This window comes from Dama dama, chromosome 23 (genome assembly GCF_033118175.1).
Source record: "Dama dama isolate Ldn47 chromosome 23, ASM3311817v1, whole genome shotgun sequence".
Classification (NCBI taxonomy): domain Eukaryota; kingdom Metazoa; phylum Chordata; class Mammalia; order Artiodactyla; family Cervidae; genus Dama; species Dama dama.
In genome coordinates this window covers 6,426,954-7,580,386 of record NC_083703.1, presented here as the reverse complement: position 1 = coordinate 7,580,386, position 1,153,433 = coordinate 6,426,954, and the positions used below count along the sequence as shown (strand labels likewise).

Sequence of the window (1,153,433 nt, the reverse complement as noted above, 5' to 3'; positions counted from 1 at the left end):
ATGCAGAAGTATTTTCTCTGCAATGAAATGAAACAGGCAGGGCCTTACATGAGCCACATGTGGCTCCTCTAAGTCAGTGGTTCTCACTCCATGCTGCTGAGTTAGAACCATTTGGGAAGTTTTTAAGAAACCCAATGCCTAGGCTGCACCAAGACCACTTTCAATCAGGAATGGAGAAGGCAGGATCAAGCATCAGCATTTGATAAAGTTCCCTGGGTTATTTCACTGGGCAGTCAAGCTGGAGAACCATGCTGTAGACAATAAAGAGTCCAGCTTGTGGCTCAGCTGGTAAAGAATCCGCCTGCAATGCGGGAGACCTGGGTTCGATTTCCGGGTTGGGAAGAGCCCCTGGAGAAGCAAAAGGCTACCCACTCCATTATCCTGGCCTGGAGAATTCCATGGACTGTCTAGTCCATGGGGTCTCAAAGAGTCATACACAACTGAGCAACTTTCACTTTTCACTTTATCCAAACAAGTGTGTTCCTTCTCTTAGTACTGAGACCTCATATCTCAGCATAACTCTTTGATCACAAGAGCTCAGTGAGGTCTGCAGGACCACAGCATGGTGGAGGAGAAGAGGTCTGGTTTTGTGGCCTGAAAGTTCTGGATTCATGTCCCAGCTCTGTCACCAACTTCTTAGCTTCATGGATTTGCTTTTTGTTTGTTTTGTGGTTTATATTTATGTATTTGGCTGAGCCGAGTCTTCATTGCTGTGTGCAGGCTTTCTCTAGTTGCAGTCCATGGGCTCCTCATTGCGGCGGCTTCTCTCGTCATGGAGCATGGGCTCTAGGGTGCCTGGGCTTTGGTAATTATGGTGCACGGGCTTAGTTGCTCCACAGCATATGGGACCTTCCTGGGCTAGGGACTGAACTCATCCCCTGCACTGGCAGACAGATTCTTAACCACTGGATCACAAGTGGTTCATGGATTTGGATCCATTTCTAAGCCTCATCTTCCTTGTTCACTCCATGGAAATAATAATAATATCAAGTTGGCAAGAGTTGTGTAAAATTAGAGGGATGAAATGAAAAGTGCTTCTGCACAGTACCTAAAACATGATAAGGGTTTGAGAACTGGTAGCTGTTGTGGTTATTATTTGTTAAAACCTACAATTTTAGAAATAATCAAGTGTGTGCTATTAACAGGGGCAAAATAATACTACAGTCACATACACAGGAGAGGCCATTTTAAGTGAATATATGTTCACACTACTGATTTCTTTAATGTTAACATGTGTCTCTAAATTCATAAGTGTTCATAATCATGGATATTAACTTTCTAAATGGAGGAAGTATTTCCCATGCAGGATGTGATGCAGAAAGCAGATTGAAATTCAATAGATGCATTCAGTGTCTCTGTTGAAGACCTCTATGTGACATGGAGACATTATTGTACCCATCTTGGCAGGAAGCCAGTGGAATAGATAAGAATAGGTGCTATCATCCAAGGACAGATCAACTAAGTGGCCTGAGAACTCCCAGAGTCACAAAATCATAAAATGTTTAACTTGAAAGAGATCATCTAGCTTAATGATTGTAAAATATATATATTCTCTTGGCAGTAAAACACTTTTCTCAATAGAAATCTTAACTGTTAATGCCCGGTATTTACATGTGAAATTCTTGTAGGTGAAGTGAGGCTTCATCATATTCCCTGAAGGGTTGTTTAGAGTTCCAGAGATTCAAAAGAAGACACTTTGAAAATCAATGATTGGGACTTCCCTGGTGGTCCAGTGGTTAAGAATCTCCTTTCCAAGGCAGGGGACTTGGGTTCAATTCCTGGTCTGGGAACTACATACCACCAGACAACTAAGCCTGCATGCTGAAACTACTCGGCCCACAGACTCTAGAGACCAACCCCAAATAGAGAGAAGTCTGTGCCTCAGTGAATGGTCTTACATGATGAAACTCAGACCCAATGCAGGTAAATAAATAAATAAAATCAATGGTTGAGTTAAAACCACTTGGAGTAGATTGTTACTTTGATTATATTCAGTGACACTCACGTCCTGCTATTCCCACTATTGTGTATTTTCATCAGCATGGACTGCCTCGGCCATGTGACTCGCCATCACCAATGGGACATTAATAAACACAGTACAAGTAGATATGGTCTTGTTTCTGGATATCACTCTTTTAACCAGTTCCCACACTGTAATAAAGCCTGGGCTAGGCTGCTGGATGATGAGACCAGGTGAAAAAGAACATTGAGAAGAGTGACACGGAAGGATCAGATTTCTGAGTGAAGTCCTTCTGCATCGCCAGACCCAGTTTAGCCTCCAAACCACTGTACTCTTATGGAGATTTCAAGGGAGGCCAGGAGGAGCACATCCCAGCAACGCCCAGCCCAGATTCCAGAATTATAAGGAAATAAAACTAAAATGGACCGCAATGGGTGAATTTAACTCAGATGACTATTATACATATTACTGTGGGCAAGAATCCCTTAGAAGAAATGGAGTAGCCATCATAGTCAACAAAAGATTATAGTACTTGAATTGTAGTACTTGAATGCAGTCTCAAAAATGATAGAATGATCTCTGTTCATTTCCAAAGCAAACCATTCAATATGACAGTAATCCAAGTCTATACCCTGACCAGCAATGCTGAAGAAGCTGAAGTTGAATGGTTCTATGAAGACCTACAAGATCTTCTAGAACCAACATGCAAAAAAGATATCCTTTTCATTATAGGGGACTGGAATACAAAAGTAGGAAGTTAAGAAATACCTGGAGTAACAGGGAAACTTGGGTTTGGAGTACAGAATGAAGCAAGGCAAAAGCTAATAGAGTTTTGCCAGGAGAACACACTGGTCATAGACAACACCCTCTTCCAACAACACAAGAGAAGACTCTACACGTGGACATCACCAGATAGTCAATACCAAATTCAGATTGGCTATATTATTTGCAGCCAAAGATAAAGAAGTTCTATACAGTCAGCAAAAACAAGACCAGGAGCTGACTGTGGCTCAGATCATGAACTCCTTATTACCAAGTTCAGACCTAAATTGAAGAAAGTAGGGAAAACCACTAGACCATTCAGGTATGACCTAAATCAAATCTCTTATGATTATACAGTGGAAGTGACAAATAGATTCAAGGAGTTAGATCTGATAGACAGAGTGCCTGAATAACTATGGATGGACGTTCATGACATTGTGCAGGAGACAGGGATCAAGACCATCCCCAAGAAAAAGAAATGCAAAAAGGCAAATTAGTTGCCTGAGAATGCCTTACAAATAGCTGTGAAAAGAAGAGAAGCAAAGGGCAAAAGGAGAAAAGGAAAGATATACTCATTTGAATGCAGAGTTCCAAAGAATAGCAAGAAGAGATAAGAAAGCCTGCCTCAGTGATCAATGCAAAAAAGTAGAAGAAAGCAATAGAATGGGAAAGACTAGAGATCTCTTCAAGAAAATTAGAGATACCAAGGGAATATTTCATGCAAAGATGGGCACAATAAAAGACAGAAATGGTATGGACCTAACAGAAGTGGAAGACATTAGGAAGAGGTGGCAAGAATACACAGAAGAACTATAGAAAAAAGTTCTTCATGACCCAGATAATCACAATGGTATTATTACTCCCCTAGAGCCAGACATCCTGGAATGTGAAGTCAGGTGGGCCTTCGGAAGCATCACTACTAACAAAGCTAGTAGAGGTGATGGAATTCCATTTGAACTATTTCAAATTCTAAAAGATGAGACTGTGAAAGTGTTGCACTCAATATGCCAGCAAATTTGGAAAACTCAGCAGTGGCCACAGGACTGGAAAAGGTCAGTTTTCATTCCAATCCTAAAGAAAGGCAATGCCAAAGAATGCTTAAAGAATGCACAATTGCACTCATCTCACACACTAGTAAAATAATGCTGAAAGTTCTCCAAGCCAGGCTTGAACAGTATGTGAACTGTGAACTTCCAGATGTTCAAGCTGGATTTAAAAAAGGCAGAGGAAACAGAGACCAAACTGCCAACATCTGTTGGATAATCAAAAAAGCAAAAGAGTTCCAGAAAAACATCTACGTCCACTTTACTGACTATGCCAAAGCCTTTGACTGTGTGGATCACAACAAAGTGTGGAAAATTCTTAAAGTGATCGGAATACCAGACTACCTGACCTGCCTCTTGAGAAATCTGTATGCAGGTGAGGAAGCAACAGTTAGAACTGGACATGGAACAACAGATTGGTTCCAGATTGGGAAAGGAGTACGTCAAGGCTGTATAATGTCATCCTGTTTATTGAACTTCTATGCAGAGTACATCATGAGAAACACTGGGCTGGATGAAGCATAAGCTGAAATCAAGATTGCCAGGAGAAATATCAATAATCTCAGCTATGCAGATGACATCACCCTTATGGCAGAAAGTGAAGAATTACTAAAGAGCCTCTTGATGAAAGTGAAAGAGGAGAGTGAAATGGTTGGCTTAAAACTCAACCTTCAGAAGACTAAGATCATGGCATCTGGTCCCATCACTTCATGGCAAATAGTTTGGGAAACAGTGAAAACAGTGACAGACTTTATTTTTTTGGGCTCCAAAGTCACTGCATATGGTGACTGCAGCCATAAAATTAAAAGATGCTTGCTCCTTGAAAGAAAAGTTATGACCAACTTAGACAACATATTAGAAAGCAGAGATGTTACTTTGCCAACAAAGATCTGACTAGTCAAGGCTATGGTTTTTCCAGTAGTCATGTATGGATGTGAGACTTGGACTATACAAAAAGCTGAGTGCCAAATAATTGATGCTTTTGAACTGTGGGTTGGAGAATCCTCTTGACAGTCTCTTGGACTACAAGGAGATCAAACCAGCCAATCCTAAAGGAAATCAGTCCTGAATATTCACTGGGAGGACTGATGCTGAAGCTGAAACTCCAATACTTTGGCCACATGATGTGAAGAACTGACTTATTGAAAAAGACCCTGATGTTGGGAAAGATTGAAGGCAGGAGGAGAAGGGGACAACAGAGGATGAGATGGTTGGATGGCATCACCGACTCAATGGACACGAGTTTGAGTAAACTGCGAGAGTTGGTGATGGACATGGAAGCCTGGTGTGCTGCAGTCCATGGGGTCGCAAAGACTTGAACATGACTGAGCAACTGAACTGAACTGAACTGAAGACAGTCATTGCTTTAAGCCACCAAGTTTTGTGATGAATGGATATACAACAGATAACTGAAAATTCATTTTCTAACCCATCTTATATCTCTAGCATATCATTGTAGCTTGCATTTTAAAAATTCATTAATAATAAGCTTTGAACTAACCTGATTAATCAATAAGTAGATGAACTAAAAATATAACCAAAGTCTTCTTGTTCTGAATTCAGCTTCTGTGCTATAATTCATATGATTCCATATTAATGGGGGAAAAATCCTTTAAATTCTAGATATTCCATCTAGATTTCTTAACATTAGTTATATTTTAAGATAGAACTATTTTGTTCCTTAAATCCTTAAGTCTTAGCTAAGAAAACAATTAAGAACAAGAGGCTTTTAAGCAATGAAATAAGATGTTACAATATTCAAGGACTTTTGTTAGAAAACAGAATCTCTCTCAAAACCTGCATGCCCTTATTCTAGACAAAATTCTACTTTAACACCATTTTATGGATTCTGCATATGTGGGAACCACACACATATCTTTGAGTCTATATGTGTGTATACAATGGATACTGGATAGATTAAGTATAATAAAGGACACACATATTTATATATAAATTTACTAGGCGAATTTATATTTCATCAGATTATATTGCATATGTCAAGAACCAGATCAAGTCACGCTTGAACGCCATGCAAGGATTCTGTTGGAATTCTACCATGTCAGTGAGCACTCAACCTGGGACATTTCTCAGGGAAGCATTTTGACATGGGCTCTGACCTGTATGCTTTGCTCACACAATGAATGACTCTAGTCTCACTGTTTCACCACTCCACCATCCGTGCCAAACCTGGTAGTTAAGTATCATTCTTTCAATCCTACAGACTATAGATCAGGCTCTTATAAGTGCACAGAAAGAAGTTGGAAGGCTACTGGTAGATTTGTATCCTTTCTTCGTCATCAAAAGAACATAGCAAGGAAATTTATTTCCTCTCAGAATTTGAGAGGATCGTGGAGGCTGTGAATTATACCCCAAAATATTGGGTAAAAAATTCACTTTGCTTTATTTCTCAGAATCAAATACTAAGCTCAATTCTCCTGCTTGGTTGATGAAAAATTCCATACTATTGTTAAAGTGTAGCTTTCAAAAGATAATAATGCACAGGCAAATATAAAATGAACACATGTCAGAGATTTGTTCAACTCATTAATTACTGAGAGAAACAATGAGGTGTTAAAAACAACCCAAAGAATATTTGAGAAGATAAGTATTTATAGGTAAGTTAATAAAGGCAGATGAGGATAGGATTTCAATGATACATATAACACTGCTTAATGTCGAAGAAAGTGACAATTGCTCAGTTGTGTCTGACTCTTTGCAACCCCATAGATTATATGGAATTCTCCAAGCCAGAATACTGGAGTGGATAACCTTTCTCTTCTCCAGGGTATCTTCGCAACCGAGGGATTGAACCCAGGTCTCCCGCATTGCAGACAAGTTCTTTACCAGCTGAGCCACAGGGATTCTTTACCAGTTGAGCCGTAAAGGAAACTACCGAACAAATGCACTCATCTCGCATGATAGCAAAGAATTGCTCAAAATTCTCCAAATCAGGCTTCAACAGTACATGAACAGTGAAATTCCAGATGTTCAAGCTGGATTTAGAAAAGGTAGAGGAACCAGAGATCAAATTGCCAACATTCATTGGATCATAGAAAAAGCAAGAGAGTTCCAGAAAAGCATCTACTTCTGCTTTATTGATTATGCCAAAGCCTTTAGTTGTGTGGATCACAACAAACTATGAAAAGTTCTTCAAGAGATGGGAATCCCAGAGCACCTTACTTGCCTCCTGAGAAATCTGTATGCAGGTCGAGAAGCAGCAGTTAGACCTGGACATGGAACAACAGACTGGTTCCAAATTGGGAACAGAGTACATCAAGGTTGCATATTGTCACCCTATTTATTTAACTTATATGCAGAGTACATCATGCAAAATGCCAGGCTGGATGAAGCACAAGCTGGAATCAGGATTGCCAGGAGAAATATCAATAACCTCAGATAAGCAGATGACACCACCCTTATGGCAGAAAGTGAAGAAGAACTAAAGAGCTACTTGATGAGGGTGAAAAAGGACAGTGAAAAAGCTGGCTTAAAACTCAACATTCAAAAAACTAAGAACATGGCATCTGGTCCCATCACTTCATGGCAAATAGATGGAAAACAATGGAAACAGTGACAGACTTTATTTTCTTGGGCTCCAAAGTCACTGCAGATGGTGAATATAGCCATGAAACTAAAAGCACTTGCTCCTTTGAAGAAAAGTTATGACCAACCTAGACAGCATATTAAAAAGCAGAGACATTACTTTACCAGCAAATGTCTGTCTACTCAAAACTATGTTTTTCTCCAGTAGTCATGGATTTCAGGGAGTGCTGGATATATAAAAAAAAAAGCTGGGCATCAAAGAATTGATGCTTTTGAACTGTGGTGTTGGAAGAGACTCTTGAGAGTTCCCTGGACTGCAAGGAGATCCAACCAGTCCATCCTAAAGGAAATCATTCCTGAATATTCACTGAAAGGACTGATGCTGAAGCTGCAACTCCAATACTTTGGCCACGTGATGTGAAGAACTGACTCATTGGAGAAGACCCTGATACTGGGAAATATTGAAGCCAGGAGGAGAAGGTGATGACAGACGATGAGGTGGTTAGATGACATCACTGACTCGATGGACATGAGTTTGAGCAATCTCCAGGAGTTGGTGATGGACAGGGAATCCTGGCGTGCTGCAGTCCATGGGGTCACAGAGTCGAACACGATTTAGTGACTGAACTGATTTGAATGTCTAAGAGGGTGATAAACCATAACTTTTGAGGTGACCTGTTAAAGTTATCAGAAAGAATTTCCATCTCAACTGAATACAGTTCTGCAAGATAACATGTAGCTTAAGTCTGGGACCTCTAATCAATAGCAAGATGTTGCAGTTTCATCACTAAGTTGTGTCCGACTCTTTGCAACCTTATGGCCTGTTGCCCCTGAAACTCCTCTATCCAACCATGAGTTAAAAACAAGCAGTTGCACAATCCCTGGGTGGGCATGCATCTCCATATAGCACTGAAGAATCAAGCCACCCCCTACCTGTTGCTTTTGTCCAAATTTTGAGTAATTTTTGTTAATACTCATAATTACTGCATCTCTCTCTGCTTGTCAGTGGGTTCATGAAAGAATAATGGGCCTTTTAGAAGTTAAAAAACAGGAAAAGAGCCAGACTTTTGCCCACTATGCCATCATCTTGATGACACATTCAAGCCTCTACCACAATCCCCTCAGTTTGGGGGGACAGACCCAGAAACAACCCCCAATAACCATCACCTTCTGATATCCTGGCCTCTGTATAACTCCCTATCTTTGTTTGTGGATGGGATCGGTCCCTTACCTCTAGCTAATGGAATATTGCAAAGGTGAAGTGGTCTTACAGATGTAATTTAAATCCTAAACCAATCGATTCTGTAAGAGGAGATTTTTCCAGAGTGGACCTAAATTAATCAGGTAGGTTTAGATTAATCAAAGCCGTTAAAAGGGAGGCTGAGCCAGCCCTGAGCCAAGAACATATTCTGCTGGCCTTGAAGAAGTAAGCTGTTAAGTTCAGAAAGCCAAATGGCAAAGAGCAGTAGGTGATACCTAGGATGAAAGTGGACCCAAGTGAGGTAGCAAGGCTACCTCAGTCCTACAACCACAAGCGTACTAAAAAGCAGAGATCCATATAGTCAAAGTAATAGTTTTTACAGTAGTCATATATGGATGTGAAAGTTGGACCATGAAGAAGGCTGAACACTAAAGGACTGATGCTTTTAAACTGTGGTGTTAAGGAAGACTTTTGAGAGTCCCTTGGACTTCAAAGAGATCAAACCAATCAATCCTAAAGGAAATCAGTCCTGAATATTCACTAGAAGGGCTGATGCTGAAGCTGAAACTTTGGCCACCTGATTCGAGGAGCTGACTCAATGGAAAAAAACCTTGAGGTTAGGTAAGACTGAGGGCAGGGGGAGAAAAGGGATACAGAGGATGAGATGGTTGGAAAGCATCACTGACTCAATGGACATGAGTTTGAGCACTTTAGGAGTGAACAACAAGGAAAACCTGGCATGCTGCACTCCATGAGGTCCCAAAGAGTCAGATATGACTTAGCAACTGATCAACAACAACAGAAAACCCACAAGAAACAGAATTCTGCCAACAACCATGCATGTTTGGAAGAAGACCCCAAGCTCCAATATTGAACAAGCCAAAATGACACCTTGATTACAGCACTGTGAGACGCTAAGCAGAAGGTCCAGCTAAGCTCTAACTGGATTCCTGAGCCAAACAAACTGTGTGTGTTGCTTTAAGCCACTAAGCTTGTGACAATTTGTTATGCATCTAGGTAACTAATACACTCAGGGCACACCACACAGAGCTTAACTCCCCTGATGTGCTCTCTGAATCCCCTTCCAATGCCCTCAAGGCCTCAGTGCCTGCTTTCAGTCAGCTTTAGACCCAGTGGCAATTCCTCTGTCTAGGGCATGGAGTAAAGCCAGCCTAGTCACAGTAACCTGTCAAGATTCCATTCTTTATCTTAGACCTTGAGATGTACTCTCACCTTGTCTCTCTTTCAAAATTATCTCTTGTTTTTAAGTTAGCCTCCTAAAAGCTTATAGATCTGAATTATTACTCTGTATGGGTTCCTCTTTGGAATCCCCAAGTGAATGATTCTGCTTGAGCCTGAAATTCCAATCTCTATACTTACTGATTTTTCTAAGAGAGAAAGAGAGAGGAAAAAATATTACAAGGAAAGCTTCAGCCTTTAGAAAATCCAGTGTGGACCTCTTTTAATTGGAATGAAAGTGGGGAAAGGAGACTCTAACACCATTTCAGTGCTATGTGTCGGGGGTGGGGTTGTTGTTAGTAACTTGTCTTTTTAAGCAGACTTACTGTAATGTACACTGTATGACCGGGCTGCAATAAAGTCTTTTAGGGGCATAATTACGAAATGAATGGGGGTTCTTAGTACTTTCTTGATAATCCACTTTGCTTTTCTTAAGATCCTAAAAGAGAAAATGAACCAGAGGCAAACACATGTGTTCAGTAGTAATGAGTCAGAGGACATGGGCACAGGAGAGAATAGGCCCATTTCAGCTCAGGAGAAACTCCTGAGAGGACTTTGCAGAGGTGAGTTTGGGGATCAGTCCATTGGTGAGGCTCTGGAGGTTTCTGGTTACTATATTTGCACCTGCATTTCTCAAACTTGCCTGCACAGTCAACACACCTGAGGAGCATAGTGTTCTGACTTCTAAGCCCTAGGGCTTTCTTGGACTCCATTATCCTTCTCTGCCTACACAGGGTACACTGTGTCAAAGAAGTAATGCTCATATATCCCTGGGAGAAGCCCTCAACAAAAGTAACTGGTAGGAATTTGTGTATAAACTCCCTGGCTCTCCCGCCTATCCAGCAGGATAATTTTCAGATGCGTTCTATACCATTCTAAGAGTTCCCTAGTGGGACTGAGCTCCAGTTGTCCGTAATGGTAACTCATTTGTTTCATATCCTTTATCCCTTGCTTTCCTTTCCCCGTCTTCCTTCCCTAAACCACTACCTGTGTTACCTCACATAAACTGCCAAATAAATGACTTACTCTTATAACCTCGTCTCAGGATCTGTTTCTAGAAGGGTCCAAATCAAAGCAGTCTCTGTCTAAAGTAAGGTTAGTGATGGAGGAGATTGTGCCAGGGGGCAGAGTGGGAAACCGAGGGATGCCAAGAAAGGCACAGGGCAGATTTGTCACTGGCCAAAGGGACTGGTGCATATTCAAACAATATAACCTTTGGGACTGTCAAGTAGCTTTCCATGTACCATTTTGGAACCCCTCTGTCATGGACTGGGCTCTCAGGCCACTAAACTACTTCCTAAAAACACACGAATCAATCAAAACCTGTTCTTTTTTCCCATATTCACATACATAATTGATCTTACCCTGGGTTCATCAGATGGCAGAGGGTGAGATGAAGGCTTATATTATTTTATTCGGGTATATAATGCCAGGGAAGAGGAACGAGAAACAGGAAGAGTCTAGAAGGGAAGGAGGGAGCCTGAGGAGGCTGCATTATTGCAAGTGGTTGCCCCTAGGGAACCTGGCTGCTCAATCATGGACCACTGAGCCTTTGAGGATCCATACACGCTACATCCCAAGACTGAAGGATTCTGGGTGTAGTGAGGGAGGAGAAATCAAGTAACCACTGGTTCCCAGTGTAACAAGGAAGAGCAAAAACTGACTCCTTATTGGACTTGTTTCTTTAACTTTTGCTTTTCATTGCCGTTATTATAATCATACATAATAACCCGCCTCAGGGAACACTGACCCTCTGCCTGAATGTTAAAGTGCCTTTGTTCAGCTCACAGGGAGACAATCTGATCATGCCCACCTATGAACAGCTGTAGAAAAGAAAAAATTAAGGCATCCGCTTCCTGATGCTGGCCAAGCCAGACAGAATAATGATCTTTTTATTTTACTTCCTCATCTGTTCTCTCTCTCTCTGTTCTATAAAAGAAATTGGCATCCAGAATTCAAGGTTTTTTGGAGACACTAGTCTGCTGACCTTCCAAATAAAGTTATTATTGCTTGCCTTCGCACCTCATCTCCTGATTTATTGGCCTTCATGCAGCAAGCAGAGTGAGCTTGGGCTCAGTAACACCAACACCAGTGACCCAAGACCAGTTTCCAGGGGATGGTTGGTGGAAAGGAGTTCAGAATCCATGCTTCCCATGGTTGATCCTCCTCCCAACCCCCACAATGGAGACACAGAAGAGGAATGTGTGGCCTTCACTCTCTTCTTTTTTTGAGAGGTTGGGTGTCCCATCTTTCCAGAGACTGACTGTGAGATATTTCCTATGTAGCCCAATTCTCTGTAAAAATTTAGTAGCGCTCTTATCTTAGAAACAAAGAAAAGGAATAGGAAAGTCAGCAGTTTTCCTGACTTTTCAAAATAACAGAGCTGAGCTGAGACTCTCTGGCCCTATTCTCCCAAGACACTGGAGCCTCCATGAAACTCTATAACAGGATCTAGGGTGATCAATGAGCTCTGATCTGCCCCAAACAGGGTGTAAGGAGAAGCACAATCTTCCTTCCAGAAAGAAATTCTATACAGACTAAGAATACAAGGCAGTTCAATTACATTATAATTGACTCTAATTGGCCCTCCCACGGGCTGTTAAATTCTTTATCTGCAGCCTGGTAGCACATTAGAAAGCTGTAACACCTCTATCCTCCCCTGAAGAACACAATAGAAAATGTTTTAAAAAAAAAAATCCAGCAAGCCACTGAGCTTGGAAAAAGAGAGCTCTGGCGAGGTCAATAAATTGGAGGCATTTTTAGGAAGAGTGTGAGGATGTTGCCAAAACCAGTACTCGGGAAACCAAGCACCACACTGGGAGAGTTGGAGAGCTCGGCTTTATTACACGGGCGGGCCCAGAGGAGTTAACACTCCAGGCTCTGAGCCCGAACAAAGGGGTTACAGAGTTTTCATAGACAGACTGTAGTGGGCAACACTACCCGCTAATAGGCTGGTTTAAACTAAGGGGTTTCGAGTGCATGGGAACCATGGTCAAGATGGGGAGGGGGAACATCTGACCTTTACATGGACAGGCATGATTAAGAAGGTTTGCAGAGGCTGGGCGATTGCAAAGAGCAGGACAAGCGTGAGTGAGATAATCTCCAGTTCCTAGTATTGTAAGTCCCCACTTTCTGAAACTACGTGACCTACGTGACCCAGACTTTGCAAGGAGCAAGCTGAGTTACAGAGGCAGAAGGAGCAGGAGGCTATGTAAAATTTTAACTTTTCCTCTTCATTCCCCCCTCTTGATGCTCCTATCACTCGTGGTAGAAAGCATCATCTCATGTTTTGGTAGCACATTCAGAGCGGCCCCATCGTTTAGGGGCTATATTGCGCTATTACCATTCATTTGTTATGGATTCAATCTGAGAGGTTATGAACTGGGTAACTGCACTGAGAATACAAGAGCCCCGCAAAGAGCGTGAAGAGAGGCCCCGCTAAAGGGAGAAGCCACGACGCCCAGCTCCAGATATGGCTCCAGTTACCCCAGGAATTTGCTAGTTCCTCTCTCCTTCTTAAGACTTGTTCCCTTAGCTGTTGGGCCATGTCCTTGGCTATTCCTGATTGGCTTACATAAAAGCAGCATTCTTCGTTTAGGAAGAGGCAGAGCCCTCCCCTTTCAGCTGTCGTAGGTCTAGCCCTCTCCTAGTCTGTAAAACCACCTCAGCCAGGGAGTCTAGTTGGCCCTGTAATGGAGAACTCAGTAATAACACTGATTAGGGAAAGAGGCCAGCGTTGACAATGAAAATCCATTGGTATTCTGATATCCAGATCCTTAAGCTTCCACCGTGTGTTGACCAGCCAGCTGCCGGAGTGTGGCTGGAGCCAGGCTGAAGAATCCTCAAGCTTCTGCCGTGCATTGAATAGTCAGCTTTTGGAGTGACTGGAGCAGGACTCAGCGTCCTTCGTGGGTGAGGACTGTTGTCTTTGTAACAGGACCTTGAGGAGGTTTTGGGGTCCTCAACTGCTTTCCAGGTGTCCTCATCACAGGAAGTCCCTGCCTTCTTGACTCTGGTGTGGTGGATCCAAGGGATGACGCCTGTAACTTTAACAGCAGTAGGGGTTGCCAGGATGACCGTGTGAGGGCCTGTCCAAACTGGCTGAAGTGGCTCCTTTTTCCAGTCTATAACACATATCTCATCTCCTGGGTGATAGGGATGATCCAATTGCCCAAAGGAATGGGTGTCCTTTCCAAGGTTCCTCAGGCAATATGGCGGAAGACTTTCCCAGGGCCTGGAGGTGTTGGGACAGCTCCAGGTCAGCTAGTTGTTGGTGGTCTCCCTTGAGCTTTTTTGTCACTGAGGGTGGTCTCCCATATAAGATCTCAAAGGGAGAATAGCCTGAGGACCCTGGGATGCATTTACAGAGGGAGATGAGAGTCCACAGTATGATAAGGCAGCTTGTTCCAGCACTGTCTCGGTGTTGCCCGGGGGTTATTCTTGTTGTACTACTACTTGGAGAAACGAACTTAACAAGAAAGTTAAAGATATATGGCCTAAAGGTTAATAGATGTAGGAAAGCTACTGAGGGGCTAGCCAGGAGAACCAGGTCCAGACATTGACTCGTGACATTAGTGTTTCTCTAGGTGTGAGTGGATGCAAGAATTTGGACTCATAAAAATCTTTACCTGAAAACATCTGACTATCTGAAGGACTGTTTGTTTTTTGTTTTTTGTTTTTTTTCCCCAGAGCACACAGTGCCTTATTTTTTGTCTCCACCCTGAACTCCTTTCAAGGAAGTGTTGAAGGTCAGAATCTTGTAGTGGTCATGATTTAATCTTTGTAGAGACAGCTGGCAAGGGCCAACTTTCAGTCAGCAGAGCCCCTTCATAGCCACATATCTGACCAAATTCTGGGGTCATTTCAAGGTCTCTGTATCCCATGGTGCTGGGAAGGCTCATTCCCAGGTCTAACAAAGATTCCATTGACAGGCCACTCATTGTGTTGTCACTAGACCAGACCTTGTAAGTAGCAAAAGTCTCCGGACTATATCTGTCTTACTAGCCTCTTGGTCCAGGAAAATATTTCCTCTTGTTGCTTCTTCCCATATCTAGAGTTACACTATTACAATAATTGATCTCATATCAACATTTTGTCACAAGCTCAGTCACACATTTGGTAACATAAGAAAGAATCTTCTGAAACAAGCTACATAGAAAATAATATAGTTAGCAGTTATTAGCAAGGTCACAAGCAAAAATTTAAGTCAAGAACTTTCACTGGGTATAGCTTGGTATACCCCAGGTCATCTGTCTCAGTTAAATAATTATAGCCAAGTGTTCATCTCCTGGTTGTATATCATGGAGCATCTGACCTTTACCCAAAGACTGGTTACTGAGATAAGCTTTAGAAACAATCTTAGAGTGTACTTTTATTTACTTATTTATTTTTTTTAGTGGAGTGCAGTTTATTACACCGGCAGGCCCAAGGCAGAGTCTCCTCTTAGCCAAGGACCCCGACCAGCATTTGTGAAAATCTTTTATACCCCATGTGTACGTGTCCAAACCCACTACCCCAATTCCCTTGAGACTTACATAAACAAAGGAAGGGTAAATACAATTACAATAACCCCATCATTCACGTGTTATGTGTTCAGTCAATAACCAATAAGCCCGCAGTTACATTCCAAATAGTTAATAACCGATAAGCCTGTGCTTACATTCTGATAGATAGATAGAGGCAGGGGTGATTAGTGTCTGTTTTCTTTTCTTCAAGATTCCCCTGCCCAGAGGGGGGGTCTTATCCTTCCATTGTCATTCCCACAGGCGCTAAGCACAGAGTTCAGAGTCCACTGGAGAGGTGGCCTCGAACGATCAGCACAGACAGGCCTGAGATGGAGTCCAGGCCCTATGAATTCCTTCTTCATTCCCCCCTCTTGATGCTCTTAGTTTCCAAAAGGAGCATCATTTATTGAGATATATTGTACCTTAGCCCTCCTGCCACCCACATGAGAGAATGCTATCAACCTCTGGGTTACAAAATTCACAAGGCATTGTAGGAAACAGGGCCCACAAAGCAGTATGATCAAGATTACTATAACAACAGTTCATTAGACATGGCTTTCACTTGATTTTGCATATCCTCCAAGGCAGCAGATACATCTTCAGACAGATCAGAGATGTACACACCATTCGCCAAAGTCCCTCCTTGGGCTGCTGTGAGTATGTCTAATGCCATCCTATTTTGAATTACTGCCTTCCTCATCTGAATCTGTTCTTCGTTCAAAGCTTGAATGGCTTTAGTACTGTCTAAGAGGGCCTGTTTAATGAAATTAGTTAAGGCCTCTACCTTAACCATGATATCCGTTGTCCCTACAGAGGGTATAAACAAGGCAGCAAGATAGTCATACCATTGGAACACAGATCGTGTCCATCTTGCATGCAGATAAGGCAGGTTTACTGGAGGCTGATGTAGGCTAGGCTTAATTCTGCCATGGGCGAAAGCAAATCCTAATGTGCAACACCGCACCCAGCCAACTGGTAACCATGGCCTTAAGTTAAGCCCACAGAGCCGCTGGGTCCCATTGGGGGCTACCCAGCGGATTCCAGGATTATATTTCCAGTCAGAACCAGGCCACTGAGCAGACTGATTGGGGTGATAGGTAACTTCCAAGATTTGTTTACTTTGTTCAGGGGACAAATAACAATTCTTTTGGGTCTAGGAGATCGTCTCCAAATCCAACTTTCTGTTCTTTTTGTTCCCAGCAAATAGTAGCAGGGGCAATCACCTGTCCTTTCTCAGGAGTCATCCAGAAATATTCATCCCAGACCTGATAGTATTGCTCAAGGCACCGGGAGGCCTGTCCCCCTTTTGTAAGGGAGCCCTTTTCCTCTTTAATTCTCATGTATGAGGTATAAGCCTTTGTTATCTCCGTAAGGCTGGTGTTCATGTTAAATGTAACCCTATGTCCCTGGCCCATTGATGGCTTCTTCTAACACCAGAGGGCAAAGAAAGGTTATGGTTGGTGAGAGAGAGGAAAGTTCCTTTCTGTTGTTAAAGTCCCCATAACGGAGTGACGATACCCACCAGGGGAGTCTGTCTATGACTGACAGGGGCATAGCCCCACATACCCAAGTTCAGAATTGCATCGGTGAGGCTGAGCAGCAGGAGTCATTTACCCAGCTCCATCCTGTAGAGGGCTCGTCTGGGACCTAGTTTTCTTCTGCCTCCTCAGAATGATCTTGGTTTCCCGTGGGTCGGTGGGGTCCTTCTGGGTGGTCCACTCAGTGTCCTCCGGGTCAGCGTGGTATGCCTTCTTTGCTCTGGCGTGATGGGTCAAGGGACAATACCTGCAACTTTAACTGAGCACTCAGTTAAAGTTGCAGGTATTGTCCCTAGAGTGTACTTTTAATAACTTGATTAAAATGTTTAGCAATATAACATAACAAGGAACTATCTCAGAAGTGAGTCTTAGTAAGCACAGACCTTAACTAACAAAACCAGCACTTAATATTCAGTGAAATATATATATATATATATATATATATATATATATATATATATATATATATATATATATATTTTTGAGAACTCATTGTGAGGGAATTAACACTGTAGACAGGGAAGGCTTTAACCCATCAAATAAAAATGAAGTCTGTCAGGGAGTTGGGGAAAGCCAAGCGGCTGTTTTGGATTTCCCATAGCCCTGGATCTTTGATTCTCAGCTGTTATTTATCCATTTTTAATTTCCTGAATTAGGAGCAGACTATTGCCATGTTTTAAGGACATCAGGATAGTAAAAGTCTTACTGTGAGGGGTTATTTTTTGTAGAAACAGAATGAGCTTTGTCTACATGTACCATAATCTTAAATAATGTTTATTTACTTTATCCAAGTAACAAAAGAATTTTAAAAACAAATATAAATCATTTAAAGGCAAAGAAATTTAATCTGTTATCCAAAGCTGCATTTTAAGAAAACTTTGTTCTCTAAACAGAGAGAAGACCAAATTCCAGTCTGGTACCAGCTTACTGTTAATAAGAAAATTTGTTTACATGCTTAATCTTAGAAAGTCTTTTCCATAAACCTTGAAGAACTAGCAATATTTTTCTAAAGGCATGAGAGTAAAACCATAGAAGTCATGTTTAAAATCTGATTCTCTTGCAGTTGATAAAGAAACCTGGCCATAACACTTTAATATGACAACTAGAATTATAATTGACCATATTTTATCAGGGCATATCAGATCTATATGAATTTTACCCAATTTTAGAATATCTATATTAGTAAAATCAACCATACAGTATAACCTGAAAAGATTTATCACCCCTTCAACAGTACTTCCCATGTAACTTAATATGTCCAGTGAACCCAGGTAGTTAATAGCTCTTTGGGATGTCTCAGGGACCCTCTGAGCATCTCAAAGTTAGCTAGAAGTCAAGTTATTTAGGAAGTTTTGTCAATAAATATTAAAAGGGTTTATAACACTCAGTCATGTAGGATCATATAAGTCACTGTGAAATAATAGTTATTTACTTAGCCAAAGTTAATGAAAGATATCAAAGGTAAATATAGAACAGATCAATTAAGAGGTAAAGAAACTTAAATATATTATTAAAAGCAGTTCAACATCTGAAGAAAGTATGTCTCTTAACAGTGTGAAAGGCAGAATATAAGTTTTTGCACCAGCTTACTTTAAACTCACTTGGGTAAGCTTAATTAAATTCATTTTAAACTTATTCAGGCTTCAGTTCAGTTCAGTCGCTCAGTTGTGTCCAACTTTTTGCGACCCCATAAATCGCAGCACACTAGGCCTCCCTGTCCATCACCAACTCCCGGAGTCCACCCAAACCCATGTCCATTGAGTCAGTGATGCCATCCAGCCATCTCATCCTCTGTCAAACCCTTCTCCTCCTGCCCCCAATCCCTCCCAGCACCAGGGTCTTTTCCAATGAGTCAACTCTTCGCATCAGGTGGCCAAAGTCTTGGAGTTTCAGCTTCAGCATCAGTCCTTCCAAGGAACACCCAGGACTGATCTCCTTTAGGATGGACTGGTTGGATCTCCTTGCAGTCCAAGGGACTCTCAAGAGTCTTCTCCAACAACACAGTTCAAAAGCATCAATTCTTCAGCACTCAGCTTTCTTTATAGTCCAACTGTCACATCCATACATGACCACTGGAAAAACCATAGCCTTGACTAGACGAACCTTTGTTGGCAAAGTAATGTCTCTGCTTTTTAATATGCTATCTAGGTTGGTCTTAACTTTCCTTTCAAGGAGTAAGCATCTTTTAATTTCACGGCTGCAGTCACCATATGCTTAACCATGTACAAAACTTTTTTCAAGGTCTACTTTCCACAAACCTTTTATTCACTCTCTGTAACAGCCACCTGTAAGTCAGACCTACTTTCTTTTTCCTTCATAAAATGTAATTTCATTCTTTATATCTTCTTTATTGAAAACATATATCCTACTTTCCTTAAGCAACTAAGAACTAGCCTTTATATTAGCATTTTATAGATTGGTGAACATAAATATCAGTGATAATTTAAAAAAACTTTTGTTTAATGTTAGTGACTCTTAGACATGTCTATATTAAATTAGCATACAAACATTAATACTAGATATTTAATATTTCTCAATTCACATGAATCTGAAATTCATTTAGGTTAATTTTTCTTGTATTTAGAATTGTTTGATTTGTAGTGCTTACTTTTTTAGGCCAATTAAATTAGAACTCATTTGTAACTTTAAAAATATTATCAGAAAAAAAAACAAAACAAAACAAAAGACATACATAAATACAGACAGACAGAGATCTTATAGTTTTCTGTTTGAGATTTAGAATATCTCTTTGCACCCCCCCCCCCCCTTTTTTTTTCTTCTTTGCTTGAATTTCTAATTTGCCCAAGGCTGAGGTCTTGGGCAAAGTTGGCTGTGTATTTCAAGGACATGGAAAGGGTTAACTTCAAGCTTTTCCCTAGGCAGGCCTTTTAACAAGCTAGTTGTTTTTAATTGCAATGCAATAAAGAATTGGTTTTACAGTTTCCAAAAAAAATTTCTCTCACCTTGTTCAATCAGCAATCACATACTCATAATCATTTAGAGGCTATCACAATGCCTCCCTTCTCCTGAGTCCCCAGGTTTCCGTAACTGTTGCTCCCTTCCTGGGAGCTCCAAGGAGGTGATCATTCTCCTCTTCTATCTGTTGGGGTAGGGCCAGACTGGGAACTGGACCTGGGACCTTACCTTCTCCTGTGGCCTTTCCTGGTGAGTTGGCCTGTCCCTCCAATGAGTCGGGTAGGGGCTTGGCCGTCTGGAGAGTCAGAACACCAGTCAGAAAGAGAACCCAAAATACCATCAGGTGGCGCACCTCCTCATTCCTCTCGGGGTTCCTTCACTCCAGCCTGGCCAAGCCACTAGTCTGGCGGCTCAAGGGGCCAGCGTGGTTGAAATCTCACTGGGGCCTCCAGAAATGTTGCAGAAACCAGCACTTGGGAAGCCAAGCACCACACTCAGAGAGTTGGAGAGCTCAGGTTTATTACACGGGCGGGCCCAGAGGGGTTAACATTTCAAGCTCTGAGCCCTAAACAAAGGGGTTACAGAGCTTTTATAGACAGACTGTAGTAGGCAACACTACCTGCTAATAGGCTGGTTTAAACTAAGGGGTTTCACATGCATGGGAACAGTAGCAAAGATGGGCAGAGGATGCCTGACCTGGACAGGCATGATTAAGCATGTTGACAGGGGCTGGGCAATTGCAAAGAGCAGGACAAGGGTGAGTGGGATAATCTCCAGTTCCTAATATTGTAAGTCCCCACTTTCCAAGACTATGTGACCTATGTGATCCAGACTTGGCAAGAAGCAAGCTGAGTTACAGAGGCAGAAGAAACAGGAGGCTATGTAAAATTTTAACTTTTCTCTTCAAGGAGATCTCAGGGAGAATGTGATACTTCTGACTTGCAACTGTAGACAGAGAAGAAAAAAGTTCCTGGTGGGTTATCATTAATACACTAAGATAGTTTCTTAAATGGATATATCTTCCAAGAAGCATTTCTGCTTTCCTTCATTTGTTCAGTTTGTATAGATTCCATCATGTCAGGGCTGGAGATAAGAGTGAAGATCATTCTGAACGGGGCCCTGTGGGGCTCCTGGGCACAAGGTCTTTCTGTGTTCTCCATGTCTTCAATTACAGGAAACAACCTTCATTCAGTTCCAATAGGCAGATTCAAAATGGTGGTTAATTGGGAAAGGGAAGGGATGCGAGAACACGGAGAAACAGTCAAGAGCAGCCCTGGGGCAAGGTCTTATTTCCCCATCAATGGATACAAACAACGTCTTAGAGCTATTTTTCAGGTACTGAAACCCCCTCCAGATGGGAACAGTTAATGGTTAATGATGGAATGCTCCCCACAAGCATGATAGATTGTCTTATCCTACCATACTCCCCTTCATCCCACCCCCTCACTCCAGGTTCTATGGAGCTGTGTTCACTGATCTCTACACTGGCAAACCTCGGAGATATTTCTAGACCACCTAAATACAGCAGATATCGCAATAAACAGTCACATGCTTTATATGCACTGGCTTCCCATATGGCATATAAAATCTATGTTCACACTATACTGTAGTCTATTAAGTGTGCAATAGCACATGTCTCAAAAAAAAAAAAAAAAAAATGTGTGGCGTAGCCCTTAATTTAAAAAATGCTCTTGGAAAAATGGTGCAGATAGACTTGCCACAAACTTTCAATTTGTAAAAAATGTTCTATCTGTGAAGCCCAATAAAGAAAAGTGCAGTAAGACTAAGTGTGCTTGTAAAAGAAAAGACCTTTTTGCTTAACCCTTGAGCTGCTCGCAGATCTATGGACAGAGCATTCTTCCTATTACAATGGTCCTTCTCCCTCTGGCAATAATCCTTTAGAAAAAAGTCTCCTCTTACTAAGTCCTGATTTGTTTTTTATTTAACATAACCAAGCATGTGTACCAGCTATTTATAAAATTGAGAGTAGTTTCTTTCTTTCTTTATTTTTGAGGTGTGTGTGTTTGTGTGTGTGTGTGTGTGTGTGTGTGTGTGTGTGTGTATTCAGTCACTTAGGTGTGTCCAACTCTTTGTGACCCCATGGACTAGAGCCTGCCAGGCTCCCCTGTCCATGGTATTTCCCAGGCAAGAATACTGGAGTGGGTTGCCATTTCCTCTTCCAGGGATTTTCCCAACCCAGGTCAAACCCACATCTCCTAAGTCTACTGCATTGGCAGATGGATTCTTTACCACTGTGCCACCTTTGAAGCCCCAACATAGTCTTAGGATTCCCCTCTTTCTCTGACAATTACAGGAGACTTAACTTCCTCTCCCCTGCTATATGACAACACGGAGAACACTGTTATTTCTTAGTAATTTTTGCCAGTTTTTCATAAGGAATATGATACCAATTCTAATGTCCATGTGTGTGTGTTGGGGGAAGCTGGAGCAAGGGTGGTTCTCTAAACCACCAGGAAATTCTCAGACACTAGCTGGGTATCCTACAGTTCAACTTAATTCTGACAGTATCTACCTGCAGATGGCATCAGATTCCATAGGCTAAGGACTCAGTCCAAACCTGTCCCCAACCCCCTGCAACTTCAGACTCCAATCACAAATCAGGTTGTTACCTGTGGTGTTCAGCAACCAACTGAAAATCAGAGGGTCCCACCACCCGTTCCTTAAATGCAATTACTTTGCTGGAAAGACTCACAGAACTCAGGAAACCTGTTTGCTCAGTAGGTTTATATTAAAAGGTATGTTCAACAGCCAGTTGAAGAAATACACAAAGTGAAGTCCCAAAGGAGCCTCTGATCTGGAATTTAGGACCCATTATAGTAGCACTTGGAGGTGTTCTGGCCTCCAGCCTGAAAGCTCTCCAAACCTCTCGTTTTGGGGGTTTTTAATGGGGCCTTTATTACAAAAGCATGATTGATGAACTAATTGGTCATTGGCTACTGATTCAACTTCCAGCCTCTCCATCTTCTCTGGAGGTCTGGCAATGAAATGGAAAGTTCCAACCTTATCGTCACCTGGTTGACTCTACTGGCAACCAGTACCCACCCTTAAATTTGGCTCAAAAGTCACCTTCACTAATATAACAAAAAACATCTTATCACTCTCATCACTCAGGAAGTTGTAAGGGTTTTAATAGCTTTTATATATATATATATATATATATATATATATATATATATATATATATATATATACACATATATATATACATATATATATATACATAAATGGAGAAGGCAATGGCAACCCACTCCAGTACTCTTGCCTGGAAAATCCCATGGATGGAGGAGCCTGGTAGGCTGCAGTCCATGGGGTCGCTAAGAGTCAGACACGACTGAGCGACTTCACTTTCACTTTTCACTTTCCTGCATTGGAGAAGGAAAAGGCAACCCACTCCAATGTTCTTGCCTGGAGAATCCCAGGGACGGGGGAACCTGTTGGGCTGCCATCTATGGGGTCGCACAGAGTTAGACACGACTGAAGCAACATAGAAGAGTATACATAAATACATTATATATACACAAATATAAATATATGTATTGAAAGGTCGGGGCATGCCCCGGGAAAGTGCCGCAAGGCAAATTCCGGAGGCTGGCTAAACTTCCGGGGACCGACCCACTGCAGCCTGGTCCAATCATGTACCAACACAGAGCCCTTAGACATTGACCACCGCTGTAGCCCGTGCTTTCTTCCCTATATGAAAAGACCTGGCTTGGACACCGGCCCTGACTATAAAACCCCTCCCCACCCCTCATACCTCGCAGACTCCCTTTGTCTCCTCACTCACCCGCCCCCGGGAGTTCTGCCCGAGAGCGACGCTTAATAAAGGCCTTTACCACCGGTCCTTAGAGGCGGCTTTTCCCTCCCGTGGCGTTTTTCTAACATCTGGTGCCCCAACGTGAGGCCCGAGATGAGGCCCCCGGCACTCGCCGTTGAGGCCCCCTCCAGCTCCACCGCCGCGGTAGCCCCGGATCCAGGCGGCTGACCAACCCCCCGGATGGCAGGATATGGGGTAAGTCCCTTCGGCTTTGGGGCCTGCCCTCCCTGGCGATCACCTCCTAGGGCCCCGTAACCAGTGCGCACTTACTGGGCCCTCCCGGTCACCAGCTGGTGGGGAGACGTCCCCAGCGGCTGAGTAGACCACTGGCTTCGGCCTCCGGCTTCGGCCTTTCCGGGTCCCTGCGGTCGTGAGGAAGACGTTCCCGGCAACTACACGGACCTCTGGCTCCCCTTGACTCGTCCGAAGACGTTCAGACAGCGGGGGTTGCCTCCACGCCCCGTAGTCGCCATGGGATCGACAGCCTCCAAACCCGATCCCCAATACTCCACCCCCTTAGAGTGCCTGCTGGCTAACCTGCAGACTCTAAGGCTAAAGAGAGATATCCGCCCCCAGCAGCTCACTTTTCTGTGTTCACAGGCCTGGCCTCAGTATTCCCTAGATAATGGCTCACAATGGCCAGCCACAGGGACACTAGACTTTGACGTCCTCCATGATTTGGATAATTACTGCCGGAGAACGGGAAAATGGTCTGAGGTCCCCTATGTTCAGGCCTTTTGGGCGTTGCGCTCTCGCCCCTCCCCCTCCTCTCCGGCCCCTCCTAACCTCTCCCCCTCTAACCCTACTCCGGCCTCTTTTGTTCCTGTTCCCGCCCCTGAGGCTTCACCGCCAGCCCCAGATCCTCCGGCCCTTAACCCTATCTTGTATCCTCCTCTTCCCCGCGTCACTCCCTTCTCGTCTCCGGTTAGCTCCCACACTCGCTCCCACAGCAACCCTCCAGGAGCCTCCCCTCCCCCTCCCCCAGCCCCCCTATTCCCTTTGCGACAAGTGGCCGGAGCCGAGGGCCTGGCCCAGGTCCACGTCCCCTTCTCTCTCCAGGACTTAGCACAGATTGAGGCCAAGCTGGGATCCTTTTCCTCCAACCCCACTCAGTACATTAAGCAGTTTACTGGTCTGACCCGCGCCTATGCCTTAACATGGCAGGACATATATGTCATCCTGGGATCTACCACCACCCCCGAAGAGAGGCAGGCCATTTGGATGGCAGCCAGGGCTAAGGCCGACCAGTGGCACTGTGCCAACCCCTCCCCCAAGTGCCCCCCGGGAGCTCAGACAGTTCCTGACACTGACCCTGATTGGAACTACCAGGAAGCGGGTGGTGGCCAGCTGCGGGTGGCTACGGCCCTGGACTTCGACTGGCATCTCCACATCCCCTATTGGCCCCAACCGTCAGGCCTGGAACAAAGGCGCAGACAGCTCCAAGAAAGCCCCCTCTGGACCAGACTCAATGGGTCCAAAAAATAGCGCAGGCTGCAACCGGACGGGCCATGCTCCTAACAGCTTACACTCGACTCAGTCAAGAAGACATAGACCCATTTCACAATCCTGCATAAGCTGACCTTTCGTCCCGGCTGGCCCCTACCCCTCGCCGCCCCGGTTCAGCAGGAAATAGCCAGAGAGAACCGGCGCCCCTTGTCCTATAACAAAAAGGCCAGGATGAAAGGTCGGGGCATGCCCCGGGAAAGTGCCACAAGGCAAATTCCGGAGGCTGGCTAAACTTCCGGGGACCGACCCACTGCAGCCTGGTCCAATCATGTACCAACACAGAGCCCTTAGACACTGACCGCCGCTGTAGCCCGTGCTTTCTTCCCTATATGAAAAGACCTGGCTTGGACACCGGCCCTGACTATAAAACCCCTCCCCACCCCTCATACCTCGCAGACTCCCTTTGTCTCCTCGCTCACCCGCCCCCGGGAGTTCTGCCCGAGAGCGACGCTTAATAAAGGCCTTTACCACCGGTCCTTAGAGGCGGCTTTTTCCTCCCGCGGCGTTTTTCTAACATGTGTGTGTATATATATATATATATATATATATATATATATATAAATTCAACTCAGATTCTCAATATATAAATATATATATAATTTTATCTTTTTTATTTATTGGCCATGCCACATGTGGGATCTTAGTCTCCTAACCAAGCACCCAACCTGCCTGCCTGCATTGGAAGCACAGAATCTTAACCACTGGACCACCACGCACGTCCCAGATATATTTCTTACTACAAATCATAATATCACATCCTATCTAATGCTTATTTTTCCTGGAAAAGCATTGGACAAAATCAACAATATCAATATTAATTTGTCAGTGTTTGTTTCTAAGATATAGAGAGTAAGTAGATGACGAACATTAGGAAAGTCTTTGCACTTTGCTCCTTTCTACTACCACCATTCAACAAACAGAAAAGTGAGAGATGATGGGTTGGCCCAAGGATAAGTCACTGGCCAACCAGCCTGAGCCCAGCACAGAAAGGAGGGAGCCACGCTTCCCAACAGTGCTCTGTGACTGTATTGACATTTTTAGAGGAAATAAAATGTAGTGCTGTGCCCCAGAAATCGTGTGTCATATGGTTGTGCATATTTATATAGAGACTGTTTTATTTTAAGTCGGTGGAAGATGGGCTTTTCTCTGTTTCTATGGTAAATGACTTATGCAGTCTGCATTTGTGTGCTTAAAGTATTAACACCGAATTGACCAATTTGCCCAGGTAGGAAATGCACCCCATTGCTCAATTTTAAAATACATGTATCCTTGTAAAACAGAACCATGCTAATGAAAAAAATGAAATATATATATTTTTAGTTTGCCATCCTTGAAACGAAGAAGGACCCTGTGGGTCCCTCCCAGGTACAAATCCTTCATTTCCTGTTTGCAGGAAATATGCTTCATTCAGCCTCCGTGACCTTCCAAACGCTGAATCTGTTCCAAAGGGCAGATTCAAAGAGTTGCTAATCAGAGAAGGGAGGCTTTACGGAAACAAAGGGAGGAGCAGTCAAGAAATAATAGTGCAGCCCTCAGGCAGGGGCCTGGTTCCTCCTCAAGGAATATGCAGAGCAAAATGTTAATATCTTTGAGTTCTTCTGCAGGAACTAAGGCCCAAGATTTCTGGAGCCACCAACCATTTACCGTCAGCCCCCTACATCCAAAGGAATCCCATTTCAAGAGTGCATCCCTGAGTCCAATTTGCTCTTTAAGTCTAACAAAGTTAGCATAGGTACTCAACTCACACAATCAGCCACAGAGCACTGTACTGTGATAGGTTTGTAATACTTTTCACACAAGAATATATAACAAACAAAAAATTTAAAAAAATGTTTTTAATCTTACAGAACAGTTCCTTGAAAAGCTGTCATACAGGGGCTGATACCAACTGAACAGGCAAGAAGAGCTGCTGACTGGAGGAGGGAGAGAAGGCGGGAGATGGTAAAGCTAAAGATCGTCAGCAGTAGGAGGCCGAGGGAGAGCTGCAGCCTCACTCAAGTCTGAGGCTGATGTTGTTATAGCCATGCTTACCGGGAAACAAACTCACTCAGAAGAACAATGCAGATAGTGGAGTGCAGTTTATTACACTGGCGAGCCCAAGGCAGAGTCTCCTCTTAGCCAAGGACCCCGACCAGCATTTGTGAAAATCTTTTATACCCCATGTGTACGTGTCCAAACCCACCACCCCAATTCCCTTGAGACTTACATAAACAAAGGAAGGGTAAAGATAACTACATTAACCCCATCATTCACATGTTATGTGTTCAAACAGTTAATAATCAATAAGCCCGCAGTTACATTCCAAACGGTTAATAATCAATAAGCCCTTGGTCACGTTCCAACCAGTTAATAATCGATAAACCTGTGATTACATCCCGATAGATATGGAAAAAAATTTATGACCTGTCCGGAGGCAGGGGTGATTATGGTATGTTTCCTCTTAGGCAATGAGTAACCTGGATGTGATCTTCAAGATTCCCCTGCTCAGAGGGGGTCTTATCCTTCCATTGTCATTCCCATAGGTGCTAAGCACCGAGTTCAGAGTCCACTGGAGAGGCAGCCGAGCATGATCAGCACAGATAGGCCTGAGATGGAGTCCTAGCCCTATGAATTCCTTCTTCAATGGCAACCAGCATGGGTTCTGGTTCCTTTCTGGATTCAATTCTGCCCACCCTCTTGAGAAAACGATCCAGTGATGTCTGGGTATGAGCTCTGTTTTTTTTTTTTTTTCTCCTTGTCATAGATGCCATGGTAGCACTGGATTGCCTTCTGAATGGCTGCTCCAAACTTCATGTACCATTCTCTGTTTGGGTCTTATGCTTCAAAAATGAACAGTGCCTCCTCGAATAAAGAAAATCCCCTTGCCTCTTCCTGTGCTGTGAATCTCTTCAGTTCTTCAGTTACTTCTTCTTCCTCTTGTCTCTCTTTGTCTTTTCTCTGGATTTCTAGTTCCACCAGGTCTTGACTAGTAAGCATCTCATGTTGCTCACCAAGATCATCATTATCACTCGGCACTTCTTAGAAGTACCAGCTACATCAATACAGCTTTTGGACACCCTGGGCTTGAAATGAAACAGTTCTACTGTTCTCTACATAGTAAAGTACACGAAAGCAAAACCACTTATAGAGAAGGCATGCACATGACAATGTACTCCAGACACGTGAACTAATTCATGTGATTGGACATCTGAATGCACATTCATATCTTTGAAACGTCAAAACTTGCAACTTGAAGGTTCCTATGTAGGGAACTTACAGCAGAAGACAGCCTGCACACAGTGGAAGATAGCAAAGACTCTGACCCTACCTCCAAACGATGCGCTCTTTAAGATTTTTCATGGTCGAGCAGAATCTTCAGAGTTGGTTTTGAACATGAGTCTGTCTTCTCCCCAGGTTTCAGGCCCCTCTGTCCCTACTGGCATTCATCTCTTGAGTACTGGTATTCAAGCAGTGAGCAGTCAAAGCTGAGTTTGGTAGCATCTTCAGACATGAAGTTAAAGTCCCTGATTCTCCGTGTCTCCAGAGACAGCATTGTGGAGTGGTGGTCTGCTCCCACTCAGCTTAGGGGGATGGGGCAGAGGACTCTCCCTTACCACCAGGCTTAGCTTACTGTGTGCTGTGGGACCCATGAGTCACATGTGGTTCCTGGGCACCTGAAATTGGTAAATCCAAATGGAGATGTGTTGTGTCAGATGCATACTAGATTTGGAAGAATGTAAAATGTCTTTATGTTAATTACAAGTGGAATGATAATAATACTTTGACATATGGTGTGTATGTGCTTAATCACAGAGTCATGTCCAACTTTTTGCAACCCTTTGGACTGTAACCTTCCAGGCTCCTCCATCCATGGGATTTTTAAGGCAAGAATACTGGAGTGGTTTGCCATTTCTTCCTCCAGGGGATCTTTCTAACCTAGGGATCGAAACTGTGTGTCCTGCATTGCAGGAGGATTCTTTACCCACTGAGACATCAGGGAAAACTTTGATTTATGCAGTGAAATAAAATGTTGTTAAGCAAATGTTTCCACTGCATGTGAGTTTGCTAGAGTTGTCGTTTACAAAGGACCACAGACTGAACAGTTTTGACAACAGAGGTAGATTACCTTACAATTCTAGAGGCTGGAAGTCCAAGATCAAGGTGTCAGCAGGATTGGTTCCTTTGGAGGCTGTGAAGGAAAAGCCTTTCTGCTTGACTTGCAGACAACTGTCTTCTCCCTAAGTTTCCTCACATCCTCTTCCTACTACACATGTCTATCTGTTGGCGACATGGCCTTTTTCATGATACGGCTGACAGTAATGCTGCATTGTGCTCAGTCACTCAGCCATGTGTAGGGTCCACCTCAATGACCTCATTTTAACCTGATCACCTCTGTAAAGGCCTCATCTCCAAATAATGTCACATTCTGAGGTACTAGGTGTTAAGTACCTCCAACATATTTTTTTTCAGACTGGACACTATTCAACCTTCAATACACTGTTAATTGTTTCTTGGTTTAAAAGTGGCTGCTAGAAATGTAAACTCATATATGTTCACATTAGTCTTCTGTTGAGTCACACTGGTCTAGAATTAACTTCTGTCCCATAGTCAGGTGGTGGGGGGGTGCAGTGCAGGGATACTCTGGAGGAAGGAGACCTATATTTTCCTAGGAATCCAATAATCTGAAAATTTGCCAGCCTAATGAATGGCATGGTCCTGGTTCCCATCATTCTTGGAGAAGCCTGAAACTAAATCAAGCTGAGAAGACCACCACACTGAGGGTAAATGGAATTTCCTTTATTACTTTTATTTGGTGGGAGTTGACTGCAAAGAGAGAGTTGGCTGCAGAAAGGAGCTTGTCAACTTAAAATGTAGTCACAACCTAGAAGTTGAGAGTTATGTTTTATTTGGTGGGAATTTTTAGGACTTCAGGTCCAAGTGACAGCATCTCAAATACACTGAGAGAACTGTTCTGAGGAGGCAGAGGGGAGTCAAGTTATACAGACGCTTGCAAAAGGGGGCAAGTAGTCTGAACATCAAAAGATGATTGTTAGTTAAGGAAAACAAGATATCTCAAGGTAAGGAATTCAGTGATATTCTGTGTATGGGAAGATGCAAGAGTCTGGGCTCACTGAAATCATTGCTTTCATGTGTATCTGAGATTTGACTTTTCACATCCTCAGTTCCTGGTCCACCAAGGGGAGCAGCAGCAGCTCAATGGATGCCAGAGAGCAAGCACTGTTCTTCCTGGGCTCAGAAATTCACACCTGGAGGGCTGGTATCCCTAATGGCTGTGGCATCCTTGTTTATCAATACAGCAGGAGACACACCATTTCACAAGCCCATGTTATTCATTTACTCATTCATCCATTCATTCAGTCAGTCATTCACTCTTTATATTCTATCTCATTGTTTTGGAAACCTACTGAAGCAGAGAGCATGGTGATGCTGTAAACCAAAAAACTGGGCTCATCTCCTTGCGGGTGTCAAGATAAAAGACACAACCAAGTCAAAGATCAGGGGAAGGAAGGATTTATTTCTTGCAGCAAGTAAGGAGAACACTGGGGAACTTTCACAAAGCAGTGTCTCCCTGAATAGCAAAATTGGGGTACATGGGGTACATTTTAAGCTAAAGGTACATGCATATACATAAAGAAGTTTGGGTGGTCTAAGCTTTAATTGATTGAAGTCAGGGGAGTCAGAAAAGGTCAACATCAGCATCCCTGAGGTTCCAGCTGATCTGGTGGTTGACTGCTTCACGCTAATCCTTACCATGGAAAGGGAACTGGGAGTCTTTACAACTGGTAATTACTTTTGCTATTGTTACTTCACTTGCCTGATAACATTGTTCCCTTAAGATCATTAATTATTGGGATCTGTTCAAGAGCAAACATGTGCCCAGCCTTAGATCACAAAATGGCTTAAGCCAAAACTGGCTTCTCTTATGTCAAGAAAGCCATGCCTAGTTCTCTTTTGTGGTGGTGATTTACTCGCTAAGTCATCTCCAACTCTTGCACTGCCAGGATCCTCTGAACATGGGGTTCTCCAGGCAAGAATGCTGGAGTAGGTTGCCATTTCCTTCTCCAGGGGATCTTCACAACCCAGGGATAGAACCTGGGTCTCCTGCATTGCACACAGACTCTTTACCAAATGAACTACAAGGGAACACCTCTCTTTTGTGGGGTAACACTAAATTATCAGTTTGCAGTGGGAGCTGAGAAAGATAGGCTTTAATAGGTCAGACAACATTCTAAACAATGCAGAGAAATACAGAAAAGAGATCAGAGAAGGTAGAGGAAAGATGTAGAAGAGCCAAGAGATCAGACTGTCAGTTCAGTCACTCAGTCCTGTCTGACCCTTTCTGTCTCCATGGACTGCAGCACCCCAGGCTTCCCTGTCCATCACAACTCTCAGAGTCTACTCAAACTCATGTCCATTGATTCCGCGATGCCATCCAACCATCTCATACTCTGTCATCCCCTTCTCCTCTGCCCTTCAATCTTTCCCAGAATTTGGGTCTTTTCCAGTGAATCAATTCTTCGTATCAGTGGCCAAAGTATTGGCATTTCAGCTTCAGCATCAGTCATTCCCATGAATATTCATGACTGATTTCCTTTAGGATTGGGTGGTTGGATACCCTTGCAGTCCAAGGGACTCTCAAGAGTCTTCTCCAAAACCAAAACTTTTCAAGAGCATATTCTTCTGCACTCAGCTTCCTTTATAGTCCAGCCCTCACATCCATAGATGACTACTGAAAAAACCATAGCTTTGACTAGATGGAACTTTGTTGGCAAAGTAATGTTTCTGCTTTTTTAAAAGGCTGTGTAGGTTGGTCATATCTTTTCCTCCAGGAGCAAGCATCTTTTAATTTCATGGATGCAGTCACCATCTGCAATGATTTTGGAGCCTAAAAAAATTAAGTCTGTCACGGTATCCACTGTTTCCCAATCTATTTGCTGTGAAGTGATGGGACCAGAAGCCATGATCCTAGTTTTCTGAATGTTGAGTTTTAAGCCAACTTTTTTACTCTCCACTTTCACTTTCATCAAGATGCTCTTCTTCCTTCACTTTCTACCCTAAGGGTGGTGTCATCTGCATATCTGAGGTTATTGCTATTTCTCCAGGCAATCTTGATTCCAGTAGTGTTTCATCAAGCCCAGCATTTCTCATGATGTACTCTGTATATAAGTTAAATAAGCAGGGTGACAATATACAACCTTGACGTATTCCTTTCCCTATTTAGAACCAGTCTGTTGTTCCATGTCCAGTTCTAACTGTAGCTTCTTGACCTGCATACAGATTTCTCAGGAGGCAGGTCAGGTGGTCTGGCATTCCCATTTCTTTAAGAATTTTCCACAGTTTGTTGTGATCTGCACAGTCAAAGGTTTTGGTGTAATCAATAAAGCAGAAGTATATGTTGTTCTGGAACTATCTTGCTTTTTTGATAAGCCAATGGATGTTTCTAATTTGATCTCTGGTTCCTCTGGCTTTTTGAAATCCAGCTTGAACACATGGAAGTTCACAGATCACATGCTGTTGAAGCCTGGCTTGAAGAATTTTGAGCATTACTTTCCTAGTGTGTGAGATGAGTGCAATTGTGCAGTAGTCTGAACATTCTTAGGCATTGCCTTTCTTTGGCATTAGAATGAAAACAGATATTTTCCAGTCATGTGGCCACTGCTGAGCTTTCCAAATTTGCTGGCATATTGAGTGCAGCACTTTCACAGCATCATCTTTTAGTATTTGAAATAGGTCAACTGGAATTCCATCACCTCCACTAGCTTTGTTCATAGTGATGCTTCCTAATGCCTACTTGACTTTGCATTCCGGGATGTCTGGCTCTAGGTGAGTGATCACACCATTTTGGTTATCTGGGTCATGAAAATCTTTTTTGTACAATTCTTCTGTGTATTCTTATCACTCTTTCTTAATATCTTCTGCTTCTCTTAGGTTCATACCATTTCTGTCCTTCATTGTGCCAATCTTTGCATGAAGTATTCCCTTCGTATCACTAATTTTCTTGAAGGGATCTCTGTCTTTCCCATTCTATTGTTTTCCTCCATTTCTTTGCCTTGATCACTGAGGAACTCTTTTTTATCCCTCCTTGCTATTCTTTGGAACTCTGTGTTCACATGGGTGTATCTTTCCTTTTCTCCTTTGCCTTTCACTTCTCTTCTATTCTCAGCTATTTGTGAGGCTTCCTTAGGCAGTTGTTTGCCTTTTTGCATTTCTTTTTCTTGGGGATGGTCTTGATCACTGCATCCTGTACAATGTCATGAACAATGTCCATGCAATGTATATAGTTCTTCAGGCTCTCTGTCTATCAGATCTAATCCCTTGAATTGATTTGTCACTTCCATTGTATAATCATAAGGGATTTGATTTAGGTCATACCTCAATGGTCTAGGGGTTTTCCCTATTTTTTCAACTTAAGGCTGAAATTTGCAATAAAGAGTTTATGATCTGAGCCCATACAGTCAGCTCCTGGTCTTGTTTCTGCTGACTGTATAGAGCTTCTCCATCTTTGGCTGCAACATGATTTTGGTATTGGCCATCTGGTGATGTCCATGTGTAGTCTTCTCTTGTGTTGTTGGAAGAGGGTAGTTGCTATGACCAGTGCGTTCTCTTGGCAAAACTCTGTAGCTTTTGCCCTATTTTATTCTGTACTCCAAGGCCAAATCTGCCTATTACTCCAGGTATCTCTTGATTTTCTACTTTTCATTCCAGTCCCTTATAATGAAAAGTATATCTTATTCAGTGCTAGTTCTAAAAGGTCTTGTAGGTCTTCATAGAACTATTCAACTTCAGCTTCTTCAGCACTACTGGTTGGGGCATAGGGTTGGATTACTGTGATATTGAATGGTTTGCCTTGGAAACAAACAGAGCTCATTCTGTCAGTTTTGAGATTGCACCCAAGTACTGCGTTTCAGACTCTTTTTTGACTATGAAGCCTATTCCATTTCTTCTTAGGGATTCTTGTGCACAGTAGTAGATATAATGGTCATCTGTGTTAAATTCACCCATTCCAGTCCATTTTAGCCCATTGATTCCTCAATGCTCAGTATTACCCTCTCCTGTTTGACCTCTTCTAATTTACCTTGATTCATGGACCTAACATTCTATTTTCATATACAATATTTTTCTTTACACCATAGGACTTTGCTTCTATCAAAAGTCACATCCACAGCTGGGTGTTGTTTTTGCTTTGGCTCCATTTCTGCATTCTTTCTGGTGTTATTTCTCCACTCTTCTTCAGTAGCACCTTCTGACCTGAGGATTTCATTTTCTAGTGTCATATCTTTTTCCTTTTCATGGTGTTCATGGGGTTTTCAAGGCAAGAATACTGAAGTGGTTTGCCATTGCCTTCTCCAGTGGATTATGTTTTGTCATAACTATCCACCATGACCAGTCTGTCTTGGGTGGCCCTACTAGTTTCATTGAGTTAGACAAGGCTGTGGTCCATGTGATCAGTTTGATTAGTTTTCTGTGATTGTGGTTTTCATTTTTCCTGGCCTCTGACGGAGAAGGATAAGAGGCTTATGGAAGCTTCCTGATGGGAGAGACTGACTGAAGGGGAAACTGGGTCTTGTTCTGATGGGTGGGGCCATGCTCAGTAAATTTGTAATCCAATTTTCTCTTAATGGGGAGGCTGTGTTCCCTCCCTGTTGCTTGATCTGAGACCAAACTATGGTGGAGGCAATGAAGATAATAATGACCTCCTTGAAAAGGTCCCATGCACTACCACACTGGGTTCCCTGACCCTGCAGTAGACCACCACCAACCCATGACCAACATTCAGGTTCTAACCACGAGCTCCCTCCTCCTTCTTATGCAAGTAGCACAGGAAGGTTTTTTGTTTTTCTGTTCTTTTAAGGAAAGTTTTCCCAGAAGCTAGATGTGAATTCTTCTCACTGCACACTGTTCCTACCACACTTCTTGGCACATCATGAGCATTCAAGGCCTGTGGGAATTATTGCTTTGCTACTGACTGCAAATGCTCAGCCTCTGAGCAAATGTGCCAAATCACACCAGTTAGAGACAGCGTTTTGGGTGAAATGGAAAAGAACAGCTTTATTGTTTTGCTTGGCTAATGTGGATACAGTGGGCTCTTGCCCCACAAAATTGTTATGTGTCCCAATTCAGAAGGATTTGACTAGGAATTTTATAGCAATGGTTCAAGGGTGGGGTTGTTGATAAGATTAGGGTGTGTGCAGGGCCTCCTCACTTCTAATCTGGTCTCAGGTATTCTTCTTGATGAGCTTCTTGGATTCTTTAATGTAGCTTCATGTGGTCTTTCACTGGTATGAAGAATGCTGACATCTTACAGAACTTGAAGACATTGTAATATGTAACCCTTGAGCAGGGACCAAGGATCTGCCCTAAGGCAGATCTGCCCTATTGCTTCCTGATTGCCCCTCCATTGTCTCTACATCACTTCTAAGTTCAGTCTCTCAGTTGTGTTCAACTCCTTGTGACCCCATGGACTGCAGCACCCCAGGATTCCCTGTCCAACACCAACTCCCAGAGCCTACTCAAACTTGTGTCCATCTAGTCAGTGATGCCATCCAACGATCTCATTCTCTGTCATCCCCTTCTCCTCCTGCTTTCAATCTTCCCAGCATCAGGGTCTTCTCCAGTGAGTCAGTTCTTTGCATCATGTGGCCAAAGTATTGGAGTTTCAGTTTCAGCATCAGTTCTTCCAGTGAATATTCAGGTCTAGTTTGCTTTAGGATTGACTGGTTTGATCTCCTTGCTGAAGAGACACTCAAGAGTTTTCTCCAATACCACAGTTCAAAAGCATCACTTCTTTAATACTTAGCTTTCTTTATGGTCCTCATATCCATACACGAGTACTAGAAAAACCATAGCTTTGACTAGACACACATTTGTTGGTAAAGTAATGTCTCTGCTTTTTAATATGCCATCTAGGTTGGCCATAGTTTTTCTTCCAAGGAGCAAGTGCCTTTTAATTTCATGGCTGCAGTCACCATCTGCAGTGATTATGGAACCCAAGAAAATAAAGTCTGTCACTGTTTCCATTGTTTTCCAATCTATTTGCCGTGAAGTGATGGGACCAGTGATCAGTTGTCTGCGGAGGCCTTACAAATAGCTGTGAAAAGGAGAGAAGCAAAAAGCAAAGGAGAAAAAGAAAGATATACACATTTGAATGCAGAGTTCCAAAGAATAGCAAGAAGAGGTAAGAAAGTCTTCCTCAGTGATCAGTGCAAACAAATAGAGTAAAACAATAGAATGGGAAAGACTAGAGATCTCTTCAAGAAAATTAGAGATACCAAGGGAACATTGCATGCAAAGATGGGCTCAATAAAGGACAGAAATGGTATAAACCTAAAAGAAGCAGAAGATATTAAGAAGAGGTGGCAAGAATACACAGAAGAACTGTACAAAAAAAGATCTTCATGACCCAGATAATCACAATGGTAAATCACTCATCTAGAGCCAGACATCCTGGAATGTGAAGTCAAGTGGGCCTTTGGAAGCATCACTATGAACAAAACTAGTGGAGGTGATGGAATTCCAGTTGAGCTGTTTCAAATCCTAAAAACGGTGCTGAGAAAGTGCTCCAGTCAATGTGCCAGCAAATTTGAAAAGCTCAGCAGTGGCCACAGGACTGGAAAAGGTCAGTTTTCATTCCAATCCCAAAGAAAAGCAATGCCAAAGAATGCTCAAACTACCACACAATTGCACTCATCTCACACACTAGAAAAGTAATGCTCAAAATTCTGTAAGCCAGGTTTAGCAATACGTGAACCGTGAAATTCCATGTGTTCAACCTGGATTTTGAAAAGGCAGAGGAACCAGAGGTCAAATTGCCAACATCTGCTGGATGAGCAAAAAAGCGAGAGTTACAGAATAACATCTACTTCTGCTTTATTGACTATGCCAAAGCCTTTAACTGTGTGGATCACAAGAAACTGGAAAATTCTGAAAGAGATGGGAATACCAGACCGCCTGACCTGCCTCTTGAGAAATCTGTATGCAGGTCAAGAAACAACAGTTAGAACTGGACATGGAAAAACAGACTGGTTCCAAATTGGGAAAGGAGTACATCAAGGTTGTATATTGTCACCTTGCTTATTTAACTTATATGCAGAGTGCATAATGAGAAACACTGGGCTAGATGAAGCACAAGCTGGAATTAAGATTGCTGGGAGAAATAGCAATAACCTCAGATATGCAGACAATACTACCCTTATGGCAGCAAGCGAAGAACTAAAGAGCTTCTTGATGAAAGTGAAAGAGGAGAGTGAAAAAGTTGGCTTAAAACCCAACATTCAGAAGACTAAGACCATGGCATTTGGTCCCATCACTTCATGGCAAATATATGGGGAAAGAGTGGAAACAGTGTCAGACTTTATTTTTCTGGGTTCCAAAATCACTGCAGATGGTGACTGCATTCACAAGATTAAAAGATGCTTGCTCCTTGGAGGAAAAGCTATGACCCAACCTAGACAACATATTAAAAAAACAGAGACATTACTTTGCTGACAAAAGTCTGTCTAGTCAATGCTGTTTTTTCCAGTAGTCATATATGGATGTGAGAATTGGACTATAAAGAAAGCTGAGTGCTGAAGAATTGCTGCTTTTGAACTGTGGTGTTGGAGAAGACTCTTGAGAGTCCCTTGGACTGCAAGGAGGTCAAACCAGTCCATCTTAAAGGAAATCAGCCCTGATTATTCATTGGAATAAATAATGCTGAAGCTGAAACTCAAATACTTTATCTACCTGATGTGAAGAACTGACTCTTTGGAAAAGACCCTGATGCTGGGAAAGGTTGAAGGTGAAGGAAAAGGGGATGGCAGAGGATGAGATGGTTTGATGGCATCACTGACTCGATGGACATGAGTTTGAGTAAGCTCCAGGAGTTGGTGATGGACAGGGAGGCTTGGTGTGCTGTAGTCCATAGGGTCACAAAGAGCAGGACACAACTGAGTGACTGAACTGAACTGAACTGATGGGACCAGATGCTATGATCATAATTTTTTGAATGTTGAGTTTTAAGCTGGCTTTTTCACTCTCCTCTTTCTCTTTCATCAAGGGGCTTTTTAGTTCTTCTTTGCTTTCTGCCACAAGGGTGTTGTCTTCTGCATATCTGATCGTATTGATATTTCTTCAAGCAACCTGGTCCCAGCTTGTACTTCATCCAGCTTAGCATTTTGCATGATACACTCTGCATATAAGTCAAATAAGCAAGGTGGCAATATACAGCCTTGACGTACTCCTTTCCAAATCTGGAACCAGTCTATTGTTCCATGTTTGGTTCTAACTGTTGTTTCTTAACCTACAAACAGATTTTTCCGGAGGTACGTTAGGTATTCCCATCTCTTTAAGAATTATCCAGTTTGTTGTGAAACATCCCTTCTAACAACTTTTGAATCTGCCTTTTGGAACTTAGGGAAGGTCATGGAGGCTGGACAAGAAACAAGAGACAGAAAGGCTTCCTTGCCTGGAATGCGATAGGGGCCTGCTTGGTTTCAGCACCAAAATAATAATAATAATAATAAAATTAAATGTTAGGAAGGAATTGTTACCATTTTCCTGTTCCTTTCTTACTAACTTATGGAGCAAAATTATTCTTTGGCATAGAAGATGAGCTAGTGATGGGGCCCAGGCTGTGTTACCCCAAACTATGGCACCTTAGCACATGGCATATTTGTAGCTGAAGGTGTTTTTAAGAAAACAACAGAAGCGGGAATTTCTGACCTTTCCTCTCCCCTTCACTTCTAAAATAGGTCATAAAACCTTCCTATAAAGGTGCCCTTGCTATACCGGGGAGGCAAGAAGCATCTTTGTCTCTGACGACAAAGAGATACTGTGAAGACTGAATACACACAGTCCTTGCCAAGTCTCCCCACTTTACTTTGCTTACCTCACACTCTTTGACCCATTATATTTCTCCTGACTGTCCACACTGCATCAGACTTAGCATTAAAATATACAGGTTCAACTGTTTCCCTTAGTCTTCATCTCCTTATGAAGCCTCTCAGGTCACAGAAAACTTATATTACGTGAACTCATATGCTTTCTCCTGCTAATCTGTTCTTGTCAGTTAAATTTACAGACCCAGCCAGAGACCCTAAGAGAGTCAAAGGAAACATTTTCTTTCCTGATGATAGTTTTTCAAAAAATAGAGAAATCTGATTTTCTTTTGGGCCCAGTTGGGACTAAGTCCCCTCCTATGTAAAAATCACGTGCATATCCTGTCCCTTGACATGCATGATGAAGTCTTTTTAACAAGGTTCTTTAGATTTGCTTGCATCTATCAGAAGAACCCCTTAGAGGCTGAGTTGCTCAGAACTAAAATTAACTGCAGCCTCTCACTTCCCAGATTCATCATAACCCAGAGCAGCACAGGGAGATGTCAGTAGGCATCCTAATCTCCCTCAATTGACCTCTTTACCATCTCCTTATCACTACAGCAAAGAACACTTCCTTCCCAGGGAGGAGATTTAAAACCATTCCAAGTGGGCAGAATTGCCCAGAGGAGATAAGAGGGCACTGCATTAACCTTCTCACCCAATATGCTCCTGGTTCCAAGAGGAGAAAGAAACCAGACTGAAGTTAATTGGGGTTATTACTGACATACTTCAGGCAGGTGACAGATTTTAGTCTGACTCTTTCTCCCAGGTCTGGACATCCCCAGAAAAGCTTTCTCTGGGATGCAGGAGCAGGTGAGTGATGTAGCCTATTTATGACTAGCTCAAAGGGTTCCCTGGTGGCTCAGAGGTTAAAGGGCCTGCCTGCAATGCAGGAGACCTGGGTTTGATCCCTGGGTCAGGAAGATTCCCTGGAGAAGGAAATGGCAATCCACTCCAGTATTCTTGCCTGGAGAATCCCATGGACGGAGGAGCCAGGTGGGCTGCAGTCCATGGGGTCCCAAAGAGTCAGACACAACTGAGCAACTTAACTTTCACTTTCACTTTCAGATGGTAAAACGTCTGCCTACAATGCGGGAGACCTGGGTTCAATCCCTGGGTTGGGAAGATCTCCTGGAGAAGGGAATGGCAACCCACTAGAGTATTCTTGCCCCCCGCCCCAAAAAGGGGCTCAAAGAAATATGGGCTTCCCTGGTGGCTCAGATGGTAAAGCGTCTGCCTGGAATGCAGAAGACCTGGGTTCAATCCCTGGGTTGGGAAGATCCCCTGAAGAAGGAAATGGCAACCCACTCCAGACTCTGGCCTGGAAAATTCCATGGACTGAGGAGCTTGGTAGGCTGCAGTCCATGGGGTCGCAAAGAGTTGGACACGACTGAGCAACTTTATTATTTATTTATAAGATTTAAGAGACAAATGCATCTTGCAATATCTGCCAACTACACAGCTTTCTCGAATGCTGTCTCAAAAGCACTTAAAAGGCAAGTAGGATGGGAGGTCTGAAGTATACTGTGGATGAAGGACTTGGCAAAGATAATTGGTCAATATGCCATACTGGTACCCAGTAAAGTTGAACTGGCCATAAATCAGCTGGGCAATCATAAATTTAGCTTTTGTTAAGTGTGTTAACAATGTTGCAGGGAAAGGTCAATTCTGACTCCATGACGATGTATTTCTTTGACTTTAACCTTTGCTTGTCATTCTTTTGTTATTATAATCATATAAAATGATTTGCCTCAGGGAAACCTGCCCCTCTGCTTGAAGAGATTAACACATCCCCTTCTTGAGATTGGCCATTCCAGCAGATGTCTGCAAGATAATGATCTTTATTTCCTCAACTCCTCTCCATCTCTGTCCTAGAAAAGAACCTGGCATCCAGACCCTGAAGAGATGGTTATTTTGAGACATTAGTCTGCCATCTTCTCGCTCAGCCAGCTTGCCAAATAAAATCTCATTCCTTGCCTCAACACCACCTCTCTCAGTTAATTGGCCTGTCATGCGGCAAGCAGACAGAGCTTGGACTTGGTAGCAATAGGAGAGAAGGACATGTTATTTCCCAAACCAGACATGAGAAAATACAATGTGTGCCATATGCCTTTCCCTACATTATCATAATCTGACCAGCATATTAGAAAGCCATGAACTTATCCACTTTATACTAGTGCTTATCATCTGTTATTGCAGTTCACTGAGATCCATCTCTCTGAGCTATCCCTGTTCCAAGATTCCAATTTTCAATGAGGATTGCATTTCTTCAGTTTAATTTCCTGTGAATTCCTGTTTAAAATCAGTGTGGTTGCTTGATATTTAATTTAATTAACTGAAATGCAGTTTAACTGATAAATGCTGTCTTTGCATCCATAGTCTGTTCTGGAACTTTTGAGCCCCTCACATTCTGAGCCCAGCCATGTGACTTAGGCCAATATGAAGTTAGCAAAGGGGGAAAAGCAAAGGCGGGGAAAACGCTTGCATATTTCTGCTTCCTCTATTGCTTTTCTTGAATCCACTGGGATCAGAGTCACACATGAGCTAGCTTAGTGGAGCAATAGGAGAGATGCCTCAATAGAGGCCAGTTCAAACTGATCAGTTCCAGTCTCAGAAAATGAGCTGGCCCAGACCAGACCAGAAAGTCTCCCAGTCAACCCACAGTTCTGTGAGGAATTATTTAAAATAATAATAATGTTTTAAGACACTGATTTTGGAATGATTGTTATGTAACATTATTGTGACAATAGCTAAGAAAAAGGAAAGGTGATGTGAATAATTTAATTTATGGCTGTTGAATAAGAACTAATAATAAGTCTTGCCAAATGAGTGAGAATACATCTTATCATTGATGAAATAATTTGCTATTTGGCCATCTTATGTCTTATGACAAAATCTGACTGTCCCTAAAAATTGACTTGGGGGCCGGGGATATTGTAGAAGCTGCCCTGCTCCTCCCCTGAGCTTGGGGGTTGTCCAACAGTGAGCCTGTCTGCTGGGGGTGGAACAGCATAATTTCTCCCCACCTGAAGAAAGCAGTGTGCTCTCTCCTGGATTTCTGGCAGTCCTACTTCAAGCTAATCCCACATGGGCTCCAAGACATCAAGTGTGTATGCTTGATATGATAGTAATTGTTTTCCTTTTAGCTATAATAAATTTGCCTTTCTCTTTCTTGGAGAGAAAGTGTATTTGTGAAACTTTTACGCTGAATGAATGTTGAGAATCATCTAGTCAAACAATTTTCTTAATTGCATAAGGACCTTTCTTTCTCAAGAGGAAATATCTGGACACTGCTAACTAATTTTTTTTTAAGTTAAAACCCAGAATTTCCTATTGGACACAGGTCAAAGGGAGCACAGTGAAGAGAACCCCTCTTCTCTGTACCTTCTCTTTCCCTCCCCCACAGAGCTGCCAGAGCCCCCGGATCAGTGCTTCTCAAACTTTACCAACTGTAGCAATCACATAAAATCTTGTTAAAATCCAGAGTCAGAATCCTTGGATGGGGACCTGAGATTCTGTATTTCTCACAAGCTCCAGGGTGATATAACACAACTGGTGCAGGAGCATACTTTGAGTGAGAAGGCTCCAGAACATTTCAGAACAACCCAAACAACACTGACTTTTCCCAGTCTCTCCTTTTTATAAACAAGGGGTCTGACTCCTGAAAGGTGACATTCAAGTTCAGGCAGGGACTCCCCACACACATCAGTGTCCTCTCTTCTCATCACTTTCTCTGACCCAAATCCTTGGAGATTCCTATCCAATAATAAAAATACTACTTACTAAAAATGCTGACCTAGGTTTATACATAATTTTTCTTTCTGCTAAGATATTTTCACTCACCAAAAGGATCTATGGTTTTAAAATCAACTAGTTCCAAGAAGTTTTGCAGGATAAAAATACATGCAAAGACATCAAGAGTTTTAAATAGCATCTCTTAAAATAACCTATATGCCAATAAAACACATATAAATACACAGAAGGCAAAACAAACAAAATGATCACATGACCGCACAATGAAGGGTGCCAAGTAACCTAACTCCAGAATTTAGAAGGAATGTCCTCTCTCTGTAATGTCAGTGAGAGGGAGTTGTTTGTGTTTTGCTTCCTGATACAGAGCAGTTTTATTTGCTAGGAAGAAAGAAGAGAAAAATGTTTCTCACTGGTTTCTGATCCTGATTACTAGAATCTTGGCATCTAACCCCCCAGCAAAGCCACATTTAAGTGACAGACCACATGGGGGGAGACACGTCCAGGTCAGCAACTTCACAGAGGATGAAATCCACACATCTAGACTGGTAGCTGCACACAGCATTAGGTTTCAGCCTGGACCTGAGAAAGACCTTCCCCATCACCTTCCCCATCGCTCAACAGCACGCCGAGCTTAGGCCAATCTATAGGCTCTGTGCCCTACCCCAGTTCCAGAGAAAAACACCCCTCAAAGATAAACCCAAAACTCCTTCATGTGAGCTCCTTAAAAATCCTGCAGACCGAAAGAAAGAGGATTTGGGGCTTCTCTGTTGGCTCAGCAGTAAAGAATCTGCCTGCCAATGCAGGAGACACTGGTTCATTCCCTTGTTCGAAAAGACCCAACATGCCATGGAGCAACTAAGCCTGTGCCCCACAAATACTGAGCCTGTGCTCGAGAGCCCCAGAATCCCAACTACAGTGGCCAGAGCACCCTAGGGCCCGCGCTCAGCAGCAAGCCCAGCCATCACGATGAGAAGCCCCTGCCCACTGCAACTAGAGGAAAGCGCATGCAGTGACAAACGAAGGCCCGGCACAGCCAAAAATAAAAATAAATGAAATTATTTTAAAAACAGAGGAAGAGGATTTTATCCTAAATATTCAGATGATGAGTACCTGGAAGGAGCAGAATCTTTCACCTCCTGTATACACTTTGCCTATCAGACTCTCAGCCCACTCCTCCATCACTAGTTTATTCTTGCTCCTCATTCAGGTTTTAGTTTCAATGCTACCTTTCCAAGGAGTCTGTTTCTTACTCTAGATTGCATACTCTCAAGGGACCCTATGATTTTGTCAGGATATAATTATTTGTGTGATTATTTTGTTTAACGTCTGATGAAGATGCTACTGAGCATGATAGCTGTTTGGGAAATAATTGTTGAATGAATGACTGAATACCTGTTGAAACAAAACTTGTATTTTTTCTGTTTATTTATTTATTTTTGACTGTAAAACGCAGCTTTCAGGATCTTAGTTCCTTAACCAAGGATGAAACCTGGGCCCTGGCAGTGAAAGTGCCAAGTCCTAACCACTGACCACCAGGAAATTCCCAAAAGCCATGTCTTAATCAGTATAAAATGGAAAGAGAAAATCAAAACAACAGCAGCAAACAAGATGAAATATAGAACCTCAGACTAGAGTACCAAATATGAGTGAGGACATAGAAAAGGCTTTTAAGGACACTGGTTTTAGAAAATCCAATTCAAATCCTTACTCAATGGAAGAGAACAGATCCAACATCATTGAGAATTTAATCCATGATGAAGCAGAGACTGCAAAGGATAGAATTGAGATTTTTTTTTTTCCTCAGAATTTAAAGAAAAAAGATAAAGAAATGAAAACAATGTGGTAGAAAATCTTATGTAAGGACTTAAAAAATATAAATCTAGTTTCAGAGTTATAAACATATCTGATGGGATGAAACAAAAGAAAATCAGAAATAAATGCTGTAAAGACTAAGTTTAAATGAGAAGAGGTCAATAAATCACTGAAGGATAATGGTTTAAAACTTCAATTCTAAGAAAACAATAAAAAAAAAGAAAAGAAAAGAAAAGAAAACCCACAAATAGACACCTGCTAGTTGCATTTTTGAATGAATAGAACATAAAAATTAAAAACAAAAAATCCAACAAAACAATCTGAGACACAGAAATTACCTCAAATGAAAGGAAAATGAGTGCCAGTAAATAATGATGGAGAGTCTAGAAAGACAAGGTTGGTAAACCAGTAATTGCATACACAGATTAAGTCACTACTTGTAGGAAGGAACAAAAATAAGATAGTAAGCCTGCAAGACTTCAGAAATTATATCAATCCTGTATCCTTTCTGAATAATATTAATAATAAACTACCAAAAGCTTACATTACTGCTGAATGAAAGATGATTCAAATTAAAGTGTCATGTTTTATTGTTCAAATATACACTTGCTATGTAAATTCAGCAGTCATAAAATGTTATGCATAAAGTAACAGTTCACTCAATGTATAAATTAAAAACTCTAAGATGAAATGGGCAGAATTACAACTAATGGAGAAGACTTTAAACAAGGTGCTTTAGATTTTGTTAAATGAAGAACACAGAAGCAGATGAAGAGGTAAATAACTGCATGAAGAATTTAAATAATATAAAATAAATGTGCAAGGAAGGGCTGAAAGATATAATCTGTAAACAACCAAAAAAATGCACCTCTTTCCCAACTTGCCTTGAAACAGTTAGAAAAATTGATCATGTATTAAACAACATCAACAACACTTTGCAACTTGTAATTAACAAAAATTATGTTTGTCACATTTTCTAGCACAGATGTTTTACAACTAGAAATTGCCAGTAAAATTTTAAACAGGATAAAAATAAATCAGCCTTTTGAAAAGTGGGAATTTTGTCATAACTTTGGTTGAGCCTTATATAGGAGTGTGAGTTTTCACCTTAAATTGTGTGGCCTGAAGCTTAAGATATTTGAGTACAAATAGAGAATAGATAGTGAAGGGAAAGTTGCTCAGTCGTGTCTGACTCTTTGTGACCCCATGGACTGCACAGTCCCTGGAATTCTCCAGGCAAGAATACTAGCCTTTCCCTTCTCCAGGGGATCTTCCCAACCCAGGAATCGAACCCAGGATTCCCGCATTGCAGGTGGATTTTTTTACCCGCTGAGCCACAAGGGAAGCCCAGAGAATAGATACATGTATGCATAATACTCCCTGGGGTCGCGCGCTGGCTGCGATGGACCGCGCAGAAGCGCGGCTGTGAGGAGCTACGCCTCGCCTAAGGTCAGGGGTAGTGACAAAGGGCGCCAGGCTGAGACAGCGCAGGAGCTGCGGCCGAGAGGAGCTTCCCCACATCCGAGGTAAGGGGCGGCGGCCGAGAAGAGCTACCACACGCCCAAGGTCAGGGGCGGCAGCAGAGAGGAACTACCCCACCCCGGAGGTCAGCGGCCCCAACCGAGAGGAGCTATCCCACCGCCAGGAGCGGCTGCTAAGCGGGCGCAGGAGGGCAGAGAAGAGCTACTCCACGTTCAAGATCAGGAGGGGCGGCCATGAGAAGACACCCATCCTCCAAGGTAAGAAGCAAGGGCTGCGTGCTTCAAGGTAAGGAGCACGGCTGGAGCAGCTGTGAAGAGATACCCCACGTCCAAGGTAAGAGAAACCCAAGTAAGACGGTAGGTGTTGCGAGAGGGCATCAGAGGGCAGACACACTAAAACCGTAAACACAGAAAACTAGCCAATCTGATCACAGGATCAAAGTCGTGTCTAACTCAGTGAAACTCAGCCATGCTGTGTGGGGCCACCCAAGACAGCCGGGTCATGGGGGAGAGGTTTGACAGAATGTGGTCCACTGGAGAAGGGAATGGCAAACCACTTCAGTATTCTTGCCTTGAGAACCTCATGAACAGTATGAGAAGGCAAAATGATAGGATACTGAAAGAGGAACTCCCCAGGTCGGTAGGTGCCCAATATGCTGCTGGAGATCAGTGGAGAAATAACTCCAGAAACAATGAAGGGATGGAGCCAAAGCAAAAACAATACCAGATGTGGATGTGACTGGTGATAGAAGCAAGGTCTGATACTGTCAAGGGCAATATTGCATATGAACCGGGAAAGTTAGGTCCATGAATCAAGGCAAATTGGAAGTGGGCAAACAGGAGATGGCAAGACTGAATGTCGGCATTCTAGGAATCATCGAACTAAAATGGACTGGAATGGGTGAATTTAACTCAGATGACCATTATATCTACTACTGTGGGCAGGAATCCCTTAGAAGAAATGGAGTAGCCATCATAGTCAACAAAAGAGTCCAAAATGCAGTACTTGGATGCAGTCTCAAAAATGACAGAATGATCTCTGTTTGTTTCCAAGGCAAACCATTCAATATCACAGTAACCCAAGCCTAAGCCCCAACCAGTCACGCTGAAGAAGCTGACGTTGAACGGTTCTATGAAGACCTACAAGGCATTTTAGAATTAACACCCAAAAAAGATGTCCTTTTCATTATAGGGGACTGGAATGCAAAAGTAGGAAGTCAAGAAACACCTGGAGTAACAGGCAAATTTGGCCTTGGAGTAAGGAATGAAGCAGGGCAAAGGCTAATAGAGTTTTGCCAAGAGAATGCACTGGTCATAGCAAACACCCTCTTCCAACAATACTAGAGAAGACTCTACACGTGGACATCACCAGATGGTCAACACTGAAATCAGATTGATTATATTCTTTGCAGCCAAAGATGGAGAAGCCCTAAACAGTCAGCAAAAACAAGACTGGGAGCTGACTGTAGCTCAGATCATGAACTCCTTATTGCCAAATTCAGACTTAAACTGAAGAAAGTAGGGAAAACCACTAGACCATTCAGGTATGACCTAAATTAAATTTCTTATGATTACACAGTGGAAGTGATAAATATTTTAGGGGATTAGATCTGATAGACAGAGTGGGATTTTCCAGACAAGAATTCTGAAGTGGATTGCCATTCCTTCTCCTGGGGATCTTCATGACCTGGATAAAGAACCTATGGGCAGAGATTTGTGACATTGTACAGGAGGCAGTGATCAAGATCATTCCCCAGGAAAAAGAAATGCAAAAGGGCAAAATGGTTGTCTGAGGAGGCCTTACAAATAGCTGAGAAAAGAAGAGAAGGCAAAGGAGAAAAGGAAATATACCCATCTGAATGCAGAGTTCCAAAGAATATCAAGGAGAGGTAAGAAAGCCTTCCTTAGTGATCAGTGCAAAGAAATAGCAGAAAACAATATAACGGGAAAGACTAGACATCTCCTCTAGAGAATTAGACCTACCAAGGGAACATTGCAGGCAAAGACAGGCACAATAAAGGACAGAAATTGTATGGAACTAAAAGAAGCAGAAGATATTAAGAAGAGGTGGCAAGAATACACAGAAAAACTATACATAAAAGATCTTCATGACCCAGGTAACCACGATGGTGTGATCACTCACCTAGAGCCAGACATCCTGGAATGCAAAGCCAAGTGGGTCTTAGGAAGCATCACTATGAACAAAGCTAGTGGAGGTGATGAAATTCCAGTTGAGCTATTTCAAATCCTAAAAGATGATGCTGTTAAACTGCTGCACTCAATATGCCAGCAAATTTGGAAAAGTCAGCAGTGACCAGAGGACTAGCAAAGGTCTGATTTCATTCCAATCCCAAAGAAAGGAAATGCTGAAAAATGTTCAGATTACCACAAAATGCACTCATCTCATATGCTAGCAAAGTAATGCTTAAAATTCTCCAAGCCAGGCTTCAACAATACATGAACTGTGAACTTCCGGATGTTCAAGCTGGATTTAGAAAAAGCAGAGGAACCAGAGATCAAATTGCAAACATCTGTTCGATCATCAAAAAAGCAAAACAGTTTCAGAAAAACATCTACTTCTGCTTTATTGACTATGCCAAAGCCTTTGACTGTATGGATCACAACAAACTGGAATACTCTTTTTAAAGAGATGGGAATACCAGACCACCTTACCTGCCTCCTGAGAAATCTGTATGCAGGTCAAGAAGCAACAGTTAGAACCAGATGCGGAACAACAGACTGGTTCCAAATCAGGAAAGGAGCACATCAAGGCTGTATATTTTCACCCTACTTATTTAATGTTTATTCAGAGTACATCATGAGAAATGCTGAACTGGATGAAGAACAAGCTGGAATCAAGATTGTCGGGAGAAATATCAATAACCTCAGATATGCAGATAACACAACCCTTACGGCAGAAAGCAAAGAACTAAAAAGCCTCTTGACGAAAGTAAAAGAGGAGAGTGAAAAAGTTGACTTAAAACTCAACATTCAGAAAACTAAGATCACAGCATCCGGTCCCATCACTTCATGGCAAATAGATGGGGAAACAGTGGAAACAGTGATGGACTTCAGAGAAATTACTTTGCCAACAAAGTTCTGTCTAGTCAAATCTATGGTTTTTCCAGTAATCAGGTATGGATGTGAGAGTTGGACCATAAAGAAAGCTGAGCACCAAAGAATTGATGCTTTTGAACTGCGGTGTTAGAGAAAACTTTTGGGAGTCCCTTGGACTGCAAGGAGGTCAAATAAGTCAACCCTAAGGGAAATCAGTCCTGAATATTCATTGGTAGGACTAATGCTGAAGCTGAAACTCCAATACTTTGGACATCTGATGGAAGAATTGGCTCATTGGAAAAGACCCTGATGCTGGGAAAGTTGAAGGTGGGAGGAGAAGGGGATGCCAGAGGATGAGATGGTTGGATGACATCTCTGACTAATTGGACATGAATTTGAGCAAACTCCAGGAGCTGGTGGTGGACAGAGAGGCCTGGTATGCTGCAGTCAATGGGGTTGCAAGGAGTTGGACACAACTGAGGGAGAGAACTAAACTGACAACTTGCTGCCTTTGTGTTACTTGGGTATTTTATGGAAATTACTATTAAATCACCAGAAAGTAGACACATAGCTTTTATTGAGCCCAGAGCAGAGTTGTGTGGAGTCTGAAGTCTGCCTGCCAATCAATGTCTGTAGGTGAAGTAGAGCTAACTAGTTCTGAGACTTGGCTTCATTGCAACCTTTTAGTGGGTTCTCCACTATGTTGGCTGCTGAAAGTCCCCCTAACGAATAAACTGGCTGAGTTTGACCTCATCAGTTTATGCCAGCCTTGTTTCAAATATGGCAAATTAATGGTATATGTTGACTTATTATAGGAACTTCTAAGTATAATAACACAATTTTTCACCTCACTGATTTAGAGTAAAATATTAGCAACAGTAATCAGTATACTGCTAGATATTAATACATAAAATGTGGCTATTAGAGTTAAGAAACTCATTTTCCAATTTTATCTCATAAGTTAAATAGAAACTAAATAGCCACATATGGCTTGAGGCCACCATATTGGACCTCATAGATATAGGACATTTATATTAACACTGAAAATTCTATGGGGGTGACACCAGAGTCAAGAAGGTGACAGCATGACTCTCCTGACATATTGGTTTTCTTGATTCCGTTCATCCTCTTGTTCAGTTGCTCAGTTGTGTCTGACTCTTTTCCAGGCCTCCCTGTCCATCACCAACTCCTGGAGTTTACTCCAACTCATGTCCATCGAGTCGGTGATGCCATCCAACCACCTCGTCCTCTGTCATTCCCTTCTCCGGCCTTCAGTCTTCCCCAGCATCAGAGTCTTTTCTAATAAGAGTCAGCTCTTTGCATCAGGTGGCCAAAGTATTGGAGCTTCAGCTTCAGCATCAGTCCTTCCAATGAATATTCAGGTTTGATTTCCTTTATAAGGGACTGGTTCAGTTGGCCCATGAAAGGATATGTGACACAAGTAGAAACTTTCTACTCTTGGTTTTCTGCAAACATCATGAGGACATGTCCACGCTGACCTACTGAAAAGATCTGAGAAACATATGGAAAAGACCTATGTTGTCCCAAGTGAATTCAACCTAGATCAGTGAGTCTTTAGCTGACCCTCCAGCTGACCACAAGCAGATGAATAAGTGGGCCCAGTCAAGATCGGCAGAACCATCCAGTTGATTTACAGATTCATAAGAGACAATGAAAAGTTATGATTTTAAACCACTAAGTCTTGGAGTGGCTTGTTATAACTGTCCTGAAGAATCAGTTACAATCAATCTCAACTCTTGACCTAGCTGTTAAATTCAGTTACATAAGAGGAAATAAAAGTCTGGGGAAGTCTGGGCAGATGAAGGATGGTATTGTGGACTGCAAGTTTATTTTCTCCCCTATTTCACCTGCTGAAGTCCAAATATTAAGTTTGAAATTATTTGGAATTGGGGCATTTAGCAGATAATTAGATTATGAGGCTAGAGCCCCAAGAATGGTACAGTTCAGTTCAGCCACTCAGTCGTGTCTGACTCTTTGTGACCCCATGGACTGCAGCACGCCAGGCCTCCCTGTTCATCAACAGCCCCTGGAGTTTGCTCAAACTCATGTTCAACAAGTCAGAGATGTCACTCAACCATCTCATCCTCTGTTGTCCCCTTCTCCTCCTGCCCTCAACCTTTCCCAGCATCAGGGTCTTTTCCAATGAGTCAGTTCTTCGAATCAGGTGGCCAAAGCTTTGGAGTTCCAGCTTCAGCATCAGTCCTTCCAATGAATATTCAGTATTGATTTCCTTTAGGATTGACTGGTTTGACCTCTTTGCAATCCAAGGGACTCACAAGAGACTTCTCCAACACCACAGTTCAAAATCATCAGTTCTTTGGTGCTAAACTTTATAGTCCAACTCTCACATCCGTACATGACAATTGGAAAACCATAGCTTTGACTAGATGAAACTTTGTTGGCAAAGTGATGTCTCTGCTTTTTAATATGCTGTTTAGGTTGGTCATAACTTTTCTTTCAAGAAGCAAATGTCTCTTAATTTCATGACTGCAGTCACCATCTACAGTGATTTTTGGAGCCTCCCAAAATAAAGTCTATAACTGTTTCCACTGTTTCCCCATCTATTTGCCATGAAGTGATGGGATCAGATGCCATGATCTTAGTTTTTTGAATGTTGAGATTTAACTCAACCTTTTCACTCTCCTCTTTCACTTTCTTCAAGAGTCTCTATAGTTCTTCTTCACTTTCTGCCATAAGGGTGGTGTCATCAGCATGTATGAGGTTATTGATATTTCTCCCAGCAATCTTGATTCCACTTTGTGCTTCATCCATCCAGGCATTTTGCATGATATACTCTGCATATAAATTAAATAAACAGGGTGACAATATACAGCCTTTAGGTACACTTTTCCCTATTTGGAACCAGTCTTGTTCCATGTTCAGTTCTAACTGCTGCTTCTTGATTTGCATATAGATTTCTCAGGAGGCAGGTAAGGTGGTCTGGTATTCCCATCTCTTGAAGAGTTTTCCACAGTTTGTTGTGATCCACACAGTCAAAGGCTTTGGCATAGTCAATAAAACAAAAGTAGATGTTTTTCTGGAACTCTCTTATTTTTTCTATGATCCAATGGATGTTTGCAATTTGATCTCTGGTTCCTCTGCCTTTTCTAAATTCAGCTTAAATATCTGGAAGTTCACAGTTCATGTACTGTTAAAGTCTGGCTTGGAAAATTTTCAGCATTACCTTGCTAGTGTGTGAGATGAGTGCAATATTGCTGTAGTTTGAACATTTTTCAGCATTGTTTTTCTTTGGGATTGAAATGAAAACTGACCTTTTCCAATCATGTGACCACTGCTGAATTTTCCAAATTACTGGCATATTGAGTGCAGCACTTTCACAGCATCATCATTTAGGATTTGAAACATGTCAAATGGAATTCCATCACTTCCACTAGCTTTGTTCACAATGATGCTTCCTAAGGCTCACTTAAGTTCACGTTCCAGGATGTCTGGCTCTAGGCGAGTGATCACACCATCATGGTTATCTGGGTCATGAAGATCTTTTCTGTATAGTTATTCTGTGTACACTTGCCACCGCTTCTTAATATTTTCTGCTTCCTTCAGGTCCGTACCATTTCTGTCCTTTATTGTGTCAATCTTTGCTTGAAATGTGCCCTTGGTATCTCTAATTTTTTTTGAGGAGATCTCTAGTCTTTCCCATCCTGTTGTTTTCCTCTATTTCTTTGCATTGATCACTAAGGAAGGCTTTCTTACCTCTTCTTGCTATTCTTTGGAACTCTGCATTCAGATGGGTATATCTTTCCTCTTCTCCTTTGCCTTTAGCTTCAGCTATTTATAAGGCCTCCTCAGACAACCATTTTGCCTATTTACAGTTCTTTTTCTTAGGCATGGTCTTGATCACTGCCTCCTGTACAATATCATGAATATGTCCATAGTTCTTCAGACACTCTGTTTATCACAGAGTGATGAATCCCTTGAATCGATTTGTCACTTCCACTGTATAATTGTAAAATATTTGATTTAGGTCATACCTGAATGGTCTAGTGGTTTTCCCTACTTTCTTCAATTTAAATCTGAATTTTGCAATAAGGAGTTAATGATCTGAGCCACAGTCATTTCCGGGTCTTGTTTTTGCTGACTGTATAGAGCTTCTCCATCTTTGGCTGCATAGATATAATTATTCTGATTTTGGTTTTGACCATCTGGTGATGTCCATATTTAGAGTTCTCTCTTGTGTTGACGGAAGACAGTGTTTGCAATGACCAATGCATTCTCTTGACAAAACTTGGTTAGCCTTTGCCCTGCTTCATTTTGTTTTCAAAGTCCAAACTTGCCTGTTTCTACTGGGGTCAGTTGACTTTCTACTTTTTTTATTCCAATCCCCTGTGATGAAAAAGATATCTTTTTTGGGTGTTGCTTCTAGAAGGTCTTGTAAGTCTTCAGCTTATTTAGCATTACTGGTTGGGACTTGACTTGGATTACTGTGATATTTAATGGTTTGCCTTGGAAATGAACAGAAATCATTCTGTCATGTTGAGATTGCCTTCAAGTACTGCATTTCAGACTCTTTTGTTGACTGTGGTGGCTACTCCTTTTCTTCTAAAGCATTCTTGCCCATAGTAGTAGATATAATGGTCATCTGAATTAAATTTGCCCATTCCAGTCCATTTTAGTTCACTGATTCCTAAAATGTTGATGTTTATTCTTGTCATCTCCTGTTTGACCACTTCCAATTTCCCTTGATTCATGGACCTAACATTCCAGATTCGTAAGCAATATTGGTCTTTACAGCATCGGACTTTACTTCCATCACCAGGCACATCCATAACTCGGCATTGTTTTCACTTTGGCACTGTCTCTTCACTCTTTCTGGAGCTATTTCTGCACTCTTCTCCAGTAGCACATTAGGCACCTTCCGACCTGGGGAGTTCATTTCAGTGTCATATCTTTTTCCTTTTCATACTGTTCATGGGGTTTTCAAGGCAAGAATACTGAAGTAGTTTGTCATTCCCTTCTCAGTGGACCACATTTTGTCAGAAGGGTGGCCCTACATGACATGGTTCATAGTTTCATTGAGTTAGACAAGGCTGCAGTCCATGTGATCATTTGATTAGTTTTCTGGGATTGTGGTTTTCATTCTTTCTGGCCTCTGATGGATAAGATTAAGAGGCTTATGAAGACACATATTAATCAAATTAACAAAGATCAAACACAAAGAACAAATATTAAAAGCAGCAAGGGAGAAACAACAAATAACACACAAAGGGATTCCCATAAGGATAACAGCTGATCTATCAATAGAAACCCTCCAGGCCAGAAGGGAATGGCAGGACGTACTGAAAGTAATGAAAGAGAATAACCTACAACCTAGATTACTGTATCCAGCAAGGATCTCATTCAGATACGAAGGAGAATTCAAAAGCTTTACAGATAAGCAAAAGCTGAGAGAATTCAGCACCACCAAACCAGCTCTTCAACAAATGCTAAAGGATCTTCTCTAGACAGGAAATGCAGAAAGGTTGTATAAACGTGAACCCAAAACAACAAAGTAAATGGCAACGGGACCACACCTATCAATAATTACCCTAAATGTAAATGGGTTGAACGCCCCAACCAAAAGACAAAGATTGGCTGAATGGATACAAAAACAAGACCCCTATATATGCTGTCTACAAGAGACCCACCTCAAAACAAGAGACACATACAGACTAAAAGTGAAGGGCTGGAAAAAAATATTTCATGTAAACGGAGACCAAAAGAAAGCAGGAGTCGCAATACTCATATCAGATAAAATAGACTTTCAAATAAAGGAAGTGAAAAGAGACAAAGAAGGACATTACATAATGATCAAAGGATCAATCAAAAAAGAAGATATAACAATTATAAATATATATGCACCCAACATAGGAGCACCGCAATATGTACGGCAAACGCTAACGAGTATGAAAGAGGAAATTAATAGTAACACAATAATAGTGGGGGACTATAATACCCCACTCACAACTATGGATAGATCAACTAAACAGAAAATTAACAAGGAAACACAAACCTTAAATGACACAATGGACCAGCTAGACCTAATTGATATCTATAGGACATTTCACCCCAAAACAATCAACTTCACCTTTTTCTCAAGTGCACACGGAACATTCTCCAGAATAGATCACATCCTGGGCCATAAATCTGGTCTTGGAAAATTCAAAAAAATTGAAATCATTCCAGTCATCTTTTCTGACCACAGTGCAGTAAGATTAGATCTCAATTACAGGGAAAAAATTGTTAAAACTTCAAACACATGGAGGCTAAATAACACGCTTCTGTATAACCAACAAATCATAGAAGAAATCAAAAAAGAAATCAAAATATGTATAGAAATGAATGAAAATGAAAACACAACAACCCAAAACCTATGGGACACTGTAAAAGCAGTGCTAAGGGGAAGGTTCATAGCATTACAGGCTTACATCAAGAAACAGGAAAAAAACCAATTAAATAACCTAACTCTACACCTAAAGCAATTAGAGAAGGAAGAAATGAAGAACCCCAGAGTTAGCAGAAGGAAAGAAATCTTAAAAATCAGGGCAGAAATAAATGCAAAAGAAACTAAAGAGACCATAGCAAAAATCAACAAAGCTAAAAGCTGGTTTTTTGAAAAAATAAACAAAATTGACAAACCATTAGCAAGACTCATTAAGAAACAAAGAGAGAAAAACCAAATTAACAAAATTAGAAATGAAAATGGAGAGATCACAACAGACAACACTGAAATACAAAGGATCATAAGAGACTACTACCAGCAGCTCTATGCCAATAAAATGGACAACTTGGATGAAATAGACAAATTCTTAGAAAAGTATAACTTTCCAAAACTGAACCAGGAAGAAATAGAAGATCTTAACAGACCCATCACAAGCAAGGAAATCGAAACTGTCATCAAAAATCTTCCAGCAAACAAAAGCCCAGGACCAGATGGCTTCACAGCTGAATTCTACCAAAAATTTAGAGAAGAGCTAACACCTATCTTACTCAAACTCTTCCAGAAAATTGCAGAAGAAGGTAAGCTTCCAAACTCATTCTATGAGGCCACCATCACCCTAATTCCAAAACCAGACAAAGATGCCACAAAAGAAGAAAACTACAGGCCAATATCACTGATGAACATAGATGCAAAAATCCTTAACAAAATTCTAGCAAACAGAATCCAACAACATATTAAAAAAATCATACACCATGACCAAGTGGGCTTTATCCCAGGAATGCAAGGATTCTTTAATATCCGCAAATCAATCAATGTAATACACCACATTAACAAATTGAAAGATAAAAACCATATGATTATCTCAATAGATGCAGAGAAAGCCTTTGACAAAATTCAACACTCATTTATGATTAAAACTCTCCAAAAAGCAGGAATAGAAGGAACATACCTCGACATAATAAAAGCTATATATGACAAACCCACAGCAAGCATCACCCTCAATGGTGAAAAATTGAAGGCATTTCCCCTGAAATCAGGAACAAGACAAGGGTGCCCACTCTCACCACTACTATTCAACATAGTGTTGGAAGTTCTGGCCACAGCAATCAGAGCAGAAAAAGAAGTAAAAGGAATCCAGATAGGAAAAGAAGAAGTAAAACTCTCACTGTTTGCAGATGACATGATCCTCTATATAGAAAACCGTAAAGACTCTACCAGAAAATTACTAGAGCTAATCAATGAATATAGTAAAGTTGCAGGATATAAAATTAACACACAGAAATCCCTTGCATTCCTATATACTAACAATGACAGAGAAATTAAGGAAACAATACCATTCACCATTGCAACAAAAAGAATAAAATACTTAGGAGTATATCTACCTAAAGAAACAAAGGACCTATACATAGAAAACTATAAAACACTGATGAAAGAAATCAAAGAGGACACAAACAGATGGAGAAACATACCGTGTTCATGGATTGGAAGAATTAATATTGTCAAAATGGCTATTCTACCCAAAGCAGTCTATAGATTCAATGCAATCCCTATCAAGCTACCAACGGTATTTTTCACAGAACTAGACCAAAGAATTTCACAATTTGTATGGAAATACAAAAAACCTCGAATAGCCAAAGTAATCTTGAGAAAGAAGAATGGAGCTGGAGGAATCAACCTGCCTGACTTCAGACTCTACTACAAAGCCACAGTCATCAAGACAGTATGGTACTGGCACAAAGACAGAAATATAGATCAATGGAACAGAATAGAAAGCCCAGAGATAAATCCACGAACCTATGGACACCTTATCTTTGACAAAGGAGGCAAGGATATACAATGGAAAAAAGACAACCTCTTTAACAAGTGGTGCTGGGAAAACTGGTCAACCACTTGTAAAAGAATGAAACTAGAACACTTTCTAACACCATACACCAAAATAAACTCAAAATGGATTAAAGATCTAAATGTAAGACCAGAAACTATAAAACTCCTAGAGGAGAACATAGGCAAAACACTCTCCGACATAAATCAAATCAAGATCCTCTATGACCCACCTCCCAGAATATTGGAAATAAAAGCAAAACTAAACAAATGGGACCTAATGAAACTTAAAAGCTTTTGCACTACAAAGGAAACTATAAGTAAGGTGAAAAGACAGCCCTCAGATTGGGAGAAAATAATAGCAAATGAAGAAACAGACAAAGGATTAATCTCAAAAATATACAAGCAACTCCTGCAGCTCAATTCCAGAAAAATAAATGACCCAATCAAAAAATGGGCCAAAGAACTAAACAGACATTTCTCCAAAGAAGACATACAGATGGCTAACAAACACATGAAAAGATGCTCAACATCACTCATTATTAGAGAAATGCAAATCAAAACCACAATGAGGTACCATTACACGCCAGTCAGGATGGCTGCTATCCAAAAGTCTACAAGCAATAAATGCTGGAGAGGGTGTGGAGAAAAGGGAACCCTCTTACACTGTTGGTGGGAATGCAAACTAGTACAGCCGCTATGGAAAACAGTGTGGAGATTTCTTAAAAAACTGGACATAGAACTGCCATATGACCCAGCAATCCCACTTCTGGGCATACACACTGAGGAAACCAGATCTGAAAGAGACACGTGCACCCCAATGTTCATCGCAGCACTGTTTATAATAGCCAGGACATGGAAGCAACCTAGATGCCCATCAGCAGATGAATGGATAAGGAAGCTGTGGTACATATACACCATGGAATATTACTCAGCCATTAAAAAGAATTCATTTGAACCAGTCCTAATGAGATGGATGAAGCTGGAGCCCCTTATACAGAGTGAAGTAAGCCAGAAAGATAAAGAACATTACAGCATACTGACACATGTATATGGAATTTAGAAAGGTGATAACGATAACCCTATATGCAGAACAGAAAAAGAGACACAGAAATACAGAACAGATTTTTGAACTTTGTGGGAGAATGTGAGGGTGGGATATTTCAAAAGAACAGCATGTATACTATCTATGGTGAAACAGATCACCAACCCAGGTGGGATACACGAGACAAGTGCTCCGGCCTGGTGCACTGGGAAGACCCAGAGGAATCGGGTGGAGAGGGAGGTGGGAGGGGGGATCGGGATTGGGAATACATGTAAATCCATGGCTGATTCATATCAATGTATGACAAAACCCACTGGAAAAAAAAAAAAAAGAAAAAAAAAAAAAAAAAGACCCTTATGGAAGCCTTCAGATAGGAGGGATTGACTGTGGGGGAAACTGCTCTTGTTCTGATGGCGGGGCCATGCTCAGTAAATCTTAAATCCAATTTTCTGTTGATTGGTGGGGCTGTGTTTCCTCCCTCTTGTTTGACCTGATACCAGACTCAGTTCAGTTCAGTTCAGTCGCTCAGTCCTGTCCGAGTCTTTGCGACCCTATGAATTGCAGCATGCCAGGCCTCCCTGTCCATCACCAACTCCTGGAGTTTACTCAAACTCATGTCCATCAAGTCGGTGATGCCATCCAGCCATCTCATCCTCTGTCAGCCCCTTCTCCTCCTGCCTCCAATCCCTCCCAGCATCAGGGTCTTTTCCAATGAGTCAGCTCTTTGCATCAGGTGGCCAAAGTATCGGAGTTTCAGCTTCAGCATCAGTCCTTCCCAGGAACACCCAGGACTGATCTCCTTTAGGATGGACTGGTTGGATCTCCTTGCAGTCCAAGGGACTCTCAAGAGTCTTCTCCAACACCACAGTTCAAAAGCATCAATTCTTCGGTGCTCAGCTTTCTTCACAGTCCAATTCTCACATCTATACATGACCACTGGAAAAACCATAGCCTTGACCAGATGGACCATTGTTGGCAAAGTAATGTCTCTGCTTTTTATATGTTGTCTAGGTTGGTCGTAACTTTCCTTCCAAGGAGTAAGCGTCTTTTAATTTCATGGCTGCAATCACCATCTGCAGTGATTTTGGAGCCCCAAAATGTAAAGTCTGACACTGTTTCCACTGTTTCCCCATCTATTTCCCATGAAGTGATGGGACCAGATGCCATGATCTTAGTTTCCTGAATGTTGAGCTTTAAGCCAACTTTTTCACTCTCCTCTTTCACTTTCATCAAGAAGCTCTTTAGTTCCTATTTGCTTTCTGCCATAAATGTGGTATCATCTGCATATCTGAGGTTATTGATATTTCTCCCGGCAATCTTGATTCCAGCTTGTACTTCTTCCAGTCCAGCGTTTCTCATGATGTACTCTGCATATAAGTTAAATAAGCAGGGTGACAATATACAGCCTTGACGTACTCCTTTTCCTATTTGGAACCAGTATGTTGTTCCATGTCCAGTTCTAACTGTTGCTTCCTGACCTGTGTATAGGTTTCTCAAGAGGTGGGTCAGGTGGTCTGGTATTCACATCTCTTTCAGAATTTTCCACAGTTTCTTGAGATCCACACAGTCAAAGGCTTTGGCATCGTCAATAAAGCAGAAATAGATGTTTTTCTGGAACTCTCTTGTTTTTTTGATGATCCAGCGGATGTTGGCATTTTGATCTCTGGTTCCTCTGCCTTTTCTAAAACCAGCTTGAACATCTGGAGGTTCACAGTTCATGTATTGCTGATGCCTGGCTTGGAGAATTTTGAACATTACTTTACTAGCGTGTGAGATGAGTGCAATCGTTCGGTAGTTTGAGCATTCTTTGGGATTCCCTTTCTTTGGGATTAGAATGAAAACTGACATTTTCCAGTCCTGTGGCCACTGTTGAGTTTTCCAAATTTGCTGGCATACTGAGTGCAGCACTTTCACAGCATCATCTTTCAGGATTTGAAATAGCTCAACTGGAATTCCATCACCTCCAATAGCTTTGTTCATAGTGATGCTTTTTAAAGTCCACCTAACTTCACATTCCAGTATGTCTGGCTCTAGGTGAGTGATCACACCTTCGTGATAATCTGGATCGTGAAGATCTTTTTTTGTACAGTTCTTCTGTGTATTCTTGCCACCTCTTCTTAATATCTTCTGCTTCTGTTAGGTCCATACCATTTCTGTCCTTTATCAAGCCCATGTTTGCATAAAATGTTCCCTTGTTATCTCTAATTTTCTTGAAGAGATCTCTAGTCTTCCCCATTCTGTTGTTTTCCTCTATTTCTTTACATTTATCACTGAGGAAAGCTTTCTTATCTCTCCTTGCTATTCTTTGGAACTCTGCATTCAGATGGGTATATTTCCTTTTCTCCTTTGCTTTTTGCTTCTCTTCTTTTCACAGCTATTTTTAAGGCCTCCTCAGACAACCATTTTGCCTTTTTGCATTTCTTTTCCATGAGGATGGTCTTGATCCTTGTCTCCTGTACAATGTCATGAACCTCTGTCCATAGTTCATCAGGTACTATGTCTATCAGATATAGTCCCTTAAATCTATTTCTCACTTCCACTGTATAGTCATAAGGGGTTTGATTTAGGTCATACCTGAATGGTCTAGTGGTTTTCCCAGCCTTCTTCAATTTAAGTCTGAATTTGGCAATAAGGAGTTCAGGTCAGATCACAGACTGTGATCTGTGCCACAGTCAGCTCCCGGTCTTGTTTTTGCTGACTGTATAGAGCTTCTCCATTTTCGGCTGCAAAGAATATAATCAATCTGATTTTGGTGTTGACCATCTGGTGATGTCCATGTGTAGAGTCTTCTCTTGTGTTGTTGGAAGAGGGTGTTTGCTATGACCAGTGCATTCTCTTGGCAAAACTCTATTAGCCTTTGCCCTGCTTCATTCTGTACCCCAAGGCCAAATTTGCCTATTTCTCCAGGTGTTTCTTGACTTCCTACTTTTGCATTCCAGTCCCCTATAATGAAAGGACGTCTCTAATGGAGGTAATGAAGATACCAGTGACTTTCTTCAAAAGGTCCCATGCATTGCCATACTCAGTGCCTCCGACCTGGCAGCTGGCCACTGCCGATCTGCACCTCTGCCAGACTCTTGGACACAAGTTTGTGTCAGTTTCTTGTGAGGTCACTACTCCTTTTTCCTGAGTCCCAATGCGTAGAATGTTTTGTTTGTGCCCTCCAAGAATCTGTTTCCCAGTCCTGTGTAAGTTCTGTAATTAAAACCCACTGGCCTCCAAAGTCAAATTTCCTGGGAGTTCTCAGTTCATCGGTAGATCCCCAGGTTGGGAAATCTGTGGTGCGTCCTAGAATTTACTTAATAGTGCAAGAATTTATTTGGTATGATTATTCTTCAGTTTGTGGGTCGTCTGCTCTGTGGCTCTGTGGTGTGGTTAATGGTGACCTTTTTTAAGAGGACTTATGTCATATGTTGTGTGACCCAGGTCTTTTGCACCCAAAGCCCCTACCCCTGCAACAATTTTGCAACAGTCCACTGCTGACCCATACTTCCACAAGAGATACTCAAACACTCAAAGACAGGTCTGACTCAGTCTCTGTGGGGTCTCTGGATCCTGGTGCACGCAAGATTTTGTTTGATCCCTCCGAGTGTCTCTGGTGGGTATGGAGTTTGATTCTAAATGCAGTCTTTTCCCTCCTACTGTCTTGCTGGGGCTTCTCCTTTGCTCTTGGACATGGGGTATCTTTTTTGGTGGGGTCCAACATTCTCCTGTTGATGGTTGTTCAGCAAGTTGTAATTTTGGAGTTCTTGCAGGAGAAGATGAGTGCACGTCCTTCTTCTCTGCCATCCTGCCAGAAGTGTGAAAGGATGGCACTAGTGTCCTTATATTAATACCTTAAGAGACCTGAGATAGTCAGTCAATCAATCTGGTTTGTCTCCCCTCACTCCTCCATCAGTGTCCCTCCACCTCCTACCATGTGAAGAATCCAGAAAGAGGACCTTCTCCAAAAGTCCAACCATGCTGGCACCTTGACTTCATACTTTTTGCTTCTGGAAATAGGAGAACTGAATGTTGTTCAAGCTACTCAATCTCTGGTAGTCTGTTATGGCAACCAGAACTGGCCAGGACCAACGGTGTGACCCTGTTCCTCAGGTAGTTATTTTGGCCCTCTCCCTCCTCCTCATGCAGGAGAATGCCTGCAAAGGGGTTTCTTGTTCCTGTCTCCTCAATTATTTACTCCTCCCACAGAAGCATGAGTTAATCATCAGATGGACCACAGTATGAAACTCTTATTGGATTGGGTACTGTAGGCAAGGGGATCCTGTTTATAAAAGGCAGAGTCTGAGGCCCCACCTCTTTCACTTACTGTTCCACATGTGGAAGTTACTGCTTACTCTCAGCATGGTCTAAGCACACAAGGGAAGATTATAGACCTGCTTTCAGGCCCCCATGTGATCAACTGGAAAAGAGCTGTCAGAGTCACTTCATTGTAGCAACATGATTTAGATTCTGAATAGGACATGGGTGACAAAACACTTTGGCTCCAGAACTAAGATCAGCTCAGCTGTAATTTGAATATTGGATTTAAGCTGTCTGACACTAGAGTGCCATAAATTAACAACATTGTTCTTTGCTTCTCTTTTGTCTACTGAGCCTTGTGTACATTTTTTGCATGGTCAAGTCCTACCAGGAAAAGAAGAATAAGACAAAGCCAACCCCTTAAAGCTTGTTTAAAAACAATCTAAATTGATTTAACTCAATCATGGCTGCCTTCCCTTATTCAATATGTCCCACTCCTTAAATAAATGTCCAACAGGAAAAATTTCATACATTTTGATTAAATTGGCTTAGAGAATTGTCAGAGACATGTTGGGAAAAGATAAGAACAAATTTTCTATTCTTGGACAGTACACACTTAGAAAATCAGTAGTTCAGGTTGAGAAAGTGATTAATGTGAAAAAAAATCACTTTAAAATATTGGTATCATGACAGCAAGATGAACAAAGGCACAGAGGTGGAGAAAATATCACCTTAAATGACAAACTTGATATAGAATTTGTACCTTTAAATAAACTCAGGCTGCCTACACTCAAAAGAAAAGGCAAGAGGAAATCAGTTGAAATCCTATACGAAATGTTGGTGATCCAAAGGGTGCAATATATCAGACATTAATGGAGGAAATCAAAGAGTTGGGGTTTTGTTCCTTATTCAAATGTGAGAATGTAAATTTGGAGCAAAGGTTTTGAGAGAAAACATTCTGCTTTATAGCTCAAAAGTTATCAGAAAATGTTACTCTTATTGGCCAATCAGACCTGGGGTAGGAGGGGCATGGAGAGATTGAACAAATGCAGAAATAGAATGCCTATCAGCAGATTTCAACTCAGTTTCAGAGCAATTGCTTCTTCAAATTTCCCTCAAATAAATGAGGGCCAGTCTAAGAAAAATGTGACTCAGAGTGCATCTCCATTCTTGCCCCCAAATCCCAAAGCTTGCTTTCCAATCATCTTCACTCTGTCTCAATCCACTTATATCACCATTCTAGTCAGTCTCGGACTACTCTATGTTTTGATGCTTAACACTCAGCATAATCTTAAAGGGAAGCTTCTAAGATGCCAGCGCCTCTCCCTGCCTTGAGCGGTCCTCACGTGTAATACCCATGACCTGCGTCAAGTAAACAGATGCTCCCACAACTGGACGCAGCCAGGTACCCCCCACAGCACAGTAGGTGTTAGTCACTTACTGCTCTGTCACAAACCACTCATTAAGTTAGTGGCTTAAAACCATGGTCATCGTCTATTATCTGTTATATTCCTGTGGGTCAGGAGTTTGGGGTTGACTCAGTCAGATGGTTCTGGCCTAGGGCCTGTCATAAAGCTGCAGTCAGATGGTGGTGGAGACTAGAGTCACCTTTAAGCCTTCTTCATGCACTTGTCTGGTGACAGGACTGCAGAGACTTAAATAACTGGTGACTTGAGTATCTAGGGTTCCTCAGGCTATAGTCCCTACCTCCATGTGACCTTTCCATGTGATTTCCTCAGAATGATGGCCTTGAGGTAGCTGAATTTTTCACACATCAACTCGTAGTCCCAAGGTGCATATCTCAAGAAAGAACCAGGCAGTCACAGTGTGATCATCTCTAATTTAGCTTTAGAAGTCATGTAGAGTTATTTCCACTCTACTCTATTGGTTGAGGCAGGTGAAGACTTGTCTAGGTTCAGGGAGGCACAGCAGCATCACAGTATAAGAAGAGCTTGTACATGTGTTGGTGTAGCTGTTTCTGGAATATGCAACCTCTCTTGGTAACCCACAGAGCTCTTCAATTTGTCCTGTCTGATTAAACATTAACTGAACATAAATGAAGTCAAACGAAAGAGTTTATCAAAGTGAGTAGAGAATGTTAATGCAAGATGCATCAAAATCAATATTCAAAATTATCTCTTGACAGCCTTGGACTGTTGCATTGAAAATAACAAGATGAAGTTTATAAAGAGCCATGTGTGAAGTTTAAAAATAATTTCATGAATACACAATAGGGACCTCCTGGGTTGGCAGGAGTTCTGAAGAAAAAGAGCTGGAAATTTTTGTGGATAGTAAGCATGATATGTATAAGAATGGGATGTGATTGCTTAAACAAATGAGAAGCTGAGCTACACTTGAGTTGTATTTATGATATATAGCATTCATATTATGAAAAGTAAAAGCCCAACATCCCTTGCATTCATTTAACAATTGATTAATTCCATCAGTGTATACTGAATGCCTATTATGTGCAAGGCACTGTCTTAGGTGCTGGCAATACAGGAATGAACAAGCACTTACAAAAACCTCCCCTCTTAAAACCTGAATTCGAATGGAAAGGACATATAATAAGCCTGATGAAAATGCTAGAGAAAAAATTAAGAGTGTGGAAAGAAGGAAGGAATGGAAAAAGGGAAGAAGGAAGGAAGGGAGGAATAAAGGCAAGAAAGGAGGCAGGGAAGAAAGAAAAGAAGGAAGAGGTGAAGAAAGAAGGGGAACAAATGTTGGGAGTGAGAGGGTTACAATTGGATAGTGAAGATAAATCAGGTAGGGAAGTCTTCACTGAGGAGGGCTATTTGAGGAAACATATGAAGGACAAGAGTAAGCCGTGCACACCTCAGGAAGGAAAATTCCAGAAAGAAGTAACATCTGGGGTAGAGGCCCTGAATCAGTGATGTCTGGTGGTGAGAACCCTAGGGTAGCTGGAATTAAGTGAGAACATGGGAGAGTGAAAGTGAAAGTCGCTCCGTCTTTCTGACCCCATGGACTATACAGCTATACAGCCCATGGAATCCTCCAGGCCAGAATACTGGAGTGGTTAGCCTTTCCCTTCTCCAGAGGATCTTCCCAACTCAGGGATTGAACCAGGTCTCCCACATTGCAGGCAGATTCTTCACCAGCTGAGCTACCAGGGAAGCCCTGATTAAAGAGTAATGAGATGCAATCAGAGATGTGATGAAGAGCTTCTTCCAGGCCCTCATGGTTGTGGTGGCTTAAACTATGGTAACAGTGAAGGGTCTGAGAGGTTGTCAAACTGAGGACATATTTTGAAGGAAGTGTAATAATATTTTTTTGTTTTTGTTTTTTTTTTTAATCACATACAGTTTATGAAACAGAGGATTCAATAATAATACTAACAGTATGGGCTTGAGCATTTGTTGAGGTGAAGAAGATTGCAAATGAGCAAGTTTGGAGTCAATTAATGGGAACCCAGCTTTGGATGTGCTTATTTTAAATATCTGTGAGACAACACATTGGATATAGCAGTGGGCAAGAGGGGTTGGTTAAAAGAGTCTATAGTTGAGGAGAGAGGTCCAGGCTGATAAAATAAATTTGGTAGGTATCAATAAATATTTATTATTTATTTATTTACTTATTTTTAAGATATTTAAAACCATATCTCTGGTTGAAACAACCAATGCAGAGACTAGAAAAAGTTCCAAGAACTAAGTTCCTATATCCCCCAACTTTTAGAAACAGGGAAGATGAAGATAACTGGAAAAATAGTGGAAACCAAAGGAGGAGAAAATCAGGCAAATATGATCCTTGGAAAGCCAAATGGAAAAGGCATTTCCAGTAAGAGAGGAGTTTATCATCTGCTCAGATAAAAAAATAAAAGGAGTTAGACTGAACATATGATGACATTTGTAAATGTAGAAATCATCTGAGGCCTTGATGGAAACAGGTTTAATGGTATAATGAAGGCAGAACTTGATGGAGTGAGTTCAAGAGAGAATGGAAGACTGAGCAACTAACACCTTTTTGAGGATTTACTGTAAAGAGGATAGAAGTGAGTAATGGCTGGATAGACAGAACTATTGTTAGGAATGAAAAAAGCAACCATGTGCTTCCAAGTGTGAAAATTTCAGTAAAGCAAAAATATTATGAAAGGGAAAGAAAAAGAATTTTTGGATTGATGACCTTGACAACTTGAGGAATGGATGGGAGCTAGTGAGCAAACGGAGTTATTCTTTTAGCTTGGAGCATAGGGCTTCAGACATCCAAATAGGAGAAAAGTTAAATAAAAAGGCAGGATGCAGTTAGGTGCATATTAGTGTTGATGGGAGAGCACAGGAGTGCTTTTCTGAATGTTTCCATTTTCTTCATGACATGGAAAGTATGGCGATCATCTGAGAGTAACAATGAGGAGATTGGTGTAGAAGCTTAGAGATGAGAGGGTACAGAATGCTTTTCTAGAACGTTGAGAGCATAAATGAATGGGATAAATATAAGCAACACATCGTGGTAAGATGCACTTGACGCTGATGACCATGAATGAATGTGAGACCTATCCGTATGGCTGTATATTTTTCTCCAGCCACATTCAGCTATAGGTGAGAAGGTACAGGGGAGGATGCTCTAGACATATAAATGGAATCATGTAGCATGAACTCTTTTTTTGTCTGGCTTCTTTCCACAAAATACTCCACAAAATATCTATGAGATTCATCTATGTTGGTGCATGTATCACTTTTGTGGCCTTTCTTTAATTCTGGTCTTTCAGTTCTTAGCAAGAGCTCAAGTTCATTGTCAATGTGTAAATTAAACAATTATACAGATACAAGGACTGAAGGACAAGTTAAAGGTGAGAAATTCCAAAGAGGTTGAAACTCAACTAGGGTAAACCTTGCCATGAGAAAAGAAGGAATCCTTCAAGGTAAACCCCAGCAGAATCTCCAGGGGTAAATCAGAGCAGTGCTTCACACCAGTACCACCAACCCCACCAAGAAATCTAAATGTTTTCAAAACAATCTTCATGAATTGTGCATATGCTAATGTTTGAGAACCATTGCTGTGAACTTTAAAAAGACTGCAGATAAGGTGCTTTTATTAATGGAGTTGCCCACAGGCTGCTTAACAAAAGCTCAGGTTTTGAAATTTGGCTTACAGGGATTACCACCTGGAAGGTCTGAGTTTGAAGTAACAGTGAGTTTAAGTCAGCGCTTTTTCCCCCTCTTTTTTTTTTTCTTTTCTTTTCTTTTCTTTTTTATTAGTTGGAGGCTAATTACTTCACAACATTTCAGTGGGTTTTGTCATACATTGATATGAATCAGCCATGGATTTACACGTATTCCCCATCCCGATCCCCACTCCCACCTCCCTCTCCACCCGATTTCTCTGGGTCTTCCCAGTGCACCAGGCCAGAGCACTTGTCTCATGCATCCCACCTGGGCTGCTGATCTGTTTCACCATAGATAGTATACATGCTGTTCTTTTGAAATATCCCACCCTTACATTCTCCCACAGAGTTCAAAAGTCTGTTCTGTATTTCTGTGTCTCTTTTTCTGTTTTGCATATAGGGTTATCGTTATCACCTTTCTAAATTCCATATACATGTGTCAGTATGCTGTAATGTTCTTTATCTTTCTGGCTTACTTCACTCTGTATAAGGGGCTCCAGCTTCATCCATCTCATTAGGACTGGTTCAAATGAATTCTTTTTAATGGCTGAGTAATATTCCATGGTGTATATGTACCACAGCTTCCTTATCCATTCATCTGCTGATGGGCATCTAGGTTGCTTCCATGTCCTGGCTATTATAAACAGTGCTGCGATGAACATTGGGGTGCATGTGTCTCTTTCAGATCTGGTTTCCTCAGTGTGTATGCCCAGAAGTGGGATTGCTGGGTCATATGGCAGTTCTATTTCCAGTTTTTTAAGAAATCTCCACACTGTTTTCCATAGCGGCTGTACTAGTTTGCATTCCCACCAACAGTGTAAGAGGGTTCCCTTTTCTCCACACCCTCTCCAGCATTTATTGCTTGTAGACTTTTGGATAGCAGCCATCCTGACTGGCGTGTAATGGTACCTCATTGTGGTTTTGATTTGCATTTCTCTGATAATGAGTGATGTTGAGCATCTTTTCATGTGTTTGTTAGCCATCTGTATGTCTTCTTTGGAGAAATGTCTGTTTAGTTCTTTGGCCCATTTTTTGATTGGGTCATTTATTTTTCTGGAATTGAGCTGCAGGAGTTGCTTGTATATTTTTGAGATTAATCCTTTGTCTGTTTCTTCATTTGCTATTATTTTCTCCCAATCTGAGGGCTGTCTTTTCACCTTACTTATAGTTTCCTTTGTAGTGCAAAAGCTTAATTGAAAGCTGTCTGCCCTAGGGTAAAAACTCTTTTGCATATGACTTACGAGAGCATTTTTAACCTGAAGGAATAGAGAAAAAGATGGGCCAAACAAGAACAGTACTGATTTCTTTTCAAGCATAAGGTCAAAGCTGATTATCAAAGCCACTCTCAGGGGTTCCAGGGAGGATAGCCTTCAACAAAGCCACTGGAGCCCTCTGTTAGCCTCTGTGGTCTGCTATGCTTCCACCACAAAGGCCGACAGATACACCCATGGCAGAACCACTAGGCTCTCCTGAGCCCTCCAACAACAAAAGAACAGGAGTCTCAAATACAGTTTCAAAATTCTTTGTGAAACACTATGGCTGCCCTTCCCTGGGTTAGTCTGTATTTATTATCTAACACAGTTTTCATGTGCTAAGTTCCAAGCAAATAAAACAGTCAATCAATGTGTTATACTAATCATAGTATTGCATGGGTTTCTGGTTGCTGCCCCTTAACTTTATTGCACTGTGGTCTTCTGAGGTAGGGTTGAACACAGGAAAACAAGTATTACAGAACTCACAGCATCATAGACCCTCCAAAAATGTCCCATTGGGCAAACATTTTATTAGAACGTTCAGTGACACTGACAACTGGCACTGGTGACTATGGCTCACAAACCTCTTGATATAATGGATTTTATTTGATTTCCCAGCAGAATCTTGTGAGATAGAAAATGCTTTACTCATCTTGAGGCAGGAATAGATGGGCTCCAAGTTAGACATTTACAACTGGCCTCCTGTTTGCGCTTCATGGCGCACAAAGGCTTCAGGCTGGATACTTAACAACAGTTAGCATTGCTCAAGACAAGAGATAGATGGGCTCTAGTTAAAGCATTTACAATCAGCCTTCTGTTTGGCCTCTGAAATGGAAGTAACAACAGAGACAGGGTAAATAGCCAGTCTTTGTCTCTTGTAAACACCTTAAGGTAATACTGAAGGCAATGGTCAAGGTAACATTCAAAGCAAGGACAAACAGAGGCAAAACCCTGTTTGGGTAAAGGATTAAGGCATCTGCACTCCCCCCATTTTGGGGACAAAGGAGATGCTACACATGTGCAGAAATGCTCTTTGGGGGTCAAAAGTCAGGGGATAACACCAGACCATAATGAGTCTTGCTCCTCACAGAAGTCTTCACTTCAAGATCCATCTTCACTGAGGAGGCACGTGCACTCAGAGGAGGGTCCCAGGGTAGGTCAAATGTGGAAAAAGAAACAGGGATAGTTGCCTACCTGTAAACAAAGGTCCGGGAAAACTGACCTACGTAAGTGACTTAACTGCCTCTTTACTGTACTCCTCCTCACTAGGAGGATGCTCACACCCTTTCTCTCTGGGTGTGCATCTCTTCCTTGCTTCTATCTTAACTAAACAAACCATTTCTCTGTGTCTTCTCCCACTTGCTGTTATCCTATGTCTCTAATAATAAACTTTGTACCTGCATTTACAGTTTCTGCCTCCATGATAAGTGTGTTTTTCACTGGGGGCAAAGGTCCAGGGAAAAAATAGTTTCTAGCCTCTAATCTTGCCTGGTTTGGTGGCTAGGATTCCTGGTTTTCATCCAGGCTACCCAGGTTCAATTCCTGGGCAGGGAATTAAGATCTTGTTTCATGCCATGGCTCACTGCTGCCTCAACAAGATCAATTTCACTGATGAATAAACCAAATTTAAGCAGTCACTTTGCCTGAAGCTTTTCAGTAAGTAGGCACAGGGTTCATTATGCAAATTAATGGTTTCTGGCACCAAATAGCATGTGGCTTTATTCTTTATTTTTCTCTGATAAAATGCTTCTGTTAAGAATAAATCAGGAAAAAGTCATATTCCTAAAAGCAGAGAGTACAGAAGTGGTTCCCAAGGTAAGAGGGTTGGAAGATTTGGAAGAGGCTGATAAAATGGTACAAACTTTTAGCTATAAGATGAAAATAGGGTTCAAGGACTTAATGTAAAACATGGTGACTATAGTTGATAAAACTGAATAGCAAAATTGAAATTTTCTAAGAGTAGAACTTAAATATTCTCACCAAAAATAAATGAATGAATGAATGAATAAATAAGGAAGTAAATAAGGAGATGGATGTGTTGATTAACCAGATTGGCTGGGGTGGGGGGGGGGGGGCGGGATTCTTTCACAGTGCATACATATACCAAAGCTCCACAATGTATACTTTATATATCTTACAATTTTGTAAGTAAATTTACCTCAATAAAGCTGAAAAAAAATTAAGGTAAAGGAGGAAAGGGAAATATCAAGTTCTCAAAAGAATACATTTCAAAGAATCAGAGGACATTTTGCTTTGTTCTCATGTTAATATCGAAATTGTATTTGCAGTGTCCACAGTCCACAGACACGGTCAGTGCCAACACGTGTGCCCTGGAATGGACATCAGGAGTCCAGGTATCTGATCGTGCTCTACCAAAACCCTGTGTGTGGTTTAAAATCACTCTTACCTCTCCCAGCCACTAGTAGACATCATGAAATAAGCCTCTTGTCCCTATACCATCTTTAAGGACCTCCTTCAGCTTTAACTGTGATAAATGGAATATCGCCTGTCATAGCAGTAAGCAGAGGATGTCACAGTCATCAGCAGTTGCAGCCACCACTGATGGTAAACTGGTGAGCCCTGAGGGAACTCAGGAAAGAAAAGAAAACTTGCCACTTAGCAGCCATCAGACTGCAGCCACTAGCTACTGTGAGCCCTGAGGAAACTCAGGACGTGAAAATACAAGATACTGGTCCCAGGTGGCTGAGATGCATTATCAAAGGAATGTTTTCAGTGAGCCTAGACACTTCCATCTCCCCATCCATAGAAAAGTGCTAAATTTTTTAACCTGACATATCTGGTTTTCCTTTAATTAACAATAATCTTTTGACATTCAGACTACCTGCCCTTTGTTGCAAAACACCTGGCTTCCCCCTCACCTCCACAGAGCAGTTCTCTCAGGGGTACTTGAGATGCTGCCTCCCAGGCTTGAAGTCCTAAAAATTCCTGAAGAATAAAATATAACTCTCAATTGTTAGGTTCTGAATAATTTTTTGGTTGACAGCTGGATTTCTTTAGGGTGGAAAGAACAATTATAAGCAGAAATATGAGTGTGCTATAGACAACACTTCCAGTGCCTTGTACCTATCATTTCAGCCTACCTGGTTTTTGTACAACTAGGGGTAAGATACAGGGAGTGGACAACAGCATCTCAGAGATAAAAGGTGGCCAGACCACAGGACCCCAAAGCCCAGGGTGTTAATGTTCCTGGGGGCAGCTTTCAACCATAGGTTGGAAGGAACCATTGGTTAATTATTCCCAAGTCTCCATCATCCTGTGGAACCAATCAGGGGTACTCTCCACACAATTCACCAGAATCTCATCAGGACTGGACCCATCTCCCAGTATAGTACAGTTCATTAACAGACCTTTGTTGGCTTTCTCACTCCCGATAAACTACTTGCACTGGTATCCTTGTCTCAGGCTCTGCTTTTTAAAGAACCCAAAGTAAGGCTTAGGCTTTAGAGAGGAGTTACTATCTGAATACAGAATTGGGTGGTACACAACAGATTAGCAATTAATGTATATGCAATTAAACCCTTTCAGTTGTTTCCTTACAATTTACTGTGATACGTTCTAAGTAGCTCTTTATATGTACTTTCAAAGTTTATATAGAGAGATGAGGTTCTGATATAATTATTGTGTGATATGGCCATTTCTATATAGGGGAATCCTCATGAAGCCTCTTTTTTTTTTTTTTTTTTTTAATAGAGACTATTGCATACATCCCCTTTGCATTTACTACAATTATAATTCATTGATTAACATCCCAAATCATATCCTTGCTTAACTAATTGATTTGAGGGTGAGGCATTAAGGTGAAAATCTCCACCAAATTTCTCATTAGGTGATTTGACCACAATAGTTTCCTACCTTATTAGTCAGGACAATTTTGGTTGTCAATTTTAGAAGCCCTCCTTAGAAATTCAAAGGTGATCAACTATCCTGATTTTGGGGGAATTATCCTGATTTTAGCCCTGAAAATCTTACTTCCTTGGAAACACCTAAGTCACAGAACAGTTGGTTACAGTACCAAGTTCCCCCATCTTTCTCCTTACCATTTAACCACCATTCTGTTTAGCCCTTCTTGGTTGCTTTTGTTGTTCAGTCAACTTTTTGTGATCCCATGACTGTAGCACACTAGGCTTCCCTGTCCTTCACCATCTACCAGAGTTTGCTCAAATTCACGTCCATTGAGTCAGCAATGCCATTCTTGGTAGTACACTCCATCCTCTTAGGGGATTCAGTGTTGCCCATATCTACAGGAACCACTTGATGGGAATCCAGGGGAAGAAGAATTATCCAGATGAGGGGGATGATACTGAGTTTTCCAAAAGAACTGGTATAGATCAGGGTGGGGGGAGAGGGAGGAGACTTGAATGGAGACAAATATATGTAAAATATGATGTACTCTCTACTCTTTCACTCCAGAGGCCTCATCATCAATATAGGCAGACCTCAGAGATACTGTGGGTTCAGTTCCAGACCACTGCAATAAAGTGAATCTCACAATAAAACAAGTCACACACATGTTTTTGATTCTCCACACATGTGAAAGTTATGTCGACACTCTACTGTAGTCTACTACTAAGTGCACAATAGCATGATACCTAAGAAAGCTACATACATGCCTTAATTTAAAAAAAAAAAATTGTCAAAAAATGCTAACCATCGTCTAATCTTTCGGTGAATCACTGTAGTATAACAAAGTTCACTGATCATGGATCATTGCAGCAGATATAATACTAATAAAAAAAGTTTGAAATATTGCAAGAATTACCAAAACATGACACAAAATGAGCAAACTCTGTTGGGGAAATGGCACTAGTAAAGTTATTTGACTTGTTGCCACGAAACCAATTTGTAAAAACTGCAGTATCTGTGAAACATAATAAAGTGCAATAAAGCAGGGTAAGCCGGTGTTATTTATATTACTTTTGCTCCTCTTTTTTCCCTCTATCTCCTACATGAGTCTTCCTCATTTATATTCTGGTCCCAACCTCTCATTTTCTTAGCACCCCTAGGGATTCACACTTCCCTCCATCTTCACACTTCCCTCCACCATCTGCACCACCAGGTCCAAGTAAAAATATGCTGCAAAAAATATGTTACTCTGAGAAAGAAATGTATAGATGCATTACAAACTAAACATAAAAATATGTTATAAAAATTTTAAATGTATACCTTCTTCCTTTTGGCTCATTGCTTTGGTTAAAGCTATTTTCTCTAGAAATTTTAGATGCCCTTCTCTTAATTCATATAAAGCTTTTTGCTTACAAAAATTGTGGCCAGAAAGCAGGCATTTTGAATAGTCACTAGAGCCCTGTTTAGTGTCTAAAGTAGTAACACACCACAGGCTTAAAATCCCACCAGATATACTGTTAAAGATGCTGACTAGCCAACTATTGAACTTGAGATTTAATTTCCATGTTTAAGGTGGAAATGGCAAAGCACAGAAACTCGGAAAGACCATTTTGACCAAAAAGGTCTTAACAGTCTCTTCATCTTGAGCAAACCCTGCAAGGGCTTCTTCCAGACTCTAATTCAGAAGACTTTCCTTTTTTGGAGCACCAACTTTAGGAACTTGTAATTGCTTTCTCTGCTTTTTGATATGTAAATCTTTTCTTAAATAGCCCCTTACCAGTTTTCCAACCCAGAAACGTCTTTCTCAGGAATCTGGGAACCACTTCTTTTTCCTTTTTTTTAATTTTTTTTGCATTGAAGCATAATTTACAATGTTAGTTGTACAGCACAGTGAATCAGTTATATAGATAGATACAGATGTATAGAGATATACATATTCTTTACCATTATAGTTTATTACAAGGAAATATGGTTTCCTGTCCTATACAATAGAATCTTATTGTTTATCTACTTTATATACAGAAGTTTGTGTATGTTAATCCCAAACTCCAATTTATCCCTCTCCCATTTCACTCAGACACGAGACACGACTGAAGTGACTTAGCAGCAGCAGCAGCAGCAGCAGCATTTCACCTTTGGTAACTGTAAGTTCATTTTCTATCTCCATGAGTCTTTTTCTGTTTTGTAAATAAGTTCACTTGTATCATGTTTTGTTAGGTTCCACAAGCAAGCAATATCATGTGGTATTTGTCTTCTTCTTTCTGGCTTACTTCATTTAATATGATAATCTCTAGGTTCATCCATGTTGCCACAAATAGCATCATTTCATTCTTTTTTATGGCTGAGTGGCATTATTGGTTGTATACACACCGCATCTTTATCCGTTCACCTATCGATGTCCATTTAGGTTGCTTCCATGTCTTAGCTATTATAAATAGTGCTGCTACAAACACTGGGGTGCGTGTGTCTTTTCAAATTATAGTGTTCTCCAGATAGATGACCAGGAGTGGGATTGCTAGATCCTATGATAACTCTCTTTTTAGTTTTTCAGGAGGCTCCATAGTGGCTGCACTGATTTACATTCCTAGCAGAGGAGCAGGAGGAGGGGGTCGTCTCCTTTAATCACCTAGAAGACAGCGTCCCTGTCTCCCAGTCTCTGTGGGAAGAGATCCCTGCCTTCCAAGTTGTAAAGTGACCTCTATCGTGAAGACATAACAAAGATTACTTTTATTTCAGATAAAGCCCAGTTAGTAACCATGGTGAGCTACGATCTTCTCCTCACCTCAGCTCTTAGAAACCTTACTCTCTTCTGTATCATAAGAGCTGAATTCAGAGCCAGCTCTGGTGTTTCTCCTACTGCAATTGCCTTGAATAAAGTCTTTCTTACCTATTTAACTTTCTCCAGGGACACATTTGCTCTGACAGTCTACAGAGATGCCGTCAGTTAATAAATAAACTGTAATTGCTATCAAGAACAGTATCAGGCAAAATGGTGTATTAAGAAAAGTCTTTGTCCAGGACACCTCATCCTCCCACTCCTATCTGCTCACGTTCACATATAGAAACATACTCACTGCACCACATTGCTAAAATTGACCTAAAAACAGAGACTAACATTTATATGGAGAAAGCTTAACATATACCAAGCCCTGCTCTAAACATCTTCCATAAATTAACTTACTGAATCCTCAAACAAGCCTGTGATGTAAGCAAAAATTTTATCTCAATTTTTTTACTTGAGGAAGCTGAGGTTCTGAAAGGTTAAATGTCTTTTAATCAAAATCACGCAGTCAGGAAATTTCAGAGATGGGAATGGAATCTAGGCAGTTACAGATGTGGAGTCCTGTATTCACACCTTCGAGTGAATACACCAATTATAGATATCGCTGGCCTGAAGAGTCCCAATTCCTCACACGTCCTCCTAGCCATAGCCTTTGGTAATGCCCTCCCATGCTGACTCTGCACTTGACCATGTGGCTTGCATTGTTCCATGATTACAACCAGCGTCTTTATGAAGTACCTGTGCGTTTTGGTGTTCTCTCCTATGTCCCTTAGGGCTTCCCAGGTGGCTTAGTGGTAAAGAATCCACCTGCCAATGCAGGAGAAACAGGAGGCAGGGGTTCCATCCCTGGGTTGCAAAGATCACCTGGAGGAGGAAATGGCAACCCACTCCACTATTCTTGCCTTGAAAACTCCATGGATAGAGGAGCCTTGTGGGCTACAGTCCATGGGGTTGAAAAGAGTTGGACACGACTGAGCACTCACAGACACACATACACACAAACATTACTGTCGCTTGCTACCAATATGTGAATAATCCCAGGCTACCATGCAGGAAAATTTTGGAAACAAAGACCAGCAACAAGTTCCCCTAGCTGAGGTCATCCAACTAACCTATCAGCTGAATGCAGATGCATGAGAGAATCTAATCAAGATCAGCTAAGCCTGAACCATAGCAGCAAAACTCTCCTGTAAAAATTAATAAGCAGTTGTTACATTTCAGGTTTGTTTGCTACACAATAACAGCTAATTAACTGTTTGTGTAAAATTACAAGTCTTCAAAACTTTGGTGTCAACGTCTTGCCACAGTCTTAACTTTTATCTCAAGAGTATTCCATATCATGTTAGGTCATTCTAAGGAATGAGTCCTATGCAGCACCAGCACTCTACTATCTTATCAAAATCTTGATGAACCCTTCAAGGTTTTGGAGCCCTGGCATCTCTTATATGAAGATTCTCAAGATCAATATCACCAGAATTGTTGTATTACTGTTCCTAATTCCTTTGGCATCTATGTTCTTAATCTGTCTTCATTTATTCAAGTTTTTCCCCTCCTGCTATGTTGCAAAAGAGTACTTTAGAGCAGGGCCCTATCTCTTCCATCTTTGGATTACCTAGGATCAGCCCGGTGCCTTGCATTGGCTCAGAACTGCTTGATGTAGCGGAACCTAATGCAGCATTGTAGAGCAACCATGTTGCTATTGTTGTTCAGGTGCTCAGTCTTGACCAAATCTTTGCAACCTCATGGACTGCAGCATGCCAGGCTTCTCTGTCCTTCACTATCTCCCAGAGTTTGCTCAAACTCATGTCCATTGAGTTGGTGATGTAATCTAATCATCTCATCCTCTGCTGCCCTCTTCTCCTTTTACCTTCAAACTTTCCCAGCATCAGGGTCTTTTCCAAAGCAACTATACTCTGATAAAAGTTAAAAAAAAAAAAAAAAAGAACATTGCAGAGTATTTTAAATACATGTGGACCTTTAATGAATTTTAATAGTATAAAAAATCTGCTTGATACAGTTTGGTCAATGATTTTATGTATTGGTTGGGATGGACTCAATGCTAAAGCAAACAATCCCGAAATTTCATCCAGGGACTAAAATGTTTATTCCTTGCTCATGTTACAGTCCAATGGGGGTGACTGGTGGTTGAGCTGGGAAGGAGGAATTATCCCATACAGTCACCCAGTGATCCAGGATCCTTCCATTTTGTTCACTGATCTTTCTCTATTTCCTTTGAGTCCTCATTACTTGACCAGCCGATACAGGAAGAGAACACTGATGGCCACCTGAGTGTTTGTCTATGAGGCAGCCTGGAAGTGATGCTTCTAGGCACATCACATCACATCCCAGGACTGAGCCACATGCTACGTCCAGCCACAAGGGAGGTTAGAAAATCTAAAATCTCAGTGATCGAGAATCCTTTGTCTTATTGTTCCAAATTAGTGTTTGAATATTGTGTATCACTTCATGGGAAATAGATGGGGAAACAGTGGAAACAGAGTCAGACTTTATTTTTGGGGCTCCAAAATCACTGCAGATGGTGATTGCAGCCATGAAATTAAACAACGCTTACTCCTTGGAAGGAAAGTTATGACCAACCTACAGAGCATATTTAAAAGCAAAGACATTACTTCGCCAACAAAGGTCCATCTAGTCAAGGCTATGGTTTTACCAGTGGTCATGTATGGATGTGAGAGTTGGATGGTGAGAAGAAAGCTGAGCACAGAAGAATTGGTGCTTTTGAACTGTGGTGTTGGAGAAGGCTCTTGAGAGTCCCTTGGACTGCAAGGAGATCTAACCAGTCCATCCTAAAGGAGATCAGTCCTGGGTGTTCATTGGAAGGACTGATGCTGAAGCTGAAACTCCAGTACCTTGGCCACCTCATGTGAAGAGTTGACTCATTGGAAAAGACCCTGATGCTGGGAGGGATTGGGGGCAGGAGGAGAAGGGGACGACAGAGGATGAGATGGCTGGATGGCATCACCGACTCGATGGACATGAGTTTAAGTAAACTCTGGAAGTTGGTGATGGACTGGGAGGCCTGGTGTGCTGAGATTCATGGGGTCACAAAGAGTCGGACATGACTGAGCAACTGAACTGAACTGAACTGATCATGCCTCTCCAAAACTGCAGATGTGGACTAGAAAGTGAACTCAAGTTAGAGTCAGGAGAAAAATAGTCTGTTTGGGCTTTGCCCCTAATTTTGTGGGCATGGTGATTTCCTTGGTTATGATTTCTTCATCTTCAAATTGTCATTGGGTTGAATGGTGTTTGAGCATCTTATGAATTTCTGTTCTGATCTATAATTCTATGGGCCTCTCATCTCTGCCTTGGTTGCTCTCACAACTTTTGCTCTCAGACAATTTTTGGTCTGCAGATTTTACTGTTTTTCAATTCAAGAATTTCAGGGTCTCTGAGTCAGTGTCACTCTAATGTCATTTGAGTGACAATTTTAATTCTAACAAATGTCATTCTGATGACAATTAGGGAATTGCCACCTATAACAAACACTGTTTTTCCCTGCTCATGTTCTCTACCCCCATCCTACAGCTTCTGCTTGCCTTGCAGACTGGATTTCAGACGTCAACCATTGGGCTATTGGAATTGCTTCACCAATCTTCACACAGAATTAGAAGGCTCTGTTAGATCATATCCCTGGCATAGCCAATGACCTACGCGGGGAGTAGGAATCTTAGATTGTTTGCCTGTGTGCATAACTTCTTTTGAGATGTAATTTCCATTCCAGAGCTCTCCAATGGGATTAAGCTGAGACTGGGATTTTGCCTGAAAGTGAGTTTGTTTGTTTAACCAAAAGAAAAAAATCCACACTTTCATTTATTTACTTTTCAGTTAGTTTAAATCCTTGAACGGTACCACATTGCACAGATACTATGCCCAGTGGCCCTAATAGGACAGTTGCTTTGGAATTTGGTCCACGCTGTGCCACTCTTTCCATGAGCCTGAGTTATCTTTCCCCAGATTACTCTGGCTTTTTAAGATTTTCCACCAGTAGTTACTGCATTCTTCCTTGCTTTGTGCACACAAGCACATTTCTTGCTTAGATAGAGGTCAGTTTCATCTCAAGCACACACACCTTCAGTTTTCAGAAGAGCTGAGTGCTCCCTCTGGTTCCATAGACCCTGCTCGTAGCCAGCAAAAATCGCCTTGGACCACAACCTTCTATATGTCCTTTTAGAAACCCTGTTCCCAGCAGGCCTCCACAGGGTCCAAGATGGCTGAAAGACTAAAATGATCTATTGATTGACCTCTTTCCCTTCTCTGTCTTCCTTCATCCACTTAAGTTCTCCTGAGGGTGTTTCCTTAATAAAACACTTGCATCTGGATCCCTGTCTCAGGATCTGCTTTTGTAGAATTTGTCCTAAGGTGTCATCTTCTGTAATAATTTTGATGTTCTATCAAGCTTCTCAACATGTCAGGCTCACTAGCATCATGCTGACTTTCCCATCCTTATTTCTCACCTCTCTTTCAAGCTTCCCCAGTGTTTCATCCTGAGCTAACTGTTATTTGTTCAAGTTTCTGTTCTTCCATCTATTCATATGTTCTTCTCATTGCCCCATCCACCCACCCTTTAAGACTCATCTAAAATATGACCAGTGCTGGAGAACTTCCACAAGTTCTCTTCCTTCCTTCCTTCCAACTCCAGGAAGAGTTTCTTGCTTCCTTCATAAAAATAAAAACAGCTCAAACATAATTCTTTAAAATATACAATAAAGTGATTAGAAGCCTGACCTCAGCAGAGGAAATGATGGGCAAATTTAAATAACTTTCCAAGGCTCCAGCTTATTTACCGATGAGGAAGATATGATCCTATTTTCTTTACAAGTGAATATAAGGTGCTTGGCAGAGTATGTGAAACATAGTATGTGCTAAATTTATCATCGATGAGAGAACTGTATTTGTTTCTCTGAAACCTAATTGGATTTCATAGTTGTAAATACTAAATCTTGTTTATCTCTGTATAACAAATGGACAGTGTCTGGCATGGTAGATACCCAATAAATAGTTGATGAATAAATAAATGATATGCAGGCATTGAATACTGAGGCCAGTTCCTCTTATTTTTCTGTTTTAGAATATAGCTCTTCTACACACATACAACCAAGAAACAAACTCTGGAAATCTGCTTCAAAATTCAAACAGGAGAATGTAAAAGTAAACATTCTGGTATTTGTGATATTTTCATTCTCTTTATCTTTTATTCTCTATCTTACTTTCACTCTCAAACTGTGAAAGTTTTCCCTTTTTTATTTGAAAAAAAGTGATCCATTTTTGGATGGATTTTTGGATCATATATGATCCAACATATATGAATACAAGGTCTTTTTCAAGCTCACTAATATTTATTAGTACATGTGTGTTCTCTTTCATTCGCTCTCTTCCTCTCTCTCTTCTTCCTTCCCTCCTTCTTCTCATTCCTCCCTCTGTGTTTCAGAAATCTAGAGATGAGATGTGACTTAATATTCTACTTTCTCCCTTTTTATTTTTGATGACTTTTGAAAACTTGTGACCCTGAAAACCTTAACTGCTCAAAATGAGATTCTTCATTTTCAAAAGATGCTAGAAAAAGCATTATTTTAATACATGGACTTCATAAAAATGGCTCGTCCCTGGGACTTTGTCTGTAGAGATTTCAGAAGAGAGTTTTACATTTAGTGAGTTATTCTAATGTTCTTGGAAGTGAAGTGAAAGTCGTTCAGTTGTGTCCGACTCTTTGCTGCCCCATGGACTATACAGTCCATGGAATTATCCAGGCCAGAATAGTGGAGTGGGTAGCCTTTCCCTTCTCCAGGAGATCTTCCCAACCCAGGGATCACATATAGGTCTCTCGCCTTGTAGGTGGATTCTTTACCAGCTGAGCCACAAGGGAACCCTAAGAATACTGGAGTGGGTAGCCCATCCCTTCTCTAGTGGACCTTCCCAACCCAGGAATTGAACCAGGGTCTCCTGCATTGCAGGCAGATTCTTTATCAACTGAGCTATCTGGGAAGCTTGGAAGCTTTCTTTAAAATGTTTTTAGATTCTCAAAGAGTTTGGGGAAAGTTTCTAGTACTGAAAATTACTAGAAGATGACTGCAGTATATAAGGAGATTAACTCATGAAATCATAGCCCTGTTTGTCCCTATTTAATGTGTAGAATTATTCAGTAATATCTGTAATGATGTAGGTGATGATGGCAGATATATGTTACATTTTCCTATAGCAGTCACTGTAGCTGAAGATGATTTTTCTCTTCCTAATCCCTGTGGTGTTTCATGTTTGTCATTTGCACCCTGATGTAATTCTATTTGTATCTTTGTTCCTTCATAAGATCATAAGGTTTCACCAAAGTCTAATACTGAATCATGGGTACAGTAGGAGTTTTAAAATATTGGCTGAATGATTGAAAATGACTGGGAGGCACCTTGTAAATTTATTGATAAATCAGTGAAATACTCTGGACAGCACAGCTTTCATCATTATAAGATAACATATAGATTCATGTGACTCACACAAGCGTATTGATCATATTAATGACCAAGAGCATTGAGCTTCCCTTCTCTAAATATACTCAATTTTTGTCTTCCAAAGAATTTAAAACCTGTAACCAATTTTCTTCACATACTCACATCTCCATGAAATCAGGCAATGGAAAGAAGAGAGAACACAAGACACATCTAAACGCAGCTCGTGTCTACAGCTCTCGCCCGACTGAGGGAACAAAACCAGCTTTGACTGTAATACTCTACACAAGTGAATGAAACTTCACCCTTCAGTCAGGTCCTTAGGGGAATATACTCATTTCCTTTCTTCTCATTTCCTAATTAGAATCTCTTGTCCAGTCACTCTGCCACCAGAATTCCGTGTCTGACTCAGTATGAGGTGTCTAGTTACGCTTTTTGCATCTACATATTAATTTCCTCTGGGCATCTGGCTGATATTACAGAGAACATTCCCTGCTAGTCCATTCCCCTGTAGAGCCTGAAATCAATTTTATGACAATCCCAAACCACTCTACCTTCTATGGTTCCTCGATTCTATTCACCGGGGTAGCAGTAAAATTAATCTTAAGGTAAAGATACTTTACTAGATTGAAGATTCTTCCTTTTGGTGGTTTGAATATGTCAGTGAAATTTAGAGTAATTTAAGATTCTGTAGGATTCAGTAAACATCTTACTTTCACACAGTGAATAGTTTCCTCCCTGTATAAAGATTAGTTTTATAAACTTTTCAGTAGAAGATACCTAAGTTTTACCAATTCATTTTAAAAATCGGGAACTAGAATGGCCAAGATGGTATAGTAGGAAGACTCTGGGCTCACTTTCTCGAGTGGGCATTTCAAAAGAAAAACTACAGAGCAACTATTGATGAGAAAACTAGCAGAAAACGTCTACAACTGAAGACATGAAGAACCACAATGAGACGGGTAGGAAGTACAGAGATGGGATATAATCAAGACCCACACCCCCCAAAGAGTGGCCACAAACAAAAGGATAATTACAAGCCAGAGGTTCTGACTTGGAATGGGTTTAAGTCATACATTAGGCTCCCCAGCCTGGGGTTTCTGCACTGAGAAGATGAGCCCCCAGAATGTTTGGCTCTGAAGGTCAGTGAGGTTTTCTTTTGGGAGAGCCAGAGGACCAGAGGAAATAGACTCCACTCTTAAAGAGTGTACACAAAGTCTCACCTCCCCTGGACCTAGGGCAGAAGCAGTCATCTGAAAGGAGCCTGGTCAGACCCACCTGCTGACGTTTCCCTAGCCCTCCTTGGAGGTCACACAGCTCTGGAGGGAAGGTCCTGACTGCAGGCAGGTTCCCACTCAAGACTCGACATCTACGTCTCTGTATGGTGTGTTTCTTTGTTTGTCTTTGTTTTTGTTTTTTCTGGTGTAGAAGCCATTTCAGCTAATGGATCAAACTTCAATTAACCAAGAATAGGAAGAGGCAGGCAAACTTTCCTTTTTCTTCCCCTCTTGGGGGAACAATTATAAAGTATATTTTATAAAGTATCCCAGAGCATCTCAACAGGGTTTAATCCCAGTTGCACAAGAAAGCAGCTCAACAATCAGTGTTCCCATTACTGACTTTCTTCTTTCCTTGTCTCACTTCTCTACTTTATTGAGAATCTGAGATCACACACCAAATAAGGTGCCTCCACTTACAGTGCTTGTCTTAGTGTTTGTTTTAGGTCACTCTTCAAATCAAGGCACTTTTTAAGGGGATACTGTCTTAATATAATAGAATATATATTTAATGATCATTCTTTTTTTATTACTTTTTACTAAACTGTATTTTGAAGCATAAAGCTACCAATCAAACTTTCTTCACTGTACAGTCTAAAAATATTCAATAGACCATGCCCCTCAAAGAACCATTTTATAAACACTTAATTTTAAATGATCATTTTTTAAAGATGGAAACACTGGTTAAACATAGATCCATCCCCCTTCTAGAAGCATGAGGGGATTTTTCTCATGTTTCTGAGAATCTGAGATGACAGGAATCTGGTAGGGCTCCTGGAGATAAAACTCATAAGTGTTCTATACTTCCCCACTCACCATGACTGGGTCCCCCTGGAGTTTTTAACTCTTAGGCCTGTCCCCACTAAACCAACTCATCAATTAAAATTGTGGGTTTTCTGTCCCAGTTCTGGTTCTTACAAAGACTTTTGCTTATAATTTTTGTTATAATTAATTATAACTTAATTATCTGGTAAGTTGTGATTCACTGTATCTGCCTGTCCATCTCCAATTTTGGGGGCAGTGTTTTATCCTCATGATCTCAATTTTCTGACAGAGCTAAGAAGAATTGTTGATTTTCAGTTTGTTCAGCTTTTTACTTATTGTTATAATGGAGTGATCACTTCCAAGCTCCATGCATGCTGGGCCAGAAACCAAAAGTGCACTTATTTTTTTTTTTCCTTAATGAGTTGTGTTTCTTTTAGGAGTTTGATGAGCTGCTCCTTTCTCTCCCCTGCCTCTTTATTTCTCTTTTTCCACTCTAAATTTTCTTAGCCAAAGCCGTCTTTACTGTTCTGATTAAAAGTGGCTTCTTTCACTGTTTTCTTCCTGTGATTATGGTTATTAACCTTCTCTACCCCAAGTCCATTGGGCCTAAAACTCATTATTACATCTCAAATGTTCTCTTTACCCTACTTATAAAGAAAGCTGTCACAGTGACTCAGTCATTAGGAATTCTTTCTTTATACAGTGGCACACCACATAATCATTTCAAACACTTACAGGGCATATGTGGCAATTATAGGATGCAAAAAGCAGTGAGTGAATTGTGATGGCCATTTAAGGCTTTTTTGAGGACTTTTCTCTGTTCATCAGAAGAAGAAATAAAACCCAAGTAGAGGTGCCATGTTATCTGCAATTTGTAGCTTTGTACTGGATAGCATGAACAAGGGACTTCCCAGGTGGCACTAGTGGTGAAGAGTCTGCCTGAAAATTCAGGAGACAAAAGAGATGCAGGTTCAATCCCTGGGTCAGGAAAATCCCACATAGGAAATGCAACCCATTCCAGTACTCTTGCCTGGAAGATTTCATGGACAGAGGAGCCTGATGGGCAACAGTCCATGGGGTTGTAAAGAGCTGGACATGACTAAGCAACTGAACTCACACACACACTGGATACCATAAGTACTTTGGATTCCTAAGGAACAATCGGACTGATTAGGGAATTTCAATTTCCCATACTTTGGCTTTCATATCAATATATGAATAGATAAAATATATTTTCATCTTGCCCCATCCTAGACATTTTTAACAGACTCGTCAGCTTTGAGCAATCAGATTACAGTAAATTCAGGGTTATCCCACTAGGCCAGGGAATAATCTTGTGTAGTTAATCATGTTACCTTATTAATTGAGACACACAGATTTTCAAATAATTAAGAAATATGTCTCACACAGGTTCTGTGTTAAATGCAATCTAATTTTCTTTGATGATTCAGAGGGCATTTTTACCCTTATGTCACTTAATCATCATTATTAGGAAAATCATTGGCCAGTTAGTTAAGCAGGATTTCCAGTCAATAATATGCAGATTAAACAGTTGTTAGAACCTAATACACCAAGCTCCATTCTTTCAGAAGTTTTTCATATTCTCTATTATTTGAATCAAAGATCACATTTCTAAAGTTATATGTCTTCCTCCCATGATCTCCCCAGATGACACAGATTTCTTCAAAGTTGTCTTTTCTTCTGTAAACCAAGGGCCAGGAATAATGTCTAACACATATTAACAGCTCAAAAAGTATGTGTTGAATGGCAGAATGAATGATTATGTTCATAAAATATGTTTTGAGGCATCCTCCGTACTCAAGGGAGAACCATTAACTCGACCTGAGGCTTTCAGTTTTGCATGCTGCCATTCCTGCTGAACCATCCAGAGGATTCTTAGAAAATAACCGTTGCTCATTTTCTTCAGACTGTTTAAGGAACAAACCTCAGAAATGGTATAGAATTACTACGTTGTCTCTCTATAAAGGCCCCTCATGTCAAGTTATGAATATCATCTCAATATCAAATATTATCTCATGTAAGTAGTCCTTTCTGCTGACCAATGCCACTAACGGTAGCCCTTGCAGAAACAATGCTGATCACGTGATATCTCCCACCTGTCCTCAGGAGGCTCTTCCACTCAATAGTCAGAGCCACCTCAGAGAAGCCTGAATTCCATTTCTTAAACATTTATTTACCCAACTGTACTGGGTTTTAGTTGTGGCAAGCAGTGTCTTTAGTTGCAGCATGTGGGGTCAAACTCTGGCTACCTGTACTGATAGCACTGAAGTCTTATCCACTGGACCACCAGCAAAGTCCCCGGAATCCATTTAACAGGGAAAAGTCTGTTTGTTCTTTCACTCTTCCAGCAGAAGAGGGTTTAGATTCCAAGCCCCAAGCAGGTAAGAACAATGGCTTATATTCTTCCTAAGGTGGATTTCTGAGAGTAGATTTGAGACAGATGAAGGTCAGCAGATTCACAAAGAGCTCTGAAGCCAGAGACTAGATCTTAGGCCTGGGGGCCTAAAAGTCAGGAGAGGATGAGAGAAAGCAAAACAAATGCAACCTTATCTACCCATCTGGGGGTAATTTGAATATACAATAGCTTTTACACAGAGTTGAAAGTTTGTTCTTTAAACCTTTGGTTACCACCTGCTTCCAAACTGTCTTACAAAATGGAAGATGCTTTTTCCAAAGGAAAAGATGCTTTTGTTTTCAAATTTTACACTCTCACTTGGAAAAAGTAGAACGACTAAGAAAAATTTCTATTAAATTCATGAATGTACTGCATAACTCATACTTTGCATCTCTTAACTTTTTTGTCTGAGATTCCTTTTCATTCTTATCTATTGATCACAGTCTGCACATATTAAGCAAGACAAAGTGTACCTCTGGTATTTCCATAAGTGCCTCTATTTTCCATTCTTTCTCAAACTTTGCACCCTAACTTTCATCATGTTTGTTTTAAACATGATGATTACATCCAATCTAGTTTCAAAAAGCTGTGACCATTTCAGCCTGTGAGTCTCAAATAGTAACAACTCACTAAGTCACACGTAACATTTTCCTCTTGCACTGAATATTCATTCCCTATGTCCATGCTTTCTTAGAATTTTACCTTAAAAACATAACAAATAGTCGATTTTATGCATCAATTTTGATTTTTTTTAAAGTACTGTCCATTGCTCCACTCTTGCAGCAAAATAAAGTTTAAATGCAAGGCCCAGGTAAGGGAGAGCAATGCCTGAAGTTTCAAATAAGTAAAATCAGAAGTGAAAGAGAGAACATTACAACCTATGCTACAGAAATAAAAAGAACTATAAGAAAACACTCCGAACTCTTAAAACTCAACATGCAAGAGGCTTCACAAATAAGTGAAGCACATAGGATCTCCTTTATGGCAGAAAGCAAAGAGGAACTGAAGAACCATTTGATGAAGTTGAAAGAGGAGGGTGAAAAATTTGGCTTAAAACTAAATATTAAAAAAATATTAAAAAAAAAACTAAGATCATGGCATCTGGCCCCAGTGCTTCACAGGAAATAGAAGGGGAAAGGTGGAAATAGCGACGGATTTCTTCTTCCTGGGCTCTAAAATCACTGCGGATGGTGACTGCAGTTGTGAAATCAGAAAATCTCTTCTTGGCAGGAAGGCTATGACAAACCTAGACAGTATGTTGAAAAGCAGAGACTACTCTGCCAACAAAGATTCGTATCGTCCAGGCTATGGTCTTGCCAGTGGTCAGGTACAGTTGCGAGACCTGGACTATAACGAAGACAGAATGCAGAAGAACTGATACCTTCTAACTGTGGTGCTAGAGAAGACTCCTGAGAGTCCCTTGGACAGCAAGGAGATCAAACTAGTCAATCTTAAAGGAAATTAACCCTGAATACTCCTTGGAAGGACTTAAGCTGAAGCTGAAGCTGAAGCTCCAGTATCTTGGTCACTTGAGGTGAATAGTCAACTCGTTAGAAAAGACCCTGATGCTGAGAAAGATTAAGGGCAGAGGAGAAGAGGGCACCGGGGGTGAGATGGATGGATGGCATCATCGATGCAATGGACATGAACTTAGGAGACGGGGAGGGACAGGTAGGCCTGCTGTGCTGCAGTCCATGTGGTTGCAAAACAAAAACAACCTCAACATAATAAAGAGACATTTATGAAAAGTCCACAGATAACATCACACTTAATATGAAAGACTGAAAGCCTTTCCTCTAAGATCAGGAACAAGGCAAGAAAGGCCACTTCTGTCACTTCCATTCAACATGTTATTAGAAGTTCTAGCCAGAGAAATTACACAAGAAAAAGAAATAAAATTAACCAATCAAAAAGAAAGAGGTAAAATTACTCTGTTCATATACAACATGACAAGAAGAAAATTCTCCATATTCAATATAACAAAGAAGAAAAGACAGAGAACTTTTCAAACTAATCATCAAATTCAGCAAAGATGCAGGAAAGCAGGTTGAAAAATCATTACAAAAAATTAGTGTGTCCTATACATAAACAATCTGAAAAGGAAATTAAGTCAACAACTCCATTTACAATAGATTCAGATACTATTATAAAAGACACGGGAATAAAACTGGCCAAGGAAAACTATCCTTAAAACTACAAAACATGGCTTAAAGTAATTCCAGAAGGCACAGATATGGAAATAAATCTTGTGTTCATGGATTAAGATTCCACATCATTAACATGTGTGTGCTACCCAGTGGGACCTACAAACTGAGAGCAATCCCTGTTAAAAGCCCAAGAGCAACTTTTGCACAAATTGAAAACTTTATCTTAAAATTTATATGGAATCTCAGGGGACACCAAATAATTAAAACAAGTTTGGAAAAGAAAAACAAAATCAAGGAACTCACTTTTCCTGATTTCACAACATTGAAAAGTTTCAGTAATCAAAATTGTGCTGTTAGTTTCTCAGTCAAGTCTAACTCTCTGCAACCCCATGGACTGCAGCACACCAGTCTTCCCAGTCCTTCACCATCTCCTAGAGCTTGCTCAAACACATGTCCATTGAGGTAGTGATGCCTTCCAACCATCTCGTCCTCTCCCCTTCCCTTCTCCTCCTGCCCTCAATCTTTCCTAGCATCAGGGTGTTTTCCAGTGAGTCAGTTCTTTGCATCAGGTGGCCAAAGTATGGGAGTTTCAGGTTCAGCATCAGTCATTCCAAAGAATATTCAGGATGGATTTCCATTAGGATTGACTGGTTTGATCTCCCTGAAGTCCAAGGGACTCTCAAAGGTCTTCTCCAACACCACAATTCAAAAGCATCAATTCTTCGATACTAAACCTGCTTAATGGTACAACCCTCAAGTCCATACATGACTGCTGGAAAAACCATTATTTGACTATATGGATCATTGTTGGTGAAGTAATGCCTCTGCTTTAATACACTGTCTATGATTGTCATAGTTTTTCTTCCAAGGAGTAAACGTCTTTCAATTTCATGGTTGCAGGCATCATCTGCAGTGATTTTGGAGCACCCCAAAATAAAGTTTGTCACTATTTCCAAAGCTTCACCAGCTATTTGCCACGAAGTGATGGGACAAGATGCCATGATCTTAGTTTTCTGAATGTTGAGCTTTAAGCCAGCTTTTTCACTCTCCTCTTTCACTTTCATCAAGAGGCTCTTTAGTTCTTCTTCACTTTCTGCCATTAGGATGGTGTCATCTGCATATCTGAGGTTATTGATATTTCTCCTGGCAATCTTAATTCATTCAGCCTGGCATTTCTCATGATGTACTCTGCATGTAATTTGAATAAACAGGGTGACAATATATAGCCTTGACTCCTTTCCTGATTTGGAACCAGTCTGTTCTTCCATGTCCAGTTCTAACTGTTGCTTCTTGACTTGCATATAGATATCTCAGGAGGCAGGTAAGGTGGCCTGGTATTCCCATCTCTTTTAGAATTTAACACAGCTTGTTGTGACCCACACAGTCAAAGGTTTTGGCGTAGTCAATAAAGCAGAAGTAGATGTTTTTCTCCAATTCAGTTGCTTTTCTGATGATCCAGTGGATGTTGGTAATTTGATCTCTGGTTCCTCTGCCTGTTCTAAATCCTGCCTGAACATCTGGAATTTCACAGTTCATGTACTGTTGAAGCCTGGCTTGGAGAATTTTCAGCATTACTTTGCTAGCATGTGAAATGAGTGCAATTGTGAAGTAGTATGAACATTCTTTGGCATTGCCTTTCTTTGGGATTGGAACTAATACTGACTTTTCCTGTCCTGTGGCCACTGCTGAGTTTTCCAAATTTGCTGGCACATTGAGTGCAGCACTTTCACAGCGTCATCTTTTAGGATTTGAAATAGTTTAGCTGGAATTTCATCACCTCCACCAGCATTGTTCATAGTGATGGTATCTCTAATTTTCTTGAAGAGAACTCTAGTCTTTTCCATTCTATTATTTTCTCCTATTTCTTTGCATTGATCACTTAGGAAGGCTTTCTTATCTCTCCTTGCTATTCTTTGGAACTCTGCATTCACATGGATATATCTTTCCTTTTCTCCTTTGCCTTTTGCTTGTCTTCTTTTCTCAGCTATTTATAAGTGGTGTTAGCATAAAGATAGAAAAATTGACCAATGAGAGCATGAAGAAAAAACACCCTCATATATATAATCAAATGGAGAAAGAGTAGTCTCTCAAATAGTGTTGGGAAAACAGGATGTCCACATGCAAAAAAAATTAAGTTGAAATTTTATCTTTCAATGTGTACAGGAATTACCTCCAAGTGAATTAAAAACCCAAATATAGGACACAAAGCTATTAAACTCCTAGGGGGGGAAAAAACTTGGAAAAGCTTCATGACACTCGAGTTAGTGAAGATTTCTTACATCTGACACCACCAAAATAACAGGCTTACAAAAGAAAAGCAAGAAAGATGGGATTATATTAAACGAAAACTTTTATGCATCAAAATACACAATCAATAGAGGAAAAAGTAAACCTACAGAATGGGAGAAAATATTCTTAATTACATATCTGATAAGGGGTTAACATAGAGAATATATAAAGAACTCTTACAATTCGACAAGGAAAAAGATTAAATAACCTGATTACAAAATGGGCAAATAACTTAAATAGACATTTTTCCAAATATGGTATGTAAGTGGTCATAGTCAACAAGCATATGAAAAGATGCTCAACATTATTAATCGTCCGGGAAATGTAAACCAAACTATAATGTGACACCACCTCATAGCTATTCAGATTACTATTACTGAAAAGAAAAGCCGATAATAACAGTTGTTGGCAAGAATATGAGAAAGCAGAATCCTTGTGACCGTTTGTAGAATTGTAAAATGGTGCAATCTCTTTGGAAAACAGTACAGATATTCCTCAGAAAATCAAAAATAGAAGTACTGTGTAATCTAGCAATCTTACTTTAGGCTATAGATCCAAAAGATTTTTAAATAAGTTTTCAAAGAGATACTTGCCCACTCATGTCCATAGCAGCATGATTTACAATAGCCAGGAGGAAGAAGCAACACAAATGTCCATCAATGGATGAATAGAAAAAGTACATTTGGCATACAATGAATGAAAAAGTATATTTTGTATGCAATGAACTTTTATTCAGTCTTATGAAAAGAAGGAAACCAGGTTACATACTCAATATGAATGAACTGAGAACATTTTACTAAGTGAAACAAGTTAGCCACAAAAGTACAAATACTACATGATTCCACTAGTATGAGATATCTAAAGCATTCAAATGCATAGAAACAAGGAAGCAGATTTTTTTTTTATTACCAAAAATGACAAAAGTGGAATTGTTGTTCACTGGGTATAGAGTTCCACATTTGCAAGATAAAAAACTTCTGTAGAGCTGTTTCACAGCACTGTTTATAAAATTAATGCCAAAGAACTCACTGGCAAGCCATTCAATATCACAGTAATCCAAGTCTATGCCCCAACCAGTAATGCTGAAGAAGCTGAAGTTGAATGGTTTTATGAAGACCTACAAGAACTTCTAGAACAAAACCCAACAAAGATGTCCTTTCCATCATAGGGGACTGGGATGAAAAAGTAGGAAATCAAGAGATACCTGAAGTAACAGGCAAATTTGGGCTTGGAGTGGAGTACAAAATGAGGCAGGGCAAAGGCTAACAGAGTTTTGCCAGGAGAATGCACTGGTCATAGCAAACAACTTCTTCCAATAACACAAGAGAAGACTCTACACATGGACATCACCAGATGGTCAATACCAAAATCAGATTGATTATGTTCCTTGCAGCCAAAGATTGAGAAGCTCTATACAGTCAGCAAAAGCAAGACCAGGAACTGACTGTGGCTCAGATCATGAACTCCTTATTGCAAATTTCAGATTTAAATTGAAGAAAGCAGGGAAAACCAATAGACCATTCAGGTATGACCTAGATCAAATCCCTTACAATTATACAGCGGAAGTGACAAATCAATTCAAAGGATTAGATCTGATGGACAGAGTGCCTGAAGAACTATGAACAGAGGTTCGTGATATTGTACAGGAGGCAGTGATCAAGACCATTCCCAAGAAAAAGAAATTCAAAAAGGCAAAATGGTTGCCTGAGAAGGCCTTACAAATAGCTGAGAGAAGAAGAGAAGCTAAAGGCAAAGGAGAAAAGGAAAGATAAACCCAAAGATAAACTCCCATGAATGCAGAGTTCCAGAGAAAAGCAAGGAGAGATAAGAAAGCCTTCTCAGTGATCAATGCAAAGAAATAGAGGAAAACAATAGAAGGGAAAGACTAGAGATCTCTTCAAGAAAATTAGTGATACCAAGAGAACATTTCACGCAAAGATGGGCTTAATAAAGGACAGAAACAGTATGGACCTACAGAAGCAGAAGATATTAAGAAGAGGTGGCAAGAATACACAGAAGAACTATATAAAAAAGATCTTCATGACCCAGATAATAATGATGGTGTGATCACTTACCTAGAGCCAGGCATCCTGGAATGCGAAGTTAAGTGGACCTTAGGAAGCATCACTAGTGGAGGTGACGGAATTCCAGTTGAGTTATTTCAAATCCTAAAAGATGATGCTGTGAAAGTGTTGCACTCAATATGCCAGCAAATTTGGAAAAGTCAGCAGTGGCCACAGGACTGGAAAAGGTCAGTTTTCATTCCAATCCTAAAGAAAAGCAATGCCAAAGAATGATCAAACTATTGCACAATTGCACTCATCTCACACACTAGCAAAGTAATGCTGAAAATTCTCCAAGCCAGGCTTCAACAGTACATGAACTGTGAACTTCCAGATGTTCAAGCTGGATTTAGAACAGGCAGAGGAGGAACCAGAGATCAAATTACCAACATCTGCTGGATTATCAGAAAAGCAAGAGAATTGGAGAAAAACATCTACTTCTGCTTTATTGACTATGCCAAAGCCTTTGACTGTGTGGATCACATTAAGCTGTGGACAGTTTTCAAGAGATGGGAATACCAGACAACCTGACCTGCCTCTTGAGATATCTGTATCCTGGTCAAGAAGCAACAGTTAGAAGCAGACATGGAAAAACGGACTGGTTCCAAATGGAAAAGGAGTATGTCAAGGGTGTATATTGTCACCCTGCTTATTCAACTTATATGCAGAGTACATCATGCAAAATGCCTGGCTGGATGGAGCACAAGCTGGAATCAAGATTGCTGGGAGAAATATCAATAACCTCAGATATGCAGATGATACCACATTTATGGCAGAAAGCAAATAGGAACTAAAGAGCTTCTTGATGAAAGTGAAAGAGGAGAGTGAAAAAGTTGGCTTAAAACTCAACATTCAAATAATTAAGATCATGGCATCTGGTCCCATCACTTCATGGTAAATAGATGGGGAAACAAGGGAAATAGTGAGAGGCTTTATTTTCTGGGGCTCCAAAACCACTGCCAATGGTGACTGCAGCCATGAAAGTTAGATGCTTGCTCCTTGGAAGAAAATCTATGGCCAACCTAGATAGCATATTAAAAAGCAGAGACATTAGTTTGTTGACAAAGGTCCATTTGCCAAAGCTGTGGTTTTACTTGTAGTCATGTTTGGATGTGAGAGTTGGATTATAAAGAAAGCTTAGTGCCAAAGAACTGATGCTTTGAATTGTGGTGTTGGATAAGTCTCTTGAGAGTCTCTTGGACTGCAAGGAGATCAAACCAGTCAATCCTAGAGGAAATCAGTCCTGAATATTTATTGGAAGGACAGAGGCCAAAGCTGAAACTGCAATACTTTGGCCACCTGATGTGAAGCACTGACTCATTGGAAAAGACCGTGATGCTGGGAAAGATTGAAGGCAGAAGGAGAAGAGGACAACAGAAGATGAGATGGTTGGATAGCATTACTGACTCGATGGACATGAGTCAGAGCAAGCCCCAGGAGTTGGTGATGGACAGGGAAGCCTGTTGTGCTGCAGTCCATGGGGTTGCAAAGAATCAGACATGACTGAGCGACTGAAATAAACTGATCTGAACGCTAGATTTAAAAATGACTAAGATGATAAATTTTACATTGTATGTTTTTACCACAATAAAAATATTGCACTAAATATTATTTGTCTTTATTATTGAGCTTTTACTGGCATCCACTTAAATTTTGCACTTTAGATGAGGGCCTTATCCTAGTCCCAATTCTTTACTCCCCTACTAACCAAACATTATAACAGAAGTGGTGGGAAGGAAATTGAAATAAAAATATTCTGGTGGTGCATGTATGCATGTCTAGTCATGTGTGACTCTTTGCAGCCCCATGGGCTGTAACCTGCCAGGCTGCTCTGTCCATGAGATTCTCCAGGCAAGCATACTTCTGGAGTGGATTGCCATTTCCTTCTCCAGGGGATCTTCCCAACCCAGGATCCAACCAGTGTCTCCTGTAACTCCTGCCTTAGGAGGCAAATTCTTTTACCACTGAGCTACCTGGATAGCTCATATCCTAGGGGTAAAACAAGCTAAATTTCTCCAAATTCCTTTCATTTCTCTATATATCAAGAAACACGCATATCTGGTCCTTAATAAGAAAGATACCAGGACAGATACAAACTCCACTGAATACTTCAAAGATCCTGATATCATGTCCTGATCCCAAAACCATTCAAACAGTAGAGGAATCCTATTATTCATTCAGCACCACACACAGTCTCCCCAAATGGCCAGAGACCTCAGATGGTCTGAAAAAACGTCCAAACTGATTTGTGAAATGACTAGTAATGCAATTCATAGAAATTGTAGCTTACAGCCCAGATATTATAGATATTCAAACACACAATTCTGAAACAGCTAATTTCTCTATAAGAAGCATACTCTCTACAAAAACAAAATAATCAGAATGCAAAAGAATGGGGAAGATAATTAGTATTTAATAAGACTTGTTCCACTTCAGTGAAAAGAAGTAAAGTTAATAAACCTAAAAGTAGGTTAATCTTCTATTTTATCCCATAAGCCTGCCATTTTTAATGTCTTTACTGTATTCCAAAATGCACTCAGAAATGTCCATCAACAAGATATTTTGGAATATTTGTTCAAACACATTCAAGAGGTATTTGAACATTCTCTCTTATGAACACCTAGGATACAGCTGTGGGGGAAAAAGCAACAAAAATACTCCAATTTCTTGAATAAGAAAACACACTAAAAATCTTACTTTCTCTCCTGATTTTCACACATTGAAGAGAGATTTGGGAAACTTGAAAAGGGAATGAAATCCCGTGTTTCTAAATCAAATGTCCCCAAATTGTTTACTGCAGACCTCAATTTTACTGTGGTCAGCCCCCGCCAAGCTTCATTCTTTGTGGCCTTCAGCCATCTTTACTATGTCAAACTGTCTAGCAGCAGTAACCTAGAAGTAGTTTTTGTTTGTTTGTTTGGGCTTTTTGTTGCTATTGTTTGATTTTGGGGGTTAGATGGACAGGGAGGCCTGGCGTGCTGTGATTCACGGGGTCGCAAAGAGTCGGACACGACTGAGCGACTGAACTGAACTGAAAGGCTTTTAAAATTTTTATTTTATGTTGGTGTATAGTTGATTGACAATGTTATGTTAGTTCCAAGTGCAATTGGAACTAGTGACTCAGGTACACATAAACATGTATGCATTCTTTTTCAAATTCTTTCCCATTTAGGTTATTACATAGCATTGAGCAGGGTTCTCTGTGTTATAAGTAGGTCCTTGTTGGATATCTATTTTAAATATATCAGTGTGAGCATGTCAATCCCAAACTCCCTAATTATCCCTCCCCCCACTTCCTCCCAGTAACTGAAGTTTGTTCTCTAAGTCTGTGAGGCTGCTTCTGTTTTGTAAATAAGTTCATTTGTATCATTTTTAAACCATTTTTCAAAAGTGATATTAGTCATTTTCTGATTTAATTCATTTAGTACGATAATCTCCAGGCCTACCCATGTTGCTACAAATGACATTATTTTAGTCTTTTTAATGGCTGAGTAATATTCCATTGTATATATGTACCATATCTTCTTTATCCATTCATTTGTTTTTTTAATCCATTCATTCATTGATAGACATTTAGGTTGCTTACATGTCTTGGCTATTGCAATGAGCACTGGGGTGCATGCATCCTTTTGAAAAATGTTTTTCTCTGGATATATGCCCGGTAGTGAGATGGCTGGATCATATGGTAGTTCTATTTGTAGTTTCTTCAAGAATCTTCATACGACTCTTCATAGTGGCTGTACCAGTTTACATCCCCACCAAAAGTGCAGGAGGATTCTCTTTTCTCTGTGTCCTCTCCAGCAGGTATTGTTTCTGGACATTTTGATGATGGTCATTCTGACTGGCGTGAGGTGGTATCTCATTCTAATTTTGATCTGTATTCACCTAGGAGTGCTAGAGTTTAGTTGCTCAGTCAATTCTGACTCTGCAACCCCACGGCCTGTAGCCTGCCAGGCTCCTCTATTCATGGGGTTTTCCAGGCAATAATACTGGAGTGGGTTGGCATTTCCTTCTCCAGGGGATCTTTCTGACCCAGGAATTGAACCTGAGTCTCTTGCATTGTAGACAGATTCTTTATCAGCTGAGCCACCAAGGAAGACTCTACCTAGAGTAACTTTGCAAATGATTTGTTGACATAGCGCTGCCAAGAGAAACGAGTAAGGGAGAGCAGGAAGTGGGATGGAGCAGGGGAAAGGAGCTGATAAGAATGTGGTCTCAGCTGAAGTGTAGACACAGCATGAGCCTATGGGGAGCTCTGGAGTGTGAATTTTGCCTCTCATAGCAGTGTGGTCTGACTCGAAGCCAAGGGGTAGGCTTGAACATTCCAACATCATTCAGCCATCAGCCATGGTTCCCACTGACTTACGGTGGGTGGGTTCTGGACACTAGGGGAGAAGCATTAGGTATCTTCACAGTTGAGGCTCTCGTCAGCTAAGGACCACTGGAGGGTGGATGCCCAAGTCCAGGAAAGGAAATCTAGGCCTGACAGTAACAGCAACTACTCTGGCATAAAAAGTCCAAGTTTTTCAGGGAAGCAGCACAAAGTGACAGAGTTTGGAAAGCTAAAGGATGAAAATATTCCTTCTCCTACAGGAATGTTCTGAAGTGTTTCTCAGTGATGCCCAAGGCCTTCTCCAGCCAACCATGTTATCTTTGATATGTGGCCTGTCCCCATCCATTCTCATATCCCAAGAAATCTGGAGCACAATTATTCAGTGGGTAGTAGAGAAAGCTCTCCAGGAATTGTGTTAGGCCCAACTTTAGAGATCTGATCCAACAGATTTCAGACATTTGCATCCAAGAACTTTCACCTGAAATCCTGTGGAAATTCAATGTAAAGATCCCATGAAAGGGGACTCTCCTTGGTTGGAGGGTGGAGGATGGAAATCAAACCCTCACAGATTACGGTGGATCCCATTTTTCCCTGGTGGCTCAGTGGTGAAGAATTCAGCTGCCAGTGCAGGAGACACAGGTTTGATCCCTGGGTCAGGAAGATCCTCTGGAGAAGGAAATGGCAACCCACTCCAGTATTCTTGCTTGGGAAATCTCATGGACAGAGGAACCTGGCAGGCTATAGTCCATGGGGCCGCAAAGAGTTAGACACAATTGAGCAATTAAACAGTAACATCACTGGACTACAAGGAATGCACTTCTCTTCAACTATTAGCATGTGCCTTTGTCTCCAACTATTAGTTTCTATGTCAGATTCCAAAGAAGCAAGTCTCATGGTGGGGTTCTTGCAAGTGATATATTAAGAAACCTGTAAGGGGAGGGGGAGAAGAATAAGCTGAGGAAAGAACTAGAAAACAAACAAGAACAAGGAATGATCTAGCCAACTTAGCTACTGTGTAGCAGCATTCCTGAGAGGTCCAGACACTCACCCACAGCCTTGCAGCTCCCCAGTCATGGACCAGGTCTTGAAGGTGGGTGCGTGTTGTGTGTGTGCTAAGTCGTTTCAGTCGTGTCTGACTCTTCGCAACCTATGGACTGTAGCCTGCCCTGCTCCTCAGTCCACAGGATTCTCCAGGCAGGAATACTGGAGTGGGTGGCCATGCCCTCCTCGAGATCTTCCTGACCCAGGGATCGAAGCCATGTCTCTTAGGTCTCCTGCACTGGCAGGCGGGTTCTTTACCACTAGCACCACCTTGAAGGTGAACAAGCTCATACCTATTCCAGAGCTATTCTCCTGGAGTCTGATTTGGAATAGGCTCCCTAGAAGCTGATCCTGAAAAGAAGAGTATTTTGCAAGTGTATTATTGAGAGGATGATCTCAGGAAAAAGAAAAAAAAAAAACTTCTAAGAAAGTGAGGGAAATGGAGCAGAGGGAGAAGCTGAGCAAGGATATGGTCTCCTCTGGTGTCTGGCTTAAAGTTGAGTCCTTGGGGACGCTTGAAGGGAAACAGAGTTATGCTAAATTGAGTGTAGGGGCCAGGATTTTGTCCCGCAGTATCAACCCGCCGTGGGCTTGGGGCTGTAAGGACGTCACAGCTTCCCCAGCACTTGCCGAGAGCGCTGCCTGCGGACCAAGGGCAGAGCTCTGAGTAGGAAGCAGCTGTGAGTCATTAGCTTTCCACTTTCGCAGCAGCTGGCGCAGGGGCTGAACAACGGGGCACCGGCAGGCCCTGGTAACTTCTCCGCAAATCTGCACGGGCCGCCTTGAGGTTTCAGTGACTGAATGTGACTATCAGCGTGGTAAGAGCCTAAACCCCGAGGAGCCGCTGGAAAAGGCGCAATCACATTTCCCGCCCACAGCTTCCATTTGGTCTTCTGGGTTTTTGGTTTTGTTTTTTTTGTTTTTATCCCCCAGAGTGTTAAGTTTTATCAAACATTTTGTTTTTTAAATATGCTTCTACTTAAGTCGTTCCTAAAGGAGCCAACTTTGGAATCCAAAAGGAAGTTGCCAAAAATATAGATAAACCTCTATGTTCATAGAGGAGATTGGAGGCTTCTGATCGGCTGCTCATTTTCAAGCTCAGTGGTGGGTCTGAGGGGGGGAGAGCCCCCCACCCAGCACAGCTCTGCCCTCAACACCCCAGTCCTTCCTCCTCCAGTTTGGAGTCTTCATTCCCTGGATGTGTTACTTGGAGTATCATTCCCTGGGTGTGTTACTATGGCTACCCTCTTCTGAATAGTCCGTGTGGGTTTTAAATAGCTTTCCAATCAGCTGTGGGTTTTTTGCATTTTGTTGTGTTTTTCAGCCCCCACCAGTGTTTTTTTCTTGGCTCTTATTACTATGAAATCTAATTGCTAGATTTTTTCTCCCATGAGGTTTTGAAGGATCTTGTTTTGGTTTTAAGAGGAGAGGAAGCAGAGAAGGTATTTGTAGAAGGCAGTTTAGTAGAAAGATGTCAATCAGAGACCGGAGCTGGCGACATCCTCCTTAAAGATCTACATTTTCAGACTATAGTCTGGGGATGCCCTGCATTCCTCAGAGGTGGCTTTGGGCTAATTTTTCGGACCACCAAAACTAAGAGAACGCTGGGCTCAAGCACACACTCACCATCACAGAAGTCACAGTTGCTCCAAATTTTCCAGTTTTACATGCTGTTTCATATTCCATAAAGGGATTTGAGCAGCTAGACAAAAAAACGTAATCTCGAAACTCAGGATTGGGCCTGGAACACGCGTTGCAAGGCACAATCAACATTCGCTGAGCTGCCATTTCCACACGTATCACTGACGTTTTCCTCTGGTTGCAAGAGTCCCCTCTGCTACACAGGCTCATGGCAGTGGAGGTGTAAATGCCCCAGCTCCCTCACCTCACAGGTGGGCATCATATACGGTCCTCCTGCCTCTCTGGCCCCAGCAGGATTAAGCCCCAGGTGCCTGCAGCTGATACAGCTGGGTACTGCACCTCCTGTTAGCACTTTCTCTCCCCTACCTCACATCCTTCCAGTGTTTCCTGGGCTCCCCTCCACGGTTAACCATCTGCACGCCAATCCTTATCTCTGCATCAGCTTCTGGGCCAACCCAAACCAAGGCATTGCCCAATGACATTGAACGCACTGATCAGAATTAAGTATTCAAAGGAAAAAATGTTATATTTTTTTCTAAATTTTACGTTCTTTTCATCTCTTTAAAGATAAAATTAAACTGAATGCCTTTTCATGATTGAATGATGAAGGAATGACTTCCAACTAAGGCCATAGGGAATTCCAGGCAATGTATTAAAAGCAACAGTCCTGTGCTAGAAACTCCTCCAGGTAACAAGCAAGTAAATTGTTGTTCAAAGAATTTGGGCAAGGAACTCAAGGGACATCAGCAAAGCTTGGACTCAAAACCTATGTTGTTCCGCCTATGTTGTTCCCCCAATTCAGTATAGCCATTGATTTCTTTTTATTAACCTATGATCTTCAGTTGATTCTCTTCTCATAGAGAAGAGGAAGTGAAAGTGAAGTGAAAGTGAAAGCTGCTCAGTCGTGTCCAACTCTTTGAGACCCTGTGGACTGTAGTCTGCCAGGCTCCTCTGTCCATGGGATTCTCCAGGCAACCATGCTGGAGAGGGTAGCCTTTCCCTTCTCCAGGATATCTACCCAACCCAGGGGTCGAACCCAGGTCTCCTGCATTGCAGGCAGATTCTTTACGAGCTGAGCTACCAGCAAAGCCCCACTTACAGAGTAGGGGTCCTCAATAAAATATACAGTCTCTATATATGTTCAAGTTAGTTACAAGAAAATTAACCCTGTTTTAAATTACATCAAACACATATGACTTAATGTACAGTTTACATATTATGACTTTGTATTTCTTACCAAATATATTACTATGACATTTTATCAATATTATATAGTTTAGCTCTTTAGTTCTATAAACTGAAAGATCATACTAATTCTCTAACTTTATGAATAAAGAGATAAAGGTGAACTAGACTGGAAAAGGTCAGTTTTCATTCCAATCCCTAAGAAAGGCAATCCCAAAGAATGCTCAAACTATCACACAATTGCACTCATCTCACACGCTAGTAAAGTAATGTTCAAAATTCTCCAAGCCAGGCTTCAACAATACATGAGCCATGAACTTCCAGATGTTTAAGCTGGTTTTAGAAAAGGCAGAGGAACTAGAGATCAAATTGCCAACATACGCAGTATCATCAAAAAAGCAAGAGAGTTCCAGAAAAACATCTATTTCTGCTTTATTGACTATGCCAAAGCCTTTGACTGTGTGGATCACAATAAACTGTGGAAAATTCTTAAAGACATAGGAATACCAGATCACCTGACCTGCCTCTTGAGAAACCTGTATGCAGGTCAGGAAGCAACAGTTAAAACTGGACAAGGAATAACAGACTGGTTCCAAACAGGAAAAGCAATACTTCAAGGCTGTATATTGTCACCATGCTTATTTAACTTCTATGCAGAGTACATCATGAGAAACGCTGGACTGGAGGAAGCACATGCTGGAATCAAGATTGTCAGGAGAAATATCAATAACCTCAGATATTCAGATGACAGCACCCTTATGGCAGAAAGTGAAGAAGGACTAAAGAGCCTCTTGATGAAAGTGAAAGAGGAGAGTGAAAAAGTTGGGTTAAAGCTCAATATTCAGAAAACAAAGATTATAGCATCGGGTCCCATCACTTCGTGGCAGATGGAGAAACAGTGGAAACAGTGGCTGACTTTATTTTGGGGGGTTCCAAAATCACTGCAGATGGTGACTACAGCCATGAAATAAAAAGACACTTACTCCTTGGAAGAAAAGCTATGACCAACCTAGACAGCATATTAAAAAGCAGAGACATTACTTTGCCAACAAAGGTCCATCTAGTCAAGGCTATGTTTTTTCCAGTAGTCATGTATGGATTTGAGAGTTGGACTATAAAGAAAACTGAGCACTTAAGAATTGATGCTTTTGAACTGTAGTATTAGAGAAGACTCTTGAGAGTCCCTTGGACTGCAAGGAGATCCAACCAGTCCATCCTAAAGGAAATCAGTCCTGAATGTTCATTGGAAGGACTGATGTTGAAGCTGCAACTCCAATACTTTGGCCACCTGATGCAAAGAACTGACTCATTGGAAAAGACCCTGATGCTGGGAAAGATTGAAGGCAGGAGGAGAAGGTGACAACAGAGGATGAGATGGTTGGATGGCATCACTGACTCAATGGACATGAGTTTGAGTAAACTCTTGGAGTTGGTGATTGACAGGGAGGCCTGGCATGCTGCAGTCCATGGGGTCATAAAGAGTCAGACACGACTGAGCAACTGAACTGAACTGAGAAAGGTTAAAAATTTTTTTCAAAAAGTTTTGTTTTCATATTAAATTTCCTTTTGTTCTCAAAATTTCCTTTTTGTTCTCATAAAAAAAATTCCCCTTCTTTTTAACAATGGATCCCCCTTGTCTCAGTATCACATTTCTGTGCTTAAATCACATGTAGAATGATAAGGTCTCTCTACCTTCTGTGATACAGGTTCTCCCCAGAAGGATCTCTTCCTGGCACCAACTACCAATCTTTGAAATGTATGAGGAGAGGCCGGGGGCTTATGAGGAGAAATAGCAAGGCCAAGCCAGGACCCTACAAATGCTGACCACTTGAAAGAGAACAGCAATGTTCCAATTACTGCCTCTGCCCATTTTCATAAAGAAGTGACCCTCAGAGAATTTATAAGACTGTTTTCATTGATAGTCCCAATTAATGGTTTTCCTGTATCCATGTTCATTCCTCTGTAACTATGCCCACCCACTGTGACTCTGCTCTACCATGAGATTCACACTGGCCAATAAAATTTATCAGAAGTGATGCTGCGCAGTAGCAAACTTAGGCCATGGGAGCTGGTGTATACTTGCTACTGACCCACTTCTGGCAGGAGAACATGCTCTTTCCATGAGAGACCACATGCAAGAGAACCAAGGTGCCCAAACCAACACCCATCCACCTCTGGAGCCAGAGCTGACGAGCTGAGCAGAAAACAAACCCAGAATCATAAAGGAGCCTGCCTAGACCTAAAGAGTCTCTCAGCCAATCCCAGTCCAAACTTCCATTCTACACGATCAGGAACTAAATGAATACTTGTCTTAATGCACTAAGTTTTGGGATCATTTGTTATGCAGCAATAGCTAGCTGGTACTACTTTCTTATTCTGAAAGAAACTTGGGAAAACATATTTAATGTCCAATGGGTTTATGATGCCTATGGGACCAAGTTATAGCACCTTAGTTTTACACAAGAGGAATTTCCCTCTCATCTTCTAATTATCTTTTAGAGTCTCACACTCACCTGTGTATATAAGTGATAATAAACCTGTCCTTGTGAACTTTTCTGTTTCTCTGATAAAGTTCCCCTTCCTTGTCCCATTGGATAATAAGAACAGTACAACAGCAACATCTATTTAAAGTATGTTATAAACTAGGAATTGTTTTAAAAATTCTACAATTACTGTTTAATTTTCACCTTACTTGTAAGAGGAAATCCTATCATTATTCCAAGTTTAAGAATAAGGAAACTGAAGCAGAAAGAATTTAAGTTCTGATAGTTTGCCCATGGTCATGCAGCAGTGAAGCAGGGATTCAGTCCTAGAATATCTGCCTCCAAAGGCCCAGGGCTTGCTTATATCTTACCCTCCCCTACTCCATGCCTGGGACACTTGGCCTCTCTAGCTCTCCTAACAGAGTCTACCTTACATGGAACTGACTGTGTTCTAGGCAGCATTCAGAGACGTTTACACACTGGAGTATTAATCCTCTCAATAGCCCCTATCTATTTGATTGTTCATCATTATCTCCATTTTACAGAAGAAACTAAGTCACACACAGGTCAGGTCACTCACTCGGTGACACAGCACGTCAGGGACAGAACTGTGATTCAAGCAGAAGTCATCTGGCTCCAGAATTAAACTCTATAGCATCATATAATATTGCTCTCATGTCTCCTGCTCACATCAGTGACAGCCTTCTGGTATCCCCAGGGAGAGCTAGTCCTTCCTTCCATCAACATCCCATGCCTTCTTATGCAGACCACTGTTCAAACTTATATATATGCCAAAACAAAACTTTCCGACTGCCCATCTCCCCGTGAAAGAATTTGCTCTACAAAATTAGGAGTTGTAAACATTATAAGTTTCCCTTTGGAAAGAGAATCCTCCCATCAGTCTTGTCTGATGGGGAGCCATTGATCACACATTAACATATTTTAAAGCTAAGGGCTGCAGTGGACACTGGGCAGTTGCTCGGGGCCCTTCCTGGGTTGACACACCCATGCCCCGATTTCGGGAGTGCTGGCCGGACTTGGTTCACAGCTGTTCTTCTCTCTACAGGCTTTCCCACACTCAGTAAGAGCCTGCCACCCTAGACGTGCCTGGGAGGGTCCTCCAGCCAGAGACTAATAGAGAGGCTCGAGAAACCGACAAGATTTACACTGTAGAGCTCTCTGCGGAATCAAGCTTAAGTTAGCATCCGGCTGAGTCTGCATATTTTGGCTCTTTCCTCTTCCCTATTTTGCTTCCCTCAGTGCTTTATATGTTTCTCTTGAGAGTCCTCATCCAGTTTAGGGCAAGAGAATCCCCAACCTTGGCTTTGCTTTTAGGAAATCCAACCTAAGACCAGAGCCTTACAATGTAAGAAGCAATTTCATTGTGGATAAAAGTTATGTTTATTCAGGGAAAGTGATATGTATTTATTTTTTATTTTTTCATGGCAAGGTGGTTGTTACTGACACCTAAGGCTAAAAAAAATATTTCCAAGAAAAATTAAGTCTGTATCTGCTTTAATGCAAGTTAGGGTAATAACAGCTGCTGTAACAAACATATCTCAAAAAGCATTGAGTCAGATGAAGTGGAATCTTTCCGGTGGACTTTCAGGTTATCGGACCACTTGACTACACACAGTCTTAAAGACTTGGGTTCCTTCTCACACTTTCCCACCGTGCCCTACTTAGGGTGGCGTTCTTTCCTGAATCCTGAAGGCCGTGGTATAGGAGGCAACTTGCATCAAAGAACAAGGAGTATGAAGGAAGCGTATGAGCCCGTTGAAAGGCTCTGTTCAGAAGTGATGTCGCTTCTGTCTGCACTCCACTGGTGAGAAGCAAATCACCTCACCCAGCTCTACGGGAGGGTAGGCACACGGTGTAGATGGTCAGCCAGGTACCATTATATTCTTACATTTAAAAAAAAAGATGATAATAGATTTTGGTGAAGAGTCAGTAATACCCACCATAGTCCATACTAATAGTTTTGCATTGGGTCGCTATCTTTTCCAATATTCATTATAAAGAAAATGAGGACATAGGACATGACAACTTCTTAAGTTAACTGCAAAGCCTGTCTTTTTGTAACTTCGAAGTTTGTAAAGCCTGTTTTAGAACATTTTTTGTCATTATAAATGGGCCCATTATAGAAAACAGTGTTAACTCATAAATTGTGCCTGATGTTACTCAAACTATAAATGAAGTTTAAAGTTCATACTATTATGATATAGTATATTGTATAGTATATATATATAGTATATGATATATATATGTATGTGTGTATATATATATATATATATATATATATATACACACTAGTTTCTTTCATTCCATCTTCTGTATCAGAGCTGATCGATAGAATTTTCTGTAATGATAGAAATGTCCTCTGTGCTAGCCAATACAGTAGTCACTAGACACATGCGACTTACTGAATATCTATAATAAAACTAAGATGACTGACAAAGTGAGCTTTAAATATTATTTAATTTTAATTCATTTAAACTTGAAGAACTATACATGGCAAATGGCTACCATATTGGACAGAGCAGCTCTATATAATACATCAAAATTCCGATGAGAGAGAAAGCAGCTCAGTTTGCTCATCTTGAAGCCCCTGCTTTTACCAAATGTGTATTGATGGTTCCTCTAACAGCTTCTGATCCAAACAAAAGGTGAAGCTCTGTTTCTGCAAAGTCCATTACCCTTGCTGCTATCTTTTCAGCACCAGGCAGGGCTGCTGGCACAATGCAGGCTTTTAATAAACATTTACTGAGTAAATAAATGAATTAATGGTATGGGCTCTTCCCAGCTGGACTAGACCTTCCATATATACTATGCTTTGACCTAGCCCCTAGTTCAGAGCCTTTTGCAATGCAAGTAACCAAGAGTGAAACAATAATTCATAGAAATTATGCACCAGGGTGATTTAGTTTCTTAGATGGGCACAATGATTGGACCAACTATATCATGGCTATAGAGTCCTCTGGCTAGATATTAGCAATGGTACAAAGAACTTATACTCTAAGTAAATTCTTCATGTCCCAGATATGTTTCGTCTCTCCCATACATGAAACACATCATTCAGTTGACAGCTGTAAGCAGCCTTACTGGGACAGCAATACAGTCAAGTACCACAAGTCATAAGCGCATCTGCCATCTGGATTCAAGATGAACATAATTTCTCCATGTCTGGGTTAATCAGAATTTAAGCTCAGTCAATTGATGGACCAGACATGAAGAGCCATCATTTCATAAACGTGGGCCAAGCTAGTTGCAGAGCTATTAGCACATGTATATTTTACATTTGGCTCACTTCTGTCTGTAGAGCCTCCTGAGCTCTGCATGATTTTTACATGCTTGCTGAATATCATGAAATAAGTCATCTTTGCAAAGATGGTCTGATTTAGAAAGAAATTCCTAGTTATGGAAATGGAGCTAGAGGCAGGTTTTTTCCTTCCCCAAACTGATAGGGCTTTACACAAAAGTATACACTCACAGACATGGTTAAAAACAAGCTTCCTAGTCACATCCCATTTCCCCTATATCCAGCATTGAAGAAAGGGAGAGCCCTTAACCAAAGCATGAAATAAAAGGATATAGATTTTCATCACAAAGGACAAAGCATAAAATGGAGAAAAAGATGAGAAGGACCAAGGAAAGAGGTGAGAAGGATTTGAATTGATGTTTCTCCAAAGAAGATATAAGTAGTCAATAAAAATGTTCAGCATCATTAGCCTTTAAGAAACTGTAAATTAAAACCCCAGTGAGATTCCACTTTGTATCAATTGGAATGACTTTAAGAAAAGAAACCTGACAATACCAAGCTCTGGGAAGAAGGCAGAGGCAACTAGATCTCTTATTCATTTGCTGGTGGGAGCATGAAGTGGAACAGACACTTTGGAAAGGGTTTGGTCAAACATATACTTGCTAGATGAACCAGAAATCCCACTCCTAGTTATACACCCAAGAGTAATGGAAACAAGTCCACAAAAATATCTGTGCAAGGATATTTAAAAGAGTTTTATTCATGATATAAACCTGAAATTAACTCAGTCCCTTTGGGAACATATACAAAAGTGTGATAATACCACTCAGAAAAAAATGAAATACTGATACATGTATCAACATAGACAAATTTCAAAAACACCAAGCTAAGCAAAGAAATCCAGACTCTGAAGGCTTCCCAGGTGGCTCAGTGGCAAAGAGTCCACCTGCAATGCAGTAGATGCAGGTTCAATTCCTAGCTTGGGAAATCACCTGAAGAAGGAAACGGCAACCCATTCAGCATTCTTGCCTGGGAAATCCCATGGAAAGAGGAGGCTGGTGGGCCATAGTCCATGGGGTTGCAAAAGAGTTGGACACGATTTAGTGACTAAACAACAACAAAGGCTACACACTAATAACAAAAAAGATGCATATGATCCAGCAATGCCACTACTGGGTATAGACTCTGAGAAAATCATAATTCAAAAAGACATGTGTACCCCAATGTTCATTGCATCACTATTTATGATAGCCAAACATACCCTGTTTCTATCTAGGAAGCAACCTAAATGTCTATCGATGAATGAATGGATAAAGAAGATGTGGTGCATACATATAATGGGATATTAGCCATAAAAAGGAACAAAACTGGGTCATTTGTAGAGATGTAGATGGATCTATGCAAAAATTTATACAAAAAATATCTTCATGACCCAGATAACCGTGATGGTGTGATCACTCACCTAGAACCAGACATCCTGGAATGTGAAGTCAAATGGGCCTCAGGAAGCATTACTACAAACAAAGCTAGTAGAGGCGGTGGAATTACAGTTGAGCTATTTCAAATCCTAAAAGATGATGCTACTAAAGTGCTGCACACAATATGTCAGCAAATTTGGAAAGCTCAGCAGTGTCAACAGGACTGGAAAAGGTCAATTTTTATTCCATTCCCAAAGAAAGGCAATGCCAAAGAATGTTCAAACTACCTCACAATTGCACTCATCTCACATGCTGCAAAGTGATGCTCAAAATTCTCCAAGCCAGGCTTCAACAGTAAGTAAACTGTGAAAATCCAGATATTCAAGCTAGCTTTAGAAAAGGCAGAGGAATAGGAGATCAAATTGCCAGCATACACTGGATCGTTGTAAAAGCAAGAGAGTTCCAGAAAAATGTCTACTTTCGCGTTTTTGACTATGCCAAAGGCTTTGACTGTGTGGATCACAATAAACTGTAGAAAATTCTTAAAGAGATGGGAATACCAGACCACCTGACCTGCCTCCTGAGAAATCTGTATGCCGGTCAAGAAGCAACCATCAGAACTGGACATGGAACAACAGACTGGTTCCAAATAGGAAAAGGAGTATGTCAAGGCTGTATATTGTCACCCTGCTTATTTAACTTATATGCAGAGTTTATCATGAAAAAAACTGGGCTGGAAGAAGCACAAGCTAGAATCAAGATTGCCAGGAGAAATATCAATAATGTCATATATGCAGAGCAATATCAATAATCTCAGATAGGCAGATATGCAAAATATCAATAATCTCATATATGCAATAACCTCAGATACACCATCCTTATGGCTGAAAGCAAAGAACTAAAGCACCTCTTGAAAAAAGCGAAAGAGGAGAGTGAAAATATTGGCTTAAAACTTAACACTCAGAAAACTAAGATCATGGCATCTGGTACCATTGGTTCATAGCAAATAAATGGGGAGACAATGGAAACAGTGACAGAATTCATTTTGGGGGGGCTCCAAAATCACTACAGATGGTGACTTCAGCCATGAAATTAAATGACGCTTGCTCCTTGGAAGAAAAAGTTATGACCAACCTACACAACATATTAAAAAGCAGAGACATTACTTTACCAACAAAGGTCTGTCTAGTCAAAGCTATGGTTTTTTCAGTAGTCATGTATGGATGTGCGAGTTGGACTATAAAGAAAGCTGAGTGATGAAGAATTGACGCTTTTGAATTGTGGTGTTGGAGAAGACTCTTGAGAGTTCCTTAGACTGCAAGGAGATCCAACCAGTCCATCCTAAAGGAGATCAGTCCTGAATATTCATTGGAAGGACTGATGCTGAAGCTGAAAGTTCAACACTTTGGCCACCTGATGCAAAGAACTGACTCATTTGAAAAGACCCTGATGCTGGGAAAGATTGAAGGTGGGAGGAGAAGGGATGAGATGGTTGGATGGCCACTGACTCAATGGACTTGAGTTTGAGTAAGCTCCTGGAGTTGGTGATGGACAGGGAGGCCTGGTGTGCTGCAGCCCTTGGGGTCATAAAGAGTTGGGCACGACTGAGATGGATCTAGTGTCTGTCATACAGAGTGAAGTAAGTCAGAAAAACAAATATTGTATATTAATATATACATGTGGAATATATGGAATCTAAAACATAGCACAGAAGACCCTACATTTGCAGGGCAGGAATAGAGACACACGGAGAGAACACACGTGAGGACGCAGCATGGGACAGATGGGGAGATGAGGACTGATAAGACCACTATCGTGTGAAATGGAAGGGGAGTGGGAGGTGATGTGTAACACAGGGAGCTCAGCTCAGCACTCTGTGATCAGCTGGAAGGGTGGGGTGGGGGGGCCAGGGGAGGGCCAGGGCCGACACAGGGCTGGTTCACTCTGCTTGTCGGCAGACACTAACACAGCATCATGAAGCAGGTATAACTTAATAAAAGAAAAAGCAGCAGCAGCAGCAGACTCAAGACAGGGAGAACAATCTGGTGGTTACCAGTGGGGAGAGTTACCGGGAGGCGGCATTTAGGTAGGGCACCAAGAGATTCACACTATCAGGTACAGAGCAGGCTACACGGGTATGTTGTACAACGCACGGAATACAGCCAGTGCTGCTGCTAAGTCGCTTCAGTCATGTCCGACCCTGTCCGACCCCATGGGTGGCAGCCCACCAGGCTCCTCTGTCCCTGCGATTCTCCAGGCGAGAATACCGGAGTGGGTTGCCATTTCCTCCTCCCAATATAGCCAACATGTTAACATAATTATAAGCAGTGTATATCCTTTAAAATTGTGAATCACTATATTGTACACCTGTATTTTATACACAAACTCTGCTGCTGCTGCTGCTAAGTCGCTTCAGTCATGTCTGATCCTGTGCGACCCCATAGACAGAAGCCCACCAGGCTCCTCCATCCCTGGGATTCTCCAGGCAAGAACACTGGAGTGGGTTGCCATTTCCTTCTCCAATATAAAAGACCACACACTGTATGATTCTACTTATATGACATTCTGGAAAATCAGTACCAATTGTTCTTATATCAGTTCATTAACTATTCATATTTTCAGCTTTTTTTCTCTTCTGGCACATAGGGGAGAAAATGGGGGTAGGGGAGAGGAGTGCTCTCAGAGGGGCTCTTCTTTAAATCTCATCTCAGCAAAAATAAGCCGGAATAAATGGCATGCTGGCGGTCTGGCGGCACAGAGAAGAGACAGGCAGACAAAATAAAATAACATGATTTCATTTGTTGAGACGTATGAGGCCGTGTATTTGTAATGGTTACAGCTGCACAGACAGCCATCCCGGGGTGCATAGATACACTCTCTGCTGGGTGCCCCCGGTTCCCTGTCTGAGGACGCGGACCTGGGGGACTTGCAGGCACACAAAAAGCCTGAAGGAACACCGGCCCTCAGGACAGACTCAGCCAGCACCAAAGCACGTTGCTTGGTAGATGATCAAAGTCGAGCCTGATCTCCACTCAGAACTATAACTGTAGATGCAATTAATATATAGCAAAACTTGGATTGTTTACAGCTTATATGCCTGTCAGAAATTGTCAATATTTCTCAGTGTTTCCAGTTACTGGGTGGGGGTGGGGGGGATAAAGCTAGGAAGATGGTTGGTGTTTTCCAGCATACACTATTTTCTTCTAATCTCATCAGCCTATAATAGAGATTTATGGACTCCGTTTAGTATAATAATAAACAAATTATCTTTAAATCAAGGATCAGCCGTTCGTCTTTAGCAGAGAACGTCTGCTGTGAACCTTAGAGGAAGCAGCCCTGATGGAGAGTTGCACACACACTCCCTGCTCCTCCTGAGTCTGCTGGGGGCTGCCAGGTCCCTCCTGCAGTTTGGATGCCAATCAACGCCCTGTGCAGAATTGGGGTGTGAGGGGGGAAGAGGGTCTCAGCAGGCAGTTTACTGGCATTGAAGCTAAGAATCCACCACATTCATACGCTTGAATCAGTTACCATCTTTCACTTTAGAATATATTAACAACCTGTGATAAGAAAAGAAAAGCAAGTTGGGGGTAAGAGCTATTTAATTATAAGCTAACTGTTCAATAAGCATGTCAGATCACCTCAAACCTCTAATAAGCAATCTTTTGCAATCTGCTGGCCTCATATCTAACATCCTTCCATCAGAAAGATCTGAGAAGTCTACAACACAGATCTTTTTGCTCTCCTCATTATTAAGGAGGAGATCAAAACCGAATAAAGATTGGTTTTGAAAAAAATATATATTGTTGACGTAAGATTTGTATTATTTCTTTTTGTACCTGGGTCATTTAGTCGTTTCCATGATATATTTATTCATACCCAAAATATAAAGTTACTGTGACTTGTGATCAGATGAATGTCTAGTCCATTCATCCATTTAACTCATATTGGCTGGCACCTCCCATGCTGATGGGAGATACAACAGTCAACAAGATGGGAAAATTCTAGGGCCCTCGTGGAACTTAATTTTCTATGGGCCAATAGGAAAATGAGAGCAAATAGAGGAGATAATTACAGAGGGTGATGACTAAATGAAAGGAATAGGTGACTGAAGGGACTTTCCTGGCAGTCCAGTGGTTAAGACTTGCCTTCCAGAGCAGGGGGTTCCAATTCCATCCCTGGTTGGGGAGCTAAGATCCCACACTGCAGCGTGTGGTAAAAACAAAGCAAAACATAAAATAGAAGCAACATTGTAACAAATTCAATAAAGACTTGAAAAAAAATAAGTAACGAGGTAGAAAAAAATCATTGCACAAAATCTAAGAAGAATTGGGGTGGGGAGGCCTTTCCATCTCTCAGTGGCTGACGTCTGATGCTCCAGCATGATGTGATTTTATAGCTGAAAGGGAGTTGGTTGCAGACTACTGATTCTACATAAAATGACACTTTTAAATACAAAAAAAGCAGATTCTAAGAGAAAAGTCAAACTAGACCACAGAAAAAAGGTTTGGATGAACCCTGATGCCTAGAGCCCACTGCAAATATTGAATAGAATTAGGGGTCATCAGGATCCTAGCTGTGGACCTTTGAGACACCTCACTCACCCCCACCCCCAGCCCCACACTCCCAACTTCTTTCAATTTTCTCTGCCAGATCTGAGATAACTGGTGTTAGAGCCGAGCTCACTATGGACCTGGAGGAGTCTTTGGGACACAGGCCGTTAGCCTTGTATAACCACCTCCATTCTGGAATGCTCCAGGTGGTCCCTGGAGGCCCAAAGAAATGGCATCTCGCATGACTGCACTTGCTGAGACTGGCATAGTACCATCCGAGACACAAAGCCTGCGAGTGGACGATCTCACACTCAGTTCCTGCAACAGGGCCCGGTAGGTGGTGTTCTTTCCACCTTAGAAAAGAGGGGTCAGGCCTTAGGAGACCATGGCACCTGTCCTAGTCCATGTAGCTTGTTCTGTTAACAAATGACAGACCTTTGGCTCAGGTCCACACAGAGTGACTGACTGCACTGGTTTGCTCAGGACTGAGGGTTTCAAAGGTAAAACCAGGACACAGCCAACCAAACCACCCGCTTAAACTTAACACCAGATCCTGGCTTCCCAGGCGGCCCAGAGGTAAAGAATCCTCCACCTGCCAATACAGCAGATGCAGGTTTAATCCCTGGGTCGGGGAGAGCCTTGGAGAAGGAAACGGCAACCCGCTCCAGTACTCTTGCCTGGGAAATCCCATGGACAGAGGAGCCTGGCGGGCTGCAGTCCCCGGGGCCCCAAAAGAGTCAGACATGACTTAGCAACAGAACAGCAACACCAGGTCCACATTTTTGTAATGGCAAGTATGCTCAGCGTCAAACGAAAGCCAGAGCAGGACTTTGAGGATTTGTTCTTTCTCGGGGCCCTAAGGCAAGTCATTCTCATTAACCTGTGCCCTGAAGATGTAATGAATCACTCTTGTCACCCCACCAGCCTCCAGGAACTGTGGATATCATATTATAGTAACTCACAGCTGGGTGGCCTGGCTTTGAAATATAAACCTAGGAGAGGACAATACACCCCTTAGACTATCAGAGCATTTCCAAGCACTTGGGTACCACCCACTCCACAGCAACATCTAGCTTCTTCTTACCTAATGGGAGCATTGGTTGGAGAAGAGGAAGGGAATTATTTCAGAAGTTTTGCATACAACTTATCAGCGTGTTTGGCAATGCCACTCTCATGCTGGGTTAATCACTGCCGTGGGTGTCTTGAGAATGACAGTGAGCAATTTTATGAAAACTTTATAGTCAGTAACATCACTCCCATGGCATGGCAGGAAGGGGAGGAAGGGAAAGTCAAAGCAACCCTCACTGTCACTTGAGCTTGAAGGGAATGACAAATATCAAACCGAAAGACAGAAAGAAATTTTCTTTTGCAACAACTTACTGGAAGTAGGAAAAGAAGTTTGCAAAGAAGTTAGAAGAACAACCAGAAGAGGTATTCCAGACAAAAAAAATCATGGAAGTTTTAAGTTGAGAATAACTTTTAAAATATTCAAGAAAAAAGTCTGGTTCTTTTAATAAGAGGAACATGTACTGAGTGCTTACAACTTGTCAGATACTTCCTCAGCATTTTACTCTGTTGAATTACTTACAATAACTGTATTAAATCATCACAATACCCATATGTTTTAGGTATTTTATTCCCCAGACAGCTGAGGAAACACTACATAGAATGATTAGAAAACCAGAGCTATCAGGATGTGAATCCACAGCATCACACAACACTGCTTTTCCTTGGTGCCAAGGAAAGCATTTCTGTCCACCAAGACTGGTACCAAGGTCTCCAGATGTTCAGAAGTATAAATAAACTCTGAGCAGAATGATACAGTGTTGCTAAGAGAAGATGTGAAGTACAGCTCTTTGACAGGAGGGTAAAGGGTGGTTTAGCTTCCTTGAAGTTTCAGTTCAGTTCAGTTCAGTTGCTCAGTCGTGTCCAACTCTTTGTGACCCCATGAATCGGAGCATGCCAGGTCTCCCTGTCCATCAACAACTCCCGGAGTTTACTCAAACTCATGTCCATCGAGTCGGTGATGCCATCCAGCCATCTCATCCTCTGTCGTCCCCTTCTCCTCCTGCCCCCAATCCCTCCCAGCATCAGGGTCTTTTCCAATGAGTCAACTCTTCACATGAGGTGGCCAAAGTATTGGAGTTTCAGCTTCAGCATCAGTCCTTCCAATGAACACCCTCGAAGTTTAGTTGTGGTGAAATTCAGTCAAGGAGGGGCCCTTTTAAATGCTACTGCTTGTATGGCATTAACATTTTCTGCCTGAGGAGTTTAGAATAGTTTTGCTCAGTCCTGAGAATACATATACATGATTCCAGGATAAATGGAGTCAGACACACATTCTCTCTACTTTTATAAGCACATCCAAATGTGTAAACCAGTTAAAGGAGAAGATGGAAAATGACAATAATGACCCAAGCACAAGTTATAAGCAGATGACACCAAGAGGGAGAGGAGCTGCTCCTGACTGCAGTGACAGAGGATTGGATGAGGGGCTTTATTCTTAGACTGCAGGATTCTTCCTCTGCACTCAGAACAAATTCAAAACAGGCCCTGAGAAAGCACAGGAAGACAGATTCTCCCCCTTCCAGAATGACAACCTGGATGAAGGAGCTGCACCCCTCAGAAAGACGGGCAGCCAAGTCCCAGAAGCTCAGAAATCATGTCCTGAGCCGTCCTGGGGTCTTCCACCTCTGGCCCCTAGTGTTTCTCTTTTTTCTTTTTCTTTCTTTTTTTTTTGCATGCTTCTGAGACTACAGTTCCCAGCATACACTGAACAGAAGGCTGAGTGGGAGATTCAGAGATGAGTGTGTCCTGAACTGTTTATTTATAGGAGGATAAGCTTTGGAAGACAGGATGGCAAGGTGAGGCCCTTCAGGATAAGCCTGGGCATGGGGATAGGAGAAAGTAAGTTGGGAGATAGAGAAGTGTCTGAGTCAATCTCTGACTGTATTTTACGGAAGGGGAGGGTAGGCCATGAAGAAGGTAATCACTCTTCTAATTAGTAAACACTTGAGCTCTTCATTAAAGGACAATTAATCTGAAAACAGTATTTTTTTTAACTTTAACATAAAAGATAAAATGTTTCAGAAAGGTATATATCTAAATAAAATCTACAATCCACAATAAAATTTAGAATATATATGTGTGCATATACACTGTTGTTGTTCAGCCACTAAGTCGTGTCTGACTCTTTGCGGCCCCATGGACTGTAGCCCACCAGGCTCCTCTGTCCGTAGGAGTTCCTAGGCAAGAATACTGGAGAAAGTTGCCACTTCCTTTTCCAAGGGATCTTCTCTCTCTACCCAGATATCAAACCTGTGTCTCCTGCACCGGCAGGTGGATTCTTCACTGCTGAATCACCAGGGAAGCCATATATGTACATATATATGGAAGCCCAATATATAAGCCATATATATATATATATATATATATATATATAATATTCATTTCTTCTCAAGAAGAAAGCTAGTATCAATAAATCAGAACTAAGAAAATAAGTACAAAAAAGGAACTCAAAAGAAATCTAAGAAAGACTGATTGAAATAAAATTTAAAACTAAAAGTTAAAAAAATATTGTTTTCAGATTAATTGTCCTTAAATGAAGAGCTCAAGTGTTTACTAATTAGAAGAGTGTTTACCTTCTTCATGGCCTATCCTCCCCTTCCGTAAAATACAGTCAGAGATTGACATTATGGTCGCTATGAAAATTCAAAGGATCAAGTTAAACAGCCTGTCTCAGAATGAAGAGGAAAAGCAAATAAAGATAGAAATAGGAAATAAAAAATGAATACATGTAGAGAAAACAAATTCAAGTAAATAAGTATATAGCTCTTCCTAGGATAGAAAACAGAGCATCAGACCAAATGAAATAATCTCAGCTAAAAAGGGAGAGTTTTTTTTTTTCTGCCCCTGACATAAAGCAAGCCTGAGAACTTCAAACATGTAGAAAGAGCTCTTTGAATTCTAGGGGAATTCAAAAGAAACTATATCTAGACCAACCCCAGAGGCTTATTTTCTAGAATAAAGTGGTGGGGAAAATCTGGAACACTCAGGCAGGGCAAAATCAACAAATAAAATCAAGCAGGTAGGTATTACTCATCTCGACAATGTTGCCTACATCAGATTAGTAAAACAGCATCTGTATGTTTCCAAAGGCAAAGCTTGTAGGCTTTGTATTCCATACTCCACCAAATTGTATCACCAAAGCAGGATCAGGGAGACCTTCTCAGTTCTGTATAACAAAGAGAACATAATAGGTATGAACCCTTCCTCAAAAATATTACTAAGAAAACTCATGAATCAAACTCCAGGATACAAGTTGTAATAAATGTTGAAATAATTTAAATATATTACTTCAATGAAATTGTAAATAATGTTTCAAAACTGAATATAGAAGCTAAACAATTTCTGAAGATGAAGGCTTTTTTGGTCAAAAGTGAAGTGAAGTGAAATTCGCTCAGTCGTGTCCGACTCTCTGTATAGTCCATGGAATTCTCCAGGCCAGAATACTTGAGTGTGTAGCCTTTCCTTTCTCCAGGGGATCTTCCCAACCCAGGGACTGAACCAAGGTCTCCCACATTGCAGGTGGATTCTTTACCAGCTGAGCCACAAGGGAAGCCCAAGAATACTGGAATGGGTAGCCTATCCCTTCTCCAGTGGATCTTCCCAACCCTGGAATCAAACTGGGTTCTCAGGCAGATTCTTTACCAACTGAAATTGGTAATTATTTAGTAATAGTCTCCAACATTTTTTTAAAAGATAGGTGGAGGAGAGAAAGTTAAAAGATGTGTCATATTATCCTTTTTTTCCACATATAGAGAAAACACTCAGCCTTCAGAAGAGATTTTATAAGGTTAAAGTTATCCACATGTGTAATTTAAAACAAATGTCTATTTTTAAAATAAGCACTAAATGAAAGTATAAATAAAATATAGCCAAAAGACAATCACAAGAAAAAAGACAAGTTCAACAATAGCTACAAAATTTGAGCCAAGTATTTGTTTTCCTTAGCAATATAAAGACGTTAATTTTCCCTTCTGAAAAGGGACCATTTTTAGAGTTAGTGAAAAATTTGACCATACCCAATATCATACCCAAGACCACAAAATCTATTTAAATAAAACACAATAGGAAATTGAAATCAGATTCAAAAAGAAAAGTATAAATTACGTTGTTTTACCATTATTCAGTAAAACTAGAAATTGTTAAAGAAAGTAGAAAGAAAAGCTCAATTGTTTGACATCTAATAACCCTCTATATACTTCTAAATGATGATTGGTTCAAGGAGATGGCATTTAGATTATAGAAAACATGGGAGTATTTCAGATGCAAATATATGGAATCTGCAACTTGTACTCAGTTGTACTGTCAACCCTTTCCTGGTTGTGATGTTAAAGAAGAAAGTAAAATAAGGGAGATACTTAATAAAAACGAAAGCATGATGAAAAGCAGAAGGAAAGAAATAACAGAACAAAAAAGAGCATTTAACAGATTTGAAACGAAAAAGGAGAATTAATAGATACATTCAAGAGCTAGATTGTGTGTGTGTGTGAATGTTGGTTCAAAACTGCCCATGGAACATGGAGGGCAAGCAGAGACTCAAGGAAGAGGTCGCGGACCACAGACAGGCAGGGGGCAGGGCTAATACGGAGCGGAGCTCACACACCCGGCGAGGTTTGTCTTGGGCATCCATCGCAAGATGAGTGACTCTTGGCACCTGTTTCCAGAATCTTAGTAGTTTATACAGAGGCCTTAATGGGGTTAAGCCATGTATTCAGTCCGGATGGTCCCCAAACACATGCTCTGTCAAGGATGGCTCCTCGACCAGGGCTCCCATGGTGGGAACAGTGGGCAGGATGTACATTTCAAGGACAGGCGAGGGGCGAGGTGCCTCTGATTAACGGTCTTGGGCGGGAGAAGGTGATGACTCCTCAATAATGGAAAATACAAAGCTTATAAATTTGAGATACAAAATGGTCCCTAAATTCACACATTTCTAGTTGCGAATCTTGGGTCTCTCACTTACATAGCTGTGTGACTGACAAGTTGCTTAACTGCCCTGATCCTCAGATTCTTCATCTCAAAAATGGCAATAATGATAGTATTTCTTTCACAGGAAGATATATAGTGTGACATTCAATTAGCATTTTGAGCCTGGCGTAGTGTAAGTACTCAATATATTCAGTAGTTATTCTATCTAATATAATACTTAAAAATATGAGAAATATACAAGTAAATACAATTTGACATAAAAAGGGCATTGCGACAATAGCATGACACCAAAATCCAGTATTGTATAATGAGTGTGATAATAAAAAGAAACTTCTTCAAGTATCTTAAAATTTTCTGGAAAGAAATGTAAATTGCCAGGATTGACTAGAAACTTGGTCATATATTTCTAAATTAAGGAAACATAATTTTTCATGTAATCTGTATTGGAAAAAGGCCATACATTTCTTTCCTTTTTAATGAACACGCCTAAGTAGCCTTTATATCAATACCTTATATAGACAACACTTTGAGCCAACATATTTCAAAAGGATATGTCCTATTTGCCTTAGAGCTATGGAATACTAATAAGTTTAAGCTTCAAGAGCTTTGGAGAATCCTACCTTAAGTACTCCCATCCCTATGCACATACACACCCCAATCATGGGTAGGAAATTCTGTCCTCCCACAGCACCCCGACATCCCTTATTATAACATTTATCAAAATGTATCATACTTGCCTATGCACTTGTCTATATCCTCTACTGAATTGTTTCCACATTACTTAGTGCAAGCACCGCACCTGTCTTTTCTGTCATTATAGTCCCAACTGTGTTACTCTGTTAATACTTGTTTGAACAAAACTATCACAGACAAAAAATATCTTCCAACAGTTCTGGAAAACACTGAGTTACAAAAAACAGTCAGAATTGTTTTCTACAAAACTGTTCATTTTGGATCTCTAGCAGACTATATATACATACATATATATATATATATATATGTATATATACATATATATATATAATTCATTAGAATTACTTGACCACAGAAATATTCTTTTCAAAAAAGATCCACTCAGTACTTGTTGCCACATAACACCAAATGAGCAAATACTCATCAACAAATTTCACTGATGAATATTGCAAAAATTCTGAATAAAATATTAGCTGATTAAGTTTAATATTATATTTTAAAAATCTCTCTCCACAATAAACTAGAGTTTATTTCAAGAATATGAGGACTATTGTTGTTGTGCTCAATCATGTCTGAGTCTTTGTGACCCCACAGACTGTAGCCCACCAGGCTCCTCCGTCCATGGAATTTTCCAGACAAGAATACAGGAGTAGGCAGCCATTTCCTCCTCCAGGGTAGGATCTTCCTCACCCAGGGATCGAACCCATGTCTCTTGCATCTACTACATAGGCAAGCAGATTCTTCACCACTGCACCACCTGGGAAGCCCTAAGAATATGAGGATGACTTGTTAATAAGAAATTTATTCATGAAATATAGCAATAGGTCAGAGAAGTTAAAAAATGTGTATTATCAACTTAACATATTAGCTGAAAAGTTGGCTCAAAATTCAACATTCACAAAACTAAGACCATGGCATCAGGTCCCATCACTTCATGGCAGCTAAATGTGGAAACAATGGAAACAGTGACAGACTTTATTTTCAGAGGCTCCAAAATCACTGCAGATGGTGACTGCAGCCATGAAATTAAAAGATGTTTGCTCCTTGGAAGAAAAGCTATGACCAACCAAAGCAGCATATTAAAAAGCAGAGACATTACTTTGCCCACAAAAGTCCATCTATTCAAAGCTATGGTTTTTCCAGTAATTATGTATGGATGTGAGAGTTGAACCATAAAGAAAGCTGAGTGCTGAAGAACAGATGCTTTTGAAGTGTGGTGTTGGAGAAGACTCTGGAGAATCCCTTGGATGCAAGGAGATCCAACCAGTTCATCCTAAAGGAAATCAGTCTTGAATATTCATTGGAAGGACTGATGCTGAAGCTGAAACTCCAATACTTGGCCACTTGATGCAAAGAGCTGACTCATTTGAAAAGACCCTGATGTTGGGAAAGTTTGAAGGCAGGAGGAGAAGGGGACGGCAGAGGATGGGATGATTGGGTGGCATCGCCGACTTGATGGTCATGAGTTTGAGCAGACTCCAGGAGTTGGTGATGGACAGGAAGGCCTGGTGTGCTGCAGTCCATGGGGTCACAGAGTCAGACATGACTGAGCGACTGGACTGAACTGACCTGAACTGAACACGTAAGCCCTCCTTTAGGCTGGAAGCTTTTATGAATTATTGGTAAAAAACATTTTTCTTGATATAGGAAAATACCTATCTTCTAACCAATAATCATAGATAACCCAAGCCTTCCCCTCTCTTGTCCATCTTGGTCTCCTAAATTTCCTCTTTCTCAAATTAAAGCAAATTCCCTAACTCAGACCATGTGACAAGCAGGAGTTCATCCTGAAGTTTCATGCAGGGTGGGTAGTAAACATAAAGGGCTTTACTTTATATGTGAAAATTATGTTTAAAAGTCATAAACAAAATTAAAAACCAAATAATCTAGGAAATGTTTACAAACATATAAAAAAAGAGAGAGCATCCTTAATATACTAAAAGTACTTATACATCAATAAGAAAAACAAACTATAGGAAAGTGAGCAAAAGATATGAACAAAAATATAAAGATAAAATAATTTGTCTCTTTATATTCTATTTATATTTATTTATTACGTTTATAATATATATTCTATGTATCTGCTTACTTTTTATTCTACTCTGGCTTATATTTTTAATATAGTCACAAGGATACTTAAGAACCCTACCAACTCTTATTTATCATCCCAATCCCAGTCTTTTCTCACCTAAATAAATGCTATATACTCCATGAAATTAACTGTCAAAATGCAAAACACAAAGTTCTTTTTTATTTATTTATTTTTTTGGCCTTGCCACATGGCTTGTGGGATCCTAGTTTTTCCAGCAGGGATCAAACCTGGGCCCTTGGCAGCGAAAGCACACTTTTTTAATCATGGGGCCTCCAGAAAATTCCCTAAAAGTAAAATTCTGATTACTTTCTTTTTTTCTTTTTTTTTTTTTTATTAGTTGCAGGCTAATTACTTCACAACATTTCAGTGGGTTTTGTCATACTCTGATTACTTTCTTAAATATCAGTGACTAAGGACTCTCAAATATATTATCCAAATTGACAATAAATATAATTTTATCCAAGGCAGTTTTTACATTGAAGGAAAACATCTTGTAAGCATGTGGACTCATAAGAATATCTGAACTCCTATGGAATCAACCAAGTATTTCATCCAAAGTGCCAAGCTGGATGAACCACAAGCTGGAATCAAGATTGCCTGGAGAAATATGAACAACCTTACATATACAGATGATACCACTCTAATGGCAGAAAGTGAAAAGGAACTAAAGAGCCTTTTGATGAGGGTGAAAGAGGACAGTGAAAAAGCTGACTTAAAATTCAACATTCAAAAAACTATGATCCTGGCAACTGGTCGCATCACTTCATAGAAAATAGAAGGGGAAAAGTTGGAAACAGCAACAGATTTTATTTTCTTGGGCTTCAAAATCACTGTGAATGATGACTATTGTCATGAAATTTAAAGACACTTGAGCCTTGGAAGGAAAGTTGTGACAAACCTGGATAGTGTATCAAAAAGCAGAGACATTACTTTGCTGACAAAGGTCCATATAGTCAATGCTATGGTTTTTCCAATAATCGTGTATGGATGTGAGAGTTGGACTGTAAAGAAGGCTGAGCACTAAAGAACTGATGTTTTCGAACTGCGGTGTTGGAGAAGACTCTTGAGAGTCCCTTGGACTGCAAAGAGATCAAACCCATTAACCCTAAAGGAAATCAATCCTGAATATTCATTGGAAGGACTGATGCTGAAGCTGAAGCTCTAATACTTTGGCCACCTGACATGAAGAGCCAATTTATTGGGAAAGACCCTGATGCTGGGAAAGATTGAGGACAAAAGGAGAAGGGGGTGGTAGAGGATGAAATGGTTAGATAGTGTCACCAACTCAACAACATGAAGTTGAGTGTACTTCAGGAGCCAGTGGAGGACAGGGGAGACTGTGTGCTATAGTCCATGGAGTGGCAAAGAGTCGGACACAAATTAACAATAGCAATAGAGCCAGCCTGCCTGAGCCAGCAGTTCATTCCCTCATCACATTTGTGTTAAGCCTCCAGTGATACAGTACAGCTGCAGGACACAGGTGCCCAAAGGTGAATAAGACCAAGTTCTCACCCCTAAAGGTCTCACAGGCCAGAGAAACCAAGCAAGAAAACAGGGTCAATGTACACTGAGCTAAAGGTTACTCAGAATTACTTGGGCCCATTCACAGAATGCTCAAGGAACAAAAAGAGACATACTTGATTCCGTCTAAGTCTTCTTGGAGGACGGTACACCCAAGCTACAACTTACAGGCTGAGTAAGGGTCCCTCAGAAAGGGGGAAAAGGGACAGAGCATGCCTGGTAGAACTGATGATATAAATAAAGGTGGGAAGACAAGAAGTAGGGTTTTATATGTGAGGCATATTTCTAGATCAGGAGTGGTAAAAGATGAGACATTAAATGATAGGTAAGACAGGCCATGGGAGTCCTTTGGTGAGTTTCCTAGAATTTGACATGTAATAAACTATAAGCTCATTGAGAGTAGGAAGTGCTGCGTCTTCCTTATAGTCTTAACACATCACCCTCTCTGAATTGTCAGCTGGAAAATTGCATGCTCATCGCTTAGAATCCAGTGATCGGCCTCTTCTATGTCCTTGCATTTCCAAATCAGCCAGAAGAAGGTAAATGCCAAGCCTGTCACAGAACCCTTGTCTCCAGCCGCAAATTTATGTTTCTAGGACAATGCTTCTCGACAGCTCAGAATGCACAAACTTCATTTCTCTGGGGCTCTTTCTCACTCCTCTAGTCACTTACATAAAACTTCATGGATGTGTTTTGCTAGGATATGAAGCAGATATAACCCGAGGGAGAATGTGTTTGAACTCCAGGTTCAATTCAGCTCCAGACCAAGGCTCCAGCATGTGCATTATTTATCAATAGCATTTAAGTGCTTGCAGTGAGCCAGCCGTGATTTGGCTCTATAAATAAACTATGTCACACCTCATCCTGTCGTCTGAGTCCTCACACCCTTAAGAGGAAAATGGGGAGCGTATATACAGTTTGCATCCAGATAATTATGACTAAGTGATGCTTAGCTAATCAGCCAACTGTGACAATAAGCCATTTAAACCTGTGGGGTAAGGACTGCTGTGGGTACCTTAAGCCCTTTTTGCATGCTTTTTTTTTTCTTTTCTTCTTTTCTTTTTTAAAGCTTTTGCTTCTACCTGTTCTGCTTCCACCCAGCTGAGAAAAGGCAGGTCTCTGAGTAAGGAAGTCTTTGATGATTGAGCAGAAGGCCTCTTGCTGTGCTAACATCTGACGGAGGATCACTGAATCTCAAGAATGAAAAGGAGCTCAGTGGTGCTGCTGGTCCCCATTTATGTCCCTTACAAAACAGGTTTATTTTTAGTGGTAAGAGAGAACCAGGAAAGAAAACACACAGGCCCTCAGACCAACATCTGGAGATCCTCAGTAATACTTGTTGAGATGGAAGCAAGAGATGGAGTAAAGGGTCTGCATTACATTCAGTGGCCAAGTGCAGCAGGGCCACCTGAACATCACAGAGAAGCCCAGGGTCAGGTGTAATTCTGACAAAGAAAGGAGGGAAAGGGATTCCGTGCATGGCAGGGATGTAAGAATTTGGCAGAGACGGTACCAATGGAGAAGGAATAGAAGAGGACAGATGTTGAAAAGGAAATCCCTATTAAATGAGGAGGAAAGACCAAGGATAGAGTTTGGAGATGAACTAGTGCCTGAGAATCCTCCTCACTCAGAGAATGATGCTGGCAGGAGGTATGAGTGTGGAGTTGTGGGAGCCCCCGAAATAAATAGCCATTTGAGATAAACAGCCAAGATGAGGCCACAGAGAAAGTATAAACATTACTGGGTAAGGGGAAGGACGGTGTGAGGATGGGTACAAAAATGAATGCCAGATGCAAAATCAAAGGCTTTGAAGACGCAGGGAAGATCCCAAGGTAACAAATTTGCATTGAGTTGCTTTTGATAGACTGAAAACACGAAAGGACAATGATCAGACCACAGCGAAAAATAGAACTCTGACCCACAACCCACAGCAAACAGCCCAGAAAGCCAAACCACAACCACTATAGCTGTCAGCCCCAAACATCCAGGATCTCATTGGTTACCAGCAGCTTCCCTGATCTTTGCCCCTAATCTTTGCCACTTCCAAGGTGGGAGCAAGTGGAGAGAGCCAAGTATGTCCCCGCATCCTATCCTATAAGATGATGTTCAGCGGCTCAGCTCTGGCTTCCCCACGCTGACAGCCTCCATCAGGTCAGCTGATGCTTTCCTGGGCTTCCTTTTCCCACTGTCAAGCTTCCCTCTCTTCTGCCTGCCTTGGAGTCTCTGCCAAACACAAGTGACAGAGCCTGACGCCATTGTTCTAATGAGCTCTGGACTGACAGCCTTTGCTTATCCTCATTTGGAGGCTCTTCGTTTCCATCCCTGTATGTACCCAGCACTGTTCTGTGTTCTAGGAATCATGGTGAACACGGCAAGAAGAGAGCTCTGCCTTTATGAGACTCACATTCTTTTGGGACAGACAGACAGGAAGCAAAGAGAGAAATTAAGTTAGCATTGTGGTGGTAAATCATTTCAAAGGAAACAAGACAGGATGATGTAATGTGGGTGGAGAATGTTATCCTGAAGAGTGAAGAAAGCCCTCCTTGAGGAGGTGACATTTCAACCGAAAACTAAGGGGTGAAGAAGATCCAGTCTTCTGAATTTCTGGGGAAAGAGACTCCAGACAGTGAGAACAGCAAACACAAACTTCACTGGGTCAGACCACCCTTGGTTTTATTTGGAAGACATGGAGTAGCAGAGCTGTGAGGAGTGAAAGGGAGGTGGGGTCTGAACACATGAGGTTGAGGCTGGAGGGACAGCCTCGGGTGGTTTCAGGCAGGAACACATAATATCCTAAGACAAGTGTAAATATACAAGCAGAGACAGTTTTCAATGTTCCTTTCCAGTCAATTACCACTATCAAATCAGGGCAGTTCATCCTAAAGATTTCAAGTGTTCACAGTGATAACTGAAGTGCTGCTGGGACAATAGTGCTTCAGAGTAATTAAGCACCTCTGCCCTTCCGTCACGAAGATGCAACAAGCATCCAGCTTTTCTCTGCAATCCCATGCACAGCTGACAATGGACAATCCATCAATATCTTCTTCCTGTCACACTAGGACTGTTTGATGAGAATGCTGAGAGCTTTAATAAACCGCTTAGATAACTTCTTTATGAGACAGGGAATTAGTAGAGGTGAGCATGAAGTAGTTTAGGGTCTGTCAACAAAGAGGGCATCATTGTTTTTATGACTTCTCCCATGGTCCCTGGGTGGAAAACTCTCATTAGCTGGAATATTGATAACACAGGTGGCTGCATCGATCTGCTCTGTAAATAGCAGCTGTCTCTTTGCTCAGACCTGCTGTCATCACGCCTGCTCCATTACGGCAAACGGGACCCTCGGAAGGCAAGCTCACTCATTTCTCCCAATTGCTAGAGTCGCAGGCCTCACACTAATTCTCAAGTCCCCAAAGAAAAACAGAAGTGTCATACAGGGATGATGCTTGTAATTTCTGCCGCCATTTAATTTATAATAGAGAGCAGTTCAGGTGCTGGTGCCATCTTGCTCCTTGTTTTTTACAACGTGCTCCAGACAAAGAGCTGTGTGTATCGATGCAGCAAAAAATGGGTCATCTGATCAGCCTCACCATGCTGGTGACCATGCTGTCAGCAAGGATGTCCTCATTAGCACCAGTCATCACTGGAGAAGACCTCTGAGAGATTTCCCAATGTGTCCCGGTGTAAACCTCCAACAAGCAAGTAAAAAGAGATGAGAAGGGAAATGCAGCTAGCTGGTGGGCTGGAAGGCAGCTAGCATTTCATCAGATGTTTGCTGTTTGTCCCGGGCACACAGCTAGACTACTTCCCCAGGCCTCCTGGCCCACAGGCGCAGCCATATGCTGGAGTCTTAGCCGACTAAAAGAGTGGACGTGACGCTTATCACGCCCAGCCCCACCAACCCCACCACCACCTCCATCCTCTCTTTCTCTTCTCTTGACTTGATGCCAATGAAAACACATTCTTAGAATCTACACTGAAAGTAGAAGAATCTCAAGGTGGGAAGGGTCTAGGTCCCTGAAGAGCATCTGAGGGAGACCCACCTACCAATGAGGAGTATCTATTGTAGACTTAGAACAATAGAAAATACACTTGTATTCCTTTAAATTGCTAAGATATTGGAATGTATCTGTTTCAGCTACTAGCCTTAGCCAACCTAACAGAGTGGATCTCTGAATACTAGAACCAGATTCTCAGAGAATTCACATCAAAGTATGTTTGTGATATATTCATCACCTTAGAGTTTCTACCAAGACCTACCAAGTGAGAAAAAAGTAACATTTTTAATAGCTTTATTGAGGTTTAACTTACATATCCTACTCATTGTAAGTATATAGTTTGATGGGTTTTAGTACATATATACAATTATGTAAGAACACTTCTCTCAACCCCCAAATTCCCTCATTCCTATATGCAATCAATCCATGCTCTCAGTCCTAAGTGAAGTCACTTAGTCGTGTCCAACTCTTTGCGACCCCATGGACTGTAGCCTACCAGGCTCCTCCGTCCATGGGGTTTTCCAGGCAAAGAGTACTGGAGTGGGCTGCCATTTCCTTCTCAGCCCTAGGCAAACACAAATATTCATGCAGTATTTCTGGCGTTTATCATTTGGCGTAATGATTTTGAAGTTCACCTGTGTTGTTACAGGTGACATTACTTTGTTCCTTGTTGACAACTGCATAGTACCCAGTGGTGTGGCCCAGTGGTGTGCATAAACTAGCTGGTGTTTTTCCATTCCCCACTTTATGGGCATTTGAATTGTTTTCAGTTTGGTATCATTATTTCTGATGCTGCTATATAGAAGTCCTTGCTTGTACATGTCTTCCTTTCTCTTAGGTAGATGCTAGGAGCTTAATTGCTGGGTTGTATTAACTACCATTTTATACTTTATGGAAGCCCTCTCTGACTCCCTTTGAGTCTGTTCCTTGGCATTCCTCACTTTGTTTATAATTGAAATGCTATATTTTTCACATTGAATTTGTTGAATTTTTGTTTCTAGTCACATCTCTCTCTGCTAACTAGACTATGAGCTACTTAGAGGTCAAAACCATGTTTTTTATGATATGCTAATGCCTAGAATAGTGAGGAGTACCCAGGACATGTTTATTGAAATACTAAGTAGCCAGAGAGCTTGAAGTGAATGAGTTACTGTAGAGTCAGAGGGGCTGGATTACGTAATGTTGGCAGCCATGTTTCTAAGAATTCCAAGAATTCTGTCTCTGCTTGCCCTCAGTTAGGGCTAGCCAAAGAAGAACTTGCCTGAGACCTGGAAGGAGGAAATGAAACAGAAGTCCTTACTTGCCAAATGCCAGGCTGGCGGGACACAGCCATGGCAGAGACAGATGGTCTGGCTGCTCTGGCTTGGCGCTTCAGACACTGGCCCAGCTCTCCTCCTCACTGCAGCCCAGGGCCCCACCAGCTGCTTGGATGTGGAGGTGAGGTCTACACAGGAGCAACCGCTGCCATAGCCTTCTACAGGCCCCTTCTTTCAGGGTCTATGCCCTGAATGTTGGCTACAGAATGTCCCTTCTGGCTCTAATGGCATCCACACCAGAACTGCAGTCAGACGCGCTAACAGCTGATGCTCAGATTCTCGGGTTCCTCCTCCGGATTGCACTGACCCAGCCTTGCCGCATTTTTTGGCACCAGGTCTATTTCCCATAATAAAGCCCTCATTTCATATTACTCATAGTAGCTCTGTTTTCCTGGTGAAACCCTGCCTGCTAGGGTCCTCCAGGCATGGACCATATATAAACCATTCTTCCGAGAACCCAGTGGTGTGGCCTGGAGCCTCTGAGAAGATGCCTGGTCTGCTCTAAGCAGGCAAGCCCTCCCTGTCCTATGTGACATTTATTTAAAAAGGTCTCTCTATGCACAAAGCATTACCCATGAGATCTGGGAAGAGTTTTGTTTCCAGCATTAAAATGTCACTGAAGATTTTTAAGTGATATTTTCTTTTTCTTTGGTTGGAATTTAAATTTATCCTGATAACATTCTAATGGCTGGTAGAACTCCCAGGTAACTGACATCCCTTAAATTTCTGTTACAGGTGTTAATTGCTATCATGACTCTTGGGGAAGATAAAGAGAATTTAAAAGTAAACATAGGGGAAGAGACAGATCTAGAGTAAATTGAGAGACAAAGAGAAATCTAGGAAGCAATTAGGGGCAATGCCATCTTATTTTCTTCTTTTTTGCTTTCTTTCCATCATTGCACATCAATTGTTTATTTTAAAGAAAAATTACTTTACTGGGTACAATTAACATTTTCTATCCTTTACCCTTTTCAAGGAGCAGAGCTAGGGCTTTCAATACTCCTACCTGGTAGTGGATTATCTTCTGATATCTTGTCATTGGTAATTGGAAGGTATTGCAGATCAGAGGCTGAAGGAATGTCACCACTAATGGTCTTTATGGCCAGTTATTACAGAGGGATGTTCCCCTGCCAAGGAGACACTTGTCTGGCCATGATCTGTGACAGAAGCAACGCTCTAGGAGTCATGAGATAATTGATGATGCTGTCCCTACTTAGGGGTGCTAATGAGTCCAATTTCTGAGAGCTTAACTATGAATTGGATGCAGTTTTTTGTTGAATTTTGTTTTAACTGAGAGAGACAGACTTTCTTCAACCTGTAGAGGCTCCCTTGGGCTCTTTCTTGCAATGTACCTTTCCAGGGTCAGTATGGGACCCGTTTTCCTGGAAACAGGATGAACGGGAATCTACTGTTTTTTAGAAGCTCGGCCAAAGATGCCGTACTCGTAGCCAAGATGGTCACAGCAGAGGAAATGGCTATGAAAGACATGTTCCTTGTCAACAAGCCACCTAATGGGAGCCTCTGGCCCACTTCCTGTCTCTAAGGCGCATGTTCACAGTGGTTTTGGGTGCCTCTGGCTTCTCCTCCACCCCAGTAGACTGACAGGAGCACCAGCCTCAGGAACTGAACCCCACTGTCAGAGCGATTGCACATAACAACCTGTTCTTCCACTCACCACCATGTAGTTAGTTCTGGATGAATCCGGGACCCACTACCCAAATCACCTCTCTCTTCCACCTCAGCATATTCACTAAGCCAGTTAGGTATGCTGCATCGGGACTGGAGCAATTTTGGGCTACCTGAGACATGCAGGGAGCTATTAATACTGGTAACATTTCCCCATTTTTACTCACTGTGAGTATAGGCTTCTACCATCAAAGATGACACTCAAGAAGTTTTCCCACTTGGATGTCAACATGGTATTTTCCTAAATCAATTGGCTCTCTTTTTATCTCACGAGAAAAAAAATTTTTTCTAGACCACACTTCCCACTATTTCCTTGAAAATCTAATACATTTCTGGCTCGCAATATCTCTGAGATTTTCCACAAGTCGCCAACTAGATTCCACTTCAATAACTTCCTCAATAGCTATAGGTTTACGTATCATCCAGCTTATGGAATATTTTGGCCTCTGGTAAGTCTTTATCTCATCACTGTGACTTTAAAGATTGGTATTTCATCATATGAATGTTGATGAATTAATTTATGCATTCACTCATCCCCTGTGTGGTTTCATAAAAACAACTTAAAGTAATGAAAAAAAGAGTATATGTGATTCCCAAATTACTGAACAGTACGCCCAAATGTTTCCAGTTCTGCAAAAATACTTAAACTGTGTGATAGACTCAATCCTGAGTTTCCCAGTGGCCAAGTCAAGAAGGAAACACACTCACTGATAGGTAGCATGAGAACATCTGTGAACTCTGGTCCTAGATTTTTCGGAGATATGCACAGGTGTACCTGTCACTAACGTGTTACACCCATCATGAGACCTTGACAAATACTGGCATGGCAGCTCTGTTCCATTTCACTAAATCCCCAGATTCCATCATACACATGCCTTTCTCACTGCCAACCAGCAGGGCTGTGTCAACATCTGCATTTCAGACCAAAAGTTCTGCTGCTGGATTTTAGAACAACAGTCTGGACCCTGATCAGTTCCTGATGAACCCCAGAAGACTACATTTTCTCTGTCTATTTTAATTTATATCACACAATATGCTATTAATCTTCATTGATCCTCACATTCTGCTTGTCCCTTCTGTTTTCTAGGAAGCAGAATTCATTTTTCTATGCCGGCAAACTGCTCAGCCTTCAGGTGGTTTAGGAGTTCTGTGTGGGCATCACGGTCACATTACTGAAAGTTCCGGATGAATGGTTGCACATAGGAATGCATTAAAACACTGGACAGAGTCCTCATTAAAATGAGAAAAATTGTTGCAATGGTGTCAGAGACATTATTCCTTTTATTTTCTTCTGTTTTATTAAAATCAAATTAGTAGCCAATATGACATGTATAATCAACTAATAAGTTTGAGCATATATTAATAAAGTTTAGATCTGAAATCAAACTAAACTTCAATTAAGTCAATCTTGCAAGTGTAATAATTTATACGGTTATTTCTTTGTGGAGTGGTAATGAGGTATACATGACAGACAGTACACAAGTGATTATAACTTGCATTATAACATAATCACAATAAGCATTTTTTTTTAATAAACTAGAATGAAACAAAATGAAACTGGAGAAGTTCTGTAGCTCTTCCTTTAAATGTCCTTGAGCCTGAAGTAAAGGAGTCCCAAGCTTAATATTCTCATAAAGGGCCTTGATAAGTAAGTATAGTAGAAGATAAAGCTCACAAATTTTTCTTCTTTCCTAAGGAATATTTTCTACACAAGTTAATAAAAATTGTCCAAATTATAAAATTTCCACCTGGAAAGATATAAACAAATATTTTTTAACCCTGGAACTAAGATATAAATTGCTTACAAATCCTGTTCTGTACCCAGGCTATTTACACATGAACATATAAAATTTTAAGCTGGTAACATAATAGATAATATGCATGCTAGATGATGTACTAGATAATGGAGAACAGATGTAAAATTTGTCAGTCAGTCAGTCACTTCAGTCACTCAGTCATGTCCGACTCTTTGTGACCCCACGGACTGCAGCACGCCAGGCCTCCCTGTCCATCACCAACTCCTAGAGCTTACCCAGACTCATATCCATTGAGTCAGTGATGCCATCCAACCATCTCATCCTCTGTCATCCCCTCTCTTCCTGCCCTCAATCTTTCCCAGCATCAGGGTCTTTTCAAATAAATCAGTGCTTCACATCAGGTGGCCAAAGTATTGGAGTTTCAGCTTCAACATCAGTCCTTCCAATGAATATTCAGGACCGATTTCCTTTAGGATGAACTGGTTGGATCTCCTTGCAGTCCAAGGAACTCTCAAGAGTCTTCTTCAACACCACAGTTCAAAAGCATCAATTCTTTGGTGCCCAGCTTTCTTTATAGTCCAACTCTCACATCCATACATGACTACTGGAAAAATCAAAGCTTTGACTAGACGGACTTTTGTTGCCAAAGTAATGTCCCTGCTTTTTAATATGCTGTCTAGGTTGGTCATAACTTTCTTTCCAAGGAGTAAGCGTCTTTTAACTTCATGGCTGCAGTCACTATCTGTAGTGATTTTGGAGCCCAGAAAAATAAAGTCAGCCACTGTTTCCTCTGTTTCCCTATCTATTTTCCATGAAGTGATGGGACCAGATGCCATGATCTTAGTTTTCTGAATATTTATTTAAGCCAACTTTTTCACTCTTCTCTTTCACTTTCATCAAGAGGCTCTTTAGTTCTTCTTTGTTTTCTGCCGTAAGGGTGGTGTCATCTGCATATCTGAGGTTATTGATATTTCTCCTGGCAATCTTGATTCCAGCTTGTGCTTCTTCCAGCCCAGCATTTCTCATGATGTACTCTGCATATACGTTAAATAAGCAGGGTGACAATATACAGCCTTGACATACTCCTTTCCCTATTTGGAACCAGTTATAATGCTATTTGCTATTTGGAGCCAGTTATAATGCTAGTGCTGTTCATTAATGTATTACTTGTAGTACCTATAGTTCTCTAAAGCAGAGGTAGGAATACTGTCCCCTGCATGCTTTCAGTTAGTTGAGATTCTCCAGACGTGAGCAAAAATGCTATGCATTGTTTGAAGAAGAAGCTTTATGAGTCCAGACATGGTTTTTTATGCTCCTTCCGTTCTGCCATGACAACCAGGAATTCACCAGCTATTCTGTCAGCCTGAGTCTCTAGGTAAGCATGACATGGAGAAGAGTCTCCAGCCAACACATGACGTACATTTAGTGTACAGTTTGGGGCTACATCGTGTCATTATGGGGCTGTGTGTTATAGCAGCAAACTTAACTGACCCTGACTAACTGGGTTATTCTAGCAGCTAGATGAAGATAGGCTATTTGTTTATGCAACAAAAATAAGTAATTCAACCTCTCAAGTGCTTAAATCAAGTAAGATTTACTTGTCACTCATGCTATGTGCCCCCCATGGATTGTCCAAGGAATCTGCTCCACATAGTCAGTCAGAGACTCAGATGATAACTCTACACTATGATGCAGAAGGGGTGTGGGACATGGCAAGTTGTTCACTGCCTCTTAAAACATCTGCCTGGAAGACATACAATCCCTTTTACTCACAAATGCAAGTCCCCTGACCACACCCACCTTCAGATACATGGGGAAATTCAATCCATTTATATGTCCCAAAGGAAATTTTTTTTAATTGTCTGTAATATTCCTTAAAGATCACAAAGCAAATATGATGCCCATTTTCAAGATGAGATGGCTAGTTGAGATAGGCTTAAACTGGCTTAAACTCAGAGTTAGGAAATGAAAGGGAAAAAAAAAAAAAATGTCTGAACACTAGCAGCCGGAATTCCAGGTCCAAGACCCTTAAAAGCTATAAAATCACAGCCATACTCTGCTGCTAATAATAATAGTATACATTTGGAGGCGGGACAGAATAGTGTTGCAGAGTATTGGCAGCAGGGAGCATTATTGTTAACCAACAGCAATAATAATTAAAACAGCAGCCAATTAGTTGAAGAATGTACATTTATTATTATTTGGAAACTCTCAGCTGTGCATCTAGAAAATGAAATTATATCAAGTGAGTTGAAAATAGGTTCCAGTGTAGGCCCTTCATTAATTACTCCTTACAATTTTGTGGGAAGCAGGGGAAGCCACATGATTCCCCTCTGCCCTCATGTCTGGCACTAAAAAAGGAAACGAGGCCCACGGATGGGGACGTTCACAGAGCAGGACTATCACGCGTCAGGTCAGCTCTTAGATGTGAAGCTTGCAGACCTCCTTATTTGAAGGCTCTTCTGCATCTTTACAGAGCATTGTCGCCTCATATTAATTAATTTTAAGTGGGCTGTTGGCTGAGAACATCAAAGCCGGGAACTCCAGACTTCCATCACCCTTCTGGTCAAGATTCAGAAGACAGCCTTCAATACTTTTGTCCTGTTTAATCTTTGAAAATGTCTGTGCTTCTGCATTGGATTAATCCCTCTTTATCTGATGCTGGCTTATTGGAAATAAATTTTAATAAGAATCATAAGAATCATGCCTGCCAAATTAATTTTACCCTCAACTCCCAAAGAGTCAACAATATGAAAAGGATTTGCTAAGGAAAGGTTGTTTGGGAAACAAGGAAGAAACAACTTGCTGCGAAATTTGGTGAATAAGAGGTCTCCCAAGACAGAAAACAGGGACCTGCGGAGGGGGAGGCGATCAGCTGGGATCCCACGGCATCAGCGGCTAAGTCAGCAAATACCTCATCGCAGGTCAATGGCAAGAAACTGATGCAGAATCAAGCTTATGCATGAGATAAAAAGTGCAGAGTCTGAGAAGACTCCAGCACCCCAAGGCCACAGGTCTCCACTGAGGATTCTTTGATTGGTTACATCTTTACTGTCCTGCTGGTCGTACCATCATCCATGGAATCACCACTTACCTTCATGCATTTGTGTTAAAGAAGCAATATTAAGCAAAATACAAATTAACTATGACATGTAGATACACCATACAGATACACATATATGCACATATACTGCATTTGAAGTATTAGCAGATTATAAAGTAACATTAAAAAATATTATCATTTACCAACTGACATACATTAGATTAATATCAAAGATACATGATGGTTAGTTTTGCTAATGACTATATCTGTTTATTTGCCATTAAGAAGCGCGCCGGCTGCTGCAAAGGACCATGCAGAAGCGCGCCCAAGGAGCTACACCACCTCCAAGGAGTCGTGGCTGCCCGGGTGCGGGAGGGCCGAGAGGAGCTACTCAACGCCCAAGGTCAGGAGAGGCGGCCGTGAGGAGATGCCCCTCGTCCAAGGTAAGAGAAACCCAGGTAAGACGGTAGGTGTTGCAAGAGGGCATCAGAGGGCAGACACACGGAAAACATCATCACAGAAAACTAGCCAATCTGATCACAGGACCACAGCTTGTCTAACTAAGCCATGCCGTGTGGGGCCACCCAAGACGGCCGGGTCATGGTGGGGAGGTTGACAGAATGTGGTCCACTGGAGAAGGGAATGGCAAACCACTTCAGTATTCTTGCCTTGAGAACCCCATCAACAGTATGAAAAGGCAAAATGATAGGATACTGAAAGAGGAACTCCCCAGGTCAGTAGGTGCCCAACATGCTGCTGGAGATCAGTGGAGAAATAACTCCAGAAAGAACGAAGGGATGAGCCAAAGCAAAACCAATACCCAGTTGTGGATGTGACTGGTAATAGGAGCAAGGTCTGATGCTGTTAAGAGCAATATTGCAGAGGAACCCGAAATGTTCGGTCCATGAATCAAGGCAAACAAGAAGCGGTCTAACAGGAGATGGCAAGAGGGAATGTCAACAATCTAGGAATCAGCTAACTAAAATGGACTGGAATGGGTGAATTTAACTCAGATGACCATTATATCTACTATTGTGGGCAGGAATCCCTTAGAAGAAATGGAGTAGCCATCATGGTCAACAAAAGATCCAAAATGCAGTACTTGGATGCAATCTCAAAAATGACAGAATGATTTCTGTTCGTTTCCAAGGCAAACCATTCAATATCATGGTAATCCAAGCCTATGCCCCAACCAGTAATGCTAAAGAAGCTGAAGTTGAACAGTTCTATGAAGGCCTACAAGACCTTTTAGAACTAACACCCAAAAATGATGTCATTTTCTTTATAAGGGACTGGAATGCAAAAGTAGGAAATCAAGAAACACCTGGAGTAACAGGCAAATTTAGCCTTGGGGTATGGAATGAAGCAGGGAAAAGGTTAATAGAGTTTTGCCAAGAGAACGCACTGGCCAAAGCAAACACCCTCTTCCAACAACACAAGAGAAGACTCTACACATGGACATCACCAGATGGTGAACACCAATATAATTATATTCTTTGCCGCCAAAGATGGAGAAGCTCTACACAGTCAGCAAAAACAAGACCAGGAGCTGACTGTGGCACAGATCATGAACTCCTTATTGCCAAATGCAGACGTATATTGAAGAAAGTAGGGAAAACCACTAAACCATTCAGGTTTGATCTAAATCAAATTCCTTATGATTATACAGTGGAAGTGAGAAATAGACTTAAGGGACTAGATCTGATAGAGTGTCTGTTGAACTATGGATGGAGGTTCATGACATTGTACAGGAGACAGGGATTAAGACAATTCCCATGGAAAAGAAATGCAAAAAAGCGAAATGGCTGTCTGAGGAGGCCTTACAAATAGTTGTGAAAAGAAGAGAAGCTAAGCAAAAAGGAAAGGAGAAAAGGAAAGATATTTACATTTGAATGCAGAGTTCCAAAGAATAGCAAGGAGAGATAAGAAAGCCTTCCTCAGTGACCAATGCAAAGAAATGGAGGAAAACAACAGAATGGGAAAGACTAGAGATCTCTTCAAGAAAATGAGAGATACCAAGGGAACATTTCATGCAAAGATGGGCTCAATAAAGGACAGAAATGTTATAAACCTAACAGAAGCAGAAGATATTAAGAAGAGGTGGCAAGAATACACAGAAGAACTGTACAAAAAGATCTTCATGATCCAGATAATCACGATAGTGTGATCACTCACCTAGAGCCAGGCATCCTGAAATGTGAAGTCAAGTGGGCCTTAGGAAGCATCACTATGAACAAAGCTAGTGGAGGTGAGGGAAGTCCAGTTGAGCTATTTCAAGTTCTAAAAGATTATGCTGTGAAAGTGCTGCACTCAATATGCCAGCAAATTTGGAAAACTCAGCAGTGGCCACAGGACTGGAAAAGGTCAGTTTTCATTCCAATCCCAAAGAATGCTCAAACTACCGCACAATTGACTCATCTCAAACACTAGTATAGTAATGCTCAAAATTCTTCAAGCCAGGCCTCAGCAATACGTGAACTGTGAACTTCCAGATGTTCAAGCTGGTTTTAGAAAAGGCAGAGGAACCAGAGATCAAATTGCCAACATCCGCTGGATCATCGAAAAAGCAAGAGAGTTCCAGAAAAACATCTATTTCTGCTTTATTGACTATGCCAAAGCCTTTGACTGTGTGGGTAACAATAAACTGTGGAAAATTCTGAAAGACATGGGAATACCAGGTCACCTGACCCACCTCTTGAGAAACCTATATGCAGGTCAGGATGCAACAGTTAGAACTGGACATGGTATAACAGACTGGTTCCAAACAGGGAAAGGAGTACGTCAGGCTGTTTATTGTCACCCTGCTTATTTAACGTATATGCAGAGTACATCATGAGAAATGCTGGGCTGGAAGAAGCACAAGCTGGAATCAAGATTGCCTGGAGAAATACTATTAACCTCAGATATGCAGATGATACCACCCTTATGGCAGAAAGTGAAGAGGAACTAAAGAGCCTCTTGATGAAAGTGAAGGAGGAGAGGGAAAAAGTTGACTTAAAGCTCAATACTCAGAAAACTAAGATGGGGAAACAGTGGAAACAGTTTCAGACTTTATTTTGGGGGGCTCCAAAATCACTGCAGACAGTGATTGCAGCCATGAAATTAAAAGACAGTTACTCCATAGAAGGAAAGTTATGACCAACCTAGGTAGCATACTAAAAAGCAGACACATTACTTTGTCAACAAAGGTCCATCTAGTCAAGGCTATGGTTTTTCCAGTGGTCATGTATGGATGTGAGAGTTGGACTGTGAAGAAAGCTGAGCACCGAAAAATTGATGCTTTTGAACTGTGGTGTTGGAGAAGATTCTTAAGAGTCCCTTGGGCTGCAAGGAGATCCACCCAGTCCATTCTAAAGGAGATCAGTCCTGGGTGTTCATTGGAAGGACTGTTGCTGAAGCTGAATCTCCAGTACTTTGACCACCTCATGCGAAGAGTTAACTCATTGGAAAAGACCCTGATGCTGGCAGGGATTGGGGGCAGGAGGAGAAGGGAATGACAGAGAATGAGATGACTGGATGGCATCACCGACTCAATGGACATGAGTTTGAGTGAACTCCTGGAGTTGGTGATGGACAGGGAGGCCTGGCGTGCTGCGATTCATGGGGTCACAAAGAGTCATACACGAATGAGCAACTGAACTCAATGACTATATCTAAAACTGTACTCTAAAATACAATTTCACATCAAAGAATTCAATATAGAAACCACCAAATATGAATCCATGTCATCTGTATTGTGTTTCTTGCATTTTGAATAACAAGTTTAATGGTTTATGTTTACAATTTTTGTGTTATGCCTCGAAATCAGTAAATATGAGAGGAGGTTTCTGACATATTTAGGCAAATTTCTTTCTAAAATATACTGTGGAAGTAGAGTCAGTCTTTATTTCTAGAAATAATATGTCATATATCATCTTGAATATAATAAGCATTGCTATATTTTTCCTTTTTAGCATTTGTTCCTGAAGGTCCATGGAAAGTTCCCCTGCTATATTAGAAAGAGATAACATGAGTCATTGACACAGATCTGGCAAAGACAATCTTAACAGGATTTTAGGTGTCTCTCAACCTTTTCCTAATCAGTATTTCTTTCTCCTTCCCTCTAAACACCATTCTCACTGGACAAGAATTAAACCATATATGACTAAAAGTGAAAACATGTAAACCTGACAATGGCCCAAACCACCATGATGACTGGAGGGTTCCTGTAAGTAAGAAACAGGGGGCTCAGGACCCTGCAAATTCCTCTGATCCTTACTAACAGCAGCACAGGCTCACTTGATATGCATTCGAATCTCTCAGCTAAATTTAAACAACAACTAAATAATTAACACCGTATCAATAATTTGGGTGAAAAATTTGATTAAGAAGGTCATCAGCTCCTTCGAGCCCCCAGAATACCAAAGAGGTGGGCAATATTGATCAGCCCTATGACAGAAACAGCCTAGTTGCCTAACTACTGTGTTTTCTTATCTCTCTCTTCCTAATATATACAGATCAAGAAGCAAAGTTAGAACCAGACCTAGAAGAGACTGGTTCCAAATTGGGAAATGTGTACATCAAGGCTTTATACTGTCACCCTGCTTATTTAACTTCTATACAGAGTACATCATCCGAAATGCCAGGTAGGATGAAGCACAAGCTGGAATCAAGATTGCATGGAGAGATGTCAATAACCTCAGATATGCAGGTGATACCACCCTTATGGCAGAAAGTGAAGAGGATATAAGAGCCTCTTGATGAAAGTGAAAGAGGGGAGTGAAAAAGTTGGCTTAAAACTCAGCATTCAAAAAAATCAAAGATCATAGCATCCGGTCCCATGGCATCATAAAAATATATGGGGAAACAAAGGAAACAGGGACAACTTTATTTTCTTGGGTCCCAAAATCGCTGCAGATGGTGACTGCAGCGATGGAATGAAAAGATGCTTGCTCCTTGTAAGAAAAGCTATGACAAACTTCAATTCAGTTCAGTCATTCAGTCATGTCTGACTCTGTGACCAATGGACTGAAACACACCAGGCTCCCCTGTCTATCACCAACTCCCAGAGCTTGCTCAAACTCATGTCCATCGAGTCGGTGATGCCATCCAACAATCTCATCCTCTATCATCCCCTTCTCCTCCTGCCTTCAATCTTTCCCAGCATCAGGGTCTTTTCAAATGAGTCAGTACTTTGCATCAGGTGGCCAAAGAATTGGAGTTTCAGCTTCAGCATCAGTCCCTCCAATAAATATTCAGGACTGATGTCCTTTAGGATTGACTGGTTTGATCTCCTTGAAGACCAAGGGACTCTCAAGAGTCTTCTCCAACACTACAGTTCAAATGCATCAATTTTTCAGTACTCATCTTTCTTTATGGTCCAACTATCACATCCATTACATGACTACTGAAAAAAACCAAAGCTGGGACTAGATGGACATTTGTCAGCAAGGGAATGTCTCTGCTTTTTAATATGCTGTCTAAGTTGGGCAAAAATTTTCTTCTAAGAAGCAAGCCTCTTTTCATTTCATGGCTGCAGTCTCCATCTGCAGTGATTTTGGAGCCTAAGAAAATAAAGTCTATCAGTGTTTCCATCATTTCCCCAACTATTTGCCATGAAGTGATGAGACTGGATGTCATGATCTTCATTTTTTAAACGTTGAGTTTTAAGCCAGCTTTTTCACTCTCTTCTTTCACTTTCATCAAGAAGCTCTTATATCCTCTTCACTTTCTGCCATAAGGGTGGTGTCATCTGCATATCTGAGGTTATTGATATTTCTCCTAGCAATCTTGATTCCAGCTTGTGCTTCATCCAGCCCAGCGTTTCTCATGATGTACTCTGCATATAAGTTAAATAAGCAGGGTGACAATATACAGCCTTAATGTACTCCTTTCCTCATTTGGAACCAGTCTGTTGTTCCATGTCCAGTTCTAACTGTTGCTTCTTGACCTACATACAGATTTCTCAGGAGGTAGATAAGGTGGTCTGGTATTCCCATTGCTTTAAGAATGTTCTATACTTTGTGGGGATGCACACAGTCAAAGGCTTTGGCATAGTCAATAAAGCAGAAGTAGCAGATCTGTTTTTCTGGAATTCTCTTGCTTTCTCTCTGATCCAATAGATATTGGCAATTTGATCTCTGATTCCTCTTCCTTTTTTGAATCCAGGTTGAACATCTGGAAGTTCTCGGTTCATGTACTGTTGAAGACTTGCTTGGAGAATTTTGGGCATTACTTTGCTAGCATGTGAGATGAGTGCAATTGTGTGGTAGTTTGAACATTCTTTGGTCTTGTCTTTCTTTGGGATTTCAATGAAAACTGACCATTTCCAGTACTGTAGCCACTGCTGAGTTTTCCAAATTTGCTGGCATATTGAGTGCAGCATTATAACAGCATTATCTTTTAGGATTTGAAATAGTTCAGCTGGAATCCAATCACTTCCACTAGCTTTGCTCATAGTGATGCTTCCAAAGGCCCACTTGCCTTCACATTCCAGGATGTCTGGCTCTAGGTGAATGATCACACCATTGTGATTATCTGGGTTGTGAAGTTCTTTTTGTATAGTGTTTCTGTTTATTCTTGCTGCCTCTTCTTAACATCTTCTACCTCTGCTAGGTCCATACCATTTTTGTCTTTAGTGTGCCCATCTTTACATGAAATGTTCCCTTGGTATCTCTAACTTTCTTGAAGAGATCTCTAGTCTTTCCCATTCTATTGTTTTCCGCTATTTCTTTGCATTGATCACTGAGGAAGGCTTTCTTATCTCTCCTTGCTATTCTTTGGAACTCTGCATTCAGATGGATATATGTTCCCTTTTCTCCTTTGCTTTTTACTTCTCTTCTTTTCTCAGCTATTTGTAAGGCCTCCTCAGGCAACCATGTTGTCTTTTTGAATTTCTTTTTCTTGGGAATATTCTTGATCACCGCCTCCTATACATTGTCACGAACCTCCATCCATAGTTCTTCAGGCAGTCTATCAGAGCTAATCCCTTGAATCAATTTGTCACTCCCACTGTATAATTGTAAGGGATTTGATTTAGGTCATACCTGAATGGTCTAGTGGTGTTCCCTACTTTCTTTGGTTTAAGTCTAAATTTTGCAGAAAGGAGTTTATGATCTGAGCCACAGTCAACTCCTGGCCTTGTTTTTGCTGACTGTATAGAGCTTATCCATCTTGGGCTGCAAAGTATATAATCAGTCTGATTTTGGTATTGACCATTTGGTGATGTCCATCTGTAGAGTCATATCTTGTGCTGTTGAAAGAGGGTGTTTGCTATGACCAGTGCATTCTCTTGGCCAAACTCTGTTAGCCTTTGACCTGCTTCATTTTGTACTCCAAAATCAAACTTACCTTTTGTATTCCTGTCCCCTATGATGAAAAGAATATAATATGTGTGTGTGTGTGTATATATATACACACATACATACATACATATATATATATGTAACCCTAACCCTAACCCTAACCCCAACCCTAACCCTAACCCTATTGAATGGTTTGCCTTGGAAATGAACAGAGATCATTCTGTCATTTTTGAGACTGTACTCAAGTATCGTCTTGGACTCTTGTTGACTATGAGGGCTACTCCATTTCTTCTAAGGGGTTCTTGCCCACAGTAGTAGATATAATGGTCATCTGAAATAAATTCACCAATTTTGGTCCATTTTAGTTCACTGATTCCTAAAATGTTGATGATCATTCTTGCCATCTCCTGTTTGACCACTTCCCCAATTTGCCTTAATTCATGGGCCGAACATTCCTAATTTTGTTCTTTAAAGCATCAGACTTTACTTCCATCACCAGTTACATTCACAACTGGGCACTGTTTTTGCTTTGGCTCTGTCTCTTCATTCTTTCCAGAACTATTTCTCCACTCTTTTCCAGTAAGGTATATGGCACCTACCAGCCTGGGGACTTCATCTTTCAGTATCATATCATTTTGCCTTTTCATACTGTTCCTGGGGTTCTCAAGGCAAGAATACTGAAGTAGTTTCCCATTCCCTTCTCCAGGGACCACATTTTGTCAGAACTCTCCACCATGACCCATCCATCTTCAGTGGCCCTACACAGCATGGCTCATAGTTTCATTTAGCAAGACAAGGCTATGATCCATGTGATCAATTTGAATAGTTTTCTGTGATTGTACTTTTGATTCTTTCTGGCCTCTGATGGAGTTATTTCTCCACTGATCTCCAGTAGCTTATTGGAGATCAGTGGAGAAATAACTCCAGAAAGAATGAAGGGAAGTAGCCAAAGCAAAAACAATACATAGTTGTGGATGTGACTGGTGATAGAAGCAAGGTCTGATGCTGTTAAGAGCAATATTGCATGGGAACCTGGAATGTTAGGTCCATGAATCAGGGCAAATTGGAAGTGGTCAAACAGGAGATGCCAAGAGTGAATGTTGACATTCTAGGAATCAGTGAACTAACATGGACTGGAATGGGTGAATTTAACTCAGATGACCATTATATCTACTGCTGTGGGCAGGAATCCCTTAGAAGAAATGGAGTAGCCATCACGGTCAACAAAAGAGTGCAAAATCCAGTACTTGGATGCGATCTCAAAAATGACAGAATGAGTCTATTTGTTTCCAAGGAAAACCATTCAATATCATGGTAATACAAGCTATGCCCCAACCAGTAATGCTGAACAAGCTGAAGTTGAATGGTTCTATGAAGACCTACAAGACCTTTTAGAACTAACACCCAAAAATGATGTCATTTTCATTATAGGGGACTGGAATGCACAAGTAGCAAGTAAAGAAACACCTGGAGTAACAGACAAATTTGGCCTTGGAGTACAGAATGAAGCAGGGCAAAGGCTAATAGAGTTTTGCCATGAGAACACACTGGTCATAGCAAACACCCTCTTCCAACAACACAAGAGAAGACTCTACACATGGACATCACCAGATGGTGAACACCAAAATCAGATTGATTATATTCTTTCCAGCCAAAGATGGAGAAGCTCTACACAGTCAGCAAAAACAAGACTGGAAGCTGACTGTGGCACAGATCATGAACTCCTTATTGCCAAATTCAGAATTAAATTGAAGAAAGTAGGGAAAATCACTAGACCATTCAGTTATGACCTAAATCAAATCCCTATGATTATACAGTGGAAGTGAGAAATAGATTTAAGGGACTAGATCTGATAGACAGAGTGCCTGATGAACTACGGACGGAGGTTCGTGACATTGTACAGGAGACAGGGATCAAGACAATTCCCATGGAAAAGAAATGCAAAAAGCAAAATGGTTGTCTGAGGAGGCCTTACAAGTAGCTGAGAAAAGAAGAGAAGCAAAAAGCAAGGAGAAAAGGAAAGATATTCCCATTTGAATGCAGAGTTCCAAAGAATAGCAAGGAGAGATAAGAAAGCCTTCCTCAGTGATCAATGCAAAGAAATAGAGGAAAACAACAGAATGGGGAAGACTAGAGATCTCTTCAAGAAAATTAGAGATACCAAGGGAACATTTCATGCAAAGATGGGTTCAATAAAGGACAGAAATGGTATGGACCTAACAGAAGCAGAAGATATTAGGAAGAGGTGGCAAGAATATACAGAAGAACTGCACAAAAAGATCTTCATGACCCAGATAATCATGATGGTGTAATCACTCACCTAGAGCCAGACATCCTGGAATGTGAAGTCAGGTGGGCCTTAGAAAGCATCACTACGAATAAAGCTAGTTGAGGTGATGGGATTGCAGTTGAGCTATTTCAAATCCTAAAAGATGATGCTGTGAAAGTGCTGCACTTAATATACAAGCAAATTTGGGAAACTCAGCAGTGGACACAGGACTGGAAAAGGTCAGTTTTCATTCCAATCACTAAGAAAGGCAATCCCAAAGAATGTTCAAACTGCCACACAATTGCACTCATCTCACACACTGGTAAACTAATGCTCAAAATTCTCCAAGCCAGGCTTCAGCAATATGTGAACTGTGAACTTCCACACGTTCAAGCTGGTTTTAGAAAAGGCAGAGGAATCAGAGATCAAATTGTCAATATCTGCTGGATCATCAAAAAAGCAAGAGAGTTCCAGAAAAACATCTATTTCTGCTTTATTGACTATGCCAAAGCCTTCGACTGTGTGCATCACAATAAGCTGTGGAAAATTCTGAAAGAGATAGGAATACCAGACCACCTGACCCACCTCTTGAGAAACCCATTTGCAGATCAGGAAGCAACAGTTAGAAGTGGATGTGGAAGAACAGACTGGTTCCAAACAGGAAAAGGAGTACATCAAGGCTGTATATTGTCACCCTGCTTATTTAACGTATATGCAGAGTACATCATGAGAAATGCTGGGCTGGAAGAAGCACAAGCTGGATTCAAGATTGCCTGGAGAAATACCAATAACCTCAGATATACAGATGACACAACCCTTATGGCAGAAAGTGAAGAGAAACTAAAAGCCTCATGATGAAAGTGAAAGAGGAGAGTGAAAAAGTTGGCTTAAAGCTCAACAATCAGAAAACTAAAATCATGGCATTTTAAACATTTTAAACATTTCTCACTTCCACTGTATAATTATAAGGGATTCAATTTAGGTCATAACTGAATGGTCTAGAGGTTTTCCCTACTCTTTTCAATTTAAGTCTGAATTTGGCAATAAGGAGTTCATGATCTGAGCCACAGTCAGCTCCAGGTCTTCTTTTTGCTGACTGTATAGAGCTCCATCTTTGGCCACAAAGAATATAATCAATCTGATTTCGGTGTCAACCATATGGTGTTGTCCATGTATAGAGTCTTCTCTTGTGTTGTTGGAAGAGGGTGTTTGCTATGACCAGTGTGTTCTCTTGGCAAAACTTCATTAGCTTTTTCCCTGCTTCATTCTGTACTCCAAGGCCAGTACGATGCTATAAAGAGCAATATCGCATAATTTTTAGGTCGATGAATCAAGGTATCTTGGACATGGTCAAGCAGGAGACGACAATACTGAACATCGACATTTTAGGAATCAGTGAATTAAAATGGACAAGAACATACAAATTTAATTCAGATGACCATTATATCTACTACTGTGAGTGAGAATCCCTTAGAAGAAATAGAGTAGCCCTCATAGACAAAAGAATCCAAAATACAGTACTTTGTTGCAATCTCAAAAATGATAGAATGATTTCTGTTCATTTCCAAGTCCAACAATTCAATATCATAGTAATGCAAGTCTATGCCCCAACCACTGATGCTGAAGTTGAGTGGTTCTATGAAGACCTACAAGACCTTCTAGAACTAACATCAAAAAAAAAAAAAAAAACATGTCCTTTTCCTCATAAGCAATTGGAAAGCAAAAGTAGGAAGTCAAGATATACCCAGAGTAACAGGCAAGTTTGGCCTTGGAGTAAAAAACAAAGCAGGCCAAGGTCTAACCATTTTGTCAAGACAACCTGCTTTTTGCAACAAAAACCGTTTAATAACAGTGCAAGAGACGATTCTACACATAGACACTACCAGATGGTCAGTACCAAAATCAGATTGGTTATGTTCTTTGCAGCCAAAGAAGGAGAGGCTCTATATAATCAGTAAAATTAAGACTTGGAGCTGACTGTTGCTCAGATCTTGAGTTCCTTATTGCAAAATTTAGGGTTAATTTGAAGAAAGTAGGAAAAACCACTAGGCTATTCAGGTATGAACCAAATCACATCCTTGTGATTATACAACAGAGGTGACAAATAAATTCAAGGGATTAGATCTGGTTTACAGAGAGCATGAACAACTGTGGACACAGAGGTTCATAACACTATACAGGAGGCAGTGACCAAAACCATTCTAAAGAAAAAGAAAAGCAGGAAAACAAAGTGGTAGCCTGCAGAGGCTTTACATATAGCTGAGAAAGGAAGAGAAGTGAAAGGCAAAGGACAAAGGGAAAGATATACCCAACTAAATGCAGAGTTTCAGAGACTAGCAAGGAGAGATGAGAAGTCCTTCTTAAACAAACAGTGTAAAGAAACAAAGGAAAGCAAGAGAATGGTAAAGACTAGAGATCTCTTCAAGAAAATTGGAGATATCAAGGGAATATGTTGTGCAAGGAGGAACATCATAAAGGACAGAAATGATAAGGACCTAACAGAAGCTGAAGAGATTAAGAAGCAGTGGCAAGGATATCCAGAAGAACTATATAAGAAAAGTCTTAATGACTGGGATAATCACAATGATGTGGTCACACCTGTAGAGCCAGACATCCTGGAGTTGAAATCAAGTGGACCTTAGGAAACATCACTATGAACAAAGCTGGTGGAGGTGATAGAATTCCAGCTGAGTTATTTCAAATCTCAAAGAAAGATACTGTTAAAGTGCTACTCTAAATATGTCAGCAAATTTGGAAAACCCAGCAGTGTTCACAGGACTGGAAAAGGTCAGTTTTCATTACAATCCCAAAGAGGGGCAATGCCAAAGAATGGTCAAACTGCCATAAAATCATGTTCATTTTGCATGCTAGCAAGGTTATGCTCAAAATCCTTCAAGTTAGGCTTCATCGTGAACTGAGAACTTCCAGATGTACAAATTGGGTTTTGAAGAGGCAGAGGAACCAGAGATCAAATTGCCAACATTCACTGCATTGTAAAGAAGGTAAGGGGGTTTCAGAAAAATATATACTTCTGTTTCATTGACTATGCTAAAGCTTTTGATTTTGTGGATCACTATAAACTGTGGAAAATTCTTAGGTTTGGGAATACCAGACCACCTTACCTGTCTCTGAGAAACTTATATGCATGTCAAGAATGAAGAGTTAGAACCAGGCATGGAACAACTGACTGGCTTCAAATTGGGAAAGGAGTACCTCAAGGCTACATATTGTTATCATGATTATTTAACTCGTATACAGAGTACATCATGCAAAATGCTGAACTGAATGAATCACAAGCTGGAATCAAGATTTCCAGGAGAAATATCAACAACCTTAAATATGTAAATGATATTATGTTAATGGTAGAATGTGAAGAGGAACTAAAGAGCCACTTGATGAGGGTGAAAGAGGAGAGTGAAAAGTTGTCTGAATCTCAGTATTAAAAAAATTAAGATCATGGCATCTGGCCCCATTTCTTGATGGCAAATAGAAGGTGAAAAATTTGAAGCAGTGATAGATTTTATTTTGTTGGGCTCCAAAATCACTGTAGGCAGTGATTGCAGCCATGAAATTAAAAGACACTTGCTCCTTGAAAAAAAATCTATGACAAAACCAGATAGCATACTAAGAAGCAGAGACATCACTTTGTCAACAAAGGGCCAACAAGTCAAAGCTCTGATTTTTCCAGTAGTCATATGTGGATGTGAGAGTTGGACCATACAGAAGGCTGAGTACTGAAGAACTGATGTTTTCAAATTGTGGTTCTGGAGAGGACTCTTGAGAGTATCTTAGACTGCAAGGAGATCAAACCAGTCAATCTTAAAGGAAATCAGTCGTGAATATTCATTGGAAGGACTGATGCTAAAGCTGAATCTCCAATACTTTGGCCATCTGATGCAAAAAGCCAACTCAATGGAAAAGACTCTGATGCAGAGAAACTATTGATTAAGTCAGTAGGAGAAGGAGGTGACACATTTCTAACAATAAGAGATGGTTAGGTAGTATTACCAACTCAACGGACATGAATTTGAGCAAACTCCAGAAGACAGCGGGGGACAGAGAAGCCTGACATGCTACAGTCCACAGTGTTGCAAAAAGTCCAACATGACTAAGTGACTGAAAAATGAGCCTACTCTAGAGGACAGCCCAGCATGGGACAGACACCATTTCAAAAGCTGTATACCTAGAACAATATTTGGTGCCATTGAGAAAAAGTTTAAAAAATGTACACAGAACAGAAACTAAAATGAGAAATCCTGCAGACAGATTTCCCTAGGAATATAGAGAAAATACATAATATTGGAGAACTGACAGCATTTATGTGTTGGGGCCTTTGGAAATTCATTAATCCATTCAATAAATATTAATCAAATTCCTTGATAACTGGTTCATAATGATTCTTTTCTAAATTTAAGGAATGCTCCCTTACTTCTCAGGATACTGAAGGGCTGTCAGATACAGAAACTTTGAAGGAGATAGAAATATCATCTTTCCTTTTCCATCCCCTTCTCTCCTTCCCTCTTTTATCCACACTTTCTCTTCTCTAACTTTCCCTTTCCTTCCATTCCTTTCCCTTTCTTTCAGGAAAATAAGTTAGGGAGAAGACTTTCATTAAAATTCCTTTTCCTTCTTTAGGTCTGTGGTTCTCAAACAATGGAACAAGTGATACCAATGTTATACAAGGAAGCTTTAGATGCAAAACAGACAGGGCATTATTAATAGTGTCGAGATACATGGCAAGAAGGTTTTTTATTTCCCATTTTCTTTCTTTATCTCTTTGCCTTCAACTTTTAAACATTTTAATAAATAGTAATGAAAGGGTTGTAAAAATAATAATACAAAAATAGTCCCTTACCTTCACAAGTCTCCTCAGAGACAACCACTATCTCTTCATTTTGTTGTTGTTGTTGTTTTGTTTGTTTCATTGCAAGTCTTGTCTAATTCTTGCAATCCCATGAGCTGTAGCCCAGCAAACTCCTCTGTCCATGGGATTTCCCAGGCAAGGCTACTGGAATGAGTTGCCATTTCCTCCTCCAAGGGATCTTCTCGACTCAGGGATCAAACTCATATCTCCTCACTGGCAGGCAGATTCTTTACCACTAAGCCACCAGGGAAGTCTTTCTTTCTTTTAACTATTTTTAATAGTACTGAACTTCATGTTATAATAAAAAATATTTTAACACAGTATACTCTTTTGGTTCAAGTTATAGTTTATCTTTGTGCACTTTATAATTGATAAAATTGTTACATGAACTTTCAAAAAAATATGTCTACAGAGTCTCTAATACTCTGCTTGGCTTAATCTTCCTCCTCTTGAATATGGGCTGGAATTTGTAACTCACTTCTGACAAATGGAATAAACCAGAAGTGACAGGGTTTAGCTTTGGAGATCAGGCCATAGAAAGGTCCTGTGGGCTCCATCATGATCTTTCTCTCTCTTGTCTGGCTCTGTCTGTCTGTCTCTCAGATCACTGGCACTAAGAGAAACTGGCCGCCATGGTGTCCTATATGGTAAGAAACCAAGGTTTGCTGACAGCCGCCATGTGACTGAGCTTGAAGTGGTTCCTTCAGCCCAGCCAGATCTGCAGATGACTGTAAACCCAGCCAGCATCTGGACTATAACCTCATGAGAAACTAGGAGCCAGAGCCATCTGTCTAAGCTGCTCACAAATTCTTGATCCATGGGATGTGTGAGGAGGTTAAATATTGGGTTGGCCAGAAAGTTTGTTCAAGATTTTGCATAAGATGTTATGGAAAAACCCAAATGAACTTTTTGGCCAACCCAATATGTATTGTTTTAAGATGCAAAATTTGGGGGTAATTTGTTATTCTAGCAATAGATAATAAAGTACTTTAAAACCATTTTCCCCATACTCCTAATACAGTTACCTGACATTTACAGTTAATCAATGACATCTCTTTATTTCATTATTCCTATTAGATATAATTCACTAAGCCAATTATTGTATTATAAATAAATATCCTTCCTTTTATAACTTTTGTTTTTCCTGGAATAAATAATTGCCATTATTCTACCAGACATAGTTACCTATGTATTTATCCTCATTACTTTTCCAAATATTTCATCAGATCTACCACATACCTTCCAGAAGTTTCGTTTGCTCCAAGTGGCATATCACAATAGATCATCTAACAATCACATATTTTTGCCTCCACACAGTCTTTTCTCCCAAAGTCATTGTCTTCTTGCTCCAAAACAGATAGCCTTTCTCTAGGCTTGTCATCCTGGGTTGTGTCTTTCCTCCATTCCAAGCTTTTGTTCACTGCTCTTGTGCATCACGGTACCTTCTTCTTGGATCTTATCTCCCTTGTCTGGGTGTCATTACTTCTTTTACAAGAGAACATTATGTAATAACCTCCAAAGTACAGTTGCATGGGTGAAAATTATGTGGATTTAGATGTACAAAAATATTGAATTTACCTAAGATTCTAAATTAGAGTCACTTGGACTGCAAGGAGATCCAACCAGTCCATCCTAAAGGACTGAATATTCAGTCCTGAATATTCACTGGAAGAACTGATGCTGAAGCTGAAACTCCAATACTTTGGCCACCTGATGTGGAGAAATGACTCATTGGAAAAGACTCTGATGCTGGGAAAGGTTGAAGGCGGGAGGAGAAGGAGACAATAGAGGTTGAGATGTTTGGATGGCATCACCAACTCAATGGACATGAGTTTGAGCAAACTCTGGGAGTTGGTGATGGACAGGGAGGCCTGGTGTGCTGTAGTTCATGGGTCACAAAGAGTTGGACACAACTGAGCGACTGAACTGAACTGAACTGAATTGATAAATTAGGAGAAGACATTTCATGTGAAGATTTCTTTTAATTATTGAAATTTGTTTCTTCCAGATTTCTCTTATTTTTTTTACAGTTTAGTTTTCCTCAGTCAGAAATCATATCCAATATACAAATATGTGAATGGACAATATACATTTAATGTATTGTAAAAAGATTTTAATTTCAGAAGAAATGTGGATATGAGCCTATTTCAATCTTAAAGCTTCTATTCTCACTTCTAAATGCCCACAATCCTTCTTTATGTATTTCTTTCAGTATTCATTCACCTGCCAGTCTCCATTAAAATGCGAACTCATTACTAATCTTCAGTTGATGCTATTTCATGAAGTCTAATTTACAAGTGAAAATTAATGGTTTAGCAATTGTTATGACTACCTTTATTCCTGCTCAAGATGTCTGCACTGGAAGTTCTTTGCTGGGGAAGAAGGAACCCAGTTCCAGATCATGTGACTTAAACCAAGCTAACCCAACTTTGTGCACCTCAGTGTCTTTATGTCAACAACGACATGTTTCTTGGATGATCTGGAAAATGAGGGACTTCTCAAGTCTAATGTCCAAATGGGAATGGTAGACATTAAGTCCCAACTTTCCCTTCTCTGATCTTAGAGGTTATCTTTATTCAGAAAATATTGGGGATGAGAATTCAGGTTTTCTAGCTTGCATTGCTGCCCTGGAGGCTCATAATTCTCATGCTCCATGTAAATCACTTATTTTCTTCATTTATGAGACATTTTAGCTTCCTTCCTTATATATTAAGGGCAGTAACTACTTGCCACTGTGGTGTGAAACATGAGTTACTATGGAAATAAAGCAAAAAATATAAGCTATCATGTCAGTGTAAATAGCTAAGTAAGTCAGTCATCATTGCTATGAGCTATTTCTGTTCTACATGCTGTAAGAGGAGAATTCAGAACCACCCAAGTTAAGTTGGTGGTCCCAACACCAAGTCCCTGTGGGAACGAGAATGCTGGTCCCACCCCACTGTCTCTCCATCCTCTGCCACACACACTGCATTTCTCTCACTGACTTCCCACCGGCCTATACCTCAAGCCCCTAACCTCCCAGACAAAAGCATGGTTTTCAGTGACTAATGGGGCCTAAATCTCCTGGCTCATCTTTAACTAACTTCATCTGTCTGCCTTCATCTCCTGTGACTTACTATCCCTGTCATTCCCAGTCACATCAGAATCCTTTGCACTGGCTTTTCCATCTTCCTGGAAGGCACTTTCCCAAGGCACCTCCTTCAGGTCTTCAGAGAGAACTCACCTTCACTATGGGACTGCCCCTGGCCAGCTGCACAAGGCTTTAGTCCTCTGTCCTGAGTCTGGACATGCCCCTTCCTACATTCTTTTCCTTCTTTAGCATGCTTTAGCATACTACATGTTTTATCTTATATGGTGTGTATATTATTCTCACCAAAATATAAGCTTCAGAAGTGAGGGTTTCTATATGTTTTATTAACATTTGTATACTCTAGGGATTCTGATAAATGTTTTCTGTAATTGTCCAAATAGTAAATATTTTAGACTTGGTGGGCCATATGGTCTGTTACAACTAATCAATTCTGCCTTTGTGGTGCAAAAATAGTCATACAATATATAAATGAATAAATGATATGGCTGGATTCCAACAAATATTATGAACACCAAAATTTAAATTTCATCTAATTTTCAAGTATCATGTATATTATTCTTCTTTTGATTTCTTTATCAACCACTTAAAAGTATTAAAACATTCTTAGCTAGTAAGCCATCCAGAAGCTGACAGCAAGCCAGATTTGGCCCATGGTTCAGAGTATGCAGACCACTGTTTTCAAAGAATTCTCAATCCTGTTCAGTATAGTTCAGTCACTCTGTCATGTCCAACTCTTTGAGATCTCATGAACTGGAGCATGCCAGGCTTCCCTGTCCATCACCAACTCCCAGAGCTTACTCAAACTCATGTTTATTGAGTTGGTGATGCCATCCAACCATCTCATCCTCTGTCATCCCCTTCTCCTCCTGCCTTCAATCTTTCCTATCATCAGGGATATGCAGACAACAGCACCCTTATGGCAGAAAGTGAAGAAGAACTAAAGATCCTCCTGATGAAAGTAAAATAGGAGATGAAAAATTTGGCTTAAAGCTCAACATTCAGAAAACTAAGATCATGGCATCCAGTCCCATCACTTCATGACAAATAGATGGGGAAACTGGCTGACTTTATTTTTCTGGGCTCCAAAATCACTGCAGATGGTGACTGCAGCCATGAAATTAAAAGACGCTTGCTCCTTGGAAGAAAAGCTATGACCAACCTAGATAGCATATTAAAAAGCAGAGACATTACTTTACCTAAAAAGGTCCATCTAGTCAAAACTGTAGTTTTTCCAGTAGCTGTGTATGGCTGTGAGAGTTGGACTATAAACGAAGCTGAGCGCCAAAGAATTGATACTTTTGAACTATGGTGTTGGAGAAGATTCTTGAAAGTCCCTTGGACTACAAGGAGATCCAACCTGTCAATCCTGAAGGAAATCAGCCCTGAATATTCATTGGAAAGACTGATGCTGAAGCTGAAACTCCAGTACTTTGGCTACGTGATGCAAAGAACTGACTAATTTGAAAAGACCCTGATGCTGGAAAAGATTGAAGACAGGATGAGAAGGGGATGATAGAGGATGAGATGGTTGGATGGCATCACTGATGCAATGAAGGTGAGTTTGAGTAGGCTCTGGGAGTTGGTGATAGACAGGGAGGCCTGGCGTGCTGCAGTCCATGGGGTTGCAAAGAGTCAGACACGACCGAGCAACTGAACTCACTGACTGAGTCTATCATTATTAATCTGACAGATGAAACTATATCAATGTTTGATGAAAATATATCAGTGAGTCTATCAATAAAAGAAATTGAACAATAGAGATTATAGGCATTTGCTGATTTTACATGCTACACCAGGAAATCAAAACTTTGCAAGTATTCAAAGAATGTCTATGAAGTTTTGTCATTTTTTTTTTCAAACAGGTACACATTTGTTGTCATTCTTCACACTGAAGTAGTGTCCATGTCCACTCAGTTTGAATCTGGGTGGCCTTGTGACTGCTCTAACTACTAAATAGAAGTGATGTTGGGTGACTTCTGAGACTAGCCCAGTAAGGCCATGCAGTTTCCCCCATCACCTCGGTGTTCACTCTTTAAATGCTTCCATTTGGAAAGCACATCTCAGAATCCAGCCACCATGCTGTGAAGAAGCACAAGCCATTTGGAGAAGTGATGTGTGAGTGCTCAAGTTGACAATCCCACCGGAGCTGAGTCTTCAGCTTATCCCAACCTGAGTTCCAGCAGCCCCCAGGGGTGACAACCCTTCACACTGCCCCAGACACAGTTTCCCTCGCTAAGGCCCCAGACATCAGGAAGCACAGACAAGTCATTCTCACTGTGCTCTGACTGAATGCCTGGCCACAGAAATCCACACACAGAATAAAACGGTAGCTGTTGACTGACTCCTTACTGTGGGTGGTTTTTTATTTAGCTATAGTTCCTAGAAAAAATTAATCTTGATATCAGGCCAAAAAGAAAATTACAATATAATTCAATAAAATCAAAGAAAAAAATTTAGATAACTCATGAAAATGACTAGAAGTTAGAGCACAGATAAAATACAAAATCTAAATTTACTTTAGCAATAGTGCCTTGAAAAGTAATTCAGTGAAGAACATGAGACTAGGTTCAATAGTTTCCTTAAATATAAATAAATTGAAGTTTTAGAGAGTACCAATGAGCACAATAATGGAATACAGAGAGGAAAAAGAAATTCTGAAAGAGCCTCTGGCTTAGAACCACACATTTTGTTTGATTATTTCCATGACCAACCATTGTGAAATTCTGCAACTTTTACCAGTATTTCCATTATTTCTTCCTTTAAAGTGCCACAGACAGACTGAATTCATCTTTCTCAGCTTCTTGGCTTCATTAATTGAATAACTTCTCTATGATTTCAAGCCTCTTATTCTTCAAAACAGCTCTCCCTTTGCTTCCAGAGGCTTTTATTTTAAGCATAAGTATATAGGCTGCATCATATCAGTTCCCTCTTCCAAAAATTTTAACTAGATCCTTTGTGTATAAATAAGTATAAAAACCTTTAACATGGTAATCAAGGTCTTCAAAGGCTACCCTCAAAACACTTATCCAATCTCATTCCCTGTTAAGACACCCACCTTCTATTCACATAGTATATTTGCTGTTGATAATGTGGGTATTTGAGTTGAGCTGAGTTGAGTACATCATTCATTCACACTACCTTAGCCAAAGGTGTTCATAATAGAGAGGAAGAGAGTAAAGAATCTGGAAATTTATAGTTCTAGAAAGGATTGTTTTGTAGGCAATTCACAGAATGCAAATCAAATGATCTTATTTTTTACAAAATGGACTTGATTGGCCATGTGTATGAAAAGTTGAGACACATCTGGCTTTAGGTAGGGTGTTGTCTAGGGATTCATGCAATGTCCCCAGTCTCTCTCCACCTTTCCAACTCTTGGTGCAGCCTTCCTCTATGTGGGCTGCACACTCAGCCCACACTGTAACCTCTCTGCAAGCACTGATTCCTAGAAGTTCTGGGATCACATCTCAACATCTTCACTTGGCAACACCAGTAGTAAGCCTCTTTCTCCCCTACTGGTTGCAACAGAAGGCCTGGAGATGATTTCTATTGGCCTAGGTTGAGTTGCAGTTACATCCCTACAACTAGGGAGGAGGAATTCACTGCTTCATCAGACTGAGAAAAATGGATCTAGTGGTCGAGTCAACACAACTGGAACATGTAGACTAGATGGGGACAAGCATAGTTACCCCAATACAGTGTCATATCAGGAAGAGAGATGAATGCAAGACCCACGTGGATAGCATCAGCTATTGTACACTTATCAAAACTTGTTGAATAACATACTTTTGAGTGTAGAAAAGAAACTATTTTAAAAAGCATCCTCAGGAGCTATCTTTGAACACTTACTCATGAAACATAAGAGGGAATTACTTGGTCTTTGCAGCTGTGGAGGGTTAATGGGCTCAGGGCTAGCGAGTGGCAGTGATGAGAGAGAACTTTGTTTTTGTTTTTTCCAAAAAATAGGACAAGCTGACCATCAATAGAGTGTGTGAATGGAGCAGAATCCAGGAGAATTAGCAGAGTTAGCAGAAACACTTAGCTTTATCAAAGGCTCTAGGGTCTTGAGTAGGGTTTCAGCCGGCACTTGCATAGCTAGCTTGATATGTCTAGAATGCAGTGGACACATTCAGTTGTCCCAGGAAATTTACCTTTATCTATTCACACATCAATTTCCAGGGTTTTGAGTTAACCAGAAGTATATCCATGTCAATCCTTGTCTAGGCCAGTCACCAGTATAGCAATCAATAACACAGGCCTACAGTGCAATTGTTAAACACAGGATTCAGCACACGACTTAGACTTCAGTCCTCACTATACATTTAACTTTGCACAAATAATCTACTGAATAATTCCGAGACTCCTTTTCTTCACCTGTAATGAGAAATAATAATATATCCATACCCTTGACAATGCTTAACGCCCAAGCAAGGATGCTTAATCTAATGCAGGATTAAAGTGGCCAGTAGTATTATTATGCATTCTGGGTTTTTCTGATAATTTGGATAAGAGACTGGTTTATTCTTACTTGACTTTGAAAACTTTACAATGTAGGAAGGGAAAAAAATCAGCAAACAGATTAGGTGTTAACCTAAATACATAATAATATCAATTTGATCTCAATCTGATAACTTATTATAGTTTTAAATCAATCTTATTTTAGTCTAGAAATAGTCATTTGATTTCAATTCTCTCTCTCACCACCCACTCCCTACCCCCTCCCCATAAACTATTTTTATTAAGTATTATCAATTTGTCTGATGAGTTTCTCATGCAAAACAATAGTTTCTCTCATTTCTTGTCATAGTGTCTGCTCAAGAAATGACTCTGTGCAGAGTTTAGAGCAAAAAAAAGAAAGTTACTAGAATAATAAAGCAACACAGTTGATTAAAATATCACACCTTGCCTGTTTCTTTGGCAAGCTCAGTGAAGAAGCAAAGATGAAATATTAGCATGTGTTTTTCACATGAATGTGGCTGGGGAAAAAAGAAGTTAAAAAACATTTTAATTTTTTTTTTCACTTACATTTGATATTTTTTAAATCTTCAAAATGTATCTTGATGTTTCTCCTAAATAATAGCTTGAACAACCCAGTATAGACTACTTCAGAAATAGGGTTCAGAAAAGTATAACATTATCTTGACAAAGGAAGGAAAACCAAATACTTCTCCTAGTGTTCAGGAAGTCTGTCCTGAGTTGAAAGATTTGAGTTGTACATATCTATCTTTTGAAGAAATATAGACTCAAAATTAGAGATTCCTCCAATGTTTCTTAATTATCAAAACCTCTCAAATTCATTTTTATTTGGTGAAGAACTTTATGGTTTGGGTAGTTTATCCACATGAGGTCAAGTCATATATTTTTTAAAAACATAACAGTTTCATTGAAATATCATTCATATACCATACAATTCACAAAATTAAACATTTCAGTGGATTTAAGTATATTCACAGAGTTGTGCAACCATCACCACAATCTACTGTTGGAATATCTTCATCATCCCCAAAAGAAACCTCATTCCCGCCTCCCACCAGCCCCTGGAAATCCACTAATCTGTTTTCTCTCTCTGTGGATTTGCCTCTTCTGGACATTGCATAATAATGAAATTATATAAAACACGGTCTTCTGTGGCTGGCTTGTTTCATTTAATATGTCTTCAAGGTTCATTCCTATTATGTGAAGACACACAGATGGCCAACAGGCAAATGAAAAAAATGCTCAACATCACTAATCATCAGAGAAATGCAAATCAAAACCACAATGGGATTTCACCTCACACCTGTCAAAATGGCTACTGTCAAAAAGTCTATATATAATAAATGTTGACAAAGATGTGCAAGAAAGGGAATCCTATTACACCGTTAGATTATAAATTGGTTCAGCCACTATGAAAAATAGTACAGAGGTTTCTCAAAAAATTAGAACCAAACTACCACGTGATCCAACAATTCTACCACTGGGTATATATCCAAAGAAAACAAAAGCACTAATGCAAAAAGAAACACATGCTCCAATGTTCGTGAGCATGTGCTAAGTCACTTCAGTCATGTCCAATTCTTTGTGACCCTACAGATTATAACCCCCCAGACTCCTCTGTCCACGGGATTCTCCAGGCAAACATACTGGAGTGGGTTGCCATGCCCTCCTCTAGAGGATCTTCCCCATCCAGGGATCAAACCCCTGCATTTCTTACACCTCCTGCATTGACAAGCAGGTTCTTTACCACTATACACACACACACACACACACACACACACACACACACACACACATACACGTAATGAAATATTTCTCAACCATAAAAAAGAATGAATTTCTGCCATTTGCAACAATGTGTATGGACTTGGAGGGTATTTTGCTCAGTGAATTGTCAGACAGAGAAAGAAAAATACTGGATAGAGTCAGTTACATGTGGAATCTAAAAAATGAAACAAATAAATGAATATAACAAAACAGAAACAGACTCACAGGTATAAAAACAAAGTCACAGTTTCCAGAAAGGAGACTGAAGAGGGGCAGAGCAAGATGAGAATAGGGGATTATGAGTTACAAACTACTAAGTGTAAAATAAATAAGCTACTAGGATATATCATAGAGCACAGGGAATATAGTAAATATTTTCTAACAACTTTAAATGGAATAGAATCTATACAAATATTGACACCTGAAACTAATATAACACTGTAAATCAACTATACTTCAAAAGAAATGAAAACAAAAAAGTTTTAAATTTTAATGAAATGTCATTCATCTTTCTTTTCTTTTGACACTTGTACTTTTGGTATCATATCTGAGAAGACCTTGCCTAATCCAAAGTCTCAGAGATTTTACTACTATATTTTCTTCCTAGAGTTTAATAGTTTTAGCTCTTACATTTAGGCCTGTAATCCATTTTTAATTAAATTTTTGTGTATGATGTAAAAAGCGGCTCCAAGCTCATTCTATTGCATGTGATATCCAGTTGTCTAGGCTCCATTTATATGAACAGACTATTATTTCCCCAATGAATGGTCTTGGCACCATCCTGCAATGTTTCATCCTTGAACTAGTTGTGTCAAATCTAAATAACCTAATCTAGTTGTTTTGAACTGTGGTAAATCTCAATTGTTAAACTTTTCCTTTTGAGTTTTTTTTCTAATTTGATAGACTTTTTAAAAACAAAGATAATTCCTCAATCCTGAACTTCAACTGGACTTCTGAATTATTTCCTAAAGAAAACTAATTTTCACTGTCTCTGAAAGTATTTGGAAATGTCCATTCAGTTTCTTGAATAATGCTGAGCAAATCTTTGTCTCTATTAGTTGGAGAGCTGAAAATCCTAACTAATGCTCCCTCATGAATTTTATAGTTGACAAAATCTGACAAAACCTTCCCAGTTCGGTCTTTAATCTCAGTTTAATAGCCCAGTTCTTTTGGTTCTGGTGGTATCTCAAGGCAGGTTTGATGTACAGAGCATTGCAAAGCATAACCTAGGTAAATATGTGTGAATATAAATAGATGCAAGTATTTTAGCAAGAATGTTTTTAGTACAAGACATGGAACAATGAAGAGAGTCACCAGAAATTCTGTGAATTGAAAAGCTCATCATGTATTGAAAGACATATTTATTAAACATGCACTATTAATTAAATAGTTTCTGTTCATGTCTCAATGATTTTATCCACTTTGATCTTGTTAGTATTCACAGGCTTCCTATGAGATGTTAGGCAAAATGCTCCTATTGATAGAAAGTGTTATTCTTTGGCCTTTAATAGATAACTAAGGTCCAAAACATAAAACAATGACCACTCATTCAGCTCACAGCTCACAGTGCATCTGACCTTGGATTGTTTAACTGGTCTTGGCTAGGGTCACTCAGGAATCTATGGCCAGTAAGCAGGTCAGCTGGTGGCTAGATCTTCCTGTAGAACCTCACTCGTATCCTAGATGTTGAGCATCTCTTGGGGACCATCATTCAGCAGTCTACTCAGATTTCTTCAGGGAGAAATCTCAGATTCTGGGCTTGCTTGGTGGTTCAGTGGTAAAGAAGCCACCTGCCAATGCAGGAGACACAGGTTCAATTTCTGATTCAGGAAGATTCCACATGTCTCAGAGTAACTAGACCCTGCACCGCCACTACTGGGCCTGTGCTCTGGAGCCAGGGAACCACGACTGCTGAGCCTCCGTGGCCGAGAGCCCGTGCTCAGCGAGAGAGATCACCCCAGTGAGAAGCCCATGCACCGCAGCTAGAAAGTAGCTCCCAACTGCTGCAACTAGAGAAAAGCCCTGCAACAACAAAGACCCAGCACAGCCCAAAATAAAGAAAATTAAATATATATATATACATCTATATATGTATATAAAAGAAATCTCAGATTCCAAGAGCAGCAAGTGTAAGCCCCAATTTACAAGTAATTTTCAAGGCTCTTGAATCATATTTTCTACTATTCCACTAGCTCCAGCAAGTCACAGGGCCTGCTAAATTCCAGGGGATGAGAAAAATCAACCTCTAAGAGAAAAGAGCTGCAAAGCATGAGGCTAATTTGGCAATCTACACAGAAAGCAAAATAAGGTTATTTCATAGGGGCACCAAAATAAGGCCTTTAGCATGGGACTTCTAATGGTGAGTTTTGTGTATGGGCTACTACTCAAGCCTTTCTGCTGCTTGGTAATTTAACAATGATTTTTGTCTTAATCGAGAATTTGTTAATAATTTTAGTTACTATTTTTATAGATGCAATGCAAAGAAAGAAAGAAAGCATGCAGAAAGAAAGCATAAGGAATAAAAGAGGCAGAAAATGAAAAGGAAGATACTCCCTAACATCCTTCTCATTTCCTCACTCTTCAGAAGCAACAATTTTTGTTTATTCTACCTTTAGGCCTTTCTATGTAATACTAAGTAAAATGATTGTGCCTTGGTGTCTGGATTTATCAACACTAAACAGTGTCTGTTCTATCTTTATAGTGACACAAGAAATATTTATTTTCTCTGTATCTCCTCCATCTACATTCTCTTTCTCCTTCCATGCTTGCTAATTACATTTTTAAAAACATTTAAATCACATGCTAAGCTCTCTATTTTAGACACATCAGCTTTAAGCTGTAGCTCTTAGTTTCTCACCATAGAAGATGAGGTATTAATGTTCTTTGCATTTGGTTCTCCCAGCTCCCACCATCACTACCACTTGTCAGAATCCGCCAAGCATTGCCTCACATTGACAATACAATAAAGTAATTATACTCTGATCTCTATTCATAATAAGGTTTTGCATCCAGAGTTTGGTTCTGAAAATCATGACCCAGTGTTAAAAAATATGATGATTATGCACAAATCAGTGATGTGATTGAATTCACAAAGAAGTAATCCTATGCCCCTTAACCTGAATCACTTGAAGGGAAATGTTTCAATCAAAGTCTGAAGTATCCTATTACACTCCATCATCTGTTCAATATAAAGACACATCATTTTGCTTCGAATTTGTAACAAAATTTTCTTCTACAACTTTACAAGTCTCTTGGAATTTTGCTGCATTTCTTTTTTCTTGTCAGAAAGAATTTTTGTTTTATCACATTACTTAAAACATCCACTTGCCTTATTGTGCTACTTATAGGATGATATAAAATGCTTCTAGGTCAAAAGCACAGCTGTCTTCTTATTATTTCTTTTTATTGTTCTCCTGAGGTAGCTCTATTGTTTCCTAAGGCCTTTGAATTTCTCCTGGATTCTTTTAAGAGTGGTATATAAGAGGTGAATTTAATGAATCCTTACATGAATGAATATATCTTTTATTTCCTAGAATTCTGTTCCTCTGTTTTTTTCCCTCAAAATTTTGAAGACATAATTACATCATCTTTCAAGATACAAGGCTGCTGATGTGAGAATTTTAATGCCAATCCAATTCTTTAGTATGTAATTCAGTTCTTGTTTATTTAAAAAATTTTAATTAGGTATAATATGCATATAGAAAAGAAGACAAATTACAGCTTGATGAATTATCTCAAAAATGATCCCAAAAGTAAAATTACAACACTAGTCAAAAAATAAAACACTAGCTCTGCCTCAGAAGCCCCTGTGTGCCCCTGTCTCAATTACCACCCTCTCCCTCTCATAAAGCATCATTATCCTGATTTCCATGGTCTTGCCTGCTTTAGAAACTTACATCCATAGAAACAATATCCTACATATTCTTTCATGGCTGACTCCCATCCCTCAAAATTAGGTTTGTGAGATTTATCCATGCTGCTGCTTATAAAAGTGGCTTATTTATTTCAATTTCTGAATAGTATTTAATTTCATTGTTGTTCAGTTGCTCAGTCATGTCTGACCCTTTGAGACCCCATGCACTGCAGCACGCCAGGCCTCCCTGTCCTTCACCATCTCCCAGAGCTTGCTCAAACTCATGTCCATCGAGTTGGTGATGCCATCCAACCACCTCATCCTCTGTCATCCCTTCTCCTGCCATCAGTCTTTCCCAGCATCGGGGTCTTTTCCAATGACTCGTCTTTTTGCATCAGGTGGCCACAGTATTGGAGCTTCAGCATCAGTCCTTCCAATGAACCTTCAGGACTGATCTCCTTTAGGATGGACTGGTTGGATCTCCTCGCAGTCCAAGGGACTCTCAAGAGTCTTCTCCAACACCACAGTTCAAAAGCATCAATCAGCCATATGTGTACATATGTCCCCTCCCTCTTGAATCTTCCTCCTTGGATTTTTAAATGTTGAGTTTTAAGCCAGCTTTTTTACTCTCCTCCTCCACTTTCATCAAGAGGTTCTTTAGTTCTTCTTCACTTTCTGCCTTAAGAATGGTGTCATCTGCATATCTGAGGTTATTGATATTTCTCCCAGGAATCTTGATTCCAGCTTGTGCTTCATCCAGCCCAGCCTTTCTCATGATGTACTCTGCGTATAAGTTAAATAAGCAGGGTGACAGTATACAGCTTTCATGCACTCCTTTCCCAATTTTGAACCAGTCCATTGTTCCATGTCTAGTTCTAACTATTGCTTCTTGCCTGCATACAGGTTTCTCAGGAGGCAGGTAAGGGGGTCTGGTACTCCCATCTCTTGAAGAATTTTCCACAGTTTGCTGTGATCCACACTGTCAAAGGCTATCATGTAGTCAATGAAGCAGAATTAAATATTTTGCTGGAATTCTCTTCCTTTTATGATCGTCCAACAGATGTTGACAATTTGATCTCTGGTTTTTCTGCCTTTTTTAAATTCAGCTTGTACATCTGGAATTTCTCAGTTCATATACTGTTGAAGCTTAACTTGAAGGATTTTGAGTATTACCTTGCTAGCATGTAAAATGAGTGCAATTGTGTGGTAGTTTGAACATTCTTTGGTGTTGCCTTTTTTGGGGATTGGAATGAAAACACATTTTCCAGTTTCATGACCACTGTTGAGTTTTCCAAATTTGCTGGCATATTGAGTGCAGCACTTTCACAGCATCATCTTTTAGGATTTGAAGTAGTTAAGCTGGAATTTCATCACCTCCACTAGCTTTGCTTGTAGTGATACTTCTTAAGGCCCACTTGACTTCACTCTCCAGGATGTCTGGCTCTAGGTGACTGATCACACCATCATGGTTATCTGGGTCATTAAGATCTTTTTTGTATAGTTCTGTGTATTCTTGCCACTTCTTCTTAATTTAATTTTATGAATATTCAAAAATTTATCCTTACTAATATTTAAACACATTTGGGCTTTTTCCCAGTCTTTGGCTATCATAAATAAAGTATTAACAACATTTTTTGGTACACATATATTCACATCTCTAGTGTTTTCTATTTTATTGCATCTAGGGCATAGAATGTGGTTATATTGTTTTAGAAGATATTATCAACCATTTTCAAAGTGCTTGCACCAATATTGCTCCTACCAGCAACACAGGAAAATTCTAGTTACTCTAAACCTTCAACTCTTGGTATTGCAGTCTATTTAACTGTGGTTATTCTGACTATTGGGTAGTGGTATTTTGTTTTTCAAATTTTAATTGAGCATCTTTTTAATATCTGGATTGGCTGTTCATTATATGGCTGATCAAGTCTTTTGGTCATTTTCCCTGTTGGGTTGATACCCTTTTATTTTGTAGGAGTTCTTGGCATATCTGGATAAGACACCCCACTTGGTCAAATGTGTAGCAATTATCTTCCCCCATTCTTTGGCTTGCCTTTTACATTTTTTTAATGATGCTTGGAAAAATTGAGGGCAAGAGGAGAAGGGGACAGCAGAGGATGAGATGGTTGGATGGCATCACTGATTCAATGGACATGAGTTTGAGCAAACTCCAGGAGATGGTGAAGGACAGGGAAGCCTAGTATGCTGCAGTCCATGGGGCTGGAAAGAGTCAGACACGATTTAGCACTTGAACAACAAAATGATACATTTTAATGAATGTTAATGCTTTTCATGTGCTCTTTAAGTTCCTTACACTTACGTCAAGAAGATATTTTGTTTGTGGTCTTGAAGTTTTGCTCTTTAGCCATGAACATTCTGATCCATAGTCACCTGGAACTGATTTTTATGAAAGCAGGAGTCAAGATTCAAATTTTCCATACTGATATCCAATTAACCCTGTGCCATTTATTCAAAGGAAAGATGTCCTTTGCCTCTGGGTTAAAAGCGTCCTTTGTCCTAGTACATGGGTCTGTTTCTGGACTCTGTTTTCTTCCACATCAATGAGCCCTGGCACCATGCTACCCATTCTTAATTTATGGTAGCTTTAAACTGATATGGCAAGTATATTTAGTAGTGTAGGTCTTCCAACTCAGTATTTTTACACATTGTTTTTGCTATTCTTGACCCCCTTCACATTTCCATATATATTTTAGGATCAATTTGCCAATTCCTACAAAATAACCTTCTATGGTTTTGATTGACATTTTATTGAAAATATGTATTTGAGAAGAATTGATCCCTTAACAATATTAATTCTTCCTGTTCATGAACATAGTATCATTATACATTCTTGTTGTTGTTCAGTCACTAAGTCCTGTCTGACTGTGATCCCATGGATTGTAACACACCAGGCCCCTCTGTCCTTCACTTTCTCCCAGAGTTTGCTCAAATTTGTGCGCATGGAGTGGGTGATATTATCTAATCATCTCATCCTCTGTTGGCCTTTCTCCTCCTGCTATCAATCTTTCCCGGCATCAGGGTCTTCTCTAATGAGTTGGCTCTTCACATCAGGTGGACAAAGTATTGGAGCCTCAGCTTCAGCATCAGTCCTTCAAATGAGTATTCAGGGTTGATTTCCTTTAGGATTGACTGGTTTGATCTCCTTGCTGTCCAAGGGACTCTTAAGAGTCTTCTCCATCACAATTCAAAAGCATTAATTCTTTGGCCCTCAGCCTTCTTTATGGGCCAACTCTCACATCCATACATGACTACTGGAAAGTATGCTTTGACTATATGAACCTTTGTTGGAAAAGTAACATCTCTGCTTTTTAATATGCAGTCTAGGTTTTCCAAAGCTTTCCTTCCAAGAAGCAAGGGTCTTCTAGCAATAATGTCATAATTTTCTATTCAGAGGTCCTATACATTTTTAATTAGACTTTATCTATGCATTTGACATTTTTGATGCTATAATAAATAGTATTATGCATTTTAGTTTTATGTTATGAATATTTGCTAGTGCTTTACATGACACAATGATTTTAATGGTCACCTTAAACCCACTAATCAAATCAAATGCTATTGCTGAAGATTCTTTCACATTTTCTATGCAAACAAAATAATCAGGTCATGTTATCCCCAACTAATGACAATTTTATTTCTTACTTTCTCAATTTTAATAATAGCTTTATGTTTTTGCCTTATTGCAGGAGATAGAACCTCTTTTTTAAAAAAATGAGAAAAATATATGGTGATATCATTCTTGTCTCAATTCTGACCTTTTTTTTCTCCTAGACACTCAGATTTAGATTAAGAGATCTTCTTCTCATTCTTAGTTTACTAAGGATTTTTTAAATCATAAATAATAAAATGAATGAATTTCACAAGCTGCTTTTTCTGCTTCTATAGAAATGATTAGTTTTTCTGTTAGACTCTGTTAATGAGTTAAATACTTTGATTTTTTAATGTTTAACCCACTTTGCACTCCCCAAACAAACTTAACTTAATCATGATTCATTTTATGTATTGGTATATATTGTTTGCTGAGTTTTAAAGAACCCTTCACCTATTTTCACATAAGATATTGACTTGCTATTTTTAGTTTCTTAGAATATAATTGCCAGGTTTTGCTCTCAAAGTTACACTGGCTTAATAAATGAGTTGCAAAATTTTTCTTTTATTACTTTTGGGAGAGTCTATAAAATACGTATTATTTCTTTCTGATATATTGGGAGACATATTCTGAAGAGGATATATTGTCCTGATGGATGTTTTTCCCTTTTTCTTTAACTATTTTCCTAACCGATTTGATTTATTCAATTCTGAATTCAATTTATGCTGTTTCTCTCTCTTGTATGTGTGCAACAGCACCTCAATTACCTCTGAGGACCTTAAGAGTTTGCATCTCTTTCCCTACATTTTATAATGTATTCCCTTGAGTCCAGTTTTGCTTATCTTCTTCTTTCTCTTTTGCATTGTCAGTTTTCTTCAAATACTTAGAAATATTTGGTCATCCAGTGATTTCTTGTTTGTCTTTTAAGTTTCATGATTTATTTATTTATTTTTAATCGTTGCTGTTTATGGTAACATATTACTCAATAAAAATTGAAATGCAAAAAAAAAAAAAAAAACAAAATTATTTGTGCTGAGTCTTTGTCGCTGCGTGGGGGCTTTCTCTAGTTGCGGAGAGCTGGAGCGACCCTTCAGCTCGTGTTTGCCGAGGGGCCTGCGGGCGGCTTCTCCTGTCGCGGGGCACAGGCTCTAGAGAGGCAGGCTCGGCAGATGCAGCTCACGGGTGTAGCTGTCCCGCTGCATGTGTCTTCCCCGATCAGGCAGATTCTCAACTGCCTGAACCACAGGGAAGTCCTATCCAGTGACTTAGTGTTGATGGACGAGGTTAATAGCATCACAGCTGTGCTCGGCCCTCACCTACATCACAGGAGAAGCTCCGCGGTAAATCTGCGTGTGTGATGAGAGGGCGTCATCTGGCAGCCTCTCCTTCACTCCCTGCTAAGGGAGCAATCGGGAGGCCATGCCTTTCTCCCAAATGGCATGGGAAAACAGGCCCTGATTTAGAGCGCTAACCCCTGTTCTGGGAGCTTAAGCTCTGCTCCACAGATGCTTAAATTTCTGTCTCTTTAGAGAGCATTTCTCCGGATTATACTGGGAAGGGGTTCTGCAGCTGCCCTCCAGGGATAATGAAGGAGTTATAAGGCCTTTAGTGAAGGAGTCAGCTCCCACTAATTCCTGTCCCTGCTCTCAGCTCTGTCCTCCGTATCATCTGATTTTACCGGTCACTGAATGAAGGACCCATACTCAAGTAATAACTTCCGTGTGCATTCAAATCACCTGTTGGCATGATTATAACTACCTTCTGCCTTCGGAAATTTGGCAGTGCCTTCATTCTGCTGATGCTCCCTTCCCTATCATTTCAATGTCTTACTTTTTGTTTTGCTTTGTTTTTAAAATTTATTTTATGCTTATTTTTAGGAAGAGACAAGATTAAACGGCTTAGTGAGGCAGGATTCTTGAATATAAATATTAATACTTTTAAAATTTAAATATCAATTATTACTTACTAATATTATATCAGGCTTCATGAAACTAGGGAATTTTAAGGTGCTAGTAGAATATTTTTAAGATTACTCTTATAACACTTGAGAGATACAAACACACATGAATATGGAGAAAGAAAGTGAAAACAAGAAAGAGAGAAAAGGTATAAAATTTAGACCAATATGCAGGCAGCTGCTTAGGTGTTCTTTTTAAATTTTATTTTAATGAAAAAGAATTACAAAAGCGCTGGAAGAAGCTTTCAAATTTGCATATACTATAAATCTCTGAATAAATTAGAAATTAGCAAACACTCTCAAATTCCTGGTATGCTTAAAATACTATTTTATCTTCATTTTACTCATACATATCAAGTAGATTATGCATACTTTGTGTGAGATATATGACCTAAGAATGTCCTAATTTATCAATAGAACTACTCATTCTACTAACATGATAACTTTGTGCTCATACTGTTTTTAGGGCATGAATATTATTGGACTTGAAAATAAAAATATACATCCTCAACTTCCCTTTCTTGGCCTCCTCCCCCAGTGCACACCGCATTTCCCTACAGCTAGCTAACCTACGGGGAATTGGAAAAGTTAAAAATAAAATAAGGAGGCAACACTGGCCCAGGGTTGATGAGTCAGTGATTCAGTTGTCAGTCTCCACCTGTTTGGAAACCACTCTGATAAATTATAAGGCATAAAGTATGCCCATGTTATGCCTCTTCTTAATCTTCAAAATTTATTTCCTCAACCTGAAAAAAATGCATGAGTTCCAAGGTGTGATGGTTACTCTCCATTTTGCCCATGCAGTTCCGTCTCCCGTTCTCTGCCCTGCTTGGTACCCCCAGGAGGTCCTTCCCTCTGGACAGCCACTCCCACCCACTCGGCAGCTGGCTTTCCCTTGAGCTGGGCCACTAGGAAGTTCTGGCAGGAGATGAGGGGACAGCAGATGACAAAGGCCCGAGGACTTCTGCCTCCCCCTTTCCTGCCTGTATACCTGGTCTCCTCCATCCCCAGCCTCTCTCCAGCTCCCCATGGACTCCAGGCCACCTAAGCCCCACAGGTGGTAATGACCTCCCACTGATGGTGCTCTCATTTGCATCTCTATCCCTCTATTGTTCCCTGAGTCCCATTTACATCTCTGCAATTAATCTTCCCACCAATGGCCCTTTGGTTGAACTATTCGGGTGAGTTGTTACAGGGTGGGACCTTGACAGATACAATAGATTTCAGAAAGGGTGTAGTTTAAATCCTATAGGCAGTGTTTTTTTCAGATGATATTTCTACTGTGAGTCCTTCTATCCCACAGTTAGATAGTCTATTGATGTCCCTTAATTAGTGAGATTTTCTGATGACTCAGTTCAGTTCAGTTGCTCAGTCCTGTCCCACTCCTTGCAACCCCATGGACTGCAGCACTCCAGACTTCCCTGTCCATCACCAACTTCCAGACGTTGCTCAAACTCATGTCCATCGAGTCAGTGATGCCAACTCTTTCTGATGACTAGAAGATATATTTATTTTAAAATTACTGTGGCTAAAGGTCACTTTTACACTGCTCTTAAAATATGATAGATTTAGTCAAGTAGTTCTCACTTTCAGCTGGGTAGTTGTTTAATACCAGTGATGGTAAGCAAAATCCTAAGATGATCCTAAGATTTTCTGGACCCTCAATCCTAGTTTACATACTCTGCATAATCTCTAGGACTGTGAGTCTGATGGCTTTCATTTTTATGATTACTTTTTATAACCACAGTTGACTTTAAAGAAGGGAGATAATGCTACAGTGCCAGGCATGTGGCAGTATAAAGGTATCAAATCAGTATGCTATACACCTTGAATTTCCACAATGTTATATGTACCATATTTCAATTTAAAAAATGAAAAGAAAAAAAACACATAAAAAGGAAGAAAGCAAGATTATCCGGATAGACCTCTGCTAATCACTCAAGCCCTTTAAAAACAAAGAATCAAGATCTGAAGAGCAAACTCCAACCCCAGCCAACAAATTGACTTCAGCTTGATGAGATCCTGAGCTGAGAATCCAGCGATCATACACCCAAACTTCAAACCTACAGAAACTGTGATATAATGAATTGGCTATTTTAAGCTGCTCAGTTAATCTGGTAATTAAGCATGTAATGTGTTAATTGTCACAGAAAACTAATACACCAATGCCCCAACCTCCAAGAATCTGGGGTTTTTGGTTAGTCTGGCTTCAGGGGTTGGGATCTAGCAACCTCCCATCTTAGGTGATGCTAATATTCACTCAGGAATAAGAATCACTGCCTTTTCTCCCTTAATTGAATTGGGACCAGCTGAAAAACAGTCCTGGAATAGTTTTCTTCTTTCCTGTTTATCCATTCAACACATAGTTATTGAATGTTTACTGGGTACCAGGTGCTTGGCCTTGAGGATTTATTTAATGTAAACAAAATCAGATATAGTCACTTCCCTTATGGAGCTCACAGTCAAAAGCGGGAGATAACACATCTTTTAAACACCATATGTTTTCCTGCTCATAAGGCAGGGTTCATTTTCACAGAAATTATCTGGCAGGAAATAAGCACTTGCTTAGGTCTTGGATCCTTGGGCTGCCTCTCATATTTCAAGGTGCCTTCTCAGTGGCCTTAGTTTGAACCACAAAGTCCTGTTTGGGAAAGAGAAACTTGCCAGAAATGACCTGGAATGGCACTAGGTTGGTATGCTTACAGAGGGCATTTGATTAATTCAGAAAAATAAAGGAGAAGAATTTAACTCAGACCCAGTCATCAGTCTTGTTCATCATGAAGACACCAGGAGTAAGAGGAAGAAGAAGGCATTCCCTGGTGGTCTGATGGTTAGGACTCAAGAGTTTCTATTGCTGAGGGTGTGGATTCAATCCCTGGTTGGGGAACTAAGATCCTGCAAGCCATGTGGCACGGCCAAAAAAATAAAAAATAAGTAAAAAGATGGAGAGGAAATACATTAAACAAATAAATATTACACGATAATGTATGCAGTTGGCCAAAAAGTTTGTTAGGGCTTTTCAGTAAGCTGGTATGGAAAACATTGAAGGAAATTTTGGCCAACCCAATAACCTAACTACCATGATAAGAGTTTCCAGGGGGGAGGTGGAGGCCCCAAGAAGGATATGACTTAGGGCTGGGGCAGGGAAATGCCAGGAGGTGTGTCTCTGGAGGATCATTAAGCAAGGGAGGCAAAGAGGAGCAGGTGTTACACAGGCTGGGAGGCAGGCTGAGAAACAGAAAGCTGGGAAAGGGGATCTCAGGCTGGGGTGCTCTTTGGAATCCCCTGGGGAACATCAAAAGTCACTGATGCCTGGACCCCGCCCTGAGATGTGGCCTGGGCACCTCCAGGTCATCCCAATGTACATCCAAGCAGACAAACAGAGCACGCACAAAGCCCCTGTGGTAGCAGCTGCCATGACAGATTCCAGAAGCTGAAAGAAGGCTCACCTGAAGGAAGTCACAGCCCCCAGAGACTCCCAACAACGGCAGACGCTTTGTGACGCAAACGCGCCCTCTCCCGGTTACTACCGCCCGAAGAACTTCCAAACGTTTTACCTTGTGCTGCAAAGTACTCTAGGGATTCAACAGATGACGGAAGAGAGTTCACCAAAACTCAGAGGATCATCCCAGGTTAAAACAAAGGAGCTGATGATTCATTTTACACCCCCCCTACTCCCACTGTTCCCTGAGCCTTGGCCCAGGCGGAATTATGTTTCTAAATTCCAACAAAATGATGGCAGACGAGCAAGAGTGCTTTCCTAATACAGAGGAGGGAGGCAACGTTTAACAGCACTGGCATTTTCTTCCTGGCTTGCCCAACTGTGCAGGCAACTTTATATCCCAGACAGCGTATGAAGAGTTCATCATTACTGACAGGAGAGCAAGCTGTCCCCTGACTGGCATTTTGGTTTCAGCTGCATAATTTGCATAGAGCATAGGAAATGAAGTTGATTGATTTGGGATAATGCTCCAAAATCTCTTTTGGCATCAAAAGAGCTGATTGCTCTCAAATTGCCAAATCAAATAGGTTTACATAATTTACCTCAGCTAATCTCCTCTCTTGCTCAGCTTTGGCCAAGTTAGCCTGACTGTTATTTCTCTAAAACCCAGCATGTTCCTGCCTCAGGGCCTTTGCACTCTCTGCTCCCTCTGTAAATCAATATTATACCATTTTTTATTTTTTCTGTCTCTCTCCCCAGCTCCAACCCATCTTGTAAGTCTCAGGAGATAAGTAGCTTTATTGGCTTGTTACTAATTTATCCTTAAGACCTAGAGTGGTGGCTGGGACATATTAATATAGGGATATCAATAGTAACATTAGAGAACAAAGAAAGTGTTTTAACAAAATGCACCCCCTTCTGAAGAGACTGAGACTGCAAGATACAGATGGACACAAAAATGAAAACTATAACATGTTTCACAGCTGTTTTCTGGACTTGGTGATTACATTTTACAGAATTTCAAAGTTCATTGAAAACTGCTCTTCAATAAATGTGACTACTAACATAAAACTTAAATTAGTTCTCTATGGCATTCTATTATATTCCACAGGCATTTTGTTTCATAAAGGTAAATAAAAATATGACTTGAAGCCGACCAGTTCATCCTTCTGTTAGAAATCTCTGTGGAATAGACAGTGATGTGTTTGTTATATATCAAAAGAGAGCTTTATAATTTTTTAAATCAAAAAGCAATATACAAGGTAGAAAGATGCTCAAAATGTGGAAAATAAAAAGTGTGAATAAATATATTTTTCAGTTCTCAACTTTGTTTGGTATTGTACTAAGATGACTAGTATAAAATAAACATATTTCGGGGAAATAAGAGTTGAAATTCCTGCTTTATCTTTTCCATTTCCCATCACAGTCTCATGGAAAATTCATGTAAACATTTTTCAGTGAGATTAGAGTGCTTGCTTAGATGCAATTAAGTATTTAAAAAGAAGTTGTGGCCATGTTTTTCAAAGTTGGCTGTGCACTAGAATGAACTGGAGGGCTGGTTAAAAGAGAGGTTTCTGGGCTCCACCAAGATACCAAGCTTCCCAGGTATCTTGACTCAGAAGGTCTGGGGCAGGGCCTGAGACTTTTCATTTCTCTCAAGCTCCAAGATGATGCCTAAATTCCTGGTTCATGGACCATTCTCGGAGTACATCTGGACAAGTTGGTTCTGAGGGTTCCATTTTTCTCCTCCCAACCCATTTCAGGACCACTCCATGACATGACTGAGTTACGGATATGCACATAGTTGCATGTGAAACGTTTTTATTGCCATCGTTGTCTGGGTGACAATACCTCTACTGATATTTTCTTACACTCCATTTATCTGTAAGTGGACCCGCTCTTGGTTTTGACTGATAGAAGCTGGTCTGCTTTGACAATTTGCTTGAATACTGAGCAGATGGCTCCTTGATCCACTTCAGTTGTGACCCTTGTTTACATCACCAGCCCTGCTCTCATGCCATCCCAAGGAAATGTCAGTTTATTTGCACTGGTCCATTTAGTGACTAGTAAATAGACTTTTTCCTTAGATGGGTAATAAGAGTTCTAATGTTGTCCTAGATAAACTCTGGATGTTTCGTGTGTACAGAGTATTTCCCTTAGGATTTTTTAATATTATGAATTATTTCAAAATTAAGACGAGTAAACCAGGCCTATAGTTCTACTACCAATTTCTTAAAGACATAATTCAGGAACAAAGGAATCCAGCCCTTTCCTCCCTTCCTTTCTGCTTCTCTTCCTCTCTCCCACTTTCCCAGAGAGAACCACATAAGTTGGTATTTTACTGCATGTGTTTCCATAAACAAAGAATCACTTTCATGCTGTATTTCTGTTATTTTAGTTTTCCTAAATAAAATTATTCTCCCCATATCCTTCTTTTATTTGCCTTCTTTTACTTAATATTTGGTTTTGAAGATTCATGCCTTGTGCAAGCTATAGATCTAATGTACTCATTATCACTCCATCATGGTATCTGTTGTATGACTATCAAATTTTTAACTCTTGGTGAATATGTAGGTCCTTTCTAATTTCTTTTTATAATTACAAGTGATATCACAAACAGTCCACCTGCATATGTCACCTTGAATACATAGATCAGAGATTTCATGAATGGAATTGTTGGGTCTTAGGATATGTGAGTCTTCCATGCAACATAATGAGTCAGACAGATTAGAAAAATGACCCTATTTAATGGAATCCCCCCCATCTACACACTTTTTCCTAGAATAGTGTAACCCTGAGCTTGGCCATGTAATTTACTTTGGCCAATTGGATAATAGTGAATGCGACACAAACATAGGCTTGAAAAGTGACTGTGCATTTCTACTTGTATCCTTGCATGATTAAACTTGCTCATTCTGTCTTCTCTGAGACGTCTAGGAGAATGTGCCTAGCCTGCTAGAGATTTAGAACAGTCATATATGAGACAGATGGAGGAGAGAGCCCAAGCATATCAACAGCCATCCTAGACCAGGCTTCAGCCAGCCCAAAACCTACTATGTGACTTGGTGAGACTTTTCTAGCTGACCTACTACTGACCACAGACGTCTGTGAGAGCCCATCAAAACAGTAAATGGTTCTTGTTTCAAAATACTCAAGTCTTGGGGTATTTGTTACACATTATTATTTGTTTCACAGTATTTGTTATAGTCATTTGTTACACAGCATTATTGTAGTGAGAGATAACTGATACACTTGACATTGCTAAATGTTTCCCCTTGATATCACTAAATATTTCTCCAAAGTAGTTAAACCAATTTGTACACACATCAACAAAGGTTTCCCACATCCCCCCAAACACTTGATATTATCAGACTTACTGTCTTCACCAATAAGATGGTTGTGAAACTATACCTTACTATATAATACCATGTATGTGTGTTAGTCACTCAGTCTTGTTTGACTCTTTGCAACCCCATGGACTGCAGCCCTCCTGGGTCCTCTGTCATACCATATAATAAACTATAGTTTTAATTTTATCCCCATAATTACTAGTGAACATCAGCATATTTTCACATCCTTTTTGGTCATACATCCCCTTATATTTTGTACTTTTCTTTACCTAAGCCTAAATTGACAAGTTAAAATTGCTCTAAGATCTTTAAAGATTAGATTTCCTGATAAAAGAATGGAACTATGATCAATGGGAATCACTCTCCCAAAGATCTGATGGATCATATTAATTACTCTGACTAGTAGTAATAGGAATTGTGTGTGTGTATGTATAAGACAGATGCCATTATGATATCTAAGAACTGAGTAATATTGCTAGATTTGCCATAAACATGCCAGCAATAATATTCCCAGTTTATACTGAAGGCAGACAATTGCAGGCTGATTCTATTTATTCTAACATTCTTATTGGTAATCACAAGAATTAAGGTAATATGCCCAGCTAGTGTACAAGAGTCAAATCTTCTGCCTCGAGGACAAGAGGCCTTTTCACTGTGAAGAGACACCTTCATCTGCTCTTTAATTGGCTAATCATAATAATGCTATATAAAGAATCATCTATATACACACTGATCACTTAAACATCATCGTTTTCTGTTTTGCACTTGGTGTATTAAAGGAAATATTTTAAAATTATATGTACATCATTGCTTTGGGGGTATAAATATTTTTAATCATATTTTCCAGATATCCCAGGGACACTTTTCTTCATGAACATTACCCTGAAATTTCTTCAGAGACTCTGAAAGTATTTAGACATTTTGTTCCCTCACTGGAACCATAAAGCACTGTTCCTTCATTTCCTTTCTATGACACATATCTTGTACAGTGCCTGACATTTATTGGATGGTAAAAAAAAAAAAAAAAAATGGCAATAAAAGTCCTAATAGCATTAGAAGTAATAGTACGAGAAGGTGGATGAAGGAAAACATAATATCACTTGTAATCTCATTTTACAACCTTTCTTTCTCCTGAAACAATAGCTGTCATTTCTATTTTCTGTCACCTATACCTTCTAAGGAAAGGCCTTGGTGTGCCTTCATTTTTCTGTTAGAACAACACACATGTATTTTAGGATATCCCTTTGTTCTGAAAGCTTCACACTTCCTACCCTACTGCTGGCTAAGAACTCAGGAAGTTTGTTGTGCCGTGAAATGGAGAGGTTGTGCATTTCAATGAGGCAAACATTGCTCAGTGGGAGCCAAAAATAACAAGGAAATGCCAGGAGGAAGAGCATGACACAGATCATGGTAAATAGCTCAAGACAAATAGCAAACTCTTCAATTTGTGGTAGGTAGTTTTCTAAGAGCTGTGCATGAAATAGCTCATTTAATCTTCACCAAAATAAATAATGAAAATAAGAACCACTATTATCTCCATTTTACAGACAGGAAAATGAAAACAGTATTAAGAGACTGGCCAAGTTCACAAAGGGCAGGACCCGCGTGGGCCTAGTCACAGCTTCTCCCTTCACAGCACTTCCTAATCCTTTAGTCCATGGAGTTGACCAGATGTCCCTAAGACCCCAAGGACTCCTGCCCAGGAGGTTGTCCTGGGGGTTTCAAGATGGTGCTGTGATGAATAAATCATTTTGCTGGCAGTCAGAACAGCAAAATTTCTTTTGTGAGACTGCATGAATTTGGGCCACTAAAACAGTGCTGAATTGCTAAATTTGGGTGACTCTCACATCAGATGTAATGCAAGATCAGGGCTCCTGGCTGCCAACAATCGATGGCCACCCTTTGGCTTGGTCAGTGCTCATCTATTTGCATTCTTCTCAGGGGGACTCTGTCGCTGAAGCATCTGAAGGCAATGGGGGTGGCACAGCCATCCTCCACCTGGTGAGCCCTCTGCAGCTGGTCCCCAGAGTGGACACTTGCTCCTCCCTCAGACTCAGCCTCTGTCGAGTAAAAGGTTGGCTGCACCTATCTTCTCCACAGGGTTTGCTGACCATCAGGTCTCCACTGTAATGCACCTTCAATCCATGTGGTGGAGTGATGCTTTCTGAAGAAGCCTTAAGTCATGCCTTCATCCCTTTCCAAGGGATGGATGTTTTTTGCTCTGGGGACCACACTATGTGCTCCACCTCTGGGCCCCTCACGCAGCCTTCCTGCTGGTATTGTTGAATGGAAAGCAGGAGATCCCATTCTAGAAATACAGTGACCATAGCCTCAAGAGTTTAAGAGAAGAAATGGTTGGAAGATATGCTGTTCTATTTTTAATCTATAATATACCCAATTATAAATTCAACAGTATCAGAAAACAATTATCATGCATATGTCCCTGCAAATTCTAAGCAGGACTTACAGTTGAGGTTGTCCTTGAGGAAGCATGGCAATGACCTTTGAAAGACTCCAGTACTTATGGTCGCAAGACGGATGATGGACCATGATGATGGACAGATGGTAAATCACCATCAGTGAATACATGGTATTAGGGATCTGCAGAGTTAAAAAGTGTCTATATTGTTTCCGAATGCTATTATCCAAACTGATTATGAAAAATCTGGTTCTTCACGGTGCTCTGAGTAATAACAGAGTTTTCACTTTTTTTTCTTCTTTTGTAGTGAGAAATACAAAATTATCCCAGAATAGTGTATCTAACAATAAGAACATGAAGAGATAATCCCTGGACCTGAACAGAAGGAGATGATGCCTAAACTATGCAGAATCTTCCCAAGCATTGATTGGACAACAACCAAACACATAAGCACCTCTTCTCTACCTAGTACTATAAATCTTCATCAATATATCACTATGTATGTCAGATGGGCATATTCGTTTTGTAAAATCTTTTAAAATCAAATGGTCTATATAGATAGGGATCCTGTAAAAATTAGCAGGAGTCCCACATACCCTCAACACGTCTCTTAACCATTATTTTAGTGGCCAAAGAAAAGCACATGGTTTAGTCATGGGACTCCCACAGTGGAGAGCGTACCGCAGTCAACGGCAGAAGGAATGGACACATGCAGGGATGCAGAACAGGGATGCTACTGCAGTCTCGTACATCCTATACATCCCCAGTCTATTTGCTTTCTTCCTGATTACCCAGCATCTTCAAACCTTTGCTTCTCCGAGTTGCTTCCCTTGTCTTTCTGTCCTTCCTCACTGTGTAGTGGGTGTAGGGTGGTTGTCACAGTACCAAACCTCTGGGGCACTTGTTTCAGAAGTCCCCCCTCCCTTCACTCTCCTCCCCTTCTCACTTACCCCTGACTCTCCTCTCATACCTGTTTCTAATTTCAATAAATATTTATTAGGTGCCTACATGTGCCAACACTGCAGTGATGAGACCAGACACAGCTGCAACTCTTGCCTAGCACAGAAGAAAGACATTTAAAAGGTAATTATAATTCTCCCAGGGATTACATTAGCCCTCTATTACTAGCCCCTACCAGAAGTCATAGCTCGAGTTTGGTGCTTTACAGGAAGTGCCTTGAAACTTAAGCGAAAGCATAACCCATATGTTTACACTGCCAGTTTCAAGGTTTAGATTGATTCCTGTCCTTATTCTGTACCAAGAGCCACATTTCCTCATTCTCATTCTCTCCATAGTAAAGAACCCATGCACGTTAAAAAAAAAAAAAAAAGAATAAATTTAATTATGAATCTGAACATACTGTCACATTCATTTCAATCTTATGGAAAAGCTGGTTAAACCTCCCAAAGGATCCCTGTCTGTGTCACAACATCATCTTCCTTGTGACAGATTTCACATTTCTTTTATATCACAGGGTAATGACTAAATTGCTGCTCAGGGAAATGGTATTTGGCTAAAGGGAAAAATATTGGTGCAGGGGGAGAGATTTGTGCTGCCTGGATGCCTAGGCCAATTTCTGATCTGAAGAAAAGAATACAAATTATGTAATGAATCAATATATCCCCCACACCACAGTAGGAAAAATGGGTGGGTGGGCTATTCCCAAATGAGATATACTGTAGAGTAGAATATGGTACCCACTCATGGCCATTTTCTATTATATGCATGCCATGCAATTTTTTTTTAAAGAAAGAGGAAAAGAGAAAAGTGCCTTTTATGCCAAACATATATCAGATAATGACATATAATGAAATGCACATATCTTCTGTGAGAAAAAGAGAAGCTATTATACTCCTTTGAGTGGCATAATGTATCAAAGAACTAAAAGGCTCCCTTCAACACCATAATTTTCTTCAAAAACTTTCTGGAAGCATTTCACCACTGTAACATATGCCCATTAAGACTAATATTATCTATAATAATTTGGAAGACTATAGATTGAACATTAATACAATCCTTCATATCTAGTCCCTTGAATACTGATAAGAGAAAACAACGAATTCTGCAAGCCAGAACACCCACTGCCAGAACCTCATAATAGCTCCACATTTCTCTACAGACACTTCACAACTGGTGCTTCTTTTCATCCATCCATTCCTATTCAGCAAATATATATGAAACACCTACTCTGTGCCAAGCCTTCTTCTAGGATTGAAGAGAAAATGGTAACAAGAAGGATGAAATCTCAGGCTTTTGTGGAGCTTCTATGGGCAGAGAGATAAAATTTGGAAATAAATAAATTTATGGAGCAAGAAGTACACCAAAGAAAATAAAGCAGGGGGGAGAGGTGGGGAGTGATGCTGAAGATGGGACCTACATTAGACAGGTGGTCATGGAAGAGAGCCGAGACACAGAGGATGCAGGAGGCAGCCAAGTGGAGACATGGAGGAGTGTCTGATGGAAGACATGGAAGACCAGGTTGCTAGGAAAGTTTGAGACCCTGCCCCACTCCCATGCCCTTATTTTGCAAAGTCATGAGAGAACCTGTCCCGCTTCCATGCCTTTTATTTTTATCTGCTGCACACACCAGTCTCTGGCACCCTTCCCTTCTAACACCCTGGACCTGCAGCTTCTTCAGAGGTCTTTTCTTGGGCTGCTGGAACCCCTTTAGGCACAAAAAATTGGAATTCTATGTCTCCTGAGACAAACTGAAGACAGTGACTGATTAAGAGATGTGAAAGCCCAGCTCTGTGATCCTGAGCAGGGAGGTCTCTGCAGTGTAATTTCTGCACTTCTGAGGTCCCTGCAGGACCAGGGCAGGCAAACCTGTGCCTGGGGTCATACCTTTTTTGGCTCCTTTCGCTTCCCTGGACTCACTTCTTTTCACTCCCTGGTTTCTCCTGGGAGCACATGTTCAATGGCCCACCTTCATTTAAAACCTTACTGTCTAGTCTATTTCTGGGGAAGCAGCCCTAAGTCATCCTCCAAGCTATGATGAACTCCTGAACATACGTCATGGTACATGTATCTCTGAGAGCTAGTTGTGGGGAAAAACACTGAAGATGATGATGATGGTCATAATGATGAGGAGGAGGAAGAGGAGGATGCTTCTGGTCCCAGCTTTTCCGCCATGTAATTTTGTGACCCTAAGCAAAGTCACAGCTCTGGGCTTCAGTTCCTTATCTATAAAATGGAGAGACTGAATGCATGGTGACCTCCAGGGAACTTTTCCTAGTACAAAATAATATGTTACATACATGTGTTGGTAGGAATGATGTACTGATACACAATCGCATACATTGCACACATCTGGAGAGCTAATGGCATTATACCAAATGGGACGTGGAGGGATTAGTGAGTGACTGGTCCAGTAAGCAGTGTCTGCTCACTCCTGTGAGCAGTGATGAAGAACAGCTGGTTAAACCCAAGGGGGTGATCAAGGCAGGTTTATTGGGAGTCAGGAGGGTTTTGGTGCAATCATGGCAGCTCTACCTTAGACTTGAGTAATACTGGAAGACAGGCAACCCAATCAAGGAAGGGAAAGATGAAGGATCCAAAGCAGAACACACTTAAACATCCTCTGGATGGGAGAAGCAGAGGCGAGAGGAGCCATAAATAAAACAACCAAATGATAACCCCTACTGAGTCACTGGACGGGGATGTGCCCAGTAAGTCCTGCTACACCTGGCTAGAAAGTATCTTTCACAGCTAACAAAATGGGAAAGACTGAGAACAAGCAGAAACCATCTCAACCTGACACTAAGCAAAGGAAATAACTCTTCACATAACAAGTTATCCAAAATTTCTTATTGATCATTACCATAACAACCATTTTGTTGTTGTTCAGTCGCCCAGTCGTGTCCGACTGTTTGAGACCCCATGGACAGCAGCATGCCAGGCCTCCCTGTCCCTCACCGTCTCCCTGGAGTTTGCCAAGTTCATGTCCATTGCATTAGTGATGCTGTCTAGCCATCTCATCCTCTGATGCCCTCTTCTCCTTCTGCCTCAATCTTTCCCAGCATCAGGGACTTTTCCAATCAGTCATCTGTTCACATCAGATGACCAAAATACTGGAGCTTCAGCATCAGTCCTTCCAGTGAATATTCAGGGTTGATCTCCCTTAAGATTGACTGATTTGATCTTCGTGCTGTCCAAGGGACTTTCAGGAGTCTTCTCCAGCACCACAGTTCAAAGGCATAAATTCTTTGGCGTTCCATCTCCTTTACGGTCCAGCTCTCATGGGACTGTATGTGACCACTGGGAAGACCATACCCTTGACTATACGGACCTTTGTCATCTGCTTTTCAGCACACTGTCTAGGTTCGTCATTGCTTTCCTGCCAAGAAGCAATCATCTTCTGATTTCACGGCTGCAGTCACAGTCCGTAGTGATTTTGGAGCCCAAGAAGAGGAAATCTGTCAGTACTTTCACCTTTTCCCCTTCTATTTGCCATGAAGTGATGGGGCCGGTTGCCATGATCTTAGTCTTTTTTAATATTTAGTCTTAAGCTGGCTCTTTCACTCTCCTCATCAAGAAGCTGTTTAGTTCCTCTTTGCTTTCTTCCATTAGAGTGGTGTCATCTGCATATCTGAGGTTGTTGATATTTTCCTGCCTATCTTGATTCCAGTTTATAACTCATCCAGCCCAGCATTTCTCATGATGTGCTCAGTGTATAAGTTAAATAAACGGGGTGACAGCAGACAGCCCTGTCGTATTCCTTTCTTGATTTTGAACCAATCAATTGTTCCATACAGGGTTCTAACTGTTGCTTCTTGACCCACATACAGATTTCTCAAGAGACAGGTAAAATGATCTGGTATTCCCATCTCTCTAAGAGCTTTCCACAGTTGGTCATAATCTACACAGTCAAAGGCTTTAGCATAGTCAATGAAACAGAGATAGATGTTTTACTGAAATTCCCTTGCTTTCTCAACAATCCAGCGAATGTTGGCAATTTGATCTCTAGTTCCTTTTTCTTTTCTAAACTCAGCTTGGACATCTGGAAGTTCTTGTTTCACATAATGCTGAAGCCTAGCATGCAACATTTTAAGCATGACCTTACTAGCATGGGAAATGAGTTTAACTGTCCGATGGTTAGCACATTTTTTGGTACTACCCTTCTTGGGAACTGGGATGAAGATTGACATTTTCCAGTCCTATGGCCACTGCTGGGCCTTCCAGATTTTCTGACATAATGAATGCAAAACCTTGATGGCATCATCCTTTAAGGATTTGAATAGTTCTGCTGGAATTTCATCATATCCACGAGCTTTATTAACAGCAATGCTTCTTAAGGCCCACTTGACTTTGCACTCCAGAATGTCTGGCTCTGGGTGACTAACCACACCATCATAGTAATCTGGTTCATTAAGATCTTCTTTATACAGTTCTTCTGTGTATTCTTTCCATCTCTTCTTGATCTCTTCAGCGTCTATTCTGTCTCTATGATTTTTATCTTTTATTGTGCCCATCTTTGGTCAGAATGCTCCCTTGATGTTTCCAACTTTCCTGACGAGATCTCTAGTCTTTTCCCTTTTGTTGTTTTCTTCTATTATTAAGCACTGATCATTGAAGAAGGCCTTCTTGTCTCTTCTAACTGTTCTTTGGAACTTATGCACGGCATGGCTCATAGCTTCATTGAGTTATGCAAACCCTTTCTCCATGACAAGACAGTGATCCTTGAGTGGGTAACAACTATTACAGTTAGAAAAAATATATCTAAAACTAGCTGTGTGGTATCAGTGACATTACTGAGTCTTAGCTTTCCAGCTCTGTAAAATGGGGAAACTATCTGCGTTTCAAAGGGACAGAGTCGGGTTACAGAGCTGAATAGTTGGCAGGGGTTGGTAAGGGTGTGAGGAAAGGGGAAGCAAAGCATGTAATGAATGGGTCAGAATTAGCCCTATTTAAGCCCTAGCTCCCTTTGCTAGCTATGTGACCTCAGGCTAGTCACCCAACCTTGAGTCTAGTTTCCTCTACTTGAATATGAGACATCAATTGTGCATACTTCACAAAATGATTACATGTGAGGCATTTCTGCCCAACTCATAATGTATGTGTTCAGTACAGACCATTCCCTCTGGCCACGTCTGTCAACCAAACTTTTTCTGGAATACATAAAAGATGTCAACAGGTACCTCTTCTGGCACAGACAGCTCCTTCCCATGGCGATATCTCCTCCCTTCCCACCTCATGACTGGTTCTGTCCTCACTATGAACTTGGTGACTGTTGCCTCTGTGATAAACTACCAACTGAGGACTTGGTTTTCCGGTTTATTTTTTGCCTTGTTCCTTGGAGCACAGACTCCGTTACTCACTCCCTGTTCAACACACAGTGGCTGTGGATGCGAGACCCACCCCCGCCCCACCACCACACACTGTGCCGGGCTGCAGCCTTAGGACCCCAGAGCCAGACCACTCTGAAGAGGAGACAGCAGGTCCCCAGCCTTGCCCTGACTTCAGTGTAAGTGAAAAGCATGACATACTTTACTCTCCTGTGCTTCCTGCAGGCTTTTTCATATAATTTGATCTTGTAAGGGGGAAAAAAATCACATCTTTACATCCTCAGGCATTTTATGTCCTTATCTAAAATTAGCACAGTTTCTGCTTTGCTATTTTAGGAAATGCAGGACAACCATCACTCTTCAGACCTATTGGCTTAACCAATGCAACAGAAATGGAGTGTGTGTGTGTGTTCAGTTCCTGAGTCACATCCAACTCTTTGCAACCCCATGGACTGCACCACGCCAGGCTCCTCTGTCCTCATTGTCTCCTAGAGTTTGCTCAAATTAATGTCCATCAAATTCATGATGCTATCTAACCTTCTCATCCTCTGCCATCCCCTTCTCCTTTTGCCTTCAGTCTTCCCCAGCATCAGGGTCTTTTCCAATGAGGTTCAGCCAAAACCTGAAGCTGCCAGACTGCTCATTCTCCTCTATTTACCAACAGTTAGCAAGCGTGTGATTATTGGGTGCAGAGGTCAGCAGAAAGGACTCATGAGATAAGGAAATGAAGCTGTGACTAAGAGAGGGAAGATGATGCCTGAGGCCAGAGTCCCCAGAGCAGTGTGAGATGGGGATTCTTGGTAAGAGAGAGAGTGCTCAGGAGGACCTGGTCAGGAAGGAAGAGATGCAGGAGAGAGCAGGGGAGGAAGGCAAGAAAAGAAGTGTTTTACGTGAAGCCTACTCTCAGCCTGACCCCATGGGGAATTGCGACATGTGTGGCACCCAGATCAGTCTGTCACTGGCTGAAAGCTGCCCCCAGAGACAAATCTACCCATGAAATGGGGTCACAAACATGGACAACAGACTGGGGCTTGCCAACAGAGAGAGGCTTAAGTGAGGGACATAGTGGGAGGGAGGTTAGCAGATGCAAGCTTTATATACAGGATGGATAGACAACAAGGCTCCACTGTATAGCCGGAGAATTAGATTTAATATCCTATGATAAACCATCAAGGAAAAACTACAAAACAGAATATAAATAACATAAATGTAAACCATACTGGAAAAGAAGAGATAAATAACTGAATCATTTTGCTGCACAGCAGAAATTAACACATTGCAAATCAACTATACCACAATGAAAGTATTAAAATTGAAAATTAAAACCAGAGAAGAGCATAACCTTCAGACATTTCTAACTGGTGCAGCGCCTGGAAACCGAAGGCAAGTCTCTCAGAAGAAGGGGGTGTCTGGGAGCCAATTACAGCCAACACCCCCTGCAGCCAGGAGAAGCAGCCTCACACAGGTCAAGGATGGCAAAAATAACAGAAACATCAGCACAGTTTTTAAAAAGCCAAAGAATCTTTAAGTTCAAGGGTGAGATCTTATACATGTATTAAAATCTCCAACACCAATATCGGCCCTTATGTGAGACAGATACTCAGATACAGGTACTCAGGGATTAAACCAAATATCGGTTTAATATTGGGGATGGAGTGAACTGGGAGAAGATCTATTTCTTAATCTCAGAGTGGGGACATCACAGTTAATAGGACATTTGGTGTTGTTCAGTCAGTCATGTCTGACTCTTTGTGATCCCATAGAGCTTTTTATTTCAAGAAAAATGAAAAATTACACCTAATCAAATATTAGGATTCTGTCTCATCTTACTTTTTCTGATCTCTGGCAGTAGACAAATTGTGTGGAAAGGAAGAAAATTATTGGAGTTGGTGTTAAAAAGAGGGGATTTCTCGTTTCAGCTTGGTCACCTACTGAGTTGTGTCTCTGTAGATGAGTCTCAGATGAACAGAATCGCAATATATTTCCAAAACAGAAATTGTATTAACTGATGCCTTACCTCTGGTGTGCTTGTGAGGTTCAAATGAGCAATAATGCACCGGAAGACACAGCTGACAAGCCCCGCGTGCAGGGGCCTGGGGGAGGAGTCGACTGTGCTCCGCCATTATCAGAACGCCATTTTGGAGCGGGGTGGTCTGGCCACAGCGGCCGGCACCACTCACTTCAGACCATGGGGCTCCCTATCTCTGTCTCTCATCTCCCTTCCCCTCCTGCTGTCAACTCTGTGCTCATGATCTGGACTGCCTTTCCCAATGACAGCACACAGCCTTGACGTTTACCACAGGAGACAGAGGGATCTCCTTCCCCTGGCTCCTTGTTGCTGCTGCTCAGTTGTCTGTGACTCTTTGTGACCCCATGGACTGTACCACGCCAGGCTTTCCTGTCCTTCACTATCTCCCAGACTTCGCTTAAACTCATGCCCATTGAGTCAGTGATGCCATCCAACCCTCTCATTCTCTGGCACCCTCTTCTCCTTTTGCCTTCAATCTTTCCCAGCATCAGGGTCTCTTCTCTTCACATCAGGTGGCCAAAGTATTGGAGCTTCAGCTTCAGCATCAGTCCTTCCATAAATATTCAGAGTTGATTTCCTTTAGGATTGACTCTTTGATCTCCTTGCAGTCCAAGGGACTCTCAAGAGTCTTCTCCAGCACCACAATTCAAAGGCATCAATTCTTTGGCGCTAAGCCTCCTTTGTGCTCCAACTCTTACATCCATACATGATTACTGGAAAAACCACAGCTTTGACTAGATGGACATTTATCAGAAAAGTAGTGTCTCTTCTTTTTATTGTGCTGTCTCTTGGTTCTTGCTGCCTAGCACTGTTTTGATTGCAAACACCCTAAACCCTGTGAAAGAGACAGCAGTGGGAGCCAGTGTTTGGCAGCTATTCTGCAATGTTCACTTGAAATTGAGAAAGAAATAGTTTCCCAAAGGGAGGTATGGTCCCAAAAGAAAACAGAACTTCAGGGAGACCAAAGAGGAATATCCACTGAGATGCCAGGTGTGGTATCAGAACATAAGCACTCAAGTGTCTTTTTTAATGGATTGTGTCCTTGCAAACATCAACAAATCTATCAGAACATCTTCTTCAAGGACCAAATGGCAAAAACTGCGATATATTTCACCAGGATGGTTGAGGATTAAAAGAGACAGTTTATGGGTAAAGACGTTTTGTAAGATGTAATGTGCCTTCAAAAATTATAATAAAGTATTATTATGAATTATTGTGCATTAAATACAGAGCACTTCCAAGGCACACTTGTATATATGCCTTTTAGATCAGTTTTGAAAATAATTTTTTTTAAAGAAAATGTTTAGTGTCTGTCATCTCAAAGTTTGCAGCTGATGCCAACACTCCGTAAGAAGATAAAGACAGATACTCCTAGGAAACAGCCTTGACTAAAGGTGGCGCACCTTTAATCCCTCGTCTCTGTAGGGATTGACACTGGGAACCATTCAGAGAAGTGTCAGTTCTACAGTTTTCTCCTTTCATTCTGAGAAATCGAAAGTGAGCCCAGCATAAAGCATTTGCAGCTGTGTTGGGAAAATGAGCTAGTCACGCCTCGGCAATTTATGACCAATTTTCCATTAATAAGAGAGAATAGAGTGTGGTTCAATCACTTTACAATCCAAACACTTGTTCTTAAGAATGGGAGAGAGAGAGTACAATAGTTTTGTTCTGTCGCTGAAAGACATTAATTCAATATTGTGTATCTTTGAAGAAAAACATTTAGACGGCATTAAGTGGTGGGAAGGTAAGTTTTGCCGGAAAATACTTATCAGTACATGCATTAGAAAGACCGCCCAGAGTCCACAGGTGAGAGAGGGGCAGGAGGCCAGGACCGGAGTAGAGGTAAGAGGGAAAATGGGGAGGAAAAGAGAGTTGGAAGTGGGCCTGGGAGTTTCAGGACAGAAGCCCAAGACCAGGTCTCGGCTAAGTGGTAAATTCCTGTAGTCAGGAGCCCAGAAGAACCACAGGTAAACTGAGGTCAGAGGAGGCACACCTAAGAATCAGGTTGGAAAACTGAAACTAGGACACATGATGCTAAAAGCTCAGGATGGCCAGTTTGTAAAGGTCAAGACAAATGAAGAAGTGAAGAGATAAGACCAGGGGTCAGGGGACTGAGATAGATCCCACCCAACTGTGTTCCAGCCAGAAACTTGGAACAGATCCCCCAAGACACATCCTCATCAGGCTAACAAGGAGGTCAAAGCTGGCTGGAAGGAAGCACCATGTGTGTAGAAAACAAGGGCAGAAATTGCTTCACAGTCTGAGGAGGGAGAGACCAAGTCAGATTTCCCAGCTGCATGGATGCTTTTCGCGTGGCTTCCATTGAATCCACTCACCTGATCGTGCCTGATGCTCCCCATGCAGCATCCTGAGTGGTGCTTGTCGTGGGTTTGATTCCCTCCAAAGAGGACCGAGAGTCAAGAATGTGGGTCCCAGTTGTTTATTCGGGAGGTGAAGTGAGGGAGACCCATGAGGGATGAGGAAGGAAAGCCGGAAGGGGAAGGAGTTAATTAAGAGGCTTTTAGTGAGCAGGTGAGCTCCATGGGCCCCTAGTGGGGAAAATCTCAGGGAAAGGTGGCGTGCTTCTCCGTCAACTCCCAGCCTCATGAATTTCTTCCCTCATGAGCAGCACTCTGGCACTTCCGCTTCCAGACTCTCCTTAGCTAAAGAGACACCGCACAAGAGGGAGGAAGATGCCAAAACTGGAGATGACATCCGAGTGGACCAAGGAGTCCAGGGCAGGGCAGTGTCCAGCACCCACCACACAGCCCTAAGCATCTGTAAGCCCTCATTCAAAGGCTTCTCTCTAGTAAATTCCAGCTTGATAACTTAGCACTGCTTACCAAGGATCATGTGGGTTTATTCCCAAAGATGTTAGAGTTATCATTGTTATTGTTATTACGTAAGCAAATGAAGCTTATGTAAATTAAATGTATACAACCCATGAAATATGAGTACAGAAGGAGAGAGATGAGTCAGTGAAAGATAAATCAAATTCTTCAGAACTGCCTGATGAACTCGAGCCTGTAAAAGTTCATGCAAACCGTTGGATTAGTGTGGCTGAGAGAACTGTGAAGGACTTGGGGGAAAATCATAACAACTGAGAAAGATTATTCAATCAGATTTCTTTGTAAGTCACTTTATTTCTTGCTCCAATGTAAAGAAACTGGAGTTGCAAACCTTAGGGGATGCATTAAGGGTGTAATTTATTAAGAGAGACCTCATATAGTGCCAATTAAGAGAAAAGATCTTAGCTTTACATCAAAGATTGGCAAATGAATGTCAATTTATATGTTTTACGTTAAAATAAAAATGCTTAAGGCACGTATGAATCATTTTTTTATGACCTCTTGCTTTCTGTGATTTTGTTTTCAGTGAATCAAGCAACTACTAGCCTAGCCTAGCACGTGTTGCAGACACGCAACAATCCCAGGAATCCAATCAAATCCAATCCCAGGAAAATGCTCTGAGACTAAGCCTCCATTTCTTCCACAAAGGCAGCTTCTGGGCATGTTTAAAGGGTCCCCCACCCCACCAAAGTGCAATGTACCAGGAACAAGTGCTTCCTTGGCAGCGCAGAAATTGGGATTAAGTGTCCAAAAGGCTAAGATTTCACTCTGGGACCTGTTTCGTGTGTGTTCAGTCCCTCTGCTATGTCTGACTGCTTGTGACTCAATGGACTGCAGACCACCAAGTTCCTCTACCCATGGAATTTTCCAGGGGAGAACACTGGAGTGGGTTGCCATTTCCTACTCCAGAGGATCTTCTCGACGCAGGGATCGAACCTGTATTTCTTGCATATCCTGCATTGTCAGGAGAGTTTTTTTTTACCACTGTGCCACCTGAGATCTGCTTAGTCCGATCACAAAGAGTAAAGAAGAGAAAGACTAATGAAGTCAAGTGAAAGCTAAAGAAGAAGAATCTTTGAGCTTAGCTACTGTGCCTCAGTCAGCCTTGTAGTTACAAGGGGCACAGCAGCATCATGTCAAGGATTAAAGGGGAGCACCAGACAAACAAATCTTTAATTTTCAGAATAAGAAAGGCATCACATTCTTAAAAAACGTAAGATGCAGATGTGTAAACTCCAGACACAGCCTGGAATTCTGTCTTCTGATTATTTAACAATAAAATCAGTTTGGTTTCTATCACCTCGAGCCAAGAAAGTCTTGACTGATGTTGACCTGAAACAAATAGGCAGCCAGATAGTTCCCTGGTAGAGACGGGTCTAGTGGGGTTCAGCAGAGAATTGCAATTTAGGGTCTGCAATGATGGCCAGTCACCTTACAAGTCCCTCCATAGCAAGAAAAGAGCACTCTTTCACAGAGGGAAAAAGGAAGGTGAGGACACAGAACACAAAGGCTCCACGGTGTCTCACTGGCTGAGTTCTTGCCAGGAGAGGAGTCTTTCTTCTTCTGGTTGGGCTCTGCTTTTGTCACAGGTCGAAAGAGCTCCCCCTTCTGGTCTCCTGACTCTATGTAATTGAGGTCTCTGTTAATTGTTTTACACTCAGTTCAGTTCAGTTCAGTTGCTCAGTCGTGTCCAACTCTTGGTGACCCCATAGACTGCAGCATGCCAGGCTTCCCTGTCCATCACCAACTCCAAGAGTTGACTCAAACTCATGTCCATTGAGTTGGTGATGCCATCCAACCATCTCATCCTCTATCATCCCCTTTTCATCCTACCTTCAATCTTTCCCAGCATCAGGGTCTTTTCCAATGAGTCAGTTCTTTGCATCAGGGGGCCAAAGTATTGGAGTTTCAGCTTCAGCATCAGTCCTTCCGATGACTATTCGGGACTGATTTCATTTAGGATGGACTGGTTGGATCTCCTTGCAGTCCAAGGGACTCCCAAGAGTCTTCTCCAACACCACAGTTCAAAAGCATCAGTTCTTCAGTGCTCAGCTTTCTTTATAGTCCAACTCTCACTTCCATACATGACTACTGGAAAAACCATAGCCTTGACTAGATGGACCTTTGTTGGCAAAGTAATGTCTCTGCTTTTTAATATGCTATCTAGGTTGGTCATAGTTTTTCTTCCAAGGAGCAAGCGTCTTTTAATTTCATGGCTGCAGTCACCATCTGCAGTGATTTTGGAGCCCAAAAAACTAAAGTCTGACACTGTTTCCTTTGTTTCCCTATTTATTTGCCATGAAGTGATGGGACCAGATGCCATGATCTTAGTTTTCTGAATGTCAAGTTTTAAGCCAACTTTTTCACTCTCCTCTTTCACTTTTATCAAGAGGCTTTTTTGTTCCTCTTCGCTCTCTGCCATAAGGGTGGTGTCATCAGCGTATCAGGTTATTGATACTTCTCCCGGCAATCTTGTTTCCAGCTTGTGCTTCCTCTAGCCCAGCATTTCTCATGATGCACTCTGCTTAGAAGTTAAATAAGCAGGTGACAATATACAGTCTTGACACTAAGAAGTTCCTAACAACAGCATCCCCTGTGTAATTTATTCCTTCTCTGCATTCACTCTGTCATTCCTTGAGATATTGTTGGGTGTCTACATGGGAGATACCATTCTCAGAACCATAAAAGAACACAATTTTTAAAGGTTTTTAATTTTTCTCCAATTCCAGTGTCTGTTGATATTATCATCCAGGAGACAGTCTCTCTCAGTGGCCATGGTGGAGAATCCCAGAACTTGCATGTCCCTCCCTTCACCTAACTTGACAGCCTGATCTAGCCTACTCTTAGGAGTCTGAGAAGGAATTACATGTGCATGCTCCAAAGATGCATTATCAATATTTGTTTATGATGATGGAAAGATCATTGCCATGGTTATATATACTACCTGAGAACATTCTTTGGGAACACTAGGGATTTTCAGGGGAAAGATATTTTGCCAAAACAATTCCTATTAGTGAGGTTGAGTATCATCTTACTAGAAATGGTTTCCCAATAAGATACCAAAAATCCTGCTGGAAACAAGATACCCTTGCTGGTGCGAAAATTTGGGCAAAAGGTAGAAAAAGGGTTTATTACTTTTCACCAGGGAATTTGTTGGTAACAGAACCAAAACAACTTTCCATTAACATCAGAATTTGATACAAATTCCCAGAGAGTGTACTGGGAAGGCCAGCACCCTCTCTTAGGAATTAAAATGTCCACCTGGTCCTAATCCGCCCCTGCATTTTTAGCAGACACAAGGAAAAGGGCCCCCTTTTTTTCCTCCCATCCTGTTTCCAAGAGCAGCCTGTAGAGTCTTTATCTGGGGCTATTTTTTTGGTTCTATCTAAAATACAGTATGAAAAAACCCCTTTCTATAGAACTCCCTTTCAAGTCTATTCAGAGTTTAGGTTAGTTGGAAACAGCTTTTAAAAATGTGCTACATCATAACAAAATTACAAAATATTTCCTTGCTATTAAAAATGAATATTGTCTGAGTCCTTTACTTGCCATCTGAATGGAAACAAGTTGGAATAAATCATTGCTCAATGTCCACCCCAGTGACATTAATGTCTGGAAATAAAAACTAGGTGAAAATAACTGAAGGTATTCAGCCTGACCTAGTAATAAGGTAGTAGAAAACTGTTCACTTTACTCAATCTATGCAATAGTGGACAACAACACAGTTTAAATTAGGTAAAATCCAGGGTTGCCATTAGTCAGACCCATTCAACTATAACCTGCTTGTCTAGTAAGTAGAAAATTGTAACCTGCCTTTGTTCTTGCAAAACTGCTATCCCCGGTCGTGTAGCTTAGACAATAAATCACAAGACCCCTTCACTGTCCCTATAAATGGTACCTCTGATAGATGAACAGTACGATGTTTGCCCAATTTGTTTTTAAGGAACTTGGACTCAGCTAGTCATCTAGTTCAGATTGGTCACTGACCCTTCAGCTGAGCATGTCTGATTGTCTGATGGGCGACCTTCTGACATCAGTGGGCTCAAAACTCCACCCTTGGAGTTTTACACCATTGTTTTGAACAGACATCCTACAAAAAAGCAGGAAGTTCAGCTGCCCCCATGCAGAGCACCCATCACCTCACCTTTCCCTGCCTCCAAACACCTTCCCTGCATCTCTGGCCATCCTCTACTCTTCGCCCATAAGCATCCCAACCCCTCATCCCAACCCTTCGGGGAGGGGGATTTGAGACCCGACCTCCCATCTCTTCACTTGACTGCCTTGAATAAGCCTTTTCTCTGCTGCCAACCTCAGCGTCTCAGCATTTGGCTTGCTGTGTGCCGGGCAAAACAAACTTGGTTGAGTGGCTTCCCAGGTGGCTCAGAGGTAAAGAATTTGCCGGCTAATGTAGGAGACGTGGGAGACGTGGGTTTGATCCCTGGGTTGGAAAGCTCCCCTGCAGGAGGAAATAGCAACCCATTCCAGTCTCCTTGCCTGGGAAAATCGCACGGACAGGGGAACCTGGCAGGCTTCGGTTCATAGAGTTGCAAAGAGTCAGACATGACTGATGAACACACACACACAAATAGAGGGTATTGAGAATTGCGTGTGTGTGTGTGTGTGTGTGTGTGTGTGTGTGTGTCTCAGCATGTCTTACATACTAAACGAACCAGGAGTTTTCTGATGAGGACAGGAGGAAATAATTGATTTATAACACAAGCAACAAGAATTGATCATACCAGGTGTATTTACCAACGAAAGGATGTGAAGGAAGATTAGGTCAAGGGTTTTACTCCAGTAAACTAGGAAGATCAGGCTGAGATGAGAATGCAGGGCCATTAAAGTCGGTAGACCTCCTGAGGGAGCTGGAAATGAAAAGCAAGCCCGCAGCACAGACCCTGATGTGTGACACTGACTTCCCCCTGCAAGGTGCTGAAGAGAGCAACGTTTCAGCCCAGAGGCAGGCGGGCAGTCTCCCTCACTCAGGCCATTGGCTGTTCCTTGCTGTTCTTGAGGCTGTTGATTACCTAATGAGCCCTTCCCTATGCATCACGGCTCTCCGACCAGGAGAGGGGTACTCACTTGCTCTAGTAGCTATTTGAAGCTGACAAGTCCTCTATAGCCTCAAATTTAAAAACCTTTCAGAGTCAGAGATATAACCGAAGTACAAATACTGCAGTGCTGGCCATATGTGAAGCATCCTAGGAGGCAATAGAAGGGGATAAAATATAGGCTGCATATGCCTAATCCCAAGGAATTTATGGCCTATTATAGTCAAGCTAAGGAGAAAAAAAAAGAAAACTTCCGTGGCTAGGTGATAGTTGAAACTCTCAACATATGGCGGTCTCTCACTTTATTGTCCTTCCTTTCTCCCATTCAAGTATTCATCCAAAGATACTGGGTTGACTGTAACACCTAGAGATATTCATTTATGGTTTTCTCCACTTTAGATTCCCCCGTTCCCTTCTCTCATTCAGGCTCTTCCAGAGTAAGCTGGAGGAGAGAAGCCCAGTGCCAAGGGCATGTTCTCACATTCATGGACTCCATCCTGCCAGGGACATTTTCCTGGTGGAGAGGCATTTATCAGCTCTGTGTGTGTGTGTGTGTGTGTGTGTGTGTGTGTGTTGATGATGGGGGGCTGTCTTACATGAGAAATCCACATATGTTGTCTGAATGACATCCTGGCTTTTGTCCCCACAGACCTAAATCCCATGACAGGAATGGGATTAAAAAAAAAAAAAAAAAAAAGAGGTGCAGAGAGAGGCGAGCATGTACCGGGGGCTTGGGGGGCTGAACCCTTCATAGATTTGGGGAAAGGTCTATGAGACCATCAGGGAAATAAAGGGTATTCTAGCCAGATGCTTCTCCAAAGGCATCAAAGCAAGAGCTTCAAAAAAGTTGGGTTTTGGGAGAAACTGGGAGAAGACTTGGGGCACTAGCCTAAAACTGGCTCCACGTTCTGGCCCTGAGGGGCAAACAGCCTCAGCTCGATGGGCACACATCCTTGCATGGCTTTCTCATCGTCTCGTTTCCCCGCGCCCCAGCCCCCACTCTTGGGGCGCCGCATCGCACGGTGACCCGGCTAAACTCACACTCTTTCCTCGAGCTCTGTTTAGGGAGGGGACTGGGCGGACCCTGACCAGGACAGCAGCACGTGTGAGCAGACGTGAGACGCTTCAGATCCGTGTTGAAGACTTTTGTTCCCGTGCAGACTCCATCCTCTGCTTCCGCTCCAGTGAGGGTCTGGAGAACGCCCTCCCGCACGGCGAGCTCGGCCCCCTCCTATCATTTACCTTCTGCAAGTGCTTTAAATCCTGGGAATGATGACTTGTTCACTCCTTGAAGCGTGGGTCTCCTTGGCTTTTGAGGGGTTGTGTATACCATGTTCTTCCCTGCCTTTCTGAAACTGCCGGCTCTGACTCGTTTCCTGCTCCCATTAGCCTTGAGAATATTCTTGAACTTAACATTTCTCTGACCATCTCCATCCACATAAGTGTCTTGAAACCCACCACTGCGTCTTTCTGAGTGGTTTTCAAATTTGAATTTCCCGGGGAACCCTGAGATTTCCTCTGAATTCCAACCCCATGTTCACACCCATCTGATGAAAATTGCATCCTGAATGTTATATATAAGGTCAGTATATCAATAATTGGACCAAAAAATCATTCCAAACTGGAAATGCAATGATTAATAACATTATTATATATGGATGGATATATAAAAAAAAAAGATGGATGGATATAAGAAAAAAAAAAAAAGACATGATATAAAAAAAAAAAAAAAAAAGGCACGACACATCCAAAAGTTTAATCTTAAGGAAATACAAGATAAAAGACAGGGAGATAGAAAGAATCATAAGCAGAATGTTCCAGCCTGGTGAACCAGAGAATGGTGATGTTTTTGCAAAGGGTTAGGGAAGCTGAGAAAAAAAAAAAAAATCAGTTTTAGGATGAAAGGAAAAGTGAAGAATTCTGTTTGGATTGTGTTATTTTTCTGTGCTGAATACTTTTTCTGCTCAGTTTTAAATGAATCCACAGACCTGGGGTCCTTTCCTATTTTTCTCACTAATTTTGGCCACAAAGTGGCCTTTGATCAGGACTTTCTTCAGTCTCATGGGGACTTCTTGAGGAAAATGTCAACAACTTCCAACAAAGTATTTCTTTTAATTCTCTCTTGAAGCCAAATTTGTTACTTTTATGAAGAAAATAGGAAAAAAAAATATGTATTTATTATAAAGTGTAAATAGAATCAAAAATAACAATAATAAATACTATATAAAGTGTAAAAATAACCACTCAAACTCCCATCTGGAATCTTAAGGCAATCAAATTGGACAAATGCACTCCTCACTTCTCGAAAATGACTTAAAAGTTTTTACTCCTTGAGATGCACTGGAAAACATCATTCTTTAAAGCTTTCAACCAGACAATGTAAGTCCTGAGACTGGAGCAGGTGTAAAAATTCGCAGAAGACACGAATGGCGTAGAATTTGGTGGATTTTATTTTATATTTAAATCCTTCAACCTCCTACTCTGCTTCAAGGCCTGACAGCAGCCACCTTCCTAAGTGCCTGTTGTACCTGTCAGCCACCTTTGCGCCATTAGAAACCTGCTAATTGCTGTCTTGGTAACAAAGGAAAACAACACCATTGTGCTACTAATGGGAAAAAAAAAAAAAACCTGTGTGAACTGCGTCCCCTCCAACACGCAATGATTTTCATTGACTTCATCTTTCTTCCAAGAGGAAAGAGAGACACACCATCATGGTGAGATCTGCTCTCATTAATGGAATGTGTGCTAAGCCTCTTCAGCCGTGTCCAACTCTGTGCGAACCTATAGACTGTAGCCCACCATGCTCCTCTATCCATGGGATTCTCCAGGCAAGAATACTGGGTTGCCATGCCTTCCTCTAGGGGATCTTCCCAACCAGGGATCGAACCCATGTCTCTCATATCTCCTGCATTGGCAGGCAGGTTCTTTACCACTAGTGCCACCTGGGAAGCCCCATTAATGGAGACACATCACTACTTAAGATGTAGGTTGAAGGCTGGTAAATATCCATCTTGCAGCTCACCAGCCTGCAACATACACAGAAACTGGCGTGTAAGCTTCTCTACTCCTCTTCCTTCTCAGCTTTCTCCCCCTGGGACCCAATAAAGGACTTGGGAGCAGGTAAAAAGCTGCACATTATTTCTATACCTTTATCCCAGCTGCACTTTGGAAAACAGATTTGCAGGCTCTGAACCAACAGGCAATAAGTCACTCAGCCCATTTTCTTAGGATTACATTGCAACATTACTGTTCACTTCCCAGTAATTCTATAACCACGGATGGTAACAAAATACACAGAGAATTTTCTTCTCTGTGCTTCAGAAAGCTGCCTCCTCATGAATATCTCTTCCTCAGCCATTTTCTAATTCAACTTTTTCAATCAGAGCTAAGAATTTCTGTGACAGGGAATTTGGTACATTTCCATATGGCCAGGATCAGCCGTATCTACAAAGATTCTAGGCAGCTTTGACTAATTGCTTCTTAGGATACATCTGTGATAATTAGAAGGATTCTTAGGTCCAAAAGTGGTCATATTAATGAGAGCCCCTGATTATAAAAGAAAGCTGAGGGACCAAATACTGAATGGGGAGTGTTAGGCATCTGTCTGTTTTGCGCTGTTGGAAGAGTTAGGTGATAAAAATTTCATCCGCTCACCCAATGTTTATGGTGCACCAAATTTGTATGGAGCCCCTGCTATGCTACATGGGGATACAGCTGTGAACATGATCCCTAATGTTACTGCTTTCCTGGAAATCATATACTGGGCAGGAAGTGAGATTTAAAATTATGCAGTTTAACAAATGCATTCACAGAGAAAGCCCACAGGTAATGGTGCTATGAGGAAGATCAAAGTGGTATCATGATAGACAGTGATTTGAGGAGTGGACAAGGCTACTTAAGAGAAGACAGCCTGCAAGACTTCTCTGAGGAAATGACATTCAAGCTGATGTGGTAGTCTTGAAATGCAGCCTCCAAATTCTTGCATATTCTTCCCATCAAAAGGGGGAGTCTATGTCCCCGCCCATTGTCCCTTGAATCCAGGCTCTCTGCTGACAAACAGCACAAAGAAGAAGTGACCCCATGCCGCTTCCAGGGCTGAGGTCTGAAGGAAACTGCCAGCTTCTACTTCCTGTCTCGGTGGGGGATGCTTGCTCTCGTAACAAGCCCATGCAGCACACCGTGAGCCTTCTGCCTTAGAGAGACAGATCTACATTTCGGCCTTCTCCCACAGGCCACTTCCAAAAGTAGAGAGCACTTCTGTTGTTGATCTAAAGCCCCTTCCTAACTCAGACTCCCACTTGGCAGGAGTCTGTAGAAATGTAGCTACTGAGATATCATTCTGACCTCCAGGCCATTTGCTATGTATGTGGTATCTATAGGTCAAAATATTTATGGTCCATATAAATGCATTATTCCTTGCATAGAAAAGAACGCCATAAACCTGCCACCACTGGGTGTAAACATTGAGTGGCAGGCAAGTTACAAGTCAGCATAAGAAACACCTCGGCGTCTGACAGCATGTGAGCGGCCCTCAGATGGCACCTTGATGGCGTCTGTGTCTTTTCCTGCAATTCATCCATGCTCCTCCCTGGGGTAAGGCAAGAAGAAGTCAAACCCAGCTGCCTCTCCTTTTTGAAATATCAGAAGTTCAGTGCTCCATCAGGATTTTAAATGGTGACTCCAGATTCCTTTTCAGCTACTGTAGGATGAGCTGATAAAGTCATGTTACTTCATAAGCAATGAAGGGCTTAGGGTTGATTTTCCTCCTGGCTACAGCTAATTTTGGTGAAATGACATCATGAAACTATTGATCGACAATAGCAATATTAATTCATCAGACATTACTTATTAGTAATGGGCTATGTAACAAAGTCATAAATTTAAGGAAAGGCACTGTCATTAATCACTCACTATTTACAACGGGGGCCCACCGAACTTCATCTGAACAATCTCTTCTCACAATCTGTTTATTACAAACTCAGCTGTGGCTGCCTTTTCAATCCTGTGACAAATCCTCTTTCCTTCTTTCCTTCCTAATTGCTAATCCTCCTTTACAATTCTAAGGAAAGTAACTCTTCTCTCTATTGGTTGCTATGGCTTCCCAGCCTAAAGCAAATTCTCTCTTCTTTTTTGGTGAGAGTAACCTGATTTTTTTTTTTTTTTTCAGGCAGCAAAGTGCCTGGCTGCCAGAGGACAAATCATAATTGGCCTAAGCCAATCAAAGAAACCATTCTGTTTCACCTGCCATTTGTCTAGAAATAGGCATAGTTGGCCCTCCATATCTGTTGGTTCCACATTCATGGATTCAAGCAACCTCAAATGAAAATTATCAGGAAAAAAGAATATTCCAGAAAGTTCCCAAAAGGAAACCTTGAATGTGCCACCTGCCGTAAACTATTTAAATAGCATTTACATTTTATTAGGTATTATAAGTAATCTAGAGATGATTGGAAGTATATGGGAGGATAAGCCTACACAATATGCAAATACTACCCCATTTTTTACATAAGGGACTTGAGCATCTGGAGACTTTGGTATCTGAGGGAGGTCCTGGAAACAATATCTTGCATATACTGAGGGATGACTGGATAACTTGTCCCATTATCTGAAAGTAGAATTTCCAATGAAACCTTTCACAAGTCAAAATGGCATGAAGTGAAGAAGCAATTACCTTAGAACATATCTTGCTGGTGGATGCAAAAAATAAATCAAGGTAAAGCACAGGTGCTCACAGCCTCAGTTCAAAGCTATGGCAGCTTTATGCTGAGATGCTGAGTGTAGTTCCGGGGGAAGGACCTTGGTGGTGCCTGCCGGGTAGCTCAGCTGGTAAAGAATCTGCCTTCAATGCAAGAGACCCTGGTTCAATTCCTAAGTTGGGAATTCTGCTGGAGAAGGGACAGTTTACCCACTGCAGTATTCATGGGTTTACCTGGTGGCTCAGATGGTGAAGAATCTGCCTATAATGCCAAAGACCTGGGTTTGATCCCTGGGTTGGGAAGATCCCCTGAAGGAAGGCATAGCCACCCACTCCAGTATTCTTGCCTGGAGAATCCCCATAGACAGAGCCCATAGGGTCACAAAGAGTCAGACAAGACTGAGCGACTAAGCACACTCGCTGCCCAGAACGCCTCTATACCAGCCCACTGCAAAGCAAATTGCCTGAAAGCAAATAATGGCTGTTTGGAAAGACATTTTAGGGCTCTGGGTACCTGAGGAATAATCTAGAAAAAAGCCTTGGTCTCAGGAACACTGCAGGAATGAGGCCCTCCTAAGCTCATGGCTTAGAGTGGGAGCCCCTCCTGGCTGGATCTGAGGTGGTACTTAGGAGCAGCCTATTAAGGGATGATGCTCACCCAAATATGACAGGGAGATGGTCTGGAATGCTAAGGCCCAATCAAGATACTAGTCCCCAAGCACCAAAAATAATTCTTTCATTTTTCCCTTTATTTTATTTGTAAGATCAGAACTTCAGTGATTTTCAGCAAATGAAAAGTAGTTGTTCTTAGATGGAAATACACAGAGATGGATTTATCATGAAGCCAATGGAACTGAAGCTCCAAGCCCCTCACTTGCACAGGTTCAGAGAAAGAAGCTTTGGCAATACATTCACAGAATGGCAATGCTCCATCTCATGAGTAAGAGGCAGACATCACTGCAGACTGAAGCTAACAGAATAAAGTTTTTTTTTTTTTTTTGTAATATGGGTAGAGGTAAGATATTATAAAAAATTTTGACTTTAAAAGGGCCCACAGAAACTAAAATGGTGTAGCAATTGCAGAAAACATTTTGGCACTTCCTTAAGTTAAACAGAATTACCATGTAATCCAGCAATTCCCAAGAGAATGGAAAACTGGGACTCTAATAGGTACTTATATACCAGTGTCCACAGCAGGCTATCCACAATAGTCAAAAGGTAGAAGCAACCCAAGTGTCCATCAATAAATGAATGGATAAACAAAATGAGGTCTATACATACAGTGGAATGGTATCCAGTCTTTATAATGAATGACATCCAGATACAAGCTTCCACATGGATGAACCTTGAAAACATTATGCTAAGTCAAATAATACAGACAAAAAAGGGAAAATATTGCATGACTGTACTCATATGAGTTACCTAAGATAAGCAAATTCAGAGATAGAAAGTAGACTAAAGTTGGCCAAGGCAAAAACAAACAAACAAACAAAAAAAAAAAAGTGGCCAAGGGCTGGGGAAGGGAGGCTGAGAAATTACAGAGCTTCTACTTGAGGTGATGAAAAAGTTCTGGAAATAGATGGTGTATTAGTCAGAGTTCTCCAGAGAAAGAGAACAGATATAGAGAGATATATAAGAGGAGATTTATTATAGGAATTGGCTCACACCGTTCTGAAGGCCAAGTCCTACAAGCTGCCAACTGCAAGCTGCTGGTACAATTCAGCTCAAGTCTCAAGGCCTGAGATGCAGGAGTCCCTGGACCTCAGCCTTTCAGTTCTGGGTGCTGCCATGGTCCGACTTGGAGAAGGGTGGTCCAGCAGTGAGGGCATTACCCGGGGGCTTGTGAGCAGCGTAGAAGCCCGGGCCCCAGTCAGACTCATAGACTCAGAATCTGCGGAATTGAAGCCTGCCCTCTGGGTTTGAACAGCCCTCCCAGCCCCCAAGCACATGAGACTACCGGTCCAGAACCTGAGCTTCACCTGTGTATATTAAAGAAAGCTTCATTTCCCCTTTGTCTGCCATGAAAGACTGAGGGAAGGGAAGACATTTTTTGATCAATCAGTTCACCATCACTGAATACAAAGGCCAGGAACACTTCAGGGACCCTGGGGATTCTCTGCATTCATATCAGATGAGTGAGCTTCTGCATGCAATGGGGTAGTGGATAGGAGGACAGGGTCTTCCAAACCCTCGTAGTGAAGGAGGAAACAGACAGAACAGGCTCCATCTTGAAAGCAGGACTCCATCTTGGGCTGGACTGTGGACTCTGAGCTCTATGCCCAGTATCTATGGGAACGACATATCAGCTGGAAAACCAGGCCCCTGGAAGGAAGAGCCCCAGGACTGGTACCTAGACTCTCTGTCACCTAAAAGAATACCTAATTATCTGCGTAACTGAATAGAATCATAAATTCTATTATGCTTATTGGGGTGTGACCACAGACCTATTGATAATTGTCCACTGTTAACTACCTAGGCTTAAGGCATATGAATCACGGGTTAACTTTGATTGTATCTTTCTTTTCCTTTGTTCAGACTAGTTTCAGGGAATTTGGGAGGTGGGTTTGGGCACGTACACTTAGGGTATACAAGGTTTTCACAAAAACTGGTCAGAGTCCTTGGCTAAGAGGAGACTCTGCCTTGGGCCCACTGGTGTAATAAACTGCATTCCTCTATCTGCATTGTCCTTCTGAGTGAGTTTGTTTCCCGGAATGTGTGGGTACAACAGTAGCCTGGAAACTGTGCTCCTTGGTCCCACAAAATGAGGTAAAGAAAGGGACTAGTGACCTGGGAACCAGGAGCCCTCACTCAGCACAGCAGGGAAAGAATTGTCCTGGGGATACACAGGACATGTAGGAAGGGTCCTCTATTTTCTTTTTTAGTGATTTTTCTATGATTGCAAAAGCAATACTTTATTGTCATAGAATATTTAGGAAATACAGAAAGACATGAAGAAAATAATCAAAATTCCCATTATTCAGATCAAGTCACTTTATCCACTTGATATTTTGGTGTATCTTCTATATCCTATCTAGCTATATACACATGCTCACTAATATATATGTGAGAAACGTTTTTAAAATGTAAATATACATTTATATACATATTCATATATGTTATATATAAAAATGTAAATATGCCTATGCATTTATGGCATATGTTATATATGAACATATACAGATACTATATATGATACTCATATATATAATAAGTACATATATTAAAAACCAAATCCCTTATAATTATACAGTGGAGATGATGAATAGATTCAAGGGATTAGATCTGGTAGATAGAGTGCCTGAAATTTGGATGGAGTGACATTGTTCAGGAGGCAGTGACCAAAATCACCTCCAAGAAAAACAAATGCAAGAAATCAAAGTGGTTGTCAAGAGGCCTTAAAAATAGCTGAGAAGAGAAAAGAAGGTAAAGGTGAAGAGAAAGGGAAGATATACCCACCTGAATGCAGAGTTCCAGAGAACAGCAGAGAGATAAGAAAGCATTCTTCAATCAACAATGCAAAATATAGAGGAAATCAAAAGAATGGGAAAGACTACAGATCTCTTCAAGAAAATTGGAGATATCAAGGAAACATTTCATGCAAGAATGGGCACAATAAAAGACAGAAATGGTAAGGACCTAACAGAAGCAGAAGATATTAAGAAGAGGTGGCAAAAATACACAGAACTATCCAAAAAAGATCTTAATCACCCAGATAACCACAATGGTGTGGTCACTCACCTAGAGCCAGACATTCTGGAGTACAAAGTCAAGTGGGCCTTTGGAAGCATCTCTATGAACAAAGATGAGGTGATGGAATTCTAGCTGAGCTGTTTCAAGTCCTAAAGATGATGCTGTGAATTATGCCAGCAAAGTTTAAAAACTCAGCAGTGGCCAAAGGACTGGAAAAGGTCAGTTTTCATTCCAATCACAAAGAAGTGCATTGCCAAAGTATGTTCAAACTACCTTACAATTGCGCTCATTCTGCATGCTAGTAAAGTTATATTCAAAATCCTTCAAGCTAGGAGTCAGCACTACATGAATCAAGAACTTCTAGTTGTACAAGCTGGGTTTCAAACACGCAGAGGAACCAGAGATGAAATTGCCAACATTCATTGCATCATGGAGAAAGCAAGTGAATTCCAGAAAAACATCTACTTCTGCTTCATTGACTATGTTTTGACTGTGTGGATCACAACAAACTGTGGAAAATTCTTAAAGATATGGGAATATCAGACCACCTTACCTGTTTCATAAGAAACCTGAATAAGAGTCAAGAAGCAACAGTTAGAACCAGACAAGGAACCAGACTGGTTCCAAATTGGGAAAGGAGTCCATCAAGGCTGTATATTGTCACCTTGCTTACTTAACTTACATGCAGAGTACATCATGCAAAATGCCAGGCTGGGTGAATCCCAAGTTGGAATCAAGATTGCCAGGAGAAATATCAATAACCTCAGATATGCAGATAATACTACTCTAATGGTAGAAAGTAAAGAGGAACTAAGGAGCCTTTTGATGGGGATGAAAGAGGAGAGTGAAAAAGGGGGCTTAAAACTCAACACTCAGAAAACTAAGATTATGGCATCTGGTCCCATCACTCCATTGCAAATCAAAGAGGATAAAAGTGGAAGCAGTGACAAATTTTCTTTTCTTGGACTCCAAATCACTGCAGACAGTGACTACAGCCATGAAAATAAAAGACACTTGCCCCATGGAAGAAAAGCTACGACAAACCTAGACAGCATATTAAAAAGCAGAGATATCACTTTGCCAACAAAGGTTTGTATTGTCAAAGCTATGGTTTTTCCAGTAGTCATGTATGGATGTGAGAGCTGGACTATAAAGAAAGCTGAGTGCTGAAGAACTGAAACTTTGGAATTGTGGTGCTAGAGAACACTCTGCAAGGAGATCCAACCAGTCAATCCTAAAGGAAATCAAACTGAATATTCATTGGAAAGACTGATGCTGAAGCTGAAGCTCCAGTACTTTGACCACATAATATAAAAGTCGACTCACTGGAAAAGACCCTGATGCTGGGAAAGACTGAAGGCAAAAGGAGAAGAGGATGCCAGAGGACGAGATGATTGGATGGCATCAACAAATCAAAGAACATGAATTTGTGCAAACTCCAGGAGATAGTGAAGGATAGGGAAACCTGACATGCTCTAGTCCATGGGGTCGCAAAGAGTTGAACATGACTTAGTGACTGAACAATAACAAAAATATTTTAAAACTTTTAAAATATCAATATATAATTATGTATATACTTATATATGTAATTGGCATGAGTATAAATACATATATAAATATATAGAATGTATAAGAACATAACAGAAATAGACAATATAAAGTTTTTCTAAATAAAAACATACACACACAATTTTGTACCCTACAATTTTATACTTAGCTTTTTATTGCATTTTGCTCATTTATGCAGGACAGTTACACAGTGCAAATTTTTAATTCCCCAGGTGTCCCTCACTGACCTCGCCTCCCTTCCATTCCACCCTCCCACCCCCCGCCCGCCAATAGCCACCATCCAACTAGAGGCTCTAAAACTGTGCCGATTACATGAAGACTATGTGGCAAGTGAGGAGGTAAACATCGCCTCTCCTTCCCGTGAGAACCAGTGAACCAGGCAGTTACAGGGGGAACCGGCCCCCTTCACAAGGCGCTGGGCCACTCCCTCCATGTGGATGCCCGAGGATGCGCCCCTGTAAGTTCAGCCGCCCTAACTCTGCAGGACCACAGAGAGCCTACAAATCCACAGCGAACGGAAATTATGTTTTGAGTTCTGTGTGTTAGCAGGTGGGATTTCAGATCATCTTTGTGCTAACGAGGGTTGATCCACTGCAGAGTCCTAAACATGCCCACAATCATGTCATAAGGCCACGCCCAGGCAGACCCACAGGACAGTCAGACTACAGGCAAACCTAACCCCTCCCTTACCCTTTATCTTTATCAAGAGTCTATCCAGGCAGAGTCTAAAAAAATTTAAACAAAATGATGCAGGCTCTCATTTAAATAGTTTCAAAGGATATGATTTCACAGAGCTCATTTCCATGCTTATTCTATTGATTCAATTTAAAACAAACTGCAACATGGAGCTCATAATAAGCCCAAACAGTTGAGGGATTATTTTCATTTTTGGAATAATAAGTCTTCCTTTTTTCCCCCTCTACTGCTGCAATTAGGAGAGAAAAGAAAATTGGATTTTAATTAATCAGCAAGCACTCCTCTCTTGCAATCACTGGGAATTTCGAGGCAGTAGAAACTACAGTGTAGGGAGGATACATGGCTCCAAAAATAGCTGGAAAAAAAACATATGACTACTTGGCCTGGTGAGGTTTTTTTTTTTTTTTTCCCCAAAATTCAAAGGCAATTTAATGAAACATTGGAAAACTCATGCAAGGGCCAGCCAGGGTTTCTCTGAGCAGGAATGTTTTGCTATGGATGGACGCTAGCTGCAGCACCCATGTCCCCTCCTAAGGCCTCGGAGGGACAGTGAGCTGCTCTCCCCATTAGAAGAGCTCAAACCAGCAGACTTACTACCCACAGACACCTGCTTCTGCCACCAGGAGCCAGCTTGATATGTGATGCACCTCTCTTCTCTCCTTTCCCAGCTGCCTGACCATCTCTTTTGTCTCAGGTACTGGCATTATAAGCCTTATTAATTATAGATCAATCTCTAATTTGAAGGTATGAGCCAAGAATGTAGGGGGTCTCATTAACATAAGATTCAAAGCTGACTCAGAGCCTAATTGTACAGTGACAAAAAAAAAAAAAAAAAAATCAGGCTGGATTTAGGTTTGAATAAAGCTGTTTCTCAGCAATGAACACATTTGTAAAGGTATTTTAAGATACACATGCCATTTTGGCAGTCTTTCTGTTACTCTGGTTTAATTTTTTCCTCGCTGATGGTTACATGTTCATAAATGTGCTTATAGAGAAACATGTGTCAAGACCCAGTAGGCAGGAGCAGTTTATGGGCTGTTCAAAGGAATGTCTACAGGAAAGTGTTAACTAAACTTGGAGGACTGCTGTGAGCCCGAAAGAGAGAGTCAAGTTCAAACACACTTATGAAGTACTAAATGAGCTTCACTTATTAATGATTACTGATATAAGCCAAACAGAGATTATTCAATAAATATCTTTTTTCTCTGATCTATAACTTATGAAGGGGATAATGTCCCATCAAATCTCTGCTAGCAGCTGCTAAATGTTGGTCCGAAGATGTCTGCAGACCCAGAGAACCAGATTTAATTACTTCTTCAAGTTCCTTATTTTCAAATATAATTATATTCTGAGGTTCTGAGATTAGAACTTCAACATATGAATTAGCAAAGTCAATTTATCCCATAACAGTAGATTTGGGGTAAAGTTTGAAGTTCTGCATTTCTAACAAGCTCCCAGGGGAGGGCAACACTATTGATCTACAGGCCATCCGTTGGATAAACCTGGTCTAGGAGACTGCAGTTGCCACCCCTGTAACTGCTTTTCCAAATCATTGTTACTAAAGGAAAAGGGTCATATTCCTCAGGTGTGTTGAAGCTGAATAATTTCTACTGTTCTAGAGAAGATATTCTCCAACTTTAATGTGCATCAGAGTCACCTGGGTGATTTATCAAAAAATATAAGTTCCTAATCCCACCACCAAAGATTCCAATTAAGTAAGTCTGTCTTGGACTTGCCTGGAGGTGCAAGCGGTAAGAATCTGCCTGTCAATACAGGGGACACAGGTTCAATCTCTGGGCCAGGAAGATTTCACGCACTGTGACGCAACTCAGCGCATGAGCCACAGCTGCTGAATGCATGCTTTACAGCTGATGGGCCACGACTACCGAGCCTGCACACTGCACCTACTGACGCCCACGAGCCGAGAGCCTGTGTTCCTCAACGAGAGAAGACCCTTCTCTCCGGAACCAGAGAAAGCCCGAGCAAAGCAACAAAGACCCAGCACAGGCAAAAAATTATCTCATTCCTGTTTTAAAAATAAGTCTGTATTTTACCAAGTGTTGAAGGTCACTCAAATACATTCTGTTCTCCAGACCACACTTTGAGAAGTGTTGGAACATCGACATTTTAGGAATCAGCTAACGAAAATGGACTGGAATGGGTGAATTTAACTCAGATGACCATTACAGCTACTACTGTGGGCAAGAATCCCTTAGAAGAAATGGAGTGGCCATTATAGTCAATAAACAGTCCCAAATGCAGTACTTGGATGCAACCTCAAAAACGACAGAAAGATCTCTGTTCATTAGCAAGGCAAATCATTCAATATCACAGTAATGCAAGTCTATGCCCCGACCAGTAATACTGAAGAAGCTGAAGTTGAATGGTTCTATGAAGACTTACAACACCTTTTAGAACTAACACCCAAAAAAGATGTCCTTTTCATTATAGGGGACTGGAATGCAAAAGTAGGAAGTCAAGAAACACCTGGAGTGACAGGCAATTTTGGCCTTGGAGTACAGAATGAAGCAGGACAAAGGATACTAGAGGTTTGACAAGAGAATGCACTGGTCATAGCAATAACCCTCTTCCAACAACACAAGAGCTGACTCTACACATGGACATCACCAAATGGCCATAACTGAAATCAGATTGATTGTATTCTCTGCAGCCAAAGATGGAGAGGCTCTATACAGTCAGCAAAAACAAGACTGAGATCTGACTGTGGCTCAAATCATGAACTCCTTAATGCCAAATTCAGACTTAAATTGAAGAATGTAGGGAAAACCACTAGACCATTCAGGTATGACTCAAATCAAATCCCTAATGATTATACAATGGAAGAAACAGATTTAAGGGACTAGACCTGATAGACAGAGTGCCTCATGAACTATGGATGAAGGTTCATGACATTGTACAGGAGACAGGGATCAAGACCATCCCTAAGAAAAAGAAAAGCAAAAAGGCAAAATGGTTGTCCAAGGAGGCCTTAGAAATAACTGTGAAAAGAAGAGAGCAAAAAGCAAAGGAGAAAAGGAAAGACATACCCATTTGAATGCAGAGTCCAAAGAATAGCAAGGAGAGATAATAAAGCCTTCCTCAATGATCAGTGCAAAGAAATAGAGGAAAACAGTAGAATGGGAAAGACTAGAGACCTCTTCAAGAAAATTAGAGATGCCACGGGAACATTTCATGCAAAGATGGGCTCAATAAAGGACAGAAATGGAATGGACCTAACAGAAGTAGAAGATATTAAGAAGACATGGCAAGAATACACAGAAAAACTGTACCAAAAAGATCTTCACAACCCAGATAATCATGATTGTGTGATCATTCACCTAGAGCCAGACATTCTGGAATGTGAAGTCAAGGGGGCCTTAGGAAGCATCACTTCAAACAAAGCTAGTGGAGGTGATGGAATTCCAGTTGAGCTATTTCAAATCATAAAAGATGATGCTGTGAAAGTGCTGTACTCAATATGCCAGCAAATTTGGAAAACTCAGCAGTGACCATAGGACTGGAAAAGATCCATTTTCATTCCAATCCCTAAGAAATGCAATGCCAAAGAATGTTCAAACTACCACACAATTGCTCTCATCTCACACGATAGTAAAGGAATGGTCAAAATTCTCCAAACTAGGATTCAATAACATGTGAACCATGAAATTTCAGATGTTCAAGCTGGCTTTCGAAAAGGCAGCGGAACTAGAGATAAAATTGCCAACATCTGCTGGATCATCAAAAAAGCAAGAGAGTTCCAGAAAAACATCTATTTCTGGTTTATTGACTATGCCAAAGCCTTTGACTGTGTGGATCACAATAAACTCTGGAAAATTCTTCAAGAGAGGGGAATACCAGACCACCTGACCTGCCTCTTGAGAAATCTGTATGCGGTTCAGGAAGCAATAGTTAGAACTGGACATGGAACAACAGACTGGTTCCAAATAGGAAAAGGAGTACGTCAAGGCGGTATACTGTCACCCTGTTTATTTAACTTATATTCGGAGTACATCATGAGAAACACTGGGCTGGATGAAGCACAAGCTGGAATCAAGATTTCTGGGAGAAACATCAATAACCTCAGATATGCAGATGACACCACCTTTATGGAAGAAAATGAAGAAGAACTAAAGAGCCTCTTGATGAAAGTGAAAGAGGAGAGTGAAAAAGTTGGCTTAAAGCTCAGCATTCAGAAAACAAAGATCATGACATCTGGTCCCATCACATCATGACAAATAGATGGAGAAGAGTGGAAACAGTGGCAGACTTTATTTTGGGGGGCTACAAAATCACTGCAGATGTTGACTGTTCAGTTCAGTTGCTCAGTCATGTCTGACTCTTTGTGATCCCATGAAACGCAGCACACCAGGCATCCCTGTCCATCACCAACTACTGGAGTTTACCCAAACCCATGTCCATTGAGTCGGGGATGCCAGCCAACCATCTCATCCTCTGTTGTCCCCTTCTCCTCCTGCCCCCAATCTTTCCCAGCATCAGGGTCTTTTCAAATGAGTCAGCTCTTTGCATGAGGTGGCCAAAGTATTGGAGTTTCAGCTTCAACATCAGTCCTTTCAATGGACAATCAGGGCTGATCTGCTTTAGGATGGACTGGTTGGATCTCCTTGCAGTCCAAGGGACTCTCAAGAGTCTTCTCCAACACCACAGTTCAAAAGCATCAATTCTTTGGCGCGCAGCTTTCTTTATAGTCCAACTCTCACATCCATACATGACTACTGGAAAAAACATAGCCTTGATGAGATGGACCTTTGTAGACAAGGAAATGTCTCTGCTTTTTTAATATGTTGTCTAGGTTGGTCATAACTTTCCTTCCAAGGAGTAAGCATCTTTTAATTTCATGGCTGCAATCATCATCTGCAGTGATTTTGGAGCCCCAAAAAACAGTCTGCCACTGTTTCCACTTTTCTCCATCTATTTGCCATGAAGTGATGGGGCCGGATGCCATGATCTTAGTTTTCTGAATGTTGAGCTTTAAGCCAACTTTTTCACTCTCCTCTTTCACTTTCATCAAGAGGCTCTTTAGTTCTTCCTCACTTTCTGCCTTAAGCGTGGTGTCATCTGCATATCTGAGGTTATTGATATTTCTCCTGGAAATCTTGACTCCAGCTTGTTCTTCCTCCAGCCCAGCATTTCTCATGATGTACTCTGAATATAAGTTAAATAAGCAAGGTGACAATATACCGCCTTGACGTACTCCTTTTCCTACCTGGAACCAGTCTGTTGTTCCATGTCTAGTTCTAACTGTTGCTTTCTGACCTGCATACAGGTTTCTCAAGAGGCAGGTCAGGTGCTCTGTTATTCCCATCTCCTTCAGAATTTTCCAGAGTTTATTGTGAGCCACACAGTCAAAGGCTTTGGCATAGCCAATAAAGCAGATATAGATGTTTTTCTGAAACTCTCTTGGTTTCTCGATGATCCAGCAGATGTTGGCAATTTGATCTCTGGTTCCTCTGACTTTTCTAAAACCAGCTTGAATATCTGCAAGTTCATGGTTCACGTATTGCTAAAGCCTGGCTTGGAGAATTTTGAGCATTACTTTAGTAGTATGTGAGATGAGTGCAACTGTGAGGTAGTTTGAGCATTCTTTGGCATTGCCTTTCTTTGGGATTGGAATGAAAATTGACCTTTTCCAGTCCTGTGGCCACTGCTGAGTTTTCCAAATTTGCTGACATATTGAGTGCAGCTCTTTCACAGCATCATCTTTTATGATTTGAAACAGCTCAACTGGAATTTCATCACCTCCACTAGCTTTTTCATAGTGATGACCATAGCCATGAAATTAAAAGACACTTGTTCCTTGGAAGAAAAGTTATGAACAACCTAGAAAGCATATTAAAAAAAGCAGAGACATTAGTTTGCCAACAAATGACCATCTAGTTAAGGCTATGGTTTCTCCAGTAGTCATGTATGGATGTGAAAGTTGGACTATAAGGAAAGCTGAGTGCCGAAGAATTGATGCTTTTGAAGTGTGGTATTGGAGAAGACTCTTGAGACTCCCTTGGACTGCAAGGAGTTCCAACCAGTCCATCCTAAAGGAAATCAGTCCTGAATATTCGTTGGAATGACCAATGTTTAAGCTGGAACTCCAATACTTTGGCCACTTCATGCGAAGAGCTGACTCATTGGAAATGACCCTGATGCTGGGAAAGATTGAAGGCAGGAGGAGAAGGGGGCGACAGAGGATGAGATGGTTGGCTGGCATCACCAACTCAATGGAGATGAGTTTGAGTAAACTCCGGGAGTTGGTGATGGACAGGGAGGCCTGGCGTGCTGCAGTCTGTGGGGTCGCAAAGAGTCAGACACGACTGAGCGACTGAACTGAACTGATCTGCCAAATTCAACCAGCTTACTTGGTGAGTTCTTCATGCTAGGGGCTGTGTCTACATTATGTCTCAAAATTTAATATGCATGTGCTTCACCTAGAGAACCTGCAAAAAAGTAATTTCAGATTCTGTAGGTCTGGGATGGAGTCAGAGATGCCGTGTTTCTGACCAGCTCCCAGGTAATGCCAATGCTGCTGGTCTGTGAAGCACACTTTGAGTGACAGTAACAAGATTTGACATCTCACATGATGTCTGGACAAGGACTGATCCCCCTGTCTCACTGAAGGAGCTCTGTATAATTCATGCACTGACCATTTATCTTTCATACATCTTTGCACCTTAATGTAGCACATAATATAGTAAACCTTCCATTATCTGATCTTCTCCAAATTGATTCCTCCTGGAGTTCATATAATTCTTAATTCAATTGTCCTGAGGACTCTCCTTGAGTAATAGGAATTAGAATGTTGGGTTGCAGGATCAGAATTCTAAGTAACTTTGACAAATTGGAGAAATGTTACATTATAAATGAACAGGATAAAGTCCAACAGGGAGAGCTGCTAGACAGTGCCCTTAGGCATGAAAAATAAAGGATACACCATGAGGAGACCTGTACAGTACATGTGAAGTGAAAATCCAGAATCTCATCATTCAAGGTGAAAAATTACACTAAAAAGAATCATCCAGGCAAGGAACTGCAGAAGAACAAGACTGTGAATGCCTCTCTCAACATACAGAGCCCCAGGTGAAGAAGAAATGTATTACTAGGCATTAAAATTACTCAGCATGTGACTAAGTTTTAAATATTAGACTTGTGATAATTATGGTTGCATGGCTCCTAAACTGATTTTGACATTGTTTTCTACCCTGGTTATACCTACTGTATACTTAATTCCTCTAATAGTTATGAAAGTCAATAAATCAGTCCTGGCACATTGGAACCACCTGGGTCACATTTAAAACTATCCATATCCAAGACCGCTTGTATTAATTTCCTCAGGCTGCTGTTACAAAGTACCGGAAACTGATTGGCTGAGAATAACAGAAATTTATTGTCTTATGGCCCCAGAGACTGGAAGTCTGAAAGTTAGGCGCTCCCTTTGAAACCTGTAGGAGAAGGACCCTTTCTTGCTCTTGCAGCTTCTGGCAGTCCCAGACATTCCTTGTGGCCACCATAGCTACAATCTAATTGAGTCAGATATGATTTAGCAACTCAACAACAACAAATCTTACCGTAGTGATCTCTTTACATCTCTTCACATAATCCCTCCTGCATGTCTTCCTTGTATTCAAATTTCCCCTTTTTACAAAGACACTAGTCATTTTAGATTAGGGTCCACCCTGAAGATCTTCTAATTAACTTGATTACCTCTTTGGATGCCATTTCCAAATTAGGTCATATTAAGAGGTACTGAGGATTAGCACTTCAACATACCTTTTTGGGGAGACACAACTGAAGGCATGGGCCATCCCAGGCCAATTACATCAAAGTCTCTAGAGTGAGGCCCAGCACCAGTGTGTTGTAAGTGCCCCCAGGTGAATCTACAGCTGGCATTGGGAATGACCGCTCTGAGGGAAGGTTTGCAAGGGCCTCCATTGTCCTGGGACCTGCTAATACTGATGGTGATGAACATTCAGGGAGACTTTGTTGCCTAAAGCACCAAAGCTGAAGGAATAGGAGATAAAGCTGTGGTGGTTCTCAATCTTGAACATACATGATATAACCTAGGAGCTTTAAAAACACTGATTCCTGAGTACTTTCAGACTTTCCGATGTAAACTCTGTGAATGAGACTTGGGCATAGAGGATTATAAAAGCTCCCACAGGTCATTATCTTACTGTGCAATCAAGATGAAGACTGCTGTCTACAAAGAAAGATCTGTTATGAAGTGGCCAAGCTGGTCCTCAAGACTGGAAGTACTGGGACAAGGGCCCCAGGCTCCTGATCACACACTTTGCTGCTTCCTCTCACCTTCTTATCTTTTATTTATTTACTTATTTTGAGAATAGAAGTAATTTTATTTATATTTTTAAAAATTTTATTTCTTCTAACACAAAACATTTTGTATTGAGGTATAGCCAATTAACAATGTTGTGAGTCCCTTCACTATTCAACCAAAACTTCTTACCTTTTAAAACAGATTATTTTCCAACATCAAGCTGAAGGATCTTTCCATTCCTCATATAAATGCAAGCAAGTCTTTCTCATTGTCGACTTCAAGAATATTCACAACCTAAAAGTTGAGAGTTATGCTTTATTTGGTGGGAGATTTTAGAACTTCAAGCCTGTGAGGTAGCATCTCACAAAATCCTGAGAAAATTGTTCCAAGGAGACAGGGGGCAGCGACAGATTATACAGACATTTACAGCAAATGGCAGGTAGTCCCAAACCTCAAAAGATTAAAGGAAAATCAGATGTCAAGTTGAGGTATTTAGAGCTTTTCTATATATGGGAAGATGCAAGAGTCTGGGCTCATGGAAATCATTCCTTTGATATACATCTCAGCTAAAGTCATGCACACTTATCTCACCTGAACTTTACTATATAATCTTTGAGACCTTTGCCCCTTCCCTCCCTCTCCTGTGCTCCTCTTTTGCCTTCCACGGAGTCATTCTTTTCAATTTCCTATGAGGGCTCCTCCTGTTCACCCACCAGTTAATTAAATTTTTGTGTCCATTTTAGACCTAGTTTTGTCTCATTTTGGGTTAGGCTGAAGTATACAAAATGATGCTCTTCGCAACCACAAGTAGATAAATATAGGTCAATCATACAGTTTAAGCTAATGCCCTATCCCAGTGACATGTTAACCATACCACCCGGCTTTAGCTTTTTCCTGTGCATATGCTTGCTACTCAGACCAGTTGCCAAAATATTGCAATATTTCCTGCCAATTGGTTCATTGCCCACTGCCCTCCATCACAAGTGCCCTCCCACTAACCAGACTGCCTTGCCTCCTTTCCTGAGACTCCTGATACTTTCCAATGATCCAATAACTGAAAGGAAAATGCTTGGCCTAACAGGGGACCCTGAGATTTTGCTTCAAGGCTATGGCAACAATCCGTCCTGATAGGATGGTGTCCATGTTGTACTGATTGTGGAATATTTTCATGTACCCCTATGTATTCATGATTTCCAAATATATCCATCCATTGGTAAGAAATTATCTTGTCTTAGTCTCAGACCCATATTGCCACCTGACTCTCCCAACTGTGATATCAAATGGACACATCAGAGCCAACACGACCAAGACGGAATGTCAAATCTCCCATTCGAGACAGACTTTAATTTTGGTGACCCCAATAAATTAAAAATCTCCAGCACCCATGCCCTAGTGTAGAACCCTCTCACACTGACCCTGGGTTTGGCCATGGACTTGCCTTGGTCAGTGGGATGCTATTAAACAGGGTGGAAGCAGAGGCTTAAGAAGTGCTTGTCCTCTTAGAAGACTCCAGGGGGCACCTGCCAAGCTCTAAAGAAGCTCAGACTAGACTTTTGGGTAATGAGGGCAGGTAGCGGGAGAGGCCACGGGGGCACTGAGGCCCCCAATGTTACTGAGAATTACCCCTGCATCCTGTCCAAATGTGTCGCCTACAGAATCCTGAGATGGAAAATGGCTGCTGCATTCTTAGGGTTCTCCGGACAAACAGAACCACCAACAGGATGTGCATGTGTGTATAAAGTAATTTTTTCCTTACTTATTTGCTAGTTTACTGTAAAAAATTAGCTCATGCAATGATGGAAACTGAAAAGCCCCAAGATTTACAAGGTGAGTCAGCCAGTGGCAGACACAGGAAAGGTGGTGGGTAGTTCCAATCTGAGTCCAATGACCGGAAAACCAGGAGTTCTACAGGGTAGTTCTAGTCCAAGGGCCAGGAAACTCAAGACTCAGAAAGATCAATGTTTCCATGTCAGTCTGAAGGTAAGAAAATGCCCAAGTCCCAGTTTCAAGGTGGTTAGACAGAAGGAATTCCCTCTAACTCAGGGAAAGGCAGACTTTTTGTTCTACCCAGGCTTTCAACTGATAGGAAGAAGTCAACACACATGAGGGAGGAAGTTTACTTTACTCAGGCTACCAATAAAATGTTAGTTTATCCAAAAACACCCTCACAGAAACACTCAGAAAAGCATTTGACTGAATACCTAGGCACACCCTGACTCAGTTCAGTTCAGTTCACTCAGTCATGTTCAGCTCATTGTGAACCCATGGACCGCAGCACGCCAGGCCTCCCTGTCCATCACCAACTCCCAGAGTTTACTCAAACTCATGTCCATTGAGTTGGTGATGCCATCCAACCATCTCATCCTCTGTCATCCACTTCTCCTGCCTTCAATCTTTCCCAGCATCTGGGTCTTTTCCAATGAGTCAGCTTCACACATCAGGTGGCCAAAGGATTGGAGTTTCAGCTTCAACATCAGTCATTCCAATGAATGTTCAGGACTGATCTCCTTTAGGATGGACTGTTTGGATCTCCTTGCAGTCCAAGGGACTCTCAAGAGTCTTCTCCAACACCACACTTCAAAAGCATCAATTCTTCAGCATTCAGCTTTCCTTATAGTCCAACTCTCACATCCATACATGACTACTGGAGAAACCATAGCCTTAACTAGAAGGACATTTGTTGGCAAAGTAATGTCTCTGCTTTTTAATATGATGTCTAGGTTGGTCATTACTTTCCTTCCAAGGAGTAAGTGTCTTTTAACTTCATGGCTGCAATCACCATCTGCAGTGATTTTGGAGCCCCCAAAGATAAAGTATGTCACTGTTTCCATTGTTTCCCCATCTATTTGCCCTGAAATGATATGACTGGATGCCATGATCTCAGTTTTCTGAATGTTAAGTTTTAAGCCAACTTATTCACTCACCTCTTTCACTTTCATCAAGAGATTCTTTAGTTCTTCTTCACTTTCTACCATAAGGGTGTTGTCATCTGCATAGCTGAGGTTATTGATATTTCTCCCAGCAATCTTGATTCCAGCTTGTGTTTCATCCAGCCCAGAATTTCTCATGATGTACTCTGCATATAAGTTAAATAAGCTGGGTGACATATACAAACTTGATATACTCCTTTCCCAATTTGGAACCAGTCTGTTGTTCCATGGCCAGTTCTAACTGTTGCTTCCTGACTTGCCTACATATTTCTCAAGAGGCAGGTTAGGTGGTCTAGTATTCCCATCTCTTTAAGAATTTTCTACAGTTTGTTGTGGTCCACATACTCAAAGGCTTTGGCATAGTCAATAAAGCAGAACTAGACATTTATCTGGAAGTCTCTTGATTTTTCAATGATCCAACAAATGTTGACAATTTGATCTCTGGTTCTTCTGCCTTTTCTAAATCCAGGTTGCACATCTGGAAGTTCATGGTTCACATACTGTTGAAGTCTGGCTTGGAGAATTTTGAGCATTACATTATTAGCTTGTGAGATGAGTGCAATTGTGTGGTAGTTTGAGCATTCTTTGGCATTGCCTTTCTTTGGGATTAGAATGAAAACTAACCTTTTCCAATCCTGTGGCCACTGCTGAGTTTTCCAAATTTGCTGGCATATTGAGTGTAGCACTTTCACAGCATCACCTCTTAGGATTTGAAATAGCTCAACTGGAATTGTATCACCTCCACTAGCTTTGCTCCTAGTGAGGCTTCCTAAGGCCCATTTGACTTAGCATTCAAGGGTGTCTGGCTCTAGGTGAGTGATCACATCATCGTGATTATCTGAGTCATGAAGATCTTTTTGTATAGTTCTTCTGTGTATTCTTGCCACCTCTTCTTAATATCTTCTGCTTCTGTTAGGTCCATACCGTTTCTGTCCTTTATTGTACCCATCTTTGCACAAAATGTTTATTTGGTTTCTCTCATTCTCTTGAAGAGATCTCTAGACTTTCCCATTCTATTGTTTCCCTCTATTTCTTTGCATTGATCACTGAGGAAGGCTTTCTCATCTCTCCTTGCTATTCTTTGGAACTTTGCATTCAAATGAGTATATCTTTTCTTTTCTCCTTTGCCTTTCACTTCTCTTCTATTCACAGCTATTTGTAAGGCCTAGTCAGACAACCACTTTGCCTTTTTGCATTTCTTTTCCTTGGGGATGGTCTTGATCCCTGCCTCTTGTACAATGTCACAAACCTCCATTCATAGTTCTTCAGGCACTCTCTCTGTCAGATCTAATCCCTTTAATCTGTTTGTCACTTCCACTGTATAATTGTAAGGTTATACCTAAATGGTCTAATGGTTTTTACTACTTTCTTCAATTTAAGTCTGAATTTGGCAATAAGGAGTTCATGGTCTGTGCCACAATCTGCTCCCGGTCTTGTTTTTGCTGACTGTGTAGAATTTCTCCATCGTTGGCTGCAAAGAATAAAATCAATCTGATTTCAGTATTGACCATTTGGTGATGTCCATGTGTAGAGTCAGCTCTTGTGTTGTTGGAAGAGGATCTTTGCTATGAGCAGTGCATTCTCTTGGCAAAACTCTAGTAGCCTTTGCCTTGCTTCATTCTGTACTCCAAGGCCAAATTTGCTTGTTACTCCAGGTGTTTCTTGACTCCCCACTTTTGCATTCTAGTCTCCTATAATGAAAAGGACAGCTTTTTGGGGTCTTAGTGCTAGAAGGTCTTGTAGGTCTTCATAGAACCATTCAGCTTCAGCTTCTTCAGCATTACTGGTCAGGACATAGACTTGGATTACCGTGATACTGAATGGTTTGCCTTGGTAACAAATATACTCACTCAAGTTGGTGCATAAAATTAACTATCACAACTTCTAATCTTTGAGTGGTTTGTTGGGCCTCAATAGATGACAGAAAAGCTGGTCCTCCTTCCCTGATATGATACAGGACTTATCTATATAATATAGACTCAAATAAACTCCTTATACTGTATGACCCACTTTAAGAAATGACATTACCATTAAGGGAAAGAATCCAAAAGCTAGGCTTATTTTAGAATAATATTTTCCCTCATTTACACTTGATTATTAATATGTGATCATTCTACCTCATCAATTTCACAAGGCTCTTTAAACTCACCGCCACAGCCCTTGGTAGCACAAAAGTGGCACATACATGGGACTATTCTGTCTCTGCTCCCTTCAAGGGCAAATCCATCAAGGCTTGGTGTTCAGCTCACCCAGGAAAGTGGCCACATAATTCCCTTCAACATTCCACTGCAGGCATGTAAATCGGTCACATGGTGTGTAGCTTGTTTGCTATCCCTGTTCTAGACCCTCCTGATTTATCACCTGTATTAAAGCAAAAGCCATTTTGCAGGTTACACTAACCTCTCCTCCCACTACCCAAATCAATTTATCTTCTGCCTTTTAGAAAGATTACCAAGTTCATCTTCCTAACATGCATTTGAAGTTGTCTGGGTTGCCAACCGTGCTCACCCCAGAGCTCCCAGGTTTTTGGGTGTGTTAGATTGTTTGCAAAGATGACTCCAGTTCTCTGCACTTTCCAAATCCATGTCCCTTGTGACGTGATGTTTCAGCTCCTCCCATCAAGAAATAAAGTCTGTTTCTCCATCTGTGAATCTTAGGGGCCTGGTGACTTCCTCAGAACAGGAGAGGTGATGTGGTGAAGATTCTCAACCTTGTCCTCATGAGGTTTTGTGCATGTGCCCTCCCTTGGATCCCTGCCACTGGCCTGGGAATGAACCTGGGCTAGCCTGCTGTGGAGGAAATAACATGGAATGGAGCCACATCCTCCAGCTAAGCAACCCCAGACATGTCAAAAAGCACAGCCAAGTCAGCTAAGCCACCTGACTACTCACAGCTGAGCAGAAGTAGAGCGTTACAGCAGTAGTCTCCAATCATTTTGGTACCAGGGACCAGGTTTAATGGAAGAAAAGCTTTCCACGGACCAGGGGTAGGGGGATTGTTACAGGATGATTCAAACACATCACATTTACTGTGCACTTTATTTCTAATTATTACATCAGCTCTACCTTAGATCATCAGCCATTGGATCCTGGAGGTTGGGGAGCCCTGTTATAGAGCGAGCCACAGCCACTCAGGTGACCCAAAGACTGGTGAGATTTTGTGGGTTGTTCTTATACAGCATCTCATGGCCATAGATCATTGATTCAAGATGTATATGAAAGGCCTGTGAAGCAAGTCCATCACAGCCCTATTTGCATGATAAAACAGAAACTATGGTAAGAGAACTCATCCAACTTCATCAAGGAACCAAATATAAGGCCAGGAAACCTGTTGGTGGCTATCGAAGGAGAAGCTTTATTAACAAGCCTATGAGAACACAAGGGAGCACCCGCCAAGCCAATGATGCTGGTGCTAGCGCTTGCATCATGAGTTGGAGACAAAGCCTGCATCAGCACCGCAGTGTCTGCAGAATCTTCAAAGGCCATGTGGCAGCGTCAGAGGCCTCGGCAGCTGATATCCCTGCAGGGAACTGAAGCAGGCAAAACGGCAGACACCCCGTGGTAGCTCAGAGGACTGTGACTGTGAGAACATTGCAGACAAGGCTGGGAGACTGTCAGCAAAGAAAGAAGGCACCTGGAAAGGTCCTGCCAAAGAAAGAATGCTTTGAGATGATGTTTTTGACTCTATCTTACTCCACCACCTGGTGTGGACTTGAAAATAATGATTTATAAAAGTCAGAAATTGTTCAATAATTCTCCTTTGCTCTCTCAAAAAAAAGAAAAAAAAAACTGGTTAACACTGAAGGACAAGTTCATTCATCTCTCGCCTCATATGGATGCAAGACAATGCACTCACACACAAAATGCCCACCTGCATCCTCTCTACCTCCCCCTTACTCTCCCACACCTCTTAGAGCACGTGGTTTTTCATTCCCTGCTATGGCAACTGGAGAAGTAAATTTCTTTCTGAAAGATCATCTCATAAGCCTCACAGTTCCCCTCCCTCTGGGATACAGGATTTTATGCAAAGAGTAGAATCTAAAGCTTCTACTACAGCTTCAAGCTACAGTATAAGCAGGGGTATGGTGTTCCCTTCCCTTTAGCAGCAGCAAAAATTAAACTTTTTGCTGCAAAAAGAAAAAATGGCCATAAGTTCATTGGACTTCTCAGGAGGCGCTAGTGGTAAAGAACCCACCTGCCAATGCAGGAGACATAAGAGTCTGAGGTTCAATCCTTGGGTCAGGAAGATCCCCTGGAAGAGGGCATGGCAACCCACTCCAGTATTCCTGCCTGGAGAATCCCATGGACAGAGGAGCCTGGAAGCCTGTGGTTCACAAGGTCACAAAGAGTTGGACATGACTGAAGTGACTTAGCGCGCATGCACACACACACACACACACACACACACACACACACAGAGGCACAAATTCACTGCAGATCCTACCACTAAAAGAGAAGTCTATTTCTTCCCTCCTTGAAGCTGGGCTTGGTCATGTGACTTGTTTTGGCCAACAGGACATAAGCAAATGCCATGCAAAAAAAATAGCAGGTTGAAGGAGCCCAAGCCAGCCTGCCAGAGAAGCCATGTTGGGGAAAACCAAAGCACCCAACCTTCAGTCCACCACCTCCAGATGCGTGAGTGAGGTCATCCTTACCCACCCAGTTGTCAGGGTCAGTTGCCACATGAGCAAAGCTTAGGCAAGAAAGGCTGAAGAATGGCCCAGTCTAGCCCAGTTCAAACTGCCAACCCATAAAATTGTGAGCAAATAAATGACTGTTGGCATAAGCCACTAAGTTTTGGAACAGCTTATTTATGCAACAAACGCTAATGGACACACCACTAAAAATAAGGTATCTGATGTCAGAGGTGAATGGTGAAGTGGGGAGCCATTACATCTCCTCATATAAGATGAGCTTCCCAAACCACAGAAAATCATAAAGGGGATAGGGTGGGAGGATTTATTTCTGTCTCTGTCATCAGAATCTTATTTTTTAAAAGCCTACAGGGAAAGGAAGATAAAACAAACAACAACAAAAAATACAAAGTGAAATCAAAATAATAGCTCCTCTCAAATCTTAGAAAATGAAACAGGTGTATTTTTCTGCAGAGTAGTTCTGCTTATGTAAATGATGTGGCTAGCCATGGTTTTTTTCCTCCTCTTTGGTTTAAAAAAAAAAAAATCAGAATCAAGTTTAAGTCCTACTTCTAAGAAATGACTAGGACTTCCCAGAATTCAATGTACTGGTCATTTACTTATTTGGGTGTGGGGCTTATTTTCCACACATGGTACAAACTTTTATTCCTATTCCACCTCATTTTCACCTTTTTCCAAAAAATATTTGCCTTTAAAACATTCCAAATGCCTTTTGAATGAAGACTTGACATATGTAACATTTACTTATTGAATTATTTCCTTTTTGAATCAGAAGCACACCTTAAATTGAGGTGACCACAACATCCATTCTTTGCTTTCTCCTTCTACTTTTTCCCACGAGGTGATGGAACAAGTCATGGGAACGGAGGAGGAAGTGGGAAATAGAGGTGGTAAAACATTTTGCAATTTTCCAAGTGCTAGATGTAATCTAAGAGATGTGCATTTTCCATTGAAATAGTTTTCTCCATAACAGTGCACACTCTTATTAGAACCGTATTTTTGCTGACAGAGCCCAGAGTTGCTTCACTCAGCATCCTGCATGTAAGAGAATGCATGCACTCACGCGCGTGCACACACACACACACACACACACACACACACACACCACATTCATCACTATGCTTTGATTTGTCCAGTCTCTTATTTATTTATTTTTTCGAGATCGATGGCCTTCCTTGTGGCTATCAACATTTCCAAATGATTCTGGGACTGACTGCACTTGTGCAAAGTTATTTGAATTTTGCTCTGTATCTTTAATCAGGCACATTGCTTTGAATACATTCATTTGAGTATTGGAGTCAAACGGCTATTGTTTTTTTTTTTTTTTTCTGTAATGTGAGTAAAGAAATTAATAGGATTTAGGGATTAACTTGAATGTCTTCTTTTATGTGACCTAGATAATACAGTGTCTTATTATGACTGCCTTGCTGACAATAAAGTGTACAGTGTTTTCCAATGAGTTAAAACAATAGCTATATAAATAAAAAACATATTACTCATGTCTGTTGTGTATCTAGTCGTCCATTATTAATATTCATCATCTTTGCTTTCTTCCAGGGAGCTTAAAGTCCCATGTATTTTACAATCAAAACTGTCAAGAATTATAACACTACTCTGTGATCTCTATAAAATGAGATATAAATGCCAATCAAAGGGGCCATTGGTTGCTTCATTTATATTCAAAGTGCTTCTGCCCATAAATTACATTAATAGTTTGTATTCTCCTTACCTTGTCTCAGACGGAGCTCAAGGCATGTTTGACCCTTTCATTCTTATAACCTTTGCCTGGGGAGAAAGCCACCCTGGCAGGCCCTGGGCTCCCCTTTGCCTCATAAACACCCAATAAGGAAGACAGGGCCCTCTCTGCCTCTTTCCTGTACATTCCCAGATTCCAGATCCTGATTCAAGAGGGAGCGATAGGGACCCTGTGTGACTCTGGGGACACATCTAGGTCACCACCACAATCCTCTCCACCAAATCAGAGCTCTTTGGAGCCATATTTATTGCTTCCCTTTTCTTTGGCAGAGAAGAAAAATTGATAAACACAACGTCCATTGAAATGTCATCATCAACCCATCTCTGAGCGGACTCCTTTTGAACTCCTGGAATAATATACCAGATGACGGAGTCCAGGGTACTCCAGCCTAATACCAACTTGTATTCTTTAGTGAATACTATTTGAGTGAAATTATTTGAATCAGTTCTAATGAGGTGGATGAAACTGGAGCCTATTATACATAGTGAAGTAAGCCAGAAAGAAAAACATCAATATAGTATTCAGTTCAGTTCAGTTCAGTCGCTCAGTTGTGTCTGACTCTCTGCAACCCCATGAACCACAGCACGCCAGGCCTCCCTGTCCATCACCAACTCCCGGAGTCCACCCAAACCCATGTCCATCGAGTTAGTGATGCCATCCAACCATCTCAACCTCTGTAGTTCCCTTCTCCTCCTGCCCTCAATCTTTCCCAGCATCAGGGTCTTTTCAAATGAGTCAGCTCTTCACATCAGGTGGCCAAAGTATTGGAGTTTCAGCTTCAACATCAGTCCTTCCAATGAACATCCAGGACTGATCTCCTTTAGGATGGACTGTTTGGATCTCCTTGCAGTCCAAGGGACTCTCAAGAGTCTTCTCCAACACCACACTTCAAAAGCATCAATTCTTTGGCACTAAGCTTTCTTCCCAGTCCAGCTCTCACATCCATACATGACCACTGGAAAAACCATAGCCTTGACTAGACGGACCTTTGTTGGCAAAGTAATGTCTCTGCTTTTTAATATGCTGTCTAGGTTGGTCATAACTTTCCTTCCAAGGAGTAAGCGCCTTTTAACTTCATGGCTGTAATCACCATCTGCAGTGATTTTGGAGCCCAGAAAAATAAAGTCAGCCATTGTTTCCACTGTCTCCCCATCTATTTCCCATGAAGTGATGGGACCAGATGCCATGATCTTAGTTTTCTGAATGTTGAGCTTTAAGCCAACTTTTTCACTGTCCTCTTTCACCTTCATCAAGAGGCTCTTTAGTTCTTCTTCACTTTCTGCCATAAGGGTGGTGTCATCTGCATATCTGAGGTTATTAATATTTCTCCCAGCAATCTTGATTCCAGCTTGTGCTTACTAATGCATATATATGGAATTTAGAAAGATAGTAACGATAACACGATATGCAAGACAGCAAAAGAGACACAGAAGTATAGAACAGTCTTTTGGACTCTATGGGAGAAGGCAAGGGTGGGATGGTTTGAGAGAATGGCATTGAAACATGTATACTATCATATGTGAAACAGATCGCCAGTCCAAGTTTGATGCATGAGACAAGTGCTCGGGGCTGGTGCACTGGGACGACCCTGAGGGATGGGATGGGGAGGAAGGTGGGAGGAGGGTTCAGGATGGGGAAAACATGTACACCCGTGGCGAATTCATGTCAATGTATGGCAAAACCAATATAATATTGTAAAGTAATTAGCCCCCAATTAAAATAAATAAATTTATATATAAAAAAGAATATATTCAACTTAGAGCATCCTTTACTAATTCATTTTGAAAAGTCACTACTCTTAAGTACCTCCAGAGAATGCACTAACAAGCACAAGGCAGTGAAACAAGAGAGGTCATTCCTCAAAGACAGCAAAAGTGCCCAATCGACTGCCTGATCATACATGAAGTGTCTTCTTGCTTTTTTCCCATTTCCTAAGACATCTATTATCTGAATTGTGAACACTGAACCACGTTGGGGGGAAAGCCACCTTCCACCCGACCCTGTAGGTCAATCCCTACAGATGACAAACGACAGAGGGAAGATCAGGCCAACGCTCAGAGGCTCACTGTCAGAGCCCTATCGATTCTCCTGGGCATACTCCTCCATTTCTCCTCCTTCTCTTCTGATAACTTCCTGGCTCTAACTGGAGGCAGGAGCAGCACTGTTAGTACAGAATTTAATATCAATACTGGCTGGCACTGTTCCTTTGTAGATGAGGAGTGGGGAGTAAATGACTATGTATGAAGGCTGCTGGTTTATTGTTGATTTTTTCAAATTGAGAAATACCATATTTATTTAATTTGTTCACTAATTAAATTATCATAAAGTGTCTATATTCCTGGCACTGCACTCGAGACCAAAGAAAATGAGAAGAAATAATCACTACTGCCTTGTCTTACATTTTATCAGGGTAGTTGCTCACTAATTTACTCAAACAAATATTTACTGAGTCCACACTATGTGCCAGGCGCTCTTCCAGTTTGGGAAAAAGAGCAATGAATAAAACAGACAGAAACCCTTCCCTTAATGGAAGTTTAAAATGTAAGGAGAGGAACAGTACCAAACAGAATACATAAGTAAAACATGCATACAGTACGTAAATGGTGTTGTGTTCTGTTGAGAAAAAGAAAGCAGGGGATGGATTAGGACATGGGTTTTCATTGGCACAGGGCTCTCAGGGAAGACCATGCATTGGAGAAAATATTCGCGTCAAGCACCCAAGTTGTTGATGAAGTGAGGCATTGCTCATCCAGGGGAAGAGCATTATATTAATAAACAGAAAGCAAACGCCAAGCGCTGAGACTGAACACGTCTGGCGTGGTGCAGGAACAGCCCAGACTTGGTGGTCCTCAGTAAGGAGGGGACACCACCAAGCCTCTCAGGATGCAGGGCTGGCCATTTGTCCGGAGGGGCCATGATTAGGGATGTATATGACCCCACAGTCATCCGGGATGAACCACTCCGCCACCATGTTTTCAAATTCTTTCACGTTAAACTCAATAAACCCCCACTTCTTCGAAATGTGGCTCTTCTGGTGGCCAGGGAACTTGAACTTGACCCTGCAGAGGGACTCAAGCACATGCTCCTTGTTCTGCAGCTTGGTGCGGATGGATATTACTAACCAACCACTGTGGGCCCTGGGGCTTTCCAAAGGCACTGCACAAACCCGTCTCCAGGCTAGAATGGAGACAGCATGCCAGTCGCAGGCCAGTCATGAATGTCCACTGGAAAGAACCGTCTCCAAGGTTCCTCAGGGCAGCCTGCCCAGGCAACAGGCTACATGCATCACCGAGGAGGCTGCTGTTTGCAGCCATTGCACACAGGGTCCCCATAGCCCAGGTTTGATATTCGAAAGATGGCCACCGTGATAGTCCCCTCCCACAGGACCTTCCAGAGCCTGCCATTTCTGTCCTCTGTTAAGAGTCTGTGTCTCCTCCCTTTGAACCTGAATGAGCTTTTGTGATTGCCCTGACTTGTAGCTTACGGCTTGTCTGATAGAAGTGATGCTAGGTAACTTCCAGGCTTGGGCATAAAAGGCAGAACAGCTTCTGCTGGGCTCTCTTTCTTGGATGCTGGAAACAATTCCAGCCACCATGCTGTGAGGAAGCCCGGCCACCGGAAGCCCTGCCACCGGAAGCCCTGCCGCCGGAAGCTGAGCGTCCAGCAGACAGCACGGCCGGATGAGAAGCGGAAGCAGCTGCTCCAGACCCACGGCTGAGCCCCTCTCCTGACGCTGTGAACAGCAGCGCTGAACCTTCTCCAAGGACCCCAGAGCGAACTGCAGGGCTGTGAGCAAAATGAATGATTGCTGTCACTTTCAACCATTCTGTTTTGGGGTAGTCAGGGGGCTGGGTGATCAAAACAAGTGAAGTAGGCAGTGGATTAGTATGCAGTTAGGGGAGGGAATGGGCTTTATACACACCAGGGCAAATACTTTGCCTTTCACTCTAATGGGAACGCCACCAGGCTGACACACAGATGCTGGTCACTGTCTCTGTCCTCGATGTCATCAAGAAGACAACATCCAGTGGGTACACTGCTCCTTGCCTCAGATGGAGAGTCTTTCCAAGAAAAGGAGCCTTCCTTTTGCAGGCAATATTTTGCACTCACAGTGACAAACTCACTCAGAGATGGATCTGACCTTCTCGTTTCCTGTCACAAAATTGCAATAGTTGCCTCTATGGTAAGCACCAACCCTCCGTGTCACTGGGAGACTTCAACCTCAAAACCCATTTATGTTTTAGCCAACTTAGACCCATAGATGTCCAAATGGGCTGAGACAAAGGGTGCTTCCCACTGTGGCTTTGGAGGTTGTTCTCCCTCTGGCTCAATAAGCCTCTCCGTAGGCTGACTTTGGGGGACTGCAGCATGGCCCACGTGGCATGGAGACATTTGCTTCATCATGTGGGAGGGCAGGTAAGTGCAGTCCCAGCAACAGAGTATTTTCCAATGCTGAAAGGCTCATAAAGATGAACACTGAAAGAAACCATCCTTCTTTTAAAAAACTGAAGTATAATTGATTTACAATATTGTGTTAGTTTCATAAAAGAATCCATCCTTGCTGACATCTTTGACAGGTTAATGCACCCATGTGAGGTGCAGTATGTGCTGTCTTTGGGGCTGACTTTATAAGTTTCCTCAGTTTGGTAAGTTTATAAAATTGACCAGCCTCCCCAGAATGGGGCAGGTGAGACCCCGGGATGATGGCAGCCACAGTGAGTCTGGAGGCAGAGTGCCTACTGTTCCTGAGTCACACAGGGGCTAGGATCCTGGCTGGCCCAGCCTGGGACAATGCTGAGGATTCTTTATTGAGGTTCAGAATGAGCCAACATAAACTCTCTTCTACTGAGTTGTAGAGTTTGAGGCAACTGCTAAGAGTGTTCAATTTCCACAAATTACGTTCTGTTCCTGGGCAGATTCAAAGGGAACATTCGGGTAGGTGGATGAGCAACAAGATTCAACAAAAACACCCTTAAGATTACGCTAGTCAGGAAGAAATAACTTCTGTTCTTGTCATTTTATTTTGTGTTAACCAGTTCATCCAGTGGTAGTTTGTGAGATGCTGAATAGTAATTTGGATAAATGTCTTAGAGAGTTGCCTTGAGCACCTTAATATTCTCAACCACACTGACATGAAGGAAGGTTGTGCTGCCTCTGAAAGGCATGCCAGACAATTAGAAGAATGATGACACACATTTCAGCTTGGGGTTTGTTCCCATAAATTTGAGGTCATATCATTTCATCAGAGGGATGTTAAAGCCTTTCTTAAGACAATCAGTCAAAGAAAGTGAGAACTAGAGGGTCCCTTCCAGATGTCCTCCTCATTTCACAGGTGAGAATCCTGAGTCCCAGAACAGATATATGCCTTAGTTAAGGTCCTTAGCTGTTTGGAGGTCAGTACTCATACAGTTTAAGTCCTAGGGTTTGGGCCCTTTAACATTACTGCAGTTGCTGATAGCAGAAGCCAGTTACCCCAACATCATGCAGCATCAGCACCTGGTATACAAAAGGCAACACATAATGGTGCCCTCCCCACTTAAGGCTGTGAGATCTTTGATGGCAGAGTTAGGTCTTGTTTATGCTCAACTCCCCAGTGCCTTCCCACGATAGGGCATCATTTGTAATAGATAAGTGGACAGACATTGGATTCCTGACACACTCAAAATGTTAATTTTTTTGTTGTTTCTTATTGCTGGAATACCAATTTATTAGTATTTATTGACTGCCCATTCTTCCTCATTCATTCAGTAGATGTGGTTGAGCATCTTCTATGTGCTCAGTGAGGTGGATACAGGAATGAGCAAAGCAGATGGAACCCCTGGTCTTGTGGAGTTGACACTCCTATGACTGTGTCCAGCGATAGCTGAGCAGTCAAAATGGTCAGCCTGCCTTGACACACCAGATTCACAGCCAATCAGCCGGGCCAGCTTAGATACTTTAAAAAGCCAGACAGCTGTTCAAGACAGAATGGTGTCAGTGGGTTCAGATAATAAGTTTTATGGCTGTTCAAAGGATGGAAGTATTGGTGTAGCTGAAACAGTTTTAGGAGACCCCCCAAGGACAGTTTAGAGTAGTTTCTTGAGAATATCATAGGATTCAAAAGATCAGGGAGAAGAGGAAGTGGATGGCATGCCAGGGAGGTGAAAGAAGAGAGAAGAACAACATGAGTGTGATTAATGGGCCAAGGATGATTCTAGTCCAGCCAGATTCTAGATCAGAGAAAGTGAAACTAAGTGAAAAATGTCAGGCCAGATGGTGAAGGCACCAGTCTTAGAAAAACCCAAAGAGAAAACAATTTCTTTAATATGCACTTTGAAAACTGGCTGGGGAGTGAATGACAGGTCTTCTGCAGGTGTATAATCTACTTCACTGTGTTTCTATCCTGATTGAAGATATACAGGAAATTACTCTTCCATTATCTTTCCATCCTCTTCAGAGCAACAACTCTTCAGGTAAGGACACCCACAAAGCTACAGTAATTAGAATGGATTGTCAAAACATAAGAGATCAAATGTCTGCTTTCTTAGAACATACCCCAGATGTTCATACTTCATAATTAATACTCCACAGCTAATACTTTAGTAAATAGATTTCAAGTGTGTGCTTTCACTTGTCCATCTATTTGTGGATCTACTGTCTGCAATTCAAGTCCAGAGCACAAATATAATAGAAGTGAATTAGACATTTAAAAGTAGAGATAGGTACATATTTTATGTAAATATATGTATGCCATGGCTATAGGCCAAACTTCAAATACTATAATGAAGAGGTGTAGAATGAGGTGGGGGGGGGTGCGGGGGGGTGGGGGGCAATGGACAGGTCTGTGATGAAATATCAAACTCTTAAATTAACCACTTTGACAAATCAGTTGTCCTCCCATAAAGTTATGGGTTTGATCTAATTAATACATCCAGTGCACCCTTGGCCTCAATTATTGGCTTCCTTACAAGGAAGCATACATGGCCCTCGAACTTTTGGGTCTCCTCCTGCTCTGACTCCAGGCCAGCTCTGTGACTTGTGTTGGCCAACAGAATGTGTTAGCATGAAGCGCTACTAGTTCTGAGCCTGGAATTTGAGAGATTTGTGTTTCTGCTCTGTTTCTTGGATCTCTGCCAAGCCACGATCTGAACACACCAGAGGGGGAGAGACCCCGTGGAGCAGAGCTCAACCATCCAGCCTTGGCTCCCTTAGATCCATCAGCAGCCTGCGGACCCTCAGCCATGTGAGAATCTGGCCAAGATGATCAGAACCACCTCAAGACACAGCTGGCCCCCAGATGCATGAGTAAGCCCAGCCTATATCAGAAATACCATCCAGCTGATTGTCAGACTCAGAAGGTCTAGTAACAAAGGTCTTGTTTTAGTCCACTGAGCTTTAAGTGGACTGTTGAGTAGTAATAACTCTCTGATGAAGACTAGTTCCTGGCTGTACATTAGAGCCTCCCGAGAGTTTTAAAATATACCAATCACTTCTCTTTATGCTGAGATTCTGTTTAATCCACCTAGATATCCTTTTATTTTGTTCTATTTAAGTTTCTCGGGTTTCTAACATGCAGCCAGAGTCAAAACGACCTGGCTAGAAATTTGCTTCCTCTGACTTCTCCAAATATTAAAAATCTAGATGGGTGGGTCTTTCTTGTCTTGGGTCTGGTTGATACTAGAGTGTCTTGCACGTGGTATCACTGAGAACAAGGCAAACATGTCTTCCTACATGCAGAGTGGCCCTCTACATGTCCATCACTCTGTACAGGCAAGAAGACAGTGATTTTTGTCCAGTATCCAGTACTATCACTTATGGGATGGTTGAGAGAATTTATCCCCCAGAGGCAGCCCCTACCTTCCCTCTGGAAACTGCTTTAAACAGATATAAACATTTTTGCCACTGTACCTAATATTTAGATAAAACTGTGAATCTGGCAAAATGAGGTGCAAAGGGAAGGTAACAGCTGTAGATCAGTAGGGAGTATGGGAGGGACTGTTAGACAGTTTTTATGTTCTAATTAAGGATGCCTCAGAGAGTTGCTTTGTGACATTATGTGACCAACCGGGAGGAGGGAGCTTGATAGAGAGCATTTAATTTGAGTAAGATGGCACAATCAACTCAGTGGACATGAGTTTCTCAGAGCAAACTCTGGGAGATAGTGAAGGACAGGGGACCCTGGCGTGCTGCAGTCTATGGGGTTGCAGAGTCGGACAACACTGAGTGACTTAACAACAACAAGATCCACGTGGCAGATCCCTTGGTGCCTCTGTTTCCTGGGCAGGCGTGCCCCTCCCCACCTATGGCACTGTTGGCTGCCGGTGACTCACACCTGCCCCCTTTGGCAGAGAATGGCCTGCACCAGCCAGAAGCCGCCTGCCCAAAAATACCTGAGAGGTTGTACCTGCTCCCTTATGACCCTGGGGCAACCCACTGCTGGCTAATGACACAGGATCCAGAAGATTCTTCAGGCAGAACAGCCCTTGTGGGCCGTTCACTTTCTGGAACTCCCCTTGGGTCAGCTGAGGCTCGGTCTTCACGGAAAGCCTGTATCAATGACTTCTCTTGCCCTATCCTTCCTTTCTCCCGTTGTTCTTTCTCCCTCAACAAGTCACCTGTCACTTAATCCTTGTCTCAGCTCAGCTTCTAGGGATCCCAGCCGAAGAACATCTTGTTGTTGAGTGGCTCAGTCATGTCAGACTCTTTGTGACTCTATGGACTGCACTACGCCAGGCTTCCTGGTCCGTCACTGTCTCCCTGAGTTTGCTCAAACTCATGTCCATTAAGTCAGTGTTGTCATCCAACCATCTCATCCTCTGTCATCCCCTTCTCCTGTCTTCAATCTTTCCCAGCATCAGGGTCTTTGCCAGTGAGTCAATTCTTCGCATCAAAGAGTTGAAAAAGACCACCATCAAAGGTGGTCAAAATATTGGAGCTCAGCTTCAGCATCAGTCCTTCCAATGAATATTCAGTTTGATTTCCTTTAGGACTGACTGGTTTGATCTCCTTGCAGTCCAAGGGACTCTCAAGAGTCTTCTCCAATGCCACAGTTCAAAAGTACATCTGCTTCCCTGAAAAGTCTCTAGCTGCCCATCAGAAGGGCTATCAATATCCATCTAGCCCTCTTCCCTCCCACTGGCTCCAAGTATCTACAGTCTAAACATCAGCTTCTGAAGTCACGTATCTCACTGTAAACACTAGCTTCTCAAGTCACAGGGATGGTGCTGCACGGCCATTTTCTTCAGCACCCTAAAAGGTCTCTTTTTCTACTAACAGTTCTCTGACTTCATACATCCCAGGGAACCTCCATCTCGGGCAGGACTCTGGTGAAACATCTCTGCCTTTTTTTTTTACATCTCTGCCTTATTGTTCCACATTTTTCTAGAAAGCACTCAAGGTTAAAATGGAGTTCTATTTCCTCCAGGAAAACTTCTCCCCAACTCCAGCCCACATGCATCTCTTTTTCATCTTTTTATCCACTTAAAGTCTGTGCAGGCCATTTCACTCCTGAAAGAACTCCTTATGTGCTGGCTTTAAGCACAAAATGTGCCTTCCTCATTTGTTATTTATTCATTTATTTATTTGTCATAAAATAACAAATTCCTCATTTATTCATTTGTCTTGTCTTTCCAGCAAAACGGAAGGTCCTCACGTACAGGTAATGTATCTTCCTTATAATTTCATATACCATAGTACCTTGTTTTGCAGATATATATTAACTGATTAGCTAAAAAGGAAAAATCTACAATTACACTTCTGTTCCATAGTGCAAGGTGTGCATCTAACCTTACTATCAGAGCATAGAAAAGCTTAACTACATAGTTGGGAGCTGCCATTTCAGAATGCCATGTCTTTAACAATTATATTCTATACAGTAAGAGTCCAATAGTCGGAAATGCCAAAATGCCAATTTCCTAGTTAATTGTGAGGATAGATACTTTTTTTTTCTCCCTTGTGAAAGTTGCCGCTGTTTCACATAATGACTTTAACTGTAATGGAAATGAGGCTGGACAAATCAATTTTTAGCCCTTAGCAAGTTAAGTTTGTCAATACAGAATGTAAACAGCAATAAAGATTGGTAGTTAACACTATCATTTTAATCTAATTTATAATAACTCTTTCTCTTTCCCAATTAAATTCAAAATCTTTTTTAATTAAGACGATTTATACCACTAGAGTAAAGGCCATTTTTAGACCATTTTAGAAGGTTTAGACTCTAAACCTTCATTATGCAAAATGATTTAAAATTTCAATTTAAATTTTGCAAGTAATAAAATACACAAATGGAGCCCACATATCAAATGGGAGCTTTAAATTCTTGCCCAAATTTTCATGCTATAGATTTTAAATCATGGCAATATATTACAGTGAGCATCTTAACCTTAAACATAAGTGCATTTATTAGAAATGAAGACATGTTACAAGAGTGAAAGAGTAAAAATGTAACTGAGTTGTACTCATCTGAAGGTCAGTCTTCCACCTGAAATCTCAGCTATTTGGAAACCAGAAGGTACAGTGAGCAGCCCAAAGTCAGTTTACAAAAAGAGAGAAGTTGAGAGAGAGAGGAAAGGAGGAAAGCAGGGGAAGGAAGGATGGAGGCAGGGAAGAAGGGAGGGATGAAAGACAAAATGAAGTAAAGACAGAGAGGCAGGAAAGAGGGGAAAATAAGTAAAGATGGAGTCACTCTGGGTTGTTGAAACAACTATGATAAAGTACAAATACTGAAAGTCATGGTTTAACAGCTGGGTCCTCAGTTCACCCTGAGCCTATTGGCATATATTGCATAGGCTTGTTCCATCCTTGGTTATCTAATTTTCCATCCTCTGCAGATTAAAATCAGCACTTTGTTAAGGGAAGAGAGCTGCAGGAGGCTAGCTACCTATAAAGTCATAACCAGAAACCAGAGAAAAGAGAAAAACACAGCAGGATACAGAAAGTGGTATTTGTTATGGCAGTTGTGAATCATCAAGAAAAAACAAGTTTAGTTCTGAATTTTTGTGTTGAAAGGCACAGAAATGAATAATATGTTTTTTGCAAGACTTTCAACAAACGTTTTAAAAATCTGTCATGCCCTATAAGGAAAGGCTGTGAAAATCTGAAATATTCATGAAAGTTTAGAGCTACCTTGAATCTATGGGTCAGTTTCCAGTTCAGGTACTCTGACCTAAGTTTCTCATAAACTGAAAAAGTGTCCCCCAAATAGACTCCCTACTAGAGGTAAGGAAGTTTACTTGGGGACTTCTGTGGCAGTCCAGTGGTGAAGGCTTTGCCTTCCAATGCAGGTCGTGTGAGTTTCATCCCTGGTGAGGGAGCCAGGACCCCACATGCCTCAGGACCAAAAAACCAAAACATGAAACAGAAGCAATACTGTACCAAATTCAGTAAAGACTAAAAATAGTCCACATCAGAAAATCCTTTTTAAAAAAGTTTTCTTTTTGTTTGGAAGATAGGGTGACCATAATTATTAACAATCACACATTACTCAAGGTGGAAGGGGCAGCAAAAGGTACAATATGAGGAAAACTCAGGTCACCAAGAGAAGGAAATGGCACCCCACTCCAGTACTCTTGCCTGGAAAATTTCATGGATGGAGGAGCCTGGTAGGCTACAGTCCACAGGGTCACAAAGAGTCAGACATGACTGAGTGACTTCACTTTCACTTTTCACTTTTTCAAGGTCACCAAGAAAGATATGGTTGCATCTTCGGTCAGTCAGTGTGAGTGACGTGAGGAGCTCAGAAGCAGGTGGGTTGAGCTGAGAAAAATAGAAGAAGAAATAGATTCTTACCCCAACTTACTCCAAGAACTATCTATCTAAATTAAATTAGTTTGTCTTAGGTCTCCCTAATCTAAATGATCATAGTCTCTGAAATAATAGAACTCTGCTCTCCATCCATCCATGACCTGCCAACTGTAGCCATGCCACAGGTGGAAAAGAAGGAAACAGTGGCTACAACCTGAGCAGAAAGCACTTTTAAAGACACAGAGGCAGTGGAGTGCTCAGTAAGGGTGTAGCTAAATAGGGGAGTGCAAGCAGGGCAGGTGAGAGCTACAGGTGTGTGTGCCATGGTGTGGCCACGAGGGTCACTAAGCAGATAGGTTCCACTGGATTTGGTACCCGATGGAACAGAAGCCAAAGGATGAGAGATGAGAGCAAGTGGCCACTGAGCCTCCAGCTTGGCTTCCTGGGATAAAAGCACTGTTAGTAGACACAGGAAGGGAAGAAGATGGGGTGGCAATGCTGAGAGCAGTCTACACAGGAGACTCGGGTAGGTATATTCAGGAGAACCCTCCAGAAGGGAGTTTGAGAAATCAGTGTCAAGCTCTCGGGAAAGGCCTCGAACTGGGTATCATTGCCTAGATGTGATCAACTGAGTCCCAGTGTAGTGTGACTTCAAGAACGGTCAACAGACCAGAAGCAGCATCTGGAAGAATAGAAGAAGTGTACTTTTTCTCTTTTTTATTGAAATATAGTTGATTTACAGTGTGGTGTTAGTTTTAGGTATATAGCAAAGTGATTCAGTTATATGTCCATGTATAAATATACATACATACACACACACACACACACACACACACACACATAGGTCTCCTTTTTCAGACTACTTCCCATTATAAGTTACAAGATACTGAGTATAGTTCCGTGTGCTTTACAGTAGGTCCTTGTTGTTTACTTATTTTATCTTACATATACTAGTGTATATATGTTAGCCCCAAACTTGTAATTTATCTCTCGCCCCTCTCCAGAAATGCACTTTCTTAAGCTGTACTCAGGTCCACTGAGTCAGAATCTCTGAGACGTATTTTAGCAAACTTTGCAGATGATTTTGCATGCACTGAAATTTGAAAAGTGCTGGATGAGATCATGGAAGGAGAAAGTATGTGCCTGAAAGCAAAGAAGGTTTGCACACTGGACAGTTCCTTTAAGGGGCTGAAAAGCAGGAAAAAACAAACAGAAGACCACTCCTCCCCCAAGAAAAACACCATAGAAAGAGTTTCAAAGGAACATGAGAAAAATTATGACGCATTTCAATGTGAATATCAAGAAAAGATAAAATGATATGTGCACTTATTTTTGGCCCTCTGATAAACTGTTAAACTCTGAGTGATGGGACCAGTTAGGGGTATGATCATATCTAGAGTCAGTAGCTCCTAGAATAATCTCTTTATTGTTGACAAATCAAGCCTGTCCTATACTAAATAGGGCTGTGGTCACTTTTGGATAAAATACACTCACTGATGGTATTTATAGCCCTACGAATGGTGATATTCTAGTGGGGTAGGAGATCTTTCAGCTGCATTTGGCTTTTCTGCCAAGAACATGTGTCTTTAATCCCATGCTCAAATAGACAAATCATTCATCTAAGAAGCTGTAGCACAGTAAACACAGGAAATTTGCAGTGGGTCCCCAGAGGAAGAAACAAAAGAGCTCACTGATCTTGCTCACCTGCAATTTATCAATTTTATGATTTCTCACACAAATATTAAATTAGAGCATTTTAATAACTTTCCTTGAGCAAATGAATTTCTCTCCAATGTTGACTCGTAACAGGCACAGAACAAGTACTCTGTGGTCCCTGATGCCGAAAGAAAATTACTTCCAGCAATTATAGCTCAGTTAATGATAGCACTTAGCGGACACGCCATCATCCGAGCAATGACAAAGCCATCCAGAAAGTACTTGTTTCACAGAGCTCTGGGCTAGACTCAGCTCCTAACTCTGGAGTGAAGGTGTCTGGCTTTTGTACAAGTCTGTGGCTGGCATCCTTGAGGCCAACAATTGGCTTCCCTAAACTGATGTGGTTACAGGACATGTCAGTAGGGTGGGTGGCCAAGCCCAGTTTATTTTTACTTCACTAAGGCATTTTTCATTGCCATTCAATGGCTGAAGAGGTCTTTGTTCACTGAATGAATCCTTTCTAGCAGCACCTGTGCTCACTGGCCTCATGTCATAATTAGACATACTGTGGTTGGTAAAAGCCTCATTTAAGTAGATAGCATGCTCATGCTAATAATATACACAAAAAAAGAGAGATACTGATAGACAAATTCAAATTCAACACTCACTGTGTGACCTTGGCTAAGTCACTTATCTAGAGAAGCCTCAGTTTCTTGATCTGAAAAATGGGAATAAAAATTCCATCTCCAAACAAGAGTGTTTTATGGATTAAATGAGATGTATATATAATATTTAGTATTCAATAAAGGATAGACTGATATTTCTAGTACAGAGTCCATATGTTACTATGCAAATGGCATAATTGGAACTATAGCTCTGGATCCAAATTCTGTCTCTTCCACTTATGGGTCAGGATTTCTTGGTTAAGTTTCTTGACTCTCTGGTTTCCCTCCTATTCACTGGCAAAATGAAGGGGATGAGTTGTAATATTTTAAAATTCCTTTTATCTCACAAATTTCATACACCCAGGCCCTGGTGGCTCAGATTGTAAAGAATCTGCCTACAAAGCAAGAGACTGGGGTTCAACCCCTGGGTCAGGAAGATCCCCTGGAGAAGGAAATGGCAGCCCACTCCAGTACTCTTGCCTGGAGAATCCCATGGATGGAGGAGCCTGGCAGGCTACAGTAGTCCATGGGGTTGCAGAGTCGGACACAACTGAGTGACTTCACTTTCACTTTTAGGCACTTTTACCAATTGCCCTGAAACATTCCTACATTCAAAATTAATAATAAAATGGGCTCTAGTGTACAAAGCACATAAAAGAGAGTTTATAGATATGCCTCCATTTTTCCAAATTTCCAAAGTAAGCTATTTGAGTGAAATAATACATTCAAACAGAAAAATGGCAAATTAAAAATTTCACAGAATGTAACCAACCAAATCAAGGACTAGAACTTGACCTGCACCCCACAGCCTCAGACCAGTATAATCTGTGAAAGAATATCTATGAACTACATACAAGGAACAGTATGTAGCCTAACAGAGGTTAGGCTTCTAATGAAAACAATAACAATGCCAACCACCATCAAAATTCAGTTTAAAAAAGAGTCAGGTGGATATATAAAGCATTTGGGATGAGAATAATTAAAAGATGAATCAAGATAAGTAATCTCAACATGAAAATCTAACACTAACTTCTAGAATCTTAATTATGTCCATATGAACTTGGTCAGTAAAAAAAAATCCAAATGGAATATACTATTCAGAAGAAGCCAGATTTCTTTAGATGATCATTCCCAGCCCTGGTTTCTGAGGTCTCTCCCATGAGCCTTCTGGGGCTCTAGCCAACTGCTTGAATTTTTACAGTTTGCTTCTCAGATTTGCAGTGCTTTTCCCTGGCTGTTGGTGGAGAGAGTTTCAATACAGGCAGACCTGTGTACATTTGGAAATGGCAGTCAGCATGCTGAAATGTAGCTTCCCTCTGGCTGCACCATTAAACATGCCTATCTGCTGAGTTCCAGAGAATAATTCTCAATGCATGCACACTTTTCCTACTATCATATACTAACTTTAAACATCAATAGGCTCCATTAAAGCCACAATAATATTCTCCCAAGCTTGACATCTAAAGCCATGTGTAAGAGAAATTATTTTCTAGGAAGTGCAAACTCCCTTGCTTTTTACTTTTGCTTTAGCTTAAATTTTTTTTTTTTAAAGAGAGAGAAACTTGCAGATGCTATTGACAATTTGGAAATGATTATGGGTTCTCTGAGAATTGCTATTTCTTTGAATTTTGGACAGAAAAGATGAAATACTTTTGATTTTATTTATTGTGCTCAATCACATTGGTCCTGCTGCCAGAGCTATAATAACTCAAGGAACTCAGAACAGAGGGAGAGGAAGGAAGAGGAGAAAGGGGAGAAAGGGGAGGAAGAATTCAAATAGGGATGTTTGCAGGGGCCAGTTCAGGCCTTCATGGGCCCAGGGAGTGCTCTGGCGCCATCATTTGAATTATTATCCAATATATTTTCATTCCCAGTGACTCTCATGCCCCCTCCTGCCAACTTCTCTCCCACTGATGCGCTGAGGCTTTCATTGCTTGGGGTGGAGCAGAGTCCAGGGAAGAATAAAGAACTCAGTCCTCAGGTTCGGATGCCAAAGCTGGCTCAGAAAGCCCATTTCAGAGAGAAAAAAAGATTAGTTATTAAAACCAAAGCTTTCATTTGCAAACCCAGAGAAGTTATGTGTGTGTGTGTATGTGTGTGTGTGTGTGTGTGTGTGTGTGTACATGAAAGCTTGGCAGGCTCAAGGAGAAAAAGGAGTATTTTTACTTTTATTTGTTTTGTTAACCAAAAGCTAGAGAATTGGGAGGATTCAGAATTGGGTGTGACTTGGAGCATTTCCTGGACCACAAGGACTGAAAGGAGCCTTCCTGGGCTGGGGGAGCGGGGACTCAGTGGCAGCCTGTCAGCAGAGAAGAGGTGCCCCCATCTCCATCTGCCTGGGATGAGGCTTTCCTTGGGGCCCCACAATTTGCAGGGCAGCCTCAGGGATGACAGGCAAGCCCTGTTCAGGCAGAAAGATCAAGAGTTCCCAGCTCAACCTACGGTCCACTCCCCCTATACATGGCACAATTCTGAGAGGTGGACTAGGATCCCAGCCCCCAACAAAGCGAACAAGGCAGTCGCCCCCCTGGAGAAGTGCCCAGGATGGACAGGAGCAGTGGCCCCAGAGCCGGGCTGTGGGGCGGAGGTGGCGACAGACGGCGGGCACTCGAAGAGAAGCACGGACTACATCCCTTCTCATTCCGGATGCGCAGCAGTCTCAAAACGAAGCAAGGAAGGAGCCCTGTAGAGCAGACAACAGCCTTGCTGAGAAAGGCGTGCTCCTCAAGAGTCGGAATCACCTTCATATTTGCCTCACCGACGTTACATGTGAAACCTGAGGGCCAGAGTCATCTTAGACGTGGGTCGGGGCGCGCTGGTGAGCGAGCTGACTTCAATTACTGATAAAAGGTTGTGCTTCCGCGTTTCTGCCCCATGTGTCCACTTCACAGCGACTTCAGGAGCCTGTTCCGTTCCAGGGGAGACTTGCTGCTTCATATCTCTGCCTTCCTGGCATAGGCTCCCCTGTGAGGTAAGAAGGTTCCATGTTGGTAACTAAGCAGTGAGCGGGCAGGAGCCAGTTCCGACATCAACAGGAGAGCATCCTTACAGCCTGGAAACCAGCAGGCCTGTCACCCACCCTCTCCTGCTGACAGCTGAAGATGTTCAGGAAGGTCCGCTCTTGACGCACCTGGACTCCAGTATCCTGTAGTGTCTCCACTGCACCTCTGCAGACTGAATGGGGAAGAAATGATGTCTCCCTCCCCCTGGTTGGTCCACCCTTACACATTTTCTCAGCAAAGCTTGAGCCCAGGGAAATGATGTAGGAGAAGTTTTGCTCTGAAGCCATCTCTAGAGTCTGTGGAGAAGCTCCCAGTCAAATGTTCTTTGGCTAGCTTTTCAAAGAGTCCTTCCCAAACCATAGCCAAGACCAGCAGCATCACTTAGAAGCTGGTTAGGATGCAAATTTTTGAGGCCCCACCCAAAACCGACTGACAGAAAACTCTGGGGTAGGAATCTGTTTGAACAAATGCCCACTCCCATCACCAGCCTATGCAAATTCACTCTGAAATGCACTGTCTTCAGAGACTTAAGTGGTCCCTCTGTGTTGAACTACACTAAAGAGTGAAGGCACTTCCTGATAGAAACCTGAAGGTCCTCTGGAGCACCAGCCTCCAACAGTATCTCAGGAAACCATCATCAGTCCTCAAGCAGGAATATCAGTTCATTAACAGAAATTGAACTTCTGAAAATGAAAGAGGAGAGTGAAAAGTGGGCTTAAAACTCAATATTCAGAAAACGAAGATCATGGCATCTGGTCGCATCATTTCATGGCAAATAATGGGGAGACAAGGGAAACAGTGACAGACTTTATTTTGGGGGTCTCCAAAATCACTGCAGATGGTGACTGCAGCCATGAAACTAAAAGACGCATACTCCTTGGAAGGAAAGTTATGACCAACCTAGACAGCATATTAAAAAGCAGAGACATTATTTTGCCAACAAAGGTCCATCTAGCCAAAGCTTCAGTTTTACCAGTAGTCATGTATGGATGTGAGAATTGGATCATAAAGAAAGCTGAGCACCGAAGAATTGATGTTTTTGAACTGTGGTGTTGGAGAAGACTCTTGAGAGTCCCTTGGACTGCAAGGAGATCCAACCAGTCCATCGTAAAGGAAATCAGTCCTAATATTCATTGGCAGGACTGATGCTGAAACTGAAACTCCAATACTTTTGCCACCTGATGTGAAGAATTGACTCATTCAAAAAGACCCTGATGCTGGGAAATATTGAAGGCGGGAGAAGAAGGGGATGACAGAGGATGAGATGGTTGGATGGCATCACCAACTCGATGGACATGAATTTGAGTAAGCTCCGGGAGTTGGTGATGGACAGGGAGACCTGGCATGCTGCAGTTCATGGGGTCGCAAAGAGTTGGACATGACTGAGTAACTGAACTGAACTGAACCACGCTTTTAATTCTAAATTCTCTGTGTGTGGCCCCAAACCTCACTGCTATGGCTTAATAATAAGAGGACATAGAGGAGGCAAAATTTGTGAGCCATTTCAATGCAACCCACTGCCTAAACTTTCAGTCTAGATAAGAGGTCACCTGCCAGAGCTCAGGAACATTGTCCAGCTGCCCCTGCTTTAATGCAAAAATATTCCTGTCCACAAGGTAATCTTATCTTGAAGTTCCTCTTGTTTCTTGGGCCAGCTGTGGCCCAGACTAAATATTAGAATAACCTGAGAATCTATTGCAAAAGAACTAGTATGCCACAGAGATCCTTATTTAACTCATCTGGGGTGAGTCCTGGGCTCAGTATTTTTCTAAATTTGCCCAGTGATTCTAATATGTAGCTTGAGCTGCACCTAGGGTCTTGGCTAAACCAACAGACCCAGAAATGTCAAGTCTCCCTGGTTGAAACTTTGTAGATTGTTTAAAGGTATAAAGGAGGAGGAAAGGCAGATGGATGTGTCAGGCACATTACAAATATTAGCTCATTGGACTTTACAAATAACACTGAGAAGGTGTTGTCAGTAGACTCTTAACCAATGATGGAAACTAAGCAAGTGTGGAGCCAGGATTTAAAGGTCTTAGTTGAAAACCTGTATCTTATTTGCTAAATGCGGAAACTAAGTGATACAAAATGACTATATATATATATATATATATGTACAGTGGAATATCGTGAGCTAAACCAAGATGTTTAGCTTGAGACATCACAGTACACAGATTCCATATTGGTTCATACTGTAATCAATACACAAAATACCAGACTAAAGGGGATTCCTTGGGCTCTTCTTACCAGCTTTGCAAGATGTACATTTTTCTCCCCAACCCATCTTCTCTGGGGGGTGCCTACCCAGTGCTGTGTGTGTCGACCTGCAGTACCACTGTAGAGCAATCTCGTGAAATGAAAACTGAGGGGTAGGGTAGAGCACTTCTCTATGCAGCTGGGTGATATGACACCCATGTCAACTTCTTCAACCCTGGGTGTCTCCCCGGGACAATGAGAAGGCAGTACTGTTCTCAAAAAGAACATACACTCTCCGTCAGCCTGCCTGGTGTCCCAAGCCAGGGACTTTGGAGAGACACTTAACTTCCCCATGCCTCAGATAAAGTGAAAGTGAAAGTGCTAGTTGTTCAATTGTGTCCGACTCTTTGTGGCCCCATGGACTGTAGTTCACCAGGTTCCTCTGTCCATAGAATTCTCCAGGCAAGGATACTGGGGTAAGTGGTCATTTCTTTCTCCTGGGGTCTTCCCAAGTCAGGGATTGAACCTGGGTCTCCCTCATTGCAGCCAGATTCTTTACCGTCTAAGCCACCAGGGAAGTCTCACGGCTGAGATAACCAATCTGTAAAGTGGGGAAAGCACCTTGAGATGCCACCTCCTTGCTTGGCTGTTATCAAGACTGTAATGATGTACACGAAGCATAGAACACAATGCCGATGGTATAACTTACTATTGTTTCATGACTTAAAACAGTCTTCTGCCCTCTTCCTCCTTTACTAACATTGAAACCTACATCCATCACCATACACGCTTCCTGATAACCCCTCTTCCACGCAAAGATCCAGGAGCCATGCTCACCACTAGTATAACATGGAACATGTTACTGAAACAGCCCAGTAAACTGAAGCGAGCAAAGTTGTCACAGAGCTGCCTTAGTCACTTTGAATACGAGCTCCCTGAGGACAGGGACTATCTTGACACCCATTAAATTCTCAGCATCTCGCCCAATGTCTGCTCAAAAAAGCTTCTCAATGAATATTTGTACAATCAATGAACAAAGCATAAATATCCAGGCATGGCCACTCTAGAAATGGTTGGTGTTTTCCTCAAACCCCCACAATCTCACTGTTGGGTCTCTGGCTGGAATAGAGGTATCACTGCTCTTCATTTTCTCTGCAGCTCCTTATCCATCCTGGACTCATCAATTTGGACCCCTGTATGGATATTTCCTACTCATAACTAAGATAAGGCAAACTCTCAGCCCCTATAACCCACCAAGTTCAGTTCAGTCTCTCAGTCATGTCTAACTCTTTGCCACCCCATGGACTGCAGCATGCCAGGCTTCCCTGTCCATCACCAACTCCCAGAGCTTGCTCAAACTCAGGGCCATTGAGTCAGTGATGGCATCCAGCCATCTCATCCTCTGTCATCTCCTTCTCCCCCTGCCTTCAATCTTTACCAACATCAGGGTCTTTTCCAATGAGTCGGTTCTTCACATCAGGTGGTCAAAGTATTGGAGCTTCAACTTCAATATCAGTCCTTCCAATCAATATTCAGGACTGATTTTCTTTAGGACTGACTGGTTTGATCTCCTTGCAGTCCAAGGGACTCTCAAGAGTCTTCTGCAACACCACAGTTCAAAAGCATTAATTCTTCAGCTCTCAGCTTTCTTTATGGTCCAACTCTCACATTCATACATGACTACTAGAAAAACTATAGCTTTTGACTAGATGGACCTTTGTCAGTAAAGTAACGTCTCTGTTTTTTTTAATATGCAGTCTAGGTTTGTCATAGATTTTCTTCCAAGGAAAAAGTGTCTTTTAATTTCATGGCTACAGTCACAAGCTGCAGTGTTATGGAGCCCAAGAAAATAAAGTCTCTCACAGTTCCTATTTCCCCCCCATCAATTTGCCATGAAATCATGGGACTGGATGCCATGATCTTCATTTTTTGAATGTTGAGTTTTACGCCAACTCTTTCACTCTCCTCTTTCACTTTCATCAAGAGGCTCTTTAGTTCCTTCTCACTTTCTGCCATTAGGGTGGTGTCTATCTAGAGTGCATATCTGAGGTTATTGATATTTCTCCTGGCAATCTTGATTCAAGCTTGTGCTTCATACAGTCTGGCATTTCACATGATGTACTCTGCACATAAGTTAAATAAGCAGGGTGACAATATACAGCCTTGACGTACTCCTTTCCCAATTTGGAACCAGTCTGTTGTTCCATGTCCAGTTCTAACTGTTGCTTCTTGATCTGCATACAGATTTTTCAGGCAGCAGGTAACATGGTCTGGTATTCTCATCTCTTTCAGAATTTTTCACAGTTTGTTGTGATCCACACAGTCAAAGTCTTTAGTGTAGTCAATGAAGCAGTAGTAGATGTTTTTCTGGAACTCTCTTGCTTTTTTGATGATCCAACAGATGTTGGCAATTTGATCTCTGACTCCTCTGCCTTTTCTAAATCCAGCTTGAACATATGGAAGTTCACAGTTCACATATTGTTGAAGCCTAGCCTGGAGAACTTTGAGCATTACTTTACTAGCATATGAGATGAGTGCAATTGTGCAATAGCTTGAGCATTCTTTAGCATTGCTTTTCTTTGGGATTGGAATGAAAACTGACCTTTTCCAGTCCTGTGCCCACTGCCGAGTTTTCCAAATTTGCTGGCATATTGAACACGGCGCTTTTAGAGCATCATCTTTCAGGATGTGAAATAGTTCAGCTGAAATTCTACCACCTCCACTAGCTTTGTTTGTAGTGATGCTTCCTAAGGCCCACTTGACTTTGCATTCCAGGATGTCTGGCTCTAGGTGAGTAATCACATCATTGTGGTTATCTAGGTCATGAAGATCATTTTTGTATAGTTCTTCTGTGTATTCTTGCCACCTCTTAATATCTTTTGCTTCTTTTAGGTCCATTCCTTTTCTGTCCTTTATTGTGCCCATCTTTGCATGAAATGTTCCCTTGGTATCTCTAATTTTCTTGAAGAGATCTGTCAGGAGGCATTTAACAGGAGGCTTCCCATGTGCTGTTATGGATCTGTCAGGAAACCTTTGGCCCTTATTAATTCCTGAATAGTCAGGAATTAAGAGGAAAGGCACGCCTTTGCCGGGACTGAGGAATCCAGGCATTTCCTGTGTTAGTTTCTCATTATGGTGATAAGTACCCTCTTCTCTCTTTAATAGGGATCACCTTGTGTTTTGTAAATCTGGAATTTTAATCTTTATCTTTGCTGAGAGTATACTATAGTATATATGCCCACGCCATGTTGATTAAAACACCTTTGCTCCATCAGAGCTTTGGTCCCTGTGTCTTTCTTTCTTTCTCTTCCTCTCTTTCTCTTTCTCTCTCTATTTCTGACTGACTCCCTGGAACGCGGAAGCCGGCTGTGTAGCCCAGGGAATATTAGCCTCTTTCCTTCTTTCACTTTTTCATAGTCGACTCCAGACCACCAGGTTCCGGTCCATTAAAGGACCAACAGAGATCTCTAGTCTTTCCCATTCTATTGTTTTCCTCTATTTCTTTGCATTGATCACTGAGGAAGACTTTCTTATCTCTCCTTGCTATTCTTTGAAACTCTGCATTCAGATGGATTTATCTTCCTTTTCTGCTTTGCCTTTCACTTCTCTTCTTTTCTCAGCTATTTGTAAGACCTCTTCAGACAACCATTTTGCCTTTTTGCATTTCTTTCTCTTGAGGATGGTTTTGATCACAGCCTCCTGTAAGATGTTACAAACCTTTGTCCATAGTTCCTTATGCACTCTGTCAGATGTAATCCCTTGAATCTATCTATTACTTCCACTTTATAATCATAAGGGATTTGATTTAGGTCATACCTGAATGTTCTAGTGGTTTTTCCCTACTTTCTTCAATTTAAGTCTGAATTTGGTAATAAAGAGTTCATGATCTGAGCCACAGTCAGCTCCTGGTCTTGTTTTTGCTGACTGTATTGAGCTTCTCCATCTTAAGCTGCAAAGAATATAACCCCCCAAACTCCCCTGCAAAGACCTTTGGCAAGGTAATTCCCACATAATGCAGTGGAAGAACATCTGGGAGAGGGATTAGAAATAGTGAAGACTTTTTCACCTCAATAAAAAGAGCTGCAAGGAAGAAACACTATTTTTCTTCACTATTTTTTTTCTGTTGGATATGGTCATGGCTACATGTGATGCCTGCAACAGTAGCAGCCATCTTGCAGCCATGAAGAGAGAGAGCTAATGAACCAGTCTAATATGGTGAAAGTGGGAAGCAGAAAGAAAGATCCTTGATGAAACCACTGAGCCACTGTTCCAACCCTTGAACCCCCTTTTGTTATGCTTTTTGCTATGTGGAATAATAAACATTGTTCAAGTTACTTTTAGGTGGGTGTTAAATGTTACTTGTAGCTGAACTGTCCTATTTGACACACCAGGAAATAAGACGTGAGAAGCTAATTACCGAAAAGAACACATTGCAATTAGCAAAAGAAAGGAACTAACAGTAGATGCAAGTAACATTATTAACCCATCATGAGCAACACACTCTATTAATAGCATTATATGAAATATACCACTTAATCCTCACCAAAACTTTATGAGAATATTATGGATAGCCTATTTCATAAAAGAAAACTTAAAAGAGGTTAAGTAATTTAAGGTCAAGTGGAAAGTGACAATTTTGGAATTTCAACCCAATTGTCATGACTCCAGTGACAGGAAGGGTCTGCCATGCCATATGCATGAAGAATTAGTTACAATTAGCTCATCCTTTTGTATGACTGTGTTCCTCAGGTCTTTCCCTGTGAAATTATTTTGATAGGGAAAATGTGAGGCATCAGGCTAGGCTATGTTGCTGTCAGCAGGATATGGAGAGTGTGGAGTGAAGGGGTGAGAGTAGGCCACAGAAAGCTCCCTGGGACGACCTCACATTGCACACAGAGCAGCCCCAGAGGAACACTGCTCTCTGGCTGAAAAAACACACGTATGTACAGACACATTCCAGTATTTTGCAGGGGCTTCCCAGGTGGCAGGCAGCCTCTATTAAATATAAAGCATTTAATATATTTATGGCATTATTAAGGAAAATGTTCACAAATGAATTGGCTCTGTTTTCAGCTGGATAACAGTATATCTATTTACTTTTGTTAGACTTCGGAAATTTCAATACACTGTAATTGTATTTCTAATGATAGAAGATTCATCTCAGCTCATAGTGTATACATCTCATTATTCACCACGCACTTATATTCTAGTAAATGAACTTGTTCATTATATACTGTAATCTTTTTGTTGCATGATGTTTCTATTTTTGAAAGCCATGTAATCACTTCATTGTGGTGTTGGCAATTGTCATTATATAATATATATAATTTCAAAAGGATGCAATTTAAGGATTTTGATCTTGCAGCATAAATATATGCATGACACATAGTACAAATCAACTTACTCCAGATGGTTGCTTAAAACAGATAAATCAAATTTCCCAGTAGTCACAAACTAAATTTTCAACCAAATATAGTTTTTCTGCTGATTAAAATGGTTAAACATTCCAGTCACTCCAAACATAATAAATATGACAATGTTAGGTAGGTTGTGATACAGCAAAATTAGATTTTCTGGCTATTTTAAGAGTTCTTTGGGGACTACTCAAAATGAGGATCCACTCACCTGAAAAAGTCCAGGTTTTCAGTTCTGCCATATTTCAAAAGACGTACGAGGTCAGCATGCTTGGGTTTCAGGGGAAAAGAAGTGAATGTAGCACATTTAATCCACCAGGACGAATTTGGCAATACCTTGTCCTTCCATAGCACCTTCAAGCTGTATTTACAAGCTTTTCAAACTAAGGCAAAAACAGAACACTACAGAAAATGTTAACTAGAAAAAACATATTGGTGCAGTAAAACAAATAACCCTCAAAGGCAGAGAACAGCGTGTGGATGGTCTCCCCCACAGAGCAGGTAGCCCAGCCTTGCGTTGTTACAATATGGCCCCTGGGCGTTAACAAACCGCTTAGCTCTCTGTGCTGTTGCTAGCAACCTTCCTGCTTTCAGCAGCTAGTAAAATTAAACCTCTTCCAAATAAGTCTCATGTGCACAGACTGTACAGTACATGTAAATTAAAGTAATACATTACCCCAAACTTCAGCTTCTTTAGACAGCTGCCCGCTAGCCCCACCTTTACAAATATTCTTCCCTGGCTCTGTAGGCGAACCCCTAGTTGGGGTTCACAGAAACCCACCTTTTCATCCCATCACCCATTACACAACTGACTTATCTGGCCATGCAGTTTGTGCACAGTCCTGAGTTCCCTCCATGCCCATGTTCATTGACAAGGTTCAAGGCTCAATAAACTTGATATATAAAATCTTTCTGATCAATGAGAAAGAATGACAAAAATACCAATGGATTAAAAAAAAATTAATGTTCATAAATAGACCAGAAAGGGAGAGAAAGAAGTGGGTACCCAATAAACATAAGAAAAAAAAAATATTTCAGCAGTGATTAAATAAATGCAAATAAAAATAAATAGTTGTGATTTTTAAGAGGTATGAGATGGACCGAGGTTTGTTTTTTTTGTTTTCTTTTTTTTTTTTTATTTTAATACTGTTCCACTTTGGAAACGATGCAGAGAAATGGATGAACGTCTTCAACTATGGCTGCTTATGCTAGTGTGAATTGGTATCACAATAGAAAATGAGGCACTCACCAACTAAGCCAAGAGCTCCCCTTCTACAACTAACCCTCTGCAACTAACACATGATGGAATTACACGCCATAAACACCCACCCTCAGTCACAGGGCCCCATTAGTGCAAAAGCCCTGGCTAAATTTTGATCATTAATCAATTAGTCCAAACCAGAAACACTGGGGACATTAAAAATTCTCAGTTTACCAGTAACTTTAGTCAATGCCAAATTACACCATCTGGTACTTAATATATTCATTAATCCTCATACAGGATTCTAGTACAAGGAGCATATTCAATCAATTTCTCACATCATACCTAATAGGTATTGTAATAGCATGAATATTCTGCATAGGAGGGGTTTATTCTGCCACTGATGCCTGACAAATGTTTGCCCATGACTTTCATTCATGCCTAACAAGGTCACTTTTCATCTCCAACACACGAGGAAAGAAGACTAGAATCCTCTGACTTTCTGTGCAGATACCTAAAGCAAATTCACAGTGTACCCATCACTAAGGTAGGATATAAATACTCATTAGGTAATCCCCACTAACAAGCCCAGAAGTAAATATGATCAGTGTATCACATCCAAAACACCTGCAGAGGTCCACCAACCTCGGCCCAGGTCCACTAAGGAAACACCATCATTTGCAATATATTATTCCCTTTCACTGGCGTCTCTGTCTAGGTGGGTCCTTTAAATTGAATAGAAGCAGGATGTGTGAGTTGCTTGGTTACAGGAAATCAGACTGCACAGAGCCCCACCTGACGTCTGGCTGGGACTCATCACCACCTTTTAGGAAACTTGTCATTTTTCAAGAAAAGGGAGCTGCGATTGCTGGGCAGCCATGACTGTTATCTGCACTGCAGGTCGCTGGCTGAACTGAGTTTCTGCTAATTAAATTCACTGTGGGAGATGCCTAACATGTGTCTCCACGGGAAATGGATCTGAAAATCTGGATGATGCCCCTAATTGCTTCGGGTAACAAGGTTATGAGACGTGGGTGTCATAGCGAGAGAAAGCAGAGTGTGGAGAAGTGGGGCTCCTCTCACGGACCATATGGGCTTCTTCAACCTACAGCTGGAAAAGCTAAAATCCAGCTCAGCTGTGATCGGGCCCTTCCTGAACAGGGCCTGTCACTTTGCACTTTTCAATTATTTACCTGGAAATGCAGCAAGCAGACAATTGTGAAGCAGCTCTGTGAGAAAGGAGCAGATGCTGTTTGCCAGCCGTGTGCTGGAATCAGCTCTGGCCTGGTCAACGGCAGGGCTACTGAAAGTGGTGTCCTGATCAGTAGCATCAACGTCACCTGGGAGCTCATTAGAACGCAAACTCTCAGCCCTGCTGAATCAGAACACTTGAGGGTGAAGCACCGGAATCTAAGCCTTAGCAGCTTCCCCAAACTACCATTCGTGAAGCCCTGGTCTCAGACCCACTAGACTGAATCAGTTGAGGAACATGGCTATCCTCCAGCCTCTGTCCCATGCTGTGCTTGTCCTTGGGGAGCTCACTCAGCCTCTGTGACCCCAGTTTCTTCGCTGTTCTGATTGTCAATGGCAGTGTGACTCACCACTCCAAAACCTAGAGGCTCAAAGCAACAATGATTCTGTGAGTTGGCTGGAAAGTGAAAGTGTCAGTCGTTCATTTGTGTCCAACTCTTTGTGACCCCATTGACAATAGTCCGCCAGTCTCCTCTGTCCATGGAATTCTCCAGGCAAGAACACTGGAGTGGATAGTCCTTCCCTTCTCCAGGGAATCTTCCCAACCCAGGGATCTAACCCATATCTCCTGCATTTCAGGTGGATTCTTTACCATCTGGGCCACCAGGCAAGCCCATGAGTTGGCCAGACTCCCTGCCAAATTTTCACCTGGGGTCTCTTGTGTGGTTGGAGGCTTCCCCCAGAGTGTGTGTTCTAAGAAAACCAAAGCAGAAGCTGCCAGGTTAATTTGCTGCTGGCTCAGTGTGACATCTGCCACATTCTCTGAGCTAAAACCAGGTCAGTGGGCCAGCCCAGACTCAAGGAGAGAGAGGATCTTACGTACGAGTGGGGTTAGGATTCTATAAGATCTGAAAGCGGGGCATCTTTAAAGAAGACTTGCCACTCACTTGTTAAATGAAGGAGGTGGCCCACATCCCGAAAGATCTTTGTGGTTTTTACAGTCCACAATGCTCTATACCCATATTTCTTAGCTTTCATTACATCTATCTCAAGGAGGCCCATTTCTCCAAAATATCACTGCCACTCATTTAGCAATGAGCACATGCAGTCTTGCAGTATGATTTACCTTATAGATGTAGTTACTCTGACCTCCCAACTCGATTATAAGATCCTCAAGGCCTTTATACCTCCTCAAAACTCCATTACCCCGTGTCATGACCTATCCATCATATTAGCTTTCAATGAAGATGTGATAATGATGATGATGGCGGTGGTGGTGACGCTGATAGAATCACTGCTGCTAAATGATCCTGTCCACTTGAATGAGTACAAAGCAACTATTTCCACAGTTGAAAAATAATGCCATGTGCCTTTTGTAATTTTTTACAGGTCTTTTTAAGGTAGACGTAGAGCTGTGAATATTATTTCCATTAAGCTATAGCTTATTTTAAATGCATAGTTTCTCTTTTTCCAATTTTCCAGGGCAGAAAGAACAATGTTCCGTGGTTATGAAAACACATCATTTCCCTCTTAGCCATAAAGGAAGGCCACATTTCTTAGCCCCCTAGAACTTCAGAAGGGTCATGAAACTGAGTTATGGTTTATAATCCTAATCAGCCACACCCCAGAAAAGGAGACAGAAAGAGTTTCCTATGGGGACTATCCTGCTCTCTGGTCTCTGCCTGCTGCTAGCAATCTTGAAGCTATAACGTGGTACAGTCACAAGATAGAAACAATTTGGCCCCTAATTCACTGCCTGGAACAAAGCCACTCAGCCAAGAATATCCTCATTTCATTAAGCATGAACAACACTTAAACTTTTATTGGGTCAAGACATTGGATTTGAGAGGTATTTGTTACAGCTATGCTGACAAATACATCTAGTTCATTCCCAGAATAAACCCTGTGAGATTTTGTCCTATATCAATACTTGTAATTGATGTTGACCATTTCTATCAACAAATACATTTCTACAACACCATTTTTAATGGAAACCTATTCACACACTTATTTAGATAGTTGACATTTTGTCCTATCAAATTCACAATGTTGTACATTTAGAAAAATTTTACTACAAAAATAAAGCTTTATTTTTTACTACAAAAATAAACTCTTCAATCTATGTATGCAATGTATTCTCCACCATCTCCCCAACAAGATCTCACAAGCAAGCTGTGTGTATTTGACTCTCTGCATTTGTTACTCTTGCTCAGTCCATCCTTCACCTCATGTGATCATTTATTCAAAAACTCTTTATGGGCAACTGCTACATGCCAGACATTACGTATCTCCCAAGGATGCCAAGATAAACAGAACATGCTCGGGGGAGACAATCACAGGGACACAGTGAGCTCTAGAAGAGGGGGTGGACAACATTCACCAAGAATATAGAAGCTGGTTCTCTAATTACAGAGAAAGGACAGAGGCATCTTTACAAAGGTGGTGACTATACGGTGAAAGCAGAGAAAAAGAGGGCAAGCTGGGCAGTCAGGCAAGAAAAGGAAGTTTATTAGAGGGAAAAGAGAGGGTGACTGGCCCTTAAGGAGAACCAGCATCCTCCCTTTCTGACGGAGTCCTTCTTATTCCCCACCAATGAAAAACTCTCTGAAAGGATGGTCACTTAGCTGGAGATCTGGAATCTGGTGGTCTTGCAGCTTTGAGAAGGTAAGCGCCAGTGAGATAACAACTGTGGGCAACCCACTCCAGTATTGTTTCCTGAAAAATCCCCATGGGCAGAGGAGCCTAACAGGCTACAGTACCTGGGATCACAAAGAGTCGGACATGACTGAGTACATGATAAAAAGAGATTCAGAAAAACAAATCTTTCTGACATTAAAGGCAAATGTTATAAGGTAACCCATCTAGAACTCTTGCAAAAATCTGCACAGATACTTGACTAAAGGCAGGGGTATAACATTCTAAGATATTGAGTGAGTAGAAGAGATTTTTGATTATTTTAAGTTTAGAGAGGGGGGAGTCTGGGTTGAACTCAGGGTTTATTGTCATGATGCGTCACATTAGCCAAAATTAGGATTAAAACCTGGAAAAAAGGAAAAAGGTGGGAGTGAGGAAGGTGATGACTTTAAGTTCAGTATGTTAAGTATGAGCATCCTCTAGGACTTAAAAGGTGAAAATTGTTGCCAGTTGTAAATGTGGGCTAGAATTCAAAAGTCACATCTTGGTATGTGAAATGCATTCAGGAATCATAAGCATACAGATGATAATCGAAAATTCTGAGCGTTGGTTGAACCAAGAGCTACCAAGCATGATGAGAAGTCATCCAAGTACAGAATTCTCAGGAAAAGGAGCATTAATGGGTCAGTGGGGACTTCCCTGTGGTCCAGTGGTCCAGCCAATGCAGGGGACGTGGGCTTGGTCCCAGGTCTAGGAAGTCCTACAAGCCATGGAGCAACTAAGCCAGAGCGCCTCAGCCACTGAAGCCCGTGTGCCCGAGAGCCCATGCTCCAGGACAAGAGAAGCCACAGCAATGAGAAGCAGGTGAAATGCAACAGAGAGTAACTGCTGCTCTCCACAACTAGAGAAAAGCCTACATGTGGCAACAAAGATCAGCACAACCAAGGATAAATAAATAAAACACATTTGTTTACAGTATCTACGGAGAGAGACGACATTCAACAGAGACTACGGATGTGGAGTTGAGGAAGGAAAATATACTCACACCAGGGCCCTTTCTGGCACTCCAAATCCTCACCACCCTTCAAGATCTGACTGAAAGGCTGAATCCTCCTCGGTGTGAAGCCTTCAGAGACCCTCCTCACTTACAGGGAGGTCTCCTGTCAAACCTAGCCTGGCACTGTTGTCTCCCCTCGCCAGCTCTTGCAGGAGAGAGACATGTCTCATGTATGAGTGAAGAGAAGTGAAGTGAAGTCGCTCCATCGTGTCTAACTCTTTGCGACCCCATGGACTGTAGCCCACCAGGATCCTCCGTCCATGGACTTTCCCAGGCAACAACACTGGAGTGGGCTGCCATTTCCTTCTCCAGGAGATCTTCCCAACCCAGGGATCGAACCCGGGTCTCCGCATTGCAGGTAGACGCTTTACCGTCTGAGCCACCAGGGAAGTTGTCTCATTCAGTAGTAATCAACAAAGAATTCAAAATGGCTTAAAGAAAGCGAAGAATTGGCTAAGCGTGGATTCTGCCCTGAGACGCGGCAATCCAAGGGTTCAAAGTGCGCCTCTCTCCATCTCCTGACTCCGACTTTCCCTGAGGGAGCTCCATTCTCAGTCCACGGAAGGACACGCGCAGTTCCGGGCTTGCCGTTTCTTTCCTCAGCAGCCCGGGTGGGAAAGAGGGTGTTATTCACGGTCATTCTCAGCTCTGATTGGGTCTCATCAGACCACGTGACAATCTTCCACCAATCACAGGGGCTGGGGGAGGCTAGGTTCCAATTGGCCAGGCTGGCTCACTTGATGAGAAAGGGAGAGCAGAATCACTTTCACCAGGGGAGGACACTGCCAAGAACCAAGTTACACGAAACACGAACAAAGAAGGATTACCAGAAAAAATGGAAAAGGATGCTCGGTAAGCAAATGAGAATTGTGTGTAGAGAGGATGCTGCATGCAATGCCAGTCAACAAATGAGTCTTGACTGATTGGTCACAAGCCAAAATTGTCCACCTGCTCTCATCATTGAAAGACAGGAAGTTGCATGATTATCAAGAGAAGTGATTTTTTTTTTTTTTTTTTAATGTGTTCTTTTGTGTTAAGGAAGAATCAGGAAGAAAAAGCAGCAGTTGTAACTACTGGCATCCTGACCAATGGAGTTAAAAATCACAGTAGGCAAGAAAGAGGCAGAAACTGAACTGCTAGAAGGGAGGAAGACGTGTCTCTTTAGAAGGCTGTGGGCATCTGAGGCCAGTGCTGAAACTTGGTTTGAAAGCTGCCCAAGGCTGAGACTTTTAGGTAGTGAGATTAACAAGCTTGGCTGTAGAAATCAAACCTACATTATTAGAAAAGTTTGACATTTGCTAAATTACCTATGAAAACTTATCCGGGTTGTTAAGAAGAACCCAAAAAAGTGTATTCATTTCCAAGCTAAATGTCAAGCTCCCTTAAAGATCTAACGCCTACAGATGAGGGAAGGGGCAGGGGAGGAAATGCCATCAAGTTAAAGGCAATAAACTTTCCAGACGTCTTCATCTCCATAACTGCTCAGAGATGTCTCCTGGCATTTCTTACTGGGTAATTCTGTCTTTGTATTATGTCTGTCTATGGGAAACTCATTTTTTAAAGGTATGCTCACAGAGCAGCATTTAAAAGTTAAATTCAAACCCTGGAAGACAGACGTTACAAAAGTGACTCAGAGTTATTTTATTTACAGACGTAGCCCAGAGGTAGGTTAGCAGGGAAGGCCACCAAAGCAATGATTCCAAAATACTAAAACAGCAGCTCTAGAACTGTGAGACTTGGGCAAATAGTCCAAACAACTTTTTACAAAACTAGAATGAAGAAGCCCTCACCCCTATATGCTTCAATGAATCAATTATTCATTACCAAACTGCACCATTTATTAGGACGAATATGGGAAAAGCAAACATACTTGAAATACATCACTGAATTACATCAGGCAATATTTCCAAGTCTTATGATAATCTGTAAGAAAATTTTGCCTGCTAAAAGTACGTCAAATAAAAGTATATCAGTTTTACATAAGAATGATTATTCATGGACATTTATAAATGACAGCTATACTGTTTATCTACAGCCACAAAATGCATACATGTGTAATGATGTACATGCACATACACATACAGGAGTCTATTTTATGCAAATGTATGAAAAGATGCCTCAAAATACAACCAATTTTGGCACCAACCTTAGACTTACATGAGAGCCTCCACTTATTCCCTAATGTATGAGCTAAGGTAGTGAGAACCTTGGGTTGACTAGGGAGGGAGTGGAGATCCTGATCGCTCAGAAAAGGGAAGAGGAGACCGGGTGCCTCCAAGAAGTGACTCAGTGCCTCCAGATAACACTTTCTCAACTACATTATGTGTTAGATACTTAATGGTTCTTGGGCACTGTTCAAAATTTTGTCTTTGAAATATTCATAACTTAGATTCTGGATAGGATAGAACCAATTGTACACACATCTATACCCACAAACATACCTACATCTCCTTTACAATTATACTCCTCCTTCTTGGAAACTATATTGTCCAAGAAGAGAATATGACTGCCTTCTATGGGGAGAGGTGTGGCACAGAGATATTTGCAGAGAGACCCCGGGAAAAGGGTAGCATAGGAACCCCCGAGGGAAGGCCTCACCCACCAAGGGGGAATCCAGAGTGATTGTGGGAGGAATTCACATGATTCCATTGCCTCTACTTAGATTCACCTGACCATCCAAGTTGTCTTTATTAAGATGGTGATTCTTAACAGCAGAGTGGGAGTGCCTTCCACCCCCTCCCAACCAAAGGACGTTGGTTAAAGGGGAGAGAAAGAATGACACTAGGGTTCGGGGCAAGGTCTCCTGTCCACATGGTGATGTGGTTCTGGAGGCTTCCAGTGGGAACATGGGTACTTCCTGCCCCCATGATCCATCTGCCCACACTCTCCGTCATATCCTTGCTACCTTCCTAGCAGATGAAGGGTCTAGGAGTCTGAATACCATTGGGTAAATGATCATCCCAGCCTCTAAAAACAATGGTCTCTGATAAACAACCAAGGCTCTATGAGAATCTTGATTGAGCCAGTGCAGTTAACAAAATGCCAGAGAAGCTTGGAGAAGAGCTCACCTTCTTCCCTTTCCTAATCATTGTCTCTCTGGCTTTTACCTCCTAAGCTGTCTCCACTGGGGGGATTCCAAAAGTAGCTGGATGGTCATTGAATGTGATGACTTTTTCTCTAGGGGCATTGTGTGGAGGGCTAGAAAGACTGGGGAAAGAAATCGACTTTACTTTTTTACTTTTATGATTGATGAAACACTGACCCACTCCCTTCAGTCAGAGCACCGTGAGTCAGAGAAATACAGTCACAATAAAGTGGCTGTGTCATTTCGAAAGTAGACCACGCTCCAGTTCACGAATGATGGCCAATTAAAATAAGTTATTCCTGTCTGGTGGGGCTGTGTGAGATGAACTATCACCCGCAATGAATTAAAGCCCAGGTTTGGAAGACTTCCTATTGACTAACCTGCAGTATAATTTATAATTATTTCTGTTTACACACGAGGTGGGGCAGAGATGCCAAGAGGAAAACTGGCCTGGAGCTCACCTGAATGTGAGTAAGAGCAAAGAAAAGAGCACTGCTCATTAATGGTTTGATCCATAAATATTTTTTAGTCACCATTCTGTCAGGCATCTACATGGATACAGACATAGAAGGGAATCTCAGGGGAGAGCTCACAACCAAAACACCCCACACGATGGCTTGCTTGGAAGTCCTGTCACCTGCACCCAGCAGGTGGGGAATTGGGATCCTGGGAACTGGGCTCCATCATGATGCATTTTCTGTGTTTTTGAACTTAAATAATTGTATTATTTCATAATGACAGGACTCTCTTTTTTAAAGAGTACCTCTTCTCTATTTTGAAGATGATGGTCTTCTTTTTTAATCTTAACTTTTCTAAACCTTCTAAGATCTAACAGAAAATAGACTTAAAGAGTTTTCACTATCGATAAGAACCACCTCATCCTCAATCATGCCAACTATTGTAAATAATTGGGGAAAAGAAATTCCAACAGGCCTATCGTTGATTCTTTCTATTACCTTTGTTTCTCTTGCTCTCTTTCTGTGTCTATATATCTCGGTATCTCTGTATCACACTGTCTGTCCATATCTCTGTGTATCTCTAAGTGTAAGTGTTTCTCTGATGCTTCCTTTTATGTACTCAACCTCAAATTCTCTTTTAAAGGCACACACACACACACACACACACACACACACACACACACACACACGCATGCACACATAGCCCCTAAGATTTGGAGGCACAAACTTCCACACCAGTGTTCCTTTTCTGTCTGCACCCTTAAACATGGCCCTGAAATGGGAGTTTTCCCAGAGTCAGTTGAATCAAGGAAAGTGGCTTCTATACCTTTCAGATCTATTTAGCTAAGATCTTTCATGACTACCTCCAAACCAGTCCCAGATCACAGCCCTGTGTCTGCCCATCAGGAAAGTAAAGCCCATGGGCCTGAAGATGGACCTTTCAATATCAAACCATCCTAGCAACAAATTCTTTATTGTTATTATTGTAAGAACACTTAACAAGAGATCTGTCCTCTTAACAAAATTTGATGTGCACAATAGAGTATTGTGAACTGTGGACACAGAGAACTTATTCATCTTTTGTCATTGAAACTTTACATCCCTTGAACAGCAACTTCTCATTCCCCATGCCAGCCCCTAGCAACCACTGTGTGACTCTCTGTTTCCATGCACTTGACTATTTTAGATTCCTACTATAAGTGAGATCATACAGTGTTTGTTTTTATGTGTTTGGCTTATCTCATTTAGCATAACGTTCTCCAGATTCATCCACATTTTTGCACATAGCAGGGTTTCCCTTTTCAAGGCTGAATAATATTTCATTGTAGGTATATGCCACATTTTCTTGACCCATTCATCTGTTGATGGTCATCTAGGTTGTTTCCACATCTTGGCTGTTAGAAATTAAGTTTCAGTGAACATGGGGGTGCAGATATCTCGTTGAGATCCTGATTTCAATTCTTCTGGATAAATACCCAGAATCTCAACCCATTAGGTTAGAACTCATGCCTGCTTCCAAAAACCTCCTTGCTTATGCGTGGAACCAGAAGTGATACAATGTCCCTGCTCTACTAGTAGCATCACTGTCTTATTCCCTGACCACACCCCCCACATCCTAATTTATTGTGCAGTTCCTACAGAACCTCATCCATTTATTCATTCATCCTATCAGTAAATATATATTGAGCATCAACTATAGGCTGGACTGTGGGCTAAGCTTGGAGGTGGTGTCAGGGAGTAAAACAGTAAAAGCATCCATTCTCCTTGAAGTTATCATCTAACTCAGGAATTCAGGTTCTACCTCCAGCCCAGACCACAGTCCCCGGGGATCCCTCCCTCCTCCCAGCCTCTCTGGTCCTACCTGGCTTTGACTCAGTTCACTGCTTCTTCTGATAGGAACCTTGATGACCCCTGTGACCATCCTATCCTCCAAGTCTGTCCAGTTCTCAGACCCATGCCCGCCTCACCTGGACCAGCTCTCCTTCAAAAAGACACTGACACATAACAGAGGCGGAGGGTTACATTTTCCCAGCATAGAGGTCGCTGCTTTCTCTTAGAAAACACAATTTTGCTTCCTGAATCTGATTATAAACGAGGAAATCCCATCATCATGGATGCACCGCGGCGGCTCCCTCTACAGAGTGGAGAGCCCTGTAGCAGATTTTCTTCACATGTCATAACAGGGACAAAAGGGCTCCAAGCTCAGCAGTGAAAAGAGATGCTGCCCTTAATCCCCAAAGTCTCATGAAAACCTGGGTGACAGTCTCAGAGTCCCAGCTCCCTGCTAGGCCTCCTGAATAACATTTCTTCTCATTCTGCCAAGATGGCAGCACTTATCTTACTGAAGTCCAGATGATGTGCCTGTGTGTGTTTAACCATTTGAAAACTGAAATCTTTACTTGTCCGATGTCATTTTATGTCCCTAATATAGGTCATTAGGAGCCTTGGGATTCACACCATTTCTCTCACCCTCTGCTGTGACACCTTGCCCATGAGCCTTTCTATAGCTGCCTTATAGAGCAATAGCAAAGGATTTCCAGCTCCCCTGGGAAGCTTATGATGAAATCATATTCATAAATCTGTTCACTCTTTCCACCACTTTGCTTTTATCAGAATTTTTGCAAGTGTGCTCTCTTCATCTTACAGTTAATAAATTAAATGAAGAAGAAACAAAGGAAAAATGCTGGATCTCAGAGCACATCTCAGAGGCTTATGGGTGTGATAGTTGTAGAAGGGAACTTGAGCCAGCCACCGCCAGAGTCTGGGGTCTGGCTGCAGCATCTCTGGGGGTGGACGAGGTGTCAGAAGGGGCTCTACCCACCCCAGAGGTCTTTAATCCCTGGGCAATGGCTTCCAGCAAAACAAGGGAACATTAAGTGTCAGTTACTAAGTCTGTGGTTAATGTTTCATACAGTCCAACTCAAGGCAAATAAATATTTCAGCAAAAAGAACAGCCCTGTGATATATGTGAGTGTCACTGATTTAAGAAAGCTACTAAATTCACTGCAGTTACAGAGAAGTGGGAGGAAAGGACAAAGGGAAGAGGCTGATTCATTCCCTCCTCAGCTCTTCCAAAAGCTCTGCTCTCCTCTCTTTTTTTGCCTCTTGTGCTTCTCCACACCTCCCCGCTAATGTTTTCCTTGATTTCATTATCATTACTCTTATTTTCCTTACAGTCTCCTGAAACAGAAATAAGAGTAATGTGAGTATGAATCTGTGCACCCCTCTTTCCAGGGGAAAACCTGAGCACTGAACAATAAACATTCATTTCTCCCCCCCTCTTTCAGATGCCCTTTCACCACCACCAGCCCCCCAACTCCCACCACTGGCGGGTTTCAAATGCTTCTGGGAATGCAGAAAGCCTCAGCTTATTTAAGCAGAGACAGTCAGGGCACTGTGACTAGAAATTGGTAGTAAATTCCACAATTAGGGAGCAGAGCTGCTAAAAGCTCTGCTTTCAGGGACCCAAAAGGACCCAAGATGATACTGTAAACAAATGAAATCACCTGCTGCTTCCACTGTCTCCAGGTGACTGGAGACATATGGTGACAAAAGATTGAGCAAATATATTCAGTCTAGTTCCTGGTTTAAAAAAAAAAAAAAAAAACAGTTAACTAAACTTAGAATCCAGTATCAAATTTTTTTTAAACTGCAATTCCCATCAGTGGAGGAAGGGGAGTCTTTCTCTTTTTTTCCTTTTTAGCCTTGCCACATGGCATGCAGGATTTTAGTTCTTGGACCAGGGTTTGAACCCATGCTCCCTGCAGTGAAAGAGCAGAGCCTTAACCACTGGACCACCAGGTAAGTCTCAGGGAGTCTTGACATCTAATACTCTCTCAGAACATGGAAACCTGTTCTTGGGTCACCTGCCCTGATCCAGCACTCCTTAAAGCAGAAAGTCATAGCCCTCTCACCTCCAAGTAACTAAAGCACGGATTAATCTCTCAAAATCTCCCCCAAGAGGCAACCTTCTTAACTGGCAGTATTTCATAAATGATCAAAAGTTTGAGTAAGAGGGCCAAGAGAAACACATTCATTCAAGGACCAGATGACAATGGGACACCAAAGGTGCTCTACTTGAAGATGCTCTCCAGACACTTTAATCATGTTGAATTGCCAACAAGGACTCAGGCCAAGAAACAAAATTCCCACATCATCAAATTAGGTGATCTTTATGTAGGAAATTCACAGGCTAAAAGGGAGCCTAGATTGAAATTCAACCATTTAATTAAGGAATTACATCACCTTTGCCTGGATAGCAGCAGCAAACTCCAGTATTACCCTTACCCAGCACAACTGCCCAAGGAAATCTGCCAAAACGCAGTATCACGTGGATTTGTCAAGGTCACACAATGACTTAGTCGGAAATACAGCTGCACAGACTAATTGGACCAGCACAAGGCTATAAGTTGGTCAATTCATAGTAATGGATGAAAATTTAACAGTAATTTAGCCTCTAGGCACTGAAGGATACCTCCCTCCATCAGCCTATAGAACACAAATTCCTAAGGTCACAGAGGCTGGCTCCCTTTCTGTTACAATCTACTCTGCCCCATAGGATGTCTTTCCAGGGCCCAGCATGAAAGATGGTTTCTCCAGAAGACTCCTACTCTCACCCTATCAAGAATCTTATGTACTTAACTTCTGATAAATTGCCGCAGAGAAAACAGGGAGGGCACCACAGCAGATTAAATAATGAACAATGTCTAGTTTTAAAATCCTGTCACCCTTGTCTCTAAAGCAATCCTGACTCCCTCCTTAGTTGCTCTTCCAAAAGATTCTTTGACTTCTCATTCCCCTTTGCTATTTACAAGGTCTTTGACCAGCATCCCTTCACACACATCTTTTGTGGGCAATCATAGCAGTCATCACTTTTTCTGGCTCAAACAGGACCCGGTCCCAAGAGTGCCTCTTCCAGGGAAAAGGCTGAATATGCAATCAAGACATCAAAATAAGGATTCATTGATGTCCTGGGCTCCTCTCTTGCCCAAGGGTGTAATCCTATTGGGATGAGGTCACAGGCTGAATATACTCCTTAAAATGGCCTCTGGATGACATCCTCACATGCCAAAAAAGCAAAATGTACCTCGGGTTACTGAACAACATGTTGGTTTGAGACAGAAATGGCTGGGATACTATATATAGGTAAAATTCACTGTAAATTTTAGGAGTGCTTTTTGGAAATTATTACATTTCATCATGAAACCTTAAGGAAAAAGTCCTAAATCATAAAAATGATGTGAATTTACACATAGACCTTTTCTATGATCCAGCAATTTCACTCTGAGGTTTTATTCAATAGGAATGAAAACATATGTCCACAAAAGTCTTGTACAGGAATATTTATAGCAGCCTTATTCATACTAGCCAGAAATTGGAAATAATCCAAATATCCATCAACAAGAGATTTGAGAAAGACCTTATTGTATATTCATACAATAGAACTCTATTCAGCAATAAAAAGAAGCAAACTTGATTTATACAACTATGAAGATGAATTTCAAAAACCAAACATAAGATGAAAGAAACTAGATACCAAGAAGTGCATCCTATACGATTCTAGTTACATGAAATTCAAGAACAAGCAAAACTGTTCTGTACTGATAGGAAGCTTCAAGTGTGATTGAAGGTGGGGGAGCTGATTTCAAACAGTTACAAGGAAGTTTCTGGGGTGATGAAAATGTTCAGTGTCTTGACTGGGGTGTATGTTACATGAGTATATGCACTCACTGATCCATGTGCTTAATAGCTATACATTTCACCTTATGGAAAGTATGCCTCAATTATCAAAAAGATTTAATTAAAATATAATACTAGCATATCTGGAAAACATAACACAAATGGAATATATATTCAATATAAATGTCTACCTTGTTAAACACTAAATTCATCACTAACTCAGTGACCTTGATTGCCCCTGTCACCTCTAATTAAACTCACATCCCAACATCTTGGCAGTAGATACTATAATCAGGAGCCAGGCCAACTTAGGTGATACCTCAGGCCCCTCCCAGCTATGCACACAGGCAGAAAACACAACCAATCAAATCAACTGCTGGGAAGAGGAAGGGTGGGGCTTTGTTTCTGGACCTACCAAATATCTCCATAGCATGGAGTGCATTTGATACATTCCCCAAATTCACCATCTAAAATCTGAAAGCAAGAAAGAGCTGGAGTTGGCAGCATTTAAAAATCATTAAATACTATCAGCATAGTTTTCTGCTTGAGATGAGCATGAAACCTTGATTGAAATTTCTTCAATAAATCAAATGGAGCAAGGTGATTCTGTAACTACCCATAAATAACATTTCCGCCCTTACATCTTAGACAGAAAACTAGGATTTAAGACCTGCTGGCAATAAGACAAGCCTCAGATGGCATTGTGACACGCATGTGCCAGCCGTAATAGTAAAAAAGCAAGTCTAGATTTGAAGAAAATCATCAAATTTTAAAGAGAGAGAGAGAGAAAAGTATGCCATTGTAAGGGAATATTCTGACACAAAGCAGAACTAGATTGATTTTACTGCCTCCATTGGGTCTAGCCCCTAGAAAGGTAAGAAGCACAGAGAAAGGAAGAGAGAAAAGTCTAGAGAAGCACATACCCAAGAGAGTTTTTCTGACCCCCGGCCAGATTTTGTGAGCAGGATAACTATGGTGGTTTTCAGTCCCAATGCAAATGCACTGAACATTTTAATGTATATGTCTCTGTCAGCTCTAATTGCTCATCAGTTTAAAAAAATGAATGTTTCTGGGAGCCTCATTGCCTGTTAATGAGATTGTAGGGGCTTAAATGTCACAATTGGAGTGAACTGCATGGATCTTTAGCTTCTAGGTCAGGACCCAGCCACTCCCAATACAGGTAATAGCAAAAAAAGATTTAGAATCTTAATTTAAAAATATAGTTTTCCTTTATATCAGAGCAAAAAACTCAAATGCCCATTAGTGAATGAATTTACTGTTTGTACTTTTCCTAAGAATATAGACTAAATTATCTTTATAAGGCCAAGTTAGAAGCCCTAACCTATTTATGAAATAAAGTTGTTGAAAATTAAGATGTGAACTCTCTTTCAAGGTCATTGTAGCAGAAGGGTTAGTGCTCAAGTAAAGGTGGCCGGCAGCACACAGCTGCCAGCTCCCTGTCTGAAGGCTTGCTCTCTGCTCCCCCTACAGGGCTGGTCACATGAGCTGGGGAGTCAACCCCCTGAAGCTGGCCTCAGCCAATGAGCGGATGAGAGGTGAGAGATGGTGGGTAACTACCCTTGCCTCTGGCCATGTAGTCAGGACAACTCTTGGAGTGGGTTCTACACTGCCCCTATTGGCCCCAAGTGGTATTGAGCTACTATTGCCCTGTCCTAATCTCTCATTAACACGTGTCATTAACACACACCATGTTTCTTTCCATTCCCTATCTCAACTTCACTACCCTGTGAGTTCAGTTCAGTTCAGTTCAGTTCAGTTCAATCGCTCACTTGTGTCCGACTCCTTTCAATCCCATGAACTGCAGCACACCAGGCCTCCCTGTCCATCACCAACTCCTGAAGTCCACCCAAACCCATGTCCATTGTGTCGGTGATGCCATCCAACCACCTCATCCTCTGTCATTCCCTTCTTCTCCTGCCCTCAATCTTTCCCAGCATCAGGGTCTCTTCAGATGAGTCAGCTCTTCACATCAGGTGGCCAAAGTATTGGAGTTTCAGCTTCAACATCAGTCCTTTCAATGAACACCCAGGACTGATCTCCTTTAGGATGGACTGGTTGGATCTCCTTGCAGTCCAAGGGACTCTCAAGAGTCTTCTTAACACCACAGTTCAAAAGCATCAATTCTTCGGCGCTCAGCTTTCTTCACCATCCAACTCTCACATCCATACGTGACCACTGGAAAAACCATAGCCTTGACTAGACTGACCTTTGTTGACAAAGTAACGTCTCTGCTTTTTAGTATGCTATCTAGGTTGGTCATAACTTTCCTTTCAAGGCGTAAGCATCTTTTAATTTCATGGTGGCAATCACCCTATGCAGTGAATTTGGAGCCCAGAAAAATAAAGTCAGCCACTGTTTCCACTGTTTCCCCATCTATTTGCCATGAAGTGATAGGACCAGATGCCACGATCTTAGTTTCCTGAATGTTGAGCTTTAAGCCAACTTTTTCACTCTCTTCTTTCACTTTCATCAAGAGGCTCTTTAGTTCTTCTTCACTTTCTGCCATAAGAGTAGTGTCATCTGCATATCTGAGGTTATTGATATTTCTCTTGACAATCTTGATTCCAGCTTGTGCTTCCTCCAGCCCAGCATTTCACATGATGTACTCTGCATATAAGTTAAATAAAGCAGGGTGACAATATAAGCGTTGATGTACTTCTTTACCTATTTGGAACCAGTCTGTTGTTCCATGTCCAGTTCTAACTATTGCTTCCTGACCTGCATACAGGTTTCTCAAGAGGCAGGTCAGGTGGTCTGGTATTCCCATTTCTTTCAAAATTTTCCACAGTTTATTGTGATCCACACAGTCAAAGGCTTTGGCATAATCAGTAAAGTAGAAATAGATGTTTTTCTGGAACTCTCTGGCTTTTTCAATGATCCAGCGGATGTTGGCAATTTCATCTCTAGTTCCTCTGCCTTTTCTAAAACCAGCTTGAACATCTGGAAGTTCACGTATTGCTGAGGCCTGGCTTGGAGAATTTTGAGTACCTTCTGCACAACCCACATGACTTGCACCCCAACCCTAGCCTCAGGTGTCCACAGAAAGGGAAAGACATCTACTGGCAATCTGGTTAGAGTGGGAGATGGTCTGGTTGTCTGATATTAAGTTCAGAAAGATTACAGAGACTATTTTCCCTCTACTATGTGTACAAAGAAAAATGTCCCCACAGTGGTAACCCTACTTAGGAACAGGTGTATGGCATGCCAGTATGAACTCAGTTATTTGTCCCATCTCTCTTGGGATATACTCTCCCATTCCTGTCCCTGTTAGCCTGCCTATCAGGTCTCTGTGCCCGTTTAATCATCCATCAGTGTAGTCAGTGGATTCCTACCTAAGGTCTTTTATTGGCATTTGGGAGTATTTGCAACTCTTTGTGGTCCATGGAATTCAGACTGAAAAGAATCACAGTAGGGTGTTGGAGGTGGATAATGCAGTTCTCGTCACCTTCAGAGAAGAAAAGAGTAACCATTCAAGACCCCAAGAGGTAGGGACAATAGACCATTTGGGGGAACCCTTCCTCACAGTCTTTGGGCAGGGCTGGGTGTGGGCAGAGGACACTGGGCTGGGAGTTTAGAGATGTTTGTGTTATCCCACCTGACCTATGTGACACTGGAAGGTCAATTGGATCATTCCTTGGCATTGGTTCCTTCTTCTCTGAGATGAGAGTAAGTAAACTAAAGAATTCCTCAACTCTTTAATTCCATTCTCTAATTTTCAGTCGTGTCCAACTCTTTGCAACTCCATGACTGTAGCCTACCAGGAATCCCCTGGAGAAGGGAATGGCAACCCATTACAGTATTCTGGGTTGCTATTCCCTTCTCCAGGGGATTTTCCAGACCCAGGGATCGAACTGGGGTCTCCTGCATTGCAGGCAGATTCTTTATTATCTGAGCCACCAGGGAAGCCCCTATTCTCTCAGAGTGATGGTAATTTATTATTCAAGTGTGTGTGTGATTAGTCACTCAGTCATGTCCAACTCTTTGCAACCCCATGGACTGTACCCTGCCAGGCTTCTCTGTTCATGGGATTCTCCAAGCAAGAATACTGGAGTGGGTAGCCATTCTCTTCTCCAGGGCCTCTTCCTGACTCAGGGATCAAATCCAGGTCTCCTGTGGATTCTTTACCATCTGAGCCAAAAGTGATGGCACTTGTTAAAAAAAAAAAAAGGAGGTTGTGGTTTAGTCGCTATGCCGTGTCTAGCTCTTGCAACCCCATGGACCATTGCCTGCCAGGCTACTCTAGCCATGGGATTTCCCAGGCAAACATACCGGAGTGGATTATTTCCTTCTCCAGGGGATACTGCTGACCCAGGGATTGAACCAGGGTCTCCTTTATTGCAGGCAGATTCTTTACCCAGTGAACCACCAGGGACGTGGGAAGTGATAATCTCGTAGATTTGAATGTGTCCTAACTGATGATGCATACTGATTTGCAAAAATGTGATTTTTGTAATTCAAAGGCCTCTTAACCTAACTAAACACTTAAAAAATTCCCACAATAGTTTTACTGATGTAACTCAAAAAAAATACCTCTTTAAGCAAGATAAATCCAGAACATAGGAACATAAATGTAAAGAAAAAAAAAAAAAGTTCAAGACTTTAGAAAAGATTGGAGGTTAAATGATAAAGTTAGTTTTTTATTTTGAAAGAAAGCATTTTCTCATCATCGTGTCAGTTGAGAATAGATGTAACTAATGATTTTTGTTTGGGGTAGATCCTTATTCTTTGCTCCCCACCCCAACTCCCCTCCCCCATTCTCTAATGTGGATACAAACATTCTCAGATCTCTTAATTGTTAAGTAAATTGATTTTCAAGTCAGCTATAAAAAATACACCATAGCCTTTACCACTACGCCATTCACATATTTGATATACTTGGGACTTATTTTTATATGGTAATGAAATAGGGATCTCATTTTATTTTTATCTATAGCTATCCAATCATCAAATAAAGTATCTTTTGCAGTGACTTGAAACATCCTACCCTTTGCCCTATGTATCACTCCCCTTTGTACATGGTTCTACTTCTTGACCATTCTGTCCATTGGTATGTTGGTGTCTTCTCACAGCGTAGGTTTTGATTTGAATGGATATGGTAGCTTGGAAAATGGCTTTCCAAAAGATAGCCATAACTTAATCCCTGAAACTTGTAAATGTTACCTGTTTTGGGGAAAGGGGTCTTTGCTAGTGTGATTCAGGTAAGAATTCTGAGAGGAGGAAATCACCTTGGATTGTCAGGATGAACCCTACGTGCCATCACTGGTGTCCTTAGAAGGCAAAAGAGGAGGCCACGTGACCGCGGAGACGGAGACGTGGAGGCGCTGTCAGGAGTGGGCGAGCGGCCGCCACCAGACGCGGAGATCGGCTCCCCCTGGGGCTGCGCGGGGCAGGGTCCTGGGCCACCGGGACTTCAGACTCGGAGCTGTGACCGGATACACGTCTGTCGTTTGAGGCCACCAAGTGCGGAGTAATGTGTTATGGCACCAGTAAGACACTAACAGAGTAACTTTGTATATTTACATGGTAAGTTGGCTCCCTAATTATTACTCTTTTTCAAAAATTTCCTGGCTTTTTCTAAATCATTTAGTTTTCCAATGGAATTTTAATTAGTCTGACCAGATTCAACTCAGATTGAAATTTCATTAAATTTATACATTAAATGAGAATGAATCAGTATTTTTATGAAGTGCATCCTCCTACCCAGGAGTACGATCATTTTCTCAATTATTTTGAAAGATTTCATAGTTTTCTTCATTTCTAATGTATATTTTCTCATTTATTCCTGAACATGTTTTTTCATTATTACACATAATAATTTCTAAGTTGATATTTCAATATGGAGAAAGGCTATATATTGATTTTGTGCACTTATCCAATCCCTCTCCCACCCAAATTTCATGTTCTCTTAAAGAATTTAATAGTTGTTTTAGTGGAGTCTCTTTGAATTTTGTAAGGACACAATAATTGATTATTTTATTTACCAGTTTTATTGCATCAATTAGCACTTGCTAAACAGTGTTCAGTTATAATAGTAATAGAAGTTATCCATAACTTTTCTGTATTTTAATGGGATTCATTTCAGGGTTTTACTATCTTTTCTCACTTATTTTGGCTAGACTGTGCAGCTTTTGGGTTATTAATTCCTGGAACAGGAATTGAACCTTGGTCCCCTGCAGTGAAAATGCTGAGTCCTAACCACAGGACTGCCAGGAAATTTTCAACTGTTCATTTTCATGTTTTTTATTAAGTATATCTTTATCCTGCTTCCTTCTATTTAAATTTTACCTAGAATTTTTAAGGAGAATGAATGCTGAATTTATAAAGTACTTCAGTTTCTTATGGTATAATCATATGGCTTTTCCTCTCTTTAATTTATTGAGGTAAGGAAGTAGGTTGATATATTTCAAAATATGAAATTTCCTTGAATTCTTTGAATAAGATTTCTTTGAATGCCACATTTGAATGTGGCATTGTTATTCTATTTGACTGAAATTTTTGGCTGACACTTTAGAAAATTGACTCAGAGCTTTATTTTTTATATAAGCCTTATTAGATGTTGTATTGAGTTTATGTAATTTTAATAAAACAAATATACATCTATCTGTCATTTAAATGCCATCTCCAATCACTTTAATTGCTGAGAAATTCCTATATTTTTAAAAGTTAGATTAAATTGACTATCAAACTATCTGAGCTTAGTGATTTTTTAAAATGGTAGATATGTAATTATTTTAACATCAACTTACTGGTTATTGCCTAACCAGATATTTTAATTCTTGTTGAGCCCATTTTACTTGATTATACTTATCAAAGTAATAAAATTTTTATACTATATCTATATATATGATTTTCAAATAAAAATTTAAGTCTCTCATGGTTCTGCAGTTTTTCTTCTTCATGCAACACACTGAACATTTCTTCCTTTTTTTCACCAGTCATGCTTGTCACTCAATCTCATTCATTTCTTCAGTGAAATTGCTTTTGTTTGATGTTTCCTTCCTATTGTGCTTTTTCTATTCTTTTTTTTTTTGAGAATTTACAATTGCATCTTTCCTTTTTTTGATTTACCATGTTTGTCCTAATATCTTCATTTGAAAAATTAAGTTCATGTTTTATAGTCTTTTATACATAGCAAAACAATAAAGACATATGTTTGCATAATATATTCTTAGCTACATCCCATAATTTTTGTACAAAGTGTTCTTTTTATTTCACTCTCTCCCTAGTACTTTAAGTCCTGTGTGAATTCAGCTGAATCTTCTCATAGATGTGATAATTATTAGAAGAATGCTTTGAGCTTTCCTGTAGTTAATGTCCTTTCTGGCCTTCTTACTGCTGATTTCTAGCTTAACTGAGTCGAATCAGAGAATGTGGTCTATAAAAATCTCTCCTTGTATTATTTTAATACAATTTTCAATGTGGCTAAGTACATGATCAATACTATTAGTTGCTCCATCAAAACAGGGAAGAATGTATACTTTCTAGTTTACAAAGAGAAAGGCCTTATCCATTTGGTAACATGTTTCTAGTAAGTTGAGTTTAATGATCCTGTTCTTCAGTAAATTGTTTATTTGTTATTTATTTGATATTTGGAATTCAGAAAGCTACTTATCAATTATCAACAGCTATATTAGTACTTTTCCAAAGTTTCCTTAAACTTATAGTGTGCTTTTTGTTTTCATTTATTTTTTTATTTGTATATATGGCAGATGAGATATTTAATTCATACAATTTTGTGACTATTATATCTTCTTTGTTGAATAAAACTTTAACCATTATTTATTCTTCCTTTACCTGTTTGATATTTTGCTCTTGTATATCATTTTGTCTGGGGTTAATAGTCTCAATTTTGCTTCATTTTGATTTGATTCCGTGGTATATGTTTGATAAACTCTTTATGATGCATATTTTACCATCACTTCAATCTGATCATCTACTCTGAAAGAAGAATTCAGCTGATTTATGTTTATTTTAATAACTGATGTATGGTTTGTGTCCAGACTACTTTATGTTTGCTCTCTGTTATGCTGTTTTCCTTTTTCCTTGTGATTATAAATATGGAAAAGCAAGAGCCATTACTGGTCTTGCACTTCTGTACTTTGCACATTCCCTATCTTGAGATCCATGTTGTGAATCAATTCTAATTTGTTAAACTGTGTCCTTGAATACTTTCCTCAAGGTTCAGAAAGTTTTATTCTCTAGATATACTCTCTGAGTCTTTGGAACTCTGAAAATTGATGCTATTTCCAGTCCTGGAATATGATATTATGGCTGGGTATAGGGTTAGAGAACCCTCCAAATTGCTTATTAATGAGACTTGCAGTGCTGACCTATCCAAGTAGCATCCCAGCCCACTGGTGCTTCTTTTCTAGGCTTACAAGGGTCACAAGTTCAAAGAATCCCTCTAAGAGGCACAGTCCCAGATAAGTAGGTGCATCCTTCTCCAAGGCCCTCATGGATGAGCCTACCTGGGTTGCAGCAAAACCTATAGACTTCAGTCTAGGCCTCCGGAAGAAGCCAGCCAGTTCTGTGTGGGTCCCTTAGCTTCTGCTGCCACTGGCTCCCCTGTAAAGCTCAGAAACAATGTGTCCTCAGGGATTTTCCTCTGACTCTCAGCCTATTTTGTTTTTACAAAAAGGAAGCAGAAGGGGTGGAAGTACAGAGAGGCAGTCTGGCACGTGGCCCCAGGATACCATATTGCCTATGTGTTGGGTTGGCCAGAAAATTTGTTTGGATTTTGCTGTAAGATGTTACAGAAAAACCCAAACAAACTTTTTGGCCAGTCCAATACTTCATATTTCTATGACTTGTACACATTTTCTCATTTTATCTTCCCAACAGCCTGCAATATAGAGAGGGGGTGGACTGCGATCCCGATTTACAGAGGAGAGCACAGAGGCTCAGGAAGTGGTCTGCTTCTCCAAGGTCACATGGCTAGTGAGTTACTAGGACAAAACAGAACAAGGGTTCAAGCGTTCTGACATCTACTCCAGTAATTTTCTTACCCTAAGAGTTTTTCAAAAATGCAGCTTGCTTTTGCTTGGTTCCAAAATACATTAAACAGGATATACCACCTGACATGAGGGTGGTGGGGATCTCTCTCCTGTTACCTTAGCAGCAAAAAAGCTAAAAGAATTCTCAGGTATTCAACAGTTGTTCCTCTTTTTAGTCCACTTTTTATGTTTTTAGTCCTCTTTTTACATTTTTTCTTCATATTCTATGTTCCTACTCAGACAGGTGTTCAGTTATGGGTGCAAACCAGGGAAGGGTTTGAGAGTCCACAGGATTCTCTTTGAATCATGGCTGATCTCTAGATCAAGAGGGTTATGGACAATGATCTCCTGGCACCAGTGGTAAAGAACCTGCCTACCAATGCAGGAGACGCAAGAGATGCAGGTTCTATCCCTGGGCCAGGAAGATTCCCTGGGGAAGGAATTGGCTACCCACTCCAGTATTCTTGCCTGGAAAATTCCACGGACAGAGGAGCTTGGCGGGCTATAGTCCATGGGGTTGCAAAGAGTTGGACACGACTGAGCATGCACCTTTTTGTCACTCACAGTTATCATTCACAAGATTTGTCTCAAAACTTACTCTTTCTTAAGAATCACAAGGAAGGGGAACATCGCAGCACATGAGAGAGAGCTGGCCTTACTTCACAATCTAAGCTTTCAGCACAAACATTGTAAGGATGTTGAGGAATAGGTACACACTCACTAAATTCTCCTTATGCCAGAGGACATCTAATATTTTATAAAATCCAAATTCTTGATACTTATGTAGAAAAGTTGAAGAAAGGTGGGTCTGAATCAGTGCAAGTGTGCTAAGTCGCTTGAGTCGTGTCCAACTCTTGCGACCCTATGGACTGTAGCCCACCAGCCTCCTCTGTCCATGGGCTTCTCCAGGAAAGCATACTGGGGTGGGTTGCCATGCCCTCCTCCAGGGGATCTTTCCTATTCAAGGATCGAACCTGCCTCTCCTTCAGCTCCTGCCCTGCTGTCAGATTCCTTACCACTGAGCCACCAGGGAAGATCTCAAATCAGTGGGTTACAGCTTCTCAAACTTGCCTGTGTATCAGGATTCCCTGGGGGCTTGCTGACACACAGATTTCTGGACCCCATTCCCAGAGATTAAACCCCTCTGGAGCTGCTTGAGGTTCTGCACTTTGGGTGAAAATCCCAAGTGGTGTTCATGCTGCCACTAGACTGACCATCCTGTGAGGACCACCGGCCAGCCTGGAGTGGGGTGTGAATGACTGAAGTTCATCTTCCAAGGCCATTCTTTCATAGCCCTGTTCTGTCCCATCTCCAAGCTCTGAAATATTTCTAGTGTTTTCTAGCCCTTAACAATTCCTGGCTGAAGTCAGAGTTGCTAAATGTAACTCCATTTTTTCAGAGCGATTTCTTTTAATAGGGTATAGGAATTCCAAAAACCTCATAAACTAACACAAGAGACTCTAGAGAAACGTTGGCATACATGGTCGTTTGCAAATGTTGGTCACTCATGCTTAGGGCAACCCAAATTGCTTGGTGAAGATAGCTACACAGCTCTAACTGAGTCCTGTTTGTTTCAGGAGGCCTCAGCATACTTGGGGACAGCAAGCGGGGTGTGTGTGTGCGTGTGTGTGTGCGTGTGTGTGTGTGTGTGTGTGTGTGTGTGTGTGTGTGTGTGTGCTCAGCCACTCAGTTGTGTCTGACTCTTTGCAACCCCATGGACTGCCAGACTCCTCTGTCCATGGAATTGTCCAGGCAAGAATACTGGAGTGGGTTGCCATTTCCTTCTCCAGGGAGTCTTTCCATCCCAGGGATTGCATCCATGTCTCTTGTGCCTTCTGCATTGGCAGGTGGATTCTTTACCACTGAGCCGCCTAGGAAGCCCAGAAAGGCAGATGGAGGGGGATAATTTTTTTTTCTTAAAGCTGGATCTTCTTGGAAGCACACTTTCAGGTGTTGTCAGTGATAGAATTGATCATGCATGTTTCATAAAAATAGAAGAGAAACTATTTCGGTGTGGGGATGGGGATAAGGGTTGGAGAGGAAAATAGGAAAGTACAAATATTAGAAAGAACACTCAATGCATTGCCCACAAAATGCCGCAAAAAAAATCCAAACACTCTACGAAGCATCTGTGAAAACCTCAGCAGGATATCTCTTTTTTTTTCCATAGAGTGAAGGGACTGAAAAAGTTGAGATATGTGGCATCATTGAGAGGATGGGAGTAACAAAAATAACCAAAATCACAACAACCCTGAGGGAGTCAAACATTGGCTTGATCTTTTAGCAGGCAGATATCAAGTCTTAAAATGCAAAGCTCTGTAAAAGCCAGCTGCATCATTTACATTGAATGACCCAGAGAAAAGCTACAGAGCCAAGATCCCTTGGGATACACCTGGGTTTGATTTCAACAGTCAAGAACTCCCAAAAGAGGTCAAGGGTCAGAGGTCATTTAGGAGATATGCGGCCCCATTTATTCATAATCAGAACTCTTTTTTGTTTATGTTTACTTGTATCATTTCTTTTTAGATTTCAGCCATTATTTAAAAATCTAATTCTAGAAACTAAATCATACTAATAGAAACAAAAGTAATATACTCAAAACTCATCTACTTCTTTAAGGACATTTTCAAATCTCTACCTTCTTGAGGTTATTGGCAGCAATGGGATCTGTGTGGTAGATCTTAGCTCTCGGCTCCTTGACCTCAGGCTGGTAGCTTGAAATCAGTCATGGTGGGAGTATTTATACCAGGATATTCAGCAAATGCTACAAATCAAGGCCTTTCCCCCCAGAGAGCCAGTTGTTAAACACTGGCCAGCACAGCGTTGGGATAAAGTTTTTCTTCCAGATAATTGCAAGCAGCGTAATTTTAACCACAGGCCCAAAGCAAACACAGGCCTGGACACAGCAGGGAAAAACCTTGCAGAGCAGACAGATCAGCCAAGACAACTTGAGGATGACGACAAGGCCAGCAGGGCTGGACGTCACTCGGAGCAACCTCCTCACCCACGCTGGCCAGACGGCCCGCAGGCCCTGTGGCTGATCCCTTTGAAGGGGAGGGATTCGGTCCTCAGAGCTTGCTCAGCCTCCCAAAGACACACAACCCAGAGCAGCCTGCAGCAGCCCCTCAGCACTGGTCACTAGGGGAGAAAGAAGTCCAGATGATCATTAAGGGAAATAAACCAGCATTAAATTTTTGTTAGATTTCTGAAAAACCCTGTCTCCTCACAACCTCACCACCGCAGTCAGCATCTGGAGAAACTGGACTCCTGAGGTGGGCTGGGAGGCAACTGAGAGGGCTCGTCTCTCCTAGCATCTGTCAGGAGTTTCTCAGCCCCTGGAGGCATCTGGTCTCACCCATGAGTCCGTCTTGACCAACACAGGCAGAAAATCACATCTTTCAGCTGGTCTAATCACACGCTCTCTCCGGGACTTGCTCAGATGCATCTCCACCTGGTCCCTGCCGTGTTTACTCTGACTTGACATCAAGTGCTCCTAATTCCCTTGGCTTTCACTCTGTGTCTGCATCTCTGTTGGGTCTGGAGCATTGAGCAGTGGCCTGCCATGTGTGGCCCTGATGATGTATCATTCTCAGCTTCCAGCTGGTCCTCCATCCAACTGTACAGACATAACACCCGGAGATTTGTAGCAGCACGGCCCGCTCACTAGATGCAAACCTCTTGGATTCTGAGGCCACCCAGCCTGTATTTGGTATCCCCATTTGGACAAGATAAATTGGACCTTGGGTCACCCTTCCAGAAGAAGAGAGGCAGCTCCTTGCAGGGCTTTTCTTGGCCAGGGTGATAGAGCTGGCTCCAGAGAGACTGTCTGCATATTTATCCTGGAGAGAACCTCCATGTTAGACTTAAATTTCTGAGACTAAGTGAAGTTTATTTCTAAGCGTAAAAACCAGACTCCCAGAACAAAGAAGGCTATATTCATTTTAATTCAGTTATGAGAGTTGGCAATTTTGGTTGGTTTGGAACTTATTTTTTTGAAGACTTGGTCTCTTTGTGTCTTTGTTTATTTCTCTGCAGTTACCTATATTAAGGTGTAAATTACATACAATAAAATTTACCTTTTTGGCATACAGTTCTATGAGTATTAACAAATACATACAATCCTGTAACTACCACCACAATCAAGATATAGAGCAGCTTCATCTCAACAAACATGTCCCCACGTCCCTTGTAATCAAGCCCTACACTACTCACAGGAAACCATCAATCCAGTTTCTATCCCTATGGTTCTGCCTTTTCCAGAATATCATATAAATGGAAACATATAGTACCTTTCCTTCTTAGTCTGACATCTTTCGCTTGGAATAATGCATGTAAGAGTGAAATTTTCCATTTCACTTTTTCATAGTCTAGCTAACAACTCCAAGGCACTGTGTCAAGGCTGTTCTAAGGTATGTTCCGGAAACGATGGGGACAAGCACAAACATTGCCAACAGGTCACAGGAGTCTTCTCAGAGGAAGAAAACTGCAACTCGGGTCAACAAAGAAATCAAACACAGGCTCCTGAGGTAAAGAATGAAAATTCAGGCAAAGGAATCAATTCCCAAGGCCAAGGAGACATTAAAGCAGAGCTTCCAGACTTCCCTGGTGGTCCAGTGGCTAAGACTTTGCTTTCCAATGCAGGGAGTGCAGGTTCAATTCCTGCTCAGGGAGCTGAGATCCCACATGCCTTGTGGCCAAAAAACCAAAAAACATAAAACAGAAGCAATATGGTAACAAATTCAATAAAGACTTTTAAAATGATCCACATCAAAAAAAAAAAAAAAAAATCTCTGATAAGCAAAAATACAAAGAGCTTCCTCCCTAAAAAGAGAAGCTATTGAACAGCAAAGGGTCCCATACTAGACCAGGGAAAACATAAGTCTGCAACTCTAAGACAGAAGTGAAAAGGATGCACGCCTCTAACCGGGCAGGACTCCAACTTGGTTCCCACAAACATCCCTCCATTGCTAGGACAGTGACAAAGGAGCAGAAACTTTGAGAATTGGAAATCCATCAGCTGAAGAAACAAATTCTACAGCAAACCTCACCTTGAGTTGAGAGTTTGAAGAAGTAAGACAGGGGACCAGAGAAGAGCTCTGAGTTCCAGTTCTGAAATTTTCCCTGACACGTAAATGTGAGAAAATCAAGTATCTTGTAAGGGGACTGTATATCCATTAGCTTTCCCATAGCAATGTTAACAGGACAAAATTGAAAAAAATAATCTGCAGAGTTTTGGCCAAGTGTCTCTGCGTAGCACATCAGCTCCGTGGCCAACCAATGGCTTTATCCTGGGCGAGTCTCTTGACTTTTCTGGCCCTTTCCTCGTTTCTGTTACCAAAAAAGAGAGGAAAGGAATGAAGCTGGATCAAACCATTTCATAAATTCTTCCCAGCTCTTCTATTTTCTAATTGTGTAAATGACGTCAAAAACATCGGGCTTAAGGAAACTTGCCGCCCTCTCAGAAACGGGCCTGGAATAAAGGCGCCATTCATGGTCCCAGAGGTCAGGGAACACAACGAGGCTTTTTGTGCAGTGGTGGGTGGAAGGGTAGAGAGACAGTCTGGGAGCACTGGTGTTCTCTCTGTCCACTGATCAAGGAGTCACTAAAACTATGGTAGCAATAGTGAAAGTAGAAAAGAAAAGAGAAAATAGAGCACCCGCGGAGTCCAGTAATCTCCTTGTAACTCTACGAGGTACAACAGAAAGAGCTCCGGAGGCCACTGTCCTGACCGAACTGTCTTTAGTAGAGGGCAGACTCCAGGCCGCATTCTCAGCAGCTCAGACATTATTGTAGCCAGCTGCCATGGTCTTGGACTACTGGAAACACTATCATAAACGAGGCTGGAACCACGGGTCTTGGGCTCCAGAAGAAACAGGACTGCTCCCAAAGGGAAGATCATTTCCCAATTCCCTCCTTTTATCACTGCCTCTCTGCAAGCCTTCCCCCTCCAGCCCCTGCCCTGTGTCTGTCCCCACCCTATAGTTACAGCACAATCCCAGGAGGACCCCCTCCCTCCCTGAGGGTGGAACAGGGCCTCTTTCCAGCTCCCTTTGTGTAGAGGCGGTGCCCTGATGCATCAGGAAGTCCAGGCTGTGGTCCTACCATGAGCCCTGGATTCCTAGAATGCCAGGGCCACAGGGACCCAGAACAAACTACGCCCACTGGTGTTCAACCTGTTTTTAAAGTAGAGCAAAGCCTCTTGTCATGTAAACCTTGCAAGGAAAACCAAAGTGAAAAATTGACAAAAGCAGCAGAAATGGGGCCTTGTGAGGGTGGGGGGATTCCTAATATGCTCAGTCCCTTACCTGCAACACACATACATGTGTGCTTGACTGCACACACACACGCACACACACACACCCACAGAGACTCAAGCACTGCTAGGGAAACAATTTTTTAAAAAGTCTTCTCCCAATCTGGAAATCCTCCCCACAAAGTCAGTTATTACTGTAAAAACGCCGCGACAAGACAAAGGGGCGCCGGAGTATCAAAGGCTTTTATTGGACAATCGCTCCCAGGCAGAATGGGAGTCTGTAATCTGTGAGGAGGCGTGGCAACACCTATATACTCCGGCGGATACGGAAGTGGCGGGACCAAGGTGCTGATTGGCCCTCTAGGTCCCGCGTCGGTTTTTTGATTGGCCGGAGTCTTGGCGCCTTCGCGTCCATCAGTCTGCCTGGCAACGGGCTGTTGATTGGTGGATGTCTGTCCCTGTCAGTCTGCCTGGCAGCGGGCTTATCTGAGACCTTTCGGCGGGGGGCGGTTTTTCTGTCAGCATTTTCTGGCTGCGCCTTTCCGCCTGCGATCAGCGTGACCTTTCAATTACCAGGTAAGCATTAAACCAGAGCGTGAAGCACATCACAGGCCACCTGCTGAGCAGGAAGCAGTCATGCTGGCCGTTCGCTCAGCCCAGAGACGCAACCGACGAAAAGTGTTTTCAAGATAAACAGTAACGAGCCCTCCGGGTGGAGGACTTGATGGGACCACTGCTCACACACAGTTCACCCTAGCTTTACCTGGGGATCGGGATGACTGTCCGTGTGTTGCTGTGAATGTGTGTGCTCAGTCATGTCCAATTCTTTGCAACCCCTTGGACTGTAGCCCGCCAGGCTCCTCTGTCCGTGGGATTTCCCCAGGCAAGAATACTGGAGTGGGTTGCTGTTTCCTTCTCTAGGAGATCTTCCCGACCCAGGGATTGAACCTGGGTCTCTTGCGTCTCGTGCTTTGGCAGGTGGATTCTTTACCACTGAACCACCAGGGACGCGCCTGTGTGCTGCTAATTATCCAGATAACAGGACTCTGTCTTGCACCTTGAAGGCACGTAGGCTCCTGTGCTTCCCCCGAGACCAGGAGGTAGGGTGCTGTCTCCCTTGAGCTTTAGCATCAAAGATTTTGCTCTTGGGCCCTCAAAGAAGCCTTTTCTGGTCCTAAAGCTAGCAAAGACTTACTTCATTCCTAAAGTAAACGTTCTGTCATTTTCTAAGGTAACGTTCTGACAAGGAGAGAAAAGTCCCCCCGGCCGCCTTATTTTCACCAGGGGGAGTTAAGCCTCTTCTGTTTAACTCATGTCTGTCCTTAACGATGGACACACAGACACACATCCGCACACACAGCACTTATTTGAATCATCAGCGATCCTGAACTAACTGCCTGATTCCTGCTGTGCGGAGACAACCGAGGTTCACTCTGGGTGAGGACTTTCTCGGCAGTGCGGGGGCCAAGTTACAAGGCAAGCTGGTTTGTTTGCTGCCTCCCCGCCTCTGCTAATGAGAGGCGACCCTGGCTGCACTCGAGAACAACGCAATGATGGGACCCCATCCTGGATCAATCAAATCCTGATCCCAGAAGATGAGGCTGTGCTCTTCCTTCTGTCCTTACCTGGCCACTCTTTCTTATTATTATTCAACTAAAGACGAAGCTTCCCTAGGCCAAAGGAAGCCTCCGCCTTCATCTCCAAGACAAAGTCAGCGGCAGTTGGCATCAAGAGATGAGGTTTTCTTGTTGAGGGTGAAGAGGTAATACTGTCTGTCTTAGTAGTTCTCAATCTTTAGAGTGTGTTGGAATCACCTGGAGGACTTGTTAAAAACATATTGCTGGACTCACTCGGAGTTTCTGAGTTAGCAGGCCAGAGAGTCTGCATTTCTAGCAAGTTTCAAGGTGCTGCTGCTGCTGCGGGGTTAAATCCGAAATTTTCAGAACCACTTGGCTATCTCACTCCTTTCTCTTTCTCTGTCCTCCTTATGAGACAAGCAAGAAAAGAAGGTACCAGGATGCCTGCCCTTTGTTCTCTCTGCACCTCCATTACCACCCACGCTTGCCCATAGTTTGAGGTAACTTTTGAAAGATGCTTCCCAAGGCTATTCTTCAGGTAGTTTTCAAAAGAAGATACAATCTACATAAACAGACTTGGTGGCTTTGAGAGAGGTTCCCTGCCTGCTCACCACTCCATCTGAGAAAGCTCTTTGTAGACTGGACCTGGAGAGAGGGTTGTCGGCAGGAGTTGGCTGCAGACAACATTCTTGTTTTCATTTTGCTCTTGTTTTCCGCTCCACCCCCAGATGTTTCTCACTGCCCTGAGCTGACTCTTTTTCTCGCCCCCAGGAAACTGGGGTCTATCACCAAATAGTGGAGAACAAGAGAACTTTAGAAATGTAAAATTATGGCCCAATCTCCAGTGTTGCAGTGCCATAGAAGACAGTAAATAAATAAGAACCAGTCTGAAAATACCAAGGAATTTGAATTGACTGGAAGAATCAGAGCTGTGCTTTAGCTAAAACTGGAGGAAGCTGGGAAAAACAATATACACCAAGTCAAGGAAAAGTTCACTTTACAAAACAAACAAAAGAACGGCAAAGGCAAACAGGGGAGGGGGGAGTAGAGAGACGCAAGAAAACTGAAAAATGGAGAATAAAGATGTGAATACATCTGGTTCTGATTCAAACCAAATGTAGGTAAGATGTCTCAGATCATTTCAAGTCCAATGTCTTTGCCAAAGTTTCTGCCCAACTCAATACTAACATTCTCATGATGGCCTCTGGCCCTCAGCTCCTACTTCTCTTGAATGAGTTTCAAGTTCGTGATAATGTTGCTGGCTTGAGCAAATAAAAATACAGGGCACTCAGATAAATTTAAATTTCAGATATTTCAAATATTCCACAGTGTACACTTATACTAAAAAGGTTTTCATTCTTTATCTGAAATTGAAAATCTAACCAGACACCCTGAGTCTGTAACCTACATCATCAACATCAGTCTTAATGCATAGTTTCTATATAAACTCAGGCACTGGGCGCTGCTCTTATTCCTTATTTGCCAAAACCCAAGCCAACCACCTGTAGCCTTTACTACAGTTCCCAGATGATAGAAGGGTTAATATCACAGCAGCACATATAACTTAACACTCAACGTGGGGTCTAGCATCTGCCCAAAGGTCCTCTGCCATTACTACAATTTGGATTTCACTTGCCTCCACTTTCTTTGTCTGCCATCACTTCTTTTTCTTACTCTTCTTACATTCGAACTCCAATTCACTTCAAATGCCAAATATTTCTAAGCCTTGTATTGTTTTATTCTTCCTGGCCTTTATCTGGGTCTCATTTTGCAACTCCAAGTTGTATCTCAAAGTATCACCTAGAAGTTTTAAAAACATACAGAAGATGGGGGTCAATCCCACTCTAAAGCCAATTTTTTGTTAGAATATTAGGTATTTTAAACCCCCAGTGAATTCCTGGCTTCCCAGGGGCACTCCCTGGGTAGTAAAGAATCCACCTGCCGATACAGGAGACACAAGAGACTTGGGTTTGATCCCTGGACTGGGAAGATCCCATGGAGGAGAAAATGACAACCCACTCCAGTGTTCTTGCCTGGAAAATTCCATGGACAGAAGAGCCTGGCTACAGTCCAAGTTGCAAAAGAGTCAGCCACGACTTAGCAACTGAACAACAACAATGAATTCTAATGTTCAACCCAGGCTGAGAAATATTCACTTAGTTCAGTGTTTCTCTAACATTAATTTACCCAAGAATTAGCAAAGATCTCACCAAGTTGCAGGTTCCAGTTGAGTAGATGGGCATCCAGCTAGAAGCGGTGCATTTCCAACAACCCCCTGGGTAATGCTGAAGCTGCCGGTCAGAGGACATTTTCAGTCACAAAATCTCAGAGGGAATCGAGTGACAGGTGTTCAGAGCCTCCTTTGAAGGGAGGGTTCATCACTGACAGATGGAGCAGATTCTAGACATGGTGCTTAGAATGCCAGCTCCCAGGGTGGGCAGTTGGACATATGTGGCATCATGAAGGGAGAACAGTATTTCTTGATCCCATTAGCTTCCTCAGCGTCTGAGACTTGAACTGAGATGTTTAGATCCAAGTACTTCCTTAAAAGATAAGACCCAACATTTACGTCTCTTCACTTGTTTCAAAGTACTTACCAGAACGACAGCTTGGTGGCCTCACCCTCTTTGGAAAACATACAAGAGAGTTACGAGTCCCCGTTAGACATAGAACTGAAGGTCGGGTCTGGCTGCTTGCCGCTCAAAAACCAGAAAAGAGTCAGGTTGGTGGAAAGGAAAGTTTGTTTAATTTTGGATGCTAGCATCTGGGGGAGAGCGGGGGGACTCCTGTCCAAAGGCTGACTCCTCTCCCCTGACAATCAGTGGGCAAGTTTTATAGGCAGAGGGAAGGGGCTACATGTAGAAACAGCACAGGCAGCTCTGATAGTCAGCTTGAAATTGGTCACTGGTGGTCTGAACAGCGGCATCTTGATTGTTTTAGGTACAGTTAATCTTCAGTTCCAGGGTCATTTTGTTCACATTTCCTTGAGGCCAGTTCTCGGAATTATGGCAGATTTATGTCACGGCTACAGTCTGGACATCATGTAGTTAACCTCTCCACCTGGGTGGGGGTTTCAGTATCTACAAGACAGCTCATAGGACATGGCTTAGAATGTTATCCCTAGCCCTTGAGGAGGAACTAATGATCCCTGACTTTGCCTACTGACCAAACTATTGTTGTTTTGTCCTATTTGAGTGCTTTTCTTTGTTTCTGCATTTTCTCACTTCCCTGACTAAACTTATTCTTTGGCTAAAGTTTGTTCACAGACAAAAGGCAGGCAGAGGACATGGGGTGGGGTGGGCTGGGGGAAGGACCATAATGTCTTACTCCATTTCAGATGGACGTAAAAAATGAGGCCCAATGATAATAGATCCAGGATCATTATGATGTTATAGTAAAGATAAAAATAAAGATGTTTCTATTAAAGCCAGATGTAGCCCCTAATTAATATTGTGATTGATGATCAACCAGTGCTCCTCAAATACTCCTGTGCACACAAACCCCTGAAGTCTTGAGCAAATGCAAACTGATTCAGCAGGTCCAGTGGAGCCAAGGGTGGGTGGAGATCAGCTTCTAGGTGATGTGATGCCCATGGACCTCACTTTGCATGTCAAGGAACTCATCATCAGGCCAGTGGACTCTGCCCTGACATCAAGTGGACTCAGCTTTCTCAGCTATGGCCTTCTTCTCATTATTCTCCTGTGAGATTAAGTATTTTGCCAACCTAGTGACTGAAAGCTGGACTGAGAGTTCTGTTCTCTGGCACTGTTTATCTCCATTAAAAAGTCAGACACAATGCTTTGGAAAAAATGTGTTTGTTTCCTCAATGTACCCTAAGTTATCTTCTACAAAATAAAGTGATATGTAGTCTCAACATTTCAGCCTTCAGAGTGTTATCTCAGTGCTTCCTATGGGACATGATCTGCATCACTTGTGTGCAAAGGAAAAGATTTACAAACTCAGTATTGATTCACATCTTTTATTATACTATCACCACTTGAACACAGGTCTCTGAAAAACTCACAAATTCTACTTTGCAAGCGTAACCAATCTATGTTTCTTCTTAAAATTCACTCTCACCTTTAAAATAAATGCATTCTCTTGTCTTGTGCCAGGAAGAAAGAAATGGCCAACTTTCTAAAAATGAATTCCAAGTTAAGAATTCAGGCAGCTCTTGATGTCAAAATCAAGATGTCAAAAAGGAAGGTTGTGTTTATTTGGCAAAAGATCTCAGTTGACAGTGTCCTTAAAAATCAGATTCTTACAGTTCCCAAAAGAACTGATAGAAAAGTTTCTCAAAGTTCTCTAAAGCTCTCTTCACTCTTGTTTTGGGAGGGAGAGAGAAAAAAATGAAACATCATCTCTTCCACACACACCATGTACTCAAACACCCACACTCACTGTTGTCTTTGACTAGGGGAAGGTACCACATTTTTCAGCAACTGACAGAGAATAATGGTTCGTCTATTCCCCTCATACAAACCATTGCCTTCCTGTTTGTGAAAGATTTATGGCATTAATAGCCCCAATTTTGCACTCCTCCCTGTGACTTTGGTAGTGACCTCACACACTGACTCTGGACTTGGCCAATGGGAGGGCAGCAAACTGAACGCAAGCAGACACTTGTGAAAGCACAGTATCTGCCTGCCCTCTTCTCTCAGTACACGCCTCCGCTGTTCTGCGGGAGTGTTATGAGACACATACAGGGGAGTAGAGTGATATTGAGGCAGACCTACCCCAGCCCTCCCCCAGCTAAGCCTGAGAGACAGCCCGGGGAGATCAGCCAAACCCAACCCGCATCAGCAGAACAGCCTGGCTAACTCCTAGACTCAGAAGGAACACATGAGTTTTTTCAAACCACTGTGTCTTGTGGGGCTAGTTCCACAGAAACATATACTGAAAACACATTTGACATCATCCTCTGAGAGTGGGAGAGACACAGTCTTTTCCGAGTCTGACAACTTTCGACTCCTTCCACGAAGGGGTCATAAACCTAAATACCTATAGATGACAAGCAGGAAATTTTAAGATGTGAAACTCTTCAATCAAAAGACAGCACAGTAGTCGTCACAGATAAATGAAAACATACAATATATCAGAAAAACACTCACACATAGTGCTGCTTATGTCTTTAAAAAACTACCTAAGCTAATTAAAAACATACCAGTTAGCTGAGTATGTGCCCATGGGCCCTCACAGCTGAAGTCTAATTTCTAGAAAACAGGCATGTTTCATCTCAGAAACAGGGATGTAAATGCCTTGGCCAGATTCCTACAAGTGGTTGAAGATCAATCCAGGACTTGAACCAGCCCTCTTTCCGCCACCCTGCAAGGTGGTAATTTTATTTGCATTTTATTGCTAAAGTCAGTAACTTGTCCAAGATCACATTCCCAATTAGTGGACAATCTAGGATTCAAATCCAGACCTGTCTAGCGAGCATACTTACTATTCTGTCCCTCTGTACATTAACCATGAATGTTTCAAATGTCCCATACCAGAGGTCAGCGAACCATGGCCTAATCTAGCCACCTGCTTTTATAAATAAAGTTTTACTGGAATATAGTCAATTATTTGTCTATGGCTGCTTTCCCATGGGGCTTTCCAGGTGGCTCAGTGGTAAAGAATCCACCTGCCAATGCAGGAGGTATGAAAGAAAACCGTTCGATCCCTGGGTGGCAGGATCCCTGGAGGAGGGAATGGCAGCCCACTCCAGTACTCTTGCCTGGAGAATCCCATGGACAGAGGAGCCTGGTGGGCTATACAGTCCATGGGGTCACAAGGAGTTGGACACCACTGAGCAACTGAGCACACAGCCCTGCTTTCCCACTACCATGCAGAGCTGGTCATCGTGACAGAGACCAACAAAGTGAAAGTGCTGCCTCGCTGGCCCTTCATGAAGAAGCCTGTCAATCCCCGGCCTGGAGGCCTCATGTCCTCTCTTCCAAACCACAAGGTCTCCCGGATAGCGGGGGTCTCCCCGATAGTGGGGGTCTCTGGCTTGCCCACTGATGGGACCTCTAATCCAGGCTCACTATGATTTCAGGGACATGACGGGCTCAAGGACCAAAGTGGGCAAAGCTGGAAAGAGAAGACAGTGAAAAAGCATTTTGACCTAACATTCATCCTAAAGTTCCATAATCTCAAAGTTCGCAGCAGGAAGCAAGCCATTCCCTAACAACCAAATAAGCAGCAGCTATAGATAGCATCAACATAAACATACCTGCCTACTCCTTGGCACTTGAAGCTTTTTGTTTTGTGTTTCATTCAAATGTGGGAAGAAACCATCAGCAGGACTCCTCAAAGTTTCCCGTGTCTTAATCAAATAAATGATGAGGAAAATCTGTCAGTCTTACCAAATAGCCAAGCCTGTGTTTTGTTTTGTTTTGTTTTGTTACCAAAAAAGGAGACAAAATTGTGATTTCAGCCTATGTTGGAGAGAAGGGAAGGAAAGACTTTTAAATAAAATGGTCAAGTGCTTTCACTTTTAAATAAAATGGTGAAGAGTTTTCACTCCATTCTATGTAAGGTATAGAGCCAAGTCTAACTGGGTACTCACTCTGGACAGAAACAGATTCTAGCTGATAATTCTATTTCCATTTTTTAAATTGAGTATAGCTGATTTACCATGTTTCAGGTGTACAACAAGGTGATTCAGTTATATATATTATATATACAAATATATATATATATATATATATATATATATATGAAAGTGAAAGTTGTTCAGTCATGTCCAGCTCTTTGCAACCCCATGGACTGTAGCATACCAGGCTCTTCTGACCATGGAATTCTCTAGGCAAGAATACTGAAGTCGGTTGCCATGCCCTTCTCTAGAGATCTTCCCAGTCCAGAGAATGAACCCATGTTTCCCACACTGCAGGCAGACTATTGTGTGATCTACTCTGGAATCAACCACAAACATGTTGCTGATGTTCCAGTTGTGTCTGACTCTTTGCAATCCCATAGACTGCAGCATACCAGGCTTCCCTGTCCTTTACTATCTCTTAGAGTTTGCTCAAACTCATGTCCATTGAGTCAATGGACAATCATCTCATCCTCTGTCATCCCCTTCTCCTCCTGCCCTCAATCTTTCCCAGCATCAGGGTCTTTTCCAATGACTTGGCTGTTCGAATCAGGTGGCCAAAGTATTGGAGCTTCAGCATTAGTCCTTCCAGTGAATATTCAAGGTTGATTTCCTTTAAAATTAACTGATTTGGTCTCCTATATATATATATATATATTCTTTTCAGATTATTTTGCATTCTAAGTTTTTACAACATATTTACTATAGCTTCCTGTGCCACATGGTAGGTCCTTGTTGACTATCTATTGTATATAGTAGTGTGTATCTGTTAATCCCAAGCTCCTAATTTATCCCTCCCCTCCCTTCCTCTTTGGTAACCAGAAGTTTGTTTTCAGTGTGTGTGAGTCTTTCCGTTTATCATATTAGCGGAACTGGAAGACTGTGTACCAGGCCTCAAACTCATCTCCACCCAAACTGGCAAAATTCCTAAAAGGGCGTAGATTCTATTTGCTCCTTTAAGAGCATGTCCCAACCAGGGTGAAACACAAATTTGTTCTGGAAGGGAGAGGTGGTCTGTGTTCTGAGTAAATCTCCTATTTTCAATTCCCAACTCTCTTGCCCTCTAGGCACCAGATGGCCCATGGCTTTGTCAACCAGAGTCTAACATTTCACTGCCTTGAGGACTACCTGCGTGAAAACTTTAAAGTACATCTCCTTGAAAGTGAAAGTGTTAGTTGCTCAGTTGTGTCTAATTCTTTGCGACCCCATGGACTGTAGCCCACCAGGATCCCCTGTCCAAGGAATTCTCTGGAGTGGGTAGCCATTTCTTTCTCCATGGGGTCTACCTGACCCAGGGCTGGAACCTGGGTCTCCTGCGTTGCAGGCAGTAATGTTTGAGCCACCAAGGAAGCCCACATCTCCCTGGGCCCCGCCTGAAACTTGTGAAATCAGAACTTGTAACGAGTGAGTTGTGAGGCATGGTGTTTTTCAAATGTCTTGCAGGTCATCAGAGGCTGTAGCCTGGTTTTAGACTCAGTCCTCTCAAAATGGTTCCTCCAGCTCACAAATGACTTTAATGAAAACACACCTACTCTTTCCTCCTTAAAAATAAACAAGAGGTTGCCGTGAGAGGCAGGTTCTCCCCCAAGTAAATAAATAGAAAAGCTTTGAGGTTCCACTTAATGCAAATACTCTATGGTCCTTATTCATTATTGTTAACTGCTAGACTTTAGAAAATCATGTAGCACTCTCTGAGGCTTTCTCCCTCAGCTGTTAATTGGCAAGGTTAGCTTAGGTGGCTCAAAATGTTTCTAACTATGTCTCTCTCATACACCCAGTCATGGAATAAACTCTGGACTATTTGTTTTTATTTATAGCCCAAGTCTTACCCACAGACCTGCCACTTTTGAGAGACTCTCCTTGAAGATGGCTGAATCACCTCTTCCACTCTCATACCCATAGCTCAGCTGGGACCTAATGCAGGAAGGCAAAAAGTAAAACAGCAAAGGACGGAGACAAGGTCGGAGGTAGAAGAATTTTCACTCTAATTCAAATAAATTCCTCAAGGTCCTCTGTCCCCTGGGGTCAGTAACTCAATGGTACATATTTACATGTGTATGGCATGCAAAAGATAGTCAGAGAAGACTGGTAGGTAACACATGTTTGACTACAACTAATGAGAAATTACATTCAAATATGTCACAGAATAACTAAAACCCCAGAAAGGTCTCTGTTTAGGCTGATGAGCAAAGAAAGCTGCATCAGGATAGAGTTCAGCTGGTCTCCACTGATCAGAGTGTGAGAGCCAGACAGACCACAATGAGGAAGAAGTCTTCCCCAAATAAGGGAGGAATCAAAAGGCTCCTTGTGATTGGTGGCAGAAGGGGATTGAAAAGTCACTATGGAATGGGTCATTACCACTAGAGTATGGTATGGAATATGCCATCTGCATTTGTAGTTTACTCTTGGAATGTGGGTCTCAAATGGATCCAGTAAGATTTGTTGAAGAGTCAAGCAGGCATTGAGTTATGCAGGGGTTAAGTCTTTCTGCACATGGTTCAAGCAGAAATTTCCTTTATCTACTACAAAACTGACAATAAAGAAGACCATACTCTGTTGATTGCTTTATGACTTGCCTTTGCACCTCACAATAACATTTTCTTTTATCAAAATATATTAATATTTAACATGCTTTTAATGATGACAATATATGCCATTATAGGAGTGTGCTATCATTTCCACATACCCTATTGTTGATACCTAGGTTGCTACCATTTCTCTGACATTAAAGACAGAGCTTCACTGCAAAGCATCAAATAATGCACAGTCTCTCATCTATTCTCTTAAAAGCATTTCTGGAAATGCAACTAGTAAACCAAGAATGATAAGCATCCTCAAAACTGTATTTACTGCCAATATTGCCCTCTAGAAAAGGATGACCATTTGATACTATCACCCCCAAAGGCATGTGCAACGTCATTCGTGTGTGAGGTCACCGGCAAGGATAAGCAGAGAATTGTGGGGCCCTGATTCTTCTCTAATGGGGAATAGATCACTGGGAAGCCTGATTTTGTTTTAGGTACAGTTGGGTGCTCTCATAGTCAAGGATTCCCCAGAAGCAGACCCTGAGACAAGGATTCAATTAAAAGTGCTTATTTGGGAATTGATCCCAGGAAATACTATTTGTAGGAAGTGAAAGTGAAGTTGCTCAGTCGTGTCTGACTCTTTGCAACCCCATGGACTGTAGCCTACCAGGCTCCTCCGTCCATGGAATTTCCCAGGCAAGAGTACTGGAGTGGGGTGCCATTTGTAGGGGAGGAAGGAAAATGCAAGATAGGATATGAAAGGCAGTGAATAAGAATATTGTATCAAGCAAGTGGGGCTTCCCTGGTAGTTCAGCTGGTAAAGAATCCCCCTGCAATGCAGGAGACCCCAGCTCAATTCCCGGGTCAGGAAGATCTCCTGGAGAAGGGATAGGCTACCCAGTCCAGTATTCTTGGGTGTCCCTGGTAGCTCAAAGGGTAAAGAATCCACCCGCAATGAGGGAGACCTGGGTTTGATCCCTGAGTTGGAAAGATCCTCTGAAGGAGGGCATGGCAACCCACTCTAGTATTCTTGCCTGGAAAATCGTCATGGACAGAGGAGCCTGGTGGGCTAGAGTCCATGGGTTTGCAAAGAGTCAGGCATGACTGAGTGACTAAACACAGCACAGGACAGCATCAAGCAAGTGACCACTGTGAGCAACTGAGACTGATCTTGCTGGATAAGTTGGGAAAGAATGTAGAGTGAGTCATCTTCCTGAAGAGAGAAGAATGGCCTCCCACCACAATTGCTTGAGGCTGCTCTGGGAGGCATTGATTCTCCAGCACTTCCTGTCTACTGGAAGCATAGCCAGACAAAGCCAGCAAATTCTGCCACGATATGAGCTGTAGGGCTGCATGGGAGATGCAAGCATGCAAATGGATAAATAATATACTGCTCTGCAGTTTGTAGCCTGTCGGCCCTGTTACCTTCCAGCCCCCACATAGCAATGGCAAAGTCTTACAAAGCTACCCTGAATGTCCAGCCTATGGTGCAGCCTCATGAATGAGAATGCATGGTCTCTATTGAAGTACAATGTACACGAAGTAAAATGCACCCATTTGGAATTTCACCTTCTAGCTGCAATGGAGTGACAAGGACTGGAATGCCCCTCCCATCAACTTTAAATAACTAAAAATCTAGACAAAATACATGAAGCTATAGTTTTCAGAGATTCAACAACAAACAGAGCAGGGCAGCGGTCCCAAAGAGAAGGAAAACAAACACGGTGAACCTATGATTGCCCCAGCTTACCATCTAGAGAGAGTTTTCAGGCTTCCCTTTTCATCACTGTGCAGTATTCAGTTGCATGAAGATGCCATTATTCATTTGTCTATTCAACAGTTGATGAACATAAGTTGTGTCCAGTTTCAAGCAAATACGAATAAAGCTGTTCTGAACATTCGTATATAGCTTTTTGTTAAAGAACTTCACTTTTTTTGAGCAAATACCTATGAATGGAATGGTTGGGTCATATGATAAATGTACATTTAACAATATAAGAAACTGTCAAACTGTTTTCTAAAGTAGCTGCTTCATTTTACCTTCCCACCAGCAGGCATGAGAGTTCCTGTTGCTTCACATCATTGCCAACACTTAATACTGTCAAGTCTTTCTTTTCTTTCTGATTTTAGACATTCTAATTAGTATGCTGTTGTTGTTCAGTTGCTAAGTCACATCTGACTCTATGCAATCCCATGGACTACAACACACCAGACTTCATTGTCCCTCACTGTCTCCCCGAGTTTGCTCAAACTCATGTCCACTGGGTCCATAATGCCATCCAATCATCTCATCCTTTGTCACACCCTTCTCCTTTTGCCTTCAGTCTTTCCTAGCATTAAGTTCTTTTCCAATGAGTCGGCTCTTAGCATCAGGTGGTCAACATATTAGAGCTTCAACTTTAGCATCAGTCCTTCCAATGAATATTCAGGGCTGATTTCCTTTAGGGTTGACTGATTTATAATAGTATTTCATTATGGATTTAATTTGTATTTTATTATGATTAATATTGTTTAACATCTTTTCATGTGATTACATGTGATTATATATGACTACATATATATTCTTTGGTAAAGTGTCTATTCAAGTCTTTTACTCATTTAAAAGTTAGATTTTTTAAAAATTATTGAGCTGTAAGAGTTCTTTATATATTCTAGATTCAAGTCCCTTGTTACCTATGGTCAGCACATTTTTCTCCAGCTTGTGGCTTGCCTTTTAGTTTCCCTTATGGTATCTTTCAAAGAACTGGCGTCTTGTGCTTTTTTTTTTTTTTTTTAATGCTGACAATCTCATTTTACTCTCAAAACAGTTACTTAGATGAGTCTGGTATTGTTTTAACATTTTAGTGATAAGGAATCTTATAGGTTTACTGTTGTGTTTGAAGTCAGACAGCTTTCCAGAGCAATGTCAGTATAAGACCTTCAGTCCTCAGATTCTAAGTCTATACAGAATTTGATGTGTTGACTCAGAAGCAGCTCAAGGTTTACCTTCTTGTTTGCATCTAAAAGAGACCTACTCTATAGGATGACCTAGTCCCTGGCAGATGGAGAATTTCAAGTCTCTTGTGTGAATCTGTATTCCAGCTGCAGCTGTGCGTTCCCACCCGTGAACGGAAACATGGAGAAATAGCAGGAGCTACCAGCAATTTTAAATTCCTTCAAGCTGAAAGCTATTTATTAAACCTGACAGATGATGGCAGAGCAAGATCCTGCTCCCTCTCATCCCCTCTGACCTCCCATCAACTTCCGTTCCTGTCTTGGACTTTTAAAAAAGTGCTTTTTAATGATATCCATAATTCATGAAAAGAAATGATAAAATCAAAACATATTACCACTGGCTTATAAACACCTGTGCTATTAATTATTAACAGCCCAAGAAGAAAGTCAGGATGGATCCCAAAGGTGAGAGAGAAAAAGGCAAGAGTGGGGGGAAAAAAGTTGATTGAAAAAAAAACTAAAGTTGATTGGAAACCTTTGAGTACAAAGGTTTCCAATTTGGACCATGCACATTAATTGGGGATTTAATCCTTTTCTCAAGGAGCAAGCAGAAGTTTAGCGAACACAGGGCCTTAGCAATCACCTAATGAAAAGCTGTCATGTCACATATGGGAAAAACCTGAAGCCCAAAGCAATGCCTCCCTTGTGTTTCAAGAGAGTAGTGAATGGAGCTAGCATTGAGACATGTTTCTTTTAACTGCCAGTCCTGTTCTTTATTCTATTCTGCCTCTTTCATTGCCACACTTGACATCAAGGGAGGATAAGTGTTTTCCAAAATAAAGGGACTCATTTTCTGCAAAGCCTAAAAATCAGTTCCCACTTTCACTGTTTCAAACTCATGGCAACTTTTCCAATTCAAATAGAACCGCTCTCTCCTCCCCTGGAGACAGGGAGCAAGAACCAGCCTGCCTGGGCAGAACCAATCTAATGGTGATTTGCCTAAAGAGCATAATATCCTCAATCCCTCCTAGCACCTGGAATTCTCTTATGGGAATATATTCTTCAGGATGAAGTGATGTCAGTTTCCCTATAAATGGGAATTGATGATGTCAGTTCCCCCATAAAAGCTACTCCTCCCCCAAGTAGTGAAGACTTCTGCCATGTCCTGCCCACTGTCTGCCACACATAGTAAGGTGTGGCTCCAGGACCCTTCCTGTAAGATCCCATTGTCCAATAAACCATGGGTGTCTCTGCCCCTGTCTCCAGGCTCTTTCTCTGGTCTTGAGTCTGGGCAACTACAAGGCTTGCAGGGTGCAATCCAACTAAGGGATGACCATGAGATGCTAGAATTCTGCTTAGAGATGTTTCAACTGAATAAGGAATTCAGAACATTGACTACCCAGACTGGATACACCTCTTCCCTTTTTCTTCTTTGCCCAAAGGCAAATTAACTCTAGGACTTTCCCACAGGACCTCAGCTCTAAGAGGCAGAAGACTGCAGTGTCAGCACTTTCTGGCAGCCTTTCAACCAAGCTTTCACTTTTAGCCACGCTATGATACCCTCTTCTATTTTTTTTTTTTTAAAGTCAAAATGTATGAGATTTTTTCTCTTCACTGTCTCTACTTTGATTTTGAAAGGTACACAAATATGTAACAGCACCTTTTTCTTATTCCTAACATGCATAGTTTATATTTTAAGAGAAAACAATCAAACTAAACAAAAATGACAAAGACACACAGGTATGTCCATTTGGGACTAGACACACCGCCTCCCTGAAAACTCCCACTCACCCCAGTTTCTATGGAAGGTCAGGCATCAATGAGAAAGGTGCTTAACACTCAGCTTGTGGGGTGGGGGTGGGGGAGCAAGGGCCAGGTTATGTGCTAATGTGCAGGGGCTTGGTTCTTAGTAATCTCTCCAGTAAGTCCAAGATGGATTGTGTCTTCTGCTTTTGGATTCACACTGGGAAGCCAATTAAATTAAAGGACTATTCATTTCACTATATTTGTCTCCAGGCTGCTCAAACAGAAATGCGAACGGCTTCTATTGAGTGAGTTTTCTGCCTCAAACAGAATGAGATTGTAACACCAAACACCATGTACTTCAGAGTCCCATGTGCATTAAGGGGGAGAAACACAGATTCCCAACCCTGGATGCAGCCTGAAAGCTCCTGTGAATGCAGATAGATATTATCCCAAATGAAGGCGTGGTTAGCATCTATGACCACTTATGGGTCCTTAGAACAGTTGTCAGAAATGGGTCTGTTTACTGACATGGACATAACTGGGAGAAAGGAAGAAGAAATTCTTTTTTTCCAATTTCACTCAGGAGAGTGGAGAAATGACAGATTGTAAATACATTGCTCTGAATGATAATAAATAATGAACATAAAATAAATAACAAGTGCATAAACATTGCTTCTTTGATGTTCCTTCCTTACACAGCAGCAGGTAGCCTTGCATCAAAGAGAGTTGCCAGCAAGCCCATGGCTCCCAGCTCCCAGTTTCAAATACCACAAAATGGAAACAGTAAACTGTCTCAAAATTTCAAACCAAAGGTCCAGAAATGAGTCGTGCTGGCATGATTGGCCTGACTTACAACACGCAGCTGACAATGACCAGGTAAGAGGCTGAAGAGCAGCTGACTCAATGTGTCAGGGCCCACGGTGAAGCCGTGAGGGAAGACGGACTGAATTGGGTCATTAAGGGCTCTTGAGAAAGGATGGGTGGGGAGTGGCGACTGAAGAGCTGACCACACCTGTTCACTCCATGTGTATATGGCTAGGAAGGACCTTTAAAAAATAGGTTAACTGGTGGCTTGTCCACAAAAAGAACTTGAAGCAACTAGAATTTGCAATTTTTTTCCTTAAAAAACATGTAGCATGTGGGATGTGAGATTGCCCTCCAATAGTCCTTGCTCAAAAGTAATTTCCATATTGAACAGATGACCTTCCTTAGGAAAAAAGGAAGACTTTCCAACTAGCCTATAGTCCATAAAATAACAGTCTGCAACCTGCAATTTGTAGATCATTTCAGGGCCTGGCCAGCCCAAATTGAAACTTGCCCATCACCAATGGCAGATGAAATGTGAGGTTCCTGTAATAGCAGGGCTACCAGGGTCTCTGCGATGGAGCAGACGTGGGTTCTGATGGCTGTTGTGGCCTTCATTATTTACCGAGACCTATCTGGCAGGATGTAATAAGCAGAACAAAATTTGAGACAACAAAAATGTCTCAGTGTTTATGAAAGCCCAAACTATTTCCCAGGAAAAGAAGTCATTTAGAGCAAATTGAAAGCACTTGACTTCATCTTCACTTTTATGAAGAAAAAAAAAAAAAAAATCCCCAACTGAGGACAATTCAACTCCGTCTTTGAAATTCACATCCATCTAAAAATGATTGGAAGGAAGGAAGGAAGAAGGGAAAAGCAAAGAAAAAAGGGAGGGAGAAAGGGATCAAAGGCTGGTACAGAGCCCAGAATGTGAACATTTGACCATCTTGGTAACATGTCTCTCAAGTCTTGAAACCCACTCTTTTTTTTCTCATATAATAAAACAAATGTAAGCTTGAGGCCTAATCTTCTATCAGGTAAATTCTTCTCTGAAAAGTCTGTTGTTTTTTGGCAAGTGCCCCAAATAGTAAATTGGATAAAAATGAACGAGCAGTGTTTGATTCTCTTATATTCCTACTACCCACAAACAAAAGCAAAGATAACGAAAAATGCAAGCCAACATGTATCAGAATGTTCACAGCAGGTCTATTCATAATTACCAAAAACTGGAAACAACCCAAATGTTCATCAGGAATAGAATGGATAAATAAATCATGGCATTCATATACAACGCAATACTAACAATGAGAATAAATGAACTACAACTATAGGCAACAATAGGAGAAAATCTCACAAGGATGATGTTTAACAAAAGAAACCAGATGGAGTGGAATATTTATCATAATACTTCAATTATATTAAAGTTCAAAAGCAGACAACCAATTTATGGTGATGAAAGCCAGGTTAGTGGTTACTACTGGGGAAAGGGAACATGTGGGCACCTCTGGAATGCTTGTCATGTTCTATTTCTTAATTTGAATGATAGATACACTTTGTGAAAATTCATCAGGCTACACAAGTATCACTGCATGTGTATTTTACTTCAGTAAATACTTTCCTTAAAAGTGTGTATGACATGAGTAAACTTTGGGGGATGACAGAAATGTGCTGTGTTTCAACTTCAGTGGTGATTACAAGATCACAGTAACCAATCTATACAGTTAAAATTGCTTAATTTATTACCTATAAACTCTAGCTAGTAAAACTTATTTTTTAAAAGATTTTATGAAAATGAGTTCTATTCTCTACACACCAAAGCAGTTTGAGAAAAATTCAGAACAGAAGCAAGTACTTGCTTTTATTCCTGAGCTTTATTTTGTAAGAGAAACAAATCAAAGGCTCGAATGCTTAAATGTGTATAAATTATCAGAATTTGTTGTTGTTTAATCACTCGGTCATGTCTGATTCTTTGTGATCTGTCACTCGCCAGGTTCCTTGTCCATGGAATTCTCCAGGCAAGAATACTGGAGCGCGTTGCCATATCCTCCTCCAGGGAATCTTCCTGACCCAGGGATAAAACTGGCATCTCCTGCATTGGCAGGTGGATTCTTTATCATTGAGCCACCAAGGAAGCATAAATTATTAGAAGTCCTCAAAGGCAGAGATCCTGTTTATACATGAATCCTATTTATACATTCAGTATTAGCCAACTGGAAAACTGAGGCTAGGGATTCTCCTTTCAATTCTAATTCATAATCCTCTAAATTTCTCCCGGTGTCACCAATGCGCCTGTTCAGTTCAATTCAGTCACTCAGTCATGTCCAACTCTTTGCAACCCCATGGACTGCAGCACACCAGGCCTCCCTGTCCATCACCAACTCCTGGAGTTTACCCAAACTCATGTCCATCGAGTCAGTGATACCATCCAACCATCTCATCCTCTGTTGTCCCCTTCTCCTCCTGCTCTCAGTCTTTCCCAGCATCTTGGTCTATTCAAATGAGTCAGTTGTTCACATCAGGTGGCCAAAGTATTGGAGTTTCAGCTTTAGCATCAGTCCTTCCAATGAACACCCAGGACTGATCTCCTTCAGGATGGACTGGTTTGATCTTCTTGCAGTCCAAGGGACTCTCAAGAATCTTTTCTAACACCACAATTCAAAAGCATCAATTCTTCAGTGCTCAGCTTTCTTTATAGTCCAAATCTCACATCCATACATGACTACTGGAAAACCATAGCTTTGACTAGATGGACTTTTGTTGGCAAAGTAATGTCTCTGTTTTTTAATATGCTGTCTAGGTTGGTCATAAGTTTTCTTCCAAGGAGCAAGCATCTTTTAATTTCCTGGCTGCAGTCTCCATCTGCAGTGATTTTGGAGCCCAAAAATAAAGTCTCTCACTGTTTCCACTGTTTCCCATCTATTTGCCATGAAGAGATGGGACCATCCATGATCTTAGTTTTCTGAATGTTGAGTTTTAAGCCAACTTTTTCACTCTCCTGTTTCAATTTCATCAAGAGACTCTTTAGTCCTTTTTTGCTTTATGCCATAAGGGTGGTGTTATCTGCATATCTGGGGTTATTCATATCCAACCTGGAAATCTTGATTCCAGCTTGTGCTTCCTCCAGCCCAGCATTTCTCATGATGTAGTCTGCATATAAGTTAAATATGCAGGGTGACAATATACAGCCTTGACATACTCCTTTTTCCTATTTGGAACCACTCTGTTGTCCCATGTCCAGTTCTAACTGTTGCTTCCTGACCTGCATACAGGTTTCTCAAGAGGCAGGTCAGGTGGTCTGGTATTCCCATCTCTTGAAGAATTTTCCACAGTTTGCTGTGATTCATACAGTCAAAGGCATTGGCATAGTCAATAAAGCAGAAGTAGATGTTTTTCTGGAACTTCTTGCTTTTTCAATGATCCAATAGATGTTGGCAATTTGATCTCTGGTTCCTCTGCCTTTTCTAAATCCAGCTTGAACATATGGAAGGTCTCAATTCACATACTGTTGAAGCTTACCCCAGAGAATTTTGAGCATTACTTTACTAACGTGTGAGATGAGTGCAATTGTGTGGTAGTTTGAGCATTCTTTGGCATTGCCTTTCTTTGGGATTGGAATGAAAACTGACCTTTTCATTCCTGTGGCCACTGCTGGGTTTTCCAAATTTTCTGGCATATTGAACATAGCACTTTGATAGCATTATCTTTTAGGATTTGAAATAGCTCAACTGAAATTCTATCACATCCACTAGCTTTGTTCAAAGTGATGCTTCCTAAGGCCCACTTGGCTTTGCATTCCAGGATGTCTGGCTCTAGGTAAGTGATCATATCATCATGGTTATCTGGGTCCTGAAGATCTTTTTTGTATAGTTCTTCTGTATATTCTTGCCACCTCTTCTTAATATCTTCTGCTTCTGTTAGGTCCACACCATTTCTGTCCTTTACTGTGCTCATCTTTGCATGAAATGTTCCCTTGGTATCTCTAATTTTCTTGAGATCTCTAGTCTTTCGCATTCTATTGTTTTCCTCTATTTCTTTGCACTGATCACTGAGGAAGGCTTTCTTATCTCTTCTTGCTATTCTTTGGAACTCTGCATTCAGATGGGTATATCTTTCCTTTTCTCCTTTGCTTTTTGCTTCTCTTCTTTTCTTAGCTATTTGTAAGGCCTCCTCAGACAGCCATTTTGCCTTTTTGCATTTCTTTTTCTTGGGGACGGTCTTAATCCCTGCCTCCTGTACGATGTCATGAATGTCCATCCATAGTTCTTCAGGCACTCTGTCTGTCAGATTTAATCCCTTGAATCTATTTGTCACTTCCACTGTAAGGGACTTGATTTAGGTCATACCTGAATGGTCTATTGGTTTTCCCTGCTTTCTTCAAGTTAATTCTGAATTTAGCAAGAATTCATGATCTGAGCCACAGTCTGCTCCCAGTCTTGTTTTAGCTGACTGTATAGAGCTTCTCCATCTTTGGCTGCAAAGATTAAAATCAATCTGATTTTGGCATTGACCATCTGGTGATGTCCATGTGTAGAGTCTTCTCTTGTGTTGTTGGAAGAGGGTGTTTGCTATGACCAATGTGTTCTCTTGGCAAACCTCTATTAACCTTTGCCCTGCTTCATTCCGTACTCCAAGACCAAAACTGCCTGTTACTCCAGGTGTTTCTTGACTTCCTACTTTTGCATTCCAGTTTCCTATGATGAAAAGGACATCTTTTTGGGGTGTTAGTTCTAGAAGGTCTTGTAGGTCTTCATAGAACTGTTCAGCTTCAGCTTCTTCAGCATTACTGGTTGGGGCATAGACTTGGATTGCTGTGATATTGAATGGTTTGCCTTGGAAATGAACAGAGATCATTCTGTCATTTTGAGATTGTATACCAGCACACCGTGGTGACCATGCCACAATGATGCTGCCAAACAACCAAGCACAGAGCCTTCTGTATTGCTCACCCCTGTGGCTCAGCTCTGCTGATTGCCCAGGGCTTGCTCCTCTGTCTGGGTCAGGCTAGCCACTACTTGATACAAGTTGGCCTCAACTGGAATGACCAGGACAACATGACCTGGTTGTGGTCCTCTCAGGTGGCCCCAGGGATGCTCACCTCCTGAGGTCCATGCCCTCATGCAGTCACCTCCCACAGAACAAAGAGCTTCCTGTATAGAAGAGAACCTTTCAAAGCTAACATGGGCATTTCAAGGCTTAGTCACAAAAGACTATGTCACTTCTGCCTTGCTCATTTGGATCACACAGTAAGTGAAAGCCGGACAGCATGGCCTGGAGATGGATAAACAACCCAGTGGAGAGAACCAGATGGTAAGGAACCAAGGCCTGAACATTCAACACCAACTTGCCGGACAGATGCAAGAGCTGTCTAGCCCCAGCCAAGACTTCAGATGGCTATAACCCCTGAGCCAGAACCAATCAGCTAAACCACGCCTGAATTCCTAATATCTTCCAGAAACTCCAAAAGATAATAAATGCTTATCATTTTATGCTGCTAATTTTTGGGATAATTTGCTATGCAGTCATAGATCACTAGCATACTGAGTCTACACCACTTAATCTTCATTATTCAATAGGCTACCCTGGGTACATTGTCATGAGAGCAGAGATGCAGCACAGTCAGTGAAGGAAGGCCTGCCAGCACTTTTCAGATCTCTACTTGAATCCTGTCTCCAAAGATCCTTTTGGCCAAATTAAGTCAAAAGGCTCAGGTCATCTACTGTAATAAGGCATCTAAAGTTACATGGCAAACAGCATGGTTGGAGGTTTTAAAATGTGTTCACAAAGTCCTTGACAGCACCTCATTTATTTATTTTTTATTAATTTTTTTTTTCCTGCACCTCATGGTATGCAGGATCTTAGTTCCCCAGAAAGAGATCAAATCAGCACTGTCTGCAGTGGGAGTGTGGAGTCTTAACCACAGGATCACTAGGGAAGTTCCAACACTGCCCATTTAAAAGCAGGAACTATGTCCCCTCCTCCTGAATGGGGGTTGGTCTTACTAACTCTGTTAATTTGAAGTGTCTCACTTCTAATAAACAGAATATTGTGGAAGGGATGGTACCTGAGCTAGGCCATAAAAAGGATAGCTTCCGCCTGGCTTCCCCTCCTTCACATTCACAGGTTTCTTGCTCTGACAAACCAGCCATTTGTCACAGGGACAGTGAGCAGACCTGTAGGGAGTCTGCGTGGAGAGGTACGTGCATGCGTGCTAAGTTGCTTCAGTTGTTCAACACTTTGCAACCCTATGGACTGTAGCCTGCTGGGCTCCTCTGTCCATGGGGATTCTGCTGCTGCTGCCGCTAAGTCATTTCAGTCGTGTCCGACTCTGTGCGACCCCATAGATGGCAGCCTGCCAGGCTCCCGCGTCCCCAAGATTCTCCAGGCAAGAACACTGGAGTGGGTTGCCATTTCCTTCTCCATGCCTGAAAGTGAAAAGTGAAATTCTCCAGGCAAGAATATTGGAGTGGGTTGCCATGCCTTCCTCTAGGGGATCTTTCCGACCCAGGGATCGAACCCATGCCTCTTACGTCTCCTTCATTGGCAGGGGGTTCTTTACCACTGGCACCGCCTGGGAAGCCCACATGGAGGGGAACTGAGGCCAAATACCAACAACTAGCACCGACCTGTCGCCACGTTGGACGTGAATCCTCTAGCCCCAGCTCACATCTTAAGAGCAAATGAGATCCTAATCTAAGCTACTGCTGAATCTTCCTGACCCACAGAAACATGAGAGACAGAGGTGTGCTTGTTTGTTTTTGAGAGTTACGTTTTACTCGGTGGGAATTTTTAGAACTTTAAGCCTGGCAGACAGCATCCTGGTAACCAGATGCCAGAATCCCTACCATTAATATCCTAGAAAGCTGGAGGTCATCACAGCTCTCTTCACCTGAAATGGAATCGGTGCCCACTTCATCTTGCTGTTCTCTTCCAGTCAGAAGTCTTGTGCAGGGAAACATTATTGGTGGAGTTTATTTGCAAAGAAAGATGGGGAAATGAACTGTGAGCTCCCTTCTTGGGAAGGTGTTATTCATAAGATTGAAAATACCCCAGGAATAGGCAGGGTGTTGAAATGGTGCTGAGTAGGAAAATTGGCAAGTTCTCACTTTTTGTCTCAAGAAAAAGTCACTATTACATTACTAAAACATAGATAACTAGAGAAACTATTCACCCTTCTTTCTATTTCCTAAAATCCAAATTGGTAAATTAGTTTCATCTCCAGAGCCATTTCTAATCATTTGGTAGTGCCTGATTGAGTTGCTAAGACGAACCCCGGGATCAGGTGAAAAGAGATCTGGGATCGAGTTGTGATGATGCCTTGGGTGCTGTGTATTTCTGTTAAATATGAGGTACCTGCAAAAATAAATGTCCTCAGCCTCTGTACTTTTTCTCCATGCCTGTAAGGAGGGGTGAGACACCCTGTGACCCTTCATAACTGTTTAGATTAAAACTGTCCCCCCTTTTAGTCACCTTTCTGACGTGGCATGCGGGCCAATGCACGTCCCCTTTATATCAGTCCAGTACTTGGCAGAACCAAACATACAGAACAGCTCTTCTGCTGAGTACAGCCTCCTGCTCTTCTCCCTTCCCTCTCCCCACTCTCGTGTAATTTCCCAAAGGACCCCTCAAGAAGCCCCAACCAACACTTTACCTCCCAGGACTTGCTCATTCATCTTCACATTCTCTCTCCTTTCCCTGAAATTCAGCCAACGGTATAAATAAACTGTGGACAAACAGTTCCTACACTGTAGGCTTCCCATTTTCCTGTTTGGATGGTGTGGTCTTTCTTCATGTGAGTCAGCTTGGCTTGATTTCAGTCACCACTCAGTTCAACTTTGGGACTGGCCAGAAGTCTACATTAAAGAGGCTTCCCTATCTCAAGACTAAACATCACACCTCTTGTGCAATAGTTTCAATGGAGCAGATTCTCGCCTTTCTGCCATTCTCCTCAATCATGTTACAAAGCAGGGCATTTGCCCGGGCCCTAGAGCAGTGCTTCTCAGGCTTCAATGTGCAAACCGATCACCTGGACATCAGCTTAAAGTAGATTCTGTTTCAAAGAGTAGGGCCAAGACTCTCAACCCCCATCAAGGTGACGGCAATGATGAGGATGCTCTGGTCCACAGACCACACTTCCTCTAGCAATGTTCTGGAAGACCCAGTCTCACGCTCAATGGGAGGAACTTACTGCTTTTCCGAGAACTTTCTGCTGAGTTTCCTCTTACCTCTCTCCTCTGGATCACATTCCTTCACCATTCCTCACCTAAACATGCGTGTCCATTCTTCCTCCACCCCTGATCATAATTACTTTGTTTACTCAGTGAATCAAGAATCACTGAACACCTACCATAAGTTAGACATCACGCTGGCACTAGGGCAAACAAAATTACCCCTGTTCATGTGGCACTTAACAGTTCAGAGAAAAACATTAACAAATAATGATCCAGGAATTCGTTGTAAGAATGCTGGGAATGAAAACTGTAGGATGCCATGGGAGCAAATGATGGAGAAAAGTCTAACCAGGCTCCTCGGCCCCTGGAGTCTTCACTTTGCACGAGATCCTCTGGTCTTGTCTGCAGCGAAGAGCATCCGAAGGCTCCACCATGACCTTTCACCTTCCCCCTTGGGCACGGCTACACTCACTTTGGCAGGAGGACATACATGGCATGGAGGTTCTGGTTGGCAGGAGAGTCCGAGGCTTCCGTAGCTCCAGATTAATCTCGGGCTGCCTCATGCCATTCTTGCCCCTTGTCTCCCCTTCATAACAGCACTGACCATCTGCACAGGCAAGCTGTTCACTCCCAAATTCTAGTCGGCCCTTCCCCTTCTCACCAAAACACAGGAAATGGAATGCCCTCATTTCTTCCCTCTCATGACCTCTTCTGCTGATCTACTACCTATGACTTGGCTATTGTCAGCAAATCATGCTCATTAACACCAGGTCTTTAATAGTCTTTCATCAAAAATGACAAGCTCCAGGTCTACCTGTCGTAGCGGAGATGCTGGCTTCCTCGGACTCAGAAAGCTTCAACTGCAGTAGTTGCCCTTTCCAGTCTCACAGAGGATCAGCTGGGCAAGAAGAAGAAAAGGCTTGGAGATTACAGAGCTGCTGTAACTTGTGTAGGATAAGGTCTTCCATGGTGTATTCCCTACAGTTCATTTCTGTCTGGTATCATATTCAAGGAAATAGTAATCCATTAGCTAAAGCGTATCTACAGAGAAAGTTGAATCTTTTCTGAAATCTCTTGAAAAAGGATTTGTCCATTTTAACTTTAGACAATTTAAGGTCTCGATCCTGATATCTGTGCTTTTTTTTTTTTTAATACATTCACATCTGTAGTAGCCTCTCCAATGTCTTCTCTCTACTTCCTCTCTTAGAACTCTCCCGCCTCTCCATCAGAACAGACCCATTGCACTTCCAGGTCCTTCATCACTAACCTTCTCCCTCCCTGGATTTCTTCTGCCAAAGTCTTAAGATGATCACTTTCTCCTCTCTCCAGCGCTGCTCATCTCAGCAGGGCCTACCACTCTGCCCCAAGGCCTGAGTAGGTCCAGGAGCCGGAGGAAGACCTCGAATTCTTCCCCTAAGAATCCTCGCATCTGGGAGGAAGTGAGGGCAGGCATGCAGGCTCCCGCCTCATCTGTGCTTGGTTTGTTCCTCACTGCCGCATCACTAACCTAGGAACTAATTCCTCTTATTTCAAGGAAAAGGGGCAGGATGGTTATCAAAATTCTAGTGTTTGCTGATTAACAAAATGGTGAAGGGCTACCATGAAATCATTAGCTGTGTCTTCAGCTGACTAGCATCTGCATTCAATTAAAAACACGTCTGTAGGGACTTCCCTGGGGGTCCAGTGGTTAAGAATCCCCTGTGCATTGCAGGGGATGGGGTCCCACTCCTGGCTGGGGAACTCAGATCCCACATGCGGCATAGCAGCTAAGCCTGGACGCCACACTTAGAGAGCCCACGTGCCTCAACCAGAGAGTCTGTGCGCTCTCTAATGAAAAGTCCTGCACGGCGCAATGAGGATTCCATGTGCTGCAATTAAGACCTGATCCAGCCAAATAAATAAATAAAATAAAAACTCTTTAAAATTTTCTTAAAAGCATATATGTGTAGGCTACTCAAATATCTTTATGTGTGTGCACCCTCGCACACACACACAGATAGACTCAGATTTCCTGTATTAAATGCCAATCCTGCCAAGACGATGACTCTTCCCATGACCCCTGCACCACAGTCCCCTGTCCACAGCTCACAGGCTGGAACCCAGATATTCCTGTCACTTAATTAACTTAGTGAATATTTATCTCATACTACCAACATTTTAAAACTTCACCTTAACACATTACTTTTCATGAAATCTCCAAAGTGTTCAAAGTTATGAGCAGATTAAGACTCATCTTGGTCCTAAGCATGTCATAATTTTAGGATTATTGAAGGGATAGAATTAATCAAGTTTCTTTGACATGTATCCACCTATTTTGCGCCACAGAAAGCCCCACAAATCCTCGCACTGGGAGTCAACGCTGAGCCATCCCTTGTGAATGCTAATTGTACGTAACACTAATGGAGCATGTGGATGGCGCTGGCTTCCTAACGTGCAGCTCTGGGTCATAATCGCTGTTTACCAGCTGGGACATTGATGGAGCATTTTACAGCACAGCCTTCGCTACCCTCATGAAATATTATAATCACATAAAATGTTATGCTGTAGGATTGTAAGGAATATGGAGGCTTCTCTTGGCATCTGTGCCTTAATCACCTCTTTTCATGGCTTTGCTGCCCACTTAGGAGTCCTTGGAAAGCTTCTTGCAGCATGAACAGGGGTGTGGAGTTGAAACGACAACGCCTGGCAGACAGCCTCATTTCCAATTCCAGTTCAACAGCTCATGCAAGGTGGTGCCAGGAAGCTCTCCCGACTGACCCATGCTCTTATTTAATTGGCATTTCCTCAGACTCCAGCACAATCATTTCCATCACTCAGGTATGAGACACTCAGGAAGCCCTGTTACAGATACTTAAACCAACTTACCTACATGCCTCTCAAAACTTGATCCGTAGCTACCACTCACCCTGCTCTGAGTCCTATCAAGTAGAACCTTGGCACCAGAAAAACAGCCCCAAGTTCTCACCTTAAACATTAGGGGTGTGGATATGTCTGGGCCAAATATTGGAATCAGTGACATAATTTTTGTCCTTATCCAGTTCCGCAGTGATTCTGGGCAACAAAATTTCCCTGCTGGCTTCCTGTTCTCAAACGAACTGTGATTCCAATGCAGACACAGTGTAGACTTTCCCTCACTGCCTGAAATCAACCACTAGCTGTTTTCACCCAACTTTCTGGGGAGTGGAAGAGCAACTTGTAGCATGAGCACTAAAGGGCCTCTTGGTAAACTAGAGAGTCCACTTGGAGCATTAGCTTCCGCAAAACCTGTAAAATAGGCTCATTCAAAGATGATGTGCTAGTGTCCCTGGGTTCAGAGACTAGCTCTGCCCCACCCCCACCCCTGCCCTGGGAGGCTGGCTTCTGATGCCTTGGGGGGTGCTCTCCTTGGATCAGGCAGTGAGGGGGCTGCGCGGCCAGCCTGGAGGAGGAGCCACCCCCACATTGGTGGTGTGTGTGCTATCATCCCCAGAACCAGCATCCTTCTGATTCCAAGGCAACCGTCCCTTCTTTATGTGGGTGATCCTGATTTTAGCCAAGTCATAAACAGACAGAAGTCAGACAACGGGGCTGGAAGGGGAGAAAGCGCCACTCCTGCCCTTGTCCGTCAGACCTAGATCCACAGGGGTTCTTTCGGGGGCTCCTACACTCCAGTGCTAGATGGCTGGCCCTGCGCCCTTGGGTTCCAGGTTCTGTTGCACGTCCCTTTCATCTGGGAGCCTTTTACAGTCACATCCAAATGGCTGGGCAGAGGGAGCCGGGCATCAGCAGTGTTTAAAGACCCCTAAAGTGTTCCCATATGCACCAGTTTGGGAACCACTAGCAAAGTGGCTGCAAGCACAGACGGCAGCCACAAGTCTGGGTTTGACTCCTCACTCCACACCAGCTGTGTGCCCTCGGACAAACTACTGAACTTGCTGCGCCTCCATTTTCTCATTTATAAGATGTAGTATTTTAAGAATAGTGCCAGTGTTTACCTCCAGGTGTTTCCAAGAGGATTAAATGGTGTATTAGTTGTAAAGTGCTTAGTTCAGCTCCCAATACCTGCTAAGAGCTGTAAAAATTTGTTAAAAAGAAAAACACGTGCAAGCTTATTTCTGCCCCAGGGCCTTCGCTCCTGCTTTGGCTGAACCAAACCCTCCCTGACTGTCATGGCAATAGGCAGCCCACCTACACTAGTTACACTCTTGGTGCCCTTTTTTATTCTCATGGTTTTAGGTGTATATTTAATGAATATGTTTAAGTTGGGCTTCCCAGCTGGCACTAGTGGGGAAGAACCTGTCTGCTAATGCAGGAGACATAAGAGATGCGGGTTTGATCCCTGGGTCGGGAAGATCCCTTGGAGGAGGTCATGGCAGCCCACCCCAGTATTTGTGCCTAGAGAATCCCATGGACAGAGGAGCCTGATGGGCTACAGTCCATAGAATCACAGAGTTGGACATGACTGAGGCGGCTTAGCACACACTAGAATGTGAACCTAGCAAGAGGAGGATCTGCCCTCTCTCTAGAACAGCATCTGCATAAATCAGAGGCTGAAGGAACATGAACACTGGGGTGAACCTGATTCCTTGGGAATGGGAAGGGCAGGTGCTGAGGTCCAGGCTTTGGGACAGCCACCCCTCCACAGGCCACCAATAGTTCATGATTCAGACACAACCTTGGGGTTTATTGTGGGTGAGATATTCACACATGTTAGCATCTCCAATTAAACCTTGTGCAAGAGGAAACTTGCTCATAAACAAGAGAAGTGGCCTCTCCCTGAAAGTCTAGACCTGAGAAGACTGCAGCAGATAAATCCCTCATATGAATTCTCTCATTTCATTTCAGTGAATACTTCATATCCCTTTTATTAAGTTTACAGCTTATCTATTTTCATTTTTATACATTGCTATCCCCACCCAAATCAGGGTCCCCAGCTCTCATTCACTATGTGGGTCTGAGAAAATAATCGGCAACAGTTTTAACAGGATGAAATACATATGGACCATATCAAAGATAGTGAAGATTTATATCTGAGATGGATAGCATAGTGCAATTGTTGGTACCAGAGCTGTCTCTGAGAACCTCACAAGGATTTGACATTTCCATTTGTGTTAATCATTCTGTGGCTATGCTCCATTTCATGTTGTTCTGTTGTTCAGTTGCTCACTTGTATCCAACTCTGCGACCGCATGGACTGCAGCATGCCAGGCTCCTCTCTCCTTTACTATCTTCTGACTTGCTTGCTTGCTCAGCCACTCTCTCATGTATGACTCTTTTGCAACCCCATGGACTGTAGACCGCCAGGATGCTCTGTCCATGGAATTTTCCTGGCAAGAACACTGGAGTGGCTTGCCATTTCCTACTCCAGGGGATCTTTCTGACCCAGGGATTGAAACCCTGTCTCTTGCACCTCCGGCATTGGCAGGCAGGTTCTTCACCACTGTGCCACTTGGGAAGCCTTCACTATCTCCCAGAGTTTGCTCAAATTCATATCCATTGAGTCGGTGACACTATCTAACAATCTCATCTTCTGCTGCCCCCTTCTCCTTTTGCCCTCAATCTTTCCCAGCAATCAGGGTCTTTTCCAATGAGTGGGCTCTTCACATCAGGTGGCCAAAGAACTGGAGTGTCAGTTTTAACGTCAGTCCATTTCATAGAAGATGATATATTCTTTACCAGGAACCTCAAATAGATCTGAGGGTGATTTGAATTAGAAAGTCACCTCCCTTGACAGGCATACATGTAAATGCGCTGTGAATTCCTCCCATTTTAGCTCATTTTAGATTGGAGCCACCATGTGGCCCACTATGAAGTTGAGAACCTAAGTCAGCTGAAAGTCCATGGACATGACAAAGATCTCCTGAGTGTGTAGTCTATGAGATTTCATGAAAACTACTGAAATGCTGATGTTTCGGGAATGGGTTTGTAAAATTTGAAGTTATAAACTCAATTCATCTCAATGAGAGGCCACATGGCCCCGAGTCTAATCTATTCTCAGTGGTTTGCATCATGCTTGGCTGAATGAATCAGAAGAAACTTCACAGAGGGGCTCCAGACCCAAGTGCAGAATCTTCTAGCCCTTCCTTCTTCCACCTCCTCCACATGTGGGGCCCAGATTTCTGTGAAGTGGCGTTTTGCTGTGGGAGATTGCCTAGGAGACATCAGCCAGACAGCATCGCCCTTATCTTCCTTAAGTGTGCTCTGGAGGCCCAGGGTTCTGCTCCCACGGGCCCACCGGGAGAAGTTGCTGTTGATCTGAAAGTTGACTCACAGTCAGGGACTTGGCCTTGCTCTTCCAGCTGCTTTCTGCTCTGTGTACATCTTAAGAACTTTGAATGCAGCGCTAGATTGGGTGTGCTTTGCTCACCAGGCTAAACTCTCTCATCTGGCCCTACCCCCGTCCCTCACCTGGCTGCTCCCGGCCACATTCAGTCTCGGGCTTTTAGATCAGCGCTTGTCAAACTTTAATCCACACACACATCACCTGGGGATGTCTTAAAATGCAGATTCTAATTCTGAGGTTCTGAGGCAATGCCAGAGATTACTTTTACAACAGTAAAAGTTGTGGGGCTGGAAGTGTGGACAGGGGTGAGATGCTGCTGACCAAGGACCCCAGGGTGAACAGCAAATACATAAGCCATCAAAGTCTAACCACTGAAAGTGACCTTTGACCATGAAGATTCACAGGAGAAGGGAGGCTTGGTGCTTTTCCACCCTTGGGAGAATCTGCCATTTATAAGACGAAGAATGTTTTGCCAAAGAAAGGATGATGTTTCTGTGAAATTCTAGTCTAGGGGTGGTCTGAGTTGGGGGCAGGGGACATCCTTCTCAAATCATCTGAAACCCTGATGATCTATGTGGCGAGGCCACACTTGCGCCCTGAGCGGTGCCTGTGCACGATGCTGGTGCCAGATGCTCTAGGGGGGCGGCTGAAGCGAACACAAAGGGCAGGGGAGAGCCCTGGGGGACAGGACGCAAGCTCTCTCCTCCTCCACCCGATAAACTCTGGATCTGAGCTGCTGCTTTTGCCTGCATCAGAACCATGGGGCAGGAAGCCAGGCACGGAAACCTCTTCAGAAGGCTCAGCTGGCCCATAAATTCTGCTTTAAGACCTATTCCCTGCAGAGACATCACCAGCAAAAAGGCAGTAGGTGGCAGGAAGTGGTTAAATCCAACTCATTGCTTTATCATCAAGAGCAGCTGATGGAGGAAGCCTGCATGAAGCTCCCCAACTGCTCTTTCTCCCTTGTTCTTCTCAGGATTATTTTATTTATAGCTGGGAACAAATAATTACCTACAGCTGCGCTTCTCAATTGCAGGGCACTTAAGGCAGCTTTTCCACCCACCAGGTTGTTCCTCCTAGAGCCTTCTCCTGGGAGGAATTGCCTGACCCCCTTCTCCACCACCCTGTGACCTGGCAGTCTTTCTCTAGTCTTAGGAGGACTCAGGTTATCAACCAAGAACCTTCCACATGGGCCCTCTCTATGACTTGTCTGTAATGCTTAGATTAATTCCTTCAGCCCAATGCATTATGAGAGGAATAGATTTGAAGACATACATAAGTAGCTCCCCACAGGGTCCTCCTTGGAATTATGGGAGACCCTGCATGGTGATTAGTTTAGCAGGGCTTAGGAGCTAGAGCGCCAAACACACTCAGATTGGAATTCTAGTCAGCCAGTTCCTTTAATTCTGAATTTTCTCCTCTGCATAGTGTGAACTATGATACAGTGCCAACCCCACTGGTGCAAGGATAAAATGAAGGCATGGAAAGTATTTACTTTCATGTTTGCACATAGGGTGTAGTCAACAAGTGGTAGCAATTACCACATGAGTGGTGGTGAGGAAGGGACCCACCAGAGACAGCAGAACCACAGAAAAAAGCTGGAAGAGGCCCTGGAGGTCATCTCAAAGTCTCACCTCCTGAAAATCACCAGGAGAGCAGACTGCTGGGCTCCAGCTCGAGATGACTGGGCTCAGTAGGCCAAGGGTCGTTGTTGCTGCTGTTCGGTCGCCAAGTCGTGTCCAGCTCTCTGCGACCCCGTGGACTGTGGCACGCCAGGCTTCCCTGACCCTCACCATCTCCCAGAGTTTGTTCACTGAATCAGTGATGCCATCCTACCATCTCATCCTCTGGCGTCCCCTTCTCCTCCTGCTCTCAATGTTTCCCAGCATCAGGGTCTTTTCCAGTGAGTCAGCTCTTCGCATCAGGTGGCCAAAGTATTGGAGCTTCAGCTTCAGCCTCTGGTCAAGAGTAGAGCCCATGAATTTGCATGTCTAATAAGATCCCAGATGATGCTTTCAGTACCAAGAACCTGAACTAACCCCTTTGTGGATATGAGAATCCCTAGTCCCATCCCACCTATTCCTGTAAGATCTCTTATAAACTCTATTTTGCAAGTCCTTTGATGGTGGAGAAAAGGAAATGTGTCCTTGTTGGTGATCCATAATGAATCATGGCCTTTGCATGTATTCCCTTACTCTCACAATAACTTATGGAGCTATGTATAGTTGTTTCCTGTTCTGTTATTTTATTTGTCTTTTCAAGATGAAACTGAGGCTAAAGATAACTCTGGTTGCCTTAGACACTTTCACACAGTAAGAAATTGAAGAACCAGGATTTGAACCCAGTCTCTGAGACCTGAGTTCCTCTGGCAGTGATATTCACTTGTACCTGGGAATAACACTTGATTGTCAGGCAATTCCTAAAAGTTAGAATATGTTTTTATTTTCATACAGAGCAGCAAGCTTCCACTGTCAATTCGCAGGTCCTGATTCTACTAGATCTTCAGTAGAATTAAAAAAGACTTAATATCATTTGGGTAAAGAGATAAGAGTCATTCACATTGTTGCAAATCTGATTATGGTTAAATGTATAACTTGAAACCTTTTAATAGTATCCTCTAGTTTAAATCTTGACTCTCCCACTTTGTAGCTATGTAACTTTAGGCAGGTTTCTAATTTCTCTGTGCCTCCACTTTATTAAGCCTGTAACATGGGAATAGTACCAGTACCTTCATTAGAATGTTGAGAGGAGAAAACAGCTTTATGTATATATATATATAACAACACAGAAATTCTAGCTGCTGTTATTTTAATCCATAAAGTCTTTACAAAGTCTTCATGAAGTCCTTTGTAGCTGAGGTCTTAAAAATTGGAGAGGTCAGATTTTTACCCCCTCCTATGTATGGCTACAGTGTATTTAGTTGTGTCTTCTTTAAAGTTCTTGCTTATGATTAGAGGTGACAGACAAAAAGAATATCAGGAGCAACCATATTTCATCAGCAAGAGGTATGAGTTGCTATGTAGCTACTTTGTTTCCCTGCAGAGGTGAATCTGCTTCTTGTATTAATACTTTAAATTAGAAAGATGGCGTCTTCAAGGTGCTCAAGGAGACCCCCCCATGTGTGTCCCAGCCGAAGCTTCCTACAACTCCAGGAGAGTCAATAGAGGGGAAGATAGAGATACCTAATCATCAGAGGCTGGAGAACTTTGCAAAAATCATTTGTTAAGTTAAAGAAGTAATATAAATTATGAGGTAAAAAATTAGTAGTATTTATACTGGTATCTGGTCCCATCACTTCATGGGAAAGAGATGGGGAAACAGTGGAAGCAGTGTCAGACTTTATTTTGGGGGCTCCAAAATCACTGCAGATGGTGATTGCAGCCATGAAATTAAAAGAGGCTTACTCCTTGGAAGGAAAGTTATGACCAACCTAGATAGCATAGTAAAAAGCAGAGACATTACTTTGCCAACAAAGGCTATGCTAGTCAAGGCTATGGTTTTTCCAGTGTTCATGTATGTATGTGAGAGTTGGACTGTGAAGAAAGCTGAGTGCCAAAAAATTGATGCTTTTGAACTGTGGCATTGGAGAAGACTCTTGAGACTCCCTTGGACTGCAAGGAGATCCAACCAGTCCATCCTCAAGGAGATCAGTCCTGGGTGTTCATTGGAAGGACTGATGTTGAAGCTGAAACTCCAATACTTTGGCCACCTCATGGGAAGAGCTGACTCATTGGAAAAGACCCTGATGCTGGGAGGGATTGGGGGCAGGAGGAGAAGGGGATGACAGAGGATGAGATGGCTGGATGGAATCATCAACTCAATGGACATGAGTTTGAGTAATCTCTGGGAGTTGGGGATGAATAGGGAGGCCTGACATGCTGTGATTCATGGGGTCGCAAAGAGTCGGACACAACTGAGCGACTGAAATGAACTGAACTGAAATGATACCTCATTAAGATTGCCTGGGGGGAAAAAAAAGAGGCCTGAATTCTCCTAGATTTCCTGTATCATTGACCTTGGCGATGTGACTTTTCAATCCCTCCCATTGAACGGTGGAGTCTATTTCCTCAACACGAACTCTGGGCTTGGCCAAAAGGATGCAGCAGAAATGATGCTATGCCAGTACCAGGCCTGGGCCCAAGAGCCCTTGCTCTCTAGTTGGACCTTTGCCATCACCTCATGAATGAGCACAGGCTGGCCTGTTGGAGGACGAGACACGTGCCTCCCTTCCCGAGACGATGGAGTGAGGCCATCCACAACCAGCCAGCCCCATCCCTCTTATCAGATGATTACAGACCCATGAGAAATCCAGTCAGGATTAGGCAAGTCTGGTCTAAAACAGCAGAACCACCCACCTGCTCCAGAGATTCATGAGAAATGATAGGTTTCTTGTTTGGTCCCTTCAAGTTTTGAAGGATTTTTTTTTTTTTTTCCCAGAGCAATAACTAACTGATATACCCCCTGCAGTGTTGGTAGGGATAAAATAGCAACAATAACCATATTAAAAGCAAAGATAGTACTACTTGCACAATTTGAACTGTAGAAAACTGTCAGTTTTCTGCCATATTTGATTTGCAAAAATCACAATTTCATGTGGACCAGCCTAATATTATTAAAAACTTCACATGTGCCAAGTACTAAGAGAGACCATTTTACCTGGATTATATAATTTAATCTTTACGATCATTCTAGTAAGGTAGGTACTACTGTTTCCATTGTATAAATGAGGAAATAAAGGCTCAATAAATATCAGTTAATGGAATGAATAAGAGAAAGAGTAACATTTCTCAGGGTCACAAGATCAGCACTCAGTGGGATCTGAGCTTTGTTGTTGTTGTTCAGTCGCTAAGTCGTGTCCGAGTCTTTGCGACCCCGTGGACTGCAGCACGCCAGGCTTCCCTGTCCTTCATCATCTCCTGGAGCTCGCTCAAACTCAGGTCCATTGAGTCGGTGATGCCATCCAAACATCTCATCCTCTGTTGTCCCCTTCTCCTCCCGCCTTCAATCTTTCCCAGCATCAAGGTCTTTTCCAATGAGTTGACTCTTCGCATCAAGTGGCCAAAGTATTGGAGCTTCAGCTTCAGCAACCATCCTTCCAGTGAATATTCTGGGTTGATTTCCTTCAGGATGGACTGCTTTGAACTCCTTGCAGTTGACTGATTTGATCTCTGTGCAAGGAGATCTGAGCTTAGATTGGCTTGCTTTCTCTAATGTGCTTTCTATAACAGAAAGCAGATGGTGATGACATTTATCAACACTTCACTTGGCGTCAGGCTGTTCTAAGACCTTTATATGCCTTATCTTGTTTAACCATCACATACAAACCTGTGAGGTTGGTGTGATTTATGCATAGGGAAGCCAAATCACTCCAACGCTCAGTAATGTAAACAAGGTGATGCAGAAAGAAAACTTCCAGGCCAGAATTTGAACCCAGGCAATGCTCTGGAAACTATTGTCAACTATACATGGCATCTTTCAGGGTATTGAGAAAGAAGAAAATTGAGTTTTTCAAAAGCAGTGTCCTTATAAACATTTTGCATCTCTGAACTTGTCTCTATTACACCAGCTTCAGTGTAGTGAGAAACTATGGTTTTATAAAGGCTCTTCATTCCCAAGAGGGCATATGTAGTCTTTTCACACCTATCTCCACATTATTACATGCCAATTTTGGGGAAACCAGGTTAACCTCCTCATGAAGACATGACAGATGTCTGTCCTGCAAGGTCCTTGGAGAAGCCTCAGAGTTCTCTGTGGAAGTTGACCACCACAGCCTGGAGATCAGTATTCTCCATCAGTATAACATCTCTGAACTAAGGCATTATCGCTAGAAAGCCTTTGTAAAAATGCAAATGTGTTACCTGCGAAGGTTAACATGAATTCATTTGCATTATGCAAACTTAAATTAAGAGACACAAACTTAGGGACCAACAGAGACCAGACACATAAAGGACATGATGGAAGAAGGCCCAGTGTAGTACAAGAAGGGGTGGCGGGGACTGTGGCAAATTGAGCCATGTATGTCCACCCTAAATGATGCTGGTACTAACATTGAACCAACTGCCACCATTGCAGTAGCTGATGTTTTATTTTACAAAAGAAGATGAAACATCTAGATACCTGTGGGTAATTTCTCCTTAAAATACTGCAAGGAAGAAAACGGATCTGTGGGCCTGAATTGGTCTGCAGGAGGCAGATTTGACATCCTATGCTGAGATTGATCTTAAACCATTTCCTTAAAGCGAACTATCCCAGGTATGGCCCCTGTACCAGCGACATCAACATCACCTAGGAGCTGCTTAAAATGGCAAGATTTTAAGCCCCATCCCAGATGTCCTGGACCCCAGTCTCTGAAAGGATGACCCAGGTTTCTGGGTTTGACAAGTCTTTCAGGTGATTCTTTTATACACCAAAATTCCAGTGACCCAGATGCAATAAGTACCAGATGTGCAGGGTATGGGCAAGGAGTCAAGGGCAAGATCCAGGGATAATCAAGTGGAAGGACTCCAGTCCTCAAGGTCAAGGAGCAGAAAAGGGAGGACAAGCAGGCATCCCAGGAGCTCAGTAGACTGGTCTGTCGTCTGAGAGGTCATGCATGGCCTGAAGCGGCTGCTCCTCCAAAGCCGAGGCACTGACTCTGAGCCTGATAGCCTCCCCGCCCAACTCCCAGGCAAGTGACACTGTGTTCCCCTGTTTGCAGAGCACTGTCAGGACGAAATCTGTTCTGAAGCATGTCTCCAAAGTTGTCGCCGTGCTCAACTAATTAGTCAAACGTTTCCATCTGCCTCGCGGCTCACCACACTTTTCATGTTAATTTTTTATGCAAATATGATTCTGGGGAAGAATGATGTCAAGCAGAATGGTAGGTACCTCACTGCAGCCAGAACAGGATACATGCAATCTGCAAAATCTCCAGAAAGGTCATGTTGAACTAAGCATTTTTATTTGGGCTCCCCTGAGGCTTAAAAATAACTTTAATTAAAGTCATGAAAATGTCTGAGATACATACATATATATAATATATATAAAGGAGATATTGATATAACCTCCCCACTATAATCTTAACTGTATAAGAATCTGGCAAAAAAAATCAATCATTCAAAGCATAGTTCAATTAATTTCTCATTCCTTCTTCTTTGATTCACCCTCATTTTTTGCTTAGCCATGTAATTTTATGCTTTCTGTCTTTATATTATTTGCTTCCTTCTTTTTAAAAAAGCTAAATTACCTTTCAGTAACAAATTCCATTGTATCCATGACCTCGAGGATGATAAAGTAGTAGATTAAACCCCAGGAGTAGCTTGAAATGCCAGGGATGACTTGAAAGAAAGGGTTCAATTGTCTAGTATTAATTCAGTAATAACTGGAGAAACATGACTCTTATTGCCTCCTTCCGGGCAGAACTATCTGGGATCTGATAAAGTTCAACGCCACTGCAGGGGAAAGGAAAGCAAATCTTGGATAGGGGCCAATTCTGACTCCAGTACTGACCCCATATTCAAATTCTAGCTACAGATAGGTCTTTGCTGGGATGAAAATGAGACTCAGGGTTCTGATCATTTCCTTTCCTCTGTATCAGGGAGCTAATGCTGCATACAAAGCATGCCAACACTTAATGCCTCAAAACAACAGTCATTTATTAAAGATCTGGGGGTCTACCCCATGGCTCTGCTGATCTGGGCTGGGCTCCACCACGTGTTAGCACTATGCGGTCACCTTGTGGGTTGCCTATGAACTCACTGGTCTAGTGAGTTCTATGTGTTCTAGTGAGGCCTATGGCCTCACTTTCTGTTCACTCAGCTGCCTACAGAGCTGACCTTGTTTCTGGGGAGACTCACAAAGATGGTATGGCACAAACTGTTGGCACCCTGCCCCATACCCTAGGATCCCCTCAGTTGGTGGGTTCCCCGTGCCCACCCCCCACCCCCAGGTGAGTTGCGCTTTGTGCTTTGTTGCTGAGGAGTGGCCCCAGGGAATCTTCTCACGAGTGCCCTTGGGCTTCTGGAGCTGGCATTTGCGAGAGTTACATCCTCCTCTTTTTTTTTTCTTCCTGAATACTCTGTGCAGCTTGCATGATCTTAGTTCCCCAAACAGGGATAGAACTCAGGGCCAGCAATGAAAGCACAGAGTCCTAGTCATCAGACTGGACCAGGAATTCCCGAGTTACACCCTCCTGACCGCTTCTACCCAAAGCATGAAAACTGAGCGGCCTTACTCAGTAGAGATAACTCCGGGGCATCATTAATGCTTCAGGACAGCCCTCAGGGTCAGGCTGAAGCTGGCAGTTCGCCAGAAATTGAACCTTTGTCAGGCCCCTTCCTGTTCCCCTGACTCCCTCCTGGGAGCACTCCCTCAAGAGACCGTTGGCTCAGGTACCCTCCTCTCAGGGGCTGCTCCAGGGACACCGTCTAACCCCAGCTGCCCACCCAGAGCACAGAGCAGCCCTGCTCATCTGTTGGCTGGAGATGGCTTCTTCATGAAAGTTCACACAAAGATAATTTCCTAGCCGATGAGAATTTAGAATAAAACCACCTCATAAAACCTGTTTCTGTCACTGAAAAGACAAATTCACTGAGCCGAAGCAAATTCGCGGAAGGCGCGCAGACCTTGAGGACAGAACACACTCAGGACTCTAGTCTCCTTCTGGTGCTAACCTGGGAACTCCCACTGATTCCCAGCAGAGAGAGGGGCAGAGGTCTGTCTGCGTCCCGGGAACGGGCCTCAGAGCCGGTTCCACCCATGGGGTCCTCCCTCCTCGTCCCTTCCCTCCTCAGAGCCTGCTCCGCCCCTGGGGTCCTCCCTCCACCTCCTCACCCTCCTCAGAGCCGGCTCCGCCCCTGGGGTCCTCCCTCCCCGCCCCCCCTTACCTCTCCCCCCTCTCCCCGGCTCGCATCCCCATCCCTGCCTCCTCCCTCCCCATCCCCTCCCTCCTCAGTTCTGTCCTCTCCTCCCCACCACCCCCTCCTTCTCCCCCTCTATCCCTTGGGTTGCCTCCCATCCTTCCTCCTCCCACCCTTCCCGTCTCCCTTCCTCTCACTGTTCTCTCCCCTTCCTCCTGCTCTTCCTTTTACCACTACCTCCTCCCCGCCCCCACTCCCCAGCTCAGCTCTTCATCGTCATCTCCATCATCATCATCGTCAACTTCTGGAAGGTACTTTCCCCCGGAAGACTTTCCCTTCTATCAGTTTCTGTTTATGGTCACCAGTAAGGACTTGTGAACCAGCAATCTGGCTCAACACACAAATTTGGCCTGACAGTTGTGAGGTAGCTGCTCCGAGGCGTTTCCATCAGCAGGAATGTCATCTCGGAGATTCACGGCCACAAAACTGAAAACGCAGAAGCAGCAGCCCTTTTCCACCAGAGGAATTTTATTGGTGTTGCAGTTTGCAGATCCGCAAGGCTTGATTTATCTAACAGGAGATCAATGTGAAAATACTGTCAAGCTTCTGGAACTAGGAAGATATTTAGATCACTCCCCTCATGTACATCATATTTATGAAAGGAAAAGATAGTGGGTGGATTGTAAATTAGAAAAACTTGGAAGGAAAAATTCTTTTCTTTCCAAACTCAGTCTTTTATGAACTTCTTTTTAAAAGGTTAAGCTCTATGGTAAATACCTTACGTTGGTCACATGTGCCTTAATTTCTGGTTTTCCAACTGTCCTTTGCAAAAGGGACATCTTTCAGGAATTCTGTCTGGGCCCCTCCAGATCATCCATGGCCATGTTTCTACCCCCTCCCCCGCACCCCACGCAAGGGCAACCAGCGAGCTCATCCTTTACACCGAGAACTGGAGAAGTCGGAGAAATCATTGCGTCTCTCCATCTTTCTGACAAAGTAAAGGATATACAGAAAATCCAAGAAATGAACCAATGGCCAGTCCTGGTCTGAGGGTCAAGGGTCCCATGTCCCAGACCAGATCTACTAAGAGTTTCTTTTGTGACTTCAGGCCCAATATGTGCTTCTCTGTATCCATGCTGTTTATTGGTTTGGTTTTTAGTATTTAATTAATTTATTTATTTGGAGGTTCTGGGTCTTAGTTGCAGCACATGGGATCCTTAGTTGCAGCATGCAAACTGTTAGTTATGGGATATGGGATCTAGTTCCCTGACTAGGGATCAAACTCAGACACCCCGATTGGGAGTGCTGAGTTCAGAACCTTAACCTCTGGACCACCAGGGAAGTCCATGCTCTTTGCATGTGGCTCTCCTGCATCTTCCGTCAAGAAGAGGAGCCGGGCTTCCCTGGTGGTCTGGTGGTTAAGAATCCATCTTGCCATGCAGGGGACGGCAGTTCAATCCCTGGGCCGGGATGGTCCCACATGCAGCAGAGCCACCAACACCATGAAAAAAAAAGAAAATGTTAGTCGCTGAGTCATGTCTGACACTTTGCAACCACATGGTCTGTCCATGGGATGCTCCAGGCAAGAATCCTGGGGTGGGCTGCCATTCCCTTCTCCAGGGCATCTTCCAGACCCAGGGATCAAACCTGGGTCTTCTGCACTGCAGGCAGATTTTCACTGTCTGACTCATGAGGGAAGCCTAACTAAGCCCATCTGCCACAATTAATGAGCCGGAGTTCTAGAGCCCATGAGCAGCAATTCCTGAAGTGCACGCTCTCTGGAGCCCATGATCTGCAACATGAGAATCCACCACAATGAGAAGCCTGAGCACTGCAGTGAAGAGAAGCCCCCTCACCGCACCTGGGGAAGGCCTGCGTGCAGGAACGAAGGCCTGCAGCAGCAAAAAAAGTAAACAAGTAAGTCTTTAAGAAAAAGCCTTTTAAAAATTTAAAAAAAAGAAGAGGAGTCTATTTCCTGCCCCTTAGTCTGGTGGGCCCTGTGATTTGCTTTGGCCAATAGAATGCAGCAGGATGGCAGTGCCAGGTCTGAGACTAAGCCTCAGGGCCCTGGAACACAGTGGCTCCCTTCTTAGAACCCTGCCCTGCCATCATGTGCAAAAGCTCAGGCTAGCCTTTGAGGGGAAGAGAGACCACGTGGAGGAGCGCAGATCCACCATTCCAGCCCCGCCCTTCCTAGACCAGCCAGTTCTCAGTTGAGTGGGTGCTGCCACAAATGCCCATGTTCAGTCCAAGGAGACACTGAAAACTGCCCAGTTACACCCATGCCAAATGTGTGACCCACAGTATCATACACTAAATATGTGACTGTTATTCCAAGTCACTGCCTTAGGGTGGTTTGTTCTGTGGCAAGGTTTAACTGACATCCTTGGTTTCTTTATCGGCACAAAAAGGGGTAGGACATAAATATCTCAATTTTTAGGTGTTTTCTGAAAGACCCAGAGCTGAGCTGTACAGAATGGTAGCCTCTAGACACATGCAACAATGTAAATTTAAACTTGATTAATTGACATTAAATCAAAGTGAAAAACTGACTGCCTTAGTCACGCTGGCCACAGTTCAAGTGTTTAATAGTCCACGTGGCCAGTGGTCACTGAATGGAGAGCACAGGTACAGAACATGCCTGTGATCACAGGGCGCTGCCCTGGAGGTGCTGGCGGGAACAGCCAAGAGAGTGAGGCTCCGGGTGGACCCTACAAGGCTGGCCGGACGTCCTGACCCCACCATCTACACAGATGCTCCCAGCACACAGCTCCCCGGCGAGCGGTTGCACATCCCCTTGAAACGCTCACATCTATATTTTGAGTTTTCTGCTTCACCTAGAGTCTCTAAAACATCAAGGAGTCTTTGGACAGACTGCAAACAAATTCAGAATTTTAGTAAGACCGTGGGGGAGAGAGGCTCTCCAGATAGGAAAGTCTTCAGACAAGACTGCAAGCTTTCCCTCCTTCAGGGGATTGTCCTAGTTTTTATTTTAAGCGGTTTTATTTTTTTTTCTTTTCCATGTTGATTAGGTTGATAACTGACTTTATCTGCATTCAACCCTTAAAGAGGATTGATGATTGATTAGTGTGTGGGTGTAAGTGTGTACATTGGAGGCTTCCTCCCAATTCTCTTTCCACTTTTTTCCCCTCTCTAATGCCCAGAGCTTCCTCTGACTTCAAAGAACTAGAAAAGACTCAGAGGAAAAGGGGTATCTGACCTAATTAAGCATATAGATTGAGATTTTTCTCTCTTGGTTGATAAAAAATTCCCTTTTCTTCACAAGTCTCTTTCCTATGTCCTGGATAAAGGAGACTCAGAGAATCACCTTTCTGCTGCCCCTCGAAGAGGCATTGTCCCTGCAAGGAGCCCAAGGCAGGGGGCGCAGCTGAGGCCCCGAGAGTGGAGACAAGACGGGGCCATCAGCAGGATGGTGGGGATGGTGCTGCTGGCTTAGAATCCCAGTGCAGCCACCTCCCACCTCTGCTGCATCCTTGGCCTCATTACTTATCCTCCTGTGCCCGGGGACCACATTCATTCAGGGAGGGGGGCAGCTGTTCTCACATGTAAGGGTCCGATGGATGAATACAGGAGAAGCCCTGAGAACAGCGCCTGGTTCAGGGCAAGAGCTGCACGTCAGTGAGCCATCCAGGCCCTCCGGGAGCCAGGCCCCGGCTCGGGGCACCCATGCCCTAGCTCTCTGCGCTCCACTGCTCACAGCTGGTACCCAAATCCTTTCTCAGAGGCCTGCCCGTAGGCTCCCAGAGCCACGGTACCCGCTCAGGCAGGCAGCCTGGTGCCAGGTGTCATCCCAAGCAGACAGCCCTGGCGGGCAGCAGTCACCAAGCCCAGCTCCCTTGACAGTGAGTGCTGCCCTCAGGATCGGGCTGAGGCTGGGGCTCTGCCTAATTGCTGCCTTGCTCCTTCCCCTTTTCTGTCCTGCTTTCTCTGCGCCCAGGACCCCCGCACCCCCACCCCCCTGAGAGCACTTCCGCAGTAACCCACACACACAGGAATCCTTAGCTCAGGCTCTGCTTCCAAGGAACCAGACCTAGGATGGTAGCAATTACAGGAATAATAATGATGATGATGAAGATCACTACTTTTATTACTTGCAGCCCACTGGACTGCAGCCTGCCAGGCTTCTCCGTCATGGAATTCTCCAGGCAAGAATACTGGAGTGGGTAGCCATTCTCTTCTCCAGGGGATCTTCCTGACCCAGGGAGATTCAGGTCAGGAAGAAATCTGCATTAGCAGGCAGATTCTTTACCGTCTGAGCTACCAGGGAAGCTCCTTTATTTTTGCAGTTATGCCATAAAGTAATTTAAATTCCTAAGTAAGGTGGTGATCATAATGTCTCCAGCACTTTTCAAAGCACTTTCCTTTTCCTCTCTGTCAGTCCATTGTTAAGATCAGATGTTCTGGAAACAAGGATTAAATGAAAACCCCAGTCCACTCCCTCTTCTCTTCCTTCCCCTGGCAATGATACAGACACGTTAGTCGATACGACTAAGCTTGATCCTCTCCCTGCCCTTCTCCAAACAGCCATCCCCTTGGTCCCAGACTGCATATAGTAGAGCATGGTCCATTCTTAGAACAAAACGTGGGGAAAGACCCCCACAGACCCCAGGTAGCAATGCTTCTGAATCTTAAGTTTCCTTCAGAATTCTTGGAGGGCAGTTAAAACACAGACTCCTGGGACTTCCCTGGTGGTCCAGTGGTGAAGACTCTGCACTTCCAATGCAAAGGGCTGGGGTTTGATCCCTAGTCGGGGATCTAAGATCTGACAGGCCACACCACCAAAAATTAAAAACCAAACAAAACACACAGACTCCTGAAGGCTCCTGATTCAGTCGGTCTGGGAGGACTCAGAAATTGGCACCTAACAAACACATAGACAATGCTGCTATGCAGATCCAGCCAGAGGAACGTGGGAAAAAGTGCCATGGCTCCATGGGGAGGGGCGCCACAGGAGGAGGGCCAGAGAGGGGCTGTCTCTGAGCGGCAGGGTCCGGAGCAGGGCCTGATTACCTGGCTCTTGGGTGGTGTGTTCTCAGCCATGCAAGAAAGTCCAGAGTCACTCCAGGACTTGGAAAAGGCAGAGTCTGCCACATGGCAAGAACGCGTGACACTGGTTGGCGGTTGCTACTGCAACACATTATCACCAACTTAGCAGCAAAGCAACACACAAGTTTATATTAGAGCGCTGGAGACCCCAAGTCTGAAAGGGGTCCGACTGGGATAGCGTCAAAAGCAACGTTTCTCATGGAGGCTCGAGGAGAGAATCCACTCCTTGCCTTTTCCAGACTCTAGAGGCTGCCCCCTTTCTTTGGTTCCCGGGCACATCCATCAGACCTTTCTTCTGTGATCACTCCTCCTTGTCTGACTCTGGCCCGCCTGTCTCTCTCCAGTCTCCCTCCTGCCTCTAAGCCTGGGCTGTCATTTCCTCCCTGCCACCGCGTGAGCCAGCTTGGGCTGGGCTGCTGGAGGATGGGACCCCGAGTGGAATGGAGATGAGATGTCTGAGCTGAAGTCACCCAAGACCATCAGCCCCCTGGTGACCTTCCAGATGCCTACAAATGCTTCCATGAGCCTAGCCAGACTTAGGAGGAACCACACATGGTTACTCAATCCATTACATTTTGGTGTGGTTTCTTAAGCTCAGACCCCCTCCCTGGGAGGAGGGCTGGTGGGCAGTGTGGGTGCTTAAAGCAGGTCTAGATTGCAGATGTCTCTTACATGGTCACCACTCAATTTGGGAAGAATCGGGGGACTTCCCTGGTGGTCCAGTGGCTAAGACTCTGAGCTCCCAGCACAGGGGACCTGGGTTTGACCCCTAGTCAGGGAACTAGATTCCACATGCGGCCACTAAGACTTGCTGCAGTCAAATAAACATTTAAGGAAGAAAAGAATTTGGGGAAAATGGCTTTAAATTTCAGACTCCTAGCTCATTGTGAAATAGAAGGAGAGCTCAGGGAAGGGAGCATGAGGAGGCCTTCTAGGATGCGGAGGACATCTGGTTATTGCTCTGGGAGGCGGCGGAACGGAGCGTGTTTAGTTTGTCAAAATCCATCAAGCTATACACTTAAGATTTTGCTCTTTTCTGTAGATATCTCATACTTTAATTAAAAGTCAAAATAAAGTAAACTTTGTTAAAATAGGACCTTTCTTCAGTCTGGACCTATGACACAAATGGGGGCCTGATGAATTTAACTCCCTGTTCCAGGAGCCCAAGACAGAAAGGAGGTTTCAGCCCCGGCCAGTCAGTTCTCCCTTCACCCCCTCATCTTACCCTTGACTCATGATGCCAGGGGCCTGTTTCCTACAGGCTTCTGAGTTTGCCAGTTATTGAAGGATGTCTCTTATTAAAGCAGGTTATAGAAGGAACTTATACTCAAAACACTGTCGTGGGTTGACGCATCTCTGAGGGACTTCTCTGGTGGGCCAGTGATGAAGAACCCACCTTCCAAAGCAAGGCGTTTGGGTTTGGGAAATAAGATCCCAGGCACCACAGAGCAACTAAGCCTGCGTGCTGCAACCACTGAGCCTACGGATTCTATAGCTGCAGCCAGAGAAGTCCCCGTGACCTGCAGCTAGAGAAAACCCCTACACCCAACAACTACCCAGCACGGGCAAAAAAAGAAAAAGCATGCTCCAGAACTAACTTCTATTCAAAACACTTCCGTGTGTCCATCTCTCTCTGTTTCTCCTTCTTTGTTTAAATGATTTTGGCAGTAACAGTTGGATCTCTCTTCCCTCATGGGCAGTTGGAAGGAAGCTGGCTAAGGAGAGATCATGTCCTCCAGCCCTGCTTGCATCCAGGGATGGCCATACGATGTGAGTGAGAGTGGTGAGTATCTTTTTCCCTTCCAATTCTGAGGTTAAGAAGCAGTTGGAGCTGATCTACAAAGGCATCAAGACCCAAGACACATCGGCCACACAAAGCCCAGGTCCAGGAATGAGCATGGGAAAGGAAACCATCTGCTGATTGGAACACCCCAGCTGGGATCTCAGGTGAGTAAGAAATACCGTTGCATTATGATACCCAGTGGACTATATTTGTTTCTGCTGCTGGAGTTACCCTGATTAATATGCTATTTCATCCCATGGTTATTCATGTGTTCACTCATTCAATAAATATTCATAAAATCTCACATGCAGGGTTCTGTGCCAGCTTTCTGCCTGCAAGGATCTTATACACTGGGTTAAATATAAGGACAGGCTACTAACGTTTGTTTGCCTTCCTGTGTGGCATGCATGATACGTGACTTTCCAGAAATTAGAACATGTGGTCATCATACTAACTCTACAAGATAAGTGTCATAGTCCCTAATTTATTAGCGAGGGACTCAAGGCTTAATGGAGTCCGGGAAGCAGAACTTTCTGACTAACACCTGTGTTTCCCTCAATACATTATACTGCTTCCTGAATGGAAAGTAAGATACACACATAAAAACTGCCAGGGGAGGGACTTCCCTGGTGGACCACTGGTTAAGAATTTGCCTGCCAATGCAGGGGACATGGGCTCAGTCCCTCCTTCGGGAAGATCCCACATGCTGCAGAGCAACTAAACCCATGTGCCTGGACTCCTGAAGCTCGCGTGCTCCAGAGCCAGTGTTCCGACACAAGAGGAGCCACTGCAGTGAGAAGCCTGAGCATCACAACGAAGACCCAGTGCAGCCAAAAATAAAGAAATAAAAAGAACTGTCAGGCGGGTTACTGAGGGTTAAATGGCACAAAAGAGCACTGTGGAACTGCTGGGGATGTTCAGAGATCACCGACTATTTCAATGCTCACGCTTTCCCTGGGCGCCACCACCCACTGATTCAGCTGCTTCTGTCTGTGCACTGGCAGAGTTCCATCCTGGACTTTTCTGATGGTGATGTTTCAGGGGCCAGAAAGGTCCTGTAGCCACCAAATTGTGCCTAAGTGGCCCCCCCCCCAAAAAAAATCCCATTTAAGGACTCCATCAAACGGTAACTGCTGCATCCTTGTTTTACTGAGTGACTGCTCTTGGCATAGCTTTTCTTAAACCACCTTTTCCCCTCCATGGAATTGTCTTGGTAAAGCCTGGCTGGATGAGACTACATTTGAAACATGTGAAACTACAGAATGAACTTATACATTATTCTCATTCATTCATTCAACAAATAATAACTTAATACCTCCTCTGCTCCTGGTGATGTGCTCGATTTTTCTCCCTATCTTAATTAATTTCATGCACATTCTACTCAGGAATATTCTCAGCATCCTAACTTGGCTATAAAATTGGAGGCTTTGTGTTGCCTTAGATGTAAATACCAGCGGGAAAAAACCACATGCAGTTAACAGCATATAGAGGCTTCAGATCTGGCACCTTTCCGTGGGATTGGATTGGAGTCTTACAGAAATGAACAACCCACAGACATCAAGTTAAAAGAGATACAAATTGCTTCCCCAGGGCCTCTTCTCGGGGGAGTTGCCCAAGACAAAATGCTGAGGTTGCATGAATCCTCTCCAAGTAGAAACCTGAGACAGATGCCATTACTTTTTCATGTCATTTAAATGGGCTTCCTTTGAAAAAAAAATAGCGATGTGTTTGTGCTGGGGCCCTTGGTATTGTATTTGTTTTTACATTTCTATTGGCGCATAGTTGCTTGGCAAGGCTGTGTTACTTTCTGCTGTGCAGCGATGCATATACATGTATCCTCTCTCGTTTGGATCTCCTTCCCATGGAGGTCATCCCAGAGCACTGGATAAAGTTCCCTGGGCCACACAGTGGGTTCTCGGTCGTTATCTATCTCATACACAGATTCACAGTATATATATGCCAATCCCAACCTTCCAGTTCACCTCGCTGTCCCTTCCCTCCTCCATGACCATATGTTCTCTAAGTCTGTGTCTCTATTTCTGCTTTGCAAATAGGTTCATCAGTACTATTTTCTACATTCCACGTATATACATGAACATATGGTACTTGTTCTTCTCTTTCTGACTTACTTCACTCTGTATGACATGGCTTCGGTAATGACTTTTTATGATAGCAGAGCAAGACCAGTTGAGAATTAGATGTTCCTTAGACATTTAGCAAGAGTTTCTTTTCACAAAGGCACTTCAGCCTCTCTTCTGATACGAGCCTTTGCCATTTGCCCAGCTCGGAACACTGTCTGTTTCCTCCACTCAAGAGTCAACACATCCTTATGGCACCTGTCATGGCTGGCTCTGAGCAGGGTCTGGGGGTAAGGTGATGTGTGAGTGGCAGTCACTGACCCTTGCCTTTCAAAGGGCTTTGCCTTTGAGGCTGTGTTCTACTCGAGAGGCCTCTCCACCCTTCAGTTCGTCCATGCCCCTCCTTGAGGACTGTCCCGGGCAGGGGCAGCCTGGGTCTTATCCACCTCTGTGTCTCTAGTGGGAATTACAATGCCTGGCTTTTGGGGTGAGGGAAGCTGCTGAGCTCATATCTGCTGCTGCTGCTAAGTCACTTCAGTCGTGTCAGACTCTGTGCAACCCCATAGACGGCAGCCCACCAGGCTTCTCTGTCCCTGGGATTCTCCAGGCAAGAGCACTGGAGTGGGTTGCCATTTCCTTCTCCAATGCATGAAAAGTGAAAAGTGAAAGTGAAGTGACTCAGTCGAGTCCGACTCTTTGCGACCCCATGGACTGCAGCCTACCAGGCTCCTCCGTCCATGGGATTGTCCAGGCAAGAGTACTGGAGTGGGGTGCCATTGCCTTCTCCATATCATTGAATAAATAACTGAATGTTCTACAGGATGGTTTGCTCAGATATTATAAAAGGAACCGTCTATTTTCTATTTCACACAAATAGCCTCAGTTTTGTCACTCAGGGCTTAGAGATCAGGAATAAAAAGACTGAAATACTCTTCTAGAAGCTCTTATTTCTATTCTGCAAGGAAAAAGATGTTCATTTGTTTGTTCTTTCAACAAATATTTATTGACTGCCTCCCAGGGGCCATTACTGTCCCAGGTCTAAGACAGACACACCCCTGCACTAGCGGAGCTAACCTACACGTGAAGAGGAGTGACAGGCAGCAGTAAACACATCAATAAATAAACAATGTGGTTTCTGACAGTGGTAAACAGTGCCGTGAAAAGTAAAAAGCAGAGTGTCCTAGTTACTATGATGTCATACTATTCTCCTCCAAATTATGCCATACCAAAGCGCTCCAAAAGCTAAGGGCATTAAACAGACCAGCTAAGTATGTTCAGGGGTTGGGTAATTTAGAAATCTGCCAGGGCACAGTAGCCATACGTCGCTTCTGTCATGACACCTAGGGCTTCATCTGAGGAGAGTCTAAGACTTCTGCAGGCTGCGGGCACCTAGCGTGCGTGCCTGGTGGCCGATGCTGACTGTCACCTGGGACCTGGGCTGTGAGCACCGCCTGGAGCACCTGCTCCGGGGTTTGGGCTTCCTGCCGGCATGGTGGCCTCAAGGCAGCTGACCTTCCTCCACGCAGGCTCCCAGCTCCAAAAGCAAGCATCTCAGCAGGCAAGGCAGAAACTCCATGGCCTTTACTTAATGACTTGACTTCAGAAAGTATGTGAGCTATGCCAGCATTTCTGCTGCATCCTGTTGGTTTTAACATCTTCAAGGTTGGCCCAGATTCAAGGAGGAAGAACTTGGGTCCCATCTCAGGATAAGAGGAATGTTGAAGAGTTTGTAGACATGATTTAGAATTGCCACACAGGGAATGTGATGGTGACCAGGAAGTCAGAAAAGGCCGCATTCAAAAGTCCCTCAGATCCAAGTGACCAGAAAGCCATCTATACAGCAATGTGGGGAAATGCTTTATAGCCACAGAACATACTGCCTACAGGAAGCAAGCCCCATGTTCAGTCCTTTGAGTAGGGAGCCTACTCACTGAATCCAACCACGACTGGGTGGTTAAGGTTTTCCAAGCTTGAGGCTTAGTATACAGAAAGTCACCTTCCCCAAAATGTAAGCCATATTCTCCAAAATAAGCTTTATTTAAAAAACAAAATCCACCTCCATCTGACATTTTTATTTTTTAAAGTTTTATTTTTGGGGGAGGTGGGGGTGTGCCATGTGGGATCTTAGTTCCCTGACTAGGGATCGAACCTGAGCCCCTTGCAGTGAAAGCAAAGTCTTCACCACTGGACTGCCAGGGAGGTCCCCTCCCTCTACCATTTCTAAAATCTCACTTCTCAGTTGCTTCAGAACTTGGGTGGGGAGGAGGGGTAAGCTTTATGGGTGCCCCTCTGAAAATGTGTAACACGTGGAGGACCGCTCCAGGAACTTGGAGGAACATCAAGCGATGTCACTGGCGGGTCACAGTGGCCGAGTTCAGGATGCAGGCGGGTGGACACAGAAACTCCAGATGCCTGTGTGGGTCCTGGGGCTTGGCTGTCTTACTGTCTCATTCTGCAACTGGGTCCCCTGAGCTATGACACAGGTAGGTGGCTCTAAGCCTCTGGGGCCAGCCCCACAAGGCTTCACTTTGATATAGGCTTTCTCCATCCATGAGTAGACTTATTTGTGGAGGCAAGACTGTGAGCGAAAGTGAAGGTCTCAGTGAAGGTGCTAACCTTGGTCAAGAGGCACAGCCTGACCGTGTCTACGCCAGATAGACAGCAAGTGTCAGCCAAGGGCCAGGGCCTGAGAAGCAAATACTGTCACGGCCTCAGCAAGGAGCAGCCTCATTCAAGGCAAGGTCTCCATGGGTGGTCTCAGGTGAATGCTGAAGATTACATGCAGTTTGTTCTTGGAAAACATCCCTACATCCAAGGGACACTTGGGGAGGATACTTACGCCTAAAGTCCAGTAACAACCCATGGACACTGTAGCAATTTTCTACTGCTTTATAACCAACTTATGGATTCAAACAGCTATATTTGCCTTTTCTTGGGTTTCTGGGTGGTTCTGTTGACTTGGGCTGGGTTCAGTCCATCTCAGCAAGGCTTGAGGGTGAGTCCACTCTCTGCTAACTGGTGAGCTGGGGGCTGGCGGTTCCCATGTGGCCTCAGCTGGGATGACTTGCCTCCACTCCACGTGTATCTTAGATGCCTCTCCAGGGGAGTTGGGCACATTCTCTCAAAGAGGAGTGAAAATGTCCCCGTACTGTGCCAGTCCCTGCTGTGTCCCCCAGTGAAGGCAGACCACATGGCTGAGTGCACAACCAGGGTGGGCACTCAGAGGGACCCCGTCATCACCGGGGACCCGCCCTCTACGGCACCAGGACCAGTTAGCTGCAGGGCTTGGTTGTGTTAGGAGGTGGGAGAGGGGGTGACGATGGAGGAGAGATGGAGAATAGTCACTAGTGGCCTCCACCACACCCACCAACAGACTCTCTTTCAATAAACGTTGATCCTGTATTCAAAGAACAGCACAGTGAAGGAAAGACATGGTGAGCTGGCCCTCATGCCCATGTGGCATGGTCCAGAGCTGGTTCTCCTCTCTGCCCCAGGCCCAGCCCCTCGTGAAATCCCGTAACTCAGAGCACAGCTCTCCACACCGACCTGGAACCTGGTCAGTTCCTACCAGCTGACTTAGTGTCTTCAAGTTCATCTTCAAGAGCGGAGGTGGAAGGCACGCACTGGAACTGAGTCACTCACAGCCTTTACCATCACGGTTATTCTCTGGGAAGACAAGGTAAATGGAAGAGTGGAAGGGATGAGGAGAGAGTGGGGCAGAGAGATCCATTAGCAGTGGCAGGAGTTCGTGGAGCTTATTTGTTGACGGTGGGAAAGGGCTTGATGAATATTTAAGCAAACAGCTCAGTGGGATGAAGAAACGCCTCTCCCAGGAAGGAGAGGAAACACATGTATCTGACTGGTAACTGATTTCTTTCAGTCCGTGAAAGAAAAGAGCTGGTTGGTGGGTTTGAGATGGATGCCTCCACTCCCCTTTTCCAGCCCTCTCTGGTCACGTCTCCTGGGAGAGGCTTGTGGACAACAAACTTCAGAGCTTGGGTCCTTTGGCTTCGGACAACAAAGGGGTAATGATGTCTCAGACCCATTTTTTCCCTTAATAGGGAAAAGTTTATGCTGGGAGACTGAACAGCCAGGGCAAGTAGACACACAGTTTCTGACATGGACAAGGCTGCGCCAACCCTGTTAACAAAGGACACAGGGACCTGTGTGTAGGGATGTCATACATGGGTGGGCATAGTGTACCCGAGGGAGCCGTTCACATCACAGACTGTGCAAACACTGCTCTCCGACGTTGTGCAGTGTACAAACCACACAGCTGTACATGACCGCCCTGCTGAGGTGGACCTTTGTAAATTATTAAGCTAATGTGAAAATTCTGTAAGTTCCTTTAGTGTTAGTGCTTTGAAACACTAACAGCTTTCTCTCGATGAGGCCTTAATTCAAACTTGATGCAACATTTGGAATAGTTTTTCTACCAAGCCATTTTTCTTCCTGAGAATTTGGGCAGATCTGAGATTATATACGATCTCCCAGGCTCTTTTTAGAGTGTTCCCATCCCATGCCTGCCTTCCCATCACAGTGGAGTGAAAACGACGCCCTGCATCTTCCAGGCTGTGCGCTGCTGCTGCTGTGAATGCTGTCTCGTAAACTGCTTGCAGCTAGAGTTCAAGTCAGTCAAAAGTATGTCTTCCTAGTCTCCACTTGAATTGTGGAAGTCTGCGAGCGAGTGAAGGAAATGGCCAATTCTGATTTGATCAACAGGGCAACTGTCCTAGGAAGTCCTTATGTGACTTGCCTAAGGCTTCACAGTCCTTCAGCAGCACGACTGGGTTTAGAAGCTTTGTGCCTGGGAATCCCGTCAGATCTCTTGGAGTTTGAAACTATTTATACATCATTTAGGCAATGATGACTTACATATACCCATTTGTTGTTTAAAGGAATGAAAAATAGAGTAGACACTTGAGACTTGGGAAAAATACGTCCCAAGGTCGTTTGTGAATCTAGAAGTGTTAAAATACTATTAAAGCTATAATTCTGAAACTAGGTGGGGGAATTTGAGGTCAGTGCCCCCCAGACAGTTTTGTTAGAATTACAAAGAAATTGTGTATAGTTTAAGAAAAGAATATTTAACATACCAGTGGTATTTTTAATATAAGCCATAGAACACGAAGATCAACAAAATCTCTCGATGGGTGGGAAGAGAGAGAAAATAAGCTGAATGCCTCTCAAAAGACATAATTTAAAAGAAAAAAAAAAACAGCTTGAGTAACTGTCTACTGAAACATGTAATTTTTTTCCATAAGAGACAGTAAATTATAACTGAAAATTTTAAGTGACCCGTTCAGACTCTTGAATATTCCATAAATATAGGATTAAAGTCACAGATGTGAGCTTCTGTTGAGTAAGATATTTTACTCTTTAATTTATAGGAAACTTTGACTGTCCAACTAAGAACAGTCTCCCACATATCTCTGCATTCTTTTGATTTTTATAGATGTACTAGCAGCTGAATTTCTGGGGGTAAGGGCAGTTTTAAGGGAGAAAAAAAAGCTACTGTTTGGTTGCATTGCAGTATTATTTAGGTACCTTTTTGTTTCAAAGAGAAAACTCCAATCACACAGGCTGGCACGGTATCAGAATTTACTTAATTTGGCTTAAGTATCTGTAAAGTGCAGGAGGAGAGTTGGCTTGATTCAGATGTCCACACCATCATGAGGGCTGTGGCACTTTGCTTCTGCAATTCTGGTGGTTCTGTCCTTGTTTTGAGGCTGGCTTCAAGCAGCTCTTCCATCTACTTCCTTGTTGATAAAGAGAAGTGAGACAGACAGAGTGACAGCCAATCTTGATCTTGACATTTCACTCTGGCTCCAGTAGACTGATTATAAAAAGGATCCCAATTCCCCACTTCTCCCTGAAACCACGCCCCTTGCAATGAAGTGGAGTCTGTATCTCTAGTTCTTGAATTTGGGCCAGCTTCCTGACTTGCTTTAGACAACAGACTATGGAATAAGTGACGAGGGGTTAGTTCTGAGCATGAGCCTCATGAGAAACATTTTCACTCTCACTTGGAACTCTGTCTCCATCATAAGAACAAATCATGGGCTATGAAATACCACATGGAATAGAGATAAGCCATCTTCATTGAGACCAACCTCAACCAAACTACAACCACCCACCCACATAACATGTGCGAGTCTGGCCAGGAGCAGCAGGGCCGCTCCCTGATCTGCAGCAGACTACAGACATATAGGTAAGCCCATCTGAGGGCAGAAGAACCACATGGCTGATTTGCAGAATCATAACAAAAGCTCATCACTTAAGTCTTGGGGTGGCTTGTTACATAGCAATAGCTAAATGACATGCCGATCTTCTTTTTAAATCACTTGGTCAACCCACAACCAATCGCCATGACTGACTCTAATCCAAGCAAGGCCACCTTGAGCTGTGATGCAAAAAAAGTTCGTTTGGGTTTTTCCGTAAGATAATACAAAAGCCCGAGCGAACTTCTGGGCCAACCCAACAGAAGTGGAAACCAGAAAGAACATCACAGGTTATGGGAAAGGGGATAGGAGGCAGCTGGACAGTGGGGATGGCTGTGCTGAGCTCTGCTTAGCCACTCAGTCATGTCCGACCCTGTGGACTGCAGCCCGCCAGGCTCCTCTGTCCATAGAGATTCTCCAGGCAAGAATGCTGGAGTGGGTGCCATGCCCTCCTCCAGGGGATCTTCCCAACCCAGGTCTCCCACATTGCAGGTGGATTCTGTACCAGCTGAGCTACCAGGGAAGCCTGGGAATGGCTAGGTGGTGGCAACACCCTGGTTACCACTATGACTTCAAAAGAGCCCCCAGGTGGGTGAGGATGGGACAGGAGGATGAGGAGTGCCCCTCCCCCTGGAGAGGTGGGGGTGAGTGGCTCTTACCCAAAAGCCAGCCTCACAGTACATTCAGATATTTCATCTGGCTCCACAAAGTTACAAGTTACTAACAGCCCTGAAATTTCCAGTTGCTTGAAAACTCCTGAAACGAATATGCCAAATCCACCAATGTCAACGTTTTAAGTGCAAATGGTTTCTCACACTCCATATTACAAATATATATATATATTAAGAGGCCAAATTCCACGTCTTTTAAGTTCAGAAAGCCTTCAAAGAAGAGAGCTGACTGTACTAAGTAGGGCACATTTCCCCACGAGTATCTGATGCAGACTTTCAATGCCCATAAGTCACACATCATTTTCTTCAGGAGCTTTCTGCAGCTGAAGCTTCCTCCTGCAATACAGATCAGTGCCACGAAACTGCCTTGTAACAACTGTTTTTGGAGTTAAATTAAAACACCATCAGATTTTGTTTAAATATGCCTTTCAAATTTTCTGTTCTAGGTGTTTTTTCTTTATGCAAGTGGAAAAAGATAAAAATTATGCTTAACATTTTTAAAAAGGGAAAAGAAAGCATATGCAATATAAGCATGCTAACCGGACAGGTATAAATGTTACAAAAGAATCACCCAGGACAAAATCAGCAATGGCAGTTGAACTTCAAAGGGCCAAGAGCTACCATTAAGGAAGGAGGATGGTATTTCTTTCCAGTTGGGGGAAGAGATAATCATGGGGTTTCTGTGAGTCCACATCCCATGCACTGTGTTTTCTCTTTTGAATCTCCCTTCTGCTTCTGGAAGAAAAAGACCTATTGCATGCATGTACTAGGAGAAGTGAGCTGCAGTCCTAAGAAAACGATTTAAAGGCATTTTAAAAATTGTATTTGTAAGCAGTCAGGCTTTTATTACTAGACAGCATATCAAGCTTAGGGGAAGCCTCTGGCAACTGATGAAAGAAGGAATTTTGGTGTGAAAACTGGCCAAATGGACTGGAGTGGATTTAATGTTAAAAACCCTGTGGACATTTAAGGACTCACTCATTAAAACTTATGGAAAATTGGATTAGATTAAACAGCTGTGGAAAACAGGGACATGTGAATAAGAGGCCTTTCATCTTTAAAATGTTCCTATAACTTGACATATGTAAAGCGACCTCAGTAGATTATTGTGGTGCATTAACCATACTGATAGCCTCGATTCATCACAACTGCCTGTATCCATGTCCTTCAGTATTAGCCTCCCTAAACCCTATGCTTGGACATGTGATGCTCTTTGGCTGACAAAACCAGTCAACCTGACACATACAGATGCTTCAAAAGCGCTCCTGTGTTTTCTCTTTCTCTCTTCGATTCCTATCACTCTTTATTTACAAGCCCAGCTTTGCCTGCTGGAGTCAGTCCATGAAGCCCACAAAGTCACCTCAGTTCAGTGGGGTTTGAACCCGTGAAAACACTGAATCCAGAAAATTTGGGAGAAGATACAGTCATAAAATCTTTAAAGAATCTTTTGTCTGACCTCGCCTCTGCTGCAAAAACCTGTGTTAGTTACCACTTAAGACATAACAAGTTACCCTAAAATGTAGGTAATTAAAAAACAATAAACATTTATTATCCCATGGAATTGCCGTGGATCAGAAATCTGGGTCCAGCTTAATGGGATGGGTCTGGCTTGGGGTTTCTAACGGAGTTGAAGCTAAGGTGGGTGCAGGCAGCTGAGGACTTGACTGGAGCTGGAGAACCTGCTTTCGAGATAACTAACTTGTAAGACTGTTGTAGGACACCTCAGTCCTGCACCACATGGATCTCTCCCCAGCACAGCTTGAGGCTCACAACATCGGCCACTGGCCTCCCCAGAGCTAATGGTCTAAAACAGCAGCTCAGAATTGATGGTGTCTTCCATGGCCTGGTTGTTAGAATCACACACCATTGTTTGTGCGATATTCTGTTGGTTTCACAAATTAGTTCCATTCCATGTGTGTGGAACCTCACAGTGATCTGAATATGAGGACGTCTCAGAGGCTGACTTCCACATACGATTTTATAGATTTGATCTACAAGTCAGTGCTCAAAGAACTATATATGTCCTTCCAGATTAGTCTCTTGAATTACCCAATGTTTTCTCACCTTACCAGCTTGCGGGATCCACGGAATGCTACTTCAGTGGTTTACCCTGAAATCTGTCACTGGCTACCAGACGGCGAGATCTCAGTCTGTCCCTTTCTTTGTGTCTCTCCGGCAGCCACCAGCGTTGGCAGATGATAGTCGCATTTGTCTCATGTTTAATTCTTTCTAAGCCCTGCTTCTGTCAGCTGCAGTTGCTTCTCTTACACCACTGGTCCACATGGCCGTTTGTGCATGGAGCTGTCCCGGGCGCCCGTTCTCTCTGATGCTACTGCTATTGCTGCCGCTGCTACCTGGACCTCCGTTCCCAGGTGCCTCCAGATGCTCTGATGCTGAAGAGGCTTCCAGTGGGTCATGTTCTCAGAGCCACCAGCCACGCTCTGAGCTCTGGTGTTCACCTCTCTGGCTGAATGGAAGGAACCTTCTTTTCCATCATGTGTGCATGTGTACGTATGTGCTCGCGTGTAGAAGTGCATGGGGGCTTCCCTGGCGGTCTAACGGTAAAGAATCCTCCTGCCAATGCGGGAGGTTCGATCCTAGGATTGGGGAGACCCCATATGCTGTGGAGCAAATAAGCCCACATGCCATGACTACTGAGCGTGCACTCTGCAACAAGAAAAGACAGCACCGTGAGAAGCCCGCATACTGCAACTTGAAAGCAACCCTCACTCGCGCAACCAGAGAAAGCCCAGGTGAGCACCGAAGACCCAGCACAACCACAGATAAATAAATAATTTAACAAAAGAGGTGTGCGAAATGCATTTCCCTGTTTTAATCAGTCTACATTTCCCTCCTTACTATGATGCAGAGGAAGGTGGAAGAGGACATTTTGAGATGTCGGCTTAAAGATTCAAATGAAGTTGTAAGAAGGTAGCCATACATATGACCTGGAACTCAGGGCTCAGCTGGAGATACAAATTTAGAACTCGGTATATATCCTGCCCCCAAACAGTGGAGCTAGCTCTTGGGCTTTGCCATGCGCCTGCCATTTACACATTTTATCCTGTTCATAGGCTCTGTGGGCCAGTACTGGAGGAGGCACAGTGAGCACAGGTCCTCTCTGTCCCCTGATGTCGGGGACCTCAGCTGGAAGTGATGAAATGGCTGGGGCTAGAACAGCAGGGCTGCAGGACCCACTTCCAAGCTGGCTTCCCTCTCCCATCTCATGCCTGGGCGGAAGGGCCGACTCAGTTGGGAATGTCGACCAGAACACCAACATGTAGACTCTCCAACATGGTGGTCTCAGGATATTTCCAATGAACCATGCAAGGCTCTAGGAGTAAGCATTTCTGCTGAATGAGGTCATGTCCTTTGTTGACATAGCCTTTGAAGTCACACAGCATCACTTCCGCTGGACTCTAAGGACCACTGGAGTCCAAGCAAGTAGCCGTTGACCCTATCTCACGCTGAACAGAATAACAAAGAATTTAGGGTCGTGCTTAAAGCTGCCACATCTTACTCATCATCTATCTCTGGGTGGAAAGAAAGATCTGTGATTCAGGGATTTTTTTCTCTTTTTTTAAACTACTGTATCCCCAGTACCTAGAAATAGGGATATTTGTTGAATGAATGAATAGGGCTATAAAACCATGGAAACAGATGAGATCACTTAGGAAGAAAGTACTAGAGGGTTACAGAGCTCAACACTGAGCCCCCGGGGACATACCAACATCTGGAGTCCGACAGAGGAGAAGGAAGAGACAGAGCTCTTTCCAGTGGATCCCCTTAACCCTTGAAAATCAGTCAAGGGGACATGTCTTCCTAGAACATTTGCTTCAGTCTCTGGATCACATAGTATCTGGTTTTCTGGAATTCTCCATCCTCGCGGCCTCCAGCTCACTTCTTCATAAGGACAGGACAGGTGAGGACTTGTGCACCTCTAGGCCCCAGGGTTGGCCACGGGCTAACTCTTTGGTGTTGGACTGGGATGGACAGAGTTGAATGGATGGGCTGAGAAGACCATGCCTGAGCAAGGAGGCCCCTGTTTTGTGCTGCGAGATAAAGACAGACTTCTTGGAGAAAGGATGTGGGCTATGGGCAGGAGCCCAGGAGTCAGGGACCACCTCTCCTCAACCACCACGGTCCCTGGGGCAGGCCTTTCAGGGACCAAGGATTCAAAATTTGAGCCTGGCCTTACAGGCCGCTACAAACTCATACTTGTCACGGTAGAATACTAGAACATATTTTATTTAGTGGTTTGTTTGTAGCTGGACATACAGCTTTTAATATTTAAACACATAATATTCAGGTAGCCACTTGTACAACTGTCCTGGGCTATATAACTCTTCAGGTTGGGTTTGGTTCAATGGAGGATCTAGGGTAGAACGGTTGGTGGTACTACTTCCAGAAGCCAGAATATCTCAGACTCAACTCCAGTTCAGACAAACCCTCACAGCACTTGCAATTAAAATTTGCTAAAATTAGATTAGGTTGCCACCCAGGGAACTGTAAGAATGCCCTAATGAAATCATGATCTAAACGTCCAGGCTTCTTCCAGATACGATTAACAAAGATCAAGAATGTAGAGTGCTTTTCCCATTTAATTAAGGATTTTATGAAGTAGGAGTCTTCATTTAAGCAACTAAGCATACATGTCAATCCCTGCATTTAAGTGGATGTACATTTTGTTTTAAAATCCCAAAATCCAGCATTTATGAAAACCTTAGGCTGTATTATATGATACAGAGGTGGGCTGATCAGGGACCCCTTTGCCCACAGGTGTCTGAAAAAGCCAGGTTTAGTTTCAAACATGCTTTCAGCTGTAACTGACTGAATGGGTCCTGTCAGCCTAGCTAATTAAATTTAGGGGGGAAATGGTCTCTGCCTAGGAACTACTGTGCCATGCATGATCTCTTTGATCCAATTCTTACCACAATTTAAAGTAATTTTTTACTATGGAAAATTTCAAGTGTTCACAAACACAGATTGCACAGCAAAATTCACGTATGTCTCTCTCACCCAGTTCAACAACTATCAACATTCTTTTCAATTTTTAGTTCGGCAGTAATTCTACACTTCTACAATTCTCAAACTGAATCCTCTTCTTGATTGAAGGCAATAAGTTTTTTCTCATTTTGGAATTGCTTTTACATTCAATTCAGTTCAGTCACTCAGTCCTGTCTTGACTCTTTGCGATCCCATGGACTGCAGCATGCCAAGCCTCCCTATCTATCACCAACTCCTGGAGCTTACTTAAACTCAAGTCCATTGAGTCAGTGATGCCATCCAATCATCTCATCCTCTGTCGTCCCCTTCTCCTCCCACCTTCAATCTTTCTCAGCATCAGGGTCTTTTTAAATGAGTCACTTCTTCGCATCAGGTGGCCAAAGTATTGGCATTTCAGCTTCAGCATCAGTCCTTCAAATGAATATTCAGGACTGATTTCCTTTAGGATGGACTGGTGGGATCTCCTTGCTGCCCAAGGAATTCTCAAGAGTCATCTCCAACACCACAGTTCAAAAGCATCAATTCTTCAGTGCTCAGCTTTCTTTATAGTCCAACTCTCATATCCATACATGACTATCGGAAAACCACAGCTTTGACTAGTAGATCTTTGTTGACCAAGTAATGTCTCTGCTTTTTAATATGCTTGGTCCTAACTTTTAATAGGTTGGTCCTAACTTTTCTTCCAAGGAGCAAGCGTCTTTTAATTTCATGGCTGCAGTCACCATCTGCAGTGATTTTGGAGCCCCCCAAAATAAAGTCTGTCACTGTTTCCACTGTTTCCCCATTTATTTGCCATGAAGTGATGGGACCAGATGCCATGATCTTCATTTTCTGAATGTTGAGCTTTAAGCCAACGTTTTCATTCTCCTCTTTTACTTTCACCAAGAGGCTCTTAAGTTCTTCTTCACTTTCTGCCATAAGGGTGGTGCCATCTGCATATCTGCTGCTGCTGCTAAGTCACTTCAGTCGTGTCCGACTCTATGCGACCCCATAGACAGCAGCCCACCAGGCTCCCCCGTCCCTGGGATTCTCCAGGCAAGAATACTGGAGTGGGTTGCCATTTCCTTCTCCAATGCGTGAGAGTGAAAAGTGAAAGTGAAGCCCCTCAGTCTTGTCTGACTCTTCGCGACCCCATGGACTGCAGCCTACCAGGCTCCTCCGTCCATGGGATTTTCCAGGCAAGAGTACTGGAGTGGGGTGCCATTGCCTTCTCTGCTGCATATCTGAGGTTATTGATATTTCTCTCAGTAATCTTGATTCCAGCTTGTGCTCCATCCAGCCCAACGTTTCTCATGATGTACTCTGCATATAAGTTAAATAAGCAGGGTGACAATATACAGCCTAAACGTACTCCTTTTCCTATTTGGAACCAGTCTGTCGTTCCATGTCCAGTTCTAACTGTTGCTTCCTGAGCTGCATACAGATTTCTCAAGAGGCAGGTCAGATGGTCTGGTATTCCCATCTCTTTCAGAATTTTCCACAGTTTGTTGTGATCCACACAGTCAAAGGCTTTGGGTTAGTCAATAAAGCAGATGTTTTTACTTTACTTTACTTCTTTATTTTTCTTTATCTTATCACCTGTGTGATTCACCCTTCTTTGTAGCCCCAGAATGATGGGGCCTGGGACCAGGGCAGAAATAAATGCCTTCATTCCAGTTAGGGGTTTTCATAGAATTCTTGTTTGGCTACTATTTTCTTCTGATTATTGTGCAAATGTTCCCATTGTTAACCAGAAAGGAAAATGCTTCCAGCAAGAAATTGGAAAGATGACATCAATTTAACACTGCCTTTGGGGGTTAGTGCAAAATGACAGGACAGCAGGAAGCAGAAGAAAGAGCTCCCCCCACAAGAGAAGCTAAAAGTGATTCTGAGAGTGGCTCCCAATCAGGCGTGGCATTGACAAGGCCCTGATAATGACCTGTGAAAGACTGCTTTCTGGTTGCACTTGGTAATTTGTTTCTCCAACCAGGGTGTCTTAGCAGGAGTTTAAGAAGAGACACAGCTCCTTGTAAATGGCAGGCACAGGGCAAAGCCTGAGAACTAGCTCCTTTTATCTTTTCAGGCTGCAAGAAGCCCCGTGTCCTGCCTCTGCTTGTCCACTGGCTGGTCCGAGATCCGGGGTCTGGCCGCAGTCGCCTAGGGTCCCACTTGCCCTCGCCATGGGATGGGGGCCTCTGCCCCTCCCTCTCCCCACCTGTTGTGAAGTGCTCTTGTGCCGTGAGGGGCTAGGGCGCTTCTTACCCCACCACCTTTCCTGATGAAGTGGGCACGCGGTGGGGCGGCAATGGGATGGACTGCCTACGCTCAAGGGTGAGAGCTGGAAGCTGGGGAGCAAGGGGGTGCTGCCATTGAGGAAAGACACAGAAAGGGGAGGAACACGCGCAAGCCAGGAGGGGCCCAGACTTCCCAGGTGAGGCTGACTTCAGGAAACTCGACACCGTCAGAGGCTCCGGGTATGTGTGAGGCTCCCCTGAGCAGACTGGGTTCTTTCTTTCTTCTAAATTTATTCTTATTGGAGTGTAGCCGCTTGACAGTGTTGTCTCAGTGTCCCCTGAACAGCAAAGTGAATCCGCTCTGCGTCTCCGTATGTCTCCTCTCTTCTGGAAGGTCGTTTAGGTCACTGCAGAGCACCCAGGGGAGTCCCCTGTTCTTTACCGTAGGTTCTCATTACTCTCTACTTTATGCATGCTTTGTACAGACTTGGTTCTGTCTGGTGAAGGACACGTCTTTGCAGCGCCTCCAGGCCCGAGGGCAATGCTTAACATAGATGAGTCAAGGGGGGCCCAGTTTCTGCCTCCCCCTCATCCTCAAATGGCCGCTGGGTCTGCCCTGCGCTCTGGGCTCTATTTGGAGGCCCCGAAGCTGAAGAGCCTCGGAGAAAAAGCCCTGAGGAGGCCATTCATGGAACCCTCACGGAAGGCTTGGCAAGCCTCAAAGGCTCCTTGGAGAGCATGGGAGGCGGCCGGGGAGGGTCCCAGCCCTTCTTGGCTTCTCATGATTCCGTATCACTCCCTCCACCCGAGGAAGCCCACTTCTTCCTTCCTCCGCCTTCCAAAGACTTCGCCTCTAGAGGAAACTCTACATCGGGGTCTCCCTCTCCCATCCCTTTGCTGACTAATCTTGCTGCACCCTCCTGTTTCTAGTCACGTTCCTGCTCGTTTCTGAAGCCGTCAGGAGTTGGAGGCCAAGCTGACGTGTAGATGGAAGATCTGGTTTTCTCCATCTGATAACTGTCTGCCTGGAACGGAGGGAGTTTCTCTGCCGGTACAGCGAAGAGCTCTGTCCATTTCCTTCCTGACTTCGGAACTCGGTCTGAATAAACACTGAAGAATGACAATAAAACCCACCACAGACACCCGAAATCCACCCCAAGAGTTCCCTTGCACGTTCGGTCCGTCTGGACTTGGGAATCTTACAGAAATGGCTGCCGTGCACTCTCTGCTGTCTCGGAGCCGTCTGTAGAGGGAAGCAGGTTCCTCCTGAGTGTGAAGAGGGGTAGGAAAGGGAGACGGGAACCTTCCACGTTGTGTCGCTGGGCAGACATTCGGCCCAGGAGATGCTCATGTTCAGCCCAGGTTTCTGACTGGGTGGATGGCAGCCAATCTCGGGGAAGCCCCCGGGCCTGAGGCACCCATTCACATTGGATGCTCCCTCCAAACCAAAGTGGACCTACAGTCATGGGGCGTTTCCTAAGGGGAAGACTGATTTTTCTAGGGCGTGAGTTGCTTCTTTCTGGATTTTTGATAAATCGGTGTGGCAAATAAATCTGACATTCGAGGAAGGCATGCAGCTCTCCCCCAGATGTATAGCAACTCTTTTAGCAACCGAGGCTCTGGCTGGTCACTAACAGTAACCAAGCATAATTCCTCAGTGGGGAACACAGGATCGAGGATACTCCACCAGTGAAAACTTTCTGTACTGTGGGAGAGGGACAGAGAGAAAGCAGGGAGGCTGGTGAGGGAGGGCTTCCTCAGAGAGGAGAGGAGTGGAAGCAGAATCAAGGGCATTGCCTTATTTCCCAGAAGACCAGAGAGGCAAGAGCAGACTGACAAATACACGTGTGAGGTGCCAAGCAGTGCTACAAATGCCACAGAGGACACTTGTTCGTTGATAGGGTCACAAAAGACAGAGCAGGTTAAGCAGGTTCTCGCCAAACAGACCTTAGGAAAGCAGGTGATACAGCCAGCCCATCAGCGCTGGGCTCTTCCTAAGCTTTTCTACCTGCTGAGCTGCTCCTGGGTAGTCCCAGGTCAGGAATTCTCTAGGAGATGTGGAAGTGAGCAGCTCCCAGGAGAGAAGTTACATGGCGTTTCCTGCTCACCTGGGACCCCATCCTTCCTCTGCTCCTGCCACCCCTCTATCTATATCCCCCAGGACTGGCTGAGTTGTGCTATCCCAGTCCAACTCCCCCCTTCCTTCCTGACCCTCTGAGGGCCAACACTGCCCGTCTTTGTTCCTGGATGAAGCTCATGGACCAACATAGGTTTCCTGGGGTGTTGCTGTCAATGATGATGAAGACATTCAAAAGGGGACTTCCTTGGCGGTCCAGTGATTAACTTCACCTTCCACTGCAGGGGGTGCAAGATTGATGGCTGGTTGGGAAGCTAAGATCCCACATTCCTCCTGGCCAAAAAACCAAAACATAAAACAGAAGTAATATTGTAACAAATTCAATAAAGACCTTAAACATGGTCCACATCCATATTTTTTTAAAAACCTTGGGGAAAAAAAAAAAGGCACAGAAGGGAAAGGCTCCTTCTTACCCACCTCCACAGCCCTTTCTTATTTCCCCAGGGCCTGGCTTCTGAGGATGACTGCAGAGCAATGCCAAGGGCAGGTATACAAGAGCGGAAGGGATGCTGGAAGTGAGAAGACAAATCCGACACTGAGGGGTCTACCAGCTCCAGGTGAAGGCTCCAGGGTGAGGAGCTGGAGCTAGCGGGCAAGAAGTGGTCTGCGGAGAAGACACAGCTGTGCCTGGGGGACTGGGCACCTCTCGTTAGAACAAGCATCTAGTTACCTGTGGAGGAGACCTGCTCAGGGAATGTTTCGGCAGTTTAAGGACGCGAAAGGGATTCCTTCTCCTCTCCGCTACGAAATAATCATGTTCACTAGTGCCTTTTGCTCAGGTGGATGCTCTGTGGACAACTTCAGCAGGAACTGAGTCTGGGGGCCAAGTTAGAAGGAGCACCGTGTGTACATGTGGGCGCCTCCCACATTCCAGGGAAATGTGCTCACTGCCTGATGGCATAAATGGTCCAATTAAATGAAATTGGGTCATTCGTAGAGACACGGATGGACACAGAGTGTCCTGTCCTACAGAGTGAAGTAAGTCAGAAAAACAAACATCCTACACTAATGCATATAGGTGAGATCTAGAAAAATGCTATAGAAGACCTTATTGGCAAAGCAGAAATGCAGACACAGATAACAAATGTATGGGCCCTGAGGGGGACAGGGGTGGGCGGGAGGACTGGGGTTGGCACACACATACACTATGGATGCTATGCCGTCCACGCCCAGTTGTGTCTGGCTCTTTGCAGCCCCATGGACTGTAGCCCGCCAGGCTCCCCGGTCCATGGGATTTCCCAGGTGAGAAGACTGGAGTGGGTTGCCATTTCCTCCTCCAGGGAATCTTCCCGACCCAGGGATCAAACTCACATCTCCCGCACTGTCAGGCGGATTCTTTACCACCGTACCACCTGAGAATCCAAAGCAACTACACTCCAGTAAAACTTAATTTAAAAAATTTACTAAAACTTTTTTAAAAAGGAAATATGAACATAAATAAATGGTCCAATCAGCCACCCCTTATTTACTCACAGCCTTCGTCACGTGCCTTTTGCTGCACTTCTCAGTAAAGAGGTGGAATCTGATGGGGGGCCTTCTGACCTATTCTGGCTGATGGAACACAAGTGATGATGCACAAATGCTGAACCCAAGCCTCGAGAGGCCCCCCATTTCCTCCTGATGCAGGTGACCTTCCTGTGCCTCGGTCACCACCACGGGACCACACTGGGCTAGCGTGCTGGAGGACGGACCGAGCAAAGCCACCCAGCCGAGGCGGCTGGCCCCCACACGTGAGGCCGCCAGTGTGCAGAGCGGCCCAGACTGCCCGCAGCAGCTCCAGAACTTGGGAGCACAGACGGATTTCTGCGGGCCGCTGAGGGTGTGTGTGTTTGTTATGTGGGCAGACGAATGTATTGTACGTGCGCCATTCTGGGGGTCGGGTCAGAGGTATGAAGAACAGAGCGTGACAGCTACAGAACCAGCTGGAGAGGAGCTTCCATTGGCACCAGGGGGCAGGGAGATCGACTTGGGCCTGGAGGAGAGGCGGTCAGTCAGCCCGAGTGGCAAGCACACTCCTGGAGGAGGCGGCATGTTCCAGAGACAGGGCTGAGAACTGGAGTGCCAAACGTGGGCAGGCGCTGAGAACAGTTAATGGTGATCTGAACTTAAACAAATGGCGTGGTCCGTGGGCCAGACACTGATGCAAGGGCTGGGTCTCTAAAGTTTGGGGTGCAGGTTAGAGGGCTGGAGGGGTACGGGGACACTGACAAGAGTGAGCCCAACAGGCAGAGGTCAGGGTCCAGAGGTCAGGGAATCAGAGACTGGGCCTTCTGAAAGCCCGAGTTTATTTCATCCACTAACGCCGACAGCGGTTTGGTTTTGTTTGGGGTGAGCTGCACCGTCCACGGTTTCAGAACATAAGCATCAGACTGATTTCAGGGCATGTGTGATGCTGGAGTCCCCAGCAGGGAAGAGAGTGCAGAAGCTAGATGTGCACGTGTGTAAAAGTTTTAGCACAACTTGTCTACACCAGGGGTTCTCAACCTTTCATGGGCATGAGAGTCACTCATTCATGCTTGGCAAAGAAGTGACTGGCCCCTAAAAGAGAATCTCTGGGGGTGAGGCTCTTGAAGTAATATTTTGTAAAACAGAGAATACAGAATAAAGGGATCAGAAGCGAACTTCCAGGAAACCAGGGCCCAGCGCTGATCCTGCAGGTGGGTGCATCGCGGGGAGGTGGGGGCAGGAGGAGTGCCACTCTCGGGAGGACACGACTCAGCTGCCAGGGCTCCTGACACACCTGTGTTTACCTGAATAAAAACAATCAGCCCTTGAAGCAGTCCCTGTAATAGTCACATCACTCATAATAAAGGTCAAACCTGCTCTCAACACACAGCAAATCATGTCAAAGCTAAAACCGATTTTAATCCCCAAGTATTTGGAGGAGTTATATCCAAAATTGTCTAAGACTCTTAGCCAAGAAAAGAGCTTACTTTGACTCCAGCAGAACTAGGAAAGGGGATATTCTTTTACCTGCAAAACAGACTCCTCCTGAAAAATGTCTTCAAAAGGTCTTTCAAAAACTCACCAAGTGCTCTCACATTCAGCTTTTCCAGGGTACTTTTCTGAAGAATCCTAGATAATTTTCTAGCACAGAAGCCATTTGATACACTAGAATCCATCTATCTCATTTGCCTCTCATTACCATCACAGAATTTAAATAATTATTAAAAATTCAGTTAAAATATGAGAATTTCATAACAACATAGCTCCTTGTAACTTTATACACTCCCTATTTGCTGGATATTTTAAAGGATAGCAACAAAATGACTTAATTTTCGGCATTGACAACTTCTTAGAAGTGTGTGCAAACATGTTTTTGTACAAGCGTATAGAAGAGGAAAATGCATGGGTTTCATTTGTGGCCTTTTATATTTTGTTTCACATAACACTATAATGATGCTTCCTGTTTGCCAGGTACTGTCACAAGCTCTTTAGAAATATTAATTTATTTAATCATCAACATAACTTTGTGAAGAAGCAGTTATTACTGCCTTATTAAGAGAACTGAGGCTCAGAGAGGTTAAGTAACTTGCCTGAAGCCACATGCAATTAGAGCTTCAAATCCATGTAGTCTTCCTGCAGCCTGAGCTATGAACCAGCACCGTAAGTGGACTCTCTTGTTTTTCTTCTTCCTAAAAAGTCCTGAGTGTTCACTGGAAGGACTGATGCTGAAGCTGAAACTCCAATACTTTGGCCACCTGATGTGAAGAGCTGACTCATTGGAAAAGACCCTGATGCTGGGAGGGATTGAGGGCAGGAGGAGAAGGGGATGACAGAGGATGAGATGGTTGGATGGCATCACTGACTCAATGGAAATGGGTTTGAGTACATTCCAGGAGTTGGTGATGGACAGGGAGGCCTGGCGTGCTGCAGTCCATGGGGTTGCAAAGAATTGGAAACGACTGGGCAACTGAACTGAGCTGAAAAGAATCTTATAATCAAGGATGGGTACCTATAAACCATCTACAGAGGATGGTAGAATAAAAGCTGTTTTCTTTCCCTTTCCTTAAAGGTAAATATGAGGCTTCACTCCAGTTTCACAAGCCCGCTTCTGACTGGGTGTTACAGCCACTGGACCCTGGCTGTCTCTCCTGTTTTTCTGGAATCCTCATCCTCCTCTCCGTTCCCCAGCCCTCTCTGATCTTTGCGTGCATTACTCATACCCTCTCCTTCTGCCTTTAGTCTGATGCAGGCTGGCCTTCCTTAAGTTCAGAAAAATGTTTTTAAAACATGAAACTGCTGCCTTATCTATCTCAAATATGTTCCATGTCACTGCTTTATTCTGCAGATAAAAGCCCATAATTCAGCCGAACGTGTAAGTGCTCCCCGCCCCTGCCCAGGTCATTATCCTGCACCACCGCTGCCACACAGGAGGCAGTCTTGTTCTCCCCCAGGTACCCTTTACGTGAGCTGTATTGTTTCCAATACTATCCCTCTGCTCTCTCTTCTGGAATTCCCCCTTCATCCCTATTTGTGTGTGTGTGTGTGTGTGTGAACGCTAAGTCACGTCAATTGTGTCCCACTCTGTGAGCCTGTGGACAGTAGCCCACCAGACTCTTCTGTCCATGGAATTCTCCAGGCAAGAATACTGGGTTGCCATTTCCACCTCCAGGGAACCTTCCCAACCCAGGATCAAATCCGCGTCTCTTATGTCTCCTTGCATTAACAGGGTTCTTTACCACCAGCGCCACATGGAAAGCCCCAATCCTTATTCCTTCCCTTTTAATTTGTGTCGTGAGTCTACACTAAATAATTCTAACACATCCTTCAAAGTCCAGCTCAGCATCGCTTTTTCTTCCACTGGTGGCTGATCTAGATGCTCCTTCTCATTGGTAACCAAGGCATTTTTCTACTGCCTTTTAGAACTACTGGTGTATTCCTATACAGACTCCTCCCCGATCATCGGACGAGGCTGTCAGTCAGCATCGTGTGCATGCTCCTAGGAGAGGCCATTTCTGAGGCCCCACCCAAGAGCCAGCAAATCAGCACCTCTGCGGGCGGAGGCCAGCAGTGCACAAGGCCCGGCGCCAACAGCAGGGCAGCTCTGCGCTGGGCCAGCGCCTCTACTGCCTGGATGAAGCCAAGGATCCACGAATGAGCAATGAATGAATGAATGCCGAGTTAATCCCCCGAATGATTCACTAAACCTATCTTTTCTGAGAAGCTACAATACTAAAATTCTTATAGTCCACTAATGCCTCCAAATAGTCACAGAATTGAAATTTTTCTTGAGTTTTGGATTGGATAAGGCTCAGGTGTTCTGAGCGTTTGTTTCAGCATTATTGGACAAGGTGCAGAAAAAATTTTAAGTTTGGAGCTGGTTAAGGCAAGCACAAAAGTGAAAATTCTCTAAGATGTAAAGAATCTCAGAAGTGTATTTTTTTGTATTCTACTATATAGCAGAAGGTAGTACCCTCCATTTCAAGCTTTGAAAGATTATTTGAAGCTCCCTTAAATAGTTATTATCTTCCTTTTGATTATTTTTTGAACATAATAGTTGAGGACGGAAAATGAAAATTTTACAGCCACAGTGAAGACTGCCACATATCAAAATACTATTCTGTACTTTTCTAGTTTCTTGCAAAACAGTCTTTATGCTGTATACTGCTCATGAAGATTTACTGAAGTGCTTCTTGTTAAAAGGAACAATCAATGAGGTAACACCTCATATCAGTCAGAATGGCCAACATGCTGGAGAGGGTGTGAAGACAAGGGAACCCTGCTACACTGCTGAGGGGAATGTAAATTGGTAGAGCCACTGTGGAAAACAGTATGGAATTTTCCATAAAAAACTAGAGTTGCAATATGATTTAGCAAGCTCATCCTTGAGCAAGTATCTGGACAAAACTCTAATTCTAAAACATACAAAAAGATAATTCAAAATGATACTTTATTCATAGCAGCAGTATTTACAATAGCAAAGACAAGGAAGCAACCTACATGTCCATCAACAGATGAGTGGATATAGAAGATGTGGTGTATACACAATGAAATACTACTCAGCCATAAAAAAGAATGAAATAATGCCATTCGAAACAACACAGATGGACCTAGAGATTATCATACTAAATCAAGTCTGAAAGAGAATACCATGTGATAAAGCTTTTATGTGGAATCTAAATTTTAACATAAATGATGGTTTGGTAGTTTAGTCGTTAAGTCGTGTCTGACTCTTGCAAACCCATGGACTGTAGTCTGCCAGGCTCCTCTGTCCATGGGATTCTCCAGGCAAGAAAGCTGGACTGGATTGCCATTTCCTTCTCCAGGGGATCTTCCTGACCCAGGAATCGAACCCAGGTCTCCTGCATTGCAGGCAGATTCTTTACCGACTGAGCTATGAGGGAAGCCCTGAACTTATCTCTAAAACAGAAACAGACTAGATAGAGCGCAGACTTGTGGGTGCCAAGGGGAAGGTGGGTGGGGGGTAAGATGGATCAGGAGCTTGAGATTAGCAGATGCAAACTGCTATATAGAACAGATGAATAACAAGGTCCTGCTGTATAGGACAGGGAATTGTATTCCCCAACAATCTGTAAAAGACCATAATGAAAAAAGAATGTATATGTATGTGTTCAGTTCAGTCGCTCAGTCGTGTCTGACTCTTTATGACCCCATGGACTGGAGCATGTCAAGCCTCCCTGTCCATCACCAACTCCCAGAGTTTACTCAAACTCATGTCCATTGAGTCAGCAACGCCATCCAACCATCTCATCCTCTGTCGTCCCCTTCTCCTCCCGCCTTCAATCTTTCCTAGCATCAGGGTCTTTTCAAATGAGTCAGTTCTTCACATCAGGTGGCCAAAGTATTGGAGTTTCAGCTTCACCATCAGTCCTTCCAATGAATGTTGAGGATTGATTTCCTTTAGGATGGACTGGTTGGATCTCCTTTCTGTCCAAGGGACTCTCAAGAGTCTTGTCCAACACCATAGTTCGAAAGCATCAATTCTTTGGTGCTCAGCTTTTTTTATGGTCCAACTCTCACATGCATACATGACTACTGGAAAAACCACAGCTTTGACTAGCGGACCTTTGTTGGCAAAGTAATGTCTCTGCTTTTTAATATGCTGCCTAGGTTGGTGGTTAACTTTTCTTCCAAGGAGCAAGCATCTTTTAATTTCATGGCTGCAGTCACCATCTGCAGTGATTTTGGAGCTTCCAAAAATAAAGTCTCTCACTGTTTCCATTGTTTCCCCATCTATTTGCCATGAAGTGATGGGACCAGATGCCATGATCTTAGTTTTCTGAATGTTGAGTTTTTAGCCAACTTTTCACTCTCCTCTTTCAGTTTCATCAAGGGTGGTGTCATCCGCATATCTGAGGTTATTGGTATTTCTCCTGGCAATCTTGATTCCAGCTTGTGCTTCATCCAGTCCAGCGTTTCTCATGATGTACTCTGCATATAAGTTAAATAAACAGGGTGACAATATACATCCTTGAAGTACCCCTTTCCCGATTTGGAACCAGTCTGTTGTTCCATGTCCAGTTCTAACTGTTGTTTCCTGACCTGCATACAGATTTCTCAGGAGGCAGGTCAGGTGGTCTGGTATTCCCATCTCTTTAAGAACTTTCCACTTTGCTGTGATCCACACAGTCAAAGGCTTTGGCATAGTCAATAAAGCAGTAGTAGATGTTCTTCTTGAACTCTCTTGCTTTTTTGATGATCCAATGGATGTTGGCAATTTGATCTCTGGTTCATCTGCCTTTTCTAAATCCAGCTTGAACATCTGGAAACTCATGGTTCATGTGCTGTTGAAGCCTGGCTTGGAGAATTTTGAGCAATACTTTGCTAGCATGAGATGAGTGCAATCATGCAGTAGTCTGAGCATTCTCTGGAATTTGTGTATTTACATATATATGTGTGTGTGTGTGTGTGTGTGTGTGACTTTAGCTGTATAGCAGAAACTAACAACACTGCAGATCAACTATACTTCAATGAACTAAGTCAAAAAATACAAAATTAAGTTAACAAGCCCACTAGTGTGACTTACTTAAAAAAATTTCCAGGTATAGTTTCATTCTTCTAAAATAAACTGATGTAAAAGAGGTGGTCTATTAAATATAAACTGTTCATCAAAGTCATAAAAATGAAACATACCCCTTTACTTTGAAATAATTTCTGTACTGCTGCTGCATGAAGTGAAAAAATCATCCCTGCCATCTAAAGCAGCCCCTCATCTTACCACTCAGCTTGGTTACTACTGGAGGTAGTGGGAACAAACCAGAGATTCTGGGGTAGCAGTTTAACAGGAAACATTAACTATGTCCAATACACAAAGTATGGATTTGACAAAGTAAATGGTGGGTTTTTTTGTTTAACTGTATCTCTTGATATTTGGTTTTTCAGATGGCCAAGTATAAAACATTAGCATCTGCTGGTACAACTGTTGTCCAATGGACAGCACTCAAAAAGGCTGAGAAGGAACAATAGAGGGGGTGCCCACTTTAGGCAAACGTACCCAGACTCTTCAGTGGGTAACCTACAGATGTCAGAGTCACATACTGCTTGGTGTGTGTATGACCAAGTCAACCACTGTCTTCCTCGCAAATTATTTTCTTTACACCTACCAAACTGTATCTTGGTTGGAACACTTCTCACCAGCCCTTAGGGTAGTTATAGAAATAAACAAAGAGGTTCTATTGTTGAAATCTCCCCCCCAGTTTTAGTTTTGTTAGATGAGCTTTTCTTAAAAAAATGGAGGATAACATGAAGTTCTGAGCAAAGAAAGTAGCTGACCAATAAATGTAAACGGCTCAGAAAATATGCTGAAATATATTGATTAGAAATCAAAAAGCACAGTCATCTTCTACTGCAGCACCTCAAAGGCACACACAGCCCTCTCTAATACAAGATACTGCAGGTTCTCAGAGTTACTTCCTTGTTTTGGCCTCTGAGTTTCATGCTACTTACTTCCCCAGGAATAATTTTTCTCCTTCCTGTTTTGTTTTTTTTCTCCTCCCTGTTTTGTTTTTTTTCTCCTCAACGTTAAGTCCATGGCTTTTGTAGGGAAGTCAGAGTCACTGGGAAGAAAGTACAATTTCAGTGAAGTGTTGATCCTGAGTGCCAACAGTAAAGGAGCATCCCTTCCAGTTGTCTTGGGATATTGATACAAACACATGTGGATTAAGCTTAAAGAGCACCAGCGAGGAGATAATGGCTAAGACTTTGCTGGATTAAAGATCTTTGCAATTAAGGCTGTAATTAAGCTGATGAGAATGGATATTTCCAGTTCTTTTATTCTATGGAATAATTCCAAAATTCCTTTGAGCAGGTTTGTTACAGAAACTGAACTAAGGGTAGAAGAAGTAGTTAAGCAAATACACAGGGCTCCACAATAAACTCTAGTATAAAAGTAACAGAAAGTTATAGTGAAAAAAAAAATGTGTGTATATAATTATGTGTGTATATAAATGTACTTGATATCGGGAAATATAATGGAAAACCAGTTGAGGACATAAAATTATATTCATCACTGTCACATCACATTGATCTTTACTCCTCAATGTAAGCTGTTATAACAGCAGGAGTAAGCAGCACTGGCCACGCTTACGCTAGATGTGATCTGCTGTCGGCAGCAGTGAGCTCAGGCAGCTCTACAGGTCTGTGAGCAACTAACACCAGAATGCCAGCCGACTGCAAAACTCCGCAACTGGAACATGAGCGCATCCGCTCACTCTCGCATCGACTTAACACTAGGGTTTCAACAATGCAACTGATTAACATGTTCATTATTCTATTATTCTTTACCAGATTTTTACTTCTTTAGGGATCAGTGATACGTGAGTAACTTGGCAAACAAATGCTCCTGCAAAAACCATCTCTGTAAAAGGTTTAAGTGGCACCAAAATGGCAGAATGGGTTTTTTACTACTTTAAGGGACCTACAAAAATGTTAAGGAAGACAAATATATGAACCGGTTTTATTTTATTTGCATTTAACATGATTATACACATTCATGTGTCTAACAAGATCTGCACTGTTACATTAAAAATACAGTACAATAACATTCAACATGAGGTACTTCATATTTATATATTTTTCCTTCATAAATAATGCTGTAAGCTCCTGAATTCAAGCACTCTGATGCACAACTGGCTAGTGTCTTGAATTAGCAAGCTTATTTAGACACCTTAAAAAAAAAAAAAAAGACATTTCAGTGCAATAATTATGTAGAAATTAGACCATTTACTTAAATACTATATTAAGATATGCTTAAAGAATGTTACATTAGAACTGCTAGCCTAGTTCCCCTTATCCCCAGGATATAAACGACAACAAAGACTGCCAGATACATGGGGAGAAGCATCTACAGGGCAGTGTTTCATAAAATCGTGTTTATGCACTACAGTTGCCTGCCTTGTCAGAACAATGGTTTCTAGTTTTAAAAGCTACAAAATTTGAGATTACCAAAGAAAATAAAGCAAGCACATTAGCCTTAATTCCATGTCACTGAAAACGCAGAAGGGGGAATAGAATTTAAAAGATAACATTTTCTTAAATACAATCTTCAAATTTATACCACAGCTCTTGGCAACAGCCAATCAGATGACGGTGTTTTTTTTTTTTTTTCTTTTTCAAGTGAGAGCAATTATCATAAAATCAAGTTCTTCCATACTCAGTATACAGGCTCTTGTGGGGCTCTCACCCAGCGGTTCCCCAGCCTCTGGAGGGCAGCTACTGAGAGGAGCACTGGCCGTGGGTGTTACTGAGTGAACAAGGCTGTCACACTCCCCGGCAACAACAATCTAGTACGATGAAATTAGTGCCGAAAAGTTTCTTCTCCTCTGGCTTATACGTAAGTGCCTTCCAATCAGGCAAGTCTATAGTCTACCGAACGCAAGGTAGCTATGAGTTACCGAAATGTTTAACCAGAATTTATAAGCAAAACCCTTTGGAGAAGTATTTTTTTAATTGAAAACGTACCTCCGTTTCATAGACGGTTTGCCACAACTACTATCTGTCATCTTGCTAGTAAGAAATAACTGTTAGACAATTTTGGAAGGTAGTCCCGGGAGCACTCATCTGTTAATCACTGGTAACAGCTTCTGACCCTCCATGCTAACAGACACAAGTAAGGGCAAAGACGATTAAAACACTTCCGTAATCCAGTGTTTTTCTCCATCGGGGAAGCCGGCCGAAGCAGCAGCCCACGTCTACAGGGGGAGAAGCGGCCCGGAAGCACAGGCAGTCCTCTGCGGGCCGGGCGGGCCCGGCAGGGGGACCCTTCTGTCCCGGCCCCGCGGGCCGGGCGGCAGGAGACAGTTCCTGCGCCGGCGCGCAGCGCACGCGCACGGGCACCCACGCGCACACCCACCCCGGGACTAGCCCCCGCTCCAGAGCCAGCTTCGGGCTCACAGAACAGGAGAAGGAGGCGGCCAGGGGCCACACTCTGGGTGGCGGGGCAGCCATCTCAGGACCACACTGGGCAGAGACGCTGCCCAGAAACACGTGGATACTTCAACTGGGAGCGACCGCCGTGGGCACCACTAGGGTCACGGGCACTAAGCCAGCGCAAGCCTTTGCTGAAGGAGAATGTTTTGATGAGCTTTTCCCTCCTTTGTTTACACTATCCATGGAAAAAAAAAAAAAGAGAACTGGATGTGATGCTGAGGCAGTGAACATTAAGTTATCATCGAGTTTATCACTCCAGACCATTTTTTTTAAAACCCTGCAGGCATACATTGGCTCGTTCAGATGGTCACAGGCCATATTCTAGCAGTCCAGGAACGGGACAGAATCATAATTAACGAAGAAGAGAGAGTGTGGTCAAAGTAGATTAGGTAAAATATATTTCAGATTAAAAAAAAAATCAATGCATAAAGTATCTTATTACATTAACATGTGGCACTACAAAACTAACTGTTATTCCATTCATCTGAAGAAATCGTTTGGTCCTCTTTTCATGGGAATGGGGGAACAGGAGTTCTATACAGTACAACTTTTGAAAACCAGCAAGTGGCAGGGATCAGAAGCTAAGCAGGGAGAAAAGAGCTTGACTTTTTCAAACTCTGGATTACAATGTGCCATCAATTAAACTATTTGTCATGTGGGACCATTTCAGGCTTCCTTTTAAGACTATTTTAGTTTCAATTAACAGACCTGCAATTTTTCTCTAGCTGACAATAAAGTTTTGTAATTTAGTTACTTTTAAAAGAAGCCTCTGTACTGGAACTGCCTGTCTTCTAAACTAAAAGAACATAAATTTGCTTGTAGCAAAAGTCGTGATCTAAAACTTCCAATTTCTTACTTATTTTACCTTCCATTGACAGCTGCAGTTTAAAAATTTAACAAACTTATGAATTTAGGATTTAAGAAAAAGCAATGTCCAAAAGCAAATGCCCAAAATATTTAAAAGGAAATAAGAAGGTAAAGATGACTACTGTCTACTTTCTAAATTATTACTTATTATCAAGCAAAATGTCTTTCAAAATTGTACACTGAGGTTTATCTGTTTGGGGAGAGGGAGGATTTCCGTTTAAAAATAATTGCTACTGTTATTTTAGAGTATTTCTTTCTCTTTGTCAAAATAAAGCCCAAAAGGAAATCTGAGGTGATCCAAAAATGTTCTTAAACTGGGAGGTCAGTGGGGCAGTTGGAGAAGAATGCACAATCTCCCCGGGTGGATAGATGCAACTCTAAGAACCACAAGCCTTGCTAAGAATTTGGCTTTCCGGCATACAGTTAAAAGCTGAGTGCTGCATTTTTGCCTGTACATAACGAAAAAAGTTGAGAGAAATCAGAACCGCACAGCTCCGACCCTTGCAAACAGCCCGCCGACGGCTGGCTGCGGCCGAGCCGAGCGGGAAGCGGGAGCCGGCGCGCTCAGGCGTAGAAGATGAGCTCGGGGATCTGGCCGCCCTGCACGCCCGTGCCGTTGGTGCTGTCGGACGAGCACTGGAACTGCACGGTGACCTTGCCACACTGCACCTCCGTCATGCCTTCCTGCCCGAAGTAGCTGAGCTCGTTGCCGTCCAGGATGACGCTGGCCGTGTAGAAGGTGTCCGGCTCGATCTGCACCGGGTACTCGAACCACACGGGGAACGTGCTGCTCGAGCCGTCCGAGAAGTACTTGCTGAGGTTCTGCCCCAGGACCACGCCCTGCCGCTTGAGCTCGATCTTGGCGCTGTACTCGGCCGAGCCGCAGCTGGAGCCGTACAGCCCGAAGCCCGCGATGAAGACCCTCTTGTCCACGGCGAACTGGATGCTGTCGCAGCGGCCCCGGTAGCGCCACTGGTTGCTCCGGTAGGCGCAGGACTGGAAGCGGTGGCAGCGCTGCGGCACCAGCCCCTTGCGGGCCTTGCTCACGAACTGCAGCTCGGGCTTCTTGGCCGCCGTGTACCAGAGGAAGATGTCGTTGGTCTCGTTCAGAGTCAAGACGCCGGACTGCGCAGCACCGTTGGCGAAATCGTCCAGGGCCATGGTCGGGATGCGGATCAAGTAGAGCGCCTTGCCCAGCACCTTGCGCTTGTTCTCAATGCTCAAAGCCAGATCCTGTCGCTGGCATTCCACCTCAGCCCAGTTGAGAGCGGCCTCGAAGACCACAATTTCTTTGGCATTCAGAGTTTCCCTGCGGAGGATGCTTTCCAGGGTCTGGAAGTCGATGTCGCAGAACCCCTCGGACTTGAGCGCCAGCTCGGCCTGGGCGTCGATCACCTCCCAGCAGCGCTGCGTGAGGTCCGGCTCCTCGAACAAGCAGCTCTGGGACAGGAGCACACAGGCGTTCTTGGCGCTCAGGCTGGTCTCCAGGAAATTGACGCAGGCCCTGGCGAGGTGAGGGACGATGTACTTTTTGGCAGCATAAAGAGTGGCCAAGACCGTGTCAGCAGCCAAGTCAATTTCATCACAATAGATGTATCTGCAAGAAAGAGTCCGGCGTGTAAATGGAATTTTCACCAAATGAGCGTGTCCAGCAAGAAAAGATGCAACTACTTTCAAGTTAGTTCCAAGAAAATCATCTTATGTGGCAGTTATTACAAAAATGATTAGACATTATAGCAACATCTGAAATACATTCATAAATCATCAGCACTTCAATTTAGTAGAAAAGTGTGTATAATTAAAGACATTAACTTCATGTAACCACTGTAGCCTCTATCTCAAAGCTATGTTCCCTGTCCTCTCAAAGGGGGTAAAAAAATCGAGGATTTGAGAAGGGTTTGAGAAAGGGCTGAGATCAAAGACAGTTAATATTAGGGGGAAAATAGCAAAATTATATTATATATATGTGTATATATATATATACACATATATATACTGCATTATATTTAATTAGAAATAATCCCCATGTTTTAGGAGAAATATATGTATATAGTTTTACTTAAAAATTTTTCTGTGCATTCAGATGGAAACAAATATCTTTAATGCTGTAATATTAGCAATGATTGCATCTTGATGCTTTTAACTAAGAATGACTTGGATTTTCCTGAAGCACAAAATAAAATCTGATCTTAAAAAGATATTTTTCAAGTAGTCCCGATGGATTTTTAAGTATGGGCTTCGATGCTTGATGCTATCTCACAGTTAACTTTGCATAGAATCCAATGCAGGCTTTGTATCTGCCTTTTTTTTTTTTTTTAAACTCTAAATTCTTTCTTCTCCTCCACACATTCCTTCCACCTTCAGAATTAAAGAATACATTATTTCCAGATATATTTAATTAAAAGACAAAGTAAGAAAGCCTAAATATGCACTATTTGTGTGCCTCTGTGAAGTGTCTGCATTCCAGGAGACACTTCTTACTGTTTTGGGGGACAATGGCAATCTCCCAGGATGGTATGTCAAGGTAGAAATCATCTGCTTCTTTCATATTCTATCGTTGACCAAGAGCTAAGTCAGTGAAAACTGCACACAGGTGAAAATTACATACTAATAAACATAATTTTTAAAAAGTTTCTAGCTAAGGTGTTTAGCAACTTGGCTATGAAGTTTTCCTTAGTGAAACAAGAAATTAGAGGGCTTCTGTGAGAAAATACAAAAAAATATAAGGATGGCAATGAGAACAATGATCGCAATGACAAATGGAAGCTGCACTTTTGCTCCAAGGAAGCCCTTACTCTTCTCTGAGGGACTAAGACAGCTACTGGCAAGATGGCAAGACTGCTGGCCAAGATGCCCGCAGCAGCGATGCCCTGACGGGAGCACGGGCACCGCAGGAGGACTCTGCAGCACGGTCAGCACCCTGCGGCTCTCACCCTGGACGGGCAAGCGAGCAGCCTTCTCCTCCTTCCTGACGACACCCTTCTCAGCAGCACTGCTGCTCCACCCACAACGCAGGGGTGAAGCAAGCCGGGCCTCTGCTCGCCCAGGTGATCACGCCGTGCTGGTCCAGCACGGCACGGCAGTAAACGGCACCTGCTATGTTTCTGATCCTCACCGCTTTACGTGGACTGCACGTATAATTTTAAAAGCTGTGTCAAGATATATTCTAGGCAACACATTTATAAGAAAAGATGCTTGTCAAATGATGAATCAAACGGCTTTGGTGAAAGGGAACTGTGTGACTAGTACTCGGGCTTTCTAATTATGCACATATTTCTGCAGCAACAGAACACTCTACTTGACTACAGTGACGCCAAAACACCAAACTAGTGTCAGCATTCTCCTCTGCAACAGAAACAATGTCAAATATACAAAGCTAACTTCCCCGGGGGGGAAAACAGCACACAAAAATTCCTACAGGTAAGACAGGTTTCTATAAGTAGATCTCTAAGAGATTACAAAAGTCATAAAGTCTCTGTTGGTTGAAAGAGGTGGATTAGTTTATGTTTTGGTACTTTACATGCTCATTTGCCTCTGATTTCCCAACATCTCCCACTGTGAAAGTTCTAAAGAGTAACAGACGGATTTCAAAACTAGATTATAAATAAAGAATTACAACACTTTAAAGTTTAGGAATTAACTATAATACTTATTTTTCAGTAGGCAGAAAACAATATATATTAACATTTTAATTGTTTGTGGGATTACTGTCCAACTTGACCCAACGAATATTTTTTTTTTTCAACAAACATTGTAATGCACTCCAATGACTCAACATCCCCACAGCAGCACATAACCTTGAACTCTGATATACTTTGGTCTGCTAGAATAAGGCTCAACAAAAATCACCTAAACATCACTTAGAATAATCACTGGACTCTAATCACACACTGAAGACTGTAACATTGTCCAGCATCAAGCCACGTCAGAGAAAAAGATTCTATTTACCTGGTTAACATGTACTGGATTCTGAAAAAGACTCATGAGATAGAAAACTATTTTTTAAATAAATGTGTATCTTATAAGTGTATTTCTGAATGACCAATTAAAGTTTTTCTGAACAAATCCATATAAAACTATAGAAAATTAATCAAATCTTTCAAAAATTTCTCCTTTACTACAAAATGCAAATGCTTCTTACCCTTGAGAAATGGTATGTGACTTTATGTGAGACATGTGTATGTATGTATGCATCATGATCAGATAATTAATTTTATATTTGCTGACAGGAAACAATAACTCCTAGAAAACTTAAAAACCTCCTAACTGGTAGAATTTAAATAATGCATACAATTTCTGGAATTGTGACACCAAAATATAATTAATGTGTTTCTAAAGACTTCACACACACAGAGAACACATTCTGTTAGATAATCCCTAACCAGAAAGTTATCTTTAATTATAAGTCATTAAAGATGAAATCACTGTATGCCACTTGCCCCTAAATCCCACGCCAAGGTGTGATTAGAAACGCCTGCTTCATCCCACATGCTCTCCACGGCAGGATGCACAGGAGTGTTCTTTGAAAACATTTATTAGGTAAAGCAGCGCCCCTTTCTTCATCAGCCTCTTTTGTGTTACCTGGAAGTTACACTTAACTGTGAAGCCAGCAGAGCACAAACACAGCACAAACTCTTCCCAAACACACGTGTGAGGCTTACTTCAGCATGGTGAGGAAAGCCGCAGGGTCGACATCTGGTATACGGATCTCATCTTTGTCCTCGGCAAGTTCTCCGTAAAACATTGCATGGAACACAGAGCTCCCAACAGCTAAGACGTACTGTGGAAAACGGGAAATCTTATTTCATGCACCAAATTGAAAACATTTTCAGCAAATCATTCCAGAAAAACAACTCTAAAGTGATCAGTGGACACAGAGCACCTAACACCTGCTCTACTGACAAAGCCAAGGTCCACAGGATCTGGCTACGAAAGCAAAAGACAGAAGTTCATGCAAACCAGTCTCTGTGCTGCTAATTATCAAGGCTTTCAGAGATTAATACACAGGGTCCCTCAGTATAAAATAAACAAAAGCATATCTAACTGATTTCTAGGAGAAGGGTCAACGTGTGACTTTCCAAACCTATCACAACAACTTCCCATGACTGGGGAATGAAGAGGGCATGTTTTTGTGGGGGATATAAAGCAGGGTAGAAGGAAACAAAGAAAAAAAAAATTAAGCGTGGCCAAGGCCCCCTGGAGAGGCTGTGCCTGCTCTGTGATGGGGAACCGAGCACTGCCTGCAAGCTGCCCAGCCCCGCTCGGGACGCAGGGAGCGGGCCCCTCGGTGGCGAGCTCAGGGCGAAGCCGGCAATGCAGCTGCTGCTTACTTTGTGTCCTGGCAACCGCTGAGTCCCGCCTGGTGGCCCAACCACAAAGTGGACGTCTGCCATCAGATCATTGTTGAACATCACCGCATTTCTATAAACAGAGGCGATTCATTAATTCACAGCATTGTAACACCCCCTCCCCAACATAAAAAACCCAGGCAAGAGTCACAAGATAAACAACCCTTGAGTAACTTCGGGATAAAACTACAAATAAAGGTTCCAACTATACAACTGCATTTGTAATCACTGCAAACATATGAAAGTAACTAAAGTTAAAAAGAAAAAAAGTTATCCAAACTTTTTTTTTAGACTTAAGGACAAATAAGAGGTTTCTATCTCCTATAACCCAAAGACACAACCCTGTCACTTAAATGTTACAGCTTACAAAAACATTTTTATCTAAGAGGAAAACAGCTGTACTGCTCTGGAAAAGATACAAGGCAGTTTTCCATTACCAATAAAGCTGCTGGGAAAGAGGAAACACAGATTTATGTTAAAATACATTACAGGTTGTGCAAAAGCAGAGACTTCAACACAGGAAAACTTTTCCAGTAAATATGCTGGCCCGGCACTTACCTCTCCCTAATGGTGGGATAGAGCCCCTGCCAATTCGGGGCGGGAATAAGGTTGTTGTTGCTGAGATTCTGCTGGTGATACTGCTGGACAGTGGTGCTGCTGGAGCTGGCTGGTTTTTTGCGGGGGAATATATCAGCAGCCATCTTCTTCTTCTTTTTAGTCTTCAAGGTAATTATTTCATAACAAACTGGAGGCAACTTGCTGCTGCTGCTGCTGCTGCTGCTGCTGGGATTTGTTTTCTTCGAGCTTTTCTTGGACCTGTTCTTTACCGTCTCTGGAAGCATCAAGAAGAAGGTGAGACATTTCATGTTCCTTTCCTTGTCATCTACCATGAGTACAGTGGGTCTCTCTTTATAGCCAGATATCCCAAGTCGGTGCGAGCATCGGGGAAAAGAGGCTAGCACGAGCTGAGATGAGAACTGAAACCAACAAGCTGATATTTTGCTTCTTTTCTCAGGCAGGCAAGGTGACCTTTTTACTATGTTGAATGAGACACTGGTTTTAAGTTTTATCCAGTACTGGGTCTGTTAAGTACATCCCCATCATGATTCCTGTTTCTCTTATTTGCTCATAAAAATAACCCAGTTTCCTAGATCGCCTGAAAACGCTACACTGAGAGGAGACGACAGGCAGAGAGAGCCGTGGTGCTTGTTTTCTGAATTAGGTTATCAAGATGTGCTGGAGCTGCGTGAGTCTGTTCAGCCGGCTGAAGTTGTGTGGTGAATGGACCGGAGGAGAGTAGGTATTACAGCCCTGCAGATGGAGTCAGACAGCCAGTGCTCAGAGCCAATAGCTGAAGTCACCAACCATGATTGGACCAAGCCAAACAGTGACACCTATTGTAGCGTGCATCGTTCTGACGTTAAAGGAACAGCAGTTGCATTCTCTTGGCTACTATATGACTGCACATTTAAATAAGATAAACACCTATGAAACATATTTGAAAACAGGAAGAGTTTATGTCCACAGAGTTCTCTTCAGCAGACGTGCATTTTTATTTCCCCAGTTAAACAAGCAGGATCAATTAACAAAGCTTAGGGACTGATATCTACTCTATGTTTCTAGTAAAATCTTTCTCCTGGCAGCATTTGGTTTCTAGTGCTTCAAACAAAGCCCTCCATTTTACCAGCTAAAAGGGATTATACATAGAGAAGTCATATTAAACATATTTATTAGAGCTTAATGTAATAAAAGAATGAAATTTTTCTTTTTCCATTTTTAGTCTCTTCGAATGCAAGTTAGAGTCTAGTGCAAAACAGGAGATGAGGTCATGTGTTCATTTTACCTCCCAGTGTTTTCTAGCTCCTATAATGAACTTTGACAGGAGTCCCAGATCACAAAATACTGTTAATTAGACTAAAATGATACTAGCAGGTTTAGCTGCACTCAAACATAAGACACATTCTGAATGTAAAAACAAGATTCAAATGAGACCAATCTGGTAATCAGCATTTAAAGGTTGCAACTCACTAAAAATATGTGAAATGGGGCCCTGTTCAAAATCCAAAATAAATGTTATGGTTACATTTAGCTTCGTCACAATTTTAAAGAATATAATCCACAAATTCTAACACACAGTCATTAACAAGACTATGCAAAATGATGTATGTTCTGATGCTATGTAGTTAAGATGCAAACAGGTTCCCTCTGCTTTGAATCAGAATAATACCGACTACTGGGTGGTTTTCACAGACGTGAATCCTCCAACAGTTTCTAGCTTTGCTGAGTAAGGACAGGCTCCACACACGCACAGGTACCTCCAGGGGGGCTGACGAGACAAGCCCGGCACTCTGGCTGCTCCCAAGGGCGGCCCCGTCTGCCGCCCCTGCAGGACCACAGCCCAGGACTGCAGCACTGCCATCCGAACAGTCGGTGCCTGACAGCGAGGGCCCAAGGAGCGGGCCCTTCGGTCGCCGTTATGACCAACCGTCTACTGAAGAGCGCACGCTGGAAACCAGACTTTAAGTCCCTGGGACCCTGGGTCACTAAGTGCATTGAGGCATGCCCTCCTTGCTGTCATCATGTTACTCTCAGACCTGCTTACAGAGCCACTGCAGGACCGACTGTGAGCACAGAGACCCACGGTCCTTAGCACAGGTTCTCCATCCCTGCTTCTGCAGACCCTGAGGCGCCGCTTCTGCACGTTCACACACGTGAATGTGCGCGCACACACACTTCACCACAGAGCGTGTGTGTGAGAGAGGAAGAGAGAGGGAGGGAGCCACACACACGGAGAAAGGCACAGAGAAGAAACGAGTGAGTTCCCATCAGAGCTGACTCCTCAGAATATAATGAGAGCCAAAGGGTCTCGCTCAGGCTCAGGCGCTACTGCGCTTCCTGACCACCGCCCTCCCAGGAAAGGCTACAAGCCAGGGAGCGCCTTTTGACTGGGATTAATTCCCTGCGTACTTCTAACAAATCTAGTAGCTGGCTTTTTAGGTCAGAAGTAATCAGTCAGAATGGAAGGGAAATGAAGGTTTTTGAGACAGACTTACCAGCAGCTGGAAGGACAAAATAAAAAAGGTATAATAGGCAGACAGAAGCATGTAGTTTCGTGGTTTTTATTCATTTTTTGCATATAGTTCAACAGCCTTCACCTATGCCTACAAAAAACACTGCTCTTATGTGGCTAGAATAAAGGGGAAAACACACGTAATAATTTAAGAAAGAAAATTATATAATATTTTAGAAAATGCTCTTTATTTAGAAAATTAAGTTTTGCAGAGAAGCCTGGAAATGTGTGTTAAATTGGAATCATCTAGAACAGTGCTGCAAAGAGGGGCCTTGCCCTTCCTCTCGGATGTGGGGACTGAGGAGATGGCTGTTTTAAAGACACGTCTTTCACTACAAAAACTAATCCAGTTTTTAAAAAACAAGAAAGACATTTTAATTTTTGTAGCCAATTTGGAAAGGCATGAAAATGCTAGTAAAACCACGACAGAAGCTTTCTGAGAGCTCCCTCTTCTTACCGCGATAATGAGGCAGTTAATATATGGCACTTGAGCCTGCACGTGTGGTCCAGGGACCAGCAGCACCTCCTGGGGGGCTGCCAGAAACCTCCATCTCAGCCAGCGTCTGCATCAGAGCCTGCGTCTTCAACAAAACCCTCCAAGTCATCTGTATGACATTCGAGTCTGAGAAAACCTCACACAGATGATTAAGGGAATGTTGTAAGGTCTTCTCAATGATTGGTATCAACATCTGGGGCCACATATCACCTTCAATTTTCAAATGAATGGACAAATAATTCGAAATAACTTCATTTTGAACCTTCATGTCTTGTTCTGAAATTCTGATTAGCCCCTCAGAGTCTGATTCTATGATTCAGATGTGCAGACTGAGAAGGCCAATGGAGAGGCCCCCAAATACTTTTCAATACTCAGGAAAAGAAGCTCAAGCCCAAATTATTTTAAAGGGGTGATGAAAGAGACAATTAGTGGGAAAAATTCAGGCTTAAAAAAAATGCCAAGTGCGGAACAGATGAACAACTTAATTTTAAAAAACAATCTACCTCACAGCTGTATTTCAAACACTTAGCGCTATGCTGAGGCAGAATCAGCAGTCAGATAGCCGGCTCAGTCCTGGTGAGACGCTGCAAACCAGGGCTCCGGGTGCCGCGTGCGCATGCGTGCGGGCCGGGCAGGCGGGGACAGTGTCCCAACAAACCATCCAGCCTTTAAGGCGCCTGCACGGTGCGGACGTTCATCCAGAATTGAGGAGTGTTTCTCAGACTTCATCCTCAACCCACAGTGAGAAATCTACTTTTGTCTTCAGACCTAGTGCCGACACACATAAACACACGGATCTATACGCAAATGAAAACACAGGTTACAAAACAAAACTTACGCTTAGCATGTTATGAAACACTCTGACATCTTGTTTTATTCTTTTCTTTTAAATATTGGTTTTGATACAGTCCCTTGGCTTAAAGACCACAGTTGAAGAAACACTGGTCTAGATTATTTCTAAGGACTTCTAACGCTTGACATCCAGGGTTTTTTCCTACTGGGAATTTGTATTAAGAGCCACCAGATACAGAAAAAGACAAGGCTTCATCAACCTAATGGAGCCCATGAAACCCCTCAAACTGCACGCAAGATTGGGAGTTTGCATTTTTTTTTTTTTTTTTTTAAACAGAAGCCATACCTGTCTTTTAGAATAATTCATGATGCAGAACAACATAAAATGTTATGGAAATCTCAGGTTAATTTGAACAGTCAAAATATTCATATCACTTTTATTTCTATAGTTTATTTATTAAACACAAATAATGACTTCTTTACTCCCCTTGAAATTAAACTCAAATAGTTAAAACCCCTCTATTGAATCTGTAATCCAAAAACACCACCCACTGGGTCGAAGAATAAAGACTACCAGCCTGGTATCTACCATCACATTTCGCCTCTAAGATTTCTTTCTGTCTAGCATATCATTTGTTCCTACATGTTCTGAATTTTCAAAGCTGTTACGAGACATGGTTAATTTGCCCTAATAAAGTAAATAAATAGGTCAAGTCAAGAAGCCCATCAATTTTTTATGAAAGTATTCTCAAAATACAACATGCTGATCATGCAGTGTAATAGGTGTCGAGCATGCAATGGTGAGTAAGATTAGAAGCCAAGCTTAAAAGATTAGCTGACAGCAGTGGATTTCATATAATTTTATAACTGCCGGAAAGTTCAATCACTTTTATCTCTTTCCATCCAATTCCCAATAATAATAAAACTATGAACAGGATTTAAACTCACTTAGTTCATCTTCCTTACAACTGGAAGGTTTGCCAGACACCCTACCTTCATATCCCTTGGACTGCAAGGAGCCCCTTGGGCTGCAAGGAGACCAAACCAGTCCATCCTAAAGGAAATCAGTTCTGAATATTCACTGGAAGGACTGATGCTGAAGCTGAAACTTTAAAACTCTGGTTACCTAACATGAAGAACTGACTCATCTTGGAAAAGACCCTGATGCTGGGAAAGACTGAAGGCGGGAGGAGAAGGGGACAACAGAGGATGAGATGGTTGGATGACTCAATGGACATGAGTTTGAGCAAGCTCCAGGAATTGGTGATGGACAGGGAAGCCTGGCGCACTCCAGTCCATGGGGTCACGAAGAGTCGGACACGACTGAGCGACTGAACTGAACTCAACTACCTTTATATAGGAGAATCTAGTTTACTCAGTCTGGGGACTTGAGTAAGGTTTGGAACTAAAATGATGAGAGCAATCATTTAATTACAACTCTGTCCCAAAGATAAGGTAACCAGGGGGTCCAGAAGATTAAGGGATTTGAGAAAACTCCACAGTGAGGTTGTGGGCAATGTCTGGACTAGGGTGCAGATTCCCTGACTGCTTTTTCAACTGTGTCTGTTCTACTCACTCTAATTTTCACCCACAGTAATCACCCCACATCCTTATGTAATGCTTTATCTTTGTATTTCCAATCTACTTTAAAGGAAAACTACAGGTCCAAATTTACAGCTATGAAAATCATGAGCATACACTTACTCTCTGCCCTGCAGGAAGAAACTGCTAGACAAATGTGAAGCCCCTTTCTGGGAAGAAATGGAGAGGACCTGTAACAGGAAGGAACGCAGGAGCAGCAGTCATGGGGAAGCAGTAACAGAACAGGCTCTCCAGCAAAATGAAAATTATAAAACCAGCCATTCATGGTTAGCACCAACAAATCCTATGTCAACAACTGACAACACTGGCAACTCTTGTTTAACTTGCTCTAACCCCGCACTCCTGCCTGGACTTGTATTTGGTTTACTGCAAGACATCTAAACAGCTACCGCAGGGAAGGTAACTGAAGTTTAAAGAAGGTAGGCTGGACATTTCCAGAACCTAGCAGAGAAGAGTAATGTAATCTGATACATTACGATGGAACAGTGTTTTGGTTTTGCTTATTTTTCTCTTCAATACTGAGCAAAAGTTATGCCTGTGATTTTGGAGGGATTTGACAAAATGTTGACAGTTCCTAAAGATAGAAGCAGTTACTGGAAAACAGGACTATATGTATGCTAAATTTAGAAATAAATATTGAGTCAAGCATTGGCAACACAGTATAGTGAAAAAAGTAAGAGCCAATAACACGTGACCTTTGGGTTAGTTACTCAGAATCTGTGAGCCTCATTCTGGAGTCTGTCAAATGGGGTGATTCCACTCAGCTCAGTCCTTTCAGGATAATCCTGAAAGCTTACAGGTCTGTGAAAGCACTTTGATAAAAGCTGAACACACTCTGCAAAGGTAAATTTCCACTATTAGCAACTATGGTACCCAAAGCAGGGAACATCTGTGATACAATCTTCCCAAACACAAACACCCGAAGACTGATCCGGCTCCCTGCCCTCCTCATCCTCCTGCTTCACAGCACGGACATTTCGCCCATCCGCAGGCTTGTTCGGCCCGCCGAGCTGCTCGCCTCTCCTCCCGACGCTGCAGGTGAGGCTCAATCAAGGTGTCTGTGGTGCATTGTGACCAGGTCCCGCCCAACGCTCGGCCGTGCCCCTGGAAGACACGCTCCAGGCCGAGTGACCCTGGACTTCAAGACCACCTCCTGGTAGATGCCGAGCTGTGCCCTCCGCCTGAGAGCCCAAAGCGGCAGGCCGTCCAGAGCCACTCAGCAGTGTCCACACCAGCAACTCAGTCTGGCCTCTCCACAATGACCCGGCGTGAGTTCTAGCACCAGGTATGATGAAAGCCAAGACAAACCCTTGGGCAAGGCATGCCTCCCTGTGGCTGGAGGGAGAAAGCTCATGGGCTGTTTCACTGCATTTCCTTTTCTTTCCTCCACACCAAGTTCCAGTCAACCTTAAACTGTACATTATACTTGGGTAAATGTCCAAAAGTAGAATGTGACAATTCTGTAAAGGCAAGAACAATGATTCTTTTAAAATTTCATGTAACAGTTAACATGATATTTGATGATTATAGCTGTGTCTGGGTGTACTTTGTTTGGACTATTAACTCATCTAAATGCAAAATCATTCTCTATCATATGTTAAATGAGGTGATCCTGAAAAACACCATATAAAATATATCATACAAGATACTCTCATGATAGATATTTAAAAGAATACTACTATGATCTATTTTGTAAAGTTTAAGATACTTTAGTAAACCAGGTAATCAATTGCTAATTTATATGTACTCTAGGTGATCTCATATTAAGTTTCCTCATGTGAAAAATTACTGACTACATAATCTCTCTTATCTAGATTTCTAGAATTAAAGAATCTGTATCATGTTTGGCAGAAATAATGATTTATTTAATATAGTCTTCTTTTATATTTTAGTATTATGATTATGATCGAAACCCATCTAAAACTCTATGTATGTATATATAGACATGATCTACTGATTGTAAGATTCTTTTTTCTCTCACCTCCCCCCCCCAACATTTTAACATCTCTGAAATTGGACTGGATCTTATAATCGATGGCATTCTGTAACTTTAAGCTCCTCCACCTTCTTGTTGGTTCATAAAAGCATACCTTGCAACTGATGGCTCCTAACAGTCAGTGAGATAAAGTAAAAGATACACAATTCAAAAGAAAAAAAAGGGCTTTCTTCTTTAGGTTGGCTAATTATTCTGTTAACCAGGTAAGATGACGGCTCAGAATTCTGGCTGAACTACATCAGAATAATCGAGCTTTCATCAGGTAGTCATTTGATAAAGCATTAATATATAATCGAAATTCTCAACTGACACTGCTACTGTTGACAACCGATGACATGGCAAAGCTTATTTTGGATAAACTGAAGACAGTTTACCCAAAGCGAAGTACAGCCAGGCCTCAGGAGGTCTCTTCTGAGGGGCCCAAGGAGGAGGCTGCTCTGACCCAAAAGAGGGCATTAATTCCATTGGAGACGCCAGAAGGGATGGCCCTGCCCACCATGGCTGCAGCTTTCTCCAGGTTTGCTGTTGGCTTTAGTTGACAGAGGAGGAAAATAATGTTTTAGTCAAAGAAAAAAAATTTTCCTAAGTATTTTTTTTACTTTGGCTAGTATTTATTTTTTTTTTCTGATATTTGGAAGATAACTAAAAATATCTCCATAATCAGCTCATTAAAATTCAAAGGCCTCTTCACTATGCACTTAACTAAAGCATGTGTAGCTTTATCAGACGAAGTCACCCTTTCCCGAAGAGCACAGGGGCCAGGAAGAAGCAATCCCAGCAGGGGCTTCACACCACAGGGGTTCTGTGTCAGCTCTGGCCATTAACAGGAGGAGGGCGTGCACACTCAGTCGACCCATGGACTGTGGCCCGCCAGGCTTCTCTGGCCATGGGATCTCCCAGGCGAGGATGCTGGCACTGAGTTGACAGTTCCTTCTCCAGAGGGTCTTCCCGAGCCAGGGATCAAGCCTGACTTTCTTACCTCTCCTGCGCTGGCAGGTGGGTTCTTTATTACAAGCGCCACCTGGGAAGGCCTATTAACAGGGCAGGTGTCGCAAACCAACTTCCCCAACCTCCACAAGGTAGTGAAAATGCTCTACGAGATAAAATAAGTCTCCCAAATACAAGTCACATCACCATGTGTGTTTGCCCTAAGTCACTCAATGGCACTTAGAAATAAATAAGCACTGCTCCGGTGGCTCAGACGGTCAAGTGTCTGCCTACAATGCGGGAGACCTGGGTGCAATCCCTGCTTCGGAAAGATCTGGAGAAGGCAATGGCAACCCACTCCAGTATTCTTGCCTGGAAAATCCCATGGATGGAAGAACCTGGGAGGTTGCATTGCAGTCCATGGGGTTGCAAAGAGTCGGACACGACTGAGCAACTTCACTTCACTTCTCCTCTCCCCCAGAGCTGGTGGCTCAGTGGTAAAGAATCCCCCTGCCAATGCAGGAGACGCAGGCGGGTTCAATCTTTGGGTCAGGAAGATCCCCTGGAGAAGGAATGAGCAACTCGGACTGGTATTCTTGCTTGGGAAATCCCGTGGCCAGAGGAGCCTGCAGAGCTACAGTCCAGGGGGTTGCAAAAGAGTTGGACATGACTTAGCGATGAAACAGCGGGAATAACAACCCAGCTCTGCGCCCTCAGCGCCCTGCACTGCCGCAGCCCTTGGAGGGGTGTGTACCACCTTAAGTGTTTTTATCACTGTAAAAGCAGGAGGGTACGCTTGGTAAAGGCAAGGCCAGATTAAAAGAAAAAAAATTCATTTCCTATTTGGGCAAAGCCACTGCAACAGTCCATCCTAAAGGAGATCAGTCCTGGGTGTTCATTGGAAGGACTGATGCTGAAGCTGAAGCTCCAGTACTTTGGCCACCTCATGCGAAGAGTTGACTCTTTGGAAAAGACCCTGATGCTGGGAGGGATTGGGGGCAGAAGGAGAAGGGACGACAGAGGATGAGATGGCTGGATGGCATCACCGCCTCGATGGACATGCGTTTGAGTAGACTGCGCGAGTTGGTGATGGACAGGGAGGCCTGGCGTGCTGCGATTCATGGGGTCGCAAAGAGTCGGACACGACTGAGCGACTGAACGGAACTGAACTGAACTGACATGGAAAAGACTAGTTACCAGTTTTGTGTTTTGACCGTCAGAACACATGTCCACAAGGGCCTCAGTTAATGACTATTTAATGAAATGCCTTCCTTCTTTTTTATAATGTATGTGACTAGAATGAAATACAGCTATTTTAGGCAAACAATACAAGATCTAAAAATAAGAGATGTGCTACAGGAAGACACACACACATCAGAAATCACCAGGCGTCTTCAGGCCCAACTTTTAACCTATCTTTTCTGGAGTGGAGACCACCAAATGAAAATGAAAAACGCACGTACATTTCTACACTGAGTCACAAAAATATCTTCTAACAAATAATCCAAGTAGAATTAGAAGCCTGTGACAGAGGGTTATTATAGAAACCAGTTTCTGGCAAAAACTCAAGGTAAAATCTGTTTCTGCTTTAAGTCCAAATAAAAAAAATATGTTTTATGCTACTTTTAATTAGCTTTAAAGTCTACAATTCACCTCCCCCACCCCCCCCCCCCGGTGTTTTGAAGGACACGATATAAAGGCACACTGACTGTAAATGTTGGCACAACCTTAACTACATCAACGTCAAGTCACATTCAGAGACGGCCACCGTTCGCTGCAGGAATGCTCACTGGCACCACTGACGAGCCCCTTGTTGCTTCCCTCTCATGCTGTTCTCATCAGAATTAAAGTTGGGGGTTTCTATACATAGTTCCATTGCATGTGTCAGAACTAAGAAAACAAGGTGTTTCAAACAAAAATTCCATTCTAATACTATATTCAGCAAGTTTTTTTTTTTTAATTAAAAGCTACTCCGTGAGTAGGTCAATACTCAAACTGCCCATAGATATAGAATAAAATCACTGCTTGTAAAACAACGCTCAACTAAGCCTCACTTAGAAAGTCAAGACTATTCATGAAAATGTGTACTCAAATTCGGGTCTCCCCAATCTCTGCATGACATAAAAATAGGCAGAGTATTTACATAGGCACCTCAACTACTATGAGCAAATTAAAAGCATTCAAGTCAAAGCACATCTTCAAAAAGTAGTAACTTAACTGTTAGGACCTCAAATTTTTCATTTGGGATATTTTTCTTTAGTTAACACTCAGAGAGGCAACCATTTCATCACAGTCAAGAACTGCAAGGACTCATACAAGAGCCACTGTTATGATGATGACTGGAACCAAACCAGGTCAGAGCTGACAGTCTCTGAAAAGGGTGGTCAAAACTTACAAGAGCCACGTCTCCGCATAAGCGCTCCACTAGCCAGCGGCAGGGACGCCGTGATCCACTGGGCCTTCAGTACCGGAGACCTGGCCGAGGTCAGTGTTTGTTTTAAAGCAACACTGCTCCAGAGAATTTAAAATATGGCATAAAAAGGAAATGAAAAGTGATATTTAAGTGGCATGTGGCCAAGTCTTAACCAACTGCTCTGTGCTGCTCTTCTGAAAGAGGCTATCATGCGAAGAAGGGTGGTCCTGTCTTTGCAACAGCATGCCAGGAGTGCGCACCAAGCACCTGTCCAGGAAAAAAATAAAAGACATCCCACCTCCCCTTTCTCGGCGAGGGGGGAGCCACACAGTTCGAAGTGCTTTCTGGATCTCCACGACCTGCCTCCAAGCCCGGGGACCTGTCCTCTACACTGAGTACTTTCACGAACAAGACTGTTCTCCGACTGCAGTGAGCCCGCTGCTTCCCGCCATCCTCACTGTGAGAAGCCGCCCATCCTTCACACTGCAGTCCTGAGACACCTCGACAGCGAGGGTCTGCGGGCCTCCCCAGGCTCCCCGTCTCACACTTCACCTGCCTCGGGTGGTCTGACTAGGTGAGTTCTCCGAGGGCCTCCCAGCGAGACCCAACAGCACCATTCCCACCGCTGGCTTCCCTCCGACTGCTCCACTGCAGCAAAGAGCAAGTGCAGCACTTCTGAATCCACCTGGACCCTAGACCGCCTCGTGGAGTGCAACTGGTCCTGGGCTGAAGCAGAGGGCGGCGGGCCTCGAGCTTTCTGAGACGCAGGTTCACACAAGAGACGGGGAAAGAACCGAGACATCTGGGCAAGTGGCCTGAGGCTCCCTGAACATGTCTGAGCACAAACACAGCTTTATGACCCTGCATCCGCCGAGCATCTAGTCCAACTGAAAACATTAAAGCCCGACTTAAAGCAAGTCCCCACACGCGCTCACACCAAGGCTTCGCTTCATTAGCATCTAAAACTTACTGTAAGCCAGATCTTCACACACTCAGAAGTGCGGGCTAATGAGGAGCAAGCCTCTGTTATGGGGACAAAGCTGCCTTTATCAACGGGTCTCAGCTCATGGTCTAGCGTATTTATTCATAGAACCAGAAGAGAATTTTAGTGATTTAATGAACTAGGAAGGATAATAAATTCTCAGCGACTCACATGAAAGGAGGAAAGCAGTCATATGAATAATCTTAAAAAATGGGTAATTAAAAAGACGTTTATATGTGGCTTTGAAACGTGTTTCGTTTGTACTTGACGCTGAATGGGTGAATTTCCACTACATTAGACACACCCAACCTTCAAACAAAGTAATAAAACAGGCTTGTGTGTTTAGGGCTGAGTATATGAATAGTCTGGAAACTCACCCCCAACCAGCAAACAAGCCACACAGCTAGGGACGAGCAACATCACATTTCAGATTACTGCACAGCAACAAGCAGAAAAACTCACTTCTTAACATGTGTGTGTCTCCATGAAAACACTCTACTGTAAAGAACTGGAGTGTTAAGTAATCATGTGTTTGATTTTTTTCCCCCCAAAATAAAGAATTCTCAACTTCAGTTTACACACTACCGGACATCACTGGAGTGAGCATAAACTGAAGTGATCCCGTCAACAGTGGAGGAGCTCAACAGCCTAGCCACGGCTGCAGTCTTTTGCTGGTGTGTTTATTCCAGTCTTACCACCAGCAGCGATTTTTAAAATCATTAGTAGGGTTAAACTGCTAAGAAGTAATGGCTTGAATTGTGTACTGGCAAAAAACATAGCTTGAATTTCTAAATAACAAGTTCAACTGGCAGGAAGAACACACTTTTTTGGAAGGTGGGATGAAGTAAACACATTGTTTTGCATCTGTTGGTTAAAGTGTGTGTGTTTTAACATATTAAGTATTTTAAGCAGGTCTGAACTGCACTGGTTCAGAAGGTAATTGACATACTGAAGCCCTCTGCAACTGCCTGGTGATACTGGCGGTGGTGACGCCTCACCAAAAGCCCTGCCTTCTGCCCCAAACGAAAAAGGGAGCTTCAAACATATAAGGACTGGTCCACCACCGGGCTCCGGGGACCCTCTTTCCCTTTCACAGCTGAAATTGCTGGTTCCTAAACCTGGATGGTCACTCTACTGGACCCTCAGCAGCCAAACTGAACATCACCGAAAGGCATGTCATGTGGTCTTGACTTCCCCATGCTTCCCCAGCTCATACCTGGGGGACTTAGGAACCGTGATAAAACAGCTTGTGTAAAGGCAGATTAGCTACTGTGTGTCCTTTTGCCATAATCAATGGACTATCTCACGGGGACTCTCCGGGAGATGCGGCAGTAAAAACTTTTGATTTTATTAAATCTCAACCCTTGAGTATACACTTTCTTAACATTTTATGTGATGAAATGGAAAGTATGCTTAAAGCATTTCTGGTGAAAATGAAACAGAATGGTTGGCATGGGGAAAAAAAACAAACTTGTGTGAGAGCTGAACCAGCCACTTATTTCATGGAACACCAATGCACTTGAGAAAATATGCAAAATATGCTTATTCACACTTAGGTATTTAGAAGACATTTTTTAAAATGAATGCAATGAGCCGACTATTTATTGCAAACGAAAAAATTCAAACCTTCGAGCAAAAGTTAGAATTTTGGAATTCTTGATTATGCTACTATGAGCTTGATAGCTTCCCAAGACTGTCAAAGACTTCTCAAAGACCATTTCTGATTAAAGGTTGGTGACATTAGTTTTTTAACATTGTATAAAGAAACATGTCAACATTTTAAAGATTTGCATAACTCAGTGAACCAATATTTTCTAATAGTATTGCAATTACATTAAAGAATCACGCATGTTGGTAAAAGGTTCATTCAAAGTACACAACAGACCAATGGACTTTAGTATAAGAGGAATACAGCAAGTTCACTGATGGTTTCATCAGTTGATTCCACACAGCAATCAACCTTTAAGAAATTATCATTCAAGTTTCAAGGAGGCATCAGAGAATATCCACAATTATCTCAAAAGACTATTAAAATGCTCCAGCTGCTATCTGTGTGAGGCCATATTTTCTTCATAAGCTTCAATCAAAACATTTATTTTTAAACAAACAAATATTTAAAATTCTTCTTTGTTTTCAATTCTATTTCAGTAAATATTACATAAACAAAAGCTCTCTGGGTTTCTTGAAATATTCCAAAGTATAAGAATCCTGAGGTCAAAAAGTATAAGAACCACTGATGCCCACTTGACGTAAGGAGTTTGGATTTTAGTCTAAGTGTAATTGCGGTAAGCTATTAGCAGTTTTAGTGAATATTCCTAAAGAAAAAAAAAAAAACCTTAAGTGATTAGGCCCAGGGTTTTAAACATATCTGCTTTTTGTTTCTACTCTTCCAGAAAATAGTAATTAATTCCCAGAGCATAATTCTCAACTATTAGGTAGACAGAATGGAAGACACGAGAAAATGACAATCTCTGTCACAAAAAATTAACAGCAGTCAAGGAGCTAACATTCCATTGGTTTTATTACATTGCTTGGCACCTTAACTTTGTCCCGTCCTCAGAAAATTCAAATGCAAGCTGCAAGATATATCAATAGACATCTTCTTCGAAGATCTTAAGAAAAAAATTTAAATGAGCTTTGAGTAGACTATTGTCTCTAGTAGCGTCACATAAACCAGCAAGAAAGAAGCCAGTTTTTCTCTGATAGTTTGCTCTCCGCTACGTGAAGATGAGAAGTAGTAACTTCTGCAAGGTAAGCATGGTTGCCAACATTTAGGAGAATTTTGTTCACATTTGCCTTCATTTAGAGATACATTAGACAGAAACTGCCTCCTCTTCCAATATACCATTTTAATTGTGGTTTATGTAGTATCAAAATATTCCTCTATATTAAATAACTGAAAACAGTGTGATGGAAATAAAGTTTAGGTTAGGACTCTGCAGAAGTCCAAACAAAGGGAATACTTCATCTACCAGCTGTAACTTTTCCTTTAAAAACTGCCTTTTCTTAAAGAGCTGGTGTTCACTTTCTCAAAAGATTTTAGAGGTTGTGTGTGTCAGTAGGTCTGTGATTCTCCTACCTACCTTACATTCAGTAACTAATTATTATTAAAGAAAGTCTATAAAATCAAAATACAGGTTGATCTGATCTCAAGAATCTGATTTTCCCACAGCCCAACCCAAACACCACCAGGGTTGGACATCCCTAGCTGACACCCTCCTGGTCGAGTACACGGAGATCTGGGGAGGATTCTGAGAATGCGCTGGGAGCTGTGTGCTGTCCCAGAGCCCAGGCCCGACTGGCACTTTGAGGCATCCTTCCTGGCACGGACAGGGGAAAGCAGCCAGTAACGTAGCCCAGAGTCCTCACGTACACACGGGCTGACCCCATCGTCCCAAAGAAAGACGTGTTCAGTAGTGTTACCTTAACTAGGAAATCTCCTCGTTCCCATAAAGGCATTCTCCAGCATTTACTAGTGTATGGACATCCTCCGGCGGAGGGGTGGGGACTAGGTCGCCAGAGACGCTGCGCAGGGAGAGGGAGGAACTGCCCTTCCTGCGCCTGCAGCCAGCCCAGCTTCCAGCTCCTCAGCTCATCTCCTGAGGCTGCAGGAGGGGTGAGGAAGAGGCCAGGGAGGGGACGGGGCACTTGGCGTGCACACAGTGGGCGTGTTACACGGGGGTGGGAAGGCGGAGGGCTGTGCCAGGGAGGAAGCAACGGCCAGAACGGTTGTTGGGTGTCCGAACCTGCAGGGGCAGCAGCTTCTCACGTTTTTAATGTAGACGTTAGCATTATTTTAAGAAGAGAGGCCTGCTGTAAACCTAGTCAAGAATTTTATTATTTTCTCAACTTTCTAGGAATACAGGTCATTTCCCAGCAACACATCTAGATGGGAGTTTGACTACTACACTTGACTTTCCACTACACATCCCATGAACACAGGTATGAAAATAGGTAGTGGTCTAGATGTAAGCCCTTGTCTTTCCAGAGACCCATAATGGCTGATGGCCAAAACCAGCCCCTTGCTACAGAGTAGGTGTGTTTGCTGGTGCTGGACAGGCAAAATCACCACTTCTAAAAAACTGGTGGATACAAGAAAAGGTGGCAATTAAAAAGAAAATTTTCACAAAGAAAACCAACATTGTACTTACCCAGGTCCCCAGCTCAGGTGTCTAACTATAAAAAGCAAGGTGTGCTTTCCAAGTGGGCTATCCATTAACAGCCTAAACTAAACTAATTCAACAGCAGAAAGGCAGACCAGGGCTTTCCATTCAACCTTGGCCAAATAGCACTGACTGTTTAAGAGTTCAAAATAAAGTAAACTGTAACAGTGATAACTCTTAAAGAATGAATCTCTGTACTAACGAAACACAAATACAAGGATTGGAGCTTTGAAGATAAGGCAGATTCATCAAGTGATGCATTCAGAACAGTGGTGCTTATGACATTTTATTTCTAATATATATGGTAATCATGGTTAAAATGTTTACACGGGGACCTACCCTGCTCACATCACTATTACTGAAAAATTAAGATTAAAAAAAAAATAAAGAACTAGATATGTTTTGTAGGAAAACATTTATAAATTGAAGAAAATGTTCATGTTTTTGTTTAGCTCACTGGTACTGGGTTTATGCATTTCTAGAGATAACACACATCATGGTTTTGGTTTATTGTCTATTCTTTGGCTGCTGACATGATCCCGAAAATCATCTTTTTCTGGCACATGACACCACTTAATTGCACAGCAATTCCAACAATATAAAACACACAAATATTTCATGCCCTATAGAAAGAGAGGGAGTCTGACGTTTCTGAGATGTACTCAGATTTGAAGCACAGCAAAGGAAACTCTAGAGACTAAGAGACTGTACGTAGAACATTAAATGACTGCTCTGATGACTGCTGCTTGGCGGGGAAACTGAGGGCAAAGGCCTGACTGCCTTTGATTTTGTGGATTTAATACCACAATACACGCTTCTCTGTGGCTCTGAAGGACTGCAAAATCATCTTATAAAAGAACTTATTTCAGCTAGAACATTGGAGGAAAAAGCACTTAAAGAAGGGGAGAGAGATGGGCTTAGAGATGGGGGGATGTCTGAACAGCCAGAAAACACAGCAAAGAGCAAAGGAGAGGCCTCGTCCCATTCTGAGATGGGTAGCAAATAAACAACCGGAGATCGCCGATACTCACCAGGGATCGCAGGCCCCTTTATTCCGAAACGTTCCTCACCCCACTGGTTAAAGACTGAAAGCCAAAGACAGCAGATTCTAGAATCCAGTTCGCATCATTCAGATGTGAATTAATGCAGTTGGCTAAGGCTTTCTGACAGCTAAGTGGCCTGTCCCTACACTCTGGCAGGGTTCAGCACTTCACAGACAGTACCCTCTTTAATTCTCATAACCACTCTGTATTATTATATCCATTATGAATTATACATGTTCTGCAACTTCTGTCTTGCTGGGGGGATGCTAAATCACCAGTGTTGGATCCACAGATGCTGTACAACTACCCTGCTTTATGAGAAAGTCATTGGAAAAAAATGGAGTAGACTATATTAATTTATTCAAAAAAATGTCACTGACCACATTCCGTGTATCAGACACTTGAGGCACATAAATGAACAGACATTAAGATACTTGGCTACATGGAACCGACTGTCTAGCAGGGACAGGTAGATTCACCAAAAATAATAAATAAGTCATACAGTAATTTAGATGCTACAAAAAATGGAAACATAATGCATTCCACGAAGGACACAAGGCATAGTCCGCAGCTGTGAACAGCGGGGACATCACTGCTGAGACTGTAGTTCAGTGAAGACCTGAAGGTGCGGAGGGACACAGGCAGAGTGAACACCCTGCACAAAGATCTCCGGGGGGATGCGCCTGGAGGGTTCCTGGGTCAGTCAGGAGGGAAGGCTGGCTGGACAGACAGCATTCCATTCCAGGGAAAGGACTGGAGGGGAGGTCAGAGCTGGGGGAAAACAGAATGCACTGGGCTTTGCGAAGCATCATGAGACTCTGACTTTTACTCTGAGGGACATGGAAAGCAGGTAAAGAATTTGAAGCATATCTAACCTATGTTTTAAAAAGATCACTCCAGCTGTTAACGCTGATAACATCCTAAAGGGAAGTCGGGAAGGTGAAAGGAGAGGCCACTGAAACCACCCAGGCAGGAGGTGCTGGAGACCTGGAGGAAGGCGCTTGCAGCAGAGGTGGGAAAACGGGCTGAGCTCCCGGGTGTATTCTGAGGACAGGATTGTGGATACATCTGCAAGATGGAGCAGCAGGATCTGTTAACAGCCTGGATGCAGAGTGGGAGAGAAAGAGAAGAGTCAGGATGATTCCAAGGTTTCTGACTTAAATAACCTGAAAAATGGAACTAGCCCAACACAGACACGGGGGCAGGCTACAGGGAGGACGGGTGTGCAGAGGAAGATCAGAAACTCTGCTTTAGTCTTTAAAAGTGAAGTATCTTTTACACATTCAAGTCAAGAAAGGAGACGGGTAATACACGTCAGGAGTTTAAGAGCGCCACCCCAGCTGGAAGTGTACACTAGGAGTCTGAAGAAGCTGCATGGTATTTTATTAAAATCTCACAACTGTTTGTGACAAGAGTCCTACAAAAACTGAGCCCTAAGCATTCCAAATTAACAGGCTGTGTGTGTGTGGGGGGGGGAGCACACATTAAAATAAAAAAATGACTGAAAAGTCAGTGATACGTAAGGAAAAGCAGGAGACTGTGGTGTCCTCAAAATCAAATGAAGAATGTCAAATTAAAAAGGGAATGACCAATTACAGCAAATGCTGCCAAGAGACAAAGATGAGCGATGACTATTGCAATTTGCAATATTTTCTTTCGAAAAATCCCTGGTGACTGTATCCCACTCAGCCCCCACCCCAGAGACATGAATATTGTATTAAATACATTATCTTTTTTAAAGACTTCTAAAATAATTTATTATTTTATAATAATTACATAATGTATAATTATATACTGATCATTAAATGTATAACTTATTTGTTTTGACTTTGGTCTCTGCTGCTGCGCAGGCTTTCTCCAGCTGCAGCGAGTGAAGGGTACCCTCTAGCTGCCACGCATGGGCTTTTCTGATTGGGGAGCACAGGTTTAGGGCGCGCGGGCTTCAGGAGTTGTGGCACAAAGGCTTAGTTGCTCAGCAGCACGTGGAAATCCTCCTGGACCAGGGATCAAACCCGCCCGTCTCTTGCATTGGCAGGCAGATTCTTTACCACTGAGACACCTGGGAAGCCCCGAATATGACGTTACCTTTTAGTTTCATCACGAACGGAGTTTCTTTTTCTAAAGAGCTATTCAAAAGGGAAGGATTTACTTCAGTTTAATATTTGGGACTCAAGTCAGTAGATTTGTTAAGAAATACTAGTGATAAACTGTAGCAGCTAACAGTAATATTTCATTCCTTAGTTCAGTTCAGTTGCTCAGTAGTGTCCGACTCTCTGCGACCCCATGGACTGCAGCACACCAGGCCTCCCTGTCCATCACCAACTCCGGGAGTTTACCCAAACTCATGCCCACTGAGGTCAGTGATGCCATCCAACCATCTCATCCTCGTCCCCTTCTCCTCCTGCCTTCAATCTTTCCCAGCATCAGAGTCTTTTCAAATGAGTCCTATCTCTTAAAAAAAAAAAAAAAACAAAAACCTCTAGGTAAGTTGGAAATAAAAGGATAGATTTTCTCTGTCCTGATGAGAAATTATGATAAACAAAAGCCAATATTGTACTACTCTTTTTCCTATTAAAGAACAAAAGTTTGCACATTATTGCCATTACTATTTGATAATGTTCCAGAAGTATTTTATAATATTACAGAAGACTAACACTAGTGCAGTCTGCCATAAAACCAAAGTAAAAGGTATAATTATTAGAAAGAAGTAGATACAAGTGTCACTGTATACAACTGATGATGTAACTAGGAAACCCAAGAAAATAAACTGGAAAGCTCTTAGAATAAGAGCCAGGTATAATACAAAGAACAAAAATCAACAACCATCTTACCCAACAATAGCCAACTTGATGAACCCTTCACAACAGCAACAAAGCATAAATACCTAAGAGAACCCGGACAAGAAGCGGTAGGACTTAATAAAGATTAAGCAAGCAAACAAAACACCTCCACTGACAGCCAGAAGGTCTGTGTAAATTCACAATCCTTCAGGAAAACAGGCTACTCTATGTATACATGACGGTCCTTGTCAAAGAACCAAAAGAACTGGATACTTCTCAGTTCCAAGGATTCATCTGCGGAGTCTTCCAGGTTAAGACGGCATGTTTAACAAAACATCAAGCAGACATCCTCTTTCTACATTCCACATAGAGTCAGTAAAGAGATCTTTCCAGAAGACACACATCAAGCATATAAAGACCTGCAGTGAAAATGACAACGGAATCATGAAAGCGGAAAGCAGACAGGCAGGCAGAACTCAGCAGACATGAGTGAGATGCCCCCCACCCACGAGGAGGGCTGAGAAGCACTCCAGTTTGCGCCAAGACTGGAGCAGAAAGGGTCAAGGTGGGGTAAACTAAGCCCAACTCCCTGGATGCCCTTTCCACGTTCTCACTGTGGAGTTCTGGCCCACAGTCCCAGAGCCGAGCCAGACTGGACCTGATTAAGTCTTCAGACTTCGAGAGCACCAGAACCTTCCCCAAAGTGAAGAGGATGCTCAGACTCTAGTCAGAGGCCTCAGGAACACTGGCAGCTGGACCCTCTCTCCAGCATAGGGTGCCACCAGAGGACCAGCCTCTGACTAGACCAAGAGGAAAAGACTGTACTGTGGCCCCAGTGAAAACTCAAAAAAAAAAAAAAAAAAACCATCAAGAGCCTAAAGGCTACCACTGAGGAGCCTAAGGGGATGGAGAGGCAGCCACTTATCTTAAGTAAGTATTTTAGTACTCTTAGATTTAATTATGTGCATGCATTAGTATAAAGATAATAAGATCATCTTTATCTGAAAGGACAGATGGCTCTAAGTAGGATTTTTAAAAGAACAGTGTGACTTGCTCTAGCAGATATTTCCATATATTCTAAATGTACAATTAAAAAGATTTAGCATTGATTAAGATTAGAGATCAATCACTGATGAGTAAGACCTAAAACAGAATCAGACCCAAAAGTTAGTCAAGATCTTAAAATGTAATAAAGAGAAGACCACAACCCAGTGAAGAAAGGGTGGACTGTCTAACAGACCTGCTGGTAGACAGGGCTGACTCATGAGGAGGGCGTGTTGTAAGACAATCCACAGCCGTGTGCTAACAGAAAATTAAATGTACACATCTGTACTGTGCTAAGTCACTTAGCCGTATCCGACTCTGTGACCCCATGGACTGTAGCCTGCCAGATTCCTTTGTCCATGGGGATTCTCCATGTAAGAATACTGGAGTGGGTTGCCATACCCTCCTCAAAGGTATCTTCCCAACCCAGGGAAGATCTCCCTCACCGCAGGCGGATTCTTTACCAACTGAGACACCAGGGAAGCCATTGTACAAATCTAATATACATTACACAGACATTTTTAATTCATTTTTTAAAATCATCAATTAAGAATAAAATGGGCAAAGTACCTGAACAGACAACTCTCAAAAGGCAAATGAACGAATAAAAAGCAAATTACTAATTTCACTAGTTATCAAAAAAATATGAATTAAAATAAGGCCAGATTTTTCCTGCAAATCAGGAAAGATTAAACACTGGAGTGCTGACACTACAGGACGACCATCCAGCATGTAAGGGAATCGATGTGTCCTGCTATAAGCAATTTGGCAACAGGCCTCAAGAGTTATAAAAGAGTTCACCTCTGCCCCAGGAGTTCTGCTATAAATCTGGCCTGAGACGTCAGAGACATCGAGGCTTTCAGACAAGCGCCTTTACCCTAGCTCGACCTGTGTGTCTATTACTTTCTGAGCCTACCTCCTCTGCCAGACTCTGCTGAAGACCTTGCACTATTTGGTTCATTCCATTACTCCAAAACTCTGTTGCAGGCACAATTATTACCCCCATTCTATGCATAAAAGAAGCACAATCAAATAATTAGGTAATTAAGGCCACTTAATCAGAAAAGGCCAAGATTTGCAACTAGAGTTTAATATCATATTCCCAAACACTAAAAATGGAATATGTCAAACAAGAGAAAACTAGTTAAACAAACTTTGACATATCCAACATTTAAAATTTTACTTTTGAGGATGGTTTAAGGGTACAAGAAACGTCTGTGATATATTAGCAAAGGGGCAATATTTAAACTATAAATGAAATTAAAGTACCAGTTTTGCTTAAAAGTGTCTCTATGCAGGCAAATAAAATGGGACCAATGGAAGCATATCATGCCATGTACAGCTGTTTATTTCTGGAAGATATCGCTGTGATTTTTATTTCCTTAAGGTTAGGTGAGAAGTTACCGCCTCAGCTGCACAGCATTACTGCTGAACTACAAGGTCCAGCAAATCAAAGGGTTTTCCACTAATTTTCTTTGCTCAGAGTAAAATGGGGGAAAATCAGCATTTCAGAATTTGCTTGATAGTCCAAAAGTTAACTAGCACATTACACCAGAGTAGAGAAAACTTCTTCAATCCCTAATACATGCTGGAGATCTCTCTACTACCATACGCATTTTGGGTTGACTGATCAAATTCTGATCATCTACACAGCAAAGTTTGAAAGATTTCAAAACACAAGAAAGCCTGAAGACACGTCTGAACTATTTTACATGAAGAGTTTTAACAGTTACTTGGCAAAATAAACGGGGATGAGTTGGCAAGGGAATAACTGTTTTGTGCATAAAAGAACAAACATTAAAAAAAAAAAAAACACCTGTCTTTGTTTGGATGTGTGTGTGTTGGGGAAGGGAAGGAGTGGGTGAATCTGTAGAACTGTGCCTTTTCTTCCTTATTTTAAAGTATAACATTACAAGTGGTCTAACTTTTTGCAAAGAATCATGGCAAAGAACTTTCTAGGAAAGAAACAATTTACAAGCTGACAATGGTATCTGGTCACAAATTAGCAAAGGTTTTGGCAAGGACGTAGGGTTGTATTTCACTTTTAAAACTTCTTAAGTATGTCTTCAGACTTTAGAAAAACAATGCTTACCCTTCGAAGATTTGTGTGCCCCAAAGGAAAATCAAGGCTTTTTTTTTTAAGGTGCTTTTCATCTCTTTTAGAACTTTGTTACACAAGTTCTTAGTGCAGAGATTGGTAAAGAGAATCTCTTCAGGGGAGAACAGCAGAGCTGCTCGTATAGTCACTCCATACAACAGCATTGATAAATAATTCTGTAATCACTTAGAGAGAAAAACTGGGACTGTGTGAACGCACCCCCTACCTGAGCCGGGGCCAAGAAAAGGGAGATTCAAACTCTTTAGAAGAGGAAGAGTCCTATTCAGAAAACCAAAGGTAGACCCGCCCACTTCCCCTGGAAGACCCGTTGCTATGGTAACCCGCATCAACGCCCCCCCCCCAATAGTCAGAACTTGGTGGGGGAGGGGATCCTCCCAGGGGTTGAGGGTTGGATGGTTAAAAAGGGGGGAGCTGGGGAAGGGTGGGGAGGGAGGCTGAGAGCGAGTCAGAAGCCACGGCAGGGGTCAGAGAGGGTGGCCTTACTACTAAGAAATTCAACGCAGCAGTCAGAACAACGTCTGGACGCTTGAGTCGTGTTCAGCTAAAGTTGAGACGCTTCCCTCCGTCCCCACGGGGCGGTGGGGGGGAATAAGCTCCTCTTTGTGAGTTCCTGCCTGTGGAGAACGAAGCTAGCGTTTCATCTCAGCAGTAACAAACTGCTACTTCGCAAAACTCAAAACTTGACTTTCTTTTATTAAACCGGTGCTTCCCAAACTCTGCTGCACTGCTGCAATCACTGAGGGAACTTTACATAGTGCGTTTTAATTGGTCTGCAGTTTTGAGCCTAGAGTTTTTAAAACTCCCCGGTGACGCTTTCTTGCAGCCTGTTTTGGGAACTACAGTACTCCAAGATGTGACCGAGAGTATTTAAATCAAAGGATAAAAGACAGAGAGAAGGGGGGGAAAGAAAGCACAATCATCGCTCTTTGTCTTTTCACGGCTAATAATAGAAATTAGCTGGCTTTCTCCAAGCGCACACAGGACAATAGGTTCCTTGATAAACAGGAGTCCCCGGCATGCCCTAACAATACTTTCTTTGAGATAAAAAGACCAGGCAATATACGTCTATTCTTCCCAAGAGAGCAAATACCCTTCTTACCAAAACACCAAACCTGCACATCTATCTCAAGAGCGAATGGGCCGTGAACACCGTTCAGAACTTGGAGGACGAGCCGCAGGGCCACAAGGAAGCTGCACTCGCAGAAGCCCAGCACCGTTCGCCGGGCCCCGCAGCCCCCGGAGTGGCCGAGGGCGGGTGTCGGCCCCCGGGACGCCCAGCGCCCCGGGACTGTCACTCCGGGGAAGTTTGCTCGCGCTCAGCCCTCGATTCCCAGGCGGGGGGCGCGGCCGCCACCTGCCCGACGGCCCGGCGGCCCCTCCCTGGCCGCGGCCGCCTCCCGGGGTCGCGCTCGCGGCGGCCGCCCCAGGGGCCGGCAGGGCCCCGGGGGCTCGCCTCGGCCCTCCCGGGGTTCCGGGCTGCAGCGGGCCCTGCCCCGGGCCGGACGCCGGCACCAGCGCGGGGCCGGCGCCGACCCGGAGAACCCGTCCGGAAGCCGTCTCCACGGCCCGCGCCCCCAGAGCCAGCGCCCCCAAGAGCCCGCGCCCCCACGCCGCCCGCCGCGCCCGCAGCCCGGCCCCGGCCCGCCGCGCTCGGCCCTGCGGCCCGCGATCGGGCGCGCGCCCCAGCTCGGCTGCCCGGCGTTGCGCACGCGCGGAGGCGCCCGCCCACCCACCCGTCCCGGCGCCCTCACTCACCGCGCGCCGGTCCCGTCTCCGCAGGCGGAGCCGCCGTGCGCACCGCGCTCCGCTCGCCGCCCGGGCCGGGGGCCGCCGCTCAGGCCCCGACCAGGGCTCTCGGGGATGCGGCGCCCGGCGGGCTCGGCGGGGACCCGCACGCAGGGCACGCTCCGCGGGGCCGCGCGCGCGCCCGAGTGCGGGGGGCGGGGCCGAGGAGTGCGCGCGCCCGAGCCGGGGGCGGGGCCGAGCGGTCTGCGCGCCCGGAGGCGCCCCTGGACACCGGGCATGCGCACTGCCCTGCCTGCCCTTGCCCTGGCGGCGGCCGCCGCTGACCCTGCACCTGTGAAACCTAGGCCGGTGGACGAGCGCCTAAAGGCACCGTTCATGGAGAGGCAAGCTCTCCCTTATCCCACAGACTGCAGTCTTCTACTCGGTGTCATTTGTCAGTTAAGGCGTTAAATATTTATTGAGCACCTACTTTGGTAGAGCCTTCGTGCAGAACGCGGGGCATCCTCAGGTCATGGGGAACCTATTGCATTTGGCTTTGGGATTCCTTTTCGGGGCACTGGTTCCAGCCCTCTCTTTGACCAGGTGAGAAAAGTGCATAAATAGAGATTACCCAGTATCTGAACCTGTAAACCTTGACCACACTGTTAAGCAATTTGGGGAATGAGAGTTGCCGCTGGCTGGGGTCTTGAGAAAGCTTGGAGAAGCCTGGAGGGGTAAGAGATGGCGTCAGAAGATAAGGTCTCCTGGGTCAATGCAAAGGCAGAAATCACACACATAAACACACACACACACAAAATCAAGTAATACATGAACTCATGAACTTTTCTTGGGGCCAAAATTGAACCCTCATGTCTTGTTCATAGTGAAGGGCAAAAACGGTGGCTAGAAAGGTAATTGATGCTCCTTTGGAAAAGACTGTTGATGCTTCACTTCAAATTTTCAGAGTTTTTCAGTGGACAATTGATAACTACTAGAGATGTGGGGGCGAAGCGTCCGGTGGTGTGGTGGTCTGATTAATGCCGAATTTTGGAACATAAAGTGAAGACCAGACATGAAATGCTATAGAAGTAGTAGGGTCCTGAATTCAAGTGTTGGCCTCAGGGAATGCATGGAAAAGTTTTCAGAGATTGTGAAAGACAGAATTCCCTAATTTTTGTCACTGCTTGTTTGAGAAATAGCTATTTCTCATGACGGATACCTACTTCATTAGACTTGATCATCATCCTTGGTAGATATTTATTAGTGGATAAATTAGACCTCTAAAATATACAGCTACAAGCCCTAAATATTGGGTTGGCCAAAAAGTTCATTTGGGTTTTTGGTTAAGAAGTGACGGAAAATCCCAACAAAATTTCTGGCCAACTCAGTACTTCTTTTAAAATGAATTTGGTCCTGGGAGAATATACTTCTTTATTGAAAAACAACAACAACATTAATTTGGGAGACAGTACACAAAATGAAATATAAATGGATTTTGGAAAACAAAAAGATCCTCCAGAGCAAACTGTTGGATGTTGTGCAAATTGTTAAGTGCTTACTTACTATATTCGTTTGTAATGTCAGGGAGGAAGAAATTTCACTCTACCCTTTTTCTGGCTGGTATAAGAATTAGGTTGAGACAGAATAACAGGAGAAAATGAGAACAGAAGTTTAATAATGTGTCCATGGGAGAGAGCCAGAAAAACTGAGTAGCTCACCAAAATGGCTGAAACCCCACCTTAAATATCTTCAGTTTAAAGACAAAAGGTGTTACCAATTGTGGCTGGGACCTCAGAGGGGAAGAAGACAATTCTCATAAAGGTGGAAAAGCAAATGTTTGGTAAACAAATGTTTTCTAGGCCCCACAGAGACAAGAAGACGCTGAGTGGACTCTGATCTGTAAGCTCTGTTCCCCTGCCACCCTTAGCCCATATTTATTTTTTTTGGCTGGTGTCTCTGGTGATAGCTCTATACCTGGAATATGCCTCTTATCTAAAGTAATTAAAAAAATTTTTTTTGACTGCACTGCACATCATCTGGGATCTTAGTTCCCCAACCAGGTATCTAACCCAAACCCCTTGCATTGGAAGTGTGGAGTCCTAACCCCTGGATCACCAGGGAAGTGCCTAACTAAAAGTTGTTGCGGTTATGGGTTATGGGGAAGGTCAAAGTTTCTTCCTGAGTCTTTTGGGTTTGATTGTTTTCAGTTTGAAAAAAATCTGCATACCAAAGAGACATTTGGGATGGCAAGTTTCCTTCTGGCAGTAGCATGGAATCATTATATTTACCTTTTATGATGGTTAATTTTATGTGTCTATTTGGCTAGGCCACCGTACTCAGATATATGATCAAGCATAGTCTGCATGTTTATATGAAATTGTTTTTTTCAGGTGAGAGTGACATTTAAGTCAGTGGACTTTGAGTGAAGCCGATTGCATTCCTTAATGTGGGTGGGCCTTATACAACAGAAAAAGACTGAAGTCCCTTGAAAAAAGAAATAAGAATTGTGGACTTGAACTGCAACTCTTCCCTGGGCCTCCAGCATGCCTGCTCACCCTGAAGATTTTGAACTTGTCGGCCTCCACAATCACGTGAGTCAATTCCTTATAAATAATAAATCTCTCACTTTTTCTCTCTCTAGTTCTGCTTCTCTGAAGAACCCTGATTAATATACCTTGTGTGGTTATGAATGTAACATAAATTAATTATCATCTGAATCTAAAAAATGAGTATTATAATCTTTAATTTATAAGGTTATAAAAAGTTAAATAAAAATGAGTAAAGCACCCAGCAGATGTTAGGGTCTGAATAAATGGCAACTACTATTACTTTAGGGCTTCCCTGGTGGTTTAGAGGGTAAAGCGTCTGCTTGCAATGCGGTAGACCCGGGTTCAATCCCTGAGTCGGGAAGAGCCCCTGGAGAAGGAAATGGCAACCCACTCTAGTACTCTTGCCTGAAAAATCCTATGGACTGAGGAGCCTGGGAGGCTGCAGTCCATGGGGTCGCAAAGAGTCGGACACGACTGAGCGACTTCACTTCACTATTACTTTTGAATGAATACCAAAGGTAAAAACCAGAAGAGGAGAAAAAGTGGCTATTGACCCTGCGAGATTTTTCTAAGTTCCCTGGGTAATACTATTAAATTTAAAAAATTGATTTAAGAGATAACAAGATTTTGATCTCCCTTGCTGTGATAGACCAAAAAAGGTGATACACCGAAAAGGTGATAACATATGAAGATTTTAATTATTTGCAAGTAAATGCCTAATGAGTCATTAGCTAAAGATCGCTGTACCAGACATGCAAAGCAAATACGTGAGTTCACATCTGAGCATTTTATTTCAGTTCAAGTGCCAGTTCAGTTAACTCTGCTGGCTACTAGTAAGGAGAAACCTTAAAAGTGTTTACACTGGAAATAATTCCCAATCTCAGAGTAGGTGCGTGATATAGCACTCAATCAGTGTGTTTATTGATCCCTTTTGGGACAAGCCTATAGCTATTAGGAGCATGCAAAAATGGATAAGATATTCCATTTAATCTACAGATATTGCCATTTATTACATACTAGGCAACATTCCTGACCTCAGGGAACTGATCAAATAGCCTGTGAGTAACCATAGCTGTAATTTAAGGCAGAATGTGGCAAGAGCCTCAGGAGGAACAAAAATGATTGAGCTATTTGTACTTCATTCAGGAAGCTGATGCTGGGGGCTCCTTCTTCATCCTGCCTCCATTGTGGGCCCCAGTTTTGCACAATTTGGTCTGATGCAAACCAATGGAACAGAGGAGTATCTTTTAAAAACGTTCTGAGCAAAGTGATGAATATTAAATAGAATAACCTTCTCATTCCCCTGACTCATTCACTTTGGAGCTTACAGGGTATAATAAGAAAGGGTGCGGCAGGCCTTTTCAAGCCATTCAGAGGTGAAAGCTCCTCTTTTCCTCATTGTCTTTCTTTTCATGTCAAGGCTGTTGTTTTGTTTAAAGGGGAATTTACTTTAGAGTTAAAAACAGAAAACAAAAACAAACCTAAGGTAAATTGCCCTGACCTCATGAAGATTTATGAGGAAAATACATAAAAAACGAACATGACAATAGCAAATGGGTGGGGCTGGTGTTCCTAAAAGGACAGGGAATAATTGAGTTGTAAACCATGAATCAGATGGCCAGAGATGACCATCATGTTTACCTGTAGCTGCTGCCATGATGTGACCTCCTTTTTCCTTTTGGCTGAGAATAAAAGATTCCACCATGGATGAGAAGAAGCCAAGTGTAGGGCTGACAAAAGCAAGTGATTTGGGGGAAAATACACAGCAATTTTAGTCATTTTTAAATAATCAGGATGTTAAATTTTATCATAAGAATTTGTGAATATATTCATTTCAGGAGCTTTGCCACAGTGAATGGGAAATAAATTAATCTGGGATTAAAGGAAACTCTATACTAGAAAAAGGAAGAGTTTTAATAAAATCACAAGGAATGGCCTCCAGCCATGGATGTTAATTATCATCTGATGAATAATAATGATAATAATAGGAGATGTGAAATAAGTTAAAAAAAGACATGCTGAGTCAAATTTTTTAATTTTTTAAAAAAATTACTAACCCTGGAATAGTGCATTGCAAATTTAACCGATGTGCTGGCTTTAAATGGTGTGAAATTAGCTGAAAACACAATTAGCTCTACACTACAGTTTCATACACAGCATCTTCTTTCTGTGATTCTTAAAAATTATTATTTTAAAAATATTCAAAAGTATTCAACTTGATTAATCTCCTGAGTGTTGCCTACTCAATAAAGAGAATTGCAAGGTACTTATTTCTTGTTGTTGATGTTGTTTAGTCACTAAATCATGTCCAATTCTTTTGCAACCCCATGGACTGTAGCCTACCTGGCTTCTCTGTCCATGGGATTTCCCAGGCAAGAGTACTAAAGTGGATTGCCATTTCCTTCTGCAGGGGATCTTGGCAACCCAAGGATCGAACCCAAGTCTCCTGCATTGGTAGGCAACTTCTTTACCACTGAGCCACCAGTGAACTTATTTCTTACTGTAACAATATTTGATTATCAAAAATCAAAATTTATTAGAATGCCCAGCAGGCACATTTGCTGTTATTTTTTCAGATCCTACCTTCTTCTTCCCTTTTAATATTTTATCCCACTGACAAAGGTCATTGGTTGACATATAGCTTCTCAGTAAGATGACTTTGCACATTTTAATTATACTTGTAATTTTAAATCCTAAGTAAACTTTCCATCAGGGCTCCTGTGATGTCTCAGTGGTAAAGAATCTGCCTGCCAGTGCAAGAGATGCAGGTTCAGTACTTGGGTCGGGAAGATCCTTTGGAGGAGGAAATGGCAACTCACTCGGTATTCTTGCCTGGGAAGTCCCTCGGACCGAGGAGCCTGGTGGGCTACGGCCAATGGGGTAACAAAGAGTTGGACATGACTTAGCAACTAAACAACAAATTATTTTGCAGAAGCAATGATAAAAACAGTGTGGCAAACCCAGTACTGGGTTACAGAGGGTTATTTCTTTAAAAATGAACTGCCTACAGAATATATATCTAGTTTGCCAGAATGTAAATGCATACTTCATTAAGCAACCGTTTGTAAAGTTACATGACTATTAAAATTATTTATATTCTAGTTTAGTGGGAGAGTCAAGGTGAGTGCCATCTAATGGAAAGATGTGTTAGCCACAAATTCGAGCTACATATGAAATTTAAAATTTTCCAGTAGCATTTTAAAGAGTAAGACTAGGTGAATTAACTTTAATAATGTCTTTTATTTAATCCATATATTCAAAATATTATCATTTAATCATGTAATAAATGTAAAAATTTATTAATGGCCTATTTTACATTTGCTTTCATACTGCATCTTCAAAATCTGGTTCATATTTTCCTCTTATAGCTCGCTCATCCTAATTCAGACAACAGCTTCAAATAGTTCTTGATAGTAGCTGCATGTGACTAGCTGCTATAGAACAGCAAAGATTTAGGACTTGGTCATTGGGTCTCAAACTTGGCTGCACAGTGGAATCACCTGAGAAAAGATGAAAAAATGTTGATACCTGTGTCATGGTCCCATGATTCTGGTGTATTTGCTCTGGGGTGTCAGCTGGGCATTGGGAATTCAAAAACAAATTCAGATGATTCTAATATGCAACAAAGTTTGACAGTCACTAGTTTTATTTGAGGCATTATCAAAACTGTAATGTTATGAAAGCAGTGTCAATTGTCCTTGAAACCAATAGAATTTAAAAATCATGCTGAAACGTACTAGTGATGTGGCATATATGGCACATGTGTATCATTCATATTTTTTTAAATTTTATTTATTTTGGCTGCACTGGGTCTTTGTTGCTTCTTGCAGGCTTCCTCTGCTTGCGGACAGCAGGGTCTGCTCTCTGGTTGCGCTTCTCATTGTATGGGCTTCTCATTGTGATGGTTTTTCTTGTTGCGGAGCATGGGCTCTAGGGCACGTGGGCTTCAGTAGTTGCAATGCCTGGGCTTAGCTGCTCTGTGGCATGTGGGATCTTCCCCGATGAGAGATCAAACTCATGTCCCCTGCATCAGCAGGTGGATTCTTATCCACTGTACCAGCAGGGAAGTCCACTAGTATTTCTTAATAAAATTAGCAATTGCTAATAATATGTCAAGTTTTGGTTATCTGCCCATGAATTCAGCTGTAATGTGGACAATTCCAGTTAAGATTTAACTTCATTTCTCAATGAGAACTGTTAAGTAGTGGCATTTCTGTATTTTTTCCCTGGAATTAATTTCTAACTTTATGTTTGTTTAGCAAATCTCCTAACAGAGAAATCTCCTCTGACAATGGAATCACAAAATTTTTCTATGATATCTGCATTTCTTTAATATGTTTAACTCTTGTGTCCAACCTCCTACTGAAAATATAAGAGCTAACCCACATTCATGACAAATATTTCCCCTCGTGGTTTCTATTCCATGATTGTTGATTATCTGTACCTAATATATCAGGTATATTCTAATACTGCTCAGTAACAAACCACTTTAAGAGTTAGTGAATTTACAACAACAACCTTTATTATCAAGACTTCCATCAAGCCTCTGAGTCTGCTCTGCAATTCTGCTCTGGGCCAGGCTTGCCTAATCTTGCCTGAACAATCTCAGGCATCCTCATTTAGCTAGTGGGGTGTCTAGAGGCTGGTTGATCTGGACTGGACAACTGGAATAACCCAGCACTGCTCCTCGTGGTCTCTGATCTTCCAGCAGGCTAGCCCAGTGTGTTCTCAGAGCAGTGGTGGCCTTCCAAAAACTGGAAGTAGGCAGGCTCATTTTAAAGCGTCTGATGGCATGAAGTTGACACTGTTTTATTGGCCAAAGCAAGCCATTGGCAAGCCCAGAGGGGATACAGGCAGATTCATTCAGCCTGCCCTGCCTTGGTCCTATTTGATTAGTCTTATCACACTTGATTCTGTGTGTTTCCAGTTGTTCTTACTCTGCAGGGTTTGTTGTTGTTTGTTTTTTATAAATCTGTTCTGGGTATTGCAAGGTTGAAAATCTCTTCCTATTGTAGATAGGATCTCTCTTTCTCTGAGTGTTGCTAGTATCCTTCTGTCTTATAGAACTTTTCTTTGGGGTTTAGTCATTTTAATACTTTTAAAACCTCTTTTTAAAATTGATTCTATAGATAAATAGCAAAAACAAATACAATCTTTGATCAGTCCAACAATCAGTAAATGGATATAATGTGTTCAAAAAACTGCATTGTATTGAGTTTCAAAAAGGTTTCAAATGCTCTATATTTCATCAAAATTCTTAACCTGATTTTAAAGTCATTAAGTAAACCAGTGCTTATATGCATACAGTGTTGATAAATACTCCCTACTTGTCTGTTATCCATTTAACATTTGTAGTTCACATGTGTGTTTTCCAATGTATTTATTTGTAATTAATGGCTCAATTCATCATATAAAATCATTTCTGATTGAATTTTCAGGAAAATAAACTAAAGATTAATATAGAGAGATTTTCTTAAACCCAGACTTTAAAGTAAAAGGCATTGGATTTTATCACTTGGTTATATGACTGAGCTGTACATTTCCTTCTCTGGGTTTACTTACTTGGTATCTGTGGAGGTTCAGAGTCCTATAGAAACCTTTATCCTTTTTCTCTTTAAACAGGCATTGTAAATTGTTTGTTACTAGACTATAACCTTATAAGAGTAAATTACAGTTCATGGAGCTGTGAATTACCATGCAACATTCTATGCCTACATGAGTGATGAGAAAAAATAGACGAAGAAAACACCACCTACTTGTATTGCTGTTTGCCATTCTCAAAAGGGTTATTACTGTGCAGCTCCCCATAAAGCTGGAAAAGGTATTATTGCTGATCAAATAACTTGGAATAGAAGAAGCCCTGAGGTGTCTAATTCTTCCAAGGTTAGCTTTGTAAGTTAGGAATATTCTGGAATGTGATAGCAAGAAGTCGTATCCCACCAGACAGTCTTGCATTGATTTTCCTCAGAACCAAGCCCTCCAAACAGAATTCAAGTGCACGTAGTGTCTTTGGAGGTGGTCCAAGGAAACACTGATGGTGAAGTGAAACACTGAACGGGAACAGCCAAGATACCATCTGGAGCTCAGTGCTATGGGCGGGGGGAGGGGGAGCTGGGATCACTATGCACCGATTCTCCTCTAGTCCATAAAGACTGAGGTTCTGCTCCCAGTTCAGTTCAGGTCAGTCACTCAGTCATGTCTGACTCTTTGCAATCCGATGAATTGCAAACCATCAGACTTCCCTGTCTATCACCAGCTCCCAGAGCTTGCTCAAACTCTAGTCCATCGAGTTGGTGATGCCAACCATCTCATCCTCTGTCATCCTCTTCTCCTGCCTTCAATTTTTCCCAGCATCAGGGTCGTTTCCAATGTATCGGCTCTTTGCATCAGGTGGCCGAAGGATTGGAGCTTCAGCATTAGCATCAATCCTTCCAATGAATATTCAGGACTGATTTCCTTTAAGATTGACTGGTTGATCTCCTTGCAGTCCAAGGGACTCTCAAGAGTCTTCTCCAACACCATAGTTCAAAAGCATCAATTCTTCAGCGTTTATAATTCAACTCTGACATCCATATATGACTACTATTGACTAGACAGACCTTTGTTGGCAAAGTACTATCTCTGCTTTTTAATATGCCGTCTAGGTTTGTCACAGCTTTTCTTCCAAGGAGCAAGCATCTTTTAGTTTCATGGCTGCAGTCACCATCTGCAGTGATTTTGGATCCCAAGAAAATAAAGTCTATCACTGTTTCCATTATTTCCCCATCTATTTGCCATGAAGTGATGGGACTGGATGCCATAATCTTCATTTTTTGACTGTGAAGTTTTATGCTAGCTTTTTCCCTCTTCTCTTTCACTTTCATCAAGAGTTTCTTCATTTCCTCTTTGCTTTTTGCCATAAAAGTGGTGTCATCTGCTTGTCTGAGGTTATTGATATTTCTCCCAGCAATCTTGATTCCAGCTTGTGCTTCATCCAGCCCAACGTTTCTCATGATGTACTCTGTGTATAAGTTAAATAAGCAGGGTGACAATATACAGCCTTGATGTACTCCTTTTCCTATTTAGAACCAGTCTGTTGTTCCATGTCCAGTTCTAACTGTTGCTTCCTGATCTGCATACAGGTTTCTCAAGAGGCAGGTCAGGTGACCACTGCTGAGTTTTCCAAATTTGCTGGCATACTGAATGAAGCATTTTCACAGCGTCGCCTTTTAGGACTTGAAATAGCTCAACTGGAATTCCACCACCTCTGCTAGCTTTATTTGTCATGATGCTTCTTAAGACCCACTTGACTTCATATTCCAGGATGTCTGGCTCTAGGTGAGTGATCACACCATCATGGTTATCTGGGTCATTATCTTTTTTTTTTTTTTTAATAGTTCTTCTGTGTATTCTTGCCACCTCTTAATATCATCTGCTTGTTAGGTCCATAATGTTTCTGTCCTTTGTTGGGCCCATCTTCACATGAAATGTTCCCTTGGTATCTCTAATTTTCCTGAAGAGATCTCTAGTCTTTCCCATTCTGTTGTTTTCCTCTATTTCTTTGCACTGATCACTGAGGAAGGCTTTCTTATCTCTCCTTGCTATTCTTTGGAACTCTTCATTCAGATGCGTATATCTTTCCTTTTCTCCTTTGCCTTTAGCATCTCGTCTTTTCTCAGCTATTTGTAAGGCCTCCTTAGACAGCCATTTTGCCTTTTTGCATTTCTTTTTCTTGAGGATGGTCTTGATCATCACCTCCTGTACAATGTCATGAACCTCTGTCCATAGTTCTTCAGGCACTCTGTCTATCAGGTCTAATCCCTTGAATCTATTTGTCACTGTATAATCGTAAGGGATTTAATTTAGGTCGTACCTGAATGGTCTAGTGGTTTTCCCTACTTTCTTCAATTTCAGTCTGAATTTCGCAATGAGGACCTCATGATCTGAGCTCCCAGGAAAACTGATTTCCCTGAACTTCCATTCAACTCTTGCTCGTGAGTTAAAGGTGGTTCAGTGACCAGAAAAAAAGGCAAAGAATCTCAATTGCTGGCAACTGGAGGCCAGGCATCTTGCACCAGTAAGTGTGAGCGGACGTGAGCAGGGCAGCTCCACATGCGTCAACCTCTCAGTAGAGGTATGCCCTAAAGATGTGCATAGCAGATAGTCACCCACTATTCCCTGGTTGCTCAGATGGTAAAGAATCTGCCTGCAATGTGGGAGACCTGGGTTTGATCCCTGGGTGGGACAATCTCCTGGAGAAGGGAATGGCTACCCACTCCAGTATTCTTACCTGGAGAATTCTATAGACAGAGGAGCCTGGTGGGCTACAGTCCATGGGGTCACAAAGAGTCTAATGTGATTGAGTGACTGACACTCCCTGCCCAGGACAACATGGGTTTGCCAACCACCTGGTTACTTGCGCACCTGAGCAGGGTGCCTTACATTCAGATTGCTTCCAGAAAGTTTGGGAAAATTGGAGATGATCTGAAGAAAGGGCAGTAGGCAATTTCCGTCCAGGGCAGTTGTTCTCACCTGGAGGAAATTTTAACCCTCTCTTCCTTCCTGGAGATGTTTGGCACTGGCTGGAGACCTTTTTGCTTGTCTCATCATGGGGGGAGGATGCTTAGAAGTCAAGGCTGCTGCTGAACATCCTACAATGCACTGGATAGAACCTCCCATGCCACAAAGAATTAGCCATCCTAAAAGTTCAGTTGTGATAGCCTTCAGGGACTCTGATCTAGAGAAACAACATTAGTGGGAAAGGAAGAAGCTACAGGTTGTTCATTCCAATTTCGTCTCCTAATCTTTACTCCCAATTTTTGCTCTAACAAAGTTTCTGTTGATTTCTAAAGGTGTTTCTAAGCATGTTGGGAGGCTCGTTATGTTTGTGAAACTCGAGTAAATTGAATAAAGGAATAGCATTCTGACCTTTTAAAATGTTTTCCGATGCTGGGCACTGAATTGAAATGTTAAATCCGAAGAACCAACTAATGCGGATTAGTAGTGATATGGCAAAAAGGGCAGTTTTCTTTTGACAAACCAAGTCACGAAGGACAGAAAGAGACTGACACTCAGTGATTAATTTCTGGAACTATGGCTGAACGAATCAAATTATGGATAATTTGATGCCATTAAATTTGAGTTCCTGCATTATATGTGGACCTTTTGCTTTTCAGGCATTCTCAGTGTGTGAAATTGAATGTGCCATTTACAAGCTATCATGTAATTTTCTGTTTTCTGAAACAAAAGCAACAATCTGGATACATTAAAGACCATTATATAATTGACAAACCTGCTTTTTAAAACTTGATCTAAAACAAAATTACTGTCATATGCCAAAGGGAGTTATCCTTAACAGTGAAAAATCATTTAAAAATTAAAATTAAAACCCTCTTTGCTTTATTCCAACAAGAATGTCTTCCTTGTGTATGCATTTTCACAGTTTACAGAGCTTCTTTTTTTCATACCTGTTAGCTCACTTGATTTTCAAATTAACCCTGTGAATAGACAGAGTAAATATCATTTTTCCCATTTTTAAGATTAGGAAGCTAAAATTCAAAGAACATAATTCACTGAAATAAAAACTTGGTTGTCGGGAGTTCACTGGCAGTCCAGTGGTTAGGACCCTGTAATTTCAGTGCCGAGGGTGCAGGTTCAATCCCTCTCTGGGAAGTAAGATCCCATATCCTGCAAGTTGAGCAGCCACCAAAAAAAAAAAAAAAAATATTGGTTGTCTTACAAATAGCGAACACTAAGGGCTTCCCTGCTGGCTCAGATGGTAAAAACTCCCCCTGCAGTGCAGGAGACGTGGGTTTGATCCCTGGGTTGAGAAGATTCCCTGGTGCTGGATCCCACTCCAGTATTCTTGCCTGGAGAATTCTGCGGATAGAGGAACCTACAGTCCATGGTGTCACAAGGAGTCAGACAGGACTGAGCAACTAACACTTTCTCTTTCATTGAAACCATACAGTGTTGCTGTTTGTAAGACAAGCAGATTTTTGTCACATCATATCACATTTCTTTGACAGTGTTTAATATCAAATTTTAAAAATGTTATCAAAGTATAACATACACGTGGAAAAGTATGCAGATCATAAGTGTGTGAATCAATTAATTTTCACAACCTAGAAGCATCCATGTAACTAGCACTCAGACCAAGAAGCAGAGCATGACCATCATCTCGAAAGCCCACCTCATACCCATTTTGAACACCACTGCACAATTCCCCAGGATAACACCTTACTTGTTTCTGACAGCATTGGTTCATTTTGCCTGTTTTTAGATTTTCTATAAATGTAATCATACATTCTATCTCTTTGCTGTCTTTCTTTGCTCAGTATTAAGTTTGTGAACTCCATTCAGATTATGGGTATGGTTGTAGGTCATTCTGAATATTCATCCCATGTGTGACTATTTCAAATTTTCATCATCCAGTGTGACCATTGATGGGCATGGTGGCTGTTTTCCAGCCACAGTGGTGTACATGTACATGTCTTTGGTGAACACAGGGACATATTTCCATTGGACTTAAACCTAGAAGGGCAACCCACTCCAGTATTCTTGCTTGGAGAATCCCTTGGAGAGAGGATCCTGGCCTGCTACAGTCCATGGGTTTGCAAAGACTCGAAAACAACTGAGCAACTAACATGTATATACCTAGAAAGAAGATTGCAGAGTCAAAGGATTTGTGTATAAGACAGCTTAGTACACATCACTCAACAAATTTGTTGTACAAATTTACAATTCCAACAGCCATCGTGTGAGAGTTGTTTCTTATCCTTTCAATGCTTCATCTTATCTGTCATTTTTCATCTTATTCCTTCTGTTAGGTGTGGTATCACATCATAATGATACTAGATTTTGTTTTAATCTAATTTTTAAAAAAACAGAATGTCTTTTATTTGAATACTCTGTTGGTACAGAGCGTGTGGAGGATTTTTTTTTTTTAAGAAAAAAATACCACTGGCAGCAATACAATTAAAATGGGAAAAAACATAATTTCAAATATAATACAAATGACAGATACATTAGCATTCTCTGAAGCCCACTTAGGGCGGGCCATCATCTGATGAGTTTTAGTTTAATTTAAACACACTCAAAACATGAATATTTGGAACTGTCAAAAAAAATATACCACAATTATGAAAGATGACCCAGCAAATCAAAGAGTGTATCATGATTAATTAAATATCTTTATTGGAACCAGCGTGTGAAAATTAGAAAACAGTGAAACCATTTGCTTAATAAAACACCTCAAACAGTGTTTCTTTTATGAAGTGAAAGTGAAAGTGAGTCGCTCAGTCATGTCTGACTGTTTGCCACCTCATGGACCATACATTCCGTGGAATTCTCCAGGCCAGAATACTGGAGTGGGTAGCCTTTCCCCTCTCCAGGGGATCTTCCCAACCCAGGTCTCCTGCATTGCAGGTGGATTCTTTACCTGCTGAGCCACAAGGGAAACCCAAGAATTCTGGAGTGGGTAGCCTATGCCTTCTTCAGCGGATCTTCCCGACCTGGAATCGAACTGGGGTCTCCTGCGTTGCAGGTGGATTCTTTACCAACTGAGCTATCAGTTGGTACCATAAAGTATGACTATGTTGGACATTCCATGTTGAAATTTATCTTTACAATACAAAGAATAGGCTCTGCCTATTACAGCAGGATGATACAAATTTAGTTCTCAGTTCCTCCAGATTCCCAGAGTGAGACAAGAGCCGCAGTGAGACAAGAGCCGCAGTGAAACAAGTCTCAGGATGATCTGAGACTTCAACCAGCAAACAGCACAGCTGGCGTGATTTTCTCAGATCTCCTTAAACGTCACCCCCATTGCGGTGGCCAGGAACAAAGCTGTCAAAGTGATAGTTTACCGTCTTGCTTTTCCCTGAAGACACAGTAAGCTCCACTGTTTTGTTCGGTTGCTCTGTCATGTCCCACTCACTCTTTGTGACCCCATGGGCTGCAGCCTGCCAGGCTTCCCTGTCCTTCACTACCTCCTGGAGCTTGCTCAAACTCAGGTGCATTGAGTCAGTGATGCCCTCCAACCATTCATCCTCTGTAGGCCCTGTCCCCTCCTACATTCAGTCTTTCCCAACATCAGGGTCTTCTCCAGTGAGTCGGCTCTTCATATCAGGTGGCCAGAGTATTGGAGTTTCAGCTTTAGCATCAGTCCTTCCAATGAGTATCCATAGTTATTTTCCTTTAGGATTGGCTGGCTTGATCTCCTTACTGTCCAAAGCACTCTCAAGGGTCTTCTCCAGCATGACAGTTGGAAAGCATCAGTTCTTCAGCACTCAGCTTCCATTATGGTCCAACTCTCACATCCATACATGACTACTGCAAAAGCCATAGCTTTGACTAGATGAACTTTGTCAGTAGAATAATGTCTCTGCTTTTTACTACGGTGTCTATGTGTGTCATAGCTTTTCTCCCAAAGAGTAAACATCTTTTAATTTCATGGTTGCAGTCACCATCTGCAGTGACTTGGGAGCCCCCCAAAATAAAGTCTGACACTGTTTCCACTGTCTCCCCATCTATTTGCCATGAAGTGATGGGACCAGATGCCATGATCTTAGTTTTCTGAATGTTGAGTTTTAAGCCAACTTTTTCTCTCTCCTCTTTTACTTTCATCAAGAGGCTCTTTCATTCCTCTTCACTCTCTGCCATAAGGGTGGTGTCATCTGCATATCTGAGGTTATTGATATTTCTCCCAGCAGTCTTGATTCCAGCTTGAGTTTTATCCAGCCCAGCATTTCCCATGATGTACTCTACATATCAGTTAAATAAGCAGGTGACAATATACAGCCTTGCCCTTGCTGTACTCCTTTCCCAATTTGGAACTGATCTGTTGTTGTTCCATCTCCAGTTCTAACTGTTGCTTCCAGACCTGCGTACTGGTTTCTTAGCAGGCAGGGAAGGTGGTCTGGTATTCCTATCTCTGGAAGAATTTTCCACAGTGACATTGTGATCTACATAGTCAAAGGCTTTAGGGTAGTTAATAAAGCAGAAGTAGATATTTTTCAGGAATTCTCTTGCTTTTTTAATGATGCAATGAATGTTGGCAATTTGACCTCTGATTCCTCTTCCTTTTCTAAATCCAGCTGAACATCTGGAAGTTCTCAACTCATGGACTGTTGAAGCCAAGCTTGAGCATTACCTTGCTAGCAAGTGAAATGAATGCAATTGTGCCACAGTTTGAACAGTTTGGCATTGCCCTTCTTTGGGATTGGAATGAAAACTGACGTTTTCCAGTTCTGTGGCCACTGCTGAGTTTTCCAAATTTGCTGGCATATTGAGTGCAGCACTTTCACACCATCATCTTTTATGATTTGAAATAGCTTAGCTGGAATTCCATCATCTCCACTAGCTTTGTTCATAGAGGTGCTTCCTAAGGCCCACTTGACTTCACATTCCAGGATGTCTGGCTCCAAGTGAGTGATCACACCATTATGATTATCTGGGGTCATTAAGATCTTGTTTGTATAGTTCTTCTGTGTATTCTTGCCACCTCTTCTTAATATCTTCTGCTTCTGTTAGGTCCCTACCATTTCTGTCCTTTATTGAGCCTATCTTTTTATGAAATGTTCCCTTGATAACTCTAATTTTCTTGAAAAGATCTCTAGTGCTTCCCATTCTATTACTTTCCTCTATTTCTTTGCCTTGTTCACTTAAGAAGGCTTTCTTATCTCTCCTTGCTATTCTTTGGAACTCTGCATTCAGATGCTTATATCTTTCCTTTTCTCCTTTGCCTTTCACTTTTCTTCTTTTTCTCATCTGTTTGTAAGGCCTCCTCAAACAACCATTTTGCCTTTTTGCATTTCTTTTTCTTAAGTACGTTCTTCATCTCTGCCTCCTGTACTATGTTATGAACCTCTGTCCATAGTTTTTCAGGCACTCTGTCTATCAGATCTAATCCCTTGAATCTATTTGTCACTTCCACCGTATAATCGTAAGGGATTTGATTCAGGTCATACCTGAATGGCCTAGTGATTTTCCTTACTTTCTTCAATTTAAGTCTGAATTTGGCAATAAGGAAATCATGATCTGAGCCACAGTCAGCTCTTGGTCTTGTTTTTGCTGACTGTACAGAGCTTCTCCATCTTTGGTTGCAAAGAATATAATCAATCTGATTTCGGTGTTGACCATCTGGTGATGTCCATGTGTCCATGTCTCTCGTGTTGTTGGAAAAGCGTGTTTGCTGGAACCAGTGTGTTCTCTTGGCAAAACTCTGTTCCCCTTTGCCCTGCTTCATTTTGTACTCTAAGGCCAAAAGTCCCTGTTCCTCCACGTATGTCTTGACTTCCTACTTTTGCATTCCAGTCTCCTGTGATGAAAAGGACATCTTCTTTTGGTGTTAGTTCTAGAAGTTCTTGTAGGTCTTCATAGAACTGCCCGACCTGGGGACCTGGCAAAAAGACTGAGAATCCACAGGTAATCTGACTGTGAAGGCCCATGGGATTTGATTACAGGACTTCCACAGAATGAGGGGAACAGAGACTCCACTCTTAGAGGGCACAGTAAAATACTGTGAGTGCCACGACCCTGGGGAAAGGCGCAGTGACGCCCAGCAGCCTGAAGCAGACCTCCCTGCTGGTGTCGGCGGGCCTCCTGTGTAGGTGTGGGTCTGTCCTGGCTCCCTGCCGGGACAGAGGCCTGGCAGCAGCAGAGCTGGGAGGGGCTCCTGGGTGTCCGTCCTCTTGGAGGTTGCCACTAACCCTACATAGAGCCCGTAGACCTCAGCGCCGTGTTGCCTCAGGCCGAACAACTAACAGAGAGTGCAACCCCACGCCCAGAGGGTTATTGGATTAAAACTTTACTGACGGTGGCCTTGCCCACCAGAGCAAGACTCAGTTTTCCCCACTACCAACCCCTCCCGTTAAGAAGCTTATACAAGCCTCTTAGCCTCCTCTACCAGAGAGCAGACAGAAAAAGCAAGAAGAACCACAATCCCACAGCAGCTAGAACCAAAACTGCATCACAGGAAGTTAACCAGGACGCCAAAGCAGAGGGTTTTGTCCACATGAAGGGCCAAGATAAAATCCCAGAAAAACAATAAAGTGGAGATAGGCAACCTTCCAGAAAAAGAGTTCAGAACAATGATAGTAAAGATGATCCAGGATCTTGGGAAGAGAATGGAGGGAAAAATAGAGGAGATGGAAGAAATGTTTCCCAAAGACCCAGAAGAATTAAAGAACAAACAATCAGAGATGAACAATACACTAGAAGGAATCAATAGCAGAATAACTGAGGCCGAAGAACGGATAAGTGACCTGGAGGCGAGGATGGTAGATATCACTGCCACATAACAGAATATAGAAAAAAAGAATGAAAAAATAAAAATAAAAGAAGGTGGCCTAAGAGACTTCTGGGGCAACATTAAACACACCAACATTCGCATTATAGGGTTCCCAGAAGGAGAAGAGAGAGAGAAAGGACCCAGGAACATATCTGAAGAGATAATAGCTGAAAAGCTCCCTAACATGGGAATGAAATAGTCAAGTCCAGGAAGTGCAGAGTTCCAAGCAGTATAACCCCAAAGTGAAACACACCAAGACATATAGTAATCAAAAATTGTGAAAATTAAAGACAAAATGTTAAAAACAACGAGGGAAGAATGACAAAGAGTGTACAAGGAAACTCTCATCAGACTATCAGCTGATTCCTCAATAGAAACTCTACAAGCCAGAAGGGAATAGCATAACATATTCTAAGTGATGAAAGGAAGAAGCTACAAGCAAAAATACTCTACCTGTCATGGCTCTCCTTCAGATTTGATGGAGAAGTCAAAAGCTCTCCTGACATAGACTGGCTGGGTGGATAAGAAAATGTGCATGTATGCACTTCCACTTAGCAGATCACTCTACTTAACTCCCCAAATTGTGTGTATTTATTTCATATTTTTAGATTAATCATGTTTCCAGTATGGAGCGCAATTGTAATTATCTTCTGTTTTTTATCTATTGATTGTGAAAACTGATAAACATCTTTTACTATTGTGATTATGTAACTATCATTTGGTTAATACCATTGTATCATGATTGGTCAACAGAAAATAATAGAGTTCTATGTCACTAAAACTAGCATTTAATAGAAAAACTTGTAATCACTTTTTAAAATCTAGATGAATGCCAGATTTATCTTGGAATTTTTTGAAAAATGCAAATGCCCAGGAATTGCTATTCTTCTACAAGGTCCAGTTGGGTTTCTAGTGAGCAGCCATGTTTAAAAACAACTGGACTATATGATGATCTTTTGTTTTTATCTAGTTTGTTTCACTTTATCCTTTATCTGTTTCATACTCAGTGTTTCACTTTATCCTTTATCTATTTCATACTCAGTGTTCCCGTTTCATTTAGGTTTATGTTTTCCAGTTTGTCCATCTTTTTTTGTTGTTGTAATTTCTTAAGCCTTTATCAAGCATAGTAGGAAAGCTTTTGTATACACATATATGGGGCTTCCCTGGTGACTTAGCGGTAAAGAATCCACCTGCCAATATAGGAGACGGGAGTTCAATCCCTGGGTTGGGAAGATCCCCTGGAGAAGGAAATGGCATCCCACTCCTGTAGTCCTTCCTGGGAAATCCCATAGACAGAGGATCCTGGCGGGCTACAGTCCTTGGGATCACAAAGAGTTGGACACGACCTACCAACTAAACAACAATATACATATGTATGTATAATATATATATATTTTAGATTTTATGAATTTTTGCTAGTTAAAAACTTGAAACCTTTTGATTCTACTTGATTGCTTAGTATGAATAGAATACTTGATTTCTAATTTATATTCACTCAAAACTAGGATACAGTTTCATGTATTTTGGTGTCTAATATTACTGCTAAAAGTCTACAAAGTTCATTATCTTAGTGATTAAAAAAATTTTGACTAAAACATCTAATCTAGTTCTGAAAATAATAGAAATACTGTGTTGTAAGAAAAAAGCAAACAGGAAGTTAACAAGTGATATAGTACTATTAACTAAAATATAGATTTTGTTCCAATTCACAAAATTTTATTCTAGTGACCACTATTTGTTTTCCATACCTCATTCAAGTCTCCATATAGTATTTAATTGCATTGAAAGGGATAGGCTACCCACTCCAGTATTCTTTGGCTTCCCTGGTGGCTCAGTCAGTAAAGAATCCACCTGCAATGAGAGAGACCGGGGTTCGATCCCTGGGTTGGGAAGATCCCCTGGAGGAGGGCATGGCAACACATTTCAGTATTCTTGTCTGGAGAATGCCCATTGACAGAAGAGCCTGAAGGGCTACCGTCCATGGGGTCACAAAGAGTCGGACCTGACTGAGTGACTAAGGACAGCACAGCTTTAGCTGCGTGCAACAAACCCTGGTAAATTCTCTTTACATTTTTATTCTATTGCAAATATTTTCTAATGTTCCGTGTTATGGCTTCTTAAATATATCCAACATTTAAAAATGAACATTTAATTTCTAAATACATGGGATTTTGTTTGAAGTACCTTTAATATTAATTTCTCTTAGTTCAGTTCAGTCGCTCAGTCATGTCCAGCTGTTTGCAACCTCATGAACTACAGCAAGCCAGGCTTCCTTGTCCATCACCAACACTCAGAGCTTCCTCAGACTCAGGCGCATCAAGTCAGTGATGCCATCCAACCATCTCATCCTCTGTCGTCCCCTTCTCCTCCTCCTCTAAATCTTTCCCAGTCTCAGGGCCTTTCCTAATGAGTCAGTTCTTTGCATCAGGTGGCCATGGTATTGGAGCTTCAGCTTCAGCATCAGTACTTCCAATGAATATTCAAGACTAATTCCCTTTAGGATTGACTGGTTTGATTTCCCTTCTGTCCAAGGGACTCTCAAGAGTCTTCTCCAACACCACAGTTCAAAAGCATTAATTCTTCAGCACTCAGATTTCTTTATGTTCCAACTCTCACATTCATACATGACTACTGGAAAAACCATAGCTTTCTGTATATGGACCTTTGTCAGTAAAATAATCTCTCTGCTTTTTTAGGTCTCCTATATCCTTCTGCTTTTCTGTATATTCATTCTATTAATTTTTGAGAATTTGGTATTGAAACTCCAACTGTAAACCTTAATTTAAAAAAAGATTGTATTATATAGTGGAACTATATGTGTAACCTTAGAAAAGAGTAGAAGAGACTAACCCTTCTCAGAGGACACTGAAATAGATAGAAATGCCTCCACACAGATAGATAGAAAATATTGCAGATGACTTCAGACAGATTTTGCACTTTTCTCAGGGAGCGTGAACTAGGATTGGCGGGGATAATACAGGGAAGGACTGGGTTTCTCAGCTACAGTGCACATCACACTGGCACCCGGTGTGATTCGCGCTTCCACCTGGACCATGGAAAATTCATGGAAGTCTGTGTATTCCCTGCATGGTGTGTTAACTCAGCATTTAGGCATTAGGTCCTGGTTTTGGGCAGCTAGTCATAAAGAACTTAATGGAACAATATTAAAGAAAAAAATCATTTCCTTGAAGTAAAATGTCTAAAAGAGTGATACATTTATCTGCTATCCCTTTCAAGTATAATTGATACGCTCTTCAGAGTCCATAATAAGTTTTCATTTCCTTCCCCTTGTAATGCAGATTTGTAAGGAAATTCAAGATTGATTTACTCTCTTGAGCAAAAGTTAGGCAGGGAATATAAATGAAAAGATAAGGTGAGCTAGAAACTATGGACCTTGCCCTTTATAAAGGAAGCAGCCGTTTCCAGCCCCTATCTATAGTTGCTATGTGGTAATGAGAGGCCTCATGTAATCAGACCTTCTGAGGACTCAATAAAAAGTGGAAATTTGAACACTTCTAGTATTAAAATTTTGTCAATTATTTAAAAAAAACTACTATTCTGCTAGCCAAACCTCATAAATTATAAGGACATGGTTTCACAACAGAATAAACTATGAAGTTATTGCTTAATTTTGAAACTATGATATTGAGGTTTATAATTAACCTTTTGATATTGAAGTAAATTTGATTTATTGCTTAGTTTTAACTTACATCTACTTTTTTTCTCAGCCCTTTGCATTCTCAGTGTTATGTTTACAGTCTTGATAGAAAACCAATCCCTTAACCAATATCTGTTAATCTCTGCTCTCTTTTCTGGGGGTTCCAATGTTAGAAGGATCTTCAGTGTACATAATTGTCCATATGGACTGCTATGACCATCTAAACATCTGTAGTCAATAGGAGACTGAAAAGAACAATAAATAGAATTTAAAACTTGCATTCTGTGCCTGTGCAACCTCTGTTTTCTTGTTCATGAAGACAGAAGTATCATTGGTTGCTATATAACAGTTAAAGTCTTTGGAGGACTACAGAAAGGCCTCTTTGAGTGTTTGTTGTTTGGTGGCTAAGTCGTGTCTGACTCTTTACAACCCCATGGACTGCGGCACGCCAGGCTCCTCTGTCCTCCAACTATCTCCCAGAGTTTCCTCAGATTCATGTCCATTGAGTCAGTGATGCTCTCTAACCATCTCATCCTCTGCCGCCCCCTTCTCCACTTGCCTTCAATTTTTCTCAGCATCAGAGGCTTTTCCAGTGAGTTGGCTCTTCACATCAGGTGGCCAAAGTATTGGAGCTTCAGCTTTAGCAACAGCAGTCTCTAAATTATCTGACCTAAACATTTACACTTCCTAATATAAAATAGAAATTTTTCAAGGTCTCTTATTTTGCTCAAATACAAATATAATTCAGTCCCACAATTTGAAAAAAATGAAAAGTAGTATTTTACCGCTTGGGATAGCAAATATTAGAAAAATTACTAATAATAACTTTTGATCTGGCTTCCTTTTGATCTGAGTATTGGGTTCTCTTTCACTTCAGGAAGAAGTGTAAATTAGCATAACTTTCAGAAACTCAGTTCAGTGTTGTGCTATCTAATGAAAAAATATTCACACTTACCCTTTGATTTAGCAATTCTACTTTTAGGAAGCACATTATAGCACTGTTCATAATCATAAAACAAAAGCAGTAATTCAAATGTTGTCTTAATAAGAAAAACATTGTATAAATGTTGACACAGTCAGTGGTATATTTTGTACTCACTGTTGATTTAAATTTGTTGACATGGAAATAGAATATGTGAAGCAAAAAAGTAGGATTCACAACATTTGTATTATGACACCATTTTTATTACAGTGGTGTGTGCTGACCTGACATAGAGAAGACAATGAGAGAGAACAGGCAGCCTTTGCTTTGCCCGGTAGTGTGGCCCAGAGAATGGACTGTGAAAACTGTTCCTTGCCACTTGTTTTCACTGTATAAAGGAATGAAAAAAAATATAAAATTTATATCTGTTTGGGTGTGTGTGAGTCACTCAGTCATGTCTGACTCCTTGTGATCCCATGGACTGTAGCCTGCCAGGCTCCTTTGTCCATGGATCCTCCGGGCATGAATACTGGAGTGGGTTGCCATTTCTTCTGCCAGTTCCCTACCGAGGGATTGAACCCAGGTCCCCTGCATTGTGGGCAGATTCTTTACCATCTGAGCCACCTTAGAAGCATTAAGGATTGAAGTGTTTCATTTCTTTAAAAAGTTATCAATTGTGGTTTGACTAGCGCTTGTCTTCTTTTCCGTCATGTAACTTACGATGTGGAACAGCCGTCTTTGCTGTGTTGTGAATTGTCATTCTCCTTTGAAAGTCTGGGTCATCTTCCGACGTTTTATTCTTTGCGCCGTTAATCATGACATATGTCTGAGAGCTTCCTTACTGGCATCACTTTGGGACAGCTTCTTCCTAGAGCTCCATTTCTCATTTGTGTCTGTAAATGTCCCTTCATTTAGTTCCTCTTGAGTGGTAGCAGTGTCAACATTCCAACGGGCAGCTATTTCTTCCATGTGTGTGCGCTCAGTTGCTCAGTCATATCCAACTCTTCTGCAATCCCATGGACTGTAGCCCACCAGGCTCCCCTGTCCATGGAATTTTCCAGGGAAGAACACTGGAGCAGGTTGCCGTTTCCTTCTCCAGGGGATCTCCCTGACCCAGCGGTTGAACTCACGTCTGTTGTGTCTCCTGCTTTGGCAGGCGGATTCTTTGCTACTGCACCCCCTGGGAATCTCATTTCTTCCATCATCCACTTACATTCTATTCTTACTTCACTTCTAACATTATTCCTGGTGGTCCAGTGGGTAAGACTCCGAGCTCCTAATGCAGACGGCACAAGTGCAATCCCTACAGGGGCACAGGTCAGGGAACTAAGATCCCAGGGGGGAAAAAAATATTATTATTATTTTTGCTTAACTTTCACTTTGTTGGCCCATTTCCTCTTTCTATTATTCATTTTTGAAAAAAATGTAACAATTTTATCCCTGGAAGACAAAGAGGCAAGACAACTACAGACTTTGCTGTCTGTGTGAATGGAATAGCAAATGCACAGTGATCCATCCCTGACAGACTTTGGAGGAAATAATATCATTGGTTACTGATCATGATGCATGTGTTATTTGTGAAGTGGTTGGTGGGCCCAAGAGCTAGAAGCAAAGTTTGCACTTTCTGCAATTACTCAAGGTCAGTAGAACAAGAAAACTGAGATTAGATCCATGGTATTGGGGACTGAATTACAGCTAAGCCGCGGTAGCTGCAAGTTTTGCATGTCAACATCACGCAGATCAGGGACTGCATGGAGAGCCTGGAAGAGCTTGCCGTAAGATGTTAAGTGGGAGTGGCTCTCTCTGGGTGTTGTATTTGTAGGTGGTTTTATTTTCTATTCAAAAAATACGTCCTTGTGTGTATCCTAAATTTTTGTACAATTAATGTTATTCATATAATATAAAATATATGCTGTTAAAAAATGTAGTGCTTACTTTTTCTCTTATAGAAGCTGATAGATGGAGATTGACCATAGCATATGGTGGCAAATAGAAACTGTTCTTTAAAAATTCTAGGAAGCACAGTGGAGGGAGAGAGATGAAAGCTGGAGGGGAGATATTGGTTGAAGGAGAGTTATGGTTTCAGTGGGACAGACTCTTGAGCCTGTCTAAAAGCTATTGGGAAGAGTGTGGTTTAGAGTACGAATAGAGGAAAAGGGAAATTGATAACGTGAGACCCCTGAGAAGGGATGGGCAGGAGTTCAGGCATGGGCGGAAAGGCTTGATCTTGGTTGGGAAGAGGGACCCATGTTTCACTGATTCAGAAGAGGGTGGAGAAAGGATAATTTAGAATGGGTGGAGACGTGCATAGCCATATCTACTCACTCCTCAAATGGGTTAGAGCAATGGCTTTGAGCCAAGCACTGTCTTAGGTGCTTGAGATACATGCATGAAAAGCACAGACAAAGATCTTATAGAGTTAGAGTCAATTCTGACCATTTCTCTTTATTTATTTATTTATTTTGGTTTTTTTATGTGTTAATGTGGCTGCAGTTTTTTTCTTAGAAGTTAGTCAAGCTCTTTCTGGAAGGAGGCTGGCATACAGTTGAGGACGCCCAAAGGGAGAGTGTGAAATCCTTGTCACGAAAGACAGAGAAACGTACACCGTTTAGGGGAACATTGAGGAGGTCCTTTTGAAGTCGACACCAGCGCCTTTATGGGGAGGCCATTGTGGAAACTGTTAAGCACCTCTGTCTCCCCAGCTGTACTTGGCTCAGGCAGAAATCTACAGAAGCAAAAAGGAAGGCTAAGCTCAAAGAAGACTCAAATTTCATTTTATCCCTGTGCATTTGTTCCCGATTTTATCTCTACTTGTTTATGCTTTCAGAGAAGGCAATGGCACCCCACTCCAGTACTCTTGCCTGGAAAATCCCGTGGACGGAGGAGCCTGGTGGGCTGCAGTCCATGGGGTCGCGAAGAGTCAGACATGACTGAGGGACTTCACTTTCACTTTTCACTTTCATGCATTGGAGAAGGAAATGGCAACCCACTCCAGTGTTCTTGCCTGGAGAATCCCAGGGACGGGGGAGCCTGGTGGGCTGCCGTCTATGGGGTCGCACAGAGTCGGACACGACTGAAGCGACTTAGCAGCAGCAGCAGTTTATGCTTTATCTCATTTTTCTTGAGTGCACATGACAAAAGTTTATCTATTTTATTGATATGTTCAAATAATGTTCTTCTTTTTTCTTTTCATCTCCAATATATTGTTTTCTATTTGGTTAATTTAACTCTCATTTATGTTTGTTCATTTCAGTGATTTTTTTTTTCTCAGTTACCTTTTCATGAATACATATTTTATTTATTTTTATTTTTCCTGCTTAATAATAAAAAGCATTTATTACTGTACATTTTTCTAAAGATAACTTCCGATACATGCAGTTGATTTTAATATATACTATTCTTCAGTTTGTAAAATGTTTATAATTTAATTGTAATCTTCCATTTTCTCCTTTTTTCCCAATAGTTATTGAAACAGAATTTTTAGATTTTCAATGGATTAGAATCAATTTTGATTCCAATGGCTTAGAGTCAATTATTAGATATTTGCTTTTATTACATTAGAGTGAAAGAATGTGGGTGATATAATTTATCCTATTACCAAATTAATTAAGATAATGTGTATGTTCTGGTTTTGTGCTGTGTGCTCAGTTGTGTTAGACCCTGTGGACTGTTAATCGCCAGGCTCCTCTGTCCATGGGATTTTCCAGGCAAGAATACTGGAGTAGGTTACCATTTCCTTCTCCAGGGGATCTTCCCAACAAAGGGATCGAATCCGCATCTCTTGTGTCTCTTGTGTCTGAATTGACATGTGGATTCTTTACTGCTGAGCCACCAGGGAATTATTTATATCCTTCAGTTCAGTTCAGTTCAGTCGCTTAGTCGTGTCTGACTCTTTGCGATCCCATGGACTGTAGCACACCAGGCGTCCCTATCCATCACCAACTCCCAGAGCTTGCTGAAACTAATGGCCATCGAATCAGTGATGCCATCCAACCATCTCACCCTCTGTCATCCCCTTCTCTCCTGCCTTCTGTCATGCCCACTGTCAGAGTCTTTTCTAATGAGTCAGTTCTTCGCGTCAGGTGGCCAAAGTGTTGGAGTTTCAGCTTCAGCAACAGTCTGTCCGATGAATATTCAAGACTGATTTGCTTTAGGATTGACTGGTTTGATCTCCTTTCTGTCCAAGGGACTCTCAAGAGTCTTCTCCAACACCACAGTTCAAAAGCATCAATTCTTTGGTGCTCAGCTTTTCTTTATAGTCCAACTCTCACATGCATACATACTACTGGAAAGACCATGGCTTTGACTAGACAGACCTTTGTTGGCAAAGTAATGTCTCTGCTTTTTGATATACTGTCCAGGTTGGTCATAGCTTTTCTTCCAAGGAGCAAGCATCTTTTAATTTCATGGCTGCAGTCACCATCTGCAGTGATTTTGGAGCCCCCAAAAAGAAAGGCTGTCACTATTTCCACTGTTTCCCCATCTATTTGCCATGAAGTGGTGGGACCAGATGCCATGATCTTAGTTTTCTGAATGTTGAGTTTTAAGCCAACTTTTTCACTCTCTTCTTTCACTTTGAACAAGAAGCTCTTCAGTTCTTCTTCGCCTTGCCACAAAGGTGGTATTGTCTGCATATCTGAAGTTATTGATATTTCTCCCAGCAATCTTGATTCCAGCTTGTGTTTCATCCAGCCCAGCATTTCATATGATGTACTCTACATATAAATTAAATAAGCTGCGTGACAATATACAACCTTGACATACTCCTTTCCTGATTTGGAATCAGTCTGTTGTTCCATGTCCAGTTCTAACTGTTGCTTCTTGACCTTCATACAGATTTCTCAGGAGGCAAGTAAGGTGATCTGATAAATTCCATCTCTTTCAGAATTTTCCACAATTTGTTGTGATCCACACAGTCAAAGGCTTTGGCATAGTCAATAAAGCAGAAGTAGATGTTTTTCTGGTACTCCCTTGCTTTTTCGATGATCCAATGAATGTTGGCAGTTTGATCTCTGGTTCCTCTGCCTTTTCTAAAACCAGCTTGAACATCTGGAAGTTCATGGTTCACATACTGTTGAAGCCCAGCTTGGAGAATTTTAAGCATTACTTTACTAGCATGTGAGATGAGTGCAACTGTGTGGCAGTTTGAGCATTCTTTGGCATTGCCTTTCTTTGGGATTGGAATGAAAACTGAGCTTTTCCAGTCCTGTGGTCACTGCTGAGTGTTCCAAATTTGCTGGCATATTGAGTGTAGCACTTTCACAGCATCATCTTTTAGGTTTTGAAATAGCTCAAATGGAATTCCATGACCTCCGCTAGCTTTGTTCATAATGATGCTTCCCCCTACTTGACTTCACATTCCAGGCGTCTGGCTTAAGGTGAGTGATCACACCATCATGGTTATCTGGATCATGAAGATCTTTTTTTCAATAGTTCTGTATATTCTTGCCACCTCTCATTGATATCTTCTGCTTCTGTTAGTTCCATACCATTTCTGTCCTTTATTGAGCCCATCTTGGCATGAAATGTTCCCTTGGTATCTCTAATTTTCTTGACGAGATCTCTAATCTTTCCCATTCTATTGTTTTCCTCTATTTCTTTGCACTGATCACTGAGAAAGGCTTTCTTATCTCTCCTTGCTATTCTTTGGAACTCTACATTCAAATCGGTATATCTTTCTTTTACTCCTTTGCTTTTCACTTCTCTTCTCTTCACAGCTATTTGTAAGGCCTCCTCAGACAACGATTTTGCTCCTTTGCATTTCTTTTTCTAGGGGATGGTCTTGATCCCTGTCTCCTGTACAATGTCATGAACCTCTGTCCATAGTTCATCAGGCACTCTGTCTATCAGATCTAGTTCCTTAAATCTATTTCTCACTTCCACTGTATAGTCATAAGGGATTTGATTTAGGTAATATCAGAATGGTCTAGTGGTTTTCCCTACTTTCTTCAATTTAAGTCTGAATTTGGCAATAAGGAGTTCATGACCTGAGCCACAGTCTGCTCCCGGTGTTGTTTTTTTGCTGACTGTATAGAGCTTCTCCATATTTTGCTGCAAAGAATATAATCACTCTGATTTCAGTGTTGACCATCTGGTGATGTCCATGTGCAGAGTCTTCTCTTGTGTTGTTGGAAGAGGGTGTTTGCTACGACCAGTGCATTATCTTGGCATAACTCTATTAGCCTTTGCCTTGCTTCATTCTGTATTCCAAGGCCAAATTTGCCTATTACTCCAGGTGTTTCTTGACTCCCCACTTTTGCAGTCCACTCCCTTATAATGAAAAGGACATCTTTTTTGGATTTTAGTTCTAAAAGGTCTTGTAGGTCTTCATAGAACCATTCAACATCAGCTTCTTCAGCGTTACTGGTTGGGGCATAGACTTGAATTACCATGATGTTGAATGGTTTGCCTTGGAAACGAACAGAGATCATTCTGTCGTTTTCGAGATTACATCCAAGTACTCCTTTTCGGACTCTTCTGTTGACTATGGTGGCTACTTCATTTCTTCCAAGGGATTCTTGCCCACAGTAGTAGATATAATGGTCATCTGAGTTAAATTCACCCATTCCAGTCCATTTTAGCTCACTGAGTCCTAAAATGTCAACGTTCACTCTTGCCATCCCCTGTATGACCACTTCCAATTTGCTTTGATTCATGGACCTAACATTCCAGGTTCCTATGTAGTATTGCTCTTTACAGCTTTGGGCCTTGCTGCCATCACCAGTCACATCCACAACTGGGTGTTGCTTTTGCTTTGGCTCCATCTCTTCATTCTTTCTGAAGTTATTTCTCCAGTGATCTCCAGTAGCATTTTGGGCACCTACTGACCTGGGGAGTTCATCTTTCAATGTCCTATCTTTTTGCCTTTTCATACTGTTCATGGAGTTCTCAAGGCAAGAATACTGAAGTGGTTTGCCATTCCCATCTCCATTCCCTTCTCAGTTTGACAGGAATAAGTGTCAAATTTTATTCCTTCCTTTCTGCTTTTCTACAGTTCCCAGTTTTCTACAGCAGACATCCATTTCTAGAGTAAACTTGAGAGGTAATACATAGCTTAGTATTTGACAGTGTGGACCTCTTCAGAATGCCTGAGTTCACACTTGGTTGCACTGGTTACTACATTGTGATATTAGGCAGCTAAGTAATCCATGCCTGCCTTAATTTATATTTCTGTAAAATGGAAATATAAGAAGTACCCTGTCTCATTGGATTTTTTGCGGTTCAGATGAATTAAACTTAGTGAAAAGTTCATGGAAAATACTCAGTGTTAATCATCATCATAATCATTTTGGTTATTTTAGGTGATTATAGAACAGGGTGCTACTCATTTAATCCTCTTTTCATACTCATTCTGCCTCCTGGAACATTAACATTTCTGTTCTTTTTTATAATGCAAGCAGAGTTTGTTTTGATGAATGGTCCAGCCTTCCGGGATCACCTCCCAAATAAATACTTGTCTTTAAATGCTTGTCTCAGGGTCTGCTTCTGGGAGATCTCAGACTGAGACATAGATTTAAGCTGAGAATGCTAAATTGAAGGAAACATGGATAAATCTAAAATTCATTACAGACTACCCCGGAAATAGGAGAGAACTTGGTGGAATGAAACAAACGTTACTTAACTATGAAAAGCAGGGCTTGAAGGCGAGAATGGACTTGTCCAGGAAGTTCCTCTGTGCAGGGAGAGTTGGTGGTGGTGTTGATTTTGATGTGACTAGTGGTTCTGGGATGTAAACTAGCCATCAGAGATGAAAACGAATAGAAATACCACCAAGACATTTCTTGGAGTACATGTGGTACTGTTGTCCAGTTTAAAAAGAAATCAGGGGATATGAATAGGAAATTCATACAAGCAGAATGAGATGAGTTCATCTGTAGAAGTCATGAGAAACACTTAAATTTATCATAGATTTTAAATGCCTCTGCAAACAAATGTCTGATTATTTTTTTGGCAGTATTGCAATTTACAGAACCAGACTGACCCTCTGAGTGAAAACAATTTAAAATGCTAACTAAAATATAAATAACCTATTTTTAAATGCAAGCATGAGTGGGTGAGAAAGTGTGGATTTCTCAGAGGCCAGACACTGATTGGGAATAACAATCCAGACAGGTTATAGGAATTGGACTGCAAACCTGAAAAACTTCAAGCTGTGAATTGAGCTTCAAGTTCTACTTTTAGGGTAAGATTAGCTGCTTTAATAAATCCTGTAATATTAGTGGATTAACATAACCCATATTGATTTCTTGCTTATGCACATCTGGTTCCCAGAGAACAGGACCTGGAGTTGGGAAGCTCTCTAACAGAGGCCCCTCTTTTCATCATGGGGTTCATAAGGCCCCCTGAGCACCTGCATCTATCTGTGGGGGGACAAGCAGAGGGTGCTCTGTAGGGGCATTCACAGGTGATGTGGCAGAATATGAAAAATGGCCCCAAGGAATCATGCCTCTGTGTGCCCCTGCTCATTGTGACTTTGAGGCTTCTCCCATAAAAGGTGGGAATCTTGAATTTGAGCTAAGCATGAGATGTGTGTTGGCCAACAGAAATGTAGGGGACGCAACTTCCTGGGGATTCGGAGCTCAAGCCTCAGAAGGCAGTTGGCAGCATCCACATATTCCCTCTTGGAGCCCAATCACCATGTAGATAGGATGTCCAGGTCCCACTGGAGAGAAAGGCCACACAGAGGCCATGAAGGATGGGCCTTCGATTGGAGAGACAGGCTACCAAGGGGAGAGTCATGGTGCCCCAGCTCGCCGTGAGTAATGGGCCCCTGATACGGAAGAGAGATGACCTTGGACTTCCCAGCCCATATTAACTTACAGACTAACGTAGTTGCATAACTGAGCCCAGGTAAGATAGCAGAATACTGCCTCGTCAACTGACAGGCTCATAAGAAATAATAGAATAGTTGCTGTCTTAAGGCACGAGGTTGTGGGAGTTGTTTGTCACACGTCAATAGGTAGCTGAAACAGGTGTTCATTCAGTGGCAAGGTTTTATGGGACATGTTTAGAAACTGGTACATCTAAACAGGTTTAGAAATATGGTGAAATACTCTACACATATTTCACTGACAAGAATTCAGGCTCAAGACCATCCTTAACTACAAGGATGACTGGGAAACAGTCTCATTATATACCTAGGATAAGGTAGAACATGTTTTGGTGGACAACTAGCTTGTTACTAAAACAACAATGAGCCCTGTTCCATAGATTCCAAGCACTTAGCATAGGTAGAAACAGACAATGCCTAAAGAAATGTACCTATACTTCAGACTTCAAAGAGTCAGAATACAGTTTGAAATAAGCCTAAAGATGAAGGAGACATAACTCTGGCTATTATAACTATTTAAAAAGAACACAAAATGATATAATGCCCCCCCCCCCCCAAAAAATGAACATAAACTGATTTCCCAAAATATGATGTATCAACAATGACTCAAGAGTAACAGGAAGTTTCAGTGGCCCTATAACCATTAAAGATAAGGAATAAACACTTAAAAGCTTCTCCACAAGGAAAATTCAAGGTCCTGACAGATTTCTAGGCAAGCTGTAACAAACATTCAAAGAAAGAGTAATTTAAATATTACTCATGCTTTTCTAAAGAACAGCAAGAGAAAAGAATGTCCCCTAACATTTTATGAGGTGAGTATAATCATGTCACAAAAACCAAACAAGAAGCTCAGGGATGGAAATTTACAGGATATTCTCACTCATGAACATATGTCTAAAAATCTGAAAGAAAATTTTAGCAAACTGAATTGAGCAGAGTATAGAAAAGCTAACACATCACAATCAAGTTAGATTCATTCTAGGAATAGGATGTTGGTTCAAACATATATACAGTTAAATTATATTTATATAGCAAATTATATATACAATTATATATATATATATTAATAAAATTCACTATATTTACACATCAAAAATCTCTGGTTTCCAGTCAGGCACATAAGGAGATTGGAAGTTGTTACTCTGCTCTAACAAAAACTAAAATATTGAACAAACTGAAAATCAACAACTCTTCTTAGATCCATCAGAGAATTGGCCCACCCAGCAGGGAAAACTGCTGACCTAAATATTGGTGACACAGTCAGGAAGGTAAAGAGAATCACCACTTATAGGAGCAGAAACCTCTGTAAGAATCAGTTTAGGGGGAGGAAAATCTCAACTGCAATTGAATTTTTGAAGGCTCAGTGTGAATAAGTCTGAGGGTGAATAACTCCATGGGGATTCAGTCTTGGCAGGGTGAGGGACACCACACTAGTGTGAGTTTTACTTCCTGGAGCTCCACCATGTTTTCACAGAGAAGACAGGAAAGAAATCCCTTCCTGCTTCCAGTGGGGGCAGGGGGAAAGCAGCCATGTTGAAATACACCAGATCATTCTGTTCTTAACAAGGCCTGCCCTCAGAACAGGCTGTTTAACCTGAGCCTAAACTATTGGGGTTCTATCAGAGTCTAGCTGACCTGGAGGAAGTAAAAAACACCCTTTCATCCCTTTTAGTCATTCTGCCCCATCTAAGTTGGGGGAGAACCCAGAGGCCCCTGTAAAGTCCACATTCCAGAGGCACAGGCTCATTAAAAGACTAAGACCTATCACAGAACCACAGGACATTTTCTCTCCCCAACCACTCACCACCACCTTACAAAAGCCTGTTTACTGCATTTCCTTTTATCTAGTATATCATGATATGATGCCCACTTTCAACAAAAATGATAAAGCATACTAAAAGGAAAAAAAAAAAGCAACAACAACAAAACTAAACAGAACAGAACAGAACAAGTATCAGAACCAGAGTCAGATGTGGGAGGGATGTTGTAACAACCAGATTAGCAATTTAAAATCACCGTGATTAACATACGAACAGTTTTAATGGGAAAACTAGACAGCATGCAAGAAAATGCAGAAAAATGGATATTCTAAGAAAGAATCAAAAAGAAATGCTAGAAACTAAAACACTGTAAGATAAATGAATAATGCCTTTGACAGGCTAGTTAGTAGAAGGGATATGGCTGAGGAAAGAATCTCTTAAGTTTGAGGACTGGGGAAAAAAAGGAACAGACTATTCAACAACTATGGGGCAATTACAGAAAGTATAACATACCTATGATGGAGCATCAGACAGAGAAGAGAGAAGAGAACAAGATAAATATTTGAACCACTAATGGTTTAAAATTTCCCCAAATGTCAGATACCAGACCACAGATTCAGAAGCTCAGAGAAGAACAAACTGGAAAAGTGTGAACAAAACAAAACAAAAAAACTACAGCTGAACCTATCTTTTCAAAGTGAAACAAAAAAAATCAAAGTTAAAGACAAAAAAATTGAATGAAGTCACACAGGAAAACACTTATCTATGGAGGAACAAAGATAAGAATTACATCTGATTTCTCAGAAACCATTCAAGCAAGAAGAGTACAGTGAAATATTTTAAGTGTTGAGAGGAAAACGCCACCAAACTAGAATTCTGTATTCTGCAAAATTGAAGAAAGCTGTGTGCTGAAGAATTGATGCTTTTGAACTGTGGTGTTGGAGAAGACTCTTGAGAGTCCCTTGGATTACAACGAGATCCAACCAGTCCATCCTAAAGGAGATCAGTCCTGGGTGTTCATTGGAAGGACTGATGCTGAAGCTGAAGCTCCAATACTCTGGCCACATCATGTGAAGAGTTGACTCATTGGAAAAGACCCTGATGCTGGGAGGGATTGGGGGCAGGAGGAGAAGGGGACGACAGAGGATGAGATGGCTGGATGGCATCACCGATTCGATGGACATGAGTTTGAGTAAACTCCGGGAGTTGGTGATGGACAGGGAGGCCTGGTGTGCTGCGATTCATGGGGTTGCAAAGAGTTGGACACGACTGAATGACTGAACTGAACTGAACTGAAAGTGAAGGAGAAATTAAAAATTTCTCAAAAATTGAGGAAATTTGTTGCCTATAGGACTACCTTGCTAGAAATGTTAAAAGAAGTTCATTAGAGAGAAGGAAAATGATATAGGTCAGAAACTCAGATCTTCATAAAGAAAGGAAGAACATTAGGGAAGGAATAAGTAAAGGTTAAAGAAATAACGGGTTAAAATAGAAAATATACTAAAATCTCAATAGAGTTATGAAGGAAGTTTCATGAAATTAAGCTTACATTTATTACATGGAAATGGCAACCCACTCCAGTATTCTTGCCTGGAAAATCCCATGGACAGAGGAGCCTGATGGACTATACTCCACAGGGTAGCAAAGAGTTGGACATGACTGAGCGACTTCACTTTCTTTCAAGAAAGACTTTTGAACAAATTAAGAATAGAAAGAAATTGTGTTGGTTTGATAACTATAAGAGGAAAGAAGGAAGGACTATGACAAGCATCTAATTTTATGTGAAAATTCTAATGAGTTTAAGAACGAAGAAAAGACAGGAAAAAAGCTTGCTGTCACTGCTTCTATTGGATATTATCAAGTGAAATAGGTCAAGAATTATATAACATAAGGATTGGAAGGAAAAATATAAAGCTGTCATAATTCAAAGCTAATATGATTGTCTAGTAAAAAAAAAAAATCCCTCCAAAAAGTACAGGCATATTATTATAATAGACAAGAGAATTTAGCAAGTTTGCTGGAACAACATCAATATAGAAAATTTAATTTTATTTCTGTAAACCATCAATAGTAGATAGAGAAATCATGATTAGCCAAAAACCGATTTGAAATGAAATTGAGTACTAGCTTATGACTTTCCACAAAACCAGGAGTTGAAATATTGATTGATGTCATTTTGATTCTATATATCTGTTTTGGTTAGAATTGACATCTTAACAATATAGAGTCCTCTGATTCTTAAAAATGGTGTACATCTTTTTTCATTTAAGCCTTCTCTTTTTCCCTCAGCAGGGTTTTGGAGATTTCATTGCACAGGACTGTTATTTATTAATATTATTTTGTTCAAGTTGTCATTAGGTATTTCAGGTTTTTGTGCTATTGTAAGTAGTATATTTTTTTTCCATTTCATTGCCACATGCTTCATCACCTATTAAAAATAATAAAAACTAATAATAAATAAATAAAACCATAAAAATAAATAAAATAAAACTAAATTAAAACTAATTAGAAATAAATTAAAAAACTCCTAGAAGTAGATTTTACCCAGTGGTAAAGAATCTGCCTGCAGTTCAGGAGACACAGGTTCAATCCCTGGGTTGGGAAGATCCACTGGAAGAGGAAATGGCAACCCACTCCAATATTCTTGCCTGGGAAATCCCATGGACAGAGGAGCCTGACGGGCTAAGTCCATGGGGCTGGCCAGAGTGGGACACGATTCCGCACGCACACACATCAGCTGAGAGAGATCAATATTTTAACAACTGTGTATCCTCATGGGAAAAGAAATAAAATTGGATCCTTTAAACACACAGTTTCCATTGGATAAAAAATTTTAGTTTGAAAGACAAAACTACAAGACTCTCAGGAGATAATCCAATCATATTTATGATATTCAGATAAAGAAGGATTTCTTAAATAAAGAAATTTCAGTTGATGAAGGACATGGTTAATGAATTTCGATTTATTAAAAGTAGAGTTTTCTGTTTTTCAGTGCACAGAGAAGCAGCACTCTACAGGAGCTGGGACCACACACTTGAGACACCAGTGCCCTGGGTTTAAGTCCTGGCTCAGCCACTTCCTACCTCACACTCCGGCAGGTGGTTGACACTCCCTGCCTGTCTTCTCAGGAGTAAGGTAAGGCCGATAACAGTTGCTACATCGGAGAGTTGATTTGAGGATTGAGTTATAATTGGATAGTGAATATATCATTATGTAAATGTATGCAAGGTAAAATTTTAAAGAAGACATCAGTGAGAATGAAAAGTCGAATTAAAAACTGGGAGAAGACATTTACAGCACTTGACAACTGACCCAAGGTGTTAGAATGTTTATCTATCTCCATTCATCCATTCCTGTTCATACTGTTCATGGGGTTCTCAAGGCAAGAATACTGAAGTGGTTTGCCATTCCCGTCTCCAGTGGATCACGCTTTGTCAGACCTCTCCACCATGACCCGTCCGTCTCGGGTGGCCCTACACGGCATGGTTCATAGTGTCATTGAGTTAGACAAGGCTGTGGTCCATGTGATCAGATTGGTTAGTTTTCTGTGATTGTGGTTTTCAGTCTTTCTGCCCTTTGGGAGAGACTGACTGAAGGGGAAACTGGGTCTTGTTCTGATGGGCAGGGCCATGCTCAGTAAATCTTTAATCCAATTTTCTGTTGATGGGTGGGCCTGTGTTCCCTCCCTGCTATTTACCTGGGGCCAAACTATGGTGGAGATAATGAAGATAATGGTGACCTCCCTCAAAATGTCCCATGGACACACTGCTGCACTCAGTACTCCCGACCCTGCAGCAGGCCACCACCGACCCACACCTCTGCCAGAGACTCCTGGACACCGACAGGCAAGTCCAGGGCAGTCTCCTGTGGGGTCACTGTTCCTTTCTCCTGGGTCCTGGTGCACGGGGTTCTGTTGTGCCCTCCAAGGGTCTATTTCCCAGACTGTATAAGTTCTGGAAGCTCTATGGTGGGGTTAATGGTGACCTCCTGTATTTTTTTGGGCTCCAAAATCACTGCAGATGGTGACTGCAGCCATGAAATTAAAAGACGCTTGCTCCTAGCTATGACCAACCTAGACAGCATATTAAAAAGCAGAGACATTACTTTGCCGACAAAGGTCCATCTAGTCAAGGCTATGGTTTTACCAGTGGTCATGCATGGATGTGAGAGTTGGACTATAATGAAAGCTGAGCACCAAAGAATTAATGCTTTTGAACTGTGGTGTTGGAGAAGACTCTTGAGAGTCCCTTGGACTACAAAGAGATCCAACCAGTCCATCCTAAAGGAGATCAGTCCTGGGTGCTCATTGGAAGGATTGATGTTAAAGCTGAAACTCCAGTACTTTGGCCAGTTGATGTGAAGAGCTGACTCATTTTAAAAGACCCTGATGCTGGGAAAGATTGAGGGCAGGAGAAGGGGACGACAGAGGATGAGATGGTTGGATGGCATCACCGACTCATCGGACATGAGTTTGAGTAAACTCCCAGAGTTGCTAATGGACAGGAAGGCCTGGTGTGCCGAAGTCCATGGGGTCACAAAGAGTCGGACATGGCTGAGCAACTGAACTGAACAGAACTGAACTCAGTCAACCTGGAGCTTGTGAAGTTTATAACATAGGAATTTTCAATCTGTTTTAAAAATGAAAGAGCTAATACATTAGGAAAGCTAGTCAAGGGACTGCAGCTAAAGAAAGAAAGAGGGAAGAGAAGGAAGAGGAAGAAAGTAGGAGGCAGAACCAGGACACACACCAGAGTTTTCTCCATCCAAAGTATTTCCTTTTTCTAATACTCAGTTGGCTTGGGGACTTATTTCAGGAAAGCATCATGAGATGTAAGGACAATACCGTTAGAGTGTGTGGGTGCATGTTTAGTTGTAAGACTTAATAAATCTTTGAATCTGCACACGGGGTTGTGGTATTTTGGTTTCAGGTTTCCCCTCTAAGGGCTCACATCACAGAAACTAGCATTTGCTTATAACTTTATGCCTTTGGGCTGGGCACAGAAGTGACTGTAAATTCTCTCATAGCCCCTTTTAAGAGCCTCTTGCTCTTTGAGGCTTATTCCATATTTAAAATGGACTCGAAATAGTACTGGGTCATTTTCCTACTAATACAGGGGTATGATCTAAATGATCAAGATAAAATGAATATACATTATGCAATTTTAAAAGAAAGTAATTTGCTTTTTTTTTTTTTTTTTCATTTTAAGCACTGAAGTAGAGAGATGGATAGAAGAAAGAAGTCATTTAAGGAAATTAAACTAGGGATCAAGGAAGGGCAGGCTAACAACCAGCTTAATTATAATAATTTATAAAGGCTCATTATAGGAGGGTTTTCAAATATCATTCATTGGATCACAACAGATCTGACCTGGTATATCTTAAGTCGCTTCATTAGTAATCAGTCTGAAATCTTGAGGACTGCCAGACAAGCATCTGGAATCTGTTATTAGTGGGGAAAAATATAAATTATTTTGAGCCATGGAGTAGGTGGTTATCACTTAATGCACCATTATTAGATATTTTAGAGAGACTTGGACAAATGGCACAATTAGGAGGAGCCAAACCTTCTAATTTAAGAAAACCTTGAGATGGCATTTTCATTTTGTGCACAGGCTAATAATTAGAGCCTGCTTTACATTCTTATTTTGTCTTTGTGTTGTGACTTCCAACTTTGGCTGGTGGTTACTGTCTCTGGCCTAGATTAACTTTTTCTTTCTGTGAATAAACATGAATTATCCATAAAGAACCTCATACTTAAAATGGCTTACAGTTTGTTAATTGCTCGATTCCTTCTGCTTTTTGAGCTTTTTCACAGAGTGGCTTCTGTTTGTCTGGGCTTTCAGTGTGGTAATACCTCACCATTTAAAAACTAGGGATTTAGCACAATTAAGTCACTGCAGATGGTTACTGTAGAGCCCCTTAAAGCCTGGTTCCCAAGCTGGCAGTGTCAATATCACTTGGATGCTTGTTAGAAATGCGGCTTCTCAGGTCTCACCCAGCCGTACTGATTCAGAGTCTCTGGCGGGCAGGACCCAAAGAATCTGTGTTTTAAATAAGATTTCCAGGCGCTTTTTATGTACAACAAAAACTTGAGGTATAAGCAGTTTATTGCTGGGATCAGTAAGCTTTTTCTCTAATGGGCCGGCCAGATCATAAGTATTTTAGGCTTTGTCAGGCTGTGTGTGGGGATGTAACGACTCATCTCTGTCAGTATATAAAGCAGAAGTAAGCATACACAAGGGTATGGCTGTGTTCAAATAGCATTTTATTCATAAAACACAAATTGGGCCCGATTTGGCGCAGAAGCTAGTTTGTCAGCTCCTGGGGTTAACGCATGAGTGCTATTAGTGTGTCTGGATGTTGGGAAACAGAAAGAAGGAAAACAAAGTTTGTAAATGCCTGCGGTGTACAGGGTTGGCCAAAAAGTTCGTTCACTTTCCCTGTGCGCTGGCTCTAGCAGCTCTTAGTTGTCTCTAACTTCATTTCAAACTATTTGATTAAGTTGTATTGTGAAAGCTATCCTATCCGTGTGCACTTAAAAAAAAAAAAGCTTACCGAAATGGGTGAATTTTTGTGTAGCCATTTTGATATTAAAGATGGAAGAAAACAGACTTTATTTTTGGCTTATTATGCTTAATTATTTTAAGAACCATTAAAAAAGCAGCTGAAATGCAGTAAAAAGTTTTTGCAGTGTATTGAGAAGGTACTGCGACTGATCCTGTAAAAGTGGTTTGTAAAGTTTCATGCTGGAAATTTGTCACTGGACAATGCTCCGTGGTCAGATAAACAAGTTGAAGTTGATAGTGATGAAATGAAGACAATGATTGGGAACAGTTAACATTATACCACATGAGAGATAGCTGGCACACCCAAAATATCCAAACCAAGTGCTGAAAAGCATTTGCACCAGCTTGGTTATGTTCATCACTTTGATGTTTAGGTTCCACGTCAGTAGAAAAAACCTTGACTCTATTTCCACATGCGATTCTCTACTTATATGTAACAAAAACGTTCTTTTTTTTAAGACAAGTTGTGATAGATGACAATAAGTGGACACTGTACAATAATGTGGAATGGAGGAGATCACAGGGCAAGTGAGATCAACCACACTGCCAAGCACATCAAAAGCCTGTCTTCATCCAAAGAAGGTGATGTTGTGTCTGTAGTGGGATTGGAAGGGAGTCCTCTGTCATGAGCTTCTTGCAGAAAACCAAGTAATTAATTCCAACAAGTGCTGCTCCCAGTTAGACCGACTGAAAGCAGCACTCGATGAAAAGTGTCCAGAATTAGTCAACTGAACACACATAATCTTCCCTCGGGATAACGCAAGATTGCATGTTTCTTTGATAACCAAGCAAAAACCATTGGAAAGAAACTGCTAGGAGGTTCTGATTCATTCGCCATATCCACCAGACATCACCCCTTTGGATTTCCATTTATTTTGGTCTTTATAAAATTCTCTTAATGGAAAAACATTTAATTCCCTGGCAGACTGCAAAAGGCTCCTGGGACAGTTCTTTGCTGAAAAAGATAAAAAGTTCTGGGAAGATGTAAATTCAGGTTGTCTGAAAAATAGCAGAAGGTAGTAGAACAAAATGGTGAATATGTTGTTCAATGAAGTTTTTGATGAAAGTGAAGAATGTACCTTTTATTTTTACTTAAAACTGAAGGAACATTTTGGTCAACACAATACAAGGCATCTCTTATTTACCCCCAAAACATAGGCCTGCCGTATCTAGCCATGAGGATGATGTGCTGAAGAACAGCAGTTGGTGACATTTGGATTTGCGCAGTATACAACCTGGACAGCTTTGTGTGGGGGTGCTAGGTTGGCATCATCTTCAGCTTACAGATAAAGTAACTTGCCCAGAGATATACTGCCAGCTGGTGTCAGAACCAGGATTAATCATGGGTCTGTCTGACTGTGGAAACTGCTCTGCCCATTGATTCTGCTGAAAAATAGGTAACATAGCTGACTCAAGCTGTAGGCTGTATATATTCCCCTTTCAAAAAGCATGAAGGCAAAACTGGCCATGGACATTAGAAGGATGAGAAAGAAAGAGATTGTGTGTATCGATGAGAGACTCAGGAAAATACTGTTGATAATAAGTTAAAAACAGCAGCACCTGAACGGTTACTTTAGGACAGCATAGATATTAATGTTATGGCAGGTTGGTGATAAGTTTCCCATTAGTTAGCTACAGACACTTAACAAACCACCCCAAAACTGAAAATAAGAGTTTATGGTTGTACCTGTTGTCTTGGCTCAGCTCCCTCGTCTGTCTGTGGTTCACTGTGCGTTGGGCAGCTACCCTGCTGGCCTTTGCTGCCCTATCCTTCATGTGTGAGAGCTGGCAGAGTGTAGACTAGTCTAGAATGATTTTAGCAAGGACCACTGGACTCTCCTCCACGTGGTTAGCCTCTCCCTTTGGTTAACACAGGCTTTTGCTCAAGGTAAGGTCTCAAGAAAGAGAGTGAGAGAGACTTCCGTAGTGGTCCAGGGGTTAAGACTCCATGCTTCCACTGCAGGCATTTGATCCCTGGTTGGGGAACTAAGATCCCATATGCCTAACAACTAAGGTGGGGTCATTTCCCCACTTCTTGAGTTTTGTCTGCGCTTGTGATTTGCTTTGGCTGATAGATTGCAGCAGAAGTGATGGTGAACTATTGTAAGCATAGTCTTCCATGGTCTTGGGCCCTGCCCCTTGTCCGTGTCCAGCCTAACCTTCTGGAGGAGAGGTTTCATATTGCACAGACACAAGCTCTCCTAGGCTAGCAACCCCTTGCCTACCCGTAGCTGACCAGAGATGTGTAGGTAAGCCTAGTGAGTCCAAAAGAACCACTCCCCTGAGCCCAGCTGAAACCCTAAACCCACAGAGAGCTGAGCTAACCGCAAAGTGGTTTTTTTATGGCACAAGAACTAACAGTAGATGTCATACAAGTAAAATTACCACCATTCTGTATCCTTTTCCATGGATGAGGGTGGGTGGTATTTACCCTTTCACTCTAATTTGAACTTCATCTAAATACCAGTGTGGATCTCCTGGCTTGTCTGTGGTTACTGTCAATTCAACCAGCATCTTTGGAGGTGTGCTGAGAAGTCTTCAGTACATAATTATTACCTGCAGGAAATTCATCGTCCTGTGGGGAAGCCAGCTCTGTAAGTAGATCCATGACAATGCCATATGATACATGTTGACGTAGAGCTGTGGAAGCACAAGGCTGTCAAAGAAGAGAGTGTGATTTACTCTGCTTGAAGAGTGGTTTTCCAGAACTATTTCCCATGCAGAGGGAGTGAAATTCCAGCATCACTGACATGTGCAAAGGAGACTAGATTCCAAAGAACACAATAGATTGAGAGACTCATAAGGCTGGAATCTAGGACACTTAGGAGCCTCTTTAAGCTCCTAGGTTCTGGGGTCCTCCCTTTCCCTCTGTTGAGCCCAGCCTTTCAGGGAGTAACTGTAGTAATTGTATCTTTTACATATTCATGATCTTAACCCCAGAACTGACAATGGTGTTGAAATCACTAATATCTGATTTTATCTCCATGCCTCCTTGTACTCTGAGTAAAAAGTTCCCTTCATTAAATCCTCTCTGACAATACTTAGTGTACATTCTTGTTTCCTAACCAGAGCATGACTGATCCAGTTCTTCAGGGAAGTGATTCTGAGGTTGACAGGATAATACAGAGGATAATTTTGAAGAGGATTGAGTGGGGAGAATGGGAGACAGGGGAAAAAACAATTGGAGATCAAGACAGGACTTCAGTTTCTTCCAGGCTCAAGTTGTGAGGAACCTTAACTAAGGCAGGGGCCATGGCAGAGAGAACGTTTGCTCAGCCCAAGACAAAAGAGCCATCCTCGATTCTCCTTTCTCTCTCCACACCCTCAGCCCCCACCCCAACACCCGCACAGACAGCAGTTCCATTAGCGAGTACACTCGGTTCCCCACGCAGGAATGTTCTGAGCCTGGCAATGCTTCGCTACATCTGTTGCAGAAATTCTGGTCGCAGCTGATGCTTTTCCTGCCTCGATGATGAAGCTAGCCTCCGAGTTTTTCTCTTTCCCACTCTGATTGCCCAGATAAGGCAAATCCACAGAAGCAGAGCGTAGACTAGTGTTAGCCAGAGAGCAGCCAGCGTCCTCAAACAGCCATAACCCAGACCGTATGGTTCCCGGCTTGAAGCCCTGTTCTAGCCGATTCCCCTGCTGAGACGCCGAGTTGAAGGCCCTCCGAGAGCTCGTCCCGCCTTTCTGTCTGGTGCCATCGGCCCCTGTCGCCCCTTGGGCGTGGTCCCCTGTCCTGCGCCCGCCTGCTTGCCTGAGCCCTGAGCCCGCAGCGGCGCCCGCACCCAGGAGGCTGTCCTGCCTCCTGCCGGCCACCCGCAGCTGCCCTTTCTCATCCTTCGGCTCTCAGGTCAGAGGTCATCTCTTCAGAGACACCTTTCTTCTCTTTCCTGTCCGATCCAGAGCTTACCTTGGCTCATCATGTTCATCACATCCTTGTTTCCTTTGCTTCACACATTTATCTGAGTGCATTTCACCTCCTTTAATTCCTCCCTCCTTCCCTTCCCCCTTCCCTTTCTTCCTTTTTTTTTTTTTTCCTAGTTTATTTTCTGGCTTCTCTCATTACAGTGTAATTATACATAAACACAGGGCAGGGACCTAGTACACATTGATTAAGGAATTTTAGAGTGTTAAATGAGGAGTTTAAAGAAAACATTTCATAGGTGAGTTCTACAGGCTGTGGTGATTGTTTAAGCATGGGAGAAAGGGGACGGAAGGAATGGAGAAAAGCACCTAGATTTCTTGTTATATCAGGCTTCTGAGTGATGCCAGCACTGTCAATCAGATCAGGACTATCCTTGGAAGAGTACATTTTGGAGAGGAAATGATGAGATTGATTTGGGGCTGTGAGAGTCTTGCCTGCTATAGAATACTTGCAGAGAGGTCTTCGTTGTTGTTGTTAGTTGCCAAGTCATGTCTGACTCTTCTCAACCCCGAGGACTGCAGCATGCCAGGCTTCCCTGTCCCGCCCCATCTCCTGAAGTTTGCCCAAGGAGGAGAGGTCTGCTGCACAGTAAAAATTTGGGTCTGGAACTTGGGGGTGAGGGGCGGGTGCTGGAGGCAGAACATTCATCATCATGACTATAGATAAACATTTATGCAAATATTTATAATTTGGCAACCCAAGTTATAGCATCACTACGAACAAAGCTAGTGTAGGTGATGGAATTCCAGGTGAGCTATTTCAAATCCTAAAAGATGATGCTGTGAAAGTGCTGCACTCAATATGCCAGCAAACTTGGAAAACTCAGCAGTGGCCACAGGACTGGAAAAGGTCAATTTTCATTCCAATCCCAAAGAAAGGCAATGCCAAAGAATGCTCAAACTACCACACAGTTGCACTCATCTCACACGCTAGTAAAGTAATGCTCAAAATTCTCCAAGCCAGGCTTTAGCAAGACGTGAACCGTGAACTTCCAGATGTTCAAGCTGGTTTTAGAAAAGGCAGAGGAACCAGAGATCAAATTGCCAACATCCGCTGGATCATTGAAAAAGTAAGAGAGTTCCAGAAAAACATCTATTTCTGCTTTATTAACTATGCCAAAGCCTTTGACTGTGTGGATCACAATAAACTGTGGAAATTTTGAAAGAGATGGGAATACCAGACCACCTGACCTGCCTCTTGAGAAGTCTGTACGCAGGTCAGGAGGCAACAGTTAGAACTGGACATGGAACAACATACTGGTTCCAAATAGGAAAAAGAGTACGTCAAGACTGTATATTGTCAACCTGCTTATTTAACTTAGACGCAGAGTACATCATGAGAAACGCTGGGCTGGAAGAAGCACAAGCTGGAATCAAGATTGCTGGGAGAAATATCAATAATCTCAGATATGCAAATGGTACAACCCTTATGGCAGAAATTGAAGAGGAACTAAAAAGCCTCTTGATGAAAGTGAAAGAGGAGAGTGAAAAAGTTGGCTTAAAGCTCAACATTCAGAAAACTAAGATTATGGCATCTGATCCCATCACTTCATGGGAAAGAGATGGGGAAACATTGGAAACAGTGACAGACTTTGTTTTGGGGGGCTCCAAAATCACTGTAGATGGTGATTGCAGCCATGAAATTAAAAGACACTTACTCCTTGGAAGGAAAGTTATGACCAACCTAGATAGCATATTAAAAAGCAGAGACATTACTTTGCCAACAAAGGTCCATCTAGTCAAGGCTATGGTTTTTCCAGGAGTCATGTATGGATGTGAGAGTTGGACTGTGAAGAAAGCTGAGCACTGAAGAATTGATGCTTTTGAACTGTGGTGTTGGAGAAGACTCTTGAGAGTCCCTTGGACTGCAAGGAGATCCAACCAGTCCATCCTAAAGGAGATCAGTCCTGGGTGTTCACTGAAAGGACTGATGCTGAAGCTGAAAGTCCAATACTTTGGCCACCTGATACGAAGAGTTGACTTATTGGAAAAGACCCTGATGCTGGGAGGGATCAGGGGCAGGAGGAGAAGGGGACGACAGAGGATGAGATGGCTGGATGGCATCACCGACTCAAGGACATGAGTTTGGGTAAACTCCGGGAGTTGGTGATGGACAGGGAGGCCTGGCATGCTGCCATTCAGGGGGTCACAGAGTCGGACACGACTAAGCGACTGAACTGAACTGAACTGAAGTTATAGCATGTATCCCTATTAGCATTTAAAAGAAAAATATGTTCACAGATTTGAAGAATATTATATACATTTATAAGTACAAAATTTAATATTTAAATATATTGATAGGTATGAAGATAAACTCATATGCAAATGTCTGCTTAAATGTAAATTTTAAAAAGCTTCATTTACATTTTAGAATGTTAGCAAGTAGATGTAGGGCATGGATGGAATGAAAGGTGGGATTTCATAAATTTTAGAGACTCTAGAATCATTTATAAGCATTTTAGAAGCATATTGATTTGAGGCCTCACCAGAATGTATTTATGCTAGACTTCCCTGCTGTTGTAATAAGCAAACAGTTTGCATTTTTGTTTCTTTGTTTCTTTGATTTTTAAGTCCATTTCTTGGTCCTGCTGAAGATCTGTCAGCTTAAGCTGGGGGAATTACAGTGGGACTGTTTATTTCAGTCATCCCACTCTTTTCTGCTGGTTTTCCTGCTTAGCAAACATCACCAGATTATGTGTAAACTGATGAAAAATCCAAAGTGAAATGGGTATAATTATTCTATTTGAACAGTCTTATTGGGGACACCAAAGGGTTTCCTCTATATTATGACCTTTAATGTGAAAGAAAGTGACCTTCTTTATTTCACTGCTTGGAGAGAATATAGAACTTGTAAAATCACCACATTTATCATTAGGCAAAATACTCTCACAAGTCGTTACTGTATTTTGATATTTACAATGTAACCTTAATTTCTTCCTGATAAACTTGTTACAAGGAAGTACCACCTGGCAGGTGTAAGCAAATAAGGTGAGAGCCCTTTAGCTTTCACCTTTAAGTGCATTCTGTGTCAATAGGATGCTTTCTGACTATCTGCAAGTGAGTCATTTTTTTCAAATATTGATACATGGACTATTTTCTCTGAAATTATTTTATATAACTAATTTGTTTAGAAAAATATAATCTTTTTTAAAAGTTTTAATTGGAGGATAATTGATGTACAGTACTGTGTGTTGGTTTTTGCCATACAGAAACATGAATCAGCCACAGATATGCACATATTCCCTCCCTTCTGAGCCTCCCTCCCACCTCCCACCACAGGCTGCCCCTCTACACCGTCACCAAGCCCTGGGTCTGAGTTCTGTGCATCACACAACAAACCCTACTGGCTGTCTGTTTTATGTATGGTGATGTGTATGTTTCAGTGTACTCAGAGCATCCCATCTGCTACATTTAACTCAGCAATTGTTTGTTGCCTGTATATGAAACAGTGCATTAGTGTGGGAAGAGGGGGAAAGGGAGTGAGCAGATTCCAACCTCCCAGACTCAGAAGTATCTCAGCCACCACAGTGGAAGGTGTGCTATGAACATGTTACATCACACTTACGTTATCTCCATAAAGGTTGGGCTCATCTAGTAACCCCACAGGTGTTATTCTGCAGGAAAAGAAGAGGGAAGGCATAGCATTTCTGTTAAAGACACAGACTCCAGAGCCAGACTTCCTATGCTTGAAATTTGGTGTATTCATCAAAGGAAGTAGTACTAGCTGCTGTAACAAAGATCCCCGAAATCCCAGTGGCATAAACCCAGGAGGTGACCCAACTCACAGGCCACTGCCCCGGCAAGAGGGCCTCCTGGCCCCTCATCCTGTAAGCAGTGACTCGGAGGCCCAGGCTCTTTGTGGTGTGGCTCTGCCATTGTGGGGTCATTTGCTTCTAGCCAGAGAGAAAGAGAATGCATAGAAAACCGTGCCATGTATTTGAGGGGCCAAGCTAGAAAAGTGACCATCAGCCCTCCTTCCCACACTCCAGTGGCCAGAATCGGTCACGCGGCCCCACCTTGAGGCAGGGGCAGTTGGAAGCGAAGGCTTCCTATGGAGCTGGAAGGGAAGTTAGTTGGGCGCCCACAGAGCATCAGCTCTGCCATGCCTGGTTCTACCATTTGTCAGCGTATGAGTCTCCTTATGTCTCTGTTTCCTCATTAGTGAAAAGGAGATAGTAAGAGTCCTGACCTCAAAGTGTTGTCACAAAGATACAGTGGGTCCAAATATGTAAAGCGCTTAGAAGAGTGCCTGTAAGCACAACTGGAGTGTTAGAATTCCTGCTTTATATTGTGAGGAAAAATTACCGTAAGGGAGATAGGAAGGAAAATAGGATTTCAGAGTGGGAAGAGACCATTTTTATGGGGGCGGGGAGTGTGACTAGCAGAATCGCCCTCACAAAGATGCTCACACTGTCAACTGTGAAACCTCTGAGTGTGTTAGGTTACCTGGTGAAAGGGACTCTGCAGGTGTGATTAAGGTTATGGACTGTGAGATGGGGAGGAGGAGATTGTCCTGGATTGTCTGGGTAGCTCAGTCTAACCGCATGATCTATTAGGAGCAGAGAACTTTCTTGATTGAAGGCAGAAGGGATATGACCAAAAGAGAAGTCAAAGAGAACCTAAGCTTGACAGGGACTGGCTTTCTCAACAGAGGGGCCACGGACTTCACTACTACAACCCGAAGGAATAGAATTCTGGTAACAACCCAAAGGAGTTGTAAAATAGATTTCACCCCCACCCCACCCCGCAAAAAAAACAAACCTCCAGATAAGAGCCCAACTGGTCAACACATCAACCTCCTCCTTGGCAATCTTTAGTAAAGGGCCGAGGCGAGCCTGCCTTGGTTTCCTACCTACTGCAAGATAATCAGTGTGTGTTTAGCCATTAAATCTGTGGTGTAACTTCTTATGACAGCAATAGGAAACTAATAAAAACAAGGGAGGGTATTCATAACAGAAAATGCACTTGAGATGGACTTGAATGACTTGTTACTTAGATAAAATGAGAGGCCATCTTAGGGCGACAGAACAGCTCTGAGCAAAGGAGGGGGCTGAGAAAGTGTGGTAGGGGAATGTCCGAGTCGAGTTTCATACAATGGCAGGAGTTAATCTGCGAGGTTCATGACTGATGGATTGGAGTCGTGGTGCGGAGGCTCTAAACCTCAGGCTGAGTTTGTCCTTGATCCCACAGCAGATGAGCAATGATTGCTGCGTTTTGATCAGAGGACTGCGGTGCTCAGGGGCACACTCAGGATGACGTGGAACAGTCGTGAGTGGGACGAGTCAGGAGCTGAGATGGTGATCCAGGTGCTTCCATGGTGGGTCATGAACTAAGGTGGTAGCTTCCAGGAGTGGAAAGGCAGACACTGCAGTAGGACTGTTCTGGGTCAGGCTCTCTAGGCGAGGGTCCATGGAAAGGAACTTCCCATGGAGTTGCTCTCAGCAGAAACCAGTGAGTGGGGGGGAAGCATGTCAGAGAAAGAGAAGAGACAGGCCAGGGAGCTTTCAGTGAAGCCCCGGCCCCAGGCTCACCCCACGGGGTGCTCTGGAGCACCAGTACCACCCTGGAGTTTGTTTCATTTGGCAGTAAGGAGCTGGGCTTTCCTCCTTCTGCCCTGGTCACCCCTTGGCGGTGGGCCAGCCTAAGGTGATGTAAACCCCCAGGCACTAGTAGTAAAGAGTTCCTGTCGTCTCAGGGCGCTTTCTGAAGCAGACCTCAGGAACGAACCACTGGAAGCAAAGTGGCACAGCCTGGCAGATGGACACGCGGAGCTGGTGGAAGGGGCTCCACGTGTCTAGGGGCTCACTGACAGCCCAGCTACGGGGAGAGTTAAGCCTCAGGATAGTCACTGATGGGATGACGGTGGGCCAGATGGAAGGGAATCGAGGGCAGCACAGACCCCACGGCCCTTTGCCCTGGGAGAAGGAAGGTGCCTGTGCTGGGGACAGGAACATCAGCAGGGAAAATCAGGCCAAACGAAGGAGGACAGGGGAGATGGTGGCATCTATTCGGGACACTGTACAAAACTCTCTTTTCCGTAAACACGTTATCCAGAACACCAGAGTGGAAGTTGCTCAGTCATGTCCAACTCTTTGAGACCCCATGGACTATACGGTCCATGATATTCTCCAGGCCAGAATACTGGAGTAGGTAGCCGTTCCTTTCTCCAGGGGATCTTCCCAACCCAGGGATCAAACCTAGGTCTCCCGCATTGCAGGTGGATTCTTTACCAGCTGAGCCACCAGGGAAGCCCAAGAATACTGGAGTGGGCAGCCTGTCCCTTCTCCAGCGGATCTTACCAACCCAGGAATCGAACCAGGGTCTCCTGCATTGCAGGCAGATTCTTTACCAACTGAGCTATCAGGGAAGTCCAGAATACCGGAGGCTCAGCTCAGTTTCCAAGTGATGCAAAGGCCCTACAACTTTCTGAGTTGTATGAATTCCAAGCTTCTGTGATGGTAGGGTTCCATTTCCCACCTCAGTGCCTTGATTTCTATTTTCCAAAAAATATCTACCTAACTTTCACACAGGAGGGTGAATAGGATGAAGTGTGATTGAATGCTCTTGCTTCCTCTGAGGAAACATATCAATGGATGGCAATGTTTCATTGTTACCAACAATGGAATTGAACTAGATATTGATCACATTAGTATATTGCTCAAGTTAAACAGGAATGAACAAGAAACCGTTACTCTTTCTCTCTGTCTTCCAGGGTTCAGTTCAGTTCAGTTCAGTCTCTCAGTCATGTCCTACTCTTTGCGACCCCATGAATCACAGCGTGCCAGGCCTCCCTGTCCATCACCAACTCCCGGAGTTTACCCGAACTCATGTCCATTGAGTCAGTGATGCCATTCAGCCATCTCATCCTCTGTCGTCCCCTTCTCCTCCTGCCCCCAATCTTTCCCAACATCAGGGTCTTTTCCAATGAGTCAACTCTTCGCATGAGGTGGACAAAGTATTGGAGTTTCAGCTTCAGCATCAGTCCTGCCAATGAACACCCAGGACTGATCTCCTTTAGGATGGACTGGTTAGATCTCCTTGTAGTCCAAGGGACTCTCAAGAGTCTTCTCCAACACCACAGTTCAAAAGCATCAATTCTTTGGCGCTCAGCTTTCTTCACTGTCCAACTCTCAGTTTGACTTCCAGGGTTAGTCTAAATGAAAGAAAAAAAAAAGTGCTATTGGTAATAGTATATACAAAAGCACACTGTGGCAAGCAAACTAAATTGTGATCCATGAGAGAAAGGACCACACGCTGGAAGAAAACAGCAAGCCTTTCCTAATTTAGCAAAATTACTGAATCTTTCCTCCAGGGAGTAGAATGAGGACAATACCGCTTCAGTTCAATTTAGCAGATGATTTTTGGGTAATCTTTATATTTAAGAAGCTATTCTAGTTCTTGTGAGAGATGGAGAACACCTGAATCTCAGCTTCTTGGATGTCCTGTTGGTCTAATATGTGAGAGGTATCAATACATTCTTCAAAAGCAATCTGGAGAGTCCCTACACACTTTGTCTCTGGAATGACAGTGTAAATTTAACCTTCACAGTGCCATTGAGCTACATGATCCTGTGCAAGTCATTTCACTGCTTTATTCAAGATTCATCGGTTGACACCTGCCCTGTGCCACGGGTTGAAGACAATATAACCTTTAAGCCACCCTGGGACTCAAGGAGGTGACTGCATCTTCCTCAGCGTGGGCTCTTAGAGGTTAAAATGACCTCCCTTTGAAGAGCGGTTCCTGAATGAGCAGCATCCACAAAATCTGGGCACTTGCTCAAAATGCAGATTCTTTCTTTTTCTTAAAGCCTCATCATTTATTCTCTAAATTATCAAAGATTGAAAATCATCTTAGGGTAAATTACCCCTTTTATCAGCAAAAACATCTGTGTCTTGGAGCAAATGTGAGAATATTTTATTATCATCTTTAAAACCTCAGTCTTGTTATTATTTTTAAAGCCATTTACATTACTGTCTAGTCCATAAGATAACATTAGGAGAAAATATTTTTGTGAGGAGTGGCAACATCTGGGGATAATTCAGAAAATATTGTGCTCTTTTCTCCCCTTAGATCACCAGTTTATTAAAGAAAAGCTTAAAACTCCTGAGCAGTGAGAGAAATGCATAGAGCAAGCTGAGGGGAGAGGGTGTGGGGCTTCATGAGTCTCCAGGTGTGCCAAAATGCAGATGCTGAGTCTGTCCCACACCTGCTGAATCCCAGGCTGTAGGATGGGGCTCTCAAATCTGTACAAGCCCCGCATGCCTTTCCCAGGCAGGCCCCAGTTTGTGAAGCACTGGACTCAGTGATGACTAAGGCTGCTCATGTGGAGCCAGGCTGCCTCTCCACCTGCACGTCAGACCACCTTGGAGCAGCACGCCCTGAACCTCGGGGTCTCTATTTCCTCATCTGTTCAGGAGCAAATCGCGACCCAGGGAGTGTGTAAGCACTTACAAGAGGGTTTGGTGCCTTGTCTCAAGAAACGTGACCTGTGGTCATTGTGGAAAGACTTAGCTTAGCCAATACTGGCAAATACAAAAAACCTCGAATAGCCAAAGTAATCTTGAGAAAGAAGAATGGAGCTGGAGGAATCAACCTGCCTGACTTCAGACTCTACTACAAAGCCACAGTCATCAAGACAGTATGGTACTGGCACAAAGACAGAAATATAGATCAATGGAACAGAATAGAAAGCCCAGAGATAAATCCACGAACCTATGGACACCTTATCTTTGACAAAGGAGGCAAGGATATACAATGGAAAAAAGACAACCTCTTTAACAAGTGGTGCTGGGAAAACTGGTCAACCACTTGTAGAAGAATGAAACTAGAACACTTTCTAACACCATACACAAAAATAAACTCAAAATGGATTAAAGATCTAAATGTAAGACCAGAAACTATAAAACTCCTAGAGGAGAACATAGGCAAAACACTCTCCGACATAAATCAAAGCAAGATCCTCTATGACCCACCTCCCAGAATACTGGAAATAAAAGCAAAACTAAACAAATGGGACCTAATGAAACTTAAAAGCTTTTGCACTACAAAGGAAACTATAAGTAAGGTGAAAAGACAGCCCTCAGATTGGGAGAAAATAATAGCAAATGAAGAAACAGACAAAGGATTAATCTCAAAAATATACAAGCAACTCCTGCAGCTCAATTCCAGAAAAATAAATGACCCAATCAAAAAATGGGCCAAAGAACTAAACAGACATTTCTCCAATACTGGCTATGTTTTTAATGGGCGGGGATGCTCAGTGGATTAAGACCTTTGGGTTCAAGTGAAGACTCTTTTAGTTAAAGTTAGCTCTAAGGCCTCAGGCAAGCACTTAACTTCAGCATCCCTGAAGAGGGAATGATACTAGCCAGCCTCTCCTGGAATTTTCCTAAGGATGTACAGGGATTTTTAGCATGATTCCTGAAACCATGATTCCTAATAATATTCAGTTCAGTTCAGTTCAGTTGCTCAGTCATGTCTGACTCTTCATGATCCCGTGGACTGCAGCACGCCAGGCCTCCCTGTCCAGCACCAACTCCCACAGTTTACTCAAAGTCATGTCCACTGAGTCAGTGATGTCATCCAACCATCTCATCCTCTGTCATCCCTTTCTCCTCCTGCCCTCAATCTTTCCTATCATCAGGGTCTTTCCAAATGAGTCAGTTCTTCACATCAGGTGGCCAAAGTATTGGATGTTCATCTTCAACATCAATCCTTCCAATGAATATTCAGGACTGATTTCCTTTAGGATTGACTTGTTTGATCTCCTTGAGGTCCAAGGGACTCTCAAGAGTCTTCTCCAGCACAGTTCAAAAGCATCAATTCTTCGGTGCTCAGCTTTCTTTATAGTCCAATTCTCACATCCATACATGACCACTGGAAAAACCATAGCCTTAACTAGATGGACCTTTGTTGGCAAAGTAATGTCTCTGCCTTTTAATATGCTGTCTAGGTTGGTCATAACTTTTTCCCCAAGAAGCAAGTATCTTCATTTCATGGCTGCAGTCACCATCTGCAGTGATTTTGGAGCCCCAAAACTGAAGTCTATCACTGTTTCCACTGTTTCCCCATCTATTTGCCATGAAGTAATGGGACCAGATGCCATGATCTTCATTTTCTGAATGTTGAGTTTTAAGCCTGCTTTTTCACTCTCCTCTTTCACTTTCATTAAGAGGCTCTTTAGTTCTTTTTTGCTTTCTGCCATAAGGGTGGTGTCATCTGTATATGAGAGGTTATTGATATTTCTCCCGGCAGTCTTGATTCCAGCTTATGCTTCATCCAGTCCAGCATTTCTCATGATGCACTCTGCATATAAGCTAAATAAACAGGGTGACATATATAGCCTTGATGTACTCCTTTCCTGATTTAGAACCAGTCTGTTGTTCCATGTCCAGTTCTGTTGCTTCTTGACCTGCATACAGATTTCTCAAGAGGCAGGTAAGGTGGTCTAGTATTCCCATCTCTTTCAGAATTTTCCAGTTTGTTGTGATCCATACAGTCAAAAGCATTGGTATAGTCAATAAAGCAGAAGTAGATGTTTTTCTGGAACTCTCATGCTTTATCAATGATCCAGCAGTTGTTGGCAATTTGATCTCTGGCTCCCCTGCCTTTTCTAAATTCAGCTTGATTATCTGAAAGTTCATGGTTCACATGCTGTTGAGGCCTAGCTTGGAGAATTTTAAGCATTACTTTACTAGCATGTGAGATGAGTACAATTGTGTGGTAGTTTGAGCATTCTAAGGCATTGCCTTTCTTTGGGATTGTAATGAAAACTGACCTTTTCCAGTCCTGTGGCCACTGCTGAGTTTTCCAAATTTGCTGTCATATTGAGTATAGCACTTTCATAGCATCATCTTTTAGGATTTGAAAGCTCAACTGGAATTCCATCACCTCCACTAGCTCTGTTTGTAGTAATGCTTCCTAAGGCCCACTTGACTTCGCATTCCAGGATGGCATTACATTAATACTGTTTACATTTCTCACTAAACGTAGCCTATGTTGTAGAGCTGTATGCAGACCCAGGGCTATGCTTATCTTTGGCTGTGCCTCTCAAGGGCCATGGCTCATCTTTGGGGAGACAGTCAGAAGGTTGGGGAAAGATCCAGTTCATCTGGCTTGAGTCCTCATACTTGGATCTGAGAATTTTCTGGTCAGTCCATTTTTCTCTAGTTGAGGGTTTGATGACTACAAAGTTAATAGGGAAAAAAATCATAAATTCTCTGTGAGGTATTTATGAGCAGGATGATACAAATATCATACTATAGAGCTGTAAGCTGCCTCCTATGCATTGGGGAAACCATGCTTTTTCTCTTCTCTGTCCATCTCTTCTTCCCTCCCTTCCTTCCTTTTAAAAAAATAAGTATGTATGTATATACATACACAGATATATATATAATGAGGGTCCACTATGTACCAGGCATTGTGCCAGACATGTGGTTCATTGGCAAACAAAATGAGACACAGTCTCTAAACAAAACCTGCATATCCTTGTGATGTTATAGAAACATTGACCTCCATATATTCACATGAAAATATTTCTTAAATATTTACTATGTTCCAGGCACTATTCTTGTCATGTGCAAGATTCACAGAAATGAATATAAAATTTTTAATGAAATAAATACAAAAAAGAGAGGTCAGTAATACTAGGAGACTTTATAATAGGGATAGTTGGGAAGATCATAAGATATAACCAAGAGAAAACAGGATTGACAGTGTTGGTCATTTAATGGACCGGAACCTGGTGGTCCGGAGTCGAGGATAAGAAAGTGAGAGAGAGAAAGAGGCTGATAGCGCTTCTTGGTCCTTTAATGGACCGGAACCTGGTGGTCCGGAGAGAAAGAGAGAGAAAGAGGCTGCTATCCCCTGGTTTACGCAGAAAGCCAATAGAGCCCTGTTCTTAGGGCTGGCGCTGCTGCACGTAGGCACCGGGTGCCCTCTCGAGTGGGTGAAGGCACAGGGCGCCTTCTCGAGAGGGTCTTAGAAGCCCGGGCAAGAAAGTGAGCTCAGCGGGCCTCCACGCCCCAAGGAATTAGCCAGAAATAGAGAGAGAGAGAAAGAGAGAAAGAATAGAAAGAAAGAAAGAAAGACACGGGGACCAAAGCTCTGATGGAGCAAAGGTGTTTTAATCAACATGGCGTGGCATATATACTGTAGTTATTCTCAGCAAAGATAAAGATTAAAATTCCAGACTTATAAAACATAGGATGATCTCTATCAAAAAGAGAGTTGCAAACAATCACCTTTTACCGTATGGCTCATAAAAAAGGAAGAGGGTACTTATCACCATAATGAGAAATGCCTGGATTCCTCAGCCCCGGGGAAAGGCGTGCCTCTCCTCTTAATTCCTGAATATTCAGGAATTAATAAGGGCCAGAGAGTTCCTGACAGATCCAAAACAGCACGCGGGAAGCCTTATGTTAAATGCTTCCTGGCAGACAGTAATTTGGTTTGTATTCTTTCTTGTCTTTTTCCCCCTTATGTCTAGTGAGAGGTAATATGAGCAGAGAGGAATGTGTAAAGCATAAGAGGACAACTCGCAGAACTTTCACACGTGAAACCATGCATGTCATCAGTGCCCAGATCAAGAATCAGAACTTTGCCAGCCCCAGAAGCCCTCCTCCTGCCCACCTCCAAGTCACCACCCTCTAACACCAACAAATATCCCAACCTCTAAACCACTGAACTTTAGTTTTGCTTACGTTTAAACTTCATGAAAATGGACTCATACAGTATAAATTTCTTTGCACCTGAGGTTTTTTCCTCCTCAACATTGCATCTGTGAAGTAGATTTATGATGCTTTGTGTATAGTCATAGATTGTTCATGTTCACCGCTAGGTAATATTCTATGAGTATACCACAATTATTTTTTCCATTAGGCTTCTGTTGGGAGTTTGGACAGTTTTGAATTGGGGGACTATTATGAATAATGCTGCTATAAATATTCTGTTGTATATCTTTTGGTACGAAGATATATGCTTTCTGTTGCATATATACCCAGAAATAAGGTTGCTGAATCATAGAAGGTACAAATGTTGCACTTCCACAGATATGTTGGTTTTTCTAAGTGATTGGACCAGTTTTCACTCCCATCGGCAGTGATGGGAGCTCCAGTCAGCAGTGGTTTCTAACCAGGTATATCCCTATGTTTGACCTTATCCTTCTCCCAAGCATAGTGGCTCCCCAGTAACCTTGCATCTAATATCCCTCCTAAGAATAGAAAGTTGTGGTCAGGGAACTCAGAAGATGATAGACCCTTTTCTCTAGCTAGTGGGAACAGTGTTTGATCAAATCCAACCTTCCAAAAAGCAATTATCATACTCTACATTAATCGATATAGTGGGTTGACAACTCCTTTTAAAACTTCCTTTGTCTACTACTCTTCGCTGACTGAATGCCTAAGCGTGTTCTGGATGGTATAAATAAAGAATCTTATATAGTGTTCTGATGGCACATGTATTTCCCTAGGAAAGATGAATGGTCTGTTTCAAATTTTGCTCAGTAGCAATTTTCCAGCTACTTGGAAACTAGAATAAAAGTCATGCTTTGCTGGTTGTTTGACACTACACCTTAAATGCTCTTGTGAATCAAAGTGAAAGTAAGTGAATTCTAAAGGTAATGTGCAGATGGCCCCCAAAGTATGACCTTGGCCTTGGTCTTGCAAACTCTTATCACTAAAGAAAGTGCAGAAATTTCCCATTTGCTAAAACCCAGTCTTGTGGTCCAGGGATCCTGGAAAAGAGATGAATCCTAAGGTCTAAAGTCAGGAAAAGTTTAGGATGAATAGCAAGAGGGCTTCCCAGGTGGCGCTAGGTGGGTTTCCCCAGGCAAACCTGCCTGCCAATGCAGTAGACGTAAGAGATGTGGGTTTGATCTCTGGATTGCCAAGATCCCCTGGAGGAGGGCATGGCTATGCACTACAGTGTTCTTGCCTGGAGAATCCCATGGTAGGAGGAGCCTGGCAGGTTATGGTCCATAGGGTCGCAAAGAGTCAGCCGTGACTGAAGCAACTTAGCACGCACGCACGCATGGGAAAATGTGAGAAGCAGCTAGATAGCAATATCATGAGGAATTTATGCAAACCCGGTTTCTATGAAATAGAAATCAAATAGGAAGAAAAAATAAATCTGAAGTAGAGGAAGCTTGGTTAGGAAGATTGATTGATGTATCAGTCAGCATGGGCTAGGCTATTCTGGGTAACAGTCCCATATCTCAGTGACTTACAATTAAAAAAGGTTAGTTTCTTGTTGAGACTTCATGCTATTTGCATGCTGTCTATAGCTCTGTTCTGCATTTTCTGCACCTTGAGGTGCAGGCTGACTAATCTGTGTACCAGTTATCTCTGGACACTTTAATGTGGCAATTTCAGATCACTACACATCTTTAGCAGTATTCAGGAATAAGCATCTATATTTTTTGCTGAGTTACCTGCCTGCTGATCTGGGTGAGGCTCAGTTGATGTCAGCTCGGCTCCCTCACATGTATGGTGCTTGACTTGAAATGGACTGGTCCAAGATCATCTCAGATGAGCCATCTCACCTGCGGTCCCCTCATTCTTCATCCTCATTCCTCAATAGGCTAAGCCAGGCTTGTTCACGTGACAGTATCTGGGTTCCTGCCAATTAGGTTATAAAATAGCACATCGTGGCTTCTACCACATTCTATTGGCCAAACCAAGTCATGGGCCAGCCCAGATTCCAGGAAAGAGGATCTCCGCCCTTGATGGAAGTTGCTACAAAATCACGCATTATGTAGGGAGTGGTGAAGAGTTGCAATCATTTTTCCCATCAGTGTTCTAAAATCTAGAGCATTGCTGGTCAAAAAAGTAGTGCAGATAGGAAATATTTTCTTAGAAGTGACACACATCACTTCTCCCATGTTTCTTTGTTAGAGTAAGTCATGTGGCTACTGTGTTTTCCTGATGCCAATGCAATAGGGAAATCGAGTACTCTATCACAGAAGGGCAGTGAATAGTTGTAAAAATGATAGTCTTCCAAAGAAAGAAAGAGGGAAAAATACAGGTTTCTTCAAGTGTTTCGGTGCCTCACAGACTTTGTCCTGGCATGAGAATGTTTCCCAGACATTAGATATGACATGAAAATGTTAATAATACCCTTTTATGTTTCCAAAGGACTGTCCCTTGAAAGTTCCTGGAGCAACTAGGGACTCCCACTGTCATAATCTCTAGTTCAATCAATACAGCCTATTATCAACTGACCCTTGGAAGCAGCAGGCCTACGCTTTGTGCCTCATATGGCAAATTGTACAACAAACCCAAAAAGAACCCTGAAAGCAGGTATGTTTTCAGAAACTGATTTTCCTATCCAGTCAAAGTGCAGCAGGTAGTAATCCAAGTTCACAAACAGGTGTGTAAGAAAGTCAGCTCTTTTTATTTCCTTTAACTCTAGTTAATTTCTATTATGAGCCTCTCTGCCACAATGAAGTACAAATTTGATTTTAATTAATTCAGGATTTCCCTGTGCTTTCTTGGGACTGGATGTCAGCCCCAGGGCTCTCACTGTGCCATGGTTGTTTGAGTGGTGCGGCGTCAGGGATACGGAGTCCTCTGTCGTGTCTGCATCCGTGGAGCCATCCTTCATCCTGCTTCTCATCTTTGGTTCTATAGACTACTGCTGCCCAGTCCTAAGATCCGTCCGTAAAGATCGCAGAGGGGACTCTCTCTCCCCCACCTCAGGCTGCTGGGCCACAGCAGTGGGCAGCCTGGGGGGTCAGTGTGCATCCCTTCACTATTGTCATGCCATCCTCGGTCTTCAGGAGGCATTCTGCAGAGACCCAACCATGACAGTGTTGAAGGCAGGGCTGTTGTGACATCAGTCAGGGTCAGTTGTCCCAGACAATCTGCTTCCCTTTCCATCTCAGGCTCTTACTGAACACCTCGGATTTTACCAAAGGTGATCTAACTCCTTTGCTTCTCTCCTCCAAATCTGTCTTGTTGTTATTGTTTATCAATCTACTCCCAAGAAATTGAGCGTAAAATCTCATGGTTTTTCTCTCTCAGGCAATCATCTGCGTGCTCCTCCCTACTCTCAAGTCCCTTACTTGGTTTGAGGGGTGGGTAAGCTGGTAAACTTTGCTTTTGCACATCTTGTTGTTTTTGCTGTTTAATTGCTAAATTGTGTCTGACTCTTTGCGACCCATGGGCTATAGCCCATAGGCTTCTCTGTCCATGGAATTTCCCAGGCAAGAATACTGACGTGGGTTGTCATTTTCTTCTCCAGGGAACATTCTCGACCCAGGGATCAAACCCAAATATCCAGAATTGATAGGCAGATTCTTTACCACTGAGCCACCAGGGAAACCCATTTTGCACATCTTACCTTGTCCCAGATCTATTTTATCATCTGTGTGTGTGCTCATCCTTTTTTTCCCCCAACAGGACCTAAGCTTTTAAAACTCAGAAGCCCAGAAAGCAATTGTTGTTTGTCCCCTTTTATCCTTCTTCAAGACAATGAACATAAAGATGATGCTGCTGGAATAGGGGTGAGGGGAGGAGATGGAGTTAACAGTAATTAGCAGGAGTGAAAATGACAGAAGCAAAAATGATTGGTTGTTGGTGCACTGGTAAATGCTAAATAACCATTCACACACATACACACTCACACACACACACACACACACACACACACACACACACACACACACACACAGGCAGAGCTTGGATTTGTAGTGTTTTGGTGGCCATGGCACAAATACCCCTACCATGACTGATTTCAAGTTACCACTGTAGCGTTACTGAATATAGAAGTGGGAACAGATGGGCATTGCTGTACCATTATGTAGCATTTTTGCCTTAAAAATCAAAAAGACAGTGTCAAGATCAGAGCAAATGCGGTAAACTATTTAGAAAGTGATGAATCGTGAGTGCTTATTTTCTTTGTTTTTTTAAAAATATAATTTATTTAATTGTAAGTTTATATAATTTAATTTTTAATAGCAGTTTTATTTAACCAGCAAACAAAATTCCTGAAAATTTCACAATAGGCTCCCATCACACCACAGTTGTTAATATTTGAATACCACTATTAATATCTTATCGCCACATTCCAAACACAGAGAAAAGTAGCCGTTTATTGTTCAGAGTGTCGATTGGGTTAGTCGTCATTGTGAAGTGTTTTGGGTGTGTCCGAGCCCCACCTCACACTGTTTCAGACCCACTTGCAATGTGACACCAAACTCATCCTTGTTTTGTCTTTTGATTTATGCTCAGCACCCCCTTTTTTTTGTACTAATGTGGAAGGCCTGATGTGGGGGCAGTCCACACCCACTGGAGCAACCCTTGACTCATGGAGAAAGAACGTGATAGATCATTACCCCTCCCAATCCGTCCTCATTTGCAGCAAGCCCCAATTCCCCATGGCTACAGTAACTCCATAATGGACAGTGGGACTGAGTATTCCCCATCCTCCCTATATTCTCTGTTTCCATCACTCCTGGCCCCTGAGCAAACCTGCTAACAAACTACCTATTCATAACCCCATGTCGAGCTTTGTTTTCAAGAGGACTCTCAACTCAGTCACTCACTTAACGTCACACTGTTATTTTATCAATTGAAGAGCTTATGCCACTTGAGGGTATCTAAAGGAATTTAAACTGTGCACATGTACTTTTTAAATGGAAAAACTGATATTTGGACCAGCAACTTAGATTTTGTAGAAACAAAACAGACCAAAAAGCAGTGGTTTAGGCACTCTCTGGTACAGAGACAAGTCAAATTTATGTCTCTATAGGCCTTGGGACTTCAGGCAACCTAGGGATAGGCCTTAGCTTTCTGGAAAAGAGCCTTATGAGACCATCTGTAATCATCTTGCTTTACAGATATGTGTCAGAAGTGACAGATTGTAGTTTTCAAGATGACTGTGATAAGATCTCTCATCCCACGTGTTGTTCTTACAGTGGGAGTTTGAAACACTTGCCATCAAAAAGTGGGGTCTGTGTTTCCTCCCCTTAATCTGGACAGGTTTGAGATTATATCAGATGGAATTAATGTGGATTTCCAAGGCTGTTTAATAAGTGGTCATGTAGCCTCCACTTGGTTCCCTTAGGACAGCTTCTTAGAATTCTGAGTCACAGGTAGGAAGTCCAGCTCCCTTGAGGCCACCATGATGGGAGGAGGCCCAATCTAGCCCATGCGGAAAGGTCACAGAAAAGTCACTGAAACAGCTTGGAGAGAAAGAGGCCCATCTAATCGCCAGCTGCTTCAGAGGCCCCAAGTCAGAAACACCCAGATAAGTCCTTTCTGGGGCCTTCCCAGGTGGCTCAGTGGTGAAGAATCCTCCAAGCAGGGCACGCAGGTTCGATCCCTGGGTCAGGAAGATCCCCTGGAGAAGAAAAGGGAAATCCTCCCAAGTATTTTTGCCTAGGAAATCCCATGGTCAGAGGAGCCTGGCAGGCTGAAGTCCATGGGGTTGCAAAGAGGTGGACACAACTGAGTAACTAAACCACCACCACTGCTGCTGAGTCCTCGTGAATCCCTGTCCACAGAAAACATGAGAGATAATAAATTGTTGTTGTTGTTTTATAATCACTAAATTCTCAGTGTCATGAACAATAGTAACTAGGACAAAAGAGTTGCCCAGTTCGTGTACTCACCTTCACTTTGGTGGATGGCCAGGCTTATCTCCTACTGTGAGAACAGGGACAGGCTTGCTGCTCAGCTGGGGAGCAGTTAATCACTATAAATATATATGTTTTTAAGTGTGGAGATAATAATCGTGGCTCTTGATGACTGAAACAACGAGGTATAATGCTGAAGGCCTCTTGAGTTACATGTTTTTAAGGAGAGGTATTCTTTTTTTTTTTTTAACTTAATGATTTTTATATAATTACAAATGGACAGAAAGTTACAATAGTACAAATAAGTTCCATATACCCTTTATCCAAATTTACCAATTATTTTGCCACATTTGCTTTATCATTCCCTCTCTCTCTTTCTCTTCCACTGCACATACACAAATACTCACACATACTTTTTTTCCCCCTGAACTACTAAGAATAAGTTACAGAAGCTGTACCCATTCACTTCTAAATTGTAAACGTGGATCTTCTAAAAACAAGGGTATTTACTTCAATAAACAAAGCACATTGTCAAATTCAGGAAATTTAATATTGGTAGAATACTAATATCTAACCAATAGGTATTATCTGAAGTTTTGAAGTCAAATCAATAATGTCCATTTTACTTTTTTCACCTCTGGCCCAGGATTCAATTCTCATTCACACATTGCATTTAATTTCTGTGTTTCCTCATTATCAAGAAAGAAGTTACTCTGTCTTTCAGCTTTCTAGAGAATATGCCACTTTCTTTGTCTTCACTGTTAAAGAGCTTTGCTGTTAATTATTAAGGCTCATCTGGCCTTCTGCTTTTGTGAGGCTGTTTTGGAGACTGCTGTCTGAAACAGTCTCCATCTCTGGTTTTACAAAGTGAGAATAAAAGAGCCTTTGCACAGCCCGGGAAGGTCTAGTCGTGTCTGCTGCGCTGTTAGCAGCTGCCCAGGTCAACCCAGAGTGCCCATGGAACTGAAAGCCGTCTGCAACCCGACATCAATGCGTGAAGCAGGGCGCCCAAAGCTGGTGCTCTGGGAAAACCCAGAGGGATGGGGCGGGGGAGCGGGGGGTTCAGGATGTTGGGAACATGTACACCCATGGCTGATTCATGTCTATGTATTGCAAAAACCACCAAAATTTTGTAAAGTAATTAGCCTCCAATTAAGATAAATTAATTTTTTAAAAAAGAAGCTAAAGAATAACTCAGAAGCTTAAGGATTTGTATTTCCTATCAATAATTAAGTGATTTATAATTACTACTGCTCCTTGAAATTGGAAATACTTGTTGTGTGGCTCTGAGAGAGCTGTGTGATGTACTTGGGATTGAAAACACGGAAGGTCCATCATTCTCTCTCCATCCATCTGACTGTTCGAGGTCCCAGCCTGTTTTCTTTCTGACTTGTGAATTGTAAGTGGTGTATGTCTCTTGTTTCTTTTTTTTTTTTTTTTTAACTCCATTGAGGAATAATTGATAAATATAATTGTATATGTTTAAAGTATACAGCATGATGGTTTGACATAACATTGTGTGATGATTACCAAGATCAAGATGATTCATGCATCCATTACTTAATAAGTTTTCAATTTTGAGGTGAGAAGCTTAAGATTTACTCTCAGCAGCTTTCAAGTGTTCAGTAACATATTAACGAGAGTCACCATGCTGTCCATTAGAACTTCAGAGCTTCTTTTTCGTATAACTTAAAATTTGTATCCTTTGACCTAAATCACCCGTTTCTCCTCTCCCCTGCCCCAGCGACCATCATTCTACTCCATATTTCTCTAAAGCTACTTTTTTCATTGTTTTAAGATTCTATATGTAAATGAAACAATACGGTATTTGTCTTTCTCTGTCTCGCTTATTTCACTTAGCATTATTTTTAGTTTCACCCTCCCAGTTCATCCACACTGCTGCAAATGGCAGATTTTCTTCTTCTTTTTAAATAATATAATATATATTACATTTTTTTTTAATTCACTCACTCATCAAAGTACATTTAGGTCATTCTATGGCTTGCCTGTTTGTAAGGCCTCCTCAGACAACCATTTTGCCTTTTTGCATTTCTTATTCTTGGGGATGGTCTTGATTAAGGCCTCCTATGCAATGTCATGAACCTCCGTCCATAGTTCTTTAGTCACTCTGTCTATCAGATCTAATCGCTTTATTCTATTTGTCACTTTCACTGTATAATTGTTAGGGATTTGGTGTAGGTCATACTTGAATGACCTAGTGGTTTTCCCTATTTTCTTCAATTTTAAGTCTGAATTTGGCAATAAGGAGTTCTTGATCTGAGCCACAGTCAGCTCCCGGTCTTGGTTTTGCAAAAAGGCAAAATGGCTGTCTAAGGAAGCCTTACAAACAGCTATGAAAAGAAGAGAAGAGAAAGGAAAAGGAAAAAAGGAAAGATATACCCATTTGAATGCAGAGTTCCAAAGAATAGCAAGAAGAGATAAGAAAGCCTTCCTCAGTGATCAATGCAAAGAAATAGAGGAAAACAACATAATGGGAAAGACTAGAGATTACTTCAAGAAAATTAGAGATACCAAGAGAACATTTCATGCAAAGATGGGCTCAATAAAGGGTAGAAATGGTATGGACCTAACAGAAGCAGAAGATATTAAGAAGAAGAGGCAAGAATACACAGAAGAACTATACAAAAAAGATCTTCATGACCCAGATAATGACGATGGTGTGATCACTCACCTAAAGCCAGACATACTGGAATGCTAAGTCAAGTGGGCCTTAGGAAGCATCACTATGAACAAAGCTAGTGAAGGTGATGGAATTCCAGTTGAGCTATTTCAAATCCTAAAAGATGATGGTGTGAAAGTGCTGCACTCAATATGCCAGCAAATTTGGAAAACTCAGTAGTGGCCACAGGACTGGAAGAGGTCAGTTTTCATTCCAATCCTAAAGAAAGATAAGGCCAAAGAATGCTCAAACTGCACATAATTGAACTCATCTCACACACTAGCAAAGTAATGCTCAAAATACTCCATGCAGGCTTCAACAGTATGTGAACTGTGAACTTCCAGATGTTCAAACTGGATTTAGAAAAGGCAGAAGAACCAGAGATCAAATTGCCAACATCCGTTGGATCATAAAAAAAGCAAGAGAGTTCCAGAAAAACATCTATTTCTGCTTCATTGACTATGCCAAAGCCTTTGACTGTGTGGATCACAACAAAGTGGAAAATTCTGAAAGAGATGGGAATACCAGACCACCTGACCTGCCTCCTGAGAAATCTGTATGCAGTTCAGGAAACAACACTTAGAACTGGACATGGGACAACAGACTGGTTCCAAATAGGAAAAGGAGTAAGTACATCAAGGCTGTATATTGTCACCCTGCTTATTTAGCTTATGTGCAGAGTACATCATGAGAAATGCCAGGCTGGATAAAGCACAAGCTGGAATCAAGATTGCCGGGAGAAATATCAATAACCTCAGGTATGCAGTTGACACCACCCTTATGGCAGAAAGTGAAGGTAAACTAAAGAGCCTCTTGATGAAAGTGAAAGAGGAGAGTGAAAAAGTTGGCTCAACATTCAGAAAACTAAGATGATGACATCTGGTCCCATCACTTCATGGCAAATAGATGGGGAAACAGTGGAAACAGTGACAGACTTCATTTTGGGGGGCTCCAAAATCACTGCAGATGGTGATTGCAGCTATGGAATTAAAAGATGCTTGCTCCTTGGAAGAAAAGTTATGACCAAACTAGACAGCATGTTAAAAAACAGAGACATTACTTTGCCAACAAAGGTCCGTCTAGTCAAAGGTATGGTTTTTTCAATAGTCATGCATGGATATGAGAGTTGGACTATAAAGGAAGCTGAGTGCCGAAGAATTGATGCTTTTGAACTGTGGTGTTGGAGAAGACTCTTGAGAGTCCCTTGGACTGCAAGGAGATCCAGCCAGTCCATCCTAAAGGAGATAAGTCCTGGGTGTTCATTGGAAGGAGTGATGCTGAACCTGAAACTCCAACACTTTTGCCACCTGATGTGAAGAACTGACTCTTTTTAAAAGACCCTGATGCTGGGAAGGATTGAAGGTGGGAGGAGAAGGGGGACAACATAGGATGAGATGGTCAGATGGCATCACCGACTCGATGGACATGAGTTTGAGAAAACTGTGGCAGTTGGTAATGGACAGGGAGGCCTGGTGTGCTCCAGTCCGAGGGGTTGCAAAGAGTTGGACATGACTGAGTGAGTAAACTGAACTCATGGCTTGCCTATTTTGAATAATGCTTCAATGCACATGAGGTGCAGGTATTTCTTTGAGATTCTGATTTCAGTTCCTTCATGTGTATGCTCAGAAGTTGGATTGCCGCGTCATGTGGACATGAGGCAGGAGATAGATGAGTTCCAGGTTAGACATTTACAACTGCCTCCTGTTTGAGCTTCATGGGCACAAAGACATGGGCATCAGGCTGGACACTGTTAGCATGTTCTGAGACAAGAGATAGATGGGCTCCAGTTAAGGCATTTACGGTCAGTCTCCTGTTTGCCCTCTGAAATGGAGGGGCAAACAGAGTAAATAGCCTGGTTTTTTCTCTTGTAAACACCTTAAGGTGATAGTCATGGCAGTAATCAAGGTAATAATCATGGCAAGGACAAAGAGGGGCAAAACCCTGATTGAATAAAGGATTAAGGGATCTACGCCTTCCCCTTTTGGGGTTTAGTGAGACACTACAAATGCTAGAAAGGATCCTTGGGGGTCAAAAGTCAGGGGATAATGCGAGGTCATACTGAGTATTGTTCCTCCCAGAAGCCTTCATTTCAAGATCCTTCTTGGCTGAGGGGTGCATGCACACCCAGGGGAGGGTCCCAGGATAGGCTAGGTGTGGAAAAAGAAACCAGATAATTGGCCTGAAGGAAGCCAGAGGCTCAGAAGAACGAGCTACATCAATGAAATGACCACCTCTTTACTGCCCTCCTCCTTGATGAAGCAATCCAAGCTCGGGTTGTAAAAGTATTTCCAGACACAGAGCATTTCAGAAGGGTGAGTTTATTAAGAACAAAGAGCAGAGATATTGTGGGCACTGTGAGTGCAGTGGGCTGACCTCCTGACAGACCAGGAGAGGCGACGGTTTCCGTGGGTTAGTAGCCAGTTTTCATAGTCTCAAGACAAAATTCCTGCTGGAAGGCTGGCCTTAGGTGATGGGTTACAGCGCTGTAGGATGAACACCGGGGTGGGCATTTTTGCCCAGTTTGAGTCCGGAAGCCTGCTGGTGATGATCTGGGGGGCTTTGGGCAACGGTTACCAGGGGCCCAGTCAGTTCCCGAGGTGGCCCTGATTCTGGGCTCTGCTTCTGTGGCCTTGGTGCAAGGCTTTACACCTGTGGCTATGGGGCAAAACTCAACACTCCTCACTCGGGACACGCACACCCTCCCTCTCTGTCTGCCTTGCTTCTGCCTTAACTCAACAAACCATTTCCTCTGTGCTCTCCCACTTGTTACGTTGTGTCTCTAATAGTACACTTTGTACCTGCATTTACAGTTTCTGCCTCCATGATAAATGTATTTTTCACTGGGGCCAAAGATCCATGGGAAAGTAGCCTCCAGCCTCTAGCCCTTGCTGGTCTGGTGTCAAGGATGCCTGGTTTTCATCCAGGCTACTCAGGTTCAGTTCCTGGGCAGGGAATTAAGATCTTGCTTCAGGCCACCACTCAGGGCTGCCTCGTTGAGAACAGAAGTTCTATTTTTAATCACTTGTTTCTTCTTAACCTGGTAGCTCCCCACATTTCTAATGTGTCTATGTCTATAGTAACACATCAGAGTCATATATTGGGATGGATTCTAGACAAAATGGGAAAAGTTTGATCATGTTTGCAGAAGTTGAGTACCTGAGTACCACAAAGATTACTTGTGAAATGAATAAACAGTAGCACTTCCATGTTAGACTTCAAACTTATGCTTTTGTGATTAGTAAAACACAGATTATTTTGTTAATGAATTGCATAATATATTTTGTCATTGTCTATTTTTTCAATCAATAAATGTTAAAGTGTGACAGTATCATGTACAAAGCAATCCACTGATTTTTCTTTAAAAGTAGCTAGTGATAGTGTTAAAAAAAAAAGGCTGAGGCATAGAATCTTGACTTCAGCTCAGTTTCAGGTATTGTGTGCTGTCCTAACATAACCTTCAGAAGAAAGATTGCAAATTCAGTGCCACACAGTCCTAAGAATGTTTGTAGGATCTTGTCAGAAATAAGATAAGCCTGTACATACCGTTTAAAAGTAGAAGAGCTGTTTTAAACTCAGTTCGGTGTCACAGAGCTCAAGACTTCGATATCCTACATGTCACTAAATGGAACATTCCAATAACCTAGAGCAAAATGCAGGGGAGAGGGAAAGGAATGTTGAAAGTTACGGAAACATTAATGATGCTTTCGAGAAACCTCTAAATGCAGTAGTTTTGTGGAAAGCTCAGTAGCCTTTCAGGGCAGTGTGGAAAGGTTTTGACTTTCTGCTTTGTGTACAAGAAGAGCCACCACTGGATCCAGCTGTTTTTATTGTGGTTCTTTTGTTCTCATCGCTCTGCATAAGAAAGAGAAAATGTTCTTAAGTAGTATAAATAGACTCTAAGATCTAGTGGATTAAAATAAAGCTGTTGAAACCATAAGATTTGAGATGGAGCCTTGAAGCCTTACTCTGACGTTATCTTAAAAAATACAATAGTTTTTCCCTGAGGAAATATTTCATACACATAAATTATTTCTCTTTGTGTCACTATCACACACACATATACACTTTTTGGTGATGGTTAGGTTAACAAAAAAAAATTTTTTTTTTCCTTCAAATGCTTATATAAATGCAAACCTTTGGAAAGGTAGTTTGAATTTATATTTTAAACAGATACTTAATGGAACTAACGTATCTGCCAAACATGTTGTGACATGCACTAATTGAATCCAGAATGAAACTCAAACATATTTAACTGGGCTGAAAACATTGGAACGAAGTATATGTTCTCCAAACCTACTGAACAGAAAGGAAATCGAACTATCAGTATCTTTTTTGATCCAGAACAGTGATTCATTTGGAATTTCCAGCTTCAATCGAAAATTTATCCTAAAAGTGTTCTGGATTTTATGTGACTGTTTGGCCAGGTCACTTCCTCCTTACAGGGAGCCCTGGTCTTCCTTGGAGCTCTGCTGTAGACAAACAGCTGTGAGGACCCTGGAGAAGATATGGGATATTTTTTTCACAAAGACATGATTAAGCAGAATTGGCCATAAATAATAATAATCCCCACTGCTTTCTCAATTATTCCTAGGTTTTATCTGTTGGAGAAACTTTTGAACAAATATCCATCCCATGTATGTGTATATATATATATATATAAAATATATATATATATGTATATAAAATCCCATCATTTTAATTGGAATTTAGAAGATGGTTAATATCCACAATAATACATCCAGGTAAAATCGATGGTCTTAAAAGGCCAACTTGTTTTTGCCACTGCTCCAATTAACGTGTAGCAGTAAAGAGTGAAAGTGACATTGATTTTCCTTTTGCTTTTTTTGAAAATAGATTTTTTCCTTGATAAGCAATGAACAAAAATGCATCCTACAGCATGTTTTTCTTTGTTCTATAAGGTTGCTCCTAATGTCCTCTCGGTTAGCTATTGGATAATGAGCAGAGTTTAGTACCAATTAATTCACTGCAATGGTATTTCCTTTTGCTTGCTCTCATTCAACTCATTTCCAAATACCAAGGTGGAAAATAAGGAAAAAAGCAAAGACAGGCATTTAGGCTTGTGAACTGCATTGAATAGGTTGCTCAAAGGCAAATTAACCACAGCAATTTTTCCACATAGCAGAAGTGTTGGGGGCAGGGGGCGTGGTGGGAATGCCCAAAATTATATTCAAGACAATAAATGAAATACACGAAGCTACTAAAGATTTGAAAAGAGGCTGTAACCTACAGAAGGGAAGAACAAATTATTTTATGTGAATATATCACACCAAGCTGAAAGTTTAGTCAGAATAAAAGTCTGACTTTGGAGTACTCCCTAGCAGCACTGTCATTCACAACTGTGTCTGTTTATAATGTGAGTGCTGAGGGCTGGGGGTGGGGAGGGGGGCAGGGAGAGGAAATGAATCATCAAAGATGTTTTGATTTCATGACTAAGGTTCAACTGGAAGCTTATCTCCCTGATTTACCCTACTATACCATATGGGTGTACACCTCAAGTTACAATTTCCTGTTATTCTTTATTCCCGTAAAACAAATGCAACCCCAAGGTGAAAAAGAGCTATAATGGGTTTAAAATGTCTCTCTCACTACAGGCTACGACAGAAAAATCCATCCAGACCTCCATCCTGTTTCAATAATATTTGCATGCATCAAGGGAACATACGGTTCTTTGTAAAACCTCCAATATACTTGGAAATGTTTTATGGCCATATAGTCACTCCTCTCTTAATTTAATGTTAGCTCCAAGGGAAAAGATCTCTTATGCAGAATGGCAACAGCCTTCAAGATAATAAGGATGCCTGGACCTAGTGAAGGCTGACGGGGACAGCTAACCAAGGGTGTTTACAACCCTGGATCACTGGATCAGAAAAGGGACCACGCCTTTAACCTACATTTTCCTTTGAGAGATACACAAAACATTCCCTCCTGTCAAGCTGGGAAGCTTCTTTTAGTTCTCATTTCTTAAGGAGGAATTATGCCTGCATCTAGAATATATGCATTATCAAGATGAGCTTGAAATTGAATCTTGTTCAGGAAGTCAAAACAACTTTGGTGATTTACTTCATAACACTGAGCTAAAAAAGTGAAGGCACAAATAACCACACTTCACACATAATTACCTCGAAATGCAGCATTGCGCCGTTTTGAGAATCATTTCTAGAACCCAGCTTCACAAAATTCCCTCCTCCACCATCCCACAGTGGCCTGACTCCCCTTCCACCTTCCCTATTGCCCTCCTACCCATGTGGAGTGCACATCTGATGTGCACTGGGGAGTGCAGGTGATTTTCACATCACTAAGTGCAATTGAACGCTCAGTCCTGGAAGCAGGCATCTTGCTTCTTTTATAAGATGCAGGTTTGGGATGAGGAGGATGACTAACTGTGTTATGCAAAAATATAAGCAGTATATTTAAAAGAAATGGGATCCTCACAAAATATAAATTGAACCATTTATATAAAGTACAAAAATAGTCATATCTTGTCTGTGCTGTTATTAATAAAAGTAAGGACAGTGGTAACCCTGGTGGGGATTGTTTCAGGAGGGAACAGATAACCGTCAACTTTTGGTCAAGGTGCAAAAACATGGAGCAAGCTCTGAACTCCACATGTGAATTTTTGGAAGCTTCCTTTCCATTGAGTCGGAGTTGGTATACAACCATCTCATCCTCTGTCGTCCCCTTCTCCTCCCGTCTTCAATCTTTCTGAGTATCAGGGTCTTTTCCAATGAGTCAGTTTTTCTCATCAGGTGGCCAAAGTATTGGAGCTTCAGCTTCAGCATCAGTCCTTCCAATGAATATTCAAGATTGATTGCCTTTAGGTTTGACTGGTTTGATTTCCTTGCAGTCCAAGGGACTCTCAAGAATCTTTTCCATCACTACAGTTTGAAACCATTGATTCTTTTGCACTCAGCCTTCCTTATGGTCCAAATCTCACATCCATACATGACTACTGGAAAAAACCATAGCCTTGACTAGACAGACCTCTGTCAGCAAAGTAATGTCTCTGCTTTTTATTATGCTGTCTAGGTTGATCATAGCTTTTCTTCCAAGGAGCAGGCATCTTTTAATTTCATGGCTGCAGTCACCATCTGCAGTGATTTTGGAGCCCAAGAAAGTAAAATTTGACAGGGTTTCCATTGTTTCCCCATCTATTTGCCATGAAGTGATGGGACCAGACACCATGATCTTCATTTTTTGAATGTTGAGGTTTTGGCCTGTTTTTTCACTCTCTTTAATTTTATCAAGAAGTTCTTCAGTTCTTCTTCACTTTCTGCCATAAGGGTGGTATCATCTGCATATCTGAGAATATTGATATTTGCCCTGGAAGTCTTGATTCCAGCTTGTGCTTCATCCAGCCTGGCATTTCACATGATGTATCTTTCTATAAATTAAATAAGCAAGGTGACAGTATACAGCCTTGGCACACTCATTTCCCAATTTGGAACCAGTCTGTTGTTCCATGTCTGGTTGTAACTGTTGCTTCTTGACCTGCGTACTGATTTCTCAGGAGGGAGCTAAGTTGGTCTGGTATTCCCATCTCTTTAAGAATTTTCCATTTTGTTGTGAAGTCAGAGTATAGTGTGGTCAATGAGGCAGAAGTAGATGTATTTCTGAAATTCTCTTGCTTTGTCTGTGATCCAGTGGATGTTGGCAATTGGACCTCTGGTTCCTCTGCCTTTTCTAAATCCAGCTTGAACAGTTCTTGGTTCAGCCTCACTTGGAGAATTTTGAGCATTACTTTACTAGCGTGTGAGATGAGTGCAATTGTGCAGTGGTTTGAACATTCTTTGGCATTGCCTTTCTTTGGGATTGGAATGAAAACAGATCTTCTCCAATCCTTTGGCCACTGCTGAGTTTTCCAAATTTGCTGCCATATTGAGTGCAGCACTTTCACAGCATCATCTTTTAGGATTTGAGATGGCTCAAATGGAATTCATTCACCTCCACTAGCTTTGTTCATAGTGATGCTTCCTAAGGCCCGATTGACTTCACATTCTAGGATGTCTGGCTCTAGGTGAGTGATCACACCATTGTTATTATCTGGGTCGTGAAGATCTCTTTTGTATAGTTCTTCATTTCTATCATTCTTGCCACCTCTTCTTAATATCTTTTGCTTCTGTTAGGTCCATACCATTTCTGTCCTTTATTGAGCCCATCTCTGTGTGAAACATTCCCTTGGTATCTCTAATTTTCTTGAAGAGATCTCTAGTCTTCCCTATTCTGTTGTTTTCCTCTATTTCTTTGCACTGACACTGAGGAAGGCTTTCTTATCTCTCCTTGCTATTCTTTGGAACTCTGCATTCAAATGGGTATATCTTTCCTTTTCTCCTTTGGTTTTCACTTCTCTTCTTTTCACAGCTATTTTTAAGGCCTCCTCAGACAGCCATGTTACTTTTTTGCATTTCTTTTTTTGGGGATGGTCTTGATCCCTGTCTCCTGTACAATGTCACGAACCTATGTCCATAATTCAGGCACTCTGTCTGTCATGCAACCTAGCAGTTGAATTCCTGTGCATTTATTCCAAAGAAATTAAGACTCTTGTCTGAACAAAAACCTACACGTGATAGTTCATCACAGCTTTATTTAATATAAAATCAGAAACAACCAACATATCTCTCAATGAGTTGTTACTCAGTCGCTCAGTCGTGTACAACTCTTTGTGATTCCATGAACTACAGCACGCCAGGCTTCCCTGTACTTCAACATCTACTGGAGTTTGCTCAAACTCATGTCCATTGAGTCAGTGATACCATCCAATCATTTCATCCTCTGTAGCCCACTTCTCCTCATGTCTTCAATCTTTCCCAGCATAAGGGCCTTTTCCAATGAGTTGGCTCCTCGAATCTAGTAGCCTCTTCCAATGAATTAGCTCCTTGAATCCAGTAGCCAAAGCTGATGCTGGAGCTTCAGCATCAGTCCTTTCAATGAACTGTTGTTCCTGCTCAGTTGCTCAGTTATATCTGACTATTTGCGACCCCAAGGACTGCAGCATGCCAGGCTTCCCTATCCTTCACCATCTCCTGGAGCTTACACAAACTCATGTTCATTGAATCGGTGATGCCATCCAACCATCTGGTCCTCTGTCATCCCCTTCTCCTGCCTTCAGTCTTCCCCAGCATCAGGGTCTTTTCTAATGAGTCAGCTCATTGCATCAGGTGGCCAAAGTATTGGAGCTTCAACTTCAGCATCAGTCCTTTCAATAAATATTCAGGTTTGATCTACTTGCTGTCCAAGGGATTCTTAAGAGTCTTCTCCAACAGCACACTTTGAAAGCACTCAGCCTTCTTTGTGGTCCAGCTCTCACATGTGTACATGACTCCTGGAAAAACCATAACTTTGACTAGATGGAACCTTGTCAGCAAATTGGTGTCTCTGCCTTTTAATACACTGTCTAAGACTGTCATTATTACAAAATTCAGACTTAAAGTAAAGAAAGTAGGGAAAATCACTAACCATTCAGGTATAACCTAAATCAAATCCCTTATGATTATACAGTGGAAGTGACAAATAGATTCAAGGGATTAGATCTGATAGACACAGTGCCTGAAGAAGTATGGATGGAGATTCATGACATTGTACAGGAGACAGGGATCAAGACCATCCCTCCCAAAAATAAATGCAAAAAGACAAAATGGTTGTCTGAGGAGGCCTTACAAATAACTGAGAAAAGAAGAGAAGCTAAAGGCAAAGAAGAAAAGAAAAGATATACCCATCTGAATGCAGAGTTCCAAAGAACTAGGAGAAATAAGAAAGCCTTCCTCCGTGATCAATGAAAAAAAAGAGGAAAACAATAGAATGGGAAAGACTAGAGATCTCTTCAAGAAAATTAGAGATACCAAGGAAACATTTCATGAAAATATGGGCACTATAAAAGACAGAAACAGTATGGACCTAACAGAAGGAGAAGATATTAAGAAGAGAGAGAGGTGGCAAGAATACACAGATGAACCATACAAAAAAGATCTTCATGACCCAGATAACCATGACGGTGTGATCACTCACCTAGAGCCAGACATCCTGGAGTGAGAAGTCAAGCGGGCCTTAGGAAGCATCACTACAAACAAAGCTAGTACAGGTGATGGAATTCCAGTTGAGTGGCTTCAAGTCCTAAGAGAAGATGGTGTGAAAGTGGTGCACTCAATATGCCAGCAAATTTGGATAACTTAGCAGTGGCCAAGGACTGGAGAAGGTCCGTTTTCATTCCAATCCAAAGAAAGGCAATGCCAAAGGGTGTTCAAACTACTGCACAATTGCACTTATCTCGCACGCTAGCAAAGTAATGCTCAAAATTCTCCAAGCTAGGCTTTAACAGTGCGTGAACCATGAACTTCCAGATGTTTGAGCTAGATTTAGAAAAGGCAGAGGAAACAGAGATCAAACATCTGTTGGATCATCGAAAAAGCAAGAGAGTTCCAGAAAAACACTTATTTCTCCTTTATTGACTATGCCAACACCTTTGACTGTGTGGATCACAACAAACTGCAGAAAATTCTGAAAGAGATGGGAATCCCAGACCACCTGACCTGACTCTTGAGAAATCTGTATGCAGGTCAGGAAGCAACAGTTAGAACTGGACATGGAACAACAGACTGGTTCCAAATGGGAAAAGGAGTACATCAAGGGTATATATTGTCACCCTGTTTATTTAACTTATATGCAGAGTACATCATGGGAAATACTGGGCTGAATTAATTCCAAGCTGGAATCATTCTTGCTGGGAGAAATATCAATAACCTCAGGTATGCAGATGACACCACCCTTATGGCAGAAAGTGAAGAAGAACTAAAGAGCCTCTTGATGAAAGTGAAAGAGGAGAGTGAAAAAGTTGGCTTAAAGCTCAACATTCAGAAAACTAAGATTATGGTATCCGGTCCCATCACTTCATGGGAAATAGATGGGGAAACTGTGGAAACAGTGTCAGATTTTATTTTCTTGGGCTCTAAAGTCACTGCAGATGGTGACCACAGCCAGGAAATTAAAAGATGCTTACTCCTTGGAAGGAAAGTTATGACCAACTTAGCATATTAAAAAGCAGAAATATTACTTTGCTGACAAAGGTCCATCTTTTCAAGCCTATGGTTTTTCCAGTGGTCATGTATGGATATGAGTGAAGTGAAGTGAAGTCACTTGGTCATGTCCGACTCTTTGCGACCCCATGGGCTGTAGCCTACCAGGATCCTAGCCCATGGGATTTTCCAGGCAAGAATACTGGAGTGGGTTGCCATTTCCTTCTCCAGGGATGGATGTGAGAGTTGGACTATAAAGAAAACTGAGCACCAAAGAATTGTTGCCTTTGAACTGTGGTGTTGGAGAAGTCCACCAGGACTTCTGGACTGCAAGGAGATCCAACCAGTCCATCCTAAAGGACATCAGTCCTGGGTGTTCATTGGAAGGACTGATGCTGAAGCTGAAACTCCAACACTTTGGCCACCTGATGAGAACAACTGACTCATTTGAAAAGACCCTGATGTTGGGAAAGATTGAAGGCAGGAGGAGAAGGGGACATCAGAGGATGAGATCGTTGGATGGCATCACCGACTCAATGAACGTGAGTTTGGGTAAACTTTGGGAGTTGGTGATGAACAGGGAGGCCTGGCGTGCTGCAGCCCATGGGGTCGCCAAGAGTCAGACACGACTGAGTGACTGAACTGAACTGATGATAGATATATATTTCTTTTGCAAAGGAATTGCCACACTTTTCTAGAGTGGCTGTATAGTTTTATATTCCCACCAGCGACGTGTGGGAGATCCGGTGTCTGCGCATCCTGACTAGCATTTATATTATTATCTTTAATTTTAGCTTTTCTAATAGGTGCGTTGTGATGTGCCCTCGTGCTCATCATTTTAATTTCTCCACTGGCTAGTGATGTGGAACAGCTTGTCCTGTGCGTATTTGCCTTCCCTGTGTCCTCTTCAATGAAATGTCTTGTCATATTTTTCACCTTTCGTTTGTTTTCTTTACTTTCACTTTTGCCTAGATAATTGCCTCAATATTTTTAGCTTCTTCTTCAAAGAGCTTAAGATAGTTTTCCCACTCCAGTATCTACAGGCTTTGGTTTCTGCTGGTGATGCCTGATTCTTCCCATGTGTCTCTGCTTTCCTACCTCCTTTATGTTACTTATCCTCTTCATTCTGTCTGGGAAGTCACTTTCTAGACTTTGCCTCCTTTGTTACTGATGGAATTTCAAAGCCCTCGTGGACTCAGATCAAATGGCAGCTCTTTCAGGAACCGTTGAATTTTCCTACCAAATGAACATAAGAATGCATCCCTTAAATTTGCACAAGACTTTTAAAAATATTTTCAAGTGGCACCCTGGCAAATACTGTTGGCACCATAGCCATACAGCACTTGGCATTTTTTTCCACTCTGACTTCTGTGGCAGCAGCGACTGCTCCCTGCCTTTCTCTGCCCAGGGGCTTTCTCTGGCTTCCAGAAGCTACTGTGCCTGAGCAGACTTTCTGAGAGTCATCTGCAATCAATGGAGAATAAACACCCCAGCTTCTTCACCTCTGACTTGAGATTACCCAGAGTCCCCAAGTAGGATTAAGTCCCCATTGCCCACGGTGGTAACTGGCTTGAAAACACATCTCTTATTGACTGCCTTTCCTATCTCTTTCCTAATGATATTTTCTGAGCTCCCTTTCTGCATAAGCTCAAATAATTGTCTCCAGGTCCACTTTGGGGGAGCCCCTAAGTAGGCAGCATGTGTTACTTTCTGCTGCCTCACTCTTGATCTTTCCTACTAAACTGACAACTTTTTACAGGAAGGAAACTAGAAAGAGAGAAAATAAGAGGATAACATGGTAGAGAGAACAGCAAGTTAAAAGGCCATGATGCCAACATATTCTCAGTGGGTTCAAGGAAGAATAAGCCATAAGTCGGGCTGCAGTGAAGGGAGCTGGAGTTGGAGATGAGCTCGGGTAGCAAAGGTCCGACTTCCCCTTTCTTCAGAGAAGGAATGAGAGAAAAGATGAGGACAAGCGGCTGAGGAGAGTTTTATGGACGAATGGCTTTGAAAGTGTAATGTTTCTCATTAATATCATCAGTGTCTGCATCTTTAATATATCATCAGTGCACACAGGCTGTTTCTCCTGGTATTTTAAAGTTATTAAAGCACATACTCAAACTAATTAGAAAACTTAAGATATTCTTGTTAAATGGAAAGTTGGATATGCGAACAAGGTTCCAGGTTTTCTATTTATTCATTAAACAGATGTGAAGACATCACACATTGTTGGGTTAGGTATGATGGTGCGGTTAAAATGACAGTCTGTGAACTGGGCAGGCACACTAGCCGTTTTCAAACTGGGAGGTACTGGCCATTGAATTTTGGATAGGCTATTTATACTACATTCTCAGGTTATTAATCTCAAAAATGAAACCACCTGAATCTTGACATACATGCTTCCCAAACCAGGGGATAACAGCATTAACACCAACCAGCTGTATCTGTGACTGGAAGCCATGAACCTTTTCCACAGAGCTGAAAAATAGATTTCATTCTTGGCCCGAGACAGTACCATTTATCTAAGAATTGATCCAAGTCTGTAAGAATCAGTGACTTTGAGGAAGAGAACGTTCCCTGGAGACGAAGCTGGGAGGTATCCAAATCCATTTCATTTATGTCTGAAGGTAGAGTTTCAGGTTTTAAGTTTTACAATGAACATGAAAAGATGCCTGACATCGCTAATCACTGGGGACATGCAAATCAAACAACAGTGAGCCGCCACCCCACACCTGTGAGAATGGCTGTTATCAAAAGGAAAACAAACGCTTGTGAGGAGGTGGAGAGCAGGGAACCATGGTGCATAGTTGGTGGAAATGTAAATTTGTGCAGCCGCTATGGAAAACAGTATGGAAGTCTTTCAGACAATTGAAAATAGAACTACCATATGATCAAGCTATTCCTCTTCTGGATGTATGTATTTAAAGAAATGGTGCCAGGCCTCAAAGAGACATCTGCCCTCCCGTCTGCACTGCAGAGTGACTTACATTAATCAAGACTTGTAAACAGCTGAACTGTCCATTGATAGATGAACGGATCTGTCTTTTTACTTATCTGGACCCATGTATATAATGGAATATTCCTTAGCCCCAAAAGAAGGAAATCCTGCCATGGTAATAAGATGGGGGAACCCTGAGGATATTATACTGTGTGAAATAAGTCATAGAAAGACAAATATTTTATGATGTCACTTACATGGGGAATCTTGAAACACTGAACTCATAGAAACAGAGAATAGAATGGTGGTTGCCAGAGACTACAGGCTGGGGGAATGGGGGGATGTTGGTCAGAGAGTAAACACTTTTAGTTATAAGTTCTAAGGATCTAAAGCACAGTGGCTTCAGATGACTGTGTAGTATCATAAAGTATATGGTGATTATAGTTAACAGTTATTGTTTAGTCACTAATATGGTTCCAGCATTTTTGCAGCCCCATGGACTATAACCAGCCAGGCTCCCCTGTCCATGGTATTTCCCAGGCAAGGTCTGGGTCGGCATTTCCTTCTCTTCAGTGCAGTTTGTTCACTCAGCCGTGTCTGAGTATTTGTGACTCCATGGACTGCACCACGCCAAGTTTCCCTGTTCTTCACCAGCACCCAGAGCTTGTTCAAACTCACGTCCATCAAGTCAGTGATGCCATCTAACCATCTCATTCTCTGTCATTCCCTTCTCCTCCTTCATTCAGTCTTTCCCAGTATCAGGGGCTTTTCCAATGAGTCATATCTTAGCATCAGGTGGCCAAAGTATTGGAGCTCCACCGTTAGCATCAGTCCTTCCAAAGAATATTCAGGACCAATTTCCTTTACGATTGACTGGTTTGATCTCCTTGCAGTCTAAGGGACTCCCAAGAGTCTTCTCCAACAAAAGGTTTGAAAGCATCAATTCTTCAGCACTCAGCCTTCTTTATGGTCCAACTCTCACATCTGTTCATGACTACTGGAAAAACCATAGCTTTGACTAGACAGACCTTTGTCAGCAAAGTAATGTCTTCGTTTTTTAATATGCTGTCTAGGATTGTCATAGCTATTCTTCCAAGGAGCAAGCACCTTTTAATTTCATGGCTGCAGTCGTCATGTGCAGTGATTTTTGGCGCCCAAGAAAATAAAGTCTGTCACTGTTTCAATTGTTTCCCCATTTATTTGCCATGAAGTGATGGGACCAGATGCCATGATCTTAAGTTTTCTGAATGTTGAGCTTTAAGCCCACTTTTTCACTCTCCTATTTCATCAAGAGGCTCTTTAGTTCCTCTTCATTTTCTGCCATAAGGGTTGTGTCATTTGCATATCTGAGGTTATTGATATTTCTCCCGGCAATCTTGATTCCAGCTTGTGCTTCATCCAGTCTGTCATTTTGCGTGATGTACTCTGCACTTAAGTTAAATAAGCAGGGTGACACTATACAGCCTTGACATACTTATTTCCCAATTTGAAACCAGTCTGTTGTTCCACATCTGGTTCTAACTGCTGCTTCTTGACCTACATACTGATTTCTCAGGAGGGAGGTAAGGTGGTCTGGTATTCCCATCTCTTTAATAATTTTCCATAGTGGTTTGTGATCCACACAGTCAAAGGCTTTAACATAGTCAATGAAGCAAAAGTAGATGTTTCTCTGGAATTATCTTGCTTTTTCTATGATTCAGCAGATGTTGGCAACTTGATCTCTGGTTCCTCTGCCTTTTATAAATCCAGTTTGAACATCTACAAGTTCTCTGTTCATGGACTATTGAAGGCTAGCTTCGGGAATTTTGAGCATTCCTTTCCTAGCGTGTGAGATGAGTGCAGTTGTGCAGTAATTTGAACATTCTTTGGCAGTGACTTTCTTTGGGATTGGAAAGAAAACTAACCTTTTCCAGTCCTTGGTCAATGCTGAGTTTTCCAAATTTCCTGGCATATTGGGTGCAGCGCTTTCACAACATCATCTTAGAGTTTGAAATAGCTCAGATGGAATTCTATCACCTCCACTAGCTTTGTGTGATGCTTCCTAAGGCCCTCTTGACTTCGCATTCCAGGGAGTCTGGCTCTAGGTGAGTGATCACACCATCATGGTTATCTGGGTCATGAAGATCTATTTTGTATAGTTCTTCTTTGTATTCTTACCACCTGTTCTTAATGTCTTCTGCTTCTGTTGGGCCCATCCCATTTCTTTATTGTCCCCATCGTTAAATATCGTCCTTTATTGTGCCCATCGTTAAATATCGTCCTTTATTGTCCCCATCGTTAAATATCGTCCTTTATTGTGCCTATCGTTAAATATCATCCTTTATTGTGCCCATCTTTTCATGAAATGTGCCTTTGGTGTTTTCATAAAAGTGCCTCCAGAAAAAAAGCAATTTTATAATGTATTAGCCTGAAAATGGAATGTTAAAATGGAAATGTCTCCTAGCTTACCTAAGATGGTCACAGTGATACAGTGAACCTCGCATGAGGCTCTCATTTGGTGTATTTAATTTTACTATTATTTTTAATGCATTTCCTTAGCAAGTCAGAAATGGACATTCTAAGCACTGAAGGTATAATTGTATAAAAATGCACTGGCTTTGTTTCCGTTTCACAGTGGTAGAAATTATAGCTATACAGACCTTCTTACTCTGTATATTATGGGGAAAGTGACATTCACACGAAACAATGGGTGATAACAGAGGTGTTGTTAAGCAGTACTGTGACAGAAAGTCCCCTGAGTAATTACCAGGTGTAAAAAGGGAACAGGTCAGTGCCATAATCCTTTCCTGTTATTAATTGTAAGAAGGACGGTTTTCATCTTATTTTGACAGTCCTTGCCTAAACTATTAACAGTTTGCCAACTCTGCATTGCTAGGTTACGTCACCCATTGCAGCTCTGACGCCCGGGCATCCTCTCCCTGGTCTTTCCAGCCTTGCTTCTTGGGTTGCCCCCTGAGACCCATGGGGCTCCATTCAGCACTGTTCTTAAAAGACACAGTTGTGTTCTGTTTTGTTTTTCCCTAAAAGCTACTAAATACAGTTTGAATGCCAGTGCTTTCAATTAAACCTCCTAGGTTTTGTACTGGTGTTAAATAGGCCATCACCAGGGTTGGTTGCTTCCAGTAAATGTAGAACTAAGGGAGACTGTGGAGCGTAGAGACAGATGATCTTTTTAAACATTATAATGGAAATAAAAGGTTGAGAAAACTGCTCTTTTTCTGGCTTGAGTTAGAATAGAAACATTGTAAATGATACTCTTGAACAACTGAGCCACCTTAAATATATCCACTGACAGAGGAAAAAGAAAGAAAAGGATATTTATTTCACTGTGTTGGTTATTGGCAAAGCGTATGTTAAAACCGAGAAGTCGAGCGATCCGATGTTCAGGGCTGATTTCCTACAGAGCGAGACTGCATAGAGAAGAGAGAGTTGAATGACGGGCCTTCCTGCCTGGTCCTTCTTGACACCCTTCTGTGGGCTGTGGAGGACTGGGTCAGCCTCCCCTGACTGTCACGCACACTGGCCCGCCAGGAGGACAGTCAGCAAGCCTGTGTCTCTTGGCCTCCTCCTGCCCTGCACACCGGCCGCTCCTCGCTGTGAGCACTCTGGCTGTCTTCCCGAGCACCCTCTCTGTCAGTGGAAACCAGGCTCGGCCGTTCCCGGAGCGGTCAGAGGTAGGCTGAAGTCCCTGTCCACGTGGGCAGGCCTCAGTCTGCCCCCTTCCTCTGAGGCCACTCTTAGAGGGGTGCAACCTACCCTCATCCCAGACGTCCCCGGTTGGATGGAGCTCTGATTGCTAACAGTGGCCATCTGCCTGTAGTGTAGCCACCATTGGCTTCCTTCTTTGCCTTCTCTTCTTTCCTGAAATCGCCCCAACCTCCACTCCCAAGCTACCAGTACTCACATCTTTGTGTTATGAAGACATTTGTGTTTTAGACATAAAGAAGCCCTTTGGCCTTTCTAATCGCCCTTGTCTTCTAATCACAAAGTGATATTTGTAGCCAGTCCAGATTTTTCCAGAAACCTGTTAATAGTGCTTAACATTTTAATATTGCTTTTTTTTTTTTTTTTTAAATACCAGGTCAGATTGGTTACGTTGGCATGATTATATCTTCCAACCCTATTTGGTCTTCTCAAGCTCTCCCTTCTAGAGGATTACTTAAAGCGCTTGCTTCTTGATCCAGAGGTTAAGTAAAGTAACCTGGATCATACAGATTGGATTCAAGTTCAAGATGTCCTGAGGAAAACTTCCTTCCCAACTCCCAGGACACAGCATCTCCCAGTAGTTCAGAGTGCCAAGTAGCACAGTGGTAACTTCTTAGGTTAGAGGGTGCCAGGTTCTTCTTTTCCCTTAAACAGCACAAGAAACCAGAGTCAGGGTCCAGGCTGTTCCCTGAGACCATTGTGCCTGAGCTCTTATAGGCCAGATAGGTTGTTCCACTGCTTGTGTGTGGTTAATGACCTTTCTGCAGGCCTTCCTCAAAGGAGAGGAACAGTGCTTAAAATTACACCTTAGTAACTTAAAGGAGGCATCTCCATGTGGTTTCCTAACTCTTAAGAGATGACAATGTCACATCTTCTGGAAATTCAGTAAGTTATCTATGGTCTAAAATATCCAGGATTTTGACCTGTATGAACTATGGTTAAATAAATATGTGAACAGTTTTTTTTTTTGGTCAATTGGTCTGTGAACAATAGTAGTAATAGTGATTTCCTTTTTTGCTTCAGGGAAATAATTATTGAGATCTACTGTGTACATGTTTAAAAATTTTTTTAAATATTTATTTATGTATTTGGCTACACCAGTTCTTATTGCAGGATGCAGAATCTGTTTTAGCTGCAGTGTGTGGGATCCAGTTCCCTGACCAGGGATGGAACCCAGGACCCCTGCATTGGGAGCACAGAGTCTTAGCCACTGGACCACCAGGGAAGTCCCGCATACTGTGTACACGTTTTAAAAGCTGGTCCCTTATACATGATGTTGTTGTTCAGCCCTTCAGTCGTGTCTGGCTCTTTGTGACCCCATGGACTGCAGCAGACCAGGCTTCCCTCTCCTTCATTATCTCCTGGAGTTTGCTCAGACTCATGTCCATTGAGTTGATGATGCCATCCAACCATCTCATCCTCTGTTGCCCACTTCTTCTCATGCTCTACCTTTACCAGCATTGGGGCCTTTTCCAATGAGTCAGCCACCAGTACTTCGGGTTTCCAAAGTATTGGAGCTTCAGCATCAGTCCTGCCACTGAATATTTAGGGTTGATTTCCTCTAGGATTGACTAGTTTGATCTCCTTGCTCTTCAAGGGACTTTCAAGAGTCTTCTCCATCACCACAGTTCAAAAGCGTCAGTTCTTTGGTGCTCAGTCTTCTTTATGGTCCAACTCTCACATCCGTACATGACTACTGGAAAAACCACAGCTTTGACTAGATAGACCTTTGTCGGCAAAGCGATGTCTCTGCTTTTTAATAGACTATCTAGATTGGTCATAGCTTTTCTTTCAAGGAGCAAGTGTCTTTTCATTTCATGGCAGCAGCCATTGTCCATAGTGATTCTGGAGCCCACGAAAGTAAATTCTGTCACTGTTTCCATTGTTTCCCCATCTATTTGCCATGAAGTGATGGGACCAGATGCCATGACCTTCGTTTTTTGAATGTTGAGTTTTAAGCCAATTTATTCACTCTCCTCTTTCACCTTCATCAAGAGGCTCTTTTATTTGAGGTTATGCATGATGGTTTCTCACCAAAGCTCAGGGCCGGCAGTGGTTATGCATCCTAGCACATTCTGTTCCCTTCTGCTCTAAGTTTCCTTGCACTGTGGACTTTGAAGAAGTGAGTGTATCATACCCAAATAAGAGAAGCTCGCAGGATGAAGGGGAGGATTAGTAAGAAGGCTAAGCTCTTAAATAAATGGAATTCATATTTATTTCTCATCTTAATCCAAGCAAGTTTACCCAAGAAGCACTCCAAAATGGTTTTTTTTTTTTTTTTGTGATTATCTATCATATAGAAAAATAAGTAAGATGATTGATCTGTTCTTTGTAGAAATGCTTTAACAATAGGATGGTAGTGGTTTAGTTGCTAAGTTGTGTCCAACTCTTTCAACCCCATGGACTATAGCCTGCCTTGCTCCTCTGTCCATGGGATTCTCCAGGCAAGAATACTGGAGTGGGTTGCCATTTCCTTCTCCAGGGGATCTTCCCAACCCAGGAATCAAACCCGGGTCTCCTACATTGCAGGCAGATTCTATACCGACTGAGCTATGAGGGAAGCTCAGAGACAATGAGATGAGGTCCACATAATCTAAATATTAGTTTACCATCTAAATGTCTAAATCTAAATATCCATCTACCAATCTATCAGTGTCCACCAAGGCCATGGAGGTATAATTGTTAAGGATTAAAGATAGGTACCCACTTGGACTTCCTTGGTGGTCCAGTGGTTAAGAATCTGCCTTCCAATACAGGGACACGGGTTCACATCTCTGATCTGGGAAGATTCCACATGCCTCTTGGCATCTAAGCCTGCATACCCCAACTAAAGAGAAGCCTGATCCCACATTCTGCAATGAGGAGTCCACATGCCACAACTAAGAGACCCAATGCAACCAGAAACAAATGAATAAATAAATAAATATTTTTTTTAAAAAAAAGACCCCTACAGAAGTCATTTCTCTAATTTGTTCCTTCAAGAATGTTTTATATGTTATTAAAAAAGTACAAAAGTAGATAATTGCCAATTTCAAAACAGCATATTTCCCAAGAGAGGGAAGGCCTGAAAGTAGATAGACATGTGATATTACCAGAGCAGAAACGTAGAAACAGAACCATCATATAGGATGTGTCCTATAGAACTATATAGGTAGCAGGAATATAGAATCACTTCAAGAAGTAATAGATGTACCTCTAAAGCATTTGGTTCAAAGTGCACAGCCAGTATCATTAGAGGACCTGAAGCCCTCCAGAAATCTACTGAATCACAATATAAAAATTTTAAGAAGACACTCTGTACAGCCTAAAGTTTGAGAAGCATTGCTTTAGAGCCTAGACTTACACTGTTCAATATGGTACCCACTAGTCACATGTGGTTATTGAGCACTTGAAATGTGACTCGCCTAAATAGAAATACCCTGTAAGTGAAAAATATGCACCCAATTTCCAAGATGTGTAGTACAAGAAAAATAATGTAATAAATATATTTCAATAACTTTTATATTGATTACATATTGACATGATAATATTCTAAATATATCAGGTCAAATGAAATATATTTTATACAAATTATTTTACCTGTTTATTATTATCTGTTTAATGTGGTTACTCAAGGATTTGTAATTACATATGTTGGCTGGCCAAGATGTATAAACTTACTATAGCCTGTCTTTCCTACTGATTACAATTAAAAACTCTGGATAGGATATGAAAAGAAAATTACTTGAGATCTTTGCAAAAGAACAATATCAAATGGAGTAGGGACTGGAGTCAAATCTAATTCCAAAGAAAGGCAATGCCAAAGAATGTTCAGACTACCACACAATTGCACTCATTTCACATGCTAGCAAAGTAATGCTCAAAATTCTCCAAGCGAGGCTTCAACAGTACATGAACTGAAAACTTCCAGATGTTCAAGCTGGATTTAGAAAAGGCAGAGGAACCAGAGATCAAATTACCAACTTCCTCTGGATCATAGAAAAAGCAAGATAATTCCCTAAACATCTAATTCTGCCTCATTGACTACACTAAAGCCTTTGCCTGTGTAGATCATGAAAGTCTTGGAAAATTCTTACAGAGATGGGAATACCAGATCACCTGACCTCCCTCCTGAGAAACCTGTATGCAGGTCAAGAAGCAACAGTTAGAACCAGACAAGGAACAACAGACTGGTTCCAAATTGGGAAAGGAGTATGTCAAGGCTATATATTGTCACCCTACTTATTTAACTTCTATGCAGAGTACATCATGTGAAATGTCAGGCTCGTTGAAGCACAAGCTGGAATCAAGATTGCAGGTGGAAATATCAGTAAGCTCAGATATGCAGATAACATCACCCTAATGGCAGAAAGTGAAGAGGAACTAAAGAGCTTCCTGATGAAATGGAAAGAGGAGAGTGAAAAAGTTGGCTTAAAACTCAACATTCAAAAAACTAAGATCGTGGCATCCAGTCCCATCACTTTATGACAAATAGATGGAGAAACAATGGAAACAGTGAGAGACTTTATTTTCTTGAGCTCCAAAATCACTGCAGATGGTGACTGTACCTGTGAAATTAAAAGATGCTTACTTCTTGGAAGAAAAGCTATGACCAACATAGACAGCATATTAAAAAGGAGAGACATTACTTTGCCAACAAATGTCCATCTAGTCAAAGCTATGGTTTTTCTGGTAGTCATGTATGGATGTGAGAGTTGGACTATGAAGAAAGCTGAGCACCGAAGAATTGATGCTTTTGAATTGTGGGTGTTGGAGAAGACTCTTGAGAGTCCCTTGGACTGCAAGGAGATCAAACGAGTCAATCCTAAAGGAAATCAGTCCTGGGTGTTCATTGGAAGGACTGATGCTGAAGCTTCAATACTTTGGCCACCTGATGAAAGAGCTGACTAATTAGAAAAGACCTTGATGCTGGGAAAGATTGAAGGCAGGAGGAGAAGGGGATGACAGAGGATGAGATGGTTGGATGGAATCACTGACTTGGTGGACATGAGTTTGAGCAAGCTCCAGGAGATGATGAAGGACAAGGAAGCCTGCGAGCTGCAGTCCATGGGATCACAAAGAGGCACACATGACTGAGCAACTGAACACAACAATGAGTAATGATCCGTATGGGCGTTAGAGCTGAGATTTGAGATGTGGGAGGTGAGTTCATGTTTTCTCTTTTCTCCTTTGCTGCCCAGCTTTGCCGCAATGGACAGAGCCGTGAATCCCGGAATTGCACAGCACACACTGAGAGCAAAAACTTAGAGGAAATTCTCTTTTTGACTACAGAACTAGAGGAAAGGGACACCTGAGGAAAGGGATGTGGTGGGGAGAAATCCTTGTATCTTCTTTTTTTCTTGCTTTTCTGTCCATTCTAGTCACTAAGCTGTGAATATGTGGTGGTGGTACAGGGACCTCAACCTTGAGAGAAGCATTGTCTCTGAGCTGGAAGAACCAGAAAAGGACCAAAAAACCTAAAAACCCTGTTGTCTAAAAGGTGTGTACAATCCATGCTACATTTCTCTGTTTACTTTTGCCAGTTAACCTCCGAGCAGCCCCACTTACACTGCTCTGCGCAGCATCGTGGGAGGAGACTGGGGACTCTATCTTGCCGACTAGAGGAACCAGAATGAGGAGGGTCTGGGAATTAGAGCGTATAGGAGACTCAGAGGAGAGCTGGAGAATTGGGTTTCCAAATACTGTATATGAGATGATACAACTTCTAGAATCTCCCCCTGAGCTCGTGTGTTGGGATAGTTCCACCAAAGCATAGCAAAGGCTGTGAGGATGAACTGCAATGATCAAGAAAGAAAGTGAAGTTGCTCAGTTGTGTCCGACTCTTTGTGACCCCATGGACTGTAGCCCGCCAGGCTCCTCCATCCATGGAGTTTTCCAGGCAGGCGTACTGGAGCGGGTTGCCATTTCCTTCTTCAGGGGATCTTCCCGACCCAAAGATTGAACCCAGGTCTCCTGCATTGTGGGCAGATGCTTTATCATCTGAGCCATCAGGGAATCTGTGCCCCAAATCTCAGGCTATCCTCCAATTAGGACATGCAGCCAAGCACCCCAAAGTCACATAGTACATTCTGAAAAGAGAATTGACTTTGAGACCATCACCACTGAAGGTGAAACTTCTTGGCAGTCTCAGGCTTATCATGTTGATTACCAGTTTAAAAAGGAAATCAGCATTCCTCAGAGGATTTTAGAAGGACCTAGAGAAGGAAATGGCAGCCCACTCCAGTATTCTTGCCTGGAGAATCCCAGGGACGGCGGAGCCTGGTGGGCTGCCGTCTAAGGGGTCGCACAGAGTCGGACACGACTGAAGTGACTTAGCAACAGCAGCAGAAACTTGCAAGAGAAAAATCTGCTGGATGCAATCCAGAATTATGTGGCATGCTAAGAATCACAAAAATCTGACAAATACTCAAGGGAAATGACCATAAACAAATGCAAAACACAAGATGACCTAAGTCTTGGAATTGTCAGGCAGACTTAAAAGCAGCCATTATAACCATACACAGTGAGGTAAAGTTAACACTCTTTAAGTTCTCAGTAGAGAAATAGAAATAATTTTTATGAGTACCAAGTGGAAATTTGAAAACTTAAAAATGCCATATCTGAAATAAAGAACACTGAACAGGCTTCCACAGGATGGAAGTAAGAGAGCAAAGAGTCCAATGGAAATAAAACAATCTGAAGAACATAAAAAAGATAAAAAGAAAATGAACAGAGCCTTAGTGTCTCATGAGACAATATGAACAGGTCATGTCATTGAGTCCCAGAGAAAAGGAAAAAGAGTTTGATGCAGGAAAAAAAAATTTTTTTTAGGAATAATGAGTGAAAACTTCCCACATTTGTCCAAAGTCATAAATTTATAAATTTAAGAGGCTCAATGAATTAAAAAAAAAAAAAACTCAAAGAAAGCCATCTCATATATATAATAATAAAACTACTGAAAATCAAAGTAAAGAAGAAAAAAACAACTTGAAAGTAGCCAGAGAAAAGCAATACGTATTATAGATAACAACGATTCAAATGACTGCAGATTTCTTATCAAAAACCATGGATGCCAGGAAACTGGAATAACATTTTGCTTGAAAGAATAAAAATAAAAAACAGTCCACCTAGAACCTTCATCCAGAGAAAACATCCTTCAGGAATGAAGGCAAAAGAGACACATTTTCAGGTGAAGGAAGACTAAGATGGTTTGTCAATAGTACACTTAACAATAAAAGGAATGCTAACAGGAGTTCTTCAGGCTGAAGTGAAATAATACCAGAAGGGAACTGGAAACATCAGGAATAAAGGAAGAGGAAAAATAATTGGAAATACTTGAGAAAATATAAAAGGCTTTTTTCCCTCTCAAAACTCTTAAAAAAATATGACTATCAAAGAGATATAGTAAACAAAAGGTCAATAGATTAATTTGTATGAGTATTAAAACTGTGCAAATAATCCAGAAGCAGCAAGAAAAAGGGAATTAAAAATAAAAAAGGGAGGGAGCAAAGAGAAAACAGAAGGTTAAATGGTAAACCTAATCCATTAAATCTTTATCAGATCAGATAAAAAATTAATACCCAGTTAGATGCATTAATAAAATGATACAGCTAGGCTAAAAGAATAGGAAAAGATATACCATGCAAACCCATTTAAAAGAGGACTGGAAGAGTTATGGAAGATTACCATAAATAAGCAGATGTCTTCATCAAGAAGACATAAGAAGAATCCTAAATGTGATCCTCACCTAGCAAAAAAGTGCCAAAATACACGAAGCAAAAAATGATAAAACTGAAAAAAAAAGTAACAAATTCACAACAGTTCTTGCCAACTATAACACTTAATTCTCAGGATTTGATAGAACATTTAGACAAAAACTCAGCAAAGATAAATTGAAAAATTCTATCCATCAACATCATCTTTCATCGACACATAAGAACCCTCCAGCTTACCACATAAGAGTACACATTCTTTCCATGTGCTTTTGAAACACCCACCAAGGTAAATTCTGGGCCATAAAACAAACTTTAACAGTTTTTTAAAAAATGAAATAATGTATAATAGTATTATCTCACTATTCAGAATTAAATTAAAAAGCAATATAAAAAAGCTATCAGGGAACTCTGAAACATTTTAAACTTAAAGCATTTATTTCTCCATCTATTTGTGGCATCTTTGATTTCATTCATCAGTGTTTTATAGTTTTCTATATATAGGTCTTTTGTTTCTTTTTTTTTGTCTTTTTTTTTTTTTTTCATTTATTTTTATTAGTTGGAGGCTAATTACTTTACAATATTGTAGTGGTTTTTGTCATACATTGACTTCAGTTAGCCATGGATTTACATGTATTCCCCATCTCAATCCTCCCTCCCACCTCCCTCTCTACCCGATTCCTCTGGGTCTTCCCAGTGCACCAGGCCTGAGCACTAGTCTCATGCATCCAACCTGGGCTGGTGATCTGTTTCATCCTAGATAATATACATGGTTCGATGCTGTTCTCTCGAAACATCCCACCCTCGCCTTCTCCCACAGAGTCCAAAATTCTGTTCTGTACATCTGTGTCTTTTTTTCTGTTTTGTGTATAGGGTTATCATTACCATCTTTCTAAATTCCATATATATGTGTTAGTATACTGTAATGGTCTTTATCTTTCTGGCTTACTTCACTCTGTATAATGGGCTCCAGTTTCATCCATCTCATTAGACCTGATTCAAATGAATTCTTTTTAATGACTGAGTAATATTCCATGGTGTATATGTACCACAGCTTCCTTATCCATTCATCTGCTGATGGGCATCTAGGTTGCTTCCATGTCCTGGCTATTATAAACAGTGCTGTGATGAACATTGGGGTGCACGTGTCTCTTTCAGATCTGGTTTCCTCGGTGTGTATGCCCAGAAGTGGGATTGCTGGGTCATATGGCAGTTCTGTTTCCAGTTTTTTAAGAAATCTCCACACTGTTTTCCATAGTGGCTGTACTAGTTTGCATTCCCACCAACAGTGTAAGAGGGTTCCCTTTTCTCCACACCCTCTCCAGCATTTATTGCTTGTAGACTGTTGGATATCAGCCATCCTGACTGGCGTGTAATGGTACCTCATTGTGGTTTTGATTTGCATTTCTCTGATAATGAGTGATATTGAGCATCTTTTCATGTGTTTGTTAGCCATCTGTATGTCTTCTTTGGAGAAATGTCTGTTTAGTTCTTTGGCCCATTTTTTGATTGGGTCATTTATTTTTCTGGAGTTGAGCTGCAGGAGTTGCTTGTATATTTTTGAGATTAATCCTTTGTTGCTTCATTTGCTATTATTTTCTCCCAATCTGAGGGCTGTCTTTTCACCTTACTTATAGTTTCCTTTGTTGTGCAAAAGCTTTGAAGTTTCATTAGGTCCTATTTGTTTATTTTTGCTTTTGTTTCTAATATTCTGCGATGTGGGTCATAGAGGATCCTGCTGTGATTTATGTTGGAGAGTGTTTTGCCTATGTTTTCCTCTAGGAGTTTTATAGTTTCTGGTCTTACATTTAGATCTTTTATCCATTTTGAGTTTATTTTTGTGTATGGTGTTAGAAAGTGTTCTAGTTTCATTCTGTTACAAGTGGTTGACCAGTTTTCCCAGCACCACTTGTTAAAGAGGTTGTCTTTTTTCCATTGTATATCCTTGCCTCCTTTGTTGAAGATAAGGTGTCTATAGGTTCGTGGATTCATCTCTGGGCTTTCTATTCTGTTCCATTGATCTATATTTCTGTCTTTGTGCCAGTACCGTACTGTCTTGATGACTGCTGCTTTGTAGTAGAGTCTGAAGTCAGGCAGGTTGATTTCTCCAGTTCCATTCTTCTTTCTCAAGATTACTTTGGCTATTCAAGTTTTTTTGTATTTCCATACAAGTTGTGAAATTATTTGTTCTAGTTCTGTGAAAAATACTGTTGGTAGCTTGATAGGGATTGCACTGAATGTATAGATTGCTTTGGGTAGTATAGCCATTTTGACAATATTGATTCTTCCAATCCATGAACACGGTATATTTCTCCATCTATTTGTGTCCTCTTTGATTTCTTTCATCAGTGTTTTATAGTTTTCTATGTATAGGTCTTTTGTTTCTTTAGGAAGGTATACTCCTAAGTATTTTATTCTTTTTGTTGCAATGGTAAATGATATTGTTCCCTTAATTTCTCTTTCTGTTTTCTCATTGTTAGTGTATAGGAATGCAAGGGATTTCTGTGTGTTAATTTTATATCCCGCAACTTTACTATATTCATTGATTAGCTCTAGTAATTTTCTGGTAGAGTCTTTAGGATTTTCTATGTAGAGGATCAGGTCATCTGCAAACAGCGAGAGTTTCACTTCTTCTTTTCCTATCTGGATTCCTTTTACTTCTTTTTCTGCTCTGATTGCTGTGGCCAAAACTTCCAAAACTATGTTGAATAGTAGTAGTGAGAGTGGGCACCCTTGTCTTGTTCCTGATTTCAGGGGAAATGCTTTCAATTTTTCACCATTGAGGGTGATGCTTGCTGTGGGTTTGACATATATAGCTTTTATTATGTTGAGGTATGTTCCTTCTATTCCTGCTTTCTGAAGAATTTTAATCATAAATGGATGTTGAATTTTGTCAAAGTCTTTCTCTGCATCTATTGAGATAATCATATGGTTTTATCTTTCAATTTGTTAATGTGGTGTATTACATTGATTGATTTGAGGATATTAAAGAATCCTTGCATTCCTGGGATAAAGCCCACTTGGTCATGTGTATGTATGGTGGTGTATGGTCATGTGGTGTATGATTTTTTTAATATGTTGTTGGATTATGTCTGCTAGAATTTTGTTAAGGATTTTTGTGTCTATGTTCATCAGTGATATTGGCCTGTAGTTTTCTTTTTTTCTGGCATCTTTGTCTGGTTTTGGAATTAGGGTGATGGTGGCCTCATAGAATGAGTTTGGAAGTTTACCTTCTTCTGCAATTTTCTGGAAGAGTTTGAGTAAGATAGGTGTTAGCTCTTCTCTAAATTTTTGGTAGAATTCAGCTGTGAAGCCATCTGGTCCTGGGCTTTTGTTTGCTGGAAGATTTTTGATTACAGTTTCGATTTCCTTGCTTGTGATATGTCTGTTAAGATCTTCTATTTCTTCCTGATTTAGTTTTGGAAAGTTATACTTTTCTAAGAACTTGTCCATTTCTTCCAAGTTGTCCATTTTATTGGCGTAGAGCTGCTGGTAGTAATCTCTTATGATACTTTGTATTTCAGTGTTGTCTGTTGTGATCTCTCCATTTTCCTTTCTAATTTTGTTAATTTGGTTCTTCTCCTTTTGTTTCTTAATGAGTCTTGCTAATGGTTTGTCAATTTTGTTTATTTTTTCAAAAACCCAGCTTTTAGCTTTGTTGATTTTTGCTATGGTCCCTTTAGTTTCTTTTGCATTTATTTCTGCCCTAATTTTTAAGATTTCTTTCTTTCTACTAACCCTGGGATTCTTCATTTCTTCCTTCTCTAGGTGCTTTAGATGTAGACTTAGGTTATTTATTTGACTTTTTTCTTGTTTCTTGAGGTAGGCCTGTAATGCTATGAACCTTCCTCTTAGCACTGCTTTTGTTGTGTTTCCATTTTCATTCATTTCGATGCAATTTTGATTTCTTTTTTGATTTCTTCTATGATTTGTTGGTTATTCAGAAGCGTGTTATTTAGCCTCCATATGTTTGAATTTTTAATAGTTTTTTTCCTGTAATTGAGATCTAATCTTACTGCACTGTGGTCAGAAAAGATGACTGGAATGATTTCATTTTTTTTGAATTTACCAAGACTAGATTTATGGCCCAGGATGTGATCTATTCTGGAGAAGGTTCCGTGTGCACTTGAGAAAAAGGTGAAGTTGATTGTTTTGGGGTGAAACGTCCTAGAGATGTCAATTAGGTCTAGCTGGTCCATTGTGTCATTTAAAGTTTGTGTTTCCTTGTTGATTTTCTGTTTAGTTGATCTATCCATAGTTGTGAGTGGGGTATTAAAGTCTCCCACTATTATTGTGTTACTATTAATTTTCTCTTTCATACTCGTTAGCGTTTGCCTTACATATTGCGGTGCTCCTATGTTGGGTGCATATATATTTATAATTGTTATATCTTCTTCTTGGATTGATCCTTTGATCATTATGTAGTGTCCTTCTTTGTCTCTTTTCACAGCCTTTATTTGAAAGTCTATTTTATCTGATATGAGTATTGCGACTCCTGCTTTCTTTTGGTCTCCATTTGCATGAAATATTTTTTTCCAGCACTTCACTTTTAGTCTGTATGTGTCCCTTGTTTTGAGGTGGGTCTCTTGTAGACAGCCTATATAGGGGTCTTGTTTTTGTATCCATTCAGCCAGTCTTTGTCTTTTGGTTGGGGCATTCAACCCGTTTACATTTAAGGTAATTATTGATAGGTATGGTCACGTTGCCATTTACTTTGTTGTTTTGGGTTCATGTTTATACAACCTTTCTGTGTTTCCTGTCTAGAGAAGATCCTTTAGCATTTGTTGAAGAGCTGGTTTGGTGGTGCTGAATTCTCTCAGCTTTTGCTTGTCTGTAAAGCTTTTGAATTCTCCTTCATATCTGAATGAGATCCTTGCTGGGTACAGTAATCTAGGTTGTAGGTTATTCTCTTTCATTACTTTAAGTATGTCCTGCCATTCCCTTCTGGCCTGGAGGGTTTCTATTGATAGATCAGCTGTTATCCTTATGGGAATCCCTTTGTGTGTTATTTGTTGTTTCTCCCTTGCTGCTTTTAATATTTGTTCTTTGTGTTTGACCTTTGTTAATTTGATTAATATGTGCCTTGGGGTGTTTTGCCTTGAGTTTATCCTTTTTGGGACTCTCTGGGTTTCTTGGACTTGGGTGGCTATTTCCTTCCCCATTTTAGGGACGTTTTCAGCTATTATCTCCTCGAGTATTTTCCCATGGTCTTTCTTTTTGTCTTCTTCTTCTGGGACTCCTATGATTCGAATGTTGGGGCGTTTCACATCGTCCCAGAGGTCCCTGAGGTTGTCCTCATTTCTTTTGATTCTTTTTTCTTTTTTCCTCTCTGCTTCATTTACTTCCACCATTTTATCTTCTACCTCATTTATCCTATCTTCTGTTTCCGTTTTTCTACTCTTGGTTCCCTCCAAAGTGTTTTTGATCTCATTTATTGCATTATTCATTTTTAATTGACTCTTTTTTATTTCTTCTAGGTCCTTATTAAACATTTCTTTCATCTTCTCAATCTTTGTCTCCAGGCTATTCATCTGCAACGCCATTTTGTTTTCCAGATTTTGGATCATTTTTATTATCATTATTCTAAATTCTTTTTCAGGTAGATTCCCTATCTCCTCCTCTTTTGTTTGACTTGGTGGGCATTTTTCATGTTCATTTACCTGTTGGGTATTTCTCTGCCTTTTCATCTTCTTTAGATTGCTGTGTCTGGAGTGGGCTTTCTGTATTCTGGTGGTCTGTGGTTCCTTTTTATTGTGGAGGTTTTACCCAATGGGTGGGGTTGGACGATTGATTTGTCAAGGTTTCCTGGTTAGGGAAGCTTGAGTCAGTGTTCTGGTGTGTGAAACTGGATTTCTTCACTCTGGAGTGCAATGGAGTATCCAGCATGAGTTTTGAGATGGGTCTATGTGTTAGCTGTGACTTTGGGCAGCCTGTATGTTGACACTCAGGTCTATGTTCCTGCATTGCTAAAGAATTTGCGTGGTATGTCTTGTTCTGGAGCTTATTGGCTCTTGGGTGGTGTTTGGTTTCAGTGTAGGTATGGAGGCTTTTGGATGGTCTCTTATTACTTAATGTTCCATTTAGTCAGGATTTTTTTGGTGTTCTCAGGGTTTGGGCTTAAGTCTCCTGCCTCTGGATTTCAGTTTTATTCTTCCAGTAGTCTCAAGGCTTCTCCAACTATACAGCACTGATAATAAAACTTCTAGGTTAATGGTGAAAAGATTCTCCACCATGAGAGACAACCAGAGAAGTTCACAGAGTTACATGAAGAAGAGGAGAGGGAGGAGGGAGATAGAGATGAGCAGGAGGAGAAAAAGGGGGACTCAAGAAGAGAGAGACAGTTCTACACAGTTGTCTGTTCCCAGAGTGTTCTCTGTAGCCCAGACACCCGCAGAGATTCACAGAATTGGATTGGGAAGAGAAGGGGAAAGGAGGAAATAGAGGTGTTCTGAGGTAGAAAACAGAGAGTCAAAAGTGGGAGAGAGTAATCAACACACTCCTGAATAAAAATGGGAACTGAATATTGGATTCTTAAATGCCCAAAATTTATATCACATACTGAAACACAAAGATTAAAAATCTAGCATAGAGATTAGACTCTTTAAAATACAATATTTAAAAACACAAACAAAAACACAAAATAAATTTAGAAATATATATGAAGTTTGGTTTAAAAATAGGGCTTCTCTTTTTTTTTGCAAGTTTATAGTGAAATGAAAATGAAAATTAAGGAATAATAGAGGAGTAATAGAGGATTTTAAAAGGAAATAAGAGAGAAAAACAAGAAGAAGAAAGAAAAACAAAAGAAAATTTTTTTCCCTAATTAAAAAAAAAATCATAAAAATATATGAAAATGAAAGTTAAGGAGTAAGGGGGCATAATAGGGAATTTTAAAAGAAAATAAAAGAAAAAAAGAAAAGAAAAGAAAAAATTTTTTTAATTAAAAAAAAAAAAGTAAAAATATATCTAGGAATTTCTCTGGAGCTGTTGTGGTCAGTGTGGGTTCGGTTCAGTTTCAGAGAGCTCCTCGTTCCAGCTTACACTTCTCGATATCTACAGGCCCCTTCCGGTGTAGTTGGTGTTACCTACAGGGATTTTAATCTGTTGCACCGGTCCCTTCTGAAGCGGTTCCCTTTGTTTATTTGGCTTCTGTTTGCCGTCTCTTCAGTGTCTAATTTCCGCCCTGACACAGGTGAGCAGAGGTGATCTCTTATTTAGGTTTGCTAGTTCAGTCCTGCTCTGGGGAGGGCGGGGCGCTGCAGACAGATTTTGCTGTGTGTGGGTAGGACTCAGAGTGTTCCGGCCACACTGGGTTTGTCCCCGCTCACAGGTGTCTGTGCTTTCCCCATCTACACTGCTCAGGCTCCTGGCTGCTCTGTATGGAGCGTGCCCTGAACTGCGTGCAGTTCCAGTCTTTGGGCACCCCACAAAGAGCGGACTCGGCTGCGCCTGCGTTTTGTGCCTTCCCTGGTCTGAGCAGCTCAGGCAGGCAGGAGCTTGACGGGCGCGCTCTCCCCGGGTGCAGGGCGCCCTCTCCCCTTCACGGCCCCAGCCTCAGTTTCTGCTCCCACCGTTTGCGTGTGTGCACCCTGTGTTTAGCCGCGACCCTCTTGGAGGATGTCGACCATCCAGAATCTCAGGAAGTCTTTAGTAGAAACTGGAGGCCTGTTTGCAGTGTGGGAGGGGGTGCCGTCTCTGGGGCCGAGTTTGCCCCTTTCCCCTGCCCCCTGCCTCCTACCTCCAGCGGGGCTGGGCCGGTCAGCTGCAGGCTAGCTCTTCTCTGGAGTTTCTCAGTCTCTTTGTTTTGCAAATGTCTGGCAGTGTGTTTGGGCCGTTAATTTTCTCTCTCTCTCTTGCTTTGCTATCGCACAGTTTAAAAAAACTCCCTCCGATTGCTCTCAGGGCCTTCAGGCCGGTCCTTACCCTAAGCAATGCCGCCCGCTCCTCTCTGTTCCGCCCCCACTTGCTGGTGGCGGATGCAGGCATCTGGGGTACTTTTCTGGTGGGAGTTGCTTTTAGGCATGTAATCTGTGGGTTTTATTTAATTTTTCCTCCCAGTTAAGTTGCCCTCCAAGATTCGAAAACTTCCCCCAGGCCCGCCAGTGCGAGGGTTTCCTGGTGTTTGGAAACGTCCTCTATTAAGTCTCCCTTCCCGGGACGGGTCTCCGTCCCTAGCTCTTTTCTCTCTCTTTTTATCTTTTATGTTTTGTCCTACCTGCTTTCGAAGACAATGGGCTGCTTTTCTGGGCGCCTGATGTCCTCTGCTAGCGATCAGGAGTTGTTTTGTGAAATTTGCTCAGCGTTCAATTGTTCTTTCAATGAATTTGTAGGGGAGAAAGTGGTCTTCCCATCCTACTCTTCCACCATCTTGGCTCCTCCCTGGTCTTTTGTTTCTTTAGGTAGATTTATTCCTAAGTATTTTATTCTTTTTTGCTGCAATGGTGAATGAAAATGAGTATGATACCCAACGCAATCTATAGATTCAATGCAATCCCTATCAAGCTCCCAATGGTATTTTTCAGAGAACTAGAACAAATAATTTCACAATTTCTATGGAAATACAAAAAACCTTGAATAGCCAAAGCAATCTTGAGAAAGAAGAATGGAACTGGAGGAATCAACCTGCCTGACTTCAGACTCTACTACAAAGCAGCAGTCATCAAGACAGTACGGTACTGGCACAAAGACAGAAATATAGATCAATGGAACAAAATAGAAAGCCCAGAGATAAATCCATGGACCTATGGACACCTTATCTTTGACAAAGGTAGCAAGAATATACAATGGAAAAAAGACAATCTGTTTAACAAGTGGTGCTGGGAAAACTGGTCAACCACTTGTAACAGAATGAAACTAGAACACTTTCTAACACCATACACAAAAATAAACTCAAAATGGATAAAAGATCTAAATGTAAGACCAGAAACTATAAAACTCCTAGAGGAAAACATAGGCAAAACACTCTCTGACATAAACCACAGCAGGATTCTCTATGACCCACCTCCCAGAATATTGGAAATAAAAGCAAAAATAAACAAATGGAACCTAAGTAAACTTAAAAGCTTTTGCACAATGAAGGAAACTATAAGCAAGGTGAAAAGACAGCATTCAGAATGGGAGAAAATAATAGCAAACAAAGCAACTGACAAAGAATTAATCTCAAAAATATACAAGCAACTCTTGCAGAAAAATAAGTGACCCAGTCAAAAATGGGCCAAAGAACTAAACTGACATTTCTCCAAAGAAGACATACAGATGGCTAACAAACACACAAAAAAGATGCTCAACATCAGTGATTATCAGAGAAATGCAAATCAAAACCACAATGAGGTACCGTCTCACGCCAGTCAGAATGGCTGCTATCCAGAAGTCTACAAGCAATAAATGCTGGAGAGGGTGTGGAGAAAAGGGAACCCTCTTGCACTGTTGGGGGGAATGCAAACTAGTACAGCCGCTATGGAGAACAGTGTGGAAATTCCTTAAAAAACTGGAAATAGAACTGCCATATGACCCAGCAATCCCACTCCTGGGCATACACACCGAGGAAACCAGAATTGAAAGAGACACGTGTACCCCAGTGTTCATTGCAGCACTGTTTATAACAGCCAGGACATGGAAGCAACCTAGATGCCCATCAGCAGATGAATGGATAAGGAAGCTGTGGTACATATACACAATGGAATATTACTCAGCCATTAAAAAGAATTCATTTGAATCAGTTCTAATGAGATGGATGAAACTGGAGCCCATTATACAGATTGAAGTAAGCCAGAAAGATAAATACCAATACAGTATACTAACGCATATATTTGGAATTTAAAAAGATGGTAACAATAACCCTATATGCAGGACAGAAAAAGAGACACAGATGTATAGAACAGTCTTTTGGACTCTGTGGGAGAGGGTGAGGGTGGGATGATTTGAGACAAAAGCATTGAAACATGTATATTATCAAGTGTGAAACAGATCACCAGTCCAGGTTGGATGCATGAGACAGGGTGCTCAGGGCTGGTGCACTGGGAAGACCCAGAGGGATGGGATGGGGAGGGAGGTGGGAGGGAGGGTCAGGATGGGGGACACATGTACCCCCATGGCTGATTCATGTCAATGTATGACAAAAACCACTACAATATTGTAAAGTAATTAGCCTCCAATTAAAATAAATAAAAATAAGTTTTAAAAAATTTAAAAAATAAAGCATTTATTTAAAAACCCATGGGTTATGGCAGAAAAATGGGAAAAGGATACAAAGATCTAATGGGATAAATAGCAAAACAACTTACAAAGTGATAAACTTAATAATTACCAATAATTATACTAAATGTAGGTGGTATAATCCCCCTACCCCACTTCCATTAAAAGGCACATATTTTCAGATTGATGAAAAAAATAATGACCCAATTATATGCTGCCTACGTGAAACCCATTTTAAATACAAAGACTCAAAGTAGAATAAAGTCAAACTTGGTAAATGATGTATTATGATAATAGTAAGCAAAAAAAGATCAAGTGGGTATATTCATACCAGACAGTGTATTTATAGACAAAGACTTTAGAGCCAATATCATCAGAGAGAGAGAAGGCTATTCCATAGTGATAAAGGGGTAACTTCCTCAAGAGGACATAATAATCATAAAAGATTTACTCATCTAATAATACAACTTCAACATACATAAAGGAAAAAATAATGGTAGAAATGAAAGAACAAATTGGCATATTCACAATTATAGTTAGAAAGTTCACTGCCTCTATCTCAATAATTGATAGGTGAGGTAGGCCGAAAATCAGTAAGTATAAAGAAACATTCTTTGTAATATATAAAACATTATTTTCATGTGAACATGGAACATTTCCAAGACAGACTATATTCTGGGTTGTAATAAAAGCATTTATAAATTTAAAAGGATTAAAGTCATACTAAGAATGTTTGGGCTTCCCTGGCTCAGATGATAAAGAATCCGCCTGCAATACAGGAGACCTGGGGTCCATCCTTGGGTCGAGAAGACCCCCTGAAGGAGGGGATGGCGACCCACTCCAGTATTTTTGCCTGGAGAATTCCACAGACAGAGGAGCCTGGCAGGATTGAGTCCTTGGGGTCGCACAGAGTCAGACACAACTGAGTGACTAACACACACACACATGATAATGTTTATCACAATGGAATTAAAATAGAAATCAATAGCAGAAAGATCTCTGGAAAATTCTGGCATGTTTGTAAACCAAATAACACACATCTAAATGAAGAAGGCCAAACACTGAAGAATGGATGCTTTTGAACTGTGGTATAGGAGGAGACTCATGAGAGCCCCTTGAATAGCAAGGAGATTAAGCCAGACAATCCTAAAGGCAATCAACCTTGACTATTCATTGGAAAGACTGATACTGAAGCTGAAGCTCCAATACTTTGGCCACATGAAGTATTGGTAACCAACTTATTGGAAAAGACCCTGATGCTGAGAAAGATTGAAGGCAAAAGGAGAAGGAGGTGGCAGAGGATGAGGTGGTTAGTTAGCATCACTGACTCAATGACATGAATCTGAGCAAACTCCAGGAGATGGTAAAGGACAGGCCTGGCGTGCTGCAGTCCATGTGGTCATGAAGAGATGGACACCACTTAGTGACTGAACAGCAACAAGGGAAAATTATGAACGAGTTTTTAAAATAACTTTAAATTAATTTTTGGCAATGCTGGGTCTTCGTGGCTGCATGGGCTTTTCTCTAGTTGCAGCAAGTGGGAGTTAATCTTTAGTTGAGGTATGTGGGCTTCTCGTTTCGGTGGCTTCTCTTGTTGCAGTGGGTTCTAGGGCCAGAGGGCTCAGTAGTTGTGACTCCCAGCCTCTAGAGCTCAGCCTCAGTAGTTCTTCACACGGGCTTAGTTGCTCCTCGGCATGTGGGACCTTCCCAGATCATGAATCAAATCCATGTCTGCTGCACTGGGAGGTGGATTCTTTACCCCTGAGCCACCAGGGAAGCCCTATGAAAACTTTTATGCCAGTAAATTTGACAACCTAGATGAAATAGGCAAGTTCCTTGAAAGCCCCAAATTACCAAGACTGAACCAAGGAGAAATAGATAACCTGAACAGCCCTAAATTATATCCTGAACTGAATTTTATATCCAGCCTGAATTGATTTATATCCCATAATTAGGATATATAGTTACTTTATCATGATAATTTAAAGGATTGAATTAGTGGTAAAAAAAACAAACAAAGAAACAAAAAAAAAACCTTCCTCTAAAGGTAAATCCAGACCCAGATGGCTTCACTAGTGAATTCTGTGAAATACTTAAGAAAAAAATAATACCAATTTTAGGCAAAGTCTTCCAAAAAATTGAAGAGGAGGCAATACTTTTGGACCCTTTCTCTGAAGCAACCAAAACCCTGATATCAAAATGAGACAAAGATATTATATGAAAAAGAAAGGACAGACCAATATCTCTACCTCGGGAACATAAGTACAAAAATTCCAAACAAAATTTTAACAATTGTAATCCAACAAATAAAAAACGAGATAATCCCTCAAGACCATGCAAAGTGATTTCACAAATACATTTGTATTTCAAGAAAACAAGATTTATTTAACATTCAAGAGATAGTTTAATTCACCATATTAAAAAGCAAATAAAAATCTTTGTGATTTTTGGTTAAGCAAAGAGCTCTCAGATACATCAACAAAGACCAAGTGTTAGTCGCCCAGTCATGTCTGACCTTTGCAACCCTATGGACTGTAGCCCACCAGGCTCTTCTGTCCACGGGATTCTCTGGGCAAGAACACTGGAGTGGGTTGCCATTTCCTTCTCCAGGGGATCTTCCCAACCCAGGGATTGAACCTGGGTCTCCTGCACTACAGGCAGATTCCTTATGGTCTGAGCCACCAGGGAAGTCTGCATCAACAGAAGCACAATCTATAAAAGAAAAATTGACAAATACTTTTTCTATATTAAAACTTTTGGTCTTCAAAAAACTTGGAGAGTGAAGAATGACAGACTAGGAGAAACTGTTTGCAAAGTGAGTATCTCACAAAGAACATTTATCCACAGTATATGAAGAACACTCAAAACTCATTAAGAAAACAAATAGCCCAATAATAAAACTTGCAAAATATTTGAACACACTTCACTAAAGAAGATACGCGAATGGTAAATACACACATGAAAAGATGCCTAACATCATTAACAATTAAAATATGCAAATTAAAGCCTCAGTAGGGTAGCTACTCAGGTGGGTTCTTTACCAGTTGAGCTGCCAGGGAAGCCCTAGTAGGATAGCACTATATACCTGTCAGAATGGCTGCAATAAATAAAAGCCACAGTGCTAACTGCTGGTGAAGATGCTCCACTAATGGAGGAGATACACTCCTTGTGAGAATGCAAAATGGTACAGCTCCTGTGGGAAACAGCCTGGCGGTTTCTTATAAAGTTAACCATGTATTTGCTCTCTTTCCCACCTGTCTCATAACTGGGTGGTTATTCAAGAGAAATGAAAATTTATGATTTATGTCTATATATAAATGCATATAAGATGTTTATAAGTAGAATCTTCAAAATTGGACATGACTAAATGTCCTTCTGTGGGTGAAAGGATAAAAGGTACATACATTCCTAAAAGAAAGAAGACTCTTAAGGAAACAGGAGCAGACTATTGATATGTGCCACAAGAAGGAAAAACAACTACTTTATTTGATAGTTTAAAGCAACCAGTCTCAAAAGGCTACTACTATCTGACTTCATGTGTATGACATCTGGATAAGACAAACAAAAGGATGGGCAACCCATCGGTGTTTGCCAGGATTAGATTGGGGGGAATATTTGAATACAAGGGAGGAGAAAGCTAGTCATTTTGGAGGCTGGAACTGTCCAGAATCTTGACCATGGTTGTGGATACATGATGATGCATTCATGAAGGCAGAATGGTGGGCACCAAAGACGCTCACCTTCTAATCCCCAGAGCCAGTACATTTGTTATGTTACATGACCAAGGGGAGTTAATGTTGTGGGCAGAATTAACGTTTCTAATCAGTTGATCTTAAAATAAGAAAATTATACTGGATTATCCAAATGGGCTCAGTGTAATTACAAGTGTTCTTAAAAGTGGGAGAGGGAGGTGAAGAAGGGTCACTCTGATGTGACTGAAGGAGGGATCAGCTTGCCTCTGCTGACTTTGGAGATGGAGCAAGGTAACCACAAGCCAAGGGATGTGGGGCACCTCTAGCTGCGAAGAACAAGGGAAAGGATGGCAACCAGAACCTTCAGAAAGGAGTGCAGTCCTGTCCACACCTTACTTTTAGCTGAGTGAGGATCGTGTCAGGCTTCTGTCGTACAGAACTCTAAAATCATACGTTTGTGTTGCTTGCTGCACCAGTACTTTGTTATGATGGCAAAGGAAAACTAACTCAGTAGTCATGTGCCCAAACTTACAGCACTGTGTTTCAAAAGCAGACTTGACTTTGTGTTAATTAAAAATAAACTGAAAACCCTTTGGTGATTCACAGTGTATTTCTGTTGGACAACACTGGTGTGGACCGTCTCAAAAGCAGTGTGTGTGCGTGTGCTCAGTCGTGTCTGACTCTTTGCGACCCCAAGGACTGAATCCTCCATGCTCTTCTGTCTGTGGGATTCTCCAGGCAAGAGTACTGGAATGGATTCCCATTTCCTTCTGCAGGGGATCTTCCCAACACAGGGATCAAACCCGCGTCTCTCGAGTCTCCTGCATGGGGAGGCAGATTCTTTACCACTAGAGTACCTGGGAAGCCCAAGGAATGCCTTTTTATTCTGAGTGTCCAGCACAGTGGCTGATGTGAAACATTGTAAGTACCAAACATATGTTAGACTCGTATATGAATTGGAAATGTTGACGGGCCTTGTGCCCTGCTTCTCTTCTGAGGCTTATCCTCCAGACCCCAGAAACTCAAGGACTCCCTCCCACCCCAATATTCCCTGTGATATGTCCTCCTCTTCCTGGCCTATTTCTAGAGCCAAGGAAGATGCATATAGTTTAAGCCTTTGGTTTAAAACGAATGTGAAAATAAAATAAAATAAAATGAATGTGAGCACAGAGACTCTCTTATGAACCAAAGTTGAGTATATATATCTATGTACCTGAGCTAGAGAATATTTGAAATCGTCACAGAAAGCAGAAGGTTTTGGTTATCTTCAAGGAGTATGTGAGCATTTTGGATGAAAAGTTTCTGCAGATTCAAAATGTGATTACTCTGCATTGTTTTCTGAACTCTGGCACGTCAGTATTACTGTGGGTGTTATTTTTGATCAGCATTTTTTACAGTGTCATATTGTTTAGAAGAGGTTTAGGAATTTCATACCTTTCTGTTTTCAAAAAAGGAGGCAAAGACTGCTCTTACTTAGAAAATAACATTTTGTGTAAGACACTTTCATCCTTAATGTCTGGAATACGAAAAAATTTAGAAGAAATGAAGGTTGTTAATTTCCATGGTCAGACTTAGCTCACATAGTTCAAGAAGATTCTTCACTTTTTGAGAGAATTAAAAAACTAACTAGTATCCCTTAGAGAGAGGCTGTAGACATCTTGAAATTACAAGTAAAATGTATGTGCTTATTTTTCCTGGATACAAGAAACATGCCTTTCATCAGCATCACAAAGAGAGTAGCTACTGCCTTAGCAGATGCATGAAAGTCCACTTTTGGAGATGAGTTATTTCATATGTGTTGCTCACATATCAGTTTTCCAAAATGTATTTTGTAGAGCAATGGTCCCAAAAGCATCATTAAGAGGAATAGGATTCCATGATGAAATCATGGGAAACATATTCCACTATATGTACTTTTGGAGATTCTTTATATACATCACATTATTTGTTACATCCTAGGTCTTGAGAAAATTTACTCCATAGTTAAATTCCAACTCTCACTAGAGAATAGCATTGTTGCTGCATTGCGTAGACACATTGTGAATCTAAAGCCATATATTTCACATAAATCTTTGTTGAGTCCCATGTGTTTTTATTAAAACTGTGTATGTATTTTTATAATTTACAGTTTAAAGTTCTTAAAGAAGCTTGTTTATCTTAAAGAAAGCTGTTTATATGAATGAAGAAAAATATTTTAGCTTGTGAATGATTTTGGCTAAATACCAGTCTTAATTATCTACTGAAGGGAGATACTTTCATATTTAAGAAGGAACTATGATATTATTCTAATTGGATTCAACAGTAAAAAAAAAAAAAAAAAAACAAACAAGCAAAGCATACCCACTCAATTATTGTGTCTTCCTTTTACATTTCCAAGGAAATTTATAGAGAACATACTGGAAAATTCATGTCTGGGGTATTGCAGGTATTCAATACATGGATCTACTCAATCTTCACTACAGAGTACAGTGAATCTGAATCTTCACCTGAATCACCCCTCCTGGGATCAGAGGGGTTAGTAATTTTTAGCCAGCTTTATTGAGATATAATTTACATTCCAGAAAATTCCCCCATTTATAACATGCATGCAATTCAGTATTTTCTAGTGTATTCACAGAGTTGCATAACTGTCACCTTTAGGACGCTTTCATCACTGCAAAAGGAAATTCTATGTCCTTTAGAGGTAAATCCCATCCCCATCTCCCCTCCAGCCCTAAGCAGCTAGTCATCTGCTTTACGTCTCTATGGATTTTCCTCCTCTGGACACGTCATAGAAACAGAATCACACAGTATGTGGTTTTCTATAACGGCCTCCTCAGCACCGTGTTTCCAAGGTTCATCCATGTTGTGGCGTGTGTGAGTACTTTATTTCTCTTTATGACAGAATAATATTCTACTGTGGAGATGTGCCACATTTTATTATCTATTCATCAGTTAACGGGCATTTGGGCGGCTTCACTTTTTGATTTTTTTTTTTTTTTGTGAGCACTAGTATATACAGTTTTATGTAGACATGTTCTCAATGCAGTTGTGTATGTACCTCAGAGTGGAATTGTTGTATCATTTTGTAACTCTGTTTGACTTCCGAGGGATTGCCAGACAATTTTTCTCACCCTGAATACTCTCAGCTAAGCTAAATCAGCTTCTGAGCCTCTCTAACGAATTTTTAATTTCAGTTATTTACCTTTTCTACTCAACTTTCTTTTTGATTTGTTTTTATAATTCTCTTTATTGATTGATATACTGTATTTGAAAACACACCATTGTCACACTTTCCTTGAATTCTTTAGACATGATTTCCTTTAGTTTTTTGAACATAGTTAGAATAGTTGACAAAAAGTCCTTATCTACCTGGCCAATATCTGGGCCATTTTATAGACATTTCCTACTGGCTGTTTTTTCTTTTGTAGCGGCAATATCTTCCTGTTTCTCTGTGCGCCTCATAACTTGTGGTTGAAATCTGGACGTTGTAGATAACAGAACGACTCTGGTGTGTAGCATCCCCCACTTGCCCTTACAGTCCTGTATGTTACCACTGCTGTTTTCTGTTGTTGTTTTTTCTTGTTACTGCTTTTTGTTCAGCAGCTTCCCTGGACTTAATCTGTCGATTCTGTATTCTCCACAGCGTGTTATCTGAGTTCTCTGCTAACTTTTTTTTTTTCTTAATTCTTGTTTTTCAGACTGGTACCTAAGGCTCACCTGGTGTCAGTACACTTTAACGGTTGCCTGGGTCACTGGTAGTTCAGAGTTCCTTAATTGCCTTGAGACGCTTTGTCTTCTGCCCACGTTTCTGCACGAAGTTCTGTTTGAAGCACAACTTCAAATCTCAGGCAGTACAGGAGTTTGCCTTAGATTCCTGCTTGCTTAGCACCTCAGAGTCGGTCAGAAATGAATGACTAGGCTTTTCCCTTTCTTGGGTCATTCCTGGGCTGGGTAATATCCCTGATTGTGGGCACAGCTCTGCACCTATGTGCAGTCTTCTAGATCCTTGGGAGTATGTCAGAGCTTTTCAAAGTTCTCTGCGGTCAGCTAGTTCTCCTTCTTCATTTCGTCCTTCTCCATTTTTGTCCAGGTTCTTGTTGGTCTCAAGTGAAGTTACAGCCTCTGGCAGCTGTGAGGTTAAGTGTTAATAGTAGATTACTATTCTTTTCACCAGTGCCCTGGGAATAGGACTTTTTTCACCTGATCTGAGCTTCAAGTTGAATAAAATAGAAACAACAATGGGGGCATGGGGATTTTCCCAAGAGCTGCTAATTTTATCAAGATTGACTGTCCTGCAGAGATGGAGCTTTTACTGGAGTCCCAAAGAGGTCAGTGACCTGCTGAAGCTGCAGGCATTCCTTGGCCACACCACCCTTCACCTGGGGAGGGAAGGGGGTGGGGATACCCCCATGAAAATGACACAGACATCACTGTTTTTTTAAATGAGATTCAGTAGTTTTTCTTGAATGGATATTTTCTGAAGAGCTGTTTTGTTCTGTGCCTCTGGTTAAGTTGCAGAATTCGGAAATGGTTGAATACAGATTTCCGTGTATTTTCATTGTTGGTGGGGGTGTGGATTAGAGAGGTGTATGCTTTACTATTTCAGCTGGATATTCTTTATCAGACTCAGTATTGAGTAAACAGGCATGCTGTGCACCCCTGTGCTCAGTCAGTAAATGACTTAATGCATGTAAAGTACTCAGAAGAGCTTTGGGGCAGACGTTGTAAGTACCATGAGCATGTGGGCATGTGAGTGTTGGCTGTGACAACTGTTGTCCTTCCCCTGCCCTCCCCCCCACCCCCAAGAGCAGTGTCTCTCTTCTGCTTCAGTGTTTGGAGCATAGTGAAGAGTGGACTATTTGAAGCCGCAACTGTGTGAAGCCATTGATAAGGGAGGAACATATCTAAGATGTATTTTCATTGATTTAACATTGTAACTAATAACCAGTGCAAAGAGCTTCAAACCCCAAGCTAGCCTTGCAGACAGATAGCTTCTACTCAAGCTTGGGAATAAAACTGGGGTCAGAGTGAGCTGTGACTGGAAAGAAATTCAACGTGGATTGGTAATGGGATGATTCAAGCACATTACATTTATTGTGCACTTTATTTCTACTGTTATTACATCAGTTACACCTCAGATCATCGGGCAGTGGATCCCAGAGTTCGGGGACCCATGCTATATAGAACATTTGAACTGGGTAACATGATCCCCGTGAGGGAAAACACCTGTGTCAAGGTGAATAAAAATGTGCTTTTGAAGTAATATATCGAAATACAGAAACAGAATGCCTTGATTTTTAAAAGAATAAAAAGTTACATGAAATTACAAAAGCTTTAGATAATCCATGACATATTGACCTCAAATCTATGGGCAGTAGAATCAGTAGTCTTAAACATGCAACAAGACAAGGCTGGGTATTTGTATTTATGAGTGAAAAAAAGGAAAGTCCTGCTTTCTGATGACCCTGGAATTTAGACAGGAAGTGACCAGTCTAAGAAAATGATGCCAGGAGCCAGATTTGCATAGTTTTAATTTTAATTTGCATTTCATTTTAATTTTGTTTGGAGAGAAGCAAAATCTGTGTGGTTTTTGTTGTTGTTGTTGTTTTAAGGACACCTGGACAAAAGGGGACAGGCCAAGGCACTCTCTCGACCCCGGGCACCCTGTGTAGGCGCCTCTTCCCTCTGCTCCAGGGACGGCTGCGTGACTCCAGGTTGGATGCCTTGGAAGCTCAGGGAGGCAGCTGCCTCTCAGGTGGAGGCTGTCAACCAGGGCAGTGAGCAGGGAAGACGGCAAGCTGTGGCGTGTGAATTCAAGTGAGACGCACTCCCGGGGAAGTCCTGGGAAGAACCATCTGAGGCTCAGGGGAGGGACCTTGACCTGCCATCATGCTCCAATCAGGGAAATCTGAGGGACTGCTCTGACTATGACTGCTTTAGTATTTACACAGGCTTCCCTGGTGGCTCAGATGGTAAAGAATCTGCTTGCAATGCGAGAGACCTGATTTCAATCCGAGTTGGGAAGATCCCCTGGAGGAGGCCATGGCAACCCACTCCAGTATTCTTGCCTGGAGAATCCCCTGGACAGAGGAGCCTGGTGGGCTACAGTTCATGGGGTCACAAAGAGTCGGACATGATTGAGACTAAGCTCAGCACAGCACGGTATCTACACACCCGTGAGGGCTGAAGACACCCCTCCTATATGCCCAGCAAAGTAGGATGGTATATTTCCAAACCTGTGTTGTTTACAGCAATTTTGTTTTCAGGGAGTGGGATGGGGCTTCATGCTGCATAGCGTGCGGGATCTTAGTTCCCCAACCAGGGACTGAACCTGTGCCTCTTGCAGTGGAAGTGGGGAGTCTTAACCATTGGGCCACCAGGGAAGTCCCTACCCTGATTCTTTAAGGCTGCTTTTATTTACAGTTAGTAAATGAGGACAGGAAGGCACAATAAGGTAAGCAGCTTTCCCAAGGGTGCACATCGAGCACTTGGCAGAACCAGCTCAAATCTTCTTCATCCCGAACGTTATTATCATTTCAGGACACCGTCTCTCATACACCTGTAGAAGTACACGTCTTACCTGCACCTTCAAAATGCCTGAATACCAATATAGAGTCAACAAAGAAGGCCCATAACCATCAACAACAGCAAACAGCAAAGGGATAAGGCAAAGAAGTTAAAAAGGAACTTAGTGTGTTAGTGTGTTTTTGGGTCCTACAGAATCACAATGAGAAAACTGGGAGGATGGAAATTTTTCTGCAGGAAAAGTGCTCCGAAGAATGCAAAAGAAACCTGGCTCACAGCCTATTACTGTGATAAGTTAGTGACCAGTAGCCAAAGTAACAGTTGTTTTCTATTCATTTAACCAAGTTGTGAAAAGAAAGTTACTTTCAAAAGCTGAGATACTGATAGTTGCATATGTGAGCTTCCATTTTAAAGCAAAAAGCATTACTGAAGCTGGCATCTCTCCAGGGGAAGAGTAGTCAATATTAGAACAATTTGAGCAAATTTTAAGAATTGAATGATGAAGAAGAAAACCAATTATGCCTAAATATAAATTAACCAATTCTCAAGGGATCCAACAGTACTAAATTACTCAACAAATTAGCCAGCAGGATATTACTATCCCAATAGAAATCATGCTGGTACATGCGAGAGGCTACCCTTTTGGATAAATAATTTTTATTAAAAGTTTTCTTTCTCAAGGATCTGGGCCCGAGGATCTTGGCCAGTTTATGTATTTGATTTTTCGGATTTTAGAGCCATCGATGCTGAGGCTGCGAGTGAGTCCCACTTTTGTGGACTGAATTGTACTCCCCTGCCTCCAGTCCGAGTGTTGGGGCCCCGACCCCCATCATGACTCTGGTTGGAGACAGGGTCTTGCTTAAATGACATTTAAAAGAGGCCATAAGAGTGGAGCCCTAACCCAGTAGAACTGGTGCCCTTATAAGACAGGGATTGGCACCACAGTCCACACTCAAGGCCAACGTGATGACACAGTGAGAAGCCAGCCGTCTTCAAGGCAGAAAGGGTCCCCGCAAGACACCTGTGCTGCTGGCACCTTGATCTGGGACTTCCAGCCTCCAGAACCGTGATAAAGTACGTGTCTGTTGTGTAAGCCACACGGGCTGAGTATTTCCTTACGGCAGTCTGACCAGACTGATGGTGCACAGCAACAATCCTCAAATTTGAGTGTGGCTATTTCATGTGTCAACATCACTTAGCATTCTTCTGTCAGTCCATAGAGAAGGTTTCAAGATAAGTGAGTGATTTTTACTACCTTTGTGTGAATTTTAAAATAAGTGAGATGAATTAAGCCTGGCAGATCTCCTTTGTCTCTCAGTTTATTTCCACTGCATATCATTTACATGTATCTCTGTAAAGTTTGTATCTTCCTGACTTCTCTTTCAACTGTAAATAATTTTGTTACCTTTGGAGTTGTCATTTAAATACCACGTAAAAAGTATTTTTACGAGGACTTTGCAATATCACAGGAAAAGCATTGGTCTTTTAATTCCGTAATGCATGACATTCATCTAGGAAGAAGAGGTGATCTAAGGAAAATGCAGGTGAGGCATGTGTAATTTTTAGAGCTCATGAAAGGTATGGATGAAATAAAATTGTCTCCAGGTATTTATCTTATGGGCCATTCATTCTTTCAACATAGTTTCGAGCACTAATGTTGAACTAACTTGACAGAGATACAGTAAGCTTTATGCAGCACTCATTTAATCAGCTCTAAGTCAACTGTTCTATGACCCTTCACTTTTTCTAACTAGTTTCCAAAAATAGCCCTGTTCTTCTGTGGACTCTTCAAGGAAAGATACACTTTTTACGTTATTTCAGTATCTTGAGAGACTTGTATTTATTACAAAATATTGAATTGTATTGAGGGCTACCTGAACTAATTAATATCTTCTGTCCTTTAAAAACTGGATTCAATAATAAAGCTACAAGGGATTTATAATAAGCTACTTTATCCTAAGTGTGTTTTAAAGTCACTTTTTTTTTTTTTCATTCTCTGAGACCCAAAGAATACATATATTTCCCTGGGAAACAGGGCAACTCTACAAATTCATGACAACTCCTTCAAACAAAAGAAGAAGAGAAAAGTGGATCCATTTAGCCAGACAATAAAAATTAAGTTACTTCTATTTTGACTAAAGAAAACATCTTCTTTTATGGAAGAATTTCAAAACTTCAAATTACAATTTAAAATGATAGCTGAAGGGCATAATCTACAGGAAGGCAATTTTTGTAAGATATATTAAACTTGAACTTTTCTATTATATTTGATGAGATGTAAAATCATACCATTTTAAAACTTAAAATAAGGAAGGGGCCTTGGAGAGCTCCCATTGAAAAGCATATCACAAAGAAGAGCTCTTCTATGTGTAAAAATGCAAATTTGCCTTTGAAAGATGGAGCAGCATTTCCCCAGAGGTCTGTCTGCAGAGTGATTTTCAAATAAAGACAATGATAGTTAAAAAAAAAAGAAAGAAAGAAAGAAAGAAAACTTGTTCTCTTAATATCTGGTTAAAGAAAACGCACACACTACAAACCAAAAAACAAACATCCATCATCGATGGTGCCTCTGCTAAAGATGCTATATGTTGCCATGGCACCAGAACAGTTGCTAGCTGGCTTGTCCACCTGGGAGAAGCCTCGCATTGCATTCTCCATACCCACACGGTATTGGGAGTTTCAGCAGTTTGTTATACTTTGCTTTTTTCCCTAATTTTCTATCCTGACACTAAATAAATAATTCCTGGGCATTGAGCTATATCAGAAAAGGCAAGAGGTTTGGAATCAAACATAGCCAGGTTTGGAATCAGCTTTGCCATTTACTAAGTAAGTGGTCTTGGTCAGCCACTTCAGCACTCTCCTTTTTAGCTGAATAGTGGGAATGTTGATGCCTGCTCATGGCATCGTTGTACAAGTTAGAGACAGTGCATCTGATCTGGATACTGAGTCTAGAACCCAGTGGGCACATTTACCATTAATCACTTTGTATGTGGAACTGACCAGTTGTCATCCAGCTGTAGTTTCTCAGTTTCAGTCCAGATTGAGTTGTGACAATTTACTGGTGTGAATCCAAGCTAGTTTGGATAAGGTCAAGTGAAAAATAGCACTAAACATGTCTCCTTTATGCTGGTTCAGAATCTGTGAAAGCTGTGATATCACATGATATCACAAGCCATGATGTCCATTACTAAAACAGTGGCAAACACACACACAAACACACTGCTTCTTTGAGCAACTTGTCCACCTTTATGAGCTCTCCCCTAAATGCACAAGAGTCATGATGCATATCATGAGCATTTAGGTACACAAATGTTTACTGAAAACTACTGTGTCAGGCGCTTTACAAGATATCTAGGTAGCAGCTATGAACAGGATGGTCACAGTCATAGACTTCATGGTATTAGAGAGAAAACAGAAATTTAAAAATACTTATAAGCCCCCTTTCAACAGATTTTTTACTCCACTTACATCCCATGAAAATTTAACAGTCAATTTCCTCAGAACCCAGTTCTCAATTATGAGACACTGGCTATTTCCTGCTAAGGCAATAAGGCACCGGACCATATATTTGTATTAGTCTGTAGTGCTCTGTTGCCAAAAAATAGTTCAATATCTGTAGTAAAGACTTCTGAGCAAAGAAGAAAAAAGTAAAGGGGAATAGAAATTGGTGTCTCCTGACCTGGTTGACCCAGGTTAAGTGTATGTAGTAAATAATCTGCCATAAAATGTGTTCTCATTCTTCCTATTGATTAATTTGCCTTTAATAATAGAGAATGAATGAGCCTAGTCATAGCCATTATGTATCTTACACACTTGGTCACCCAGGCTGGGTCTATTAGCAGGAATGCTCTGGTCCATCTGTCCAATGAAAGTCCGGACTTTGAAAATTCAGGTTCAAAAGGAAATCAGATGTGGTGTATCAGAGGTGGTGGATGGGAGAGAAGGATTCAGAGACAGGTGATCAAAAGACACAAACTTCTAGTTGTAAGATAAGGAAGTATTAGGATGTAAGGTACAGCAAGATGGCTGTAATTAATGCTACTGTATTTTACAAAGGAAAGTTGATAAGAAAGTAGATTGTAAGAGTTCACGTCACAAGAATATTTTTTCCTTTCTTTTTACTATGCCTCTGTGACATGATGGATGCTGACTAAACTTTTGCTAATCATTTCACAATATATGTAAATCAAATCAGCATACTGTGCACCTTAAGCTTATACAGGCTGTATGTCAATTATTTCTCCATGAAATTGGAAAAAGTCAGGTGTGAGTTGGTGTTGTTGGCTTGGAAAACTCTTGGCAGTATTAACAAAGCTAATTAGGTATGTATTCTCTGATTTGGTCATTCTATTCCTAGACATGAATTCAACAGAAGTACACACTATTTTGTTTCTTTTTTCTTATTTTTCGGTTTCCCACCTTTGATACTAGTTAAATTACTTCCTGCCATCCCAGATGTGCATGGATTTTATGTCTCCTTGAGGCTAGTAGTTGAAATTTTCTGCTGACCACATTGAAGTACATACATTTTAACTTTAGCTTGGAAAAATAAATCAGATATGTGAAAAAGTAGAATGAATGGCATAATTAATCCTGTATGCCTAATTATTCTGAAACAATTAAAAAAAATTTTTGGTTACCTTTGATTTATGATTCCAATCTTTCTTTTCTTTACTTTTTCATAATGTAATTTACTTTTTCAATGTGGATGGCTTTATTTTCTACCTAATTAAATAGTCTAATAATTTGACCAAGAAAGATGACCAGTATCAAATACATTTATGCTGTGTTAACATAGTGAATTCAACAGAAATGCATCCTATGTTTACCAGATAATATGTATGGGAATTCTTATGGCACGACTATTTTAGTAGCCCCCAGACTAAAAGCAATCCGGCTGCTCATCCGTAAGTGGCAGAGTGGCCGGTCGCTGGTGGCATAGTTCACGCGATGGTTGTAACTCAGCAGTCACAGGGAGCAATCTGCAGCTGCACGCGACATCCTGCCTGAAGCTCATGAACGTAATTCTGAGTGAAAGAAGCCAGAGAGACAAGTGTCCCGTGTAATGCCTCTCTTTCTTCCTAAGCAGGCTGGACTAACATAGGGTGTTGGAGACCAGGATACTAGCGACCCTTGGAGGATAGTGACTGGGGGACCCAGGGAGTTTCCGGACCGCTGGTGATGTTCTGCTTGATCTGGGTGCTGGTTTTATCAGTGTGCTCACTGAGTAAACAGTAATTTGTGATTAATTATGAATTAATTAATGTCTGTGCACTTTTCAGTGTATATGGTACACATCTACAAAAACTCCCCCTGCCCTAAAGGTAGGCCTCTCTCATAACAAGTGGAAGTGGGGAAAGCTGGTCAGAAAATCTATGAGAAGATCAGCAAGTTCATTATGATCCTTGTGCCTGAAAAGGTCCCCGAGGCAAAGATGAATCTGACCTCTCTGCTTCAACATCAGCGCCTTCTTTTTTGCCCTGTGGTTTTCAGCTTTTCTTTTTGGAGATAATTGAGTCCAGTGGCTTACGCAGTGATTGAACCAGCACTTGTTCGAACGCAGTCCTTTTATTATCCGCTTGTAATTGTTGGCGTGCCCCACCTCAGTGAAATGGACAATACTGAATTTTGGCTAAAAGCCTCCCAGGTTATGAGTAAACAGGCTGCTCAGACCGGACACTGCAATGTCACACCTCAGCGGATGGCCGGGCAGGAATAGAAGGCTCAATCCGAATGAATGACTTTGTTCTTCTCCAGAGACGACCATTGTTCTCGCTAGGCATCGATTTATTCAGTAATCAGTCACAGAGCATCTATGCTACTCCAGGCCTTGTATTTAAATACTGGGAGCAGGGGAAAAGCTGCATGTAGTCCCTGTCCTCATGGAACTGATGATCTAGCCAGGGGATAATTCATTTAACAAATAGCTTCAATGATGGGCTCTATCACAGGAGTGAATTATACAGAGGGCCTTTAGACAGAAAATAAATGGCTTATCCTTTCTAGGGATCAAAAGGGACCTTGTTGAGAGGGTAACTGTTGCACTTGGTTGTAGAGAATAAGGTGGAGCTTAGGAGGAGGGCAAAGGGGGAAGGGGAACCCACTGTGAGGGAACAGTCTCTGAGGTCGGCACTGTTAATGTGCTCTTGCATGATGTCCTTGGAGGGAGCAGGGGGACGGGGCAGCTGAGGACAGCAAGGTGCTGCCAGAGGGTCTCAGTGCCACCCAAGATGCTGCTGCGGTCCCACCCAGAACCCTTAGCCGGGCTAGTGTCTGCTTCCTCCCACAGCTGTGAGTGTGGGCTCACTTCTGCCCCTTCTCCAGAGAATTTCCCTCCATCAGTAGGAGCCACCTCATCCGGAATGCCTTTAGGTTACAGATCTCGCCAGGGCAGCCTGCCGCTTGTAGCAGTTCGAGGCTGTGAGAGACCGCTGCTCACCCCATAAACAGGCAGCTCTGCGGGGCTGTGCATGCCCCTGTGGGCTGCGGAGAACCAGGCTCAGCCCAGGCACACCCCTGCGCCCCCTGCGCCCCTCCAGTCTAGGTTCCCCGCCCCCTGTCCTGGGAAGGCACCTCACCAGTGATCAGTTCAGTTCAGTCGTGTCCCACTCTTTGCGACCCTATAAACCACAGCATGCCAGGCCTCCCTGTCCATCACCAACTCACGTTGTTTACTCAAACTCATGTCCATCGACTCGGTGATGCTATCCAGCCATCTCATCCTCTCTCATCCCCTTCTCCTCCTGCCCCCAATCTTTCCCAGCATCAGGGTCTTTTCCAGTGAGTCAACTCTTCTAATGAGGTGGCCAAAGTATTGGGGTTTCAGCTTCAGCATCAGTCCTTCCAATGAACACCCAGGACTGATCTCCTTCAGGATGGACTGGTTGGATCTCCTTGCCATCCAAGGGACTCTCAAGAGTCTTCTCCAACACCACAGTTCAAAAGCATCAATTCTTCTGTGCTCAGCTTTCTTTATAGTCCAACTCTCACATCCATGCATGACCACTGGAAAAACCATAGCCTTGACTAGACGGACTTTTGCTGGCAAAGTAATGTCTCTGCTTTTTAATATGCTATCTAGGTTGGTCATAACTTTTCTTCCAAGGAGTAAGCATCCTTTAATTTCATGGCTGCAGTCACCACCTGCAGTGATTTTGGAGACCCCCAAAATAAAGTCTGACACTGTATCCACTGTTTCCCCATCTCTTTCCCATGAAGTGATGGGACCGGATGCCGTGATCTTAGTTTTCTGAATGTTGAGCTTTAAGCCAACTTTTTCACTCTCCTCTTTCACTTTCATCAAGAGGCTTTTTAGTTCCTCTTCACTTTCTGCCATAAGGGTAGTGTCATCTGCATTATCTGAGGTTATTGATGTTTCTCCCGGCAATCTTGATTCCAGCTTGTGTTTCTTCCAGCCCAGCATTTCTCATGATGTACTCTGCATATAAGTTAAATAAGCAGGGTGACAATATACAGCCTTGACGTACTCCTTTTCCTATTTGGAAAAGTCTGTTGTTCCATGTCCAGTTCTAACTATTGCTTCCTGACCTACATACAGGTTTCTCAAGAGGCAGGTAAGGTGGTCTGGTATTCCCATCTCTTTCAGAATTTTCCACAGTTTATTGTGATCCACATAGTCCATAAAGCAGAAACAGATGTTTTTCTGGAACTCTCACAAGCATTCCTGACTCAGCTTGTAGGGAGCCTGACCTAAGCCTTGGATTTCAAATCTGTAACTATTATTAATAGGGAGCCAGTGAATATTTTCAGTCGGTGGAGTGACCCAGTCAGAACTGGATTTTGTAAAGTTAGCAGTGGGCTTCCCAGGGGACGACAGAGAACAAGATGGTTGGGTGGCATCACCAACTCAACAGACATGAGTTTGAGTAAGCTCCGAGAGATGGTGAAGGACGGGGAAGCCTGGCATGCTGCAGTCCGTGGGGTCGCAACGCGTCAGACGCGACTGAGCAACTGAACAATACAGTACAATCCAGGTGGCACCAGTGATAAAGAACCCACCTGCCAATGCAGGAGGTGTAAGAGATGCAGGTTCAATCCCTGGGTTGGGAAGATCCCCTGGAGGAGAGCGTGGAAACCCACTCCAGTGTTCTTGCCTGGAGAATCCCATGGACAGAGGAGCCTGGTAGGCTAGATTCCATGGGGTCACAAAGAGAAGGACAGGACAGAAGTGCCTTAGCAAGCATGCTAACAAAGCTAGAATGTCTCATGAACTGTGAATGTGACTTTGAGAATAATTTCCTTTGTTTATTTTTAATGTATACTGCTTTTAAGCACTGTTCTAATATAACTTCTTGTTTCCAAGTGTTTGTATGATCCTATTTCTGTGAGAAGAATGTGATTATGTGACTTCATCTGGGAAAATGGAAAGGGAGTTTTCTCTATGTTTATTAGCTTATTATAATTGAGTTCCAGAATTTTCCCCTTCATTTAATTGTTTTCTGATAATGGTTTTATCATGTTTCTTGTAGCAGTAATTACTTCTCATTTCCTTGTACTTTGTTTGAACAACATTCTGATTCTATAGTTCATTATTTCACAATGTTATTAGAATTAGAACTTTAATAATTGATCACTGGTGAGAGAGACAACCAGCTCTCATTGGTGACCTGCTCGGGATCACTTGAACAATGTAATAAAGTGGCTTTCTCTTTCTCCCTTCCTTCCTCCCTCCTTCCTTCCATCCTTCCTTTCTGTCTCTTTCTTTCTCTCTTGGCTGGATAATTCAACATGTTAAATTATATATATATAACATATATATATATATATATATATATATATATATAACAGTTAGGCTTCTATCACGGAGTAATTGCCTTTTAAATTCTGTTTTATAAAAACTCATTCTTGCTAATTAGTTGACCTTTATGAATAAAATATGCACGTTTCAGTCAACAGGTGCTGGGGTGATGATGGGTGCTTTGTTGTAGAGTGTTATTCTGTTCACTGGAAATATAATTGTCTTTCCAAAACTGTAATATTTAAGTCTTGATTCTTGCCATGTGAAGAAGAGAAATTTATGTATCTATACAAGTTCTTCTCAGTCAGAGGAAAAGTAATAAAACTTTGTTTAAGATATTACATATATTAGAAACCCATTGAAAAGTTCAGATGAAGAATTAATCTTATTAAAAATAAAGATGTTATGCTCTCCTTTTATCTTTACCTGTGGAAACTCTATTTAATCTTCAAAGCTAACTCAGCATATCACTTCCTCTGTGAGCAGGGAACTGAGGGCCTATGTTTCTGATCAGAAGCCAGCTCTTCCTCTTCCTTTGTAATATTTAGTTCTGGCCCCCTTCAACGGCCATTGAGTGCCCTCTTGGACTGTAAATGTATAAATTTCAATTAGCTATCACTGCATAACCAACTCCCCCCAAACTCAGTAGCTTAAAATAACAAAAAATGTGTTATCAATCACAAGACTCTGAGTCAGCAGGGCTCTCCTGGCCTCGTCCGGGATCACAGACTGTCTGTGGTCAGCATTACATTGGGAGGTGGCTCTGCCCTTCACTGCTGGCTCTTTACAGGCTTGGGCTCAGCAGGCTGCTGTTGGTCCACAGCAGCCTCGGCGGAGACAAGCAGGCTGGAACTGACACGGGCCCTCCTGCCGCATGCTATTAAAGTAACTGTTGGGGGCGCTTCCCTGGGATCTCAAGTGGTGAAGAATCCGCCTGCAGTGTAGGAGATGTGGGTTTGATCCCTAGATCAGGGAGATCCCCTGGAGAAGGGCTACCCACTCCAGTATTCTTGCCTGGAGAATCCCATGGACAGAGGAGCCTGGCGGGCTAGAGTCCATGGGCTCCCAAAGAGTTGGACATGACTCAGCGACCAACACTTTAAAGGCAGCCTAAGTGCAAGGAGTGAGAAATTGGCCCTGCATCTTAAAGGAAGGAGATCCAACCAGTCCATCCTAGAGGAGATCAGGCCTGGGTGTTCATTGGAAGGACTGATGCTGAAGCTGAAACTCCAATACTTTGGCCAAGTTACAAAGAATGTGATTCAGAGGAGGGTGAAGCATCAGAGGCCCTTTGCAGTGCATGTATCACACGTACACGTTTGTTTACATGTCATCTCTCAATCAGTCTGCAATCTTCTTGAAGATGAGGTAATATTTTGTCATCTTGTTTTCCACCATTAATGGTGTTGTTTAGAATGAACAAGTGTTGATTTTAAGATCACAGCTCCTATCCAGTGTTGTCCTAGTGGATTTCTGAAGTTCTGAATTTGGTGCCCTAAGTCAAAGAGCTGGTCAAGGGATCAGGGTGAAGCTAAGTCTGGGATAATGAGAGTCTCTCAGAAATTTGATCTGCAAGTCCCATGTAAGGAAAAGATGTGGTTTCCTCTTTTTTTTTTTTTTTTTAACTTTGTATTTCATATTGGAGTATAGCCAGTTATCTTCCTTGGTGGTGCTAGTGGTAAAGAACCCACCTGCCAATGCAGGAGATGCAAGAGATGTGGGTTCGATCCCTGGGTGAGGAAGATCCACTGAAGCGGGGCATGGAAGCCTACTCCAGTATTCTTGCCTGGAGAATCCTGTGGACAGAGGAGTCTTGTGGGCTGTAGTCGATAGGGGCACAAAGAGTCAGACATGACTGAAACGACTGAGCGCGCATGCAGCCCATTATGGTCCATGGGGTCACAAAAGAGTCAGTGGTGATTTAGCTGCTAAACAATAATAGCAACATAACCAATAGTTGGTGATAGTCTCAGGTGAACTGCAAAGGGACTCAGCCATAAAAATCCATGTATCTGTATATCCTTGCCTTCTTGAAGTCTGGTTCCTTAAATCTTCCTCTGGTTTTAAAGCCCCACAGTAAACATCCTTTATCTTTCTTCTTAAGGAAAAATATCTAGCTGTCATAGGAACCTTCAGTTCAGTTCAGTTCAGTCACTCAGTTGTGTCCGACTCTCTGCAACCCCATGAACCACAGCACGCCAGGCCTCCCTGTCCATCACCAACTTCCGGAGTCCACCCAAACCCATGTCCATCGAGTTAGTGATGCCATCCAACCATCTCAACCTCTGTCGTCCCCTTCTCCTCCTGCCCTCAATCTTTCCCAGCATCAGGGTCTTTTCAAATGAGTCAGCTCTTCACATCAGGTGGCCAAAGTATTGGAGTTTCAGCTTCAGCATCAGTCCTTCCAATGAACACCCAGGACTTATCTCCTTTAGGATGGACTGGTTGGATCTCCTTGCAGTCCAAGGGACTCTCAAGAGTCTTCTCCAACACCACAGTTCAAAAGCAGCAATTCTTCTGTGCTCAGCTTTCTTTATAGTCCAACTCTCACATCCATACATGACCACTGGAAAAACCATAGCCTTGACTAGACGGACCTTTGTTGGCAAAGTAATGTCTCTGCTTTTTAATATGCTTTTTAATATTTTAATATGCTGTCTAGGTTGGTCATAACTTTCCTTCCAAGGAGTAAGCATCCTTTAATTTCATGGCTGCAATCACCACCTGCAGTGATTTTGGAGCCCGCAAAAATAAAGTCTGACACTGTTTGCACTGTTTCCCCATCTCTTTCCCATGAAGTGATGGGACCAGATGCCATGATCTTAGTTTTCTGAATGTTGAGCTTTAAGTCAATTTTTTCACTCTCCTCTTTCACTTTCTTCAAGAGGCTTTTTAGTTCCTCTTCACTTTCTGCCATAAGGGTGGTGTCATCTGCATATCTGAAATTATTGATATTTCTCCAGGCAGTCTTGATTCCAGCTAGTGCTTCTTCCAGCCCAGTGTTTCTCATGATATACTCTGCATAGAAGTTAAATAAGCAGGATGACAATATACAGCCATGATGTACTCCTTTTCCTATTTGGAAACAGTCTGTTGTTCCATGTCCAGTTCTGTTGCTTCCTGACCTGCATACAGGTTTCTCAAGACACAGGTCAGGTGGTCTGGTATTCCCATCTCTTTCAGAATTTTCCACAGTTTATTGTGATCCACACAGTCAAAGGCTTTGGCATAGTCAGTAAAGCAGAAATAGATGTTTTTTTGGAACTGTCTTCCTTTTTCGATGATCCGGTGGATGTTGGCAATTTGATCTCTGGTTCCTCTGCCTTTTCTAAAACCAGCTTGTACATCTGAAAGTTCACAGTTCACATATTGCTGAAGACTGGATTGGAGAATTTTGAGCATTACTTTACTAGTGTGTGAGATGAGTACAATTGTGCAGTAGTTTGAGCATTCTTTGGGATTGCCTTTCTTTGGGATTGTAATGAAAACTGACCTTTTCCAGTCCTGTGGCCACTGCTGAGTTTTCCATATTTGCTGTCATATTGAGTGCAGCCCTTTCACAGCATCATCTCTCAGGATTTGAAGTAGCTCAACTGGAATTCTATCACATCCACTAGCTTTATTCACAGTGATGCTTCCTAAGGTCCACTTGACTTCACATTCCAGGATGTCTGGCTCTAGGTGAGTGATCACACCATTGTGATTATCTGGGTCATGAACATCTTTTTTGTACAGTTCTTCTGTGTATTCTTGCCACCTCTTCTTAATATCTTCTGCTTCTGTTAGGTCCCTACCATTTCTGTCCTTTATTGAGCCCATCTTTGCATGAAATATTCCCTTGGTATCTCTAATTTTCTTGAAGAGATCTCTAGTCTTTCCCATTCTGTTGTTTTCCTCTGTTTCTTTGCATTGATCACTGAGGAAGGCTTTTTATCTCTCCTTGCTATTGTTTGAAACTCTGCATTCAAATGGGAATATCTTTCCTTTTCTCCTTTGCTTTCGGCTTCTCTTCTTTTCACAGCTATTTGTAAGGCCTCCTCAGACAATCATTTTGCCTTTTTGCATTTCTTTTCCATGGGGATGGTCTTGAACCCTGTCTCCTGTACAATGTCACGAACCTCCGTCCATAGTTCATCAGGCACTCTGTCTATCAGATCTAGTCCCTTAAATCTATCTCTCACTTCCACTGTACGGATTTCCGTACACTTCCACATAACGGATTTGATTTAGGTCATACCTGAATGGTCTACTGGCTTTCCCTACTTTCTTCAATTTAAGTCTGAATTTGGCAATAAGGAGTTCATGATCTGAGCTCCTGGTCTTGTTTTTGCTGACTGTATAGAGCTTCTCCATCTTTGGCTGCAAAGAATATAATCAATCTGATTTCGGTGTAGACCATCTGTTGATGTCCATGTGTAAAGTCTTCTCTTGTGTTGTTGGAAGAGGGTGTTTGCTATTAGCAGTGTGTTCTCTTGGCAAAACTCTATCAGCCTTTTCCCTGCTTCATTCCGTACTCCAAGGCCAAATTGGCCTGTTACTCCAGATGTTTCTTGACTTCCTACTTTTGCATTCCAGTCCCCTGTAATGAAAAGGATATCTTTTTTGGGTGTTAGTTCTAAAAGGTTTTGTAGGTCTTCATAGAACCCTTCAACTTCAGCTTCTTCAGCATTACTGGTTGGGGCATAGGCTTGGATTACCGTGATATTGAATGGTTTTCCTTGGAAACGAACAGAGATCATTCTGTCATTTTTGAGATTGCATCCAAGTACTGCTTACACACTGCTAACTCTCAAAAGTTCGTTGAGCAACTGAATGAAAGCAAGAATCCTACAATCAGCGACTCTCTTTATCATATAAGAGTATTTAGCATAAGCTTTCCTAGGACATCGATGCCTTTGGTTTTGCCTGCGCTACAACCCTTTCTGTAAGCACTGTCCCCGCCCTGCCCCAGTCTACATGCTTAATGTGGAGCTGACAAGTTACTGCAAAGGCACCTTAATTTGGGGCCAGAGGATATTTGGTTAGGATAGTCATTGAGTTCCCAGGGTTTGTGAATGGGAAACCAATAGTCAGACAATCTGAAAACATAATATGTTAAACTGACATGCTGTGGAGCATCTTTCCACGTATACAGAGATCTTTGCTCTGAGCGTCTGGACCTCTCCGCACTTCCATGTCCACATCTCTGAAATAGATCCCAGCATCTACCTTGGAAGGCTGTTTAAACTGTGACATGTGATCCTGAGTGTGAAGAACCTTGTACAATTCTTCGTGTAGAGGAGGTGGACAGTTTAGTTTTCTCTCATCCTCCTATGTGGGTCTCCTTTCAGAAAATATCTGCTTATTGGGTTGCTGAATTATTTTGACGACAGATCCCATACAAAACTCGTATTATGTGCTAAGTACTTTGTTAGGAGTTTTATTTAGCTCAGTGAACCAGCTGTATGTACACGCATTGCCCCTCTTTTCCGGATTTCCTCCCCGTGCAGGTAACCCCGGAGCACTGAGCCGAGGCCCCGTGCTTCTGGTAGGTCCTCACTAACTGTTCACCGTCAGCACAGCGTCAGCACTGCATGCCTGTCAGTCCAGTCTCCCAGGTCACCCCGCTCTCCTTTACCCCACTGGGGCCCACCTTTGTTCTCCACGCCCGTATCTCTGTTTCTGCTCTACACGTACGTTCATCTGTACCATTTTTCTAGAGCTCACATATGCGCATTGGTTTATAGTATTTGTTTTTCTTTCTCTGACCTACTTCACTCTGTATGACAGTCTCCAGGCCCATCCACACCTCTGCCAATGAAACTGATACGACATTGTAAAGCCACTGTACCCCAATTGTAAAGCCACTGTACCCCCATAGAAGTTTTTAAGAAGAGTTTTAGTTAGTGGGAACAGTACTGAATTCTTGAATACCACCAGTTGAAGTAATTTGCATCTCTTGACTGACTGAGTTCTCAGAGCATCTCCTGGATGAAGACTTCTACCGTTTGACAGGTGAGGAAACCATCCCAGGACGCTGTCTCCTGTTCGGTTCTTCTGTCTCCATCAGTCTGCAGTCCTTTGCCAGTACCTTCTCAGTCTTGTGCCCTTTGGCTCAGACCAGAAGTGCTGATATTTCTGCGTCCTCCAACGATCGACGGATGAAGCTGCTCACAACTGGAGGTGACTGGACTTTGGTGCTCTGCTTGTCTCACGCCGAACCTAACACCCCCTTGTGGCTTAGAGTATAAATATTTCAGGTGTCTAGTCACAAAAGTTTGGGGGTTAGAATGATTTTTTCACAATAAAGTTTGTGGGGAAAAGGCAGTTCTTTGAGAAACGTTCTCAGGTAACCAGAACATACAGCCTTCCAAACTGCCCATAGAAAATGGACAGAGGCAAAGTGCAAAGCTGATCTCCAGTGTCACGGTGTTTTGTAAATCAAGGCTGATTCTACTTGTTAAATGACTTCTTGCTGTCATGTTCCACTGCATCATTTTCTAAAGTAAAGAGCAAATGCAGGTTTCTAGATTAGCAGTAAACATAAAATTATTTTAGAATTCATCCCCCCATTTCCTCACCTACTTTTTCTTTGTCAAGAGTCAGGAGTCTCCTAAGAAGATAAAATGTTCTGATATGCAGATTTGGGAACTAAAGTGTTCTGCCCAGCCTTGGTGGTGAGAGTGCTTTTCCAGCATTTTTTATTTGCAGTGCCTGTGAGTAAGAAATATGCTCACAGCCTCATTACTGAAGAGAAGGCTGTGTTTTAAAATATGTGAATAATAGCTCTAAAAGGGAATTCTAATGGGAAGGAACAGCAGAATGAGAACTCTCAGAGAGATTAGAAACTGGGTGAGGATAACCCAGCTCATAAATGGAAGAGGTAGGATTCAAATCTGAGCTTTGCTAACTTTACCCAGCTATTTCTTAATGCCGTTTTTATGCGGAGTTAGTAGCTGAGATACTTAAAATGATCTTCTGTGCTTCTCTGTCTCTGGGACATCTCAAACTCAACATATCTAGCACTGAACATCTCATTTTCCCCCAAAGCTGCTCTTTTTTTGCAACTTGCCCCAGCTCAGTGCACGGCAACTCCGTTCTTCAGGTTGTCTGGTCAAAACTCTTGGAGGCATCCTTGATTGCTGTTTTCCTCTCATCCTTCCTTCTAATCAATCAGAGAATCAATCCTGTTTTATTCACATTCAAAATATAGTAAAAATCCCACCCATTTCTCTCATCCTTCACCATTACCACCATTATCTGAACTGCTGTTACCTCTTGTTTAAGTTGGTGCAAAGGCCTGTTAAGTGGCCTCGCCCTAGTCTTGCCTCCAAACAGCTAATTCAGCCTCTCCAAGAGCTTGCCTTTCCTTCACAGTAAAAGCAGATCTATGAGATCTGGTGTCCTTTGCTCTGCCCCCCCCCCCCGCCCCCCACCTCTGATACCTCTTTATTCCTCTTTCCCCTTTGCAGTCCTCCCCTGGCACATTGGCTGCCTCGTTGCTCCTCAAACACACTAGCCAAGTTCCTGCCATAGATCTTTGCACTGGCTGTTCCTTCTGCTTGGGACACTATTTTCCAAGATGTTTACCTGGCTCCCTCTCTTACCTTCTTAGAGTTTTTGCTGAAATCTCATCTTTTATTTAAAAACTGCACCCCAACCCTAATAACAATTGATTTCCCTTATCTTATTTTAAAAATGTGTCACACTTACCTTCTTCCAATATACAGTGCCATTGATTATCAATTTATTTGTTTTCTTCTCCCTCCCCCCGTCCCCGTTAGTATGTAGTCACCTGAGGGGAGAGGTCATTGTTTTGGTCCCTGATATGGCCCGTGTGCCTAGGACAGACTGGCGCATAGTAGCATTCAATAAATGCATGATAAGGGAACAAATGAGTGAATAAGTATATAAGACTTAACTGTTTCAGTTTGAGCATCTGCTTTTAATTAAAATGGGAGCTGTTCACAAGGATATTTTGGAGTTGAATGACTAATGGAGTAACACATACATTTTTTCTGAGTTTGATCAAATTCATTGGAGTGGGGCTTCCCTGGTGGTTCAGTGGCAAAGAATCTGCCTGCCAATTCAGGAGACATGCGTTTGATCCCTGGTCCGGGAAGATCCACGTGTGGCAGAGGAACTAAGCCCGTGCACCACAACTACCGAACCTGTGCTCTAGAGCCCAGAAGCTGCGTCTGCTGAGCCCCCCCAGTACCGAAGGCCACGCCTAGAACCCATGCGCTTCAATGAGGAGCCTGCACTCCACAGCGGGAGTAGCCCTCACTCCCTGCCACGAGAGAAAAAGCCCACAAAGCAACAAAAACCCGGTATCGCCCAAGAAGGAAAGGAAAAACTATTACCATGGAGACTGCACAAATGCAAACATACACATACACACACGTGACTTTGGTTCCTGTTATCAAGTGGTTTTCTTTGTCCTTTTACACAAGAGTTTCTCTTCAAGGCACACACCTCATCACTGAGACACTGAAGAACTGCGTCCCTTGCCAATCAAGGACTTTGGCAAATTCTCTCATTTCAGTAGCAACTAAACAAGAGTTGAGTAAAATGTCAAATATTTATGAAATTTCAAACGGAACGATTCAGATGGTCTATTTGAAAATGAGTTAACTATTCGGTTATTTCTTTTTCTTTTTTCTATGTTAGCATTTTCCACCCTGTCAAAGGACACATTAGCCATCCTACACCAAATGGGGACACTTCATGGGTTCATAGAGTGCTACAAAATCCATATTCCCACAGATTAAAATGTTCTTAGTCTGCTTACACTCTGCTTGCTAATAAGTTTAGTCCCAAGTTGCAAAGGAAGGAATTGTAACATTTTCAAATCTCATAAGAGAATATGTAAGTACATGTATTCACAAAAAAGAGCTGGAGAGAACCATCTGTAAATACTACTCTGTTCTCTCCAAGGGGCAGGCCTCTGGGGAATTGATGTCCATTTCCTGTACACACCTCTTCTGAGGTGTTCTAACATGTATTTGAAATATATTTCAAAATATTTCTGGAATATTTTGTGTCTGGTTGAACAAAAGTTCCAAGCCCTTTCCTCAAATTGTAAAATTAGGATCTGCATCCATACTCTAATATTCTTTCATCTTAAAGAAGGAAGTTACTACCTACCCAAATATTTTTAAAATATTCCTTTCTTGATAATCATTCTCCTTCAGTTATATTTTTTTCAACCACTTTTATAGCTGTGAAGTTTGGTCTTTTATACATTTCCAGAAAGCCATGTTTTATAAGAGACACGATTGTTGTTATATTCAGTCCTTATTATATTATATTATGTATATTATTATATATATTATATTGTTCTTATGTTATGTTCTTATATTCAGTCCTGAATATTCATTGAAAGGACTGATGCTGAAGCTGAAGCTCCTATACTTTGGCCACCTGATGAGAACAACTGACTCATTGGAAAAGACCCTGATGTTGGAAAAGATTGAAGGCAGGAGGAGAAGGGGATGACAGAGGATGAGGTGGCTAGGTGGCATCACTGACTCAATGGACATGAGTTTGAGCAAGCTCCAGGAGCTGGTGATGGACAGGGAAGCCTGACCTGCTGCAGTCCATGGGGTCGGAAAGAGTCAGACACGACTGAGCGACTGAACTGAACTGATTGTTCTTTTGGGTGGTACAAGCTCTGATCTGATCTGATTGTTTGAGGGTTATAAAGTCTTGGTATCCTCTACACTCTGTGACAAATTCTGAGTAGCCTATTGGTGAAGAACAGTGATGACTGTCTCCATGAAGATGAAATCCCCATCTACTGCAAGTACAGTATTGAATCTGGAGTTTAACATGTTCTTGGCTCCTCAGGCAATCAGTATTTGCCCACAAACAGCTTGTGGAAAATAAGTGATCATTGACAGTTAGAGGTCATGTCCCATAAATATTAAAAATCCTGGGCCTCAGGCATGTGTCAAAGTAGAGCCTGGAACTTCCCAGTTTTTGGTGACATCTTTCAAACTGCCAACGGCAGGTCTTTCGAACTAATCAAAATTTAAGCCAAATAAAGTACTTTCCTTTTTGACATCACTTCTTTTTGTGAAGGCAGCATTTTGCAAATTCAGAGAGCCTTCCATATATATCCCATAGATCCCACAGACACACAGTGTCAGTGACCTTAAAAATCCTGCCAACCTTGCCATTTACTTGAGCAGAGAGGATCCCTCCATCTGCCAACCCCAATACTCAGAAAACAACCAATGGCTTCAGTAAGAAATGTTCATCACAGAAGGGAAAGAGAAGATTCACTGTCACCGGTAATAATCCAAGTTTTAAGAAGAAAGATGTAGACGTATTCTGAAATGGCTGTGACTGTCCTTGCAAATCAAAACCGGTCCGGATTTTTGTGTTTTGCTGAAAGCAGAACACAAAACTGTGAGAACCCATTATGTTGAGCTACATTTAGAAGCAATCAGCTTAAAAAGAGAAGTGTATTCCTTCTGTGTGACCTGGAATTCTTCCCATCTGAAAACAGGTGCAGAGATAGCGCTGTCTACGTGCGATGCATAAACATAATATATTTCTTGAGGGCATTTTTTTCCCTCTCAGATACTTATTTTTATTCAAGATTGTTCCATTGTCAATTAAATGCTAGCTTCACTTCCATTCTTTGCTGCAAGGAAGTGCTTATTCATTAATTGGAAAGAAAAAGAAAGAATTCACAGCTGTCCAAGGGGTTAACTAAACACTTTCTGTTTTCAACATCATCTGCCAAAAGTAATGTTTGACATTATGAGAGGAAAAAGATAAATACATTTGGACATTTGAGAAAAATCAATTCATTTTAGCATTACATTATTTTTGTGAGGGAAAAAAGTGAATGAACTCTTTGTATTATGTGTGCAAATTACAACCACACGTGTTAAAATATAGAAGGCTTGTTTATCTCAGTTCCTGAGCTCTGCCTTACCCAAAATTTCATTTCTCTTAGGAAATGTGTGAAGACCCTTGGGTTTCTAGAAGACTCTTCAGCTGAATGTGTCACTACCCTTAATAGGCTTCTGATGTTTGTCTAAAGGTTATGAGTACTTCCCTAAATTACTATTTGTGCTTTAGTAAGACCATAGTTTATTCATTAAAAAGATATGCCTTCAGATTTTTGATCAACAACTTCCTTCCTTTTTTGTGACTTAACTAAGGAGCAAAGAACAGTTTTGAAATTTATTAAAACATAGATTTAAGGATATATTAGAGCCATGGCTACTTAATATTGATTACATTCATTTATTAAGTATGTTGATTGCACTAATTAATTATACTGATTGTGTACAGGACTCTACCACAGAATAAAAGTAAGAACTTGTCAAAGTCATTCATTTATAATTAACTGGTCAGCAGGCTATTCAATGCCAGGAAATTATTTCACTTCAAAAACCCCTGTTAATTCTGTCTTCTTTCCCAACTGTTTCGATGGCAGAGAATTATTCCTTACAGTTCAACTTGATTTTCCTCTTCTTTGTCCTCAGGACATGGGATTGATCTGTCACATCTGCCGGATAGCACTAATAAAATTGTTCCTAAAGCAGAAAGTGATTTGTTTTTGTGGATTTTTTTTTTTCTTTCACTTTTTGGCTATCCCACATGGCTTGCTGGGATCTTAGTTTCCCAACACGAGACCAGGGGTCAAACCCATGCCCCGTGCAGTGGGAACATGAAGTCTCAACCACTGGACCACGGGAGAGGCCCCAGAAATTGATTGGTTTTTTTAATATCCCTTCTTCCATGGAGTGCTGCAGTCCATGGGTTGAAAAACACTGGACATGACTTAGTGACTGAACAACAACAAAAACAAAATGGTTCTTGAAAATCTTCCCTTTTTATAGAATGCTGTATCCCAACTTTGCCATATTTACAAATTCTTCTTGTCCTCCAGTTTTAGCGCAAAGCCACTTCCTCCCAGCAGCTGCTCTCGGCCATCCATTCCTGACCCCACGCCGAAGTGACCTCACTCACCTTCACTGTTATAATACAGAACTTTAAAAGTGTTTTTTGCATACCTCTAATTTTCTCCCATAATTTTGGGTTCTATTTCATTATGCCGTGTTTTCAATATGTTGCACACTTTTGGAAGGCAGAACGCAGGATTCATTCTTTTTGTACTTGCCATTCCATTCAGCAAAGTTCATTGTGTAAAGGAAGTCCTCCAGTCACGTGGTGGTGAAGAATGAATATATTTATACCACTCATGGCATTTTTATTTTATGAATGCCAACACCTTAGGGGGAAGGGCAAGTTAGATGTCAAGCTTTTCAATGAAAATGATAATATTTAACAAAGCCTCTATATTCTGTATTTTTCAGGTTAAGAGAGACACAAAAGTTATGGTGACATACAGTAAAGAAGTTCAGGTTACACAGAGGGAAAAAAAGAAAACTCCTCAGTGCTGTAAATACCAGTCATGTTGTTTTTTGAAATTTCCTACATCCATCAGTTCCGTCAGTGAGTTCAGTCACTCAGTCGTGTCTGACTCTTTGCGACCCCTTTGACTGCAGCACGCCAGGCTTCCCTGTCCATCACCAACTCCTGAAGCTTGCTCAAACTCATGTCCATTGAGTCAGTGATGCCATCCAGCCATCTCATCCTCTGTTGTCCCCTTCTCCTCCTGCCTTCAATCTTTCCCAGCATCAGGGTCTTTTCCAATGAGTCAGTTGTTTTCATCAGGTGGCCAAAGTATTGGAGTTTCAGCTTCAGCATCAGTCCTTCTAATGAATATTCAGGACTGATTTCCTTTTGAATTGACTGGTTTGACCTCCTTGCAGTCCAAGGAACTCTTGAGAGTCTTCTCCAACACCACAGCTCAAAAGCATCAATTCTTTGGCACTCAGCTTTCTTTATGGTTTTACTTTCACATCCATATATGACTACATCCTACATCCATACAAGACTACATCCTACGTTCGTAATAACAGGAAAAGGACTAGAACTCAGAGTCCTTTAGAGATAGAAACACTTCCCAGTAAATATGAAAATGTGCTCTTGACTTCTTTGGAATCATATCTAATAAATAATGAATGCCCTTGAAAGAATATGCTGCAGTTTGTTTTAAGCACAGCTAAAATATAAATAAAAACAAATGCATTGTATTCTCTCTGTACCTCTGTGTGTGTGTGTGTGTGTGTGTGTGTGGTTGTGTATTTTCCCTTCTGTCTTTGTATTAAGAGAAAGGGAGATATGGAATGTTGGGAATTATTTATGAAATTAGCACACATGTCTTCCATTAACATAGAAGATATCTGACCCACAGTTGCCCCAGTCTGTTCACTGCTGTGGCTATACTATGCATAAAAGTACCTATGCTTCCAAAGCCTTTTGGACTTACCACAAAACTCTGGGTAAGCAAAGCTGTATGGTTTTCAAAACTCTCATCCTTAGGAGATTTACAGACACAAAGAGATTGTCATTAAATTTAGTCAGTGACCCTGAGCTTGGAATCGTCTCAAACTTAAACTCTCAGCCAGAAGTGGGCAAAAGTCTCAGGAGCAATTAGGAGCAAATAACAAAATTAGGTTCCGTAACACAGGGTAAGAGGTGAGTGGAAGAGAACTGAAGTGCTGATTCAGTAATGTTAGGTAATTTAGATCCCACGAAAGAATTATTTCTTCTTTGCTGGCAGTCCTGCAATTACTCAGCAGGGCCAGCTGCTGGCAATATTAACACAATCAGCCTTCTGGAACTTGGGGGAGTGTAAAAATCACCGCAGGATCTTGTTAGAATGCAGATTCTGAGGCTGAAGTGGCACTTCTGGGCTGCACTCTGAGGTTCCACATTTCTCTTTTTTCTCTTTTGCTTTTCAAATTTCTCTTTCTTTTTAGTTAATTAACAATTAATTAATTAAAATGCAACACAAATATATTTTAACACACAACCAAATTAAATTGAGGGCAATAAAATATGGTATTTCATTTGCATCACATGACAAATGGTTAACATCCTTAATCATAAATGCATTCTTAGAAACCAGTAACAAAAACACTGATATACCAAGGCAAATAAAAAGAAAAAAAGACAGAAGAAAATGAAATGGCATAAGTGACTAGCAAGGATTAAGCATATATGAAGATGACTGAGCTGAACAATAGCAGAAGGAAAAGAACTTATTTATAATATCATAATACCAAAGATCAAATATCTAACATATGTACAGTTTTAGGACACAGACTCACATAAATACTGGGGAACAAGATTGATGAGGTCCTATTTAAAAAGTAGGGGAAATCTGGTTTGGATTCAAACTATAGATTTTGAATATCTTGAATATCTTTAGTCCTACAAGTTCCAATTTATTGGAGTTATTTTGATAAATTATTTGTATAAATTTACAGTTTATATATTGCTAATGTTCACTGCTTATCTCTCCTTTTTTAAATTGAAGAATAGTTGAGTTACAATATTATATTAATTTCAGGTGTACAATGTAGTAATTTCATATTTTTATAGACTATACTGCATACTGCATACACAGTAATTATAAAATACTGACTATTTTCCTTGTGTTGTACATTATATCCTTGTAACGTAGTTATTTTATACCTGGTAGTTTGTATCTCTTGAACCCCTTCACCTGTCTGTCATTTCATCCTACCTCTGTCCCATCTTGTAACCACTAGTTTGTCTGGCTCCCAATAATGCTGATGTTACTGGTCCTTAAAACACTCTAATCAGAATAACAAAAGTCTACTTTTTTACTGTCTATACAGCATTTGATGGCTACATGTGGATACCGAACACTGAAATGAGATGTCCTATTTCATTCCACTCTTCTCCAGTAGCATATTGGGCACCTACTGACCTGGGGAGTTCATCTTTCACTATCATATCTTTTTACCTTTTCACACTGTTCATGGGGTTCTCAAGGCAAAAAGACTGAACTGGTTTGCCATTCCCTTCTCCAGTGCACCACATTTTCTCAGAATTCTCCATCAACTTGGGTGACCCTACACATGTGTCTTGGGTGGCAAGAATCCCTTAAAAGAAATACAGCAGCCCTCACAGTCAACAAAAGAGTCCTAAATGCAGTACTTGGGTGCAATCTCAAAAATGACAGGATGATCTCTGTTCATTTCAAAGGCAAACCATTCAATATCACAGTAATCCAAGTCTATGCCACAACCACTAATGTTGAAGAAGCTGAAGTTGAAGGGCTCTATGATGACCTACAAGACCCTCTAGAACTAATACCAAAAAAAAAAAAAAAGATGAACTTGTCATTGTGGGGTACTGGAATGCAAAAGTAGGAAGTCATGAGATACCTGGAGTAACAGCCAAGTTTGGCCTTGGAGTACAGAATGAAGCAGGGCAAAGGCTAATAGAGTTTTGCCAAGCAAAAGCACTGGTCATAGCAACACCCTTTTCCAACAACACAAGAGAAGACTCTACACATGGATATCATCAGATGGTCAACACCAAAATCAGATTGATTATATTCCTTGCAGCCAAAGATTGAGAAACTGTTTACAATCAGCAAAAACAAGACCAGGAGCTGACTGTGGCTCAGATCATGAACTCCTATTGTCAAACTCAGACTTAAATTGAAGAAAATAGGGAAAACCACTAGACCATTCAGGGATGACCTAAATCAAATCTCTCACGATTATACAGTGGAAGTGACAAATAGATTCAAGGGATTAGATCTGATAGTGCCTGAAGAACTGTGGACAGAGGTTCATGACATGGTACAGGAGGTGGTGATCAAGACCATCGCTAAGAAAAAGAAATGCAAAAAGGCAAAATGGCTGTCTAAGGAGGCCTCACAAATAGCTGAGAAAAGAAAAGAAGTGAAAGGCAAAGGAGAAAAGGAAACATATACCCATCTGAATGCAGAGTTCCAAAGAATAGCAAGGAGAGATAAGAATGCCTTCTTCAGTGATCAATGTGAAGAAATAGAGGAAAGCAATAGAATGGGAAAGACTAGAGATTTCTTTAAGAAAATTAGAGATACCAAAGAAACATTTCATGCAAAGATGGGCGCAATAAAGGACAGAAACGATATGGACCTAACAGAAACAGAAGATTAAGAAGAGGTGGCAAGAATACCCAGAAGAACTATACAAAAAAGATCTTCAGGACCCAGATAATCATGATGGTATGATCACTCACCTAGAGCCAGACATCCTGGAATGGGAAGCCAAGTGGGCCTTGGGAAATATCACTATGAACAAAGCTAGTGGAGGTGATGGAATTCCAGTTGAGCGGTTTCAAATCCTAAAAGATGATGCTGTAAAGGGTTGGACTCACTATGCCAGCAAATTTGGAAAACTCAGCAGTGGCCACAGGACTATAAAAGGTCAGTTTTCATTCAATCCCAAAGAAAGGCAATGCCAAAGAATGTTCAAACTACTACACAATCACACTTATCTCATGCTGGCAAAGAGATGCTCAAAATTCTCCAAGCGAAGCTCTAATAGTATGTGAACTGAGAATTTCCAGATGTTCAAGCTGGATTTAGAAAAGGCAAAGGAACCAGATATCAAATTGCCAACATCTGCTGGATCATAGGAAAAGCAAGTGAGTTCCAGAAAAACATCTACTTCTGCTTTATTAGCTATGCCAAAGCCTTTGACTGTGTGGATCACAACAAACTGTGGAAAATTCTTAAAGAAATAGAAGTATGATGCCATCTTATCTGCCTCCTGAGAAATATATCTGTATGCCAGTCAAGAAGAAACAGAACCAGACATGGAAAAATGGACTGATTCCAAACCATGAAAGGAGTACATCAAGGCTGTATATTGTCACCCTGCTTATTTAATTTATATGCAGAATACATCATGAGAAACACTGGGCTGGATGAAGCACAAGCTAGAATCAAGATTGCTCGGAGAAATATCAATAACCTCAGATATGCAGATGGCACCACCCTTATGGCAGAAAGCAAAGAGGAACTGAAGAGCCTCTTGATGAAAGTGAAAGAGGAGAGGGAAAAAGTTGACTTAAAACTCAACATTCAGAAAACAAAGATCGGGGCATCCGGTCATATCACTTCATGGCAAATAGATGGGAAAACAATGCAAACAGTGACAGACTTTAATTTCTTGGGCTCCAAAATCACTGCAAATGGTGACTGCAGCCATGAAACTAAAAGACACTTTCTCCTTGGAAGAAAAGCTCTCACTAACCTAGACAGCATATTTAAAAAAGCAGAGACATTACTTTGCCAACAAAGATCTGTATAGTCAAAGCTATAGTTTTTCCAATAGTCATGTACGGATGTGAGATTTGGACCATAAAGAAAGCTGAGCACCAAAGAATTGATGCTTTTGAACTGTGATGTTGGAGAAGACTCTTGAGAGTCCCTTGGACTGTAAGGAGATCAAACCAGTAAATTCTAAAGGAAATCAGTCCTGAATATTCATTAGAAGGACTGATGCTGAAGCTGAAGCTCCAATACTTTGGCCATCTGATGAGAAGAGCTGACTCACTGGAAAAAATTCTGATGCTGGGAGATTGAAGGCAGGAGGAGAAGGGATGACAGAGGATGAGATGGTTGTATGGCATCACTGACTCAATGGACATGAGTTTGAGCAAGCTCTGGGAGTTGGTGATGAACAGGAAAGCCTGGCGTGCTTTAGTCCTTTGGGTGGCAAAGAGTTGGACACGACTGAGCAACTGAACTGAACTGAACTGATATGTGTAAAATACACTTTAGGTATCTTACAAATGAAATTTAAATACCCCAAATTTCCCTATATAAAGTGTACAATTCAGTGATTTTAGGTATACACACACAGTTTTACAACCATCACCACCACCTAATTCCAGAACGTTTTCATCATCACAGAAAGAAACTCTGTATACTTTAGCTGTCATCCCCATTTCCACTTTCTTGCTGCCCCTGGCAACCTACTTTGCAGGTTTTCCTTTTAAAGTAAAAAAATCATATACTTCCTTTCTTTATTGTTGTTGTTCAGTCTCTCAGTTGTGTCCAGCTATTTGCAGCCCCATGGACTGCAGCACTCCAGACTGTTTGTCCTTCACCATCTCTCGGGGTTTGCTCAAACTCATGTCCATTGAATTGGTGATGCCATCCAAAGTCCTCATCTTCTGCAGTCCCCTTCTCCTCCTGCCTTCAATCCTTCCCAGCATCACAGTCTTTTCCAATGAGTCAGTTCTCAGGTGGCCAAAGTATTGGGATTTCAGCTTCTGCATCAGTCCTTCTAATGAATATTCAGGATTGATCTCCTTTGTGATGACCTGTTTGATCTCCTTGCAGTCCAAGGGACTCTCAAAAGTCTTCTCCAACATCACAGCTCTAAAGCAGCAGTTTTTTGGTGTTCAGCCTTCTTTATGGTCCAACTCTCACAGCCATATGTGACTACTAGAAAAACCATAGCTTTGACTAGATGGACCTTTGTAGGCAAAATAATGTCTCCGGCTTTTTAACATGCTATCTAGGTTTTTCATAGTTTTTCTTCCAAGGAACAGTTCAGTCACTGAGTCATGTCCCACTCTTTGCGACCCCATGAATTGCAGCACGTCAGGCCTCCCTGTCCATCACAAACTCCCGGAGTTTACTCAGACTCATGCCCATCGAGTTGGTGATGCCATCCAGCCATCTCATCCTCTGTCGTCCCCTTCTCCTCCTGCCCCCAATCCCTCCCAGGGTCAGGCTCTTTTCCAATGAGTCATCTCTTCGCATGAGGTGGCCAAAGTATTGGAGTTTCAGCTTCAGCATCAGTCCTTCCAATGAACACCCAGGACTGATCTCCTTTAGGATGGACTGGTTGGATCTCCTTGCAGTCCAAGGGACTCTCAAGAGTCTTCTCCAACACCATAGTTCAAAAGCATCAATTAACAAGCATCTTTAATTTCATGGCTGCAGTCACCATCTGCAGTGATTTTAGAGGTCCCCAAAATAAAGTCTGTCACTGTTTCCATTGTTTCCCCATCTACTTGCCATGAAGTGATGTGACTGGATGCCATGATCTTTGTTTTTTTGAATGTTGATTTTTAAGCCAGCTTTTTCACTCTCTTCATTTACCTTCATCAAGAGGCTCTTTATGGAGAAGGGAATGGCACTCCAGTCTCCTTGCCTGGAAAATCCCATGGAAGAGAAACCTGGTTACCTGCAGTCCATGGGGTCACAAAGTGTCTGGCATGACTGAGCAACTAACACTTGGACTTAGCATTTTGTATGTATTAGGATCATGTCATCTGCAAACAGTGACAGCATTGCTTCATTCTTTGAAATTTGAATATCTTGTATTTTACTCATCTGATTGCTGTTACTAGAACTTACAGTGCTATATTGAATAGAAGTGGTGAGAGTGGCACCACTGTTCAGCATGGTTTTGGGAGTCTTGGCCACAGCAATCAGAGAAGAAAAAGAAATGAAAGGAATCTAGATTGGAAGAGAAAAAAAAAAAAAAAAAAAAAAAGCTCTCAATCTTTGCAGATAACATGATCCTCTACATAGCAAACCCTAAATATGCCACCAGAAAATTACTGGAGCTAATCAATGGATATGGTAAAGTTGCAAGATATAAAAGTAATATGCAGAGATCCCTTGCATTCCTATACACTAACAATGAGAAATCAGAAAGAGAAATTAAGGAAACAATCCCATTCTCCACTACAATTTAAAAAATAAAATACTTAGGAATAAATTTACCTAAGGAAACAAAAGACTTGTATACAGAAAAGTATAAAACACTGATGAAAGAAATCAAAGATGACAGAAGTAGATGGAGAAACATACCATGTTCTTGGGTTGGAAGAATCAATATAGTGAAAATGAGTATACTACCCAAAGCAATCTATAAATTCAATGCAATCCCTACCAAACTACTAATGTTATTTTTCACAGAAGTACAATAAATAATTTCACAATTTGTATGGAAACAGAAAAGACCCTGAAGAGCCAAAGCAATCTTGAGAAAGAAGAGTGGAACTGGAGGAATCATCCTGTCTGACTTCAGACTATACTGCAAAGCCACAGTCATCAAGACAGTGTGGTACTGGCACAAAGACAGAAATATAGAGCAGTGGAACAAAATAGAAAGTCCAGAGGTAAATCCATGCACCTATGGACACCTTATCTTTGACAAAGGAGGCAAAAATATACAATGGAGAAAAGATAGTCTCTTCAAGTGGTGCTGGGAAAACTGGTCAATTACACATAAAGGAATGAAACTAGCACATTTTCTAACACCATACACAAAAATAAACTCAAAATTGATTAAAGACCTAAATGGAAGACCAGAAACTATAAAATTCCTAGAGAAAAACATAGGCTGAACACTCTTCAAAATAAATCACAGCAAGGTCCTCTATGCCTAAACTCATAGAGTAATGGAAATAAAAACAAAAATAAATTAATGGGACCTAATTAAGTTTTAAAGCTTTTGCACAACAAAGGAAACTATAAACAAGGCAAAGTGACAGATCTCAAATTGGGAGAAAAGAATAGCAAAGGAAACAACTGACAGTTAATCTCCAAAATATACAAACAGCTTATGCAGCTGAATACCAGAAAAATGAACAACCTGATTAAAAAGTGGGCCAAAGACCTAAACAGACATTTCTCCAAAGAAGGCATACAGATGGCTAATAGACATGAAAATATGCTCAACATCACTCATTAAGTGAAAAAGTGAAGTCGCTCAGTCATGTCCAACTCTTAGCGACCCCATGGACCACAGCTTACCAGGCTCCTCCATCCATGGGATTTTCCAGGCAAGAGTACTGGAGTGGGGTGCCATTGCCTTCTCTGAACACCACTAATTAGAGAAATGCAAATCAAAGCTACAATAAGGTATCATCTCACACAGGTCAGAATGACCATCATCAAAAAGTCTATAAACAATAAATACTAGAGAGGGTGTGGAGGAAAGGGAACCCTCTTACACTGTTGGTGGGAGACCAAACCACAACAGCCACTATGAGAACAGTGTGGAGATTCCTTGAAAAACTGAGAGTAGAATTGCCATATGACCCAGCAATCCCACTGCTGGACATACACCCTTAGGAAGCCAGAATTGAAAGAGACACATGTACCCCAGTGTTCACTGCAGCACTGTTTACAATAGCTAGGATATGAAAGCAACTTAAATGTCCATTGACAGATTTGAAAAGTTGTGGTACACATATACAATGGAATATTATTCAGCTATAAAAAGGAACACATTTAAGTCTATTCTAATGAGGTGGATGAACCTGGAGCCTATTATACAGAGTGAAGTAAGTCAGAAAGAGGAAGACAAATATAAATATTAACACATGTATATGGAATTTAGAAAGATGGTAAAGACATCCTACATGCAGGGCAGCAAAGGAGACAGATGTAAATAATAGACTTTTGGACTCAGTGGGAGAAGGTGGGAGTGGGATGATTTGAGAGAATAGCATTGAAATTGTACATACCATATGGAAAATAGATGACCAGTGCAAGTTTGATGCATGAAGCAGGGCACCCAAAGCCAGTGCTCTGGGACAACCCAAAGGGATAGGTTGGGGAGGGAGAGGAAGGGGGTTCAGGGTGGTGGGGGAGCACATGTTTACCTGTGGCCAATTCATCTTGTTGTAGAGCAAAAGCCATCACAATATTGTAAAGTAATTATCCTCCAATTAAAATAAATTTGAAGAAAAGAAAAAAAAAAGAGGCTCTTGAGCTCCTTTTTACTTTCTGCCATAGGCATGATGTTATCTGCATATCTGAGGTTATTGATATTTCTCCCTGCAATCTTGATTCCAGCTTGTGCTTCATCTAGCCCAGCATTTTGCATGATATACTCTGCCTGTAATTTAAATAAGCAGGGTGACAGTATATGACCTTGTCATACTCCTTTCCCAATTTGGAACCAGTCCATGGTTCCATGTCCAGTTCTAAACTTGCATACAGTTTTTGCAGGAGGCAGGTAAGGTGGTCTGCTTTTCCCAACTTTGTAAGAATTTTCCAGTTTGTTGTGCTCTCCACAGTCAAAGGCTTTAGCATAGTCATTGAAGCAGAAGTGTATGTTTTTCTGGAATTCTCATGCTTTTTCTATGATCCAATGGATGTTGGTAATGTGATCTCTGGTTCCTCTGCCTTTTCTAAATCCAGCTCAAACATCTGGAAGTTCTTAGTTCACATACTGTTGAAGCCTAGCTTGGAGAATTTTGAGCATTTCTTTGCTAGCATGTGAGATGAGTGCAATCGTGTGGTAGTTTAAGCATTGTTTGGCATTGTCTTTCTTTGGGATTGGAATGAAAACTGACCTTTTCCAGTCCTGCTGAGTTTTCCAAATTTGCTGGCATATTAAGTGCAACACTTTAACAGCATCTTCTTTTAGGATTTAGAATAGTTCAGCTAAAATTCCATCACCTCCACTAGCGTTGTTCATAGCAATGCTTCCTAAGGCCCACTTTGCACTCCAAGATGTCTGGCTACACCATCGTGGTTATCTGGGGCATTTATATCTTTTTTGCATAGTTCTTCTGTGTATTCTTGCCACCTCTTCTCAATATCTTCTTTTTCTGTTAGATCCATACTGTTTCTGTCTTTTATTGTGCCCATTTTTGCATAAAATGTTCCCTTGGTATCTCTAATTTTCTTGAAGAATTTGCCTGTTCTGGGTATTTCTTATAAATTGGACCATACAATATGTGACATTTTGAATCTGGCCCCTTTCTTTTAGCTTACTATTTTCAAGATTCATCCTTGTTGCAGCAAGTATCCACACTTCATTTTTTTAAATGCCTAAATGATATTTTATAGTAAGGATATACCACATTTCATTCATCCCTGCATATTTTGATGGACATTTGAATTATGTGTGCTTTTTTGCAATTATGAATAATGCTGCCATGAACATTCTTATACAAGTACTTTCAGGAATATGTTTTTCAGTTCTTTTAAGTATTTACCTAGGAATGGAATTGTTGCATCATATAACATCTGTTTCAATTTTTGAAGAATTCGATTTTTTCCAAAGTAGTTGAACCCTTTTCACTTTACTTCCAGCAATTGATGAGCTTTATAAGTTCTCTATATCCTTGCTTACACTTGAACCAGTATTAGGACTTTATTATCAACTAAAATCTATACTTTACTCATATTTCTTTGAGTTTTGCCTAATGTCTTTTTGTTGTTTTTGTTCCATGATCCTACTCAGGATACCACATTATCTTTGGTTGCCATATCTCTTCAGGCTCCTCTTGATTGTGACAGTTTCTCAAAGCTTCTTTGTTTTTGAGGATCTTGGCAGTTTGGTCAGTGATATTGTAAAATGCCCTTCTACTGGGGTTCATCTAATAATATTCTAGTAATTAGGCTGGATTTATGGGTTTTGGGGAGAAAGATTGCAGAGGAAGATCATCACATCTTTTTAAGGGTGCATACTATCAAAATTATTTATTCCTGTTGATGTTCACTTTGGTCAATTGGCTGAAGCAGTTTTTCACAGTAAGGTTATTCCTTCAATAACATTATGTTGGTAAGGATTTGTGGATACTTGTTCATACTTTGGGTTATAATCCAACACCATTTTATTTTGTACTATTCAAATTATTCCAGATTTGGCCATTGAGAACACTTGCAGTTTGCCATACTCCAATCACTGTGAGGTTTGTTTTTGTTTTGCATGCGGGTATGCCAAGTCTCTTTGATCGTGACTGACTCTTGTGACCCTGTGGACTGTAGCCTGCCAGGCTCCTCTGTCCATGGGGTTCTCCAGTCAAGAATACCCGAGTGGGTTACCATGCCCTCCTTCAGGGGATCTTATTACCCGGGGATTGAACCCGGGTCTCTTAGATCTCCTGCATTGCCAGGTGGGTTTTTTACCACTAGCACCACCTGGAAAGCCCCATTGTTGTTTCAGCACTTTATCTTTTGTTGCTACAAGATGTCTAGGCTCATCTTGCGTATTTCCTTTGTTAGTTATGGAATCAGCCACTTCTCTTAGGAGCCTTGAATCCTTTCATTGGATAATGCTATTCCAAAACAAGATTTGGGTATTAGATTGTTTATTTGAGATCTTTCTTGTTTCTTAGTGTTGGCTTTTTTTTTTTTTTTGCTGTGAACTTCCCTCTTGAAACTGCATTTTCTGCAACCCATAGTTTGGTGTATCCATTTTTGTTTGTCTCTAGATATTTTTTATTTCTCTTTTGATTTATGCCATTGGTTGTTCAATAACATATTGTTTACTCTTCACCTATTTGTGAGTTTTTTAGTTTTATTCTTGCAATTTATTCCTAGCCTCCTACTATTGTGATCATGAAAGATACTTGATAAGACTTCAGTCTTCTTAAGTTTGTTGAGAATTGTTTCATGATACAGCATATGATCTATCCTTGAGATTGTTCTATGTGAGCTTGAAGAGAATGTGTATTCTATTGCTTCTGGATGGAATAGTCTATAAATATCTGTTAAGTCTATCTGGTCTAACATGAAGTTTAAGTTTAATGATTCTATATTGATTTTCTGTCTGGATGATCTATCCATTTGATGAAAGTGGGAGATTGAAGTCCTTGACTATTATGGTGTTATTGTCTATGTTTTCCTTTAGGTCTGTTAATATTTGCTTTATATATTTAGATGCTCCTATGTTGGGTGCATGAATATTTACAAAATTATATTCTTTTGTTATATTAACACCTTTAAGACTATTTATTTTATTTCAAGTGTGGTGGGAAGCTGATAGTAGATTGTATTTTCCAAAACTGGGAACAACCATATCACCTGTGCTTTTCCAGAAGGTGAACCTCTCATGCCCCCATTAAGAGGTGAAGTCAAATTTCCCATTGCTTGATTCTGGACTGGCTTTGACTACTTCAGTGAATAGAGGATGGAGAGAGTGGCGCAGTATGATTATGCAGGTTGACGCAGGTTGAGTAATAAGGGCCAATATACATTCTGCCTTGCTTGTGGGAGTGCTTATGCAAGCATCATGGAGGCCACTGGCCTACAGAAGCCACGCTATGTGGAGAGACCATGAGCAAGTGCTTTGGTCAGCAATCCTAGTCTTCATGACATGTGTTCAAGTGAGTGAATGAGTCTTCTGATCATTCCAGCCACCAGACACTGAATCACTCCAGCCTTTGAGTTTTCCAGTGGAGGCTCAAAACGTCATGAAACAGAAAGTTTACCCTTCTGTGTCTTCTCTGAGTTTGTGACACAGAGAATTTGAACATACTAAAATGATAGCTTTAAGCCACTAGGTTTGGGGATAACTTGTTATGTAGCAAAGCAGCTAGAACAGGGCTGTCAGGGGTCTTTTGACTTGGAAAGTGATATGATTGTATTTGTATTTTAAGAGGACCACTCTGACTGTGGAGATCAGACTATAGCAAAGCAAAAGTGGAAATGGGGAGACAAGGTAGGAAGCTATTGTTTTTGCACAGGATAGAGATGATGGTAGCTTGTGTAGTGTGATATTGGTACAAGAGGGAAGACACGAAGATGAAGCAACAAGACTTGCAGGTGAATCAGTAGGGGGCACAAGAGCAAGAGAGGATGTAGGATGGCAAGGGGTTCTGGACTGAGCACCTGGGTGGTAGTAGAGGTGAAGAGAATGGAGGGAGGAACAGATTTAGAACATGTTACATTTATGGTACCTTTGAGACATTCCAGTGAAGATGGCAGTTTTAAGAGATACTTATGTGTGCCTGCAGTTTAGGGTGAAAATGGAACTGAAAAAAATAAAATTGAAATATTAAAACATGAATGATATGTAAAACCATATACTTGGATGGTGTAATTTAAGGAATAACTTCTAGTTAGAAAAAAATGTCCTTAGACTGAGCCCTCAGATACTCCAATATGGAGAGGAGGAGGAGACATCATGGAAATAACAAAATAGGAAGAAAACCTGACAATTGCAGGATCCCAGAAATCATGTGAAGAAAATGACTTACTGAGCAGTGAGTCATGGAGTGATTCAAGTACCACTCACTGATACAGCAAGTTCAGAAAGGAGAATTGAACATTGTATTCAACAACCTGGAATTCATGGGTGATGTTGACAGGAGTCATTTAGTGAGTTGGCAGAGATCAGTGTCTGAATAAGAGAGGAAATAAAAGGGTAGGTCACCTTTTGAGGTGGTTTACTGTAAAAGGGCAAAGAGAAATGGTAGTGTAGTTGAACAAAGGTATGGAGTAAAAGAAGACTTCATTGACAGTGAGAGATGCTGTGGCATGTTATAGAATATTTGTATGCTGCTTAGAATGATTTGCTAGAAAGGGAGAAGATGGATGATGCAGAAAGAGACATGTGGAATGCAGAAAAGGAAACATCTTCCAGTAGGTGAGGCAGAGTACATAGGTTCTGAGTAGAAAAGTTGATAAATTGGATGTTGTAGAAGATGGGAGTCTTATTTGATTGTTTTTATTTTCTCAGTGAAATAAGAAGTCATCACTGATAGGGAGGATGGTCTATTTGCTGTAGATGGGAAAACTGAGGAGACATTAAATAGTTATCTCAATAAAAAGGGAAAATTGACCAGGGGATTTTAGACTGGGAATCACTTAGGTAGCACTTGAAGTCAGTAGTCAAGAATATGAGGTGAGGTCATTCATTAGGGTGTGGCGTTTTTCTCAAACTGTGTTCAGCTATTTGAGAGTGGATTCCACGTGTTTAAAGAGGAATTGGAGTTTTGTTTGGTAATTTCAATAGCGAGAGAGAGATAATGGAGCTTAGGTGGAGTGGATTGAAATATTGTTTATAATTTTCACTTCCCCCAGTAAATAAGGTTATACATCTACATCCCTTGCCACACGACTTACAGTGTCTGCCATTAACCATTATCTCAATGACCTTGGACCCAGCCATGTGACTTGCTTTGGCCAATAGAGTACAGCAGTTGTCATGCAAGCAGTGACTTGAAACATGCCTGTATGATTTGGCTGATTCTGTTGAGCTCTTGCTATCATGAGAAAAACCTACTCCGGGCAACTGTGTGTCCTGGAATGAGGTCATGTGGGCCAGATCTGAACCAAGTTTTCAGCTTGATACTGAGCTGACTCAGCTGCCCTGCAGATGCATGATTCAGAAGTAAATCTCTCTTCTTATCAGCCACAGAAATTTTGGACCATTTGTAGCATTATTTCAGCAGAATTGTGATTAATACATGAGAGTATGATCCTGCATATGATAATATGAGGTTTCATTCTAATGATGAATCAAATCTACACTAGAAAAGGAGGAAAATGAAGCTATAAAGAAGGAAACAGACAGTGACAAGGTAGCTGAATCAGTAAGTCAGAAGTCACATTACAGGGGGAGTCAGTCTATTAGAAGGCATGAGCTAGAACGATGAAGGAATGGTGAGAGAATGGGAGGCCTGAACTTGAAATTTGGAAGGACAAAGTTACTGGTGATGTCAAGAAAGTGACTAGGTCCAGAGATGGCTGCGGTAATATGTGGCTCAAGAAGGAGAAAAGGCAAAGGGATGTTTATAGTAAAAGATGAGAAGGACAAAGATCTGGGGATTAAGGTGATGGAAAAATCATCTACATGGCCATCGCAATGACCAAGAATGAAGACTGGGATCCTTTTGGAACTGAAGAAGCAAGGAGATTGTTAAAATCTTTCATAGTGAGAAAATTTCTGATAAATCTATTGATGGCAGAACCAAGGAGGAAGAGTAGCTGATGTATCCCAATGGCAAAAAATTCAAGGAAGATGGAGTTGTTTAGGGAGATGAGAAGAACACTTATTTTGAAGCAGTGATAAGGACTGAAGATTCTTCCAGATTCAGTAGTCAAGGGAGAAAGAACAAAACAATTATGGCAAGTCCTCTGGGTAGCTGCAGGGAGACAATTCTTGGGGGCAGCCTGGTTCCACATAGGGACACATGGAAGGGAGTTCATTTCAGAAAGGAAATGAGGATATTGGGGGATTTGCTGAATGTACACTGTGTGTACAGATGTGATAGTTGGACCATAAAGAAGGCTGAGTGCCAAAGAATTAATGCTTTCCAATCATGGTGCTGGAAAAGGCTCTTGAGAGTCCCTTGGACTGCAAGGAGATCAAACCAATCAATCCTAAAGGAAATCAACCCTGAATATTCACTGGAAGGACTGATCCTGAAACTGAAGCTCCAATACTTTGGCCACTTGATGTGAAGAGCCGACTCATTGGAAAAGACCCTGAAGTTGGGAACTATTGAAGGCAGAAGGAGAAGGGGGCGACAGAGGATGAGATGGTTAGATAGCATCACTGACTCAATGGACATGAATTTGAGCAAACTCTGGGAGATAGTGAATGGCGGAGGAGCCTGGCGTGCCACAGTCCATGCGGTCAGAAAGAATGAGACACGGCTTAGTGACTGAACAAAAGCAACAAGAACAGCACTGTGTGGGTTAAAGGAGATGGACAGGAAGGCATTAGACTGGGTTAGATAAGAGGATAAACAGAGCTCATTAAGGTTAACCTTTGTGACTGAAGGGAAGAGGAGACGGTGTGATGGAATTGTTTCTGATGTCTTTAGGGGCCTGGGCCATCAGGTGGTTTATACTGGGGAGAGAAGACTGTCTTGCCGGGCTTGAGGAGGACCTGTGGGGTCTCCTCAATCCTGTGGGATGTAGTGTTGAGACGACACTATGTAGAGAGAGAGGTGGACTTACCACCACCTCTTAGCTTTCTTGCCACATGTCTGAAATTGTTCAAATTATGTCTGCAACCATCCTTAGTCTAATTCTGTGTTCACTTGTCTATTCTACCTCCTGATTTCACCTTGACTCTCACTTTCGCTAACTTGCAGAATTTACTTTTTTTTCTATCCTCTGGTCAAAGAAAATGCCCTCAAGACAGAATCTGAAGATCAAGTATTACTGTTGTTGTTATTCTATTCTTAACAGAATTGATCAGTTAATAATGAGAGTGAAAGTCGCTCAGTCATGTCTGACTCTTTGCGACCCCGTGGACTATACAGTCCATGGAATTCTCCAGGCCAGGATACTGGAGTGGGTAGAGTGGTTCCCTTCTCTAGGTGATCTTCCCAACCCAGAGATCGAACCGCATCACAGGCGGATTCTTTACTAGCTGAGCCACCAGGGAAGCCCAAGTTAATAATTACTTATTAACACATCTTGGACAGTTACTGTGCATCAGGCATTGTGCTTCTTGTTTTACTTGAACTGCCTCATTTAAGCCTCACAACAACCCTGAGGTGAGAAGCACGTATTACTTCGTTTTACGGCTGAGGAAATGGAGGTTTGAGGGACTCCGTCATTTCTCCAGGGCCACTCATAGGGCATGGGTTGAAGGAGCATTCATGTTTGGGTTCTGGCTCTCAGTCCTGAGTGGTTCATTTTTCCAGCCTGTGGCTGGATGCTCAGCAGAAGTCCATGGGTGATTCTGAGCAAGTTGGGGTAGCGGTAGCCCTGGGGGCTGGCCCCTCCTCTGCGCAGTCTAGCTCACCATCCGCCATCCTCACATATTCGTCTGCTCTGGGTCAGCTTGTGGTGACTTCAATGGCATAGGTGTCATTCTTCTTCTTTGGACCAAGTTGTCTATTTCCTCTCCATCACAGCTTCTGGCAGAAGGCTCTGTACATAACAGAAGCCTAAAACAATAGGTTGTTTGCATGACTTAAGTTACCCAGACATCTCCTTAAGTCCTCAAATCAAGGCTATATTCAAACTCAATGGGGAGTTGAAACAAAATTAAGATTTGGATTCCTACACAGTGAAGACTGTTGTTTAGTCACTCAGTCGTGTCTGACTCTTTTGCGACCCCATGGACTGTAGCCTGCCAGGCTCCTCTGTCCCTGGGATTCTCCAGGCAAGAGTACTGGAGTGGGTTGCCCTTTCCTTCTCTAGGGTATCTTCCTGACCCAGGGATCAAACCCACGTCACCTGCATTGGCAGGCAGATTCATTACCACTGACCCACCCAGGAAGCCCAAAGACAGTTGTTAGCACTTCCCTAAGAATGAGACTTAGTATAAAAATGCAGAGAGGACCAGCCCAGATGGTGGAACAGAACAACTCTGAGGTAAAATTAAAATGTCCCAGTGTTCAAGTCACACTCTGGACTGATCAAATTAGGATTACTGAGACAGCAGCCAGACTTCAGAATTTCTAAATTCAATCTCACTGGGCCACCAAAATTGAGAACCACTAGTTTAGGTGCTAGTATTTGCTGGTTCTACTTAAGGTATCATTGCATTTCTGTGATGTGGGATCTAGGGTGCTGGAAGTAGCAAGTGCTATTGGAACACTGATGTTGGAAGACCTGGAATGCCAGTGATGGCCTTTTCCTCTTTCCACACTGTTTGCTGGAGCAAAACTGTCATATAAATGGCTATTTATTCCATTTGATCTTGCCACTCTCTTTTCCCTTGTTTTTACCTCCTACCTCCAGTTCCTGCATCTAGCTTTCACTTGATTTGTATCCAGTTCTGCCTCTGCTGAAATGAGCTTATTTGGCTGCTTAGTAGATAAGGCAATCACTCCTGAGAATTGCATTTGAAAGCAGAATGAAATGTTCATGGTTTGCACTATCCCAAGATGCATTCGTCTTGATGGAGGTGACTGGGTCACTTGGGCTGAACTGGAGAAGCTTTCTTGGCTTTGTGTTCTGAGCCCTTCTAAGCCGCCTGGCAGTTACTGACTCTCTTCAGGCTGTGCTGGCTGATGGGAGCTGACACCAAGCCTCAAGCAGAAAGGGAACCACAGCCAACCTTCGCCATTAGTATTCTCAAGTGTTAGTCCCAGGGAAGCTTGAAGGGAGAACCTATATTTAAGACCTGTGAGAAGGGACTCTTAAACCTGGGTGGTAGAAAAGCACTCAACTAAATGTCAGGGAACCTATTTCTTTGCTGTGCTTTGCTTAACCCTTTATGGGCCTCCAGTAGATGGACTGCAAAAACTTGTTGAAGCAATTCACCCCTCTCCAGATACACATCACTTGCAAGACTAAGTAGCTCTTCTCACCCAGAAATAAAGTTGACTTCCTGACCCCTTGAATGGAGGTGGGATGTGTGACCTGCTATGACCAATGGAATCCAGAGGCTGTGACATTGTGTCAGTTCTGAACTGCCTCTCAGGGAGCCTTACCCTCTTCTGTTCTTGTATCTTAGAACCATGAGATGCCTGCTGGAACAAGAAACCACAGGGTGGAAAGCCTAACTGTCCCAACTCAGGACCTTCTTGAGCCTATCTCACCCAAACATGTGAGAGGGCCCAGCTATGTGAGAGCTGAGCACCTCTGTGAACAAATATGAATGTGTGGATCTGGCAAAGACCAGAAAAGCTGCCCAGTTATGGCCCACAGACTCATAAAGCAATCGTTCTTGTTATTTCAAACCATGGAGTTAGGGATTGTTTGTTATTAATACATAGCAATAGCTATTTGATAATTACCTCAACGATTTTACTTTTGAAGGAAGGATTGCTGGGCTGATGTCTCCAATAATACAATACAACAATAATATAATACAATATTAATAATAGTAATACAATAATATAGTACAATAATACATAAATACAATAATCACCTGTGGATGTCGATCTGGTGATTCAGAAGCACTAGATTTGGCTGGGCCCAAAATTCCATGCTCCTGTAAAATTCACAAGTGGCTCTGATACACTTGTAAAAGAACAAAAACCTCCCGTAAGGATTTTTATGGCATTAAAAGTAGATGATTCTCCTATTGGAGGCCCCATTGTAGGGTTGTAATTCACCATAAGAAGCAAATGTCCAGGTAAAGTCAGAATCCCGTGAGGACGGTCCAGGAATGAAACGACCTGGAAACTCCCAAAAGGACTGTTCTCTGGGGCTATTTACCAGCCTCTTCTCTTCTCTGTCTTGACCAGAAATTATTTTCTTGTAGGAAATAGAAATTCACTGAATAAGGCAGGGAATTTATTACATGGTTTAAGGAATTCTCTCAAAATGTATGACAGAAAACACAGCCAGGGTTTTCTAGGCTTAGCCTTGGAAATGAGAGCGTCAGGAACCAAGAATGTCATGTTGTTCTTACACACTTTTTCTTTTTCTTTTCTGTCTCCCCACAAGAGCTCCTTGGTCCCCCTGTGTCTATGCTGTATTCTCTTTCCCTCCTTCTTGCAGACTGTGTTTCTCTGATTGTTCAGTAGCCTACATACCCTCCCTAAATAGAGGAGATTGAGTCTTGGAATTTGCCTGACATTCTGGTTGCAGGCAGCTTAATGCCATTGTGTCCTAATTACAAATTGCCAGGAGGAGGACTATAGTCCAATTTGAATCCAAGGTCCAAACTCAGTCAAACCCCCATGACAAGGAGAGTTCTAAAGGGCTTCCTTTTTGGGTCTGAGAACAGGTTTGCAAAATATAAAGTGTGGAATTAAGAGGGAAATATTCCTGAAATTAATGTGACTTTTCTAGGATAATCTATTGTAGTTACATAACTCATCAGGTGAACACATATGAAAAAGCATTGACCAAATTTCTGAATTTCTTAAAATTTGATTACACCAAATCACTATTACATACTCTGTATGCATATGTTTTTGCAATTTTCATTATAATTTGCATTTTTGTCAGAGGGAAACACTAGTTACCTTGAATGTGTAGGTATTGCCTCTTGGTTGTCAGAATACAAAACAGACTTAAATTTATGCTTTCCCCCTACAGGGGATGTAATCATTTTTTTTAAATGACCAAAAAATAAACACAAACCTTCAGGAGTAATTTTACCAGCAACCTGGTTAATCTATTTCATGGTTTTATTCCCAGGGGCAAGGCATATGTGCTCAAATTAATGAGTGAATTTGGCTGATAAATTTGGAAGGTGCAGAAATGATTGATGTTTTGCTATATTTATATGTAATTGTATGAAAAGAATCTAGGTACACAGCACCATCACACATAGTCATTTCACTTAAGTTCAAGATATAATCAACTGTGTATTCAAAAATAAGTAAAACATAATTTATTTTATATTTTAGCAAATGTTTTAGGAAGCCAAATCAAACTTACAGACAAGACTAGTGACATCATGGAGTTTTATGGTTTAGTTTTATGGTGGACATTAATCAATTAATGACACGATCATTGTTGGTTATAAAAAGTGGCAAAGGCAGGAATGGAGAATTGTAAGCAGCTTTGAGAACATAAAATCAGGACCCATTGTGATCAGGTCTGGGGGCTGACGGCGGAGGAGTGATGTTTGCATGCAGTCGGATGGATGCATAGTCTTAAACCAGGAAAAGACCAGTTGAGGGAGAGGAAGCTTTGTGCAGCACTGGAGAAGGGAACAGCCGGCCAGGGCGGGTGGAGCCAGCATCTACAGGAGAGCTAAGAAAGGCTGGAGGGGCAGGTTCCACGCTCCCACGGGGCAGGGCTCTACACACATCCTGAGAACAGCAGGAGAGCATTCAATGGACTTAAGTAAATGAGCCGCAAGAGAAGATTTTCTTTCTTTTTAAGTTGGAGGAAATTGCTTTACAATGTTGTGTTAATTTCCCCTCTACACCAGTGTGAATCAGCTGTAAGTATACACAGATCCCCTCCTTCCTGACCTCCATCCCGGCCCCTTGTCCGATCCCTCTAGGCCATCACAGAGCACCAAGCTGAGCTCGCTGTGCCCTACAGCAGCTTCCCACAGCTATCTGTCCTACACGTGGTGGTGTGTATCTGTCAGCTCTACTCTCTGTTTTCATATTAGAAAGATTGCTCTCACTGCTGCGTTGAGAATGGCCTAAGAAGCAATGGATGTGAAAGAAGAAAGGTGTGAATGGAACAGTTAGGAAGCTGTAGGAAAGAGGTCATGGTGGCCTGAAGTGGTAGTCGTGATACAGTAGAGAACACTGCATGGGTGTGGAAAGAATTTCCAAAGAGTACTCAGCAAGTCTTGTTGAGGGACTGGATGAGGAGGTGTGACAGACTCGTTGCAAACACAGCCCTGATTCTTTACCCTGTCTGCATCCCCTTCACCATTTAACTTTGAAGCATCCTCTGCCTCTGTCTCTGGACTTGACCGTGTGCCTGGCTCTGGCCAATTGAATGAAGGAAAAGTGTGACTGTGGTACCTCCAAGTCTACGACTCAAGAAGCCTTGCTTTTCCTTGTGACTCTATCATCTCCACGAGGACATGTCCAAGGCGGCCAGCTGGAGCATAAAGGACACGTGGAGCAGATTCCAACTGCCCTGCTAGCCCTTTTGAGCCTGGTCCAGACCAGTGGACAGCCTTTGGGTGCCCAGCCCAGTGAGCGAGGCTGTCAGCAGACACAGAGCCCCCAACAAGTTCCCTGCTGACCCCGGACATGTGAGCAATAAATACTACCGTATTACGCCACTGAGGTTTTGTGATTTTTGTTGTTGTTGTTACAAACATTATTAGATAATTGATGCAGAAGCAAGGGAGAAAAATATTGGGAGCACAGTCATTCATATGCACTGCCATCATAGCTCAATATGTTATATTAGCATAATGCAGCATTTGGAGAGAATAGGAAATTGGATAGATAAATTTTGATTAGAGGAAATTATGACCCTGAAAAGTTCCTAAGACATAGTAAGTAATTAATCAACATTTTTCACAAGTTAGGTTTATAAAAGTCTTGGGCCTTATAGTGAATCATATGAGAAAAGAGGATCCCAAATGCATAGCTTAGATTTTTCACTTATTTTTCATACTTTGTCATATGCTTATAGTCAAAAAGAATTTTTTTATGTGTTCAATTAACCATGATCCTAAAAAAAAGGCAGAAAATCATATAGCACAGTGATGTGTAAGAAAAGAACAACTAAATTAAGCTGGCAGACTCCTGTGTTTTAGAGCATTTCCTGTTTCCTTGCAAGTTTTTGTTGGTTTTGTCCCTATTTTTGCACTGGCTCATCAGAGAGTCACAAAGAGGAAGACACAATTTATGGCAGACACAAAACAGTTCCCAACAGTGACACTGTTAGTTCAAAGTTGCATTTCTTCAAAGAAGACGTGAAAGGAGACAGTGAACAAAAAGCCCATTCCTGGGGCTTGACTGTGAAAGGAAAGCAGGTATGGGTCAGTCCACTTAAATGTCCCTGACCTCTATTTACTGATGTGCAAAGAGTTCCCACACTCTATCGTGGCTACTAGGGTGAGGGTTTATAGTATGTTTTTCTCTCAGATAAGAGAGAAATTCAGATATTTAGAGGAATAAAATTGCCTCCTTTTCTTTTCAACTTTGAGTGAGATTTCTTGATATTATTTTTGGATGTTCTTAAGGCGTTTTGAAATGTGAGTGTGTATAGAAATTATTAGGGAGTTTGTTAAACCATAGATCCCTGGAGATTCTGATGTTGTAGGTTTGGAGTAGGGCCCAAGAACCTGCATCGCTAGCAGGTTCCGGAGTGATGGTGATGCTACTGGTCCCTGTACCACATTTTTGAGTGGCAAGTGCCTCTATTCACAACTCCGAAGAGAAACATAAAAGCATTCTCTCAGGCAAATCATTTCCATCTTTTAAAAAAATAAACCTTGTCCTCAATAATTGGTCCTGCTTTCTCTTCACTGCTCCAAAAGCATGAGTGCAGATCAACATTCTATGTTGGAAAAAAAAAAAAGGCATATTGCTTCCTAATAATCCATTTGCAATAATGGAGATTTGTAAAAAGTTACTACTGCTTTCTGTCCTTTCTTGAGTCGCGTGCCTTCCAGCACTTCACAAAGTCCATCAAGCCAAGGAAGCAAAACATTCAGTTCAGTTCAGTCACTCAGTCATGGCCGACTCTTTGCGACCCCATGAACCGCAGCACGCCAGGCCTCCTTGTTCATCACCAACTCCCGGAGTTTACTCAAACTCATGTCCATCGAGTCGGTGATGCCATCCAGCCATCTCATCCTCTGTCGTCCCCTTCTCCTCCTGCCCCCAATCCCTCCCAGCATCAGGCTCTTTTCCAATGAGTCAACTCTTCGCATCAGGTGGCCAAAGTATTGGAGTTTCAGCTTCAGCATCAGTCCTTCCAGTGAACACCCAGGACTGATCTCCTTTGGGATGGACTGGTTGGATCTCCTTGCAGTTCAAGACACTCTTCAAGAGTCTTCTCCATCACCACAGTTCAAAAGCATCAATTCTTTGGTGCTCAGCTTTCTTTATAGTCCAACTCTCACATCCATACATGACCACTGGAAAAACCATAGCCTTGACTAGATGGACCTTTGTTGGCAAAGTAATGTCTCTGCTTTTTAATATGCTATCTAGGTTGGTCGTAACTTTTCTTCCAAGGAGTAAGCGTCTTTTAATTTCATGGCTGCAGTCACCATCTGCAGTGAATTTGGAGCCCCAAAAATAAAGTCTGACACTGTTTCCACTGTTTCCCCATCTATTTCCCATGAAGTGATAGGACCAGATGCCATGATCTTAGTTTTCTGAATGATGAGCTTTAAGCCAACTTTTTCACTCTCCTCTTTCACTTTCTTCAAGAGGCTTTTTAGTTCCTCTTCACTCTCTGCCATAAGGGTGGTGTCATCTGCATATCTGAAATTATTGATATTTCTCCCGGCAATCTTGATTCCAGCTTGTGCTTCTTCCAGCCCAGCATTTCTCATGATGTACTCTGCATAGAAGTTAAATAAGCAGGGTGACAATATACAGCCTTGACATACTCCTTTTCCTATTTGGAACCAGTCTGTTGGTCCATGTCCAGTTCTAACTGTTGCTTCCTGACCTGCATATAGGTTTCTCAAGAGGCAGGTCAGGTGGTCTGGTATTCCCATCTCTTGAAGAATTTTCCACAGTTTATTGTGATCCACACAGTCAAAGGCTTTGGCATCGTCAATAAAATGGAAATAGATGTTTTTCTGGAACTCTCTTGCTTTTTGATGATCCAGTGGATGTTGGCAATTTGATCTCTGGTTCCTCTGCCTTTTCTAAAACCAGCTTGAACATCTGGAAGTTCACAGTTCAAGTATTGCTGAAGCCTGGCTTGGAGAGTTTTTAGCATTATGAATCTTAAATGAGAGGATGTGAAGAGTTCTGTTACATCCTTTCTATACCTACAGTGGCTGTTAGAAGGAAGGCAGCTTAAAGATGCAACAAAGAAGAAAACCCATGGGTGGAAAGAGTTAAAGCTTCCTCCTCAATGAGGTAGCACTTTCTATTTGATCACCATTAGTATGTGTAGAAGACAGAGCAGCATTGTGTCCACTCTGCTGCAAAATTTTCTTGTTGAGCCTTATTGGGGCTATTCATTTTTTTTCCCCAGCTTTTCTCATGTCACTGACACAGTCTGAGTGTGTGACAAACAGTGAAGGTGGGTAAGAAAAGTGTTTCTGCCTTCCGCTCTTTCTTCTTAATTCTTCCTAGTTTGTGTTCATTTTATAAAATGAGTAGCTTGCATAAAATACAGAAAATCATAAGACTAAAAGAATTTGTGGGTATATTCCCCAAAGAAAATCACTGTTAGTACTTTAATTCATTTCCTTCCTTAATTTTTAGGTCTGTACAAACACATGAATTTTTTGTCGTTGTTGTTGTTACAAACATGCATATACAGGTTTGAAGCACTATTTTCTTTCTAATAATATCATGGACTCATCATGGTCCTATCACTTCATAGCAAATAGATGGGAAAACAATGGAAATAATGACAGACTATTTTCTTGGGCTCCAAAATCACTGCAGATGGTGACTGCAGTCATGAAATTAAAAGATGCTAGCTGCTTAGAAGAAAAGTTATGACAAATCTAGACAGTGTATTTAAAAGCAGAGACATTACTTTGCCAACAAAGGTCCATCTAGTCAAGGCTATGGTTTTTCCAGAAGTCATGTACAGATGTGAGAGTTGGACTATAAAGAAAGCTGAGTGCCAAAGAATTGATGCTTTTGAGTTGTGCTGTTGGAGAAGACTATTGAGAGTCCCTTGGACTGCAAAGAAATTCAACCAGTCAATCCTGAAGGAAATTAATTCTGAATATTCATTGGAGGGACTGATGCTAAAGCTGAAGCTCCAATACTTTGGCCACCTGATGTGAAGAGCTAACTCATTGGAAAAGACCCCGATGCTGGGAAAGATAAAAGGCAGGAGGAGAAGGGCATGACAGAGGGTGAGATGGTTGTATGGCATCACTGACTCTATGGACATGAGTCTGAGCAAACTCCAGGAGACAGTGCGGGACAGGGAGGCCAGGCGTGCTGCAATCCAGTGAGTCCCAAAGACTTGGACACAACTGAGCTACTGAACAGCAACATCATGGACATTTAAGCACAATTTCTATGCTGTAGAATTTTCATCTGTATCATTTATGGTAGTTTATTGAGCTAATTCTCTATTGCAGGTTTAGATGTTAAAACAAGCATTTCTCAATTTTTCTATGTCCTGGTCTCCCTCTTATACATTTCTTAGCTTCTAGAAAAGTAAGGACTAAGATCAGAGGAAAAGAAAAGCTCAAATCTGGAGAATACTAAAGTAGTAGGAACAGTGTTTTTCCTGGGGATATTGCACATCCCTGAATACCTGAAGCCTGAGTTTCAATTGGCCACTCACAGGGAGACAAGAGACAAAACCTGGGATCCCAACAAGTAAGAAGCAGAACCAAACTCTAGGAAAGGGGGGCTACACACATACAGGAGACCTTGAGTGTATCTGCTGAATTCAAAGCTATAAACTCTATAGGGCAGGACCTGTGGAGGGCATGTACTTCTGAGTACTTGTGATATTTGTTTTCTTTTTTTTTGAACTTTCATGGTTTTGCTGACTGTACAGATATGCTTAGTTTATGAAAGTTTATTGAGCCTTTACTTATATGTGTATATCTTTCTGTGCATCTATACTATAACAAAAAGTGAAAAAAGTCATAATGCCTATATGATTCCTCCCCCCCAAACTCATAAGGTGAGCACATCTTTTAACTTGTGCTAGAGTGGCACGGTTCCATATTCCTGACAGAAGTCAATGCACATCTGCTTTGTAGAAATGTAAATTAAACTCAGAATCCTTAAGTTCTGAGAACTCATAAGTACAAGAGTAAAATGAGCAACTTTGGAGAGAGTCAACAGAAACAACACACTTTAGAATCACACCTATAATGACAGTCAGTATTGGAATTACCAGATAATGAATATGAAATAATTATGATGCACATATTTAAGAAATAAAGGAGTATTAAAAGTGTGCCTAAGAAATAGGAAATATCAATATTGCACTTAACAGTGAAAGAATTGAATAATAATTCTAGAGTTGTAAAATGAATTTTAAATTAGAAAATCATCAGCATTTTAAAATAATATGCAATTTTAAAATGTCTACTCAGCAAGAAAAAGTGAAAACAAGTGAAATTAATTTAAATAATATTTTATTTAACCCAATAAATTCAGTTTTATTATTCCAACACACAATCAATGTAAGATTATTAATGAGGTAATTTAATTTTCTTCATACAAGTCTTTGATATCCAGAGTATATTTGACACTAAAACATGTCAATTTGGAATAGTCAGTTTTAGACCATTCTCTACACACACACACACATTTATACTCACTGGAACTTATTTTTTTCCACTATATGTAGTTCGGCATTGGTCCAAGGTGGACTTTATGAAGCAAAGCCCTTGATTTTAAATAGCTATGTGATTTTTTTATTACATTTTATATTTTATTATATTTTATACTTTGTATTTATATTTTTAAAATTTTATTTTACAATATATTTTTAAAGATTACTTTCCATTTACAGATATTGCAAAATATTGTCTATATGCCTCATGGTGCACAATATATCCTCGAGCCTACCTTACACTCAGCAGTTTGTATCTCCCAGTCCTCTGCTCCTACATGGCCCACCCCTCCACTGGTAGCCACTAGTTTGTTCTCTGTATCTGCAGTTAGGCTTCATTTTTGTTATATTCACTAGTTTGTTGTATTTTTTAAATTCCATATATAACTGATATTATACAATATTTATCTTTCCCTGTCTGACTTATTTCACTGAGCATAATGCCCTCCAAGTCCATACATGCTGATGCAAATGACACAATTTCATTCTTTTATGGCTGAGTAGTATTCCATTGTGCATATCCACCACATCTTCTTTATCCCTTCATCTGTTGATGGACACTTAGGTTGCTTCCATATCTTAGCAACTGTAAATAATGCTGCTGTGAACACTGAGATACATGTCTCATTTCAAATTAGTGGCATTAGTTTTTTTCAGGTATGTACCCAGGAGTGGAATTACTGGATCATATGCTTCCTTGGTGGCTCAGATGGTAAAGAATCTGCCTGCAATGCAGGAGACCTGGGTTTGATCCCTGGGCTGGGAAGATCCCCTGGAGGAGGGCCTGTCAACCCATTCCAGTATTCTTGCCTCAAGAATCCCCGTGGACAGAGAGCCTGCAGGCTATAGTCCATGGGATCGCAGAGTTGGACACTACTGAGCAGCTAAGCACAGAATAGCACATATAATAGTAGTTCTAGTTTTAGTTTTCTGAGAAACCTCTATACTGTTTTCCACAGTGGCTGCACCAAGTTACATTCCCACCAATAGTGTATGAGGATTCCCTTTCCTCCACATCCTTAGCAACATTTATTACTTGTTTTTTTTTTTTTTTTTTTTTTTTTTTTTTATGATAGCCATTGTGATAGGTGTGAGGTGATATCTCATTTTGGTTTTGATTTGCATTTATTTATAATTAGTGATGTTGAGCATCTTCTCATGTGTTTGTTGGCCATCTGCATTTCTTCTTTGGAAAAATGTCTATTCAGTTCTTCTGCCTATTTTAAAATCAAGTTGTTTGGAGTTTTGATGTTGAGTTGTATAAGCTATTCATTTATTTTTATCATTTGCAAATATTTTCTCCCATTCAGTAGGTTGTCTTTTTGTTTTGTTGATGGTTTCCTTTGCTGTGCAAATGCTTTTCATGTCAATTTGATGAAAGAGAAGTGTGTAATTTATTGAACCATTTCCTACCAAGAGAGATTTAAGTTCCTTTTTCCTGTTTCAAATAAGGGCACAAGGAGTACCTTTAAGCAAAAACTATTTGGACTTGTGTATTTCCAAGGCACAGAGTTTCAGATATGGTTTTGCCATGCAATGGATCATTTTAAGAGTAGCAGATTTGACACACCTGAAGAGCTAGTTAGTGATCTGGAAAAAAGATCTGAAGAAACTACCCAGAATGCAGTGTATAGAGAAAAGGGAATGAAAACATGAAAAAGCACTTCAGATGCACATATATCTACACGGAGACAAAAAGAAAAGAAGGGGGAAAAGAGAATGTTTTTTATTTCTTGTTTGGCCTTACCATGCAGCTTGCAGGATCTTAGTTTCTGACCAGGGATTGAACCTGTGCCCCCTGCAGTGAAAACTCAGAGTCCTAACCACTGAACCACCAGGGAAGTCCTAAAAGGAGTATTCTTAAATGTGATGCCTAAGAGTCTCCAGAGTAAATCAAAGACACCAGTCCTCAGATTAAAAGGTCCCAGTGAAGCCCAGGAAAAATAAATTAAAAGAAGCTCATCTCAATATATGATAGCGAATTCAGGGTACACAGAGGCTCTCACAATCGTTATTTCAAAAAGAAGACGAATAGCATGGACAAGGGGATAGCTATGAGAGTAGCAGCTGACTTTTGGAAGCAACTCTGGAAGGCAGGAGTCAGGGTATAAGACTGGTAAAATGCAGGTATTGAAAATACCTGTCAGTGTGTAAATGTATACCTTGAGAAAGAGCAAGAGGAAATTAAAATGTTTTCAAACACTGAGAGCTTTCACAAGTAGTGAACCTCACAAAGGCAGAGCATCAGGAATTTATTCAGGTAGAAAGAAAATAATCCCAGAAGGTATGCCTGGATGAAATGAAAGAAATCAAAACTAAAATAATGAATATGTTGTTAAACCTAAAATATATTGATTAAATGAAACAATAATAATATCTAATTTAGAACAGTAAAACAATCAAGATGGACCTGAATTCTGGACAACAACCGAATCTTATTTAATAGGAGTGACTGTTTTAAAGTTCATCTCTTATGTAGAGAGGACTGAAGTTACAGATGAACTTTAAATGTCTAAAGCTAATAATGCATGTTAAAATGGCCATAGGAGTCCCTAAAAAGTAGCAACTGAATGCAGAACTTTCGAGCTAGTAAGATGTTAAAAAAAAAAAAACGGGGAAAATAAACCTCAGTTGAAGTGGCACAGAGAAAGGGTAAATCAACACATAAAAAATAAGACAGACAGGTAGGAAATAAGCTGAGAGAAACAAAAATAAATGTATCTAGGCTCATCATCCATACAATAGAGAACTAAACTCACTACTAAAATTCAATGATTTTTTTTTCTGTTCCGATAAAAAAAAATGAATGCTTTTCAAAGACAGAGGCAACAGGAAAGTTGAAAACTAAAGGTATAGAGCAAATGCCTGTCATATACTAATTAAAAGAAAGTTTTTAGGAGTATAATAATACAAAATAAAGTCAAGTTATAGCAGAAAGCAATATTAGAGGGAAACAGGATCGTTTACATAACAATGAAAGTTTTTATTCATCCGAAAAATATGTTACAAATTTGTATGCATCTTGCAAAATAGACCTTAACTAAAGAAACTAAAGATGTGTAAAACTACATTTGTCGTCGTTCAGTCTCTCAGTCGTTTCCGACTCTTCAACTCCATGGACTGCAGCACACCAGGCTTCCCTGTCCTTCACCATCTCTGGGAGCTTGCTCAAACTAATGTCCATTGAGACGGTGATGCCATCCAACCATCTCACCCTCTGTTTTCCCCCTCTCCCCCTGCCTTCAACCTTTCCTAGCATCAGGGTCTTTTCTCATGAGTTGGCTGTTCACATCAGGTGGCCAAAGTATTGGAGCTTCAGCTTCAGCATCAGTCCCTCCAATGAATATTCAGGATTGATTTCCTTTAGGATTGACTGGTTTGATCTCCTTGCAGTCCAAGGGACTCTCAAGAGTCTTCTCCAACACCACAGTTCAAAAGCATCATTTCTTTGGTGCTCAGCTTTCTTTATGATCCAACTCTCACATCCCTACATAACTATTGGAAAAACCCTAGCTTTGACTTATATGGACCTTTGTTGGCAAAGTAACGTCTCTGCTTTTTAGTATGCTGTCTAGGTTGGTCATAGCTTTTCTTCCAAGGAGCAAGTGTCTTTTAATTTCATGGCTGCAGTCACCATCTGCAGTGATTTTGAAGCCAAGAAAATAAAGTCTGGCACTGTTTCCACTGTTTCCCCATCTATTTGCCATGAAGTGATGGGACCAGATGCCGTGATCTTAGTTTTCTGAGTGTTGAGTTTTAAGCCAACTTTTTCACTCTCCTCTTTCACTTTTCAAGAGGCTTTTTAGTTCCTCTTCACTTTCTGCTATAGGGGTGTCATCTGAATATCTGAGGTTATTGATATTTCTCCCAGCAATCTTGATTCCAGCTTGTGCTTCATCAAGTCCAGCGTTTCTCATGATGTATTCTGCATATAAGTTAAATTAGCAGAGTGACAGCATATAGCCTTGAAGGGAAGCTAAAAAATTCATGTGTATGTTAGAAGATTTCAATATATCTGTCTCTCTAAGTGATTGATGGGTTAATCAAACAAAAATAAGACTATAGATGTTTTGAACAATGTAACTAACAAGTTTGACATAATAGATACATTTAAAATATTGTTCCTGTCAATACATAGAAAATTTATGAAAATTAATGATACTCTAGGAGAAGGAAATGGCAGCACAGTCCAGTATTCTTGCCTGGAGAAACCTGTGGATGGAGGAGCCTGGCAGGCTGCTGTCCATAGGGTCACACAGAGTTGGACATAAATGAAGTGACTTAGCATGGGTGCATGCCTTGTAGAAGGAAATGGCAACCCACTCCAATGTTTTTGCCTGGAGAACCCCAGGGATGGAGGAGCCTGGTGGGCTGCCATCTATGGGGTCGCACGGAGTTGGACACGACTGAAGTGACTTAGCAGTAGCAGCAGCAGCAGACCAGAAAGAAAGTCTTTTAACTTTCCAAGATTTATAATCTTAGTACTACATACTCTAACTTCAACATAATTAAGTTAGTAATTAATAACGAAGTTATTTCGGAAAGAAAGGGATGTGGAAGGCAAGGGAAGGGTTAATTTGTCCAATAACAGGTCCCCCGAAGACTGGCCTTCCAGAAGAGGAACTGTCTCCTTCAAAGCTCCATGGAAACTGGCTGCAGTTTAGCACTTAAGATGTCAATTGAAGGCTTGGACTGCAGCCCTTGGATGAATCCTTCCAGGAGAGGGGCAGCGGCTATCAACACGGAGCTGACAGGAGAGAGCTGGGGCCAAGACTGCCGCATCTTATTTTACATTGTGTTGGATCCTCTCATCATGTAAGGGGAGACCCTCGTGCTTCCTCAGTCGTGAGTCTTAAAAACCTTCAGATGGGACTTCCCTGGTGGTCCAATGGTTAAGAATCCACCTGCCAATGCAGGGGACACGGGTTTGGAAAATAAACTGGTATTTGCAATCCAGTTGTACATTTACACCACCTGTGTCTAAGAACTTCCACTCCAGGGAAACATGCACACAGGTACGCAGGAGTGTCCTTCCTCTGCCGTTTTGTAAGCCAGTGAGGTTGCAACACATGAAACCATACCATTCTCTGCTTGGAGAAGAGCTGTGCTCACAGACAAGTGGAATCTAGGAAGGGCCACTTTATTGCTCCTTACAGAGGCTCCCAGAGAACCAACATTAGGGCATGAAATTCACAACGTCAGTTTCATATAGAGTTAGTGTAAATAACCAGGTAACATTTTTCATGTTGACATTATGGTTTCCAACATCTTTGGGAAATCAAAATAAAAAATTTGAATATACCACTACACTTCCTTAACTTTCTAGAATATATAGAACATGTAAACTTTTGACATCATAGCAACAAATGACTTACTGGTCAGCATAATTTTTCAATTTTCCATTGTTTACTTTGCTGCTGTGGAAAATCAACCAGTATTTGGGCTTGAGAATTTAATATTCATATATTTTTAAAAAAAAATTCTAAAATTCTAAAAAGTTTCTTTTGTCCTGTGAGTTTATATAGCTTAGACATAATGGAGCTGGTGTAGGCATAATACTCCTGACTGTTTAAGGGATCCCTTTAAAAATTCTTCAGGAAGTTAGCTTGCAAACACAAACATTCCAACAAAAACACATATTTACCTAGCTATCAGAGTTAGAAAAATCAGTAATTTTTATGCTTCCGTTTCATAGGTAAATTAGAATTTTATTTTGTTAAAATGGAGGTTTTTTTAAAATTTATGTTTGTTTACTTGGCATAATGTTGTCATAAAACGTATCCTACTCTTGATCTGGAATTCATTTTTCCTTTATGGTATTTCCCTTTGAGCTACATACCATATGGAGGTGTAGAAAAACACAGTTTTCCTGATTATTTACATTTTTGTGGACTAGGATCCCTTCAGGGATTGCATAAAAACCACACAAGACTTTTGGCCCCAAAAAAGTCACCAAAACAAGCTCCGTTATATGTTAGATATTCCTCATTTGGGATACATTCGTCTCTGCCTTCTTTTAAATTTTATTGTACCTGTTATTGTTGGTAGCCTGTGACTGTCCATCAGCGTCTCCTTTTCCAGGAGCTGGCATTGCCTTGTGACTTGCTTTAGCCAGAGGAATTGAGGTGAAGTAATGTGCGTCATTTCTGAATAGCAGCATTTAATTGTTAGGATAAAGATCCTGGAATGCTGAGTTATACCTGTGGGTATAGGATTGCTGCCCTTGAGAGTCGCCTGTACCCAACAAGTACAGAATTTGAAAGCAAGAGATAAATGTTTGTTGTGTTAAGATGCTGAGGTTTTAGAGATATTTGTTGCTGCAACCTAACTTAACCTGCCCTGAATAATGTAATATACATCTAATTACTTAAGGGAGAAATGCCTCTACTGATAAAGATATTATACTTCATCACCGGAATTTTATTATCAGAATTAAAATGAAATGTCACTCTGTTTCACTCTACTGACAGTGAGCTATTATTCCTCCAGTAATTCAGTCTCAAAATTTTGGAATTATCTGTGATCCGTCCATTTAATGATTTGCTAAATGCTCTTGATAGCATAAACAGAGACTGGGATAGACTATGGTTCTAATTCCTGTTGTTTAAGTTGCTAAAATTTTTAGGGGGGCAAGAGACATAGTATTCATGTGTCTCTGTTTCTATATTTTTTGTTTGTTTGTTTCTATATTTTTAAAAATCAGAATTGGGCTATGATACTTTGTGGGATATGGGATATGATACTTTAAAATTAATCTTCAGCTGTAATACTCTATGATGTTTTAGAATGTTTCTCAAGCAGGAATTTTTACTTTGCTCTGTTATGCACTTATTTTGTCACGGCCTTCCATCAGTTCATGCTCTGGACTCTTGCCCTTTCTGCACCCAGCTCAGGCCTTTCCTTCTTAGATCTCACCTTGATGTCCTCAAAAGTCTTTACTTCCTTTCTAGTGTATAGACCAGTTGCTAGAAGCCGTGGACCTTGTAGAGCTGAATGTTTAAAACCCATAAGCTTTTTCACCTTTCAGAAAGGTCTGGAAACCACATCTCAGGGGCAGAAGTGATAATGTCTACCATTGCTTTCCTAGCCCATACCTGTTACCAACATCAGTAATCAAATGCAATATTTGAGTGAAGGTACAACTTCAGAGTCATTGTCAACATCGAGCTTCAGGAAGTTACCACTTGTAAATCAGAGAATTAGACTTTCATTGAAATGTTTTTGTTGTCCCCGGTGTTGTAGTTAAGCATCCACCTTTAGCAGTGTTCTAGTCCTTCTCACTGGACCAATATTCATTGGAAGGACTGATGCTGAAGCTGAAACTCCAATACTTTGGCCACCTGATATGAAGATCTGACTCATTGGAAAAGACCCTGATGCTGAGAAAGACTGAAGGCAGGAGGAGAAGGGGACAACTGAAGATGAGATGGTTGGATGGCATCACCAACTCGATGGACATGAGTTTGAGCAAGCTCCAGGAGTTGCTGATGGACAGGGAAGCCTGATGCTGCAGTCTATGTGGTCGCAAAGAGTCAGACACAACTGAGCAACCAAACTGAATTGAGTCCTTCTCAAGCAATTCACCCCCACAATCTATTTCATTTTCCACAGGAGAGTCTGTTGTGGCTTTATATTCTTACTCATATTACTCCCTCCATTTATAATGATTTCTATGAAAACAGTCACACCTATTTCTCCAGTACAAACTCAAATTTCTATTCCCCCGCTGCCTTCTCCAACCCTACATGGTCTCCTTTAAAAATGTTTACTGAGTGATATCTCCCACTTTCTGAGTGCCACACCCTTCCCCCATGACTCTAGTATTTCTGGAATTTACCAATAGAGTGTATACATATTAGCATATAGTTACTATCAATTCTGGTAGCATTTAAAAATGAACAAATACTTTATTAATCACAGCTGCACCTATTGGTTTTAAATGTAAAAGAATTCACATCCAGAAAGCATTTATTCAGGCTGCTGACTTTATTTGGTACACATAGGAATTCCACCTTGGAAGAAGTCTATGACACTCTACTTGTCCATGACCACAGTGGGAAACACTTCATTAAGAAGTTTATGATGCTTTCCCTTCTTAGTGAGTTATATTTCTTTAGGGTAGGAATCACATCTAACATTTTCTGTAGCATGGCACCTTTCCCAGGCTCTTGGCACCATCCCCAGCTACCAGGGGATAAGGATAAGCAGACACAGAAGAGAAGAATTGCTTATTTCACTAAAATACTGCAGCTAACACACTGTTTAGAGATGCTGAGACATGCACCAAGTATGAAATAAATAGGGAGAAAGGCAAGGCAAGAATATTTGTTCTATCTCAATGTTTCCCAAAATACGGCCCAGTGGACTGGTACCAGTTTGTGGTGTAAAGTGCGTAGATTGAGAGTAAATATTTAGAAGGTTCTAACCAATTTTCCTGTTATTCTTTTTCTGGTAATATTCATTCCAATTTCATTTCCTTGACTGTTGAATCTAATAATGGAAGTCTGGGCTTGTAGTTTGTGTGGTTTGGCTTATTTTTTATTTCACTTTCTAATAGCCATTCTTAAAATTCTACAAATGCATGTATAGATATATAGATATAGATATATATCCTTGATAGATTGGAAATTAAAAATAAACTGGCCCATCATTATAGATCATTTGAGAATTATTTATTTATCTATCTATATTCTGATTTTTCTCCAGATCTTTTCCCTATGTGAAAAAGGATTTCTACTAGCATCAAAATGTCTATTTTTGGTTATTCTTTGAGAAGAGGAAATGTTTTATCTTGAAGACTTTTCTTAGTGATAATATCAGTTCAATAATTATGCAGCAGCTGTTCAGCTTTTAATTTAGAGACCTGAAACCAACTCACCCTCCTTCCTCAGCGAGTGCTATTATATTTAGGAAAATCAAGAAAACTGAATAGGTGGTGAACAGTTGGACTGTCCAACTGAAACTTTGAATTTCATGCATTTGGCTAGTTCTACCTTTAAATCACAAATATTGTTAAACATGGATTTTTGTCCCTGAAGAATGAATAACTGTTATATCCTAGGAACAGATGACATATTGTGCTCAGAAATAGGTTTCTATCCACAAATGCTGGCATTTAGAGGTTACCAGCCGTATTTAGGATATAGGAGGTATGAAGCCCATTACAAGACTATAATTTGAGAGTTGCTGAAGTCATGTGGGGATTTGGTTCGCCTACATTTTCATTTAAATTATATTCACAAGTAATGCCATTGTGGATGAAGTCGTATCATTAAAAGTGTCAGACACTTCAGACTCCATTTCCATGTGCCCTATTATATGAAGACCTGCAACTTGAAATTCTCTCCAGACTAATCTGAGAGGAAAATATAGGCTTTCATTCTGAATACATCCCAGAAGGGATTAAGTGACCTGATTTCAAGAAAAAAAAAAAGGAACAGGCTATGTGATGACTAATTTGCCTCCCAGCAAAATAAAAGTAACAAACAACAATTTTATTCATAATAGAAGTTTCCCCCAAAGTCTACTTTTCTGCTAACTCTGGCATATTCTATTTGCAAAATATGTTTAATGTATCTCATGTCATGTGCCTCTTTTCGTGAATTCAGGTTTCCTCTTTGCAGGAGAATGAAATCCAACATCTATTTTAAAGTAAAATTAAAGATTTGCAGAAGGCATAAGAAACATACCACAGCAAACACATACTTTTCTTGGAAAGCAGGCACTCTGAGTCTCTCACCCTCCAGGAGAAACATCATAGTTATCTGGTGAATATTGTCAGTATATTTGTATTTAATATGCAGTCTATTTGTTTTATTGAACAGGCTCTGATTTTGTCATGAAATGAAAATAAATGTGTCAGTTTTCCCACTGAAGTGAAATTCTCAATATACAAAGTGATTTATGAGGGGGCCTACTAATTGAAAAATAAATATGTTTTCATATAAATATATAAACAACCATGTACTGTCTCCTCTTTAGAGCCCTCTCATCTGGAACTCCTTAAATTAAATTTTGTAGTCGTTCAGTTGCTCAGCTGCGTCTGACTCTTTGCAGCCTCATGGATTTTAGCACACCAGGCTTTCCTGTTCTTCACCATCCCCTGGAGTTTGCTCAGACTGACATCCATTGAGTTGATGATGCCATCCAGCCATCTCATCCTCTGTCGTTCCCTTCTCCTGCCCTCAATTTCTCCCAGCATCAGGGGCTTCTCCAATGAGTTGACTCTTCACATCAGGTGGCCAAAGTATTGGAGCTTCAGCATCAGCACCAGTCCTTCCAATGAATATTCGGAGTTGATTTTTTTTGGGATTGAATCTCCTTGCTGTCCAAGAGACTCTCAAAAGTCTTTTCCAGCACCACAGTTCAAAAGCATCAATTCTTTGGCACTCAGCCTTCGTTATGGTCCAGCTTTCAACATTCGTATACAACTACGGGAAAAATCATAGCTTTGACTATACAGATCTTTGCTGGCAAAATGATGTCTCTGCTTTTAAATCTTTTTAAATTTATTAATGCTTTTGAAATTTATTAGTGCAAAATGTTGAGGTGCTTTAGTGATGATTTTGTTTCAGTATAGTAAATTGAATGGAATACTAGTTAGTCTATATTTAATAAGTTTAAAAATATATCATTCTAATCTTTTGATCCAGAAAATGATCCCTCTTTTTTAAGATTTTATCTCAGATTAAGAAATCTTTTATCATTACTTTTAGGTGAGAACTATGAAGATTATCGCCATTTTTTTATTCAATAGCATCTTTTGAGAAATAAGAGAAAGGAATATGTAAAAAATGAGGAAGAACAGACCAAAATAGAATATCCAGTGTATACTTTAGTCTGAAATATTATTTCTGAAACTATTGAGAAACTGCCTTATCCTTCTGGTCCTGGTATGAGGAAAGAGGTAAAACATCTGACAGGCTCACTAAAATCTGAATTTGCTATTATGTGAAGGTTTCAAGTGCTTTTTGAATTCTCTTAACTACAGTCTTAAATGTTTGAAAAGTGATGGCTATTAACGACTGAATTTAAGCTGTACCTAGAGCCTCATCAGTCAGCACCTTTGATATATGTCAAGATCAAACAGGGATTTCTAATATGGCATCTGATGTAGCAGAGGAATGAGATGCCAAACTATAAGATAGAAAAGCTGAGAGACTGGGAAAAGAATCCCAAACTCATCAGCAGTGACTCTGTCTTGTCACAGGCAGTGAAATGCTTTGAAAGTGATCCCAAGGAGCAGACAAATTCTGAGTGTGACAATGAGATTTCAGTAGCATGGAGAAGCTGGCAAGATGGCTGAAATCCAGACTGAGAAAGCTCCCTCAGTCAGCGTTCCTCAGACCGAGTGTAAGAGGAATCCCTGCTGGGTCTTGAGAGTGTTTTTGCCATGTGGTTGCTCCTGGAGGAATATCAGTGATTCTCTGCTGTGCATAATAGATGAATAATGTAATTAAATATTCACATTTAAACTTTGAAAAAGAATAACACTGCTATCTATATAGCTGAAACCACTGAAAGGTTTTCTATTCTTATTGCTGCTTACTTCAAATTATGACTTCTTTTCCTGGACTTTCAACAATCCTGCCCTCCCCACTCCCAGAAAACTGCATATATCATGGTAGAATGTGTGGTCATGTCCTAAAAAAAAATCTCGTCTGCCACCATATCACGCTGAACACGCCCAATCTCATCTTAAAAAAAACAACTCACTCAAAATACTTTGTTTTTTTTTTTTTTTTGGTCTTTCAGGATAATTGTTCAAATGGAAAGAGTCTTAAAAATGAACATATTTCTATTTTCTCTGTTTCTTGTCAGTTTTGGGAGAGCTGTTCCATGTAATCACTAGTTAAAATCGTGAGTAGTCTCATTTTTCATTTTAGAACTTCTAAACCAAATACTATCTTGGTCTCATCTTCCCTGAAGGAAACTTCACAAAAATACACCTCAATACTTTAACTTGATGAGAAAAGAGCTGAAGAACTAGGACAGTCCATTTGAGGGTCACCTGTTTCTCAGGCTGAGGTAACAGGGAAGAAAGAGTGTGCTTCCCTCTTTGGGATGCACCCACTCAGGTCTCAATGTGCAGTGGAGGCTCATTATGTATTGGAACTAAGGATTAAATCTGGGCAAATTTCCAAAATAGGCAACATTTTCTTTGTCTTCAATATATTCCCCTTTCAGGTTTGTGGCTCCTCCCTCAATTTCCCTCTGGAATTCAGCATTCCTCTCCTCTTTTCAAAACACAAATCCCTAAACATATATCCCAGAAATCTGCTTATAAATCTCTTCTACTCTCTTACTCTAGAGCAGTGGTCCCCAGCTTTTTCTGGCACCAGGGACTGGTTTTTGGAAGACAGTTTTTCCATGGTCTGGAGTCAGGGGAATGGTTTGGGGATGATTCAAGTGTTTTACATTTATTGTGCACTGTATTTCTATTTTGTGGCAATCTCAGAATTACCTGGGTTCAATTCCTGGTTTGGGAAGATGCCCTGGAGAAGAGAAAGGCTACCCACTCCAGTATTCTGGCCTGGAGAATTCCATGGACTGTATTGTCCGTGGGGTCGCAAAGAGTCGGACACGACTGAGCGACTTTCACTTCACTTTCACCTTCAGGATGTCCTGCCTTGACTCTAGGGTTGGGATCCCCGCTCCTGTGAGAATCTAATGCCACTGCTGGTCTGGCAGGAGGCGGAACTCAGCAGTCCTGCAAGTGATGGGGCTGGCTCTAAGTACAGACGAGGCTTGCTTGCCTGCTGCTCTCCTCCTGCTGTGTGGCCTGGTTTCCCAGAGGCTGGGGGCCCCTGCTCTAGAGGAGATAGAAATATTTGTTCAAAAGTATTTCTTGTAGGAATATGAATGGTTTAACACGCATCAAAGTCAAAAGTAAGGGGGAAACAGGTTCTGGCATCCACCAGTGGTGGGAGTGATGTTGGCTGAGTTGAGGTCAAGGGGATTTCACTGTCCCCTCAGTGAGTCAGTTAAGTCTATTTTTTGGAATGAAATTTTGTCTGCTTAACATCATTGCTAGCACTGGTGAAGAGAAATATCCTAGTCTGCTATTTCAGCAAATTGCATGTGTTATCTATAACAAGTGTTCCCATCAACCCATATAAGTAGATTTATTCACTGAGCACAGAGGGGAAAAAAAAAGGAAAGTAGAAATTAGAAGTTTCAGAGTTTCCGCTCTGTGCAAAGCCTCTTACATATTAGCTTACTTGAGCCTAATTAATGTTTTATACAATGAGAATTACTAATTTTTTTCAAAAAATAATAACAGTCATCATTTATTTTTGTCTTATTTAATTTTCTTTGTATTTAAATATAGTTGATTTACAATATTGTAGTAGTGTCAAGTGTAGAGCAAAGTGATACAGTTTTATATATGTATATATTTATATATACCCATATATACATACATGTATATAAATATTATTTTTTCAGATTTTTCCATTATAGGCCATTACAAAATATTAAATAGAGTTTCCTGTGCTATGCAGTAAATCCTTATTTCTTGTCTATTTTATGTACAGTGGTTTGTATCTATTAATCCTGTACTCATCTATCTCTGCCCACTCCCTTTCCCTTTTGGTAACCATTAAGTTTGTTTACTATGTCAGTGAGTCTGTTTCCATTTTGTGTATAGCTTCATTTGTAATATTTTTTAGATTCCATATGCAAATGATATCATATATTTTGTCTTTCTCTGACTTACTTCACTTACTTAGTATGATATTCTCTAGGTCCATTTATGTTGCTGCAAACAGCAATATTTCATTCTCTCTTATGTCTGAGGAGATACAACTTAGGGGCTTCCCAGGTGGCTCAGTGGTAAAGAATCTGCCAATGCAGGAGCTGCAGGAGACCTGGGTTCAATCCCTGGGTCGGGAAAATCCCCTGGAGGAGGAAATGACAACCCACTCTAGTATTCTTGCCTGGATAATCCCATGGACAGAGGGGCCTGGCAGGCTATAGTCCATGACGTTCCAAAGAGCCTGACACAACTGAGTATGCATGCACAGACACAATTTAGCAACTAAACAACAACAAAAAATATCCCCCCCCCCACACACACATCACATTTCCTTAAGCCAGTTGTCTGTTGATGGACACTGAGTTGTTTCTATGTCCTGGCTATTATAAATAGTGCTGTGGTACACACAGCTGGTTTCTGTGTATCTTTTCAAATTGGAATTTTCATCTTTTCTATGTATATATACCCAGGAGTGGGATTACTGGGTCATATCAACCATCATTTATTCATCTCATGTATGACAGTCAATTTCCAGCTTATTGTCTTATTAGCTCTGTTAAATTGGTAATCGTTAGTACCCCTGTTTTATAAATTGGAAAACTCAAGGTTAGTAGCAATTATCTCATTGAGCTGTAACTACAGAGTTGGAGTTATGAACCCATTTGCATTTTGCATAAGATTAATCTATAGCCAATGGTTATATAAATGGGAAATGGTTAAGCTGAGAAGTGAACTAAGGTTTGAATTGACCCAAAGCCAATGGCAAGGCTGTCTTAATTATATGTGTGTTTGTGTGTGTGTATGTTTGTGTATGGTTGAGATAGATATGGCTTTTTTGCAATCCCTTCTGACTTTCTAAATTCTTAGCCCTTTCCTGAACTAATAAATGATTAATTTAAAAATAGGGAAATGTAAGGACAAAAGAAAGGGAAAAAGGAAAACATAGGGGCAAATATTTTTACAACCAAAGTCAAAAGACCATTAGGATATAAGAGGAATAAAGCATAAACAGCTTAGATAAAGAATGATCAATAACACCTATCTGTGGAATGCTGCTAAAGTGCTAGTCATTGCATTAAATTTGATAGATTTTCACACTTAAACCTCCAACAATTCTGTGAAGTAGACCTTATTATCTCCACTTAGAAAATGAAAACAGCATGTTACAAAGATGGTGAGTAATTTACTCAAGGTCAAACTTCTAGTAAGATTCAGGATGCACACACTAGGAGATGCTCCTTTCTAAGGCTATTTGATACCGTCTCTTCCAACCTTTCCTCCTAAGCTCAGATACCAGTCCTCTCTTCTAAGGAAAGAATACATTGCCCAGGAAGAGTTCTCCTGGTCTGGGCTCTGGGTAGTTTAATAATAGCACTTTCCTTTTGATCAGGTGGGAGAGGCAGAGAGGCTCTGACTTTGCTTAGAGAGCTGAGCGCTCAGAGATTCCACACCATCAAAGGAACTTCTGTTCAAGGCAGAGCTAACCAGACCATCTTAATGTTATTAGTTGATAGCAGAGATAAGAAAATATAAATTAAAAATAATTAGGATAAAAATTATTGCCACATGGATAATTGAGGAGGAGATCAGCAAGATGAAGGAGGAGGATAGTGAGTTCACCTTGTCCCAAGAACACATCCAACATACCTGTGCAGGTGGGGCTATCCTCACGGAAAACAATCTGGACGCTAACAGGAAGACTTTTCTACAACCAAGACTGTAAAGGAAATATCCACACAAAGTAGGATGGGAAGGAAAGAGAAGTGATCAGTTTGGATCCCGTGTCCTAGGAGGTCAGGGAGGTGTCATGGGCTCAGAAATCCTCCCTGGGGAGTGAGGACCTTGAGCCATTTATTAGACGCCACAGTCCTGGGTTCCAACAGTGGAAAAATGAGCCCACGTAGCTGGTGTGAAAACCAGTGGGACTTACCAGGGGGCTGTGATAAATAGAGACTCTGCCTGTGAAGAGCTCACACACTTGCCTACTCACTCCCAGGAACAGGTGGAAGAAGCAGATCGAGAAGAGCCCAGGGCTCTAGCCAGTTTCCTTCCACTGCCCAGCACATGCCCCAGCCCACAGCTGGTGCCGCTCAGGCCCTTCTTGCTTCGGCACAGCTCCCTGCTAGGGCAAAGGCTGCCATCGCTGAAGAAAGTGCACACGGGTGTGGGGAGGAGATGGCGCCTGCTTAGACCCAGCCCAGCATCTGAACAGGGCTAGGGCCTGCAAGGAGGCAGTGAATCGGGAGCCTTGGAGCTCTGGCTAGTGTGCCAGGACAGTCCCAGCATTCACCCTGGCTGCACCAGTGCCCACTTCATGCCACTGGAACTCAGCTGTTCCAGCGCTGCTTCCCTCTGGGGTAAAAGTGCTCCTGTGGGAGGTGGGGAGGGTGTAGATGGAACTGAACCAGCTTGGTTCAATCCTCAAGGCTTCTTCTGTTCAAACACCCTGGGCCCCCCACCCCGCCCCGCGACCTTATGGCAGTGATGGCCGCTGAGCATAGGAGAAGTCCAGGTTCTCCTTAGCTTTTGCTCTAGCCCCTTCATCTCTACCCCCACCTCCCACGAAGGTGACAGCTGCCATCACACTCCAGATGAAGACTTGACCCATGGTCATTTCAGATCCAGCGCTCCCATCAAAGCCACACAGACTATATAGGGGTGCCTCCACACAAGGTGAGTCCTCAAGGCTGGGATAGGTAACTGTGTTTCACCTAATTTCATCAGAAAGAGAATGTTAAACAAAATGATAGTTTAAGGGACCTCTGGGACAGTATCAGGCTTACTCACATTTGCATTATAAGAATTCCAGAGGAGAAGAGAAATAGAAAAGGTCAAAATGTATTTGATGAAATTATGACTGAAAACTTCTCAAAGCCAAAGAAAACAGATATCCAGGTACAGGAAGCATAGAGGGCTCCAAACAGGATGAACCTTAATAGACTCATACCAAGACACATCATAATTAAAATGGCAAAATTGAAAGAGAATTTTAAAGGCAAAGAGAAAACAAAAGGGTCATGTAGCAAGAGAACCCCCACAGAGCTATCAGCTGAGTGTTCCACAGACATTTTGCAGGCCAGAAGCGAGTGGCATAATATATTTGAAGTGTTGAAAGGGGGGCACTTTCAACCTAGGACACTCTACCCAGCAAGATTATTATTCAGAATTGGAGAGGAGATAAAGTTCTCAGAGAAGCAAAACCTAAAAAAAATTCATCAATATTAAACCAACCATACAAAAAGGATAAAAAACGGTCTTCTTTTAATGGAAAAGAAAAGGCTGCAAGAAGTAAGAATTTATAAGAAAGGAAAAGCCCCACTAGTAAAGGCAAATTGTAGTTGTCAGTAAAGAATTTGCCTGCCAATGCAGGAGACCCAGGTTCGATTCCTTGGTCAGGAAGATCCCCTGGAGAAGGAAATGGCAACCTACTCCAGTACTCTTGCCTGGGAAGAGGAGTCTGGCGGGCTACAGTCTTTGGGGTCACAAGAGTCTGACATGACTGAGTGACTCAACCACCATGCAAGTATCTAGTAAAGGCAAATATATAGTAAAGGCTATGGTCTAACCACTTAAATAAGCTAGTACAAGGATTAAAAGACAAAACTTATCAAATGAATTATGGCTACAACAAACAGTTAAGAGATAATAAACATGAAGATGTAAAATATGACACCAAAAGCAGAAAATATGAGAAAGGAGGGCTAAAAAAATGCAGATCTTTTGGAATATGTTTTAATTTAGATGACTATCAGTTTAAAACAGGAAGATATAGGTCAATATATATGAACCTCATCATAACCACAATTCAAAAACTTACCATACATACCCAAAAACTAGAAGTAAAAGAATACAAATATACCATTAAAGAACATCATTAAACCAGAGGGAATAAACATGAAGAAGAAAACAGAGAAGAATGACAACAACAATCATAAAATAAGAACAAAACAGCAACAAGTATGTATCTATCAATAATCACTTTAAGCGTCAATGGAGTGCAATCAAAAAACGTTGATTAGATTAAAAAACAAAGAAGACTTATTTATATACTGCTTACAAGAGACTCACTTTGGATGTAAATACACACAGAGACTAAAGTGAGGGAGTGGAAAAAGACACTTCATGCAAATTGAAATGACAAAGAAACTGAGGTGGTAATACTCATATTAAATAAGATTTTAAAACAAAGTCTACAATGAAAGCAAAGAAGGGCATTATATAACGATAAAGGAATCAATAGAAAAAGAACATATATTTGTTAACATAAGAGCATCTAAATATGTAAAACAAATATTAACAGACATGGAAGAAAAAATTGACAATAATACAATGATAGTAGGAGAATTTAATAACTCATTACATCAATGGACAGATCATCCAGACAGTACATTATGACCCCCATTTTACAGAGGAGGAACTGAAGTTTGGATTGGTTACTGGTCTTACCCAGGGTGAAACAGCCTATATTTCGAATAGACAATATCACACCCAGTTCTGCTCACCCCTAAAATGTCCACTTCTTCATTTTGTGCAATGCTAGATCATAGAAGATTCCAGCTGGGCCAGATGGAAACCTGGAGGATAAAACTAATGTTTTAATACCTCCTTGGGTGTCATTAAATTTGGGTAGACATAACTTGTCAATTACATAAAAAAGTTAAGAATGCTCATTTTTCATTACATTAAAACTCAGTCTCCACTTGGTATCAGTGCATCTTGCTTTCCTCATCAAATAATCTTCAAAAGAAGACTAGTTTTCAAGAGTTTTGATTAAACACAGATTCCCAATCAGTCCTCTCAATTAATTCTGTATGATATCTCAAATACCAAGAAATAACGCTGGGTGGAATTTGAAAGACAGAGGGATATTCCATTTCTAGATGAAAATATAAATATACTAGAATTTTAAAATATTTTTGTATGTACACAAAACTTAAAAAAATCAAATCTATCTATTCTAATTTTGTGTATGTATACTTAAGGAAGCCACAAACCACTCATGAAAGCTTTATTTATGGATACCCTTCCATTGTGGTTAAGGATGTGCTATTCTATTTGCAAGCAGATTATAGGAAAACCTGTTCTTTTTCTCTCTTATTCCCCTCTTCTCTGCCTAAAAATATGGAAACAGAAACAGAACCAAGGTCCTATGAGGTAACACCTGATTTATCCCCGGATGCCTCTATGTGTGGAGGTGTGTGGGTGTGTGTCTATGTGAATCAACCTTTTCACTCAGCCAGCTCACCAGCTCAGCCCCCAAAACACCCACACTCCGTTCTGAGCTGAAGTCAGAACCCAACAAACAGAGTCTCACTCGCTGGAACTAGGAGGGGGCGGGGAACAGCATTTGTTTCTCGCAGGTCCATCCCCTTGGCAGAAAAAGCCCATGCACACCTGTTCAAATAGATCTCCAATGATCTTTAGTCTCCCAGCATTTGGTTGACATAAAGAGTATAGTGTGAGTCTTCACTTATTTTACAATTCAGTGAGCACCATATTATGTTTAATAGCCATGATAAACACACACATGCACACATGCCTCTCCATCCCCAATTAAAACAAGATTTCCCATATTCTGGCTAATAATAAACACCCAGTTTAGTTCTTTTTTTTTTTTTTTTTTAGCACCGTGAAACTATTTTAGGCCACTTAATTATTATTTAACTGTAGCCTTTGAGCATATTTTCAGGGAACATTGTAATGCTGTATCTACAGCCTGTAAATGCTGCTGCTATTTAGAGGAGAGTATCAATAATCTTGAATGTAGAGTGGATGTGAAGGTAGCAAAAATGCCACATATTCTACAGAATCAATTAAAGCAAGAGAGTAAGAGGTCAGATTTTAGGTGTTTAGGTTCTTGTCTTTGTGATGAGTCTGAGACACTTTGGTCAAAAATGTCTTCCCCGCCAGCCTGAAAATTCTCAGAACCATTGAGCCTTATGCTATATCCAGAACAAAGTTGATTTTAATTTTGACTTTGACAGACTACTACCAATGTCCTTAGTGAGCCGTGGGAGGGTGGGTGGGGGCATCCATCTGTTATGACTGTGACTGGAAAATACCCCCTTCCATTCCTAGTCCCCTTGCATCCAATTATTGGCCTTTCAGAGGCTTTAGAACACTGGCAGCCAATCGAAATCCTCAGGGGGAGGAGAAAAAGCCATTGGTTTGATTAGTTCGTTGATGGAAAGGACAGAAGGAAGATAAAATGAAATTGCTCTATTTGAAAATCCCAACCATTATTAGCCACAGTGTATTTAATAGAGATCTGCCCATTATGAGTTTTGTGCTGTGGATAGTTGATGCAATACAACATCATCTGGGTTGCAGAAGCTTAATCTTTATTGACGTCTCTTTATTGGGTGATCTTTTGTTTTTAAATCAGAATGATGTAAAGAATTCCATATATAGACAGATCAGGAAAAGTTATATTCTCTGACCTGATGTGACCTGGAGGCTCACACACAGTTTTCCCTTGAGTGCCCCTCAAGTCCCATGGAACCTCTTCATGTGACCTCAGCACTCTGTAGAACCCAGTTTGGGGAACAGCTTGTACACTAGAAGCTTTTTCTTTAAAAGATCCATGTGGGCATCCTTGTAGGGGTGGCAGTGAACATCCAGCTGTGACATAGGAGAGGAGGCAGAGAGAGCAGAGGAAGTATGCCTACACAGAACTGGGACCATTGGCTACTTCTATGGCAGAGGGTTGGTGTATGTGTGTGCCATATTGGGTCCATTTATATATCAGGTTCTCATCAGATGAAGAGTTTTCTCAGGGCATAGAACCATCTATGGACAAGTTGACTCCAAGACGGAACTTGAGAAATGGCATTCCCCAAATCCAGCACTGTGATTTTCTGCTTCCCCTTCTAGATTCTCAAACAGGTCTATGATGGATGGCTGACTCAGCTTCTCCTCCCAACAATCTGATTTTTAGTTTCTGAATGACTAATTGTACCCTAAGAGGATATAAATATGGACAGAGAAAAGTAGTAATCAAAGATAAGAAGTAACTTCACAGAATTTTAAAGTTCAGAAGCTACTACTCAGCCCCTTCTGGGTCACTGGTTTAAGAGTTGTCCTAAGAACATGGCTGAGGATCAGACAGTGTTCACTTCAAAACTTCCTTTGAACATAGCCTGTGAAATGCTTTTATTTACTGATGAGCTCTTCCTATTTTCCAGCAAGGCAAATAGAATTCAGCTGTGATGTGAGAGTATTCAAATCAGAGCACCTTAGTAATTAAAAATATATTTTGAAATATTGACTAAGACTTTCAGGAAAAGATGGTGAAATAATGGCTTTTTTCCATTTTCCCTCCTGAAACCTGCTGACATGAGGATAGATGGGAGAGGCTTGAAAATTACGAGACCCCAACTAGATCCACTGATGATTGCTGAAGCCCATGGCCACAGACAATAAAGAATATTAGCTAAATATAACATGCAAATACATTCAAGGGAAGATGTCATGAATAAATACAGAAACACTCAGATTTAATGCAGGATGCTGTACTCTTTGAAAATAAATGGGAGGATTCTGTGGGAATGACAAATAAATGAAACGTTGTGGGAGTCAGAAAAGAAGTTAGACTCCTTAAATGTGTTCTTTGGCTTGGTGCACCAGTGGGGGCAGGGAACTAAAGAAAACATACTTTAAACACATTAGCTTTATTGTCGTTCTTCTTTGTGGACTGCATGCTTCCTCTGGAGAAGTGGCCTAGAGCTAAGGCAGTGAGGATTCATGAGAAGTAGCCAAGAGCATCATAAGGATTCATCAGTGTTGACTTAAAGCATGATACTAACTGCGTGTGTGGGTAGCTGTGTGTGTGTCTGTGTTGGGAAGGGTGTAGGTATTTACAGCTGATAGAAGGTTCTTAGGACAGAAACTAGAAAATGACTAGAAAACTATTCCAAAACAGCATAGTGATTCTCACACTCCTGAATTTTCTTTTCTGTCACTCACATTTCTCTGCATATTCACCTAATCACCCCTTGCACACTCCTACCCTAAAAAGCTATCTGAATGTTTTTCAGTAATTGAATGTTGGAAGACAGTTGCTCCCATCCAAAGATCAGGGAGAAGCCAAAGTTCTCCATGTGGAAAGCAGGCAAAGCTTCATTCCATATTCATTGAGCAAATATTTGATTACAAGCAATGAGTCAAGCTCTGTTCTAGGCTCAGAATAGATAGATGGGGCTAGATGGTGAAACAGACTGAGAGGTCATGGCACTTACTCTCCACAATGGTGAAATGAATATTATATGCAAAGGTCTGAAGATGCCCCTGGGAAACTTTTTCTGAAACAGAGGACCCTCCGAGTGAATTACCACACATGCTGCACATTCAAAGAAATTACAGAAAACAGGGGAAATTATATAATTAATGAAGGATCAGACAATAGATGGGAAGAGCAAAGATGGAGCTAGAAAGTAAGGAGGTAACATTCCGAATCTGAAAACAGAGCTAAAAATATGACCGGAAAGCTGAGCAGTGTAGCCTTCTTGCCTTTCACAGGTAGGTGGTGTTTGGGATCTTCCGGACCTGGTTGAGGACCACGGAGTAAACTGAATCTTAGTGAGGTTGTCAGCGGTCCTAGGGAAGGGCCAGGAGCCCTCAGCAGAGACAGGCTGAAGGTGTGCCTGAGGAAGGCACTCTGGCTCCACATCCCTTGGGAAAATTCACCCAGCCATACTCTGTGATTTATTTGCTTTTTCCGTGTGGGTGTTTCACCTCAATAGAAAGTGTACTAAAAAACAATTGAGGTGTATAGGCGATGACTAGAGGAATGAAATTCCTGGTAGAGAGAACAGTATGAAATTACGTGATTCAACTGCTATGTGTCTGTGTATTTCTGAAAGAGAGAAGGAAAAAGAGAAGGAAAGAGGAAGAGGGTTAAGTAGAGAGAAATGCAGTTCTTTATTCCTAGAGTATAATGAGCATATTATTATATAGTATATAAGATAATATAGAGAGTGTATTATTCCTAAAGTATAATGCCTAAGATGCTTGGTAATTGGTGCTTTCAAAATGGAAGTATGGATAGGTATGCTGCTGCTACTGCTGCTAAGTCACTTCAGTTGTGTCCAACTCTATGTGACCCCATAGACGGCAGCCCACCAGGCTCCGCCGTCCCTGGGATCCTCCAGGCAAGAACAATGGAGTGGGTTGCCATTTCCTTCTCCAATGCATGAAAGTGAAAGGTGAAAGTGAAGTCGCTCAGTCGTGTCCGACTCTTCACAAACCCATGGACTGCAGCCCACCAGGCTTCTCCATCCGTGGGATTTTCCAGGCAAGAGTACTGGAGTGGGGTGCCATTGCCTTCTCCAGTGATAGGTATAGACCTGCAGGAAAAAAAAAAAAAAAAAACAGTTTTAAAGTTGCAGGAAATAGAATGACTATGACAAATGGGAAGTGTCAGGTTGAATTTCTTCTATGATCAACCTCTGGTTAAAACTAACACAAACTTTCAGGTAATGAGAGGTTGCGCCTCTCCAGGGAGCTGAGAAGAGGAAGCCCAAGGATATTTTGTATCTGGTACTGTCATGGAAGATACCCTGGTGCTCGGTTGCAAAAAAATAATGACGCTCACTTATTAATTCTTTTATTCCAGAAATACTTGTTGAACCTCTGCTATTGGCCAGACCCTGTTGTATATGTGAGACATTTATCAAAGGAGAAGATATTGGCAGGAGAGAATGGATGATAAGAGAAAAGACAGGTAGAAGAAAGGGAGGAGTCAATGAATCTTAACTTTAGTATTCAAAGCTTTCCGAAGACAGGGAAGGAAACAATGTGTAACTGGTAAAAAATAATAGAGACTGGCTAGAAGGAAAAGATATATTTCTGAAAGAGGATGAGGCTAAGAGAATGCCATTTGAGTGTATAACATCTCTAATAGAATGCTAAAGCCAATATTTCCTGTTGTTTTGAAGTCTGATGGAAGTGCCACACCATCTACATAAGACAAGTGTGACAGCCAGAAGCTATTGCTGTGTTCTTGACTCTTTCCAGCACCTGCCTTCTTTGTCTGATCGTTTTCTCTGGCTTCTGGTGCCTGCTCTGCCTGACAGGATTCATAGCACATTGGAAGTGTCAGGGAATTAGGCACAGCTCACATAGGATACCTTCAGTCAACAATAGGCTGATTGCATAAATGGCGTATTTATACACAGATTGAGTGTTGCCTTCTGCCCCAGCTCCCTCGTCCCCAGGAGGGGCAACTTGGAGGTCTGCGTCGTACCCTGACTCTCAGAATTCTTTCCCATAGTGATAACTACATTGAAAACACAGCCTGTTCTGGCTTCCTGCTCCTCCCTGTCTCTCTTCCTGCCTCTCAGATTCTTGGGATCACATCCCTAATTCATCTTCTTGCACTCACATCTCCTGATGCTTCTGGGGGAACCCAAATTAAGAAAGACAAGAAACTAGTTTTTAACCCCTTAGCACATTACTCGTATATGGAGAAAAGGAGACAAAGAGAGATGAGAAAGGCTCCTAGTGTGGCTTTACCTGCAGAGAATTGCTCGGGGAGTGTGCATGCCCCCTCCTCTTGGGGGAGATAAGCGTGAAGCTATTTGAGCAGGGGACCTCTTGGAAAACCTGGCCTGGGCCCATGGAGTTTAAAGGTGGGAGGCACAGGCACTGGCTGGAGAAGCAAGAGGGAGAGCAGGTGAATGGAACTGGGCTAAGCGAATGGAACTGCACCAGGCCCAAGTCTGTGCCTCCCCAGCAGCTCTCTATGACTCTCTACTGGGACCATGACCAATGCGCCTGTGAAGAAGAATGAATCAGTCTTCTCCAAGGTTGGCCATCAGGTGGACGAGAGTTCAGTCAACCCAGTTGCCTCAGCCAAGTCCCTAGACAGAGAGCAGAGCTGACCGTCAGCTGGCCATGGGTATGGAGGAAGCCCATTACGTAAGAGAAGCAGAGCCACCCAACCAAGCCAAACCCAGCCCAGACGGCTGATCCACAGAGCTGCCGGCTAAATAATCGGCTATTGTTTTAAGTTACTCATTTGGGGATAGTTTGTTACACAGCAAATGCTTACTGATGCAAAGAGCCAACACATTTAATATTGATTATGTTGGCTTTTCTCTATCTGGATAAAAAGGCTATTTTAACTTTTTTAAAGAGTAAGTTGTGAGATAATGTAGCTATTATCTAGTGCCTATGAAGTGTGTTCAATAATTAAAAACTAGCGGAAGGAATCCCCTGGTGTTCCAGTGTTTAAGACTCTGTGCTTCCACTGCAAGGGGAACGGGTCCATCCCTGATCAGGAAACTAACATCCCACATGCCACACAGCATAGCCAAAAATTAAAAAAACAAGAAACAGAAACTAGTGGAAAACTTCCTCTCAGTTAATCAGAACTATTTATTTTACTTTTCATATAAAGATTTTCTCTACAATCTACAATTTCAAAAATTATTACTACATTGAATGTGAAAGAACTTTGATATATTAAAAGAGAGTGATGCCATGGATGGGCATGGCAATGCTCTAAGAACTTAGAAGCAGGATGTGAGAGTGAAAGTACAAAATCTGCCCCTATTGAATTTCGGCTGCAATAAACAAAGTGTCCTCCACCTACATTCCACCAGAAAAACTAAGACGACCCTTGATTGAAGGAAAACCTCCATCAAGGGTGGGGAGCTGGGCAGGAAAGAGAAGATGGTTGATCAAAATGTGATACTTTAAAAGGACAGGCAACCGGTAAAATACAGTGGAAATCATGAAAAGTCGGTGGGCTAGAAATATTTTGCTTAAAAATTACTCATTTTCTTTTGTAGTCACCAAGTTGCATGTAGTATTTTTTATGATGCTGCTAATCTCCTTTGTACTGTGGCTGTGGCTCACTCCTTCCTTTGTTTCCTTTACTTTGGTTTTCCTCTTTTCCTTTATCAGAATCATATTTTAATTTGTCCTTTTCACTACTTTTTCCCATGCTAAAATAGTATAAAATGTCCTATTCTTAAGTGTTGCTTGATTTTGCCTTTGTATTTCAGTTTTCAGGTGAAAAATTACTTTTATCACCAGCTTTCTTCTTTAATATTGAAGGCAATTAAGGCTATAAATTTTCCTCTGAATATAGCTTTTGATGTGTTCTGTAGGTTCTGTTATTAGGAGGGTTCTTTTTCATTACTTTCTAGGCAGGTTTTAATTTCCTTTTTGATCAAAGATTATCTAGAAGCAGGCTGCTTCATTGTCAAGTCATTAAGATCTTATTGGTTACCATTTATTTTTTCTTTTTAAATTTATTTGATTCTGACAGAGAATGCAATATATAAAAACTGTCTACTTATACATTTTTCTACTTTTCCCCTCAGTGGCCATATATATGACCAACCTTTAAAATGTTCCATGAAAGTAATGAAAAAGAACCCTCCTAACAACAGAACCTACAGAACACATCAAAAGCTATATTCAGAGGAAAATTTATAGCCTTAATTGCCTTCAATATTAAAGAAGAAAGCTGGTGATAAAAGTAATTTTTCACCTGAAAACTGAAATACAAAGTCAAAATCAAGCAACACTTAAGAATAGGACATTTTATACTATTTTTTACCTTTTTTTTTTTTTAACTAGATCTTTTGGTTGTGAGAGAAGTACATTGGTGTTTCTACCATTATATTTCTAGCAAGTTGTTCTTTCTTTTAAAATAAATGTAAGTATTGAGCAGCTACAGTGATTGACTCATCTCATTTATAACTGCTGCTACTTCTACAGTTTGCCATTTATCATTCTATATTGTCTCTTTTTATCCTGTTTGGTCCTTTTACCTTTAAATTACACGTTCCTGATATTAATATTGCCACTTTTGCTTCCATATTGTTTCAGTTTTCTGATATCTCTTTGCTCACTCCTTTTATCTTTGTCTTATTTCAGAATTATTGTGAGGAGTTTCCTTATATATAACATCTGGATGTGGTTTATTACAAAGAAATGTGTTTCCTCTGTCTTTTCACGCTACATTCCTCTTCTTTTACATTTTATACAGTGACTGATATGCTGGGTGTATTGCTTTGATCTTATTTTATGTTTACTATTAGATAGAATGTTTTTTCTTCTTTGTATTATTATTCCTGTTTATTCTCTTTTCCTCTTTGCTAATTTGAAAAGACTACTGTATTTGTCCTTATCATTGATAATTAATAGCTATTCTCTTGATCTAAATGATTATATAACAAGGTCAAGTATTCTTAAAAAAGGAGATTCCCTCTCCCTCTTGGGAAGAAAAATCAGTATTTTCTTCCTGCCTCACTTTACTCCAAAAAAATGAGATTTTACAAGTCGATTTTTATTCTCCTCCCCTTCATCTTTTTTCTTTCCCTGGAAAGATGTTGAAATCTTTTTGCTGCCTCTTTGGTAACCATTTCTCATAGGCTTGAGAGATGAAGTGTAGTACTTACTAATTTGTTAAATGTTAACTTTTTCTTAAATATGTCCTTCTGACTTGGTGTTATTAATGTCTGATATTACATGTTGCTATATAAACTTCTATTACTTTTGAATATTTATCTACAGAGCTCAATAGCTATATATGAATTTGTATTTATCATGTATATATATACACATGTGCACCTATGTACATGCAACATGCATATTATATATAATAATTGATCACATTTTTATCTCTTCAGGTTTCTGAATTTTTTCATTTGTTGTTGGAATAGAGATTTTTCAGTGCTTTTCTCAGAAGAGGTTCTTAAGTGATGCTCTCTCTAAATTCTTTCCCCTTCTATTATAACTTTTGTTCACATGAAGAGATTAATGATAGTTTAGTTGGGTATAACTAGATGCTCTACTAGCCTCTTCCATCTAATGTTGGTGATAAGACATTCTTTCATAGGACATTACTTTTTTCACCGTTAAGAGTGTTTGTGTACTTGCTCTTTTTCCTTAAAGATCAAGATTTTTCCCCATGGTATACCTATGGATGTGTTTTTTGATTAAGCTTGAATCTTAATATTTTGAACTTACAGGCAGTGGAAAGCAGAGAGATCCTTACCTTGATGGACTACATGGATAGAACTAGGCAGACTGGCATTCTCCACCTCTCCCATCTCAAGGAAGGAAATATCCAGCTTAAATTGTTCACTTCCCACTTGGACTTTTGGAAATCCAGCACATTCTTCCAGAATTGACATCAACATTCCCTTCAGGGCTACAGGTTTCTATATGCCAAGTTTCCCCCCAGAATCTGTTTTAAGTCCTTGACTAATTTCTGATGCTGTTCTCCACTTATTTGCTCAGATTATGAGATCAAAATTTTCACAGCTTCACTCATGTCCAGGACCTCAACGGAAGCCAGAGCCTTTCTGCATCCGTTTGCCCTTTGTCTTGGGAGAATCAAAGGGATTTGAGTTGAGAGCAGGGAGCAAGGGTGCCATGTTCAGGGTCCTAAACTTCTTCCCACCTGGGTAAGTTTGGCTATTTTAGGCATTTGGAGCCATGTGGGCTAGGCTAGTTGTCTTCACGCTTTAATATGTTTATGATTTTCCTGTGGGTCTTATTAAAATGCAGGTGCTGATTCAGTAGATTAGGGATGGGGCTCCAAAGTCTGTATTTCTAACACACTTCTATGAGAGACAGTGATGGTCCTCCAACCACACTCTGAGCACCAAGATGATAGAGTCTTGAAGCAAATGGCTGTTATTTGACCAATCAAAGCAGATGGATGTATTGAAAATGTAAACAAAAAAGTGTAGTATTACAAGCTGACACCAGCAGAAACTATTCTTCAAAGATGATGGTAAATAAAGACTAGTATCTAGTAGAAAAGTGCACAGCTCAACAGATCCCATACATTTCCTAACAATTTCTCATGGATGCAGCACTTAACTCCCCCACATGTCTTTGTTTCATTCTCTCTTGATAAAGGTTTACTCCTTTTAATCTGTAATAGAGATTTTCTTGGCTCAAATAAGAAAAATCAGTAATTTTATTTGTGGCATTATATATGACACTTTGAGAACCTCTTGCTATTTATTTATTCACTTATTCAACAAATATTTATAAAGCATCTATTGTATGCCAGAGCTTGCTCTAATCTCTGGAACCATGTTCGATTAGATTGCAAGTGCAATGGATCTTTGTGTTTACTGATTGATTGACTGGCCATTCAGTATCCATCCCCCTTCTTCTTAGTGTAACCCCATTCTGTTTGAGGAAGGTACCTTCTGTCCAGGTTGGAAGAGTCATGCTAGGATGGTAAGGCTTGTAGCCTGCTCTCCTGCAAAAGAATTTGAAGTGATCTCTGAAAGCTTTCCCTCTAGATCAGTATTTTACAATCTTGGCTACACAAGTTATGCAATGAAGCCTCTTCAGTTCAGTTCAGTTCGGTTCAGTCACTCAGTCGTGTCCAGCTCTTTGCAACCCCATGAATCGCAGCACGCCAGGCCTCCCTGTCCATCACCAACTCCCGGAGTTTACTCAAACTCATGTCCATCGAGTCAGTGATGCCATCCAGTCATCCCATCCTCTGTCATCCCCTTCTCCTCCTGCCCCCAATCCCTCCCAGCATCAGGGTCTTTTCCAGTGAGTCAACTCTTCGCATGAAGTGGCCAAAGTATTGGAGTTTCAGCTTCAGCATCAGTCCTTCCAATGAACACCCAGGACTAATCTCCTTTAGGATGGACTGGTTGGATCTCTTTGCAGTTCTAGGGACTCTCAAGAGTAGAGAGTTTCAAAAATATCAAATGTCTTGGTCGCACCTCTGGGTATTCTGATGTAATTAGTCTGTGGCATGACCTAAGGGTCAGGTTTTTATAAGCTCCCCACATGTGATTTTAATGTGCAGTTAAAGTCAGACAACCCTGTCCCAAGGTCTCTACTCTCATTGACCCAGCATAGTCAAACAGTGGGACCATAACCTCAGTTTGGCTAGCTGGACTCTCTCCCAGATGCCTGATTCCTGACAGCAGAGGGAAGAAGTCTTCCTCGGTGCACCTAAGCCAGGCCAGGGGCATCCTCCACTCTGTTCCTGCACATCTGCCATCCAGTCCTTTGCACTCCCCCTTCCTTATCGATAGAAACCCCTTTGCTTAAGCAGGGTGGAGTCATTTCTATTGCTGACAGCCAAAGAATCTTAAACAAGGGAATCCATGGGCTCTCCGTTGCTGTATACACGCCGAGGCCCTCAGTCTGCCTTGTCGGCTACGGTCTCAGCTCCTGGTAGTGGGCTCTTTTCTGCACGTCAGGAACACTGAAGACAGAAGGCAGGAGAACCACCCAAGTGCCTATTAAATGTTAGCGACTTAAAATTCACATTTGTGCCTTCAGGTCTTTGTTCCATTAATCATGACCACACCAGAAATCTGGTTTTTATTTGATTTTAGGAAAAATATAAAGAAAAGACATTGCATAATTCAAAGGACAGATCAGAAAGCATGTGACTAAGCAGAAAAATTGGGAAACCTTCTATACTAGCAGACAAGGAGAGCACAGTCATCTGCTTCCAGCAGAAACATGCAAAACTCTCTTGTCGCAGATACACATTTGCATGGAGACTAAAGTGGGATGAATGAAGATGTAGGATGTTACAGATTGCTCTCTGACACTTACCTCTCTTGCATATGCACTTGGTATTTAAGGTCAGGGTCCCTGGAAGCACTTGATTTATTGAAGGTGGGTTTCAAGACAATAGGGAGGTGAAGGAAGCAAAACAGGGCAGGGGAAGGAGCTGAACGACCATGTTGTCACAGCTGGAGTTGGGCCTCAGCCTGATCTCTTGGGGAGCTCTGGACTGTGAATAAAACCACTGAGTTCAGGCACAGGGGGCTGGCCTGTTGAAACTCCACATTGAAGAGTCATTTGCGATTCTCAGGCATTTCCAGAAGAGCAGGTAAGTGCTCTGGAGCAGCGAGTTCTTCGCAGCCAACACTCACAGTAGCTGGGAGGCGGGGGCACCTGCTGGCCAGGGTGATCCACAGCAGCTTCTGCCCCTGGATGAACACAGCTGGTGGCACTACCTCGGTATTCACATCTGTGCTGGTGGTGTAGTCACTAGGCTGTGTCTGACTCTTCCGACCCGGGGACTGTAGTCCGTCAGGCCTCTCTGTCCGTGGGATTCTCCAGGCACTGATACTGGAAGGGTTGCCATTTCCTTCTCCAGGGGATCCTTCTGACCCAGGAATCAAACCCGGGTCTCCTGTATCGCAGGCAGATTCTCTACCGACTGAACTATAAGGGAATGCAATAAATAGTCCCAAAGTGCATACAACTTTAACACTAAATTATTTTGTAGGATCAGATATTTCTATTTCTTTCTTTGCATACCTCAAAACACGCCTCCTTCATGCACTGGCTTTATTGTTGTTGTTCAGTTGCTCAATCATGTCTGACTCTTTGTAATCCCATGAACCGCAACACGCCAGGCCTCCCTGTCCATCACCAACTCCCAGAGTTTGCTCAAACTCATGTCCATTGAGTCGACGATGCCATCCAACTATCTCATCCTCTGTCGTCCCCTTCTCCTCCTGCCTTCAATCTTTCCCAGCATCAGGGTCTTTTCCAATGTGTCGGTTCTTCACACTAGGTGGCCAAAGTATTGGAGTTTCAGCTTCAGCATCAGTCCTTCCAATATATATTCAGGGTTTATTTCCTTTGGGATTGAATGGTTTGATCTCCTTGCTGTCTAAGGGACTCTCAAGAGTCTTCTTCAGCACCACAGTTTGAAGGCATCAATTCTGCGGTGCTCAGCCATGTCCTGGTTACTGCCTGAGAAATCACCTTTCTCTGAAAACTTTGATTTTAGGGAAAATGCAAGGTCTTGCAGAGAAATCCTCCCTTGAGCATCTGAGCACACCCTACTGAGCAGCAGGGCTAGCTGCTGATAACTAGCTGAGCGGCCGGTGTTCTGGTTCTGCCTGTGTGCCCCACAGCAACATGACCTTGCAAAAATGATGCCCCCTTTCTTATTGCACCTTCTTCATTGATCAAAGTCAGGGGTCAGAGGAGATGAATTCTGAATTACTCTTGAACTCTAAATATTTGTCTGCAGCAGATTTGATTTCTCATTTCATGCAACGAGGAGGCAGAGATAATATTTTTGTTTACAAGGAACACGTTTTCGTCTTGCAGCCTTAATACAAAAGCAAGAGAAAGAAATGTAATAGCACTGAGGTAACGGCCGCTCTGCTTTGTCTGGATTCAGGGTCTCTGATACGACATATTGGATGTGTCAATGGAATGTGATTTATTTTGCTTCATAACATTTGGGAACAGATATTTGGTATTTCATCCAAGGAAAGCAATTTGCAGAAACCTTTTAGAAGGTGGCTGGAGCATCAGTAATCGTTGCCATTTCTTTATGCCAACATTTCCTTAAAGCTGCACAATCTTTCATTTTAATCATCCCTCTCGGCAGGCTCATTCTAGGGCTCTGGAGCAGGGCACCCACCGCTCAGAAATGAGGTTCTATTTTTAAAGTCCACCAGCCAACAAACTCCCTATTAATCGTGTGAAATCTGCTCAGATGGCTGCTCTTCTGGGTTCTCTGTGCCCCCGCCCCCTGCTCTCCTCGCCCCATCTGCACACCCCTCCCCGTGAAGATATTTTTAGCTCTTAGCTGCTACATCCTTGAGAATTACTAGGTGGATGCAGCACTTTGCTCTAAAGTAAACATTTTAGAGATTCGAATTTTCATTCCCTATATTTTTGAGAAGATGAAGGATGCTGGTCCCTAACACAGGTGCCTAAAGAATTAATCTCAGCTTTGAAGCTTTTGTCTTCCTTGTAATCCTTCTTTATTACAAAGGGCTAAATACTCTGTTTACTCAGAGCTTCTTGGTCTTCTCCTCATGTGAGTCAGCAGTCACTTTGACCCATGGTTCCCAATGGTCTTTCTCCAAGGTGGCCTTGAGAACTAACTACCCTTGGAAGGGCATGTCTGGGCTCTCCCACTGCATGCATTTTCTCTAAGGGTTCAAATCTGAAATCAATAAATGAATGCTTTGGTGAGACCACAGTGCTAGGACATAATGATTATAGCTTAAGACCACACCATGGTACCCCAGGAAGCTACAAGCATCACAATATTTTCAAAGCATCTTTGGGAATTTCAAGAAATAATGTTTACATGAAAAGAGTTTGGCTTAGCAAATGTGAATAGCCATGCCCAACTGCTGACTCTCCGTAACAAAAACTATATTGTTTACCATGGTATTACCTGTTTTGCCTTTGTGGGTTATAGTCTTTTGAAATGTTTTTACATGGGTTTAGTTAGATGCAAGGGCTTCCCAGGTGGCACTAGTGGTAAAGAACTAGCCTGAATGCAAGAGACATAAGATCCCCCGAAGGAGGGCATAGCAACCCACTCCAGGATTCTTGCCTGGAGAATCCCATGGAGAGAGGAGAGAATCCCGTGGAGAGAGAGAGGAGAATCCCATGTGGAGAGTGGGCTACAGTCCACAGGACCCCAACGAGTCAGACCAGACTGAAGCAACTTGGCACACATGTATGCGGTTAGATGCCCATGGGAAAATACTCCTAAGCAAAAGGGTAAGGAGGAGAGTGTCCCTTTCCCAGTCTCCTTTCTAATATGCATGTAAGTGTGTTTGTGTATGTTATATATTATATTTTGCACACCTATATATATATACACATTTATACGCACATGAATCTTCATTGTTTTGCCACAAATATTTTGCACTTTGTTTTGGATCTTCCTTTTTTTTTCATTAAATACTTTGTCTTAGAGAACATTTTGTATCAAAACATATTATCTGTCTCCTTTCTGTAAATGACTGTGTTATGTTTTATTACCTAAATGAACCAGAATTTATTTAACAAATGCTGATAACTAGTTTCCAATTAGCAAGGAGATAATGTGAAAGAAAGAGGTCTTTGTTCTACACAGGATGTCAGGTTAATTACTCTTTGGCTACTTGGGGGAGATTTTGTGAGTTTCTGGAAATTCTATTTTCGGTTCAATCACAGCATCTTTCCCACTCCCTTGCTATTTCCTCTCCCTTGTATCTGTGAAGTGAAGTGAAAGTGAAAGTTGCTCAGTAGTGTCCCACTCTTCGCAATCCCATGGACTATACATCCATGGAATTCTCCAGGCCAGAATACTGGAGTGGGTAGCCTTTCCCTTCTCCAGGGGATCTTCCCAACCCAGGGATTGAAGCCAGGTCTCCCGCATTGCAGGGGGATTCTTTACCAGCTGAGCCACAAGGGAAGCCCCCAAATACTTGGGTGGGTAGCTTATCCCTTCTCCAGCAGATCTTCCTGACACAGAAATTGAACCGGGGTCTCCTGCATTGCAGGCAGATTCTTTACCAACTGAGCTATCGGGGAAGCCTTTTATCTTTATGAAGTCTCAGCAAATTCAGGTGATTTCCACCTAGTAAATGTCCAAAAGGCTTCCAAACAGTGAGTTCTCCATAAAGAAATAAATAACCCTTCAAACAAAAGACCCTGGAGGTTTAGCTAAGATGTGTTGGTGTCTCTGCTTCATGTTTCCCAGAGTCTGCATCTGAGCAGTACAGAACTCTTCCATTTGTTCTTCTTGTTCACTTCCTGGGGTGTATTTTCTCTTGTCTGGACACTGCTCCGTGAACCACAGGAGAGAGGTGTCCTCACAGAAGCACTGGCATTTGTCAAATGATGAGCAGGTTGAGCTGGCAGGGTCAGGCACCCCTGCAGGGGCCTGGAGAGTGGGGTGGCTCTGATGACTTTGGGAGCTTGGGTACCGCACTGACCGTGTGCATCATCTCCTCCTGAGGATAAAGCGAGAGAACTCTTGAGTGGAACAGCACACCTGGCTCCCAAGTGGCGTTTCCTAAAGCGGCGCTGGCATCTGACCAGGTTTTCCTGCCCTGGTTTACGAAGGGAAATGAGGCTGCTTCTTCCATCACATTTCCCTCAGAGGCTGGTGGTTCTGGAGTCATGTGAATCAATGTCTGGACTGACATACTTTGGGGAAGAGCATCCTCTACACACTGACAGATGGCTGGCACACCTGTTTTCCTGAGTCTCAATTCAAAAAGCAATTCACCGTTTCACTTGTATAGGATTTCTGTGTCAGACTTTGCACCCTTCCTAGAGACTATGCTGAAAGATAAAACAAACCCCTGGAAACATAAAATAAGATAATTTTAAAGTAATGTATCTATCTTAGTGTTTTTGCTGCTTTTGTTTCTTTTTTAAAATTAATTTGTATTGGAGTGTAACCTCTAGAGTATTGTGTTAATTTCACATAGTCTCTTTCATCTTGCATCTCCATGTCTTCACGGTCAGCTTCTGAAGACTTGGATTTTTCCTTTGTCTGGGCCCTGTTTCCCTGTTTCTTCCTATCTTGTTATGTTTTGCTATGACTTGCACATTTGAAAAGAGCAACCACTTTGGCCAATTTTTTATGGACTGACTTTATATAGGCAAAGACCTTCTTCACTAATCAGATCAGCTAGAGATCCTGGGTATCTCCAAAGTTTTTTCTTGGGTTGCATCATCTTCCACATGCCTGTGAGTATAATTTTGCAATTAGAGAGTCTTGACTTGCTGCTTTCTGTTTTCTTTATTTTACTAACACAACAAACAAAACAGTTAAACAGTTTATCCATTTTTTTCCACCTCCAGTCCTGTGCCTTTGGCTACCACCAATCAGTTCTCTGTATCTATGAGCTTCATTCGTTTGTTCTTTTGTTTGGTGTGTGTGTGTGTATTTAGATTCCAGGCATAAAGAGATCATAGGGTACTTGTCTTTCTCTGTCTGACTTATTTCACTTAGCATAGTACCCTTAAGTCCATTCACGTTGTTGCAAAGGCAAGATTTCATTCTGTCTTATGGCTGAATAATATTGCCTTGTACACATATACAGTTTCTTTATTCATTCATTTCTTGATACACACTTAGTATCTTGGCAATTGTAAATAATGTTACAATGAACAAGAGGGTTAATATATCCTTTTTTAATTAGTGTTTTCATTTTCTTCAGATAAATGCCCAGATATGGAATTGCTGGATCATATAGTGGTTCCACTTTTAATTTTGGGGAGGAATCTACGTACTGTTTTCCAGAGTGGCTGCACCAATCTACCCCACCACTAGTGCATGAAGGTTCCCTTTTCTCTGCATTCTTGCAGCGGTTACTATTTCTTGTCTTTTCAGTAACAGCCACTCTCACAGGTGTGGGATGATATTTCACTGTGGCTTTGATTTACATATCCCTGATGATTAATTATATTGAAAATTTTCTCATGCACTTGTAGGCCATCTGTATGTGTTCTTTGGAAAATTGTTCAGATTTTCTGCCCAATTTTTAATTAGATTGTTGCTGTCGAGGTGTGTGAGTTATTTATATATTTTGGATATTAACCCCTAATGAAAGTGACATGAAAGTCACTCAGTTGTGTCCAGACTCTTTGTGACCCCAATGGCCTGTATCCCACTGAGCTCCTCTGTCCATGGAATTCTCCAGGCAAGTGGAGTGAGTTGCCATTCCCTTCTCCAGGGGATCTTCCTGACCCAGGGATCAAACCCAGGTCTCCCTCATTGCAGCCAGATTCTTTACCTTCTGAGCCATCAGGGAAGCCCTTGTAAGATATATGATTTACAAAATTTTCTCCCATTCAGGACTTTGCCTTTTTACTTTGTTGGGGGTTTCCTTTGCTGTTCAAAAACTTTGTAGCTTGATGTTGTCCCAGGGGTTTAATCTTGTTTTTGTTACTTTTGCTTCTGGTGTTATGCAAAAAATCATCACTTAAAATGGGTGTCAAGGACCTTATGCCTAAGGTTTCTTTTAGGAGTTCTATGATTTCAGGTCTTACATTCAAGTCTTCAATTCATTTTGAGTTAATTTTTGTACATGCTTTATGATAGTGGTCCAGTTTGATTCTTTTGCATATGGCTGTCAGGTTTATTGAAGAGAATATTCTTTCCCCATTGTATATTCTTGGCTCCTTTGTTGTACATTATGGGTTTATTTCTGGATTCTCTATTTTGTTCCAATAATCTATGTGTCTTTTTATGCCAATAACATACATACTAGAGCTTTGCACTCTAGTTTGAAATTAGGGAGCATGATGCTTGTAGCTTTGTTCTTTTTCAAGTTTGCTCTCTTTCTTTGTGGTTTGATTACTTTCTTTTGTGAAAAGGAATATTTATATTCCTTTCTCTGTATCTTTCAGTATTTATTGTAGGTTTTTGCTTTGTGATTACCATGATGTTGCAGGAAGGGGGACCCTTCCAGGCCCAAAACCGGGCTCTTGTCGAACACTCAGAAATGAATTGTCTGAGGAGACACGTGTGCTGACTGACAAAGCAAGAGATTTTATTGGGAAAGGGCGCCCGGGTGGAGAGCAGGAGGGTGAGAGAACCCAGGAGAACTGATCTGCCAGTGGCTTGAAGTCTCAGGTTTTATGGTGATGGGGTTAGTTTCCGGGTTGTCTTTAGCCAATCCTTCTGATTTAGAGTCCTTCCTGGTGGTGCACACCTTGTTCAGCCAAGATGGACGCCAGAGAGAAGGATTCTGGGAGGTGGTCGGACATTTGGTGTCTCCTTTTGACCTTTCCTGAACTCTTCCGGTTGGTGGTGGGTTATTAGTTCCGTGTTCCTTACCAGGACTTCCTGTCGTAAAACAACTCATGCGAATGGTCACTATGGTGCCTGGCCAGGGTGGGCAGTTTCAGTCAGTGTGCTTCCCCTAACAATTCCCTGCTGAGAGACTTCATACTCAAGATACTTCTTGGGCATTGGGGTGGAGGTCTCTTTCTTCTGTAACTTCTTCCTGCTGTGCATGGGCGTAGGCCTGCCTAGCAAAGCAGAAGTCTCTCTAACTGATCTAAGTCAAGGTATTTTTTTGCCTGAAATCAGCATTCACCCTTGTAATAACAGCAATTTAGTCTGAAACTGTTGGCTCCTCTCAGAGATGAAATAGACAGGGGCCAACAGGAGACCTAACAGGGTGGTCATCACTGGTCTCCGGAAATAGAAGGCAACATTTGGGGTGAGGGCTGCAGGGTTTGTGAATTTTTTTTTTTTTTTTTTTTTGATTGGTTGGTGGTAAAGCAACAGAGCTGTGCTCCAGGAATCTTGTGTTTAGTCTGAAGTTACCATTGTCCACCTGGGTGGGGGCCCCAGTTCTGTAGAAGAACTCAAAGACATAGTTATGCATATTTCTTTGAGTAGGAACCAGGACCCTGTCTCAAGGCTGTACCACCATGTGATTGTTTCTCCTCTGTTTCTGTATCCCCTCCCTTCCCTGATTAGCAATTGTTTGAACCCATCCCTTGGAATTCAGGGAAGGTTGAAGGAGGCTGAATGAAGCCTATATCCTACAGACAAGAAATGGAGAACACAGAGCAGATCTGTACTCCAGAGCCCCACAGAGTCCTGCTCAGTTTTAATTTAGGGAACAGGGCAACTATGACTGTGATAACTTCCTGTCAAAATGGAGCATAGGACTGCCTCAGCTTGGAGAATAGACACTGAATTGGAAGTTTTCTCGAGTTCCAAGTCCTAGATCTGAGTCTTGTATGATTAAAATCTCAACCCCTTAGTCTGTCATTTTGGTGTAACAGACCCAATGAGAAGTAGTTGGAGGAGTGATAATGGGAATTTTAATAGGCAAAATAAATCTCATTTCTTTTTAGAAGAATAGGCCTGAAACCCAGTCTGGACCTGGCACTTCGGGGAGACTTGTAGCCAGGTAGCCAGTTGCCTAGTTTTATGAAAAGTAAGGTATAAGTTACTAGCTTCCAGCAGACATTGTTTTGAGAATGGTGGCATCCAAGCCTGCCATGACCCAGAAAACTCAAGTGTTTAGCAATATAACGTCTAATCTGAAATTACACCCATAGTAACACCTGGTTATTTCCCAGGATGTCTGAACCATAGCTGCTCTATTTTGACTTTTAGTTGTAAAATTTTCTTTAATAGCGAAAGCAGATGTCACCATTAATGATGTCAGTGTTTCTCTAGGTATGAGAAGATGCAAGAATTGGGACTGGTAAAATCTTCTCCTGAAAGGATCTAATTATCTGAAGGCCTGTTCTGCCAGTTTTTTCCAGAGCACAAAGTGCCTCATTCCTGATTCTCACCCTGAACTCCTTTCAGGGGAGTTGAATGTTAGCAGTTGCAGTGACCATGATTTAATCTTTGTAGACATAGATGGCAAGTGTCAGTTTTCAGTTGGCAGAGCCCCTTTTTGCTCATAAACTTGACCATGATTTTGAGGGGGGGCATTTCATGACCATTTTCTCCCATGGTACTGAGAATGTCCATTCTCAGGCTTGGCAAAGATTTTGTTGACAGGTCACTTAATGTGCTGTTACTAGACTAGGCCATAAAACAGTATCCAAAATTCTCTGGACCACCTGTCTTACTAGCCTCTTGGCCCAGGAAAAACATTCCCTCTTACTGCTTCTTCCCATATCTAGAGTTACACTGTTACCATCATCAATCTCATATGGAACTATATATTATCAGAGGCCTCAGTCACACATTTGGCAGTGTAAGTGACAGCAATTTTGTAAAACAGGTGAAATACAAATAACATAGCCAGCAGTATTAGTAAAGTCACAAGTAAGACTTAAGAGCTTCCGTTAGATGTAGCCCAGTATATCCCAGGTCATCTGACTTAGTCTATTTTGTATGAGTCTTTATCTTCCAGGGAAATTATATACTGGCACTGTCTATAAGGCACATAGCCCAGTTTTCTTGTGTTACTAGACTGATTATACTTAGTATGATTTAATTGTTTCCAACATAGAGGAGACTTTAAACCTAAATTACCATAGTCTGGTGTTATCTATATAAATCCATCCCATAATTGTGGGAGATTTTTTCCTTTGCTGAAACTTTGCTTATTGCTCTGATTGAGCTTGAGTAATAGAAGAAAACTCAAATTTTTGGCAAGAGTCAGAACAGGCAGTATTAATTGGCCTGTGAGGGAATCCCATCTAGTAATATCAATAGTGACCTGAATATGAATATAATTTTTTAAGTAAATTTTCTTAGAGCCAACCAGTTAGGAACTTATAGTAGAGAAATTTACCAAGGTAACCCAGAACTAGACACATGTAATTGGCCACAAACCCAACAACTGGATTGTTTTCTAAAACTAGCATGAGATTAGGCCTATGATAGAAAAGCATTTGATTTATATGCAAAGGTCTACGAAGTCAAGAAAACATTATAAATGATCATAAGAATCAGGTCCAGCATCTTGGACAAGTTGGCTACCTCTGATGTCATTGTCTTCTCATCCTGGTGTTGTCTGAGGATCATTTTAAGGTGAGATCAGGTCAGCTGTCTTCTCTGTAGATCAGTCCAGTGTAGGGGCCTTTGGAAGTGGGAATTAATCTGAGTCAATTTCCCTTCAGTTTCATTGTGCATGAGCTAGTTAAGAGTACCTGATAAAAAAAAGTCCTTCCTTCCAGGTTGGAAACAGTCCCTTAAATCATGTCTTTTTCCAGTCCTGTTTGCAGGTCATGACACATCTGTTCTTCATCCAAAGACAGATTACTGAGATAAGCTTCAGAAACAAATTTAGGGTGTTCTTTGAGAATTCAATTAAATTTTACATTAATATCGCATAACAGCAAAGAACTATCCAAGAAATGAGTCTTACTAGATGCAGACCTCCATTAACAAACTGGGATTTAACATTTACTGAAACATCTTTTTCTCCCTAAAATTACCCTCATTTTTGTCAAATATAACCAAATTAAGACTAGTTTGTTTGCAAAATAGGTCTATTCTCACTAATTTTGGTCTGATGATTTATATGACCATAATTGATCATAGGCTTTTTTGCTGAAACATTTATAGAGTCTCAGATTGAACTTTTAAAATAAAACAGGGCTGGGAAACTCACACCAAAGGCTTATCACAGATTTTACCTAACAAATCTAGGTGACTTCTTCCCTTTTTTAAGGTCTCAAAAATTCCTTGAGATTTTTGTACCTGTTAGTGAGATAACCTTCCTAGCTCATTTGATAAACTTACTGGAAACCTAAGAGTTCCCAATTTCTGGAGGAGTCAGATAGAGAGAAAATATAGTTGTTTTGTTTATAACATATAATTTTACCAAATTATTGTCATAATTAGTTTGAGAGGAAGGTTTTCCCTACTCCCGGAAAACATAAGATTCAAACCCATAATTTTTCAGATAGAAACCATAAAAGTTATAAGCATATTCACTGGTTCATTCAGTCCTTTTGTTAACTTTTGTGATGTCATCAGGTTTCCATTAGAATACCAGGACATACCAAAATGTTAAGAACTGTATATAATTTCTAGGATATCTATATTAGTAATATTTACCATACATTATAACATGAGAGGATTTATTACTCATTTGATAATACTTTTCATGTAATTTAACCAACCCAATAAACACAATTAGTTTAATATCTCTCTTTGGGATGTTTCAGGGGCCCTCTGAGGCACCCCAAAGTTAGCTAGAGGTCAAAGGAACTTCAAAAGAATTCAGTTTAGGAAGTTTTGTCAAAAAGATCATTTAAAAGCATTTAGAACATTTGGTCAGATTTAGTTGATGTTGATGGGTGTATCATTTAGCTTGTTGATATGTCTCAATGGGGGTATACACTGAGGCTCCAGATCTAGTGAAAGTCGACTCCACTATCTTGGACCTAGTTGGCTCTAACCAGTTTTCCTATGGCTGTGTCATTCCTAACAAAATCCATTTATCTAACTAATTGTAATCCAATTTTAGAAAATCCTGAACATGCATAATTCTTTTTAGTACTCTTTTTTTTTTTTTTTCTGAAAACACACTTCCTGCTTTGCTCTAGTAACCAAGAACTAACTTTTATATTAGCACTTTATAGATTGGTGAGCACGAATACCAGTGATAATTTCTAAAACCCTTGCTTTCTTAGAGCATTTTAGGATGGCACCAAACATTATTCATTTGTAGTCCCAAATCTCTTTAGTTTTTCTATAAAAGGTTTAGCGTTTAGTAGTAAATGTTTCAAAATCTTATTTTATTTGGAAATGACCTAACTATTCAATAGACTTCCAACACTTAGTTTAGCATAACCCTTAGAAATTCAGGTTACCCCAATCTGGAGAGAATATTTTAGTCAGACATTTCTAAAGCATAATTATTTTTAATAGAGTTTATCTAAAAGCTCATATCTCATTTACATTTTTGTAGAAGTTTCTTCACTCAAGGTAATTTCCTTGTTGACAAACTTGTAACAGATATGATAATATTTAACATATATTAAACCTAGGTACAATGAAAATATTCTACTTAGTGTTAATTATTCTAAGGCATGTCTATATTAGATAGGTCAACAAACAAATATCAGGTATTTAATGCTAAATATTCCCCAGTTCACATGAACCTGAAATTTATTGTTTAATTTAGAATTATTTGATTTGTTAGCACTTACTTTTCTTGAAGCCAGTTAAATAGAGTTCATTTACAAATTAACTTCAAAAATATTACCCAGAGACAAAGACATACCAAGACATATTTAGACAGACACAAAGCAAGATCTAGATTCATTGTCTAAGCTTAGTCATGAATTAGATATTAGAATATAAAATTTGCTAGTTTATTAAAAAACAGTTGGAATAAATAAAAATTTTAAAGGCTTTCCCCCATTTTCCTTCAGTCTCAGGAGTTAGAGATGGTCTAGATAAGTGTTCCTGAGAACAGAGCCGGAGCCCTGGTCTCAAGGCACAGGGAAAGAAAATCAAGTTCTAATAAAATGGCAGCAGGTCTAAATCAAATGGTGGCCAGACAAAGCAAAATGGCCATCAAAAATCACAACACAGAACACAGGGTTAAAACACACACAGACCTGGCAGTCCTCATCAGACACTCCCTTAAATACAAAAATACAGTCTCTCAGAAAACCTATAGAGACACAAAACTTCAGATCCAAGTACTAGCAAAGTGAATGAAAACATCTCAGATCTTCAAAGATTTCAAAGGGAGGAAAGGAAGCCAGGTTAAAAGAAGAAGGGGGAGGAGGCGGGAGAGGGGGGCAAAAGGGGTGGACTTACAGATGTCTCCTGCCACCTGCAGACATCTAGGCGTTACGGGACTTTTCCCTGGGCCTCCAGAGAAGGGAGGACTGGAACTCGGCCCTACCAGAAATCAGAATTCGAGATCTCTGCCAAGAGGAGGTGATCAGTCTCCAATCCTCAGCTCAGGCTGAGGCCCTTCAGCCAGATTCTTGCATCCAGGACCGGGGGACTAGAAAAAATGGAAAGGATAGGAAGGACTAAGGAGAGGAAAGAGAGAGGGGAGGGGAGAGAGGTAAGTAAAGTCTCTTCTTCTTTACCGGTTGGGGCACTCTGGCCAGTTGTCCGTGTCAGGAGGAGAGCAGGGACAAAAGGGTCCTAGTTGCTGCCTCTGGGTCTGGTCCATCGATCGGCAAGTTGGTCCCTGAGTACCCTGAGTGATCAGGATGTCAGTTGTAGCAAAGAAGAGTCCCCACCAGAATCGCCATTTGTTCCAGGAATGGGGACCCCTTCCAGGGCCTGAAACTGGGCTCTTGTCTAACACTCGGAAATGAATTGTCTGAGGAGACACATGTGCTGACTGACAAAGCAAGAGATTTTATTGGGAAAGGGTGCCCGGGTGGAGAGCAGGAGGGTGAGAGAACCCAGGAGAACTGATCTGCCAGTGGCTTGAAGTCTCGGGTTTTATGGTGATGGGATTAGTTTCCGGGTTGTCCTTAACCAATCCTTCTGACTCAGAGTCCTTCCTGGTGGTGCACACCTTGTTCAGCCAAGATGGACGCCAGAGAGAAGGATTCTGGGAGGTGGTCGGACATTTGGTGTCTCCTTTTGACCTTTCCTGAACTCTTCCGGTTGGTGGTGGGTTATTAGTTCTGTGTTCCTTCCCAGGACCTCCTGTCGTAAAACAACTCATGCGCATGGTTACTGTGGTGCCTGGCCAGGGTGGGCGGTTTCAGTCAGTGTGCTTCCCTAACAATGAGGCTTATGTATAACAACTTACATCTATATTAATTTAAGTTCATAACAACTTAAGTTTGGTCCCATTCTACAGGTCAGCAGTTTTACTTTCTTCCACATTTTATGTTTTTGATGTCACAGTTTATTCCTTTTTGTCCTCTGCAACTTTTAAGTATTGTAGTTACAGTTATTTTCATTGCTTTTGTCTTTTAACATTTATATTAAATTTATATGTAATTAACCCACTACTTTTATTATATATTTACCTTTCAAGTGAGATTTATTCTTTCTCAAGTATTCTTGTTAGTAATTAGTGCCCTTTCTTGTCAGCTTAAATAAATCTTCATAACCTTTCTTGTAACAGTGGTGAGGAACTCTTTTAGTTTTTGGTAATCTGGAAACTCTTTATCTCCATCTTCAACTCTGAAAGATCACTTTGCCAAGTAGGGAATTCTTGGTTGGAAGTGTTTTCTTTTAACATTAAATATATCTTGCTACTCCATTCCAGCCTGCAAAGTTTCTGCTGATAGTCTGTGGGGGTTTCTATGTATAAAATAAATTGTTTTTCTCTTGCTGCTTTTAAAGAGTCTCTCCTTTTTCTTTAACTTTTGACATTTTAGTTGCAAAGTGTGTCTTATGTTTCTTTTTTCAGAGCTTGTCATTTTTCTCCCTCTGGTGCCTGTCTTCAAGTACTGGAGGTTCTCTGGTTTTGCAACAACCAAGGGGCTTTCTTTTTTTCTCAAAAGTCCCCAAACATCCAAGATCTTCATCAGTGCTCAGTGTCAGACATGATGGGAACCAGTCTCTCAGACAGCCCTCTGAAAATCCAGGGTGTTGGACATATATTCCACTTCTTTCCCTCGTCCTCCATCTATAGAGAAACCATGAATTGGACATTTTCCCAATTGTGCTGAGCTGTGCTCACTTGGGGAAGGTGCCACATGGGTGAGAAATGATGAATTTTCTAACTCATTTCAACACAGCTTTGAGCACACCTCAGGTGCTGCAACTTCTCAACTGGTTTCTTGAGTTTTCATAAAGGCTTTTGGACTGTATGTTATTGTTAAGTCAGTGTCTCTGTGAGAGAGCAAGGTCTGGGACTTCCTAGTTTGTCATCTTGCTCTACAGACGAACTTTTAAAAGAAATAATGCAGTGACAGTAGAAAGAGAAGGAAAATATCTGGAAGCTAGGAAGACCAGAGAGCATTTTTTAAATGTAGTAGGTACTAGTTCATATCACACGCTGATGAGAATAAATCAGTTGCAATCAAAAGACTGATGATGCTTTGCGCTAGACATAAGGTTTTCAAATTTTCACGTGCATTAGGAACAAACTGCAAAAGCTTATTAAGACCCACAGTGCAGAGCTCCATCCCAGAGTTTCTGATTCAGTTGGCCTGGGATGTGGCCTTAGAATTTGCATCTCTAATAGGTTCACAAATGATCTAGTGACTGCACTCCCAAGGCTACAACTCTAGAGAAAGAAGGGAATATGGTCACTGTGAAAAACAGAGGAGCTTAGATGCAGAAAATGTGGATTTTTTTTTTTCTTGGTTTTGCTGTCTTGGGAACACTGAGGGTTGATATTGGTCAATCAGTGTCGGTCAGTCAACCAACTTAATTGGTATGTTTACTCATGTGGTTATAGAAATGCTAGGATGAGTAGGGAGAGTAGTCACTCCACACATTTCTCCTCATTGTCTCTGTCACTGGTGTCTGTTCTCATGTCTCTTTCCACGTAGATACAGAACACAAGGACATTTATGCATTTCCCACCACCTCAGTTCACCCTCAGCCACAAGATACTCCTTTTTGTTTTGCTCAGAGTCCTCGCTTCTTTTTCACAGTGTTTTTAAGATGCCTCTGAAGTCCTGTTTTCTCCTCAGGTAGCAATTTGGAGCAGATGTAGTGATTTCCCTGACAGGATCACTGAGAGTTGAGAGGAACTCCAGGGACATGGACCTCATCAGCTTGTCAGTGGAGATTCCAGCACTGGCCGTGTTTTAATTTCTGTAGCAATTCACACATGAGGGAAACCAGGCCCCCAGTAAGCTCAGTGAAGCTCAAAGCTTCAAAAACATGGCAACAGCCCAAGGGTTTTGACAGAACCTGAATACTGACTTCTCAATCCACCACAGGATGATTATGTTACACACACACACATACACATGCACACACACGCTAAATAACTAAACACAGTAACCTGTGATGTGCAAAGAAAAATGTCAAAATTTTCACACTTTAAAACTTATCAGGGGAAAGGTTTTTATAGATGAAAAATCAGCAACTTTTGGCTAAAAAAAAAATAATCTCTCTATACAAGCTGCATCTGTTCAGGCGTCTGTCTTCCCTCGTCAGATCTGCTTGAGCTGAAATTCCCAATATGTTAAACTCAAATTCAAGTTCTTTCAGGGTCTGAGAGGATAGAATGTACTGAACACCCAAGCACAGTGAATTGAAGTGGAAATGAAAGGAAATCCATTTTGAAGACTTTTTCCCTCCCTCTCCCACCCTTTGATGTGAAGAAAGAAGCTCAGCTTCTCAGGTGGTGATAATGGAATTTCTTTTTCATTCAGATTCTTCATCCTATAATCCAACTGTGTCTTAATCCTTCCTACTTTCTTTATACCTTCTGCTGTAGGCCTGAAGCCCCACACAGGGAAAACCAGCATTAGAAAGAGCAAAGCCAAACAAAGTGCCTCAAGTCAAAATAAAAACAAATGGAAAGCTGTGGGGTAAAGTGGGTGAGAAGAAAAAACAATAAAACCTTTTTCATAGGGCATCTTATCACTTCAACTGTATTCTAAAATATATCTCAAACTTTTTTTTTTGGCAAAAGAAACATGGCATAAATAATAATAATCAATTATTGTACAAAGCATTTAATATAATTATAAAAATCTGACTATCAATAATAAAGTATATTTGAATTATTGTTTATATTATAAACTATAATATCTATACTGATATATCTGTAAATTATATATCAATTAAAAATATATTCAAGGATATGTGATAATATTAAATAAAATAACTAAAAGAAGTACTTAATGGACTTCCCAGGTGACTCAGTGGTAAAGAGTCCACCTGCCAATGCAGCACACATTAAGAGATGTAAGTTCAATTCCTAGATCGGAAAGATCCTCTGGAGAAGAAAATGGTAATCCCCTCCAATATTCTTGCCTGGGAAATCCCATGGACAGAAGGAGACTAGCAGGGGGAGTCTCAGTCTGACACAACTAAGCAACTGAACACACAAAAGAAATACTTAAAATCAACTATAGAATGATATATGTTAAAGTTGAGACTTAAGAAGTGATCCTGAATTTATTATGGGACTTTTTTTAAAACCTTATCTCTTTTCCCACGTAAGAGTTATACTCCTATACAATGATTAGGCTCCTGTATAATGATCTAGAATATAGTCTTTGTGAGAAAAACAAGTGCTTTTAAAGGATCACTTCGGAGACAAGTTTCAGTTCTTTTCCTAAATTTTAGCATTACCAACATTTCTAATGTTAACATTTTCAGGAAAATTGAGAGATCAATTTAGATCAAACAAATTTGGAATTTTTTTTGAAAATTAGAAACAATATAAACTCAGGTTTTTATCATTGAGCTCCAACTTTAAATGATAAAGCTTCAGCTTTATCACCAGAGCTTCCCTGCTGGCTCTGTTATATACTATATAATGAAGAATTGATGCTTTTGAACTATGGTGCTGGAGAAGACTCTTGAGAGTCCCTTGGACTGCAAGGAGATCAAACCAGTCAGTCCTAAAGGAAATCACTCCTGAATATTCATTGAAAGGACTGGTGCTGAAACAGAAGCTCCAGTACTTTGGCCACCTGATGTGAAGAATTGACTAACTGGAAAAGACCCCAATGCTGGCAAAGACTGAGGTAGGAGGGAAAAGGGATGACAGAAGATGAGATAGTTGGATGGCATCACCAACTCAGTGGACATGAGTTTGAGCAAACTGCAGGAGTTGGTGATGGACAGGGAAGCCTGGTATGCTGCAGTCCATGGGATCTCAAAGAATCACACACCCTGAGCGACTGAACTGAACTGAACTGATCTACTATATAAAACTCTGTCCAGGGCACTGAAATGGAAAGAAATGTAGAACCTGGACCTGTTTCACCGGGGCGTTTGTAGTCTAGTTCATCAGACCATATGATGCCAACTGAATCTATTGGCAATTTACGTTAAAGCCCTTCAGTGGAAAGCAAGGTCATTATCAATTGGAATAGCAAAGAAATAGCTTTGTGGGAAACATGAAATTTGAAGGTGTTGAAGTACAGCTTAAATGGATGGAGAGAAAGAAGTAGGAGTAGCAGGTCAGGTGGGTAAGAGGAAAAGCAAAAATTAATAATAACTTGGAAGATGTTAGAAGTTAAAAAAGGAATCTAGGCTGGAATGGAAATTGATTTTGTAAGAGATCAGGATTCAACAATCTCATTAGAACGATCACGAAATGGAGATGAGAGACTGGAGGTGAGTGGAGTGACCTGCACAACAGAACTGAAGTAGCCTAGCTACTATTACTAACTTCATATTTCAAAGAGCTCCCTACTTTTTAATTCTAAATTCTGCTTATAGGTGCATTTTATACTACTTTGCGACAGGAATGGGAAATAGATTTAATTTCAGCTGTTGATTACATTTGATTGGTAGTAGCAAGCAGCTGCTTAGATCTCTGTTAAAGATTCTGAGGCAACATTTGAGCTTTGGCTAAACTGGTGGGAGATCTGGGCTTGATTATCAGTATCTGTCATGGACAAGGAAGGGTGAAGCTATGGCATGTGTGCTCTCCATTTACTTTCTTGCCAGTGGGATCCTGGGCAGGACCCTGATGGCAGAGTGCAAATAGCACGTATTGAGACTAGGTCTCAGAAACAGGAGGAAAGAGTTTAGTACTTTATTGCCAGGACAGGAGACAGAAGTAAGATAGGCGAGCAGCTTCTGGAGAGATAACCACCTCCTGTTTTCTTACCAAGTCCTCAGAGAGAAAAGAAGATGGTGTTGTTACTAACGGGCTATTTACATATCACTTGTAAGTTTACATGGCAAACTTGTCAATTGTCAAGTTTACATCATTTGTCAGTTTTGTGGGCTCCCCTGGTCGCTCAGATGGTAAAGCATCTGCCTGTGATGTGGGAGACCAGGGAGACCGGGGTTCAGTCCCTGGGTCAGGAAGATTCCCTGGAGAAGGAAATGGCAACCCACTCCAGTACTCTTGCCTGGATAATTCCATGGACTGAGGAGTCTGGTAGGCTACAGTCCATGGGGTCGCAAAAAGACACGACTGAGCAGCTTCACTTTCCGTCAGTTTACAAGGCATCTTCATAGTCATTGTTTCATTTGATCCTTAAAAGGGTGGGTTATTAATGCCAGTATCCCCACATTACAAACAAAGAAGCTGATGTCTAGAGAGAGAGAAGTATCCGTTTACCATGAAGCTGCAAAGAGATGAAAAATAGAATGACTTCTTGACACTCTGACCTGCTTGTTTATGTTCACTTCCTGTTTATCCATCCGGTTTCAGGCAATGCGGACTCTGGAGCCTGATCGCTCGCCTTCTCCTGCTTTTCCACTGACAGGCGAGTCCTCGGCTCTGAAATCCTCCTGAATCAGTGCTTCCTCATCTCTGAAGGGAGATGGAAGTAGCCCTGACCACTCAAGGGTGTGAGGGGGCCCACTGGTCAGTGGCCTGGCGGAAAGTGAGTGTAACAGTTTTCTTAGCCTTTATTATTATCTTGTTCACTTATTGTGTTTGTAGTGATCTGTTTTGCTCTTCTACTGATTTTATTTTTTTTTCATTTAAACAAATTTTCTGATTCTCAAGATAGTACATATGTACTGGGAAAAACTGAAAAGATGTGGAAAACTGCAGTAAATCGATTTTTAAAATACCCTTAATTCTCTAACATGTACATTTTGGTCTAAATGAGGTAAGTACATTTGGGCGGAATGTAGACTGGGAATTAGTCATGGTAATGAGGGTAAGTATTTTCAAACAGAGTCTATGAGGCATGAACTCAGAGGGTGAAGCTGGAAATGTGAAATCTCAGTTGATTCTTCTGAAATTTCCTTTTCTCAGATTTTTTAAAATTTATTTTTAATTGGAAGATAATTGCTTTATAATGTTGTGTTGGTTTCTGCTGTATAGCAACATGGATCAGCCATAAGTATACATATGTTGCTCCCCTCTTGAACCTCCCTTCCAACCTCCTACCCCATCCTTTATGTCAGACCTTTATGCCAAGAGAATTGCCATAATTTTATGCATTATGGGCTACTTTTTGATGGTGACTCAGTAATATTCCTTTATACAGTCTAGCTAATTTAAGCTGCTATAAAGGCATCCAGAAAAAAATTTTCCCTATAACTTCACAATATTTTGAGGATGATTCTGAAGAATTCCTCTCATGCTTGCTAACCTGCTCATCTACCCATGCATATGTTCAACTTGGGTGACTAGAGTTTAATTGATTTGTTCAAAAAGTGAAGTCTGTTGAATTATTGAGCACTCATATCAAAAGCCTCACCTGCCACCCTTTTAACAAGTCCACGTGTGCTTTGCAGCCAATATTTTATGTGATGAAACAACTACTTCTTCTAGTCATCAGTTCAGTTCAGTTCAGTTCAGTCACTCTGTCCTGTCCAATTCTTTGCATATATCATCAGAACTAAGGCAATATTGGTTGTAAAATTCACCACTATTTAATAGGCTATTAAGAAAACACTGCCAAATAATTTTGAGACAATCAATTTTAAGAGGCATGCCAATTTCAGAGAGGTTAAAATATGAAAAATGATCATCTTAGAACTCATGAAATGCATAGTGTGTTTTATACATTGGGAAGAAAGTCTTTGGGGACAACATTTGATGATTTGAAGCTTGTATAGATCTTCCTCACTTCACACTCGATGTCCAGTCCATTTTTGTTGTCGCTGTTCAGTCACTAAATCACATCTGACCCTTTGTGACTCCATGGACTGCAGTACACCAGTCTTCCCTGTCCTTCACTATCTCTCAGAATTTGCTCAAACTCATGCCCATTGAGTTGATGATGCCATCCAACTATCTCTTCCTCTTTTGCCCCCTTCTCCTCCTGCCCTCAATCTTTCCCAGCATCAGGGTCTTTTCCAATAAGTCTCTCTTCACACCAGGTGGCCAAATTGTTGGAGCTTCAGCTTCAACATCAGTCCTTCCAATGAATATTCAAGGTTGATTTCCTTTAGGATGGACTGGTTTGATCTTCTTGTTGTCCAAGGGACTCTCAAGCATCTTCCTCAGCACCACAGTTCGAACTCATCAATTCTTCAGTGCTCAACCTCCTTTATGGTACAATTCTCACATCCATACATGACTACTAGAAAAACCATGGCTTTGACTATACGGACCTAGCAACATGATGTCTCTGCTTTTCAATATGTTGTCTAAGTTGGTCATAGCTTTTCTTCCAAGGAGCAAGCGTCTTTTAATTTCATGGCTGCAGTCACCATCTGCAGTGATTCTGGAGCCCAAGAAAATAAAGTCTGTCACTATTTCCATTGTTTCCCCATCTATTTGCCATGAAGTGATGGGACCGGATGCCATGATCTTCATTATTTGAATGTTGAGTTTTAAGTCAGCTTTTCAGTCTCCTCCTTCACTTTCATCAAGAGTCTCTTTAGTTCCTCTTAGCTTTGTGCTATTAGGGTGGTATCATCTGAATATCTTCTGTTGTAAATTATCTTATTTAAAAGGGATCCATGAATAGCAGGGCACATGGAGAACCTTTATCATTATCCAATTCACAAGTTAGAGCTACTGGGAAGGACCACCTGGGAAACGTGTTAAACATGCCCAGCAGCTGAAAATAGAACTCCCTTTTGTGATTGTCAATCACCAGATGTCACATGAAGATAAACAAGATACATCACACATAGAGGCATAAAATGAACAGAAAGGAAGCACTGTTGAATATATCTAGAGGGATAATCTGCTGAGAGTGATTTCTGTCTTGTCTGAGCTGCTAGGAGAAAGAGGAAATGAACTACCCCTTGCCCTACTCTACATGCCTATGATGGCTCATTTTATGTGGCAACTTAACTGGGCTAAGGAATGCCCAGATAGCTGGTAACCATTATTTCTGAGTGAGGGTGTTCTTGAAAGAGCCAATCCCTCATGATAAATCCCTTTCTGTATACTGTCTATGTGTTCTATTAGTTCTGTTTCTCTGGAGAACTTGAAAAAAACAGAGCAGACCTTGTGCTAGTGGGTGGACAGCATCTGTGGGCATCAGGAAGCAAGATAAAGAAAACCTCTACCTGGGATTATGCTGGGGAGATTGGGCTCATCCTGGAGTTAAGCTGATGTTTTGGGAGTAGGAGAGCTGTGTGCTGAGAAGTTGTGTAATGTTGCAAAAGAATATGTGTGATTGTTTACATTGCCATCCATGCCTTTTGCTGGCTCTGCATCTGATTTTACTTTGCATCTGCACCTGATTTCCACTTCTTGACTCTGGCCTGTTTGCATGACTTGCTGTGACCAATAGAATGTGGCAGAAGTGACAGTGAGCTGGTCCTGAGCCTGGCCCTCAAGTGACTTTGCACAATGCCACTTGTTCTACTGGCATCCCTGTCACATGAATACACTTGAGATAACCTGTCAAAGGCTGAGAGAACTCATTTCATGTAGAGGAGATAGGAATCATTCCAGTTGTCCCAACTGAAGCCACAGGAATAAGATATTCATCCAGGACCAGCTAAAGCTCCTATAGTTGAGCTTAGGTACACGAGGGAACACAGCAAGACCAGAACAACCACCCAGCTAAGCCTAATCCAACCTGCTAACACACAGACTCCTACATAGAATAAATGATTATTGTTTTATGGCTCTTTAATTTTTTCAATGGTTTGTTATGTAGCAGTAGCAGGGTTGAAGAGAATGGCCACTTGATGAAGAAAGACATTGTCCCTGCATTTGGAAGTATGGGCAAATAGCAGCTGCGGAGGCCTGAGGGGCTGGAAGGAGTATGGTTGGAGGGTATTCCCCAAAACCCGTCCCTAGAAGAAGCAGTGCAGGACCTTTGTAGCTGATCCAATGGGAAGACTCATCCATGAAAACACCTGGCCCCTGCAGTCTTCTTCAGTAATCTACTCTTGGGTTACTGGAGATGTGTTGCCCAGACATACTAAGGGCCAGAAGTGCCTGGAAGGTCATGATTCTGGGACTTACAGGAGTCCAGGGACTGCTGAAGTGTGAGAGCTCAGCTCACTTTTTTCAAGAAGGAATAAACTCCAAGGAATAAACTTTACACTTGGAGCTCCCACCAGGCCAGGCAGTGGTTGAGACCTCACCTGAAATCCCTCTGCCATGGTCTTATCTCTTTCCCTGTCCTATTCTCCACTTCTTACCATTTTCTCCTGGTCCACATCCTTAATCAACAACTCACCCTGCTCTCAGGATCTGCCTCTGGAGAACTCAACCTACACTGGGTGATTGGGAGAGAACAAGAGGAGCTGGTGTATAAATTAATCTAAATTTGCATGTGGCCCCAGGTACTGGCATCAGGTTATTCCACTAAATCATAAATAATGGAAATATACTTGTTACCTTAGGCATATATTACCAGGAAACAAGAATAAATGGGTAAAACAACATTTTGTGGAGCTGGAAAATAGATTCTGTTCATTTTCTATGCTCATTCAATAAACATATATCTAAAACAGAGCATACAGTTTTCACTTTTTAAAAATATTCCTAGTTCAGACTATTTTTAAGTTGTCCCCTGCTTTAGACTTTACTTATTTTTTAATGTCAAGAAGAGTGGAAAGTTCTGGAAGAAGATAACAAATTCACGGTGTAAAGATTTCAAATATTAGGGATAATATTGAAACTGAAAACATTGTTAAGCTCATGCAGCCTGAAGTCACGACATTCGGAACGGTAACAGTGAACATGAAAATTAGACTGAAAAAGAGAAAATTACATTATTTTTCAGGAGCAGAGACGAGCTGCCACCTAGGAAGATGAGCTTGGAGCTGATTTCTACTAGAATGGTCCCAATTAGTTATCCCCATTTAAATATACCCAGAAAACTCTTAAGAACATCACACTATAAATAAGATGTTTAAATTAGAGCTCGTGGAAAGTGAGAAGATAATAGATGCGAGAAGCAGATTTAATCACAGCTCTGGTGCCTCCCCCACATCCCCTTTAGTATTTTTGTATGTCAAGATATGTAAATCCATGGCTGATTCATATCAATGTATGACAAAACCCACTGGGAAAAAAAAATAATAATAATAAAAAAAAAAGATATGGAGAAGAAAAAACGGAGTTGAGGTCAAGATTTTATTTCAGATGAAAACACTACCTCAGGTAAATGTTCATTCAAACCAAGGTAAAGCTCGGTATTTACATGGTGCTGCTGTCAACATTTGCCATTATCTTCTACCATTAGTCTGTGTGAGACATAGTGCATGGTTTATATCCTTATCTGATGCTAGTTTGCTTTTAAGCTGATTTAAATTGCATATCTCTGAGTTCTAGCTTACTGAGGAGTTGAAGATAATTCCCATTTTATTCTGTGGAAACCTGAGGAATTAATGAAGCAAATATGTCTACTATTATTCTTTGGGGCAGTGAATGAGGAGCCAGGTGAACCTGGATCTCCTTAGAGTGAAGTCAGCCAGATCAAGTGTAAGCATCACTGCATATCTGTCACAGTGCGTGCGTTCACGTGTGCCAAGTCGCTTCAGTCGTGTCTGACTCTGCAACCCCATGGACAGTAGCCTGCCAGGCTCCTCTGTCCATGGCATCATCCAGGCAAGAATACTGGAGTGGGTTGCCATGCCCTCCTCCAGGGGATCTTCCCAACCAGGGATTGAACCAGCATCTCTTGCATCTCCTGCACTGCAGGCAGATTCTTTATCGCTGAGCCACCAAAGAAGTGTTTTATTACAATATTGTCAGTCTAACCAAAATCAAACAAACTGGTATTCCTCAGGTCTTCCCTTATACTCAGGGCTGTGAAATTCTGGATGTGTACAGAAGTATTTTAAGCCTTCTCCCTCTCCTAAATGAGATTACAAAGTAGCGAATAACAATGAATAGATACCTGATGGTGGATTCTGACATAGTGGGAATAACAAAAGTCACAAAGGGTTATAGCACAGAGGCTTCACCCTTTGATTAGTGGTAGTGGCCTGGAGTGTTGTGTTAAGGAGGATTCAGAGGCGGTGTTTGGCATCTCGGCTTGAGTTTCATAACTGACCCGCAGTATGTGTTGTGGACAGGGAGAAGTGGTGGCTGGTGTGCAAACCTGGGTGTAAAGTGGTGCTTCATCTGGGCCTTGAAGGATGTGTTGGAGTTTAGATTGGGAAAGAAGAATATTCTAAGTGAAGAACAACAGTAGCAATGATGAAAAATGAACTTCTATGTGTGTGGCCCAGGAAAGCAACTGTTTAAGCAGAGGATGAGTTAGTGAGTTACAGGAGTGATTGAGAAGAGAGATTGGATGAAAACTAGAAGGAACAATTTAGATTTGATATAGCAGGAGTATTTGATATACTGGAGTGGGTTGCCATTTCCTTCTCCAGGGGATCTTCCCGACCCAGGGATCGAACCCAGGTCTCCCGTATTGCAGACAGCAGGAACTAGAGTCCTTGATAACTTCACAAAATTTTGAAACCAAAATGGGACTTAGGGAAGGCATATCTGGTGATAGTATGAAGACAGAAATGGAATGGATTTGGAGGGAAAAAAGGACAAGCTTGGAGCAGTAAGCAATTTCAGGAGACCCAGGATAGGTCTGAAATATTTTGAAGAGGACATGAAAAGGCGTGATGACTTCCTGTCTAGAAAGAATGGAGGAACCAGCTCCCAGGAGCCCAGAGGAACTTATGCAATGGGAAAGCCAGGCATAAAAGCAGTCTTCCAAATCGGGATGTTTTTCTTTTTGGCAATACAACTTTTCATATCCGGAAAGAAAAAAAGGTGCCATGGAAGTTTGAGAACCACTGCTACAGCAAGGGCTCCTGAAACTTCTGTATCAGAATCTCCTGGAGGCTTGAAAAGAGCAGCCTCGTGGGCCCCAGCATGGAGGTTCCGACTCACGGGCCGGGGTGCAGTGTGAACGCGCACGCTCCTGAGCTGACGCTGCTTGCCTGGGTGCGCACCCGAGGGGTGAGGCGGCAGAGGCACTGGGGTCTCCTGGTAACAGTCCTGACATGCGGAATGACTTCCTTTTCCTGCAGAACAGTGAACTTACCATCTTGTTTGTTAGGGGTTCACGTAGTAAATTTTGACCATTTGGGTGATGATGGTGGTGTTAGGGAGGGTTGCCAAGAAAGAAAATAGTCTCTGCTCCATAATTCATTTTAGCCCAATGTAGATGCTATATCCTTTAGAAGCAGGTGCTTTGTGGGTAATTGAAGAAAAGAACATACACAAAAGTAGGGACTTATATAAATGCTTATATAAAAGCCTTGATTGAGATGAGCTGGGAACATTTCTTTTTTATAATTTAGTTTTTAATTGGAAGAAAAAAGATTTACAGTGTTGTATTGCTTTCTTCTGTATGGCAACGTGAATCAGTCATAATTATATACAGAGATGGGAACATTTCTGTTCTCAAAATTTTCAAGTTTTCTCTCCCAGCTGTGTTGTGGAGGTGGGAGCCAGCTCTCAGTAGTGGAAGGCCTTGGTCAAGGATTAATAAACAGAGATTGTGAAGCTATCCTGGGTGCCTTCTTGTGGTATGCAGATACAAAAGGAAGGATACCAGTGTTAATGTGTATATCACTACAATTATATATTAATGCATAATTAATCTGGTAAAGGTGACTTTGCTTTTAACCCAGCTGTTGACATTTAAGGCAAAGATGGGTTCGATAAAGGACAGAAATGGTATGGACGTAACAGAAGCAGAAGATATTAAGAAGAGGTGGCAAGAATACACAGAAGAACTGTACAAAAAAGATCTTCATGAGCCAGATAATCACAATGGTATGATCACACACCTAGAGCCAGACATCCTGGAATGTGAAGTCAAGTGGGCCTTAGAAAGCATCACTATGAACAAAGCTAGTGGATGTGATAGAATTCCAGTTGAACTACTTCAAATCCTGAAAGATGATGCTGTGAAAGTGCTGCACTCAATATGCCAGCAAATTTGGAAAACTCAGCAGTGGCCACAGGACTGGAAAAGGTCAGTTTTCATTCCAGTCCCTAAGAAAGGCAATCCCAAAGAATGCTCAAACTACCACACGATTGCACTCATCTCACACGCTAGTAAAGTAATGCTTAAAATTCTCCAAGTCAGGCTTCAGTAGTACATGAACCGTGAACTTCCAGATGTTCAAGCTGGTTTTAGAAAAGCAGAGGAACCAGAGATCAAATTGCCAATATCCACTGGATCATCGAAAAAGCAAGAGAGTTCCAGAAAAACATCTATTTCCGTTTTATTGACGATGCCAAAGCCTTTGACTGTGTGGATCACAATAAACTGTGGAAAATTCTTCAAGAGATGGGAATACCAGACCACCTGACCTGCCTCTTGAGAAACCTATATACAGGTCAGGAAACAACAGTTAGAACTGGACATGGAACAACAGACTGGTTCTAAATAGGAAAAGTAGTACGTCAAGGCTGTATATTGTCACCATGCTTATTTAACTTATATGCAGAGTACATCATGAGAAGTGCCAGGCTGGATGAGGCACAAGCTGGAATCAAGATTGCCAGGAGAAATATCAATAACCCCAGATATGCAGATGACACCACCCTTATGGCAGAGAGTGAAGAGGAACTGAAAAGCCTCTTGATGAAAGTGAAAGAGGAGAGTGAAAAAGTTGGCTTAAAGCTTAACATTCAGAAAACTAAGATCATGGCATGTGGTCCCATCACCTCAGGGGAAATAGATGGGGAGACAGTAGAAACAGTGTCAGACTTTATTTTTTTGGGCTCCAAAATCACTGCAGATGGTGATTGCAGCCATGAAATTAAAAGACGCTTACTCCTTGGAAGGAAAGTTATGACCAACCTAGATAGCATATTAAAAAGCAGAGACATTACTTTGCCAACAAAGGTCGATCTAGTCAAGGCTATGGTTTTTCCAGTGGTCATGTATGGATGTGAGAGTTGGACTGTGAAGAAAGCTGAGCACAGAAGAATTGATGCTTTTGAACTGTGGTGTTGGAGAAGATCTTGAGAGTCCCTTGGACTGCAAGGAGATCCACCCAGTCCATCCTAAAGGAGATCAGTCCTGGGTGTTCATTGGACGGACTGATGCTGAAGCAGAAACTCCAATACTTTGGCCACCTCATGCGAAGAGCTGAACTCATTGGAAAAGACCCTGATGCTGGGAAGGATTGGGGGCAGGAGGAGAAGGGGATGACAGAGGATGAGATGGCTGGATGGCATCACCGACTCGATGGGCATGAGTTTGAGCAAACTCCGGGAGTTGGTGATGGACAGGGAGGACCGGCGTGCTGCGATTCATGGGGTCAACAAAGAGTGGGACACGACTGAGCAACTGAACTGAACTGAACTGTTCCTTAAAAAGCCATACGAGCTTTTTATATGCGTGCCTTTTAAGTCTCTTCAGTCATGTCTGACTCTTTATGACCTACAGGACTATAGCACACCAGGCTTTTCTGTCCATGGGAATCTCAAGAATACTGGAGTGGATTGTCATGCCCCTCTTCAGGGGATTTTCCCCACCCAGAGATCGAACCCATGTCTCTTATGTGTCCTACATTGGTGGGTGGGCTCTTTACCATTGGTGCCACGTGGGAATGAGCAATGTGGGAACATTCTACTTTAATGGCAGTCTTAGAGAAATGTTATGATTTGCCAAATTCAGGAAGCTAGTCAGAGAACACAGTGGGGATTCCAGCTCTCTATGCAAGACCAAAGCCCTAGTTCTTTCTCCTGCATCCCCCCACAGTACAGATGCCAGTCGATCCCTGCTCCATCTACTTTGGTTCTAAGAATATTATTATTTGCCTTATACTCAGAACACTAACCCAAGGAGCAAGGTGAATCCATTCTTGCTGGAGACCCTTCTAATTCTAGCTATTACAGGAGTCACCAAGTGAAGATACCAAGTTTGAAATACTAAAGGTAAAAAATTAAAGCCCATCCCAGCCCCAGTTTCCTTAACTCTAAAATTGGAATAATAACACCTAACAGGGTATGTTTGGGAGGTATGAAAAACGTGTTACACAATAGGTATTCTTCTTGTTTGTTATGGTAATTAATAGGCTATTTAATTGAAAGAACTGGGCAGACTGTAAACAGATATATAAGCGTAAGAAATATTATTATATAGAATTAGGGGAAGAGTTACTGAGTATAGTGGCCCAAATGGTGCCTTCTCCCTTAAAATACATGTCAGCCTCCTCATCCATGGAATCTGTGAATGTTTCCTTATTTGGAATAAAGGCCTTTGCAGACTTCATTAAGTTAAGGACCTTGAGATAATCCTGGCTTATTTGGGTGGACTCCAAACTCAGTGAAAACTGTCTTTGTAAGAGACATACTGAAGAGAAGATGGACACAGAGAAGGCAGCATGCAGACAGAAGCAGAGATGAGAGTGGTGTGGCCAGAAGCCAAGAAAGCCGTGGATTGCCAGTGAGCACGCAATGCTGGCAAAGGCAAGGATGGATTCTCCCCTGGCGCCTCCAGAGAGAGGATGGCTCTGGCAACGCTTTGATTTTGGACTTCAGGTCTCCAGGATTATGAGAGAATACATTTCTGTTGTTGTAAGCCACCCAGTTTGTGGTAAGTTCATCACAGCAGCCCCAGAAAGCAAATACAGTGGGTAAAAGGAGTTGACAGCATTTGCTTCCTCCTCAGAGAATGAAGAGCTGCACCCAGACAAATCTTTAAAGTCAGTGAAATTTGTCTTTGGCGCATTTCCATCTTCCTAGGTGTGGTGAGATGAGATTTCTTTTCAACACTCTCCAGGCCCATGTTTCCTATCAGCACCTATTTATATATTTCAGATATCATTACGTCTCTTTGTTCCGTCAAAAATCACTCTGCCATGTCCCACTTTCTAAGCAGAAGAAAAGGGCTGGACAGGTCAGCGATCATGTATGCCACACCTACAGCTCTGCCTGGGGCTGGTGTCCTGGGAGCAGAGCCTCAGATGGGAATTTTACGTGATTTATTGAAGGAATAATCTCAGAAGAAAGGAGGTGGAGGGAGTAAAATAGGGCCGGAAAAGAAGGTAAACGAAAGACGTGGGTTTAAGGGAAGCCTAACTTTGCCCTGATTCTACCCATAATAAATGGCACTAGTGTTTTTGTTTTTGTGTTTAATAGGCTTTATTTTTTTTAGAGCAGTTCTAGGTTTGCACCAAAATTAAGCAGAAACTATTAAGCAGAGAGTTACTATATAATCCCTACACCCAAACACCTGCAACCTCCCCCACTATCAACATCCCATTCCACAGATGACTCTTGTTGGCCTACAGTGGTGCCACAAAAAAAGAGAAGGATTCAAAATTTATAAAAGAGAGAAAATCTGCAGAGGTTGGTAATAAATTACCTGTATAGTGAGAAAGAGGTAGGTTTTCAGAATAAATTCCTAGGTTTCTGGCTTGTTTGACAGGAAGGATGGCAACATCTTTCTCTGAGATAGGAAACTCGGAAGGAAGACTAGCTTTGGGGGGCAAGCTTGAGGGATCAGCATGGCACATAGATGTAGTCCTGGTCATGTTGACTCCTAGGGGTCTGTAAGTGGGATGGCTGAGGCAGGCCTTAAAGGTCTTGGTGAAAGATTAAATCTAGTGCCACATCTGTATGTAGATGCTTTCTGCAACCTGGGATATGGTTGGAAATGCAGAGAGATAATAGTGAGGGCTATGTCTTCAGAAATGCCAGTGCTTAATGGTCTCTGCCTGATCCAGATCCTGCAGATGAGACAGAAACGGAGAGAGAAGAATGAGGAGGAGATCCAGGAAATCCTGACGTCATGGAGCTAAAAGTACTGAGGTGTCAGAAAGAAGGACGTGTTTGACTCTAATGCTCATGAAGAGTCAAATAAGACGAGCTCTGAAATATGTTCACTGGATTTAGAGACATGGAGGTGGGTTGAATGATAGAGAGAGAAGACAGACTGAATTAGATTGAGTAGTAGGGTAAGCAAATAGAAATGAATAGAGAAAATTCTTTCGAAGGGCTTTAGTGTAAAAGAGTTCAGGGGAAACATTTAGATTAACAGCAAATGATTCTGACCACTAGCCAAGTGCAAGATCTCAATTTGGTATTGTTGAGGGCTTAAATTTTTTTTTTTTTTTTTTACTCACTAAGTCGTGTCTGACTTTGTGAACCCATGGACTGTAGCCTGTCAGGCTCCTCTCTCCATGGGATTTCCCAGGCAAGAACGAGGGCTTAAATTTTAAGACAGCATCTGGTCCTAAAAATAATGCAATTTAGATTTGAACATAAGATGTATATCCTTGATGAGAATATAGAAAGAATTCATGAAGAGATGGAAGAAAATATTCACTTACCCTTTATACCATTTCAGAGATATCATTTTTTAAATACAAATAGCCCTGTGGATGAGGTATTTGATATACCTGTACTATAGAAGGGATACATATTTGATGCAGATAATTTTGACAATCTAAGTAAGGAAATAGAAAAAAAAATACCTCCTGCACAGATATAAACATATTTTGATTTTTTTTTTCAAAAATAAACTTCTCAGAGAATATAAGTTGTTTTCACAGTGCCACTCAACTGTAAGCTGAGAAATCAGAATTTAAATGTTATTCTGTCTGATTTAAAAAATTTCTATTTTCTCCTCTAACCATACTCCTGATAGATGCATTTGTAAATGTAAGAATACTTACTTGACAAATTGTATAAATTAGACATTCCTAAGAGAGAAGAAAATTTCGGGTGAGAGGTATCAGATATGTTTTACATAGCAATTGGAGTTTGAGCTGGGTCTTGAAAGTCAAATGGGATTTATATTGATGTCAGCAAATTACAGCCCTCAGGCCAAATTCAACCCACTGCCTATTTCTGTATGGTCTATTAGCTAATAATGGTTTTTACATTCTTAAATGTAGAATGTAAACAAGACTATGAACCTTTCAGCAAGAATAGTTCCTGCATTTTGCGTCTTGGTTCATGAGGCCTGAAATATTTATTATTTTACCTTTTACAGAAAAACTTTGTTGACCTCTAATTTAGAGAAATATGTGAAAAATGGGGTCCCAGATAAGGACACAGCCATGAACTTCTCTAGGGGAAGAAAGCATGACAGTTATTCCTGACATGTCCAGGATAGGCCTGTGAGGACCTGTCTACTGTGGTCAGGTTCTCAAATGCCTTTGGTACCAGGCAAAGAAGTTTGATCCACATTTTGCCACCGAAATATTTGTATAATTATCCCCCTAACTATATTCTGAGGTTCTCCTGGGCAACAGTCATGTTTATCTTACCTGAGGGCCCTCCAAGAGTCTCAGACTGGCCTGGACACAGATACCAAGCTTAATCAATGTTAGTGGATAAATAACCTCTTTGATGTAGGCAGCTGGTTAGTACCAAGGTTTTTTGTTTTTTTTTTTTAATTGGAGTATAGTTGCTTTACAGTGTTGTATTATTTTCTGCTGCAAGCAAAGTGAATCAGCTGTATGCACACATACAGCCCCTCTTTCTTGGGCTTCCTTCATTTAGGTCACTGCGGCACCCTGAGTAAGAGTCCCTGTGCAGACACAGGTTCTGCTTAGTTACCTGTGTTACACACAGCGATGCATAGCTGTCAATCCCAGTCTCCCAGTTCATCCCAAGCTTTTAATCACCACTGGAGTAACTCTGAGTCCTTTCCTCTCTTCCCCTTCCATGAGAAGACCCACTGCTCATGAATACATGGTCAGTCACCACCTTCCCTAAATACAGCACGTGAGGGCCAACAAAATGCATCTTTGTAAAAAATGAAAGAGCCAAGGAAAGCAAAACTTCCCAGCAAATTCGTGTGCCTGACTTGCACCTAACTGCAGTATTGACAAGAGAAAAGACTGGCCCATTCGAGTGTGCAAGTGTGAACTTCTAGCTCGATGATGCTCTTGTAAACAAGGCGCTGGACGCCCACGTCGGAAATAAGGCTGTTCAGTTCGCTGTAAATTCGGTTCAGAGCCCAAAGTTGAGACGGGAGACTCCGAGTGGCCTAATCAAGACCATGATTGATGGGGTGTCGGCGACTGTCAGGCACAGCAAGTGACGTGCATGCTGTCCCCCAGGGCCTGACTGCTTGTCATCATGTCACAGCACCTGCAACCGACTGATTCCTGGGCTGCAGGAGCCTGCCAGGGCGGAGGATGCGCTTGCCGAGGCCCCTCCCCTCCTCCAGCGCCCCCAACTGCTGGGAGGAAGGCAGAGGGCATCTGCCAGTGCGAAAAGCAACAGGGAGCCCCCCGGGGCGGGGGGGGGGGGGGGCGGGAAGCAGAGAGAGGCGGGGGAAGGAGGCGCCTTCATGCAAAGGGAAGGATGACAGGTGCTCTGAGGAAGCCGGCGGGCTCCGCATCCTGGCAGCCCGGCTCTCTGCAGAGCCGCGCCGCCCGCCGGGCGCCTGGCAACCGCCGCCGCCGCCAGGCTCTCTGTCCCTTGGAGCAGCTCCGCCCTCCCAAGGACGAGGGGCCCCACTGGAGGCCGAGATGGACCCGCACACCCGCACTGTGTTCCGGGAACAAGGCATGCATTTTTGCCCACGCAAAATGATTTTTAAGATGCTTGCCCCGTTCTCCAGTCTTGCTTTAAGGATTGATATGCCAGCGAATTCCAGATTGCCCTTCTTGTTGGCACTTGCAAGGTGTGGATTGTTCTATGTTCTTCTCTCAGCCACATCTGCCTCCTCTTGGGTCTCTGGGAGGGTACTTGTAACGCCACAGTTCAGTCGAGGAAGGAAAAATGGAAAGACAATTAACTCTCCAAAGCAATCGTGTATTTAAAAATACAATTATGTAAATCAAGCTAATGTGTCTCTAAATTCATCAAGAATATTAGAGGGTTAGTCACCTCAGAAGGCGCCTTGAAATTGGCAGAGGCGTTTCCATGATGAAATCTGTGGGGGCTGACCTCTACTTCCAGCCCTGCTCTCTGCTCATTATATTTCTTTGGAGGTCAGGGCTGCTACTGGGGAGGGCACGTCTCAGAATCTGAAAGAGTCAGCTCCCCCTGAAAGCCCCTTCTTGTGGCATGCCCCTTTCAACTCCAGCCCCAGGTAGGTTGAATCCCAAAATATAGGCCAAACCAGTACCAGATCAGCCAAGAAGGACATTTATTCCATCAAAACAAAGTGCCACAGTAAAAATTTCACAGTCATTCCTCAGGATCGGGACTCCAGGAACCAAACACTGGGAAAGTCAAGATGGAAGGTTTCCATCCACACTGCTTTTTGGAATTTGGAAGCATATAAACATTGCCCATTTTTGTAGCTCCGTTTGGAGAGTTAGGAAAATGGGAGTGTACATCTTTTTTTTCCCCCCTGAACCCTTCAAAGTGTCAGAGCAACCTGCAAGGGTGATAAACTTCTGAGGAGTCCTGTGCCTTAGGAAGCTGGGTCATCAGCTGAGCCCACCAAGGATGGACATTCGTCATCCAGCCTTTCTGTTTTCCTTCCAGGATTCTTATTTTATTAGGATATGATTTACATGCAGTAAGATGCACAGATTTTTAAGAATATGGATCAATGGGCTTTGACAAGTGCACACTTCAGTGGTTCCCACCACCCATCACAACACAGAACAAGGTGCAGAAACACCCACCACTTCAACAAATCCCCCCATACCTTTTTGCTTCCACCTCTCACCCATCAAAGGAAAGGACAGATTTACTTTCTGCCACTATAGATTAGTTTGCATTTTCTCCAGTGTCACATAAATGAAATGATAGTCTGTTTTGTCTGGCTTTGTTTGCTCAGAACAATGTTCTTGGTGTCCATCCATGTAGTAGTATATTATCAGTAGTAACAGCAATTTGTTCTGTTTCTAGAGCAGCATGCCATTGTGTGGCTAGGCCACAATTTGTTTGACAAGCAGTCATCTGTTGATAGACATTTGGGTTGTGTCCAATTTGTGGTTCTTATGAATAAAGCTGCAATGAATCTTGTACATTTCCTTGTATGGCTATCTATATGTTATCATTTTTCTCAGGTAGGTGTGAAGTGAAGTGAAATTTCTAGGTCATAGTGCAGGCAAATGAATTTAACATTATTAGGAAATACTCATCAATTTTGTGAAGGAGCTGTTATTCTGTTTACCACTCCCTATAGCAGTGTTTGAGAGTTCCAGTTGCTCCACATCTTTTCCAATCCTTGGTATTACTTATCTTGATCACTTTACTATTGTAGGGGGTAAGCAGTAGCATTTCACTGCAGCTTAACTTTTTCAAAGCTGTCATTTTCCTGAGAACCCAGTGTTGAATTTTAGGGGAGCCTTAGCTGGGTGATCAGAGACAAGAATTTGAAAAGGAGGGAGGTTTCTATTTAGAGTCACTCTGTGTATTTCTGTTTTTAAAAGAAAACCTCTGAGCAGCGATTTGAGTTCAAAATTCCTCCCCAGACGTCTAGTTTTCCTACCAAGCTGTTTATAAACATTTACTTTCACATTTTTAATGATGACAATGTCTACAGCAAAACGATCAGCACTTTAAATTGTGAATATTCATCACAGAGGCTGCAGGTGTTTCTATGTAGGACACAGAGAACTCCACCTGTCTCCACCTACAGGTCTGGGGAAAGCTTTCTGGAAGTGTAAGTGACTAAGGGCACACACCCTAGAAAGTAACTTCCTTGGTTTGAGCCCCTTCTCTGCCAGGGGTGTGGCTTGAGTCATTTTGCCTCTTTAATGGACCATGATATCCCCCTGCATACACTGCTGTGACAGTCAGCCTCCCTCCTGCAGTTGTGACGCTATTCAGCGACACAGTGCGTCTAAGACTTGAAGCCCACTGTCTAGCACACAACCCGTATAATAAACTCCAAAAAATCATTAAAGCAAGTTTCCAGAAGAGGTTTACCCTCTCTTAGCCTCCTTTTCTCCATCCAGCACAACTGCAGGGCTGGCTTGGTATCTTGAGGACCACCCATAATGAACGTGATGGGTCTCAGCGTCAGTAGGCAGGTGCTTCATGACATAATTTCAGGTCTCTAAAGTAACTCTCCCTGAAGGAATATATCTCTGGTGAATAGGACCTGGAGGAATTTGTGAACGCTTGGCATTAAAGTCAGGAGGAGAAGGGGACAACAGAGGCTGAGGTGGTTGGATGGCATCACCGACTCAATGGACATGAGTTTGAGTAAACTCTGGGAGTTGGTGATGGACAGGGAGGCCTGGCATGCTGCGGTCCATGGGGTCTCAGAGTCGGACACAACTGAGTCACTGAACTGAACTGACATTTCCTGCAAAATAATATGACACTCCTGAAACTGCGTGTGAAAGTGTTAGTCACTCAGTCATGTCCGACTCTATGGCCCCATGGACTGTAGACTGCTCTGCTCATGGGATTTCCCAGGCGAGACTACTGGAATGGGTGCCATTTCTTCTCCAGGGGATCTTTTTGACCCAGGGATCAAAGCCAGGTCTCCTGCATTGCAGGCAGATTCTTCACCGTCTGAGCTACCAGGGAAGCACACCAAAGTGTATAGGGATATTTTTTTCCTGGGTCCCATAGCTTGCAACTGGATCTCAAAGATGGTTGGGATCTCAGACCCCATTGGAGCCACTGTAAAAGGAAAATGGCCACGGACGGTCTGGAGCAGACTCAGGAAAAGAGTGGATTAGGATTGAGTTTCAGCTCTGCTGCTTATCAACTGATCATCCCTGAGCGGGTTACTCAGTTACTCCAAGCTTGAGTCCTACATCTTGAAAATGGTAATAGCAACAATAATATCTTGTGCCTTACTGGGCTCCTGAGAAGAATTAAAGAATAATGCGATTTGCACTGAGTGCCCAATCAATGTTACTTCCCTTCCCCTCCCCTGATTTAGCTTCTTAACTATAAATGTCCTCCCCTGATGCCCCCTCTGTTTTTCTATCCAGTTGTTCTTTACAGAAAGTCTTTGACTCATGGTTTAAAACCACTTCTAGTGTCTCTATGATACTTTGGGGATATGGGAGAACACAAAATGATTCAGGTGGACTTGAGACACGATGGAGTGGCTAGTCAGAGGCTGTGAACCCCTATTTGAGCTGATCTGGATCCAAGATCATTGGTTTCATCATTGACTGAGCAATTGTTCTCTCTTTTACTTATTTAGGAGTTTAAGATATTACCCAAATCTCTGCCCTTTATAAGATCAAAAAGAAGAGAAACTAGCTGAATCAAAAAGAACTCCCAATGGAGTGGTTTTCAGAGAATTTATTTCTTCCAATCTTTTTTAAAATATAAAATCTATATTTATATAAATCTCCTAAGAGAGCTTGAGAACTAACAAATCAGGGACTGAATATAAGAAAAAGATAAACATGCCAGCACAAATGATGTGGAAGGAACAGAATGGAATTTAAAAAGTTGACAAATCTAAGGAATTAAATATAGAGTAATGTAAGCTGAACCTCTGTCTGTTCAGTGACTGTGAGACATGATAAATAAATCAACAGCAAAAACAAAGTTTTGTTTTTTGTTTTTTGGAAAAGGAGGAAAAATAAGCTTACACATTACCTCCAAGAAATCTCTAGGTCTCTGATTCAAAAAGATTTTTTTTTTCCCCAAAACAGTGACATTTTGATTCAAATTCTTTGGGGCTTTGTTTTCAGAAGTGTCCATGGAAAAAGCAACCTATAATCATCACTGACTGTGGAGAAAGAAAGGACTCAGGGGAAATGAGCACAGTGAGGAAGGATCTTAGAGGCAGAGAGGGAGCCGAGGTTGTACAGACAACGTGTATCATTGTCTGCCAGTGATGGCACAAGTGGCCTAAGGGAAGGGGCAGTGGGTAGAAAGACGATCGGACTCAACAGAGCCTCCTTCTAAAACCACGTCAGGATGAAGCTTAATAAAGCGATGGACGGATGTCAGTAAAGCCTCGTGATTCAAAAGTGGCTTTTCCATAAGACTTTCTCTAAAGCTCTGAAATGATCTCTAGGAGGTGCCTGAGAGGTCTCCATCTCATTTCCTTATTCCAGGGTGGGTAGGTGGAGGATGTAGCCTGAAGTTCCTCTTCCTCTTCATGAGACAGGGTGTGAGCAGATGCACAGTTAACATAGTGTGAAGGTGAAGCCAAGGTTTTCTTATTGATTTAGGTTCTGTGAGCAGAACTGAGTTCACATGGATACACACACACACAGAGGTGGTGAGGGACCTAGACTTGATGTGAAAATGCAAAGACCCTTGGGATGGGGTTTGCTCTCAGGTTGCCTTGGGCCTAGAGCTAGAGATGGGGATTCTTGTGGAGGTAGTTTGTTGAGCGGGGCTCTCTCAAGGGAGACATGGGCATGAGGATTGAAAGCAGAAACTTAAGACAGGGGAGAGAGTCAGTTAAGAATATGAATCTACCTTTAAGCCTCATCTCCTGGAGAGTTCTGGAGCATGAGTACAAAAGTCAATTTGTACTTGCCTCCTGCTCTTCTTGGCTGAAAACATTGGCTGCTGGCTATTCCCAGGGATGGGAGAATGACCAGCCTGCCTGCTTACCTCTCTATCTATCTACATACAGGTGAAGTGATTTCAGTTGTTGAAAGTGAACTCAAGTAGAGGGCTGCTCTGAGCCATTAGCAGCCAATACTCACAAAAGCTGGGAGCTGGGGAAAACAAACCATAAAAGGAGGTTTAGATGAGGCATCAGCAACACCTACCATATATGTTAAGAAATGACCACTTAAGAGGGAAGAGCAGTTCAGTTCAGTCACTCAGTCATGTCCAACTCTTTGTTACTCCATGGACTGCAGCACGCCAGGCTTCCCTGTCCATCATCAACTCCCAGAGCTTGCTCAAATTCATGTCCATTGAGTCGGTGATGCCATCCAACCATCTCATCCTCTGTCATCCCGTTCTCCTCCTGCCTTCAATCTTTCCCAGCATCAGAGTCTTTTCTAATGAGTCAGTTCTTCGAATCAGGTGGCCAAAGTATTGGAGCTTCAGCTTCAGCATCAGTCCTTCCAGTGAATATTCAGGACTGATTTCCTTTAGGATAGACTGGTTTGACCTCCTTGCAGTCCAAGGGACTCTCAAGAGTCTTCTCCAACATCACAGTTCAAAAGCATCAATTCTTCAGCGCTCAGGTTTCTTTATAGTCCAACTCTCACATCCATACATGACTATTGGAAAAGCCATAGCTTTGACTATACAGATCTTTGTTGGCAAAGTAAAGTCTCTGCTTTTTTAATATGCTGTTTAAGTTGGTCATAACTTCTCTTCCAAGGAGCATGTGTCTTTTAATTTCATGACTGCAGTCATCATTTGCACTGATTTTGAAGCCCAGGAAGTTATAGTCTGTCACTGTTTGCATTGTTTCCCCATCTATTTGCCATGAAGTGATGGAACCAGATGCCATGATCTTAGTTTTCTGAATGGTGAGCTTTAAGCCAACTTTTTCACTCTCCTCTTTCACTTTCATCAAAAGCTCTTTAGCTCTTCTTCACTTTTTGCCATAAGGGTGGTGTCATCTGCATATCTGAGGTTATTGATATTTCTCCAGGCAATCTTGATTCCAGCTTGTGCTTCATCCAGCCTGGCATTTCTCATGATGTACTCTGCATAGAAGTTAAATAGGCAGGGTGACAATGTATAGCCTTGACATACTCCTTTCCCAATTTTGAACCAAACCACTTAGGAGGGAAGAGTAGGTCACCTTGAACTGGGAAGAATGGAGTGGGTCACTGGGTTTGGGATGTCTTGTAAGCAGCTGACTTGTGGCAAGGGCTGGAGTCAAAGCAAATCCACTTCCATCTAATCCAGGCATCTCTCTTTCTCACCTGTCTATGTGTATTAATACATTCATTACATCATTTATTGGGAGTTGATCATATTTTTTTTAAAAAACCACAATGACTATGTGGTTATTTAGTCAGTATTACTAACATTACTACTTAGGTGTAGGTCCTAGGAATACTTTTTCTGTTTTTATAAAAGTAAGAAATCTGTGTGCCTTCACATATTTCCTTTAGTTGAGAGAGAGGTTTACACCATTATTTGCATCTGCTCCTTTTAAAAGCAGTCTTCTTTCTATTTTATATGTAATTGTAAATTAGCAAGATGGGTAATTCTATTCAAAATAAAATTTAACTGCAGGTACCTTTGTGTATTTCATCAATACTTAGGATGCATGCTTTTCCACATTCTGATATTGCCAAAGTCACAATGCATCTTGATTCTTATAATCCCTGGGATCAAAGCTACGACCTGGCAGCATCATGCGTGCCTGCAAAAACCTGGTCATCTCTTCATTTATTTCATCTGTCATATTGGCGCTGTCTGTCTAATTGTCTTCAATAACTTAACCTTGAAATGAAATATTCTGAAGGCAGAAACACGTAATAGAGCTTTGGGGTATAAATTATATATTAATGCAAATATTTGATGTTAGAAATGCAATTTCATATTTTCTTGCAAAGCCACACCATCTGCTTTATGTGAATAAAGAAGGGAAGATATTCACAAGTAGTGAAGATTTGTCTTTGAGGTACAAGGAAAAGCATGACCTATCCCATGACAACCAATGCAACTGAAGTCGGAAAAATAATTACATATCCAGGAACATGTGAAAAAATAAAATAAAGAAATCCACAAGAAGCTGATGAGGCTGATTCATCACAAGACTATCATAAAGGTTTGATGTCATTATTTAATTGGCAGCCTGTTTTCTTCTTTTTATTGGTACATGCACACTTTATAATGAATAACACCTAACCTTTCGTGAAACCTGGTGCTAGACAACAGCATAGTTATTCATGAGAAATTATTTTTGAAAATAACTTGATGGGTGATGAAATCTTGATGATGACACCATGAGGAACATACCTAAAATAAACAAAGTTAGGTTTGGTTAGGCAGTGCAGCAAAGAAAAGAGAAAGCCTGGGACCATTACAGTAAGCGGGGGTTGGGGAGAGGGCTTCTGATAGGATTGGGCTTAGGATAAATCTAAGGAGAAATTTGGTAAGTGGAGGCCGATTCTAGATTAAATATTGCCAAGAAATTAAGATAAATTTTGTCCAGAAGCAAGAGGACCAAAGTGAGGCTAGGGTTGTCATTGGTAAAGAGTAACAGTCACACAATGTAAGTCAACAGAGGAGACGCGGACTGACGTGATGTCAGTAACGACATCAGCGTTACTGATGCTCTGCTGGGGACGTGGTGTCTTGGCTGCAGTGGGGCCGCAGTAGGAAGAATGTGAAAAATTCACTGGGCTTGGAATTAAAAGATGGGGTTAAAGGCCTCACGTCTTATGGGTGTGGGAATTTGTTCAGTTTTCATAACCTTTCTGAACTTTGGTTTCCTGAAACTATAAAACGGTTTTGGTAATCCGTAGTTGAAATGATTTGGTGCAAAGAGAAAACGCAAGTATGTACATAAATGAGTGGGGTAAACAAGCCCAAAATTCAGATTCCTTTTGGCTATTCTGGACAGAAGGCCCAAGCTGCTGGAAGGCCCTGAGCCTTGAGGGGAGATGGAGAGGTTTGGGAGGACACACAGTCTGGGCTGCTAGGAGATTTTCTGGCGGTAGAGGGCCAACTTCAGATGCAGAATGGCCCTGAGGCTGTGTACAGCTGGAAAGGCAGGAGCCTGCCTAATGCTTCTGAGATCAGGTTCCCCCAGAAGCAGATCCTGAGCCAAACATTCCTGTGAAAGTGATTTATCAAGAAAAGGCTCCCTGGAGAGGCCTGGAAGGGCTGGGAAGCAGGAAGGGGGAGAGGAAGCCAAGCACGGGTGTGATCACAAGTGAAACCCCAGCAGCAGCCGGACCCCAGAGACAGGCTCTGGAGCAGGAATGGCCCCTCGTGGCCAAGAGACTGGGTTTTCGTGCCTCTGCGCCCGTCAGCCATCAGCTTGGGCTCCTTTGTGAAGCAGGGTCTGGGCAGCCTTGACGCCCACGGTGGCTGGAAGTGGCCAAGATCAGCACAGCGTGTAGAGCTGGGCAGCGGTGCACAGTGCTGGGAAGCCTCACGGGAGAGCGGCTGGAAGCGACTCCCGCAGTGCCCACCTGGGCTGTGGGAACGTCTCCAAAGAGCCTCTCCTGGGCGTATTCACGGGCGTCTTCTCAAGACCCTCGGTATTGTTGGGACATCCTTGCTCGCCCAGAGAATCAGCTCGTTCTCCGTAATCCCTCGCTTCCTGGTGCGTCGCACTAATGGAGAAGCTAACATCCCAAGTGAAATCTGTCAGAAAAATCTTTAAAAGATGTTGTTCTATCTGGCGTGTGACGAGGGTGACCCGACGCGGGGAGCCACATGAGGAGTAATAAGCCAAGATGAGCTGGGGCAGATTCATTCCGCAGAACCCGGCTCAAGGACTGAGCTAATATTATTACTGACCGTAAATGTTGTTAGTTAGATGTGGAGACGATGTTAGTGCCACTAAGCATTACAGTCAAATCTCAATAATGACCAGTGAAGCAGGCTAATAAATTGTAGATTACGTGCGCCATGCATATTCATTCCTTCAGAATCCTCAGCTTCCTAGCTGTAAAGATTTCAAAGGCTTCTGATGCAAGCACTGGGCTTAAAGCCACAGGGGCGGGGGAACCCAAAATCTGGCGATTCTGTTAGAATTCTCTGAATCTTCAGCTATTGCATTACCTTCCTTCCTTTCCACTAGTGAAAATGGAAAAATAGAGTAGAGATGCAGGTTTGCTACCAGGTGGGAAACTCCTGAGTGCTAAAATTGCATCCATTTTTGGATCAGGAGGAACCAGGAAACCAGAGCAGTTTTGCATACCAATGGCAACGCAGTGTGTAATAACAGGCCTCCCAGTCTCATTTCTCTGGCTTTGGGGCTTGCCAGGCACATTTTGGAAAAATAAAAAGTCCTTGTCATCAAGAAAGAGGATGCCATGTGTTAAAAATAAATCTGCTCTCACCAAAAATCCATCCAAGAAAATCAAAGGAAAACCCTTCAGGAGAAATATCATTGCACCAACAAGTTTCACATTCTGAGGATCTCCTGGGAACCAGTTTCTTTAGAACTGACACATAATTTCAGAATATTTTGTTTCTTAAAAAACAATTCATTTTGGTGGACGTCTCTCCTTACCTCAGGGTTTAAGAGACGGAATTAACAGTATTTCCTATAGCTGCTTAGTCCTCACTGTCCTCTCTTTACCCAAGAAGCTGCTGCCCCCTGGAGTCACACAAAGGAATATCCATGGATTCCTGCTCTCCATCCAAACCCCTCTACTCCCAGGTCAAGTAAATGTGCTCAAAAAGAATAACTCACCAGGCTTGTCTTTGGTCGAAAGTAGAGCCTTCATATAAATAATGCTCTTACAATTCATCTGTTCCCACTCACCTTCTTACAGATGAGAAAATTCTAGAGGACTTCAGCCTCTTTCTCATGTTTGAGTGACAGGAGCCACTGCCTTTGGGCAACGGCATGGCAGGCATTGTGACTTCCAACAATAAGAGCCTGCCAGAGCCTAAGCCAGAGCACATGGCTTCCAGCATTGGCCCCTCCAGCCATCAGGGGTATAGATTATGAAAAGAGTAGGTTGGAGGTCTTTTGTTTCCATCGCAGCAGTTTCACATGGAATCTAGCACAGGAGAGGAGATCACCTTGCTTGGTGAAAATTCTCCTGGAATGTCTGTGTTTCCTCCCAAGTGAAGGCTAACCAGCTCAGGCTCACCTTGGCTCTCCCCAGCCCCACGGGTTCCTCGGCCATCTGAACTCTTGTCTCAGGAGGGCCAGGCCCTGGCCTCTGCTCCTCAGCCCTCCATGTTTTCCAAGACTTCTTGGCAGACAGAGCTCTGGGGCTCACGAGGGAATTACTGGTAGGGAAGGGGTCTTGCTTGACTATCCCAGGAGTCATGGGCTGTGGGAACAAGAGGAAAAGGAAAGAAAAGCCCAGCTTATTAACCTGATAGGTCTCCATTATGTCCTGCTTCTTCACTCTGGAAATCATTAGTTCAATGTGGAAGCATAACTAGTAAATATTTGGATGAGTAATTTATGCCTTAGTATTTTAGAATTTTGTGAGAATCTCTTCTGCTACTAAATATTGGATGGACATCTTCGTGGAAATTAAATATTTCGCCTTCCATCTTCCCTCCCTCACTCCTTCTTACTTCCTAACCCCTTTCCCTCCCTCCTTCCCCTCTCCTTCCCTCCCTCCCTCTTCCTGCCTTCCTTCTTTAGTACCTCCTTTCTTTCTTTCTTCCTTCATACTGCAGGGTTCATTAAAATCCTAACTCTGTCTGGGCCAGAGCAGACGTGTTGGCAGCAATGCGCTCTGGGAAGATGACACGGTTTCCACTCACCAAGTAGCGCTATCTCAACCTACCTACTGACCCAGAGACCAACCTGTGAGGTAGAAGACACTGAAAAAGAGCAAAGTGAAAGCAGAGGCTGTAAGTCACTAGAGGAAAAATACCTAAGTCCCTCTTTCTTACAAGAATTCTGAAAGTGAACTGACTGTGCAGTTTAAATTTGCTGTGTTTTAGACCTTTTTGAATATCTCTCACTAAAGCTTAATGCGGTAGGGAAGATAATTGCGACTTAAAAAATTAAAAGCTTTCATGCTCTCACTTTGCAAATATTTAATAGGTTTTCTTACTTGATTGTCACAACAGTAATTCTCAATGTTGATTCCTTTCTTATCAAGTCGTCAGCACGTCCCCTAGAAGAAGGAAAACTGATTGATCTAAATATCTGAGTGATTCGAGGCAGGAAAGTAGAGCAAAAAAAAAGTCAAATGGGATCTCACATTTTTATAGTCCATCTGCCAGTGACTACTGCTGACTTTTGGGGACACATTTTTAGGAGGAGGAAACAGGGAAGAAGGGGTAGAAAGAAAAGCTGGTTGTGGTTCAGGATTTATATGGAAGAATCTTGTTAATTTAAGAATAAACATAAATAATGGAAGCTTGAAAGGGACCCTGAGGAAATGGGAAGTTGTAAATAGGCTTGGAAAGTTTTTCCTATGTCCATTATGAAAGAGTCTCGAAATTGATCTATTGACCAATATGCTATTTTAATTGTCATTCATTTATTTTTATTCTATGCCAAGCTAATATTGAATACTGGAGATAGTAATGAAAACAACACATGTAACCAGTGCCTTTATGGAGTTTATCACCTGTTGTTTATTCAGGATGTACTATTCACCTAACACAACCTGTATTTATTGTGCAACTATTTTATGTAAGGTCGTGTGCACAGGTTTTACAAAAGTGAGCAAGATAAAGAACTATTGTGAAGCAGTTTATAGTCTAAGTCAGTAAAAAAGACAAATGTTTAATTCAATTCTTAAATGTGTACAGTAGCTTTGCTTATGGTATCTCAAAGAATCCTAAGGAAAATTTTGTGAAAAGTTTACATAAGGATTATTACCTTTTCATTATTATTATTTCTTAATAATTGAGGAATAAAAATGAGGCCAAATTGATTTAAGTAATTTGCTCAAATGCACAACCAAGGAATGGGAAAGGGTCTGGGCTGTGGCTTTGACTTCTTGTTTGTTTGTTTTAAATTAGGTAATCTACTTTCAGCTGCATTCAAATACAAAACAAGCAGACCCCGCCCCCCCCCCTCTTTTTTTAAGGTTTAAGGCTGTTAAAAGTTATCCATTGGTTCAGAAAAAAATTCTCATTTGCTGTGAGTAAGATAAGGGTTCATGAAAGAGAGGCTGGGGTTCAAGGTCAAGCAGTTTGCACAGAAGTATATGATATTTCTAAGTGTTTATAAAATGTGTAGTTATAGTGGTGTCTGTGTGTCTTAGTGGGAAATGTTGGGTTTTGGAGTCAGACAAATTGAATTTAAATCCTGATCTTGAATTCACTAGTTGAAAGATTTCAAGCTAGTTATTTGACCTGTATTCCAATTACTCATTCTCATAGGTCATGGTGAGGGTTAAACGTGACACTATACATAAAGCATCTGTTAGTAAACAGTAGTATATGTAATCCTTACTTTGAAAATGAACTTTTTTTTTAAAGGGAACATGGAAAGTTGGGGGAGGTATTTTTTTCTCTGCCTGTCTGTAACAGTCAGATACACACAGTTTGGTTGAGTAGCTAGAGACTGGAGCCTAGTAAAGTTTTGACGTAAAAGAACGAGCACAACAGTCTACCCCATATGAGCTTGGTGCCCACACACTTCTCCTTAAACCATATTTAACAACCAAAGACAATAACAGAGACCTGTGCGCCTCATGGCTCAGTCGTGTCTGACTCTTTGTGGCCCCATAGACTGTAGCCAGCCAGGCTCCTCTGTCTGTGGAACTTTCCAGGTAAGAATATTAGAGTGGGTTGCCATTTTCTACTCCAGCGGACCTTCCTGACCCAGGGATTGAACTCACGTCTCCTGTGTCTCCTGCATTGGCAGGCGGATTCTTTACCACTGAGCCAGCTGGGAAGCATTAACAGAGACATACTTCCACGTAAACGGATATAACTATCCTGTGTACACCTGAAAGTGCTCTAATCTTTCCCCAGAAGACAATCCAAAGTCCTGGGTGGTGGTCACTCTTTTCCTTGATATCCTGTAAGTTAAATACACTGGTGCAAAGTTAACTTTTCTTTTTTCTTCTGGCTACACTGGGTTTTCGCTATGGCTTCTCTTGCTGTGGAGTGTCGTCTTTAGAGCAAGCAGGCTCAGTAGTGGCCACATGTGGACTTAGTCACCCTGTGGCATGAGGGATCTTAATTCCCCGACCAGGGATTGAACCCATGTTTCCTGCATTGGAAGGCAGATTCTTAACCACTGGACCACCAGGGAAGTCCCCAAAGTTAGCTACTATTAATACATCTTATTTTATAAGATAAGGGGATAAAAGAGGAACAGACCTGTTTGCACACACACATAAGCATGTGCATAACAAAAAGGCATAGCTGTTAAAATCTTAGTTTCTGCAGTTGGCCACGTGGTTTTAGCCACAAAACTATAGTAGCTTCTTCCAGCACCTGTTCCATAGTCCCTCTGCCCTCAGCATGTACCTTGTGCATCCTCAGTCACTTCAGTCGTGTCCGACTCTTTGTGACCCCCTGGGCTGTAGCAGGTTCCTCTGTCCATGGGATTCTCCAGGCAACAATCCTGGAGTGGGTAGCCATGCTTTTCTCCAGGGCATCCTCCCCACCCAGGGATCAAACCTGCATCTCCTGCAGCTCCTCCACTGCAGGCAGAGTCTTCTTACCAGCGGCTGATCTACCCAGGAAGCCCTCAGGCACCTCAGTCATGACTCTTTGCCTGGTGGGCTGACTCAAACCATCATGCCTGCATTCCTGAAGGATCCGGACCATCAGCAGTCCTGCTTTCACTGGACTGTTGTAGTTTTCCATTGACTTGAATCACGGGGCATAGTAGCTCCAAAAGAGGCAACTTAAGGGACCTCCTATATTCCGCATATTCTCCTTTTCACTTCCAAGTACGGGTTTCATGACCCTGGGCCCCAGACTGCACTTCATCTGCTATGAAATGAGCTCCTGACTGACCGGAAGACACGCTCTGCAGCATAGTTACAGTGAATAAGGCGTTCTGCACGTCCAGTTTTGGCAGAAGTGTTGTGTGCAGAAAAAGCAAATCCCTATCTGGCAGAAGTGTCTATTGCAGTAAAATGTACAAATTTTTGGCGGTGAGGTGAAGTCATTCTTCAAGGAGACAGGTCCTCCTCTTCACTCAAGCAGCTCTAAGTCTTTAAATGGACTCGAATCTTGGAATTGATTGAGGAGACATGAATCTCTGCTTTTCGTGATTTAAGTTAGACTGCTGTTCACTTGACCTAAAACCCTTCCACTTATACAAATCAAGTAAGAATTTGATAGACTGCCTACTATTTCTTTTCCAGGGATACCATAATCAATTAGCTGCCATCAGAGGCGGCAGGTGGTCAGATTACTCTGGTCACTGCTCTGATTCCGCTGTCCACCATGGTAACCACGCCCACTTGGGTTTGGCAACTGCGTTGTGCCACTTGGACCCTGCCATCCTGGGATCTAATCCCAATTTCACTGATGGATCAGAGTTTGGTGGCAGGCAGCAGCTCCCAAGGTAATTTCTGACCTTCAGAGAAGAGCAATCACAGAGCTCTTCAAGGAGGCTGGGGTTGCCCTCACAAATTTATTTCTCTCACCTGGTGAAAGGACTGTCCCAAAGCAGATGAGCACGTCTAAATGATGAATCTATTCTAACATATGCATTTCCCTAGGACTTTGTATACTGTCCTCTATGGTATACAAAGGCAGTCCTGGCATTTCAACTTCGTTTAATATACTACCTTTTGGTCCTTATTTTAGCAAACCAGCCAACAAACTGGTAGAGTTTTCCTAACCCCTTAGCTGCAATGTTATATGCAGAAACTCTGCTTGGTGGGCCTGTGTCAATAAATATGGTCCCTAATATCCAATCTTTAAAAGACAAGCTCTCATTTTACCTATTTATTTATTCTTTCTTTGTCTGTTCTGGTTTTCTGTTGCTGCAATGCAAGCTTTCTCTAGTTGCAGCGAGCAGGGGCTACTGTCTGTGGTGCACGGGCTTCTCGTTCTGGTGACTTCTCTGGCTGCAGAGAACAGGCTCTGGGCTGTGGGCTCAGCGGTGTGGCAAACAGCCTTAGTTGCCCTGTGGCATGTGGAATCTTCCAGGACCAGCGATGGAACCCTTGTCCGTTGCACTGGCAGGCAGATTCCTAACCACTGGATGACCAGGGAAGTCCCTTGATTCTGATACATATTACCCAAATATCTGTATCAATTGGAAAATCATGCTGTTTGGGGGTTTGTAGTGTACCTCATTGCAAGTCACACTTTGCCTCTCATTCTCTGGAGCCAGTTGGAAACGGAGTCTAATTACAAGTCTAGAAGCAAACACGAATGGTGGGTATCGTTCCTCAGAGGAATCAAGAGTGTCTTTCAAGGCAACTACCTCAGGAGGGGACATGACCGTTTCTTCAGGCAAAGCAAGTGTAACCTCCTCAAACAGAAGTAGAATGGCTTCTTCCACTGCCAAAGAAGATTGCACAGAATTTAGGAGTTCAAGGACCCAGGTTCACTAGGATCTTCTGTATGTCCCAGTGCCAGTTTTCAGGATCTCTGTCCTTCTTAATCAATGACCTTACCTTAGCAGAGGACATCCTTAAAACTGGGAATTCAATCTGCATGATAATGCAGGATGAGCCTGTGGATTTGGTTTTTAGAAATCTCAGCACTACAGGCAGAGAGGAGTTAAAGGTTTCTTTAAGGGAAGGCATAGAAACTTCCAAATCATTTGCCTTTCCCTATTTTCTCTAGTACAGTTAGGAGTAGCCAGCCAAATCCATTATATTCTTTAGGTTGATTTGACCAAAATGTTATACAATATCAAATACATGGCTACCCAGCACCCTATTGTTTATAGATATCCAATGGTGATATTTTGTCCATCTCTACTGCTGCATCGTGGAGAAGGAAATGGCAACCCACTCCAGCATTCTTGCCTGAAAAATCCCATGGACAGAGGAGCCTGCTGGGCTACAACCCAAAGGATCACAAAGAGTTGGACATGACTAAGCCATTAAACGTGCATGCGTGCACACACACACACACACACAGAATATCACATCATACTATGGATTATCAGTGGAAATATTCATTAGTGTCTTTCAGTCTAACCAAACTGAAATAGGAGGGAAGGGGGCAGGGCACAACGTTTAAAAGGATGAGATGGCCATGGGACATTACAAAGACTGGTTAGAACCAAATAGGTCCAAGATGGCGGGAGATTTGACTTCCAGTGTACCTCAGTCCTCACTACACACTCATTGTAATACATTAGCATGCTAAATGACATACCCACCACCTCTATGACAGTTTCAAGGCCAACCATTGAAGATCAAACAGTGAGCGATGACCAAATTCCTGGAAATCCCCGCCTCTTCCCCTGAATAACTGGAATAATCCTCTCACTCATTAGCCCATGAAATTACCCAGCCCATGAAGACTAACCATGCCATATTTCAAGTCTCTGTCTCTCACCTTCTGAGTTGACCACCTCTGATTAAATCCACTTCTTACCTATAACGTCATCTCGAGCTCTTTCATAATGAAGCAACAACCTCAAATTCATCAGCAACAAAACTAGAGAACTTATTCCAGAAAATTCAGAATCAATTTAGAAACCTCATTCTTAAGATTCTGTCCCTCATGAAACACTTCTAGTATAAAAATCCATATCAGTTAGGGTTCCACAAGAGAAATAGACCCAGTAGAATATATCTGCGTGCTCAGTTACTTTAGTCATGTCTGACTTTGTGTAACCCTATGGACTGTAGCCCGCCAGGCTCCTCTGTCCATGGGATTCTCCAGGCACGAATACTGAAGTGGGTCGCCCTCTTCCAGGGGATCTTCCTGACCAGGGAATGAAACTGTGTCTCTTACCTCTTGCATGTTCTTTACCAGTAGCACCACTTGGGAAGCCCAGGATATATCTATACACACAAGATTTATATGTACATACACATCCACACACACACAAACAGAAGCTACAGTCCATAGGCAGAATTTCGTCTTCTTCAGGGAAACATAAGTTCTGCCGTTAGGGTCTTTCAGTTGATTGGAGTGGCCCACTCAGATGATTGAAGGTAATCTCCTTTACTTAAAATCTACTGGTTGTAGAGGTTAGTACATCTCTAATATATCATCATGGCAACACGTTTAGTGTTTGAGTGACTGGGGAATGTAGCCTAGTCAAGCTGACATAAAGCTGATCATCACACTATCCACCAAAGATGAGTTTTAAAAGTAAAATTCTGTTCAGTTTTTTTCAGTACACTATCTGCAGTGTCCTGACACTAAGATATAAGTCGAGTCCATTATTGATGTATTTTCAGATCAGCTATGAGTACCGCCTTGTGTGCGTCTCCTTTCACAGGCATGAAGTCCATATGGAATCTAGTTCCCCTGAGCCTTGGAATGCCCCGGAAGAGCGCAGGGTCATACAAGGTCAGCCAGAAGAGAGTGGAAAGCACAGTGACCGTCTCAGTAGGGTATATTTAAAATCCCAGGACTGTTTTTCTCACTCTCTCTTACTCCCCTCATCTATTTGAGGGTTTCCTATTTTGCTACTCAGGTGTCACATCTTTATTCACACACATGAGAGCCAAGAATTCCAGCATCTCTTCTTCCTTCCTAATTCTCAGTCACCAGAGCTTAGAGAATGCTAAATGCTGGAGGGAATCAATAAGGCACATTAGTTCAATCTCAGCAGTTGTTTCTAGAATGGTCTATATTTAATTTCATGCACACATGAATGGTGTAAGCTAGGCTTTGAAACACATACCTTATTAAGGGTATATATACATATATATAATTTCTCAAAATAATAATTTTTGAGCTTTCACTTTTTATCATTTCCTTTTTATCATGACCTTTCCTATTCTCAGTAAGAGGCATCAACATTGCCTTGAGGATATGTAGATCATTAGAGAGAAAATGAAAAGAAGAAACAGTCGATGTTCTTTCTGACTTCCAAAACAGTATTTTGAGAATCAAAAGGGATGTCTTCAGAGAGATGGGGTGATGTTTGGGCCACAGTCACAGAATTAGAAAGAATAGCCAGTCTTCAGGTCAAGATGGCATCTTTGCTTGGGTCATAACAGCAAGAAAGAAAAAAGCACGTAGTTAAAGAGACATAACTAGACTCAAATAAAAGGAAGGCATTTCCCTAGTCAAGGAACAGTAGAAAAGCAAAATGGTGAACAGAGCAGAAGGTAAGACTTTGTTGTGCTTTGCATGTGAAATAAGCAGTCATCACGAGCAGTTTTTGTTGACTCTGGGTTAAGAGGAATTGAAAGGGTTCCACAGAAGATGACAATGCTAGGATGGACACCTACTTAGGAAGGTCTTCTCTTGGGAATAGGGTTCCTATTAATAAATAGGTTCCTTAGCATGAAGCCTGAGAAAGGTGGAGACATCATCACATCTGCATAACCAGCAACTGTGACAACTGGGCCTGGATCTGCCACGTCCTGAATGTGACTGCTGATAATAGAAGCTACCTTTAGGTTAGGGCCTGGACGGGCTCCCAAACAAAGACAAGCAAACTATTCACTGCAAAGCAAATAAAAAAGGGAAAATAGGACATCATGCCGAACCAACAGAAGGTCGAGAAAGACAATAACAGCAATAAAGAAAAAACATGTTTACCTGAAACCAAAAATAAGGTGATAGAAAGAAACCCCACTAGACTCACATGAAATGTAAATAGGCTTTACTATTAAAAATCACAGTTTGTAAAACTGAATTTGAAATAGGCTGCTTCCATAAGACAAAATACCTAAAACTATTCCACATAGAAAGATTCAAAATAAAGACATAAAAAACAAAGTAAATTCTTAGTTTAAAAGAGAGGTATAAAAAAAGTAATACCCTGTAAAATAAAATTTATGACATTACTAGCATAAAAAAATAACATACTATATAATCATTTTAAAAAGCCAATAGGAATCTATACTGATTATAAATTTGTAGGCACACAACAACATAAACTTTAAGCTTAGTAAAAATAAAGCTTACTGAATTACCAGGAGAAGTGAACAAACACAGTTACTTACACTGGAGATTTTAACAAAGTCCTTACAAAAATAGATAAAATAAGATGACAAAAATAAAATGCATATGAAGCATTTAAACCACAGAATTTATTGATCTATTATATAAAATTGTTTACTCACTGATTAGTAATGTGACTTCTGACATGCCCGTTTTCCTTTATTTTTCATTTCACTTTCTACACATAATGTTTATGGTTAAAAAATAAACATGTACTGAAATATTAAAAACCTTAATAAGACTTCATGATCATGATATGCTGGATTTGCACGATTTGCAAGGGCGAGTTGATTTTTAAGATCTGAAGGAACAAAAATTTAGGAAAAGCCAAGCTAGAGGAACACTGCCTGGCAGGGGAGGTGTGGTGTAAGAGCACTGATGCAAGGGAACCACAGGAAGTACTTGGCATCAGCCCTGGGAGAGAGCTGTGCCTGGTTAGTGTCCAGTCCTGAGAGCTAACTCCAGCCACCCTCTGGTATTGCGGCTCTGTGTCTCCTGGGCAAAAGGGCTGTCTTAGCTGTTCGTCTCTCACTGTGGTTACTGGAGCCCGCATCAGTGATCGTCAGCCCAGCACCCGTGGACATCGTAGTTACAAAATGCCACTTGTGCTTTGGAACTTCGCTTAACCCAGTTTTAACCGCCTGGGAGAATTCCCTGTGCCAATATTCTGTGACCTTAAAAGCACAGATACTCTACCCTCTGACCTCAACAGACAATGGCATCTTTAATGGCCAGGAGGAGTTGTAGTAACTTGAAGGGCACAGCCCAGAACTGGTAAATGGGGTGGTGGAAACTCCTCCATGACAAAAGATGCTGAGGAGAATTTCCTACTTTCAGGATGCTGTTATTTGCTGGATAGTTTTCCCTCTAAGGCTGAAGTTAAATGGAACAGACAGTATGACGTATTCTTTTTTAAGAGAAAAAAGAATTTCTCTTTGTCAACTCGTTGAAGAGAACACCCTAGAGAGATCAACTGAAGCCTGTCTCTTTGAGATGCACAACTGACTTCTACTTTTTAATAAAAGTTAATCTGAAAGAGAGGGATTTTCACTGGAAATTAGGAAAAGATATTTTTGTCTTCTCTTTCATCCATTCTCTCTCCACATTTTCGTAAACACCTTCATTGTCTCCCTCTTCACTCTGCACAGTCATATGTAGCTACTGACTTCACATACTCAGATGTGAATGACATTTACTCTAGCAGTTTTTTACACCCCTCCTCAGATTCTGTGTCCAGCAGTCTATTGGCTGGCACTGGATGTTTATGTCTCTGAAAAATTCATATATTGAAACTCTACCCACAGTGTGATGGTGTTAGGAGGCGGGGCCTTTGGCAGGTGATTGGAGTTAGATTATGAGGTCATTATGACCATGAGGTCATGGTATGGGGGGTGGTTTCCCAGGCAGTGCTAGTGAAAAACAACTGATCTGCCAATGCAGGAGACATAAGAGATGTGGGTTCGATCCTTGAGTCAGAAATATCCACTGGAGGGGGCATGACAACCCACTCCGGTATTCTTCCCTGGGAAATCTCAGGGACAAAGGAGCCTGGCAGGCTACAGTCCACGAAGTTGCAAAGAGCTGGACCCAGCTGAAGCGTCTGAGAACACAGGTACACGTGAGGTCATGGGAGTGGGGCCCTCACGAATGGGATTAGTGCCTTTGTAAGAGTCACTGGAGAGCTTGCTTCTACTGCTCTGTTCTTGGTCATATGAGGATACCATTGAGAACTCTCAGTCTGCAGCCTGGACGAGGAGGTTCTCACCAGAACCCAACCCTGCTGGCACCCTCATCTCTGGATGCTAGCCTCCAGAACCATGATAACTCAATTTCTATTATTTATAAGCTTCCTAGTTTCTGGGTATGTTGTTAGAGAAGCCTGAGCTAAGACATTTTCCTACTTTTTCCCTCTTTTCCTGTTGCCTCTGTTGCTTCCCTCACCTCCCAGTTCAAATAAGGTGTTCTCTTCCTTCCCTGCCCTTGCCTCCACATATGTTGAGTGTGTTCTATCTGACACAGCTATATATTGCGTATACAGTGCTGAAAAAAAAATAGAAATGGGTTCTGCCCTCATGAATCTTTTAACCTGATGTGGAAGATTGATATGTAAAAATGAACACAATTGAACATATAAATGCAAATTCTGAAATGTGTTATAAAAGAAAAATTGATTTTGTTCTGTGAAAGAGAGAATAGCATCTCAGCCGGTTTTGATTTGAGAACCCAGGGAAGGAATGGTCATTGAGCTGATTCTAAAAGGTGATGAAATAAAAAGGGGTTGCCAAGTAAGGAGACCTGTGCACTTCATAGGCTGAGGAGTTGGCAGAACACCTTTTCCCCAAGAGGAAGGGAGGAGAATTGGTTTATTTTAAATTATGGGAGTCCCAAGTTTTCTACTCAAAACTTTTAGAATGGTTCTGGCATCTAAATTTCATAAAATAAATAAAAAGTCAGCCAAGTTTTCTTGCCTGCATATCTTTTTTTTTTTTTTCTTTGTACTGTTTCTGTTGAGTGTTTCTAATATCCATATATTGTTTCTTTGCATTTGTTATTTTCACTATATATTAGAATCATATCTTTAACTGTTGTTCCCCGGGTCATATCTTTGTCTCAGGATATTTTTTCACTTTGATGAATTGACTTTATAACAACAATTTGCTTTTTTTTTCTTTTTAAAGAAGCACTGATTATTCATATCTTCACTCTCCATTTGCTGCTATAAAATTACACTATGTTCTCTCCAATTGTTTTTAGCTTTGACTCCTTTTCCTTCAAATTCTGGCAGAAATTTCCAAGTGTTTAATGCAGGATTAATTCTCTTCATAGAATAGCTACCCTTTTCCGGCCAAGAATTGTTGGCCCCACATGGAGCAATTGATCTTCAAGCTCCTTTTCATCCTCTGTTCTTATCCTGTCACCATGATGGACCAGGCAACAAATGGGCATCTGTCCAATCCAGGCTCAAGAGAATTTTCTCTCTTGAGAATTTATAACTGGGATTTGAAGTGTTATTTGGGCCTTAACAGCCTATACGCAGTTTCCAACTTTTGGTTCTAGGTACTTTTCAGACCTAACAGATCATAGAGTCCACAAAAACCCCTGTATCTTATTAAATTCTCCTTTTATGTTTGTGTTTGTACAATTGTGTTTTTACTTGCAGTCAAAATAGTTTGCCTAAGTCCAGGTATCAGGAGGAGTTATTTCAGTCTTCTGAATGGCTGTTCAGTCTAACCTACATGTAGAGGATTAGAAAATATTTAAAGAATTTAAAATTGATAAAAGACATTTTTCTGCTTGAACAGCAGAAATTTGAATGCTAGTTGCATATAATGAATACTTACACACTGCAGGTTTGAAAAAGAAAGATAAAGGATTTAAAAGGCATTAGGAGACTTTCCTTCAACTCTGTATTGCCTTTGATGTTCATAAAGCCTGTTAAATCCCTGTCAGGCAGACAGAGCAAAGTATGGTGTGGGGGTGGGGTTGTTGTTTCCCAAAGCAATGGTCATTTCTATTTGGTCTGGGAGACTTTTAATCGAAAGTTCAGGAATAAAATATTTTTCTTATTGTGTGGAGACAGAATCCAAAGACTTTCAGATCAAAGTATACTGAATAAGCTGACACAGAATGGCTAGGGTAAGATCACCAATTTCTTAGTCCAATAATTGGCAGCTATGAAGTATATCTACTCAAGTTCAAGTGATCACTCAGAAGGCAATACGAAACAAATCATTGCTTGTGGGGCTAAAAGGCAAGCCAGAGTTACCTTTAGTGAACTGGGATCCTCAGGCCCCATCATGAGTCACATATGGAAGGCAAAGTCTTGAAACAGAAGTAAAGCACAGAATTAAAAAAAAAAAAAAAACCAGAACATAAGAATCCCCATTTTGTGAGTTCACAAGTTTACATGGAGTGAAAGAAGAAGTGAAAGAGTTTATTTTTATTTAACAATTTATTACTAGTATGAAATAATAATAAAACTACTACTCATTAAATTTGTGTGACACAGGTTATAGTTCTTAAAGAATAAACAATATTCAAAGGCCTAGGCCAAAAAGGAGGAAGACTCAAAATTAATGAGCTAATAGTTCAACTTAAGAAAAAGCAGCAACAACAAAAACAAAACTAATTAAACTAAATTATATAAATCATTATAAACTTTAAAAAATAGAAGGAGTAATGGCACAGGAATTCTTAAAAAGAAAGCAAATATACCAATACACCATAGACCCCACCTTATAATCCTCTAACAACCTCTAATCCTCTGATAGGATATATGAAGGATAAAGGACTCAACAAGTAATGAGTAGATAATAAAATGATAATAGAGAGAACTACAGAGAAATGTGCACCAATATATTGGAAAATTTAGTGAAATTGAGGAAAATTCCTAGAAATATGAATAAATCCAGAAAATAGAAAATTTGAGTTACTCTCATCCTACTTGCATTTAAAGAAAAATTATACTAAATATTCAAAGAATAGATCCTTCAAATTTAAGAAAATTCATTCAGAGACTTGAAGGAGGGTACTTTGAAATGTTATGTCCTGGGACGTCTGTTTTGGTCCAGTGGTTGGGACTCTGCCCTCCCAAGGCAGGGGGGCCAGGTTCGATCCCTGGCCAGGGAACTAGATCCCACATGCTACAACTAAAGAGACTCTGTGCCACAACTAGGACCCAGCACAGCCAAACAAATTAAATAAATGTATGTCCTAAAACTAATACAGTCTTCATACTAAAATCACTGTAGGACAATAGGATAAACGGCAATTATGACCCAGTCCATCATGGACATGGCTTTGATTTCTTCAAAGCCCCCTCCAAAATCAATAAAAAAATTCATTCAACACTGTAAAACAAGACAATACATAATACATTGTGACCAAGTTGGATTTATTAATCATATTTAAGATTATTATGTCACGTAATTCTCCATATTAGCATATTGAAAACAAAAGTATAACAACTTTATAGTTGCAATAGATTAAAAAAATTTTGATAATATTTAACCATTCACAACAAAATTAGATAAACTAAAAAAACCTTTTCACAAAAACATCACATAGCTGTTTTTGTTTTTTTTTTTTTTAATAATAGGGTCATATGACGGAATAACTTGTAACAGTAAAAACAAATGAAGTTGAATTACACACTTACACTTGAATAAATGTCAAACATGTCTTATAGAAAAAATTAGAGAATGTCATAGTATGATTCTACTTATACAACTGCTAAAAATGCACAAAATTACACACAATTTCCATTTATGTTACATATAGGTGGGAGAACTCTAAATAAGAAATTTTTAGCACAAATTTAGGAGAAGATATTTCTGGAGTGGGGGAGAAAGAGAGTGTAATCAGGGAGGGGAACATATGGATTTAAAGTTACTATTAATGCTTTATTCCCTAAACTGGTAACTATTGTAAGTTTTCTTAAAACACTACATATACATAATCTGTACTTTTTTTTTGCATCGTAGATTTCACATTAAGATGTTTCAAGATAAAATTGAATATGTTGAAAGATTTCATTTACAAAAGTGACAAAAGTATGAAATACGTAGTAAGAAATATGCAAGTTTAATACAAAAAATCTGTTGCATAGCATAAATCGTGACTTGAATAGAAATATGTCCTTCAAAAACTAGGATCCAGTATTATAAAGATGTCAAAGATATAGTGCAAAATACCAAATTTATCAGCATTTTCTATTAAATTTATGGTGTCTGTGTGTCTTCCAGCTTAATACAAATAGAAAAAGATCAGTCTTGAATCCTTTCATTATTTCCATGAAATGCCTCCTTTTATTTTCTAATCTTTCCTTGAAAAATGAGACTTAAGTAATTTGACATCATTTTATTGCCCACCTGGAGCAAATGTGTCCAGAAGAGGATGATCTTCACGGTGCTGTCCTATATGGGTCCATCCAAGGCCGTGTGTTCTATGTAACCAATACATTTAAGGAGCGTGCAGAGGAACTGGCTCCCACCTTCTCTCCTCTAATTCCCCAAATAATGTCTGTGAATATAGCCTCTTCACAACCTCATTTCCTAATTAAGAAAGTGACATGTTTAGAAAGGATTTTAAATGACAGCGTTTGTCAAGCCGTTTGTTTAGTGAACTCTCTGGGTGTGCTGTTACACAAGAACTGTCTTAATTAAGGTTAATTGGTGCATAATTAGAGCCGCTGCTGACTTAAAAGATTCCACTGGCGGTAAAGCGATGAGAACCCTTAATGTCTAGACCAAGGACAAAGCAATCACAATAAGCCAAATTTCAAGACACACTCTCTGTCTCAAATGCAGGGGCCATACCCCTGGTTTGACCTGTTCAGAGCAGCACCTCTTATCCAAATGTTTGGGAACCCCTTGTGAGCTTTAGAGCAAGTCTATTTCCATCCTCATGGTAGTTAGAAAAAACAAAGAAAAATAAATGTCCTGGTGACTGGTTATTCTAAACCAGGTTAATATTTAGCTCAGGTAACAATCAACTCCACTTTTCTCTGGGGCCTTATCTTTCCTTTGTATAAAAAGGGCAGTGGGGTAGGCAGGACGATGGGCAGAGAGCACAGATGCAAATGAACTGGAAAGGAGGTTATAAAATGATTTTTCCCTGGTATTCCTGTTTGTTTGGTTTTTTTTTTTCCTTTTAAGATGAAAGCATCCAGCAATGGCTGGCTTTATAAAGAACTTGTCTGGTAAGCAGCATACATAGTAAATGAAAATGAGAGAACATACAAATCTCCTTTCCCCTTCGCTTGACTTTCAATTTCTACAGTTAGTGTCTGGCAAAAGAATTCAGTAGAAGAAAATTTTTGATATATTTGAAAGAGTTGAGAGCTCAAATCAAGAAAATATTAAGGACACAGCAACAAGACAAAGTGCCATGCTCAAAAGTCAAATTTAAAAAGTCCCCAAATTATTTGGAATCTAGAGATTGACTAGAACTTCCATAAGGAAATGCTGTTTTTTTGTTCTTGTTTTCGTTTGCGGTTTATTTTTTAAATTTCTAATCCATTGTGGACCATTATGTTTTTGCAAAATACAATATAAATGAGTTACTGAATAAAATTTCAATTACTTAATTACTTTTTTGATTGGCCCCTCGCCATGTGGGATCATAATTCCCCAACCAGGGATGGAACGCACACCCCCTGCACTGGAAGGTGGAGTCTTAACCACGGAACCGCCAGGGAAGTCCCGCTGCTGTGGCTGCTGCTAAGTCACTTCAGTCGTGTCCGACTCTGTGTGACCCCATAGATGGCAGCCCACCAGGCTCCGCTCTCCCTCGGATTCTCCAGGCAAGAACACTGGAGGGGGTTGCCATTTCCTTCTCCGATGCATGAAAGTGAAAAGTGAAAGTGAAGTCGCTCAGTCATGTCCGACTCTTAGCGACCCCATGGACTGCAGCCCACCAGGCTCCTCCATCCATGGGATTTTCCAGGCAAGAGTACTGGAGTGGGGTGCCATTGCCTTCTCCATGAAGCCCCACTAAACACGTTTTAAAAGACATAAAGCTACAATCCAAATATCTTAACATCAGACCTCTGTAGGCTACCTCCTTTATGCTCAACACATTTAAAACGATTTAGTTTTTTATATGCAGCTGCTATAAAAGTCTTTCTTTTCGAAGTCTGTACTTATCTTTCTGCTTAGCCCTGAGACGTAGCTGGGATAGAGGCTCCAGAGTTTCACGCGCCGGACGCCTTGGATGGGTGCCTCTCCCCCGACCCTCCGCCCCACATCACGGGGCCAAGCATCCCCCCTGCAGCATGCGCCGTCCATTCCTGCGATCTGGCCTGCGGAGGTCCCTCCTCTCCGGCCTTTCAAGCAGAGACCTTCATCTGAACCTGCCCGGCTACTGGGCGAGGCTCCGTTGCCCTGTGACACCGAAGGGCTCAGGAGCCGCAGAGGGCTCGAGTCCTGAGCATCGGTGTGAACTAGGCTCCAAGGGAGGAGCCTGGGAGGCGGGGCCTCCGCCGCCCCGGTTACCCAGGTGGTTCCCATCCCAGGCCCCTCCTGCAGCCCCGCAGAACTGCGGAGTGGGGCTGCTCCTGGAAGGGGCTCAGGGCTGCAGTGCCCGGGCCTGGCCCCGCCACGCTCCACACTTCTGCGGATGCTCAGCGCGTGCCAGCGCATCCTCTCACTGCACGTTCATGGGGACCCACACACAGGAACACACCCAGATTCGCCTTGTCTGAAAAAGAAAAGAGAGCTGCTCTATGAGCCCCGCTCAGAAAACAGCTGAACCAGGTAGCGTGCCGAAGGATTTCCTTTTTGCAAATTTTGAGCCAACTTCACATCAGTTTGCTCTTTCTCCAGTTGGCTGTTGCTTAATAATTGTTTTATAATATACCTCTGCTCTTCGTTATGGAGATTTGAAATGTCCATAAATTTTTAAAGCCCTTTTTCCAATGAGATCCACTTACCCTTCTGACATCTTTAGATATTCTTCCAAGAATACTTAATGCTTCAGCGATAAGATTTACTGCTCCCTAAAAAAAGAGTAACAAGGGCTAACAGGTACATTGCTTGCCTTTGTGTTCAGTTTGAATACATTGGAGATGGGGCAGATGGACCTTTGATAAATTCCATTTCTTCCTCCAAAACCTGCAATGCTGTGTTTTGATAAGACGCCAGCTTGGCTCCAGTTTCCTCTAGCTGGTTGGGCCTTGCCTGCTTGTGTGTTCCCTGGAAATTGAACCTCTATCCAGGACACTTAGTGGAAAAGCTTTTGTCAGGTGGTAACAGTGGCCTCTGCCGTATAAGAAAACTCCCTCCCACTGCAGAGTGGGCAGAGACCCACTCCTTAATCAGAGTGACAAACTTCACAAGCTCCCGGGGGGTCTGGCAAGTGAGTCGCTGGATTTCCGGTCATGCATCCTAATTTGTGTGACATTCGATAACAGACATGTGCTCTGAAGGCTAAGGATTTAATTTATCATCTGAAAATGTGGGCTATTAGAAGCCTCTTTTCGAAAGCATTTTTATTATTCAGAATGGTAGCATATATAGACTTCTGCTTAGCCCACATCAAAGTTCATTCTGTATACCATCATTCTGTGAGAATCAGCAATTTACAAGTTTTCAGGAAATTGAGTAGCAATGAAACACATAAGCGTCTGATGCTTCACAGAACATGACTAATCTCCTTAATGGCTTTGAAGGCAGTTGAGATTTTCACATTCCTCTGTGTAATCATTAAAAACAACACTTCTTACAGGGCTGGGCAACAAACATAAAAGAATGGATGCACAGGCAGATCGTCTTTTATTCTGTGGCACACTCTAGCCATTTACTGAGCAAAAGTCTCATAACTTTGTTCATTATTCAACCATTAAAAATATAGTTGGGGGCATAGGTGGTTATTCAAGCTTTTCTATTATTATTGATCCATGTATAAGGCTTTTTGGTTAAACCATTTACCCAAAGGGAACATTTTTTAATCCATTTTACTCTTAAAGTTTTCCAAAGGAAACTTTTAGAAAAAACCTTCCTAGTTTCTTTTGTCCTCTGATGTCCAACCTTACGGCTGTTGATACAATTACCAAGTATTAATCAGAACAGTACTGGTCTACTCATAGTGGTTTATATATGCAAATTAGGAACTTTCAATTTATGTGACCCCAGGAATTGCCAGAAAACAACTTAGCTTCTTGGTCATTTAAGAAATATATTTTCCTAACTGATATCACAATCAATAGAAAATGTTCCTTTAAAACTGGGTGAGGACTCTAGTATGTTGAACTATATGAAATTGCCATTATTATGGGTCAAGATGGTCAAATATTGGCAATTTCATGTGGTCCACCCTAACAGATGATATAACATGTGTTTTTGGACTATTTTTTAAGGTTTGAGTCTAAAATGATTCTAAAAAGAGCAACCTGAATACTTTTAGTAGAAGGCCTTGAAATGGATTTGCTTATAAAAAAGAAGAAACAAAAAAACAGATTTAGCTGTTGTATCCTGTTAGTATGAAGAAGGACATCTAGGGATAGTCACTGAAGTGATTTAATGAGCTCTAGGTGTGTCCTTTAAAAGCAATGTGATTCCTTTTCTCGACATTCAAAATGACATTTGAGAGAGAGACATTAAAGTGAACGATCACTGAGGAACTTTTCCCTTTAGTAGTGATTTCAAGGTATAAAAATATTTGTTTATAAATCTTTGTATTGATTTGAAGACATACAGAGATTGGGTAAATCTTTGTGTTGGTATTTTATGCAGTAATGTGGGCAGTCGTGCTGAACTTTTCAGTTTATTGTTGATTTCAAGATGCACAGACCCTGGTTCCGTGGACGGTTAATACTGCTCAGATGCCATCCCAGTTTGAAAGGAGACTGACCTTTCTGTACCCATATAAATGGGGTTACAAGGAAGCATCAGACTCCAAGTGACTTTATGTAATATAACTTTCCATTGAATTTGAATGTTTACAAAATAAGTTCAACTCAAAATCTTGCCATTGTCAGCAGTTATTTGGATCTTTAGACAACTATAATATGCCTTGGAATGCTATGCTGTATTTTTTAGCACAAAGCCATCTAAATTTTTGGACAATGGTGAAGCAAATATGTCTCTGATTTCACATTTCTAGAGCTATTCAAGATTCAGTAGTATTCATTTTCAAAATACTTTCTGAGTAGTAAAACATTTCATTCCAAGCTAATAAGTAAGTGAGAATTATGCATCTAATGCTCCGTGCTTATAAAGTACTAATCAGTGTCCAACTTTATTGTCACATTTTATTCTTATTGCATTAATATCAAATCAGCATCTTTCAACTTTTTCATATGTCTTTCATTAAACAAAAATGATTATCATTTTTGTTTAATGAATGCTGGATACTGAGTAAAATGTTTTTGTATATCTTATTGTCATAAGCCTAAAAGTATCTACCCGTTATCTGCTCTCAGATATAAAAAAATCATATTGGAATATGATTGGAGGATTGGAATCCAGTCTTTTCTCTATCACAGTGTAAGAATTGCTGTGAAATGCATACTGCAGGAACAACTAGATGTTTTGATTGCCACACTAGTATGGGTCAGATTTTGATAAAAGTCACCTGGGAATCTTGATAAAATGCTGATTCTAATTCAGTATTTTGGAATGGAGCTGGAGGTTTTGCATTTCTAACAAGCTTCCAGGTGATACTACTGATCCATAGGTCCCACCTGCATTGATTGAACGCACAGTCAGGTGGAGAGTTATTACCTGCGCTTTGAGGTGGGTGGTTCAGTGTTAGAATTCTCGCCTCACACAGGGGAGACCAGGACCAATTTCCAGCCAACTTGGTGTGCTCCCGTTTCCTTTGGGGCGTCCCTGGTGGCTCAGATGTAGAGAATCTGCCTGCAGTGCAAGAGACCTGGGTTCAATCCTTGAGTTGGGAAGAACTCCTGGAGAAGGGAATGGCTACCCGCTCCAGTATTATTGCCTGGAGAATTCCATGGACAGAGGAGCCAGGTGGGCTATAGTCCATGGGGTTGCAAAGATTTGGACATGATTGAGCAACTAACACTTTGAAATGAGGTAACAGCTTTGAGAAGAGATGTCATGCATTAACCATATCCTACAGGGTGCCAAAAAACATAATACTCTAGGTGTAGGGGCTCCTGGAATTCAAAGAACTAATTAGGAGTTGGGAGAGTGGGAAACTTTTCCAATGGTATTTTAGTTTTGTGGCACTATGCAGAGTGAGAGCAAAGGAATAAGAGATGGTCCGAAATAGGACATCGGAGATGACATAAAGAAGAGACAGTGGGAGCTGTGGAGTTCATGGGGAACCGACTTCACACCCTGTAAGGAGTGGCTGTGGCAAATGAGTACTTAAATGAAATGCTTTACCTGAGAATATACCTTCTCCTCACAGGGGACTGGGATGCAAAAGTAGGAAGTCAAGAGATACCTGGAATGGCAGGCAGGTTTGGCATTAGAGTACAAAATGAAGCAAGGAAAAGGCTGACAGAGATTTTTCAAGAGAACATGCTGGTCATAACCACAAGGACCCAGATGACCACAGTGGTGTGGTCAGTCCCCTGGATCAGGACATCCTGGAGTGTGAAGTCAAATGGGCCTTAAGAAGCATTACTATGAACAAAGCTAGTGCAAGTGGAAGAGTTTCAGCTGAGCCATTTAAAATCCTAAAAGATGATACTGTTAAAGTGCTACACTCCATATGTCAGCAAATTTGGAAAACTCAGCAGTGGCCACGGGACTGGAAAAGGTCAGTTTTCATTCCAGTCCCAATAGCAAACACCTTTTCCCAACAACCTAAGAGATGACTCTATACCTGGACATCACCAAATGGTCAGTACTGAAATCAGATTATGTTCTCTGCAGCCAAAGATGGAGAAGCTCTATACAATCAGCAAAAGCAAGACCTGGAGCAGATTGTGGCTCACACCATGAGACCTTTTGCAAAATTCAGGCTTAAATTGAAGAAAGCAGGGAAAGCCACTAGGCCATTCAGGTGTGACCTAAATCAAATCCCTTATGATTATACAGTGGAGGTGAAGGATACATTCAAGGGATTAGATCTGGTAGAGAGAATGCCTGAAGAACTATGGATGAAGATCATAATATTGTACAGGAGGCAGTGACCAAAACCATCCCAAAGAAAAAGAAATGCAAGAAGGCAAAGTGGTTGTCTGAGGAGGCTTTAAAAATAGCTGAGGAAAGAAGAGAAGTGAAAGGCAAGGGAGAAAGGGAAAGATAAACCCAACTGAATGCAGAATTGCAGAGAATAGCAAGGAGATTAAAGAAGGCCTTCTTAAATGACCAGTGCAAACAAACAGAGGAAAACAGATCTCTTCAAGAAAATTGGAGGTATCAAGAGAACATTTCATGCAAGGATGGGCACAGTAACAATAAGGACCTAACATAAGCAGAAGCAGTTAATAAGAGGTGGCAAAAATACACAGAAGAACTATGCAAGAAAGGTCTTAATGACCACAGTGGTGTGGTCACTCACCTAGAGCAGGACATCCTGGACTGTGAAGTCGAATGGGACCTTGACAAGCATTACTATGAACAAAACTAGTGCAGGTGGCAGAATTTCAGCTGAGCCATTTAAAAACCTAAAAGATGATGCTGTTAAAGTGATACACTCAGTATGTCAGCAAATTTGGAAAACTCAGCAGTGGCCACAGGACTGGAAAAGGTCAGTTTTCATTCCCGTCCCAAAGAAGGACAATGCCAAAGAATGTTCAAATTACTGCACAATTGCTCTCATTTCACGTGCTAGCAAGGTAATGCTCAAAATCCTCCAAGCTAGGCTTCAGCAGTACATGAACTGAGAATTTCCATATGTACAAGCTGGGGTTAGAAAAGGCAGAAGAACCAGAGATCAAATTACATACATCTGTTGGATCATGGAGAAAGCAAGGGAGTTCCAGGAAAACATCTACTTCAGCTTCGTTGACTACACCAAAGCCTTTTACTGTGTGCATCACAACAAACTGTGGACAATTCTTCAAAACATGGGAATACCAGACCACCTTACCTGCCTCCTGAGAAATCTGTATGTGGGTCAAGAAGCAACAAGTAGAACCAGACATGGAACAATGGACTGATTCAAAATTGGGTAAGGAATATAGCAAGACTGTATATTGTCACCCTGTTTATTTAACTTACATGCAGAGTACATCATGTGAAATGCTGGCCTGGATAAATCACAAGCTGGAAGCAAGATTGCCAGTAGAAACACCAATTTGACATGCAGATGATACTACTCTGATGGCAGAAAGTGAAGGGGAACTAAAGAGCATCTTGATGAAGGTGAGAGAGGAGATTGAAAAAGCTGACTTAAAACTCAAATTTAAAAAACAAACAAACAAACAAAACAACAAAAAGAAACCTAACATCATGGCATCCAGTCCTATCACTTCATGACAAATTGATGGGGAAAAAGTGGAAGCAGTGACAGATTTTATTTTCTTGGGCTCTGAAATCATTGTGGATGGTGACTTCAGTCATGAAATTAAAAGACCCTTGCTCCTTGGAAAAAAAGCTATGACAAAGCTAGACAATGTATTAAAAAGTGGAAACATTACTGACAAAGATCCATATAGTCAAAGCTATGGTTTTTTCCAGTAGTCACGTGTGTAGTCATGTATAGATAGGAAAGTTGGACCATAAAGAAGACTGAATGCTGAAGAATTGAGGCTTTTGAATTATGGTGCTGGAGAAGACTCTCGAGAGTCCCTTGGCCTTCAAAGGAGACCCAACCAGTCAGTCCTAAAGGAAATCAACCCTGAATATTCATTGGAAGGACTGATGCTGAAGCTCTAAGACTTTGGTCTCCTGATGCAAAGGGCTGGCTTATTGGAGAAGGCCCTGATGCTGGGAAAGATTGGAAGCAAAAGGAGAACAGCAGAGAATGAGATGGTTAAATAGCATCACATGAATTTGAGCAAACTCTGAGAGATGGTCAAGGACAGAGGAGCCTGGGATGCTGCAGTCAATGGGGTTGCAAAGAGTTGGATACGGCTTATTGGCTAAACAACATTACACAGAACTGTCAGGGTAAATCTGATTCTTTGGCTCCTGGAGGGCAGACGTTTGCTCACCGGACATTGAGAATAGGAAGATTCTGAGATCAGGCACTCTTTTAACTCTGGTTATCCATCAACCAGCCATTGGTTAGTAGCGTTGAGTTCATTTGTCCTGTAGCCACTTAATATTCAAAACATTTTACTATGAGCGGCAGCATCACCTGGAGACTTGTTAGAAATGCAAATTCTTGGTCCCCATCCCAGTCCTACTGAGTCAGAACCTGCAGATTAGCAAGATCCCTAGGTGATTCCTATGTACATTAAAGTCTGAGATGCACTGCTATAGCAAAAAGCAAGAGTCTAGGAGAAAGGTTCAACTGGCTGCTAGATTTTGATGGCAACACAGAGAAATGTGGGCAGGCAAAACTGACTTTTATTTATAGACTTACCAAAGAGAGGAGGCTCAGAGGACACAAGGATGCTGGCTTCACTAAACCAGAGCTGCAAACCTAAAGCTAATGCCTGGAGCAGAAAATAGCTCTTTGGATAACACTATTATCTTGGGCACATCAGGCAGTTCACAGAATATTACCTCTCAGGGTCAGAATGCCTATGCAGTTACTTTCCTGGCAGCATCAGTGACCACCCATCACCAGATCCGGAAACAAGAGGATTTGTTGCTCAGTCCAACAGTAGTCACCTCTATTACTTGGGGAACCTTGCAACCCCTCCTAGGGAAGGTACACATAGGGAGTTAATAATGTTTAAGAAACACACACACATACTGATCTGTCTCCTTTATCAGAATGTTTTCACTCTTTTGTAGAAATGTACCTCTTTAAGGACACAGCGCTCATTACTTTAGACTGTAGTGTGAAAATCAAAAGCAGTTGAGGAAGAAAGAAGCTAACTCCTTACAACTCCTTGCTTCTTCCTCTGTTGTGATACTAAGCACATTGCTGGGATTGATTTACAGGCAGTATTAAACAGCATCTCCTGTGTTATACTCCATACCAATGCACATTTATTTAGCACGGGGTTCTGGGTTTATTTGGGCAGTTCTCCTGGCCTTAGTTGGCATGTTTGTGGTCTGGGGGCCAGCTGGTCACGGTCACCTCTGTAGACCTCTTTGTTTATGCCCTGCGGAGTATCTCATGCTCTAGCAGGCTAGCTTGGGCTTGTTCACATGTCAGGAGTAGGGTTCAGGAGTACGGTTCCAGGGGAGGAGGCCGGTATGTGAGATCCCTGTGTTCCAGATTGGAACCGGCGCATAGTCACTTGGTGCATTCTGTTGGCAAAATCACACAGCCAGCCCAGGCCCAGAGGGTAGGGCATAGACACAAAATGCTTTGACCTCACACTGCTAGTGCTGGGAATACAGGGAAGGGGAGAACTGTGCCCATCTTTGCACAGGTCAAATGAGCAACTGGGAGGCTCCACAGGCTGGTGCCCTGACCGTTCACTTGGCGTCTCTAGTGCCATCTTGGTGTGCTCAGCACCCAGCACTTCTGGGCACTTAACAACAATCATACTGGTTCATGTCAGTGTGTGGCCAAAACCACCACATATTGTAAAGTAACTAGCCGCCAGTTAAAATGAATAAATTAATTTAAAAAGATTGCACTGCACAACATGTGGATTTGAAAAAAAAAGAATCAGAAACAATATAACTCATCTTGTTTGTTCCTTAAATCTCTGATCAGAATCAAAATTCTGTTAAAACGTGATGATTACAATACTCCCAGAGATTATCTGACTACTGGACTAGGACAAACTGTTTAAAAATTGCATATATAACAATTTATAGGAAAAGCCATGGTGAGGAAAATTAGAAAACATGAAATTTGAATGGTTTTTTTGAAAATAGGCCTTGTCTCACTTAATAAAAATTCTGAAAAAAAAGTGTGCCCAAACGTGTCTATTTAAAACATTCTTTATAAAGATAAATATTGTGAAACCAATAAAAGTATAATTCCAAATTTATTTTTTTTTCATTTATTTTTATTATTTGGAGGCTAATTACTTTACAATATTGTAGTGGTTTTTAATTGTAAATTTAAAGAATGATTGTGGTATATCCATATGAGAGAATATTAAACATCTGTTATAAAGAAATTAGTGGAAAATATTTTATAATAAAGATATAACATATATATAACAAATATATAACTCATAAAATATATTGTATTTTATGTTATAAATGCTTAAATATATTATGCTACATATATTTATCATATTACTTATATTTACATAATACATAAATACTTATAAAATTATATATAACATTATTTGATGCCATATCTTATGTGAACATGAATAAACTTAAAACAGGGACTATGATTAAATATAAGGTTTGGCTCTATCTGAGCAGATGGAGTACATTTACTGCATTTTTGCCTTTCTCTATTTTCCAAATATCCTGCAGTGTAAATATATGTTATGCTTTTTTCTTTTTTCTTTTTTTCCATTTATTTTTATTAGTTGGAGGCTAATTACTTTACAATATTGTAGTGGTTTTTGCCATACATTGACATGAATCAGCCATGGATTTACATGTGTTCCCCATCCCAATCCCCCCTCCCACCTCCCTCTCCACCCGATCCCTCTGGGTCTTCCCAGTGCACTAGCCATGTTATGCTTTAAAAAGATAACAGAAAGGAGGAAAGAATGAAGGAGGAAAGGAAGAAAGATAGTTTCTTATCTTTTCTGTAGACACTTCCTATGCTATCACAGGTTGTGCTTTTGATCATTTAATTCATGGGCCTAACTTCTTATAGTACCACAGCAAAGTTGCCCAGAAAGTTCCAAGTTCAATGGTTCAATGGCCTTCACAGTTATGGAATTCTACTCTCCTGGAAACTGTCGTTGGGAAGAGCATACAGGTTTCAGTCATGAGAACAGCAGGTATGGGCACAAAGGCCTCGTGTGACTTTACTGGAAAAGCTGAATACCAAGGACAGACTCGCAGAGGAAGTTGTCTTGGTGGAAGTGGAGGAGGAAGCTGAGAGGGACAAGGGTGCTCACCTTATCTTGGGAAGCCATGTGATAAAAGGGAAAGGATGCAGACGGCCTAGGGTGAGGGGAGCTGGGGAGACAGAATCTGCTGACTCAGGTTCACACGTCCACCAGTAATGATGGAGCGAGTGTTTGGAGATGACTGTCAAGAAGGAATGAGAAGGTGGTTTCTATTTGGAGCCATTATTATACTATAATTGCCCCTTGAGCGGATGTGCAATGGAGAAACATCAGTTTCATCACTTTTTGTCATTATTTTTAATCTCAGTCAAGAGATCTACCTTTCCTTCTTTTTCTTCCTGTTTTCCTCTTTTTTTCTTCCTTAGTCTTCCTTCTTTCTCTGCCTCTTCTCTCTCTTCCTCCTCAATGTCTCACCTCCAAAGTCACTGCCAATCTCCAGCACAAGGACTCATCTCCAAATTGATGGACTTGTACCCCCCCATCACGATTTGATCATCCTCCACCTTCCTCTAATAGTTAACAGTCATCCGTATCCACTCCTACCTCGGTCTTCTCTTTTAAATCGTTTATAATCTCTCCACTCGAGACTTCTTTTCTCCCTGATTTATAAACATGGGATGTCAGAGACTTTCTTCAGGCTGGTTCATTTAAATATTAAAACATTTCAGCAGTGCGCAACTGCCTTTAAATTTCAGCTTTCATGGCTTCTGCTTTTACTAAATTAATAGTCAGCACTTCGATAGCACTTGTGATTTTCAAAGCAGTCCACAAACATTAATTAATGCTAATGCTACCCTAAGAGAATGCTGTAACTAGCTAACTGACTGAACTTTATCTCGAATTATTTTTAAATGGTTTTCAACTTGGGAGGGAAATTGCAGAGGATGGGGAAGTGTGTATAGTGTTTGCTATCATTTGCTGCCTCCTAAAAGTAATGATGCAGCAAATTGAAGTGAATCATCCTCAAAAGGATATTAAGGTTTGATCCACCTGGAATTAATCATCTCTAAGAATTCCCTGTTGCCTAAACTGCATCGACCAAAGCAATGCTTGGAATAAACATCTAGAGACAAAAAGTAGTTCATAATCTGGCCATCTTTTCTCTTTTTATTTACATTAATTGCAGTTTTAAGATTTTAAACACTCTGCTTTCTTTGCTTATAATAAATAAAATAAAAAGTTGAACAGAATAAAAATAATAGTTTTCCCTGCAGTCAATCAATGAGTAAGTATTTAATACCTACTAAGTGTCACACATACTTTCATGGGGAATAGTGAAAACCAACAAAATAACAACCCATTGTGTTTGCCTTAGAGTAGCCTTCAATTTAGTCTTGAAATCAAGCTAATATGCAAAAATGAATAGGCCTTGGGTCCACAGTACAGTAGGGAAAAAAGAGCAATCCTTATGGACTGGGGGAACTGGGTGGGGTTTCAAGGAAGAGTTAGACATGGAGTTGGTGTTATTAGGTGAATTGGGTTTGGAACCACTCTGAAATATCAAGGGAGCCCCTGCACTTTCTTGAGCTGGAGATAGGGACACGAAAGAACTATTTTCTGCTGAGTCATAAGCAGAACATCAGCTCAAGGACTCAGTGGGAAGGAGGGATGGAGGGAAAGTGGTCCAAAAAGAGTTCTGTGATTTGAAGGTGTACTTTGGACTCAGGTGAAAGTGAAGTTCGCTCAGTCGTGTCCAACTCTTTGAGACCCCATGGACTGTATAGTCCTTGGAGTTCTCCAGACCAGAATACTGGAGTGGGTAGCCTTTCCCTTCTCCAGAGGATCTTCCCAACCCAGGGATTGAACCCAGGTCTCCCACATTGCAAGTGGATTCTTTACCAGCTGAGCCACAAGGGAAGCCCTCACATGAACAAGGATTCAAATCCTACTCCTTCGTAGATGGATGACCTTGAGAAAATTGTATCCATCTTGAGCTTCTGTTTCCTCATCTGTAAAGGGAAATAATGATAATTGTACCTAAAGTGTGGTGATATGAGATATAAATGAGATAGTATAGGAAAAGTGCTATACTTGATTCCAGATGATGGCATGAGAGAAACTTGTTAGAAAATGATAGAAATCTATCATTTTTTCTTTTCCTTTATTTTCCTCTTGATCAAAAAATGAAGCATTTTTCCATCTATGTCCTAGCTGTGTGTTATTCTTCACAATGAAATCAAAGTCTTAAGGTTTGCATTTCTGTTTCCTGGGGTATGTCAGTCTGCTCTAACTGACTATATTATCAGAGCACAAAGAAATACCCAAGTGTATTTAAAAGCAGAACCTGTTCACATTTATTACTGAGCTGACAAGAAAGCAAATAGTCTTTGGGAGCTAAACCTTGATGAAGGCAGGAATCCAGGAGGTCAAAGGAAGGGAGGGGGTGGTTTCCAGAAAGCATCCGTCGAACAAATGTGATACGGAGCCCGAGTTTTCATAGCTTCCTGGGGTGCAAGAGTTAGGTGACACAGTCTTCAGCCCACACCCCACCACCTGGCAGTGTTTCAGGAGGGCCCCCCCTCCCCCCCCGCCACTCAACCACAAAGGACTGTCCCTAGCTGTAAGGATAAACTGGGAGTAAGTCTGTCCTACCTCCTGCTTCCTTATGCAAGGAAGTTTTCTCTCCTGAACCTTGGCTCTGGGTGGAAGGGAAAAAAGTTGTGTTTGAGCATTCATAACCAGCCCAAGCATGAGTTCAAATCTTGAATTAATTTGATTTATGTGCTCCAAAAAAGCTTCCAACTGAGAATTTCATATAAAGTGTGGTGATGCCTCCAGATACCTGACAGGAAAAAAATCCCACCAGTCCAAACCCTCCTTAGACCAGCCTTTATCAAATTCTGCTGTGCATAGGGTTATGACTAAATTGCAGATTCTGATTCGGTAGGTCTGGGGCTTATGATTCTGCAAGTTCACAGTCTCTAAGGTGAAGCAGATACTGCTGGTCCATGGATCACACTTTGATTAAACTAAAAAGCCAACCTTCAACTCAGGTCTCAAAGAAGGGCCACAGAAAACATCCCAAGGGCATGAAATCACAATATACAAATTTACAAGACAAAAGGAAGCAAAATCCAGCAGGAACAAGAAAGATAATTAGACCAGCCAAGATTTCAGATATTAGAATTCTCCAACTCAGAATATAAAATGGATGCTCCATGCATTTTAATAATTTATGAGATTAAAAATGAGAGCAAGGAGAAAAAAATTTATATGAATATCTGATAAGGTCTAGCAAAGTGGAAAAGAACTTTTAGACATTAAAAATATAGACTTTATAAAGTTTTATAAATTAGTGGATGGGTTCAATGACATTAAATTTGGCCAAAAAGGAAATTATTATTTTTCACTGTAACATAGATTTAAAGAATATATTTAGAATGACATAAAAAGACAAGGGAGTAGAGAAAATATTTGAAGAAACATTGCTAGAGAATTCTCTAGAACTAAAAATAAAAAGTTTCAGGTTCAGGATGTCCAACAAATTTGAAACAGAATAACATAAAGCAAATCCACGCCAATGAGAAGATAGTCAAAGTTATTTAGTGAATAAGAAAAATTACCCCCGTCCACCTCCTAAATACAATTGCCAACTTAACAGTAAAAGTGATGGAAACCAGGAGATAGTAAAACCTTTGGGAGAAAATAATACCTGACCTAGAATTTCCCATCCAAACAAATCAAAGTTCAGTTATTTTTTCATAATGAAAGCAGCTTTTTCAAAAGTATAAAAACAATTTATAACCAATAGTGTATCCCTAAAGGAAATTCTAGACAATGTATTTCAGACAGAAGGAAAATGATTCCAGATAGAAATTTTACGAGGCAAGGAGGAGTAATTAGCAAAAACAGTCTATTTTAAGGAAACATAATACATGATAATGAAAAGAAGGGGGTGATTTTGGATTTATCACATTTAACGTCCTTGTACTTGAGATTTTTCTAAATTTATTTTTTATTGCTCACCAGCATTATTTTAAAATATACCACTTATTCTGTTGTAGTTGTCAAAGATTGTATTTAGATCTCATAATGCTTTCATTAAATTTTTACAATAGTAAATAGTTTGAGTTCAATAAGTACTATTGGTTCTTGTGTACTGATCAATACATGTTATCCGTGGAACCATTTCATAGATCATCAGTTTGTTTTATGTATAGCAAAGATACTGGTAAATTTCGAGTTTGATAAGTGAATCCTCATTTTCAGTTTTTAGGGAGACCAACCAAAGGAGTGAGGCAGAAGGTATAACTTTGAAGCTAGTGGAAACAAAGGGGAAAAAATCAATCTGAATAAAGTCAGAAAGGAAAGATGAAATAGCATAGAAAGAGGGGCCTGCACTCAACACACACACACAGTGGAAATAAATAAGCCTGAATATAACAGTAGACATTGGCATAAGTATGATGGATTTTAGTGGATAAAAATTGATTACATGCTTCAGACAGAGATTGTCAGACGTGAGAAGAAAGGCAAACATCTGAGTGGTTCCTGTCGTGTGGTCCTGTGATTTTAGCATCACCTGGGAAGTTGTTAGAAATACAGATTCTTGAATCCACCCTAGACCATCAGCTTCTGTGGTGGTAGGAGCTTTAACATGCCCTGTGAGAACCATTGCTCCAGCTATATGACCTTATCAAAAGCCATGTTAAAACATGGCTAGAAACCCCTGAAAGGATGACAGTAAAAAAATTCACAAATGGTCACATTGTGTTCCGTGCAGCTCTTGCAGATCAGCTGTCTAATATATTTGTCAAAAGTGCTGATTCCTACATCTGATGATCAGTCTTTGGTTGTCCCTGCAATTTATCATTTTAAATGTTTGCTATGTACCCCAAAGTGTAAGAGCCACACTACTATACCCAAGGGAAGTAGACAGTCTTTGAATTCCTTGGCTGAATAGGGATCTGAGTATCAATGAGAAAAGCAAGAGAAGCATCAGGAATAATGCATGGGGAGGGGCCCGTGTGAAAGGGAGTGGCCAGTGGACAGTTACCTGATATGTGAAATGTAAAAGAATTTTATGAGCGGTAATACCAAATATTCCATATGGGTTGTTTCCTTGGCTACAATGTACCCTCAAATGGATCCTTCTAAGTCCGAATGAAATCCACTATACACAGACATGCGTTGTGGTGCTTTTTGTTATTGTGATTATTTCTTGAATGTCTACTGGAATGAGTTCTAATGTAGGTTAACAGCTGCTAAACTATACAGAATGATAAACCAGTCTTCCTTGGCAGATGTGGGAGCTCAAAGGGGCTATGTTAAGACATTGAGCCTCCTGGCCTTTTCACGTGTCTTGGGAGAAGACACTGATATCCCATCAAGGATAAACTGGGAATGTGAGCAAACTTACCAAGTTCTAAAGAGTCAGGGACACCCCAGGTGACATCTGGCTCCATAAATCTTGTGGGAATTCTGGTAAGACAGAGCAGAAGTTCAGTATTGTTTGTTGACTTGCCTTGACCAAGTCTTGATCTTCATTTCTGAAAAGGATATGCAATTTTAGGTCTAGACATGTAAATTCTCTGACAACAATGAGAATGATGCTCACTTTCTATGGATGGTGAGAGAACCTGATCACACCCTTGAAATATATGCCTTATCTCATATCACTGGGGCTGTGTTTCTTAAAACCACCTCAGGACCAACTCTATCTTTACTGTTATCCATCTTCAGGTTATTCAAGGATTCAAGCACAAAGCAAGACTTATACTGTGTCCTAAATCTGTCAGCAGCAAGTGTTAAGCAACACAAAGTACTAGATAAACAACTTAGAGTAATAACTTGGATTTAAGATGCTGTTGGAAAAAGTTATGATGTAGTCAGGATGTATTCAGCCTGTTTGCTGAGTAAAATCTTTTCTTTTTTTTTCTGTGTGGAAGGAAAATGAGGTCAGTTTTTCTCCTTCCTGGGAAATATAAAAATAAGATAGAATTTGAATTTCAGATTTCTTACTTGAAGGATCTCAAATCCTTGGCAAAAATGTGCATTGCTGGGCAGCATTGTAGGGAACAAAATACAAATTATAGAGGTACAGCTACTGTTTAATATTTGTTTTTGTGACAAATATATGACCCCATGGACCCCATGGACCACAGCATGCCAGGCTCCTCTGTCCTCAGCTATCTCCTGGACTTTGCTTAGGTTCATATCCATTGAGTTAGTGATACTATCCAACCATCTCACCCTCTGCTGCCCCCTTCTCATTTTGCTTTCAATGAAGGTCTTTTCCAATGAGTCGGCTCTTTACATAAGGTGACCAAAGTATTGGAACTTCAGCATCAGTCCTTCCGGTGAATATTCAGTGTTGATTACCTTTAAGATTGACTGTTTCGATCTTCTTGTGGTTCAAGGGACTCTCAAGAGTCTTTTCCAACACCACAGTTCGAAAGTACCAATTCGTTGGGACTCAACCTTCTTTATGGATGTACTCTCAAGGATAAATTTATTTCCAATGTTGCCCTTGAGGATAGAGCATATTTTATTGAGGATTAATCCAAATTCATAAGTTAAACTTTACTATAACCCAAAATTTGAATAAATGGTTATCATGAAAATTGGACAGATATGACTTTGCTTATTTTACTTGTTAAATATCTGGAGTGTACCAGATCTTTAAAATGTAGAGAGGAAAAAAAAAAATAAAACAAAACAGTGCAGCTTGAAATTCTACATTCTCAGGCATTGTACATCCTGTGAAATCTCAAAGTTCACTCCATGATTTCTGAGTCCTAAAAAGCTTACAATGTCTTTTGTTTCTCAGCTTCTGTTTTTATCTAGTGTTTACACCTCTTGCCATGCTGACTCCCAAAGTAAAAGTCATCTCCTTTTGATTTCCAGAAGACACTACAATAAAAAAGAAAGCTGTGCAAAAACATACTCTAACAGATCACGTGTATGGTTGACTCGTGATTTGGGATCCTTGGAGAGGTTACAGTTCACACTGTCCATTAGGAACCATGGGTCATTAACAACTTTCATTGGTTTCTCTGCCTTCCTATCTCACTGCAGATATCACATGCCTCCTGGGTCAGCTCCTAAAGAAACTGTGTGTGAAAGTTGCTCGGTCATGTCTGAGTCTTTGTGACCCCACAGGCTTTAGCCCGCCAGGCTTCTCTGTCCATGGGATTTTCCAGGCAAGGATACTGGAGTGGGTTGCCGTTTCCTTCTCCAGGGGATCCTCCCAACCTGGGGATCGAACCCAGGCCTCCTGCCTTGCAGGTGGATTCTTTATCATCTAAGCCACCATGGCCTGGTCCCAAATTCTGTCATGGGTTCTGCTTCTGGAGAGATCCAATTAAAGACAATAAAGACAATTGACACCCCATTGCATGGTGAGCTACTGTAAGTCACGTGGTTTTGTGAACTAAATGAGGTAATTTGTGTAAGACACATGAAGAGCGGCATCTAATAAGCCCTCAGTAAAATATGTGGAATTCATGGAAGTCTCTGAAATGACTCAGTTCCTTCACTTTCCATCCTGTCAATCTCCACGCAAGATTCAACCTTGGGGATGGGCCTGTGATTGGGCTGAAGGTGTCAGCTGGCCCCGTTGTGGTCAGGGTTATGCCCCATGAGGACGACATGGAGGTAGGGACAGAACAGTGTCCCTGAGGAAGGGGCAGCCACAGTCACCTGACCTCCCCCTGGAGTTCTAAGCCCTGTTCTATGTATGAGGGAATGGAGACTCAGAAGGATACTGTTGTTGTTCAGCGGCTTAGTATTGTCCAACTTTTTGTGACTCTAGGGACTGGAGCACACCAGGCTTCTCTGTCCTTCACCATCTCTCAGAGTTTATTCAGACTCACGTCCATTGGGTCAGTGATGCCATCCAACCATCTCATTCTCTGCCATCCCCTTATCCCTCTGCTTTCAATCTTTCCCAGCATCAGGCTCTGTTCTAATGAATAGGTTCTTTGCATCAGTTAGCCAAAGTATTGGAGCTTCAGCTTCAACATCAGTCCTTCCAATGAATATCCAGGGTTGATTTCCTTGAGGATGTCTTCTCCAGCACCAGAGTTCGAAAGCATCAGTTCTTCAGTGCTCTGCCTTCTTTATGGTCCATATCCATATGTCACTACTGGAAAGACCATTGCCTTGACTGTATGGACTTCTGTTGGCAAAGTGATGTCTCTGCTTTTTTAACATGCTGTCTATGTTTGTCATAGCTTTCCTTTCAAGGAGTAAGTGTTCATGGCTTCAGTCACTGTCCACAGTGATTTTGGAGCCCAAGAAAATAAAATCTGTCACTGCTTCCATTTTTTCCTCTTCTATTTTCCCTGAAGTGATGGGACCAGATGCCTTGATCTTCGTTTTTTGAATGTTGAGTTTTAAGCCAGCCTTTTCACTCTCTTCTTTCACCTCCATCAAGAGACTCTTTAGTTCCTCTTTGCTTTCTGCCATTAGGATGGTATCCTGGGATTTGCCAAAATCACACAGCCAACTAGTAGGGCAGACACTATATCCATATCCTTTAGTTCTAGACCCTTCTACAATGTTTGTGAGGAAAAAAAAAGTACTTATCATGATTTGGCACTAACTTCATGTGTGAGCCTGAAAATGTACTTAATGTACCAATCCTCAAATTGCTGGCATAGAGAAATTATTTCTTATTTGTGCTCTTTTGCTTCAGATGAGTTGCAGAGAAAATAAGCTATTGATTTTCCAAATCTTCTGCAAGTTATTGATGAAAGGTAAGTACTGAGATTTCCAGCTGGGCTCTAAAATGTTGACAGCAGCAAACATTACAATGATGCTTCTGTGAGTTTGGAGAAAGAATGTTAAAAGGTCACTACAGTCTGTGTCAAGACAAATTGAATGGACTGGAAGCAAGAAGGAAAAAAGAGCTGCATTTTGGGGGCAAAGAAAAATAATTTTTGTTGTTGTTCAGTCACTGAGTCGTGTCTGACTCTGCAGCCCCATGGACTGGAGCATACCAGGCTTTGCTGTCCTTCACTATTTTCTGGAGTTTGCTCAGATTCATGTCCATTGAGTCAGTGATGCTGTCTAACCATCTCATCCTCTGCTGCCCCCTTTTTCTTTTTTTCCTTCAGCCTTTCCCACTATCAGGGTCTTTTCCAGTGTGTCGGCTGTTTGCATCAGGTGGCCAAAGAAAAATAATACAGTGTTATAATGAAATGTATTTAAATTCCAGCTAGAGGAAGAAAAATCTGGCTTGCAGCAACCAGTCAAAGTCCATTTTATTATTATTATTTTCATATGGGAAACCATGGACTACTTAAGACAAAGAAATAGTCCCAGTGAGCAATGGGAATCAGACCAGCAGGTCCAATTATAACCCAAAGGCATGGTTTAACAGTTATGTGCTGTGGAAAAAAAGACTTTTGGGTCTCCATAAATTACCCCAAATATCCCCATTCTTGACAGTACCACCAGTCAAGGGGTTATCTTTGAGCTCAGAGGAGAGCATTACTAATGTAAAAAGATCTTTAGCCTATGGAGGGAATAGGCACTATATATAAATCTCAATATAGCCTCAGAAATAACTTCTAGCACATAAAAACTTTCTAGATTTCAAGAACAAATGTCACCATCTGAGGTGAAATTGCATATTTCTATGGCTCGGTGCACTGTAGGAACATTTTTAGAATAAACTGTGGGGCTATGACCCCATTTCACAACCTACCCACAATAAATTTACCTTGTAAATTCACCCAAACAGCAACAGCTACTAAAACTCCTTAGAGAGACAGATAAAGTGACCTTCTTTAGTAACCAGATATTATTTTTAGGGTATGTTTTACAGAACAATTTTCTGTGTTTTTGCAACAAAGAAAATTATTTTGACCTTTGTACACCTAAGTTTGTTTAAAAAACACACAACCCTCCTATTTCTAGCTATAAACCAGACTTGGAGAACTTTTGGCTGTGGTTCTTCTTTGGGGTGACTTGGCAGTGAATATGTTGTTTTGATCCATGTTGAATTTGGATAGTCACCATCTTTGTGCATTCAGTGAGATTTCAGATGATTATGTATGCCTCTTTTTAAGCAAAGGATAGCTAAATGCATCTCATTCTTCTTAGAGATCAGGAAGAAAACTAAAAAAATGTAGAGTAACACCTTCATTAACTAATTATTGGAGAGATTTATATTTAGATTTGAGACTAAACAAAGTCAATCAGAAAATCCTTTTTATCCCCCAAACCTTTTTAAATTAAAAAATGCTGTAAAAATATTGTGATGATACACTAGACTCTCCTTTTAATATAGTGCAGGATGGTCAGGTAAAAAGCAAACGGGTTTGGACTTAATTTACACTTCAAAAAATTTTCTTGGAGTAGAGTTGATTTACCCTGTTGTGTTCACTTCAGGGGTACAGTGCAGTGATTCGGTCATACTTACACATGTACCCAGTCTTTTTAAGACTTTCTCATAGGGTCTTACAGAGTATTGTGTAGAGTTCCCTGTGATCTACAGCAGGTTTTTGTTAGTGATCTATTTCATGTCATGTGTATATGTCAGCCCCCAATCTCCCAACTTATCCCTCTCCCACTAACTCCCTGGTAACCAAAAGTGTGTTTTCCACAACTGCAGCTCTATTCCTGTTTTGTACATAAATTCATTTGTACCCCCCACCCCCTTTTAAAGATTTCACATATGGTGCTCGCTTCGGCAGCACATATACTAAAATTGGAACGATACAGAGAAGATTAGCATGGCCCCTGCGCAAGGATGACACACAAATTCGTGAAGTGTTCCATATTTTTAAAAAAAGAAGAAAAAAAAAAAAAGATTTCACATATGAATGATATCATGAGACATTCGTCTCTCTCTGACTCCCTTCACTCGGTCTGACACTCTCTTGGTCCATCCATGTTGCTGCGAGTGGCATTATATCATCCTTATGGCTGAGTAATATTAACACTTAAGTAAAATTATGCCTCAGAAGATTTTTAAAGATTTTGGTAAAACATACCTCACACTTTCATAGTACTTTCTGTGTGCCAGTTACTTTTCTAAATTTTGTATGAGTATCTCTGTGTGTGTATATATGCGGATTTGTTGTATAGTCACTAAGTTGTGTCCAACTCTTTTGCACCCTCATGGACTGTATGTAGTTCACCAGGCTCCTCTGTCCATTGGATTTCCCAGGCAAGAATGCTGGAGTGGATTGCCATTTCCTTCTCCAAGGGGAATCTTCCCAACACAGGGATTGAACCTGCAGTCTCCTGTATTGGTAGGTAGATTCTTTACCACTGGGCCACCTGGGAAGAATATGTGTACATACATAGACATTAATACATTTAATCCTATACCCACATGGAAAGCAGGGACTGTTAGGAACATGTGCATTTTATGGATTAGGGAACTAAGGCACTGACAGAATAAGTAACCCACCAAAGTTACAATGCAAGGAAGACCCACAGCAGGAACCCCACTGCTCTGTCCCAGAGCATGTCTTCTGAACCAACACCCTGTATTGCCCTGAGGTCAAGTTCTTATGCAGCTTCTTGGAGGGACTATAGTCCCTTTTACAGAACTTTTTTTTTAATAGAAATTTTGTATAGTTCTAAGGAACTATACAAAAAAGATCTTCATGAACCAGATAATAACGATGGTGTGATCACTCACCTAGAGCCAGACATCCTGGAGTGTGAAGTCCAGTGGGCCTTAGAAAGCATCACTATGAACAAAGCTAGTGGAAGTGATGGAATTCCAGCTGAGCTCTTTCAAATGCTAAAAGATGATGCTATGAAAGTGTTGCACTCAATATGCCAACAAATCTGGAAAACACAGCAGTGGCCACAGGACTGGAAAATGTCCATTTTTATTCTAATCCCAAAGAAAGGCAATGCCAAAGAATCCTTAAACTACTGCACAATTGCACTCATCTACAAGCTAGTAAAGTAATGCTCAAAAATCTCCAAGCCAGGCTTCAACAATATGTGAACTGTGAACTTCCAGATGTTCAAGTTGGTCTTGGAAAAGGCAGAGGAACCAAAGATCAAATTGCCAATATCAGCTGAATCATCAAAAAAGTAAGAGTTCCAGAAAAACATCTATTTCTGCTTTATTGACTACGCCAAAGCCCTTGACTGTGTGGATCATGATAAACTGTGAAAAATTCTGAGAGATGGGAATACCAGACCACCTGATCTGCCTCTTGAGAAACGTTTATGCAGGTCAGGAAGCAACAGTTAGAACTGGACATAGAACAACAGATTGGTTCCAAATAGGGAAAGGAGTACATCAAGGCTGTATATTGACACCCTGCTTATTTAACTTATATGCAGAGTACATCATGAGAAACTCTGGGCTGGATGAAGCACAAGCTGTAATAAAGATTGCCAGGAGAAATATCAATAACCTCAGATATGCAGATGACACCACCCTTATGACAGAAAGTGAAAAAGAACTAAAGAGCCTCTTGAAAGTGAAAGAGGAGAGTGAAAAAGTTGGCTTAAAGCTCAATATTCAGAAAATTAAGATCATGGCATCCAGTCCCATCACTTCATGAGAAATAGATGGGGAAACAGTGGAAACAGTGGCAGATTTTATTTATTTATTTTGCTCCAGTATCACTGCAGATAGTGACTGAAGTCATGAAATTAAGAGGCTTACTCCTTGTAAGAAAATTTATGACCAACCTAGACAGCATATTAAAAAGCAGAGACATTACTTTGCCAACAAAGTTCCATCTAGTCAAGGCTGTGGTTTTTCCAGTAGTCATATGTGTATGTGAGAGTTGAACTATAAAGAAAGCTGAGTGCCAAAGAATTGATGTTTTTGAACTGTGGTGTTGGAAAAGACTCTTGAGAGTCCCTTGGACTGCAAGAAGATCCAACCAGTCCATGCTAAAGGAAATCAGTCCTGAATATTCATTGGAAGGACTGATGCTGAAGCTGAAACTCCAATACTTTGGCCACCTGATGCGACGAACTGACTCATTGGAAAAGATCCTGATGCTGGGAAAGATTGAAGGCAGGAGAAGGGGATGACAGAGGATGAGATGGTTGGATTGTATCACCGACTTAATGGACATAAGTTTGAGTAAACTCCAGGAGTTGGCTATGGACAGGAAGGCCTGACGTGCTGCAGTCCATGGGATTGCAAAGAGTTGGACACAACTGAGTGACTGAACTGAACTGAGGAGGGAAACATCAACTTCTGGATGATTCAGGTGCTGTGATTTGCTGGTGTGGGACAGACCAGGCATAGGTTAAATTCCCTTTTCTTCTGTGATCACTTCATGAGCTTGGGAAAGTCACTTTGGGCCTTGGAATTCTGCTTTTTGCCATGAATTAAAATGATTAGGCTAGACCCACACTGTCCTATAGATAGCCTCTAGCCTTGTATGACCAACAAGTTCTTGAAATGTGGCCAAATTGAGATTGCCCTACATGTAAAACCCACACTAAGCTTCAGAGCATTAGTATGAAAAAAGTCATGTAAAGTGTCTAGTGTTTTTTTATGTTGATTATGTATTGAAATGATAATATTTTGCATATCCTGGGTGAAATAAAATATATTAAAGTCAATTTCACCAGTTTATTCTTCTAGGAACTTTAAAATTCCATGTGTGTCTTATGTTATGGCCCACATGAAATTTTGAGTGGATTGTAGCAACAGTTCTTAACTCACAGTTCAACAGTTCACTCACAGAACAACAGTTCTTCACTTCACCTCACTTTGATATTTCCAGCTGAAACACCCCCATAGGCATAGGCAGGGAGATGCACAATTCCAGAAACATTAGCTTTATTATCAAGATTTTCTCACTTGCTGAAGAAACTTTTAGACTGTATGTGCATGACATTGACATTATAAAAGAAACTCAAGTCCTCACCAAGTCATCAAAAAAGTGAATTATTTGAAAATGTTGCTGTTTGTTATTAGGAACAAATTATTTGGTCACACTTTAAACTGAGGTGTCATTCTGATATGTTAAGATATCATAAGTGCCCCAGATAATTCTAGTAATCCTTCCAATCCTGAAGTTCTTCAGTTCTGTTCTCATAGAAACCCAGCCATGGAGTTTCTCTAAGATGAAGATGGAGAAATAGAGGTTGAATACACAGCAGGTTTATAATTTGGAAAATGTCAAGAGTTCTATGTGTTAGTCACTCAGTCATATCCAACTCAATGCAACCCCGTGGATTGTAGCCCCCTAGGATCTTCTGTGCATGGGATTCTCCAGGCAAGAGTACTGGAATGGGTTGCCATTTCCTTCTCCAGGGGATCTTCCCTACCCAGGGATTGAACCCAGGTCTCCTGCATTGTAGGCAGACGCTTTACCATCTGAGCCACCAGGGAAGTCCCTGCCATCGTTTACCTCTTTCAGAGAGGAGCTGATAATCTTGGGAAGCTGCCAACAGTGGGCTCACGGGAGGCAAGCAGATTCAAGGTGAGAGGACTGAGGTACACAGGTGTGTACCCGGTGTTCCTCCCGTGGTTTGTGGCTTTGCCCCAGGGGGTGCTGGCTGTCACAGGCAGCTCTGTTTCCACCTGCAAAAGGTGTGGTTAGAGCAGCTGGGTTCTCGGTTTCCACTGTCAGTGGAGCTGACGGCTCAGGCAGCTGTCCCAGCAAGCCCTGGGGATAATCTTATCATCCGCCTTGGCCCCGGTGTCATGCAAGTTGGATGATAAAGATCTGCTTCTGGTTAAAAGTTGTACTTCTGGATAATTTATCATCTTAAGGGTGTTATAGAATATAGAAAGTGTCAGCAGTCAGTGGGAAGATAATAATAACTCAGAAAGAATTCTTAACTTTTCTTTAAATAATATTATAAATCGTTTCACTAAATCCATGTAGTATACTACAAATCTATCCCAGAAGAAAGATTTATTGAATAAAGGATGAATCAGAGCCAGAGAGAATATAAACCACTTGAAAAACTCTTTTCTTCCTACACTTTTCTTTCTACACTTCCTACCCTTTCTTTCCTACACTTTTCCTCCCCTCCTTCAGACCATCATTGGAAGCCATAATGGCATAGTTGGATCATCTGAACTTTCTGCACGCAAGGGGTTAATATTGGAATACAGTGGTGCTCAAGGTGTGGTCCCCGGCTCACAGCACTAGCATAACCTGGGGACTTAGACGTGTGAATCCTTGGGTCTCACCCCAGATGCTGAAGCAGATGTCAGCGGTTGAAGCCCAGGAACTGATGCTTTAACAAGCCCTCCAGGATATTCTCCCACATGTTAGAGTGGGAGAACCCGTGCTGTGTGAACACTGCTGGTTCTGGACCAGATTCCTTTACCAGCTGGTGCTATCACTCGTGAGTGTCTGTGGGGTGGGCAGCCAACAGCGCACAGTTCCAGCCTTCACTAACAATTGGCCTTGGTTGAAAGCCCTTGCCCAGACATGGAAACGCGTCAGGGGTGACGCCACAACCTCCCCTGGAGCCTGGCCAACCAGCGACTGAGGTGGGGTGTAACAGTCCAGCCTGTAACCTCAAGGCCTGACAGTTCTGTGGGAGGGCTCCTCCGAGGACTCAGGCCGGGGTCGGACTTTACCTGATGCCCAGTCCCTGCTCATCTCCTTGCCTTTCCCTCTGCTCCCTTATGAAGAATCCTCCCCCAGTACCGCCCAGCGCTAGAATCCTTGTCTCAGGCTCTACTTCCAGGGAATCTGCTCACCTCCAATCATAGGGCAGGGAGAGCATGACCTGCCGGCCAGCCACCAGTTTGTGCAAATCAAGTTTTACTGGAAAACAGCTATGCCTGTTATTTGTATATTGCCTGTGGCTGCTTTTGCATCATCGAAGCCGACCTAAGTAGTTGCAACAGAGATCGTTGTAATTCACAAAGCCTAAAATACTTAACTTTTTAAGGAACTTAAGGAACTTGGCTTTTTAAGGAACAGTTTGTGGATATCCACCTAAGACATTAGCCAAGGTGAGTTGGACAAAAGCTAGAAGGACACAAATCTCTTTCCTATCTCTTAAGTATTAAATAAGTGTTAGAAGCTGTGGTTGGGGGCGGGGGTGGGGGGGGGGTGGGCAGCTGCGCTTGTCTCTTTGCAGCTCTGCATGTGATGTCATGTTGGTTGCCTGAAGTCACCCATGATGGAAATATTTTAACTATGGAAATTGGCAAATTCTAGATTTTTCCCCCTGAGATCCAGGTGTTAAGTATTAACCAGCACAACACTGGTTCTAAGCCAGGTGCCTCACACCCTTTAGCATGGTACAAAGAATCAAGACTCTTTAATCAAAGGCAAAGGAAACCAAATTGAAATCCCCAAGTACATCTGAAAACACTCAAAACAATAGTTTTAAATTTTTAATAGAAAATCTTTTTCTTGTGGCCACAATGATATATGAGTTCTGTCTTCATGGTGTTTTTCCTTGTAATGCTGGTCTGTGCTATTTACTAAATTTACTCTGAAACGGGGCCCTCCCTTAGCAGGCTTCTTAATTGTCTCTTTGTGGTCAACCTAGATACTCATGGCTTTCCTGACAGATTCTCTTGGGCATCCCTTTGGTTTCAGCACTTCTCTTATCTAAAGCTAATACAAGCCTAAAATTCTTTTACCCCTCAGCAGTCTCTTTGGTTTTTCTACTAGGAGTGGCACATGGGCCCTATCTGGTTAGCAGTCTAAATGTGAGGGTGTTAGGGAGTTTTTAGTCTCCTAAAATAGAAGAAGGATAGGAAAGGATTACATTTTCCACAAAAACTTCTTTTGGGGGAATGTGGTAACCAGCTTGCAAGATGACCCCCAATGCTTTCAACTCTCTGTTAGTTAGGCCCTGTGTAATTCCCCGCCACATGAGCAGAGATGTCCAGGGAGATGGTGCAGGAGTGGTAATATCTGGCTTTGGAGAATAAGTCATAAAAGATACTGTGGCTTCAGCCTTGCTTTCTTGGATCCGTCATTCCGAGGGAAGCCAGCTACCGTGTTGTAAGGATGCTCAAACAGGCCGCTGGGGAGGCCCTCAAAGACAAGGTGAGTAAATAAAGCCTCTCGCCAACACCCGGCACCCGAGAGGTGGAGCCTCCGCCCCAGTCAAGCCTTCCGAGGACTGCAGCCCTAAATCAGTTTTGAATCCCCAATTCGTAGAAGCCATGTAAGATAATAAATACATATGGTTGTGTCCAGCTGCTAAGTTTTGGGGGTAATTATTAAGCAGTGGCAAACTAATGCATGCACTCTGATGATCAATCAAAGTTTGAAACTATCATCTAAATTTGAAGACTTATACATCCCAATACCCACTGGGGCACAGATCATTTTTACTCTGGTATGCTGAGACTAAAAGTATGTTTTTACTCAGAAGCTGAGGAAAGTCATATTAACCTATGATTCTTCATATATGTGTCATTGCCTAATTGCCAGACAGCAATCAACAAGGTGTCGACCTATTCCTCCAGGCCAGAAAGCAATTTCACTTAATGATCCTGGCTTGCAACTAATTTTATTTAATCGTTGTACATTATTTTACAGTTGAACCATCTGAAATGCTCCTCCTAGCACTGAAATCATGACAGACATTTATGAGCTAAATGCCCCATGAGTTGGTAATGCTGAAGCAAGCTCTTTGACCCCTCAGGCCACCTCTTCAGATCTGGCCTAGATAATAAATTGCTCTATTTTCCTGAGGAGACCACAAGTTGTGTTCAAAACCCAATGTGTCTGGGCTTCCATCTGAACGATTGAGCCCAAAGTTCATTTTCTACTTTCGCTGTGTTGCTTATGAAGTTACAGCTACTTTTTATGTCTTTTTACTGGGTACTGTACATTTTTCTCATTTTAATTTAAATCTTCCTCAATTGGAAGTTTCCATCTTTTTAAAAATCTTTAAAATCTGTACTGAGAGAAAGACACTGAGGTTTTGTTAAAGCAGTGTTTAGTGCATGAAAATTATTACCCATTTTAAATTTCCTCTCCTGTTTGAAAAATTTATCCGTGTGCTTCCTAGGAGTCAGATTTTCTCTACTCTATAGAGTTATGTATTTTAGTTCAATCGCTCAGTCATGTCTGAGCGATTGCAACCCCATGGACTTCAGCACACCAGGCTTCCCTGTCTATCACCGACTTCTAGAGCGTGCCCAAACTCATATCCATTGAGTCAGTGATGCCATCCAACCATCTCATCCTCTGTCGTCCCCTTCTCCTCCTGCCTCAATCTTTTCCAGCATCAGGATCTTTGTTCTTTGCATCAGGTGGCCAAAGCACTGGAACTTCAGTTTCAGCATCAGTCCTTCCAAAGCATATTCAGGACTGATTTCCTTTAGGACTGACAAGTTGGATTCCCTTGCACACTAAGGGACTCTCAGTTGTCTTCTCCAACACCACAGTTCAAAAGCATCAATTCTTTGGTGCTCAGCTTTCTTTATGGTCCAACTCTCACATCCATACATGACTACTGGGAGAACCATAGCTTTGACAAGATGGACCTTTGTTGGCAAAGAAATGTCTCTGCTTTTTAATATGCTGTCTAGGTTGGTGATAGCTTTTCTTCCAAGGAGCAAGTGTCTTTTAATTTCATGGCTGCAATTTCCATCTGCAGTGATTTTGGAGCCCAAGAAAATAGTCTGTCACTGTCTCCACTTTCCCCATCTATTTGCTGTGAAGTGATGGGACCAGATGCCATGATCTTAGATTTTTGAATGTTGACTTTTAAGCTAGCTTTTTCACTCTCTGCTTTCATTTTCATCAAGAGGCTCTTGAGTTCCTCTTCATTTTTCTGCCGTAAGGGTGGTGCCATCTGCTTATCTGAGGTTATTGATATTTCTCCCAGCAATCTTGATTCCAGCTTGTTCTTCATCCAGCCCACACTTTGCATGATGTACTCTGCACAGAAGTTAAATAAGCAGGGTGACAATATACAACATGAAGTACTTCTTTCCCATTTTGGAACATTTCCAGTTCTGTTTCTTGATCTGCATACAGATTTCTCAGGAGGTAGATAAGTGGTCTGGTGTGTCCATCTCTTGAAGAATTTCCCACAGTTTGTTGTGATCCATATAGTCAAAGTCTTTAGCATTGTCAATGAAGCAAAAGTGGATATTTTTTCTGGAATTCTCTTGCTTTTTCTTTGATCCAGTGGATATTGGCAATTTGGTCTTTTGTTCCTTTGACTTTTCTAAATCCAGTGTGAATATCTGGAAGTTCTCATTTCATGTACCATTGGAGAATTTTGAGCGTAACTTTGCTAGCATATGAGATGAGTGCAATTGTGCTATAGTTTGAACATTCTTTGGAATTGCCTTTCTTTGGGATTGGAATGAAAACTGACCTTTTCCAGTCCTGTGGCCACTACTGAGTTTTTTAAATTTGCTGGCACTGACTGCAGCACTTTCACAGCATCACATTTAGGATTTGAAATGGCTCAGCTGGAATTCCATCACCTCCACTAGCTTTGTTCATAGTGATGCTTCCTAATGCCCACTTGACTTCACACTCCAGGATATCTAACTCTAGGTGAGTGATCACACCATTGTGGTTATCTGGGTCCTTAAGATCTTTTTTGTTCTTCTGTATATTCTTGTCACATCTTCTTAATATCTTCTGCTTCTGTTAGGTCCATACTATTTCTGTCCTTTATTGTGTCCATCTTCGAATGAAATATTCCCTTGGTATTTCTACTTTTCTTGAAGAGATTTCTAGTCTTTCCCATTCTATTGTTTTCCTCTATTTCTTTGCATTGACCACTGAGGAAGACTTTCTTATCTCTCCTTGCTATTTTTCAGATCTCTACATTTAGATGGATATATCTTTCTTTTTATCCTTTGCCTTTCCTTCTTTTCCATTCTCAGCTATTTATAAGGCATCCTCAGACAACTGTTTTGCCTTTTTGCATTTATTTTTCTTGGAGATGGTTTTGATCACCACCTCCTGTGTAGTATTACAAACCTCAGTCCATAGTTCTTCAGGCACTCTATCAGATCTAATCTCTTAAATCTGCTTGTCACTTCCACTGTATAATCATAAGGGATTTGATTTAGGTCATACCTGAATGGACTAGTGGTTTTCCCTACTTTCTTCAATTTAAGTCTGAATTAGGCAATAAGGTGTTCGTGATCTTAGCCACAGTAAACTTCTGGTCATGTTTCTCTGCTGATTGCAGAGAGCATCTCCATCTTTGGCTGCAAAGAATATATTCAATCTGATTTCAGTGTTGACCATCTGGTGATGTCCATGTGTAGAGTCTTCTCTTGTGTTGGTGGAAGAGGGTGTTTGCTATGACCAGAGTGTTCTCTTGGCAAAACTCTATTAGCCTTTGCCCTGCTTCATTCTGTGCTCCAAGGCCAAATTTGCCTGTTACTCCAGGTATCTCTTGACTTCCTACTTTTGTATTCCAGTCCCCTATGATGAAAAAGACATCTTCTTTTGGTATTAGTTCTAGAAGGTCTTGTAGGTCTTCACTGAACCCTTCAACTTCAGCTTCTTCAGCATTAGTGACTGAGGCATAGACTTGGATTACTGTAATACTGAACGGTTTGCCTTGGAAACAGACAGAGATCATTCTGCCGTTTTTGAGATTGCACACAAGTACTGTGTTTCAGACTGTTTTGTTAACTTTGATGGCCACTCTAACTCTTCTAAGGGATTCTTGCCTGTGGTAGTAGATATATAATGGTCATCTGAATTAAATTCGGCCATCCGGTCTATTTTAGTTCACTGATTCCTAACCTGTCGATGTTCAGTCTTGCCATCTCTTATTTGACCACTTCCAATTTGCCTTGATCCATGGATGTAACATTCCAGGTTCCTATGTAGAATTGTTCTTATCAGCATTGGACTTTACTTCCATCACCAGTCACATCCATGACTGGGCATTGTTTCGCTTTGACTCAGAGTGATGTAGGCTAGGATGTAAGTTTCGTGGGTAATCGCAGCCATGAGAAAGTCTCCATGCAGGGCACTTCCCTGGTGGTCCAGGGACTGAGGCTCTGTGCTCCCATTGGAAGCGGCCTGGTTTGCTTCCTGGTCAGGGATCCGGATCCAACATGCCATAGCTAGAAGATCATGCATGCCACAACTAAGACAGTGCAGCCAAAGAGGGGAACCGGTCTCCAGTCATGCATGATCCCTGAATGAAAAGCAGTTCTTACAGGGACAACCCCCCAGTTGGCACTTGTTCTGAAATTTTAACATGCTAGCAGTCTGTGTCTCCTGGGCAGAGACCCTCTGTGGCAGAAGTTGGCAGGACAGCTAGGTTGCCATCTTCTCTGTGGCCCTCTGCAGTGCTTTCTTGGTTCTTACTTCTCTCCGGGATTCTTTTCTTCCACATCACCCCTCAGCCCTGCCCAGCCTCACCTGGACCCCAGCTCCATGCTTCGTGACCTCATCTTCCTATCGAATTCCTCCTGACTCAGTGCTGTGCTTTGCAAATGCTCTTTATAGCAAGACCCTAACAAAGTCTCATATAGACAGACAAAAGCAGTCATTTAAAAAAAAAATGCTTATTTGCAATTTTCAATTTATTTGATTTACTTATTATAAATTCAATAAGATTATTATTAAGGATGTTGCCTGAATACAGATACAAAATCAGGGCTTACTGGTGGCATTTGGAGCCTGACAGAAACCTTATCATGTGATTTTTCTCATTTTCTAAAATTTTTTTGCACATGGAGTATTCTCTTTGAAATCCTCAAATTAAACAAATAAGTTGTGGCAAACGGCAACAACTTTGTAACAGTTCACCTTAGCATATCAAAATACACTTCAAACAAACTTGTCCGCAAATTTCAAAATGAAAAAACATTTTGTTTCAAAATAGGATTATTTTAAATACTTACCTAATTATTTTAAATATCAAATTTTGATAAACATTTATTTGTAAGCAAAAGAAAATTATTCTCAGATATCCTTGGTAGTATAAGATATTCAGCAATCTCATTTAAAGAAACTCTCGGTTCTCATCTCCTCAGCAGTGTGTGCAAAATTTCAGAAAAGTCAACTTTTTCTATTTTGACATGCTAAGAAATGTTTCATATGCCACATGATTTTCTGTAAACCAGACTGAGCTAATTCAACTCAGGGAAAAGACGACTCCAGTGCGCTGTGCAAGGTGCAAGATGGGGAGCCAACTTACTTCCGAGGTGTGTTTAGCTAACAGAGTCAGGAATTTTTCACCCTATCCAACTGATCTCTGACTATCAATGTGGAATCAAGTGCAGTGGACAAATTAAAGGGAATTGCTTTCGTTTTGCTCCTTCTTACATATCCTTCCACCTGGGTCAGCCAAGCCTCGCTCCATCGAGGAAGAAACAAGAGGTGGGGGAACCTGGTCTATGTGGACCCTAGAATTCAGTCTTTTCCTCTTTTCCAGGCCTTCAACACCTCCACCCTCTCCTCAGGTGCCTCTCTTCTCATCCACATCCATTAAATTTTGGTGCTGTGAGGCTCCACCTCAGTTGGCTCCACCCTGTCATTTTAAGTAGTGAAAGTGAAGTGAAAATGAGAGTCGCTCAGTCCTGTCCGACTATTTGTGATCCCAAGGACTATACAGTCCGTGGAATTCTCCAGGCCAGAATACTGGAGTGGGTAGTCTTTCCCTCCTCCAGGGGATCTTCCGGACCCAAGAATTGAACCAGGGTCTCCTGCACTGCAGACAGACTCTTTACCAACTGAGCTATCAGGGAAGACCCATTTTATGTAATAGGTCATCCAAATAAACCTTTCCCAAGGAGCAGAGCAGCTGTGTGCATGCACAAGGCATTGCCTTCTCATCCTTTATTCATGCTTCATGGATAAAGACTTACTGGGTGTATATTTCAACAGATAGAACCTTAAGAACCCCTCACCTTAGGGCTGCCTATGAACATGTTCAAGTAATGATATTTGGATATTATCATTTGTGTTATTTCAGAGAACTCACAAAAATCTAATTGGAAGGCAACATGTCATCAACATGGTAACAATGGTGCTATCTGTCATTCAGCACTCTTGACAGATATGGTCATCAAAAGTCAGTGCTCACCTGAATTTTCAGTGACATTTAGTTGAGAGCTTCCACTCCAGCCATCATTGGTGCCACTGCATTTGTACCAGCAGCACAAGTAGTCTGACCTAAAAGTGTTGAATTGTGTGTGTGTTGAAATGTATATGATGGCAAATTGACAACAGGTGTCAGCATTGAACAGCCCCCAGTATTTTCCAGTGTCAGTCTTCCTGATGTTCATCTACAGAAACACTCTTATCAAAAAAGAAATCTGATATGTCCACCAGATTAGTCTCTTTGTGTTCACTTAAGTTATATCTAAAATGGTCACAAGTTCATTGATAGAATGTGTAGGACAAAGCTTGGACACTCCCTGTTATAGTCAGGTAAAGATACCCGCAGTGTGATATTGCTGTTTGATCCTGTCTTCCCCTCATTCATATTTGTTACCACTTTGAATGATAATATAGTGTATTTTATTTAAAAAATATAAATTTATTTATAGTGTGTTTTAATCTTTATGTCTAGATGTTGCTTGCATATATTTTTTATATAGAGCTGTGCAGTTCAGGGCAGGAGGAGAAGGGGACGACAGAGGATGAGATGACTGGATAGCATCACCGACTCAATGGACATGGGTATGAGTAAACTCCGAGAGTTGGTGATGGACAGGGAGGCCTGGCGTGCTGCAATTCATGGGGTCACAAGGGTTGGACACAACTGAGCGACTGAACTGGAACTGGACTGGTGCAGTTCTTATGCTGAAAAGGGATGAAGTCTTAATTTTAGACTCTGTATTTGCTTTCAGTATGGCATTGTAACTTGAGAAGGGTTATACACAAAACAGAAAAATTTCGTTGCCTAAAACACAGTGAGCACATGGGCAATTTTCTGCCTTATAAGGTGAAGCCAAACACCTAATGACCATCCTTGGGCTCTGTCGTCTCTTGGAGACTCATGAGAGTTTTCAATACAAGGCTTCTTCACTGTCATCAGTGTGACCCCTTGTCTGAAAATCCCACGACCAATAGGGCAGTGTGTCATCTCCTCTTGTCCTGCTCAGCTCTATATTCTATCAACACATATCTTTTTGCTTTTTCATATTTTACAGTGATCCATTTCTGGTTTTAAGGGCAATTTTATTACCCTCACTTGAAATATTATGATAACATTTACAAATATAAATGATAGGCCCCAAAACTTAACACTGGTAAAGGCCAAAACTCTGACTTCCTACTTTTGCATTCCAGTCCCCTATTAGGAAAAGGACATCTTTTCTGGGTGTTAGTTCTAGAAGATCTTGAAGGTCTTCATAGAACCGTTCAACATCAGCTTCTTCAGCGTTACTGGTTGGGGCATAGACTTGGATTGCTGTGATACTGAATGGTTTACCTTGGAAATGAACAGAGCTCATTCTGTCATTTTTGAGATTGCACCCAAGTACGGCGTTTCAGACTCTTTTATTGACTATGAGGGCTACTGCATTTATTCTAAGGGATTCTTGCACACAGTAGTAGATTTAATGGTCATCTGAATTAAATTTGCCCATTCCAGTCCATTTTAGTTCACCAATTCCTAAACTGTCGATGTTCAGTCTTGCCATCTCCTGTTTGACCACTTCCAATTTACCTTGATTCATGGACCTAACATTCCAGGTTCCTATGCAATATTGCTTTACAGCACCAGACTTTACTTCCAACACCAGTCACATCCACAGCTGGGCGTTGTTTTTGCTTTGGCTCTCTCTCTTCATTCTTTCTGGAGCTATTTCTCCACTGTTCTCCGGTAGCACATTGGCCGCCTACCAACATGAGGAGTTCATCTTTCAGTGTCATATCTTTTTGCCTTTTCATACTGTTCATGGGGTTCCCAAGGCAAGAATACTGAGGTGGTTTTCCATTCCCTTCTCAATGGGCCATGTTTTGTCAGAATTATCGACCATGACTCATCCGTCTTGGGTGGCCCTACACAGTATGGCTCATAGTTTCATTGATTTAGACAAGCCTGTGGTCCATGTGATCAGTTTGACTAGTTTTCTGAGGTTGTGGTTTTCATTCTGTCTGCCCTATGAGGGATAAGGAAAGAAGCTTCCTGATGGGAGAGACTTACTGTGGGCCGGGGCGGGGTGGGGAGGGAAACTGGGTCTTGTTCTGATGGGCAGGGGCATGGTCAGTTCAGTTCAGTCACTCAGTACTGTTCAACCCTTTACGACTCCATGGACTGCAGCACACCAGGCTTCCCTGTCCATCACCAACTCTCAGAGCTTACTCAAATTCATGTCCATTGATGGTGATGCAATCCAACCATCTCATCCTCTGTTGTCCCCTTCTTCTGCCTTCAGTCTTTCCCGGCATCAGGGTCTTTTCCAATGAGTCAGTTCTTCGCATCATGTGGTCAAAGTATTGGAGCTTCAGCTTCAGCATCAGTACTTCCAATGAATATTCAGGACTGATTTCCTTGAGGATTGACTGGTTTGATTTCCTTGCAGTCCAAGGGACTCTCAAGAGTCTTTTCCAACACCACAGTTCAAAAGCATCAATTCGTCAGCACTCAGCCTTCTTTATGGTCCAGCTCTTACATCCATACATGACTACTGGAAAAACCATAGCTTTGACTAAACAGACCTTAGTTGGCAAAGTAATGTCTCTGCTTTTTAATATGCTGTCTATGTTGGTCATCGCTTTTCTTCCAAGAAGCTAGTGTCTTTTAATTTCATGGCTGCAGTCACCATCTGCAGTGATTTTGGAGACTAAAAAAATAAAGTCTGTCACTGTTTCCACTGTTTCCCCATCTTTTTGCCGTGAAGTGATGGGACCGAATGAGGCTCTTTAGTTCTTTTATGCTTTCTGCCATAAGGGTGGTGTCATCTGCATATCTGAGGTTATTGGTATTTCTTCTGGCAATCTTGATTTCAGCTTGTGCTTCATCCAGCCTGACATTTCTCATGATGTCCTCTGCATATAAGATAAATAAGCATGGTGACAATATACAGCCTTGACGTATTCCTTTCCTGATTTGGAACCAGTCTTTTGTTCCATGTCCAGTTCTAATCATTCCTTCTTGACCTGCATACAGATTTCTCAGGAGACAGGTAAGGTGGTCTGGTATTTCCATCTCTTGTAGAGTTTTCCACAGTTTGTTGTGATCTACACAGTCAAAGGCTTTGGCATAGTCAATAAAGCACAAGTAGGTGTTTTTCTGGAATGCTCTTGCTTTTTCGATGGTCCAATAGATGTTGACAATTTGAACTCTGGTTCCTCTGCCTTTTCTAAATCCAGCTTGAACATCTGAAAGCTCACAGTTCATGTACTGTTGAAGTCTCCCTTGGAGATTTTGAGCTTTACTTTGCTAGCGTGTGAGATGAGTGTAATTGTGTAGTAGTTTGAACATTGTTTGGCATTGCCTTTCTTTGAGATAGGAATGAAAACTGACGTTTTCCAATCCTGTGGCCACTGCTGAGTTTTTCAAATTTGTTGGCATATTGAGTGCAGCACTTTCATGGCCATCTTTTAGGATTTGACATAGCTCAGCTGGAATTCCATCACCTCCACTAGCTTTGTTCATAGTGATGCTTCCTAAGGCCCACTTGACTTCACATTCCAAGATGTCTGGCTCTAGGTGAGTGATCACACCAGCATGGTTATCTGGATCGTGAAGATCTCTTTTGTGTAGTTTTTCTGTGTATTCTTGCCACCTCTTCTTAGTATCTTCTGCTTCTGTTAGGTCCAGACAATTTCTGTCCTTTATTGTGTCCATCTTTGCATGAAATGTTACCTTGGTATGCCTAATTTTCTTGAAGAGATCTCTAGTCTTTCCCATTCTGTTGTTTTCCTCTATTTCTTTGCATTGATCACTGAGGAAGGCTTTCTTACCTCTCCTTGCTATTCTTTGGAACTCTGCATTCAGAGTTGGTATATCTTTCCAAGAGATGGGTATATCTTTTCTTTTCTCCTTTGCCTTTAGCTTCTTTTCTTTCCTCAACTATTTGTAAGGCCTCCTCAGAAAACCATTTTGCTTTTTTGCATTGCCTTTTCTTAGGGATGGTCTTGATCACTGCCTCCTGTATGATGTCACAAACCTCTTTCCATAGTTCTTCAGCTACTCTGTCTATCAGATCTAATCCCTTGAATCTATTTATCACTTCCACTGTGTAATCATAAGGGGTTTAATTTCAGTCATACCTGAATGATCTAGTGGTTTTCCCTTCTTTCTTCAATTTAAATCTGAATTTGTCAATAAGAAGTTCATGGTCTGAGCCACAGTCAGTTTCTGGTCTTGTTTCTCTACTGACTGTATAGAGCTTCTCCATCATTGACTGCAAAGAGTATAATCAATCTGATTTCAGTATTGACCATCTGGTAATGTGATGTGTAGGGTCTTCTCTTGTGTTGTTGGAAGAAAGTGTTTGCTATGACCAGTGCATTCTCTTGCAAAACTCTGTGAGCCTTTGCCCTGCTTCATTTTGTAATCTGAGGCCAAACTTGCCTGTTACTCCAGGTATCTCTTGACTTCCTACTTTTGCATTCCAACTCATTTAATGAAAAAGATATCTTTTTGTGTGTGTGTTAGTTCTAGAGGGTCTTTTAGTTCTTCATAGTACTGTTCAACTTCATCCTCTTCAGGATAACTAGTTGGGGCATAGACTTGGATTACTGTAATAGTGAATGGTTTGCCTTGGAAATAAACAGAGATCATTCTGTCATGTTTGAGATTGCACCAAAGTATGCTGTGGTTCGTACTCTTTTTTTGACTCTGAGGGCCACTCCATCTCTTCTAAGGTATTCTTGCCCACAGTGGTAGATATAATGGTCATCTGAATTAAATACGGCCATTCCAGTCCATTTGAGTTCACTGATTCCTAAAATGTCGATGTTCAGTCTTACCTTCTCCTGTCTGACCACTTTCTATTTACCCTGATTCTTGGGCCTAACACTCCAGGTTCCTATGCAGTATTGCTCTTACAGCACCAGACTTTACTTCCATCACCAGTCACATCCACAGCTGGGCATTGTTTTCACTTTGGCTCCATCTCTTCATTCTTTCTGGAGTTATTTCTCCATTCTTCTCCATTAGCATAATGTGCACCTACAAACCTGGGATGTTCATCTTTCAGTGTCATATCTGTTTGACTTTTCATGCTGTTCATGGGGTTCTCAAGGCAAGAATACCAAAGTGGCTTGCCGTTGCCTTCTCCAGTGGACCACGTTTTGTCAGAACTCTCCACCAGGACCCATCCATCTTGGGTGGCCCTACACAGCCTGGCTCATAGTTTCATTGAGTTAGACAAGGCTGTGGTCCATGTGATCAGTTTGATTAGTTTTCTGTGATTGTGGTTTTCTTTCTGTCTGCCTTCAGAGGGATTAGGAAAGAGGCTTCCTGATGGGAGAGACTGACTGAGGGCAAAACTGGGTCTTGTTCTGATGGGCAAGGCCATGCTCAGTAAATCTTTAATCCAATTTTCTGTTGATGTGCAGGGCTGTGTTCCCTCCCTGTTGTTTGGCCTGAGATCAAACTATGGTGGAGGTAATGAAGAAAATGGTGACCTCCTTCAAAAGGTCCTGTGCATTCACTACCACACTCAGTACCCCTGACCCTGGAGCAGGCCACCCCCAACCTACGCCTCCACCAGAGACTCTTGGACATGCACAGACAAGTCTGGGTCAGTCTCTTTTGGGGTCACTGCTCCTTTCTCCTGAGTCCTGATGTGCACAAGGTTTTTTTTTTGTTTGTTTGTTTGTTTGTTTGTTTTGCGCTCCAAGAGTCTGTTTCTCCAGTCCTGTGTAAGTTCTGTATTCAAATCCCACTCTTCCCCAAAGTCAAATGCTCTGGGTGTTTTGCCAGGTACCCAGGTTGGGAAATCTGTTGTGGTTCCTAGAACTTCCTTAACAGTGCAACAATTCCTTTGGTATAATTATTCTGCAGTTTGTGGGTTGTCTGCCTGGCGACTTTCTGGTGGGGTTAATGGTGAACTCCTCCAAGAGGGCTTATGCCACACCCTAGTCTGCTGCAACCAGAGCCCCTGCGCCAGCAGCCAGCCGCTGCTGACTCGTGCCTCTGCAGGAGACACTCACACACTCAAACTATGGCTCAGATCATGAACTCTGTATCGACAAATTGAAGAAAGTAGGGAAAACCACTAGACCATTCAGGTATGATCTAAGTTAAATCCCTTACTATTATACAGTGGAAGTGACAAGTAGATTCAAGGGATTAGACCTGATAGACAGGGTGCCTGAAGAACTATGGACAGAGGTTCATGACATTGTACAGGAGGCAGTGATCAAGACCATCCCCAAGGAAAAGAAATGCAGAAACACAAAATGGTTGTCTAAGGAGGCCTTACAAATAGCTGAGAAAAGAGGAGACACTAAAGGCAAAGGAGAAAAGGAAAGATATACCCATCTGAAGGCAGAGTTCCAAAGAATAGCAAGGAGAGATAAGAAAGGCTTCCTCAGAGATCAGTGCAAAGAAATAGAGGAAAATAATAGGACGGGAAAGACTAGCGATCTCTTCAAGAAAAGTAGAGATACCAAGGGAACATTTCTTGCAAAGATGGACACAATAAAGGACAGAAATTGTATGGACCTAACAGAAGCAGAAGATACTAAGAGGAGGTGGCAAGAATACACAGAAGAACTATATAAAAAGATCTTCATGACCCAGATAACCATGATGGTGTGATCACCCACTACAGCGAGACATTGGAGAGTGTAAAGTAAAGTGAGCCTTAGGAAGCCTTATGAACAAAGCTAGTGGAGGTGACGGAATTCCAGCTGAGGTATTTCACATCCTAAAAGATCATGCTGTGAAAGTGCTGCACTCAATATGCCAGCAAATTTGGAAAACTCAGCAGTGGCCACAGGACTGGAAAAGGTCAGTTTTCATTCCAATCCCCCAAAAAGGCAATGCCAAAGAATGTTCAAACTACTGCACAATTGCACTCATTTCACATGCTAGTGAAGTAATGCTCAAAATTCTCCAAGCCAGGCTTCAACAGTACATGAACCATGAGCCTCCAGATGTTCAAAATGGATTAAGAAAAGGCAGAGGAACCAGAGATTAAATTGTGAACATCTGTTGGATCATTGAAAAAGCAAGAGCGTTCCTGAACATACATCTACTTCTGCTCTATTGACCATGACTTAAAACTCAACATTCAAAAAACTAAGATCATGGCATCCGGTCCAATCACTTCATGACAAATAGATGTGGAAACAGTCAAAACAGTGGCAAATTTTATTTTCTTGGGCTCCAAAATCACTGTAGCTTGCAGCCTTGAAATTAAAAGATCCTTGCTCCTGAGAGGAAAAGTTATGACCATCCTAGATAGCTTTTATTAAAAAGCAGAGACACTACTTTTCTGGCAAAGGTCCAGCTAATCAAAGCTATGGTTTTTCCAATGTGAGAATGGATATGTATGGATGTGAGAGTTGAACTATAAAGAAATTGAGTGCTGAACAGTTGATGCTTTTGAACTGTGGTGTCAGAGAAGACTCTTGAAGAGTCCCTTGGACTGCAAGAAGATCCAACCAGTCCATCCTAAAGGAAATCAGTCCTGAGTGTTCACTGGAAGGACTGTTGCTGAAGTTGAAGCTCCAATACTTTGGCCATGTGATGTGAAGAACTGACTCACTGGAAAAGACCCTGATGCTGGGAAAGATTGAAGGCAGAAGGAGAAGGGCTGACAGAGGATGAGGTGGTTGGATGGCATCACCGAGTCTATGGTCATGAATTTGAGTGAGCTCTGGGAGTTGGTGATGGACGGGGGAGCCTGGCGTGCTGTAGTCCATGGGGTTGCAAAGAGTCAGACATGACTGAGTGACTGAACTGAGCTGAACTAAAAACTCTGCCGTCACCATGGCAAAATGTGTTCACTTGTCATATCACTTCCTGGGTAGGAACGGAGCCTGTGCTGTGCTTCGGCCCCTCTGGATGTGACGGGACGTCTGCACAGGCTGCTGTCTGGAGATCACGTGCACAGTTTTATGTGTGCACACGTGCTCACTCCTGCAGAAAACTCTGAGGGCAGAATTTAAACCTCATCTTGCCTATATGTAGGAAACTGCTCAATGCCAGCACAAAATCTGGTCAGACTGGCAACATGGCTTAAGCTGACAGCCCCCAATGTGTTTGGACTCCAACACTTTTGAGTATGTAAATTATTAAAGTACAGCTTTAAAGTATTTTCAAAATAGAAGTTGAATCAAACACATGTTGGGTCCCTCCAGAATATTCTGAATGCAGCTTGACAGCCTTTGCTTTCATGCAACTGAGCTCCCTTTAGTTAAATTCAATATTGAATGTTGAATGACCCAAGATACTCTAATTTCCTTACTTAAAAAAGGCTACTTGCTAATGCAAATAAAGCTCAAAATGGTGGTGTTGTAGGCAATCTAAATAAGTCTAAGAAAAGTTGTGCAGTGAGATGGCTAAAAGTGCTGAGTCCTGGGCCCCATGTTTATTGATTCAGATTCAGTAAATCTGGGGTTGATCCCAATATTCTGTAGTTTCAAGAGTATCATTGGAGGATTCTGATACATGTTGTACGTACATCACATTTTGCAAAACACTGATCCTGAAGCTCTAGTATTTTGAAAGAAGGCCAGTGATGGCTGCTTTCCCCAGAAAGCTGCCTGAGCTGTTTGAATATTGTTCCTTCCCGTGCCATATGTTCACTTTAGACTTTGCTATGAAATAGGAAGATTCAGCTGGTAAAGAATCCTCCTGCAATGCGGGAGACCTGGGTTTGATCCCTGGGCTGAGAAGATCCCCTGCAGAAGGGAAAGGCTACCCACTCCAGTATTCTAGCCTGGAGAATTCCATGGACTATGCAATCCATGAGGTCACAAAGAGTCGGACACGACTGAACGACTTTCACTTCACTTCAGGAAAATTGAGTTACTCTTGCGGAGCTCTTTGTTTTGTTGTGCCAAGATAGCTGGCAGTGGCCTTTAAATAAAAGACAGGTATTGTCAAATCCAGAGACACCTGGTGAAGTTAATTAACTTTATCACCACGGTTTTTCCCAACTGTCAATTAGCTGTGTTTCCATAAAGAGAAATTCTTCCTGCACTGTAGTAATTCTTTTAATCAGAGTAACAACAATATAGTTGTGATCTGTCATTATGTTTTATTAAGCAAATCTAACCAGCACCTATGGTGGTGTTACTGAACAAGACAAAGAAACCCTTGTGAGGACTCGGTTGGTACTGGGGTGTGATGCTGGTGTCTAGACAGGGACTGCCCGCTCCAGAGCCAGTTATCATGGGAGCCTTCATCCATCTGTCTGTAGCTTAGTTGGATGATATCTGAGCAGGATTGCTGCTGGGGTCCCCCTCTCCATTCCATAGCCTATCATCTTTGTTAATTAAAATATTTTTTATTTTATTGAATTGTAATTGGTTTATAGTATTGTGCTGTACAGTAAAGTGATTCAGTTATATGTGTGTATACACACACACATTCTTTTCCATATTCTTTTCTATTATGGCTTATCACAGGATATTGAATATGGTTCCTTATGCTATACTGTAGGCCCTTGTTGTTTATCCATTCTATATGTAAGAGTTTGCATCTGAAAACTCCAGACTCCCAGTCCATCCCTACCCCTCCTTCCCACCACCATCTGATTACTGTTCTCACTCAAGTTTCCCTAGGAGAAAGCCTTAGGGACTTGAGTGTCAATTGTCTGCTTGGGAGATACAGCAAATACCAGGGGCATAGGGGCCTGAGGTCAGACGGGGAAGAAAGTCAGTGCAGGGCAGAGGCCATGTTGCTAGGCAAGTTTGCTCTGGGGGCAGCTGGAGGTCTGTCTGAAACTCTAGGAGACAATGAAGAACAAGCCCCAGGAGAGAGGGAGAAGGTGCTGGGGAGGATCGCCATCACCTTCCCATGCTGCGTGGTCAGTGGTTGCTTCTGCGAGCTGTTTTGGCTTCACTTATATGCCACGGGAGCAGGCTTATTACTCAGAAAAAGCCATCCAAACTGGAAAATTAAATGTGTCCTAGAATCTCCCCCTACTCAGATGTGGTTGAAAGTGGCTTATTATGAATAACAAAGACATTTCTCTCCCTTCTATCACTTAGGAAATTATGAGTTTTAGGAGCTCTGTGCCAGGAACCAAGGACATAGACCAAATATATATTTCTTATAATATCACAACCCCTATTAAATTGGTTATGTAAATTAATTACCCCAATATCTTTGGAATCCCCCCCTCCATTTTTCTCCACCATATTTTCTTGGGTTCTCAGCATCTTTCCTCTGGGTCATTTGCAGTCATCATGTTACTTGTGTAGCAACTGTGCTTGCCACTTCTGAGTTTTCATCTGTGTTTCTCCTAGTAATGCTTTTTCTGAGAGGAAGGTAAAACTTTCCCTCATAACTCAGTTGGTAAAGAATCTGCCTGCAATGCAGGAGACCTGGGTTCGATTCCTGGGTTGGGAAGATCCCCTGGAGAAAGGAATGGCAATCCACTCCAGTATTCTTGCCTGGAAAATCCCATGGACAGAGGAGCCTGGCGGGCTATAGTCCATGGGTTGCGAGAGTTGGACACCACTTAGCGACTAAACCACCTAAACTTTAAAATTGTTCACACACAAATCATATAACAATAACAAATAAAGTCAATCCTTGAACATAGGGATTAGAGGCACTGACCCTCCATGGAGTTCAAAATCTTAGCATAATTTATGATCTTTCTTCCAAATGCACAAGCATATGCCTCATGGAAAAAAAGTGACTCTGCCAGTGGGATTACATTAAGAACCTTGGATGGAGAGATGATCCTGGATTATCTGAGTGGAAGCAAGGTACTCACAGGAGTCTTTAAAAGCAGAGGAGAGGGGCGTGGATAGGTCAGAGAGATGAGATGAAAGAAGGTTCTAAAAATAGTTCTTTAAGAACACTATTGGTATTTTGGTTGGATTATTTTGGATTTATGGATTAATTTTTGGAGAACTGACATTTTTATAATATTGAGTTTTAGGTTTTCTATTACTGAAGTCTTCTTTTTTGTCTTTGAATAATATGTTATAGTTTAACCTATCATGTAAGATTTATGAAAATTTTTTATAGTGCTTTGAAAAAAAGTCTAAGTTGTAATTCCTGGCATCTAGAGATACAACTTTTAATAAAGACTTTGTACCTACTAATATTTCTGAACTTTTCTATCACACTATTAATTTATGTTGAACTTTTTATGTTGATAGTTATAGTAATTGCATCATTTTTGAACAATGAATATTTTGTTTATTTGCAGTATTTATATTTTAAATTTTCTTTCTCATCTTCATAGGTTCATTTTAGGACCTCCTGTATAATACTAAATGAACATTCAGAGTGAGTGTCTTCTTCCTATGTATATTTAAAAGGAAATGGCCCCATTGTTTAACTATATGAATATATTTGCTCAGTGAGGTTTTTTTTTTTTTCTTTTTTGTCCAGTGAGGTTTTAACAAGTTTATTTCCATTCTTAGTTTGCCTTTGCAATTATTTGGTTTTTAATAAACAAATATTGGTCTTATGAAATAACTTTCTGTATCTGTTGAAAATGATTTTTTTCCTCTAATAGTTTATATCAAATTACATTATTAGATTTTTTCCTTTCCTAGAATAAATCCAACCCTTCATAAATGTTGTTTTTATATGGTTGTAAAGGTGTCTGTGTACAAAAAAAGCAGGATTCTCTTTACTTATAATTTATTTGGATTTTTGTTCTTATAGCCATAAATTGATACAGATCATCTGAAGTTTATTTCTTTGTACTCTTATCTTTAAATTTACATATCAAGGTTATATCAGCCTGAAAATAGGAAAAGAGAGGGGATAAAAGGATGAAGAGAAAGAGAGAGAAATACAAAAGAAAGGATGAGAGAGAGTGAAGAGAAAAAAAGAATGAGATGAAACTAGAATGGTAAAACACTGGTAATTATGAGAATATGGGACTTCTTTGTAGTAGTATCTCTGCTTTAAGGAGAAATAGAGGCAAAGTATTTTTTCACTTGAGAGAGCTCTAGAATAATTTTATCTATAGAGCTACCATAGCATATAATTTCAAAGAATATCTTGAGGATATTTCATTTGTTGAGTACATATTTTCAAGAAATTGCATAAGTGGTCACATTTTCTATGGAAATGTTGACTCCAAGTCACTAGATTTGGAGGGTATTTGTTTTCAGATCACACATTTACACAAAATAATAGTTGTACAAATAAAATAAACCTTATTAATTTCTCTAGCAGTCCTAATATTCCCTTGGGTGGGGCAGGGGCTCATTCTGCTAGCTGTCATCTCTCAGTTATTCTAGGTTAAACTCTCAGTTTTTCACAATTCAGTCTCTTTTCTTTTCCTACCTCCCTTTGGGTCTTCTTAAATGCTGCATCAAGGAAAGAGTTCTGTGGCATATGACCCAAGTCCTTCGAGACTCTATTCTCAAATTATCAGTGGGTTTTGCCGTGGGTGATTTGTCTCTTCTGATTCCTGGACTGGTGTTTGTCACCTTTTGAAAACATTTTAAGGTAGAATGCACAAAGTGCCGTGTTTCCTTTTGCTGGCCATTATGGAAGTATGTTTCATGGAAAAGTATTGTCATCTTGGGTTCCTGAATGACTACCATGAAAAAGCCCCCCGCCTAACCCACAAACAAACATAAAAAGTTTGTTGTATTAGCTATTAAGATTGAAGGGTTATTTATTACACCAGTATAATGTATAGAATTGTATAATACATCCAGACTGATGTATTGACATAGAAAAACAGTCATCACATGGGTTTGTGTAACAAAAGCCAATATGAGCTTTATTATGCAAAGCTGAGTGTGTCACTACCTGGGATTAAAAGAGTGAATTCTTCCTTTGAGAAGTTTTGAGAGGCCAGAAATTTGGGGAACAATAATTGTATTCATAATTGCCTTCTATTTTTCGAATGGCCATTCTGTGTTGGGGGAAATTCCCTTGTGAGGAATTTTGCCATTCCAAAGTAGAAATCAGAAATGAATTCCCAGCTTCTCTTGTAGCTAGGTTGTAGGTGTTTGACATACCTATACCTGTGGGAGATATTGGTTTGGAAGTGGGGGACAGAACAAAGTTATTCTGAGTAGGATTCAATTTTGTGCACAGGCAGTCTCTGGACTTGGGAGATGGGACTTCCCTCATAGCTCAGTTGGTAAATTATCTGCCTGCAGTGCAGGAGACCCAGGTTCGATTCCTGGGTGGGGAAGATCCCCTGGAGAAGGAAATCGCAACCCACTCCAGTATTCTTGCCTGGAGAATTCCATGGCCAGAGGAGCCTTTCAGGCTACAGTCCATGGGGTCACAAGAGTTGGACACAACTTAGCGACTAAACCACCACCACCTCCAGTGGTTTCACATGCTTGTTATAGAGTGGTGTAGCAGTGGGATTCCATTTCTGTATCTCTACCTATTTATAGATGTGTTACAAGAAATTGACTTGTTCAATTATGTGAGTTAAAAGAGAAAGTTTGAAATCTGTAGGACCGGCGGCCAGGCAAGATGGAACTCCATAAGCTGGGCCGAAACTGTTGTGAACAGGCCAAATTTCCTCTTACTTTTTCAGGAAGGCCTCATCCATGGGTTCTAGGTCTTCCAACTGATTCATTAAGGCCTTTCAGGTTATCCTTGATAATCTCCCTTACTTAAAGTCAACTGATTAGGAACTTTAATTGCACCTTCCATAGCCACGCATAGCAACATTTAGGTTAGTATTTAGTTAAATAACTCAGGACTGTAGCCTAAGCCAGTTGACATATTTAAAAAATCCATCACCAAGTGGCATTACTTACATGTGGCAGAAGTTACAGAAAAGCCAAGATCCTTCCTTTCAGTGTGTGATAGGACAGTGGCATTGGTTTCTTTTTCTTTTTAAATCCAGCCTATTCTGCAGCTTTGCTTGTGTGTTCTTTTTTTCCCCCAGAAGCTCAGTTTTGCCTGTTCCTGTAGCTAAACATTAATTCCAAAAGCTACTAATATCTTTTCATAAATACCTTTCTAGTTAATCTAGGTGACTAGATTTTGTCTTCTCTAGCTAAGTATCTGACCAATAGTAAAGTATCTCTCTCATAGGGAGAAAAATCACTTTTCTTGTAAGACTAAGGTCCTTGGTCAAAATGAGAATACAGAGATTTCTGAGTTCTGTTCACAAGCTGGCTGTTTTTATTTAGGCCATGTTCTTTTGCTTTTAGGTTAGTAAATTCTTGAAGTCATGACCTCTCTATGGAAGATACTTCCCTGCTCTGCTCCTCTATTTTTCTCTGCGGGTGTCTTTGCAACAGAAACAGTTGGTGTAGTTATTGGAGATTTTCAGGCCTTTTAGTCCATGGAAATGTCAGTATCTCCCCTTTGTTGCTTAGCGTGCTCACAGGAGAAGCCAAACTAAAGATTATGTGGAAAGTGGAAGAGGAAAAAGGAGAAGAATATAATTGAACAGTAGACTAGAGAATGAAGTTTCTATTTTAATAGAGAAACTATTAATGATAGGTTATAAATTTTGTCCCAAAATATATATGTACTATATTTTGTCTGGCTCAGTTCTTATTAAAGACTGTTTTATGAAATATCATGTCACAATCCTACTGAAATGCTCTCACTCTGACTTCTATCTTTATATGTATATACATATACATATATATAAATACACACATATATATAAATATATATTCAAACATACATATGTTGACTAAAGCATCCCCCTCTATTACTTACAATAGAATGGGAAAGACTAGAAATCTCTTCAAGAAAATTAGAGATAACAAGGGAACATTTCATGCAAAGATGAAAATTGTCTCATTGCAGTGCTCCTATTCTTAAGATTATGTAGTATTGTTGCTTGACAAAGCTGTACTCACAGCACGAAAAATATAAATATACATATATAACATACATTAAGCCAATGTATTTATATGTTTAGGTTCCACTCCTGTCTGAAACATTTTATCTCCATACTTGATTCATATGGGATGGGCACAATAAAAGACAGACATGGTATGGACCTAACAGAAGCAGAAGAGATTAAGAAGAGATGGCAAGAATACATAGAAGAACTATGCAAAAAAGATCTTCATGACCCAGATAACCATGATGGTGTTATCACTCACCTAGAGCCAGACAACCTGGAATGCAAAGTCAAGGGCCTTAGGAAGCATCACTATGAACAAAGCTAGTGGAGGTGATGGAATTTCAGCTGAGCTATTTCAAATCCTAAAAGATGATGCTGTGAAAGTGCTGCACTCAATATGCCAGCAAATTTGGAAAATGCAGCAGTGGCCACAGGACTGTAAGAGGTCAGTTTTTATCTGAATCCTAAAGAAGGGCGATGCCAAAGAATGTTCAAATGAAAAAGTGAAAGTGAAAATTGCTCAGTCATGTCCGACTCTTTGCGACCCCATGTACTATAAGGTGCAGTGGAATTCTCTAGGCCAGAATAATTGAGTGGGTAGCCTTTCCCTTCTCCAGGGAATCTTCCCAACCCAGGGATCTGACCCAGGTCTCCCACATTGCAGGCGGATTCTTTACCGGCTGAGGCACAAGGGAAGCCCAAGAATATTCAAACTATGCACAATTGCACTCATCTCACATGCTAGCAAAGTAAAGCTCAAAAATACTCCAAGCGAGGCTTCAATAGTACGTGAACCGTGAAATTCCAGATGTTCAATCTGGACTTAGAAAAGCCAGAGGAACTGGGAATCAAATTGCCAACATCCATTGGATCATAGAAAAAGCAAGAGAGTTCCAGAAAAACACCTACTTCTGCTTTATTGATTATGCCAAAGCCTTTTGCTGTGTAGATCACAACAAACGGTGGAAAATTCTTCAAGAGATGGGACTTACCATATTACCTTACCTGCCTCCTGAGAAATCTGTATGCAGGATAAGAAGAAACAGTTAGAACTGGACATGGAACAACAGACTGGTTCCAAATTGGGGAAGGAGTATGTCAAGGCTGTATAGTGTCACCCTGCTTATTTAACTTACATGCAGAGTACATCATGAGAAGCGCTGGGCTGGATGAAGCACAAGCTGGAATCAAGATTGCTGGGACAAATATCAATAACTTCAGATACACAGATGACACCACCCTTATGGCACAAAGTGAAGGACCTAAAGAGCCTCTTGATGAAAGTGAAAGAAGAGAGTGAAAAAGCTGGTTTAAAAGTCAACATTCAGAAAACTAAGATCATGGCATCCAGTCTTATCACTTCATGACAAATAGATGGGGTAACAGCGGAAACAGTGACAACCTTTATTTTCTTGGGCTCCAAAATCACTGCAGATGGTGACTGCAGCCATGAAATTAAAAGACGCTTGCTTCTTGGAAGAAAAGCTATGATCAAACTAGACAGCATACTAAAAAGCAGAGACGTTACTTTGCCAACAAAGGTCCATATAGTTAAATATATGGTTTTCCCAGTGGTCATGTATGGATGTGACAGTTGGATCATAAAGAAAACTGAGTGCCGAAGAATTAATGCTTTTGAACTGTGGTGTTGGAGAAGACTCTTGAGAGTCCCTTGGACTGCAAGAAGATCCAACCAGTCCATCCTAAAGGAGATCAGTCCTGAGTAATTAATGGAAGGACTGTTGCTGAAGCTGAAGCTCCAATACTTTGGCCACCTGATGCGAAGAACTGACTCATTGAAAAAGACCCTGATGCTGGGAGTGATTGAAGGCAGGAGGAGAAGGGGATGACAGAGGCTGAGGTGGTTAGCTGGCATCATTGACTCGAGGGACATGAGTTTGAGCAAGCTCTAGGAGTTGGTGATGACCAGGGAAGCCTAGTGTGCTGCATCTTAAGAGGTGTAAAGTTTTATCAAGTGTATTTTCTGTATTCTTGATGTTGGTATTTGGCTTCTGATCCTAGAGATGCTGCCCCTCCTAGGGCTAGCCAGAGACTAGAGAGAGAGCAAATGATTCCCCTGTGTGTGCATCTTTGACATACAAACCAACAATTCAGAGTGTAAAACCCCAACCATCTGATTTAGGAAATTCTCACACACCAAGTCAATATTCTTCCTGCTCTAAATCACCCATGGCCATCCCATGGAGCATCCCTATAGTCTAGAGTCTGCTGAAATCATTCAAAATAGCCAATCCTAAACTGAGCCTCTTGGCCCATTTCTCCCCAGGAAGACCCCAAGAAAGACTCTGGACCATGCTTTCCTCTCTTCCTGCCTCCTAACTCACCTCTGTACTTCCTCATGTGGTCTTGAATGGCTTGACATACTGTTTCTTGAAATCTGTGAGTATAAACTTCTTCATGACAAACCTTTTCTTGTCCATGTATCTTATCGTACCTGATTAAAATAGACTTCAGGTACATTTTTAGAGCAAGATGTTATCTCATTGTGGTTGTATTATGTATTTCCCTAATGATTAGTGTTGTTGAGCATCTTTTTATATGATTATTGGTCATTTCCTTATCTTCGGAGAAGTATCTATTTAAGCCTCTTTTTAAATTGAGTTGTTGGTTTTTTGGTTGTTGTTGAGTTCTAGGAGGTCTTTAGATATTCAGGATATTATTTTGAAACTTGCACATATTTTTCCCATTCTGTGTGTTTCCTTTTTACCCTGTAATACTGTCCTTTGATGTACCTGACATTTAAATTTTGATAAAGCCTGATTTGTCCATTTTTTTTTTTTTCTTTTGTTGCTTGGCTTTGGAGTGATATCTGAGAATGAATGCCAATTCTAGTTTAATTTGCTGGCATGACGTTTTTTCTTATTGTCTTTTCATATCTTTTTGCTATATGTGTATCTAGAAACTGTGTGATATCACTTTTCTCATTCTTGACATGGTTAATTATGCCTTCACTTTCTTTCCTCATCAGTGTGGCTGGGTTTATCATTCTTACTGCTGTATTTAAAGAACCAGCTTTTAGTTTCATTGACTGTCTATATTTTCTTATTTTCTTTAATTTATTTATGCTTTAGTTGTTATAAGTCTTTCTCCTGCTTAATTTGGCTCTCTTTGCTCTTCTTTTTTTCTAATTTCTTTATGTAGAAGCTGTAGTCATTTGAGATCTTTCATTTTTTCTAATATTAGAATTTATTTATGTAAATTTATCCCTAATTACTGTTAGTAGCATTGCTGAAATTTTGATTTTCAACTTTATTTAGTTCAAAATACTTTCTAATTCCCTTTTAAATTCTTCTCTAAACTGTGGGATTATTTTGAAGAGTGTTATTTAGTTTTAAAACACTTATTACTAAATTTCTAATTTAGTTCTGTGTTGATAAAATACTTTCTGTGACTTAAGATTGTTTTAAATGTATTTAGACTTGTTCTTTGACCCACATTAATAATATGATCTATTTTTGTGTTTCATGTGCCCTTGAAAACTATATGCATTCTGCTGGTAGAATGTTTAATTAAGATTATTGATTGTGCTGTTCAAATAGTCAATTTCCTTATTTTATAAACTTGTTCTATCATTATGGACTGAGGGGTAATGAAATCTCTGACTATAATTGTGGATTTGTCTGCTACAGAGTTCCATTGTAACATCCCATCACAAACATCAGCGGTGTTATCTCTATGTGTATGTAAATGATTGTGTATTCATTTTCTATTGACACCAAAACAAATGACCACAAACTCAGCAGTTAAAGCAACACCCTTCTGTTATCTCACAGTTTCTTAGTTCATAAGTCTGGATGTGGCATGACTGGGTTCTCTGCTCAGTGCTTTACAAAGTGAAGTCAAAGTGTCAGCTGGGCTCAGCTCAAGTCCTCTTCCAAGTTTGCTTAGGTTGTTAGCAGAGTTTACTTCCTTGCAACTGTTGGACTGAGGTCCCTACTTTTTTTCCTGGCTGTGAGCTAGGGGTTGCTCTCAGTTACTACAAAACACCCTCAACTTGTAGCCATGTTGCCCTGCACAACACGGCAAGCTAGGTCTTCAAACCCAGCAGGAGAATTTCTCTCCTTTCTAAAAGGGTTCAGGGCTTCTTTTAAGACCTTACATCACTAGGTCAGCCCCATTCCAGATAACGTCCCTTTTGATTAACTCACAGTTACCTGTTAGGGACCTTACTTACATAAGCAAAATCCCTTGGAATGGCCATATCATGCAATCTTCTGACAAAATTGATACATCATATTCACAGGTCCTGCCCACAACTCAATGAGTGGGAATTATAGAAAGTCATTTGCCCCTGGAGGTCATTTTAGAACCCTGCCTACCACATATCATATGACTGGGAAAATAATGTGAAATGATACACACCACAATGATAGTATTAATATTTGTTCCATTTGCCCTGTGATGGGGTCAGGTAGAATCAATGGGAATGAGAGAAAGAAGTAAACAACAAAAACAACTGTAAAAAAGCAACTCTAGGAAAATGAGAGGAAAAAGTCAAAATATAAAATTAGGTAAACATGTAGAGCACAAAATCTCCTATATAATGAAAATATAAAACTGTAAGTAAGGGGACTTCCCTGGTGGTCCAGTGGTTAAGACGATGCTTCTGCTGTAGTGGGCACAGTTTTCCATCCCTGGTGGGGGAGCTAAGACCCCACAAACTGTGTGGGGTGGCCTTTTTTTTTTTTTTTAAGGTAAGTAACCTTTAGAATATGCACATGACTGAGATAGGGATCTTTATTAGAAAAATAAAAATACTTAACTTTGAGCTGAGGACAGAATTATGGTTGATTTTTGCCTTGAATTTTACTTTAGTAGAAAGTTTTCAATAAAGTAAAATCATAAACAATGAACACAACACATTTTTATACTTGGCATTCATTCTGAAAAGTCTGTTTCTGTTAGAGATAATAGCATCTCATGGGCAAAACTGCTTTTTTTTTACTATTACTATTTTTAGTGTTTCCCTTATCCAGAGGGTTAAAGTTTACTAAGGCAGGTAAGGGACAGTTCCATAATGGCAGACAGAGACATAAAAGAGAAATCAATTTCTGAAAGGTAACAGCCCACCATGCCTTTTTTCCATGGGATGCCACAGTTTGAGATAATCTGATTCATCTCCTCCACTAATACATGAGTGAATATGGATGCTTAAGTTTGAGTTTCCGAGTTATTTGAAGATGCAGTTGTTCTTTATGGCTGCTGTTAGGCACATTGAAGCCCTGAATCTAAACAAGAATTTCTCCCTGTTTTTTCCTCCACACACATTATATTGAGCTGTCATTCACAGCCACAGCAGGAAAACAAAACTGTCTTGGAATAACTTGGATGACAGACGCTGTCTAACGGTATGTAGCTCTCAAAAAAAAAAAAAAAAAAAATCACATCATAACAGATCTTTGATGTGCTCAGTATTTCCAGATCCATCTTACAATGACAAATTAAAACATCTGTACAATGAACTTTGACACCGGCATGAATGCAACTGTCCCTGGTCCTATATAGCTTTTCATTTTTTCTGCTCCACATCTTTGGTGATACTCTCAAAATGTCCTGAATCCCTTCAAAAGCAACTCACCAACAACTGGTAGTTGAGAATAATCTCTACATTTCACAGCTCAGCCAATTTAACCCCCTGTTGAAAGAAGTCAAAGTATGAAGCTAAACCCTGAAGAGTGCAGTTGTGGAAAATCAAATTCCGGAATGACTGCTTTAAAAACCTTATTCATTATTACAACAGCCTTGAAACACTGCACCATTCAACATAAACTTTTGCTTATTAATAAACAATTGACTGTAGCATTTTTTTCTATGACCACAATCATTTGTTCACCTATCTCACTTTAGTTATGTTTTTTAGAAACCCAGACTGACTTTTTTTTTTTTTTTTTTTTATTAGTTGGAGGCTAATTACTTCACAACATTGCAGTGGGTTTTGTCATACATTGATATGAATCAGCCATAGATTTACATGTATTCCCCATCCCGATCCCTCCTCCCACCTCCCTCTCCACCCGATTCCTCTGGGTCTTCCCAGTGCACCAGGCCCGAGCACTTGTCTCATGCATCCCATCTGGGCTGGTGATCTGTTTCACCATAGATAATATACATGCTGTTCTTTCGAAACATCCCACCCTCACCTTCTCCCACACAGTTCAAAAGTCTGTTCTGTATTTCTGTGTCTCTTTTTCTGTTTTGCATATAGGGTTATCATTACCATCTTTCTAAATTCCATACATATGTGTTAGTAGGCTGTAATGTTCTTTATCTTTCTGGCTTACTTCACTCTGTATAATGGGCTCCAGTTTCATCCTGGCTATTATAAACAGTGCTGCGATGAACATTGGGGTGCACGTGTCTCTTTCAGATCTGGTTTCCTCAGTGTGTATGCCCAGAAGTGGGATTGCTGGGTCATATGGCAGTTCTATTTCCAGTTTTTTAAGAAATCTCCACACTGTTTTCCATAGTAGCTGTACTAGTTTGCATTCCCACCAACTGACTTTTTTCAAAATTAATTTATTTTTATTGAAGGATAATTGCTTTACAGAATTTTGCTGTTTTCTGTCAAACCTCAACACGAATCACCCACAGGTACACATATGTCCCCTCCCGTTTGACCCTCCCTCCCAGCTCCCTTCCCTCCCCATCCCTCCCCTCTAGATTGACACAGAGCCCCTGTTTGAGTTTCCTGAGCCAAACAGCAAATTCCCGTTGGCTACCTATTTTACATATGGTGATGTAAGTTTCCACATTACTCTTTCCATACATCTCAAGAAGTTGTGGTATATATACACAATGGAATATTACCCAGACTGACTTTTGATAACTTTTAATATACCAACATGATGTTTAGCAATTTTTTTTCCTCAAATCCAATTCATAATTGGGCATAGATAATATATGAGTACAGAACCCATCCAAAATGCAAATTAACTGTAGTGTCCAGTAGAACAGAATGCATAGAAAACTCTAAGTAATTTAATTTTTCTTCTGTTATCTTGAAATTCTCAGTAGAGGTTTATAAATTTCCAAAATTGTGTTTCCTTTCACTAAGTATTTGCTGAGTTTCTAGTTTATTGCAGGCATTTGCTTGGCATTAGGGTACAGAAACAAACAATGCAGATAGGATCTTTGCCTTCATAGGACTCGTAACCTTCCTGCAGAGATGTTTAGCAGTTGCTTTATGGCATATGTAAGTTATGGTCATGATTTTCTACTCGCATCTGGTGGGTATCCATTGGTGCATTCCATTGGTCAGACAGTCTACATTCACTGCGTGATATGTGCCAGGCGTCATGTTGAAATTACATAAATGCAAAAGGAACTAAAAAAGCAGCAGGAAAGAGACCTCTTAAATGTAATTATACTTCCACATGATAAATTTAGAACTTGTAACATGTAAAATGTAGAGAGGTATTGAAGAAAATATAGCATACTCTTACCTGTTATGTATATGTGTATATACGTATATATGTGTATATGCATAATGTATATACACAAATGTGTATATGGATGTATTCTACATATCTACCTCCATACCTACCTACTTATTGATGGGAAAGGAAGACAAGATTGCACAAGGAGGATTCCAACCCTTGAACTGTATCCAGGGAGTGAAAATGGGAGCCATTAAAGATGATTTTTCTAAGTCTTTCATCTTTCTACCATTACTTGAATCCCAAAACTGGAATCCAAAGTTCTTAATTTCCGATAGTTCAGTTGGTAAAGTATCTGCCTGCAATGTAGGAGACCCCAGTTCAATTCCTGGGTCAGGAAGATCCCCTGGAGAAGGGATAGACTACCCACTCCAGTATTCTTGAGCTTCCCTTGTGGCTCAGCTGGTAAAGAATCCGCCTGCAGTGTGGGACACCTGGGTTCGATCCCTGGGTTGGGAAGATCCCCTAGAGAAGGGAAAGGCTACTCACTCCAGTATTCTGGCCTGGAGAATTCCATGGACTGTATAGTCTACAGGGTCGCAAAGAGTCGGTCACGACTGAGCGACGTGCACTTATGGCTCTCATCACATAGCGAAGCTGCCTCAGAAGGAGTATTAGCGACAAATAAGCAGGGGTGGTTGAGAGTTCTGATATGGCTGCAACCGTTGTTGCATAATAAGTCACCTTGGAATTTAGTGGCTTAAAGCAGTTATCCTTTATTATTGCCAACAAATCTATGAGTCATGTGGGTGGTTCTGCTGACCTGGGTGAGGTTCAGCTGGTCTCGGCAAGTCTTGCTTATGTATCTCTGGTCAGCTGGTATGTAGGCTAAATGCTGGCAGTTGTTTGGGTGGGACAGTGGGAGTGACTGATCACGTAGCCTCTCGTCTTCCAGCAGGTTACAAGCTTGGGCTTGTGCACATGATGCAGGCGGGGGCGGAAAGGGAAAGTGGAGACGTGCAAGGCTTTGAGACCTAAGTTCAGGATGAGAAGATAATCACCTACACTGCTTTTTACTGGTTAAATCAGGTGGTAAGACCAACCTAAATTCAAGAGGGGGAGAAATAGCTCCACCCTTTGATGGCAGTTTTCACAGAAGTCACGTTGACAAAGGATGCGGATACCTGGAGAGAAATACTTGAAGCCATTTTTGTTGCAGACAACCTATCACCTCTGGCTAGTATGGATCTAAAAGCATTCTGTGCTTATCGGATGCCTGGGACATTTTGTAAAGTTGGGGGTGTGCCGCATTAATCACCACATGACTTTATTCAGTTCCCTGAAACCCATTTTTCTGTTATTCCTACCCTTGGCCACTTCCTGTGATAGGTTTATAATGTTTCAGAAATTCCAGTGTCCGGCCCAGTGTTTCCTTTCTCCTATTTCGTGTTCTCAAGCTGCGGATTAGGTCTCTTAATTGAGCTATGGGGAATTCATTAGAAATGTTATCGCATGTAAAGTTCTGCTCCCCAATGTTTGTACTAGTTACTGACAGAGAAACCTGCACGTTGTGAAAGCGACTGGGAGAAAAACAGAGGGAAAGGCTGTAAGTGTCTAAAAGCATCAAGAAATAGCATCCTTGCCACCCTGTGGAAGTTTCTGAAATTGCATTACCCCAAAGCACTGACGGTGTGGCCGCTTGCACTTCTTTGTGTGGGTTTCTGGGCATGATGGTGCCCAGCATGGATAAAATGGACTGCGCCAGGGGGAAGGGCTCTTCCACGTGGCAGAACTGAACAGAGCCAGCACATATACCTCGTTCTGTCAAGCTTCCAACTCTACCATAAGCCTCACCTCAATAATGGTGGGAGATGTCTGAGTCTCATCTCAGGATCAGGGTTTCAGAGCCAGAAGAAAGCTTTGAATTCATTTAATTCAATTCTCAGAACTTCTTACTAGGTAAACTTTTTTTTTTTAAAACTACAACTTACAGAGAAGTACACAGATAATTTAATATCTCAGTGAGTGCACAAAGTGAGTTTACCACGTGACCTGCACCCAGAACAAGAAATAAAATAGAAATTACCAGCATCCCATAAACCCACCTCAGCCTCCCTTACAGTCACTACCTCTCTCCCTTTATCCTGACTTCTAAACAGCACAGTTCAGTTTTGCCTCTTTGGGGGCTTTTTATAAGTGGAATTATACTGTTCTCTTTTGCATCTGGCCAGCCTGCTCAATACCCTGTCTGTGAGATCCATTTGCATCGTTATGTGTTCTTGCAGAGCATTCATTTTCGTCAGTGTTATATTTCAGTACATGAATAGATAGCAGTGATCCATTTCTGTAGTTTATGGTCACTTGAGTTGTTTATAGTTTTTGCCTGACACAGATTATCCTGCTATGGACATTTTAGTCCACATTTTCCGGTGCATATAAGCTTGTTTTTCTTTTGTGTGTCTACCCCTGTGTAGAATTCCTAGGTCACATGTGTTGGCTTGGTAAATTCTACCAAATGGTTTTCCAAAGTGGTTGCGGCAATTATGAACATTGGGGATTACGGACTTTGAGGGGACAGTTCCGTCTATAACACTATGGACTCCTGTTTTTCTTAACTCTTTTTCTCAAATAATTACTTGAAAGATTTACAGGAAGTTGCAGAGATGCATACAGGGAGGTCCCAAGAACCTTTCATTCAGCTTCCTCTGATGTTAACATCTTGAATTATCTGTTTTTTTTTTTCTTTTTAATAAGAAGCAAATGGTCTGACTGAGGCCTCACAGCTAATGAATTATACATTTATAGCTAAAGGACAGGCTTCCTGATGACTCATGAAAAGCTGTATAAAATTCTCTTTAACATTATGTTATATTTTACAAATTCCCTTTATGATTTAAAAATTATGAAATCATATAGTCTCTTTGATCTCTCAGTAAAATGCAAAAACATTTACCCATTTTCTAGGATATGGGGGCAAGATTAGCATTGAGTCTGGTGCAGGATCAGTATTCAACAGATGGTAGTTGCTTATTATTATACATACTAATGTATGATATATAATATAATATATTATATTATTATTCTAGCAACTGCATTATCCAAGACTCTGGAAATTTTTATTACTATTTCTTAGTATAAGGATGTGATGCACAAAGAGATGATATGATTTTTCAAGGGACCAAATTGATAAGCCACAGAACCTGGACTCGGACTTGAACCTCTGACCCCATACTTCAGTTGCTGACTGTGACAACATACTTGATCATACACATTGTGTTGTGTTTCTCCCCTTCCCTGTATCAATTCACTGCTTTCCAACAAGTGTTTTCCAGCACTGCATCCCAATTAAAGTATTTACACTAAAACTTTTGCTCAAGATCTGTCCTTGGGGGATCCAAACTACAAGTCTCATCTCCACGCATTGTTTTTTTCTCCTTTTGTCCATCTCCTTAATTTCTATGCTGGTCCAAAAAGCAACTTTCAAAAAGTGGTTTATTTGTGAAACTTGCAAGGCTTCTCTATTGCTCCCGGAAAGTTAGCATACACATGGCAGTTCTTTGTACAGTACTGATATTTTCTGTGGCCACCATCTTCATCTCATGGTTTTTATCCAAATCAATTGCTTGAAGGACTCTGGCTTGGAATGGTTTAGTGTTTTACTTGACCTTCTTATGAGGAATATTTGTATGTTACTGGAACATTCTCTCTCATTCCTTGACCTGAGATACTTCAAGAGCAGGCCCTCTTCTGTTACAATAAAGGTCATGCTTTCTTTATTTAAAGCAAATCCTGAAGCATGTAAGTTTAACTAATGGTTAAATCCATATTAAGTTTAATTACAAATAGATGAGTGTATAGCATTCTGGTTCATGCCCCAATGATTTATGAAATACAAATGTACTGGAATATTGCTGTTTAAATCCAAGGCAGGAGCGAAAGTCCCAGCAATCAGAAGGACAACCTTGGGACAAAAGCCATTGCTAAGCATTGTTCAGGCAGTTAAGATTAACGTGGGCTGGCACAGCCTGCCATTAGTTACTCACCAGCAGACACATAAAAAAAATGAGAGCTGGATTGTAGCTCTTTGGTGTATTATTTTTAAATGAGAAAATAGAAAAACACAGAGGCTGAGCAAGGACCCGGGATCATGCAACCAGCTAAGTTGCCAAGTCCTCTCAGTCCTAATCCATTGGACCAGCAGGGATCTTAGGGAGTGAGAAGACCCACAAGCTCAAGCAGACATCTCAGACTTTAGCACGCATTAGAGTCACCCCAGGGGGCTTGTTAAAAGAACACTGTGTTCCATCACCCAGAATTTCTGATTCAGTAAGGCTGGGATGAGGGCCACTGAGAATTCACATTTCTAACAAGTTCCTTGGTGAGGCCAAGGTTGCTAGTTCAGGGATGACATTTTGAGAATAACTGCTCTAGTGAAATTGATCTATTCGAAAATGGATCTTAGATGGTACTAGTGCAGGGAACCTGGCCCATCCCACTGGCAGACCCCAGGGAACTTTGTTGCTAGAAGCAAGAGGTTTCACCTTCAGGCCTGGGCAGAGAAGGTTAGGGGTGCAGCGCCAAGGAATTGGGTCTCAAAACTAGGCTACCAAGAAGAATTTGGATTTGCAAAGATAAGTAAGAAACACAGGCAGAAATGAGATTGAAGTTTAGAAACGCTGAGCCCAGGAAGTGCCAAGGTTCAGAAGCACGACTTTTCAAACAGTTTGCTTCCTGTTGATACTTGACCTCTGACAACAGGGGAGAAGAGAGTTTGTCATCTCAGGTAAATGCTGAACTGTGACGAATAAAAGTGCCAAATCAATATAGTTCTTTTTTCCTCTAATACCTATATCTGAACGTTTCTTACCTTGGATACTTGTGATGCATGCATGGGTGTAACCCCACTCCAGAAATACCTTTGTCTGTGCCCTTTCCTTAGATATTTTTCCAGTCCTCCCTTGGGTCATCATCTTGTTTTCTGCTCCAAACCTTTGTTGATTTAACTTAATTATGAAAAGAAGCTCCTTCCCATCTATTTTGTTTAAACATAACACCCCCATTCCCTAATACTAAGTGCAGATTGAATTTAATGGAACTGTCTTGAGCCACGAAATCTTACATAATTGATTTTCAAATCTTACCCCAGCAATTTACTGGCTTTGAACTCTTACTCGAGTTATTAAATCTCCATGAGGTTGTTTTTCTCATCTGTCTTATTCAACTTGGATCGCCATAACAATATTACAGACTGTGTGGTTTAAATGACAGAAATTTGATTTTCACAGTTCCGAAGGCTTGAAATCTATGAACAAGGTGCTGCCTACTTTGGTTTCTGGTGAGGCTGTACTTCTGGCTGGCAGTGACTCCCTTCCTGCTGTGTCCTCATGTGGACTCTCTTCTCTGCATGAGTGGAGAACGAGGGCAAGCTCTGTGTCTCTTCCTCTTCTTAACAGGACTCCAGCCCAGTCATATTAGTGTTCTACTCCTGGGACCTCATTTAGCCTGAATTACCTCCTCAAGGCCCCTGTCTCCAAATACAGTCACACTGGGGGTTATCAACTCTGGGGGAAAGACTGTTGAGTCCATAACATTGTCTAGTTCAAATGAGAATCATAACATGTAGCTCAACAGTGTATTGCTGTCAGGTTTGAGAAAACATAGATCTTTGCTAAATGTGAAACCTTTTTTCTCTTCATTTTATTGTCTTTCTCCTTCTCTGGTAAAATAAAAATTGTTTACTTTTTCATTATTTCTTTAACAGACTGATTACTTATTATGTGCTTGTTCCATTTCTTAATGCCAGAAATATTGTTAACTAGCCACATGTGGAGTTTGTTCTCTGGGAGATAACTTATGAAAAGTAAATATACCTACTTTTCTGGTTGTGATAAGTAACACGATATAAGATCAAGCATGAGGTTATTTTCTATATGGTGGGCATAGAAGGCCTCTCTGAAGATGGAATATTTACCTAGCTGATTGAACAGTGTAGAGACCCTAAGTCAGGAAGTTGTATCTTTCCTTCCTGGTGACCATAGTTATTCTTATTTATGGCAGAAAGAAAATAATAGTAATTAGTTTCTATTATATGATAATTCAATGACGTTTGGTAATTTTAGAAAAAACTGAAGCTGAGTCCAGGTTCTTTCGTTAATTGCTTTGGGACTGATAAATTACATAGCCTCTCAGAGCCTGGGATTCCTTACTAGGAAAAATCATTAAATAGTATCTTGCTCATGTAGCTTCTGTGAGGTTTAAGAGAATTATTGCAAGAAAAGAAAATTTCAATAAAACTCCATTATGCCATCGAGTGGTGCTAGTGGTAAAGAACCTGCTTGCCAATGCAGGAGACATAATAGATGCAGATTCAATACCTAGATTGGGAAGATCCCATGGAGTAGGAAATGGCAACCCACTGCAGTATTCTTGCCTGGAGAATCCCATGAACAGAGGAGCCTGGTGGGCTACAGTCCACTGGGTCGCAGAGAGTCAGACACGACTGAAACAACTTAGCACTCGGGCACTCATGCCATCATTCTTATTCCCTTGTCACCAAGAGCTAGTTAATTTCCAGAGAGGACTGCCAAATGCCTCATAGCATTTATGGTCTATGTGGGATCTCCTTATTGGAAAACTACGAATATTTGAAAATGATTATTTATGAGGACACAAAAACACCTTTCCCTTTCAGTTCAGTTCAGTTCAGTTCATCGCTCAGTCGTGTCCAACTCTTTGCGACCCCATGAACCCCAGCATGCCAGGCCTCCCTGTCCATTACCAACTCCCGGAGTTTATTCAAACTCATGTCCATCGAGTCAATGATGCCATCCAACCATCACATCCTCTGTCGTCCCCTTCTCCTCCTGATCTCAATCTTTCCCAGCATCAAGGTCTTTCCCAATGAGTCAGCTCTTCGCATCAGGTGGCCAAAATATTGTAGTTTCAGCTTCAGCATCAGTCCTTCTGATGAACACCCAGGACTGATTTCCTTTAAGATGGACTGGTTGGATCTCCTTGCAGTCCAAGGGATTCTCAAGAGTCTTCTCCAACACCACAGTCCAAAAGCATCAATTCTTCGGTGCTCAGCTTTCTTTATAGTCCAACTCTCACATCCATACACGACTACTGGAAAAATCATAGCCTTGACTAGACGGACAGTTGTTGGTAATGTCTCTGCTTTTTAATATGCTATCTAGGTTGGTCATAACTTTCCTTCCAAGGAGTAAGCATTTTTTGATTTCATGGTTTCAATCACCATCTGCAGTGATTTTGGAGCCCAGAAAAATAAAGTCTGACATTGTTTCTACTGTTTCCCCATCTATCTGCCATGAAGTGATGGGACCAGATGCCATGATCTTCGTTTTCTGAATGTTGAGCTTTAAGCCAAATTTTTAACTCTCCTCTTTCATCAGGAGGCTCTTTAGTTCTTCTTCACTTTGTGCCATAAGGGTGGTGTCATCTGCATATCTGAGGTTATTGATATTTTTCCCGGCAATCTTGATTCCAACTTGTGCTTCTTCCAGCCCAGTGTTTCTCATGATGTACTCTGCATAGAAGTTAAATAAGCAGGGTGACAATATACAGCCTTGACGGACACCTTTTCCTATTTGGAACCAGTCTGTTGTTCCATGTCCAGTTCTAACTGTTGCTTCTTGACCTGCATACAGGTTTCTCAAGAGGCAGGTCAGGTGGTCTGGTATTTCTATCGCTTGAAGAATTGTCCAGAGTTTATTGTGATCCACACAGTCAAAGGTTTTGGCGTAGACAATAAAGCAGAAATAGATGTTTTTCTGGAACTCTGTTGCTTTTTTGATGATTGAGAGGATGTTGGCAAATTGATCTCTGGTTCCTCTGCCTTTTCTAAAACCAGCTTGAACATCTGGAAGTTCATAGTCCCCATACTGTTGAAGCCTGGCTTGGAGAATTTTGAGCATTACTTTACTAGCATGTGAGATGAGGGCAATCGTGCAGTAGTTTGAGCACTCTTTGAAATTGCCTTTCTTAGGGATTGGAATGAAAACTTCCCTTCTCCAGTGCTGTGGCCACTGCTGAGTTTTCCATATTTGTTGGCATCTTGAGTGCAGCACTTTCACAGCATCATCTTTCAGGATTTGAAATAACTCAACTGGAATTCCATCAGCTCCACTGGCTTTGTTCGTAGTGATGTTTCCTAAGGCCCACTTGACTTCACATTCTAGGATGCCTGGCTCTAGGTGAGTGATCACACCATCGTGATTATCTGGGTCATGAAGATCTTCTTTGTACAGTTCTTTTGTGTATTCTTGCCACCTCTTCTTAATATCTCATCTGTTTCTGTTAGGTCCATACAGTTTCTGTCCTTTATTGAGCCCATCTTTGCATGAAATGTTCCTTTGCTGTCTCTAATTTTCTTGAAGAGATCTCTAGTCTTTCCCATTCTATTGTTTTCCTCTATTTCTTTGCATTGATTGCTAAGGAAGGCTTTTTTATCTCTCCTTGCTATTCTTTGGAACTCTGAATTCAAATGGGTATATCTTTCCTTTTCTCCTTTGCTTTTTACTTCCCATCTTTTCACAGCTATTTGTAAGGCCTCCTTAGACAGCCATTTTGCTTTTTTGCATTTCTTTTTCTTGGGGATGGTCTTAATTCCTATCTCCTATACAATGTCATTAACCTACATCCATAGTTCATCAGGCACTCTATCAGATCTAGTCCCTTAAATCTATCTCTCACTTCCACTGTATAGTCATAAGAGATTTGATTTAGGTCATAACTGAATGGTCTAGTGGATTTCTCCACTTTCTTCAATTTCAGTCTGAATTTGGCAATAAGGAGTTCATGATCTGAGCCACAGTCCGCTGCCAGTCTTGTTTTTGCTGACTGTATACAGCTTCTCCATCTTTGGCTGCAAAGAATATAATCAATCTGATTTAGGTGTTGACCATCTGGTGATGTCCATATGTAGAGTCTTCTCTTGTGTTGTTGGAAGAGGGTGTTTACTATGACCAGTGCGTTCTCTTGGCAAACCTCTATTAGCCTTTGTCCTGCTTCATTCTGTACTCCAAGGCCAAACTTGGCTGTTACACCAGGTGTTTCTTGACTTCCTACTTTTGCATTCTAGTCCACTATAATGAAAACGACATCTTTTTTGGGTGTTAGTTCTAGAAGGTCCAGGGATTAGAAAACTTAAAGAAGGAATGGTGTGTGTGTGTGTGTTGAAAGTACAGCATTTGGAATTATCTGGAACAGAAAAAAGACATTAGTGGAAACTATGGTAAATTGGAAAATATAGTGACCTCTATGTAACATTGAGCCTATGTTTATTCCTTAATTTTTGTAAGTTTACCATGTTCATGCAAGATCTGAACATTAGGAGAACCTGGGTTCGGGGTGTGTAATAAGCTATGTACTATCTTTGCAATTCATAAGTTATCTGAAAATTAAAAGTTTTTTTAAAGCATTGAATTAAGAAAGAGCTGGAGAGCCTGTGACATAGTTTTTAATAGCGTTTTATGGGACACATATTTGTTCTGTGAAAATAGGATTGTTTTTTCTGGGGACAGCTACAGTGCATCCAGAAAAAGTTGTTGCAGAGAAATGCTGTATGCCACTGAAACCAGGGTCCTCTTTGCTCTAGGCTCAAGTTAAACTACATTTACCAGTCTCCTTTGTGGTCATCTGACCATATCTGGTAAGAGAATGTGATCAGCAATAATCTTCCAGATCTGGATCAAGGAAACCTCCCACAATCCTCTGGTCTCTCTTACCCATCTAAGACCCTCGGGGAAGGAGAGAGAACAGGCTAGAAGGAAACTAGGCCTTGAATGAGCCTCTAAGTCTGCTCTCCAATCAGAAATTCAGTGTAGGCTTTGAGGGAATGAGAAACTTTTGGGGAGCATTGAATTACTGAAATTGGTTATTTACCAAACTAACGCAAAGTCTGGGCAGCATGCTGTGGAATTTAATTGGGCAATATTGTTTTTGGTTAAGCATAATTTGGTCCTGGAAAAAAATTCCAAAGAAGACAAGTATTCCCAATATAAATGTTCATGGTACACATTTTGAAATGAGATACTTTATTTGAATATGTGTTTCCTGGTATTTCTATTTCAGTGGTTTCTATTCACATGTGATTTAGAGAATGTACGCACCTTGAAGGCAAGGGATCATGCCTGTCTTGTTCTTAGCTGTATTCTCAGAATTTAACTCAGTGCAATGCATTCAATAACATTTCATTGAATCCAGAAAAAGTGGAAATAACTGAATGACTGTGGTTGATTGATTCATACAGAACAAGGAGAGGGTTTTTCATTGTATATTTTGAGACAGACTAACACAGAGTCAGTTCTTTTTGTAGCTAAAATACACTTTTCTATCTCAGCTGTTTGAATTAATGAGTGAAACTACATAGTGCTTTTTGTCTGATACTATATATTTTAGTTTTCAATTTTTTGCTTAGCACATAGTAAGTGCTAAATAAATACTTGTTGAATGAATTTTACAGACACTATTCAAGTATTTTGTTAGATGAGGGGTGGATGGAAATGAGAACTAACTACATCGTGTTGCTCTAGATCACTGATGATAGCTAAATTTATGGTTGTATGTAGTAGAGACTATAGTTGAACTCATGCATGTATCTCCTACAAGGGTGTCTTATTGGTCCTAGTGAGTGTGTGTTCAGTCATGTCTGATTCTTTGCAACCCCATGGACTGTAGCCTGCCAGGCTCCTCTGTCCATGGAATTGTCCAGGCACAAATACTGGAGTGGGTTGCCATTGCTTACTCCAGAGAATCTTCCCAACTCAGGGACTGAACCCATGTCTCTTGAGTCTCCTGCATTGGCAGGCAGATTCTTTACCACTGCACTGCCTCTTTCTTACAGGTCCCAGATAAAAATGTAATTAGTGATTGACATAGGAAAGACTAAAGAAAACCTTAACTCTCATTTTGGCTGATGAAGAAAACTTTTCAGCATTTTATATATTGGATTAAAGTAATTAAAGGGATAAGGATTTAAAAATAGCATGCAAATCTAAGAATGAATTAGAATGTTTTCCTCTACCATAAATCCAGATATTGCAAGATCATTCATATGTGTTCTCATTTGTTGGTGTCCAATAGTTTATTCTAAAAGAAATTAAAAAGCCCACATTAAATTAAAAAGAGGTATCCTCTTGTGAGATATTGACATTCTAGTTTTTTCTGTTTGCAGGGTTTCCCAGAAACTGCTAAAATTAATTTATAAACTATGCCCTTTAGATTGCAACTGCCAAGAGGAAAAAGAAGGGAAACAGATGATAGAAATGTATATCATAACAAATGAACTAAGAATATCTCCAAATTAATAAAGTCTTCTAATGAACAGCGCCACTGAATAAAGTATTAGGACATGGATGCAATGGAGATACACGAAGTCATTTCATTCTGAAGCCGACGTAAAATAATAGGAAAACAAATAGCTTTGTGTCAGGATAATTTCAGATCTATTAATCTGTGTTTTGGACCCACTGCTGTGTGGTGAGCAGACAGAAAGAAGGCCACTAGTGTCTCGTCCTCATTCTGCCCATCACTCTCCACCTAGTCCCAGCCCACCCTCATTCCCAGCAAGTGGGCATAGCTTTGCCTTGATTCCCTTGATTTGATTCAGGATGGAGGACACATGTACACCCATGGCTGATTCATGTCAATGTATGGCAAAAACCACTACAATATTGTAAAGTAATTAGCCTCCAATTAAAATTAATAAATTAATTTAAAAAAAAAAAACAAAAAAAGCTTAATCTATTTTCTTGTTTTCTGTTTCAAAAGCTAAAACTCAGTAAGACTAAGTGAGACACTTCCCAAGAAGGTGGACAGGTACTTTAGTCAGAAGAGAGTCAGTGAATACTTGTCAAAGAGGAGGAGTCATAAGTAAGTTGAGGAAAAAGATATTTCCCCAAGAGTGGGGAGGAAATGGAAATTTGTGTGTTTAGCAAGAATCTATCACCAAAGATCCCCCTTTCCTGCCCCCAAATGCTCCAAAACCTGTCAGGACTACAGAGGAAATAATTCTGTGGTGCCCCGAGGGGGCTGGACAGAGCAGATGTGATTCCACAGCTTATGAAAATTCTTGTCCAAGGTGCCTAGAAAGCTAAAGAGCTCTTAGACTCCAGAGACAAGGTTACCTGGAGGATGAAGAATTTATAAGCTACTAGTATGTGCTGGCAATCAGCTTACCGCCCTTCCACCCTGGCCCCACATGTGTTCTGTTCTGCCCTAGAAACCTGGGGTCATCCAAAGCTTTGCCGAGTAATGGTGGAGAGAATGAAGCAGGGTGAAAGCAGAGTTGTGGGATAGCTTCTAGTAATGAATGAGATTTAATTTTCCATTCAGACTTGAATTTAGACTTAATGTGATTGAAAGAACATAAAGAATGTGACACTTCTTTGATTTCCAATTGTAGTGGTAGCAAGTTCATACCACCTACATGTTTTTAAGATTATGTCTATTCTGTGGCATATTATCCAATAATATATTTTACTTAAACTAAATAAAGACTGGTTTTGATTTCAAAGGCAGTTCTTAAAGCAGAAAATGCATGCATGAACAGAAAATTTTTTTTCAATAATAAATTGATATAAAAGTTGTTTCTAGTTACTGGTGGCATTTCCAAAGCAGCTTTTTTGGTGATTATAATTCAGTTGAATGGAAGAAAAAGGGGAAGGAATGTATTTTCTGTAAACCACTTAAAGTACATACTACTGATGGATTTAATTATAATGCCACATTTCTTTTCAAGTGATGTTCCTATAGCCTGAAATGAATGTAGATAAAATGATGTCTTTATGTGTATTCACTGATGAAGCAGCATCTTGGAGTTGTAATACTTGTCTTAGTTCTGATGAACTCAAAATACTTCTACTTGCCATTCATTAATTTCCCAACCACAGGTGTTAAATTTACTGTTTCCTATTATTGACCTATTTCTGGAATATGCTGCATTTATAAATACATCTATAAATATACTGCATTTATAGCTCCTCCCACTATAGTGGGTAGAGTTCCCTTTCCCAAAATATTGATGTTTTGCTTGATATTTTGAAGTACTTTTGCCAGTGTTGGACCTGGTGCATGAAGAGGTTTCAGTGAGCTCTGGGGTTGTGCTTGATTTCTTGTGTTTCTGCCCTTTATCATCAGGAGAACCTGCCTCTAGCTGCCACTGGTCTAAGAAGGAGAAGAGCCATGTGGATGAGATCTGGACCCAGACTTAGTCTGGATCCAAGCCTGATTGAGCACAGCCTAGTTCAGCCAAATCCTAGTTCAGCTGAAAACATGTGAACAAAAATTGGGTGTTGTTAGCCACTAAGTGTGTGATAGTTTGTTACACAGCATTACACTATATATAGCAGACTGACGTATCTTTCCACTTTGGCAGGTCTCCAAGCTGCTTGTGGCGCCTTGAATATTTAGATTAGTTAGCTTTTCTATTTATTTAAGACTAAGGGAAATTTGTATACAATGGCACCATTCAGAATGTAACAGCTTTCACTTGAGACTGTGAGTCAGCATTCAGATCCAGTTATTTCAGGAAAGAGTTTATGATGTTGTAGGAGGGAGTGGGATTTGAACATAGACTCAATACAATCCCAAAGGTCAGGTGGATAGACAATTAACTATAAAAAGGGTGCAGAAAGGCAATATGCTCCTGGAGAGGCACAATGTGTTCTTATCATCACTTTAAGCTGGTCCTTAGAAAAGTATGAAAACTATTTGATGGAAAAGGGGAGAAACATGTTTTCAGTGAGCATTAATTTATCCAATCTTTACTCCTGCTCTCTCTAAGCACTTTCCATGAGCCAGGTTTTAATTTAAAGGACACAATCATGGCACCTGGTCACTGGACATGGCTGGAGGAAGAAGTAGGCTGGGGTGGAATAAGGCTCCTCTGCGAGATGCAGATCAGTTCTGGAGCAGTGGACAGCCGTGTGTCCACAGGCCTTTGCAGCTTTGGGGAGAATTAGGAAACCATTGTTCTGTTGTGATCTGACCCAGAAAGGGTTCTAGACATTTGTCCTACTGTCATCTTATGTCAGGCTGAACATAAGCTGGTAACAGAGGGACACTTCCTGTAGCCAGATCCCCTGGGAAAAGGCATGAGGAAGAGATTTAGCCCCGGAGAAGAAGATTTGCCAGGAGATCCACAGGTTACCTTTGTCCAAGTTACTGGGGCATTTTGAATTGGTGGCCATTGAGCTTCATGTTGGAGTGTGTGGAGAGGAAGAAGTGAAGTTAAAATAGAGCCTTTTTTAGTTTTAACTTTTGATGAATACATTGAACAAAATAATCAAAGGAATTATAAGAAAGGTCTGTAAAGTTTATCTATTTATATTATAAAACTGTATAACAAACCACCTCAACACTTAGGAACTTAAAATAATAGCTATTTGTTGTTTTTCGAAAGTCTATAGTTCAGCTTGGTGGTTCTTCCATTGGAGGCCAGGCAGGCTGCTCCTGGCTGGGCTCACCCATACCTCCTCTGCCAGCTGCGGGTCATCAAGGCATGTTGCTGGCATGCTCTGGGTCATTTGTGTGGCCGAGGAAATGGCTCAGATTAACTAGGCTGAGCTAGCTCTGCTCCATGAAGTCTCTGTCATCCACCAGGAAGATCAGACTTAGACACACGGCAACCGGGCAGGGGTTCAAAAGAATGAGATGAAGCCCACAGGACTTCTCCAGGCCAAGGCTCAGAGCTGGCTTTCATCATGTGTCCCACATTGTTTTGGTGAAGTCAACTCTCAGACCACCCAGATTCAAGAGTTTCAGGAATATGCTTGCCCTCTTGATGGGATGATCTGCAAAATTACAGCACATGGGGTTTTCTGGACTGAAATGCATCCCTGGCCAAATTCGTATGTTGAAGCCCTAACCCCTAGAGTGACAGTGTTTGGAGATGGGGCCTTTGGAGCGATTGGGTTTGGATGAGGTCGTGAGGCCTGAGTGCCCACATGATGGGATTGGTGCCCTTATGACAAGACACTCGGGAGAGCTGTCTCTCTCTCTGCCTTGGGAGGACACAGCACAGAGGCAGCCATCGGCAGAGAAGGAAGTGAGCTCTCACTAGAAGCCAACCACGCCGGCACCCCGATCTCAGACGTGTGGCGTTCAGATCTGTGTGATTTGTGCTGCTCTTTGGTAAAGGACGGAGAAGGCTCCAACTATATATCCAAGTTTCTCGCTCACTGAGAATGCATTTCTGCTGTTTAAACCACACAGTCTGTAGCATTGCGTTATGACAACCCAGGTAGCTAATGCGTGGGGCTTGTATGATGGGCAGGGAGGGAGAACCAGGGCTCCTTCGCATTTATCTGCCCCCCCTTTCCATGGCTTAGGGACTTCACCAACCTGATCTTACCTTTGATCACAGCAGTTGTCTTAGATAAGGAAGATGAGTCTCAGGAATGCTAAACTGGTGCCTGATCATGGTTCTGACTCCTCTGTGCTCTTTTTACTCCCCGAATCGCTGCCTCCCAACTGTCCCTAAAACAGTTCCGTGGCTGAAACAATCAGCTCTGCCACAGCAGGACCATAAAGTGTGAGCTGAGAAGATTGTGTGGGCTGAGATCCCCACAGCTGGCCTGGGAATGCCTGATAGGATGAAGGGTGACCAGAGAGAAATGAACCTTTTACGAGGGCACTACCATCATCTGGGGGCCAGAATTCCAGCTCCAAGGAGGCCTGATGAATTCTGGTTCCAAGAAAATGGGAGGTGAGGACTATGTTATATGTTAATGGGAGATGAGCCTGTCAGGTAGGACTATCCTTGCCCTCTCATGGGACAATGATGCTGTATAATAGTGACATCCGCTTGTGGTCAAGGATGCCGAAGATGGGGTCTGCTGCAGGGGCAGGGTGTGCAGACATGAGGCCAGAGGTGTGCAGATCCCCAGCTCACTGGGGTTCTGGAGTGGAAGTTGGGGAGGGGATTGCCAATTGGTACAAGCATGGGCATTTTCTGTTTTGATCTTTGCTATGCCGGTAACACCTTGAACCATATCACGTACTTGCAGACACCAAGCAAATAGTTGTTGAGTCATGAGGAAGAGAATATAATCCAATGCAAGGAGTAGCCAGAGGATTAAGTTGTTATAAGTTCATTGGACAGCAAGAGAGAACATCTCAGATTGTTTTCCAGACCCTCCTTGGTAAAGTAGGATGAAAGCTCCAACTAGACAACCATTCCTCACTCGCTGAATCAGAGGCCAGCACTGACTCTCTCAGCGTGCCCTCTGTCTGCCAGATGCCTAAGGGCTGAAGGTGGCTGCGTTCTGCAGCTTCCATTTCAAGCACACTCTGCAGCGATGTGCACCAAAGATCTTGGCCTTCTGTCTCTGGCAAAACTGAACTTGTCGATGGGAGGGTATTACTGCTATCAAGTAGACCAGGGCTACTCAAGGTCAGGTTGCAGACTTGCAGCATCAGGGTCACCTGGTTCCACAGTAGAAATTCAAGTTCTCAGGCCCTGCCCCAGACTTACTGGAATCAGAATCTCTGCTGGTGAGGCGCTCTAGGTGATTCTTCTCTGTGCACATATGTGAGAAGCACTGAGCTGATGGAGGCCAAAGATGTCTCAGCGCTATGGTTAGCGGCATGTCAGGGTCCTCTGCATCTCCTCTTGTTGTGTCATATAACCTGAAATTGCTCTATGGCATAAATATTACTAAATTCTGGCTAAAGATTAGAGGAAAGCTGTCACATATCTGAACAGATTGTGAACATGTTCTCCTTGGTCTCCATTAGAACAGTCCTTTTCCTTGTCTAATCTCTCTTTGAATTACTCTGAGGAAATCCAGTAGCATTCACCAGGGTTGTAGAAAATAACGGTGGGTCCCCAAAAGATCTAGTGTCAACTTCCACCCTGTTGTCTACAAACCAGGAGACTGTGGGCAAGTTCACTGCTTTAGTCAGTTGGTTTACCTGTAAAATAAGCAGCATTTATGTCATAGGATTACTGAAAGGCTTAAAAGGGAATGCCTGTAATACACATAGAGTCATGCTCCTTCCACACTAAATGCTCAATAAGTGTCCTTTGCTCTCATTATTGCTATTGTAAATGTAATACATGTTAATATATTTAACTATAATAAATAGATTAAATAAATTTAAGTGTACTTAACATGATAATGCCCTGAGATTTTTTTTTTTTTTTCATTTATAGTGTGGGTCAGTGTGAGTTAATGGCACACTCTACAAATTTAAAAAGTAGGGTTACAGACAGTGATGACTAAAATATAAAAATCACATATCCTCTCATTCTGGGTGTCAAGTTTTTCTCTCACCATGTATTTTGAATCTAGATCTCTTGATCCCCTCTTTGGTTTCAGCAGCACTTGTGGGAAGGAATAGCTTTCTGATGTACCTGCAACTTGACACAGGAAATCAAACAGAAATGACTAATTAAAAAAATATATCGCTGCATGAAAAGCGACATGGGATACATTTGCTATTGAGTCACGTGTTGTTCATCGCCTGAAAAGAAATAGCACATGGAGCAAAGCAGTGGCTTCTGTAACACTTGGCCAACTTCTTTAAAATATTTTCTTTCAGTTCCCAGGTTCTAAAGGAGCAATTTGTGTGCACAATGAAAGAAAAGGCTTGTGTCAAGGAGGGTAAATTCAACCCATGGCTCCTCTTTCCCCTCTCCAGCCCACCCCAGTCTCACTAATGGTTTAAGAAAGAAGCAGATGCTGCCGCCTTCACTGGGAAATAGAATCTTTTCAGGCCCCAGGCAGTCCTTCTGTTGGGAAAGGTCGAGGTCAGGCACCAAGAACATCAAAGGGGAGACAGGTCTTCTGAGTAAAGAAAAAGCTCATACCCCAAGAAGAATAGAGGGGAGGGGAGCCAGAATCCATATTCTGTTGTTTTCTTGTGAGAAGCACATGGTAGATTTTCCCAGGGCAGACTGTCCCAGGAATGAGACTGACTGTTTTCCTCTTAATTTGTATTATCCCTATGTTTTGTGTATACACTAATATAAGAAATAGACCTCTGAACATCTATTTATAAACATTTGTACTCATTCATTGTTTTGGATCTTTCTCCAGAATACCAAAATTGGGTCATTCAGAGATTTCTGTCTTTTTGAAATAAAATAAATGCATTGAAAAGTGTCATTTTAAATTATCTGATATAGCAGTGGAACTAATGAGTTGGATACATAACTGGCTACAGTCTTTAAGTTTCGTTGAGATTTTTAGTGATAAGGTGGATATAGGATAACCCATTTGGTCCTGTAGTAGTGATTAGAGTTTAGTATAGAAGAAGGTACTATTTTAGAGTGGGTCTAAATAATCTCATAATGTCTCCTGCAAGTTTTCTTAACAGTGAGGCTGTATTTGAGAATGATCAACCCCTGGGTACCATATGTTCAGAACATAGAGCATTTTAGTTCTCTCTAGCATTTTTTTTCCTGACAAACTGTCCTTTTGATCTTTTACTTGTGACGAGGGAGGGAAAGTTTATTGATCTGGATTTGTCTGTCTGATGCTTTATGCCAGAAACTCTCTGGATTCTTAAAGGAAAATGTCTTCTTATATAGCTATCATTTAGAATTTTAATGATTTCTTCTTTAGACTTATGATAAAGAATAGCTAGTATTGACGTCACACTAGTATGTAACCTTTTGGGTTTGGCAGAGTGAATGCATTTATTGCAATATGGTATTTAAGTTGATTGTTTTATATTGAATACAGCCCTTATCAAAACCAAATTCTCTTGGAACCAACATATTTTTGCATGAGAGATCCTTGAAACGGGCTGCCAAGACCTTAGCTCTCTAGTGTTTGGAGGAAGATCATCTCAAAGTTCTTTGCCTGTAGTGGACTCTGGGAGAAGTGGAGGACAGGCCATTATTATGTGATAACCAGGATTTCAATTGTTAATTTTCAGTATCTTTAGGAATTGCTATTAGTGAAAGGGGACAGAATTGGATGCCTGGGGGAAACTCTTATTCCTATTTCCCTATGATTTTAGATTATTTTTTATAATTTGCCATTTGGAGTAACTAGTTATTAGGTAGAAAAGGTGAAGTTTTATCAAGTTTTTCGAGATCCCAGAGCAAATGATACATAGTCCTTAAAGTGGAGCATTCTAAAAGAAAAAAGTCAAATATTGAGAGAAAGGGAAAAACATAATTTCCCCACTGGCTCTGCATCCTTATATAGGTTACACAACCTCTCTGTGTCGCCGCTCCTCTACTGGCTTCGTGTGGCAGCTGTGAAAATGATCCTCGCGGATCTCCGCCTGTGTGTTCAGGGAGCCCTCCGCGGACTGCCCCCCGGCAGGAGGGAGAGCAACAGGGGTATCGAGGGGAGCCTTCCAGGAAGACGCAGGTCTCCTCTTCTGGGTGATCTAGCTTGATGGCTCCGGGGTAGACAGAAAAATGCCCCTGCCAAAGATGTCCACATCCTCATCTTCAGGCCCTGTGAATGTCACCTTATACGGTGAAAGGAGTTGTGCAGATGTGATCAAGGTAAAGATACTGAGCTAGGAAGATTATCCTAATGGTCTCAGTGTAACCACCAAGGGTTCTTATTAGAGGGAGGTGATAGGGTCAAAGTCAGAGAAGGAACTGTGATGGAAGAACGGAGATCAGAGATGGTACTGGAGAGGAGCAACTTTGAAGGCGCTCTGCTGCTGGCTTTGATCACGGAGAGTCACACAGCCGAGGAGTAAAAATGGCCTCTAGGAGCTGGAAAAGGCAAGGAGACTGACTCTCTCTCAGATTTTCCAGAAGGAATGAAGTCCTAGCAACAACTGTGTTTAGGACTTCTGACCTTAAGAACAGTAAGATAATATATTTGTGTTATAAGCCACAAAAACTGTGATTTATGACAGCAGCAACAGAAATCCAGTACAGATTTAGCCATGGCCTTGAGACAAGAGACAGTGGCTTAGAATGGGCACTGCAGACAAAGTTCCTTCCACTAAATCTTCATTTCTTCTCTCCTTTGTCTGCTGCTCTGCTTCCTCTGACTCCTAATTTCCCTTCACAAGAATGTCCCCTAATAATTCTTTTGTACATCTAATCCTGTCTTGGTGTCTGCTTCTGAGAGGACCTGAACTAATTCACCTCATAAACATAGATGATTAAAGGTATGTAAGGGGCTTCCCGGGAGGTGCTAATGGTAAAGAACCTGCCTTCCATGCAGGAGATGCGAAAGACACAGGTTCAATCTCTGGGTCAGGAAGATCACCTGGAGTAGGAAATCCCAACGCTCACCAGTATTCTTACCTGGAGAATCCCTACGAACAGAGGAGCCTGTTGGGCTACAGTCCATGGGGCCACAAAGAATTAGACACGTCTGAAGAGACTTAGTAGCAACAACAGCAGCAAGGGGCCTACTGCATGGTTTTAAGTATTCAGAGCTGTTAGCTATCATGATTTATAATTGCCTAAACACCAATAACATAAGGCAAGATGTAGTTAACCTCTTCCTTGAACAAAATCTTGGAAAGGCTTATAGTTTACTGGTTTACATTCAAACAGTTGTCTCCAGGCATTTTGTTCAGTGGCCCAGCAGGATCACAGACTCCAAACTTCATTCAGAGTTCATGCTGTAGTTATTCAGAGCTGCTCTGGATGGATTAGCAGGTCTAGTTTTGAGGCTCAGAATTAAGAAGCCCACTGTTGCTAAACACTAAGGTCACGTCTTTGCCCTAGCTTTTACCCAGCAAGAAAGTTGGCATTTTGAGATCCATCTACTTCAGTTCTTGGTATCTCTATAGTTGGTTCCTGCCTCAGGCTGGGAAGAGAAAAGTCTGAATGGGCATTAGAGGAAAATAATAAAGCTGTCTGCTGTTGCCGCAAGAGTTCCACTTAGTGTAATTGATGAACATGACAAAAGTATCATCACAAATCCTCACTGAAATGTTGGAATTGTCAGTGAGTGCTAATTTAAAGGTTGGTTTTATATACATGAAAAGAGATGAAATTAGTGACACCACACACAAAAAGTCAATTTCAGCTGGATTAGATATTTTAAATATAAAAAGCAAAACCCTCATAAATTTAGAAGAAAATATGGGTGGATATCTTCCTGAAATCAGAGTGGGAGGATTTCTTATTCAAGATGTAAAAGAGACGGAATTTGAATTAAAATATTGGTAAATACAGTACAGTGTGACTTACCAGTAGGTTGCAAATTCCTCCTATGTCAGCACAACTCCTCTTTGCAGTGTGGTGTCCATGCTTTGCTCATTAAGAGTTTATGGCTTTGCTGTCTTGAATCTGGATGGACCTTGTGGGTTGCTCCGAGCACTTAAAAGCAATAGGATTGATGCTGATGACTTTCAAGCTGAGGCCTGAAGAGACATGAAGCTTTTACTGCTACTCTCTCTGAGCTAAACAGTCATGTGGGGCAGCCTAAACCAGTCGTTGGGGGAGACAAGGCGGAGGAGAAGAGCCAAGGGGCTTCATCCAAAAGTCTCAGCTAGACATTGAGGGAGGCTATTTGGGATGAGCTGTTCCCTAGGACTGTTCCCAGACCTGCCCAATGACCACTAACACATGAGCGAGACCAGCCAGAACCACCGAGTAGAGATGAGCCCAACTCAAATCACCAGTCCACAGAATTTTAGCCAACAAATGACTGTGCTATTTGATGCTATTATATATTGGTGTTCAGTTCAGTTCAGTCTCTCAGTCGTGTCCGACTCTTTGTGACCCCATGGACTGCAGCACGCCCGGCCTCCCTGTCCATCACCAACTCCCAGAGTTTACTGAAACTCATGTCCATTGAGTCGGTGATGCCATCCAACCATCTTATCCTCTGTTGTCCCCTTCTCCTCCCACCTTCAATCTTTCCCAGCATCAGGGTCTTTTCCAATGAACTGGCTCTTCACATAGGTGGCCAAAGTATTGGAGTCTCAGCTTCAACATCAGCCCTTCAAATGAATAGTCAGGACTGATTTCCTTTAGGATTAACTGGTTGAATCTCCTTGCATTCCAAGGGACTCTTAAGAGTCTTCTCCAACACCACAGTTCAAAAGCATCAATTCTTCAGTGCTCAGCTTTCTTTATATTCCAACTCTCATATCCATACATGACTACTGGCAAAACCTAACCTGTGACTAGACAGACCTTTGTTGGCAAAGCAGTATCTCTGCTTTTTAATATGCTGCCTAGGTTGGTCATGACTTTCTTCCAAGGAATAAGCGTCTTTTAATTTCATGGCTTCAGTCACCATCTACAGTGATTTTGGAACCCCAAAAAATAAAGTCTGCCAATGTTTCCACTGTTTCCCCATCTATTTGCCATGAGGTGATGGGACCAGATGCCATGATCTTCGTTTTCTGAATGTTAAGCTTTAAGCCAACTTTCTCACTCTCCTCTTTCACTTTCATCAAGAGGCTCTTTAGTTCTTCACTTTCTGCCATAAGGGTGGTGTCATCTGCATATCTGAGGTTATTGATATTTCTCCTGGTAATCTTGATTCCAGCTTGTGCTTCATCCAGCCCAGCATTTCTCATGATGTACTCTGCATAGAAGTTAAATAAGCAGGGTGACAATATACAGCCTTGACGTACTCCTTTTCCTATCTGGAACCAGTCTGTTGTTCCACGTCCAGTTCTAACTATTGCTTCTTGACCTGCATACAGATTTCTCAAGAGGCAGGTCAAGTGGTCTGGTATTTCTATCTCTTGAAGAATTTTTCATAGTTTATAGTGATCCAGACAGTCAAAGGCTTTGGCATAGTCAATAAAGCAGAAATAGATGTTTTTCTAGAACTCTGTTGCTTTTTTTGATGATTGAGAGGATGTTGGCAAATTGATCTCTGGTTCCTCTGCCTTTTCTAAAACCAGCTTGAACATCTGGAAGTTCACAGTTCCCATATTGCTGAAGCCTGGCTTGGAGAATTTTGAGCATTACTTTACTAGCGTGTGAGATGAGTGCAATCATGCAGTAGTTTGAGCATTCTTTGGCATTGCCTTTCTTTGGGATTGGAATGAAAACTTCCCTTTTCCAGTCCTGTGGCCACTGCTGAGTTTTCCAAATTTGCTGGCATATTGAGTGTAACTCTTTCACAGCATCATCTTTTTGGATTTGGAATAGCTCAGCTGGAATTTCATCACCTCCACTAGCTTTGTTCATAGTGATGCTTCCTAAGGTCCACTTGACTTCACATTCCAGGATGTCTGGCTCTAGGTGAGTGATCACACCATTGTGATATATTGGGGTAGTTTGTACATAACTGATAAATAAAAAACTTATATGCTTCATAAGACATTCTGCACAGAATAAGATATAAACCACAGACTGAGTGAATATTTGAATGAAATTGTCAAAGACTTCCTACCAAAGATATATGAAGATGTTGACAATCAGTAAGACTGAGTGAATATTTGAATGAAATTGTCAAAGACTTCCTACCAAAGATATATGAAGATGTTGACAATCAGTAAGAAAAATTAGCATTAGGAAAATATATGAACAAGAAATTCCCAGGCAAGGAAAAAGTAGTGTTCAGTAAGTATATAAAAAGTTACCCAATCTTAGGTGTACTCTAGGAAATTAAAAGAGATGTGAAAAGCAGTTTCATGTAAATCAATTCAATACAATGTAGAGTATGACAAATTTTGCTAAGAAGATGGAGTAGTGACAGTCTCCTACACTAACTGTGGTGGGAACACAAGGAGGTACATACAAGTGTTATCATATGTTTATCTAGGGAATGAATCTTATGATAAAGCATTCCATGAAGTGGAAATGAGAGAGTAAGTGCTAGGTCTAGAGATGTGAAAAGTCACAAAGTTGAAATGTTGAAGGAAAATAACATATACAGATGTTACTTATATTTAAAAGCATAAAGTAGAATTCTTGTTTTTATTGATACAAACATCGGTAGAAAAATCACTTAAAAATGAGTAGGAGTGATGATCCTCACAAGCTAGTGGTAGCTTTGGAGGAAGAGATGCATAAAGGAGATGGTTCAGTGATGAATAGTTAATACTTTAAAGCTTAAGTCGTGAGCACACAGGTGTCCATCAGCGTTTTATGGTTCTGTCTCCCCGAGCTATTGTGATAATTAAAGACACAGAAAAACTAAGAAACAACCCACATCAAAAATAAAGATTTTCCCTAGTTTCCTGAAAAGCTGGTGTTACTCAAGAAGGTGAGAAGACAAAGTATTGGAACTCCAGCCAACTTTTAAGTCCACTGGTCTCAGTTTCAATCAGGCATTTCCCTGATCACCTTTCTCTAACATCCAACCTGGTATTAAGATAGGGAACCCATTTAACATCTTTAATTGAGGTAAAAATAAAGTGGATTTTTACCAGTATTTGAAAAGCCATTGATGCCAGTTAACCCACTTGACCTTGGCCTAGGAAATAACTTTCTTGTCTTTTACTTGTGGCTGTGTGGATGTAAATATACAGGAAACCAGTTTAAAGATATTTGTTTCTATGACTGATGGACGTAACTAAGAGCTATGAAACTGACAGTGTAGAATATGTGTCTCTTTTCTCTTTTCCATACCAAAAAAAAGCAAGCAAAATTTTTCACTTGAAGATAAGCAAAAGATTTCATAAAGAAAGAAGATGGAGCATGTGATGTAAATACATGAAATTATCTTTTGTGCATTTTCAACCAGAGTCAAAGAAATCAATTTTCATAAACTAGAGCAGATCTCTGATTTTAAGCAAGCGTTCTTGTTTAAGACAACATAGAGCTAGAGAGAGATGGGAATGCATTTGATGGGCAGATGCTGACTCAGCGATTCATGTCTCTTGGCTCTTATTAATAGGATGGGGAATGGGAGGTACTCGGGGCTTTCAGAAGACAGAGCCTGAGTCTTGGAAGTAAGTGAAGGATGCAAACAGGAGAAGAGAAAGCTAAAAAATATGGTGTAGTTTCAGCTGAAGTCCAGCTTCATTGTAATCCCATGAGTTGCTATGGAAAGTAAACGTTACCACAAACTTCTTTCATCTCGAGGCGAGAGGGCTGGGTTTTACCCTGCATCAGTCACTCATTGGCTGTCGGTGGCTTCTTGGAGGTAGGGGAGGAAGTGTGTAATGCACCAAATGAGGAGACTCCCACCAGAGTAATGCCGTTCCCTGAGAAGGGGGCGGCTGTGGTTTAGCAAGCAGCTTATTGCTGTAGAGGGTGGGTCATAGAGGATCTCGCTGTGATTTATGTCACAGAGTGTTCTGTGTTTCCCTCATTGCAGCACTAGACGACCATCAGCAGATAAGTGGATAAGGAAGTTGTACATATACACAATGGAATATTACTCAGCTATGAAAAGAATACATTTAACTCAGTTGTAATGAGGTGGATGGACCTAGAGTGGATTAAACAGAGTGAAAGTCAGAAAGAGAAAGACAAATATCATATATTAACACATACATATGGAATCTAGAAAGCTAGTACTGATGATCCTACATGCAGGGTGCAAAGGAGACACGGACATAAAGAAGAGACTTTGCGACACAGTGGGAAAAGGAGAGGGTGGGATAATTTGAGAGAATAGCATTGAAACCTATAATATTACCATATGTAAAATAGATAGCCAGTGGGCTTGACATATGACACAGGGAACCCAAAGCCATGCTCTCTGACAGCCTGGAGGGATGGAGTGGGGAGGGAGGTGAGGGGATTTGAGAGGGAGGGGACACGTGTGTGCCTGTGGTCAATTTATGTTAATGTGTGGCAGAGACCATCACAATACTGTGAAGGTAATATCTTCCAATTAAAATAATTTAATTCAAAAAAAGAGGAAACTATAAAAAAAACAACTCAGCAGCCCTTGGGTCAGGCACCTGCTGATGAAGGGGGTCTGAGTGGGGGGCTGCAGCATCCTGTGTGATCTGAGAAATCAGCCCAGCACTTCCCTCCACTCCCCAGAGTCTCCCCGTAGCCGGGGGAAGCTCAGGGCGCTCTCAAAGATGAACACTTCACTCCCGTATTTCCTTTTTCGATTCTCAGTCCGCCCACAACAATTTCCGTTAAATCTCACCCAGGAAATTAGTTTCACGTTCATGTGCTTTCCTGCCCGTGCTGCAGCTTATACTGTAAACAGTACTCTGAGCTCTCCAGCCTTCTTGAATCTTAATATTCAAAACCAGGTTTCAGACTCAGAAGGCATGTTTTCCTCTTAAAAACATACCAGTGACCACAGATACAGAGAAGCCATTAGTGGAGGTTGTTAACGCAATTGGTCTGTGTGGACACATACCATGAGCTTGCAAGGTGGCTCAGTCATGAAGAATCCACCTGCCAAGCAGGAGGTGCGGGTTTGATCCCTGGGTCCAGAAGATCCCCTGAAGAAGGAAATGGTAACCCACTGCAGTATTCTTGCCTGGGAAATCTCACGGACAGAGGAACCTGGCAGGCTACAATCCATGGGGTCACAAAGAGTTGGGCAAGACTTAGCAACTAACAACAACAACAACAAGTCACATGCTATAGACACATGAATACACACACACACACTCACACACACACACACTCTCACACACACACACACACACTCTCACTCACTCACACACTCACACATACTCACGCTCTCACACACACATACACTCATGCACACTCACACACACACTCACACAGACGCACTCACACATAATTACACACACACTCACACACACACACTCACTCACACACACTCACACACACACACACAATAAACAGGTATGAATATTACTAAGTAAAAGAGTCATTTTCTTCACGGGAGCCACCCACTCACCACCTTTCTGTTCTCGTCCGCTTCTTATTTTCTCAAGCATGCCCTGTGGTAGTTGGACCTGTGTCTAAAGTGCACAGTTTACTGATCAACTGACTGTCAGTTGATCTGATTGACTGATCTAAATGATGGATCAATTCAAATTTCGAACCAAAGAATGTGAGAAATGAAAGTTATCTTTTAGAGATGAACTAGTCCAAACCCTCCATTCTACAGGTGGAATCTGTAGCCCAGAGAAGCTAAGTGACTTTCCCAAGTTCACACAGCTTAATAGATGTGGGGATGAGACTGGACTCCTTGTCCCCTAGTCCTAATTTTGTGACTGGCTGTACTGTAGAATTTCCTTCTGAGGCACTTTCTAAACTTTGAAGTGTAATGTAATTTAAATGTGCTCAGTCATGTTCAACTATGTGACCCCATGGACTGTAGTCCACAAGACTTCTCTGTCCATGGGATTTCCCAGGCAAGAATACTGGGGAGGGTAGTCATTTCCTTCTCCAGGGGATTTTGCCCATCTATGGATTGAATTTGGGTTTCTTCCATTGCAAGCAGATTCTTGACCTCTGAGCCACTGTACTCACCATAAAAGGCAGAAACATTACTTTGCCAGCAAAGGTTCATCTAGTCACAGCTATGGTTTTTCTAATAGTCATGTATGGATGTAAGAGTTGGACTATAAAGAAAGCCAAGCACTGAAGAATTGATGCTTTTGAACTGTGGTGTTGGAGAAGACTCTTGGGAGTCCCTTGGACTGCAAGGAGATCCAACCAGTCCATCATAAAGGAAATAAGTCCTGAATATTCATTGGAAGGACTGATGTTGAAGCTGAAACTCCAATAGTGTGGCCATCTGATGCGAAGAACTAACTCCTTGGAAAAGACCCTGATACTAGGAAAGATTGAAGGTGGGAGGAGAAGAGGATAACAGAGGATGAGATGGTTGGATGGCATCACCGACTCAATGGACTTGAGTCTGAGAGTTGGTCATGGACAGGGAAACCTGGCATGCTGCAGTCCACGGGGTTGCAAAGAGTCAGACATGACTGAGTGACTGAACTGAACTGAGCCACCATAAACATGTGCCATCTTTTACTACCACTATTTAGAATGTAGGCTCTGTTATACTTTAAAGAGATGGTTCACCTTTATGTGTGAATTGGAAAGATGCTCAGTTGAGCACAGTCAAGGAACAAAACATGTCCAGCCCTAGCCATGAAAGAATTGCTTGCTGTAGATAGCACCATTTTCAGAAGGCAGGGGTAAAGGTCCTACAGTCCAGAGTTCAAAAACTGCATGAAACAGTGACAGCTGAAATGGAATGACTTTCCAGAAAGTGGAACCTGGAACAATGGAATTCTAAATTTCTTGAAGGATATTGTCCCCTTTGAGAAATGTAACACAAACTTTAGAACTTCTTTTCTTGAAAAATCACACGCTGACAGCATTTTACATAGGGTGTCAAGCCCATCCTTCTCTCCCTACATGAGTTAATAATCTCTAGTTGGGAAAACAGAAAACGTCCTAAGTATTTCAAAGGAAGGGAATTTAATAAAGAGAGTTGGCTTCGTTGATGGAAGAGCAAAACCAAAAGGGACTGGGTGAGACACGAGGAGAGGGGAGTGAGCGTCAGAAGGAGAAGCTGCTGGGGGCCCTGGGCTGGAGCCTGGCGAGCTGTCCCAGGCTGGCATGTGCCTGGGGGTGCTGTGCCGCCACCTCTGCTGCTGCTGGAGACTCGTGCAGAAATCTGACCCAGAGGACATGCACCTCTCCTTCCTCCCCAGCTTTACATTGTCTCAGAAGGGTCTTCTGTTAGCAGAAACACCAGATGTCACTGTGAAGAAAGCCTGGAAACATAGAGGCTGAAGACCCTCAGTCACTTACAGTGCAGAGATGGGAGGAAATGGGAATAGAGAGAAAACAGGCAAATAACCATCCCAGTGGCTAAAGTACAAACAGCAACTTCAAATAAGGATATGTGGATATTTCACAAAAGTTAAGGGAAAAACATAATTAATACTAGACCCTAACACATGTGTATCTAACTTTACACAACAAGCCTGCTTCTGGATGTTGATGAAATACTAACATCTAATGAGTACTGTCTATTAAAGTTGGTCCCTGAAATCTTGTGTACTTAATAGGTAGATTCATGTAAGCTAGTCCAGACCTATTGAGTTAAATCTCATAGGTGGCCTTGAAAACCACACTGAGTAGCTTTGAGGACCACTAGCTCTTGTTTGGTAAAATTTAGTTCTTTTTTTCTTTTTAACCAAGATGACGTTTTTTGTCTTGTATTCAATATTTTATGAATCAGTGGGTCTCTAACTTTAGCAGGAATCAGATTGCTGGGCCCCATATGTGGAGTTTCTGATTAAGTGGGTCTGGGGTGGGGCCAGTTATTTGTAGTTCTAACAAGTCCTCAGTCCTCAGCTGATACTGCTATTGCTGATTCAAGGATCACACTTTGAAAACCAGTAGTATGAATGCTTCTTCCCAGGTAGCTCAGTGGCAAAGAATCCGCCTGCAAGTAGGAGACACATGTTCCATCCCTGGGTTGGGAAGATCCCCTGGAGGAGGAAATGGCAGCCTACTCCAGTATTCTTGCCTGGGAAATCCCATGGACAGAGGAGCCTGGTGGGTTACAGTCTATGTGGTCACAAATGAGTCGGGCATGACTTAGCGGCTAAATAACATGAATTCATACTTCATAATATTTTTCAAAGCAAGATGTGCATTTGGTCTAATCAAGTCTAACTAAAATCCCCAGCGTCATAGGATTTCAGAGCAAAGGAGACTTTAGTGATACTGATGTCAAACTTCTACCTTTGATTCTTGAGTTAAAGATTCAGTGACTTGGCCTCAGTCATTAGAGAAAGCAAAGAAGGTGCAGGAAAGTGGTGGGGGTTTCCTGCCTCCTGGTCCAACGTGCTCACCATTGATCGCTCTGCTTAGGAACTTGCATCTTTATGTGCTTCTGGGGCCAAATTATTGTTGGTATATAAAGGATTATCATCCTGACTTGAATCATTAGAGGTCAGAGAGGATGATGAAATTAGAGATTTTCATAAAACTGAACATGAAACAAGAGGTCATCTGCTTCACAGTGAAAGAGCATGCTGAAAGACTTCTCTTGCCTTTTTGGGTATCTTAGTTAAATCATCAGAGGAGCAATTTCTTTTTATGAAGAATATTAAGAAAAGAACTGAAATCTGAAGTGATTGTAAATAAGGATGTAGTTTTGGTTGCAGAGCCTGTGACCAGCTGCCAACACAAATATTAACATAGAAACACAGAGTCTGAGAGTATATGGCTGGTGACATTTGAGATAAATATTCAGCTCATGACCCCATGAGGCAAAAATATAGGACAACTTTCTGAAATGTGTGGCTGCACAGACCCAAGGGTGATATAATGACTATGTCCAGCTTGTTGTTGACTAAATAAAAATAAGTTTGATTCATTATAGATGAGCAATAATTGTCTTCATAACTCATTATTTATATCATAGGCCATCTGTGATGTTTTCATGATTTCCAAAAGAGAATACACTCAACTTGAAAGGGAGGAAATCGTCCCAGTTTAGAAATGACATCTGGAAGGATTTGGAATTGAAAGGCTTAGCAAGAAAAACTGGGGCTGCTGACAGATGCCAAAGTTGAAGAGGATCTCTGACTCACTGCATCTGTTCTAGACCCCTGGGCTAGGCTGTGTTCCTCAGAAGTAAGCCCCCAAGACAAGGATGCAAACACAGCCTTTTAGTAGTTAGTGCTGGGGGGAAGCCAGCTGGAGGAGAGGAAGAAGAACAGAGGCAAGAGGAAGTCAAGCAAGAGTCAGATCTCACGAGGGGGAGATTTGTCTGAGCCCACAAGGGAGCTAGGGGCTGTAAGTTTGGCCTTAAAGCTGTTCTGAACCTGAAGAAGCTGGCCTGCCATTCCCTTCATCTGTCTAGCCTTGGCCAAAAGCAATCTCAGCCACCTGTAGCTCTGAGTGAATGTCCACGGTGCTCCAGGGGCCCCAGGAGTGCTCACAGGTTCTGGGCATGAGAAGTAAAGGTCATTACATCTGGGAGGGGGACATACCTAACATGTTAGAAGTGTCCATAAGGGATTTCGGCCTGTCCACTTCAAGACCCAAATTCTCTCTTGATGTTAGAGTTTCCCAAAGGAACAGCTCTAGGAGAATTATTGGAAAATCTGTTAACTCACAGAAAAATAATATTTTCAAATACAGCCTTACTGGTAATAAAACTGATATTTTCATCTGTATCTGACTGATCCCTACATCTTTTCCTTGAGTTTTTTTTTTTTTTTAATCTCCTTAAATGTTTCTAAATATGTGTCTCATCTTCCGAGATTGCTGTAATGGAACCTGTTTTCTTACACGATAACTTTTAGGTGACACTGGTAGGTTACAGCACATGGGTGTCTCTTAGACAACTCCACCTGCTTGTCTAGCAGTCACACCTCAGTTCAGCACATTCAGAAATTGTAAGCAGATTGCTGAGGATCAGTACAGCTGGGCACCACACCCTGCAGTATGCTTCGCTGCCTGATTGTTTAATGTAGGATTTTGGCATCCAAGGTTCTGAGGCCCCAGGGAGTCAGGATGTGGCTGTTGTGCTTAGCCGCTCAGTCGTGTCCGACTCTTTGCAACCCAAGGGACTGTCATCCGCCAAGCTTCTCTGTCCATGAGGATTCTCCAGGCAAGAATACTGGAGTGGGTTGCCATGCCCTCCTCCAGGGGATCTTCCCAACCCAGGAATTGAACCCAGGTCTCCCGCATTGCAGGTGATCCTTTACCGTCTGAGCCACCAAGGTCCTGATATCCCAGGGAGTCAGTATAGGAGACAATTTCCATGTGAGAGGACGTGAATTTATTAATCTGTAGAGAGACATTTGTCATATGTCAATGTGTGTGTCATTGTAAAGTGCAAGTATTTTCCCAGCCAGGATGGAAATAGAAAGCAAAGGTATGAGAGCCATCTTCTGGAGAGATCTGTTAACAGCCCTCCTGGATCGTGCTCCTTTTCTACTGTATTCCTCTTCCTGTGCTTCCACCAAAAGTGAAGGCAAAATTCTTTTCATCAAGTCTGCTCCTCCGTACATGACCTACTTCAATGAAAAGGTGGACCTGTCCATACAGTTGCACAGGCCAGAGCTCCTGGAATTACTCCAGGCTCCTAGGTCTCTCTCATCCATTCACCTAATCTGTCGCTTGTTGTTCAGTCACTAAGTCGTGTCTGAATCTGTGACCCCACGGACTGCAAGCTCGCCAGGCTTCCTTGTCCTTCACTATCTCCTGGAGTTTGCTCAGATTCATGTCTGTTGAGTCGATGATGCTATCTAACCATCTCATCCTCTGCTGTCCCCTTCTCCTCCTGCCTTCAATCTTTCCCAGCATCAGGGTCTTTTCTAGTGAGTCAGTTCTTTGCCTCAGGTGGCCAAAGTATTAGAGCTTCAGCTTCAACATCAGTCCTTACAGTGAATATTCAGACTGATTTCCTTTAGGATTGACTGGTTTGATCTCCTTGTAGTCCAAGGGACACTCAAGAGTCTTCTCCAACACCACAGTTCAAAGGCATCAATTCTTAGGCACTCACCCTTCTTTATGATCCAGTTCTCACATCCATACATGACTACTAGAAAAACCACTAGTCCCTAAATTCTGTCAGCTATCTCTTCCCCGCCACTAATGCCTGTATACAATTTCTCACTGTTAACCACCTGAACCATTTGCCAAGCCTCTTATAAGGTCACCCGTCTCTAGTATTAATTCTATCTAATCCATATTTATGGCACTTTAAAATGCATATGTATATGTTATTTCCTTTAACATCAATTTGATCATGCTGATCTTCTGCTTTAAATGATTCCAGGCATCCCATTGTGGCAGGCTCACGATGGCTCCCAAAGCTATGTCCGAATCCTAATGTCTACAACCTGTGACTGTTACCTTCCTAGGAAAAAGGGTCCTTGCAAGTATAATTAAATTAGACTCATGAGATGAGAAGTTGATTTCTCATTATCCAGGTGGACCCCAAATGCCATCATGTGTGTCTTTATAAGAGAGAAACAGACGGGAAGACAATGTGGAAACAGCAACAGCCAAGCGTTGTCACCAGTGACCAGAAACTGGAATAAACAAGGAAGGGATTCTGCCCTGAGGCCTCCAGGGGAGTGTGGCCCTGCAGACACCCACCTCCCACAGCTGTCGGAGAGTTAAGCCCCTTAGTTGTGGTCAGTTGTTACAGCAGCCCCAAGGAAACTAATAGACCTATTGTCCTTAAAAAATGGTCCAACTATTTTTATTTTATCCAAGGCCTTTCGTGATCTGGGCTCTGCCTTCATTTCCCCACCTAACCTCTCATCATTTCCCCAAATGAACTCTGTGCTCCGATGACTGAACAGTTGGAAGTTCTCCAATTGTGCCATTTCCTTCCCCAGCTTTCTGCATCACCTGTCTTCCTGCATTTCTTTAGAACCACCAGACTCCTCTTAAAGTGCAGCAATCAGCTTAAGTGTCCTAGAAAATCTGTGTGTGGAGCATGATCGTCCTTCTGAGCTGGAGATGGGAGTGGGGTGTGGATGTTACTGTCTACACTTTCAAAAATGAAACTAATTAGTTCAGGAAGCTTGTGTAAAAATTAACTGGCACATGTGTGACGTACTGTCACTCAGGAACGAATGAAAATGTATCCTAAATGTAGCTTATACTTGTCAGATTCTAATTATTGTGCTAAGTCATTCTGAGGGTGATGACTGGTGTTTTAGAAAGGGGATTTTTCACAGTGTTTAGAATTGATCCGCACACACACATGGCCAGTGTGACAGGTGATGCAGGTGTCCTCCCCGCACTGGGCCGTGTAAGCAGGCCCTGGCTGCTGGGAGTACTGGCTGTTTCTTTCCCCAGCTTTATTAAGATATACTACTTGACATATAATACTGTGTGATTTTAAAGTGTATGGCATGTTGATTTAATTCACTTATATATTGCAGTATGTGATTAACAGAAGAACCTTAGCTAACACCTCCATGACGTCACATAATTCCCTTTTTGCAGTGAGAATATTTAAAATCTACTCTCCTAGCAGCTTATGAGTAGATAGTCCAGTGATGCTTTCTGTAACCACCATGCTGTGCATTGGAGCCCAAGAACCTATTTATTTTCTAACTGGAAGTTTGTACTCTTTGACCAACACGTCCCCCATTTCTCCCACCCTCCAGCTCCCTAATAACCACTTTTCTGTTCTGTTTCTACAAGTTTGGCCTTTTAAGATTCCACATATGAGTGAAATAGTATAGCATTTGCATTTCATTGTCTGACTTATTTCACTTAGCATTATGTCCTCAAGGTTCATCCATGTTGGCCCAAATGGCAGGATTTTGTTACTTCTCATGGCTGAATAATATTCTATTATACACATACCACATCTTATTTATCCATTCTTCTACTGAGGGACATTTAGGTTGCCTCCATATATTGGCTATTGTGAATAGTGCTGCAGTAAATGTGTGAGTGCAGATCTCTCTTTGATATTCTATTGTCATTTCCTTTCCAATTAAAAAATAAGCAAAGGACCTGAAGAGACATTTTTCTAAAGAGGATGTACAAACAGCCAACACATTCATGAAAAGATGCTCAATATCACCAATCATCAGGGAAATGAACATCAAAACCACACCCAGATAACACCCCACAACTATCATTAGGGCTACTATCAAAAAGGCCAGAGACAACAGGCGTTGGCGGGGATACGGAGCACAGGGCACCCCCGGGCACTGTTGGAGGGGATGTAAATTAGCATAGTCACCATGGAGAAGAGCACGGAGGCTCCTTAACGGACTAGAAAGAGAGCATTGGCTGTGATGGTCCACAGCTGTCCTCTCTTCCCCCAGCAGCTGGCAGCCAAAGACAGACACAAAGACTAAGAGCCTGGTGCATGTGCCACTCTGTGGTCAGTATGGTCCAGGGCTTCCTCTGGGATCAGCGAAAGCCAGGCTCCCACAGAGACCACATCCTACTGCACTCCTTCCTCTGCCGTTTGCTGCTCTCCCTGCATTTCTCCTGAAAGCACTGCACCCCAAAATCACTCATCCTCAGATCCCCACCTCAGACTGCTTCTCGGAAATGTGACCTAAGCCAGACAGAATTCCAAATCTTATTACCACCAGTCCTTACAGCCCACGTCCAAGATCAGCCAAGAATTGCAACCAAACCTCAGTTACCTAACACACTCTTGTGCAGTATAACAGTATAAATATATAAATGCAGTAAAACAGTATAACTACAAAGCCAGCGTCAAAGAGTGTGAAACTCTCCAGTCAAAAATCGTATCTACACAGCTTTTTATGCAGGTCATCAGCAAGTGCATACATGAAGGAATGAATCCTTAAACTCCAAAGGGATTGTGAACACCTGCTCTGGGGGTTTCCCGAAAGTACACTCTGCTGTTTGGTAGAAAGTCCATCCTGAAGCAGAAAGTTGGAAAGCCAGCCTCTCACTCACCTAAACCTCCTTCTGCAACATCAAGGCTGAGCTCCAGTTCCTTCTCCTAGAAGTTGGCTGGGTCCCCTGGAAGGGAATTTGCTCTTCACTAAACAGTGTTGTCTGAATCATTTATTTGACTTTTATCAAGCTGTCTAAGAGATCAGAGTGACTGCTGCTGAAATGAGTGTTTTGATTGTTGCGGACAAGTCAAAATGACTGATAATAACCTGAAAACAATCCCATTGTTAAAGGCAAAAGAGTCCTCAGGGAAAATAGCGCTTCAGAATGTGAACTGAGAAAGCGGAGGTGGGGAGCTCTGAGTAAGCACAGTGGACCCAGGGAGGAAAAGCTGTGTTTGCTTCCTGCCATGTGTAACTAGGGTAACCGTGACTTGATGACATCAGCGTCAAGAGGAGGAGTACATGGCATAATGCTTGTGGTTTATGAGAGCCTTAGAAAGTGCTATTTATTATTATGATTGCTATGCTCCTTGCCTTGGAGGATTCTTCATCTGTCCTTTGTTCACTATACTTCTATGCATCAAAATTCAAGAAAGCTAATGAATATTATATTGTATTAAAAATTAATTTCTATTACGGGTCTTAGATGTAATCCAAGTTCATCCTGCTCTGCTACACTGAATAACAATTAATAATAAAATTTCCATGTTATGGACGGACCTAGAGATTATCATACTAAGTGAAGTCAGAGAAGGAGAAATACTGAATGATATCCCTTATATGCAGACTCTAAAAAGAAATGATACAACTGAACTTGTTTACAAAACAGAAACAGACTCACAGAGAAGGAATTTATGGTTGCCAAGGGAGAAGGATGACGGGAAGGGATAGTTAGGGAATTCGGGATGGACAAGTACATACTACTATATTTAGAATGGATAACCAGCAAGGACCTACTCTACAGCACATGGAACTCTGCTCAGTGTGATGGGGCAGCCTGATGGGAGGGGATTTGGGGGAGAAGGGATACGTGGACACATGTGTATGTATGGCTGAGTCCCTTTGCTGGTCACCTGAAACTACAACAAGATTGTTAATCGGCTATACTCCAATACAAAATAAAAAGTTCTTTAAAAGTTATGTTAATAACCTTGTATTTAACTTGAAAATAGAATTATATTTATGAACCCTTATAGTCTGTTATAAATGGAAAAATTAATTACCTGCTAGGTGCCAAACACGCTCTTAGGTGAGCCTGAGATCATCATGCCCCTTATTGGAGAGAAGCAAAGATAGGCATTACATGATACACACCAAAGGGACCGTGTACTTACAGCACTAACTTCTGAGAAAGAACAGAATGGATGCTATGAGAGAGAGGCAGAACGCCCTGCTGGGATATGATGGTCAGAGAATGCTTCTCTGAGGAACCGATGTCCGCTGAGATCTGCATAGATAGTAGTGACTGGCCAGGTAAAGGTCTGCGTGAGGAGACTCTCCAGAGAATGTCCTCGGGGATGGCCCCAAGTTAGGAAAGCTGTGTGCAGTGGGCTGATGGAGAGACATGGGAGAATCACAGTGTGTATTTTAGGCTCAGGAACTAAGGTACAACATTTTAGAAGAGATCATTTTGGGCGAGATCCTAAAGCTCTATATGTCCCAGTCTTCTTACCCGTAAAATCGAGTTAATAATAATATCTGCTATTAGGTTGACATTGGTTAATATTAATATGAAGAACTTAAAATTTGCTCTGCACATATGAATTATTTTACAGATGTATTCTTAATATAGTCATATAAACACAACTTGTTATTTTAAGTTGTTGACTCAATCAATAGTGACAGTTCCAAACGTTTAATTATATTTAAAAGCATAATGCAAATGTTTAAACCCTGGAGCACAGCCCAGCTGACAGAAAATGGTGGAGGAGGAGGGGGAAGAGATGTAGGGAAAGTAGCCGTCTGAATTCCTCATCTCGCAAAGTAAGAGTCCAAGGCTAACATGGGTAACCTAAGAAAGGGAGAGTCAAGAAAGCAACCTAAATGTGGAGAAAAGGGAACCCTTGTACACGGTTGATGGGGAAGTAAACTGGTGCATCGTGGAGGTTTCTCAAAAAACGAAAAACAGAGCTACCATTTTGTTGTTGTTCGGTCACTAGGTTGTGTCTGACTTTTTGCTACCCCAGGGACCACAGTATGCCAGGCCTCCCTGTCCTCCACTCTCTCTGGGAGTTTGATCAGGTTCATGTCCATTCAGTCAGTGATGCCATCCAACCATCTCATCCTCTACCATATGACCCAGCAATTCTACTCCTGGGTATATGCAAAACAAACAGAAACACTACCTCAAAAAGATACATGCATCTCAGTGTTCATAGCATCATTATTTATAATAATCAAGTGGAAGCAATGTAAGTGTCCATCAACAGATGAATGGATAAAGAAAATATGGTGTATATACGCAATGGAATATTCCTCAATCATAAAGAAGAATGAAATTTTGTGAAATTTTGCCATTTGCAGCAACATGAATGGACTTAAAGGGCATTATGCTAAGTGAAATAAATCAGGCTGAGAAAGACAAATATTGTATGGCATCACTTAAATGTGCAATCTTAAAACTACTGGTGAATATAATAAAAAGAAGCTAGTGAATGTAACAAAAAGGAGACAGACCCATGGATATAGAGAACAAGCGAGAAGGGAAGGTGGGGGGAGGCAGACTGGTGGGGAGTGGAAGGTACAAACTGCTGGGTATAAGATAGGCTTTGTTTTTTACAACAAAGGGAAAATAGCCAATATCTTGTAATAACTATAAATGGAAAGTAACATTAAAGTTGTATAAAAATTAAAAAAACAATAAACGCAACAGCAACAAAAAAGGAAGCTACCAAGATAACCACAGGGAACATTGGAAATAGTGATGTAACTGTTGAGAAGAGCTAGGAACGGAGGAAAGCAGTGAGTTGACTCCTCATGGAGCTGAGAACAGTGACCATCTGCATCAACACTGCCTGGTACTCAAGAAAAAGCAACACCAACCCATGTCCACATGGTCAACTTGCTTGTATCAGAAAAACTTTGCCTGAAAGAGAAAGATTGTTCGAGATTATTCATCAGTAAATAACTTTACTACCACCTTCAGGGAAGTCCAGCAAATCAGTTTTGTTTTCTTTTGTTTTTTTTTTTAAGAAATAGCTTACTCGGGAAACCATCTCACTTGAATGTTTTCTTATCCAGGCTCATTTTTAAGACCTTCCCTTCCCTATGAAGCAATTCATGTCCAAGACCAATGGCTCAAACTATGCAAGCATAGACCTTCTGACCTTCCCTCTGAGACACTGCTGAAGCTCTACTAAGCTGGTATTCTCCATTTCTGCACTAATTTTCAGCTTTGCTTTATTTACTGCTTATATTTTGGAAGAATTCAACAAAGCAGAAGAAAAAATAAATCAGAAGATAAGATCGAGTTGCTGTTTCAGGAAACATTGGTAGAAATGCAGTATCTGGAGATTTGAATGAAGCATTAGTATAGGTATAACAGAAATTTATAGAAAGTCACCTCAGAAATGTAGCTTACAAACAGTTATCCCAAGAATGGGATTAAGAAGAAGAGGATGATTTTTCATCAAAGATTTTATGTATTATTTCAGCATGACAGATGGGTTTTTCTTTGACAAAACCTAAAGTGTTACATATCTCAAAGGGTCAAGAATCGGCCTGCGATGCAAATGACCCAGATTCGATCTCTTGGTCGGGAAGATCCTCTGGAGAAGGAAATGGCAACCCACTCCAGTATTCTTGCCTGGAGAATCCCATGGACAGAGGAGCCTGGCAGGCTACGGTCCATAGGGTTGCAAAGAGTTGGACATGACTGAAGCGACTTAAGACACACACGTGGCCCTTTTCAGTATCTTGCCCAATTTAACTGAATTCTGCTGACCCAGCAGAGTATCTGGTCCATAGTAGGTATTCTAAGTCATTAAATATTGTGGCATTGAGCTGACATTGGACTCTCACAGCACTTAAATATGCTTAGATATTTCCAGGAGCTAGGATGCTATTTCTGCCTTGGTCTGTTGGTTTGAGTTTCAATTGAGTCAGTTGTCAGTTTAGGCGATTGTGTTTGGACACTGTCCTTGGGAATCAGGAATGAAGCAGAGATGGAAGAGAAACAGGAGTTAACCTGCTTACATGCCTTTTTAAGTTTATTCTGAGTCCATTCGTGAGGCTATTGTGCTACAAGGGTAAGCACGTACAGCAGGTAAGGGAAGCTCCCCTGCAGATGTCCCTTCCAGGGAGAACCTTCCACCAGGAGTCCATCAGCGGATGGCCACCAGCTGCTGCCCCTTGGCTTCCATAGCATCATTCATGCAGAGATACACTGTTCTGGGCTCATTCCTAGGCTGTCAGTGAACACAGTGAGGGAACAGAGCCGGTCGTCTCTGCCTAAAGCAAGACTCCTTGGAGGGGCTGTCATTGCCCCCAGATTACCTCCGGCCCAGCCAGGACTTTCTCCAAGCTGTGCCATGGTTGGAGGCTCTTTCTACCTACCTGCCCACCTCCTCTCTCCTCCATGCGCGTCAGACCTGCGCTGTGGTCCCCAGGCTTTCCCTCTGTCCCTCCTGCCATTCCCTGTCCACTTCATCCTTTCCAGGAACCCCCCCTGACAGATCTTCTGCACACCCATTTCCCTATCAGCATCTGCTTCTCAGAAGACCTGGACTGATGTAGGTACAGTGCCAAGGAATTCATTTATGGTGATGTCTGCCTCTTCTCTTCAAAAAAATAGAAATGTGTCTCCCAGGCCCTTCTCCTCATCCTGCTTACAAAGAACTGTAAGGAACACCGGGAAGCCTTTTTGAAAGTCCCTTGGAGAAGTGGAGAGCAAGGGCTCTTGATCTGCCTTCCTCTTCTGACCAGCTCCTCAGAGAATCAACTTCACATGCAGATCATGGTCGCTGCTCTGTGTTTGAGTAAACTTTTGAAACAAAACAGCCTCACATCAGTGGCTAGGTGGGGTGCTGGTTCCCCGTGAAAGCGCAGCTCAGGACATGGATTGGGAAGACAGCCAGCCCTGTGTGTGCGTGTAGCCAGCGCTCATACAGTGCCTGGCCCCCGCCCGGCCCTTCGCCCGCCAAGTGCTGCCCTGGTGGGTGATGCTCACTCCAGAGCACGCCCCGCTGGGCTGGCGCTTACTCACCGGCTCTTCCTTATGAGACCAACATCACCCCTGCCTTCCACAAGCCTTGGTCCCAGAGAAGCATCCTGAACCCCAAACTACGTTTTGGTATCTGATTCCTGTGAACCCAACCCACATCAGGCACGGAGGATAAATGTGAAAGAAAAGCAAAGCAAAGAGAGCATATAAATGAAATCACAGAAAAGGAATTTGCAGCATGTAGGGAAATAAAAGTAAATGGAGATGTGTAGGCTCCTTAGAAAACATTTTATAACTCTGGGAAGCTACTTTGAATGATTAGTGTCTGTAGCGTTACAAAATAGAAAGTGTCCGATAACACAGATATACACATGTAAGCTTTCCCTGAGACCTGGAGGTATCCTGTGTGAGACAACCTCTGACTCATGTAGCTTCGTTTCTATGGCAGCATCAGAAGAAAAATAACCACTTTTGTCCCTGGAAAGTATACTCTGACAGTGGAGGAAAGTCAATTATATTTTTGTGAACAGTAGGGAAACACAGGGCAGCTGTGAAATGAAATTTTACGGGATGAGCATCTTCTGAGCGGTCAGGGAGAAAGGAGACCTCAGAGAGCTCTTTGAGTAAGCGATGGTGGAGACCAATTCCGAAGGTGGAGTTTTGGTGGAGACGAGCTGGGAATGGTCACGTCACTCTTGGCTGCAAGCTGTGAGGGGCGCCCTCTGAGCTGCATGCTGAGGTTTCCCAAGCAGCTGTGCAGATCCATGGTCTGGATGTAGCCTGGGGGTCTGGGTTCGAGTCCAGCCCTGTCCTGTGGTTACTTAGCAGCTCTGCCATCAGTTTCCCCAGATCCCAGGGGTTTCATCTTTAAAACAGGTTTTAACAGTTACCTATTAAGGGGAATATGAGGCTTAAGTGCATGTGTTGGGGGAATCCCTCCAAATAGGTTGCTTAATATTGTATTGGGCTTCCCCGGTGGCTCAGTCAGTAAAGAATCCACCTGCAATGCAGGAGACCGCCTGTAGCACAGGAGACCCTGGGGAAGGGAATGGTACCCCACTCCAGTATTCTTGGCTGAGGAATTCCATGGACAGAAGAGCCTGCTGGGCTACAATCCATGCGGTCACAAAGAGTCGGACACGACTGAAGCATGCAGACACACACCGACAATTGATCCTTTGTGCACTATCTATTGGGGCTTCCCAGGTGGCGCTAGTGGTAAAGAACCTGCCTGCCAGTGCAGGAGACGTAAGAGATGTGGGTTCAATCCTGGGCTGGGAAGATCCCCTGGAGGAGGGCATGGCAACCCACTCCAGTGTTCTTGCTCGAAGAATTCCATGAGCCAAGAAGCCTGGCGGGTTACAGTCCATACGGTCACAGAGGGTCAGACACGACTAGGGAAGCCTTGGTCAGTTAGCTGAGGCACGCCCATGCCAGGAGGACTACATTTGTTAGTTCAGTTCAGTGCAGTTCAGCCACTCAGTCGTGTCCAACTCTTTGCGACCCCATGAACCATAGCACGCCAGGCCTCCCTGTCCATCACCAACTCCCGGAGTTCACCCAAACCCATGTCCATTGAGTCAGTGATGCCATCTAGGCATCTCATCCTCTGTTGTCCCCTTCTCCTCCTGCCCCCAATCCCTCCCAGCATCAGGGTCTTTTCCAATGAGTCAGTTCTTTGCATCAGGTGGCCAAAGTATTGGACTTTCAGCTTCAGCATCAGTCCTTCCAATGAACACCCAGGGCTGATCTCCTTTAGGATGGACTGTTTGGATCTCCTTGCAGTCCAAGGGACTCTCAAGAGTCTTCTCCAACACCACAGTTCAAAAGCATCAATTCTTCCTCACTCAGCTTTCTTTATAGTCCAACTCTCACATCCATACATGACCACTGGGAAAACCATAGCCTTGACTCGACGGACCTTTGTTAGCAAAGTAATGTCTCTGCTTTTTAATATGCTGTCTAGGGTGGTCATAACTTTCCTTCCAAGGAGTAAGTGTCTTTTAATTTCATGGCTGCAATCACCATCTGCAGTGATTTTGGAGCCCAGAAAAATAAAGTCAGTCACTGTTTCCACTGTCTCCCCATCTATTTGCCATGAAGTGATGGGACCGGATGCCATGATCTTAATTTTCTGAATGTTAAGTTTTAAGCCTGCTTTTTCACTCTCCTCTTTCACTTTCATCAAGAGGCTCTTTAGTTCTTCTTCACTTTCTGCCATAAGGGTGGTGTCATCTGCATATCTGAGGTTATTGATATTTCTCCCGGCAATCTTGATTCCAGCTTGTGCTTCCTCCAGCCCAGCGTTTCTCATGATGTACTCTGCATATAAGTTAAATAAGCAGGGTGACAATATACAGCCTTGACATACTCCTTTTCCTATTTGGAACCAGTCTGTTGTTCCATGTCCAGTTCTAACTGTTGATTCCTGATCTGCATACAGATTTCTCAAGAGGCAGGTCAGGTGGTCTGGTATTCCCATCTCTTTCAGAATTTTCCAGTTTATTGTGATCCACACAGTGAAAGGCTTTGGCATAGTCAATAAATCAGAAATAGATGTTTTTCTGGAACTCTCTTGGTTTTTCAATGATCCAGTGGATGTTGGCAATATGTTCTCTGGTTCCTCTGCCTTTTCTAAATCCAGCTTGAACATCTGGAAGTTCACGGTTTGCGTATTGCTGAAGCCTGTCTGTTAAGATCTCCTGTATTAACTGGAAGCCATCCAGAAAAGTAGATTCTAGAGGGAGATGGTTCCATCTGTGGGATTGGCATTGGTGGTTCCATCAGGGTGGAGTACATGAGGCCTCGGGTCATCCACTGTGAACTGTCACCTGTCCTTGAATACAAGTTCTTAATCTTTTATTTGTCCCAGGCTCCCCTTCATTTTGCCGGTGACAACGACTCCTTAAGTAAAAATCCTCCACCAAATCAGAGGCTATGAAGGCTCAACTAACTCTAGGTTCTTAAAAACAAACTACATTCGTTAGAATGCTGGGAAATTGCTGCCTGTCTTCTGCGTTGCGCGCTAACACACACACACACACACACACACACACACACACACACACAGACACACACACACACACACAGCTATACCCACCCACGTGGAAACATTTCCATGACTGCATGCGTGCCTGTGTCTTAGTTTTCTTTTGAAAAAAAAAAGAAAAAAAAATCCCACCTGTAGCCAGCAGATGGCAACAGTGGATTGTATTTAAACTACAGTGTTCACTGCTCTCCTCACTTTTTGTTTATTGTTTTCTTCTCTTTTCAGTAATGTGAAGATTGCAACTCAGAGCTGAGTTAAAATCAATCATGAAGGTAAAGAAACATACCAGCTCAAACTAGGGCTTAAAGCCTCAAAGACATTGTTATATTTACTTTCAAGCACTTTTTAAGAGCAAGTTTTAGAAGGCGGAGGAATAAAGGGGCAAATACTTTGAATAATTGCCTGATGTTTGATTAAATGCCTGATTAAAATCGCTGTTCATTTCTGGAGTGCTCAGAGGCGCTGCATCCAAGCTGTGTTCTTTGTATTTTGCTCTCACATGTAATTATTGCCCCAAAGTTGCAGGTCCAGCCCCTAAAGGATACATTTTACAGGTCATAAATGTCCTTAATGTTTAATTCTTCTCAGAGTTTCATGAAGCCACAGGAATGTGAAGGCTGAGCTTTGCTCCAGGTTATCTGTCCACCATCTGCAACGATATGCCTGCAGAGGCGACACTGGGGGACACTCTGTGCCTGGACGTGGGAAGGGAAGCCACGGATTGTTAAATTGCTCTCTGGACACAAGCTTCTTGTGCAAAAACATACTGTAATGCTAGGACACAGAGTTGTCCGTGGGGCAAAAAGAACGGCTAAGAGGAACACAGGGAAAATAATGATACGGGGTTATTTGTGAAGATCAGTGTTAGGACTGGGGAAGTTTACAAAGTACGTCAATAGCAGCAAATGAAAACTGTCCACGTGATGACTAAGTTTCCTTACTTTTAAAAAGTGAAGTGAAGTCACTTGGTCGTGTCCAACTCTGCGACCCTATGAACTGTAGCCCACCAGGCTCCTCCGTCCATGGGATTTTCCAGGCAAGAGTACTGGAGTGGGGTGCCATTGCCTTCTCCAGGGCATCTTCCTGACCAAGGGATCGAACCCAGGTCTCCCGCATTGTAGGCAGACGCTTTACCACCTGAGTCACCAGGGAAATCAAGATCATTACATGTTCTCAAAGTTTTACTTTTTTTAACGTGTTCTATTGCTTCAAACGGAGAAGGCAATGGCAACCCTCTCCAGTGTTCTTGCCTGGAGAATCCCAGGGACGGGGGAGCCTGGTGGGCTGCCGTCTGTGGGGTCGCACAGAGTCGGACACGACTGAAGTGACTCAGCAGCAGCAGCAGCAGCATTGCTTCAGTGTTGTGACAACGTGGAGAGAGAGAGAGAAAATGCTCGTTATTTCCAGCAGGCGAGATCAAGCTGGAAAGCCAGAGACAGAAAGTGGAGCAAGTGTGTGTGTGTGTGTGTGTGCGCGCGCGTATGTGTGTGTGTGTGTGTGTGTATGTGTGTGTGCGCGTGACTGTGTGCGCATGTATGTGTGTGCGTATGTGTGAGTGTGTGCGTGTATGTATGTGTATATACGCATGTGTGTAAAGAATATTCTTTGCTTGGTGGCACAGATCCTATGCCTGGCTGTTCCTAAGTTTTGGCTCTACTATAAAGCTTGTTGTTATTTCAAGACCTAAATGAAGGTCATTTGTGTCCCCAAACAAAATCATTCCAGTTATCTAGCTAGATATATTCATCCTGTTACTGCAGGTATTGAAAAACAAAACAGCATGGACAAAACCCCAAAGCCAGTTTTTAAAGAAAACTTTCAGAATTAGTTCTTACCTTGTAGATTTTATTTCAGTTACTGTCTTAATCAAATATCCTGAATAAATTTTTAAACAGTCAGCGATAAAATATGTAACATCTGCTTATTTTTGCAAGTGTAAAAACTATAGATGTAGTTAGCTTCCTAAGGGGAAAAAAATACTCTGAAGAAAGTCAGTGTAAAACATAGATAATTTCAAAACAGTTCATTTGAAACTAACTTCTAAATATCTTTTAAAAATCTGAATTTAAAAATAGTCTTTAGACATTGGTTGAATTAAACCAGTTTTTTTAAGCAAAAAAAAGTACAAGGATTTGAACACAGTACTTATTATAATATTAATGTGGCACTAGAAACCATCTAAAGGTTGAAAATTAGGGAAATCATTTAGCAAATGAAAGCATGTTCCTTCACGAAGATGTTTTATTGTTAGAATAAGTAGTTGACGTGAAAGTATGTGTTCTTAATATTTTTTTTAAATGTAAAGATACGAAGTTGTACAAACAGCACATGCATACATGCTCAGTTGCTCAGTCGTGTCCAACTCTTTGTGACCCCATGGACTGTAGCCCGCCAGGCTCTTCTGTCCATGGAATTTTCCAAGCAAGAATACTGGAGTGGATTGCCATTACCTTCTCCAGGGGATCATCCCGACCCAGGGATTGGACCCATATCTCCCTCATCTCCCTACACTGGCAAGCAGATTTTAACCACTGAGCCACCTGTATGAATACTAAAAACCATAGATTAAAAAAGAATTTCATAAAAAATTAGAAGAAAATTCACTGATTTATCTATAGTAGAAATACTGAGGAGTGATGTTTCGGTTAGTTTTTAGCAAATGTCTCCATTATCCCCCGCCCCATCAGTCTCACTGGCTCTGTACTTTTTATTAGGAAGTTGACTACAAGACACGGAAAATTACACAAAATTGTGCATAGTTGTGTTTCCTGCCTCAGTTTATTTCTCAAAATGAAGGCATTCTGGTATCCCCTGGGGGTCTATAACATACAACCCTCTGAGTATTAAAAAGAAAAAAAATTGCTTAAAATACTTAAAATGACTAATAAGAGTTGCATGAATTTTAGAGGTGGCTTTTGTGGTAAGCTTGTTATTAAAATAAGACTCTCATTTAGAGAGAAAACATGTAGCGTTGGTGAGACAGGAGTAGGAATAACATGCAGTCCGTTCTTCCCGTGTCATACAGGCTTCCCCTGTGTAAGACAGTACGGTGTCTGATGTGGGACCTTTTGACCAAAATGCTGACCTTAGAATCCTCTATGAAAATATAAGCGAAGCTTGCGAGAGTGCCAGCCCTCCTGAGATTTTCGGATCATAAGCCCAGCAGGAGAATTCTCAGACCCAGGGTGAGGGTGGGGAGGAGGGCCCGGGTCCAGAGAAGGGAGGTCCTCCCTATAGTTTTGCCCCTGGTGATTTCTAGGGAGCACGAATCCCCACCCAGTCCATCCTGCTCACAAACCAAATCACAGCCAGGCCCACAGCGCCTGGGCCTCGGGGAAGACGGCGGCCTCACGAGCCTCAGCTTCTGCGCCGCGACCCCGAGAAACGGCGGCCCTCTCGGGAGGCCGTCCTGTGCGCTGGCCTTCTCCACTCCATGCAGAGAAAATCAGAGGAATTTCACGGTTTTCTCCCGGCAGCTGTGAGTCAGCAGTTTAGAGGGAGGTGAGGGCAGCTGAGATCTATACCGTGTCTACAAGGAATCCCCGTCTCGGCTGTGGCCCGCCCCTCACTGCCTCCACCACCGGCACAGACAATCAGGAACTCACTATACTCCTCCAAACGCAGGCTGCCCAGGTGGCTGAGTGTAGAATCCGCCTGCCAAACCGGAGCCGTGGGTTCAGTCCCTGGGCTGGGAAGATGCCCCGGAGAAGGAAATGGCAACCCACTCCAGTATTCTTGCCTGGGAAATCCCATGGAGAGCGGAGCCTGGGAGGGCCGCAGTCCATGGGGTCGCAAGAGTTGGACATGACTTAGTGACTCAACACCACCACCCCCGCCAAATGCAGGGCTGCTTATTTCTAGTAAATTTCCCAGAGTCCTTCCCTGTCCTAAAATCTTTGGTGTGCACTTCTCCTGATGGCATTAACAGTCCGTGAGAAGGCAGAGGGCAGGGCACAGCGTGCTCATTCAGAGGACGTTCTGTGCCAATTCAAGAAAGAGAGCCATTTGCAGCTCCGTGGCAGCCTCCCCACTCCTTCCTGCCCCGAGCCTGTCACCCTCTGTCGTTTCCTGGGCTTTTGTGGGTTGTCTACGGCTATTTGTCGTTTTGTACAGAAAAAAGGGGAAGGAGGAAGAGCAGCGTGAGGGGGAGGAACCGAGAGGAGAGCATGGTGTGGCTTCCGGAGAGCATCGTAGGATTCAGGCATCGTGGCTGTGGGTTTGTGAGGTCGTTTTACTTCCTACAAATTCCAGTCTGATTTCTCAGTTTCAGCAAATACGCATCAGATGGCTGCAGAATAGTCATAGAGTAGACAACTGTATCCTGAGTAACCATCTCAAACATTTAGAGCAGGGGTCCCCAACTTCTGGGCCACAGACTGGTCCCTTCTGTCAGATCAGTGGCAGTGTAGTGTTAGATTAGAAATAAAGAACACAATAAATGTAATGTGCTTGAATCATCCAGAAACCATACCTCCCCCCCCCCCATCCCCACCCCCATCCATGGAAATTGTCTTTTATGAAGCTGGTCCCTAGTACCAAAACATTTAAGGACTGCTGATTTAGAGGAATAAAACTCAGCATTAACCTACGGTTATATATAATATAGATAATATGATAGGTGTCCAATCTGTAACCCCCAAACCTTGTGAGCTTTCAGGCTTTTTTCCCCAACTTATTCTAATACGTATTTTATTTTATAGGATCACAATGGATGACCCAAAGGTCTAGTAACTGCTGAAACTTACAGAGCATTTGCTAGAGGGCAGAGACAACTCCAAAGACATACAGCAACAAAATTTTAGTCTTGTTGGTTTGAATCTCTTGCAATTAGGTACAGAGTCAATAATTAATACCTTTAGAAACAATTGTAAATTGTGTATAAAGCGGCACTATGCATTATTGAGGGCTTCCCCAGTGACTCAGCAGTACAGAATCTACCTGCAGTACGGGAGACATGGGCTTGATCCCTGGGTGGGAAGATCCCCTGGAGGCGGGCATGGCAACCCACTCCAGTGTTCTTGCCTGGAGAATCCCATGGACAGAGGAGCCTGGTGGGTTACAGCCCATGGGGTCACAGACAATCAGACACGTCTGAAGTGACTGAGAATACATGCATGCATCGTTGAAACCTTTTTTGTTAAATGCATACACAAAAAGGCCATCTCACAGGTATGTATTTATAACATTTGAAAGCATGTTTTAGATATATATGTTGCACAAAAGCACCTTTAATTTCAAATGACTTTCTGGGTATGTGCGTATTAGTTTTCAGTTAGTTTTGGTGACTTCTTAAGTCTGCTTTCCAACCTCTTACACTGCCCCGCACTCTGACCTTGTCTTTCCCACTCTCTCTCTTCCCTTAAATTGTCCTTGAACCAGTTTCAGACTTGAAAGATTTAGTAAACAAAAACGCTTTATAACATTTTCGGTGGGAGTTCTTAACAGATATATTCTTCCTCTTGAGGCTTTCCCCACTGTTTGATCTTTTCTTCCAAAGCCATTCGTTATAATATCATGGGCAGAATCCCAGGCGGGATAATTATGCCTAAATGGGCCAGCAGCCAGAGCACTGCATCCATCCTTCAGGATAAGCTTGTCACCCCTGCAAGGCTGTCCCGGCCAGCATGGCTGGGGGCTATGAGGGACCAGGGAAGGGATGGGAGGTATGGCTGTTTGGGTCAGGCGATGGGTCAGAAGCTGTAATTGGGCTGAGTTTCTTCAGAGCCACTGGCATAAGCCTTGCCTATGCCCTTTAGGGAGATAATCATGGAGTGAGGCTGAAGGGGGTGGAGATATTATCACAGAATCAGGATGTCTGCTCAAGCAGAAACTTTTTTCATTTTTAGTTATTTCGGGTTGCCGGTTGCTGGTCTTTCTACAGTGAAGTAACTAAGTCAACATAGAAAACTCAGCTCTTCCAGGAATAAGCCCCAAGTTTGCTCTTTTAAGTTTTGCTGCTTTAAGGGGGTGGGGTGGGGCTTCCCTGGCGGCTCAGCAGTAAAAGAATCTGCCTGCTAATGCAGGAGACACAAGAGACTTAAGTTTGATCCCTGGGTCAGGAGGATCCCCTGGAGGAGGGCATGGCGACTCACTCCAGTATTCTTGCCTGGAGAAGCCCATGGACAGAAGAGCCTGGTGGGCTACAGTCCATGAGGTTGCAGAGAGTCGGACACGACTGAGTGAGCACACTCATGCTGTAAGGTGCAAATGGGTGTTTGTTCCTTTGGACAGTCATGTAGAGGGAGGTTTTTCTGGAAGTGGGGGTAGTGAGATCCAGGTAAACAAAGGCAGACAGGGCTCTGTCACAGGGAGGCAGGAATACTTTTATCTCGTCTTCACACCCCCTACACCAGCTCCCCACCATGCATCACTAAAAGCTTTTCCCTGAGAATTCAGGCCTTATTCAGTGAAGTCCATGGTTGGCCACTGAAGGAGCCTCGGTGAGCCAGGACTTCTGACAGGGCCCAGGGACCAGTGGGTTGGCAGGGCGTGGCATCGGGCTGGGCTTCCTCCAGGAACACCATTCTTCCTTCTGTTCCGCCACATCTGACTGCAGTCACTTTCTGTCATTCTCTAACAAATTACCATGAATTTAGTGGCTTAAAATAACATGAATGTATCACACCATTTCCATGGGTCAGAAGTCCAGATGTGGGGCTAACTGGGTGCTCTGCTGAAGTTCTCACCTTGCTGAAATCAAGATGTCAGACAGAGCTAAGGTCAAGTTCAAGTTCACAGCTGAAGCCAGATTCAGCCCTTACAGGTGTAGGACCCTCAATGCCTGGAGGACTCAAACGTTATTGTCAGGTGACCTTCACACCATGGCCGTTTGTGTCTTCAGAGCCAGCAGAACAGTGTTTCTGATGACTTTCTCGTTTTCTGACCTGAACACCCTCGTTTAAGGCACTTACCTGGGTAGTCAGGTTCAGAATAATCTCCCGTATGATGAAGTTAGTCATATAATTAGGGACCTTAATTATAACTACGGAATTCCTTCACTCTTGCCAGATAACATAAATAATCAGAGAATGATATCCTGTCATAGTCACAGAGCCCATGCACTCTTACGGGAGAGGGATTATACACAACAGGTGCCCCCGGGGATAGGGATCTTGGAAGAATTCTGCCTGCCACACTGATTAGAACACTCTTTATTTCCTGGTGGAAATTTTAATGTTCTAATCAGCCAGTTGCCTCTTTGGTTTGAATATCCCAACTAGATTCTATAAACTATTTCATTGTTTGTCCAGTAATGAAAGAAGTTCAAACTAGAAACTCCTCTACTGGCATAATGTCACATACTTCGAGAATACTGCACTTAATTGTAAGCTTTGTTAATATCACATCTCCTTTACTCAGTTTAATATATCATAGAAGTCTAAAGGCATGGACTATAGATGAAAATGACTTTAGAAATATTTAGTGGTTCCAATTTTCAGGGCATCAGAAATTATATATAAATGACCATCTCACACAAACATAAAACTATTAATTGAAAAAAAAAGCATAAATCTGCAGTGAATTCAATAACATTCTAATCTTCTGTTTTACAAATCACAAAAATATCCACAGACATTTAAGATAGTAGTGTGTGGGGTGTGTGCATATGACCTAATGTATTCTAATATATAGTTATATATAAAGTAATTGATTTCATCTATTAACAGCTCTTAGAACACACAGATTTTTATACCTCAGGCAATACATCTATCCCTGCCTAGAGAAGAATTGATCTATTCTAGTTCACAGATGAGGGGATGTATCATTAAATAAAAGTATAAATGAGATAGCTCCATAGCCCCAGGGTTCATGAGAAAACTGAAACTAGGATAAATACCTCCCAGGCCTGTGAAATTTCTGAACATGTCACGCTGCTTCAACTTTGAACCGCAGACATCTAAGTGTCTCTGCTTGAAGAAACTCTGCAAGTTAATAGATTCTCTCTGCTTGGTGTGTTTGAGAAACCACTCCTTACACAGACTTACCTCTGAAATACTCAGTTCCAGACCACCACAATAAAGGCAGGCACACAAACATTTTGATTTCCCAGTGCATATAAAAGTTATGGTACACTACATGTGCTGGGAAACCAAAAAATGTGTGTGCCTGCCTTTACTGCAGGTGTTCATAATGATGTCTAGAATGGTAGGTCCTTTAGGCGTTTTTGCCCAGATTCATCAGAGGAATCACTATCTCTGACAGCTATAGGTTTATGAAATATATTTCTTAAATAATAAGACTTGAAAGTTGAAACGAGCCCCTGATCCATGCGCCCCTGACCCAACAGAAAGTTGTGTTGGCAGGCAAGAAAACAACATTAAGCTCGTTGTACATCTCCATCAGGACTCTTGGGTACCCACGAGCATTTTCAGTGAGCAGTAATATATTGAAAGTAATCTTTTTTCTGAGAAGTAGGCCTCAACAGTGGACTTAAAATATTCCATAAACCATGCTGTGAACAGATGTGATGTCATCAGGCTTTGTTATCCATTTATAGAGCCTTGACAGAGTAGATTTAGCATAATTCTTAAAGACCCTAGGACTTTCAGAATGTCAAATGGCCATTGGCTTCAACTTAAAGTCACCAGCTGCCTTAGCCCCTAAGAGAATCAGCAAATACTTTGAAACTTTGAAGCCAGGTACTGAGTTCGACTCTCAAGCTACAAATATCCCAGATAGTATCTTCCCTAATACAAGGCTGTTTTGTCTACATTGAAAATCTGTTTAGTATAGTCACCTTCACTCATCATCTTAACTAGATCTTCTGGATAACTTGCTGCAGCTTCTACAGAGCACCATATACTGCTTCACCTCTTTTGCACTTCTATATTATGAAGGCAGCTTCTTTCTCGAAACCTCATGAATCAACCTCTGCTAGCTTCAGATTTTTGCTTCTGTAGCTCCCTCATTTCTCTCAACCTTCCTAGAATTGAGAGTTAGGGCCTTGCTGCAGATTTCGCTATGGTTGAAGGGAGTGTTTTAGCTGGTTTGATCTATTCAGAGCACTAAAGCTTTCTCCATATCAGCAAGAGTTTTCCTTTCTTACTTGTGTGTTCACTAGAGTAGCACTTCTAATTTCCTTCAAGAAATTTTCATTCAAAACTTATCTAATTCTTTGATGCAAGAGGCTTAACTTCCAGCCTATCTTGGTTTTCAACATGCCTTCTTCAATAAGCTTAATCATTCCTAACTTTTGATTAAATGTGAGGAATGTTGCAATTCTTCCTGTCACTGGAACACTTCAGAGCCTCTGTAGGTTTATTAATTGGCCTAAATGTAATATTGTGTCTCAGGGAATAGAGAGGCCCAGGAGAAGAAGAGAGATGGGGGAACGGCTTGTCGTTGGAGCAGTCGGAACACACACAACATTTAGCAACTGTGTTTGGTCTCTTAGATGAACACAGTCTGTGGCAGCCCAAAATAATTATAATAGTAACACCGAGATCACTGATCACAGATCCTATAACAAGTGTAATAATAATGAAAAAGCTTGAAATATGTTGAGACTTACCAAAATGTGGCGCAGAGACACAAAGCGAGCAGGTGCTGTTGGAAAAGTGGTGCTGATGGACTTGCTTGATAGAGGGTTACCAAAAGTTTTCAATTTGTGAAAAACACAGTATCTGGGAAGTACATTAAAGCAGAATCCAATAAAATGAGATCTTCCTATAGTTGGGAGTAGAAAATAATTGAGCAGGGAAGAAAAAGATAAAGGAAACAGGGTTAACTCCAGATCCTTCTTGAATGAGGTATACTTTCCATTGTGATTTTGTTGGAAATGAATTAACTGAATCTAGAGCAAATTCACGGAGAAGGCAATGGCACCCCACTCCAGTACTCTTGCATGGAAAATCCCATGGATGGAGGAGCCTGGTAGGCTGCAGTCCATGGGGTCACTAAAAGTCAGACATGACTGAGTGACTTCACTTTCACTTTTCACTTTCATGCATCGGAGAAGGAAATGGCAACCCACTCCAGTGTTCTTGCCTGGAGAATCCCAGGGATGGGGGAGCCTGGTGGGCTGCCTTCTATGGGGTCACACAGAGTCAGACATGACTGAAGTGACTTAGCAGCAGCAGCAGCAGCAGAGCAAATTCAAATTCAGTTATATTGAAAAAGTTTGCTTTAAAGCAAAAAGCAATGACAAGTTTCCTTGGATAATCTAGAGTTTGGGATATCGTACAATTGTTCTCTTAAATAAAGATGGAAAATGGAGATTTGTCTGTTAATTCCTTTATTTCAAAGTCTATTTTATCTGGTATGAGTATTGCTACTCCTGCTTTCCTTTGGTCTCCATTTGCATGAAGTGTCTTTTTCCAGCCCTTCACTTTCAGTCTGTAGGTGTCCCTTGGTTTGAGGTGGGTCTCTTGCAGACAGCATATATAGGGGTCTTGTTTTGTATCCATTCAGCCAGTCTTTGTCTCTTGGTTGGGGCATTCAACCCATTTACATTTAAGGTAATTATTGATAAGTATGATCAATGTTGTTTTGGGTTCGCATTTATACAACCTTTCTGTGTTTCCTGTTTAGAGAAGTTCCTTTAACTTTTGTTGAAGAGCTGGTTTGGTGGTGCTGAATTCTCTCAGCTTTTCCTTGTCTGTAAAGCTTTTTATTTCTCCTTCATATTTGAATGAGATCCTTGCAGGGTATAGTAATCTGGATTGTAGGTTTTTCTCTTTCATCACTTTAAGTATGTCCTGCCATTCCCTTCTGGCGTGAAGAGTTTCTATTGAAAGATCAGCTGTTATCCTTATGGGAATCCCCTTGTGTGTCATTTGTTGCTTTTCCCTTGCTGCTTTTAATATTTGCTTTTTGTGTTTTATCTTCATTAATTTGATTAATATGTGTCTTGGGGTGTTGGGAAAGACTAGAGAGCTCTTCAAGAAAATTAGAGATACCAAGGGAACATTTCATGCAAAGATGGGCTCAATAAAGAACAGAAATGGTAGTGAAAGGTTGTTTCTGAATCACGCAAAGACGCCGGGGTTCTTGGCCTCCAGAGAAGAAGAATTCAATCTGGGACCAGAGACAAGGCTGGATCGCTCAGAGCTTTTGTGCAATAAAGTTTTATTAAAGTATAAAGGAGATAGAGAAAGCTTCTGACATAGACATCAGGAGGGGGTAGAAAGAGTACCCCCTTGCTAGTGTTAGCAATGGAGTTATATATTCTTCAATGAATCCAAAGAATGTCTGGACGCTGTAAAGTTTTCACCAGACCTACTCCCATAATTTACACTTTAAGATAACAGAATTAGCCAGAAGGTTTAATCCAAAGACTGTCCTCAGGCAGGATACATTATTGTTATATAATCCTAAGGAATGTAGAGGGAAAAAGTAAAAAGTTTGTCCTTTCTTCCTCCTTGAATATTCCAGATCTCTCTCTCCTTGGGGACCCCTAGACTTCTTATCAACCTGCCTAGGAAATGACTCTCTCATTCCGCCCTTTTCTTTTAGGACAATTATGTTGCCAAGGAAAGGGGCATCGTTTTCATTCCATAACTACTTCCTGCTGTTTAGGGACATAGTCCCTAAGTTGTTGAGGCAACACATTCTCCTAACCCTCATATTTAGGGTCTCTGATCCAGGGGCCCCAAGTAATAGTTGTTGGGGGAGGCTGTGGCACTCATAGGAGCTTGGACAACCATTTGTAATTTGAAAGCCTTCATGTGACTAGAAACAAATCCAAGTTAAAATCAAAATGAAAAGTCACATTATGTCCATAGTTAAAATACAAAATGTTGCACCAGTCCATTTTAGGGTTGTTAGATGTCATTAGTTTAAGAAGAGGCATCACATGCGATTGTTGAAGGTATTTACAGACTTGGAGAAAGTCCTTTCCTTGAAGTGGAGATGTTCACCATGGGAAGCCTTCCATGGATGAAGAATGGAGTGGTCCACAGACCCAGCAGTTAGACTGATTGTGGAATGCAGCATAGGACTGAGCCCAGGACAGGAAGGCATTGTCTTGAGAATCAAATAGCAGACTCAGGATTTTTGGAGTCAGCATAAGTAGGCTCACACAGATTATCAGGCCCATCTGAAAAGTACAAAGTCAGAGTATAGAAAGTAAAGACATAAAATGACATCACTTAGTTCTGGTCAGGGTGCCACCTCTTAACTCGAGTGTGATGTACCCACAAATCAATTCCTGGTACTTTCACAGCTGTGGGAGAAGAAAGAATAACCTGGTAAGGGCCTTCCCAGAGGGGCTCAAGGGATGGGCCCCCAGACCCCAATGTTTTTATGAGGACCTCTGTTCCTGGCTCAAATAGAGGCTTGCTTGACTCAGAGGCTGGGTCAGGAGTCATCTCCCGGAGTTCTGTTAATGCCTGTTGAAAAGCTGAGAGCTGAGTTTCAGCTATAAGGTTATATAAAGGCCGGGCAAGTTCCCCATAACCTGGAATCCAAATAGGACAGTAGCCTGTGATTCCCCCAAATCCTCTCAATTGTCTTAAAGTCATAGATAGGGTATGGTTTAGTATAGGTTCAATTCTCTCAGGGCCTATGGCCCTAGTCCCTTCTGATATGATTAAGCCCAGATATCTAACAGATTGTTGATAAAGCTGAGCCTTCTCTCTTGATGCCTTGTAACTGCAGCCTGCCAGAAAGTTTAAGAAATCTGAGGCTTGTGAACAACCTTCCTCTGTCTCAGCACAGAGCAAAATATCATCTACATATTGTAGCACCACCACTTCAGAGCTATTAAAGTTTTGTAGATCCCGTGACAAACTTTGTCCAAATAAATGAGGACTGTCACGAAATCCCTGGGGCAAAACTGTCCAGGTTAACTGAGAAGCTGGCTGCATAGGGTCTTCAAAGGCAAATAGAAATTGACTTTCCTCTGCCAAAGGCATTGAATAGAAAGCATCTTTCAAATCAATTACTGAGAAATATTTGGCTCATTCAGGAATTTTAGACAATAGAGTATAAGGATTAGGCATCACAGGCTGTAAAGGAACTACAGCCTCATTTATTATTTGTAAATCTTGAACTAGTCTCCATTTACCATTTGATTTCTTTATACCCAAAATAGGAGTATTGCTTGGACTGTTACAGGGAACTAATAGTCCCTGCTCCTTTAAATTCTCAATGACGGGTTTTAACCCTTCCTTAACCTCAGGTTTCAGTGGATACTGCTTCTTATGTGGGAATAAGTGTGGGCCTTTGAGCTTGACATCTACAGGAATAGCATTTTGTGCTTGACCCACAGATTTCCCATCAGCCCATACTCTAGGATTTCTATTTTGTTCAACTAAAAGGAGAGAAAGGGAGGGCTCCATATTCATGAAAACAGAGGCATGGACCTTGCTCAGTATATCCCTCCCCAAAAGGGGTGAGGGTATTTCTGGCATGATCAGGAACTCGTGTGAAAATAGCACAGAATCCCAGTTGCAAGAGAAAGAATAACTGAAATAATATCTTTTGGCTCATCCAGACAGTCCCATTATGGAAGTGGATCAGGAAGAAAGTGGGCCAGGGGCATCAGTAAGCACGGAGTAAGTTGCCCCTGTATCTAAAAGGAAATCGACGGATTCGCCTCCCACAGTTATCAATACCCGGGGTTCCTTAGGTGTAATTAGGACAGGAGCTTGTGTGGGGACCCCCGGGCACCTTCAGTCCTGATTGTCTTGAGAGTCCGACCCCTAAAACCTACACCTCTGGGGGCAGTCTCTCTTCCAGTGTGGTCCTTTGCAGACCGGACATGGAGCCGGGGGCAGCTTAGATGCCTGAGGGCAATCCCGCTTGAGGTGCCCCTCCTTTCCACAGTAACAGCAAGCCCATCCCTTTTCACCTGGGTCCCTCTGGGAATTTCTCTCAGGCTGTTTAAGAACGGTTCTCATAGCCATTGCGGAAGGCTTCCGCCTGTTCCTTTGTCTTTCTCTGCCTTTCTTTCCTCATATTCCCTTCTATAATAGACTGTCTGAGCCAGTTGTAACAGATTATCTAAAGACTGATTTGGTCCATACGCCCATTTTGATAACTTACGGCGAATACCTGGAGCCGACTGAGTGAGAAATCTATCCTTTAAGATCACTCTTCCCTCCTCACTTTCGGGGTCAATCTCAGTGAATCAGCGAAGGGCTTCTCTCAGTCTATCTAGGAATTTACCAGGAGCTTCCTTCTCCTCCTGTTCTATGTCTGCCAGTTTGCCATAGTTTAAAGGCTTAGAACGCGCCTGCCTGAGTCCTTCAAGAATACATCTGACAAACTGACTCTGATCCCATCTTCCTTTCGCTGTGTTGTAGCCCCAGTCTGGTTCTGTAATTGGGACCGCTTGATTCCCAGTGGGGAGGGCGGTTATCTTGTCCTCCCTCTTTCTTATTGACTCATTACCAAGCCATTCATCTCCATAAGCAACCGCTTTTTCCAAAACTAAAGTCTTTGAGTCGGGAGTCAGCATTTGTCCCAAGATGTACATCACATCCTTCCAAGTAAGGTCATAAAGCAGAGTAACGTCTTTAAAAGCTTTAATATATTTTCTGGGTCCTCTAAATTGTCTCCCAGATCCTCCTTGATTCTTTGTATTTCTTGATAAGAAAAAGGGTTATTAACTCTCATAGACTGATAATTTCTCCCGGTGGGTACTTCATGAAGAGGCAACAGCTTGAGTGGCTGTTCCTTAGTCTCTCTTGCTGCTCTGCACATATCCCAGGGATAGATTGGAGAAAGCTGCTTTTCTTTATCTTTGTCTCCTGTCCTCCATCTCATCTCTTACTTCGATGGTCTGAGTTTCTATTGAAACTACAGTAGTCTGAAGTCGTACTGAGACAGGAGTTGTTTGGGCCTCTACGTGGACAGTTCGAATCTCAGTTTGTGTTTCCACTGAGACTGAGGCAGTTTGTATCTCAGTTTGGGTTTCCACTGAGACCAAAACAGTTGGAACCTCAGTTTGGAGTGCTGGGTACAGGGGCAAAGTAGGAGGACAGGGGGAAGTTGAAGGTTTCACATCCAAATCTATACACCTAGGACCTAAGTCTGGCATATTTAGCAGAGCGAAAAAGGGCAACACATATGCTACTTCCACCCATTTCCCTTGTTTTCTACAGAACCAGTCTAATTATAAAACAGTATTATACGTAAGAGACCCTCCAACTGGCCACCATTCGCCATCCTCCAATGGATACCGTGGCCATGCAGTATCACATAGGAAGACCAGGTGTGTCCTCTTTAAGCCCTGGGGATCAAATCTATCCCAGTTTTTCAGGATACAGTTCAAAGGAGTGAGGCTGGAATTGTTAGCTCCCATCTGTAAGAGAGAAAAAAAAGCAACCAGAGTTGTTTTTCTACTGGAGGCGTCCCTCCCTGCTCTAGATGGGGGTGTAGACAGACTTTACACCAAAAGCTTTTCCTTCCTGGTCGGACTTAGTCTGTCCTTTACTGACGCAGGCGTCACACTTATCCCTCCCGGTTCTACCACCGAGACGGGGTGGGGATGCACCAGGGGTAGACCTGATGGCATCCCTGACTGACGTCCAGCTCCTCTGATGCCACCAGGGTGCAACCAGAGTAACCTTCTGGAATGCCTCCCAAGCCAAGACTGCTGAGGGAAACATTCGTCACCTGGGTGCCTGTGCACGACCCTGACTATATTCCTGACCGCAATAAGACCGATACGAACATGAAGCATCACCACACCAGTATGAGCCTCTTCTTATCCACTAAGAGCGTTACCAAACGAAGAAAAATATCCCTTGTAGTTCCAATCTGAGTAACCTTTAACCTCAGAGATGCTTTTGGAGCTAGAACTCCATCTAGTTTCCAAACTTTCCATGCCTAGCGAGGTTAGGTGCTTCCTGACTTCCAATCCAAGTTTGGGAACCTAAGCCACGGTACACATTAGCAACATAGATTACAAGTCCCTTGGAAGTCTATGATCTGATAGATCGGGTTGTACTTCTAATTCCCAAAGAGTTATGAAATGGTCAAAGAGACAGAAAAGTTTGACCGAGAAAGAAGAGTTCGGTCCACACGCTTTGCCCATTTCTGGTCGGTTCCTGAAGGAGACGTTGGGTGCCTCTTGGTACTGGCAGGTCGGTATAAACCCCTGACAGGTTTCTGCCATAAGCCGTATGAGGTCGCCGCGGAAACGCAGAGCAGGGCTCCTCACTTGTTCACGCAGGGCATTTCACTCATTCACACAAGCACACCGTAGAGTTAGTAAAGTACAGCAGAAAATGTGTTCGCTAAGAGAACAAAGAACTAGAGCTCCAAGCTTCCTTACCTTGTCCTGAAGGATCCCGGACGAGCCCCCAAGATGAAAGGTTGTTTCTGAATCACGCAAAGAAGACACCGGGTTTCTTGGCCTCTGGAGGAGAAGAATTCAATCCGGGGCCAGAGACAAGGCTGGGTCACTCAGAGCTTTGGTGCAATAAAGTTTTATTAAAGTATAAAGGAGATAGAGAAAGCTTCTGACATAGACATCAGAAGGGGGTAGAAAGAATACCCGCTTGCTAGTGTTAGCAATGGAGTTATATACTCTCCAATGAATCCAAAGAATGTCTGGAGGTTGTAAAGATCTCACCAGACCTACTCCCATAATTTACATTTTAAGATAACAGAATTAGCCAGAAGGTTAAATCCAAAGACTGTCCTCAGGCAGGATACATTATTGCTATATAATCCTAAGGAATGTAGAGGAAAAAAGTAAAAAGTTTGTCCTTTCTTCCTCCTTGAATATTCCAGATCTCTCTCTCCTTGGGGACCCCTAGACTTCTTATCAACCTGCCTAGGAAATGACTCTCTCAGTAGGGACCTAACAGAAGCGAAGATATTAAGAAGAGGTGGCAAGAATACACAGAAGAACTGTACAAAAAAAGGTCTTCACGACCCAGATAATCACGATGGTGTGATCACTCACCTAGAGCCAGACATCCTGGAGTGTGAAGTCAAGTGGGCCTTAGGAAGCATCATTATGAACAAAGCTAGTGGAGGTGATGGAATTCCAGTTGAGCTATTTCAAATCCTAAAAGATGATGCTGTGACAGTGCTGCACTCAATATGCCAGCAAATTTGGAAAACTCAGCAGTGGCCACAGGACTGGAAAATGTCAGTTTTCATTCCAATCCCTAAGAAAGGCAATGCCAAAGAATGTTCAGACTACCACAAAATAGCACTCATCTCACACGCTAGTAAAGTAATGCTTAAAATTCTCCAAGCCAGGCTTCAGCAATACATGAACCGTGAACTTCCAGACATTCAAGCTGGTTTTAGAAAAGGCAGAGGAACCAGAGATCAAATTGCCAACATCTGCTGGATCATCGAAAAAGAAGAAAGTTCCAGAAAAACATCTATTTCTGCTTTATTGACTATGCCAAAGTCTTTCACTATGTGGATCACAATAAACTGTGGAAAATCCTGAAAGAGATGGGAATACCAGACCACCTTATCTGTCTCTTGAGATATCTGTATGCAGGCCAGGAAGCAACAGTTAGAACTGGACATGGGACAACAGACTGGTTCCAAATAGGAAAAGGAGTATGTCAAGGCTGTATATTGTCACCCTGCTTATTTAACTTATATGCAGAGTACATCATGAGAAACGCTGGGCAGGAGGAAGCACAAACTGGAATCAAGATTGCCAGGAGAAATATCAATAACCTCAGATATGCAGATGACACCACCCTTATGGCAGAAAGTGAAGAAGAACTAAAGAGCCTCTTGATGAAAGTGAAAGAGGAGGGTGAAAAAGCTGGCTTAAAACTTAACATTCAGAAAATGAAGATCATGGCATCTGGTCCCATCACTTCTCAGCAAATAGATGGGGAAACAGTGCAAACAGTATCAGACTTTATTTTTCGGGGGCTCCAAAATCACTGCAGATGGTGGCTGCAGCCATGAAATTAAAAGATGCTTACTCCTAGAAGAAAAGTTATGACCAACCTAGAGAGCATATTGAAAAGCAGAGACATTACTTTGTTAACACAGGTCCATCTAGTCAAGGCTATGGTTTTTCCGGTGGTCATGTATAGATGTGAGAGTTGGACTGTGATGAAAGCTGAGTGAGGAAGAATTGATGCTTTTGAACTGTCGTGTTGGAGAAGACTCTTGAGAGTCCCTTGGGCTGCAAAGAGATCCAACCAGTCCATCCTGAAGGAGATCAGTCCTGGGTGTTCATTGGAAGGACTGATGCTGAAGCTGAAACTCCAATACTTTGGCCATCTGATGCGATGAGCTGGCTCATTGGAAAAGACTCTGATGCTGGGAAAGATTGAGGGCAGGAGGAGAAGGGGATGGCAGAGGATGAGATGGTTGGATGGCATCACTGACTCGGTGGACATGAGTTTGGGTAAACTCTGGCAGTTGGTGATGGACAGGGAGGCCTGGCGTGCTGCGGTTCATGGGGTCTCAAAGAGTTGGACATGATGAGCAACTGAACTGAACTGAACTGGGGTGTTTCCCCTTGGATTTATCCTGTTTGGGACTCTCTGGGTTTCTTGGGTGGCTATTTCCTTCCCCATTTCAGGGAAGTTTTCAACTATTATCTCCTTGAGTATTTTCTTATGGCCTTTCTTTTTGATTGTTAACTCCTAAATGAATTTTAAGCAACTTTATTGAGATATAATTTACAATATAAATTTACCTATGTAATGCTTTTTAGTAAATTCACTGAGCAATGATCATCATAATCCACTGTGAGAAAATGTTTATTACCTCAATTAGATGCCTCATACCTATTTGCAGTTAATCCCCATCCCATTTTTAAATCCTTCCCTCTGTCTTAGCCTCAGGCAATAACTAATGTATTTTCTATTTCTGAAGATTTTCTTGTTTTCAACATTTCATATGAATAGAGTCATAGGGCCTTTCCATCTATCTTGTTTTACTTATAATGTTTTTTGAAGTTTATGTTATAGAATTTGTCAGAACTATATTCATTTTTATTGCTGAATAGAATTCTATCATATGGACACAGTCCCTTAATCCAGGGTGGATTGGCTTCAGGACCCACTGTGGAGACCAAAATCCACAGATGCTCAAGTCCCAGAGTAATCCCTTTTAATCTGTGGATTCTATATCCTCAGATTCAACCAAGCTTGAAGAGTAAACACAGTGGTAAATTTATTGAAAAAAAAATTGTGTATAAGTGGTGTGTTTTTCAAGGGTCATCTATATCTCACAGTCCATTTAATCCGTTCACCATTGGTGGACAAAAGGTTTATTTCCATTTTGTCTATTGTGATGATCCTATTATGAACATTATGTCTTTGTGTGGATATATAATTCTAATTCTCTTGGGTAGATACCCTGGGATGGAATTGCTGGGCCATGCAGTAAATTAAAGTTTTACTTTTAAGACCTAGTCAAAGTGTTTCCCAAAGGATCTATTCCATTTTGTTCTATTCCATCAGAAACATTTAAGGCTTCTATTTACCTTCAACAATATTTTTTATTATTTCTTCTTTTTAAATCATAGCAATTCTTGTGGATGTGAAATGGCATCTCATTATGGTTTTGATTTGCACTTCCTTAATGACTAACGGTGTTGACCATCTTTTTATATACTGTTAGCCATTTGTTTCTTCTTTGGTAAAATGTCCATTCAAATCTTTTACCTATTTTATGATTGGGTTGTGTGTCTTATGAAGATAGTTCCCAACTTACCATGGTCAGACTTAACAATTTTTTGACTTTACTATGTTGCAAAAATGGTGTACATTCAGTAAAAATCATACATTGAATTTTGATCTTTTTCTGGTAGTAATAGGCAATACCTATCACTAATTATGCTCCTATGATGCCACAACTCCGTCACTTATAAGCTCATGAGAGTGAACAACCAATACCACAATTCTATTCTTCACTTTCAGTGGAGTATTTAATAAATTGAATGAGATATTCAATACTTTATTATAAAATAGAATTTGTGTTAGATGATTTTGCCCAACTGCAGGCTAATTTAAACATTGTGAGCACATTTAAATTAGGCCAGGATAAGCTGTGATGTCCAGTAGGTTAGGTGTATTATATGCATTTCAACTTATGATATTTTCAGCTTACATGCATGCATGTTAAGTTGCCTCAGTCATGTCTGAATCTTTGACCCCATGGACTGTAGCCCACCAGACTCCTCTGTCCATGGGATTCTTCAGGCAAGAATCTTGGAGTCATGCCCTCCTCCAGGGGATCTTCCCAATTCAGGAATCGAACCTGCATCTCTTTCCTGTCCTGCAATGGCAGGCAGGTTCTTTACCACTAGCACCACCTGGGAAGCCCCATTTTCAGGATGTAATGTGCTTATTAGGATGTAAACCCACTGTAAGTCAAGAAAGATCTGTATATGGATTTGTAAGCGTTCATTAGATATTCTTAAAGTAAGACTTTTAAATCAGATATGATTTGCAGATATTTTCTCCCAGTTTATGATTTGTCTTTTTATTTTCTTAATGATACCTTTTGATGCACACAAGTTTAACTTATTGTTTTCTTCTTTTATGTATCCTGCTTTTATTGTCATATCTAAAAAAGCTCTATCTAACCCAAGACTGAATATTTTATCCTATGTTTTCTTCTAAAAGTTGTATAGTTTTAGCTCATACATTCAGGTCTCTGATCCATTTTGAGATTGTATTTGTGTGTGGCGTGAAGTAGGGTCTGAGTTCATGTTTTGACATGTGGATATCCATTTGTCCCAGCACCGTTTGTTGAAAAGACTATCCTGTCTTCATTGATGTGCTTTGTTACTTTTGTTGAAAGTCAACTGACCACAAAAACAAGGGCTTAAACCCACTTTCCAGTGTGGCTTTGATCTAGTCCTTGAGCCCAACAATAAGACAGTGCTATGAGGAAGTGGCGATTTCTGAGCATCCATCTGTTTATTTCCTCCCTCTTCCTCATCTGTTGGGACAGTCACTGGCACACTCAGGGCTGTCTACTCAGACTTGTGCCCAAGATCAGTGCAATCTCATACATATTTGGTTTTGTTTTGTTTCTTAATAAGCTTCCATCACGTTAGCATATATCTTCTCAGGGAAAAAAATTGATGGCAAAATATTATTTCAAAGACTTTCCTTCCAACTTTGGATTAGTTAGAAGCTACATGAAATATGGTAATGCATGTGAAAATGTTTCAAAACCATGAAATGCCAAACAAATGCTAGAAATTATCATTATTGCTTGCAGGGGATATGAGTAAATAGAAGCAACAGTAATGCTTTTAGAGGGCTTCAATAGACAAAATAAATGACTGTGTCAAAATAAGAAGGTAAAAACTAGCTTTGCAGATAATCAACCTGTGGGTCATTGAAGGCCAACTTTATTTGCATTACCTAGGATATCAAGGAGTTGGGTCAGGATCAAAGAGGTTCCTCTTGCATGGTTGGGTATGGAGGATAAAGTTGTCTTAGTCACCAGTATATTCTCTTGAAGTAAGGTAGAAACTTTTCCCTGAGACCCTGATTTCTCTTGTTAATAGATGACCTTCCGTCAAGGGTGTAGATAGAATTAGCAACTGCTTTTATAACGTTAAGTATGCTGAAAACCCTGTATAACCTAAAATTGCTCCTCTACACAGTGCTTGAAATTTCCAGGATTAGTGAACATATTAAGGGTACTTCATGGAAGTCTACGCATTTGTACTGAGTTGAGGCATTGCTACTTAGATGTAATAAAACACTTTGCTAGGATGAAGGCCCTTATTCACCCCCTTGCTATCTACTATCATCCAGCATACAGCTAAGTCCTGGAGATTTGCACAAAGACCAGATGAAATTTGAAAAGAAGTAATTTGGGGAAAATGGTAGAACACTGTGCAGATGGCTGCCAGAGCAGGTAATGTAGAGATGAAAGGTCCAGTCAATTAACAGGAATGGAAAGAGTGCTGCTGCCCTGGAGGTCAGAAAAGATATCTCAAATGGAGAAAAAGTGGAGGTGGGTGGCTGTACTGTGTTCCTCAAGCAGAATTTTGCTTCTCAGAAGCCCTGACTTTATTAGTGTTGGACATTAGTATTTTCAGCTGGCAGACGTCCTTGAGTTCTCAGTTCTTAGAGTGTTCACTACATCATTTTATTTAGTGTTTCTCAAACACCCCATTTCTGCATCTAAATTCTGGATGTTTCATGGTAGTATTTATTAGTTTTTATTGACCACAGCTCTTCAAGGAAGGTTATTTTTGTGCTCCCTATTTTATAGAACAGAGAGGTTTGGAGTCTTGCTCTAATACAGGGCATTAGAGATAGATCCGTGGTTATAATTATAACTCAGAGACCCTTAAGCTACATAGCTTCAGACAATCCTGTCTAAAAAGCTTGAATATCAGAAAATTGTGAGGAAACTAAAGCCACTGGAATTTTATAATGGCCCCAGATTCATTCCCTAAAATAACTTTCTGTGAATACTTAGGCAGTCGATGCCTCGAGTCTGTGGGTTCAGGAAGAGTGGAAGAATGCAAGCAATCATGTTTTACTTCTCTTAGTTCCAAGACTCCCTGTAGGTTTTTTTTTTTTTTTTTTTTCTTTAATAAATAAAAGCACATATGGGGAGTAAAAAGGCAGAGGAAATAGGGAGGGCTCTAAGCTTGGAGATAAAAATTGCCAAGAAAGAGCCTGCCCTTAAGAAATTAGAACCAAGGAGCAGGGCGACAGAGGAGGGAAATGATAAATAAGGGTCATCATCATGGTGCCTGGGTGTGACATACCACAGGGGCTGGACAACAGTCAACATTTGATACAAAAGAAGACAAGAAGGCAGGAAACACATTCCGAGAATAACCTTACCACCCACCATGCTTGCCTATGCTGGACTTACGGGCAAATGCAAAAAACAAAGACCTCGTTGGCCCAAATGGTCTTCTCACAGATGCCAGTGGTCTCCTCATTCTGGAGCACACTTTGTATTGGGCCCCTCCATGCTATTCAGGATCAATTCCTGACTATCCACTCTTCCCTCTGCATCCTTCTATTTATCATGCCCTTAAGATCACTGTATGATGACAACTTGATAAGCAGCTTTTATATGTCACAGGGCTTCCCTGATGGCTCAGACGGTAAAAAAAAATCTGCCTACAATGCAGGTAGACCCAGGTTTGATCCCGGGGTAAGAAAGAACCCCTAGAGAAGGGAATGGCTACCTATTCTAGTATTCTCTCTTGGGAAATCCCAAGGACAGAGGAAGCTGGCAGGCTACCATACATGGGATCACAAAGAATTGGACATGACTGAGCAACTAACACTCTGACTTATATGTCACAAATAGACACTAATATAAAAATTGTAATTAAAAGGAGCTATTTGCCTTTATTTGAATCTGGGGGCCTGATTGCCTTCTGTGGGGTCCCTCCTGATTTTGTCTTGGCCCTAAGCCCTCAAGCAGACACATTTTTATGATGGACTGGGATTCCTTTTTGTTTCACCACCTCCAGCGGTCTTTTCATGATGGTTTTCCTTTTGCAGCAATTCTTAATCTTATCCAATTGCTCTTTTAGTGACACTGGATTCTTTGGCTGATCCAGCCAAGTAACCACATTGGTCAGAATAATGGGATGGGAAGATTTAGAGATGTTTAGAAAGGCATTGTGGAGAAGGCAATGGCACCCCACTCCAGTATCCTTGCCTGGAAAATCCCATGGACGGAGGAACCTGGTAGGCTGCAGTCCATGAGGTTGCTAAGAGTCAGACACGACTGAGCTATTTCACTTTCACTTTTCACTTTCATGCGCTAGAGAAGGAAATGGCTACCCACTCCAGTGTTCTTGCCTGGAGAATCCCAGGGACGGAGGAGCCTGGTGGGCTGCTGACTATGGGGTCGCACAGAGTCGGACATGACTGAAGTGACTTAGCAGCAGAAAGGCATTGATGCCTTTGCTTATCTTTAGCTCCATATACTTCTTCCTTTAGGTAGGCCCCTTCCTCTGAGGTGTGCCCATGTAATTAAACAACCCCAGCTTTCCTCAAGCGTTGGTGCCTGGTATACTGTCTTCCTTTCTACCCCTCTGTGGTCAGCCACTGTCCTGGTTGTCTTCATCATTCATGTGTAGAGATTCTCATCTTCTTATACTCAAACAACATCTGTCCCACCCCTTGAGCCACTATCTACAGGATCATACTCAGGACATCGGCACATGTTGGAGAATTTTAAACCCCAATATTTCCAACTCCTGAGCACAGTCATCCCTACATCCCTCTCCTTCCCCTGCTCACTACGTGCAGGTTGTCTAAGACTTCTGATTATCAATGCCTGTTAATTCACTCAGTCCACTACTTCCTTCCTTCTGTAGCCCAACCTCTCTACAACAAAATACTTAGGTTTCATTATACTGTTTGGTCTCCTCAACATTCTTATGACCTTGCAAGTCAGTGTCAATCCTGCCATCCATTTACCTTTTCTAGAAATTAGTTGATAAATGCCTCCTCCACCCCCAATCATTCGTCTGTGAGCCTCTGTAATTACAATTTATGGTCTCCAATCTCTAATGAGCCTCATTTTTTTAAAAGGTAGTTAGAAGTTGAAAAAAAAATTTTTTTTTGGCTGTTCTAGGTCTTCATTGCAACTTGCAGGCTTCTCTAGTTGTAGTATATAGGCTTGGTTGCCATGCAGCATGTGGGATCCCCTGATCATGGATCCAACCTGTGCCCGCCCCCCCCCCCCCACCCCCGAATTGGAAGGTGAATTCTTAACCACTGAACCACCAAGGAAGTCCTAAGCCTTCATGTGATTTGAAAGTTCTTTTACACAATTCTGGCTTGCTTGCTTCTTCAGTTGCTCACAAGGATATTCCAAATCACTAGCACTCTTCTCATCCTCACCTACCTACTTGCCCTTCACTGACATCAATGATGCTGACCTTATTTCTCCTTTATTGGGACAATGAGAGCCATCAGGCACGTCTTCATTAGTGTTCCACTCTTGCAGTTCAGAGCAGAGAAGAACTTGTCCTCAAGCTCAGTATTGACCCTGCATGGTTTACCCTGCTACCTCTCTGCATCATGCCCCTTAACTTGCTCTGTTAGCTGTGTTTTGACCCTCTCCTTCCTTCTCATTCTTCCTCCTAACCTACGTATATACTCAAAGATTTCCTATTTAAAATAATAAAATAAAAAATCATCTATGATCATGTACCTTTCTTACTACTGTTGTCCTATTTTCTATTCTTTAGAGCAAAGAGTCTAAAAAGATTATTTATATTCTTTGCCCACATGCCCTGTGCAGAATTTGCTTATTTTTAGTGTTTACTTGTCTTATTAAATGTATGCACAAAACTTAAAAGTTGAATAGTATCCATGGATAATGATGAAAATACCATTCCCTTGAATGCTATTCAAGCTGCTTCTACCCTTGATTTCCCACTGTCATACAGTTTCATCTCTTTCTTCAGATATTAATCTCCAAAACTGTGCTCCAATTAAGCCTTCCTTCATGTCCCTGTCTTATTTCTTGGGCATAATCTATATCTATAGCTAACTATTGCATTGGCCAAAAAGTTTGTTCAAGTTTTTCCATACGATCTTATGGAAAACCTATACGAACCTTTTGGGGGACATGCATACATACATATATATTTTTTATCTCTCTGAAACTATGAAATCAAGTGTTGTTTTCATGGAATTGGGGAGAATTGTTCCTTTTACTCTCTGTTTGATCTTTTCCTCATTAGCATTGGCCTCTCTCTGTTGTGTTAGGAGCTTTTTTCATATGACTGGTGGTCTCTTCTTATTCATTTGCATTTAAGAATGAGTCAGCCATCAGCTCCTTGGAAGCTTTGTGGAATGGAGAGACTTGGTTAGTGATTGGGCTGAAGCCTGCCCATCTGGGGTGATGAGGAAGATCAAATGTAGTGTATCTGACATTTTATGGAACAGAATCCTTTAAATGCTAAATTGTGTGTATGTCTCAGTTGAGTTCAGTTGCTCAGTTGTGTCCGACTCTTTGCGACCTCACGGACTGCAGCACGCCAGGCCTCCCTGTCCATCACAACTTCTGGAGCTTATTCAAACTCATGTCCATTGATTTAGTGATGCCATCCAACCATCTCAATCTCTGTCATTGCCTTCTCCTCCTGCCTTCAACCTTGCCCAGCATCAGGGTCTTTTCAAATGAGTCAGTTCTTTGCATAAGGGGGCAAAAGTGTTGAAGTTTCAACTTTAGCATCAGTCCTTCCAATGAATATTCAGATCTGATTTCCTTTAGAATGGACTGGTTGGATCTCCTTGCTATCCGAGGAACTCTCAAGAGTCTTCTCCAACACAACAGTTGAAAAGCATCAATTCTTCAGTGCTCAGCTTTCTTTATAGTCCAACTCTCACATCCATACATAACTGGAAAAACCAGAGCTTTGACTAGACAGAACTTTGTTGGCAGAGTAATGATTCTGCTTTTTAATATGCTGTCAAGGATAGTCATAACTTTTCTTCCAAGGAACAAGAGTCTTTTAATTTCATGGCTGCAATCACCATCTGCAGTGATTTTGGAGACCCCGAAAAATAAAGTCTGTCACTGTTTCCACTGTTTCTCCATCTATTTGCCATGAAGTGATAGCACCAGATGCCATGATCTTAGTTTTCTGAATGTTGAGTTTTAAGCCAACTTTTTCACTCTCCTCTTTCACTTTCATCAAGAGGCTCTTTAGTTCTTCACTTTCTGCCATAAGGATGGTATCATCTGCATACCTGAGGTTATTGATATTTCTACTGGCAATCTTGATTCCAGTTTGTGCTTCACCCAGCCCAACATTTCTCATGATATACACTGCATATAAGTTAAATAAGCAGGGTGACAATATACAGCCTTGATGTACTCCTTTCCCGATTTAGAACCAGTCTGTTGTTCCATGTCCAGTTCTAACTCTTGCTTCCTGACCTGCATACAAGTTTCTCAAGATGCAAGTCAGGTGTCCTGGTATTTCCATCTCTTGAAGAATTTTCCACAGTTTATTGTGATCCACACAGTCAAAAGCTTTGGCATAGTCAATAAAGCAAAAATAGATGTTTTTCTTGAACTCCCTTGCTTTTTCGATGATCCAGTGGGTGTTGGCAATTTGATCTCTGGTTCCTCTGCCTTTTCTAAATCCAGCTTGAACATCTGGAAGTTCACGGTTGAAGACTGACTTGGAGAATTTTGAGCATTACTTTACTAGTGTGTGAGATGAGTGCAATTGTGCAGTAGACTGAACATTCTTTGGCATTGCCTTTCTTTGGGACTGGAATGAAAATTGACCTTTTCCAGTCCTGTGGCCACTGCTGAGTTTTCCAAATTTGCTGGCATATTGAGTGCAACACTTTCACAGCATCATCTTTTAGGATTTGAAATAGCTCAACTGGAATTCCATCACCTCCATTAGCTTTGTTCATAGTGATGCTTCCTAAGGCCTACTTGACTTTGCATTCCAGGATTTCTCACTCTGAGTGATCACACCATCACAATTATCTGGGTCATGAAGATCTTTTTTTGTATGGTTCTTCTGTGTATTCTTGCCACCTTTTCTTAATATCTTCTGCTTCTTTTAGGTCCGTACCATTTCTGTCCTTTATTGAGCCCATCTTTGCATGAAATGTTCCCTTGGTATCTCTAATTTTCTTGAAGAGATCTCTAGTCTTTCCTATTCTATTGTTTTCCTCTATTTCTTTGCATTGATCGCTGAGGAAGGCTTTCTTATCTCTCATTGCTCTTCTTTGAAACTCTGCTTTCAAAACGGTGTATCTTTCCTTTTCTCCTTTGCCTTTCACTTCTCTTCTATTCACAGCTATTTGTAAGGCCACCTTAGACACCCATTTTGCCTTTTTGCATTTCTTTTTCTTGGGGATAGTCTTGATCACTGCCTCCTGTACAATGTCATGAACCTCCGTCCATAGTTCTTCAGGCACTCTGTCTCTCAGATCTAATCCCTTGAATCTATTTCTCACTTCCACTGTTTATTCATAAGGGATTTGATTTAGGTCATACCTGAATGGTCTAGTGATTTTCCCCTACTTTCTTCAATTTAAGTCTGAATTTGGCAATAAGGGAACACAGCACTGCTCTTCAACAGAAAATTGGATTAAAGATTTACTGAGCATGGCCCCACCCATCAGAACAAGATCCAGTTTCCCCCTCAGTCAGTCTCTCCCATCAGGAAGCTTCCAAAAGGCTGTTATCCTTCTCCATCGGAGGGCAGACAGACAGTGTATGTCTAAGCCCTAGCATCCTAGAGCCCATAAGTAGTCAGAGGGCCCAGAGATCTCATCAGTTAATATTATGATTTAGCTGTTTGACATATGGGGCTCTTTGCCTATGTCATGACCAGTTGATGCCATTTTCTGATCCTTTTCATGGTTGTTTGTCTTGGTCCATTTGAGTTGCTATAACAGTATACTGTAAACTGGGTGGCCTATAAACAGTAGCAATTTCTCACAGTTACAGAAGCTGGAAGTTGAAGATTATGGTGCTGTCATGGTTGGTGAAGGTCACCTTCCAGATCACAGACTTCTTGTCTCATGGACTCACATGGGAGAAGGGGCTGAGAAGCTTTCTGGGGTCTTTTTCATAAAAGCGTGACTCCCATTTAGGAGGGCTTTGCTCTCTTTACCTAATCACTTTCCAAAGGTCTCCACCTCTTAATATTATCACATCAGGCATTAGAGTTTAAACATATGAATATTATGAGACCAGCAACATTCAGCCCACAACACTGAAGTGAATTTTTTCTCTTTGGTATTTATAGAGAGTTCCTATTTACTCTTCTCATCTCTGCTAACTTTTCATCTTCTAAAAATTTGTTGAGAACTATCTTCTCTTTACTCTTATAACACATAAATTTTAACTTATTTGCTCTCATTATATAAAATATAATGTAGAGATAAAGTTATTAAAGAAGCAGAAATAAACATGTAATGTTCATTCCACCATGTTTGAATAGAAATCTCCCAATTCAACTTTTAACTTATTATAATCAGATTTCTGGCCCTAATTTCCATGAAAAAGCTAATGGCATCCTAGTTTCTAAGTCTAATTGGCCACTTTTTCAGTTTTTAATCTTACTTGTCATTTACAACTAGTGTCTGTTCTTTTCATAAAACTTCCCTTTCTCCTGGTTTCTATTAAACCACTGTCTTGGTTTACCTTCTTTCTTATTTATTCAGTCATTCTTAGTCCAATTTCACTTATCCACAATTGATAAATATGGTTTTTATCAATGTTCTATTCTTGATTCTATCTTCTTCCTATAAAGTGTCCTAAATTTCCTTAAGATCCAAACAACTTTTTCCATTTTATTTTTCACATTCAGAAGGTAACTTTGAGACAAAAGAAATAATCAAATGGCTTCTCCTGCAAACTTATGCTATGCATCCTGTAACCCAGTCTAGATCTCTACCCACTCTGTAGTTGGTAAGTTGTATCTGACTCTTTTGCAATACCATGGACTGTACCCACCAGGCTCCTCTGTCCATGGGATTCTCTATGCAAGAAAACTAGAGTGGGTTGCCATTTCCTCCTTTTGGAACTCCTCCTAACCCAGTGATTGTACCTGTGTCTCTTGCATTGCAGGCGAATTCTTTACCACTGAGCCACCTGGGAAGCCCTTCTCTACCCACTCTTGCTTCCATCTTTTTATGTTCTGTTTTGTTTGGTTATAGGTTCTCATGTTCTTATGTAAACCTAATTCTTTCACTGCCACCCTGATCACTTCCCCTCTCACTATTTCAGTACTTACCACATTATTGGTTATGTCTTTCCTTATGTCTTCAATGTCTTTACTGAGTTTTTGACATGAGTATGTTAACATGATGGGGCCTTTCCTATTTTATAAGCAAAATTATATCAGACCATTTTTCCTCTATCTACCAAAGAATTATCTATACATGAGGAGTTCCCATCTCCTCATCTTCACTCACATCTCAACATCCAACCTTAATTTCAGTCTTATTGGTAGAAACAAGGAGATTTCACCAAAATCACAATGATCTCCCTGTTACTAACCCCAGTAGACAAATCTCAGTTCATATCTTAGGTAGGTTCTCAGTGACATTTCCCTCTCTTGACTGTTTCTTAATTCTTTTTTTAAAAATTTTTTAATTTTTTTTATTTTTATTTATTTATTTTTTTTGTTTCTTAATTCTTTATACAGTTTCTGGCCACAGCCTCTGTTGGAACATATTGTCTTGGGCGTTCTCCCATCTCCGTGGTTCATCTATCATTTTCTCCTTTGCAGTCTTCTCCTCTATGTAGTCATCAAATGCTGGAGTTCGTATAGCTTCATCCTCAGTGCTTTTGTCTCCTCACCTAGTGTACCTTCCCTAAACCAGTTTCTGCCTCTCCTGTGGTCACAACTACCTAGGCAATTTAGACATTTACTTTCTTTCTTAAATCTGGGGCTCAGTTGAAGGAAGAAAGTGAAAGTGTTAGTCTCACAGTTGTGTCTGACTCTGAGACTCCATGGACTGTAGCCTGTGATGCTCCTCTGTCTATGGAATTTTCCAGGCAAGAACACTGGAGTGAGTAGCTATTCCCTTCTCCAGGGGATCTTCGCAACCCAGGAATCAAACCCAGGTCTCCCACACTGCAGGCAGATTCTTTACCATCTTAATCACCAGAGGAGCCCCAGTTGAAGGAATAACTCATTATTTGTTAATGGAAACACAAAGCTGACTTTATCACTCATAAGGGAGAGTTATAATTTTTTGATAGTCTCTTCAAACAAAGCAGACTACTAATTTTACCTTGGATTTTTAGCAGATATTCAGTTCAGAGAATGGGCCAATGTCAGCTGGAGAAGCATGGTTGCTTGGGTTGTACTCTGTGAATCGGTTGACCTCTCAGTATGCTCCCTGGACTGGAGCTCTCGCCAACTCATTGTCTTTCAAAACAGGGGCCCTGTTGCTCACTGGCCCACTTTCAAAAACCTGTTCTCTGAGCATGTTATCATTGATTGATTAAGCCAATTTAAAACTGGCTGTAATGGTAACTAGTTACTATGGCTACAAAACAATGTCTATTTCAATGAATATGGGAAATTAGTAAATTCTTCATTGAGCCATTAAAAAATGCGAGGAACAGAAAATACAAATGTCCAAACACGTATGTGTTGTTCCAATTTAGATATCTGAAAAGTGCCTAAATTCATCATGTCCAAACCCAAGTCTGTGTTTTTCCTTCTAAATGCTATGCTTCTCTTGCAAGATGCGTTTATCCATCTAGATCGGGAGTTGGCAAACTTGCTCTAAAGGACCAGATAATAAGCATTTTAAGTTATGCGGACCACACAGTCTGTGTCATGACTACTCAACTCTGCCATTCAAGTATGAAGGCAACATAGACAATGCGTAAACAGATGGGCATGGCTGAGTGCCAAAAAAACTTTATTTATGAAAACAGGCAATAGCCCAGGACTTAGGATTTCCTGCCATAGTCTGGCCATCACTAACCTAGATGGTCTAGCCATAACATGGGAACTGTTTTGGACAGCCCTTTCTCTATCACATACCATGTCCTACATACACCAGCTTTGCTTTTTTGTACTGAGCACTTGTGCTGTTTTGTCAGAACAGTATGTCTGCTTTGCTGGGAAATATGCCTAGAAAATAGCAGTGCCTCCCAATTGGACCTTACCCCTAACCATAGTGTTTTTTTTTCCAGGGATAGCCAACTGATTGAAGTTTAAACAGGGAATTTTTTAAAACGCAGTTAAATTTAGAAGGAGGGTAGTGAGGATAGGATGAATTGAGAGAGGAGCACTGACATATACACACTCCTGCGTGTGAAAATAGGTAGGCAGTGGGAGGCTGCTGTAGAGTGCAGCTCTGTGATGACCTGGGGGTGGGATGGGAGTGAGAGGGAAGGAGGGGGTGTCTGTATACACATCGTTTATTCACTGTGTTGTTCAGCAGAAACTGACCCAGCCTTGTAAAGCAATTATACTTCAATAAAACAAGTAAGTAGGAGAAGATTCTTTCTCCTCTCATTGTAAAGATTGGAATCTTGGACGGATTGCAGGATGCTCCCTGCCCCCGCCTCAGTCCTCACTTTCAGTTAGTCTGTTCCATTGTCAGGCAAGGCGCCCACCGTGATAAGTGATGGCAAAAAGACCGTGGGCATTTGTGTCCCTGCTTAGGTTCATGTCATCCCTGGTTTTCCCGAATTTGGGAAACGTAAGCTAGTAGTATACTCCGTGCCTCTCTTCCTTTACTCATGTGAGAGTTCAAGTTACCCGGAGCCAAGGAATTCTGACTCATAGACTTCCTAAACACCTTTCAAACCCATTCACTTTTCTCTTTTCATTGTCTTGCCACAGTCTACAGTTTCTGCCATCTCTTCCCAAGACCACAGAACTGTGTCCCTAAGGCTTTAGCTCTCTTCACACCTACTTTACCTTCTTCATACTGCAATTGGAATAATCACATAAAAAACAAAATCTGAAAGTGGCATTTCCTTGAGGAAAAACTTTCAGTGTTTTCCTGTTGCCTTTAAGAGAGAAACAAAAATTTCCCCCTTATTTTCCTCCATGTCCAGCTTCCCTCTCCTACCCCACACCCCTCATCCCCTCTGCTCCAGACCCTCATGCTTTCTCTCAGTGCTTAATATCACATTCTCCTCAAGGCATCTGTGTGTACTGTTCCTTTCTTCTGAAATGCAGTTCCTTAAACCTCTTCATCCAGGCAGCTCCTACCCATCATTTAGCTCTCAACTCAGTTTCACGCCTGTGGCAAACATTCCTTCTCTCTGCAGACCCCGTCATCCTGCATTTTTCTCACCATACCTGTTACACTTTGGTGTTCCTTCAGAGATTTCAGCATATTTTATAGTTACATAATTCTGTAGGGGAATCATTTGGTTTAGACCTAACTGTCCCCTTACTCTGTAAAATCCTCGAAGGCAAGGATTGTGTCTCTTTTGCTAAATACCAATTTTCCAGTGGCTTGTGATGGGCAAAATGACTTTCAAAGATGCCTGCACCTTGCTCCGTGGATCTTGTATGACTATTACCTTATGTAGCAAAAGAAACTTTGCAGATTTAATTAAAATTTTGGCCCAGCCTACTCACATGACTCCTTTAAAAGCAGAGACATTTCTCAGAGAGACACCTCAGAAGAGGGTGAGGGCAGAGAGACCTGCTGCAGGAGAGTGTTTAGGACTCCACCTACAGCTGCTGAAGGGTGCCAGACAGAAAGCAGGAAAAAGCATGCAAGCTGCCTCTGGGTGGAGACCAAAGCTTGTCCGATGGCCAAGAAGGAAACTAGGAAACTGGGGACTTCAGTCCTACAGCCACAAGGAAGTCGACTCTGCCAATAACCTGAATGAGCCTGGAAGCAGATTCATCTCCAGAGGCTCCAGAGGAGCACAACCCTGCTGACACCCTCATTTCCGCCTTGTAAAATTTGGAGCAGAGAAACCAGCCCAACCAATCCAGACTTCTGACTAAGAGAACTAGGATATAATAAACGTGTGTTGTTTAAGACTCCCGATTTGTGCCAATTTGTTAGCACGCAAGACTAATATACTCCTTAAGTGCACCCGACAGGTACCAGGTGCTCAGGAGACAGTGAATGAATGGACAAAGAGGCAACCTCATTTGCTTCTAAGAATTCAACTGCTGATAGGCCCAAGTTGAGGACTGCTAGCCATATCTGTTTCCCAGACTCCAGGTCTTATATATTCGGATACCCTAACAGAGAGTGCTACCTCTGTGCTCTCGATGCCTCGAATTTGACTTGTCCAGAAATGGACCCTTTTCATTCCCCCAGCTATTCTTGTTCTTTTTTTCCTCACTGATTTTCTCCCTTCCTTCACTCTCCTCATTCAATGCAGCCATAATTCCTGTGATCGTTTCTCATAGCCTTCCTATCCTCTAGCCCATTGTTGCTTTTTGGGTTGAAGTCTTCTGTCTCTTCTACATCTTTCCCTCCCTCTTTCTCAGGCTATAGGTCCTTATAGATCTGCATACAGTACTCTCTACCGCGGCTGTAAGCCTCTCTTCCTGGTGCTGCTCTGCTGGTGATTCTGGATCCCCTTTCTAGAGGCAGTCCAAAGGTCATCTTCTCAAACTTTTCAAAAAAAACAGCTCCCTGCCCCACCCCCACATCCAGGTAGCCTTGAGCCTTGTATCCACCCCATTCTTTCCTACGCACTAGTTATATGACCCATTATGTATTATTAAACTTAGGTGCCTGTCTATTCACTTGTGCATCCTGGAATCTGGCAGAGGGCCTGGGGGTATGGCTGTAGTGACTAATGCTGGAGAAATGGATGCAGGAACCAATGAGTTCTCTAACTGCCTGGTTTTGTGTCTGTGAACAGTTCTAAACAAGTGCTACTTAAAAATGTGTGTCTCTGGACAGCAGCAAAGGCAACACCTGGAGAAGTGCAACTTCCCATTCTGCCCTCCATCCCCCACCCTACACCAACCAGAATCTCTGAGAGTGGTACCTGGGCATCTGTATGTAAACAAGCCCTCCAACTCATATGGTATTACTACTACAAGGAATGTAAAAAGTATAACCAACTGGTGAATATAGCAAAAAGAAGCAGACACAGATAGAGAGGACAAGCTAGTGGTTACAGTGGGGACAGTGGGGAGGAGTGGTGGGCAAAATAGGTGTAGGGGATTAAGAGGTACCAACTATTAGGTGTAAAATAAGCTACAAGGATATGTTGTACAACATGGGGAACATAGCCAGTATTTTATAACAACTATAAATGGAGTGTGTGTATGTTCTCACTTACTCAGTCGTATTTGACTTTTCTGTGGCCCCATGGGCTGTGGATCACCAGGATCTTCTATCCATGGGATTTTCCAGGCAAGATGACTGGAGTGGGTTGCCATTTCCTCCTGCAGGGGATCTTCCTGACCCAGAAATCGAAATTTTGTCTCCTGCGTTGGCAGGTGGATTCTTTACCACCTCAGTTCAGTTCAGTTCAGGCGCTCGGTTGTGTCCGACTCTTTGCGACCCCATAAACCACAGCATGCCAGGCCTCCCTGTCCATCACCAACTCCCGGAGTTTACTCAAACTCATGCCCATCGAGTCGGTGATGCCATCCAGCCATCTCATCCTCTGTCATCCCCTTCTCCTCCTGCCCCCAATCCCTCCCAGCATCAGGGTCTTTTTCAATGAGTCAACTCTTTGCATGAGGTGGCCAAAGTATTGGAGTTTCAGTTTCAGCATCAGTCCCTCCATTGAACACCCAGGATTGATCTCCTTTAGGATGGACTGGTTGGATCTCCTTGTAGTCCAAGGGACTCTCAAGAGTCTTCTCCAACACCACAGTTCAAAAGCATCAATTTTTCGGCGCTCAGCTTTCTTCACAGTCCAACTCTCACATCCATACATGACCACTGGAAAAACCATAGCCTTGACCAGACAGACGTCTGTTGGTAAAGTAACGTCTCTGCTTTTTAATATGCTATCTAGGGTGGTCATACTTTCCTTCCAAGGAGTAAGCGTCTTTTAATTTCATGGCTGCAGTCACCATCCGCAGTGATTTTGAAGCTCCAAAAAATAAAGTCTGACACTGTTTCCAGTGTCTCCCCATCTATTTCCCATGAGGTGATGGGACCAGATGCCATGATCTTAGTTTTCTGAATGTTGAGCTTTAACCAACTTTTTCACTCTCCTCTTTCACTTTCATCAAGAGGGTTTTCAGTTCCTCTTCACTCTCTGCCATAAGGGTGGTGTCATCTGCATATCTGAGGTTATTGATATTTCTCCCGGCAATCTTGATTCCAGCCTGTGCTTCTTCCAGCCCAGCATTTCTCATGATGTACTCTGCATGTAAGTTAAATAAGCAGGGTGACAATATACCGCCTTGACATACTCCTTTTCCTATTTGGAACCAGTCTTTACCACCTGGGAATCCCTAAAGATCGAGCATAGCCTTTTAAAATTGTGAATCATTATTTTGAACAACAGTAATTTATCTAGGATTGTATAGCAATTATATATTCAATAAACAAAATTTTTAAAAAGTCGTCCAGGGAAAACTGGATGTACCAAATTTGAGAACTACTGCTCTAGAATGTTCCTTGGATTTATTTCTAGGGAATCCAGTAGGATGCTTCTAACTCAGCTGAGCTTCCACTACAATCAACCAAAACCCATGACTAGAGGGAGGGAGGGCAATGGGAGATGCCCAGCCCCAGAGGAGAGAGCTCCCGTACCTGACAGAGCCTGGAGCCCCACAGGCACATGTGAGACCCAGAGAGTAAAGGTCTGAAGGCAAACTGAGAAGCACTTTTAAGTTCTGGAGTTCACATGGAGGCGGCGCATTTTTGTGGTTTTGTTTTTATGTTTAAACGGGCACCATGGAATGTTGCCCTGCCACAAAACACATTAGAATAAAAGAAAAGGGTGGAGATCTGTTTAAAGAACTCCAGAGAGTAAGCTAAAGTATCTGCAAGATTTTTCCTCCAACGGTAGGGTCTAGCAACATTGAAAAGTAGAAAAATCCAGAACCAGTTTCTTTTATTTCTCAAAATCTAGCTTTTCCCAGCCCATAATTGACTTCTGGACCCTCAGCCTGACTTGTGTGGTCCTGGTTTGCATATAAGAGTGGCTTTTCATGGGTCAGGTTGATTATCACTGGCTCACAATGACACAGGCAGATCAGGAGGCAGCCTTGTTCTGGGGAAAAGGGAACAACTAACTGCCTTCCTGAAACCCTGCTGCTGATAAAACATCTCATACCTTCTCACACGGGATCAGTCCTAGCCAGGAGAGTAATCATGTGGGTCTCACTTACCTTTCTCTTACAGATATTGGTTGTATGCAGACCAGGGGATTAAGAGGTACAAACTATTAGGTATAAAATAAGCTACAAGGGTGCACTGTAGAACACAGGGAATATAGCTAATATTTTACAATAACCATGTGGTTGTCTCTGTGTGTATGTGTGCGCTTACATGTAAGTGTTTTTGTTTGACTTGCTGTAGCAAGACAGTAGTTTTTCAGCAAAGACCTAATGTATAATCATAGGGTTATCTTGTGATAACCCATAATGGAAAGACTCTCTCTCTCTGCATATATATGGTCTTCCCAGGTGGCTCAGTGGTAAAGAATCCACTTGCTAATGCAGGAGATGCCAGAGACATGGGTTCAATCCCTGGATTGGGAAGATCCCTGGGTCCCCCAAGAGGAAATGGCAACCCACTCCAGTATTCTTGCCTGGAAAACCCCATGGTCAGAGGAGTCTGGCAGGCTACAGTCTCTGGGGTCCCAAAGAGTCAGACACATTTGAGTGACTGAAAGCAGACACACACATACATATATGTATGTGAATGTATATATATATATAAAACTATTATATACATTTATATATAAGTATATAAAATGGTGTCACTTTGAAGTATACCTGAAACTAACACAACACTGTAAATCAATTACATTTCAATAAAACTTTTAAAGAAAGAAGCATGTGCTTTTTTTTTAACCTATAATTCAATAACCAAGTAATCACAAATGGTGAAAATAAAATCTCTGAAAGGTTTCTCAATTACTGACTAACCCTTTTAACTTTCTTCCAAGTAGTATTTATATAACACTCTCAGAAAAGTAATGCTTATAATTGTACCCAAGTGAATCATTGTAGTTTTCAGCAATTCCAGGAGGTAATGGGGATGTATTAAGCCTTTGAAAATAGATGGGCTCCATTGAGGAAATTTCACTTACTTGGCCCAAGTGAGGCTGGCATGGAAAGAATGCTAGCATTCCTCAAACCAAGGCATGCTATTTTCCATTCTTTTGGACTTGAATGTATTCTTTGGTCAAAATATTAAGATTTAAGAAATATCTGTTAGATTTTTTTTAAGTGGGGATGTTAAACATTTATTTTCTTTAGAAATTTGTGTACAAATATTTGCATAGAAAATTAGGAGAAAGCTTTATGTGATTCTAGAAAAATAATGAGTTCTCAACTACCTAAAATAATTCCATAAAATTACCATTTGCATTTAAAGTTGTACTAATCATCTTCACAACATTTTTTAACCATGCTGGTCATTGCTTTCAGTGTGGCCTACAGCTTCAACAAGAATAACACCATTCCTTTTCTAACATCTGGGTAACTAATGAATTAGCTTCAGATTTGAGGTTACTTTTCGAGGAGATAACTGCCTTTTGCACTCTCTGTAATAGTCAATTATATTAGAGAAACATGAGCAGATTGCCTTAACTTGCTCTGTATATTACCAGAAATAGATGAAGAAAAACTACTCCTTTGGAATTTTGTCAAGTAATCAGGCTGGTAGCTTTTAGATTTCCTTTGTCCCCGACTTGAGTTAATTCATTCAGTGTACCGTTATACCAAAAAGAGCCGTGGTCCCTGTTCTGCAGCCCAACCAGCCATGATACCTAGAAGACTAATGTGGATGCAGAAATAATTCTGTTCAGCACGAAATTCAATGGCAATTTCCTCAGTTTTTTTTTTTTTTTCCTTTTTCCCATGTGCTCTAGAAGTGATAGACTTTTGTTTCTTCTTTTAGTCACTGTTCAGCCAGAGTTGGTTTTTACTTTCACTTTAGAAGTTGTTACTCTCTGGCCACAATAGAAATAACTCTAACAGGATTAATATCTCAAATCAGGATTCTCCTGAAACTTGAAATGTCTGCTTTTGAATTTTAAAAATAAATCCAAGGCCTACTGATTATTCGTTTTAAAAATAGCAGTGTGTGCAGGCAGCCATAGTTTGTTCTCTAAGTCTGTCTCTTTCTCCTTTGTAAGTAATTTCATTGGTATCCTTTCTTTTTAGATTCCACATAGAAAGGGTGTCATACAATATTTCTCCTTCTCTGACTGTGTAGAGCACAGGGAACTCTGCTCAATGTTACCCCACCTGGGTGGGGGGGGGGGAGTTTCAGGGGAGAATGGATACACATGTATGTATGGCTGAGTCCCTTTGCTGTACTGGAAACTATCACCACAAAGTTAATTGGCTATACCCCAATACAATATAAAGGTTAAAAAATAATAAATTCAAGGCTTATTCTCAGTTGTCAAGATGGCTATCCATTCATATGAGCCTCTGACAGCTTTGGTTTCTATCATCATGATATTATTTTTTTACCTTCCCCACTCCTGCACCCTCTGGACAATTCCTAGACCCTCTCTGTCTCTCTCTCTTTTTGCCTGTGTTGCCATTTCTTCTATTGTCCATCACATTCTCCAATCTCCTACACTGACCCACAGCCCTGAAAATGCCCAAGGGTGAAACAGGAGCTTCTGCTCCCTGCGCCTCCTGCCTTTGGCCTCACTCACCGATGGACAGCACCAAGGAGAGTCCGTGCCCAGGTGCCCCGCGGGAGAACTGCTGGGGAGCTCAGTGAACCCACCCAGTGCTGCGGGATGCAGCCTGCTGTGAACACTGGGCCAAAATACATGAGCACGAGTTGCAGAGAATGTTCCAAAATAACTTCTGATTACTTAGGGAAGACTCTTAGAAATATTGGATCATAGGTCATTTCATTTTTTTCTTCCTGTAGAGAAAAATATATATGCACAAGACTCTCTAGTTAAGAAACATGTTAGCTCTTTAAATGAGGACCTGCTTGGGACAATGGCGCAACCTAGGGAAAGAAATCCAGGTTCTCTGGAAAGAGGCAGAGGGAGGTGTTATTGGTAAAGGAGGGCTTTTAGATTAGCTGGGATAGACTTTCTCATTTGCCCAGCCCCACATATAACAGAATCTCCTGAGAAGATGAAAAACCATGTCATATTTGTTATTGTTGTTTAGTTGCTAAGTCGTGTCTGACTCTTTTGCAACCCCTTTTGCCATTTCCTCTTCCGGGGGATATTCCTGACCCAGGGATCATACCTGAGTCTCCTGCCCATGTCTTCTGAGTGAGTTCTTTACCCCTGAGCTGTATTTAGTTGCATGCTAAAGATTTAAGCCTAATTCCCAAGATCCCCTTGCACTTTTCAGAGTGTTGGCTGCAGCTTCCCATCACTCTGGCTGTAGAGCAGAGGCCCTTGCCCCTCGTCTCTCTAGTGCACTCGTCTCTCACTTGCACTTTGTTGCAAGAAATAGAGTGTGGTGAGAGAGGATGGTCACATCCCATGTCTTGTCTGAGTCCCTGGGACAGCTGCCAAGTGTGAGTTCTTGACTTCATAGGAAAGAATTCAAGAAGCCATAGTAAAGTGAAAGGCTTATTCAGGGAGGAAATACCCCCCACAAACATGGTGTGGACCACCTCAGAAGGTGAGAGGGGCACCAGGATCCAGGGCTGGCAGTTTCTACAGGCTATGATGTTAGTTGCTCGTTCATGTCTGACTCCTTGCAACCATATGGACTGTAGCCTGCTAGGCTTCTCTGCACATGGAATTCTCCAGGCAAGAATGCTGGAGTGAGTTTACATTTCCTCCTTCAGGGGATCTTCCCAACCCAGGGATAAGCCTATATTTCTTGTGTCTCCTGCATTACAGGCAGAGTCTTTACACCGAGCCATCAGGGAAGTCAGTTTTTATAGGGGTAGTAATTTCATAAACTAATGAATTGGAAGAGTATTTTAGCTATTTTGGGGAAGAGGTGGGAATTTCCAGGAATTGGGCCACACCCACTTCTTTACTTTTGTGGTTGGCCTTGGAACGGTCCCCAGGGCATCATGGGCTCGGAACTCAGTGGGTGGGGAAGATTGTGGGGACCTCTTAGCTCCTAACCAGGCCTCCCCATGGGTCAGGTCCCAGCAGCCTCTCCATGAACAGGCCTCCTCGCTCTCTCAGTTTGACCACTGTAAGTGCCTGGTGGCTCAGACGGTAAAGAATCTGCCTGCAGTGTGGGAGACCTGGGTTTGATCCCTGGGTTGGGAACATCTCTGGAGAAGGGAATGGCTACCCACTTCAGTATTCTGACCTGGAGAATTCCATGGACAGAAGAGCCTGGCAAACTACAGTACAGTTCAGTTCAGTTGCTCAGTCATGTCTAACTCTTTGTGACCCCATGGACTGCAGCACGCCAGGCCACCCTGTCCATCACCAACTCCTGAAGCTCACTCACACTCATGTCCATTGAGTTGGTGATGCCATCCAATTATCTAATCCTCTGTCATCCCCTTCTCCTCCTACCTTCAAACCTTCCCAGCATCAGGGTCTTTTCCAAAAAGTCAGTTCTTCGCCTCAGGAGGCCAAAGTATTGGAGTTTCAGCTTCAGCATCAGTCCTTCCAATGAATATTCAGGACTGATTTCCTTTAGGATGGACTGGTTGGATCTCCTTGCAGTCCAAGGGACTCTCAAGAGTCTTCTCCAATACCACAGTTCAAAAGCATCAGTTTTTCAGTGCTCAGCTTTCTTTATGGTTCAACTCACATCCATACATGACTACTGGAAAAATCAGAGCTTTGACTAGTTGGACCTCTGATGGCAAACTAATGTCTATGCTTTTTAATGTGCTGTCTAGGTTGGTCATAGCTTTTCTTCGAAGGAGCAAGTGCCTTTTAATTTCATGGCTGCAGTCACCATCTGCAGTGATTTTGGAGCCCAAGAAAATAAATTCTGTCACTGTTTCCACTTTTCCCCATCTATTTGCCATGGAGTGATGGGACCAGATGCCATGATCTTGGTTTTCTGAATGTTGAGCTGTAAGCCAACTTTTTCACTCTCCTCTTTTGCTGTCATCAAGAGGCTCTTTAGTTCTTCTTCATTTTCTGCCATAAGGGTGGTGTCACCTTCATATCTGAGGTTATTGATATTTCTCCCAGCAATCTTGATTCCAGCTTGTGCTTCATCCAGCCTGGCATTTCTTATGATGTACTCTGCATATAAGTTAAATAAGCAAGGTGACAATATACAGCCTTGACGTACTCCTTTCCCGATTTGGAACCAGTCTGTTGTTCCCTGTCCAGTTCTAACTGTTGCTTCCTGACCTGCGTATGGATTTCTCAGGAGGCAGGTCAAGTGGTCTGGTATTCCCATCTCTTTGAGAATTTTCCATAATTTGTTATGATCCACAGAGTCAAGTCTTTGGCATAGCAGTAAAATACTAGATGCCAAAGTACATGAAACTGTATCGAAATTTTGAGTGAATATAAATTAGAGATCCAGCATCCTATTCATACTAGGTCAAACAAGTGGAATCAAAATGTCATAAATTTTGTAGCTAGGCAAACATTCACAAACTTTCTAAAATATATATATATTATACATACTATTTACATATGTGTGTATTACAAAAATTTTTCTACTGTGCTTGATGAAGGCTTGAGAAAGAATATCATAGAAGAAGAGATGGGGAAATTGGGAAACATAAACTAAATGAAATGGGAGAGATACCTCATTTTTAAATGCCCCATTTAAACTACCATGAAAGCGTGGCTCTTTCTGTGTGTGAGTCCGCCCGTGTGTATGTCCTCAGGTACTGTACTCTTTTCTTTCTGCTGCAGACTTTACTTGTTTCACTGCTTTCTGTCTTTCTGGGAATTCTTCTCTGCAAAGTACAAGGGCCAGGGCCTTGTTCCTGACCACTGGTCCAGAGGCTGGGATTCAGCGCTCTCAGCTCTGTGACGTGGCCTCCATCTCTGCCTGGAACCCAGGCCCCGCTTCATTCACTGTGGGCTGGTATCAGTCCCATCACACCTTTCTCTACCTGGTCTTCTCTTCCACCCTGTTGTTCCTGAGTTCCTTTTCTAACAATGGAGTAAGTAAAATGCCTCTCTGAGTTCCGTGAGCAAATTACTTGAACCTGAGGAGGGAGGTCATTGTAGTATCCTGTGTGTAGGTGGTCCCTCAGAAGCACAGATCAGTTCAGTTCAGTTCAGTCGCTCAGTTGTGTCCGACTCTTTGCGACCCCATGAATCGCAGCACGCCAGGCCTCTTTGTCCATCACCAACTCCCGAAGTTTACTCAAACCCATGTCCATCGAGTTGGTGACGCCATCCAACCATCTCATCCTCTGTCGGAAGCACAGGGACCTGCTACTGGCCTTTGCAGCTGAAGCGGGGCGCAGGCTTGTGGGACTGAGCCGTCGTCTTTGGGAGCTGATGCTCTCTCTCTGGGTGGATGGTGTCAGAGTGTTGTTGGACAGCCAGGGGGGTCGGAGAACTGGTGTGGGCAGAAAAAGCTCACACTGGGCTGGGAACTGAGTTGAGGCTCTTTCGGGTGCCAGCATGCACGAGGGGGAGCTTACTTGCAGAGTAAACAGGCAGAGGCCTGACTGTTCAGTGAGTAGTTCAGTAGCTCTGCCTACCTCTGTCCACCTGCAGGCCACCTGCTGGGACTCTTTGCGCCCTCCACCCGTGATGTTTATCAAGAAAGTATGTGCTGTGCTAAACTGCTTCAGTCATGAGACCCTGCAGACTGTAGCCTGGCAGACTCCTCCATCCATGGGTTTCTCCAGGCAAGAATCCTGGAGTGGGCCGCCATGCCTTCCTCCAGGGAGATCTTCCCAGCCCAGGGATGGAACCCAAGTCTCTTATGTCTCCTGCATTGGCAGGTGGGTTCTTTACCATTAGCAGCACCTGGGAAATACTTCCTAGTTAAGGCAGAGGGCTTGTTCTGGGAAGCCAGTGGTCCCGAGTTTCAGCAAGCTCTCAGCTCCTCACCGCACTCCGCTTCCCTCACTGCCCCGGCCAGCATGGCGCCCACCTCGTGTCTCCCAGCTCCTCTTCCCTGGGCGGCTGTCGTGGCTGGCGGACTACAGCAGACTGAGTGGCACCCTGGTCCCTTCTGTCCCTCCAGGGCTCTTCACGTGGGGTCCATTGCTCTTCAGTCAAAGCTCCACGTTCCTGACCCAGACGCCTTTCCTGAGATGTGCCCTCTTCTGGGGAGCCCCTTCCTCTGCCCCGGATTCTGCTGACTGGTCTCACTGCTCTAATGCCTCTTGCCTTTTCCTGGAAATCACACCCCCCTGCATGCCATTTATGACCCCTTGAGACACGTTGAGAGTCTTTACTCTGTTTTCAACAGACCCATGTGAACAATAGAATAACTCATTTTTTAAAGGTATTTTTTTTTTATTGAAGGATAATTGCTTTACAGAATTTTGTTGTTCTCTGTCAAACCTCACCATGAATCAGCCATAGGCATACATATATCCCCTCCCAACAGTATAATAACTCTTAACTCTTTATTTTTTGCCTTTTTATACTGTTCATGGGATTCTCATGGCAAATAAAGATGCTGATGCTGGCAAAGATTGAAGACAAAAGGAGAAGAGGGTGACCGAGGATGAGATGGTTGGATGGCATCACTGATTCAGTGGACATGAGTTTGACCAAACTCCAGGAGATGGTGAAGGACCGGGAGGCCTGGTGTGCTGCAGTGCATGGGATTGTAAAGAGTTGGATATGACTGAGTGACTGAAAAACATCAATGACTCTTTATTTTATTTTTTAAATTAATTTATTTATTTTAATTAGAGGGTGATTACTTTACAATATTGTAGTGGTTTTTTGCCATACATTGATATGAATCAGCCATGGGTGTACATGTGTTCATTTTGTCTCTTCCCCCATTAGACTGTTGAAACTCAGGACCACTGGTTTCTTGGGTAAGCCCGCTGCCTTAATTAGTAAACATCAAATAACTTAAATAAAGTAAAGAAGGATTGGATAACGGTTTCAGAGGAATGGAGGGTGATTCTAAACATGGGCGTGGTGCCTATTAAACTCTGGAAAAACCTGTCCTGCAGCTCAGTGGCCAGGAATCACCCACATGAGGGCTATCCCATTTGGTCAAGGCCAAGTCCGGGGCAGTTTGGGGAATACGTGGAGAATGAGGACAAGGGGCTGGCAGAGGGCTGGCACTGGGACGCGGGCACAGGTGAGACCTGCCATGCAGTCCAGAAGGGACGGATTTCTTGTCTCCACCTCCCACCCCTCCTGAGAAGACACAGGCCCACCGGCTGTCACCTTAGGCCTGCATCCTGCCTCTGCTTCTGGACCCTTTCTTCCACCTGTCAGATATCTCCCAGAACCTTCTCATGGGTAACACAGAAGCTGGAACTCTGCAGGCCACGCAGACTGCAAAATGCAGTTTTCAGGCTTCTAACTTCCATGATTTCGAAGAGAGAATTAAAGCGAACTAGCCAGGGGAAATTCCCTGACAGCCAGCCCAGTGGTTAGGACTCTGGGTTCTTACAGCAGAGGACCTGGGTTTGAGGCTTGGTTGGGGAACTAAGATCCCACAAGTCACACAGTGTAGCCAAAATATTAACAGATAGATAGAGAGACAGAACTGCCCAGGCCCTTCGAGTCCCACAAGGGGTTCTCTGGGGTTCTGCAGTGGCATCCAGGCGGGATAGGCACTGTTTCTCACCAGAGCCTTAAAGCTCCGGATCTTCTTGGTGCTGCAGGAAGCCCTTGAGAAGCCAGAAGTCTTGCCCTCGCCCCCGTCCCTGCCCAACAGAGCCACACACTCGCAGCCTCTCTAACCTGAGGAAGGCCTCCCAGAAGTTCAAAGAGGAGTGTTTGAGTCCCTCTTCCTGCCTCACTCACCATAGTCCTGCCACCGCCAGACCAGGGGCACACGGGCTGGGCCACCTCTCATCTGATCCCCTCTGAATCGCTCCGCCATCGGCCCCTGATCCTGAGGAATGTTTGCACTCATGATTTTTGCTCAGTGGCAAGAAACCGCCTCATCAAGCCCCGCGTCTTCCTTTTCCCGACGCTGAACCGAGAAACGCGGCTTTGGACGTGCACGCTCTCCTGGTCTGTGCGTCTCTTCCTCACTGTCTCCTCAGCGAGGTCATACTGGAGGATCGAAATCAGGAACTATGGGGAGTACTTTCACTGCAGAAATCATTCAGTTCAGTTCAGTTCAGTAGAGTCGCTCAGTCGTGTCCAACTCTCTGCGACCCTATGAATCGCAGCACGCCAGGCCTCCCTGTCCATCACCAACTCCCCGAGTTTACTCAAACTCATGTCCATTGCATCAGTGATGCCATCCAGCCATCTAATCCTCTATCGTCCCCTTCTCCTCCTGCCCCCAATCCCTCCCAGCATCAGGGTTTTTTTCAATGAGTCAACTCTTCCCATGAGGTGGCCAAAGTACTAGAGTTTCAGCTTCAGCATCAGTCCCTCCAATGAACACCCAGGACTGGTCTCCTTCAGGATGGACTGGTTGGATCTCTTTGCAGCCCAAGGGACTCTCAAGAGTCTTCTCCAACACCACAGTTCAAAAGCACCAATTCTTCTGCACTCAGCTTTCTTTATATTCCAACTCTCACATCCATACATGACCACTGGAAAAACCAAAGCCTTGACCAGATGGACGTTTGTTGGCAAAGTAATGTCTCTGCTTTTTAATATGCTATCTACTTTGGTCATAACTTTCCTTCCAAGGAGTAAGCGTCTTTTAATTTCATGGCTGCAATCACCATCTGCAGTGATTTTGGAGCCCCCGAAAAATAAAGTCTGACACTGTTTCCACTGTCTCTCCATCTATTTGCCATGAGGTGATGGGACCAGATGCCATGATCTTCGTTTTCTGAATATTAAACTTTAAGCCAACTTTTTCACTCTCCTCTTTCACTTTCATCAAGAGACTTTTTAGTTCCTCTTCACTCTCTGCCATAAGGGTGGTGTCTTCTGCATATCTGAGGTTATTGATATTTCTCCCAGCAATCTTGATTCCAGCTTGTGCTTCTTCCAGCCCAGCGTTTCTCATGATGTACTCTGCATATAAGTTAAATAAGCAGGTTGACAATATACAGCCTTGACGTACTCCTTTTCCTTATTTAGAACCAGTCTGTTGTTCCATGTCCAGTACTAACTGTTGCTTCCTGACCTGCATACAGGTTTCTCAAGAGGCAGGTCAGGTGGTCTGGTATTCCCATCTGTTTCAGAATTTTCCACAGTTTATTGTGATCCACACAGGTCAAAGCCTTTGGCATAGTCAATAAAACAGAAATAGATGTTTTTCTGGAACTCTCTTGCTTTTTTGATGATCCAGCGGATATTGGCAATTTGTTCTCTGGTTCCTCTGCCTTTTCTAAACCAGCTTGAACATCTGGAAGTTCACGGTTCACGTATTGCTGAAGCCTGGCTTGGAGAATTTTGAGCCTTACTTTACTAGCGTGTGAGATGAGTGCAATTGTGCAGTAGTTTGAGCATTCTTTGGCATTGCCTTTCATTGGCATTGGAATGAAAACTGACCTTTCCAGTCCTGTGGCCACTGCTGAGTTTTCCAAATTTGCTGGCATATTGAGTGCAGCATTTTCACAGCATCATCTTTTAGGATTTGAAATAGCTCAACTGGAATTCCATCACATCCACTAGCTTTGTTCTTAGCGATGCTTTCTAAGGCCCACTTGACTTACATTCCAGGATGTCTGGCTCTAGGTGAGTGATCACACCATTATGATTATCTGGCTCATGAAGATCTTTTTTGTACAGTTCTTCTGTGTATTCTTGCCACCTCTTCTTAACATCTTCTGCTTCTTTTAGGTCCATATGATTTCTGTCCTTTATCGAACCCATCTTTGCCTGAAATGTTCCCTTGATATCTCTAATTTTCTTGAAGAGATCTCTAGTCTTTCCCATTCTGTTGTTTTCCTCTATTTCTTTGCATTGATCACTGAGGAAGGCTTTCTTATCTTTCCTGGCTGTTCTTTGGAACTCTGCATTCAAATGGGAATATCTTTCCTTTTCTCTCTTGCTTTTCACTTCTTTTCTTTTCACAGCTATTTGTAAGGCCTCCTCAGACAACCATTTTGCCCTTTTGCATTTCTTTTCCATGGGGATGGTCTTGATCCCTGTCTCCTATACAATGTCACAAACCTCCATCCATAGTTCATCAGGCTCTCTGTTCCCTTAAATTTATTTCTCACTTCCACTGTATAATCATAAGGGATTTGATTTAGGTCATACCTGAATGGTCTAGTGGTTTTCCCAACTTTCTTCAGTTTAAGTCTGAATTTGGCAATAAGGAGTTCATGATCTGAGCCACAGTCAGCTCCCAGTCTTGTTTTTGCTGACTGTACAGAGCTTCTCCATCTTTGGCTGCAAAGAATATAATCAATCTGATTTTGGTGTTGACCATCTGGTGATGTCCATGTGTAGAGTCTTCTCTTGTATTGCTGGAAGAGGGTGTTTGCTATGACCGGTGTGTTCTCTTGGCAAAACTCTATTAGCCTTTGCCCTGCTTCATTCCATACTCCAAGGCCAAATTTGCCTGTTACTCCAGGTGTTTCTTGACTTCCTACTTTTGCATTCCAGTCTCCTATAAAGAAAAGGACATCTTTATTGGGTGTTAGTTCTAAAAGATCTTGTAGTTCTTCATAGAACTGTTTAACTTCAGCTCCTTCAGCATTACTGGTTGGGGCATAGACTTGGATTACCATGATATTGAATGGTTTGCCTTGGAAACGAACAGAGATCATTCTGTCATTTTTTGAGATTGCATCCAAGTACTGCATTTCGGACTCTTTTGTTGATCATGATGGATAGTCCATTTCTTCTAAGGGATTCCTGCCCACAGTAGTAGATATAATGGTCATCTGATTTAAATTCACCCATTCCAGGCCATTTTAGTTCGCTGACTCCTAGAATGTCAACATTCATTCTTGCCATCTCCTGTTTAACCACTTCCAATTTGCCTTGATTCATGGACCTAACATTCCAGGTTCCTATTCAATAGTGCTCTTTACAGCATGAGACCTTGCTTCTATCTCCAGTCACATCCACAACTGGGTATTTTTTTGCTTTGGCTCTATCCCTTCATTCTTTCTGGAGTTATTTCTCCACTGATCTCCAGTAGCATATTGGGCACCTACTGACCTGGGGAGTTCCTCTTTCAGTATCCTATCATTTTGCCTTTCCCTACTGTTCATGGGGTTCTCAAGGCAAGAATAATGAAGTGGTTTGCCATTCCCTTCTCCAGTGGACCACATTCTATCAGACCTCTCCACCATGACTCGACCATCTTGGGTGGCCCCACATGGCATGGCTTAGTTCCATTGAGTTAGACACAACTGTGGTTCTGTGATCAGATTGGCTAGTTTTCTGTGATTATGGTTTCAGTGTGTCTGTCCTCTGATGCCCTCTTGCAACACCTACCATCTTACTTGGGTTTCTCTTAGCTCGGACGTGGGGTAGCTCTTCACGGCTGCTCCAGCAAAGGGCAGCCACTGCTCTCTACCTTGGACAAGGTGAAAAATCATTAGGGGCTATGAATAGATCTTTTCTTTTCCTTAAAGAACTGACTGCAGCTGGACATTTACCAGCACACCTCAGTCTGTCTATTTTGAAACACAAACCTAAGCTCTGGTTCAAAGCTGTCTTTTCTCTTGCTGGGGGTTCTGTCTTCTTACTGATACAATGACTGCTTGACTTGTTGTGGTCAGGACAGTAATTGGATGTCATTTAAAATTTTATTCTCTGACAATCACCTTCCATTTGTTGCCTTGTGGAAGCCTTATATGTATCCTTCCATGTCTCTATCTTTTTTATGAATGAAGAAACAGATGAAAGAGCAATAAGCAAACTGCTAAAGCCCATTCAATCAATCGCTGTCATTGCCTTCATTGCCTTTCTATCCTTCCATCCCTAGAGCCTCTCTATATGTGGGTCAGTTCAAGGAAGATGTCCCATTTCTGCAGGGCTGGAATCCCAGGGTCTTCAGCAATTCTTTTCTACATTTAGCACAAAACTATTTTCTCCTTCTGAAAGTCTCACTCTGAGAGTCATAGAGTTTTGGTGCAGGGCAAAAGAAAGCACTGGAATTATATTTTGAATCTGAAATAAAATTGGAAAAGACCTGATTTAAAGGTTTTCCACGTTTGGAATTATTGGACTTTGAGGGTGGAGCATTTTAAGGAATCCAGAAGGGAGCAATACAGGCATTGTATACATATCATATTTGCTAAAGAAAATGGAAAAAATAAAGCCCATTGGTATTGTCTTGTAAGTGATGACAAAGTAAAATGTTTATTATTACTGAGTACATCCTGGTAATATAGGGCTGCCAAATTTAACAAGTAAAAATGCTGGACACCAAGTTAAATTTGAACTTTAGATATGCATTGAATATGTTTTGTTTTGTTTTGTTTTTTTAATATAAATATGTCCCAAATATTGGAAGAATCTGGCAATGAGAGAGTAACTATCCTAGAGTAATAGGATATTTGCTTTCTGTTTTCTTCAATCAATTGGTTGTTATTTTGGAGTGGATAAACTTTTCCATTATTTTGATATCTAGCCATCCCAAAGATTATTTGGTTTATGTGTTTTAGTTGAACTATATAGCCAGTGTTTCCATGAATATCTAAAGAACCAATTTCTCTTTGTCATATTTTCTGTGACATTTGTACTTTTGTCTTTATTACATATTGGGGGCTAGGAGAAAACTAGGGTCATTTTACAGTAAAAGGGTGAAAGTATCACCTAGCCATCAGGTATGGAAAAATGGAGAATAGCTGGGATAGGAATAAAGGAGAAGGAAAGAACTCTTATAAGATCGAAACTACACATTCTTAAGACTGCTGTTAATAACTGTGTCCAAGGAGAACAATTTAATTCAGGCTATGATGATAACATAGTACTGTCAACTTGAAAAAATCACACCGTGTGAGAGTTGTGAGTTAAGTTTTATTGGGGGCAAAATGAGGACTGCAGGCTGGGAGATAGCACTCAGATACTCTGAGAAACTTCTCCAAAGAGGTAGGGAAGCAGGTCAGTATATATGTGATTTTGGTGAAGGGGGAGTACATGCAATCAAGTACATATTTTTTAATGAAGATTTCTGCTAGTCACAAGGAGCAGCATTAGTCACCATGAAGGATTTTAGTGCTTTTATAGATATGGGAGATATAAGAACTGGGCTCATAAAATTGGCTCCTGAAAATATCCAACTGTCTGAAGACCTGTTCTGCCAGTTTTCCCCAGAGCACAGAGTACCTCATTTCTGCTCTCCACCCTGAAACTCCTTTCAGGGGGTGTTGAAGGTCAGCAGCTGCAGCAGCTCATGATTCAATCCTTGTAGAGGTGGATGGCAAATGCCCACGACACGTACCAACTTGTAGTTGACAGTGCTGTAGGCTGTGTGGCTTATAACAAAAGGAGTTTACCTCTTGAAGTTCTGAGGCTGGAAGCCTGCGAGCAGGGTTGACTGTCCAGCTGGGTTCTGGTGGCTGCCTTCTGGGCAGCAGACTGTGGACTTCTCACTGCTGTGTCCTCACATGGCAGAAAAAGAGTGAGCTAGCTCTGAGGTCTCTTTTATAAGGGGCACTAACCCCATTTATGGGGACTCCACCTTCCTGACCTAATTGCCTCCCAAAAGCTCCACCTCCAAATACTACTGCATTGGGAGTTAGGATACCGACGTACATATTTTGGAGTGACAGACATACAGATGATAACAAAGAACCAATGTTTTGGAAGCCAAAATTGAGCTAATACAAATAAAAATGAGGTCTAACAGAGTATCAGTCTAGAATTTAGTAAGACACATAATTTGTTCTATTTAGTTACTCCAATATAGTAACAGTTTGCCAAACAGACTGTACAAATATCTTGGACCAAGACCAGTAATTTAGAAAAAAATGGCAATTCCTGTGTCTCAGGAGCCACACACACTGATGCTTGAATGTAGGATCTGAGGAGTAGTCACAAATGCTGATTTCCACATGGTAAAAACACATCCCAGGGGTTCCCTGGTAGTTCAGTAGTAAAGAATCCATCTGCAATGCAGGAGATGTGGGTTTGAACTCTGGGTCAAGAAGATCCCCTGGAGAAGGAAATGGCAACCCACTCCAGTATTCTTGAGTGGGAAATCCCATTGACAGAGGAGCCTTGTGGGCTACAGTCCATGGTGTTGCAAAAGAATCAGACACGACTTAAGAGACTAAACAACAATAAAAATCACATTTCACTGCAAACAGGATGAACACAGACTGGGTCAGGTTGACCTTTCATGGCGGACAGGTGGCCCTATACCTGCAAGGCGGGCCAGGCCTGAACTGGTTGTCACAGGCCAGTTCATTGTGAGCCTGGGTTGAGCGTTCCCAAACTCAGGATGACCTTACACATAGAGTCTCCTGGAAACATGCCTGTGGTTTTCTTGATCTGGTATGGTAAACTCACTTTGGGAGGCATTTTTACATTTCAATATTAGTGCTGTATTATTTTGAGCAAATGGTATATTATTTTTAGCATGTTGGTTGTGCCCTGGCAGAGTAGAGAATTCTGTTTCCAGTTGATTGTTTTACTAACACTACAGCTACACTTACAGGTTTCTATGTGGCTCTTACCTCTGCTGCCTGCTTTTCACTGCCCTAGAAAAGATTACCAAGGCCTAAAATGTCAGTAACTGGTGACAGGCATCTCTGTTTTCTTAATCTCCTCATGGGTTACCCTGACAACATTTCTGGTGAAACAAATCCATACACCAACAGGACAGACTACTTAAAGAAAAACAAAACTAAATATAGCAGAAGCTCGTATGCTGAATTAGAATTAAGAGGTGTGTGCCTATGTGTTTATTTTAAGTGACTACCTACTTAGCTGACTTGAAAATTCGAGCCAACGGATGCATTACAGAAATCAAAGAAACAATTTGTATGAGAAATATTTTCTTTCATTTCCTAACTTCCTTAAAGTTTTCGGCTAACAGTGCCTGAAAAGAAATAATTTTTTTTTTTTTTTTTTTTCTGGATCTGTTAGTGGATTCAGCCTCCTGATTTTATCTGAGTCATGCTTTGGAAACAATAAAAACAACTTGTACTTTTGTGGAACCCTTCATCTATGACTTAAAAAGTCAACTGTAAACATATATTAAATATCAAACATACCTCTTTTTCCAAATCAGTTTCTGAGTAAATTCACAGTAAAGTGAAAGTTTAGAGCTAAGACCACTAGACTGAGCTGGATTTTAAATGGGTGAATTGAATTGGGATTAGATGGAGGCATGTTGGCTCTGAGTCTGTAAAGTCATCCAAAAGGAGCCCTTGCATTTTTAACATTCTTAAACAATTTTCTCTCCACCTGTGTACCCTGTCCTATTTGCTGGATCGTTCCCTAAGATGTTTTCACCCCTTTTTGACACAGGGCACAATCTTATCTTGGGTTTTGGTTGCCTGGTTACTGGGTCTCCAACTTTGTTGCGTGTTAGAATCACCTGGAGGGTTCTTTATGCTCTGGTGACCAAAGCCCCACCTCCTGAAAGCTGAATTCAAAGAAGGGCTGGGCCTCTGTATATTACTAATAAGCTTCCCAGGTGATTTAAAGGTTTAGAGTTTAGGGCTCAGAAAATGAGCTTAGGTCTAAAATTTCCATCCCAGTATTAAAGGGCTCCAGGATGTGATTTTACTGTATCATGATATATTCTTACTTCTGACAACCCCTCAATAGTTCCCTTATCCCTTTGCTTCTTGAAGCATGTCCCAGAGTAGTATCGTGTACATCACCTAGAAGCTGGTGAAAAATACAGAATTCCAGGACATGCCCCAGACCTACTAAGTCAGAATCTACTTTTAATGAGATCCCAGTTGCCTTGTACATTAGAGTCTGAGGAGCAGTACCTTAGAACAAAGCTGACTGGATTCTTTCTCCACATTCATGGTGCTCATTTCCAAGCTGGATTTGTAATTGTCTACTATTCTTGTCTGGAATAACCTCTTTTTTTTCTTTCCAAGGGTAGTTTACCACCCCCTCTGATCTGCGAAATTTTCCAAAATAATTCCAGTTTATATTACCCTTTCAGATTTCTGGCAGCCCATGGCAGGTGAGATCTACTAAGTGTCTCCCACAGTGTTTGCACATCACTTTCATGAGGCCAACTGAAGTTGAAAAAATTAAATAATTCCTCATGCTTGTCATTCTCCTAGCCATAGGGCACTTGTATATGTGGTTTTTGCTACTCAGAACCCTGCCTCTTTACCTTTAAAAAAGAAATAAAATGTAATTAACTCCTAGTTTTCCATTTGAGATCAGCTCAATATTTAATTCCTCAGGGAAACTTCTCTGACTTCAGTGCTGTCCTCAGGAGACTAGACCTTGGACTTGAAGCAGTAGAAAGTAAGGGCCAGGAATTAAGCCTTGGAGACTGAAAGGGGGGATTGGGAGGGCTACTAACAGAAACAAATGCTCTTTTGAAGAAGTAGTAGTAGTTAGTAGTGTTAGTCACTCATTTGTGTCCAACTCTTTGCCATCTAATGGACTATAGCCTACCAGGGTCCTTTATCCATGGGATTCTCCAGGCAAGAGTACTGGAGTGGGTTGCCATTCCCTCCTCCAAGGGAATCTTTGTGACCCAGGGATCCAACCTGGGTCTCCTGCATTGTAGGCGGATTCTTTTGAGGAATTCTTTTGAAGAGGTGGATTCTTTTGAAGGAAGACACCCTTTATGGAACCTGCTAGTTTTCCAAAGATCAAGTTTAATAAGATTAACAAGGAAATAAATTACCATGTAAGAGAGTCAGCAAAACAACAAGCTAGAATTGTAGATGCCTAAACAATTGAGATATAGAAGCTATCACTGGGAAAATATGGGAGGAGGAAAGAAGTATATACTATTTAAAGATATGAAAGATAGAATCATTTTAAAAAGGAGTAAGCCACAAGACGCCACCAGTAGTAACCAGAGAGATTTTTAAAAGAGCTATACAAAATATTTAGAAGTGAAAAAAATGTAATCACAGAACTAAAAACCTGAATGTATGGTTTAAACACTAGTTTAGACAGTGCTAAAGAGAGAATTGGGCCTCCCTGGTGGCTCAGAGGTTAAAGCGTCTGCCTCCAATTAATGTGAGGGGTGACATTACATAGACTACAACATAGAAAATAAAGGAAACAAAATAGTAAGAGGAAGTTAAGGCCATGGTTGATGAAGTAAAAGTATCTAATGGTTAAATCTAGCTTGTGTTATAAGAATATAAATAAGGAACGGGGGAGAGGATGCAATTTGGAAAGATAATGCTGAAAATTGCCAGAATCAATGAAAGATGTCCATATGCAAATTGAGAAATTAGAATTTATGCAAATAGTTTTAACAAAAGTAAAATTCACACAAATATTGAAGCTGCAAAAAGAAAGGACTGTTTGGATGACCTTAAGAGGCAGTCAGAGTGAAAATATGTATCACCAAGAAAGGAATGAAAATTAGACTTTAAAAAAAAAAAAAAGAAAGAAAATTAGACTTTTAATTACTATTCGTTAGCTTCCCTGGAAGCCAGAAGATATTATAATAATATCTTCAACATATTCAGAGAAAAAGCTTCAATTTTGCAAAAAATGTGTTTTAAGAACAAGAGTAAAATACACCTTTAGACGAAACAGAGAGATTCCCACAAAGAGATTAATACTATTCAAGCATACTAAACTATTAACTTGAAAAACTGAAAATCAATTTTAATAATAAATCATGCAGATATACATGTATAGATAAAATTATTAAATTATATTTATTAAAAATGTAAAAATTAGGAAATGAACATTTTTCTCAAGAACACATGGAACTTTTTTAAAAAATTGACCATACACTAGGTCACAGTACAATAGATTCAAAGGCTTAGCACCATCAAGATCTCCATATTTGATCATGATGCAAATTAAAATAGAAACAAACAATGAAAACAAACAAACAAAACCCAAAACATATCATATATTTTAAAATATAAAAATGCACTTTTAAGGGTTTCCTGTGGTAAGGAAGGAATTCCAACAGAAACTTAAAATACTGAGAGATCTATTGATTCCTTTTCATAGTTTCCAGTTTGTTACTAAAGCTTTCAAGTACAGCATTGTAACATTCCCTTCAGTTCAGTTCAGTTCAGTTCAGTCACTCAGTCTTGTCCAACTCTTTGTGACCCTATGGACTGCAGCACGCCAGGTCTCCCTGTCCATTGCCAACTCCCACAGTTTACTCAAACTCATGTCCATTGAGTCGGTGATGCCATCCAACCATCTCATCCTCTGTCATCCCCTTCTACTTCCGCCTTCAATCTTTCCCAGCATGACCATTATAAATGTTGACCAGTCATCAACTACTATTCTGTGCTTTATGTGATATCCTTAATGATTGGAATCCCCATGGATCTGTTTTTGTTACGTCTTATACTTGCTTGCTTAGTGAGTCTTCATTTTTTTGCTGGTTGATTTTTGAATGGTGGAAATTTATTTAAGTATTATTTGTAGGAATATTTTGAGGCCTGGAATAGTGATAACTTCTGGAAAGAAATGTGGAAGGTTGGGAGGACAAACTCTGGCGGTCCACAGCCCCAGACAACCTTGATTCTATTACCGCCTGAAGTCCCCTGTTCCAGCAGATGAAAAGAAGCACTCCAGGAAGGCCTGCCATTACTGTGTCATGCCCATTGGAGGGAACAGAGCTCATGGGCCTTTCCTTGAGGAGGGGTGGTTTTGTAAGTTTCCCACACTTGGTGAAGTCTAACCTTTAATTTCTTCTGTAAGAAGGTTAAGTTCAGCTCAGGTTTATGGCTGCTTTCTTAGGATCAGAATAACTGTGCTCAGGAGTGAAAGAAAGAGAGTGAAAGTGCTAGTTGCTCAGTCATATCCTACTCTTTGCGACCCATGGACTGTAGCCCACCAGGTTCCTCTGTCCTTGGAATTCTCCAGGCAAGAATACTGGAGTGGGTAGCCATTCCCTTCTCCAGGGGATCTTCCCAACCTAGGGATTGAGCCTGGGTCTCCTGCATTGCAGGCAGATTCTTTACCATCTGAGCCACCAGGGAAGAGCTTTGATTGTGCTTTTCATTACTGACTTTGTCTTCTTCAAAAGTTGGAAGCAGTTCTTTTCCTGTCTTCTGAAGTCTTTGATGACTTCAAGACATGTTTGTTTACTTGTTGCTTCTGGTAGTTGAACTACCTTAGTGGTCCTCACTGGAGTCTGGGACTGGAAGTTTAGTGTTTATTTTTTAAATGAATGAAGGAATAAAAGTTAAAATAAAACTGCTCTATTTTTTTTTTAAATTTGCTTAATTCTCCTGGAGTGAGTTAGCTTAGATTTTCCTTTTGTATAGGACACCTTTTGTGCCTTCCCTCATATCTCTCTAGCCCATATTTTATTCCAGTCACTACCATAACTATATGCTTCACACAGGTGTCCATGGCAGAAATTTACACTGTCAACCTCTTGCTTTCTTGCCTGAGACAGAAGGAAGTTAACATCCTGTGACATAATGCTTGATCAATGGAGAGATGGGAGTCAGTGATTATACGGCCCGTTCTTCTGTTCCTGAGATGGTGCATTCTTCACGGCTCCTCTGTTGGTTCCATTGGTGCCAAATCTCAGTGACCCACTGGTTCTCATCTCTCCCTGTTTCACTCTTCCCAACCTGTTACTTCTGTTCTCCAGGATTGCTCATCAAAATCATCTTGTCAGCAGGAAGCAGACTTCTCTAAAAGGGTTCCATTAATTTCTGTGTGATTAGACACCAAAAGTGTGCTTTGAGAAATCAGCCTCGGGGTGAAAAATCTCTAATACTTGTCCACGACTGTGTCTGAAAATTCTGTCCTATTTCTGTTGTTTTTATCAGATGTTAAATTGGAACCCAAGAAAATAAAATTGAAAAATGTTCCAGAGAAAAAGGAAGCCTTGGTTTGGCTGGGATAATACAGTGTAGATTCCTGGGAAGCCCCAGGACACTGGGCAACAGATAAACTACAAGTGACTTTGTTCATGTCTTGTCCACTAACATCTTGAGCTGTATACCTCATCTTCTCTTCCCCATCCATGTCCTAACTAAATCCCAATCTCAAGAATTCTGTCTTTTGCTTTTTGTACCATTTGCCTGTAGCAAGCTGAACAAAACTATGATCTCAACCATTGGCATAAGAAGTCCTATTAGGGAAGAAATAATTTTTAATAAAAATATCCTAATAAATTGCTTGATGGAGAAGGTAGTTTCATAGGGGCCACAGATTTACAGTCAAGGATACAGTATACATCAGTGAAATATAGGGATGGAAATGAGTTGTATTTGGAATCAGGGGGCAGAGGAACAGGGAATAAAGGATTGCCCAACAAAAGGGCAAATTTACCGAAGGATGTCTTCAGAGCAGATACTTTCAAAATTTAACCTAAAATAGTTTGTTTCAGGAATTAAGTGCTTAAATTTTTGTGGGTGACTATGAAATTGTGTAAATCCTTGTGGTTCAGATTGAGGACATGCCAGTGACTAAAAGTAAAAGCAAAAATTCAGAGAGAGAAGCAACCAAAAGAATATGTCTTCTTTCTTCTCAGCAGGGATGGTAATGGGACCTCTTCTAAGTGAGAAGTGGGCACTGGATCTACACTTTTTTTTTAAATGGCTGCGCTGTCTTCATTTTGCATTTGTGCTTTGTTTAGTTGTGGCTGACGGGGGCTACCCTCTAGTTGAGATGCATGGGCTCCTCATTGCGGTGGATGCTCCCGTTGTGGAGCAGAGACTAGGGTGCACAGGTTCCATAGCTATGGCGCATGGGCTTAGTTGCTCCAAGGCATGTGGGATCTTCTTGGACCAGGGATTGAACCTGTTCCCTGCATTGGCGGGTGGATTATTAAAAACTGGGGCCCCCCAGGTAAGTCCCTGGGTCTACTCTTATCTGGCCCTAAAAATGGATGCCTTAGACTGACACAGGAGGTCTTGCATCTCTACTGGGAATCACAGCACTCAGCCCAGTGCTGCAAATACAGCAAGGTTCTTGACCACACAGCTAATTGCCAACATTATAAAATCTATTCGGCCAACAAGTATTTATTGAGAGATCTTTCTGTGCCATAACTTTGTTCTAGGTCTCAAGTATACAGCTGTAAGCAAAGCAGGTAAAAATCCTCATTCTCAGTAGGCGTACAACTTAGTGAAAAACAAGATAAGTGAAATTTATAGCCTGTTTGATAGTAACAATATATAAGGAGAAACAGTAACGCTGTTAAAGGGGATAGGAAGGCAACATTCTATTGCTAAAACAGACACGTATCCCAGAGGCAAGGAACAGAATAAAAGGTTTTACCTTACCCTTTTAATGCCAAAAGGATTGGTTATATTGGACTAAAGGAACAAGAGTGTTAGTATATCAATTTCTTTTAATTTTGTCCTTTACTTGGCAGTCATAGAGGATTTTTTTTTTTTTTTGAAAGGAAGACCTGGAACAAAAGTGAGTTGATGTTTCTTAAAGTGGCTATTCTTTCTCAGGAGTTTAACCTGGGGGGATTCCACCAAGCCCTAAGGATTGGAAGCAGAATGATAAGTCTTCTAACCACCTCCAGAAAAGGAGACATATGGGGAATGAAGGCTCACGAGATACCAGAGGTATCAGGACTTGCCGGTCAGGGGAGGCCAAGAGAAAATAGAACATCTTAGAATTGGTAGGCAGGCCCTTACATGTGTTCATTGCAAAATCTAATTGCAGCAGGAAGGAAAGATAGTTTGAATATTAACCAAACCCGAAAGGCATTAGGAGGGAATAGTTGACACATTGACCCTTTCAAAAAAGAACAAGGCAGAGTTTGAACTGAATTTTAACTGTGTACCTACCATGAGGATAAGACCTTTCCAGTGATGGAAGGTATTTCTACTAAAGCTAACAAAAGGGCATATACTTCAGACATTCCACCGTCCTTTCACTGGGAGAACTCTGACCTCACTGACTGGAGTGCTGGCCTGTTTTCCTTCTACATGAAACACAAACTGAGGCTCTTCTTGATACACAAGATATAACTAAAGAATTCTCTACTTGAACCGAACAGCTTGGCTTGCTAACAGATGATTACCAGCAATACCTAGGAAATTATGGCCTCATGTCACTTTTAGAAACTGCCACCTTGCCTTCTTATGGTTACATGTTTTTCTAATACATCAAACAGCAAATTTCATCCTTAGATTATTGCAGTGTAGCATAAAAAGTTCAATTAGAAATTTAATACTTTCAGAAGCAGACCCTTTTGGAAAAAATGGCTTAAAAAGTAAAGGCAGGCACTGTCTCTCCTCCCTTGAATTAGGATGCCCTGAAATACACATTAGCTCATGCCCTCTATCTGAAGACAAGCAGAAAAGATTCTGATTAGCATTTTGGGTCATTCAAGAGGTGGAGCTGCAGAAGTCCTGTCTTTACTGCTACTCATTTAAATTTTGAAATTCCACTGGGAACTCTGCTTACTGACAGGGGAGAATCTTTGATTTTTTTTTTTGGCTCTTAAAAACTGAGAGGTTTCCTTAGAGGTTTCTTGTACTCTAATTTGAAGATGAAATGGGAAAAGCATTTGAGAGAGAAGTACAGTGAAGGAATTATTTAGCTAAATGAAGCCAAGTGTTGAAGATCGGGCTGCTATTTGCAGGAAATGGAGGTCATCCCCACCTCCAACTCATCAATGATGACTCTTCACTTCCCACATGTCTGGAGGTGCAGACCTCTGTGTTTGCAACAGAGAAACAAGAAACTCTCAGAGCTAGTAGTAATTATCCAGTACTTTTACCACACCACACTTTTAGCCACACATGGGGCTTCCATGGTGGCTCAGATGGTAAAGTGTCTGCCTTCAATGTGGGAGGCCCAGGTTTGATCCCTGGGTTAGGAAGATCCCCTGGAGAAGGAAATGGCAACCCACTCCAGTATTCTTGCCTGAAAAATTCCATGTACAGAGGAGCCTGGTGGGCTACAGTCTATGGGGTCGCAAAGAGTCAGACACGACTGAGCAACTTCGCTTTCTTTCCTCTTTCTTTACCACACCAGAAGCTCTGAAAATGGACATTAGAGATTTTGGTCAAGATGGTCTGCTAAGGAGATCAAAGCAAGAATCTTTTTTACTATTTGATCCATATGAATTACAATTCTGCATCTGGCACTGCCTGCCATTGCTACTCTTAAATGTTCACCTGGCTCAAAAGCTTTCTCTTCTTAAATTCAGGTCTGTGTGGAGGTAATTCAGCTTTAGGACCTTCCTGTAATGACTCAGCTTCTCTTTCTTCTGACCTTACCCTAGCTCTGATGAACCCTGAAATATTGATCAGAAGTGAAGGTGGAGGCCAAGACTAGAAGGAGAATGTGTGGAAGCCAAAGGAGAATGTCAGTCACCTCCTGTTTTCACTCATGGCCAGCCCCATTTCCATATAGCTTCCCAGGATCTCCTAAAGGGAGACCTGGATTGCTTTAGAAAAAAACACTCCTAAGGAAACTTTGCTTTGGGATGCTGGTAAAAGGTGTGTCCTTTCTAGGCTGAGATGAAGAAAACCTAAGCTTTGTTGCACCTGAGCTTCCTCTAAACAGTAGAGAATGGGCTTCTTTGTTCCAGTCTGCCATTCTCCACCTAAGCTATGCCCAGACAATGAGGGATCTCCTTGGCTAGGATGTGTCTTCTGTCCCAAGGCTCCTACACGGCTCCTGACTTCCCACATGCTGTATAATGTGAGTGAAGAGATGGCAAAATGGAACCATGACAATAATCCCAGGGTTAATGTAGCGTAAACCCACCCAAGAGGATGGCAGAGCTTCTGTGGATGGCTCCGTGGGCTAACGCCTCCAAGACTGACAGTATCAGAGCACAGATCTGGCAGCTGAAGGCTGAGGTGCTCAGATTCTCTACTACATAGGGACTGGTTGGAGCCGTGAGTCTGGGTAAAATGAGGAGAGGACGTTTCACTTCCTTACTGCTGAAAGCAGGTGAGGAGGATCTAGAGGAGTTTTGTTTCTCAGGAATGACGTTGTTTTATTGTTTTAGTTGCTAAGGAGTGTCCAGCTCTTTTGTATGCCATGAACTGTATCCCACCAGGGTCTTCTGTCCATGGGATTTTCCAGGCAAGAATACTGGAGTGGGCTGCCACTTCCTTCTCCAGGGGATCTTCCCCACCCAGGGATTGAACCTGCATCTCCTGCATTGACAGGCGGATCCTTTACCACTGAGCCATCAGGGAAACCCCCAGGAACAATGGGAAATATGCTCAGGAGTGGCTGTGGTGTCCAGCAAGGTACAAGTTCTGGCTGCAACAAAGAATGTGTAAGTGTCTCTCCCCTTTTTTGCCCAATTGGCAGTCTGTCTTTCAGATTCGGAGAAGGCAATGGCACCCCACTCCAGTACTCTTGCCTGGAAAATCCCATGGACAGAGGAGCCTGGTAGGCTGCAGTCCATGGGGTCACTAAGGCTCAGACACGACTGAGCGACTTCACTTTCTCTTTTCACTTTCCTGCATTGGGGAAGGAAATGGCAACCCACTCCAGTGTTCTTGCCTGGAGAATCCCAGGGATGGCAGAACCTGGTGGGCTACAGTCTGTGGGGTCACAGAGTTGGGCACGACTGAAGAGACTTAGCAGCAGCGGCAGCCTTTCAGATTATCAATTGGAGCAGAATGGGATATACTGTCTGGGCAGTGAAGGTAAGAACACCAATGAATTCCTAAAGATTCATGATTGGCTTAAGGAATTTATCTTTCTCTCTCTTTCCTCCTCCCTGTCTGTTTTTTACTCTCCCTTCCTTCCTTCTTTCTTCCCTCTTTCTTTCTCTTTCTTTCCTTTTCTCTTTCTTTCTCTGTCTCCCCTTTCTCTGTTTTCAGTTAGGAAAAGAATGCCCAAGAGACACAGATTCCTTTTCAGAAATCCAACATGATTTAGGGGACATGGACACTTCTCTTCTTTCAAACACCACCTAAGGAAACCTTCATGAATAAGGTCCTCCAGGGATGTGCTCCAATCAGTAACACCCTTTGTCCATGGAAGAACCCTTGGACTAAAATTCTCTATTAAGATTAAACAAAGATTTGCACTGAAAACATGCACATGGGGAATGCAGAATGTGTTTCCTATTAAGGCATTTTTGGACAGAGCTGAGGAAGAAGGCCTATTGTTTTTATTCATCAGAGCTGCCACCAAATGCTGAGGGGTAACAGTAGCAGTCCAGTTCAGTCCAAGGGGAATGGGCTCATTAAGTGCTTCTACATTTTATTGGCTCAAAAAGCTGATCACAAAGAGGGCCGAAATGTTGAAGTTAGGTTGGAAAAATATTTGGAAATGGTGTTTTGACATAATCATAAGGAGGGACCTTGTGGCTTTCCCCTGGATCAAGATTAAGGCCAAAGAAGTCAACATTGGTGTTACAGAGTAGGTGAACATATATGTGCGTTTTCATATATTAGCACACAGGAATATTCTTTGCATGGAAGATACATCAAAACTCACCTTAATACATTTTTATTGAGTCTCTTTTCCCTGAACTGTTTATCAACACCTACTGTAAGCAAGCTGAGGAAGAGAAATCCTTGTCCTGCTACCCTCCTTTTTTCTCACATTTTTCTTTCTTCCACTTCTGTTCCTCATCCTTTTTTTTTTTTTCTTTCTTTCTTGATCTCTTTTTCTTGCTCTTTCTCTGTGTCTCTGAGATTGAAATTAACAGTGCTGTCTCTAAAATAAACACTGCTATGGGGATCTGTAGCCTTGGGCTGAATGACCCTGAAGTTTCTGGTTTCATTACAAACTAATATCTGTGTTTTGTTCCTGACTCATAAAAGCAGCTTTTGCTTTAGAAATCCCTCAAGCAACTCAGCTTTTTTTTTTTTTTAATTTTAACTTTTCCATAAAATGGCCAGCTTTTATGTATTCTCTGTAAAGGTACCCAGTGGGCAGGCAGTGCTCTGTCTGATTGCCAGGATGACCGTGAAAACCCAAAGAAGAAAAAAGCAATCTTAATTAGGAGTCATTTGGCTCAGAAAAGACAGGGAAGAATATTTTTCCCAGAGATTTGAGGACCCAAGCGGTTGGCCATCTCTTACCAAGAAAACAATCCATCTCTATGATGAGTAAGAGCATAGGTCACTTTGATGAATGAGGTCTTTGGAGCCCTGGGGAAGTGGGGATATCTGTGAGATGAGTAGGGTGGTGATCCTGTGAGAAACCCACAGAGAAGTTGCCATCAGCTGACAGTTGCTGGCTTGCAGTCATCACAGAACACCAGAAGGTTGACTACACCTACAGGCCACTTTAATTGCAGCATCCTCTGAAGAATGGGCCTTAGTGTACAAACAGGCTGACCTCCTGTTGGCTGGGAGAATGTGGGGTCATAATTCTTGGAGCTTAAGGTGAAGTCTCAGCCAGGAAGGGATCTCTACTTCCAATAATAAGGCCATAACATTTATGCTTATATTCATGAGGCCAGTCAAAGACTAAGGGCATGCATGTCCCAAGTGACAAGGCTTAAGGAGACCCAAGGAGCAGGAATGCTGAGCCCACACTAGACACATGAAGGGACATTTGTACTTTTGGCCAAAGCATTATTCCAGGGTTTACAATTAATTATGTGAACACTTCATTGGAAAATTTCATCTAAAAACGATTCTCATAATTATTGAACCAGTGCTGTAGATATCTTTTCCAAGTTTTATTACAGACTATTGCAAATCATCTAATACTCTTTAAGGGAACAAACCCTTTAGAAGGTCATATAACAGGGTTATTAAGGAAAGAAGGATAAAAGAGCAGAACTCTGTGCTGTTACAATGCCAATTCTCCAAACTCAAAGATCTTTAATATTTCACAAATCTTTACAACCACCCCATGAGGTTTTTTTACACAATACTTCAAAAAGAAGAGTGGTTTTTGTTTTGTTTTGTTTTGTTTGGCCTTATTATTTATTTATTTATTTATTTTTTTAGGATAAAGAGTTCTGTTCTTAATTGTTGAGTGCATGCAAGGTCCTGGTTCCAGTCCCAGATATCAAAACTCTGGACTCAACTGGACTTGGACAGAAAGTGAATTCTCCATCTATGGACATTGCATGGAAATAAGTTTGGTTTAATTCCTAAATTACAAGACTAGAGTCATAGAAAGAAATCTCTGGGTTAGATGCTTAAAGCCAGTCCCTCAGTTCAGTCCAGTTCAGTTGCTCAGTCATGTCCGACTCTTTGCGACCCCATGAATCATAGCACACCAGGCCTCCCTGTCCATCACCAACTCCCAGAGTTTACTCAAACTCCTGTTTTGAAAACAGGAAAACGTTAACTTGAATCATGCCCAGATTAAATTTGGCTATTTTTGTTACTGAATCCAAAGATGTGGCCAACCCTGAATGTATCATTTTTCAAGCCAATATGTTTCAAGCCATATGTTTGCTCCAGATTAAACTCATCCAAGTGGAGCAAATCTAGCATTTTGAGGCGGTGACTACACATTTTGAGGCGGTGACTACACGAAAAACATAAAGAAGAAAAATTCAATCAGGCAAGCTAATGGTTTCTTTCAGATCAAAACTCCCTTCCCAATACAAGTGTTTAGCATTGGGGAAGGTGGTCAGACTGCTTGTATGAGTATACATGAGGATTAAGTTAAAAGAACATCTTTTCCCATAAACCTTGAAGGATGAAGTTTTGAAGCACAGAGAGACAATGCCTTTTCCTGTGGGACCTTAAGAGATAAATAATAACAAATATTCTACCCCCTTTCCTCCTCTCTCCTACCTTGTACTTGCCTCCCTGTCTATCCCGCGGGCTTCCCTTGTGGCTCAGCTGGTGAAGAATCCATCTGCAATGCGGGAGACCTGGGTTCTACCCCTGGGTTGGGAAGATCCCCTGGAAAATGGAAAGGCTATCCACCCACCCCAGTATTCTGGCTTGGAGAATTCCACGGACTGTATAGTTCATGGGGTCGCAAAGAGTCGGGCATGACTGAGTGACTTTCACTTTCACTTCACTATCACTCAGAAACCACATACACACAAGTATATTGTCCTTCTTTATTTATATGCCCCCATATTCCAAGTAGGCCCTTCAGAAGACTTGCAGAAGTACTGGCAAAAAGTTAATAAATGATTCAGATATCCTGGTAAGGAAAATATAGAGTTTCTGTCTCTTTAATTGTTTTTTTGTTTCCAGAAATTTTTTATGAATGGAATCATACTCTGTGCAGTCTTTTACATCCAGTTTCTTTCATTTATCATAATATCTTTAAGGTTCATCCATGCTGTGACATGTATCAGCCCTTTGTTCCTTTTTATTGTTGAGTAGTATTCTGTTTTATGGATATAATATAATACATATCTACCAATTGATGGACATTTATTGGGATCGTTCCTGCTTTGGGGACATAAAGAAGTGTCTTGTATGTTTTGCACATTTTCTGTTCTTTGTCCATCATGCTTTATATTCAACTGTTTTTGATTCTTCTCTCCCTTCAAGTTCACTTTTAATATTAAAGAGAGTTTTATGAACTTTCTACTCTGTCTCTCAGAGGACAGAAACATACTTTTTAAAAATCACTTGAAAATACCTTTTCCATTTTGTCAAGAATTATTTCATCTCCTACTTGTTTGGTGTTAGCTATTTTGTTTGTGTTAATTTTGTCACTTGCTTTGAAATTTTATTATCTAGATTTGTCTTAAAAGTAAATCTTTTAAGATTATTTATTTGGCTGCCCGGGGTCTCAGCTGCGGTGCATGGGGTCTCTACTTGGGGCATGCAAACTCTTCACTGCAGCGTGTGAATGCGTACCTGTGGTGAGTGTGTGGCATGACCGGTGATTGAATCTGGGCCCCTGCATCGGGAGCATGGAGTCTCAGCTCCTGGACTGCCAGGGACGTTGCTCAGAGGTATTTTATTGACTTTCTCTCTTTCTCTGGTTCTTTTCTCTCTGGTGGTTTCACAGTTGCCTCCATCTGGGTTCCCAGAGATTCTCAGTCCAGAACCAGAACTTACTTTGGGTCTCAGCGTACCTGTATCACCCATGGCTCATCATTTCAGTCAGGTGAACCCACCAGGCCCCTCCATCTTCACAAACTTAGCTGGTGAGACCAATTTTGATACTTTGCCACTTCTGGAGTGCTTTTGGTCTCACTGGAAATACAAACTCTTCAGTGCCTCCAGATACTTCCAGTTCTGGAGCCTGGCACTGTGCTGGCTTCTGCTGTATTTCACATTTTGGGTGTTATCTTTACTTTGATTCAACTAGATTTTTAAGTTATTTTAGAACATGGATATTTTTTAGAAAAACATGCTAAAATACAATATATATACAGAAAAATACTTACACCATAACTGAACATATGGATGGCTTTTCATTAACTGAGCACAATTTCTCCAAAATCAAGAAACAGAGCAACCCACAGTCAGAACCTTGCCCCTGTGTGCCTGTCCAATCATTCTCCAGCAAAGATACGTTTTGTTCTGTTTCCTACCTGGGTAGATATGGTTGAGTCCTGATTAGGACTATTATCAATAGTGCTACTATACACATATTGGGGTTTCCCAGGTGGGACAAATGGTAAAGAACCTGCCTGCCAATCCAGGAGGAGATATTTGATCCGTGGGTCAGGAAGATCCCCTAGAGGAGGGCACAGCAACCCACTCTGGTATGTTGCCTCCTAGAGAATCCCATAAACAGAGAAGTCTGGTGGGCTACGTTCATGGAGTCAAAAGGAGTTGGACATGACTGGCATGAATTCATGAAAGCAAGCATACACATATTAGCACATGTCTCTGGTAAACATATGTGTTTATTTCTATTGGAGAACTTCTTAGATGTGGAGTTTGGGGGTCATAAGGCAGCATACGTTCAGTTTTAGCAGATATTAAACATTTTTCCAAAATGTTTCCTCCAATGTAAATTCCACATTTAATGTCCTCACATCCTTGTCAGATTTTAGTGTTATTAGTTTTGTTCCATGTAAAATGGATATGTTTTAAATAAAAAGAAAAAAATCATCTCTCATTGCTTTCTTTCTAAAGGGAAACAGAAGTAGGAGCTCTCAACAGAATCTTCCAGCTCTATCTAGACCTACTTAGTCTAACGTGGTCTCCAACGCAACCTCAGTCTGCAATACAACCCACTCCTCCTGGTTCAGTTACTTTGCTCTGACTCTGCAGGGTGCCTCCTTTCAACAAAAACAGTTCTGCAGGTGATTCTTCAATACCTAAGTCAGGGATTAGGTGGAAAGAAAGGCTTTTCTTAATCCTCTCTTACCTCTTTTTCAAACCTTTATAAACTTGGTTATTCTGCTCTGTTCTAAGAAATGTGGTACAGTGCTAATGGTAGAAAAGTAGAAGAAACTTATCTTATTTATAGAAGACTACATCAGTTGATTTTACCCATTCACAAATGTTTTGTTTTCTGCATTCAGTTGTAGGCTTTGGGAGAGCCTCATTCTCAGATTTTGAATTTTATCTATAGATTTTTAAGGCATGTATTAAAAAAAGAAACAGTTATTAATCTTAAAAAATGTCCCCATTGGAGTAACTGTAAGTGGTCAAATAATGGCATAAGCCTTCCTAGAATATTTTTACTTTGTAAAATACAAATGTTCTCAAGGTGGTAACCCATCAAGTACCATCATTCGTTTACATCTTAGTGAAAACAGGTTTGGCTCACCATTTTTTTGAGAGAAGGGTGGTTGAATTTTCTTCAAAGGAAATATTCTCTACTCCTTTGCATTGTGACATTATGGCAGAAAGTGAAGGGAAACTAAAGAGCCTATTGTTGAAAGTGAAAGAGGAGAGTGGAAAAAAGCTGGCTTAAAAGTCAACATTCAAAAAACAAAGATCATGGCACCCAGTCCCATCATTTCTTGGCAAATAGATGAGGAAACAGTGGGAAAAGTGACAGAATTTATTTTCTTGGGCTCCAAAATCACTGAAGATGGTGACTGCAGCCATGAAATTAAAAGATGCTTGTTCCTTGGGAAAAAAGCTATGACCAACCTAGACAGCACATTAAAAAGAAGAGACATGACTTTGCCAACAGAGGCTGGTCTAGTCAGAGCTATGGTTTCCCAATAGTCATGTATGAATGTGAGAGTTCAACTGTAAAGAAAGCTGAGTGCCGAAGAACTGATGCTTTTGAACTGTGGTGTCGGAGAAGACGCTTGAGCGTCCCTTGGACTGCAAGGAGATCAAAACAGTCACTCCCGAAGGAAATCAATCCTGACTATTCATACACAGGACTGATGCTGAAGCTGAAATTCCATCACTTTGGCCACCTGATTCAAGGAAATGACTCATTGGAGGGGACCCTGATGCTGGGAAAGATTGAAAGCGGGAGGAAAAGAGGATGACAGAGGATGAGATGGTTGGATGGCATCACTGACTCGATGGACATGAGTTTGAGCAAGCTCCAGGAGTGGGTGATGGATAGGGAAGCCTGGCTTGTTGCAGTCCATGGTGTCACAAAGAGTCGGACATGACTGGGGGACTGAACTGAACTGATTCTCTACTCCTTTGCATTGTGACATTACAGTGACCAGTAATGCTGAAGAAGCTGAAGGTGAATGGTTCTATGAAGACCTACAAGACCTTTTAGAACTAACACCCAAAAAAGATGTCCTTTTTATTGGAGGAGACTGGAATGCAAAAATAGGAAGTCACAAAACACCTAGAGTAACAGGCAAATTTGGCCTTGGAGTACAGAATGAAGTAGGGCAAAGGCTAATAGAGTTTTGCCAAGAGAACACACTGGTCATAGCAAACACCCTCTTCCAACAACACATGGACATCACAAAATGGTCAATACAGAAATCAGATTGCTTATATTCTTTGCAGCCAAAGATAGAGAAGCTCTATACAGTCAGAAAAACAAAGACTGGGAGCTGACTGTGGCTCAGATCATGAGCTCCTTATTGATAAATTCAGGCTTAAATTGAAGAAAGTAGGGAGAACCACTGGACCACTCAGGTATGACCTAAATCAAATCCCTTATGATTATACAGTGAGAGTGAGAAATAGATTCAAGGGATTAAGTCTGATAGACAGAGTGCCTGAAGAACTATGGACAGAGGTTCCTGACATTGTACAGGAGATAAGGATCAAGCTTACTCCCAAGAAAAAGAAAGGCAAAAAAGCAAAATGATTGTCTGAGGAGGCCTTACAAATAATTGTGAAAAGAAGAGAAGTGAAAAGCAAAGGAGGAAAGGAAAGACATATGCATTTGAATGCAGAATTCCAAAAAATAGCAAGAAGAGATAAGAAAGCATTTCCTCAGTGATCAGTGCAAAGAAATAGAAGAAAACAATAGAATGGGAGACTAGAGATCTCTTCAAGAAAATTAGAGATACCAAGGGAACATTTCATGCAAAGATGGGCACAATAAAGGACAGAAATGGTATGGACTTAACAGAAGCAAAAGATATTAAGAATAGGTGGCAAGAACACAGAAGAACTGTACAAAAAAGATCTTTATGACCCAAATCATCACGATGGTGTGATCACTCACCTAGAGCCAGACATCCTGGAATGTGACGTCAAGTGGGCCTTAGGAAGCATCACTATGAACAAAGCTAGTGGAGGTGATGGAATTCCAGATGAGCTGTTTCAAATCCTAAAAGATGATGCTGTGACAGTGCTGCACTCAATATGCCAGCAAATTTGGAAAACTCAGCAGTGGCCACAGGACTGGAAAATGTCAGTTTTCATTCCAATGCCAATGAAAGGCAATGCCAAAGAATGTTCAAACCACCTCACAATTGCACTCATCTCACACACTAGTAAAGTAATGCTCAAAAGTCTCCAAGCCAGGCTTCAGGAATACATGAACCATAAAATTCCAGATGTTGAAGCTGGATTTAAAAAGACAGAGGAACCAGAGGTCAAATTGTCAACATCCGTTGGAACCTTGAAAAAGCGAGAGAGTTCCAGAAAAACATCTACTTCTGCTTTATTGACTATGTCAAAGCCTTTGACTGTGTGGATCAAAGCAAACTGTGGAAAAGTCTTACAAAGATGGGAACACCAGACCACTTGACCTGCCTCTTGAGAAACCTGTATGCAGGTCAAGAAGCAACAGTTAGAACTGGACATGGAACAACAGACTGGTTCCAAATCAGGAAAGGAGTATGTCATGTATATTGTCACCCTGCTTATTTAACTTACATGCAGAGCACATCATGAGAAATGCTGGACTGGATGAAGCATAAGCTGAATCACGATTTCTGGGAGACATATCAATAATCTCAGATATGCAGATGACACCACCCTTATGGCAGAAAGGGAAGAACTAAAGAGCCTCTTGATGAAAGTGAAAGAGGATGGTGAAAAAGTTGGCTTAACTAACTCAAAATTCAGAAAACTGAGATCATGGCATCTGGTCCCATCACTTCATGGCAAATAGATGGGGAAACGATGACAGGAAACAGTGTCAGACTTTATTTTTCTGCGCTCCAAAATCAGTGCAGATGGTGACTGCAGCCATGAAATTAAAGGACACTTGCTCTTTGGAAGAAAAGTTACGACCATCCTAGACAACATGGTTATTAAAAAGCAGAGACATTACTTTGCCAGCAAAGTCAAAGCTTTGGTTTTTCCAGTAGTCATGTATGGGTGTGAGAGTTGGACTATAAAGAAAGCTGAGTGCTGAAGAACTGATGCTTTTGAACTGTGGTGTTGGAGAAGACTCTTGAGAGTCCCTTGGATAGCAAGGAATGCAAACCAGTACATCCTAAAGGGAATCAGTCCTGAATATTCATTGGAAAGACTGATGCTGAAGCCGAAACTCTAATACTTTGGCCACCTTGTGCAAAGAACTGACTCATTGGAAAAGATCCTGATGCTGGGAAAGATTGAGGGCAGGAGGAGAAGGGGATGACAGAGGGTGAGATGGTTGGATAGCATCACCAACTCAGTGGACATGAGTTTGAGTAAGCTCTGGGAGTTGGTGATGGACAGGGAAGCCTGGCATGCTGCAGTCCATGGGGTCACAAAGAGTTGGACATGCCTGAGCAACTGAACTGAACTGAAGGAAATGAAAATTAAATTTGTTGCTATGATGTATAAGTATTGATAACAGAAAAAAATACTCTAAATATATAATCATGTTCAATCATCAAAACACCCTTAAGAGGTGACTTAGAACTTCAGTTTACAATTGGGAGAACCAAGACTTAAAGGATTGAGTAATTTGCCCAAGGTCCCAAATCTAATTAATGGCACAACTGAAATTTGGACACGACTGTGACTCCAAAGTGCACACTCCTTGTGATGGATCACCTTCCCCATTTACACATTTCACCCTAAGTTTCGGGGGTGTATGTTGCACCTGAATTTCCTTGCTTCATACAGGAAGGATCTGATCTGGGTTTGCTTTTCTTTGGTGCTGTTTTCATGTTGATTTCCCTGCTTCTCTGTATGCTCTTTAAGTACATTTTTCTTGCTGAGTTTCAATTTGATTTGTTGGGATTTCTTTGCTCTAGCTAGAGGGTGAATCAGTGGTTTAAAAAGAGGTTTTAAGTGCATGCTTTTGCTTTTTCAAGTTTCTGAATGCCTCCAAAAATTCACTTCTGAGGTTCTGAAGCCCAGAGGGGCAGAGACCATAAATATTTAAAATAGGAGTATATTGTTTTAGTTAAAATTTATGGAGTGATTGATGATTCCAATTCAATTTTCATAAACCGACATCATAAAGTCTGGATGGGAAATCTGCCTTCAAACTACCATGGGGCTCTCTGGAAGATGAGCCTTTTAGAAATGCCCTCAATTCAGTTGCTAGCAAGTTCGTGACTTCAGGGTTAAGCAGATCTAGGATTGGAACAGGCCCATCCCTGTTTTCATTTATCTTTCTGATCTCCCTGTAGCTATTCTGATGGAGTTTCATGTGTCACCATCTCCACCCATTGATCTATGTTCTTGGGTTGGCAAGGCAAACAGCATCATTTATCAGAACAAAAATTTCACTCTAGCTTTAGAGAAGCTTCACTTACTTTTCACAAAACACTTTAGAAGTCAAGGAGAGAATCAGCACTGATTTAGGATGCAGGTGATTTTCTTTTGTATGCAAATTTGAGTGCTGTCTTCTGGTGGTGGTGGTGTCATCACTAAATTAAGTCCTTGATTGTCATCATTTTGACTTACCTGAGTTTCCAGCATTTGAACATCTCTGAAAAATTCTAGGGTAAATACATCAAACTAATTTAACCATAGCCTGAGTGACAGACAGCACAACCATTAATTAGGTGAAACTTCTGCAAGGTTACTGACTATATATTTTGGGCGTTGTGACTAGCAAGGGGCCTGGGATATGACTGGTACCAATATTTGATGAAAAGGAATTAAGAGCCTCTGAAATGCTCTCTGCATCCAGAAACATGTTGTTGTTGTTGTTCAGTCACTCAGTCATGTCTGACTCTGTGACCCCATGGACTGCAGCACATCAGGCTTCCCTGTCCATCACCGAGGCCCAGAGCTTGCTCAAACTCCTCCATTTAGCCAATGATGTCATCCAACCAGCTTGTCCTCTGTCATCCCCTTCTCTTCCTGCCTTCAATCTTTCCCATTATCAATGTCTTTTCCAATGAATTGGCTCTTCCATCAGGTGGCCAAATTATGGGAGCTTCAGCCTCAGCATCAGTCCCTCCAATTAGTGTTCAGAATTGATTTCCTTTAGGATTGACTGGTTTGATCTCGTTGCAGTCCAAGGGACTCTCAAGAGTCTTCTCCAACACTACAGTTCAAAAGCATCAATTCTTTGGTGCTCAGCCTTCTTTATGGTCCAATTCTCACATTCATACATGACTACTGTAAAAACCATAACTTTGACTATACAGATCTTTGTAGGCAAAGTAATGTCTCTGCTGTTTAATACGTTGTCTAGGTTTATCATAGCTTTTCTTCCAAGGAGCAAGCATCTTTTAATTTCATGGCTGCAATCATCACCTTCAGTGACTTTGAAGCCCGAGAAAATAAAGTCTGTCACTGTTTTCCCATCTATTTCCCATGAAGTGATGGGACGAAATGCCATTATCTTCATTTTTTGAATGTTGAGTTTTTTTTTTTTTTTTTGAATGTTGAGTTTTAAGCCAGCTTTCCCACTCTCCTCTTTCACTTTCATCAAGAGGATCTTTAGTTCCTCTTCACTTTCTGCCATAAGGGTGATGTCATCTTCATATCTGAGTTTATCAACATTTCTCCTGGCAATCTTGATTCCAGCTTGTGATTCATCCAGCCTAGCATTCCACATGATGTACTCTACATATGTTAAGTAAGCAGAGTGACAATATACAGAAATGTAAATCCGTGTTTTATTCTTGTCCAGATTCCCTTTCTATGTCAGTAATTCTCAATCTTGCTGGGTTTTGTCTCTCTCAAAGGACTTCCTTAGTGTCTGGAGACATTTGTGCATGTCATTATTGGAGGAGGAGTGCTCTGACATGTACTGAGTAGAAGCCAGGGATGCTGCTGAGCCTCCTACCAGGCATAGAGAGCACACCCCCACCCCCAAAACATCAAGGAATTATATGGCCATCAAATGTTCTGAATTGAGAAAGCCTGCTCTCATTTGCCTTCAACTCAAGCTGGACTTGAAATCTCAAGATCTAGAATTTCAGTGGTGAGAGGTGTGGCAAAGACTCTAACCTGTACTCCTAATTATGACTCTTTCAAGAGTTCTTAGGGAAAGTAGTCAGAACTTGGCTTATCCAGGAACCCCGAGAGGAAATGACAACCATCAAGATCATTTACTGAACTTAGTAGGAAGAAATAAAACTTTTTTCTCTGTCTCATTCTCTTGGCAATTTGCCTCTTGAGATTTCTCCCTGACTCTAACCCAGAGCCCCCCACCTCACCCACACACATTCTCCAAGTACATAACTTGTAGAAGCTGAAAACTACTTAGTGCTTCTGGGTGAGATGAAGATGACATGCCAGTTAGAAGTCCATTAGTTTTGTAATTCACTCAGGGAATTGTACAGTTAGTTTGTATACCTTATAAATCATCTTTAAAATATCTAATTATTCCTTGCTTTTATGTAAATCCATGGCTGATTCATGTCAATGTATGACAAAAACCACTACAATATTGTAAAGTAATTAGCCTTCAACTAATAAAAAATAAATGAAAAAAGAAAAACAAAAACAAAAACAAAACTGACTCATCAGATCTCCATCTCCTATGTAAAGAGGGATTAAGTAATTACATGTCATAATTTTTTTCATGTATTTATTGTTATTACTTCTGATAAAGTTCAGAAGGAAGTATAACATGCTCTTATTTGTCAATCAAATATCAAATGGAGTGATTAGACTGACTTCTAAGCTACTAGTCAAACAACACAGCTTAAACTTATACAATAGGAAAATGTTGGTATAGCTTCAAATTCTGGCTCTTGCATTCGGAAACTTGTATTCAACTTCTGGCTCTTGCATTGAATATGTGGCTTCAGGAACCTTACATAATCTTTATGGGCATCAGTTTCTTCATCTGTAAAACAAGGAAGTTGGATTATAGGACCCAGTTCTCTTTGATTCTGATTTACTCAATGGAATAATTTTAATCTTACACTATGACTAACAGAAGAAAAACAACTTACACTGGTATGTTGATATCTCTCAAAGGATTACTGCAAATACTCATCTAAGAAGATAATCTTTTGGAAATGTGACAGATTAGGAAATTACTCTGGACACATACCATGGATTAAAGAATGTGGTTTTGGGGCTAGTCTCTACATTGTTGAAGTTTGTAGAGTGCTGTTATTAAAGGTTCCCTGGATTTGGGGATATCATCGCAATAGAAACTTTTATTTATTTATTTATTTTTCCATTTATTTTTATTCATTGGAGGCTAATTACTTTACAATATTGTAGTGGTTTTTGCCATACATTGCTTGTTTCAATGCTGTTCTCTCTGAACATCCCACCCTCACCTTCTCCCACAGAGTCTAAAAGTCTGTTCAGTACATCTGTGTCTCTTTTTCTGTTTTGCATATAGGGTTATCGTTACCATCTTTTAAAATTCCATATATATGCATTAGTGTACTGTATTGGTCTTTAATAGAAACTTTTATAATCATCATAATCAAAGTTGAATGTAACAGGAATATAGAACCTAATTATATATATATACATATATATATGTATATATATATATATAGTCCAAAGAGTACTGTCAAATTCTTTGGAACTTTTCTCTCAGAAGTTAAGTTCTTCTACATCTTAGACTTGTTCTTACGAACAAATGGAAACAGCCTGCACTTTTCCCACTTATTAAGGTATATCAACTAGGATTTTGTGGTTGCAAGAAGCAGAAATTAGCCCATGTGCTTGGTGGGCTCTAAGATGTCCCCCAGTCGTCTTTGCCTCCTGATGTTCACAACATTGTGGACAGCTCTCCCACAGTGAATCAAGGCTGAGATTAAGTAACTGATGTGTGTGTGCATGTGTGTGCGCATGCATGAACATGTGTGCTCAGCCGTTCAGTTGTGTCTTGACTCTTTGCAGCCCCAGGACTGTAGCCCTCTAGGCTCTTCTGTCCATGAAATTTTCGAGGCATGAATACTGGAATGGGTTGCCATTTCCTACTCCAGGAGATCTTCCCTACCCAGGGATTGAACCTGTGTCTCCTGTGTGTCCTGCCCTGGCAGGCAGATTCTTTACCACTGCACCACCTGGGAAGCCCACATAACTAATAGAATATGACATAAATGATAGTGTGAGGTTAGGTCTCAGATAACTCCTGAAGTTAGGTCACAAAAAGGCATTTCAGGTCTATCTTGGAGTCTTGGATACTTCCTCTGGGAAAAGGATGCTATCATGCCATAAGGACATTCAGGAGAGCCCAGGAGGAACAGAACTGAGACCTCCTGCCAACAGCCAGAACCAACTTAACTGTTTGAGTGAGCTCCTTGGGGAGTAGGCACTCCTTCTCTGATCAAGCCCTCAGTTGATTGCTGGTGTGGCCAACCTGTAACTGCAACCTCAGGAGAGAGACCCTGGGTCAGAATCACCCAGCTAACCCTCTCCTGAGTCCCTCACCCACAGAAACCGTGTGAGATTATATATATATAATATTATACATCATATATATATATATAGGGGTAATTCATTTTACAGCAATAAATAACAAATACATACTAGTAACATAAAATATAAATAAAAGTAATGTATTAAAAGGAAATTCAGAAGTTTAAATAATGGAAGGAAACACCAGAAAAGACTCAGGGACTGAGGCTAACTCTGGGGATCTAGAAAGCAGGAAATAATGCTTTTCAGAGTTCAGGTGTTCAGATGAACTGGTGATGACCATTTTTAGTCCCTCTTACATTCTGTTTGACATTCTATTAGAGAGGCCAGGTACGAAGAGTCTAGTCAACCCTTGACCAAGAAAGAATGAAGTCATGATGAGCATTCCCACTAAGAATGTGTGCAGTAGGAGAACTGTAGTACCCCAAAGGAAAATCAAAATGTTACTCTTTATTTACTTTTGGCTGTGCGTGTTCTTCATCGCTGTGCACCGGCTTTCTCTAGCTGTAGTGAGCAGGGGATATTCTTCATTGCAGTGCCTGCGATTCTCATCGCCTTGGCTTCTCTTGTTGCAGAGCCTGGGCTCCAGGTGTGTGGGCTTCTGTAGTTGCAACACGAGGGTCCAGTGATTGTGACGCACGGGCACTAGAATGCCAGCTCAGCAGCCGTGGCACACAGGCTTAGTTGCTCCGTGGCATGTGGGATCTTCCTGGACCAGGGATCGAACCTGTGTGCCCTGCATTGGCAAGTAGATTCTTAACCACTGGACTATCAGGGAAGTCCCAAGATGTTATCTTTAAGAAAGGCGTTATTGATGTTGATTAGGCAGAGGAAGAGTTGTCAACTACCAATAGCCTAATAGATTTTTTTTTTTTTAACCTAATAGTTTTTGCAGCTGCCAAGTGACTTGGTAATATTGGAGTCCATGTAATCCTGTATTATCTTGCATAGCATTTTTTCAAGCACGGGATATTCTCAAAAGTGTAAGGCTATTAAAAGTGAAAAGAAAAAAATTAGAAAAAAAATCTGATTAATTTTGGAGATATTAGCAGTGATCTTCATCTTCAGTGACTTCCATAATTGCTATTCTGTACTAATTAGAATAGACCCTAATAAGTAACATAAAGTGTTATTACAGATTCTTTTTTCTTGCCAGACAGGAGTACTGGGCAGGTAAACAGTACTCCACTTGACTTTCATTTTTGTGGAAATTCAAGGATCGAGGCTAATGGATGCTCTGCCATCAACACCTGACTTCCCAGATTTTCCTGTGAAATATTCCCATTTCAGCTAGTCAGAAGGGAAGAAGATCATGGAAAAGCACAAATGCAATTTTGTTTTACTCTTCAGTCCTATAAGGATGACCTTCATTTCTATTAACATCCTATTACCTAGAACACCATCACATGACTCTTCCCTGACTCCAAGGGAAGCTGGGAAATGTAGTCTCAGGCTATACAGCCACTTCCTAGTACAACTTACATTAAGGAAAGGATAGCATGGTTTTTGGGGAGGTGGTCTTTTAGCCATTTCTGCTGTATATTAATCCCTCATTCACTTCTTACTGTTTGTCAGCCAAGTATACGTTACATGATCAGTTTCCTTGGAGAGTAACAAGATCTCTGCTCAATGTGATGTGGACACAAATGAAATCCATGATCTCCTCAAGATATTTTTAAATAACAGATGGTTTTAAGACATGCCTCTCATACTGCTCAGGGATTATGGTGTTTCTGATTCCATAATCATCTTAGGAATTTTAGGGTGATTTTTGGCTCTATACCATAAAGCATGTGACATGGAAGCTTATCCCTGGGACATCTATATTGGAAAAAATGATAGATCTGTTTGCCACAGCTTTTCAAAGTAATGACAGATTTGCTTTCATTAGCTCTTCATCTTCAGGCTGACCCGAGACTTCTGAACCCAGGGTTATTTCAGTTCTTAGCATCTGCAAAGACATCTTAGCTCAAGATACAAAACTGGCTAAAAATACCAAAAAAAGTAAAAATGAAAAGAGAGAGAGAGAGACAAGTATAAACAGAGTCTACCTAAGCCAAGTACTGCACACGCTGAGATGTAAAAAATGCATTCCAGGCAAAAGCATGAGTTTGGGGGCAGGGGATGCCAAGTTATTTGAAATTCATATAAGTTTATTCAAAATTCATATGGCTTTATTCAAATAAAGTCACTGGAAGAAATTCACTATGAAGATGGAGATCTTGGGTTGAAATTTGTGCTGTGTATGTAAGGACAGTGGAAAGAGGTGGCTGGGTATTTAGGGACCAGATCCTTAACTGCTGTTTCTCCATGCTTGCTCCATCATTTACCTCATGGATGAAAAATGTTTAGGTCACCAAACTAGTATTTTAGAGCAAATTCAATAGGACCTGCCTTAAAAATGAATAGTCTATGGCCATGTTGCATTTTGTACTTACATGTCATGAAATGCTTTTCAGAGTCTTATTACATAAACACCTTGATTGCGGCAAATAATTTGTCTGATAGAATTTTGAAAAGATGATTAGAAGTGTAATTACATCTCTGAGAGAAGCTCTTAGTACTAGAATTGCAGATGATTTATTTTCCCATATTAATGCCCTGAGTCCAATTTTCCTTATAATTGTCATAGTTAAGTTGTGAATGTCTAACTAGCATCTCAAAAATAACATACACATAGACAGACTCTGATTTCCCCACAGGACCTGCTCTACTCTCTGTATTTCTCTTATCAGTTGCAACAAAATGATCTATTCAATATCTCAGGCCACAAACTCAGGGGTATCATTAGATTTCTCTGTCTGCTTCTCTACGTACTTCCTATCTACATACATCCTGTTGCCTCTGCCTCCGAAATTCTAATCTGACCACTTCATACTCTCTAGGATGTCATCCTCTGTCCCAGGAAACCTGAAATAATTTTCTATTTCATCTCCCTATTTCCAGTATTACTTCCCTACCATCGATTGTCCTCGTGGCCACTAGAGTGATGGTTTCTAAAATCCAGGTCATGTCCAAATCAGATTGTATCAGTTCCCTACTTGAAAACTGCCAATGCTACCCATTGAGACTAGAATGCAGTACAAATTTTTTACTCCTAATTTGAACACCTTATTGCATGGTCCTTGGCTGAATTTTTCATTTTATTTTATTTTGGCCACACCTCATGGTGTGTGGAATTTTAGTTCGCTGACCGTGGATCAAACCCACGCACCTTGCAGTGGAAGTGTGGAGTCTTAACCACCAGGGAAGTCCCTAAATATTTGGTCTCATCTTATATTTCTCTTCCCTTTGTTTGCTATGCTCATTATACACTGACCATTTTAGTCCTCAAGATCTCTAACTGTGTTTCTGATTTCAGAGTCTTGTGCTGGCTCTTCTGCTGCCTGGGATACCCCCACTCCAGATCTTACTATACTCTGTCCCTTTGGATATTGTAGGTCTAGTCTTCTTTCCAAAGGCCTTCCCTGACCACCTCATAGTTTACCCAAGTAACTCTATGCCATGACCCTCTTCTCTTTGCTTTATTACACTTAGCTCTCTCTGAAACTATTGTACCGAATTTCAGTTCTTTATAGTTCACTTCCCATGAGTAAAATGAAGCTTCCTAAGAACAAAAACACTTATCTGTGTTCATCTCAGCTATACATACATTCCTCAAATGTACAAGAGTCCCTGCCATAGAGCAGGTGCTTACTTCTCCAGAGCTCAGGGGTGCTGGAGAAGACTCTTGAGAGTCCCCTGGACTGGTTTGTCTCAAACCAATCAATCCTAAAGGAAATCAACTCTGAATATTCATTGGAAGGACTGTTGCTGAAGCTGAAGGTCAAATATTTTGGCTACCTATTGTGAAGAGCTGACCCATTGGAAAAGACTCTGATGCTGAGAAAGATTGAAGGCAAAAGGAAAAGGGGGCAGCAGAGGATGGATGGCATCACCTACTGAATGGACATGAATCTGAAGAAATTCTGGGAGATAGTGGAGGACAGAGGAGCCTGGTGTGCTACAGTCCATGCGGTTGCAAAGAGTTGGATGTGATTTAGTGACTGAACAACAGCAGCAAATGTCCTAAGGGATGTAGAGAAGTCCCTAACAATTGACAGCAGGACAGGGAAATGCCATCGGACAGACCTCACCAGAGGAAGGACACCTCCCTATCAGAGATGGCCTTTATGAAGATTTATGGGTACTTCTGTGACCCAAAGCCTGAACAGTTGTCATTTCATCCTTCACCACTCTCCTCCATGAGGAATAATAACATCTCCAAAACAAGTTGGCAGTCGTCGGGTCCATCATTCTTCATTTCTTTCCATATCTGCAATGAATAATGTTTAAAAGAAACAATGAAAAATGGTTTCATTTCCTACTGATAACAGCAAAGTTATTGTAGTCATGCTGTTGTACTACACTAATGTAGTCAAAAAAACTGAAGAAAAATGTTTTGGAAGGTAATCTGTCTTGCAGAATCTCTTGAGAGCCGTTCTGCCACACTCTGGGATCAGCGTGTATCAGTTCAGTTCAGTCGCTCAGTCGTGTCCAACTCTTTGTGACCCCATGGACTGCAGCACGCCAGGCCTCCCTGTCCATCACCAACTCCCAGAGCCCACCCAAACCCATGTCCATTGAGTCGGTGATGCCATCCAGCCATCTTATCCTCGGTTGTCCCCTTCTCCTCCTGCCCTCAATCTTTCCCAGCATCAGGGTCTTTTCAAATGAGTTAGCTCTTTGCATCAGGTGGCCAAAGTATTGGAGTTTCAGCTTCAGCATCAGTCCTTCCAATGAACACCCAGGACTAATCTCCTTTAGGATGGACTGGTTGGATCTCCTTGCAGTCCAAGGGACCCTCAAGAGTCTTCTCCAACACCACAGTCCAAAAGCATCAATTCTTTGGCGCTCAGCTTTATTTATAGTCCAACTCTCACATCCATACATGACCACTGGAAAAACCATAGTCTAGACGGGCCTTTGTTGACAAAGTGATGTCTCTGCTTTTTACTATGCTGTCTAGATTGGTCATAACTTACTTAAAAATAAATGGGGACTTCCTTGGTGGTTCAGTGACTAAGACTCTGAGCTCCCAGTGCAGGGGACAAGGTTCCTTTCCTGGTTGGGGAACTAGATCCCACATGCTGCAATCAAGATCAAAGAAACCACAGGCCATACCTAAGACCTGACAGCAAAATGAGTAACTATATAAAAATAAATATTAAAAAATAAAATACATGGAAATAGGGGGATGTTCCTGACTACAGGAGACTGGTGATAACTATATTCAGATAAGATTTTTTTAACATGTCAGAAAACAGACCATGACACTTCAAGCACTGATGATGATGTTGCAAGCAATATCGAATTCATGATATTTCGGTCATTTATTCATTTATTCTCACCAGCATCTGTGGATTGGCTGGGGGTCTGTGGACCTTTCATGGGTTCAGTTGCAGCCCTGCCTTGAACTAAAGGTCTGGCTTCACTTAGCTCCTCACTCAGGGCTGGGCTCTGATCTGCTCTATGTGTTTCTTCTGGAGGTCAGAGAATTGCCCTGGGAAAGTCCCTCATGGGGATGGCAGAAGGGCTGGAAATTGAGCACAGCTCATTAAGACCTGAATTCAGAATTGTTACACTGTTATCTCTACCCACATTCCATTGGCCAACACAAGTCACATGATCACTCTGCCCCAGATCAAGGGTGGGGAGGGAGTCGCTCCACCTAAGGTGAGGCCACAGAAAGGATGTGAGAATGTGAGTACAGGGAGGGATGGAGAATTAGAGTCAGAAATGCAATCCATCACAGTGTATAACCAAATAAATAAGCCTACAGAAAGTCCAACCTAGCAATACAGTATGTTCACATGTATATGTAAATGCATACTTTCCATAAAATATATATCAACGTTTAAAAGACCATTGTAACAAGGTAATCTGATCTCCCTCAAAACCAGGTTTCAATGGAGAACAACTCTGTAAGACAAAATTATGATGAATTCCTTGTAATTATTTCTAACCAGAGGTGCCACGGACTTCTCTTTGAAGACTTGGTGCATGGCTGGTTCTCTGATATAAGTATTTTAATAACTCCTAGTTATTGAGACATTAAATTGTTTTGTTTGTTTTTGGCTTAGGAGACAGGCCTTGGAAACAATGTTCTTTTTCAAAGTTTGTTTTATTTTTTTTTCCCTCTTCATTCCTGTCATTCAAAGGGAGATCTTATGCATATTGATGAGGTTCAGGAAGGGGTGAAAGATAAAAGTCTTTGGAAGACTTTGGCAGGACCACTTCAGTTTCATTTGAGTGGACTTGCCCTGATAGGTACTGCTGGTTTGGGATCTGGGGCTCTGACTCCCACTCTAGATGATTTGTGGCTTGTTTCCCTGTCTCTGAAAAAAACAGGTGGTCTGTTGCTCACTGTCAAGGTCAGTAGATAAGTCAGCTCTTCTTAGAATCTCAGAGGACCCACCCTGTGGAGGATAGTGATGAGGGGTAGGTGATGGCCCTCGCGTATGCCTTTTCCCTCATTCCATCTTCCATTGTTCCATGTTCTGGGTGTGCAGGGCAGTCTCCTGCGGAGACTTGTTTCGGGACTGGGTGTCAGTCATTTATATACAACAGTGAGTCACTTGTTTGAAGGATATTAACATTTAGGGCTCCTGAAAAAATTATGGGATGAAAAATTTTACCTGCAGCAGTGAGAAGTTACCAAACTCGATATAAACAGATAAACCTGGGTGAATTGAAAATCTAGAACAGGGAGGGTCAGTATAGTAATTTATATGTGGTATATAATGTGATACACACATGTATTACATATAAATATGTATACAAATCATATAATGTATACAAATGAAGGAAATTTAAATGCAATAGACAAAAACACTTTTTTCCAAAAACACACATAAACCAAAAGCTACTTATTAAATATAGTCATGTTGCCTCAGTAATGAAGGGAATGAGGATAGAGAATAGGAAAGAGAATAAACAAATTCAGTAGTAACGATGTGGGAGAATAATGATCACGTACCAGGAAATGAAGAATATGATCCACTCAGTCAGCTGCACTTGAGATCAGAATCAGACAAGAAATGGCAGGGAGGAAGCTAGGATGCAGGAGGAAACCAGGAGGTTCTCACGCCTATTACAGCACCTTCAGGTCGTGGCTCGGCAAAAGGGGAAGTACCATTTGGGGCTTATGTGCTGGGGCACAAAAGTGCCTCACCCAGCACCTCCACGAGGTTAAGCGCTCGGTGAGGTCTTATGGAATTGAGCTGTGTTGAACCTAATTGCCTCAAGAAGGCTGGCTTCCCTGAATCTGTATGTCCAAATCCTTCAGGCTGACCTCACTCTCCCTGTGAAGAACAGCCAGAGCACATGTTAGAGAGGATCATAAAATCCTTCAGCCTAACCACATCCAGTACAGGACATGTTCTTTTTTGTTTGTTGAGGATACACATTTGTTTTTTGCTGATGGCACTCACGTTTACTCTAGGGGAACACCTCACCCCACTCTCATCCCATAAAATTTGGATGAGGCTGAATTACTGAGTTTTCCCTAATGATCTTTTCTGGAGGCAGACTAGCCCCACCACTGGAGTGGGATTTTTTTTTTTTTTTTTTTAAGGGATGACTGTGTGACCCAATTCAGGACAATGTGATCTCAATTCTGGGACTTTTTGCAGGAAACATATTTCAGAAAATTGCTGTGTTTAAGAGCCTAGGGCCACTATACATTAAGAAGGCTCATCTGAAAATCAGCCAACACAGAAGAGAGATCTTCTCTTCTGAGAAGAGACTCAGAGAGATCAAGATTGAGAGATCTTGGGTATTATTTGTTTAAGCAGGTTTGGTTTGGACTTTTTTTTTTTTTTAACTACTTCAGACCTTAGCAATGATGATTAACATATCCCAGAGTGAGTACATCTCTGTTGAGATGTCACTCTGTAGTTGAGATTCACTGAACTCCTACTGACAAGAAACCCGCCCCCCATTTCCAAAGCACCTTGCCCATTTCTCTACAGCTTGAACTACCAGGAAGATTTTGTCTAACATCTGTCTTCCTCAAACTTTCTGGCATTGGTAGCCATTTTATAATTTACAGCTGCATAGAAAAATGCAATGCTTCTTCCAGCTATCATGGACTCATTTCATCTCTTCTGCAGTGAAATGCCTAACCCTGTTCTCAGGTTCAATCTCCAGTATCCAAACTGTAGCCATCAAGAACTTTTCTCATATAGTAAACCTATCTTACACACCATGCTTCAGTTATGTTACCTGTGTCAATAATTCTTGTTGCATGCCGAAACACCCCAAAACTCAATGTCTTAAAAATCAGTAAACACATATTGCTGTTTCCATGGCTCTGGGTCACCTGGCTGGTTCTTCTTCTTGACTGAGCTCACTGATGCATTTGTGGTCAGCTGTAGAAGCAGCAGACAGCTCTGCTGATCTTGAGTGGATGGTCACATGGTACACAGGGGTCACTGGTCTTAAGTGATCTTGACTAAGATGACTTCTCCTCCACGTGGTCTCTCACTCTCTAGAAGGCTAGCCCAGGCTTCTTCATGAGGAAGGAATTTTTTGGAAGAGCAAGACATGCAAAGCCTGGGGAGGCCTGGGCTCAAAGCCCATCACTTCTACTACTTTCTGTTGGTCAGAACAAGTCACAAGGCCAGCCCAGATTCCAGGAGTGGAGACATAGACTGTGCTTGTTAACAGGAGTTGCTCAAAGGCATGTCACAAAGGGTGGAATTAAGGAAAGAAGGTAAAAACTCTTCCTGAATCTTTTGTTTCTTAAAAACAATCAGTCCAAACTAATCCTCAACCTACAGAGACACATTCTGGGGCAACAAGTTTTGTTCCCCACAGGCCTGATTTCACTGAATCTATTTGCATTCTGTTTGTATCTAATCCCAAGATCTTAATCAGGATCAAAGGTAAATTAAGTAAGTTTGGGAAATCATAGCTTATATCCTATCTCAACATTTCTAAGAAGAAACATAGAAGACAGAAATAATGTATATTTCAAATTCTCACTTGATTTAAATGTGCTACATTGAATCAGGGATCGGTTGAGGGAATAGTGTGACTTTGGCTCCTGTTAAGATATAATGAGTAGAGACCTTCTCTTTGTTTTCTGGCAGGAGCAAGTTATCAAAACCATACCTTGGAGACAGCATATTTGTAAATATTAAAGACCCACTCCATGTTGGCTTGGCCTTAAATCTGCATTGGACGATGATCTAATATTGAACAGATTCCCTCAACTACAGGCAGCTCTCTTAGAAGACAGGGTTGGTTCTTCTATAAGCTCTCATTCATTCATCCATCCATCAAACCACCATTTGCAAAGAATAGAATAATATTGATTAGCCACATGGCACAATAAGCCAATGATTGTGATTTATCATAAGAAAGCACGCTGGTCTTCAGCCTTTCTTGTTTTCCTTGAAGAAATAACCAAATAGTAATGATACCTTTGAGTTGGGGAGAGCCTGCCAGGTCTGATGACTGGATTCAAATGGCATGGAAGGGACCTGCCCAAGGTTTGGTGGGGACATGAGCTAAGGGTGACTTTCAGTCTTGCCTGGTATAATGCTATTTGGGATAGAGCATGGAGCTTACCTTTAGTGTTGAAGTCACCTAACATTTGACTCTAAAACACTTTTGACTTACTGAATAATATTGCAGAGACTGGTAAGAAAGTCCAAACAATCTTTTCATCGTGAGTAAAGTAGGAGATGGATCTGCAACTAACTTTGTTGGAATCAATTCCATGGGGTCTATCAAAGTGAAAACATGGAGTCAGGTTCTCTGTAAATTTAAGACTTTTCTAGTGAGGATTGGCTATATGTGATTTTGCTCTTATATCTTAAGTTTTGTATAATTCTGCTTAATTCAAAAAGCCAGGCTGAAGGGACCTGATTACATCAGAGACTATGTCTAATCCCTCCTTGTAACCCTAGAGAATTCTCTTAATTGCTCTGAACTTGTTTGTCAATAAATAAAATGAAGACTCTGAATAAATGAGGACACTGAATCGTCCTCTTAGATTTACAGGACTATATCTTTCTGCTATTTAGGGGAACCTCAGAGCCACTCTGTCATTCTGTGAGGGTGGGCATCAGTGGCTTCGTTTTACACATGAGAATGCTGAGGTCACAGCCAAGGTGAGACTTCGAAGAGTAGAATCTGATATGGGAACTTGGAGCACTGTTAAAAAGTCTTCCACACATTTGAACAGGGTAGTGCTCTTCAGAGCTAATGGCTCCAAGGATGCTTTGATCATAGCAAAATTCTTAGTCAGGTTACCACCACCCCAGGGGGATCAATTCCCATCTGATGGGCCTTCCAGATGCAAGGGCTCTTTCAAATGTGTGTAAGTGAACCAAACAATGCTATTTGGTCTGCTCATTAGTATACTTACCATCACAGAGGAAGGAAGACACACAAAACCACAGTTCATAAGACCTTGACCTCTGTGGGTCCTGGTTTTCTTATCTGTAAAATGAGAGGGTTAGAATAGACCACCTTACCTATCTCCTGAGAAACCTGTAGGCAGGTCAAGAAGCAACAATCAGAAGCAGATATGGAACAAAGGACTGGTTCCAGGCTGGGAAAGGAGTACAACAAGGCTGTATATTGTCACCCTACTTATTTAACTTACTTACATTATGTGAAATGCCAGGCTGGATGAATCACAAGCTTGAATCAAGATTGCCAGGAGAAATATCAGTAATTTCAGATATGCAGATACCACCATTCCAATGGCAGAAAGTCAAGAGGAACTAGAGTCTCTTGAAGAGGGTAAAAGAAGAGAGCAAAATAACTGGCTTGAAACTCAACATTATAAAAACTAAGATCATGGTATCTGGTCCTATCATGTCATGGGAAATAGAAGGGGAAAAAGTGGAAGCAGTGAGAGATTTTCTTTACTTGGGCTCCAAAATCACTGCCAATGGTGACTGCAGCCATGAAATTAAAAGATACTTGCTCCTTGAAAGAAAAGCTATGCCCAAATTGGACAGCATATTAAAAAGCAAAGGCATCACTTTGCTGACAAAAGTCCGTGTAGACAAAGCTGTTTTTCCAGTAGTCATGTATGGATGTGAGAATTGGACCATAAAGAAGACTGAGCTCTGAATTTATGCTTTCAAACAGTGGTACTGGAGAAGACTCTTGAGAGTCCCTTGGACTGCAAGGAGAACCAACCAGTCAATCTTAAAGGAAATCAACCCTGATTATTCACTGGAAAGACTGTTGCTGGAGCTGAAGCTCCAATACTTTGGCCACCTGATGCAAAGAGCCAACTGATTGGACAAGACCCTGGCACTGGGAAATACCGAGGGCAGGAGGAGAAGCGGGTTGCAGTATAAGATGGTTGGATGGCATCACTGACTCAATGGACATGAATCTGAGCAAACTTTAGGAGATAGTGGAGGACAGAGGAGCCTGGTGTGCTTTAGTCCATGGGGTTGCAGAGACAGACACAATTTAGTGACTGAACAACAATAACAAAGACCCCTTTCTGTTCTGTAGTTCTGTGATTTTTTTTCATAATAAGATCAACTACAGAGTTATAAATAACAGTTAATATATTTTCTTGGCATTTGGCCCAATTTGAGTCAAATACTGTAGAGTCATTGTATACTAATTTATTTTTCTTCTCCATTCCAATATTTTAATTAAATATCTACCTATTAAATGTCTTTTCCAGAGAAGATAAGACTTTTGTAATATGGAACGCAGACACTCCCTGACAAATAAACCATATAACCCAGCCTTCTTCTCAGTTCAGTTCAGTCGCTCAGTCATGTCTGACTATTTGTGACCCCATGGACTGCAGCACTCCAGGCTACCCTGTCCATCATCAACTCCCGGAGCTTGCTCCAACTTATGTCCATCAAGTCCGTGATGCCATCCATCTCATCCTCTTTCATCCCCTTCTCCTCCTGCCTTCAATCTTTCTCAGCATCAGGGTCTTTTCCAATGAATCAGCTCTTTGCATCAGGTGGCCAAAGGATTGGAGTTTCAGTTCCAGCATCAGTCCTTCCAATGAATATTCAGGACTGATTTCCTTTAGGATGGACTGGTTGGATCTCCTTGCAGTCCAAGGGACTCTTAAGAGTCTTCTCCAACACCACAGTTCAAAAGCATCAATTCTTCAGCTCTCAGCTTTCTTTATAGTTCAACTCTCATATCCATACATGACTACTGGAAAAACCATAGCTTTGACTAGATGGACTTTGTTGGCAAAGTAATGTCTCTACTTTTTAATATGCTGTCTAGGTTTGTCATAACTTTTCTTCCAAGGAGCAAGCATCTTTCAATTTCATGGCTGCAGTCACCATCTGCAGTGATTTTGGAGCCCAAGAAAATAAATTCTGTCACTGTTTCCATTGTTTCCCCATCTATTTGCCGTGAAGTGATGGGACTGGATGCTATGATCTTAGGTTTTTGAATGTTGAGTTTTAAGCCAAATTTTTCACTCTCCTTTTTCACTTTCATCAAGAAGCTCTTCAGTTCCTCTTTGCCTTCTGCCAGAGGGTGGTGTCATCTGCATATCTGAGGTTATTAATATTTCTCCTGGGAAGCCTGTGCTTCATCCAGCCTGGATGAGTGTTTCTCAGGCTTACTAGAGCTAAATCTGGGGTTTTCTAGGAATGAACCAAGGCTCCAATCTCTGAAGGACTCCTCATGGGAAAGGATGGCTAAGTTCTTGTGAACTGTGCATTGAACAGTCTCGGTTACCATGATATCCACTTTACCTAACCAGTGCATCCAAACTCTAGCTTCTGTAAGTGTCCAATGCTAAGTGCTCTTTCTGTCCATCACCATTTTCTGAAGGATTGCTCTTGCGCAAAAGTGCCAGCTTCCCTAGGTGTTTATTTCCTCAACCTGGGGCATCCTGCAGCTAACATCTAACGTGGGGGTACCCAAAGGCCAGCTCCTTGTCTCCAGGTAAGACCAGTTAGAGGGTAACCCCAGCTCCACAGCTCCCCAAGGGATTAGATGGAGATTAGATTTTAACTGAGACCACATCCTGGGTCCTTCTGCTGCATCCTTTGCTTCCCTTGCTCTCTTCATGCTGAGAGATGTCCTGTGATGGATCACATACACTACAACTCCCTTCCCAGGCTCTCCCTTGAGGGACCATGGCCTCTGGCCACACAGCCATAGAGCACTCCCCTAAGGTTCAGGCTTTGCTTCCTGAGATCAATTCCAGGTTTTCACACGTCTCCATAACTCTTTGTCCCTACACATCCAGAAGTGAAAGGAGGCAGCCACCCACCACCTCAAGAACATGAGGGCACCTTGGGAAGTTGTTCCAGACCCACACAGAAATTCACCTCAGGCTACATACAACATAAGAAGCAGGACTTGGGTGCTAAGTGGAAACTGAAGACCTTCAAGTGGCAAAGCAAAGGATGCCAGAGCTCCTCTTTGAGACAGCAGATCTTTCATCGGCCCTTCCCTGCTCCACTCACAAAGAAACTCCTACCTGGAGACGCTGTCCGGAGGGGAGGAGTGGATGCCGGTAAACGGAGGGGCCTCCATACCAGGGTATCCATATGGGAAGAGCACCAGTGGCTGGAATCCAGCCTCACATCACCTCAAGGCAATCTGTGGCAATAGGGGCTGGAGTGGGAAGGAAAGCAGAACCAGCCCTGGAGGGAGATAGGATTTTGTTTCTGAAAGCACAGTGGAGGGGAGAGGATTCCTGAGAGTGAAGCAGAGGCAAAGGCTGAAGGCTGGCCCTACATGGGAAGGGACTCCTCTCAGGCAGGGGATGGGAGGTGATGATAAAGATGATGCCCCATGGGGAAGGGAACAGGCAGCTAGCTGCTGTGAGCAGATGGCAAAGCTGTTGAGAGGAAAAGGGGTCTAGAGGCTTACATGGTGGACCCCTGAGACATTCCGTATAGACTGAGGAAGAAAAACCAGGCAATATTCTCTCTCCTGTGGTGCCTGAGGAGGTCAGAAGGCAAGGACAGCCTGTGTTCAAATATCAGCTCAGAGGCTTCTTAACTGTGTGGCCTTGGAGAGGTCAGTTCTGACAGCTCTGAATTTGTCTCCTCATCAACAGAATGCAGAGGGTAGTGCCTCTCTCCTAAGGTGATAAGCTTCAGGAGCCTTGTCTATGTAATGTGCATGCAGACATCTGTGAATTAAAGGCTTTGGCATTGCTTAACATTCCTGAATTCTGGTACTGCCCTCAGTTCAGTTCAGTTCAGTTGTTCAGTCATGTCTGACTCTCTGTGACCCCATGGACTGCAGTGCGCCAGGCTTCCTTGTCCATTACCAACTCCTGGAGCTTACTCAAACTCATGTTCATTGAGTCAGCGATGCCATCCAACCACCTCATCATCTGCCATCCCCTTCTCCTCCTGCCTTCAATCCTTCCCAGCATCAGGGTCTTTTCCAATGCGTCAGTTCTTCACATCAGGTGGCCAAAGGATTGGAGTTTCAGCTTCAGCCCTTCAAATGAGTATTCAGGACTGATTTCCTTTAGGATGGACTGGTTGGATCTCCTAGCAATCCAAGGAACTTTCAAGAGTTTTCTCCAACACCACAGTTCAAAAACATCAATTCTTCAGCTCTCAGCTTTCTTTATGGTCTACCGTGGAGCAGGCCTTTTTTTTTTTTGGCCAACTCAGAGAAGTTAGGTTGGAAAAAGACTTCAAACAGAGTAAAATTAACTTTCATTAGCAGACCAATTAATAGTCAACACAGTAATTTTCTGCCAAAGATGTATTCACTCAAACTGCCCCTGATTTCACTATAAATTTATTTCCTATTCTCTAGCTTACTACCTTCAATATATTGTTAGTTTAATGTCTTTGAACCTTGAAAATGAGTGGATTAACAGAGACAGAGAAACAGAGGGAGAAACAAGTGCTTCAGCTTCTCAGTGAAGACCCATGAGTTCATTTATTCTAAATAAAGCAATAATGGCATTAGGAATGCCTGCAAGGAAGCTGTTTACTGCAAGGAAGTGACAGAGTCTAGACTGGGAAGTAGGAAACAGAAAAGAGGAAATGGTTTATAAGCTCAAGAAAATATATACAGATAGAAGTTGATGAAAAGTGCTGGGGGAGAAGAAGGTCCCAAGTGATTCTTTTTCCAAAAATGAAAACCTTGTCTTTGGCTAGGACTCACTTCTCCTTGCTGTTTCACATTCTCACTGTGATTTTGCTGATTTCTCAAGGGCAACTGTAAATGCTTTAGAATTCTCAAAATATTTAGCTGTTAGTGAATAACTATATTACTCCTTTGAATTTGAATTCTGCAAAGGATGAAATTAACAGAAACTCTGAGAAACATTCAAGGGAAAGGAAACTCCAAGGACTTATTAGAGATTTTTACAAGCCAAAGCTAGGCTTCTTTTTCCTTTTTTTCTTTGTCCTTTTGCATGATCACAAGCCAGTGCAGACCAGGGAGCAGAACCCAGGGTTCACACATATATTTATTTAGTTAGCAAGCATTCCTATTTTTATAGCTCCAAGTTCTTAACTTTCTTGTTAGAAAATGTTAACAAGGTTTAAAATGTATAAAGCGAGCTGTGGCATGTAAAAAATGTTGGCCTATCCTGGCTCCTTCCTTTTTAATACCCATGTTCAAGGAAAACATCCTACTGACAGGCAAAATGTCTGGGCAACTTTATAGATAGTGTTCCCACCTCAGGGCCACAAGGTCACAGATTTGTTCCTGATTCTACTTAAAAAACACTCAACAATGGTAAGTTTGTGTGTGCTTTTATGGGAGGGAACTGTTTTATATGATCCAAGATCTTAAAGACACTCCAAGGAATCTTACATGTATGCTGGGCTGTGAATTGGGAAGTCTGCTACAGTGCTTGCCGTGAAATTGGGGAGCTTCCTTGAGTCACAGGCAAAAACTGACTATAATAATTCTCAGACATTGTATCTACCCAAAGCCAGAAAGCACTTTGTTTTCATGGTGGCAATCAAAGTGCTGGAAAAGCATTTCAACCTGCTGTTCCAGCGTAAGCTTGCAGTGGCCATAAAATAAAACACGGCAGAGTTGGGGGGTGGGTGAGGGGAGGGAAAAAAAAAAAAGCAGACCCCACTGGAATCACACAGACATTTTATAACTATTTTAGACACTGCAGGCCTTCCCTTCTTAAGTCATGAGCAAGTATGGTTTCTGAGAAGTTGCTCTGGAAATTCCCAATGGCCCCTAAGCAGGGAAGTGAAATAAGCCATCAACTCCGTAATGAGCAAACACAGGGGCACTCCTAGCAGACGAGGATTAGGAAATAGCCCCGTTGGGTGGTTACCATGATTTTCTGAGCATGTTGACCAAAGAACAAAACTCTAAATCTGATTCCTGGATTCCATTATGCCTTCCATCTGAGTTGGCCATCATAACTTTCTCTGATAGCCTTTAGAAGTATTGTTGTGTCAGCTATGAGTCTGGACCTCAGAAAGATCTTGCATTTCTTGCATTTTTACTCCTTATCTTAGATGCTGTTCAGCCATGTAAATAATCCAAGCTAGTCATCTGAAGGCTGACAGACCCCACGAAGGCAAGGAACCATCCCAGTCAGGGCTACCTTAGACCAGCCAGCTTCCAAGTTGCCTGGCTAACCAGAGGGCCATAAGGGAGTGAGCCTAGATTCAGAAGGCTAGGATATAGACCTGTCAGTGCACAGTGGCCAAGTCACACTGGAAGAGGATGAGGACACATGGGACAGTGAAGTACAGTTGTTTTACATGATCCTCCACATCTACTGCATGGTTGTTGTGGTTTCATTGCTAAGTCATGTCTTAATCTTTTGTGACCCGCCAGCCTCCTCTGTCCATGGGATTTTCCAGGCAAGAATACTGGAGTATGTTGCCATTTCCTTCTCCAGGGGACTTTCCCGACTCAGGGATGGAACCAGTGTTGGCAGGCAGATTCTTTGCCATGAAGCCACCTGGGAAGCACCTACTGCAAGGGGCCACTAAGCATAGTGAAGGACTGAATGCATATAAAGCATTTAGCACAGGGTCTGTACTGAATAGATTCTCAGTAAATGTGAACTCGTGTTACTGTTTCTAAAATAGTTGCCATAATGCATGGATGGCTTACTTAAAACCATCAGATGCCTTGCTCTTAGGACCTGATATTGACAATTGTTGCAAATCCATGGTTCACTCCCGCAGCACTGGCACCTGGGTAAGAGAAAACACTATCAAACCACATCGTGAGTGTTAATGTACCCCTAACCATCTTTCTTTGCTTAATAGAAGCACCTCATTTGACAACTCTCCCCACATTAACCGCCCCCCGACCCCTGCAAAATATACACTGTCTCTTCTGTTCAGACATTGACCAAGGTTTAGAGGGTACAGATGACTCATACCTTAAAAAACAGAAAGAATTTATTTTATTGCTTCTCGATCCATTGTCTTGCTCTCATGAAACTACTGAATGACACCAGAGAATATAAAACCTGCCAAAGAAATAAGCGCTGCAATGACATGTGGCAGGGTTTCACCAGGAAAAACCTCGGGTCAACTTGTTTCTCTGGAGACAGCGCACATCCGGGGCTGTCCGTGTTCCCCGGGACTCATAAAGCTCCTATCTCCAGGGCACAGGTGAGGCCTTCACATTCTTTGAGAACAACAGCCTGTTCATTTCCTCCATGGCTATAAACCCGTTTTATTGGACCTCAGTATCTAAAGGAAACAGAGCTCTGGGTCAGAGGGCGCTTTTAGCGAGTCACCGGGTGCATTTAGAGCCCAAACCTCAGGGATGCTGAGGTTGGGAGGTGCTCCTGGACTCTTTGAAATGCAAGTCAGTTTAAAGTTCAAAGGAAGCTTGCTGACGTTATCATTGTTGTTGGGGGCAAGATGCATTTGTATAGTTAAAAATTGTTGGAAGATTCATCTGTATAACATCAGCTCTTTAAAATTGTTTTCTTTGATTTTCACTTATTTTTGGCTACTCTGGGTCTTTGTTGCTGCGTGCAGGCATTGTCTAGTTGTGGTGGGCAGGGGCTGCTCTCTAGTCAGTTGTGGTGCTTCTCATTGCAGTGGCTTCTCTTGCTGGGAGCATGAGGTCTAGGACAGGCAGGCTCAGCAGCTGTGGCACTTGGGTTTAGTTGCTCCGTGGCATGTTGAGGTCTTCCAGGACCAGGGATTGAACCTGTGTCCTCTGCATTAGCAGGTGAATTCTTAACCACTGAACCATCAGGGAAGTCCAGCATCAGCTCTTTATTATTACTTTTTTTTCTTTTTAAACTTTTTATTTGGAAACAATTTTTTTTTTTAAGTTGAACATATAAGGTAGGGAGTTACTGTATACCCTTCACTTGGCTTCCCCTAAGGTCAACACTTATATAACCATTGTATAAGTGTCAAAGCTAGGAGACTACTATTGCTACAGTACTATTAACTAAACTTACTCAAATTTTACATCTTCCCTGTAAAGTCCTATTTTTATTCCAGGATCCTTGATAGCTCAGTTGGCAAAGAATCTGTCTGCAATGGAGGAGACCCTGGTTTGATTCCTGAGTTGGAAAGATCCCCTGGAGAAGGGATAGACTACCCACTCCAGTATTCTTGGGCTTCCCTTGTGGCTCAGCTGGTAAAGAATCCACCTGGGTTTGATCCCTGGGTTGGGAGGATCACCTGGAGAAGGGAAAGGCTACCCACTCCAGCACTCTGGCCTAGAGAACTCCATGGACTCTATAGTCCATGGGGTTGCAAAAAGTTGAACTCGGCTGAGCGACTTTCACTTCCATACTAAATTTAGTTGTCTTTAGTCTTTGCCAATCAGTGACATTTTCTCATTCTTTCTCTTTAAAGACCTTGACATTGCTGATGAGTCTGGCGAATTACTTTGGAGAATGAATTTTTTATTATAGTGCATGATCTAGTGATCATAATATTCTATAATTTCCACTTTAAAGCAGATTTCAAAACAGTGAAAATTTAAAAAAATGAGTCTCTAGAACTACACCTGAAGAAATAAGTGGCTGTAAAAATCCAAAAGTATCAATAGTTAGAGTAAAATAATAAATACCATCTGGTCCTGAATTCTAAATAAATACTATAATTACTATACTTATTTTTCTTTCAATTTTTAATTTCCCTTTATTTTCTGAAGGAGCTTCATGTTCTAAAAATGATGTTTCTGTCTCAGTATCTACTTCTTCAATCATCCTCCTCATTCTTTCTCAATTTATATTATTTTTTAAAATGTATTTATTTCTAATTGAAAGATAATTGCTTTACTGCATTGTGTTGGTATCTACCAAACCTCAACATGAATCAGCCATAGGTTTTTACCTATGTCCCCTCCCACTGAACACCGGCATCAGCTCTTACTAAGCAATATTTGGCAACACGTACTGTATTGCTCTCAAGGGAAAAGCAAATTCAGATACTGATGGAACCCTTTGCCAACTACAGTGGGATTCAGTGGGATCTGACATGCCCAAGAAAACATGGTCTTAACACATCCTTCCTCATTAACTTTTATACAGATTGGGCAGGGGAGTCTCATTTCAAAGAGAAAAGCATCCGTTTATATGATCAGGGAAGCATATCCTCTGCTCCAAGTATGATTCAACCTACTGATTAAGTTCTGCATCTGTGTTTCCTCAAGTGTAGTCTCTGGCACACAGGTCTTGAGACAGGCTCCAAAAACCAGCAGCTCTCTGTGCAGAGAGGAGAGAAACACCACATACTGTGGTTCAGGCTTGCACACTCACAGTACCCTTTGGTTTTCCTGGTGGCTCAGAGGTTAAAGCGTCTGCCTGCAACGTGGGAGACCTGGGTTCAATCCCTGGGTCGGGAAGATTCCCTGGAGAAGGAAATGGCACCCACTCCAGTATTCTTGTCTGGAGAATTCCATGGACAGAGGAGCCTGGTCAGCTACAGTCCATGGGGGTCACAAAGAGTCAGACACAATGAGTACTTTCATTTTCATTTGGTCTTTTAGAGAAACATGTTTAATACCCACCCAACCATTTCCAGAATATATATAACCTTTATTTTATCTTTATATTATGGAAACTAGAACATCTTGAGAGAGATCAAGTAGACTCTGAGTGATCACTACTGTTTGGGTAAGTCAGATGACCATATATTTTGAAGGATGCTGTTTTAGGTATTTCACACAATTCAGGGTCTTTGGAAAATGGTTGGAAAAACCACTGTTAGGTGACTTTCATAGCTTCAGATTCTTAGTTATAAGATGTTTTATAATGTTGGCCTTCTGTTTGAATGGGTTTCCCTGGTGGTTCAGCAATAAAGAATCTGCCTGCAATGCAGGAGAAATGAGTTCCATCCCTGGATCAGGAGGATCCCCTGAAGAAGGAAATGGCAATCCACTCCAGAATAGGAAGAAGTCTAAACAATGTACTGAAAATAAAGTTTAAGGAAGAAATGTCTGAAACAAATTATTAATACGTTAAGGTACATATACCTAGGGTAAGCATTGCTACAATTGAAGCAGGGAAACTCTCATACGGGGGTCATCAGTGGTACTAGAAATGTCTGTGACAGAGGATTCTTCCTCATGAGCTCCCTTGTTCCTTATTCCACTTCTCTTCATTTTCTCTCTTGCTAGACCTTGTGCTATTCCAATCTATTTGTCTGTTTGTCTTTCTGCAGTGTGAGCATATGCCGTCAACCTTGATGGATACAAGTTAGTGCTCAAATGCCTTTGCCTTTTGGTTCCTTACACTCATTCTTCCTGGTATTCATTTACCTTGTACTCCTTTAAAAAAAAAAAAAAAAAAAAAACCTTTATTTATTTGGCTGTTACAGGTCTTAGATGTGGCAGTGGGATCTTTAGTTGTGGCATGCAGTCTCTAGATGCAGCATGTGGGATCTTAGTCCCCTGACCAGGGATTGAACCCAGACCACCTGCATTGGGAGCATAGAGTCTTAGCCACTAGACCACCAAGGAAGTCCCTGCCTTGTACTCCTGAGGTCCTCAAGACAGATGCTGCTTCTTCCTAAAGTTTTCAAGTTAAAAAAAAAAAAACTAACACTAAACTAAGCTAAACAAACAAGCAGAAAAACCTAAAGGGAATCACACATTTGTCTGTGATGTGGTTGAAGACAATTCAATAAAATTTCTTTGCTTTGGGTTGAAATTTTATCATCTCATCTTGTTTTGATTATAAGTCCTGACTAGGATTTACATGTGTCTTTTTTGAAATAATAAAAATAGAAAAATTAAAAATTAGCAAAAAGATTTTTTGTTTGTTTTAAAATCTAGGATCCATGTTGGTAGTGGGGCTTTGGAAATAACAAAGTGGTCTTTGGAGGTTTACAGGTTAGTAATCAACACTCCACCACCTTTCTCTTTCATCCTCTTCCCTCTCTAGTTTATTTTTCCCCTTTGGCTTCCCAATAGAGTATATAAAAAATAATGCAGGCCTATATGTTCCTGGCTGAAGACTGTTGACCTAAATTTTACTTCACCTGATTTTGACATTTATTTTCTAGAATAGAAGTTGGGCTCTGTACCTGGTTACTCTTACATGGTGTTATAAACAGTGAGACCAATTCAACAATGAAAGTAATACAATTTTTAAATAGCAGGCATTGCTAGCTTTTTTTTTTCTTTTCATTAAAAAAATGTTTTAATAGAAACAGCCCCTCAAATTTACGACTGGACCCCACTGGTTTCTCCCTTGCATATCAAGAGAAATAAGCAAAGAGCCCATTTTTAATTGCATGCCTATATTTCATTTTCTGTTAGTTAAACTGAGGCATTTAATTGTGCTGTAGAAGTTGGTAAGACTTACATATGAAGTTTTCTTTTATGTGGAAAAAAAAAAAAAGAGTAGTAGTCGGAGAAGTGGTTGCATTTATATTCCTTGAATTTTATCTCCAACAAGTTATAAACCCAGAATCATCTCTGCTGTGTATTGTGAGAAACTCATAAGGTTCACCGGAAATTTCCTTCTAAAAAAAGTTTTATTTTATATTGGAGTATAGCTGACTAGACTTCACTGGTGGCTCAGCAGTAAGGAATCCACCTGCCAAAGCAGGAGCTGCAGGTTCAATCCCTGGGATGGGAAGATCCTCTGGAGAAGGAAATGGCAACACACTCCAGTTTTCTTGCCTGGGAAATCCCATGGACAGAGAAGCCTGGCAGACTACAGTCTATGGGATCACAAAAGAATCAGACACAATTTAGCAGCTAAACAACAATAGCCAATTAACAATGTTGTGATAGTTTCAGATGAACAGCAAAGGGACTCAGCCATGCATATACATGTATCCATTCTCCCCCAAACTCCCCACCCATCCAGGCTCACACATAACATTGAGCAGAATAATCTCCTTTTTGAAGTGTTCTGGGTTCACACATAACATTGAGCAGAATGATCTCTTTTTTGAAGTGTTCTGGGCTCACACATAACATTGAGCAGAACAATCTCTTTTTTGAAGTGTTCTGCATAAGTTGTTTTTTTTTTTTTTTTCTGCTGTTATTTTGTTGTGATTTTGTGTCTCTTTACTGCTCCTTAAGTCCTTCCAATACAGGTGGACTGTATGCAATGCTTTTTTCCCCTTTAAATAATCCATTCTAAATGACTCAGTGTAAACACTTCAACCCAATGTCATCTCTGGCTCAATGAGAATCACTTTCATTCCACTGCTGGATCCACTTACCAAGAAGATTAACTTTAGAACGTGGGACAGAGCAGGGCATGCATCTGCTCATATATCCTGAGAATGCTAAAATAAGGCCCAAGATGACTCAACTCTTGATTATGGGGTGTGTGTGTGTGTATGTGTATGTGCACACGTGTGAAAGAGAGTGTTCTAATTTGCTTGATTTGCTTTTTAGCTGAAGCTGTTTGATTACAAAATATCTAATTTAAAACTCAACTAGTCAATTGGATTAACTTAGTTCTCTTGAGACTATACTTTAGGTCAAACTGAATTCTGCAGTGTGTCCTCTGCTACAGGTCTGTGATCCCACAAACTTGCGGATCATCACAAAACATGTTATTCACCCAAGAGAATTTTCTAGGAAGTTTGGGTAGGGGTGAAGGAGAACTTACAGAAAATCAGGACTTGCCTGTGGTCCAGGTCTTAACCCTATGCTTCCACTTCAGTGAGTACAAGTTTGATCCCTAACCAAGGAACTGAGATCCTGCGTGCCATGCACTGTGGCCAAAAAATAAAATAAAATAAAATAAAATACAATGGAATGGAATGGAATAGAATAGAACACTTAAGAATAAAGTAAAATAGCCTAGTGGAGGAGATGGAAGAATAGAAATAGCTGATAAAATCTACATATATGTATACACACACACACACATACAACAAAGCAAGTTTAGGAGAGAACAGTAACGGGGAAAAGGACCATCCTATGTAAGTAAAAACAAAGAAAACCTACCTGATAAGATTACATTTCAGGTGATGATTATTTGCATTTTGTTAGAGTCTTTTAAAAGTATTTTAAAAAATTAAATACAATTGTATAGAAATAGTGGAAATATTTTTACATATATACATATATATGTGAATACATAATAATGTGTCATGTCTATATTTATAATTTTTATCTACATCCACTGTATTTTTCATTGTGTTACATCTTGCTGTTTTCATTCCACTTTAGATTTTCTATATTTATCAGTGTGGATCTACATTGCAATACCTTACTCATATTAACTAATGTAAAGTATTCTATGGAGGAGGAAATGGCAACCCACTCCTGTATTCTTGCCTGGAGAATCCCCATGGATGGATAAGCCTGGTGGGCTACAGTCCATGGGGTCACAAAGAGTTGGACACAACTAAAGCAACTTAGCACACAGCACATAGTACTCTATGGAATGACTACATCATAATTCATTGCACTCTTTCCCCATGAGTGGACTCTGGGTTTTCCATTTCTCACTATCACAAGGAGTGCTTCAACAAGCTTCCTTGAGCCTGTCTCCCTGTGACAATGTGGGACGTTTGCTCTGGGTATATACTTAGAGGTAGAATTACCAGGGAAGGGGAAATTTTTTAATGCAGACTGCCCAACTCCATCCCAAATGTCCTGAATCACAGTACATGAGGACAGGGCTTGGCCATCTGTATTTCTCGAAAAAGCTGTTTGGGAAATTCAGAGACAGTCTTCCAAGGGACCAATGTTTTAAAATCCATTGTTCTAGCCCACATGAATCCATCTCACATAGGGTTGAATAAAAAGAATGAGAGATGAATAGGCTTTTCCTGGCAATGTGAATAACCTCTGCTTGTCCCCGCTAAGGCCCAGGAGAGGATGCTCTTGTCATCCTCCCAGATCTCTTTCCTGGCTTGTATACCTGTCTGCCAGCTTCTGGGGGTACTGGCTGGCAGTACCAGAAAACTGCCCCCAGCAGGAACCATCAGCCTGAAGGGTGTGACCTCCTTGCCCCTCTGCCACCCAGGTAGTTCCACTTAGGACTGAGCCACCCCGAGTGTAAAGAGCTGGTCCTCCTTCCTCCCTTCAGGGCCCGCTGCAGTGCTCCCAGGGATCTGGCTGAGGCTGGACTCCATCTCAGCCCAGTCCCCTCCCTCATCCTGCTTCCCTCCCTTCCCTTTTCCTGGAGGGTCTGGCCTCAAATATCAACTGCACTTGAGACCCTTCTTGAAGCCATCTCAGGGCATTTAAACCAAGACCACCCTTGGCTCATTTTCTCGCTATTTTACCGTTCTATTTTTTTCTGCTTTTCTATTCTATTACTTCTGGTTGCCCTTTACCTCTTCTGCTGCTCATTATACTTAATGTGTTCCACTTCCCAGATGAAGAAAACATAGAAAATGAAGCACTTATTTTAAACAAATGCGCTGAGCCAGCTCTCTCTGGGGCTGGGACCTGCAGGCACGCACCGCGAATCCTGCTGTGCGCTCTCCCCACTTGGTGGGCCAATGAAGGTCTGAGCCTTGGTCCCATTAGCAGTGACGCTGACCTCTTCCCCCCCGCCCCCGGCAGCCCGCTGAATCCCACGTTTGTCTTACATGCTCAGAATGTGTCGACATGGCACACAGCCGTGCAGCCAACTACCCTCTCCTAGGAAACAAATGCACTCTGCTCCGGCCTTGAGGAAAGGGTGCTGCCCCTCAGGTGCCCCGGAAACACTTCCTCAGCGGGATTGAGTCTGCCCAGCTTGGGCTTGGAACCCTGAGGCTAAACCCACTCCGCACTTCCACCTCCTGTGTAGGCGTAGCTTCTGCTACACCCTCATACCGGCGAGTTTGTTGCCATGGGATGTTTATAAACATGTGGCCGACTTGCCCTCATTTTATAACAATAAAATAGACCTGTAGGTCTTGGAGCACTACATCAAGCATTCCTCTCTGCTTTGAAGTCCCAGCCAGGAAGTAAATCCTCAGGCCCTTTCAAACCAGTCCTGTTTCAAAGGGAGTGGCGGAAGGGCTTGAAAATTGAGCCTCTTCCCCCCAGCAGGCTGCGCTGGGGGTGTGCAGAGCGCAGTCACAACGGAGATCTTCCACAAACAACAAAAACTCCTAACGTCCCAGGACAAGGACTGGCCACGAGAGATGCTGAGACCTCCTGGGAGACCAAAGGTTTGGTTCCTCCCTGAAGAGCTTTGCGTCCAATAGGAAATGGTTCCTGGGCCTCAAGCTGTTACAGAAGGAATGATCTGGTCTGCCTGGCAACTCAGACTAATCCTCCCATGGCTGTGTCCCCACAGCCACAGCCTGGGCAACCACCCCGAATTGACAGACGCAGGAGCAGACGCGCCTTCACAGGTGGAAAGGGATTATCTCAGCCCTGTGGCCTTTGTTAATGTCTTCACTCAAAGTTTCCATCATGCAGGATTTGCCAGAGAGAAATTTAGATGCAATCTTAGGTCTCAATTTTTGTCTCTGGCCAGGGGAGGACTTATCTCAAACCTTCATGGTCTTTGCCACTGCAGTTAACTTCTAGGGCTCCAGGCAGGGCAAAAGTCAATGATTTCTCCCCCACTTGAATCCAGTTTGACTGTGTGTACAAGTGAAGATCTTCTGAACCTCTCCTATCTGGATTCTTAAATACTGAGCCAACTAGGGGAAAAAAGTCTATTTTTACTGGCCAAATTTTACCTCCCTGAATTTAATATTTGCTTTTATGGTCCTTTAGTATTTGCTGAAAAATTCTGCATGATCAGAATCTTAGTTATAAGTCTTCTGGATCAAATTTACTTTACAGTCACAAAACTGAATAGAACATACTTGGAATTCATCTTCTTTGTGTTCTTAAACATCGAAATGGAAACATGTTAGTACCTCTGAGAGAAGATCTGGTGTCAAATTCTGATTTTACTAAAGCTTGACATTCTTGGGTAACATAGCCATAAGTTTCCCATCAGCCCGACTGGATCCTCACTTCTGCACAAGAGTGACCCTTCAGGCCCCTGGCGTCCTGTTCTTCCTGCCACCCCCAACACATGCTGCCAGTGCCCCCTGTCAGGAAGCAGTAGCCATCAGCCCATCAGCCCTTCTTGACTTCTAGTGGATTTAGGTCATTACATGATCTCATCTTGCAATAGCTTTTGGGGCAATAGCTTTTGAAGCAAAGTGCTTACTAGAGAATGAAAGACATTGCTGGGGATTTCTATTAGGCAACAAGAAAGAGATGCAGAATACTTGTGAGGGTGGAGTGTTGCAGGAACATTTCTGAGCCACTGATTTATATCCAAGCAAATCCTGGATGTGCCTGGATATAAATCAAACTGACTCTGAAAATAGAACTAAATGGGAAAATCTCTGTAATAGGTAAGAATTAGAAGCACCAGTCCACCCCTGTCTTGTTGTTACTCATGTAGGTCACTCTTAGACATTAATGGGGAGGTGTGTTGTTACTTCACAGTTTGTAAAATGATCATTTTTCAAGCAACAACAACAAAATAATAATAATAATGTAGAGTCACAAAGAGTCCAGCGTGACTGAGCAAATTTCATTTTCGTAATGGAATGCTTTTTGGCTCTCCAGGCTCTTTTGATATTAATCTTCAGTACAACCCATTGTGTTACGAAGATTTTGCATGCCACATGATGCAGCCAATAAAGTAAAAGAAATTAGAAAATTATTCAAGATTTTCACTTTTATGCATCAGCTTTGATATTAGGAAACCCAGGGTGGCATGCTTCAAGAAGCACAGCCAAGATACTCCTTTCCATTCCTTAGTAGTTCAGGGTCTGGGCTATCAGGCTGATTTCATTTCAACTAGTCATTTACATCAAATTTTACTTGATAGAGGATTGTAAATGACTCTCCTTCTGAAGAACCTATAATACACCAGAAGAAAGATTGACAGTGAGAATAGCTGAATGTATGATCCATTCTTGGCTTATTTCCTTTCCTATGAAATGCATCCAGGGCCACCCGCCTAGCATGGCCAGAGGGGCCTGTCTTTCGTCATACAGTCTTTCCCATGGCCTCTCCTCAAACTAAGGAGGGCAGAATGGGCAAGAACAAACGTTCTGATTCCTAATAATCCATTATCAGGATTCTGGGAAGAGACTGGAAAATTTGTATAAATTTATACTAATTTTAGATATGGTAGGTTCACCAAATATAACTTGACTTAAGTTCCTAATTCTTTCCCAAGACTATGTCTTAATATACAGACAAATCTATGTACTGGGGAGCTTGCGTTAACCAGTTAGTGCCTCTGGGGGTGGGTTACCTGATTTTTCTCAGGTCTAGTTCAGCCTCTTAGGAACTTAACTGCTGTCAAAGTCAGATCACCACACCAAGAGCGATACCATGTGAGTTACTCTCACGGCTTGAATCCTACCATGGCATTACAGTGTTCTGTAGTTTAGGCCAGAATAAACTGAAGAAAATGGAAAACATGCTTCTTTAATTCAAACAGCATCAAATATGGAATGTAACCATTTTGAGTCAGCATCAGCCCAGGTTGGGTCAAGAGAATGAGCATGGCATTCCTCCAACCCTCTCCCCCTGTAAGTTTTCAGCATTAAAAGTCACATCTTCACTGCAGGGAGGTTGTTTTTCCCTGCTCTTCTGAGTCCAAAGCCTCACTCTTAAATACTGAGTCTTTTTTTTTTTTTTTTTAATTTTTTTTATTAGTTGGAAGCTAATTACTTCACAACATTTCAGTGGGTTTTGTCATACATTGATATGAATCAGCCATAGAGTTACACATATTCCCCATCCCGATCCCCCCTCCCACCTCCCTCTCCATCCGATTCCTCTGGGTCTTCCCAGTGCACCAGGCCCGAGCACTTGTCTCATGCATCCCACCTGGGCTGGTGATCTGTTTCACCCTAGATAATATACATGCTGTTCTTTCGAAACATCCCACCCTCACCTTCTCCCACAGAGTTCAAAAGTCTGTTCTGTATTTCTGTGTCTCTTTTTCTGTTTTGCATATAGGGTTATCATTACCATCTTTCTAAATTCCATATATATGTGTTAGTATGCTGTAATATTCTTTATCTTTCTGGCTTACTTCACTCTGTATAATGGGCTCCAGTTTCATCCATCTCATTAGAACTGATTCAAATGAATTCTTTTTAATGGCTGAGTAATATTCCATAGTGTACATGTACCACAGCTTCCTTATCCATTCATCTGCTGATGGGCATCTAGGTTGCTTCCATGTCCTGGCTATTATAAACAGTGCTGTGATGAACATTGGGGTGCACGTGTCTCTTTCAGATCTGGTTTCCTCAGTGTGTATGCCCAGAAGTGGGATTGCTGGGTCATACGGCAGTTCTATTTCCAGTTTTTTAAGAAATCTCCACACTGTTTTCCATAGCGGCTGTACTAGTTTGCATTCCCACCAACAGTGTAAGAGGGTTCCCTTTTCTCCGCACCCTCTCCAGCATTTATTGCTTGTAGACTTTTGGAGAGCAGCCATCCTGACTGGCGTGTAATGGTACCTCATTGTGGTTTTGATTTGCATTTCTCTAATAATGAGTGATTTTGAGCATCTTTTCATGTGTTTGTTAGCCATCTGTATGTCTTCTTTGGAGAAATGTCTGTTTAGTTCTTTGGCCCATTTTTTGATTGGGTCATTTATTTTTCTGGAATTGAGCTTCAGGAGTTGCTTGTATATTTTTGAGATTAATCCTTTGTCTGTTTCTTCATTTGCTATTATTTTCTCCCAATCTGAGGGCTGTCTTTTCACCTTACTTATAGTTTCCTTTGTAGTGCAAAAGCTTTTAAGTTTCATTAGGTCCCATTTGTTTAGTTTTGCTTTTATTTCCAATATTCTGGGAAGTGAGTCATAGAGGATCTTGCTGTGATTTATGTCGGAGAGTGTTTTGCCTATGTTCTCCTCTAGGAGTTTTATAGTTTCTGGTCTTACATTTAGATCTTTAATCCATTTTGAGTTTATTTTTGTGTATGGTGTTAGAAAGTGTTCTAGTTTCATTCTTCTACAAGTGGTTGACCAGTTTTCCCAGCACCACTTGTTAAAGAGGTTGTCTTTTTTCCATTGTATATCCTTGCCTCCTTTGTCAAAGATAAGGTGTCCATAGGTTCGTGGATTTATCTCTGGGCTTTCTATTCTGTTCCATTGATCTATATTTCTGTCTTTGTGCCAGTACCATACTGTCTTGATGACTGTGGCTTTGTAGTAGAGTCTGAAGTCAGGCAGGTTGATTCCTCCAGTTCCATTCTTCTTTCTCAAGATTGCTTTGGCTATTCGAGGTTTTTTGTATTTCCATACAAATTGTGAAATTATTTGTTCTAGTTCTGTGAAAAATACTGTTGGTAGCTTGATAGGGATTGCATTGAATCTATAGACTGCTTTGGGTAGAATAGCCATTTTGACAATATTGATTCTTCCAATCCATGAACACGGTATGTTTCTCCATCTGTTTGTGTCCTCTTTGATTTCTTTCATCAGTGTTTGATAGTTTTCTATGTATAGGTCTTTTGTTTCTTTAGGTAGATATACTCCCAAGTATTTTATTCTTTTTGTTGCAATGGTGAGTGGTATTGTTTCCTTAATTTCTCTTTCTGTTTTCTCATTGCTAGTATATAGAAATGCAAGGGATTTCTGTGTGTTAATTTTATATCCCGCAACTTTACTATATTCATTGATTAGCTCTAGTAATTTTCTGGAAGAGCCTTTAGGGTTTTCTATGTAGAGGATCATGCCATCTGCAAACAGTGAGAGTTTTACTTCTTCTTTTCCTATCTGGATTCCTTTTACTTCTTTTTCTGCTCTGATTGCTGTGGCCAGAACTTCCAACACTATGTTGAATAGTAGTGGTGAGAGTGGGCACCCTTGTCTTGTTCCTGATTTCAGGGGAAATGCTTTCAATTTTTCACCATTGAGGGTGATGCTTGCTGTGGGTTTGTCATATATAGCTTTTATTATGTTGAGGTATGTTCCTTCTATCCATGCTTTCTGGCGAGTTTTAATCATAAATGAGTGTTGAATTTTGTCAAAGGCTTTCTCTGCATCTATTGAGATAATCATACGGTTTTTATCTGTCAATTTGTTAATGTGGTGTATTACATTGATTGATTTGTAGATATTAAAGAATCCTTGCATTCCTGGGATAAAGCCCACTTGGTCATGGTGTATGATTTTTTTAATATATTGTTGGATTCTGTTTGCTAGAATTTTGCTAAGGATTTTTGCATCTATGTTCATCAGTGATATTGGCCTGTAGTTTTCTTTTTTTGTGGCATCTTTGTCTGGTTTTGGAATTAGGGTGATGGTGGCCTCATAGAATGAGTTTGGAAGCTTACCTTCTTCTGCAATTTTCTGGAAGAGTTTGAGTAAGATAGGTGTTAGCTCTTCTCTAAATTTTTGGCAGAATTCAGCTGTGAAGCCATCTGGTCCTGGGCTTTTGTTTGCTGGAAGATTTTTGATTACAGTTTTGATTTCCTTGCTTGTGATGGGTCTGTTAAGATCTTCTATTTCTTCCTGGTTCAGTTTTGGAAAGTTATACTTTTCTAAGAATTTGTCCATTTCATCCAAGTTGTCCATTTTATTGGCATAGAGCTGCTGGTAGTAGTCTCTTATGATCCTTTGTATTTCAGTGTTGCCTGTTGTGATCTCTCCATTTTCATTTCTAATTTTGTTAATTTGGTTCTTCTCCCTTTGTTTCTTAATGAGTCTTGCTAATGGTTTGTCAATTTTGTTTATTTTTTCAAAAAACCAGCTTTTAGCTTTGTTGATTTTTGCTATGGTCTCTTTAGTTTCTTTTGCATTTATTTCTGCCCTAATTTAAATACTGAGTCTTAGAAACTGCTCTTAAAAGCTTTTACTTCTGGTACCTGTCCACACATAAGAATAGATGAGTGTAAGTCATTTATAAATATATAAATGAATGTAGTGGCTTACTGGGCACTGTAATACAAGCTCTTCTTTCCAGAAGACAATTTCCATAGTTTAGATAGTTGAGGCCCACTCATCATCCTGATAAAATGGTCAAATGTTTCTTTAAATTCTTCCAGAGCCCTCATTCTGTGTTTTTTTTGTTTGTTTGTTTGGTTTTTTTTTTTTGGACTATGCACTAAACAAGTGGAGTTTGCCTCTCCTTGGTATGTGTGGCTTTGCATTCCCCCAAAATCATTTTATCACTTTCCTTTTCTTCTGTAAAAAATTTATAAGAAAAGTGGTATTTCTTTGTTCTTGAAATGCTGACCAGTGGCAAAATAAGCTGTACTTTTTTTTTTTTTTTTTAATGTGGATACTGTGTAAGAGACCAGGAACAAAGTAAAGGAACCAGGCAAATATTTCAGCTATTAGGCGGGCCCTGGCTCCAGAGAAGCAAGCTAGGTGGCTGACATGCATGGATATCCCAGGGCAAAGGGTTTCAAAATGTGATTGTTTGACTAAAGAAGCAGTAGGAGAAACACTTGCCAAAAAGGAATTTCAGAAGCTCTGCTTGAACATGAGCTTGAGGAAGTGAAAATATTTGAGATGGGATTTCTGTTGCCATAGCTGACTATGAGCTGGCCAGCTCCTTGCTGGCAGATGATGCCAGGATGCTCCGATGGAAGGGATACACTGGGACACCATGAACCATTCCTGAAGCTCCACTGTTGCCAGAAAGAAGATGGCAAGTCTGAGAGCAGACAGTAAGTGTTCCTCTTAGACCAAGGGGACTCCTAGACCACAGCCATTCCTCGTCAAATTGTGTGGTCATGCCTATGACCATGGTAGAGATTTAGTTATCTATTGATGCATAGCAATTTACCCCCAAATTAGCATCCTGAAAGTGTTTGTTATCTTTCTGCCATGGGGCAGAAATCCAGTTACAACTTGGCTGGGTGCCCCTGGCTCAGAGTCTCTCACAGGCAATGGCTAAGGTGCTCTCTGGGGCTACTGTCAAGTAAACAGACAGAACAGGTTCCTTCTTGGGCTGGACTGTGGACTTTGAGTGATATGACCAATATCTATGGAAATGACATACCAACTGGAAAACCAGGCTCCCCAGATGGAAGAGCCCCAAGGCTCATACCTAGACTCTCTGTTGCCTAAAAGAATACCCTAATTATCTGTGTAACCAAATAGAGTCATAAATTCTATTATGCTTATTGGGGTATGACCACAGGCCTATTGATAATTGTCCACTGTTAACTACCTAGGCTTAAGGCATATGAATCATGGGTTAACTTTGATTGTATCTTTCTTTTCCTTTGTTCAGACTAGTTTCAGGGAATTTGGGGAGGTGGGTTTGGACACGTACACTTAGGGTATATAGGGTTTTAAGAAAAGCTGGTCAGGGTCCTTGGCTACGAGGAGACTCTGCCTTGGGCCCACCTGTGTAATAAACTGCATTCCACTATCTGTAGTGAGTCCTTCTGAGTGAGTTTGTTTCCCAGAACGCGTGGCTACAACATTTGGTGCATCATCCGGGAAACTCCTCACTTTGAGGAGACAAGTCCCATTTGGGACTACTCTGAGACCTTGCAGCTTGAATCTACTAGAGGGGGGAAGGCGCCTCGCTCTTCTGGAAAGATTCTGCTTCTCAATGCCTGGACCTTTTATGTTAGCAGGTAGTGGATGGCAGCAGGGGAACTGAGCGCTCAGGTGAGGAGGAACCCACCTGGCAGGGTGGAAGAGGGGGCCTGATCACCCCCCCCCCCCCGGGGAGAGACTAGAAGGGGCACAGACCCATAGGAGCCTGGAATAGGCAGGTGGCAATGATTGCTTGGTACACAGGTCGATGAGCATGCTAGGGCTTAGGAAGGGAATTTGTGAAGGTCATTTAGGAGGTGGTGTCCATGCTGTCTCAGGGAAAACTATTACCAAGCGATTGCCAGGGGATTTTTAGGAGATGAAACTTGGTCCTTGTATGCTCGTATTCTGCCCTCCCCAAGGAGGTGTCCCATCTGCTATGAAATTCTTGACCCCCTCGGAATTGTCAGGCTAGAAGGAGGGGGATACATAAATGAGTACAAATTGGCTTTTCCGGAGACGGCCTGGGACGTGGGATATTTAACCCATCTGTATTTTCATCTGCACCTACTCAAGCCCACCAAGGAAGAATGGACTTTAAGGGAGAAACAATCTTGGACCATGTGATGTTCTGGTTCGGCTGTGCTGACCGGCAGGTGAAGACACACTGATGCCCCGTCTCCCTCTGGGATCTGGCAGGTAAGGCTCTTCTCACCCCAATTAAGAAGGAGGCAGAATGGCAATTTAAGTGTCATTGAGAGGAAATATCAGAAGTACATAGGGTACTGAGAACTTCATAGACAGAACGAAAAGGAAAAGTAGAAGAAGGTCGGAGAAGGTAAGCAAGATGGGGGAAGTGAATCTAAGGCAACTGTACTGGAGTGCATGATTAAAAATTTAAAGAAGGGATTTGGAGGAGACTACGGGGTGAAGATGAAGCCTAACCACCTCTGCATGCTCTGTGAGGTCGAATGGCCCCCTATGGGAATAGGATGGCCACTAGAGAACACCATGAATTTAAAAATAGCGGAAGCAGTTTATACAGTAGGCACAGGAGAGCCAGGACACCTGGATCAATATACATATATTGACTCATGGCTAGGGTTAGCTCGAGACCCTCCTACTCAGACAAGGTTCTGTATCCAGAAGGGAAAGTGGAAAATATTAACAGCACAAAAATTGACTGATGATAAAAAAGGAAATTCTACAGGATTTGGACGGGGATGACCTGACCTCTCCCCCATACTGGATAATGAGACGCCTGCCTCCCAGTGCTCCACCAAGACTGGAGGCCGCCTTAATGCCCAATCCAGGGCCAGGTGAAGTTCCTGCAGCAGCCCCTGCTCTTCCGCCAGCTCTCCCGGAGTTTGTAGAGCCACCATGTCATCAGGTTCCAATCCCAGCAATGGAGACCTCTGGTCAATGCCCCCAGAATTCCACCTCAGCTGGACCTCCTAGATTGTGTCCACCTCTCTTGGTGAGTACTGATGGGAAGGGGGAAGAAAACATAGCAGTTAGACAGAGGCTGTGTTCCACCAAGGAACAGGGGAAAGAACCCCACTAACCCCACTACAGATGCCCCTCAGAGAGCTACAGCAGCCTCCGGGTCAGGACGCATGTGGGCACTACCATCAGCCCCCCGTAGCCTATTATTACCAGCCATTTTCCTCTACGGATATATTAAACTGGCAGAGACATGCTCCACCGTACTCGGGGGAGCCACAGCCATGATTAGGCCAATGGAGACTATTGTTCGAACCCACTGCCCTACATGGGGTGACATAATGCAACTGCTAGTCCCCCTTTTAAGCACTGAGGAGAGACACAGGGTCCTAAAAGGTCAGAGAATGGTTCAGAGAAATGGTACCTGAGGGTCCTGCAAACTCGCAGTGGTGGGAGAACCAGCCACCCCCGATGAGAGGCCCAGCTGGGACTGTGACCCAGAAGAAGGGAGGTGCCGCCTGGAGAGACATCAGGCGGGTATTTTACAAGGCCTCAAGGGGGGCCCAAAAACCTATGAGTATGGCAAACCCCGCCCCCCCCCCCCCCCGAAGTGATTCAAAGGGAAAGCGAATCACCCTCTGAGTTCTATGAAAGACTGTGTGAGGCCTTGTAGACTTTATACACCAATAGATCCAGAGGCTGCTGGGTCTCAGATGGTGATAAATGCAGCCTTTGTGTCTCAAGCCTACCCTGAAAATGTCAGATGGGGGGAAACCAAGTGACTCATGACTTTTTATACATCCCTGAATGCCCAGTACCTTTGTTAGGAAGAGACTTGCTGTCTAAATTGGGGGCACAAGTGACCTTTCCCCCCCCACGAAAGACCCACTGTTCAAGTGGGTTCAACCACCTATTTACTCTTCCTCTCAGTAACCCCTCAAGATGAATGGAGGTTGCACGATCTCCCGGAAGGGAAACTGGACAGGCTAAACAGTCAAGAGAGAAAGAGAGTTAACTCAACAATCCTCTGAGGTCTGGGCAGAAGACAAGGTGCCCCACCACCCCAGGCCTGCAAAACAAGTCCCACTGGTAATAGAACTCAAACCCGGTATAAGTACTTCAGCACCTGCCTTGGGCCTGCCAGACCTTGCTAAGCCATTTACTCTTTATGTGACTGAAAAGGACAAGGAGGCTCTGGGAGTGTTGTCCCAGACTATAGGGATGCGGGAAAGACCGGTGACTTATCTCTCCAATCAGCTGGACAATGTTGCCACTGGATGGCTGAGATGCTTATGGGCAGTGGCTGCAGTTGGCTTACTGGTACAGGAGGCAATCAAGCTGACTTTGGGCCAAGATTTGTTCATAAAAGTCCCACATGAGGTCAACACTCTCCTGCGAGGGGACCCACATAAATGGCTGTCAACATCCGGATTACTCAATGCCAGGGACTGTTATGTGAGAACCCCCATGTTAAAACTGAGCCTTGTCAGGCCCTGAATCTGGCCACTCTCTTTCTTGTGGGAGAAGGTGGGCCCTCACATGATTGCAAGGAAATATGCCAGCAGACCTGACTTGAGAGACCAGCCAACCCTGGACCCAGATTTGGTCTTGTACACCAGTGGCACCAGCCTGGTGAAACAAGAGCAACGACTGTTGGGATGTGCAGTGGTCATGGAAGAAACCATCGCTGAGGCTAGCTTTCTGCCATCACATTGGTCCGCTCAACAGGCTGAATTATATGCTCTAATCCAGGCCCTCCAGCTGTCAAAAGATAAGAAGACAAACATTTACACAGAATCCAGGGATGCTTTTGCCACAATACAGGGCTCTGTATAAGGAGAGAGGCCTTTGACAGCTAGTGAAAAAGATATTAAAAATAAGGAAGAAATTAAGACCCTCATAGATGCTGCCTGGGAACCAGAAAGGGTTGCAGTCATTCACTGCTGAGGACATCAAAAAGAGATACTCCCCAGGCTCAGGGAACAGACTGGCAGACAAGACCGCTAAACAAGCAGCTGAGGGCTTGGGGGTGACAAGTGAAGCCCCTATTAAAGCGCTCATATTGGCAGAGCTACCTGAGCTAACGCTAGACTCCAAAATGCACTGAAGCCCAAAACCAACTAGCCAAAGCAGAATGGGCCATCAAGACTGAAAAGGGATGGTGGGAATTGCCAAGTGACAAATTATTGGTACCGGAGGAGCTGGCACCCACTCTGGTGAGCCAAACTCACCAAGCGACCCACCTAGGCCATGATAAAACTGGGAGAGCTAATTTGAAAATATTTCTTGGTTCCCCGCCTCTCTTCCCTATGCAGGACAAAAATCTCAGAACTGCACTGCCTGCTCACAGGTCCATGCTGCCTCTCAGCACAGACAGAAACCTCCAGAGATTCAGGTAAAAGGCACATTGCCCTTTGAACACCTGGAAGTGGACTTCACTGAAATGAAACCTTACTGACACTACCATTACCTGCTGGTCATAGTATGTACATTCTTGGGATGAGTAGAAGCTTTTCCTACCCAGACTGAGAAAGCATCAAAAGTAGCCCGGTGTCTGCTTAGGGAGATAGTTCCCAGATTTGGATTTCCTACCAGCATTGGGTCAGACAATAGCCCGGCTTTCATAGCTGATTTAGTATAACAAGTAAGCAAAACTTTAAACATCAAGTAGAAATTACATACAGAATATAGGCCCCGGAGTTCTGGAGTGGTGGAAGGAACCAACCTGACACTTAAAGAGACTCTCCAAGTGAACCACAGAGACTGACTGTTCCTGGGGGGACTTGATTCCGATGGCACTGCTCAGACTCAGGATGACCCCAGGGTCCCATGGGTCTTCTCTGTATGAAATAGTGTATGGGAGGCCCCCTCCCATAATAAAAGAGGTGTCAACAAATTTGCCTCAGGTAAGGGGAGATGAGATTTCACAGCAGATGGAACAACTGGGTACGGTAATAAACCAGGTAACTAAGTTTGTACAAGACAGGATGCCATTCCCCCTTGGAGAACAGATTCAAGAATTTGTGCCCGGGGATCAGGTGTGGTCAAGGATTGAAACTTGACTCTTCGGTCCCACATTGGAAGGGTCCATATCAGTTCAGTTCAGTCGCTCAGTCGTGTCCGACTCTTTGCAACCCCATGAATCGCAGCACACCAGGCCTCCCTGTCCTTCACCAACTCCCCGAGTTTACTCAAACTCATGCCCATTGAGTCAGTGATGCCATCCAGCCCTCTCATCCTCTGTCATCATCTCCTCCTGCCCCCAACCGCTCCCAGCATCAGGGTCTTTTCCAATGAGTCAACTCTTCCCATGAGGTGGCCAAAATATTGGAGTTTCAGCTTCAGCATCAGTCCTTCCAATGAACACCCAGGACTGATCTCCTTTAGGATGGACTGGTTGGATCTCCTTGCAGCCCAAGAGACTCTCAAGAGTCTTCTCCAACACCACAGTTCAAAAGCATCAATTCTTCAGTGCTCAGCTTTCTTCACAGTCCAACTCTCACATCCATATGACCACTGGAAAAACCATAGCCTTCACTAGATGGACCTTTGTTGGCAATGTAATGTCCATGATTTTTAATATGCTATCTAGGTTGATCATAACTTTCCATCCAAGGAGAAAGCATCTTTTAATTTCATTACTGCAGTCACCATCTGCAGTGATTTTGGAGCCCCCCAAAATAAAGTCTGACACTGTTTCCACTGTTTCCCCATCTATTTTCCATGAAGTAATGGGACCAGATACCATGATCTTCATTTTCTTAATGTTGAGATTAAAGCCAAATTTTTCACTCTCCTCCTTCACTTTCATCAAGAGGCTTTTTAGTTCCTCTTCACTTTCTGCCATAAGGGTGGTATCCTCTGCATATCTGTGGTTATTGATATTTCTCCTGGCAATCTTGATTCCAGCTTGTGCTTCTTCCAGCCCAGCGTTTCTCATGATGTACTATTAAAATAAGTTAAACAAGCAGGGTGACAATATACAGCTTTGACATACTCTTTTTCCTATTTGGAACCAGTCTGTTTTTCCATGTCCAGTTCTAACTGTTGCTTCCTGACCTGCATATAGGTTTCTCAAGAGGCAGGTCAGATGGTCTGGTATTCCCATCTCTTTCAGAATTTTCCACAATTTATTGTGATCCACACAGTCAAAGGCTTTGCATAGTCAATAAAGCAGAAATAGATGTTTTTCTGGAACTCTCTTGCTTTTTCGATGATCCAGCGAATATTGGCAATTTGATCTCTGGTTCCTCTGCCTTTTCTAAAACCAGCTTCAACATCTGGAAGTTCATGGGTCATGTATTGCTGAAACCTCGCTTGCAGAATTTTGAGCCTTACTTTACTAGCGTGTGAGATGAGTGCAATTGTGCAGTAGTTTGACCATTCTTTGGGATTGCCTTTCTTTGGGATTGGAATGAAAACTGACCTTTTCCAGTCCTGTGGCCACTGCTGAGTTTTCCAAATTTGCTGGCATATTGAGTGCAGCACTTTCATAGCATCATCTTTCAGGATTTGAAATAGCTCAACTGGAATTCCATCACCGCCACTAGCTTTGTTCTTAGTGATGCTTTCTAAGGCCCACTTGACTTCACATTCCAGGATGTCTGGCTCTAGGTCAGTGATCACACCATTGTGATTATCTGGGTCATGAAGATTTTTTGTACAGTTCTTCTGTGTACTCTTGCCACCTCTTCTTAATATTTTCTGCTTCTGTTAGGTCCATACAATTTCTGTCCTTTATCGAACCCATCTTTGCATGGAATATTCCCTTGGCATCTCTAGTTTTCTTGAAGAGATCTCCAGTCTTTCCCATTCTGTTGTTTTCTTCTATTTCTTTGCATTGATCCTGAGGAAGGCTTTTTTATCTCTCCTTGCTATTCTTTGTAACTCTGCATTCAAATGTGAATACCTTTCCTTTTCTCCTTTGCTTTTCACTTCTCTTCTCTTCACAGCTATTTGTAAGGCCTCCTCAGACAACCATTTTTCCCTTTTGCATTTCTTTACCATGGGGATGGTCTTGATCCCTGTCTCCTGTAAAATGTCACGAACTTCTGTCCATAGTTCATCAGGCACTCTGTCTATCAGATCTAGTCCCTTAAATCTATTTCTCACTTCCACTGTATAGTCATAAGGGATTTGATTTAGGTTATACCTGAATGGTCTAGTGGATTTCTCCACTTTCTTCAATTTAAGTCTGAATTTGGCAATAAGGAGTTCATGATCTGAGCCACAGTCAGCTCCCGGTCTTTTTTTTTTTTTTTTTGCTGACTGTATAGAGCTTCTCCATCTTTAGCTGCAAAGAATGTAATCAATCTGATTTCGGTGTTGACCATCTGGTGATGTCCATGTGTAGAGTCTTCTCTTGTGTTGTTGGAAGAGGGTATTTGCTATGACCAGTGTGTTCTCTTGGCAAAACTCTATTAGCCTTTGCCCTGCTTCATTCTATACTCCAAGGCCAAATTTGCCTGTTACTCCAGGTGTTTCTTGATTTCCTACTTTTGCGTTCCAGTCTCCTATAAAGAAAAGGACACCTTTATTGGGTGTTAGTTCTAAAAGGTCTTGTAGGTCTTTATAGAACCGTTCAACTTCAGCTCCTTCAGCATTACTGGTTGGGGCATAGACTTGGATTACAATGATATTGAATGGTTTGCCTTGGAAAAGAACAGAGATCATTCTGTCATTTTTGAGATTGCATCCAAGAACTGCATTTTGGACTTTTTTGTTGATCATGATGGATACTCCATTTCTTCTAAGGGATTACTGCCCACAGTAGCAGATATAATGGTCATCTGAGTTAAATTCATCCATTCCAGTCCATTTTTGTTGGATGATTCCTAGATGTCGACATTCACTCTTGCCATCTCCTGTTTGACCACTTCCAATTTGCCTTGATTCATGGACCTAACATTCCAGGTTCCTATGCAATAGTGCTCTTTACAGCATCGGACCTTGCTTCTATCACCAGTCCCATCCCCAACTGGGTATTGTTTTTGCTTTGGCTCCATCCCTTCATTCTCTCTGGAGTTATTTCTCCTCTAATCTCCAGTAGCATATTGGGCACCTACCGACCTGGGGAGTTCCTCTTTCAGTATCCTATCATTTTGCCTTCTCATACTGTTCATGGGGTTCTCAAGGCAAGAATACTGAAGTGGTTTCCCATTCCCTCCTCCAGTGGACCACATTTTGTCAGACCTCTCCACCATGACCCGTCCATCTTCGGTGGCCCCACCCGGCATGGCTTAGTTTCATTGAGTTAGACAAGACTGTGGTCCTGTGATCGGATTGGCTAGTTTTCTGTGATTATGGTTTTAGTGTTTCTGCCCTCTGATGCCTTCTCGCAATACCTACCATCTTACTTGGGTTTCTCTTACCTCGGAAGTGGGGTAACACCCCACTTAGTGTGTGACACTTAGTAGGTATTAAATATTTACTCATTGATTGACTGCAGGGCAACACCTACTGTCTTACTTGGGTTTCTTTTACCTTGGACGAGGGGTATCTCCTCATGGCTGCCCCTCCTGACCTTGAACGTGGAGTAGCTCCTCTTGGTCCTCTTGAGCCCGCGTAGCCTCCACTCCTTGAAAGTTGGGCTCGCAAAGAGTCAGACGTGACTGAGCAACTTCACTCACTTCACTCAGTTGCCTTGATAGTTCTGCTTTGTGAACCCTTTATTTTACAATGTATTGTGAACTTTGTAACCCAAAGGTTGATGTTGTTATCCCAAATTGGAGGTCAGAGAGTCAGGGTGCAATTTTTCCCTATGAATGATGCTCATACAATGAGTAAAGAGCATCAGGAGGAGGGAATGAAGGAAGAAACAGACAGAACAGGCTCCATCTTGAAAGCAGGACTCCATCTTGGGCCAGACTGTGACTTTGAGCTATATACCCAGTATCTATGGAAATCACATACCAGCTGGAAAACTAGGTCCCCTGGATGGAAGAGCCCCAGGGCTCATACCTAGACTCTCTGTTGCCTAAAAGAATACCCTAATTATCTGTGTAACTGAATAGAATCATACATTCTATTATGCTTATTGGGGTAGGACCACAGGCCTATTGATAATTGTCCACCATTAACTACCTAGGCACATGAACCATGGGTTAACTTTGATTGTTATCTTTCTTTTCCTTTGTTCAGACTAGTTTCAGGGAATTTGGGGAGGTGGATTTGGGCATGTACATTTAGGGTTTTCAGAAAAACTGGCCAGGGTCCTTGGCTAAGAGGAGACTCTGCCTTGGGCCCGCCGGTGTAATAAACTGCATTCCACTATCTGCATTGTCCTTCTGAGTGAGTTTGTTTCCCAGAACACATGGCTACAACAGTCACACCTATGACCGTGGTAGAGATTTAGTTATCTATTGATGCATAACAATTTATCCCCAAATTAACATCCTGAAAGTATTTGTTATCTTTCTGCCATGGGGCAGAAATCCAGTTACAACTTAACTGGGTGCTCCTGGCTCAGAGTCTCTCATGGGCAATAGCCAAGCTGCTCTCTGGGGCTGCTGTCAAGTTCAGACCCAACCTGGGGAGAATCTGCTTCCGAGATGGCTCACACAGCTGTCAGCAGGGCGGAGGTCCTCGCTAGTGTTGGCTAGAGATATCAACTCTGTGACACATTGGCCTCACTGTCAGGTCTGACAAAATGATAGCCTGCTTCCCAAGATAAAGGGCTCCAGGACAGAAGGAGAAAGAGAGACAGACGGAAGTAGAGGGGAGAGAGGACACAGGGAGGCAGAAGCCACAGCCCTTTTGTAACCTATGATAGAATGTCAGTTCCAAAATTAGGTTGCAAAAGGGCTGTGGCTTCTGCCTTCCTGTGTCCTCTCTGTAAGTGAGTCAAGAGGTCCAACTCACACACAAGGGGTGGAGATTACACAAGAGTATGCATACCAGGGGGCAAAAATCTTTGGTCTCTATCTTAAAGGCCACCTACCACAGTTAGGGACCATATTTTTCACTTAAATGGATGTCAAGATGCTTTATCTCTCTTCAATTTTGAGAAGGTAATTAGCATGATACAACCTAGTCGTTTTGAAGAGACTCTGGTTCACCATATGGATCATGGTCTTCACTCAGTACATCATCTTGGTTAGTGAAACGAGCTGCCTAGTGTGGAGGTGGTGGGAAGATAAAGTACTATATAGAGATGTGTCAACTAGAATCCTTAGCCCTCATGGGAGCATGGGTGAAATTTTCTCTTTTTATTCGTCTGTATAATGAGCTTGGCTGTAAGACATTCCCTTGGTAAACTTTGGCTAAATGAGAAGAGTCAGGGTAGAGTGGAATCTCCTCTAGAAAGAGCTGTGTAACTTATATCACACCTATGCAACATGCTCTTCACATGAGTGAAAGATTTACTCTGCCTGTGGGTGTTATGTATTGACTCTCCATACAAACATAGTTTTCATGAGTCATTTTATAATTATGGTTAATAGGGACTTATTTCAGGAAAATGGCAAGAGTTTAGATCAAAGGGCAGATTGTTTTCTTAACATACTGGCTCCCTGACAACATTTTACAAGATGATTAATTCCAAAAAGAATTAATTTGACCTTGTTGAATTTGGATTAAAGAGCATCATGGAACATTAGGGTTCATAAGGATCTTTGTGATGAGTTACCTAAGCTCCTTCATTTTATGAAGAAGGAGATAGGCCAGAGCTGAGACTAAATAAAACTGTTTCACTGCTTGACCTACTATAGACTACTGTGTCCACCAGTGTTACCAGAATTTGGAAAGTAGAGAGAGAAAAAATGGCTTTATTTTCTTTGTCAAAAAAAGAAAAAAGAAATCAGTAGAGGTTGGAAAATATTTTTCAAATAATACTTTTAAGCTAGCTCCTATATTTTCAGAAACTAACCCAACACAAGAGGTGTTCAGTGAATAAGTGCTGATCTTAATGGAATCTAATTACAGGTAAATTGGACACAGCAGGGGCTAATAGGGGATGATACTGATGTCTTCCAGTCACAGGGGCATTTCATATTATTGATATTTCTATTTGAAACCCATTTTAAGGACTAAATTGACTTCTGGAGTTACTATTTGATGGTCTACTTAGTGGGATTGCAGCTTTGGGGAGTGATTAGAATTTAAAAGTTGGAAGCAGTAGTCAAGGGATGCTTGGGGAAATTGAACTAGAAGCAAAGAGGTCTGAGTTCTGGACCCAGCTCTATTTCAGAGGTCCAGTGTGGGGATAAAAAAACTGTACCCATCAAGTATTCATTTAATCTTGGGCAAAGTACTAACTTTGGACCATTTTTAAAAATACATAAAATTAGAGTATTACATTAATGATTCTCAATGAGCATTGGTAGCATACCATTTTGGAGGGTGGGTGTATATCAAAATTTCTGAGATGGGTTAGGAAGAAATCCTTTAACAGAAAGAAAAAAAAAAATCCCTGAATTCTAGTAGTCATAAAAAAAAAAATCTTTCCTAAAGGGAGGTTGGGCATCCTGGTAGAATTTCCAGGTTGAAAAATGGGATTCCAGGTGTGTTTATTAAAGGGGGCTCAGCTGCGGATACACTGGGGAACTTTCCCTAAATGATCTCCATTCCTTTGAGTCCTAAAGTTTAGATAATTGTTGAAGAGAGAGGGACACAGTGATTCAAGGAAGCAATGTTAGAACAAAGGAAGTGCTAAGAAAGAAAGGGGCTGGCCCCCAGCTAAGAATGGCGAAATGGTGACAAGATTGGACACTGGCAGCAAATACAGAGTCTTCAAACAAAGAACGCTGAGACTAGAGGCTTCCATCTACCTGAATTCAAAAAAAACAAAGATCGCAACTCTGACAGCCTTTTGCGGCAGGTCTCCTCTCATCTGTCAGTGCATTTCCAGGACTTGTATTGAGTTCCAAAGTTTATAGCCCAAAGCAGCTAAATCTTAGGAAAATGATCCAAGAATGTATTGGTCTCCAATATAAAGCCAAACTAAATTGCTATTGGCTTCAGTGTTAAATGGCAAAAATATCATTGTAGTTATTGAATCTATTTCAATTATGATATTAGTACACCCATGCCTTTTAAAGTGGGGACAAATTGAACATTTTTCAGTGCCTTCCATTTTATTTGGATTGATACCACTGTCTTATAAACCCAGTAACATTCTACAAAAGTCTAAAATAATTTTATGTATATATTGATTTGTTTATAGTTCATCTATTCTGTTCTAATACCTAAATTCTAGGCAAATCTCTGAAGCACCTTGGAATTTTGGCTTAAGAAGTGAAGGAGACTTGAACTAATTATTCTGCCATAAAAATGCATGGAGATACTCATCTATGACCAGAGGGTGAGTTTGAAACAGTTTATTTTTTGTAAATTAATTTACTTTTTATTGAAGGATAACTGCTTTATAGAATTTTGCTGTTTTCTGTCAAACCTCAACATGAATCAGCCATAGGTACTTCAACATGAATCAGCTACAGGTATACATGTATCCCCTCCTTCTTGAACCTCCCTCCCATCTCCCGCCCCATCCCACCCCTCTAGGTTGATACAGAGCCCCTATTTGAGTTTCCTGAGCCAGACAGCAAATTCCCATTGGCTATCTATTTTACATATGGAAATGTAAGCTTCTTCTTCTACATAGAACTTGCCTAAGAGAATGAAGGGGAAGAAAAGGTCTGATAAAAGAATAAGATTTTTATGATGGCAGGGGAAGGAGCAGAATGTGGAAGGGCAACTGGGCTTGAAGTAAAAGATCTTGGATTCTAAGATGCTACTTTTGAAACCTATGGCTAAGTCATTCACTTGATGCATCCTTGATAACATCCCTAAGGTTATCAGGCCATTAATTAGATTGTTCCCTAGAGTTTTCTGCAGGTTTATAATATTTTTAAAAATTAAGGCAAATAAATGTAATGTATATTCATCATAAAAAAATGTGAAGTATAAGCAAAGTACAAAGAGAAAAGAAAACAAAAATACTACTAATACAGTTATTCATAAAACCCATGTAAAAATCTGAGATACAGTCTTCTGTCTTCCTCTCTTTGGCTCTGGGTATATGCAAGTGTGTGTGTGAAACATTTTAGAAGCAAAGTTAGGAGAAAGCAGTTTTTTAGTGTAACTTGTTCGGCTAAACATACATCATGAATAGTTTTCATGTTTCTACAGTAACAGAAAACTTGATTTAAGTTTTTATTAAATGAGTTTGTGAGCCTATATATAAATAAGCCTTACTTTATGAGCTTTACTTGTAAATGTAAGTTTATTGTAATCTATGAATGTGTGTTTATACATATATGTATGGGTGGATGGTGGGGAAACAGTGGAAGCAGTGACAGACTTTATTTTCTTGGGCTCCAAAATCACTGCAGATGGTGACTTCAGCCATGAAATTAAAAGAGCTTGTTCCTTGGAAGAAAAGCCATGACCAACCTAGACAGCATATTAAAAAGCAGAGACATTACTTTGCCAACAAAGGTCCGTCTAGTCAAAGCTATTATTTTTCCAGTAGTCATGTATAGATATGAGACTTGAACTATAAAGAAAGTTGAGCACCGAAGAATTGATGCTTTTGAACTGTGGTGTTGGAGAAGACTCTTGAGAGTCCCTCGGACTGCAAGGAGATCCAACCAGTCCATCCTAAAGGAAATCAGTCGTGAATGTTCATTGGAAGGACTGATGCTGAAGCTGAAGCCCCAATACTTTGGCCACCTGAGGTGAAGAACTGACTCATTGGAAAAGACCCTGATCCTGGGTAAGATTGGAGGCGGGAGGAGAAGGGGATGACAGAGGATGAGATGGTTGGATGACATCACCAACTCTGTGGACATGAGTTTGAGTAAACTCTGGGAGTTGGTGATGGACAGGGAGGCCTGGTGTGCTGCAGTCCATGAGGTTGCAGGGAGTCAGACACGACTGAGCGACTGAACTGAACTGAACTGATGGATGGTTGACTGTATTGTGTGTATGTGTATATGTGCTCATTTACCTCAGGTTGTTTCTAATTCTCCACAAAATTAATAGCACTCCAGTGATGGTCTTTGCAACCAGATTTCTGTGGAATGTCCAACAATGAGAAGGAGAGGGGATAAAATGTGTGGGCATGTGGGCACATGTTTATGTATATGTACATTTTTTTTGCAACTGAATCTTTCAGAGTTGGATATAACATCTTATTGGATTCAGGGTAGAGTTGGGCCAATTACCACAGGAACAGTTAATAATAGGAACAGTTTGATTAGGTTTAGATGGAAGAGTTAGGAATTGTTGTTGTTATTTTTTAGTCAATAAGTCCTGTCCAACTCTTGTGATCCCCATGGACTGTAGCCCGCCAGGCTTCTCTATCCATGGGATTTCTCAGGCAAGAATATGGGAGTGAGTTACCATTTCCTTCTACAAGGAATCTCCCTGACCCAGGGATCAACCCCATGTCTCCTGCGTTAGCAGGTGGATTCTTTGCCACTGAGCCACCAGGGAAACCCCCGAAATAGAGTCACATTCCTGGGCTGGGGTGGGAAAACCACATTCCTCTGAAGAATAAAAGAACAGTATAGAATGGGAGAAAAGATCCGGAAACCACCTGTTGTAAGAACCCTGTAGTGCGGAAAACCTTCCTTGGAAAGAATGTATGAATTAGGAGCTCTTCAGGCAGGTTAGAGGGGCAGAGAAAACTCCAAAGAGAATTACTGCATCTGCAGTTGTACCAAGAACAAGATGTCATCGTCTCCCTGGCTTTGTCTGCTGTAACTCCTGACTTTTATGGTCTGGTTTAAATTACCTATTTATAATTATCCCCCACCCCAGTTCCTGGCCATGCCTTTCTCACATTGCCAGGCCTGCTGCTTCTCCTTTGTTATTCCTGAACCAATCCCACATAACCTTAAGAATTAACTCAGGCTCCATTTTTCAAGAGTGCCATGGGTAGCTTCCCTTACTAAAGTCCATTACACACTTCTGGTCTCCCGTAACACCCTGGGTCTGCTTCTGTTTATCTTCTTACCATGTGGAAATACATTTAGTCTTCACACATCTTTCTCTTTGAACTGAACTTCTTGAAGGAATGATTTAGCCTGTCATCTTTATAATTCTAATGTCTAAGATAATATTTAGAATATTAATTTGTCTAATGGAAAGACTTCCACAATAGAGATGGATACATGAAGGATAGATAAGAACATAACTGTGTAATAAATGAGTCAATTTCAGTGATTCAAATAAATCAACTACCAGAATAGTAGATGAGGGAAGGTTGCCAGGTTCAGTGTATCTGATGATTATTTGTTTGTTTTTTTGCATACTATAGTATAAATGTTCATGGTTAATTAAATTGACACTGCATTAATTGAATACCAGGAATAATGTGTAGCTGACCTAGCTGGTCCAGAACCCTGGAGAATATAATTCAGTGCTAAAATAAGGCTTTATGGAAAGCCTGAAGCACAAGTCCAGTATGAAGAGATCACATTTCTAGAAAAGAACAATATTTAAATCGCTTGAAACAGAACTCAGGATGCTCTATCCCATTTTGCCCTGTGCCATTAATGCTGTTTGATGGTCAGTGAGTCTCTCAAGTACTTTCTCATTTGAAAAATGAGTTGATATCTATCAAAACAAATGAAGGAAGTGAAGAGAGGTAAGTAGCCGTCCAGAGAGATAAGATTAATGGACAGGTTGCCATTGGTATTTTTCCTGAATGAGGACAGAATTTGAGGACCAATAGTCAAACAGTCATATGAAAATTGGTGTAAGAATCATTGTACAGTAGTTATGAGTTCAGTGATAAAATAAAATGAGTATTTTCTATAGATTATACTCTCTTATTGCATGTGAATTAATTGTTTTACAGAAATAAGAAAAATATCTATGGCCATGGTGGCCAATCAACTGCACTGGGTGGGAAAAGTCCAGGAAAATCTACCTCTTAGAAGATTGAGCCAATAGATGCTTCAGTTTAGAAAGCTGGGGCCCTATGTTACTTTGGACCTGCCTTCTACACATTGTACTTCAGTTACTATTATTAAGATTTTGGCTATCATTGATTTGTGAATTATAAATTATGTAAACAGTAAGGAGAAATATATCAAATAAAAGAGGTAAAAATCTCTAGAAAAGTCTAAGTATGCAACAATTATTACTCTCTTGCCAACAGACTTTAACAATAAAAATAAAGCACTTAAGTGCATGAATGTGATCTAAATTCTGTATCATTATAAATTGCTTCCTGTGTGTGCAGCCCTAAAGATTATTCAAAATCATGCTAAGAAATTAAAGCTGCATGACATTCTGAAATGAGAACACACAGATACTTGGGGTATATGTTCACCAACACATGCAGATATATTGCTAAAATTAACCAGCTTTTGCCTTTTACTTAAACCATTTCTCTACATACACCTGAGATGACCCTTCGATTAATTGGTGCCTAAAAAGAGAAAAAGTCACCTTTTTTAAAGCAGCAAATGTTTATTATCCTACACTTTTGTGTGGGGTAAGAATCTGGTTGCAGCTTAGCTGGATGCACCTGTGTTAAGTTCTCTCACAAGGCAAAAACTCAGGTATTGTATTCAGGGCTGTGGTTTCATTTCAAGGCTCAACTGGGGGAGGTACTAATTCCAAGGTTACTTCTGTGCTTGCTGGCAGCATCCATTTCCTCCAGTGTTGCACTGTGAGCCTCGGTTCCTCTCTGACTGTTGGCCAAAGGGCTCCATCAACTTCTTGCCAAATGGACCTTTCCATAGAGTGCTTCTCATGGCAGCTGGCTTAATAAGAGCAAGCAAGAGGGCAAGAGACTATGACAACATGGAAGCCACTGTCTTCTTGAACTACTTTTAGAACGAACATCCCATCACTTCAGACGTGTCTGTTCATCAGAAACCGTCACTAGTTCCAGCACACACTCAAGGAGAGGGCGTATCATGTGGTGTGAACTTGAGGAGGTGGGGCTCACTGGAAGCCAAGTGAGAAGCTGCCTAATATATCTCATTACTACTAACAGAAGGAACAGGAAGGAGGTAATCTCACTGCAAACCAAGGAGCCCGACTAATAGAAAACCCAGCTGAGGAAAATTTCTTGCCAAATGCTTCCCAAAAGTCAAGTAAGAAAAGGGCCAAAAAGGGATCAATGGATTTTGGAACGTCAGCATTATCAGTTACCAGTAAAGACAGCATAGAGAAGAGGGGAGCCAGGAGACCAGATGGAGGAGGGGTGAGAGGGACCATGATTGGTAAGGCAGATGCAGAAAGTGTCATTTACATTCCGGGTGGCTGGTGTGTTAGTTTCCTGCTGATGCTTTAGCGAGACACCACACACAAATTAAGACAAATGTATTATCTTCAGTTCTAGAAGTCAGAAATGCTCTAAGTCAGTTGTTGGAAGGGGCATGCCTTCTGAATTCCATAAAGCACAGTTTATTTCCTTAACTCTTCCATCTTCTAGAGGCTGCCCACATTCCTTTGATCACAGCCCCTTCCTCCATTTTCAAGGCCAACAGTGCTGCCCCTTCAAATGTCTTTCTCTCTGATCTCTGCTTCCATCACCACATCTCCTTCTCTGACTGTAACCTTCGTGCTTTTATTTATAAAGCCGTTGTGATAGACTGAGTTCACCTGATCACCCAGAATGATCTCTCCATCTCAAATTCCTTAATCACATTGCAAAGTCTATTTGCCATATCAGCCAGTTCAGTTTGATCACTCAGTCATGTCTAGCTCTTTGCAACTGCATGGACTGCAACACCTCAGGCTTCCCTATCCATCACCAACTCCTAGAGCTTGCACAAACTCATGTCCATTGAGTCGGTGATGCCATCCAACCATCACAACCTCTGTCATCCCCTTCTCCTCCTGTCTTCAATCTTTCTCAGCATCAGGGTCTTTTGCAATGAGTATGTTCTTCGCATCAGGTGGCCAAAGTATTGGACTTTCAGCTTCAGCATCAGTCCTTCAAATGAATATTCAGGATTTCCTTTATGATTAACTGGTTTGATTTCCTTGCAGTCCAAGGGACTCTCAAGAGTCTTCTCCAATACTACAGTTCAAAAGCATTAATTCTTTGGTGCTCAGCTTTCTTTATGGTCCAGCTCTCACATCCATACATGACTATTGAAAAAACTGTAGCTTTGACTAATACAGACCTTTGTCACCAAAGTAAGGTCTCTGCTTTTTAATATGCTGTATAGGTTTGTCATAACTTTTCTTCCAAGGAGCAAGCATCGTTTAATTTCATGGCTGCAGTCACCATCTGCAGTGATTTTGGAGCCCAAGAAATAAACTCTGTCACTGTTTCCATTGCTTCCCCATCTATTTGCTGTGAAGTGATGGGACTAGATGCCATGATCTTCGTTTTTTGAATGTTGAGTTTTAAGCCAGCTTTTTCACTCTCATCAAGAGGCTCTTTAGTTCCTCTTTGCTTTCTGCCTTAAGGATGGTGTCATCTGTGTATCTGAGGTTATTGATATTACCCCTGGCAATCTTGATTCCAGTTTGTGCTTCATCCAGCCCAGCATTTCACATGGTATACTTTGCATGTGATCACTAACCTAGAGCCAGACATCCTGGAATGTGAAGTCAAGTGGGCCTTAGAAAGCATCACTATGAACAAAGCTAGTGGAGGTGATGGAATTCCAGTTGAGCTATTTCAAATCCTAAAAGATTATGCTGTGAAAGTGCTACACTCAATATGCCAGAAAATTTGGAAAACTCAGCGGTGGCCACAGGACTGGAAAAGGTCAGTTTTCATCCCAATCCCAAAGAAAGGCAATCCCAAAGAATGTTCAAACTACCGAACAATTGCACTCATCTCACATGCTAGTAAAGTAATGCTGAAAATTCTCCAAGCCAGGCTTCCGCAATACGTGAACTGTGAACTTCCAGATGTTTAAGCTGACTTTAGAAAAGGCAGAGGAATAAGAGATCAAATTGCCAACATCTGCTGGATCATCAAAAAAGCAAGAGAGTTTCAGAAAAACATCTATTTCTGCTTTATTGACTATGCCAAAGTTTTTGACTGTGTGCATCACAATAAACTGTGGAAAATTCTGAAAGAGATGGGAATACCAGACCACCTGACCTGCCTCTTGCGAAACCTGTATGCAGGTCAGGAAGCAACAGTTGGAACTGGACATGGAACAACAGATTGGTTTCAAATAAGAAAAGGAGTACGTCAAGACTGTATATTGTCATCCTGCTTATTTAATTTCTATTCAGAGTACATCATGAGAAACGCTGGGCTGGAAGAAGCACAAGCTGGAATCAAGATTGCCGGGAGAAATATCAATAACTTCAGATATGCAGAGGACTCAACCCTTATGTCAAAAATTGAAGAGGAACTGAAAAGCCTTTTGATGAAAGTGAAAGAGGAGGGTGAAAAAGTTGGCTTAAAGCTCAACATTCAGAAAACTAAGATCATGGCATCTGGTCCGATCACTTCATGGGAAATAGATGGGGAAACAGTGGAAACAGTGTCAGACTTTATTTTCTTGGGCTCGAAAATCAGTGCAGATGGTTATTCAAGCCATGAAATTAAAAAACGCTTACTCCTTGGAAGGAAAGTTATGACCAACCTAGACAGCATATTAAAAAGCAGAGACATTACAGTGCCAACAAAGGTCCATCTAGTCAAGGCTATGGTTTTTCTAGTGGTCATGTATGCATGTAAGAGTTGGACTGTGAAGAAAGCTGAGCGCCAAAGAATTGATGCTTTTGAACTGTGGTGTTGGAGAAGACTCTTGAGAGTCTCTTGGGCTGCAAGGAGATCCAACCAGTCCATCCTAAAGGAGATCAGTCCTGGGTGTTCATTAGAAGGACTGATGCTGAAGCTGAAAGTCCAATACTTTGGCCACCTGATGCAAAGAACTGACTCATTGGAAAAGACCCTGATGCTGGGAGCACTGGGGGCAGGAGGCGAAGATGATGACAGAGAATGAGATGGCTGGATGGCGTCACCGACTTGATGAACATGAGTTTGGGTAAAGTCCGGGAGTTGGTGATGGACAGGGAGGCCTGGCGTGCTGCGATTTATGGGGTTGCAAAGAGTCAGACATGACTGAGTGACTGAACTGAACTGAACTGAACTCTGCATATAAGTTAAATAAGCAGGGTGACAATATACAGCCTTGATATGCTCCTTTTCCTATTTGGAACCAGTTTGTTTTTCCATGTCCAATTCTAACTGTTGCTTCTTGGCCTGCATACAGGTTTTTCAGGAGGTAGCTCAGGTGGTCTGGTTATTCCCATCTCTTTAAGAGCTTTCCATAGTTTATTGTGATCCACACAGTCAAAGACTTTGGCGTAGTCAATAAAGCAGAAGTAGATGTTTCTCTGGAACTCTCTTGCTTTTTTTGATGATCCAAGAGATACTGGCAGTTTGACTCCTGTTTCCTCTGCCTTTTCTGAATCCAGCTTCAATATCTGGAAGTTCTTGGCTTACATACTGTTGAAGCCTAGCTTCGAGAATTTTGAGCATTACTCTGCTAGTGTGTGAGATGACTTTTGCCACATAAGGCAACACATTTCCACTTTCTAAAGATTAGGTCGTAGACCTTTGTTTAGTCAGTCAGCTGGGCTGACCTCCACGCCCCGTGGACTGTAACCAGTCACCTTTCATGTGCTGTTCCTATGCTTCAGACAAAGCCTCACTTGTTTAACACACCCTGGAAAGGAGGCGCCCCTTTTGTTTTGTGGAACTCTAGAGGGTTATCACGCCCCAAGCCTGAGGGCAGAGCTGTTGTGCCCTACCGACACCTCTCTGTGGGGCTCATCCCCGCGGGCGTGGCTGTTCAGGGAGGCCGTACCCGGTCACGCTGCCAGGTTTGCTGTGTGGCCTCACGTCCGAGTGTTCACCTCCTGCCCTGTACTGGAATGTTCTTTCCTCCTCACTGTCTGCTTTGCGTAGCCTCTGTGGAGTCACTGCTCTCCTGTGGTGATGTGGAACTCCAGAAAAGTGCTCAGTGGTTTTCCTCCCAGCACTTCTGTGAAATCAGAGGCCAGGTTTCCCCTCAACTCTCTGCTCTTGGAGTCTGCCAGGGTCGGCTTTCATCTCAAGATGGTGGAGTAGAAGAATGTGCTCTTACCTCTGCAATAGTGTTTTGTGAAGTCTGAGATTATTGCTATATTTGTTTGCCTGGATTCAACCCTTTTGTATAATACGGCAGGATACAATAAAACATATAACCCTTGTTTACCTCAAGGAGTGGACCCAGCTCTTTCTCAAAAGTTGCTTCTATAACATAGACAGAAAAAAAACTCTACCCAAAATTATAGATAATCTATATGATTAGAGGACATTGCAATTAACTTGGTGGTAAGAGTATTAGAAGGTTAATGAAAAACTGAAGATAAAGTAGTGTGTTCTGGTCTTTGGCTCTTAGGAAGAGCTAGTTTGAGAATTCCCTGGTGATCCAGTGGTTAAAACTTAGCCTGCCAATGTGGGGGAGAGGGATGATCCCAAGTCTGGAAAGATCCCACATGCTTCAGAGCAGCTAAGCCCATGCACCACAACTGCTGCAGCCCACAAGCCCTGGAGCCCACATTACGTAACAAGAGAAGCCAACACACAGAGAAGGTTAAGCGCCACAACTAGAGAAAGCCTGCACACAGTAATGAAGACCCACACAGGCAAAAGTAAATAAACAAACTTTAAAATAAAAAAAGAGCCTATTCTAGAATAAAACATAGGGAATTCCTTGACATTGACTTTGGCAAAGATTTTATTTTATTTTACAGCAAAAGCAAAGATAAATACATGGAACTGCATCAAACTAAAAAGCTTCTGCTTAGCAAAAACAAAAAACCATAAACAAAATAAAAAGGCAACTGGTAGAATGGGTTTGCAAATATATTTGCAAATCATACCTCTATTAAGAAGTTAATCTTATTCAAATAGTCCGGGAACTTGTATGTAACAATAACAAGAAACCCAAATAACCCTTGAAGCTTCTAGTGAGGATTAATATGGAAATTTAATTTCAAATCTTAAAGCAATCTTCAGAAACTAAAGTTAATAATCATAGTCATCATGTACCAATCTTTGCAATTGTTCTTTTGTTTCTTTCCATATTCCCTGAGGATGTATCAAGCATTAAGCTCCATTTAGCTATGGAGATTTACCACCTTTGTTCCATGTGACTGACTCACTAAACACTAACTTGGGATGAAATTTATTTTTCTTTTTGTTACCTGACAGAGCTCAGGAAACAGAAGAAACTTTAAATCTCAATAAAATTTTCAATTTTACTGAAAATTTAGAAAATTTTCAAATTCAAAATTGAAAATATCAAAAATTTTCAATATGCATGCCAAACCCCAAATGACTACAGTGGGGCCAGTTTTGGGAGCTCATCTAACTCATTTCTTTCATTTGAAAAAGAGTAAAGTCCAAATAGTTTGAAGGTGACACTAGACTATCCCTCAGAGACTATTCCTGTTTCAGAAATGGGTATAATTGGAGGGCTCAATGTGTATTTCACTTTGGTTTATTCCTAAAGTGTGAAAAACTGAAGGATGTGGGTGGGTGGTGGACAGACATCCCAAGCCTCCCTTGTAGCTCATAGAAACACTCCCCAAACTTGTCTACGATGGCAACATTTGCAGGGTAAGATGCCAACTAGATTCAAAAGGTCTAAAATACAGACCTGTGTGTGCTTCGTCGCTCAGTCGTGTCTGACTCTTTTTGACTCCATCGACTGTAGCCCACCAGGCTCCTCTGTCCATGGGATTCTCCAGCCAAGATTATGAGAGTGGGTTGCTATACCTTCCTTAAGGAGATCTTCCTGACCTAGGGATTGAACCCAGGTCTCCTGCCTTGCAGGTGAATTCTTTACCGTCACCAAGGAAGAATACAGACTTGCTCTCTTTTAAATACTACAGTAAATATGGTGTTTACTTTGAAAGCATTCTAAAGTTTGCTTGTGGGTGGGGAGGTTGGGAAGGTTACAGCTTAATAGGTATGGTAAAGAGTGAAAGGAGAACTTCTTTGAAACTAGAAATTTGTAACCCTCGATGTGGATGGGTGTAGCTGAGAGCACTTGTGGTGAACTGAGGTAGTGGGTAGAAATTTCAGGTATAGGCTTATGTGCATTTTGTGCATTCCCACACAGTTGGGTGCAGCTTGCGGTGTTCCAATAGTGTTTCTCAAGAATGAAATCATTTTATATCTATATACTATGCTCAGATTGTTACATAATAATATGTCCTTTGCATTGACACAAATCCATCTTTTCAAAACAAGCCTTTTAGAGCCAAACTGACTGCATACCTAGCAGTGGTTTTGGCGTCCATGACCTACCTTGCTATTCACACAGCATGTGCTATGAGGATTAGATGAGTTAAGAAATACGAAAATAATTTGAAATCTGTGAAGCACTGCATAGTTTTTAAAAATGTAGAACAATCTGGAGCCCGTTTATTATATTTTATAGGCAACAAGATCTTATAGTCTAACACCCCTAAACTAATTTTTATTATTGATTTCCATGAATAAAATGAAAAAAAACAGCTGAAAAATAGTCTCTTTTTGAACAGACTGTCTTCTATTGGTCTAAAATCAGAGTTGATAAACAATGTGAAGTCATGATTAAATTATATCTCTAGTGGTCAAAGTATACTGAGTTAGCCAAAAGGTTCATTCGGACTTTCCCTTAAGATGTTACCAAAAATTAAAAAAAAAGCCAGAAAGAACATTTTGGCCAATCCAGTATATACCTGTGATTTTAAAATGTAGTTCATTATGTATCCTGCCATGTGCTGTGTGTGTGCTCAGTCGCATCCTACCCTTTGCGACCCCATGAACTCTAGCCCACCAGGCTCCTCTGTCCATGGGATTCTCCAGGCAAGAATACTGGAGTGAGTTGCCATTTCCTTCTCCAGGGGATCTTCCTGACCCAGGGATTAAACCTGCATCTCCTGACAGGCAGACTCTTTACCACTGAGACATCAGGGAAACCCGCAGGAACAATGGGAAATAAGCTAATGAGGAGTGACTGTGGAGTCCAGACAAGGTACAGCTTCTGGCTGCAACAAAGATTGTGTAAGTGTGTCTCCCATTTTTTGCCCAACTTGCAGAGTCTGCCCTTCAGATTACCAATTGAAACAGAATGGGACGTACTGTCTGGGCAGTGAAGGTAAGGACACCAATGAATTCCTAAAGATCCATGATTGGTATAAGGAGTTTCTCTTTCTCTCTCGTTCCTCCTCCCTCTCTGTTTTTTACTCTCTCTTCCTTCCTTCTTTCCTCTTTCTCTCTCTTTTTCTTTCCTGTACTCTCTCTCTCTTTTTTTTCCCTGTTCTCTCTCTCTCTCCCTTCTCTATATTCAGTTAGGAAAAAAAAAATGTCCAAGAGACACAGATTCCTTTTCAGAAATCCAACATGATTTAGGCGACATGGACACTTCTCTTCTTTCAAACACCACCTAAGGAAACCTTCATCAATAAGGTCCTCCAGGTATGTGGTCCCATCAGTAACACCCTTGTCCATGGAAGAACCCATGGACTAAAATTCTCTATTAAGATTAAACAAAGATTTGCACTTCCCAACCCAGGGATCAAAGCCAGATCTCCTGCATTGCAGGCAGATTCTTTACTATCTGAGCCATCAGGGAAGGCATAGCCCCCCTTACTTCCCTTTGGAGACAAAGACAACTCTTTTAGTATGCCTAGTGAGCTTATTTTTTATTTGAATATGTTACTGTTTGAGTGTATGCATTTTTAATTTTTTCATGTGAGGTTCTTATATTTCCCACTCTTCTAATCTGTTTCACTAAGAACTATGTTTCCCCTGTGGCTCGGCTGTAAAGAATCCACTTGCAATACAGGAGATACAGGAGACATGGGTTCCATCTCTGGGTCTGGAAGATCCCCTGGAGGAGGGCATGGCAACCCACTCCATTATCCTTGCCTGGAGAATCCCATGGACAGAGGAGCCTGGTGGGCTACAGTCCATGGGGTTGCACAGAGTTGGACAGGACTGAAGCAATTTAGCACAGATATGTATAACTTGTGGTAGTTTACAAAGTGTTTCCATTCTTACTATCTTCTTTAATCCCCTCAACTCAGAGTAGCAGACAGGGTACTTTTGAAGCTCTCTCCTCTCTTCCCAATGATTAGTAGCTTATGTCTCTGGTTTAGCTATTTTATCATGACTCCTTAAGATACATTAATTCTCTCTATATGCTTAGTCACTCGGTCATGTCTGACTCTTTGTAACCTCACGGACTGTAGCCCGCCAGGCTCCTCTGCCCATGGCACTTCCCAGGCAAGAATACTGCAGTGGGTTGCCATGCCCTCCTCCAGCGCATCTTCTCAACCCAGGAATGGAACCAGGGTCTCCTATGTTGTGGGTGGATTCTTTACTGTCTGAGCCACCAGGAAGGCCCCAAAATACTGGAGTGGGTAGCCTATCCCTTCTCCAGGGGATCTTCTCGAGCCAGGAATGGAACTGGGGTCTCCTGCATTGCAGGCGGATTCTTTACCAGTTGAACTACCAGGGAAGCCCAATTCTCTCTATATTACAACCTAGTTCCACCAGCCTTAGCAAGAATATTCAAAGCATCTGTATATCAACACATGGCATAAGACATCAAGTATTCAGCTAACACAGACAGTAATCTTACAAACATGTGTATTTTAGGAGGTCCATCTCCTATTCACACTTCTGCACCAGTCAACCCAAAACCTAGATGAACACACTCATACACACACACACAAGTGCTGAAAGGAATTAAAAACTTCCACTTCTTAATAATGTATATCACTTCAGCATATGAATTCGAACATAAAAAGGACCTCTATATACACATGAATAGCAAAAATTCATGGTAGTTAGATGAGATAAATATCTATATGAGAAAATTACATTGATTTTACATCCACATTGTAAAATGGGGAATTACAACTGGAGAAATAAAAGGGAAAAAAGCCAACCCCCCAGAGCTGAATATTAGAAGGAAATTTCCGTTACTCTGTGAGTCTCACTGAAAAGTAACTAAGAGAACCAACAATGCTTGCAGTCTTTGGATTTGAACCTGATAAGGACAAATATGACACCCAGGAGAGTGCACCTCTTTCAAATGTACTGGAGGCGGAACTCTCAGCTACCAACCACAAGGAAGGCTGACCCTGCCACCACTAGCCAAGCTATGAGGCTGTGGTGGCCACAGAACTCATGGAGGAAATATGATTCAAAGAATTTTTCTAAGAGGCGACATGATACAGAAGAGCGAGAACTGGATGGAAGGCTTAGGAGCCCATCTCCAGCTCTGGTTCTGTCCCGAGGGTGCTTTGATGCTGGGAAAGTTATCCAACTTCCCCGTGCTTCGTCTTCCTTTTTTACAGATTTGTTTCTATTTATTTATTTTCTTTTTGGCTGTGCGGAGTCTTTGTTATTGTTTGAGGGCTCTCTTTGGTTGTGAAGAGCGGGGGCTACTTTCTAGTTGCAGTGGTTTCTCTTGTTGCGGAGCACAGTCTCTAGGGCACCGGCTTCAGTAGTTGCGGCTTGGGGGCTCAGTAACTGGCGCTCGGGCTTAATTGACCCACAGGATGTGGGATCTTCCCGGACCAGGGATTGAACCAGTGTCCCTTGCAATGCAAGGTGGATGCTTAACTACTAGGCCGCCAGAGAGGCCCACATCCTTTTTCTTGACTTTAAAATGAGAATGTTGAATAGGAACTGGAATAGTAAGTAGGCATTTCCTTATGTGCTGACCTCTTTTGGTTTAGCAAAGCCAGAAAGTGACGGTGTGAGTGTCTTGCCTTTTCCATACCTATAGAGCTGATTTTTGAGTCATATTCCTGGTTTTGTGATGAAGTAGCCTGGTTGTAAAGTAGCCTCTGCATTGTTTTTAATATTGCAATTACACAGGCACACTTTAAAGGCCATAATTTCTCCTGGCTTTCCGCTGAGAAGATCAAAGCCAGAGGAGGAAAATGCAAAGAAAGTATTTCCCTGTGCTGATGGATTGTACGCTGAAAAGAAAGTCAAAGTAATCCATCTCCGTCAGCTTCTCTCTTTCCTCTCCTCACACACACACTTTGTTTACAAACTGTGCTGACCTACCATGAAGAGCTTCTGTGAGAATCAGGAACTACCAACCACCTGAGCTCCCTGGAGGCCAGGCCAGAAATTCAGTTTGCTTCTGTGCATTCCAGCTCGAGCAGACTGTGTCTGTTTTACAAGTGATGAGTTGTGATGGAGCGCTGCTTTGATATGGTCCTCCGTGGCCCTTGTGTCAAACGGTAGCCTTGAACCCCACTCTGGGGAGGGGAAGGAGCAGGGAGGTCAACGCGTGGTGGCGTCCAGGGAAATGTGTCAGCTCGTAAGTCTTCAGAACCTCCTGCCATGAACAGCAGCTGTAGCTTGCAAATGTCTCAACCTGGAGATTTTTCTGCCTCCTTGTTTTGTCCTCGTGTGAAAAACAGTAACTGGATCTATTCCTGTTTGGCCTCAAAGGCAACCCATTTAACAAGTCGGCCCTGGGCCTGCAGGTATTTGAGCATGTCGCCAGCCCGGCATTTCACCTTCCGGAGCTCAGGCTGGCCTGTTTTCAGTCTCACTTGCCCTGCCTCGGGCATCGGGCGTCCCATCGCCCTGTCCCCATTAGAGTGTCATTAGTGCCCTTAATGAAAATCCTGTTTTACACACTGCAAAGTGATCTGAAGCAGTCTCGAGGAAACGCTATAAAACCCGCCCCTGCTGTTAGCAGGAGCCTTTGCACACCTGCAGTTTTGACAGGGCTCTTAAAAAACCCTCTCCCCCTGGGTGGAAGGAGCGGCCACAAGTATAATAAACAGTGCAAACAGCTTCATGCCCGGGCTGAGAAAGCTCTCCTCTGCCCCACGTGCCCCATGATGAAGAAGTGAAACATTAAGTTTTTGTCTGAGGAAACTGGTCATTAACCCCAGGAACAGGGATCATTCGCCAAACGCACCAGGCTTAAACAATCCTCTGTGGCGTTTTCTTCAGGCAGAAGTAAAGAAGTACCAGTGTTCATTTAAAATAATCATCAGTTTCATAAAAAACTCAAGCATAAACTCCAGTGTTAGGGAATCTGTATTATACTATACGATACAGTGGAAAAAACACAGTCAGTTGTGTTAATTCAAAGGCACTATAGAATTGCTGTGTGGAATTAGAAAAGTTGAAAGGATAAAAGGTGATTTTGTTGAGAGAGATACACTCCTACATTGAAACTTGGAAAGAAGGGGGAGATGGTCTTTGAATATTCAAAGATACAAATAAGAACAATGCCAAACTAGGCAACCCTGGAGGCAGCAGGGTCTCAGCAAAGGCACTTGAAACTGTGGCTGTGAGGATGGAGAGGAACCAGGTCTGTGTCTCTGACTGAAACACAGAGGACAACCACACTGGCAGGAAGAGGACTGTTCCTTCATACTGGAGCTCCAGAGCAGAATTGAAATTTTAGCCCAGGGGCTTGCTGGATTGCTCAATAGCTTTTCATTTTATAGATGTATAGATGTGTGTGCATTTCAACAGTAGATAAGCTCATGTATTAGATATATACATCATACGTGTGTGTGTGTGTGTGTGTGTGTGTGTGTGTATGCATGTAGTTGATTTTAGTCACTAACTTGTGGCTGACTCTCTGTGACCCCATGGACTGTAGCCTGCCAGGCTCCTCAGTCCATGGGACTTCCCGGGCAAGAATACAGAAGTGGTTGCCACTTCCATTCTCCAGGGGATCTTCCCAACCCAGGGATCGAACCCAGGTCTCCTGCATTATGGGTGGATTCTTTACCAGCTGAGCCACAAGGGAAGCCCAAGAATACTAGAGTGGGTAGCCTATCCCTTCTCCAGTGGGTCTTCCCGACCCAGGAATCGAGCCAGGGTCTCCTGCATTGCAGGAGGATTCTTTACCAACTGAGCTATCAGGGAAGCCCAGTGAGTGTTGAAAAGGTGTTCAAAATTAAGCAAAACTATAGAAAATACCTATATTTTCTATGGCTCATAGTAATAGAGCCATAAGGCATCCCTTGAAGAAAGAAAACCAAATAAATCACAAAGGGAACTTGGTTTTTCCACCCTTCATGAAGTAGCATTTTTGTTTTTAAGATTTTTTGTTTGTGTATACCATTTTTTAAATCTTTACTGAGTTTGTTACAATAATGCTTCTGTTTTATGTTTTGGATTTTTTTGACCCCAAGGCATGTGGGAACTTAGCTCCCAAACCTGTGCCTCCTGCATTGGAAAGCTAAGTCTTAACCCCTGGACCACCAGGGAAGTCCTGAAACGGTATTTTGAACTCCCTGTTTGAAGACCCCTTCTGAGTAGATATTTATCCAGTCATTGCCTGGCTGCATATTTCTATTGACATGGAACTCATTACATCTCAAGTCATCAGATTCTGTTTCTCAGTAACTCTTATTTTAAAATAGGTTCATCTTATGTTCTCCCCAAATAAGCCTACCTCTTATTTTTACCCTTTCAACCCAGATTTATAGCTGTTACGATCCTGAAGGAATCTCAGCTTTCTTCCACTGACAACACTTCACGTATTTGAAGTGATAGGAGAAGCATTTTCCTCCCCCTGTAGGGAGTCATGACAGCTCATAAAGCAGTGGAATGAGTAATGGTACTCTCTCTTTCAGCTCCCTGTCCATGTGTAAACACCTCTAGAGGTTTCTGGGGAGGTCCCTCCCTCTCTCTTCTTGATATTGGGACTTGATGGGTATGAGGGTGGGATCCTATTTGAGCTGATGAGCAAAGATCAGCTCTGCATAGTCCTTTCTGAGGCGGTCATTCCAAGGTCTAGATTTTAAGAGAAATGCTAGGAACTTGGACTATGACTACCAGAAGGACCATCCCTATAATCCGCAGGGCTCCCTTTGAAGAAAATGATTAATAATTTGAAAGTGTTGATGGCACAGAAGCAAGTCCTTGTGCAGTTTCCATGCCCAAGAAGCTAGCTCTGGCTGCTCGTTAAAGTGATTCTTTTAAATCTAATTTTATAAGTTGTAAAGTTAATATTTCTATTTTCATTAGCCTTATATCCTTGTATTTTTCTTAATTGGCTATAGATTCAAATCAAGTTTAGCAGAGAGAGGTGTGGTTTGTAAAATCCTTTATAATCATAATAGAAGGCAGGGATTATCTCTATAGAATCTACTTTTATGCAGGTTAAGAAAGTTTTGACAACTAAATGGAATATAATAAGCCTTTAAATGGTTATTAATGCTCTATGACATGTAAAAAATTTTAGCATATACTGAGATGAAAGGAAAATACACCATTAAGTATAAAGTTATTTATATTATTTAGAAACTCCACAGACTCTGCCTATAAGAGATGTTCAACCAGTAATGCTAACAGTTGATAGATCTGCATGGCAGAACTATGGAGGATTCCTTTTATAAATGTCTTTTAATATTCTATAATTAATAATTAAACTTGAAGCCACAAGAATGTTAAACATATAATCTGAAATTCTCAAGGCAATGAAACAAAATGTCTCAGGATTAAGTAAACCATTACTCATCAGGATGAAAGTGTCAGTTGGGCAGGATGAATTGTAAAAGATGCATCCATTAACATATTGTGGTGAAATCTCAGAACAATGAAATGAGAAAAAAGATGATGTCTTCTAGTGTTTGGAAATTTGGAACAGATTTGTGCAGGGAAAAGGTGGAGAAGTAAGAAGATATAGATTGCTATATCTGGCAGTGCTATTACGCAGATGTGAAAATAAAGACGTGTCAATTCAGAAATCTCATCACAATTAGGCTTTCTCTAAAACATACACTACTGGTAGAGTCATTGAAGAATAGGTATAGAATGAGACTGACAGGAATAAAATGCAGTCTGACTTAAAATTGGGCACATTACTTAACCTCTCCACACCTCAATTTTCTCAGCTGTAAAATAGAGATAGGTTTTCCCCCCATATTTTTCCATGATAATTAAATATATTAATGTAGATTAAGTAGATAGAAGAATACCTAACATATAGTGAGCAATAAAAAATAATTATTATCACATAGGTGTTAATATGGATAGAAGGATACAGAGTTGAAAGTTTTTATCTCACAGGGAGAGTGTGGAGATGGAATAACTCTAGGCATTTAAAAATTATCAGTTATATTTGACTAGGATAATATATCATGATGACATTGGATTTATTCCAGAAAAGCAAGTTTTGCCTATCACTTAAAAATTCAACCAAGGCTATTCATCACGGCAACAGAAAAAATGAATAATTATCTCACTGCAAAAAAAAAGTATTAGGTAAAAATTTAATATCTGTTCATGATTGAAAAGAAACCATTAACAAACTAGTAATAGAAAGGAATCTTCCTTTCCAGTGTTATTGATATGTAACTGACATATAATACTGTGTAGGTTGAAAGTGTACAACATGATGATTAAATACCCATATATATTGTGAAATGATTGCCACAATAAGATTAGCTAACACAGTATCTCACATAGTTACCAGCGTGTGTGTGTGTGTGTGTGTCTGTGTGTGTGTGTGTGTGTGTGTGTATACTATTGTTAATTATAAGGCCTCCCTGGTGGCTAGTCATCATAATATGCACTAGATTCCAAGAACTTATTCACTTTATGATTTAAAGTTTTGTACTCTTTGACCAAAATCTTCCCATTTCTCATGCCCCCCAAATTGTCATAATCACCAAGCTGCTATCTGTTTCTGTAAGCTCAACATTTTAGATTCCACATATAACTGAGATTGCAGTATTTGTTCTTCTCTGTCTGATTTATTTCACTTAGCCTAATGCCCTCAAGGTTCATCCTTGTTGCCACAAATAGCAGGATTTAGAAGGGACCTTGAAAATCTAATAATGAATGGTATTTAATAAAACCTACAATAAACGGCATACTTGATAAGGAAATTATCAGTTGCACTCTTAAAAACTGAAACAGAACAGGGAGCAGTCATGGACTAAAGGTCCTAGCCAGTGCAATAAGACCAGAAGCATAAGTAAAATGTACAAGAATTAAAAAGGAAGGGAAAATGTATTGCTTGTAATTAATAACATAATTTTTTACATAGAAATACCAAAATACTGACATGCTAGTTTAAAAGAATGAATTTAATAAAGTCACTTAATAAAAGATAAGTATAATAATCAAATTTGCTTTTGGATATTAGCAATAAATAACTGGGAAATTATATTACAATAAAATGGCATTAAAATACCTTCAAAAACAATAAATGCTTTCAAGTATACCTAAGAGTAGGTGTGGAAAACCTTTACACTGAAAAGTATAAAATATTATTAATTAAAAATTTGAGACAAAAATAGACCATGTTCATAGAATAGAAGCCTGAATATTTTAAAAGTATCACTTTCTCAAATTTGATTTAAAACACAGTCTGATTTTAAGCAAAATTTCATTGGAGTTTTATGTGCAAGTTGATGAGCTGATTATAAAAAATGTTATGGAAACACAAAGGAATTAGATGAGCCACCTTATTTTGAACAACAAATTAGAGGACTTGCACTATTAGATACTAAGGCCAAATATAAAACTATAGTGATTAAGATGTGGTGGTATTGGTACCAGGTAAATCAATCAATCAAATAAACAACTGAAATAGAATAGAGAGACCAGAATTTGATCGATATATACATTGTCACCTGATTCATGTAAAACATAGCACTATAATAGAGAAAGGATGGTGTTTTTAATATATTATGTGTCTTTTATCTATTCATATGGAAAATAAATGTGTCTTAATTCCTTCCTCACACCATACATAAAACAATTCCATGAAGTTTAAAATCTAAAGGTGAAAGGTAAAACACAACTTTTAGGAAAAAGTAATGAGAGAACATTTTTATAAAACTGTAGTAAGCAACAGTTCTGGTAAGGGAGGGGAAGAGTAATGCTCATGAAACGTGCTCAGAGCCTGCCCTTGTTTGTAGCAAAGGCCTGTTCTCCAGAAGAAAGGCTTTGCCAGAGCCTTATCTCAACTGGGGAAGAGTGTAATCTGCAGTCCTTAGCTTTCCTGTCTCACCTAGGGAGATGAGGGGGTGGTGGTGGGAATACAGAGTCAACATGGGCAAGGGCTTCAAGGAAACAGATTGAGAATACTGCAGCTAAGGGGAGGGAAACACCTTAGAAACACCTGTGAAAGTCACATTTCTGAGACACGGGTCCACAAAAAAGCCTGAGATTCAATTGTAAAATTGTAGAATGCCAGGTTATAGTACACCAGGGTAGTTTAGGTATTTTAAATTCCAAGTTTGATAAATTTAAATCTCTATGATATCAGGATCTTCTTATCATGACTGCTTTGTCTCTTTAAAGTGTGTTTTCTCTTGCTTTTTTGCAAGCCTTCTAATTTTTTGATGAAAGCTAGAAATTTTGTATTGAATTATCACTTTAGCTCCTATCGGAGCTGAAGTAAACAGGCCATTAGTGAGAGGATGTATAGTAATCTGGCTAGAAGTATGCCTTTGTGTATCACTTGTTGTAGTTATAAGTGCCAGAGTTTTCACATTCCTTTGGAGTCCTTATTTTTCTTCTTTTCTCTTGAGACCTCCTAATTACTCCTCTCAGAGAATCTGTGTCTTAAAGTTTTTCCAGTTGGTGTAGTGTGGGGCTGAGTGGGAGGGCATTCTATATCCACTGACAGATGAATGAATAAAGAAACTGTAGTACATAGACACCATGGAATATTACTCAGTCATGAAAAGGAAAACATTTGACTCAGTTTTAACGAGGTGGATGAGTGTAGAGCCTACTATACAGAGTGAAGTAAGTCAGAAAGAGAAACACAAATATCATATATTAATGCATATACATGGAATCTAGAAAAGTCGTACTGAGGAAACTATCTGCAGGGTGACAATGGAGATTCAGATGTAGAGAACAGATTTGTGGACACACTGGAGGAAGGATAGAGAGGGATGAATTGAAAGAGTAACATTGAAACATATATTGCCATATGTAAAATAGATAATCAGTTGGAACTTGCTGTATGATGCAGGGAGCACAAACATGGTGCTCTGTGAAACCTAGAGGAATGGGATGAGATGGGAGGGGGGAGGGAGATTCAAGAAGGAGGGTACCTATGTACACCTATGGCTGATTCATGCTGATGTATGGCAGAAATGACAGAATATTATAAAGCAATGATAACATTCTAAGGGGGAGAGAAGACATTATGTGAGAAGAGATGACTGATAGAAACAGATAGATGAAAATGCTAAAAAAAAAAATAATCTAAAGGAAATGCTAGAAATCAGGAACACTGTAACAGAAATGAAGAGTGACTTTGGTGTACCGATCAGTAAACTCAACATGTCTGAGGATAGAATTGGTGAGCTTGAAGGTAGCTCAACAGAAACTACCCTAACTGAAATTCAAAAGAAGAAGAATGAAAAAAAAAAAGAGGAACAAATACATGAGAATTAGGGGACAATTTCAAATGTGGTAGCATCCACATAATTGGAATACCAGAAGGAAAGGAAAGAAAAGGGAGCAGAAAAAATATTTGAATTAATAATGGTTAGGAACTGTCCAAAATTAATAACAGACCCCAAACCACATAGCAAGGAAACTCAGAGAACGCCAAGTAGAAAAATACCAAACATACACATCTCAAGCCTAAGTATATCATATTTAAACTGCAGAAAATGAAAAACAAAGAAAATTTTGAAGTCAGAAGGAAAATAAGAATCACCTTAACTATAGAAGAAAAAGAATACGGATAACATCAGACTTGTCATCAGAGATCAGGCAAGCAAGAAGAGAGGGGAGTGAATTATTTAAAATGTTGAAAGAAAAAACAAACTCTGATTTAGAATTCTGTACCAATGAAATTATGCTTAAAAAAGGAAATTAAGGACAAGTAAAGCTTTTTCAAACAAACCAAAATTGAAAGAATTAATCACCTTCCCTAAAAAGAATGTTAAAGGAAGTTCTTTAGTCAGAGGAAAAAGTATAAATAATACATAGCCAAAAGAGTAGTCTCAAGAGAAGTAACAATATTTTGAACTAAATACAAATCCAACTTATCTAGATCTTTGGGATGCAACAGAAATAGTGCTAAGAGGGAAGCATTAAAAGAACCATACATAGGAGAGAACAAGATGGTGGAGGAGTGGGTGGACATGGAGTGCATCTCTCTCCACGGATACATCAGGAACACACCTTCAGGCACAGAAGTGCATGCAGAACAGCAGCTGAGAGTGGATAGGAGGACCTGTCCAGCAGAAAGAATATATAGGGCCATGCAAATCTCGGTAGGATGAAGGAACTAGGGGGAAAACAGGAGTGTCATTAGGACTGGACCTGCACTTGGCAGGCAGGGGAACTGAAGCAGAGGTCTGATCCCCACACTGGGGCAGTTGTCTGAGTCAGAGGAGAAACATTTAAGGATGAGAGTGAAACAGCTGATCCATGGCAGCCTAAATGGAAGGAGAATCAGAAGTCCTTGCTGTAGCCATACATACACCGGACAGGGACACAGGTCTCCTGGAAGGCGCAGTGACTGGGAGCTGGAGTTTGGGGATTGTGGAGCAATCCCAGGGAGAGGGATACTGTTGACTGTGGAGAGATGGATCAAGGGGATGTGAGGGAGGAGACTGTGGTGGGAAATGCCTGTGGAGGAAAGCCAGGCAGCCACGGAAGCAAGGCGATACTGCAGAGTCACGAGTAGGGGGTGGAGCCATCACCATAGCCTCTCTCTCCCCACGCGCCAGCATCAGCAGCTGAACAGTAGAGAGGCTGGCCCATCAAATGCCTGATGTACTCAACTACAGAGTAAGACCCCACCCAGGGTGCCCCTTTAAGTGCCTGACGCGCTCTGATCTACAGAGCAGGAGCCCAGCAGGGGGGCAGGGGTGGGGCTCTGTGTGCCTGAAGTGCTGAACAACAGAGAAAGACCCCAGGCAAGGGAGCCTCTAAGTGCCTGACTGGGCGGAGCTACGGAGAAAGACTGGCCAAAGAGGCCTTCTGATCGCCAGCTACAAGAGGCTCAAAAAAGACTCTGATTAGGGCCACAAGTCCTGCGGTGGAGGCGTCCATGTCCCTGCACACTTGGCGCCGCCAGGCTCCCCACAAGACAAACAGCGGAACACCTTCACACTCAACCCTCACTGGGGCAGAGCTGCCACAGACAAAAAAAGTCTTGCATCTATGTGCACAGGGTCGCTTTGGTCGTGTCTTGACTCTCTGCGACCCTGTAGACTATGGCCTGCCAGGCTTCTCTGTCAGGGAGGGGGATTCCCAGGCAAGAAGACTGGAGCATATTGTCCAATACTGGCCGCCATACCCTTCTAGGGCACTATATTTCCTGCTGCCCTAGCCGCCAACCCCCCTGAGTACCTGGTGCTGCCAGAACCCCTGAGACCCAAGCAGCTGCACCCCCTCCACACCCGGCCCTCAGAGGGGCAAACCCAAGTCCTCCAGGGCAGCCTCAGGAGCAAACCCCAGTGGACGACCCCCGTGCAGAGGTGGGAATAAAACCACAGCTGAAACCCAGGGGCAGTGTGGCTAAGGAAGACCCCAAACCTTCCCACCAGCTGCACAAGCTGCAGATTAAATCCACACGATCCACTAGGCAGAGTCTGTGTCTGGGGAATATATAAAAGGCCACTGAGAGCTCCCACAAGAGAAAACGCACTAGTTCTGATAGCTGTGGGCATTGGAGGCAAGAACACAGGGGAGCAGGACCAGATTAGAGTCTGAGCTGCCCCCAGAGCAGGTCCAGAGACCAGCACAGTGTTGGAGGGCATCCTAGGGAGGTGAGGTGGACTGTGACTCCCAGCGAGGGAACGGACTCTGACAGCAGAGACTAAAGAAAAGCATTTATTATTCTTAGTTTTTGACTTGTTCTGTAGATTCCTTTGGATTTTTTCTTTTTTTCCTTTATTTCCCCCTCTGGTGTAGTTGTAAATTTTATTGGCTCTATGAAATCTAATTAAGCTTATGAGATTTTTTTTTTTTTCCTCCTCAGTTACATTTTTTACTGTTGTTATAAACCTCTGCATCTATGATGGGCTTTTGCAGTTTTGTGGAATTTTTTTCTTCCTTTTTTTTTTTTTTTTTTTTCTTTCTTCTTCTTTTATTTTCCTTTTGTCTTTTTTGAATGTTGAGTTTTAATTTTTTTTAACTATTATTATTTTTTCTACATTTATTCCTTTGTTTGCTTTCCCTACTGTTCTTTCCCCCTTGCAGTTAATCTTTAATGTATGTAAATCTTCTTTATCTGCCTCTATTTAACTGTGCATATCTATTCTTTCTTTCTTTTCTTTCCTCTCAACATATTTGTTAGTTTTGTTTTCATTGCTTTAGTCCCCACTTAGCACCTTGCTTTAGTTTTGTTTTCCAGTTTGAACTTTAGTTAGTTTTGTTCTTAGCTGGTAGATATAATTTTTGATTTCCTTTGTTTGCCAGGTCAATCTGCTGTACTTTATTTTTGTTGGACTACTTTGATTTTGCTTATGGGTGTATATGTATATGTGTATATTCCATTATTTTAATTATTATTTGCTTGATTTTGTAACTGCCTTTTGTCAGGGGTTCATCTTTGGTTTATTTTCTTGGGGGTATTTGTTTTAATCTCACAATGCCATAACAAACCACATGTGGAATCTTCATTCCTGACCAGAGATCAAGCCATGAGCCTTTGGAGTCAGAGCATTGACTCCAAGACCCTAGACTACCAGAGAACTAACCCTAGGGAGTATCAAATGTGAGAACTCACACAAAGGAAATCACTTGAATACAAGACCTGGCATCACTCAACCACCAGTGGCACCCTGTGCAAGACACTTCATCTTAACAACAAAATGAAAATATAAACTAAATCATCAGCATGCAGGATTACCACCACACTCAGGCTTGCCCATCAAGGGAAAGACAACCAAACAAACAAATAAAAGCTCAGCATAATTATTACCCTACACGAAGCTTACACAATCACTGGACCAACCTTAGGAGGGCAGAAACCAAATGGAAGAAAGAATTCAACCTTGGAGCCTGAGGAAAGGAGACCTCAAACACAGCAAGTTAAAAAAAAAAAAAATAATGAAAAGGCAGAGAAATTCTACACAAATGAAGGAGCAAGCTAGAAACTCAGAAGTCCAAATTAATGAGAGGAAATAGGCAGACTACCTGAAAAAAGAATTCAGAATAATGATAGTAAAGATGATCAAAAACCCTGAAAACAAAATGGAGAAAATGCAAGAATCAACTAACAAAGACCTAGAAGAATTAAAGAATAAAACACCGAGATGAACAACACAATTACGGAAATTAAAAGTGCTCTAGAAGGCTTCAATAGCAGAATATTAGAATCAGAAGGACGAATCAGTGAGCTGGAAGATAAGATAGTGAAAATAACTTCTGAAGAGCAGAATAAAGTAAAACGAATGAAAATAACTGAGGATAGTCTCAGAGACCTCTGGGACAATATCAAACACACCAACTTTCAAATTATAGGGTTCCCAGAAGAAGAAGAGAAAAAGAAAGGGTATTACAACATTTTTGAAGAGATTATAGTTGAAAATTTCCCCAACATGGAAAAGAAAACAGTCAACCAAATTCAAGAGGTGCAAAGAATCCCATACAGGATAAACCCAAGGAGAAACACACCAAGACACATACTAATCAAACTAACAAAGACTAAACACAAAGGAAGAATATTAAAAGCAGCAAGGGAGAAGCAACAAGTAACATACAAGGGAAACCCCATAGGCTCAACAGCTGATCTTTCAGCAGAAACTCTGCAGGCCATAAGGGAATGGCAGGATATATTTAATGTATTGAAAGGAAAAAATCTGCAACCAAGATTACTGTAAACAGCAAGAATCTCATTTAAAATTGATGGAGAAATAAAGAGCTTTTCAGACAAGTAAAAGTTAAGAGAATTCAGTACCACCACACCAGCTTTATAACAAGTGTTCAGTTCAGTTCAGTCGCTCAGTCATGTCCGAATCTTTGCGACCCCATGAACCTCAGCACACCAGGCCTCCCTGTCCATCACCAACTCCCAGAGTCCACCCAAACCCATGTCCATCAAGTCCATCCAACCATGTCCATGATGCCATCCAACCATCTCATCCTCTGCTGTCCCCTTCTCCTCCTGCCCCCAATCCTTCCCAGCATCAGGGTCTTTTCCAATGAGTCAGCTCTTCGCATGAGGTGGTCAAAGTATTGGAGTTTCAGCTTCAGCATCAGTCCTTCCAATGATCACCCAGGACTGATTTCCTTTAGGATGGGCTGGTTGGATCTCCTTGCAGTCCAAGGGACTCTCAAGAGTCTTCTCCAACACCACAGTTCAAAAGCATCAATTCTTTGGTGCTCAGCTTTCTTTATAGTCCAACTCTCACACCCATACATGACCACTGGAAAAACCATAGCCTTGACTACAACAAGTGTTAAGGGGACTTAAATAGTCAAGAAATACAAAGGAAGAAAAAGATCTACAAAAGCAACCCCAAACAACTAAGAAAATGGCAACAGGAACATATATATCCATACTTACTTTAAATGTAAATGGATTAAATGCTCCAACCAAAAGACACAGGCTGGCTGAATGAATACAAAAACAAGACCCATATGTATGCTGTCTACCAGAAACCAACTTCAGACTTAAAGACACATATAGAGTGAAAGTGAGAGGAAGGAAAAATACGTTCCATCAAATGGGAAGCAAAAGAAAACTGGAGTAGCAATCCTCATATCAGAGAAAGTAGACTTTAAAATAGAGAAGATCACAAGAGATAAGGAAGGGCAATACATAATGATTAAGGGATCAATCCAAGAGGAAGACAAAACAATTGTAAATATGTATGCACTCAAAATAGGAGCATCTCAACACATAAGACAAACACTCGCAGACATAAAAGGAGAATTTGACAGTAACACAATAATAGTAGGAGACTTTAATACACCACTCACACCAATGGACAGATCATCAAACTAGAAAAAAGGAAACACAAGTCTTAAATGATACATTGGGTGAGATGGATCTCATTGATATCTTCAGTTCATTCCATCCAAATGCAGAAGAATACACCTTCTTCTCAGGTGCACATGGAACATTCTCCAGGATAGATGACATCTTGGGTCACAAATCAAGCCTCAGTAAATTTAAGAATATTGAAATCGTATCAGGCATCTTCTCTGACCACAACACTATGAGACTCGATATAAATTACAAAAAAAAAAAAAAACAAACCTGTAAAAAACACAAACACATTGATATTAAGCAATATGTTTCTAAATAACCAACAGGTTACTGAAGAAATCAAATGGGAAATAAAAAAATTTCTAGAAACAAATGACAATGAAACCATGATAACTCAAAATCTATGAGATGCAGCAAAAGCAGTCTCAGAAGGAAGTTTATAGCAATACAATCCTATCTCAAGAAAGAAGAAATACATCAAATAGACAACCTTACTTTACATCTAAAACAACTGGAAAAAGAACAACAACAAATCCCGAAATTAGCAGAAGGAAAGAAATCATAAAAATCAGAGCAGAAATAAATGAGAAAGAAATGAAAGGAACACTAGTAAAGATTAATAAAGCTAAAAGCTGGTTCTTTGAGAAGATAAACAAAATTGAAAAAACTTTAGCCAGACTCATCAAGAAAAAAGAAGAATCAAATCAACAAAATTAGAAATGAAAAAGGAGTGATTACAACAGACAATGCAGAAATACAACATTATAAAAGGCTATTATGAATAACTATATGGCAATAAAATGGATAATCTGGAAGAAATTGACAGATCCTTAGAAAAGTTCAATCTTCCAAGACTGAACCAAGAAAATCTGGAAATTATGAACAACCCCATTATGAGCACTGAAATTGAAGCTGTAAACACAAACCTCCCAAAAACACAAAAGGCCAGGACCAGATGACTTCACAGGAGAATTCTATCAAACATTTAGAGTAGAGCTAATGCCCATCCTTCTAAAAGTCTTTCAAAAAACTGCAGAGGAAAGAATACTTCCAAACTCACTCTATGAGGCCACCATCACCCTGATACCAAAACCAGACAAAGACAACACTAAAAAGAAAACTACAGGCCAGTATCACTGATGAACGTAGATGCAAAAATCCTCAACAAAATTTTAGCAAACAGAATTCAGCAACACATCAGAAAGCTCATGCACTATGATCAAGTTGACTTTATTCCAGAGATGCAAGGATTCTTCAAAATACACAAATCAATCAGTGTGATACACCATATTAACAAATTGAAAGATAAAACCCATATGATAATCTCAATAGATGCAGAAAAAGCCTTTGATGAAATTCAGCACCCATTTATGATTAAAACACTTCAAAAAATGGGCATGGAATAAACCTACCTCAACATAGTAAAGGCAATATATGATAAGCCTACAGCAAACATTATTCTCAATGGTGAAAAACTGAAAGAATTCCCCATAAGATCAGGAACAAAACAAGGGTGTCCACCTTCACTGATATTATTCAACATAGTTCTGGAAGTCCTAGCTACAGCAACCAGAGAAGGAGGAGAAATAAAAAAAATCCAGATTGGAAAAGAAGTAAAGCTCTCACTGTTTGCAGATGACATAATACTGTACATAGAAAACTGTAAAGGTAGTATAAGAAAATTACTAGAGCTAATCAGTGAATTTAGCAACGTTGCAGGACACAAAATCAATACACAGAAATCATTTGCATTTCTATATACTAACAATGAAAAATCAGAAAGAGAAATTGAGGAATCAATCCCATTCACCATTGTTACAAAAAGAATTAAATATCTAGGAATAAACTTACCTAAGGAGACAAAAGCACTGTACACAGAAAATTATGACACTGATGAAAGAAATCAAAGTTGACATAAACAGATGGAGAGATATTCCGTGTTCTTTGGTAGGAAGAATCAATATTGTGAAAATGCCTATACTACCAAACACATTCTACAGATTCAACGAGATCCCTATTAAATTGCCAATGGCATTTTTCACAGGACAAAAAATTTCACAATTCATATGGAAACACAAAAGGTCCCAAATAGCCAAAGCAGTCTTGAGAAAAAAGAATGGATTTGGAAGAAACAATCTTCCTGACTTCAAATTATACTACAAAGCTACAGTCATTAGGACAGTATGGTACTGGCACAAAAACAGAAATATAGACCAATGGAACAAGATGGAAAGCCCAGAAATAAACCCATGCACCTTTGGATACTTTATTTTTGCCAAAGGAGGCAAAAATATACAATGGGGCAAAGACAGCCTCTTCAATGAATGGTGCTGGGAAAATTGGACGGCTACATGTAAAATAATGAAATTGGAACAATCCCTATCACCATACACGAAGATAAACTCAAAATGGATTAAAGACCTAAATATAAGACCAGAAACTATAAAACTCTTAGAGGAAAACGTAACCAGAACAGTCAATGACATAAATCAAAGCAAGATCCTTTATGACCCACCTCCTAGAGTAATGCAAATAAAAGCAAAAGTAAACAATGGAGCCTGATTAAACTCAAAAGCTTTTGCACAGCAAAGGAGACTATAAGCAAGGCGAAAAGACAACCCTCAGAATGGGAGAAAATAATAGCAAATGAAACAACGGACAAAGGATTAATTTCCAAAATATACAAACAGTTCATACAACTCAATACCAGAAAAACAAGCAACCCAGTCAAAAAGTGGGAAAAAGACCTAAAAGACATTTCTCCAAAGAAGACATACAGATGGCTAACAAACACATGAAAAGATGCTCAGCATTGCACATTATCAGAGAAATGCAAATCAAAACTACAATGAGTTATCACCTCACACCAGTCAGAATGGCCATCATTAAAAAGTCTACAAACAATAAATGCCGGAGAGGATGTGGAGAAAAGGAAGACTCTTGCACTGTTGGTAGCAATGTAAATTGCTATGGAAGGCATTTGGAAGACAGTATGGAGATTCCTAAAAAAACTAGGAATAAAACCACCATGTGACCCAGAAATCCCACTCATACGCATATACCCTGAGGAAACCAAAATTGAAAAAATACATGTATTCCTTTGTTCATGACAGCACTATTTCCAAGAGCTAGAACATGAAATCAACCTAGATGTCCATCAATAGATGAATGGATAAAGACGTTGTGACATGTATACATAATGGAATATTCAGTTCAGTTCAGTTAAGTCACTCAGTCGTGTCCAATTCTTTGTGACCCTATGAATTGCAGCACACCAGGCCTCCCTGTCCATCACCAACTCCCGGAGTTTACTCAAACCCATGTCCATCGAGTCAGTGATGCCATCCAGCCATCTCATCCTCTGTCATCCCCTTCTCCTCCTGCCCCCAATCCCTCCCAGCATAAGGGTCTTTTCAAATGAGTCAACTCTTCACATGAGGTGGTCAAAGTATCAGAGTTTCAGCTTCAGCATCAGTCTTTCCAGTGAACACTCAGTACTGATCTACTTTAGGATGAACTGGTTGGATCTCCTTGCAGTCCAAGGGACTCTCAAGAGTCTTCTCCAACATCACAGTTCAAAAGCATCAACTCTTCGGCGCTCAGCTTTCTTCACAGTCCAGCTCTCACATCCATACAGGACCACTGGAAAAACCATAGCCTTGACCAGATGGACCTTTGTTGGCAAAGTAATGTCTCTGCTTTTTAATATGCTGTCTAGGTTGGTCATAACTTTCCTTCCAAGGAGTAAGTGTCTTTTAATATCATGGCTGCAGTCCCCATCTGCAGTGATTTTGTAGCCCCCAAAATAAAAGTCTGACACTGTTTCCACTGTCTCCCCATCTATTTGCCATGAAGTGATGGGACCAGATGCCACGATCTTGGTTTTCTGAATGTTGAGCTTTAAGCCAAATTTTTCACTCTCCTCTTTCACTTTTATCAAGAGGCTCTTTAGTTCTTCTTCACTTTCTGCCATAAGAGTGGTATCATCTGCATATTGATATTTCTCCCAGCAATCTTGATTCCAGCTTGTGCTTCTTCCAGCCCAGCATTTCTCAATGGAATATTACTCAGCCATAAAAGGAACCCATTTGAGTTGGTTCTAATGAAGTAGATGAACCTAGAACCTATTATACAGAATGAAGTAAGTCAGAAAGAGAAAAATAAATATCGTATTCTAACACATATATATGGAATCTAGAATAATGGTACTGAAGAATTTATTTACAGGGCAGCAATGGAGAAACAGACATAGAGAACAGACTTATGGCCATGGAGAGAGTGGAGGAGAGGGTGAGATGTATGGAGAGAGTAACATGGAAACTTACATCACCATATGTAAAATAGATAGCCAACGGGAATTTGTTTTATGGCTCAGGAAACTCAAACACGGGCTCTGTGTCAACCTAGAGGGGAGGGATGGGGAGGGTGATGGGAGGGAGCTTCAAAAGGGAGGGGATATATGTATACCTATGACTGATTCATGTGAGGTTTGACAGAAAACAACACAATTCTGTAAAGCAATCATCCTTCAATTTAAAAATAAATAAAATTTTTTAAAGTCAGTTTAATCATGAAAATGAGAATACATAGAAACAAAGGAAAACAGTCAAAGGAGACCAATTAATAGTTGTTTAGTCATTAAGCATAGTCAAGGACCTTTAGTTCATCCTCAAGGGCTGTTATAATATTGAGCCACGCCTTGTAAACTGTGTTACACATACTGAAACCCCACCAGGTGAAAGAGGTTAATGACATGATGAGCAGACTGTGGACCTGATATAAACTGCCACAGTTCCGAGAACCGGACTCAAGGCGTGGGACTGGCCCCGGAGCTGAAGATCGTGTGCGTGTGTGCTGGGTCATTCCAGTCTTGTCCGACTCTTTGCAACTCTGTGGACTGTAGCCTTCCAGGCTCCTCTGTCCATGGAATTCTCCAGACAGGAGTACTGGAGTGGGTTGCCATGCCATCCTCCAGGGGATCTTCCCAACCCAGGGATTGTACTGGCATCTCTTATGTCTCCTGCATTGGTTAGGAAGGTTCTTTACCACTAATGCCACCGGAGAAGCCCCCAGAACTGAAAATTAACTGTAGTTAAAACAATCAAGATAATGTTGGTCGGATCACCACATGACCAATTTTAAGATGCCTATCAGGGCTGACTGTGCGGTTTCTACATATAGCCCCCCACCCTGTGTCTATGAAAGCTCTTGCTTACTGATTGACAGTGAAGGGGGGTTGACCTTTGGGCAGGCGTCCACCCTGCCCCACCCACTCACTCACCTCACCCTCAGTTGCCAACAGGCATCGGGAATAAAGCAAAAGAAAGAAAGAGCTGTACATGAGCACTGTATCCTCGTTAATAAGTATGTATTCAACGGAGGTATGTTTTAGCAGTTCAGATATAACCATTTATGTATGTGTACTGGAATTGGAAAATTAAGTAAACGGATGGCCAATAGTGACTGCCGGGTTTTTCACTGTTAGATTGGGCAGTACTGATAAGCAAGGGGAGAGGTCTAGAAAGAAACATGTGGAACTGGGCTAAAGTTGGAGACATTGGTATAAACTCCTGAGCTTACTATAAATATAGATGCTACACATAGAAATACTTATAGATATTTACATGTACACAGGTCAGTATACTCACATAGTTTCAGGCTCTGTCACCTGAGTGGACTCCTGTACCCAAAACATACAGTTTATTTTGTATTTTGTAGTGCCATAAAGTAAGGAAGTGGGAATTTTTTTTTTTTTTTTTTTTTTTGAGAAAACGTGGTGATGATGCAGGAGCTAACTGAGAGAGCCCCTAATGACTGAGGTTATAACGAGTTGAACATGTAATACATAACCCTGTGTTGTATTATAACCCTAAACATGCATGAGTCTATTTTGATATAAATTAATAGTTAAACAAATAAATAAATTGATAATATATACATTTGTGCAAGAAAATAAAATTTAACTTATTTAATTGCAATTTATTTATATTGATACTTTAGGGAGGAGGAATATAACCTCCTAGTCCTTAAATGTTGGTTGTGCATAAAGACTGCCTTCCAGAGAATATAGTTTAGTGATTAGGAATAAAAAGTAAATTTTCAGGGGATAAACACTGCCTCAGGTAGGGTTAACATCAGCAGTGGTAAGTCATGTTGATAATATATACTTTTAACATGATGAGATAAGAATGACACTTTACCTCTGTGGCCTTTCTTCTAAAAACCCATAACCTCAGTTCAATCCTGAGAAAAACTTCACAGAAATTCCAACAAGAGTACTACTCCTGAAAGCTTCATCAAGATTCCTCCAAATTGTCAAGGTCATCAAAAACAGGAACACTCTGACTGTCACAGTCAAAAGGAACTTAAAGAGACACGACTACATGTAATTTGGTATATTAGATTGGATTCTGGTACAGAAAAAGGATATTAGGTAAAAATTAAAGAGATCTGAATAAAGTATAGACTTTGAACATATTGTAAAATATTCATTACTTGTGACAAATGTCCCATTCTAGTATAAGTTCACAGTAGGGAAATCACATGTGAAGTGTATGAGAAACCTCTGTATTAGCTGTGCAACACTTTTGTAAATCTAACACTGTTCTAAAATAAAAACAATGATAAATAGGGATAAAGGGGTGAGGATAGATTCAGGTGAGAAGAGAAAACTAGGGTGAAAAACTGGCAAGAATTAATTATAGAACATATCTCCCTGTTTTGGGTAGGAGACTGTTCTGGTTTTGCTTGGCCTCACTCATACTAATATAAGATTTTAATAAGGGGAGATTGGATATATGGGAACTCTATAAATGTTTCTAACATTACAATGTTTCTGTAAATGAAAAACTTCTTTTTTTTTTTTTTTGCCCACATATTATGCAGGGATCTTAGTTGCCTGACAAGGGATTGAACCTGTGCTCCCTGCAGTGGAAAAACAGAGTCCTAAGCACTGGTTGTTGTTACTGTTTAGTTGCTAAGTCATGTCTGACTCTTTGTGACCCCATCAACTGCAACATACCAATTCAATGTCCTTCACTATCTCCCAGAGTTTGCTCAAACATATACCCATTGAGTCAGTGATGTTATCTAACCATCTCATCCTCTGCTAACCCCTTCTCTTCCTGCCTTCAGTCTTTCCCAGCATCAGGGTCTTTTCCAATGAGTCAGCTCCTTGCATCAGATGGCCAAGTATTGGAGTTTCAGCTTCAGCATCAGTCCTTCCAATGAACATTCAGGGTTAATATCCTTTAGGATTGACTGGTTTGATATCCTTGCAGTCCAAGGGACTCTAAAGAATCTTCTTCTCCAGCACCACAGTTTGAAAGCATCAATTCTTTGTAGCTCAGCCTTCTTTAAGGTCCAACTCTCACATCTGTATATGACTATTAGAAAACCAACCACTACTGGAAAATTAACCAGTGGCCCACCAGAGAATTCCTTGTGAAACTATTCTAATATAGTTCATTAAAAATAAATTAAGTGGAGAATAAATATGTCTTTTAAAAGGAGCACACATTTACACTGGAAGGTTTGGGTTGATTACATTAGGCTGTGGTTTATGGGTCAGCTGGGGCAGTTTTGATTCACCTGCTTTAGTCTGTTTGGAACCCTGGCTGTGAGACACCATTTACCCAGGTGATACTCTTCTCCTGATATCAGGATTGCAAGAAGCCAACTAAACAAACATGTCTGAAGCCTTTCTTCATCTTATATATGCCAATATCCTATCAATAAAGTCAAGCCATATAGCAAAGCCCAAAGTCAACAAATGCTGACCATGAGACCATGGCAAGGGTGTAGGTGTATAATCCTACCACAAGGGAGACAAAGGGGACCACAGTGACATGAACTGAGCTGAAGTCGCTCAGTCGGGTCCAACTCTTTGCAATCCTATGGACTGTAGCCTACCAGGCTCCTCTGTCCATGGGATTTTCCAGGCCAGAGTACTGGAGTGGGTTGCCATTTCCTTCTCCAGGGAAACTTTCCAACCCAGGGATTGAGCCCAGGTCTCCCATATTGCAGGCAGACCCTTTACCATCTGAGCCACCAGGGAAACTGGTGATACAGTTGACTGCAGAATACATCAGACCAGAAATACGATGTCAGTCTTCAAGAAAAAGAACCAAACTGAAGGGTTAACATTATAAGATATCAAGATGTATTACCAAACATATCAAAATAGCATCATGTTGGCATGAGGACAAATAAATATTCCACTTCAATATAGGAAAGAGCCCAGAAACAGACTTACTTACTATAGCAGAGAAGATATCAGAGGGCCTTGGTGTGAAGACTTACCACGTAATATTCATGATTACGGGTGGATTATAGATCTAAATATAAACAGTAAATGAATAAGGCTTCCAGAAGATACCATATTCAAACATCTTTATAATTTTTGGTAAATAAAAGATTTATTAAATGAGACACCGGAAGTACAGAACATGAAGGTTGAGAGTTGTGAGAATGTGGTATCGTGGAGTCACATTTGCATGTTAAAAGTAAATATGATGACAAAATTTTAAAGTCAAAATTTTAGTTGTATTGACTTATTTGCTCCAATTTTCTGTTTATAATATTTAAAAGTGGGAATCTTATTCTCTGAGGTTCAGAGTATAAATATATGATGTACAGCCATGAGTGTGGCATGTTAACTTGGCATAATTCTTAGTGAATTCAAGAAGGGTTTAATTTTGTCTTGAAAAATACTCTAATAAATGAAAAATTAGGGGAAGTTTCAGGTATATGATGTATGTTTAGTAAATGGTGGATAACTTTTAGTTGTTCAAGAAATAGCCTTTGGTGCTACCATGTAACAGAATTCTGTTAGAAAGCCTATTGCTTTGAACCTATTTTGACATTTCCCATGTTATGCTGATGTTAACAAATTTCTGTAATTTCTCCATTTCTTTAGATAATGCCATTTTATTATTCCTCTAGAAACAACTTCCTATCTCACTTGAGAAACCACAATGAAATGTTTTATGAGTGTTATGAGGTCTCCATAGCAAAAGACTCACATTGCTAATGCTTCTTTGTTCAGAAGGAACCAGACTGCCAAATTTCAGAGAATTACAGTATTTGATTTCTAGATTAGCAAGGAATGAATTTGTTCTTTTATTTTCCTCCCTATTTGAACAACTCCAGCTTAGGAAGTTAAGTTTTGCTGTTATTATTGCTGATTTTGTATTCATTCCTCATCTCACAAGAAGAACATGAATGTTAAAGAAAAGCAACAGAAGTTTATCTTATCATATTCCTCATCACCATTAGCAGCGCCATCTTCAAACTCACTGAACATCTGATGTATCTCCTGGCATACTTTCCTCAACTAGGAAACTCTGACGAATTGTAGACTGATACCCACCATGACAACCACGAGGGAGTAAAGACAACATGACTGGCTAAAGACTCACAGTCCTCCTCTCATGTGATTTTTCACTTGAAAACAGAGATTTTTATCTTTACAGCAGTCCAGACAAAACTTCTCCAGTGTGTCCCATGATTGAGATGCTTTGCTATAATATAGGTTCTCGGTGAAGGTTATAGTCATCCACGTAATGAAATCATAATATTTACTATGTGTTCACATGAGGTGCTAAGGTAGAGGATTAGTTACTTATTACTAAATAACAAAATGACCACAAACTTAGTGGCTGAAGACAACACACATTTATTATTTCAGAGTTTCTAGAGGTCAGAAGTCTGGATACTAACTAACTGAGGCCTCTGCTTCCAGGTTCCATAGGGTTGTAGTCAAAGTGTCAGCTCAGTTGAGAAAAGATCGACTTCCAAGCTTATGCCATTGTTGGCAGTGTTCAGTTCCTTGCAAGCTCAGACTGAGCCCTAGTTTCTTGTTGGCTGTGACCGGAAGTTACCTTCAGCTCCCTGCTGCGTACATGGTACTCTCCATATGAAAGCTTATCGCATGGCAGATTGCTTCTTCAAAGCCAACAAGAAGAGAGAGTCTCCTACCAAGATGAGTGAAACACCTTATAAAATGAAATCACATTCAGGAAGTGATATATTTAATACATTCCTTCACCTTTGCCTTGCTCTTAGTTGGAGGCACCAAGGGAGAGGCTCACACAAGGATGCAAAACAGGAGGAAGGGTCATGGAACCACTCTAGACACTCTCCACCAACTGAGTGATGCTCCAGCCTTCTCTTCTCTCTCTCTGGCAAGCTGACCCTACACGATGGCCCATAAGATGGAAGAAACAAAGGTAGATGCATATTAGATCTTCAGTTACCACTTGGAATAAAGTTGTCTCATCCACAGTGGATTTTGACTAAGCAAGAAATTTGAGAACCTTTATAGTCTGACTTTAAAAAGAGAAGAAAACCTTAACCTGATCCATGAAGGAAAGGAAAAGAAGAATGACATGGGCTATTAAGATAAGTTTTAAAAAGAGAATAAAAAGATCAAATGTGTGAAGAGAGACATGCACAGTATTAAAAACATTCAATGTTCCATGGAGATTTCTGAGGGAGGGAAAAATGAGTCTGACTGAATGCAGTGAGGAAGAATGAATATCAATGCCAAATAGAAAAATTAAAAAAAAACTTGATATAATAAAATTTCATATTATTAATATTAAATGATATACAGAATTTAAAAATAACCAAAGAAATAGTTTAAAAGGAGTAACATTACTAATATGAAAATTAGTATCCACAATGAATTTTATACTTTTTTTTTGGCCATGCTCTGTGGTATACAGGATCTTATTTCCCTGACCAGGGATAGAACCCATGCCCCCTGCTTTGGGAGCACAGAGTCTTAAACACTGGAGTGCTAAGGAAGTCTCTGAATTTTATACTTTCATGGAATATTGAAGTCAAGGTCAGATCTTTGTTTCTTCTTTTCAAAAGCCATTGTATAATATCCAGAGGAAAATATATTTTATTCTGGAAAGAGAACAAATAAACCAAAAATATAATTTTCAGAATACAACAGAATGTGAATACATTTTTGATGGAAAAAGTATGACTTTTATATAATTGTATCAAAGCCACTACTTCATTCCAACTATGATATAGAAACATTAAATTCCTTTGTTCTTAATGGTGAAAAGTTTTGAAAAATTGGCCCCTACATCAGTGGTTCAGAAACTTTCACTTATCATCACCTGATATTACCTGAAAAACTAGGAAACAGGTAGATTCCTGGGTTCCACCACTAGGGATTCTGATTCAACAGGGCTGGTTCAGGGCCTGACATTCTGCATTTCTAACAAGCTCCCAGGTCATGCTTACTAATGATCGATGGCCCACCCTTTGTAGCTGGTGGGCTGACAAAAACTCAAAAGGTGCATGCGTCAGATGGTTAGTAACTCACTTTTTTTCTACAGCTATTTTTGAGGAAATACTAGTTACAGTTTATACCAGAACACATAGAAAAAAAATTAATGAATTGTGACTGGCTCTCTAGCCACGTGGCTTCAAAAGTCCAGATTTCCAAAGAAAAAGAATCCAAAAATTTTACTTCTGATTATGGGATGAAATGGTAAGCTCCAGAAATGTAGCTCAAGTGTTTACACTTAAGACACTCAAATAATTGTTAATACATGAAGGCGTGAAAAGCATTTCCATTTCAGGGTTTGAATTGAAACCATATCAAGAATTGTCCTAAAGGGGAGATAATCTGATCTAGCGTGTGTTATCTTAAGACATAGTGTCGCAGCACAGTACCAAAAATATCTTTATTGCTTCATGCCATTTGCACTGTGACTTCAAAATCCTTCCCACAGGAAACATTTTTTCAAATCTTGTCTCTCTCCTCACACCATGACCCTAGTCATGTCTTGTCTGTTCCTGTGACTTGTCTTGGCCAATAGAATGTGGAGGAAGTTATATTTAATTTTGACAGTGTACTTCCACTTTCTCTCATAACTTTTCCACTACTGTGTGGACAAGTCCAGACCAACACCAGAGGACAGTGACAGATGAGGTAGAGCAGATGAGGCCAGGCATGCTGCAAACACAAAAGTCCAGCCAAAATAAGCCTCCCCAACTCACAGACAACCACAAACACATGAATGGGACCAGACAAGAGCAGAAGAATCTCCTACCTGAGACAAATATATATGATCTATAACTAATGCTTGTTGGTATTTCACCTCAGTTTTCTTTTTGCACCTAAATCCATCTTTACCACTTTAGCATTGTTTATGGGGACAGAGAAAGGAGTTGGCCTTGGTCGAATTTCATTTGAGTTTTGAGCTTAATTGACCTCTAACTCTGAGAGTCAGGAGAATCCCCACCAATGTGCTTCAAGTGTAAAGTGTAGAGGAGAAGCCTACCTGGTCAGTACGTAAATTAACAGGTATATTCACACAGTGGAGTTTTACATGCAATGAGAACAGACAGCTACAACTCCACACAGTAGTATGAACAGATTTCACAACAAAATGTTGAGTTAAAGAAACGAGACACAAAGGAGCACAAACTGCATGTTCCTGTGTATTTAAAGCCCTGAATCAGACCATACAAAATAATCATTGGTTTTAATATTCAAGGCAGGGTTTCCCTCTGGAGGCAGCCCAAGTGTACTTCGGGAAATAATGATGACTATTACCTATTACCTATTAGCTGAGTACACCAGGATGTTGATAATGTGAAAACTCATTAAGTTTTATGCCTAGAGTACATAGTCTCTTTTCACTGTTTAATCTTCAGTTTAAAGTTTATAAAAACTACAGAGGAAAAACTACTTCCTTATTGATGAGGTTAATATGTCAAACTCCTGTCTCTTTTTCTGCCTCAGTTCCATTACTTTTCAATGTTCTGGAGGGAAAGGAAGGGAAGGTAACTTGGAGGATTAAAATAAGTGTAGGGAGAAGAGTTCCTTAGAAAGAAATGACAGAATTATCACCTTCAAGAAAAAGAGTCAACGAACACAATTAAACCACATTAGATGTACTTATCGAACATTTAATAAGTGTCAGACATTGTTCTAGGTACTTGGGATAGATCAGGGAACAAAAATGACAAAGATCCTACTTCTGTAGAGTTTATATTCTAATGGGGGAGGAATGGAGGGAGTAGACTAATTTTAAAAAAGTAATGAATGTATAAATTGTGTTGCAGTTAGAAGATAACCAGTATTTTGACAAAAAAAAAAAAAATGGCGATCAGGAGTGCTGAAAGAGAACTGGTTTTATTTTTATTTTTATTTTTTTATTATTTTTATTTTTTTTTTCCAGTGGGTTTTGTCATACATTGATATGAATCAGCCATGGATTTACATGTATTCCCAATCCTGATCCCCCCTCCCACCTCCCTCTCCACCCGATTCCTCTGGGTCTTCCCAGTGCACCAGGCCGGAGCACTTGTCTCGTGCATCCCACCTGGGCTGGTGATCTGTTTCACCATAGATAGCATACATGCTGTTCTTTTGAAACATCCCACCCTCTCCTTCTCCCACAGAGTTCAAAAGTCTGTTCTGTATTTCTGTGTCTCTTTTTCTGTTCTGCATATAGGGTTATCGTTATCACCTTTCTAAATTCCATATACATGTGTCAGTATGCTGTAATGTTCTTTATCTTTCTGGCTTACTTCACTCTGTATAATGGGCTCCAGCTTCATCCATCTCATTAGGACTGGTTCAAATGAATTCTTTTTAATGGCTGAGTAATATTCCATGGTGTATATGTACCACAGCTTCCTTATCCATTCATCTGCTGATGGGCATCTAGGTTGCTTCCATGTCCTGGCTATTATAAACAGTGCTGCGATGAACATTGGGGTGCACGTGTCTCTTTCAGATCTGGTTTCCTCAGTGTGTATGCCCAGAAGTGGGATTGCTGGGTCATATGGCAGTTCTATTTCCAGTTTTTTAAGAAATCTCCACACTGTTTTCCATAGCGGCTGTACTAGTTTGCATTCCCACCAACAGTGTAAGAGGGTTCCCTTTTCTCCACACCCTCTCCAGCATTTATTGCTTGTAGACTTTTGGATAGCAGCCATCCTGACTGGCGTGTAATGGTACCTCATTGTGGTTTTGATTTGCATTTCTCTAATAATGAGTGATGTTGAGCATCTTTTCATGTGTTTGTTAGCCATCTGTATGTCTTTTTTGGAGAAATGTCTGTTTAGATCTTTGGCCCATTTTTTGATTGGGTCATTTATTTTTCTGGAATTGAGCTTCAGGAGTTGCTTGTATATTTTTGAGATTGATCCTTTGTCTGTTTCTTCATTTGCTATTATTTTCTCCCAATCTGAGGGCTGTCTTTTCACCTTACTTATAGTTTCCTTTGTAGTGCAAAAGCTTTTAAGTTTCATTAGGTCCCATTTGTTTAGTTTTGCTTTTATTTCCAATATTCTGGGAGGTGGGTCATAGAGGATCTTGCTTTGATTTATGTCGGAGAGTGTTTTGCCTATGTTCTCCTCTAGGAGTTTTATAGTTTCTGGTCTTACATTTAGATCTTTAATCCATTTTGAGTTTATTTTGGTGTATGGTGTTAGAAAGTGTTCTAGTTTCATTCTTTTACAAGTGGTTGACCAGTTTTCCCAGCACCACTTGTTAAAGAGGTTGTCTTTTTTCCATTGTATATCCTTGCCTCCTTTGTCAAAGATAAGGTGTCCATAGGTTCGTGGAGTTATCTCTGGGCTTTCTATTCTGTTCCATTGATCTATATTTCTGTCTTTGTGCCAGTACCATACTGTCTTGATGACTGTGGCTTTGTAGTAGAGTCTGAAGTCAGGCAGGTTGATTCCTCCAGCTCCATTCTTCTTTCTCAAGATTACTTTGGCTATTCAAGGTTTTTTGTATTACCATACAAATTGTGAAATTCTTTGGTCTAGTTCTGTGAAAAATACCGTTGGTAGCTTGATAGGGATTGCATTGAATCTATAGACTGCTTTGGGTAGAATAGCCATTTTGACAATATTAATTCTTCCAATCCATGAACACGGTATGTTTCTCCATCTGTTTGTGTCCTCTTTGATTTCTTTCATCAGTGTTTTATAGTTTTCTATGTATAGGTCCTTTGTTTCTTTAGGTAGATATACTCCTAAGTATTTTATTCTTTTTGTTGCAATGGTGAATGGTATTGTTTCCTTAATTTCTCTTTCTGTTTTTTCATTGCTAGTATATAGGAATGCAAGGGATTTCTGTGTGTTAATTTTATATCCTGCAACTTTACTATATTCATTGATTAGCTCTAGTAATTTTCTGGTAGAGTCTTTACGGTTTTCTATGTAGAGGATCATGTCATCTGCAAACAGTGAGAGTTTTACTTCTTCTTTTCCTATCTGGATTCCTTTTACTTCTTTTTCTGCTCTGATTGCTGTGGCCAGAACTTCCAACACTATGTTGAATAGTAGTGGTGAGAGTGGGCACCCTTGTCTTGTTCCTGATTTCAGGGGAAATGCCTTCAATTTTTCACCATTGAGGGTGATGCTTGCTGTGGGTTTGTCATATATAGCTTTTATTATGTTGAGGTATGTTCCTTCTATTCCTGCTTTTTGGAGAGTTTTAATCATAAATGAGTGTTGAATTTTGTCAAAGGCTTTCTCTGCATCTATTGAGATAATCATATGGTTTTTATCTGTCAATTTGTTAATGTGGTGTATTACATTGATTGATTTGCGGATATTAAAGAATCCTTGCATTCCTGGGATAAAGCCCACTTGGTCATGGTGTATGATTTTTTTAATATGTTGTTGGATTCTGTTTGCTAGAATTTTGTTAAGGATTTTTGCATCTATGTTCATCAGTGATATTGGCCTGTAGTTTTCTTTTTTTGTGGCATCTTTGTCTGGTTTTGGAATTAGGGTGATGGTGGCCTCATAGAATGAGTTTGGAAGCTTACCTTCTTCTGCAATTTTCTGGAAGAGTTTGAGTAAGATAGGTGTTAGCTCCTCTCTAAATTTTTGGTAGAATTCAGCTGTGAAGCCATCTGGTCCTGGGCTTTTTTTTGCTGGAAGATTTTTGATGACAGTTTCGATTTCCTTGCTTGTGATGGGTCTGTTAAGATCTTCTATTTCTTCCTGGTTCAGTTTTGGAAAGTTATACTTTTCTAAGAATTTTCATCCATTTCATCCAAGTTGTCCATTTTATTGGCATAGAGCTGCTGGTAGTAGTCTCTTATGATCCTTTGTATTTCAGTGATGTCTGTTGTGATCTCTCCATTTTCATTTCTAATTTTGTTAATTTGGTTTTTCTCTCTTTGTTTCTTAATGAGTCTTGCTAATGGTTTGTCAATTTTGTTTATTTTTTCAAAAAACCAGCTTTTAGCTTTGTTGATTTTTGCTATGGTCTCTTTAGTTTCTTTTGCATTTATTTCTGCCCTGATTTTTAAGATTTCTTTCCTTCTGCTAACTCTGGGGTTCTTCATTTCTTCCTTCTCTAATTGCTTTAGGTGTAGAGTTAGGTTATTTAATTGGTTTTTTTCCTGTTTCTTGATGTAAGCCTGTAATGCTATGAACCTTCCCCTTAGCACTGCTTTTACAGTGTCCCATAGGTTTTGGGTTGTTGTGTTTTCATTTTCATTCATTTCTATACATATTTTGATTTCTTTTTTGATTTCTTCTATGATTTGTTGGTTATTCAGAAGCGTGTTATTTAGCCTCCATATGTTTGAAGTTTTAACAATTTTTTCCCTGTAATTGAGATCTAATCTTACTGCACTGTGGTCAGAAAAGATGACTGGAATGATTTCAATTTTTTTGAATTTTCCAAGACCAGATTTATGGCCCAGGATGTGATCTATTCTGGAGAATGTTCCGTGTGCACTTGAGAAAAAGGTGAAGTTGATTGTTTTGGGGTGAAATGTCCGATAGATATCAATTAGGTCTAGCTGGTCCATTGTGTCATTTAAGGTTTGTGTTTCCTTGTTAATTTTCTGTTTAGTTGATCTATCCATAGTTGTGAGTGGGGTATTAAAGTCTCCCACTATTATTGTGTTACTATTAATTTCCTCTTTCATACTCGTTAGCGTTTGCTGTACATATTGCGGTGCTCCTATGTTGGGTGCATATATATTTATAATTGTTATATCTTCTTTTTTGATTGATCCTTTGATCATTATGTAGTGTCCTTCTTTGTCTCTTTTCACTTCCTGTATTTGAAAGTCTATTTTATCTGATATGAGTATTGCGACTCCTGCTTTCTTTTGGTCTCCGTTTGCATGAAATATTTTTTTCCAGCCCTTCACTTTTAGTCTGTATGTGTCTCTTGTTTTGAGGTGGGTCTCTTGTAGACAGCATATATAGGGGTCTTGTTTTTGTATCCATTCAGCCAATCTTTGTCTTTTGGTTGGGGCATTCAACCCATTTACATTTAGGGTAATTATTGATAGGTGTGGTCCCGTTGCCATTTACTTTGTTGTTTTGGGTTCACGTTTGTACAACCTTTCTGCATTTCCTGTCTAGAGAAGATCCTTTAGCATTTGTTGAAGAGCTGGTTTGGTGGTGCTGAATTCTCTCAGCTTTTGCTTATCTGTAAAGCTTTTGAATTCTCCTTCATATCTGAATGAGATCCTTGCTGGATACAGTAATCTAGGTTGTAGGTTATTCTCTTTCATTACTTTCAGTACGTCCTGCCATTCCCTTCGGCCCGGAGGGTTTCTATTGATAGATCAGCTGTTACCCATATGGGAATCCCTTTGTGTGTTATTTGTTGTTTCTCCCTTGCTGCTTTTAATATTTGTTCTTTGTGTTTGATCTTTGTTAATTTGATTAATATGTGTCTTGGGGTGTTTCGCCTTGGGTTTATCCTGTTTGGGACTCTCTGGGTTTCTTGGACTTGGGTGGCTATTTCCTTCCCCATTTTAGGGAAGTTTTCAGCTATTATCTCCTCGAGTATTTTCTCATGGCCTTTCTTTTTGTCTTCTTCTTCTGGAACTCCTATGATTCGAATGTTGGGGCATTTCACAGTGTCCCAGAGGTCCCTGAGGTTGTCCTCATTTCTTTTGATCCTTTTTTCTTTTTTCCTCTCTGCTTCATTTATTTCCACCATTTTATCTTCTACCTCACTTATCCTATCTTCTGCCTCCGTTATTCTACTCTTGGTTCCCTCCAAAGTGTTTTTGATCTCATTCATTGCATTATTCATTTGTAATTGACTCTTTTTTATTTCTTCTAGGTCTTTATTAAACAGTTCTTGAATCTTTTCAATCTTTGTTTCCAGGCTATTTATCTGTAACTCCATTTTGTTTTCAAGATTTTGGATCATTTTTATTATCATTATTCTAAATTCTTTTTCAGGTAGATTCCCTATCTCCTCCTCTTTTGTTTGACTTGGTGGGCATTTTTCATGTTCCTTTACCTGTTGGGTATTTCTTTGCCTTTTCATCTTGTTTAGATTGCTGTATCTGGAGTGGGCTTTCTGTATTCTGGAGGTCTGTGGTTCCTTTTTGTTGTGGAGGATTAACCCAGTGGGTGGGGTTTGACGATTGGCTTGTCGAGATTTCCTGGTTAGGGAAGCTTGCGTCAGTGTTCTGGTGCATGGAACTTGATGTCTTCTCTTTGGAGAGCAATGGAGTGCCCAGTAATGAGTTTTGAGATGGGTCTATGTGTTAGGTGTGACCTTGGGCAGCCTGTATGTTGACGTCCAGGGCTATGTTCCTGCGTTGCTGGAGAATTTGCGTGGTATGTCTTGCTCTAAAACTTATTGGCTCTTGTGTGGTGGTTGGTTTCAGTGTAGGTATGGAGGCTTTTGGACAGTCACTTATTACTTAAAATTCCTTGTAGTCAGGAGTTTTCTGGTGTTCTCAGGTTTTGGGCTTAAGTCTCCTGCCTCTGGATTTCAGTTTTATTCTTCCTGTAGTCTCAGGACTTCTCCAACTATACAGCCCTGATAATAAGACTTCTAGGTTAATGGTGAAAAGATTCTCCCCCGTTAGGGACACCCAGAGAGGTTCACAGAGTCACATGAAGAAGAGGAGAGGGAGGAGGGAGATAGAGACGAACAGGAGGAGAAAAAAAGGGGGACTCAAGAGGAGAGAGACAGATCTACGCAGCTGTCTGTTCCCAGAATGTTCTCCGTAGCCCAGTCACCTACAAAGATTCACAGAATTGGATTGGGAAGAGAAGGGGAAAGGAGGAAATAGAGGTGTTCTGAGGTAGAAAACAGAGAGTCAAGATTGGGAGAGAATAATCTTCGGTTTAAAAATAGGGCTTCTCTTCTTTTTTTTTTTTTTTTTGTAAGGTTATAGTGTATTGAAAATGAAAATTAAGGAGTAGTAGAGGAGTACTAGAGGACTTTAAAAGAAATAAGAGAAAAAGAAAAATAGAAAATAGAAGAGAAAAAGGAAAGAAAAAAAAAAAAAGAAAAAAAAAGAAAAAAAAATTTTTTTTTTCCCCCTAATTAAAAAATCGTAAAAGTCTATGGAAATGAAAGTTAAGGAGTAATGGGGGAGTAATAGGGGATTTTAAAGGAAAATAAAAGAGAAAAACTAAAAAAGGAAAAAAAAAAAAGAAAAAAATTAAAAAAAAAATAAAAAAAGAGAAAAAAGTAAAATTATATCTAGGAGTTTCTCTGGAGCTGTTGCGGTCAGTGTGGGTTCGGCTCAGTTTCAGATAGCTCCTCGTTCCAGCTTACGCTTCTCGATATCTACAGGCTCCTCCAGTGTAGTCAATGTTTCCTAGAGGGATTTTAATCTGTTGCACCAGTCCCTTCTGAAGCGGTTCCCTTTGTTTATTTGGCTTCTGTTTGCCGGTCTCTTCAGAGCCTCATTTCCGCCCTGACACAGGCGGGCGGAGGTGGACTCTTATTCAGGTAGCTAGTTCCGTCGCTCCGCGGGGAGGGGCTGGCGCTGAGGGGAGGGGCTGGCGCTGCCGGGAGGGGTTGTCGCTGTGGTGACGGGCTTGCGCCGAGGGGACAGGCTGGCGCTGGCGGGAGGGGCTGACGCTGCTTTCTCCATTTGCGCTGCTCAGGCTCCCGGCTGTTCTATATGGAGCGCGCCCCGCGCTGCGCGAGGTTCCAGCCCTCGGGTGTTCCACAAAAGCGCGGAACGAAAAGCTGTGCCTGCTCTCTGTGCCTTCCCCGTCAGAGCGGTCCAGGCAGCCAGGGGCTTGGTGGGCGCACTCTCCCCAGGTGTGGCGCACCCACTCCCTTCCGCGGACCCAGTCTCAGTTTCCGCTGGCGCCAGTCGGGTGCGCGCGCCTTCTGCCCTCCGCGTCCCCAGCCCCAGTCCCCGCCCGCGCCGGTCGGGTGCCTGCGCCCTGTGTATCGCCGCGACCTTCCCCTCCCCCCTGCCTCCTGCCTCCGGCGGAGCTGGGCCAGTCTGCAGCCTGCGAGCTCCTCTCTGGACCCTCTCGGTCTCTTTGTTCTGCGAACGGCCGGCAGTGTGTTCGGGCCGGTTAATTTACTCTCTCTCTTTTGGTCTCCCACAGTTCAAGTTGGCAACTCACAGAAGCTCCCTCCGATTGTCCTCAGGGCACTCAGGCCCGGACCCTACCCCAAGCAATGCCGCCTAAGAGCTCCCGGGACGGATCTCCGTCCTTAGCTCTTTTGTCTCACTTTTTATCTTTTATATTTTGTCCTACCTCCTTTCGAAGACAATGGGCTGCTTTTCTGGGCGCCTGATGACCTCAGCTAGCGATCAGAAGTTGTTTTGCGAAGTTTGCTCTGTGTTCAGTTATTCTTTTGATGAATTTGTAGGAGAGAAAGTGGTCTCCCCGTCCTACTCCTCCGCCATCTTGGCTCCTCTCCGAGAACTGGTTTTAAAAGATGGTGAAAATATAATATTTAAACAAAGACTTGAGGGCAATACAAGATGATTTATATTTCTCCTGCCATTTGATTATCATGAAAACAAAATTATTTTCTGACCATTGGGTGTCCTTGTTGCCCCTCAACCAGCCCCTGAATTGTCAATGCACACAGCTGAGTCAGTCAGAATATCACCCAAGCATAGGTGAGCTAATCCCTGGAGTCCTGAGCAATGTTAATAAAATCAACTGAGATATAAATCCTTTTAATTTTACCTACTTTGGTATAATTTGTTTCTCACTCGTGTTTATCATTAGCTGCATCCTCTAAAGTATGTTACAGATATAGCCAAACAGGGAACTTGTTGTATTTTTGTTATTTATGGACAAGTTGCTTGATACTGTTGGGTTTTAAAAAATATTTTAAGTAGACTTAACTTTTTCATAGCAGTTTTAGGTTCACAGTAAAATTGAGTGCAAAGTATAGAGAGATTTTATATACTCCCTTTCTCTTCCACCCGACAAGCAGAGCCTCCTTAACTATCCACATCCCACATCAGAGTGGTACACTTGTTATAGTCAATGAATTTACATCATTTCACCCCCAAGTCCATGGATTACATTAGGGAGCACTCTTGGTGTTGTACATTCTATGGATTCTGACAAATTTGTGATAACAGGTATCCCCCATGTAGAATCCTTGAGAATACTTTCATTGCCCTAAATATCTTTTGTGCTTTGCCTATTCATCTCTCCCTCCCTCCTAACACTTGTAAATCACTAGACAACTTTACTGTTTCCATGGTTTTTGCCTTTTGCAGTATATGTAAAGTTGACCCTTGAGCAATAAGAGTTTGGACTGAGGTCCATTTATTGTTCATTTGCATCCGACTCTGCAAAATTGTAGCCTGCCAGGCTCCTCTGTCCATGCAAGAATACTGGAGTGGGTTGTCATTTTCTCCTCCAGAGGGATCTTCCTGACTCAGGGATTGAACCCAAATCTCCTGCATCTCCTGCGTTGGCAGGTGGATTCTTTACCACTGAGCCACCTGGAAAGTCCAGGTCCATTTAAATGTAGGTACTTTTCAATAGTAAATGCTACAGTATTACCCTGTCCACAGTTGGTTAAATCTGCAGATGCAGAAGAACCTGGATATGGAGGGCTGACTCTAAATTACATGTGGATTAAACTCCAAGTTGTTAAAGGGTTAACTTGAATCATTCAGCAGGTAGCTTATTCAGATTAGATTCTTTGGCTTAATAGTATATATTTAACCCTCTGTGTCTTTTCATGGCTTGATGGATCATTTTTTCGTACTGAATAATATTTCATTTTCTGGATGTACCATTGTTTATCCATTCACCTACTGAAGGACATATTGGTTCCTTCTAAGTTTTTGAAATTATAAATAAAGCTGCTATAAACATCTATGTGCACATTTTTTGTGTGTGGATGTAAGTTTTAAACACATTTGAGTAAATACCAAAGAGTGTGATTGTTGGTAAGAATAGGTATAGTTTTGTTAGAAATTTCCAAACTGTCTTCCAAAGCGGCTTTACTATCCTGCCTCCCCACAAAAATTGCACGAGAGCTCCTGTTTTTCTACATCCTTGTCAGCAATTGTAGTGGTCAGTCATTCTAACAGGTGTGGAGTGGTATCTCCTTGTTTCAATTTGCATTTCTCTAATGACATATGGTGTACAGCATTTTCTCATATGCTTATTTGCCATCCGTATATCTTCTTTTGTAATGTGTCTGTTTAGGTCTTTCCCCCTTCTTAAAAATAAGATTGTTAGCTTTCTTATTGTTGAGTTTTAAGAGTTCTTTGTATCCTTTGGATTATAGTCCTTTATTTGATGTATTTTTTGGCAAATATTTTCTACCTGTCTGTGGCTTGTCATCTCATTCTCTTGACAGCATCTTTCACAGAGCAGAAGTTCTTTAACTTTAAAGAAGTCAAGGTTATCTGTTATTTCTTTCATGCATCATGCCTGTGGTGTTATATCTAAAAAGTCATCACCATACTCAAGGTCATGTACATTTTCTCTTATGTTAGCTTCTGGAAACTTCATAGTCTTGCCTTTCACCTTTAGATCTATGATCCATTTTGAGTTAACTTTTATGAAATGTGTAATGTCTATGTCTAAATTCTTATTTATTTATCTATTTTTGTATGTGCATGTTCAATTATTCCAGCACTATTTGCTAAAAAGATTATCTTTTCTTCACTATATTCCCTTTATTTCTTTTCCAAAGATCAATCAACTATGTTTATGTAGATATATCCAAGCTTGGGGGCTTCCCAGGTGGCTCAGTGGTAAAGAATTCACCTGCCGATGCAGGAGATGCAAGAGACGTGGGTTCTATCCCTGGGTCAGGAAGATCCCTTGGAGTAGGAAATGGCAGTCTGCCAATTTTCTTGCCTGGAAAATGCCATGGACAAAGAAATCTGGCAGACTACAGTCTATGAGGTCACAAAGAATCTAGCGATATGTGTGAGAACACACACATATCCAAGGTTTCTATACAGTTTTTGTTCATTTATTTGTCTGTTCTTTTGTCAGTACCAAACTTACTTGATTACTCTAGCTGTACAGAAAGTTTTGATGTCAAATAATTACAGCCCTCTGACTTTGTTCTCTATTTGAGTCTTTTACCTTTCCAATAAACTTTAAAATTAATTTGTCAATATCCACAAAATATCAATAACATGCTGGATTGAACTGAATTTATAAATAGAATTAGGATTACCTGACATCTTAATAATATTGAAGCTTTCTGTTCATGAATATGGAATATTTCTTATGTAATTCTTTTAAAATATCTTTTATTAGAGTTTTTGCTTTCCTCTGTAGATCTTGTATGTATTATTGTTATGCTAAGCATTTATATTTCTTGGGGGGTGCTAATGTATATAATGTTGGTTGTTTAATTTCAAATTCACTTATTTATTACTAGTATATAGGAAAACAATTGACTCTTGTTATGTTAACCTTGTATTCTGCAACCTTGCTACATCACTGATTAGTTCTAGGAGGCTTTTTTTTGTTGTTGATTTTTTTTCCAGATCTTCTACAAAGACGATATTGCCATCTGTAAACAGAAAGTTTTATTTCTTCTTTCCCATTCTTGTTTGTTTTTATGTAGTCAATTATACAATAAATAACAGAAAGGGATAATAAATGTTTAGACTTTATAAAGTTTCAAAGCTTATTTAAATCCTAATATATTAATCAGCTTCCTATAAAATTTTGCTGACTGAATTAGTCACTATGCTTACAACTTATTTCTTTAACTTTGATCCAAGTTTTTTTTTTTTTTTTTTTTTTTGCCTAGAGATGTAAAATGTGTATGCTTCAGAGTGTAGTAAGATGTTGAATTGGAAGTTTCATCTAATATATCAATATGTGATAGATTTCAGCTTTCAATGTAGGTGCCATGCTATTGGCAAAACATTTAAAAGAATTGATCAAGAAACTTTTCAGTGACTTTTGAATCTGTTATAACAATAAGGGATAAAGAGTCCAGTGTTTGAAATCAGTAATAGAGTTTCTTTAGTGAGAGTTTTGTGCTTTAAGGCATAGGTCCATAATAGGAAGGAAGTGGATACTTTTTTCTGCCCCTCAAGTCAAAAGAGAGTGCTTTCATCAGGACCACTTGCAAGACATGGTAAGTGATGGTACTCATGGTAAGAAAAATAATGTCTGGAGTTTGACCTCCATCTGAGTATTCTAAGGTCAAGAGTCTGTGACTTTTGGGTCAAGAAGGCAGAGCAAGAATGAAGACCAAGTTTAGGAAATTACCATATTCCCAATGGAAATGGGGGCTTCCCTGGTAAAGAGTCCTCCTGCAATGCAGGAGACCCCAGTTCAATTCCTGGGTTGGGAAGATCCACTGGAGAAGGGCTAGACTACCCACTCCAATATTCTTGGGCTTCCCCTGTGGCTCAGCTGGTAAAGAATCTGCCTGCAATGTGGGAAACCTGGGTTTGATCCCTTGGTTGGGATGATCCCCTGGAGAAGGGAAAGGCTACACACTCCAATATTCTGGCCTGGAGAATTCCCTGGGGTAGCAGAGTCAGACACGACTGAGCAAGTTTTGCTTTTACTTTTCACTTTCAATGAAAATGAGACAGAGTGGGAAAATGATGCACACATTTCTGATGACCCATATGTGGGTCAAACTGAAGGATATGAGCCTAAAGCTACTTTGATTCTTGTCCAAGGTGACTACTTTGTAGGCTGTTGGATACCTAAGAGTGCCTGTGGTGAATGAGTGTCCAGAAAACTAGTCGCTGAGGGAAGAGAGGCACCTAGAAGAATAGGATGTGTCATCCACCTCATGGGAGGTGAATTAGTCAAGTCAAGTAAGTTAACCAACAAAAATCAATGAAAGTATCCATGAGCACATGCTTTCCATCTCCACCAGCATTGAAGAAAGTGAATTTGTGATTGTTATGTATGCAGGTCAGGAAGCAACAGTTAGAACTGGACATGGAACAACAGACTGATTCCAAATAGGAAAAGGAGCACGTCAAGGCTGTATATTGTTACCCTGCTTATTTAACTTATATTCAGAGAATATCATGAGAAATCCTGGGCTGGAGGAAGCATAAGGTGGAATCAAGATTGCCAGGAGAAATATCAATAACTTCAGATATGCAGATGACACCACCCTTATGGCAGAAAGTGAAGAAGAACTAAAGAACCTTTTGATGAAAGTGAAAGAGGGGAGTGAAAAAGTTGGCTTAAAGCTCAACATTCAGAAAACTATTATCATGGCATCCGGTCCCATCACTTCATAGCAAATAGATGGGAAAACAGTGGAAACCGTGGCAGACTTTATTTTTCTGGGCTCCAAAATCACTGCAGATGGTGACTGCAGCCATGAAATTAAAAGACACTTACTCCTTGGAAGGAAAGTTATGACCAACCTAGATAGCATATTAAAAAACAGAGACATCACTTTGTCAACAAAGGTCCATCTAGTCAAGGCTATGGTTTTCCCAGTGGTCATGTATAGATGTGAGAGTTGGACTGTGAAGAAAGCTGAGCACCAAAGAATTGATGCTTTTGAACTGTGGTGTTGGACAAGACTCTTAGAGTCCCTTGGACTGCAAGGAGATCCAACCAGTCCATCCTAAAAGAGATCAATCCTGGGTGATCATTGGAAGGTCTGATGCTGAAGCTGAAACTCCAATACTTTGGCCACCTCATGTGAAGAGCTGACTCATTTGAAAAGACCCTGATGCTGGGAAAGATTGAGGGCAGGAGGAGAAGGGGATGGCAGAGGAAAAGATGGTCAGATGGCATCACCAACTCAATGGACATGGGTTTGGATGGACTCCGGGAGTTGGTGATGGACAGGGAGGCCTGGCATGCTGCGGTTCATGGGGTCGCAAAGAGTTGGACACGACTGAGCGACTGAACTGAACTGAACTGATCCATGAAGTAATAACTGTCTGCCCCCAGTGTTCTCCTTCTTGCCTCCCCTTGCTCATTCCAGATGATGTCAGTGGCATAGCTAGTGAGTAAGAGAAGGGAAAGGGAAAAAGAAGACAACCAAAGCTTCTCTCCAAAAGCACGTGGTCAGCTTATAGCCATCCCTAGTCAAGGAGGAAATATATGCTAATCTTCAAACTAGTTCAGAGTTTGTATTATTTTCTAGAGGTAAATGTTCTTAAGTATTCAGTTATGACTAAGTGGTTTGAAGTGATACATAACTTTCTACTACTCTACCTATGAAACCATGATGGACACTTGGGTAGTCACCTGAAGGCAGAGGAAGTATCCACCACTCTCCAACCCAAAACAGGCTTAAAGGGACAATGGGAAAGAAAATAAAACTCCCTTTATGACCTCGTCCTCTGAGTCATGCATGTTCAACATGTTGATCCATGAGTAAGGCTTTTGGGTCCACACATGAAGACCAATATGTGGTAGGTTTGGTAGTCTGTATGAAAAAAAAGTCTGTAGTGAGTTGTTTCTAACTCTCGTCCATGTTTGAGTGTTAGAGCCGATAACCTAACTCACATTTTACCCTGTGATATTGGACCAGCTCCTTGGCGTGGCCTGAGCAAATATTCACTAAACCAATTCTAGGTCTAAAATTCTCAAAGCGTAGCTGTTATCATAAGAGTTAGTAGCTGATCTTGTTAAACATGAAGAGATTTCTATCCCCTGCCCCCCACCAGGAGATTTTGATTGGTAAAGTGTAGAGTAGACCATTATTAATTAGCACTTTATGTTGTAGATAGTCCAGAAGATCTCTTCGGGATACACCATTTTAGGGCAGTGCGTCTCACATTTTAATAGCCATATGAATCACCTGGGGATTGTGTTAAAATGTGTTCTGATTCATGGACCTGGAATGTGTGAGATTGCATTCCCCTCCTCAGTGATGCTTTTGCCACTGCTCCAAGTACCACTCGGGCTTCCACTGTAGCTCAGTCGGTAAAGAATCTGCCTGCAATGCAGGAGACCTGGGTTCGATTCCTGGGTCGGGAAGACCCCCTGGAGAAGGAAATGGCAACCCACTCCAGTATTCTTGCCTGGAGAATCCCCTGGACAGAGGAGCCTGGCAGGCTATAGTTCATGTGGTCACAAGAGTGGGACTTAGTGACTTAGTGACTAAACCACCACCACCACCAAATACCACAGTTGCAGAAAAAATGGTTAGGACATTGATTCTCAAACCTGCCTTGTCTTCAGAATCACAAATAGTGCCCATTCTGTTCAAACCACAGATTTCAGATTCCCACCTTTATCCTCTTGACTCATAATCTTAAGGTGAGGAATATAGGAGAAAAGGAGTGTCTCAAATATTAGCTGGAGTCTGGAGCAACCCCAACATACAAAGGCTACATCTAGTGGGATTCATCATGGACAGCCTAAGACATCACGATCCTCTGTTCTTCCTGATGATTAGACCCCATGAGAGAGAAGGAAAATTCAAAGCTAGTAGTTCTGTTCCATAGTCCATAATCCCAAACTGTTTTGAATGTCTCAATGGATGACTTGATACACAAGTTTGGCCTCACTGTCTGGTTTCACCCCAGATGGTCTCACTTTTGACTGCATAACCAAATCCATTCGGGTCTTGGAAAAAAATAACATTTAGTTACCACCCTCTAGAAATCCTGATTTAATAGGCATGAGAATTGGGATTGTAATTTAACTGTCCCTTGTACTGGGATTTTTAGAAGCTCCTTAGATATTTCTAACAGGCAGGGAAAATTGAGAACCAGAACCTTTGAAGATGTGGTATGAAAGAGTCCTATGTAAAGAAATCTTGCCCATTAGTTTGTAACTATGGCTAAAATCTTATACTTAGAATCTTTTGAGGTCAATTTATTGCTTTCAAAGTTTTCCTGTCAAAACTATATGGCCCAAGATACATCACATGGACAATTTAGCACCATAAAATGCTGACAAAGGTTTACTCAATCAAACAAGCCAGCAGTCACTGGCAGAAAGCTTGATACTATTTTTTGTGCATTATAACAACTACTATTATGAATTCTATTGCATCTTGAATTCCTTTACTACATATTTTCTATTCCTAAAATGTATAGAAATTTTCTATACATAATTTCTGTAAATAATATTTTATTATTACTACAAGAAGATGAAGATGCTATAGACCAGATTGCTTAACTGATCTCTTTCAAGTTCTAGTCCTACAGAGCTAACTGGCTAGTTAAAACCAAGGATGTTAAAACTCAATATAGTGTAAATAAATAAAAGTCTTCCTCACCAAGACCTCTTCCAGTGACATGCCTCCATTAATGGCAGGGCAGTTTTATAACCCAGAATCTTAGACTTAAAACTGTCCTCTTAAAATGGTGTCCTCTCCCTCGTCTCCTACATTCAGTTGTTCACCAAATCACACCTCCAGAATATACTAAGAATATAACTAATCATTCCTCACACCTCCAAACTATACTAATTTTCTCTGTATTCTCCATCACCACCACCACTTGAGTCCAATGGATGACCATCTTTCCTCTTTTCATTTGAGTGTCTGTAAGTAAATTTTTAAAATATATGCCAACACACCTATGTGTTTGTGTATCACCTATGACTGCTTCCTGCTACAAGAGCAGGGTTGAGTCATTGTGAGAGACACTGTATAGTCTACAAGGCTGGAAATAGTTACTACTGGGCCTTTTACAGAAAAAAAAAAAAAAAAACCACCAGAATCTGTGCTAGATTATCTTAGAGTAGTGCTCTCAAAAGTTGAGAAAAATATGAATCACCCAGGAATCTGGTTAACTTGCAGATCCTGATGCAGCCATTCTGGGATTGAATTTAGATTCTGTGATTCTGACAAACTCCCAGATGGTGTGAGTGCTGCTCATCCATGGTCCACACTTTGAGTAGCAAAGAGGTGAAGCACCCGTCTACCTCTGAAAAATGGAAGAGGACACAGCTGATAAACACTCCCTCAGGCAGATAATCCAGACCAATATCGAATGAATAAATCATGTGGGTAGCATGTATCCTTGCTAAGATGTTATGAAAACAGCATTGTGCCTCTGTGGTCTTCCTCCCACAAACCTATAATCCTTATCTAATTATGAAAAAAAAAAAAAAATCACACAACTTCCTATGAGAAACATTCTACACAATGCCTGAGCAGTACTTCTCAAAGTGTCGAGGTAAAAGGAAAGTCTGAGACATTCTCACAGCCTAGGAGACATGATGACTAAATATGTCATCCTGGATGGGATCTTGAAACAGACAGAGAGCATTAGGTAGAAGCTAAAATAATCTGAAAGAAGTATGGGCCTAAATTAACAATAAAGTATTAATATCAGTTCATTGGTTGCAGCAAATGTGCCATACAGGATATAATAATACAAGGGGAAGTTTAGTGTGAAGCTTATAGCAACTCTATGGGCTTTCTTTTTTTGGGGGGGATGGTGTTTCTTTCTGGGGTGATGAGAATGTTCTGGAATTAGAGGCAATGGTTGCACAGCCTTGTAAATACAATAAAAGCCACTGAACTGTACAATTAAAAAAAAAAAAAAACAACCCTGGTTTTAACAGATAAAGTTCAATTATAAAACCAAAAAAAAGTTACAAGTTTTACCAAATACTAAAGGACAAATCCTACTACAAATTTCATGAATAGATTACTTCAATCTTACAAAAGCTATTTCAGAATACAGACAAAGAAGAAACATCCAACTCATTTTTGAACATAACATGCTCTTGATAACAAAGCCAACTGAGGGTATTATGAAAAAGAGAATGTGCACTCCAATACAATTCATAAACATAAATATAAAAATATTTTTCAAATCAAATTCTACAATGTATTAAAAAACAAACTATTTTGATCCAATTGGTTTTATGCTAGGACTATAAAATTGATTTGACACTAGAAAATAAAATTACACTGCTCACATTATTAGCATATTAAAGGAGAAAAGCTATTATAGGATTATCTAAATGGACACAGGAAAGTGTATTGAATAAAATTATAGTAAAATTGGTTAAAAAAAGGAAATTTAGCAACTAATAAAAGGAAAAAAGTTTCCTTAGCCAGATAAATGACATCCTTAAAAAAAAACTTACAGTAAATATTATAACTAATAGTCAAAAGTTAGAGGATCAATTTCTGGAAAAATACAGACATTTTAATCTTTGGCGAACTACATCTGTTCACTATTAACACTGCATGTTATAAGGAGTGTAGTTATGCAAGAAAAAGAAAAAAGAATTATGATTTGGAAGAAAACAGAAAAATTTCATTATCTGAAGATGGTATAAATACCTATCTAAAAAATTCAAAATCTTAAGGTTGCATTTAAATAGAAGGGCTTGTCAATGCTGTTGGTTATTAAAAGAATGTCAGTAACCAAGTGCATTTTATAGCCAGCAACAAACAATCAGTTAAAAGGTAATTTTAAAAGTTATACTGTATAAAGCAGTCCTAAATCTATAAGGGTGTGGTTTATATGACTATTTCCATTTGTAAAAATGATAAATTCTACACTTCTGTAACCAAGCAGGACACTATGGGCCTTCCTAGAACAGACCCCATCCCCTCATGTCTTCCATTTGCCTCTCACCTATAAAAACTTTAGCCTACCTAGGTCTTCTCTGAGTTCCAAAGAATACACCTAATAGAGAAGCAAAAAAAAAAAAAAAATGCAGAAGAAAAGAAAAAAAGGAAACAGTCAAGCAAGACAAAATAGTAGTAATTAAACAAAGTCAATGACTTTAGATAATATTCTGAGCTGTGTCCTTTGGAGCTCTTTTACAGATACTGAACCCCCACCCCCAGCCAGGCAGAAAAATTTAGCTGTATGATACCCACAAACATGTAGACTCCAGGCCAACTGGAGCCAGAATTGATGATGTTGACTCCTGATTCACCTTGACCACCAACCAGTCAGAAGAATGTCCACAAGCCAATCACATACCTCACAAAATCCTCCCTCACCCTGTCTTCAAGCACACCATCAGGGTGTTCAGGTCTTTCGAGCACCAGCTGCCCGGACTCCTTGCCTGGTGCCCTGTAGTAAGCATCGTGCTTTTCTTCACCACGACCAAGTGTCAGTAGCTTGGCTTTACTGCACTCAGGGGAGTGGACCCAAATTTGGTTCTGTAAACACTCATGTTTTTGCATTTTGCTGTAAGTATGTATGCATACTGAGTTGCTCAGTCACATCCGACTCCTTGTGACCCCATGGACTGCAGCCTGCCTGATTCGTCTGTCCGTGCAATTTTTTTCCAGGCAAGAACATTGGAGTAGGTTCCCGTCCCTGGGATCTTCCCACCCCAGGGATTGAACCCAAGTCTCTTATGCCTGCTGTAAATATATTTTACCTGAAAATGAAATTTAAACAAATTCTTAAAACAGAGAAATGTTTAAATAGAGAGCACGGCTTATCTTTAAACATTTGGGGCACTTGTATTTATAAAAATGCATTAATCGGGGAATGCTGAACATCACATACATCTGTGTGAGTGCGTGTGGTGTTTTATTTGATACTGTTGTTTTGTGAGTTTGTAAGCCCTCTTGCTTTATAAGGATATGAGTTCCAGTCCTACTGGAAGTATACAACACCTTGATGAGTTTTTTTTACCCCCACTCAGCCCTATCCATTGAATAACTGACATGGAGAAACTGCTTACCTGGGCAAGAAGGGCGGATAGGCATTGTTGAATAGGGTTAAACCTCAGACAAGACTGACTGCTACAGGAGATGACATGTTCGTCCGCAGCAATCACCTCTGAAAACCCAGGCTTTGTTTGCTCACTTCAGTCTTATTCACAAATGGCACAGAATGCCTGCCAGCAAACCTATTAGACACCTTGGTATCTCCAGGGTGATGGATGGGCTTTAAAATGAAGGCATTTTAAAGGAGATGCTTTTAATCTGAGGATGAAAGCTTAGTTTCATTTCATGCAATATGTCAAAAATGATTCTTTTCTAAGTATGCTCCTAGCTGTTAAGAAAACTTTATTAAAGTATATCTTTATTATAATATATTACAGTATATTTTTATCAAGTTTAAGATAAAATCAAATATAATAAACTGTATTCATTCAAATGATACTATTTGTTATATTTGACAAATGTGTGAATGCTGTAACCACCATCACAATCAAGATCCAGAAACTCCCATTATATCTAAAAGTTTCCTTTGGGCTTTGCAATCCCTCCACACTTCACTCTTAGCCCCAGGAAACCACTAATCTAGCTGTCACCATATATTAATTTGTGTTTTCTAGAATGTCACATAGATGGAATCAAACACACACAACACAAATTTTTGTGTGTCTAGCTTATTTCTACGGTACATATTAAAATCACAGCTGACACTCATACTAGTTAAACATCTACTGATCCAAACAAGCAATGCAATGAAGATCAATAAAAAGAAAAACGGCAGTCAATTCAACCAGCAAACTGCAGAGTTTTTAAAAATATGTAGACATTTTATCCATAAAATGAAGCTGCCATGTTTTGATGTTACTTGTAGGACCAGATATTTGTGGGTTTTTTTTTTTAATTTTTATTTAGTTGTAGGTGATTTACAATGTTGTGTTAGTTTCAGGTGTATGGCAAAGTGAATTAATTATATGTATACATGTATGTACTGTTTTTTAGATTTGTTTCCCATATAGGCCATAATAGAGTATTGAGTAGAGTTCTCTGTGCTATAGTGTGCTATAGTGTGTATATGTCAGTTCTAACCTCCCTATTTTTGTGAGGCTGCCATTAAGCAAATCTACGGGTTATGTTTAATCAAAATCTCATGATAGTCAATGTCAATAATAATACAAACAGTTAGACTTTTCCTTTAGAGAACATATCGTCTCTGAGAGAATTCTGAAATACTGATTTTTGCAGAGGTGTTACAATAAAATACGTTATAAAAAGTAACAGACAAAAGGCACAAGTAAAAATGCAAAATTTGCAAGGGAGAGGGAGAACATTAAAAAAAAAGATGAAAACTGCACTACTTTATGTAATTCAATAAAATATACATCAGAGTTGAAAAATTAAACAATATTTTTGAGGAAATTATGCTGTATCATTTTCACATGCTCATCATGATTGCTGCTGGGAGACACAGAAAGGAAAGTCCTCTTATTATCATTTTTAAATAATAGAAACATACAGTTAATTTCTAAACAAACAATGCACACTTTCATTGTTTAGTATTCAACCATACCTGCAGTAAGCACAAGGAGAGATGTCCTGTGTCAGAGAGAAATGTACTTCATACTGAACTTGCTTTGTGCCCTATGCACTTTTACTTAATTTTGATGAGGAAATAACACCCCCTATGATAAGATGGCCTTGTGGTCTTCGGTTAGATAAAGTTAAATTTCAATAAAATATTGATTCTTAATATGCTACTATGCAAACACTGACTTTTCTAAGAAATGTTATCAATGCCTCTTTCACATAATCTTTTTATAAAATCTGCTGGTTTCAAAAGCTCCCCCTCCTCTGTTAATGTGAGGTCTATTCTTCTTCCCCTTCTGACCACACCCCAGGGCTTGGAGAGGGCCTTGGCTGCACTTCGGTACAAAACTAATTTTGTTTTGTGAAAGGATGGGGTCTGCGTGCGACCATCCGCCTCTGAGTGCGGTTGATGCCTTCACCGCCTGCATTTCCTTCCTCCTGTGGTGCACATCTCATGGTGACCAAGTCTCAAAAGTCTGTGGGCTGCTTTTTCTCCCACAGCATTTAGATTCCAGGATGGTGTGGCTGAAATCTTGAAAACTGGAATTGGTGGTTTCCTAAATGTCATTTTTCATTTAGACTAGGTGAAGTGAGTGAAGTTGCTCAGTCGTGTCCGATTCTTTGCAACCCCGTGGACTGCAGCCTACTAGGCTCCTCCATCCATGGGATATTTCAGGCAAGAGTACTTGAGTGGGTTGCCATTTCCTTCTCCGACTAATGCACACATTTTTTTTCATGTTTTTCTATAACTGAAATTGGAATGCATCTTAGAACTGATGGTATCTCTCTATCTACCTACCTACACATCTATCTACCTATCTATCCATCTATCTATCTATTTGACAAGCTGTGGATTCATACGGTAACTGCCTTCATTTTAAAGTCTATCTATCACCCTCAGTTCAGTTCAGTCACTCAGTTGTGTCTGACTCTTTGCAACTCCATGGACTGCAGCATGCCAGGCTTCCCTGTCCGTCATCAGCTCCTAGAGCTTGATCAAACTTATGTCCATCAAGTTGGTGATGCATCCAGCCATCTCAACAGCACCTGCAATAATCACAAGGAGATATTTCCTGTTTCAGAGAGGGTCAGAGTACCCTGGAGATACCCTATTCAAGCAATGCCCACTGCCCTTCCTTGCCCAGGTGAGCAGTTTCTCCATGTCAGATAAGTCCTCTCATCCTTACACTGCTTGAGCTCTTTGCATTGTCAGATTACAAATGTTGTTGTCTTTAATTACTCTTTAAAATATCTTAAAAAATATGAAACTAGATTCAGCATTGAAAATGTTATTATACACTCCCATGGAAATAGAAGACCAGGATATAAAGTTTGATAGTAAACATTCATTATTGGAGGAATTATCATAATTTCTTATATATTTGCAAAGCGATAACCAGCTTCATGTTAGAACCCAAGAGAGAAAGTTTAGTTTTATTACTGCAAAGGAGTTACCTATTACATGCCAGGATCAAAGATAAGAAATCATTGTGTTATAGATTAATTAGCAGCAGTTTTTCTTTAGTAGTGCATAAAATAATAGTGATTTATTGTTTTTTAATTGAAGTATAGGTGGTGTACAGTATTATATGTTACAGGTGTACAATATAGTGATTCACTATTTTTAAAGGATATATTCCATTTATAGTTGGAAAATATTGGCTATGTTCTCTGTATACATTATATGTCCTTGTAGCTTATTTTATTCATAATAGTTTATATCTCTTAATCTACTACCCCTAAAGACTCTCCTCCTTTTCCTCTTCCCACTGGCAACCATTAGTTTGTTCTCTTATCTGTGAGTTGCTTCTTTTCTATCATATTCACTAATTTGTTGTATTTTTAGATTCCACATATAAATGATATGATACAGTATTTCTCTTTCTCTGTTTTATTTCACTCAGCATAGCACCCTCCAAGTTCGTGCATATTGTTGCAAATGGCAAAATTTATTCTCCTTTATGACGGAGGAGTATTTCATTGTACACCACATCTTCTTTACCCATTCATCTGTTGATAGACATAAGTTGTTTCCATATCTTGGCAATTGTAAATAATGCTACTAGAACACTGGAGTACATATGACTTTTATTATTAGAGGCATCTTAGATACTGTAAAACCCACTCCAGTGTTCTTGCCCGGGGAATCCCAGGGATCGGGTTGCATGGAGTCGGACACGACTGAAGTGACTTAGCAGCAGCAGCAGCAGATACTATAAACACAGTAATGGATTTACAACAACTGTACCAGAAGGAAAATGCATCTTTGACAAAGCACCAAGAGACCTGGCTTACAGGTGGCATCTTCACTTTCTTCCAAAAGACAGTGCTGTTACAGCTCTTAGCTAGTGATCATTTATTGTCTAAATTGAGACCCTTTTAAAAGTGAAAGGGGATGCTATAACAAGGCATAAACTAGGATTGTCTCAGGGAAATCAGGACATATGATCTCATTGACCTATGATCTCATTGATGGCAAGAGACCTCACAAGGAAAACTAAATCTGAGTTTGCCTCTAAGTTTTTTTTCAGAAACAAGGTGAATCTTAAAATACTTCATAACAAATTAAATTGAAAACTATAGACCTAGTATCTTTAGGTTTCTGTTGTTGTTCAGTTGCTCAGTCATGCCTGACTCTTTGTGACTGCATGGACTGAAGCATGCCAGGCCGCCCTGTCCATCACTATCTCCCAGAGCTTGCTCAAACTCATGTCTATTGTATCAGTGATGCCATCCAACCATCTCATCCTCTGTTGTCCCCTTCTCCCACCTTCAATCTTTCCCAGCATCAGGGTCTTTTCCAATGAGTCACCTGTTCACATCAGGTGGCCAAAATATTGGAGCTTCAGCTTCAGCATCAGTCCTTTCAATTCAGGACTGATCTCCTTTAGGATGGACTGGTTGGATCTCCTTGCAGTCCAAGGGACTTTCAAGAGTCTTCTCCAACACCACAGTTCAAAAGCATCAATTCTTCGGTGTTCAGCTTTCTTTACAGTCCAACTCTCACATCCATACGTTACTACTGGGAAAAAAAAAAAAAACAAAAACCCTAGCTTTGACTATATTGACCTTTGTCAGCAAAGTAATGTCTCTACTTTTTAATATCTAGGTTTGTCATAGCTTTTCTTCCAAGGAGCGCACATCTTTTAATTTCATGGCTTTAGGGTACTGTACTAAATAAAGTTATATAGTCTGGTATTGGGGAAAAACATTTCTGGGAATTTAAGCATAGTAGGTCACAGAATGTTTACATCATGAACAAAGTTAAAATAACTATTGTATGAGCTTTCGTTGTGTAGATCACCCACATCAAAGGCTGAAATTTCCATAAGTGAAAATCTCACCTTTAGGTCTAGGAAAACAACCCTAAAGATATACTTTCATATAATATTTGTGTGTGTGTTCCTGTATGTAATTGCTTCAAGTTATCAATGGTTAATGTCAGATTTTACTGCCCTACAATTCTCAGCTACTGCCTTTCAACATCTGGCTTGGATCAGAGTCAACAGAGACCCTCCCTCCCCTCCCCTCATCCTACCTTCTGGGTCATCACAGAACACCAGGCTGAGCTCCCTGTGTTACAGATCAGCTTCCCACTAGCTATTTATTTTACATGTGCTAGTGTGCATATGTCAATGCTATAAAAGGTGGGGGTATATATATATATGTGTGTGTGTGTGTGTGTGTGTATATATATATATATATATATATATATATATATATGGCTCAGCAGGTATAGAATCTGCCTGTAACACAGGAGAAGCAGAAGATACTGATTCAGTCTCTGGGTTGAGAAGATCCTCTGGAGGCGGGCACGGCAACCCACTCCAGTATCCTTGCCTAGAGAATCCCATGGACAGAGGAGACTGGTGGGCTAAGGTCCATGGCATTTTGAAGAGTCTGAAATGACTAAAGCAACTGAGCACCATAGCACATATACAGATATATATACATGTACATATTATATATAATTACAACTGATTTACATTGTTATCTGGCAGAACACAACACTGTAAAGCAATTATCCTCCAAGTAAAAGGAAAAAAGAATCACACAGAGAAGACTTGCCTGTGGTCCACGGGTTAAGACTGCATTTCCAATGTAGGGGATGCAGGTTCAGTCCCTAATGGGGGAACTAAGAGCCCACACACTGGACTGCATGGCCAAAAAATTAAAAACAAATAAACAAGTAAAAGCACAGGGAATTATAAAAGAAAGAATCACACAGTGAATTTGTTAGAAGACTGGTATCTTCCCCCATGTCTCATCCTCAGATTCTGATTCAGCAGATCAGGGGCAGGACCTGAGATTCTCATTTTCTAACAAGCTCCTGGTGATGCTGAAACTACTGTCTACAGGCTGCTCAATAGTTAATTGAATTACTGCAGAGCAGCAATTCACAATCCTCATATACAAGCACTGTGCAGCACAGATTCTGATTTAATTAGTTTGTGATCAGACCCTATGTTGGTGATACTGTTACATCTCTCCAGACAATTCTATTGTGTTGCAGAGATTGAAAACCACTGTTCTTTTCTTTTTCACTGTCCTTTTAATTTCAGTAATTTGAAATGTCTGCCAATTTTAATACATTCTAAGAACCCCAGGGACAGGCACCCTGTCTACTGGATTTCCTACTTTGCCCCCAGATCCTAGAATAACTGTCTGGAACCTCACTGGTTTCCATTACACATTTGGCCATTACTGACCAACGTTCCACTTGGTATCTTTATATACATAGTAAGGATACTGATGTCTTCACTTCCTTACCTCCACTGGTGTTACAGCGATGCTAAAAATATCTTTTTTAAAAAATTGTATCAGTTAGTGTTAACGTATGACAAACCACCTCGGAACTCGGGGCCTGGAGCAATGAGCGTCTTTTACTGTTCATGAGTTTTATACGTAAAAGTTCTGGTTACCAATTTCAGTGTGGTTTTCTCCCCCCCATACCACCAAGCAATTCTTACACACCAAATAGGTGTCCTACAAAGCAACTTAATTCTTTTTCTTTTACCACATTTATTTTTGGCTGGGCTGGGTCTCCATTGCTGCTCAGGCTTTTCTCGGTTGTGGTGGGTGGGGGCTATTCTCTAGTTGAGGTGTGTAGGCATCTCCTTGCGGAGGCCTCTCTATTGGCAGAGCGTGGGCTCTGGGGTGTGTGGGCTTCAGTAGTTCTGACACATGGGCTCCACAGTTGTGGCTCCTGGGCACTAGAGCACAGGCTCAATAGTTGGGGGGCATGGGCTTAATTGCCCCATCGCCTGTGCAATCTTCCTGAACCAGGGTCAAACCTGGGTCTCCTGCATTGGCAGGCGGATTCTTCACCATTGAGCCACCAGGGAAGCCCTCAACTCAATTCTGACACCATCTGGTGGAAATACCATCAGATCCCACAGGTTAAGGGCTCAGTTCTACAAAATTGCTCTCCCGTTCAGATTCCAATCACCAGTCCGGGTTGTTGTCTATGCTTCTAACTTACTGGTTATAAACCAGAGACTCCTACAACCAACCACATGGTTGGTTCCCTTGGCAACCAGTCCCCATCTTTAGGTGAAGTCCAAAAGTGACTTCATTCACATAACAAAAGACACCCTTTTTATTTTTTTGTTTTTGCTTTCAACACTTAGGAATTCTAAAGGTTTTAGCAGCTCTATTCCAGAAAAGAAGACAAAAACAAAATATGTATTTCTTAATTATTAATTATAAATTACAATATTACAACATGCCAGCAGGTGGTTCTGCTGGCCTAGATGAGGTCATTCTTGCATCTGTGGTCAGTCAGAGGTAGAAGACAGCTCTGTTCATCTTGGCAGGGCTTTCTCTGATATTTGGGCGTTGGCTGACTCTAGGCTGGTTTGTATTGAGAGACTACTGCCTCTCATCCTCCGAAAGGCTAGCCTGGGCTAGCTCCCGGAGAGGTTGCAGAGGTTTCCAGAGAGAGGTGGGGGCAGGCAAGACCTCTCTGTGCCACAGTTCTTTTTCCAGAAACAAGTCCCTGGAAGTCTAGAGTCAAGCGGAGAGGAAATAAATTCTGTTTCTTGGTGGGAAGGGCTTCAGCATCTTAGTGCAAAGGGCATGGATGCGGCAAAGTCATGGAGTGGACCAGGAAAACTATCAATCCACCCCAGCATCTAAGGCAAAGATGCCCAACTTATCTCTTTACATTCCAGCTTTAGAAGAATTCCCAATAAGTCTAATGGCAAAATGAGCTGATTTGAGCTCATTCTGTTTGTTGGCTTAGTTATTTAGTAAATGAAAGGCTCATTGGATTTAATTCCAAAGGTTTAAAAGATAAAGAGTTGCAAATACCTAAGAAAAGTATATTTGCAATTGATATTTATTTTTAATTAAGAATAAATATAAGAATTCTCAGTGGGAAACTTGGACCAACAAACCACAAATGGTTCACCACCAAACTTCACAAGGATTATAACATACAAAAAGCTGAAATCTACGAAACTAAAAGAAAATGTGCTCTAAAAGTTACCTGTGGTTAAGTATGCTGACATATAGTCCAGTTGGCTCTGATCTTCTTCGTAAATTTCTATAAGCAAGAGACGATTGCTTTAAAGGGGATCTTAAAAAGGACCTCCAGGCTCCCGATTCTCTGTAAGCCCGCGGCCAGACCCTGGGTTTGCTCCTCAGCTGCCTGACGGGCATGCTCTCTCTGGGAGGCAGACTGCCATCTGCCCTTGCTCAGGACCTCTCTTGACGCCCAGAGTATTTTTCACTACAACAAGAGAACTTTGGGTAAGAAATTTGCCACCTACGTTCCTGAAGGACCGTGTTTCTGGGAGAGCAAACCACATGGGTTCAAAGTTCTTCCTTATACAGTAATAAACATTTGATCAGCAGGTTTGACAAGACAAACCCCACACCGCCTGAGGGCTTCTCATCCCTAGACTCTTTCTTCAAGGCAACCAGGCTCTTCTGTTTACCCTGCTTGTCCTAATGGCTTATATTTAATCTTGTTTTGAAATTGTTTCTAAACAATGCTTTTGTTTTTTTAGTGTTTTTCAAACCTTCCCTCTACATACTCCCATAGCCCCATAACCTACACTTGGCAACACACACAGAAAGGCAGAGATAAACACAAGGTCGCCTTCTAAAAGGCAGAGTGAGAGCTGGTAGTGATAATTTTCTTCATGGAAGGGCCTGAGCAAGCCAGCTGGAGGGACCAAAATCCCTTTACCAAGGGAGCCAGTTCAGTGTTTCCAAAGCCTTGTTTATGTAACTCTTTAATTATGGCATAACCAAATCACAGGTATTTTGCCATGGGAAAATGTAAAGTCATTAAGCAACTTAAATACCACCCCACCCTTTTCAAGCAGACAACATGGCCATTAAGCAATTAATGCATGTTAAGACACTTCCAATTTTCTGGCATTAATGCTGGTTCAATCATTTGGGGCTGGAGAGCATAGAGGAAACCTATGAAGTACACTTCTTGATGAGAAGCAAAGTATCTCCTATGTTTCTTTTTAAAATGGAATTCAATCTCTCCCCTCTCCCTGCCTCCCCCAGGATGCACAGAACATTAACCTAGTTGCAAAACCAGATTGGATACTGTTTGACATTGTCTAAACATTTCCAATAGATGTGTGAGTCACATTTGGGCTTTAATCTCTGTTAATTGGGTGTCTTCCCAGGCTTGTGAATTTTAAGCCTTCCGAATCCTTGGGTTTTGGTGACATATTGTGCTGTGGTTTGCTGTGGGTCCTACAGAATGAAACTTCATCAGCTTCTAGTTCCCCAATAGAGAGAGTGACCTGCCTTATTCTCTAGTGAAAATGTGGCCAGCACTGCTGACAGGGAGACATGTTCCCATAGTGTAATAGTAATATTACTAATTATTTTCTCCTAATACTAATCAAGATTTGCCATGGGCTAGGCACTATTCTCATGGCATCTGGTCCCATCACTTCATGACAAATAGATGGGGTAACAATGGAAACAGTGACAGACTTAATTTTCTTGGGCTCCAAAATCACTGCAGATGGTGAATGCAGCCATGAAATTAAAAGACACTTGCTCCTTGGAAGAAAAGCTATGACAAACCAAGACAGCATATTAAAAAGCAGAGACATTGCTTTGCTGATAAAAGGTCATATAGTCAAAGCTATGGTTTTTCCAGTAGTCATGTATGGATGTAAAAGTTGGACCATAAAGAAGGCTGAGTGCCAAAGAAATAATGCTTTTGAATTGTGATGGAGAAGACTCCTGAGAGTCCCTGGACTGCAAGGAGATCATGCCAATCAATCCTATAGGAAATGAGTCCTGAATATTCATTGGAAGGACTGATGCTGAACCTCCAATACTTTGGCCACTTGATGTGAAGAGCTGACTCATTAGAAAAAACCCTGATGCTTGGGGAAAATTGAAGGCAGCAGGAGAAGGGGATGACAGAGGATGAGATGGTTGGATGACATCACCGACTCAATGGACATGAGTTTAAGTAAACTCTGGGAGTTGGCGATGGACAGGGAGGCCTGGTGTGCTGCAGTCCGTGGGGTCACAAAAAGTCGGACGTGACTGAGTGACTGAACTGAGCTAAGGTACTATTCTAAGTGCTGGGAATACAGCACCATATAAGAAGTATGAAGTTCCTCATCACTCATGTAGCATATTCCTGGGGGAGAAACAGACTACAAAGAGGTATACCCATAAAAAAATAAATATGTAATATAACCAAATTACCTGGAAGAAAATAAAACACAGTAAACTGAAAACTTTTAGGGGGCTATTGTAAATTGGCTCATAAAGTAGGACCTTTGAAGAAGAGTTGACCTTAACTGAGACCTAAATATTCCATAACATATCTAGCTGTTGAAGCTTTTATTTTTATTTAAAAAAATTAAAAAACTTTTTACTTTACATTGGAATATAGCCAATTGTGATAGTTCTAGGTGCAAAGCAAAGTGACCCAAACATATGTATGCATGTATCCATTCTTCCCTAAAGTCACCTCCCATCTGGGCTGCCACATAACATTGGGCAGAGTTCCTTGTGCTATACAGTAAGTCCTTGTTGGTCATACATTTCAAATATCAAAACATCCACAAACAATGGCCCTCCCTGGTGACTCAGTGGTAAAGAATCCACCTGCCAAGCCCTATTTGATCCCTAGGTAGAGAAGATCCCCTGGAAAAGGAAATGACTAACCCACTCCAGTATTCCTGCCTGGTTAACCCCATGAACAGAGGAGCCTGGCGGGCTGCAGTCCATGGGGTTGCAGAGTCACACTGGAGCTAGCAACTAAACAACAACAAACCATAAATGATAAATGGTGGAGAGAGTGGGGAGAGAAGGGAACCCTCCTATACTGTTGGTGGGAAGGTAAATTGGTACAGTCACTATGGAGAAGAGTATGGAGGTTCCTTAAAAAACTAGAGACTTTTAGGCAGAGGGAATATTTCATGAAAAGTGAAGCTTTCTTTACTGGTTTGGCACTACCCAGACAAAACAAGGAAATATGTATATAATCATTTCAGTTCAGTTCAGTCGCTCAGTCGTGTCCGACTCTTTGCGACCCCATGAACTGCAGCACGCCAGGCCTTCCTGTTCATCACCAATTCCCAGAGATTACTCAAACTCATGTCCATTGAGTTGGTGATGCCATCCAACCATCTCATCTTCTGTTGTCCCCTTCTTCTCCTGCCTCAATTTTTCCCAGCATCAGGGTCTTTTCAAATGAGTCAGTTCTTCACTTCAGGTGGGCAAAGTATTGGAGTTTCAGCTTCAGCATTAGTCCTTCCAATGAACAACCAGGACTGATCTCTCATAGCATGGACTGGTTGGATCTCCTTGCAGTCCAAGGGACTCTCAAGATCTTCTCCAACACCACAGTTCAAAAGCATCAATTCTTCAGCACACAACTTTCTTTATAGTCCAACTCTCGCATCCATACATGACCACTGGAAAAACCATAGCCTTGACTAGATGGGCCTTTGTTGGCAAAGTAATGTCTCTGCTTTTTAATATGCTATCTAGGTTGGTCATAACTTTCCTTCCAAGGAATAAGTGTCTTTGAATTTCATGACTGCAATCACCATCTTCAGTGATTTTGGAGCACAAAAAAATAAAGTCTGACACTGTTTCCCCATCTATTTGCCATGAAGTGATGGGACCAGATGCCATGATCTTAGTTTTCTGAATGTTGAGCTTTAAGCCAACTTTTTCTTTCTCCTCTTTCACTGTCATCAAGAGGCTCCTTAGTTCTTCTCCACTTTCTGCCATAAGGGTGGTGTCATCTGCATATCTGAGGTTATTGATATTTCTCCCAGCAATCTTTTTTTTTTTTTCATTTATTTTTATTAGTTGGAGGCTAATTACTTTACAATATTGTAGTGGTTTTTGTCATACATTGACATGAATCAGCCATGGATTTACATGTATTCCCCATCCCGATACCCGCTCCCACCTCCCTCTCTACCCGATCCCTCTGGGTCTTCCCAGTGCACCAGGCCCGAGCACTTGTTGCATGCACCCAACCTGGGCTGGTGATCTGTTTCACCATAGATAATATACATGTTTTGATGCTGTTCTCTCGAAACATCCCACCCTCGCCTTCTCCCACAGAGTTCAAAAGTCTGTTCTGTACTTCTGTGTCTCTTTTTCTGTTTTGCATATAGGGTTATCATTACCATCTTTCTAAATTCCATATATATGTGTTAGTATACTGTAATGGTCTTTATCTTTCTGGCTTACTTCACTCTGTATAATGGGCTCCAGTTTCATCCACCTCATTGGAACTGATTCAAATGAATTCTTTTTAATGGCTGAGTAATATTCCATGGTGTATATGTACTACAGCTTTCTTATCCATTCATCTGCTGATGGGCATCTAGGTTGCTTCCATGTCCTGGCTATTACAAACAGTGCTGCGATGAACATTGGGGTGCACGTGTCTCTTTCAGATCTGGTTTCCTCAGTGTGTATGCCCAGAAGTGGTATTGCTGGGTCATATGGCAGTTCTATTTGCAGTTTTTTAAAAAATCTCCACACTGTTCTCCATAGCGGCTGTACTAGTTTGCATTCCCACCAACAGTGTAATCTTGATTCCAGCTTGTGCTTCCTCCAGCCCAGAGTTTCTCATGATGTACTCTGCAAAGAAGTTAAATAAGCAGGGAGACAATATATAGCCTTGACATACTCCTTTTCCTATTTGGAACCAGTCTGTCGCTCCATGTCCAGTTCTAACTTTTGCTTCCTGACCTGCATACAAATTTCTCAATAGGCAGGTCAGGTGGTCTGGTAATTCCCATTTCTTTCAGAATTTTCCACAGTTTATTGTGATCCACACAGTTGAAGGCTTTGGCATAAGTCAATAAAGAAGAAGGAGATGTTATTCCGGAACTCTCTTACTTTTTTGATGATCCAGCAGATGTTGGCAATTTGATCCCTGGTCCTCTGCCTTTTCTAAATCCAGCTTGAACATCTGGAAGTTCACAGTTCATGTGTTCCTGAAGCCTGGCTTGTAGAATTTTGAGCATTACTTTATGAGCGTGTGAGATGAGTGCAATTATGTGGTAGTCTGAGCATTCATTAGCATTTCCTATCTTTGGGACTGGAATGAAAACTTAACTTTTCTAGTCCTGTGGCCACTGCTGAGTTTTCCAAATTTGCTGACATATTGAGTGCAGCACTTTCACAGCATCATCTTTTAGGATTTGAAATAGCTCAACTGGAATTCCATCACCACTAGCTCTATTTGTAGTGATGCTTCCTAAGGCCCACTTGACTTCACATTCCAGGATGCCTGGCTCTATGTGAGTGATCACACCATCGTGATTGTCTGGGTTGTGCAAATCTTCTTTGTACAGTTCTTCTGTATATTCTTGCCACCTCTTCTTAATATCTTCTGCTTCTGTTAGGTCCATACCATTTCTGTCCTTTATCGAGCCTGTCTTTGCATGAAATGTTCCCTTGGTATCTCTAATTTTCTTGAAAAAATCTCTAGTCTTTCCCATTCTATTGTTTTCCTCTATTTCTTTGGATTGATCATGGAGGAAGGCTTTCTTGTCTCTCCTTGCTGTTCTTTGGAACTCTGCATTCAAATGGATATATCTTTCCTTTTCTCCTTTGCTTTTCACTTCTCTTCTTTCCATAGCTATTTGTAAGGCCTCTTGAGACAGCCATTTTGCTTTTTTGTATTTCTTTTTCTTAGGGATGGTCTTGATCCCTGTCTCCTGTACAATGTCACGAACCTACGTCCATAGTTCATCACACTCTCTGTCGATCAGATCTAGTCCCTTAAATCTATTTCTCACTTCCTCTGTATAATCATAAGGGATTTGATTTAGGTCATACCTGAATGGTCTAGTGGTTATCCCTACCTTCTTCAGTTTAAGTCTGAATTTGGCAATATGGAGTTCATGATCTGAGCCACAGTCAGCTCCCAGTCTTGCTGACTGAATAGAGCTTCTTCATCTTTGGCTGCAAAGAATATAATCAATCTGATTTCAGTGTCGACCATCTGGTGATGTCCATGTGTAGAGTTGTCTCTTGTGTTGTTGGAAGTGGGTGTTTGCTATGACCAATGCATTCTCTTGCCAAAACTCTATTAGCCTTTGCCCTGCTTTCTTCTGTACTCCAAGGCCAAATTTGACTGTTACTCCAGGTGTTTCTTGACTTCCTACTTTTGCATTCCAGTCCCCTATAATGAAAAGGACATCTTTTTTGGAGTGTTAGTTCTAGAAGGTCTTGTAGGTCTTCATAGAACCGTTCAACTTCAGCTTCTTCAGCATTAGTGGTCGGGGTATAGACTTGGATTACTGTGATATTGAATGGTTTGCCTTGGAAATGAACAGAGATCATTCTGTCGTTTTTGAGATTGCATCCAAGTATTGCATTTCAGACTCTTTTGTTGACTATGATTGCTACTCCATTTCTTCTAAGGGATTCCTGCCCACAATAGTAGATATAATGGTCATCTGAGTTAAATTCACTTACTCCAGTCCATTTTAGTTCACTGATTCCTAAAACATCGATGTTCCCTCTTGCCATCTCCTGTTTGACCACTTCTAATTTGCCTTGATTCATGGACCTAACATTCCAGGTTCCCATGCAATATTGCTCTTTACAGCATCAGACCTTGCTTCTATCTCCAGTCACATCCACAACTGGGTATTGTTTTTGCTTTGGCTCTATCCCTTCATTCCTTCTGAAGTTAGTTCCCCACTGATTTCCAGTAGCCTATTGGGCAACTGCTGACCTGGGGAGTTCATCTTTCAGTGTCCTATCTTTTTGCCTTTTCATACTGTTCATGGGGTTCTCAAGGAAAGAATACTGAAGCGGTTTGCTATTCCCTTCTCCAGTGGACCACTTTTCTGTCAGACCTCTCCACCATGACCCATCCATCTTGGGGGGCCCCACATGGCATGGCCTAGTTTCTTTAAAGAAGCTATCATATGCGGACCCCTTCAGATTTGTTATTACTATTTTAAATGCAAGTTTTTATTTTTATGTTTGTTTTCTTAGCTTTAAAAAAAACTTTTAGAAATTAATTTGTGTATTTTAATTGCTAATTACTTTAGGCTAATTACTTTACAATATGGTGGTGTATTGTATGCCATACATCGACATGGATCAGCCATGGCTGTACATTTGTCCCACCATCCTGAATCCCCCTCTCACCTTCCTCTCCACCCCATCCCTGTAGGTTATCCAAGAGCACCAGTTTTGGGTGCCCTGCTTCATGCATCGAATTTTCACTGGTCATCCATTTTACATATGGTAATATACAGGTTTCAATGCCCTCATATCGTCCCCTCCTCGCCTTCTCCCACATAGTCCAAAAGTCTATTCTTTACATCTGTGTCTCTTTTGCTGTCTTGCTTACAGGGTCATCATCACCATATTTCTAAATTCCATATATACACATTAATGTACTCTATTGGTGTTTCTCTTTCTGGCTTACTTCACTCTGTATAATAGACACCAGTTTTCTTAGCTTTTGGTGAAAGAATGCTTACTGTTTTCCTTTCTGAAGGTAATGCCCTTCTCTTGTTTCAGACTTGGGTCTGTGGACAAGACTGAGGTATTATGACTTTGGAAACAAAGAGGAAAGAGAAGAAGCTCCTACCACATGAACTGTTGTGTAACAATCCACTCTAAAATATAGTGGATTAAAACATCAAATGTTTATCTAACCCATGAATCTGTAGATGAGCTATCTGTGCTATATGTGGCTAGATACTTCTTCTGGTTGTGATCAGGCACATTCACACACCTGTGGTCAGCCACACTCAGCAGGACGACTCTGCTTCTTGAGGTTGGCTGAGCTGAGCCAATGAGGTAACTGGACTCTATATATCTCTCAGCATCCAACAGGTTTATTCTCAGAGGAAGGATTGCAAGAGAGCAAGAGAAAGTTTGCAAGGGCTTCTGAAGCCTAGGCTCAGGGTGGCTCCAGTGTCACATTCTCAGAATTCAAAACAACACACCAGACCAGCCCAGTTCCAATGGCTGCTGAAATGGGTTCCATTTTAGGTCACATTGGAAAGAATTTAGGGAGGGGTTAAGAACTGGCCATGTTTTTAAAATCAATTTACCACAGCAGACAAACACTAACACTGCAGCCTAGAAATGTCCGTATTTACAGGACTGGCAAACATTATTTATAAGGGACCACATAGTAGACATTTTTGGCTCCACAGGTCAGAAGCCTCTGTCACAACTGCTCAACTCTGTTGTAGTGCCAAAGCAGCCCTAGACAATCAGTGAATAAATGAACATGGATGCTTTTCAATAAAACTTCATTAACAAAACAAGCAACAGGCTGGACTTGATCCATGGGGCTGTAGTTCACTGATCCCTTATCTGTTATCAAGGTGAGATCATTTTGCTAAGAAGGCCTTAGTTTTCAAACAAATAGCATGACTTCCATCAGACACTAACAAACTCTGGGAGGACCAAAGTTGACTCAAATATCAGACCACAGGCCAACATACATATGGATAAGTTTTGTTCTAGTTGTCAGGGGGAAGGGCATTCCTTTGGTTTTTATTTTTTAATTAATTTATTTATTTTAACTGGGGGCTAATTACTTTACAATATTGTAGTGGTTTTGCCATGCATTCACATGAATCAGCCATGGGTGTACATGTGTCCCCATCCTGAACCCCCCTCCCACCTCCCTCCCCATCCCATCCCTCTGGGTCATCCTAGTGCACCGGCCCCGAGGACTTGCCTCATGCTTCAAACCTGGACTGGTGATCTGTTTCATAATTGATAATATACATGTTTCAGTACTATTCTCTCAGATCATCCCCCCCTCGCCTTCTCCCACAGAGTCTAAAAGTCTGTTCTATATATCTGTGACTCTTTTTCTGTCTTACATATAGAGTTATCATTGCCATCTTTCTAAATTCCATATATATGCATTAGTATACTGTATTGATGTTTTTCTTTCTGACTTACTTCACTCTGAATAGTAGGCTCCAGTTTCATCCACCTCATTAGAACTGACTCAAATGCATTCCTTTTAATGGCTGAGTAATATTCCATGGTGTATATGTACCACAGCTTTCTTATCCATTTGTCTGCTGATGGACATCTTAGTTGCTTCCATGTCCTGACTATTATAAACAGTGCTGCAATGAACATTGGAGTACACATGTCTCTTTCAATTCTGGTTTCCTTGGTGTGTATGCCCAGCAGTAGAATTGCTGGGTTGTATGGCCATTCTATTTGCAGTTTTTTAAGGAATCTCCACACTGTTCTCCATGGTGGCTGTACTAGTTTGCATTCCCACCAACAGTGTAAGAGGGTTCCCTTTTCTCCACACCCTCTCCAACATTTATTGCTTGTAGACTTTTGGATAGCAGGCATTATGACCAGGGTGAGATGGTACCTCATTGTGGTTTTGATTTGCATTTCGCTGATGATGAGTGATGTTGAGCATCTTTTCATGTGTTTGTTAGCCACCTGTATGTCTTCTTTGGAGAAATGTCTGTTTAGTTCTTTGGCTCATTTTTTGATTGGGTCATTTATTTTTCTGGTATTAAGCTACATGAGCTGCTTGTATATTTTTGAGATAAGTTCTTTGTCCATTGCTTCATTTGCTATTATTTTCTCCCATTCTGAAGGCTGTCTTTTCACCTTGCTTGTAGTTTCCTTCGTTGTGCAAAAGCTTTTAAGTTTAATTAGGAAAATGTATTTATTTATTTTTTGGCTATTCTGAGTCTTTGTTATAGCTTGAGGGATCTTTAGTTGTGGCATGTGGAATCTAGTTCCCTAACAAGGGAATGAACCTGGGCCCCCTGCGTTGGGAGTATGGAGTCTTAACCGCTGGACCACCAGGGAATCCCTCCTTAGGTTTTTAATACAGTGTTTGTTTACAGACCTACTTACATAAATTAAGATGTCTGTCATCGGTAGTGTTTGTTTGCTGCCTGAATATAATAATTGCTTATTTCTTTTTGTTTGTTGTAGTTAGTTCTCTTTCAAGGAAGAAAGACAAAAATTTCTAAGAGGAAGAAGATGGGAAATAGCAAAGCGATTAGAGGGCTCCTCCAGGGTAGGGATGCGGCTCTGTTCAGGAAACCAGATTCTCCAGTTGGAAGTGGTCCCAGGGATCCACAGACTTGTTCTCACCCTTGGGTGCATGTTAGAGTCACCCGGAGAGCTTTGCAAAATTCTCATGTCCAGAATACACCCCAGGGCAATTAAATCAGACCCACTACAGGCGGGAGCCATGCAGCAGTGTTTTTTAAACCTCCCAGTGGAAGTCCAACATGCAGCCAAGTTTGAGATTCAGGTTTTCTCTGCACCCTTTAGGGACTATCTGTGGTCTGGACCATCCCTTGCTTGCTTGTCCCCCACTCACCAGGATGCCCCCCTTCTGAGAACCCATCAGCTCCAGGAATAATATTCTTGCAAACTCAATAATACGTAATGACAGGGTTGCTGTTGTTTAGTCACTCAGTCGTGTCCGACTCTTTGAGACCCCATGGACTGCAGCACGCCAGGATTCACTGCCCTTCACTGCCTCCAGGAGTTTGCTCAAACTCATGTCCATTGAGTCGGTGATGGCATCCAACCAACTAATGTCTCTGAATTCTGATGCAGCCCCAAGGCCTTGATCTTCAATATTTGTCAACTTGAAAGTTCATTTCGCTTTTCAAAATCTCACTTTTCTTTTCAGCATTCATCTATAAGTTTATAATTTCAGAGTACTCTATTTTGGAAGACCAATACTTTTTCAACAGAAATATTTCTTTTGCTTAGGGTTAAACATGAATAGCCTGAATTATCTGAATGCAGATTTCACAAATAATATATTCAACTTGTAACAGTTAAAATAATCTTCGGCTTAAGTGTCCTCTGAACATGCCACTAACTGAAGTCAGTGAGTAAATTGCTCAAAGCAGCATGGCAACCAGCCTTATGAACTCTATTGGGTCAGTTACCATCCTGTTGCTTCATTCTGGTAATAGGTGGAAATTTAAGCTAAAAAGAAGTCTGGAGACCATCTGGTTCCCTGTCTTCTCCCTTTTCATTAACAAACTAACAACTCCAAAGTTAAGCTGTTTTTCCAATTTAGGAAAACACATGTAGGTGAGTATAGCAATAGACTTCTTTTTATATGGAAGATTCTGTAGCGCTTTCAGGAAACAGTTTGCAGGGAGCACTAATCATGTTCTCTGTCCTGTTCTCTCAGCCTCTTTCTTTCTGCTGCACTCACTGCAGGGACTGTGTTTCTGAAGAATAGTAGCTCCTCTTCAGAAGTGGCTCACTTGAGTCATCTCCTCAAATCCATCTTCATGGGATTCTAGTTTGCCAGTGTCATCCCACAGCTGTCTCTCTGCCAAGCTGACTCTTGCCCCTCATTGTTTGTCTTGGAGTACAGTCACTCCAGACCATCCCCTTCTCTGGGGCATCCTCACAGGGGTCACCTGGACTAACCCAGAGGAGAGTACATGACAGTTTCTTAGGGAGCAGGGAGCCCCACTGCTGGACAAGATCAGCTCTTTCTTAATGTCTCTAAGGTCAAGCCTTTTCTCTCTCCCATGATTTTTCTGTAAAGCCCTTCAAGTAAAGATATCAGTAACTGGAGAACCAACTGAGAGACTGTCTGGCCAAACATCTCTCCCAAGGCTGATTCTGCACCTGGGAAAAAAGTCCACCTGCAGCTTTGACAGCCACCTGAAGTGTGGAGCCAGCCAGTCTGGGCTGGAACCTCCCCATTCTTCCTACTGCTGGAATCCTAGCTGCAAAGCATGCCTTTCACGAAGGAACGCTGAGAGTTTGTTGTTGCTTTTGCCATTGTCATGCTGTGAATGGATGCTACCCATTGTAGACTTGGAGAAAAATTGGGTGCAAGCCCATCCAAATTCTAATCAAAGATATACACCATCACCAAGAGAGAGGGAACAGCCGAATTCTTAAGTGTGGACCAAGATTACATTAGTCAATAATCTTAAAACCTATGATAAATAACTAATTTAACACAGTTATTTTAATGAGTATTCCAAAAGATAGGACAAGATCACCGAATCCATGATTCAGTAGATGATGGCTTTTCTTGTTTACTATGTAAACTTCAAAGTTTTTAACTATATAGAAAAGTAGAGAGCATAATGTAAACTCATATACTCACCACCTTGATTTAATACTTTTAAACATTTTATCACATTTGCTCCATCTCATTTTTCACTATGGTAAGGCAAATTTACCCATGCAACACACAAACTCAGTATAAATCTCTAAAAAATAGGTACATTTTCCTATATGACCACAGTATTATTATATTGCTCAACAAAATTATTAATTTCTTAGCATCATTTCACAATTCAGTTCAACGTCTCCAGTTGTTACTATAATATTTGGGCGTCCAGATTTAATCAAGATGAGCACATCTTGCTTATGAAGGGACAAGTATCTGTTCTTGGTTGGTCTGTGAGAGGAAGAGATTGTGCAGCATCGCATTAGCTAGTGGAGACAGTGTAGAAAATGGTGAGTCTGGGGAGGGAAAGTTTCCAGGAGAGGTAGTGAGACAGGCTGGGATCCTTTGCTGCAGTGTTTGCATCTGGACAAATGTCTCCAGGAACAACAAGATACAAAGAAACTACAAGAGACTAAAATAACTGCATGAACGCAGCTGCTGGGGCAAAATGGGAACAAGATACAAAAGACCAGAAACCCAACTGCCACTTCTGAGGTACCCAGAGCAAAAACAGGGTACTGCACATGATCCCTGCACACAGCACCAACCAGGGGGTGGGCAGACCACCCCAGCCGCCCCTGGACCTGCCGTGACTCTCACCTTATTTAAGGGACCAGCTTTAAGGGAGCAAGCAAGGGATCAGTTACTTGTTTTGCTCCCTCGTGTTTCATCACAAGTCCCAGTAGAACCTAGCCTGCATTTCTCATCTGGCCTCTTATCAATTTCTATTGATCAAAGAGTCCAAGGACCCCTCCAATGGGGTAGAACATTCCAGGTAGAGACAGCAGGAAGAATAATACACAAGCAAGGAGAACGTGGTCCATCCATGTCTGGAAATAGTGATATAAATGAGTTACTTATGCATGCTGTGTAGAGAAAAACAAAGCCGATTCCTGGATGTCTCCTGGTTGGAAAGGAAAAGGTGTCAGAAACGAGGCTGAAAATTACAACATAATAGTTCTAGAAAGCCAAGAGACAGCACAATTGCTGGATGTCTTGAACAGTCTTGAATGCAACAGAGAAATGAGGACTGAAATTGCTGCCACAGAGCTGCCCTAGGGCCGCCTGAATCACCACACTAATTAGAAATGCAGATGCTTGATAGACTAGACTGACTCGCTAGACTGACTAGCTAACTGCATTGACTCTGTCAGATCCTGGGGCCTACGAGTTTTGATCCATTCTCCCAGATATTCTTGCACACTCAAATTTAAGAAACACTGGTCTGCAGTATAGCCTCTCAGGCTCTCTCTTCAGTTGTATCCTGCTTCCACAATAAGCACCTTCAAACTTCAACTTCCTCCTTGCTTTCTGTCTGTAGCACAGAAGTTCCCCTGTTCTTAAACACACAAGAAAGCAAAGAAGAAAAACATGCACATCAACCAAATTGGAAAAAAACAAAATCCTTCTGTTTTCTACCTTGCAGTTCTTCCTTTTATCTTTAGTGTTTCAAATTTTACATATAACCTATGACTGTACTCTCCAGGTCTCACAAAATACCACTATTTAAGCACCCAACATCCTTCTTCTACAGAATATCGCTCCAGAGACTTAGCAGTATGACAAAAGACACCACGATGCTAAAAGCACCAGATGACCTGCTAATCAGTGACTCTCATTCCCCATCTGTGCTCTTGACTGTAGGCAGCAGCCTTGAAATTTTACTCTTTGGACTTCTTAATATAGCGATGTAATACCACTTGACTTCTCATTTCCTATTTCTCAGGCCTTCTTCCTGCCCCCACTAAACAAGTGCTTTTTCCCAGACTCAATTTCCAACATTTGCTCTTAATTTTTCCATTCTCCCTCCAATAGAGATAACATCCAGTGTTTCCAGTTCGGCAGTTACCCCCTCCAGTGAAGGGTCAGGATATCTGGGTGTGTGACAAGTCAACTCACCAAGAGGACAGTTTCCAGTTAGATGTTCTCCTGTCACCTGATGTCCAAGCATTTTCTCCAAATCCTCAGTCTCTCCCAGCCAGTTCCCTTCTAATTTCCTTTTATCCATAAACAGGCTTCCACAACTCAAGTCTTAAACCTCATGTAATTTCAGCCACTTCTAGCATATCTCATCATGTCCCAAGCCCTAGGTCTACTATGCATGCATATTTTTTCCTAGCTTGCCTCTGTGGTTCTTGCCCAACTCTCATTACACCCATCAAAATATTAAATATATAGTAATGAGAAAACTATTTTAGTTACTTGAAAAATGTATAAACAAATCCCAGGTTAGGATCTGGTGGCTTGACTTCTATTCAGTCTACCTCTCAGAGGCTCAGTTTCTTTTCCTATAAAATGATAGTTTGAGAACAGCCTATTTTGTAGGGCTGTTGGGGAGAATATAGATTTCACATAGCACTTTAAGGTTTTAGTTGTTAAGAATAATTATATGTTATTATTATTATTAAATGATTCTTGATTCTCCTTTAGATCAGGATGTGACAAATCAGGCTTGAGGTCTAAGTAAAATTATGAAATAGATGAAGTCAGCTTCCTCAGCTTATCAAGTCTTTTGGGTGATTTTTCTTCCTGTCAAAGCTGTGGTTTCACGAAGGTCTAAACATTGGCTGTCTGACAGCAACCTGTCTTAGCAGCACAAGATTTAAGCATAGATTTCATGCATGTGTACTTGTGTGTGTGTGTGTGTGTGTGTGTGTGTGTGCATGTGTGTGTGAGTATCACCGTGGAGAATAGCTTTGGGGAGCAGCCAATTTTTCCTAGCATCTTTGAAATCTCCCCCAGGCTTTTTTCTTTCCTGCACTTTCTCAGGAGACACCCCCAGAGAGTTTGCCATCAAGAACAGAGAAAACTGAAGTCAGGATTTCCTCCTGGCCCAGCCACACACAGGCCCTCTTCTGGAACAAACAGTGAGAAGCCCAGACAGACTATTCGTGCCTGATTCACCCATTTATACCTCAAGGTCATTTTTAAGCTGGAGGCTGAAAACCATATGGCTCTAAGTCCTTAAGTTGAATAGAGTAAAGTTTTGTACTACGTATTCATTAGAGTAATAACTTTACTGCTATAAATCCCTTGATTAACCCACTATTCTAAGTGCTGTTAATAATTTAGATAGGCTGAAGTAACAATCCACTCCAGTGTTCTTGCCTGGAGAATCCCATGGACGGAGGAGTCTGGCTAGCTACAGTCCATAGTGTTGTGCAGAGTCAGACATGACTGAAGCGACTTAGCATGGTATGGTGGGTAGCAACAAAATGATCTGCAAAACCAAAGGGGAAAAGTAAGTATCATAAATAGTGATAGAAGGACATATAAAGTATTAACCAATTTAATACATAACACCCAGAATATTCACTCTCATAAGTAATGAAATGGGAAAAGTTCAGACGTGTTGCTTAACCCCTGTTGTCTTTCTTTTTTGAAAGCAAAACTGAGAACATGATTTTGTGTAATAGTATAATGAAAACATTATACTTTGCACATCTCGGAGACTCAATGTAATTTTAGCTCTTTTCCACCGCAAGCAGGAGGAGGGATTAACATTTATTGGGCACAGATAGCTTTGTGAAAGTGAAAGTCTCTCAGTCATGTCCCACTCTTTGCAATGCCATGGACTGTAGCCTGCCAGGTTCCTCTGTCCTTGGAATTCTCCAGGTCAGAATACTGGAGTGGGTAGCCTTTCCCTTCTCCAGGGGATCTTTCCAACTCAGGTATCGAACCCAGGTCTTCTGAATTGCAGGAGGATTCTTTACCAGCTGAGACACCAGGGAAACCTACAGAGAGCTTCACACACATTTTAAAATTTAATCATCATAAAGACCATGATCATATTGAATGTTAAGAAACTGGGGCTCAGAGAGGTCAGAAATCTTGTTGAAGTCCAGACCATAGAACTGGTTTGAACTCAGATTTATCTCATTTCATATCTCTTCTCTAAAGCCTTCTTATTGAAGTATAATATTCAAACAAAAATGCATGCTCGTCCTAAGTGGAAGGTGCTGAAATCTTTACTTCATAAACACTTCATAAGCAACCCCTGGATTAAGGAACTGAGAAGCCCCAGGATTAAGGAACCAGAACCCCAAATGCCTTCATGGAAAACCACTATACTTGATTCTAATACCTGAGATCAGTTTTGCCTATTTTTGAATGTGAATAAATAGACATGTAACAAGTCCTCTCTTGACTTCTTCTACCAGTTTTGTGAAATTCATTATATCCTTATAAGCAGTTACAAACCATTGTTTCTCATTGCTGTATAAATATTCCACTGTAAGAATACACAATGATACATTTACCCTCTCTGTGGTGAATAAACAAGTGAAGTATTTCCTGTTTGGTGATATTACAAATAATCCTGCTATGAACGGTCTTGGTTGACCTTATTTAACATTTCTGCTGGATCTATATCTAGAGGTAGAACCACTGTGTCATGGAATATGCATAGCACCAACTTTATTGAATAATGCCAACAAATTACTCAAAGTATCTACCTTTCCATCTGTGAAATATGAGTGTTCTAATTATTCTACATCCTTGCCAACATATGCAGTTGCCTGTTTTTTTTCATTCAGCATGTTTTAGGAGTGGGTTGGTATCTCACTGAGATTTTAATTTCTATGAAAATTCTGGGCTCTCTTGACTTCCTTCTTCCTCCTGCTTCTTTTGTATTTGATGGCTTGCAACCAAATTTAGGGCCAACCAGCACCCCTAAATGCACACAGAGGTCTTCAAATGTATTGAGCCGGGAGGAGCAATAAGCCCATGAACAACAAGGTGGAATCTTTAGGCAAGAACCAGTGTACTAATTACTATTTCAAAAAAGGACAGATGAGAAGCAGTTAGTAGGAGTAGAGAAGATTACAAAATAAGCCCCAGTTCTCCACCTTGTATCCATGCCCTTTCAGCAGTGTGGCCTTGCGGCTCCTCCCATCAAGAGGGAGAGCTTTTATATATGAACTGGCTTTTCAATTCACCTTAGTCCATGGAATATAGCACAAGTGACAGCATGCCTGCTTGGTTTAGACTTCAGAGTATCCTGAATTGTGCTGCTCATTCTTTTGAGCCACCAGGCTAGACTATAGGACAGTGAGAGACACATGAACTAGAGTAGAGTTGTCCCAGCTGAAACCAGGAGAGAGTTTTGTTCTCAACTAAGTTAGGACCAGGTCATCAGAGCACTGGTCAATTACAGAATTGTGAATTTTTAAATGACTGTTGTTTCAATCCAGCAAAACCAAGAAGGATGGCAAACTCTCCTGTTTCACACATTTTCCCCAAAGTGGACCCCCTGCTATAGTCTAATACTGATTTTCTCTGCCCAGTATTGTCTCCTTTTCCCAGGAAAGATATTTCTCTCTCTCTCTCTCTCTCTCTCTCTCCCCCTCTCTCTTTTTGTGGCCACACTGTGTGGCTTGTGGGATCTTAGTTCCCTGATAGTGATCAAACTTGCATGCCCTGCCTTGGGAACATGGACTCTTAACCACAAAACTAGGGAAGTCCCTGATATTCCTCTTATCTCTGTGATGTTCCCTAAAAGCCAAGTGAGATGGGGAGGGGTCTTCTTTTTCTTACTCTCCACTCTTAAAGAACTTTGTATTAACTGAAGATTTGGGGAGCACTCCCTTAGAAGAAGCAAGTTCCACAAGGGAAAGCCCTGCTTTTAATAGACTCTAATTTACTCCTGGATCACGGTTGCACATCAGTCCCCAAGTCCAGCCCCAAGAAGCCAGGAGTTGCCTGCATCAGCACATGCAGCTCCCTGAACTCTGATGTGCTGCCAAGCAGTTCTCCTCCCAAAGCAATCAAACCATCCCTTTGCCAGGGATGAAAATGACTGCCTTTGATGTCTCACTGGATCTGTGCTAGAACATTTCCAATGAGTCTGCAAAAATCCTTCCTTGGTAGAGAGGTGATCCAGCAGAGTGGGCCAAAGCATTGTCCTAAAATGCCCAGAAATTGCTTGCAATTTTTTCAAATGAAGAGTCTGGTCAAGTAGCAGTGGGGCCTGAGTTTCAGTAGCTTCAGAACCTCCTGAGTGATGCTAATGCCTCTGGTGCATGGGCCACACTTTCAATAGCAAAGGTGTAAGGTCCAGGTTTTGGACAAACAGACCTGTGACTCACTGGCTCACAGCTTCAGCTTTCTTGTCTGCTAGTTGGATCTGTGTAAGATTTATGTGAGACTGTTCATGTAGAAAACTAAATACGACCTCTAGCACATAAGACATGTGGATGATATAGAGTTATTGTATTAATATAATGCAGAGATGTAGAGATGCTCAATGTTTAATGTATAGTCTCACTCTCTAGAAATAGGTCTTGATTCTTATCAGGATTACCATGGGCCCAGTGCCAGGCAGCTTTCAATGTTTTCTGAGTCCCATGTTCTTCTCCTGGCAACCTTAGAAGGAGTCCTAAAGCCGAGGTAAAATACAGGTTGTGGAATTTAGGTAATTCTGAGGGGGTCTTATTTAGTATGAGAAAGCTTAAAAACAGGGGTCCTAGAGAGGTTGTGGTGAGTCAGGGTTCCCTGCTTTGAAACCTATGCTATTGAACCTTTCCCATGATTTCCACTCAAGTCCAAAACCTATGAAGCTTTTAATCCTATGCCTTTGCCCATAGCTTATAAGGTTAAGTTGAAAGAAGACTGCATCTGTCCCAAGCAAAAATACTCAGATATTTCCCAAACCCACTTTCCCAGGCAAATCAAATAATCAGACAAAAGGAAGAATCAGGTTTTATGGGACTTTCCATTAGATATGTTCATTAAACCCTTACTATGCAACATGTAGACCAGGGACCAAAAGCACTGACATCATCTGAAAGTTTATTATAAATGCAGAATCTCAGGTTCCCCCCATTAGATCTACTCAATCAAATTCTTGGGGATGGGACCCAGGGATCAGTATTTTAACAACCTCTCCAGGCGATTCTGAGGCATGTTAAAGTTTGAGAAGCTTAACTTTACACCCTCAAACTAACAGTATCAATATGGTCCCTTCTCTTTTTAGGAATGTAGGACCCCAGACCCTAACCAGCAGGCCACCAAACTAGAATTTGTATTTTAACAAGATCTTCAGGGCACTAGTATGCTCACTAGAGTTTTAAAAATAATGCTCAAGGGTAGAACATACTTTGGGCCCAATCTACCCTCCAGGATACTGACAACATGGATTATGGAACCAGGAAAAACATATGTAAATTGTTGGAAAAAGAGAAGAATTCAGATGGAGCTGCCCTTACATTGATACTGGTTAGTCACTAAGTCATGTCTGACTCTTTTGCAATCCCATGGACAATAGCCTACCATGCTCCTCTGTCCATGGGATTTCCCAGATAAGAATACTGAAGTGGGTTAGCCACTTCCTTCTCTGTGGGATCTTCCTGACCCAGGGATTGAACCCATGTCTTCTGCATTGCAAGCAGATTCTTTACCACTCTGCCACCAGGGAAGCCATTGCATTGAAGCAAATAAGAAGGAATGAAAGCTTCAGGCATTACTATTCACACTTACAAGTCTGCTTAACCTACATTTGGGATGTGCTGGGCTTAAGTGGAGGGTGTTACAGACAGTATTCTTACAGGATGACCATTAGAAGCAATTTTCAATTTGACAGAACAGTGAGGGAGAAAACAGTTATGGTATCTTTGTTGCCTCCCCATTCAATTTGAATCAGAGGCCAGCAGAAAGGGGGAGAAGGCTTTGTTCTTTGGGTGCAGTTGAGGCATTCTTTCTCAAATTTTTACTCAGGGCCCTGAATTTAAAACTGACTGTTTCTGCCAGTTCTAACTTCTTTGAGGCTCTAGGTATAGAAAGAGACCTCTGTGATTGGAAATAAAAAAGCCTTCTGGACAAGGTGCTTCAGTGGACACATCCACCACTGCCTTATCATGCCCACTATGTGTCCTGCATGGGGCTGACTTGTCCATCCAGGTCAACATCTGTGCTTTGGCTCATCTTGGATTTTTTATGATCAGGGAATAAAAATGGAGAAACTTGACCTTTGCTGGTATCTGACCAAGATATGGTATTGGAACCACCACCAGAGTATGTGATAATTCTAAAGTTTATTTTCAAAGTTATATATATACATGTACATATTAGATATGTTAAGTCAGCAACTGCTGACTTAAGCATATAAAACTCATCTACCTTCTTGTCCAAGTACTCCAAGCATCAGATGTGAAGATGTGATTAACCATACAAGGGGGTTATTAGGGGAAATGCCTTGAGAGAAAATGGGGAGGGAACCAGGGAAGACTGGGAGAACCGTGACAACATAATGACGGCTGACTCCTAAAAAGGAGAGAGCACAGGAAAGGAGGTTCTAGAGGCACAGAGATCACGTGCAGCCTGGGAAAGTTTCAGCAAGGTTGGCAGGGAGCTTCTGAGCCAGGGTAGCCTGCCAGAGGAGTACTGTGATCCCCAGAAATGGGTCAGTGTTAGTATTCCTAAATGCTCAGTCACTAAGTCAGCAGTGATGCTGTCTATAGCAACGAGGATCCTCTGTCAACATCTCTTCTTATAGCTGGAGAAGTGCAAGACACATTCTCAAAATCAAAACTTCCCTCCTCATCAAAAACATTCAGTGGTGGCTAGTATTTAAAGAGCCATGTATCAATCTGTTTGGCATCTCCTGGAGGGAAGGTTTCATAAATATGAAATGCATCCAATCTGTACACTCACCTCAGACTTTCCACTGCTATCTGAGCAGGCTCTATAAGTTTTCCTTGAAGAAACAGCAATAAGAAGTTTGGAGTTGTCATGTCAAACTTGGACAATAGAGTCTTGATGCTTAGCTAAAGCACTGAGCATTTTTGATCACCTTCAAGAAGCCAGGAAACTAGTGTGGTGTAGTGAGTGTGAAGTGATATGTATCCTGCCTTGAAACATCAGGAAACAATACCATTCACCATTGCAATGAAAAGAATAAAATACTTAGGAATATATCTACCTAAAGAAACAAAAGAGGACACAAATAGATGGAGAAATATACCATGTTCATAGATTGGAAGAATCAATATAATGAAAATGAGTATACTAACCAAACCAATCTATAGATTCAATGCAATCCCTATCAAGCTACCAACGATATTTTTCACAGAACTGGAACAGATAATTTCACTATTTGTATGGAAATACAAAAAACCTCAAATAGCCAAAGCAATCTAGAGAAAGAAGAATGGAACTGGAGGAATTAACCTGCCTGACTTCAGGCTCTACTACAAAGCCACAGTCATCAAGACAGTATGATACTGGCACAAAGACAGAAATATAGATCAATGGAACAAAATAGAAAGCTGAGAGATTAATCCACATACCTATGGACACCTTATCTTTGACAAAGGAGGCAACAATATACAATGGAAAAAAGACAACCTCTTTAACAAGTGGTGCTGGGAAAACTGGTCAACCACTTGTAAAAGAATGAAACTAGAACACTTTCTAACACCATACACAAAAATAAACTCAAAATGGATTAAAGACCTAAATGTAAGACCAGAAACTATAAAACTCCTAGAGGAGAACATAGGCAAAACACTCTCCGACATAAACCACAGCAAGATCCTCTATGACTCACCTCCCAGAATATTGGAAATAAAAGCAAAAATAAACAAATGGGACCTAATGAAACTTAAAAGCTTTTGCACAATGAAGGAAACTATAAGCAAGGTGAAAAGACAGCCTTCAGAATGGGAGAAAATAATAGCAAATGAAGCAACAAAGGATTAATCTCAAAAATATACAAGCAACTCCTTCAGCTCAATTCCAGAAAAATAAACAACTCAAAAAAAAAAACGGGGGGGGGGGGGCAAAGAACTAAACAGACATTTCTCCAAAGAAGACATACAGATGGCTAACAAACACATGAAAAGATGCTCAACATCACTCATTATTAGAGAAATGCAAATCAAAACCACAATGAGGTACCATTTCATGCCAGTCAGAATGGCTGCTGTCCAAAAGTCTACAAGCAGTAAGTGCTGGAGAGGGTGTGGAGAAAAGGGAACCCTCTTACACTGTTGGTGGGAATGCAAACTAGTACAGCCACTATGGAGAACAATGTGGAGATTCCTTAAAAAATTGCAAATAGAACTGCCATATGACTCAGCAATCCCACTCCTGGGCATACACACCGAGGAAACCAGAACTGAAAGAGACACGTGTACCCCCAATGTTCATCACAGCACTGTTTATAATAGCCAGTACATGGAAGCAATCTGGATGCCCATCAGCAGACGAATAGATAAGAAAGCTGTGGTATATATACACAATGGAATATTACTCAGCCATTAAAAAGAATACATTTGAATCAGTTCTAATGAGGTGGATGAAACTGGAGTCCATTATACAGAGTGAAGTAAGCCAGAAAGAAAAAAACCAATATAGTATACTAATGCATATATATGGAATTTAGAAAGATGGTAACGATAACCCTATATGCAAGACAGAAAAAGAGTCACAGATGTATAGAACAGACTTTTGGACTCTGTGGGAGAAGGCGAGGGGAGAATGATCTGAGAGAATAGCACTGATCTGAGAGAATAGCACATGTGTATTATCAATTGTGAAACAGATCGCCAGTCCAGGTTTAATGCAAAAGGCAAGTCCTCAGGGCTGGTGCACTAGGATGACCCAGAGGGACGAGATGGGGAGGGAGGTGGGAGGGGAGTTCAGGATGGGGAACACATGTAAATCCATGGCTGATTCATATCAATGTAGGGCAAAACCACTACAATATTGTAAAGTAATTAGCCTCCAACTAATATAAATAAATGAAAAAAATTAAAAAAAAAAAAAAAAAAGAATACTGGCAGCAAGGATTTTCCGAGCAGTTCTCTGAGGTCTTCTCAAACTCTCCTCCAACATATTCCCTGAGGAAATTGTATGTTTTTCAATGAGAAAAGTTGCGACAGACATATTGCATGACACACACTAAAGAAATATGTGTGTCATATACAATATTAATTTAAGAAACTAAAAGATCCTGGGGCTGGGTTTAATTTTGTCATCTTGTTCTATGACCTTGAGCAAGTCAGTTAACCTCCCTTCACAGCTGTTATTTTCTCCCTTGTGAAATTGAGATAATGGCACTTGATTGAAATGCACTTGATAGATTGGTTTTCCATGATGAATGACATCACACTGAAAAATTTGAAATGTTGTGCAAAAGAAAAGTGACTGCGTGAGTTGGACTCATGTCCAGTTAAGCAGAATAGGCTTTATTTTAAGTACACAAATGGATTAGAACTGGAAACAGAAAGTCCCAAAGAAACAGAATAGAACCAGGGGTTGTCTATTATTTGTCTTCCGGGTTTACCTCTCAATTTCTTCAGATGCACAGATTCCTTTTCCCCCTATGTTTTGGAGTTCAATCCTTGGTCCATCATGTAGCTAAGAAGAAAGGCCCTGAGTCTGAGGTCACCCATCATAGAAGCCCCTGCTGCCAAGAGGAACCCAGGGCTATTTCCTTAGGAAGCAGTTTGGACCAGGATATCTCATTAAGAAATGAGAAAGTGGACATGCCTGGCTCCTAGACATATCCAACAGGTACAGATTATAAATTGGCAAGGTGACATCATTCATAGAAACCAGACTATTGAATAAAAATCTACAAGTATGACTTATTCTCCTTCCAGTCCACATGACCTGGAACAAATCATGTAACTGTTCTAAGCTTCAATTTTCTTGCTGGGAATAAAAATCGGTTATGGGGAAATTCAAATCATATAATTTGCATGAAAATGTGTTGTAAACTCTGAGATGCAAATAATGACCATCAGAGCTAAAGAAAGAATGGAAGCAAACAAGCTGAGTTACTAACTTGCCAGGGAAGTGAATACACACCAGTGAAGAAATTCACTCAATGGTGAGTAGAAAACATACTTTGCTTTTTATTATAACATGCCCAATTTTTGACAGATTACCAAGAGACACAATGGTTGATTAAGTAAGCAGTGCCATGGTGATGGCAAAGGCTATCCGTTCATCTTTTCATAAAAGATAAATGTCAAAGTTGGGATTTCTTTTAACAAAGAATTGAGAGGGTCTTTAGAAATCAAAGAATCAGATTGTAGAGTCGGAAGCACCGGTCTCTGCAAATGTAATCTCTTTTTTAAAAGCTGTTTTCAAAAGCTTGGTGGTTGGCAGACTAGCAAAACTCAGCATATTCGTGAAAGAACAAACTGAGGACTTGCAAAGACCTTGGAGACAGGAGACCTGTGTCCTGTGCTGCTCCTGACTGGTTGTTTGTTTCAAGCTATTTATTTTCCTTCTCTAGGCCTCCATTGGAGAAGGCAATGGCACCCCACTCCAGGACTCTTGCCTGGAAAATCCCATGGACAGAGGAGCTTGGTGGGCTGCAGTCCATGGGGTCTCACAGAGTCGGACATGACTGAAGCGACTTAGTAGCAGCAGCAGGCCTCCATTTCCTCAGCGATAAAATGTCTATAATTGACGACTAATGCTAATGTACCTACCATCTCTGATGGACTCTGATTCCAAGGAACGTCATCTGATTATAACCTAAGAAACTGTTTTTTTTTTTTCCCATCAGAGATGTTAGTTAGTTAGTTAAGTTGTTCAGTCGTGTCTGACTCTGCGACCCCATGAATCACAGCACGCCAGGCCACCCTGTCCATCACCAACTCCCAGAGTTTACCCAAACTCATGTCCATCGAGTTGGTGATGCCATCCAGCCATCTCATCCTCTGTCATCCCCTTCTCCTCCTGCCCCCAATCCCTCCCAGCATCAGGGTCTTTTCCAATGAGAACTCTTCGTGTGAGGTGGCCAAAGTATTGGAGTTTCAGCTTTAGCATCAGTCCTTCCAGTGAACATCCAGGACTTATCTCCTTCAGGATGGACTGGTTGGATCTCCTTGCAGTCCAAGGGACTCTCAAGAGTCTTCTCCAACACCATAGTTCAAAAGCATCAATTCTTTGGTGCTCAGCTTTCTTCACAGTCCAACTCTCACATCCATACATGACCAGTGGAAAAACCATAGCCTTGACCAGACGGACTTTGTTGGCAAAGTAATGTCCCTGCTTTTTTAATATGCTATCTAGGTTGACCATAACTTTCCTTCCAAGGAGTAAACATCTTTTAATTTCATGGCTGCAATCACTATCTGCAGTGATTTTGGAGCTCCCCAAAAAATAAAATATGACACTGTTTCCCTTAGATGACATTAAAAAGTCAAATATGATTATGTTGGTATAGCCACAATATTGTAACAAATTACCTCCCCAAATTTCATTGCTGAAAGCAACTGTTGTTTATTTTTCACAAGTGCAAATGGATGGGGCCCCTTGATTGCTATGACTTGGGCTTGGCTGATCTTGCCTGGGCTCACCCACGTGTTTGTAGTCAGTGGGTGAGTTCTTGTGGGTAGCTAGTCTGTGTTGACCTAAGCTGGGTGACGCAGGGCCTCTGTCTCTAGTGGGTGGGGTCTATCATCTTCCAGGAGACTAGTCCAAGCTTATTGATGTGCCAGTGGAAGGTTCCATGAAAGAGAATGAAAGGATGCAAGAACTGGCACTTAGTCATTTCCATTGCGTTTTACTGACCAAAGAAAATCCTAAGGTCAGCTCAGGTTTATCGGTAATGAGTAGACGTCACCTCTTGATAGAAGGAGCTACAAAATCATATTGCAGAAGTGCATGGAAGGAGGCAGCAGTGATGAACTGGGGAAATTTGGGGCACTAATCAACCAAATGGTAGCTAGATTGATCTATATGATTCTTTCTGAAACACTTCGCAATATTTTCCTGTCAGACAGGTTAAATCTCCACTCCTACACAGCAAGGAGAAGGAGTAGCACTCTGTTCATCTCTTTTTGGAAAATCCTCAAAACAAACACAAGAACAAGGACATGGCATTTGCCTAAGGAACAGTAGGTTAATTGCTGGTTTATGTCTTTTCAAAAGAATGGTTTGTGTCCCAGATGACCTCAAAGGCTCTTAGCCCTTTTCCCCAGTCCATAAGTACTGTCCAGAGATTTTTTTTTTTCAGTGCAGTCTTCCTGAAAACTGCAACAGATACAAATTAGCAGAACAGAAGCTGAGAAACTTTCCCTATGCTAGCTATCCAAACAAAAGTCCCAAAGTTCCTCTTTCCTGTTGAAGTCAAGTGGTCCTAGAAGTGGAGACCTCACTGTTTTCCCATTGCCTTCCTCCAGCTCCCCAGGAGCAGTGAGCCCATTTCAAATGCTTGGTAGGCATATATGGCTATTGGACAGTTCAGATACAGAACACCTTTGCCACTGCAGAAATTTCTGATGGATTTGGGGAATGACTAAAGCTATCTGGAGAAGGCTGGCCCCTGTGGGGCCTTGGCAAACCCTGAGATATGCATGAAGGGACCAGACGCCCAGAAGAAAAGGCGCTGGCTATCCAGAGTGGACATCATGATTCATGTAATGTAGTCCTAGGTCTTTTAACTACAAACTCACTCAGTAACCTTGGGAAATGCATTAAATTTCTTCAATCATTAGTTTATTCTTCAGGAAAAAAGAGTTTAGGCTCAATCAGGGCTTCTCAAACTTGCATGTATTATCTGGAGATCTTATAAAAAAAGTAAATTCAGAGGCTGTAGGTGGTTGAGGGACTGACATGCTTCATTTTAAATCATCTTTCAAGTGGTGCTGGTGATACCGATGTTCTTGGTGCATGGACCACTCTTTGAGTAGCAAAGGATTAAATCATGGCGCCATTGAACATTGCCTCAGAAAGGATGCTTATAGATTCCCTATTCCAACCCTGTCTCTATGGTCCTATCCAGCCCTAGAGTCCTTGAGGTCTGAGAACCTGAAGATGCCCTGCTGCTCGTGGGTCTGTAAGAATTTAATGGTCATTTGAATTGTTCAATAAAGTGACAAAAATGACCTCAGAATAACTCCATAGTTTTCTTGTAACTATGTATATATGGAGAGACTTGATTTTTGTCTAATGGCTTATATGAAGTAAAGGGCTCTTATAGCTCATGCCTTTCACTTAGTAGAGACTGGATGATCTTTACATTTGCTTTAAATCATTACATTAGCTCTAGGATCTAATATCCGATGATCTGAGGTGAAGCTGATATAAAAAGAATGGAGACAAAGTGCACAATAGATGTAGTGTGCTTGAGCCATCCTGAAATCATCCCCCTCCACTTTCCATGGAAAAAGTGTCTTCCACAAATCCGGTTTCTGGTGCACAAAAGGTTGGGGACCACAGTTTTAAATGATCTACCCGAGGCCACTCTCCTCAAGTGTTAATTGTATACAGTAAAACACTGCTATTCCTACTAGCATAGCTATTCTTACTTAAAATTGACAAGTGAGACAGCAGAGAAGCAGGACAGATTCATACAGCAAATGAGACTGCCCCAGAAGTAGTGGTTGGCAAAATCTAGATTTTTCCATGTGAACAAGTATGATGGCTGGTAGAAAAATAACCTATCTACTATATATACTATATTCATATACGATATTACACTATACTACTATACAGTTTGCTTCCACAGTATGCGCTTGAGCTCCTAAGTCTTGAATCCAAAGCCTGCTGCTTTCTCGTGAACCCAGCAATGGGTGCTTTAAGGGAGCAGCACCATGGGTGATATGCTGTGGCCCCTTCAGTGTGAGCCATTCAGCTTGTCTGAAATGGATGGGTGCATTTTCTGCATTTGTAACTTGGATTCTGAGGCTGGGAATAGTAATGCTGAGGAAGCCAGAGCACAAAAGAAAAGGATAAAAGGGCAAAGGACTGAAACCCACAGGGAAAGGCAATTACAAGGTATATTCATGTACGCTATGCAGAGGGAGGGATTTATTACACTTCCAGGGTTTTCAATTTTGTTTGGGGGATTTTTTTTTTTCTGCATAAAAGGTAGGGCGAAAGAACTGATATTTGTCAGTCTGAATTGGATAAGTGCAGTTGCAAAGAATAAAGGGAGCTTTCAGAAAGTGGGCAGCTGCGGCAAAGCCTGAAGCCATGGTACTTGATACTGCAATGTACTCTCTTAGTGTTTCTGGGCAGCTTTTGAGAACAGCAGGCAGGGCATTCAGGGTGGAAAACAATGGCAAATGTCAAGAAGGAAAGAAAGAATCTAGAGCTGAAAAGACTGTTGATTGACAAGTAGGACAGATCAAAGAGAGAAATTCATATCAAGTATTTACAATTATAATGCTAATAGAAATCAATAATCATAAAAAGAAACTATAGCAGAAAATTTTAAAAAACTAGCTCTCAATCATAAATAAAAATGAAAGAAGAAACTGGCCCAAGATGCAAACACTTGCAATTTCATGCGTTCTGATTTTTTTTACTGCGTATCTTGCTACTCAGCTTACCAATGAAAAGAAAGTTTGATAATTGTGTTTGAATTTCTTTGCCTTAAAAATTATGCGGTGGAAATATGTTTGGAGAAGCACAAGATGGGGCTCATGTATAATCCACTGCAAATCAAGCCTCAAAGACAACATCTAAGCATGCGCTTTTGTGATTCACAGGAAATGTTTTATGAGAAGCAAGCTTCTGCAAATGCATCACCTGGGCCTGCTGGGCTTGTTTTCACTTCCTTCTTACTTCCACTCTGTGCCTCACAAAGGTGGGATGTGCAGAGCTTCCTGGTGGCAGATTGGGGTGTCAGGTTTGAAGGAAAAACCCTATTTTGGAAACTTGCTCAGGCTTGTTTGGGAGCAGGGTGGTTTAGAAAGCCAGGGAGAAATGTTGAAATCAGTTATTGCAAAATCTCTTTTGCAATAAGTAATGAATAAAAACTGAAGGAAAATCTCTTTCCTCCCCAAAGTAAAAAACTACCATTGGACTTGTCTAAACAGCTCTTCAGTAATAGAACTTTGAAGGCAACATAAACTAAAAGTGCTTCCCATAGCCAAGGCCAGAACCTCTGGCCATCTTTGATTTGATTCATTCATCAGTAAATACCTGCCAGGACATGATAGGCATCAAGCAGAGCCCAGCACAGTGCTGACGAGGAAGAGTAATGCCTCTCGTGGCTCTGAGACACCAACTCAGATGTCACCTCCTTCCTGGCTGACCCTGTCTCACCGGGCTGCATCTCAGTTGTTCTTTATCGAAACACTGGCCTTTCCATCGTAGGTTTTGGTACACCTGAATTCTGTTATTTTCTACACCAGAGCTCTATCTCCACCCACTACAATATTATTGTGAAGATCCATTTTAATTGTTCAGTGTTGTAGGGTCTTAGAATATGTTTATTAAGGAAGCGAATGAAGACGGTGCAAGCCAGCCAACAACACTTCTATTCAGATGCATTATACACAGAGAGAAAACCACAAAGCAGTAAGTGGAAGATCCCAAAGAAAAATCAATTTCTATAGGAGTTAAACTTTTAAAAGTTCACTTCTGAAGACATCAGAGATGACACTCCCCAACTTTTAATGAACTTTCATCTGCTTATGGATTCAAATCCGTGTGAATAGATTCAAATCACAGTGAAAGCAATAATTAACTCTTTTTTCAAAATGACAGTCTGGCAATAACATGTTCTGATCAATAGAAAATGCTAGAGTCTAGGAATTATGCAAAATACACATGATATTTAAAAATGTATCAAAGGAGACATTTGAAAACAGTAAAAAAAAAAAAAGTGTCAGATTATTTAATAAAAATTTCTGGGAACACCAGTTTGTCTTTCTTAAAACAAAGTTGGATTTCTTTTTCTCTTTATCCCAATATAAATTGCACCTTAAATGATTCTTTAGTGTAATTAAAAATAAAGTTCTGGAAGAGAATATTGGTAATATGTAATATAATTTATAATGAGAAATTTATATAATTTTTCTAATCAAAGATTTCACTATGTGAAGAGCAAAGGCAAAAGAGAGATCTTAAGCAGGGGAAATATTTGTAATGCATATTGTAGGAACTAGTGCCCTCAATATGTAAGGAGGTTTTATTAATCAATAAGAAAAATATCAAATAAATAGGAAAGGTGAAATGAGGACATAGCAGGAAAAATAACAAAAACAAGAGTTTGCAATAAATGAAATGATATTCAATTTTATATGTAATTAAAAATGCAAAATAAATTAACAGCAAGATATGATTTCCTATCTTAAAAATGGAAAAATGATGCCTGAAATTTTAACTATACAGTATTAGTGAGGCTATGGGAAAAATACTAATTAAGTGTAAAAATGAATTGCTATAATCTCTTTGAAAAGTAACTTAGCAACATCTGTGAAAATTAAAACAGGTGTCCTTAGTCCCACCAAATTGCTCTAAATACTGTCTTAGGTATACTTCTGTACATACAGGAACACAATGATGGTGAGAGAGAGAGAGAGAATGAAGAAGAAGGAGGTGAAACCAGTGAAACTACAGAGGTGAAACCATAAGAAGGGGGAGCGGGTGGGGAAGGGAGGAAGGGGGAAAAGGGGTGGGAGGGCCAGGAGGAAGCATAGAGAAGAGGATAGGAGGAAGGAGAGGAAAAGGGGACAAAGGGGAAACCAAAAAAAAGAAAAGCTGCGAAACGGTCATATACTGAGACTGTTTATCTGTAGAGTGGAATGATGTGCTACAGTCCAACAAAGGCAATACATTTGATATGTTGTTATAGACGGATCTCCAAAACAACAAAAAAAGGTAAAATAGGAAAAGCTGTAAAAAAAAATATTAAACAGGAAAAAAAAGAGAGAAAATATCCACCTATTCTGGAAGAATGCATAAGAAAGTATGGTGATTATTAAAGGACTATCATTCTGCTGCAAACCCATCCTTCCACACTCTCCTTTGATGTTGGAGCTGGGACTATGAAACCTTTGCTATTTGAATCCCTGTTAAGTTCTGCTGATAGATCACTGGGTGTCTTTGGGAAATAAGACTGGTGCCTGGGGTGGAAGTGAAATGCTTCCTTCAAAACATGTCACATCAGTCAAAGTTCAGAAAGGTGGAAACCCAGTAATCCTCCAGGGGAAACTCCAAACAGGTGTGTGTCCAACACCTGTATTTCTAGCTCGTAGACCTGTTAAGTAGCCATGGCATCCTGTTTTTAGGGCTATTCTTCAACTTCCCCCATATTTAATATCAGCACAGGTATACCAGAAAGACAGTGATAAATAGGCTGGACTAGTAGATAAAACTTCCAATTTAAGAAAATGAATTAATTTGAGAATGCCAGTAAGACATTTTCCAGCCATTAGAAGACAAAGACTAGGTGGTATTTTGCATTATGAACTACTAACACACTCACAAACTGAAAGAAATGTTTAATCGTTTAATCAAATAATACCTAATTACACACAACTTGATATTTTCTATCCTTTTCTTATTCCATTCTATTCTGTGTCATTAGAAAGAAAATGCTAATCTTGACCAATTAACTTTATTTCACAATCTAATAGTTACATTAAACTACAATGTGAACAGACACTGGTGTGAAAGAATCCATAAAGGCTCTCTAATCAGATTGATCTGGGTACTAAATCCAGGCTGACAACTTGTTATTGTTTAGCTGCTCTCGTGTCTGACTCTTGAGACCACATGGACTGTGGCCCGCTAGGCTCCTCTGTCCGTGGGATTTCCCAGGCAAGAATACTGGAGTGGCTTGCCATTCAACCCAGGGATTGAACCCGGATCTGCTGGATTGACAGCTGATTCTTTACCACTGAGCCACCGGGGAAGCCCCTGTAACTGTTATAGTAGTTACTTAATTTCTCTAAACCTGGCCTCACCTGTAAGAAGAGGCTTTTAATTCCTAAAATATAGATGGCTGGAGAATGAAATTGTGTAGAGAGTGTGATGGCCCCTGTTGGCACCAGCGTTTCACTTTTTCATACACTGAACAAATTGTTCTTGAAGAAAATGGATTCGGTTCCTATCCTCAGGCAGCTTGCCTTCTCACTGTGCAGACAGTAAGCTGGAAGCTGCTGGCATCCTCTCATAGTGAGGTAAATTCACCATGAAACTGAAAGCATTAGTCACTCAGTCATGTCCAACTCTTCATGACCCCAAGGACTGTAGCCTACCAGGCTTCTATTCTCCAGGCAAGAATACTGGAGTGGGTAACCATTCCCTTCTCCAGGGGATCTTCCTGACCCAGTGATCAAACCTGGGTCTCCTGCAATGTAGGCAGATTCTTTACCATCTGAGCCACCAGGGAAGCCAATAATTCACTGTAGATTTTTATAATTTTTTTAAAGAAATTGAGGATTCAGTAGAGAGGAAGCTGTGTAGATAGCAAAACCCATTTGTCATGAATCCTGATGCTCAGGTGGCCTGTGGTTCTCAAGCAGAGGCAATTTTGTCCTTCACAGGGTGTTTTCCATTGTCACAACTGGGGGACCACTACTGGCACCTAGGGATAGAGGCCTAGAAAGCTGCAATCCTCCAATTGCATCCTCCAATACTCAGGACAGGGCCCCCACAATCAAGAATTATCTGGCCCCAAGTATCAGTAATACCCAGCTTGAAAGAAGCTGTGTTATGAGAACTGAACCACTGTGATTATTATGACTGGAAGTGCCTTTAGAGTCTTGGTGTGGGAGTCATTCTCACCAGCTTGGGCAAGTCTCCAAAGCTCTCAGTTTCAATTTCCTCATCTGCAAAATGGGTATAATAATATCTGCCCACCTCCATAATAGGTTGAGAAGAGCAAATCAATTCAAAGATGAAAAGCTTTAAGACTGGGTGGCCAATTTCACATGGGTACCTTTTTATTACCATTATTGGCCTTTTCATAAAATAAAAATTGCCAGCAAACTTCAAAGATTTTGTTAATTAAAAGAGAGGTATCAAAAGCACAACACTAGGTTAATTATGACACCAACACTCAATTTTCATCATTAGGAATATAGCTAGTTTGAGAAGGGTCTGCACTATAACACCATAGGTTCAAAAGAGAATCAAAATTAAATTAGCTTTTAATAGTGTCAACATTCCAAACATCTGATGTAGAACTAACAGAGAATATATTATGGTTACTCATTATTCATTCTGTTTACAGATACTTCCCTTCTCAATACCGTCCCAGACCCAAGGAGCCAATAACACAAAATGTGCCAAGAATTACAAATTGTGTCTTGCTCAGTACTTGACTATCTTTCCAAATTTATCAAGGTTCACTTAAAAACCAACTTGCCAGTAGCTGTTATGAAACATGAGACGATGAGTCAGTAGTTTCCTTTTGCCTTGCATACCCACACCTCCATATCGGTCTCTTAGAGGACCGTTTATCTTGTAGCTCTGTGTATGTTGCTGGTCTACTCCTCTCCCTTGTCACCTCACACTGTCTCATTGTGAGTTCAGAGATGGGAGGATCTTGCCTTATCCATTTCTTTTCTTTTTTAAAAAATATTTATTTGTTCATTTATCTTGGGCTGCACCAGGTCCTCTCTGTAGCCACAGGGGCTCTTGGCCGCAGCCCCGAGGCCAAGTAGTTGCAGCCCATGGGCTCTCTAGTTGTGGCCCTCCAGCCCAGCTCCTTCACAGCACGCAGGTTCCCAGTTCCCCAACCAGGGATCAAACCTATGTCCCACGTGTTGGAAGGTGGACTCTTAGCTACTGGACCACCGAGGAAGTCCCACCTTATTCATGTTACAGTTCATAAAGAATAGGTGTGCAACGTACTCAAATGAATGGAGTTCTGCAAATATGTCTCAGAAGAGGTCTTCTTACCACTCTCAGTCTCTCTTTGCTCTCCTGCATCTGTGCAGAGATTCTTGGTGAAAACTTACAGGAGGAAACAAATATGGTCCCTGTTTTCATGTAGCTTCTATTCTCACTTTACAGGTAGGAAATTACAGGCTGCTGCAGGATTGTGCTCTTGGGTCATAGACATAGTCAACCTCACCAGAACTCTACACATTTTGCTTAATGAGATCCTATTAGTCTTCTCAGTGCAATATCACAGAATCAGCACAAACCCCAAAGTGCAGAATAATTTGTTGTGTAAGTTGGAGTGATTTCCTAAATCGATGTCCTGGATACATGTTACAGAAATACAGGAACAGAGATACATTCTAGGGGTGTCTGGAGCTTCAATAGTCACATAGACTGGGTTGGCAGTAGTGGGGAAACAAGAGTGGTGGGGAGGTAAGAACTGAAAGATTGGTGACTTTTAAGTTAAGATTGGTGACTTTTGAGAAACCTGTATGCAGGTCAAGAAGCAACATTTAGCACCAGACATGGAATAATGGACTGATTCCAAATTGGGAAGGGAGTACGTCAAGGCTATATATTGTCACCCTGCTTATTTAACTTACATGCATAATACATCATGAAAAATGCCAGGCTGGATGAAGCACAAGCTGGAATCAAGACTGCTGGGAGAAATATCAATAACCTCAGATACACAGATGACACCAACCTTATGGCAGAAAGTGAAGAACTAAAGAGCCTCTTGATGAAAGTGAAAGAGGAGAACCAAAAATCTGGCTTAAAACTCAACATTCAAGAAATGAAGACCTTGGCATCCAGTCCCATCACTTCATGGCAAATAGATGGGGAAACATTGGAGACTTTATTTTTTGGGCTCCAAAATCACTGCAGATGGTGACTGCAGCCATGAAGTTAAAAGACGCTTGATCCTTGGAAGAAAAGCTGTAACCAACCTAGACAGCATATTAAAAAGCAGAGACATTGCTTTGCTGACTAATGTCCATCTAGTCAAAGCTCTGGTTTTTCCAGCAGTTATGTATGGATGTGAGAGTTGCACTATAAAGAAAGCTGAGCACTGAAGAACTGATGCTTTTGAACTGTGGTGTTGAAGAAAACTCTTGAGAGTCCCTTGGACTGCAAGGAGATCAAACCAGTCAATCCTAAATGAATATTCATTGGAAGGACTTATGTTGAAACTGAAACTCCAATACTTTGGCCACTTGATGTGAAGAACTGACTCCTTTTAAAAGACCCTGATCCCTGATGCTGGGAAAGATTGAAGGCAGGAATAGAAGGGGATGACAGAGGATGAGATGGTTAGATGGCATCTCTGACTCAGTGGACATGAGTTTGAGCAAGCTCCATGAGTTGGCGAAGGACCGGGAAGCCTGGAGTGCTGCAGTCCATGGGATCACACAGTTGGACATGACTGAGTGACTGAGCTGAAGTTACTTAAGTCAAAGGACAATACAATTAAGCCATTCTTTTAGAACCTTTTCACAAATCTGATTAAAATATAAATGAGGACTGTCTTGATCAACAGAACCAAGCTTTCCTTCAGTGCTTATTAAGTACTAAATCCTAGTGGATTCTGGTAGTACAGAGATGAAGAAAATGTGGATAGTTCTGGGGTGTCTTCCAGCTGTCTCCCCAGAAGGATAACATCTTTCAGGCTGCATGACAACAAGTTGTAAACAAATGGTCTGAAACCCTGCATCACTGCTTGGAAAAGTGATTTCTGGGAATGCTTCTAGATCAGCAGTGAGCTCTGTATGAGTAAGAGAATGACTTTCATGTTAAGCTTCTGGGAGAAGGGAGTTTGTTTGTTACTGGACTTTAACAAGCCTCTCTGACTAATACACAATCTTTTCTTGTGTATTAAAGAAGTATATTAAAAATATACTTGCAAACTGGAAAGAAAGAATATGATCCCAGAATATGTACAGTTCTGAGAATTCAGTACATTTAATATAATAAAGACATCCCTATAGCTCATATTTTCCTCATTTGATTATGGATTCAAAAAACTAATTTAAGACCAACATTATTCAATAAAATCAAAATAGCTTATAGGTAGTTTTGCTGACAGGAAGGCACTGAAGGGCTTGAGGTGTGAGATGATTATACCATATTCGATTTATATTTAGAATGCACTGCCCTTTGAAAGTGAGCAGCAGACACCAATGAGAAAACATGATGTCGAAGATGAGATTTCTCAGAAAAACCACAGATGAGATGAACATTGAGGGTAGAAAGAGAAAATGTGGCTTACTGCTAGAAAGGATCACCTCTAAGTCTGTCAGTCCTGGCATAGTGGGGATAATTTTAAGAAATATTATTTTCAAAAGGTGTTGGATTTTTAAAAATTGCTAGTTGTGGTGCTACCTACCACATGTTCTCACTTCCTGGATCACCTTCCTGGATCACTGCATTCATCAGGCCCTCTGTTATCTTAAGCTCCAACCCTCTGAAAGAGCTACCTAATTTGCTGTATATTATGGATCATTCTAACCAAAAGCTTAATATGAAAGCTCTCTAATAAAAGTATACTTAGAGTCTATGTTTTATCAGTGGTTTATAAATTCCGGTTTTTGTATGCAAGCAATCTAGTTTTAAAAAAATATTTTCAAAATGTACACATGAATACATAGAGTTTTAACTGCAGAGTTGTTTTTTTTTAATAAATTAAAATGAATATTCTCCAAGTAGAAAAGGACTTACTATTTTAATGTCTTAGGAGAGTAGCATTTTCTGTTATCAAAGAGCAAAGAGCTTATTGGATAGCGACTCTGGGGTTTTAAACCCTAGATTTTAGAGCACACTGGGGTTTAAGTGAAAAGGAGTGTGAGTGCCAGAGGGCATTAGGGATCCATATTTGAGTAAACAAACCCAGACTTCCTTTCTTACTGACAGTATTTTACCTTTCCAGATGAGTCCAAGAGAGAAGCCAAGTGACTTCTAGTGAAGACATTGTCCCTTGACAGCCAAAATTCCATTCAGGATGGGGAAATGAATGGGAAATCCTGACTGCCTTATCTGTTCTAGCTTCATTATTTCATTTTAAGCAGGAACAACCAGAAATTTGCCACTTTGATGAGGAAATCTGTAATTCTTGATCTCACTGTGGAAATAGCAAACTGTTAGAGCAAGTGAATTTCTCTTCCATCCTTTTATGTTTACTTTGCTCCTGCTAAACTGGTCTTCTCTTGGCTTAACAGGTCTTCTCTATCTATACCCGTTTGTTTGTGTGTGGACGTGCGCATGCACACACACTCATACACGCAACACATACAGAGTATGGCATTCCCTGTCATTGCCTTTATTTCGTGCTCACCGGCTCCTCTTCCAACTGCTGGTACTTGCTTCTCTTTGCCTGAGGGCTCTCTGTGGTCATGAAGCCTGTCCCGACCTTGCACAGGCAGGCAGAAAGTGTCGGAGAATTAATACCTTCTCTTTCAGGTGCAGCCTCAACCTGTGGGTGTCAGGAATGGTGTACAAAAACCACAGCTTCCTCATCCTTTGGAGAGAGTTAGGCCAAGGTGTTTGTTCAACATGGCTTCCCAGGGCTTCCCATGGGATGTCAGCTGCCCACTGGGCCAATCGTCTTATTATCTATTCTTTGTTGATTTCCTCCCTTCCTGCCTTACTTCTCTACCTTCTTACTGGTGTCTCCCCCACCTTCCAAATAAGCTACTTGCATTTGACTCATCCATATCAGGCACTACTTTTGGGGAACCTCAAGCTAACACACACACAGAACACACACACACACAGACTAATTACAATATCTATGAGGAAGCTTCCTCTAATGATTAATGTAGAAGAAAATCTCTTCACTATCTTAATTCCCATAGTCTAGGGTTTGTATTTTTCTATCTGACATGTCATGCATTTTTGCCCATACCAACTCTCTGAAAGACTGCAAATCCCTAAAGGGCATTATATATACTATTTCCAATATGTATGCCCCATAATAAAAGTGTCAGTATTGACAAAGAAAAATTAGGTAATAACTTGATTTTGAAATATAAACTCTACCCATGCTTCCATTGAAACACAGTCAACAAAGAATGAGTCATTTCAAATTTATTATTTATAGAGGAGTCTTTATAAGACAGTGCATCTTGACTTCTTTAAAGACATCTGAGAAGATTACACAAGATGTGCATATGGGAGATTTAGCTAAATCTGGGACAGGTGAGCCTTCAGTTGTATGAATATAGAGTTAGTTGAGGAGTACACTGATGTATGGCTCAGTGCTAACCTGAATGAAATGCTTAAGGATGATTCTGGTCTCTGACATTGATCATTGCCTATCAGATATTTTGTAGGAAAAATATTTATTTTCTATTTGATTGGAGTTTGCTGACATTGGCAAACTATGAACTATGGATGGAGGTTCATGACACTCTACAGGAGGTGGTGATCAGGATCTTCCCTAAGGAAAAGAAATGCAAAAAGGCAAAATGGTTGTCTGAGGAGGCCTTACAAATAGCTGAGAAAAGAAGAGAAGCTAAAGGCAAAGGAGAAAAGGAAAGATATATCTATCTTAATGCAGAGTTCAAAAAAATAAGAAGGAAAGATAAGGAAGCCTTCCTAAGTGAACATTTCAAAAAATAGAGGAAAACAATAGAATAGGAAAACTTAGAGATTTCTTTGAGAAAATTAGAGATACCAGGGGAACATTTCATGCAAAGATGGGCTCAATAAAGGAGAGAAAGGTTATGGGCCTAACAGAAGCAGAAAATATTAAGAAGAGGTGGCAATAATACACAGAAGAACTATACAAAAAAGATTTTAATGACCCAGATAACCATGAAGGTGTGATCACTCACCTAGAGCCAGACATCCTGGAGAGTGAAGTCAAGTGGGCCTTAGGAAGCATCACTATGAACAATGCTAGTGGAGGTGATTGAACTCCGGCTGAGCTATTTCAAATCCTAAATACTGATGCTATGAAATTGCTGCACTCAATATGTCAGCAAATTTGGAAAACTCAGCAGTGGCCACAGAACTGGAAAAGGTCAATTTTCATTCCAATCCCAAAGAAAGCCTGGGATTGACTACATGTGGCTCTAAGCTAAAGCCTCTTACACTTTATATCAATAAACAATGTACAGATTTAAGAGACCTCCCTGGTGGTCCAGTGGTTCAAAATCCACTTTCCAATGCAGGGGACAAGGGTTTGATACCCGGTGGGGGAACTAAGATCCCACTTGCTGTGGAGTAACTAAGCCCAGGGGCCACAACTAAGACCTGATGCAGCCATAGATAAATAAATAAAAGTCAGATTTAATAAGAACATTTATGAGATTTGTAAATTATAAAGACTTGGAGGGAGAGTTAAGCTGTTAGTAGAATTATGAGTTAAAATGTCTTTTGTAGATTAAAATAACTGATTGAAACCAGCTGGATATGTTTAAGAGAAGTCAGGGTAAAGGTCTCTGTCCTGTATTGGTGTCGAGCAGTCATGCATGACTGACTGTTATATTACAATAATTAGCATTAGGCATCCCTGGATTATGTTGCATATACACAGAAGAATCTTGTTGACCTAAAACAATATCCACATCTAAGGAACCTATAAGATGGCATCTGTACCAACTACCCAGGAGTCTTGCTGGCAGATGTTTAGGCCCTCTATGATATTTTACAGTATTCAAAGCCAATGCCACGGAATCAGTGGGCAAATCTATTTAAACCACTGAAACTTAAAGTAAATGATAGCATTTAACTTGAAGGACATAGCCTCATTACCATGTTAATTTAGTATGTTTCCCAGAGCAATCTTTATTTACTATGTGAGGAAAACAAGGTGGAAAAAGAACTCTAGCTGTGAATTTAGCCAGGCAGTTATGGAGCATGCATACTGGAAGTAGTGGAGATAATGCCCTGAAGAGATTTGCAGTCTTGCAGAGAAGTTGGTATGGGCAAAAATGCGCGAAAAATTCACTATGTTGAAGTTAATTTATTCCTGAAGTTTAGTGACCAAACTAACTGAAAAGCTACAATAGTAAATTTGTGAAGCAATTTTAAGTATAAAAATATTTTTGAAAAAAGAATTTTTAAAACCTATAGTAATTTTATTAAGCCTGCATCTCTTAGAGAAAATCATTCATACTATTGTTGTTATGGAGATGACCATCACTCTGTATTCTCTCTTGGTCTGTACAGGCTTTCCCATATTCTCTGGAGTCATTTAGAAGCCATGACAAGGGAGTGAGGGTCATTGAGACGGCAGTATTGTAACATGTATTCAAGCTGAGGGACCTGGGTTTTCTCAAACAGCCCAGTTAGATGGACTATTCTTATGTAAGTAAGTGAACTTGGGTGGACTCTTCATAGTTGCAGATGGCAGATTTCTGGATAGAAGTGTAGAAATCACACAAAAATAGTTTGTGTGATTTGTCTAATAGTTTAATTTGTCTAAAAGCACAAGACTACAATTAAAGTTCTCTAGGCTTCAAAGCAGAGAAGGCAACGGCAACCCATTCCAGTACTCTTGCCTGGAAAATCCCATGGATGGAGGACCCTGGTAGCCTGCAGTCCATGGGGAAGTCGGACAAGACTGAGCGACTTTTCTTTCACTTTTCACTTTACTGCATTGGAGAAGGAAATGGCAACCCACTCCAGTGTTCTTGCCTGGAGAATCCCAGGGATGGCAGAGCCTGGTGGGCTGCCGTCTCTAGGGTCGCACAGAGTCGGACACAACTGAAGCGACTTAGCAGTAGCAGCAGCAGCAGGCTTCAAATGGACCTTCCAGTTCATGCACTTTTTTTGTGGATCAGGGCACAAATTCGGGCAGGTTAAGGGAGCTCCAGTTCCTCTTAGGAATTGTAAGAGGCGCAGCTAAGAATACAGATCCTGACTCATAGTCTACTGTTTTTCTCCTCACAGTCTAAGCCGACTCCTTTGCCCAGTAATCATCCATCTGGCAAGGGTGTGAAATCAGCTCTAGCAGGGCTTCTTAAGTCCTATGGTGAAGGACAACATTTTCTCCCATACCTCTCATCAATCTTGAAAGCATTTTTTGGTCGAATTATTTTTATTTTAAATTTATTTATTCCAATGTTTTTGTTCTATATCTACTTCATGAGTACTGTGTGGATGCATTTGGATGTTAAGCAATATTAATTTTCTTGAGTTGCTTTCAATTTCCTTACTTATCTCATGCATCCAGTGGCACTTACATGTGTGCATTTTTAAGTTATTGAATGTCTCTAAGTTGGATGTCATTGTGATACAAGCCCAATGTGGTTTCTGTGGTGGGTTTTGCCTTTACATTTCTATAGGTATATCTGATTAATTGTGTTTGGGGATAGTCCAAAGAATTTCTATTTGAAAATGGTTTTAATCCCATATATGGTAGGCAGCACCTAAAATAGTTCCTGATGACCCTCATCTCCTGGCATTCGAGTCCTATACAGATCTCCTCTCCTAAAATGTGGGCTGGATGTATTTTATGGGATGTCATTTACAGGACTAGATTATAAAAAGACTTTGACTTTGGCTGTGGGTCCCCTCTATCTTTCCCTTTGTCTCTCTCACTTTCTCAATCTTTCTTTCTGTCCGTCTTTCTCTCTCTCTTTTTTCCTCTCTTCCTCTGATCTTTGTTCTCAGGATAGCACACTGCCATGTTGCCAGTAGTCCTAGATACAGACCTACATAAGAAGCAGCTGATGAATCCAGCCAACAGCCAGCATGGACATTTAACCTGCACATGTGTGTGAGTGAGCCTGGAAGCAGACCCACAGCCACCAAGCTTTGAGATGACAGCATCCCCTGCCAACACTTTGACAGTAGCTTCATGAGAGACTCTGAGTCAAAAGCACCCAGATTAAGTCATGCTTGGATTTCTGACTCAGCGAAACTATAATATATGTTTGTTGTTCTATGCCACTGTTTTCAGGTAATTTGTTATACAGTGATGGGTAAGAAATTTTGTGCTTTAATTTCCCTGTTGTGTCCAACTCCTTGCAACCCCATGGACTGTAGCCCAGAAGGCTTCTCTGTCCATGGGGATTCTCGAGGGAAGGATATTGGAGTGGGTTGTCATACCCTCCTCCAGGGGATCTTCCCAACCCAGGGATAGAACCCAGGTATCCCACATTGCAGGTGGGTTCTTTACGATATGAGCCACTGGGGAAGCCCAGGGTAACTAAGAGACACTGCTAGAAGCACAGCCAGGTGAAGCTGTAGTCAGCATCAACAATTATATGCATCAGTGTTCTTTCTCTTTAGCTCCACAGTTGAAATGGAATGGAACAAATGTGATGGTCCATCAACAAGGAATGGGCATAGTGGCTACTCCCCAGGAGTGATGCATCCACCCCCTAGGCACTGGGAACAATAGATGCTGGTGGTTCATAGCTTTCCTCCTCATTGGGATTTCCTCCAGCTGTAGGGAATTACCTCTCCAAAGATTTTGATGATTCATACAGGGACACAAGGGTCTGGCTTCCTTGCCTCTTTTGGGACAACTTAGAAGACCATCCCAGCACAGGAGTTACCCACTGGGTCAGCTGAGATTCCTGTTATTACTGTACCATGGGTCAAATTTTCTCTTACCCAATCCTCCTTTCTCAATTCCTCACAGATCTTTCTCCCGTCATGGTTGAATTCATTGTCCAGGGAATTGTGTGATAAAAATCTTCCTAAGTAAGTAGATATATTTCTCTCCATGGGTTTATTATCTTTCTAGGATAAAACCCAGTTCAACCTTCCTTATCACTATCTGCATGACCCTCACCCCCATCCATGTGCTAGTCACTCAAGCTTGTCACTGGTACTGGTTAACCTCACTCAGAGTTGGGGAAATAAGTGGATGGGTGGACTTGGCAGCTTTCTGTTTTGTAAGAACCCCTGAGCCACTGGCTGCTCTTTTATTCTCCAGGGCTGTTCTTATAGCTCTAGTCCTATCTGGACAAGGAGACCAAGTGGTAACTGAGTCCATGTTTGTATTGGCTGAGCCAAATAATTCTCCACCAAATTGAATATCACAGGCAGAACTACATTGGGCTAAGAAAGAGCTAAGTTGTGGACAAGTTGTTCTTTGCTCCCTGAGGCTCCTACTACTTCAGCCAGTTGGTCTCTGCCTCCAGCTTAAGCAAAGAGCTTTGTTTTGCCAAATAGACTTTGTAAGAGACAATATGAGATCATCTCTCATTTTTTCTACTGAGAATAAGAATAAAATGGAGGTTGGAAGGAATAAATATCTTTTGAACACTAATCCACTTAAAGCTTACAATAGCCCAAGGACTCCTGAAAATTATCTCCATTCAACAAAGGAGGAAGTGAAAGTTGGGAAAATGACCATTTTGGCTATGAACTAGACACTATGGTCTAAGAAAAATTACCCAAACCTTGGACATAAAACAAAAGATCACTGCATATTCTTTCAAAATCCTATGACAACATTGTCTAATAGGCCCACCCACGATTATTTAATTCTCTAAAGGCAGGTTGGCAAATTCTGCCTTACCAGCTAAACCTGACCCATAGCATGTTTGTGTAAATAAAGTTTTATTGGAACACAACCCTGTTCATTCACTTACCTATTGTTTATGACTGTTTTCGTGCTACAATGGCAGAGTTGAAAAGTTGCCACAGATATCCATTTGGCCCACAAGTCTCAAATATTTACTATCTGGCACTTTACAGAAAAAGTCTGTTGACCTCTGTTTTCATTACTGTTCACTACTAATTAGGGACCAGACTTGAAGCTGCTTGTTAATTCAGAGGGCTTTGTCTGATAGAGATGCAAATGCTTTGTGTGTTGGAAAAAAAAAAAAAAGAAAAACCTCCAAAGATTTTAGTCTTTTACCTGTGGGCCAGGAGCCAGTTTTGCATCTAAGCTAACAATTCTATTTCAGTGTTCCTTCAGTATCTATATATCCTCAGCCTCTCAAAGTCTCTCTGAACCATATTTGCCACCTTGCTGCTTTCCTCATTAGTAAGTTAAAGAAAATTTTGACACCTGCTCACTATCAGTTCAGTTCAGTTCAGTTCAGTCGCTCAGTCGTCTCCGACTCTTTGTGACCACATGAATCGCAGCACGTAGGGCATCCCTGTCCATCACCAACTCCCGGAGTTTATTCCAACTCATGCCCATCGAGTCGGTGATGCCATCCAACCATCTCATCCTCTGTCATCCCCTTCTCCTCCTGCCCCCAATCCCTCCCAGCATCAGGGTCTTTTCCAATGAGTCAACTCTTTGCATGAGGTGGCCAAAATATTGGAGTTTCAGCTTGAGCCTCAGTCCTTCCAATGAACACCCAGGGTTTATCTCCTTCAGGATGGACTGGTTGGATCTCCTTGCAGTCCAAGGGACTCTCAAGAGTCTTCTCCAACACCACAGTTCAAAAGCATCAATTTTTCAGCACTCAGTTTTCCTCACAGCCCAACTCTCACATCCATACAGGACCACTGGAAAAACCATAGCCTTGACCAGACGGACCTTTGTTGGCAAAGTAATGTCTCTGCTTTTTAATATGCTATCTAGGGTGGTCATAACTTTCCTTCCAAGGAGTAAGTGTCTTTTAATTTCATGGCTGCAGTCACCATCTGCAGTAATTTTGGAGCCCCCAAAAATAAAGTCTGACACTGCTTCCACTGTCTCCCCATCTATTTCCCATGAAGTGATGGGACCAGATGCCATGATCTTAGTTTTCTGAATGTTGAGCTTTAAAGCCAACTTTTTCACTCTCTTTTACTTTCACTATATATTTTATCAAATTAGTATTCTTAAATTTGTGAAAATTATGCATTGACACAGGCAGACCTATGATTTAGGGGGAAAAAAAAAAAGATGTCTGATTTTAAAATCCATTTTCATTCTGCTGCCTCCTCATCCACGGAAATTAAAAATTAGATGTGTTGATAATCCCTTTCACTGTGATGTTAAGATGGTAGAGCAAGAGATCATCAATATTGTTTCCCCTTCACTCCAGTCTGATTCTTTGGGCAAGAGCTCTCATGTAAGCCTAATAAACACATTTTAACAAACAGCTTCATGCAATGGTGGTAAAAAAAAAAACAAACCAGGTTTCCTTTCAAGCCTCAGCAAGCAAAAATCAATTTGGAAGACAAAGTGAATGGCTCAGCTCTTTTTGTTGTTATTTAATTTGCCATACTCAGAACATTACCAGAATATACAATCCTTCCAGTCTCCAGGGTTCACCTGGATGGGATTACATAAAACTTTTGGAAAATCACTTTTTGCCAGAAGGTGGCTCTTGTCATTGAACAATGGGAAGAGTTTGCGGAGCAACAGTTTGGGGTGAACATTCCCATAGCCAGAGGCTCTTCTTTCATCTACCTTTGACTGGCATCAGTATCAGTTTAGTCCAGTCGCTCGGTCATGTCTGACTCTTTGCGACCCTTTGGACTGCAGCATGCCAGGCCTCCTTGTCCATCACCAACTCCCAGAGTTTACTAAAACTCATTTCTGTTGAGTTTGTGATGCCATCCAACTATCTCATCTTCTGCTGTCCTCTTCTCCTTCCTCCTTCAATCTTTCCCAGCATCAAGTGAGGCATAATTGTCTGATTACATAAAATCAGAACTATATCCCTTACATTGCAGACTTGTGAGAAATTGAACAATATGTTCAAATTGCTCACTGTTTAGTAGATACTCAGTAAGTGAAGCTGCCATAGACTTTCCCTCTCGTTTAATTGGCCCCTAATATGTGTATCAGTTTGCACCATCTTGATTTAGTCTAGCCGACTGGAAGAGCAGAGAGAAGTTTAGTAGGAGGTCTAAAATACACTTAAACAGAGGACTTAGGGGCAGTCAGTAGTTTTTCCTACTGTAATTATAATTTTTTAAATATTTATTTTTATTTATTTGGCTGCTTTGGGTCTTAATTGCAATACATGGGATTTTGATCTTTGTTGCAGCATGCAGGATCTTTAGGGATCTAGTTCCCTTACCAGGGATTGAACCCAGGTCCACTGCATTGGGAATATGGAGTCTTAGCCACTGAACCACCAGGGAAGTCCCAGCAGTTTCTTCTACTCTACCAGAAAGTTCTCTTAGGTTGTAGTATTCTCATTCTGTTGATTCTAAGTTATTATACTTGACTTAATATTTTTGATGCTTAAAGTGATCATTTCTATATCTGTATTCCTTGGTGGAGTGAAGTATTACAATGAATCATGAAAATTCTCCCTTTCTTGCCTTCTTTCCATGTATTGAATTATGTTCTTCATTAACAAATGTACACCTATGAGATTTGTTGTTCCTGTGGGACCCACAGAATAAAAGTGCTTTCAGATCACCCACAAATCTTAACACGTGCTCACTTTTATTCTTTTCTGACATGGGAAAGTCTCTTAGAAGCCTCTTCTTCTTGTGCCATTTTTTTGTATATTTTGTTGATTTTTTCAGTTTCTGAAAAGACTTCTTAGGTCTCCTTTTTGTGTCTCAGAAACATGATTGCTGACCTCATAGGCAGCTATTTGTTTCCTGGGTCCATTTCAACTTTTCCTTCAAATGCATCATCTAGTTTACAACCCACTCTGGGGCATGGTCTCTGCATCACTCAGGAGGAGACCAGCAGTCTCAGAATTTCCTTCCTGGGCTGTGCCCCCAAGCCCCTGGGAGAGCTGAAACTACCTAGAACACCTGGAATACATATCCTTATTGGGTGGTTGGTTTCATCCTCCCAAGGCTCTCAACTCTTGTATCCCTAAGGTTTGAAAAATTCATTCCAGGAAAAGTATTTGTGAATTCCTTCTTGAGATTACTTCTCAATCAGAAAGGAGGTATATATAAATATGTATTTACACATGTATATTTATGTGCCAGTTGCTTAACATATATTATCTCATTTTATCCCTATACAACTTTGTAAGATATTATTATCTCCACTTTGTAGATGAAGAAACAGAAACTCAGTGGAGTTAAGGGACATACTCTGTATTCGGCATCATAGAAGGTGAGCTGGTGTTAAAATCTAGGCCAAAGCCCATAGCCCATGTTTTTACTACATTAGCAAATTTTAGTATAACAGTTACCTGGAGGGACTTCCCTGGTGATTTGCAGCCTTCCAGGCTCAATGCAGGAGATGTGGGTTCGATTCCTGGATTAGGGAGATCCCCTGGAGGAGGACATAGCAACCCCCTCCAGTATTCTTGCCTGGAGAATCCCATGGAGAAAGGAACCTGAAAGGTTGTGGCCCATAGGATTGCAAAGAGTCGGACATGACTGAAGTGACTGTGTACATATGTACACATATAGTAAACGTCTATTAAGGGGTACGAATGTTGTCCAGCCACTTGACATAATGATGATAACAGTATTTTAGAGCTTGAAGGAAACTTGGAGATTGTCCTATTTGACCTCTTCATCTTATGGAGAGCAAGCGTGACTTGCTTGAATTTATTAGAGAAATATAATATCTGGTTCAGTAAAGTTTTCAGGACCAGAATTGATGGTTATTCAACTCATCCATTTCTGGCCAACTGAATTATTTCAAAACAAGAGCAGTTTGGGCAAGTATGTGATTAGAGGCCACCTTCCTATAGTTTTAGCAAATGGAAAATTTGTGAATACAGCATTTTCACTCATAGACCAAGTAGGAAATATATATATATATATATATCTTGGGATGGCAGTTTTTTTCAGAAACTGGCCATAGAATCTCTCTGGTTGGTATGTGTGGAAGAGGTAGGTACATCCATATGAGGTGTTTTATTGTGTTTTTCCTGAACCTGATCCAGAGATCCTGACTCAGTCAGAATTTCCCATCCCTGGTTGCCTTAAAATAATCCTGCCCTAGTGTTTCACTTGCCCCTAGTTCCTCTGAACCTTCTCTTACCTAGAACTTCTAAATTACATTCAAGCAGGTTAAGAAATGTACTGTTTTCATGAGGGCAAATTGTTATGTGAAAAGCCGACTCATTGGAAAAGACTCTGATGCTGGGAAAGATTGAAGGCAGGAGGAGAAGAGGGTGGCAGAAGATGAGATGTTTAGTTAGCTTCATTGACTCAATGGACATGAGTTTGAGCAGACTCTGGGAAATAGTGAAGGACAGGGGAGCCTAGTGTGCTGCAGTCCATGGGGTTGTAAAGAATTGGATACAACTTAGCGTCTGAACAACACCAATGAGATCAAGAAAATCATTCATATTCTTTTATTTCTAAATACAGAGTTAGAAACTTTTTTCAAGGATGAGCTCAGTTTAATGGGATTTGTTCTCTTGTTAGATGCACATTCTGGTGTCAGAAGTTCTCTACTAGGTGTTTGGGGAGTGGAGGCTATGGTAGGGCTAATCTAATTTATTAAATTGGGAGTAGAAGGAGAGCAAGTCTAGTTAAAGAGTTAATGAGGCTCATAATCAAATATCTGTAACTGAGGAGATGCATACTGTGTAGTATAGATGGGTTGTGTCTTTGAAAATATTTTTTGATTGTAGTGATCCTCACAGATGAAAAGGAGATTGCATAGATGATATGGACAAATAGAAAAATGAAACATAATTTTACAGTGGAATGAAAGCTTTTCATCCAATATCAAATGATGATTGTAAGATAATCACTAAGAAATTTTTAACAGTGGAAGGAAGCCTTCAAGCAGAACTAAGGGGTAGGGCTGTGGGTTAACCAGAACACATTTTTACTGTATAACCTTTGTGAACTATTTGCATTTTCACTATATAAATCCATTACTTTTTCTGAATGAAAGGAAACTAAATATTTATTTCAAGAGCAGTGTAACCACATTGAAAACTTATCACTGACAAAATGTGGTCCACTGGAGAAGGGAATGGCAAACCACCTCAGCATCCTTGCCTTGAGAACTCCATGAACAGTATGAAAAGAAAAAAAGATATGATACTGAAAGATGAACTCCCCAGGTCAGTAGGTACCCAATATGCTACTGGAGAAGACCAGAGAGATAGCTCCAGAAGGAATGAAGAGGCTGAGCCAAAGTGAAAACAATACCCAGCTGTGGATGTGACTGGCGATGGAAGTAAAGTCTGATGCCATAAAGAGCAATATTGCACAAGAACCTGGAATGTTAGGTCCATGAATCTAGGCAAATTGGAAGTGGTCAAACAGGAGATGGCAAGAGTGAACATTGACATTTTAGGAGTCAGTGAACTAAAATGGACTGGAATGGGCGAATTTAATTGAAATGACCATTATAACTACTACTGTGGGCAAGAATCCCTTAGAAGAAATGGAGTAGCCCTCATACTCAATGAAAGAGTCCAAAATGCAGTACTTGGATGCAATCTCAAAAATGACAGCATGACCTCTGTTTGTTTCCAAGACAAACCATTCAATATCACAGTATCCAAGTTTATGCCCCAACCATTAATGCTGAAGAAGCTGAAGTTGAACGATTCTATGAAGACCTACAAGACCTTCTAGCTATAACTAACACCAGAAAAAGATGTCCTTTTTTTCACAGGATATTAAAATGCAAAAGCAGAAAATCAAAAGAGACCTGGAGTAACAGTCAAGTGTGGCCTTGGAGTATAAAATAAAGCAGGGCAAAGGCTAACAGAATTTTGCCAAGAGAACACACTGGGCATAGCGAATACCCTCTTCCAACAACACAAGAAAAGACTCTACACATGGCCATCACCAGATGGTCAACACCAAAATCAGACTGATTATATTCTCTGCAGCCAAAGATGGAGAAGCTCTATATGGCCAGCAGAAATAAGAATGGGAGCTGACTGTGGCTAGATCATGAACTACTTATTTCCAAATTCAGACCTGAATTGAAGAAAGTGGGGGAAACCACTAGACCATTCAGGTATGACCTAAATAAAATTCCTATGATTATACAGTGAAAGTGATAAGGGATTAGACCTAATATACAGAGTGCCTCAAGAACTGTGGATGGAGATTTGTAACATTGTACAGGAGGCAGTGATCAAAATCATCCCCAAGAAAAACAAATGCAAAAAGGCAAAAATGGTTGTCTGAGGAGGTCTTACAAATAGCTGAGAAAAGAAGAGAAACAAAAGGCAAAGATGAAAAGGAAATATATATATCCATCTGAATGCAGAGTTCCAAAGAATAGTAAAGAGAGATTAGAAAGCCTTCCTAAGTGATCAGAGCAAAAAAATAGAGGAAAGAAATAGAATGAGAAAGACTGGAGATCTCGTCAAGAAAATTAGAGATATCAAGGGAACTTTGCATGCAAAGATGGGTGCAATAAAGCACAGAAACTATATGAACCTAACAGAAGAAAAGATATTAAAAAGAGGTGAAAATACACAGACGAACTGTACAACAAAGATCTTCATGACCCAGATAACCAAGGTAGTGTGATCACTCACCAGACATCCTGGAATGTGAAGTCAAGTGGGCCTTAGGAAGAACCATTATGAACAAAGCTTGTGGAAGTGATTGAATTACAGCTATTTCAAATCCTGAAAGATGATGCTGTGAAAGTGCTGCATTCAATATGCCAGCAAATTTGGAAAACTGAGCAGTGGCCACAGGACTGGAAAAGGTCAGTTTTCATTCCAATCCCAAAGAAAGGCAATGCCAAAGAATGTTCAAATTACTGCACAATTGAAATCATTGCACATGCTACCAAAGTAACGCTCAAAATTCTCCAAGCCAGGCTTCAGCTGTATGTGAACCATGAATTCCCAGATGTTCAAGATGGATTTAGAAAAGTCACAGGAAACAGAGATAAAATTGCCAACATTTGTTGGATCATAGAAAAAGCAAGTGAATTCCAGAAAAGCATCAACTTCTGCTTCATTGACTACGCCAAAGCCTTTGACTCTGTGGATCACAACAAACTGGAAAATTCTTCAAGAGATGGGCATACAAGACCACCTTACCTGCCTCCTGAGAAACCTGTATGCAAGTCAAGAAGCAACATTTAGCACCAGACATGGACCAATAGACTGGTTCAGAATAGGAAAAGGAGTACTTCAAGGCTGTATATTGTCACCCTGCTTATTTAACTTATATGCAGAGTACATCATGTGAAATGCCAGGCTGGATGAAGCACAAGCTGGAATCAAGATTGTTGGGAGAAATATCAATAACCTCATATATGCAGATGACACCACCCTTATGGCAGAAAGCGAAGAGGAACTAAGGAGCTTCTTGCTAGAAGTGAAAGAGGAGAGTGAAAAACCTGGCTTAACTCAACATTCAAAAAATGAAGATCTTGGCATCCGGTTCCATCACTTCATAGCAAATAGATGGGAAAACAATGGAAACAGTGACAGACTTTATTTTTCTGGGCTTCAAAATCACTGCAGATGGTGACTGAAGCCATGAGACTAAAAGACACTTGCTCCTGAGCAGGAAAGTTATGACCAACCTAGACAGCATATTAAAAAGCAGAGACATCACTTTGCCAGCAAAGATCTGTGTAGTCAAAGCTGTGGTTTTTCCAGTAGTCATGTATGGATGTGACAGTTGACCATAAAGAAAGCTGAGCACTGAAGAATTTATGATTTTGAACTGTGGTGTTGTAGAAGACACTTGAGAGTCCCTTAGAATGCAAGGAGCTCAAACCAGTCAATCCTAAAGGAAAGCAGTCCTGAATATTCATTGTAAGGACTGATGCTGAAGCTGAAGTTCTAATACTTTGGCCACCTGATGGGAAGAACTGACTCATTAGAAGACACCCTGATGCTGGGAAAGATTGAAGGCAGGAGGAGAAGGGGACGACAGAGAATATGGCTGGATGGCATCACCGACTCAATAAACATGAATTTGAGCAAGCTCCGGGAGCTGGTGAAAGACAGGGAAGCCTGGCGTGCTGCAGTCCATGGGGTCACAAACAGTCGGACACAACTGAGTGACAGAACAACAACAACCACATTGGCAATACTGTATGTTTAGGAACTGAATACAGTTACCCGCAAAGTGTCTTGTTGGTCATAAGTGGGATGTAATCTGTCCAATAGTGATACTTCTAGCCTTAAAATCCTTCATAACTTCTTATTCATGGGAGCAAGTTGCTTCCAGGAATACCAGCTACTATGGTTGAACTCCAAATGTGAATGAGGCCCCAGTTTTAGAAAATATAACACATTCTCATACAAAATGGTGGTTGGGATAATATCCTGAACTACATGATACTTCTGTAGGTCAGAGAAAAGGGAGCTGGAATCTAATAGAGAGAGTTATAATGACTGTGCCAACAACATGGAGGAGGCAGAGTTTAAACAAGTTCTTGAAATCCAATGTGGTGTCAGAACATGTGGGTGGAAGGAAGCTAGCCCTTGAGGGCATCAACCCCCTCTCAAGAAGTGCAGTTGTACAATGATGGCATGGATTCATCTTTGGCTACATTTCAGTTGATAGATTTATTGGAGCTAAATTTGAAATTTGTTACAGGGACTTGAATGTAGGTGAAGAAATTTGCAAGGAACTATGCATATAGCTTGGGTCAGGGGAGTACTATGACCATGGTAATATTTTTTCACTGATTATATTTTCTCTGTATGCAGAAGAGCTTGGAGGAAAAGCAAGTGGCATCTGGGAGGGGAATTCTTCTCTTCATAGGAGTGATTGAGGCTTGTTTATTTTGGGGGACATCTAGAGAAGAGGGAAGGGGAGAGGTGGGGTTCCAGGCTCCTAAATTCTGCAGCAGCAATAGTTCAACTTTCTGAGTGTACTGGACTTCCACTTGACATGTCATTTGAGGAAAGCATTGTGTCCCTGAAGGAGGTTTTATTTTTTTTTTCAATTATTTTTATTAGTTGGAGGCTAATTACTTTGCAACATTGCAGTGGGTTTTGTCATACATTGACATGAAGGAGGTTTTAAATTCATCATCTGAGTGCAAACCCATAGGGTCTGACCTGCGCTGGAAATACAATGATGGACAGAGAGACAGATGGAAGATATGGAGGAAACATGAACACCTGGCAGGAATTTGTGACTGACTGGACATATCTACAGGGAGAGGAACTATAAAATATGGCTCCAAAGATTTGTGCCATGGTCATTTGGGGACTATCTTTTCTGTACAGAACTTCTGTGACTGTAAAACATCCAGCATAAATGACCCAGGAACCTGAGAACCTGAAGTGAAACCTGGAAGAAGCTAGTGGGTGAAAGATCTAAGTTGGAAATCTTAAATAGGGAAGACATGGGAAATAGTTTTCAGAGACTGTGAATGAGAAGATAATAATTACAGCATTTGCAATACTTAGAGAATATATATGCTGTGCATTAGAAATGGCTTATTCTATTTGATCATAGGCACTTTGGGATTTGCATAATATTATCTTGATTTTATAGCTCAGAAACTGTGGCACATAAACGTACAAAATAATGTCCAAAAGTGTAGGCCCACTGAGTCCTTGTCCTAGGCTTCAGACCCACTAGTCTGCCTCCAGAGCATGTATTCTCTCAGAAGGTGGGGGCAAGATTTTAAGATGACACATGATAAATTGGCAAAAAAAAAAAAATCAAGAACTTGGGCAGTGAAGCAGAAGGCAATGAAGGCATTTGGAAACATTCAAAGCAGGGCTGTTGGCTATGATAAGAAATTGAACACAACCTAAGTGTTTATTAATTAAGGACTGGCAAAATAAAATATGGTTCATACCATCAATGGAGTACTATGCAGTAATAATTAAAAGATGTGGTCTGTCTGTATTATTGAGCTATGAGTGTAACAGCAAGTGACAGAACATCTACTTTTGTATGATCTGTATGTAAATTATATAAGAGACATGGTCTGTTTAACCTAAAAATGTACATCAGAAGATCTTTAAAATATTGAAAATGATTAACTCATTATTAGAGTGATGGATAGAGGAATTTGGATGCCTTTTACTTTCTTTTTTCTTTCTTGCATGAATTTTCATGAATTTTCTAAAATCACTACAAATTAGCTGAGTAATAAAAGATAAACAATAGGTTATTTTCACTTTAAAGCAGAAGTAAGAATTGTCACATTCATAGATGTTGCAGGGGACACTAAGGAACATAAAGACTGAAAGGAAAAATTAAGTTTGGTTTCACTTCAAATACTGTTTGGGACCAGACAGCCTGTCATTTTCTCTAGCTCTACTTCTTTTTCTATGAAAAATAGCAATAAAATTGAAAATACACTCCTTTGCATAGGAAAACCAGAATACAAATCATCCTGGTTCTTTGAAAAGGACACTTGTGATGAAATTCATGAGTCAGAGACTATAACCTCCCCCATTCAGACAATTAAGTGTTCCCATTCAGATAATTCAGTTTTGCATGCTGAAACTTCTCTCTGGTTTCTCTCTTTCCCTCTCTCTCTCTGTGTATGTGAATTTGTTCTGTTTTGGTCACAGTTCATATAAACACAGGATTGTCTATCACCTTGTTATCTTCAAATATGTCTTTCTGCCTCAAAATCCACTTTGCCAGCTCTGTTTATGAAAATAAACTCATGTACACAGAAACTTTACACATTTAATTTCTGAATCAAATGCTATTTTGTGCTTAGATTTCTATTTAAGTTAGAGCTTAGATCTCTATAGAACTCAGGGATCAACACTATCAGAGAAAAATCTCATTCAACTCTGATGTGAGTCAGATGATTTATAGAAAATAAAGTGTAAAACCAAATATCATATGATATCGCTTATATGTGAAATCTAAAAAAAAAAAAAAAAAGGATACAAGTGAAATTATTTACAAAGCAGAAATAGAGTCACAGATGTAGAAAACAAACTTATGATACTAGAGAGAAAAGGGGAGAAGGGATGAATTGGGAGATTGACATATGTATATACCACTATGTCCAAAATAGATAACTAGTAAGGACCTACTTTATAGTGCAGGGAACTTTACTCAATACTCCATAATGACCTATATGGGAATAGAATCTAAGAAAGAGCAGATACATGTATATGTACAACTGAATCACTGTGCTATACACATGAAACTAACACATTTTAAATCAACTATATTCCAATAAAATATAAAAAAAAATTTCCAGTATCAACCAAACTGAAAAAAATAGTGTGGGCTCCTTCAGCTATATATGCCTTCAACCCCTATACTAGCACTTCAAAAATTTGTTTACAGCAATAGGAGATTAGATGAAAACCCTTAACATTTCAAGAAAGTGTCATCATTGCAAGCTAAGACCAAATGACTTATTAACAGCATTTTTAGAGACTGATGAATTCTCTCAATTTTACTTTTCTTGTTATTGTGTTTTTATCTTAAAAGCTATGTTATTAGCCCAACTGAATTAAATTCCTTCATGACTAGCTTTTGCGGAAACATATTCAAAGAAAGCTGACTTAGTAACCAGCTTTCCAGATTCAGAAGGGGAAGTAATTTGTCCTCACCATCATTGGGATAGGTAATTTGTCTCAGGATGGAAAGTATTTTGTGAGTCTGATTTTTTTTAGGCCAAAAATGTAGGATTTTCAGTAGAGCTCAGAGTCATCACGTGTTTGGGACTACAGGAAAAAAGTTCATCTAACAGGTCCATAGACCTACTTGATAACCTTCTACTATATTTAATCCATATTTTACATCATATAACTTTGCCATTGCTCGTAAATGAACTGTGTTGTAGCTACCTGAAGAGCACACTGTCTTGTTCTTTTATATAACCTCTTTTCCGGGTTTTTTTCTCTTCTATTAGGCTTGATGAGCTTTTAGGACTTATTAACAGAACTAGTAGGAATGGCAGGTAGGATGACAAGCTTGACTAAGTCATTCAACAATTTTGCTAGCATCACTGACACCATGAAGAGAGTGATGTCACTCAGTCATGTCCAACTCTTTGAGACCCCATGGACTGTAGTCTACCAGGTTCCACCATCCGTGGGATTTTCCAGGCAAGAATACTGGAGTAGGTTGCCATTTCCTTCTCTAGGAGATCTTCCTGACCCTGGGATTGAACCCGGGTCTGTCGCGTTGTAGGCAGATCCTTTACCCTCTGAGCCACCAGGGAAGTCCGCATCACTGACACCATGAAGAAAGGTCCCCATTTATACTCACACATTTTTCTTTCATATTTTTGGTGCTCATGTATTTTAAAGTTGGCTATTCTTGAGCATATTTGGAATACCACAGAAAAACAGCATGGTGTATCTATTGCTGACTCTTGTTTAAGCTGGGCATGAAAGGGAGGAGAGACTAATCCAGCCTTTGAACATGCTATCCTTTTTAAAGGACTTTCATGGAATTTGGTCTTGGAATTGAGCTTGCAGAACCAAATGGCCGTACTGAACATAATATCTCCATGAAGTTATCCTGCTAACCTGTGGTCTGTGTTTGCTGGATATGATGTTTCAAGTAAGAGGCTTCATGTCCTAGGGCTCCTTCATCTAACTCTGTGACCTTGCTTTTCTTGACTTCGGTAATCAAACTCTTTCTTGAGCGAGGTGATGGTAGTCAGAGACTACTCTCCTTCTCGGCCAAAGGCTGTACTGCTGCGTCCTCCTTGTTCTGCTGACATCTACCCTTTCTGTTCCTTTCTACCTGTACAAATACACACTTGCATACATACACTTATAGTCACATGTCCCATCAACATTTGATGGAAAATTTTTTTATCACATTATGATGTTTCTTAGCTAATTTTAGGGTCTACAACATTTTAAGTCATGTCTAATACTTTCTGAGTTGTTGTCCAGCAACCACATTAAGGAGAATATTATCATTTTTTGACAGGCACTATGAACCACTCCTGGATATAAATGCTTCATATATACCATCTTATTTAATTCCTATGTTGGCCCTGAACATTAGATGTCACTGACTGTATCTTGTACAGGTAGTTCAGAAAGGCGTTTGTCCCAGAGTCATAGGTAAGACTGGTAGATTAAGACCACTTCCAAAGCCTTGATCATTTGCATTTGCTAGCAATATAGACTATCTCCACATCGTTTTTTAAACTTTGAAGAAAGAATTCTTTAAGGGAGCAGATGTTGTCAAGAAAGAATGTATAACTAGTAACCTCTGCCATGCTCTCCCTCTGATCCATCACTCCCTAGACCTTCCTCCATTAGCCTCTACTTTCCCATCTCTCAATCTTTCTCCTTTCTTTCCTCCTGCCCCACAAACATCCTTCCCTTCCTTCATCCAGCTACCTTCCTTCCATCACTCTCTTTTTTCCTTCCTTCCTTTCCATCTTCTCTCCTTCCTTCCCTCCTCCAGTGCTCCACCCCTCCTCCAGTGCTCCAACCCTCCTCCAGTGCTCCATCTCTCTCTCCATTTCTTCATCCAATACACATATAATTTACAGGGAAATTGAAATGTTCCAGGAAGTGTGCTCTTTCTATCACATGGATAAACTTAATTATCACAACAGCTTTTGCTGTAATATGTGTTTGGAAATTGACCTTCAAAGAGATTAGGTAACAAGCCCAAAGCCATTTAGTGCATAAATGTTGAAGCCAGAATTTGAGTCTCAGCAATCTGTCTCTTGATCATCAATCTGAGCACTATGCTATACTTCACAAAAGGTTTCATTTCACTAGGTATAAATAATTAAATTATTTATAAATAAATAAATTAAAACTACCAGATATTATTTAAAGTATAGTTTTTGATACTGGCAATCATGCAGTGATTCAGAAATCCTTCAGTTATGGAGAATGCAGCTTGCACATTTTTGCAAAATTTTGCAGCTTACATATTTTTGGAAAAATTTTATATTATTTCAAGAACACATTATAACTCCATATGGCTTGGCCCAGTCTTTCTTTTAGGAATTTATCCTGACAAACCAGTAAAAAAAATAATAGTAGCCATAAAGGTCTGTCTGTTGAAACACTATTTTGAGCAGGAAAAACAAGGGAAGGTAATGCAAATGTTTAACAATGAGGTAAATCATTAAACAAAATATTGTAAATCCAAATCTTTAAATGCATTATGCTCATTAAAATAATATAGTTTTAAACTTTGGGCTGAATATTCATTGGAAGAATTGATGCTGAAGCTGAAGCCACCTGATGAGAAGAGCCAACTCCTTGGAAAAGATCCTGATGCTGGGAAGGATTGAATGCAAAAGGAGAAGGGGGCCGCAATGTTTAAATAGCATCGTAGACTCAGTGGACATGAATTTGAGCAAGCTCCAAGAGATAGTGGAGGACAGAGGAGCCTGGCATGTATGAAGTAGCCAAGAATTGGACATGACTTAGAGACTGAACAAAAACAAAACTTTTGTCTGTGATATGTAGCATACTTACTGGAAAGTCCATGAAACAGTACAATTTAATAAATTACTGTTAAGAAAATGTTTATGCATACTTCATATGCAGATTATGAAATGGTCAGTAATGTAAAGGTCCCCACGTTCCTGATCACTGCTGCTTCTGAGCTTCCACTTGCTGTCTAAGGATACAACCCTAAGCAAGGTAGGTTAAGTGTACTTGTTACTGAGCCCTAATAAATGGATTCCAGTCTGTAGGTATTCTATTCTGTCTGGCTTTTTTTTCACTCACTGTGTTTATCCATTTTACTGATGATGCAATACAGATTAATTCCAAGTTTCAAGTTGTTAAAACAATGGTACCCTGAATATTCATATATTCATGAACTTCTATCCTGGTGCACCCAAGCACACAATTTTCTATCTGTGTTGCTACTTATATTTATGGCATTACTCGCTCATAGGGCCTATATATCTTCAACTACACTTTCTACTGACAATCTATTTTCCAAAATGAAGGCAACAATTTATTCTCTTAACAGCAGCGTTGAACATTGGGGTGCACGTGTCTCTTTCAGATCTGGTTTCCTCAGTGTGTATGCCCAGAAGTGGGATTGCTGGGTCATATGGCAGTTCTATGATAGCCAGGACATGGAAGCAACCTAGATGCCCATCAGCAGATGAATGGATAAGGAAGCTGTGGTACATATACACCATGGAATATTACTCAGCCGTTAAAAAGAATTCATTTGAACCAGTCCTAATGAGATGGATGAAGCTGGAGCCCATTATACAGAGTGAAGTAAGCCAGAAAGATAAAGAACATTATAGCATACTGACACATGTATATGGAATTTAGAAAGGTGATAACGATAACCCTATATGCAGAACAGAAAAAGAGACACAGAAATACAGAACAGACTTTTGAACTCTCTGGGAGAATGTGAGGGTGGGATATTTCAAAAGAACAGCATGTATACTATCTATGGTGAAACAGATCACCAGCCCAGGTGGGATGCACGAGACAAGTGCTCCTGCCTGGTGCACTGGGAAGACCCAGAGGAATCGGGTGGAGAGGGAGGTGGGAGGGGGGATCGGGATTGGGAATACATGTAAATCCATGGCTGATTCATAGCAATGTATGACAAAACCCACTGGAAAAAAAAAATAATAATAATAAAAATTTAAAAAAAAAAAAAAAAAAAAAAAAAAACAGCAGCGTTTGAGAGCTTCTATTGCATCATTCTCTCACCAATCTGCATGTGGTTATTGCAGATCTATTTAAATCTTTTGGCTTCTTGGATTGCCTTTCTTTTCCTTATTAGTTTATACATGTTCTTTATATATTCTCTTGACAAGTTGTTTTGGCTCTGTATGTTGAAACATTTTCTCCCAAATGTGACTTGCCTTTATACTCTCTTAATAGAGATTTTGAATTAACCACAGTTGTTCATGTTAACGTAGAATAATTTATCAATTTTTTTTCTTATCTTAAAAAATTTTCCCTCCCTCATTGTCAAGAATATAATTTCTTGTTTTCTAAAATCCATCTTTTTTTGGTTTTGTTTTGCTTTATCATTTAGGACTATGATCCAAATTGAGTTGATTTTTAAGAAAAATGTGAGGTAGGGGTTACAAATAATTTTTCCTATGTTGTCCCATGACATCCTTTAAAAAGATACTTCTTTACTACCCTAGAGTGTGTTTTATAAATCAAGTGTGTTTTCAATTCTGCATCATTGTTCTATTAATCTGTACTAACCTTAAGCCAAATACTACCCTTAACTCTAGTCCAAACCCAAATATTAAACCTAGTCCTAACTTTGACTCTAATCCAAATCTCAACACTAATCCTTACCATTAACCTAGTATTAGTTCTAGTCCTAACTCCAACACTAAAATTAGTGTTAACTCTAAGACTATCAAAATAATAACCCTAAAATAAAATCTGACATGAATCCAAATTCAGTTCAGTCGCTCAGTCCTGTCTGACTCTTTGTGACCCCATGAATCACAGCACGCCAGGCCACCCGGTCCATCACCAACTCCTGGAGTTTACTCAAACTCATGTCCATCGAGTCAGTGATGTCATCCAGCCATCTCATCCTCTGTCATCCCCTTCTCCTCCTGCCCCAAATCCCTCCCAGCATCAGGGTCTTTTCCAACGAGTCAACTCTTCGCATGAGGTGGCCAAAGTATTGGAGTTTCAGCTTCAGCATCAGTCCTGCCAATGAACACCCAGGACTGATCTCCTTTAGGATGGACTGGTTGAATCTCCTTGCAGTTCAAGGGACTTTCAAGAGTCTTCTCCAACACCATAGTTCAAAAGCATCAATTCTTCAGTGCTCAGCTTTCTTCACTGTCCAACTCTCACATCCATACATGACCGCTGGAGAAACCATAGCCTTGACTAGATGGACCTTTGTTGGCAAAGTCATGTCTCTGCTTTTTGATTATGCTATCTAGGTTGGTCATAATTTTCCTTCCAAGGAGTAAGCATCTTTTAATTTCATGGCTGAAATCACCATCTGCAGTGATTTTGGAGCCCAGAAAATAAAGTCTGACACTGTCTCCCCATCTATTTCCCATGAAGTGATGGGACCAGATGCCATGATCTTAGTTTTCTAAATCCAAATTATACCTAATCCAAATAGTAATCCTATATCTGAAGGCTAACCCTTAACTTAAAGATAAGCATAGAGCTATTCTTAATTTCTGGCCTAAACCTAACACTTATCTTAACCTTAACTCTAACCACAAACTTGACCTCACCATTCTAAATTACAGAAATTTTCCTTGTGGCACAGAATATGGTCAATTTTTATATATGTTCCATGTATATTAAAAGGAATATGGACTTGGCAGTTTTTGTGTGTGATGCTCAAGTTCATAAAACAAATTGTTCAAGTCTTCCCTGTTAATTGCATTGATATTTGTCTGCTTTAGCTATCTGAGAAAAATGTGTTAAAATTGCCTATGCATGACGTTTAGTTATGCAGCATTCATCTGTCCTATTTTTGGTAAAAATTTGTGTACTCAACTCTCTATAATTTTCAGCCAATGTTTGTGTGTTTCTGTATATGCATGTCAGTATGTGAGTGTATGTGTATTTGTGTCTATGTTTGGACACAGGGAAGTATAGTAGTGGAAGGAAGAATTTTTCATTTTCTTTAAACTATTATAGACATCCTGGAATGTGAAGTCAAGTGGGCCTTAGAAAGCATCACTGCAAAGCTAGTGGAGGTGATGGGATTCCAGTTGAGCTATTTCAAATCCTGAAAGATGATGCTGTGAAAGTGCTGCACTCAATATGCCAGCAAATTTGGAAAACTCAGCAGTGGCCATAGGAATGGAAAAGGTCAGTTTTCATTCCAATCCCTAAGAAAGGCAATGCCAAAGAATGCTCAAACTACCGCACAATTGCACTCATCTCACACACTAGTAAAGTAATGCTCAAAATTCTCCAAGCCAGGCTTCAGCAATACGTGAACCATGAAATTCCAGATGTGCAAGCTGGTTTTAGAAAAGGCAGAGGAACCAGAGATCAAATTGCCAACATCCACTGGATCATTGAAAAAGCAAGAGAGTTCCAGAAAAACATCTACTTCTGCTTTGTTGACTATGCCAAAGTCTGACTGTGTGGATCACAATAAACTGTGAAAAATTCTGGAACAAATGGGAATACCAGACCACCTGACCTGCCTCTTGAGAAACCTATATGCAGGTCAGGAAGCAACAGTTAGAACTGGACATGGAACAACAGACTGGTTCCAAATAGGAAAAGGAGTATGTCAAGGCTGTATATTGTCAGCCTGCTTATTTAACTTATATGCAGAGTACATCATGAGAAACGCTGGGCTGGAAGAAGCACAACCTGGAATCAAGATTGCCGGGAGAAATATCAATAACCTCAGATATGCAGATGACACCATCCTTATGGCAAAAAGTGAAGAGGAACTAAAGAGTCTCTTGATGAAAGTGAAAGAGGAGAGTGAAAACGTTGGCTTAAAGCTCAGCATTCAGAAAATTAAGATCATGGCATCTGGTCCCATCACTTCATGGGAAATAGATGGGGAAACAGTGGAAACAGTGTCAGACTTTATTTTCTTGGGCTCCAAAATCACTGCAGAAGGTGATTGCAGCCATGAAATTAAAAGACGCTTACTCCTTGGAAGGAAAGTTATGACCAACCTAGATAGCATATTAAAAAGCAGAGACATTACTTTGCCAACAAAGTTCCATCTAGTCAAGGCTATGGTTTTTCTAGTGGTCATGTATGGATGTGAGAGTTGGACTGTGAGGAAAGCTGAGCGCTGAAAAATTGATGCTTTTGAACTATGGTGTTGGAGAAGACTCTTGAGAGTCCCTTGGACTGCAAGGAGATCCACCAGTCCATCCTAAAGGAGATAAGTCCTGGGTGTTCATTGGAAGGACTGATGCTGAAACTGAAACTCCAGTACTTTGGCCACCTCATGGGAAGAGTTGACTCATTGGAAAAGACCCTGATGCTGGGAGGGATTGGGTGCAGGAGGAGAAGGGGGCGACAGAGGATGAGATGGTTGGATGGCATCACTGACTCAATGGGCATGAGTTTGAGTAAACTCCAGGAGTTGGTGATGGACAGGGATGCCCGGCGTGCTGTGACTCATAGGGTCACAAAGAGTCGGACATGACTGAGCAACTAAACTGAACTGAAGTGATTATCCACCATGTGAAGAAGCATGACTTAGCTAATGAATAATGCAATCACATGGAACAAAGCTGAGGTTATCCATCTTAAAGTTTCATCAACAGACAAATGGATAAGGATGTGATATATATATACATTATACATACAACATATATTATATACATTATATGTGCATGCATATATATACATATATATATATATATATATATATATACACAATGGAATATTATTCAGACATTGAAAAGAATGACATAATGCCAGTTGCAGCCACATGGATAGATCTAGAGATTATCATGCTAAGTGAAGTAAATCAGAAAGACAAAGATGTGTTATCAGTTATATGTAGAATCTAAAATGTGACACAAATGAATATACCAATTAAACAGAAACAGACTCATAGACATAGAGAATAGACTCATGGTTGCCAGGGGGGAGGGAGTTGGAGGAGGAAATGATTGAGAATTTGAGATTAGCAGATGCAAATTAGTATAAACAAGATGGACAAACAACAAGGTTCTATTATATAGCACAGGGAACTATACTAAATATTCTGTGATAAACCATAAATGGAAAAGAATATGCAAAGTCACTTTGCTGTACAGCAGAAATTAACACAATAATGTAAATCAAATATGCCTCAATAAAAAATTTTTAAAAAGCTGGTTGTCTATGAACACCCATCCACAAAGCAAATGCCAAACAGTCAGAGAACTCAACAAATATGAGCCAAATTGTCTTCCTGGCTCATGGCTTAGTGCATATGCATGAGAAAGCACAAGTGACATCAGCCCAAAACTGTAGTCAAACCAGTTATAAGCAATAAATATTGCTGTTTTTCGTTTCAGAATTTGGGGATGGTTTGTGATGCAGCATTAGCTAACTCATACAATGTTCATATCCTAACAAGGCTTCCTAGTATTTTAAAATAGAATTCACATATTTCATGGATGTCTAGTTACTGTTATTTCTATTGTTAAGTCATGTCCAACTCTTTGTGACCACATGGACTGCAGGATGCCAGGCTTCCCTGTCCTTCACAATTTCAAAGACAATTGTGTTTTGAACACAATTTCAAATCTCAGCTTTCACTGGTGTCCAATTCTGATGATACATGTGTTTTCTGGAGATGAATTTCTCCCTTTTAGACTCAGCAAATACTCCCAGAAATCAGGAGCCATGTGCCTTATTTTGTAGTAGTAATATTTTTAAGTATGTATTCATAAAAATACTAAGAAAAAGAAACTCAGTTGAATATTTAATGTCACTTCTAACAATTGTTTCCATTTCTTGGAAAAACTCCTAGCATAATAAATGAAGCAAACATTTCCATCATAAGTACGTTTATTATTTCCACATGGTGTGTGTATAAGTAGTATGTGCAATTAGGTTTGCTTTCAAATTAAAAGTGTTTTAAATCTCGCACAAAGAGTCATTTCTGTTTCATCAGGGGGTCCTGCCAGCCAGGATTTTCTCACGGTAACTGGGAGACTCAAAGTAACTCTACCACTGTGCTCCTTGGAGAATAAAGGTCATATTTTTGGTCTTTCACATCTTCTTTTATTTTTTTAAAGCCAGGGAAGAATGTGTTTGTGTCAGATTCAGTGGGTTTCTTTGCCCATCCATTTTCCTTTCTATTTTCTAAGGTGCCTTAGTACTTGCAGGGCACTTCTCCTGTCCCTGGACTGTTTACCCACCCAGAACTGACTTGTGCAAGGTGCATCAGTGGGCCATCACATGATAAATGACACTGTCTCATGTCTCTGCACCCCTGTGAGCAGGCACAGCTAAGGATCATCACTCTGTAGCTATGCTCTCAAGTTCAGGAACACTAGCTTCAAATTACACAAGCAGAGCAGTCATTCAAGCACTTGCTTTGTGACCATGGAGTTACTCAACTTAATTTTTTAAAAATCTGTGAAAGAAGGTAATAATGCCTGCATTTCAAGACTATTCTAAAATTTTTTTTAAAATATTTTCTAAACCTAATAAAAAGTCATTGTTTTTACTAGCAATGGTGTTAATAAGTCGACTCTTTGTGACCCCACCAGGCTCCTCTGTCCATGGAATTATCCAGGCAATAATACTGAAGTGAGTAGCTATTCCATTCTCCAAGGGATCTTCCTGACCCAGGGATCGAACCCAGGTCTCCTGCATTGCAGGCAGATTCTTTACCATCTGAGCAACATGGGAAATCCAGTGTTAATATAAGGAGATTATTTTTAACAGTAAAATATGAAAAAAATATAAATTGCCTAAGCCACCCTTTGAAATCTGTTACTTTGCAAGTTGGCTAACGCTGCAGCTAAAGGAAAAAACAGTGCATTGTAGAAGTAACAATACACCCGAGTTTCTGGAATAAATTTACCATGGAGAAACTGCCTTTTAACATCTTTGCCAAATTCTCACTAGAGATGCCCATTCTCCTAATTTCTTTTCACCTTCTATTTATTCTGCAGACGTATGCTTCCATTGCTTCACTTAAACTGCAAACATTATGTCACCCAAATTGCCAACCCTAAACAGATGTGTTCTATTTTTGTACCTGAACTCTCTATATTGGACAGTTGACCACTACTATTTTTTTCACATTTTTAACCACTGGACCACCAGGGAAATAACAATTTTAACTATTCTTAAGTGTTCATTTCATGGGAAATAGATGAGGAAACAATGGAAACAGTGTCACTTTATTTATTTTTTTTGCGGGGGGCGGGGGGGGGGCTCCAAAATCACTGCAGATGGTGATTGCAGCAATGAAATTAAAAGATGCTTACTCCTTGGAAGGAAAGTTGTGACCAACCTAGATAGCATATTGAAAAGCAGAGACATTACTTTGCCAAAAAAGATCCATCTAGTCAAGGCTGTGGTTTTTCCAATGGTCATGTATGGATGTGAGAGTTGGACTGTGAAGAAAGCTGAGCACCAAAGAATTGATACTTTTGAACTGTGGTGTTGGAGAAGACTCTTGAGAGTCCCTTGGACTGCAAGGAGATCCAACCAGTCCATCCTAAAGGAGATCAGTCCTGGGTGTTCATTGGAAGGACTGATGCTGAAGCTGAAACTCCAATACTTTGGCCACCTCCTGCCAAGAGTTAACTAATTGGAAAAAACCCTGATGCTGGGAGGGATTGGGAGCAGGAGGAGGAGGGGACAGAGGATGAGATGGCTGGATGACATCACCGACTCGACAGACATGAGTTTGGGTAAACTCCAGGAGTTGGTGATGGACAGGGTGGCCTGGTGTGCTGCTATTCATGGGGTCTCAAAGAGTCGGACATGAATGAGCAACTGAACTGAATTGAACTGAACTGAAGTGTTCGGTTTAGTGATATTATGTTGCATTGTTGTGCAACCATCACCACTATATATCTCTGAAATTTTTCATCTTGTAAAGCTGAAACTCTGTACTTCGTAAATAATAACCTCTCTTTTCCCTCTCTATAAAGTGGCTGGCAACTTCATGTCTCTATGAATTTGACTATTCTTGGTACCTCATGTAGCTGGAATTACACAGTATCTATGATTAGATAGTTTTACTTAGTGTAATGTCTTCAAGGTTCAGCTGTGTTGCAACATATGTCAGAATCTCATTCCTTTTTAAGACTAAATAGCTTTCCAGTATATATCACATTTGATTTATCTGTTGAAGACAGGAGTTCTTTCTACATTTTGGCTAGTATGAATAAGGCTACTATAAACATGGGGGTCTGCTAACATCTGTTTGTTGTTCAGTCCATCAGTTGTGTCCAACTCTTTGTGACCCCCATGGACTGCAGCATGCCATTGCCTCCCTGTCATTCACCATCTCCTCAGTTAAGTTCAGTTCAGTCTCTTAGTCATGCCCAACTCTTTGAGACCCTAGGGACTGAAGCACAGCAGGCTTTCCTGTCGATCACCAATTCCCAGAACTTGCTCAAACTCATGTCCATCAAGTCAGTGATGCCATCCAACCATCTTGCCCTTGGTTGCCCCCTTCTCCTCCTACCTTCAATCCTACCCAACATTGGGGTCTTTTGAATGAGTTGGCTCTTCGCATCAGGTGGCCAAAGTATTGGAGCTTCAGCATCAGTCCTTCTAATGAATATTCGGGACTGATTTCCTTTAAGATTGACTGGTTTGAACTCCTTGCTATCCAACAGACTCTCAAGAGTCTTCTCCAACACCACAGTTCAAAAGCATCAGTTTTTTGGTGCTCAGCCTTCTTTATGATCCAACTCTCACATACACAAATAACTACTGGAAAAACCACAGCTTTTACTATATGGACCTTTGTTGGCAGAGTGATGTCTTTGTTTTTTAATATACTATCTAAGTTTGTCATAGCTTTTCTTCCAAGGAGCAAACATCTTGTAATTTCATGGCTGCAATCACCATCCACAGTGATTTTTGGAGCCCAACAAAGTAAAATCTGTACACGTTTCCATTGTTTTCCCATCTATTTGCCAGGAGGTGATGGGGCTGGATGCCATGATCTCGTGTTTTTGTTTTGTTTTTGTTTTTTTTTTTTGCAAAAACCACTACTATGTTGTAAAGTAATTAGCCTCCAACTAATAAAAATAAATGGGAAAACAAAATGATCTCGGTTTTTTAAATGTTGAGTTTTAAGCCAGCTGTTTCACTCTCCTCTTTCACTTTCATCAAGAGTCTCTATAGATCCTCTTTGCTTTCTGCCATAAGGGTGGTGGCATCTGTGTATCTGAGGTTACTGATATTTCTCCTGGCAATCTTGATCCCAGCTTGTGCTTCACCCAGCCCGGCATTTCAAATGATGTACTCTGCATATAAGTTAAATAAGCAGGGTGACAATATAAAGCCTCAATGTACTCCCTTCTCAGTTTGGAACCAGTCTGTTGTTCCATGCCCAGTTCTAACTGTTGCTTCTTGACCTGCATACAGATTTCTCAGGATGAAGGTAAGGTGGTCTGGTATTTCCAACTCTTTAAGAATTTTCCACAGTGGTTTTGTGATCCACACAGTCAAAGGCTTTAGCATAGAAAATGAAAGAGGAGTAGATGCTTTTCTGGAATTCTCTTGCTTTTTTTCTGATCCAGTAGATGTTGGCATTTTGATCTCTGATTCCTCTGCCTTTTCTCAATCCAGCTTGAACATCTGGAAGGTCTTGACTCACATACTGTTGAGGCCTGGAGAACTTTGAGCATTACTTTGGTAGCGTGCGAGATGAATGCAATTATGCCGTAGTTTGAACATTCTTTGACATTGCCTCTTTTGGGGATTTAAACGAAAACTGCTCTTTTCCAGTTCTGTGGCCACTGCTGTGCTTTCCAAATTTGCTAACATATTGAGTGCAGCACTTTAACAACATCAGCGTCCTTTAATTGCATGGCTGTATTCACCAACTGCAGTGATTTTGGAAACCAAGAAAATAAAGTCTCGTGTTGTTTCCATTGTTTCCCTGTCTATTTGCCATGAGATGACGTGACTGCCATAATTATGACGTGCCATAATCTTTGTTTTTCAAATGCTGAGTCTTATTCCAGCTTTTTTACTCTCCTCTTTCACCCTCATCAAGAGGCTCTGTTTCACTTCCTGCTTATAATTCCTCCAAGTACATACTTAGTAGTGGAATTGCAGGATCATATGATAAGTCTATTTTCAATTTTTTGAGGAACTGCAAAACAGTTTTTAATAGCAGCTACATCCTTGTACACTCCCATCAGAAGTATTCAAGTATTTAAATTTATCTACATCCTTGCCAACTCTTGTTATTTTTTTTAACGATAGTCATCCTAATGGGTGTGAAGTATTATCTCATTGTGGTTTTTCATTTCCCTAGTGATTAGTGATATTAGGCATATTTTCATGCAACTGTTTGACATTTGTGTGTTTTCTTTGGAGAAATGTCTATTCTTCCCTTTTTAAACTGAGTTATTTATTTTGTTGTTGTTGTTGCTGTTGAGTGGTAGGAGTTCTTTATGTATTTTGAATATTAAACCCTTATAAGATATATGATTTGTAAATATTTTCTTTCATTCTGTTGAGTTGCCTTTTTACTCTGTTGATAATTTCTTTTGATGCACAAAACTCTAAGTTTGGTACAGTCTAATTTATCTATTTTTATTTTTGTTGTAATACCAAGAGTGTGAGTGTGTTAGGCACTCAGTCATGTCCCACTCTTTGAGACCCCGTGCCTGCCAGACTCCTCTGTCCTTGGAATTTTCCAGGCAAGAATACTAGATTAGGTAGCCATTCCCTTCTCCAGGGGATTTTCCCAGTCCACAGATCAAACCCCAGTCTCCTGCACTGCAGGCAGATTCTTTACCACTGGGCCACCAGGGAAATCATTGTCAAATCCAGCGTCATCAAGCTCTCCCTCTGTTTCTTTCAAAGTGTCCTACATTTTAGTTGTTATATTTAGATCTTTGATCCTTTTTGAGTTTTTTTTTTTTTTTTTTTTTTTTTGTATATGGATCCAGAATGTTTTGTTGAAAAGACTGTTTTCATTGAATGATCCTGACATTTTTGGTGAAAAACATCTACTTCTGCTTCATTAACTATGCTAAAGCCTTTGACTGTGGGGATCACAACAAACTTGAAAACTTCTTAAAGAGATGGGAATACCAGACCACCTGATCTGCATCCTGAGAAATCTGTATGCAGGTCAAGAAGCAACAGTTAGAACCAGACATGGAACAGCAGACTGGTTCCAAATTGAGAAAGGAGTGTGTCAAGTCACCCTGCTTATTTAGCTTATACGCAGAGTATGCCACTCGACCATGTATGTGACGGATTCTTTCTGGAGTTTGATATATCATTAATTATATCTGTTTAAGCCAATACCACACTCTTTTGGTTACTAGAGCTTTGAAATAAGTTTTGAAATCAAAAGTTTTGAGATTTCTAGGTTTGTTGCTTATTTTCAAAAGTTGTGGCTAGTCTTGGTCCCATGAGATTCCATGTGAATTTTAGGATAGACGTTTCTATTTCTGCAAAAAATCATTGCGATTTTAATAGAGATTCCACTGACTCTATAGATTATTTCACATAGTATTGTTGTCTAAACAATATTGTTTTCCACGCCATGTACATATGCTGTCTTTCCACTTATTGGCATCTTTAAAAAATTTTAAACTAAAGTTTTGTAATTTTTAACATATAAGTCTTTGCCTCCTTTGTTAAATTTATTTCTAAGAACTTTAATTTGTTTATGCCATTGCAAGTGGAATTATCTCCTAAATTTCCTTTTCAGATTGCTCATTGTTAGCAAAAAATGAACACTTTTTAAACAATCACATACTGATGTGCATGTGTACTCTCTCTTGTCCAACTCTTTGCAACCCCATGGACTGTAACCTGGCAAGTTCCTCTGTCCATGGGATTTTCCAGGCAAGAATACTGGAATGGCTTGCTATTTCCTTCTCCAGGGGATCTTTCCGACCCTGGGATTGAACCCACATCTCCTGCATTGGCAGGCAGTTTCTTTTTTTTTTTTTGACAACAGAGCCACCTGGGAAGCCCATAAACACTTTAATAAGGAAACTTTTATTTGAGGTTCAATATGAAGTCATACACGTAAAATGTGTATAAATACAAACATTAAATCATAATGCAGATAGCATAAGACAAAATAAAAACAAAGAAAACTAGTTGGTGGCTATATACAGCTGGGCACAGTTTCATCTTATACAGTAGGACATATTTTACAAAGTAATTATCATAGCAACAGAAGACCAGTCTACAATTTCCTACAAGATGCATTACTTTAAGAATCTCCTCCTATTTTCTCCAACAGTTTCTTTTATTGGGGCTGGTAATTGTGTAGAAACATAATTGATTGCTGTGTGTTGATTATGTGTCTTGCAAGTTTGCTGAATTCACTTATTAATTCTAACTGTTGTTTTTTGTAGAATCTTCAGGATTTTCTACATATAAGACCTTGTCACCTGTAAGGAAAAATAACTTTAATTTTTCCTTTTCAATTTGTATGCCTCTTATTTATTTTTTTCTTGCATAATTCCTCTGGCTAGGATTTTTAGTAATCTGCTTTATAAGAGGGATCAAAGCAGGCGTTCTTGTCTTGTTCTTAATCTTAAAGGAAAAGAAGTTGTTCACAATTCACTATGGTGTTTGTTGTGGACTTTTCATATATGGACTTTATTATGTTGAGATAGTTTCCTTTTGCTTCTAGTTGAGTTGTTTTTTCCCCATGAAAGTGTAGAATTTTGTCAAATGCCTTTTTGGCACTGAGATGATTTTGTGGCATTTCTTCCCCTTTACTTTGTTCACGTGGTATATTACATTGATGGAAGTCCATCCTTTTATTCCAAGAATAAATCTCACTTGGTCATGATTCTGTTTGCTGATATTTTGCTAATTTTTGCATCAATTACCTTAAGATATATTAGTCTGTAATTGTTTCTTCATGTAGGATCCTTGTTTGTCTTTGGTGTTGTGGTAATACTGGCCTCATAGAATGAGTTACAAATAAAACGTTCCCTTGTTAATTTTTCAGAAGAATTTGAGAAAGATATGCTGTTCTTTAGTAGCTAAGTTATGTCTGACTCTTTTGAGACTCAATGGACTGGAGCCCACCTGGCTCCTCTGTCCATGGAATCTCCCAAGCAAAAATACTTTAGTGGGTTGCCATTTTCATCTGCAAGAGATCTTCCTGACCCAGGGATTGAACCTGCATCTCCTGTACTGCCAGGCGGATTCTTTACCACTGAGCCACCAGGAAAACCCCTTGAGGAGGATTAGCTTAATTCTTTTTAAAAATTATTATAGTTAGCCAATGAAATAATTTGTTCCTTGACTTTTTATTGTTGGTTGGTTTTTTATTTTGATTCATTCTTTTTACTAGTTATAAGTCTGTTAAGATTTTCTGTTTCTTTTCTTTCATAATTTCATTTTCGTAGGCTATGTATTTCTAGGAATTTGTCCATTTAAGATAAGTTATCCATTTTGCCTGCATACAATTGTTCATTGTATTGTCTTATAACCTTTGCCTTTATTTCTGTAAAACAGATAATATTTCCCCCTTTCATTTCTCTTTTTTTTCTTATTCAATCTAGCTACAGTTTTATTAACTTTGTTGATCTTTTTGAATAACCAGCACTTGGTTGTGATTTCCTCTATTGTTTTTATGTTCTGTATTTTGTTTATCTCTGCTTTAATCTTTATTTCCTACCTTCTAGGTTTAGTCTGTTCTTTTCTCTGATATTTTAATGTGTAATTTTAGGCTGCTGATTTAAGATCTTTGTTTTTAATTTAAGTATTTGAAATGATAAATTGGCTTCTTAACACTGCTTTTGCTACAGTCCATAGTGTATATTATTTTTCATTTGTCTTAAGTTATTTTAAAATATTCTTGTGATATTATTTTTTAACTCTATTGGTTGTTTAAGAGTATTTTATTTAATTTTCCATATAAAATGGATATTCCAGGGTTTCTCCTGCTATTGATTTCTAGTTTTATTTCATTGTGAATGGAGAAGATATTTTGTGTAATTTGAATCTTTTAAAAATTTATTAAGTGTTTTTGTGGCTTAACATATAATGTAACTTGACGAAAGTCATGTACACTTGAGAAAAATATGTATTCTTCTATTGTTGGGAAGAATGTCCTGTAGATGTCTGGTCCAGTTAGTTTATAGTCTCATACAAGTTCTCCATTTATTTATTTTCTGTCCTGTTATATCCATTTTTGAAGGTGGGATATTGAAGTCTTCTGTTATTACTTTGTAGCTGTCTATTTTTCCCTTCAATTCTATCACTGTTCAGTTCAGTTCAGTTGCTCAGTCATGTCCGACTCTTTGTGACCTCATGAATCACAGCATGCCAGACCTTCCTGTCCATCACCAACTCCCAGAGCTTACTCAAACTCATGCCCATCGAGTCGGTGATGCCATCCAGCCACTGTTAGCTTCATGTAATTTGGAACAATGATGTTTCCTGCATATCTTTTCAATCTTCTTAAATTTGTTAAGACTTTTTTGTGTGGCCTAACTTATGATCTACCCTGGAGAAAGCTCCATGTATATTTGAGAAGATTCTGCTACTTGCTGAATGGAATGTTCTGTATATGTCTGTTAGATCAATTTGATTTAAAGTATACTTCAATTTTAATGTTTCTTTACTGATTTTCTGTCTGTATGACCTATCCTTTGTTGATACCGGGATAGTAAATTTCCCCTACTATTATTGTATTATTGTCTATTTTTTCCTTCAGATATGTTTACATTTGCTTAATATTTTTAGGTGCTCTCATGCTGGGTACAATTGTTGCATTCTCTTGATAAATTACTCCTTTATCATTATATAATAACTTAGTCTCTTGTTACAGTTTTTGATCTAAACTCTATTTTTTCTGATATAACTATAGCCTACTGCTCCCTTTGGCATGCATGAAATATCATTTTCAATCCCTTCACTTTTAGCCTATGTGTATTGTTAAAACTGAGTAAATCTCTTGTAGGCAACAAATAGTTGAATCTTTTTGTTTTACCCATTTATGCATTCTATGCCTCTAGCTTTGAGAATTTAATCATTCACATTTAAAGTAATTATAATGTCATCTTGTATTTCCTAGCTATTTTGTAGTTTCTTTCCTTTTTTCTTCTTTCCTTACTGTCTTCCTTTATGAATTGGTGATTTTCTATGATAGTATGCCTTGATTCTCTTCTCTTTATCTTTCAAATATATATTGAAGGTTTTTGTTTAGTGGTTACCATGTGGATTACATAAAACATATTTTATAACAGGCTATTTTTAGCTGATAACAACTCAACTTCAATCAAATACCAAAACTATGCTCTTATACTACCCCTCCCCATGTTTCAGTATCAGTTCAGTTCAGTTCATTTCAGTTCAGTTGCTCAGCCATGTTCAACTCTTTGTGACCCCCAGGACCGCCGCATGCCTGGCTTTTCTGTCCATCACCAACTCCCAGAATTTGCTCAAACTCATGTCCATTGAGTCAACGATGCCATCCAACCATCTCATCCTCTAATGTCCTCTTCTCCTGCTGCCTTCAATCTTTCCCCCAAACAGGGTCATTTCCAATGAGTCAATTCTTCACATCAGGTAGACAAAGTATTAGAGCTTCAGCTTCAGCATCAGTCCTTCCAATGAATATTCAAGACTGATTTGAGCTTTAGGATTGACTGGTTTGAGCTCCTTGCAATCCAAGGGACTCTCAAGAGTCATCCCCAACACCACAGTTCAAAAGCATTCATTATTTGGAGCTCAGCTTTCTTTATGGCCCAACTCTCACATCCATACCTGACTACTGGAAAAACCATAGCCTTGACTAGATGGACTGTTGTTGGCAAAGTAATGTCTCTGTTTTTTAATATTCTGTTTAGATTTGTCCCAGTTTTTCTTCCAAGGAGCAAGTGTCTTTTAATTTTATGGCTGCAGTCACCATCTGCAGTGATTTTGGAGCCCAGAAAATAAAGTCTGTCACTGTTTCCATTGTTTTCCCATCTATTTGCCATGAAATGATGGGACCGGAGGCCAGGATCTTCATTTTTTTGAATGTTGAATTTTAAGCCAGCTTTTTCACCTTCTCTTTCACTTTCATCAGGGGGCTCTAGGATTCTGCTTCACTTTCTACCATGAGGGTGGTGTCATCTGCATATCTGAGATTATTGTTATTTCTCCTGGCAATCTTGATTCCAGCTTGTGCTTCATCCAGCATGGCATTTTGCATGATGTACTCTGCATATAATTTCAATAAGCAAGGTGAGAATATACAGGCTTGAGACACTCCTTTCCCAATTTGGAAACAGTCCATTGTTTCATGTCTGGTTCTAACTGTTGCTTCCTGACCCGTATACAGATTTCTCAGGAGGCAGGTGAGGTGGTTTGGTTTTCCCATCTCTTAAAGAATTTCCCACATTGTGTTGTGATCCACACAATCAAAGGCTTTGGCATAGTGCATAAACCAGAAGTAGATGTTTTTCTAGAACTCTCTTGGTTTTTCTCTGATCCTGCAGATGTTGGCAATTTGAACTCTGGTTCCTACGCCTTTTCTAAGTCCAGCTTGAACATCTGTAGGTTCTTGGTTTATGTACTGTTGAAGCCTGGCTTGGAGAATTTTAAACATTACTCTACCAGCATGTGCGATGACTGCAATTATGCAGTAGACTGAACATTCTTTGGCATTGCCTTTCTTTGGGATTGAATGAAAACTGACCTTTTCCAGTCCTGTGGCCACTGCTGAATTTTCCAAATTTGCTGGCATATTGAGTGCAGTACTTTAACAGCATCAGCTTTTAGGCTTTTAAATTTTCACCTGGAATTCCATCATTTCCACTAGCTTTGTTCATAGAGATGCTTCCTAAGGCCCACTTGACTTTGCACTTCGGGATGTCTGGCTCTAGGTGAATGATCACACCATCGTGGTTATCTGGGTCATGAAGATCTTTTTTGTATAGTTCTGTGCATTCTTGCCACCTCTTCTTAATATCTTCTGCTTCTGTTAGGTCCATATTGTTTTTGTCCTTTATTGTGCCCATGTTTGCATAAAATGTTCCCTAGGTATCTTTAATTTTCTTGAAGAGATCTCTAGTCTTTCCCATTCTATTGTTTTCCTCTATTTTTTCACATTGATCACTGAGGAAGGTTTTCTTATCTCTTCTTGCTATTCTTTGGAACTCTGCATTCAGATGGATATGTCTTTCCTTTTCTCACTTGCCTTTTGCTTCCTTTCTTTTCTCAACTCTTTGTAAGGCCTCCTCAGACAGCCATTTTGCCTTTCTGCATTTCTTTTTCCTGGGGATGATCTTGATTACGGCCTCCTGTACAATGTCATGGATGTCCATCCATAGTTCTTTAGGCACTCTGTCTATCAAATCTAGATCCTTGAATCTATTTGTTACTTCCACTCTGTAATTGTAAGAGAGTTAATTTAGGTCATACCTGAATGACCTAGTGATTTTCTCTACTTTCTTCAATTTAATTCTGAATTTTGCAACAAGGAATTCATGTTCTGAGTGACAGTCAGCTCCTGATCTTGTTTTTCCTGATAGTATGGATCCTCTCCATCTTCAGCTGCAAAGAGTATAATCAATCTGATTTTGGTATTGACCACCTGGTGATGTCTATGTGTAGAGCTGTCTCTTGTGTTGTTGGAAGATGATGTTTGCTATTACCAGTGCATCCTCTTAATGAAACTGTTAGCCTTTGCCCTGCTTCATTTTGTACTCCAAGGCCAAATTTGCCTTTTACTTCAGGTATTTCTTGACTTCCTACTTTTGCATTCCAGTCCCCAGTGATGAAAAGGACATCTTTTTTTTTTTTTTTTTTGGTGTTAGTTCTAGAAGGTCTTGTAGGTCTTCACAGAATCATTGAACTTCACCTTCTTTGGCATTAGTGGTTGGGGCATAGACTTGGAATACTGTGATATTTAATGGTTTGCCTTGGAAACCAAGAGATCATTCTGTCATCTTTTACAATTCAATATCATAGTAATCCAATTTATGCCCCTTGTGAGTCCCCTTTTATGTGAGGGGTTTTCTTTCCTCTTCCTATTTAAAATTTTTTTTCTTTATCTTTCATTTTAGACAGTTTTGTTATAATGTATGCTGGAAAAGATCCTTTTGAGTTGAATCTTTTGGGAGACTTATGAACTTTCTGAATTTGGATTTCCAAATCTTTCCCCAGATTTGGGGAGTTCTCAGTCATCATTTCTTGAAATAAGCTTTCTGTGCCTTTCTCCTTCTCTTCTGTTTCTGAGACTCCATTAATCATAGATTGTTTCTCTTCATATCTCATAATGCACCTAGGCTTTCTTCACTCTGTTTCATTTTTTTCTCTGTACTAGAAACTGACAGGCCAAATTAAGAGAGCTTTTTATGACAAATATCCATCTATTCAATGATCAGCTTCATCATATTGACAGATGCTTCTCAGTTATTAAGTTCTTCTGCCACTCTTGACCCCTCTCTCTCTCATACTGAACATCCAGTCAATCATGGACCCCTACTGTTTTTATTTCAAAAACATTTTCAAAACAAATTCACTATTTGCCACTGCCATCTCTAACACTCTGATCCAAGCTACAATCACCTCTCATCTAGGTTATTCAGAAAATTCTTAGATAATTGATATGTTCTCATTCTTGTCTATTCCCAGCACAGTGGCCAGAGTGGGTTTTTTAAAAAACATTATTCAGATCATGTCACTGTCTGCTCAAAACCCTCCGGTGGCTTCCTGCTTTACATGGAGCAAAAGTTAAAAGGCACTTGTTCTGCCCAGTCTTTTCCTTTAATAATTATCTCCTCTAAACACATGTCTTACTGTACTTGCTCTCACTCTTTCTACCCTTGTCACATTGGGCTCCTTTTTTTTTTTTTTTTTTTTCTTGGAATAAATGGACATGTCCCCTGCCTTAGAGCCTTGTTACTGACTGATCATTCAGATAAAAGTGCTTTCCCCTAGATATCTTTACAACTAACTCCCTCCCTTTCTTCTTGCTTTTGCCCCAAATTAGCTGCTCCGTGAGACCTACCATTTAAAATTGCAAACTGCACCTTCCCAGACTTCTTTCCCGTTACACCCTTAGTCATGGTTTTTCCTTTATTCATAACACTGCATTGTAACATCCTATGCCAGAACTACACAATGTGTGGTCCTCAGACCAGCAATGTCAGCATCACCTGGGAACTTGTTAGAAATACAAATTCTCAGGGTCCACCCTAGACCTGCTGAATCAGAATTACCAGGGTGGAGCACAGGGATCTGTGTTTTCATAAGCCTTCCAGACTCTTATGTATGGTAAAGTCTGAGAAGCATTGTTTTATGTTCCTAGCTTACTGATCACATTTATTATTCACTGACTCTCCTGATAGAATGTAGACCCCATAAAGGCAGTTTCCTCTGTATTTCATTCACTATTTTCTGTGCATTTAGAACAGATCTGGCACATAATAGACATTCAATACATAGTTGTTAAATGAACAAATTCTCTTGTACTTAACTTGAAAGCAAATAATTTACTGATGGTATTTTGAAAGTCAGACTTTGAGTATAATTTACATAGAGTAAATTTTAGTCTTTCTAGGAAACAGTTCTATGAGTTTTGACCAATGCTTATATTGGTTTAACCACCACCACAGTTAAGACATTGAGCAGTCCATTGCCCCCAGATATTCCATAGTGCCACTTTATAAACACAAACCACTCCCTTACACATACACAGCTCCTGGAAATCATTGCTTTTTTTTCAGTTCCTACAATTTTCCCTTTACAAAATGTCATACATAGAAGCATATAGTACATAGCTTTTTGGATCTGGCTTTCTCACTTATCACCCAGCATCTGTGATTCTCCACCTTGTTGTGTGTATTAATAATGTCTTCCTTTTTATTTTTGTGTAGTCTTCCATTGCAAGGATATAGTACAATTTGTTTAAATATTCACAAGTTGAATAACATTTGGGTTGTTCCAGTTTTTTGTGATTATGAATAAAGCACTATACACATTCATGTACAGGTGTTTGTGTGAACAGAAACTTATTTCTCTTGGGTAAATGCCTAGGAGTCAGATTGTTTGTGGCATGAAAAAACTATGAACCTGCTTTTCATTTTGCATTCCCACCAGCAATGTGTGAAAACCCCAATTGCTGTCGATCCTTACCAGTAACTGACATTGTCAGTTTGATGATGATGGTGGTGATAACATTAACTATTCCAACAGGTATTTAGTAGTATCTTTTTGTGGCTTTAATTTACATTTCTTTAGTGGCTAATGTTGCTGAGCAATTTTTAACTGGCTTAAGAGACATCCTTTTACTAAACTGTATGCTCAGATATTTTGGCCATTAAAAAAAATTGGGTGTTTTTATCTAAATTTCTCACTTTTGAGATCTTGCTGTTGTTGCTGTTTTTAGCTGTAATTGTTTTACCAGATATGTTCCATGCAAATATTTCCTCCTGGGCTGTGGCCTATTTTTCCATTTCCTTAAGAGTGTTTTTTGAAGAGCAGAAGTTTTTAATTTGAGTCAAATCTAATTTATTATTTACTCTTTTCTGCATTATACATTCGTACAGTAGCTAAAAAATTTTTGCCTAACCCAAAGTGACAGAAAATTTTTCCTATGCTTTCTTCTAGAATTTCATCATTATAGATTCTAAATTTAGATCAAGCTCTATTTTAGGTTAATTTCTAAATATGATGGATGTTATGGGTTGAGTTTTTTTATTTTGTTGTTTGTTTTGCATATAGAGGGATATCCAGTTATTCTAGCATAATTTCCTGAAAATGCTGTTAATATTTTGAAACAGATGCTTTGTATAATTTCTAAGGGTTATTTCTAAGGGTTTAAATAGACTTCTTTAACAGTCTTATATAGTACAATTCAGATGTTCAAGCTGGTTTTAGAAAAGGTAGAGGAACCAGAGATCAAATTGCCAATATCTGCTGAATCATCAAAAAAGCAAGAGAGTTCCAGAAAGACACCTATTTCTGTTTTATTGACTACACCAAAGCCTTCGACTGTGTGGATCACAATAAGCTGTGGAAAATTCTGAAAGAGATGGGAATACCGGACCACCTTACCTGCCTCTTGAGAAACCTGTATGCAGGTCAGGAAGCAACAGTTAGAACTGGACATGGAACAACAGACTGGTTCCAAATAGGAAAAGGAGTACTTCAAGGCTGTATATTGTCAGCCTGCTTATTTAACTTATATGCAGAGTACATCATGAGAAACGCTGGGCTGGAAGAAGCACAAGCTGGAATCAAGATTGCTGGGAGAAATATCAATAACCTCAGATATGCAGATGACACCACCCTTATGGCAGAAAGTGAAGAGGAACTAAAGAGTCTCTTGATGAAAGTGAAAGAGGAGAGTGAAAACGTTGGCTTAAAGCTCAACATTCAGAAAACTAAGATCATGGCATCTGGTCCCATCACTTCAAGGCAAAGAGATGGGGAAAAAGTAGAAACAGTGTCAGACTTTATTTTCTTGGGCTCCAAAATCACTGCAGAAGGTGATTTCAGCCATGAAATTAAAAGACGCTTACTCCTTGCAAGGAAAGTTATGACCAAAGTAGATAACATATTAAAAAGCAGAGACATTACTTTGCCAACAAAGGTCAATCTAGTCAAGGCTATGGTTTTTCTAGTGGTCATGTATGGATGTGAGAGTTGGACTGTGAAGAAAGCTGAGCACTGAAAAATTGATGCTTTTGAACTGTGGTGTTGGAGAAGACTCTTGAGAGTCCCTTGGAATGCAAGGAGATTCAACCAGTCCACCCTGAAGGAGATCAGTCCTGGGTGTTCATTGGAAGGACTGATGCTGAAGCTGAAACTCCAATACTTTGGCCACCTCATGCGAAGAGTTGACTCATTGGAAAAGACCCTGATGCTGGGAGGGATTGGGGGCAGAAGGAGAAGGGGATGACAGAGGATGAGATGGCTGGATGGCATCACTGACTTGATTGGCATAAGTTTGGGTAAACTCCAGGTGTTGGTGATGGACAGGGAGGACCAGTGTGCTGCGATTCATGGGGTTGCAAAGAGTCGGACACGACTGAGTGACTGAACTGAACTGAACTGAACTGATAGTACAATTGTTTCTTTGATTGGCATGCCAACAAAATATAATCATGATTCTATGTCCCAGTTATAAATGGAGAACCTGATAACACTTCCAGAAATGAGTGGAAGACTCTTAAGAAGAAAGCAAATTCTGGGGAACAGTTCATGAAGAATTAAAGAATTAAAATTTTCAGAAGTTAAAACTGAGAATTTTAGAAAGAAAGCATTTCAATAGTAAAGGCATTTGGTGACAAGTAAAAGAATGTGACTCTTTTTAACTCAAGTGGGAAGAATATATACCATAATGTATTCTCAGAAAAGACAGGAACTTTGGCAAGTAGACTTATTAAGGAACCAAGGAAAGTAAGCCTAGCCAAGGCCCAGCTCCAGGAAAGCCCACCTTACCATCACCTCTGGATAGCACTGTGTACTACTATCCCTCTGCCCCAGTCTCTGCTGCCCTGTTTACTTGCCTCGGTGCTGCTAAGCCCACCAACCAGACACTTCTTGCCACATCACTAGACTCGCGACATCACATCCATTCTGCCATGCTGCCTTGATGGCTTGCTGAGCCTGTACTCTCCTCCCACATTCTCAAGATCCGCAGTCCCAACTAGGAGTCAGTTTCCGATTGACCACATGTCAGTACAGTCTCCAGCAGATATAGGTGATGGGAAGGACAGTCCACATACCATTAGTATTCACAGCCATGGTATTCCTCCTGAACATAAAAAACACGTGGGTGATGCAAAACCAAAGCCAGAAATGTCTGTCATCATAATTTTGGCAAATGCCTTAATTTTATAAGTAATGAAATTGTGTTTAAAAATCCTTTGTGATGCTACAAAAGGAGAAATCTTCCTTGAAATAACCTTAAAAGACTAAAGTGTAGCCAGTGGGTCCAATTCCCATCAAGTATAACTCTGGGGAGAGACTAGTCTGGTGCTTTAACCAAAGTGTTTCCAACTGATCCAACTGGTACCCAGACAGATCTGTTTTGTGGCAGCCAGTGAGGTACTGAGGACTAGCGACAAACTTTTGGAGAAGAGATACATGGGAACATTCCATGAGATGGAATGCTCCTTCTGTGTCCATAAAAACTTGTGGGTTTGGTTCGTTAGAAGCATGCACACATCTCTACTATGAGCACAACAACCCTACATCCTGGGTAATTAGGGTCTTTAGCCAAAGTCTGAGGAAAAACATTTTCCAATATGAGCATTTTCTTGCCAATCACATGTACCTATGAGAGGGGAATAAAATACTGTGTCTGGGATTATAGCAGCTATTGTATGATTTAGTTTTCCTACAGAATTGTAACTCTGGGTCATGTGTCTCATTAATTCCGGTTTTATTTTTTTGTTTTTTTTTCCATCTTGGGATGTGACAGTTGGTGCTGAAAGCTTCTGTGCTTCTTCAGGCAAGATTAACACTGAAGTGTCTTAGGTAGTGGTTCTGTTATGCTAAAGACTGAATGAACATCTTTGACTGGAGATGATTTTTTTCCTGGGAAGGATCTTAAACCATAGAAGCATTCTACTTGAAATATCAAGCAAGAAATCCATTCTAAAAGAGCCAGAATTCTACCTTCAGGAAAGTAGATTTTATTCCCATTTTGCATATGAGGTAACTGAGATCCAGAGAAGTTAAATTGCTGATTTGATTGTAGAAGGAAAAGAAATAGAAGAAAGACAAATACTGCCTCTTCATGTCTCTACTAGGAAAAAAAACACACATCACTTCTGTCCATTTCATGGCCAAAGTGACGTACATGACCAAACCTGACATCAATGAGGTGGGAAATGTATAATCCATCCCAGAGATGAACAAGACATTTTGGAAAATAATATAATCTCCCAGCTTGGTTTTTGAAGTGTGGTCTATGGACAGTCAATCAACATCACCCAGAACCTTATGTGAAATGCACTTTGTCAGACCTTGCCCCAAACCTGCCTATCAGAACCTTCATTTTAGCAAGCTCCCCAAGTGACTCACATGCATCAGAGAAGCTCTGGTATAAACCACACTCCATAGCTACTGTTGCAATCTGGACGCCTCAGCATGCCTCCTTTTGCTAATATCTTGCCCTACTTCCTTCTCTAATCCTTGTCATGAATTGATAGGAAGACTGGGATGCATGGGGCAGGAGGGCCTAGAGGAGTTACTCCACGTTCAAGGTCAGGACGGGTGGTGGTGAGGAGATACTCTTCGTCCAAGGTAAGGAGCAGCGGCTGCGCTCTGCTGGAGCAGCTGTGAAGAGATACCCCACGTCCAAGGTAAGAGAAACCCAAGTAAGACGGTAGGTGTTGCGAGAGGGCATCAGAGGGCAGACACACTGAAACGATAATCACAGAAAACTAGCCAATCTGATCATAGGACCACAGTCGTGTCTGACTCAGTGAAACTAAGCCATGCCGTGTGGGGCCACCCAAGATAGTCGAGTCATGGTGGAGAGGTCTGACAGAATGTGGTCCACTGGAGAAGGGAATGGCAAACCACTTCAGTATTCTTGCCTGGAGAACCCCATGAACAGTATGAGAAGGCAAAATGATAGGATACTGAAAGACGAACTCCCCAGGTCGGTAGGTGCCCAATATGCTACTGGAGATAAGTGGAGAAATAACTCCACAAAGAATGAAAGGATAGGGCCAAAGCAAAAACAATACTCAGTTGTGGATGTGGCTGGTGATAGAAGCAAGGTCTGATGCTATAAAGAGCAATATCGCATAGGAACCTGGAATGTTAGGTCCATGAATCAAGGCAAATTGGAAGTGGTCAAACAGGATATGGCAAGAGTGAATGTCGACATTCTAGGAATCAGCAAATTACAATGGACAGGAATGGGTGAATTTAACTCAGATGACCATTATATCTACTACTGTGGGCAGGAATCCCTTAGAAGAAATGGAGTAGCCATCATGGTCAACAAAAGAGTCCGAAATGCAGTACTTGGACGCAATCTCAAAAATGACAGAATGATCTCTGTTTGTTTCCAAGGCAAACCATTCAATATCATGGTAATCCAAGCCTATGTCCCAACCAGTAATGCTGAAGAAGCTGATGTTGAAGACATACAAGACCTTTTGGAACTAACACCCAAAAAAAGATGCCCTTTTCATTATAGGGGACTGGAATACAAAAGTAGGAAGTCAGAAAACAGCTGGAATAACAGGCAAGTTTGGCCTTGGAGTACAGAATGAAGCAGGGCAAAGGCTAATAGAGATTTGCCAAGAGAACACACTGGTCATAGCAAACACCATCTTCCAACAACACAAGAGAAGACTCTACACATGGCCATCACCAGATGGTCAACACTGAAATCAGACTGATTACATTCTTTGCAGCTAAAGATGGAGAAGCTCTATACAGTCAGCAAAAGCAAGACCAGGAGCTGACTGTGGCTCAGATCATGAACTCCTTATTGCCAAATTCAGACTTAAATTGAAGAAAGTAGGAAAAACCACTAGACCATTCAGCTATGACCTAAATCAAATCCCTTATGATTATACAGTGGAAGTAAGAAATAGATTTAAGAGACTAGATCTGATAGAGTGCCTGATGAACCATGGATGGAGGTTCATGACATTGTGCAGGAGACAGGGATCAAGACCATCCCCATGGTAAAGAAATGTGAAAAAGCAAAATGGTTGTCCGAGGAGGACTTACAAATAGCTGTGAAAAGAAGAGAAGCAAAAAGCAAAGGAGAAAAGAAAAGGTATTCACATCTGAATATAGAGTTCCAAAGAATAGCAAAGAGAAATAAAAAAGCCTTCCTTAGTGATCAATGCAAAGAAATAGAGGAAAAAAACAAAATGGGAAAGACTAGAGATCACTTCAAGAAAATTAAAGATACCGAGGGAACATTTCATGCAAAGATGGGCTCGATAAAGGACAGAAATGGTATGGACCTAACAGAAGTAGAAGATATTAAGAAGAGGTGGAAAGAATACACAGAAGAATAGTACAAAAAAGATCTTCATGACCCAGATAATCACAATGGTGTGATCACTCACCTAGAGCCAGACATCCTGGAATATGAAGTCAAGTGGGCCTTAGAAAGCATGACTACGAACAGAGCTAGTGGATGTGATGGAATTCCAGTTGAGCTATTTCAAATCCTGAAAGATGATGCTGTGAAAGTGCTGCAGTCAATGCACCAGCAAATTTGGAAAACTCAGCAGTGGCCATAGGACTGGAAAAGGTCAGTTTTCATTCCAATCCCTAAGAAAGGCAATGCCAAAGAATGCTCAAACTACCGCACAATTGCACTCATCTCACACGCTAGTAAAGTAATGCTCAAAATTCTCCAAGCCAGGCTTCAGCAATACGTGAACCGTGAAATTCCAGATGTTCAAGCTGGTTTTAGAAAAGGCAGAGGAACCAGAGATCAAATTGCCAACATCTGCTGGATCATCAAAAAAGCAAGAGAGTTCCAGAAAAACATCTATTTCTGTTTTATTGACTATGCCAAAGCCTTTGTGTGGATCACAACAAACTGTGGAAAATTCTTCAAGAGAGGGGAATACCAGACCACCTGACCTGCCTCTTGAGAAGCCTGTATGCAAGTCAGGAAGCAACAGTTAGAACTGGACATGAAACAACAGACTGGTTCCAAATAGGAAAAGGAGTACGTCAAGGCTGTATGTTGTCAGCCTGCTTATTTAACTTCTATGCAGAGCACATCATGAGAAATGCTGGGCTGTAGGAAGCACAAACTGGAATCAAGATTGCCAGGAGAAATATCAATAACTTCAGATATACAGATGACACCATCCTTATGGCAGAAAGTGAAGAGAAACCAAAAAGCCTCTTGATGAAAATGAAAGAGGAGAGTGAAAATGTTGGCTTAAAGCTCAACATTCAGAAAACTAAGATCATGGCATCTGGTCCCATCACTTCATGGCAAAGAGATGGGGAAACACTGTCAGACTTTATTTTTTGGGTTCCAAAATCACTGCAGATGGTGATTGCAGCCATGAAATTAAAAGACGCTTACATCTTGGAAGGAAAGTTATGGCCAACCTAGATAGCATATTTAAAAGCAGAGACATTACTTTGCCAACAAAGGTCTGTTTAGTCAAGGCTATGGTTTTTCCAGTGGTCATGTATGGATGTGAGAGTTGTACTGTGAAGAAAGCTGAGCACTGAAAAATTGATGCTTTTGAACTGTGGTGTTGGAGAAGACTCTTGAGAGTCCCTTGGACTGCAAGGAGATCCACCCAGTCCAATAAAGGAAATCAGTCCTGGGTGTTCATCGGAAGGACTGATGCTGAAGCTGAAACTCCCATACTTTGGCCACCTGATGCGAAGAGTTGACTCACTGGAAAAGACCCTAATGCGGCGGGGGGGGGGGGGGGGGACTGGGTGCAGGAGGAGAAGGGGACGACAGAGGATGAGATGGCTGGATGGCATCACCGACTCGATGGACATGGGTTTTGGTAAACTCCAGGAGTTGGTGACGGACAGGGAAACCTGGCATGCTGCTATTCATGGGGTCACAAAGAATCAGACATGATTGAGCAACTGAAGTCAACTGAACTGAACTGGGATGCAGAAGAAGATCTCTAAATTCATTTAGAAACTCACTTTAAGCGCTTTATTTAAAGTTTAAGACATGCTGTGCATGCTCTTTTTTTCATAGCATAACCAAAGGATAAATGATACAAGGCATCTGTATAGGCTAGACAGAAATCTATCACCCCAAGCTCTGCAAAATCTCTGGGGTATGCCAGGGTGGTTTTGCTAAATAAATGTTGCTAGGTTCTATTTGTTTCAGAAAAATGTACCAACTCCAATGTGGCTGCTGCTCTAACACCAATTATCTACAAAGAAAAAAATAAGAGGACATTCAGGATCACCAACCCTCCTGTTCTATTTTTTTGATGCAGCTAAATCATTGTTAAAAGCAAAGGCCAGACTTACAACTTTGAGGAATTCTCTGAAAATACATAGAAGGCTTCTGGCAAGGACTGTTGAATGAAAAGACTGTAACTTGTTGACCAAAAGTTCCTGTAGAGGGCCAGAAATATTATAAACACCTGTTTCTAATATTTCCTCTCTCACTAAGGAACCCACCCACAGAAAACCAGCAGTAAACTGGGTGCTTTGGAGGCCCACCACCTCTTCATTTTTTTTTTTTTTTTTTTTCCAGTTCAGGGTGGAAAGTTTCCAAGAAGAGTATGGTTTTGGTATCTAGAAAAGAGGAATTCTGATCTTGATGCCACATGACCTGAACAAAAATTCACTTTTTGGGGCCCAGGAAAAGCTTCTGTCATTTGCACAAAACCTACTGCATTACAAGAATTCTTTATTTTATGCCAGTTTTTATCAATTTCACTTCTGTTTGACATCTCCTTTGAGCAAAATCATCTACAGCTCTACAAATACAGGTTCTCCATAAGACCTTCTCATTTTAACTATCTAAAAACCCATGATTTCCCATCAGCATGAAAGACATGATGATGCTGGTTAAGATGAGGATGTTTTCATCCACTCGGCTTAATGGAAGAAAATGTGATCAGCTTAACAAACAGCAGTGTTGATTAATTGCAAAAGTGTGAAGACTTACTTTTTGCAGATATTTAGCTTTTATAGAAGGTGAGATCAGCATAAGAATTAAGAAATTATATAAATAACATAAATAATATTTAAAGTATGGGCTTTAGGCTGAGTCCTAGCTTTTGTTGTTCAGTCAGTCAGTAGTGTCTGACTCTTTGCAGCACACCAGGGTTCCATGTCCTTCACCAACTCCCAGAGCCTGCTCAAACTCATGTCCATTGAGTGGGTGAAGCCATCCAGTGATCTTGTCCTTTGTCATCCCCTTCTCCTCCTGCCTTCTATCTTTGCAAGCATAACAGTTTCTTCCAATGAATCAGCTCTTCCCATCAGGTGGACAAAATACTGGAGCTTCAGCATCAGCATCAGCATTCAAATGAATTTTCAGGGTTGATTTCCTTTAGGATTGACTGGTTGGATCTCCTTGCAGTCCAAAGGATTCTCAATAGTCTTCTCCAACATCACAGTTCAAAAGCATCAATTCTTCAGCACCCAGTTTTCTTTATAGTCCAACTGTCACATTCATACATGACTACTGGAAAAACCATAGCTTTGACTAGATGGACTTTGTTGGCAAAGTAATGTCTCTGCTTTTTAATATGCTGTCTAGGTTGGTCATAACTTTTCTTCCAAGGATTAAGCGTCTTTTAATTTCATGGCTGCAATCACCATATGCAGTGATTTTGTAGCCCAAAAAAAATAGTCTGTCACTGTATCCCCATCTATTTGCCATGAAGTAATGTAACCAGATGCCATGACCTTCATTTTCTGAATGTTGAGTTTTAAGCCAACTTTTTCACTCTCCTCTTTAACTTTCATCAAGAGGCTCTTTAGTTCTTCACTTTCTGCTGTAAGGGTGGTATCATGTGCATATCTGATTTATTGATATTTCTCCCAGCAATCTTGATTCCAGCTTGTGTTTCATCCAACCCAGTATTTCTCATGATGTACTCTGCATATAAGTTAAATAAGCAGGGTGACAATATACAGCCTTGACATACTCCTTTCCCGATTTAGAACCAGTCTGTTGTTCCACGTCCAGCTCTAGCTTCTTGACTTACATACAGTTGAAGCCTAGCTTGGAGGATTTTGAGCATGATCTTGCTAGCATGTGAAATGAGTGCAATTGTGTGATAGCTTGTACATTCTTTGGCATTGCCTTTCTTTGGGATTGGAATGAAAACTGATCTTTTCCAGTCCTATGGCCACTGCTGAGTTTTTCAAATTTGTTGGCATATAGAGTCCTGCACTTTAACATCATCTTTCAGGATTTGAAATAGCTCAGCTGGAATTCTATCATTTCCACTAGCTTTGTTCAGACTGATGCTTCCTAAGTCCCATCTGACTTCACATTCCAGGGTGTCTGGCTCTAGGTGAGTGATTGCACCATCATGGTTATCTGGGTCATTAAGATGATTTTTGTACAGTTCTTCTGTGTATTCTTGCTACCTCTTCTTCATACCTTCTGCTTCTGTTCAGTCCATACCATTTCTGTCTTTTATTGTGCCCATCTTTGTATGAAATTTTCCCTTGGTATCTCTAATTTCTTGAAGTGATCTCTAGTCTTTCCCATTCTATTGTTTCCTCTATTTCATTGCATTGTTCACTTTGGAAGACGTTCTTATCTCTTCTTGCTATTCTTTGAAACTCTGCATTCAGATGGGTATGTTTCCTTTTCTCCTTTGCCTTTGCTTCTCTTCTTTTCTCAGCTATTTGTAAGGCCTACTCAAACAACCATTTTGCCTTTTTGCATTTTTTTCTTGGGGATGGTTTTGATCACTGCCTCCTGTACAATGTTATAAATCTCCGTTTATAGTTCTTCAGGCATTCTCTCAGATCTAATCTCTTGAAACTCTTTGTCATTTCCACTGTATAAGTGTAAGGATTTGATTTAGGTCATACTTGAATGTCCTAGTGGTTTTCCCTACTCTCTTGAATTTAAGTCTGAATCCAATAAGGAGTTCATGATCTGAGTGCTCCCATTCTTATTTTTGCTGACCATATAGAGCTTCTCCATCTTTGGCTACAAATAATATAATCAATCTAATTTCAGTTTTGAGCATCTGATGTTGTCCATGTGTAGTGTTGTCTCATGTTTTTGGAATAGGGTGTTTGCTATGACTAGTGTTTTCTCCTGGCAAAATTCTGTTAGCCTTTGCCCTTCTTTTTTTTGTACTCCAAGGCCAAACCTGTCTGTTATTCCAGTCTTAGCTTTGATGTTCACTAAATAATGACCCTGACTAATCTCATCATGCTTTTATTCCCAATTTCATATCATGTATGATGTAGAGATAATAGTGCATAACTTTTAAGGAGTACTAACTTTACTGTCTGTATTAACTATCAGCTTTCTAGATAAAGACCTTGATATTTCCAGTCAGAAGATCTCAGTTTTATACTTGACTGCTCATATTCACTGGTTGTGAGAACTTGGCCAAGAGTGTTAATTCTAGTATTGATAAGTTCAATTGTTATACACACACACACACACACACACACACACACGTATTTTTCTATATCTTACATATGTATGTATAAATATATATATATATATATATATATATATATATGAAAGATGATAATGCCATTTTTCAATGAAAGTATATGAAAGCATTTTGAAAAACATATTATCAGTATCTAGTTTGCATTAGACACCCATGGATAACTTGTACAGAAGGAAGAAGTTGTTACAATTAGTTTCAGAAACAATACAACCAAGTTTTGAATTTGGCACCACTGGTAGATCCCAATGTCCCTCTATATCCATGCCCTTGTGTAGGCCCTTCCTATTTTGACTTGGGATTGGCTGTGTCTTGTTTTGGCCAATGCAACTGCAGTGAGCATGGTGCAGTAGTAGGCTTACATCTTAGCTTGCAGTCTTAGGATGCTGCTGCTGTGTAAAGAAGCCCAGATTTCTGACTAGTCTAGCCAGCTGCCCACATCATCCACCCACCAGGCCTTTGAGTGGGGCCTTCTTAGACTGCAACCCGGTGACCTGCCATGCAACTGCAACTGCAAGACTGATTCCACATGAGACCAGCAGAAGAACTGTCCTGAAGAGCCCAGTCCTGATTTCCAGCCTACAAAATCTGAATAAAATGGGTTTTCTTTCAAGTCACTAAGTTTTGGTAGGATCTGTTATGCAGCAATTGATAAAGAATTTGCAAGCAGAAAAAAAAAAGAGAGAGAGACAGAACATTCACCGACATAGTCTTCAACTTTCTGAGCATGGTTAAGCTTGCAACTGAGTTGCATAGGGGTTTTCACCTGTTTTCAATGGGTTTGCATCTAAGTTAAGTTAAAGCATCTCTATGTCTACAAAGTGGGCATCAATACAAAGTTTAGTGCTTCTCACTCTTCTTTCCTTATTCCTAAAATGGGCTTCATGTTTGTAAATTATTTACATGCATTGTTACGACTTGTCTCCTCTCATATGATTAATACATATAAATAAATTTAAGTGTATTGTGCCTATATGAGGAGGGTGACGGGCGGTGTGTGCGTGCTTCATGGCCTAGTTCAACTAAGCACTCTATTCTTAGTTTACTGCTAAATCCTCCTTTGTTTATTAATTTCATAATAACTTTCGTATTGGATTTTCTTGAGTTAGAAAATGTAGCCCATTTCTTCCCATTCCATAGGTTACACCTTGACCTAACATTTTTATGTATTATAATTGTGCTTACTTTTGTTCCTTTTAAGGGTTTGCTGAAGATGGCGGTATATAGACTGTATTAGCAAGGAATGGTGAGGTCTATCGGGATTTATCGATTATAGAACAGGCTCCTCTAGAAGGGTATAAAGCACCACCAAGTCCTTTGAGTTTTAAGCTATTGCCGGTAGTACTCTGGCGAATAGTTTTGTTTGTGCAACTATTTGTGTTTAAGGCTAAGCAATACACTATTTATTGCATGCCTGTCCAATTAACCTATTTGGTGAGTCTTTACTGAGGTTGAAAAAGAAGAGAACAGAAATAAGTTGATCTACACAGGTATGAAGGCCAACCCCAAACCATCCATACTTCATTCAACTTTTAATCATATGCATTCATATTTTCCAGTGAATATCTACAAATCGATTCCTTATTTCTCCACATTTTAAAGCTAAATCATGTAAATAATTTATTGAGAATGGGATATAGAATTTACATTACTGTGTCCTCTATTATTTGAAGATCTCAGCATTGAAATCCACTTTTATAGACAAGAGAACAGTTGGAAAATAAGGTAAGGTCCTTACTTTCAGAGAGGTTAAAAGTACTTTTGTGAGGGCTCTAAAATATGATGGGCTTCAAATTCTGAGCAAACAAACTGATGTACAAATATCTTTAAAAATATGTGTATGGAATGCTTTCAACATTTTCAGTGTAAAATATGAAAGTAGGTGTCATAAGACGTAGAGTAACCTTGATTGTGACCCTTACTCATCACTTACCCTCTCTGAGTCTTGGTTTCTCCGTGTATAAACTGTATATAGCTACCATGGGTCATAGAGTAAGGTATGGATAATGTATCCAGTAGAGGACATGTCTCATAGAAAGCTCCCAACAGACAGAAACTACTTGTATTATTACTACCTGCCATGTAATGTAGATGCAGCAGATACTAAATTTCTCATCTGTCCAGAATGGGCAATACTGTTGAGCAGAAGGAAGTGATTGATTCATTTTAGCACAGGAAACTAACGTCCTAGTTAAGACTGGAGTGCTAGTCTCTCATCTTCTATCTCCAACCATACTCTTGCCAAATCACTTGGTAGCAGTTATGTCATAGTAAAAGACAGAAATAAGACTCAATTAATATAATATTTACATATTTCATATTTATGGAGCACTTAGTCTGTGCAAAACATTGTGCTAGGAGATGTGGAGTCTATACAAATAATTTAGTTTTGCAAGCACATGGCCTTTAGAGATAATAAGATTTGGCTTCTGATCCTTCTTCCTCTCACAGATACCTGAATTTGAAAAAGTGAGTTAACTTCTCAAGCCTTGATATCCTCATGTTTAAAATGGGGATAATTGTATATAGAATATGTCAAACTCCATAAAATCAAACAAGTCTCATAAAGCACACGTGTTAATTTTATGCTTGCTATTTATTCTCATCTCAAAGAGCTTATAGTCTGATAGGGTATATAAGACATTAACATTAAATGTATAAAGAAAACTGAAATGAATGCCTATGGACAGAACAAATTAAGTCCTGTTTTGAATGGGGGGACTTTACTGTGGGTCTGGAGGGAAAATATAATTTAAGCTGGGCCTTATAATACAGATGGATTTGATGGATTTAAGGCATATGGAGACCTTAATAGAAATTTCTGGCACAGAATTATGTTTCACACTGGGCATGGGTTAGGTTTTCAAGAGTTCTTTACAGTAATATCTGCAAGTAAAGCAAATGAGGGCAGAAGAATGGGGCGGGGGGCACGGAGAGGATGAGATAGTTGGATGGCATTACCAACATAATGAACACGAGTTTGAGCAAACTCCAGGAGATAGTAAAAGACAGGGAAGCCTGGCAAGCTGCAGTTCATGGGGTTGTAAAGAGTTGGACCTTACTTAGTGACTGAACAACTTGCAAGTAAAGAAATGCTCTGTAATTGGGTGAACAGAGATATTAGGAAGCCAATTAATTGTTCATGGTTTTCTTTAAAAAAAAAAAAAAAAAAGCATAAAAATTAGAAAACAAATCTCAGTTGTCCTCTCATATTCTGTTTTCTGACCCAACTTTTTCACTGAGTGTTGACTCCAAAGCAGTATCTGTTGGCACAAAGAGTAATTAGATTCTACTTTTGCCTATTAAAGTATTGTAGGATCTTAAAAGGTCATAAAATCTTCATGAATACACATGCTCAGAATTAGGCTCCACCATCTATCACTGTGGAATCAAACATGCTCTAAGTACAGGGTGAGATTTTCCTGACTTTAGCCAATATAATTACTTTTGTTCCAGGAACCAACAGGGTGAGGCTTGGATTGCTGTTCACTCTCCAGCACAGCCCCTGCTAACAAGTGAAACTAAATTGCTTTTCTCCCCTCTATGCATCTGGGTCCATCTGTGCAGGCCAAATAGATTAGTTTCTAATATCTCAAAACAGATGTTTGCTCTTGGAATTGTTGTGTGTGTGCAACATGTTCCATGAGTTGGTGGGAATATTCTGGGCTCCAGGGTGTGTAGAGACATCATTCTGGGTGGGGTGCTCAGAATAATCAGTGTGGGTGAGAGAAGGATGCTGGCAAGGGTTTGTTCTCCCTTGTGCTTCCCTCAGTAGGAGAGCTCCGTGGAGGAAAGTGCGCCAGGTGGCTCCGTGAGTCAAGGTCTGGTCAGGAAAAACCAAAGCCATGCCAGCTATTTTAACATAAAATATTTAACCTAGGAAATTGAGTGGGCAGGAAAAGGCAAAATAGGAAAAGCCATGTGACAGAGTAACTGCAGGAAGAGCTTGCAGTCCTCCCCTTAAGGCTGGGGGAAGGAAGGCAAGAAATGGACCTTATTAAGATGGAGAAGACTTGGGAAAAAAAAAGTGTCCATCAAACTCTTGAAGACCTAACCCATGTCCAGTGTGAAATATCTCAGACCCTTATGATGGGAATGCTTCCTCCTGAGGCTGACACCTCAGAAACACAAGAAGTGACCCGGTAGAGCTGATGCTCAGAACAGCTCCTGGCTGGTGCTGGAAACTGGAAGGGGTTGTGGTGAGCTGTTTCTGTGAGTCAAGGAAAATGAAAAGTGGAGTCAACTGGCTGTCTTGAATTTGCATGCCTTGGCCCCATGCCAGACCCACAGACTCAAAATCTTAAAAGTGGACAGCCCACGCATATGTATTTTTTTTAACAATCTTTTCAATCACTGATTGATGTTGTCAACAAAGATGGGACTACTGTGCCCTCATCCACTTTCCCAAAGCATTTAAAGATGTTCTAAACTGATTTACTATGTCTATGAATTGTTTTTAGCTGTCCTGACCTTTCCAGTAATGGGTGGTGTAGATATTTGAGCTGTCACCAGCCATAACTTTTCTCAGTGAATATCAGTCAGTTTCTAGTTCTGTTTGGATCAGCTTGCCAACACTTTACTTCCAGTACTTGCATCAACCTGGTGAATTAGCCAGGGGGTAACTAATTATTCATCCACTCAGTGCCTATTATATGCCAAAAAATATACTAGGACCAGTCTTCCAACTTAGATAAAAACCTACATATTCTTGGCCTCCTTGAAATTTTCAACTGTTAGGAGTTAGCCATTTACAATTAAACACAGTCATCAACATGTAATTGAAAATCTAGGTAAATCTTATGAAGAAGAATAAAATGTTCTAAAAGAGTATTAGGTGGATTGGCTGCAAAAATGGCTCTAGTGATTCTGCTCCCTCTAAGCACACAACGTGAAACATGACTCCGCAGCGCCTGTCAATAAAAGATGAAGTCAGCTCAGTCCTTCAGGCGTCAATGCTCTGTGGTGTTGGAACCTTGTTACTTGTTGGCCTGTGTGTGGATATGATCTCAAATGACTATACCCAACCAGCAACCCAAAGCTATTGGGTCTACCCCACCCAATGTGGGTAGAGTTTTCCCAGCATAGCCATCAGCCCTATGGACAGCAGAGTTACAGCAGTTTTAGCTGGTCCATAGACACTACAGGCCATGCAGCAACAGTGGCTCTTATGGATAGATTTGGAGCACAGCCAACTCCCCAGAGATATGGCTAGACCAGTGGCTACGGCAATAACCAAGATTCTCGATCGTCTCACAAGCAGTAGCTCTCATAACCTGGAGATGGCTAACAGCCAGCTCCTAGCAGCACTTTGGGAAGTTATGGTAGCAGTTCTTCCAGCAGTGGCTATGGGCAGCCCCAGAGTGGGATTGCTAGACCAGAGGATAAATGTATGTCTGGCATGTAAAGGAACTGCCAAAATGTTTTCTGATGTATCTGCACCATTTGACATTCCCACAGCAATGAATGGGGGTTCCAATTTTCCATATCCATGTCAACACTTGCAACTGTCTATTTCTTTTTTATTGTAGCCAACTCAATGAGCAAGTATCTTGCTGTGATTTTGATGTGCTTCTTACTAATGACTACAGTCAGCCCTCTGTAGCTGTGGGTTCTGCCCATTCCCATAGATTCATTCAACTTCGGATTGAAAAATCATTTTTTTTTTCAATGAAAAACTTGAATTTGTCTCATGCCAGCAACAATTTATATAGTATTATCATTGATGTTTACAACTATTTATGTAGCATTTACATTGTATTAAGTACTGTAAGTGATCTACAGATGACTTAAAGTATACAGGACAATGTGCATAGCTTATATATAAATATTACACCATTTTCTCTAAGGGACTTGAGCATCCTTGGATTTTGGTATCTACAAGTGTCCTAGAACCAATCCCCTCTGGATTCCAAGGGGCAATGGTAATGATACTGAACATCCTTTGTTGTGCTTATTTGTATATTTTTATAGATATAGTGTCCATTCAAATTCTTTGCTCATTTTACATTTGGAGTGTTTGTCTTTATTACAGTAAATTCCTTACCTACACATGAGTTCTATTTCATTCCTAGAGCATGTTGTAAGTCTAGTTTGTTCATAAGTCCAACAAAGTTAGCCTAGGTACCCAACTAACACAATTGATGCTATAGTATTATACTGTAATAGGTTTATAATATGTTCACATCATTGAAAGTTTACAACTTGAAGGTTTATATGAAGGAAACTTAATCTATTTAGTTGTGATGTATGTATGTATGTATTCTAGATACAAGTCCCAAATCAGAAACATGATTTAAAATACATTCTTTCAGACTATAGATCATCTTTTCACTTTGCTGATTCTGTAGTTGGAAAGATAAAAGTTTTTAATTTTTATGAAATCCACTTTATCTTATTTTTGACAGTTGTGCTCTCAGTGTTATATATAAGAAACCATTGCCTAACCTGAGCTCACCACATTGTATTATTCTAACAATTTTATAGTTTTAGCTCAGTTAACTATATGATCCACCTGAGATATTTTTGTGTATTATGTGAGTGAAGAGTTCAAATGCCTTCTTTTATAGGTAGATATCCAGTTGTCTCAACACCATTTGTTGAGAAAACTATTCTTTCCTCATCAAACTTCTCACTTTGCCAAAAAATTGACTACAAATGCTAAAATTTATCTTGGAATTGTCAATTCTACTTCATTGATCTATAGTTGACAGTGACCTGTTGTGGGGTCAGGGACATTGAATATATAGGTCCTGGAAAAAATCCTTTTGACGGAGGTCACCATTACCCCACACCATAGTTTGGCCACAGGGCAAACCACAGGGAGGAAACATAGCCCCACCCATCAACAGAAACTGGATTAAAGATTTACTGAGCCCCACACATCAGAGCAAGAACCAGAATCCCCCACAGTCAGTCCCTCCCACCAGGAAGCCTTCACAAGACTCTTATCCTTATCCATCAGATGGCAGACAGACTATGAAACACAATTACAGAAAACTAACCAAACTGATCACTTGGATCACAGCCTTGTCTAACTCAATGAAAATATGAGCCAAGGCATATAGGGCCACCGAAGACAGAGGGGTCATGGTGGAGAGGTCTGACAAACGTGGCCCACTGGAGAAGGGAATGGCAAACCACTTCAGTATTCTTGCCTTGAGAACCCCATGAACGGTATGAAAAGGCAAACAGATATGACACTGAAAGATGAACTCCCCAGGTCAGTAGGTGCCCAATATGCTACTGGAGAAGAGTGGAGAAATAGTTCCAGAAAGAATGAAGAGGCTGAGCCAAAGTGGAAATAATGCTGAGTTGTGGATGTGACTGGTGGTGGAAGTAAAGTCTGCAGTACATGGTGCAATATCAAAAATGACAGAATGATCTCTGTTTGTTACCAAGGCAAACTGTTCAACTATCACAGTATCCAAGTCTACATTCCAACCAATAAAGTCAAAGAAGCTAAAGTTCCATGATTCTATAAAGACCTACAGGACCTTCTAGAATGAACACCAAAAAAAGATACCCTTTTGATGATAGGGGACTGGAATGCAAAAGTAGGAAGTCAAGAGATACCTGGAGTATCAAGCAAGTTTGGTCATGAAGTATAGAATGAAGCAGGGCAAAGGTTGACAGAATTTGCCAAGAGAACACACTGGTCACAGCAAACACCCTCTTCCAACAACCCAAGAAACGACTCTATACATGGACATCACCAGATAGTCAACACTGAAATCAGATTGATTATATTCTATGCAGCTGAAGCTGGAGAAGCTCTACACAGTCAGCAAAAAAAAAAAAAAAAAAGATCAGGAGCTGACTGTCGCTCAGATCATGAACTCCTTATTGCCAAATTCAGATTTAAATTGAAGAAAGTAGGGAAAATTGCTAGATCATTCAGCTATGACCTAAATCAAAACCCTTACAATTATACAGTGGAAGTAACAAATAGATTCAAGGGACTAGATCTGATAGAGTGCCTGATGAACTATGGACGGAGGTTCGTGACACTGTACAGGAGACAGTGATTAAGACCATCCCCAAGAAGAAATGCAAAAGGGGAAAACGGCAGTCTGAGGAGGCCTTATAAATAGATAAGAGGAGAAGCAAAAGGCAAAGGAGAAAAGGAAAGATACATCCATCTGGACACAGAATTTCAAAGAAGAGCAGAGAAAGATAAGAAAGCCTTCCTCAGTGATCAGTGCAAAGAAATAGATGAAAACAATAGAATAGGAAAAAATAGAGATATCTTCAAGAAAATTAGAGATACCAAGTGAACATTTCATGCAAAGGTGGGAACAATAAAGGATAGAAATGATAGGGACCTAACAGAAGCAGAAGATATTAAGAAGAGGTGATAAGAATACACAGAAGAATTATAAGAAAAAATCTTAATGACCCAAATGGGCACAATGGTGTGATCACTCACCTAGAACCAGACATCTTGGAGTGTGCAGTCAAGTGGGCCTTAGAAAGCATCACTATGAAGAAAGCTAGTGTAGGTGATGGAATTCCAGTTGAGCTATTTAAAATCTTAAAAGATGATGCTGTGAAAGTGCTGCACTCAATATGTTAGCAAATTTGGAAAATTCAGTAATGGCCACAGGACTGGAAAGCTGTTTTCGGTCCAACCCCAAAGAAAGGCAATGCCAAAGAATGTTCAAACTACCACACAATTGCACTCATCTCACACGCTACCAAAGTAATGCTCAAAATTCTCAAAGTTAGGCTTCAAGAGTATGTGAACTAAGAACTTCCAGATGTTCAAGCTGGTTTTAGAAATGGCAGAGGAACAGGAGATCAAATTGCCAACATCTGTTGGATCATAAAAAAGGAAGAGAATTCCAGAAAAATATCTGCATTTGCTTCATTGACTACACTAAAGCCTTGGACTATAGGGGTCACAAGAAACTGTAGAAAATTCTTAAAGAGATGGGAATATCAGACCACCTTATCTGACTCCTGAGAAACCTGTATGCAGGTCAAGAAGCAACAGTTAGAACTGGACATGGAACAACAGACTAGTTCCAAACTGGGAAAGGAGTGTTTCAAGGCTGTATATTATCAACTTGCTTATTTAACATATATGCAGAATACCTCATGAGAAACGCCAGACTGGATGAAGCACCAGTTGGAATTAAGATTGCAGGGAGAAATATCAATCACCTCAGATATGCAGATGACACCACCCTTATGACAGAAGGTGAAGTGGAAATAAAGAGCCTCTTGATGAAAGTGAAAGAGCAGAATGAAAAAAGCTGGCTTAAAACTCAACATGCTGAAAACAAAGATCATAGCATCTGGCCCCATCACTTCATGGCAAATAGATGGAGAAACAATGGAAAGAGTGACAGACTTTATTTTATTGGGCTCCAAATCACTGCAGATGGTGACTGCAGGCATGAAATGAAAAGTAGCTTGCTCCCTGGAAAAAAAGCATGACAAAAGTAGACAACATATTAAAAAGCAATACTTTGCCAAAAAAGGTCAGTATAGTCAAGGCTATGGTTTTTCTAGTAGTCATGTATTAGATAGAGAATAGTTGGACCGTAAAGAAAGCTGAGTGCTGAAGAATTGATGCTTTTGAGCTGTGGTGCTGGAGAAGACCTTTGAGAGTTCCTTGTACTCCAAGGACATCCAACCAGTCAATCCTAAAGGAAATCAGTCCTAAATATTCATTGGAAGGACTGATGCTGAAGCTGAAACTCCAATACTTTGACCACCTGATGTGAAGAACCGATTCAATGGAAAAGACCCTGATGCTGGGAAAGATTGAAGGCAGGAGGAGAAGGGGATGACAGAGGAAGAGATGGTTGGATGGCATCACCGACTCAACGGACATGAGTTTGAGTAAGCTCTGAGAGTTGGTGATGAACAGGGAAGCCTGGCATGCTGCAGTCCATGGTTTCAGATAGAGTTGGACAGGACTGAGAGACTGAACTGTACCGATGTTCAGGAGTACTGTAATTTTTAGTAAAATTTGAAATTGGACAGTTTGTCTTCCAATTTTCTTTTTTCTTTTTCAAGATTGTTTTGACTATTCAAGGTTCCTTACATTTTCATATGAATTTTAAGATTGGTTTTTCCATTTTTGCAAAAAAATGAAAACCTACTGAAATATTTACAGTGATTGTATTAAATGTCTATCAATATAAGGATTGAACCAAGTTGTGTGATCTACCTGTTTTTATCATCAAAATGAGTTAAGTAAGTCTTTTAATGTGTACTCATTTTAAATATTTATACAAGTTATAATTTTGTGTCTTCTTGAAAATTATTTTAACAACAAATATGAAATTAGGACTGCTATGAGACTCAGCCCTAGCCTCTCAGCATTCCTTACTCTATGCTTTTTCCTAGGCAATGCCATTCACACCTACAGCTTCAATTTGCCTCAATTTATAGATCAGTGCCTCCCAGATTTCTTTTTCCTCTAACTAAAACCTCATTGTATAAGCTTCAGACAGAGTCTTAATTTTACCTGCCTACTCATCTTCTCTACTTACATGTATCAAATGCACTTGTAACTCAACAGGATTGAGCTTGAATCCATTTCTTCAGCTCCCTGGCCTAGGTCCTATTCTACTATTGATCTCTATGCCATTAAAAGAGAACATTTTCTATTAGATTGCACAAGCCAAATACCTAAGAACCACAGATTACCTCCCCTCCACTCTGCTTTCCTCGCCCACAAAATTCACCTTAGAAATCAGTCTAGCTATTGATACACCTTTGCTGTATAAGCTACCACTATGTCTTCCCCTCGGTTCAGTTCAGTCAGTCAGTTCAGTTGCTCAGTTGTGTCCCACTCTTTGTGACCCCATAGACTGCAACATGCCAGGCTTCCCTGCCCATCACCAACTCCCAGAGTCTACTCAAACTCATGTCCATGTCCATCGCATCAGTGATGCCATCCAACCATCTTATCCTTTGTCATCCCCTTTTCCTCCCATCTTCAATCTTTCTCAGAATCAGTGTCTTTTCCAATGAGTCGGTTCCTCACATCAGGTGGCCAAAGTATTGGAGTTTCAGCATCAACATCAGTTCTTCCAATTCATATTCAGGACTGATTTCCTTTAGGATGGACTGGTTGGATCTCCTTGCAGCCCAAGGGACTCTCAAGAGTCTGCTCCAACACCACAGTTCAAAAGCATCAATTCTTCAGTGCTCAGCTTTCTTCACCGTCCAACTCTCACATCCATACATGACTACTGGAAAAACCAGAGCTTTGACTAGATGGACATTTGTTGGTAAAGTAATGTCTCTGCTTTTCAATAAGCTGTCTAGGTTGGTCATAGCTTTTCTTCCAAAGATTAAGTGTCTTTTAATTTCATGGCTGCAGTCACCATGTGCAGTGATTTTGGAGGCCCCCAAAATAAAATCTGTCAGTGTTTCTGTTGTTTCCCCATCTATTTGCTGTGAAGTGATGGGACCGAATGCCATGATCTTAGTTTTCTGAATGTTGAGTTTTAAGCCAACTTTTTCACTCTCCTCTTTCACTTTCATCAAGACACTCTTCAGTTCCTCTTCACCATCTGCCGTAAGGTTGGTGTCATCTGTGTATCTGAGGTTATTGATATTTCTCCCAACAATCTTGATTCCAGCATGTGCTTCATCTAATCTGGCATTTTGCTTGATATACTCTGAATATAAGTTAAATAAGCAAGATGACAAATATACAGCCTTAACGAACTCATTTCCCAATTTGGAACTAGTCCATTTTTCCATGTCCAGTTCTAACTGTTGCTTCTTGACCAATATACAGATTTCTCAGGAGGAAGGTAAGGTGTTCTGGTATTCCCATCTCTTGAAGAATTTTCCACAGTTTGTTGTGATCCACACAGTCAAAGGCTTTAGTGTATCCAATGAAGCAGATGTTTTTCTGGAACTCTCTTGCTTTTTCGATGATTCAGTGGATGTTGGCAATTTGATCTCTGGTTCCTCTACCTTTTCTAAAACCAGCTTGAACATCTGGAAGTTCTCGGCTCATGGACTGTTGAAGTCTAGCTTGTAGAATTTCGAGCATTACTTTGGCAGAATGTGAGATGAGTGCAGTTGTGCGGTAGTCTGAACATTCTTTGGCATTGCCTTTTTTTGGGATTGGAATGAAAACTGACCTTTTCCAGTCCTGTGGCCACTGCTGAGTTTTCCAAATTTGCTCACATATTGAGTGCAGCACTTTCACAGCATCATCTTTTAAGATTTTAAATAGCTCAACTGGAATTCCATCACCTACACTAGCTTTCTTCATAGTGATGCTTCCTAAGGCCCACTTGACTTCACATTCTTGGATGTCTGGCTCTAGGTGAGTGATCATACCATCGTGGCCATTTGGGTCATGAAGATCTTTTTTGTATAGTTCTTCTATGTATTTTTGCCACTTCTTCTTAATATCTTCTGCTTCTGTTAGGTCCATACCATTTCCATCTTTTTCTGTGCTCATTTTGCATGAAATATTCCCTTGGTATCTCTATTTTTCTTGAAGTGATCTCTAGTCTTTCCCATTCTGTTGTTTTCCTCTACCTCTTTGCACTGATCACTGAGAAAGGATAGACCACTGCAATATTCTTCTGATTGATTTTCTTACATCTACTGTGGCCACCTTTGTTCTGTTCTTCCCATTATAGGTAGGTTTCAAAAATCAAGTCTGATCATGTCAGCATGCTTAAAAACCTATAATGGCTTCTTCTGTCTCTTGCATCTTGTATCTCTTGGATAAAGATCCCATGCCCTCCTACAGCATAGGCCATGCACAGCCTTGTTCATACTTACCTTTATACCCTCTCTTGCAGCACTCTTCTATTCCTTAACTTTAGTTTATTTTCTTAGATATACAATTATCCCTTTCGCATGTTTTTTTCCTTCTGTATGAACCATATATTACCCACATTTCCATCTAATTAAGTCCTTTGTACCTTCTTGATATCTGGTAAGTTTATCAGCAAAGGATTTTCTGATTCCCCCTAGCCAGGCAGTTTTATTATGTGCTTTTATAAAACAAGGTCTCTTTCCTTGGGGTATCTATTAATCTTTATACCACTTATTTCAGTGAGTATTTGATTGTTACCCATCTCCCCAATAGGATAAAATCTTCATTAACTCAGAGACCTGGTCTGTGTTGGTTAACCTGAGCAGTGGCCAGAGATCTTTCTTTTGCAAATAAGACATGAAACCAACTTAATTTTTTTTAAATGGGGAAGAAATGAAATAAATAAAACATTGGACTAATGTAACTGAAATTTAGGAGCTCAAATCTCAGAGTCATAAATCAGGGTTCAGGTACACAAATGGTGTTTTCTTCTCATTTTTTGGCTCAGTTTTCTTCTACATGGTGCTTCATTTTCAGGAAATCTCTTGCCATGTTTCAGAAAGATGTCTAGTGAAAGTCTAGACTTAAGTTCTACCACCTTAGCTATCCCAACAGAAAATTTTTCTCTTTCTTCACAGTTCCAGGGAAAGTTTCCAGTGTGAGTCTCAGTGGATGGATTGGATCACACCCACTCATGAGCCAGTTACTATGGCTAGGAACACTTAGTTCCTTCCAGAGCACAGGTTGGGATCAGGCTTACTCAGATCATGTGGGCAAGAGATTAACAAAGGAAGCAAAGAAGAAGAGAGGGATTGAATGCTGGATAGAAGAGGCAGCAGTAGCTCCTCTGGACCTTGTATGTAGTATCTGCCATATAACTTTTGCCCAATAAAGCTCGACAAATATATAAATAAATTAGGTGCCATTGATGTCAGGAAAACAAGTAATGAAAAGAAAGACAATGTTGGAGTAGCTTTGTTGAATCAATAAACTTGGACTTAAATCTCACTTTCATCATTTATTACCTGAGTAACGATAGGCAAGTTACTTAAACACCTTGATCTTGAGTTTTTTCATTATTGAATTGGGTAATAATCCTTAACATCCAAAGATTTCATAAGACAAATGCACTGATGAACATAAAGTGCCTATGTTTGGGCTGGCACAGAATAAGCCACAAAACTTTCTTATCCCTTCCTGTCCCCTTCTACTTTCAGACTTTGGTATTGCCTATGTGTTGATTCTTTCATCTCCATTCTTTGAAGTGGGGGCCACAGTTGTCTGGATCTGGAGCACTATTTCCCCAGTTTCATATACTGACATCTCAGCATCTGCCAACCAGGTAGGAGACAGAAGAGAGAAGTGACTGAGTTTAAGAAAAAATGGGGGCAATGACAGGTATGAGTCAGAGGAGGTTGACAGGTACACCACATGCCCTGCTTTCTACACCACCCAGTGGAAGCCTGAGCTGATAATGTCCGTTCTATTCAGTTTGCACCTGGTTCTCAGGGAGCCATAGCTCAGAGTCAGCACAATGAGCTCGGCTGTATTGCGCTGTGCTACTTCCTCCTGCCCTCGCCTGAAACCACATTTCAGTCAATTGCTAATGTCAGCGTGGGAGTCATAATCCTGGTTTAGTGACGCTGCAAGTTACCACATCTCCATGGGTCAGGGAAAGGAGTTTGACTGTCTAAGGGAGGAGACCTGAAAGCCAGACAAAGCATTCTGTGTTCCCAGGCGGTGAGCTATAGTGAGATCCAACCCAATCAATCTCATAAATACCTTTCTCATTGCCAGAGAAGGAGTTAACTCTGCAACTAGAACCCCAGGCCAGGTTGTGAAAGGCTTTGAGAATTTTTGTTCCTCCAGTTCTATGTACCTTATCTTTACAGACCACAGGGATCTAGCCTAACAGCCAAAACCCACAACAGGCTTCTGCCTAAATTTTAAATGACTTTTTTTTTTTGGTGTGTGAATTTTGAGGCTGTGCCAAAAGGCATATTTCTAGCCCCTGCTATCAAATGTGTCACCATGAAAACAGTTGCCAGTATTATAAAGAGCCCAGAAGACAGACATCAACAATGCTTGTAGACAGGACAAGTGAAGATCTAATTCCCAAGTGACATGGGATTATTATTTCTGTGATATGGGTCAAGATGTGTTCTGTGAGATGTGTACAGCTAATGGAGCATCATGTGCTTGTTAGTTAGTTTCAGCTTTAACTCTAATGATAGTCAATCAGCTTCATCAAAACAGCACAATCCAGGGGTGATCAGTGGCATTAATCAGAGTGCACTCTATCACAGAGGCAGCTGCTATAAACCCATCTCTCATCCCATTTTGATCATAACTTTTCTAGTTAGTATACTGATTGTGAGAAACGTTGGTGAAAATGAGCAGCTTGTTGAAAAATATGAGGAATTCTTGAAAAGAGCAGAATTAAAGGTAACATGTATTTTAGAGATGTTTCCAGTCATGCATAAATAAGGAGTTTGAATACAACAAGTAAAAATGCCTTTCAGTCATAGAGGGCTCAGTTCCTGAGTGATTCTATGTCCAACTATTGCTTATGGAAGATAACTGGTTGCCTGAGTCCAACAACAAAAGAACAAAATCCCTGGAGTGTTGTGTTGACTTTAAATGAACTATCAAGCAATGAATGGCCAAGATACGCAGAAAGAGAGCTATAACATCATCACATTTTTAGAAAGGCTATATGAAGTGTTTCTGCTAAATTAATGTCCATATGTGTGGCGGACTTTGATTTGAAACTTGATTTCATTATAACATGGCAGTGAAGTCCTGGGTAACTAACTCTCACTTAAACTCTTTTTAGTGGTTGCCATGATCTACCCAGGTTTCCCAGGTGGCTCAGATGGTAAAGAATCCTCCTGCAATGCATGAGACCTGGGTTCAATCCTTGGCTTGGGAAGATTCCCTGGAGGAGGGTATGTCAACCCACTCCAGTATTCTTGCCTAGAGAATCCCCATAGACAGAGAAGACTGACAGACTACAGTCCATGGGGTCACAAAGAGTCAAACACGACTGAGTGACTAATAACAGCACAGCACATGATCGACCCAAAAGAACCTAAAGTAGGACATACTTCATTTGGTGTGGTTAATAACTGGTGGCTTTTAAAGAAATTCACATGTTTCTTCTTTGTCAGTCTTCATCAGACTGCATCATTCATTTTTGTCTTAGAGTCTTAATTCAACAATATAAAAATTTCCCTAGTGGTCCAGTGGTTAAGAATCTGCCTGCCAATGCAGGGGACATGGGTTCAATCCCAGGTCTGGGAAGATCCCACATGCCATGGAGCAAGCCCATGGGTCATAGCTACTGAGACCGCACTGTAGGGCCCGTGAGTCGCAGCTACTGAACCAGTGAGCTCTGGAGCCTGGGCTCCACAGCAAGAGAAGCCATTGCTTTGAGAAGCCACACACTGCAACTAGGGAGCGGCCCCCACTCACCACAGCTAAAGAAAGCCCTCAGGCACCAATGAAGATCCAACACAGCTATAAGTAAATAAATAAAGTGTAAAAAATAGCATGGAGGTCCCAGACATGATAATTATTAGGGTGATAGTTATAATTTGGTAAGAAATTGACGTTTTTACAAAGCTGTATAGATTGCAAAGCACTTAGTTCTCATACAGGTTATCACACACAAGAAAGAGAGCTGAAACCAATTAATGATGGATTTGGTTATTCTCTTTACAGCCCACAGGGTTCTAGCATTGAAAAGGCAGGGCATAGGTATCAGATAGCAGAGGACAAGGATGAGCAAGGACAAGCATACAGTGCTTTCCAGACCTCTGCTGGTGTCACATTTGCTAACATCTCATTGGCAAAAACTAGTCACATGGTTGGGTCAAGTCAGAGTGAGAGGGACCTGGCAAGTCCTACCTGCTGGCTGGGGGTTGCCAAAGTAACCTACAGCCTTAGGAAAGTATGGCCCCAAAATGGAAACCAGGGGCAGGGGGAAACCTGGGAGGGCTGCCCAAGTCAGATCATAAGAATGAGCAGGAAGTAACCCTCCTGCTGGGGAAAGTTACTGGGGAGACAGTTTTTAAAGGCATGAGTTGATTGTGTCCCCTTTGGCAGGTCAAAGCCATGAACCTATTCTTTTCTACTTTAGGGAAAGAAAAAAAAGTAACCTCTTACTATTCTAAGTCTCCTGAGATCTCATTTTTTATTATTGTGGTTGTTTGTGGTATATTTGTTTATAATCGCAGCATAGTCAGGCCAATGCTAGCATTTACAGAAATCATAACATTTCTTTTTTGAATTTTTCTTCTAGGTGGCTTCATGGTATGCTTTCTTGTCTCTAACTGTGCATGTTTGTTTAGAGTTACACATTTTTTTCAGTAAATCCACAACTTGTAGGAGAAAAATCTTAAGATTCATAACCTGAAAATGTGTACTTGAATCTTAGGTCTCCTACTTAATAAGCTATGTGATGTAAGTTATGGAGATTTTCTGAGAGATTTCTTCTAGAAAGTTGAGAAATGTGGTTACTCTGAGGTCTTGAAAAGCCTATGTGACAATAGCTATGAATTTTTCTCTTATATTATAAGATATGCAGATACTCATTGTTACTAGTATCCATTTGGAGCTTGCAAAATCAAATGAGAAATAAACAGTTCATTGTTATTATTCTGGAGACACATTCGTTATATTTTCCCAATTCAAGCTTACTGGACTTGAATAACAATTTTCTAGCCAGGATTGTGGGTTCTTTGGGTTCACAGACAGAGGGGAAATTCCTGCATTAGGTGCTCATACCCTGCAGGCAAAGTCCACAGGTCCTACATGAAGTTCATAGGTTCTTTCATAATGAGGCTACTTCTCTACATTACCCCAGTCACCCCATCACCAACTTGTCTGTATCCCTATGGAACCTCCAGGCCTGGGTATCCACACTGCTTTCCCAAGGACTGGAATCTTCCCACTTCTTTGCCAGACCACCTGCACCTCCCTATACCAGGAAGGCCAGCTTCTCCTCATTACCCAAGTCTGGCTTCCAACCTTGCATTTTGGGGAAAACCTCTGCTGTCTCTCCTCCCAACCTCCAGGCAGAGTTAGTCATTCTCTTCCTAGGCTGGAATAGGCCCTAATACATTCTTCTTAAAAGACTTCACTTGTTTTGTTTACATGTCTGTCTCCCCAGTAAGATGCTGAGCTCTTGGGAACATGTCTGTGTTGTTCATCTCCACCCTTAGCACCTAGCATGATGCCTGGAATGTTAACAAAGGCACTTAGGTCTACAGGGAATTTTTTTTTTTCCTGAGCTTTCTATCCTGTATTCAGAAAATTGGTAGATGAAATTTACTGAAAATAACTTCTTGCTTCTTTGAGGATTTTTGATGAAGATTTGAAATTATAAGATACCTATCGTATATATATAGTAGGTATCTTATAAGATACCTTATAATAGGTATTGGTTCCAATTACCTATTATTCAGTTCAGTTCAGTTCAGTTGCTCAGTTGTGTCCAACTCTTTGCGATCCCATGAACCGCAGCACACCAGGCCTCCCTGTGCATCACCAACTCCCGGAGTCCACTCAAACCCATGTCTGTTGTGTCAGTGATGCCATCCAACCATCTCATCCTCTGACGTCCCCTTCTCCTCCTGCCCTCAATCTTTCCCAGCATCAGGGTCTTTTCAAATGAGTCAGTTCTTCGCATCAGGTGGCCAAAATATTGGAGTTTCAGCTTCAACATCAGTCCATCCAATGAACACCCAGGACTGATCTCCTTTAGGATGGACTGGTTGGATCTCCTTGCAGTCCAAGGGACTCTCAAGAATCTTGTCCAACACCACAATTCAAAGGCATCAATTCTTCAGTGCTCAGGTTTCTTTATAGCCCAGCTCTCACATCCATACATGACTACTGGAAAAACCATAGCCTTGACTAGATGGACATTTGTTGGCAAAGTAATGTCTCTGCTTTTTAATATGCTATCTGGGTTGGTCATAACTTTCCTTCTAAGAAGTAAGCATCTTTTAATTTCATGGCTGCAGTCACCATCCACAGTGATTATGGAGCCCAGAAAAATAAAGTCAGCCACTGTTTCAACTGTTTCCCCATCTATTTGCCATGAAGTGATGGGACCAGATGCCATGATCTTAGTTTTCTGAATGTTGAGCTTTAAGCCAACATTTTCACTCTCCTTTCACTTTCATCAAGAGGCTCTTTAGTTCTTCTACACTTTCTGCCATAAGGGTGGTGTCATCTGCATATCTGAGGTTATTGGTATTTCTCCTGGAAATCTTGATTCTAGCTTGTGCTTCCTCCAGCCCAGCATTTCTCATGATGTGCTCTGCATAGAAGTTAAATAAGCAGGCTGACAACATACAGCCTTGATGTACCCCTTTTCCTATTTGGAACCAGTCTGTTGTTCCATGTCCAGTTCTAACTGTTGCTTCCTGACCTGCATACAGGTTTCTCAAGAGGCAGGTTAGGTGGTCTGGTATTCCCATATCTTTCAGAATTTTCCATAGTTTTTTGTGATCCACACAGTCAAAGGCTTTGGCATAGTCAATAAAGCAGAAATAGACGTTTTTCTGGAACGCTCTTGCTTTTTTGATGATCTAGCAGATGTTGGCAATTTGATCTCTGGTTCCTCTGCCTTTTCTAAAGCCAGCTTGAACATCTGGAAGTTCACGGTTCACGTATTGCTGAAGCCTGGCTTGGAGAATTTTGAGCATTACTTTACTAGCATGTGAGATGAGTGCAATTGTGTGGTAGTTTGAGCATGCTTTGGCATTGCCTTTCTTTGGGATTGGAATGAAAACTGACCTTTTCCAGTCCTGTGGTCATTGCTGAGTTTTCCAAATTTGCTGGCATATTGAGTGCAGCACTTTCACAGCATCATCTTTTAGGATTTGAAGTAGCTCAACTGGAATTCCATCACCTCTACTAGTTTTGTTAGTAGTGATGCTTCCTAAGGCCCACCTGACTTCCTAAGGCCCACCTGACTTCACATTCCAGGATGTCCGGTTCTAGGTGAGTGTCAGTGGTCACCCCATCATGATTATCTGGGTTGTGAAGATCTTTTTTGTATAGTTTTTCTGTGTATTCTTGCCACCTCTTCTTAACATCTTCTGCTTCTGTTAGGTCAATACCATTTTTTTTTTAAGCCCATCTTAACATGAAATGTTCTCTTGGTATCTCTACCAAGATTCCCTTATAGTAGGCATCTTATATATGTATAACAGGTATGTTATATATGTATATGTATATGCTTGCTAAGTCACTTCATTCATGCCCAACTATGTGACCTTATAGTCCATAGCCCACCAGGCTCCTCTGTCCATGGGACTCTCAGGCGAGAATATTGGAGTGGCCTCCCTTGCCCTACTCCAAGGGCTCTTCCTGACCCAGGGATTGAATCCACTCCTATTATGTCTCCAGCAATGGCAGGCAGGTTCTTTTTTAGTAGTGCCACCTGGGGTATGTATTATATATAAGATACCTATAATATTTTCCCCTCTCAATTGGTGGAGAGTCTAAGCATAAAGTCAGTTTTTCTTTACAAGTATATAAACCACTTAGGAGAACTTGAAAAAAAATAGAGCTGAGATCCCCAACTTAGACCTTAAGAATGACTTTCTTTAGGGCAGAAGCCAACGTATCTGAGCTTTCCAGAAACTTCTCCCTGTGATTCTAAGGCATATCAGTTTTGAGAACCATTGGGTTAGGCCAATCTGACCTATAAATTCCTGGTTCCAATTGCTTCATGTGCTGCTCGCTGTCAAAAGGATCAGAAACAAAAGTGCCCATTCAGAGGTGGGCATCCTCTCCCCACCTGGCCACAGGTGCCCCAGCTTTCCCTGGAGAGTTACCTTATCGCTCGCAGACTTTGATCAGGAGCTTCTCCACTGTGGCTGCATCCCCACTTCAAAGCTGGGAAATCTGATCAGCTCCTCTCTTTTCCCTGCACCCAGGGCCCAGTCGGGGCAGACAGCCTCAGCATTCAGCTGTGGGCCAGAGGCCGAGCTTTTGTGTCGTGCTCCTGTCTGACTCTCCGCCTGTACAACTGTTGCCAAATTGGTGCCAAAGAGAAACCAAGAGGGGAAATACAACCTGTTCTAAGCTCACCGCCATGGGTGTGAAATAACCACAGTTAGGGTGCAGTTTTAGGAAGAGTTTTGCAGCGCTACATCTCCTAATCCCTGTGGCAAGTTGACCTGAGTTCACAGCAAAGGTTCTTTATGGAAAAGAATCACTTGGAACTTCTATATAAACTGCCTTTTCCCTGAGCCTCTAAAATTAGCTCCAAGGTAAAACTTTACATAAGAGAAGATGAGAAATGGTCTAGACATGGGAACAGAGCAACAGTGTTCAGTATCCTTAGTAAATTACCTAATATCAGGAGAGTGGCAGGTGCAAGTTTAACTGCTTCAAACCCAGATTTAAGTCACCATCCCCCAAACTGCCCTTGCAAACTAGCCTAGAGATGAACCAAATGCAATTAGATTGCATTTAAATGAATGCAAATATATCACAAGGTCATTAAAGGAACATATAATTCACACTTCTTAAAATTTATGCGTTTAAAGGATACAGGCCAGTGATTTTTATTATAATCACAGAGTTACGCATTGATCTCCATAATATAAGTTTAGAACATTCTTATCACCCAAAAGGAAATCCTATACCCATCAGCTGTTATTTCTCATCATCTTCCCCTGCACTAGTGCTGGACAATTTTAACGTGATTTTTGCCTCTATAGATTTGCCTATTTTGGACAAGAGAAGTGGAAATGTTTTTAAAGAAGTGGAATTATACAATCTGTGGCCTTCTGTGAACATTTTTCACTTTGGATGTTTTCAAGGTACATCTGTGTTGTGACACTTATCAGTATTTCATTTCTTTGCTGAGTTTCATGTATGGATATGCCACATTCGTGTACCTATTCCTTCACTGATGGACATTTACATTGTTTCTATATTTTGGCTACTGTGAATAATGGTGTTATTAATATTCATATACAAAATTTTCTGTTCATATGTTTTAATTTCATTCCTAGAAATGGAATTTCTGGGTCGTATAGTAACTCTATAATTAATGTTTTAAGCAACTGGTCAATTGTTTGGCTGCACCATTTTATATTTTCATCAGTAATGTGTGATTTCTCTGTGTCCACATGTGAACTCATAATTGTTGACCATTTTTAAATTGTAGCCATTCTAGTGGGTGTACATGGATAACTTGTGGTAGTTTTGATTTTTATTTCTCTAATAATTAATAATGTTGAGCATCTTTTTATTTAATTTTCATTGTCCATTTTTATATACTCTTTGAGAGAAATGTCTATTCAAACCTTTTGCCTGTTTTTAAATTGACTTCTCTTTCTTTTCATTATCAGGTTGTAAGTGTTTTTATACATTTTGTATACATGTCTCTTTTCAGATATGTCATTTGCAAATGTTTTCTCCAAGATTAAGCATTGTTTTTTCATTTCCCTAATGAAAGCATTTGAAGCACAAAAATTTTTCATTTTGATAGAGTCTAGTTTATTTTTTCTGTTATACCTTGGTATTGTATTTAAGAAATCTTTGCCTAATCCAATGTCACAAAGATTTACTTCTATAAGTTTACAAATTTTAAACTCTAAAACTTAAATCTGTGACCTATTTTAATTTTTTAACATATTATGTAAGATAAGGGTCCAAATTCATTATTTTGCATGTTGTCTCAACTGAATTTATTTGAAAAATTCTTCCTTCCTTACTGAATTGCCTTGACACCTTTTTCAAAAATAAATTGATAATACATTTTAGAGTTCATTTTTAGACTCTTAATTCTGTTTATCTATATGTCTATACTTGTGTAAGCACTATTTTATCTTTATTAATACAGTTGTATACATTAAAATTTGAAATTCGTATATGTGTCTTCCAACCTTGTTCTTTTACTTTCAAAACTGTTTTTTTCTATTCCAGATGCTTTGAATTTCATATGAATTTTAAGTCCAAGTTGTCAAAATATTTTTCTTAAAAAAATACTATCTGGGATTCTGATAGAATTCGCACAGCATGTATAGGTCAATTTGGTGAGCACTGTCATCTTAATATTAAGTCTTCCAATCCTTAACTACGGAATATCTTTCATTTTATTTAGAAATTATTTAATGTTTTGCAACAATGTTTTGTAATTTTCAGTGTTGGATCATTTAATTCTTTAGATTAATTCCTAAGTAATTTTATGTCATTTTAACTGGAGTTATTTATTTTTATGATTTAATTTTTGAATTCTTCATTGATTACACAGTTATGATTCATTTTTTTGTCCTAATCTTATATAACACAACCCTGCAGAACTCATTTATCAGTGATAATAATGTTGTGGTGGATTATTTAAGATTTTCCACATACAGGATCATGTTGTATGACAATGAGATCATTTTACTTTGTTTCCAATCTGGATGTGTTTTCTTTCTTTTTTTTTGCCTAATTGCCTGGGCTAGATATTCAGTACATCTCCTCCCTTGAATCACCACCCTCAGATTTTAAATTTCTCCCATTGTATGGGAACTCTGTTGGTCTAACCTGACTCATAATAATGTATCTTCTTAGATTTTGTCACTTACTAAAACCATCTGCCATTACATCACAGCTCTCTGTTCACAGTCCTTCACACTCTTTCTCCAGGACTTGGCAGCTGCTCTCCATATCTTCATCCGTATCCTTCAGGGGTGCCCCTGTCTGATCCTGGGGCTTTCTCCCCTGACTGTAACTCTTCACTACAATATAGTCCCACTAGATCTGGGTTATTGGGTTCAGTTCTGAGTGCCACCTTTTACAAGAAACATTCAGTGGAGTAAAAGTTATTGGGTTGTCCTAGAACTAGAAACTACGTAACTTGAGAAACTGGTTTCATGAGAAAGCATCAGGTCTTTCAAGGAATTCACACAGTAGATACTGTAGGTTCTCCACACCAGTCTCTTTATCAGAGATCTTTACTGCCTCCATCTGTCTCCCCACTGCTCCCTGCATAGGGAATTGCCGTCTGCTGAGAGGAGCCACGCCCTTCTCCAAGAAAGTTTTATTGCTCCCGAGGATAGCCTCAGCAGATGACCACCAGTTCCTTTGCCTCAAGGTGAGAAAGTTCTGGTTGCTATTCATGGTGCAGACTTCCCGGGAGGATCAGGGTGAAGGTCCACCACAGCAGAGGCCACATTCTCACCAAGTTCAATTTCCATTCTGATTCTGTTTTTAAAAATTTATTTATTTTAATTAGGGGATAATTACTTTACAATATTGTGATGGTTTTTTGCCATTCATCAACATGAATCAGCCACGGGTGGACATGTCCTGCCACCCTGGGCCCCCACTCCACCCCTCAGGCTTGTCCCAGAGCACTGGCTTTGAGCACCCTGTTTCATGCATCGAACTGGTACTGGCGATCTATTTCACATATGGTGATATACATGTTTCAATGTTATTCTCTCAAATCATCCCACCCTCTCCTTCTCCCACAGAGTCCAAAACTCTGTTCTTTACATCTGTGTCTCTTTTGCTGTCTTGAATGTAAGATCATTGTTACTGTCTATAAATTCCAAATATATGTGTTAATATACAGTATTTTTTTTCTCTTTCTGATTTACTTCACTCTGTATAATAGGCTCCAGTTTCATTCACCTCATTAGATCTAACTCAAATGCATGCCTTTTTATAGCTGAGTAGTATTTCATTTTGAGTATGCACCACAACTTCCATATCCATTAGTCTGCCAATGAACATCTAGGTTGCTTCCATGTCTTAGCTATTGTAAGCAGTGCTACAGTGAACATATGTTTCTTGCAATTCTGGTATCTTTGGTGTGTATGCCCAGCAGTGGGATTGCTGGGTCATATGGCAGTTCTAGTCTCAGTTTTTTAAGGAATCTCCACACTGTTCTCCATGTTGGCTGTTCCAGTTTACATTCCCACTAACATAAAACCAATACACAGAAATCCCTTGCATTCCTATACACTAACAATGAAAAAACAGAAAGAGAAATTAGGGAAATTCACCTAGTTACATTCACCATTGCAACAAAAAGAATAAAATACTTAAGAATAAATTTACTTACAGAAATACAAGACCTAAATATAGAAAACTATAAAACCCTGATGAAAGAAATCAAAGATGAACCAAATAGATGGAGAAATACAGGTTTTCATGAATCAGAAGAATCAATATAGTGAAAACAAGTATACGACACAAAGCAATCTATAGATTCAATGCAATCCCTATCAAACTACCATGGTATTTTTCACAGAACTAGAACAAATAATTTCACAATTTGTATGGAAACACAAAAAGCCTCAAATAGCCAAAGCAATATTGTTTAAGAAGAATGTAAGTGGGGGGAATCAATCTTCCTGACTTCAGACTATACTGCAAAGCTACAGTTATCAAGACAGTATGGTACTGGCACAAAGACAGAAATATAGATCAGTGGAACAAAATAGGAGATCCAGAGATAAATCCATGCACCTGTGGACACCTTATCTTTGACAAAGGAGGCAAAAATATACAGTGGAGAAAAGACAGTCTCTTCAACAAGTGGTGCTGGGAAAACTGGTCACCACCTGTAAAAGAATGACACTAGAACTCTTTATAATACCACATACAAAAATAAACTCAAAATGGGTTAAAGATCTAAATTTAAGACCAGAAACTATAAAACCTTTATAAGAAAACATAGTCAGAACACTCTCTGACATAAATCACAGCAAGATCCTCTATGACCCACCCCCCAGGTAATGGAAATAAAACAATAATATACAAATGGGACCTAATTAAACTTAAAAGCTTTTCACAATGAAGGAAACTGTAAGCAAGGTTAAAAGGCAGCCTTCAGGATGGGAGAAATTAATAGCAAGCAAAACAACTGACAAAAAACTAATCTCCAAAATATACAGGTAGCTCATGCAGCTTAATACCAGAAAAATGAACAACCCAATCAAAAAGTGGGCAAAAGAACTAAACAGACATTTCTCCAAAGAAAACATACATACAGCTAATAAACACATGAACAGATGCTCAACATCACTTATTATTAGAGAAATCATCTCATGCTGTCAGAACAGCCCTCATCAAAAAATCTACAGACAATAAATGCTGGAGAGGGTGTCAAGAAAAGGGAACTCTCTTACACTGTTGGTGAGAATGCAAACTGGCACAGCTATTCTGATTCTTCACTCTCTTTCTCCTGAGTCTTCCCTCAAAAATTCACTTGCACTGTAATCACATCTCAGGATCTGCTTTTAGTGAACCCAACATAGGGCAACCTAACACTTCTTACTTAAAGAAATCAGATGGAGTTATCTGTGATCATTGTTTTCTAGAAAGCAATTGCTAGTCTTTGGGCTCCTTCACATCAAGAATCCACACATATAAAATATTTGCTAATCAGCTGCAAAGATTTCCTCTTTGAAGATCAACTTTGTTGACTTTTAAGTTTTTTATCATAAAAGAAAGGAAAATCTATCACTCAATGTCCTAAATAAAGAAAGAAACTTTTGACTGGATGTCTCCATGAGCCCATTAAGTAACAGAGTTAAGTCAGATGTCACCAAGAGCTATAATTTCTTCATGAACAAAGTAATAAAAGGGATCAAAAGAGCTCATCCACCTTTCATTTGGTGCCCGGGTCCTACTAATGGCTTAGGGACACCTCTCATGGACAAGGATTTTGTCAGGGAGCCCCATTGCTACGTGAGCCTCACTAATTTGAATCCAAATCTGTTCAGATAATTGTGACATGTCATTTGCAGTCAGAAGGCAGGGTCAGTGAGGGTCGTATCTGAACATTGCCTAGCATTCCAATTTCTATGGATAATTCTGCCTTTTACATCATGTAATTTTCATCTTACTGAGATGAGAAAGAATCAAAGTGTGGTCTTGATCAAGAAAAGGAAGCATTCCTAATTCTGTGAGCCTTAGATTGCTGGGATCCTGGAGAGGAAATGAGCAAGGATAGTCAGAGCATTATCTTCAAATATCTGAAGGTTAGCCATATCAAAGATGTAAATAATTTCAGTGGTGTTTTCAGGATGATAGAATTTAAAATAATGGTTGGAAGAAGCAGAGTTGTGCCTTAGCTGCCCTGTGAGAACTACACAAAATTGGAGGATTTAAATCACCAGGACTATCAGAAGTGGAAGAGAAAGTGGCACAGACTATGTTGAAGGATGAGTAGGATTTCACCAAGGGAAGAAGAGATGATGACATTCCAGACACAGACCTGCGTGAAGGTGCCAGGCAGGACAGCACATGTCACATGATGGAAACGTCTATCCAGTGAGAAATTCGGTCAATGTATGACCCAGCAACCCCACTACTGGGAGCATACCCTGAGAAAACCTCAATTCAAGAAGACATATGCACCCCCAATATTCATTGCAGCAGTATTTACAATAGTCAGGATATGGAAGAAACCTAGATGTCCATCGACAGATGAATGGATAAAGAAGCTGTGGTACATACATACAATGGAATATTACCATCCATTAAAAGGAATGCATTTGACTCAGTTGAACTGAGGTGGATGAACCTAGTGCCTGTTATACAGAGTGAAGTAAATCAGAAAGAGAAAAGGTAATGTCTGTATTAATGCATATATATGGAATCTAGAAAAAATGGTACAAATGAATATAGTTGTAGGGCAGACATAGAAAACAGACTTGCGTACACAGAGTGGGAAGGAGAAGGTGGGACAAATTGAAAGAGTAACATTGACATATATACACTATCATGAGTAAAACAGAGAGCTAGTGGGAAGTTTCTGGATTACACCTGGAGTTCAAGCTAGTGCTGTCTGATGACCTAGATAGGTGGGATGGGGGTGGATGCGAGGGAGGCTCAAGAGGGAGGGGAGATATGTATACATATAGTTAATAAATCAAAGAATTGAAGCTCTCAAATTCCATTTCTGGAGAAAGGTATTAAGAGTCCCTTGGACAGCAAGGAGATCAAACCAGTCATTCCTAAAGAAAATCAACCCTGAATATTCATTAGAAAGACAGATGCTTAAGCTGAACTTTCAATACTTTAGCCATGTGATGCAAAGAGTCAACTCTTTGGAAAAGACCCTGAAGCTGGGAGAGATTGAAGGGAAGGGGACAACAGAGGATGAGATGGTGGGGTGGTATCACCGACTCAATGGACATGAATTTGAGCAAACTCCAGGAGATGGGGCAGGACAGGGAAACCTGGCATGCTGCAGTCCATGGGGTTGAAAAGTTGGACCAGACTTAGAAACTGAACAGCAACAGGCAATTCACATCATTGTACAGCAGAAAGTAACCCCAATCTGTAAAGCAATTATCCTCCAGTTAAAAATAATTTTAAAAAGAAGTTCAGTCCGTGTGGCTGCACACAGGACACATGGTGGGGTAGAACAGAAGACAAAGCCTGGGCAGAGGCAAAGGCAGAGCATTTGGGGCCTTCTGTGTTGAACTGGAATTTGGATTTGACCCAGAAAGGATGTGTGAATCCATCGAGTGATGTTAATAAAAGGGAATAAAATAATTTGGTGTTTATTTTCACTCACTCAAGTAAAGAGAGTAGATAGATGAAAAGACAAGTAGGTGAGGGGATTAGGTGTGAGAAGGCAGCCCAGTGAGGAAACTACTAAAAAAAAAAAAAAAAAAAAATCCAGGTGCAAGACAAGGAGGACCTGAATGCAGGTACTGGAGTTGAGTGTGGGGCAAGAGACCTGAGATGAAATGCTTAACATCTGAGCACTGACCGAGGCAATCAATGAAGGAGATCAGAGAGCCTGGGATGATACACAGTCATTGAGCAATAAATAAATGCATATAAATGAATATTATATATATATTTGTGTGTGTGTGTGAGGAGATAGAAAGAGAACAAGAAAATAGAGGAGAAGATGGACAGAAATAAAAAAGGTATGGGAAGAAAAGGAAAAAAGTACAAGGGCAAAAAAAGAGGTCTGATTCTGCAGTATTTAGACACTTAACTATGGATAATTCAGCTGTTGGGGAATTAAGGGCTGCAGGGCCACACCCTAGACCTGCATTGTCCAAAAGATACAATATGAGATATATGCATATATATATAAACACTAGTTTTTAGTAGCTGCATTTTTAAAGTATAAAAAGAAACAGAAGAAATGAATGTTAGCAATATATTATAAACTCAACATATTCAAAATATTACTTTAATAAATAATCAAGATAAAATATTAATGACAGTTCATTCTGCTTTTGTACTGCCTTCCAAATCTGGTACATTTTTTTTTTACAGTAACACTGTATCTCAATTTGGACACAAAGTTTTATCAGAGCTACTTGATCTGTATTTAGATTTCATAAAATGTGTTGCTTAAAAGAAAAGATAGATTCACATATCCAAATTGTTTTATATGCTATTTTTTCTAATAATCAAATTGAGTATTACTTTTTAAAATTAATTTATTTTTTATTGAAGGATAATTGCTTTACAGAATTTTGTTGTTTTCTGTCAAACCTCAACATGAATCAGCCATAGGTATACATTTTTAATTTGAGTTGAAGTGAATTAAAATGGGACAGAATTAAAAATTTAGTTCCTCCATCTCTCTAGCCATGTTACTAGTCACGTGGGACTGCCATTCTGGACAGCATAGTTCTAAAATCTAGCTACTTTAAATGTGACCTTAGCACCATGCTATTAACATCTCCTGGTAGCTTGTTAACAAATTCAGAATCTCAGACCCAGCACCATACTTACTGAATCAGAATCTTCATTTTATCAAGACTCCTTGGTGATCCATGTACACATTAAAGTTCAAGAAACACTGCCCCAGATCAGATGGATTATTTTATTCTTTTATATTACTGGGTAATATTCCATTTGTGTATGTGTGTATATGCACATATATATATATGGATGGGCTAAGTTGTATCCAACTCTTTGCACCCTTAGGACTGTTGCCCACCAGGTTTCTCTGCCCATGGGACTCTCCAGGCAAGAATACTGGAGTGGGTTGCCATGCCCTCCTCCAGGGCATTTTCCCGACCCAGGGATAGCACCAGTGTCTCCTATGTCTCCTGTACTGGCAGGTGGATTCTTTACCATCTGCATGACCTGGGCAGTCCAAGATATAGTACATGCATGTATATTAATACATACCTCACATTTTTTATCCACTCACCTGTTGATGAACATTTAGATAGCTTCCTTGTCTTGGCTATTGTAATTAATGCTGCTATGAAATAATGCCATTTGCAGCAATGTGGATGGACCTATGGATTATCAAAACTAAATGAAGTAAATCAGGAAGAGAATGACAAGTAACACGATATCACTTACATGTGGAACCTAAAAATGATACACATGAACTTATTTAAAAACAGAAGTAGACACAAGAAACATAAAACAAAGTTAAGGCTACCAAAGGGGACAATTTTATGTACATACTACTATGTATAAAATAAACAACAAGGACCTACTGGACAGTACAAGGAACTATTTCAATATCTTATAATAACATGACACATATAATATGCACTACATATATGTATATGTATAACTGAATCACTGCTGAGAATCTGAAACACTGTAAATCAACTATATTTCAACAAATTAAATGATTAAAATTTTGAAAAATAGTCATGCATGGACACTGAGGTGTGATGCAATCAGGTGACTTAGCCAATATTTCACAGGGAGGGGACTGGAGGAATATATGTAGAATCTAAAAATTTAGAGTTTGTTTCTTATCTGACCACTTATGTGGCATTGGTTCACCTAATCCAACTTTTTCTCATTTTGCCCTTCCCACTTATAAATCCACCATCACACAGGAGAACCCATTAGTTTATGAATATAAAATATGTATACAGGTATTCTAGGGAAAACATAGTAAGGGACCCCTCAATATATTATTTTAGAACTCCATTTAATGAAAACCACACTTGGTTCTATGGGACAAGACCAGAATTTATGCAGGGGCCGCTAACACACTGGAGATTTCATTACTCCTATCATGAGTCTGGTTTAATTTATCCTATCTTCTAACTGCTGGTCAGGACAAAGAGGCATCTTTTCCACCATAAGGAGAGATAAAATAGGCTGGACAATAATGGAAGGTGGCTTTGTATCAAGCTTGCCTGTGCCTGTGCAATGTGATGAGTGATAGATGCAATTTCATGCTGAAAACTGGGTTGAATGTGCCAAGCTCAGTTACCTGTCTGAAAACCTATAATTATAAAACTTTAGGGGAGGTGGTAGGTTTATAAAACCTAATATGAGCACATTTAAAGATAATTTAATAATTTTAAGAAATGGTTTCAAAATTGTTCAAAAGAATTCACAATTTCATGTTTCACATTGAAATAATAGATTCCTAATTTTACAATTTAAATTTAAAAAAAAAATTTTGAAATTTGGAATGCCCAGGGATCCAAAATGCCTGGGAAGCAGTGCTGTCTGCATCAGCTTAGGTTCTTACCACCCACAGTATCCAACTTACAGCTACTTAGTAAATCCAAACATTAGAAAATTTTCTAACACATCAATTTTACTTTCAAGCAAACAGAAACTTTCACAGTTTAATTATATTTGATTCCAAGATTATTTTCTGGCAGTTTGGCTGTTATAATTAACAAATTTATTTGTATAATCATTATAGTCACAATATTGCAGAAATACTATGAGATTGAAATATGAGATTTACATAGTTTTGAAACTCTAGGGCATAGTCAAGGTAGAATTAGAGTCACTGGAAAGTTAAATTGAGTATTGCTCCATCAGGGGTTTCCTGGGTGGCACTAGTGGTAAAGAATCCACCTGCCAATGCAAGTGATGCAGGGGACGTGTATTCAGTCTTTGAGTTGGGAAGATCCCCTGGAGGAGGAAATGGAAACCCTCTCTAGTATTCTTGGTGGAATAATTTCATGGACAGAGGAGCCTGGGGGGCTACAGTTCACAGGTCCCAAAGAGTCAGATGCAACTGAGCAAGTGAGCATGCATACACGCCATGTAGCATAAATCCAAGTTCTGAGCCCAGAAACTCCTGGCATCATCTGTTGAAGATTAACTAAGCTATATTTCAGCTGAAGAGGCTTTGGTGAAGGCTTCATTGTCCCTCTATCCCTTTGGAAATCAAAATAACAGTAACAATAACAACAACAATAAAAGTGATGACAATGATAAAAACTATAGTTACAAAGAATTTAGAAGGTGCAAATGCTAGATCATAGTCAATGACAGAAAGGTTGAACATGTAATGAAAAGGAAACCTAGTTGAGGAAGAAAGCCAAGGATTGATAAGTACCTCTGACAAACATGGTTCCCCCAAAAATAGTACCTACAAAAAAAGCCCACAGCAAGGACAGCACTACTGTAAGGAGCAGCAAGTTCTGGGGGCATCCAAGCTACATCTCTGAGTATGAAGTGGCAGAGAAGGCATGTAGAAGTGAAGAGACACACTATACACATACAAACAGTCAACCACCTACAACAAAAGGCATTTACATGGCAAGATAGAGGAGGAAAAGTAGGTGAACAAGAGCTCTTAAAATGACATTGAAAAGAATATTTTCTAAGGTACATGACACTACACACAGACACATACATGAAGAATTACAATTTGAAGTGTTTACTGGAGAAGTAAATGCAAGTATTTTCTCAAAGAATTTCCAATAATTATTAGCTCACTGTGTGCTCTCTCTCTGTCTCTCTCACAGACATACACACGACACACATCATAAAGCACCCACAGAAACAAGACCCGTGAGAATGAAGTCTGAAAAACAAATAAATGCAAGTGTCAAATTTGCCAAATGGAAAACATAGAAAGCACCATATTTGTGTGTGACCTCCAAAGTAACATTTTACCAAGGTAACATGATAATATTAGAGAAGCAGCAGGAGCCTCCAGGAGCCCTGGGCCTATTAACTCACTCACTGGGTTGCTGGCCAGATGGTGGTTAGGGTCACCCACTGTCTTACTTTGCTTGGAAATGAGGGATTTCTAGGACACAAGGTTTCTAGTTCTAAAACACCAAGGGTGCCGAACAGCTGGTCACCATATAGAGGCTCTGCTCTTCAATGTGCAATCCATGAAGTGAGAATTTTTCTGGATTTCTGTAGCCACTAGTTCATTGGTATTCATCTAATTTGCCAAGAATCATCTTGTTTGCCTTTTGTAAGCTGTGAAGAGTGCTTCACTCTCAGAAGGCAGATCCCTGGTTTTCTGTGTTTCTTAAAATGTGCTTCTCAAACTTCAGTGTGCGTTAGAATCATCTGGAAGATTTGTTAAAATAGACTCTAGGGATCCCCTCCCAGGGACTCTGAATCAGTAGATTGGAGGTGGAGCCAAGGCTCTACATTTCTAAAATTTGGTTCATGCTGATGCTGGCGATTCAAAGAATTATAATTTTTGGAATATTTATTGATGATCATACAAACCAATAAACTAACAGGAAAGGAAGGTCACTTATCAGTGTGACTCTAGCTCAATGACTTGTGACCTCTGATTCATCCCTAGTAAACTTATTTTTTACATTTGGAAACTGATAATTTCTGCCAGATGATTCATTGCAATAACTGTACTCACTAGGGCATCTAAAACTTTGGTTTCTCAGTTCTGAAAGAAAGACATCAACAATAAATTTTGCTATTTCATGCATTTAAAATCTTGGTTTCTCAGCTCTGAAATGACAAATAACTCCATCAATAACACATTCTGCCCTTACGTGCTAAGACAGTGAGAAAGATTGTTTCATTGGTAACAAACATTCAGTTGACACCCTCCTAGTCCTCATCCCATAGCAATGTCTTTTGTGATGAATTTAAGAAACACATTTGTCTTTACTCATCTCAGATATGCAGATGACATCACCCTTATGGCAAAAAGTGAAGAAGAGCCTCTTGATGAAAGTGAAAGAGGAGAGTGAAAAAGTTGGCTTAAAGCTCAGCATTCAGAAAATTACGATCATGGCATCTGGTCCCATCACTTCATGACAAACAGATGGAGAGACAGTGGAAACAGTGGCTGACTTTATTTTTTGGGCTCCAAAATCACTGCAGATGGTGACTGCAGCCATGAAGTTAAAAGACGCTGACTCCATGGAAGGCAAGTTATGACCAACCTAGACAGCATATTAAAAAGCAGAGACATTACTTTGCCAACAAAGGTCCATCTAGTCAAGGCTATGGTTTTTCCAGTAGTCATGTATGGATGTGAGATTTGGACTATAAAGAAAGCTGAGTGCTGAAGAAATGATGCTTTTGAACTGTGGTGTTGGAGAAGACTCTTGAGAGTCCCTTGGACTGCAAGGAGATCCAACCAGTCCATCCTAAAAGAAATCAGTCCTGAATATTCACTGGAAGGACTGATGTTGAAGCTGAAACTCAATACTTTGGCCACCTGATGTGAAGAGCTGACTCATTTGAAAAGACCCTGCTGGGAAAGATTGAGGGCAGGCAGAGAAGGGAATGACAGAGAATGAGATGGTCGGATGGCATCACCGACTCAATGGACATGAGTTTGAATACACTCCCAGAGTTTGTGATGGACAGGGAGGCCTGGCGTGCTGCAGTCCATGGTATCACCAAGAGTTTGACACGAGTAAGTGACTGAACTCAGCTGAACTGATCTAAGTGAAATGAGATTGAAACTCCTAGCTTAGGGTTACTTCAATGCTTTTCTACATTGTCTTGCGATTCTACAGAATTCCAATTACGCTGAGCAGACTTGCTCAGGGAATGTGGCTGCTCTCATGGTTCTAAGATTATGCTGAGTGTTACCTGCACACCCTCATCGTTTTGGGCTGACTTCAATAGTGCAGCTGATCCTTAGCCATCTTCTGCAAACATTGTGCATTTACTAAAAAGTGCTGTAAAGGGATCAGAGTCTGTAAGATGGTCTTTTCTCTCCAGTTGCCTTGATTCTTCTCTCAACAGTGTGCTGCCTCATTCTGTTGAAAACCAAATGGCTTATATGTGGAGAGAATAGAGAGATATGACTCTATTTTGAAGGAAGGCATTGATGAAATCCAAGAGAAACAATGGGAAGCTATCAGGATATATAAACGAACATACAAAAAAAAAAAAAAGCCAATACCTTTCACACACACAAATAAGAGCTAGTTACAGGATAACGGCAAATGAGATGCCATTTGCAATAGCATGAAAATGTTGACATACTTAACCATAAATGAACAAAAAATGTATGTGAGCAAAGTGAAAAGACATCGTTTTCTTTGATATGAAGAGTCAACGTCAAATAGATGTCTGTATTGCCGATTCTGTTCCTGACGCCAACTGTCTTGCTGTTCACACTTCCCACACAGTTCACGGAACCCAGGGTTTGCAAGGCATGAGTTGAGAGGCTGGAGGAAAACAAGGAGCTGAAGGAGCTGCAGTCGCTTTTCTTCTTTCCTGGCTGGCGCTGGAGCTGTGGCCGCAGACCCGCTAAACTCTCCCCTCTCATTGCGGACCCCACTGGACGCAGCCAGGACACAGCGGTAGCGCTGCGACTTTTCCGGTGGAGCTCATGTATCCGCACAGCACAAAGCAGCCCGAGACCTAGCAAGTACCTCGTGATATGCGTGTGCGGTGCTGCAAATGATCTCAGCTCTTACATAGTCATTATTTACATACAAAACGTGGGGCGAGAGAGCCTGAACACGCCATTTTGGCTAATTTGCTCTTTCCCCAGAGTATCACTTATAAACATTAAACATAGCAATGAGTTTTTTGAGGGATAGACAAAATGAAGATAAAGTTTATATTGAAATATAAACAAACAAAAATGACCAGAAAATGCTAAATAAACGTACAGTGTAGAGGGTTTAGATATGGACAGTAAAGAACACTAAGTCCTGAGTAATTAAGTGTGGTAAAAAGACTAAAGGAACATTCAGAAGTAGGCCCAAGTACATATGAGATAAAGATATGAAAAAAAATTTTTATTCAAATCTGTAGGGAAAAGATTAACATGGTATTGAGAAAACTGTCAAACCATTAAAACAAAGGTATAATTCAATTCATGTGTCATACCACAACCCACAGAAAATTCCACGTGATTCAGATATCTAAACCTAAAAATGAAATTCTTTATAATCTGACTGTGGGAAAAATCTTTCTAGATATAATAAAATCCAGAAGTAATATAGAAAAAATAATATATTTAACTATGGTTTAAAGAATCATATTAAAAATATTGACTATGCTATAAGAAAAAAAAACCTTATGAAAATTAAAATGAAAATGACACTTTGGGGGTAAAATTCGGTTTATATCATGACAAAGAACTAATGTATCTTCAACCTACAAAAGCACTGTCTACTGAAAAGGCCTATTAGAGAAGACATACAGTAGCAGTGTGCAATCATTTGATACAGAAAAACTGGGACTTCTGTGAGAAATGGCCGATTCCAAGATTAGGACAAGAAATACACAAAAATAATGCTAGGTCCTGTTGTGTCAGAAAGCCAAGAAGAGATTGGAAACTAGTTGTGGCATGTCAAAAAGCTGCAGATGCCGGCAAGAAGATAACCAGCAATGGGACAATCAGAATAACAAGACATGATAATTCCAACTTATTGAAACACATTAGATGTGTATTTACTTTAGTATACATTTTAAAAAATTTTTGTCAGTGTATAGTTGATTCACAGTGTTGTATTATATGATATCTATAATTAGTTTCCAGTGTATAGCAAAGTGAATCAGTTACACATATACATATATCCACTCTTTCTCTTAGATTCTTTTCCCATATAGGCCATCACAGAGTATTGAGTAGTCTTGCCTGTGTTCTTACTATTTATCTGTTTTATACAGAGTAGTGTACATAGGTCAATCCCAATTTCCCAATTTATCCTCCCCACCCCCATCCCCTGGTAGCCATACATTTGTCTTCTACATCCGTGACTATACTTCTGTATTGTAAATAAGTTCATTCGTACCCTTTTTTAAAACAAAGATTCCACATGTAAGTGATAGCATATCTTTCTCTGTCTGACTTCACTCAGTATGACAATCTGTATGTCCATTCATGTTGCTGCAAATGGCATTATTTTATTCTTTTTTATGACTGAATATATCCCATTGTATATATGTATCACATCTTCTCTATTTCCCTGATGATGGACCTTTAGGTTGCTTCCATGTCCTGACTGTTGTAAATGGTGCTGCAATGAACAGTGGGGTGCATAGGACTACTGTATATGTATTTTTAAATATTCAAGAAAGAGAGAGAGCCATCTTTTCTATGTCCACATTCCCCCCTTCTCCTCCTCTCTCTTCAAAAGCAGGCAACTTATTATACACTATGTAATATAAAATATACACACATACATATATATATAAAATATGTAAAGGACATCATTCACTAAGTCTTTATTCAGAAAATAGCAACTAGAAAAGCATTTACCCTGATTTTTCTGTTTAAGTTGTATTCATGATAACCAAACATTCCTACTTGATAAAGAAACATTTTGAATTCCAGCTATTGAAATATGGAAAGAAAGACAATATCAGAAAAACCATCATTTTCAATTCCTATAGAAATAATTGTTCAAGAATGACCATCACTGTTAGAGGAAAGGTTTGCAATGGAGGAATCAGGTCATGAATCCCCTGAACCTAATATTAATGTTCCCATTTAACATCACTGGTTCAAAATTGGGAAAGGAGTATATTAAGGCTGTATATTGTCACCCTATTTATTTAACTTATATGCAGAGTACCTCTTGTAAAATGCCAGGCTGGATGAATCACAAACTGGAATCAAGATTGCCAGGAGAAATATCAATAACCTCAGATATGCAAATGATACCACTTTAATGGCAAAGAGGAACTAAAGAGCCTTTTGATGAAGGTGAAAGAAGAGAGTGAAAAAGCTGGCTTAAAACAACATTCAGAAAACTAAGACCATGGCATCCAGTTCCATTACTTTATGGCAAATAAGTGGGGAAGCAATGCAAACAATGACAGACTTTATTTCCTTGGGCTCCAAAATCGCTGCAGATGATGACTGCAGCCATAAAATTAAAACATGCTTGCTTCTAGGAAGAAAAGCTATGACAAGCATCGACAGCATATTAAAAAGCAGAGTCCTAACTTTTCTAACAAAGGTCCATCTAGTCAAAGCTATAGTTTTTCCAGTAGTCATGTATGGATGTGACTATAAAGAAAGCTGAGCACTGAAGAATTGATGCTTTCGAACTGTGGTGTTGGAGAAGGCTCTTGAGAGTCCCTTGGACTGCAAGGAGATCAAACCACTCAATCCTAAAGGAAATCAACCTTGAATATCATGGTTGAAGCTGAAGCTCCAATACTTCAGTCACCTGGTGCAAAGAGCCAACTCATTAGAAAAGACCCTGATGCTGGGAAGATAGAAAGCAAGAGAAGGGGATGACAGAGAATGAGATGGTTGGATAGCATCATTGACTCAATGGACATGAGTTTGAGCAAACTCCAGGAGACAGTGAAGGACAGGGAAGCCTGGCATGCTGCAGTCCATGGGGTGGCAAAGAATTGGATGCAATTGAGCTACTCACAATAACAAATGTAGGATAACTAATATGGGTGCCTTCTGATGTGCTTCCTACTGATAAAATATACTGCACAGCAAAGAAAGATATTTTTCAAAAACAAAAGCAAACAAACCCCAAAACAAACAAAAGACTTAAATCTCATCAAACACTTAGATCTGATACATAGAGCTATATATTCTTAGGAAATGCAAGTTAGATAACCCGTAAATAAGCAGGCAATTCCAGAATGTGGTAAAAATCTACAGGGCAGTGACCCAATGTCTATAGCTAATGGTATAAAAATCCTGAAAAAAAAATAGAAATTGCTGCTTTAACTATTAATAATGATAACCTACTGTATAGCAAAGGGAACTCTGCTCAATGTTATATGGCAGTCTTGATGGCAGGGGCGTGTAGGAGAGAATGGATCCATGTGTGTGTATGTATGGTTGCGTCACTTTGCTGTGCACCTAAAACTATCACAACATTGTTAATGGGCTATACTCCAATATAAAATAAAAAGTTAAAGAACAAAATATCTACAATTTGAAAAGAGAGGGACAGAATAGCAATGAAATGCAATGCTTGCTCCCTGTTCACATCCTGATCTAATCACACAGCCTGAAAACTGATGTTTTTGAGACTCTGCAAGAGAGGTGAGTACAGCTTCAGTATTAGATAATATTTAAAATATCATGGTTAATTTTGTTTGATTTGGTGATTGCACAGCTGTGATATTTAAAGACCAAATTTATAACTTTTAGAGAAACATGATGAAATTTGTAGGATAGGAATGCCAAAAGGATAAAAATTGATTTCAAACATTTTTCATTATAAATGGAAGAAATGTACCAAACACTTAATAATTTTTGAATACAGCTAACAGATGTGTAAGAATTCATTGTACTAACATCTAATTTTGCAGGTGTTTGAAATATTTTTAAAACTTCAAAGGGAATCAAGATCATCAGGAAAATTATAGCCTCACCGCTGGCTGATGGGATGCCACCTTCAGAACCGCTCATGACAGACCCCACAGGAGGAACGCTATGAAAGCTGTTCCCACCAGCTGTCCCTCTCCTCACTGTCCCCACGCTTTGGGAGAGGGTGATCTCTGGCCCCAGCAGAGCCTCTTCATTTGATTCTCTGTGTTTGGACTTGGGAACAAACGCTGACCACCTACAAAGTATGTGACACTTGAGCAAAGGCAACATCTTGTCACACTAGAGAAGGGTTCATCTGACACAAAGGCTGGTGAGCTGAGAGGCATCCTAGAAAGAAAACACAGCACAAGACCGACCCAGGTACTGAATAAGAGAACCTGGGTAACCAAAACACAAAATGAAGCTGGTCATTGTGTGATAGATCTAAGCCACCAGTGGAAAGCCATCAATTTCAATCTGACAGAATTGTGTCCTCAGAAGGGCACCAATAACAGAATGTGCCCTGTTTTGGATCAGAATAGAGGGATTCAAAAGATGCTCAAGAGCATGCCTGGCCTGGAAATAGAAGTTATATAAACTGATATACAATCAATATAGCAAACCTGGAAAGAGCCCATTTGATGTAACTGTAAAGTGAATATGACTGTAGTTGTTATAATCAACAGAATTGATTCAGGCACATGCAGACTGTCCTTCATAACAGGTTTGCCTGGAGGGTCTGCTCCCATTACAAAAAAGCAATTGCTGCTTAACACAGTTTTGGAATTCATGACTCCTTTCCCTTCTACAAAAGTAATCTGGGAATACTTGGTTACTTTTCTTAGGGCTTCCCTGGTGGCGCAGATAGTAAAGCGTCTGCCTGAGATGTGGGAGACCTGGGTTTGATCCCTGGGTTGGGAAGATCCCCTGGAGAAGGAAAAGGCAACCCACTCCAGTACTCTTGCCTGGCAAATTCCTTGGACAGAGGAGCCTGGTAGGCTACAGCCTGTGGGGTAGCAAAGAGTCGGACACGACTGAGAGACTTTGCTTTCTTTTCTTTCCTTCTTTCTTTTGTTATTATAATTTATGTTTGCTTGAAGTAAAGTTTATTGAGGGTAATCAACATACAATAAAATGTACACATTTGAAGTTTGATGATTAAAGGTAGACACCACTTCAATAAAGAAACATTTTTGTGTCTCCACTTGACTCCAAAAGATTTCCTTCTCTTTCCCAGTCAATTCTCCTTCCCACAGTAACCACTGATCTGTTTCCTATAGTCATAGATTATAGGTGAATAGCCATTTGCCTCTTCTAGAATTTCATTAAAATGGAACCATTTGGCATGTATTCTTACATATGGCTTCTTTCAGTCACCATATCTTTTAGATTCATCCATGTTGTGGCATTTATCAGTGAAACTGAAAGTTGCTCAGTTGTGTCTGACTCTTTGCAACCAAGGTCAGAATACTGGAGTGGGTAGCTGTTCCCTTCTCCAGGGAATCTTCCCAACACAGGGATCAAACCCAGGTCTCCCACATTGCAGGTGGATTCTTTACGAGCTGAGCCACAAGGGAAGCCCAAGACTGCTGGAGTGGGTAGCCTATCCCTTCTCCAGTGGATCTTCCCAACCCAGAAATCGAACTGGGGTCTCCTGCATTGCAGGAGGATTCTTTACCAGCTGAGCTATCAGGGAAGCATTTGTCAGTGAGTGGTTCATTTTTATCCTGTGATTCAGTACATTAAAAAAATTAATTTATTTATTTTAATTGGAGAATAATTACAATATTGTGGACTTTGCCATAAAGCAACATAAATCAGCCACAGGAATATATGTGTCCCTCCCATCCTGAATCCCCTTCCCACCCTATCCCTCTGGGTTGTCCCAGTGCACCAGCTTTGGGTGCCTTGCTTCATGCATTGAACTTACTCTGGTCTTCTATTTTACATATGGCAATGAACATGTTTCAGTGCTCTTCTTTCAAATTATCCCACCCTCTCCTTTCATTTTGAAACACTGTATATAGTGTTATTTTCCATTTCTTAAATTTTATATAAGCACTATAATGTAGATTTTCAAATTTTGATTTATCTAATTTATTCATTTGAATTGTTGTATATAACATCACACTATAAGAATATGTCACAATTTTACCATTATTATTTTTGATACTGTTATTATGTTAAAATCTGGGTCATCTTTTTGAGGATACTTTAGCATCACCATCATCATCAACATCACTATGCACATATATATATGCAATATCCAATTTGCTAATAAATAACCAATTACTATTTCTTTATAAAATTACATACCCTTTACAAAACTAATGAATAAAACTATTATCAACTGGACAAATTTGTTTCCCAAAGTTATATCATATGATGTTTTGATAGACACTTTTCATAAGTTTAACATATTAAACTCGGTTTCAAACATCTTATTCAACAAAAATACTCTGGACACTTATTCTAAAACCAGTGACTAAACGTGGATTTTAAATTGCTTAACATCTTTGTTTGTAATTCCATCTTCTTTCTTTAGATAAAATTTTACATCTAGCTAAAAAGTCAAGGCACTTTCTCTACCTAGCTTAAGATTTTTTTCTCAAACTAATTTTTCTATATATTAAATTTCCTATAGTGGCTAGATAGATAGATAGATACTACAGAAAAATTTTTTCTCCTACTTTTTGGGCAAATTTGATCTTGGCATAACTTTTTATCTCTGTTCCCTTAGAAATCTGATAAAAGTGAATCATCAGTCCTGGTACCAAGCAATCTTGTTTGAGGTAAGGATGACTCCTTGCATTTAGAAGGGAAGGGTACAAATAGCTGGTGGGAAGTAATAGCTTTAGATGAATCCTACAGGTTTATTTGAGCTGATGACCTTCAGAGTGATAGCTGAATAGAATCAAATCATTCCTCTGCAATTCCAGTATGCTACTTGCTTCAACTGTGCCTGCTGTATCCCATTTCGGGAGACCTGTCTTCTATTCCTCTACCAAATTTTTGTTACAGAGGAAGAAATGGTGCAGAATCTAGTGAAATTCTTTTTAAAACATTCCTGCTATCCTTCTTTTTTGTCAAATTCCCCTTCACCCTAGTCCTCAGTTCAGTTCAGTTCAGTCACTCAGTTGTGTCCGACTCTTTGTGACCCCATGAATCCCAGCACGCCAGGCCACCCTGTCCATCACCAACTCCTGAAGTTTACTCAAACTCATGTCCACCAAGTTGGTGATGCCATCCAGCCATCCCATCCTCTGTCGTCCCCTTCTCCTCCTGCCCCCAACCCCTCCCAGCATCAGGGTCTTTTCCAATGAGTCAATTCTTCGTATGAGGTGGCCAAAGTATTGGAGTTTCAGCTTAAGCAACAGAATGGGAAAGACTAGAGATCTCTTCAAGAAAATTAGAGATACCAAGGGAACATTTCTCGCAAAGATGGGTTCGATAAAGGACAGGAATGGTATGGACCTAACAGAAGCAGAAGATATTAAGAAAAGGTGGCAAGAATACACAGAAGAAATGTACAAAAAAGACCTTCACAACTCAGATAATCACAATGATGTGATCACTCACCTAGAGCCAGACATCCTGGAATGTGAAGTCAAGTGGGCCTTAGAAAGCATCACTATGAACAAAGCTAGTGGATGTGATGGAATTCCAGTTGAGCTATTTCAAATCCTGCAAGATGATACTGTGAAAGTGCTGCACTCAATACACCAGCAAATGTGGAAAACTCAGCAGTGGCCACAGGACTGGAAAAGGTCAGTTTTCATTCCAGTCCCTAAGAAAGGCAATGCCAAAGAGTGCTCAAACTACCGCACAATTGCATTCATCTCACAAGCTAATAAAGTAATGCTCAAAATTCTCCAAGCCAGGTTTCAGCAATATGTGAACCGTGAACTTCCAGATGTTCAAGCTGGTTTTAGAAAAGGCAGAGGAACCAGAGATCAAATTGCCAACATCCACTGGATCATCAAAAAAGCAAGAGAGTTCCAGAAAAACATCTATTTCTGCTTTATTGACTACGCCAAAGCCTTCGATTGTGTGGATCACAATAAACTGTGGAAAATTCTTCAAGAGATGGGAATACCAGACCACCTAACCTGCCTCTTGAGAAACCTGTATGCAGGTCAGGAAGCAACAGTTAGAACTGGACATGGAATAACAGACTGGTTCCAAATAGGAAAAGGAGTATGTCACCCTAGTCCTAGAGTTACCTAATGTTGCAGTTTCCTGAAACTTTTTATGACCCTAAGGACTGTGTCCTTAAAACTTGTTTTCCATTTTATCCCAGAACAAAAATGCAGCTTTCTTGAATCTTTTAAGTCAGTTACTTTTGAAAATTGTATAGCTCCTGTCTATTCTTCTGGTCTCCTTATTCTTGTGGGTCTTTTAGGTCAAATACATTTTTCTGATCGTTTTGTAGTATATTGAAGAAAACAGGGGAAGAGCCAAGATGGCGGAGGAGTAGGACGGGGAGACCACTTTCTCTCCTACAAATTCATCAAAAGAATAACTGAACGCAGAGCAAACTTCACAAAACAACTTCTGATCGCTAGCTGAGGTCATCAGGCGCCCAGAAAAGCAGCCCATTGTCTTCGAAAGGAGGTAGGACAAAATATAAAAGATAAAAAGTGAGACAAAAGAGCTAAGGACGGAGATCTCTCCCGGGAAGGGAGACTTGGGCGGCATTGCTTGGGGTAGGGTCCGCGCCTGAGTGCCCTGAGGACAATCGGAGGGAGCTTCTGGGAGTTGCCAACTTGAACTGTGGGAGAGCAAAAGAGAGAGAGAGAAAATTAACCGCCCGAACACACTGCCGGCCGTTCGCAGAACAAAGAGACCGAGAGGGTCCAGAGAAGAGCTCGCAGGCTGCGGACCAGCCCAGCCCCACCGGAGGCAGGAGGCAGGGGGGAGGGGAAGGTCGCGGCGAGACACAGGGCGCGGGCACCCGACCAGCGCGGGCGGGGACTGGGGCTGGGGACGCGGAGGGCAGAAGGCGCGCGCACCCGACTGGCGCCAGCGGAAACTGAGACTGGGTCCATGGAAGGGAGGGGGCGCGCCACACCTGGGGAGAGTGCGCCCACCAAGCCCCTGGCTGCCTGGACCGCTCTGACGGGGAAGGCACAGAGAGCAGGCGCAGCTTTTCGTTCCGCGCTTTTGTGGAATGCCCGTGGGCTGGAACCGCGCGCAGGGCGGGGCGCGCTGCATATGGAGCGGCCGGGAGCCTGAGCAGCGCAGACGGAGAAAGCAGCGCCAGCCCCTCCCGGCAGCCCCAGCCCGTCCCCGCAGCGCCAACCCCTCTTCGCAGCACGACGGAACTAGCTACCTGAATAAGAGTCCACCTCCGCCCGCCTGTGTCAGGGCGGAAATGAGGCTCTGAAGAGACCGGCAAACAGAAGTCAAATAAACAAAGGGAACCGCTTCAGAAGGGACCGGTGCAACAGATTAAAATCCCTGTAGAAAACACCGACTACACCGGAAGGGGCCTGTAGATATTGAGAAGTATAAGCTGGAATGAGGAGCTATTTGAAACTGAGCCGAACCCACATTGACCGCAACAGCTCCAGAGAAATTCCTAGATATATTTTTACTTTCTTTTTTTTTTAAGTAAGAAAAAAAAATTTTTTTTAATTTTTTCTCTTTTATTTTCCTTTAAAATTCCCTATTACTCCCCCATTACTCCTTAACTTTCATTTTCATAGATTTTTACGATTTTTTTAATTAGGGAAAAAAAATTTTTTTTTCTTTCTTTTTTTTTCTTTCCTTTTTCTCCTCTATTTTCTATTTTTCTTTTTCTCTTATTTCTTTTAAAGTCCTCGAGTACTCCTCTACTACTCCTTAATTTTCATTTTCAATACACCAAAACCTTACCAAAAAAAAAAAAGAGAAGCCCTATTTTTAAACCGAAGATTATTCTCTCCCAATCTTGACTCTCTGTTTTCTACCTCAGAACACCTCTATTTCCTCCTTTCCCCTTCTCTTCCCAATCCAATTCTGTGATTCTTTGTAGGTGTCTGGGCTACGGAGAACACTCTGGGAACAGACAACTGCGTAGATCTGTCTCTCTCCTCTTGAGTCCCCCTTTTTCTCCTCCTGCTCATCTCTATATCCCTCCTCCCTCTCCTCTTCTTCATGTAACTCTGTGAACTTCTCTGGGTGTCCCTAACGGGGGAGAATCTTTTCGCCATTAACCTAGAAGTTTTATTATCAGTCCTGTATAGTTGGAGAAGTCCTGAGACTACAGGAAGAATAAAACTGAAATCCAGAGGCAGGAGACTTAAGCCCAAAACCTGAGAACACCAGAAAACTCCTGACTACATGGAACTTTAAGTAATAAGTGACCGTCCAAAAGCCTCCATATCTACACTGAAACCAACCACCACCCAAGAGCCAATAAGTTTTAGAGCAAGACTTACCACACAAATTCTCCAGCAACGCAGGAGCATAGCCCTGAACGTCAACATACAGGCTGCCCAAGGTCACACCTAACACATAGACCCATCTCAAAACTCATTACTGGGCACTCCATTGCTCTCCAAAGAGAAGAAATCAAGTTCCACGCACCAGAACACTGACGCAAGCTTCCCTAACCAGGAAACCTTGACAAGCCAATCGTCTAACCCCACCCACTGGGTAAATCCTCCACAATAAAAAGGAACCACAGACCTCCAGAATACAGAAAGCCCACTCCAGACACAGCAATCTAAACAAGATGAAAAGGCAAAGAAATACCCAACAGGTAAAGGAACATGAAAAATGCCCACCAAGTCAAACAAAAGAGGAGGAGATAGGGAATCTACCTGAAAAAGAATTTAGAATAATGATAATAAAAATGATCCAAAATCTTGAAAACAAAATGGAGTTACAGATAAATAGCCTGGAGACAAAGTTTGAAAAGATGCAAGAAATGTTGAATAAAGACCTAGAAGAAATAAAAAAGAGTCAATTAAAAATGAATAATGCAATGAATGAGATCAAAAACACTTTGGAGGGAACCAAGAGTAGAATAACAGGGGCAGAAGATAGGATAAGTGAGGTAGAAGATAAAATGGTGGAAATAAATGAAGCAGAGAGGAAAAAAGAAAAAAGGATCAAAAGAAATGAGGACAACCTCAGGGACCTCTGGGACAATGTGAAACACCCCAACATTCGAATCATAGGAGTCCCAGAAGAAGAAGACAAAAAGAAAGGCCATGAGAAAATACTCAAGGAGATAATAGCTGAAAACTTCTCTAAAATGGGGAAGGAAATAGCCACCCAAGTCCAAGAAACCCAGAGAGTCCCAAACAGGATAAACCCAAGGCGAAACACCCCAAGACACATATTAATCAAATTAACAAAGATCAAACACAAAGAACAAATATTAAAAGCAGCAAGGGAGAAACAACAAATAACACACAAAGGGATTCCCATAAGGGTAACAGCTGATCTATTAATAGAAACCCTCCAGGCCAGAAGGGAATGGCAGGACGTACTGAAAGTAATGAAAGAGAATAACCTACAACCTAGATTACTGTATCCAGCAAGGATCTCATTCAGATATGAAGGAGAATTCAAAAGCTTTACAGATAAGCAAAAGCTGAGAGAATTCAGCACCACCAAACCAGCTCTTCAACAAATGCTAAAGGATCTTCTCTAGACAGGAAATGCAGAAAGGTTGTACAAACGTGAACCCAAAACAACAAAGTAAATGGCAACGGGACCACACCTATCAATAATTACCTTAAATGTAAATGGGTTGAATGCCCCAACCAAAAGACAAAGATTGGCTGAATGGATACAAAAACAAGACCCCTATATAAGCTGTCTACAAGAGACCCACCTCAAAACAAGAGACACATACAGACTAAAAGTGAAGGGCTGGAAAAAAATATTTCACGCAAACGGAGACCAAAAGAAAGCAGGAGTCGCAATACTCATATCAGATAAAATAGACTTTCAAATAAAGGATGTGAAAAGAGACAAAGAAGGACATTACATAATGATCAAAGGATCAATCCAAGAAGAAGATATAACAATTATAAATATATATGCACCCAACATAGGAGCACAGCAATATGTATGGCAAACACTAACAAGTATGAAAGAGGAAATTAATAGTAACACAATAATAGTGGGAGACTTTAATACCCCACTCACAACTATGGATAGATCAACTAAACAGAAAATTAACAAGGAAACACAAACCTTAAATGACACAATGGACCAGCTAAACCTAATTGATATCTATAGGACATTTCACCCCAAAACAATCAACTTCACCTTTTTCTCAAGTGCACACGGAACATTCTCCAGAATAGATCACATCCTGGGCCATAAATCTGGTCTTGGAAAATTCAAAAAAATAAAATCATTCCAGTCATCTTTTCTGACCACAGTGCAGTAAGATTAGATCTCAATTACAGGAAAAAAATTGTTTAAAATTCAAACATATGGAGGCTAAATAACACGCTTCTGAATAACCAACAAATCATAGAAGAAATCAAAAAAGAAATCAAAATATGTATAGAAATGAATGAAAATGAAAACACAACAACCAAAAACCTATGGGACACTGTAAAAGCAGTGCTAAGGGGAAGGTTCATAGCATTACAGGCTTACATCAAGAAACAAGAAAAAAACCAAATAAATAACCTAACTCTACACCTAAAGCAATTAGAGAAGGAAGAAATGAAGAACCCCAGGGTTAGCAGAAGGAAAGAAATCTTAAAAATCAGGGCAGAAATAAATGCAATAGAAACTAAAGAGACCATAGCAAAAATCAACAAAGCTAAAAGCTGTTTTTTTAAAAAAAATAAACAAAATTGACAAACCATTAGCAAGACTCATTAAGAAACAAAGAGAGAAAAACCAAATTAACAAAATTAGAAATGAAAATGGAGAGATCACAACAGACATCACTGAAATACAAAGGATCATAAGAGACTACTACCAGCAGCTCTATGCCAATAAAATGGACAACTTGGATGAAATGGACAAATTCTTAGAAAAGTATAACTTTCCAAAACTGAACCAGGAAGAAATAGAAGATCTTAACAGACCCATCACAAGCAAGGAAATCGAAACTGTAATCAGAAATCTTCCAGCAAACAAAAGCCCAGGACCAGATGGCTTCACAGCTGAATTCTACCAAAAATTTAGAGAAGAGCTAACACCTATCTTACTCAAACTCTTCCAGAAAATTGCAGAAGAAGGTAAACTTCCAAACTCATTGTATGAGGCCACCATCACCCTAATTCCAAAACCAGACAAAGACGTCGCAAAAAAAAAGAAAACTACAGGCCAATATCACTGATGAATATAGATGCAAAAATCCTTAACAAAATTCTAGCAAACAGAATCCAACAACATATTAAAAAATCATACACCATGACCAAGTGGGCTTTATCCCAGGAATGCAAGGATTCTTTAATATCTGCAAATCAATCAATGTAATACACCACATTAACAAATTGAAAGATAAAAACCATATGATTATCTCAATAGATGCAGAGAAAACCTTTGACAAAATTCAACACTCATTTATGATTAAAACTCTCCAGAAAGCAGGAATAGAAGGAACATACCTCAACATAATAAAAGCTATATATGACAAACCCACAGCAAGCATCACCCTCAATGGTGAAAAATTGAAGGCATTTCCCCTGAAATCAGGAACAAGACAAGGGTGCCCACTCTCACCACTACTATTCAACATAGTTTTGGAAGTTTTGGCCACAGCAATCAGAGCAGAAAAAGAAGTAAAAGGAATCCAGATAGGAAAAGAAGAAGTGAAACTCTCGCTGTTTGCAGATGACATGATCCTCTACATAGAAAACCCTAAAGACTCTACCAGAAAATTACTAGAGCTAATCAATGAATATAGTAAAGTTGCAGGATATAAAATTAACACACAGAAATCCCTTGCATTCCTATACACCAACAATGAGAAAACAGAAAGAGAAATTAAGGAAACAATACCATTCACCATTGCAACAAAAAGAATAAAATACTTAGGAGTATATCTACCTAAAGAAACAAAAGACCTATACATAGAAAACTATAAAACACTGATGAAAGAAATCAAAGAGGACACAAACAGATGGAGAAACATACCGTGTTCATGGTTTGGAAGAATCAATATTGTCAAAATGGCTATTTTACCCAAAGCAATCTATAGATTCAATGCAATCCCTATCAAGCTACCAACGGTATTTTTCACAGAACTAGACCAAATAATTTCACAATTTGTATGGAAATACAAAAAACCTCGAATGGCCAAAGTAATCTTGAGAAAGAAGAATGGAACTGGAGGAATCAACCTGCCTGACTTCAGACTATACTACAAAGCCACAGTCATCAAGACAGTATGGTACTGGCACAAAGACAGAAATATAGATCAATGGAACAGAATAGAGAGCCCAGAGATAACTCCACGAACGTATGGACACCTTATCTTTGACAAAGGAGGCAAGGATATACAGTGGAAAAAAGACAACCTCTTTAACAAGTGGTGTTGGGAAAACTGGTCAACCACTTGTAAAAGAATGAAACTAGAACACTTTCTAACACCATACACCAAAATAAACTCAAAATGGATTAAAGATCTAAATGTAAGACCAGAAACTATAAAACTCCTAGAGGAGAACATAGGCAAAACACTCTCCGACATAAATCAAAGCAAGATCCTCTATGACCCACCTCCCAGAATATTGGAAATAAAAGCAAAACTAAACAAATGGAACCTAATGAAACTTAAAAGCTTTTGCACTACAAAGGAAACTATAAGTAAGGTGAAAAGACAGCCCTCAGATTGGGAGAAAATAATAGCAAATGAAGAAACAGACAAAGGATTAATCTCAAAAATATACAAGCAACTCTGGCAGCTCAATTCCAGAAAAATAAATGACCCAATCAAAAAATGGGCCAAAGAACTAAACAGACATTTCTCCAAAGAAGACATACAGATGGCTAACAAACACATGAAAAGATGCTCAACATCACTCATTATTAGAGAAATGCAAATCAAAACCACAATGAGGTACCATTACACACCAGTCAGGATGGCTGCTATCCAAAAGTCTACAAGCAATAAATGCTGGAGAGGGTGTGGAGAAAAGGGAACCCTCTTACACTGTTGGTGGGAATGCAAACTAGTACAGCCGCTATGGAAAACAGTGTGGAGATTTCTTAAAAAACTGGAAATAGAACTGCCATATGACCCAGCAATCCCACTTCTGGGCATACACACTGAGGAAACCAGATCTGAAAGAGACACGTGCACCCCAATGTTCATCGCAGCACTGTTTATAATAGCCAGGACATGGAAGCAACCTAGATACCCATCAGCAGATGAATGGATAAGGAAGCTGTGGTACATATACACCATGGAATATTACTCAGCCGTTAAAAAGAATTCATTTGAAACAGTCCTAATGAGATGGATGAAACTGGAGCCCATTATACAGAGTGAAGTAAACCAGAAAGATAAAGAACATTACAGCATACTAACACATATGTATGGAATTTAGAAAGATGGTAATGATAACCCTATATGCAAAACAGAAAAAGAGACACAGAAATACAGAACAGACTTTTGAACTCTGTGGGAGAAGGTGAGGGTGGGATGTTTCAAAAGAACAGCATATATACTATCTATGGTGAAACAGATCACCAGCCCAGGTGGGATGCATGAGACAAGTGCTCAGGCCTGGTGCACTGGGAAGACCCAGAGGAATCGGGTGGAGAGTGAGGTTGGAGGGGGGATCGGGATGGGGAATACGTGTAAATCTATGGCTGATTCATATCAATGTATGACAAAACCCACTGAAAGGTTGTGAAGTAATTAGCCTCCAACTAATTAAAAAAAAAAAAAAAGAAAACAAAATTAGATGGCCATATAAAGATCTCTATTGCACTCGAGGAACTAAGTCACCCCTGCCTTTAAATTCAGTTGAGTTACACTCTATGTTTTTTTATTTTATATTAATATATTATATATATGATCATATGTGATATATACTATATATAATAAATATATAATATATATAAGTATTATAGTATATAATAATATATAATATTACATATATAATTGTATCAATAAATAATTCTATATCTTATATATTTAATATTATATTATATTAATTAAATTATATGATATATATCATACTATAATTATATATATCATCACATATATTATATAATATATTATATATTATATAATATTATATATCATACTATAATTATATCATATTATAAATATATATGATATATTTATATTACATTAAATATTATATTAAATATATTGTATATATTATATAAAATTTAATATATAATATATATTATTATATTATTTATTATTATGTTTATTGTTAATTATTTTATTGTTATTTTTATTTATTTATTTATTTTTATGATATTCATATTTTATTTTATTATATTTATATATAATATACATTTATATATATAATATTTATTATATTTATAATATTTTATTATATAGTCATATAATATATAATATTATTATATATTTATTATTACATTATTTATTATTTTATTATTTTTTATTTTTATTTTATTATTTATTATTTATTAGTATTTATTTATATATATATAATACATATTTATATTGTATATTACAATTATATAGCATTACATATATTATATGTATTATATTATATATTATAATATATAATGTTATGTAATATTATATAATGTTATATAATATTATCTTACATAATATATTAATATTATAATAGTAATAATTATATAATGTAATATAGTTTAAATTAATATATACTATATACATAATGTAATATATATTATGTATTATTTATTATTTAAATATAATATGTAATTATTAATATAATAATAATATAATATAATTTATATACAATTATGTAATTATATATACTATATAATTATTAATGTTATATATTATCTTACACAATTTATTATTATTATTATATAATATATAGTATAATTTTATATAAATTCATATAGATTTAATATATAAATATATACAATATATAATATATAATAACATAATTGTATATATTATATATTTATTTTAAATATAATATATAGTATATATAAATATATTTGCTATATAATTATAATATGTTATATATTATATATATTTTGTTTATCATATTATACACTATTATTTCACTATTAGTTTTATCTCTGAATGAATTTTGATTGTTAACATAGTATCAAATCTATCTTCATTTACACCATTAAAGATACTAAAGACGCTTACTCCTTGGAAGAACAGTTATGACCAACCTAGACATCATATTTAAAAGCAGACATTACTTTGCCAACAAAGGTATGTCTAGCAAAGCTATGGTTTTTCCAGTAGTCATATGGATATGAGAGTTGGACTATAAAGAAAGCTGAGCACTGAAGAATTGATGCTTTTGAACTGTGGTGTTGGAGAAGACTCTTGAGAGTCCCTTGAACTGCAAAGAGATCCAACCAGTCCATCCTAAAGGAAATCAGTCCTGAATATTCATTGGAAGGACTGATGCTGAAGCTGAAACTCCAATACTTTGGCCATGATGCAAAGAACCGACTCATTTGAAAAGAACCTGATGCTGGGAAAGATTGAAGGCAGGAGGGCAGGGATGACAGAGGATGAGATGTTTGGATGGCATCACTGATTCAATGGACATAAGCTTGAGTAAACCCCGGGAGTTGTTGATGGACAGGGAGTCTTGGAGTGCTGCAGTCCGTGAGGTCACAAAGAATTAGACATGACTGAGCAACTGAACTAAACTGAAAGATATTAAAATATAGTGCTAGAATCCCCCAAGATTTATGATGAATATTTCAGTGTATGACAAGGCCACAGGAAAAACCTCTTAGAATACCAGATATAAAGGGGAAAATCTTTACATGCATATGTCTGTTGGTGTAACTAATCTTGTTACTGTACTATTATAGTTGCATTGTGTTAAACATTAGAGATGCAAGTAAGCTTATTATGAGTTTTGACTTAATACAGAAAAGGAAGTGAGTTTTGAACTTTTAAGGAAATTGGTAGAAATTATTTCAAATGCCATTAAAATCCTGTATCTACTAGTTTGTACCCGCTAATGTCAAACTCCCAATCCCTCCCTCCCATACCACCTCTACCCCTAGGAAACCACAAGTCTGTTCTCTATGTCTGTGCTTGTTTTGTAGATCTATTCATTTGTGTTGTATTTTAGACTTCACATATACTTATATATGATATCATATGTTATTTGTCTTTCTCTTTTTGACTTACTTCACTTAGTTTGATAACCTGTAGATTCATCCATTTTGCTTCAAATGGCCTTATTTCATTATTTTTAATAGCTGAGTAATATTCCACTGTATGTATACCACACCTTCTTCGTTCATCTATTGATGGACATTGCAGTTGTTTCCATAGCTTGGCCATTGTTAGCAGGGCTGCTATGAACATAAGGGTGCATGTATCTTTTTGAATTATGGTTTTGTCTGGGTATATGCCCAGAAGTAGGATTGCTGGATCATTCTCATTCTTTTATTTTAAAACAGAAATGTAAGTATACCTGTAGAGCTCAGGGAACTCTGCTAAATGCTATATGGCAGCCCGGATGGGAGGGGAGTCTGTGGGAAACTGGACACATGTATATGTATGGCTGGGCATCTGAAATTATCACAACATTGTTAATCAGCTATACTCCAATATAAAATAAAAAGTTGAAAAAGAAAGAAATGTAGGTACAAATGTTCCAATCTCTGCTTCCACTTGTATTGTATTTCTTCCCCATCTTCATATATGGCAATATTAACATAGTGAGAAGTCTTTACTCACTACTTCCTAATGCTCAGTATAATTCTACATCAGTAAGATATATAAATATAGATAACTCTGGCAGTGGTGGTTTAGTCACTCAGTCATGTCAAATCCTTGTGACCCGATGGACTGTACCCTTCCAGGCTCCTCTGTCCATGGGATTTCCCAGACAAGAATACTGAAGTGGGTTGCCATTTCCTTCTCCAGGGGATCTTCCCAAACCAGGGATCGAACCCGGGTCTCTTGGATTGCAGGTGGTCTTCTGCATTGCAGGTGGATTCTTTACTGACTGAGCCACCAGGGAAGCGTAAATAACCCTATGGGTGTAGTAATAAGGGACAGGGTGGCAAGAGTGTTTCTCTGTGTACACAGATGCATTCTGCTAAGCATAGACATTCTCCAAGGTTTTGTCCAGTTACTTCTCAAGGGCATGATCAAAATCACTAAGGCAGTTCAAGAAGCCTTACTGAGGGGCTGTTAAGAGTTGGCATTTCTGAAATGGTCTAAGCAGCAGTCAGCCACCTGTTGAGATTATAGAGGACAGTATCTGATGCTCCACCCCCTATTTTCCATGTCACAACCTTTCACAAATACTTACATCTTCCTGTTCAACTTTATCTGCTTTTACTTCAATAATGGGACAAGAGCAATGATCAGTATTATCCATCTCTACCTTCATTTATTTTCAAGAACACCTGGAAGTAAGCCTGGATTCCTATTGGGATGAACAACATACAGGATTTTTCTTAAAGCAGTCATTTCATTTTGAGTTTTTAAAAAAGTGGCTAAGCATCCCTAACCATTTGATTGTGTTTCCAGATCATATTTAATTGGGTAGTAAGCATCTACCATATAAACATGAAAATGCTTTTCTCAGCAATTAATTATTAGCAACATTTTTTGAAATTAACTTTCATAGTTTCCATTTAGCTTTTTCTTTTTGCACATGCTTTTTTTTTTTTATTATGAAAGGAGTAATTTTATTACCCTCATTTCATCTGATAGTGATAAAGTGCCAGACCAAATTTACTCAGGCTAAACACAGTCAAATAAAATTAAAATCACATTTGTTTGGGGGCAGAAAGTGAAAAATATTTTTCTTTTAGTTTTTTTCTGTTTTATTTAGGTACAATTGATAAATAAAAGTATAGGATACTTGAAATGATCTTCATAGTGATTAATATACATATTGTTGTTCAGTTGCTAAGTCATGTCCAACTTTTATGACCCCATGGACTGAAGCATGCCAGGTTTCCCTGTCCTTCACCATCATCAGGATTTTGCTCAAACAGATGTTCATCGAGTCAGTGATGCTGTCCAACCATCTTGACTTCTGCTATCCCTTTCTCCTCCCACCTTCAATCTTTCCCAGCCTCAGGGTCTTTTCTAATGAGTTGGCTCTTCAGGTGAAAAATGGATTGGGACTTCAGTATCAAAATCAGTCCTTCCAAGGAATATTCAGGATTGATTTCCTTTAGGATTGACTGATTGGATATTCTTGCAGTCCAAGGGACTCTCAAGAGTCTTCTCCAAAACCACAGTTCAAAAGCATCAATTCTTCGGTGTTCAGCCTTCTTTATGGTCCAGCACTCATATCCGCACATGACTACTGGAAAAACCATATCTTTGACTATTTGGAACTTTGTTGGCAAAGTAATGTCTCTGCTTTGCAATATGCTGTCTACATTTTTCACAACTTTTCTTCTAAGGAGCAAGTGTCTTTTAATTTCATGACTGCAGTCACCATCCACAGTGATTTTGGAGCCCCCAGAAATAAAGTCTGTCACTGTTTCCATTGTTTCTCCATCTATTTGCCATGAAGTGATGGGACCAGATGCCAAGATCTTTGTTTTTTGAATATTGAGTTTAAGCCAACTTTTTCACTCTCTTCTTTCACCTTCATCAAGAGGTTCTTTAGTTCCTCTTAGCTTTCTGTCATAAGGGTGATGTCATCTGCATATCTGAGATTATTGATATTTCTCCTGGCAATCTTGATTCCAGCTTGTGATTCATCCAGCCCAGTGTTTCTCATGATGTACTCTGCATATAAGTTAAATAAGCAGGGTGACAGCATACAGCCTTGACATACTCCTTTTTCAACTGTGAACCTTGGCAATTTGACTTCTGGTTCTTCTGCCTTTTCTAAACTCAGCTTGAACATCTGGAAGTTCTTGGTTCATGTACTGTTGAAGCCTGGCTTGGAGAATTCTGAGCATTACTTTGCTAGCGTGTGAAATGAACACACTTGAGTGGTAGTTTGACCATCCTTTGGCATTGCCTTTCTTTGGAATTGGAATGAAAACTAACTTTTCCAGTCCTGTCAACACTGCTGAGTTTTCCAAATTTGCTGGCATATTGAGTGCAGCACTTTAACAGCATCATCTTTTAACATTTGAAATAACTCAGCTGGAATTCCATCACCTCCACTAGCTTTGTTCATAGTGATGCTTCCTAAGGCCCACTTGACTTCACATTCCAGGATGTCTGGCTCTAGGTGAGTGATCATACCATCATGGTTATCTGGGTCATCATGGTTATCTGGATCTTTTTGTATAGTTCTATGTATTCTTGCCATCTCTTCTTAATATCTTCTGTTAGGCCACACTGTTTTCGTCCTTTATTGTGCTCATCTTTGCATGAAATGTTGCCTTAGTATCTCTAATTTTCTTGAAGAGCTCTCCAGTCTTTCCCATTCTATTGCTTTCCTCTATTTCTTTGCATTAATCACTGATCACTTAGGACGGCTTTCTTATCTCTCCTTACTCTTCTTTGGAGCTCTGCATTCAGATGGGTATAGCTTCCCTTTCTCTTTTGCCTTTTGCTTCTCTTTTCTCAGCAATTTTTAAGGCCTCTGCAGACAGCCTTTTTGAATTTCTTTTTGGGGAGGATGGTTCTTGGTCACTATCTCCTGTACAGTGTCATAAATGTCCATCCATAGTTCTTCAGGCACTCTCTACCAGATCTAATCCCTTGAATCTATTTGTCACTTACACTGTATAATCATAAGGGATTTGATTTAGGTCATACCTGAATGGTCTAGTGGTTTTCCCTATTTTCTTCAATTTAAGTCTGAATTTGGCAATAAGGAGTTCATGATCTGAGCCAGCGCCCAGTCTTGTTTTTGTTGACTGTATAGAGCTTCTCCATCCTCGGCTGCAAAGAATATAATCAATATCATTTCAGTATTGACTATCTGGTGATGTCCATGTGTAGGGTCGCCTCTTGTGTTGTTGGAAGAAGGTGTTTGCTATGACCAGTGCATTCTCTTGGCAAAACTCTGTTAGCCTTTGCCCTGTAATATACATATACATTGTTAAATGATTTCTACCATGTAGTTTATTAACACATCCATCACCTTACATATTAATCCTTTTCTTTTTGATGAGATCATTATTTTAATTGAAGTATAGTTAATTTACAATGTTATATTAGTTTCAGGTATGCAGCATAGAGATTCACTATTTTTATGCATTATATTCCATTTAAAGTTATTATTCAATGTTAGTTACATTCCCTGTGCTGTACATCACACCCTTGTATCTTATTTATTTTATATCAAATAGTTTGTACCACTTAATTCTTTCTGCTAGTCTAGCCTTTCCCCTGATCCCTCTTCCCACTGGTTTGTTCTCTCTCTAAGTCTATTTCTGTTTTGTTTTATTCATTCTTCTGTTTTATTTTTTAGATTCCATGTATAAATGACAACATGCAGTATTTGTCTTTCTCCGTCTGACTTACTTCACTGAGCATAATACCCCCCAGGTCCATCCATGTTGTTGAAAATAGAAAAATTTAATTCTTTGTGTGTCTAAGTAAACACCATTGTGTATATATTCTACATCTTTATCCACTCATCTGTTGATGGACTCAGGTTGCTTCTATATCTTAGCTACTGTAAGCAATACATATGTTTTTTGAATGAGTGTTTTCATTTTCTTCAGAAATATATCCAGGAGTGAAATTGCTGGATCATGAAAAATATTTTTCTTCTGAAGCATTAAGTTGAAAAATGCTCAATGAAAGCAAATATTTTACCAGTTCTATTAAATAACTATTTCTGAATGTGTCCCTTTCAATAGGATGGCTTAGAAAGATGTAACAGTTTTGTGCATGGTGCATAGGAAATGTATCAGTAACCCACACTACCCCAAAGCAAAAATATATTTAAAAAAATAAAGTTATTCAGAGTAACACCAATAACCACCATATGCCATGTGCATGGTATGAAAGTAAAGACTCTAAACTCCCAGAGTAGTTTGAGGTTTGAGATGATCATTCAGTCAGTGACTGACTCATGAAGGTTTTGTGATATATTAGTAATTTTCTGGTTTCAAAGCTAATCCAAAGATTTCTTTGTCCTTCAAAAGAATAGTCATATCAGGTGATAAGAAACCAAACCGAAATGATTAATAAAACATTCATAGTATGGTTAAATAATTTTAATGATATTTTATGATTTTAATTATTTAAACCTATTCAGAATTTCTTCCAAGTATATCTGTTGATAGAGGCATGTACATTTGTATTCCTACTTAACTTTAACTATTATAGACATTTTTATCAATATAAATACAAATTATATATATGTACATTATATTATTTATATTTGCATATTATACACAACTATTATATATACATATACAAAAATCTATTGAAGCACATAACTATGTTTGTGTATATAAACAAAGATATGTACTTGGAGAAATTGTAAAACATATTTTTATAATTAAAATAAAAGATGTGTAAAACTGATTAGTTAATGATTAATAGTTTAGTAGTGATTTCTCTTTGGTTTCTTATTATATATATCATAACATTAGTCTGAAATAATCTAATGAACTAGCTAATAATAATATCAATGTATTAGAAATTATTATTATATATAATTATGCTATAACTTTGCTTTATTTTTTTTATTTTATTTTTTATTAGTTGGAGGCTAATTACTTCACAACATTTCAGTGGGTTTTGTCATACATTGATATGAATCAGCCATAGAGTTACACGTATTCCCCATCCCGATCCCCCCTCCTACCTCCCTCTCCACCCGATTCCTCTTTGCTTTAGTCTTCCCTTTTGTAAGGAGTTCTTAGTATTTCAGACTCTTTCCCCTGTAAATATTGACTACAACTGGAAAAAGGGTCCTGGTGTGCAAGAAAGGACCTCTCCCTATTTCCTGATGTTTCTGTAATGGAGATCTAGCTTCTGACTCTCTACCTAATTTAATCACATATTTCATGTGTTAGAAGACTTGATGTATCATCTCATTCTTTTTTATTTCACTCCCTTTTCTTTCTTGGTTCTGCCCAGTCAGGTGAGCCCCAAGATTCAGATGAGTTCAGGGTAAACACCTAAAGATTCCCCTTGGCTCTTCTAAAAGCCACTGAAAGATAAAACAGTCAACAGAATGCAGACTATCAGGTTCCTCCATTGTTTTCAAATGGAATATCATGAAATGCACACCCTGGTCTATATAAACATCAGATGCAAATGGAGGCATGCATTCCAAGGAGGGATGTGCTTGTGGCAAAACAAAGTCCTGATTGCAATCTTACCTTCCTCTGGCCTCTTAACAAGGAAGGATATCATCAAGTATTTAAATAAAGGCTTCACCTTCTCTCCCAACCCCAATGATCATGGCATCCATCCATGCTTTAAGTGAGACCTTAAGCCCCTTTCTGAAGAGTCTATGTTTACCATTTTAGGAGTGGGAACTTATGAAATGTTAGGAGTGACCAATCAGAGCAGAAGATTTTTACCATTCTTCCTCCTTTAAAAATTGCAAAAAAAGAAGTATTAAAAGTGCACAGGTAATTTGAGGTTTATAATTTTTATTGAATTAAAGACACAAGAAGTGTTATAATGCTCTCAAAATTTTTGTATGAAACAGCTTCTGTTGTCATATTCAGGATACAAAAGATATTAAAGAAAAGTATTCCTGTTATGTAAAAAATCAATGAGCATGCCAAAGATGCCAATTCAAGATAATACTCCTGTCTGCCCATGGGCTTGTCACTTGTTATTGGCTTTGCGTGGCTTTCTGCCAACTTCAGGATCAGTTTTGCTTTTGGGCAATTTAACAGAGGCTGGTACCTCAACTTGTATGATTCTTGGAGTGCACTTTTGAGCTTCTAAATATACCCTCTGTGGTACTAGTTACATTAACTTTAGCTATAATTGTTGTCATAAAGGCATCACAGCAAAGCAGAAAATTCTCATGTCCAGATTCACAGATGTCTGTGGACCCAAGTCCCCAAGTCTTTCTCTTATCTTCCTACTAGAAAATGTGTCACTCTGTAGTATATTTAGTTCTCTCTCTCTTGAGTAGACAATATACTTTTGAGAGCACTAATTCAATCTCATTCAATATATTCTGTAGAAAGTGAAACAGTGAGAGTCGCTCAGTTGTGTCCAACTCTCTGTGACCCCATGGACTATACAATCCATGGAATTCTCCAGTTCAGAATACTGGCGTGGGGAGCCTTTCCCTTCTCCAGGGGATCTTCCCAACCCAGGGATCAAACTCAGGTCTCCTGCATTGCAGGTGGATTCTTTACCAGCTGAGCCACAGAAAGTGTTATTAATTAATATGCTTTTACAAATAAATGGAATAGAATGATGCATTAAGCCAAGAATTATATATTGTTTTGAAGTTTTTAAATACATATCCTCATTTAAAACTTGAAGCAACCCTAGAAAAAGGAATCTTTACCCTGTTACACTGATGAAGGAAATGAGACTTAAGAAATTTGAGTTATACATTGAAAGTAAAAAGCCGTGATAGCAAAATGGCTAAGAGCCTGGACTATGAAATCACTGTCTAGGTTTGAATCTTAACACCACTACTATTAGTTATGCACAATAGGAAGTTACTTTACTTCTCTGTACTTTAGTTTCCTCATCTATAAAATGGGTATGGTCACAGTAACACCCTCATTGTACTGAATTTAAGGAACTAAATGATAATATATTTTATCATTAAATTAATCAATTTAAGGACTTTCCTGGTGGTCCAGTGGTTAAGACTTCACACCACCAACACAGCAGGCATCGGTTCAATCCTTGGTTCTGGAACAGAGATCCCACATACTACGTGGTACACTCAAAATTTTTTTATTTAATATAGATTAAATGATATCTGAAAACCTTAAAACAGCATTTGGCACATAGAAATTACTATACAAAAAAAAAAAAAAGAAATTACTATACAGATTTGTGGGCGTCACTCTTGGAATATAAAGTCAGTGCACTCTATATTGAACTATAACTGAATCTTAACCATTATTTCAAAAAATATTCCTAGAGAAAATTGTATTCTGAGTTTCAAGTAAATAGTTCAGGAAGACCTTTTGAAACAGATTTGGTCACCGACATTGATTAAAAATGATTGACTCAATTCCTTGGAAATTCTAGGATCTACAAAGAACTATATTAATATTATCAGCAATATTGATGTGGTATCTTAAGTTTTGCAGTGTTGTGAGAGGGGCTGAGGGGAATGATGACTCTGACATGAGGGGCATTGATGCCACAAGCAGGCAGACCTACATTTCAGTATTTGCATCCTGTGGGGTCCTCTTTCTTTTAATCTGGGATAACTTGTGACTGACCTTAGTTTTCTTTTTACTGTTGTGAAATTCACATAATATAAAATTAACTACTTAAAAGTGAACAGCGTAGTATATTTGTGATATTGTACAACCACCACCTCTATTTCCCAAACACATCATCCTCCCCAAAGGAAACTCCCTGCAAAAGTAAGCAGTTCTTCCTCCTTTGCCTGTCTCCTCTCCTGCTTGGTCTGTCAGTCACAGATCTACTCTGACAAAAGATGGAAGCCAAGTAAGAAGGCCACATGCTCTGGGACTTCTTCTCTGTTAGGAAATCCAGCCAGCTGCACAGAGAAGAGACCCAGAGAGATGGATCCCAGCCAGAGCCCAGCAGTTTAGCCAGGCCAGCTGACAGGTCAGAGATGTGAGCAAAGCAGCCTTCTAGGATATTCAGAAGGTACCACATGGAGAAGAAAGGAGAACTCTGTCGACAGTCAGAGCTAAAGCTGAAGACGTGGTTTCAGGGAAGCTATCCCAGCATTCATGGTTATTCAAGACACCCCAGCTCAGCCTCCAGCAATAATAAGTAAGTGTATGGATGGATGGACAGACAGATAACAGTATATTACAAAATGATAATGTGATGTGAAACCAAACAAAAGCAGAATAAGAAGAGTCAGAAGTGCTGTGCCATGGGTGGAGGCAAGTAGAAGAGCTAACTAGGTTGATCTGAGCAAGCATCACATTTCTGACCAAGGACCAATCAAAGTTTTTCAGGAGGGAAATTGCATGATTTAACAAATCTTTAAAAAAAAAAAAAAAAAAAAAAAAACAGAAAAAACCACTTCCCGGTCACAGCAATTAATATGAGGAGAGGGGTGAATGGCCTGCTAGCATCTAAGCACTTATCTTTAAAATGAAAATAAATAAATAAAAGTACCAGAAGCATGGAAAAACCCACAGAATGGGGACAGGGAAGTGGGTCAGTTGCATACAGGACGTTCCCGGACTCTGGTGCTCCAGTCTCTACACACGGTTTCTGAATTTTCAGGTCACAGGGACCTGTGAAGTCATAATAATTACTTGGTTCTGGGACAAAGTTAAATCAATGAGTTAATGAAGAAAAAAGCAACAGAGGGAGGAGGGGGAAAACGTTTTTCAAGGAAATCACTAAACTAATATTTTGCAAGCTTGCCTGCAGTGAAAAAAAATTTTTTTCTCATAAAAATCATAAATATAAACCTGAGGCTATGCTTAAGGGGGCTCTTTGAGAATCAGTCCCTCACTGCCCCTGATCCACCTGAATTTAGGGATTTCTCTGAAATCCCTAAAGCAGATCCCACGCCCCTAAAACTCTGCAGATCCAGGTTCAAACAGACAACCAGGAGAAAATCAATGTCAAAAGGCTTATCCTGGGTAGTAGAATCATACTAAAAAAAAAAAAAATCACTTAGCAACATTAGTGCATTTTCAGAACTTCAAAGGAAAGACAGTTAAAAACCAAAACAAACAAGGAAAAAAATCTTAATCTTAACAATAGCAGTAAACACTAGAATCTACATTGTCAGTGTATAAATGAAAGTTTAAACCCAACAGAAACAGTTGATTTTATCATAAATGCCCACCTGATGTGTCAACTTTAAATAAGCCATATATTCATATATATATATATATATATATATATATATTCCACTTCATCATAAAATAATTAGTTTATTATTATCTTTGTAAAATGTGACTATAGGATTTACTATGGGGAGCCATTAAGTAGCAGGGTCCTTTGCTATATCAAAGATTATTCTCTTCATAAGCACTTAATTCATAATCAGCAGTTCAGAGGAACTGAGAATACCCTTCTCAGGCACTGGCCATGCTGTATAGCTAGCATTTCAAAAAATATAACTGCAAGCCTGATTTACTTAAAAATTGTATTTACTTGTTTTTCCATAAGGGCAAGGAAAGAGAGCCCCAAAGATAGAAATGGCACTGACAAAAGTAATAAAAGAAAGAAAAGAAAAAAGCCAGTTATTTTTTCAGCCATTTTGCAATTCACTTGAGAATAATTCTGGCAAGTACACAATTATTTTTGTAAATGTTGCAGTGGAAAGTGGATGGTCTGATTCATGATATTGAGTTTTATGAACTCAATCCCAGGCAACTTATGTGACTTTAAGTTATCTTTACAAAGTTTGAACCCACTCCAGGCCTCCCATGGAATTTTCCCTTTTTCACTGACACATGTACACTAGAGTATGAAAATCATCTGGGTGTCTGCTGAGAATTTAGATCCCAGGGCCCCACTGCAGATCCCAGGAAGCTGTAAAGTAGCAAGGCCTCTGGTGTGTAGGATGTGTAGGTGTGTAGGTGTGTGTAGGTGTGTAGGATGGTGTGATCACTGCCTCCTGAAAGGTTGGCTGCCAGCGGTTTACAGGCCTTGATCCTGATCAAGACAGAATTTACTAGCAATGAGGTGGCTGAGGGAAGGCAGTGAACAGCTCTGGTCTTACTTTCTTCTAATTCAGCATGAGGTGGTCAGTGGACTGGCAACGAAGCCAGCAAAGCTTCACCTGCCATCCCCATTGCTCGTATTGCCCCCCGAACAACCCCCTCCCCACCCACGGAAAAAAATATCCTCCCAGAAACTGGTCCCTGGTGCCAAAAAGGATGGGGACCTTTGATCTAGAATGAGCTTCACTTAGATTAAGATTCATTTGAAATCTGGTTAAATCTTCATCTTGTCTGTGTCACTCATTTACATATACTAAACATTCTAATACGAATATCAGATGACATGTTGTATTCATCATAATTCCCAGGTGGTTCAGTGGTGAAGAATCCTCCTGCCTATGCAGGAGACAGCAGAGCCAAGGGTTTGATCCCTGGGTGGGGAAGATCCCCTGGAGGAGGGCACAGCAACCCCCTCCAGTATTCCTGCCTGGAGAATCCCAAGGACAGAGGAGCCTGGTGGGCTATAGTCCATGGGGTTGCAAAGAGTCGGACAGGACTGAGCATGCACACACATTAATCCTTTCCTTGGAAGATGCCAATAGTCTTTCAGAACCTTCCACACTAACTGCGCGTCTGCAATGTGAACACCAGCTTTCACTGAGTGGGCAGGTAGGAAGAAGTGTGTTCAGATGGCAATGCCGGGACAGTTTGCTGGAACTGGTAGATCTTTTTCTGAATATATGTGGTGCAGAAACTGGTGAATCTGTTTGGTAAAACAGACCACTGTGCAGAAATCTGTGGTGACAGGACAGGGTCTTCGTGTGGAGATACCCAGGTGAGGAGTGGCCTCGGGGCTGGTTTTACTTCCTCTGTCACTAGATGTCACTGCATACACGAGTGTGCTCTGTGACCAAGAGCCAGGAAAGAGGCCAGAGAGATTCTGGGAGCCTGTCCTGTGATCCTACTTGGAAGATATCTGCACTTTGGATCTCTCAGAGGCATTCTCACGATCCCATTTAATTAGGCTAATCCCCCTTAATACTCTGCCGTTTGACAGATTGTGCGAAATCTAATTTAAATGTGTGCAAATCTTTTGCCATTCATCGGAAACTTTTGGAAGGTCTTATGTGGTAAATGTGTCTTATTCAATGTTTCTTTTGACTTAGATGTTTGGAGAGGATGCAGATTGGCTACTTATATGCTACCTTTCTATAAAAAACTGAAATGTAGTTGATTCACGATATTATATTAGTCTTTGGTATACAGCAAAGTGATTCAGTAAATATATATATATATATATATATATATATATATATATTTCCATTATGTTTTACTACAACATAGTAAATTTTGTTCTCTGTACTATACAGTAGGATCCTGTTCTTTATTTTATTATATGCTTCTCATTCATGGTTCAGTTCAGTTCAGTCGCTCAGTTGTGTCCTGTTCAGTTGCTCAGTCTTTATGACCCCATGAATCGCAGCACACCAGGCCTCCCTGTCCATCACAAATTCCCGGAGTTTACCCAAACTCATGCCCATCGAGTTGGTGATGCCATCCAGCCACCTCATCCTCTGTCATCCCCTTCTCCTCCTGCCCCCAATCCCACCCAGCATCAGGGTCTTTTCCAATGAGTCAACTCTTCGCATGAGGTGGCCGAAGTACTGGAGTTTCAGCTTCAGCATCAGTCCTTCCAATGAACACCCAGGACTTATCTCCTTTAGGATGGACTGGGTGGATCTCTCAAGAGTCTTCTCCATCCAGCACCACAGTTCAAAAGCACCAATTTTTCGGCGCTCAGCTTTCTTCACAGTCCAACTCTCACATCCATACATGACCACTGGAAAAACCATAGCCTTGACCAGACGGACCTTTGTTGGCAAAGTAATGTCCCTGCTTTTTAATATGCCATCTAGGTTGGTCATAACTTTCCTTCCAATGAGTGTCTTTTAATTTCATGGCTGCAGTCACCATCTGCAGTGATTTTGGAGCCCAAAAAAATAAAGTCTCATACTGTTTCCACTGTCTCCCCATCTATTTCCCATGAGGTGATGGGACCAGATTCATGGTTATATCCTGGTAAAACACCAATTTATTCTCAGTCAGAATGAAACATTGAATAATATTCAAAACTGACTTCAAATATAGTTTGAAGTTTGCTAGCTAGTGTTTGCTAGCTAGTGACATTATATGCTTGCTTCAAAGCTAAGAAGCATTAGTTAAACTTTCCATTCCCTCTATCCATCCTTCCAAATTCCAGGCTTATATTTGCATCCTTTGGTGTCAAAGGTATGCTCAGTGAAGCACTTGTCCATATCTCCTTACCAAGTTTGCTGTATTTGCAATATGTGCTTGAGAGAGGAATTCAAGTTGATACTACAGCCTTCTAATGGGACGGTAATTTACATTTCCCCATCTTATTCCCAGACACCAAAGAAATTTGTGACAATCTTGTTAAGAAGATCCTATAGGGTCATAAGTAAAATTACATCCTCATATTTTTATTCACCAAGATCTGGCAGGCAGGCATTTTACCCAAGGCTACTAGCCTTTAGACTTTTGTCTCCTTAGTTGCTGAACCAAATGTGAATAGATGTCTTACTGGAATTTGGATAAGCAGGTCCCTGAATTAAGGTCCTCCACTCCTGCCTTTGATCTGCTCTCATAAAATGAGCACAAATAAGATGCTGGAGACCCAAGTTAGCTTGTGAATCTTTCATGTGGCTATGGAAAATCTGGGCCTTGGTTTTCTCATTTGTAAGAGGGAACTAATCAAATCTACCTGTATGTACCTCACAAGGTTGCTAGGGGAATCAAAAAGATAATAGAGTTAGGAAAAAAATCAAAAGTGTTATAGATATCCATGACCTTATGTTCGTCTCCCTCATAATTTAATTGGAACATGTACTTTTAAATAAGTTTAAAACACATATGGATTCATATCACTTTCAAAAGTTATCTATGACCTCTTGCTTAAAGTTTATGTGCTCGGGTAGCAAATAACCACAATTGACTGCACTTTTGGGACCAGATATGCATTTTCTTGCTCTCGGCCAACAGGCTGTGCGTGACAAATTAAAACACAAGTTGACATCACAGAACATGCTGATGGTAGCTATTCCTGGGCACCCTCATGGGTTAAATTCTGGCAACAGGGCACAGATCATCTTTACTGTAGTGCAGACCTGTAGGTGCCTGGGGTGCATTGGGAAGTGTGGAAAGCAAAAAAAAAGCACAATTGCACAGCTGAAGCCATGTCAAGTCTCAGATGAGGGAAATTAGGACCCAAGCACCAGTTTTTATTTCTTAGAAATATAGCCCAAGAGAAAGTTATGTAAATCTTGTTGGATATGAAATCGTTCTTACTAAACAGCATTTTGATGAGCCTAACGAAAACAAATCAGACCCACACGGATTAAATTTCCATTAAAGTGCACAGGATTTTAAGAATGGGTTAGGGGGGAAGAGCTGAGAAAACTAAGGCGAGTTTAATTAAATCTTAAATGCAGTCTGGTTTTGCCCCAAAGCTACTCTTCAGATAGCCTTCTGACTTTCTTCTTAAAACATCGAGTCCCACGAAATGAGCGAATTATGCTGAAGACAGCACATTTAGTCAGTGGGCTACAGACCTCAGAGGGCTCCTCTCTGCCTTAGTTCAGATTTCGATGGGCACCACGGGCTGAAAGGGATCCTCTCATTATGGGCGGGATTAGCACTCAGCAGCCCATGTGTTGTTCTTCGTGGCTCTCAGCCCTCGTGGTTTCTCGGTTCCTTATGGTCACTGTGGCCACCTAGAAATTCTTTTCAGGAGCATAATAACCAGATCAGCTGCTGCAGACTGGAGCCGGGGCTGAACAAAGGCAGGCGGAGGGCCCTCCCGCAGCCCAGGTCTGTTCACAGATCCCAGAGGGCACCCCGGGGTCACAGCAGACAAAACCATCCTCCGGCCCCTTTTGATAAGGCTCTGTCCCGTACGACCCACCGCCTCCATGGAGGCCACGGGGGTGCACTCCATCAGCGTGCTCTCTGCCAACAGAAACACTAGCAGGGGAAAAAGCGACCCACGCAGGCCCTGCAACCGCAGGAAGCCTCCCCTAGTTAATTCCCCTTCACAGATATCTCCGTGGAAAGCTTGAAGGTCAATACCAGGCCTTTATTTCTCAGAGTCTGTTTTTAATACTTGTCTTCAGCTGGGGTCATGTTAACCTATGCATAGCAGCAAATGCAGGGAGAGATCGGTGGGCACTTACTTTATTCTAAGGAGAGTTAGGGCAGCTTCTCCTTCTTCGCTTTGTTCACCCATCGCCTGATGCTGCGGCGCAAACGGGTTGCTAAGCAGCATCTGGTCCCTCTCAGAGAAGGATTCTACAGGCATTTTATCTCTTTCAGGTTTTCAATAGTGGCCTCTGGGGCAGGCGACCATCTGGCGGGGCGTCACCTGGCTGGTCGGGCCGCCTGACCACACGCTGCTCCACATTCCCCAGCATCGCTTCCCCTCCACCCCAGCGCCACGGGGACCTGGCCAAGGGCTGGACAGTGGGCTCGCCGTTGAGCCAGAACCCCGGCATCAGTAACGAGGCTTGTTACTAACAATAAGGTTGCATCATGTTGCTTTAGAGCAGGGCTCCTTGTCAGCAGCTCTGGCCTGCATCGTTGCTGCGCTTACAGCCTGGCCCTCACAGGCCAGGACCACTCGCCTGTCAGGCTCTTACACCTGCCGAAGAAGAGACGTCGTAGCAACAACAGAGTTTCTGTGACTGCTAACGAGACAAGACTCCAGATGTAAAAGTACATCCACACTATCCGGTGTAAGAGGGAGAGCTGTTGAGAAGCTGCTGTGGAGCAGAGGGAAACCTCTGTGATGACTTGGAGGCAGGGGAGAGGGGGTGCATGCATAATTATGGCTGATTTGCAAGGTTGTATGGCAGAAATACAACATTGTAATCATTTTTAAAATACTTAATTAAATAAAAAACCATATCTTATATCAGATGACAAAAGGTACATTTTAATGTGTTACTAGAGAGCTGTTTGGGCTTCCCAGGTGGCGCTAGTGGTAAAGATACTGCCTGCCAGTGCTGGAGATGTAAGAGACACAGGTTCAACCCCTGGGTCGGGAAGATCCCCTGGAGGAGGGCATGGCAACCCACTCCAGTGTGCTTGCCTGGAGAATCCCATGGACAGAGGATTCTGGTGGACCTCAGTCCACAAGTTGGCAAAGAGTCAGACACAACTGAAGCAACTCAGCAGCAGCGGAGAGCCGTCTAACTAAGAAGACTTTTATACAGTTGCGAGCATGATTTGGAAAAAGAAAGAAGGGGCCTGAGACATCCCAGAGCTGTTACTTTACTAGGATTGAGGGGCAAAGTCAGGGAGCAGGTTCTGGAAACCAGAGGAATTCTAGGGAGAGAGGCACCCTGTCACAAGCTTCGGACCTTGTCAAGGGGTGCAGCCACAGTAGGACAAGAGGAAGGGGGTGAGGTGGGGGGAGGGTGAGCACTCAGAACACCGTCCTTGGACCATGCCCCACCCGGACTGTCTGCATCTCCTACCTGCTTCCCAAGCTAAGCAGCAGCTCTGACCGCAGCCCCTTGGCACTCAAGTATACGTGGAAGGCTTTTACACTTAAGAAATTTGGCCTGAGGGTGTTTTTTGGCAGAGGAGCATGCATGGCCCACATGCACAGCAAACACACTGGAAAGTGGGTGTTCCCGTACGTGGGTGCTTAGTTGCTTCAGCCGTGCCCAGCTCTTTGCGACAGTATGGACTATAGCCCACCAGGCTCCTCTGTCCATGGCATTCTCCAGACAAGAATACTGGAGTGGCATGCCATTTTCTTCTCCAGGGGATCTTCCTGACCCAGGAATTGAACCCGAGTCTTTTACGTTTCCTGCATTGGCAAGCAAGTTCTTTACCACTACTGCCACCTGGATGCCCCCATCAGTTCAGTTCAGTTCAGTCGCTCAGTCGTGTCCAGCTCTTTGCGACCCCATGGACTGCACCATGCCAGTCCTCCCTGTCCATTGCCAACTCCCGGAGTTTACTCAAACTCATGTCCATGGAGTCGGTGATGCCATCCTACCATCTCATCCTCTGTCTTCCCCTTCTCCTCCTGCCCTCAATCTTTCCCAGCACCAGGGTCTTTTCAAATGAGTCAGTTCTTCACATCAGGTGGCCAAAGTATTGGAGTTTCAGCTTAAGCATCAGTCCTTTCAATGAACGTTCAGGACTGATTTCCTTCAGGATTGACCAGTCTGATGTCCTTGCAGTCCAAGGTACTCTCAGTATTCCCATGCTGCTGCTGCTGCTGCTAAGTCACTTCAGTCGTGTCCGACTTGGTGCGATCCCATAGACGGCAGCCCACCAGGCTCCTCTGTCCATGGGATTTTCCAGGCAAGAGTACTGGAGTGGGGTGCCATTGCCTTCTCTGCCCATAAGTGGCCCTAAACCAGTGACTGGCAGAAATCAGTCAATAGCTTCCTCACGCTGCACCATCTTCCAGAGCTCCCCCAGGACCCAGGGACACTTGCCCTCAGTGAAACTTTCATACCCACCGGTGGACTCATTCCCTCCCCTGTGTGTCTTCCCGACATCCTGGGATCACCACCCAGGTCACGTATTTACAGGACAATCCCTATCTCAGCCTCTGCTTCTGAGGGAGCCCAAATGAAGACAAAATCCACAGGCATCCCCCTTGTGGGTCAGCCCCGGGGTACAGAGCAAGAGGGAGTGGATTTGGGCAGGAAGCAGGAGCCCCCAAGGCGCTTCACGGGAGACCTGGTATAAGCTGCAGCACTTTCCCTGGCGGTATCGGCTTGGCAACTGCAGCAACAATGGTACACTGGCTCCTCATTTTGTTTCTCTGACACAATACCCCTCGGAACTCTATTCCCCGGTTCCCCTCCTATACTTGACATTTGACTCAGTAGGAGTGTTTGTGGAGTCCTAGCTCAGCATTTTATGTGTCAATATTATATAAAATTTGTGTAAGAGATGGACATGAGCCATTCTGGGTGGAATGAGGGGTTAGTTGGGGGATGGGAGATAATCATAAAAAGATTAAGTATAAACAAAAACTAAGAACGCCTTAAAACATGAATGAATATATATATATATATGTCATGCCATCAATTAGCAATTAAAAGAGAGCTGAGTGGGTGGGCACAGCAGAAATAGGAAGCTACCAAGTATCCTTTAAATTGAGGCATGCAAGCACTAAATCCTACCATCAGCACCAGAGTCCAGATTTAATGTAAATCTGGGCATTTAATGTAATGCAAAAGGAGAACCAAGTACCTACTATGAATTGCGGTAAAAGTGGATTTCTAATAGCACATCTGAGCAGTTCAGGTTCCAATCAAATGCCAACAGATTGTGTTAGAGTTAAAATGATTTTGTAAAAAATAAGAAGGACTTCAGTCAGTCACCTCTTGGAGCATAATTAACCCCTGGGCCCATCATGGAGACTGGCAGATAGTTGGTACTTGGTAAAAAATCGATGGGTGGATGGAAAGAGGGATGATTGTATGGGCTAGCCCAGTAGTATAAAACTAAAGAAACCCAATGGGAATCAAAATATTAATATTCATCCACAATCTCCCTTGTCCAGTATATATATATATAGGGCTTTCCAGGTGGCACTTGTGGTAAAGAACCCACCTGCCAATGCAGGAGACATAAGAGACGTGAGTTTGACCCTTGAGTCGGGGAGATCCTCTGGAGGAGGAAATGGCAACCCACTCCAGTATTCTTGCCTGCAGAATTCCATGGACAGAGGAGCCTTGCAGGCTACCGTCCATGGGGTCCCACATATACCCCCAACACACATACACACATACACATATAATTTTTGAGGAGGGTTAGGGGAAATTACTGCTTTGCTTGAATAGAAACAAAGTTCACATTTCAATCATGTTTATGATCTCTGCAGCACATTGCATAAGACTTGGGGGAAATGTTTGTTGTTTTGAATTGAATTGAATTTTTTACTAAATTAAAAATATTTGACTCCCTTAAATTACCTAGGGTGTAGGACACTTCATTTAAAACCCCAAATTTTGTTATTTAGTTAAAGACTCTGAACACAGTAAGGGAATCCTAGGAAACGGACTGATGTCACTCTCCAGGATGGCCAGATCCCTGGGACTTACCTTGGCAATTTCAAGGGCTGCCCCAACTCTTAAGAGAAGTGGGTTGAAATTTTTTTTCCACATCTGACCTGGAATGAATTGCTTCAGACATGCTAATTAGGTAGTATTTTAAGGTATACAAACATAAGCAAAAATAATAACAAAGAAAACATCATAGCCTCCACTGAGGGTGACTGCTCGTTTGCAGTGGTTTTTGAAGCTAAAAACTATAAAGATCCTCTCTTCTGATATGAAACTTGCATTTCTTCCTTACGAGATATTATTAACTTTTACATAAAAATTAAAGATAGCATATTTTGTGAGAAAGACCCTAAATGTACATAATATTCAAGTCAAAAAAGCAACAATAAAAACTACTTGTTTATTTTCAAAGCAGATGTATGTTTCAATAAGAAAATTAGTTTTAAACTATGAATCAGACTGATTCTACTTTATCGCTGAAACATAAGATAAGATGTATTAAAGGTACAGCATCAAATGCAAAGTGAATCATATTACATAAATGCCACTGAGTTTGAAAAATCACAGTATGTAGGGAATCACACATATTTTTAAACATTCTTTACTTAACATTGCTTAAATATGGGGGCTTTATTCTAGGAGTACTTTGTGGTGCTAAAGACGAAGATCCAAACAAACCATGTATGTATAAGGGATCACATAATTTATCATCCAAACTTAGGCCACCTTTGACAGAAAGGGATGCTATTAATAAGTAAACTAGAATGATAGGTATGAGCTGGGTGGGACTGACTTTGGAAAATTGGATGCATGGTCACTTTACCTGCATACTTTATTCCTAGAAGTGTAAATTCCTCATATATTTTGTATAGTTTTGTACTATGCTGGCTATTTTGTGACATAAGAAAAATGACTCTTTCAAAAGAAAAAAAATATGAATTTTCAGGAGATAAAATTATCAAAAATAAATTTCAAATGGAAAGTAACTGCACCATCAAATAAATTGTTTATTAGATGAATGGGTGGATGAATAATGGTAAGCATTAATTGAGGGTTTCCTGTATGTCAAAAGATGCACTGAGTGTTTACCTCATTTCATCTTCTTATGCAGGTGAAAAAAATAAGTTCTAGAGAAAGAGAGATAGCCATATGACATAAGTGTTGAAGTCAAGAACTGAACTCAAGTAATTGGACTTAATGGTGGAGTTCTTAACTCCTCAACTTTCACAGTAGAGGAGAGGAATTGATTTATATCTGACTTCTAATGTTTTAAGTCTTAATGACATAATATGGAGAGTGAAAGTCATTGAAGAGTGGGAAGTGGTGATGATGAATTGTTTTGATGTGAAACCAAAGCAGTAGAGTTAGAAGGAAAATTAGTTAGAAAACAAATTGTCCCCAAAGCCCTCTCTTGCGGGAGCATCTGAGTCCCAACTTTATATGCTGAAGCCCTTATCCCAGGATCTCAGAATGTGACTATATTTGGAGCTTTGGTTTTTAAGGAGGTAATTAAGTTAAAGTGAGGTCATTCAGGTGGGCCCTGATCCAACATGACTGGTGTCTTTGAGAGAAGAGGAAGTCAGGACAGCGACACATAAACAGGGACGACTACATGAGGACTAAGGGCAGGATTTCAGAAGACATTTCCTTGGTCTTAAATTTTCAACTTCCAGAATTGTTAAAAAATGAATTTCTGCTGTTTGAACCACCCCATCTGTGAAACTTTGTATTTCATAGCTCTGGCAAAGTAATACAATGGATCTGGCACTGATTTCATCTTGGTTTGATAACCTATGCACAGTAGAATAGAGGTAAATTTTCTTCTCAGCAAATTCGCGTGACATACTTTAAGAGCTTAACTTTCTCCAACTTTGAGGGCCTTTAGCAACAACAGTTTTGATCATTGAGAGGAGTCAAGATTCAGAAGTTTGGGCTTCTGATAGACATATGGCACAAGTTCTTTTAATCTAAAAATGTCAGTACATATAGTTAAAACACACAAAGGTAACGTTTCAGTTATCTACTGCCAAAGTAACAAACTACCACAAATCTTAGTGGCTTCAAATAACAATTTTGTGTTTTGTTTTTGCTCTTCTCATGAAGCTTCAGAATGGTAGAAAGTGATCAAAGTGAAAGTGATCAAAGTGGAGAAAGAGCATGAAAAACCTGGCTTAAAACTCAACATTCAAAAAATGAACATCATGACATCTGGTCTCATCAATGGCAAATAGATGGGGAAACAATGGAAACAGTGGGAGACTTTATCTTCTTGGGCTCCTAAATCACTGTAGATGGTGACTATGAAAATAAAAGACATTGCTCCTTGGAAGGAAAACTATGCTAAACCTAGACAGCATATTAAAAGCAGTGACATTACTTTGCCAACAAAGATCCATATTGTCAAAGCTATAGTTTTTCCAATAGTCATGTATGGATCTGAGAGTTGGACCATAAAGAAGGTTGAGCACTGAAGAACTGATACTTCTGAACTGTAGTGTTGGAGAAAGCTCTTGAGAATCCCTTGGACTGCAAGGAGGTCAAACCAGTCAATCCTAAAGGAAATCAAGCCTGAATATTTATTGGAAGGAGTGATGCTAAAACTGAAGCTCCAATACTTTGGCCACCTGATGCGAAAAGCTGACTTATTAGAAAAGACCCTGATGCTGGAAAAGATTGAAGACAGGAGGAAAAGGGGATGACAGAGGATGAGATGGTTGAATGGCATCACCGACTTAATGGGCATCAGTTTGAGGAAGTTCTGGGAGACAGTGAAGAACAGGGAAGCCTGGCATTCTGCAGCCCATGAGGTCACAAAGAGTTGGACATGACTGAGCGAATGAATGACAACTACACAGGTATGTGGGCTGGGATCTGGCTGGTGTAGGATGGTCTTGGCCTAAACCTGACTCTGATGCATGTGATCATCACCTCCTACCAGGCTAGCCTGGGTCTGTTCTCATAGAAAAGCAGAGGAGTCAGACAGACAGACAGAGAATTTATGGGCTCTTGAGGCCTATATTCTAATCGGGCACATCATCACTTCTGCAGCTTCCTGTTGGACACAGTAAGTCACATGTGCAAACCCAAACTCAAGAAGTGGGTAAAGGAGACTCCACCCTTTAAAGGAAGTAGCTTTAAAGTCCCATGCCAAGGGCAAGGATGAAGGGTGCAGTGGGAAAAAAGAACAAAAGTAGGGCCATTTGCATAACCAGTCAAATGTAGATGATTGTCAACACAGTATCACTGAGTTACCTTAAAAGGGAATACCCAGCCGGATCCCCCATCCAATGAAGGAATTCCCCTAAGTTAAACACAAAAAGACAAAACAAAAACCCTCAAAGAAGACTCCAGCCACCTGACCATTTGACCTAAGTTTTCTCATTAGGCAAAAAAAAAAAAAAAAAAAAAAAGGAGGGGGGTGGGAATACTGCAGCTCTCCTACCCCTGTGTTCCACATTCAGTTTATCTGGCTCCTGCTGTGAGTCACAGCTGACGGAGGGGTGGGGGTGGGTCATGAGTCATGGCCTAAAACAAAGATAGAATTTGTTGGGGGTGGACCAGAAGGCGGGACAGAAGACACTGCAAGTTCAGGCATTATCTCAGCATTTCGGGTGATTTCTTCTTTCCTGCAGCTGGGAAAATTGGGCAGCGTGCCCTCTTCTGAAACCCAAAGAAGGATATCCCGCACAGGCCCTGTGCAGCTGGGTGGAGGGGACTCAAACTTTCGTGTCTCCCAGGGAGTCCAGTGGCTGATTTCACAAGTGTTTGCATCACTGCTCTCAAGATGCTACAACGCCACTTCATCCCCATGTGCCTGGTCAACAGACCATTTCACCTGGAATCCCCACGAGCAAGTTACCTGCTTGGTTTGAGAAGTTAATATTTAGAAAGACTAATGGTTGCCTATGGTTTTCTGCAAGAAAGAAAAAAATAAGCCCAGGTTATCTTTTGACCCACTCCCACATACATTTGCCGTTGACAACTTCAAAAAAAAAAAAAAAATCCTTGGCTCAATGACAGTGTAGCTTCACTATGGCAGGAATGTGTTTAGCTATTGCTCTCTATTTTCGTGTGGCTTCATGGGAGCCTGTACACAAATATTTGTGCATCCATCTCCAGCATTGAACACATCTCCTACCCTGAGGTAAAAATTAAGTTAAAATTCTGTCACCCCCAAATAAATGTGGAAACAGAATCCCTGAGTGTTTGCCAAATAAGGTAACTCCCAGCCTTAAAATGGTGAACTTTGGAGTGACTGTCATGGAAACAAAGGCAAGGCAAGGTTGGCTCCCATTCAACCTGGTCAACAACATCCTTCATTACAGGACGTGGCATCATTTTGATTCACAGCAGAATAAAAGGAATCTATTTGTATATTTGGAAGTTTGAGTGAGGATTTCCTGAGTTCCTGATGAAGTCATTCCTGCCTTACAACAGCCTTGCTTGTCCCACTAGAGTTAGAACCGGGTCACCATTTCCACCAAGTCTCCTCTTGTGCGCACACACACACACACTTATACATGCATTCTTTTCATTTCAGCATCTAACTAAAACTCAGTCATACATCATCTTCCTGATTAATGCTGGCCTCAAACCAAAATTTCAGCTCAAAAGGAAAATGCTTTAAGCTAATCTTATATGTGCATTGCCTGCCAATGAGAAAGTGTCTTCTATTAAGTCACTTAGAACCCATGGGCCCTAGACAAAATATTTTATAGGGACAGACACAGAGAAAAATTTTGGCTGCTGTTATCCAGGAAAGATGTCCCTGGTCTCATAAGTTTCTTCCCACACAGAAATAGTCACAAACAAAAGATAACCTGACTTTGAACTATAAAACTCTTGCTTTTCCATGATCCAGTTCTTCAAAGAACATCTTAGGGTGTTATCACTGATCTGTGATGGGCTTGCTGCAAGTTCTCACGGCTATTAATACTGTGTGTTCTTCAGAGACTATGAATTCCACCAAAGGAATGGTCTGCAGCCTTAGACGCTGAGGAGCACCTCCTCCCCCCATGCTGTCCACGTCACAGAGTCTGGGACTGGACAGGCCGAGGAATGAGAAGCTGGTTGCAAAACCCCAGGGAGCAGGTATGCAGCCTACGTGAGCAACAATCGCCCTGAGGAGTGGTTGCAGCAGATACTGTGGGAACCCTAACCATACCCTTTTCCCCTACTCATTCAGGGCACAGCAGCCCAGCTTTCTCTTTGTGTAAGAGCTCTCTCTGGCCCCTACATCCAGCAGCTCAGCCACTCACATGATGGGCAAGAAGGGAAGGGGAATTAACCCCCACTGGGAGTAACTTTGGGTGTCCCACGTGGTGCTAGTGGTTAAAAAAAACCTGCCTGCCAATGCAGGAGACACAAGAGACACTGGTTCAGTCCCTGGGTTGGAAAGATTCCCCTGGAGAAGGGCATGGCAACCCACTCCAGTATTCTTGCCTGGAGAATCCCATGGTCTTTTTAATCCATGTCAGACAGTACTTGGTGTATACACATCCCGGTACCATTGCTGGAACTAACCACCATTTACCCAGCAGAACCAAGTTCTAGTTGCTCACAGCAATAGCTGATTCAACAAAATGCTCTGTACCAGCTGCCTTCCTTTCTTTCCAGGTCTCACTTTTCCTCTCCCACAGGGTATTACTTGCCTCCCAAACTGTTTGCCATTGGATTGATGCCAGAGGGACTGCTTTGAGGAAACCTACTGTAGGAGAGGAACAAACTCAGTTAGGATCCCCTCTTTTATATAACTTTGGGGAGCCAGTGAAGTATCCTGTCTTTCCACCCAGAACAAGAGTCGATCCCATGGCATTTTCAGATCCTGCCTTTGAGGAGATGGAACTCAGCACAGCACAGTTCCTGATTTTCTTGTCCGCTCCTCTGGACACATGCCAACGTGCCCATCATACAGGGAAGCTCCCGGGATGGGAGGGCAAAGCTCTATGAGGTCTGAGATTTCCAAGACAATGGAGACTCAACTCAGCTCTTTTTCCCTGTGGCCCACTGCTGCTTTTCAAAGAGTCTAACCCCAGATTTCCCTCTGGCTTTCATGTAGCCTGACTCCTTTTGCTTTTACTTATATTCTCAGATCAGATTGTCACTCAGTGGAGAAGTAATCATGTCAGTTCAACCTGGCAGGGGCTCTCTTGGTCCTAAAAAGACAGCCACTGAGTCCTGAGCATGGTCTGCAAAGCTCTCTGGTGACTTGATTCCTGGAGGCTACTCCAACATCATTTCCTAGATTTTTCCTCATCACTGCTTTTCTTCTGATACACCTATTGTTTCCAGTGGTGGGGTTTTGTATCAGCCGTATGCTCTGTCTGGGGCACTCTTCCTACCTACTTGCATGAGTCTCCTCCTCACTGTACTCAAATGGCGGCGTCTCAAACAGACCTTTTCTGACCACTCCAGCACCCCTTCAGTCTTTATCTCTAACCCTTCTGGCTTCTCTTAGAGTTGTCAGTACCCACTGGCATTCCTTGTATTGAATAGGTGTTTCTGTTTAGGTGTTTCTGTTGTTCTTCCACTGTAACGTAAGCTCCATCCACCGTTATATCACTGCCACCAGGCCCAGCACACCAAAGACACTCAGTGTTGGCTTGACTGACTGAATTCATACATGTTGTTGACTTTGAAAAGACCTCAAAGTGATCTATCAAATATTTTTACCAGAATAAAAACTAACATGTAGTCCAGATTTTTATACTGTATATTTCTATTTATAGATTAATATCATTTTACGGAACTGACTCTTTACTTTCCAAAGATGCATTTTCAATGTTTGGTTTGTTTGGTCTGGTATTTAATCCCAAGTTTAGAAGAATGTCTAAATTTAGAGATGGACTGGTTGACAAATGAACAAAGGACAGACAGCATACTAACACTGGACCACTAGCCTCGATGTCTATCCCTTCATTTAACAGGTGTTAATTGAACACCAGTGATATACCAGCACTGTGGCACATGCCAGGGATGTATCATGAAATACAGTTGCCAAATATCCCTGACCTCATAGAACTTATATTCTAAAAGAGGAGACACACAGGGAAATGTAAGCATAATGAATCAGTAAGCTATTTAGTATGCTTGAAGGGTACACCAGTGGTCAGGGGAGGCCCCAGTGACAAGCTGATTCCTGGGTGAAACTTGAATTAGTGGAGAGTGAAGCCATGCTCATGGATGCGGGAGAAGCGTTCCAGGCCGAGAGAACAGCTAGGGCAGAGTTGAAGGGAGCGCAGCATGCCAAGCATGTACAGAGAGAGTAAGCCAGAGGCCACCGAGCCAGGAGGAAGAGCGGGGGGAGATGATGCATAGAGGAACAGAAAACAGGTCGGGTAGGTCTCTGGAGGCAGTACTAGGACTTTGGGTTTTGTACATGCTGATAATTTTTAAAAGGTAATCAATAGTAGCTGTTGCCAACCTAAATAGTGCCTCCACATTGATCTATGTAAAAAACTATCCAATTAAAAAATAGCATGTTGTCACTGTTAATAATGTTATCATATAATTGTTTCTTAGTAACACAATTGCTATTTTTTTCCCTTAGTCACTCAGAAGCAAAATTTTATTGATGAGAAATACATAATGGAAAAGATAATTTATGAAATAAAAATAAGAGGTTTGATTGCCCCTTCTTGAATTTTTATCAGAATAGCTTTATTGAGATATGGTTCATATACCATTCATTTTATCCAATTAAGGTGCACAATTCAATGGTCTTTAGTATATTCACAGAGTTGGGCCACCATCATGATCAATTTTAGAACCTTTCTATCACCCTGCAAAGAAACCCCATACCCATTCGTAGTAAAGTCTTCACTACCTTCAACCCCTCCTCCCAACCCAGCCCCTAGGGCAGCCATTAATTTCCTTCTGGTCTCTACGGATTTGTGTATTCTGGACACTTCATGAAAATGGGATAGGTGTCCTTTGTGTCTGGCTTCTTTGTCTGATTGATACAGCCAAAGTTCACCCATGCTGTAGCATGGATCAATACCCACACTTGTTTTTATGGCTGAATAATGTTGCTTTTTATGAATAGACCCCATTTTAGTTACCTATTTACCAACTGATAGAGACCTGGGGTTTTCCACTTTTCTGCTATTATGAGTAATGCTGCCATGAACATTTAGATGCAAGTTTTGGGGTTTTCATCTCTCCTCATTCCGCTTCCTAGACATGCAATGCTTTGGCTCTTAAATCCTGTGGTTAGGGACTCCTAATACTGATAAGAGGCTTCCCTGGTGGCTCAGAGGTTAAAGCGTCTGCCTGCAATGTAGGAGACTTGGGTTTGATCCCTAGGTTGGGAAGATCCCCTGGAGAAGGAAATGGCAACCCACTCCAGTATTCTTGCCTGGAGAATCCCATGGATGGAGGAGCCTGGTGGGCTACAGTCCACAGGGTCGCGAAGAGCCAGACATGACCGAGCGACTTAACTTAATACAGATAAGATTAACTGATAACAATTTTTAAATCTGGGTTGATGGATCATTTTAAAAAGAACTTTTATTAAAGCAAATTCAAGAATGATTTAGGGGGAAAGTCTTAGGATAGGAGAGAAGCTGCTCAAAATTGATCCACACGTCAAAGCCAATATGTTAGCTAATGAAGCCTTTCAGAACCAGATGGGTTTAGTGCAAAACTGTGGAAAAGGTTGAAAAAAATCATGTGTTATAAAGAAAAGAAAGAGAGCCTACCGTAGAATGAAAGTAAATCTAGAAGAAGGGTTATTTTGGCCACTGAGGCTTCCTGTGGTGTTGGGTTACAGAAGAGCACATCTCCTCTGTGGTGGCAGGCAACGTCCATCTCTGTGGGCTCAAGAGTTGGAACAGCAGAGCCCCATAGTGAAACAGTGATCGAATCATAAATGCCTATCGGTGATCCTTTGTAACAGAACTGGAAGAAGTACAAACCAAGGAGGCCTCAGGGACTGCAATCCAGTTGGAGACAAAATTATAAGAGATCAAAGCCAAGAGATGTTCGAAACAGTCTGCAAAGTAGGAAACAATTTTCATCTGAGGGCATGGTGCCAACTGGTTCTTAATTTGTTTTGCGCTAACCCCCCCCCCCCCCGCCCTGCCTTTCTCCAGAAATCCTCCTGGGGTTCTGGGGTTTCCCACCCCCAGCAGCGCTCAGGGGATGAGTCGATGGACACCCTGAGGGTTTGGGAATCGAGGAGGTGAGAGGACATTGGCCACAAAAGTCTGACTGTCCTGCTTTTGTGGGTTTGAGTCAGAGTCCAGTGAGAACGTGGTGAGGGCCCTGTGGTCTAATAGGTCATCCCCGCCAGCTTGTCTGACTCAGGGTGATGAGTGTCCCCAGCAATGCTCAGCGGTGGTGGGAGCCCAGCCCCAGCTCAGCCAAGTAGAAGCAGAAACAGAGGCGGCTGCTGGCCTCAAGGCAGAGAGGCGGATAGGGGACTGGACCTGCGACTCGCTGGGGCAGCCAGCACTGAGGGCTCTGAAGGAGCTGTTTACCCAACAAGACCCAGGCTCCCATCTGCACACCTCTGCCCCCCATCCCCTCCTGGGCTGTATTTCCAGAGACCAACGACCTCTAAAAGCAGTCTTTTCCTCATTATCTCCCACCACACAACTTGTCCACTCTTTTAAAATCATCCCGGGAGGAGAAGGGCTGAAGTTTGCTCTTCACAGGACCTGTAACAAAATGAGAAGCTCTGAGGCAGAGGTCACAATCTATCTGTGTGAAATCTCTCTCATTGCTTTAAATTCTCTCCTTTGCAAGATGTGAGTCCAGCTGGTCACATATCTCTAAAATTGTCTTTGTCACCAAAGATTTATAAAGGAGGAGAAGAAGTGGAGGGTCTTTCAGAGATGCTTCCTTTTAATTCCCCCACATGACCTGAATATCATGAAATCTGAGAGCTAAATAAGCTCTTACTGTTTACTCACCAGTTGTGTCCAACTTTTTGTGACCCCAGGGACTGTAGCCCACCAAGTTCCTCTGTTCATGAGATTTCCTAGGCAAGAAGACTGGAGAGGATTACCCTTTCCTTCTCCTGGGGAGCTTCCCAACTCAGAGATTGAAGCCATGTCTCCTGCTTTGGCAGGCAGATTCTTTACCCCTAAGCCACCAGGGAAGCCCAAATAAGCTCTTACTCATTATGTAGTACAGGCCCTCATTTTCTGAATGAGTAAAACTGAAGCCCCATAAGAGTGAAAGTGACAGGAATAAGGCCACAGATTGAGCAGCAACCCAGCAAGGCTTGGAACACTTATCTCTTACTCTTTCCACATACTGCAATCAGCCAAGGAATCAGATTAACAAAAGAATCCTCAGAAAATATTTGCCCCAGGTTTCCAAGGTTGCCTCATCTTTGCTATACTTTTCTCACTCTACCCCTAGCCAGACCATGAGGCAGCTAAGAACAGCAATGACCACATTCTGGAGTTATTTCTGATGGCTTTTTCTAGAGTTTGTGTGACCCCTTAGTGTATTACTGTAGAAGAAAAGTCTTCCTTGCAGGAGTAATGACAGGTATAGGCAACTTCTTAATATCATAACATGGCAGAAGTAGGCAAGGGAAAATGTCCTTCTAAATAAGCACAGAACCAATAATGCCTGCCTAGGTGTGGCCGACCATGCAGATATGTGCTAGTGTAGATTGCCCGTGGCTTCCCTGGTGGCCCAGGGGTGAAGAATCTGCCTGCCAGTGTAGGAGACATGGGTTTGATCTCTGGGTCGGGAAAATCCCCTGGAAAAGGAAATGGCAGTCGACTCCAGTACTCTTGCCTGGAAAATCCCATGGACAGAGGACCCTGGTAGGTTATAGTCCGAGGGGTTGCCAAAGAGTCAGACATGACAGTGACTAAACAACGACATAAATTGGTCAACTGACTTGCCAGGACAAAAGCCCTGGTCTGCAGAATTTGCTGATTTCTGGATGTATATACTCCCACCCTGGACAGTTTCAATGGATCCATGTGGTGTCACAAACTCAGAGCTGGGAAAAGATGTATTGTACCACACCATTGTATGATATTCTGCTGCCTAGATGCAATTGATGTAAACAACCTCAAGAGCATACGTAACAGTAAAATGTGGTAAAATAACTGGAAAGTGATGAGTTTTCAGTATTTACTACCTTTGTTTTTCATGTAACTTATTTCACTATAAATTGATTGATTTAATTTTTAATAGCAAATATATAGAACACCCAGCTAAAGAAAAATCCTGAAAATTTAACAACTGACTCACCAACAGGTTCAGGCTGGCTTCAGCACACCTCTAGAATCACCTGCTCCAAATTTTGTTGACTTAGTTCAGTAATGTTCAATACTGTCCTCCTGGGAATATGTAAATATTCTGGAGAAGGGAATGGCTATCCATAAAGGAGTCTTGGCCTCTTTGCTTTTATTCACAAAGTTACTGGTCCTTATTCTGCCCTGAAAAAGACACAGCAAACAATAGGCAGAAATAAAAATTTGGGTTGCAAATATGGTTCATCTCATCCCTTCCATCCAGTTTGGTAACTTGCATGCTGTATTTCATCTCCCAGTGTGATTAATAACAAGTAGATATAATCTTTTCTCTTGTGACTGCCTTATCTGTGAAGGAAAACAAAGGCATCATGCTAAAAACTTCAGGCATTTTCTCATTTAGTTCTCACAACAGTTTCTTCCCATTTTACAGAAGAGGAGTTTGAAGCTTAGCAAGTTTAATTAATCTTCTTAAGATTATAGTTGTTAAAAAGCAGAGCCAGAACTTTAATACTGATTGACCTAAAGTCTGGGTTTATTTAAAGCTAAAACATGATTAAAGGAAATGAGTGTGAATAAGGGCCTAAAACAATTCTTTGAGGGAATTCAAAAGAAAAAGACATTGTGAAAATGACTGCTCATGAAAATTAGACCTAAAGCCATTATGCAGTCAAAACTGTCAATAAAGTAGACTAATAGCCTTATGAAGGGATAGTTTAATATATCTGGAGAAGAATGAGGGACTGTATATTATCTATTGTCACAGTAACACTGTGATAAGCAACCACAAAATCTCGGTAGCATGCAAAAAGAACCATTCATAATAGCACATCTTGATCAACTGCAGGTAGGTTAATCTGTAATGATCTTGCCTGGGATGGTTCCCATGTGTAGGGTTCAGCTAGTGTTGCCTAATGTATGATGACTTTGGCTGGAGTGACTTGACTCTGCTTCAGATATTCTTATCTTCCAGTAGGTTAACCAGGGCATATTCTCATGGAGATAGTAGAGGCACAAGAGCAGAAGCAGACACATAAGACCTCTTGAGCCTCAGCTTGGAACTGGTATATTATCACTTGTGCCTCTTTCTGTTGGTTAACTCAGATCACAAGGAAAGGATATCACCAAGCAGTTGTAAAACAGACTCCATCTCAGTAGTGAAAGGAACTGCAGAGTCATATCGTGTAGGGCATGGGTATAGAGAGGAGAAAAGAGTTGGCACCATTAATGCAGTGAATCTACCATGAAGTGAGCAGGGTGGTCAGTGGAGAATGTGGAGGGATTACCTGTGGCTCAAACACTCATATTTCATGAACTCTGCTCCCTGCTACTTACTTTGAACCAAGCTATGACTTTAGTCCTCGGTCAGCAGCCGGATAACTTGGAAGGAGCCGTGAACTTTGGTCCTGGCCCAGATCAACTCCTTTCTGAGTATATAGCTCACTGATCCAGGGCTGCAGCTTGGAACTCTTCCCATCGGCAACATGCATCAGGAGGTCTTAACCGCTCACAGCATGTGTTTATTCCTCACTGAAAACTCTATGCCGTGAAAGTGTGGAAGGGGGTGTGAATAGGATTACATGCCTAAATTCTCCATCCTGGTCACTCAATAACCTTCTTTTTCCTTCTTTCCCGTTCCTTATGTCATCTGTCAGCCCTTCCACATCTGTTCTTCTCCTTCATCACTTAGCTCTCTGCTCATAGATGCTAATGTATATGGACCACATCAAAAGGCTTCAATGCCAGTGCCTTCCAACTAGGATTACTAAAGAGGAAGCCCCAGGAGACCTAGGAGGAGGAGGAGGAGGAGGAGGAGAATGAAGTCAGGGTATTTATGCCCCTGATTCTCTCCCTGTGAAGTCACCTTGGCTTTCTGACCTAAATGACTCACTCTTGCTCCTTCCAGAGCCTGGAAGCCATTCACTCGTATTCTTCTGGGCCCATGGACGACAACAGCCCCGGGTTTCCATGCCATCCGTCATTGCTCCCTCAATACTCCACCTGCATCTTTATAACCGAATTCCTCACCAGTAAGCCTTCCTCAGTGTATTCTAATTCGAGAGTACCCTCTGTTTCCTATAGGATTTCCACCTGGCACACTCTTGTATACACAGAACACTCAATGGTTCCCCAAAAGGAATGATCTAAAATTTTATCTTACCATTGAATCCTGCTCATACGCAGAACATCCATACAATGTTGTCAAACATTTTGTGCAATCATGTCAAAGCATGGCTCTTCTCAGTCCAGAAATGTATGAACTCAACATATTTTCTGTTCACTCCTCATTATAGAATGGTGGGAGGGAAATAAGATGAACATTAATAAACAGGAACAATGGAAGACACAGAGCATTCATTTGTCTACTCTGGGAAGACTTCTAAGGATTTGGGGTATGCAGACTGTTTCTTGATTAGACGTGGATTCTGTCCTCTGCGGGGAGGACTCCTTACCCATTGTTCTCCAAGGTCCTTGGATCCCTTTCCAGCATATTCTTATTTGTCCTTTATATCCCTTGACTATATTTAATGGGCTCTGGGGAATATGCTGTCCTTTAAAAATGTACTTCTTTTTAGCCTGCTTCTTGGTTGAGGAGTCATTTTAAACTTCAATAGTCACAGATGTTTTTAGGCAGGATTTATAGCTCCTTTGGCAGTAAAAATTTCTCGACAACTCAGTAAACCTTTAATTCACTTGCTTATAGTAAGTTCTATGTATTGGTGATCATATAGTTCTTTTCAATATACTCTAAAATGCTTATTTTCTCACCTTCTTGGCATATGCATCTAGTTTTTAATTTATTGAAGCTATAGGCTTTAGTGAGCTCACACTTAAAAAAAAAAAAAAAGAAAGAAAGAAAGAAACCGTTTGCTCTGAAAGCTCTTATTGGTAAAATTGACATTAAGAGTCCCTTTTAGTCCCAATCCCTATGGTTTAGGAGTCTCAAAGACAACTTGCCCCTCAGTACAAAGCCCCATATTGCTATACTATTTTTTATGCCTCTTTACTTCTCCCAGCCAATTCTCTCTGAAATCTCCTTTCTCAAATCCTTGACCCCATGTCAAATCTAGCTACCAAAAAGCAAAAGGAAAACTAAATTTCTGTTTTTCAAAGTCTTTGCCAAGAGTTTCTGGCTTCGAACTCACGTTGCCTGGTACCCAGTAAACTTCCTCAGATGGTAGATTTAGAAATATTTTGTTCCTGCAAAACAAAGGGCGCCATGTTTTTAGCCTCCAATATGTTTCACCGCTGCATAGTACCAGTCACTAAACAGTAGCAACACCCGCTCAATGGACATGCGTTTAGGCCAGCTCTGGGAGGGCCTGATGGACAGGGAAGCCTGGAGTGCTGTAGTCCATGGGGTCGCAAAGAGTCGGACACGACTGAGAGACTGAACTGAACTGAACTGAACCAAAAGCTACATATTTTAGGGTTTTGGTAAGTGCCTTAGTCAGTCGGGCTGCTATAACAAAATACTGGACTGGTTGGCTTGAAAATGACAGAAGCTTTCTCTTGCAGTGTTGGAGGATTGAAGTTTAAGATCAATGTGCCAGCGTGGTCGGGTTCTACCTGGTGAGGCCCCTCCAAGCACAGACTTCTGACTCATTACACCCTCACATGGCAGAGAAGGCAATGGGCACTCTCATAACACTTAGAAGGGCACTAATCCCATTCACGAGTGGCAGACCCCATCTCAGCCTAATTGTGTCCCCAAAGTCCCACCTCCTAAAGCTATGACATTGGAGGGTAAAGTTTCCTTTCTTTCTTTTTTTTGGGGGGAAGGGTAGTTTTAACATATGAATTTTGGAAGAGAGCACACGCATTTAGTCCATAGCAATGTATGATATTCCACTTCTGGTAACAGTTATGACACTAGTTGACTATGACATGTGACTATGACACATGATGACTATGCTATGGCTACAAATTAACTCTGCAAACTCAGTTTATTATCATAACAAGACTTTCTACCTTCTGTAATTTTTTTTTCTATCGTTCATTCAACACATCCAACAAAGGTGTCCGTCAGACATCTCTCCATGGCAGCGTAACCACAGGAGAAAATACACAGAGAATACATATCAGCCCTTCATATTCGACCAAACAAGAGCTCATCACTTCTACTAACATGTCTTCAGTCAGAACAAATCAGCGTGGGCTGGGAAACAGAGAGAGTATGTGGAAATTCCATGAGTATCTCCACTGGTATCACACACATACAAGACATAGTCACATCTTTCAAATAACATGGGGCACAGTTCAGACACTTCTAGGGCCCATCAGCTTTATATTTTTTTTTTCAGTAAAAATTGCTTGTCCACTATCAATTAAGTGATACTGAAAATGTTACATAAGATCACCAATAAAAAGGAAAAACAAAAATTGTAGCAGCTGTCTGTCTCTATGAACTGGGTGTCTGCTTTTCAGGAGGTAGTTAACTTAACCATCATGGTTTCTTATTCCTGACTCTTTACCCAAGTTTACAAAGCCTGTACTGACATTTCCCACATCACCTCCCACACAATTTTTCAGAGATGATATTCAAAACAACAACCAGTTCAGCAGAGATACCAGCCAATGGGAACAGACGTGGCCGTGTCAGAATGAATGTTAGTTGTAAACAACTGCTGGGTTTATGTAATGTGTACCAGTAGATCTCATTGATACTGGCTGTCCCTCCAAGAGTGAACAGCATTTTTCCACCTGCCACACATTAAGTTCACCACCTTGCACTCGCACAAGCTTTCCCTACCTGGAATTATGTTCTTTATCTGGAGAAACTCATTTGGTCACCTTTTAAACCTAAATTCTAATATGATTTCTTTGGGAAAGATTCATAAATGCCTTCTCCCAACTCTTAACTTTCTCTTCCTGTGTTTTCCTGAGTGCTTTATCCACACTATATTAATCATTATACCACATTTACCATTTATAATATTAACATGTTGTCACCTTCACTGGACTTTGAGTTCCTCAAAAAATAATAATAAGGATAGCTTATATTTATTGATGATACATGTACTATGTACCTGGCACTATCCTAAATACTTTATATACATTCATAAATTTAGTCCTGAATAGAACTCTACAGCTATCTCCATTTGCAGATGAGGAAATTAAACTACAGTGCAGTAAATTTACTTGTTCAAGGTTAATTTTGTCCTCCCAAGCATTCAGCACAGCCTTGCACACATGAGGCTGTTGAATTAATGGGAGGATTTCTCTTGCCTTTACCCTCGTTCTGCCTTTGCCCCCATTTGTCATGTGAACACTTACATTCCATTATCATGTCTCTTTCTTTAAGACCTTGCCTAATAATTCTGACCCACCCAGAACTTCCCACCCAAGGAAACTTTGCTACAAGTCATATCCCTAATATTCAGTTTGTTTCTGTTATTCTTGCTTTCAATCTTATATTCTGGATTTCCCAGTGAAACGTTTTAGTTCAGATACTTTGTCTTCTGTATATTTGAAAGATTGCTTGGTGCAGAGCTCAGTAGAAACCAAGGGTCTCACACGGTGCTTGTTACTGGAGGAAATGGAATTTCTGCCATCTTTGTTTGGGCTATAACCAATATTAAATATCTGATTTTCCTGGTGGCTCAGATGGTAAAGAATCTGCCTGCAATACAGGAGATCCAGGTTTGATCCCTGAGCTGGGAAGATACCCTGGAGAAGGGAATGGCTACCCACTCTATACTTGCCTGGATAATTCCATGGATAGAGGAACCTGGTGGGCTACAGTCCATGGGGTCACAAAGAGTCAGACACGACTGAATGACTAACACTTTCACTTTTTTTCCTTATGTAGAGCTCATAGTCATAGTGGATTTTGTATAAGCTGGGTAATTTATGGTAATGGGCTTCATGCCTTCCTTGTTCCTCCCCCATCTCACTGAAAGTAATATTGGGGGTGGATGACTGAACCTCCCACTGAGGGGCACCGGATATACCCTCATAATCACTGCTTGATATGCTTTCAGGAAAACCTCTAATCCTTTGAATTTCAAAACGGAATGCCGAGTATGGTTATATAAATCAATATTAGGTGCAATCTTTTAGAAAAGCAGATCTACCAACTGTGGCTTAAAAAATAGAAATATATGGTTTTCTCGACATTTACACATTTTGAACATGAATCAGTCCTGAAATTATGGTATGATCCTCCATGGTCCCGTGAACTCAAGATTCTTCTGTTTTGTTGTATATGGATGCCATTCACAAGGGAACTATGGGAACTCCTATCATGTTCCAGCTAGCAGGCAAGAAGACAAGTGAAAAGACACTCTGGGCATGGACGTATGCTGCTTCCAATTACATCTCAAGGGCAGAATTTAGTTACATGGTCATCTAGTCACCAGGGAGGCTGGGAAATGTAGTCTTTATCCAGCCAGTGATTTCTAGCTAAATTAAAAATTCTGTTACCAAAGAAGAAAGTGAAAACAGATAGTAGAGGGAAACCAGTAGGTTTCTTTCTTTCTTTTAGTGTGGTTTTTTTTTTTTTTTTTTTTTTTTTTGCAGTGGCTTCTCTTGTTGCAGAGCACGGGCTCAGTGGTTGGGGCACATGGGCTTAGTTGCCCCAAGGCACATGGGCTTCCCAGGTGTCACAGTGGTTAAGAATCCACCTGCTAACGAAGGAGACGCAGCTTCAATCGCTGGGTTAGGAAAATCCCTGGAGAAGGAATGGCAGCTCACCCCAGCATTCTGGCCTGCATAATTTTATGAACAGAGGAGTCTGGCAAGCTACAGTCTAAGGGGTCCCAAAGAGTTGGACGTGACTGCACATGCACCAAAGAATCTGTGGGATCTTCCCAAACCAGGGATCTAACCCATGGCCCCAGCATTGGCAGGTGAATTCTTAACCACTGGTCCACCAGGGAAGTCCCCAGTAGGGTTTTGATACAGGAGGAAAAGCACCTCTTTCTGCTCATGGCTAGTTGTTTCATTTGCCATCTGAGTATGTGGATGTCTCATACAAATGTGACTGAAGTGAAATAGAGCTTCAGCTCATTTCAGTTCAGTTCAGTCACTAAGTCGTGTCTGACTCATTGTGACCGCATGGACTGCAGCACGCCAGGCTTCCCTGTCCATCACCAACTCCAGGAGCTTGTTCAAATTCATGTCCATCAAGTCAGCGATGCCATCCAACCATTAAATCCTCTGTCTTTCCCTTCTCCTCCCACCTTCAATCTTTCCCAGCATCAGGGTCTTCTCCAATGAGTCAGTTCTTCACATCAGGTGGCCAAGTACTGGAGTTTCAGCTTCAGCATCAGTCCATCTAATGAATATTCAGGAGTGATTTCCTTTAGGATTGACTGGTCTGATCTCCTTGCAGTCCAAGGGACTCTGAACTTTATGGCCCATCTGGTAAAGAATCCGCCTGCAGTGTGGGAGACCTGGGTTCAATCGCTGGGTTGGGAAGATTCCCTGAAGAAGGGAAAGGCTACCCACTCCAGTATTCTGGCCTGGAGAATTCTCACAAAGAGTTGGACACGACTGAGCAACTTTCAGCTCAGTCTTCCTTCTTATAAGCTTTGCACTCAAGCTATTTTAAATTCTTTGTTGATCTTTGCTTCACTTCAAAAGAAGACACGGGGAAATATGCTATTTTAGTGAACAGCTAAAAAAATCACATTTCTAACTAGATTGGGGATTTCTTGCATTATTGATAAAGAAATCAACTTGAATTAACACCCTAGTTTCTTTAACCATTAGAATGTATTCTGCTATACCATACTCTCCAATTACTGCAATCATCTTTTATTTATTTTAGTGGAACCAGTAAATGTGTCTACTGTCTTAATTTCAACAGTTAGACTTATTTTATTTATATTGAACTGTGAGGATGATTATTTATTTACCATATGTTACAGCCTCAGTCTGTGCTTTTAATAATGTCTCCAAGGCAAATATTCTTTTCTTCCAAAGCAAAAATTAGCACTTAAATGCCACTACATATGTCCTCTAAGATGCCTCTATGGACAGCACATTCAGAATCAGGCAGACTCCAATCATTGACTTGAGAGGGATGTGTGCATAAAACTTTATCAACCACTTCTCCATCCCAGCAGAACAGATGGCTTTTACCACCGTTCTCCCCATGGCCCAGGAAGCACTGCTGAGGGAAGGTCCCTGGGTTTCCCAGAGAGGAGAGGCAAATATAGTCACACAATGGAAACCGATCAAATGGTCTCCTCCTAAGCTTGTGTGAAAGATTTAGACTACACTCACCCACTACTAGAGGTATGAGAATCCATCACAAAGACACATTCCAGAAGATTTCACAAGCATCTTTATTATGCTTCTGCTCTGGCAGAAACCCTTCCTTGTTTGTCAGGCACTGTGCTAAATGGCTAAAATACATTATCCTAGGTCATTACAAAATGTTAAAAGAGAGGCATTGTTACTTATCTTCTACAGATTAAGAAATGATGCCTCAGAAGTGCCTCAGGGAGTGGGTTACCATGCCCTCCTCCAGGGGATCTTCCTGACCCAGGGATCGAACCAGAGTCTCCTATATCTCCTGCATTGGCAGGTGGGTTCTTTATCACTAGTGCGACCTGGGAAAAGCCGAACTGATTGTATAACTGAGTCCTTTCCTGTTAAATTAATTCTCAACTTCTTTTGCACACAAATCTGTCACTTACATGTGAAATCATGACTGTTCTTCTTTTATGGGACTTAGCTCTTTATTACTAGTTATGTAAATAGTATTTAAGATCATTATATGCACTATTTAGTGCTTGTTTTTTATTTATTTATTTTTTTAAAATCTGTTTTTCACTTAAAAAAAAAATATTTATTTGGCTGCACCGAGTCTTAGCTGTGGGTCTTAGTTGCATAATGAAGATCTTCCATCTTCGTTATGACACATGGATCTTTACTTACAACATGCAACTCTTCGTTGCAACATGTGGGATCTAGTTCCCAGACCAGTGATTGAACTCATGCACCCTGCATTGAAATGTAAGAGTCTTAGCCACTGGACCATCATAGAAGACTCTAGTGTTTGTTTTTAAAAAGCTACATATGTCAGTGGAAAGAAATATGTTGGTCTGAAACTTACAGTAACAACATAGCATTAATGTATTTGAAGGAGCGAGGAGACATGCCACAGAGCATGTTAATCATGATCAGCTGATGAGCTAGAGGTGGTGAGAAGTAAAACGCTGTTATTACTGTTGTTTAGTCACCCAGGCATGACCAACACTTCGCGACCCCACGGGCTGTAGCCCACTCGGCTCCTCTGTCCACAGAATTTTCCAGGCCAGAATGCTGGAGTGGGTTGCTGTTACCTTCTCCAAGAGATCTTCCCAAATCCAGGTATTGAACTGTGTCTATTACATTGGCAGATGGATTCTTTACCACTGTGTCACCTGGGAAGCAAAATATACTGTTATAATTTCCATATGTTCTATGGTGAGCATGTGTGAATTAATAATTGGAGAAATTAAATGCATCATTTAAAAAAGACGCGGGCTTAGAAGTAAATTTATTACAGACATACAAGCATTTACAAAAGCTTTTGGAATTTCAGTGTCACAAAATAAATTTGGAGGGGCTGTCAACCATTGTCAAGCAGGCTCTTTGCTCATCAGCATCATAGTTTTTCCGACCACTTTGTTGACTTCTAGTAGATCGAGGTCTTTCCCATTCCACCAGACAGAACACAGAGAATAGGGAAGTCTAAGAAGTTAGGATGCGTGACTGTATCTACATAGCCACTTAACCAGCCGAAAGGAGAATCATCCATCTTGCTATGACAGAATTAGGGAGAATGAATCCTGTATCCAGAAATCAGGGTGGAGCAAGGCAGAGGTCTGGGAATTACTGATGATCCTTGTCAGGGGTCCCAGTAAAAAAAAAAAAAAAAAAAAAAGTGAGTTAGGTCATCTCATCAATCCGTCTGAAATGGATTGGGAGCCCTTGCCTAGGGAAACAGACACAGCGTAGAATGCACCAGGCAGGTGTTTTGCTGAGAGCTCATGGTGCTCGTCTGCGTTCCTCTCCAGACCTCTGTGTGAGGTTATAGGGGTTAGTTTCCAGACGTGTGTGACTCAGGAATAGTCATTTCACCTTCTAGGCCTCTTCCCTCTATTTTGAAAATGATCACTCAGATCCACCCATAAGGTCCTTTCCAAACATATGAATTCAACCACTGTTTCATCTCCAGAAGCTTCTTTCTCACCCACCTCATTGAGGAATGTTTTCTCCAATGGGAAAGCACTCTTCTCTGGAGAAACCTTCTGTGTCACATCCCTTATTCTAACCAAGCTACATCCCCTCCATGTTCAATTCAAAAATGTGAGCCTCATCTACTGATATTATATATATTTTTCTTTTTTTAATAAATTTATTTTTAATTGAAGGGTAACTGCTACAGAATTGTGTTGATTTCTGCCAAACATCAGCTTGAATCAGCCATAGGTACACCCATATCCCCTCCCTCTTGAAAGTCCCTCCCACCTCCTTGAGCACACACCCTCAAAATACTGAATTTCCCAAGAATGTTGAATTCCTGAATTGTATAATGTACCAAAACATCATCCACAACTGGATGGTGGACGCAATGGAATCTCTGTCTGGTGACAGAGGTGGAGTGTTTTGACAGAAGGTGTCCGGGTTCTATAATGCCAGAGAGGGTATCTGAGCGGCGGGTAGGTGGGTGCAGGGGCCAACTGCTCCAGGGACAATGCTTCAGGGCTTTTCTCGGTGGCTTGCACAGTGAAAAGAAACCTCTAGCATTTCATGGGATAAGGCAGGAAGATAATTACGGTGACTGAAATAGCACAAGGCTGAGTTGACGATTGGGAAGATGGTGCCCATTCACAATGAAAGAGAGGTAAAAGACACTAGCGAGAAAGAGAAAGAGGAGGGAGGCAGTTTCCTTGAAAGACCTGAAAATGAGCAGGAGGGAAGATAAAAGGCCAGGGACCATGCACAATAGCCTCCGAGCCCCCTAATTCTCTGCTCTGTATTCATCACGGTCAACTCGGGGAGCCCTCAATGGGGCTTTATGCTGAGCCTCATTATCTGCTCAGAGATGGAGGGCAGCCCATGCAAATGAGCCCACAGATAGGCTGTGAAAACGCTGCAATTTGTCAGCACTGAGATAAACAAATGAAGGGCATGCTGCCTGTGGGAGGCCGCCCCTCCGGGAGCTTTCAGGGTATTTTGACACTTGTTGTGAGAAATATCTTCAAGGTCCCCACACTGGCTCCCTCCTTATCGTCTGAAGGGAGAAAAGGGGTCGCTAATTTACCTATGGCTGAGATAGCTAGGGGGCCGGGGGCACCTCTGCTTTCATCCACTGGTACTTCGGTCCTGGATTAATGTCCTTCTCATTAGGCTCAGCTTTCTTTTCTGTCTGCTGCTTGCTCAAACTCTAGGAGGAGGGAACTTTTAAGCCTCTGGGAGTGGTTTAGGGGAGAAAACACACACACAAACACATACACAAACAACAAAGAAAAAAAAAGCAACTTTAGTAAAGTGATGCTTGTGGCCAACCATAGGAATGTGGAATCATTCTCACGCCAAGACGCGGGTGAAGGAAAGAACTCCTGTTTTCCAGAGAGTGTGGCTTTGATTCTCCTAGTAGCATTGTCTTGTTGATTAAAGAAAAATAAAATGGTCCCATGTTAATTGTTGGGAGCTTACAGGCTGTGCCCCTTCTGTCAGCTGGAAGGGCTAGCTCGTCAAAGCCAGGCGGAGAGTCGGAACAAAGCTGCCTTTGGTGATCTAGTCTATTCTCCAGTTTCTTAAAGGACTTTTAATGATGCTCTGGTGACAGCACCTTAGAAATCAGATCAAATCAATTGTAGCACATTTTCAAAAGCGAGATTACGCCACAAAGGGGTCGCCAGCCCTCCCTGAGCAGGCCCGGCCACGAGGCCGCAGCCGAAGCTTATCCGCAGCTGTCGCAGGGTCTAAAGCTGTCAGGCCCGTCCCCGCCGCCCCGCCGGCCCGCGGGAGCCCAGCCCCGGTGGCAGGGCACGCATCCCTCCCAGACCCTCCCACAGAACAAGACTCACTAAAACCTCATTTGTGCCTCTTGGCCACTGAGGCCCCCACACAAACCTTTCTGTTCTTTGAAGGAGAGTGATGTGGACTTAATTAAGTGTGGTAACTTCTGTGTGGGGCTGTATTGATGGCGGAAATGGGGTACAGATGTGGTGTGAAATGTTGGTGAATTACTCTTGTGAAGAATACAGATCAGGGTGAGTGCCCATTATCTGGGGCCAAAAGGAGTTCCTGGGCACTCAATTACCGCCTCCTTTGTTACCCCAGCGCACCAGATGGTTCCAACACTGAAGACTTTTCTATTATCATAACATTTTTCTAGAGTGCCTTTTCTTCTCCGCCAATGCACCATAAGATGATTACCTTCTCAGGGAGAGTTGATTGTTGGGAAGGGGCTGGGGGTCAGGCCCCGACTCTGAAAGGAGGAGCAGAGACCGGGGCCGAGGGCAGCATGCTCAGCTCCAGGGTGGACGGCTGTGCTTCGGGCCGGCCCACAATAGCTCGGGCCCCTCCTCTCATGAAACCACCACTCCCCTTCTGCTCCCAAAGCCAGAAGACACGCTGTTGTGTGTGACCGGCTGCTCTGCCTTCTGTCAAAGCATTTCCAGCCAAGTGAGCAGTTTTTCTTTTAAGGGACGCAGTGGCCCTCAATTGGATTCATTCCTGCTCACTGGCACTGTGGAGGCGTCAGGTGAGGACAAAAGTAAAGGAGCTTGTGAATACAGGGCTAGTCATTAACTCGGGGCACCCAACTCTATCATCCGCCCACCCCCACCCCAGGTCCGGAGAACGGGGGAAAAGAAACAACTCTGTGGTAAATAAATAAATAAAGCTCCACACTGTGATGGTCTCTGAATAAGCAAGGCCAGACCTGAGACTCACAGAACTTGACATGTTTGGAAGGATCCCAGGGCCTGAAGAATTTTCCTGATGAAAGAAAGAAAAAATGGAGACTGGGTGAAATCACCCAGTGATGGAGGCTGCTGTTTTGTCCTGGCTGGATCACCACTGGGAAACAGGGAATTTCAGGTGATGCTTCTAGACACGGATACCAAATCGGTAGACTCCAGAACTCACATGGGGAACAGGAGATGAGCTGAACACTTCTTCCCTCACCAGGCTGTGCCCAAGACTCCCACTGTCTCTCTACTATTCCTTGCAAAATGCCCCATTCACTCTGCAGAGTTCTAATCTGGAGAGGTTTCATATTTTATGCTGAAAGGGCAAAGGACCCTGCAGACCTTTCTCTGAAGTGAGCTGTTGTTATGGTTGCCTCTGTTTGCTAAACATCATGATGGTGTTATGAGGAGTAATGCCTTTATGACTTTCCTTTCTCAAGACAAAAGCACAGTTCTAGTGGTATCTGCTTGAAACCCGATCATATGGTTTCCAAGCCTGGTACCCACATCCTACTTTGGGGTTAACCAAATAAAACAGTATTTTGGTTTGGTGCTGCTAGCACGAAGGAACAATCTCTCGTTCAGAGTTTATGTTTATTTAAACTGCGGCCACCGTGAGACACACGTCCATTTTCCATGACTGAACAAAAGCCTCCCCTTCCTCCCCTTTTCCTTCCAAAAGGAACATCGCTCCCTCTCATCCTTATAAGTGTTCTCCTATTTACAGCTAAGAGCTCCAAGATGGTATTGGCTCATCAAAAGAGAAATCAAAATGATGTCGAGTTGTAGCCTAGAAAGTCAACACTGAGCACTGAAGGCTACTTATTATTCACAAACACATAAAGCCACTGACATGTACTGTGTAGATCCAGTTTCAACCTTGTCTTTACTTTAATAAATGAAACGAGTTGTTCTAGCAAATGAACAATCAAGGGGTGATAATGTCTGGCTTCCTAAGCATGAGGCAGAAATTTCCATTTTTATGTAACAACCACCACCATCAATCAAAAAGAACTCAACAGAAATCTCTAAACCTGATTTTGGCTGCAACTAGAAAAGAATGTATATACATGATCTTAGACTGAATTATTACACTTTCATAATCAAGCGCTTCTTTCACTTAATTCCAAAGAGGTGTCTAAATAGCTCTGAATATCTTTTTCTGACACGTATCCCATCACCCCATGTGATCTACCAAAATTGGGAGAAGTTAGACCAAAAGAAAAAAAAAAATGGAAGAGAATTAAATATTATGGATACTATTCAATGTAATTTGTAATCTTCTATGCCAATATAAAAATACATTACAGCCTTCTCAAACAGCTGAAGAAATGTATTATATATTGCCATATCATCTGGTGAAGGGTTAAATTACTTCACCTCTTGCACATTTAGATGCAAATCAGTTTTTCATTTCTGTAATAGAAAATTGTTCATGTATTTTTACATCATTCCTTTTTCTTAACTAGTATTTAAAATCAAAATGGCATTCTGAAAAATGGCCAATTATTTTTTTTAGAAATAACATCCCAAGCAGCATGCCTAAACATTACATTGCATATGGAAATTCTAAAAAATCAAATTAAAAAAAAAAAAAAAAAAAGATTGCAAGGACTTCCCTGGCAGTCCAATGCAGGGGATGTGGGTTCAGTTCCTGGCTGGGGAGCTAAGACACCACATGCCTTGCTGCCAAAACACAGAACCATAAAACAGCAGCGTTGTAACAAATTCAGTAAGACTTGAAAAACAAAAAAGATTATACTGGCCACCCCATTGTGAGATGAATTCTTGAGATTGCAGCTTGAGATGCAAGCAATTCTGTTCTCTATCATCACTATAATCTTTACTGTATATAAAGTAAGACATTTTCAAAACATAGTGAGAGAAGAATGCTCTGAACTCCTGGACGAGTCTATGACTTACACTTTTCAACAAGTGATTCTTACCTTAGGTACCATCCCTTTTTATTTTCTAAATTTAGTAATAGGTGGAACAAGAGAACTGTTTGCTTCTAACACATGCTTAGAGCAGAGATTCTGGGACTTAGAATTGTAACAAAGACATGATGTAGCAATAGGTCAGAGAAGACTTCAGTAGGGGCTGCAAGGCTGAAAAGACCATGATGAGGTCAACTGAGAATTCTCAAACACACAGCCTACATCTTAAATGCTTGAGCTATTTATAATTCAAGGAAAAAAGGTATCTCCATATCTTCAGTGAGAAATCACATTGTTTTTCAGGAATATCCACTCTGCTTCTCTCACTTTCAGGAGAATAATGCAGTTCCTTGCTCTGCTTTTTGTTGTAGTTATTATTTATTTATTTGACTGCATCAGGTCTTAATTGGGTCATGTCGGATCTTTTGGTGCAGTGCAAGGACTATCCATGGGGTCACAAAGGGTCAGACACAACTGAGTGACTAAGCGCAGCACAGCCCAGGGACTCTCTAGTTCTGGTGCACGGGCTCGGTAGTTCCGAGCCTTGGGCTTAGCTGCTCCAGGGCATTTGGGAATCTAAGTTCCCCAACCAGTGATTGAACCCACATCCCTTGTATTGCAAGGCAGATTCTTTACTGCAGATTCTTTCCCAGGAAAAGTCTCTTCCTTGCTCCACTGATGCTGGAGTCACATCCACTGATGTAAATGTCTGCCTACAATGTGGGGGACCCGGGTTCGTCCCTGGGTCGGGAAGATCCCCTGGAGAAGGAAATGGCAACCCACTCCAGTATTCTTGCCTGGAGAATCCCACGGACAGAGGAGCCTGGTAGGTTCAGTCCATGGGGCTGCAGAGTTGGACACGACTGAGTGACTTCACTCTCACTTACTTTGTGACTTACTTTGGGCCATGATATTACCACATGAGTCACAACAAAGGCTTGGAAACATACATACATATTTCCCCTTGTTTACTTACGCCTCTGCCAACATCACAAGAAGTACATGCCCAGCTTGCTTGCTAGACCCCGAAAAAGAAGGAATAGAGCTGGGTTGCACTTGCCAAATCCAGCCTCAATCAGTCAACTCCCAGCCCATCCAAGTTGTGTGAACAGGCCAAACCATTATCAGTAGAGCTGCCCTGCTGAGCTCAGTCAACCTGCAGACATATGAGCAACAGTGCTTATTTTTGTAGGGTCCTAAGAGTTCGCGGCTATTTGTCACACAGCTTATGCTACCAATAAGATGCATCTTCTTGGAAGTGATCTTATTATTACACTGAATACTTTAGCACTGTAGTTGTCAATCGTAGCTTAATAGATTCTGATTTCATTCAGCTAATTGATCTGTTTAGAACCCAAACACCAGTATTATAAAAAATCCTCAAGTTGTTCTAATGCACAGCCAGAGTTGGGAGTCGTTGACATGTATGAAGACGTGAGTATCTATCTACCTATCTATCTATGTCTTTATATATGTGAATGTGTGTGTATGTGAAAGGGGGCATCGCTGGCAGTGGGCTGGTCCTGAGAACAAAGGCAGAACCTATGACTCTGACGGATTTATGGGAAGAAGAAGGTAATCCATATTACTTTGCAGAGTGGATTTCAAACTTGGAACATTGTACATTATGTCAGTGGTCCCCAATCTTTTTAGCAGCAGGGACGGTTTCATGGAATACAATTTTTTTTCAGATGAGGTGGACTGGATGGTTTCAGAATGATTCAAGCACATTATATATACTGTGCACTTTATTATTATTATATCAACTCTACCTCAGGTCATCAGGCATTAGATCCTGGAGGTTGGGGACACTTGCATTATGTGGAGAACTTAAAAAAATGCAGAATTCTAGGGTCTTCCTGCAGAGATTCTGATTTAACTGGTCTTCATTGTAACATCAAAAGTTTTTAAAAAGTTCCCCAAGTGATTGTAATGTGAATCCAGGAGTGAGAGCTATTGGTGGAGCAAATAGCTTTCAGGGTCAGTAAGAAGTGAGACCCATTCCCAAGGGCTGTGATTTCAAAGTGAGACTCGGATGCTCAAGCAGGCCAAACACAGAGGAGTTTCCACAGTCCAAAAGACGTGGCATTCATATTGGTGAAGAGGGCTAGACAACTCATCATTTGTTCTTGAGGCATGAGTTGAGATGTGATAGCGAGAATGCACAGCACTTAATGAGAATGGAAGCATAAAGTCAGGCTCAGTAAAGAAACAAAATGTACCTGAGGCTCTGAGTTACTGACCCGAGGCATTTTTTGGGGTAACTTTGCTGAAAACGGGACTGCTCTAAGAGTTTGAGTCTGGGTTGAAATGGTTAAGACAAGGGTTAGGCCAAGAAGGGTAATCACCCATCTACAGAGGCCAATTTGGTGGTACCCATGAGTCAATAAAGGAGATGTGACTGAAGAGCTCCCTGGGGACACACACAGAGTGAAATACACAACCCAGCATAGACCATTCTGTCAGCAGGACAATTTTTTTTTTTTTTTTTTTTAAGCCTGGGAATCTAGAACTTTGTGTACTATCTCTTGGTTTTAAAATACTGGCAACAACAACAAAAATCTTAAATATTGCACAAGTTGGGAGGCAGGGAGGTTGAGGTTGACATTGACACACACACACAGTTGATACTATCTATAAAATGGACAGCTAATGACGGCATACACTATAGCACAGAGAACTACTTAAAGCATGGTGGTTACTTGAATGGGAAGGAAGTCCAAAAGCCATAGGATGTATGTGTATATAAGACTGATTCATTTTCTGTACAGTAGAAAGCAACAACATTGTAAAGCAGCTATACTCTAATAAAAATTAATTTTAAAAAATGAACAGAAAAGGTGCTCTTGAAGTAGATTTGGGCTACCAGATGGTCAGTTATGATCTCACGGTTCCATGTTTCCAACTGTTCAATGTAAGTCTGATTTCAGCCATGCCCTCTCATCCCAGGGGCACAGCAGATCAGAAGCAAAAACCCCAAGTGAAGGCGTATTGAGAGAGGCCAGTGTTAGGGCTTGAACAAGTCTTGTGTCCTGCCAGAATCTGTGCAATATTAGGGCGACTTCTAGGAAAAGCTTTCAAGACATGTGGTTCTAAAGGAGATAAAGGTTGTAGTCTGAGTTTAGTCCTGGCACAGAGCTTCACTGCCTCCCTACATTTGAAAAATATCTTCTGTGTATGGACACACTGTTATTTAACACACTGGGCTGTGTTTTTCTTCAAACAGCTTCAACATATATTGATTCAGAATATGTTAGTTTCAGGTGTACAGCCAAGTGATATATACATATATGTTCTTCTTCAGATTCTTCTCCATTACAGATGATGAAAACATACTGTGTATGTGTACATGCTTGCTCAGCTGCTTCAGTCATATCTGACTCTTTGAGACCTGCCAGACTCCTTTGCCCACGGGATTTTTCTGGCAAGAACACTGGAGTGAGTTGCCCTGCCCTCCTCCAGAGGATATTTCTTACCCAGGGATTGACTCCTCATGACCTTATATTTTGTGCCCCAAATCAGAACACATGGTCCGCCAGTTTCTTGTATCATTTCCTAACGTAAGAAATAATTCAGGAGAGGTTGTCTGAAGGCCAACAATTGGGGATTCTGTGCTGGTCTTACAGGGAAGGCAGAGATTGTTTGAAACCAGGATGAAGAAGCCATTTGTATATATACTCATAGGGAGTATATATATTTGATACTAAGACTTTGTAGAAATTATGTTCTATATTTTCCTTTGTGAAATGCTTTTTCCCTTCAGTTTTCAGAAATCGAGACTGATTTTCCTTAAGTCCACGCTCCTTCCTCTTTCACTATCCTTTCCTTTTTCCCACCCATACCACTAACCTGTATGTTTCCTGCTTTATGACTATAATTACTGCTTTTGGAGGAACAGAACCTTTTGAAAGAGAACATATTTCACCCAAGCAGATAAAGGATTTGTTGTTCCTGATAAAGAAAAGGATGGAAAAAGTTGGGGAAATCTTCTTTCAGTTCCCATGCACTCTGATACTTCATTCCTTATACATACAGACACAACTGATTTGAGCCCCAGAGCAAATCTGGAGATTAGAGCCACTAACTCCAGGCTGCAACCATTGCCTAGGATTTTATTTTCTTTTAAGGACTTGAAGGTAGGCACACATCGCAAATCTGACCTTTGACAAGAAGTTCAAAGGTAAACGGAGAAGGAAATGACAACCCACTCCAGTATTCTTGCCTGGAGAATTCCATGGACAGGGAGCCTGGCAAGCTACAGTCCATGGGGTCGCAAAAGAGTCTGACAGGACTAAGCGACTATCACTCACTCATAGGTAAATACCACATTGCAATTCCATTTATTCCTTCAATCAACAATATTAGTGATATTCCTATTACATGGCAGGCACTGTGCCAGACAATAAACATATAATGGTGGGCAAACTAGATATGCACATTCCTTTCTTTATGGAATGTGCAGCCTATGAAGACAGCAAACATCCAAGCGTATCAGCCACGTGTATACATACATCCCCTCTACCTTGGACTTCCTTCCAATTTAGGTCACCACAGAGCAGTGAGAAGTGTTCCCTGTGCTATAGAGTAGGTTCTCATTATTAGTGTATTTTATACATAGTAGTGTATATATGGGGCTTCCCTGGTGGCTGTGTGGTAAAGAATCTGCCTGCAGTGCATGAGACCTGGGTTTGATCCCTGCGTTGGGAAGATCCCCCGGAGAAGGGAAAGGCTACCCACCCCAGTACGCTGGCCTAGAAAATCCTGTGGGCAGGGCAGCCTGATGGGCTGTAGTCCATGGGGGCACGTAGAGGTGGTCACGACCGAAACAACTACGCAGCGGCAACAGCAGCAGCGTGTCAGCTCCCACTTCCCCCTTGTCTCCTTGGGACCCACACATTTGTTCTCTATATCTGTGTCTCTGCTTCTGCTTTGAAAATAAGGTCATCTATACCATTTTTCTAGATTCTACATATATGTATTAACTCACTTTTCTTTTTTTTTTTTCCTTAGGGGACGACACGCACTGTTGGGTTTTTTTTGTTTTTTGTTTTTGTTTTTGTTTTTTTCAGTGGGTTTTGTCATACATTGATATGAATCAGCCATAGATTTACACGTATTCCCCATCCCGATCCCCCCTCCAACCTCACTCTCCACCCGATTCCTCTGGGTCTTCCCAGTGCACCAGGCCTGAGCACTTGTCTCATGCATCCCACCTGGGCTGGTGATCTGTTTCACCATAGATAGTATACATGCTGTTCTTTTGAAATATCCCACCCTCACATTCTCCCACAGAGTTCAAAAGTCTGTTCTGTATTTCTGTGTCTCTTTTTCTGTTTTGCATATAGGGTTATTGTTATCACCTTCCTAAATTCCATACATATGTGTTAGTATGCTGTAATGTTCTTTATCTTTCTGGCTTACTTCACTCTGTATAAGGGGCTCCAGCTTCATCCATCTCATTAGGACTGGTTCAAATGAATTCTTTTTAATGGCTGAGTAATATTCCATGGTGTATATGTACCACAGCTTCCTTATCCATTCATCTGCTGATGGGCATCTAGGTTGCTTCCATGTCCTGGCTATTATAAACAGTGCTGCGATGAACATTGGGGTGCACGTGTCTCTTTCAGATCTGGTTTCCTCAGTGTGTATGCCCAGAAGTGGGATTGCTGGGTCATATGGCAGTTCTATTTCCAGTTTTTTAAGAAATCTCCACACTGTTTTCCATAGCGGCTGTACTAGTTTGCATTCCCACCACTTTTGTTTAAGAAACCAAAACAACATTGTAAAGCAAGTATACTCCAAAAAAGACTGCAGAGATTAAGAAATAATTAATAAATAAGAAATAATACAGGAACTAATAATAAATAATAGCAGGAAAAATATAAAATTGCATTTGCATTAAGTGCTAAGAGGAGAAGTGCTAAGAGATTTTATCTGGTCAGGCAACAGAGGGAAAGTTTTATTGGGGATGGAACCATTGAACTGAGATCTGAGGGGTAAGTAAGAGTTAACTAGATAAGGAGGAGAAAGCACTTCCTGGAGGCTGGAGTGCCCGTGGAAGACTCTCTGATGAGAAGGAGCACTAGGGAAGAGGCTGAAAGCACTACCAGAATGGCTGGCCAACACGGAGAGAGAATTTAGGATGCATTATGAGGCCTGAGTGATGAGTGGAGGCCAGGAAGAGAAGGGCTCTGTGGGCTGTTATGTGTGCTGTTTGCCCAAAGTATGAAGCCAGCAGTGATGGGTCTGTTCTCTACTACCCTGAGGGGTCAGGGGGTGAGTTAGAAGGCATATGGGTAGGCTCATGTGAAGGGGTTCTCGGTTTAACAGGGAAAATGAAAGGCTAGCCTAGAGTAATGGTCATGGTTTTGAAGAGAAATGAACACGTTGAAATTTATTAGCAAATAAAATTGGGTTTGGTTTGGAGACAGGATAAAGGAAAGAGAGGGATCAAGGGTGATTTGCATAATGGGATGAAAGTTGGTGTCTTGATTTGGATGTAAAGCCCATAGATAGATTAGATTATGGGATCATGAGCTTAGTTTGGGACTGGTTGGATTTAAAATGTTTTGGAGACATTTAATAGAAGTTAACAAGTGGGTGGTTATCTTAACATTTAAGTGTACAGACTGGAGATTAGACACCAGTTCAAATAGTGGATAATTGAAGGAAGACATGTAGCTCAGACTCTCTAAAAATATTATGGAATAGAGGAGAGACATGGGACTGTGTTTTGAAACAGCCAACATGTAATGAATAAATAAGAGATGTCCATACTGAAAGGGCAGAAAAAGTCCCATGAAGGTGGGAGGAAAACTGTACCATGGGACGCTTTAGAAAGGTCATGTGCCAAGAAGGAAGAACCAGTCATTAGTGTTAAACGTTGCCCTGAAGAGATGGAAGATGATTTGGGAATAGCGTTGAGTTTAGCAAGGAGGTCTTTGGGTTGCACTAATAAGAGCTATTTCAGAGGCATACTGGGGCCAAACACAAACTGAAATGGGCTGGTAGTTATCTCTGTATGTTTTCCCAGTCCTTCTTCTTCTCATGCAAACACAGGGGCAGTCATTTAAAGCAAATATATCCAGTTTGGTTCTTTAATAAATGGAGATTGGAACCAAAGATTGGTATCATTTGAGACAAGGTGGCCACAAGCCAGCCTTCAAATGTTTGCTGAATTCCAACTATACTCGATTCCCCACTCATACCACCACCTCTCTGCACTGTGTTAGGATGCAATATTCACTTTAAAAAATTATTTTCATGTGGGAAATAAACTGAAGGGGATAATATACTTGATTTCCTTTTCTCAAAGCTGAATTGTCTTAAAGTAACATTAAAACATGGGATGCCAGCATTAGCAAATGGCTACAGACAAGCATGTCTTCTTAGTTTCTTTATGTGCTTTTTAAAATATCTCACTTATCAACAAGAAAAAGAAATAATTTGAATTTGTATTGAAGACAGTCCAGGAAGTGGGTAAAATGAATAATATAAAAATTTGAAATGTCAGTATTAGAAACTGGTGAGTTATCCAATGTCCAATGCTATTATTTTCCAAATAATAAGCAAAGCCTACAAATGTCTGCCTTTTTATAGATCTATTATCTATTCATCTGTGAAAGGAAATGTTATTCAATACATGTACACTTAAACAGTCAAAGTAATTTAAAGAAAGTCTTTTGATATTTTGAGCACTTTTGCTTGTTTCTTTTATATATTTTTATTAATAATTAGAGGATAATTGCTTTACAATGTTATGTTGATTTCCAAAATATACCAACATGAATCAGCCACAGGTATACATATGTCCCCTCTCTCCTGAAACTCCCTCCCACCTCCCACTCCCATTCTACCCCTCTAAGTTGTCACGGAGCACCAGGTTTGAGCTCCCTATGTCAAAAAGCAAATTCAAGCTGGCTATCATTACATATGGTAATGTATATGTTTCAATGCTACTCTCTCAATTTGTCCCACGCTCTCCTTCCCCCCCCACCGGGTCCACAAGTCTTTTCTCTATGTTTGCGTCTCTGTTGCTGTCCTGCAAATAAGTTCATCAGTACCATTTTTTCTAGGCTCCAGGTATACGCATTAATATATGACACTTGTTCTTCTCTTTCTGACTTGTTTCACTCTGTGTAACAGACGCTAGTTCATCCACCTCATTAGAAAAGACTCAAATGTCCCTTTTTATGGCTGAGTAATATTCCATTGTGTATATGTACCACAACTTCTTTATCCATTCATCTGTCAGTGGACATCTAGGTTGCTTCCATATCCTAGCTATTGTAAGTAGTGCTGCAATGAACATTGGACTATATGTGCCTTTTTCAGTTACAGTTTTTTCATGGTAAATATCCAGTAGTGGAATTGCTGGGTCATATGGTAGCTTTATTCCTAAGTTTTTAAGGAAACTCCATACTATTATCCATAGTGGTTGTATCAATTTATATTCCCATCAACAGCGCAAGAGGGTCCCCTCTTCTCCACATGCCCTCAAGCATTTTTTGTTTGTAGATTTTTTTGATGATGCATTCTAACTGGTGTGAAGTGATAACTCATTGTAATTCTGATTTGCATTTCTCTAATAACGAGCAATGTTGAGCATCTTTTCATTTGTTTATTAGCCATCTGTGTGTCTTCTTTGGAGAAACGACTGTTTGGGTTTTCTGCCCACTTTTTGGTTGGGTTATTTTGAGCATTTTTTTAGAGAAAAATATTTTGTCTTTCTTTTTATATGTGGGAAGCATTATTTTGCCAAAAGCAGTTGAAACAAAATGACGAAATTAGATATTTTTAAAAATGGTATAGCTACAAGATTTCCAGTGGAATACAGATTTAGGAAAGAGCCTGTGCTCATCATTGACATCTAATGTGAAGCCAAAATAAAGGATGCTTGGAGAGACCCAGCCAGGATCTATTCAGCTCAGAGACTATCGCGCCTTAGTGCATAAATCATAGGTCATTAGTTATACTTAGCTAGCACATATTTTGAGCATCCGTATTGTTCTACACACTGTCCTAGGCATTTGACAACAGCAGGGAGACTATTGACAGACTCCTGTCTTCAATGAGCTTATATTCTCGTAGAGAAGACAAATAGTAAACAAACGTATAGCGTTAATGAAAGGTAGGGAGCAGTTTCACAAAGAAAACTGGAGTCCTTAGAAGAAAGAAGAAAAATGGTGACTGCTTGGAGATAAGTTAGTAAAAGGAGCACTCTGTGTGGAAATGACGCAGAGATCTGAAAAACGTGACAGCACAAGTTTTTATGATTATGAGAGCAAAGAGCATTTTACATATAAAGTACAAAGCTCTGGAGCAGCCATGGTGAGTGCCCCATGGGCAGCTGCCCCTGCCAGCTCCACATTCTCCCGGACCTTGAGGACACAGAGAATGGGTTTACTCCAGCGCCTTCCTGAAGATGCGCTCATTAGCCAAGACATCCAAAAGCAGAAAAATCTGCTTTCTATTAATGTGTCGTCTTGGTGAGTTTAGCTTGCAAATTTTCTGTGGTTTCATTAAACTGAACCAGAAGGAATCTCTGAATAGATCTATTGCTTTGGGAAACTGCATTAAAAGCCAGCTTGCAAGCCTGGCTCCTTGGGGTATAGCCAACCTCCCCAGCTCACCTCTGGGGAGACTGACTCTATTCGCTTTCCTTACTGAAGGTGGAGCCAGGAACGTGCTATTTCCAGAGGCACTCTAGCGTGGTTCAACCCCAGGGCACAAGTAGGCCTGCCAGGTGGACGCAGTGATGTGTTATCTCATCAAACCCAAAGGGTTCAATTAAAGTCATTATATACAAAGCAAGGGCAAAACAAGATTTTTGGCTTTTGAACCTCTGCACCTCAGGGATGGTTTGCCTGTTCCTGCATGGATTCATTATGTCTGGTGGTAAAGCTATGCGAGGAAGGGGTAGTCTTTTTTGGATTTAAACTTTGGAGGAGGAACCTTACCTGTCACATTGGACTAAAACTGCCTGCATCCTCATTGCAGGGGAAGAGGAAGAAGCATCCTTTCAATACAATTTTATTTCTCTTGTTCTAAAGACCCACCTGCTTGCCCCACATCCACTCTGTGCCCAGTGTCATGTTGTGTGTGGTCCACACATGATTTAAAAGGCAAAAAACTTGCCCCTCATGATTATAAAATTGAGGGAACTCACATCAAGTCTGCATTTCTGCACGCTCTTGAAAAAGCTCCAGCTGTGACAGACCACAGTCCCTTACGGCAACAATTGGCTGGAACTTAAGGGCTGATTTCATCACATGGGGCACATGCTCTCTATTGCACCCCAGTTCTCACCACTCCCTATTTTTTATCTCACCTGCTCACACACACCACTTAGTTTTGTTTCCTGCTTGGCCTCTGTAGGCATTGGTTCTTATGAGTCCTCCTTTCATCCTTGATCTCATTCTTGTCTTCCAGCTCCTTTCCCCCGACACTGCAAACGGCAGAGGGGATGACAACAGCCTGTCACATACATTGTGTGGCCACTACAATCTGGTACTTACATTGAAAGTGAGGCAAATGCTTCGCTTGTCCCACATCCTAACACTGTCATTGGATGGAATGATGATACCATAAAAATAAAATGATGACTGTGTGAAAGCAATTAGCCACTCGTGGGAGAAAATGTAAGATTGTGCGGGTCTTAGATAAGGAAACAAACTATTCTAGAAGACAGCATATGTGGGGCTTTCTCAATATTTGAGCATCTAAAAGAAGGAGATGGGGGCCTTCCCTGGTGGTCCAGTGGTTAAGAATCCTCCTTCCAACGTAGGGGACAAGCTTGATCATTGGTCGGGGAACTAGGATCCCATATGCTCGGGGGCTACTAAGCCCATTCACCACAACTAGAGAGAAGCCTGCATGCCCAACCAAAAAGTAAATAAATTGAGAAAGTAAAAGAATGCTGAAAAAAAGAGAAGGAGCTAGGTTTCTTAATAGAGGATTTTCAAGCTATTTTGCCAAAGAAAGATTCAAACACAGCTTCAGCCACCTATGACCCCCACAGACTGTAAGCTCTTGAGGGCAAACCCAAAGCCTTCAATTAAAGTCATTATAGGCAGGGTAAGGGCAAGACAAGATTTTTGGCTTTGGGACATCTGCACCTCAGGGATGGTTTACCTTTCCCGCCATAGACTCACTGGGACTGGTGGTAAAGCTATGGTTTTCCAGTGGTGTGTCCATGGCCCCTGGGAGACCTTCTGTAGGCAGGTCTGTGGGGGAATGGAAGTCCCAGGGGCATCGTGTGTGAGCTCTCCCAGCAGAGCAGTTTCCCACCCAGGGCAGCTTCGAGGGCCCCCGCACGACTGAGTCACAGCCACCCCTTACTACATCCTGAGTGGCTACAGATATTCCACCTGGTTGAAGTTGTTTGAAATGATTATGGCCACAGAGGAAGAAAGATTTTATAAAGGAGGCCAACAATTCATGCATCAAAACACCATTCCCCTCTTGTCTGGCCTTGAAACATATTCCTTTAATTAGTTACTCCTGCATTTGTTTCCTAAGGCTGATGAGCAGCTGGGTTGTACTTGAAGTTACACAAAGAGCTGGGCTTAGGAATACGTTTTGGTATCCGCTACTTCATCTAAGAGCTCTGGGGCACATTTCAAACATCTTGTTAGAGGACTGCCTGTGTGTGACTGCGTGTGACCTTCCCTTTGGAAGCGGCCAGCACCGACTGGAACACATCTGCTCCTTTCTGAGCAGGACTGAGGCCGGGAGGATGCCAGGGAGATGTGAACGAGATCACGATGCGGGGCACACTTTGAAGGACACCTAAAGTTTCTTTGAAAAATCGAAGCTGTGGCAGAGTAATTTGGGACAGAAAGTTTTCTTCCTGTATTTATTCCTTTCCACAGTTTAAGCAAGTAGCTACACTGTATAGTTAGTTGCCGGGAAAGGTTCTGGAGGCTGAAAGCAGAATCTACAGGTCGATCACGGTTCTTCCTGTCTCTGAGCTTGGTGTCCTGGGTAAAGGCGGCAGCTGGGGATTCAGGCCTGTGAAGACACGGCTCAGAACTGGCCCAGTGTGCCACGCTGACTGCATTGTTTTGTTAAAATGAGTCACAAAGCCAGCCCAGCTTCAACAGGTACTGAAATACACCCTGCCTTATGATGGGAGCACCTACAAAGCCACATTGCAAATGGCAGGCTTCCCAACAGTGGTTTGAAAGATTGAACCATTTTGTAATCAGTCTACTGCATCCTGTCTGCAATTTTGTTGAGGCCACACTCCTGTGTCAGATTGACTACAGACACTCCTCACTTTGAGCTACATCCTAAATAATCGTTACTAACAAGAGTACAGTATGGGGTTTCCCCAATGACCCAGCAGTAGAGAATCTGCCTGAAATGCATGAGATGTGGGTTCGATCCCTGGATGGAGAAAATCCCCCAGAGGAGGAAATGGCTAACCACTGTACTATTCTTGCCTAGGAAAACCTATGGATAGAGGAGCATACTGGGCTACAGTCCATGGGGTCGCAAAAGAGTTCGACTTGGCTTAGCCACTAAACAACAAGAGTACTGTATCTCCAAGTTAAACACCAACACCTGGAAGACAAGAGCTTTTTTCTGTTTTAATTCTATACCTTTTGCAAAACCTAACATCATACTAGCCATTTTCTTATAATTCTTTTTTGTTTGATTAGAGGTGGAAAAGTGACACCCATAAACCTAGAACATTATGCACTTAGAGACACTATTTATCTAGAATTACCCTCATTATTATTATTATTATTATTATTTGCTGCCTGGTAATTGGGCTTAAGAAACATGCGGCCTGGATCCTTGGACTTAAGAAACCATGAAATTAGAAAGACATTTGGTGTCAGGTTAAACTCAATAATACTTCTCTTCATAATTTTAAAAAATAGTCTCTACTCTGCTGAGCTGTTGAAATTCATTCACAGCCATTATTGGGGTTCTGGTCACCTCTTGTGGGAAATTCACATATCAATGGAAGCTAGAAGAAAGGTCTCGGGCTCTGTTTTGTCATCATTCAAGTCCAGGGGTTCCCTGGGAGTTGAGCAGAGCTCAGTTTCTGAATCAGATACGCGGAGAGGATATCTTCAAGAGGCCCCGTCCACCTGCACTCTCGCTCTTGAAACTGCACCATGACCTTGAGAACAAGCCCGAGCTAGGCCCATGGAGGATGAGTGCGTGCGGAGGAGCAGAGCTGACCCTTCTCTGTTCAGCCGTCCCAGACCAGCCAGCACCCAGTCTGCGGCCTGCTGCCCGTAATCATTTGTGGAAGCCCTGATGTAATCATCAAAGCCATGGCCCGAATCAGTAGAACTTCCCAGGCCACCATAGGCTTGGGGGAAAATATAAATGGTGCTTTGCAAAAGCACTACATTCCGCGGCAATTTGTTACACAGGATCTCTGTATCAATACATAATTTATATGCTGGAATAGATGACAATTAGGTTCTTGAGGGAGGAGGAGCTTCAAAGATTTAGTCAAGAAGGGAGGAGCGGGTTCCAGAGCTTTCCTTGACTTGGTTTGAGCCTTTCCAAAGTACAAATCAGAATCTCAGCTCTCTTAAGCAAGTCTCTCTTTCCCCCCAGGCATTGCCCAGCCTCCCTCTGGAGGTCAGAGCATCTGTAAGGACACAGGGGTTCCCGGCCTCCACGAAAACCTAGTCTTCCCGTTTGATTTCTGCACCAGCCCTGCCGGGCCAACCTGGGGAGCTTTCTTTTCCCTCATCTAAACTCTGGAGAGGAGAACACTTGGGGCCTTTTGGCAGACTTCTATAGAGCACGCCAGGCCCAGGAATCTCCTTGAGTGCCCAATAAAACAAGGTATTTTTTGCTGTTGTTTTATTCCCAGGCCCCAGACTTTCATTACAAAATAAAATTTAGAAATAAAAATAAAGCTCTCCATCACTCCTGGGGCTTCCATTCTCTCTGTCGACAAGCTGCCCTGCCCTCCTGGTTCTCAGGCTCTTGGGCTGTAACTCTCAGGATTTCTAACTTCCTGCCTTTTTCCAAAACCCATGCCACTTTCCCAGGCACTGGGAGTCAAGTTTGAAAGGGTCAGTCTCTGGAATGCCTTGTGGTAACAGTGGGGAGACACCGCTCCTGTCTGTTAATTGGCACAGGAAATGAGCAAAGTTGACTGTGGTTCTCCTGTGATTAGAAACCTTTTAAAACAACAAGCATGGCTGAATCTTTCCTTAAAAGAGGGATGGGAGTTGGTCGAGAAACCAGAGAGCTCTCTAGGTGACTTAATGAAAAAAAAAAAAAAAATTTAGATTGGAGTCCATTGGTTTCTAGAATAAAAAAGTAAAACAAAACAGGGGCAAAACATTCCTAAACGTTGGAGCCTCGTGGGTCTCCCTCATTTTTTTCCTCTAGTGTTGCTAAAATAAATCATACAGAATTGTTCCCATTCCGTTTCCTTTCCCATTCTCCTTTTTTTCCCCCTCATGTCTTCAGAGCAGTCCTTTTAAGGATCTGAGAGTCTTTTAAAGTCTTGCCTCCCCCCATTTGCTCTCTGACAGATGTTGATTTTTAATGATTCCTTCTTCTTAGGTTTCAAAACCATCAGGGTGTTTGTTTCTAAAACTAAAATTTGAAACAATGAATCTGGAATAAAACCTTTTTTGGTTTTTCTTTTTGTTTTCTTTAAGAGCAAGCTAGACAGGAGCCAAGAAGACCCACCTGCAGTGTATTTAAGATAGGAAGAGAATAATACATGCAGAGAGCCAGGCACCCCACTTTTGCCCTCTTTCCCTGGAATCCACTTGTGCTTTTGCTTAGATGACCATGTACTTATATTTTCTTTTTGTTCCCCGAAGTGCTTAACTCAGTCCTGAGTACAAAGTAAGCACTTAATACATATTTGCTGATGTGAATCGAAGGCCTGGGGTATTTCCTACAGATTAAGCAATTTTGACAGTATAATCCCTAAATAATTCCCAGGAAGTGCCTTGCACAATGGTTTCTATTGCAGGCACATTAGATTCCTGTCTTTTGCTCGTTGTTTCTGGTTCATGTGTCAAGCCATTCACTCACTGCTCTTGGTCAGTTCTTTATACAGCCAGGGGAAACAAGAGATAATGCCAGGGCAGGGCGTTTGTATTCTCCATGTCTTAGACACTAGACTCCAAAGCAGAGAAATGATTTTTCTACCTTGCTGAGTAATATAATGTTTATGACCTGCAAACAATTGGAGAGGGGTGGTCAACTGTAGCCAAGAGAGATGAAGATGCTCTCAAAAGAAATGAAACAGCTCTAGTTCTGAGGCCTGCTCTGAGCACTGGGAAATGTGGGTGAAATATTATATCAGCAACAGGAATGGTTATTGAACTGTGAAAAGCATTTGCTACATAAAGAGGGCCTTAATTCCTTTGATGTTATCAGGGAGGGATGCATTAGGTTCTGCAAAGCAAGTGGCAGTGATCAGCAAATGCATTTTTAAAATGTTCTTCCCCTTTAATATCAGATGAGTATAACTTAATCTCCAGTTTGTTGGGTATTCTTCTCACCCTTCCACACCATAAGAGGGTGTGGTCAGGGCAATTAAGGAGACCGACTAGGAGGGCCATTTTAATTCCTGGGATGAGTTGCTTCCTCACTCCCATTTTTCTTTTGTGTTTGTATTTATCAAAAACATAAATTAACACCTTGGGATTTCTGAGCTAACAAAAATTATGTATAAATTTTTACTCTGTTAACTGAAATAGAAGATTATGATAAGCCCTGAAATATTTTATAATCATATACAAAAATGTCTATGTCAATTTGTAGTAGCTTTCTAAACTAACAGTTCTATAGAACCAAGTTAGAAATCTTTCAAGAAATTGTGTTATTAAATAAAGGCATAGACAATCACCCCTATTTGATTCTGAAACAGCAAAAAACTTTTTTAAAGTAAAATCTTTATCTCAAACTAAAGTACAAAAAGTGGAATAAAATTTTACTTTAAAAATAGTAAAAAAATGAACATCTTATTTTTTCAATTGGTAAAATTCAAAACAATGCTTAGCATGGAAGCTAAAATGGGAATAGATTTAATAAGTTAGGATTTTAAATTGGAGTAAGAACTTGCAACATGAGTAAGCTAGAAAGCTTATGGCAATATAGAAGGAGCTAATTTCAGACTATAGATTTGTCCTCAAAAAGAGCATGTGACTCCTACTTGGCAGGTGGACACCAGGTGGTCCCAGGAAGGTGCTATGTTGGAGTGCTAAGGTACACGCCTAAGGCGGGCATTGAGAGAAGGAAGTGGTTCCTAGTTCTGTTCCCTTCTAGTGCAACTGTTTACAAACAGCATGGAGCTGTGACAGTTGTGGGTCTTATTGACATGGCTGAAGGCCCAGACTGTTCATAAATCCACCTTTTCTTTTAGGTTACAGCCTGTGTCTAAGCCAGCCTACCACTACTGCTCACTGGAAATTGACACAGGAAAATGTCCCAGATATAGGCATCTTTCTGGAATTACCTTGCCATGTAAATTGTATCTGCCTACACTCTGGCTTAGCATCATCCCCAGTTTCTGCTGGAAGTTTCAACACTTCCCTAATTCTGACCTACCCACCCTAGGACACAATCCTTCTTCCCCAAAGCCTGGGAGAATAAGGAAAGTCGGGCATTTGATAAAAAGCCCATTACCATTTAGGAGAGGGGGGGGGGGGGGGAAGGGAGAGGAGAGAGCTGGAGCCACCCCATACCATGACCAGCAGTTGCTGGGTTTAAAATTTCACGTTGGCCCCTTTCTTAGCAGACAGCCCAAGCTGGCATCGAGAGGCTATCGACTGTCCAAACAGCAGCCGGAGAAACAATCGACAAAGCCGTCCCTTGAGAACGCTGAGTAAACTGGCGAAAATACCGTCAAAGGAGTTAATGTGCGAGCTGGCACCCAACGCCAGACCCAGCGTGAGAACCACTTAGGCGGGAATTGTCCCTCCCCGGGTCTGGGCTCTGTCAAACATTGCCCCAGGTTGCCTTTCAGCACAGGAACTGATCTCTCTTTGACTAACTGAAATACACACCCACCGCAAAGCCCCACCAGCCGCGGGAGGGGAATTCAGGTGGGAAAGCGGGCAGTCCTCTAGCAGCCTACAGGCTGATTCTGTTTCGCCAGACTCCCCCCGGGTGGGGCCGGCAGGGCGGGCTGATTCTTGGGAACCTGAGTGATATTTATGCGCGGATCTGACCTAGACGGGAAGATAAAGCCAGACACCGGCTTGAGTCTCACAAACCCCTTTCACCCTCTCCATCCGCGGAGGGGCTCCTCAGGCCCAGAGTCCCACACTGTCCTTTGTGGCCTGGAGAATAAGCATCCGTAAACGGAGAGATTGTGGCTGGACCTAGCACAAACGCGAGGTCAGGGCGCTCATCTCAGCATCGCGGGGCTCACTGAATCAGTGTGAAATGCTCTCCCTAAATAAGAGCGACAAAGGATACCGTCTTTATAATTGCACTAGTGGGAAACATGCAATTTGAAATAAAAGAACTGAATAGGAAACTAGTGACTCCAAAGCAGGGTTTTGTTTGTTTGTTTGAGATGGAGAAACATCTGTCGCAGGCTGGCACTGAGGGCTAGGCTGCAGAATCCTTCAACTTGCTGGCAATCCCACCAGGACACAAATCTGCCGGATTCTCCGGTCCCTCAAAGGAACGAGCAGGGTCTCCTATAAGTAAATAAAATGATTGTGAAGAAAAGCCTGAGAATAATTTTTAACAGAGAGCATCTGAATGAAAATAAAAAGCATAACTAAGACTCCTAAAACAAAAATAAGAACAGGTTATAGGGACAGAGGCGTTCAGTAAGCTCCAGTCCACAGGACTGCACAGGTGGATCAGACAGGTGGATCGCACAAGTCAGACAGGACTGAAATGACTTAGCGCAGCACAGCACATAAACAGGTCGATTAAAAAAAGACAAAAAAGTTATATAAATATCTAATCAACGTGGATAATTAAATTCATTACTAATATTAAAAGAGCAAATAAATTAATAATGCCTAATTGGCAAATTTAAACAATGATAATACTTTATAAAACACGATGAACGGAAAGAACATTGCTGCAAGCCACTAGGAAATAATTTGACAGTAGGAATCTAAAGCATTAAAAAAAAGAAAACTATTTGTATACTTTCACCCAGCAATTCTGCTATGAAGAAGGCTTTTCCCTCCTGGCCCTGGCCCCACTGCCTCTGGGCAATGTGGAGCCAAGTGTTCGGGGAGGCCCCTGCAGATGGACCACATGGAACGCTGGTCCTGCATCTTCTGGTCAAGAGACACCCGATTCAGGAACCTCTCACTTGCTTCTGTGGAAATATAGACCTGCTGTGTTTCTCTGTGGGGTGGAGCACTACTGGTGTCGTTTTTTTATTATTAATTTTGATTGGAGTATAGTTGGCCTTACAGTGTGTGTTAGGTTCTGCTGCACGGCAAAGCGAACCAGCTACATATTTACGCGTATCTCCTTGTTTTTTGGATTTCCTTCCCATTTAGGTCACCAGAGCATTGAGTAGAGTTCCCTGTGCTGTAGAGTCGGTTTTCATTGGTGATCTGTTTTACAGGTGCTCAGCTGCTCAGTCGTGCCCGACTCTTTGAGGCCCCATGGACTGTGGCCCGCCAGGCTCCTCTGCCCATGGGATTCTCCAGGCAAGAATACTGAGTGGGTTGCCATTTCCTCCTCCAGGGGATCTTCCTGACCCAGGGATCAAACCCAGGTCTCTTATGTCTCCTGCACTGGCAAGCGGGTTCTTTACCACCAGCACCACCTGGGAAGCCCATGAACCACATAACGTTATTATAAGCTTTTGACTATATTTCCTCTACTGTACATTACATCCCTGCGACTGACTGACTTTGTAACTGCTGGATTTTACCTCTCTGTTCCTTTTCCCAATTTTGCCCTCCTTCTTCCTTGGGCAACTACCAGATTGTTCTCTTGCAACTGTGAGTCTGTTTTGTTATATTTGATTGTTTCTTTTTTTTTTTTTTTTTGAGTCCACATATAATTTGCACACAAGTGAAAACAGAGTTATCTGGTTTTTGGGGTTTTTTTTTTTCCCATTTTTCCTCATTTCACATTATTGAGAACTCCTGGTATCATCGGCAACACAGATACTTTTCATTTGTTCCTTTTCATTTTTTTTTTTCTTTTTTTTTTTTGGTGATAACCAATTACCACATAGTGGGGAAATGCCTTTATTCTATCAAAAATGTTTTCACATTGTTGTTCATATCTCTATTTTCTAAATCTTCAACACAGATTTTTGCCAGTAGGGAAAAAATGCAACTTTATTTCATAATATGGATACATCAAGAATGTATATTTAAGGGAAAAATTAAGGTAGTAGTTATATACACTTTTCAAGTCTTTCCCAAATAACAATGATAAAAGATACTAACTTTAGCAAGACATGGGCTATTTCTCTCAACTGCTCTGCTCATTAAGATTATTTTAAAAGTTCAATAACAATGCTTTTTGTTGGAGCTTGTTTGGTCAGGCTCACATTGCTGTTTTCATATTCAGCAACCTTATACAGAACTTGTATAAGGGTTCTAAAGAAAGCCTATCTTAAAAACAAACAAACAAAAAGATGTCTTATAGATAAGAAAAATCAACTGGAACTGATTGTCTTATATAAAACAGCCTCATGCAGTGTTTCCATCCAGAGATGTTTTTCACCTCCTGTGAGTGGATGAAATCCCTTGGTGACCTTAGGGGAGATTTACTAGAAATGAAATCACCACAGCACTGTTCATTTTTGCTTTGGCACAAACTAACAATGATAATCTCCAGTGTATATTAAGAGAGTGTTTGCTGGTTTGAAGACTAAAAGTCTTGCACCCCAGGGGACCCCTCAGTCCTATTCACCCAGTATCCCAAGTACCCCACATGTACAAAGTTTTCTTAACTACTCTAGAACTGAGTGGTTCAAGAGAGGCAGCATTCCCAGGGCTACTTGCCCGGTTCCATGTGACGTATTCTTGGTATGTAGCAGCGGTAGGGCTGCTCTGAGGGTCCAGGAGGGCTTCACTCGCGTGCATGGCTGTCAGTGGGACCGTCTCAAAGCTGACGGGTCATCTCTGGGTGCTCCCCATGTGTTATCTGCAGCAGGGCAGTGAGACTCCTTGCCTACTAGCTCAGGGCTCTGAGGGTGAGAATGCCAACAGGAACTGGAACTGAAAGCTAACGGACAGGAAGTGGAATTTTCTAGGCTGTTAACATCTGAGCCTGAAAACTGGTACAGCTTCACTCCCACCATATTCTGTTTGTCAAAGCAGTCACAGACCTTGGCCAGAGTCTAGGGAAAGGAACATAGACTATACTTCCTAAAGGGAAGAGTATAAAAATACTTGAGATTAACTTTATATTATCACACAATTACTACTGTGGTTTCATGTAGTAAACCCAAGCTGCAGTTGAATTTGAAATAAGAAGATATAGATAGCATTCTTAATTGGCAGTTGAATAAAGTGAGACTTGGAGATGCTGAATAATTTTCTCAGATCACATAACTAATCAATAGCATCAGAGCCCAAGAAAAACCTAAGTTGACCTGATTCTAAAAATTATGCTGGCTTGTTTATGCCGCCATGGTCACAGAGACACATTTCACGTGGTGTTCACAGATGAGAAGCATTTGGTGTTGAACACATAGATATTTTATATGTGGGAAAGGAGGACAATGGGTAGAAACTCCCTTTCTTATGCTTATGACAGTAATTGACAGAATTTTCTAGCAAACATTTTAATTCCCATCTGTTAAGGCACATGGGATGCAACAGAGATAGACTATTGAGTTGGACTATCTGTATCTCATGAGGTATCAGGATATCCTTGAAGCCTACACAAGAGAAAGCAGAGGGTTGCAGCCATCAGTTCTGTGTCGTTCAGGTTCTTTTGTGTAAGAAAACGCCCTATAACTAGAGCACCCTTCTAGTCTAAGCACTCTAGGCTGATCGTGACCGCCTTCCCTCATGTGTCTGTGTTGAACTGTTGGTTTGACCAGTCTGGAATGGCCTCAGTCATACATCATATGGCTGGCGGGCCATTTGCCAGGGGCTGGCTGACCATTGACTGGTAAGCCTTGCTTCTCCTCCATGTAACTTATTCTCCAGCAAGTGAAATCAGGTTTGTTCTCATGGAAACTGCGGCATTCCAAGAGCAATAGTGGAAAAGGCTTCTCGGGTCTGGGCTCAGAACTCACACATTGTGTGTTCCATTGCATCCTATTGGACAAGGCCAGCTTAGACTCAAGGAGTGGGGAAATGGATGCGGCCTCTTGATAAGCTGAATTGCAAAATCACATTGCTAGTGTCTGGATATAGAGAGTTGAATAATTGCAGACAAGATTACATTCTGAAACAAAACCAATTGCTTGATATCTTCTACATCATTCAGAATACAGCCAAATGTAGCCACCCATTGCTCTAATAAATTGACTTAAATGAAAATAAGACTTCTGTGAGTTCAACCAAAAACCCTATTCAGAGAATTAATCTATAACAAAATTAATAAATCTAAAGGATATTCTGAAGTACTTTTAAGCACTATAATCCAGAGACAGTGTTTTTTAAAACTTATTGTGGTCTCTTTGATTGTCTGCATATGTAAAGACTTTTTTTTTGCTCCTGGGCTTTTTAAAGCTACCCCCAATCCCCAGTCCCTAACCTCTTGGAAATCAAGTACCATTCTTTAAACTCATACATCAATATTCTGCAATAAACCCAGTAGGATAAAGAAAGAAGCCACATGAGCTAAAACTGTACTGAGAATTCACTGACAATTTAGATTCCATGAAAGGTCAAAGAATGTTCTTTACATTTTAATATCTACTGCAGGATTCATATTTGAACTTAGTGAATAATATCTATTGATTGCATTCTTGGTGTCAAATACTGAATTGGCCACATGATGTATGTCATATTATTTGATCCTCTCTGCAAATTTATAATTCAGAAATGAACACTGGCATCCCCGTTATTCATGTGAGGAGACTGAAACTTAGAAGGTAGGGTATGTTGCTCAAGATTCCTCTCTGTCTTTTAAGAAGTGAAGTCTATTTCATTACCTCTTAAATCTTGGTTCAGCCATGTGACGTGCTTTGGTCCAGGGACGTTAGTAACTCTGATGTAGGCAGAGAATTGAAACACACTTACACATTAGGGCTTGCTCTCCTGCTCCACTTGAGATCCTAGGACTACCATGTGAATGCATCCAAGGTGTTGTGCAGGAAGACAGGAGGTTACGTGGCAGAGAACCTAGGAGGACCAGCTGAGAGTCAGCCAGCCTTTGGCCAATCACCTGTCAATTTCCAGACATCTGAGTGAGGTCATCCTAGATTATGAATCCTCCAGCCAACCCTCCAGCTGTTCCCAAGCTAGTGGAAGCAGAACTGGGAGCCAAGCTCATGTTATCGCATTCCAAAGCTTATGTTCTTAATAGTAGTAGCGCTGTACTGACTTCTCTAAAGTGTGTACTGCTCCTCGGAATATTGATGACACTAACAGCTGTTAAAGTATCCATGACAACTGCTTGGCGTACAGAGAAGTGGAGGCAGAAATTTGCCTTGCTTATGAACCCCAAATGCCTTTACATGTACCAAGGACTATGGAGTAACCCTCAGGACAATAGAAACCTATAAAGATTATAGACAAAACCTGGACTTTTAAACAAAGCTTTAGAAAGATAAAATTGCAAGTAGCAGGCACATAGGATTTCAGAAAAGGGAAGAATAGAGAAACCAGAGGCAGAAATCTAGGGGTGAATTAATGAAGCTGTGAGTCAAGATAAGAACAGTGAGATTGAGAGGAGGTGAGGGGATGTGTGGGAGGCATTAGAAAGGAGATCTATACAATGGGATTGTTTAATCCTATGCCAATCTCTATGGGCATTCATGTCATTCAAACACATTTCACTTGAACTTCCATGGGCCTGACTTACACAGATGCTAAGATATAATTTATTTGAAAGTTGGAGAGAGAGGCAGAGACTGAAAGAAACTGAAATATACCTAGAAACTGTCATACAGACTGAAGTGAGTCAGAAAGAGAAAAGCAAATATTGTTTGCTAAAGCATATATATGGGATCTAGAAAACTGGTATAGTTGATTTTATTTACGAAGCAGAAATAGAGACACATACACAGAGGCCAAATGTATGGACAAGAGGGGCAAGGGGGCAGGGATGGGACGAATGGAAAGATTGGGGTTGACATACACGCACTGCTGATTCTACGTGTGAAACGGGTAACTCAAACCTACTCTACAGCTCAAGGAAGTCTACTCAGTTCTCTGCGGCGACCTAAATGGTGAGCAAAGCCAAAAACGAGGGCATATATGTATACACAGAGCTGATTCCCTGGTGGCTCAGACCGCAAAGACTCTGCCAGCAATGCAGGAGACCTGGGTCCGATCCCCAGGTGAGAAAGAGCCCCTGGAGAAGGGAGTGTTTCCGACTCCAGTATTCCTGCCTGGGGAATCCCATAGACATAGGAGCCTGGCAGGCTGCAGTCCATGGGGTTGCAAAGAGTCTGATATGACTGGGAGACTAACATTTTCACTTTCTTTTTTCACTCACAGCTGATTCACTTTGCTCTACGGTAGAAACTAACATAGCATTGTGAAACAACTGTACTCCAGTAAAAAGAATTTTAAAAAGAATTACACTGTGAAATATAGGATTCGTGTGGTCTCGTTTGAAAATCTTTGGTCTTAAGTCAGGAAATCACGGTTTTGATCCTTCTCTGACATCATTTACTTTGGCGCTTGAATAAGTCACTTTGCTACAACCTTCTGGCCTCAGTCTTCATCTCTGTCCAAAGGGAATCCTTTGAAGGGTGGTGCTTATTAAGGTTAAAAGCAGTAATGAATATGGTGTATCCCTATTTGTAAAAACTGTTTACTCTATGAACACTTCCCTTGCCAAGATATTTACAAGTTCAGAAAAAGTTAAATGGAATTTACCAGAAACCTTTTCATTAATTTCCCACTAGTGCCAACCCTTAGATTAATTAGAAAGCCAAATTTTCTCTAATGTCTTTGGGGAATTTAGTCTGAAGGCTCAATAGACTGATCTTAAGGGAGCTGACATCCAGGAGAAAGTTCCCTGGCTCCGTTCTTTATTTAGCAAGAGATTTAGTAGTGAATGATCCTCATGTGTCTCATGCCCATTGAATCGAGACATGAGTACTTGGTTTCAGATCCTAGGCCCATTTCTTAATAACTGCATAATCGTGGGCAAGCTGCTCAACTAGTCTGCATCCCAGTTACCTTATCTATAAAATAGGATATAATAATACCTATTTTATAGGGTTGCTGTGAAAGTTAAATGAGTTTCTTCTAAGTCTTTTGCTTGCAACAGTGTATGACATGTTGAAGTGCTATAGAAACAGGCTGCCAGTTAGGATTATTGCTTGTTAGTGTGAACTGAACCTTCTCCTTCCCCTACAAGCTTATAAAATCAAGAAAAATCCTTGGCCTCAGTTTTTGGCTAGTGCATCTGGTCCTCTATCATCCCTGTGGTTGCGCCTCCTGATGCTGTCATAACAACGTACCAAGAGATATGGGTCAGCCTGATTATTACAGGAATGGACTCTCTGATGTCCCAGAAATCATGTGGCTAAAGTCAATTTCAGTCAAAACAGCAAAACTTCTTGACCAGCATAAGGGTTTGTTGCAGATTCTCAAGATCATTGGTCTTCAAGTATTTTTCTTTACCAAATAGCAGAGTCTGTTTGAAATATAACATATATCCTAGACTGAAGAAATCCTGGGTCCCTTCATCACATTAGTCCAGCACCCTCACCTGCAGATGAGGCCCAAAAAGAGCAAGTGACTTAGGTGATCACACAGCTGTTCAGTGGCAAAACCATGAAGGTGTTCAGGTACCAGTCAGAAGCCAAACCAGCATGTGCAGTTTCAAAGAAAGGGATGTGGGTGCCCATTTCCCATCCCAGGGACCAACAGTTAGATGAGAGAGTTGAGAAGCATCAAGAAAAGGCAGTGGTCAGAGAAGAGAATTCTGAGTGGAGAACTGTTGGGTTTCTTCCTTCTTTGCATGTCACTTTCTCCTTCTCAGGCCTTGTCTTCATTGAGAATACATCGTTCACTCTGGACCTGTGTTTGCTCGGAATCATACTATGTTCTGGGTCTGTTCCCTCTTTAAAAAAAAAAAAATCAGAAAACTTGTAGCTATATTTGGAACATTTGGGGTATGTGAATCTTTTTATTTATTAAATTTTTAATTTTGTATTGGACTCAACATTCAAAAAATGAAGATCATGGCATCCAGTCCCATCACTTCAGGGAAAATAGATGGGGAAACAATGGAAACAGTGTCAGATTTTATTTTCCTGGGCTCCAAAATCACTGCAGATGGTGACTGCAGCCATGAAATTAAAAGATGTTTGCTCCTTGGAAGAAAAGCTATGACCAACCTAGACAGCATGTTAAAAAACAGAGATATTACTTTGTCGACAAAGATCCATCTAGTCAAAGCTATGGTTTTTCCAGTAGTCATGTACGGATGTGAGAGTTGGACCATAAAGAAGGCTGAATGCTAAAGAATTGATGCTTTTGAACTGTGGTGTTAGAGAAGACTCTTGAGAGGCCATTGGACTGCAAGGAGATCAAATCAGTTGATTGTAAAGGAAATCAACCCTGAATATTCATTGGGAGGACTGATTATTGAAGCTGAAACTCCAGTACTTTGGCCACCTGATGCAAAGAACTGATTCACTGGGAAAGACCCTGATGCTGGGAAAGATTGAAAGCGGGAGGAGAAGGGGAGGACAGAGGATGGGATGGTTGGATGGCATCACCAACTCAATGGACATGAGTTTGAGCAAGCTCTGGGAGTTGGTGATGGACAGGAAGCCTGGCGTGCTGCAGTCCATGGGGTCACAAAGAGTTGGACATGACTGGGCGACTGAACTAATTATAGCCGATTAATAATACATTAATAGTTTCAGGCGGACAGCAAAGGGACTCAGCCATACATACATACACGTGTATCCATTCTTCTCCATCTGGGTTCTCTTTTGAACTGTGAGTGAATAAATGCAAAGTTGTTACTATTCTGCTTCTCTTCCTTTTTTGTAGTGAGTGTACTTTCTCTCCACAAAGTCTGACTAGCAAGAGTTTCTTCTGAATTTACTAACTTCACTTTTTTAAAAACACTTACCAGCCAAATATGACACCTTTTCTTTGATCCAACACAATGAATGTCCACTCTAAATTTCCTCTCTGATTAATACTTCCCACTCAGTTCTTTCCACATACAAAATCTCTTCCATGACAATCTCTCCTGTAGGTCCTAAATGTTTTTGAGTATTATTTCTTTTAAAATGCAAATCCCTATCAGATTTTGGCTATAGGTACTCTTCACAGAATCAGGGATTCAGATTCTTTCTAAGTAATTGCTGAAAGGTGGATCTTCTTGGGGACAGTGTGGGGATATCTGAGTGTGTGTCATGATGGTGAGCATGATGGATGACAAAAAAAAAAAGAACCCATTATTGGGAGATTACCTGAGAATTTTAGGGAGAAAACTCAGCATCCAGGGGGAAGGTAAGTGTCTTAGATTTCCAGGGCAGGGCAGAGACTGAGGAGGGATCTGAAAGAAGCATAGGATTCCTGAGTGGTGAGCTAAATTCTTTCATGAAGACCAGCACTTGCATCCTGGCCATGCCTGGGCTTTCAAAGCCTTTCCAAGCGCCTCCACCACTGGTACCTCCTCCCGTCACTGACCACGGGTGCAGGCAAGAACACCCTTCTTCCCGTATGGGGGAAAGAGAGTAAGCCATTACTCCTAACCAATAAGGTGGACGAGGACAGAAAAAATAAAGAAGGAAGAAAGCCAACCTGGGTGTCCTTGAAAATTAAATCAAATCTGCCTTCCAGGAGTAAGTGCTATGATCGACGGAGAGCGAGGCTCTGCTTGTATTTTAGATTAACTGGATCCCAGCAGAGAAGGAAGCCTCAGAGCCAGCTGTCTCCAAACGCAGGCACACATAGCAGGTTCATTCTCTCTGGAGGTTAACATGTTGTTGTATGATGTGACTGGAAATCACTGTCTCCATCAATATTTAATCTGACCAGCTCAAACAGACAGCAATCTAGGGAGTCAAATAAATTCATCCCAAGGCTTTAAGAAGAGCCTCTTTCTCAGATCTTGGGTCTTGTGGGCTGTGTGTGAGCAGTTACATGATGCAGCTAGCAGATGAGATAAGTTTTACAAAGAATGGAAGATTTCTAGGAAACATGGCCCTTCCAAAACCCCTCTCTTCTCTCTCCTCTATTTTTTAAAAATTCTTTTGGCTGTGCCAGCCAGCAAGTGGGATCTTAATTCCTGAGAACCAGGATCAAACCTGCACCCTCTGCAGTGGAAGTGCAGAGTCTTACCCACTGGACTGCCAAGAGGTCTCCTTTTTCCTCTATTCTTAGGAAGTTCCCATTGCGCCTATTATCCTGGGACATGATGCTCTTTTCTCTGCCCATGTTGCATCTACTTCTCATTATGAAATTAACCTTTCAACATCTTTCGTGGAAAGGAAAGTTCAAACTGTAATACAGAGAGCATGGCTTGCAAACAGCCTTTCTGTCTCCCATGGCATGTTCACAGCTACTTTAGAAAAGTTATTCTTTTCATTCCCTGTTTATATACATCTTGCCTTGCTGGCTGTGGTGTCTCTCGCTTGCTAAGAGTGCTCTAGTTGGGCTCAGGGTTGTGCAATTTTTATTATGTACAACATTACTTGTGAAATGATCAAGCAGGACATCAAAAAGACCTGTGTTGCCATAGCAGCAAAGCTGTATCAGCCTCCCATGATTCTCAGAGTGATAATGGACCTAACAACTGCAGCACACACTCTGGGTCAAAAACCATCCACTGTAATGGTGGACTCCTTCTTCTGCTCTGTGACCCAGAGGTTACCATCTTTTTCAGTGAAGTCTGGGGATGTTAATGGTTGAATGATACACACAAAGTTTTCACCACAGAGTCACTCAATAAGAACAGTAGTGATTGCTTTCCTTGTGCCAGATTCTGTACTTATCACTTGCCATGGACCACAGTAATATTCACAACTACACAGAGATAAGGCACTGTCCTTATCCCTATTATCAGTTCAGTTCAGTTCAGCTGCTCAGTCATGTCCAACTCTTTGCAACCCCATGGACTGCACCATGCCAGGCCTCCCTGTCCATCACCAACTCCCAGAGTTTACTCAAACTCATGTCCGTTGAGTTGGTGATGCCATCCAACCAACTTATCCTTTGTCATCCCCTTCTCCTCCCGCCTTCAATCCTTCCCAGAATCAGGGTCTTTTCAGTTCTTCGCATCAGGTGGCCAAAGTATTGGAGTTTCAGCTTCAGCATCAGTCCTTCCAATGAATATTCAGGACTGATTTCCTTTAGGGTGGACTGGTTGGATTTCCTTACAGTCCAAGGGACTTTCTCTTTTCCAACACCACAGTTCAAAAGTATCAATTCTTCAGTGCTCAGCTTTTCTTTATAGTCCAACTCTCGCATCCATACATGACTACTGGAAAAACCACAGCCTTGACTAGACGGACCTTTGTTGGCAAAGTAATGTCTCTGCTTTTTAATATGCTGTCTAGGTTGGTCATAACTTTTCTTTCAAGGAGCAAGCATCTTTTTAATTTCATGGCTACAGTCAGCATCTGCAGTGACCAAAAATAAAGTCTGTCACTGTTTCCACTGTTTCCAACCTATTATACAGATGAGGAATTGAGGCTTAGTGTGGTCAAATGGTTTGCCCTTGGCTACAAAGCTGAAAGTGGTAGATCTCAATACTGGCAGTGAAATACCATGGCCCCACTTGTATATTTTGCCCATCATCAGCCACTCACCGAAGCCTACTTACTGGTTTCTACTTTGCCCCCCTCACCTTGGGCTTCAATGATTTCAAGCCACTTGATCTCTTCCTTTCGTGATGTTCCTTTATTCCTCAAGCTTATCCTTCCTCCTCCTTCTCCTCTACTTCCTTCTCCACCTCCGTTTCTTCCTCCTCCACACTCCCAAATCCTCCTGAGAGGGGCAATAGTCAAAATAGTCAGTAAAAGATCATGCTTAGGAAAACACCAGTTAGACTTGAGGCACCAGCGTTCTCCCGAAGGACCCCTTCAGCTCCAGTGAGGAAGCCCTTTCTAGCTGGTTTGTGGGAGCAGCTCCACAGGATGGCCTAGAAGGGGGTGCTGGTATAGAAGGCTGGTGTGAGGCATGAGGCAATGCCTGTCACTAGCTGGTATCATAGTGTCCGTGTGATAGAAATTGACTCTGAATTTCAGCCCTGACTCCTGTAAGTTCCTGCTGTAAGTTTCTACTCAAGTCTCACTTGAGAGAGTCAAACACCCTGGGTTCAATCTTCACTCTGCCTTGTTCTCTTATTTTCATCTCACTGACCTGTAATTATGTGTCCATGCCCATGTTTTATACCAGACCCTGAGCTATGTTAATTAATGGTAGAATTCACCTATGCATTCCCCTCATATAATGCAGTGTTGAGTGAATACATGAATCTCTGCATCTGTTAGTATTACCCTTTCTGCATACTTTGGATTCCCAGCTGGATTTATAGAGCTTTTAATGTTGGAGTGGAAGTTCACTTCTCCACTTTTGGGTGCCCACATTTCTCTAATACAGACTTCATCCACAATATGGAGAAGCCATAATAATAAACTAATGCTACCTTTCATTTTATTGTGCCCTAAGTGCCAAAATACACAGGAGTTGAAATTCAGATATCATATATATAAGCATTTTGTATTATTATTATCATATATAAAATATTATATATCATCATATATAAAATTACTGTGCATATTTAGATATATTATTATATCCTATATATGCTGATCATGTGTGCATACACACACACTCACACACATAATCTTTAAAAAACAAAACTCTGAGGGCAGACATTTTTATCTCCACTTTGTAGGGAAACTTGGAACCAAAGAGCAGGGATTTACATTTCTAAATTCATTTTCGCAGTTATATGCCAGCCTTCAATGTGCTGCTCTTTGCCACTGGCACTGGGTGGTAGGTATCCAGGGGTGAGCAGTGCAGTGTTTTATGTTCTTTTGGAGTTTTCAGTATGTGGCACAGAAATGATTACAAATTGTGATGCTGTTATGAAGGGAAAAGGGATGCTGTGAGGGAATGTACCAAGAGGACTATAATTTAACTTCTGGGGTCTTGAGGTCATACTTGTATGAAATGACACCCTATCTTGTAAGGAAGAGGGCTAGAATTAGGATCTAAATCTGTTGGGCTGATTGTGGACAAAATGGCATTCGTATGCTTCATTTTGTAGAAGAAATGTACTCAACATTATTTTTAAATAAAAATAATTCTATTTTAATTTGGTTTTAAGTTTTCTACTATTCACAAAACATGAGAGTAGGGAAAAATTCAAGAATTCCCCAGGTAAGGATCACTTGATTAGCACTCATTATATGTATTATCCAAAAATTATTTGAATGCTTTCAGTGGTCAGGAGCTCATTACCTCCAAATATAGCCTATTCTGGTAGTTGGCGATGGACAGGGAAGCCTGGCATGCTGCAGTCCATGGGGATGCAAAGAGTCTGACACAACTGAGTGACTGAACTGAACTAATGATCTATTCTACTCTCATAACACAGGACTTATTGCACTCTCCTCAAGTGCTCAATGCTGATTCCTCATTATTTTCATCCAGTCAACTTAGAAAGACACTAGAGAAAGAACCGACTTCTTCCCCATGATGCTCTCCATAATATTCTGTTGATTTGCTCACCTGAGAATTTCCAGGATTTCTTCCTCATTTTTCCCTGGCCAAGTATCACCAGGGACCAACATCTTACATTCCCTGAGTGTCCCTCTTAAAAACAGCACAACCAGAACTGAACCAGCCCACAAAGTATTATAATTTTTCCCCTTTGGTCTGGCCACTTCCTTTTCTCCACGGCCATCGTCTGGTAGCAAATGGACCACAGCACCTGTGCTGGGCTCTGCCACAGTGTTTCACATTTCTATCATTTGTTCGTGTGTTCTGCTTTTGACTCAGTCCACTAGAAACTCCTTGAGGGGAGCTCCTACCATAGGGTTTGGCACATAGCAATCAGATCATAAATATTCTTCAAAAGATGTATTTGAAATGGAGACAGTCTCTCTCTTCATATCAGGAGATCTGTCTGAATTCACTCCTTAAAAATCAGACATGAAAATCAGGAAATTCTGTCATGACTATCCAAATTATCTAATGTTACTATGAGGATTGGGGCATCTAGAACATTCATCCGATGGGGGATCTTGGTGTTTCCTACTGAGGGTGTCTAACAACATGCTTTAACAACGTCCCAACTTTTTCAATTCAAGGACAACTTTTAAATTCCCTTAATTTTTGACCCAGTTAAAATCTCTCTGTCCATCTTTGCATCTCTTTCACTATGCTTCCTGACTTCAGCCAGTTTCTCCATGTTTGTGACGCTCTCAGGTTCTTGCTCATTTGCCATCAGTTTGTCCTGCAGGAACAAACACTGTTTGGGGTTCCCATCATTATTCACCTTTTCCTTAAAGAAACAATCCATTTAGATTTTGTTCTGCAAGCAAGCTGGAGATTTTCTGTCTACTAGACTCCTCTGCTGATATGTGGAGAATATGATCCTGTGTGCTATAGAAATGCTATTTTCTAAAACCAGGAGGAATAGCTGTGGGCCGAGGATGGAGAGAGAAATGGAACTGTGTCACAGGTGGGCAGGCTAGTGTCAGTAGCACCCTGCATTTATGCAGTGCTGACCATGTGCAGGCACTCTGCTGATTGCATTGTGTTTACTCATATACTCAATGAGAGAAACCTGAATTATATCCCCATTTTATAGATGAGGAGACTGAAGTTCAGTGAGGTTAAATAATGTGCCTGAGATCACACAGACAGAAAGGGGTAGAGGTAGAAAGCAGAATCCAGCAGCTCTGGCACCAGAGCCCACACTTCCTCTTGTCATAGCTATTTTGATGCTGCCTACCAGGATTCCTCCCCAAATTTTCAGAAATCATCCAGTCCTATTACCATATACAATCTCGCCCAGCAGCCCAGAAAGAGAATTCAGTGTGTGCCATGGTTAGATTGGCAGGAGCACCAGAGAGACTACTGTTAGGAGTTGTGAGTCCTGGGTCAGGTATCTGAACCTTTTCTCTGAAGTCTTGGATCAGAAGCTCACTAAAGTCTTTCATCTCTCAATGCTATTCCTAAATAGAAAAGCCGGAATTTTAGAGCATCAGAAGGTGTTAGCCATCATCTCTAGCCCTTCCGCCACGTGCTTTCCAGCGATTGATTAGACATGTGTTTCAGAGACATAGTGGAAGAGATGTGCGGTTAAAAGCGTTACAGTCCCTTACTGAGACGGTTCCTCACCTTTCATTCTTGGTAGGTCACACTGCTAATGTCATGATGAGCATCTCAGTGTGGGGCTAGGATGTTTTCAATACTTCTCTAATGCTTGCTAACCTCCCTTTTTAACTGAGAGAGCAGGTTCCAGATTGAGAACCTTTGGCAGACAACAGTATTCATTATAATGGTTTTACATGATATGCCAGAAGAAGCCTCTTCCAGTTCCAGTTCTGTCGCTCAGTCATGTCTGACTCTTTGTGACCCCATGGACAGCAGCACGCCAGGCCTCCCTGTCCATTATGAACTCCTTCCTGGAGTTTACTCAAACTCATGTCCATTGAGTCGGTGATGCCATCCAACCATCTCATCCTCTGTTGTCCCCTTCTCCTCCTACCTTCAATCTTTCCCAGCATCAGGGTCTTTTCAAATGAGTCAGTTCTTCACATCAGGTGGCCAAAGGATTGGAGTTTCAGCTTCAGCATCAGTCCTTCCAATGAATATTTGGGACCGATTTTCTTTAGGATTGACTGGTTGGATTTCCTTGCCGTCCAAGGGACTCTCTCTTCTCCAACACCACAGTTCAAAAGCATCAATTATTCAGCACGAGCTTTCTTTATTGTCCAACTCTCACGCCCATACCTGACTACTGGAAAAAAAACAAACCTAAAACCTAGGCTTAATGAGTGTGGTGGTCCAACAGGGAAAAGGACCTTGGCTTTAGCCAGTGTCCCAGAAAGCAAACATTTTCAATGACATGAGTCTGAAAGCCAGGAAGTGTGCCTTCTCTGAAAAGCTTGGCCTACTGAACTGAAGGCTTCACCAGCATTGAAGAAAACACTGTCCTATTGTGCCAACTTTGGGGCGTTATCTTGGTTTTATGGAAAGTAATGCCGGTTCCCATTTAAGACATGAGTGTGTGCTCGGTCATGTCCCACTCTTTGGGACCCCATGGACTGTAGCCCACCAGGCTCCTCTGTCCATGGGATTTTCCAGGCAAGAATACTGGAATGGGTTGCTATTTCCTACTCCAGGGGATCTTCCTGACCCAGGGATTGAACACAAGTCTCTTGTGTCTCCTGCATTGACAGGTGGATTCTTTGCTACTGAGCAACCTGGGAAGTCTCATTTATAGATAAGGCATACATTTTTTAATAAAATTAATTAATTTGAGTAAAATAAAAGACATGATCTTACTTTTATTTGAGTCACAGTATAGTGAAGATGTTAATTTTCATCCAGTAAAAGATGTAATCTTCCATTTGTAGAAAAAAAATCAATCCTAAAAAGTGACTGAATGGAAATGCATGAAAACTTGTGGTTCCACTGGGAATTAAACCAGGACCTTCTGCATGTAAAGCAGATGTGATATAGTGTCTGTCTGGCTCTCCTGTGAGATGTTGACCGGTTTTATATCTAACCTGGACATGTCAGTGCATTTTTGTAAAATGCCTATAATGTCCTCTGATTTTTTTCATTGGAATAGGTTTTCCATGATCTTGTCCCCTTTGTAACGGAGTTGAAATCTTTAATGCATGTTCATTCTATACTTGCAGATGAGCCATGATTTACATTTTTGAAAAACAAAACAAAATAATTAGTCTTTGATAACACTGGACAAGTAAAATTCAGCAATTATTCCTTGATCATGTCCAGGAGACCAGGCACACAAATAAACATAATTAAAAACCATGGTAAGTGCTCTGAAGGAAAAAAGTAGGTGTGGGATAAGTTTAGGTTTTACTTCAGAGCCAGAGAAGTGAAAGAAAGGGGAAAAGTGTGTAATTGATTAGACATGTGGCTCAGAGACAGCAAAATTGTGACAGTAGCATGTGACTGGCTGAAATTCTGAGGTGTCTGGGAGTCTCCCCCTATAGATAGATTCCTAGACACTCAAGGAGGAGTGTCTTCCCTAAGGTCATAGCTCCTGAACCCTCACAGCCTGCTGGATGATCCTCCACACAACTGCTGCATCATCCTTCTGTCCTTCCTGGTTATATGGTGGCACGTATGTGGTGGGAGAAGGGGACAGGTGGACTGCAAAGAGGGGGAAGTTGCCCATGAGACAGGTTGGGACCTGGGATCCTTTGCTGCAGTGCTTGCACCTGAAGACACATCTTCTTGAGCAACAAAGTACAGTGAAACTATAAGGAACTAAAAGCAACTGAGTGCTTGCACAATTGGAACAAATAATAGGCAACAAGATACAGACAGACCAAAAAGCCCAACTGCCACTTCTGAAGAGCCAGGAGCCAAAACAGGGTGTCGGGACTGAAAGCAGGGTACTGCCCAGGCCCCTGCACTCCATGCCACCTAAGTGGGGGGCAAACCACCTAAGCCACCTTTCAGGCCAGACCCCTGGACCTGGGCCTACTCTGACCCTATATAAGGGACAAGCTTGCCCCCCCACCCCACCCTTCACCCCCTACCCCCAGCTTGAGGAGTGAAAAAGAAAGGGAACTTATTACTTGTTCATGCTCCCCTTTGCCATAGCAAGGGCCCCAGTAGAGCCTTGCCTGAATTTCTTGCCGGGCCTCTTATCAATTTCTATTAATTAAGGAGGCCAAGAAGGCTTCCCTGGTAGCTCAGCTGGTAAAGAATCTGCCTGGCACGCAGGAGCCCCCAGGTCGATTCCTGGGTTGGGAAGATCCCCTGGAGGAGGGCATAGGACCCACTCTAGTATTCTTGCCTGGAGAATCCCCGTGGACAGAGGAATCTAGCAGGCCACAGACCACGGGGTTCCAGAGAGTCAGACATGACTGAGCAACTAAGCACCGCACAGCACAGCGGGGCCAAGAACCCTGGTCAGTAACACATGGAAGGCATAGAGGTCACCCTTACAAATGACTCCTACATATCCCTTTCTTTCCTTTCAGAGGTGCAGAGCTGGGGAACACTTTGCCAACTCTAGGGAAGCAATGCTCTTTTGGAGCTCAAATTATTTTAATGACTGGCAAATGGATAAGCTTGAATGGCAATTCTCAAACTTTCTTCTGTCTCTGTCTTGTTTATATGCCCAGACAATTTCATCAGGAACATCTTTCGAGTAAACAGGGTCTGACTTCAGAGATGCTAGGATGAAGAGAAAGCTCAGAGAGTTGGAAAAGCTGCCACATCGCACCACTCTTTTATGCCCAAATGTCTATTCTGAGACTCTCGTGCAGATGTTTTACTGCACAGGTTCACAGACTAAAACAGAACCCTCAGTATGTTAAGAGGATGTTGACTCTCGTCTTTAACACCTTCCAACACATACTGTCAGAACTTCCCACCACTATCTTGACACCCTTCCCTCTTGGAAATCAGTGGCTTCAGGAGAAAAACACACCCCAGTTAGTTATCACGTTTGATGAAACACCTCACTCTGAAGTGTAAATATTTCAGGGGCCCCTCCTTTTGCAGAGATATTTGTACCACATGGCTTTATTGCAGCCTCTTAAACGGTGGAATTTCTGATATCAGGAAGAACCAGATAAAGGGGATATTTTGGGAAGGAGGATTTCCCAAAAAGTCTAGTCCTCAAAAACAAACTGCTTTAGGACAATTATGACAGTGATTTATTGAAGTAAAAAGGCTATTACTTTGTTCTTGCCACATAAAATGTCTATGTTTGCTTAGCTTAGCTGATTTCCTGGTATATGTGAAATACATTGACTGAACCCCATGGAAGAATGTTTATCTTTTTTTTTTTTCCCCTTCTTTTTCAATATTATATATATCCTGCTTCTTCCCCTTGGGTAGAAATCTTAAAAATATTTCACAGCTGCTTTGAAAACAGCTGTATAAATGCAAGACGTTAATAGAGAAAAATCAAAATATGTACCAGGGCAAAATGAAACTGAAGTTATTAAACCATAACCTAAAGATAGTCAAAGGAAAATAGGCATACATGTTGAGTTCAAAACATATGTGATTTAATTAAAATTGAACTTGGGTTTTCAAAGAATGGCTAAGCAAAACAGCATGTCTGACACCTAAAAAAATCTTAAATCATTCACACACATGCACATACATAATGTGGGCGCACACAGTCATTTCCTGAACCCTAAAAACAAGGAGGACTGTGCGAAAACAAAATGAGGTCTTCGGGGCATATGTCTAGTGAATTGCAGAGAATATTTTAGGACAGTCCTGCCTGCCTGCCTTGTAAGTATCACATGCTGTTTATTCATGGCAATATCAATTAGTCATCCTGTTCCAATCCTGGCTAGGAGATTATCTACTTTATCACCCTGAGCAGTGGGCAGATAACACAGCAGAGGTTCCCAATGGCTGACTATATCCATTTGTTTTCTGTTCATTCCTGAGACAGGGGAGTTATAAAACTGTGTGTAGGAAATGCAGCATTTGTCCTGCACAAACTTCTTTATCTTTATTTGCCCCATTGTTGGCTACATTTTTTAGTCTACTGGCAGCCAAGGGTCACATTTTCAAGAAGATAAATTTCACACTAGACCCGTTGGGAGCTGATGTCAGTGCAAATTTGTGCCAGGACAGATTCAAAATGATGGCAAAGAGGAAGTTCCTGTATTTTATTTGTGTATTATATTGTCCTGTTTTCCTGATAATGGAGCCAGGGAAGACATGGAACCAGGGTCTATTTTTCTGCCTTGTTCATCTCCCAACAACGGATAAGAACACAGGGCCCTCCGTGTTGGCCAAACTTCAGTCTGATGATCTGTGGGCTGATCTGTGTCCTGAGATCCTCAAGCACCAGGGACCCACATCCTTACCTGCAGGCCAGGCTTTGCTTGCTCCCTGGGAGACTGTTTCGCAGCAGATGCATTGCATCCAGGGTTTCACTGCCAGCAAAGGTCAAGCTCACTGTGTTGACAGAGGTACTTCCTGTCCGGTATCAGCCTGCCTGACATTTGATGTGTGTCCACTTTGTGTGTTCACTGGAAGCCAAATGTCATAGCTCCAGATAACATTTTGCCCTAGTTTCCTCCCATTTCAGAATGAATTCAGGTTTTCTGGATGGGGAAGCTCAGTTCAGAGTCTGGGGGGAATTCCAAAGTCAAGACTGCTCTGTTTATGAAGTAATCCTAGTAACGTGTGGAATTTTCATCGCGATTTTTTTTTTCAAAGGCTAAATGTTTAAGAAAAATGCAGGAAACTGGCAATTAGAATCAATTCCCTTCATAACAAGAGCAGGATATCAGCTGAAAAATATGTCCTTTAGCTGATTGCAGTGAGAGAAATCTGGGGAGTGTCCGTGGAATACACAGCTTGACCTGGGGGTGACTCGAGGTACAGGTCTAACACATTAAGTCATGTTTCAAAGGCTAGTTTGCACACTGGTGTTTAGAATTCAGAACATGAATTCTGATTAAAACCTTGGTACAAACAAGGATCCCGGGTCAGGCTCCAAAATTCATAACATTCAAAATGTATTCTACCTTGAGGCCTTCAAAGCATACCGGGCCACATTGGGCCACATTAGGCCGCCATGTGAGGGATGCACCTGTCAGGGGGGTCGCAGGCCAGGTCCACCAGCTCCCGTCTCCGGTTGCCCATGAGGGCAAGGGTACTGCCTGCAACGCACCGGAATGCCCTACTCTTTACTCTATGAACTCACCATCATTCAGTTCTAACGATTATCAATGGCAGGCAAAGCGTGTCTCCTCTAATCCCTAGTCCCTGCCCTCCAAACCTAGCTAAGCTAGTTAAATAATGTATGTGTTTGCATTGAGACAGAATCTACATGAGGTGAGATGCACAGATCTAAGGTATTCCACTCCAGGAGCTTTGACAATTGGCTTATACGTGTACAAACTGATATAAAGGTTGAGCATGACCAGTTTGTTTTGCATCTGTGCAAACTTTCTTTAATAACTAGAAGCTCAGAAGTGGGACTCCTGGTTTCAGTCTGCTGCTCGGCACACGTGGCCTGTCCATGCAGCAGCCTGGCAGCCGGAGGAGGCCCTGAATGAAGGCTGCTTATATTGATCTTTCTAAACGTTTTCTAAATGCAGACAGCTCTCGGCTATCCACTCCTCTCCCCTACCCCCCCACCTTTTCCTTCTGTCGGCAGAACAGTTTGTTATGGATTGGTGATAAAAATCAGTGTCCACTGAAAGACATGTCAAGACCACCGCCATGTGAGGCCTTCAAAGCATACCGGGCCACATTAGGCCGCCGTGTGAGGGATGCGCCTGTCAGGGGGGTTGCAGGCCAGGTCCGCCGGCTCCCGTCTCCCGTTGCCCATGAGGGTAAGGGTACTGCCTGCAACGCCCTGGAATGCCCTACTCTTTACCCTTCCCCAGGTGACGGATCAGGGAGGGTTTGTAGAGAGCTGGCTCAGGAAAGCACGTCGGACAATAGGCTGAGCTGTTGGTTAATAGTTCTCCAATGCTACCTGCAGGGGTGAGGTGTTTTCCACTGGCTCTGATCTGTCTCTCCGCCTCTGCGTCTCTCCCTTTTCCTGGCGCCATTCGTAGGGCTGCCTCTCTTGGGTCCTGGGTCATGATGAACAATAAACACCTTCATCCCCACCAGTCACAGGAAACTCGTGACAGCAAGATGTCTTCATTTCATATTCCTCCCAAGCCCTTGTAACATAACTTGCACATGGCTAAAACTCAACATCTACTTGCTAATAAATTATGCTTGCAAATGAGTCAGAATTCCATGACTGGGTGATAAAATTACACCTCATGATATAATTATTCTTAGACATTAACCTCCTATTTTGCACACTCGACACTATTTTATTAATTCCCATCCTTGTCTCATTTTAAAAAACAGCAACAAAAGCCAAATGAAAAGACAAAATTAAACAAGAACTTTGAAGCTTTCCAAAGTAACCCTAACACTTGTGTTTAAATTTCATTTGTTGTTGTTGTTGTTGTCTTTCACCCTTAGGTTTTCTTGATAGAGGTTAGGTAGGCCCAACAGTATCTTCTTTACCCAGAGGCCTCCATAAAATCACTGCTGCAAGAAAAAAAGAATGGTTTTTGAAACTGACCTGTGCTACTCACATGTAAGAATGATACAATTCACACTGGACAACGACATTTTAAAGCCAAAAGTGCTGCTGCATGAACAGGCAGGTTTCCAAGTGGACCTGATGATAGCAGATCTATGACAAATTATGCACAGTTCTAAAACTCTTTGAGTCTAAATTTCCCACGTGGAGGGTTTGGTGTTATGGCCTTCCTTTATGCTAAAGATTTTTTATAGCAGGAAAACAGCTATCAAAGACTTAACAGCAAATAGGGCTTTGATCAGCATTTTCACAGTTCAGAAACACAGCTTTATGTGCCCTAACCACATGGTTGCCAAATAAAGTCCTGTTCCTCAGCCTTGGAGAGCATGAGAATGTTTGAAAATGGAGACTCTGATCAGTATGTCTGAGGTAGGGAGCAAGATGCATTTTAAAACCTTTTTATTTTATATTGGTGTATAGGTGATTAATAATGCTGTGACTATTTCAGGTAGACAGCAGAGGGACTCAGCCATATGTATACATCCATTCTCCAAAGTCCCCTCCCGTGAGGCTGCCATGTAACATTGAGCAGAATTCCATATGCTGTACAGTAGGCTGTTGGTTATCCATTTTAAATATAGCAGTGTATACATAACACACTGCATTTTTAACCAGCTCCTAGGTAAGGCCACATTGGAGAAGGAAATGGCAACCCACTCCAGCATTCTTGCCGGGAGAATCCAGGGACTGGGGAGCCTGGTGGGCTGCACAGACTCAGACACGACTGAAGCGACTTAGCAGCAGCAGCAGCAGGTAAGGCCACAGCTACTGCCTATGGTCTACACTTTGAGTAATAGAGTCAAAGAAAGTTCCCTCCCAGTGCTAGAATTTTCAGGTGGTAAACAGCAATGGGAGAAGCAGTGTGGGGGTGGGTTGTTTAGGGTAAAGGTAAATTGCTTATTGTTGCCTGAAGTAACTTCTGCAGCCATTTAAGGGAAAGTGAATTCAAGATATGGGATTCCTGCCTTTTAAGCATGGTCTCTAGGACATAAAGTGTCCCATGTGAATATTCAAAGACTGGCCCAGAGTTTTGCTCTTCTGACTCTCATGGAAATTAGCTATGGTCTTGCCACTTTATGCTTTGAAAAAAAAAAAAAAAAGCATCTCTCCTTATTTTTGTGGGAACCTGCATCCCATAAGAACAATGATTCTCAGTGGGTGCAACATGAAAGCAAATTAACCCTTTAAATTACAGGGAGCAGAGAGTAGTAAACCCATCCTGATGTGAAGCTGCATCTCTTCCTCCTTTTCGCACAGCTCAGAGCTCCTTTTAAGGCAATGAAATAGATGTCTGTTGGCAGGTGAAGGCTAGTGGGTCTCACTTCTAAGAGACTTGAATCTCTCCACCTGGCTGTTACTGACATAAGGTCAGTAACATAAGATCAGATGGAGGGATATTGACTAGGGGATAAGAGACTCATCATGTAAAGCAGAAAGGAATTAACTCTTGTTGAGTCCCTAGTCTATCCTAGGCCCTCTGCATACAGGATGTCATTCAAGACTTATTTTCTTAGTGAAGAAGTTGAGATCTCTTGAAGTTCAGTCATTACTTACGGTTCCACTTTCATTGCATGGCAGAGCCTGGGAATGTGAACACAGTGCTCCGGATTTCAGAAATATTGGAATTGTTTCCCAGACTCCTAGACTGATCTGCTAATTTGTAGGCAGAGCCACTCCTTATATACTATGCCTGGCACCCAGGCCCTCATGCATTAATCATTGCAGAAATGAACGAACACATTCATATCACTTAAGTTCACAGATCCCAGCAAGAAGCCAAATTATTTTTAATGGCCATTTCCCTTGTCACGCAGGACATATATTACAAATAACGTGTGCATGGGGATTTATGATCAAAGCAGATAGTGACGCATGTGGGTTAGCCCTTCCTGTTCTCTTTAAAGGCTTACTCAGGGGTGTTCCCATATCTCTTTTGAAAGTTCAAAGGGGCTCACTCCTCCCTAGCCTCCAAATCAGGGCCACAATAAAAGGAGCTGAACAGGAGTTGCCTGGAGGCCCAGAGGTAGAGACTCCATGCTTCCGCTGCAGAGGTTAGATCTCCATCCCAGTCAGGGAACTAAGATCCCGTATAACACACTGTGCGGAAACACCCGCTCCCCACCTCCCCCCGGAAATTTTTTTAATTGTAAATTGATTAGTTAAAAAGGAGTTGGTTTAAAAAAAAAAAAAGGAGTTGGTTATAAGAGCAGCTTATATGGGTTTCCTTGCAGCAAAAGAGAGAAAGAAAAGTTGCATATGAGTCCAGGGCAGTGACATGGGTTTTAGTTATCATTACGTATACTACAAGAGGATCACTGCTCAACCTGGACCCAACAGGAAAAACAATTAAATAAAAAAACAAGTCACGGTTCTGTGACTCAGAAGCATTCAAAAATGGCATGGAATTTGCCTTCTGCAATAAGAAATGAGATCAATGTCTCTGTTGATTCTGGTATGGATTTGTTTCATTGGAATCTCTAACAATGCCCCTGCCCTGGACGATAAATGGAAATAAAACTCCTAGATGAATAAGTTAGGAAAACACACACACAAACACAGAGAAACAACAGAAAACCAGTGCTATGTGCTTAGTCACTCAGTCATGTCTGACTCTGCAACGCCATGGACTGTAGCCCACCAGGCTCCTCTGTCCACAGGATTCTCCAGGCAAAAACACTGAAATGGGTTGCCATACCCTCCTTCAGGGGGTCTTCCCAACCCAGGGATCGAACCCAGGTCTCCAACACTGCAGACAGATTCTTTACCATCTTTACTACCATTCTTTACCCTATGGGGGAAGAACCATAGGGAGTGATGAATTAGAATTTCAAGCAGAATTTTGGCAGTAATGCTACAAACAGATATAAAAATGGCCTTGTGCATTCAGCTACATTTTTAACTTCTACCAAAGAAAATGACTTTAAATGTCTGAAAGAAAGCAAAGATCTTAAAATCTTTGACCTTATTTTCTAAAACAAGAAATGTGGATGTCCTTAAAAGCAAAGAGCTGAGGTGTTTGAATCATTCACATGTGGCAGAAAATATGTCCTGTGAGTTTATCTTCACCTATTTCATTGTTTGGCACTTAGTGGCTGCCTCCACCCCTGATTTCTATCTGAGGGATTTAAGGATAAAAGAGAAAAAAAAAAAGTTTGCCCCATGAGGTATAACATAAGCTTCCCACATGAGGAATAACATAAGAGATCACCTGGCCCAGTGGTTCCCAAAGCTTTCTGCTCATTGAAATCACCTGGAAAACTTCAAAAAATACGGTGTCTCTGCCCTGCCCCAGAGTTGGAATTTATTGGTCTGGATGTGGCATAGGCTTTGAGATTTTTAAAAGATTCCTAAGTCATTCTAATGTACAGGCAAATCTAGGAGCCGTCAGCCTAGACTCCTTGGATCTCGTTTTCTTCACCAGTAAAGTGGATGTGTGGGTTTTGAAAGACTTGAGGGTGTGGAGTAATAATCAGAGCACTTCCTGATGTAGGTTCTTAGGAATGTCTGTCTTCTCTGCTCTTTGTGAAAAACCAAAAAGGGTTCTCTGATATAATCACTTTGAGAAACCATATGTAAAGTACATTGGTTGAATAGTAATTGTATTCATGAATGAACCCATCAATCTATCAACCCAGAACTGAGAGTACTGGTTTAGGTTTTCCCTTCCCCACTCACTAGCTGTGAATCACTGGACACCACTCACCTTACCAGGACTCAGTTCTCCAGTGAGATGTCCTATTCCATGACCCCATGACCAGAAGATCTCTGAGATCTCTTTTATTTTAGGATTCCATGAGTCAAAGGGAATCAATGATCTTATCTAACTCTCTCAAGACTATAGAACTGGGGGAGGGTGCTTAATTGGTCTAATTTTACAATGAATCATCATTAGGCCCCAAGGCAATGTAGCTGCAGACTGTGATTCTTCTCTCTAGTGGTTAAGACTCATTTTATTCCTAAAAGCTTTTTAAAATATTATCTTCCTTACTGTTGCAAATAAAGACAGCAGAGCCTCAGACAAGCTGATTCATAGCTACAATTTCTCAGGCTCATAACTAGAGATGACAATCGACACAAGCTTTCCTTTGCTTTCAGCTTTCTTTCTGCCAGCAGACTGTCTGGACCTTCCCCAGGCTGTCTCTGGGCATTCATGAATGCAGCATTCACTCAGCTGAAAATCCTAAGTGACTAACGGGTGGACAATTTGGGCTGCCTGCAGTTGCATGTAATGTCCTCTTATGCCATTTATCCCCTTTCCCCCATTTAGCCCGGAAATGGGAACAGCACATAAAATGCAGCAAGGCTAGCAGGAATTTGGTGACAGTGGGGACATAAAGTACAGAAGTCTGGCTAGTCCTGTACACTATCTGTGTGTTGATGGCTCACCAGTACACAGTTTGAGAAGTGTTGCCTCTGAGCTGTCATTTTCATGCAATCTTGTGAATCATTAAAATACCTGTAAGTTAATCAGTTATTTTGAGAATAAAGGATCTCCCTGAATGCTTTAGATCATTCTTTGGCAAACTATGACTCATTGGCTGATTTCTGCCCACAAACTGGTTTTGTAAATAAAGTTTTATTGGAACACAGACACACTCATTTGTTTACGCATTGTCTATGTTATTTTTGCTCAAAAGTGGCAGGTGAATAATTGCAACAGAAACTATGATATTGTAGGGCCTAAAATATTTACTGTCTGATGGATTCCTGTTGTAGGTTTCATGCATGTTGTTGGATATGAACATGTTTTTTCATTCACTTATTCATTTCTTTCTTCCTTCATTCAATCAATCATTTCATAGATATTTAATAGTCAAAGCAATGAAATAAATACTATACGGAATATAAAAAAGCATAAAATAATATCTTGTCCTTTCAAAACATAACTGACATCAATGGTCATTTTGTTACCATTACTATCTACAAAATCTTTAAATCTCACACCTGGACTTTCAGGAGGAAAAGAAAAGCATGCACATGACCTGCCTTTATTTTCTACCTTATTAAGCTGGTCATAATATGTACAAATTATGGGAAAATATAAGTATATATAAATTATAAAATTATACAATCTAAAGTTAAAGGGGACCATTCCTTCTAGTCTGTCCTCTCTAGACAATGTCATGAAACTAGAGTTGATGATAAATCTAAGTTGTATAATTTGAAGATGAAGGAATCTTGGCTCTTGTGCTGTCATTATAAGATAAACATATATATATATATATGCACACATATAAATGCATGCATGTATATGCACATGTAAACAACCCATAATCCATAATTATTCACAGTATATTTCTAAATGTTTCAGCATGCTAGCTTATTTCTCCCTTTCAGGACAACCATTGCCAGAATTTGATTTCTCCTTTTGTAGTTCTGGCAGGGACAAAGCAAGGAAATACAAGAGAAGTTTTGTCTGGGATTTCCTCACTTGAGGGGGAGGAGAAGATTCCAATAGGAACTTAGTTTTAAAGAAGTAATAAAACATACCCTTGTTCAGCTAACACAGTCCTGTGTACTTGTATCCTGAAGCTGTAAGGTGCATTGGAAATAATGATGGGGTTGGTTTAACTGTGAGGCAAACATTTTCTCCCATAGACAACAGCAGATCTGACACCTGAGAGTGTGAAAATCAGAAGCTGAAACGAATTCAGAATTAAACATAAATTGCTCATTGTTACAGACCTGATTAAGCAATACTGTTTCTGCAAATCACTCCCAAGGAGTATTTTTTTAACTTTTTTTTAAATTGGAGTATAGTTGGTTAACAAAGTTGTGATAGTTTCAGGTGAGCAGGGAAGGAACTCAGCCACACATACACATGTACCCATTCTCCCCCAAGGTCCCCTCCCATTCAGGC

General features: G+C 41.3%; 1 protein-coding gene, 3 non-coding genes and 1 pseudogene across 4 annotated transcripts; 2 read left to right on the top strand and 3 right to left on the bottom strand.

Annotated features, from left to right (window-relative positions):
- Nucleotides 1–40,109: 40,109 nt before the first annotated feature.
- Nucleotides 40,110–40,181, top strand: TRNAS-GGA (transfer RNA serine (anticodon GGA)). The gene has a single exon. It is a non-coding gene; the product is annotated as a tRNA-Ser (tRNA).
- Nucleotides 40,182–226,111: 185,930 nt separating this feature from the next.
- On the bottom strand, nucleotides 226,112–226,263 carry LOC133045336 (small nucleolar RNA SNORA70; annotated as a pseudogene).
- Nucleotides 226,264–352,115: 125,852 nt separating this feature from the next.
- Nucleotides 352,116–365,618, bottom strand: BTBD3 (BTB domain containing 3). The gene is made up of 4 exons (XM_061125949.1): nucleotides 360,884–365,618; nucleotides 360,308–360,398; nucleotides 359,639–359,757; nucleotides 352,116–356,574 (listed from the first exon to the last, which is right to left on the bottom strand). Exons 1-4 carry the CDS (start codon nucleotides 361,213–361,215, stop codon nucleotides 355,542–355,544), a joined length of 1,575 nt encoding a protein of 524 aa, XP_060981932.1. The 5' UTR covers nucleotides 361,216–365,618; the 3' UTR covers nucleotides 352,116–355,541.
- A 288,949-nt stretch (nucleotides 365,619–654,567) lies between these two features.
- On the top strand, nucleotides 654,568–654,674 carry LOC133045386 (U6 spliceosomal RNA). The gene has a single exon (XR_009690247.1). It is a non-coding gene; the product is annotated as a U6 spliceosomal RNA (small nuclear RNA).
- Nucleotides 654,675–658,149: 3,475 nt separating this feature from the next.
- Nucleotides 658,150–658,221, bottom strand: TRNAC-ACA (transfer RNA cysteine (anticodon ACA)). Its single transcript has one exon. It is a non-coding gene; the product is annotated as a tRNA-Cys (tRNA).
- Between the last annotated feature and the right edge of the window lie 495,212 nt (nucleotides 658,222–1,153,433).

Bases quoted from the DNA above. Each gene is read 5' to 3' on its own strand.
- BTBD3 (XM_061125949.1), bottom strand. From the start codon at position 361,215: ATGGTAGATGACAAGGAAAGGAACATGAAATGTCTCACCTTCTTCTTG. The intron at 360,399-360,883 runs GTAAGTGCCGGG...CTCTGTTTATAG, and splicing joins TATCCCACCATTAGGGAGAG to AAATGCGGTGATGTTCAACA. The intron at 356,575-359,638 runs GTAAGCCTCACA...TCTTTCTTGCAG, and splicing joins GCTTTCCTCACCATGCTGAA to ATACATCTATTGTGATGAAA.